The following is a 1,040,000-nucleotide window of genomic DNA, read 5'->3' as shown; positions in this document are numbered from 1 at the left end:
CGCTCGCACACCGCTGCACACCGCTCGCACACCGCTGCACACCGCTCGCACACCGCTGCACACCGCTCGCACACCGCTCGCACACCGCTGCACACCGCTGCACACTGCCCGCTGCACACCGCTTGCACACCGCTCGCACACCGCTCGCACACCGCTGCACACCGCTCGCACACCGCTCGCACACCGCTGCACACCGCTCGCACACCGCTGCACACCGCTCGCACACCGCTCGCACACCGCTGCACACTGCCCGCTGCACACCGCTCGCACACCGCTCGCACACCGCTCGCACACCGCTGCACACCGCTCGCACACCGCTCGCACACCGCTGCACACCGCTCGCACACCGCTGCACACTTCCCGCTGCACACCGCTGCACACCGCTCGCACACCGCTCGCACACCGCTCGCACACCGCTGCACACCGCACACCGCTCGCACACCGCTGCAACACCGCTCGCACACCGCTGCACACCCCGCTGCACACCGCTGCACACCGCTCGGCACACCGTGCACACCGCTGCACAGGGTCCCCCGCCCCCCCAGGTCATAAGAGTAGTATTCACACACCGCTCGCACACCGCTCGCACACCGCTGCCCGCGCGCACACCGCTGCACACCGCTGCACCGCTCGCACAGCCCTCGCACACCGGCTGCACACCGCTCGCACACCGCTCGCACACCGCTCGCACACCGCTGACACAGCCCACCCCGCTGCACACCGCTCACACCGGCTCGCACACCGCTCGCACACCGCTGCACACCGCTCGCACACCGCTGCACACGCCGCTGCACACCGCTGCACACCGCTCGCACACCGCTGCACACCGCTGCACACCGCTCGCACACCGCTCGCACACCGCTGCACACCGCTCGCACACCGCTCGCACACCGCTCGCACACCGCTGCACACCGCTGCACACCGCTGCACACTGCCCGCTGCACACCGCTCGCACACCGCTGCACACTGCCCGCTGCACACCGCTCGCACACCGCTGCACACCGCTCGCACACCGCTGCACACCGCTCGCACACCGCTGCACACCGCTCGCACACCGCTCGCACACCGCTGCACACCGCTCGCACACCGCTCGCACACCGCTGCACACCGCTGCACACTGCCCGCTGCACACCGCTGCACACCGCTCGCACACCGCTGCACACCGCTCGCACACCGCTCGCACACCGCTGCACACCGCTGCACACCGCTCGCACACCGCTCGCACACCGCTCGCACACCGCTCGCACACCGCTGCACACCGCTCGCACACCGCTGCACACCGCTGCACACCGCTGCACACCGCTGCACACCGCTGCACACCGCTGCACATCGCTGCACACCGCTGCACATCGCTCGCACACCGCTGCACACCGCTCGCACACCGCTGCACACCGCTCGCACACCGCTCGCACACCGCTCGCACACCGCTGCACACCGCTGCACACCGCTCGCACACCGCTGCACACTGCCCGCTGCACACCGCTCGCACACCGCTGCACACTGCCCGCTGCACACCGCTCGCACACCGCTGCACACTGCCCGCTGCACACCGCTCGCACACCGCTGCACACCGCTCGCACACCGCTGCACACCGCTCGCACACCGCTCGCACACCGCTGCACACCGCTCGCACACCGCTGCACACCGCTCGCACACCGCTGCACACCGCTCGCACACCGCTCGCACACCGCTGCACACCGCTCGCACACCGCTCGCACACCGCTGCACACCGCTGCACACTGCCCGCTGCACACCGCTCGCACACCGCTCGCACACCGCTCGCACACCGCTGCACACCACTCGCACACCGCTGCACACCGCTCGCACACCGCTGCACACTGCCCGCTGCACACCGCTGCACACCGCTCGCACACCGCTGCACACCGCTGCACACCGCTCGCACACCGCTCGCACACCGCTGCACACCGCTCGCACACCGCTCGCACACCGCTCGCACACTGCTGCACACCGCTGCACACCGCTGCACACCGCTGCACACCGCTGCACACCGCTGCACACCGCTCGCACACCGCTGCACACTGCCCGCTGCACACTGCTCGCACACCGCTGCACACTGCCCGCTGCACACCGCTGCACACCGCTGCACACCGCTCGCACACCGCTGCACACCGCTGCACACCGCTCGCACACCGCTGCACACTGCCCGCTGCACACCGCTCGCACACCGCTGCACACTGCCCGCTGCACACCGCTCGCACACCGCTGCACACTGCCCGCTGCACACCGCTGCACACTGCCCGCTGCACACCGCTCGCACACCGCTGCACACCGCTCGCACACCGCTGCACACCGCTCGCACACCGCTGCACACCGCTCGCACACCGCTGCACACCGCTCGCACACCGCTGCACACCGCTCGCACACCGCTGCACACCGCTCGCACACCGCTCGCACACCGCTGCACACCGCTCGCACACCGCTGCACACCGCTCGCACACCGCTCGCACACCGCTGCACACCGCTCGCACACCGCTCGCACACCGCTGCACACTGCCCGCTGCACACCGCTCGCACACCGCTCGCACACCGCTCGCACACCGCTGCACATCGCTCGCACACCGCTCGCACACCGCTCGCACACCGCTGCACACCGCTCGCACACCGCTCGCACACCGCTGCACACTGCCCGCTGCACACCGCTCGCACACCGCTCGCACACCGCTCGCACACCGCTGCACACCGCTCGCACACCGCTGCACACCGCTCGCACACCGCTCGCACACCGCTCGCACACCGCTGCACACCGCTCGCACACCGCTCGCACACCGCTGCACACTGCCCGCTGCACACCGCTCGCACACCGCTGCACACCGCTCGCACACCGCTGCACACCGCTCGCACACCGCTGCACACCGCTCGCACACCGCTGCACACCGCTCGCACACCGCTCGCACACCGCTGCACACTGCCCGCTGCACACCGCTCGCACACCGCTCGCACACCGCTGCACACCGCTCGCACACCGCTGCACACCGCTCGCACACCGCTCGCACACCGCTGCACACCGCTGCACACCGCTGCACACCGCTGCACACCGCTCGCACACCGCTCGCACACCGCTGCACACCGCTGCACACCGCTCGCACACCGCTCACACACCGCTGCACACCGCTCGCACACCGCTGCACACCGCTCGCACACCGCTGCACACCGCTCGCACACCGCTCACACACCGCTGCACACCGCTGCACACCGCTCACACACCGCTCGCACACCGCTCGCACACCGCTGCACACCGCTGCACACCGCTCGCACACCGCTCACACACCGCTCGCACACCGCTGCACACCGCTGCACACCGCTCGCACACCGCTGCACACCGCTGCACACCGCTGCACACCGCTGCACACCGCTGCACACCGCTCGCACACCGCTCGCACACCGCTGCACACCGCTCGCACACCGCTCGCACACCGCTGCACACCGCTCGCACACCGCTCACACACCGCTGCACACCGCTCGCACACCGCTCGCACACCGCTCGCACACCGCTCGCACACCGCTGCACACCGCTCGCACACCGCTGCACACCGCTCGCACACCGCTCGCACACCGCTGCACACCGCTCGCACACCGCTGCACACCGCTCGCACACCGCTGCACACCGCTCACACACCGCTCGCACACCGCTGCACACCGCTCACACACCGCTGCACACCGCTCGCACACCGCTGCACACCGCTGCACACCGCTGCACACCGCTCGCACACCGCTGCACACCGCTGCACACCGCTCACACACCGCTGCACACCGCTCGCACACCGCTCGCACACCGCTGCACACCGCTCGCACACCGCTCGCACACCGCTGCACACCGCTCGCACACCGCTGCACACCGCCGCACACCGCTCGCACACCGCTCGCACACCGCTGCACACCGCTCGCACACCGCTGCACACCGCTCGCACACCGCTCGCACACCGCTGCACACCGCTCGCACACCGCTGCACACCGCTGCACACCGCTCGCACACCGCTCGCACACCGCTGCACACCGCTCGCACACCGCTGCACACCGCTCGCACACCGCTCGCACACCGCTGCACACCGCTCGCATACCGCTCGCACACCGCTCGCACACCGCTGCACACCGCTGCACACCGCTCACACACCGCTGCACACCGCTCGCACACCGCTCGCACACCGCTCGCACACCGCTGCACACCGCTGCACACCGCTCGCACACCGCTGCACACCGCTCGCACACCGCTCGCACACCGCTCGCACACCGCTCGCACACCGCTGCACACCGCTCGCACACCACTGCACACCGCTGCACACCGCTCGCACACCGCTGCACACCGCTCGCACACCGCTGCACACCGCTCGCACACCGCTGCACACCGCTCGCACACCGCTGCACACCGCTCGCACACCGCTGCACATCGCTCGCACACCGCTCGCACACCGCTGCACACCGCTGCACACCGCTCGCACACCGCTGCACACCGCTCGCACACCGCTGCACACCGCTCGCACACCGCTCGCACACCGCTGCACACCGCTCGCACACCGCTGCACACCGCTCGCACACCGCTGCACACCGCTGCACACCGCTCGCACACCGCTGCACACCGCTCGCACACCGCTCGCACACCGCTCGCACACCGCTCGCACACCGCTCGCACACCGCTGCACACCGCTCGCACACCGCTGCACACCGCTCGCACACCGCTCGCACACCGCTCGCACACCGCTCGCACACCGCTCGCACACCGCTGCACACCGCTGCACACCGCTCGCACACCGCTGCACACCGCTGCACACCGCTCGCACACCGCTGCACACCGCTCGCACACCGCTCGCACACCGCTGCACACCGCTCGCACACCGCTCGCACACCGCTGCACACCGCTCGCACACCGCTGCACACCGCTGCACACCGCTGCACACCGCTCGCACACCGCTGCACACCGCTGCACACCGCTGCACACCGCTCGCACACCGCTGCACACCGCTGCACACCGCTGCACACCGCTGCACACCGCTCGCACACCGCTGCACACCGCTGCACACCGCTCGCACACCGCTCGCACACCGCTGCACACCGCTGCACACTGCCCGCTGCACACCGCTGCACACCGCTCGCACACCGCTCGCACACCGCTGCACACCGCTGCACACCGCTGCACACCGCTGCACACCGCTCGCACACCGCTCGCACACCGCTGCACACCGCTCGCACACCGCTGCACACCGCTGCACACCGCTCGCACACCGCTCGCACACCGCTCGCACACCGCTGCACACCGCTCGCACACCGCTGCACACCGCTGCACACCGCTGCACACCGCTCGCACACCGCTGCACACCGCTGCACACCGCTCGCACACCGCTCGCACACCGCTCGCACACCGCTCGCACACCGCTGCACACCGCTGCACACCGCTCGCACACCGCTGCACACCGCTGCACACCGCTGCACACCGCTGCACACCGCTCGCACACCGCTCGCACACCGCTGCACACCGCTCGCACACCGCTGCACACCGCTGCACACCGCTGCACACCGCTCGCACACCGCTCGCACACCGCTGCACACCGCTGCACACCGCTCGCACACCGCTCGCACACCGCTCGCACACCGCTGCACACCGCTGCACACCGCTCGCACATCGCTCGCACACCGCCGAAAATGTTTTGACAAAACTAGCAGTCTTTGGTCTCGGCAGTATTCCGGCGGTTTGAAACCATTATCATCATCATCATAGGCAGTCCCTCGGAATCGAGGAAGACTTGCTTCCACTCTAAAAATGAGTCCTTAGGTGGCTGAACAGTCCAATACGGGAATTACAGACTCTGTCACAGGTGGGACAGATTGTCGTTGAGAGAAGGGGAGGGTGGGACAGGTTTGCCACATGCTCCTTCCGCTGCCTGCACTTGGTTTCTGCATGCTCTCGGTGATGAGACTCGAGGTGCTCAGCGCCCTCCCGGATGCACTTCCTCCACTTAGGGCGGTCTTTGGCCAGGGACTCCCAGGTGTCAGTGGGGATGTCGCAATTTATCAGGGAGGTTTTGAGGGTGTCCTTGTAATGTTTCCTCTGCCCACCTTTGGCTCATTTGCTGTGAAGGAGTTCCGAGTAGAGCGCTTGCTTTGGGAGTCTCGTGCCTGGCATGCGAATGATGTGGTCTGCCCAGCGGAGCTGATCAAGTGTGGTCAGTGCTTCAATGCTGGGGATGTTAGCCTGGTCGAGGATGTTAACGTTGGTGCATCTGTCCTCCCAGGGGATTTGTAGGATCTTGCGGAGGCATCACTGGTGGTATTTCTCCAACGATTCTAATGTACATGGTCCATGGCTCTGAGCCATACAGGAGGGCGGGTATTACTACATCCCTGTAGACCATGAGCTTGGTGGCAGTTTTGAGGGCACTGCCAGAATACTGCCAAGAAATGTAGATAAACAGTCCTTTATGAGTGTTGATGCACGTAAGTTTCTTCGACCAGCTCCTGTGTCATGTAGGCTGACGTCAGATCCAGTTTTGTGAACGACTTCCCCCCTGGCTAGCGTTGCAAACAGATCATCGGTAATGGGTATTGATCCTGTTTTGAAACTCAGTTGATTGTAATCTTGTAGTCTCCACAAATCCTGACAGTGCCATCACTTTTCAACACGGGAATAATGGTGCTGGCCCATTCATTAAATTCGACCGATGATATGATCCCTTCACGCTGGAGTCTGTCCAGTTCAATTTCGACCTAACCCTCATTATGTACGGAACTGCCCGAGCTTTATGATGGATGGGTCTTGCATCCAAGTCCACGTGGATCTACACCTTGGTTCCCGTGAAATTGCCGATGCCTGGTTCAAACAGCGAGGGAAACTTGCTCAGCACTTGAGCACATGGAGTATCCTCCGACGACGACAACGCTTTGATCTCGTTCCAGTTCGATTTGATTTTTTCTAACCAGTTCCTGCCGAACAGTGTTGGACCATTGCCTGGAACAATCCATAATGGTAAATCGTGAACCGCACCATCTTATGACACCTGGTAAAAACAGAGAGACAGACTATTATCTGAATGGTGACAGATTAGGAAAAGGGGAGGTGCAAAGAGACCTGGGTGTCATGGTACATCAGTCATTGAAGGTTGGCATGCAGGTACAGCAGGCGGTTAAGAAAGCAAATGGCATGTTGGCCTTCATAGCGAGGGGATTTGAGTACAGAGGCAGGGAGGTGTTGCTACAGTTGGTGAGGCCACACCTGGAGTATTGTGTACAGTTTTGGTCTCCTAACCTGAGGAAGGACATTCTTGCTATTGAGGGAGTGCAGCGAAGGTTCACCAGACTGATTCCCGGGATGGCGGAACTGACCTATCAAGAAAGACTGGATCAACTGGGCTTGTATTCACTGGAGTTCAGAAGAATGAGAGGGGACCTCATAGAAACGTTTAAAATTCTGACGGGGTTAGACAGGTTAGATGCAGGAAGAATGTTCCCAATGTTGGGGAAGTCCAGAACCAGGGGACACAGTCTAAGGATAAGGGGTAAGCCATTTAGGACCGAGATGAGGAGGAATTTCTTCACCCAGAGAGTGGTGAACCTGTGGAATTCTCTACCACAGGAAGTTGTTGAGGCCAATTCACTAAATATATTCAAAAAGGAGTTAGATGAAGTCCTTACTACTAGGGGAATCAAGGGGTATGGTGAGAAAGCAGGAATGGGGTACTGAAGTTGCATGTTCAGCCATGAACTCATTGAATGGCACGGTGCAGGCTCGAAGGGCCGAATGGCCTACTCCTGCACCTATTTTCTATGTTTCTATGATTACTGCACTGCCAATCACCGTTATGAGTTCTTTAGTGTACGTACACAACTTGGCATTGACTGGACTCAGCTTAGGCCTCACAGCCTTAGTATCCCACAACCTGTCGAATGTCCTCTGGCTCATTATTGATTGACTCGCACCCGTATCCAATTTCATCGATACCGGCACACCATTAAGTTTTACATTAATCATTATCAGTTGGCTCTTTGTTAGGAACGAATACAGTCCATACACTTCCACCTCTGGTATCTCGGATTGCATATCCGGATCCGCTATACTGGTCATCATCCTCCACGTGGTGTGTCGCAGCACGCTTGCTCAATTGCGGACACATGCGCTGGAGATGCTCCACTCTCATCCAGCCTTTACAAATTTCCTGTTTAAACCGACACTGATAATGCTGATGATTTCCCCCACAATGCCAACACAGTGATATCGGATTCATTCCCGTTGGCGGACTTTGAGCAGTCACAGGTTTCGCGTATGCAGTCGGGTAGGCCCTGCCATATGCAGCTCTGCCAAACGACGATACTATCTTGTTTACAGTACTTGCCGAGTTCTGGTTTTTCAATGATATCTGCTTTAAGTTTTTGTCCGTCGTCATGCATGATTGGGCAATCGTGATGGCCTTGCTCAACTCCAGCGTCTCTGCCGCCAGTAGCTTATGCAGGATCACCTCGTGGTTGATGCCGATTACAAAGAAGTCCCGCAGCATGTCTGCCAATGCAGTTTCGAACTTACACCATCTTAGGTCGCCAACAAATTCCGATACATCCTGGCCCTCAGAACAAACGTGCATATAGAATTGATATCTTGAGCTGATGATGCGTTCATCGGGTTTGAGATGGTTATGTGCCAGAGCACACAATGTTTCATAGTCCTCGTCCATTGGACTTAAGGGCGAGAGGAGATTCTTTATGAGTCCATAGATTTTCGAACCGCAAACCGTGGGGAGGACTGCCCAGTGCTGAACTGCGTCTGCCTCTTTCTCCATTTTGTTGGCCACGAATTACTGGTTCAAGTGGACTACAAAGTCCGCCCAATCTCCACCCTCCATGAATCGCTCCAGAATTCCAATTGTGCTCATTTTTTCATGTGAAGGTTCTTGTTACCGCGTCGCCAAATGTTGTGTCTGCAATAACTCAATAGACTGAATACTGTAAACTCCGAACAGGTACAAACCTGGCTCCACTTTATAGGACCGAAAGTGATTGCATTACAAGATGGCTGGCCTTTTATACCGGGCCTGCACACTCGTACGCACAGCCCAATGACTTCGACAGTGGCGCCACCTGGTGGCTAGTAAACCTGAGCATACATACATGACAGATTGTGAGGGATTGCCTATGATGATGATGTGTTAGAATTTACTACCTCAAACTCTGATAAGACTGTGCTTGACAGGAGATGCAGATAATTAGCCCAATACCATCCTTTCATTCAGTAATGATAAACCACTTAAAGCCTGCTTCTTGGCTGATTATTGTGATCACACGAGAAAGATAGAACTAGGAAAGGCAATTTCACCCATCGAACCAATTCCTTCCATGGACCGTACGCAATCTTCTTGATCATGGATTATCATTAGCCCATCTAGTCTCCCGAGTAAATGTTTAGTGTAATTTCTCCCTGCCCGCTAAGTTAATTTGAACTGCAGCACACCCGTATAAAATCATCATAATCATCATCATAGGCAGTCCCTCGGAATCAAGGAAAACTTGTTTCCACTCTTAATATAAGTTCTTAGGTGGCTGTACAGTCCAATTCGAGAAATACAGTCTCTGTCACAGGTGGGACAGGCAGTAGTTGAGGGTAAGGGAGGTTTGCCGCACGCTCTTTCCGCTGTCTGCGCTTGATTTCTGCATGCTCTCGGCGATGAGACTCGAGGTGCTCAGCAGCCTCCCGGATGCACTTCCTCCACTGAGGGCAGTCTTTGGCCCGGGACTCCCTGGTGTCGGTGGGGAGGTTGCACTTTATCAGGGAGGCTTTGAAGATGTCCATGTAACGTTTCCTCTGCCCACCTTTGGCTCGTTTGCCATGAAGGAGTACCGAGTAGAGCGCTTGCTTTGGGAGTCTTGTGTCATATTACACAATATTGTGTCATATTACCCATATTACACAAGATGGATGAGTTGCTTTCCTTAGCTTGATACCTCCATGGTTGAGTAGATCATGGAGTATCACGTTTCAGGAAGCATCCGGTTCTCCCTATTTCTTCTTCCAACAGGCCTCATCCCAAGTCTGGTGGTCGGGGGAAGACAATGGACACTACATTTTCCCTCACCATGGCATTTTTCCATGCCTTTTGGTGGCAGGCTTTGGTCCAGCATAGCCAAACAAAACCTTCCCACGGTCACAAGCCCTGGCTCTGCCATGGCATTGTCTGTAAAATGCAACTTACATGAATGCTACTGACATACTGCTATTCCTGAATCCCATGATCCCTTGCCCATGCTCTTACAAAAACAACAACAACTTGTATTTATATAGCGCCTTTAACATAGTAAAACGTCCCAAGGCGCTTACAGGAGTATTATGCGATACACATTTGATACCGAGCTGCATAAATGGAAATTAGGGCAGGTGACCAAAAGCTTAATCAAAGAGGTTGGTTTTAAGGAGCATCTTGAAGGAGGAAAGAGAGGTAGAGAGACGGAGAGGTTTAGGCAGGGAGTTCCAGAGCTTGTGGCCTAGGTAACAGAAGGCACGGCCACCAATGGTGGAGCGATTATAATCAGGGATGCTCAGGAGGGCAGAATTAGAGGTGCACAATCCCCGAGATGTCTGCACTCCTCTAATTCTGCCCTCCTGAGCATCCCTGATTATAACTATGACCAAGCTTTTGGTCATCTGCTGTAATTTCTTCCTATTTGGCTTGGTGTCAAAACATTTTTTGTTTTGTCTTATAACACTGCTGTGAAGCACCTTGTGATGTTTTACTACGTTAAAGGCGCTATATAAATACAGGTTGTTGTTGTTGTTCTTGGATATCCACCTAATTAGTAAAAGGGAGGTGCAACGAAACCTGGGTGTCATGGTACATCAGTCATTGAAAGTTGGCATGTAGGTACAGCAGGCGGTGAAGAAACCAAATGGCATGTTGGCCTTCATAACGAGAGGATTTGAGTATAGGAGCAGGAAGGTCTTACTGCAGTTGTACAGGGTCTTAGTGAGACCACACCTTGAGTATCGTGTGCAGTTTTGGTCTCCTAATCAGAGGAAGGACGTTCTTGCTATTGAGGGAGTGCAGCGAAGGTTCACCAGACTGATTCCCGGGATGGCAAGACTGACATGTGAAGAAAGACTGGATCGACTAGGCTTATATTCACTGGAATTTAGAAGAATGAGAGGGGATCTCATAGAAGCATATAAAATTCTGATGTGATTGGACGGGTTAGATACAGGAAGAATATTCCCGATGTTGGGAAATCCAGAACCAGGGGTCACAGTCAAAGGATAAGGAGTAATTCATATAGGACCGAGATGAGGAGAAACTTTTTCACTCAGAGAATTGTGAACCTGTGGAATTCTCTACCACAGAAAGTTGTTGAGTCCAGTTTGTTGGATATATTCAAAAGGGAGTTATATGTGGCCCTTACGGCTAAAGGGATCGGGGGGTATGGAGAGTAGGCAGGAGTGGGGTACTGAAGTTGCATGATCAGCCATGATCAAATTGAATGGTGGTGCAGGCTTGAAGAGCCAAATGGCCTGCTCCAGCACCTATTTTCAATGTTTCTATAAACACCGGGTTGAGAACAGAATACCCCGAACTATATTGCTTGACTTTCTCATGTCCTCAACTGTCTACAATTTGTGACTAACTTTCCCAAATCAGTGCTAATTAGTGTTGAATTTACATATGGCTTGGTGCTGTAGACTAGGGCTAATTAGATGGATTGCGGTTGGATTAATAGAGTCGTTTTTCTTCACATATGCCAAGGTTCTGCCTAGCTTATATCATAGAAACTCAAACCGTGGCCTCCTACAATGAAGACAGTTCCAATCTTAAATGTATAAAATGTATAGTGTGAATTGAGCTTAAGAATCCAAATTCTTTAACCAGACTGTTTAATGAAGCCAGACAGTAGCAGGGGGAGAGGATAAAGAAAGAGGCAACGTGGATGGAAAGTACAATCATTTCAAGTACATGCATCCCTAATTATCATTATAAATAGTTCGCATGCCAGACACGAGACTCCCAAAGCAAGCGCTCTACTCGGAACTCCTTCACAGCAAACGAGCCAAAGGAGGGCAGAGGAAACGTTACAGGGACACCCTCAAAGCCTCCCTGATAAAGTGCAACATCCCCACTGACACCTGGGAGCCCCTGGCCAAAGACCGCCCTAAGTGGAGGAAGTGCATCCGGGAGGGTGCTGAGCACCTGAAGTGTCATCGCCGAGAGCATGCAGAAAACAAGCGCAGACAGCGGAAAGAGCGTGCGGCAAACTAGTCCCACCCACCCTTTCCCTCAACAACTATCTGTCCCACATGTGACAGGGACTGTGGTTCTCGTATTGGATTGTTCAGCCACCTAAGGACTCATTTTAAGTGTGAAGGCAAGTCTTCCTCGATTCCAAGGGTCTGCCTATGATGATGATGATATAAATAGTAATGTTAATAAAAGCTATCTGCGTAGATGGAGAAAGGAGAACTGCAGACTGGAGAAGAACACTGCTTTCCTTTCACCCTTCAGCACTGAAGGATTATACTAATATACAACAACAAGAACAACACTTGTATTTATATAGCGTCTTTAACGTAGTAAAACATCCCAAGGCTCTTCACAAGAGTATTCTAAGACAAACATTTGACACTGAGCCGCATAAGAAGATATTACGGCAGCTTGGTCAAAGAGGTAGGTTTTAAGGAGCACCTTAAAAGAGGAAAGAGAGGTAGAGAGATGAGAGGTTTAGGCAGGGAGTTCCAGAGCTTGGGGCCTAGGCAACTGAAGGCACGGCCACCAATAGTTGAGTGATTATAATCAGGGATGCTCAGGGGGGCAGAATTAGAGGAACGCAGACATCTCGAGGGGTTGTGAGGCTGGAGGAGATTACAGGGATAGGGAGGGGTGAGGCCACGGAGGGATTTGAAAACAAGGATGAGAATTTTGAAATCATGGCGTTACTTAACTGGGAGCCAGTGTAGGTCAGCGAGCACCGGGTGATGGGTGAGCGGGACATGGTGCGAGCTAGGGCACAGGGAGCCGAGTTTTGGATCACCTCTAGTTTATGTAGGGGTCATCATAGGAGACAAAGCATCACACTAAGGCCTAGAAATTGATCTGGCCTGGTTCCGGGCCATGGAATTGGTGAGGTGCTCGGAACACGAGCTAGAAACAGGAGGCCCGAGGCCCAGTCTTAATAACAATATTTCCAGCGAGCTACGGGAGTGCCTGTCAAGCCTCCAGAGGCAGCTTCCGGGTCTCCGGAACTCCAATTTGGGGCAGCTGTCATGCGAGTTCCGGCCCTCAGCTAGGTCTGGGAGAAGGGGGGGTGGGATAGAACAACAAGAATGGAGGTGAGCGCAGGCCGACAGCAGCCTGCTGTAGTACTGTGGAGCCTGGGGGGAGGAGCCCTCCTCCTCCTGGTTCCACATTGAGGTAAGTTTGAACAAAATGCTTACGTTCTTGGTGATGGCAGCAAGCTCCCACAAACAGCAATGTGATAATGACCAGATAATCTGTTTTTAGTGATGTTGATTGAGTGATAAATATTGGCCAGGACACCGAGGATAACGCTCCTGCTCTTCTTCGAAATAGTGTCATGAGATCTTTTACGTCCACTTGAAAGGGCAGATGGGACCTCGGTTTAACGTCGCATCCAGAAGACGGCACCTGCAACAGTGCAGCACTCCCTCAGCACTGCACTGGCGTGTCAGTCTAGATTTATGTGCTCAAGTCCCTGGAGTGGGACTTGAACCCACAACCTTCTGACTCAGAGGCGAGTGTGTTACCCACTGAGCCATGGCTGACAGTCGGCCACAGAATGAACCAACAAAGCTGACCAGTTTCCCAGAGGGTTCCTTGATCAGGCATTAGGCTCCTCATTAGCATATGTAAGGCCTGACGCCTGTTTCAGGCAGCCGCCAGTGACACCTCAATATCGTCCCAAGCCAATATGGTAGCAGACGTATTTCAGGCACCTTTGGGTTATAGGACACAGCCTATGGCCAAGGTGGCCATTAACCGGTCCAGGTAGCGGGCGGTCGAGGGGGTCGTTCAGCCCGATTGCCTGCCTCTCTTCCATGGTTGCATCCGAGCCAGGGTGTCCCTGGAGATGGAGCACGCAGTGTCCACCGATACGCTCGTGGCCTTCCGCGAGAGGTGGGCGCCGGAGGGACTGGAGTGCATCATTTCAACAGGGAACAGAATTTTAATTTGATTTGGAAAGAGGTTCCCGTTAATTTTCAATTGTTAATTTGTGTTTTTTGGTGCCCTCAAAAAAAAAGGGGCACTTGATTGAAAGTTACTTTAAAATAGTTATAGGACACAGCCTGGCAAAATGGGACCTCTTTGCCTCCATTTCGCAGCAGAAGAATGGGTGCAACAAGGCTTAATTTCTACCCCAAATTCTTCTGAGGACGGAGAAAGACTGGACCACAACTCCTATCAAAAACCCAAATTTTAGACCCCGCATGTGAGGAGTAATACATTTACATGTCAGGATAATTGTAAGTGTTTTTTTGTCACTGACATTGAAGTACTTTGTGCATCGAAAATATCATGAAACAGTGTTGGATAATGTAAAGCTATGAGCTGAAAATAGGTTGACAGCAGACACAAGGGTCAGGTGACCCACACGTTTCAAGAACTTGCATTTAAATGGGGGTAGAAATTCCGACGTCCTGGGCCCGTACGAAGTTTCTAAGGACCCGGGAAGGCATCGGAAAAGCCGGTTTTCAGCACGCAATGCACATGCGCTGAAAACTGGCTTTTCCGATCTGCCAAGCTGGAGCTTGACATAGACATATCGGGACCGAGGACATTTCTTGGGCAAGATTGCGGGATTTACGCATACCTTGCCCAGCAAATGTCCTCAAAAATCTTGTGCCTGAAAAAGCTGGCGCATAGCCTACTTTTAAAGCGCAAGTGTTTTAAAACATACAAAAACACGATAAAATTAAATTATAAACACCGTTTGTTGTTAAAAACCCTCCCCACTACGTTAAGTTCATTTTGAACCATAATTAAAAAAACTTTTTCAAAAATCGGCAAAATATTTTACTTTTATAAGACATAATAACTTTAATTTCAATTAATTTTAAATATGTGTGGTCTGTTTTTTTATTTTTTATTACTTTGTGTGATTGCTTTTGTTCCCATTGATAGCACTGAGAACTGGTAGATGTGGAAGTCTCAGTGCTATTAATGGGAACCTGTGAAATACCGACCTGATTGGCCGAGCAGTCACACGTGACTGCATCTTCTGCGTGGGATGGGAGCGTGCTTTGCAGCGCGGGAAGAGAAGGCCTCCCCACTGGAATCCAGGGCGCCTCCTAGACCACCAGGTCCTTTTGTAAAAAATCTCCAGCGAGGAGGCAATTGCCCACGGGAAGACCTCCAAAGGAATTTCTGGGCCATGGTCTCTCATCGCATCTCTCAGCAGTGTCTGAAAGTGCCTCACATACAATGAATTACTTTGAGATAAACGGACAGTTGTTACATTCCACTATTACTATAAGTGGCCGAACGCAGCTCGGAGCGAAATAACTGTGATGCCCAAGTAGAAAGTAAGACAAAGATTTGAATATGAAATCGATCGCGAGTCAGCCAACAAAGTGAAAAGACGCTCCAAGTGACACGCGCAATTTGCTGTCCTGGATTGTACTCTAAACAGAAAGAAACGCTGATTGACAGGCAAGGCAGCCAAGTTTCAGAATGGCTAATGATCGATAAATCCTTCTGCTCAGGAGACATGCTGCACTGAGTTCCGAATCTGGCTTAAACCCCCCCAACATTCCCATACTGGGAATCGATACACACCAGCTGAAATTGTTGAGAGAAGTGCAGTAACAAAAATATAACTGTCAACCACATGGCGATACGGACAATGACCGACAGGAAATGACCCTCTAGTCCATATAGCCTGTCCCACACAATTGCGATAGCTATTGTATCACAATATATATACTCCACCCCACCCAATACCATGTGATCTCCTGGGAAAGGCAACAAATCAGATAAAAACCCAAGCCAATTAGGAGGGGAAAATCTGTGAAATTCATCTCCGACCCCCTTAGGTGATAAAACTAGTCCAGGCGACCACTCATAAGAACATAAGAAATAGGAGCAAGAGTAGGCCATTCAGCCTGCTCCGCCATTCAATAAGATCATGGCTGACCCGATTTTGGCCTCAACTCCACTTCCCTGCCCGCTCTCTATAACCCTTCACTCCCTTATCGCTCAAAAATCTGTCTATCTCCATCTTAAATATATTCAATGACCCAGCCTCCACTGCTCTCTGGGGCAGAGAATTCCAAAGATTCACGATCCTCTGAGAGAAGAAATTCCTCCTCATCTCCGTTTTAAATGAGCGACCCCTTATTCTGAAACTATGCCCCCTAGTTCTAGATTCCCCAGGAGGGGAAACATCCTCTCTGCATCTACCCTGTCAAGCCTCCTCAGAATTTCATACGTTTCAATAAAATCACCTCTCAATCTACTAAACGCCAATGGGTATAGGCCCAACCTGCTCAACCTTTCTTCATAAGACAACCCCTTCATCTCAGGAATCAATCTCACCAACCTTCTCTGAACAGCCTGCAATGCAAGTATATCCCTCCTTAAATAAGGAGACCAAAACTGTACACAGTACTCCAGGTGTGGTCTCACCAATACCCTGTACAGTTGTAGCAGTACTCTCTGGTCCTGATTAATGTTATATAGTACCTATCTCGCACGCACTGAGACACAATTTCCCTTTGCCTTGCAACATCGTCCCTTTTGTCATTTAATCTCTCCTGCCTTCCACCCGATCATAAACCTTCCCTTTTGTTCTTTCCTCCCCTCCCCCCTTTCACTGCCCCTACACTTGCTTAAAACTTCTAACTTTTTCCAGTTCTGACAAAGGATCACCGACCTGAAAAGTTAACTCTGTTTCTCTCTCCATAGATGCTGTCTGACCTGCTGAGTAGTTCCAACATTTTCTGTTTGTAATGAAGCTCCATTTATTAATCAAATAGAAATCACGTTCAATTGAGGTCAAAAAATGCCCCAAAGCTGAATCCAATCTCCCCTCCCTCTCCCCCAAGGTTACACTGGAAGGTGCTGTGAATCAGGCTATGCAATGATTCGTATTCATTTGCCTGCATGGTGTATTTGTTCTTTTATTTTCCATCTGAAATCACCAAAGATTTCATATCAGATTCTTCTGACCAGCTTGATCCAAACTGCCTGCCCCCAAGCAAATGGTACAAGCATCTATTCCAAGATCCAACTGCGGTAATTCATCATCATCATAGACAATCCCTCGGAATCGAGGAAGATTTGCTTCCATTCTAAAAATGAGTCCTTAAGTGGCTGAATAGTCCAATACGAGAACCACAGTCTCTGTCACAGGTGGGACAGATAGTCGTTGAGGGAAAGGGTGGGTGGGACGGGTTTGCCGCACGCTCTTTCCGCTGCCTGCGCTCGTTTTCTGCATGCTCTTGGCGACGAGACTCGAGGTGCTCAGCGCCCTCCCGGATGCACTTCCTCCACTTAGGGCGGTCTTTGGCCAGGGACTCCCAGGTGTCGGTGGGGATGTTGCACTTTATCAGGGAGGCTTTGAGGGTGTCCTTGAAACGTTTCCTCTGCCCACCTTTGGCTCGTTTGCCGTGAAGGAGTTCCGAGTAGAGCGCTTGCTTTGGGAGTCTCGTGTCTGGCATGCGGACAATGTGGCCAGTCCACCGGAGCTGATCAAGTGTGGTCAGTGCTTCGATGCTGGGGATGTTGGCCTGGTCAAGGATGCTAACGTTGGTGCATCTGTCCTCCCAGGGGATTTGCAGGATCTTACGGTAATTAACCCTGCACCAGTTATACAAAAACAGAACATGCTGGAAACATTCAGTAGGCCAAGCAGCATCCATGGTGAGAGAAACAGAGTTAACGACTCGGGTCTGAGACCCTTCGTCCAGCATTAGTGACTTGACTGAAATTGCCTCAAACCATGAATGGGATATGAGGAAAAGGGACAGCAATGCTGTGTTTCTCCTGAATTCCCCTGTTGGATTTATTAGTGACTATCTTATATTTATGATTCCTGTTATATATGCAGACTATAGATATACTCTCTGTGTAGTCACTGTATAGTTGCATAAGATGGAGACTTGTTTACCTGATGTACTATCAATAAGGTTTACACTGTGTATATACTATGCTGGCACCACTAGAGGGTGCAACTGGTGGAGACCGGGGTTTCCTGCCCCTGTGGCAGAGGCTGTCCACCAGAGGGCACTGCGGTGGGAGACCTGAGGGTCACCTGCATAGGTGCACAGGGACAAGTATAAAAGGCTGCCCACCATGCTTGTGCCTCACTCTGGAGTTACAAATAAAGGATCAAGGTCACTACAGTTTGAGTACAACACATTGCCTTGTGGAATCATTCATAAGAGCATTACAGACATAATAACCCCCAGTTTTGGTCGACCCCACAAGTGGAAACATCTTCTCCATGTCCACTCAAACCCCTTCATAATTTTAGTGACCTCTTTCAAGTCATCCCTCAGACTTCTTTTTTCTGGAGGAAAGAGACCCAACATGTTCAATCTTTCCTGATAGTTATTACCGCTCAGTTCTGGTATTGTGCTTGTAATCGATCTTGCACCTTCTCCACTGTATAAGGATAATCTTTAATAGGGATAATAATGCAGAACCCCAATTCTGATGGGCAGCACTCGGAGGTCAGGAAATCAGTGGGGCGCAAGCCATTTCAATTAACGGATGGAAACTCAGCAGCTCGGGTCCCATATCTTAATTCGCACAAAGTTTCATTCACCATCATCATTATCATCATCATCATAGGCAGTCCCTCGAAACGAGGATGACCTGCTTTCACACTAAAAAAGGATAAGTTCACAGGTGTTCCAATGAAGGACCTAATATTCCAGGCCCTGAACTATATCCTGAAGGGTGGAAGATGCCTGTACATGGATTTTTTTAACGTGTGCTGGCCGTTACACACCAGCCACCACACGGGCTTGACAGAGCTAGGTCTTGGTCCAGTGGCAAGGATTAATCAAGACGACTGGAGACCTGCTCTGCTGCATGGACCTAGTGCGCACACAGATCGCAGTGTGGGCTGGCCTGTGCTGCCCCTGGGCCCCCTGGCCCCGAACTCATGCCTCCCCTGGGCCCCGATCACGTCCCTCCACAGACTCTCGCCGCTCCTTCGCCCCGACCTCGCCGCTCATGCTGTATCTGCCCACGCTCCAATCACCGACCTGGATCTTGATGACATCACTCTTCACTGCCGTCGCAGCTCGTGCTGCTCCCTGGAGTTGCACGCCTCCACGCTGCTCCCAGGCCGCTGCTCGCCGCTCCTTTTATGGTCCCGACCTGCCGCTGGTGTTCTCACGCAGGTCAGGGCTGCCACGCTGCTCCATCACTATCACCACCACCCCTGTGCTCGCTGACCTACATTGGCTCCTGGTTTGGCAACGCCTTGATTTAAAAATTCTCATCCTTGTTTTCAAATCCCTCCATGGCCTCGTCCCTCCCTATCTCTGTAATCTCCTCTAGCCCCACAACCCCCCGAGATGTCTGCGCTGCTATAATTCTGGCCTATTGCGCATTGGATTTTCTTTGCTCCACCATCTTTTGCCTTCTGTTGCCATGCCCCGAGCTCTGGAATTTCTTCCTTAAATCTCTCTGTCTCTCGGTCTCTGTTTCCTCCTTGAAGGTGCTCCTTAAAACCTACCTCTGTGTTCAAGCTTTTCATCACCTGCCCTAATATCTTCTTAAGGGGCTCGGTGTCAAATTTTGCCTGATCACATAACTGTTCACCAGGGGGCAGCACGGGCCAGCCCACACTGCGATATGTGTGCACACTAGGTCCATGCAGCGGAGCTGGTCTCCAGCTGTCTTGGGTAATCCTTGCCACTGGACCAAGACCTCGCTCTGTCAAGCCCGTGTGGTGGCTGGTGTGCAACGGCCACCACACATTAAAAAAATCCACGCACAGGCATCTTCCACCTTTCAACATGTGGTTCAGGACCTGGAATTTTAGGTCCTTCATTGAAACACCTGTGAAAGTGTCCTTTTTTTGGCATGGAAGCAGTCATCCTCATTTCGAGGGACCGCCTATGATGATGATGGTCACCTTGTGATGCTTTACTACATCAGCGACGCTATATAAATGCAAGTTGATGTTGTTGTTGTTGATTAGCATACCATACGAGCACCCATTCCTTGTCCAAACGGGAATTAGTCCTTGAACCCAGATGCTCCACTAGCAAGTACTGCAGATTGAAAGGAAAAGTGGGTTCTATCCACAATTTTTAGTATCAATTTTGAAATATCTATGGGTGAAATTGAGAGAGATCTCAAAAGGAGACAACTCGGGTGGGATTTCAAGGAGCGATAGTACAGTGTAGAATTGCATATTATTTCAACTTAAATTATGAGAGGTGAGCAAATAAGCTTAAACTGGCAAAAGGAAATTGAGGATATTCTCCACACAGAATGATCAACAAATTAAGTGAACTTCTAGGTAGGATAGTTGAGGCTCAAAGGAATACTTAAGAGATCCCAAATCTGTGCCCATCTTTCTCGCAACGCCATGTTTGAGTCCCTCCAATCTGGTTTCCTTTCCTGCCACAGTATCAAAACAGCTTTCATCAAAGTCACAAATGACATCCTTTGTGAGAGTGGCAAAGGCAAACTATCCCTCCTCGTCCTTCTGGACTTGTCTGCAGCCTTTGACACAGTTGCCCACTCTATCCTTCTCCAACGCCTTTCCAGCTGGGCGGGACTGCACTCGCCTGGTTCCATTCTTATCTATCTAATCGTAGCCAGAGAATCACCTGCAACGGCTTCTCTTCCTGCCCCCGCATCGTTACCCCTGGTATCCCCCAAGGATCTATCCTTGGCCCCTCCTAATTCTCATCTACATACTGCCCCTTGGCGACATCATCCGAAAACACAGTGTTAGTTTCCACATGTACGCTGATGACACCCAGCTTTCACTTCTCTCGACCCCTCCATGGTCTCTACATCCAGTTCTGGATGAGCAGAAACTTTCTCCAATTAAATATTGGGAATACTGAAGCCATTGCTTTCGATCCCCGCCACAAACTGCGTTCCCTAGCCACTGACTCCATCCCTCTCCCCAACTTCTGTCTGAGGCTGAACCACACTGTTCGCAACCTAGGTGTCATATTTCACCCTGAAATGAGCTTCCGGCCACATATACACAGTATAACTAAGACCGCCTATTTCCACCTCCGTAACGTCACCCGTCTCCACCCTTGCCTCAGCTCATCTGCTACTGAAGCCCTCATCCATGCCCTTATTACCTCTTGACCTGACTACATCAATGCACTCATAGCTGGCCTCCCACTTTCTACCCTACATAAACTTGAGGTCATCCAAAATTCGGCTGTCCGTGTCCTAATTCGCAACAAGTCCCGCTTGTTGTGTATGCATTCCCGTTTACTGTGTGATGTCTGTAACACTGTTATGCCACACTGAATGTACCCTTATACTGTACACACCTTACCTGTACATCAGAGGGTGCTGCTGCTGGAGACCTAAGGGTTACCTGCACACTGCAGGTAACCCAGTATATAAAGGAGCTCACAGCTTGTCCTCACTCCGGAGCTGCAAATAAAGGACTACAGGTCTACACAGTTTAAGTATTATACCCTGCCTCGTGGAGTCATTACTAAAGGTGTCTACATACACTACACCGCTCACTCATCACCCCTGTGCTCGCAGACCTACATTGGCTCCCGGTTAAGCAATGCCTTGATTTCAAAATTCTCATCCTTGATTACAAATCCCTCCATAGTCTTGCCCCTCCTACCTCTCATTCCTCATTTAAGACGCTCCTTAAAACCTATCTCTTTGACCAAGCTATTGGTCATCTGCCCTGATTTCTCCTTATGTGGCTCAGTGTCAAATTTGTTATCTCTTAACACTCCTGTGAAGCACCTTGGGTCATTTTACTGTGTTATAGGTTCTATATAAATACAAGTTGTTGTCTTTGTTATGAGAGGGTTGAGGGGCTATTTCTTGATGTGGGAGCTAAGACAGATTGAATGGTCTTCCTCTTGCATATTTATGTGGTGATCCATGCAGCTGAGAGCAGTTTTAATGAAAGTGGTTATCCAGGAGTGACCACAAGGCTTATAACGGGGTTACATATTACATAAAGGGATACCTGTGATTGATTGTGTTACTGACTTGGAACCAATGACTTTAACTGGAACTAGATACCCAGAGTTTGATTCTAGGGGTTCAGAGGTCACCGCCCCAGTTGTGGGAGACTGGGAAATCGACTGAGCAGTGGCTACAGGGTGGTCCGAGGGTCTTTCCCACTTAAAGTTTTGGAGGCCCTATAAAGATCACCGGTGAGGTCACTCACCACCTGGTCCAAGTGGGTGGAGCATACGTGGTGTGTGCTTCACCCACTTTGACCTCAAAATTCCAATCAGGGTCCAACAATGACACACCATCATCATCATAGGCAGTCCCTCGAATCGAGGATGACTTGCTTCCATGCCAAGAAGTTCACAGGTGTTTCAATGAAGGACCTAATATTCGAGGTCCCGAACTACATCCTGAAGGGTGGAAGATGCCTGTGCGAGGATTTTTTTAACGTGTGGTGGCCGTTGCACACCAGCCACCACACGGGCTTGACAGAGCTAGGTCTTGGTCCAGTGGCAAGGATTGAACCAGGATGACTGGTGATCTGCTCTGCTGCACGGACCTAGTTCGCACACATAGCGCAGTGTGGGCTGGCCCGTGCTGCCCCAGGGCCCTCCTCTTCTGGGCCCCGAACTCACGCCCCTCCTGGGCCCCGATCACGTCCCTCTACAGTCTCTCGCCGCTCCTTCGCCCCGACCTCGCCGCTCCTGCTGTACCTGCCCGCGCTCCAATCACCGGCCTGGACCTTGATGACGTCACTCTTCGCTGCCGTCACCCTCCTGCACCAGCCCGTGCTGCTCCCTGGAGTGGTATGCTGCCACGCCGCTCCTTCCACTCCCCGGCCTGCTCTGATGGTGCTCACAGGCCGAGGGACAACAATTACAGTCTCTGTCACAGGTGGGACAGACAGTGGTTGGAGGAAAGGGTGGGTGGGGAGTCTGGTTTGCCGCACGCTCTTTCTGCTGCCTGTGCTTAGTTTCTGCATGCTCTCGGCGATGAGACTCGAGGTGCTCAGCGCCCTCCCAGATGCACTTCTTCCACTTAGGGCAGTCTTTCGCCAGGGACTCCCAGGTGTCGGTGGGGATGTTTATCAAGGAGTCTTTGAGGGTGTCCTTGAAACGTTTCCTCTGCCCACCTGGGGATCGCTTGCCGTGAAGGAGTTCCGAGTAGAGCGCATGCTTTGGGAGTCTTGTGTCAGGCATGCGGACAATGTGGTCAGTGCTTCGCTGCTGGGGATGTTGGCCTGGTTGAGAACACAAACGTTGGTGCGTCTGTCCTCCCAGGGGATTTGCAGGATCTTGCGGAGACATCGACACAAGACCCTGATGCGCATACTTTCAGCAGCCTCCCGTCTGAAACAAGTCCATCTGTAAATTGCATCAGGCAAGCCAAGAGTGCCCAAAGGGGCTGCTGAGTAGCCCCTCGCCCCAACTGATCACTGCTGGACCCTCACTTTACAGGAGAACAATGGCGCGTGGCAGTTGAAAACCATGCCCAAGTCTAAAAAGAAAGACTTGCATTTATATAGTGCCTTTCACCACCACCGGACGTCTCAAAGTGCTTTACAGCCAATGCAGTACTTTTGGAGTGTAGCACTCTTTCAGCACTGTGAGTGTCAGACTGGATTTTTGTGTTATAAATCACTGGAGTGGGACTTGAACCCACATCCTTCTGACTCCCAGGCAAGAGTGCTACCCACTGAGCCACAGCTGACACTGTAGTCTTCAGATGAATTGAGGTTAAAGGCAGGCGGGGGGTGGGGGCGGGGGAGGGAGGGGTGGCGCTACTGACTCCCGCGAAATTGGGTGGGAGTTAGCGGAGGTGGGAAAGCAGTAGCACCGCTCCCCGCCGGTAGCTCTCCGGGCCGCTGCACCAGAGATGATGACGTCATCGGCGTGCGCACCGACCCCTTTTCGTCCCGCAGCGGAAATCGGGCAGCACCCCCGTCAGGCGACCGCGGGCGTGGCGGGTCGTGAACTGGGCCGCACAACTGCCGTGGGGCGAAAGATAAAGGGGAGGTGCACTGCGCCGCGCGCCGCCATTTTTCTTTTTTACCCCCTTATCGGTCAGCCCATTGTGCAGCGATGTCCCGGGGTCTAGGCCGCAATTGTGCAGCAACGCACACTATTTCAGTGCCCCACAAAGGGCCTGCAGAGTTCGTTGCATCCCACCCACTTTAACAGAAGGGGAGAGGCGTTGAAACACGTCGGCGCTATGCGCCTTTTTTGCTCCACATGGCGCCCGGGTAGTGCCCCCCGCTCCCGCCCCGAAAGGAAGTGGAGTGCTCGACTTTGCGCTTCACTTCCTGTGAGGGGCGGTGATTCAAATTTCGCTTCCGGGGAGGGTCTTGCACCCCGGGCACAGACTGTCCGGCCCCGGAGTGGTTACTGCCCACAGCTGAATGTACTGGAATTTGGGAAATAGAGTTTGCTGAAGATGTTTCGTTTTTCTGCAGTACAGAGCGAGGAGCTAGGATAGGCACCACCACTGGTGGGGAGGTGTCATTACAGTGCGACAGGCAGAATCCATTCTAACTGTGGATAGAAGAATTCAGAACGGGAAAACATTTGACAGTTTTCAAATCGCCCTAAAAAAATTCAAAAGCTGAAGGAATTAAGGGCTGGATATTCGGCTTTGCTCATTTCGGAGCGGTAATGGTGGCGGGGCGGTAAAGTTTGAACCCAGAATTAGTTTGCGCCTCAGTTAGCAAAATTCGGCATCTGGGCCCTGAGTGTGGGGCGGGGCGCTAAGGGAGGTGATGCAGTCCTCCCTTAGGGCTCTAGACCGGCTGAACAAGCGAAAATCCCAAGCTAAACAGCCAGGAGCGTTCTGAGAGGAGCCTGGGGGTAAAAATTACTGAAAAAACCCAGCAAAAACATTCCCAATACATAGCCCACGCCACCACAACATAAATCGCAAAACAAAAAATCAATCACACCTACCTGAGGTCGATATTACTTACCTGACTGCAGCCGGACTGCTTGCTTTCTCAGGCAGTCCCAGCAGGGGGCGCTCTACGGATCGGGCAGGAGGCAAATATCGAGCCGGTGTCGCAACCAGGGGCGTTGCTCGCCGACTCGCCTCTCCCGGGTGGTAATGTTCCATGCCCCGCCGAAACCGGCCCTCCGGGGTGAAAACAGAGGTGGCAGCAAGTGGTTAATCCAGCCCCGAGAGTCGACACTTCTAATAATTAATTTTCAGTGCCAGAGAGGTTGATTGGCCTTAATTAGCACTAATCATGTCGTTAAAAGTGTACTTACACTATTAATTACTAGCCCTATCTATCTGCGGCGGCTTTAGTTCATATCTACCCCACGCAAATACAGCAACCTCACGCCATTCAATGCATGGCAATGGTGCGGCAGACAACACAGCTAACGGCAGTGCGGCACAATTAAGGCAGCAACATTTGGATATTGGTATTTAAGCACCCTTAGCCACACCACTATTTTGATGCCAAAATCTGGCCTGATATCTTGCTAGCTTCAGTTCAGGATTGCCTCTGAAGTTATTCCGAACTCAGGCGTGGAAAAACACACTTCCTCCACATAATCCCCTCCAATCGTGTGGACAACCCTCCAGCACTGCCCTGGAGTCTCCAGGAATGGAAGATTGATCCCAAGGACACTGCTGCAAGAAACCCAGAGTTATATAACAACGATATTAAACAAAATTGCATTTTCCATTCATTTTCTATCAATACTTCTGCTTATTAGTTGCAAAAATACAAAGCAAGTGCTCTACTCGGAACTCCTACATGGCAAGCGAGCCCCAGGTGGGCAGAGGAAACGTTACAAGGACACCCTCAAAGCCTCCCTGATAAAATGCAACACCTGGGAGTCCCTGGCCAAAGACCGCCCTAAGTGAAGGAAGTGCATCCGGGAGGGCGCTGAGCACCTCGAGTCTCGTCGCCGAAAGCATGCAGAAATCAAGTGCAGGCAGCGGAAAGAGCGTGCGGCAAACCAGTCCCACCCACCCTTTCCTTCAACCACTGTCTGTCCCACCTGTGACAGAGACTGTAATTCCTGCATTGGACTGTTCAGTCACCTGAGAACTCACTCTTGGAGTAGTAGCAAATTTTCCTCGATTTCGAGGGACTGCCTATGATGATGATAAGATTGGGAACAAAGGCTGTTTGACCAACAGTCAAGAGTGCTGGGACCCCAGCTATTTACAATATATATTAATGATTTAGACGAAGGAATTGAATGTAATATCTCCAAGTTTGCAGATGACACTAAGCTGGGTGGCAGTGTGAGCTGTGAGGAGGATGCTAAAAGGCTGCAGGGTGACTTGGACAGGTTAGGTGCGTGGGAAAATATATGGCAGATGCAGTATAATGTAGATAAATGTGAGGTTATCCACTTTGGTGGTAAAAACAGGAAGTCAGATTATTATCTGAATGGTGACAGATTAGTAAAAGGGGAGGTGCAACGAGACCTGGGTGTCATGGTTCATCAGTCATTGAAAGTTGGCATGCAAGTACAGCAGGCGGTGAAGAAGGCAAACGGCATGTTGGCCTTCATAGCGAGAGGATTTGAGTATAAGAGCAGGGAGGTCTTACTGCAGTTGTACAGGGCCTTGGTGAGGCCACACCTTGAACATTGTGTTCAGTTTTGGTCTCCTAATCTGAGGAAGGACATTTTTGCTATTGAGGGAATGCAGCGAAGGTTCACCAGACTGATGCCCAGAATGACAGGACTGACATATGAAGAAAGACTGGATTGACTCGGCTTATATTCAATGGAATTTAGAAGAATGAGAGGGGGATCTCATAGAAACATATAACATTCTGACGGGATTGGATAGGTTAGATGCAGGAAGAATGTTCCTGATGTTGGGGAAGTCTAAGGATAAGGGGTAAGCCATTTAGGACCGAGATGAGGAGAAACTTCTTCACTCAGAGAATTATGAACCTGTGGAATTCTCTACCACAGAAAGTTGTTGAGGTCAGTTCGTTAGATATATTCAAAAGGGAGTTAGATGTGGCCCTTATGGCTAAAGGGATCAAGGGGTATGGAGAGAAAGCAGGAATGGGGTACTGAAGTTGCATGATTTGCCATGGTCATATTGAATGTTGGTGCAGGCTCGAAGGGCCGAATGGCCTACTCCTGCACCTATTTTCTATGTTTCTATGTCAGAGTCATCCAGTCATCAAAGAATCATCACAATGGGTATAGGAAGTTGGTGCTCCATGAGGATGGACATGTCGAAGGGTCAATGTGGAAATGTGGGAGCGGGGTGGTTGGAGGCAGAAGGTCATGTGATGAAACTTCCAGGAGTACGTCCAACCAGAATTTGCAACACTGCTGTGTGGGCCTATTTCGAGGTGGATTACATGGAGAAAAAAGGGACAGGGACCCCTCGCACATGGCCTCTGCCCCACCTGCACTTGACACATTTTCGATTGTGGGTAGCAGAGAGATACCAATGTAAAGATTTGTTGCTGCAATAGGCCTTTAAAAAGAGCTAGGGATTTACACACAGGTTCCATCTCTCACCATTCCCCTGATCACAGGCAGTGTCCCAGTCGAAATTCTGGTGTTGAGGAAGAGGCGGAGGACTGGGATTAATATTTGGATCCAAGAGGAGTAACTTTATCACAGGAGGAGGGCTTACAGCTAGTGTTGGCCGACCAGCTGAGTACATCAGGAAGTGACCTGGACTTCACACAGGAGCAATGCCTTTGGGTATTACTGTTCACCAGGGAGGCAATGTCGTGCTGCAGGAGCACCCTGGGTTTAGAGCATTGAATGGTGATCTCACATTTTGAAATTTTGACAGATCGCAAGTGCCGGGTTCAGGCGCATGCGCAGTGCACGCCTAAACCGGCAACTTGCAGGGTCTCTTCGGCGCACATCGTACGCACCCACAGAGGCCACAATTTAATGTCTCCACTGCTACAGGCCTGACCATGTATAGCCATTATAACCATTGCAGAACCAATCTTTAATATGTAGATTTTTTTTTATTAATAAAAGCTTACGATGGCTATTATACGAGGTACAACCACATGTCCCTGATGCTTGAGGGAGTATTGCGATTGCAACAATTACATCTCTGAAGCCCCCACCCCGCCTCACTAGCTCTTTACATTTGGATAAATTGATCAACCAAGGAGGAGGTGACGTTGCAGCCAAGGCCTGTGTAGCAACACACTGGCATTTAACGTTGCTGTGGGCCAGATTGGGACAGGGAAGGAGAGCCAAGTCCCCGCTCCTTTTTAACTTCCATTCCCCAGCCTGATTTCCGCCAGGCCCCGGGGGTGTTAAAATTCACCCCTACATAATTTTGATTTTTCCTGTTTACCAATCATTAAAGATTATCGCCTAGAAATTGGGTAAGGCCTGAAAATAGGCGTAGGACTCCGGCCGTTAGACAGCACATTATTTTGGTGCTGCCTGCTGATTTGAATGATCGTAGCACACAACCAATCGATGACTGCGCCGTTTAGGGACATAGGAACAGGAGGAGACCATTCAGCCCCTTGAACCCGTTTCGCCAGTCAACGAGAGCATGGCTGATCTGCGACCTAACTGCATATACCCACCTTTGGCCCACGTCCCTTACTACCTTTGGTTAACAGAAATCGATCAATCTCAGATTTAAAATTAACAATTGACCCAGCATCAATTGTCATTTGTGGAAGAGAGTTCCAAATGTCTACCATCCTTTGCGTGTAGAAGTGTTTCCTAATTTCACTCCTGAAAGGTCTGGCTCTAATGTTTAGACTATGCTCCCTGGTCCTAGACTCCCCAACCAGCAGAAATAGTCTCTCCCTATCTATCCTATCTGTTCCCCTTAATATCCTGAAAACTTCGATCAGATCACCCCTTAAGCTTCTAAGCTCCAGGGAACACAACCCTAATTTATGTAATCTCGCCTCGTAACTTAACCCTTGGAGTCCAGGGATCATTCTGGTAAACCTACGCCGCACTCCCTCCAAGGCCAATATATCCTTCCTAAGGCGTGGTTCCCAGAACTACTCACAGTACTCCAGGTGTGGTCTAACCAGAGCTTTGTATAGCTGCAGCGTAACTTCTATCCCTGTGTACTCTAGTCCTCTAGATATAAAGGTCAGCAGTCCATTAGCCTTTGAAATGATTTTCTGTACCTGTCCATGGCACTAAAGCCAGGCTGAGCGCTCAGCAGGACTGTCTTCTGAAAAAAAATTTAAAATCATAGCAAACTAGGCAGTCTTCAGCTCTTAAAGCTCAGAAAGCCTTCTGCACATAGAAAATGGAAAAGTGCTTCAGCACTAACACAAGTGGTTTAGCAAGCCAGGGAAGGAGCACCCAGGGTCTCACACGCAGCACTCCAGCTTTGTGCAGGGACTCAACACTGGAAGACAGGTCCTCTACCCACAGGGACCAAGAGGCCCTCCAGAAAGAACAATGTGGGACCAGATCGCTGAGGCCGTTACTGCCAGCAGTATCGCCCTCCACCTCCCCACTCCAGGACCGGAACCAGTGCTCAAAGAAGCTTCATGACCTCAGACCAGTGGTCACGGTCAGTGAATGCGTCTTCAAAAGCTGTCTCCTACCAACTGTATCATACACTGCTCAATGCACGACCCCTCCCCGCCATCACTCATCAACCAACAATCTCTACCAAACACCTCACATTCCTAGCCTCACCTTATCCCCTTGGAGGAGACGGTGCAGGCCATTCTTGGCAGGAGCATGGCTGAGTTCTTGGCCAGCAGTGGGGCTGAAAGGATACAAGATGCTGGTATCATCATACGTTACCCTCCTTCTGGCATGCACCTCTTGCTTTCCCTCCCCCCCCTCACCACAACTCCACCCTTGTGCCTTCCTCATTTCACACACCCAAGAAATGCAACCTGCCCAGCCAGTGGGTCTCCATGAAGAGGGAGAGGACAGTGAAGAAGTTGAAGAAACAGTGTCACTCGATTTGACACTCCCAGCCATCAGCTGCTTGAGGTCATCCTGCAAGGTCATCTTCAGTGTCTCCCCCACTGAAAGTCAGCAGCCTTCCACCAACCAAGCTGCAGTCACTGGGGGAGCACTGTGTAAGAGCACTAGGGCAGGCAAAGGCAGACGGAAGGCAGGCAATAAGGGAATGCACAAGGGTGACTTATTGGATGGATAGATGTATAAAGTTGGATTGGAAGTTTGCTTTGTGGTGGCCTTTATTTCAGCATTGTGGCCAAGAGGACGCTGTGATGGTCAGTAACAGAGGGAAGGTAAGGGGGGGACAAGGTAAAGTGTTGAAAGGGGAAAATTGGAGTTGGTCATGAAACTTCTTTGGGCACAGGGGCTAGATCCTGGTACCTCAGGTGGATGATTCCTTCCCGAATATCCCAGCCACAAAGCGGCTGTCTGGGTTGCCTCCTCCTCTTCTGTTTCCTCCTCCCTCTGCTGCCTCTGCTCCATCTCCATGTAATACTGTAGGCCAAGGCCCCTCGGGATTGTGAGCAAGTGGTGTTCTCAGAAGCCTTCCTTTAACATCCAAAGCTTTGCAAGTGTCCAGCAGCACTCCCTGCACACTTTAACAACTTTTTTAATTTATTGCACCAAGCCACTACTCCAATAGAATGTAAAAAAAAACCTCACTCCAAAGCTGAAATTGAAACTTACCTGAAAGATGTGTGTGTCCCTTTCAGGAGCACTGACGGCGTCGCTGTTGTACTGCTGTGTGCACGTCCTTCCGTGTGTGGTTGGGAGAGGGCGGAATGGAATACGGCCGCATCCAAAATCGTAGTCGTGCATCAATTTAGGTGTCACATGCCGATTGAGGTCACCTGCTGCACATTTGCAGTGGAGAGGCGAGCGCAGGCAACAACAGCGTTGGTGTCCTCTGCAAAATGGTGGGGTGGCTGCAATGTATTTGCTTCATTGGTTCTTTGCTTAAGAATTCATAGCAACATATTGCTATTAAGAACTAGATGGTTTATTAGCAAAAGATTTAACAATCATACTACACATAACCAGTTCATCCATCGGGCTCACAACCACCTGCCTCATCGTGGATCCCCCAAATCCAACTGGCTGGGGTTTTATTGAGTCTTGTGGACATCACGTGACTGGCTAAGCCACTCACAACTCAACAGCTCTACAACTATTTTGTTGAAACATTAATAAAAGTGCCCCTTGATTAAAGGAGGCACCAAACCAATACGTTAAACAAATTAAATCAAACTAAAATTTGATTGCCGGGGGTGATGATGCACTCCAGTCCCTCCGGTGCCCAACTCTTGCAGAAGGCCGCGAGTGTACCAGTGGACACCGCGTGCTCCAACTCCAGGGACACCCTGGCTCGGATGTAACCATGGAAGAGAGGCAGGCAGTTGGGCTGAACAGCCTCCTCGACCGCCCGCTGCCTGGACCGGTTGATGGCCCCCTTGGTCATGCCTGGGAGCAGTCCTACGAGGAGGCCTTCCGACCTGCCGCACCCTCCGCACAGGGTAACCAAAGATCAGGAGTGTGGGACTGAAGTGCAACCAGAATTTGAGGAGCAGCCGCTTCAAATAATGAAAGAGGGGCTGCAACCTCGCACATTCCATAAAAACATGGAGCATGGACTCCTCCAGACCCCAACAGCTCTACAAACCTGTGAGCATCCTCACCGATGCAGACATGACAGTGGCTGTGCTGGAAGCAGGCAGAAGTGAGGTGGCTGCCACTGTTTCAAGAAAACTGACCGTAACGGCCGATCGAATTTCACGGCCTTTGTCATGTTTTAGAAAGTCATGTATTTTCGGCCTTTTTTAAATAGTCATTAGAAAAGATGATTGACCTGTAGCAACTGCCACCATTTGGGCAGTTTTTCCTCTGTGCATTCAGTTGTCTAAGGGCAGTACCGGGTCCTGTCCTCTTCGTCAGTGCGTGCCCGTGACCATGGCAGTACAGCTGTTGGCGTGTATGTGATGTGCTTGAGTCGGATTGCGTACACAGAGGACAACAATCGCCGCAATTGCTCTTGACAAGGACATTGCGCCGCAGGACAACGACAACCGAGCAAGAACACTAGTTAATGCGTTCAGGGTCCGGACTGCAAGCTGCACAATCCAATTTCGATTGTGGTGGGTTACTGCTTTACTGAGAGGAAATGGGATTAGACTGAGGAAGCACTTTGTCCTCAGTATTAACTAATGCAATTGAACATTGATTGGGTACAATTGAGAAAGTTAAAGTCATACAGCATTGACATTTATTTGGGTGATGTCGAGTAGGTTCAGCTAAAACTGAATACTTTAAAAGCATGGCCTGTGATGTTTTTCATGCCTATTTGGACAGGCAACTGGGTTGCATCAATTTAACAATCTGTTGTGAAAGTGACAGCCATAGCTCAGTGGGTAGCACCCGCGCCTCTGAGTCAGAAGTTTGGGGGTTCAGAGACCTAAGCACATGAATCCAGGCTGATACTCCAATGCAGTACAGAGGGAGTGCTGCACTGTCAGAGGTGCCATCTGTTGGATGAAACATTAAACCGAGGCCCCGTCTGCTCTCTCAGGTGGACGTAAAAGATTCCATGGCACTATTTTGAGGAAGAGCAGGGGAGTTACCCCAGTGTCCTGGCCAATATTTATCCCTCAATCAACATAACAAAAAACAGATTATCTGGTCATTCTCACATTGCTGTTTGTGGGAGCTTGCTTGTGCGCAAATTGGCTGCCGCGTTTCCCACATTACAACAGTGACTACACTCCAAAAGTACTGCATTGGCTTTGAGGCATCCGGTGGTCGTGAAAGGCGCTTTAGAAAGATATGCAGAGGTGGATTTTCGACGCATGGCCGTTTCCCGTCTGCTCCTGGCGGTTGTGAGCCACCCTGGACTGCAAGGGAAAAGAAAGAGTATCAGTGAGTGTGGTGTAGTGTGTTTGGGTGAAGTGTGTCAGTGAGTGTGATGCAGTGTGTTTGGGTGAAGTGTGTCAGTGAGTGTGATGCAGTGTGTTTGGGTGATGTGTGTCAGTGAGTGTGATGCAGTGTGTTTGGGTGATGTGTGTCAGTGAGTGTGGTGCAGTGTGTTTGGGTGATGTGTGTCAGTGAGTGTGGTGCAGTGTGTTTGGGTGAAGTGTGTCAGTGAGTGTGATGCAGTGTGTTTGGGTGAAGTGTGTCAGTGAGTGTGATGCAGTGTGTTTGGGTGATGTGTGTCAGTGAGTGTGGTGCAGTGTGTTTGGGTGATGTGTGTCAGTGAGTGTGGTGCAGTGTGTTTGGGTGAAGTGTGTCAGTGAGTGTGGTGCAGTGTGTTTGGGTGAAGTGTGTCAGTGAGTGTGGTGCAGTGTGTTTGGGTGAAGTGTGTCAGTGAGTGTGGTGCAGTGTGTATGGGTGAAGTGTGTGAGTGAGTGTGATGCAGTGTGTTTGGGTGAAGTGTGTCAGTGAGTGTGGTGCAGTGTGTTTGGGTGAAGTGTGCCAGTGAGTGTGGTGAAGTGTGTTTGGGTGAAGTGTGTCAGTGAGTGTGGTGCAGTGTGTTTGGGTGAAGTGTGTCAGTGAGTGTGGTGCAGTGTGTTTGGGTGAAGTGTGTCAGTGAGTATGGTGCAGTGTGTTTGGGTGAAGTGTGTCAGTGAGTGTGGTGCAGTGTGTTTGGGTGAAGTGTGTCAGTGAGTGTGGTGCAGTGTGTTTGGGTGAAGTGTGTCAGTGAGTGTGGTGCAGTGTGTTTGGGTGAAGTGTGTCAGTGAGTGTGGTGCAGTGTGTTTGGGTGAAGTGTGTCAGTGAGTGTGGTGCAGTGTGTTTGGGTGATGTGTGTCAGTGAGTGTGATGCAGTGTGTTTGGGTGATGTGTGTCAGTGAGTGTGATGCAGTGTGTTTGGGTGATGTGAGTCAGTGAGTGTGGTGCAGTGTGTTTGGGTGAAGTGTGTCAGTGAGTGTGCTGCAGTGTGATTGGGTATGTGCCTGCCATGGTTGAATAGCTACCCTGGCGCGTGGAGTCGGAGCTCTGACTTCGAATTCTGGGTTGACATCCAGCAGGATACTCATGTCTGGTGGGTGTGGGTTTTGGGAGCCCATACACCCTCACGCTGTACAGGACTAACCCCCCCGCCTCTATTGGCTGGTATAAAACTGGTTATGGCCATGGAAGGAGCGTTAACGCGGCCAATCAGACTGTTAATCAGCCTGCGAATCCATCCACTACTTCACACTGTTCCCCAAAACTGAGAAGACACGAAAAGAAGAAGAGTTGAATAGCTGTTGGCGTGAGCAAGGTGTGAGATGTGGGTGTGAGTGTTGCAGCAATGGGAAGGTTGTGAGTGTGAGTGAAGCTCTGGTTGTGAGGTGTGAGTGGTGATTGGTAAAAATTGTTGGTAGGTGAATGCTGGGGGAGTGGTGCATTGAGTAGTGTGTGCGGCCAGTGGTGCAGATGCTGGGATACGACATTTGCTGAAGCCTTCACTCACCTTGACCTGGCGTGTGAGGCCATTAAACTTTCTGCGTCATTGGATTCGTGCCGGCGGTATGACACTGTTGGCCGTGACGTGGGCAGCAATCTCTTGCCATGGCCTCTGGAAGTCGGCTTTGATGGCTTCCTGCTATTCATGGGAACAGGACACCCCGCCTTCTGTCCAGTGTCGCTACCAATGCCTCGAGAGCCAAATCGGAGAACCTTCTCGAGCGTTCTCTGTGCTGCTGCAGTTGTCGCTCAGACATGTCTTCAAACTCCAATGGCAATGAGGAGCTGCTGCATCAAAGCACCTCCCCTTTAAGTAATACAGAGAGCCTAGGCCATTAGCCCGCACCGAGTATTGGCCCCACCCTTCCCCTCGGTCAATGCTAAGCTAACCAGCAAGCTGAGATCAGCAAGCCACTCATACAAATGAGCAGATAGCACTCTGAAGCGGCGCAGCCAAATCACGCTGGCCCATTACACTGCTCGTTTTCAAGCCTTATTCAATTTCTAGGCCCATGGGGCCGATTTTCAGCACCTCACCGCCCGCTGCCGTCGACTGCCGCTGACAGTCCTCCTGCAAGATTCGCCCAGCGTCACTTTGGAGGTGACCTGGAGCGGGCGGGAGGGGAGAGCTGCCAGGAAGCACCCGCCGACGTCAGCGGACGGCCGAGTGACACAACTGAGCTTCCGCCCGCCGAGCTCCCAGGTTCCTGCGGGCGGGATTCGGCGGCAGAACGGGAGTGGGCCGCTGGCTGGAGGCTGGTCTGTCCCCGACGGTACATCTGAAGAACCTGAAAAAAAGTGAATTTTTTTTTTTAAATTTTCACCAGCGACTTACCTGCATGGGGTTCCCTGAAGGTCTTCCGGTAGTTTTTTTTTTCAGGTCTTCGACCCTCCGTGGGCCCGACTCTATCCTCGGCAGCACTGGGGCGGCAAGCGCCTCTGCCGCCGAGAAAGCGACCTCCCGCCCGCTGTCGCCCAGATTGGCGACGTACGTCATCCATTTGTCACCCGCCGCCCTTCGAGGGACCTCGACCATCACTATCCCGCCCAAAGTACCGTCCGGCACCTCGGCGGCCATCGGCGGCACTTTGGGCAGGCAGAGGCCTTGCTGAAAATCGGCCCCCGTATCTCTTAATGACCTCACCTAACAAAAATCTATTACCGTCAGTTTCGAATTTTCAATTGACCTCCAGCCTCAACAGCATTTTGGGGGAGAGATTTCCAGATTTCCACTACCCTTTGTGTGAAGAAGTGCTGCCTGATATCAGCCCTGAACAGCCGAGCTCTAATTTTAAGGTTATGCCCTTTTCAATCACCTTAAACACCTGAATTCGATCACTTCTTAATCTTCTATACTCGACGGAATGCAAACTTAGGCTATGCAACCGGTCCTCATAATTTAATCCTTTTAACCCCGGGTATCATTCTGGTGAATCTGCACTGCTCCCACTCCAAGCCCAATATATCCTTCCTGAGAGGCGGTGTCCAGAACTGAACACGGTGCTCCAGATGGGGTCTGACCAGAGCTTTATATAACTGTATCTCCAACTATTTGTATTCCAATGTAAAGATGATGCTTTAGATGGTGGTGGTGGGCGACCTCAAGGGGCTCTGGCCTGAGATTAGTATACAAAAGGATAGTATGCAGGTACAGCAAGTGATCAGGAAGGCCAATGGAATCTTGGCCTTTATTGCAAAGGGGATGGAGTATAAAAGCAGGGAAGTCTTGCTACAGCTATATAAGGTATTGGTGAGGCCACACCTGGGTTACTGCGTGCAGTTTTGTTTTCCATATTAACTGCTTTGGAGCCAGTTCAGAGAAGGTTCACTAGGTTGATTCTGGAGATGAGGGGGTTGACTTATGAGGAAAGGTTGAGTAGGTTAGGCCTCTACTCATTAGAATTGAGAAGACTGAGAGGTGATCTTGTCGAAATGTATAAGGTTATGAGGGGGCTTGACAAGGTGGCTGCAGAGAGGATGTTTCCACTGATAGGGGAGACTAGAACTAGAGGGCATGATCTTAGAATAAAGGGCCGCCCATTTAGAACTGAGATGAGGAGAAATTTCTTCTCTCAGAGGGTTGTAAATCTGTGGAATTCACTGCCTCAGAGCTGTGGAAGCTGGGACATTGAATAAATTTAAGACAGAGATAGACAGTTTCTTAACCGATAAGGGGATAAGGGGTTATGGGGAGCGGGCAGGGAAGTGGAGCTGAGTCGATGATCAGATCAGCCATGATCTTATTGAATTAATCAAGTAACACCAGTCAGGCAACACAGTCCTGCAGTTGCCTGATTCACAGAAACAACCCAAGGAGGTCTAGAACCACTTAAATTAGTCTTAATTACTCGCCAGTGAATGTTAATCATTGTGTTGAGTCATAGGATGTTCACAGATTGCATCCATTACTGAGTTTATAATTACTTGGCGATAATTGATAGCTCGCAGCATGGAGTCGATGCTTTTTATATAACTCAGCATAATGATTAAAGTTCACTGGCATGTATCTCAGACTAAGATAAGGGGCCCAGGCTCTCACAATGTGAGCATTTGCTTTCAAATATCGTGGGCATGCTGAATGATGTATTCCTGGCACTTGGACAGTCCGTTCAGCTTATGAGTGACAGTTTAAAAATATGATCCCCGACATTGATATCGGCATAAAGATTCACTGCTGTAATTGAATGTTATTGGCCAGCAACTTGGCAAGTCTGTCAATTCTTACGCTGGAAATGAAAGAGAGTAGACGACATTTGATTTGAAGATGTCAGTGGAGAAAATTGCTTGTTTTTTCTGTGGCTTTAGATGAATTATCAGACAAGTAAGGCAATATTTATATTCCAACAACAGGCTTTACCATTCAGATTGGGCAATAAATAATTTGTTTAACTGTGCGTTGTAAATTCAAACGTGTGATAGTGTCAGTATGAGAAGTAATTCGCACAAACATTAATCTATGGAAAACCCAAATTAGAACCATACAATCATCGAGATTTACAGCACAGGAGGAGGCCCATGGTGCCTGTGCTGGGTCTTTGACAGACCAGTCATGCTCAGTCCCACACTCCGCTTTTTGTCCGTAACTCTAAGTTCCTCATCTCCATCATCATCATAGGCAGTCCCTTGGAGTCGAGGATGACTTGCTTCCACACTAAATATGAGTTCTCAGGTGACTCAAGAGTCCAATGCAGGACCTACAGCCTCTATCACAGGTGGGGCAGATGGTGGTTGGAGGGACGAGAGGGTCGGGGGGGGGGCCTGTGTTGCCGCACGCTCCTTACGCTGTCGACACTTGGCTTCAGCTTGCTCTCCGCGAAGCGAGTCGAGGTGTTCAGCCACTTGGGCGGTCTTGGGCCAGGGATTCCCAGGTGTCGGTGGGGATGTTGCACTTTTTCAAGGAGGCTTTGAGGGTGTCCTTGAAGCATTTCCTCTGCCCACCAGGGGCTCGTTTGCCTTGTAGGAGCTCGAGTTGAGCGCTTGTTTTGGGGATTCTCGTGTCGCGCATGCGGACGATGTGGCCCATCCAGTGGAACTGATCAAGCGTGGTCAGTGCTTCGATGCTGGGGATATTGGCCTGAGCGAGGACACTGACATTGGTATGCCTATCCTGCCAATGGATTTGCAGGATCTTGCGGAGGCAGTGTTGGTGGTACTTCTCCAGTGTTTTGAGGTCCCTGCTGTACATAGTCCATGTCTCTGAGCCATATAGGAGGGTGGGTATCACTACTGCTCTGTAGACCATGAGCTTGGTGCCGGGTTTGAGGTCTTCAAACACTCTTTTCCTCAGGCGACCGAAGGTTGCACTGGCACACTGAAAGTGGTGTTGGACCTCATCGTTGATGTCTGCCCTTGCTGACAGTAGGCTCCCAAGGTATGTAACATAGTCCACATTGTCCAAGGCCTTGCCATGGATTTTAATAACTGGGAGGGCAGTGCTGTGTGGCAGAGGCAGGTTGGTAGAGGACATTTGTCTTACAGATATTTAGTGTAAGGCCCATGCTCTCGTACACCTTGGTGAAGGTGTTGACGATGGCTTGGAGTTCGGCCTCCGAGTGTGCGCAGACGCAAGCGTCGTCTGCGTACTGTAATTCGATGATGGAGGATGGGACAACCTTTGATCTTGCCTGGAGGCGGCGGAAGTTGAACAGATTCCCGTTTGTCCTGTAATTTAGCTCCACTCCAGCGGGGAACTTGCTGAGGGTGAGATGGAGTATTGCAGCAAGGAAGATCGAGAAGAGCGTTGGTGCGATAACACAGCCTTGTTTGACCCCAGTCCGAACGTGGAATGGGTCTGTGGTGGATCCGTTGGTCAAGATCACGGCTTGCATGTCATCGTGGAGCAGGCGGAGAATGGTGACAAACTTTTGAGGGCAGCCGAATCTGAGGAGGATGCTCCATAATCCCTCGTGGTTAGTGTTGAAGGCCTTTGTGGGGTCAAAGAAGGCCATGTACAGGGGTTGGTGCTGCTCCCTATATTTTTCTTGTATCTGCCGCGCGAAGATCATCATCCTCTCTCCTCATCCTCAACCACCTCTCCAACTACTTTTAAAAATTCTTCCACCACGTTTTCAGGCAGAGCATCCCAGTTGCTGACAACTCTGAGTGAAAACATTTCTCCTCAGCTCCCATCCAGAACTTTTTCCAATGATTTAAAATCTATCACCTCTAGCTATTGACCCAACCGCCTGAGGGAAGACTTTTTCCATATTTACACTATCAAAATCTCTCATCATCTTGAAAACATCTATAAGGTTGTCTATAACCTTCTCTGTTCCAAAGGGAAGAGTCCTAAGTTTTCGAACCTCTCCTCATAGCTCCTCATCTGTTCGAATCAAAGATTTGCAGGCAAAACTATCATCGAACAATGGGCAGCTTTTAAAGAGCAAATAGTTTGGGTACTACAAGGGGAAGCTATAGAGCACCCAGATCCAGAGCCCTCTGGATGATGAAAGAGATAGAATGTAAGATGAAGCAGAAAAAGGGGGCGTATGACAGATGCCCGGTCAAGAACCAGGCTGAATATAGAAAGTTCAGGGGGGAAGTGAGAAATAAAATAAGAGGGGCAAAGAGAGAGTTTGAGAATAGATTGGCAGCTAACATAAAAGGGAATCCAAAAGTCTTCTACAGGTATATAAATAGTAAACAGGTAGTAAGAGGAGGGGTGGGGCAATTAGGGACCAAAGTGGAGACCTACATATGGAGTCGGAGGGTATGGCTGAGGTACTAAATGAGTACTTGCATCTGTCTTCACCAAGGAAGAGGATGCTGCCATGGACATAGTGAAAGAGGAGATAGTGGAGATACTGGATGGGATAAGAATTGGTAAAGATGAGGTACTAGAAAGACTGGCTGTACTTAAAGTAGATAAGTCACCAGGACCAGATGGGATGCATCCTAGGATGTTAGGGGAAGTAAAGGTGGAAATCGCGGAGGTACTGACCATAATCTTCCAATCCACCTTAGATTCAGGGGTGGTGGCAGAGGACTGGAGAATTGCAAATGTTACACCCTTGTTCAGAAAAGGGTGTGAGGATAAACCCAGCAACTACAGGCCGGTCAGTTTAACCTCGGTAGTGGGGAAGCTTTTAGAAACAATAATCAGGGACAAAATTAACAGTCACTTGGACAAGTGTGGATTAATTAAGGAAAGCCAGCACGGATTTGTTAAAGGCAAATCGTGTTAAACCAACTTGACTGAGTTTTTTCATGAGGTAACAGAGAAGGTTGATGAGGGCAATGCAGTTGACGTGGTGTGCATGGACTTCCAAAAGAAGTTTGGTAAAGTGCCACATAATCGGTTTGCCACCAAAGTTGAAGCCCATGGAATAAAAGGGACAGTGTCAGCATGGAGACGAAATTGGCTAAATGATAGGAAATGGAGGGCTAGAAATTGCCCCTCACCCTGATTGGGGGTGGTAACCTTCTGGTGCCGGGACTTCCTGCACCCAGCCAGGAAGTCCTGCCCCGATGCAGAATTGGGCCGTGCGCCGCTCAAGGGAAGCGGGGCGCTATCTCCGGCACTCTGCTTCCTTGCAGGCACACTCCTGGGGAGGCGGGGCAGTAGCGCGGTCCTGGGTCCAGCTCCACACAGAGCAGGCCAGCGTTATATGGATGCTCCGCGTAGCGCTGATGTGCTATAACGCCCCTCCCCTTGCATTAAATGGGAGGGCCGCTGCGCACCCTGCAGGCCCTTTGGTGGCCACCCATAATGAAGTGCCGGGCTGCACAATAGTGGCCGGGTTTACGCAAGGGCCACCATTGACGGGCCGACTCAAGAGTCGGCCAACAAATAAAGATGGAGGACTGGAGCGCTGAAGGCCTCCCCATTAAGGGGTGCCCCATCAGTGGAATGTAGGGAAACATGGCAGCCAATTTGCACACAAGGTCCCACAATCATTAATGTGATAATGACCAAATAATCTGATTTAGTGATGTTGGTTGAGGGATAAATATTGGCCAGGACACCGGGGTAACCCCCCTACAGCGCTTTGGTGAGACCACACCTGGAGTACTGTGCACAGCTTTGGTCTCCTTATCTAAGGAAGGATATACTTGCCTTGGAGGCAGTGCAACAGAGGTTCACTAGATTGATTCCTGCAAGAGAGGGTGGTTTTATGATGAGGGATTTTGTAGAATGGGCCTATACTCTCTGGAGGTTAGAAGAATGAGAGGTAATTTCATTGAAACATACAAGATTCTGAAGGGGATTGACAGGGTAGATGCTGAGAGGTTGTTTCCCCTGGCTGGAGAGTTTAGAACTGGGGGGCCACAGTCTCAGGATAAGGGGTCGGCCATTTAAGACAGAGATGAGGAGGAATTTCTTCACACAGAGGGTTGTGAATCTTTGAAATTCTCTACCCCAGAGGGCTGTGGATGCTGAATCTCTGAATATATTCAAGATAGAGATAGATAGATTTTTGGAGTTTAGGGGAATCCAGGGATATGGAGATTGGGCAGGAAAGTGGAGTTGAGGTAGAAGATCAGCCATGATCTCATTGAATGGCAGAGCAGGCTCGAGGGGCCATAGGGCCTACTTCTGCTCCTAATTCTTATGTTCTTAATGCAATGGAACGTTTACATCTGTTAAGTATTTAACCCCTTGTAACCTGCATCACACCTGACCACCAGAGGGCCAACCTGTTGGAGGCCCAAGGGATCCCAGCATCCCTTGGGAGCACAGTATATAAGCAGGCCACCCACGAGGTACCTGCACTCTGGAACCTTAATAAAGGAGCTAAGGTCCCACTTTCTCATTGTACACAGTACTCAGTCTCACCATTTATTATGAGCATAAACAACATCAGCCTGAGAGGGCAAGTTTAACATCTCGTCAGAATGCGTGGGGCGGGGGGCATGGTTTGGTGAGGTTGGGTGATGAAAAAGTGTTGGTCTGGGGAACTTCCTGCTCTTCTTTGAACAGTGCTATGGGATATTTTACATCCAGTTGAACAGGCAATAGGGGGGGGAAATTCAGTCGCGCCTCTATTGCGGCGTTAACCCGGGCGGAGCGGTAAGTTTTGCGGCGGGAAATGGTTTGCGTCTCCAGCCGCAAAATTCATCAGCTGGGCCCTGAGTGTGGAGCGGGGCGCTAAGGGAGGCGTTCCACATCTCTCTCAGGGCACTAGGCCGGCTAAGCAACGAAAAAAATCCCGGGGTAAACAGCCGGCCTCGGAGCGCCCGAAGAGAGGCTTCCCTGGGGGAAAGAAATCTGGAAAAAAAAAACATCAAGAACATTCCCAATACATTACTGACGTCATATCAACATTAATTGCAAAAATAAAAAACAGTCACACTTACCTGAGGTCGACATTAATTACCTCACTGTGGCCGCTTCAGCTATCACAGGCAGTCCCCGCAGGGGGCGCTACGGGTCGGCCAAGTTTCAAATATCGAGCCGGGGTCACAACCGGGGGTGTTGCACACCGGCTCGCCTCTCGAGGGCCGTAATGCTCCACGTCCCTGCAAATCCAGCACCCAATGTCCCGGCGGGGCGATGGAAGCTGGCCGGCCACCCGCCCGGAAATGATTTCCGCTGCCATTATCGCCTCTCCAGGGCAAAAACAGAGGCGGCCAGGAACCGAAGATCCAGCTCCATGGTGCTTTGTTTTAAGGTCTCATCTGAAAGATGGCACTTCTGACAGTGCAGCTCTCCATCAGTGCTGCAGTGAAGAGTCAGTCTAGATGATGCGCTGACGTCTCTTGCGGGCTTTAACCCAGCACTTTCTGGCGAAGCCACAATTGAGCGAAGCTGACACTGAACCAACAAGCTACCAACAACCCTATTGCATGTCTAATGAAGGAAATGCACCCCACCCACCCCTGCCTTCAAGAAAATAACTGATGTTATCCCATGGTGTTCCTGGGATTTTCATTCAGACATACTGGTTAGATGGTGACTGGAGATCTGAGCACATGGCTTCTCAGAGTATAATATAGTATTAAAGTGGTCCCTCGAAACAAGGATGACTTGCTTCCACACCAGAAAGGGATGAGTTCACAGGTGTTTCAATGAGGGACCTGACATTCTAGATCCCGAACTACATCCTGAAGGGTGGAAGATGCCTGTGCTTGGATTTTTTTAACGTGGGGTGACTGTTGCACACCAGCCACCACACGGGCTTGACAGAGCTAGGTCCAGTGGCAAGGGTTAACCAAGACGACTGGAGACCTGCTCTGCTGCAAGGACCTAGTGGCAGCCCTAGGTACTGCGATGTACATGCCTCCTGTTCGAATCCGATTTTTCCCATGAATGGTGTTGATTTGCAGATTTTTTTTTAGATCCCAAACCAGATCGATGGATTGAATTTATAGAAGTTTATAGCACAGAGGGAGGCCATTCGGCCCTTTGGTGTCTGTGCCGGCAAATTGAAGTATTAACAAAGGAGCTATTCCAAATAGTGCCCAAACCAAACGCAAACAGCTCATTGCCCTGAGAAAAAAAGAGACAAAATACTTAACGCAATGAACAACCCCTGTACCCCAGCAAAGAGCAGACACAAAGGCTGAGAAATTTGGCTCCTACTCCCACCACTGCAGGCTACTGATTCCCCCCAGGCCACTGATCGCTCCCCATCCCACCAAGGTTTGCGATTTCTACCTCCGTGTCCCAATCTCCTCCCCTGCACCCGCCTCCCCTAACCAACCCGCCCCCCCACCCCCACCCCACATCCCATTCCTGCCCCGAGGTCCAATCTCCTTCCCTGGTCACTGGTCCCTCCCGGAAGCCCTATCTCCCCCACCTTTCGGCTGGATCTCTTCCCTCCTGGGGCTTGATCAAGGCCAGTGATCTCTCCTCCCCACCCCCACCCCACTGACCCGAGTTTCTGAGATAATGAGCCACAGTGATGCAGCAGAGCCTCCCATTCAGCATGTATTTAGGCACAGGGAGTAGCTTTCATAAAGCTGCACAAAAGGTCTTTAGAATTACAGGAGTACGTTGCACAATGTTGCCATGGACACACAGCTCTCTGCTGAGGGGCATCTGTAAGCCACTGAAGAACAAGAGCCCAGTAATGCATAGAAAAGGCTGTGCGTGGAGCTGACGTTCTGTCAAGTTAGGCCTGGAACTGTGCTTATCAATACCTATGTTCAAATCCATTCCATACTGAAACATAGAAACATAGAAAATAGGTGCAGGAGCAAGCTATTCGGCCCTTCGAGCCTGCACCACTGACCCGAGTTTCTGGGGTAATGTCTGTCTATTTGTTGTCTGCTCTGTAAGAAAGAAAGACTTGCACTAATATAGCGCCTTTCATGACCATTTGACCTCCCAAAGCGTTTTACAGCCAATGAAGCACTTTTTGGAGTGTTGTCATTGTTGCGATGTTGGAAACGCAGCAACCAATTTGCACACAGCAAGCTCCCACAAACTGCAATGTGATAATGACCAGATAATCTGTTTTAGTGATGTTGATTGAGGGATAAATATTGGCCAGGACACCGGGGATAACTCCCCTGCTCTTCTTCAAAATAGTGCCATGAGATCTTTTGCGTCCACCGGAGGGACAGCAATGGCGACGGTAAGTACCTCCGAGCAGGCAGCCAGCTTCCATTGCCCCGCCAGGACATTGGGTGCCGGGTTTGCGGGGGCGCGGAGCATTACTGTCCGGGAGAGGTGAGCCGGTGTACAACGCCCCTGGTTGCGACACCGGCTCGATATTTGGTTCACGCCTGACCCGTCGCGCCCCTTAGCGCCCCCTGCTGAGAATGCCTGTGAAAGCGGGCGGTCCGAGCTGTAGCGGCTGCAGTCAGGGAAGTAATGTCGACCTCAGGTGAGTGGAATTGGTTTTTATTTTTTTTATTTTTGCGCGTTATGTTGATGCGGCGTCAGTAATGTATTGGGAATGTTTTTGGTGTTTTTTTCAGATTTTTTTCCTCACGGAAGCCTCTCTTAGGGCGCTCCGAGGCCGGCTGTTTAGCTGGGGATTTTCACTTGCTCAGCCGGCCTAGCGCCCTGAGAGAGGTGTGGAACGTCTCCCTTAGCGCCCCGCCCCACACTCAGGGCCCAGCTGGTGAATTTTGTGGCTGGAGACGCAAACCATTTCCCAGCGCAAAATTTACCGCCCGGAACAACACCGCAACAGAGGCCCGACCAAATTTCCTCTCCATAGAGTATTACGGCACAGAACGAGGCCTCTTGATCCATCCAACATATACTAATGTTTTTCATCGCACAAGCCACTCAGTCTAATCCCACTCTTCTGCTTCCTCCCCACACTCTTTAATATCCCTCCTTTTCAAACAACGAAATCCCGTTTAAAAGTACATATGAAGTCTGCGTCATCAACGTTCTGTGCCTGTGAACTCGGCATGCTAAAGATCTTTTTTCTAACCTTCCCTTTCATTTTTTTGTCACCACCTTACATTAAGTGCCCTCAAATTACCCGCGCAGCAACCTGTCGCAACAATCTATCACTGTTTACTTTGTCATAACCCCTCGCGTTCTAGGATATTTAACAAAGATACAGAAACAGAGTCCATATGGATGGAGATAAAGAATAGGAAGGGAAGCAGTATACTACAGACCACCAAATGATGGAAATGAAGTGGAGGGAGAAATATGTAGACTAATATATGAAATGAGTAAAAAGCACAGAATCATGAGGGATTTCCCTCAAATAAACTGATAGGGAGAGGGAGTGAAAGGCAAGAAGGAGATGGAGTTTTTAACTAGATACAAGATTTCTTTCTGACCCAATATGTAAGAGGGCGCGTTTCGCAGGCTGGGTCTTGCAATTTAGCTGCTGGGGATCATAGAAACACGAACTAATTGCTCCCGTCGGCAATGCCTCCTCCCGGCTCCAGAACTCTACACTGACACGTGTTTTAATTAGTCTGTGCTCTGCGCTCATTAGCAGCCGTGATCTTCTGCAGGCAGCCCGAAAACCACTTCCATCATGATTTTATAGTAAGAAAGAAAGACTTGCATTTATATAGCGCCTTTCACGACCACCGGACGTCTCAAAGCGCATTATAGCCAATAAAGTACTTTTGGAGTGTAGTCACTGTTGTAATGTGGGAAACATGGCAGCCAATTTGCGCACAGCAAGCTCCCACAACAGCAATATGATAATGACCCAGATAATCTGTTTCTTGTTATGTTGATTAAGGGATAAATATTGGCCAGGGCACCGAGGATAACTCCGCTGCTCTTATTCAAAATAGTGCCATGAGATCTTTTACGTCCACCTGAGAGGGCAGACGGGGCCTCGGTTTGATGCCTCATTCAAAAGACAGCATCTCCGACAGTGCAGCACTCCCTCAGCACTGCACTGGAGTGTCAGCCTGGATTTATGTACTCAAATCCCTGGAGCGGGACTTGAACCCACAACCTTCTAACTCAGGCGACTGTGCTACCCACTGAGCCACAGCTGACATTGTGGAATGCACACAATGTGGGTACTTCGTGGAAAAGCTGATTGCATAAAACACGGACCTTTGGAATATATGAAAGAAAGAACTTGCCTTTATAGAAACATAGAAAATAGGTGCAGGAGTAGGCGAAGGTGAAGGGAAATCCCACACATGTCTGCTGTGATGTTTTTTAGGATTGATCTGCATAAATCACATGGTTGAAAGAAGTGGGCATGGCCTGCAATTAGTCATCGATTCTGTACAGATTTACTGTAAATCATTTCCCTTCGAGCCTGCACCACCATTCAATCAGATCAAGGCTGATCATTCACCTCAGTACCCCTTTCCTGCTTTCTCTCCATACCCCTTCATCCCCTTAGCCGTAAGGGCCATATCTAACTCCCTCTTGAATATATCCAATGAACTGGCATCAACAACTCTCTGTGGCAGAGAATTCCACAGGTTAACAACTCTCTGAGTGAAGAAGTTTCTCCTCATCTCAGTCCTAAATGGCCTACCCCTTATCCTAAGACTGTGTCCCCTGGTTCTGGACTTCCCCAACATCGGGAACATTCTTCCCGCATCTAACCTGTCGCGTCCCGTCAGAATCTTATTTGTTTCTGTGAGATCCCCTCTCATCCTTCTAAACTCCAGTGTATAAAGGCCCAGTTGATCCAGTCTCTCCTCATATGTCAGTCCAGCCATCCCGGGAATCAGTCTGGTGAACCTTCGCTGCACCCCCTCAATAGCAAGAACGTCTTCCTCAGATTAGGAGACCAAAACTGAACACAATATTCCAGATGAGGCCTCACCAAGGCCCTGTACAACTGCAGTAAGACCTCCCTGCTCCTATACTCAAATCCCATAGCTATGAAGGCCAACATACCATTTGCCGCCTTCACCACCTGCTGTACCCGCATGCCAACTTTCAATGACTGATGAACCATGACACCCAGGTCTCGTTGCACATCCCCTTTTCCTAATCTGCCGCTATTCAGATAATATTCTACCTTCGTGTTTTTGCCCCCAAAGTGGATAACCTCACATTTATCCACATTATACTGCATCTGCCATGCATTTGCCCACTCACCTAACCTGTCCAAATCACCCTGCAGCCTCTTAGCATCTTCCTCACAGCTCACACCGCCACCCAGTTTAGTGTCATCTGCAAACTTGGAGATATTACACTCAATTCCATCATCTAAATCATTAATATATATTGTAAAGAGCTGGGGTCCGAGCACTGAGCCCTGCGGCACTCCACCAGTCACTGCCTCCCATTCCGAAAAGGACCCATTTATCCCGACTCTCTGCTTCCTGTCTGCCAACCAATTCTCTATCCACGCCAGTACATTACCCCCAATACCATGTGTTTTGATTTTGCACACCAATCTCTTATGTGGGACCTTGTCAAAGGCCTTTTGAAAGTCCAAATACACCACACCCACTGGTTCTCCCTTGTTCACTCTACTAGTTACACCCTCAAAAAATTCCAGAAGATTTGTCAAGCATGATTTCCCTTTCATAAATCCATGCTTACTTGGACCGATCCTGTCACTGCTTTCCAAATGCGCTGCTATTTCATCCTTAATAATTGATTCCAACATTTTCCCCACGACTGATGTCAGACTAACCGGTCTATAATTATCTGTTTTCTCTCTCCCTCCTTTTTTTAAAAAGTGGTGTTACATTAGCTACCCTCCAGTTCATAGGAACTGATCCAGAGTCGATAGACTGTTGGAAAATGATCACCAATGAATCCACTATTTCTCGGGCCACTTCCTTAAGTACTTTGGGATGCAGATAATTAGGCCCTGGGGATTTATCGGCCTTCAATCCCATCAATTTCCCCAACACAATTTCCCGCCTAATAAGGATATCCTTCATTTCCTCCTTCTCACTAGACCCTCAGTCCCCTAGTACATCCGGAAGGTTATTTGTGTCTTCCTTCGTGAAGACAGAACCAAAGTATTTGTTCAATTGGTCTGCCATTTCTTTGTTCCCCATTATAAATTCACTTGAGTCCGACTGCAAGGGTCCTATGTTTGCCTTCACTAATCTTTTTCTCTTCACATATCTATAGAAGCTTTTGCAGTCAGTTTTTATGTTCCCTGCAAGCTTCCTCTCGTACTCGATTTCCCCCCTCCTAATTAAACCCTTAGTCCTTCTCTGCTGAATTCTAAATTTCTCCCAGTCCTCAGGTTTCCTGCTTTTTCTGGCCAATTTATATTCCTTTTCCTTGGCTTTAACACTATCCTTAATTTCCCTTGTTAGCCACGGTTGAGCCATCTTCCCTGTTTTATTTTTACTCCAGACAGGGATGTACAACTGTTGAAGTTCATCCATGTGATCTGTAAATGTTTGCCATTGCCTATCCACCGTCAACCCTTTAAATATCATTTGCCAGTCTATTCTAGCCAATTCACGCCTCATACCATCGAAGTTAGCTTTCCTTAAGTTCAGGACCCTAGTTTCTGAATTAACTGTGTCACTCTCCATCTTAATAAAGAATTCTACCATATTATGGTCACTCTTCCCCAAGGGGCCTCGCACAACAAAATTGCTAATTAGTCCCTTCTCATTACACATCACCCAGTCTAGGATGGCCAGCTCTCTAGTTGGTTCCTCAATACATTGGTCAAGAAAACCATCCCTAATACACTCCAGGAAATCCTCCTCCATCGCATTGCTACTAGTTTGGTTAGCCCAATCTATATATAAATTAAAGTCGCCCATGATAACTGCTGTACCTTTATTGCACACATCCCTTATTTGTTGTTTGATGCTGTCCCCAACCTCACTACTACTGTTTGGTGGTCTGTACACAACTCCCACCAGCATTTTCTGCCCTTTGATATTCCGTAGCTCCACCCATACCGATTCCACATCATTCAAGCCAATGTCTTTCCTTACTATTGCATTAATTTCCTCTTTAACCAGCAACACCACCTTTTCCTTTCTGTCTATCCTTCCTAATTGTTGAATACCCCTGGATGTTGAGTTCCCAGCCTTGGTCACGCTGGAGCCATGTCTCCGTGATGCCAATTACATCATATCCATTAACCGCTATCTGCTGTCGTCCACCTTATTCCGAATACTCCTCGCATTGAGGCACGGAGCCTTCAGGCTTGTCTTTTTAACACACTTTGCCCCTTTAGAATTTTGCTGTAATGTGGCCCTTTTTGTTTTTAGTCTTGGGTTTCTCTGTCCTCCACTTTTACTATTCTCTTTTCTATCGTTTGCCTCTGTCTTCATTTTATTTCCTTCTGCCTCCCTGCATAGGTTCCCTGCCATATTAGTTTAACTCCTCCCCAACAGCATTAGCAAACACTCTCCCGAGGACATTGGTTCCTGTCCCGCCCAGGTGCAGACCACCCAGTTTATACTGGTCCCACCTCCCCCAGAACCGGTTCCAATGCCCCAGGAATTTGAATCCCTTCCTGCTGCACCACTCCTCAAGCCTCGCATTCATCTGAGCTATCCTGCGATTCCTACTCTGACTAGCACGTGACACTGGTAGCAATCCTGAGATTATTAATTTTGAGGTCCTCCTTTTAATTTAGCTCCTAGCTCCCTAAATTCGTCTCGTAGGACCTTATCCCGTTTTTTACCTATATCGTTGGTACCTATATGCACCACGACAACTGGCTCTTCATCCTCCCTTTTCAGAATGTCCTGCACCTGCTCCGAGACATCCTTGACTCTTGCACCAGGGAGGCAACATACCATCCTGGAGTCTCGGTTGCGGCCGCAGAAACGCCTATCTATTCCCCTTACAATCGAATCCCCTATCACTATCGCTCTCCCACTCTTTTTCCTGCCCTCCTGTGCAGCACAGCCAGCCACGGTGCCATGAACTTGGCTGCTGCTGCTCTCCCCTGATGAGTCATTCCCCTCAACAGTACCCAAAGCAGTGTATCTGTTTTTCAGGGAGATGACCGCAGGGGATACCTGCGCTATCTTCCTTGCACTGCTCTTCCTGTTGGTCGCCCATTCCCTATCTGGCTTTGTACCCTTTACCTGCGGTGTGACTAACTTGCTAAACGTGCTACTCACGTCATTCTCAGCATCGTGGATGCTCCAGATTTCACCCACCCGTAGCTGCAGTGCCGCAATGCGGTCCGTCAGAAGCTGGAGGCAGATGCACTTCGCGCACACGTAGTCGTCAGAGACACCGGAAGCGTCCCTGAGTTCCCACATAGTACAGGAGGAGCAGAACACGTGTCTGAGCTCTCCTGCCATGACTTAACCCCTAGATTAACTTAATTGGGCAACAACAATGTTAAAAGGTTACTTACTGATAAAGAATGTAAAAGAAATACTACTTACCAATCACCAGCCAATCCCTTACCCCCTTGGCTGTGACGTCACCTTTCGATTTCTTTCCACTTCTTTTTTGCCTTCTCCCTGTAGCTGCACAAGCCTCTCGCCGACCCCGGACTCACCACGAGCTCCCGAGCCTCAGCGACGCATTGGGCCTTTTTATAGGCCTCTCCGACGCACCTCTCAAGCCTCTCCGACTCACCACAAACCCCATTCACGACCTCAGGACATCCCAAAGCGCTTTACAGCCAATTAAGTACTTTTTAATAAAGTGCAGTTAAATACCATTTTTCAGTCTCAAAAATATTTCCGACATAGGGATTCATCAAAGGGTTTGGCTCATGGCTATTTTTTGGTGAGGTGCTGCCCATGAGATATAACTTAATGTCTATCCTCCCAGTGGATTTGCAAGAAATACCACCAGCGCTGCCTCCGCAAGATCCTGCAAATCCCCTGGGAGGACAGATGCAGCAACGTCAGTGTTCTCGCTCAGGACAACATCCCCAGCATTGAAGCACTGACCACACTCGACCAGCTCTGCCTGGGCGGGCCACATCGTCCGCATGCCCGAGGCGAGACTCCCTCAGCAAGCGCTCTACTCAGAACTCCTACACGGCAAGCGAGCCCCAGGTGGGCAGATGAAATGTTTCAAGGACACCCTCAAAGCCTCCCTGATAAAGTGCAACATCCCCACCGACACCTCGGAATCCCTGGCCCAAGACCGCCCTAAGTGGAGGAAGAGCATCCGGGAGGGCACTGAGCACCTCGAGTCTTGTCGCCGAGAGCATGCAGAAACCAGGCGCAGGCACCCTTTCCTTCAACCACTGTCTGTCCCACCTGTGACAGAGACTGTAATTCCCGTATTGGACTGTTCAGTTACCTGAGAACTCACTTTTAGAAGCAAGTCTTCCTCGATATTGAGGGACTGCCTGTGATGATGATGATAACTTAACCAAACATAAAGAAGCATCTGGTCTAATCAAAAAGACATACCGAGAGTAATATCCAAGTTAACAATTGGCGCTCTGAGACTCACCAGCTCAATGTGTTACAATTAGGTTTAATTTCAACCGTGATAATTCAGTAGTACCTTAGAGACAGATCTATCGAGAGCCGACGGAAAGGTCAGCAGGAGCTTGTATCCACTCATGCGTGAAAGAGCAACATGACCGGAGCTGCATCGTTCCCTGCCGAACCACAGGATTATCTCCCGAATGGTGCTCAGTGTCACAGTGATAAAGATGTAGCCCTTTCTCTGTTACGTGAAGCGATTCGGAATTGTCTCAGATACCCAAGCAGCTCTCTTGGCATTTATCCAAAGCAGGTTATTGATTACCCCCCCGCCCGCCCGCCGCTCCCCCTCAGAATGGGTCCCGCCATGTTATACAGAGGCAGGAGGCACACTGATATCTAGCATGCAACCTGCACTAAAGATACAGGAAGGCTTTTTAATTGTGTGCAACAAAATCACATTTTAAAGGTGATCAAGTCAGCTGGATAAGATTCATAAATGCCCCCTCATAACTCTGAAAACTTCAGTTCGGTCGCTGTTATGTATGCATGCGTACAATGTTATGATGCAATGTTATGATGTCTGTAACAATGAATGTACCTTCACCGTACACACCTTACCTATACACCAGAGGGTGCTGCTGCTGGAGAACTAAGGGTCACCTGCACACTGCAGGTAACCCAGTATAAAAGGGAGCTCACCTCTTAGTGTCCGGACTTGCGCTGCAATAAAGGACTACAGTCACTGCAGTTTAAGTACCATACCCCTGCTTCGTGGAGTTATTTACAAGGTGCCCACATACACAATAACTGCCGACGAGGTCACGAACTACACGCACAACATGTCGAATCTCAGCAACTTTCACCAATTCACCGATGGGGAAGATTGGGATGCTTTCATGGAAAGATTGGAACATTTCTTCATAGCTAACGACCTGGATGGGGACACACCGGCTACACTACCGAACATTCGCAGGGCCATCCTGCTTAGTAGTTGTTGGTCCATTATCTATTGCCTCATCAGGGACTTACTAGCCCCAGAGAAGACAACAACCAAGAGACAGGAGGAACTTGTGACCCTAATACAAGAGCAACTGAAACCCAAAGAGAGCATCCTCACAGCCAGGCACCGGCTCTACATTCACTGGCGACCGAAGGTCAAGAAATTGCAAAGTATGTTGCAGATTTAAGAAGATTGGCTGCACCGTGTGACTTTGGCTACCACCTTCACAAAGAACTAAGGAACATATTTGTTATCAAGATCAGCCACGAGTGCCTCCTCCACAAATTGCTCTCTGCAACATGTTGTGTATGGAGAAACAGCCAAACTGAACACTGTGAGCTCAAAGTAAAGTGTGACTTAGTCTTTTATTGCAGGTCTCCAGAGTGCCTCTCCAACCTGTGAAGCCTCTTTAAATACCTATGCTCCCAAGGGATTATGGGATCCCTTGGGACTCCAGGGGATGAGCCCTCTGGTGGCTGTACAGAGTAAATACAAGTTACATATATAACACTCCCTGCAAAAGTCAATAGTGAAACTATTTACAATGTGAGTCAATCTGGGGCCCTTCTTGCCCTGGTTGATTGTCTCGGTGTGAAAGCTGGTGTTGTTGAATCATTTGTTGGGCCCTGCAGGGCTGCTGTGGATGATGGGTTCTGCTTCGTGGTCAACCGTGGTGCCGGTTGCCACTGGTGTCTATGTTGGGGGATCTAAAAAGGTAGGGCCCAAGGTGGGTTGCTCAGGATAGTCCATGAATCTGAGTTTGATTTGGTCCAAGTGTTTCCGGTCAATGAGTCCATTTGAAAGTTTGACCCGAAACACCCTGCTCCCCTCATTGGCCACAACAATGCCGGGAAGCCACTTGGGACCTTGTTCATAATTTAATACAAATACAGGATCATTGATTGCAATCTTGCGTGACACATTTGCGCTATCATGGTATGCACTTTGTTGAAGCCGCCTGCTCTCTACCTGTTCATGTAGATCAGGGTGAACTAACGAGAGCCTTGTCTTAAGTGCTCTTTTCATGAGCAGTTCAGCAGGTGGGATCCCAGTGAGTGAGTGGGGTCTCATGCAGTAGCTAAGCAGGACTCGGGATAGGCGAGTCTGCAGTGAGCCTTCAGGTACCCTCTTCAAGCTTTGCTTGATGGTTTGCACTGCTTTCTCTGCCTGACCATTGGACGTTGGTTTAAATGGGGCAGATGTGACATGTTTGATCCCGTTACGGGTCATGGATTTTTTCAACTCAGCACTGGTAAAACATGGCCTGTTGTCGCTCACCAGGACATCGGGTAAGCCGTGTGTGGCAAACATGGCCCACAGGCTTTCAGTAGTGGCAGCGGACGTGCTAGCCAACATTATCTCATTCAATCCACTTGGAGTACGTGTTTACAACCGCAAGGAACATTTTATCCAAGAACGGGCCTGCATACTCGACATATACCCTAGACCACGGTTTGGAGGGCCAAGACCATAAACTTAGCAGCGCCTCCCTGGGTACATTGCTTAACTGCGAGCATGAATTACATCTGTGAATGCAGGACTCTAAGTCCGCATCGATACCGGGCCACCACACGTGGGATCTGGCTATCGCTTCATCATTACGATGCCTGGGTGGGTACTGTGGAGGTCATTGATGAAGGTATCTCTGCCCTTCTTGGGGACCACTACTCGATTGCCCCACAGAAGGCAGTCTGCCTGTATAGACATTTCATCTTTGCGCCGCTGGAACAGCTTTATCTCTTCCTGCATTTCCACTGGGACACTGGACCAGCTCCCATGAAGCACACAGCTTTTGACTAGAGATAATAAGGGGTCCTGGCTTGTCCAGGTTTTGATCTGCTGGGCAGTGGTGGGTGATTGCTCACTCTCAAATGCTTCCATAACAATGGCCAGATCTGCGGGCTGTGCCATTTCCACCCCCATGGTGGGCAATGGCAGCCTACTGAAAGCATCGGCGCAGTTTTCTGTGCCTGGCCTGTGGCGGATGGTGTAATTGTATGCGGACAACATGAGCGCCCATCTCTGGATGCGGGCCGATGCGTTGGTATTTATCCCTTTACTCTTAAAGAACAGGGATATAAGTGGCTTATGGTCAGTTTCCAATTCGAATTTTAGCCCAAACAGGTATTGATGCATTTTCTTTACCCCATAGCCACAAGCTAACGTTTCTTTCTCAACCATGCCGTAGACTCTCTCAGCCTTAGACAGACTCCTGGATGCATAAGCAACCAGTTGCAGTTTCCCAAAATCATTAGCTTGTTGCAATATACACCCAACGCCATATGACGACACATCACATGCTAATACAAAACGCTTACGTGGATCATACAACACAAGCAATTTGTCTGAGCATAACAATTTTCTCGCTTTTACAAAGGCATTTTCTTGGCTTTTGCCCCAAACCCATTCGTCCCCTTTTCATAGTAAGACATGTAGTTACTCTAGCAGGGTGCTGAGACCCGGTAAGAAGTAACCAAAGTAGTTCAGGAGACCCAGAAACGACCGCAGCTCCATCACGTTCTGTGGCCTCGATTGCCTCCGTCTTCACGTTGGTGGGCCTGATGCTGTCCGCCGCAATCCTCCTTCCCAGGAACTCCACTTCAGGCACCAGGAAAATGCACTTCGAGCATTTTAACCTGAGCCCCACGCGATTGAGTCGACTAAGAACCTCCTCCAGGTTCTGCAGATGCGCGACTGTGTTCCAACCTGTGATGAAGATGTCGTCCTGGAAGACCATGGTGTGTGGGACCGACTTCAGTAAGCTTTCCACGTTTCTCTGGAATATCGCCGCCGCCGATCTGATTCCAAACAGGCATCTGTTATAAACAAAAAGACCTTTGTGCGTGGTAATGCAGGTGAGGGCCTTCGATGATTCCTCCAGTTCCTGCGTCATGTAGGCTGAAGTCAAATCCAGCTTTGTGAACGTCTTTCCTCCCGCCAGCATTGCAAAGAGGTCATCGGCCTTTGGTAGTGGGTATTGGTCCTGCAGGGAGAAATGATTGATAGTTACTTTGAAATCGCCACAGTTTATGACGGTGCCGTCTCCCTTGAGGACTGGGACGATAGGACTGGCCCACTCATTGAACTCGATCGGGGAAATGATGCCCTCTCTTTGCAGCCGGTCTAGCTCGAACTCTAACCTTTCTCTCATCATGTACGGTACTGCTCTCACCTGGTGATGGATGGGTCGTGCCCCAGAATTAGGTGGATGTGTACTTTTGCTCCTTGGAATTTCCCGATGCCTGGTTCGAACAGCGAAGAAAATTTGTTTAAGACCTGGGCACACGAAGTGTCGTCAGCAGACGATAGCGCTCGGACATCGTCCCAGTTCCAGCGTATCTTTCCCAGCCAGCTCCTGCTGAGCAGCATGGGACCATCGCCCGGTACCACCCAGAGTGGTAGCTTGTGCACCGCTCCATCGTAGGAGACCTTTACGGTAACACTGCCGATTACAGGAATTAGGTGTTTCGTGTAAGTTCTTAGTTTCGTGCGAACTGGAGTTAAGACTGGCCTTGAGGCCTTGTTGCACCACAACCTTTTGAAAGTCTTTTTGCCCATGATGGACTGACTCGCATCCGTGTCCAGCTCCATTGACACTGGGAGTGCATTTAGTTCAACATTCAGCATTATCGGGGGACAATTCATGGTGAATGTGTGCATCCCATGTACCTCTGCTTCCTCGATCCGAGGCTCTGGTTCATTGTGATCCTCCGTGGATCTGTCCTCCTCTGCAACATGATGGTTTGCAGGTTTAACAGGTTTTGCAGCTCGCCTGCACACTTGTTGGTGGTGTCCCATTGTTCCACAGCCCTTACAAACGTACTCTTTGAATCGGCATGAATGAAAACGATGATCACCCCCGCAGCGTCAACAAGGTGTTAATGGTCTTGCATTCATCATCCTTGATGGTGGACTCAGAGACAGCTGCGGACGTGTAGCTGCAGGTATGTGTGACCTGCCCTGTACGTTACGATTCAAAAACAACATCATCTTTGGTCATGGTACTTGTAGAAGCACTTGTGTGCTGAGAGATTTGCTTCGTATGCTCACTGGTGGCAATGAACGCCTGGGCTATCGCTATGGCCTGACTCAAGGTTGGGATCTCTACAGTTAAAAGTTTGCAAAGTATGGTTTTGTGGCCAATGCCAAGTACGAAAAAGTCTCTGAGCATGTGCTCCAAATGTCCTTCAAATTCACAATGTCCTGCAAGGCGTCTTAGCTCGGCGACATAATTCGCCACTTCCTGGCCTTCAGACCTTTTGTAGGTGTAGAACCGGTACCTCGCCATCAGAATGCTTTCCTTCGGGTTAAAATGCTCTCGGACCAGTGTGCACAAATCGTTATACGATTTTTCCGTGGGTTTCGTTAGAATGAGCAGATTCTTCATGAGGCCATACGTTGGTGACCCACAGACGGTGAGGAAGGTCACACTTCGTTTGGCAGCATTCTCTTCCCCATCTAGCTCGTTGGCCAGGAAGTATTGGTCGAGTCGCTCCACAAAAGTTTCCCAATCATCTCCCTCCTAGAATTTCTCCAGGATGCCTACTGTTCTCTGCATCTTTGGGTTCGCTATCTGTATCTCATCGCCAGTTTTTATGTATGGAGAAAGAGTCAGACTGAACACTGTGAGCTCAAAGTAAAGTGTGACCTTAGTCTTTTATTGCAGGTCTCCGGAGTGTCTCTCCAATCTCTGAAGCCTCCTTAAATGCCTGTGCTCCCAAGGGATTATGGGATCCCTTGGGACTCCAGGGGATGAGCCCTCTGGTGGCTGTACAGATTAAATACAAGTCCACATATATAACACTGAGTTTCAAAGCTCTGCTGACATGAATTTGGGGAAGTCATCCAGTTTGTCTCTTAACACTGCAGCCTTTCTGTATAATCTACACTTTTACCATTTATATATATACAGAATCAATTTTATCATTTTTTTGAGGATGTAACCAGTAGAGTGGACAAGGGAGAACCAGTGGATGTGGTGTATTTGGACTTTCAAAAGCCTTTTGACCAAGTCCCACACAAGAGATTGGTGTGCAAAATTAAAGCACATGGTATTGGGGGTAATGTATTGACGTGGATAGAGAACTGGTTGGCAGATAGGAAGCAGAGAGTCGGGATAAATGGGTCCTTTTCAGAATGGCAGGCAGTGACTAGTAGGGTGCCGCAGGGCTCAGTGCTGGGAACCCAGCTTTTTACAGCTGCACAGAGTAAATACAAGTTTACATATATAACAGCGGACATCACAGTCACCCTGCAGAAGGCAATTAAAGTGAGTCAGGCCGACATGATTTTAGTCGCCGACTCCAGGTGAATATTGAGCCACACCCAGGGCTCTAAACCGACGAGCGCAATGAACCGAATGGCTACTTTTAAAGGCAGAAAGGCTGCCCCCGAGTCCCGCACGCCTGAGTCCGCCAGACGGAGCCAACCGGCTAGCCCCGTGCTGGCGCTGTGGAGGAAACCACAAGACCCACCAGTGCTGCTACAAAGACTATACCTGCAAAGGCTGCACAGAGAAAGGGCACCTTCAGAGAATGTGCAGAAAAAGCTTTACTCACCACGTCGCTGAAGAGTTCACCCGGGCTGCGACACCGATGAAGACGAAGCTGCTCAACCCCTGGAAGAAGAGTTTGGAATTTATACCTGCTCCACCGAAAGTTCCTCGTGGAAGATGGAAGTAGACATCAACGGAGATCGACACAGGGGCGAGCCAGTCTTTGATGAGCCAAACGACCTTTGAAAAACTTTGGATCAATCCCGCCAAACGTCCAAAACTGTCTCCTGTCCAAGTGAAGCTGCTCACCTACACCAAAGGTAAAATCCCAATTGTTGGCAGCGTAGATGTCCAGGTCTCCCAGGGCGGCGTGATGAACAAACTCCCCCTGTGGATCGTTGCCGGCGATGGTCCCACGCTGCTGGGAAGAAGTTGGATGAAGCAGACCCAAGTCCGTTGAAGTGATGACGGCCTCCGGGCTCCAGCAATCCACATCCCATGCAGTCCCGAACTTGGATCCATCGCTGCATCCAGAGATCCTACCGTCCAGCTCGACTGTGCGGCGACCACGTTACAACACCGTAGCGAGATCACCAAAACCGAACGTCCAGACTTCACCTTCCGGGCTGTGGCAGAACTCCAAGGGAAGAATATCACTGAAAAAAGTGGATTCCCGATGTCTGTGGCTGAACCCGAGAAGGAAAAGATCACCACAGCCTACCTGGAGGAGAGCCAGAAGATGGCGGCCGCACCACGAGGCGAAGAACCTAAAATCAAAATGGCTGCAACCAGACCATGAGGGACAGTGTTGGAGGAGCGACACGTGGCACCGAACGGCGAACCGGATTGGAAGGCCCCCTTAAAGGAGACCGGTAACCTAAATAATTTAAAGGGACAGTTTCAATCTAAGGATGACAAGGACTTTAAAGTTAAAAATGCAGTTAGCGAATGCAGGTATGGTAATGTAACGTGGAATTGTGATGCCGGAGTAACTGATGAGAAAAATGAAATGAATGCCTGTGTAAGCAAGGTTAAAAACTAGTTTGTGATGCCTAGATGTCATGTATCTTACATTATTATATATAACTGTATCCTAACATGCTATACATGACTGTAATAAGATATGACCTGTAACCACTAGCATACCTTACCACCAGGGGGGCACTTGCAGGAGACAGGTATATAAGGACAGGTCTCAGGCAAATGCAGCATTCCAGAGCTGTGAAATAAAGGTGCAGGTACAGAGTGACCTTGACTTCACTACATGCCTCGTGTGAATCTGTACTGAGGGGACAGGACTTTACAGTAATGATGATGATAGGAATTTTAAAATGACAAATGTAACCATGTATGGAGAGACCGAGTTACAAGAAAGTGATGTAAATGCTGTAAGTAACAATGTAAAGAGATAACAGTGTAGACTCGACTAAATATGATTGGAGCCAATGTGTCATGTATGCACGGAATAGACTGTTAAAGGACACCGGGTTCTACAGGGACAATGTAAATGCCAGAGGAATCCTTCCATGGGAGACTCCCAGGTCCAGCGGGCAACCAGACCATGTAGCCTGGACTTTTGGGACAAATGTGATGCCCCAGGAAGGGCTCACACACACCCAGTGGGAGCAGACCCACTGCAGGGACAGTGGTCAATGGGCAGCACAGTCACCACCACTGGCAACCTGCCCCAGACTGGCCCGACACCCCTGGCCACCAGGGCCAATACCAGGAGCGAGAGGCCAGTATCCTCCAGCTTTCCTGGCGGACCCTGGGATGACCAGACTTTCATCACCAATGGAGGACAAGGAGCCCACACCGCCCTGTGGCCCTGCCCACCACCACACACTTACCCACTCTACAGAGTATGTACCGTATCCACTGCACTGGCTCCCCCATTGAGGGATTCCACAACAGTAATACCCACATGGTCTGTGTGTGAAGGGCGGGGTGGGGGGGGGAAATGTATGAGGCCAGCCTCAAACACATGGATCACACCTGGCACTCACACAACCCTCACCACAACCTCTCACAACCCACTACTGATCACCTCCCCAGGTCATGGCAATAAGGACTTGAAAAATGCTTAGGAGGGAGTGTTGTTATGTATGCATGCCTACAATGTTATGATGTAATGTTATGATGTACTGTAACACTGAATGTACCTTCACCCTGTACACACCATACCTGTACACCAGAGGGTGCTGCTGCTGGAGACCTAAGGGTCACCTGCACACTGCAGGTAACCCAGTATAAAAGGGAGCTCACCTCTTGGTGTCCTCACTCTAGGAGCTGCAATAAAGGACTATAGTCTTCACAGTTTAAGTACCATACCCTGCCTCGTGGAGTCATTTACAAGGTGCCTACATACACAATTGTCGCCTTGAAGTGTTTTTCTTGAAGCAAGTGCACTTTACTTCCTAACTCCAATCTCTGATAACCGGAATTATCTTTGTTACTCCGGTTTGTACCTTTTCTCTGATGACCACAGTCCAACTTGGGTTTAATTAACGGCAGCAATACATTCTTGTGAACTACACTGCATCTAGTCTCTCTGTGAATCGAACCCGCTATAGTACCTTATTGGCCTTATTGATCCAGTAACTAAAGGCATGGAGGTGACTGCTGCCATCACTATGACAACCTGTGCTAAATGTGAAAGGCTCTCACGCTATTGAATCAGGCAGACTGATGGACGAACCAAAGGGCGGAGCTGTGAGGAGGACCCTCACCGGGAGTGCTGGTCGGCAAATCACAGTCCCACAGTTTCTGATTCCCCCCTCTGTAACATATTTGCTTCATGGGTTCTTTGCTTAAGAATTCATAGCAACACATTGCTATTAAGAATTAGTTGGTTTATTAGCAAAAGGTTTAACAAACATTCTACGCATTACCAATTCATCCACCAGGCTCACAACCACCTGCCTCATCGTGGATCCCCTGAACCCAACTAGCTGGGGTTTTATTGAGTCTTGTGAACATCACGTGACTGGCTAAGCCACTCACAACTCAACAGCTCTACAACTATTTTGTTGCACCTGTAAATCTGTAAATCAAAACATAAATCAAAGGGGCAATAAAACCGACAATTTGAACAAATTTAACTTTAAACTTAAAACGGTCAAATTAAAATTTGATTGCCGGGCGTGATGATGCACTCCAGTCCCTCCGGTGCCCACCTCTCGCGGAAGGCCGCGAGCGTAGCGGTGGACACAGCGTGCTCCATCTCCAGGGACATCCTGACTCAGATGTAACTGCGGAAGAGAGGCAGGCAATCATGCTGAACGACCCCCTCGACCGCCCACTGCCTGGACTAGCTAATGGCCTCCTTGGCCGTGCCCAGCAGCAGTCCTACGAGGAGGCCTTCTGACCTGTCCACTCCCCTCCGCACAGGATGCCCAAAGATTTCTTATGTTCTTAGTAGGAGCGTGGGACTGAAATGCAACCAGAATTTGAGGAGCAGCCCCTTCAAATATTGAAAGAGGGGCTTCAACCTCACACAGTGAACATACACGTGGAACACGGACTACTCCAGACCGCAGAAATTGCAGGCGGCCTGGGAGTCCGTGAATCAACTTAAAAACTTATTACACGGGATTGCTCCATGCAATACCCTCCAGGCCAAGTCCCCAATAAATAAGGGGAGGACTCTCATAGAGAGCACTCCATTGGGGACACCTGCCACCTCCGGACGGCAAGACAGTGGGCCATGGCGTGTCCGGACGGCAGGCGAGGATGGCAATGTGGAGAGTGTGCAGGAGCAGCCCGTACAGGAAACCCCTCCGCGCAGAACTGAAAGGCACGGAGGGGATTTCCCCGAAGAGGCTCAAGTTGTGAGGCGCCGGCTCCCGAGGGAGGTTTCGGGGCTTGGCGCCGATGAGGAATTCCATCCGGAAGGGAATCAGTTCGGACGGGATCGCCCCATGTGCTTGAGCCTCCTTGATATACCGAACGGAGTCAGGGCCCAGAGCTGTTTTTAGCGACTCGATGGCATTGGCCGCGTGCCGGACATCAGCCCAGTTTAGGCGCCGTGCCAGCAGGTCTGGCGCCATCCAGCCCGCTCCTCCGCCATCGAGCAGGTCCTTGACCCCTGGTCACCTCGCCAGCCACAGCCCTCTCGTCCGACTGCCACCTAAAACCTCGGTCGTGGAGGTACGGATTCCTGAGCAGCAGCTCCTGCAGGACAGCCGCCACTCCAGATGGGGGAGAACTGCGATTGGTGGTGACTCTGTTCCAGACCCTGATGAGTTTCTGATAAAAGACAGGCAGCCCCCATATGGCGGTCCTGCCCCCCCCACCCCCCCAGGCTCACAAACAGGAGCTGCCTGTCATAAGTGGAAAACTGCAAATGTAAAGCCCCTATTTAAAAAAGGAGGCAGACAAAAAGCAGGAAACTATAGACCAGTTAGCCTAACATCTGTGGTTGGGAAGATGTCGGAGTCCATTATTAAAGAAGCAGTAGCAGAACATTTGGATACGCAAAATTCGGTCAGGCAGAGTCAGCATGGATTTATGAAGGGGAAGTCATGTTTGACAAATTTGTTGGAGTTCTTTGAGGATGTAACGAACAGGGTGGATAAAGGGGAACCAGTGGACGTGGTGTATTTGGACTTCCAGAAGGCATTTGACAAGGTGCCACATAAAAGGTTACTGCACAAGATAAAAGTTCACGGGGTTGGGGGTAATATATTAGCGTGGTTAGAGGATCGGCTAACTAACAGAGAACAGAGAGTTGGAATAAGTTGTTCATTCTATGGTTGACAACCAGTAACTAGTGGGGTGCTGCAGGGATCAGTGCTGGGACTCCAACTATTTACAATCTACATTAAGGACTTGGAAGAAGGGACTGAATGTAACATAGCCAAGTTTGCTGATGATACAAAGATGGGAGGAAAAGCAATGTGTGAGGAGGACACAAAAAATCTGCAAAAGGACATATACAGGCTAAGTGAGTGGGCAAAAATTTGGCAGATGGAGTATAATGTTGGAAAGTGTGAGGTCATGCACTTTGGCAGAAAAAAATCAAAGAGCAAGATATTATTTAAATGAAGAAAGATTGCAAAGTGCTGCAGTACAGCGGGACCTGGGGACACTTGTGCATGAAACACAAAAGGATACAGCAGGTGATCAGGAAGGCCAATGGTATCTTGGCCTTTATTGCAAAGGGAATGGAGTATAAAAGCAGGGTCGTCTTGCTACAGCTATATAAGATATTGGTGAGGCCACACCTGGAATACTGTGTGCAGTTTTGGTTTCCATATTTACGAAAGGATATACTTGCTTTGGAGGCAGTTCAGAGAAGGTTCACTAGGTTGATTCCGGGGATGAGGGGTTTGAGGAAAGGTTGAGTAGGTTGGGCCTCTATTCATTGGAATTCAGAAAATTGAGAGTTGATCTTATCGAAACGTATAAGATTATGAGGGGGCTTGACAAGGTGGATGCAGAAAGGATGTTTCCACTGATGGGGGAGACTAGAACTAGAGGGCATGATCTTAGAATAAGGGGCCGTCCATTTAAAACAGAGATTAATCTACATATCGATTGGGCTAACCTAACTGGTAGCAATGCGGTGGAGGAGGATTTCCTGGAGTGTATTAGGGATGGTTTTCTAGACCAATATGTCGAGGAACCAATCAGGGAGCTGAGTCCATCCTAGACTGGGTGATGTGTAATGAGAAGGGACTCAGGGAAAAGTGACCATAATATGGTAGAATTCTTATTAAGATGGAGAGTGACAAAGTTAATTCGGAAACTAGGGTCCTGAACTTAAGGAAAGGTAACTTCGACAGTATGAGGTGTGAATTGGCAAGAATAGACTGGCAGAGGATACTTAAAGGGTCGACGGTGGATAAGCAATGGCAAACATTTAAAGATCACATGGATGAACTTCAGCAATTGTACATCCCTGTCTGGAGTAAAAATAAAACAGGGAAGGTGGCTCAACCATGGCTAACAAGGGAAATTAAGGATAGTTTTAAAACCTAGGAAGAGGCATATAAATAGAAAAAGCAACAAACCTGAGGACTGGGAGAAATTTAGAATTCAACAGAGGAGGACTAAGGGTTTAATTAAGAAGGGGAAAATAGAGTACGAGAGGAAGCTTGCAGGGAACATAAAAACTGACTGCAAAAGCTTCTATAAATATGTGAAGAGAAAAAGATTAGTAAAGACAAACGTAGGTCCCTTGCAGTTGGATTCAGGTGAATTTATAATGGAGACAAAGAAATGGCAGACCAATTGAACCAATACTTCGGTTCTGTCTTCACAAAGGAAGATACAAATAACCTTCCGAGTATACTGGGGGACAGTGGGTCTAGTGAGAAAGAGGAACTGTAAGATATCCTTATTAGGCGGGAAATTGTGTTATGGAAATTGATGGGATTAAAGGCCGATAAATCCCTGGGTCCTGATAGTCTGCATCCCAGAGTACTTAAGGAAGTGGCCCTAGAAATAGTGGATGCATTGGTGATCATTTTCCAATAATCTATCAACTCTGGATCAGTTCCGATAGACTGGAGGGTAGCTAATGTAACACCACTTTTTAAAAAAAGGAGGGAGAGAGTAAGCGGCTAATTATAGACCGGTTAGCCTGACATCAGTAGTGGGGAAAATGTTGAAATCAATCATTAAGGATGAAATAGCAGGGCATTTGTAAAGCAGTGACTGGATCAGACCGAGTCAGCATGGATTTATGAAAGGGAAATCATGCTTGTTCTGAATCTTCTGGAATTTTTTGAGGATGTAACTAGTAGAGTGGACAAGGGAGAACCAGTGGATGTGGTGTATTTGGACTTTCAAAAGGCTTTTGACAAGGTCCCGCACAAGAGATTGGTGTACAACATCAAAGCGCATGGTATTGGGGGTAATATACTGACGTGGATAGAGAACTGGTTGGCAGACAGGAAGCAGAGAGTCGGGATAAACGGGTCCTTTTCAGAATGGCAGACAGTGACTAGTGGAGTGCCACAGGGCTCAGTGCTGGGACCCCAGCTCTTTCAATATACATTAATGATTTAGATGAAAGAATAGAGCATCATTCTCCAAGTTTGCGGATGACACTAAACTGGGTGGCGGTGTGAGCTGTGAGGAGGATGCTAAGAGGCTGCAGGGTGACTTGGACAGATTAGGTGAATGGGCAAATACATGGCAGATGCAGTATAATGTGGATAAATGTGAGGTTATCCATTTTGGGGGCAAAAACACGAAGGCAGAATATTATCTGAATGGCAGCAGACTAGAAAAAGGGGATGTGCAACGAGACCTGAGTGTCATGGTTCATCAGTCACTAAAAGTGGGCACGCAGGTACAACAGGCGGTAAAGAAGGCCAATGGTAAGTTGGCCTTCATAGCTATGGGATTTGAGTATAGGAGCAGGGAAGTCTTACTGCAGTTGTACAGGGCCTTGGTGAGGCCTCACCTGGAATATTGTGTACAGTTTTGGTCTCTTAGTCTGGGGAAGGACGTTCTTGCTATTGAGGGAGTGCAGCAAAAGTTCACCAGATTGATTCCAGGGATGGCTGGGCTGTCATATGAGGAGAGGCTGGATCAACTGGGCCTTTATTCACTGGCGTTTAGAAGGATGAGAGGGAATCTCATAGAAACATATAAGATTCTGACGGGACTGAACAGGTTAGAACCAGAAGTCCAGAACCAGGGGACATAGTCTTAGGATAAGGGGTAGGCCATTTAGGACCGAGATGAGGAGAAACTTCTTCACTCAGAGAGTTGTTGACCTGTGGAATTCCCTGCCGCAGAGAGTTGTTGATGCCAGTTCATTGGATATATTCAAGAGGGAGTTAGATATGGCTCTTACGGTTAAGGGGATCAAGGGGTATGGAGAGAAAGCAGAAAGGGGTACTGAAGGAATAATCAGCCATGATATTTTTGAATGGCAGTGCAGGCTCGAAGGGCCGAATGGCCTACTCGTGCACCTATTTTCTATGTTTCTATGAGGAGAAATTTCTTCTCTCAGAGGGTTGTAAATCTGTGGAATTCGCTGCCTCAGAGAGCTGTTGAAGTTGGGACATTGAATAAATTTAAGACAGAAATAGACAGTTTCTTAAACGATAAGGGAATAAGGGGTTATGGGGAGCGGGCGGGGAAGTGGAACTGAGTCCATGATCGGATCAGCCATAATCTTATTGAATGGCGGAGCAGGCTCAAGGGGCAGAATGGCCTACTCCTGCTCCTATTTCTTATGATCTTATGTTCTTATAATTGAAGCAGTACTGCTGGCGGAATAAATATGTCACCAGCGCACACCATCTAGGAGGATCTCGACGTACAGGTATCTCTGCAGGGTCTGAAGATGGAAAGTTGCTAGCTGGGTGCTGACGCACACCAACGCCTGACTGACCTCCCTAAGCGGGAGACTCAGAACCACAGCAGAGACCCAGTGCTTCCTGTTGTTCCAGAAGAAGTCCACCAGCTTCTTCTGTATCTTGGCGACAAACGCAGGGGGAGGGGTCAAAGTGACCAGCTGGTACCACAGCATAGCGGCCACCAGCTGGTTGATGACTAGTGCTTGACCCATGCCAACAGCTCTCCTACTGTTTTTGGGGACAAAAATAAACATTAAATCAAGTGCCCCCCCGATCTGGAGGACACTCCAAACATTTTTCAAGGCCCTTTCTTGTGTTTTTTGGGGGGGAGTTTTGTATTTTTTTGTAATTTTTTTTTGGCCACTAAAATCATAATTTTTTACAAGTGCCCTCTATAAAAGGGGAGGGGGGACACTAAAACCGGCAATTAAAACAAATTAAACTTTAAAGCATATAAAATCAAATTAAAATTTGGTTGCTGGGGGTGATGATGCACTCCAGTCCCTCCGGTGCCCACCTCTCGCGGAAAGCCGCGAGCATACCGGTGGACACTGCGTGCTCCATCTCTAAGGACACCCTGGCCCGGATGTAGCCGCGGAAGAGAGGCAGGCAGTCAGGCTGAACGACCCCCTCGACCGTCCGCTGCCTGGACCGGCTGATGGCCCCCTTGGCCGTGCCCAGGAGCAGTCCTACGAGGAGGCCTTCGAACCTTACCGCTCCCCTCCGCACAGGGTGCCCAAAGATCAGGAGTGTGGGACTGAAGTGCAGCCAGAATTTGCGGAGCAGCCCCTTTAAATATTGGAACAGGGGCTGCAACCTCGTACATTCAATAAAAACATGGAACACGGACTCTTCCAGACCGCAGAAATTGCAGGCGGTCTGGGAACCCGTGAACCGGCTTAAAATTTTATTGCACGGGACTGCTCCACGCACCACCCTCCAGGCCAAGTTCCCGATAAATACTGGGAGGACTCCCGCGTAGAGTGCACTCCATCAGGGACCCCCACCTTCTCCGGGCGGCATGATGATACGCCATGGCGTGTCCGGATGGCAGACGATGATGGCAAGGTGGAGAGTGTGCAGGAGCAGCCCGTACAGGAAATCCCTCCGCGCAGAACTGAAAGGCACGGAGGGGATTTCCCCGAGGCGGCTCAAGTTGTGAGGCGCCGGCTCCCGAGGGAGGTTCCGGGGTTTGGCGCCGATGAGGAATTCCGTCCGGATGGGGGTCAGTTCGGACGGGATCTCCGCACGTGCTTGAGCCTCCTCGACACACCTAACGGAGTCAGGGCCCAGAGCTGTTTTTAGCGAATCGATGGCATCGGCCACGCAGCGGGCGTCGGCCGAATTTAGGCGCAGTGCCAACATGTCTGGCGCCATCCAGCCCGCTCCTCCGCCATCGAGCAGGTCCCTGACCCTGGTCACCTCACCAGCCACAGCCCTCTCGTCCGACTGCCACCTAAAACCTCGGTCGTGGAGGTACGGATTCCCGAGCAGCGGCTCCTGCAGGACAGCCGCCACTCCAGCCGGTGGAGAGCTGCGCTTGGTGGTGACTTTGTTCCAGACCCTGATGAGTTCCTGGTAAAAGACAGGCAGCCCCTGGACGGCGGTCCTGACGCCCCCCAAGCTCACAAACAGGAGCTGCATGTCGTAGTTGAGGCTGTAGTGCTGGTGGAAGAAATATGTCACCAGCGCACACCACCTAGGAGGGGGCTCAATGTAAAGGTATCTCTGCAGGGTCTGAAGACGGAGAGTCGCGAGCTGGGTGCTGACGCACACCAACGCCTGACCGCCCTCCCCAAGCGGGAGACTCAAGACCGCGGCAGAGACCCAATGCTTCCTGTTGTTCCAGAAGAAGTCCACCAGCTTCTTCTGTATCTTGGCAACAAACGCAGGGGGAGGGCTCAAAGTGACCAGCGGTACCACAGCATAGCGGCCATCAGCTGATTGATGACTAGTGCTTGACCGCTGCCAACAGCTCTACAACTCTTTTGGGGGACAGAATTAACAGTTAGATCAAGTGCGCCCCGATCTGGGGGACACTCCAAACATTTTTCAATTGCCCCTTTTTAAAATCTTTTTGTTTTTGTGTTTTTTTTTTTTATTTTTTTTTTGGGGCATTAAAATAATATATTTTACAAGTGCCCCCTATAAAAGGGGAGGGAGACACTACAAACCCAGCAATTAAAACAAATTAAACTTTAAAACATATAAAATAAAATTAAAATTTGGTTGCCGGGGGTGACAATGCACTCCAGTCCCTCCGGTGCCCACCTCTCGGGGAAGGCCGCGAGCGTACCGGTGGACACCGCGTGCTCCATCTCCAGAGACACACTGGACCGGATGTAACCATGGAAGAGAGGCAGGCAGTCGAGCTGAACGACCCCCTCGACCGCCCGCTGCCTGGACCAGCTGATGGCCCCCTTGGCCGTGCCCAGGAGCAGTCCTACGAGGAGACCCTTGGACCTACCCGCTCCCCTCCGCACAGGGTGCCCAAAGATCAGGAGTGTGGGACTGAAGTGCAACCAGAAATTGAGGAGCAGCCCCTTTAAATAATGGAACAGGGGTTGCAACCTCGCACACTCCATAAAAACGTGGAACACGGACTCTTCCAGACCGCAGAAATTGCAGGCGGCCTGGGAGCCCATGAACCGGCTTAAAAATTTATTGCACGGGACTGCTCCATGCACCACCCTCCAGGCCAAGTCCCCAATAAATAGAGGGAGTACTCCCTCGTAGAATGCACTCCATCGGGGACCCCCGCCTCCTCCAGACGGCAAGATGGTACGCCATGGCGTGTCCGGACGGCAGGCGAGGATGGCAAGGTGGAGAGTGTGCAGGAGCAGCCCGTACAAGAAACCTCTCTGCGCAGAACTGAAAGGCACGGAGGGGATTTCCCCGAGGCGTCTCAAGTTGTGAGGCGCCGGCTCCCGAGGGAGTTTCCGGGGTTTGGTGCCGATGAGGAATTACGTCCGGACGGGGGTCAGTTCGGACGGGATCTCCCCACGTGCTTGAGCCTCCTCGACACACCTAACGGAGTCAGGGCCCAGAGCTGTTTTTAGCGACTCGATGGCATCGGCCGCGCGGCGGACGTCGGACGAATTTAGGCGCCGCGCCAGCGTGTCTGGCGCCATCCAGCCCGCTCCTCCGCCATTGAGCAGGTCCCTGACCCTGGTCACCTCGCCAGCCACAGCCCTCTCGTCCAACTGTCACCTAAAACCTTGGTCGTGGAGGTACGGATTCCCGAGCAGCAGCTCCTGCAGGACGGCTGCCTCTCCAGCCGGTGGAGAGCTGCGCTTGGTGGAGACTTTGTTCCAGACCCTGGGGAGTTTCTTGTAAAAGACAGGCAGCCCCTGGACGGCGGTCCTGACGCCCCCCCAAGCTCACAAACAGGAGCTGCGTGTCATAATTGAGGCTGTACTGCTTGTGGAAGAAATACGTCACCAGCGCACACCACCTAGGAGGAGGCTCAACGTAAAGGTATCTCTGCAGGGTCTGAAGATGGAAAATCGCTAGCTGGGTGCTGACGCACACCAACGACTGACCGCCCTCCCCAAGCGGGAGACTCAAGACCGCGGCAGAGACCCAATGCTTCCTGTTGTTCCAGAAGAAGTCCACCAGCTTCTTCTGTATCTTGGCGACAAACGCAGGGGGAGGGCTCAAAGTGACCAGCGGTACCACAGCATAGCAGCCACCAGCTGGTTGATGACTAGTGCTTGACCCATGCCAACAGCTCTACAACTCTTTTTGTGGACACAAAATAATCATTAATTCAAGTGCTCCCCAATCTGGGGAAGCTCTGCACATCTGTGAGCATACTCACAGGTGCATACGTTACACCCCCCTACTAAAAAACACATACACAACTAGTATTGAACAACTCATTTTTAATACATCTTCTTTTAAAAAGTGTAAATTGTCAAAATGACTGACTCTTGATATATTCCCTGTGGGTGCCTGGGAGGACCCTTGGCAGTGTCAGCTGTGGGTAGCACTTTCACCACTGAGTCAGAGGTTGTGGGTTCAAAGTCTCACTCCAGAGACTTGAGCACAAATATCTTGGCTGACACTCGCAGTGCAGTGCTGAGGGATGAGACTTTAAATTCTGAAGAAGTGCAGGGAAGTTCTTCCCGGTGTGGTGGCCAATATTTATCCCTTAGCCAACATAACAAAAACAGATTATTTGATCATTATCATGTTGCTGTCTGTGGGAGCTTGCTGCGCGCAAATTGTCTGCCATGTTTCCTACCTCTTTCCTCATAGGCCATCCCTCGAAACGAGGTTGACTTGCTTCCACACCAAAAAGGGAAGAGTTCACAGGTGTTTCAGTGAAGGACCTAATATTCCAGGTCCCGAACTACATCCTGAAGGGTGGAAGATGCCTGTGCGTGGATTTTTTTAACATGTGGTGGCCGTTGCACACCAGCCACCACACGGGCTCGACAGAGTTAGGTCTTGGTCCAGTGACAAAGGTTAACCAAGACAACTGGAGGACTGGAGACCAGCTCTGCTGCACGGACCTAGTGTGCACACATATCGCAGTGTGGGCTGGTCCGTGCTGCCCCTGGGCCCGTGGTTCCTACATTGGCACAGTGACTACACTTCAAAAAGTACTTCATTGGCTGTGAAGCGCTTTGAGATGTCCGGTGGTTGTGAAAGGCATGTCTTTATTTCCTTTTTTCTTTCTTGGCATAAATGTTGAGACCTTCACTGACACTTTTAGTGCATTGGAAAGGGCCGCCAGTCTCTGCAGGTCTGTGAGCACCAGATGGAAAACCACAGCCACATTCGCCTTGTCGACCTCAGCTTCCTCATCCATGATGCCCAGGTACATGCGCTGCCTGAGGTAGGAGGTGATGAATGTTTTGTGTTCTCTGCACTCCCAGGCTGCCCTGTCTGACTCCACCTCCACACACGTGCCAAAGGCCAGTTCAGCCCTCTGGAACTGGTAACCTCTAGCAACCCGCTGTGCCACTGCGGAGGTGAAAGCTTGCAGTTGTCTGTGAGTGAGTGTGTGTGTTTATGAGCTGAATTTTCAGTTGGAGGTTCCTTGGGGCGCTAATGGCAGCGGGTCTGTAAATTTTGCGCTGGAAAATGGTGCACGACGGCAGCCAAAAAATCCGGTTGCTGCGTCCCGTGAGTGGAGCGAACGGTAAAGGAGGCGTCCCACATCGCTCTTAGGGCGCTAGGACAGGTGAGCAACTGAATATCCTGAGCTAAAGAACCGGCTTCGGAGCGCCCGAAGAGAGGCCTCCCTGTAAAAAAAACAATTCGGGACACAGAACTCACCACAGGCCGCTATGGCTGCTGCTCCAAGCAAATATCGCATCGCTGTCGAAAGCGGGGGCGTGGCACACTGGCGCAGTACTGCTCTGTGCCGGCACTAAACCGGCACCAGATTCCCCGGGTGGGGCGCGGGAAGTTGGCCACACGGGCGCTAGCATGCGAACAATGTGGCCCGCCCAACATCAGTGTTCTCGACCAGGCCAACATCCCCAGCATCGAAGCACTGACCACGCTCGATCAGCTCCGCTGGGCAGGCCACGTTGTCCGCATGCTCGACACAAGACTCCCAAAGCAAGCGCTCGACACGGAACTCCGACACAGTAAGCGAGCCCCAGGTGGGAAGAGGAAACGTTACAAGGACACCCTCAAAGCCTCCCTGATAAAGTGCAACATCCCCACTGACACCTGGGAGTCCCTGGTCAAAGACTGCCCTAAGTGGAGGAAGTGCATCCGGGAGGGCGCTGAGCACCTCGAGTCTCATCGCCGAGAGCATGCAGAAAACAAGCGCAGGCAGCGGAAAGAGCTTGCGGCAAACCAGTCCCACCCTCCCTTACCCTCAACGACTATCTGTCCCACCTGTGACAGAGACTGTAATTCCCGTATTGGACTGTACAGTCACCTGAGATCTCACTTTTAGAGTGGAAGCAAGTGTTCCTCGATTTCGAGGGACTGCCTGTGATGATCACACATTTCACAGCCCATTGCAACCCCTCTGGGACGCTAACAGACACACAAATGAAATGAAAATCCAGCCCTATGCGTCGATAAGTTGAGATGCTTGGTGCGATAGTTTCTATTTGTCTATGAGTGACGGCTCAACCTTCAATCATCCTGCTTCAACTCCCTTAACTTGGGTAAAGTAAGCGCATTCTGCCAACCTTTCCTACTCGAGGTCACCAGGCCATTTTCTAGTGAAGATCTAACGAGGCCAGATTCAAGCCACATCATGCAAAACCTGTCACAGCTCGAACTTTTCCAGTTCTGACGAAGGGTCACAGACCTGAAACGCTAACTTTGTTTCTCTCTCCACTGATGCTGCCTGGCCTGCTGAGCATTTTTTGTTTGTATTTCAGTATTGTTATGTCTTTAGATGTTCTGATAATGACTCCACGAGGCAATGTGTTATACTTGAACTGTAGTGACCTTCGTCCTTTATTGATAACTCCAGGGTGAGGATCACACCTGGTGGCCTGCCTTTTATACTCGGCTTGGCACACCTGTACAGGTAACCTACAAGTCTCCCACTGCAGTGCTCTCTGGTGGCACACCTTGTAATAGTACAAACAATACCCATGTAGGATACATGACATCACTCTCCCCCAAGCCTTTAGTGCAAATCGCCTTCGTGCATTGGCTGTGCTCTGGGCTTAGCTCTATCTGGTTGACCCATGGAGGGTCCTTTCCATCTTGGGTGGTGTTTCGTTGGCAGTCGAAGTGCTGGTGGTTTCTGTATATGCCTCCATGACCACTCCATTCTCTCCCCCACACGTATAGATTATGCCGGTGGCTCATTACATTCATATACATTCAAGTCCAGAAAAAGAAATTTGCATTTGCATCATTACATTTGTGATACAGTTGTGAAACAAGTACATTTGAATGGTGAGGTATATACTTGGAATATACTTGGAGTCAGTGCTGGGGTCAGCATCGGCGCATGAGGACAAACTAGTGCCAGAACTGCTGGATGGTGTCCAGATAGTCTGGTGGCAGTGCGGTGCCCGATGCTGGCAGTGGGAACCCGGTTAGCTCAAGTTGCCTGCTCTAGGGGCCTTTGCCGTTGCTTCTAGCATCGGGCAGGTTCACAGATGCCTGTGACCTCCCTGTCCTCTCCTTGCACCCCGGGTCACTGCTGTTCCCTGAGGAGCAGTCATCTGGCACTGCACAGGGAACTGCTGGCTCGCGTGCCTGGGCGTTATTTGATTTGGGATCCTGGCTGGTCCCAGTCCCGTTTGGGAGAACTGTTGCGGGTGACCCTTCATTCCCAGGTATAGCCTTGGTGGCGATAGGGTCTGGGGGCTGTGCCTCAGCGCGGTTTGCTCTTTCAGGCTCGTGGCGGTTGGTGCCATCGGGTGCCTGAGATGTGGAGCCGATCAGGGGCAAGCCATTGCCCTCCTGAGATTGCTTGCTCTACAGCTCGTGTGTATTGGCTGCATGTGGCCACACTCCATGGTGCATAACTCTGGTCCCAGGGATGCAGGCTACTACACTGGGTAGCTCGCTGGACCTGTGTGCTCCCGATGGTTGTCTGCCCGCTGCATTGACTGTATGCAGTTGAAATCCTACATTGCACAACGTTTCATTACTCATAGTAAATAACTTGTAGCTCCGATCGCGATCATGTGACTTTTCTTTGCTTATTGCATGTACACAGCTCTGATCATCAATTACACATTTTACATCTAACTCACAGTTGCTCTTACATTGATTGAGAGTGTGGAACTGTCCCTTTAAGTGTGGTGAGTAGCAGGCCTCTTCTTCGTTTGGTGCCATGTGTTGCTCCATCAGCGCGGCACCTCGTGGTCTGGCCGCCGCCATCTTTTTCTTCAGTGCCTCACCTCGTGGTTTGGGCGCCATCTTTCTTCCATCCATGATGTTGACTGCTGTGATCCTCTTCTCCCCTGGTTCCTCCACCAAAGCTGGGAAGTCGCCTCTGGATCCGATTTTCTTCCTCCGGAGTCCTGCCACTGGAGCCTGGAAGGTGCGTTTGGGTCGTCTCAGTGGATCATCTCCACGCAGTCGTGCTGAGCGGTCTGTGCCTCGGGTGCTGTACTGGTCTGCTCTCTGGTGCCGGATCCACCCTCAGGTGGGGATTTGCTTTGCCTCTGAGCGCGGGGGACGTCGATCGCTAGAGGAATGAATTCTTCCCAGCTCCAATGGATCTTCTCCATCCACGTTCTTCCAAGAAGCGTTGGTCCATCATCTGCAACAATCCACAGTGGTAACTTGTGCACCGCGCCATCATGGAGTACCTTTACATCCGCACTACTGATGACTGGGATAAGTTCATCGGTGTAGGTAGCTGAACAGGGACCAACTTGGGTCATTCAGCTTGATTGTCCCATAGCCTCTCAAAGGCTTCTTGATTCATTACTGACTGGCTTGTCCCCGTGTCCACTTCCATGAAGATTGGAATGCCATTTACCACGACTTCCATCCTCAACGGGGAACACTCGGTGGTGCAGGTAAACATGCCATTGTGGGGCTGAGCTGCCTCTGTGTCTATCGTTTCATAATCCGCGCTGGATTCATGGCCATCTGCAGACTCTTCATCAACACAGAGAGTCATATTTCTTTTACACATTCGCTGGAGGTGGCCCTTTGTGCTGCAGCCTTTACACATATAGTCTTTAAAGCGGCACTGGTGAGCACTGTGATTCCCTCCGCAATGCCAGCATGGTGCTACTCGACTAGCCCCCTCGACGGACTCTGAGTCAAGGGACTCGGGAGCCTGTTCTCTCCTCCCCGAAAAGGTTCATGTTCTACAGTACAGCCTCTAAAAGGTGCCACTCTGTGCACAGTACTTGCCGGGTTTGAGTCCTGAGGGTGAGTAATCTGCCTAGATCCGCAGGTCGAGGTCATGAATGCTTGGCTCATGGTGATGTTTTCTGCAGTTTGACTGTGGTATCCGCAGACAGTAGCTTATGAAGAAGGCCCTCATGGCTGATTCCAATGAAAAAGATGTCCTGCAGCGCTTAGGTGAGATGGTTGCCGAAATCACACGGTGCCACCAGCCTCCTGAGGTCTGCAACATATTTCGCGATTTCCTGGCCTTCGGGCCGTCGGTGGGTATAAAACCAGTGCCGGGCTGTGAGGATGCACTCTTTGGGCTTGAGTTGTTCTTGGATCAGTGTTACAAGCTCCTCGTACGTCTTGGTCGTTGTCTTTGCTGGTGCCAGCAAGTCCCTGACGAGGCCATAGACAGTGGGCCCACAACTGGTTAGCAGGATAGCTCTGCGCTTATCAGCCAGTGTGGCTGGATTGTCGCCTGCCAGGACATTTGCTGTGAAGAAATGGTCGAGCCTCTCCACAAAGGCTTCCCAATCATCACCATCGGTGAACTGCTGCAATGTACCAAAGTTAACCATTTTCGCGTGAAGGTCCGTAATCTCGTCGCCAATTGTTACGTCTTCAGATGCTCTGATAATGACTCCATGAGACAGTGTGTTGTGCTTGAACTGTAGTGACCTTAGTCCATTTAATGTAACTCCAGAGTGAGGATCACACCTGGTGGCCTGCCTTTTATACAAGGCCTGGCACACCTTTACAGGTAACCTACAAGTCTCCCACTGCTGCGCCCTCTGGTGGCACACCTTGCAACATCCATGTAGGACACTTGAAGTATCAGGCATGGTCGTTCTCAGCGTTCAAAGAATGAGAAGGGCCCAGGTGGTATCTGTCTTTTTTCACCGAATCTTGTTGGAGGCAGCTCGCTACACTTTAACTTTTTCTCATTCGTGTCCCCTTCCGTTTTCAAGGGGATTATGCCCTATAATCCAGTAAATATAATTATTGGGTCAGACTTTGCTAAAGAATGAAGGTGTGTGAATGACGAACACCATTCGGCAAGCGAATCCCAGGTGGGCAGAGAAAACGTTTGCAGGTCACCCTCATAGCCTCCCTGATAAAGTGCAACATCCCCACCTGGGAGTCCCTGGTCAAAGACCGTACTAAGTGGAGGAAGAGCATCCGGGAGGACGCTGAGCACCTCGAGTCTCGTCGCCGAGAGCATGCAGAAATCAAGCGCAGGCAGCGGAAAGAGCAAACCAGACTCCCCGCCCACCCTTTCCTCCAACCACTGTCTGTCCCACCTGTCACGGCGACTATAATTCCCATATTGGACTGTTCAATCACCTGAGAACTCACTTTTGGAATGGAAGTCAGTCTTCCTCGATTTCAAGGCACTGCCTATGATGATGATGTATTAATGCACAAATGGGCCAGCAATGTGTAGCAAGGGAGAGACCCCCTGTGAATTGCGCATTGCTACATGTTGCTGGCCCATTTGCATCATTCGCTGTTAGCTTTGTGAACACAGCATCTCGCACTTAACCTCCCATGATGTTCATGGAGTTGCTGCATTTGCACATTAGTTGCCCATTAAATTCACCCCAGAATGTTAAGTCTAGTAAGCAACAGTGTAAGACCCCCTTTAAATTTGAATTGAAATGTATAAGGTTCTGAGTGAGCTTGACAGTGTAGATGCAGAGAGGATGTTTCCCCTCATAGGGGAATCTAGAACTAAGGGGCATAGTTGCAGGATAAGGGGCCACCCATTTAAAACGGAAATGAGGAGGAATTTCTTCTCTCAGAGGGTCATAAATCTTTAAAATTCTCTGCCCTAGAGAGCTATGGAGGCTGTTCATTGAATATATCTAAGGTGGAGAAAGACAGATTTTTGAGGGAGCGGGAAGGGAAGTGGAGCTGAGCCCAAGATCAGATCAGCCATGATCTTATTGAATGGCGGACCAGGCTTGAGGGGCCGTATGGTCTACTCCTGCCCCTATTGCTTATGTTTCTTATGTTCTTATGTTAACGACATGCTAATTATTAATGACTGTCAATCAACCTCTTTTGCCCAGAAAGTGAACAATTATAAGTGCGGAACCTCATTCTTTCAGGTTTTGAATTGTTTTAGGAGATTTAAAAGACGTCAAATGTTTTATTTTTATATTTTTATCCTTACTTTACCTTCCTGTCTCCTTTCTCTCTCTTAATCCAATCTTTCTTTCCATTTCTTTGTTTGTCTTTCTGTACCTGATTTGACATTGAATTCACCCACTCTAATTCACCCTCCTTCTCAGTCCTTTCACTATTTATTTCTCAATTCATAAATCTCATTGGTTAAGGAGATACCCTGTCCCATTGTTTACCAAGGTCTCAGATGCCCAATTTCACCCCTCCTTTCAGGCTGGCTTGCTAACAATCAGTTTTATTCTGTCGCTTGACTTTAAGCATTGTCAAGGTCCCTCCAATTGTTATTTTTCAGCAGACCATTATTTGTAAGCATTAATTGCAGGTTTTATTATTGCAGATATATTCTGGCCTGCCCTCCTCATCTCTTGCCTCCCTTCTCCCTCATTATTCCTCAGCAATCTGTCATCTCCGTACAACTGCTGCATGCGTGCCATCGATACGTCTTCATATAAGTCACAGTTTCTTCTCTCAATATCAGAATTTTAACCAGTCGTCTCTCTGTCCTCATTACAATCTCATTGGATTTATTGCAACTGCAACCTGAAATCCTTCTTTTGCAGGCACATACATTTTAATTGGCATGTAACCTTTTCCCATATAGTTCATCATCATAGGTGGTCCCTCGAACGAGGATGACTTGCTTCCACAAGAGGTCATAGAAACATAGAAACATAGAAAATAGGTGCAGGAGTAGGCCATTCGGCCCTTCGAGCCTGCACCGCCATTCAATGAGTTCATGGCTGAACATGCAACTTCAGTACCCCACTCCTGCTTTCTCGCCATACCCCTTGATCCCCCGAGTAGTAACGAGTACATCTAACTCCTTTTTGAATATATTTAGTGAATTGGCCTCAACAACTTCCTGTGGTAGAGAATTCCACAGATTCACCACTCTCTGGGTGAAGAAGTTTCTCCTCATCTCGGTCCTAAAAGGCTTATCCCTTATCCTTAGACTGTGACCCCTGGTTCTGGACTTCCCCAACATTGGGAACATTCTTCCTGCATCTAACCTGTCTAAACCCGTCAGAATTTTAAACGTTTCTATGAGATCCCCTCTCATTCTTCTGAACTCCAGTGAATACAAGCCCAGTTGATCCAGTCTTTCTTGATATGTGAGTCCCGCCATCCCGGGAATCAGTCTGGTGAACCTTCGCTGCACTCAGTCAATAGCAAGAATGTCCTTCCTCAAGTTAGGAGACTAAAACTGTACACAATACTCCAGGTGTGGCCTCACCAAGGCCCTGTACAACTGTAGCAACACCTCCCTGCCCCTGCCCCTGTACTCAAATCCCCTCGCTATGAAAGCCAACATGCCATTTGCTTTCTTAACCGCCTGCTGTACTTGCATGCCAACCTTCAATGACTGATGTACCATAACACCCAGGTCTCATTGCACCTCTCCTTTTCCTAATCTGTCACCATTCAGATAATAGTCTGTCTCTCTGTTTTTACCACCAAAGTGGATAACCTCACATTTATCCACATTATACTTCATCTGCCATGCATTTGCCCACTCACCTAACCTATCCAAGTCACTCTGCAGCCTCATAGCATCCTCCTCGCAGCTCACACTGCCGCCCAACTTTGTGTCATCCGCAAATTTGGAGATACTACATTTAATCCCTCGTCTAAATCATTAATGTACAGTGTAAACAGCTGGGGCCCCAGCACAGAACCTTGCGGTACCCAACTAGTCACTGCCTGCCATTCTGAAAAGTACCCATTTACTCTTTGCTTCCTGTCTGCCAACCAGTTCTCAATCCATGTCAACACACTACCCCCAATCCCTTGTACTTTAACTTTGCACATTAATCTCTTGTGTGGGACCTTGTCGAAAGCCTTCTGAAAGTCCAAATATACCACATCAACTGGTTCTCCCTTGTCCACTCTACTGGAAACATCCTCTTCCCTTTCACAAATCCATGCTGACTTGGACCTATCATGTCACCTCTTTCCAAATGCGCTGCTATGACATCCTTAATAATTGATTCCATCATTTTACTCACTACTGATGTCAGGCTGACCGGTCTATAATTCCCTGTTTTCTCTCTCCCTCCTTTTTTAAAAAGTGGGGTTACATTGGCTACCCTCCACTCAATAGGAACTGATCCAGAGTCTATGGAATGTTGGAAAATGACTGTCAATGCATCCGCTATTTCCAAGGTCACCTCCTTAAGTACTCTGGGATGCAGTCCATCAGGCCCTGGGGATTTATCGGCCTTCAATCCCAACAATTTCCCCAACAAAATTTCCCGACTAAAAAGGATTTCCCTCAGTTCCTCCTTCTTACTAGACCCTCTGACCCCTTTTATATCTGGAAGGTTGTTTGTGTCCTCCTTAGTGAATACCGAACCAAAGTACTTGTTCAATTGGTCTGCCATTTCTTTGTTCCCCGTTATGACTTCCCCTGATTCTGACTGCAGGGAACCTATGTTTGTCTTTACTAACCTTTTTCTCTTTACATATCTATAGAAACTTTTGCAGTCTGTCTTAATGTTTCCTGCAAGCTTCCTCTCGTACTCTATTTTCCCTGCCCTAATCAAACCCTTTGTCCTCTTCTGCTGAGTTCTAAATTTCTCCCAGTCTCCGGGTTCACTGCTATGTCTGGCCAATTTGTATTCCATTTCCTTGGCTTTAATACTATCACTGATTTCCCTTGATAGCCACGTTTGAGCCATCTTCACTTTTTTATTTTTACGCCAGACAGGGATGTACAATTGTTGTTGTTCATCCATGCGGTCTCTAAATGTCTGCCATTGTCAACCCCTTAAGTATCATTCGCCAATCTATCCTAGCCAATTCACGCCTCATACCTTCAAAGTTACCCTTCTTTAAGTTCTGGACCATGGTCTCTGAATTAACGATTTCATTCTCCATCCTAATGTATAATTCCACCATATTATGGTCACTCTTCCCCAAGGGGCCTCGCACAACGAGATTGCTAATTAATCCTCTCTCATTACACAACACCCAGTCTAAGATGGCCTCCTCCCTAGTTGGTTCCTCGACGTATTGGTCTAGAAAACCATCCCTTATGCACTCCAGGAAATCCTCCTCCACCGTATTGCTTCCAGTTTGGTTAGCCCAATCATATTAAAGTCACCCATGATAACTGCTGCACCTTTATTGCATGCACCCCTAATTTCCTGTTTGATGCCCTCCCCAACATCACTACTACTGTTTGGAGGTCTGTACACAACTCCCACTAACGTTTTTTGCCCTTTTGTGTTCTGCAGCTCTACCCATATAGATTCCACATCATCCAAGCTAATGTCCTTCCTAACTAATGCATTAATCTCCTCTTTAACCAGCAATGCTACCCCGCCTCCTTTTCCTTTTATTTACAGATGTTTCAATGAAAGACCCGATGTTCCAGTCCTGAACTCCAATTGAGGGGGTGGAAGATGCCTGTGTGTGGATTTTTTTTAACGTGTGGTGACCGTTGCACACCAGCCACCACACGGGCTTGACAGAGCTAGGCCTTTATCCAGTGGCAAGGGTTAACCAGGACGACTGGGGACCTGCTCTGCTGCACGGACCTAATGCATGCACATATCGCAGTGTGGGCTGGCCTGTGCTGCCCCAGGGCCATTGGCTCTTCCGGGCCCCGTACCCTCATTCGCCGCACCTTCACCCACGATGTTCCAGGGCCTGGCGCTCCAGCTCTATTTATAGCCCCGAGCTGCCATGGTGTTCTCACACAGGTCGTGAGCCATATAGTTCATAATTATGTTGAATATACAGCATAGAAACAGGCCATTCGGCCCAATCAGTCTATGCCGGTGTTTATGCTCCACTCCAGCCTCCTTATATCCTTTCTCATCTAAATCTATCAGCATACCCCTCTATTCCCTTCTCCCTCATATGCTTATCTAGCCTCCCCTTAAATGCATCTATACTGTTCGCCTCAACCATTGCGTGTGGGAGTGAATTCCACAGTCCCATTTGATTTCTTGGTGACTACCTTGTATTGATGGCCTCTAGTTTTGTTCTTCTCCACAAGTGAAAATTGTCTCTCAGTGTCTACTCTATCAAAACATTTCCTAAAGTCAAAAGAAGGGAGCGTGGTAATAAAAGCACTTCAGTACGCACCAGCCAGGGTCTCCAGAACTGTCGTGGTCTGCTGCGCACGGCACAACACAGCGCAGCAGCGAGGTTAGCACAGCAGGAGGAGCAAGACATTGAGCGCACAGCCTCCTCCTCACAGGAGGAGGAGCAGCTGGAAGATGAGAAGGAGGAGGAGGGGGAACCTGAGATGCAGGTGGGAAAAGCATCTCTACCCGGGAGGCCCGGGATGACAATATCAGAGCCAGATTTACTTAACTTGCTCCAATGCAGCCACAAGCTGTATTAAGTCCCCCCTCCACCCACCAATAACATAGAAACATAGAAACATAGAAAATAGATGCAGGAGTAGGCCATTCGGCCTTTCAAGCCTGCACCACCATTCAATAAGATCATGGCTGATCATTCACCTCAGTACCTCTTTCCTGCTTTCTCTCCATACCCCTTGATCCCTTTAGCCGTAACGGTCATATCTAACTCCCTCTTGAATATATCCAATAAACTGGCATCAACAACTCCCTGCAATAGGGAATGTCACAGGTTAACAACTCTCTGAGTGAAGAAGTTTCTCCTCATCTCAGTCCTAATTGGCCTACCCCTTATCCTAAGACTGTGTCCCCTGGTTCTGGACTTCCCCATCATCAGGAACATTCTTCCCGCATCTAGCCTGTCCAGTCCCGTCAGAATCTTGTAAGTTTCTATGAGATCCCCTCTCATCCTTCTAAACTCCAGTGTATAAAGGCCCAGTTGATCCAGCCTCTCCTCATATGTCAGTCCCGCCATCCCAGGAATCAGTCTGGTGAACCTTCACTGCACTCCCTCAATAACACGAACATCCTTCCTCAGATTAGGAGACCAAAACTGAACACAATATTCCAGGTCACCAAGGCCCTGTACAACTGCAGTAAGACCTCCCTGCTCCTATACTCAAATCCCCTAGTTATGAAGGCCAACATACCATTGGCCGTCTTCACCACCTGCTGTACCTGCATGCCAACTTTCAGAGACTGATGAACCATGATACCCAGGTCTCGTTGCACCTCCCACTTTCCTAATCTGCCGCCATCTAGATAATATTCTGCCTTCGTGCCCTCAAAGTGGATAACCTCACATTTATCCACATTATACTGCATCTGCCATGCATTTGCCCACTCACCTAACCTGTCCAAGTCACCCTGCAGCCTCTTAGCATCCTCCTCACAGCTCATACCACCACCTAGTTTAGTGTCATCTGCAAACTTGGAGATATTACACTCAATTACTTAATCTAAATCATTAATGTATATTGAAAAGAGCTGGGGTCCCAGCACTGAGCCCTGCGGCACTCCACTAGTCACTGCCTGCCATTCTGAAAAGGACCCGTTTATCCCGACTCTCGGCTTCCTGTCTGCCAACCAGTTCTCTATCCATGTCAATACCCCCAATACCATAGTGTGCTTTGATTTTGCACACCAATCTCTTGTGCGGGACCTTGTCAAAAAACATCTGAAAGTCTAAATACACCACATCCACTGGTTCTTCCTTGTCCACTCTACTAGTTACATAGTCAAAAAATTCCAGAAGATTTGTCAAGCATGATTTCCCTTTCATAAATCCATGCTGACTTGGACCGATCCTGTCAATGCTTTCCAAATGCGCTGCTATTTCATCCTTAATAATTGATTCCAACATTTTCCCCACTACTGATGTCAGGCTAACCGGTCTATAATTACCTGTTTTCTCTTTCCCTCCTTTTTTTAACAGTGATGTTACATTAGAAACATAGAAACATAGAAAATCGGTGCAGGAGTAGGCCATTCGGCCCTTTGAGCCTGCACCACCATTCAATAAGATCATGGCTGATCATTCCGTCAGTACCCCTTTCCTGGTTTCTCTCCATACCCCTTGATCCCCTTAACTGCAAGGGCCACATCGAACTCCCTCTTGAATATATCCAGTGAACTGGCATCAACAACTCTCTGCGGCAGGGAATTCCACAGGTTAACAACTCTCTGAGTGAAGAAGCTTCTCCTCATCTCAGTCCTAAATGGCTTACCCCTTATCCTAAGACTGTGTCCCCTGGTTCTGGACTTCCCCAACATCAGGAACATTCTTCCCACATCTATCCTGTCCAGTCCCGTCAGAATCTTATATGTTTCTATGAGATCCTCTCTCATCCTTCTAAACTCCAGTGAATAAAGGCCCAGTTGATCCAGTCTTTCCTCATATGACAGCCCAGCCATCCCTGGAATCAGTCTGGTGAACCTTCGCTGCACTCCCTCAATAGCAAGAACGTCCTTCCTCAGACTAGGAGTCCAAAATTGAACACAATATTCCAGGTGAGGCCTCACTAAAGCCCTGTACAGCTGCACTAAGACCTCCCTGCTTCTATATTCAAATCCCCTAGCTATGAAGGCCAACATACCATTTGCCTACTTTACCGCCTGCTGTACCTGCGTGCCCACTTTCAGTGACTGATGAACCATGATACCCAGGTCTCGTTGCACCTCCCCTTTTCCTAATCTGCCGCCATTCAGATAATATTCTGCCTTCATGTTTTTGCCCCCAAAATGGATAACCTCACATTTATCCACATTATACTGCATCTGCCATGTATTTGCCCACTCACCTAACCTGTCCAAGTCACCCTGCAGCCTCTTAGCGTCCTCCTCACAGCTCACACCGCCACCCAGTTTAGTGTCATCCGCAAACTTGGAGATATTACACTCTCTTCCTTCATCTAAATCATTAATGTACATTGTAAAGAGCTACCCTTCAGTCCATAGGAACTGATCCAGAGTCGATAGATAAATAACATCACAGAGCATTCCAACAATGACCAATCCATTCCTCTCATCCAAAGCCCCAATGCTCCAAGTTGAGTGATGTGTTACCATTCACTCCACGTGACAAAGCCACTTCCAAGGCTTGAGGCAAAAATGGATCAGACCCGAAAGTGGTGCAAAGAAAAACATTTATGTGTGTAATCAAAATTATTGAAACTTAGCACGAACAATTTTTCATACACCCATGTGCTTAGCCTTGTGCATCTACTTTTATGTCAATTTTCTTTTCTGACTGCTTCTACAACATGCAACCCCTGTGGCTTCATCAGAGGTAGAGGCAGCCCGCTCACTTTCCTGTGGCGACTGCACAGACACTTTTACAGCCGTCCTCTGGGTCTTGCAGCCTGTGAGGACGCCAAGGTCTGCTCCTCATGCGACCGTGCAGGGGCAGGCTTGGCCAACACGATCCAAGGAGGCGTCTGGGGCTCTGACTGAGGGGTAGGCAATGGGGGAGACATGGCACCACTTCCATGTCCCCTCTCACTGTCATCCCTCTCATGGGCCACCCTTCATCATATGGTCAGAAGTGGGGATGTTCGCTGATGACCGCACAGTGTTCAGTGCCACTTGCAGCTCCTCAGATAATGAAGCAGTCCATGCCCGCATGCAGCAAGACCTGGAGGACATTCAGGCTTGGGCTGATAAGTAGCAAGTAACAGTCGCACCACACAAGTGCCAGGCAATGACCATCCCCAACAAGTGGGAATCTAACCACTGCCCTTTGACATTCAACGGCATTACTATCGCCAAATCCCTCACCATCAACATCCTGGGGGTCATCATTGACCAGAAATTTAACTGGACCAGCCACATAAATACTGTGGCAACAAGAGCAGGTCAGAGGCTGGGTATTCTGCAGCAAGTGGCTCACCTCCTGACTCCCCAAAGCCTTTCCACCATCTACAAGGCACAAGTCAGGAGTGTGATGGAATACTCTCCACTTGCCTGGATGAGTGCAGCTCCAACAACACTGAAGAAGCTCGACACCATCCAGGACAAAGCAGCCCGCTTGATCGGCAGCCCACTCACCACCTTAAACATTCACTCCCTCCACCACCCGCGCACCGTGGCTGCAGTGTGTACCATCTATAAGATGCACTGCAGCAACTCTCCAAGGCTCCTTCAGCTGCATCTCCAAAACCCGCAACCTCTGCCGCCTAGAAGGGCAAGGGTAGCAGGCACATGGGAACACCATCACCTGCAAGTTCTCCTCCAAGTCACACACCATCCTGACTTGGAAATATATCGCTGTTCCTTCATCGTCGCAGGGTCAAAATCCTGGAACTCCCTCCCTAACAACACTGCGGGAGTACCTTCACCACATGGACTGCAGCGGTTCAAGAAGGCGGCTCACCGCCATCTTCTCAAGGGCAATGAGGGATGGGCAATAAATGCTGACCTTGCCAGAATTGCCCACATCCCAGGAACGAAGAAAAAAACTTTCCTGCTAGCAAGGAGCTGGAGAGCACCTTGCTGCACAGCAGTGGGGCGATGAACGCTCAAGTCTAGGTTACTATCTGTCCTAGAAATGAGGTCTATGAGTGTCTGCCATTTGTTGTCCACAGCTAGCATGTTCTCGTGTGACGGGCGCATTAGCTGCTCCACGCAAGTGGCCATCCTTTCCCTGGAACAGCACATCGTTGCCATCGCCTACGACACAGTGGTGCTCATGTTGGAGGTGGACTCCTCCATTCTCTGAACATTTTCAGACTTCGTGGATGCAAAAGCTTCCAGCGTCTGCTCCTCCAAGACCACCCTCTTTCTGGATGGCCCCCCTGAGGCTCAGCATTTGCATGCAGCTGAACAGAACTGGGAGCATCCTACCACCTCCGGCGAGGTGTCCCCACTGCTGTCCCCATCTCCACCATCTGCTCGTGCTCACTTGTGATGTGTGAGACACCAAGTGACAACACTACTCTATCTCTGGGACCCACCCAGGTGTGTGTCTCTGCCCTGGTGCTGGATGGGCTTGGGTCTGCTGACGGGGCACCCTCGGAGGCTGGAGCTGCCGCTAAGGAGTTGTCTTTCTCCTCTGGCTGGACAGTGGAGTGGGGGGGGCGGGGGCACTTGATGGACCTGTGGGAGAGTAAAGAGATGAATTAGAAGTGCTATAACAAGAATGGGTAATGTTACCATTGTGCACATGATGACATTTCACTGGATGCTGACATCACTCACAATATGTGTGACTGTTAGATGCCATGTGGCTGTATGAGATGTGAGTCTGTCACCAGATTGCTGGGAGGTCCCCCTCTCTCCATCACCCACCGCCAACGTCGTTGGTGCTCCGGAAATTTCCAGAGCGGCCTCATTTGCTGCTGTGAGATATACAATGATGGAGGGCCACCTCTCCCTCTTACCGTGGGCCCTCTTCTCCTGCAAGGAGAGAAAGAAGAGAAGGTTAAGTGAGAGTGATGGAATGAGTGTGAGGAATAGACAGGCTGCATCTGTGGAGGGTGACTTTGAGGGAGTGAGGTGCCAATGCCAAATAGCCTCCTCCTGTCGTGTTACTTGATATGATTAGATTAGGATGAGGGTGAGTGTGAGGAGTATTTAGTCTGATAGGGATATGCATATCTATTTTCAAGCTCTTAATTATTTTTAAAACAATGGCCAGAATTTTTATCTTTACGCCGGGTTGGGTTTGTGAGGGTCACGTAGCAGGTCGGGAATGCGATGTTCTGAGCAATGTACATAGAGACAGAGGGATGGGTGGGTGGACTGGGAAGGTATGTTGGTGTGAGGAATAACGTGCAAGAGTAGGTTTGGGAAGGCAGAGTGATGGGGTTGGGGTGACAGGCACATCCGGATGAAGCTGAGTGTGGCTTTGCACTCACCTTTCCTGACTTCATTAGATCATTGAATCTTTTCCTGCACTGGATCCAGGTCCTCCTCACTGACCCTGCTGCTGACCACTTCAGCAATATCCAACTAGTTTTGTTTTATTTCTTGCAAGACTTGACGTCTCCTTCGTCTATCAGCAGGGAAGAGGACCTCCCTGTGTGCTCTGACTGCCTCCACCAGAGTGTGCAGCGATGAGTCTGAGAAGCGTGGTACAGCCTCTGCCTTTGGTAGGTCATCCTTCCAAAGTTGTGGCCTCCTCGTGATCCACCCTCCTCTAGCAACCTTCTCTAGCAACAGTGTCAGCTGCGGCTCAGTGGATAGCACTCTTGCTGCTGAGTCAGAAGGTTGTGGGTTCAAGACCCACTCCAGGCTGACCCTCCAGTGCAGTACTGAGGGAGTGCAGCACTGTTAGAGGTGCCGTTTTTCAGATGAGATGTTAAACCGAGGCCCCGTCTGCCCTCTCAGGTGAATATAAAAGAACCCATGGCCTTATTTTGAAGAAGAGCATGGGGAGTTATCCCTGGTGTCCTGTTCAATATTTATCCTTCAATCAACAAAGCAAAAAGAGATGATCTGATCATTATCAAATTGCTGTTTGCTGTGCGCAAGTTGGCTGTTGTGTTTCCCAAAAGTACTTTATTGGCTGTAAGCGCTTTGAGACATCCGGTGGTCGTGAAAGGCGCTATATAAATGCAAGTCTTTCTTTCTTTGAGTGCAGGGCTGCTTTAAATACAGGCGCTGCAAACACGTCATCGATGACATCAACAGACCCGCGAACATGCATGAGTCTTTCAATTGGGGCCATGAAGTGAAAGTCACTCTGAGTGACACGCTGCTCAGAACATCGCGTTCCGACCTGCTATGCAGCCCGCACGCACCCAAACCGGCACAAAGGTCAAAAGGTCAAAATTCTGGCCATTGATTTAGAAAGAATTAAGAACTTGAAAATAGATAGAGCAGCCGGGTCAGATGATATCCACCCGAGGGTCCTCAGGGAGATGGGACATGTGCTGTGCGAGCCCCTGGCCTGTATGTTTAATAGCTCACTGCACTCTGCAATGGTTCCTACAGACTGGAAGGAGGCCAATGTAGTCCCCATCTTTAAAAAAGTTGACAAGATGGACCTCAGTAACTATAGGCCCATCAGTTTAACATCAGTAATAGGGAAGATGCTTGAAGGAATTATTAGGGATGCTATATTTGAATGCTTACATAGAGATGGACATATTAGGGACACCCAACATGGCTTCATAAAAAGGTCATGTCTCACAAAACTAATTGTATTTTTTGAAGAAGTTACAAATTTGGTGGATGAGAGAAACCCAGTAGACATTGTCCACTTAGACTTCCCAAAGGCATTTGACAAGGTACCGCACAAGAGGCTTCTCCATAAGATCGGTGCCTCTGGTCTTAGTGGAAATGTATTGAACTGGATACAGAACTGGCTGGCAGGATGCGGGCAAAGAGTAGTTATAGATGGACTTGGATCTGTTTGGAGACCGGTCACCAGTGGTGTCCCACAGGGATCAGTGTTGGGACCGTTGCTTTTTACTATTTTTATCAATGATCTGGATGTAGGAGTTGGCGGCACAATCTGCAAATCTGCAGATGTTACCAAGATCTGTGCGAGTGCTAGAACTGTAGCAGAGGCTCGTCTGATTCAGGCAGATCTTAATATATTGGGAGATTGGGCTCAAGACTGGAAAATTATGTGTAACTTAGATAAGTGCAGTGTTAATGCATGTGGGCAGGGCACGTGCTCAATATTCATACACCCGCCAGGAAAAGGCATTAAAGCTGGTGGAGATAGAAAGAGATTTGGGCTTTCTAGTGCATCCATCCTTAAAAGGTACACGAGCAATGCCTTATAGCTACAACAAAAACTTGTATTTTTATAGCACCTCTAATGTAGCAAACGTCCCAATTGAAATAAACTGTCAGCTGGAACACCGTCTATTCCCTTCATTATCTTATAAACCTCAATCATATCCCCCCTAAGTCTACGCTGCTCTAAAGTAAAGAGTCCCAGCACTTTTAACCTATCTTGATAACTAAGATGCTTTAGACTTGGAATTAGTCTAGTGGCTCTCTTCTGCACCCTCTCCAAAGCCTCAATATCACCCACCATGTGAGGAGACCAAAACTGGGCACATTATTCCAAGCACGGCTGGACTAAGGTCTTGTCCAAGGACAAAACAGTACGCCTCGTCTTGGACTGAGTTGTGCTATGGATACACCCCAACACCCTTTTTGCTCCTGCCTATGTAACCTGAGTTTTTCTGTGTTTTCCATTTGCCTGTGCACTTTGGCTGCATTTACTTCTATTTCCATTTTTATCTCCCCTTTTTCCTTTTCTCTCTACTCCACCATGCTTGCTTTCAGCTCTCCCCTCTCGGCTACTCTGCCTGCCAAAATCCCTACCCCAATCCTTCATTACTCCCTGGCCTTAGTAAAAAAAAAAAAGAGGACTGGAGAAATTAATGGGACTGAAAGCTGATAAATCCCCCGGAACTGATGGCCTATATTCTAGGGTTTTGAAAGAAGTGGCAGTGGAGATAGTGGATGCATTGATTGTCATCTTCCAAAATTCCATAGATTCGAGAGCAGTACCCGCAGATTGGAATGTAACAAATGTAACCCCACTATTTAAAAAAGGAGGTAGAGAGAAAGTGGGGAACTACAGACCAGGTAGTTGACATCAGCACTAGAAAATGTTAGAATCTATTATTAAGGACGTGGTAACAGGGCACTTAGAAAACAATAATAGGATTAGGCAAAGGCAACATAGATTTATGAAAGGGAAATCATGTTTGACAAATCTGTTAGAGTTGTTTGAGGTTGTAACTGACAGAATAGATGAGGGGAAACCAGTGGATGTGGTGTATTTGGATTTTCAGAAGGCATTTGATAAGTTGCCACACAAGAGGGTATTAAACAAAATAAGGTCTCATGAGATTGTTGGTAATATACTAGCATGGATTGAGGATTGGTTAACGAGAAAACAGAGAGTAAGAATAAACAGGTCATTTTTGGGTTGGCAGACTGTAACTAGGGGGGGTACTGTAAGGATCAGTGCTTGGGCCCCAGCTATTCACAATCTATATCAATGATATGGATGAGGGGACCAAATGTAATATATCCAAGTTTGCTGATGATACAAAGCTGGCTGGGACTGTAAGTTGTGAGGAGGATACAAAGAGACTTCAAGGGGATATAGACAGGCTAAGTGAGTGGGCAAGAACATGGCAATTGGAATATAATGTGGAAAAGTGCAAAGTTATCCACTTTTGTAGGAAAAAAGAAAAGCAGGGTACTTTTTAAAATGGTGAGAGATTGGGAAATGTTGGTGTTCAGCGAGACCTGGGTGTCCTTGTACACGAATCACTGAAAGTTAACATGCAGGTACAGCAAGCAATTAAGAAAGCAAATGGTACGTTGGCCTTTATTACAAGAGGATTTGAGTATAAGAATAAAGACATCTTACTACAATTATATGGGGCCCTGGTGAGACCACACCTGGAGTATTGTGTACAGTTTTGGTCACCTTACCTAAGGAAGGATATACATGCCATTGAGGGAGTGCAACGAAGGTTCACTAGACTGATTCCTGGGATGGTGGGGGGGGGGGATTGTCCTATGAGGAGAGACTGAGTAGACTAGGCCTGTATTCTCTAGAGTTTAGAAGAATGAGAGGTGATCTCATTGAAACGTACAAAAATCTTAGTGCTCGCCAGGGTAGATGCAGGGAGGATGTTTCCCCTGGCTGGGGAATCTAGAACCAGGGGTCACAGTCTCAGAATCAGGGGTCGGCTATTTAGGACTGAGATGAGGAGAAACTTCTTCACTCAGAGGGTGGTGAATCTTTGGAACTCTCTACCCCAGAGGGCTGTGGAGGCTCAGTCTTTGAGTATATTCAAGACAGAGTGCGATAGATTTTTGGATATTAAGGGAATCAAGGGATATGGGGATAATGCAGGAAAGTGGAGTTGAGGTAGAAGATCAGCCATGATCTTGCTCTTAATTCTTATGTTCTTATGACCTTCCTACTCTCCTGCCACCATCCCAGGCTTGACTCTCTCTTGGATAAGCCTATGTATTCCCTCTATGCCTTTCACGAGCTCTGAAGGGCCCATCAAGGCACTCTTCGCTGCCTCCTCATGAGCAGCAACACCAACTGCTCCGACCTACTCTCTCACTGACCTTCCCATCCAGTGCACCCGTTGGGGGCTAACCTTGTTGTAAAGGAAGGAAAACCGATAACCAAACTGAAATTGTAGGGCTTATCAGTATTAGGATGTTCTGAGGAATTGGGAATCCCTCTGTCTCTGTAGCGATTGTAAAACTTGCTGATATATGTAAAGCACGCTTATATACTCGCTTGAATGGGTTTGCAGAAGGGAAAGAAGCAAACTTGCAAAGCCTGATGGTTAATGAACCACCATAAGTAACCAACAATGGAAACAACACGCTCAGTATAGAACAACACTTGCCAAGGACAGTGGAGAGTAAAGTGTTTGGGAACATAAATTGTAAACAGCATCTGTATCTCATGAGAACCTAAGACATTATGACTGAAGTTCTCTTGGAAACAGGATAAGAAAGCAGGTGTTTTGGGAACAAGATATCAAACCCTGGGAAGTAAGGTTACTTCACACATCATGAGAAACTGAGGCAAAGTGACACCATTGAATAACACATTCCAGAAGGGGGACTGTGATGAGAGATGGACAGGTGGGGAACAACCAGCCAGACTGATAAGTCAACAAATCAATGTAACTTCGCTGATAGCAGTAGACCAATCGATGGCTTTGTAGGAGGGTGGCACCCCTCAGAATATGTATAAATGTCCCATTACAAACTGTTGTTCTGGGAAGTGTTCCTTGGAACCTTCCCTTGCATGCTCGAATAAAACCTGGTTGAACCGAAGTTTTCGTCTGAGTGATTCTGTGGTCGCTATTAAGAGGGCGGGTGTCGACTCCTTATATCAGGGAGTCCACCTCGAGGAAGAGAAGTCTTCCTTCTACCCCAACAATTGGTGCTGCGAGCAGGGTACAGACCCTCCGACCCCAGGATGTGGCAGCAACTGTGGTGAGTAACCTTTTTTTACCACCTACAAGTTAGATCTGTAGCAGACGGAGAAAGAGGTAATCTGTATAAAGAACTAAGTTATAGCGAATGACAGAAGGATGAAAACCACGTTGATAGGTGTATGTCCTGAAGCATGACGGGTGATATGGTAATAACAGGGCGAAGCCTGTATTAATCATGCGCGGTGCAAACAAGGAAGGAATACAAACTAAAGTGGAGGTGGGTGCCGACCCCAGCAATCGTTGGAGGAAAAATGGCCAGTGAAATAGAATGGGAATGGGGACCGCAAGGATCTCTGAGATACATGCTAGCTGAGAACAATGGGAAATTAATAGAAGAAATGAAAAAGCAAGGATTACAGCCAAAAGACTCACCTGACAGACAGAGGAAATGGTGGGATAGTCAGTCAAAGAATAAAATGGAGCAAGCCTATGTACTAATACTTGCTTGCTACACAGGACAGATAAAAGAAATAGGTACTCAAACAAAACAAATTCAAGAGTTAGAAGTAAGATAAATGAGCTGGAGGCAGAGATAAAAGATGGGACCGGACGGATAGTGCAGTGCACATCCGTAGCACCATCCCCTTCAGCAATAGAGCCGCTGTACCCCTCGGTGATTAAGTGTAGCCCACAAACACAACCTGACAGTAAACCAGACCGGGATGAGTTAGCCGATGACGAGAACGGAGTAGATTGGCCCCCGGCATATGATAATGGCTACCTACCAGCGGCGCCTATACTCACCACGGCGATTCCCTCCGACGGACACAGACCAGCCCAAATTACCATACAGGAGATACCCCTCAGCCCACAGGAGAGACAAATACTATTGAATAAATTACCAACTCCTAAAGCAAATAGCAAATAGAATTCTGGCAAAATGTGGAAGAGATGCTGGACACCTAACCTTAGCAGACATTCACAATCTGGTAAAAGCCAAAACGGGTCCGATAAATTGGCACAAAGCGACACAAGGGGTACAAAATGGGGAATGGCAGAGAGGGGGAGGGCCTGATATGCCAAAAATGCAAAAATTGGAATTCCTCAAGCACGGGTGCCGGGGACCGATTCGAACAAATTGGAGTAGGATACTGAATGTAACTCAAAAGGCAGGCGAAAAGTAGGGGAATACGGGGAACAAAAGTGGATGGAATACAAAAACCACTCCGAGATGAACGACCCTGACAAAGATGATGCAGCATTTTTGAAAATGTTTGAAGATGGGCTAGGAGAATCCCATCAACAGATAATTAAGTTAGGATTTAAGATAGGGGATGACTACGATGAAACTCTGAAATGGGCAGAACATGTGGAAGAGTTAAAGTCAGAACAAAGGGAGAAGATAGCAAAAATAGCAGCAGCGACTGTAGCAGCAGAGACGAAGGAGGAGGAGACACCCCCCCATGCAGCTCCCCTGATATGTTTTAACTGCAATCAGGAAGACCACTTCAGTAGGGATTGCCCGCAGAAGAGGAAAGGTTACGGAAATTCGAGAGGGAAATGTTCTAATTGTGGTAAACCGGGACACCTGTCCAAAGATTGCTGGAATAAGGGAGGAGGCACAGGAAGGCGAGGCCCCCAACAGGCATAGAAGGGAATACCATTAACCTGGAAAGAACTGATGAATATGCTTAGACAGGTACCAGCACCACTGCCATACCGCCCCCACCTGAGACACCGTCTAACGAGGATATCATCAACATGCTCCGATTAGTCAGTGCATGCTAGGGGTTTCCGGCCCCCAGCGGAGGTATGGCATGGCAGCTAGAGGACTCAAGGATGTTTATTAGTACAGTGTTAGGGGGCCGGCACGGCGATATGCTAGTAGACACAGGAGCGTCCGTTTCCATAGCCAACTTAGATTTTCCCCTGACCCGCAGGACCGTTAACATACAAAGAGTGGGTGGGGGATATCGGAAAGCAACCCTAAATGAGATGGTGTTATTAGTACAGGGGGTAATGCTACCTACTCAGTTTTGGTGCTGGCAGAAACAGAGGGCACCATATTGGGCATCGATACCTTAAGGGAGATAGGGGTACTGATGGATCCCCAGCGTAACAGGATCATTTGGGGGGATAAGCATGAAAACCAAGTTCGAACACCCGGGACACCAGCAGCAACGAGTGGCCGGAATAACCCGAATCCAGCGTGGGAAACAAAGGCTGTATGGGATAGCGTGTGGTCGGGTATACTCGACTCTGTGGGCACAATACAAGCAGGATTGTGGATTAGCAGGGATACCACCCATCAAAATTCCTGGACCTGAACACAAAGCTCACCGACAGTACCCATTAAGACTCGAAGCTGTCAGATAGTGCAGGAATTAGAGGAGCAAAGGGTAGTGAAACAAGTAATTGCTCCCACTAATTCACCTGTGTGGCCGGTAAAGAAACCCGACAGGTCTTACCGACTGACTATCGAGTATACCGCCCTGAATAAGGTGACTCCCTGAGAACACCCAATAGTGGCAAGTCCGGCCACAATGTTTAATGGCCTGGATCCAGAACATAAGATATTCACCGTGCTGGATATAGCAAAGGGATTTTGGGCCATACCCTTAGACGAAGAGTCCCAAGGGAAATTTGCCTTCACTATAAAGGGAAAACAATAAACATGGACTAGAGTGCCACAGGGATTCCATAATAGCCCGAGCATATTTCATCGAGTATTGTCAGGAATTTTGGAACTGGTAACGTAGGAGAAGGAAGCACCATTTTGCAGTATGTGGATGATATCCTCCAGTACAGAACAACAACATGTAATAGCTTTAACTACAGTGCTCGGAGCTCTACAAAGCGCAGGATTAAAAATAAATCCCAGGAAGATGCAGGTGGAAAGGAGCGAATTAACATATCTGGGATATATAATATCACAAGGGAAGAGACAGAGGCCTGAGGACAGAAAGGAAGCAATTCGATTAATGCCCAGGTCAGGAACTGTGAAAGGGATCAGGCAGGTACTAGGGCTATTCAACTACTGCAGAAACTTTATTCCCCAATATGCCGAGATGGCTCAACCTATACAGGACCTGGTCAAAGCGGGGAAACCCTCCCAAGAGCCAATAAACTGGGGCACTGATCAGGAAACTGCATTTGTGCGTTTAAAACAAGCTCTCACATGTGCTCCAGCCCTGGGATTACCCGACCAGAATAGGCCCTTCCACGTCTATACCTACCACAGTAACGATCATTATAACGCGGTTGTGACTCAATTACATGGGGACAGACAGAGGCCAGTGGCATATTACTCAGGTAAAACGCAACCTGTAGCTGCAGGACTGTCGAGGTGTGTTACTGCCCTAGACTGTGCGGTATGGGCCATCAGAGTTAGCGTAACAATAGTAATGTCAGGACACATTATCCTACATACCCAGCATACCTTAGTAGAATCTTGGCCTTTATTGCAAAGGGGATGGAGTATAAAAGCAGGGAAGTCTTGCTGCAGTTATACAGGGTATTGGTGAGGCCACACCTGGAATACTGTGTGCAGTTTTGGCTTCCATATTACGAAAGGATATCCTTGCTTTGGAGGCAGTTCAGAGAAGGTTCACTCGGTTGATTCCAGAGATGAGGAGGTTGACTTATGAGAAAAGGTTGAGTAAGTTGGGCCTCTACTCATTGGAATTCAGAAGAATGAGAGGTGATCTTATCAAAACGTATAAGATTATGAGGGAGCTTGACAAGATGGATGCAGAGAGGATGTTTCCACTGATGGGGGGAGACTAGAACTAGAGGGCATGATCTTAGAATAAGGGGCCGCCCATTTAAAACAGAGATGATGAAAAATTTCTTCTCTCAGAGGGTTGTTAATCTGTGGAATTCGCTGCCTCAGAGAGCTGTGGAAGCTGGGACATTGAATAAATTTAAGACGGGAATAGACAGTTTCTTAAATGATAAGGGGATAAGGGGTTATGGGGAGCGGGCGGGGAAGTGGAGCTGAGTCTATGATCAGATCAGCCATGATCTTATTAAGTGGCGGAGCAGGCTCAAGGGGCTGTATGGCCTACTCCTGTTCCTGTTTCTTATGTTCTTATGTTCTTATGTTAATTGCTTAACACAGGAAAGCTAAAAATGGTGTCCGATGCATGAAGGGCTAGGTGGGAAGCAATGCTCAACGGAACGGTAACAATAATAAAAAACAACTGTAACAACCCTGCAGGGTGGATCATTATAGAGGGAGAGGAGCATCAGTGTAGTCCAACAGGAGAAGACGAGGGAAGTAGTCAGGCTAGTGAAAGCCCGCTTGAGGAGGCAGACATGGATCTATACGTAGATGGGTCTCGGAGCTATATCAACGGGACACCACGGATGGGATGGGCTATGGTAGATAGCAGCAGACAGGTTAGAAGGGAAGGACGGTTAGAAGGGGGCCTATCAGCTCAAGTGGCTGAATTGGTGGCTCTCACTGAGGTTCTGAGGCTGGCTAAGGGACAAAGAGTAAATATCTATACAGTCTGTGGTGTATGAAATGATACAATGAACTCCGTACTGTGAGCCAGTGACTAGGTGTAACCTGGTCAGTCTTTAATGTCTTCCAGAAGTGAAGATACAAAGGTGAAGTTCAGGTTATATACCGGGCCCAGCACAAGTGTACCTATGACCCTAGGACCTCCAACGGTAATGCCCCCTGGTGGTGGGCAGACCTTATGTACACACATTACATCATTCCCCCCCCACCAGTTCTTGGCACAAGTCCATAATACAAGATCAGATGGTCCGGAGCCCTTCACTCCCTCGTTGACCGTCTCAGAACAATCCCAGTGCTTTCTGAGTCTCTCACGACTTGGGGCTGGGCGTTGACCACAGTGGGTTCTTCTGATGGCTGGACGCGAGTTGGTTGGTCGTCTAAGCTCGTGGTGTCTTCTTCCAACTGTTACTGTGTGTGGGAGCTTGTTGTGCGCAAATTGGCTGCCGCGTTTCCCACATTACAACAGTGACGACACTCCAAAAGTGCTTCATTGGCTGTAAAGCGTTTTGAGACGTCCGGTGGTCGTGAAAGGTGCTATATAAATACACGTCTTTCTTTATAAATCTCTCCCTCCATATAAACTTGCCAACCCATTTTCACAGCCACCCCCTCAACCTTGACATCTCACTTGACCTCTCTACTCTCATCATGTCAACCACAGACAAGGCCATCTCTGATCACTTCCTTGTATCCCTTTCCACTCCCAATTCCACGTCCTTCTATGTCCATCCCTGAAAAAAACTCTTTCCCCCCAATCACTTACAACGGCACTTTCAAATTCCCAACTGACCAGCTTTGGGCCCTTCAATCACCATAACATTCCTGAAGTTACTGATCTACTCAGTCATACCCTCATCTCCACTTTTGATGCCTTGTTCCCATAACACCCATTACACTCTCTCACTCTGGCCATTCTCCGCTCCCTGAAGTCCAATGGATGCAGACTTCAACATTTCTGGCGGACAACTTGTTTAGCCATTCATCGCCAGATTTGGGTGGACCACATAAGGATATCAATGGACTGGTCAGGTGGACAGAGAAGTGACAAAATGAATTTGATCCGGAAAATTGTGAGGTAATGTGTTTGGGGAGGGCAAACCACGCAAAGGGAATACACAATAAATAGTCGGATACTGAGAGGTGTAGAGGAACAGAGAGATCTTGGAGTGCCTATCCACAGATTCCTGAAGGTATCAGGGCAGGTAGATAAGGTGGTTAAGAAGACATATGGGATAGCATGAATCAAAAAATCATAGAATGGTTACAGCACAGAAGGCGGCCATTCGGCCTGTCGAGCCCGTGCCGGCTTTCTGCAAGAGCACTTCAGCTAGTCCCACTTTCCTGCCCTTTCCCCGTAGTCCTGCAATTCTTTTTCCTTCAGGTACTTATCCAACTCCCTTTTGAACACAGTGATTGAGTCTGCCTTCAACACCCTTTCAGGCTGTGCATTCCAGATCCTAACCACTCGCTGGGTAAAAAAAGATTTTTATTATTGTACAATTTCTTGAGTAGCTGAGGACTTAGTCTGTCAGCAAGAAGGTGCTGGCACAGAATTGGCCAGACTGATAATAGATGAGACATCTCTAGTTCTTCTAAAGACCAGTTTCCTTACAGGTCTTGCTTCATTTGAAAATATTGCATATATTTATGCAGTACAGTGACAGAATGATCACCTGGAAATAATATACAAGAAATATCTGCATTTAATTATAAATCTTATGTATGCACACTCTTCCGGTCCATAAACATTATGTTCTGTTGTCATGATTCTTGGTAATGCTTTGTGTTAACACTTAGCCTTTGTAAACACTAATAATGATCATCATAGGTAAATGCTTGCCTGTCACGGTGTAATTGCAGTCTCGGGCCACTAGGCAGCACTGTGAAGTGTTTCAGCTCTGTTCACTTCGACCATTTTGTTTTTTCTCCATCAGTTTTAAATTGTCAATAAAAACCTGTTTTGAATTGTAAGTAAAATATGTTTAATGTAATTTTCCAGCCTATTTTGAACTAATATTTATGTTTTTTTTAATGCTGCCTACCCACCCACTCCGTGACCCAGGACACCTTGCCATGCTATTAATTTTCTCCCACCCAAAAGCTAAATGGCAGATAAGCAAAAGAGGACATAGGCAAAGAAAGAGCGACGCAACCAGAACAAACAGATTGAGAGAGCTATCTCTCCTCTAATTTACCATGAGTGACACCATGGCAGATGCTCCAGCTAATTTGTAAAAATCGTTTTGCAATAAAGCCGTGGCAAACAGTTTCACTGCAACTGCCAACACTAGATAGAATCGAAGAATGGTCACAGCACATAAGGAAGCAATGTGGCCCGTCAGGTCCATGCCGCCTCCCCACAAGAACACCCCAGCTTAGTCGCACTCCGCGCCCCCTCGCTGCAGCCCTGCACACATCCCCCTCCCCCAGGTACCTATCCAACATGCTCTGAAAGCCACGACCGAATCTTCCTCCCCCAAACCCTGCCCCCTCCCGCCTACCCACCCCCACCCCCCCGCACCCGGCCACCCTCCCCACCTCAGGCAGTGCATTCCAGATCCCAACCACTCGCCGCGTAAAAAAGTATTTCCAAATGTCACCTTTGGTTCTTCTTCAGTCACCTTAAATTCTATAGAAACATAGAAACATAGAAATTTACAGCGCAGAAGGAGGCCATTTCAGCCCATTGTGTCCGCACTGACTGACAAAGAGCTGCACGGCCCTCGGTCAGCAGCCCCAAAGGTTACATATAAACCTACGAACAATGATGGAAAGGCAAAGATCACCCAGCCCAACCAGTCCGTCCCACACAACTGCGACACCTCTTATACTAAAACATTCTACACTCCACCCCAACTGGAGCCATGTGATCTCCTGGGAGAGGCAAAATCCAGATAAAAACCCAGGCCAATTTAGGGAGAAAATAAATCTGGGAAAATTCCTCTCCGACCCATCCAGGCGATCGAAACAAGTCCAGGAGACCACCCTGGCCGTATTCTATTCTCTGCAGTACTTACGATTATATCTGCTCCGTTCAACAAAAGGTCATCCAGTCTAATCCCAATTACCAGCTCTAGGTCCATAACCCTGCAGGTTACTGCACTTTAAGTGCCCATCCAACTATCCCTTAAAAGTGGTGAGGATTTCTGCATCCACCACTCTTCCAGGCAGCGAGTTTCAGATCCCCACAACCCTCTGCATATAGAAGCCCCCCGTCAAATCCCCTCTAAACCTTCCATCAACCACCTTAAAACTATGCCCCCTCGTAATAAACCCCTCCACTAATGGAAATAGGCCCTTACTATCCACTGTGTCCAGGCCCCTCAATATTTTGTACATCTCATTGAGGTCTACTCTCAACCTCCTCTGTTCCAATGAGAACAAACTCAACCTATCCAATCTGTCCTCATAACTAAGATTCTCCATTCCAGGCAGCATCCTAGTAAATCTCCTCTGCACCCTCTCTAGTGCAATCACGTCCTTCCTGTAATACGGCGACCAGAACTGCACGCAATACTCCAGGTGTGGCCTAACAATTTAAGCATAACCTCCCTGCTCTTATATTCTATGCCTCGGCCAATAAAGGCAAGCATTCTGTATGCCTTCTTAACCACCTTATCCATCTGGCCTGCTACTTTCAGGGATCTGTGGACAAACACTCCAAGGTCCTTTTGTTCATCTACACTATTAAGTGGCCGATCGCTTAATGTGTATACCCTTTCCTTATTAGCCCTCCCAAAGTGCATTACGTCACATTTCTCGGAATTAAATTCCAGTTGCCACTGCTCTGCCCACCTGACCAGTAGATTGATATCCTCCTGCAGTCCATGACTTTCCTCTTCATTATCAACCAATTTTAGTGTCGTCTGCAAACTTCTTAATCATACTCCCTATATTCAAATCTAAATCATTGATATATACCACAAAAAGCAAGGGACCCAGTACTGAGCCCTGCAGAACCCCACTGGAAACATCCTTCCAGTCACAAAAACATCCATCAACCATTACCCTTTGCTTCCTACCTCCAAGCCAATTTTGGATCCAACTTGCCACTTTGCCCTGGATCTCATGGGCTTTAACCATCGTGACCAGTCTACCATGTGGGATCTTATCAAAAGCTTTGCTAAAGTCCATATACACTATATCGTACGCACTACCCTCATCGACCCTCTTGGTTACCTCCTCAAAAAATTCAATCGGGTTAGTCAAACACGGTCGTCCCTGAACAGATCCATGCTGACTGTCCCTAATTAATCCTTGCCTTTCCAAATGTAGATTTATCCTGTCTGTCAGGACTTTTTCCAATAATTTTCCCACCACTGAGGTTAGACTGACAGCCCTGTAATTACTTGGCCTATCCCTTTCTCCCTTCTTAAACAAGGGTACTACATTAGCAGTCCTCGAATCCTCCAGCACCATGCCCAGATCCAAAGAGGACAGGAAAATAATGGTCAAGACCTCAGCTATTTCCTTTTTTACTTCGCTCAACAGCCTGGGATGCATTTCATCCAGGCCTGAGGACTTATCTACTTTCAAAGCTGCTAAACCCCTTAATACTTCCTATCTCACTATATTTATTTCATCCAGAATATCACACACCTACTCGACAGCAGAATCTGCATTGCCCCTTTCCTTTGTGAAAACAGATGCAAAGTATTTGTTAAAAACCCAACCAACATCTTCCGCCTCCACAGAAAGATTACCCTCATTATCTCTAATAGGCCCTATCTTTTCTTTAGTTACCTTTTTACTCTTAATGTATTTTTCGAACATCTTAGGGTTTTCCTTAATTTTACTAGCCAAGCATTTCTCGTGCTTTCTCTTAGCATTTCTAAAATCCTTTTAAATTTTGCCTCTTAACTTTCTATATTCCTCTAAAGATTCTATAAAGAGGGGGAAAATAGAGTACAAGAGGAAGATTGCAGGGAACATAAAAACTGACTGCAAAAGCTTTTATAAATATGTGAAGAGAAAAAGATTAGTGAAGACAAATGTAGGTCCCTTGCAGTCGGATTCAGGTGAATTTATAATGGGGAACAAAGAAATGGCAGAACAATTGAACAAATACTTCGGTTCTGTCTTCACGAAGGAAGACACAAATAACCTTCCGAATGTACTAGGGGACAGTGGGTCTAGTGAGAAGGAGGAACTGAAGGATATCCTTATAAAGCGGGAAATTGTATTAGAGAAATTGATGGGATTGAAGGCCAATAAATCCCTGGGGCCTGATAGTCTGCATCCCAGAGTACTTAAGGAAATGGTCCTAGAAATAGTGGATGCATTGGTGATCATTTTCCAACAGTCTATCAACTCTGGATCAGTTCCTATGGACTGTAACACCACTTTTTAAAAAAGGAGGGAGAGAGAAAACGGGTAATTATGGATCGGTTAGCCTGACATCAGTAGTGAGGAAAATGTTGGAATCAATCATGAAGGATGAAATAGCAGCATATTTGGAAAGCAGTGACAGGATCGGTCCAAGTCAGCATGGATTTATGAAAGGGAAATCATGCTTGACGAATCTTCCGGAATTTTTTGAGGGTGTAACTAGTGGAGTGGACAAGGGAGAACCAGTGGATGTGGTGTATTTGGACTTTCAAAAGGCTTTTGACAAGGTCCCACACAAGAGATTGGTGTGTAAAATCAAAGCACATGGTGTTGGGGGTAATGTACTGATGTGGATAGAGAAGTGGTTGACAGACAGGAAGCAGAGAGTCAGGATAAACGGGTTCTTTTCAGAATGGCAGGCAGTGACTAGTGGAGTGCTGCAGGGCTCAGTGCTGGGACCCCAGCTCTTTACAATATACATTAATGATTTAGATGAAGGAATTGAGTGTAATATCTCGAAGTTTGCAGATAACACTAAACTGGGTGGCGGTGTGAGCTGTGAGGAGGACACTAAGAGGCTACAGGGTGACTTGGACAGGTTAGGTGAGTGGGCAAATGCATGGCAGATGCAGTATAATGTGGATAAATGTGAGGTTATCCACTTTGGGGGCAAAAACACAAAGGCAGAATATTATGTTAATTGCGGCAGATTAGGAAAAGAAGAGGTGCAACGAGACCTGGGTGTCATGGTTCATAAGTCATTGAAAGTTGGTATGCAGGTACAGCAGGCGGTGAAGAAGGCAAATGGTATGTTGGCCTTCATAGCTAGGGGATTTGAGTATAGGAGCAGGGAGGTCTTACTGCAGTTGTACAGGGCCTTGGTGAGGCCCCACCTGGAATATTGTGTTCAGTTTTGGTCTCCTAATCTGAGGAAATACATTCTTGCTATTGAGGGAGTGCAGAGAAGGTTCACCAAACTGATTCCAGGGATGACAGGACTGACATATGAGGAGAGACTGGATCAACTGGGCCTTTATTCATTGGAGTTTAGAAGGATGAGAGGGGATCTCATAGAAACGTATAAGATTCTGAAGGGACTGGATAGGTTAGATGTGGGAAGAATGTTCCCGGTGTTGGGGAAGTCCAGAACCAGGGGACATAGTCTTAGGATAAGGGGTAGGCCATTTAGGACTGAGATGAGGAGAAACTTCTTCACTCAGAGAGTTGTTAACCTGTGGAATTCCCTGCCACAGAGAGTTGTTGATGCCGGTTCATTGGATATATTCAAGGAGGAGTTAGATATGGCCCTTACGGCTAAAGAGATCAAGGGGTATGGAGAGAAAGCAGGAAAGGGGTACTGAAGTGAATGATCAGCCATGATCTTATTGAATGGTGGTGCAGGTTCGAAAGGCCGAATGGCCTACTCCTGCACATATTTTCTATGTTTCTATGCTACACAGGCCTTGGCTGCAACGTCACCTCCTCCTTGGTTGATCAGTTTATCCAAATGTAAAGAGCTAGTGAGGGTGGGGGGGGCTTCAGAGATGTAATTGTTGCAATCGCGAATACTCCCTGAAGCGTCCCTTTTTTCTTAATCCTCCCCTGTAAGTCCCTAGACATCCAGGGGGCTCTAGAATTATTATTCACACCCTTTTTCTTTAAGGGCAAATGTTTGGTCTGAGCCTCCCGGATCGCCTCCTTGAATGCCTCCCACTGTTCCGACACTGATTTACCCACAAGTAGCTGTTTCCAGTCCACCATGGCCAAATCACTCCTTAACTTTAACTCCTTAGCTTTTACCCAATTCGGGACTTTTATTCTAGGCCTATCCTTGTCCTTATCCATAACCAACTTGAATCTGATTGAATTATGGTCACTGGCACCCAAGTGCTCTCCCACTAATACCCCTTCAACCTGCCCAGCTTCATTCCCCAAAACTAAATCCAAGACCGCCCCCTCTCATGTTGGGCTTGCTACATACTGACTAAAAAAGTTCTCTTGAATGCATTTCAAGAATTCCGCACCCTCGATACCCTTCACACTAAATTTGTCCCAATCAATATTTGGACAGTTAAAATCCCCTATTATTACTACCCTATGGTTTTTGGACTTCACAGCAATTTGCCAACATATTTGCTCCTCTATCTCCCTCCCACTGTTTGGGGGGTCTATAATACACGCCCAGCAATGTGATCACCTCTTTTTATTTTTCAATTTGACCCATATGGCCTCCTTTGATGATCCATCTAACATATCCCTACTCACCGCTGTAATAGTTTCTTTAATCAGTACCACAACCACCCCTTCCTCACCCCCCTTTTTACCCCCCTCTCTGTCTTGTCTAATAATCCTGTAACCAGGAATATTGATCTGCCAAACCTGCCCCTCTTTCAGCCATTTTTCTGTAATGGCTATAATGTCATACTCCCAAGTATCTACCTGTGCTCTTAGCTCATCCGCCTTATTCGCTATACTCCTTACATTAAAGTATATACCATCCAGCACAGGAAGACCTCCTTGCTTACTACTTACTGAGCCCTGTTTCCTCTGTCTTACAGATTTGTTTTCGAGATTCTTGCTATCCAATTCCTGCTTTACTTCCTTCCCTATTGAATTAGTTCTCGGGTTCCCATCTCCCTGCCAAGCTAGTTTAAACTCTCCCCAACAGCACTAGCAAAACTCCCAGTGAGGATATTGGTCCCAGCGCTGGTGCTGTTGAGGTGCAACCCGTCCGGTTTGTACGGTCCCATCACCCACAGAAGCGGTCCCAATGCCTCAATAATTTAAAGCCCTCCCTCCTAAACCAACTTTGCAGCCATATGTTCATCCTCTCTATCCTTCTATTCTTATACTCATTAGCACGTGGCACCGGTAGTAACCAGGAGATTACTATCTTTGAGATCCTACCCTTTAATTTTCTTCCTAGCTCCCTGAATTCTGCCTGTAGGACCTCATCCCTCTTTTTACCTGTGTCATTGGTCCCAATATGGACCACGACCTCTAGCTGTTTACCCTCCCCCCCCCAGAATGCCCTGCGTCCGCTCTGTGACATTCTTGACCCTGGCACCAAGGAGGCACCAAACCATTCGGGAGTCACGTCTACGACCGTAGAAATGCCTGTCTGTTCCCCGAACTATAGAATCCCCTATCACTAGGGCTCTTTTGTTCTTTGTCCCTCCCCCCTGTGCAGCTGAGCCACCCGTGGTGCCTTGGAATTGGCTCTGGCTGCAGTCCCCAGAGGCACCATCACCCTTACCGATACACAGAAGTGAATATCGGTTTGAACACGAGATGGACTAATGGGGGGACTCCTGCGCTACCTGCCTAGCATTCTTACTTCGTCTGGTGGTCACCCACTTCCCCTCTGCTTCCAGCCTTTAAGCTGCGGGGTGACCACCTCCTGAAATGTGCTATCCACGTAGCTCTCAGCTCGCAGATGCACCGTATTGACTCCAGCCGCCGCTCCAGCTCCAAAACGCAGAGCTCAAGTAGTTGAAGCTGGAGACACCTCCTGCACACATGGCTGTTGTAATGACTCAGGAGTCTGGTTACTGTAAACTCACTCAGGTGCAACCTGATCCATCTTTATTCCAGCCCAAGAATGCCAGCGTGACAAAGACACCCAGCTTATATACAGGTGACCAAGCACACATGCCACATGCGTACAGCCCGATGACCTCTGACCGCGGCGCCCTCCGATGTCTGGTGACCCCCAAGCATTAATACATAACAACATCCCCCTTTTTAAATCTTAACAAAGTCTTTTTACAAATTAAGATGGTCTGGAGCTTTCCTCTCACGAGTTGATCGTCTCAGTTCAACTTTGGCTCCGGGCGAGCATTCTGAATCCATTGAGACTGAGGGCTGAGTAGCCGATCTAATGGGAGTGGTCATGACCACATCAGAGACAGAAGTTTCAGAGTCAGTAATGTCAGCAGGGTCCTCTGATGAGTGAACAATGGTTGGTTGGTCATTGACTGGATCTTCCTCACTCGGTTCCAGTTCATCCGTGTGCCGCAGTTTAATCTGGTCAAGGTATTTCCTGCATGTTTGCCATTCTTGAGCACGACAATGAACACTCTGTTACCTTCCTTGGCTGTAACAGTACCGGCGATCCACTTTGGACCTTGACCATAGTTCAGTACATAAACCGGATCATTGACCGAGATGTCACATGACACGGCAACACGATCATGACACCATTGCTGACTTTGACGTCTGTTTTCAACACAATCATTCAAATCAGGATGAACAAGGGAAAGCCTGGTCTTGAGATTTCTCTTCATCAGTAGTTCAGCAGGAGGAATCCCAGTCAACGTATGAGGTCTTGACCTGTAACTGAGCAATATACATGACAACCATCTCTGCAGTGAGCCCTGAGTTACACGTTTCATACTTTGCTTGATCGTTTGAATGGCACGCTCTGCTTGACCATTCGAAGCAGGCTTGAATGGAGCTGATCTCACATGTTTGATGCCATTGAGTTTCATGAACTCCTGGAACTCGAGACCCGTGAAACAAGATCCGTTGTCGCTCACAACAATGTCAGGCAAACCATGAGTAGCAAACATGATACGAAGGCTCTCAATGGTAGCTGTAGACATGCTGGATGACATAATAACACACTCTATCCACTTAGAATATGCATCTACTACGACAAAAAACCTCTTTCCTAGGAACAGGCCCACAAAATCAATGTGGATCCTCGACCATGGTTTGGATGGCCACGACCAAAGACTCAGTGGAGATTCCGCTGGCACTTTACTTAGCTGCATGCAAGTATTGCACTGATGCACGCATGATTCCAGATCAGAGTCAATTCCAGGCCACCAAACATGAGACCTAGCAATGGACTTCACCATGACAATACCAGGATGAGTGCTATGAAGTTCACGTAAAAATTTTTCTCTCCCTTTCTTCGGCATGATTACATGATTACCCCACAGTAAACAGTCTGACTGAATGGACAGCTCATCCTTGCAACTGTTGTAGGTTTGGTCTCCTCACGCATCTCCATAGGTATGGCAGACCAATCACCACTGAGTACACACTGTTTCACAACCGATAAAATAGGGTCATTGCTGGTCCAGATCCTAACTTGTTGAGCAGTGACAGGGGTTTCTTCACTCTCAAAAGCATCCATTACTAACAGTAGATCTGCAGGTTGAGGCGTCTCCATCTCAGTTGTGGGTAAGGGCAGATGACTCAGTATATCGGCACAATTCTCAGTACAAGGTCTATGACGGATGACGTAATCATAGGCAGACAATGTCAGCACCCACCTTTGAATGCGGGATGATGCATTGATATTAATACCTTTGTTTTCCGGAAACAATGAAATGAGTGGCTGGTGATCGTTTCTAGTTCAAAACGAAGACTAAACAGGTACTGGTGCATTTTTTGTTACCCCAAATACACAGGCCAAAGCTTCTTTCTGTACCATACTGTAAGCTCTTTCCACTTTAGACAGACTTCTTGAAGCATACGCAACAGGTTGTAGCTTGCCCAATTCATTTGCTTGTTGGAGTACACAGCCAACCCCATATGATGAAGCATCACAGGCCAATACAAGACGCTTACGCGGATCATAATGAACAAGCAACTTGTTGGAACATAACAAATTCTTGGCTTTCTCAAAGGCTCCATCTTGAGATGCACCCCAGACCCAGTTGTCGCCTTTTCTTAGCAACACATGCAGTGGCTCTAGTAAAGTACTCAATCTGGGTAAGAAATTACCAAAATAGTTGAGTAGCCCAAGGAACGAACGCAGCTCTGTCACATTCTGAGGCCTGGGTACATTTTTGATGGCCTCGGTTTTTGAATCAGTGGGCCTGGTGCCATCAACAGCAATCTTCCTCCCAAGGAATTCGACTTCAGGTGCCATGAATACACACTTCGAGTGTTTCAGCCTGAGTCCCACTTTGTCCAGACACTGTAGGACTTCTTCTAGATTGGTCAGATGTTCAGCAGTGTCACGACCTGTGACCAGAATGTCATCTTGAAACATGACAGTTCTAGGAACGGACTTCAGTAAACTCTCCATATTCCTCTGAAGTATGGCTGCAGCCGAAAGAATCCCAAAAGGACACCTGTTGAAGACGAAGAGTCCTTTATGGGTGTTGACGCAGGTGAGTTTCTTTGAAGTGTCGACAAGCTCCTGGGTCATTTATGCCGATGTCAGATCCAGTTTCGTGAACGACTTTCCACCAGCTAGCATGACGAACAGGTCATCATCCCTTGGTAACGGATACTGATCCTGTTTCGAAAATCGGTTAATCGTAACCTTGTGGTCTCCACAAATCCTGACAGTGCCATCACTCTTCAACACAGGAACAATGGGACGAGCCCACTCGTTAAACTACACTGGTGATATGATCCCTTCACGCTGGAGTCTGTCAAGCACAATTTCAACCTTCTCCCTCATCATGTACGGAACAGACCGAGCTTTGTGATAGACAGGCCTTGCATTGGAGTCCAGGTGAATGCCGTAAAGTTATCAATGCCCGGTTCAAACAAAGAAGGAAACTTTTTCAATACTTGAGCACACGAGGACAACATCTTGACATCATTCCAGTTCAGCATGATTTTCGAGAGCCAATTCCTGCTGAACAGCATTGGACCATTACCTGGGATGATCCATAATGGTAGCTCGTGAGCCACACCATCATATGGCAGCTCGATTGCTGCACTGCCAAGCACTGGTATGAGTTCCTTAGTGTAAGTACGCAACCTGGCATTGACTGGACTCAGCTTTGGTTTCGCAGCCTTGTGTCCCACAGCTTGTTGAATGTCCTTTGGCTCATTATCAATTGACTTGCATCCGTGTCCAGCTCCATTAATACAGGCACGCCATTCAGCTTCACATTAACGACTATCGGCTGGCTCTTGCTCAGGAACAAATACTCAGGAACATTCACTTCCTCCTCGGGCTGCATATCCGGGCCATCACAGAACTGGTCCTCATCAACCACATGGTGAGCAACACCAAGCTTGTTCCGTTGTGGACACATCCTGTGAAGATGCCCCACTTTCAAACATCCATTGCATGAGTATTGTCGAAACCGACACTGATGAGGCCGATGATTTCCCCCACAACGCCAACAGGGTGAAATCTGGATCGAAGCAGTTGGCGGGCTCTGAGCAGCGGCAGGTTATGCATAAGCTGCTCTGCCTGAAGACGACGCCATCTTGCTTACAGTACTTGCCGTGGAACTCCGACTCGTCGATGATATCTGCCTCAAGTTATCATTCGTCGTCATGCATGACTGGGCAGTCGCGATGGCCTTTTTCAAATCCAGCGTCTCTGCAGCCAACAGCTTCCTGAGGATCACATCATGGCTGATGCCTATCACGAAGACATCACGCAGTATGTCTTCCAGCATGTTCTCAAACTTACACGGCTCAGCAAGACATCACAGGTCGGCGACAAATCTCAACACATCCTGGCCCTCAGCACGAACATGCGTGTAGAAATGGTGGTGTGATATGATGATCCCCTCTTTTGGCTTCAGATGGTTACCCACCAACGTACACAATTCCTCATATCCTTTTCCCGCTGGATGTACAGACGAGAGAAGATTCTTCATGAGGCCGTAAATTTTTGGACCACAAACAGTGAGGAGAACTGCCCTGCACTTAACTGCGTAGGCCTGTGCCTTGATGCCGTTGGCCACAAAATACTAATCCAGGCGGTCGACAAAATCTGCCCAATCCTCTCCCTCCACGAATCTCTCCAGGATTCCAACCATGCCCATTGTGCATCGAAGGGTCTTAAATTACCTCATCGCCAATTGTAATGACTCAAGAGTCTGGTTACTGTAAACTCACTCAGGTGCAACCTGATCCATCTTTATTCCAGCCCAAGAGTGCCAGCATGACAAAGACACCCAGCGTATATACAGGTGACCAAGCACACATGCCACATGCATACAGCCCGATGACTTCTGACTGCAGCGCCCTCTGGTGTCTGGTGACCCCCCCAAGCATTAATACATAACAATTGTCCAGGCCGCGCGAAGCATTCAGGACTTCCCACATGCCGCAGGATGTGCACTCCACGGGACTGAGCTGCCCTGCCATCCCTCTAGTTAGACTTATCTAGTTTAAAATCTAATTAAAAAAAATAGAGAAAAGAGAGATACTTACCAACTCACCTAAATCAACCTCTGTGGCCTCCCGAACTCACCAACCTCTGTGGCCTCCCGAACTCTCGGACTCCTGACCTCCCAAACTCACTGACCTCTCTGGCCTCCCGAACTCACTGACCTCTGTGGCCTCTCGTACTCTCAGACTCCTGACCTCCCAACCTCTCGGACCTCCAACCTCCCGACCTCGTGAACCCACAGACTCTCCTGCTCTCGGATTCTCCCGAACTCAGACTCTCCCACTCTTGGACTCTCCTGCTCACTCTCCTGAACTCCTTGTGCACTTTCCTAATTAATTGTGCACATATCCCTGACATATGCATTGCTGCAAACATAGTTTGTCTGGCGCCTCAGTTAGCAGCCAGAGGGGCGTTAATGGGAGCGTAAGAGGTTACCGACCGGGAGCGTAGCATGTCGCGCCTCGAGCGAAAATTCATTAACGGCACACCGGGGCGCAAACCGCTCGTGCCCGGCTGCTGACAATCGCTCTGATCCTGGCGTATTCCTGGTGCAACACCCACGCTTGTGCCCCGGTCGGTAAATTCGGTGCGGCCGCCTCATTGAGCGCCCACCAATAACAACGTCTGGAAAAACAGTGGGTCCAGGTTTGCAGAGTCGTTAACTGGTGGCTACTTACAGGGATGAGGAAACGCTTCCCTCGGAGGTCACAGTCAGTGCAACGTTCACACACCGCACGGTGCGTGGAGCCTCCCAGTTTGCAGCGACAGACACACATAACAGTACGGGTCGAAAACAAGTGATTTTGAAAACTTTAATGGGTGCATTACTATGCCGGGCATTTAAGACTCGGCTGCTCCCGGGATCTGATTAGGAGCTCCGCGCAAGCGCAATGGGTCCGCCAAATTTACCGACCAAACTTTCGTTATGACCCCCCCCCCCCCAGTTCTGGTGTGCAATGGCTGATTTATCATCCCGGCCAGCTCTTCACCCAATTCTGACGAATTTCTGGGCAGGAGGCGCAAGCTCTTTCAAGGCGCTAAAAGTATCGCTCCGCCTGGGTTACCGCCCCAAATGAGACGTGGCCGAATTTCCACCCCACAGATTTTTCTCACCTTGATGTCCACCTTTTTCAAAGTGCCGATTGCTTTTTGCTGCTGGGCTCTTGCATTCTCACAACAGCTGAATTCTAGAGATGATGGAATGAATGTGACACGCTAAAGAGCAAGTTCTCTGTTGAACTGTCAAGGCACAGACAGAAATGGCCGTTCCATCAACAGCAAGAGGTGAGCAAGTATGGGGACAAGGACGAGAGAGAGAGAGCTGCAGTACATCGGGCTTCCAGAAATAGAAAGTACTTATCCAGTATGGATGACCTCAGGGAAATGTGGAACAGTGATATAATTATTTCAAATAGGACAAGGGGAAACTTTGACTGGACTGGAGTAGTTCAGATGGTACATTTTAAATCACTTGTAAGTAGTTGTTTGGCACAGAAACGCTTCGAAGGCTTTCCGCTTACCCTTGGGTAGCAGTTTATTCAGAGAAAAACAAGTAACTTTATTTCATTTCAAATGATTGCCACGCACCGGACTCTGTATCCAGGTGTATTTATGGTCCAACTTTATTAAGGAAGAGTAGAATATTATTTTTGACATGAATTTGATATCGTGCTATTTATTTTAACAACAGGAGAATGTTTTAACAAAGGGCGACAGATGATTGTCAGGGCACTGATGGCCGGCATATATCTCTCATTATTTTTTATTATATATGTGTGTGTCTTTTTGAATATATATTATATATATGTATATATGTGTGTGTGTGTGTGTCTCTTTCTCGCCTCTCTTTCCCTATCTATGTCTATATCTATCTCGCTATCTCCCCACATGATAAGTCAGAGGATACGCTATTGTATGAAGACAGATTATATCTTATAACTTGCATTATATCATTCTGTTGATATGATACCTTTCTTTATAGAATACAAGAGCAAGGAGGTTATGCTTGAACTGTATAAAACACTAGTTAAGCCACAGCTACAGTACTGCGTGCAGTTCTGGTTACCACATTACAGGAAAGATGTGATTGCACCAGAGAGGGTACAGAGGAGATTTACGGGGATGTTGCCAGGACTGGAGAATTTTAGCTATGAGGAAAGATTGGATAGACTGGGGTTGTTTTATTTGGAGCAGAGGAGGCTGAGAGGACACCTGATTGAGGTATATAAAATTATGACAGGCCTAGATAGAGTGGAGAGGAAGGACCTATTTGCTTTAGAAAGATGGGTCAACAAACAGGGGGCATATATTTCAAGTAATTGGTGGGAGGTTTGGAGGGGATTTAAGGGGAAATTTCTTCACTCTGAGGGTGGTGGGGGTCTGGAACTCACTGTCTGAAAGGGTGGTAGAGGCAGAAGCCCTCACCATATTTAAAGAGTACTTGGATGTGCACTTGAAGTGCCATAGCCTACAGGGCTATGTACCAAGAGCTGAAAAGTGGGATTAGGCTGGATAGCTCTTGGTCAGCCGGCGCAGACACAATGGGCCATATGGCTTCCTTCTCTACCGTAAATTTCTATGACTCTATGATTCTTTATAGCTTTATCGGGTCCTGCCAAATGTCTTCACTATTCCAGCATTATCCTGGAATGCAAAGATACCAACCTTCTCTTCTCCACTACAAACCATCTTCGGAAACCCCTCTCCCTTGTTCCTCCACCCTCACCTCCAAGAACAGGTGTGAGGAGCTCATGGGCTTCTTTGACACTAAGAAAGAAAGACTTGCATCTATATAGTGCCTTTAACGACCACTGTACGTCTCAAAGCGCTTTTCAGACAATGAAGTATTTTTGGAGTGTGGTCACTGTTGCAATGTGGGAAACGCGACAGTCACTTTGCGCGCAGCATGCTCCCACAAAAATGTGAGAATGACCAGATAATCTGTTTTTGTTATGTTGATTGAGGGATAAATATTGGCCAGGACACCAAGGATAACTGCCATGCTCTTCTTCCAAATACTACCATGGCATCTTTTACTTGCACCCGAGAGAGCAGACAGGACCTTAGTTTATCGTCTCATGCGAAAGATGGCACCTCCGACAGTGTAGCACTCCCTCAGCACTGACTGGAGCGTCAGCCTAATATTGAGAACATCAGTTCAGCTGCCTCTGCCACTTTCCTCCCTTCCCCTAGCCCACTAGGCCAAACGTTCCCAAAGGTTCCCCCCTGTCCTAGCCCTGAACCCGCATCTTTCTCTAATTTCTCTCCCATCTCCCCTCGTGATGTCTCTGAGCCCACCCCCTGCTCCCTCGACCCTATTCCCACCAAACTGTTTTCCTTTCCTACATTTGCTCAACAATAAAGTCTGCTCGAGATAAAGGGGAAATTTGATAAGAGCATAAGAAATAGGAACAGGAGTAGGCCATTCGGCCCCTCGAGCCTGCTCCGCCATTCAATAAGATCAAGGCTGATCTGATCCTGGGCTCAGCTTCACTTCCCTGCCCACTCCCCATAACCCTTCACTCCCTTATCGCTCAAAAATCTGTCTAGCTCCGCCTTAAATATATTCAATGACCCAGCCTCCACAGCTCTCTGGGGCAGAGAATTCCATAGATTTACAACCCTCAGAGAAGAAATTCCTCCTCATCTCAGTTCTAAATGGGCGGCCCCTTATTCTGAGATTATGTCCCCTAGTTTTAGTTTCCTCTATGAGTGGAAATATCCTCTCTGCATCCATCTTGTCGAAACCCCTCATTATCTTATGTTTCAATAAGATCACCTCTCATTCTTCTGAACTCCAATGTGTACAGGCCCAACCTACTCAACCTATCTTCATAAGTCAACCCCCTCATCTCCGGAATCAACCTAGTGAACCTTCTCTGAACAGCCTCCAATGCAAGTATATTCTTCCTTAAATAAGGAGACCAAAACTGTACGCAGTATTCCAGGTGTGGCCTCACCAATACCCTGTACAGTTGTAGCAGGACTTCTCTGCTTTAATACTCTATCCCCCTTGCAATAAAGGCCAACATTCCATTTGCCTTCCTGATTACTTGCTGTACCTGCATACGCACTTTTAGCATTTCATGCACAAGGACCCCCAGGTCCCTCTGTACTGCAGCACTTTGGAATTTTTCTCCATTTAAATTATAATTTGCTTTTCTATTATTTCTATAAAGATCCCAAAGAAGTATATCATTCAGAACAATTAACGACAAAACATGAAATGGATATTCTTACACTAAAAGTTGAGTAATTAATCACATTTGTATTAATTATTACTATGATGTGATATTTTACCCCAGAGCGTAAAGGTGACAGATGTGATTTATGAGGATTATATTTCATTCTCTGTGTGATCATTATGTTTTTAGACAAAGAAATCAATAGAACGGCCCAAAGGCCATTTGAATTCCATCATGGAAGATTGAATGTAGTTACAGAGATAAGGTCGGACTGTATACAGACTTATTTGACTGTTCAGATATTGCAGATTTGTGAAGGTTTGTTGGAGAACAGGAGGCAGGTACCGGATAGTTATGGACACAGGGGAGGCGGCAACACGTGTATTTATATAGCGTCTTTAACGTAGTATGAGATAAAACAATATGGCACCGAGCCACATAAGGAGAAATTAGGGCAGGTGACCAAAAGCTTGATCAAAGAGGAAGGTTTTAAGGAGCGTCGTAAAGGAGGAAAGAGAGGTAGAGAGGTGGAGAGGTTTAGGGAGGGAGTTCCAGAGCTTGGGGCCAAGGCAACAGAAGGCACGGCCACCAATGGTTGAGCAATTATAATCAGGGACACTCAAGAGGGCAGAATTAGAGGAGCGTAGACATCTCGGGGGGGGTTTGTGGGGCTGGAGGAGATTACAGAGATAGGGAGGGACGAGGCCGTGGAGGGATTTGAAAACAAGGATGAGAATTTTGAAATCGAGGTGTTGCTGAAGTACAATACAATAGGTTTGGGCCAAAGTGTTCCTGCACTGCTAGACCTCAGCAGTCTCTACCACTAAAAGCAGACAAATTCGCTAATCAATTCCTATGATTGCCAAAGACGAAGTCAATGCTTGCAGCCTGTCAATTGTGCCGGAGATTTTGGAGCAGAAACAAGTATTGAGTAAGTAGTTTAAACTTCATTCGTGTACTTCATCATTTCAAAGTGGTGTTTACTACAATTTGAGTTCAAATACATCACAGCATCAGCAATCAATTGATCTGATTCGTAGTCTCAATATATTGGTCTGAACATTTCAACACTCATCAAAAATAGAAATAGGCAATGGAGCAGAGAATGAGGGGAACACTACCAATGGAAAATTACTGAGAAAAAGACCAATCTGACTGTCTGGTCAGGAGAATCTCCCAATAAAGCAGGTAAACTGATGAGATTGCTTAAAACATTGGCCATTCATCGCGAAGTTGCTATTTGTAAGTTGCTATCTGTCCGACCAATCTTTGCATCTTGAAGCCACCAACTATTGTCTCAATCAATCTATAGTCAGAGGCAATGGGCTGGATTCGCCACTGCAACCCCAAACAGGTGAGGACTATGGTCTATCCCTCTCCCCCCGCCCCCTCCACCTACTGCCCCTTCCTATACTTCCTTCCTTGCCCCCCCCCTCGACCAGCACTGCTACTGGACATTGCTTTACCATCTGCCGCATACAAACGACAGCAAGGAGGCCCCGGTGTGTATTTTCCCAGCATTTATGTCACTTACTGCCCCATCTTGGTGTTACCATGTGGAGAGCGGTGGTAAGACCATGGGGGAGGGGGAGGTGGGGTGGAGGGGGGGACACGTGGAGGTGAAATGCGTGGAAAATACCTTCAAAATAGATCTTGGAATAAAAGCTCTTCGCTTTAAATGTAATAATCATTTTCAATACGTCTCAGGCCACGTAGCAAGATCAACAAAAATAGAGCCATTCAAGATGCTGCTGGATACCAGGTTTGGTGAGCTGGAATTTCATCTCAACAAGCGAGGTACTCTTTAAAAAAAAATGTATTCAGCTTTTTTCCGCTAGCAATACATAAGAGTTTGGAAAAATTGTACAGTGGGTCATTTGGACCACTCACCAACTCTCAACTTCTCTGAACTCTCTAGGTCTGAGGTAGAGGAAAGTAACTCGTGGGATTTTGACATGGTCCTACTAACAGAGACATGGCTCAAACAAGGCCAGGAGTGGGTTCTTAATATTCCTGGGAGCTGAAATTCATCTCTCACCGCCGACTGCCGCCGGCATTCCTCCTGTAGATTCGCCCAGCGCCACTTTCGACGTGGCCTGGAGCGAGAGGGAGGGGCGAGCCACCAGGAGCCGCCCGCTGACGTCAGCGGACAGCCGAGTGGCACAACTGAGCTCCCGCCCGCCGAGCTCCCAGATTCCTGCGGGCGGGAGTCGGCGGCAGAACGGGGGTGGACTGGTTCTTCAGACGTACCGTCCACTGGTCTGTCCCTGACGGTACGTCTGAAGAACCTGAAAAAAAAAAGGTAAGTGAACATTTTTTAAACAATTTTCGGCAGTGACTTACCTGTGTAGGGTCCCCTGAAGGTCTTTGGATAATTTTTGTATTTTTTATTTGTGATTTTTTTTTCCAGGTCTTCAACCCCCCCCGTGGGCCCAACTCCATCCTCGGCGGCACTTGGGCAGCTAGCGCCTCTGCCGCCGAGAATGAGAGCTCCCGCCGGCTGCCACCCAGATTGCAGCGTACGTCATCCATTTGCCGCCCGCCGACCTTCAAGGGACTTCGGCCATGAATATCCCACCCAAAGTACCGTCCGGTACCTCGGCGGCCATCGGCGGCACTTTGGGCGGCACTTTGGGCGGCACTTGGGCGGACGGAGGCCTTGCTGAAAATTGGCCCCCCGGTTACCAAGGGGGAGAAATTCATTACCGCTCAGTTGGGGGATGGAAATATTTGAGAAGCGGGAACTGGACTAGTGTTCCCGGAAGGAAGTGGAGAGCTAAATCAAACGCTGCACTTCCTTATTGGAGCGGTAATGGGGCAGGCACCTCAGCAACATTGCACACTGGTTCGTGCAGCTCTGCCGCGTCCGAGGGGTCCTTCCCTCCCTTAAAGGGAAAGGCCCACTTTGCAGGTTCTGCTTATTAAAACGGACCTAAGAGTGGGGGTTCTGCACGATCACCTCGGCACTCGGGCAGAGAGTCGGGCTGAGCGATCGCGTCCAGGACCTCACGAAGAAAGACGGAGCAGCAGCGGGAAATCCGAGGTAAGTTTTTTCATTATCGCCGTGCCTTTAATTATCTCCTCGGTAACAACCGGCCGCCCGATCCGTGCCTCCTGCAGCTGCTGGTGATTTCACCTGGTCGGGGCACTAGCGGGGCGATGCACACAGCGACGATGTCACAATCTCCGGGCGCAGGCGATCGCCGTAGTGCCACCACGAAACTCCTGCCCAATACGGCGGGCATTATTCTCAGCGCCGCGCCCAGCCGCTGATGCACTTGCGCCGCATTGGCGCCCCCCAGAGGTGCTAACGGGAGGCACAACTGCATTGAATTCCGCCCCCCCCCCCCCCCCCACCCTCAAGTTTTCTGTAATGATAGAGAAGAGAAAAGAGGAGGGTTAGGGAGCGAGAGGAATTGTTGATGTGTACAGGAGAACTTTCTCAATCAATGGCCAGAATTTAAATCTGGAGGCGGACCGGGAGCGGGGATGGGGTGGTGCTCGAAGGTGGTGCAGAAACCCGTCAGAACAGATTTCTCCCCCAAGGGAGAAAAATGATTCCCTCTGGTGAGTGAGTCACGAACTAGATGTCACAGGTTTAAAATCATTGGCAAAAGATCGAGAGCTGAGGATAATTGTTTTTGCTCAGAGCATTGTCAGGATTTGGAACACTCTGTGGTGATTCCATAAATCATTTGAAAAGGGAGTTTGACAGGTAGGCTGACATGTGGGACTAAGCATGATTGCTCTTTCAGACAGCCCGAATGTGCTGTCAGTTTCTATCATTCAATGCACTCAGGAAATCGCAGGACAAAAAAAAGATGCAGAGCTATGAGAAAGTTTGGTTGCATTTAAAGTGGATAAGTCACCAGGTCCAGATGGGATAAATCCTTTCACTGTGGCTCAGTGGGCAGCACTCTCTCGGTGGGAGGAGCTAGGAGTGAGCAGGTGCTGCTGATTACCGCAGGAGTTGGAGCGAGTTTGTAAAAAGTTGGTGGTGGGGTATTGGGTTATTATTTTCAGGGTTTAGGGCGGTTTTGGTCCATAAACATCAGCCAGATTGCTGCTGAGGGGCCTGGAGTGCCGAGTCTCTCAGAGGGCAATGCTCCCAGGATGAATTTAATCAGGGGAGAAAATATTGGGGGAAGGGAGAATAAAAGACCCAAAGATTTGGGCAGGGACCCCAGGAGGTTTGGAAAAGTAAACACGGTGGTGTTTCACTGCCAGGATAAGGAAATACGAGCTTGGGATATTAACCAGGCGGTACCTGAGGACTGTGGTGAGGGAAGTTGCTTTGCTTGCCGACCAAAGCCAAATGTTGGATTCGAAATGACGGTCAGTGGTCGAGAAGAGGTGGAAAGACTTTTACTGAGCCTGAAGGTTGGTGAGAAGTACTTGGATGTATCTCTGCTGTATTCTGAAGAGGAGCTAGTTTCATTCTTAAACCTGCTGGTTTATGTTGGGGATGATGTGCTAATAAAAAAGTTGGAGTTGTGTGACTCTGGCCCAGAAATCCCCGCCTCCCCGGGTCCTAACCCTAACTCGGGAAGGCATCGCTAAAGCCGGTTTTCAGCGCACAGTACGCATGTGTTGAAAACCGGCTTTTCCGATCTGTCAAACTGGAGCTTGACAGATACTACACATCTCGGGAGCGAGGACATTTGCACGGCCAAGACTGCAGTATTTACCCATATCTTGCCCAGAAAATGTCCTCAAAACTCTTGCGCCTGATAAAAACAGGTGCATAGCCTACTTTTACATGCGTAAGAGTTTAAAAACATACAAAAATATAATTACATTTAAAAACACATTTTATTGTTAAAAACCCTGTCCACTAAGGTAAGTTTATTTTTAACCCTAATTACAAAACTTAAAGAATAAACGGAAAAATATTTGTTTTCCTAAGGCATTTTATTAAGTTTAATTTCAATCAATTTTAATTATGTGAGGTGTGTTTTTATTTTTAATTATTTTAGTGTGTTTTATTTTGGTTAGTGTGTTTGGTTGTCTTTTTCTCATTAATAGTAGTGAGAACTCGTAGATAAGGAGTTATAAGAACATAAGAACATAAGAAATAGGAACAGGAGTAGGCCTGCTCCATCATTCAATAAGATCATGGCTGATCCGATCATGGACTCAGCTCCACTTCCCCGCCCGCTCCCCATAACTCATTATTCCCTTATCATTTAAGAAACTGTCTATTTCTGTCTTAAATTTATTCAATGTTCCAGCTTCCACAGCTCTCTGAGGCAGCAAATTCCACAGATTTACAACCCTCTGAGAGAAGAAATATCTCCTCATCTCAGTTTGAAATGGGCGGCCCCTTATTCTAAGATTATGCCCCCTAGTTCTAGTCTCCCCCATCAGTGGAAACATCCTCTCTGCATCCACCTTGTCAAGCCCCCTTATAATCTTATACGTTTCGATAAGATCACCTCTCATTGCTATTAATGAGAAAGCTGTGGAATACTGTGCCTGATTGGTTGAGCAGTCAAACGTGACTGCACCTTCTGCATCTGAATCTCGAGGACGGGAGTGTGCTTCGCAGCGCGGGAAGAGAAGGCCTCCCCAACGGAATCGTAGGCCCCTCCGGGACCAGCAAATACTTTCGTAGAAATGTTTCAGGTTGGAGACAATTACCCGCGGGAAGCCTCCGACCGCAATTTCTGAGCCAATAAAATTTGCTCAGTAATAAAGAGGAGACACTATCCAGGAATGTGGGTAGCTGATGGACCCCGTTATGTAAAAGTGCGGTTCCCAGAGGGGGTGAAGTCATTACCCTACAGCATGAAATTCGAGACAATTGAAGGAGTGCAGTACTTCTGGGTTCTGCATGATTACCAGGTGAAGGTTTGCTATTACTGTCTTGGACACGACTATTTAGTCAGAAGCTGTCCAGACCTGTATGTGCCTGCTATTGAGGGAGTGCTGTGAAGGTTCACCAGACTGATTCCTGGGATGGCAGGACTGACACATGAGGAGAGACTGGATCGACTGGGCCTGTATTCACTGCAGTTTAGAAGAATGAAAGGGGATTTCATAGAAATATATAAAATTCTGACGGGACTGGACAGGTTAGATGCAGGAAGAATGTTCCCGATGTTGGGGAAGCCCAGGACCAGGGGACACAGTCTTAGGATAAGGGGTAGGCCATTTAGGACTGAGATGAGGAGAAATTTCTTCACTCAGAGAGTTGTTAACCTGTGGAATTCTCTGCTGCAGAGAGTTGTTGATACAGTTCGTTGGATATATTCAAGAGGGAGTTAGATATGGCCCTGACGGCTAAAGGGATCAAGGGGTATGGAGAGAAAGCAGGAAAGAGGTACTGAGGTGAATGATCAGCCATGTTCTTATTGAATGGTGGCGCAGGCTCGAAGGGCCAAATGGCCTACTCCTGCACCTATTTTCTATGTTTCTATACTGCAATAACTGTGGCAAGTCTGGACACATCGCTCGGAACTGCAAGGCAGAGAGCTGTGCGGTTTGTCGCAAAGACCCCACCCGCTGTGAGTGTGAGGCAGAAGGAAGCTCCTTGAGTGATGAGGAGATGGGAGAAGGAGCAGGAGGTGTGAGTGGAGTGGCCAGAAGGGCGGAGCAGGCGGAGGACACAGCCGCCGAACGGAACGAGGAAAGAATGCAAGAGGCAGAAAATTGCGGAGCAGAAAACAGGATGGAGATGGTGGAAAACACACCAAGTATGGTGGAAAAGGACAAAGTCAGTGAAGGACATCACGGGTCAAGGAGAGAGTCGAGCCATAATATGGCTCACGTTCAGGTGTCCGTGGAGGGAGCAGAGGCGGGTGCGGGGTAAGTGTAAATACTCCAAAGAGAGACGGGGAGTTGTACATCTTGAGGAGCAGGAGGGGGCAAGACCAGGAGAGGGTGCAAGAGGCAGGAGCCTTGAAGGGGCAGCAGGACGGGAGCGGGGAGACAAAGACGCCAAAAGGGAGCAAGATGGGTGGAGACGTGCCATTGTCCCAGAGAGAGAAGCAACGGGGAGCAAGGGTCAGCAGTGGAGGTGAGGCCGAAGGGAGTGGCACTGTTGGAGAAACCATGTTCGCAGGAACCATGTTCGCAGGAGCACTCTCTAAGGGAGATTCTGTATCTGATGGGGAACAGGGATGGGAGATTACAGAAGAGCTTGAAATTGAGGAGTCAGAGGAGATGGAGACATGGAATTGGGGGGGGCCATCATGTGGAAAGGGAAAGGTTAGTCAGGGGCAGAATGAGAGAGAAGGGTCAGTTCCGCGACCTAAAACAAATGTAAGGAAGAGGCTGAAACTGCAGGGCAAGTTCAAACAGGAAGTGAAAAAGAGCCAGAGGCTGCGGGAGAAATCAACAGCTGCCCAAAAGGTTGGGAAGGAGCATGAGAGGAGGGAAGGGCCAGAGATTAAATGATGAAGGGGGGCGGGGGATTATCAGGCACACATCTTTTATTAGGAGCAATGATTACATTGGTCTCGATTAATGTGAACGGACTGAGGGGGGAGAATAAATTGCAGCAGTTGTTGCAGTGTTTTAAAGGCACTGACCTGTTGTGTCTGCAAGAAACCTTTTGGGATGAGGATAGCCTAGAAAGAGTTTGGAAGGTTTGGTTATGATCAATATTTAAAGGACAATAGATTAATATATGTTACAGGAGACAAATTAAACTTCAGGTTTTGATGTTAATATGTGTTGGAGGAACGGCTGCGCAGAGGGGGAAAGGATTTGTATGATACAATGGAATAATCACGATGTTGTAAATGTTCTTAATAGTCAATAAATTAGATTTTTTGAAAAGTGTGTACCACTCACCTCTGAGTCAGAAGGTTGTGGGTGCAAGTCCCACTCCAGAGATTTGAGCACAAAAATCTAGGCTGACACTCCCAGTGCAGTGCTGAGGGGGTGCTGCACTGTCGGAGGTGCCATCTTTCGGATGAGACATTAAACCGAGGTCCCGTGTGCTCTCTAAGGTGAACATAAAAGATCCCATGGCACTCTTTCGAAGAAGAGCAGGGAAGTTAAACCCGCTGTCTGGCCAATATTTATCCCTCAATCAACAGACCATAAATAGATTATCTGGTCAATATCAAATTGCTGGGAGCTTGCTGTACACAGATTGGCTGCCACATTTCTTGCATTACAACAGCCATAAATCATCATCATAGGCAGTCCCTCGAAGTGAGGTTGACTTGCTTCCACGCCAAAAAGGATGAGTTCACAGGTGTTTCAATGAAGGACCTAATATTCCAGATCCCGAACTAAATCCTGAAGGGTGGAAGATGCCTATGCATGGATTTTTTTAACGTGTGGTGGCCGTTGCACACCAGTCACCACACGGGCTTCACAGAGCTAGGTCTTGGTCCAGTGGCAAGGATTAACAAGGACGTTTGGAGACCAGCTCTGCTGCACAGACCTAATACGCACACATATCGTAGTGTGGGCTGGCCATAAAAGTACTTAATTGGCTGCAAAGTGCTTTGGGACGTCCAGTGGTTATGAAAGGCACTATATAAATGCAGGTGTTTCTTTATTTTTTTAATCCTAGGTTGCTGAAGGAAGTAAGAGTAGAATTTGCAGAAGTGCTGGCCACAAGCTTTCCAGTGTCCTTACAACCTTGTTCAAAAAAGTCAGAAGGATAAGCCTGCCAATCACAGACCAGTCAGGTTAATGTCAGCGGTGGGGAAGATTTTATAAAGAATAATCTGGAAGAAAATTAACAGCGACTTGGACAAGCATTGACTAATAAAGGAGAGCCAGCATGGATTAGTTAAGGGAAAATCGTGTTTGACTAACTGGATTAAGTTTTTGATGAGGTAATCATAGAATCATAGAAGTTTATAGCATGGAGGGAGGTCATTTCGGCCCATCGTATCCGCGCCGGCTGACCAAGAGCGATCCAGCCTAAACCCACTTTCCAGCTCTTGGTCCGTAACCCCATAGGTTACGGCACTTCAGGTGCACATCCAAGTATTTGTTAAATGCAGTGAGGGTTTCCTCTACCACCCTTTCAGGCAGTGAGTTCCAGACCTACCACCCTCTGGGTGAAGAAATTCCCCCTAAATCCCCTCTAAACCTCCTACCAATCACTTTAAATCTATGTCCCCTGATTGTTGACCCCTCTGCCAAGGGAAACAGGCCCTTCCTATCCACTCTATCCAGGCCCCTCATCATTTTATACACCTCAATCAGGTCTCCCCTCAGCCTCCTCTGTTCCAAAGAAAACAGATGCAGCATCTCCAATCTTTCCTCATAGCCAAAATTTTACAGTCCAGGCAACATCCTCGTAAATCTCTTCTGCATCCTTTCCAGTGCAATCACATCTTTCCTGGAATGCGGTGACCAAAACTGCACACAGTACTCCAGCTGTGGCCTAAACAGTGTTTTATACAGTTCAAGCATAACGTCCTTGCTCTTGTATTCCATGCCTTGACTAATAAAGGCAAGTATTTCGTATGCCTTCTTAACCACCTTATCTACCTGGCCTGCTATCTTCAGGGATCTATGGACCTGCACTCCAAGGTCCGTTTGTTCATCGACACTTCTCAGTGTCCTACCATTTAATGTGTATTCCCTTGCCTTGTTAGACCTCCCCAAATGCATTACCTCACACTTATCCGGATTGAATTCCATTTGCCACTGTTCTGCCCACCTGACCAGTACATTGATATCTTCCTGCAGTCCGCAGCTTTCTTCTTCATTATCAACCACACAGCCTATTTTAGTTTCATCTGCAAATAATACCCGCAACATTCAAGTCCAAGTCATTGATATATACCACAAAATGCAAGGGACCCAGCACTGAGCCCTGTGAAACCCCACTGGATACAGCCTTCCAGTTACAAAAACACCCATCAACCATTACCCTTTGCTTCCTGCCTCTGAGCCAATTTTGGATCCAACTTGCCACTTTGCCCTGGATCCCATGGGCTTTTACTTTCATGACCAGTCTGCCATGTAGGACCTTATCAAAACCTTTGCTAAATCCATATACATTACATCGTATGCTTTGCCCTCATTGACCCTCTTGGTTACCTCCTCAAAAAATTCAATCAAGTTAGTCAGACACAACCTTCCCTGAACAAATCCATGCCGACTGTCCTTGATTAATCCATGTCTTTCCAAATGAAGATTGATCCTGTCCCTCAGGATTTTTTCTAATAATTTTCCCACCACTGAGGTTAGGCTGACTGGCCTGTAATTACTCAGTTTAGCCCTTTCTCCCTTTTTAAACAAAGGTACCACATTAGCAGTAAGAGAGAGGGTGGATGACGGTAGTGTTTTTGATGTTGTGTATATGGAGTTTCAAAAGGTGTGTTTGATAAAGTACTACATACTAGGCTTGTTAGCAAAATTGAAGCCCGTGGGATAAAATGGGCAGTAACAGCATGGATACAAAATTTGTGAAGGGATAGAAAACAGAATTGTGGTAATGGCTGTATTTCGGACAGTAGGGCAGTATACAGTGGTGTTCCCCAGGGTTCAGTGCTAGGAGCACTGCGGTGTTTGATATGCAGTAATGACTTGGGTTTGGGGGTACAGGGCGCAATTTCAATGTTTGTAGATGACACAAAACTTGGTAATGTTGTAAACAGTGAGAAAAATAGTGATAGACATCAAGAGGACATAGACAGGCTGGTGGAATGGGCGGACACGTGGCAGATGACATCCATCACAGAGAATTGTGAGGAGATACATTTTGGTAGAAAGAATGAGGAGAGACAATACAAGCTAAATGGTACAATTTTAAAGGGGGTGTAAGAAGAGAGAAACATAGAAACATAGAAAATAGGTGCAGGAGCAGGCCATTCGGCCCTTCCAGCCTGCACCGCCATTCAATATGATCATTGCTGATCATGCAACTTCAGTACCCCATTCCTGCTTTCTCTCTATATCCCTTTAGCCGTAAGGGCCATATCTAACTCCCTTTTGAATATATCTAACGAACTGGCCTCAACAACTTTCTGTGGTAGAGAATTCCACAGGTTCACAATTCTCTGAGTGAAGAAGTTTCTCCTCATCTCGGTCCTAAATGGCTTACTCCTTATCCTAAGAGACATGAGGGTGTTTGTGCACAAATCTTTGAAGGTGGCAGGGCAGGTTAACAAAGCAGTTAATAAACCATATGGGATCCTAGGCCTTTGAAATAGAGCAGGGTGCTAGAAATTCATCTGTTGAGCGCCACTCCATCGTGCCATGAAATGCCGATAAAATCATGGCCTCCCCTCTTTCGTTAGCTGGTGGTAGCTCCCGCGACTGTTTTTAAAACATTTTCTTGAAGTAGTGGCTTGCTACAATAGGTGTGGAAAGTTTTTTAGGTGTGTAGGGAGTGCTGCTGGACACTTGCAAGACCTCGGATAGAAAATGAAGGTCTTTGAGAAGACAGAACATGCTGCGAATACTCAACAGGTCAGGTAACATCCGAGAGAAACAGAGTTCATGTCTCAGGTCAACATGCTGCTTGACCAACTGAGTATTGCCAATATTTTATGCTGTCATTTCAGAGTCACAGCATTTGCTCACAGAGGGAAGAGGAGGACATAGAAGAGGAGGAAGCGGAAGGAAGGATACATTCCAGACAGTCTCTTGGTGGCCGGGATATCTGGGATGAAATCATCCGCCTGCGGTCCCAGTGACCACAATCCCAATTCCCTTTTCAACATTAGTCCCACACATTATCTTCCCTCAGTTACTGACCATCACAGCATCCTCTTGGCCACAATGCTGAAATCAAAATCATCACAAAGCAAACTTTCCAATCCACCTATATCATCATAGGCGATCCCTCGAAATGAGGATGACTTGCTTCCACACCAAAAAAAAAGGGACGAGTTCACAGGTGTTTTCGAATGAAGAACCCAAACTACATCCTGAAGGGTGGAAGATGCCTGTGTGTGGATTTTTTTAACGTGTGGTGGCCGTTGCACACCAGCCACCACACGGGCTTCACAGAGCTAGGTCTTGGTTCAGTGGCAAGGATTAACCAAGACAACTGGATACCTGCTCTGCTGCACAGACCTAGTGCGCACACATATCGCAGTGTGGGCTGGCCCGTGCTGCCCCTGGGCCCCTGGTCCCGAACTCACGCCTCCCCTGGGCCCCGCCTATATACGTCATGCCATCTAGCATCCAATGTGACATCAAGAACTCAACTGATCACCCTTATACATTCCCTTAGTGACTGTCTTGTGTGTGCCTTTGCCTATCCTACTGATGTCACACAGTGTTACCCCAGTGACTGCAGCATGGCACTGTCTCCTCTGAGGGGATGAAGTAAGGCTAGGAATGGGAGATATGCCTCGTGATTGGTGCAGATTGTTGGTAGGTGAGTGATTGGGGGTTGTGCATTGAGCAGTGAGTGAGGCTAGTGGTGCAGTTGGTAGGACAGGAGACAGCTTTTGAAGATGCATTCACTGACCTTGACCAGCAGTCTGAGGTCTTGCAGTTTCTTTGGGAACTGGAGTCAGGTGGTGGGGGCGACACTGCTGGCAAGAGCTGAATATCCACATTTGGAGCTTCTTTTTAATGTTAAATATTTTTTTAAAGGCAGGAAAGGTTGAAAACTGCATAGATCGATTCATTTTATTTTGTATTGCTTCAGTGTGCATAGCCCCTTTAATTCTCAGACCTCTTCATTACCCACAATTCCTTGAGAGCTCCACCGCCTCGCATCCAGAGGCTGTGGGAAGCTACAACACGGACTTGGACAGGAACTTTGTCCCGGATCCCTCCAGCAATGCCACCAGGATGGCGTTGTACGGAAGGTGAGTGCTGAGCCATTTATCTCCAAGCCCCCAGACCAATTATGCTCCATCAGCATCGAGACCATTTTCAGTGGCCGATCATGAATTTCTGCCCCATAGAGTACAGAAGCCAGAAAGTTATGCTAAACCTGTATAAAACACTAGTTCGGCCTCAGCTGGAGTATTGTGTCCAATTCTGGGCACCACACTTTAGGAAGGACGTGGGGGCTTTGAACAGGGTGCAGAAGAGATTTATTAGAATAGCTCCAGGCATGAGGGATTACAGTTACGTGGATAGACTGGAGAAGCTGGATTTGTTCTCCTTGGAGCAGAGAAGGTTGAGAGGAGATGTGATAGAGGTGTTTAAAATCATGAATCGTTTATGATAGAGTAAATAAAGAAAAACTGTTTCCAATGGCTGAAGGGTTGATAAGCAAAGGGCACAGATTTAAGATGATTGCGGAAAAACATTTTTAGGCAACGAGTGGTTAGGATCTGGAATGCATTGCTTGATAGGGCGGTGGATACAGATTCAATTGTAGCTTTCAAAAGGGAATTAGATAAATACTTAATGGAGAAAAATTTGTAGGGATATGGGATCAGGGCGGGGGAGTGGGACTAATTGGATGCTCTTCGAAAGAGCCTGCATAGACTCGCTGGGCCGAATGGCCTCCTTCTGTGGTGCACTATTCGATGATTCTATGATATGATGAGGCCGAGTGATGCAGGACTCAATCGCCTTGTGCTACTCATTAGATACAAGTTGGGAGAGAAGTCCATTTGTAAGTATGATGCTGATGGGCTCTTCATAGCTTGTTCCCAAACTCAACCCAAACACCACTGGCCGTGGGCCCGCTACATTATGCCCATTCTAACTTATTCAATTCATCAAATTTATTAAATTCCTGAATAGTGTCAAGTAAAATACTTCCCCTTAAACTTTCTATAACGCCCATTATATTCTGATTCCACTATCTTTCTGCATACCACAGAGTGTGTAAGTAAATCCTATGGCAGCTACTTTGTGCATTCATCACTTTGTACACTGCTTTCCGGTTGTGTAGATCCCATGCTTACTCTGGTTTAATGCCTGGGGATAGCACTGTGCCTTTTTACTCTTTCAGATGTTTCACATTGTTGTTGCCTCGGACTAGTCAAAGAAATCATGGAATGGTTACAGCACAGAAGAAGGCCATTCGGCCCGTCGAACCCGTGCCCTGAAGGATTTGGGTGCATTTCTCAAGTCTGTGGATGTAAATACGTCTGCTGCCTTAGGGTGTCAGCTATCTTAGCGTATCAACCGTGGCTCACTGGGTAGTACACTCTCCTCTGAGTCAGAAGTTTGTGGGTTCAAGCCCCACTCCACAGACTTGAGCTGATAATCCAGGCTGACACTCCAGTGCAGTGCTGAGGGTGCACTGCACTGTCAGAGGTTGCACTCTTTAGGATGAGACATTAAAACTGAGGCCCTGCCTGCTCTCTCAGATGGATGTAAAAGATCCTATGGCACTATGTTGAAGAGGAGTTATCCCCGGTGTCCTGGCCAACATTTATCCCCCAACCACCAATAAAAATCTAATTATCTGGTCTTTATTTCATTGCAGTTTGTGGGACCTTGCTGTGTGCAAATTGGCTGCTGCATTTCTTACATTTGACTATAGTTCAAAGTACTATTGGCTGTAAACATTTAAGAACATAAGAAAACATAAGAAATAGGAACACAAATAGGTCATACAGTCCCTCAAGCCTGCTCCGCCATTCAATAAGATCATGGCTGAACTTCTACAACAAATCCACTTTACCTCCCTATCCCCATATCTCTTGATTCTCTTAGTGCCCAAAAATATAGTGATCTCTGTCTTGAATATACCCATTGACTGAGCATCCACAACCCTCTGGGGTAGAGAATTGCGAAGATTCACAACCCCGAGTGAAAAAATTCCCCTTTTCCTAATCTGTCACCATTCAGATAATAGTCTGTCTCTCTGTTTTTACCACCAAAGTGAATAACCTCACATTTATCCACATTATACTTCATCTGCCATGCATTTGCCCACTCACCTAACCTATCCAAGTCACTCTGCAGCCTCATAGCATCCTTCTCGCAGCTCACACTGCCACCCAACTTAGTGTCATCCGCAAATTTGGAGATACTACATTTAATCCCCTCGTCTAAATCATTAATGTACAGTGTAAACAGCTGGGGCCCCAGCACAGAACCTTGCGGTACCCCACTAGTCACTGCCTGCCATTCTGAAAAGTACCCATTTACTCCTACTCTTTGCTTCCTGTCTGACAATCAGTTCTCAATCCACATCAGCACACTACCCCCAATCCCATGTGCTTTAACTTTGCACATTAATCTCTTGTGTGGGACCTTGTCGAAAGCCTTCTGAAAGTCCAAATATACCACATCAACTGGTTCTCCCTTGTCCACTTTACTGGAAACATCCTCAAAAAATTACAGAAGGTTTGTCAAGCATGATTTCCCGTTCACAAATCCATGCTGACTTGGACCTATCATGTCACCATTTTCCAAATGCACTGCTATGACATCCTTAATAATTGATTCCATCATTTTACCCACTACTGAGGTCAGGCTGACCGGTCTATAATTCCCTGTTTTCTCTCTCCCTCCTTTTTTAAAAAGTGGGGTTACATTGGCTACCCTCCACTCCATAGGAACTGATCCAGAGTCAATGGAATGTTGGAAAATGACTGTCAATGCATCCACTATTTCCAAGGCCACCTCCTTAAGTACTCTGGGATGCAGTCCATCAGGCCCTGGGGATTTATCGGCCTTCAATCCCATCAATTTCCCCAACACAATTTCCCAACTAATAAAGATTTCCCTCAGTTCCTCCTCCTCCTTACTAGACCCTCTGACCCCTTTTATATCCGGAAGGTTGTTGGTGTCCTCCTTAGTGAATACCGAACCAAAGTACTTGTTCAATTGGTCTGCCATTTCTTTGTTCCCCGTTATGACTTCCCCTGATTCTGACTGCAGGGGACCTACGTTTGTCTTTACTAACCTTTTTCTCTTTACATACCTATAGAAACTTTTGCAATCCGCCTTAATGTTCCCTGCAAGCTTCTTCTCGTACTCCATTTTCTCTGCCCTAATCAAACCCTTTGTCCTCCTCTGCTGAGTTCTAAATTTCTCCCAGTCCCCGGGTTCACTGCTATTTCTGGCCAATTTGTATGCCACTTCCTTGGCTTTAATACTACTTTAATACTATCCCTGATTTCCCTTGATAGCCACGGTTGAGCCACCTTCCCTTTTTTCTAGTCCCTCATCATTTAAAAAATATTCTACTCTTCCATTCTTCTGACCAAAGTGGATAATTTCATACTTCCGCACATTAAACTCCTTCTGCCACCTTATTGCCCACTCACTTAACCTTTCTATATTCCTTTGCAGCCATTTAGCATCCTCCTCACAGCTTAATTTCTCACCTAGCTTTGCATTGTCAGCAAACTTGGATATATTTCACTCGAACCCCTCATCTAATTGATATAGATTGTAAATAACTGAGGCCCAAGCACTGATCCTTGCGGTACCCCACTAGTTACAGTCTGCTTTATTCCTACTCTCTCTGTTTTCTGTCCATTAGCCAATCCTCAGTCCCATGAGCCTTAATCTTGTGTAATAACCTTTTATGTGGCACCTTATCGAATGCCTTCTGAAAATCCAAATACACTACATCCACTGGTTCCCCCTTATCTACCCTGCTAGTTACACCCTCAAAAAACCCTAATAGATTTGTCAAACACAACTTCCCTTTCATAAAACAGTGTTGACTCTGCCGAATCATATCATGATTTTCTAAGTGCCCTGTTACCAATTCCTTAATAATAGATCCTAGCAGTTTCCGTACTATTTATGTCAGGCTAACTGATCTGTAGTTTCCTGTTTTCTCTCTCCCTCCTTTCTTGAATGGCAGGGTTACATTTTTTACCTTCCAATCCATTGGAACCTTTCTATAATCTATGGAATTTTGGAAGGCCACAATCAATGCATCCACTGGGGCCAAAATTGCCCCTTTCCTTAAGGCCTGTTACCGTCGGAAATTGGCGGCCACGCTGCGGAGTGCAATTGCCGCCGACTTTTCGTGGAATAGCTGCCATTATCAAAATTCCGCTTGTGCAGTATCCCGGCAGTGACCCACTCTCCCCACTACCGCTCCGCTGTTGCCGATCTGTTCTAAGAGCATCATCACAGTGCGCACCATTAATATTCCCCCCCCCCGGCCCAGACGGTGAAATTCCGGCGAGAAAATCTTCCTCCCGCTGGGCGCGGTGCGTAAAGCTGCTTTTTCTGCTGATGCAGTAAGGCTGTGGCCTTCTACAATGGCGGCGAGGCTCTCATTAAAGGGGAGGACACACTACCGCTGCCGCTATGTTTTTTTGTTGGCCGACTGCCATGTCGGGCCAATAATTATGCCCCTGGGTTCGGCCGAGCGCCAACAGGCAGCCTGGTACCCTTGCTTGAGTACCAGTCCGCTGGCCTGGCCGAAACCTTCCCTGGTGGCCCTGTAGAACGAACTTTAAAAATCGCACCAGCTCTCCCCTTTAAGTGAAGGGGAGACCCATGGCGGTGCGGCGCTGTGATGATGTCATCAGCCCTACGCTGTTGCCTGACAGCGGTGGACACGTCACACCCGTCCCAACGTCCACCACTCTCGTGTGCTCACCGCCGCTCTTTCCGCCCCCATTATGAGCGACATCCGGTCCGCCGGGAAAAAAAAGTCAAAGAGCTGAATTTCACTCAAGAGGCCACCTCATCCACCGGGGTGGTGAAAACACAAGATGGGAGCACCCCTTTTCCAACAGTGGGCAAGTTCGGCCCCAGTCTATGTACTCACTTCTTTAAAAACCCTAGGATATAGACCATTAGGTCCCAATAAATTCTCCAATATTTTTTCTTTACTAAAATTAATTACTTTAAGTTCCTCACTCTCATTAGACCCTTGTTTCCCACTATTTCCGAGATGCTTTTTGTTTCTTCAATTGTGAAGACAGGTGCAACATATTTGTTTCATGTCTGTGCCATTTCCTTATTCCCCATTGTAATTTCTTCTGTCTCTGCCTTTAAGGGACCCACGTTTACTTTTACTAATCTCTTACTTTTTACATACTTGTAAAAGCTTTTACAATCTGTTGTATATTTCTTGCTAGCTTATTCTATTTATTCCCTTTTTATCAATTTCTTGACCATCCTTTGCTGATATTTAAAATGCTCCCAATCCTCAGGCTTACTACTTTTTCTGGCAATATTGTAAGCCTCTTCCAATCTAATACCATCCTTAACTTCTCGAGACAAGGCTGTCAAAATTTCCCAGTGGAGATTTTATTCTTCAAGGGAATGTATATTTGTTGTGAAGTATGAATTATTTCTTTAAAGGCTTGTCATTGCTTATCTATCATATCTTTTCATCTAAATCCGCAATCTACTTCATCCAACTCCTACCTCATACCTCCGTAATGATGCACTACAGCAACTCGCCGCGGCTTCTTCGGCAGCACCTCCCAAACCCATGACCTCTACCACTTAGCAGGACAAGCAGGTGCATGGGAACACCACCACCTCCAAGTTCCCCTTCTCATCACACACCATCCTGACTTGGAAATATATCGCCGTTCCTTCATCGTCGCTGGGGGAGGGGGAGGGTGGAAGGGGAGGGGGAGCGGGGGAGGGGGAGAAGGGGAGAGGGGAGGGGGAGAAGGGGGAGGGGGAGAAGGGAGAGGGGGCGAAGTGGGAGGGGGAGAAGGGGGAGGGAGGGAGGGGGAGGGGGAAGTGGGAGGGAGAGAAGGGGGGGAGAAGGGGAAGGGGGAGAAGGGGAAGGGGGGGAGGGGGAGAAGGGGAAGGGAGTGGGAGAAGGGGAAGGGAGGGGGAGAAGGGGAAGGGAGGGGGAGAAGGGGAAGGGAGGGGGAGAAGGGGAAGGGAGGGGGAGAAGGGGAGGAAAGGATAAGGAGGTAAGGAGAAGAGGGGAAGGAGAAGGGGGGGAAAGGAGAAGGGGGGAAAGGAGAAGGGGAAAGGAGAAGGGGGAAAGGAGAAGGGGGAAATGAGAAGGGGGAAACGAGAAGGAGGAGAAAGGAGAAGGGGGGGAAAGGAGAAGGGGGGGAAAGGAGAAGGGGGGGAAAGGAGAAGGGCGGAGGAGAACGGGGTGGAAGGAGAAGGGGGGAGAAGGAGAAGGGGGGGAAGAGAAGGGGGTTGAAGGAGAAGGGGGGAATGGGCTGATCGGGCCGGCCTGGCCGGGCCCAAGACTTCGGGCAGGGCCCGCCCCCAGCACCAGATTTACAGGTAGGTGGCATTGGGTCAGGTCGTGTCTGGGGTCCGGGGTCGGGAGCGCGGGTCGGTTCGTGGGGAGCGCTGGTCGGGTCGGGTTGGGTCGGGGGTGGGGGGGAGGGGGTGGCGGTCGGGAGCACGGTCGGGTCGGGGGGGGGGGGGAGGATGGAGGTCGGGTTGGTTCGGGTAGGTGGGGAGGGAGGGAGCGCGGGTCGGTTCGTGTCGGGGGTGGGGGTAAGGGAGGTCAGGTTGGGTCGGGTCCGGGGGGGCGCGGTTGGGAGCGCGGGTCGGGTCAGGGGTTTGGTGGGAGGGAGGTCGGTTCGGCTCGGGTCGGGGGGAGGGAGGGAGAGGGAGGTCAGGTCGCTGGGGGGGGGGGAGCGTGGGACGGGTCCAGTCCGGGGGGGTCGGGGTCAGGTCCAGTCAGGGGGCGGGGCAGGGCGGGGGGGAAGCGGGTGTCGGGTCGGGAGGAAGCAGGAGCTGGGCGTGGGAGGCAGCCTTAAGCACGCAGCCCCAGTGAGGCCATTCGGCCAGGGCTAGGGGCTGTGTGCTTCTGGCCCCTCCCACACAGTTTTGGGCGCCTGGAGCTACTGCACATGCGCGCTCACTGTAGCGCGCATGTGCAGAGGTCCCGGCACTGTTTTCAGCGCAGGGACCTAGCTCCACCCCCCACAGCTCGCGCTGCGCCCGGCGACAGAGGACCTGCAGGGAGCCGGAGAATCTGTAAGTTTTTTTTAGACGCACTTTGTGGCGCGAAAAACAGGCGTCCAGGAACGGCACAGCCCGAAACTTGGGCCCACAGTCCTGATTTTCTGGGCAAAGATCCTTTATCTTCTAACATGCATTTATATCCTCCTTTATTATCAAAGCTAGACCACCTCCTTTTCTATTTTGCCTATCTTTTCTAAAAGTCAAGTACCTCGTAACTGTTAGGTAAGGTCAAAGGCTGAAGCTCCTCCACCACTGCATGAGGTCCCGTAACCTGCCTGAGTCGCAGTAACACCCACCTGTTTCTGACCACTAACCAAATCTAAACCACTTCCTAACGTGACAGGTGTGCTTGCCTCCTGAATCCAGGTAACCCTCCCTCTCCCTGATGCCCTGCAATGTTTGCACTTCGGACTCTAGCTCAACAAATCTGAGCTGGAGTTCCTCGAGTTGCAGACGCGTACTGCAGACATGCTTGTCCGGGATCACGATGCTCTCCACAAACTCCCACATGCTGCAGTTGTGGCACACCACCTGTCCTGCCACATCTATCTAATCCTGTTTTATATAATTAATTAAAAGTTTTATGTAATTCATTCACTTGGTTTATTTTAAACTAATTAATTTAACTAAAAGGTGTACCTCCTTCCTCAATCTGCACCAAATTCCCTCTCTCACTAAATTCTCAGCTTCCCACTCTGCTTACAATGCCCTCCTTTAACCCTGCGATCTGTGGTTATGCTCTGTGCCTTAACTCCGGACGTCCTGAGGTCGAGAAAGGCGCTATATAAATGTAAGTCTGCCCAATCTGCCCAAGCTTTACTCCGTTCAATATAAGGTGTCTTCATCCAGCAGAGAATGCACCCAATCTGGGTGAAGAGTGCTTTATGCGATTTCACTAACTTTTATATCAGCGTAAAATTTGGGTTACCTCTGCAGTGATTTTCTGCATTTTTAACTTCAACTCCAATTGTGTGATTTCAGCCAATTTCAGTTTCCAGTCGATCTTGGAAAAGTGCAGGGAAGGTTTGTTAAATGTCCCCAAGGAGTCCATTGAACTCTTGTTAATTTTGACATTTTGAAGTATTGATTCATCTCCCTATATCTAAGTGTTCCACATTTAGGATCACCAAGAAGTACAATATGTACTCTTGGGAGGTTGCCTAATTTCCTCTATTTCACACTTGTCAGTCATCAGAGATGAAAATACTATCTATCTTAGTTTCCTCTGTGGGTGCAGATTTGTCCCTCAATACTTTAAATGAATGACGGTACAAGATTCGGATCCGTTTTTTGGGCACTATGAGTGCCCTTAGAGATTCAAAATGGCGTCCGCGCCACATGCGCTTGTGGGGCGAATCGTGCCGGGCACCGTACTGGTAAGGGCGTTTGCATGTATGCAGTGAACGGCAATCGTAAGTATGCAGAGCAGGCAGCTTATGACGTCAATCAGCATGCAAAGCTGATTTGACACCAGCGCTGCCATTTTGGAGCTCAGCGCCACACCTGATGCCCTCTTTTCAGCTCGCACAGCTGAACATGTGCTCAGCAGCAAGAAGGACCCACCACCAGCACTATTTAATGGGATCATCAACGACTTACATCTTAGCAACTGGTTGATTTCTTCTGGCTGTTGGTACGCATCTACAATCTACAATCTGCAGGGAGTGGTGTCCCTCGAAAGCGAGGAAGATTTGCTTCCACTCTAAAAGTGAGTTCTCAGGTGACTGAACAGTCCAATATGGGAATTACAGTCTCTGTCACAGGTGGGACAGACAGTGGTTGAAGGAAAGGGTGGGTGGGACTGGTTTGCCGTACGCTCCTGCACTTGATTTCTGCATGCTTTCGGTGACAAGAGTCGAGGTGTTCAGCGCCCTCCCGGATGCTCTTCCTCCACTTAGGGCGGTCTTTGGCCAGGGACTCCCTGGTGTCGGTGGGGATGTTGCATTTTATCAGGGAGGCTTTGAGGGTGTTCTTGAAATGTTTCCTCTGCCCATCTGGGGCTCGCTTGCTGTGTAGGAGTTCCGAGTAGAGCACTTGCTTTGGGAGTCTTGTGTCGGGCATGCAGATAATGTAGCCCGCCCAGCAGAGCTGGTCGAGTGTGGTCAGTGCTTCAATGCTGGGGATGTTGGCCTGATTGAGAACACTGACGTTGGTGTGTCTGTCCTCCCAGGGGATTTGTAGGAGCTTGCGGAGACAAAGTTGGTGGTATTAAGGTGTCTACTGTATATGGTCCACGTCTCTGAGCCATACAGGAGGGCGAGTATCACTACAGCCCTGTAGACCATGTAGTAGGTGCTGAAGGACTGTGTCCTGACTTCAAGGCTTCGGCACAAACCACTTGCTGCCAGACATGGGTGCACTGGTAGAAATTCGCCCTGGAATACAGCATGACTTGGAGAATGAGCAGAGGGCAGTGGGCAGATGGCATTACAAGGAATGTAGGCTTCCCCATGGTGCAGGGTGCCATTGACTGCACGCACATCGCTCTGTGGATGCCGCATCTCAACTCTGCCATGTATTGGAACTGAAAAGGATTCCACTCCCTCAACGTCCAGCTGGTGTGTCACCATAGGCAGCAGATCATACAGGCCAATGCCTGGTATCCTGGCAGCAGTCACAATGCTTTTATTCTGCGGCAGTCCGCAGTGCCAGCTGCATTTGAGCCACTATGGGAACATAAGAATTTGGAGGAGGAATAGGCTATGTGGCCCTTCGAGACTGCTCCGCCAGTCAATAAGATCATTACTGATCTTCGAACTCAACTCCACTTCCCCGCCCGATCCTCAGATCCCTTGATTCCCCGAGAGTCCACCAAAGTTTGCCAACTGGGAGACGAGGGCTATCTGCTGACGAATGGTTCATGACAGCGACGCGCAATCCACGCACATGTACACAGCATGCACACAATGAAAGCCATGCTGCCTCATGGATTGTGATGTTTCAGCACCCCTTTGTGTCTGCTCGAACGCTTACACTGCCTGCACCGCTCTGGAGAAGCCCTGCAGTAGTCGGTAGAGCGGGTGGCAAGATTGGTGGTACTCTGCTGCACGCTGCCCAACCTCGCCATCGTGAGGGCACAGCCCTTGGCTCATGGCTCTTGGCTATTGCTATACGGTGAGCTGCTGAGGAAAAGGACGAGGAAATGGATAAGTGAGGCAAGCTACACAACCTCTTTCTGTCCGGGCTGTCCGTGGCCAACTCATCCGACTGCGATACCAGTAACCGCAACTCCAATTTCCCGTTCACTAACAGTCCCACACCTTAACTTCCCTCTTCCCTCTCTCACTGACCATCACAGCATCCACTTGGCCACAATGCTGAACTAAAAGCCAAATGGCCAAAGGGCCGAATGGCCTACTCCTGCACCGATTTTCTATGTTGCTATGTAACACAAAAGAAACACTCCAAACCAAATTTATGAATCAAATCATGCCATACTGCATACAAACGTCAACTAATCACCCTTGTGCATTCCCTTAATGCCTGCCTTTCGTGTCTCTGAAGGGCCAGGTCGTTGATTGGAGTGTGGGCAGGTACAGCAGGAGCGGCGAGTGATCGGGGCCCAGGAGAGGTGAGGGCCCAGGGGCAGCACAGGCCAGCTCACACTACGATATGTGTGCGCACTAGATCTGTGCAACAGAGCAGGTCTCCAGTCATCTTGGTTAGCCCTTGCCACTGGACCAAGACCTAGCTCTGTCAAGCCCGTGTGGTGGCTGGTGTGCAACAACCACCACACGTTAAAAAAATCCTCACACAGACATCTTCCACCCTTCAGGATGTAGTTCAGGGCCTAGAATATTAGGCCCTTCATTGAAACACTGTGAACTCATCCCTTTTTGGCATGGAAGCAAGTCATCCTCGTTTCGAGGGACCGCCTAAGATGATAATGATGTGCATTCCCTCAGTGCCTGCCTTCCGTCTGCCTTTGCCTATCCTAGTGCTTCTACGCTGTGCTCTCCAGTGGCTGCAGCATGGCTGGTGGAAGGCTGCTGACTTTCAGTGGGGGACACTGCAGATGGTCTTGCAGGCATCTGGAAGAGCTCTGGGACTAGAAGGCCCGGCTGTAGAATGTATTACCTCAGCACGGGTGGCAGCAGTCTGGGCTGGCCGGCTGACGGGCAACAGCAAGGGCACTGGTGGACTGGAAGTGGTGGGAGGGAAAACGTTGTCCTCCCGAGATTACTGCCCCACGGAGCCACTGCCACTTCCCCGGGGCGGCACCTCAGCATTCCTAGTAATCTGTTGGAGAACAGACTGCTGGACTGCTGTGACACCCTGTAAGCCCCTTTAAATACAGGTGTCGCAGCCACAATGGCACCGGTCTGAGCTTGCAGAGTACCTTTGGCCTTAGCTCCCTTGGCAATAATGTTCCACGTGTCTGGTGCTCACACAGTGCTCTGTAGCCCTTGCCCCCATCCTGTGCCCGTGACACCCCCCTCCCCACCACCGCCCCCCTCCCCATCACTACCCCCCCTCCCCCCTTCTCCACCACCGCCCCCTCCCCCCCTCTGCACCACCCCCCCTCCCCCCCTCTCCACCACCGCCCCCTCCCCCCTCCCCACCACTGCCCCCCCTCCCCCCCTCTCCACCACCCACCCTCTCCCCCTCTCCACCACCCCCCCACCTCCCCTCTCCACCACCGCCCCCTCCCCCCCTCTCCACCACCCCCCCCCACCTCCCCTCTCCTCCACCGCCCCCCTCCCCCCTCTGCACCACCCCCCCTCCCCCCCTCTCCACCACCGCCCCCTACCCCCTCCCCACCACTGCCCCCCTCCCCCCTCTCCACCACCCACCCTCTCCCCTTCTCCACCACCCCCCCACCTCCCCTCTCCACCACCGCCCCCTCCCCCCCTCTCCATCACCCCCCCCCACCTCCCCTCTCCTCCACCGCCCCCCTCCCCCCCTCTCCACCACCCCCCCTCCACACCACCGCCCCCTCCCCACCACGGCCCCCCTTCCCATCACTACCCCCCCTCACCCCCTCCCCACCACCAGCCCCTCCCCCCCACCCCACCACTGCCCCCCTCCCCATCACTACCCCCCTCCACACCACCGCCCCCTCCCCCTCCCCACCACGGCCCCCCTTCCCATCACTACCCCCCTCCCCCCCTCCCCACCACCGGCCCCTCCCCCCCACCCCACCACCGCCCCCCCACCCCACCACCGCCCCCCTCCCCATCACTACCCCCTCCCCCCCTCTCCACCACCGCCCCCTCCCCCCCTCTGCACCACCCCCCCTCCCCCCTCTCCACCACCGCCCCCTCCCCCCCTCTGCACCCCCCCCCTCCCCCCTCACCACCACCGCCCCCTCCCCCCCTCTGCACCACCCCCCCTCCCCCCCTCTCCACCACCCCCCCTCTCCCCCTCTCCACCACCCCCCCACCCCCCCTCTCCCCCACCCCCCCTCTCCACCACCGCCCCCCTCCCCCCCTCCCCCCTCCACACCACCGCCCCCTCCCCACCACGGCCCCCCTTCCCATCACTACCCCCCTCCCCCCTCTCCACCACCGCCCCCCTCCCCACCACCGCCCCTCCCCCCCTCCCCACCACCGGCCCCCTCCCCATCACTACCCCCCCTCACCCCTCTCCACCACCGCTCCCTTCCCCCCCTCCCCACCACCGCCCCCTCCCCCCCTCCCCACCACCGCCCCCTCCCCATCACCACCCCCCTCCCCCCCTCTCCACCACCGCCCCCTCCCCCCCTCTCCACCACCGCCCCCCTCCCCATCACTACCCTCTCCCCCCTCTCCACCACCGCCCCCTCCCCCTCTCCACCACCGTCAACCTCCCCATCACTACCCCCCTCTCCACCACCCCCCTCTCCCCCACCATCCCCTCCCCCTCTCCACCACCCCCCTCCCCCCTCTCCACCACCACCCCACCCTCCCCCACCACCCCCCCTCCCCCCATCTCCACCACCCCCCCTTCCCCCCTCTCCACCACCCCCCCTTCCCCCCTCTCCTCCACCACCCCCTCCCCCCCTCTCCACCACCACCCCCTCCCCCCCTCATCACCACCCCCTCCCCCTCCCCTCCCCACCACCACCCCCTCCCCCCCTCATCACCACCCCCTCCCCCTCCCCTCCCCACCACCGCCCCCCTCCCCCCCTCCCCCCTCCACACCACCGCCCCCTCCCCACCACGGCCCCCCTTCCCATCACTACCCCCCTCCCCCCTCTCCACCACCGCCCCCCTCCCCACCACCGCCCCTCCCCCCCTCCCCACCACCGGCCCCCTCCCCATCACTACCCCCCCTCACCCCTCTCCACCACCGCTCCCTTCCCCCCCTCCCCACCACCGCCCCCTCCCCCCTCCCCACCACCGCCCCCTCCCCATCACCACCCCCCTCCCCCCCCTCTCCACCACCGCCCCCTCCCCCCCTCTCCACCACCGCCCCCCTCCCCATCACTACCCTCTCCCCCCTCTCCACCACCGCCCCCTCCCCCTCTCCACCACCGTCAACCTCCCCATCACTACCCCCCTCTCCACCACCCCCCTCTCCCCCACCACCCCCTCCCCCTCTCCACCACCCCCCTCCCCCCTCTCCACCACCACCCCCCCCCTCCCCCACCACCCCCCCCTCCCCCCATCTCCACCACCCCCCCTTCCCCCCTCTCCACCACCCCCCCTTCCCCCCTCTCCACCACCCCCCCTTCCCCCCTCTCCACCACCCCCCCTCTCCACCACCACTCCCCTCCCCCCCTCTCCACCAGCCCCCTCCCCCCCTCTCCACCACCACCCCCTCCCCCCCTCTCCACCACCACCCCCTCCCCCCCTCTCCACCACCACCCCCTCCCCCCCTCTCCACCACCACCCCCTCCCCCCCTCTCCACCACCACCCCCTCCCCCCCTCATCACCACCCCCTCCCCCTCCCCCCCCACCACCGACCCCCTCCCCCCTCATCACCACCCCCCCTCACCATCACTGCCCCCCCTCCCCACAACCGCCCCCCTTCCCCCTCACCACCACCGCCCCCCCTCCCCTCTCATCACCACCCCCCTCAGCACCACTGCCCCCGCCTCCCCAACACCACCCCCCTCCCCCCCTTATCACCACCACTGCCCCTCTCCACCACCGCCCCCCCTCCCCCCTCATCACCACCCCCCCTCCCCCCCTCACCCACCACCGTCTCTCCCCCCATCACCTCCCCTCCCCCCCTCACCACCACCAACCCCCACCCCCTCCATCACCACAACCGCACCCCCCCCCACCCCCTCCACCACCACAACCGCACCCCCCCCGCCTCCCCACCACAACCGAACCCCCCCCCGCCTCCCCACCACCACCGCACCCTCCCCCCCCACTCCCCCCATACCAGGAGAGTGCCTTATGCACAATGGTCCGGCATTAGAAGCAGTACTTGGTGAAATAATAGGACTAAAGGTGGACAAGTCCCCTGGATCCGATGGCCAACATTCACCATCCTAAGGTCTTAAAAGAAGTGGCTGCAGAGATAGTGGATGCATTGGTTGTAATCTACCAAAATTCCCTGGATTCTGGGGAGGTCCCAGCGGATTGGAAAACCGGAAATGTAACGCCCCTATTTAAAAATGGAGGAAGACAGAAAGCAGGGAACTATAGACCAGTTAGCCTAACATCTGTCGTTGGGAAAATGCTGGAGTACATTATTAAGGAAGCAGTAGCAGGACATTTGGAAAAGCATAATTCAATCAAGCAGAATCAGCATGGTTTTATGAAAGGGAAATCATGTTTGACAAATTTGCTGGAGTTCTTTGAGGATGTAACGAACAGGGTGGATAAGGGGGAACCAGTGGATGTTGTGTATTTGGATTTCCAGAAGGCATTCGATAAGGTGCCACATAAGAGGTTACTGCACAAGATAAAAGTTGGGGGTGCTATATTAGCATGGATAGAGGATTGGCTAACTAACAGAAAACAGAGAGTCAGGATAAATGGGTAATTTTCCAGTTGGCAAACAATAACCAGTGGGTGCCATAGGGATCGGTGCTGGGGCCTCAACTATTTACAATCTATATTAATGACTTGGATGAAGGGACCGAGTGTAATGTAACCATATTTGCTGATGGTACAAAGATGGGTGGGAAAGCAAATTGTGAGGAGGACACAAAAAATCTGCAAAGGGATATAGACAGGCTAAGTGAGTGGGCAAAAATTTGGCAGATGGAGTATAATGTGGGAAAATGTGAGGTTATCCACTTTGGCAGAAATAATAGAAAAGCAAATTATAATTTAAATAGAGAAAAATTGCAAAGTCCTGCAGTACAGAGGGACCTGGGGGTCCTTGTGCATGAAACACAAAAAGTTAGTATGTAGGTACAACAAGTGATCAGGAAGGCAAATGGAATGTTGGCCTTTATTGCAAGGGGGATAGTGTATAAAAGCAGGGAAGTCCTGCTACAACTGTACAGGGTATTGGTGAGGCCACACCTAGAGTACTGCATACAGTTTTGGTCTCCTTATTTAAGGAGGGATATACTTGCATTGGAGGCAGTTCAGAGAAGGTTCATTAGGTTGATTCTGGAGATGAGGGGGTTTGTAAGATACACCAATTTTTCTTGAAACAAGGCACAGGAAGAGTTAAAAAACAAATTGTTTGAAAGTAAAACAAACTGTGGGACTACCTGGGAGGGGAACAAGTGCCAGCCTGAGGCAAGTGGTGACTCATCACTCAGTAAAAGCAATCTATGTTGATCAAGGACGACACTTCAGACAAAGACATTGATACTCCATAGACTACAAGTCTGTAAAAAGACCAGACAATAAAGGACCCTACGAAATACACATTTTTGGATAACAGAGCATAAGGAAATATCTTTTGCACTGTTGGCTCCGCGTGCAAATTAGTAGCCATTCAAACTCATCACCACAGCCAGTTAAACAAATCACCACATCGATAATCGGATCCCAGCCCAGCGGGAAACTTATTCATACTATGGATATAAATATGCGAGCTGGAAGCAGCTCAGCAGGAGGAGGACAGGAAGACAGAAGAAGAGCAAGCAACATAGGGAGAAACAACAAGCAGGCATGGAAGGAAAGGAACAGAAGCTGCAGAGAATCGCCAGAAGATGAACCAACGGGTCACGGAATCAACGACCACGAATCTCTGGTGATTGTATGCCTAAAGTCAAATTTCTCTCAGAAGTCTAGTCCTGTTGTTTTTTGTTGCGTAATAAAACTGACACTGGGTTAAGCCTAAATTTTGTGTCATGTGTTGTCCTTTCCCACTATAAGTTCCCAGGTCTGAGAATCAGAGTAGAGGGAAAAGCAAACACCCTACAGGTTGACATATGAGGAAAGGTTGAGCAGATTGGGGCTGTACTCATTGGAGTTCAGAAGAATGAGAGGTGATCTTACTGAGACATATAAGATAATGAGGAGGCTCAGCAAGGTGGATGCAGAGAGGATGTTTCCACTCATAGGGGAATCTAGAACGAGGGGGCATAGTCTCAGAATAAGGGGCCGCCCATTTAAAACTGAAATGAGCAGAAATTTCTTCGCTCAGAGGGTTGTAAATCTATGGAATTCTCTGCCCCAGAGAGCTGTGGAGGCTGGGTCACTGAATATATTCAAGGCGGAGATAGACAGATTTTTGAGCGATAAGAGAATAAAGGGTTATGGGGAGCGGGCAGGGTAGTGGAGCTGAGTCCATGATCAAATCAGCCATGATATTAAGTGGTGGAGCAGGCTCGAGGGGCCAAATGGTCTACTCCTGCTCCTATTTCTTATGTTCTTATGTTCTTATGACTACACTCCAAAAGTACTTCATTGACTGTAAAGTGCTTTGAGACATCCAGCGGTCGTTAAAGGTGCTGTATAAATCCAAGTTTTTCTTATCATTCTTTTATGTAGCTCCATGCATTACTGCTCTCCTGTCCCTTACTTGCTGTTTATATTGTCCAGTCATTAATAAAACTTTTACAAGTCCTAGCATTTCGCTGCAATATTGCTGAATAAGTGCTTGGCCTACTCAATCCTGAGGAAGTGCAGGGATTTAATTGCCTCCATAATGTGGTTACCAGCAATATCCGGAGATTGGTGTTAAATCTCCCCAAAACTTTTAGCAAATCACTGTTAACCCCTAAATACTGGGCCAATGGCAGTTTCTGGGTCACAGTGTCCTGGGGCTTACAGTAGGATTAACTCTTTAGGTGCTATTGAATATTTTCCTCAAAATCATACTTTACTTGACTTGGTGACTCCAATGTTGTAAACAGATCAAACCCACAAAATTCACTCACCTAACTTACTAAAGACCCAGCTCTTTGGAACTTCGTTTCAGTCAATTACCTATCAAAAGTCGCAGGGCAATGTTGAATGGGAGGATGGTGGACACAGTGAAACCTAAGTAGGAAAACTTTGTAAATTAAAAAATAAAACTATGCTAAAGTAAGATAAAATGGAAGTTCAGCTCAACCTTTTAAGACAGTAATTACACATAATGCAAAAAATAGCGCAGTGCGAAAAGATTAAATACATCATAAAATTACCTTAAGGACAACCACTTACTACTGGGCTCAGGTTTCGGCCTGAGTTACTCCTTTTTTTTGGAGCAACTAGTTTAGAAAGGAGCATCTTAGAAATTGCAATTCTCGGCATTTAGTTTGCTTCAGTTCTAGTGAGTTAGAATAGCTTCATATTAGAACAGTTTTTTTCAAAAGGGGGCGTGTCCAGCCACTTACGCCTGTTTTGCAAGTTTAGGCAGCGAAAACTTACTTCAAATTAACTTAGAATGGAGTAAGTGTAGATTTTTGTACACTCAGAAAAACCTTGCCTACACTTTAGAAATTAGGCGCGGGGAACGAGAGATGGGTGGGGGGGGAAGGGAAGTTTACAACCATTAAACATTTCACTTTTACAAATAAAGAGCTATCATCAATAATAAATGATAAATAAATCAATAAATCAATAAATCAACCAATAAATCAATCACTATAATGCTTTGAAAATGATTAAACCATCCCACACCATAACTATTTTTTGACGTAGTAAATTTGCTAATTAACTGTTGACATGCCTAATCACAACCGACTATCTCAGCTAGTTCCTCCGAACGTACGTCTTGGATTACAAGCTTACTGCTTCATGCATTGCTAAATCAGACGTGCTTCAGAACTGCCCCTCCTTTACCATATTGATTGCTTTTACAGAATCCTGGGTAAACTAACACAAATCTACACGCAACAGGTAGGTGGAGATAAAAGCTGCATAAAGTACTTTAAAACATCCAGTAACACAGGATCTTTACACCCTCAAATGATTTTTGTATAGTTTATCAAATTATTTGAAGCTGTCTGCACAACAATACATTTTTAGCTTTGTCATTGTAAACTCCCAAATGGCTGAGCCACTGTGAGAAAGCTCATTGTAATTGCTTTTTCAGAAATTAATGCAAAAACACACAACTCCATGGGGTGGGGGAGAACAGACACATGTTTAGGAACAAGCCCATCCCTTTTCAAATAATCTCAACCCCAGAAACCCAGCTTTTCCCCATACCCTTCAATCATTTTCTCTCCAGAATCTTACCTTAAACTCATTGCTCCCACTCTCTCTCGAGCAGCTTCTTCCACAACGTCATTACTCTGTGTAAATAAATGCACACTGACTTCCCTCCTTGCTTCATGATACAATAATGAGGCATGGATTTGTGATGGTGCAGGCTTGATGAGTCAAATGACCCTTTCTCATTCCAGACTTTATGTTCTTTATAGTGCTCCCGGCTGAACGCGGCAGGCACTGTTCCCACAGGTCGTGGCGGGGAGCCCATTCGGCCAGGGCTAGGTACGCCGTGCTTCGGGCCCCTCCCAGCCTGCACAGATTCAGGGACGAGGAGCTACTGCACATGCGTGCACACTCTAGCGCGCATGTGCAGAGGTCCCGGCACTGTTTTCAGCGCCGGGACCTGGCTCCGCCCCCCGCCCCTTGTGCTGCGCTATGCCTAGGGCCTTCATCGTTCCAGCTGCGGGGAGAAGAGCAAGGTAACTTTTAGACACGGGTTTTGTTCTAAAAAGTCAGCGCAGCTCACGGAGGCGCGCCGTTCTAAGCGTGGGAGCAAATTTGGGCCCATTGTTCCTGGTCTTAGAAATAAGCGCGGATAACCTACTGAGAGCAACTGCATCTAATGGCAGCAATCAAATCCAAGCTTCCTTCGCATTTTGAAACACACTGCCGTTTTTTCTCATTTATATCTGTGTTTTCTTCACCGCATTTAAACAAAACTCTATTCAGCAGGCATTAGGTGCAATGGGAAGTTGGAACCTTTCATTTGCGCCCAACAAGCTTCCATTGTCTTTTATCACAAGTCTTCAGCACTACAGCCGGGATGTTGTCGGGGCCCATAGCCTTTGCCATATCCAGAGCGCTCAGCCACTTCTTGATATCATGTGAAGTTGATAGAGAATTCAAACAGACTGCAAAGTTGAGAAAACACAGACCCCTGCCTACGTGAGAATCATCACATTGCATTGAGCTATAACTCACGCTTGACATTTCAGGACTTTGGGTAGGGAGCCAATCATGGGTTAGCAACAGGCACTGTTGGATCAATTGAGCCAATAAGGTCAAAGGGGGCGAGTTCACGATTGTAAATTGATCCAGGATAAGTACAGCCATTTTTTGCTATGTGTTTCAGGAGGACAAAGGACCTGGCATAAAGACAGCAGTTTGTTGTAGCTGCCAGAATAAAGTTACTTTAAATCTATCACCGGAGTTCGCATCTCATTGAAAATTAAGAGATCTATAACAATTTTGGCGTCACTAACAGGATCGCTGAGGGAAGAAACTGAATTTTGGACATCGGACCTACATACTGAGGTAAGGACTCCTCTTTATAAAAGTCCTTGGTCAATTGTCTAAATTCACCTCTCCTTCTACGCGATCCCAAAAGGCTCCAGTTTGCGAACCCTCCGGTTGGTAATCGGCTCGAGGTCCCATAGACGCCTAAACTTCGGCGGTGTATTAGTTAATTCATCACCGACCCACTGATCGGCTGGAAAGCCTACGACTCGAGATCCCAGTAAAGAAATTAGTATTATGGCAGCAGAAGCTAACAGCAAAGAATTGCCTACAACTGTTAAAGGCGGGCGGGCATCACCTGAGGTTTCGATAGACGAAATCCTCGAACAGTTGAAAGAATACACAGAGCAACAATTCGACTTATCTAAAACCTGTATTAAGATCGAACGAAAATACGGTACCTCCAAAGGACAATGGTCCTTGGACGAGATTAAAAGGGTCTGGGGAAAAACGACCTGTATGAAAACTAAAGAGCGAACCAGATGGTCCTTAGCTGTTATGGGACAGATCCGAGAGCAGAATGAGATGATGACACTGTCCCAACATGATAGGGACATGACCAGTACAAAGGACCAATTGCAAGCGGTTTGTGAACAAATGAGACAGAAAAAGCTTGAACTTGAAAAGTTGGAAGTGGAAGTTAAAGATCTTAAAGATGAAATTAAAGAATGGAAAAAATCATTAGGTCAAGAAACAGTAATAAGTAAAGGAAAATGTATCGGTCAATTCCCAGGGTACCCATGTTTGGATAAATTAAAAGCGCAAACCTGAAGACACGACCAAGGAATAGATACGGATTCTGAGTCCTCCGACGATACAGGTCGGAGGATGAAGAATTAAGGGTGCATTTTGCCCCGTTAAAAAAAAAACAAGTTGTAGTCAAATCAGAAGAGACTGCGGATGAGGGCGGAACCAAAAAAACAAAGAAAAGGCTGGATGAAAAATATTTAGTTCATGATCCGGCAGACCCAGAGAAAATTGATAAATGGTCCAAGGAGTTGCCCAATCCAAAGAAAGGGGGGAGTAAAAACATGGGACCAATTGGACCGCTCAAGAAATATATATCAACTTCATCCCTGGGACAGAGTGCAAATTTTGACCATAATGGTGCCAAAAACACAAGGAAGAAAATTGTACGACAAGGTAGAAGAAGCTTTGGGGCAGGATGAGCAAGAATTAAACGCAGGATGGGAGGCGATTAAACACTGGCTGCAAGCCTTCAGTCCAGCTAAGACAGACTGGGGAAAAATTGCAGCCTGCCAACAGAAAGGAACAGAGGAGGTCCTGGAGTATGACGAGCGGTTTAGATGCACGTGGCGAGAACATTCGGGTATGTATAATACGGATGAGGAAATGGATGAACAAGTGTTTGGACCCCTGAAAGCAGCTTTCGTGGCAGGTCTAAAGCCAGAACTGTCCAAAATGCTTAAGGTAGTGTTACCGGACTGGGTAGGTAGAGGAACTACCTTTGCAGCATTGGTGGATCGATGTAACCAATTAGACAGGGATATGGGAGCTAAAGTCCGAAACCTGCAAGCTATGGGATGGAAATCCCAGGATTCCGATAAACAGTCATTCGGAGAATTACCCGGAAAATGTCATTATTGTGGGAAAGAAGGTCACTGGGCCAAGACGTGCAGGACGAAACAGCAAGGTCACGGCCGGGGATACAATTCAGCCAACAAGCCAGGCTTGTCACAAGATAACGACCTCATAGTAGCACTTAAGCGACTGACAATGCAACAGCAGAGTTACTTGGGATAGCAAAAAATGATTCGAGCCCGTCCTGGCCCCCCTCCTCGCACTAATACAACAGAGGGGAGATGGGCTATATATAACTGTGAGGGTGGGCGATAAGGTTGTGGACTGTCTTTTAGACACAGGGGTGGAATTAACATGCTTACCCCTACAATATGGAGATTCTTTGCCGTTGGATGGTAGGGCAAGTACAGCCTATGGAGTTGGGGGCCATAAAATGGAAATTAAAAGGATAACACCGGTACTTATAGGGCTGGGTCTACATGAACTAACTACGCTGTTCTGGATAGGCCCAGTAGATCAACCCCTTTTGGGAATGGACGTTCTAATCCAAGTAGATTCATCGTTGCATTTCGAGGATGGTCGGGTGACATGGTCAATTAGAACTTTGAAGAATGAAGAATTGAAGGAACACCCGATATGGGCTAAAGATAAGAATGATTGTGGCCTACTTCAGATGGAGCCTGCGTCATTTACCGGGACCAAGCCTCCATGCACTAAACAGTATCCCATCAGTCCAACTGCCATCACGGGAATCTTACCGGTTATTCAGCAATTGGAGAAACAAGGGGTGCTTATTAAAATGCATAGCTCCTCCAATAGCCCCGTGTGGCCGGTACAGAAATCTAATGACACTTGGCGTTTGACTGTTGATTATAGGAAAGCTAACCAGTGTATTGATCAAAAAGCTCCTTTGGTCGCAGATCCCTCCACCATTTTTAATGCCCTCAAATCGGAACAAAAATATTTATCGGTTATAGATATGGCCAACGGATTTTGGTCGGTGCCTCTGGCACCGGAGGCTCGACAGTGGTTTGCTTTCACTGTCCAAGGACAACAGTATACTTGGACCCGGTTACCGCAGGGTTTCCACAACAGCCCGACAGTATTCCACGTGGCTTTACAAAGCCATTTGCGAGAATTACCTCCACTGTCATCCACAGTCATCCAATATGTAGACGATATCCTGCTAGCTTCAAACACGGAAGAACAGCATGAACAAGATTTACGAGATCTGCTGGACCGCCTTTGGCTGAAAGGACATAAAGCCAGCATCGACAAAGCACAAATATCCCAAGAAGAGGTTGTACACCTGGGACAAAAGATTTCACAAGGAAAGAGAGTACTTACCCAGGATCGAACTGCAGCCATTCAGGCTGCTAAAAAACCCACGACTATTCAGGAACTAATGTCCTTTTTGGGATTGTGTAACTTTAACAGATTGACTCCTTCACACAGCTTGCTCAGCCATTGAATGATATTTTAAAGGGGAAACGTGCCTCTAAAGAAGCCATCACCCTCACTAAAGAACAGCAAGAGGCCTTCCTGAGTTTGAAAAAGGCTTTGTGTTCGGCACCGGCTCTGGGAATCCCTGACAGTGGTAAGCCATTTACCGTGTTTGTCCATGATAAAGAAGGATAATGACAGCTATACTGACACAAGAACATGGGGATCAGCAAAGACCTATTGGCTATTATTCGGCAAAACTGGATGCGGTAGCCCTCGGATGGGGAAGTTGCCTAAGGGCCATGGAAGCTACATGTCGAGCGGTAATGATCACTGCGGGTCTAGTCCTCGACCAAAAGCTGATTGTCAAGTGTCCCCACAACGTACACGCTTTGCTGTCTATGAATAGAATGTCTCAGGTGACGGCAGCTCGATGGACCCGCTGGACAGCAGTTTTGGAAGCTCCTAATCTCCATATCGTCCGGGCCAGCCCGGTTAATCCCGCAACTATGCACCCGATGTCAGAATCGAGGGAGCAAGAGCGGGGAGAATGTGAAGAGCATGACTGCGTGGAGATTGTAAAAGAAACAGAGAAGCAACCTTAGCAGCAGAGGAGCCTCTGCACAACCCAGACCTCATCCTGTTTACAGATGGTTCCTCCTTTGTTGACAATAGTACCAGAAAAGCAGGATGGGCAGTTACAACCTTATATGAGGTAGTGGCAAAAGGATGTTTACCCTCAGGAACGTCAGCACAACAGGCCGAGTTACGGGCCCTGTCAGAAACATGTCGAATAGCAGAAGGACAGACAGCTAATGTCTACACAGATTTGCGTTATGCTTTTGGAGTCGCTCACGACTTTGGTCTGTAATGGCGGAAAAGAGGATTCCTCACTGCTGCTGGTACACCTAACCGAAATGAAAAACAAGTCCGAGACTTACTAGAGGCCATACAATTACCTCAGGAAGTGTCCATCCTGAAGTGTAAGGCCCATACCAAGGAAAATACCACAGAAGCACAGGGAAATGTCCTAGCCGACCAGGCAGCTAAAGATGCCGCCTCACAGGGCGTACCTCCAGAAGAACCAACACAGATGTGCAGATTGAAAGCACTCAGGACTCTGACACGAGACCTTCAAACAATGCAAGGCGAGTGCTCCAGAGAGGATAAATGGACATGGATTGAGGCAGGAATTAAGCTATGCGAAGATGGTGTCTGGAGACAAAGAGTTACCGACAAACCAGTCACGCCACAAGCGCTTATGTCTTTTTTAGCCCAACAGATCCACTCGTGGGGACACTTGGCCTCACAACAGATGACGGCACGGTTCCAGAAAAGCTGGTGGGGTCGGAGATTTAAAAAACATGCCCAACTAGTAGCAGATCGTTGTGTGGTCTGCCAGAAAAATAATTCTGGACCCATCACGGTAATGCCCCAACCGAAGCCCCCTGCCCCTGTCGGACCATTCCAGCATCTGCAGGTTGATTATATATCTCTCACTCCATGCCAAGGATACACTAACATTCTTGTCATGGTCGACAGATTCTCTAGATGGGTAGAAACTGTCCCAACTAAAAGAGCCACAGCCAATCACACTGCAAAGGTCTTGTGTAAGGATTGCATTCCCCGATGGGGAGTCCCAAGTAGCATTGACTCAGATCAGGGAACACACTTCACAGGTGCTGTCTGCCAAGAAGTCTGTAGGTTACTGAACATTACGTGGGATTTACACTGTCCTTATCACCCACAATCATCAGGACAAGTAGAGCAAATGAATCGAACTCTGAAACAACGGCTTGCCAAATATCACCAAGAAGGAACACCATGGCCCCAGGCACTACCAATAGTGCTATGTAGCATTAGGACAACCCCAAACAGAACTACATGTCTAAGCCCATTTGAAATTATAACAGGAAGACCCATGTCACTGCCAGGAACTATTGATTTACAGAAAGCTGATGTTCACTTAATGAGTGACACTCTGTTATCATACTGTCAGAACCTAACCAATGCTATTAGTTCTGTTTCCCGACAGGTATCGGCAGCTTGGGGTAATCCACCCGAAGGAGGACATGACATCATCCCGGGAGTCTGGGTGCATGTGAAAAAGTTGCATGAAGAACCTTTGGGTACCAAGTGGGAGGGACCTTACCAAGTGTTATTGACCACCCAAGCAGCTGTTAAAGTCCAAGGAAAGAAAGCCTGGATCCACGCCTCACACGTTAAACGAGCACCTGTAACTGAAGCTGAAATCTGATAAGGACAAATACTTTTTGCCAAAATGTATAAATTTACTGTACTTCTGACTGCAGGTATTCTAGGCATTTGCCTACTTCTTACTAGCCGACCCTCTGCACCAAAGGTAAATAGTAGAGTACCCAGGGAATTACATGTAAATACTTTTTTATATATGTCATACATTTATGCCAAACAAGGTAACATTTCTAGTTGTTGGGTGTGTGCGCATATTCCTATTCACTCAAAGGGAGGGATTCCCTTGAGGCCAATTCTCTTGAATATCTCGGAAATGGCTGAGTGGATAATTAATCAAAACAAAACAGGCAATGCGTTTCAGGATACGGAAAACTGGGCATGTAAATGGAAGTCAGCAGGTTACAATCTGACTACCTTTGAAGGGGGATACCAACCATGCTACAATAATTCCAAACGGCCCCCATTTTTTGTTATCACTAATACAACGGGGGTAAGAAGACCGAGGGAATTGGTCTGTCTTATTCGAACCATCAAAGGAGGCCAAAATATGGAGTATAGTAACTGCTCCTGGAATTATAATGTAATCAAGCTACGGAACCGTCCAAACTGGACCGATGTGGGAGTTTTTAACGTAACAGGGATTCTGAATAAAACAGATGGAAAAGCCTGGACAGGCCCCGGAGTGTTGCTGACAAAGAAACAGTTAACATTCATTGCCTATAATGGCACCTATTGGGTTTGTGGCCACAAGGCCTTGGCTGCCCCAGAATTGGACGGCATCCTGCTATTTAGCCTATATTGTGCCACATATGTATCATATAAAGTCACTGTTGGAACATCAACACCATCCTTAGAGAGCTATCACAGAAACAGATAGGTTCTTTGCCATTCTGATCCCCGGGTACGGGACCGGCAAACTGGCAAGGGAATCCATTAACATGGCATCTGCTGTGGAACGGGTAGCCAATAATACCTCAGAGGCCCTAGTTAAAATCAATGCAGAAATGGTAGCAATCCGCGCAGTAGCCCTACAGAATAGACTGGCCTTTGACTGCATCCTGGCTGAAAAGGGAGTTGCTTGCAACCTACTCGGAACTGAGTGTTGCACATATATCCCAGATAGCTCCAAAGAAATTACCCACTTAGCGGATCATATCCAAAAGGAGGTAGAAAAACTTAAGCAACCCCAATCATTCACTTTGTGGAGCGGAACCACTGAATTGCTAGGTTCAATAGGAACTTCATTGGTGGAAGGTTTAAGTCTATCCGTTGTAATTATTTTACTTTTATATTGTTTGTTTATGTTGATTAAAGGTTGTTGCAACCAGGCAGCTGTAGCTTCTGTCCCACAGGTGAGACACCTTGCAGGTCCCAGCAGACCGTCTGTACATGGCACAGGGCTATGTCATGCTTAAGGGAAGGTTGTTTACTGGCTGACTTAAGATATTGATTTGGATTAACTTGGAATGGGGTTAATTAACCTACTAAAACCAGACTTCCATTGTGGCCATGATGGAATTCAGGTTGGTGTAAATTTGTGTGGAAGCTCCTTGTCCGGACATGTGGTGAAACACATCAACAAATTTTAGAAGGAAACTCTATTAACATGTGTGAAATTATTTTGTAGAATGTTTAACCAGTGATACCTGATGTTTTATGATTCAGTTTGTGAAAGAATCAAAGGGGGGATTGATAGAGAATTCAAACAGGCTACAAAGTTGAGAAAACACAGACCACTGCCTATGTGAGAATCAGCACATTGCATTGAGCTATAACTCACGCTTGACATTTCAGGACTTTGGGTAGGGAGCCAATCATGGGTTAACAACATACATTGTTGGATCAATTGAGCCAATAAGTTCAAAGGGGGCGAGTTCATGATTGTAAATTGATCCAGGATAAGTACAGCCATTTTTTGCCATGTGTTTCAGAAGGACAAAGGACCTGACATAAAGACAGCAGTTTGTTGTAGCTGCCAGAATAAAGTTACTTTAAGTATATCACCGGAGTTCGCATCTCATTGAAAATTAAGAGATCTAATAGAAGTGCATCAAATTGGCAGAAATCTGGCGACTGGGATGGTGGAGACCTCAGGAGGAGGCAACGATGGAGCATCCATTTGGCACTGCTGGCTGGAGATGGTTGCAAATGCTTCATGCCTTGTCTTTCGTAGTCACAGGCTGGGCTCCGCCATCGTTGAGGATGAGGATGTTCATGGAGCTCTTGTGAGTTGTGAAATTATCCCCTACCATTCACGACTGGATGTGGCAGGATGAGGCAGTGAATCTCTGTCTATAGCATGCTGCTTCCGCTGTTTAGTATGCATGTGTTGTAGCTTCACCAGGTCAGCATCTCATTTTTAGGTAAGTTTCATTGAAATTAAATGTAATTAAATGTTTTAGAAAAAAATATATTTTTTGGAAATGTTTTTTAATGTGTGTTAATAGGGTTAAAATCTTAGCTTAATGGACAGGGTTTTTAATATAAAAATGAGTGGTTACATCTAATTTTTATATGTTTTAAAAGTGTTACGGTGGTAAAAGTAGACTATATGCCTGCTTTTACCAAGCATAAAAGTTTGAAGGACATTCGCTGGGCCGGAGTTGTGCAAATAGCCCAATCTCTCCCGCGCGGATGTCCTTCCTGCGGGGATACATTGGATCTGTCTAGAGAAATTTTGACAGATCGGAAAAGCCGATTCCCGGGGCATGCGTATCGCGCCCTGAGAACCGGCTTTTGCAAGGCCTCGCTGGGTGCGTGCGCACATCGTACAGACCCACAGAGGCCGCAATTTCAGGCCCAATAATAAGAATAAAACCAGACGGACTTCCCGGCATTGACCTTCGGACACAACAACGGCACACCCAGCCCAGTCAACCCTGCAAGTCCTCCTCACTAACATCTGGGGACTTGTGCCAAAATTGGGAGAGCTGTCCCACAGCCTAGTCAAGCATCAGCCTGACATAGTCATACTCACAGAATTTTGACAAGGTCCCACACAAGAGATTACTGTGCAAAATCAAAGCACATGGTATTGGGGTAATGTACTGACGTGGATAGAGAACTGGTTGTCAGACAGGAAATGAGAGTCGGGATAAATGAGTCCTTTTCAGAATGGCAGGCAGTGACTAGTGGGGTACCGCAGGGCTCAGTGTTGGGACCCCAGCTATTTACAATATACATTCATGATTTGGATGAGGGAATTGAGTGTAATATCTCCAAGTTTTCAGATGACACGAGGTGGCGGTGTGAGCTGTGAGGGGGACGCTAAGAGGTTGCAGGGTGACTTTGACAGGTTAGGTGAGTGGGCAAATGCATGGCAGATGCCATATAATGTGGATAAATGTGAGGTTATCCACTTTAGTGGCAAAAACAGGAAGGCAGAATATTATTTGAATGGTGACAGATTAGGAAAAGGGGAGGTGCAACGAGACCTGGGTGTCATGGTGTATCAGTCATTGAAAGTTGGCATGCTGGTACAGCAGGCGGTGAAGAAGGCAAATGGCATGTTGGCCTTCATAGCAAGAGGATTTGAGCATAGGAGCAGGGAGGTCTTACTGCAGTTGTACAGGGCCTTGGTGAGGCCACTCCTGGAATATTGTGTACAGTTTTGGTCTCCTAATCAGAGGAAGGACATTCTTGCTATTGAGGGAGTGCAGCGAAGGTTCACCAGACTGATTCCCGGGATGACAGGACTGACATATGAAGAAAGACTGGATCAACTCGGCTTATATTCACTGGAATTTAGAAGAATGAGAGTGGATCTCATAAAAACATATCAAATTCTGACGGTATTGGACAGGTTAGATGCAGGAAGAATGTTCCCGATGTTGAGGGAGTCCAGAACCAGGGGTCACAGTCTAAGGATAAGGGGTAAGCCATTTAGGACCGAGATGAGGAAAAACTTCCTCACTCAGAGAATTGTGAACCTGTGGAATTCTCTACTACAGAGAGTTGTTGAGGCCAGTTCGTTAGATATATTCAAAAGAGAGTTGGATGTGGCCCTTATGGCTAAAGGGATCAAGGGGTATGGAGAGAACGCAGGAATGGGGTACTGAAGTTACATGATCAGCCATGATCTTATTGAATGGTGATGTAGGCTCGAAGGACTGAATGGCCTACTCCTGCACCTGTTTTCTATGTTTCTATGTCAGCAATGTGTCCAGCACAAGGCAAAGCACAGTTAACAAGATAAAACTCCAATATGGATGGAATCCCAGAGCTTAAGGCCTGGACAGATTAAGGCACGACCACTAATGGTGGCGCGAAGGGCGTGGGGGGATGGACAAGAGGCAAGAATGGGAGGAATGCAGAGATCTCGGAGGGCTGTGGGGCTGGAAGAGATTACAGAGATTATAGGGCCCAAAATTCCACATGGACCTTTTTGGCACAGTTGCAGAGTTAGGTCCAATTTTTCAGTGGCTGACTCCACCAAAAAAAAGTTCCAAGTTTCGCCAGAATAAACTTTGAATTTGGAGCGGCACAGATTGTCCTTAAACTCTGTGGGTGGCGCTTAAGGTCTGCGCCAAAAATTGAGGTTGGCGAGCATGCACCGAAGGGCTGAGGCTGGAAAGTGAAACATACAAGATGCAGCAAGGCATGAGCAATTATAGATTCAGGTTAAAGTCACCGAGGATGAGAAGTCGCTGAGGGAGGAAAGCAGTGAGGATATATCCATGACAAAATTCTTATTGTACTTGGGTGCGTGGTAGAGAACGAGAATTTTAAATGAAAGGTGAGAGGGGTGGAATAAGGTGAGATGCTCAAAGGAGGAGAACGTGTCGGAGGAGTAGGGGACAGACCAAGGTGTGATTTGGTGATTAGAGCCACACCAGCACCATGGCGGTCTGAGCGGGGCGAGTGGTGGAAGGTATAGCCAGGCGGGAAAGCTTCATTTAAGGGTAAGGTGTCATCGCCCCTCATGCAAGTTTCCGTTAGTGCCATAATATCGATGCAATCATCTAAGGATAAGGGGTAAGCCATTTAGGACTGAGATGAGGAGAAATGTTTCTATGTTTCTTTGGGCCCAAGTTTCCACATGATTTGCGCCTGATTTTTAGGAGCAACTGGTGGAGAACGGACTATTTTAGAAATCGCAATTCTCCACATTTTTTTTTCTCCAGTTCTAGTCAGGTAGAACAGTTCTAGTTTAGAACAGAATTTTTTCTTCAAAAGGGAGCGTGTCCGGCCACTGACGCCTGATTTGAAAGTTTCCACAGTGAAAATGTACTCCAAACTAAAGTAGAATGGAGCCAGTGAAGATATTTGTAGAACTGAAAAAACCTGTTCTACACATTAAAAAATCAGGCGCAGGTTACAAATTAGGCGTCCAGAACAAGGGGGAGGGGGAGGGGGGGGGAAGGGAACTCATTAAATTCTACAATCAATCCTTATTTATACTTCTACAAATATTATACAAATAAATCCAACCTGAATAAACATTTATAAGCCAAGAAAAGATTAAATAAACCATCTTCCTACCTGTGTGAAAGTGCTTCAGCCAGGGAGAATTCTGCAGCCGTTCGTGTCGCTGAGCGGGAGGGGGAGAGAGAGAGAGAGAGGGAGGGAGAGAGAGAGAGAGAGAGAGGGAGGGAGAGAGAGGGGGGGGGAGGGAGGGAGGGAGAGAGAGAGAGAGGGGAGGGAGGGAGAGAGAGAGAGGGGAGGGAGGGAGAGAGAGAGAGGGGGAGGGAGGGAGAGAGAGAGGGGAGGGAGAGAGAGCGAGCGGGGGGCAGCAGGTGTCGGGTCGGGGCTGGGGGGGGGAGCGGGTGTCGGGTCTCGGGTCGGGGCGGGAGGGGGGGAGCGGGTGTCGGGTCGGGGCTGGGGGGGGAGCGGGTGTCGGGTCTGGTCGGGGGGCGGGGAAGCAGGAGCTGGCCGTGGGAGGAGCCTTATTCACGTAGCCCCAGTGAGGCCATTCAGCCAGGGCTAGGGGCTGCGTGCTTCGGGCCCCTCCCACACAGTTCGGGCGCCTGGAGCTATTGCACTTGCGTGCCCACTGTAGCGCGCATGTGCAGAGGTCCTGGCACTGTTTTCAGCGCAGGGACCTGGCTCCGCACCCCCACAGCTCGTGCTGGCTGCGCCGAGGGCTAGAGGACCTGTAAGTAGGTCAAGAATACCGAGGATTTTTTTAGGCGCCGTTTTAGGCGCGAGAAAGGGGCGCCCAGCTCAGAGGGGCGCCCGTTTTTTTTCTTGTGGAAACTTGGGCCCTATGTTTCTAAACTTCTTCACTCAGAGAGTTGTTAACCTGTGGAATTCTCTACCGCAGAGAGTTGTTGATGCCAGTTCATTGGATATATTCAAGAGGGAGTTAGATATGGCCTTTACGGCTAAAGGGATCAAGGGGAATGGAGAGAAAGCAGGAAAGGGGTACTGAGGTGAATGATCAGCCATGATCTTATTGAATGGTGGTGCAGGACCGAAGGGCCGAATGGCCTACTCCTGCACCTAGTTTCTATGTTTCTATCCACGATTAGCTCATGGATGGCAAGGGCCTTGTCCGCAAGTGAACGGACATTCTGCAAGGAGATGCGGAGAGGATCGGTGATGGCTGATCCACTGCCAGCGTCCACCGGGTCAATGCTTTGAGGGGTGGGTTGGACGGGGAGGAGATTGGCAAGGTTAGCACTGGGCGGGTAGGTTGACGAGAGGGTAGGATGGGACAGTTGGGGTTTCTGCTCGTGAGGAGGCAGCAACGAGTGCCAGGGTGGGCCCTTCGGAGAATGCCAAGAGAGGCACAGAGGAAAGCTGCAGGCTTATCTAAAAGGGAGTCAGCACAAAAGGAGGGAATTCGGTCCATCTTGCCTGCATGGCCCTTTGAAAGAACTATCCAATGAGACCCCCCCACTCTCACCCTCTCTTTCCCCATAGTCCTGCGACTTTTCCTTTTCCAGTTTTTATCCAATTCCCTTTCTATCTCCCCTCAGGTTCTTTAATTACTTTAAATCTGTGAGCTCTGGTTACTAAGCCTTCTGTCAGTGGAAGCAGTTACACCCTACTTTATCAAAATACCACACAATCTACCCCCTCTGTTAAATATCCCCTTAACCTTCCCTGCTCTAAAGAGAACAATCCCAGCTTCTCTAATCTCTCAACATTACTGAAGTCCCTCATCTCGAGTACCATTCTAGTAAATCTCCTCGACACCATCTCCAAAACCTTGACATCTTTCCTAAAGTGTCCAGAATTGGATATCAACCGCTCTATCCTCATTAACCCTCTCCGTTATTGCATCAAAGAACTTAATCAAGTTAGTCAAACACGCTTTGCGTTTAACAAATCTGTACTGACTGTCATTTATTTACCCATGTCTTTCCAAGTGAGAATTAATTGTCTCTAAAAGTTTCCCCTTCACCGACATAAGGCTGACTGGCCTGTAGTTACAGGGTTTATCCCCCTCCCCATTTTTAAACAGGGGTGTAACATTGGCAACCTCCAGTCCTCTGGCACTGCTCCCATATCTCAGGAGGATTGGAAGATTGTGGCCAGAGCCTCTGCTATCTCCACCCTTACTTCCCTCTGCAACCTAGGAAGCCTCCCATCTCAGAATAAGGGACCGCCCATTTAAAACTGAGATGAGGAGGAATTTCTTCTCTGAGGGTTGTAAATCTGTGTAATTCTCTGCCCCAGAGAGCTGTGGAGGCTGAGTCATTGAATATATTTAAGGTGGAGACCGACAGATTTTTGAACGATAAGGGAGTGAAGGGTTATGGGGAGCGGGCAGGGAAGTGGAGCTGAGGCCAAGATCAGATCAGCCATGATCTTATTGAATGGCGGAGCAGGCTCGAGGGACCAGGTGGCCGACTCCTGCTCCTATTTCTTATGTTCTAATGACTGGGTGACGTTTCTACTTTGAGTGCTGCCAAGCTTTTAAGTACCTCCTCTTTATCTATTTTTATCCTGACCAATTTCTCTATTATCTGCTCCTTTACTGTTACATTGGCAGCATCCTTATGATTAGTGAAGACAGAAGTATTATGATTAGTGAAGTACTCATTCAGTTCCTCAGCCTGCAGAAGATGATTTCCTTTTTGGTCCCTTATCGGTCCCACCCTTCCTTTGACTATTCTTTTCTTATCGATATCTTTATAAAAGACTTCCGTGTTCCCTTTTGTGTTATCCACTAATCTTTTCTCATACGTTCTTTGCCCCTCTTATTCTCATATTTAGTTCTCCTCTGCGTTTTCTGTACTCTGTTTGATTTTCCACTGTATTATGTATCTGATACTTACTATAATTGGCTATCCCCAAAAACAGACACAGCGATTAACCCAGTGTCTGTTCATTGACCCCAGAAAGTTATTCATAATTGTCTACTAATTAATAATATATGTACACATTCACTGATGTGATAACTGTTCATGATTTTCAATCAACTTATCTGGCTCAAAAACTGAACAATTAAAAGTGTGAGGTTTCATTTTTTTCAGGAAGTGAATTGTTGGAGATTTTATAATATTCAAATATTAAATGCTTTTATTCTTTTTTCTTACTTTTCCTTCCCGTCTCTTTCTCTCTCTCTCTCTCTCTTCATCCAATCTTTCATTCCCTCGCTTTGGGCCCAACTTTCAAGTGGATTTGCTCCTGTTATTTTGGAGCAACTAGTTTTTTTTGGAGTATCCCAGAAATTGCAATTCTCCACATTTAGTTTGTTCCAGTTTCAGTGAGTTAGTTTAGCTTCGTTTTAGTTCATTTTTTTTTCAAAAGGGGGCGTGTCCAGCCATTTACACCTGTTTTGCAAGTTTGAACTGCGAAAAGTTACTCCAAACTAACTTAGAGCGGAGTAAGTGTCCACTTTTGTACTCCACGAAAAACCTTGTGTCGAGTTAAGAAATCACGCAGCTTGCCAGAGATAGGTAGGTAGGGGGGGGAGGGAAGAGAGAGCACTAAAATCTTCACTTTTAAAAATAAAGAACCATCGTCAATAATAAATGATAAATCAATCAATCAATCAATAAAAAATAAAAAATCAATAAATCAATAAATAAGAAATTAAAAGTTCCTACCTCACCTACCTGTTCGGGAGCACCGGGGGCCCTCCAGCAGCAAACACAGCAGCAAGCACACACAGCCCATACACACAGGCAGCAAGCAGCGGCAGGCCATTCGGCCAGGGATAGGATCGTGAGCACTACCGGGAGGGAGGAGAGGGGTGAGGGAGGAGAGAGGGAGAGGTAGGGGAGGAAGAGGGAGAGGGGGAGGGAGGGGAGGAGGGAGGGAGAGAGAAGAGGGGGGAGGGGAGGCAGGAAGAGTGGGGAGGTGAGAGGGGGAGGGGAGAGGGGAAGGAAGGAGGAGAGGGAGTGAGGGAGGGGAGTTGGAGGGGAGGGGGAGGAGAGGGGAGGGGGAGGAGAGGGGAGGGGGAGGAGAGGGGAGTGGAGGGGGAGAGGGGAGGGGGGGAGAGGGAGGTGGAGGGGAGGGGGAGGAGAGGGAGGAGGAGGAGAGGGGAGGGGGAGGAAAGGGGGGAGGGAGGAGAGGGGAGGGGGAGGGAGGAGAGGGGAGGTGGAGGGGAGGGGGAGGGAGGAGAGGGGAGGTGGAGGGGAGGGAAGATAGGGAGGGGGAGGGGGAGGGAGGAGAGGGAGGTGGAGGGGAGGGGGAGGAGAGGGAGGAGGGGGGGAGAGGGGAGGGGGAGGAGAGGTGGAGGGGGGAGGGAGGAGAGGGAGGAGAGGGAGGTTGAGGGGAGGGAGCAACTTTAAACAGACGGGCCTGCCCAGGTCCCATCCTACTCAAGTCTTGCCCCAATCTCTTTGCTTTCCTGCTACCCCCCGCCCCTCCGAACATCTCCAAGACAGTCTCATGGAACACTCAATGGCCTCAGGCAGTGAGAGCAATTGACATCTTCCTTCTGGATGGTTACATTTGCCAGCTCCTTCTCCCTTTCTTGTTTGCCGTCTCCAGGTCCGAGCTCAGGATCTCCTTCCCCTCCGCATAGTTGGTCACCCGCTCCAGGAGCCCATTCGGCCAGGGCTAGGGGCGGCTCCCACACAGCCTGCAGCACATGCACACAGAATCTGGGGGCCAGGAGCTATTGCGCACGCACGCAGACTCCACTGCGCACGCGCGCAGCTGCCGGCAGTCTTTTAGGCGCAGGGCTGTAGCACCAGCCCCCTGCTGTTGCTGCTATGCTGCGCGAGGCCACAGGAGGCCTCATGGAAGTTGAGAATAGCAAGGTAGGAAACAGGCGCTCTCAGAGGTGCGCCGTTTTAATCCGCAACTGAAAATTTGGCCCAATGTTTTTATTTCTGTACCTGATTTCATCTTTCATTCACCCCACTCTAACTCACCCTCCTTCTCAGTCCTTTCTCTATTTATTTCTCAATTCTTAAATCTCACTGGTTAAAAGAAAGACTTGCAGTTATATAATAACATAAGAACATAAGATATAGGAGCAGGAGTGTGCCATTTGGCCCCTCGAGCCTGCTCCGCCCTTTAATAAGATCATGGATGATCTGATCATGGACTCAGATCCACTTCCCGGCCTGCTCCCCATAACCCTTTACTCCATTATCACTCAAATATCTGTCTATCTCCGCCTTAAATATATTCAATGACCCAGCCTCCATAGCTCTGTGGGGCAGATTTACAACCCTCTGAGAAAATAAATTTCTCCACATCTCAGTTTTAAATGGGTGACCCCTTATTGTAAGACTATGTCCCCTAGTTTGAGTTTCCCCCATGAGTGGAAATATCTTCTCCGCATCCACCTTGTCAAGCCCCCTCATTATCTTATAAGTTTCAATAAGATCACCTCTCATTCTCCTGAACTCCAATGAGTATAGGCCCAACCAACTCAACCTATCTTCATGTCAATCCCCTCATCTCTGGAATCAACCTTGTGAACCTTCTCTGAACGACCTCCAATGCAAGTATATCCTTCCTTAAATACGGAGACCAAAATTGTACGCAGTACTCCAGGTGTGGCCTCACCAATACCCTGTACAGTTGTAGCAGGACTTCTCTGCTTTTATACTCTATCCCCCTTGCAATAAAGGCCAACATTCCATTTGCCTTCCTGATTACTTGCTGTACCTGCATACTAACTTTTTGTGTTTCATGCACAAGGAACCCAGGTCCCTCTGTACTGCAGCATTTTGCAATTTTTCTCCATTTAAATTATAATTTGCTTTTTTATTATTTCTGCCAAAGTGGATAACCTCACATTTTCCCACATTATATTACATCTGCCAATTTTTGCCCACTCACTTAGTCTGTCTATATCTCTTTGCAGATTTTTTGTGTCCTCCTCACAATTTGCTTTTCCACCCATCTTTGTATCATCAGCAAACTTGGCTACATTACACTCGGTCCCTTCATCCAAGTCATTAATATGATCAGCCATGATCTTATTGAATGGTGGTGCAGGCTCAAAGGGCCGAATGGCCTACTCCTGCACCTATTTTTTATGTTTCTATGTTTCTATGTTTTGTAAATAGTTGAGGACCCAGCACTGATCCCTGTGGCACCCCACTAGTCAATGTTTGCCAACTGGAAAATGACCCATTTATCCCGATTCTGTTTTCTGTTATTTAGCCAATCCTCTATCCATGCTAATATTTAACCCCCAACCCCATGAGCTTTTGTCTTGGGAAGTAACCTCTTATGTGGCACTTTATCGAATGCCTTCTGGAAATCCAAATACACAACATCCACTGGTTCCCCCTTATCCACCCTGCTCGTTACATCCTCAAAGAACTCCAGCAAATTTGTCAAACATGATTTCCCTTTCATAAAACCATGCTGACTCTGCTTGATTGAATTATGCTTTTCCAAATGTCCCATGACTGTTTCCTTAATAATGGACTCCAGCATTTTCCCAATGCCTTTCATGACCACCGGACGTCTCAAAGCGCTTTAAAGCCAATGAAGTCCTTTTGGAGTGTAGTCACTGTTGTAATGTGGGAAACACGGCAGCCAATTTGCTGTTTATAGGAGCTTGCTGTGCACAATGTGATAATGACCAGATAATTAAGGAGATATACTGTTGGTCCCGCCATTTGCCAAGCTCCCAGATGCCCTGTACTATGTCCTTACTATACAGTATAAATGCACACAAGGCCCATACTTGAGAGAAGGTCACTCTGTGACCAGTAACCTTTATTAGCCAGCGCTGAAATGAAGAAGGAGGGTGGAGCTTCCTCTTTTATACCTGAAAGTCCAGGTTAGGAGTGTCTCCCACAAGTTCACCATCGAGTGGTCAGTGTTCTCACTGTGTACAACTTAGGTCAGTTTATACATGGGTTACAATGACAGTTGAATACATAACATCAATAAAGTCTTATTGGGATCACAGGTTAAGTCTCTCTGGTGGTTTACGCTCCCTTGTAGAGCGCCTGAGTTGGGGCTCCGGTTGTTGGGCGCTGGCCTGAGTGTCTGCTGTCTGCTGTTTGCGGAGCCTCAGGCCTGTCCGGACTGCCCACAGTGACTGGGCTCTCCTCCACTTGGTTCCGTTGTTCGGTCACCTGTGGTGGAGTGAACTCTACATCGTGTTCTTCCTCTGCTTCTTCTATGGGGTTGCTGAACCTCCTTTTTGTTTGATCCACGTGTTTGCAGCAGATTTGTCCATTGGTAAGTTTAACTACCAGAATCCTATTCCTCTCTTTGGCAATCACAGTGCTTGCGAGCCATTTGGGCCCTGCAGCGTAGTTGAGGACAAAAACAAGGTCATTGACATCAATACATCGCGCCCTCGCATTCCCGTCATGGTAGTCACATTGTGACCGGCGCCTGCTCTCAACAATTTCTTTCATGGTGGGGTGTTTAAGGGATAACCTGGTTTTGAGCATCCTTTACATTAGCAGCTCTGCGGGTGGAACCCATGTGAGCGAGTGTGGTCGGGATCTATTGGCCAACAGGAGGCGTGATAAGCGGCTTTGCTTATAATCAAACAGGGTATTCTGAGCATCTCCCATTTGATTATCTGCACTGCTCATTCCGCCTGGCCGTTTGAGGCCGGCTTGAACGATGCCGTTCTGACATGGTTGATACCATTTCCTGCCATGACGTCCTGGAATTCAATGCTTGTAATGCACGGGCCATTGTCGCTGACCAAGACGTTCGGTAGACCATGGACGGCGAACATTGCCGGGAGACTTTCTACCGTGGCAGAGGATGTGCTTGAATTAAGAATGTCACACTTGATCCATTTGGAGTAGGTGTCTACTACAACCAAAAACATTTTTCCCATGAAAGGACCTGCGTAGTCCACATGGATGCGTGACCATGGCTTGGCGGGCCAGGACCAGGGGCTAAGGGGGCTTCCCTGGGCGCATTGCCCAGCTGGGCACACGTGTTGTACCTGCGAACACAAAGTTCCACGTCTGCATCTATCCCTGGCCACCAAATGTGTGACCTGGCAATTGCCTTCATCATGACAATGCCCGGGTGCTCATTGTGGAGTTCTCTGATGAACACTTCTCTGCCCGTCTGGGGCATGACTACTCGGTTACCCCATAGTAGGCAATCTCCCTGAATCGAGAGTTCATCCTTGCGCCTGTGAAATGGTTTAAATTCCTCAGGGCATGCCCGGTACGTGGCTGCCCAGTCCCCAGTCAGGACACATTTCTTGACTAAAGACAGTAGCGGGTCTCTATTTGTCCAGACTTTGATCTGACGGGCTGTCACGGGTCTTTGTTTTCGAAAGCTTCAACAGCCATGACCATCTCAGCAGCATGCTCGGTTGCCCCCTCGGTGGTGGCTAGTGGGAGCCTGCTGAGTGCATCGGCGCAGTTTTCAGTGCCCGGTCTGTGCCGAATTGTATAGTCATAGGCGGCTAATGTGAGTGCCCACCTCTGTATGCGGGCCGCGCATTTGCATTTATGGCCTTGTTGTCAGCCAAAAGGGACGTTAGAGGTTTGTGATCTGTCTCCAGCTCAAATTTCCTGCCAAACAGATACTGGTGCATTTTTTTTACTGCATATACACATGCAAGCGCTTCCTTCTCTACCATCCCGTAGCCCCGTTCTGCCTGGGACAGACTTCTGGAGACATAAGCTACCAGCTGTAATTGACCCTTGGCATTAACATGCTGCAACACACACCCGACCCCATAGGACGACGCATCGCACATTAAAACAAGTTTCTTACATGGGTCATATAGCGTTAACAGATTGTTGGAGCAGAACAAATGTCATGCTCTATCAAAAGCCCTTTCCTGGCTGTCCCCCCAGACACATTGGTGACTTTTGCATAGGAGCACATGTAGCGGCTCTAACAGCGTGCTCAATTTGTGAAGAAAGTTGCCAAAATAGTTCAGGAGCCCCAGAAACGAAAACAGCTCCGTCATGTTACGGAGTCTGGGTGCTCTCTGGATCGCTTCTGTTTTGGACGCAGTAGGTCTGATCCCATCTGCTGCTACCCTCATCTCCAGGAATTCTACCTCCTGGAGCTAGGAAGACGCACTTCTCCTTTTCAGTCGCAGACCTACCTGGTCCAGTTTGCGTAGCACCTCCTCCAGGTTGTGGAGGTGTTCTCCGCCGTCCAGGGGCTGCGTGTCTTTTACCAGGGATTCATCAGGGTCTGGAACAAAGTCTCCACCAAGCGCAGCTCTCCACCGTCTGGAATGGCGGCTGTCCTGCAGGAGCCGCTGCTCGGGAATCCGTACCTCCACGACCGAGGTTTTAGGTGGCAGTCGGACGAGAGGGCTGTGGCTGGCGAGGTGACCAGGGTCAGGGACCTGCTCGATGGTGGAGGAGCGGGCTGGATGGCGCCAGACATGCGGGCACGGCGCCTAAATTGGGCCGACGTCCGCCGTGCAGCAGATGCCATCGAGTTGCTAAAAACAGCTCTGGGCCCTGACTCCGTTAGGTGTGTTGAGCAGGCTCAAGCACATGGGGAGATCCCGTTCGAACTGACCCCCATCCGGACGGAATTCCTCATCGGCGCCAAGCCCCGAAGCCTCCCTCGGGAGCCGGCGCCTCACAACTTGAGCCGCCTCGGGGAAATCCCCTCCGTGCCTTTCAGTTCTGCGCGGAGGGGTTTCCTGTACGGGCTGCTCCTGTACATTCTCAACCTTGCCGTCCTCGTCTGCCGTCCGGACACGCCATGGCATACCATCTTGCCGCCCGGAGGAGGTGGGGGTCCCCGATGGAGTGCACTCTACGCGGGAGTCCTCCCACTGTTTATTGGGGACTTGGCCTGGAGAGTGGTGCACGGGGCAGTCCCGAGCAATAAATTTTTAAGCCAGTTCACGGGCTCCCAGGCCGCCTACAATTTCTGCGGTCTGGAAGAGTGCGTGTTCCATGTTTTTATGGAGTGTGCAAGGTTGCAGCCCCTGTTCCATTATTTAAAGGGGCTGCTCCTCAATTTCTGGCTGCACTTCAGTCCCACACTCCTGATCTTTGGGCACCCTGTGCGGAGGGGAGTGGGTAGGTCCGAGGGCCTCCTCGTAGGACTGCTCCTGGGCACGGCCAAGGGTGCCATCAGCCGGTCCAGGCAGCGGGCGGTCGAGGGGGTCATTCAGCCTGACTGCCTGCCTCTCTTCCGTGTGTACATCCACGCCAGGGTGTCCTTGGAGATGGAGCACGCGGTGTCCACCGGTATGCTCGCGGCCTTCCGTGAGAGGTGGGCGCCGGAGGGACTGGAGTGCATCATCACCCCCGGCAACCAAATTTTAATTTGATTTTATATGTTTTAAAGTTTAATTTGTTTTAATTGCCGGGTTGTAGTGTCCCCCTCCCCTTTTATAGGGGGCACTTGTAAATTATGGTTTTAGTGCCCAAAAATATAAAAAAAACAAAAATAAAACAAAAAAGGGCCTTGAAAAATGTTTGGCGTGTCCCCCAGATTGGGGGGCACTTGAATTAACTGGTTAATTTTGATTCCAATGGAAAGAGTTGTGGAGGTGTTCTTCAGTATCGTAACCCGTGATGAGGATGTCGTCTTGAAAAACCACCATGCTTGGAATCGACTTGAGGAGGCGTTCCATATTTTGTTGAAAGATCGCGACGGCCGAGCGAATCCCGAACGGACATCTGTTGTACTCAAACAACCCCTTGTGCATCGTAATGGTGGTCAGCTTCTTCGACTCACTCGCCAGCTCCTGGGTCATGTAAGCTGAGGTCAGGTACAATTTTGAAAAAAGTTTGCCACCGGATAGCGTCGCAAAGAGGTCCTCCGCTCTCGGTAGCGGGTACTGGTCTTGGAGTGACACCCGATTGATGGTGGCCTTGTAATCAGCACATATCCTGACCGACCCATCCGCCTTGAGCACCGGCACAATCGGGCTCGCCCAGTCACTGAATTCGACTGGCGAGATGATGCCTTCCCTCAACAGGCGGTCCAATTCACCTTCTATCTTTTCCCGCATCACGTATGGCACCGCTCTTGCCTTGTGGTGTACTGGCCTGGCGTCCGGGTTTATGTGAATCACTACCTTGGTCCCCATGAAAGTGCCAATGCCGGGTTGAAATAGTGAGTCAAATTTGTCCAGGACCTGTGAGCATGATACTCGCTCCATAGAAGACATTGCATTGACATCGCCTCATTTCCAATTCATAACAGCAAGCCAACTCCTCCCCAGCAGTGCGGGACCATCTCCCGGGACAATCCAGAGTGGCAACCTGTTCTCCGAATCTTTGTGGGTCACGACTACCGTGGCGCTGCCTAGCACCAGAATGATCTCCTTTGTATATGTCCGTAGCTGTGCGTCAATCGGCAATAATTTTGGCCTCCTGGCCTTGGACGCCCAAAAGTTGTCGAACTGTTTGATACCCATCAGGGACTGGCTGGCCCCCGTGTCTAGCTCCATTGATACTGGGATGCCATTGAGGAGCACTTTCATCATTATCGGTGGCGTCCTGGTGTATGAACTGTATATGTGCTCCACATGAACTCGCTGAACTTCAGCTTCCAGCGATTTCCCCCAGTGTCCATTTGGCCTCGTAGGGCTTACATCGGGCCCGTCCTCCTCGTACATCAACCTGGCTGCAGGCTTCCTGCACATACGCGCTAAGTGACCGCTGACGTTGCAGTTTCTGCAGGTATATTGCTGATACCTGCAAGCTCTGGCTGTGTGTTTGCCTCCACACCTCCAACATGAGCCGTTGTTGGAAACAAAAGGTCCATTACCAGTTGATCGTCTCTGACTGTCTCTGTAACTGTCCTTAAGTGCACCATTGACAGGTGTTGATGGCCCCATTACTGGCCGCATTGTCCATTGCGATGGCATGAATCGCCGTTCAGCTAGCCATTGTCTCTGTTGAATTCCCCCTTTGGTTTCGACTACATGCTGGGGCATGTCCGATTGCCCCTGTCTGCCTGGAGAACTGTGTGCCGCATTAACAATGTTGACTCCCTGTCCATTTGCTGCATTTAAACCAAGATTTTTGTCAAACATCATTCTGGTTTCTTCCTCCCCTGAGATAAATGTCTGGGCTATCAGAGCCGCCATTTCCAGGGTCAAGTCTTTGGTCGCAATCAGTTTCCTGAAAACCCCAGCATGCCCGATGCCCTTAATAAAAAAGTCTCGCGGCCTCTCCGCTCTGCATGCATATGGAAACTTACATAGGCTCGTCAGGCGCCGGAGATCTGCCACGAAGTCAGGAACGCTTTGCCCTTCTCGCTGCCGGTGCGTATAAAACCGGTGTCTCGCCATGTGCATGCTGCTCGCCGGTTTAAAGTGTTCCCCGATCAACTTACTGAGCTCATCAAAAGTCTTGTTCGCTGGCTTCTCTGGCGCTAGAAGGTCCTTCATCAGGGAGTACGTCCTGGATCCACAAACCATCAGGAGATGAGCCCTGCGTTTGTCGGCCGAATCCTGTCCCAGCCATTCCTTAGTGACAAAACTTTGCTGTAGTCTCTCAATAAAATCGTCCCAATCATCACCAACACAGTACCTCTCTTCTGTGCTGCTAGTGGCCATGCTCGCATGGTTTAAACCACAGTTTCTCATTGCCAATAATATGTCCTTACTATACATTATAAATGCACACGAGGCCCATACTTTAGAGAAGGTCATTCTGTGACCAGTAACCTTTATTAGCCAACACTGAAATGAAGCAGGTGGGTGGAGCTTCCCCTTTTATACCTGAAAGTCCAGGTTGGGAGTGTCTCCCACAAGTTCACCACCTAGTGGTCAGTGTTCTCACAGTGTACAACTTAGGTCAGTTTATACATGGGTTACAATGACAGTTGAATACATGACACCCTGTTACCTTTGCCGCGCCATTATCAGCTCACACTTTCAGCAACTTACAGGGCAAACAATTTTTGAGCTGAAGGGTGCAGGAGAAAGTCTAACTAACCGTGGCGCAAGATGCTCTGCTCCAGCAAATTCTGGCCCTGTATTTAATTTCAATATATTCACAATTAATGACATTTGGTTATATTACTCACTTTACTATTAAATTGTTCTTTTCATTCCTTTGCCCTGTTTACAAGGACCAGACTCACTCACAATGTCAGCTGACAACTCTAGCTCCTCCCACAGTAACTCCCACTGATAGTGTGTAACCAGGAGCGTAAATCTGTCTCCAGGTGACGTCACAAAGGAGTCAGCAGCCAATCACAACAGTAGCCAGGAACGATGTCCCAAAGCAGCCCAAGCCTCGCCCACTCAAGGTGTTACAAGGTCACATGACCAGGCTCGGTCCCTCGGATGCAGTCTCACTGGGCACGAGTGCAGATTGTACACTCAGTCCTGTACCCGACCCCACTCCTATGTACTGAGACTCCAGGCAGGGAGCATAACCTCCCAAACATACCCCTTACAAATTCTCCCTCCCATCCTTTAAATGTGAGGTCTCACTATTCAATGCCCCCAAGACCACCTCTTGCTTTATACACCCCGAAGCCTTTTATCAGGCAGTGTGTCTCCCTCCTGCTTTGGCAGTGAGAGGCAGTTTGAGGGAATGATGTTGGGATGAGGCAGGGATATTACAACACCTTCTGTGTTCTGAAACCAATCTATTCCCTATAACAGGAAGGGGTGCCAGAGGCGATAGGTGAACGGATCATTAGGGGTATCACACATTGGGACCGTCAGAGCAATAAATCGAGGGGGCACCATGGGCAATAATAGGTAAAGCAGCATCCCATCAAACACTCTTAGTTCATATAGGTACAGAGTAACGCTCACTCTACACAATCTCATCAAACACTCCCAGGGCAGGTACAGCACGGGTTAGGTACAGAATAACGCTCACTCTACACTGTCCCATCAAACACTCCCAGGTCAGGTACAGCATGGGTTAGATACAGAGTAAAGCTCCCTCTACACTGTCCCATCAAACACGCCCAGGTGAGGTACAGTACGGGTTAGATACAGAGCAAACTCTCTCTCAAATTAGTTTACAAAGCACAGCTAACTCAGATGCAGCATGTGTTCAATGAAGCGTCCAACTCCCCCGACACTGTACAATGAAGCACACCCACTCAGGTACAGCATGGGATAAATACTAAATGGAAATCTCTCCACATCTAAGTGTCAAACACAACCAGGTGAGGTCTTGGTTCTGTCCCTCTCCTTTGGCCTTTTTTTATGGACTTGTTGGCAGAGATTGGCCAGGTGGGGAAGACTCGAATTGTTCTAACAACTTTATTACACATTTCTCCATATTATAACAGTTACATATTAAAACTAAGAATCTGCAATAATAAGCAGGTTCTAAGAAGTCATATTCAGGACAAGATTATAACCTGTGAATAAACTATACCAGTAATCTGAAAGTCCCCGGGTACTTGATGCGCTGAAGTGTTCAAGGTGGGGTCTTGAGTACTCCCAGTCCTGACTATTCCCTTCTATCCATATAACTCCCTGGCATTATCTGTATGGAGGGCTGTTCCCAGGTATGGAATTCTGCTGCTATTAAAATCCTGATTAAAATGGTGACGAACTTTTGGGGGGATCCAAAACGGAGGAGGACGCTCCATAGACCCTCGCGGTTGACAGTGTCAAAGGCCTTTGTAAGGTCGAAGAAGGCCATGAATAAGGGCTAGCACTGCTCCCTGCAACTGTCGCGCTGTAAAAATCGTCCATTGTGCCCCGCAGGGAACGGAATCCGCACTGTGACTCCGGGAGGAGCTTCTCAGCCACAGGGAGAAGATGGTTGAGGAGGACGCTAGCGACAAATGAAAAGTTCTGAAGTATTGAGAGTTCTTTTCCCTCCTTTTTACTGTTGCTATTGATTTAAAATTAATGGGCCTGAATTTGCTTCCGAAGTAACGGTGAGGCTAAAGGTGCGCGCCGCAAATGGCACAGCAACTTCAGGTGAGGGGAGATGAGTGGTTAAAGGGAGAAAGGAAGAAAGGAAAGAAGGAAAGAAGGAAGGAAGGAAGGAAGGAAGGAAGGAGGAAGGAAGGAAGGAAGGAAGGAAGGAAGGAAGGAAGGAAGGAAGGAAGGAAGGAAGGAAGGAAGGAAGGAAGGAAGGAAGGAAGGAAGGAAGGAAGGAAGGACATGGATTTATATAGCACCTTTCACGACCACTGGACGTCTCAAAGCACTTTACAGCCAATGAAGTACTTTTGAAGTATAGTCACCTAACTCCTCCGGCACTGTCTCCTCCTTTGAGCATCTCACCTTAGTCCACCCCTCTCATCTCTCATTTTAAATTCTCCCTCTCCACCGCCCACGCAAGTACAATAAAAAATGTATTCCCGATATTTCGACACTACTTTCTGTCCTCTGCTTCTGCACCAAACAACTTCTCATCCTCGGTGATTTCAACCTCCATCTAAATTCATCAGGCTCTCTCTCCTCTGAGTTCACTAGCCTCCGATTCTCCCTTACTCTCTCCTTCCATGTACACTCACCTTCCATGTATATTCACGGCAAGCCCCTTGACCTTGACATCTTTCGTGGCCTCGCTACTCCCATCGTGTCATAGGCATAGAAACATAGAAAATAGGAGCAGTATTGGGCCATTCGGCCCTTCAAGTCTGCACCGCCATTCAATATGATCATGGCTGATCCTCTATCTCAACATCATATTCCCGCTTTTTCCCCATACCACTTGATGCCTTTTGTTTCTAGAAATCTATCTATCTCCTTCTTAAATATATTCGGTGACTTGGCCTCCACAGCCTTCTGTGGTAGAGAATTCCACAGGTTCACCACACTCCGAGTAAAAGAATTTCTCCTCATCTTGGTCCTAAATTTGCTACCCCGTATCCTGAGACTGTGACCCCTTGTTCTAGACTTCTCAGCCAGGGGAAACATCCTCCCCGCATCCAGTCTCTCCAACCCAGTCAGTATTTTATATGTTTCAATGAGATCCCCTCTCATTCTTCTAAACTCTAGTGAATACAGGCCTAGTCAACCCAATCTCTCCTCATGCGACAGTCCAGCCATCCCAGGAATCACTCTGGTGAACCTTCACTGCACTCCCTCTCTGGCAAGTATATCCTTTCTTAGGTAAGGTGTCAATCGCAGATAAGGCCATCTCTGACCACTTCCTCGTATCGCTCTCCACCCACATCCCCTCACCACCACCACCACCACCACCAACCCTACCTCCTTCTTGTGTCCACCTTGGAAAAAACTCTCCCCCGACTCTCTGACAACTGCACTTATGATCTCCCAATAGTCCAACCTTTGTCTCTCCATTCACCATGACGTTTCTGCAGCTACCGAGCTGCTCAACCACACCCTCACCACCACCTTTGATGCCCTAGTCGATGTTAAAACCATTACTCTTTCTCACCATGGCCGATCCTCCTGGTACAGTCCTGATCTTCACTCCATTGAGTCCAAGGGACATCGTCTTGAACCGATATGCCGGACAACTGGTTTAGCCATTCACCGTCAGATCTGGCTGGACCACATAAAGCATTATGGTCCTGCTCTCGTCTACAAAAATCGCTCACTATTCCAGAATCATTCTGGAATGTAAAGATAAACCCTGGCTTCTATTCTCCACTGCTAACCGTCTTAAACCCCTATCCCTAGTCTCCGACCCTCACCTCATGGCGCCTCCACCAACGAGCAACTCAATTTCCACGGAGATGTGGTCACCGCTCGCTGCCCACGGTAGGCCTTTGCTACCCGTTAGCCGCCCATTGCCAACGTTAACGAGGAAATTTTGGCCCATCAGTCTTTCTTTCCCTCTCCGTTCCTTCTCGTTATTTCACTTTCTGTACCTGATTTGACATTGAATTCATCCATTTTAATTCACCCCCCCTTCTCAATCCATCTGCTGTTTATTTCCCAATTCTTTAATCTCACTGGTTAAGCAGATACCCTGTTGATTACCCTGGTCACTCAGGTCCCAGATACCCTGTTGATTACCCTGGTCACTCAGGTCCCAGATACCCTGTTGGTTACCCTGGTCACTCAGGTCCCAGATACCCTGTTGGTTACCCTGGTCACTCAGGTCCCAGATACCCTGTTGGTTACCCTGGTCACTCAGGTCCCAGATACCCTGTTGGTTACCCTGGTCACTCAGGTCCCAGATACCCTGTTGGTTACCCTGGTCACTCAGGTCCCAGATACCCTGTTGGTTACCCTGGTCACTCAGGTCCCAGATACCCTGTTGGTTACCCTGGTCACTCAGGTCCCAGATACCCTGTTGGTTACCCTGGTCACTCAGGTCCCAGATACCCTGTTGGTTACCCTGCTCACTCAGGTCCCAGATACCCTGTTGGTTACCCTGCTCACTCAGATCCCAGATACCCTGTTGGTTACCATGGTCACTCAGGTCCCAGATAACCTGTTGGTTACCATGGTCACTCAGGTCCCACATACCCTGTTGGTTATCCTGCTCACTCAGGTCCCAGATACCCTGTTGGTTACCCTGTTCACTGAGGTCCCAGATAACCTGTTGGTTACCTTGGCCACTCATATCCCAGATACCCTGTTGGTTACCATGGTCACTCAGGTCCCAGATAACCTGTTGGTTACCATGGTCACTCAGGTCCCAGATACCCTGTTGGTTACCATGGTCATTCAGGTCCCAGATAACCTGTTGGTTACCATGGTCACTCAGGTCCCAGATACCCTGTTAATTACCAAGGTCACTCAGGTCCCAGATACCCTGTTGGTTACCCTGGTCACTCAGGTCCCAGATAACCTGTTGGTTACCATGGTCACTCAGGTCCCTGATACCCTGTTGGTTACCCTGATCACTCAGGTCCCAGATACCCTGGTCACTCAGGTCTCAGATACTCTGTTGGTTACCCTGCTCACTCAGGTCCCAGATACCCTGTTTCCCTCACTGTCAGCTCACAATTTCAGCAATGTAGTGGGCAAAAAAACCTTTGAGCTGGAGTGTGCAGAGTGAGATCTAACGAATGGTGACACCGTTAGGTGCCCGGCTACAGCTAGCTACAGCTAAATCTGGCTCATTATTCCCATTACACTCTGTTTCGTCATAATGAGCAATTCTTCCAGTATTCCCTTTAGTGTCCGCTTTGCGGTAATGGGCTATTCTTGTATCATTTCCATTTATCTCAGATTTCTAGCAGTGAGCTATTCATCCATTATTCCCATTTCTCTCAGTTTCGCGCTAATGTACTATTCACTCCATAATTCCCATTGGTTTCAAGTTAACTAATAATGGACCTTTCTTCCATTCTTCCCATTAGAGTTGATTTTGTGATGATGAACTGTCCTTCCACTGTTTCCATTAACTCAGTGTTATAGAACGCAGTTCTCCCTTATTCCCACTCGTCTCAGTGTTATAGTAATGGACTGGTCTTCCATTATTCCTGCCATCCACAGCCTGTTCACAGCCAAAGATGGCAGCATGGAGTTTTGTGTAAAGGGAATAGAAAATAAAGGATGTGCTTTTTCAATCATTCGACTGGTTTACAAGTTCCATCACTATACGCTCCTCAGCTCGGCTCTCTTTGACAGTCTTTGTCTCGGGCCATTTCTCCCCCTGCCAGTGTGTCCGTCTGTCTGTCTGCCTCCCTTGGCCCTTCGAAGGATCCACCCCTGCTTTGAAATTTCTCCTCGTCCTTCATAGGTGCAGAAATTCCGCTTTCTCCTTCCCGCGGGCTTTTGACTCGATTTTAGAGAAAAAATGCGCACCGACCTGAAGCTGCTGCGCCTGCTCGGTTTCCCGATCCACAGGCCTTCTCTCCCTGCGCGTCGCAGCGCGTGCATGTAGGGACGTCCGTAAGCTGGAGCTGGAGTCACATGGCTCTGGGCAGCCAATCAAGGTACAGTATTTTCTCATTCATAATAATGGGAACTCCCTAAGTAGGAGTTCCCATTATTATGATTGAGAAACAGCCCCCAAACACCCAAAACACTAAAGAAAATAGAAAATATACACTACATATTTAAGATTCATTTAAATTAAAGTTATTAATGTCTTATAAAAAAAAAATTCCCGATTTTTAAAAAAGTTTTTTAAATTATGCCTTAAAATAAACTTACTGTAGTGGGGAGGGTTTTAAACAATAAAATGTTATCATAACTTTATTTTAATATGTTTGTTTGTGTTTTAAACACTTGCGCTTGTAAAAGTAGGCTATGCGCCTGCCTTTATCAGGCTCAAGATTTTTGAGGACATTTGCTGGGCAAGATATGGGTAAATAACGCAATCTTGCCCTTGCAAATGTCCTCGCTCCCGATCTGGCTACGATCTGTCAAGCTCTTTTCCGATGCCTTCCTTGGTCCGTACACACTCCGTACGGATCCCGGGGACGTCGGAATTTCTACCCCATTGTCTCTAGCTGACCGACTATTTGTTTCACTCTCTCTCATCTTCACCTTTTGAAACTTTCCAACTCTTCTCTTTATTTCTTTTCTCTTCCGGCGTCAGAATCTCCACCTCCCGACTCGACGGGTTTCTGCCTCTTTAGTCCTGCAGGATCTTCAGATTAATTGTTCCTTCTTTCAATCCGATTTGGCAACCAATCTTAGAAATAAGGAGGCAGCGTTTCTGTTTTTAGTGCTCATTACACGGAGTTACACAAACTGGGAGCAGACATCAGAATCACAATTTCCACCCCCTTATTTTAACGGATGAAATATCACCAAGTGCAAATTGCTAACACGTGTAGTGCTGCAGCAGGAGCACTGTAGACTAAACTTTGCCTTAAAGCATCAAAGGATGGTTGGAACTTGTGAAACTTTGCCCCAACACAGGTCGATCTCCTCAGGACAGGAGACAAGGGGCTCAATTATCCCCAAAGCGTTTTTTTGGCGCACTTGAAGAGTTACGCACGATCGTTTGGGGCCCACGTACGGCAAAAATAAATTCTAAGTTTCCCCGTTGGATTTCTTCATTTTGGCGTGGCCTAACCTGACCTTTAGTTCTGGGGTTGGAGCCTTGATCTGTGCCAGAAAGATCGGGCTACCATGGTAACCAGGAACACAATGCGAGCTGAGGCTGCAAAGTGAAGCATACAGCCAGCTCCCAACACATTAAAAGAATTGAAAAACACATAGCAGCAACTTACCTCCAACCCCGCCCGAAGGGCTTGCCAGTCCGGTCCCATTCTCGGTCCCCGGACTCACTCACACTCTCTCTCTCTCTGTGTGAACCAGGGACCAAGAATGGGACCAGACTGGAAGAATGGGACCGGACCAGCATGCCCTTCGGGTGGGGTTACAGGTAAGTTGCTGCTATGTATATTTCAATTCTTTTAGTGTGTCCGGGCATCTGCTGCACCGATTTCCTTACCTGCGCGATCGATTTCCTTAACTCTCTGGAAGGTTTTTCTGGAGAGGCCACATATGCTGGTCTAAGCAGAACTGGGCTAACTCTCAGCTGGCCAAACTTCCCTAAATAGCAAGAATTGGTGTAGACTCCCTTTGGCTGAAAAAAAACTGACTTAAAAAAATCGTAACTAACTGAGTTACACTGGTGCAAATTGATTGGGGAAACTGATTTTTCAACTGAGGCCAAAAAGAGCAGCCTGCTCCAAAAAAAATGGCGCAACTCACTGGGGGAAATTGAGCCCTTAAAGTGAGGAGTTACACGGCATGGTCAGCACTAATAACGGAGAGCTTCAGTACAGCCCAACATCATGCAGGATATGACCAGCCGGTGCCTCTTGCCTGTCCCTGGGATCGCTTCTCTTCCCCACCTCCCCCTCCGCCCCCCTCACCTTGACAGACTCCCAGCCAACTCCACATCAGAACCCACCGATTCCCACCCTCAACAACTGGCATGCTCCCTCGGAGCGCTGGTTTGGCGCACGCAGTTCATTGCTTCATCCAATCGAGACCTGGGCATCAAAATAGCTGAGGCCTTACGTCGGATCCAATTATCATCATCATAGGCAGTCCCTCGAACGAGGATGACTTGCTTCCACATGAGTTCACAGATATTTCAATGAAGGGCCCAATGTTCCAGTCCTGAACTCCAGTTGAGGGGGTGGAAGATGTCTGTGCATGGATTATTTTGAACTGTGGTGACCATTGCACACCAGCCACCACACGGGCTTGACAGAGCTAGGTCTTTATCTAGTGGTAAGGGTTGAACCAGGACGACTGGAATCCTGCTCTGCTGCATGGACCTAGTGTGCACACATATAATGGAGAACAAAGAAATGGCAGACCAATTGAACAAATAGTTGGTTCACGAAGGAAGATACAAATAACCTTCCGGAAGTAAGAGGGAACCGAGGGTCTAGTGAGAAGGAGGAACTGAAGGAAATCCTTATTAGTCAGGAAATTGTGTTAGGGAAATTGATGGGATTGAAGGCCAATAAATCCCCAGCGTCTGATTGTCTGCATCCCAGAGTACTTAAGGAAGTGGCCCTAGAAATAGTGGATGCATTGGTGATCATTTTCCAACGGTTTATCGACTCTGGATCAGTTCCTATGGACTGGAGGGTAGCTAATATAACACCACTTTTTAAGAAAGGAGGGTGAGAGAAAATGGGGAATTATAGATTGGTTAGCCTGACATCAGTAGTGGGGAAAATGTTGGAATCAATCATTAAAGATGAAATAGCTGCGCATTGAGAAAGCAGAAGAGAAGAAATTTCTCCTCATCTCTGTTTTAAATGGGCGGCCCCTTATTCTAAGATTATGCCCTCTTGTTCTAGTCTCCCCCATCAGTGGAAACATCCTCTCTGCATCCATTTTGTCAAGCCCCCTCATAATCTTATACGTTTCGATAAGATCACCTCTCATTCTTCTGAATTCCAATGAGTAGAGGCCCAACCTACTCAACCTTTCCTCATAAGTCAGCCACCTCATCCCGGGAATCAACCTAGTGGACCTTCTCTGAACTGCCTCCAAAGCAAGTATATCCTTTCGTAAATATGGAAACCAAAACTGTACGCAGTATTCCAGGTGTGGTCTCACCAATACCCTGTATAACTGTAGCAAGACTTACCTGCTTTTATACTCCATCCCCTTTGCAATAAAGGCCAAGGTTCCATTGGCCTTTCTGATCACTTGCTGTACCTGCATACTAACCTTTTGTGTTTCATGCACAAGTACCCCCAGGTCCCGCTGTACTGCGGCACTTTGCAATCTTTCTCCATTTAAATAATAACTTGCTCTTTGATTTTTTTTCTGCCAAAGTGCATGACCTCACACTTTCCGACATTATACTCCATCTGACAAATTTGCTGACTTTGCGCCTAGTGCAAAAGTCTCGCCTCTCACCAAAAATTGGGGTCACCACCCCCAAAAGGGAGTGCAGCGCTAAGTGAGGTGCTCCACTTCCTTCCTGGGGCGGGGGCGCAGCGCTACACACCGGGCCGCGAGGCGCTGCCGTGTAGGAGGGGCTTCTCCCTGAATTAAAGGGCAGGCTGCACACTCTGCAGATTGTGAACACACCTACCTGGACCAGCGGGGAGCAGGTTGCTGTGCGATCAAGCAGAGTGCCAGGCTGAGCGATCGCGGCACGGGCTGAGCGTCCAAAGCCGCAACGCTGAGGAGGAAAAAAAAAGCGGACCTTTTTGTGATGAGCAGCCGCCCACCTCCCCTTTAACTTTCGCCCCGCCGGCTGCCGCCTGCCCGCTACACATCCCCTTGTATCTGTGCCTGTCATCGCCCCGTGCAGCTTCAGGGGGCGCTTTTCAATTTAAGGTCTGGGGCGCTAACGGAGGGGATGCGCACAGTGATGATGTCACCATCTCTGGCACAGGAGATCGGGGCACATCGACATACCGCCCCCACTGCACGCCCGCCAAAATTAGCGGGATCCGTTAGCGGCTCTGCACCCAGTGCACTAACGAGAGGCGTAAATGACCCCAACGTCCCCCCCATAGTGTTCAAAATGTGACTCCTGACCCCAACCCGCCCACTTCCAGTTTTAACGGAGGCAGGACGGTGGGGAGGGGGGGGAATGCGGTGGGTGGTGTCGGGCAGTCAACCCGCTCCCAGGAAGCGAGTCATCTGTTTAAATATTACAATGAGGCTAGATTGCACCAGATTTAACCACTTGTAATTTAACAGTGAACATGAGCGGTGCTGCAAGTGGAGAAGGCCTTCCTTCTGACTTCAAGGGTTCTGGTCAGGCCATAAGTTCCCGGGTTCAATTCCTTTACCAAGATGGCGTCTTACGCTAAAAGCGAGCTAACCAGGTGTTGAGGCTCAATACTCCACCTTGGCCACCTTGGAGACTCTTTGGCCTAGAAATTCAGCTGGGTAGCGCCTGTGGTTTTGGTGCTACAGGTGCGAAATTGGGACTAAAATGGCGTCCAAGCAGCGCGCATACACTATAGATGCAGGCCGCGCTGGATGTCATCTTGGTGAGGGTGGTAGGGCTATCGATAGGAGTGTGCACTACATGTATGGTCATGGGGGCTCTAGTTATCATTCCCCTTGGCCTGCAGCATGACAGGGAGATGGAGCAGAGGCAGCGAAGAGGACAAGCTGCTCGCAGAGGAGGGGGAGGAGGGGGAGAAGGGCTCTCAGCAGGAGGCCTTACCCACCCAGGGTCTTCCGAGAGCAATTCCCTTCCTTCAGTCTGAGCCAAGGGCAGTGTGCTTGGTGTCTGCGCTTTACAAAGGAGGTGCTCACAGAACTCTGCACCTCTTCCAACCTGACCTGCAGCATCACTCCGGGGCAAGGACAGCGCTGCCCATGGCTGTGTTGGTGACTGTGGCCCTGAATTTCCTCATGCCGGGATCTTTCCCGGATGGAGCAGGCGACATCTGTAACATCTCCCAGTTCACCGTCCACTGCTGGATAAGAGAAGTGACAGACGCTCTTCATACCAGGAGAGGGGACTTCATTGTCTTCTCTCTTAAGAAGACAGAGCGTGCAGGTGGCTTTGCCAGGAAAGCGGGCTGCCCCATGGTGCAGGGCGCCATCGACTACACACGTCGCTTTACGAGCACCGTATACAAATGCTGAGATGTATTACAACTGAAAAGTTTACTCCTCGCTGAATGTGCAGTTGGTGTGCGACCATGCTCAGTGCATCAGTCTGCGGTTCCCTCAGTCTTTGAACCACCACGTCAAACAAAAGGATGGCTACTGGGCTCTCCCTTGATGACCTGTCTCATGACTCCACTCCGCAACCCAACCACACATGGGCAGCGTGCATACAAGAGCCATGCTGCCGCACGGAATCATAGAAACAAAGAAACATAGAAATTTACAGCACAGATGGAGGCCATTCCGGCCCATCGTGTCTGCGCCGGCCAACAAAGAGCCGCACGGTCCTTGGTCAGCAGCCCTAAAGGTTACATATAAACCTATGAACAATGACGGAAAGGCAAAGAGCACTCAGCCCAACCAGTCCACCCCACACAACTGCGACACCCCTTATACTGAAACATTCTACACTCCACCCCAACCGGAGCCATGTGATCTCCTGGGAGAGGCAAAAACCAGATAAAAACCCAAGCCAATTTAGGGAGAAAAAATCTGGGAAAATTCCTCTCCAACCCATCCAGGTGATCAAAACTAGTCCAGGAGATCACCCTGGCCATATTCTATTCCCTACAGTACTTACCATTATATCTGATCCGTCCAACAAAAGGTCATCCAGTCTAATCTCTAGGTCCATAACCCTGCAGGTTACTGCACTTTAAGTGCCCATCCAACCATCTCTTAAAAGTGGTGAGGGTTTCTGCATCCACCACTCTTACAGGCAACGAGTTCTAGATCCCAACAACCCTCTGCATAACGAAGCCCCCCCTCAAATCACCTCTAAACCTTCCACCAACCACCTTAAAACTATGCCCCCTCATAATAAACCCCTCCACCAATGGAAATAGACTCTTACTATCCACTATGTCCAGGCCCCTCAATATTTTGTACACTTCAATGAGGTCTCCTCTCAACCTCCTTTGTTCCAATGAGAACAAACCCAGCCTATCCAATCTGTCCTCATAACTAAGATTCTCCATTCCAGGCAGCATCCCAGTAAATCTCCTCTGCACCCTCTCTAGTGCAATCATGTCCTTCCTATATATGGCGACCAGAACTGCATGCAATACTCCAGCCGTGGCCTAACCAAGGTATTATACAATTTAAGCATAACCTCCCTGCTCTTATATTCTATGCCTCAGCCAATAAGGGCAAGCATTCTGTGTGCCTTCTTAACCACCTTATCCACCTGGCCTGCTACTTTCAGGGAATCTGTGGACCAATGGTGGAGCTTTGGAGGCATGGCCTATTCAGTTGGAGCTGTGCTGTGGTGAGAGAAGGAGCTTGCTGTTTTTGCTCCTGTCTGGGAGGCCTTGAGTGAGCCCTGTGAAACAGCCCAGGAAGAGGAGGAAGGGGCTTAATACAGTTCCAATTCATCCAGAGGGAGAGGAGGAGAGCAGAAAAATTTATCAACTTTATTACTGCTACAGAGAGTTGGAGAGAGGGGGAAAAGAACAGCAACCTGAGAAAACACCATCCAGTGTGGAAGGAGGGAGAGCCATTTCTACAATCTTCAACAGGTGGGTGTATTTTGGTGCATTCCCCGAAAAACTTTGTTTTATTGGTGGGGGGAGGAAAGAAGATAACTCGAGGGCCGGAACATCGCGGGAGGTGTGTGTGTGTGGAAGTGTGTGTGGGGGTCTTGCTTACAGCTAGGCCCCACACACCACTGAAGCACCCCTCTCCCATTGCCTAGCCTGGGATAGCTGGAGCTACCTGGCTGAAGAATCATTAATTACCCTATCTAACATCGTTGGGAGTGTGTGCCTGGGTGGCTCCAGCTGCCCCAGGTGAAGACATCTTCTCCCCCCATCCGAAGACCATCTACAAAGACTGTGTTTTTTGCCATCTGGGGAGTGCACCCCAAGAAACACCCACCCATCGCTGTGAGGGGAGACCTGCCCTCGCAGCTTCCCTCTTTCCCATCCCCCCTCACTCTTTCTCTCTCTCTCTGTCTCTCCCCTCTCTCTCTCAGAGCCCTTTCCTCCTAATTTGGAAAAAAACAATTAAGACAACTGAGCAGAGGGAGCAAGGCCCCTCCCCAATTGTCAACTAGGGGAGAGGTGTGCCTCATTGAGAGCTCCTCTGCTCAGACACTTAAACGAAGCCAATTAAGACCATTAAGGCCTGTGACTTTGGGGTGGGTGTAGCCCTTAAATGGACCCCGTGATGGCGACCCCATCCACGCCGGTGGCAGGGCCAGCAAAAACATATGCACAGGCGGCGTCCACATCCACGGCGCCTCCTGCGCCTCCTGCTGCCCTGCCACCGTTCAGACTTGTAACAAAAAAACACGGGGTCAAGAGCTACACTCACCCCACAATGAGCATCGAGGAGTGCGTGCGGGCGATGGCTGGGGTAGTCGGCCCCTCGGCCATTGTCGCAGCCTCCAAGATGTCTGAGAAGGCTGTGTTCTTCCTGGGGTCGGAGCGGGCGGTGTCCCTGGCCCTTGAAAAGGGGCTCACGGTGGGCGGGAAGTTCCTGCCGGTGGACCCTCTCGAGGCCACCGCGCAGAGGGTCATCATTTCAAACGTCCCGCCCTTTGTTCCCGCTGAGCTCCTCCTCCCTCACCTACACCAACTGGGGGAGGTAAGGTCGGGGATCAACCCCATACCGCTCGGCCTCAGGGAGAACAGCCTGCGCCACGTGTTCTCCTTCCGCCGCCAGCTCTTTGTCCGGGCCCTTGACCAATATCACAGAGGGGCTCGGGCGCCGGCAAGAAAGAAAAAGGGGGGAGTGGAGCGGGAGGCCTCGGCAGACATGGAGGTCTCCCTGCCTCCGCGCACCCCCAGGAACAAAAGGAGGCGCGCTCCAATGAGGCGGAGGGGGAACAACATCCCTCCGCGGAGGAGTCGGTGCCCGCCGCGTATTCCGCGTCCCCCACCAGCGCCCCCAAACTGCGCCGTAGGCGAGAGGAATCTGTCCCCGGGGAGGGTGAGGCAGTCGAGGCTGCCCAGCCTCTGCCTCCCGGGGATGGCGTGGAAGATCTGCCTGTCATGGGGGGCGCGGGGCCAGCGGAGGAATGCGTTGCCGCCGGGTTGAGCGTCCCGGGGACTGAGGCGGGCGGGGCCGAAAAGGCCGAACCTGAGCCCGCCCAGCTATTAACCAACTTCCCCCAGGAGTCGCTCGGCCCGGAAGAAACAGAAAATGTGAACAATTTTAACGATTCTGTACACGCTGGGCCGGGGGGTGGCAGCGGGGAGGGGGAAGACCACCAACCCTCGCCCCCTACTTTGGAGCTGGGGTACTTGGAGGACCTGGAACATTTCTTTGACCAGGTCTCTCCGTGTTCCCCGATTCCTGGGGCGGAGGAGGAACCCCTTCCGCTGTCGCTTCCTGACCCAGCACCACTTTTAAAAGAGCCCAGTGGGGACTCCTCTGCCGACGATCCTGGGGGTGGGATCGGGGCAGAGCCAGGGTCGGATGGAGCGGCCGGGCCATTTGTCGTACCTCGTGCGGTCGACGGGCCGGCTGCTGGCGGCGACCTCCCGGAGGGGGACGGGGACTCAGTGGAGGACGAGGGAGAAGATCTCGAGTCCATCGCCAGTGAGGCGGTGGATCTCCTCGTGCCCGCCGCTGAGTCCCCCCTCATTCCTGTAAAGGAACTCCGGGACTTTTTGGTCCAGAGCCAGGGTCGCCGCAACCGAGCCCATCTGGCCCGGGAAAGATGGTCCGAGCCGGGGCTGCTCATCGCTTCCGTCCGCGCCGCCGCTAAAACCATGGCCGCGGGCGGGCCCTTATCAAAGGCGCAAGGCCTTGAGCTGCGCCGGCTCAAAAGGTTCCTCGCTGGGCTGCTGAAGGAGTGGAGGTCAACAAAAGACTCCGCTCCCTCCCCCACAATAGGTTAAGGTAGAGGTTGCACTATGCTTTTGCCATGAAGATAACCATAGCCAGCCTCAACATCAACGGCGGCAGAGGGGCGCGCCGTAGATTTAACAAATTTTCGCTCCTGCGGGAGGGGAAATATGTGGTGTGCTTCCTGCAAGAAACCCACACCGTTCCGGGAGACGAAGCCACGTGGCTCCTGGAATGGCAAGGAGAGGTCCGCATGAGCCACCTCACCGCCACTTCTAGTGGGGTGGCCATCTTGCTGGCCCCGCATTTTCAGCCGGAGATCTTGGGGGTCGAGGAGCCCGTGCCAGGCCACTTGCTGCACGTCACGGTTCGCCTGGGGGACGTGCCGCTCCATCTCGTGAACGTGTACGCCCCTCAGCCCGGCCCGCAGCAAACGCGCTTCTTTGAAGAGGTGTCCGCTCTTCTTGGCTCCGTCGACGTCGGCGACTGCATTATCCTCGGGGGGGATTTTAACTGCACCCTCGAGGCGAGGGACCGCTCCGGTGCCCCGCAGAGCATGACGGCGATCGAGAAGTTGAGGGACCTGGTCGGGTCCTTCGACTTGGTGGACGTCTGGCGAAATCTCCACCCCGACTCCAGCGCCTTTACTTGGGTGAGGCCTGGAGTAGGATGGTCAGAATTGACCGCCTTTACGTGTCTCGGGCGTACGTTTCCTGCGTCCCGGCGGCCTCCATGCGGCCGGTGCCGTGTTCGGACCACCACCTGGTGTGGGCGGAGCTCGCTTCGCTCCGCGCAAGGACAGGGTCCGCGTACTGGCACTTTAACAATCAGCTGCTGGAGGACGTGCGGTTCCAGGACTTGTTCCGTCGATTCTGGTCCGACTGGAGAAGGAAGCAGGGGGGCTACCCCTCCTTGAGGCTATGGTGGGACGTAGGCAAGGCTCACGTCCGCGTCTTCTGTCAAGAGTACGCGAGGGGGTCGACCAAGAGGCGGGCGGCCAGGGTCGGGCGCCTAGAAAAAGAGATGCTCGACCTGGAGGCCCGTCTCGGTCAAGTCGTCGAGGACCCGGCTTTGCGGACGGTGTATGAAGCGAAGAAGGCCGCGCTGAAGGCCCTGCAGCTCGCCGGGTCCCGAGGCGCGTTTGTGAGGTCGCGGATCCGGTTCCTGCGGGATCTGGACCGCGGCTCCCCCTTCTTCTACTCGCTGGAAAAAAGACAGAGTGTCCGTAAGCAGCTCTTGATGCTGCTGGCCGAAGACGGCTCTCTCGTCTCGGATCCGGAGGGCGTCAACAACAGGGCCCGTGAATATTACGGGGCTCTGTTCTCTCCGGAGCCGTCCAGCGAGGAAGCGTGTAGAGTTTTGTGGGAGGACCTGCCGAAGGTCAGCCCGGAGGGCGCCGAAAATCTGGAAGCTCCGCTAAGCCTGGCGGAGCTGACCGGTGCCCTCGACCGGCTCTCGAGGGGAAAAGCCCCAAGGCTGGACGGGCTGACCGTGGAGTTCCACAGGGCGTTCTGGGACGTCCTGGGGGGCGACTATGCGCGGGTCCTGGGGGAAAGTCTGGCGACCGGGGAGATGCCCCTCTCTTGGCGCAGGGCAGTCATCGTCCTGCTGCCTAAGAAGGGCGATCTCCGCCTCCTTAAAAACTGGCGCCCTGTCTCCCTCCTCAGCACGGACTACAAAATCTTCGCCAGGGCGATGTCTGCTCGCCTTGGTGCCGTGCTGGACCACATGATCCACCCCGACCAGTCCTACACGGTCCCAGGCCGGACAATCCACGATAACATCCATCTGGTCCGGGACCTCATCCATCATTCCCAGGAGGCTGGTCTGTCGGTCGCCTTCCTATCTCTCGACCAAGAGAAGGCGTTCGACAGGGTGGATCACGACTATCTGCTCGGAACTCTGCGCGCTTTCGGGTTCGGGACGCATTTCGTCGCCCGGATCCGACTTTTGTACGCCGCCGCGGAGTGTCTGATTAAGGTTAACGGGTCCTTGATGGCGCCCCTTCGCTTTGGGAGAGGGGTGCGCCAGGGATGCCCCATGTCCGGCCAGTTATATGCCATCTGCGTGGAGCCTTTCCTGTGGACGAGGTTGACGGGACTGGCTCTGCAAGGGCCAGGCGTGGAGGTCGTCCTCTCGGCTTACGCCGATGACGTGCTCCTCGCGGTAGAGGATCCCGCTGACCTGCGGAGGATGCGTGAGTGCCAGGAGATTTACTCGGCCGCATCCTCCGCCAGGATCAACTGGGAGAAATGTTCCGGACTCCTGGTTGGTCAGTGGCGGGTGGACTCCCTGCCGGAGGAGCTCAGGCCTTTTGCCTGGAGCACGACCCATCTCCTCTATCTGGGAGTCTACCTTAGCCCCGACGAGGAAGCCTGGCCGGCGAACTGGCAAGAGCTGGAGGCCAAGGTCGCCGCTCACCTCGGGCGCTGGACAGGACTGCTCCGAGTGCTGTCCTACAGGGGTCGAGCGCTAGTCATAAACCAGCTGGTGGCTGCCATGCTGTGGTACCGGCTGGTCACTTTGACCCCTCCCCCTGCGCTTGTCACCAAGATACAGAAGAACCTAGTGGACTTCTTCTGGAACAACAGGAAGCACTGGGTCTCTGCCGCGGTCTTGAGGCTCCCACTTGGGGAGGGCGGTCAGTCGTTGGTGTGCGTCAGCGCCCAGCTCGCGACTTTCCGTCTTCAGACCCTGCAGAGATACCTTTACGTCGAGCCCCCGCCTAGGTGGCGTGCTCTGGCGACGTATTTCTTCCGCCAGCAGCACGGCCTCAACTACGACACGCAGCTCCTGTTTGTGAGCACGGGGGGCATCAGGACCGCCTTCCAGGAGCTGCCTGTCTTTTACAAGGAACTCACCAGGGTCTGGAACAAAGTCTCCACCAAGCGCAGCTCTCCACCGGCTGGAGAGGCAGCTGTCCTGCAGGAGCTGCTGCTCGGGAATCCGTACCTCCACGACCGAGGTTTTAGGTGGCGGTCGGACGAGAGGGCTGTGGCTGGTGAGGTGACCAGTGTCAGGGACCTGCTCGATGGTGGAGGAGCGGGCTGGATGGCGCCAGATATGCTGGCGCAGCGCCTAAATATGGCCGACGTCCGCCGCGCAGCCGATGCCATCGAGTCGCTAAAAACAGCTTTGGGCCCTGACTCCGTTAGGTGCATCGAGGAGGCTCAAGCACGTGGGGAGATCCTGTCCGAACTGACCCCCGTCCGGACGGAATTCCTCATCGGCGCCAAACCCCCAAACCTCCCTCGGGAGCCGGCGCCTCACAACTTGAGCCACCTCGGGGAAATCCCCTCCATGCCTTTCAGTTCCGCGCGGAGGGGTTTCCTGTACGGGCTGCTCCTGCACACCCTCAACTTTGCCATCCTCGCCTGCCGTCCGGACACGCCATGGTGTACCATCTTGCCGTCCGGAGGAGGCAGGGGTCGCCGATGGAGGGCACTCTACACGGGAGTCCTCCCACTATTTATCGGGGACTTGGCCTGGAGGGTGGTGCACGGAGCAGTGCTGTGCAATAAATTTTTAATCCGGTTCACGGGCTCCCAGGCCGCCTGCAATTTCTGCGGTCTGGAAGAGTCCGTGATCCATGTTTTTATCGAATGCACAAGGTTGCAGCCCCTGTTTTATTATTTAAAGGGGCTGCTCCTGAAATTCTGGCTGCACTTCAGTCCCACACTCCTGATCTTTGGGCATCCTGTGCGGAGGGGAGCAGGTAGGTCCGAGGGCCTCCTCGTAGGACTGCTCCTGGGCACGGCCAAGGGTGCCATCAGCCGGTCCAGGCAGCGGGCGGTCGAGGGGGTCGTTCAACCTGACTGCCTGCCTCTCTTCCGTGCGTACATCCGCGCCAGGGTGTCCTTGGAGATGGAGCACGCGGTGTCCACCGGTACGCTCGCGGCCTTCCGCGAGAGGTGGGCACCGGAGGGACTGGAGTGCATCATCACGCCCGGCAACCAAATTTTAATTTGATTTTATGTTTTAAAGTTTAATTTGTTTTAATTGTCGGTGTTTTTAGTGTCCCCTTCCCCTTTTATAGGGGGCACTTGGAGAAAAAATATGATTTTAGCGCCCAAAAAAAAACTTTAAAAAAAAACACAAAAAAAAATACAAAAAGAAACAAAAAAAAGAGCCTTGTAAATGTTTGGTGCGTCCCCCAGATCGGGGGGCCACGATTTAATGTTTTCGTTTCCTCCCAAAAGAGTTCTGTGGACAATCACTCCAAGGTCCCTTTGTTCATCTACACTATTAAGTGGCCTACCGCTTAATGTGTATACCCTTTCCTTATTAGCCCTCCCAAGGTGCATCACCTCACACATCTCTGAATTACATTCCATTTGTCACTGCTCTGCCCACCTGACCAGTAGATTGATATCCTCCTGCAGCCCATGACTTTCCTCTTCATTATCAAACACACAGCCAATTTTAGTGTCGTCTGCAAACTTCTTAATCATAGTCCCTATATTCAAATCTAAATCATTGATATATACCACAAAAAGCAAGGGACCCAGTACTGAGCCCTGCGGAACCCCACTGGAAACGTCCAGTCACAAAAACATCCATCAATCATTACCCTTTGCTTCCATCCAAGCCAATTTTGGATCCAACTTGACACTTTGCCCTGTATCCCATGGGCTTTAACCTTCATGACCAGTCTACCATGTGGGACCTTATCAAAAGCTTTGTTAAAGTCCATATACACTACATTGTATGCACTACCCTCATCGACCCTCTTGGTTACCTCCTCAAAAAATTCAATCAGGTTCGTCAGACACGATCTTCTCTTAACAAATCCTTGCCTTTCCAAATGTAGATTTATCCTGTCTTTCAAGATTTTTTCCAATAATTTTCCCACCACTGAGGCTAGGCTGACAGGCCTGTAATTACTCGGCCTATCCCTGAGGCATCATCATGGGCAGTCCCTCAGAATCGAGGAAGACTTGCTTCACTCTAAAAATTAGTTCTCAGGTGACTGAACAGTCCAATACGGGAATTATAGTCTCTGTCACAGGTGGGACAGACAGTCGTTGAAGGAAAGGGTGGGTGGGACAGGTTTGCCGCATGCTCCTTCCACTGCCTGTGCTTGCTCTCGGTGACGAACTCGAGATGCTCAGCACCCTCCTGGATGCACTTCTTCCACTTGGGGCGGTCTTTGGCTAGGGACTCCCAGATGTCAGTGGGGATGTTGCACTTTATCAGAGAGGCTTTGAGGGTGTCCTTGTAATGTTTCATCTGCATACCATATACAGTAGACACCTCAAATTGCTGGAGAAATACCACCACTGACGTCTCCGCAAGATCTTGCAAATCCCCTGGGAGGACAGATGCACCGACGTTAGTGTCCTTGACCAGGCCAACATCCCCAGCACTCGATCAGCTCCGCGGGGCGGGCCACATTGTTTGCATGCCCGACACGAGACTCCCAAAGCAAGCGCTCTACTCGGAGCAGACCACTGGTATACTTAAACAACACTTCTGTTCTGGAGGAACCCTACAGTTTTCATTGGAGTGTGTGTCCTGATTCAATGTGATATCCTTCACAACCTGGACACCATGAGGGAACAGCCCTTGCCACCAAGGATATGGCTACCAGCTCAGAAGCAGGAGCGGGGAGCGGGGAGCGGGGAGCATCCCAGACAGCTCCTTTCTGGCTGGGTATCTCGGATGGAATCATCTATCTGCGGTACCAGTGACCACAACCACAATTCACCTTTCAACATTAGTCCCACACCTTACCTTCACTCTATTACTGACCATCACAGCATCCTCTTGGCCACAATAAAAGCCACTACAAAGCAAATCTTCCAATCTAACTTTATACATCTATCCATCCAATATCACATAAACATTTAACTAACCACACTTGTGCATTCCCTTGGTGCCTGCCTTCCGTCTGCCTTTGCCTGTCTTCGTGCTCCTGCGCAGTGTTTCCCCAGTGTCTGCAGCATGGCTGGGGGAAGGCTGCTGCCTCTCAGTGGGGGACACTGCACATGGCCTTGCTGGATGACCTCGAGCAACTCTGGGCCTAGAAGGCCCAGCTGTAGACTGCACCACCTCGGCACGGACAGCAGCAGTCTGGGCTGGCTGGCTGACAGGCAACAGTAAGGGCACTGGCAGAGTGGTAGGGGTGGGTGGAAGAATGCTGTCATGCTGAGAGAGGACAGCAGGGTCACCCTCAATGGATCCATTGTCACTCCCCTGGGCGGTACCTCAGCATTCCTAGTTATCTGCTGGAGGACAGATTGCTGGACTGCTGTGAAACCCTGCAAACCCCTTTCCACATGGGTAAACCCAGCTATGATGGCAGCCGTCTGTGGTTCAGTGGCATCAAGCTGAGTTTTCATTGCAGCACTCAGATGTTGAGTCACGTTTACTTGTGCTGCAATGGAAGCTGAGCCTTTGACCATCAGACACGGCAGGATGGTTGGTTCCACAAGTGCATTAATGGATCTGCCCAGCCCTTCCACACTGGAAAGGATAGGTTCCAAGCCCTGCCCAAAACCCTGTGCAAGGTTAGTGCTGGACTTCTCCATGTTCTGTATGCATCGGCGTAAATATCGACAAAGACTTCAGGATTTTGGACTTTAAGTTTTGGACATTGCTTTTCCATATTTCATTTACAGCAGAAGAACATAAGAACATAAGAATGAGGAACAGGAGTAGGCCATTTAGCCCCTCGAGCCTGCTCCGTCATTCAACAAGATCATGGCTGATCTGGCCGTGGACTCAGCTCCACTTACCCGCCCGCTCCCCATAACCCTTAATTCCCTTATTGGTTAAAAATCTATCTATCTGTGATTTGAATACATTCAATGAGCTAGCCTCAACTGCTTCCTTGGACAGAGAATTTCATAGATTCACAACCCTCTGGGAGAAGAAATTACTTCTCAACTCGGTTTTAAATTAGCTCCCCCGTATTTTGAGGCTGTGCCCCCGAGTTCTAGTCTCCCCGACCAGTGGAAACAACCTCTACGCTCTATCTTGTCTATCCCTTTCATTATTTTAAATGTTTCTATAAGATCACCCCTCATCCTTCTGAACTCCAACGAGTAAAGACCCAGTCTACTCAATCTATCATCATAAGGTAACCCCCTCATCTCCGGAATCAGCCTAGTGAATCGTCTCTGTACCCTCTCCAAAGCTAATATATCCTTCCTTAAGTAAGGTGACCAAAACTGCACGCAGTACTCCAGGTGCGGCCTTACCAATACCCGATACAGTTGCAGCAGGACCTCCCTGCTTTTGTACTCCATCCCTCTTGCAATGAAGGCCAACATTCCATTCGCCTTCCTGATTACCTGCTGCACCTGCAAACTAACTTTTTGGGATTCATGCACAAGGACCCCCAGGTCCCTCTGCACCACAGCATGTTGTAATTTCTCCCCATTCAAATAATATTCCCTTTTACTGTTTTTTTCCCCAAGGTGGATGACCTCACACTTTCCGACATTGTATTCCATCTGCCAAACCTTAGCCCATTCGCTTAACCTATCCAAATCTCTTTGCAGCCTCTCTGTGTCCCCTACACAACCTGCTTTCCCACTAATCTTTGTGTCATCTGAAAATTTTGTTACACTACACTCGGTCCCCTCTTCCAGGTCATCTAAGTATATTGTAAACAGTTGTGGTCCCAGCACCGATCCCTGTGGCACACCACTAACCACCGATTTCCATCCCGAAAAGGACCCATTTATCCCGACTCTCTGCTTTCTGTTCGCCAGCCAGTTCTCTATCCATGCTAATACATTTCCTCTGACTCCATGTACCTCTTTCTTCTGCAGTAACCTTTTATGTGGCACCTTGTCGAATGCCTTTTGGAAATCTAAATACACCACATCCATCGGTACACCTCTATCCAGCTTACAGCATGACTGGGACAGGTCCAGGCATGTTCCACAGGAATACACATCAGGTGGGCGGGGATAGTCTGGGATAGGTCAATGGCTGAAAACAGGAACCTCATCACAGGTAGATGGCTGATGGAGGATCCTTTTGTCATGTAATGGGAACCCATCAGTGAGAGATCAGGTAAACTGGTCAGTGCTCAAGCCATCATCCTGGAATGAGATAGCCCCGGAGCGCAGGTACCTCAGGACAAAGGAAGCTATTTGGCCACCCAGAGTCATTGGAGCCTTTATCCCCAGGAAGAGCCCGGTAACAAAAGCACAGGCCGGAGATGTGATTTAATGCTCTTTTGTTGGATTGCCTCAGGGAAAGGACTGGTTTTTGGCGCGAGGATTCAGCAAGCATTTTTCAGGTATAAGAGAAGGCAGTTTACTGCCATCTCGCTCTCTCTCTCCTCTTCTACGCTTGCTTGCTTTGTTCAACGCACAAGGACTGAGCACTCTGGGACGGAGGGAAGAAACCATCATCTACGAGCCAAGAGAGCCTCACTATTTCGACTGGGAAGCTGACCTTGAGATTGGGACTTGGAAACCACGGATTGATACAGAACCAGAAGATACGCCTCATCGGGAGAAGCAACGAGTAAACCAGAGGGGTAACTGGTGAGCATTATCCAAGTCCACACATTCTATAGACAACCACCTAGTGTGAAGGGGTGTCGTGTGGTCCCAATTAAGCCTTAGCAATTTAGTGGGGAGGTTCTGCGTGGTTCATAGGCGTACGTACGGTCTGTTGGACAGATTTGGTGGTGCACTATTGATCCAAGCAGGGGTGGTTTTAGTCGTGGGTACTTTGCGATACTGGTCAGACTGGCCAGTGTCGTGTGTTGTATTGTATTTGCTTTATGCCACAAGGTGTATTTTACTGGAAGCACGTGTGTGCTTTAACTTGAATAAAAGCATTGTGATGGTTGAGACCGAAAGATCTGTCTATAACTGAATATTCTGTTCACTACTATAATTCCCAGGTCTGGAACTGTTGTAAGGGGGGGGGCGATTTGAAATCACCAAGGGCAAAACCACTTACAGCTCCTTGACTTTGCACTCAGGCTTTCTGGCAGGCTTTGCAGGGCACCAAGCATTTCATTGTGCATACCCACCAGCATTATTCTGTAGGCCGTCCCATGGATGTCCGCATATGACTCCTGTGCTGCAGAACTCATGTGTGACCTCACCCTCCAGAGACCTGGTATCTGCGCCACCCTTTCCCCCTGCCCTGGCTGCAGGCCACTCATGCCCGATGTCTCACCAATCCTGTAAAGGATGCGGAGTGTCAGTACCTGAGCTGGTGATTGTGAGTGTGAAATCGAGTGCTTCTTCTTCTTGACTCTTCTCTCCCTCTTGTTGTTCGGCCACTGGCTGGACAGGCTGGAATTCTTGAGTGTCTGAAATGAGAAAGGCACAACACAAGGGTAGGGTTGTAGTGAGGAGGCAACGAAAAAACAAGAGGCGCATGCTTACACCATGCGCAGCTTGTTAATCAGAAGAGATTGTGGGATGAGGTTGAAGTGTGATGTGAGAAAGAGGATCATGTATGAGGATACCGGCATCTTGTATTCTTTCAGCCCCACCGCTGGCCATTGGTTTAGCCATGCCCCAGACAAGAATGGCCTGCACCGTCTCCTTGAAGGTGGTGAGGTCATGCAGGCGAGCCTGTAGCCGCCGGCTAAGGTCTGCTGGCATTTGTTATGCACCACCTTTTGCTACAAAAGAAAGGGAGGTATGTCAGTGAGTGTGGTGCAATTTGGGTGATTATGGTTGTCATTGTTGAATAGCTGTCAGTGTGTTCAAGCTGTGAGATGTGGGTGTGAGGCTTGCAGGAGTGGTAAGTGTGTGAGGGTGAGGTAAAGCTTTGATTGTGAGTTGTGAGTGGTGATTGGTACAGATTGTTGGTGGGTGAGTGATGGGAGTGTGTGAGGCTTGTGGTGCAGATGGTGGGATAGGGCATTTGAAGATGAATTCATTGACCTTAACAACTCTTGTGAGGTCATTAAACTTCTTCCTGCACTGAGTCCTCGAGGCCATACTGCAGGCATTTACCTCATTGGCTATCTGTTCCCAGTGTAGTCTGGTCTGTTGCTTGGAGGGCCTCCTGCCTTCTATGGGAAGAGGTCCTCTCTCCTGGAGTTGGTCTTCTGGACCAACGCCTCCATTGCTGCATCGGAGCACTTTCTCTGGCCTGTTGAGACATTACTCAGTTTTATTTTTCTAACAGTGGCCTCCACAAGCACTTCCACCATATGTGGCAGGCAGAAGGCACTTCTCCTTTAAGTGCTGCAGACTGCCTTTAAGTTGTGCAGGCTGAAAGGATGCAAAATTCACGAGAACACCCCCCCCCCCCACCCCCCTGCCAGTGTTTGGGCTCATTCGAAAGGATATTTAATTTCGGACTATCTACTGGAAAGTTTGAAATCCTAAATTGCTTATGGAAGAAACTACAAACTTTAATTGAATGTTCGACTTTTAAAAGACAAATTCAAGGCTGTGGGCGGGTCTAAAGAACTAACAGGAGACATTAGGATTGTCTGGGTGTTGGGACTAAGTTAACTTGTCTGGAGAAATGGATATTCGAGAATCCTTCTCCACAAGAGACATTAACATTACAACAAATAACCCAGAGATAGCCAACCATCAACCTAAATCTGGAAAACCGTTTCAGCATATACATCATAAAGAGGCCCAACCCAGCCAGTATGCGAGAAACTAAGCACAAAAGGACATTGCGATTACCAAGCTAATATTTCCATCAGGAAACAGTTTTCGAACATCAACCCACCCAAAACATATTAACTTTAAACGAGCCCGCCAAAATATTACAAAGAGTCAAGCCTGCCAAATTTAAACAAAGAATTTTGAACTGATTTGGCGTCAAGATTAGAACCATATAACCGGCCCCCTGTTTCAACAGAGGGTATGCTACACTACGCCTAGTACCATACTACGCTTGTGTCATCAAGAAAGGGAGAGAAACCAACGCGTTGTAAACTAACTTCTCCAGCCTCAAAGTCCTGAAGTCCTGAAGGAAGGAAGAACATCACCTTCGCGGCAGCAACCGACCACAGCCAACGTGGTACTAACGAAAAACCACCGTGATCAACCAAACTTGAAACAAAACTCCAACTGGAAAAAACCGAAGAATCGGAAGTTTCCAATCTACAATCTAAGGCCTTACTACCAACAGGTGAAAACATTACCAAAAGAGACTTTGAACCTATTTCTAATGAAGAAAACCGGGTACTTACCCCATAGATCCAAACGCGCATTACCGCATCAGCGGACTCAACCCAACTGAAGATTACGCAGCTAGAAGTCTTCTCCGGCGTTCGGGGTATGGCAAGCAGAATCCATAGAATTCAATGAACCCCGAAATCACGAACCACTGCTAACTGACCAGAAAGGATTGGTAAGCATAGTACCTGCCTGCCCTGGAGTCTAACCTAGCTAGAATTAGGTATTGGGAGGTGGGAGATGTAATTTTACTGTACCCCCCTTTGACTGTGTAATGTATTGTTCTTTATTAGAGTGATTATAAGTGTGACATTGTATTTTCTTGTCTTTAATAAAATCAAAGTTCTTTTGCACCAACCAATTGTCCTTTACACTTTATCACAACCCCCAAATAAATCCAGAGTCGAGACCCCAAGGGAGTGGGAGCGATTCCAACCACTCAAGTAGGTCAGAGGTGAACCTGATCCCGGGACCACCGCCCCCCCCCCCCCCCCCCCCACCTGCCCTTACAGGCTGGATTTAATTTGAGCCAGCCTCGCACAAACTTGGTCCCACTACTGAGCATTGAGCCACACAGCAGATCGTTCAGCGCTCGACTGAATGCTACAATCATTCGAAACAGGCACAGGTTGCCGAATCCCTGTGCCTTTAGCTCTTAAAGTATCTGGGCAAAATCGCCCCTACAGGTTTTAAATTACTTGCGGCAATCAATGCTTTTGCAATGCTGTGAATTCTCGAACTCATGCTGCCCTCTGCACAAACAGCCTCGCAAAGAACAAAACCTGCCTCATTTTTAGTTTTCCTGTAACATTTAAAATCGATCATCACACAACGACGTGGCTGATTCAAATGCGATACAAAGTGGTGACCCCCATGGTACTGGCAGCCGTGGATCATGAGGCCCCGCATCAAAAGCAAAGGTTGTTTCATTCAGTCCCACTTACCAGCATTGATCTTCTATCACCTGGAGCAGTTTCTATCCTTGAAATGAAAGGAAACGCTCGTCACCTCTGAAAGCAATGTCTATTTCGCAAGGCGTAATATTCACTGGTTGTTTCTACAGCTGACAGCAGCAGTGTAATGAATGGCTGATAACATTTTCCCGATAACATTTATCAAAAGGACATAAACTAAAACATCTGGAGCGAGAAATGCTGTTGTGTAGCGGCTCATCTTGCGACCCGGAGGGGCATTAATGCGTCTCGAATGGCTACCCGCCCGGCCGGGCAGCTTGTAGCGTCCCGTCGGGAAATTTGGTTCAGGTTTACCAGCGGCACTGATGGGGGGGAAATGAGCTAAAACATGTTTTATGCCAGCAAGGCAAAAACCAGAATAAACTTATGTGGCAAATGATCAGGTGCAAAGGGCAGTTTGCAACAGCCATAACCTCAGGACTTGTTTTTCAGAACAATGGTCCTACATTTATGATGTAGGTTCCTGTTATTCAGAACAAAGGTCCTAAGTGTAGGGGGTAAGTTCCTGTTATTGGCAGGCTGCAGGATGCATCTGTTCATACCCAAGCAAGATACTGGAACAAACAGCAAGTTAAAATTAACAAGCTGTAACTAGGCGAGGTTTGTCACACAGTAGGAGAGAATGACCAATGATAATGTAAATCACGTGTGCCGGAATGACTTTACACAGATCTGATTCTGTATAAAAAAGCAGCTCCGAAAGTGTTCGGGGAGAACGGTTGGGAAAGCACCCAGTTGCGGAACTGGTGTAAACCGTGTCTCCCTTAATCAAGCAAGTAAAACATTTCTTTTCTCCACAACAGACCTTTGTTGAGTGTCTTTGCCATACTCCACAACAGGCACAAAACGCTACCATCTCGCCGTCTAACCGCAGTCAGATCATGACCTCAGTATGCGTGCAACGACCTGCTAGCGCTCCACTCGCAAAATGAAGTGTCTCTGTCTCATTTAGCGTCTGCCGCTGAACACGCAGGAGAAACCGGTCGGTCCCACCTGCTTTATGTGATACCTGGAGGCTACTTGAAGGGAGGAGCAACCGGATTAATCGGAGGTCACAGTGAGTGCAATGTTTCGACAGAACATGGTGCGTGAGCCTCTTAATTTGCAGCAGCAGATTTATCTGACAGGTTCCTAGCAACTTGAGTTTGAGAGTTCCATGGGTGCAATTCTAGCTCGCCAGTGTCACCTTCTACATGCTCTTGTTAGGCGGCATCAAGATAGAAGGGTTGTTGACCATGTCGGCCCACGACTGAGGAGACACCCTAGACGTTGGGACAGAAGGCCTTACTCTATCCCACGGGTTTACCAGGAGCAATGCTCATACCTCGACATGTCGGAGGAGCAGTTTGTGAGAAGGCTGCGCTTCCGAAAGGAGGTAGTTACAGAGATATGCCATCTCCTACCTGCAGCCTGACGGTGGGGGAGACGGTGGGGGAGACTGTGGGGGAGAGAGCGGGGGAGACAGCGGGGGAGGGAGCGGGGGAGGCTGTGGGGGAGACTGTGGGGGAGACAGCGCCAGAGACAGCGGGGTGACGGCAGGGGAGAGGGCGGGGAGACAGTGGGGGAGAGGGCAGGGGAGACAGTGGGGGAGACAGAGGGGGAGACAGTGCTGGAGAGAGCAGGAAGAGAGCGGGCGAGAGAGCGGGGGAGAGAATGGGGGAGAGAATGGGGGAGAGAGGTGGGGAGAGAGTGGGGGAGACAGTGCAGAGCGGGGCAGCAGGGGAGACAGCGGGGGAGACAGCAGTGGGAGACAGCGGGGGGAGACAGTGGGGGGAGACGGTGCCGGAGGCAGCGGGGAAGGTGGCGGGGGAGATGGCAGGGGAAACTGCGTGGGAGACAGTGGGGGGAGACAGCAGGGGAGACGGTTGGGGGAGACAGTGGGGGGAGACAGCGGGGGAGACAGTGGGGGGAGACAGCGGGGGAGACGGTTGGGGGAGACAGTGGGGGGAGACAGCGGGGGAGACGGTTGGGGGAGACAGTGGGGGGAGACAGCGGGGGAGACGGTTGGGGGAGACAGTGGGGGGAGACAGCGGGGGAGACGGTTGGGGGAGACAGTGGGGGGAGACGGTTGGGGGAGACGGTGGGGGGAGACGGTTGGGGGAGACGGTTGGGGGAGACAGTGGGGGGAGACAGTGGGGGAGACGGTTGGGGGAGACGGTTGGGGGAGACAGTGGGGGGAGACAGCGGGGGAGACAGTGGGGGGAGACAGTGGGGGAGACGGTTGGGGGAGACGGTTGGGGGAGACAGTGGGGGGAGACAGCGGGGGAGACAGTGGGGGGAGACAGTGGGGGGAGACAGTGGGGGAGACAGCGGGGGGGACAGTGGGGGGAGACAGTGGGGGGAGACAGCGGGGGAGACGGTTGGGGGAGACGGTTGGGGGGACAGTGGGGGAGACAGTGGGGGGAGACAGCGGGGGAGACAGGGGGGGAGACAGCGGGGGAGACGGTTGGGGGAGACAGTGGGGGAGAGGGCGGGGTGACGGCGGGAGATTTGCTTTTTTATTTTTCCTGCCAAATTGGATAACCTCACACTTTCATACATTATATTCCATCTTCCAAGTGTTTGCCCACTCACTTAGCCTGTCTATATCCCTTTGCAGATTCTTTGCTTTCCCACCCATCTTTGTATCATCAGTAAACTTGGCTACATTACATTCAGTCCCTTCATCCAAGTCATTAATATAGATTGTAAATAGTTGTGGCCCCAGCACCGATCCCTGCGGCACCCCACTAGTTAGTTTCTCAACCGGAAATTTACCCATTTATCCCGACTCATTGTTTTCTGTTAGTTAGCTAATCCTGTAATGATGTTAATATATCACCCCCAACCCCGTGAGATCTTACCTTGTGCAGTAACCTTTTATGTGGCATCTTATCGAATGCAGTCTGGAAATCCAAATACACCACATCCACTGGTTCCGCCTTATCCACCCGACTCATTATATCCTCAAAGAACGCCAGCAAATTTGTCAAACATGATTTCTCTTTCAAAAAGCCATGTTGACTCTGCTTGATTGAATTATGCTTTTCCAAATGTCCTGTTACTGCTTCCTTAATATTGGACTCGAGCATTTTCCCAACGACAGATGTTGGGCTAACTAGTCTATAGTTTCCCGCCTTCTGTCTCCCTTCTTTTTTAAATAGGGGCGTTACATTTGCGGTTTTCCAATCCACTGGGACCTCTCTAGAATCCAAGGAATTTTGGTAGATTGCAACCAATGCATCCACTATCTCTGCAGCCACTTCTTTTAAGAATCTAGGATACAGGTCATCAGGTCCAGGGGACATGTTCGCCTTTAGTCCCATTATATTAGTGAATACTTTTTATTTAGTGATAGTGATTGTTTTAAGTTCCCCCTCTTTATAGTCCCTTGATTATTTATTTTTGGGATATTTGTAGTGTCTTCTACAGTGAAGACCAATACAAAATATTTGTTCAAAGTCTCTGCCCTGTTCCCCATTATTAATTCCCCAGTCTCATCCTCTAAGGGACCTACGTTTACTTTACTACTCTCTTCCTTTTTATATACCTGTCGAAGCTCTATTTTATATTTTCTTACATACATAACATAAGAACATAAGAATTAGGAACAGGAGTAGGCCATCTAGCCCCTCGATCCTGCTCTGCCACTCAACAAGATCATGGCTGATCTGGCCGTGGACTCAGCTCCACTTATCCGCCCGCTCCCCGTAACCCTTAATTCCCTTAAAAATCTATCTATCTGTGATTTGAATATATTCAATGAGCTAGCCTCAACTGCTTCCTTGGGCAGAGAATTCCACAGATTCACAACCCTCTGGGAGAAGAAAATCCTTCTCAACTCGGTTTTAAATTGGCTCCCCCATATTTTGAGGCTGTGCCCCCTAGTTCTAGTCTCCCCGACCAGTGGAAACAACCTCTCTGCCTCTATCTTGTCTATTCCTTTCATTATTTTAAATGTTTCTATAAGATCACCCCTCATCCTTCTGAACTCCAACGAGTAAAGACCCAGTCTACTCAATCTATCATCATAAGGTAACCCCCTCATCTCCGGAATCAGCTTAGTGAATCGTCTCTGCACCCACCCCAAAGCTAGTATATCCTTCCTTAAGTAAGGTGACCAAAACTGCACGCAGTACTCCAGGTGCAACCTCACCAATACCCTGTACAGTTGCAGCAAGACCTCCCTGCTTTTGTACTCCATCCCTCTCGCAATGAAGGCCAACATTCCATTCGCCTTCCTGATTATCTGCTGCACCTGCAAACTAACTTTTTGGGATTCATGCACAAGGACCCCCAGGTCCCTCTGCACCGCAGCATGTTGTAATTTCTCCCCATTCAAATAATATTCCCTTTAACTGTTTTTTTTTCCAAGGTGGATGACCTCACATTTTCCGACATTGTATTCCATCTGCCAAACCTTAGCCCATTCGCTTAACCTATCTAAATCTCTTTGCAGCCTCTCTGTGTCCTCGACACAACCCACTTTCCCACCAATCTTTGTGTCATCTGCAAATTTTGTTACACTACACTCTGTCCCCTCTTCCAGGTCATCTATGTATATTGTAAACAGTTGTGGTCCCAGCACCGATCCCTGTGGCACACCACGAACCACCGATTGCCAACCTAAAAAGGACCCATTTATCCCGACTCTCTGCTTTCTGTTAGCCAATTCTCTATCCATGCTAATACATTTCCTCTGACTCCGTGTACTTTTATCTTCTGCAGTAGCCTTTTGTGTGGCACCTTATCGAATGCCTTTTGGAAATCTAAATACACCACATCCATCGGTACACCTCTATCCACCATGCTTGTTATATCCTCAAAGAATTCCAGTAAATTAGTTAAACATGATTTCCCCTTCATGAACCAATGCTGCGTCTGCTTGATTGCACTATTCCTATCTAGATGTCCCGCTATTTCTTCCTTAATGATAGTTTCAAGCATTTTCCCCACTACAGATGTTAAACTAACCGGCCTATAGTTAGTTACCTGCCTTTTGTCTGCCCGCTTTTTTAAACAGAGGCGTTACATTCGCTGCTTTCCAATCCGATGGTACCTCCCCAGAATCCAGAGAATTTTGGTAGATTATAACGAATGCATCTGCTATAACTTCCGCCATCTCTTTCAATACCCTGGGATACATTTCATTAGGACCAGGGGACTTGTCTACCTTGAGTCCCATTAGCCTGTCCAGCACAACCCGCCTAGTGATAGTGATTGTCTCAAGGTCCTCCCTTCCCACATTCCCGTGACCAGCAATTTTTGGCATGGTTTTTGTGTCTTCCACTGTGAAGATCGAAGCAAAATAATTGTTTAAGGTCTCAGCCATTTCCACATTTCCCATTATTAAATCCCCCTTCTCATCTTCTAAGGGACCAACATTTATTTTAGTCACTCTTTTCCGTTTCATATATCGGTAAAAGCTTTTACTATCTGTTTTTATGTTTTGTGCAAGTTTACCTTCGTAATCTATCTTTCCTTTCTTTATTGCTTTCTTAGTCATTCTTTGCTGTCGTTTAAAATTTTCACAATCTTCTAGTTTCCCACTAACCTTGGCCATCTTATACGTATTGGTCTTTAATTTGATACTCTCCTTTATTCCCTTGGTTATCCACAGCTGGTTATCCCTTCTCTTACCGCCCTTCTTTTTCACTGGAATATATTTTTGTTGAGCACTATGAAAGAGCTCCTTAAAAGTCCTCCACTGTTCCTCAATTGTGCCACCGTTTAGTCTGTGTTTCCAGTCTACTTTAGCCAACTCTGCCCTCATCCCACTGTAGTCCCCTTTGTTTAAGCATAATATGCTCGTTTGAGACACTACTTCCTCACCCTCAATCTGTATTAGAAAATCAACCATTCTGTGATCACTCATTCCGAGAGGATCTTTTACTAGGAGATCATTTATTATTCCTGTCTCATTATACAGGACCAGATCTAAGATAGCTTGCTCCCTTGTTGGTTCTGTAACATACTGTTCTAAGAAACAATCCCGTATGCATTCTATGAATTCCTCCTCAAGGCTACCTCGTGCGATTTGATTTGACCAATCGATATGTAGGTTAAAATCCCCCATGACTACTGCCGTTCCTTTTTCACATGCCTCCATTATTCCCTTGATTATTGTCCGCTCCACCATGAAGTTATTATTTGGGGGCCTATAAACTACGCCCACCAGTGACTTTTTCCCCTTACTCTCTCTAATCTCCACCCACAATGATTCAACATTTTGTTCATTAGAGCCAATATCGTCTCTCACAACTGCCCTGATATCATCCTTTATTAACAGAGCTACCCCACCTCCTTTCCCTTCTTGTCTATCTTTCCGAATCGTCAGATACCCCTGTATGTTTAATTCCCAGTCTTGGCCACCCTGCAACCACGTTTCTGTAATGGCCACCAGATCATACCCATTTGTTATGATTTGTGCCGTCAACTCATTTACTTTATTTCGAATGCTGTGTGAGTTTACGTAGAGTGTTTTAATACTAGTTTTTAAACCATGATTTTTAGTTTTGACCCCTCCTGCAGCCCCTTTATATTCAGTGGCCCTTTTTGTTTTTTGCCATATCCCACCATCTGCACCACTAGCCTCACACACTGCTCAATGCAACACACCCCCATCACTCACCGAGCAACAATCTCGACCAAACACCACTCACAACCCACAATCACAGCTTCACCTCACCCTCACACACTTACCACTTCTACAAGACTCACACCCACATCTCACAGTCTGCACACAATGAATTTATGCACGACCTGCCACCTACCATTTTCAACATCGCAATTCCAAAGAACGCCCTCTCCTAAACACGCACAGCAGAGCGAGCGTTCAGCTGCATGAGGGACACCCTACCAGCGTAATTTAAAGGGATACATCCAACTTGAAGATGAGTTTATTATTTCACTTGTACAGGCTCTTGCAGCGTTTATATGGATACTGGCTCGCTGGAAGACATTTATAATATTCTTAAGTGAATGCTGCTGCAGTTGGGAAGGTTTTGGCGGCTACAGAAGACCTCTGACTGCACTGTCGCTCCCAGACAGTAAAATGAAACTCAGCCTCTGCATGTACATCCTGTGTCGCAGGAAGTGCCACCTGTGAGCCCCTCCCCTCTCTGCCCCTCCCCCTTTCACTGCCCGTCCCCCTCATTGCCCGTCCCCCCTCACTGCCCCTCCCCCTCACTACCCCTCCCCCTCATTGCCCCACCTCCCTCTCTGCCCCTCCCCCTCTCTGCTCCTCCCCCCACCACCCCTCCCCATCACTGCCCCTCGCTCCCTCTCACTCACTGCCCCTCCCCTCACTGCCCCTCCCCCTCACTGCCCCTCACCCCTGTCTCTCCCCCTCACTGCCCCTCCCCCTCACTACCCCACCTCCCTCTCTGCCCCTCCCCCTCTCTGCTCCTCCCCCCCACCACCCCTCCCCACCACTGCCCCTCGCTCCCTCTGCCCCTCCCACTCACTGCCCCTCCCCACTGCCCCTCCCCTCACTGACCCTCCACCTCACTGACCCTCCCCCTCACTACCCCTCCCCCTCACTGCCCCTCACCCCTGTCTCTCCCCCTCACTGCCCCCCCCCTCACTACCCCACCTCCCTCTCTGCCCCTCCCCCTCACTACCCCTCACTACCCCTCCCCATCACTGCCCCTCCCCCCTCACTGTCCCTCCCCCTCTCGGCCCCTCCCCTACCTGCTATCGAGCTACAGCTCTCTGATCATCAGGCTGCTGCTGGTCATAATGCTCCTGTTCTGAGGTCCAATCTAAGGTTGCACTCACCAATATTCCAGAAGTAAGATGCGGAGATGCTGTAACAATACATTATTCAGTCCAGTCGAGAGTTGAGCTTAGAATTGCACTGTGATCTGGAGGACACAGTGCGCCAGGTTAGATCTCAGGAGGATTGTCAACCTATGGAATGACATGACGGCTCGTACAGTGAGTGTGGATTGACTGCAGACTTTCACAGGGAGCTGACCCCGGGAATGGGCCCAGTGTGACACTGCACAGGGAGCTGACCTTGAGAATAGGCCCAGTGTGGGCCTCACTGCACAGGGAGCTGACACCAGGAATGGGCCCAGTGTGGGGCTCACTGCACAGGGAGCTGACCTTGAGAATGGGCCCAGTGTGGGCCTCACTGCACAGGGAGCTGACACCAGGAATAGGCCCAGTGTGGGTCTCACTGCACAGGGAGCTGACCCCGGGAATGGGCCCAGTGTAGGCCTCTCTGCACAGGGAGCTGACCCCGGGAATGAGCCCAGTGTGGGGCTCACTGTACAGGGAGCTGACCCTGGGAATGGGCCCAGTGTGGGGCTTACTGCACAGGGAGCTGACCCTGGGAATGGGCCCAGTGTGGGCCTCACTGCACAGGGAGCTGACCCCGGGAATGGGCCCAGTTTAGGCCTCACTGCACAGGGAGCTGACCCCGGGAATGAGCCCAGTGTGGGGCTCACTGTACAGGGAGCTGACCCTGGGAATGGGACCAGTGTGGGCCTCACTGCACAGGGAGCTGACACCGGGAATGGGCCCAGTGTGAGGCTCACTGCACAGGGAGCTGACCCCGGAAATGGGCCCAGTGTGGGCCTCTCTGCACAGGGAGCTGACCCCGGGAATGGGCCCAGTGTAGGCCTCACTGTACAGGGAGCTGACCCCGGGAATGAGCCCAGTGTGGGGCTCACTGTACAAGGAGCTGACCCTGGGAATGGGCCCAGTGTGGGCCTCACTGCACAGGGAGCTGACCCCGGGAATGGGCCCAGTGTAGGCCTCACTGCACAGGGAGCTGACCCCGGGAATGAGCCCAGTGTGGGGCTCACTGTACAGGGAGCTGACCCTGGGAATGGGACCAGTGTGGGCCTCACTCCACAGGGAGCTGACCCCGGGAATGAGCCCAGTGTGGGTCTCACTGCACAGGGAGCTGACCCCGGGAATGGGCCCAGTGTGGGTCTCACTGTACAGGGAGCTGACCCCGGGAATGGGCCCAGTGTGGGTCTCACTGTACAGGGAGCTGACCCTGGGAATGGGCCCAGTGTGGGTCTCACTGTACAGGGAGCTGACCCCGGGAATGGGCCCAGTGTGGGTCTCACTGTACAGGGAGCTGACCCTGGGAATGGGCCCAGTGTGGTCTCACTGTACAGGGAGCTGACCCTGGGAATGGGCCCAGTGTGGGTCTCACTGTACAGGGAGCTGACCCTGAGAATGGGCCCAGTGTGGGTCTCACTGTACAGGGAGCTGACCCTGGGAATGGGCCCAGTGTGGGTCTCACTGTACAGGGAGCTGACCCTGGGAATGGGCCCAGTGTGGGCCTCACTGCACAGTGAGCTGACCTTGGGAATGGGCCCAGTGTGGGTCTCACTGCACAGAGAGCTGACCCCGGGAATGGGCCCAGTGTGGGTCTCATTGCACAGTGAGCAGCTTCTGATCTTCTGTCCCTTTCAATCCATAGACAAAATCGGAACTGTGATCACACAGTTTCTCAAACCAGGCACCCTGTGACCACTGTTCTGCACTGAGAGAGGCCTATCGAGGATTCAGCCCTATCATGTATAATAAGCCAGTGGGGGAGATTGTAACTTTGGGGCGGGGTGGGGAGTATGACGCGGACGATATCAGATCAGCAGCCCGTTATACATCTCTGCCGATTGAAGTCAATGGAATTGAAAGTGGGGGTCAATGTAATATGTGTGGCTGATCTGATATCGTCCATTTCACACTATCGCCCAAAGCTAAAATCACCCCCAATGGATGTAAGCAAAACGCTATCATCCCTTAAGCGCTCTCTTGGGGGTCAACTCCCTGGTGGGTGTGTGGCTTCAGTGAATTTACCGTTGAGAATTGTTGTGTATGAAGAAAGAGTCAGACTGAACACTGTTAGCTCAAAGTAAAGTGTGACCTTAGTCTTTTATTGCAGGTCTCCAGAGTGCCTCTCCAACCTGTGAAGCCTTCTTAAGTACCTGTGCTCCCAAGGGATTATGGGATCCCTTGGGACTCCGGGGGATGAGCCCTCTGGTGGCTGTACAGAGTAAATACAAGTCCACATATATAACAACATTCCCCTGCAAAGTCAATAGTGTAACTATTCACAGTGTGAGTCCACCTGGGGCTCTTCTTGCCCTGGTTGATCGTCTCGGTGTGAAAGCTGATGTTGTTGAATCATTTGTTGGGCCCTCGCTGGGCTGCTGTGCAGCTGGCCTTGCTGGGCTGCCTGGTGTGTTGGGCCCTGCAGGGCTGCTGTGGATGATGGGTTCTGCTTCGTGGTCAACCGTGGTGCCGGTTGCCACTGGTGTGTATGTTGGGGGATCAAAAAAGGTAGGGTCCAAGGTGGGTTGCTCAGGATAGTCCGTAAATCTGAGTTTGATTTGGTCCAAATGTTTCCGGTGAATGAGTCCATTTGAAAGTTTGACCCGAAACACCCTGCTCCCCTCTTTTGCCATGACAGTGCCGGGAAGCCACTTGGGACCTTGTCCATAATTTAATACAAATACAGGATCATTGACTTCAATCTCACGTGACACATTTGCGCTATCATGGTATGCACTTTGTTGAAGCCGCCTGCTCTCTACCTGCTCATGTAGATCAGGGTGAACTAATGAGGGCCTTGTCTTAAGTGCTCTTTTCATGAGCAGTTCAACAGGTGGGATCCCAGTGAGTGAGTGTGGTCTCGTACGGTAGCTAAGCAGGACCCTGGATAGGCGAGCTTTCAGTTACTCTCTTCAAGCCTTGCTTGATGGTTTGCACTGCTCTCTCTGCCTAACCATTAGACACTGGTTTAAACGGGGCAGATGTGACATGTTTGATTCTGTTAAGGGTCATGAATTCTTTGAACTCAGCACTGGTAAAACATGGCCCGTTGTCGCTCACCAGGACATCGGGTAAGCCGTGCGTGGCAAACATGGCCCGCAGGCTTTCAGTGGTCGCAGCGGATATGCTAGTCGACATTATCTCACATTCAATCCATTTGGAGTACGCGTCTACAACCACAAGGAACATTTTACCCAAAAACAGGCTTGCATACTTGACGTGTACCCTAGACCACGGTTTGGAGGGCCAAGACCATAAATTTGGCAGCGCCTCCCTGAGTATATTGCATAACTGCGAGCATGTATTACATCTGTGAACGCAGGACACTAAGTCCGCATCGATACCGGGCCACCACATGTGAGATCTGGCTAGCGCTTTCATCATTACGATGCCTGGGTGGGTACTGTGGAGATCATTGATGAAGGTGTCTCTGCCCTTCTTGGGGACCACTACTCGATTACCCCACAGAAGGCAGTCTGCCTGTATAGACATTTCATCTTTGCGCCGCTGGAACGGCTTTATCTCTTCCTGCATTTCCACTGGGACACTGGACCAGCTTCCGTGAAGCACACATCTTATGACTAGAGATAATAAGGGGTCCTGGCTTGTCCAGGTTTTGATCTGCCAGGCAGTGACGGGTGATTGCTCACTCTCAAATGCTTCCATAACCATGGCTAGATCTGCGGGTTGCGCCATTTCCACCCCCGTGATGGGCAATGGCAGACTATTAAGAGCATCAGCGCAGTTTTCTGTGCCTGGCCTGTGGCGGAGGTGTAGTTGTATGCAGACAGCGTGAGTGCCCATCTCTGGATGCGGGCCAATGCGTTGGTATTTATCCCTTTACTCTCGGAAAACAGGAATATAAGTGGCTTATGGTCAGTTTCAAATTCGAATTTTAGCCCAAACAGGCATTGATGCATTTTCTTTACCCCATAGACAGACACTAACGCTTCTTTCTCAATCATGCTGCAGGCTCTCTCAGCCTAAAACAGACTCCTGGATGCATAGGCAACCGGTTGCAGTTTCCTGAAATCATTAGCTTGTTGCAATGCACACCCGACGCTATATGACGACGCATCACATGCTAGTATCAAACGCTTACATGGATCATACAATACAAGCAATTTGTTTGAGCATAACAATTTTCTCGCTTTTACAAAGGCATTTTCTTGGCTTTTGCCCCAAACTGATTCGCCCCCTTTTCATAGTAAGACATGTAGTGGTTCTAGCAAGGTGCTGAGACCCGGTAAGAAGTTACCAAAGTAGTTCAAGAGTCCCAGAAACAACTGTAGCTCCATCACGTTCTATGGCCTCTTGATTGCCTGCGTCTGCGCGTTGCTGGGCCTGATGGCGTCCGCCGCAATCCTCCTTCCCAGGAACTCCACTTCAGGCTGCAGGAAAACGCACTTCAAGCGTTTTAACCTGAGCCACACGCAGTTGAGTCGACTAAGAATCTCCTCCAGGTTCTGCAGGTGCTCGACTGTGTTCCAACCTGTGACCAAGATGTCGTCCTGGAAGACCACGGTGTGCGCAATCGACTTCAGTAAGCTTTCCATGTTTCTCTGGAATATCGCCGCCGCTGATCGAATTCCAAACGGGCATCTGTTGTAAACAAAAAGACCTTTGTGCATGTTGATGCAGGTGAGGGTCTTCAATGATTCCTCCAGTTCCTGCGTCATGTCGGCTGAAGTCAGATCCAGCTTCGTGGACGTCTTTCCTCCCGCCAGCGTTGCAAAGAGGTCGTTGGCCTTTGGTAGTGTGTATTGGTCCTGCACGGAGAAACGATTGATAGTTACTTTGTAATCACCACAGATTCTGATGGTGCTGTCTCCCTTGAGGACTGGGACAATAGGACTGGCCCGCTCATTGAACTTAATCGGGGAAATGATGCCCTCTCTTTGCAGCCAGTCTAGCTCGATCTCTACCCTTTCTCTCATCATATACGGTACTGCTCTCGTCTTGTGATGGATGTGTTGCATCCCCGGCAGTCGGTGGATCTGCACTTTTGCTCCTTGGAATTTCCTGATGCCTGGTTCGAACTGCGAAGGAAATTTGTTTAAGACCTGGGCACACAAAGTGTCGTCAGCGGGCGATAGCGCTCGGATGTCGTCCCAGTTCCAGCGTGTCTTTCCCAGCCAGCAGTATGGGACCATCGCCCGGTACCACCCAGAGTCGTAGCTTGTGCACCGCCCCATTGTAGGAGACCTTTACGGTGGCACTGCCGGTTACAGAAATCAGTTATTTTGTATAAGTTCTTAGTCTCGTGCGAATTGGAGTTGACTGGCCTTGAGGCCTTGTTGCACCACACCCTTTCGAAAGTCTTTTTGCCCATGATGGACTGGCTTGCGCCCGTGTCCAGCTCCATTGACACCGGGAGTCCATTTAGTTCAACATTCAGCTTTATCGGGGGACAATTCATGGTGAATATGTGTACCCAAGGACCTCTGCCTCCTCGGTCTGAGGCTCTGTTTCGTCGTGATCCTCCTCTGCAACATGGTGGTTTGCAGGTTTAACAGGCTTAGCAGCTCGCCTGCACACTCGTTGGAGGTGTCCCATTGTTCCACAGCCCTTGCAAACATATCCTTTGAATCGGCATGAATGGAAATGATGATCACCCCAGCAACACCAACAATGTGTTAATGGCCTTGCATTCATCACCCTTGATGGTGGACTCTGAGACATCTGCGGATGTGCAGCTGCAGGTATGTGTGACCTGCCCTGTATGTTACGATTCGAAAACAACATCACTTTGTTCACAGTACTTGTAGCAGCACTTGTGTGCTGAGAGATTTGCTTCGTATTGTTACTGGTGTCTATGAAGGCCGAGGCTATCGCTATGGCCTCACTCAAGGTTGTGGTCTCTACAAGCAAAAGTTTGCGAAGTATGGTTTCGTGGCCAATGCCAAGTATGAAAAAGTCTCTTGAGCATCTGCTCCAAATGTCCTTCAAATTCGCAAGGCCCTGCAAGGCGTCTTAGCTCGGCGACATAATTCGCCACTTCCTGGCCTTCAGACCTTTTGCAGCTGTAGAACTGGTACCTCGCCATCAGAACGCTTTCCTTCAGGTTCAAATGCTCTCGGACCAGTGTGCACAAATCATCGTACGATTTCGCCGTGGGTTTCGCTGGAGTGAGCAGATTCTTCATGAGGCCATACGTCGGTGCCCCACAGACGGTGAGGAAGATCGCCCTTCGTTTGGTAGCGCTCTCTTCCCCATCTAGCTCGTTGGCCACGAAGTATTGGTCGAGTTGCTCCACAAAAGTTTCCCAATCATCTCCCTCCAAAAATTTCTCCAGGATGCTCACTGTTCTCTGCATCTTTGGTTTTGCTATCTGTACCTCATCGCCAGTTGTTGTGTATGGAGAAAGAATCAGACTGAACACTGTGATCTCAAAGTAAAGTGTGACCTTAGTCTTTTATTGCAGGTCTCCAGAGTGCCTCTCCAACCTGTGAAGCCTCCTTAAATACCTGTGCTCCCAAGGGATTATGGGATCCCCTCTGGTGAGCCTTCTGGTGGCTGTATAGAGTAAATACAAGTCCACATATATAACAAGAGTCATTTTTATTACTGTCACAATTATTTCTGAGTTTATTTCCTCCTAAGGATGATGCCACTGGCCAGGATATCTTCCTGCGGTTGCAGTGCTGCTTTACAAATACCAGTATCATTTCCTTGGGCAACCAAGGTCTCGCATATTCCAGGAGCGCGAAGTGTAATTTTTTATCTTTCAGATTAATTCTCAAGTTGCTGTCTTGTCACCAAGCAGGAGCACCTCTAAATTCGAATGGCCAGTGCCCGATGTTAAGGGAAAAAATGGGCTTGCAAGGTCCAATATTGCGTGCAGCTCATTCTGCCCCACCCACTGTATTAGTTAGCACGCCCTGGAATCATCCAGCATTACATTCAAACTGTGGGTTCTTGCCAGTCACTACCTGACCCCCCCTTCCTATCTCCTCTCACCCTCCCACTCTGATCTCCTCTCACCCCTGCTCCTCATTCCGGATCTTCTCCCCATCCCCGATCTCTTCCCCCTCATTCCCCTCCCCAATCTAACCCCCCTCCCCCTCCCCGATCTCCTCTCCCTCCCCGATCTTCTCCCCCTCCTTGATCTCCCCCCCTCCCCGATCTCCTGCCCCTCCCCAATCTTCTCCCCCTCCCCCTCCTTTCCCTCCTCGATCGCCTCCCCCTCCCCGATCTTCTCCCCTACCCCTCCTTTCCCTCCTCGATCTCCTTCCCCTCACCGATCTTCTCCCCCTCCCCGATCTCCTCCCCCCCCCACGATCTCCTTCCCCTCCCCGATCTCCTCCCCCTCCCTGATCTCCTCCCCCTCCACGATCTCCTCCCCATCCCCGATCTCCTCCCCATCCCCAATCTACCCCTCCTCCCCCTCCCCGATCTCATCCCCCACCTCGATCTCCTCTCCCTCCTTTCCCTCCCCGATCTCCTCCCCCTCCCCGATCTCCTCCCCCTCCCCGATCTCCTCCCCCTCCCTGATTTACCCCTCCTCCCCCTCCGTGATCTCCTCCCCCTCCCCGATCTCCTCCCCTCCTTAATCTCCTCCCCCTTGATCTCATCCCCCTCCTCGATCTCCTCCCCTCCTCAATCTTCTCCCTCCTCGATCTCTTCCCCCTCCTCGATCTCCTTCCCCTTTCCCGATCTCCTCCCCCTCAATCTCCTCCCCTTCCTCAATCTCCTCCCCTCGATCTCCTCCCCCTCCTCGATCTCCTCCCCTCCCCGATCTCCTCCCCCTCGATCTCCTCCCCCTTCCTGATCTCCTCCTCTTCCTCCCCCTCCCCCTCCTTCCCCTCCCTGATCTACCCCTCCTCCGCCTCCCCGATCTCCTCCCCTACCCCAATCTCCTCCCTTTCCTCCCCCTCCTTCCTGGAATCATAGGTTCTCTGCTGCCAGACACAACACTCCCCACCCATCCTGATCGCTTCTTCTTCCTTCCAGACTGACGGCTGGTCCGGTGTCAGTATTCCCACTGGCCGATCTACATCTTCTTCGAGAGTGGTGCGTGACATCTTGGGTCGCCCCTATTGTGCTCAGCATGACCAGCTTCACGCTGCCCTCTTGCCTAGCAAGGTTGGCTCAGGTGAAGTCAGCCATGAACCAATTTCTAGGCCCATGTCTCTGCTTGGTAACCTATCACCCTTTGAATGCAGATGGGTGTGGCACTTTGAATGGTGATGGGTTAGTACCCTTCAGGGATCTGTAACAGCCTTGTAGCAAAAGAACATAATTGTTGCAGTGACTTTGATGATCACAGACAGAGAAAGGGGTATTCAAGAGACAACTTTATAAATCTGGAGCCAAATTGTATTTAATATCAGTGATATTGCCTCATTGCAATACTCGAAGAAGAGCAGGGATCCCAGTGTATTGGCCAATATTTATCCCTCAACCAACCCAACATCATCAAAGCACATTATTTGGTCATTGATCTTATTGTGGTGTGTGGGAGCTTGCTATGCATAAATTGGCTGCCATGTTGCTCTACATTAGTTTAATGTATGCATTAGTGACGATGCTCACAGGTTTGTGGAGCTGTTGCATTGTGAGTGGCTTAGCCAGTCACGTGATGTTCACAAGACTCAATAAAACCCCAGCCAGTTGGGTCTCGGTTATCCACGATGAGGCAGGTGGTTGTGAGCCTGGTGGATGAACTGGTAATGTGTAGTGTGATTGTTAAACTTTTTAAAATAAACCAACTTGTTCTTAATAGCAATGTGTTGCTATGAATTCTTAAGCAAAGAACCCATGAAGCAAATAAATTACAATTACAACAGTGATTACACTTCAAAAGTATTTTATTGACTATAAGGTACTTTCATGTGTTCTGCGGTCATGAAAGGCACTATATAAATGTAAGTCTTTCTTTCTTTTCTTTATTATTATTTGGATGAAGATCTTCATGGTGCCAATTGTAAATTTGTCTTTGCCCAATCTGTACCTGTGCCCTCTTGCCTTCCCATTATAGTTTACCTTGAAGCAGCACTCTGAATTTCTTTCCTGTTTACTCTCCTGTGTACCCAAGTGCATTAAAAGGGATCATAAAGAAGAAATGAGTTGGATAAAAAGGGTTTGCCATGCCACTGTGCCATGATTTTCCAACTTGCACAAATAGTACATCTTCGACATCTGCAGATGATTACATTGAAAGCGTGCTTATTGCTCTGCCCTCCAGACTGTGTGTGGTTATTTGTTCTTTCTGTAGAAAAGTTGCTAGTCTATTGATTTTAATGCTGTGAACTTGGCACTGCCAGATTCTTTGAACCATGCGTATCTGTTGATGGGAGGTGTGCGGAGCGCTTCAAAAACAGAGACAGCCCTAATCTTCTGAAAATTGGTTGTGTCGTGTTTGTTCCAATCGATGTCTGATTTAAAGCTTTTATCAGGTGGACAGTAGATGTTGAAAGATGGAAAAAGGATCAGCATTCAAATTGATTCAGACTTTGAATATCAATTTGGGTTTGACCTGTATTTAAAGTGTAAAACAGAAACTGGGACAATACACAAGTCTGGGAGATTTATTTTATTGAGAAACCAAGGTGAATGTTCAAGTTCAAAACCTAGCATGGTTGAAGAGATGAGTTTCATATCCAGTCAACTAATCTGAAATATATTTACATCGGTAAACATGGCAGCCATTTTACACATAGCAAGATCTCAAAAGAACAAGCAGATGAGTGAATAGAGCATTTGCTTTCGGTAGTACTGATTTTAAAACATAGAAACATAGAAAATAGGTGCAGGAGTAGGCCATTCGGCTCTTTGAGCCTGCACCGCCATTCAACAAGATCATGGCTGATCACCCACCCCAGCACCACCACGCCCCCCCCCCCCGACGCCCCCCCGACCCCTCCAGCCGCAAGAACCACGTCCAACTCCCTCCCGAACACATCCAATGAACTGGGAGGAATAATTAGGGAGGAATATGTTTTTTATGCATTCACGGGATATGAGCAAGGCCGGCATTTATTGCCCATCCCTAACTGCCCTTGAGAAGGGGGTGGTGAGCCGCCTTCTTGAACTACTGCAGACAGTGTGGTGAAGGTACTCCCACTGTGCTGTTGGGGCGGGAGTTCCAGGATTTTGATCCAGTGACGATGAAGGAACAGCTGATATATTTCCAGGTCAGGATGGTGTGTGACTTGGAGGGGAACGTGGAGGTGGTGGTGTTCCCATGCACCTGCTGCCCTTGTCCTTCTAGGTGGTAGAGGTCGCGAGTTTGGGAGGTGCTGCCGAAGAAACCTTGGCGAGTTGCTGCAGTGCATCTTGTAGATGGCACACACTGCAGCTACGGTGCGCCGGTGGTGGAGGGAGTGAATGTCTAAGGTGGTGGATGGGGTGCCAATCAAGCGGGCTGCTTTGTCCTGGATGGTGCCGAGCTTCTTGAGTGTTGTTGAAGCTGCATTTATCCAGGCAAGTGGAGAGTATTCCATCACACTCCCGACTTATGCCTTGTAGATGGTGGAAAGGCTTTGGGGAGTCAGGAGGTGAGACACTCGCCGCAGAATACCCAGCCTCTGACCTGCTCTTGTAGCCACAATATTTATGTTCCTGGTCCAGTTACGTTTCTGGTCAAAGGTGACACCCAGGATGTTGATGATGAGGGATTTGGCGATGGTAATGCCGTTGAATGTCAAGCGGCGTTGGTTAGATTCCCACTTGTTGGAGATGGTCATTGCCTGGCACTTGTGTGGCGCGAATGTTACTTGCCACTGATCAGCCCAAGCCTGAATGTTGTCCAGGTCTTGCTGCATGCGGGCACGGACTGCTTCATTATCTGAGGAGTTGTGAATGGAACTGAACACTGTGCGATCATCAGCGAACATCCCCACTTCTGACCTTATGATGGAGGGAAGGTCATTGATGAAGCAACTGAAGATGGCTGGGCCTAGGACACTACCCTGAGGAACTCCTGCAGCGATGTCCTGGGGCTGTGATGATTGGCCTCCAACAACCACAACCATCTTCCTTTGTGCTAGGCATGATGCCAACCAGTGGAGAGTTTTTCCCCGATTCCCATTGGCTTCAGTTTTACTAGGGCTCTTTGATGCCACACTCAGTCAAATGCTGCCTTGATGTCAAAGGCACTCACTCTCACCTCACCTCTGGAATTCAGCTCTTTTGTCCATGTTTGGACTGAGGCTGTAATGAGGTCTGGAGCCGAGTGATCCTGGCCAAACCCAAATTGGGCATCGGTGAGCAGGTTGTTGGTGAGTAAGTGCCACTTAACACCTTCCATCACTTTGCTGATGATTGAGAGTAGACTGAGGCTGTAATTGGCCACATTGAATTTGTCCTGCTTATTGTGGATCGGACATACCTGGGCAATTTTCCACATTGCCAGGTAGATGCCAGTGTTGTATCTGTACTGGAACAGCTTAGCTAGAGGCACGGCTAGTTCTGGAGCACAAATCTTCAGCACGACAGCAGGGATGTTGTTGGGACCCGTAGCCTTTGCTGTATCCAGTGCGCTCAGCCAATTCTTGATATCACATGGAGTGAATCGAATTGGCTGAAGACCGGCTTCTGTGAAGGTGGGGACCTCAGGAGGAGGCCGATATGGATCATCCACTCGGTACCTTCTGGCTGAAGCTGGTTGCAAACGCTTCAGCCTTGTCTGTTGCACTCACGTACTGAGCTCCGTCATCATTGAGGATGGGTATGTTCAGGAGCCTCCTCCTCCCGTTAGTTGTTTAATTGTCCACCACCATTCAAGACTGGATGTGGCAGGACTGCAGAGCTTGGACTCACAGGGGGTGAAATTCATTACCGCCCCGTTTCTGGGAGGCATGAAACATAGCGGCAGGCGCGGAAGTCCCGCCCACTCGCTGTAGTCAGGTTACCGTCCCCGGAAGGAAGGGCGCGGGAGCGGGAGCGGGGCACAGGCCTCAGCGGCGATGTTCACTGGGCAGTGTAGCGATGTCGATTCCGAGGGGCTCGTCCCTCAATTAATGGGAAGGGCCCAAGATGCCAACTCTGCAAAAGAAAAAGGCACCTACCCGGACCACCAGGGAGCGGGGGTGCCGCGCGATCAGCAGAGTGCCGGGTGAGCGATCGCGGCACTGACCCCGCGAAGAAACCGCGTCTGGAGCGTCAAACAAATGGTACATTTCTGCACGCCTGACGCCTGACTCACACAAGAACCTCTGGGTTTATTGAAAGTGCAGGCCCAGTTCACCATTTGGAGCATGTGCAAGAACATCGGTGGGGCTCAGGCACAGCGGAGGATAAAGATCGGGGCGGATGAGCAGCGAGAGATCATGGCGGAGGTGCGGTGACTCATTGAGGCAGAGGAGTGGTGAGAGATCGTGTCTGAGATGTGACAAGAGATGGGTGAGAGATCGTGGCGGAAATGCGGCGAATGCTTGTGGTGGAGGAGCGGCGAGAGATCGTGGCGGAGGTGCGGCAAATGAAGGTACGGGGCCCAGAAGAGCCAGGGGCCCAGGGGCAACACGGGCCAGCCCACACTGTAAAATGTGTGCGCACTAGGTCCGTGCAGCAGAGCAGGTCTCCAGTCATCCTGGTTAACCCTTGCCACTGGATAAAGGCCTAGCTCTGTCAAGCCCGTGTGGTGGCTGATGTGCAATGGTCACCACACGTTAAAAAAATCTACACACAGGCATCTTCCACTCCCTCAATTGGAGTTCAGGACTGGAACATCGGGTCCTTCATTGAAACATCTGTGAACTCATAGAAACATAGAAACATAGAAAATAGGTGCAGGAGTAGGCCATTCGGCCCTTGGAGCCTGCACCGCCAACCAATGAGTTCATGGCTGAACATGCAACTTCAGTACCCCATTCCTGCTTTCTCGCCATACCCCTTGATCCCCCTAGTAGTAAGGACTTCATCTAACTCCTTTTTGAATATATTTAGTGAATTGGCCTCAACAACTTTCTGTGGTAGAGAATTCCACAGGTTCACCACTCTCTGGGTGAAGAAGATTCTCCTCATCTCGGTCCTAAATGGCTTACCCCTTATCCTTAGACTGTGACCCCTGGTTCTGGACTTCCCCAACATTGGGAACATTCTTCCTGTATCTAACCCATCTAAACCCGTCAGAATTTTAAACGTTTCTATGAGATCCACTCTCATTTTTCTGAACTCCAGTGAATACAAGCCCAGTTGATCCAGTCTTTCTTGATATGTCAGTCCCGCCATCCCAGGAATCAGTCTGGTGAACCTTCGCTGCACTCCCTCAATAGCAAGAATGCCCTTGCTCAAGTTAGGAGACCAAAACTGTACACAATACTCCAGGTGTGGCCTCACCAAGGCCCTGTACAACTGTAGCAACACCTCCCTGCCCCTGTACTCAAATCCCCTCGCTATGAAGGTCAACATGCCATTTGCTTTCTTAACCGCCTGCTGTACCTGCATGCTAACCTTCAATGACTAATGTACCATGACACCCAGGTCTCATTGCACCTCCCCTTATCCTAATCTGTCACCATTCAGATAATAGTCTGTCTCTCTGTTTTTACCACCGAAGTGGATAACCTCACATTTATCCACATTATACTTCATCTGCCATGCATTTTCCCACTCACCTAACCTATCCAAGTCACTCTGCAGCCTCATAGCATCCTCCTCGCAGCTCACACTGCCACCCAACTTAGTGTCATCCGCAAATTTGGAGATACTACATTTGATCCCCTCATCTAAATCATTAATGTACAATGTAAACAGCTGGGGCCCCTGCACAGAACCTTGCGGTACCCCACTAGTCACGACATGCCATTCTGAAAAGTACCCATTTACTCCTACTCTTTGCTTCCTGTCTGCCAACCAGTTCTCAATCCACATCAGCACACTACCCCACAATCCCATGTGGTTTAACTTTGCACATTAATCTCTTGTGTGGGACCTTGTCGAAAGCCTTCTGAAAGTCCAAATACACCACATCAACTGGTTCTCCCTTGTCCACTCAACTGGAAACATCCTCAAAAAATTCCAGAAGATTTGTCAAGCATGATTTCCCTTTCACAAATCCATGCTGACTTGGACCTATCATGTCACCTCTTTCCAAATGCGCTGCTATGACATCCTTAATAATTGATTCCATCATTTTACCCACTACTGATGTCAGGCTGACCGGTCTATAATTCCCTGTTTTCTCTCTCCCTCCTTTTTTAAAAAGTGGGGTTACATTGGCTACCCTCCACTCCATAGGAACTGATTCAGAGTCAATGGAATGTTGGAAAATGACTGTCAATGCATCCGCTATTTCCAAGGCCACCTCCTTAAGTACTCTGGGATGCAGTCCATCAGGCCCTGGGGATTTATCGGCCTTCAATCCCATCAATTTCCCCAACACAATTTCCCGACTAATCAGGATTTCCCTCAGTTTCTCCTTCTTACTAGACCCTCTGACCCCTTTTATATCTGGAAGGTTGTTTGTGTCCTCCTTAGTGAATACCGAACCAAAGTACTTGTTCAATTGGTTTGCCATTTCTTTGTTCCCCATTATGACTTCCTCTGATTCTGACTGCAGGGGACCTACGTTTGTCTTTACTAACCTTTTTCTCTTTACATATCTATAGAAGCTTTTGCAGTCCGTTTTAATGTTCCCTGCAAGCTTCGTCTCGTAATCTATTTTCCCTGCCCTAATCAAGCCCTTTGTCCTCCTCTGCTGAGTTCTAAATTTCTCCCAGTCCCCGGGTTCATTGCTATTTCTGGCCAATTTGTATGCCACTTCCTTGGCTTTAATAATATCCCTGATTTCCCTTGATAGCCACGGTTGAGCCACATGCCCTTTTTAATTTTTACGCCAGACAGGGATGTACAATTGTTGTAGTTCATCCATGTGGTCTCTAAATGTCTGCCATTGCCCATCCACTGTCAACCCCTTAAGTATCATTCACCAATCTATCCGAGCCAATTCACGCCTTATACCTTTAAAGTTACCCTCTTTAAGTTCTGGACTATGGTCTCTGAATTAACTGTTTCATTCTCCATCCTAATGTAGAATTCCACCATATTATGGTCACTCTTCCCCGAGGGGCCTCGCACGAGATTGCTAATTAATCCTCTCTCATTACACAACACCCATTCTAAGATGGCCTCCCCCCTAGTTGGTTCCTCGATATAATGGTCTCGAAAACCATCCCTTATGCACGCCAGGAAATCCTCCTCCACCGTATTACTTCCAGTTTGGTTAACCCAATCTATATGCATATTAAAGTCACCCAAGATAACTGCTGCACCTTTATTGCATGCACCCCTAATTTCCTGCTTGATGCCCTCCCCAATATCACTACTACTGTTTGGAGGTCTGTACACAACTCCCACTAATGTTTTTTGCCCTTTGGTGTTCTGCAGGCTCTACCCATATAGATTCCACATCATCCAAGCTAATGTCCTTCCTAACTATTGCATTAATCTCCTCTTTAACCAGCAATGCTACCCCACCTCCTTTTCCTTTTATTCTATCCTTCCTGAATGTTGAATACCCCTGGATGTCGAGTTCCCAGCCCTGATCATCCTGGAACCACATCTCTGTAATCCCAAACACATCATATCTGTTAACATCTATTTGCACAGTTAATTCATCCACTTTATTACGGATACTTCTTGCATTAAGATACAAAACCTTCAGGCTTGTTTTTTTTAACACCCTTTGTCCTTTTAGAATTATGATGTAATGTGGCCCTTTTTGTTTCTTGCCTTTTTTACTCGGCCTTCCTCTATTGCTTTTTACCTTTCTACCCTCTGTTTCTGACTCCATATTACTTCCCCCTATCTTGCTGCATAGGTTCCCATCCCCCTGCCATATTAGTTTAAACACTCCCGAACTGCATTAGCAAATGTTACCCCTAGGACATCAGTTCCAGTCCTGCCCAAGTGCAAACCGTCCCTTTTGTACAGGTCCCACTTCCCCCAGAACTGGTTCCAATGTCCCAGGAATTTGAATCCCTCCCTCTTGGACCACTGCTCAAGCCACGTATTTATTCTAACTCTCCTGCTCCCTCTACTCTGATTAGCACGTGGCACTGGTAGCAATCCAGAGATTACTACCTTTGAGGTCCTACTTTTAATTTAACTCCAGCTCCCTAAATTCAGCTTGTAGGATCTCTTCCCGCTTCTTACCTATATCGTTGGTACCTACATATACCACGACAACTGGCTGTTCACCCTCCCTCTCCAGAATGCTCTGCAACTGCTCCGAGACATCCTTGACCCTTGCACCAGGGAGGCAACATACCATCCTGGAGTCTTGGTTGCGGCCGCAGAAACTCCTATCTATTCCCCTTACAATAGAGTCCCCTATCACTATAGCTCTCCCTCTCTTTTTCCCTCCCTTCTGTGCAGCAGAGTCACCCATGGTGCCATGAACCTGGCTGCTGGTGCCTTCCCCTGGTAAGTCATCTCCCCCAACAGTATCCAAAACAGTATATCTGTTTTGGAGGGAGATGACCGCAGGGGACTCCTTCACTACCTTCCTGCTCTTGCCTTGTCTCTTGGTCACCCATTCACTATCTGTCCTAACCCTTACCTGTGGTGTGACCAACTCACTAAATGTGCTATCCACAACATTCTCAGCATCGTGCATGCTCCAGAGTGAATCCATCCGCAGCTCCAGTGCCGTTTTGCGGTCTGTCAGGAGCTGCAGCTGGACACACTTCCCGCATACATAGTAGTCCAGTGTCCCTGACTTTCCACATAGCACAGGAAGGGCATGACTCGAGTCCGAGCTCTCCTGCCATGACTTAACCCTTCATTTAATTTACTTACTAAAATTTACTTAAACACCAAACAGCTACTTAGTAGTTGCTGCCAATTAAACCAATCTAATACTCATGTGGAAGCAAGTCATCCTCGTTCGAGGGACCACCTATGATGATGGAAAGGCCGAGGAGGAGCACGACGTGTACAGTTTACAACTAACAAACACTGTCGGTTATTAAGAGTTTGAATTGGACAAACCTGCAGGGAAAATTTGTACAGCTGCACAATGTATATTCTTAGTTCCCTCAGATGATGCACGAACTGGCCATTATAACTTAGATTGGATTTAAAATGCATCAGTGATCCAGTAGTCCCAACGATTCTGATACAGCAGCTGGGGAAAGAGTACGGAGATTGGATGTGCCATAACAACATTTGGGATTTTGTTTTATATATTTGGCCCTGGAGATGTTCAGAACCAAATTACAGCTCCGTGCGCAATTAAAGTCAGATCGAAGGTTGAAGCGAGCGACCTGACCGGCTTTCATTAAGTTCCTACAAGCAGGACATAGTTAGAGGGCAACTGGAGATGCAAAATGATGCACTGTCACACTTCTCTGCTAAAATCAATACTGTACTGTGGAGACAAGCTTCGAGAAAGTGCTGGATGAGCTCAATCACTCCTATTCGCCTCAATAGCCGCAGTGGTGTACAAAGCAATGTTTACAGGCTTCAGGACCTTACTCCCTGTGGTAATTTCCTCATGACTAAAAGTTACAGGTATACTTTATATAAGAACATTATATGAGCAGGAGGAAGACTCATTTACCATGAAAGCCTTGCATTTATATAGCACCTTTCACAACTACCAGACGTCTCAAAGCACTTTTGGAGTGTAGTCACTGTTGTAATGTGGGAAACGCAGCAGCCAACTTGCGCACAGCGAGCTTCCACAAACAGCAATGTGACAATGTCCAGATAATCTTTTTTTGTTATGTTAATTGAAGGATAACTATTGGCCAGGACACCGGGGATAACTTCCCTGCTCTTCTTTGAAATAGTGCCAAGGGACCTGAGAGAGCAGGCAGAGCCTCGGTTTAACGTCTCATCTGAAAGACAGCATCTCCGACATTGCAGTGCCCCCTCAGCACTGCACTGGAGTGTCAGCCGAGATTTATGTGCTCAAGTCTCTGGAGTGGGACTTGAACCCACAACCTTCTGACTCAGAGGCGAGAATGTTACCCACTGAGCCACAGCTGACACTTGGGGAAGATAGAAGAGTAGTTAAAGAGACGGGTCTTCCTGGAAATCCTGATAATTTGGAAGCACACAGCACAATGACTTCAATTGTGTGGAAGGGTCATTGTGGGTCAGTGTCGCAGACAGAGCACCAAACACAAACGCGAAAAACTGCAGAGGCTGGAAATCTGAAATACAATCAGAAAATGCAGGAAATGCTCAGCAGGCCAGGCAGCATCTGTGGAGAGAGAAACAGAGTTCATGTTTCAGGTCGACAACCTTTGTCAGAACTGGAAAAAGTTGAAGACGTAACAGGTTTTAAGCAAGTGTCGGAGCAGGGAAAGAAGCTGGGAAGGGGAGGAAAGAACAAAGGGAAAGGTCTGTGATAGGTTGCAAGGCAGGAGAGATTAAATGACAAAAGGGATGATGGTGCGAGGCAAAAGTTGCTGGTGATTGGACAAGTAAAGAAAGAAAAGATGGGTCTAGAGGAGGTATAAATGGCAACAACAGAATCATTCCCAACAACTGCTGTCCAAAACAATGGCTGCAGTGATTATGACCTGAAGTTGTTGAACTCGATGTTGAGTCCAGAAGGCCGTAAAGTGCCTAATCGAAATCATCATCATAGGCAGTCTGTCGAGTCAAGGATGACTTGCTTCCACGTCAAAAAGTTCACAGGTGTTTCAATGAAGGACCTAATATTCCAGATCCTGAACTATATCCTGAAGGGTGGAAGACACCTGTGCATGGATTTTTTTAGCGTGTGGTGGCCGTTGCACACCAGCCCCCACATGGGCTTGACAGAGCTAGGTCTTGGTCCAGTGGCAAGGATTAACCAAGACGACTGGAGACCAGTTCTGCTGCACGGACCTAGTGCGCACACATATCGTAGTGTGGGCTGGCCCGTGCTGCCCCTGGGCCCTCGGTTCTTCTCACGCCTCTCCTGGTCCCGATCACGTCGCTCTGCAATCTCGCGCCGCTCCTTCGCCCCGACCTCGCCGCTCCTGCTGTACCTACCCACGCTCTAATCACCGACCTGGATCTTGGTGACGTCCCTTTTCACTGCCGTTGCTCTCCTGCTCCAGCACGTGCTGCTCCCTGGAGTGGTATGCCGCAACAGTCTTCGTTACGGTGTTCTGCTGTTTGACAATTTTGACTAGTTCGGGAATAATAGTCCGTTTCTTCTCAATCCTGTGATCGAGATTCCAGGTGCTAAAGCGAATTCTGTTCTCCATGCTACCGTATGGATTGCAGCTGAAGATCATAACAGCCACGAGGAATGGTTTAAAGGTCTTAAAATGCTTCCACGGGTTGCTGACCTCCCTCTCGATGATGGGAATGTCGATGACTCCTTCGGATGGCACTGGAACACCCACAATAATCACCCAGTATTTCTTGATGACCTGGTGCGCTCTGAACCGATGGTGTGGGGCCTATGCAGATTTCTCGTGTCCTTGTCCAGCCGGTGGCAGATGTGCCTAATCGAAAGATGAGGTTCTGTTCCTCGAGCTTGCGTTGAGCTTCATTGGAATAGTGTAGGAGACCGAGGACGGAGATGTCAGAGTGGGAGTGGAGCGGAGAATTAAAGTGACAGGCTAACGGAAGCTCAGGGGCAAGCTTACAGGCTGAACGGAGGTGTTCAGCAAAGTGATCACCCAATCTGCATTTGGCCTGCCCAGTGTAGAGGAGACCACATCGTGAGCAGTGAATACAGTATACTAAATTGAAAGAAGTACAAGTAAATCGCTGCTTCACCTGGAAGGAGTGTTTGGGGCCCTGGACAGTGGGAAGGGAGGAGGTAAAGGGCAGATTGTAAGAAATCATGAATCTGAAGAAATTGCGAATTATAAAAGAAATAATTATTTTATAGAAGGAGTACTTATGCCAGCTCAGCAGACACAGAGAGCTAAGGTTATTATGAGGTCAGCACACAAACAATAGGCCTTCCAGCAGACATGACTAGACTGATAATGAAGGTAGCAAGGAGGCGTAGAATAAGCAAACTTCTATGGAAAAACAACAAGACATTGAGAACAGAGATAAGGAAAAATCTGATCTCATGAGGATGGGAGGGGGCTGTCAGAGGTACTCACTCCCCTGTAATTGGACCATGGAATGGGTAAAAATGAATGATGCAAGGTATCCACCAGCCCACCGAAATAAGGTATAAAAACAGGCAACCGAGGGAGAAAAATAGGCAGAGTGAGGGGGGAGGTTCCTCAAGCTGGACACCATATTGGCTTCGGCCCAACACCTTCACCAGCTCGCAATCTGCTCCGAGACCACCGTTCTGCCTCAACGTCCATCCGTTTCCTTCCAGGACTGTAGATCGTTCTCACATGTCTACTATATCTACCTTAATCACGTGTTGTATCTGATTTATACTTAAAACTGCCATCCCTTTGGGTAATCTGTGTGCGACCTGTGATCCAAATCTTGCAAGGTGCTGCATCTCTTGTGCTTCCACGGCATGGTGCCATGGGAAGGGGAGGGAGTATTGGGGGTGATTGAGGAGTGGAACAGGCTGGCGTGGAGGGAGCGGTCCCTACCGAACGCTGAGAAGGGAGGGGAAGATGTGTTTGGTGGTGACATCACTCTGGAGAGGCGGCAATAGCGGAGGATGATCCGTTGAACATGGGGGCTGGAAGAGTAGGACAAGGGGAACCCTGTCGTGTTTCTGGGAGGGAGGGAAAGGAGTGAGAGCAGAAGTGTGGGCAATGGGTTGGACACGGTTGTGGGCCCTGAAGGTTGAGGAAAAGGATGACATATCGGAAGCACTAGTATGGAAGGTGCCATCCTCAGAACAGATGCGATGGAGACGGAGAAACTGGGAGAATGGAAGTGAAGTGAGATGAATGGCAATCAAGGTAGCTGTGGCAGTCAGTGGGCTTATAGTAGATATTGGGTAACACCTATCCCCATTAACGAAGATAGAGAAGTCAAGGAAGGGAAGAGTTGGAGATGGACCATGTGAAGGTGAGAGAAGGGTGGAAATTGGAAGCAAAGTTGATGACATTTTCTAGTTTGGGGCAAGATTAGGAAGCGGCACTGATACAGTCATAAATAAGCTGGTAAAAGGGGTGAGGGACAGGATGTGAGTAGGACTGGAACAAAGAATGTTCTACATATCCCACAAAATGGCAGGCATAGCTAGGACCCATGCGTGTTCCCATAGCAACACCTTTTATTTAGAGGAAGTGAGTGGAGTCAAAGGAAAAGTTATTCAATGTGAGAACAAGTTCAGCCAGGCAGAGGAGAGTGATAGTGGATGGGGATTTGCTGTGCCTCCATTCCCTCAGGCTGTCCTGGTGCAGGATGGAGGTGTAGAGGCACTGGATATCATACAAACACCATTTACTGTCCTCAAGACAATTAAGACAACCTACAAGTGTCAGCTGTGGCTCAGTGGGTAGCACTCTTGCCTCTGAGGCAGAAGGTTGTGGGTTTAAGTCCCACTCCAGGGACTTGAGCACATAAATCTAGGCTGACACTCCCAGTGCAGTGCTGAGGGAGTGCTGCACTGTCGGAGGTGCCGGCTTTCAGATGAGACGTTAAACCGAGGCCCTGTCTGCCCCCTCAGGGGGACGTAAAAGATCGCATGGCACTATTTCGAAGAGTTAACCACAGTGTCCTGGGCAATATTTATCCCACAATCAACATAACAATAACAGATTATCTGGTCATTATCACATTGCTGTTTGTGGGAGCTGGCTGTGCGCAAATTGACGGTAAAGTGCTTTGAGACTTCCGGTGGTTGTGAAAGGCGCTATATAAACGTAAGTCTTTCTTTACTTTGTGTCATGTGTTCAATGGAATCTCAGCTTTGATGCTGACCTGAGGCTTTGTATTTTCTTAGTGCTCTCTACAGTCATGTGGTGTGATTTGAAGAGCCTGCAAATAGATCATCTCATGTTCACCACCCAATGCTAGTAACATCTCAAGGCACCATGCAATTCACGCTAAAGACTTACATCTCAACGTGCCACACCTTGCACAGGGACCATATTACTGAGGTGGAGCACAATTTGCTGCATTGAAGTTCATTGTTCTCACGGGGTAAAGTTTCTGCTAGGATGCATCGGTCTTTTTTCGGCGCAAAAGATCACGGAATTTTAAGTGCAAATTATGTTCAGCACAAATCAAGTTTCTGCGATATTTTGCACTAGCTTAGCTGGCCCCGCCCACAATGCTGGCAACGCCCCCGGGACGAAATAATCACCATTGAGAGCTTCCGCTAATTGTGCTCATTTACAGGCATTCAAGGGGCTCTAAAATTAGGCTGGATCTTTTTGGCGCAAGGATATTAATAGACATGTTTTGAAAGCGTTTGAATACAATTTTTTTTAAATTTACTAAGCAACTGACTATAATTCTCCAATCTAACTAGAAAATGTCAATAATTTTAAATCGGGTTACTCACAGATTAAAAGGCTTAGTGTCGGCTGAATTAATCAAACTGCACCAAGTTGCCACTCTTAAAGATATCAAGGAATATGCTTTAAAGTAACATTTATTTTTTTAAATGACGTTATAAAATGCCGCCCGATTGCGTAGGTTCACGGCAGATGTTGCATTCTGTGATATGCAAATGAGTTTGAGTAGCAACTTGAGCAAGAAACAATCCTCCAAGACGTGAGCACCTTTGGAGCACTGTGTGTCGTGATCGCTGACTGTGCACAAAGCCTAAACTCTACCCTCTCGGGCTAGAAATTGTGTAGTGCCCAGTCTGGGGGCGATAAGTTTTCAGGGAGCGCAAAAGTATCGCCAGGTGAAAAATTATTTTTGCTCCCAGGAACTCCTGTTTTAGCGCTCCAAGAGGGAAGTGGAGTGCTAAATCAAGCGCTAACCACTTGCCTTAGAGCGCTGAAGGGAGTGAGAGGGGCGGTAGTGGCAGAAGGCTGAACTATATTCCGTGCAGCATTGCCAGTTTTACAGGTTCCTTCCATATTTTAAAGGGAAGGGTCAATCAATCTCTGTGGGGCCATGGGACCTGCGCTACGTGCATAGCAGCCCCAAGCACTCAGAGTCATCATCATCATCATAGGCAGTCCCTCGGAATCAAGGAAGACTTGCTTCCACTCTTAAAATGAGTCCTTAGGTGACTGAACAGTCCAATACGAGAACCACAGTCCCTGTCACAGGTGGGACAGATAGTTGTTGAGGGTAAGGGTGGGTGGGACAGGTTTGCCGCACGCTCTTTCCACTGCCTGCGCTTGATTTCTGCATGCTCTTGGCGATGAGACTCTAAGAGAGAGGAGGACTGAGGAATCGCTGGTTCAAAAGAAATCAGGATGCACTAGACTGAGGAGAGAAATAAATTTTGCTCTAAACTGGGTGGTGGTGTGAGCTGTGAGGAGGATGCTAAGAGGCTGCAGGGTGACTTGGACAGGTTAGGCGAATGGGCAAATACATGGCAGATGCAGTATAATGTAGATAAATGTGAGGTTATTCACTTTGGAGGCAAAAACATGAAGGCAGAATATTATCTGAATGGGGGCAGATTAGGAAAATGGAAGGTGCAGCGAGAACTAGGTGTCATGGTTCATCAGTCATTGAGAGTTAGCACGCAGGTACAGCAGGCGGTGAAGGAGGCAAATTGTATGTTGGCCTTCACAGCAAGGGGATTTGAGTATAGGAGCAGGGAGGTCTTACTGCAGTTGTATAGGACCTTGGTGAGGCCACACCTGGAATATTGTGTTCAGTTTTGGTCTCCTAATCTGAGGAAGGACGTTCTTGCTATTGAGGGAGTGCAGCAAAGGTTCACCAGACTGATTCCAGGGATGGCTGGACTGACATATGAGGAGAGACTGGATCAACTGGGCCTTTATTCACTGGAGTTTAGAAGGATGAGAGGGGATCTCATCGAAACATATAAAATTCTGACGAGACTGGACAGGTTAGATGCAGGGAGAATGTTCCCGATGTTGGGGAAGTCCAGAACCAGTGGACACAGTCTTAGGATAAGGGGCAGGCCATGTAGGACTGAGATGAGGAGAAACTGCTTCACTCAGAGAGTTGTTAACCTGTGGAATTCCCTGCCGCAGAGAGTTGTTGATGCCAGTTCATTGGATATATTCAAGAGGGAGTTAGATATGGCCCTTACGGCTAAAGGGATCAAGGGGTATAGAAAGAAAGCAGGAAAGGGGTACTGAAGGAATGATCAGCCATGATCTTATTGAATGGTGGTGCAGGCTCGAAGGGCCGAATGGCCTACTCCTGCACCTATTTTCTATGTTTCTATGTTACCTGACCACCACTGCCCTTAAATATCGCTCCCCAAGCGGCCGGCCCAGGTGGCAACGCCTCCTTCAGCTGCCATTGTTGATGCCCGCAGATACTGCAGGGGGCAGGGGCGAATATCACATCCGGGGCAGTAACGGGGCGCTACGCAGTGGATGGCGTCACAGTCTACAAGGCGCTAGAGAGCCAGGGAGGTTCGCGGGCCTCGGTTAATTCGCCGCGCCCGTTCGATAACCCCGTAGCGCCCCGTTACCATCCCCTGCAGACGCTAATGGGAGGCACAAAGCAGGCCAATTTCTCCCCCCTAGTATTTACTTCTACGTCCTGCTAGTGCCTCAGAAATCGATCTGTATAAGTGGAGACGCCGATTAATTTTATTAAATGGGTTCTGCTGTAAAAGGAACTCCAATCATAAAACATGAAATCAATGAAAACAATGAGACAGCTTTTAAATTTCAAAATTAGGAGCTGAATATATTTTCCAATGGTCTTATCGAACTCGTCAGAGAGACTGAATTGGACAGGTAGTGCAGAGATCTCTTTCATCAGGGACTTGCAATATTTTAAGACAGTCAGCAGCATTGTGTCCACCAGGGTCTTTGTGAGTACCTCAGATTGAAGAGAACGAGAAGAAAGACTCTTCATATCTTGCCTTTCACAATAATCAGGATGTCCCAAAGCACTTTACAGCCAATGAAGTACTTGTGGAGTGCAGTCACTGTTCTAATGTGGGAAACGCAAATTGCGCACAGCAAGCTGCCACAAGCAGCAATGTGATAATGACCAGATAATATCTTTTAGATATGTTTCGGGATGAATATTGGCCAGGACACCGGGGAGAACTCCTGTTCTCTTCATTGAAATAGTGCCGTGAGGTCTCTGAGAGAGCAGACGGGACCCTGGTTTAACATCTCTGCTCCCTCAGCACTGCACTGGAGTGTCAGCCTAGATTAATGTGCTCAGGTCCGTGGAGTGGGTTTTGAACCCGCAACCTTCTGACACAGAGGTGAGAGTGCTGCCCACTGAGCCACAGCTGACACCAGAGGGTACCCAACGCACCAGTGCAGATGACGCTGGCTGGAGATAAGGTTGGTCGTGGGAACAATACCTGGAAACATTTACTTGGCTTAAAAATGGCACAAAACCAAATGTTCTCATCACAGAAGATAAATTGGGCTTAAAAAAAAACCTGTAAAGCATTTACATAAATTTCCAAGGATCTCTTAAGTATGATGGATTATATTTAACAGCTGCAAAAACGATTTTACATAAGAATATAAGAAATAGGAGCAAGAGTAGACCATTTGGCCCCTCGAGTCTGCTCCGCTATTCAATAAGATCATGGTTGATCTGATCATGGACTCAGCTCCACTTCCCCGCCTGCTCCCCATAACCCTTCACTCCCTTGTAGCTAAAAAATCTGTCTATCTCCATCTTAAATATATTCAATGACCCAGCCTCCACAGCTCTCTCGGGCAGAGATTTAAAACCCTCTGAGAGAAGAAATTCTTCCTCATCACAATTTTAAATGGGCAAACCCTTATTCTAAAACTATGTCCCCTAGTTTTAGTTACCCCTATGAGTGGAAATATCCTCTCTGCATCCACCTTGTCAAGCCCCCTCATTATCTTATGTTTTGATAAGATCACCTCTCATTCTTCTGAACTCCAATGAGTAGAGGCCCAACCTACTCAACCTATCCTCATGTCAACCCCCTCATCTCCGGAATTAACCTAGTGAACCTTCTCTGAACAGCTTCCAATGCAAGTATATCCTTTCTTAAATATGGAGACCAAAACTGTATGTAGTACTCCAGGTGTGGCCTCACCAATACCCTGATGCAGGACTTCTCTGCTTTTATACTCTCTCCCCCTTGCAATAAAGGCCAACATTCCATTTGCCTTCCTGATTATGTGCTGTACCTGTCTACTAACTTTTTGTGTTTAATGCACAAGGACCCCCAGGTCCCTCTGTACTGCAGCACTTTGCAATTTTTCTCCATTTAAATTATAATTTGCTTTTCTATTATTTCTGCCAAAGTGGATAACCTCACATTTTCCCACATTATACTCCATCTGCCAAATTTGTGCCCACTCACTTAGCCTGTCTATATCCCTTTGCAGATATTTTGTGTCCTCCTCACAATTTGCTTTCCCACCCATCTTTGTATCATCAGCAAACTTGGTTACATTACACTCGGTCTCTTCATCCAAGTCATTAATATAGATTGTAAATAATTGAGGACCCAGTACCGATCCCTGCGGCACCCCACTAGTTACTGTTTGCCAACTGGAAAATGACCCATTTATCCCAACTCTCTGTTTTCTGTTCGTTAACCAATCCTGTATCCATACTAATATATTACCCCCAACCCCGTGAGCTTTTATCTTGTGCAGTAACCTCTTATGTGGCACCTTATCACATACCTTCTGGAAATTGAAATACACTACATCTACTGGCTCCCCCTTATCCACCCTGCTCATTACATCCTCAAAGTACTCCAGCAAATTTGTCAAACATGATTTCCCTTTCATAAAACCATGCTAGCTCTGCTTAATTGAATTATGCTTTTATAATGTCCCGCTACTGTTTCCTTATTAATGGATTCTAGCATTTTCCCAACCACAGATGTTGGGCTAACTGGTCTATAGTTTCCTGCTTTTTGTCTGCCTCCTTTTTTAAATAGGGGCGTTATATTTGCAAATTTCCAATCTGCTGGGACTGCTCCAGAATCCAGGGAATTTTGGTAAATTACAACCAATGCAGCCACTGTCCCTGTCACTACTTCTCTTAAGACCCTAGGATGTAAGCCATCAGGTCCAGGGGACTTGCCCGCCTTTAGTCCCATTATTTTACTGAGTACTACTTCATTAGTGATAGTGATTGAATTAAGTTCCTGTCTACCTATAGCCCCTTGATTATCCACTGTAGGGATATTTTTAGTGTCTTCTACCGTGAAGACCGATACAACATATTTGTTCAAAGTCTCTGCCATTTCCCTGTTCTCCATTATTAATTCCCCAGTCTCATCCTCTAGGGAACCAACATTTACTTTAGCCACTCATTTCCTTTTTATGTATCTGAATTCAATAAATTCTGTTTGATTGCTTTCCAAATGCTACGATGGCCATTGAGCTTCCTTTAAAAGCTCCAAGCTAAGTTAGCGTCAACCGTGAGACCCACCATGGCATTGCTCACAGTTAGTGTGATTGAAGTCACTGGACAGGTCTATCTGCTGCCACCGGTTTTGTGTCGCCTTTGAAAATAAAAATCCAGCCCTTAAAGGTGGCATGTACGAAACAGCGACCTTGAAATTCAGCTGGTTTGGCAAGGTGTGAACCTGGAAGGGGCACAGTGCGTGAATCTTCTGCCTGGGACGAAGCCGAAGGAGGCCTGGATTTGGGAGTATTACCGGGGATTGGGCTGTGGGATCCCTGATATTTTGGAGTTCTCAGTGGGATTATGGTCTGGGGCTTTGAAGGGCATTGTGAGTGGTTAGTTCAAGCAGCAATCATGGAAGATCATGGACATTGGTGTAAAAGAAAATAAATACTTGCATTTATATAGTGCCTTTCATGACCACCGGACGTCTCAAAGCACTCCAAAGCACTCCACTCCAATTCACTCCAGTCCAAAGTACATTTGGAGTGTCGTCACTGTTGTAATGTAGGAAACGCGGCAGCAAGCTCCCACAAACAGCAATGTGATAATGACCAGATCATCTGTTCTTGTCATGTTGATTGAGGGATAAATATTGGCCAGGACACCGGGGATAACTCCCCTGCTCTTCTTCGAAATAGTGCCATGGGATCTTTTACGTCCACCTGAAAGAGCAGATAGGTTTATCGTCTCATCCAAAAGACGGCACCCTCCAACAGTGCAGCACTCCCTCAGTACTGCACTGGAGCATCAGCCTAGATTTATGTGCTCAAGTCCCTGGAGTGGGATGTGAACCCACAACCTTCTGACTCAGAGGTAGATATGCTGCCCACTGAGCCACAGTTGACACTGTATTGGTAGGGTGGGATGGTGTGCGAGGCATTGAAGCACACCATCCCACCCAGGTGAGAAGGCTGGTCTCTGGGAGGTGGAAGCACTCAAGGAAGAGCTTGAACACTGGGTGACTCAGGATGTTGCGTGTGTGAGGAGAAGATGCAGGTTCTCCAACTTCATGCCATTGACTTCCTTTCTACACAACTTCTGACTGCACAAGTATCTGTCCTTGGCCCAATGCTCAGTGACATAGTCAATGGTTTCCTTTCCTTAGGCTTTTTACCTTTATCCTTCAAAATTTTGGTTATCACCCACTTCCGCACAGAGCCCACATTTGACCCCTCTGTCATGTCCAACTATCATCCTATTGCTATCCTTCCTTTCCCCTCCAAGATTTTTAAATGTGTTGTTACTACCTTGCTCCAAGCACAATCCTCCCATCACTCCCTGTCTAAATCAATTAAGTCCTGCCGCTGCCTTGCCCACTGCACCGATACCCCTCTGAGCAAAGATCACTCACGACTGTAAGTGTGGTACATTATCTCTCCTTGCTTTCCTTGCCTTCTCAGTGATGTTGGACAATCACTCCATCCTCCTCTACCATCTCTCCTCAATGATCCAGCTGTGCAGTCCTGCCTTTACTTGCTTCCACTTCTGCCTATCCCAATGAACTCAGCATACTTCCTGCAATTGTTTCTCTTTCGAAACCCATTCCATCCTTTGTCCCCTCTTTTTCCTCACTTATGTGGGACAGGCAGGTCAGAAGTATTCAGGCCGGGCGGGCTTCGAAACACTTTGGCAACCCCAGCTCTCTCGTCGCCAATTGCCATTTGTAAACGCTCCCTCTGGTTGTTGTGTGACATGGGTTGCGCATTCCAGCTACTCTGGTTCCACGGGATCAGGGTGAAAACAAAGAGCCAGAAGATAACCCATAAGAACATAAGAAATAGGAGCAGCAGTAGGCCATACGGCCCCTCGAGCCTGCTCCACCATTTAATACGATCTTGGCTGATCCGATCATGGACTCAGGTCTACTTCCCTGCCCGCTCCCCATAATCCCTTAATCTGTTAAGACTGCCAATTGACCCTGCAGCCAACTTCTCCCAATCGATCCTACAAGACAGGTAGGGTTAGCTACCAAACGTGAACCAGGAACCTCGACAACCGCAACCAGTAAAACTGCTCAATTTTTTTCAACGATACCCGTTAGGAACCAGCAGCTGCCACAAATCGACACAATGGCCAGAAAATTGTGGTCGAAGGCTTCCTGCAGGCGAACGCATCTGACCAAAGTTTTTTTAACAAAAGTACCCAGTGGTCCTGGAGGAACAGAGGATTGCGGTCCAAGGCCTAGTTTCGCAGTCCAGCATACTGGAACATGTCTTTCAGGATCGTAGGCGTATCTTGGGATCACGTGGGCCTGGACCACCAATCACTGTCGTATTCTCATTCACAGCAGTGGGCACTCCGAGCTCCCAACTCACATTACTGTCAATGAGAATACCCCTAAAATCAAATAAAACACACACATAAATTAAAAAACACTCCACTTTTTAAAAAATTAATAGAAATTGCATGTTTTAGAGAAAAATTGATTTTTGTAAATTTTTTTAAAATGTTTTAATCGTGTTCAAAATAACTTTACCTTCATAGACAGGTTTTTATAAAGTCCTTACTGTACAGCATGAAACCACACGAGGCACATTCTGGGGACAAGGTCACTCTGTGACCTCAACTCTTTATTCACAGCACTCCACAAGTGATGACCCTGCGTGGGACCTCCCTTTATATACCTGGGAGATCAGGTAAGGAGTGTCTCCCACAAGTTCACCCCTTGTGGTCAAGGTGTGCATCTAGGTTGTGTGTATGCAGTAATACAGTGGTGTTACATTGTGGTTACATACATGACAGTTTTTAATATAAAAATAAGTAATAACATTTATTTTTTTCATTTTTAAAACACTTACACTGGTAAAAGTAGGCTTTTACCAGGCGTCAGAGTTTGAAGGAAATTCGCTGGATAGGAGTTGGACAAATAGCCCAATCTCTGCCCCGTGACTGTCCTTCTCAGGATCTGTCAAAAGACATTTTGAGAGATTGCAAAAGTTAGTTCACGGCGCATGCGCATCGTGCCCCGAGAACCGGCATTTGCGAGGCTTCTTCGGGTCTGTGTGCATATCGTACGCACCGGATAGGCCGCAATTCTCCGGCCGAAATCCAACAATCACCCAAAACTCTGCTGCCTGAATCCTAATCGCACCGAGTCCTGCTCATCCATCAGTCCTGTGCTCGCCAACCTACATTGGCTCCTGGTGCAGAAACACCTCAATATTAAAATTCTCATCCTTGTGTTCAAATCCTTCCCTGGCCTCGCCCCTCCCTAGCTCTGTAATCTCCCACGGCCCCACAACAGTGCATCAGACACTGATTGATAAAATATTTCAATAGTGTTAAAAATAAACTTACCTTCATAGACAGGGTTTTTAAATATAAAAAAAACTAATAACATTTAACTTTTCTATGTTTTAAAACTCTTATGCTGGTAAAAGTGGGCCATACACCTATTTTTACCAGGCGTAAGAATTTGAAGGACATTCGCTGGGCAGGAGTTGAGGAAATAGACCAGTCTCACCAGCGGATGTCCTTCTCCCGGGGATGCATGCGATCTGTCAAAAGACATTTTGTCTGATCGCAAAAGCGGGTTGTCGACACATGTGCATCGCGCCCCGAGAACCGGCATTTGCGAGGCCTCTTCGCGTTTGTGCGCACATTGTACGCCCCAGAGAGGCTGCAATATTTGAGCCAATGTGATCACTGCAGTGTCCTCTGCTGCCCCGGGCTCCCGACCCCCCATCCCCCCAAAGTTTCTTTCCAACCTGTCAGACCCCGCAAAACCCCTTCCGTCCTGCCACTTATCTGAGCACCAGTGGGCGGCCTCTGGGATGCGATCTTCAACTGCTGGCAGCCAATCAGCTGTCTCTCTCCTCCTGTTTTGGGTGGGCAATCTGGTGGGATATAAAACTGCCGAAGCCTCCCCTTTGCTGCTCCTGTTCCTCCGCTCGCCCAGCTGGCCGACTGTCCGCCCTATAGTTCCACGCCGGATATTTCCTCTCACAGACCAAAGCTAATCTCACGCCCCAATCTCTCCCCATTGCCCTGTATCTTTCTCTCCTAATATTTATCCATCCTTGCCTCAGCTTATCTGTTGCTGAAGCTCTCATCCATGCCTTCGTTACCTCTAGACTTGACTATTCCAACGCACTCCTGGCTGCCTCCCACATTCTACCCTACATAAACTAGAGGTGATCCAAAACTCGATTACCCACATCCTAACTCGCACCAAGTCCCACTCATCCATCACCCCTGTGCTTGCTGACCAACATTGGCTCCCGGTTAAGCAACGCCTTGATTTCAAACTTCTCATCCTTGTTTACAAATCCCTCCATAGCCCTCGCCCCTCCCTATCTCTGTAATTTCCTCCAGCCCCACAACCCCGCCGAGATGTCTGCTCTCTCCAAATTCTGCCCTCCTGAGCATCCCTGATTATAATCGCTCAACCATCAATGGCCGTTCCTTCAGCACCCTGGGCCCCAAGCTCTGGAACTCCCTGCCTAAACCTCTCCGCCTCTCTACCTCCTTTTGCTCCATTAAACCGCTCCTTAAAATCTACCTCTTTGATCAAGCTTTTGGTCATCTGCCATAATTTCTTCTTATGTGGCTCAGTAAAGGGCTTTGGTATGTTAAAGGCACTATATAAATACAAGTTGTTGTTGTTAAAAGATGCAATGGTTGCTGCCTCTGCCAATTTCTGTGGCAAAGCATTCCGCTCTGTCACAAACTATTACGCAAAGACATTGTTCCTAAGCTTTCACCTCAGTCTCTTCCTGACAGCGATACACTGATGATCCCTCGTCCCATGAGGATTGAATCCATAAACATCTCTCTCTTAGTCTAGAAAAACGCTCAAGGCCCGATTTTAACCCCCCCGCACCCCCTGTCCACTCCCCGCGTACAAGTAGAACAGTATTGCGAGGGTTAAAGTCAGGCAGCGAGGCACACAACTTGTTTGCGTCACGCTTGCACTTTACGCCAGTGTGGGGTGTCAGCTGTTGCTCAGTGGGCAGTACTCTCTCCTCTGAGTCAGAATGTTGTGGGTTCAAATCCCACTCCAGGGACTTAAGTACAAAAAAAATCTTCAAAACTGAGGCCCCGTCTGCCCTATGGGTGGATGTAAAAGATCCCTTGGCACTAATATGTAAAAGAGCAGCGTCCTGGACAATATTTATCCCTCAATAAACATAACAAAAATCAGATTAACTGGTCATTATCACGTTGCTGTTTGTGGGAGCTTGCTGTACGCAAATTGGCTGCCACGTTTCCTACATTACAACAGTGACTACACTCCAAAAGTACTTCATTGGCTGCAAAGTGCTTTGGGACATCCGGTGGTCGTGAAAAGCGCTATATAAATGCAAGTCTTTCTTTTTTTCTTTCATTTTAACAGGTGCAGTGTTTCGGGCAGCGTTGGAGGTCCTGGCCCGAGGCAGGTGGAGGCTTCATGAATATTTAAACATCGGAGTTTGATAACATATTCGGATCTCAACACTATTTGTTAACCCTAGGTTGAATGAGTCGCTTACAGTGCCAACTGCACTGGGAAACATAGAAACATAGAAAATAGGTGCAGGAGTAGGCCAGTCAACCCTTCGAACCTGCACCACCATTCAATAAGATCATGGCTGATCATTCACCTCAGTACCCCTTTTCTGCTTTTTCTCCATACCCCTTGATCCCTTTAGCCGTAAGGGCCATATCTAACTCCCTCTTGAATATATCCAATGAACTGGCATCAACAACTCTCTGCGGTAGGGAATTCCACAGGTTAACAACTCTCTGAGTGAAGAGGTTTCTCCTCATCTCAGTCCTAAATGGCCTACCCCTTATCCTAAGACTGTGTCCCCTGGTTCTGGACTTCCTCATCATCGGGAACATTCTTCCCGCATCGAGCCTGTCCAGTCCCGTCAGAATCTTATAAGTTTCTATGAGATCCCCTCTCATACTTCTAAACTCCAGAGAATAAAGGCCCAGTTGATCCAGTCTCTCCTCATATGTCAGTCCCGCCATCCCGGGAATCAGTCTGGTGAACCTTCGCTGCACTCCCTCAATAGCAAGAACGTCCTTCCTCAGATTAGGAGACCAAAATTGAACACAATGTTCCAGGTAAGGCCTCACCAAGGCCCTGTACAACTGCAGTAAGACCTCCCTGCTCCTATACTCAAATCCCGTAGCTATGAAGGCCAACATACCATTTGCCTTCTTCACTGCCTGCTGTATCTGCATGCCAACTTTCAATGACTGCTGAACCATGACACCCTGGTCTCGTTGCACCTCCCCCTTTCCTAAGCTGCCACCATTCAGATAATATTCTGCCCCCAAAGTGGATAACCTCACATTTATCCACATTATACTGCATCTGCCATGCATTGGCTCACTCACCGAACCTGTCCAAGTCACCCTGCAGCCTTTTATAAGGATATCCTTCAGTTCCTCCTTCTCACTAGACCCTCGGTCCCCTAGTATTTCTGGAAGGTTATTTGTGTCTTCCTTCATGAAAACAGAACCAAAGTATGTGTTTAACTGGTCTGCCATTTCTTTGTTCCCCATTATAAATTCACCTGAATCTGACTGCAAGGGACCTACATTTGTATTTACTAATCTTTTTCTCTTCACATAGCTATAGAAGCTTTTGCAGTCTGTTTTTATGTTCCCATCATCCTCACAGCTCACACCGCCACCCAGTTTAGTGTCATCTGCAAACTTGGAGATATTACACTCTATTCCTTCATCCAAATCGTTAATGTATATTGTAAAGAGCTGGGGTCCCAGCACTGAGCCCTGCGGCACTCCACTAGTCACTGCCTGCCATTCTGAAAAGGAACCATTTATCCTGACTCTCTGCTTCCTGTCTGCCAACCAGTTCTCTATCCACGTCAGTATATTACCCCCAATACCATGTGCTTTGATTTTGCACACCAATCTCTTGTGTGGGACCTTGTTAAAAGCCTTTTGAAAGTCCAAATACACCACATCCACTGGTTCTCCCTTGTCCACTCTACTAGTTACATCCTCAAAAAATTCCAGAAGATTTGTGAAGCATGATCACCAATGCATCCACTATTTCTATGGCCACTTCCTTAAGTACTCTGGGATGCAGGCTATCAGGCCCCGGGGATTTATCGACCTTCAATCCCATCAAGTTCCCCAACACAATTTCCCGCTTTATAAGGATATCCTTCAGTTCCTCCTTCTCACTAGACCCTCGGTCCCCTAGTATTTCTGGAAGGTTATTTGTGTCTTCCTTCATGAAAACAGAACCAAAGTATTTGTTTAACTGGTCTGCCATTTCTTTGTTCCCCATTATAAATTCACCTGAATCTGACTGCAAGGGACCTACATTTGTATTCACTAATCTTTTTCTCTTCACATAGCTATAGAAGCTTTTGCAGTCAGTTTTTATGTTCCCATCATACTCTATTTTCCCCTTCCTAAGTAAACCCTTTGTCCTCCTCTGCTGTATTACAAAATTCTCCCAATCCTCACGTTTGCTGCTTTTTCTGGCCAATTTATATGGCTCTTCCTTGGATTTAACACTGTCCTTAATTTCCCTTGTTAGACACAGTTGAGCCACCTTCCCCGTTTTATTTTTACTCCAGACAGGGATTGTACAATTGTTGAAGTTCATCCATGTGATCTTTAAATGTTTGCCATCGCCTATCACTCGCCATCGAAGTTACCTTTCCCCAAGTTCAGGATCCTAGTCTCTGAATTAACTGTGTCACTCTCCATCTTAATATAGAATTCTACCATATTATGGTCACTCTTCCCCAAGGGGCCTCGCACAACAAGATTGTTAATTAGTCCTTTCTCATTACACTTCACCCAGTCTAGGATGGCCAGCTCTCTAGTTGCTTCCTCGACATATTGGTCTAGAAAACCATCCCTAATACACTCCAGGAAATCCTCCTCTACCGCATTGCTACCAGTTTGGTTGGCCCAGTCAATATGTAGATTAAAGTCGCCCATGATAACTGCTGTACCTTTATTGCATACATCCCTAATTTCTTGTTTGATGCTGTCCCCAACCTTACTACTACTGTTTGGTGGTCTGTACACAACTCCCACTAGCGTTTTCTGCCCTTTGGTTTTCTGTAGCTCCACCCATACAGATTCCACGTCATCCAAGCTAATGTCCTTCCTTACTATTGCATTAATTTCCTCTTTAACCAGCAACGCCACCCCAGATCCTTTTCCTTTCTGTCTATCCTTCCTAAATGTTGAATACCCCTGGATGTTGAGTTCCCAGCATTGGTCACCCTGCAGCCAAATCTTCAGCAACATGGATCCCAGGACAGGAGAGGCCCAGGTAAGGAAACCATTTTTCATTGTTGATAGTTTCCCAGTGGGCCAAGGGGAGCAGAATTGCCCGAATAGTTGGGCCTCCCCTGCCAGGGGCTGCCTTCCTCTTCACACGACCATATTCACCTTGGACCCTTCCCATCACTCACTTTACGCCAAGGACCATTTACTGATCTCCCCCGCCAGCTATCTCGTCACTCACACCCGGTCCGAACGGAAAAATTACAAAGCATCCCAGGAGCTAAAGAGGTCCTGCCATCTTGCTAGTGCGGGCCTGTGAGCTTGTCGCTGGCTCCGACCCCCTCCTCCCAACCCATACTCCTGCCCCGAGGTAAAATTGGGGCTTCACAATTGAGAGTCCACAGAGGTAAATCAGCCTTTGAGAATTGGTAGCCATTTGTCAAATCAGTTTCAGTCCATCTGAGGACATTGAGCGCAACGTGAGGAAAAGCTGCTTGGCCTCCTGAATCCATTCTTCCAATGTACCAGGCACAACTTCCATTATCATGCACTCTCCCTAACTTTATGTCATATTGCAAAGGGAGAATAACCACAGGTAATAATTTTCAACTCATAATCCAATGTCCTTGAGGTACAGCACAGTGCTTCGTTATGCTGTTTGATGATGTTTTTATATTCACCAGAAATCTCCAACTGGTCATCACACGCAGATCTTTTTCCTTTTCTGCGTGTTCTACATTTGCCTAATCCCTCACAGACTCTACAGCCACGAGTTTGCTGACCTTGGTGGGTCCGTGGCAGGCGATGTCGGTGGTGGGTCCCGACCCCGCTGCGGGCCCCAGGCCACCGTAAAGCATGAATTACTCCTAATTGGGCGATTGCCCGCCCAGCGCTTCTCCCGGCAAATAAGAGGAAGCAGATCTCGAGACGTCATTTGATGATGCGTCATCGGCTGGTTTCCTTAAAAAGACCATGGCCACATTTATTTTGACATTTGTGCTGTCAGTATTCTACTTGGGTATTTTATCCAAAGTTCATGTAAACTTTCTGGTAATGTGCTGTCAAACATTGAAACCTTTATTTTCAACACTTTTCCTTCTTGGACAGATTTGTGTGCACCTTTGGCAATGGCTGAGTGAGTTTTGGTGAATGATGAGACATAACGGTACCCCTAGCAATGGTGATGAGTGTGAAAGGAATGGCTTGGACATTGTAAGGATGCTTTATGGTGTTGGTGTGGGGTGGTACTAACCTGGCACATCATATGGCAGCCAGGGTGTACAGCATCAAGTGAAGTAAATCTGGCCATGGTAAGGCCATCCCTGGACTTCCAGTCAGCAATGTGGTCAGGTGCTGATGTCCTGTGCCCTGTGCAGCATCAGTTGATTGCAGAGAAGGTTGGTGGTGTTTTTGTTGGTGCTGCTGATGTGCCCACCGCTGCTGGTGTTGGGAATGATCGTGTTGGGATTCTGAGGAACAAGGGGAGAGAATATAAAGGACACACATTGTTACATATGTAAACTTGTATTTACTCTGTACAGCCACCAGAGAGCTCAACCCCTGGAGTCCCAAGGGATCCCATAATCCCTTGGGAGCACAGGTATTTAAGGAGGCTTCACAGGTTGGAGACCTGCAATAAAAGACTAAGGTCATACTTTGAACTCACAGCGTTCAGTCTGACTCTTTCTCCATACACATCAACTGGCGATGAGATACAGATAGCGAACCCAAAGATGGAGAGAACAGTGGGCATCCTGGAGAAATTCTCGAAGGGAGATGATTGGGAAACTTTTGTGGAGCGACTCGACCAATACTTCGTGGCCAAGGAGCTAGATGGGGAAGAGAACGCTGCCAAACGAAGGGCGATCCTCCTCACTGTCTGTGGGGCACCAACGTATGGCCTCATAAAGAATCTGCTCACTCCAGCGAAACCCACGGAGAAATCGTACGACAATTTGTGCACACTGGTCTGAGAGCATTTGAACCCGAAGGAAAGCGTACTGATGGCAATGTACCGATTCTACACTTACAAAAGTCCTGAAGGCCAGCAAGTGGCAAGTTATGTCGCTGAGCTAAGACGTCTTAGAAACATAGAAACATAGAAAATAGGTGCAGTAGTAGGCCATTCGGCCCTTGGAGCCTGCACCGCCATTCAATGAGTTCATGGCTGAACATGCAACTTCAGTACCCCATTCCTGCGTTCTCGTCATACCCCTTGATCCCCCGAGTAGTAAGGACTACATCTAACTCCTTTTTGAATATATTTAGTGAATTGGCCTCAACAACTTTCTGTGGTAGAGAATTCCACAGGTTCACCACTCTCTGGGTGAAGAAGTTTCTCCTCATCTCGGTCCTAAATGGCTTACCCCTTATCCTTTGACTGTGACCCCTGGTCCTGGACTTCCCCAACATTGGGAACATTCTTCCTGCATCCAACCTGTCTAAACCTGTCAGAATTTTAAACGTTTCCATGAGATCCCCTCTCATTCTTCTGAACTCCAGTGAATACAAGCCCAGTTGATCCAGTCTTTCTTGATATGTCAGTCCCGCCATCCCGGGAATCAGTCTGGTGAACCTTCGCTGCACTCCCTCAATAGCAAGAATGTCCTTCCTCAAGTTAGGAGACCAAAATTGCACACAATACTCCAGGTGTGGCCTCACCAAGGCCCTGTACAACTGTAGTAACACCTCCCTGCCCCTGTACTCAAATCCCCTCGCAATGAAGGCCAACATGCCATTTGCTTTCTTAACCGCCTGCTGTACCTGCATGCCAACCTTCAGTGACTGATGTACCATGACACCCAGGTCTCGTTGCACCTCCCCTTTTCCTAATCTGTCACCATTCAGATAATAGTCTGTCTCTCTGTTTTTACCACCAAAGTGGATAACCTCACATTTATCCACATTATACTTCATCTGCCATGCATTTGCCCACTCACCTAACCTATCCAAGTCACTCTGCAGCTTCATAACATCCTCCTCGCAGCTCACACTGCCACCCAACTTAGTGTCATCCGTAAATTTGGAGATACTACATTTAATCCCCTCGTCTAAATCATTAATGTACAATGTAAACAGCTGGAGCCCCAGCACAGAACCTTGCAGTACCCCACTAGTCACTGCTTGCCATTCTGAAAAGTACCCATTTACTCCTAATCTTTGCTTCTTGTCTGCCAACCAGTTCATAATCCACGTCAGCACACAACCCCCAATCCCATGTGCTTTAACTTTGCACATTCATTTCTTGTGTGGGACCTTGTCGAAAGCCTTCTGAAAGTGCAAATACACCACATCAACTGGTTCTCCCTTGTCCACTCGACTGGAAACATCCTCAAAAAATTCCAGAAGATTTGTCAATGATGATTTCCCTTTCACAAATCCATGCTGGCTCGGACCTATCATGTCACCTCTTTTCAAATGCGCTGCTATGACATCCTTAATAATTGATTCCATCATTTTACCCACTACCGATGTCAGGCTGACTGGTCTATAATTCCGTTTGCTCTCTCCCTCCTTTTTTAAAAAGTGGGGTTACATTGGCTACCCTCCACTCCATAGGAACTGATCCAGAGTCTATGAAATGTTGGAAAATGACTGTCAATGCATCCACTATTTCCAAGGCCACCTCCTTAAGTACTCTGGGATGCAGTCCATCAGGCCCTGGGGATTTATTGGCCTTCAATCCCATCAATTTCTCCAACAAAATTTCCTGTCTAATAAGGATTTCCCTCAGTTCCTCCTTCTTACTAGACCTTCTGACCCCTTTTATATCCGGAAGGTTGTTTGTGTCCTCCTTAGTGAATACCGAACCAAAGTACTTGTTCAATTGGTCTGCCATTTCTTTGTTCCCAGTTATGACTTCCCCTGATTCTGACTGCAGGGGACCTACGTTTGTCTTTACTAACCTTTTTCTCTTTACATATCTATAGAAGCTTTTGCAGTCCGTTTTAATGTTCCCTGCAAGCTTCCTCTCATACTCTATTTTCCCTGCCCTAATCAAACCCTTTGTCCTCCTCTGTTGAGTTCTAAATTTCTCCCAGTCCCCGGGTTCGCTGCTATTTCTGGCCAATTTGTATGCCACTTCCTTGGCTTTAATACTATCCCTGATTTCCCTTGATAGCCACGGTTGAGCCACCTTCTCTTTTTTATTTTTACACCAGACAGGGATGTACAATTGTTGTAGTTCATACATGCGGTCTCTAAATGTCTGCCATTGCCCATCCACTGTCAACCCCTTAAGTATCATTCGCCAATCTATTCCAGCCAATTCACGCCTCATACCTTCAAAGTTACCCTTCTTTAAGTTCTGGACCATGGTCTCTGAATTAACTGTTTCATTCTCCATCCTAATGTAGAATTCCACCATATTATGGTCACTCTTCCCCAAGGGGCCTCGCACAACGAGATTGCTAATTAATCCTCTGTCATTACACAACACCCAGTCTTAGATGGCCTCCCCTCTAGTTGGTTCCTCGACATATTGGTCTAGAAAACCATCCCTTATGTAGGACATTGCAAATTTGAAGGACATTTGAAGCACATGCTCAGAAACTTTTTCATACTTGACATTGGCCACGAAACCATACTTCGCAAACTTTTGACTGTAGAGACTCCAACCTTGAGTAAGGCCATAGCGATAGCCCAGGCATTCAGTCCACCAGTGACAATACTAAGCAAATCTCTCAGCACACAAGTGCTTCTTCAAGTATTGTGAACAAAGTGATGTCGTTTTCAAATCGTAACGTACAGGGCAGGTCACACATACCTGCAGCTACACGTCCGCAGATGTCTCAGAGTCCACCATCAAGGGTGATGAATGCAAGGCCATTAACACCTTGCTGGCGCTGCGGGGGTATCATCGTTTCCATTCATGCCGATTCAAAACATACGTTTTCCAGGGCTGTGGAACAATAGGACACCTCCAATGAGTGTGCAGGCGGGTTGCAAAACCTGTTAAACCTGCAAACTACCATGTTGAAGAGGAGGACAGATCCACGGAGGATCACCAAGAACGAGAGCCTCAGATCGAGGAGGCAGAGGTACATGGGGTGCATACATTCACCATGAATTGTCCCCCGATAATGCTGAATGTTGAACTAAATGGACTCCCAGTGTCAATGGAGCTGGACACGGGTGCAAGCCAGTCTCTCATGGGCAAAAGCACTTTTGAAAGGTTGTGGTGCAACAAGGCCTCAAGGCCAGTCTTAACTCCAGTTCGCATGAAACTAAGAACTTACACAAAAGAACTGATACCTGTAATCGACAGTGCTACTGTAAAGGTCTCCTACGATGGAGCAGTGCACAAGCTACCACTCTGGGTGGTACCGGGCGATGGTCTCACGCTGCTCGGCAGGAGCTGGCTGGGGAAGATATGCCGGAACTGGGACGACATCCGAGCGCTATCGCCCGGTGATGACACTTCGTGTGCCCAGGTCTTAAACAAATTTCCTTCGCTGTTTGAATCAGGCATCGGGAAATTCCAAGGAGCAAAAGTGCAGATCCACCTAATGCCGAGGGTGCGACCCATCCATCACAAGGTGAGAGGAGTGCCGTACATGATGAAAGAAAGGGTAGAGATCGAGCTAGACTGGCTGCAAAGAGAGGGCATCATTTCACCGATCAAGTTCAAAGAGAAGGCCAGTCCTAACGTCCCAGTCCTCAAGGGAGACGGCACTGTCAGAATCTGTGGTGATTACAAAGTAACTATCAATCGTTTCTCCGTGCAGGACCAATACCCACTACCAAAGGCTGATGATGTCTTTGCAACGCTGGCGGGAGGAAAGACGTTCACGAAGCTGGATCTGACTTCAGCCGACGTGACGCAGGAACTGGAGGAATCATTGAAGGCCCTCACCTGCATCAACATGCTCAAAGGTCTTTTTGTTTATAACAGATGCCTGTTTGGAATCCGATCAGCGGCGGTGATATTCCAGAGAAACATGGAAAGCTTACTGAAGTCGGTTCCGCACACCGTGGTCTTCCAGGACGACATCTTGGTCACAGGTTGGAACACAGTTGAGCACTTGCAGAACCTGGAGGAGGTTCTTAGTCGACTCAACCGCGTGGGGCTCAGGTTAAAATGCTCGAAGTGCGTTTTCCTGGTGCCTAAGTGGAGTTCCTGGGAAGGAGGATTGCGGCGGACGGCATCAGGTCCACCAACGCAAAGATGGAAACAATCGAGAATGCACCGAGGCCACAGGATGTGACGGAGCTGCAGTCATTTCTGGGACTCCTGAACTACTTTGGTAACTTCTTACTGGGTCTCAGCACACTGTTAGGACCACTGCATGTCTTACTGTGCAAAGGGGACGAATGGGTTTGGGGCAAATGCCAAGAAAATGCCTTTGTAAAAGTAAGAAAATTGTTATGCTCAATCAAATTGCTTGTGTTGTATGATTCATGTAAGCATTTGGTACTAGCATGTGATGCGTCGTCATATGGCGTCACGTGTATATTGCAACAAGCTAATGATTTCGGGAAACTGCAACCGGTTGCCTATGCATTCAGGAGTCTGTCTAAAGCTGAGAGAGCCTACAGCATGATTGAGAAAGAAGTGTTAGCGTGTGTTTATGGGGTAAAGAAAATGCATCAATACCTGTTTGGGCTCAAATTCGAATTGGAAACTGACCATAAGCCACTTATGTCCCTGTTCTCTGAGAGTAAAGGGGTAAATACCAATGCATCGGCCCGCATCCAGAGATGGGCGTTCACGTTGTCCGCATACAACCGCGCCATCCGCCACAGACCAGGCACAGAAAACTGCACCGATGCTCTCAGTAGGCTGCCATTGCCCACCACAGGGGTGGAAATGGCGCAGCCTGGAGATCTAGCCACGGTTATGGAAGCATTTGAGAGTGAGCAATCACCCGTCACTGCCCGGCTGATCAAAACCTGGATAAGCCAGGACCCCTTATTATCTCTAGTCAAAAATTGTGTGCTTCACGGGAGCTGGTCCAGTGTCCCAGTGGAAATGCAGGATGAGATAAAGCCGTTCCAGCGGTGCAAAGATAAATGTCTATACAGGCAGACTTCCTTCTGTGGGGCAATCGAGTAGTGGTCTCCAAGAAGGACAGAGACACCTTCATCAATGATCTCCACAGTACCCACCCAGGCATCATAATGATGAAAGCTATAGCCAGATCCCACGTGTGGTGGTCTGGTATCGATGTGGACTTAAGAGTCCTGCGTTCACAGATGTAAAACATGCTTGCAGTTAAGCAATGCACCCAGGGAGGCGCCGCGAAGTTTATGGTCTTGGCCCTCCAAACCGTGGTCTAGGGTACACGTCGACTATGCCCGTTCTTGGGTAAAATGTTCCTCGTGGTTGTAGACGCATACTCCAAGTGGATTGAATGTGAGATAATGTCAGCTAACACATACGCTGCCACCACTGAAAGCCTGCGGACCATGTTTTCCACACACGGCCTACCCGATGTCCTGGTGAGCGACAACGGGCCATGTTTTACCAGTGATGAGTTCAAAGAATTCATGACCCGTAACGGGATCAAACATGTCACATCTGCCCCATTTAAACCAGTGTCCAATGGTCAGGCAGAGAGAGCAGTGCAAACCATCAAGCAAGGCTTGAAGAGAGTAACTGAAGGCTCACTGCAGACTCGCCTATCCCGAGTCCTGCTTAGCTACCGCACAAGACCCCACTCGCTCACTGGGATCCCACCTGCTGACCTGCTCATGAAAAGAGTACTTAAGACAAGGCTCTCGTTAGTTCATCCTGATCTACATGAACAGGTAGAGAGCAGGCGGCCTCAACAAAGTGCATACCATGATAGCGCAAATGTGTCACGTGAGATTGAAATCAATGATCCTATATTTGTATTAAATTATGGACAAGGCCCCAAGTGGCTTCCTGGCACTGTCGTGGCCAAAGAGGGGAGCAGGGTGTTTCGGATCAAACTTTCAAATGGACTCATTCACCGGAAACACTTGGACCAAATCAAACTCAGATTCACGACTACCCTGAGCAACCCACCTTGGACCCTACCTTTTTTGATCCCCCAACATATCACCAGTGGCAACCGGCACCATGGTTGACCACAAAGCAGAACCCATTATCTACAGCAGCCCTGAAGGGCCCAACACACCAGGCAGTCCAGCAAGGCCAGCTGCACAGCAGCCCAGTGAGGGCCCAACAAATAATTCAACAACACCAGCTTTCACACCGAGACGATCAACCAGGGCAAGAAGGGCCCCAGATCGACTCACATTGTAAATAGTTACACGATTGACTTTGTGGGGTAGTGTTGTTATATATGTAAACTTGTATTTACTCTGTACAGCCACAAGAGGGCTCATCTACTGGATCCCATAATCCCTTGGAAGCACAGGTATTTAAAGAGGCTTCACAGGTTGGACAGGCACTCTGGAGACCTGCAATAAAAGACTAAGGTCACACTTTGAGCTCACAGTGTTCAGTCTGACTCTTTCTTCATACACAACACACATGATGATGGAATAGATGGAAAGTGACATCGAGATGACAGAAGCGCTCTGTCAATGGTGGGAGACGTAATGAGGTTAGACTGGATGGAGACTTGTGTAAAGACATGCAGCATCCTGAATCTGTAGTGGAAATACAGTTTAGAGAAGCTAGTGGCTAAGGGAACATTTCTCAATCAGCTGGGAACTTTGACTTGACACTTGAAGCCGGCAACTCATCAGCTGATTTAATGGCCACTGACCTCCCATCTCAGCTTCACAGACCAGGTCGAGGCACAGCGGGAATCCAGTGGGCGAACTGTGAAATCTGAAACGCTGGGAAAAACCCATTGATAAGTGGCTGTAAACAAACCACCAATGATTTTAATTGCCGCTGCCTGCGCTGGCAGACCCGACTTTTGGAAAGTCCAGTGTGCAGATTCCCGACCCGCTGTCAATCATTTTACATTTAGCAGCTACCTGCCACCCATCTCATCCACTGAGCAAAATTATGGCCAAAGAGAGGGAAAGAAAAATTGGTTTGAGAGAAAGAAAAAAATAGACAGAAAGGAAAAGTAAGAAAAAAAATTAATTTACCATTTAAAAGATCTCTAACAACAATTTACTACCTGTCGGAATGAGACTCCACAGTTTCCAATGTTCCCTTTCTGGGCCGGAGAGGTTGATTGACATTGCAGGAACATAAATCTCTTCATTAAAAAAGTAATTATCTAAGTTTGAGTCTTAACTTTCTGCGGCAAATTTAATTGGTAATTAATGTGCAAATGCAGCAAAATCTTGAAACTCATGAGGAGGTTGAGGGTGAGCTGTTGTTTCTGCCAGGCTTACAGTGGAGTGGTGCAAAAAGTCCAGCAACTTGTGATGATTCACTACTTATGGGATATCTCTTGCTCGCCACAAGTTGCTGGAGGATTTACACGTTAAAAACAGCGATATCTTACAATCAAATCCTGGCCCAATATCTCACTTAGTTTTCATAGCACCCCCCTTGTTACAGTTAATGGTGCTCACGACCGTCCTGAATGAAGGTCTATTGGCTCAATCTCTGCCAGGTGGAGTAAGCCCTGGTGACCTGGAAGCGGCAAAAATCCTCCACGGGAAATGAAGAAAAAAAAGACAATTCTCTCCAGCACTTTCCCAAATATTAGATTATCATTTTCTTGACTTCATGGTTATTGTACATAATAGGTGCAGAAGTAGGCCATTTGGCCTCTCGAATGTGAAGTCCCTTGAATTTTTACATAGAATTACATGGAATTTACAGCATACAAACAGATCATTTAGCTCAACAGTTCACCCTATCAGCATATCCTTCTATTCCTTTCTCCCTCATGTATTTATTGAGCTTCCCCTTAAATGCAGCTATGCTATTCGCCTCAACTACTCCCTGTGGTAGCGAGTTCCACATTCTAACCATAGTGATTACATTTCTCCTGTACTCCATATTGGATTTATTAATGACTATCTTATATTTATGACCCCAAGCTTTGGACTCCCCATAGGTGGGAACATTTTCTTTATGTCTATCCTATCGAACACCTTCATAACGTTAAAGACCTCTATGAGGTCACCAATCAGACTTCTCTTTTTGAAAGAAAAGTGCCCCAACCTGTTCAGTCTTTCATGATAATTATAACTGCTCAGTTCTGGTATCATCCTTGTAAATCCCTGTTTTTGCACCTTCTCCACTGTCTCTATATCCTGTTTGTAATATGGAGACCAGAACTGTGCACAGTAGTGTGGTCGACCCAAGGTGCCATACAAGTTTAACATAACTTCCCTGCTTTTGACCACACAATGAATTAAATTTCCCAGAAGCAGTCCGGATTGGATTGAACTGGACTAATCAGAACCATGCATCCGTAAAGCAGCAGGACCAGGAAAAGCAACATTCTAATATTATATTTGAGGACAATAACTTGCGGGTTGTTTTGAAGCGGATAGAGCTACAGGGACCCGAGCCCTGCTAGCTAATGCAAGGCCACGATGGTAACCCGTCTAGTTAATGGTCAGTCATTACTTTGAGACTGCAGGATCTGAATGGTGCACGCAGGGCAGACAGCTCTGAGCTGGACCTTGTGAAGCACGGTCATGTGCATAATGCAGTTTAGAACAACTTCTGTCAGTTTAATTGCCTTTTATTTAACCACTGTGTTGGGGTAAAAAGAAGACTTCCCTTCTTCAAGGTGGATTCCCTGAAATAAGGAATCGACACCAGCTCTTATAACAATCACGGAATCACTCAGACGAAACCTTGGATTCATTTTTTCGATCTTTATTCAAGCATATGCAGGGGAAGCATTCAAGACAATCATCATCATCATAGACAGTCCCTCGGAGTCGAGGAAGACTTGCTTCCACTCTTAACATAAGTTCTTAGGTGACTGTACAGTCCAATACGAGAGCCACAGTCTCTGTCACAGGTGGGCAGATAGTCGTTGAGGGAAAGGATGGGTGGGACTGGTTTGCCACGCGCGCTTTCCGCTGCCTGCACTTGATTTCTGCACGCTCTCGGCAACAAGATTCCGGCCTAGCCACCTAGGAATGAACCTTCAGAGAACAAGGGTTCTACATACACAGTTATACAGTTTTCAAGGCATGGTGGCCTCGTGAACACTAGTTTACGGCTACCGGTTGGCTTACAACTGATCTACGGAGCTACATTGATTCGTTAACCCTTATCAGACTGGCTGCTGAGTGGCTTCGCAACCTCTCCATCTCCCATAGCATGTGAAGCCGATCTCAGTCTATTGGAATGTGTTGTTCCACAGTCTTAACCTTGCTCTACCTTTTCAGCTTGGTCTGCAGTTTTTAAAGATAAACGCACGAGCAAAGCTATTCCCTTTAACCTAATTCCGTTTAACCTGATTCTTACTTAAGTGTACTTTTTACCCCCTTGCACACTGCTTCATCAAATTCACACACAATCATTTTAAATTGTGCATGACTCTGGAGGGCAGAGGGGAGAAGTGGGGACTTCAGTTTGGTCACAGTGTTACACCAAAACCACAAGGAAGATTTAGCAGCCTCACTGAATGAGGTGCAGCAAACATTGGCCATTGGCTGCTCAGCTTCCAATTAACCACCGTGTCGTTTGTTATTCATTCATTCTCGGGATGTGGGCAATGCTGGAAAGGAGGGCATTTTTATTTCCCATCCCTAGTTGTCCTGTGTGACTGCCAGGCCACTCCCTAGTTGTCCTGTGTGACTGCCAGGCCACTCTAGAAGGCAGTGATGAGTCAACCACATCGGTGTGGGCCTGGAATCACACACAGGCCCAGACAAGGACACCGGGTTCCCTTCACTAAGGACATTAGTGAACCAGTTGTTTTTTTTTATAAATCTGACAACTTCACCGTTCATTTTTTACTTTTTAAAAATTTGTTCCTGGGATGTGGGCATCGCCGGCAAGTTCAACATTTGCTGCCCATCGCCAATTTCCCTTGAGTGGCTTGCTAGGCCTTTTCAGAGAGCTGTTAAGAGTCAACCACATCGCTGTGGGTCTGGAGTCACATATAGACCAGACCGGGTAAGGACAGCAGATTTCCTTCCCTAAAGGACATTAGTGAACCAGATGGGTTTTTAAACAACAATCCGATAGTTTTATGGTCACCTTTACTGATACTAGCTTTTTTATTAAATTCCAGATTTATTTAGTTAACTGAATTTAAATTCCTCAGCTGCCATGGTGGAATTTGAACTCATGTCTTCAGATTATTCGTCTAGGCCTCTGAATTATTAGTCCAGTAACATAGCCACTATGCTACCGTTCCCTGTATTATTAAATTTGATTTAAATTCTGAAACTGCTGTGATGGGATTTCAACTCACTATCCACTGGAATAGTAGTCCACGTCTCTAGATTATTAATCAAATAACATAACCACTACACTACCATATGTCGCTCGCTGTGCTGTGTTCTAATTAGCAGTACAGGAACATATGGAGGACGTTATCGAAGGTGCAAACAGTGCACTAGACCGTGAAATTAACGGTGAATGTCGCCGAAATCACTGCTGCAGGAAATTCTGGATCAATATTTTGGTCATATTGAGGCAGGGATAGATAGTCAGATAGTCAGACTGAGAGGTGACAGCCACTGTATAATGTCAGCAGCATTCTATCAAACAATCTTCCTAAGTGCTGCTGTCATGGTTTGTTGTGTTGCAAACTCAATTAAGAGAGTTTCGCCTCAGGCTCACTGAAATTTTGAAGTCTGGGATAAAGATGAACTCACCTGGGGGAGGAGAGCTGAAGCCACAGCGGTTTAATCAGAGGGCAGAAACTAAAGCAATTCCTAATGCAAAAGGCCTGGAGCTCACGTGTGCATGTTTGTAGTCTCTTACTCCCAGATATAGAGACATTCCACCTCCTCATGCAGTCACTTTGTGGAGTCACTCCTGGGCCATTACACTTATCAAAAAACAATTTTCTTTAAAATTCTGACCTAAATTCAGAAAACTTTTTATTTAATTCATTTTCGGGATGTGGGCGTCGCTGACAAGGCCGGCATTTATTGCCCATCCTAATTGCCCTTGAGAAGGTGGTGGTGAGCCGCCTTCTTGAACCGCTGCAGTCCGAGTGGTGATGGTGCTCCAGCAGTGCTGTTAGGGAGGGAGTTCCAGGATTTTGACCCAGCGACGATGAAGGAACGGCGATAAATTTCCAAGTCAGGATGGTGTGTGATTTGGAGGGGTAACTCCAAAAAACTTGCGTTTCTTCCCACAGGTCTTAGCATCTGATTGCTATCACTGGATGTGCCAAGGCTGAGGGCAGGGAGAGAACAGACAAACAGGAAACACACACAGCACTCTTTGGGGCCGAAATTCAGCAGTGCAAGAAAGCTGGCGCACCTGTGATTTTTTCTTTGTACTGACCGCACGGTCGGAAGAGCCATTTTTAGGACTTTGACATTTTTTCAGAGTCCCAGAGGAAATATGTCGTAATGGGGGCGGGCCATAGATTCAAAGCCAGGCTGAGGGGCTAAATATGGTTCGGAACGGGACTCCACCGTTGCCAATCAGCGGTGGAGTAGTGTGACATCACAGCACGTGTGCGTCACCATGCTCTCTCCCCGCCCCCCCTCAAGGGGAGCGATTGAGTCATTTTTTATCTTTGGCCACTGAGCCACCAGGGAGGGATTCGGCCGGGCCAGCGGCCTGGCACCCAAGCGGGGGTGCCAGGCTGCCCATTGGCGGACCGGCTGAGCCCAGGAACACTGTCTTGCCGGCCGATCGGGAAGTCGGCCGGCAAAAATTAATAGATGGCGGCCGCAGCAGTGGGCCCTCCCCCTGAAGGGCTGCCACGCTGCCGGGCCGCACTCAGTGCAGAGAAGGTGCACCGAAAGAAAGACCTCTCGGGGGCATCGCATGGCTGGGGATCAACGGATCGAGCTGAATCTAGGTTGGTAAGTTTTTATTGTAATTAATTGATGATTCGCTTGTGGCGGCCATCAGCATCGGGTGATATGGGGTCTAGGCCGAAAAATCCCCCACCTCAATTTGGATCGGGTCGGCCAGTTGACCCCAAAGCGGCGGCCATTCGATTTTGACGATTAGCCACTGCAAAGGGCATTAACATGTTTCTCTGAGACTCTGAATTTCGGCACCTTTAACTCTTCACCTACTTTCTAAATGTACAGGCATGGCCGTGTATCACCAGTTCACTCTCTGGCTGCTGTGCAAATAAACGTGCACTGTTGCACTTAAATTCTATAAGTGCAGAGCACCAAGCATGCAGGCAGAATTAGTTACCTGCATGGTGCGTGTTTATGGACCACACAGAAACGTGGCTGCTGGACTTGGCATTTTGGGTGAAATGAACATCTTCTTCATCATCCCCCTTTTCTAATTTATATCAGGAGAAGGCCACAGATATCAGGTAGCAGCAGACGATGACCCAGGAGGGTCCAGCACAGAAAAGACCTTTGGTTGAGTGTCTTTCAGACTCTGGGCCTGCAGGCAATAGAACGAGGAAGAAGGAGATCTGGGGCAGTGGATCACTTTGCAAATGGATTAGTAATCAAGCATCGAAAATGTAATTATACCACTATATAATGCTAATGTATCTGTACAGTCTCGGTGTGTGGATGACTGTATCTGTACAGTCTCAGTACAATGTACACCCACAAGACCAGTTTTATGTATTTGAGACTTTGATCTCCATTGTTGGAGACAGAGAAGGAGACCCCGATAGCTGAAAATCTGATGTGAAGTGTTGGATCTGTGCAACACGCCAGCCAGTATCTGAAAGAGAAGGGGGCCGAAATTGCCCCTTTTTTGCGTCCTGTTTAAATGAAGGGGAGGGGCGTTGTGGCACTTGCTCACACTTCGGAAGCGCCATTCCAACAAGGTGGTGCGCCAGGGACAGCGCTCTGCCTCGTTTGAGGGGCGCAAAGGGCAATTCCACGCCGGGGGAGGGGGACTTCCAACCCAGGCGTTAACTGACCCAGGCCAGGAAGGTTACCACCCCCAGACGGTCAACGGTGCAACTTTGCCCCATGGTTTCAAGTTTCTGAATGCCGAGTGACTCTCTGTGCATCTCTAGATGGTGTTCTGTTTTTATTTCAGCTCTTCCAAAACTAGGGGCCATAAGATAGTCACGAGTAAAACCAATAAGGAATTCAGGGGAAACTTCTTTACCCAGAGAGTGGTTAGAATGTGGAACTCGCTACCACAGGGAGCAGTTGAGGCGAGTGGCATAGATGTATTTAAAGAAGGAGCTGGATAAACACAGGAGGGAGAAAGGAATAGAAGGATATGCTGATGGGGTGAGATGAAGAGGGGTGGGAGGCTTGTGTGGAGCATAAACACCGGCAAAATGGCCTGTTTCTGTGCTGTAAATACTACATAATGAAAGAGAACATTATGCATTTGATTTTATGCAATTAAGATTCTGAACCTTCCTTTAGGCAATTTTCCCTAAATCAGCCAAAGCAGCGCAAAATATTGAGGAATTTCCTGAGCAAATTATGTCCAGTGCAAATCAAGTTTCCGCGATCTTTTGCGCTGGATGCCGTGCCCGCCCACAAAACTGGCCACGCCTCCAGATCCATTTCATTACCATGGCGAGTCTGCAGTAATTGTGCGCCCGTTTGTTTACCTTTGAAGAGGCTTTTAAAATTTAGGGGGGTTTTTTCGGCGCAAGGGCACAACTAGGCATCTTTAAAAACTTTTAAATATGATTTTACCAGGCATAAGAGTTTGAAGGACATGCGCCCTGCCTTCTTCCGGGGATGCGTTGAATCTGTCAAAAGAAATTTTGACAGATCGGAAAAGCCGGTTCTCGATGCATGCGCATCGTGCCCGAGAACCGGCATTTGGGAGGCCTCTTCAGGTTTGTGCACACATCGTATGCACCCAGAGAGGCCGCAATTTATGGCCCAATATAACTACAAAGAATCGTGGGGCCGATTAGTGTCCGAAAAGAAGACCTTGTGGAGGCAGAGGGCATGGCTGAGGCACTAAATGAGTACTTTACATATGTCTCCACTAAAGAAGAGGATGCTGCCAATGTCACAGTAAAAAAGGAGGTAGTAAAGATATTGGATAGGATATAACTAGGTAAAGAGGAGATACATAAAGGGTTGACGAGGCTCTAAGTAGAAACATCACCCGGTCCGGATGGGACGCATCCTAGGTTGCTGAGGGAAGTAAGGATGGAAATTGCGACGGCTCTGGCCACAATCTCCCAAGCATCTTTGGCTATGGGGGTGGTGCCAGAGGACTGAAAATGTTGCACCCCCTATGGAAAAATGGGAGATGGATAAACCCTGTAACTACAGACCAGTCAGCCTAACATCAGTGGTGGGGAACCTTTTAGAGAGAATAATCAGGGACAAAATTAATTGGCTCTTAGGAAAGTATGGCTTAATAAATGAAAATCAACACAGATTTGTTGAAGGCAAATCGCGTTTGACTAACTTGATCGAGTTCTTTGATGAAGTAACTGAGAAGATTGATGAGGGTAAGACAGTTGATGTTGTGCATATGGACTTTCAAAAGGTGTTTGATAAAGTACGACATGATAGACTTGTTAGCAAAATTGAAGCCCATGTGATGAAAGGGGCAGTGGTTGTGTGGTATGAAATTGGCTCAGGGACAGAAAGTAGAAATGTCAATGGTTGTTTTTCAGATTGGAGACAAGTATAAAGTGGTGTCCCCTAGGGTTTTGTTGGGATCACTGTTATTTTTGATATGATCTGACCATTCCCCCACTGGAGCACTCATCCCCCCTAAGTAGCATAGTGGTTAACTTACGGGACGGAGCCATGAGTTCAAATCCCACCATGGCAACTGGGGAATTTAAATGCAGTTCATTAAATAAATCTGGAATAAAAAGCTAGTGTCAGTCATGGTGACCATAAAACTACCGGATTGTTGTAAAAACCCATCTGGTTCACTAATGCCCTTTAGCGAAGGAAATCTGCCTTGTCTGGCCTTATTTGACTGACTCTTAAATGGCCTAGCAAGCCACTCAGATGTAACAAACTGCTAAGAGAAACAATAATGAGAATAAAACCGGACAGAGCACCGGCTACAGATGCGACAATGGCACACCCAGCCCAGTCGACCCTGCAAAGTCCTCACAAACATCTGGAGATATGCCATTGGCAGAGCTGTCCCACAGACTAGTCAAACAACAACATGATATTGCCATACTCACAGAATCTTACCTTTCAGCCAATGTCCCAAGACTCCTCCATCACCATCCCTGGGTATGTCCTGTCCCACCGGCAGGACAGACCCCCCCAGAGATGGTGGTACAGTCGGGAGGGAGTGGCCCTTGGAGTCCTCAAGATTGACACCGGACCCCATGAAATCTCATGGCTTCAGGTCAAACATGGGCAAGGAAACCCCCTACAGATTACCACCTACTGCCCTCCTTCAGCTGATCACCATTTGGAAGAAGCACTGAGAGTAGCAAGCGCTACTCTCAGTGGGGGACTTCAATGTTTGTCACCAAGAGTGGTCCAGTATCACCACTACTGACTGAGCTGGCCGAGTCCTTAAGGACACAGCTGCCAGACTGGGCCTGCAGCAGGTGGTGAGAGAACCAACACAAGGGAAAAACCTACTTGACCTCGTCCTCACCTATCGCAAATGCTTTTGACTATGACAGCATTGGTAGCAGTGACCACCGCACAGTCCTTGTGGAGACGAAGTCCTGTCTTCACACTGAGGACACCCTTCATCATGTTGTGTGGCACTACCACCGTGCTAAATGGGATAGGTTCAGAACAGATCTAGCGCTCAAAACTGTGCATCCATGAGGAAGCTGTGGTGGGAATAGTTTATATGTCCCCTAACAGTAGTTATACCGTAGGACAGAGTATTCATTGAGAAATAATAGAAGTTTGTAACAAAGATAATGCAGTAATCATGGGGGACTTTAATATAGATTGGGGAAATCAATTGGCAAGGGTAGTCTGGAGGATGAGTTCATAGAATGCATTCAAAACAATTTACCAGAACAATATGTTAAGGAACGGACCAGGGAACAGGCTATTTTAGATCTAGTTTTGTGTAATGAGACAGGGTTAATTAGTAATCTCATAGTAAAGAATCCTCTCAGGAAGAAAAAGACTTGCTTTTATAAAGCGCCTTTCACGACCACCGGATGTCCCAAAGTGCTTTACAGCCAATTAAGTACTTTTGGAGTGTAGTCACTGTTGTAATGTGGGAAAGTGTGATCATAATATGATAGAATTTCACGTTAAGTTTGAGAGTGATATTCTTAAGTACAAAATTAGAGTCTTAGGCCTAGATTTTCCATTATTGTTGCAATGTCCATTTTAATGCTGAAATGACGTGTAACGCCCAGATATCGCCCATTTAGCCACAAAATGGAAACTGACACCCATTTCTCGGTCACTTATCGCCGAGCGTTACTTTCCACATGTGCGTAACGGCAAGAAAAAATAATACCGCCCGCCCACTTTTTTGGGGTGGATTCATCAGAATGGGTGATCCCAACGCCTATAATATCGGCCAGCGTTACTTTCGGTACGTAATTAACGCCTAGATTTAATAATTCCGCTCGGCCACTGTTTTTTGTCGCAAAGATCAAATTTGCCGAAACTACCCCCAGGAGATCGCCCATCCTTACTTTCAGCACCTCGCACACATCTCGCCCACAATATCGCTCACCGAAAAAACCGCCGGGAAAAAGTGGAACTAAACGGAACTACTCACAGTGGTATGGATGCCATGTTCTAAATCACATGTCGCTTCATTTAAAAGGCTGCTCTGCTTCAACCTCTGGGGAGTTTGGATGTACTCTGGAGGTCTTTGAAGGTGATGTGAATATCTGAACAAACATCTTATCATACTGTGGACGATTGGAATTTAATAGGTGTCATAGTGGGGACATTCATTGTTTGTGACCAATCGGTGGAAAACAGATTGCTATTGGAATGGGCCCTGTCCTTTCTCACCCCCTCTTGATGACCACTTACATGCTGCAGACTTGAGATGGCAGAAGGTACGCTTGACAGCATCATGTGTCCAATCTAAGACGTGACAGGCTAATGAAGAGGACCAGACGTTACACCCCCCCGCAAGTACAGGGAGAAGCAGTCTTACCTCAACTTGTCCGACACCACCTGCCTTCAGAGACTGTGCTTCTACAAAGATGTTATCAGTGAGCTATGTCAGCTCATTAGGAAAGATCTGCAGCCTGCCAGCACCATCAGGACCGCACTGTCCGTAGAGGTCAAAGTCACCGCAGCACTGTCGTTCTACGCATCGGGTTCCTTTCAGGCCTCAGCTGGCGACATTTGCGGTATGTCTCAGCATGCCACACATTGCTGCATTAAACAGGTCACTGAAGCCCTGTACGCATGCAGGATGGACTTTATCAGTTTCCCTATGACCAGGGAGGCTCAGACTGAGAGGGCTCTAGGATTCTACTGAAGTGCTAACTTCCCCAAGGTGCAAGGAGCAATAGACTGTACGCACATCACGATGCGGGCACCTTTTCAGGATGCAGAGGTTTTCAGATACTGCAAGAGATTCCACTCCCTGAATGTGCAACTCGTTGTCAACCACCAACAAATTATTATGGCAGTGAATGCTAAATTTCCGGGCATCATCCATGATGCTCACATCCTGCGTGAGTGCACTGTAACTGACTTGTTTAACAATCAGCCACAAGGTCAATGCTGGATGCTTGGTGACAAAGGATATGGCCTCGCCACCTGGCTGATGACCCCCCTGCGTGACACCCACACCAAAGCCAAGAAGCGATATGAGAGCCACAGAGCCACTTGCAATATCATCGAGAAAACAATTGGTGTGCTTAAGCAGCACTTTAGATGCCTGGAACACTCAGGAGGTGAGCTCCAATACCACCCTGAGCAGAAAGCTCAATTCATGGTGGTGTGCACAACTTGGCTATCAGGAGGGGACAAGAATTGCCAGAAAGGTGTGATGGTCCACCTCAGGAGAGAGAGGAAGAGGAGGATGAGGGGGTGGATGCTGACCTCAGGCCACACAATCTGGCTGACGCTGAAGCCATGCCCCAGCCCCCCTCTAGACCGCAGGAAAGGGCCCGTGGTGGCATCATAGCTGCAAGACTCTAACGGTCAGGAGCTCAAATATGAGCACTTTGCCTGAAAGAACGTTGGTGTTATTTACAAGGCTGGCACACTGCTGGGTGTGCTGGTCATACATCAATGGTGACAGTTAAAGTTTAAGTTGATTGAAGTTAAGTGTAATTATACCCTTTTTGATGTTAAGGAATCACCAGTGTGTAACGGTGCAGCTATCTGAGCCAATGCGCAACAAGGTTATGTTAAATAAAAAACATTTAAACATACCATTTGTCTGAAATCATAAGTATTTCTGTAAAAACCTTCCCCTGCCCCCGCTTCTCATCCCCACCTCCACCCCTTCTCCAAGCCGCCTGACCGAGGAGCTCCTCAGGCGATGCTTCATTGGTGGGGATGATGGCCGAACCGCTGCTTGGATGAATACAGGAGAGGACAGTCCCAAGGTGAGAACTTGCTCAGAGCCAGAAGCAAAATATTGCTCCTGGCTCTCATGCATCGTTGGCAATGGGGGTGCGGCACCTTGGGGTGCTGTGCCGCGCTCTGGGACCACTGGGAGCCCTCTACCATCAGTGTTCCTGGCTAACACTGCAGGGCCTCCTCCATCCCTTCCATGTTATATTTTATTTGTTGGACAAAAACTCGGTGCCAACTATGTTCTTGGTGCTTAGTAGGATTTTTGCTGCTGGTGTATCTCCCTCGTGCCTTCCACAACAGCCAAACAAGCACACACCACACCCACACATGCTTTCAGTCCCTTTCTGCTTCCTCTCTCTCTGTCTCCTCTTCTGCGCATGTACTGATGACTTCTGACCTCCTGAATCGTGGAAAACGAGCGTTGCCATGCCTTTGCTACGGGCGGCAACATTTTACGGCAGAAGATCAGAGAGATGTAATGCTAACGCCCATTTCATATCGCAAAAATTGCCCAATTTTTAAAATGGAGACCAGGGGCTTTGAAAATGGGCAACAAGCCGGCGATCTGAAAACCCATTTTTACCGCCCACGCTGGAAATACTGCCCATTTTTGGGCGATCTGCACAAAAGTGTAAAATCTAGCCCATAAACTTAAATAAATCCAATTATGAAGGTATGAGGGGCGAGTTGGCTAAGGTAGATTGGGAAACTAGGTTACCAGATATGGCAGTAGATAAGCAGTGGAAAACATTTAAAGAAATATTCCAATATTCTGAACAAATATACATTCCTATTGAGAAATAAAAATATCTATGGGAAAAATGATCCATCCATGGCTAACTATAGAAGTTAAGGATAGTATTACATTAAAAGAGGCTTATAATGTTGCGAAGCATAGTAAGCCTGATGATTGGGAGAGCTTTAGAAACCAGCAAAGGATGACCAAAAAACAGATAAAAAGGGAGAAAATGGAATATGAGAATAAATGAGCAAAAAAATATAAGAACAGATTGTAAAAGCTTCTACAAGTATATAAAAAAGGAGAGGAGCAAAAGCAAACATAGTCCCTTAGAGGCTGAGACAGGAGAATTTATATTAGGGAAACCATGAAATGGCAGCGACCTTAAATAAATATTTTGGGGCCAAAATTGCCCCTTTCCTTAAGGTCAGTTACCACCACAAATCGGCGGCCACACTGCGGAATGGCCGCCGACTTATGGTGGAATGGCAGCTGCGAGCCCAATTGTCCTTCCGAGTTTTCCCGGTGGTGCCCCGATCCTCCCCCTTACCGCTCCTCTGCTGCCGATCGGTATTAAGAGCGTCATCACCGTGTGCACCGCTGATCTAACCCACCCGACGGCGGCATTCCCCACGGAAAATCTTCCGCCCGCCCGGCAGTGCCAAAACAGTCTTTTCCCCGGTGGTCCAGTGAGGCTGAGGCCTTTTGCAGTGGCGGTGCAGCTTCCCTTAAAGGGGGGAGGGGGCGCACTGCCGCTATTTCTTTTTTGTCGGTCGACTGCCAGGTTGGCCCGACAATTATGCCCCCCAGGGTTGGGTCGGGCCGCCAACAGGCAGCCTGGCCCCCCCCTCTTGGGATCCAGGCCGCTGGCCCGGCCGAAACCTTCCCTGATGGCCCAGTGGACCGAAGTTTCAAAAGCGCGGCGGCCCTCCCCTTTAAGTGAAGGGAAGAGCCGTGGTGACGCAAGGTGAATACGCACCGCTCCCAACTTCCGCCCCTCAGTTGCTGTTACCACCGTAGTTTTGCCACTCAGGTGTAGTCATCACCGCCCCCCCCGCCCCACCCCCCCATTATGACTGACTTCTGGATGAAAACAAAAAAAAAACAAAGAGCGCAATTTCCCGAAAGAGTCGACCTGACCGCAGCTTCGGTAAAAAAACATTAAAACGGGGTGGGAGCGCCCCGTTGCAGGCGGGGGGGAAATTTGTACCCCTTTGTATCTGTCATCACAGTAGAAGACACAATGAGGCAAAATTCAGTAACGCCCCATTTGGGGGAGGTAATCAAGGCGAGGCGGGACATCCTGTGCCCGGCACGGAAGTCCCACCCCGGCTGCGAAATTGGGGTTACCGCCTCCGGGAGGAAGTGGAACGCAATGTCGGGCGCTCACCTTCCTCTCAGGGGTGGGACCGGGGTGGTAAACTCTCAAATTTTCCAGCATTACATGGAGAGGCAGGCCCATGCGATCCCAGGGGCGCGTATGACCCTGGGATACGTGGGTCTCTACGCAGGCCTTCGCATAGAGGCCCAGGACCACAAGTCTCCGTACCTCCGGGACCGCCAGGTAAATTCGTAGACGTGTTTCAGGTTGGAGGTATCTGCCCGCGGGAAGCCTCCGACCGCAAATTCTGGGCCATTCCTTTAAAATAAAGTGGGATAGTAGGACCCTCAGTTAAAAGTCTGAAGCAGTGAAAATCAAATTTAAATTTGACACCAGAAGGTGTTACACATTGAGTGATAAATGCTTGGAATAAACTGCCAAGCAGGTAATGGAGATATAGACATTAGGGGCATTAAACACTTAGTTGGATGCTAGGATGTTAGGTGGAGAGTTAGAAGATTAGAACATTTTTGGTTGGTGAATGGCCTGTTCTCAAATGTTCTTACGATTTGTGTATTTGTGCGCGCAAGAGAGACGTTAAGGGGTCGAATTTCGGTTGATAACGCCACCCGTTAGTGCCGGAGCAGGGCGGCTAATGGGTGGCAAAGGACTTACCATCGGCGGGGAGCGGGTTCCTGGCCTCCGGAGAGATTTAGTTGGGTGGTAGGGGCGGTGCCCAGAGGTATTGCTGTGCACTCTGCCGCCACCCATGTGGTGATGTCATCGAGCGTGTAACACCCCTTTGGCGCCGCGGCTGTGAAATTAGTTAGTTACGGTGGCCTTACCAGCAGGCATTTACAGCCCGGAAAAGCTGTCGGTACATCGGGGATCCTGGGGCGGTATCGTCCAGGGCTCAAGGTAAGTTCTTATCTTTAATTTTTTCAGCATTTATGTATTAATCGTGCCAGTGGGAAAGTGTGGGTGTGGGTCAGAGAAATTTTCCAAAACTTTTTCCCATTTTTTCAATTCGCATGCCAGCAGCCGACCGTGGGGAAATTCGGTCGGCCTCCTGAGATGCCGCTCAATTGACACCCGAGGATGAGTGTGCAACGCCACTTTTAGCACTGCTCTCTCATTTTGGAAACATAGAAAATAGGTGCAGGAGTAGGCCATTCGGTCCTTCGAGCCTGCACCGCCATTCAATAAGATCATGGCTGATCATTCACCTCAGTACCCCTTTCCTGCTTTCTCTCCATTCCCCTTGATCCCTTTAGCCGTAAGAGCCATATCTAACTCCCTCTTGAATATATCCAATGAACTGGCACCAACAACTCTCTGCGGCAGGGAATTCCACAGGTTAACAATTCTCTGAGTGAAGAAGTTTCTCCTCATCTCAGTCCTAAATGGCCTACCCCTTATCCTAAGACTATGTCCCCTGGTTCTGGACTTCCCCAACATCGGGAACATTCTTCCCGCATCTAACCTGTCCCGTCCTGTCAGAATTTTATATGTTTCGATGAGATCCCCTCTCATCCTTCTAAACTCCAGTGAATAAAGGCCCAGTTGATCCAGTCTCTCCTCATATGACAGCCCAGCCCTCCCTGGAATCAGTTTGGTGAACCTTCGCTGAACTCCCTCAATAGCAAGAACGTCGTTCCTCAGACTAGGAGACCAAAACTGAACACAATATTCCAGGTGAGGCCTCACTAAGGCCCTGTACAACTGCAGTAAGACCTCCCTGCTTCTATATTCAAATCCCCTAGCTATGAAGGCCAACATACCATTTGCCTTCTTAACCGCCTGCTGTACCTGCGTGCCCATCTTTGGGCGGCAAAATTGAATTTGGCAGTTTGAGGCGGTAAAATCAGCACTCAGGCAGTATCACCGCCTCAAAAACGGTGGTACCGAATTTCGACCCTGAAATCTTTGACATTTAGATCCATTTATCTAGCTGATGCAATGAGTGATTGCACCATTAATTATCGGGCAATGCTGTGTTCCTTAGTACATCACCTCGATACTTTACAAATGACTGATGTTATTTAAGTTGTCCAATATACTTCAAACTAAAAACACCTTCAGAAAGTTTATTATTATTGAGATTTAGATTTGAAACTTCTTCGTAGCTAATTTTTGGTTAAGTGCAAGTTACACTAATGAACGGTTAATACAGCCTTTGAAATTATGATCACTCTTTGAAAGTACCTAACTGCTCATTATATTCAGCACACTAAGCAATTAAAAAAAAATCTCCTTTGATAGACTGGTTAGTGCTATTCAGATATAAAGCAGGTCAATGTACTGAATACATAATTCCCACTTGCTCCCCTGTGGAGAAATAACAAGCTGTTCCATGGCCCTAATTGTTCATTCCATAGTCTGTTGGCATTTGAGTTTTTCAAATGAATTTCTTGAATCTCACAACTTTAGTGTGAATGATTTTCTGAAATAACTGCCAACATTTCATCTTGATAATCCTTTCCTGCTAATTGATACATAAATGTGTGTCTTCCTCTGGGTATAACAGTAGGTAATACAACTTTCCTTTCAGGTCTATGACTAATACTGTGATCGGTCTTTGATTCTTACAAGGCTGTGATCATGGGGGACACTTAATACTGCAAGTGCATAAATGTACATCTGGATAATCCTGTTTGAAGCAATCCCATCAAGCATATGGTGAAATTATATATAATCTTTTCACATTATTCGAATAAGGCTAATAATGGGCACAATTTAAAGGGAGACTCACTTTAAATTACTGGGGTGTTGAAAGGCTTTATTGCTTTTCTGTTCAGTGTTTATGTGTGGCCAGTGGTCCAGCATTGCTTATCATTGGCGTTTGCATGCAGACTACCAATAAGTTGTCCCGTAACCCAGCTTTTAGTTCTTTGCATTTAGGGCCAAGCAGGTTTATTAAATTAATTCATGGGATGCGGGCCACACTAGCAAGACCATACTTATTGCCCATCCCAAAAAGCGATGGTGCGCCTTCTCGAACTGCTGATATTTGGTGGAAAATTCCAGCTGCGATGAGAGAGCAATGATACATGTTCAGTCGGGAGGGTGTGTGACTTGGAGGACATGATGTTACTGCTTCAGATTACATGGGATTACTTTGGATATACGGCACAGAAACAGGCCATTCGGCCCAACCAGTCCATGCTGGCATTTATGCTCCACTCGAGCTTCCTCCCGTCTTTCCTCATCTTTCTCTATCAGCATAACCCTCTATTCCCTTCTTCCTTATATGCTTATCTTGCCTTCCCTGAAATGCATTCACTTCAACCACTTCCTGTGGAAGCGAGTTCCACATTCAAACCACTCTTTGGGTAAAGAAGTTCCTCCTGAATTCCCTATTTGATTTCTTGGTGATTATCTTATATTGATGGCCACTAGTTTTGCTCTGTATCCACTCTATCAAAACCATGCATAATTTTAAAGACCTCTGTTAGGTCACCCCTCAGCCTTCTCTTTTCAAGAGAAAAGAGACCCACCCTGTTCATCCTTTGCTGATAGGTATACCCTCGTATTTCTAATATCATCCTTGTAAATTGTTTTACATCCTCTGCAGTGCCTCTATATCCGTTTTATAATATGGCGACCAGAATTGTACACAGTACTCCAAGTATGGTCTAACCAAAGTTTGATACAAGTTTAGCACAACCTCTCTACTTTTCAACACAATCCCTCTATAAATAAACCCTAGTGCTTGGTTTGAGTGTTTTATGGCTTTGTTAACCTGTGCTGCTACTTTTCAGTGATGTATGTATTTGTATTCCAAGACTCCTTTCCTCTTCTACCCCACTGAGATTTGTACTTTTCAAGTAATACGTGACCTCCCTATTTTTCTTATCAAAATGTAATACCGCACATTTGTATGTGTTCAATTTCATTTGCCAATTTTATGCTCATTCTTCAAGTTTATTAATTTGTTGCAGTCCTCCTCAGCATTGATTATCGCTCCCAATTTGGAGTCATACGCAAATTTAGAAATTGTGTTTATGATTCCAAAGTCTAAATTGTTAATGTAAAATATGAACAGTAGTGGTCCCAGTACTGATCCCACTACCCACCTTCTGCCGCTCTAAATAGCTGCCCTTCACCCCGACTCTCTGCTTTCTGTCTTGAAGCTAGTTAGCTATTCAATGGAGATGGCAGGAAAAGCAGGAAGAACAATATGAATTCCCAACAAAACTCTTGCACATTGTCCTAACAATTCAATGATGCTCCTGTTTGGCAGACTGCAGTTGATTGGAGCAACTTATCAATAATTTCTAGCACAAAAACAAAAAACTGCAGATGCTGAAAATTTGAAAAAAAAAGCAGAAAATGCTGGAAATACTCAGCAGGTCAGGCAGCATCTGTAGAGAGAGAAACAGAGTTAATGTTTCCAGGTTGATGATCCTTCGTCAGAACTGGAAAAAGTTAGAGATAATAAAGAAACAAAAGATTGAGTCTAGAGGAAGTGTAAATGAGCTTCAGCTCACTTTAATTCCCCGCTCCACTCCCACTCTGACCTCTTGGTTCTTGGCCTCCTGCACTGTTCCAATGAAGCTCAACGCAAGCTCGAGGAACAGCACCTCATCTTTCCATTAAGCACTTTACAGCCTTCTGGACTCAACATTGAGTTCAACAATTTCAGACCACAAGCACTGCCCCCATTTCTTTCAAATGCAGCTGCTGGGAATGATTCTGCTATTGCCATTTACACCTCCTCTAAACCCATCTTGTTTCTTTACTTCTCCCATTACCCCTTTTGCCTTGCACCATCATCCCTTTTGTCATGTAATCACTCCTGCCTTCCATTTTGTTCTTTCCTCCCCCAACCCCTTTCCCTGGCCCTACACTTGCGTAAAACCTGTTACATCTCTAACTTTTTCCAGTTCAGACGAAAGGTTATTGACCTGAAACATTATTGGCCCTGAAATTCAGGCCTCCCCGGGTCCATACGGAGTGCGTAAGGACCTGGGAAGGCATCGCACAAGCCACAATGCGCAAGTGCCGAAAACCAGCTTTTCTGATCTGTCAAGTTTTAGCTTGACAGATCACACACATCTTGGCAGCCAGGTCATTCGCATGGGTGAAATTTGCCCATCTCTTGCCCAGCGAATGTCCTTAAAACTCTTGCGCCTGGTACAAGCAGGTGCATAGCCTACTTTTACCAGCATAAGAGTTTTAAAACATATAAAAAACATATAAAAATGAAATTTAAAACCACATTTTTCTGTTAAAAACCCTGCCCACTAAGCTAAGTTTATTTTAACCCTAATTACAAAACTTTTTTAAAAATCGGAAAAATATATATTTTTTGTAACACATTTATTATCTTTAATTTCATCATCATAGGCAATCCCTCAAAACGAGGATGACTTGCTTCCACGCTGAAAACGGGTGAGTTCACAGGTGTTTCAATTATATTCCGGATCCCGAACTACATCCTGAAGGGTGGAAGATGCCTGTGCGTGGATTTTATTTAACGTGTGGTGGCCGTTGCACACCAGCCACCACACGGGCTTGACAGAGCTAGGTCTTGGTCTAATGGCAAGGACTGACCAAGACAACTGGAAACCAGCTCTGCTGCACGGACCTAGTGCGCACACATATCGCAGTGTGGGCTGGCCCGTGCTGCCCCTGGGCTCTCGCCTTTTCTGAGCCCCGAACCTTTGCCTCTCCTGGGCCCCGATCACATCCCTCTACGAACTCTTGCCGCTCCTTCGCCCCGATCTCGCCGCTCCTGCTGTACCTGCCCGCACTGCAATCAGCCGTCGCCCTCCTGCAGCAGCACGCGCTGCTCCCTGCAGTGGCATGCCACCGCACGCTACTCCCTCTAATGGCCCCGGCCTGCTGATGGTCTTGCAGGCCGGGACTGTGCCGATTTTCGAACATTAATTTAGATTAATATTAAATAGGTGATTTTTTTTTGTTGCCTATTTTTTGTTTGTGTTCTGGTGTTGGCCGGCGAGAGGAGGTTCTCACTCATAATAATTAGAACTCCTATTTACGGAGTTGCCATTATTATGAATGAGAACACTTTACCTTGATTGGCTGTCCAGTGCCACATGACTCCATCTTCTTCCTGCGCGTCAGCCAGATGTGAGCGCGCTCCGCTGCGCAGGGAGAGGAGGCCTCCGACCGGGATCGCTGAAGGGTGCACCACCAAAAGGTAGGTGCAGATCTTTTTTACTGTTGTCTGGCGAGTGCCCGCGGGAAGCCCAGCACCGGGATTTCAGGCCCATTAACTCTGTTCCTCTCTCCACAGATACTGCCTGACTTGCTGAGTATTTCCAGCATTTTCTGTTAATAAGAACATAAGAAATAGGAACAGCAGTAGGCAATACGCCTCTCGAGCCTGCTCCGCCATTTAATACGATCATGGCCGATCCGATCATGGACTCAGGTCCACTTCCCTGCCCGCTCCCCATAGCCCCTTATCAGTTAAGAAACTGTCTATTTCTGTCTTAAATTTATTCAATGTCGTAGCTTCCACAGCTCTCTGAGGCATCAAATTCCACAGATTTACAACCCTCTGAGAGAAGAAATTTCTCCTCATCTCAGTTTTAAATGGGCGGCCCCTTATTCTAAGATTATGACCTCTAGTTCTAGTCTCCCCCATCAGTGGAAACATCCTCTCTGCATCCACCTTGTCAAGCCCCCTCATAAGCTTATACATTTTGGTAAGATCACCTCTCATTCTTCTGAATTCCAATGAGTGGAGGCCCAACCTACTCAATCTTTCTTCATAAATCAAGCCCCTCATCTCCAGAATCAACCTAGTGAACCTTCTCTGAACTGCCTCCAAAGCAAGTATATCCTTTCGTAAATATGGAAACCAAAACTGCACACAGTATTCCAGGTGTGGCCTGTATAACTGTAACGGGACTTCCCTGCTTTTATACTCCATCCCCTTTGTAATAAACACCAAGATTCCATTAGCCTTCCTGATAATTTCTTGCACTCTAGTTAGCTATCTGCGGCCTCACCAGCAACAGAAGAGTTGCAACTCAACATTCTGTATGGATCCAAAAACCACACAAAGAATCCCATGGTTGTTGGCTGGAACTCACTCCAACTTTTGACTAAGATCAAGCTGACTCCTTCCCTTGTATACACAAGTTCAAATGGGGAACATTTGTAAGACATGAAAAAGGTAGTGCTATCCCTGTGAGAAACACATCTTGGTGAGAGTGCAACATGTGCTTGTAATTAGAGATGCATGTCGCAGGAAATCCAGGTTTATAATTATTGGTTCATTATTAAGAACATAAAGGCCTTGAAAACCCTCAAGTATCCAGTGGGAGACCAGTGTAACCCTAGGAAAATGAAGAAGACCCGCTGTTTCCTGGAGTTTCCCCTTTAAAAGGCAAATGATGGCCAGAGGGCAGAGCCAGGGCAACGGCTCCCTAAAGTGGCAGTTCCCAGTTCCTGTGACATAACAGTGACGGCCAGTATACTGAGTCAACTGAGGCGCACTTTCCTCCGCAAGGGGAAATGTGACCCTTATCGGTGGGGTCGAGACCAAGCAGGCATTCTGGATCCCTGAAAGATGTGATGCTTTTTTCCTGAATACCACACCAGCTCCTTTGCTCATGTTCTCGAAAGGAACGCTGAAAAGGGTCTTGCCACCAACCAAAAGGCAGGTGAACAACAGAGGTTCCATGGGAATAGGGCCCGATGGATGCCAGGGATACTTGTGCCCGCCTGACCTAAGCTAATCAAGTGCCTCCGATTAAATCCACAAACACTTTGCAGTGTCAACGCTGGAGTGCACCAGTGGGAACCATTCTCATGCAACTTCTGGGATCATGCCCCGCGTATTTTTATCCCCAATATTATGCATTTTTCTTGTGGTGAAATGTTATTGTGAAACTCCACTCCCATACATTATTTGGGCTAAAATTCCGGCTTTGCCGGATCCATACGGAATAATACATTGGAGGCCTCCTGTCCCTGGCTATTTGCCCAACTCTTGCCCAGCGAATGTCCTTAAAACTCTTGCGCCTGGTAAAAGCAGGCATATAGCCTACTTTTACCAGCGCAAGAGTTTTAAAACATATAAAAATAAAATTTAAATATACATTTTTATGTTAAAAACCCGGCCCACAAAGGTAAGTTTATTTTAAACACTATTGGAACACATTAAATAAAAATCCCAAAAATATATATTTTTTCTAAAACATTTAATTAGCTTTAGTTTCAATGAATTTTAATTATGTGAGGTATTTTTTATGTTGTGTTTAATGTGTTTTTTTTTCTCATTAATAGCAATAAGAACTCGAGATACGGAGTTCTCATTGCTAACAATGAGAATACTGTACCTGATTGGTTGTCCAGTCACATATGCGAACCTGGAGGACGGGGGCGCGCTCCGAAGCGCAGGAAGGGAAGGCCCACTTTGGACAGGTCAGCAGCGCTGCCGTTGCCTGCGCTCACTGGGGGAATGACAATGAGGCAGATTGTGACGTCAATGAGTGTGCAAGGCTGATTTGACGCGCAACCTGCCATTTTTGACGTCACCACTCCATTCAACTCCCTCTCCAAATCACAACCAACTGAACATGTGGTGCTAGAAGGAAAGCGGGCTATTTTCCTGACTGAAGCAGGCCTCGAGGTGTAAGAAACTCTGAAAAATGTGCTTGTTCCCATCAAGGCAAAGGACAAGCAACTGACAGAGGTTCTACAGCACTACAGTCCTGAGCCCCTGGAAATTGCTTAAAGTTATTGTTTAGGAAAACGAGATCAGTTAAATAGCGAGAGTATCAGTGAGTACATTATAATGTTCAGGACCGAGCATTGCGTGACCGCTTTGTTTGTGGGATGAAAAATGAAGTAATCAGAAGAAAGTTGTTGACAACCCCTAACTTAACTTTTGATTTAGCTTACCAGACAGCTATATCAATGGATATGACCGACCAATACTCCCCAGAATTTAGTGCCATTTCGAGTCGTCAACCAACGTGAATCGCCTGCAAATTAAAAGTACAAGGCAGTTGGGCCCCAAGGCATCAACAGTTGGCCAATGTAACAGCGCTTTGAAATCATGCTATCAGTGTCTGGGACATCACATTGCTCAAAGCTGTCCATATGTGAAGGCAGACTGTTTCTTTGCATCTTGCAAAGGCATGCCAACTGAAGAGTAAACCGACTTTCAAGTAGAAATCGCCAGAGACTACATAGTTTTGAAGAGAAGCAACAGGACGAGGAGGTGCTGGAGATACGTCATCAGGAGCACGAGGGTATCTAACAGCGATTTATGAAATATAGTCATCCAAGTAGACATTGCAGGAACCAGGACACCCATGGAAATTGACACTAGTGCATCCATGGACGTAGTACCGGAATCGCTATATCTCAACAAGTTGAGTGATTTTTCACTGGAGAAGTCGAAGACAGAGCTGCGAGGCTTCTCATGAGATCAAATAAGTCGTATCACCTTACCGGTGAAATACAAGGATCAGTTTCAGAGCTTGCCTCTCTTAGTAGTGTCAGGAGACAAACCTGCCTTAATAGGTTGGGATCACTGAAGCTGGATTGGAATGAGATTTTTCGTGTTGAAACGAGATCTGCATCGAAGGATGATGTCATCAAACAGTATCCAAAGGTGTTCCCCAAAACAGGCAGTCCGATCCAAGGTTTCAAGGCGAGTGTCAGAGTACAGAAGGACGCTGGACAAGTTTACTGCAAGCCACGTCCTGTCCCATACGCACTCAAGGAGAAAGTTAAGCAAGAACTCAAAAGACCAGAAATTGAGAACATTATTTCTAAGATTGATCGAAGTAATTGGGCTACACCCATTGTTGTTGTACCTAAGTCAGATGGTAATGCTGATGCTATAGTCAGGTTACCATCCCTATCACAAGTTACATCCAATAGGAAAGAAGTGTTCTATTTTTCATACATTGATGAACTGCCAATCACAGCTGAAGAGATTGATAGAGCAACCAAGCGTGACTCAGTTATGTCAAAGGTGTATGATTACATAGCAAATGGCTGGCCAAACCAAGTATCAGAGAAAGATATTCATCCATTCTTCATCCATAGGAATTAATTATCAGTCGATAAAGATTGTATCATGTGGGGTGCAAAAGTAGTTATTCCAAATAAGTTCAGATCCATATTGATAGGAGATCTTCATGACCAGCACCTGGGAATGTGCTTGACCAAGAATTTTGCATGCAGTTACTTATGGTGGCCAGGTCTAGAGAAAGATATAGAGTACATCATTAGTCAATGTACTGCATGTCAATCGATAAGTAAGAAACCACCATCAGTACCATTACAGCCATGGAAATGGCCTCCCAGGGAGTGGCAAAGATTACATATCTATTTTGCTGAGCTACAAGAACAACAATTGTTCATTGTGATTGATAGCCATTTGAAGTGGGTAGAGGTGTTTCCGATGTGGAAAATAACAAGTATAACACTAGATAATTTGCAAAGATTATTTTCTTTATATGACCTCCCAGAAGAATTGTGTCTGATAATGGGCCGCAATTTTGTTCAGGGGAATTTGCACAGTTCACGAGTAGAAACAGTGTGAAACGTACCAAGGTTCCACCGTGCAACCCTGCTTCAAATGGTGCAGCAAAGCGCAGAGTACAAATTGTAAAATGTGCCCTCATCAAGCAAATGTTGGATCCAAATCCAAATAAGTGGCAGTTGTCGTTGGATCACAAATGGGCAAATTTTCTAATTACTTATCGTAATATTCTTCAAACAACTACTGGTAGAACACCAGCAGAGCTGTTTCTAAAACGATAGTCATGAATCAGGTTCTCGTTGTTGAAGCCAAACTTGGCAGTCAGTAGAAGAGAAACAATTAAGACAGAAAGAGAATCATAATCGACATAGAGCAAGAGAGAGAAGTGTGAAATTAAATCAGAAGGTTAGATTGAAGAACCATCACCATAAATGGTTAAAGTGGTTACCAGGAAGAATATTGAAGACATGTGGTCCTCGCACATATTTGGTCAAGATGTTTGATCACAGAACGGTTAAGTTTGTTCACATTAATCATATTTTACCAACAGATGTGGAAGGAGTTGAAAGTTGGAATGATTTGATTATTTCTGATGAGTCAGATAGTCTTGTTACAAGTAGAGTACCAGCAGCAAATCTTACATCAGATGTACTGGAAACAAGTCCAAGAGAAAGTCAGAATTTAAGTCTGAGTCCGAGTCAGGCACACAAACAGTCTGAAGTTGTAGAAAGTCCAAATGTAGATTAAGGGTTGCCTTTGGAGAAAAACTCTCCTCAGGCTCAGCCTAGAATGAGTCGAAGTTCGACACCATATTTGGAAGGTTCTGTTTGAGAGCAAAGGTATCCTCTTTGAAACAGTAAACCAGTGGTTAAGTTTGATTTGTAAATATGGCAAAATAAGTCCACATCTTTTGTTGTGTATAACCATGCAAGTTATGTATGATGATTATTTGTTATGATTACATCTTCATTAAGGAGAGAGAAGTGTAACATGGAGCTCCACCTCGTGGACTACTGTGATAATGCAACTGCTCATGTAAATACAATAAAAGCATCAGGTGACAAGGTCACCTGACAAGTACCTGTGTAATGGAGCCAGCTTGTAAGTGTGTGTTTGTGATGTTGTAAAGAATATATCACACTCACATCATCTGTGACCTCCTGGACCATGGCCTCCAGTGCCGCATCAGAAAACGTCCTCACCCTCTCTCTTGCCTGTTGGGCCATGACTTCATCCAGACTGACAATGAGGTGCTTCTGCAACAAAGCACCTGCCCTTTAAGTAGCCTTTTTGGCCAGGAGACTGTGTCCGATAGTGGCCCCCTGTTGCATGCTAAGCCAATTAACATCACGTTTAGCGCTGAGATCAGTGCTCCAATGCTGCCCGCATCACTTTGAACAGACGCAGACAAAAACGCCCTTCTTTCATCCTATTTCACCCACAGGCTTTTTAAATTAAAGTGTTTTTCTGAATGGCCCAGTTTTCACACTGCACCAGTGTACAGAAACTGCAGAATAACCATAGGCTAAAAGGACTGATCTGAGGGGACACTAAATCCTGGTAGAGGTGATGGACTCTCCCTCAGCTCTGCACTCTAACTGTGAAGTGAACTTTGGAAAGTGCCCAGGCAGTCTTTTTGCATTAGCATCTGGATGCTGGTGATAGCGTGCTATCCACAGAGCTGTGCTTTGCCTGGCCAGGAATGAATTTGGAGCCAGTAGTATAGCTCAGCATTGCTGGAACACCAGTGCTTAAACTTACAGCTGCAGTTTGACAGAGCTCAGAGTTTCAAGATCTTCAGTGTCCTGCTGTACAGTAGCTGCAGTATTTACCATATTTACAAATACCTTCCCTACCTTGTACTTTGCTTTGCTTTGTTAAAAGGCTGAGCTTCTACCTCAACTCCACCCTCCTGCCCTATCCCCAGTTCCAATGCTTTGGCACATTCTCTCAGGAATTCCTCTAGGAATTAGTTTTGTCTGGCTGGTCAGTCAGAAAAAACAACATAGAAATTACAATGAATCAGAACACTTTTATACCTGCTTCCTACATTATATGAAACACAATGGCTGACCTTCATACCTGGTTGCAATATAAACACGTACTGAATTTAGAATTATAGAATCACATAAATTTACAACACGGATGGAGGGCATTTCACCCTATCGTGTCCATGCTGGCCGACCAAGAGCTATCCAGCCTAATCCCACGTTCCAGCTCTGGGTCCTTAGCCCTGTAGGTTACGCCACTTTAAGTGCACATCCAAGTATCTTTTAAATGTGGTGAGGGTTTCTGCCTCTACCACCTTTTCAGGCAGTGAGTTCTACCACCATCTGGATGAAGAAATTTCCCCTCATAGCTCCTCTAAACCTCCCCCAAATTACTTTAAATTTATGCCCCTGATTGTTGACCCTTCTGCCAAGGGAAACAGGTCCTTCCAATCCACTCTATCCAGGCCCTTCATAATCTTATACACCTCAATCAGGTCTCCCCTCAGCCTCCTCTGTTCCAAAGAAAACAGACCCAGCATCTCCAATCTTTTCTCATAGCCAAAACTCTCCAGTCCAGGCAATATTCTTGTAAATCTCTGCACCATTTCCAGTGCAATCACATCTTTCCTGTAATGTGGTGACCAGAACTGCACACAGTACTCCAGCTGCAGCCTAACTGGTGTTTTATACAGTTCAAGCAAAACTTGCTCTTATATTCCATGCCACGACTAATAAAGGCAAGTATTCCATATGCCTTCTTAACCATCTTATCTACCTGGCCTGCTACCTTCAGGGATCTGTGGACCTGGACTCCAAGATCCCTTTGTGCCTCTACACTTTTCAGTGTCATACCATTTAACGTGTATTCCCTTGCCTTGTTAAATCTCCCCAAATGCATTACCTCACACTTTTGCGGATTGAATTCCATTTGCCACTGTTCTGCCCACCTGACCAGTACATTGATATCTTCCTGCAGTCTGCAGCTTTCTTCTTCATTATCTACCACGCAGCCTATTTTAGTGCCATCTGCAAACTTCTTAATCATACTCCTAACATTCAAGTCCAAGTCATTGATATATTCCACAAAAAGCAAGGGACCAGCACTGAGCCCTGCGGAACCCCACTGGATACAGCCTTCCAGTCACAAAAACACTCATCAACCATTACCCTTTGCTTCCTGCCTCTGAGACAATTTTGGATTTTGTGAAAACAAATGCAAATTATTCATTAAGAAGCATACCCATGTCTTCTGCTTACACACAGATTTCCTTTATGGTCTCTAGTAGGCTCCACTCTTTCCCTAGTTATCCTCTTGCTCTTAATGTATTGATAAACATCTTTGGGTTTTCCCTGATTTTACTTGCCAACATTATTTCGTGCTCTCTCTTTGCTTTCGTGATATATTTTTTAATTGCACTCCTGCATTTCTTATACTCCTCTACAGTTCCTGTAGTATTGAGTTCTCTTTCATAAGCTTCCCTTTTTTTCTTTAACCTACTCTGTATGTCCCTTGACATCCAGGGGGCTCTAGATTTGGTAGCCCCACCCTTTTTCTTTAAGAGAACATACTTGATCTGTACCCTCAGGATCTCCTTCTTGACTGCCTCCCACTGCTCTGTCACTGATTTACCATCAAGTAGCCATTTCCAGTTCACTTTGGCCAAATCCTATCTAAGCTCAGCAAAATTGGCTTTACCCCAATTGAGAACTTTTTTTTCGATTCCACCCTTGTCCTTTTCTATAACTATCCGAAATCTTACTGAATTATAAGAACATAGGAAACAGGAGCAGGAGTAGGCCATACGGCCTCTCGAGCTTGCTCCGCCATATAATACGATCATGGCCGATCCGATCATGGACTCAGGTCCACTTCCCTGCCCGCTCCCCATAACCCCTTATTCCCTTATCGTTTAAGAAACTGTCTATTTCTGTCTTAAATTTATTCAATGTTGCAGCTTCCACAGTTCTCTGAGGCAGCGAATTCCACAGATTTACAACCCCCTGAGAGAAGAAATTCCTTCTCATCTCAGTTTTAAATGGGCGGCCCCTTATTCTAAGATTATGACCTCGAGTCCTAGTCTCTCCTATCAGTGGAAACATCCTCTCTGCATCCACCTTGTCAAGCCCCCCCATAATCTTATATGTTTCGATAAGATCACCTCTCATTCTTCTGAAGTCCAATGAGTGGAGGCCCAACCTACTCAACCTTTCTTCAATAAGTTAACCCCCTCATCTCCGGAATCAACCTAATGAACCTTCTCTGAATTGCCTCCAAAGCAAGTCTATCCTTTCGTAAATATGGAAACCAAAACTGCACGCAGTATTCCAGATGTGGCTTCACCAATACCCTGTATAACTGTAGCAAGACTTGCCTGCTTTTATACTCCATCTCCTTTGCAATAAAGGCCAAGATTCCATTGGCCTTCCTGATCATTTGCTGTAGCTGCATACTATCCTTTTGTGTTTCATGCACAAGTACCCCCAGGTCCTGCTGTACTGCAGCACTTTGCAATCTTTCTCCATTTAAATAATAATTTGCTCTTTGATTTTTTTGCCAAAGTGCATGACCTCACACTTTCCAACATTATACTCCATCTGCCAAATTTTTGCCCACTCACTTAGCCTATGTCCTTTTGCAGATTTTTGTGTCCTCCTCACATATTGCTTTTCCTCCCATCTTTGTATCGTCAGAAAACTTGGCTACGTTACACTCGGTCCCTTCATCCAAGTCATTAATATAGATTGTAAATAGTTGGGGTCCCAGCACTGATCCCTGTAGCACCCCACTACTTACTGATTGCCAACCAGAGAATGAACCATTTATCCCGACTCTCTATTTTCTGTTATTTACCCAATCCTCTATCCATGCTAATATATTACCCCCAACCCTGTGAACTTTTATCTTGTGCAGTAGCCTTTTATGTGGCACCTTGTCAAATGCCTTCTGGAAGTCCAAATACACCACATCCACTGGTTCCCCTTTATCCACCCTGTTCGTTACATCCTCAAAGAATTCCAGCAAATTTGTCAAACATGACTTTCCCTTCATAAATCCATGCTGACTCTGCCTGACCGAATTTTTCAATTCCTGCTATTGCTTCCTTAATAATGGACTCCAGCATTTTCCCAACGACAGATGTTAGGCTAACTGGTCTATAGTTTCCTGCTTTTTGTCTGCCCCCTTTTTTAAATAGTTACATTTGCAGTTTTCCAATCTGCTGGGACCTCTCCAGAATCCAGGGAATTTTGGTAAATTACAACCAATGCATCTACTATCCCTGCCGTTACTTCTCTTATGATCACTATCACCACTGATACCCCTTTCCCCTGCCCCTCTTCATTCCCTAAAACCAAGTCCAAAACCACCGCCTCCCTTGTTGGGCTTGTTACATACTCTATAAAAAAGTTCTCCTGAATGCATTTTAGGAATTCCGCACCCTCTGTAACATTCACACTACTTTTTTCCCAGTTAATATTAGGGTAGTTGAAATCCTCCACTTTTTCACCTCGATAGTTTTAGCACTTCGCAGCAATTTGCCCATATATTTGTTCTTCTATCTCCCTCTGACAGTTTGAGGGTCTATAGTACACTTCCAGTAGTGTGATCGCCCCTTTTTTATTTTTCAATTCAACCCATATGGCCTCGTTTGATGACCTCTCCTAACATATCATCCCTTCTCACAGTTGTAATTGTTTCTTTAATTAATACTGAGACCCCCCCACTGCTTTTTTTTACCCCACCAGGAATGTTGAAACATAGACATAGAAACATAGAAAATAGGTGCAGGAGTAGGCCAATCGGCCCTTCGAGCCTGCACCATCATTCAATAAGATCATGGTTGATCATGCACCTCAGTACCCCTTTCCTGCTTTCTCTACATACCCCTTGATCCCTATAGCCGTAAGGGTCACATCTAACTCCCTCTTGAATATATCCAATGAAATGGCATCAACAACTCAATGCGGTAGGGAATTCCACAGGTTAACAACTCTCTGAGTGAAGAAGTTTCTCCTCATCTCAGTTCTAAATGACTTACCCCTTATCCTTAGACTGTGTCCCCTGATTCTGGACTTCCTCAACATCGGGAACATTCTTCCTGAATCTAACTTGTCCAGTCCCGTCAGAATTTTATATGTTTCTATGAGATCCCCCCTCATCCTTCTAAACTCCAGTGAATAAAGGCCCAGTTGATCCAGTCTCTCCTCATATGTCAGTCCAGCCATCCCGAGAATCAGTCTAGTGAACTCTAGCTGCACTCCCTCAATAGCAAGAACGTCCTTCCTCAGATTAGGAGACCAAAATTGAACACAATATTCCAGGTGAGGCCTCACCAAGACCCTATACAACTGCTGTAAGACCTCCCTGCTCCTATACTCAAATCCCCTAGTTATGAAGGCCAACATACAATTTGCCTTCTTCACTGCCTGCTGTACCTGCATGCCAATCTTCAATGACTGATGTACCATGACACCCAGGTCTCGTTGCACCTCCCCTTTTCCTAATCTGCCGCCATTCAGATAATATTCTGCCTTCGGGCTTTTGCCCCCAAAGTGGATAACCTCACATTTATCCACATTATACTGCATCTGCCATGCATTTGCCCATTCACCAAACCTGTCCAAGTCGCTCTGCAGACTCTTAGTGTCCTCCTCACAGCTTACACCGCCACCCAGTTTAGTGTCATCTGCAAACTTGGAGATATTACACTCAATTCCTTCATCCAAATCATTCATGTATATTGTAAATAGCTGGGGTCCCAGCACTGAGCCCTGCAACACCCCACTAGTCACTGCCTGCCATTCTGAAAAAGACCCGTTTATCCCGACTCGCTGCTTCCTGTCTGCCAACCAGTTCTCTATCCACATCAGTACATTACCCCCAATACCATGTGCTTTAATTTTTCACACCAATCTCTTGTGTGGAACCTTGTCAAAAGCCTTTTGAAAGTCCAAATACACCACATCCACTGGTTCTCCCTTGTCCACTCTACTAGTTAAATCCTCAACAAATACCAGAAGAATTGTCAAGCATGATTTCCCTTTCATAAATCCATGCTGACTTGTATCAATCCTGTCACTGCTTTCCAAATACGCTGCTATTTCATCTTTAATAATTGATTCCAACATTTTCCTCACTACTGACGTCAGGCTAACTGGTCTATAATTACCCATTTTCTCTCTCCCTCCTTTTTTAAAAAGTGGTGTTGCATTAGCTACCCTCCCGTCCATAGGAACTGATCCAGAGTCGATAGACTGTTGGAAAATGATCACCAATGCATCCATTATTTCTAGGGCCACTTCCCTAAGTACTCTGGGCTGCAGACTATCAGGCCCTGGGGATTTATCGGCCTTCAATCCCATCAATTTCCCTAACACAATTTCCCGCCTAATAAAGATATCCTTCAGTTCCACCTTCTTGCTAGACCCTTGGTCCCCTAGTACTTCCGGAAGGTTATTTGTGTCTTCCTTCGTGAAGACAGAACCAAAGTATTTGTTCAACTGGTCTGCCATTTCTTTTTCCCCCATTATAAATTCAGCTGAATCTGACTGCAAGGGACCTATGTTTGTCTTCACTAATCTTTTTCTCTTCACATATCTGTAGAAGCTTTTGCAGTCAGTTTTTATCTTCCCAGCAAGCCTCCTCTCATACTCTATTTTCCCCCTCCTAATTAAACCCTTTGTCCTCCTCTGCTGAATTCTACATTCTCCCAGTCCTCAGGTTTGCTGCTTTTCCTTGGATTTAACACTATCCTTAATTTCCCTTGTCAGCCATGGTTGAGCCACCTTCCCCATTTTATTTTTACTCCAGACAGGAATGTACAATTGTTGAAGTTCATCCATGTGATCTTTAAATGTTTGCCATTGCCTATCCACCGTCAACCCTTTAAGTATCATTTGCCAGTCTATTCTAGCCAATTCACGTCTCATACCATCGAAGTTACCTTTCCTTAAATTCATCTTAATAAAGAATTCTACCATATTATGGTCACTTTTCCCGAAGGGGCCTCGCACAACAAGATTGCTAATTACACATCACCCAGTCTAGGATGGCCAGCTCTCTAGTTGGTTCCTCGCCATATTGGTCCAGAAAACCATCCCTAATACATTCCAGGAAATCCTCCTCCACCGTATTGCTACCAGTTTGGTTAGCCCAATCTATATGTAGATTAAAGTCACCCATGGTAACTGCTGTACCTTTATTGCAAGCATCCCTAATTTCTTGTTTGATGCTGTCCCCATCCTCATTACTACTGTTTGGTGGTCTGTACACAACTCCCATGAGCGTTTTATGCCCTTTGGTATTCCGGAGCTCCACCCATACAGATTCCACATCATCCAAGCTAATGTCCTTTCTTACTATTGCGTTAGTTTCCTCTTTAACCAGCAACGTTACCCCACCTCCTTTTCCTTTCTATCTATCCTTCCTGACTGTTGACTTCCCCTTGATGTTGAGTTCCCAGCCTTGGTCACCCTGAAGCCATGTCTCCGTGATGCCAATTATATCATATTCATTAATTGCTGCAGTTAATTCGCCCATCTTATTACGAATACTCCTCGCATTGAGGCACAGAGCCGTCAGGCTTGTCTTTTTAACATACTTTGCCCTTTTAGAATTTTGCTGCAATGTGGCCCTTTTTGATTTTTACCTTGGGTTTCTCTGCACTCCACTTTTACTTTTCTTCTTTCTATCTTTTGCTTATGCCCCCATTCTACTTCCCTCTGTCTCCCTGCATAGGTTCCCATCCCCCTGCCATATTAGTTTAACCCCTCCCCAACAGCACTAGCAAACACACCCCCTAGGGCATTGGTTCCTGTCCTGCCCAGGTGCAGTCCATCTGGTTTGTACTGGTCCCATCTCCCCCAGAACCAGTTCCAATGTCCCATGAATTTGAATCCCTCCCTTCTGCACCACTCCTCAAGCCATGTATTCATCTCAGCTATCCTGCGATTCCTACCCTGACTAGCACGTGGCACTGGTAGCAATTCTGAGATTACTACCTTTGAGGTCCTACTTTTTAATTTAACTCCAAGCTCCCTAAATTCAGCTTGTAGGACCTCATCCCATTTTTTACCTATATTGCTGGTACCTATATGCACCACAGCAACTGGCTGTTCACCCTCCCACTCCAAAATGTCCTGCAACTGCTCCGAGACATCCTTGACCCTTGCACCAGGGAGGCAACATACCATCCTGGAGTCTCAATTGCGGCCGCAGAAACGACTATCTATTCCCCTTACAATAGAATCCCATACCACTATAGCTCTCCCACTCTTTTTCCTGCCCTTCTGTGCAGCAGAGCCACCCACAGTGCCATGAACTTGGCTGCTGTCCTGCCCTGATAAGATATCCCCCCCAACAGTATCCAAAATGGTGTATCTGTTTTGGAGGGGGATGACCGCAGGGGACCTCTGCACTACCTTCCTTCTACTGCTCTTCCTGTTGATCATCCATTGCCTATCTGTCTGTGTAACCTTTATCTGCGGTATGATCAACTCACTAAACATGCTATTCACGGCATCTTCAGCATCGTGCATGCTCCAGAATGAATCTACCCACAGCTCCAGTGCCGCAATGCGATCTGTCAGGATCTGCAGCAGGATACACTTCACGCACATGTAGTCATACCTGCCCTTCTTTCAGCCATGTCTCAGTGATAGCTATAATATCATACTCACAAGTGTCAATCGGTGCTCTCAGCTCATCTGCCTTATGCCCTATACTCCCTACATTAAAGTGTCTTCCATTTATTGTCTATTTTCTAACCCTAGCTCTGTCTTCCAAAATCACTTTCTACTTCTACTTTTCTGCTGTGCAATTCCAGCTTTGCTTCTCTCCCTACTGAATTTATTTTCAGGTTCCCATCCCCCTGCCAAACTAGTTTAAATCCTCCCCAACAGCACTAAGAAACCCCCCCATCGAGGATACTGGTCCCGGCTCTATTGAGGTGCATGTACAGGTCCCACCTCCACCAGAAATGGTCCCAATGCCTCAGGAATCTAAAGCCCTGCTGCCTGCACCATCTCTCCAGCCACGCATTCATCTTCTCTATTCTATTTCTGTACTCTCAATCTTTGAGGTCTTGCATTTTAATCTCTCTGCTAGCTCTCTAAACTCTGCCTGTAAGACCTCATCCCTCTTTCTACCTATGTCATTGATACCAATATGGACCATGACCTCTCGCTGTTCAGCCTCTCCCCCCCCAGAATGTCATGCAGCTGCTCAGTGACATCCTTGACCCTAGCACCAGGGAGGCAACATACCATCGTGGAGTCACGTCTGCGGCCACAGAAATGCCTGTCTGCTCCCCTATCGAATCCCCCTACCACCAATGCTCTTCCACTCTTCTTCCTCCCCTCCCCCCCCCCCCCCGTGCAACTGGACAAGCTGTGATGCCATGGACTTGGCTCTGACTGCACTCCCCAGAGGCACCATCACCCTCACCAGTACTCAGAACAGAATACTGGTTGGAGAGCGAGATGCACTCAAGGGACTCCTGCATAATCTACCTAGTCCTCCTCTTCTGTCTGGTGGTCTCCCATTCCCGCTCAGACTGCACGCTTTTAAGCTGCGGGGTGACTGCCTCTAGAAACATGCTATTCACGGAATTTTCAGTCTCGCGGATGCACCGCAGTGACTCCAGCTGCCGCTCAAGCTCCGAAACACAGAGTTAGAGTTGCTGCAGCTGGAGACACCTCCTGCACACGTGGTCATCCAGGCTACACAAAGCGTCCAGGACTTCCCACATGCCACAGGATGTGCACTCCACGGGACTGAGCTGCCCTGTTATGCCTCTATTTAATAGACTAAGAACTAATCCAGCAGAAATAAACTTAAATCTTAACAAAAGACACTCACCAGCTACTCACCAATCAGCTCCTTCCCTTGTGCCGACGTCACTTTTTCTGACGTCTCTCTTTCGAATTCTGCCTCTATTGAGTTGCTCCCACCTCAGCCTGCATTCTATGCTTCTTTTATCGCCAATCCCGCTCTGCTCCTGCTCAGGTCTTGCCCAGGTCCGCTGCCTCCGGCCTCGGGCCTGCACTCCGCGCTCCTTTTTTCGCCGCTCCTGCTCTCGCTCTTCTCCCGTGCAGACCTCGCCCATAACGTTTCAAGTAATGCAATGTAGCATGACTTCTTAACAGATCTGGAATGATTTTAATTGAATAAGGAAGTGGTAGAATTCAGAAAAGAAGGTTGAACAAGGGCTGGAATTTCATTTTGATTCCGCCTCTGTTAGCGCCCCTAGGGGCGGTAATGGCTCTGGAAATGGTTACCACCCGGGCGGCTAGCTTCCAGTGCTCCGCCAGGACATCCGGTGCCGATTTTGCGGTGGCGCTTAGCGGTACTGCCCGGGAGCGTCGCACCGGTGTGCAACACCCCCGGTTTTGACAGCGGCAGGAAATTTGGTTCGAGCAGCACCCATAGCGCCCCGTAGTGACATGGCCAGGGAAAGCGGGTGGTCCGAGCTGTTCCGGCGGCGGTGTGGGAAGGAATGATTGCATGAGATAAGTGTGATTGGGTTTTTTTTGTTTTCAATTTGCAATTTATCTTTATTTGGGGTCAGTAATATATTGGGAATGTTTTCTGTGTTTTGTGTCTCGATTTTTTTGGGCAGTGAGGCCTCTCTTGGGGCACTCTGTAGCCGGCTCTTTAGCAATGGATTTTCAGTTGTTCACCCAGTCAAGTGCCCTAAGAGAGGTGTGGAACTCTTTCCTTAGCACTCCACTCCATACTCAGGGACCAGCTGCTGAATTTTGTGGATGCCGACGCAAACCATTTCCCAGTGCAAATATTACCGCCCCACTGCCATTAGCGCCCTAATTAGCCTCCAACCGAAAATCCAGCCCACACTGTTATACTGCACTGTGGTGATAAAAATGGCACAAAGAGTGCCTTCTTAGTTTAAAAAGCATCTGGTTTGTTATTCTAATACCAGATGTAATATGCACTGTCGAATTTTAAACAAATCTGACCAGGCTTCGCATTGAAATAAGTATTTTGAGAGAGGTTAATTAGACTGTGCGTGAGGCTGGGCGAGTACCTACAATGCACGCAGTGTAAGAGGCAACAGCACCATGTCAATGAGATGGACAGTACCTGAGGTGAATGCTGGGCCATCAGCTATAGTCAGCATGGATGCCTGTCCGGGCGACAATCCATTTTCTACGAAACGTCTGGAACAGTGAGCTGTGCACCTCCTGCTGGGTTTGTTTGTGCATACACAGCTCAGAACGATCTACGTTTATTCACCCTGGCCAATACTGGCAGTTGCTTCCATGCTTCATCCTCTGAGCATTAGAAGGAGATGTGACAGAGGCCTTTAAAGTTAACAAGGGTTTCACCAATGTAAATTGGGAAATATCGCCTAAGGTGAGCTGGTAACTAGAATGCTTACATTTAAGATTATCACCAGAAGGAGAGGTTATGAGAGCTTTTTGTAACACTTCCTTGGGGCAGAAGATGCCCAACCAGAATCAGTGATGGAAGTAGAATCCAAAACAGATTTTAAGAATCATAGCGGATAAATATTTAACAACGAAAACATTTAAAAAGGTTTGGGGACTGAGATTAAGTGGATTGTTTTTTCAGAACGTTGGCACAGGTGTGATGGGCAGTGTTATGAATGTAAATCTGTAATTACCATGTCTAACCAGCAGAGGGCTTATCCCCTGGAGTTCTAAGGGATCCCACAATCCCTTGGGAGCACCTGTATATAAGGAGGCCTCACTGGCTTGAGAGGCTAAAGGACTATGGTCACACTTACTTTGAGCTTGCAGCATCTAGTCTGACTCTTTATCCAAGACATAACAACTGATACAGATACAGATAGAGATACAGATAACGAACCCCAATGCAACAATGCAGAGAACTGTGGGCATCCTGGAGAAATTTTCGGAGGGAGATGATTGGGAAACCTTCGTGGAGCGATTTGACTAATACTTCGTGGCCAACGAGTTGGAAGGAGAAGCAAACACAGCCAAACAAAGAGCGATTCTCCTCACCGTTTGCATCAACGTATGGCCTCATGAAAAACCTGCTTGCTCCAGCAAAACCCACAGACAAGTCATATGATGAGTTGTGCACACTGGTCCGGGAGCATCTAAACCTGAAGGAAAGCGTTCTGATGGCGAGGTATCGGTTCTACACGTACAAGAGGTCTGAAGGTCTGGAAGTGGCAAACTACGTTGCAGAGCTAAGGCGCCTTGCAGGACATTGCGAATTTGAAGGACACTTGGAGCATATGCTCAGGGACTGCTTTGTACTTGGCATTTACCATGAAGTAATACTTCGCAAACTTTTGACTGTAGAGACCCCAACCTTGAGTAAAGCCATAGCGATAGCCCAGGCATTCATCACCACCAGTGAAAATACCAAACAAATTTCTCAGCACACTAGTGCTGCTGCAAGTACTGTGAACAAAGTAACGTTGTATTTGAATCGAAATGTACAGGGCAGGACTTACACGTCTGTAGCTGCAAGTCCGCAGATGACTCAGAGTCCACCAACAAGGGTGGTGAATACAAGGCCATTAACACCTTGTTGACGCTGCGGGGGTGATCATCGATTCCATTCATGCCGCTTTAAAGGATAAGTTTGCAAGGGCTGTGGAACAATGGGACACCTCCAACGCACGTGCAGGCAAGCTGCAAACCCTGCTAATCCTGCAAACCACCATGTAGCAGAGGAGGACAGATCCACAGTGGATCATAACGAACCAGAGCCTCAGACTGAGGAGGCAGAGGTATATGGGGTACACACATTTACCACAAAGTGTCCCCCGATAACGCTGAAGGTTGAATTAAATGTCCTCCCGGTGTCCGAGGACTAAGGGTTTAATTAAGAGGGGGAAAATAGAGTACAAGCGGAAGCTTGCAGGGAATATAAAAACTGACTGCAGAAGCTTCTATAAATATGTGAAGAAAAAAAGATTAGTAAAGACAAATGTAGGTCCCTTGCAGTCGGATTCAGGTGAAATTATAATGGGGAACAAAGAAATGGCAGACCAATTGAACAAATACTTTGGTTCTGTCTTCACGAAGGAACATACAAATAACCTTCTGAAGGTACTAGGGGACAGTTAGTCTCGTGAGAAGGAGGAACTGAAGGATATCCTTATTCGGCGGGAAATTGTGTTCAGGAAATTGATGGGATTGAAGGCCGATAAATCTCCGGGGCCTGATAGTCTGCATCCCAGAGTGCTCAAGGAAGTGGCCCTAGAAATAATGGATGCATTGGTGATCATTTTCCAACAGTCTATCGACTCTGGATCAGTTCCCATGGACTGGAGGGTAGCTAATGTAACACTACTTTTTAAAAAAGGAGGGAGAGAGAAAACAGGTAATTATTGACCAGTTAGCTTGACATCAGTAGTGGGGATAATGTTGGAATCAATTATTAAGGATGAAATAGCAGCGCATTTGGAAAGCGGTGACAGGATCGGATCAAGTCAGCATGGATTTATGAAAGGGAAATCATGCTTTGACGAATCATCTGGAATTTTTTGAGGATGTAACTAGCAGAGTGGACAAGGGAGAACCAGTGGATGTGGTGTATTTGGACTTTCAGAAGGCTTTTGACAAGGTCCCGCACAAGAGATTGTTGTGCAAAGTCAAAGCACATGGTATTGGGGGTAATGTACTGACGTGGATAGGGAACTGGTTGGCAGACAGGAAGAAAAGAGTTGGGATAAACGGTTCCTTTTCAGAATGGCAAGCAGTGACTAGTGGAGTGCCGCAGGGCTCAGTGCTGGGACCCCAGCTCTTTACAATATACATTAACGATTTGGATGAAGGAATAGAGTGTAATATCTCCAAGTTTGCAGATGACACTAAACTGGATGGCGGTGTGAGCTGTGAGGAGGACGCTAAGAGGCTGCAGGGTGACTGGGACAGTTTAGGGCAAATGCATGACAGATGCAGTATAATGTGGATAAATGTGAGGTTATCCATTTTGGGGGCAAAAACACGAAGGCAGAATATTATCTGAATGGCGGAAGACTAGGAAAAGGGGAGGTGCAACGAGACCTAGGTGTCATGGTTCATCAGTCACTGAAAGTGGGCACGCAGGTACATCAGGCGGTGAAGAAGGCAAATGGTATGTTGGCCTTCATAGCTAGGGGATTTGAGTATAGGAGCAGGGAGGTCTTACAGCAGTTGTATAGGGTCTTGGTGAGGCCTCACCTGGAATATTGTGTTCAATTTTGGTCTCCTAGTCTGAGGAAGGACATTCTTGCTATTGAGGAGAGACTGAATCAACTGGGCCTTTATTCACTGGAGTTTGGAAGGATAAGAGGGGATCTCATAGAAACATATAAGATTCTGGCGGGACTGGACAGGTTAGATGCGGGAAGAATGTTCCCGATGTTGGGGCAGTCCAGAACCAGGGGACACAGTCTTAGGATAAGGGGTAGGCCATTTAGGACTGAGATGAGGAGAAACTTCTTCACTCAGAGAGTTGTTAACCTGTGGAATTTCCTGCCGCAGAGAGTTGTTGATGCCAGTTACTGGATATATTCAAGAGGGAGTTAGATAGGCTCTTACGGTTAAGAGGATCAAGGAGTATGGAGAGAAAGCAGGAAAGGGGTACTGAGGGAATGATCAGCCATGATCTTATTGAAAGACGGTGCAGGCTCGAAGGGCCGAATGGCCCACTCCTGCACCTATTTTTCTATGTTTCTATGTTTCTATGTCCATGGGGCTGGACACAGGCACAAGCCAGTCCATAATGAGTAAAAAGACTTTTGATAAATTGTGGTGCAACAAGGCTTCAAGGCCAGTCCTGACTCCCATTGGTACCAAACTCAGAACGTACACAAAGGAACTGATTCCAATAATTGGCAGTGCTACCGTAAAAGTCTCCGACAATGGAGCGATGCACGAGTTACCACTCTGGGTGGTATCGGGCGATGGCCTGGCCCCACGCTGTTCGGCAGGAGCTGGCTGGGAAAGATACGCTGGAACTGGGACGACAACCGAGCGCCTACGTCCGTCGACGACACCTCATGTGCCCAGGTCCGAAGCAAGTTCCCCTCGCTGTTCGAACCAGGCATCGGGAAGTTCCAAGGAACAAAAGTGCAGATCCATTTGATTCCGGGGGCGCGACCCATCCATCACAAGGCAAGAGCGGTACCTTACATGATGAGAGAGGGTGGAGATCGAGCTGGACAGGCTGCAACGAGAGGGCATTATTTTGCCGATCGAATTCAATGAGAGGGTCAGTTTGATCGTTTCAGTCCTCAAGGGAGATGGCACTGTCAGAATCTGTGGTGATTACAAAGTAACTATCAATCGTTTCTCGCTGCAGGATCAATACCCGCTACCAAAGGCAGACAACCTATTTGCGACGCTGGCGGGAGGGAAAACATTCATGAAGCTGGACTTGACCTCGGGCTTCATGACGCAGGAGCTGGAGGAATCTTTGAAAGGCCTCACCTGCATCAACTCGCACAAAAGTCTTTTCGTTTACAACAGACGCCCATTTGGAATTCGATCGGCCGCTGCAATATTCCAGAGGAACATGGATAGCTTGCTGAAGTCGGTCCTGCACACCATGGTCTTCCAGGACGACATCTTGGTTACAGGTCGGGTCACCATCGAGCACCCGCAGGACCAGGAGGAGGTTCTTAGTCGGCTTAATCGTGTGGGGCTCAGTTTCCTGGCACCTGAGTTCCTGGGGAGAAGAATCGTGGCGGACGGCATCAGGCCCACCGATTTGAAGACGGAGGCAATCAAGAATGCACCGAGACCATAGAACGTTACGGAGTTGCGGTCATTTCTAGGACTCCTGAACTATTTTGGAAACTTCTTACCGGGTCTTAGCACATTGTTAGAACCCCTGCACTCTTTACTGCATAAAGGAGATGAATGGGTATGGGATAAAAGCCAAGAAAATGCCTTTGAGAAAGCTAGAAAGCTGTTATGTTCAAACAAATTGCTTGTGTTGTACGATCCATGTAAACGTTTGGTACTAGCATGTGATGCGTCGTCGTATGGGGTCGGCTGTGTATTGCAATAAGCTAATGAACTTGGGAAATTGCAGCCGGTTGCTTATGCATCCAGAAGTCTGCCTAAGGCCGAGAGGGCCTACAGTATGATCGAAAAAGAAATGTCAGCGTGTGTTTATGGGGTAACAAAAATGCATCAATATCTGTTCAGGCTCAAATTTGAATTGTAAATCGACCATAAGCCGCTTATATCCCTCTTTTCTGAAAATGAGGAGATAAATACGAATGCATTGGCCTGCATCCAGAGATGGGCGCTCACGTTGTCCGCATTCAACTACGCCATCCGCCACAGGCCAGGCACAGAAAACTGTGCCGATGCTCTCAGTAGTCTACCATTGCCCACCACCGGGGTGGAGATGGCACAGCCTGCAGATTTAGTTATGGTAATGGAAGCATTCGAGAGTGAGCAATCACCTGTTACCGCCCGACAGATTAGAACCTGGACGAGCCGAACCCCTTACTGTCCTTCGTAAAAAAACTGTACTCCACGGGAGTTGGTCTAGTGTCCCGTTAGAGATGCAGGAAGAAATAAAGCCGTACCAGCGGCGCAAAGCTGAAATGTCTATACAGGCAGACTGCCTCCTATGGGGAAATCGGGTAGTAGGACACTCTCATTAGTGATCTCCACAGTACCCACTCAACCAGTGTAATGATGAAAGCAATAGCCAGATTCCACGTGTGGTGGCCCAGTATCGATGCAGACTTAGAGAGTCCTGTGTGTACAAATGTAATACATGTTCCCAGTTAAGCAATGCACCCAGGGAGGCGCCACTAAGTTTATGGTCTTGGCCCTTGTAGGGGAGGGCGAAAACCCCCTCATTTTACCCAGAAGGAAAAGGGCTGTGGGATCAGTCTGTGCCGTGAATTGAAACCGATACGGTTTGACCTTGGCAGAGCAGTGATTGGACGGGGGAGGACACCGGAGGGCCAATGGTGAGACAGAGTCAGCCCGAAGCATGGGGCTTTCAAGCCAATGGGAGAGCACTTGCTCGAAAACTGTGGGGCTGACTCACAGCCATTATCGGACTATTGTCTTCCCTATGTTTACACTATGGAAGGAAATTATGCAGATCTTCAGAAAACTAGGGAACCCAAAACAACCCAAGGGCCTACACAATGGCTACAGGAGGCCAACGCAATCAACACCCATTCAAACCTTGAGTAGGTTAACATCAGTGGAAAAAACCCGCAATCATCTAAAACTGCTGTATTTTTCAAAATCACAAAGCCCACCAATGGGAAGGATCGATTTCAGCAGGAGAGGCGGACTGGATAATCTGGCTATAAAAAGGGGTTTCTGACGTAGTGTGTGTGGTTCCCTACCCTCGTGATCCAACAACCAGCAAGCCTCTCGACACGGAAGGAAAACCAGTGTCCGAAGACACCGAAGATAGAAGAAACAAACCACCAGACTGCAGAAAGGCACAGTAGTGAGTATAACCTCTGGTCCCCGGAACTCCCAACTCAGTTAGACCAGGAAAGGTGGGAGGTTGGGCATTGAACTGCTAAACTTGTGTAAAGATTTTCGTTGTGTCCGTTTAGTGGGATTTAGGGGGATTGTTTTGTTGGTGTATTGCTGTTTGTTGAGTTACACCTTGTCAAATAAATTGGAAGCCTAAAGTTCCTCTTGGAATCACCTTGTCTCAGTTCTATTGTATTACATCTCCTGATCGTGAGTCTTATGTCAGAACAGTGTAAGGGAAGCGAGGAGCGCCTCGAAAACGCTCAACTGTGTGTCACAGGCTAGGGAAGAAGGGGTTAGGAGTGTTTGACACTCACAGGTGCCTCACAGGCTAGGCATAAGCTGTGGGGACGCACGAGTCTCAAAACCCCCCTTCATAAGCTGTGGACACAGTCTCTCCAGGGGTGCTCTTGCAGCACTCAGGGTACCTCACAGGCCAGGCATAAGCTGTGAGGGCAGAAGCCCAGAGAGAGACACCCAAGGCACAACAACACTCCCCGAGAACCCCTTACAGAACATGGTGACCATGGCAGGATATAAGTAAACAGGAGATGTTAATATAACAGATGAGGTGATAAGAGAGGAAACTAAAATGGAGGAGAGAATTTCCTCATACATTTTTGGCAAGGTGAACCTCACCAAACCTTGGGTGCAAGCCCTCACACGGGCAGAGCGCCCAGTGGATGCTGCTGCTCAGTGGACAGCAGGGAAGGACCACAACCGCAGGGTGGAAAAGGCCATCTGGTTTATCTGCTTCACCCGCCAAGTCCGAAAGCTCGACCAGCGGGTGAAGGACTTGGAACAGAGTCTTCAGAAATCAGAGGAGCTCTCTGCTATCCGGGCTGCGGTTGGGGACAACCTGCTGGCCGAATTAGCTAAGGAGCAGCAAAGGAACCGGCAGTTGGAGGAGACCTTCCGAAATAGCCGGGATTATCTTCAGTGTCAGGTCACTGAGGCCAAGGGTAGTGAGAAGTCCCTCCGGGAACAGAACTCTCGGTACACCCAGAAAATTTGGGAACTATAGAATAAATGAAAAGATGTACAGGCAGCCTATAAAGTGGCCAGTAGCAGTGAGTTTGCAGATCACGGTCCCTGCCAGGAAAGGGTTAAAACTCTCACCCACGCTCTATCCCAGGCAAAGGGGATGGTCGGCCTGATAGGACCTGGAGGGTCCACAGGGGACAAAGGAAAGTTTTGGAGGGTAGAGGAGAATCCAAAGGCAAGAGACGCCCGACCACCTCCTGAGGCACCGGTGGTTTGTCCGGTGGGGTACCAGGAGGAGCGGGGCACGCAGGTAGTAGCATACCCAGGGCTGGGGGCAGGACCAATGTGTCCCGCTCGGCAGCAGGGATGTGAGGCTCCAGCCGAGGGTCAGTTAAAGGCTGGATCAGGTGACCAGGCACTGTCTGCTGCACCGGGTATGGTGGGACAGCCGGAGGTAGAGGGACCAGCGCAGAAAGATCCTGAACAAGGGCGGATGTACCCAGTCAGGCAGCGCAAGTACGGTCCTCCACAGGCAGATGGCCAAGGTCGGGGAGCGCTGGAGAGCGACTTTATTATTCCCCATGGAGTTCAATCACTCAGGGCCATGGTGGCCCATTTGGCCAAACTCACTCGCAGTGGGGATCCATCGATCCATTTCATGGAGGTGATGCAGGCAGGGGAAATTAATGACAGCCAAGCTGCTGCTCTTCTCTCTGGACAGCAAATTGTACCAGACCCTACCGGCAGAATGCTGGAGGGGACAGCATACATTTGCTGAGGTCCAGAGGGCCGTCCTTGAGGCTATGGGCTTAGATGACGGCAGTCCTTTCGAACGGGTCGAAAGGACAAGGCAGCTCGCAGGGGAACCTCCGCAGGCGTTTGCGGACAGGTTGTGGGTAGTATACCACGCAACCTGTGGGGAGCTCCTCGACCGGGCGAAACTTTCCGCTGTACAGACTGGCCGCTGGCTGAGGATGCTGGTGGCAAACTGCTTCCCCGGCTCAAGGCCAGGGCAGAACTGTGGTTCGATTCCCGGGACCCCAGCCTCACCGAGGAAGCAGTGGTCAGGCAACTGGCACTGGTCCAACGGAATGAAGGAGGGGAGGAGGAAAAAACCTCCAAAGGTCGGGTAAATGAAGTAAAACCCAACTCGATTCCCAAAAGGGAATGGCACCAAGAGGGTGGTCGCTCGATTGATAAGGAGGGAATGTGCTACGGGCGCGGGAAAGCTGGGCATTTTAAAAGGGATTGCAGGAGCCCAGTAAAGAGATATGGGTGGAGAAGTCCTTCAGGAGCCGCCCAGAGTGCGGGAGGTGGAGGGAGCTCCTCACCATCCCTTGACGAGATAGTAGCTGCAGTGAGGACAGCACTGGAGGGGACTGGGAAGGTAGCCACGGCAACAGGCAGGGAAGCACCAGCAACCCTGCCGGTACAGAGGCCGTGACTAGCCCAGACCCAGCCTGCATACCTGTGCCCACTAGAATACGACCCCTGGGGACAACCCTGGGTCAAGATGGAGGTTGAGGGTGTATTGGGTACTGTTGTAGGTATTAGGCACCCTAGGGCAACGGCACCTGTAGGATAAGGTTAGAACTACACCTGTAGGATAAGGTTAGAATTAAATATGTAAATTGTACCATAAAATGGCTACCAGTGAAGCCTCAAGGGATTTCTGTTAGCTGAAATTAGACCGCATTCTTGGAGACTGATATTTGTTGTTTCCCACTCACAGGACTAGAAGCAAACTCTGCAGGTGTCTCTAAATCAGCCAGGCCTCAGGACTAAATGTTCTGTTGAAAGTAAGGACAATACGACTCTGTAGCAGGATTGAGATAAGGAGGCTACCCAAACACAGCATCCAAGGACAGTAAGATAAGGGGGCCTGGACCATGTTACATGACACATGAGTCATTCCTAGCAACACACCCCTTAGCAACACATCTCTTGGCAACACATGAGCCACTTTATGTTTAGAAACTAACTTTATCTATTGGTCTAATTGAATTTATAATCAATATGATTGGATAGTATGTAACTGTAGTAAACTGTTGTAAAACATATAAAAATCCATGAAACCCTTTATTCTGCGGAGTGAAGTGCCTGGATCCAGTCCTGAGGCTTCCTCCCCGCTGGCGTTAATAAAGGCCGCATTGGCGTTGGAACCGACTCTGAGTGTTGAGTGATTCTTCTGATAAAACACTAACACTAACAGTGGCGTAGTCGGCAGGAATTCCCGGAGTCGCTGGACGCCCTTGAAAAAACCTGGGTGAGTATAAAAAACTATTTTTAAGTATAAAGGGTGCGGAAGGTGGAAGCCGGTTGATCGACACAAGGAGACGGTCTAATATCTCAAACGCCTAGCCTGAGCCTGAATTAAGAGGACTTTTGTCCCACGTGACGGCCAGGAACCAAGTAGGCGTAGGGATCACACTTAGACCGTGGGATCGTGATACCGAGAGACATCTTCCGGACCCAGTAGTGTGATTTGAAAATATACCCCGGAGACCAGGCGGTGCACAGCGACCAACGGAAACTAAACCTGTGAACAGGGTCGGACCAACAGACAAAGCAGTGGTAGGTAGTCGTTAAGGATACGTAGAGCACTGCGGGAATTGCTTAAACGCGTTTTAAGAATTGTATAAGTTTGTGTAACAGCAGACTTGTGACCTGACAGCAGCCCAGAGACGGTCTACTACAAGTTGTGCGATGTAAAAGGCAAACCTCTGAGAGGAGATTTCTAACGGTTCTAGTCCTACCCAGGAATGGCCAATAAAGTAGTAAACTCGAGTGGGGATCAGAAGGGTCCCTTACAAGCAAAAGAAACTAATCGAGAAAATGATTAGAGCAGGGTGGGATCCTCAGGACCTGCAAGCAGCCTAACGGGAATGGTGGGAGAAGGAACGGAAAAACCAATGCTGGTAGTCAACTACAAAAGTTATGTGAAAAATGTATTAAATAAAACTACGAATTCCCTGAAAGGTCATGGATCCAAAAATAGAGCCGGCCAAAACAATTAATAGGAAAGAAGAGAGACTTTTGTGAACGTCTGTTTTAAATGAGAAGTGCCTGTGTGATTTTTTGACTGCGGAATGAATTTTTTTATGTTTTCATGTTTCCGAAAGCCTGGTTGGAAGATGAATGCAAGTGTCTGTTTATTTTAGAAACAGAGTGAAAGTTTTTTTTAACCCTTTGTAGTGTTGTCCTGTATGTGGGCAGTTTTAAGACATTTAAGTTAGAAACGCAAGTGTGGATTGATTCGGATGATAAATTTAGTCTTGGAATGAGATAAAGAATGCTTTTAAAAAAAAAAGCTTCTAGCAAAAAAAAGTTTCAAATAAAGATTGAAATGACAAAGTTTGAATTGGGATTTTGAGATATTCAGAGAAGGCACAGAAAATACTGAGGTGGATTCAAAAAAAAAAAATTATTAAATTAAATCTGATCAGGTCAAACTCCTGGGTGAGTGGCGAGCTATCTGCGAAGGTGTAAAAGGGACTTTTGAAAAATGTTAAAAACAGCAAGCTTTAATAACGACTTTGAAACTGGAGCATTTTGAGATAACGAAAAGCAGTCCTCAAACCCTCAAAGCTGGACTCCATTCCAGTTATGGAGAAAAGAAAAAGATAAAGACGCCACTTTGAAAGTAAACGCATGATTTTAAATTATGAGAAAGTTTCAATGCAGTTTGAAACGATTTCCAAAATGGACAGTGTTTATCAAGAAAAGTCCCGAACAGTCTAAACAAGCAGGAGGGTTTTGAAGATAACGAGGAGAAAATCTAAGCTATGCGAACTCAGCACAGAAAGAAAAAAACTGGGAATTAGAGAATCTTACTGAATTTTTAAATTCTTATAGGAAATGGAACTGGCACGGATGTTTAGATTTTGTGCTGAGAGAGAAATTTAAAAAAAAACAAAATTGAATTTCAGTAAACAAAATTGCTATTGTATGTGTGGTCTCGTTTTAAATCAATTTAAAAAAAAAAATTCTTTGGTAAGTACTTGAATTAGAAGTTAAGAAAACAGTGGAGTTTACTACCACTTTACTAATGATTTATGCTGTTTAACGGATTCCTAATTTCTAAGCAAGTTTTGAAGGTACAAAGACTTTTTTTTCAGATGATTACGTGAAGTCACGTAATGACATCAGGTCTTCTTACAAACCTGGAAAGGAGTTAACCCTTTCCATTGACAGCCGTTTTATACTGAACATTATTAATTTGGATTTCTTAATAGAAAAAAAGACTCACCTAACAGAGGAAACAAAAATAAAAACAGAACTAGCTTATGTAATAATACTTGCCTGATACAATAAAGAAATAGATACTCAAACAAAACAAATTGAAGAGTTAAAAGCTAAGATAAACAGGCTGGAAGAGATTTAAAAAAAAATGGGACTAGACGGATAGTGCAGTGCGCAGCCATAGCACCATCACCTATGGCAATAGAGCCAATGTACCCCACAGTGGGTAGGTGTAGTCCACAAATCCAACCTAACGGTAAAGCAGACAACGATGTTTGGAGGAATAATGGTGGCATTGGTGTTGATTGGAGTTTGGATAATATTTAGATGGGTCATCGTGCAGACTCGAGCACAGCAGGCTCAAATGCAAAACCGACGGCAGCCCAGACAGGGACATGAAGTGATAGAGATGGTCCGACTATAAAGAATATGGTTAACCTAATCCTTACCCCCGATTCCACAGACTGACAGCGACCAGAACCTACCACCTGGTGACAACCAGGCTATCTGTTTAAAATTTTCAGATAAAACACTCACCAAGAGTGGTGACTCCGACTCTGGGGACTCATGTATACTGGGAACCTCAAGACCCATGCAAACACTGGATGATACCAACGGATTGCAGCGCACTCAGGCAATAAACAACTACATGAACTATGGAGTCTTGTTTAATTTAACGGATGGAATGTGCATCCCAGCAGCCAAGGACTGGAGCAAGGACAGGATTTATTTTAATGCATGGTTACAATCAGTCATCCGCAAAAAGGGAGTGGGGCTGTGTGGGTACTACGAGGAGGTGGGGGCGGCTGCAATATCATTGTATGTATGCTTCTCATCCCCTCCGACACCGCGCCCCATAAGAACCACTACATTGCCCGAGGAACTGCCTTGTCCCATAACTACTAAGGGACCAGAAAATGGAATTGTAATGTCCAACGAAGGGGAATTATTGTATGATAATGTTAAACATGAAATTGTGCCTGTCCTGATCAATATTTCAGGCTTCCAGATGCCGGAATACTGTACAGAACAGTCAAGGAAGATGTACAATGTATTAAGTAAAGTTGTAATGCAGCAGGCTGCCGATGCAATGGGTGCCAGTAGATTCTGGGGACAGGGGTCAGCCCCCAGGGTCAAGAGGGAAATAGTTAATGATATTGCCACCGTTTTCAATACAGGGACCTCCGCAGTAAACTCGATAGATATACAAGGGTTAAATGAGAGGGTGGAACAGCTTAGAGGGGTGATGAAGGGGTTATTGGAGAGGGTGGAGCAAAACCAGGAAGACCAAGCCAACCTAGGAAAGGAGGGTGCCGAAATCCAGTTGGATGGCATCTCAGTCCTGGAAGCTCACGCCAAAACCATCAATCATGTCATTGATACGGGAAAGCAAAGACAGGGGCAACTCTGTCACGCTTATGGTCTGTGGATGGTGGGACAGATCTGCCACAATCTCGACCAGATCCAACGCGGGAAAGTACCCGATTGGATAGACAGTTCACATTTGGCTCAGTTGGCTAACCAAAGGGGGACACTGGATAATTGTACTCTGAAGGGACTGACCCGAGTATACCCAGCAATTCCAGACTGCCAGATGGGAAGGAATACTGGGATAGGGATAGTCCTGATGATCCCCATAGCCACGCCGGACTCAGGACTGTTCCCCCTGTACCAACTCGAGAATATCGGAGTAATACGGGAAAATGTCTCCATACGTTACTATCTGACCACCACCTCCGCCGTTCGTTGAAACAACATACTTATCAGGATTTCCCTAACAGATTGCAAGCAAAGGGGGGGGATCACAGTATGCCCTCACCCGGTAGGCCGAGGTGAGCTAGACGAGTGCGGGTTTAACCGAACCGACGGGTGCGTACTAGAAATAGTGCCCACACACAGACACTTCGCGAGGGCAGGCTACGGAGGAAAGGGAAAATATTGCGTCTCTACCACAGAGCGTTCATACCAGTACAATGACCTGCAGTGCCCTATACCACAGCCAAACTTTTGCTTTACGCCACTACGACCTGTCACGATCGGGCAAGCGCATATCACCCAGGTTAGGCGCCGGAAGTCTGAAGTTATTGAAGTAACCGATCAGCTCCATGATCATTTGCAGGATTATGACAAGCCAGATCAGGTCCCTATTACGAGAGTTGAGGCTCAGAGTGGGTCAATCCGTAAAGCTCTACCACCAATTGCAAACTAAAATTAAAGTACTGGAAGAAGATATCGATATCGAATTACAAAGTCAGAGTTGGTGGAGAAAGGTCTGGGACTGGGGAATAAATGTGAACATCCATCCTTGGATTCGAATAATTTCACACATACTGGTCGGGATACAATTGATCTTAGCAATAACATGGGGCATAATGCACATCGAAGAGGGACCCATGACCGGTCCCCAAATACTAAACAAGCCTATCTAATAAAGGAGAAGGAGGATTTGACCTTTGTCAATTTGATCTAAGCAACCGGGACTCCTGAAACCGCGTGACTGGCCAGCACATTGAGGCAGGGAGTACCGGGCCGTGCACAAAATCTAACAAAAGTAGGGCGGTCGGTTAAAGGGGGGACTAGGACTAGTCCTCTTACCGAAAGGAGGGAATTGTTGTAGGTATTAGGCACCCTAGGGCAACGGCACCTGTAGGATAAGGTTAGAACTAAATATGTAACTTGTACCATAAAATGGCTACCAGTGAAGCCTCAAGGGATTTCTGTTAGCTGAAATTAGACTGCATTCTTGGAGACTGATACTTGTTGTTTCCCACACACAGGACTGGAAGCAAACTTTGTAGGTGTCTCTAAATCAGTCAGGCCTCAGGACTAAATGTTCTGTTGAAAGTAAGGACAATACGACTCTGTAGCAGGATTGAGATAAGGAGGCTACCCAAACACAGCATCCAAGGACAGTAAGATAAGGGGGCCTGGACCATGTTGCAAGACACATGAGTCATTCCTAGCAACACACCCCTTAGCAATACATCTCTTGGCAACACATGAGCCACTTTATGTTTAGAAACTAACTTTATCTATTGGTCTAATTGAATTTATAATCAATATGATTGGATAGTATGTAACTGTAGTAAACTGTTGTAAAACATATAAAAATCCATGAAACCCTTTGTTCTGCGGAGTGAAGTGCCTGGATCCAGTCCTGAGGCTTCCTCCCCGCTGGCGTTAATAAAGGCCGCATTGGCGTTGGAACCGACTCTGAGTGTTGAGTGATTCTTCTGATAAAACACTAACACTAACAGGTACTTACCTTTTGGACACTGGTGCTTCCAGCACGATAATCCATTCAGAGGACCCCGCAACCTCACCTCTATCAAACGGGGTGCCGTATCAACTAGTTGGGTTCACAGGAAATGAGAAGGCTGGGTTTTTCTCAGTCCCACTCGCAGTTCGTTTAGGAGCACTCCAAACACAATGGAAGTGCGACCTGATGAACTGGGAGCAGGTGGGAAAAGGGATCTTGGGGGCTGATTTCATCATCGCTCGCCAGATCCTAGTAGACTTGAGGAATCACTGTCTATGGGGCACAATGGGCACGGGAGCAGAGGGAGAAGTCATGGTTATTGATAAGAAACAGGGAAAAGGGACTCTGTGTACAATGAAGCCAAAAGTGGGTTACGACCTGGAGGTTCTGGTCGGTAACACCCCGGCCGAGTACCGGGCCTGTGTGCAAGCAAATCTTGCAGCATTTGCCACCCATAAACACGATTGTGGGAGAGTCACAGGAGGGGAGCTTAGAATAGATGGGGATCCCATGTCCCGCCCGCAAAAGCAGTATGGCTTTCCCCGAGAGGCAGAAGCAGACTTGGAGACAGCTTTAAGCTCGCTTGTCGAGCAGGGTGTTTTGAGACCCATAGCCACCCATGTCAACTCCCCGCTTTGGCCGGTTAGGAAACCGGACAATTCTTGGAGAGCTATGGTGGATTATAGGGTGCTCAATAAAAACATCCCAGCTTGTGCTCCCACAGTAGCGGTGGTTGCGGATCTGATAGGGGAAATCCCTGCATCCGCAACCACGTTCACAGTGTTGGACATATCCAACGGGTTCTGGTCTATCCCTGTACGGAGGGAAGACCAGTACAAGTTTGCCTTCACCTTCCAGGAACAGCAGTATACATGGAGCTGCCTCCCACAGGGCTTTCATAATAGTCCCAGCATCTTTCACCATTGCATGACGAACTGCTTAAAAGGCTTCAGCCAACCACACCAGCTGGTCCAGTATGTGGACGACCTGTTGTTGTTCACAGAAAGCAGTGAGGAACACGGTCCACTGCTGGCCGAACTGCTGGTCTTACTGAAGGAAGGGGGTTTTAAAGTTAACCCCAAGAAAGCCCAGATAGGTCTAGGAGAGGTAAAATTCCTGGGCCTGACGATAAGGGCAGGAGAAAGGGCCATTGATGAGGCTAGAAGAAAGGCAGTGCAGGAACTCCCTGTCCCTAGGGATGTGTCGGGGGTAAGGTCTTTTCTGGGAATCACTGGCTACTGTAGGGACTTCATCGAGGACTATGCAGCCACTGCCGCCCCTCTGCTCAGACTCCTACATAAGGGGGTCGAGTGGGAATGGGACGAGGGCTGTGAGGCAGCATTTGTCCGTCTTAAGAGAGACCTGCAGGTCGCACCAGCCCTAGGGGCAATTGATGGGGGGGAGGAATTCTTCCTGGAGGTGACAGCCTGTGGCGACAGCTTTAAGTGCAGTGTTGCTCCAGGAGCGAAACGGTCAGCTGAGACCAGTGGTGCACTCCTCTAGGGTCCTCACGGAGGTAGAAAAGGGATACTCCAATTGTGAGAGGCACTTGCTTGCCACCCACTGGGCAGTAAAGAGAGCTCAGATCTTTACCGGAATATCCCCCATTACACTCCTCACCCATCATACCCCGACGCAGATGCTGTTGGACGGGAGGATTAAGGACGGGACAGTGAGCAGTGCTAGAATCACTCGCTGGACCCTCCTCCTCTCCCAAATGACTTTAAAGGTCAAGGGCCTCTGCGAGCCCAGGCTCGCAGCAAATTTAATCTATCCAGGGCAGCCGCATAGATGCTCTGTGGAGGGGGTATGGGACATCAACTTTGGATTTCGGGCAGGGATACACCCCACAGGCCGCGAGATCTACGTTGATGGCTCCAGTTCAGTGTCCGCAGGTACAAGACTCACGGGCTGCGGAGTTTGGGATCCCAAGGCAGGGATTGCCTGGGCTCTTAAACTCCCATGCACCCTGAGCGCCCAGCAGGCGGAACTCTCGGCGGTGATGTATGTGGTCACACACCCCGAGGAATTCCCTACCCCATACACGATTTGCTCGGACAGCATGTTCACTTGCAATTCATGTACAGAGTATCTGGCGATTTGGTCACGCCGGGGGTACACCTCTGCGGATGGGAAGCCCCTTTTGATCAAACCCCTGCTAGAAAAGATCGTGGCTGCAGTGGGAGAAACCGGGGATGTATATATCCATAAGGTAAAGGCCCACTCCAAAACTGAGCCACGGGGGGAAGGTAACCAGCAGGCAGACCTGCTGGCAAGGGAAGGGCTCGTGCAGGTTGCCCATGGGACCCTTACGAGGCAGGCAGGATAGCAGCAACAAGAAGCAAGCCAGCGACACAAGGGAGCGTAGGGGCGGCTGCGGCCCCGGACCTTAAAGTAGTCCAGATGCAGGACCCGATCCTGAAGGCTGCCTTGGCTGCTATCAAAAAAAGGGGGAAAAGGCGGAGGGCCCATACAGTGCTGCAGATATTGGTGTGCGGGAAGGCATGTTGTTTAAAGGGGACAAATGGGTAGTGCCGCCACAACTCCGGAGGGAATTCCTTCAGCTGGCCCATGAGGGTCCAGGTGCCGGACACCCTGGGCCAGAATCTACCTGGCAACAGGTAGAAAAAGCAGGGTGGTGGCCAGGCCTCCGGGAAGACGTCCGCGACTTCTGTGCGGGCTGTCTGGTTTGCGCTGCAAACAACCCAGACCCTCAGAAAAGGAAGGTGTCTATGGGACACGTCAGGCGGGTAGAGGGACCATGGCAGTTGATCCAGATCGACTACATCGGACCCCTACCGGCCGCCCAGGGAGGTTATAAATACTGCCTCGTCCTGGTGGATGTGTTTTCCAAGTGGGTGGAAGCCTTCCCTTGCCGAACAGCTACCGCGGTGGGGACTGCAAAAATCCTGGTGAGGGAGGTGTTCTCTCGGTGGGGTCTACCTCAAATCGTGGAGTCCGACCGGGGAAGCCACTTCACCGGCCAGGTGATGCAGGCCACCCTAAAGGTGCTGGGGATAAGAGCCAAATGGCATGTCGCCTACAACCCTCAGTCCTCAGGCCCCGTAGAACGCCTGAACCGGACCCTAAAGGAAAGGCTGCGCAAGGAGACGGGAGACTCACCGAACAAGTGGGTGGATGTCTTACCGTTGGTTTTCATGGGAATCCGGGCCAGTAAGTCAAAGAGCACAGGGTACTCACCCCATGAGCTGATGACGGGCCGGATCATGAGAACCCCAGTGCATGTGTTGGCGCCGGTTCTCACTGAAGGGCAGCTTCGAGAGGTGAACTGGGACCGCTTCGTCAGGAATCTGTTTGAACAGCTTCAACAGATTCACTGGCAGGCGGCCAACAACATGGGTAAACAGCACCGTGCCAATCGGCTGCTGCTGGAACCCCGCAGTCACCATGATTGGGAGGTGGGCGACCAGTTGATGATGAGAAGCTTCGCCCGGGTCGGGGTATTTGAACCACTGTATATGGGACCATACAGCATAGTCGACAAGGCTAGCCCTATGGTCTATGCGGTTCGATTGCCTCGCCGGGTGAAGTGGTATCATATTAATCAGTGTAAATTGTTTGACCCCAAAAGAGGTAAAAAACAGAGGGGACGAGCAAGGGAAGGAAATCAGACACTGGGGGAAGAACAGGCTCCGGTAGATTTGGAGGCTCCGGAGGAGGCAGCGGGCCCCGAAGCTCTACAGCCAGGGCTGGTTCACTGCTCCTGTAAGGCTATCCCACCACTGGGTAGAGGTCCCCAGCCCACTAACAGAAGTAGGGAGAAAGGCTCTACCATTAGCAAGGTCCAAAGGGAAGCTGAACCTCCCATGGTGGATCAGCTGGGGCTAGCCCAAGAGGTGGAGGAGATAGCATTGCAGCCCACAACGTGGAACTCTGCACCGACAGTAAGGAGGAGTGACAGAGTGCCACAACCCAGGGTGCCGTGGTCCCCTGTTTACTTAGCTCCCCGCCCCAGACTGAGAAGGCGAAAGACAACAGGGAGGGTGCTCTGTTGCGCTCGCAAGGGTCTCCCACCGATTATCCGGGGCTCGGGAGGGCCTTGGAAGGCAACACAAGACTCATTAAGGGTGACTATACGAGCCCTTCAGCGGAGGGCAACCTGGTCCCCAGGGTACTGTCAGCCGAGTGGTCAACGACGCCTGTACAGTGACAGGATGTAGCCTGGCCACCCGGGGACTGGTGGCGGTGTATATATTTTCCCTTCCTGTTTTGTTACTTTGTGTTGTGTGCATATGTGTTTAGGTAAGGCAGTGACGGTTGGATACAGCATTTTATGTTCGGAACATGTTACGCGGGCCGAGCCTGGAGAGGTCTCTCAAGGCAAGGCCATGTTCTTCTTGCCTTTCAGATGTCAACACCTCCCTACAGGACGTTAGTGATGCTGGTATCGCTAAGGATCTGCACCAGGCACCGAGGGGACACCGAGGACTCCCTGGTTTTCGGATGCTCCGGGGGCACAGCGCCGACAGTGACCACAGGAGAAGGGACTCTGGCGGCGGATGGCCGGGTCACCACCTCCCACGAGGGGAGATGGCCTGGATGGTTGGGATCGAACTCCACCAAGTACTCCAACCATAAGGACTTTACCTACGGAGAGGCCTCCATCCCCTGCCCGGAGATCACTGTGGCCACATCCAGAGTGAGAGTGGCAGACTTGTATAAACAGTGGGATAGGGCCGAACTGGGCAGGCAGAGGCGTGGCACTTTAAATGACATTTTTACGGGGTTTAACACCGGGGCGTCCGCCATAAACAGTTTGGATAACATGCAGCTGGCCCTCCAGATAAATGGGTTAAAGAATCAGCAGCGCAAAATCCTGGGGGACGAGAATACCGTAGTGGGATCCGCGCTCCATGAAGAGGTGGCAATGACAGTTCACTTAAAGGAGATTATCTCTCAATTAGAGGCACAGGCCAGGGCTGTAAACGCCTTGATTCGGGAGGATAGAAATGCCTCCGATCAAGCCGCCCAAAATGAGGTGTGCGTGCTTTATGGGGCCTGGTTGCTGGGAGAGGGACGGAGTAACCGCGAGGATCTGAGACAGGGACAGGTCCCCTCCTGGATCAGCAACCAGCACTTAGCAGCACTGCACCCTTATGATAGTGTTTTGAGTCCTTGCCAACTTCGTGTAGCGTCGGAAGCCTACCCGGTACCGGTGGACTGTGGAAAGTCAAATCATACCATCATGGGTGTGGTGGTCAGGATGCCCGTGATGGGGGCGTCCCCATGACCAGCACCCCTGTACCGAGTGGAGAATGTGGGAGTCATTCGTGGAGGGGTGCATGTTCGATTCCAAGAGGTCCCACCTTATGTCACAATGTGGGAGCACACTGTGACAGGTACAGACCTCTCGGGTTGTCGGAGCAGGGGAGCACAGGTAATCCTGTGCCCCCAGCACTTGAACGCTTTTGCAAGGCCACAATGCGGGTTCAGCACTGCTGGGGCAGAGCCTATCAATTGCACAATGGAGGTAATGGCCCCTAACCACATGCCTCCACAGGTAGCATATGTAGGTGGTGGGACATATTGTGTCACCACAAGTGCCCAATGGTATGAATACGGACCGGAAAGGTGGTGTCCAATACCGTACAGCAGCTTTTGCTTTAAACCCAGGGCAGAGGTTCAAGTGGCACACACCAGAATCACACCCATCCCTGAACCTTCCACGATTCACCTCACGGTACAAAACAACCTCAGCCACCTACAACAATATGTCGCCCATTTTGGCTATCCCATTGCCCCACTACCTGAGAAATTTACAGCCCTCCTCCAGGCAGTGGATTTGTCTCAAAAACATTTTTACACCATGGAGCAGAAAACTGAAATTCTAGCAGGGGAGATTGCCCAGATTAAACCCCCAGCAAGGTGGGATTTGGGAATACGGGCAGACATACCTGCATGGATCCGGGTGGGATTGCATGCCTTAGTAATCGGCCAACTACTGATTGTAGCATATCTGCTATTTACAAGCTGTAAGCTCAGGAGAAAAAGAAAAGGAAAGCAGTTCCTCAGGCTACTACACAGACAGGAGAGCCGTTGCTAAACACTCAAGGCGTGTAAACAAAGCTTGACCGCGACACTTTGGCGGTTTTGTTATTCCCAGGGATGACTGCGTTTTCATACATGGCCCCTGGGGAGTTTGCAGGGCAGGTTTCTTTGTTTTACGGTTAAGACTGAAATGAGACTCAATGTACAATTGCTGCTGTAACCTTAAGTACATATATGTATATTGCTGTCGTATATTGTAACCTGTTGGATTCTGTGTTTTGTACCGCGTTAAAAGGAATTACGATATATATCGACGGGATCAGTTTAGAGTTAAACTGGGGAACGTTGGGCAATTTGGGAGACCTAGGGTTTTCTCACCACCCTGAACTTTGACACACTCGAGTGGTGTCTGACTGCGTCAGATGGGGGATTATGTAGGGGAGGACGAAAAACCCCTCATTTTACCCAGAAGGAAAAGGGCTGTGGGATCAGTCTGTGCTGTGAATTGAAACCGATACGGTTTGACCTTGGCAGAGCAGTGATTGGACGGGGGAGGACACCGGAGGGCCAATGGTGAGACAGAGTCAGCCCGAAGCATGGGGCTTTCAAGCCAATGGGAGAGCACTTGCTCGAAAACTGTGGGACTGACTCACAGCCATTATCGGACTATTGTCTTCCCCATGTTTACACTATGGAAGGAAATTATGCAGATCTTCAGAAAACTAGGGAACCCAAAACAAACCAAGGACCTACACAATGGCGACAGGAGGCCAACCCAATTAACACCTACTCAAACCTTGAGTAGGTTAGAAAAACTGAATTGAAGGAAAATTATGCAGACCTTTAGAAACCAGGGAACCCAAAACAACCCAGGGCCTACACAATGGCTACAGGAGGCCAACGCAATCAACACGCATTCAAACCTTGAGTAGGTTAACATCAGTGGAAAAAACCCGCAATAATCTAAAACTGCTGCATTTTTCAAAATCACAAAGCCCACCAATGGGAAGAATCGATTTCAGCAGGAGAGGCGGACTGAATAATCTGGCTATAAAAAGGGGTTTCTGACGCAGTGTGTGTGGTTCCCTGCTCTCATAGAAACATAGAAACTAGGTGCAGGAGCAGGCCATTCAGCCCTTCTAGCCTGCACCGCCATTCAATGAGTTCATGGCTGAACATGAAACTTCAGTACCCGCTTCCTGCTTTCTCGCCATACCCCTTGATCCCCCGAGTAGTAAGGACTTCATCGAACTCCCTTTTGAATATATTTAGTGAATTGGCCTCAACAACTTTCTGTGGTAGAGAATTCCACAGGTTCACCACTCTCTGGGTGAAGAAGTTTCTCCTCATCTCGGTCCTAAATGGCATACCCCTTATCCTTAGACTGTGACCCCTGGTTCTGGACTTCCCCAACATTGGGAACATTCTTCCTGCATCTAACCTGTCTAAACTCGTCAGAATTTTAAACGTTTCTATGAGATCCCCTCTCATTCTTCTGAACTCCAGTGAATACAAGCCCAGTTGATCCAGTCTTTCTTGATAGGTCAGTCCCACCACCCCGGGAATCAGTCTGGTGAATCTTCGCTGCACTCCCTCAATAGCAAGAATGTCCTTCCTCAAGTTAGGAGACCAAAACTGTACACAATACTCCAGGTGTGGCCTCACCAAAGCCCTGTACAACTGTAGCAACACCTCCCTGCTCCTGTACTCAAATCCCCTCGCTATGAAGGCCAACATGCCATTTGCTTTCTTAACCGCCTGCTGTACCTGCATGCCAACCTTCAATGACTGATGTACCATGACACCCAGGTCTCGTTGCACCTTCACTTTTCCTAATCTGTCACCATTCAGATAATAGTCTGTCTCTCTGTTTTTACCACCAAAGTGGATAACCTCACATTTATCCACATTATACTTCATCTGCCATACATTTGCCCACTCACCTAACCTATCCAAGTCACTCTGCAGCCTTATAGCATCCTCCTCGCAGCTCACACTGCCACCCAACTTAGTGTCATCCGCAAATTTGGAGATACTACATTTAATCCCCTCGTCTAAATCATTAATGTACAATGTAAACAGCTGGGGCCCCAGCACAGAACCTTGCGGTACCCCACTAGTCACTGCATGCCATTCTGAAAAGTACCCATTTACTCCTACTCTTTGCTTCCTGTCTGACAACCAGTTCTCAATCCACGTCAGCACACTACCCCCAATCCTATGTGCTTTAACTTTGCACATTAATCTCTTGTGTGGGACCTTGTCGAAAGCCTTCTGAAAGTCCAAATAGACCACATCAACTGGTTCTCCTTTGTCCACTTTAATGGAAACATCCTCAAAAAATTCCAGAAGATTTGTCAAGCATGATTTCCCTTTCACAAATCCATGCTGACTTGGACCTATCATGTCACCATTTTCCAAATGCGCTGCTATGACATCCTTAATAATTGATTCCATCATTTCACCCACTACTGAGGTCAGGCTGACCGGTCTATAATTCCCTGTTTTCTCTCTCCCTCATTTTTTAAAAAGTGGGGTTACATTGGCTACCCTCCACTCGATAGGAACTGATCCAGAGTCAATGGAATCTTGGAAAATGACTGTCAATGCATCCGCTATTTCCAAGGCCACCTCCTTAAGTACTCTGGGATGCAGTCCATCAGGCCCTGGGGATTTATCGGCCTTCAATCCCATCAATTTCCCCAACACAATTTCCCGACTAATAAAGATTTCCCTCAGTTCCTCCTCCTTACTAGACCCTCTGACCCCTTTTATATCCGGAAGGTTGTTTGTGTCCTCCTTAGTGAATACTGAACCAAAGTACCTGTTCAATTGGTCTGCCATTTCTTTGTTCCCCGTTATGACTTCCCCTGATTCTGACTGCAGGGGACCTACGTTTGGCTTTACTAACCTTTTTCTCTTTACATACCTATAGAAACTTTTGCAATCCGCCTTAATGTTCCCTGCAAGCTTCTTCTCGTACTCCATTTTCCCTGTCCTAATCAAACCCTCTGTCCTCCTCTGCTGAGTTCGAAATTTCTCCCAGTCCCCAGGTTCGCTGCTATTTCTGGCTAATTTGTATGCCACTTCCTTGGCTTTAATACTATCCCTGATTTCCCTAGATAGCCACGGTTGAGCCACCTTCCCTTTTTTATTTTTACGCCAGACAGGAATGTACAATTGTTGTAGTTCATCCATGCGGTCTCTAAATGTCTGCCATTGCCCATCCACAGTCAACCCCTTAAGTATCATTCGCCAATCTATCCTAGCCAATTCACGCCTCATACCTTCAAAGTTACCCTTCTTTAAGTTCTGGACCATGGTCTCTGAATTAACTGTTTCATTCTCCATCCTAATGCAGAATTCCACCATATTATGGTCACTCTTCCCCAAGGGGCCTCGCACAATTAGATTGCTAATTAGTCCTCTCTCATTACACAACACCCAGTCTAAGATGGCCTCCCCCCTCGTTGGTTCCTCGACATATTGGTCTAGAAAACCATCCCTTATGCACTCCAGGAAATCCTCCTCCACCGTATTGCTTCCAGTTTGGCTAGCCCAATCTATGTGCATATTAAAGTCACCCAAGATAACTGCTGCACCTTTATTGCATGCACCCCTAATTTCCTGTTTGATGCCCTCCCCAACATCACTACTACTGTTTGGAGGTCTGTACACAACTCCCACTAACGTTTTTTGCCCTTTGGTGTTCTGCAGCTCTACCCATATAGATTCCACATCATCCAAGCTAATGTCTTTCCTAACTATTGCATTAATCTCCTCTTTAACCAGCAATGCTACCCCACCTCCTTTTCCTTTTATTCTATCCTTCCTGAATGTTGAATACCCCTGGATGTTGAGCTCCCAGCCCTGATCATCCTGGAGCCACGTCTCCGCAACCCCAATCACATCATATTTGTTAACATCTATTTGCACAGTTAATTCATCCACCTTATTGCGGATACTCCTTGCATTAAGACACAAAGCCTTCGGGCTTGTTTTTTTAACACCCTTTGTCCTTTTAGAATTTTCCTGTACAGTGGCCCCTCTTGTTCTTTGCCCCGGGTTTCTCTGCCCCCCACCCCTCCTCATCTCCTTTCTGTCTTTTGTGTTTGCCTCCTTTTTGTCTCCCTCTGTCTCCCTGCATTGGTTCCCAGCCCCCTGCCATATTAGTTTAACTCCTCCCCAACAACACTAGCAAACACTCCCCCTAGGACATTGGTTCCGGTCCTGCCCAGGTGCAGACCGTCCGGTTTGTACTGGTCCCACCTCCCCCAGAACCGGTTCCAATGCCCCAGGAATTTGAATCCCTCCCTGCTGCACCACTGCTCAAGCCACCTATTCATCTGCGCTATCCTGCGATTCCTACTCTGACTAGCACGTGGCACTGGTAGCAATCCCGAGATTACTACTTTTGAGGTCCTACTTTTTAATTTAGCTCCTAGCTCCTTAAATTCTTTTCGTAGGACCTCATCCCTTTTTTTACCTATGTCGTTGGTACCAATGTGCACCATGACAACTGGCTGTTCTCCCTCCCATTTCAGAATGTCCTGCACCAGCTCCGAGTCATCCTTGACCCTTGCACCAGGGAGGCAACATACCATCCTGGAGTCCGGTTGCGGCCGCAGAAACGCCTATCTATTCCCCTCACCATTGAATCCCCTATCACTATCGCGCTCCCACTCTTTTTCCTGCTCTCCTGTGCAGCAGAGCCAGCCACGGTGCCATGAACTTGGCTGCTGCTGCCCTCCCCTGATGAGTCATCTCCCCCAACAGTACTCAAAGCAGTGTATCTGTTTTGCAGGGGGATGACCACAGGGGACCCCTGCACTACCTTCTTTGCACTGCTCTTCCTGCTGGTCTTCCATTCCCTAGCTGGCTGTGGACCCTTCTCCTGCGGTAAGACCAACTCACTACACGTGATACTCACGTCATTCTCAGCATCGTGTATACTCCAGAGTGAATCCACCCTCAGGTCCAATTCCGCAACGCGGACCGTCAGGAGCTCGAGGCGGATACACTTCCCGCAGATGTAGTCGTCAGGGACACCGGAAGTGTCCCTGAGTTCCCACATGGTACAGGAGGAGCATATCACGTGACCGAGCTCTCCTGCCATGCCTTAACCCTTAGATACCCTTAAATTGGTAACAGCAATGTTACAGTTCACTTACTGATATAAAAAAGAAAAAGAAAAGCTACTCACCAATCACCAGCCAATCACTTACCCCATTGGCTGTGACGTCACCTTTTGATTCCTTTCTACTTCTATTTTGCTTTCTCTCCCGCTGTAGCTGCACAAGTACGCCTTTATAGGCCGCTCCGACGCTGCTCCCACCTCTCGCCAACTGCCGCTGCCTGTGGAACACCCGCTGGGCCTTTATAGGCCGCTCCGACGCTGCTCCCACCTCTCGCCAACTGCCACTGACCCTCGAGCTCCTGCTGGGCCTTTATAGGCCGCTCCGACGCTGCTCCCACCTCTCGCCAACTGCCGCTGACTCTCGAGCTCCCGCTGGGCCTTTATAGGCCGCTCCAACGCTGCTCCCACCTCTCGCCAACTGCCGCTGACTCTCGAGCCCCCGCTGGGCCTTTATAGCCCGCTCCGACACTGCTCCCACCTCTCGCCAACTGCCGCTGACTCTCGAGCTCCCGCTGGGCCTTTATAGGCCGCTCCGACACTGCTCCCACCTCTCGCCAACTGCCGCTGACTCTCGAGCTCCCGCTGGGCCTTTATAGGCCGCTCTGACACTGCTCCCACCTCTCACCAACTGCCGCTGACTCTCGAGCTCCCGCTGGGCCTTTATCGGCCGCTCCGACACTGCTCCCACCTCTCGCCAACTGCCGCTGACTCTCGTGATCCAACAACCAGCAAGCTGCTCGACACTGAAGGAAAACCAGTGTCCGAAGACACCGAAGATAGAAGAAACAAACCACCAGACTGCAGAAAGGCACAGTTGTGAGTATAACCTCTGGTCCCCGGAACTCCCAACTCAGTTAGGCCAGGAAAGGTGGGAGGTTGGGCATTGTACTGCTAAACTTGTGTAAAGATTCTCGTTGTGTCCGTTTAGTGGGATTTAGGGGGATTGTTTTATTGGTGTATTGCTGTTTGTTGAGATACACCTTGTCAAATAAATTGGAAGCCCAAAGTTCCTCCTGGAATCACCTTATCTCAGTTCTATTGTATTACATCTCCTGATCGTGAGTCTTATGTCAGAACAGTGTAAGGGAAGCTAGGAGCGCCTCGAAAATGCTCAACTGTGTGTCACAGGCTAGGGAAGAAGGGGTTAGGAGTGTTTGACACTCACAGGTGCCTCACAGGCTAGGCATAAGTTGTGGGGACGCACGAGTCTCAAAACCCCCCTTCATAAGCTGTGGACACAGTCTCTCCAGGGGTGCTCTTGCAGCACTCAGGGTACCTCACAGGCCAGGCATAAGCTGTGAGGGCAGAAGCCCAGAGAGAGACACCCAAGGCACAACAACACTCCCTGAAAACCCCTTACACCCTCCAAACCGTGGTTTAGGGTTCATGTCGACTATGTAGGCCCATTCTTGGGAAAAATGTTTTTAATGGTTGTAGATGCGTACTCCAAATGGATTGAATGTGTGGTAATGTCGGCACGCACGTCCGCTGCCACCATTGAAAGCCTGCAGGCCATGTTTGCCACGCACGGCCTGCCTGATGTCCTTGTAAGTGACAATGGGCCATGCTTTACCAGTGCCGAATTCAAAGAATTCATGATCCGCAATGGGGTCAAACATGTCACGTCTGCCCCGTTTAAGCCAGCGTCCAACGGTCAGGCAGAATAAGGAGTTCAAACAATCAAGCAGAGCTTGAAAAGGGTAACTGAAGGCTCACTGCAGACTCGCTTATCCCGAGTCCTGCTCAGTTACCGCACAAGACCCCACTCGCTCACTGGGGTCCCTCCCGCTGAACTGCTCATGAAAAGGGGACTTAAGACAAGGCTCTCGTTAGTCCACCCTGATCTACACGAACAGGTAGATTGCAGGCGGCTTCAACAGAATACATATCATGATCGCGCAAATGTGTCACACGAAATTGAAGTAAATGATCCTGTATTTGTGTTGAACTATGGACAAGGTCCCAAGTGGATTGCTGGCACTGTTTTGGCCAAAGAGGGGAGTAGGGTGTTTGTGGTCAAACTCGCAAATGGACTCACCTGCAGAAAACACTTGGACCAAACCAAACTCAGATTTACTGACTATCCAGAACAACCCACAATAGACTCCAACTTTTTCGACCGTCCAACACACACACAAGTGGCAACCGACCCAGCGGTTGACCATGAAGCAGAACCCATCATCCCCAGCAGCCCAGCAAGGCTCACCACCCCAACAGTCCAGCAAGGCCAGCTGTGCAGCAGCCCAGCGAAGGCCCAACAAACGACTCACCAACACCAGCATTTGCACCGAGACGATCAACCAGGGAAAGGAAGGCCCCAGATCGACTCACATTGTAAATAGTTACACTATTGACTTTGGGGGGGTGGGGGGAGTGTTGTTATGTATGTAAACCAGTAAATACCATGTCTAACCACCAGAGGACTTATCCCCTGGAGTTCCAAGGGATCCTACAATCCCTTGGGAGCACCTGTATATAAGGAGGCCTCACAGGCTGGAGAGGCACTCAGAGATCTGTAATAAAGGGCTATGGTCACATTTACTTTGAGCTTGCAGCATCTAGTCTGACTCTTTATCCAAGACATATTTATTTTTATTTATTCATGGGATGTTCGCATCGCTGGCAAAGCCAGAATTTATTGCCCATCCCTAATTGTCCTAGAGAAGGACTTGCTGAGCTGCCTTCTTGAACCACTGCCGTTCGTGAGGTGAAAATACCCCTCTGCTCCTGTGCGGAAGGGAGTTGCAGCATTTTGACCCAGTGACAAGAAGGAACAGCGATATATTTCCAAGTCAGGATGATGTGTGACTTGGAGGGGATCTTGGAGATGGTGGTGTTCCATGTGTCTGCTGCCCTTGTTCTTCTAGGTGGTGGAGGTCGCAGGTTTGGGAGGTGCTGCCGAAGAAGTCTTGGCAAGTTGCTGCTGTGCATCTTGTAGATGGTACACACCGCACCCATGGTGCGCCGGTGATGGAGGAAGTCAATTTTAAGGTGATGGATGGGGTGCCAATCAATCGGGCTGCTTTGTTTTTGATGGTGCAAAGCTTCTTGCGTGTTGTTGGAGCTGTACTCATCCAGGCAAGTGGGGAGCATTCCATCACACTTCTGACTTGTGCCTTGTAGATGGTGGAAAGGCTTTGGGAAGTCAGGAGGTGAGACACTCGCCGCAGAATACCCAGCCTCTGACCTGCACTTTTAACCACAGTATTTATGTGGCTGGTCCAGTTTCTGGTCAATGATCCTCAGGATATTGATGGTGGGGGATTCGGTGATGATAGTCCCACTGAATGTCAAGGAAGGATGCTGGACTCTTTCTTGTTGGAGATGGTCATTGCCTTGCATTTGTGTGGCACGGAGGTTATTTGCCACTTATCAGCCCAAGCCTGAATGTTGTCCAGGTCTTGCTGCATGCGGGCATGGACTGCTTCGTTATCTGAAGGGTTGCGAATGGCACTGACACTTCTGACCTTATGATGAAGGGAAGGTCATTGATGAAGCAGCTGAAGCTGGTTGGACCTAGAATACTGCCCTGAGGAACTCCTGCAGCAATGTCCTGAAGCTCAATTTTGGTCTCCTTACCTCAGGAAGGATATACTTGCCATCATCATAATTGGCAGTCCCTCGAAATCGAGGAAGACTTGCTTCCACTCTAAAAGTGAGCTCTCAGGTGGCTGTACGGCCCAATGCAGTAATTACAGTCTCTATAACAGGTGAGACAGATAGTCGTTGAAGAAAAGGGTGGGTGGGACTGGTTTGCCGCACGTTCCTTCTGCTGCCTGTGCTTGTTTTCTGCATGCTCTCGGCGATGAGAGTCAAGGTGCTCAGCGCCCTCCTGGATGCTCTTCCTCCACTTTGGGCGGTCATGGGCCAGGGACTCCCAGGTGTTGGAGGCTTTGAGGGTGTCCTTGAAGTGTTTCCTCTGTGCCCCTGGGGCTCGCTTGCCGTGTAGGAGTTCCGAGTAGAACATGTGCTTTGGAAGTTTCGTGTCGGGCATGTGGACGATATGACCCGCCCAACAGATAAGAACATAAGAACATAAGAAATAGGAGCAGGAGTAGGCCATGTGGCCCCTCGAGCCAGCTCCGCAATTTAATAAGATCATGGCTGACCCGATCATGGACTCAGGTCCAGTTCCCTGCCCGCTCCCCATAACCCCTTAATCCCTTATCGGTTAAGAATCTGTCTATCTCTCTCTTAAATTTATTCAATGTCCCGGCTTCCACAGCTCTCTGAGGCAGCGAATTCCACAGATTTACAATCCGCTGAGAGAAGAAATTCCTTTTCATCTCAGTTTTAAATGGGCGGTCCCTTATTCTAAGATTATACCCCCTAGTTCGAGTCTTCCCCATCAGTGGAAACATTCTCTCTGCATCCACCTTGTCAAGCCCCCTCATAATCTTATACGTTTCGATAAGATCACCTCTCAGTCTTCTGAATTCCAATGAGTAGAGGCCGAACCTACTCAACCTTTGGTCAAATGTGGTCAGTGCTTCGATGCTGGGGAAGTTGGCCTGAGCGAGAAATGGATGTTAGTGCGTCTATCCTCCCAGTGGATTTGCAGGATCTTGCGGAGGCAGCGCTGGTGGTACTTCTTCAGCACTTTAAGGTGTCTGCTATATATAGCCCGTGTCTCTGAGCCATATAGAAGGGCAGGTATCACTACTGCCCTATGGACCATAAGCTTGGTGCCAGATTTGAGGTCCTGGTCTTCAAACACTCTCTTCCTCAGGCGACCGAATGCTGCGCTGGCACACTGGAGGTGGTGTTGGACCTCGTCATCGATGCCTGCTCTTGCTGATAGTAGACTCCCAAGGGATGAAAAATGGTCCATATTGCCCAAGGCCGAACCGTAGATTGTGATGACCAGGGGGCAGTGCTCTGTGGCTGGGTCAGGTTGGTGGAGGACCTTTGTCTTACAGATGTTTAGCGTAAGGCCCTTGCTTTCGTACGCCTCGGTGAAGGTGTTGACGATGGCTTGGAGTTCGGCCTCTGAATGTGCACAGACGCAAGTGTCGTCCGCGTACTGTAGTTCGATGAGAGAGGATGGGACGACATTGGATCTAGCCTGGAGGTGACGAAGATTGAACAGGTTCCCACTGGTTCTATAGTTTAGTTCCACTCCAGTGGGGAGCTTGTTGATAGTGAGGTGGAGCATTGCAGCAAGGAAGATCGAGAAGAGCATTGGTGCAATGACGCAGCCCTGCTTGACCCTGGTCCTAACGTGGATTGGGTCTGTGGTGGATCCGTTGGTCAGGATCATGGCGTGCATGTCGTTGTGGATCAGGCGGAGAATGGTGATTGTTGTGTACGCATGCCTGTTTACTGTGTGATGTCTGTAACACTTTTATGCAACATTGAATGTACCCTTGTACTGTACACACCTTACCGGTACACTAGAGGGTGTTGTTGCTGGAGACCCAGTGGTTGCCTGCACACAGCAGGTAACCCAGTATAAAAAGGAACACACAGTTTGCTGTTGTCACTCAGGAGCTGCTAATAAAGGACCGCAGGTCTGCACAGTTTAAGTACTATACCCTGCCTCGTGGAGTCATTACTAAAGGTGCCTACATACAATACAACTGGCGACGGGAATACGAGATCATGAACTAAATGCTCAACATGTCTAACCTCAGCAACTTTCAGCAATTTACAGAGGGGGAAGATTGGGATGCTTTTGTGGAAAGATTGGAACACTTCTTTATAGCCAACGACCTTGACGGGGACACACCGGCCATACTACCGAACAAACGCAGGGCCATCCTGCTTAGCAGTTGTGGGCCCACCATCTACGGTCTCATCAGGGACAACCACCAAGAGCTATGAGGAACTTGTAACAATCATACAGGAACAACTAAAACTGAAAGAAAGCATCCTCACAGCCAGGCACTGGTTCTACACTTACCGGCAACCTGAGGGCCAAGAAATTGCCAAGTATGCTGCACACTTAAGAAGACTAGCTGCACCATGTGAGTTTGGCGACCACCTTAATGAAGCACTAAGGGACATATTTGTCATCGGAATCGGCCACGAAGGCCTCCTACACAAATTGCTCTCGGCTGACACTACGGTCACCCTGCAGAAAGCAATTCAAGTGAGCCAGGCCTACATGGTTTCGGCCAGCGACTCCAGGTGAATACTGACCCAGGACTCTAAACCGGCGAGCGCAGTGCACCGCATGGACACTTCTAAAGGCAGAAATACTGCCCTGAGTCCCGCAATCCTGAGTCCGCCATATGGGGCAAACTGGATGGCCCCGTGCTGGCACTGTGGAGGAAACCACAGGGCCCACCAGTGCTGCTACAAAGACTATGCATGCAAAGGCTGCAAAGAAAAAGGGCATCTTCAGAGAATGTGCACAAAAGGCTGTACTCACTGTGTCTCTGATGAGTTGGCTAATCACCTGGGCTCCGACACAGATGAAGGTGAAGCTGCTCAAACCCTGGGGGAAGAGTATGGAATCTTTATCTGCTCCACCGGAAGTTCTCCGTGGATAATGGAAGTGGACATCGACGGGGTCCCAGTCTCCATGGAGATCGACACAGGGGCGAGCCAGTCTGTGATGAGCCAAAAGACCTTTGAAAAAATTTGGAGGAATCCTGCCACTCGACAAAACTGTCTCCTGTTCAGGCAAAGCTGCTCACCTATACCAAAGGTAAAATCCAAATCATTGGCAGTATGGACGTCCAGGTCTCCCAGGGCGGTATGTTGCACAAACTCCCCCTGTGGATTGTAGCTGGCGATGGTCCCACGCTGTTGGGCAGGAATTGGATGAACCGGGTCCACATCAGGCGAAGTGGTGCTATGGAAGAAAAGAGCACCACAGCCTGCCTGCAGCAAGACCACAAAATGGCTGCAGCACCACAAGCATATGGAAGAAAAGAGCACCACAGCCTGCCTGCAACAAGACCACAAAATGGCTGCAGCACCACAAGCATGTGGAAGAAAAGAGCACCACAAAATGGCTGCAGCACCACAAGCAGCAGACCGGCATTCAAAATGGCCTCCTCCATGCCACAAGTCAGCATGGAGGAGCATCATGTGACATCGAGCAGCCAATCGGATTTGAAGGTTCCCTTAAAGGAGACCGGTAACCAAAAAAATTTAAAGGGGAAGTTCCAACTATTTGAGTACACGGACTTTAAAGCTAAAGATGCAATTAAAGGGTACATGTATGAAAATGTATGCAATGTAACCATGAATTGTGATGCTGGTTTAACTAATGTGACTAATGAGATTATTGCTGGTGTCAGTAAGGTTAAGAACAAGTTTATTATGCTTAACAATAATGCTAGAGATTATGAAATGCCTAATGTAACCATGTCTGTTGAAACCAGGACACCCAAAAGTGATGCAAGTGCTAGAATGTATAATGCAGGTTCGACTATGTGTGATCAGAGCCAAGGTGTCATGTATACCGGTAGGACACTGCCAAAGGACATTGGGTCCTACAGGGACCATGCGAATGCCAATGGAATCCCCCTGTTGGAGACCCCCAGGTCCAGCAGGCTACCTGACCATGTAGCCTGGACCTTTGGAATGAATGTGATGCCCCTTGCAGGACACACACACAGGCAGTGGGAGCAGACCCACTATAGGGACAGTGGTCAATGGGCAGCCCAACCACCACCAATGGCAACCTGCACCAGACCAGCCCTACAGTCCCTGGCCACCAGGGCCAACACCAGGAGCATGAGGCCAATACCATCCAGCTTCCCTGGCAAACCCTGGGATGAGCTGACCTTCATCCCCATTGGTGGACAAGGAGCCCACCCAGTCTTGTGGCCCTGCCCACTACCCCACAACTACCCACATCACAGTGTATACACACCACCCACTGCTGCCGTGGCTACCTCCCCGAGGGATCCCACAACAGTGACACCCACTTGGTTTGTGTGTGAGGGAGGGGAAACGTACGAGGCCAGCCTCAAGCACAGGGGTCACACCTGGCAACCACACAACCCTCACCACAACCCCCCATAGCCCACCACTGATCACCTCTCCTGGTCATGACAACTAGGATATGAAAAATGCTCAGGGGAGAGTATTGTTGTGTAGGCATGCCTGTTCACTGTGTGATGTCTGTAACACTGTTATGCAACATTGAATGTACCCTTGTACTGTACACACCTTACCGGTACACTAGAGGGTGCTGTTGCTGGAGACCCAGGGGTTGCCTGCACACGGCAGGTAACCCAGTATAAAAAGGAACACACATCTTGTTATCATCACTCAGGAGCTGCCAATAAAAGACTGTAAGTCTGCACAGTTTAAGTACCATACCCTGCCTCGTGCAGTCATTACTAAAGGTGCCGACATGCACTACAGTGACAAACTGACTTCCATAGAAGGAGTGCAACAAAGGTTCAACAGACTGATTCCTGGGATGGGGGGATTGTCCTATGAGGAGAGATTGAGTAGCCTAAGCCTATATTCTCCAGAGTTTAGAAGAATGAGAGGTGATCTCATTGAAACATACAACGTTCTTACAAGGCTTGACAGATGCAGGAAGGATGTTTCCTCTGGCTGGGAAGTCTGGAACCAGGGGTCACAGCCTCAGAATAAGGGGTCAGCCATTTAGGACTGAGATGAGGAGAAATTTCTTCACTTAGAGGGTGGTGAATCTTTGGAATTCTCTACCCCAGAGGGCTGTGGAGGTTCAGTCATTGAGTATATCCAAGACAGAAGTGAAGATTTTTGAATATTAAGGGAATCAAGAGATATGGGGATAGTGCAGGATAGTGGAGTTGGGCTAGAAGATCAGCCTTGATCTTATTGAATGGCGGAGCAGGCTTGAAGGACCAAAGGCCTACTCCTGCTCTTAATTCTTATGTTCTAAGATGATTCGCCTCCAACAACCACAACCATGTTCCTTTGTGCTAGATATGACTCCAGTGGAGGGTTTGCCCCAAATTCCCATTGACTTCAGTTTTACTAGGGCTCCTTGATGGCACACTCAGTTAAATGCTGCCTTGATGTCAAGGGCAGTCACTCTCATCTTACCTCCGGAATTCAGCTCTTTTGTCCCTGTATGGACCAAGGTTGTAATGAGGTCTGGAGCCGAGTGGTCCTTGCGGAACCCAAACTGAGCATCGGTGAGCAAGTTATTGACAATACTGCTGATGATCTCTTCGCTCTCTTTGCTGATGATTAAGAGTAGGCTGATAGGACAGTAATTGACCGATTGGATTTGTCCTGCTCTTTGTGGACAGGACATACCTGGGCAGTTTTCCACATTGTTGGGTAGCTGCCAGTGTTGTAGCTGTACTGGAATAGCTTGGCTAGAGGTACGGCTAGCACAAGTCTTCAAGCCCAGAGCCTTTGCTGTATCCAGTGCATTCAGCCGTTTCTTGATATCACATGGAGTGAATTGAATTGGTTGAAGACTGGCTTCTGTGATGGTGGGGTCCTCAGGAGCAGGCTGAGATGGATCATCCACTCGGCACTTCTGGCTGAAGATGGTTGGAAATGCTTCAGCCTTGTCTTTTGCACTCACGTGCTGGGCGATCCCATCATTGAGGATGGGGATGTTCATGGAGCCTCCTCCTCCAGTTATTTTAATTCTCCACCACCATTAATTACTGGATGTGGCAGGAATACAGAGCTTTGATCTGATCTGTTGGTTGTGGGATCACTTAGCCCTGTTTATAATGTGCTGCTTCTGCTTTTTAGCATGCATGTAGTCCTGTGTTGCAGCTTCACCAGGTTGGCACTTCCATTTTTAGGTACGCCTGGTGCTGCTCCTGGCATGCTCATCTGCACTCCTCATTGAACCAGGGTTGGTCCCCTGGCTTGATGGTAACGGTAAAGTGAGGGAAATACCGGGCCATGAGGTGACAGATTGTGGTGGAATATAATTCTGCTGCAGCTGATGGCCCACAGTGCCTCATGGATGACCAGTTTTGAGCTGCTGGATCTGTTCTGAAACTATCCCATTTAGCACAGTGGTAGTGCCACACAACACGATGGAGGGTGTCCTCAGTGTGAAGACAGGACTTCGTCTCCACAATGCCTGTGTGGTGATCATTGCTACCAATGCTGTCATGGAGAGATGCATCTGTAACAGGTAGGTTGGTGAGGACGAGATCAAGTCATTTTTTTTCCCTCGTGTTGGTTCTCTCACCACCTGCCACAGGCCCAGTCACGCAGTCATGTCCTTCACGACTCGGCCAGTTCGGTCAGCAGTGGTACTACCGAGCCACTCTTGGTGATGGACATTGTGTGGTTAGCTGACTGTTCTTAAGGTGTGTCTACAGGAAAAAAATATTTGTTTATTTCCGTCATTATGATGCCACATGCAAGTGCTGCTGGGAGATGCTACCTCAGGCCTGAGATATGAAAACCTGCTCATGCTCCCAGCGTGCGTACTGTGATAAGGTTGCAGAGAGGCAAGCAGCTGATGATGAAGATCTGCAAGTTAAAGCACCATGTGTTGGGGTTTGGTGTGCGTCCATTCTGTGGTCAGCGAGACATTTCATAGTGATCTGTGCTGCTTGGGTCCTGATAAAGGGTCTCCACCTGTGACGTTAACTAGTTTGTTCTCTCCACACGTTTGACACTGCCCTGGATTTAAATCTGACACTGTCAAACCGAAGCAGTATGAGACTCAAGCATCGAAGCAGTCTCAGTCTACTTCACTGCGGCATCAGACTGGCCCCTGACTCTGGATTTACGGTGCAAGTTCAGCATTAATGTGAAGTGACAAAAGGTTTGCACCATTACTAAAATTGCATTGTTAATGCAATCTTAAACACAGTGGTGGGATTCTATTGATGTCAGGCTGACCACAAAAAGTGTATACATTTCAGTTATTGTGTTACATAAGAAACACATGTCTGAACAAATGAGAAATATTTTGCCATTGACACGTTCATTAAGACACTGCTCCTTTAAAGTTCCTCTAAAATCATTATTTTCCTTGTGATCCTGTGCTTCCGAGCAAATGTTCATTATCTAGTGGGACAAAATATAGGTTTTGCTTTTTATCCACAGTTGTGCAAATTCATTTGTAGTACTGTGAATAAAGTTCATTTCCTATGACTTATATGAACCCACTTTTCTATTAACATATAGAAACATAGAAATTAGGTGCAGAAGCAGGCCATTTGGCCCTTCGAGCCTGCACCGCCATTCAATAAGATCATGGCTGATCATTCAACCTCAGTACCCCTTTCCTGCTTTCTCTCCATACCCCTTGATCCCTTTGGCCGTAACAGCCATATCTAACTCCCTTTTGAATATATCTAACAAGCTGGCCTCAACAACTTTCTGCGATAGAGAATTCCACAGGTTAACCATTCTCTGTGTGAAGAAGTTTCTCCTCATCTCGGTCCTAAATGGCTTACCTCTTATTCTTTGGGCTAGACTTTCCACTTTGTGGCTAAGGCCGGAAAAAATGGGCCTTGTTCCAGCTGATCGCCGGCTCAAGGCCCATTTTTTTTTTGCGATTTTCCACTCGGCCTTAGCCCAGCGATGTCAAATGGGCGATGTCATTTCTTGCCAATATCACGATCGCCCAAAGAAAACGGAAGTGAATGAAAAAAAAAGCTTCCCTAGCAACGCATTACTGTGCATATGCAGGTTGATTTTCTTTTCAGGTTGATGCTCCTTCCCGCGTTTTGAGAGGTCAAGGGTCTTCACACATGCTCAGAAGCTCTGTGTGGGTCTGGGAGAGAGAGAGAGAGAGGAGAAAGGAAGCAGGTTATCTAGTGCTATTGAAAATACAGATAAATTTAAAGAATGGAGGGAGGTGCAGGAAAGAGAAGGGCCAAACCCTTCAGCGAAGAGGCAAATGGTGAATTGTGTAAGCGCGAGGTGGGAGGATCTGACACGAGGTGGGCATGGGAAAACTCCACCCTGTGCATATCGGAGGATTTGGGCAGAGATTGCCAATGTGATGAAGCCTGGACATCGGACCAGTGCCGGAAAAGATGGAACAGTCTACTGGCGGCTGCAAGAGTAAGTTGAAAATTTCAATTAGAAATCATCCATATTTATTGTTTAATGTTGTATGGAAAATCCAATTAGAATCTGCAATGTTATATCGTAATCTTTAAGCATGACTAAGTAACTAAATTAGGATTAAATTATTACATTTATGCACCGCAACATAAATAATGTTACAGTATGAAATATCTTCCTATGCAATGTATTGCAAACTTGAAATTGAACTTATAAATCTGTCAATCCTAAATGCTTATTGCCAAATCCATCTGCTTATGCCTTGCAATGTTATCTTACCTATTACAGAAGAAGATTTCCATCAACCAACGCGAGCAACACTGGACGGGCCGGGGCTGTGCCATGCTGCAGTCGCTCACCGCCTACGAGGAGCTTGCAGTGGCCTTGGTGGGGCCAGAAAGCTGTTCGGTCACAACCCATGGTGTGGCCAAACCCACCCTAGAGTCACGTGAGTAATGAGAACTGTGAATTGTGCAATGTGTGAATCAATAGTAAATATTTGTTACGTGGATAATCCTATGCAATGATACTTTAATTTGATATTTAATTGAGTTATACTACTGAGATGTAGTATTGATCTTCAAATGAGATCATGTTAGGCCTGGTGATCGCTTGTGCATATGGGCTAATGGTAATGTTTTGAGTTCTTAATTGAGATGAATTGATTTGCATTGTTAAACTTTGTTTATTACTTCCGTTTGTCTTTCAAAGGTCAACAAGTACTGATGGAGTCAACGGACACGTCCACTGACCAGTCGGGACACTCCCAGGAGGACGGGCCAGAGGAGGAGCCAGTGCAGACTCCAGCTGCGGCTGTGCAAGAGCAGGAGGAGGAGGAGGAGGAGGAAGAACAGGAGATTGTTTTTGTGGTGGGGGAACAACCTGCAGCGATGTCTTTTGAGACAGATGAGGCACCGGGACTAAGCGGTGTGCAGGTGGTGATGCCAAGGTGTGTGACATTGCACACGCCGACCCCACAGCGGTCCGGTCAGCGTGATATGCACTCGCCTGCCACGGAAGACCAGACGGAGAGCTTACTTTCCCTGTGCAGGGAGACAGTCACGATCGGTCGCGACCTTATCCAGGAGTTCGCGGGTTTCTCAAACAATTGGAGCCAGTTCTCCACAACCTGGAGCGAGCTCTGCTCGCGCTTCTCCAGCTGGTCTTCTGAGCAGTCACAGAGTGCTCGGGAGGTGTTGGAGGCGATCAGGGAGCAGACAGCCGCAACAAATGCTCTACGGCATGCGTTGCTGGCTGGACACGGTGCTGCACCCCAAGATGTAGTTTCCGCTCGCAGCGAGACCTCAAGCACACAAGCGAGTACGGAGGGCACAGTTCCTCTTGACTCGGAAGTAGTGAGCTCTTCGATTGATCCTTTCAGTAACCAGTGTGTGAGCAGTTGCAATTAAAGGCAGGGAAAGCATGGGCACCATAATCACTATCAATATCAATAATTACTTTCACTGATTTTAATAATCTCTGCACTCTATACTCTCTAATCACTGTAACAATGCCCTTTCTGTAGTCTCCAAGCTATATACCAGTCAGTTTGATAGGCACCAACAATATCATTAAATAACTTCACAATGTAAAAGCTATTTACTAAATAATTCCAATATATGAGATCTATTTAGCATAAATAAGTTTATAATACCTATATATATTCTCTATCCCAAATTTCTGAATACAATTTGCTTCAATTTTACTCTCTAAATAAATCAGAATTCATTCTCCACCCTTCCTCAGAGGCTAAAAATGGTGTCCGTAGTGCCCATTTCCCTCTCTGAGGCCCTGAAAAAGCAACTATTTTTGAGCACTCTTTTGGGCCTTGCATCGGCCCAGCGAAGTGCATGCTAGGTGCCGAAACTTGGGATGGGCCTTGTGTGGGCGATCATTTGGGCGATCATCTCGGCGATCAAAGTGGAAACTTGGGGGCCTATTTTTCCGGCGATGTTTTGGGCCTAGTTTCCACTTTTTGCTCAAAATGGGTGATAGAGGTCCGTTTTGGGCAATAGATGGGCGATGTGAAGTGGAAAGTCCAGCCCTTTAATTTTGCACACTAATCTCTTGTGTGGGACCTTGTCAAAAGCCTTTTGAAAGACCAAATACACCACATCCACTGGTTCTCCCTTGTCCACTCTACTAGTTACATCCTCAAAAAATTCTAGGAGATTTGTCAAGCATGATTTCCCTTTTATAAATCCATGCTGACTTGGACCGATCCTGTCACTGCTTTCCAAATGCGCTACTATATCATCTTTAATAATTGATTCCAACATTTTCCCCATCACCGATGTCAGGCTAACTGGTCTATAATTCCCTCCCTCCCTCTCTCCCTCCTTTTCTCTCTCCTTCCTTTTTTAAACAGTGGTGTTACATTAGCTACCCTCCAGTCCATAGGAACTGATCCAGAGTCCATAGAATGTTGGAAAATGATCACCAATGCATCCACTATTTCTAGGGCCACTTCCTTAAGTACTCTGGGATGCAGCCTATCAGGGTCTGGGGATTTATTGGCCTTCAATCCCATCAATTTCCCCAACACAATTTCCTGACTAATAAGGATTTCCTTCAGTTCCTCCTTTTCGCTAGGCCCTCGAACCCCTAGTATTTCCGGAAGGTTATTTGTGTCTTCCTTAGTGAAGACAGATCCAAAGTATTTGTTCAATTGGTCTGCCATTTCTTTGTTCCCCATTATAAATTCACCTGATTCTGTCTGCAAAGGACCTACGTTGGTCTTCACTAATCTTTTTCTCTTCACATATCTATAGAAGCTTTTGCAGTCAGTTTTTATGTTCCCTGCAAGCTTCCTCTCATACTTTATTTCCCCCCTCCTAATTAAACCCTTTGTCCTCCTCTGCTCAATTCTAAATTTGTCCCAGTCCTCAGGTTTGCTGCTTTTTCTGGCCAATTTATATGCCTCTTCCTTGGATTTAACACTATCCCTAATTTCCCTTGTTAGCCACGGTTGAGCTACCTTCCCCGTTTTATTTTTACTCCAGACAGGGATGTACTATTGTTGAAGTTCATCCAGTTGATCTATAAATGTTTGCCATTGCCTATCCCCTGTCAACCCTTTAAGTATCATTTTCCAGTCTATCCTAGCCAATTCACGTCTCATACCATCGAAGTTACCTTTCCTTATGTTCAGGATCCTAGTCTTCGAATTAACTGTGTCACTCTCCATCTTAATAAAGAATTCTACCATATTATGGTCACCCTTCCCCAGGGGGCCTTGCATAACAAGATTGCTAATTAGTCCCTTCTCATTACACATCACCCAGTCTAGGATGGCCAGCTCTCTAGTTGGTTCCTCGACATATTGGTCAAGAAAGTCATCCCTAATACACTCCAGGATATCCTCCTCCACCGCATTGCTACCAGCTTGGTTAGCCCAATCTATGTGTAGATTAAAGCCTCCCATGATAACTGCTGTACCTTCATTGCACGCATCCTTAATTTCCTGTTTGATGCCATCCCCCAACCTTACTACTACTGTTTGGTGGTCATAAGAATTAGGAACAGGAGTAGGCCATCTAGCCCCTCGAGCCTGCTCCGCTCCGTTGGTCTGTACACAACTCTTAAATTCATTGGCATGGAAATGAAATGAGTTTATATCAGCAGGTAACATTACTCATCAAAACATTAACAGCTCAATTTTTCAGATTTAGAAGTGCTGTTCACTGCTGGTTTGTGGTAAGGTTATGCAAAATTCTTTATTGTTCTTTTGAACACACGGACATTCCTCCTGATTTTGTTTTGGACATCAGTGCATATTTAAAGAATATTATGAGTCACAAATATTAGAAAATGGAGAATGCAGAGAGACTTATGAGCACATTAATGGTTTGAAAGATATGAAGCATTTTGTTAAAATATGGACCTGTGCTTTAGCTGTGCTTCTGTTGCAAAATTACATTGAACAAAGCTCCTAGTCTCCACAGGTACACTGTAAACAAGGGGAAATCATCGGAAAGATGAAGGACTGTCTCATCTAATCTCTGCTGAAGTTTCTCCAATTCCACACAATTCACAGCGGTGACTCCACTCTCTGTTGGATTCTCGCACTGCAAAAGCTGTTCCAGCATCCAAAATAGGTAGTAGACATTTTCATAGGAAGGTACATCAAGCTCTGTCTGATTAAGGGAAGAAATATAGAACACTAGTTAATAGAAATACCAACAGGATGATATGTGCCTAATCTTATGGATGTATTTATTTGTAACAGCTAAAAGCCCAGATTGGGTACCATTGATCACATGACTGATTGCTGATTGGTCCCCTTGGAGGATAAGACACACCCATCCGTTTCTTTGGAATACGTAATCAGTGACTTTGCAAAGTGTAATTCTGACAGAATAGAGCTCACTCTCACAGGTTAAGACCTTCTCCCACTATCCAAACAAGTGCCTGACCCACTCCCTTCGCCCAAGTTCATGACCTAATTCCCTGACCCCCACCCTCCAGCCTAAGTTGTTGACCTACCACCCCTCCACCCAAGTTCCTGACATAGAAACATATAAAATTGGTGCAGGGGTAGGTCATTCGGCCCTTTGAGCCTGCACCACCATTCAATAAGATCATGGCTGATCATTCCCTCAGTACCCCTTTCCTGCTTTCTCTCCATACCCCTTGATCCCTTTAGCTGAAAGGGCTGTATCTAACTCCCTCTTGAATATATCCAATGAACTGGCATCAACAACTCTATGCAGCAGGGAATTCCACAGGTTAATAACTCTCTGAGTGAAGAAGTTTCTCCTCATCTCAGTCCTAAATGGCCTACCCCTTATCCTAAGACTGTGTCCCCTGGTTCTGGACTTCCCCAACATCGGGAACAATCTACCTGCATCTAACCTGTCCCATCCCGTCAGAATCTTGTATGTTTCTATGAGATCCCCTCTCATCCTTCTAAACTCCAATGTATAAAAGCCCAGTTGATCCAGTCTCTCCTCATATGTCAGTCCGGCCATCCCGGGAATCAGTCTGGTGAACCTTCGCTGCACTCCCTCAATAGCAAGAACGTATTTCCTCAGATTAGGAGACCAAAATTGAACACAATATTCCAGGTGAGGCCTCACCAAGGCCCTGTACAACTGCAGCAAGACTTCCCTGCTCCTATACTCAAATCCCCTAGCTATGAAGGCCAACATACCATTTGCCTTCTTTACCGCCTGCTGTACCTGCATGCCAACTTTCAATGACTGATGAACCATGACACCCAGGTCTCGTTGCACCTCCCCTTTTCCTAATCTGCCACCATTCAGATAATATTCTGTCTTCGCGTTTTTGCCCCCAAAGTGGATAACCTCACATTTATCCACATTGTCCTGTATCTGCCATGCATCTGCCCACTCACCTAACCTGTCTAAGTCACCCTGCAGCCTATTAGAGTCCCCCTCACAGCTCACATCGCCATCCAGTTTAGTGTCATCTGCAAACTTGGAGATATTACACTCAATTCCTTCATCCAAATCATTGATGTATATTGTAAAGAGCTGGGGTCCCAGCACTGAGCCCAGCGACACTCCACTAGTCACTGCCTGCCATTCTGAAAAGGATCCGTTTATCCCGACTCTCTGCTTCCTGTCTGCGAACCAGTTCTCTATCCACGTCAGTACATTACCCCCAATACCAATCTCATGTGTGGGTCACCTAATCCCCCCAGTGCAAGCTCCTGACCTAATCCTCCTCCCAGCCATGTTCCTGACCTAATCCACCATCCCAAGTTGCTGACATACTCCCCTCCCTCCCCCAGCCCAGAGTTCCTGACCTAATCACCTCCCCCAGCCCAAGTTCCCGACCTTCTTCCCCCACTGCCGCCCCCAACGGGTTCCTGACCCTCTCCTCCTGCTCAAGTTCCTTCCCCACGGATTCATGACCTTCTCCCCCCCAGCAAGTTCCTGAACTTCTCCCTGCCCCCACCCCATCGCATTGTGTGTGGGTCACGGATTGTTAACTGGTTTATTGGGTATGAAATTAATAGTAAGAGTTGTGACTTTTGGATTTTGTTCAATCTTAAAATTTGGATCACGCTCTCTCAACGCCCCTCCCTTTAGACCTGGATCATGTGGTTCTGCCATCCTCACTGTGCTCTCTGTACTCTTTACTCACGAACACCCCCACTGAGTTTCTGATCTTTCTCTCCCCTCTCTCTCTCTCCCCTCTCTCCGACCCTTCTCTCTCTTTCTCCCTCCGGCCCCGTCTCTCCCCCCTCTCTCTCCAACTCCTATCTCTCCCCTCTCTCTCTCTCCACTTTCTCGACCCTTCTCTCTGTCCGGCCCCCTGTCTCTCTCCCCTCTCTACGACCCCTATCTCTATCTCCCCTCTCTCTGACCCCTGTCTCTCTCCCCTCTCTCCGATTGCTCGCTCTCTTCCCCCTCTCTCTGACCCCGCTGTCTCCACTCTCTCCAATCCCTCTCTCTGATCCCCTCTCTCTGACCCCTCTCTCTCTCTATGTCCGACCCCCCTTTCTCGCTTCCCTCCGACCCCCCCTTTTTCTCTCTCTCCTTATCCCTCCGCTCTCTCTCTGCCTCTCCTCTCTCCGAGCCCCGCTCTCTCTCCTCCCTCCGTCGCTCCCTCTCTCTCCCCCTATCTCTGACCTCTCTCTCCGATTTCCCTACGATCCTCTGTTCTCGCCACAGATCCAGTGAGGGGCCTTCTCCCACAGAGCTGAGAAAAGCGTGGCCACGCTGCAGCCACATCTGCGCGGCCGGACCTCGGTGACATCGTGCTTTCGCATAAGGGGCGGGGCCAACCATGCGCATAAGGGGCGGGGCCAACCGCGCGCATAAGGGGCGGGGCCAACTGCTTGCATGCACATAAGGGGCGGGGCCAACCGCTTGCATGCACATAAGGGGCGGGGCCAACTGCTTGCATGCACATAAGGGGCGGGGCCAACCGCTTGCATGCACATAAGGGGCGGGGCCAACCGCTTGCATGCACATAAGGGGCAGGGCCGACCAGTGGCATGCGCAGAAGGATCCAAAAGTGTTGCTGCAGATAATCACTCCATAACCTTATCAACTGGTGCCTGACATGATGGCCCCGATTTTAACTCACCCTGCCTGATGGAAACCAGGCTAGGGGTGGGGGGTTGGGAGGATGGGTAGGGTGGGAGGCAGTTACAATGGAGCTGAGAATATACTCTCTCCTTCCCCGCTCTGGCCGACTACAATTTTAAATTGCAGGCAGCTGCCCCAAACTAGCTGGCTTCTCTTTAACTATGAAAATTGGGCTCTGATTACATCACCGGGGCCCGCTCTGCTTTTTTAACCAGACGCTTGAGTGGGGTAGCAGGGTGGGCTTCCTTGTTAGGTCAATTGTGCCAAGAGCTGGACTGAAGGCCGAGAAAAGGAACATAAAAACACAAGAATTAGGAGCAGGAGTCGGCCATTCAGTCCCTCGAGCCTGCTCCGTCATTCAATATGATCATGGCTGATCTTCTACCTCAACTCCACTTTCCTGCACTGTCCCCATATCCCTTGATTCCCTTAATATCCAAAAATCTATCGATCTCCGTCTTGAATATACTCAAAGACTGAGCATCCACAGCCCTCTGGGGTAGAGAATTCCAAAGATTCACCACCCTCTGAGTGAAGAAGTTTCTCCTCATCTCAGTCCTAAATGGCCGACCTCTTATTCTGAGACTGTGACCCCTGGTTCTAGAATCCCCAGCCAGGGGAAACATCCTCCCTGCATCTACCCTGTCAAGCTCTGTCAGATTTTTGTATGTTTCAATGAGATCATCAGTGCCTGTTTCTCGCACCTGGAGGTTGATTTTTTGGGCTGAAGGATTGCCGCTGATGGAATCCATCCAATAGAGTCCAAAACAGAAGCAATTCGCCTGGCACCCAGGCCCCGGAATGTCTCAGAACTGCGCGCCTTTCTCGGGCTACTCAATTACTTTGGGAACTTTATGCAGAACTTAAGCACGCTGCTGGAGCCTCTCCACGTGCTACTCAGAAAGGGGTGCGATTGGTTTTGGGGGGACGCCCAGGAACTCGCCTTTAATAAGGCACACAACCTTCTGTGTTCCAACAGTGTTTTGACTTTCTTTGACCCAGGTAAAAAGCTAGTTCTCACATGCGATGCGTCAACGTATGGGGTTGGGTGCGTTTTGCAACATGTCAATAGTGCGGGCAAATTACAACCCATAGTTTATGCCTCCAGGTCACTTTCGCGGGCGGAGCGCGGGTACGGAATGGTACAGATCTCGTCTGCACTCACTGACTGGGATCCCCCCCGCGCAACTGTTGATGAAAAGGACTTTAAAAACAAGGCTCTCATTAATCCTCCCAGACATGCACGAAATCGTTGAGGAAAAGCGCCGTAAGCTGACTGAGTACCATGACAGAAATTCAAGGGGAAGATGGAATGAGATGGGGACAAAGTGTTTGTACTAAACTATGGCAGGGGTCCGAAATGGCTTGCCGGGACAGTAACGGGCAAGGAAGGAAACAGGCTACTGGTAGTACAAATGGACAATGGCAAAACCTGCCGGAGGCATGTAGACCAAGTCAAAAGCAGATTTACCAACAACACTGGGGAACCAGAGGCAGACTACAATGTGGAACTCGTACCACACCTGGTGGACAGACAGAGGGAACAACCTGAGGAAAGGGCAATCCCAACAGACAGCCCAGGCGAGTCAACAACAATCACACCAATCGAAACAGACAGCCCAGGCAAGATACCAGCAACCACACCCAAAGAAAAACAGACACCAAGGCAAACAACTGAACCACAACTCAGACGCTCCACGCGAGAGCGTAGACCACCTGAGAGACTGAACCGATAAAGACAATAAGACCTTGGGGGAGGGTGCTGTCATGTATCTTACATTATTATATATAACTGTATCCTAACATGCTATACATGACTGTAATAAGATATGACCTGTAACCACCAGCATACCTTACCACCAGGGGTGCACTTGCAAGAGACAGGTATATAAGGGCAGGTCTCAGGCAAGTGCAGCATTCCAGAGCTGTGAAATAAAAGGTGCAGGTCCAGAGTGACCTTGACTTCACTACATGCCTCGTGTGAATCTGTACTGAGGGGACAGGACTTTACATAAACTCTAAAGAATACACGCCTAGTCTACTCAATCTCTCCTCATAGGACAACCCCCCCATCCCAGGAATCAGTCTGGTGAACCTTTGTTGCACTCCCTCAATGGCAAGTATATCCTTCCTTGGGTAAGGAGACCAAAACTGTACACAATACTCCAGGTGCGGTCTCATCAGGGCCCTATATAATTGCAGTAAGACGTCTTTACTCATTCTCAAATCCTCAGTAAACTAAGTTTAAAAAAATGTAAAGTTTCCTTGTGGACCAGGAGGAGAAAGAGTGCTCATCTGAGCCCCACAAGGAATCCCCTTGGATCTCCCTTGCCCCAGGCTTCCCCCTTTCCCAACCGTGTCTGGAGCCCCCCCCCACCCAACGATCCACTTACCTGACTGTTGGGGACTGTTCCCATGAGTCCCTGGCTGCAGTCTGCTCCTACCCAAATTCCCGATTCCCACCCTCCAGCCAGACAGTGATTTTGGCTGCGTTTGGGTGGGAGTTGGAGCCTGGTTATTAAAACAAGCCCAGGAGTTAAAATCTCTCTGGGTCTCAACATGCGAGCTTGTTGCTCGGCCAGGACCCATGCATAGACCGATCCCGCCCACGATAAATTTGAGACCAATATGCCTAGCTACAGACTTGTAGTACATCACCAGCTGTGTTATTGACTGTGGTCTTGATACTCAAAGTAGCAGAGGATCAGCTGATGTTTTAAGTTGCTTTTGTAATTGCATGTCGCATTGTCCTGAATTTTGAAAGTGACGAATTTACGATCACTCCCAGGTCCCTTTCTAAATCTCACTCTGTTGATTCAATCCCATTCATTGCGTGCAATGCATTCCACCTTTTTTCGACCAATGCGAAATACTTTACAGTTATTGGTGTTTGATTTGTTATTTATCTCCCTGGTTGATTCACCTGAGCAAGGATACAGTAATTTCTCTATAATAAAACTAACTTGTTTGAGCCAGACAGACAATTTACCTGTTTCAGAATAATATCTCCCTGAGACTTTGTTCTTCACAGAAACAAGCCCAGTCTCTTCAACTACCTCCAATGGCTAGATATCCCTGCTATAGTGTGGTGCCCACAAGTGTGCACAGTACTGGTCCTGAATTTCCTCACTATCTTCAGCACTCACACCTTCATTGCACTAAAAACGATTGAGGAACATGTGCTCAGCTTAAAATGCCGCTTATGCACCGCTAATGCGATAGATGCGAGTTTCCTTTTTCTGTTTGGCAGGAAATAAAGGAGAGTATCAAATTAAAAACCAATGCGTATAAGGTGGCCAAGGTTAGTGGGAAACTAGAAGATTGGGAAAATTTGAAACGACAGCAAAGAATGACTAAGAAAGCAATAAAGAAAGGAAAGATAGATTACGAAAGTAAACTTGCGCAAAACATAAAAACAGACAGTAAAAAATTTTACCGATATATAAAACGGAAAAGAGTGACTAAAGTAAATGTTGGTCCCTTAGAAGATGAGAAGGGGGATTTAATAATGGGAAATGTGGAAATGGCTGAGACCTTAAACAATTATTTTGCTTCGGTCTTCACAGTGGAAGACACAAAAACCATGCCACAAATTGCTGGTCACGGGAATATGGGAAGGGAGGACCTTGAGATAATCACTATCACTAGTGGGGTAGTGCTGGACAGGCTAATGGGACTCAAGGTAGACAAGTCCCCTGGTCCTGATGAAATGCATCCCAGGGTATTAAAAGAGATGGTGGAAGTTATATCAGATGCATTTGTTATAATCTACCAAAATTCTCTGGACTCTGGGGAGGTACCAGCGGATTGGAAAGCAGCTAATGAAACGCCTCTGTTTAAAAAAGGGGGCAGACAAAAGGCAGGTAACTATAGGCCGGTTAGTTTAACATCTGTAGTGGGGAAAATGCTTGAAGCTATCATTAAGGAGGAAATAGTGGGACATCTAGATAGGAATAGTGCAATCAAGCAGACGCAACATGGATTCATGAAGGGGAAATCATGTTTAACTAATTTACTGGAATTCTTTGAGGATATAACGAGCATGGTGGATAGAGGTGTACCGATGGATGTGGTATATTTAGATTTCCAAAAGGCATTCGATAAGGTGCCACACAAAAGGTTACTGCAGAAGATAAAGGTACGCGGAGTCAGAGGAAATGTATTAGCATGGATCGAGAATTGGCTGGCTAACAGAAAGCAGAGAGTCGGGATAAATGGGTCCTTTTTGGGTTGGAAATCGGTGGTTAGTGGTGTGCCACAGGGATCGGTTTACAATATACACAGATGACCTGGAAGAGGGGACAGAGTGTAGTGTAACAAAATTTGCAGATGACACAAAGATTAGTGGGAAAGCGGGTTGTGTAGAGGACACAGAGAGGCTGCAAAGAGATTTAGATTGGTTAAGCGAATGGGCTAAGGTTTGGCAGATGGAATACAATGTCGGAAAATGTGAGGTTATCCACCCTGGAAAAAAAACAGTAAAAGGGAATATTATTTGAATGGGGAGAAATTACAACATGCTGCGGTGCAGAGGGACCTGGGTGTCCTTGTGCATGAATCCCAAAAAGTTAGTTTGCATGTGCAGCAGATAATCAGGAAGGCGAATGGAATGTTGGCCTTCATTGCGAGAGGGATGGAGTACAAAAGCAGGGAGGTCCTGCTGCAACTGTACAGGGTATTGGTGAGGCCACACCTGGAGTACTGCATGCAGTTTTGGTCACCTTACTTAAGGAAGGATATACTAGCCTTGGAGGGGGTACAGAGACGATTCACTAGGCTGATTCCTGAGATGAGGGGGTTACCTTATGATGATAGATTGAGTAGACTGGGTCTTTACTCGTTGGAGTTCAGAAGGATGAGGGGTGATCTTATAGAAACATTTAAAATAATGAAAGGGATAGACAAGTTAGAGGCAGAGAGGTTGTTGCCACTGGTCGGGGAGACTAGAACTAGGGGGCACAGCCTCAAAATACGGGGGAGCCAATTTAAAACCGAGTTGAGAAGGAATTTCTTCTCCCAGAGGGTTGTGAATCTGTGGAATTCTCTGCCCAAGGAAGCAGTTGAGGCTAGCTCATTGAATGTATTCAAATCACAGATAGATAGATTTTTAACCAATAAGGGAATTAAGGGTTACGGGGAGCGGGCGGGTAAGTGGAGCTGAGTCCACGGCCAGATCAGCTATGATCTTTTTGAATGGCGGAGCAGTCTCGAGGGGCTAGATGGCCTACTCCTGTTCCTAATTCTTATGTTCTTATGTTCTTTGACAATCTGCCACCCAATCTCAAGGTCATGTTCCATTTGATAGACAGACAGAGCCTCCACATATATCAGGGAAGTGGGATACTCTAGCATTGTAGTGGGCTTTGCATTGGTGTTCAGTCTTCTCCGATTTCAAAATGGCTTTCATGAAGATGGATGATTCAACTCAGCTAAAAACTCAAAAAATAAAAGTGAAAGACTTGCATTTATATAGTGCCTTTCACGGGCACCGGACGACTCAAAGCTTTTTACAGCCAATGAAGTACTTTTCAATTGTAGTCACTGTTGTAATGTGGGAAACGCGTCAGCCAATTTGCACCCTGCAAGCTCCCAAAAACAGCAATTTGATAATGACCAGGTAATCTGTGTTTGTTATGTTGATTGAGTGATATATATTGGCCAGGACACCGGGGATGATTCCCCTGCTCTCCTTCGAAATAGTGCCGTGGGATCTTTTACATCCACTTGAAAGAGCAGACTGTTTAACATCTCATCCAAAAGATGGCACCTCCGACAGTGCCGCACTCCCTTTGCACTGCCCTGGAGTGTCAGCCTAGATTTATGCACTCAAGTCGCTGGAGTGGGACTTGAACCCACAACCTTCCGATTCAGAGGCGAGAGTGCCACCCACTGAGCCACAGTTGAAACAAATGGTCAATGACATACAAACATACAAAATTAATGGGCAGGAAAAGACTGGCTGGTCCAGAAAGCCTGCTCCACACACCATGATGGCCAAAGCATCATGACTAAACACTTCCTTCACCCTCCCACTGTAACCTCCTGGGAAATGCAAAAATAGAGAAAAAACCCAGGGCCAGTAAGGGAAAAAATATTCTGGAAAATTCCTCTCTTTGCATCTGTACATGCTCTGAGACTACCTCGAAAAACTTGGCATCCATTTTGAGTTTTAAGCTTGGCTGACTCATGACTCCCCCTCATGAAAGACACGAACACATATTCTCCAGAAGCACAAAAATTGCTTTTCCTACTGTGCCCTCTCTCTCTGTCTGCTTTATACTCGAGATGTTTCCCCTGACTTTCTGAGAAATTCAATCAAAGATAGGCTTGAAACAAAGACCAAACTAAAACGAAATGACAATCAACAGACAAGTCTGGTCAGTTTCATTTTTGCAAATAATCTGCAAATTGTTACTGACTATCCTACATTACTACAAGCTATTAACGATTGGGTTTGAAACCTTTAGTTTGGTAAATAACTATCCTTAATTAATTTTTATACAACCCTCCAGGATTATCCTGGAATCTCCAGGGATTGAAATTGATCTCCAGGGCAATGCGGTCAGCAATCCTGGAGAAAAATCATTGGGACATTAATACGGGGCAGGCTGTCCAGCAAGTTTAATACAGCAAGGGCATGGAGTGAACCATCAACATTTCCAGTGATTCATCATCTCACTGAAATGCAACCTGGAAAGCAAGGTCCCAACACAGTAACTAACATTGAATAGAAATGAAATAAGTCAACTTTTGCTGAGATGTGCCATTCATTCTACGACTGCATAGTTCAAACACCTCTCTGAACACTCCACTGATATAATTTAAGCTGCCCCCTGGCCATCTTGGAAAATCAACCATTTGACTAATGCTTTGCACTTTTACCACTGGCCAATGTACTGAAGCTAAGACAACATGTACGCTGTTATTACATTAAAAACACTTTGAGGAGACTCACATCTAGTGCATTACGCCATTTATGCATCTTTATGCGATTGTCCTATGAGGAGCGATTGAGTAGACTAGGCCTATGCTCTCCAGAGTTCAGAAGAATGAGAGGTGATCTCATTGAAACATACAAAATTCTTACAGGGCTTGACAGGGTAGATGCAGGGAGGATGTTTCCTCTGGCTGGGGAGTCTAGAACCAGGGGTCACAGTCTCAGAATAAGGGGGCAGCCATTTAGGACTGAGATGGGGAGAAACCTCTTCACTCAGAGGTTGGTGAATCTTTGGAATTCTCTACCCCAGAGGGCTGTGGAGGCTCAAGGCTAGAATTTCACCGAATTTGCGACCGGGTTTTCACCGCGATTTGACCCTCCGCGGCGGAAACCCGGTCGGCGGGATCTGCAGACACCTTTTTGCGACGGCGCTTCCACGTACCGTTGGGGAGAGGTGCACCGACATGAAACGACATGCAACGCCGTGGATTGCGTTACCGTCTTACTTTCGGCATTCTCTGCCACGCCCTGAATACCGACAGGTGAAGTGCAGCCCTGGCAGCAGCGGTAAGTATGAAGACCTGCAAAAAGTGCAAGTTAAAGTTTTTATTTTTTAATTCTTTTTCAACGATTTAGTAGATAAGGGTTTTGTGAATATTTTTTGCAATTTTTTGCAACGCTACCGGCCTCGGACTAAAGTTGCCGAAACTCTCGGTTTGCGCCGCGAATCCTCGTGCAACGCCAACTTTACCCATGTAAAGGCCGAAATTTAGGCCTAAAAAGGTTGATGATGGGCTCAATTGAAATGGCAATGGCCGGAGTTAGAAAAAGGTTAATTCAGATAGGGTGTGAATGAGCTGCCATTGGAGACAAAGAGTAAAAAAACATAAGCTCGGGGGCGGTGGGAGGAGGGAGCCAAAGGTGGCCAGAGGTTCTGCTCTGAAATTGTTGAACTCGATGTTGAGTCCAGAAGGCTGTAAAGTGCCTAAACGAAAGATGAGGTGCTGTTCCTCGAGCTAGATTTACCTTTATCTAACTCCGGCCATTACCATTTCAATTCGGACCATCATCCCTTTTGTCTCTCTAATCTCTCCTGCCTTCCACCCTATCACAGACCTTCCCTTTTGTTTTTGTTTTCCCCTCCCCCTTTCAGTGCTTCTTAAGAATTTGTTCTTTTCAAACATTTGCCAGTTCTAACGAAGGGTCGCAGACTCGAAAGGTTAACCTTTTTCTCTCCACAAATGCTGCCTGATCCATTGAGATTTCCAGCATTTTCTGTTTTTATTATACATTATTAAACTCCTTCAACCCTGCTGCCTGCCCTCGATAAAAGACAATCCAAAAGTGCCTGCAAATCTCTGCTGGAAATATCAGATATTCCTGAAATTGCTTTGTAAAGTTGAAAAGAATGTGAGGTTATCTCTGAATTCATTATTGCTTCTGTTTTTTCCCTTATGAGAGAAAATGATAACAAGTTATGCTGTTTGCGCTGTATGATATTGTCTGTTTTGAAGGTTTTCTTTGGAAGTCTTTGTGTAGCTCTGAGCAACAAGTCTGTCTGTCATATCCTGCCTTGCTCCATTATCTGCTCAGTAGTTACTCTTAACAGATGATTACAGTGACTCATTGACAGACTATTTATCATTGCAGCTGAATTTTGCTTGCCAGCTCATAATCTATAGTAGATAAAGCAGCTCACAAAGCAAAGAAAATGTTTAAAAGTTTGTTGCACAAGGACTAGGCATCTGATCGTGCATTCTGACATTAATAGGGGCACCCTGAGAGGTTAGAATTTAATTATTTTCTGTTGTTTCCCCAGTAGCTATGATATGTAACATTCACAAGTTGTCAGTGACAGATTCTCATTATGCCGGATAATACTATTCCATCATCTTGCTCGAGCCTATTTCCACAAATGTATTCACAGGAAATTAAATCACCTGGAATGAATACATTGACTTTTGTTCATAATACATTGCAGAAACAATGAAAACAAATAGAAGAAAAGGCAATTCAACTGATTGGCTTCTAACTGAGACAGGTACAACAGACAGTTTGATAACTCCCATTGCAGTGCAACCTGATACATTAGTGTATATAAATCTACTGTTAATATTCTTCAAATCATTAAACAGGTACCTAAAACAAACATAATGCTGTATCTCACTGGATAATTTCAACAGATTAAGACAATGGCCTGGATTTTGCGCTCAGCGGCATAGGAACATGCTCGCTGTTCATTACACTTACAGACTTTACGTGGGCTTCTGAGTTGCAACTTACATTGATCAAGGGCCCATATTGCCCCACACTCCAATTGGGGGCGGTAACCTTCAGAGCCGGACTTTTATCACCTGTCCTGGAAGTCCCACCCCCGACGCGGATTTGGGCACATGCGCTGCTCTAAGGATGCGGAGCGCTCACTCCGGTACTCCGCTTCCTTGGATGGGGCGCTCCCTGGGCGGGAGCGTGGCACTGAGTCCAGCACCACACTCACGAGGCCAGCGCTACAATGCCTGAACCTTCATTTAAATGGATGGGCCTCTGCGCACACTGCAGGCCCTTTAATGGCCAGCCACTGGGCCACCAGGGATGCAATCGACTGGGCCAGCGGCCCGGCACCCATAACGAAGTACCAGGCTGCATGATGGCGGCCTGGTCGATGCGAGGGCCACCATTGTCGGGCCGACGCAGGAGTCAACCAACAAAATAAAATGGCGGCCCAAGGCACTAAAGGCCTCCCCTTTATGGGGCGCCCCGGTGGTGGATGTCTGCCTGCCTCGTAGCCCACGGGGCAATTTTACCCACAGAGCGCAAAGGGGTCGGCACAGGGCAGTGAGGGTCAGCGCGCACGGCGATGACATCATCGCCACTGGGCGCTGGCCTGGAGCGCTAATCGTGGTGCTACCAGCACTGCACTCCCCAAACCTCCGGGACAATTTCCTGGGAGGTGCAATCATCCCCCTCACCTGGGCAAAAGCTTCATTGTGCCCCGTTAGCGCCCCCCGGAGGCTCTTATGGGACTTTAAAAAGGAGCAATTTTGGCTCCCAACTTTCTGAAACAGCGCGGCGCCCTCTATGGGGGATCTTAGACCAGTGTTAACAGAGCAGGCAACGGCATGTCTCTTCAACCAATCAGATTGAGGAATTTTTACTGTGGCGTGCAGAGTCTAAACCAGGAAGTGTAAGTTAGAATATTTATTTCATTGTAAAATATAGACAAGTAAGAAAGATGGAATTAAGAGAGAGATAAAAAAGATAGAAAGGAAAAGTTAAAAAAATCTCCAACAATAATTAAAATCTGAAGGAATGAATCTCTACACTTGTAAAAGTTAATTTTGAGAGCCAGAGAGGTTGGTTGGCAGCAATGAAGACTTACCACGCCATTAAAAATTCACTTACACTTGAATGAACCAGCCCAAGCATTTTGTGGCATGTTTAGTGGGGTCATCATCATTATAGGTAGTCCCTCGAGATCGAGGAAGACTTGCTTCCATTCTTAGCATGACTTCTGAGGTGGCTGTACAGTCCAATACGAGAACCACAGTCTCTGTCACAAGTGGGACAGACAGTGGTTGAAAGAAAGGGTGGGTGGGGAGTCTGGTTTGCCACACACTCCTTCCGTTGCCTGCGCTTGATTTCTGCATGCTCTCGGCGACGATACTGGAGGAGCTCAGCACTCTCCTGGATGCACTTCCTCCACTTAGGGCGGTCTTTGGTCAGGGACTCCTGGGTGTCAGTGGGGATGTCGCACTTTATCAGGAAGGCTTTGAGGGTGTCCTTGTAATGTTTCCACTGCCCACCTTTAGCTCGTTTGCCGTGGACGAGTTCCGAGTAGAGTGCTTGCTTTGGGAGTCTCGTGTCTGGCATGCGGACAATGTGGCCTGCCCAGCGGAGCTGATCAAGTGTGGTCAGTGCTTCAATGCTGGGGATGTTGGCCTGGACGAGGACGGGATTTGTAGGATCTTGCGGAGACATCATTGGTGGTATTTCTCCAGCGACTTGATGTGTCTACTGTACGTGGTCCAAGTCTCTGAGCCATATAGAGGGCGGGTATTACTAGTGGGTAAATACCGCAACTACAGGCTCTTGCAAATATTTTAATGCCGAGTCTATCGGCAAGGTACCGGTGCAGTGATGCTTGTGGATCAGCAGGGCAACTTGGACAGCAACTTCCAAATTTCCATGTTTTAATGTGCATGTGCGGGTGCTGGAAGTTGCTGTCCGATTTACTCCATAATAACAGTGAGCGCCGATAGCCTCACCACTATGATTACCGCAAAATCCGGGCCTATATGTGTAATGTCCTGTGAGTATGTTCACAGACTTGTAGAGCTGTTGAGAGGTGGGCGCCGGAGGGACTAGAGTGCATCATCACCCCCGGCAACCAAATTTTAATTTGACCATTTAATGTTTAAAGTCTAATTTGTTTAATTGTCGGTTTCAGTGCCCCCCCCCCCTTTAATCAGAGGGCACTTGATTTAATGATTTATTGATTTACAGATACAACCAAAATAGTTGTAGAGCTGTTGAGTTGGGAGTGGCTTATCCAGTCACGTGATGTTCGCAAGACTCAATAAAACCCCAACCAGTTGAGTTTGGGGGATCCACAATGAGGCAAGTGGCTGTGAGCCTAATGGATGAACTGGTAATTTGTAGTGTGATTGTTAAACCTTTGCTAATAAACCAACTAGTTCTTAATATCAATGTGTTGCTATGAATTCTTAAGCAAAGAACCCATGAAGCAATACATTATAATATGATTGCCAATATTTGACACTTGACCAGGTCCAGTAGGCTTGTTGGAGGAATATGAGCTCCATTCCTTTGCTTCATTCATTTAAATGGAATATCTGATTGCTGCAAGGCTGAGTTGATGTATGCTCATTAAAAATACAACATAGAATTTTGTTAAAACAAAATTAAGAATGTATAAAATGAATTAAGAATAAATAGTGACTCATTAAAAACAAAATATGTAATACACTAGCATTTATTACCAACATGCCATATTTAAAGTCTGTTAACTGTTTATTGACATTGATTAGGAGACCAACAATGACTGGACAACTGGTCGATAGTCGTAGTGAGTCATTCTAGCTCAACACGTCAGACAAATCATTGTCTGCCATGTTGCCTTGCACAAGACAATAGCTAGCTATCTCACCAGAAGTTTCCTACCCTTGACTGCCAGTTAAGAAAAAATTGACAGCACATATACTCTATGAATGTCAGTGTCAGCTGTGGCTCAGTGGGTAGCATTCTCGCCTCTGAGTCAGAAGGTAGTGGGTAAAAGTCCCCACTCCAGGGACTTGAGCACTAAAAAATCTAGGCTGACACTCCAGTGTAGTGCTGAGGGAGTGGTGCACTGTCGGAGGTGCTGTCTTTCAGATGAGACGTTAAACCGAAGTCACGTCTGCCCTCTCAAGTGGACATTAAAGATCCCATGGCACTATTTAGAAGTAGAGCAGGGGAGTTATCCCCGGTGTTCTGGCCAATATTTATCCCTCAATCAACATAACAGAAAAACAGATTATCTGGTCATTATCATATTGCTGTTTGTGGGAGCTTGCGTGTGTGCAAATTGGTTGCCGCGTTTCCTACATTACAACAGTGACTACACTCCAAAAATATTTAATTGGCTGTAAAGCGCTTTGAGACATCTGGTGGTTGTGAAAGGTGCTATATAAATCCAAGTCTTTCTTCTTTTTAGTGAATGGTGCATTTTCAAAGGTAAAGTTGAAAGTGATCGAATGTGGTCAAATTACTGTAGAGTAGCAATAAACAAAGAAAATAGAATGCTTAATTATATTGTTAAATCAATAGAGTACAAGTCAGAGGACATGATGCTAAAGCTGTACAGTGCTCTGGTCAGACCACTCTGAGTACAGTATTCAGTTTTTCTCACCAAGACTCAAGGAAGACATTTAAATCCAGGAGGCAGAGTGGAGAATAGTTACAAGGCTGATCACGAGTGCCAGAGGACTTGAGATATAAGGAAAGACTGGAACAAATTAGGCCATTTATCCTTAAAAGGAGACGATTGAGAAGGGACATTATAAAGGTATTTAAGTAAGCTTTGATGGCTGGATTGTCTATAGTAAATGGTATAGAAAAGGTAACTCACTTCAAGGTAAATCATGCCAGTTGGATGAAGGGGCACATGTCCAAACTAGAGAAAGGCAGTTCGAACTGATATCAGGAAATTATTCTTCACATAACACAAGGGATCGACTAGTTGATAGAAAACTCTTGGAATTGTTTAAGGGCTGTGATGAGGAGGATTCCGATCTTTTCTAGACATATGAGGTAATTATAGGCCAAATAGACTTCCTCACCCATATTATGTTGTGACCTAGCAGTTCCCATAATACAACCGACAATTTAAATGAAGCAATCCCAAGATTCTATCTTTTAAAAAATCAATGAACTGTGGTCTAAACTAAAACAACTTCGAATCCATTTAATATAATATAAACAGCAGAAGGAGAGCAAGTATCTCTTTGTGCCTGTGATATGTCTTCCTTTTTCCTCAACCAAGGATTCCCCCCCGCCACGGTTAACATGCCCTCGACCGTGTCCGTTTTATTTCCCGCACTTTTGCTCTCACCCCTGCCCCTCTCTCCCAGAACCACGATAGGGTCCTCACATAAGAACAAAATAAATAGGAACAGGAGTAGGCCATTTGGCCCCTCGAGCCTGTTCCGCCATTTAATAAGATCATGGCTGATCTGATCTTGGGCTCAGCTCCACTTCCCTGCTTGCACCCCATAACCCTTCACTCTCTTATCGTTCAAAAATCTATCTATCTCCACCTTAAATATATTTAATGACCCAGCCCCTACAATTCTCTGGGGCAGAGAATTCCATAGATTTATAACCCTCTGAGAGAAGAAATTCCTCCTCATCTCAGTTCTAAAAGGGCAACCCCTTATTCTTAAACTATGTCCCCTAGTTCTATATTCCCCCACAAGTGGAAACATTGTCCCTGCATCTACCTCGTCGAGCCCACTCAGTATCTTATATGTTTCAATAAGATCCCCTCTCATTCTTCTAAACTCCAATGAGTATAGGCTCAACCTGCTCAACTTTTGTTCATTAAGTCAAGCCCTTCATCTCAGGAATCAACCCAGTGAACCTTCTCTGAACAGCCTCCAATGCAAAATATCCCTCCTTAAATAAGGAGCCCCAAGCTGTATGCAGTACTCTAGGTATGGCCTCACCAATACCCTGTACAGTTGTAGCAGGACTTCTCTGCTTTTATACTCCATCCCCCTTGCAATAAAGGCCAACATTCCATTTGCCTTCCTGATTACTTGCTGTACCTGCATACTAACTTTTTGTGCTTCATGCACAAGGACCCCCAGGTTCCTCTGTACTGCAGCACTTTGTAATCTCCATTTAAATAATAATTTGCCTTTTTATTTTTCCTGCCAAAGTGGATAACCTCACACTTTCCCACGTTATACTCCATCTGCCAAATGTTTGCCCACTCACTTAGCCTGTCTATATCCCTTTGCAGATTCTTTGTCTCTTCTTCACAACTTGCTTTCCCACTCATCTTTGTATCATCAGCAAACTTGGCTACATTACACTCCATCCTTTCATCCAAGTCATTAATATAGATTGTAAATAGTTGAGGCCCCAGCACCGAACCCTGCGGCACTCCACTAGTTACTGTTTGCCAACTGGAAAATGACCCATTTATCCTGACTCTCTGTTTTCTGTTAGTTAGCTAATCCTCTATCCATGCTAATATATTACCCCCGATCCCCGTGAGCTCTTATCTTGTGCAGTAACCTTTTATGTGGCACCTTACCAAATGCCTTCTGGAAATCCAAATACATCACATCCACTGGTTCTCCATAAAACTATGCTGACTCTGCTTGACTGTATTACGATTTTCCAAATGTCCTGCTACTGCGTCATTAATAATGGACTCCAGCATTTTTCCAACAGCAAATGTTAGGCTAACTGATCTATAGTTTCCAGCTTTCTGTCTGCCTCCTTTTTTAAATAGGGGCATTACATTTGCAGTTTTCCAATCCGCTGGGACCTCTCCATAGTCCAGGGATTTTGGTAGTTTGCAACCAATGCATCCACTACCTCTGCAGCCACTTCTTTTAAGACCCTAGGATGCACGCCATCAGGTCCAGGGGACTTGTCCACCTTTAGTTCCATTATTTTACAAAGTACTTTTTCTTTGGTGATAGTGATTGTTTTAAGTTCCCCCCTCCCAATAGCCCCTAGACTATCGATTATTGGGATGTTTTTAGTGTCTTCTACCGTGAAGACCGATACAAAATACATGTTTGAAGTCTCTGCCATTTCCCTGTTTCCCATTATTAATTCCGCAGTCTCATCCTCTAAGGGACCAAAGTTTACTTAGCTACTCGCTTCCTTTTTATATACCTGTAGAAGTTCTTACTGTCTGTTTTTATATTTCTTGCTAGTTTACTCTCATAATTCATCTTCCCTCTCTTTATTATTTTTTTAGTCGTCCTTTGCTGGTTTTTAAAAATTTCTCAATCCTCTGGCCTCCCAATAATTTTGACAACATTGTTTTCAATTTGATACCATCCTTTACTTCCTTAGTTGGCCACGGATGGTTCTCCCTTCTCTTAAAATCTTTCCTTCTCACTGGAATATATATATTTTTTGAGAGTTATGAAATATCTCCTTAAACCATCCACTTTAGCCAACTCTGCCTTCATACCTTTGTAATCGCCTTTATTGAAGATCAAGACACTGGTTTGAGACCCAACTTTCTCACCCTCCAACTGAATTTGAAATTCATCCATGCTACGATCACTCTTTCCTAGAGGATCCTTTACTAGGAGATCAGTTATTAATCCTGTCTCATGACACCGTACTAGATCTAAGATAGCCTGCTTCCTGGTTGGTTCAGCAACGTACTGTTCAAGGACACCATCCCGGATACACTCTATGAACTCTTTCTCAAGGCCATCTTGGCCAATTTGATTTGTCCAGTCAATATGATGATTAAAATTGCCCATGTTTATTGCCATACCTTTCTCACAAGCCTCCATTATTTCTTGATTTATATTCTGTCCGACAATGTGGCTACTGTTAGGGGGCCTATAGATTATACCCACCAATGACTTCTTCCCCTTATTATTTCTTATCTCCACCCAAACTGATTCTACATCTTGATCTTCTGAGCCAATATCATTTCTCACTACTGCACTGATCTCCTCCTTTATTATCATAGCTACCCCACCTCCTTTTCCTTCCTGTCTATCCTTCCGAATTGTCAAATACCCTTGAATATTCAGTTCCTAACCTTGGTCACCTTGCAACCACATCTCTGTAATGGCTATCAGATCATACCTATTTATATCTAGTTGTGCCGTCAACTCATCTATCTTGTTACGAATGCTGCGTGCATTCAGATAAAGAGCTTTTAATTTTGTCTTTTTACCATTTTTCCCTGCTTTGACCCCACTTTCTGATACTCTTATTTTTATACATTCTGTCCCTTCCTGTCACGCTATGGTTATCATTTCCCCCATCGCTACCCTGCACTATTGCCTTATCCGTTCTCTTTGACTTTTTAAATTTCTGCTCACCTGAACCCTCCCCCCCGCCCCCCCCGCCACCCACCACAACCCCAACCCCACTCCCACTCACTATTTAGTTTGAAGTCTTCTCTACAGCCCTCGTTATTCGAATTGCCAGGTCACTAGTCCCAGCACAGTTCAAGAGAAGCCTGTCCCAACAGAACAGCTCCCTCTTACCCCAGTACCGGTGCCAGTGCACCAGGAATCAAAACCCATTTCTCCCATACCAATCTTTGAGCTATGCGTTCATCTCTTTGATCTTATTACCCGATGCCAATTTGCTTGTGGCTCAGGTAGTAATCCAGAGATTATTATCTTTGTGGTTCTGCTTTTTAATTTAGCTCATACTCACTCAGCAGAACCTCTTTCTTTGTTCTATCTATGTTATTGGTAGCTATGTGTACCATGACAACGGGATCTTCGACCTCCCACGTCAAGTTCCTCTCCAGCCCAGAGGAGATGTCCTTAACCCTGGCACCGGGCAGGCAACATAGCCTTAGTGACTCACACTCTCGGCTGCAGAGAACAGTATCTATCCCCCTAATGATACTTTCCCTTACCACTATATCATTTATTTTTACTCCCTGCACTTGAATGGCCCCCTGTACCACAGTGCTGTGGTCAGTTTGCTCATCCTCCCTGCAGTCGCTGCTCTCGTACACACAGGGAGTAAGAGCCTCCAACCTATTGAACAAGAGCAAAGGCCGAGGCTTCTCCATCACTCCATTCTGAGTCTCCATATCTACCTTGCTTGTAGTCACACCCTCCTCTTCCTGACCACGGGCCAAATTTGAATTATTTAACCTAAAGAGTGTGACTACCTCCTGGAACTCTGTGTCCAGGTAACTCTCCCCCTCCCTGATGTGTCGCAGTGTCTGAAGCTCGGACTCCAGCTCATCAACATGGAGCCGAAGTTAAGAACATAAGAAATAGGAGCAGCAGTAGGCCATAAAGCCCCTCGAGCCTGCTCCGCCATTCAATAAGATCATGGCTGATCTGATCATGGACTCAGTTCCACTTCCCTGCCCGTTCCCCATATCCCCTTATTCCCTGATCGTTTAAGAAACTGTCTATTTCTGTCTTAAATTTATTTAATGTCCCAGCTTCCACAACTCTCTGAGGCAGCGAATTCCACAGCTTCACAACCCTCTGAGAGAAGAAATTTCTCCTCATCTCAGTTCTAAATGGGCGGCCCCTTATTCTAAGATCATGCCCTCTAGTTCTAGTCTCCCCTATCAGTGGAAACATCCTCTCTGCATCCACCTTGTCCAGCCCCCTCATAATCTTGTACGTTTCGATAAGATCACCTCTCATTCTTCTGAATTGCAATGAGCCGCCAACACTTACTGCAGATGTGGTTGCCATGGATCACACTGGTGTCCACCAGCTCCCACATGCTGCAGTGTAATACATCGCCTCCCCTATCATCTCTAATGTATTTTATTTAATTAGTTACGTTTTGAATGTTTAGCTTTTAATTCCGGCTCTTAACTTAAACCAATGTCCAAGAAAAAGAGAGAACTACTGACCAACCAATCACTTCCCTGCTTTTCTGTGACACACACTTTGATTTCTTTTTACTTCTCTCACTCACAGGTCAGTTGGTGCTGTTCGACCGAGCTCCTTTTATCCCCTGCTCTGATCTCCCATTGGTTCCACGTTCAATGGATCATCCTCCACCATTTCCACCACCTCCAGCATGATCCCACCACCAATCACATCTTCCCCTCCCCTCCCCTTTCAGCATTGCGAAGGGACTGTTCCCTCTGTGACACCCTGGTCTATTTTGCAGTCACTCCCAGCACCCCCTTCCCTTCCTATGGCACCTTCCTGTGCAAGCACAGGAGATGCAACACCTGCCCTTTTACCTCCTCCCTTCCTACTGCCAAGGGCCCCAAACACTCCTTCCAGGTGAAACAGCAATTTACTTGTACTTCTTTCAATTTAGTATCCTGTATTCGCTGCTCAGGAGTGAGACCAAACACAGATTGGGTGACCGTTTTGCAGAACACCTCCGTTCAGTCCGTAAGCCTAACCCCGAGCTTCCAGTCGTCTGTCACTTTAATTCTCCACTCCACTCCCACTCGGAACTCTCCATCCTCAGCCTCCGACACTGTTCCAATGAAGCTCAATGCAAGCTCGAGGAACAGCACCTCATCTTTCGTTTAGGCACTTTACAGCCTTCTGGACTCAACATCGAGTTCAACAATTTCAGACCATAACCTCTTCCCATATTTTGTTCCCTTTCCTCACTTTTTTTACAACACCCGCCCCCCACTACTTTTAATTTTTTTCTGTTTTCCATGGCAGCTGGTAATCATTGACAAAAATGTTGCTTACTTGCTATGCCTGTAGAACAGTCACCGACACAACATGGTGGATGGTCACTGTTTTCATAACACTGTGCATTTTTGCTCCAAAAACACCAAATTCCTGTAAACTTGTCAGATGTCCCTTAAGCTAACTGCGGGAGGTGTCTGTTCCAAATCTAGTTAACATCCAGTCTATGTAAAATAAATCATTACTTAGATCTGCAATACAGCACACCACCAAGGTTGGCCTACTTTTTCAATCAGTGCTGTAAACAACTATTTTATATTATCGGTGGAGTTGCATCAAACATGACATTATAAAATTACTGGAACTACAGACGGTTAGAGATGAAAATACTATTTATATGGGAAGAATTGAGAGCCAATTTCGGTATCACACATACTCCTAGATATAAACCGAAACCCGAACTCATTATTCCTACATGACTGGGGTTTGTCCAGGAATGAGACTAAACAAAGCGATGAATTTAGTGATGCTGTATAGTATAAATTATAAGGTAAATTTTCCACTTTTGAACTCCCAGTGCATAGCCTTACCCATAGTGGGTGCAGAGCAGGAAATCACAGGTGAGCAGCCCCTGATTATCAGCCCACTAAAATCGATGGATGGAAAGACAGGTTGAGAGGCAACTGAAGTTGCGTCCACATATTTGGTGATGAAACAACTGTGCACGAGTATCTGCTATTTGGTGATGAAATCAGGAACTTCATGGAGGTGCATCATATCTTTTTGGAAAGGCATAAATTTGTTGTTAGAGTTCCAAACATGCTTTTGCTGTCACTGAACTTTGATGTCAGGCTCCAAGGTAAGAATATCCAAACTGCAACACAAAGGCCATTTGCTGCCCAAACCTTGACAATATGGCCATTAAATTCCAGATGACACAAGTGTAATGTCTGTAAGTTTGTAATGTTTGTAGCTCCACACTGTGCATGTGGACGTATTGGGTACTGCAATTGCAGAGTTAATCATTAAACTGAACCAGGCAATTCTGGAGACTTCTGAGAGAGCTGGCTGCCATGTTAGGACGCTGTGTGTGCTGTGCTCTGTGAATATATCACATTTGGCGATGAGGATGGGATTTTTCGGATGATTTAAAGCTCAATTTTTGTTGGTGAAGGATTCAGCCAGCTGACACAGAGAATTTGGAAGTTTCTCTCTTTGGAAAAAGCTACAAAATCCGAGGTAGAATACAGGACATGGTGTGAACAGCTAGAGATTAAAATGGCAGGTGTATTGGGATATTTGGGAGAATATGGACAAGACCGGGAACGTTTTAAAGCGGATGTGGATTGGCTAGGAATGTATTTCACTGCAAATAACATAATCGAAGTTCCAGACAATGCAGTCCAGGACCGGGCTATGTTGGAACGTAAGAAAGCGATCTTCTTATCGGAGGTAGGTATGGCATTATATGACACTTTTGTAAATCTGCTTGTGCCTGACGAGCCAAAGGACACAACGCTTAAAGAGATTTTAATGAAGCTGGAGCAGCACTATCACCCCAAACCGTTAGAAATTGCTGAAAGCTATCGTTTCGGGATTCGGAATCAGAAGGCTGATGAAAATATCAGTGATTACATCCTAGCATTAAAAAAGCTATCGATGTACTGTAATTTTGGAAACTTTCAAAACCGAGCATTACGGGATCGTTTTGTTTGTGGGATGAAAAATGATGCGATCAGAAGGAAGCTATTGACGACGGATGACTTGAATTTTGAGATTGCTTGTCAGACAGCGAGGTTGATGAGCATGGCCGAACAATATTCCCGAGAATTAAATAATGATTACGGTCGTCAGTCAACCGAGGTAAATCATCTGCAGGTTCAACGTAAAAGATAGGCATGGCCAAAAGTCTCAGAAACTGGAAATTCTACCAGAGCGTCGAAGTCGTGCTATAGGTACCTGGGACAACACATTGCTCAAAGTTGTCCATATGTGAAGGCAGAGTGTTTCTTCTGCAGAAAGACTGGGCATCTTGCGAAGGCATGCCGACTGAAGGGTAAACCAGCTTTTAAAGCTATGAGTCCAGTGTTCAAAGCTATGAGTAGAAATCCCAAGAGACTACATAGCATGGAAGAACAACAACAGGATGAGGAGATCTTAGAGTTACACATCATCAGGAGCACGAGGTTCACGGACAGCGATTCGGAAAGCAACACATTTCACATAGATGTGGCGGGATTCAAGATACCAATGGAAATTGACACGGGTGCATCCGTGAGTGTAGTACCGGAGTCACTGTACCTTGACAAATTGCGTGATTTCCAACTGGAGAAATCCAAGATAGAGCTGCGAGGCTACTCGGGAGAGAAAATTCCTGTGGTAGGTCGTATCACCGTACCGGTGAAATATAAAGATCAATTTCAGAACTTGCCTCTAATAGTAGTGAAAGGAGACAAGCCTGTCTTACTAGGAAGAATTTGGTTGAGCTCACTAAATCTGGATTGGAGTAAGATTTTCTGTGTGGAAGTGAGATTTTCATCAACAGATGAGGCTATCAAGAAGTATCCAAAGGTGTTCTGCGAAACGAGCAGTCCGATCCAAGGTTTCAAGGCGAGTGTCAGGGTACAGAAGGACGCTAGATCGGTTTACTACAAGCCACGTTCCATACCATATGCACTCAAGGAGAAAGTTGAGCAAGAACTCAAAAGATTAGAGACTGAGAACATTATTTGTAAGACAGATCGATGTAATTGGGCTACACCCCATTGTTGTTGTACCAAAGTCTGATGGTAAAGTAAGATTGTGTGGTGATTATAAAGTAACCGTAAACCAGGTTCTAGAGGGTAATGTCCCCAATACATTGCCGAAAATAGAAAATTTGTTCACAATACTGACAGGTGGTCAGATCTTCTCAAAACTGGATCTTACGAATGCCGACTTACAGCTTGAACTAGAGGAGTCCAAGTCATGTTTGACTATAAATACTCATCTAGGCCTATATCAATTTAATAGGCTACCGTTTGGAGTGTCTTCCGCCCCTGCCATATTCCAAGGGGTGATGAACCAGATTTTGCAAGGTATTGAAGGGCTAGTATGTTATTTGGATGACATACTAATTTCAACACCAAATAGGCAAATTCATAATAACATTTTGAATGAAGTCCTCAAACGGCTAGAGGAGCACAGAATACGAGTGTCTGCTCGTAAGTGTGAGTTATTTAAAAACTCAGTGGAGTACTTAGGATACAGAGTAGACAAAGATGGTTTACATCCGACCAAGGAAAAATTGGATGCAATTAGAAATGCACCCACTCCCAGGAATGTCACTGAACTTCGTTCATTCTTGGGTCTTTTGAACTATTATGGGAAGTTCCGACCAAATTTGGCTACAGTATTACATCCACTGAATGAACTTTTGAAAAAACAGGGCCATTGGAAGTGGTCAAAAGAATGCGATACAGCATTCAAGGAGTGTAAAAGCAAATTGGTAGAGAGCACCATGTTAGTTCACTATGACATATCTAAGAAGATTAAGCTAGCATGTGATGCCTCTCCGTATGGAGTTGGGGCAGTGATCTCTCATGTATTAAGTAGTGGGGAGGAGAGACCAATTGTTTTTGCTTCACGCACTCTCAATGCCAGTGAGAGTAATGATGCGCAAATTGAAAGTAAAGCTTTGGCATTAATTTTTGGGGTCAAGAAGTTTCACAAATACTTGTATGGTTGTAAGTTTACCATCGTTACGGACCATAAGCCCCTAACAGCAATCCTCCATCCAAAGTCCACAGTTCCAACATTAGCTGCAGCCTGAATGCAGAGATGGGCTTTGATTTTGTCAGCATACACATATCATATTGAATACAGACGATCAGCTGATCACAGTAATGCTGTTGCAATGTCTAGATTGCCTTCCCCATCACAAGTTACACCCGATAGGGAAGAAGTGTTTTATTTTTCATACCTTGATGAACTGCCAGTCACAGCTGAAGAGATGGGTAGAGCAACCAAACATGACCCAGTGATGTTAAAGGTGTATGAGTACATTGCAAATGGATGGCCAAACCAGGTAACAGACAAAGATACACATCCATTCTTCATTCGTAGGAATGAATTATCAGTCGATAAAGATTGTATCATGTGGGGTGCAAGAGTGGTTATACCAAATAAATTCAGGTCCAAATTATTAGGAGACCTCCATGACCAGCACCTGAGAATGTGCTTGAACAAGAGTTTTGCACGCAGTTATTTATGGTGGTCAGGTCTTGATAAAGATATAGAGTACATCGTGAATCAGTGTACGACATGTCAATCGGTAAGCAAGCAACCACCATCAGTACCATTACAGCCATGGAAATGGCCTCCCAGGGTGTGGCAAAGGCTACATATTGATTTTGCTGAGTTAGAAGGACAACAATTGTTCATTGTGATTGATAGCCATTCGAAGTGGGTTGAGGTGTTTCCAATGTGGAAAATAACAAGTAAAACATTGGACATTCTATGAAAATGATTTTCTTCATTTGGCCTCCCTGAAGAAATTGTTTCGGATGATGGACCACAATTTCGTTCAGAAGAATTTGCACAATTCATGGGCAAAAATGGTGTGAAACATACCAAGGTTCCCCCATACCATCCTGCTTCGAATGGTGCAGCAGAGCGCACTGTACAAATTGTAAAACGTGCCCTCATAAAACAAATGTTAGATCCTAATCCAAGGAAACGACAGTTGTCATTGGATCACAAATTGGCTAATTTTTTGATTACATATCGAAATACTCCTCATACAACTACTGGTAGAACACCAGCAGAGTTGTTTCTAAAATGACGCCACGAACCAGATTCTCGTTGTTAAAGCCAAATTTGGCACAGTCCGTAGAAGAGACACAATTAAGACAGAAAGAGAATCATGATAGAGGTGGAGTAAAAGAGAGGAGTGAAATTAAACCAGAAGGTGAGAGTGAAGAACCATCACCATAAATGGTTAAAGTGGTTATCAGGAAGAGTGGTGAAGATATGTGGTCCTCGCACATATTTGGTAAAGATGTTTGATAATGGACAGATTAGGTTTGTTCATATTGATCATATTTTACCTACAGACATGGAAGGAGTTGAAGGTGGGAATGATTCAATTATTTCTGACTCATCAGATAGTTTTGATATACCAATAGCAAATCCTAAATCCAATGTACTGGAAACAAATCCAGGAGAGAATCAGAATGAAAGTCTGAGTCCTAGTTAGGAAAACAAAGAGCCTGAAGTTAGAGTGAGTTCAAATGAAAATCAAGGAAATTCCATGGAGGAAAACATTCCTCAGGATGAGCCTCAAATGAGTTTAGATTCGACACCATGTTTGGAACATTCTGTTCGAGAACGAAGGTATCCTCTTCAAAACAGAAAACAAGTGGTCAAGTTAAATTTGTAAATATGGAAAAAAATAAGTCTATATCCTGTGTTATGTATAAACATGAAAGTTATGTATGATGTTTGTTATGATGGCTTCTTCATTAAGGAGGGAGAAGTGTAATGTATGTCAGCTTGTAATGTTTGTAGCTCCACATTGTGGATGTGGACGTATTGTGTACTGCAATTGCAGAGTTAATCATTAAACAGAACCAGGCAATTCTGGAGACGTCAGAGAGAGCTGCCTGCCATGTTAGGAAGCTGTGTGTGCTGTGCTCTGTGAATATATCACAACAATCTATATTCATTTATATGTTTTTGGGCTGATTCAGTGATCCTAGTTAAAAATCCACTGGAACCACTGCGCAAGACCCAAATTAGGCATCGACTGAGCTTATCTCATTGGATGCTCTGAGGCCAGATCATGAATATCATTATTACATGCTCCCAGTATACCTTGTGCATCATGCTGGGAGCAAGATGAATCATGGACAACAGTGTAATGCTTGCCAGGAGGTGGGAGCCAAGCTGAGTGGTGTTTACAGTACCTACAGAACTTGGGAACAGATGAGGAATAGGTTGACAAAATGTTCCACCTTTACTGCTCACCCATGTTAAACCCTCACAACCTTACAGCTCTCTATAGCATACCAAGGGTACCTATATCTCATTAGAGCACACAACTGGGACTCAATGTACAACTGAAAACCTTGCCTTGTTCGCATCTTCCATTTGCTTCAGACACCAATGTACTGAAGTGCAAACATGGTCACATACCAACAACCAGGTTCTGCACATGGCAGTCATCAGTGAGCAGCCCCCTATCAGTCACCTATCTATGGGCAGCACAGCAGCTGATATTGCAGTGTTTACAGTGGCATAAATGGCCCACAGGCATTAAAAAATGTCAACAGTCGTGACCTTGCCAAAAATTTTCCATGTCTATGATGCAAGTTAGCTGCAGGTATGCTTGCTGTAGATGTCTAAGCTCTACCCTGATAATCTGGAGCAAGCTGAGGCATTTATCCTTAGTCAGGTAATTTGCCAAGATCTGTAGATCTGGTCTTGTATTTTCTGATGCCCCGGCATACCTTTCTCCATCTTCCAGATCCCCGCAGTATACCTTCCTTCAGTGTCCTGATCCCCCCAGATTGGAAGGTAGCAAATGTAGCCCCGCTATTTAAGAAAGGAGGGAGAGAGAAAATGGGGAACTACAGATCAGTTAGTCTGACATCAGTAGTTGGAGATATGCTAGAATCTATTGTTAAGGATGTGGCAACAGGGTACTTAGAAAATAATAATAGGATTGGGCAGAGTCAGCATTGATTTATGAAAGGCAAATCATGTTTGACAAATCTGTTCGGGCCCGAATGTGGTGGCCTTGCTGCCCTCTGCTGCCGGTGCTGCCGAGGTTTTTTGACAGCTTCCCCTCGGTGCCAGTTTCCACTAGGCCTCTCGCCGGCAGGAGGGGAGGACCGTTGGGAACTGCCTACTGACGGCCGTTAGTGCGCAAGGCGCTTAAGTGTCCTCCCACCCGCTGAGCTGACAGATTCCTCCGGGAGCAAGTCGGCAGCAGCAGAGTGAAGGACCGCTGCATGGAGGCAGGTCTAACCCCAACGGTAAGTATGAAGTATGCAAAAAAAGGTTAGTAAACTTTTCTTTTTTTTTTGCAGCGATTCATCTGGATGGGGTCCGCTGAATGTTTTCCAGTGTTTTTCTTTTCTGTGCAAATTTTTATTTTTATGTGTTGCCCCCTTCCTGGGCCTGACTCAATCCTCGGCGACACTTTGGCGAGGATTGCATTTGCCGCCGAGATTGGGAGCTCCCTCCCACTACTGCCCAGATTTTTTGCCACCAGGCGGTCTTTGCAGATCTTTTCACGGAATCTTCCTGGCAAAGTACCGCCAAGTCTCTCGGTGGTCCTTTGGGCAGCCCTTGGGCGAGCCTTGGCATTAACCACATTCAGGCCCTTAGAGTCTTTTGAGGTAGTAATTAGTAGAATAGATAAGGCAGAACCAATGGATGTGATGTATATGGATTTTCAGAAGGCATTCGATAAGGTGTCACACAAGAGGTTATTAAACAAAATTAGGACTCATGGGATTTGGGGTAATATACTAGCATGGATTGAGGATTGGTTAACGGACAGAAAACAGAGAGTAGCAATAAACAGGTCATTTTCGGGTTGGCAGGCTGTAACTAGTGGGGTACCACAAGGATCTGTGCTTGGGCCCCAGCTATTCACAATCTATATCAATGATTTGGATGAGAGGAACAAATATAATATATCCAAGTTTGCTGATGATACAAAGCTAGGTAGGATTTTAAGTTGTGAGGGGATACAGACAGGCTAGGTGAATGGGCAAGAACCTGGCAAATGGAATATAATGTGGAGAAATGTGGGGGCCGAAATTCACTTCCGCAAGAAAGCTGGCGCACCTACCCTTTTTTGAAAGATTTTTCCGCCGGGATCGATGAGATGGCCTCTCGTTGATTTTCAGCACTTAGGTTTTTTTTTACGTTGGACCGAAAGTCAGTCATAGTGGGGGCAGGAGACTGACTGAAAGGCAGGCTGAGGGGCTGAATTTGGGTCGGGACCAGGACTCCGCCACTGTCACTCAGTGGTGGAGTGGTGGTGACCTCACAGCGTGTGTGTGTCACCACGCTCTCTCCCCTCCGTTAAAGGGGAGAGATTCTATCATTTTAAATCTTCGGCCACTGGGCCACCAGGGAGGATTTCAGCCAGGCCAGCGGCCAGGCACCCAAGAAGGGGTGCCAGGCTACCCATTGGCGGCCTGGCTGAACCCGTGGGCACTACCTTGCCAGCTGATCGGGAAGTAGGCCGGCAAAAATAAATACATGGCGACCGCGGCAGTGTGCCCTCCCCTTGAAGGGCCGTCACGCTGCCAGGCCGCGCACACTCAGGATAAGCTGCACCGACAGAAAAAGCTGTCGGGGGCACCATGCGGCGGGGCATCGATTTTTTGAGCTAAATTTCGGTCGGTGCATTTTTCAGTTGAGGGAGAGCGGCGATGCACTTTCTGATGACGCGCTTGCAGCAGTCATCAGCATCAGGGCGGAATCGGGTCCAGGCCGAAAAATCACCGACCTAAATTTGGGTCGGTTCGGCCAGTTGACCACTTAGTGGAGACCACGAGATTCTGAGGCATGTCTGCCGTAAACGGGCAGTAACGGGTCTTTCTGAGACCCTGAATTTCGGCCCTGTGATGTTATCCACTTTGGTAGGAAAAATAGAAAAGCAGAGTATTTTTTAAATGGTGAGAAGATTGGGAAATGTTGGTGTTCAGAGGGACCTGGGTGTCCTTGTTCACAAATCATTGAAAGTTAACATGCAGGTGCAGCAATCAATTAAGAAAGCAAATGGTATGTTGGCCTTTATTACAAGAGTAAAGGTTTCTTTTGCAATTATATAGGGCCCTGATGAGACCACACCTGGAGTATTGTGTACAGTTTTTGTCATGTTTGTAACCTTCACATAACTGTAACCTTTATGTAACAACACTGTACACTGTATCACCTGAGAAATGCACACCTTGACCACAGGGGGTGAACTTGTGGGAGACACTCCTCACCTGGTCATCCAGGTATATAAAGGGAGGTCCCACGCAGGATCATCACTTCTTGGTCCTGTGAATAAATACAGGTCACAGAGTGACCTTGTCTCCAGTATGTGCCTTGTGTTGATTTGCTGTAGTGTGTAAGGACACAACATTTGGCGATGAGAAACGGGAATCAACGACTCAAGAGAATGGCCACCAGTAGCACGGAGGAACGGTACTGTGTTGGTGAGGACTTTGACGATTTCATTGAGAGGCTCCAGCAGAGCTTTGTCAGGAAGGACTGGCTGGGAACGGCAGCAGCTGACAAGCGAAGGGCGCATCTACTGACCAGCTGTGGACCTAAGACGTACGCGCTGATGAAAGACCTGCTCACACCCGAGAAGCCGGCGGCAAGACCTTCGAGGAGCTCAGCAAACTGATTGGTAAGCACCTCAAATCGGCGAGTAGTATACATCTGGCCCGACACTGATTCTATACGCACCGACATCTGGAAGGACAGAGCATGCCGGACTTCGTTGCGGACCTTCGGTGTTTGGCCAGCCTCTGTAAGTTCACAGACGCCTTCAGGGGGGAGATGTTACATGATTTCTTCATTGAGGGTATTGGTCATGCTGGGATTTTTAGGAAGCTAATTGAGACCAAGGACTTGACCTTGGAAGCAGCGGCATTGATGGCTCAAACCTTCATGGCGGGGAAGGAGGAAACCAAGCTCATACACGTGCGCAACTCTGCTCCCAACGTGGCGATGGAGCAGGGAGTTAACATGGTAAACGCGACTCAGAACCCCTCAGGCAGGCAAGGGCAATTCGACACTAACCAGGCAGTAACAGACTCTAGGGTGGGTCCTCAACAGAGATAATGGCAGATTGAACGGACATTTACACCATCACAAGGGACAATACATCCCAGAATGGGACCATTGACACCCACAAAGTGCTCAAGAGTAATCAAAGAGACAATCAGAGAGGAATGCCTGGTAACAGCTCTTTTGTTCACAACAATCTCAGCTCATGCTGGAGGTGCGGGGGCAAACATGCTGTGAAGACCTGCCGGTTTCAACAATTCATCTGCAGAAATAATAACTTGAGTGCACATTTAGCCAGGATCTGCAGGAAGTCCGCAGCGAGGCTGTTTTACAAAGTGGATGAACCACAAGAGGGGTCTGCAAGGCAGGGGTATGCCGGGGACACAGCAATGGACACCGAAGTTCAGTGGGTTCAGGTGGCAAACATCCACAGCTCATACACAAGAACGCCACCTATGATGATGAGAGTACTGTTAAACAGCATCCCGGTACGCATGGAGCTGGACACAGGAGCCAGCCAGTCACTCATGAGTGTCCAACAATTCGAGAAACTGTGGCCACTCAGAGCTAGCAGACCCAAACTTGACCGCGTTGACACGCAATTACGGACGTACACCAATGCGATCATCCCAGTGCTAGGCAATGCAATGTTAGTGGTCACACATAATGGATCTCAGAACCGGCTGCCACTCTGGATTGTCCCGGGAAATGATCCCGCGCTTTTGGGGAGGAGCTGGCTGGCTGAGATGAGCTGGAAATGGGGGGATGTGCACGCCATTTCATCTGTGGAGCAAAGTTCATGCTCACAGGTCCTACTAAAGTTCCAGTCATTATTTCAACCTGGTGTCGGGACTTTCAAAGGCACCAAAGTAGTGATATGCATCACCCTGGATGCCACACCAGTGCACCACAAAGCCAAAGCTGTGCCGTATGTGATGCAGGAGAAAATTGAGAGTGAGTTGGACAGGTTGCTAAGAGAGGGGATAATTTCGCCTGTTGAATTCAGCGACTGGGCAAGCCCCATCGTTCCTGTTCTAAAAACGGATGGCTCAGTCAGGATCTGCGGCGACTGCAAGGCCATCATCAACCGAGTGTCCCTTCAGGACCAATACCCGCTTCCGAGAGTGGAGGATCTTTTTGCCACGCTGGCAGGCGGCAAGCTGTTCACCAAGTTGGACCTCACTTCGGCCTACATGACCCAGGAACTGGCCGAAGAATCCAAGCTACTGACCACCATCACCACGCACAAGGGGTTGTTTGTCGACCACAGGTGTCCGTTTGGCATTCGTTCAGCAGCCGCTATCTTTCAGAGGAACATGGAAAGCTTGCTCAAATCCATCCCCAGAACAATTGAGGAACAGTGGAGGACTTTTAAGGAGCTCTTTCATAGTGCTCAACAAAAATATATTCCAGAGAAAATGAAGGGCGGTAAGAGAAGGGATAACCAGCCGTGGATAACCAAGGAAATAAAGGAGAGTATCAAATTAAAAACCAATGCGTATAAGGTGGCCAAGGTTAGTGGGAAACTAGAAGATTGGGAGAATTTTAAATGACAGCAAAGAATGACTAAGAAAGCAATAAAGAAAGGAAAGATAGATTACGAAAGTACACTTGCGCAAAACATAAAAACAGATAGTAAAAGCTTTTACAGATATATAAAACGGAAAAGAGTGACTAAAGTAAATGTTGGCCCCTGAGAAGATGAGAAGGGGGATTTAATAATGGGAAATATGGAAATGGCTGAGACCTTAAACAATTATTTTGCTTCGGTCTTCACAGTGGAAGACACAAAAACCATGCCAAAAATTGCTGGTCACAGGAATGTGGGAAGGGAGGATCTTGAGACAATCACTATCACTAGGGGGGTAGTGTTGGACAGGCTAATGGGACTCAAGGTAGACAAGTCCCCTGGTCCTGATGAAATGCATCCCAGGGTATTAAAAGAGATGGCGGAAGTTATAGCAGATGCATTCGTTATAATCTACCAAAATTCTCTGGACTCTGGGGAGGTACCAGCGGATTGGAAAGCAGCTAATGTAATGCCTCTGTTTAAAAAAGGTGCAGACAAAAGGCAGGTAACTATAGGCCGGTTAGTTTAACATCTGTAGTGGGGAAAATGCTTGAAACTATCATTAAGGAAGAAATAGCGGGACATCTAGATAAGAATAGTGCAATCAAGCAGACGCAACATGGAGTCGTGAAGGGGAAATCATGTTTAACTAATTTACTGGAATTCTTTGAGGATATAACGAGCATGGTGGATAGAGATGTACCAATGGATGTGGTGTATTTAGATTTCCAAAAGGCATTCGATAAGGTGCCACACAAAAGGTTACTGCAGAAGATAAAGATACGCGGAGTCAGAGAAAATGTATTAGCATGGATCGAGAATTGGCTGGCTAACCGAAAGCAGAGAGTCGGGATAAATGGGTCCTTTTCGGGTTGGAAATCGGTGGTTAGTGGTGTGCCACAGGGATCGGTGCTGGGACCACAACTGTTTACAATATACATAGATGACCTGGAAGAGGGGACAGAGTGTAGTGTAACAAAATTTGCAGATGACACAAAGATTAGTGGGAAAGCGGGTTGTGTAGAGGACACAGATAGGCTGCAGAGAGATTTAGATAGGTTAAGCGAATGGGCTAAGGTTTGCCGATGGAATACAATGTCGGAAATTGTGAGGTCATCCACCTTGGAAAAAAAAAACAGTAAAAGGGAATATTATTTGAATGGGGAGAAATTACAACATGCTGCGGTGCAGAGGGACCTGGGAGTCCTTGTGCATGAATGCCAAAAAGTTAGTTTGCAGGTAATCGGGAAAGCGAATGGAATGTTGGCCTTCATTGTGAGAGGGATGGAGTACAAAAGCAGGGAGGTCCTGCTGCAATTGTATAGGGTATTGGTGAGGGCGCACCTGGAGTACTGCGTGCAGTTTTGGTCACCTTACTTAAGGAAGGATATACTTGCTTTGGAGGGGGTATAGAGACGATTCACTAGGCTGATTCCGGAGATGAGGGGGTTACCTTATGATGATAGATTGAGTAGACTGGGTCTTTACTCGTTGGAGTTCAGAAGGATGAGGGGGGATCTTATAGAAACATTTAAAATAATGAAAGGGATAGACAAGATAGAGGCAGAGAGGTTGTTTCCACTGGTCGGGGAGACTAGAACTAGGGGGCACAGCCTCAAAATACGGGGGAGCCAATTTAAAACCAAGTTGAGAAGGAATTTCTTCTCCCAGAGGGTTGTGAATCTGTGGAATTCTCTGCCCAAGGAAGCAGTTGAGGCTAGCTCATTGAATGTATTCAAATCACAGATAGATAGATTTTTAACCAATAAGGGAATTAAGGGTTACGGGGAGCGGGCGGGTAAGTGGAACTGAGTCCATGGTCAGATCAGCCATGATCTTGTTGAATGGCGGAGCAGGCTCGAGGGGCTAGATGGCCTACTCCTGTTCCTAATTCTTATGTTCTTGTGTTCTAATCGTATTTCAGGATGACATCCTTATCACGGGTCGAGACAACGAGGAACACCACCACAACCTGGAGGAGGTGCTACGCCGACTGGACCGGGTCGGCCTGTGACTAAAGAAGTCCAAGTGTGTGCTTTTGGCCCTAGAGGTCGAGGTTTTGGGCAGGAGGGCTGCCGCAGACAGGATCCGACCTACCGAATCCAAAACGGAGGCGATCCGTCGCGCGCCCAGGCCCGGCAACACATCGGAGTTGCGTTCATTTCTGGGACTATTGAACTATTTCGGGAACTTTCTGCCGAACTTACATTGTTGGAGCCACTGCACTTGCTCCTGCTTAAGGGTTGCGATTGGTTTTGGGGGGACTGTCAGGAACGGGCTTTCAATCGGGCGCGGAACCTGCTTTGTTCTAATAAGTTATTGACCCTGTACGACCCTGTAAGAAATTGGTTTTGACATGTGATGCATCATCCTCTGGGGTTGGGTGCATGTTGCAGCAGAGTAATGATGAGAGCCAACTGCAACCTGTGGGTTATGCCTCCAGGTCGCTCTCCCAAGCAGAAAGCGGGTATGGGATGGTTGAAAAGGAGGCACTCGCTTGTGTCTACGGGGTGAAAAAGACACACCAGTGCCTTTTTGGCAGAAGGTTCGAGTTAGAAACGGACCACAAGCCGTTAACAACCCTGTTGTCCGACAGTAAAGCGGTCAATGCCAATGCGTCAGCTCGCATACAGCGATGGGCTCTCACGCTGGCTGTGTATGACTACACCATACGGCACCAGCCAGGCACCAAAAATTGCACTGACGCGCTCAGCAGGCTTCTACTGGCCACCACTGAGGGGGCAGCGGAGCAAAGCGCGGAGATGGTCATGGCTGTCGATGCCTTTGACAGTGCAGACTCCCCCATCACAGCCCACCAGATCAAAAACTGGACAAACAGAGATCCCCTCCTATCTCTGATTAAGAAATGTGTCCTGACTGGGGATTGGGCGCCCGCACACGGAGCATGCCCCGAAGAGATCAGACCGTTCCACAGACGGATGGATGAACTCTCCATCTAAGCCGACTGCCTACTAGGGGGCAGCCGAGTAGTCATGCCCCAGAAGGGAAGCATTCATCAGGGAACTCCACAGCGAGCACCCAGGCATTGTGTTAATGAAGGCCATTGCCCGGTCACATGTATGGTGGCCGGGAATTGATGCAGGCCTGGAACACTGTGTTCACAGGTGCACGACATGTACCCAGCTGGGCAATGCCCCCAGCGAGGCCCCACTCAGCCCTTGGCCCTAGCCCACCAAGCCATGGTCACGTATTCATGTAGACTATGCTGGCCTGTTCATGGGAAAAATGTTCCTCATTGTTGATGCGTACTCGAAATGGATCGAGTGCATCATACTGAATTCGTGCACGACATCCACCACAGTGGAGAGTCTGTGTGCGGTCTTTGTGACCCACGGCTTGCTGGATATCCTAGTTAGTGACAACGGCCAGTGTTTCACTTGCTATGAATTCCGGGAGTTCATGTCGGGTAATGGCATCAAACATGTCAGGACAGCGCCGTTGAAGCCGGCTTCCAATGGCCAGGCGGAATGTGCGGTCCAAATCATAAAGCAAGGCATGCTTTGGATTCAAGGACCCTCCCTTCAATACCGTCTATCGCGCCTCCTGCTGGCCTACAGGTCCCGACCACACTCGCTCACGGAAGTTCCGCCAGCGGAAGTACTCATGAAACGTACACTTAAAACTCAGCTGTCCCTCATTCATCCAGTCTTGTCAGACATTGTTGAGGGCAAGCGCCAGTCCCAAAATGAGTGCCACGACCGTAACTCAAAGGGGAGATGGATAGAAATCGATGACCCTGTATTTGTTCTTAATCACGTTGTGGGGCCCAAGTGGCTCGAGGGTACTATAATTGGTAAAGAGGGAAATAGGGTCATAGTGGTCAGACTCAACAATGGGCAGATATGCCGCAAGCATCTGGACCAAGTAAAAAAAAGCATGGACACTGAGGAACCTGAGGAACATCATGAGATGCTGCCCACACCGCTGCCAGAGAACGAGCAACAAAAACCGTCAGCAGCATGCACAGTCCCTGCGGCCAGCCCGGACGAGCTGGAATCACCACAGGTGACAAATACACATGCCAAGGCTCAACAACCAGAGCCCCAACTGCGGCGCTCCACGAGAGAGTGTTGACCGCCTGAAAGACTCAATCTTTGACCCAAAGATGTTGGGGAGAGGTGATGTCATGTTTGTAACCTTCACATAACTGTGACCTTTATGTAACAACACTGTACACTGTATACACCGGAGAAATGCACATCTTAACCACAGAGGGTGAACTTGTGGGAGACATTCCTCACCTGGTCATCCAGGTTTATTAAGGGAGGTCCCACGCAGGGTCATCACTTCTTGGTCCTGTGAATAAAGGCTCAGGTTACAGAGTGACCTTGTCTCCAGTATGTGCCTCGTGTTGATTTGCTGTAGTGTGTCAGGACACAACAGTTTTGGTCTCCTCACCGAAGGAAGCATATACTTGCCACAGAGGGAGTGCAACAAAGGTTCACCAGGCTGATTCTTGGGTTGGGGGATTGTCCTATGAGAAGAGATTGAGTAGACTAGATCTATATTCTCCAATGAAGCTCAACGCAAACTCGAGGAACAGCACCTCATCTTTCGTTTAGGCACGTTACAGCCTTCTGGACACATCGAGTTTGACAATTTCAGCGCATAACCTCTGTCCATCTTTGGCTCCCTACCCTACCCTCTGACCTTATGTTTTTTCTCTTTGTCTCCAATGGCAGCTGGTCATTATTCGGCCATTTACACTCTATGAAGATTAACCTTTTCCTAACTCCGACCATTACCATCTCAAGTTGGCCCATCATCCCCTTTTGTCTCTCTAATCTCTCCTGCCATCCACCCTATCACAGACCTTCCCTTTTGTTCTTTCTCCCCTCCCCCTTTCACGGCTTCTTAAGAATGTGCTCTTTTCGAACATTCGCCAGTTCTGACGAAGGGTCATCGACCCAAAACATTAACTCTGTTTTCCTCTCCACAGATGTTGCCTGACCTGCTGAGATTTCCAGCATTTTCTGTTTTTATTTCAGATTCCAGCATCCGCAATATTTTGCTTTTGTATTAGGCCTATATTCTCTAGAGTTTAGAAAAATAAGAGATGATCTCACTGAAACATACACAATTCTTATAGGGCTAGACAGGGTAGATGCAGGGAGGATGTTTCCTCTGGCTGCGGAGCGTAGAACTAGGAGTCACAGTCTCAGAATAAGGGGTCGGTCATTTAGGACTGAGATGAGGAGAAACTTCTTCACTCAGAGGGTGGTGAATCTTTGGAATTCTCTACACAGGAGGGCTGTCGAGGCTCAGTCTTTGAGTATATTCAAGACAGAGATTGATAGATCTTTTGAATATTAAGGGAATCAAGGGATATGGGGATAGTGCAGGAAAGTAGAGTTGAGGTGGAAGATCAGCCATGATCTTATTAAATGGCGGAGCAGGCTCGAGGGGCTGAATGGCCGACTCCTGCTCCTAATTCTTATGTTCTTATGTTGCACCTATGGAGAAGGTGGCTGCATCTACCATGAGGCGGCTGATAGTTGTCCACTGTTTGCGAGGTAGGTTTGATCCTTCAGGTTATGCTGTGGGGTCCTCGATAAGGAATCCATTCTGTATGTCATAGTTCTTCTCAGAATGTTAACATTGGTCATTAAATCTGAGGGGAGATCCCTGAAGAGGTTCGGCGACGGTCCAATATTGGCATTCTAGATTTGAAACAGGTTGGTGGTAGGTTGTTCCAAGTCGGCCTGGATCGGCATGTCTTTGCTGGTGTAGTGGTTGTATTCTCTGAAGACTGCATATTAGTGACGTAGGTGTAGTGGTGCGATGTTTGCAAGCATGGGCAGCCAAGGTGTCGATAAAAGCATACCAATGATAATTCAGCTGGACATCAACAGATTCGACATGCGGACTCGATATCCATGCCGGAGAGCAGGACGCTGCTACAGAGTACACCAGAGGTGACCTAATAGAGGTCTTTAAAATTATGAAAGGTGTTGATAAAATGGATAAGGAGGGTGTTTCCACTTATGGAGAAGAAAAGAAAGACTTGCATTTATATAACGCCTTTCACGACCACCGGACATCTCAAAGCGCTTTACAGCCAATGAAGTACTTTTTGAAGTGTTGTTACTGTTGTAATGTGGGAAACGCGGCAGCCGACTTGCGCACAGCAAGCTCCCACAAACAGCAATGTGATAATCTGTTTTTATTAGAGCAAAACAAAAGGCCATTAATATAAGATAGTCATCAAGATGTCCAATAGGGAAATCAGAAGGAACTTCTTTCCCCAAATAATGATGAGAATGTGAAACTCGAGTGGTTGAGGCAAACAGTAGAATTGCATTTAAGGGGAGGCTAGATAAACATATGAGGGAGAAGGGAATAAAGGGTTATGCTGATAGATTTAGATGAGGAAAGACGGGCGGAGGCTACATAAATGCTGGCATGGACTGTTAGGTCGAATGACCTGTTTCTGTGCTGCACATAAGAAGAAATTATGCCAAATGACCAAAAGCTTGGACAAAGAGGTAGGTTTTAAGGAGCGTCTTAAAGGAGGAAAGAGAGGTCGAGAGGCGGAGAGGTTTAGGCAGGGAATTCCAGAGCTTGGGGCCAAGGCAACAGAAGGCATGGCCACTGATGGATAAGCAGATATAGTTAGGGATGCTCAAGAGGCTGAAACAACGTGAGAGTCAGGAGCAGCGGCACACCAAGCAGCTAGCCAGAACGGTACCAACTGACCTGGGCGTATAAGAAGTAAAGAGATTTAAAGTGTGACGTCACAGGAAAGTGATTGGTTGGTCAGTTTTTCTCTCTTTTCTGGGGCATTGGTTTAAATTAAGAGTTGGGATTAAAAACAAAACTTGAAAACCTAATTAACTAAATACATTAGTGATGGCAGGGCAGGCAATGTGTTTCTGCTGTTGCATGTGGGAGCTGGTTGACCCCATTGAGGTCCACGGCGAGTGGACCTCAATGGGGTCAACCAGCTCCCACATGCAGCAAGTGTCGAGGAACTGGAGTCTGAGCTTCAAACACTGCGACACATCAGGGAGGGGGTGAGTTACCTGTACACAGTGTTCCAGGAGGCAGTCACACCCCTTAGATTAATTCATTCAAATTTGGTCCATGGTCAGGGACAGGAAGGTGTGACTACAAGTGAGGCAGGTATGGGGTCCCAGGAAGTAGTGATGGAGGAGCCTCAGCCCTTGCTCTTGTCCAACAGGTATGAGATTCTTGCTCCCTGTTTGGATGAGAGCAGGTGCTGCAGAGAGAATGAGCAAACTGACCACAGCACTGTGGTACAGGGGGCCATTCAAGTGGGGGGAGTAAAAAGAAAGGTTGTAGTGGTAGGGGACAGTATCATTAGGGGGAGAGATACTGTTCTCTGCAGCCGAGAGCATGAGTCCCGAAGGCTGTGTTGCCTGCCAAGGTTAAGGACATGTCCTCTGTGCTGGAGAGGAACTTGGAGTGGGAGGGGGAAGATCCAGTTGTCATGGTTCACTTAGGTACCAACGACATAGGTAGAATAAAGAAAGAGGTTCTGCTGAGGGATTCTGAACACCGAGGGGCTCAATTAAAAGGCAGAACCACAAAGGTGATAATATCTGGATTACGACTTGAGCCACGAGCAAATTGGCATAGGGTAAATAAGATCAGAGAGATGAACGCGTGGCTCAAAGACTGGTGTGGGAGAAATGGGTTTCAGTTCATGGGGCACAGGCACCAGTACTGGGGGACGGGCTTCACTTGAACCATGCTGGGACTAGTGCCCTGGTGAATCGAATAACTAGGGCTGTAGAGAGGGCTTTAAACTAAATAGTATGTATTGTGTTCCGAACACAGATGAGGATGCACACAGGGAGGTTAAAGTAACAGTGACCTCAGTCTTTAACAAGACACTCCAGAGTGAGTAACAGGTCTGAGGGGCCGGCTTATATACAGTGCTCCCAAGGGATGCTGGGATCCCTTGAGACTTCAGGGGATGCGCTCCTTGGTGGTAGAACATGGGAGTGCATGCTTTACAGATACACAACATCACTCCCCCTCCAAAGTCAAAGTGAAAACTATTTACAAGGTGAGGCGGTCGGGAGCCTTTCTTTCCCTGGTGGACCGCCTCGGTACAAATGTCTGTTCTGATGTGTTGGCTGTGCCCTCGCTGGGCTGACGTGTTGCTGGCCGTGCAGGGCTGCTAGGTGAGCCTGGCCTTGCAGGGCTGTTGGGCATGATGGGTTCAATTTCCTGGTCCGGCGTGGTGTCATTGATCCTTTGGGTGTGTGTTGTGGGCTCAAAAAAGGTGGTGTCTGCTGTGGGTTGTTCAGGGCAGTCTGTGAACCGCAGCCTCGTTTGGTCCAGGTGCTTTCAGCAAATTTGTCCATTGTCTAGTTTGACTACAAACACCCTATTCCTTTCTTTAGCTATCACCGTGCCCGCGATCCACTTGGGACTATGTCCATAGTTTAGCACATACACAGGATCATTCAGATCAATTTCCCGTGACACAGTGGCGCGACCATCATTTACATTTTGTTGCTGCCGCCTACTCTCTACCTGATCATGCAGGTTGGGGTGAACCAGCGAGAGTCTGGTTTTAAGTGTCCTTTTCATGAGTAGCTCAGCCGGTGGCACCCCTGTGAGCGTAGCAGTAGGGTCTCGTGCGGTAGCTGAGCAGTACTCGGGACAGGCGGGTTTGGAGTGAGCCTTCTGTGACTCGTTTAAGGCTGTTTGATTGTTTGCACTGCCCACTCTGCCTGCCCATTGGAGGCTGGTTTAAATGGGGCCGAGGTGACATGTTTGATCCCATTGCGGGTCATGAATTCTTTAAATTCGGCACTGGTGAAACATGGCTCGTTGTCACTGACCAGTATGTCAGGCAGGCCGTGGGTGGCAAACATGGCCCTCAGGCTTTCAATGGTGGCGGTGGCGGTGCTTCCTGACATTATTTCACATTGAACCATTTTGAAAAAGCATCCACCACCACCAGGAACATTTTACCGAGAAACAGGCCCGCATAGTCGACAAGGATCCTCGACCATGGTCTGGAGGGCCAGGACCACAAACTTTGTGGTGCCTCTCTGGGCGTGTTGCTCAACTGGGCACATACGCTGCATTGCCGTACACAGGACTCTAAGTCAGAGTCGATACCGGCCACCACACATGGGATCTGGCTATCGCTTTCCTCATTACTATACCCGGGTGTGTGCTGTGGAGATCCGAGATGAACGTCTCCCTACCCTTTTTTGGTAGCACTACGCGGTTACCCCACAACAGGCAGTCTGCCTGAATGGACAGCTCGTCCTCTCGCCGCTGGAACAGCTTGATTGACTCTTATATTTCAACGGGGATGCTGGCCCAGCTCCCATGCAGTGCACAGTTTTTTACTAGAGACAGCAGAGGATCTTGGCTGGTCCAAGTCCTAATCTGGCGGGCCGTGACAGGTGATTTATCATTTTCAAACGTCAACAAGTCTGCGGGCTGCGCCACCATCAACAAGTTTGCAGGCTGCGCCATTTCCACCCCCGTGGTGGGCAATGGTAGCCAACTGAGAGCACCCGGACAGTTCTCGGTGCCTGGCCTGTGGCGGATGGTATAGTTATATGCTGATAGCGCGAGTGCCCACCTTTGTATGCGGGCTGAGGCATTAGTATTTATCCCCTTGTTTTCAGCGAACAGGGATGTGAGGGGCTTGTGATCGGTTTCCAGCTTAAATTTGAGGCCAAACAGGTACTGATGCATTTTCTTTACCCCGAACACACACACTAATGCCTCTTTTTCAATCATGCTGTAGGCTCTCTCGACCTTAGACAAGCTCCTGGAAGCATAGGCGACAGGTTGCAACTTCCCCGCAACGTTAGCTTGTTGTGATACACACCCGACTCCATACATCAACGCGTCACATGCTAGCACAAGTCTTTTACATTGATTATACAATACAAGCAGCTTGTTGGAGCTTAAAATGTTTCTGGCTTTCTCAAAAGCAATTACTTGGTTTTTACCCCATACCCAGTTCTCACCTTTGCGCAATAACACATGTGGGGGCTCTAAAAGGGTGCTTAACCCCGGTAGGAAGTTACTAAAATAGTTGAGAAGTCACAGGAACGACCGCAGCTCTGTGACGTTCTATGGCCTGGGCGCGTTCCTGATAGCCTCTGTCTTGGCGTCTGTGGGCTGAATGCCGTCCGCCGTGATCTTTCTCCCCAAAAACTCCACTTCTGTTGCCATGAAGATGCATTTCGACCTCTTCAGCCGCAGCCCTATGCGATCGAGTCGCTGGAGGACCTCCTCCAGGTTTTGTAGGTGCTCGGCGGTGTCCCGACCCGTGACCAACATGTCGTACTGAAAGATCACCGTGTGTGGTACCGACTTGAAGTAGGCTCTCCGTGTTTCTCTGGAAGATCGCTGCAGCCGACCGAATTCCAAACGGGCATCTGTTGTAGATGAACAGTCCCTTGTGCGTATTAATGCAGGTAAGGCCCTTCGAAGACTCCTCCAGCTCCTGTGTCATATAGGCCGAAGTCAGGTCGAGCTTGGTGAATGTCTTGCCTCCTGCCAGCGTCGCAAATAGGTCGTCTGCCTTAGGTAGTGGGTATTGGTCCTATCGCGAGAAACGATTAATAGTTACTTTATATTCGCCGTAAATCCTGACCATGCCATCACTTTTGAGTACTGGAACAATCGGGCTGGCCCACTCGCTGAATGCCCTCGTGTTGCAGCCTGTCCAGCTCGATTTGCACTCTCTCCCTCATCATGTGAGGTACCGCTCGCGCCTTGTGGTGAATGGGTCGTGCCTCTGGGACCAAGTGGATCCGCACCTTAGTCCCGAAAAAGTTTCCAATTCTTGGCTCAAAAAGAGACGGAAATTTGTTCAGAACCTGGTACATGAGGCCTCATCGACATGTGATAGCACTCGGATGTCATCCCAGTTCCAGTGAATTTTGCCCAGCCAGCTCCTTCCAAGCCATGTGGGGCCATCGCCCAGGACAATCAAGAATGGCAGTTCGTGAACTGTGCGCTTGTAGGTGACCTTGACTATGACGCTGCCCAGGACAGTGATAAGCTCTTTGGTGTACATTCTCAGTTTCATGTGGATGGGGCTCAGGGCTGGTCTGAATGCCTTGTTGCACCACAGTCTCTCAAACATCTTTTTACTTATGATGGATTGGCTAGCGCCAGTGTCCAGTTCCATGGCTACGGGTAAGCCATTCAATTTTACGTTTAGCATTACAGGTGGACATTTCGTCGAAAATGTGTGCACCCCGTGTACTTCACCATCTGCCTCCTCTCTCTGAGGCTCAAAATTGCTTTGATCCACCATGGACTGATCTACCTCTGCCATGTGGCGGTTAGTAGGTTTTGCAGAGCTTGCAGCTCATTTGCAAGATCATTGGAGGTGCCCCATTGTTCCACAGCTCTTGCAAACATATGCTTTGAAGCGGCATGTATAGGCTGAACAAGATGTGAATTGCCTTGCATTCATCCTTTGTTGGGGACTCTGAGTAATCTGGGTCACCTGAGGCCTGCTGGCAGTTGCAGACTCGTGGGTTCTGCCCTGTACATTTCTGCTCGCAAACACAGTTCCAGTTAATTTATGAACATTGCTGGCACTTGTGCGCTGAGAGATTTGTTTGGTGTTATCACTGGTGGACATAATCGCCTGTGCTATCGCAATGGCCTTACTGAGGGTTGGTGTCTCTGCAGTCAAATGTTTTTGTAGGATGGTCTCGTGGCCAATGCCCAGTACAAAAAAGTCTCTGAGCATTTGCTTCAGGTAGCCAACAAACTCACATTGTCCTGCAAGTCGCCTTAGCTTGGTGACGTAGCTCGCCACTTCCTGACCTTCAGATCGCTGGCACATGTAGAACCGATACCTCGTCATCAGCACGCTCTCCCTCAGGTTAAGATGCTCCCGAACCAGTGTACACAGCTCCTCATATGATTTATCTGTGGGTTTCACCGGAGCCAGAAGATTCTTCATGAGGCTGTAGGTCGGTGCCCCGCTTCCTTCTCTGTTCCGCTCATTGGCTACAAAGTACTGGTCTAGCCGTTCGACATAGGCTTCCCAGTCCTCACCCTCCGAGAACTTCTCCAGGATGCCCACAGTTTGCTGCATCTTTGTGTTGGATTCGTATACTCGATGCCAGTTATTGTGTTCCTAACATAGATGAGGCTGCACACAGGGAGGTTAATGTAACAGTGATCTCAGTCTTTAATAAGACACTCCAGAGTGAGTAACAGGCCTTAGGGGCCGGCTTATATACAGTGCTCCCAAGGGATGCTGGGATCCCTTAGAACTTCAGGGGATGAGCTCCCTGGTGGTGGAACATGGGAGTGCATGCTTTACAGATACACAACAGTATGTGTGGGCGGGGTGGAGGGAGGGGGCGGGGGGGGCGTGTTCAGGTGAGCGGAAATTTAAAAACTCAAAGAGCAAGGAGAAGGCAATACATCAGGGTAGTGATGAGGGAAATGATAACCAGAGGGTGACAGGAAAGGACAGAATGTATAAAAATAAGAGTGTATCAGAAAGTGGGGTCAAAGCAGGGAAAAATGTGAAAAAAAACAAAATTAAAAGCTCTTTATCTGAATGCATGCAGCATTCGTAACAAGATCGATGAATTGATGGCACAAATAGATATAAATAGATATAAATAGGTATGATCTGATAGCCATTACAGAGACATGGTTGCAAGGTTGGGAACTGAATATTCAGGGGTATTTGTCAATTCAGGAGGATAGACAGAAAGGAAAAGGAGGTGGGTTGCTCTGTTAATAAAGGATGAGATCAGTGCAGTAGTGAGAAATGATATTGGCTCAGAAGATCAAGATGTAAAATCAGTTTGGGTGACGATAAGAAATAATAAGGGGAAGAAGTAGTCAATGTTGGTCAGAGTATAAATCAAGAAATAATGGAGGTTTATAAGAAAGGTATGGCAATAATTATGGGCGATTTTAATCTTCATATTGATTGGACAAATCAAATTGCCCAAGATGGCCTTGAGAAAGAGTTCATAGAGTGTATCCGGGTTGGTTTCCTTGAACAGTACGTTGCTGAACCAACCAAGGAGCAGGCTATCTTAGATATGATCCATGATCTCCGAGTAAAGGATCCTCTCAGAAAGAGTGATATAGCATGTTGCAAATTCAGTTGGAGGGTGAGAATGTTGGGTCTCAAACCAGTGTCCTGATCTTAAATAAAGGAGATTACAAAGGTATGAAGGCAGAGTTGTATTGTAGCCAAATTTGTTGATGATACAAAGATGGGTGGGAAAACAAATTGTGAGGAGGACACAAACAATCTGCAAAGGATATAGACAGGCTAAGTGAGTGGGCAAAAATTTGGCAGATGGAGTATAATGTATGAAAGTGTGAGGTTATCCACTTTGGCAGGAAGAATAAAAAAACAAATTATTATTTAAATGGAGAGAAATTACAAAATGCTGCAGTACAGAGGGACCTGGGGGTCCTTGTGCATGAAACACAAAAAGTTAGTATGCAGGTACAGCAGTAATCAGGAAGGCAAATGGAATGTTGGCCTTTATTGCAAAGGGGATGGAGTATAAAAGCAGAGAAGTCCTGCCACAACTGTAGAGTATTGGTGAGGCCACACCTAGAGTACTGCATACAGTTTTGGTCTCCTTATTTAAGGAGGGATGTACTTGCATTGGAGGCAGTTCAGGGAAGGTTCACGAGGTTGATTCCTGAGATGAACATAGAAAATAGGTGCAGGAGTAGGCCATTTGGCCCTTTCAGCCTGCACTACCATTCAATATGATCATGGCTGATCATGCAACTTCAGTACCCCATTCCTGCTTTCTCTCCATACCTCTTGATCCCTTTAGCCATAAGGGTTACATCTAACTCCCCTTTAAATATATCTAATGAACTGGCCTCAACAACTTTCTGTGGTAGAGAATTCCACAGTTTCACAATTCTCTGAGTGAAGAAGTTTCTCCTCATCTCGGTCATAAATGGCTTACCCCTTATCCTTAGACTGTGACCCCTGGTTCTGGACTTCCCCAACATCGGGAACATTCTTCCTTCATCTAATCTGTTCAATCCCGTCAGAATTTTATATGTTTCTATGAGATCCCCTCTCAAACTTTTAAATTCCAGTGAGTATAAGCCGAGCCAATCCAGTCTTTCTTCATATGTCAGTCCTGCCATCCCGGGAATCAGTCTGGTGAACCTTCGCTGCACTCCCTCAATAGCAAGAATGTCCTTCCTCAGATTAGGAGACCAAAACTGCACACAATACTCAAGGTGTGGTCTCGCCAAGGCTCTGTACAACTGCAGTAAGACCTCCCTGCTCCTATACTCAAATCCCCTAGCTATGAAGGCCAACATGCCATTTGCCTTCTGCTGTACCTGCATGCCAACTTTCAACGACTGATGTACTATGACACCCAGGTCTCGTTGCATCTCCCCTTTTCCTAATCTGTTGGTGTTCAGAAAATATTCTGCCTTCCTGTTTTTGCCACCAAAGTGGATAACCTCACATTATACTGCATCTACCATGCAAGTGTCCACTTACCTAACCTGTCCAAGTCACCCTGCAGTCTCTTAGAATACTCCTCACAGCTCACCCAGCTTAGTGTGATCTGCAAACTTGGAGATATCACATTCAATTCCTTTGTCTAAATCATTAATGTATATTGTAAATAGCTGGGGTCCCAGCACTGAACCTTGCAGTACCCCACTAGTCACTGCCTGCTATTCTGAAAAGGACTCGTTTATTCCTATTCTTTGCTTCCTGTCTGCCAACCAGTTCTCTATCCTCGTCAATACATTACCCCCAATACCATGTGCTTTAATTTTGCACACTAATCTCTTGTGTGGGACCTTGTGAAAATCCTTTTGACTCATGAAGGGGTTGACTTATGAAGAAAGGTTGAGCCGATACTCATTGGAGTTTAGAAGAATGAGAGGTGATGTTATTGAAACATATATGATCCTGAGGGAGCTCGACAAGGTAGTTGCAGAGAAGATGATTCCAGTCATGAGGGAATCTAGAACTAGGGGGTATAGTTTCAGAATAAGGGGTCGCCCATTAAAAACTGAGATGAGGAGGAATTTCTTCTCTCAGAGGGCTGTAAATCTGTGGAATTCTTTGCCTCAGCGAGCTGTGGAGGCTGGGTCATTGATTATATTTAAGACAGAGATAGACAGATTTTTGAGCGATAATGGAGTGAAGGGTTATGGGGAGCGGGCAGGGAAGTGGAGCTGAGCCCAAGGTCAGTTCAGCCATGATCTTATTGAATGGCGCAGCAGGCTCGAGGGGCCAAATGGCTTATTCCTCCTATTTGTTATGTTCTTATGGTCTTATGTAGAGGGCAGAATTTGAGGAGCACAGACATCTCGTGGGGTTGTGAGGCTGAAAGAGATTACAGAGATAGGGAGGGGCGAGGCCATGGAGGGAATTTTGAAATCGAGGCGTGGCTTAACTGGGAGCCGGTTGAGACGTGACTCCTCAAACCTTGATGTAAATGAGGTCCTGCTGTTAAAATCGCCCCAAGCTCCCATGGACCTGGACTCTGTCCGTTGTGGGACACAAGCTCACCGTCCCCCCCCACCGCCATCCCCCTTAAAATCGAGGCCTATGTGTAATGGCTGCCAGATTACGTTTCCACTATATCAAAGCAGCTTCTGCACTGGGATTTATTTTTAATTTTCATTTTTTAATTAAGTTTTGAATCTTAATTTACACCATCTCCATTCATTGCTGTATACTTCAGGGTGATATCAAGAGTGAGATAAATAATCCAAAAAGGAAAACCAATTGCAAATTAATTTCAAGATATGAATTGATGTTTGCTTTTCAAATCAAGATGAATTAAAATAGATTACATTTTTGAAGCAAACTGATTGAACCTTACACACTTCACAGATCTGTCGAATTGAAAGGCACTCGACTACATTCTGTTAATATAAGCAACATAGTGAAATGTTGAAGGACCACTTTACCCATGTCCACTGGCTGCTCGAATTTCCCAATGGGACACTGTTGCAAACAATTCACAACCAGATATAACTCACGCAGGATGAGATACTGAATCAGCTGTCTCACAGGATTTGAGATAACTTATTCTTCCCCACTTCCTCACTCGTACATACGGACGTAAACAGATTGCTACGATTTTTTAAATGGAAAGTTACTTCTATAACCATAGAATTATAGTATATTTGCCAGAGGTTTAATAGTCTGCATTCTCTGAATTAAACTACCTTCCAAATACCATTGCCATCCGATCCTAATGGGCCAATGTCCATTGGTCTAACTGCCGAGCAGTGTACTTGTACCACAAATGACAGCATATTCCATTTCTCAGAAGTTCTTCTAGCAGCACAGCACTACACTAAACTTGTCAACATCTTTTTACAAGTTTAATGGAATGCCGTTAGCATCAAAAACTTTTTTGCAAATAAATGTTTTTTCAAGTGCACCAAAATGTCCTCCTTGAAAGGTTACTGCACAAGATAAAAGTTCACGGGGTTGGGGGTAATATATTCACATGGATAAATGATTGTCTAACAGTGAGTCGGGATAAATGGTTCATTCTTTGCTTGGCAATCAGTAACTAGTGGGGTGCCACAGGGATCAGTGCTGGGACCCCAACTATTTACAATCTATATCGATGGCTTGGAAGAAAGGACCGAGTGTAACGTAGCCATGTTGGCTGATGATACAAAGATGGGAGGAAAAGCAATGTGTGAGGAGGACACAAAAAATCTACAAAAGGCTAAGTGAGGCTAAGTGAGTGGGCAAAGATTTGGCAGATGGAGTATAGTGTTGGGAAGTGTGAGGTCACTTTGGCAGTAAAAATCAAAGAGCAAGTTATTATTTAATGGAGAAAAATTGCAAAGTGCTGCAGTACAGCGGGACCTGGGGGTACTTGTGCATGAAACACAAAAGGTTGGTATGCAGATACAGCAAGTGATCATGAAGGCCAATGGAATCTTGGCCTTTATTGCAAAGGGGATGGAGTATAAAAGCAGGGAAGTCTTGCTGCAGTTATACAGGGTATTGGTGAGGCCAGACCTGGAATATTGCGTACAGTTTTGGTTTCCATATTTACGAAAGGATATACTTGCTTTGGAGGCAGTTCAGAGAGGGTTCACTCAGTTGATTCCGGAGATGAGAGGGTTGACATGAGGAAAGGTTGAGGAGGTTGGGCCTCTACTCATTGGAATTCAGAAGAATGAGAGGTGATCTTGTCAAAACGTATAAGATTATGAGGGGGCTTGACAAGGTGGATGCAGAGAGGATGTTTCCACTGATAGGGGAGACTAGAACTAGGGGGCATAATCTTAGAATAAGGGACCGCCCATTTAAAACTGAGATGAGGAGAAATTTCTTCTCTCAGAGGGTTGTAAATCTGTGGAATTCACTGCCTCAGAGAGCTGTGGAAGCCGGGACATTGAATAAATTTAAGAGAGAGATAGACAGATTCTTAACCGATAAGGGATTAAGGGGAGCAGGCAGGGAAGTGGGTCTGAGTCCATGATCGGATCAGCCATGATCGTATTGGGTGGCGCAGCAGGCTTGAGGGGCCGTATGGCCTACTCCTGCTCCTATTTCTTATGTTATTATGAGCGGGAACTAGGAAAAAGGAAAATTGCAGCATTGTAATTTTGTATATGTAACTCAGCACAGCTATTCATTCATGTGAATAGTGAGCACTATAGCCTCCAATAAGTAATCTAGCTTTTTACTGAATTCTTCCCTCTCCTCACACTATCAAAGCCATATATCTTTGAAAGCAGAAGACCACAAGAAGAGCAGAGCACAAGAAGCATTTCTAGATCATCTTAGTTCTTTCAACCAGGTAAGATACAATGGGCCCAATTTTAGCAGGAAAGTACGGTGGAATAAAAACAGAAAATGCTGGAAACATTCAGCAGGTCAGGCAGCAAGGCCAGAATCTTCTGGGTTTGGAGGCGGGCCCGCTTTCAAAATGGCTGTGATTGACAGCGGGTCGGGATTCCGCTCTGAACCCGCCCCAGTGTGAGTTTCTCAACTGTCAGATCTGGGTTCGAATCGCAGACCGGACAGCAAGCAGCGGGACAGGTCATTAACATCATTAAAAGGTACTTATATGGTAGTTAAGAAGCTTAAAAGCCGGCACTTACAATTTTACCGACCTTTTGAGGGGTTTGCTGTGCCTCGGGTGTCACGCCAGGTAAGTGTGTGGGGTTCTCAGTGACTCTCCATCACTTTGGCTAATTGACAGCTGCACAAGTGGTATAAAAGCTACCATTTCACAGCTGTTCACTTTCCAATATCAGAAGCTGAAGCATTCAGGCTTTGGAAGAGACCTTTGAACTGTATGCACTTTGGAGGTATTTGCAGTGAACTCTCTGTTCACTGTCACCTCCTTGGAGCAACCTCCCTCACCACTGACAGATTGCTTCTGTCATCACAACCTCACCTGCTATCGTTTTCAGCAGCATCAGTGTCCTTGAAAAAATATCGCCTTGGTCCTTAGAATCCCACCACGATCAGCCCCAACACCAGCATCACCAACAGCAACACCAACCTTCTCCGCAATCACCTGATGCTGCACAGGACACGGGCATCAACACCTGACCACAGTACTGCCCAGGAGGCCAATGATGGCCTCAGCATGGCCACATTTACTTCACTTCATGCTGTGCACCCTGACTACCACATGATCTACAAACATCCCAATAGTGGATAATCAAGAGGCTATAGGGAGGGAGAAACTTAAACTAAAGAAGTAGTACTTGGTAAAATAATGGGACTAAAGGTGGACAAGTCCCTTGGACCTGATGGCTTACATCCTAGGGTCTTAAAAGAAATGGCTACAGAGATACTGGATGCATTGGTTGTAATCTACCAAAACACCCTGGATTCTGGGGCGGTCCCAGCAGATTGGAAAACCGCAAATGTAACGCCCCTATTTAAAAAAGGAGGCAGACAAAAAGCAGGAAACTACAGATCAGTTAGCCTAACATCTGTCACTGGGAAAATGCTTATTAAGCATTTCTAAGGAAGCAGTAGCAGGACATTTGGAAAAGCATAATTCAATCAAGCAGAGTTAGCATGGTTTTATGAAAGGGAAATCATGTTTGACAAATTTGCTGGAGTTCTTTGAGGATGTAACGAGTCGAGTGGCTAAGGGGGAACCAGTGGATGTGGTGTATTTGGACTTCCAGAAGGCATTCGATAAGGTGCCACATAAGAGGTTACTGCACAAAATAAAAGTTCATGGGTTGGGGGTAATATATTAGCAAGGATAGAGGATTGGCTAACTAACAGAAAAGAGAGTTGTGATAAATGGGTCATTTTCCGGTTGGCAAAGAGTAACTAGTGGGGTGCCGCAGGGATCGGTGCTGGGGCCTCAACTATATACAATCTATATTAATGACTTCGATGAAGGGACCGAATGTAATGTAGCCAAGTTTGCTGATGATACAAAGATGGGTGGAAAAGCAAGTTGTGAGGAGGACACAAATAATCTGCAAAGGGATATAGACAGGCTAAGTGAGTGGGCAAAAATTGACAGATGGAGTATAATGTGAGAAAACAGGAGATTATTGGCAGAAAAAATAGAAAGACAAATTATAATTTAAATGGAGAATAATTGCAAAGTGCTGCAGTATAGAGGGACCTGGGGGTCCTTGTGCATGGAACACAAAAAGTTAGTATGCAGGTACAGCAAGTAATCAGGAAGGCAAATGGAATGTTGGCCTTTATTGCAAGGGGGATAGAGTATAAAAGCAGAGAAGTCCTGCCACATCTGTACAGGCTCTTGGTGAGGCCACACCTAGAGTACTGCGTACAGTTTTGGTCTCCATATTTAAGGAAGGATATTCTTGCATTGGAGGCTGTTCAGAGAAGGTTCACTAGGTTGATCCTGGAGATGAGGGGTTGACTTATGAAGATAGGTTGAGTAGGTTGGGCATATACTCATTGAAGTTCAGAAGAATGAGAGGTGATCTTATCGAAAAATATAAGATAATGAGGGGGCCGGGCAAGGTAGAGGCAGAGAGAATATTTCCACTCATAGGGGAAACTAAAACTAGGGGGCATAGTCCCAGAATAAGGGGCCGCCCATTTAAAACTGAGATGAGGAGGAATTACTTTTCTCAGAGGGTTGGAAATCTATGGAATTCACTGCCCCAGAGAGCTGGGTCATTGAATATATTTAAGGTGGAGATAGACAGATTTTTGAGCAATAAAGAAATAAAGGGTTATGGGGAGCTGGCAGGGAAGTGGAGCTGAGTCCATGATCAGATCAGCCATGATCTTATTAAATGGCGAAGCAGGCTCGAGGGGCCAAATGGCCTACTCATGCTCCTATTTCTTATGTTTTTATGTTGGCATCACCCCACATGGGCTCCATAAATCATCCCTGCAATGTCCAACTCATTCCTTTCACAATCATCACCGTTGTGGGGGAAGGGGTTCCCTTATGTCTCACCATTCATTACAACTCACGAAACCACTTTGAAAGGTTCTCATAAATCTGTCCACAAATGCAAAGGACTGAAAATACAGATTTCAATGTTTGACAACACATGAACATTATCTATACATGAACATTGGCTAAACGACCCAAGTGTCTACCCCTGTGTGTTGTTAGTTGGTATGATTGGACAAGAATGAGGGTGAGTGTGAGGGGTGGCTAGTGAAATGGGGTACTGATAATGTAGATAGAGAGAGGATGGGTGGAGGTGCAAGGTAAGTTGGTGTAAGATGTGCAGGGGTAAAGTAGGGAAGGGGATGTGATGCTTGCTTGACACAGCAGGATGAGGTTGAGTGTGGCTTTGCCGTAACATTTCCTGATCTACTGAGATCATTGAAAGGTTTGCGCCACTGCAGCCTGGTCCTCTTGACGACATCCTTGCTTGTGCCCTCATTTGCAATGTGCAACCAGGCTGTTGATGTCCTGGGGAGGTCCCTTCCGCCCATGGGAAGGGAAGAGGACCTCCCTCCCTGCAAAATCATTGTAGGAATGGTCCCTTTAAGGAAACTGGCTGATAATGCGTCATCAAATGACGTCATCAGGCCGGCTTCCTCTTAATTGGCTGGGAAGCCCCATCAATGGAAGATTCGGGACAGAGCGGGCTCGAGTCGGGAACACGTTTTTCATTCTCTTTCGACCCTGGCCGTTCCAATCCCGCCGCCTGTGGGAGAAATCACAGCCCATCTGTGGAGAGAGACACAGAGTTAATGCTCCAGGCCAATGACCTTTCATGAGAACGGGAAGAAGTCATTGGGGATTCGATAGATAGTGTCCACTGCAGTCGCGACTGAGAGTCTGAGGGGGGGCGAGGCGTGGGTGTTGCCACCTGGTGCAAAGGTGAATAATATCTTGGAACAAATGGAGAGGAACTTGGAAAGGGAAGAAGAGAATCCAGTTGTTGTGGTCCATGTTGGGACCAATGACATAGGGAAGAATAGGATGTCCTGCTAAGGGAAAAGCAGTAGTTAGGAACTAAATTTAAAAAACAGCACCTACGGATGGTGATCTTGCGATTACTACTTGAGTCACGTGCCCAATTGGCATAGAGTCAGCCAGATCAGCAAGACGAATACATGGGAGTCGAAAGGAGAGGTTTAATTTCATGGGACACTGACAGCAGTACTGGGGCAGGAAGGAGCTATAGCACTGGGGCGGGCTGCACCTGAACCAGGGTGGGACACCATGGGTGTCCTAGCGGAAATGATAATTAGGGCTGTCGATAGGACATTAAATTAGCAAGACCGGGTGGGGGGGCGGGAGGGATCTGGTGAAAACAGCACAAGTCTGAAGATCAAATCAAATAGGAGATGAGAGTAAAGGTCAGAGAACAATACAGCTATAAAACATAAGTGAGGGGATAAATAAAGTGAGGGGAACAATGAATAAAAACGAACGAAAATGCCTGTACAGCAATGTGTATAGCATCTGAAACAAAACGTGGAGACTGGAGGAATACTTCAGAGGGGTCAAATGCAGTCGGAATCCTGTTCTTCTTAGGTAGTACCCCGGAGTCGAGGATGACTTGCTTCCACAGTAACATGAGTTCTCAGCTGACTGATGAGTCCGTTGCGGGATCTACAGTCTCTGTCACAGGTGGGGCAAACGGTGGTTGGAGGGACGGGTGGGTGGGGTGCTTGATTTGCCGTACGCTCCTTCCGCTGTTTGTACTTTGCTTCCGCGTGCTCCTGGCGAAGAGACTCGAGGTGTTCGGCGCCTTCTCGGATGCTTCTCCACATTGAGCGGTCTTGGGCCAGCGATTCCCAAGAGTCAGTGGGGATGTTACATTTTTTCAAGGAGGCTTTGAGGGTGTCCTTGAAGCGTTTTCTCTGCCCTCCTGGGACTTGCCTGCCATGACGTAGCTTGGAGTAGAGTGCTTGTTTCAGAAGTTGAGAATCCGGTATGCGGACAATGCGGCCCGTCCATTGGAGGACCGAAGGGAATCGGACGACTGGTGGGCAGCGAGAATTGGAGGATCGGATGACCGGCGGGAATCGACAGGCGGTGAGGACCCAGGAAAGGTTCAGCATGGGCCGGCAGCAAGGTCGGAAGACCGAGGCCAACAGCGAGGTTGGGACCCAGGGAAGGTACAGCACGGACCAACAGGGAGGTCGGGATGCAGGAAAGGAAAGTAGTAGGATAACTGAAACATGGCTACATGAAGAGCAGGACTGGCAACTAAATATTGTAGACAATAACATAGTTACAAAGGATAGGGAAGGAAGAATCGGGCGGGGTGGCTGCACTAATTAGAGATAATGTAACGGCAGTAGAAATAGGGATATAACTAACAATAAGATAGAAACAGAATCAATACGAATTGAGACAAAGGATAAGAAGGGATAGGACACATTAATAGGGGTATTCTACAGACCACCTAATAATGGAAGGGAAATGGAGACAAAAATATGTAGGCAAATCTATGAAATGGACTGGACAGGTGGGCAGAATAGTGTCAAATGGAATTCAATCTGGAGAAGTGGCAAATAGAAACATAGAAATTTACAGCGCAGAAGGAGGCCATCTCGGCCCATCGTGTCCACGCACGGCCCTTGGTCAGCAGCCCTGAAGGTTACATATAAACCTATGAACAATAACGGAAAGGCAAAGAGCACCCAGCCCAACCAGTCCGCCTCACACAACTGCGACACCCCTTATACTGAAACATTCTACACTCCACCCCAACCGGAGCCATGTGATCTCCTGGGAGAGGCAAAAACCAGATAAAAACCCAGGCTAATTTATGGAGGAAAAAATCTGGGAAAATTCCTCTCTGACCCATCCAAGCAGTCGAAACTAGTCCAGGAGATCGCCCTGGCCGTATTCGATTACCATTAATACTGCATCGGCCAACAAAAGGTCATCCAGTCTAATCCCAATTACCAGCTCTAGGTCCATAACCCTGCAGGTTACGGCACTTTAAGTGCTCATCCAACTATCTCTTAAAAATGGTGAAGGTTTTTGCATCCACCACTCTTCCAGGCAGCGAGCTCCAGATCCCCACAACCCTCTGCGTAAAGAAGCCAATCTGAAGAACTTGGATGTGCACTTGAAGTGTGGTAATCTACAGGGCTATGGACCAAGAGCTGGAAAGTGGGATTAGGCTGGTTAGCTCTTTGTTGGCCGGCGTGGACACGATGGGCTGAAACGGCCTCCTTCCATGCTGTAAATTTCTTGATTCTATGAAGTGTTAGGTTAAGCATTTGGGGAGGGCTAACAAGGCAAGGGGCTACACATTAAATGGTAGGATACTGAGAAGTGCAGAGGAACAAAGGGACCTTGGAGTGCATGTGCACAGATCCCTGAAGATAGCAGGACAGGTAGATAAGGTGGTTAACATAAGAAATAGGAGCAGGAGTAGGCCATTTTGCCCCTCGAGCCTGCTCCGCCATTCAATAAGATCATAGCTGATCTGATCATGGGCTCAGCTCCACTTCCCTGCCCACTCCCCATAACCCTTTACTCCCTTATCGCTCAAAAATCTATCTTCAGCTTAAATATATTCAATGACCCAGCCTCCACAGCTCTCTGGGACAGATAATTCCACAGATTTACAACCTTCTGAGAGAAAAAATTCCTCCTCTTCTCAGTTTTAAATGGGCGACCCCTTATTCTGAAACGATGCCTCTAATTCTAGATTCCCCCATGAGTGGAAACACCCTCTCTGCATCTACTTTTTCGAGCGCCCTCATTATTTTATATGTTAAGAAGGCATATGGCATTCCGCCGCCGTTTAACTCCCGTCGAAGCTAGCGGGAATTGCTAGCGGCGTCATGCAAGGGCGCCCGTGGGCGCTAACGGGAGGCGCAAACGACCCCAATTTCTCCTCCTATGTATCTGTCTTCACGGAAGAAGACACAAAGAACTTACTAGTCGGGAACCAAGGGTCTAATGAAAGTGAGGAAATTAAAGTCATTCATATTTGTAAAGAAAAAGTAGTGGAGAAATTAATGGACCAATATCCTAGGGTTTTAAAAGAGGTGGGTACAGAGATAGTTGTGCATTGGTTCTGCTAGATTCCTTAGATTCTAGAACGGTGTCCGTGGATTGAAGGTAGTAAATGTTCAAGAAAGGAAGGGGAGAGAAAACAGGGAACTATAGAACTGTAAACCAGTTACCCTGACATCAGTAATAGCGAACATGTTAGAATCGATTATTAAGAACGTGGTAACAGGGCATTTAGAAATCATAGTATGATCAGGCAGTCAACACGGATTTAAGAAAGGGAAATCATGTTTAGGATGTAACCAGGGATAAGACAGCATAGTGGTTATGTTACTGCGGGTGTAGGAAAATAGAGATCAAGCTGGAAGCTTGGCAATTGGCTAGCGATCCGATTGTCCGTCTCTATACTGTCCCATTTGGGGTGATACTGGAGGAAACCCCCACATAAAACTCCACATCAAGAATCATACAAGGATTTGATGGCATTACTTCCCCTGTTTATAGTGTAGCACAGAAAAGTAATTATTTTTAGGAGTCAGCAAAGAGGGCTCCAAAATATGATGAGGTTACTCTTAAACCTGGTGGCCTAGTAGAAGCTGTCATGCTAGTTTGGACTAATTATTTTCTGTCCTTCCTATAGTTGCTCTGGCAATGACAGCCAATCAAAGTCTTAGCATGACACACTATTAAATTGGTTCAACAAGGGATCTTGGCAGACCAGGGACAGATTCCGGAAAGAAATAGAAACAAAGAAACATAGACATTTACAGCGCAGAAGGCGACCATTTCGGCCCATCGTGTTTGCACTGGCCGACAAAGAGCTGTATGGCCCTTCGTCAGCAACCCCAAAGGTTACATACAAACTCATGAACAATAACGGAAAGGCAAAGAGCACCCAGCCATACTAGTTCGCCCCACACCACTGCAACACCCCTTATACTAAAAACATCTACACACCATCCCAACCGGAGCCATGTGATCTCCTGGGAGAGGCAAAAACCAGATAAAAACCCAGGGAGAAAAAAAACTGGGAAAATTCCTCTCCGACCCATCCAGGCGATCGAAACTAGTCCAGGAGATCAGCCTGGCCATATTCTATTCCCTGCTGTACTTACCATTATATCTGCGCCGACCAACAAAAGGTCATCCAGTCTAATCCCAATTACCAGCTCTAGGTCCATAACTCTGCAGGTTACTGCACTTTAAGTGCCCATCCAACCATCTCTTAAAAGTGGTGAGGGTTTCTGCATCCACCACTCTTCCTGGCAGCGAGTTCCAAATCCCCACAACCCTCTGTGTAAAGAAGTCCCCCTTCAAATCCCCTCTAAACCTTCCAACAACCACCTTAAAACTATGCCCCCTCGTAATAGACCCCTCCACCAAAGGAAATAGACCCACTGTGTCCAGGCCCCTCAATATTTTGCACACCTCGATGAGGTCTCTTCTCAACCTCCTCTGTTCCAATGAGAACAAGCCCAGCCTATCCAATCTGTCCTCATAACTAAGATTCTCCATTCCAGGCAGCATCCTAGTAAATCTCTGCACCCTCTCTAGTGCAATCACGTCCTTCCTATAATACAGTGACCAGAACTGCACACAGTACTCCAGCTGTGGCCTAACCAAAGTATTATACAATTTCAGCATAACTTCCCAGCTCTTATATTCTATGCCTTGGCCAATAAAGGCAAGCATTCCATATGCCTTCTTAACCACCTTATCCACCTGGCCTGCTACTTCAGGGATCTGTGGACAAGCACTCCAAGGTCCCTTTGTTCATCTACACTATTAAGTGGCCGACCGTTTAATGTGTATACCCTTTCCTTATTAGCCCTCCCAAAGTGCATGCATCACCTCACACTTCTTTGAATTAAATTCCATTCGCCACTGCTCTGCCCACCTGACCAGTAGATTGATATCCTCCTGCAGCCCATGACTTTCCTCTTCATTATCAACCACACAGCCAATTTTAGTGTCGTCTGCAAACTTCTTACTTATACTCCCTATATTCAAATCTAAATCGTTAATAGATACCACAAAAAGCAAGGGACCCAGTACTGAGCCCTGCGGAACCCCACTGGAAACATCCTTCCAGTCACAAAAACATCCATCAATCATTACCCTTTACTTCCTACCTCCAAGCCAATTTTGGATTTAACTTGCCACTTTGCCCTGGATCCCATGGGCTTTAACCTTCATGACCGGGCTTTAATCTTCATGACCAGTCTACCATGTGGGACCTTATCAAAAGCCTTGCTAAAGTCCATATACACTACATCGTACGCAGTACCCTCATCGACCCTCTTGGTTAACTCCTCAAAAATTTCAATCAGATTAGTCAAATACGATCTTCCCTTAACAAATCCGTGCTGACTGTCCCGAATTAATCCTTGCCTATACAAATGCAGATTTATCTTGTCTTTCAGGATTTTTTCCAATAATTTTCCTACCACTGACATTAGGCTGACAGGCCTGTAATTACTTGGCCTATGCCTTTTTCCCTTCTTAAACAAGGGTACTACATTAGCAGTCTTCCAATCCTCCGGCACCATGCCCATATCCAAAGAGGACCGGAAAATGATGGTCAAGGCCTCTGCTATTTCCTTTTACTTCGCTCAACAACCTGGGATGCATTTCATCTGGGCCTGGGGACTTATCTACTTTCAAAGCTGCTAAACCCCTTAATACTGCCTCTCTCACTATATTTATTTCATCCAGAATATCACACTCCTCCTCTATAGGAGTATCTGCATTGCCCCTTTCCTTTGTGAAAACCGATGCAAAGTATTCGTTAAGAACCCTACCAACATTTTCCGCCTCCTCACAAAGATTACCCTCACGGTCTCTAAGAGGCACTACCCTTTCCTGAGTTACCATCTTACTCTTAATATATTTATAGAACATCTTAGGGTTTCCATAATTTTATTGGCCAAGAATTTCTCATGCTCACTCTTAGCATTCCTAATATCCTTTTTAATTTTATCTCTTATCTTTCTATGTTCCTCTAAAGATTCTAAAGTATTTAGCCTTTGATATGTGACATAAGCATCCCTTTTTTCTTAATCCTTCCCTGTAAGTCCCTCGACATCCAGGGGGCTCTATAATTATTTTTCCCAGCTTTTTTCTTTAAGAGCACATGTTTTGCCTGAACCTTTCTGATTTCCTCCTTGAATGCCTCCCACTGTTCCGACACCGATTTACCGACAAGTAACTGTTTCCAGTCCACTATGACCAAATCACTCCTTAACTTAGCAAAATTAGCTTTTCCCCAATTCTGAACTTTTATTGCAGGCCTATTCTTGTCCTTATCCATAACCAACTTGAATCTGACTGTTAAATATCTTAGGCATTTGGATGAATGTCTTAGTTCTAATACTAAGGTGAACTCCTCAGTTCTTGGGTAGGCACCCCCCGTCTTTGGGAAGTGGAATTGGGTTCAGCCACTGTCCTTATCATGTGCATCGCATCCTTCATTCATCTGGTGTATTATCAAAGCAAATAAGGAGCCAGTGGTATAGTGTGATCAATTAGAATTTCCTCCATGGTAAAGCTACTGTTGTTCTTCAGAAATAGTGGGTAAGCACTGTGTTTGGTTGCTAATATCATTGCAATCCAGGAGAGTCAAATTCAGAGCTGAAACTTAGTTCTGGTATTCATGATCCTCTGGAAATCTAGGGGGATAGAAATTTGTCTCGGGTGATGGCACAAAGCGGGCAGTATAGGATCAGCCGCCCGTTATACGCAGTGCCTGATATTCCGTTCCGTTGCATTCAATAAAATTAATTATCAGCGCTGCATTTCAGGGCTGGTCAAACCGATATTGCCTGTTTTGTTTTACCACCTGAGACAAATTTCTACCCCTTGATGTATTTTTGCCCGAAAACCCGGTGTTCTTTCTTTGAGCAAGTATGCTGATTTAACGACCAGTCACCTTGTCTATACTATGCGACCTCTCCATTCCAGACTGGAATAGATTCATACTGATATGGAATTTGACATAGCTTAACAATTATTAGTGAGACTTTTGGATTTCAGTACAATGGATTCTGCAATGGACATTCATTGCCCTTTACTTGTCATGAGGCAACTTGACATGTGGATTATATAGACATTTCTACATAAGTGACCTTTAATGGGACCTAATTTGACAGGGAAGTTTCCATTACAAGAATGCAAATGACCAATGGAAAAAGATGAGTAAGATGGCTACAGACCAATTCTTCGGCCATCTTAGCCCTAATTTATTCACTCAGAAGGTTGGGAATCATTGGAATTATCTATGCCACAGGACAGTGGATGCTCAGTTGTTGAGTATATTCAAGACAGAGACCAATAGATTTTTGGATATCAAGGGAATCTAGGGATTTAGGGATGCAGGAAAGTAGAGTTGAGGTAGAAGGGATCAGTGCTGAGACCCCAACTATTTACAATCTCTATTAACGACTTAGAAAAAGGAACCGAGTGTAACGTAGCCAAGTTTGCTGATGATATAAAGATGGGAGGAAAAGCAATGTGTGAGGAGGACACAGAAAATCTGCAACAGGACATAGACTGGCTAAGTGAGTGGGCAAAAATTTGGCAGATGGAGTATAATGTTGGCAAGTGTGAGGTCATGCATTTTGGCAGAAATAAATCAAAGAGCAAGTTATTATTTAAGTCTGAATGTTGTCCAGTTCTTGCTGCATGCGGGCGGGCACGGACTGCTTCATTATCTGAGGAGTTGTGAATGGCACTGAACACTGTGCAATCATCAGCAAACATCCCCACTGCAGACCTTATGAAGGAGGGAAGATCATTAATAAAGCAGCTGAAGGTGGTTGGACCGAGGACACTGCCCTGAGGGATTCCTGCAGCGATGTCCTGGGGCTGAGGTGGTTGACCTTCAAAACCACAACCATCTTCCTTTGTGCTTATGACTCCAGCCAGTGGAGAGTTTTCCTCCTGACTCGCATTGACTTCAATTTTATCATGCTGATGGAATGGAAGCCCTTGCGGTTAACAAAGGCTCCCGGCTGGTTGGAGGGTGTCCTGATGGCCACGTGTGTGCAGTCTATGGCACCCTGCACTTGTGGAAACCAGTCAGAGCTGTTATCAGTTAGAAAGGAGATGGCCCTGGTAAATAACACATTGGTCACCTGCGATATGCATTTCTGTGCGGCTAACTGCAACACCCTCGCTATGTCCTTTGTGACTGCCTGGAAGTATCCAGAAGCATAGAAGTTGAGAGCAGAGGTCACTTTCACTGCCACCAACATGACATTGCCGCCCAGTCCAGCAGACAGGAGGTCTGCCGTGAGGAGGCTCTAGATGTCCCCTGTGAGGTGAGCATGCCCCCTCTGTTGTTGCCTTCTCTGCTGCTCACCTACAACTCCCTGCTCAGCACACCCTTGCTGCTGGTGCTCCTCTTCCTCCTCCTCTACATGCCAATAGAGTAAAACTAGACAGCAGCCATCATCAGCTCATCCTAGATTTTTCCAAAGACTTTCCAAAATACAACTCAAAACAAACAATATTCACAGAATCCCAGCCCCCCGTGAAGTGATCATTAGCGGTAGGGTGGGGGTGGAATGGGTATTTCTGCTATTTTAAGGTTGCCAAGGGAACCCTGATGGGATTGGATGCTGACTGATCAGTGTGCTGAAACTAAAGGGGCCACGATGTAAGTAAACCTGACATATGTGACACCCATGCAGCACACATTAAATTTACATCGGAGCTAAATTACATCATAGGATCCTGATTTTCATTTAGTCATAAGCCTCCCACCAATCTGCAGGAAAGTTATTGACCCTGATTTGCGCCGGGTGGGTAATCAACATTTCTGCGATTGTATCCCCTCAGTCGACTTTTTCCTGCCTGTTTTGGGGGCAGGGAGGGCTGGAATTTTCTCACATCCAGTAGTGCTGCTAATGTGACGGATACCAATGATGGGAGAAAAGAGAACTGGTAATACTTAGGATGCTCATATGGTGCAGGATCGGATTGGGACATGTGCAGAATTGGACTTCTTGGCACTTCTGGCACAATACATGTTAAAAAGAAAGAATTGCATTTATATAACGCCTTTCAAGACCACCAGACGTCTCAAAGTGCTTTACCGCCAATGAAGTACTTTTGGAGTACAGTCACTGTTGAAATGTGGGAAACTCGACAGCCAACTTGTGCACAACAAGCTCCCACAAACAGCAATGTGATAATGACCAGATCTGTTTTGTTATGTTGATTGAGAGACAAATATTGGCCAGAACACCAGGAATAACTCTCCTGCTCTTCTTCGAAATACAGTAAACTCTCGTTTACCCAGATTGTTTGGAGATTCGGCAACTCCGGGTAAACAAATTTTCTGATAGGGCGAATTTACTAACTGCAACTATGGGCCCAAGTTTCCACATGATTTGCGCCTGATTTTTAGGAGCAACTGGTGGAGAACGGACTATCTTAGAATTCGCAATTCTCCACATTTTTTTTTCTGCAGTTCTAGTCAGGTAGAACAGTTCTACTTTGGAACAGAATTTTTTCTTCAAAAGGGGGCGTGTTCGGCCACTGACGCCTGATTTGAAAGTTTCCACAGTGAAAAGGTACTCCAAACTAAAGTAGAATGGAGCAAGTGAAGATTTTTGTAGAATTGAAAAAACCTGTTCTACACATTAAAAAATCAGGCGTAGGTTACAAATCAGGCGTCCAGAACGAAGTGGGGGGGAAGGGAAGTCATTAAATTCTACAATCAATCCTTATTTATACTTATACAAATATTATACAAATAAATCCAACCTGAATAAACATTTATAAGCAAAGAAAAGATTAAATAAACCATCTTCCTACCTGTGTGAAAGTGCTTCAGCCACGGAGAATGGTGCAGCAAGCCTCACAAAACGAGGGAGCCGACCGAACGTGGGCCGGGGGGGGGGGGGGGGGGGGAGGAGGGAGCCGACCGAACGTGGGCCGGGGGGGGGGGGGGGGAGGAGGGAGCCGACCGAACGTGGGCCGGGGGGGGGGGGAGGGAGGAGGGAGCCGACCGAACGCGGGCCGGGGGTGGGGGGGGAGCCGACCGAACGCGGGCCGGGGGGGGGGTGACGAGGAGGGAGCCGACCGAACGCGGGCGGGAGGGAGGGAAGGGAGCCGACCGAATGCGGGGGGGGGGGAAGGGAGCCGTTCCAGACGGCTGGCGGGAAAGAGAAGGCTGCAGGAAGCCTCAGAAATTGAGGAGCCATTTCCCGACGGCAAAAGGGGGAGGTCGTTGGGAAACGGCTGCCTCAACTTTCTGAGGCTTCCTGCACCCTTCTCACTGCTACAAGAAGCCTCTGTGCTGATGGCAATGTACTTTTATTAAAAAATGTTCAAAAACTAAACAGCTACAAAGAACTACAAAGAACTACAAAAATGGCCGAGTGCCAATGTTTTTTTCACACTGAGCATGCGCGAACGCTCCAACGCGCACGTGCAGCGTTGCCGGCAGGAAAAAAACTAATTTAAATAGTACCCGCCCCCTCCCACTTACAAAATCGGCGCGAGTGTAGGCTCCGCCCCCCTGGGCGCCGTGCCAGGCAGACAGGAGCTGCAAAGCGCTCCAGAATTGCTCGTTTTTTTTCCGGCGCCGTTTTAGGCGCGAAAAACGGGCGCCCAGCTCGGAGGGGCGCCCGTTTTTTATCATGTGGAAACTTGGGCCCATAGAAACAGAAAGTTTAATTGAACTGTTCGGACTGTGCGTTCAGTTATTATTTGTCTGTAACTCTTCCTCCATCCATTGGGTATCCGTTCCACCCCTTCAGTTTCTGGGTCCAGATGGCCAACCCCGAACTGTCTGACTGGATTCTGTTGTCCATTTTGAGAGTTTTATCGGACTTTCTTCAATCGCCGGTGATTATTGTACATCCCAACACAACTATCCCACTCATATCTCACCCACCAACACACTCCTGCCCTGTGTTCACAGCACGCCACTTCTCACACTGACGTGACATGACACAGAACCATGAGCTCCTCACTCATGGATCCAAACTGATGCTGTCAACTTCACCCAGCCCCTCTTCAGCGGAATTCCCCGTGTGGCCCCTTAACCAAGCGATCAGTTAGAATTAATTTCTCCTGAAAATCGTTCACTTCGTCTTCCAGAGGTCAATACAATTGGCCGCCGTCTGCTAGTCCTGAACATGTGTCTATACAAAGACACACACACAGAAACACACACAAAATACAACTCCTCCACAATTCACGCTAACTGATTTTGTCCCGAATCTCGCAATATTTTAAATTCCGTTACATCGGGCTTTCCATTACATTCGTATCCGGGTAAACGAGAGTTTACTGTTGTGCCATGGGATCTTTTACGTCCACCTGAGAGAGCAGACAGGGTCTCCCTCAGCACTGCACTAGAGTGTCAGCCAAGATTATATGCTCATGTCCCTGGAGTGGAACTTGAATCTACAACCGGTGAGTGTGCGACCCACTGAGCCACATTAAGGTAAAATTGCATTCAGCTCATCTAGTTTTCTCAGTCAATACAATCCACGTGCAGGGCCCATTAAAACCACTTTTATCCACCTGACACTATCTATACCCAAACACTCAGGAAGAAACCATTGGAAGGGAATTTGGAAGAATGTCTTTATCTATAAAGTATAATTAGCAGATTAATTACTATGCACTGTTAAGTACATAATCCGTTTTAATTAACATTAAAACAACATTGGGACGAGGAGCGAGTCTGCAGATGAATACATTAGTGGGTTGAAATAACGGTAATAACATTCTCTGTTTTGTCTCAAATTTAAAGACAGAATCACAATTATACATAATGAGTACAGTGGGGAGTGCAAAATTAGCATTGTCAGGCATAGTTAATAACCCGTGGTGCTTCAGTGAGCTTGGCACTTCAACTGTGCATGCTAATTCATCTCCTTCACACTATCACACTTAGTAACTCTTATCAGTCAATTAGAACAATGTCATCAGTATTCAGTGCTTAAAGAGGCACTTTCTTCTCAATAAAGTATTTAGCATATCTCTTGTTTATGTCTGGAGATGACAAACAGCTGCAGCAGTGTGCCGTTATCATTATATCACTCACAAGTGGCGCGTTCATGTGTTAAATGTGAAGCAATCACATTCCGTTTGTTAACATGTGAAACTAAATTAACAAAGGTGTTTCTATGAAGAAATTGCCCCTTTGAACAAAAATATTCCATACCCAAAAATGATAAATCAAAAGACGTGGAAGTTAATTTTAATACTTAATGTTAACAATTAATTTTAATCTTATTTTCAAACAGGTACTGTTACGTTCACAAGTTCCAATGAAAGGTCACAATGGGGCCCAAGTTTCCACATGATTTGCGCCTGATTTTTAGGAGCAACTGGTGGAGAACGGACTATCTTAGAAATCGCAATTCTCCACATTTTTTTTTCTGCAGTTCAAGTCAGGTAGAACAGTTCTACTTTGGAACAGAATTTTTTCTTCAAAAGGGGGCGTGTCCGGCCACTGACGCCTGATTTGAAAGTTTCCACAGTGAAAACGTACTCCAAACTAAAGTAGAATGGAGCCAGTGAAGATTTTTGTAGAACTGAAAAAACCTATTCTACACATTAAAAAATCAGGCGCAGGTTACAAATTAGGCGTCCAGAAAGAGATGGGGGGGGGGGAGGGGGGGGGAAGGGAAGTCATTAAATTCTACAATCAATCCTTATTTATACTTCTACAAATATTATACAAATAAATCCAACCTGAATAAACATTTATAAGCCAAGAAAAGATTAAATAAACCATCTTCCTACCTGTGTGAAAGTGCTTCAGGCACGGAGAATTCTGCAGCCGTTCGTGCCGCTGAGCGGGAGGGGGAGGGAGGGGGAGAGAGAGAGAGAGGGGAGGGAGAGAGAAAGAGGGGGAGGGAGAGAGGGGGGGAGGGAGGGAGGGTGGAGGTCAGGTCGGATCGGATCCAGTCCGGGAGCGGGAGTCGGGTCCAGTGAGGGGGGGGGGGGGGGGGGGCGGGGCGGGAGCGCGGGTCGGGTTGGGTCCAGTCGGGGGGGGCGGGGAGCAGGAACAGGAGCGCGGGTCGGGTCAGGTCAGTCGGGGGGGGGGGGGAGCGGGTGTCGGGATTCGGGTCGAGGCGGGGGAGCGGGTGTCGGGTCTGGTCGGCGGGGAGGGAGCGGGTGTCGGGTCTGGTCGGGGGCGGGGGGGGGGGGTGGGGAGCAGGAGCTGGCCGTGGGAGGAGCCTTATTCACGCAGCCCCAGTGAGGCCATTCAGCCAGGGCTAGGGGCTGCGTGCTTCGGGCCCCTCCCACACAGTTCGGCGCCTGGAGCTACTGCACTTGCGTGCCGACTGTAGCGCGCATGTGCAGAGGTCCTGGCACTGTTTTCAGCGCAGGGACCTGGCTCCGCCCCCCCACAGCTCGTGCTGGCTGCGCCGAGGGCCAGAGGACCTGCAAGTAGGTGGAGAATACCGAGGATTTTTTTAGGCGCCGTTTTAGGCGCGAAAAACGGGCGCCCAGCTCGGAGAGGCGCCTGTTTTTTTTCTTGTGGAAACTTGGGCCCATTGAGCCTGAAATTCCGATGTCCCCGGGTCCGTACGAAGTTTCTACGGACCCAGGAAGGCATATGAAAATGCGCTAAAAACCGGCTTTTCCGATCTGTCACATTTCTGGCTTGACAGATCTCGCACATATCGGGAGCGAGGACATTTGTGCGTGCAAATTTCCAATAATTATGCATACAAATGTCCTAAAAAATATTGCGCCTGAAAAAGCTGGCGCATAGCCTACTTTTACAGGCGCAAGTGTTTTAAAACTCTCAAAAACATAAAAATAAAGTTATGAAAACATATTTTATTGTTAAAAACCCTCCACACTTATTTTAAGGCATAATTTAAAAAATTATTTTAAAAATCAGGAAAATATTTTTTATAAGACATTAATAACTTTAATTTAAATTAATCATAAATATGTAGTGTGTATTTCTATTTTTTATTAGTGCTTTGGGTGTTTGGGGGGGGCCGGGTTTCTCATTCATAGTAATAGGAGTTTTGAACTGACGAAACTCCTTTTACTATGAATGAGAATATACTATACCTGATTGGCTGCCCAGAGCCATGTGACTCCAGCTCCAGGCCTGCGCACGTCCAGACGTGCACGCGCTGCAATGCGCAGCAAGAGAAGGCCTGTGCATTGGAAAGTCAAGTGGGGGCAGCAGCTTCAGGTAGGTGCGTATTTTTTCTCTAAAAACTAGTCGAACGCCCGCGTGAAGGAGAAAGCGGAATTTCTGGGCCGTTAACTCTGTTTCCCTCTGTCACAGGTGCTGCCTGACCTGCTGAGTATTTCCAGCATTTTCTGTTTCTGGTTCCGATTTCCATCATCTGCAGTAGTTTGATTTTGTGTTGTGAGGTATGAGTCGTGCTTGCTCGAGAGTGTTGGTAGGTGAGTGATGGGGCTGTGGTGCATTGAGCAGTGTGTGAGGCTAATGATGCAGTTGGTGGGTTAGGACATTTGAAGATGGATTCACTGACCTTGACCACTTGAGTAGGTCATTAAACTTATTGCGGTGTTGGATCCAGGTCCTGGGGGCAACACGTGTGGCACTGACGGCTTCTGCTATCTCCTCCCGCTGCCTTCTGGAGTGCTGCCGGGATGTCCTCCTGTGGGTAGAGAACGCGCCACCTTCTGTGCACTCACAGGACCAAGACCTCTAGTGTTGCATCAGATAACCTCCTTGCCCACTATCTACCCTGTTGAGCCATGGCTTCAGAGTGACAAAGAGGTGCTTCTCCCGTGGGAGGACAGACGCACCAACGTTAGCATCCTCGACCAGGCCAACATTCCCAGCACTGAAGCACTGACCACACTCGATCAGCTCCGCTGGGCGGGAAACATTGTCCGCATGCCAAACATGAGACTCCCAAAGCAAGCGCTCTACTCAGAACTCCTTCATGGCAAGCGAGCCCAAGGTGGGCAGCGGAAACGTTACAAGGACACCCTCAAAGCCTCCCTGATAAAGTTCAACATCTCCACCGACACCTGGGAGACCCTAGCCAAAGACCGCCTTAGGTGGAAGAAGTGCATCCGGGAGGGCCGCTGAGCACCTCGAGTCTTGTCGCTGAGAGCATACAGAAATCAAGAGCAGGCAGCGGAAAGAGCGTGCGGCAAACCAGTCCCACCCACCCTTTTCCTCAATGACTGTCTGTCCCACCTGTGACAGAGACTGTGGTTCTCGTATTGGACTGTTCAGCCACCTAAGAACTCATGTTAAGAGTGGAAGCAAGTCTTCCTTGATTCCGACGGACTGCCTATGATGATGATGATCTGCAACAAGACGTCTCCTCCTTAAGCAGCACAGAGAGACGAGGCAAACTGCCCACCCTCCCGTTTGAGCGCTAAGCCAAGCAGCACGCGTTTAGCGCTGAGCTCAGCGCTCCCATCATGTAAATGAGGAGGCAGCACGAATTTTGCTCCACTTTGAACGGGTGCAGATAGATCGCGCTTCGGGCCTCCTGCACCTGTTTTAAGCTTAATCGAATTTCATCTCCATAGGCTCTTGCATAAAACTATTGATGCAGTGGATATAAATGCAACAGGTATATTAACAATACAGCTTAATGGTAATTGGTTTCGTAACAATTTACATCGAGGGGTGGTATATCATAGAAGTTTACAGCACAGAAGGAGGCCATTTTGGCACATTGTGTCTGCGCCGGCCAACAAGAGGTCATCCAGCCTAATCCCACTTTCCAGCTCTAGGTCCATAGCCCTGTACGTTATGGCACTTGAAGTTCACAGCCAAGTGTGTAGCCAAGTTTGCTGAGGATACAAAGATGGGAGGAAAAGCAATGTGTGAGGAGGACACAAAAAATCTGCAAAAGGACATAGGCTAAGTGAGTGGGCAAAAATTTGGCAGATGGAGTATAATGTTGGAAAGTGTGAGGTCATGCACTTTGGCAGAAAAAAATCAAAGAGCAAGTTATTATTTAAATGGAGAAAGATTGCAAAGTGCCGCAGTACAGCGGGACCTAGGGGTACTTGTGCATGAAACATAAAAGGATAGTATGCAGGTACAGCAAGTGATCAGGAAAGCCAATGGTATCTTGGCCTTTATTGCAAAGGGGATGGAATATAAAAGCAGGGAAGTCTTGCTACAGCTATACAAGGTATTGGTGAGGCCACACCTGGAATACTGCGTGCAGTTTTGGTTTCCATATTTACGAAAAGATATACTTGCTTTGGAGGCAGTTCAGAGAAGGTTCACTACGTTGCTTTCGGGGAAGAGGGGGTTGACTTATGAGGAAAGGTTGAGTAGGTTGGGCCTCTACTCATTGGAATTCAGAAGAATGAGAGGTGATCTTATCGAAACGTATCCGATTATGAGGGGGCTTAACAAGGTGAATGCAGAGAAGATGTTTCCACTGGTGGGGGAGACTAGAACTAGAGGGCATGATCTTAGAATAAGGGGCCGCCCATTTAAAACAGAGATGAGGAGACATTTCTTCTCTCAGAGGGTTGTAAATCTGTGGAATTCACTGCCTCAGAGAGCTATGGAAGCTGGGACACACACTGAATAAATTTAAGACAGAAATAGACAGTTTCTTAAACGATAAAGGGATAAGAGGTTATGGAGAGCGGGCGGGGAAGTGGAGCTGAGTCCATGATCAGATCAGCCATGATCTTATTGAATAGCTGATCTGATCATGTTCTTATGTACTTTTTAAATGTGGTGAGGTTTCTGCCTCTACCACCCTTTCAGGCTGTGAGTTCCAGACCCCCACAAACCTCTGGGTGAAGAAATTTCCCCTCAAATCCCCTCTAAACCTTCTACCAATTACTATGCCCCCTGGTTGTTGACTCCTCTGCTAAGGGAAATAGGCCCTTTCTATCCACTATATCTGGGCCCTTCATAATTTTATACACCTCAATGAGGTCTCCCCTCAGCCTCCTCTGTTCCAAAGAAAACAAACCCAGCCTATTCAATCTGTCCTCTAAGATTCTCCACTCCTGGCAACATCCTCATAAATCTCCTCTGTACCCTCTCCAGTGCAATCACGCCCTTCCTGTAATGCAGTGGCCAGAACTGCACACAGTACTCCAGCTGTGGCCTAACTAGTGTTTTATACAGTTCAAGCATAACCCACCTGCTCTTATATTCTATGCCTCGGCTAATAAAGGCAAACATTCCGTATGCCTTCTTAACCACCTTATCCACCTGGCCTGCTACCTTCGGGAATCTGTGGACATGCACTCCAAGGTTCCTTTGTTCCTCTGCACTTCTCAGTGTCCTACCATTTAATGTGTATGAAAATTAATGATGTAAGAATTGGATATTGAATTTTCAATGGCTTTGTTCATATTAGAACCAAGTTATCAGGTGGTTAAATAAGTGTAAATAGGAGCATTGAATACAAAAACAAGGAAGTCATGCTAAACATTTACAAATCACTGGTTATACTTCAGCTGGAGTATTTTGTACAATTCTTGGCACCACATTTTCGGAAGGATGTCAAGGCCTTGGAGAGGGCAGAGAGCAATGTTCCCATTAAGCTGCATGGCTGCACGGTGCTCTGAAGCTCCCTCGCAGCCGGCTCAGCGGCTGTTATGTGGGAAAAACCGCACATGCGCGGTATTTTGAATGAGCCACGCAACCCATTAAAGGGACCGCACACCCCAAAAAAATTAAAGGTAACAATGGTTGAGAGGAGGTTTACCAGGATGATACCAGGGTTGAGGGAGTTCAATTATGTGGAGAGATTGGAGAAGCTGGATTATTCACGTTAGAGCAGAGAAGCTTCATGGAAGACTTAATAGAAGTATTTAAAATTATGAAGGGTTTTGATAGAGCAAGTAGAGATAAACTGTTTCCTCTGGCAAGTGGGTTGGTAATCAGAGGTCAGAGATTTAAAATAATTAGCAAAAGAACTAGAGGGGAAATGAGGAGAATTTTTCCACACAGATCTGGAACACACTACCTTAAAGGATGGTAGAAGCAGGTGCTTGAAGAGGACTAAGCTGCAGGATTATGGGAAAAAGCTGGGGTGTGGGACTAAATTGGACAGCTCTTTCACAGAGCCAGCACAGGCGCAACAGGCCGAAAGGCCTCCCTCTGTGCTGTTAGATTCTATTAGGCGCGGACTTTCCGGTCCTTTGCACTCCATTTTTCATCCCAGAGTGGCGGTGATGAGCAGGTTGGATAAGGGGGAACCAGTGGATGTGGTGTATTTGGATTTCCAGAAGGCATTCGATAAGGTACCACATAAGAGGTTACTGCACAAGATAAAAGCTCACGGGTTTGGGGGTAATATATTAGCATGGTTAGAGGATTGGCTAACGAACAGAAAACAGAGAGTCGCGATAAATGGGTCATTTTCCGGTTGGCAAACAGTAACGGGTGGGATGCCGCAGGGATCGGTGCTGGGTCCTCAACTATTTACAATCTATATAAATGACTTGGATGAAGGGACCAAATGTAATGTAGCCAAATTTGCTGATGATACAAAAGTAGGTGGGAAAGCAAATTGTGAGGAGGACACAAAAAATCTGCAAAGGGATATAGACAGGTTAAGTGAGTGGGCAAAAATTTGGCAGATGGAATATAATGTGGGAAAATGTAAGATTATCCACTTTGGCAGAAATAATAGAAAAGCAAATTATAATTTAAATGGAGAAAAATCTAAAGTGCTGCAGTACAGAGTGACCTAGGGGTCCTTGTGCATGAAACACAAGAAGTTAGTATGCAGGTACAGCACGTAATCAGGAAGGCAAATGGAATGTTGGCCTTTATTGTAAGGGGGATGGAGTATAAAAGCAGAGAGGTCCTGCTACAACTGTTCAGGGTATTAGTGAGGCCACACCTAGAGTACTGTGTACAGTTTTGGTCTCCATATTTAAGGAAGAATATACTTGCATTGGAGGCAGTTCAGAGAAGGTTCACTAGGTTGATTCCGGAGATGAGGGGTTGACTTATGAAGACAGGTTGAGTAGGTTGAACCTATACACATTGGAGTTCAGAAGAATGAGAGGTAATCTTATTGAAACATATAAGATAATGAGGCGGCTCGACAGGGTGGATGCAGAGAGGAAACTAAAACTAGGGGACATAGTCTTAGAAAAGGGGCCGCCCATTTAAAACTGAGATGAGGAGAAATTTCTTCTCTCAGAGGATTGTAAATCTATGTAATTTTCTGCCCCAGTGAGCTGCGGAGGTTGGATCATTGAATATATTTAAGGCGGAGATAGACAGATTTTTGAGCGATAAGGGAGTAAAGGGTTATGGGGAGCGGGTGGGGACGTGGAGCTGAGTCCATGATCAGATCATCCATGATCTTATTGAATGGCGGAGCAGGCTCGAGGGGCCAAATGGCCTACTCCTGCTCCTATTTCTTATGTTCTTATGGTTTTCGGGGCCAGTGTTACGGCAGCGCGGAGCAATACCGCCTGGAAGAGCTGCGCCGGTATGCAACGCCCCTGGTTGTGACACCAGCGCGCTTTTTGACTCCTGTCCCTCAGGGCGCCCCACAGTGACCGCCTGGGAAATCGGGCGGTCCAACTCGTACCAACTGAAGTGAGGTAAATAATACCATCCTAAGGTAAGTGTGATTGTTTTTTCTTTTAATTTTTTTTGCGATTTATGTTGTTGTGGCATGGACTATGTAATAGGAATGTTTCTGTTATTTGTTCAGGTTTTTTCCTCTCCCCAGGCATCTCTCGGAGCACTCCCGGCCCGGCCCTTTAGCTCGGGAGTTTCCCATCCTGACGCCCAAACGCTCCGCCCCACACTCAAGGCACTGCTGCCCAATTTTGCTGACTGTTCTCTGGCGTAAACTTTACCGCCGTGCCGTCATTACTGCCCCAAAATCATCAAAGCCGAAAATCCAGCCCAAGACTTAAAAACTATTTTATTGGTTGTCAAGTGCTTTGGGATGCCCAGAGCTCGTGAAAGATGCAATATAAATGAAAGTTATTTTTTTCTTTATAAGTTACTGAACCATCGATAGCTTAGGAACTCAAAATATACTTACAATTGACAGCAGGTCAACTTTGCAGCAGTTTGTAAAATAGCCATCTCATTTATCTTTATGAATGTATGAGTGCCCGTTAATGACTAGCAGTCAGAATGAGGTTGTGCTGAAATGTGATCATGATTCCATCAGTCTTCTACTGTCACTTCTGTTACGAAATTTGGTTTGGCATGCCAGTGTTAATTTCAAGTTCTATTACAGAATATGGATGCTTCGCTCAGCTCATGTTCATGACATTTAGGACCAAGATGAGGAAAAACTTCTTCACTCAAAGAATTGTGAACCTGTGGAATTCTCTACCACAGAAAGTTGTTGAGGCCAGTTCGTTAGATATATTCAAAAATTAGATGTGGCCCTTACGGCTAAAGGGATCAAGGGGTATGGAGAGAAAGCAGGAATAGGGTACTGAAGTTGCATGATCAGCCATGATCATATTGAATGGTGGTGCAGGCTCGAAGGGCCGAATGGCCTACTCCTGCACCTATTTTCTATGTTTCTATGTTTCTGTAAGGTCACTACTGTGATACCAATACAACACATATCCACAGATACTTCACTTGTCTGTTTTTAAGATACTTTTCCAATATTGTAGTTATGCTGCTAATTTATATCCATTTTAAGAACTTGCTTTGATATCATGATCTCAGGACGTCTCATAGAATCATAGAAAGATACAGCATAGAAGGAGGTCATTTAGCCCATCTTGCCTGTGCCGGCTCTTTGAAAGAGCTCTCCAATTTGTCCCACTCCCCTGCTCTTTCCCCATAGCCCTGCAATTTTTTATTTTAAGTATTTATCCAATTCCATTTTGAAGGTCACTACTGAATCTGCTTCCACCACCCTTTCAGGCACTGCATTCCAAATCATAATAACTTGTTACATAAAAAATATTTTTCTCATGTTGCCTCTGGTTCTTTTGCCAAGCACCTTAAATCTGAGCCCTCTGGTTACTGACCCTTCTACCACTGGAAACAATTTCTCCTTATTTACTCTATCAAAACCGTTTATGATTTTGAACACCTTAAAATTGCTCATAACCTTCTCTGCTCTAAGGAGAACAACCCCCGTTTCTCTAGTCGCTCCACGTTAATTAAGTCTTTCAACGCTGGTACCATTCTAATAACTTACTTGCTTTTGTAATCCTTGCTTCTGTTAATAAAGCCAAGGATCCTAATATGCTTTTTAGTCGCTTTCTCAACTTGTCCTGTCACCTTCCAAGATATGTGCACATGCACCCCCAGGCCTATCTGTTCTTGCACCCTCTTTAAAATTGTAACATTTAGTTTATATTGCCTCTCCTCATTCTTCTCACCAAAATTAATCGCTTCATACTTCTCTGTGTTAAATTTGATCAGTAATGTGGCCAGGAGTGCGATGGAATAGTCAAGTCTAGAGGTAACAAAAGCATGGATGAGGGTTTCAGCAGCAGATGAGCTGAGGCAGTTATAGCATTTAATGGCATTACCATCGCCGAATCCCCCACCATCAATGTCCCGGGGGTCACCATTGACCAGAAACTTAACTGGACCAGCCACATAAATACTGTGGCAAAAATAGCAGGTGCTGGGTATTCTGCAGCGAGTGTCTCACCTGACTCTCCAAAGCCTTTCCACCATCTACAAGGCACAAGACAGGAGTATGATGGAATTGCCTGGATGGGTACAGCTCCAACAACACTCAAGGAGCTCGACACTACCTAGGACAAAGCAACTTGATTGCCACCCCATCTACCACCTTAAACATTCACTCCCTCCACCACCGGCGCACCGTGGCTGCAGTGTGTACCATCTACACGATGCATTGTAGTAACTCATCAAGGCTTCTTCGGCAGCACCTCCCAAACCCGCGACCTCTACCACCTAGGACAAGGGCAGCAGGCGCATGGGACCGCCATCACCTCCAAGTTCTCCTCCAAGTCACACACCATCCTGACTTGGAAATATATCGTCACTGGGTCAAAATCCTGGAACTCCCTCCCTAACAGCACTGTGGGAGTACCTTCATCACACGGACTGCAACGGTTCAAGGCGGTGGCTCACCACCACCTTCTCAAGGGCAATCAGGGATGGGCAATAAATGCTGGCCTTGCCAGCGACACCCACATCCCAGAACAAATTTTTAAAAAGGTGTAGAGTTAGGTGATGTTACAGAGGTGGAAATAGGCATTCTTAGTGATGGCGTGGAAAGCTAAGTCAAGGTAAAATAGCCCCACTGAGTGAGAAATTAGTAATCTTGTTAGTCCAACACCATAATAATATGTAGTATAGATGCTAACAATCTAACTTATAACACTAATATTTCAGTACCGAGCGCCAGTCTGTCTATGTCCTCCTGAAGTCTGTTGCTATCTTCCCCATTATTTACTACATTTCCGAGTTTCATGTCATCTGCTAACTTTGAAATTATACCCTGTATATCCATGTCCAGGTCATTAAAAAGTATAAAAAAGAGCGGGGGTCCCAATACCCACCACTGGTGGACATCTCTGTGCACTGTTCTCCAGTCTGAAAAACAACCGTTCACCATTACTCTCTGCTTTCAGTCCTAAGCTAATTCCGCATCCATGCAGCCACTGCTTTTAATCCAATGGACTTTAATTTTGCGAACAATTGTTGGGCAGGATACTGCGAGCATTCTTCTACCAATAATCCCTTGGGATCTGTTACATCCGCCCGAGAGATAAAACAGGATCTTGGTTGTAAAATCTCATCCAAAAAACAGAACCTCCAATAGTGCCGCACCCCCTCAATATCAGGCTAGGCTTCGTGCTGAAGTCTTTGGAGTGAGGCTTGAACCCACAGCCATCTGACTCGGGCAAGAGTGCTATTACTGAATCAAGGCCTTTTTTAGCCTACATTGCACTAAATGAGCACAGTTCAGGGATCAAACCTTGGACCTTCCTGGTGTATATGGATCAACACCAGTAGATGTGATGCACTGAATCACTGGGGGCAATTTTGCATTTGTTGATGGTGTAAAAAGTGCGATAATGATTCAGGCGGGCTTTAAACTCTTCTCTTGATCTTCCTTTTATTGATTTCAATCTGTGAGGTGCTTAACGGGTTGCCGAGCCGATATCGCACGTTTTGCACTATTGTCTCAACAACAACAATTTGTATTTATATAGCACCTTTAATGTAGTGTAACATCCCAAACGCTTCACAGGAGCATTATCAAAAATTTGACACCGAGCCACAAAAGGAGAAATTAGGGCAGGTGACCAAAAGCTTGGTCAAAGAGGTAGGTTTTAAGAAGTGTCATAAAGGAGTAAAGAGAGGTCGAGAGGTGGAGAGGTTTAGGCAGGGAATTCCAGAGCTTGGGGCCCAGGCAACAGAAGGCACGGCAGCCAATAGTTGAGAGATTATAATCAGGGATGCTCAAGAGGCCAGAATTGGAGAAGCGCAGAGATCTCAGAGGGTTTAGGGCTGGAGGAAATTAGAGAGATAGGGAAAGGCGAGACCTTGGAAGGATTTGAAAACAATGAGAATTTTAAAATCCAGGCATTGCTTAAAAAGGAGCCAATGGAGCTCAGCGAGAACAGGGGTGAAAGAGACTTGGCGTGAGTTAGGAAACAGGCAGCAGAATTTCGGATGACCCCAAGTTTACCGAGGGTAAAATGTGGGAGGCCCTCCAGGAGTGCGTTGGAATTGTCAAGTCTCAAGGTAACATAGACATGGATGAGGGTTTCTACAGCAGATGCGCTGAGACAACTTACATGCAAATAACTTTTGAGCCGAAGGGTGCAGGAGAAAGTCTAACTAACCACGCCGCAAGATGCTTTGCTCCAGAAAATTCTGGCCCTATACTTAATTTAAATATATTTGCAATTAATGACATTTGGTTGTACAGGTACAACATCCTAAATCTGGAATCCTTGGGACTGAGTCTGTTCCGGTTTTTGGACAATAATTCCGGATTCCAGACGACTCCATCAGCTGTGTGCAAAATGTCCGGTTTTTGGAAAATTCTGGTTTTTGGAGTTCCGGATTCAGGACAATGCACCTGTATTACTCACTTTACTATTAAATTGTTCTTTTTGTTCCTTTGCCCTGTTTACAGGGACCAGACTCACTCACAGTGTCAGCTGACAACTCCAGCTCCTCCCACAGTAACTCCCACTGATGGTGTGTAACCAGGGGCGTAAACCTGTCTCCAGGTGACATCACAAAGGAGCCAGCAGCCAATCACAACAGCAGCCAGGAACAATGTCACAAAGCAGCCCAAGCCCCAGCCACTCGAGTTACAAGGTCTCATGACCAAGCTCGGTCCCTGGGGTGCAGTCTCACTGGGCACTAGTGCAGGTTGTACAAGCAGTCCTGTTCTCGACCCCACTCCCATGTACTGAGACTCCAGGCAGGAAGAATAGCTGTCTAAAATTACCCCTTACGAATTCTCCCTCTCAGATGACCAAAAGCTTGGTCAAAGAGGTAGGTTTTAAGGACCATCGTAAAGGAGGAAAGAGATGTAGAGAGGTGGAGAGGTTAGGGCTCAGGCAGCTGAGGCACGGCCACCGATGGTTGAGCAATTAATAATCAGGGATGCTCAAGTGGCGAGAATTAAGAGGAGCACAGACATCTCGAGGGGGCGGAGGTGATTAGAGAAATAGGGAGGGGCGAGTCCATGGAGGGATTTGAAAACAAGGATGCAAATTTTAAAATGTAGGCGTTGCTTAACCAGGAGTCAATGTAGGTCAGCGAGCACAGGGTGATGGGTGAACGGGACTTGGTGCGAGTTTGGGCACGGGCTGCTGAGTTTGGGATGACCTCAAGTTTAGGGCAGATGGAATGTGGGAGGCCAGCCAAGAGTGTGTTGGAATAGTAAAGTCTAGAGGTAACAAAGGCATGGATGATGCTTTCAACTACAGATGAACTGAGGCGGGGCGGAGTCAGGTGATGTTATGGATGTGGTCTTAGTGATGGATATGTGGTCGGAAGCTCATTTCAGTGTCAAACACGACACCAAGATTGGGAGCAGTCTGGTTCAACCTTAGACAGCTGTGGCAAGAGGGAAGAAGTCGGTGGCTAGGGAATGGAATTTGTGGCAGGAACCTCAGACAATTCGTCCCACTCCCCTACTTTTCCTCCTAGCCCTGCAATTTTTCCCCTTCAAGTATTGATCCAATTCCCTTTTGAAGGTTAGTATTAAATCTGCATGCATCACCCTTTCAGACAGTGCATTCCAGATTATAACAACTCACTGCGTCATTTTTTTCTCCTCATTTCACCTCTGGTTCTTTTACCGATTACCTTAGTATGTGTCCACTGATTACCGACCCTTCTTCCACGGGAAACAGTATCCCTTATATACTCTATCAAACCATTCATGATTTTGAACATCTATCAAATCGTCCATTAACCTCCTCTGCTCTAAGGAGAACAACCCTAGAACAACCCTAGTCTCTTCATATAACGGAAGTCTTTCATCCCTGGTACCATTCTAGTGAATAACTTCCTTGCCTTACACTATTACTCAATTTCTAAATTCAAGGATCCTATACGCCTTCTCAACTTGTCCTGCCACCTTGAGAGATTTGTGTGTGTGTACACCTAGGCCTCTCTGTTCCTGTACCCTCTTTAAAATTGTTCTAGTTTATATTGCTTCTCCTCCTCCTTCCTACCAGGAGCCACCTAATCTAATCCCACTATCCTGTTCAGTTCCCATACCCTTTCATATTCCTCTTTTTCAAGCATCAATTTATAGGAATGGATTTTGCGCCGGGCGGGGGCGGGAGGGGGCAGGGGGGAAGGGGTGGGGGGAAAGGGGGAAAGCAAACGCGATCGGTGGTGGGTCGGGTGGGAACGTTTTTTTTCCCACCCGAAACGTATAAGATTCTGACGGGACGGGACAGGTTAGATGCGGGAAGAATGTTCCCAATGTTGGAGAAGTCCAGAACCAGGGGACATAGTCTTAGGATGAGGGGTAGGCCATTTAGGACTGAGATGAGGAGAAACTTCTTCACTCAGAGAGTTGTTAACCTGTGGAATTCCCTGCTGCAGAGAGTTGTTGATGCCGGTTCATTGGATATATTCAAGAGGGAGTTAGATATAGCCCTTATGGCTAAGGGGATCAAGGGGTATGGAGAGAAAGCAGGAAAGGGGTACTGAGGGAATGATCAGCCATGATCTTATTGAATGGCGTTGCAGGCTCGAAGGGCCGAATGGCCTACTCCTGCACCTATTTTCTATGTTTCTATGTTTCCCCTAGCAGGTCAGAACCCCGCTGTCAACCTGCCGCCATGCACCATTACGAAATGTTGGGTCTGCCAGCACTGAGCAGACCCGACACGCAGTGGCGGGGGAGGCAATTCAAATCGTTAGTGGCTTGTTAACAGTGACTTATCAATGGCGTTTTTCCCGGCTTTTTGGATTTCACAGGTCGCACACTGGTTTGTTGCTGTGCCTAGAACTCATCTGTGAAACTGAGGTGTGAGATCAGTGGCCAATGAATCAGCTGATGAGTTGATAGCTTCAAATGTCAAGTCAAAGTTCCCAGCTGATGAGAAATGTTCCCTTAACCACTAGCTTCTCTAAACTGCATTCCACTACAGATTCAGGATGCTGCAAATTTTTACACAAGTCTGCACCCAGTCTGACCTCATTACCTCTCTCACCATTGACCGATCGATTCTGTCTTCACCTGCTATCTATTACATCAGCATGGGTACTCTTGAAATTCTCTAACCTTGGTCCTCAGAATCCTACCATTATCAGCACTGACACCAGCATCACTCGGCACACCAGCAGCATCAACACCAGCCTTCTTCGCAATCAACTGATGCTGCACAGGTACATATGGCATCAGCACATAAGAACATAAGAAATAGGAGCAGGAGTAGGCCATACAGCCCATCGAGCCTGCTTTGTCATTCAATAAGATCATGGTTAATCTGATCTTGGCCTGACTCAGTCTCCACAGCTCTCTGGGGTAGAGAATTCCAAAGATTAACAACCCTCTGAGAGAAGAAATATCTCCTCATCTCTCTCTTAAATGGAGGAGCACTTATTATGAATCTATGCCCCCCTAGTTCTCGATCCCCCCCCTTGAGGGGAAACATCCTCTCAGCATCTACCCTGTTAAGTCCCCTCAGAATTTTATATTTTTCAATAAGACCACCTCTCATTCTTCTAAACTCCAATGAGTACAGGCCCAACCTGCTCAACATTTCCTCATAAGACAACATCTTCATCCCAGGAATCAACCTAATGAACCTTCTCTAAATTGCCTCCAATGCAAGTATATCCCTCCTGAAATAATGAGACCAAATCTGTACACAGTACTTTAGTACAGTTGTAGCAGGACTTCACTACTTTTATAATCCAACCCCCTTGCAATAAAGGAAAACATTCCATTTGCCTTCCTAATTACTTGCTGTACCTGCATGGTAACCTTTTGTGTTTCATGTACGAGGACCCCCAGATCCCTCTGTACCACAGCATTCTGTACCTGAACGCATTGCTGCCCGGGAGGCCAGGGATGGCCTCACCATGGCCAGATTTACTTCATTTAACGCTGTACAACCTGATTGCCACGTGATGCGCCAGGTTGGCACCACCCCAGACCAACACCATAAAGCATCCTTACAATGCTCAAGCCATTCCTTTCACACTCATCACCATTGCTGAGGGTACTGTTATGTCTCACCATTCACTGCAACTCACTAAGCCACTTCCAAACGTGCACATAAATCTGTCCAAGAACGCAAGTGTTGAAAATAAAGGCTTCAATGTTTGACAGCACATTAACAGAACTTTACATGAACATTACATAAAACACCCAAGTACCTACCCTTTTGTGTTGTTAGTTGGTATGATTGCAATCGGATGAGGGTGAGTGTGAGGTGTGGCTAGTGAGATGGGGATGTGATAATGTAGATAGAGAGAGAGGGATGGGTGGAGGAGGTGCAAGGTAAGTTGGTGTGAGTAAGGATGTGCAGGAGTAAGGTAGGGAAGGCAGAATGATGGGGATGTGATGAGAGTTTTAGTTGGATGAGGTTGAGTGTGGCTTTGTACTAAAGTTTCGTGATCTACTGAGATCATTGAAAGGTTTGTGCCACTGCACCCAGGACCCCCTGACCACATCCCTGCTGGTGCCCTCCTGTGCAATGTGCAACCAGGCTGTGTGGTCTCCTGGGGAGGTCTCTTCCATCCATGGGCAGGGAAGGGAAGAAAACCTCCCTGCGTGCTGTGACTCCCTCCATAAGCATATAGAGGGAGTCATGGGAGGGCCTGGGTGGTGCCCTGTGCCTCTGTGCAGTGTTTGCAGCACCTCTATGCTGTAGAACACTGACAGCACAAATGTCAAAATAAAATTGGCCATGGTCCCTTTAAGGTAACTGGCTGATGATGTGTCATCAAATGACGTCACCAAACCCGCTTTCTCTAATTGGCCGGGAAATGCGCTGGTGGGCTTAAGAAGCCCAATCAAGGGAAAATCAATTCAGAGGCCAGGCTGGAGCCAGGAGCGGGGTCGGACCCGCCACCAGCATCGCCCGTCATGGTCCCAGCGAGGTTCATAGAAACCCGCCCATCATTTCAGTCAATGGCTGATAAAAGGTTGTAGGTTCAAGTCCCACACCAGAGACTTGAGCACAAAAATCTAGGCTGATACTCCATTGTAGTGCTTGGGAGTGCTACACTGTCGGAGATGCTATCTTTTGGATGCGACGTTAAACTGAGGCCCTGTCTGCCCTCTTTGGTGGATGTAAAAGATCCCATGGCACTATTTCGAAGAACAGGAAAGTTATCTCCAGTGCCCTGCCCAATATTTATCCCTCAAACAACATAACAAAAATGGATGAGCTGGTCATTTATCTCATTGCTGCTTGTGGGAGCTTGCTGTGCGCAAAATGGCTGCTGCGATTCCTACATTACAACACTTAAAAAAAAACTTCATTGGCTGTAAAGCGCTTTGGGACGTTGTGAAAGGCGCTATATAAATGCAAGTCTTTCTTTTTTTCAGATCATCAAGGGGTGTGGGGGAAAAGTGGGAATATGGTGTTGAGATAGAGGATCAGCCATGATCATACTGAATGGCGGTGCAGGCTCGAAGGGCCGAATGGCCGACTACTGCTCCTATTTTCTATGTTACAGTGCTCCCGAAATTTCGGCAGGTGATCCACCAAAGTTATGGCGGCCGATCGGGAGATACTCCCGAGGGAATTTCCCAGCACTGATATTGGGGAGAGTTGAGCCTAGAATATTCAGATCACGAGGAAGTAAATACTTACACAGTGCAGAAGAACATAATTTACAATAACTAATTGGCACTGTGATGCCTCACTGCTTCCTTGTTTGTAATCCTGCACAGTGTGGTATGAGCATTGTGCTAATGACAAACATAAAATCAGGTCCCTCAGTGAAGCAGCTGAGCTGAGAGTTGGAGGAGAATAGTTTCATAAACACCCACAAACCACATGTAACACATTAGCACGGCAAGGCTGACAAGGTTAAAATCTTGATAAGCATTATAAATAAAAGCCCACTCATGGTAAGCTCGCACAAATTGCTCTGCTCTTTCCTGACAGAATATTTGATGGGGTTTAAAAGACCTTTGAATACTGAACCCACTTGGTAGCTATGAAAATATGCACTAGCTTCCTCCAATAAATCTTTTCAAAATAATTAATCCTAATGTATTATATAATGCTGGATGTTAACCACAGAATTAAAAGACTTACATTTATATAGCGCCTTTCACAACCATTGGACGTCTCAAAGCGTTTTGCAGCCAATGAAGTACTTTTGGAGTGTAGTCACTGTTGCAATGTGGGAAATGCAGCAGCCAACTTGCGCACAGCAAGCTCCCACAAACAGCAATGTGACAATGACCAGATAATCTGTTACATTGAGTGAGGGATAAATATTGAACATTAATATGAAACTAGAATATTTATTACTTTACTGTATTACTGGACGAAAACATTAAGTTGTAACCTTGTAAAGCAGACGTGACTCTGAAGCACTGTCCCCCACTTTATAATCCAGTCTATTTTTTCGTTAAAATTAAATGGAGGAAACATAGCTCTTAGTTAGATATTTTAGTGGTGATGTTTGGTTTGATGATAAATTGTACGATGTTAAATCGAATCTGCACACAGGGATTGGAAGGATTCAAACTTAAGATCACAGGAGGACTGGATGCCACTGTGGAACAGAATGTTTGCTGGGGCCTGGGTTCCAATTCTTTGCAGATTGATGATATTCAAAGCTCCCTCTCTCTGCCAACTGTAAGAGAATTGAGTGAAGTGATTTTGAGCGCCTCAATAGAATATCCGTATATGTATTGACCCAGATCAGAAAACCTGTCCATAACTCAGCACAAGTTGGTGCCAAGTTGGTAATAAGGATGGCAGATGGGTAAACAAAAAACTTTATACTGATGCTGCAAGGGTTGCTCTTCAAAATTAGGGTTGTGGTCCACAAGGGCTTGACACTGTTAACCGCAATGGTCTATGGAGCATCCTCCTCCGTTTCAGCTGCCCCTAAAAGTTTAGCGCCATCCTCCGCTTGCTCCACGACGGCATGCAAGCTGTGATCCTGACCAACGGATCTACCACAGACCCAATCAATGTCTGAACTGGGGTCAGGCAGGGCTGAGTCATCGCGCTAACACTTTTCTCGATTTTCCTTGCTACAATGCTCCACCTTACTCTCAACAAGCTCCCCGCTGGAGTGGAACTAAACTATAGAACCAGTGAGAACCTGTTCAACCTTCGTCGCCTCTAGGCCAGATCCAAGACTGTCCCATCCTCTGTCGTCGAACTACAGTACGCGGACGACGCTTGCGTCTGCGCACATTCAGAGGCTGAACTCCAAGTCATAGTCAACATCTTCACTGAGGTGTACGAAAGCATGGGCCTTACACTAAACATCCGTAAGACAAAGGTCCTCCACCAACCTGACCCCGCCACACAGCACTGCTCCCCAGTCATCAAGATCCACAGCGCAACCCTGGACAACGTGGACCATTTTCCATACCTCGTAGGCCTACTTTCAGCAAGGGCAGACATCGACAACGAGGTTCAACACCGACTGCCTCCAATGCGCCAGCGCAGCCTTCGGCTGCCTGAGGAAGAGTGTTCGAAGATCAGGCCCTCAAATCTGGCACCAAGCTTATGGTCTACAGGGCTGTAGTGATACCCACCCTCCTGTATGGCTCAGAGACGTGGACCATATACAGTAGGCATCTCAAATCGCTGGAGAAATACCATCACCGATGCCTCTGCAAGATCCTGCAAATCCCCTGGGAGGACAGACACACCAACGTCAGTGTTCTCGATCAGGCCAACATCCCCAGCATCGAAGCACTGAGCACACTTGACCAGCTCCGTTGGGCGGGCCACACTGTCCGCATGCTGGACACAAGACTCCCAAAGCAAGCATTCTACTCGGAACTCCTACACGGCAAGCGAGTCCCAGGTGGGCAGAGGAAACGTTTCAAGGACACCCTAAAAGCCTCCTTGATAAAGTGCAACATCCCCACCGACAGTTGGGAGTCCCTGGCCAAAGACTGCTCTAAGTGGAGGAAGAGCATCTGTGAGGGCACTGAGTACCTCGAGTCTCGTCGTTGAGAGCACGCAGAAAACAAGTGCAGGCAGCAGAAGGAGCGTGCGGCAAACCAGACTCCCCCATTCTTTCCTCCAACAACTGTCTATCCCACCTGTGACAGAGACTGTAATTCCCGTATTGGCCTGTTCAGTCACCTGAGAACTCACTTTTGGAATGGAAGCAAGTCTTCATCGATTCCGATGATGATGACTTTGTCTCTGACCTGGAACTGTGGGGAAGCTAAAGTTGGAATTGAAAAATGTTCCATTTGCTAACACCATCTCCACATGATGAGCAAAAGTATTTATTTAACAAAAAATCCCACTGGATCCACTATCTGACATATGTGGCCTACAGTAAAACAAAATAGTAGTTCGCAACAAGACAGACAAACAAAGGTTGACTGATAGTTCACACACAGATGTCTGTTGGAAGCAGCCTGAGAAATTTTACAGAATAAGCTGTGTACGAGTAAGGTGCCAATGTTAGAATGTGTTATACATTCACAGTTACATGTTTCAGTCAATTATTAAGGCCAATTTTATTTCCTAGAACTGCAGAATACAGTATCACAAACTAGATCCGAGGGGGGGCAATTTTAAATCTAACCCCTGGCAGAAAATAGGCAGGTGGCAGTTCAAGTCATTTAGGTTACATACTCACCAGAAAACACCAGGATCACGCAGTTCGCCATTTTAACTTGCTTTCTTGAACAGGAAGAAAGACTTACATTTATATCGCGCCTTTCACGACGGCACTTTACATCATTGAGCTGGCGACAAAGCCGATGGGGTCCTTGTTTACATATTGCAATTATATAGGGCCCTGGTGAGACCGCACCTGGAGTATTGTGTACAGTTTTGGTTTCCTTATCTAAGGAACGATATACTTGCCATTGAGGGAATGCAACAAAGGTTCAGCAGACTTGATACCTGGGATGGGGGGATTGTCCTATGAGGAGCGATTAAGTAGATTAGGCGTATATTCTCTAGAATTTAGAAGAATGAGAGGTGATCTCATTGAAACACACACACTTCTTACAGGGCTTGACAGGGTAGATGCAGGGAGGATGTTTCTCCTGGCTGAGGATTCCAGAACCAGGGGTCACAGTCTCAGAGTAAGGGGTCGGCCATTTAGGACTGAGATGAAGAGGAACTTCTTCACTCAGAGGGTGGTGAATCTTTGGAATTCTCTACCACAGAGGGCTGTGGTGGCTCAGTCTTTGAGTATATTCAAGACAGAGATCGATAGATTCTTGGATATTAAGAGAAACAAGGGATATGGGGATAGTGCTGTAAAGTGGATGTGATGTGGAAGATCAGCCATGATCTGACTGAATGGTGGAGCAGGCTTGAGGGGCCGAATGGCTTACTCCTGTTCCTAATTCTTATGTTCTTATGTTCCTACATGTGTTCTGATGGTGTAATCAGCATGTGACTGCAATTTTAACGCAGGCCTGAGTGTAAGGTTCCCAACTGTGGTTTGACATATTCCTGGAGATTTGCTCATGTGACATTTGATCACATGGCATTCAATCACGTGACACAGTCTATGACATTTTGATTATGTAACGCTTGCCCATTGTTTGAAATTGTTACTGCAGTTACCTTAGTTCGTAGAATCATTGAAATTTACAGCACAGAAGGAGGCCATTCGGCCATCATGTCTGTGCCGGTCAAAAGAAGATTATCCAGCCGAATCCCACTTTCCAGCTCTTGGTTCATAGCCTTGCCGTTTACAGCACTTCAAGCTTGGATCTAAGTACTTTTTAAATGCAATGAGGAGTTTCTGCCTCTGCTGCCCTCTCAGGCAGTGAATTCCAGACCTCCACCATCTTCTGGGTGAAAAAGATTCTCGTCAACTCCTGAAATGGGACTTTAAACATAGAAACATAGAAAATAGGTGCAGGAGTAGGCCATTCGGCCCTTCGAGCCTGCACCACCATTCAATATGGATCATGGCTGATCATGCAACTTCAATACCCCATTCCTGCTTTCTCTCCATACCCCTGGATCCCTTTAGCCGTAAGGGCCACATCTAACTCCCTTTTGAATATATCTAATGAACTGACCTCAACAATTTTCTGTGGTAGAGAATTCCACAGGTTCACAATTCTCTGAGTGAAGAAGTTTCTCTTCATCTCGGTCCTAAATCCTTAGATTGTGACCCCTGGTTCTGGACTTTCCCAACATCAGGAACATTCTTCCTGCATCTAACCTATCCAATTATGTCAGAATTTTATATGTTTCTATGAGATTCCTTCTCATTCTTCTAAATTCCAGTGAATATAAGCCTAGTCGATCCAGTCTTTCTTCATATGTCAGTCCTGCCATCCCGGGAATCAGTCTGGTGAACCTTCGCTGCACTCCCTCACTAGCAAGAATGTCCTTCCTCAGATTAGGAGACCAAAACTGAACACAATATTCAAGGTGTGGCCTCATCAAGGCCCTGTACAACTGCAGTAAGACCACCTGTCCTATACTCAAATCCTCTCGCTATGAAGGCCAACATGCCATTTGCCTTCTTCACCGCCTGCTGTACTTGCATGCCAACTTTCAATGACTGATGAACCATGACACACAGGTCTTGTTGCACCTCCCCTTTTCGTAATCTGTCACCATTCAGATAATATTCTGCCTTCCTGTTTTTTCTACCAAAGTGGATAACCTCACATTTATCTACATTATAGTGCATCTTCCATGCAGACTTTAGAGGCCCACTTTATTGATATCGTGTTGCAGCCTGGGAAAATTGTTTAGGAAAACAGGAATTGGGCCTGTGATTAAATACAGACATATTTTAGAATGTCAAATTGTAGCAAAGCGTTGCACACGAGCTGAGCAAAATAATTGCAGGATGTAGCCTAGCTGCTAGAAACTGCAAACTAGGCTACCTGAGTATTCTTAGACTAACAGACAGTGATGGCAACCGCAGGTCAAGATGAACATATAACCTTATAGATAAGAGCATCTAGCGTGGTCAAGAAATACAGACCACGGAGCAAATACGACTTCTAGCCCGCTAGGTAGGTGCAACTTGGAGATGTCAAAAAAAACATGATGTGGAAACATTCTCAAATGTCATGAGCTTATATTCAGTTTTTGCGGTTAAGTCAAATGCGCTTTTGAAATGTCACGGATAGTCTGGGGTCAGTTCTTGGAATGGATGACGCATAACGAATTGCGGTTTTCAGCTTTAATTTGACATTCTAAAATATGTCTGTATTTAATAACAGGCCCAATTCCTGTTTTCCCAAACAATTTTCCCAGGCTGCAACACTATATCACGAAAGTGGGCCTCTAAAGTCTGCATGGCAGATGCAGTATAATGTAGATAAATGTGAGGTTATCCACTTTGGTGGCAAAAACAGGAAGGCAGAGTATTATCTGAATGGTGACAGATTAGGAAAAGAGGAGGTGCAACGAGACCTGGGTGTCATGGTACATCAGTCATTGAAAGTTGGCGGAGGTACGGTTTTTGGGCTCTTCCAAACTGCTGTTCTCCCCTTGGCCAAGGTATTCTCAACTAAACATATTTTGTTCTTTAACAGACTTGTGTTGAGCCTTTATTTTGGTTCCACATCAAATTGGCGACGAGAATGGGATCCGCCAGGAGACGGACAGACCAATGTTGACAGAAACATCTCGGAGTGAGTAAGTTTAAAATACCATTCCAAAATTAGATGAACTCTGTGATAAGACTATCAGTCAACCGGGCACTCCGAACTTTGAAAGTCTGCTAAAGAACAAACCAATGAGTTTAAAGTCATTGATTTAGTTTAAAGTCATTGATAAGAACTGTGCTGCACAGAAAGTAAACCTGTGAAATAAGGCTAAGATTTAACATAGAGGTTGGATTAAACTACCGATTGGAGAGACGTGAAGTCATCGGACAGGTGACGTAGATCGTCAGACCATATAATGGCATCCGGCAAAGGATTAGACTGGGGTTTGGAGAACTCCCTTACTAAGTTCTACGCGGATGACCGAAAAGGGTTAATCGACAAAATGTGAAAGGACGGGTGGGACCCATCACATGAATCAGCCGAGCAAAAGGCTCGGTGGGAAAAAGAGAAAACTAAGAGAGCCAAGAAAGCCGGTATAATTATAGCGCAACACTTTTTACAATTTAGTGACAAGATGAAACCCAAAATTGAGGAATTAAGGCAATTAAGGGAAGAAGTAAACAAACCAAGAGAAGCTAATAAAACCCGTGTGTGTCCGTGCTTTTTGGGAGACCCGGAGACTATGACAGGGACGAAGGCAGGGAGCCAGGGGCACCCCCTTCCTATGAAAAAACGGGAGCTACGGCACCCGGGTATGACCTAGAGGATGATACTAAACTCCCTGCAGCCCCATTGCGAACATCTGGTACGGGACAGGGAACTGACCGTAAAGTAACAATTAAATACATACCGTTTACCCCTTTGGAGAAACACGGGATCCTCAAGGATCTACCTTCTCTGAAGGAAAAACACGGTAATTCTGAATTTTGGAGATTGCTAAGGGAAATGTATGACATCCATGAGATGCATGAGAGGGGTGTACTTCAGATAGTGAGGGCTAAATGCCCACGGCCTAAATGGGAGACATTAAGACAGGATTATAGAAATGGTGAATGGACTCCTTTTAACAATGCCACTCAGGCAGTCCGACAGACAGCATACGATGATTTCACCCGGGCGGTCCAAGCCACCTTGGGAACTCGCGCTCCCAACTGGGGACTAATTCTGTTAGTCCGCCAGAAGAAAGGTGAAAACAGCAGTGAGTATGGTCATAGACTGTGGACCGCGTATCAAGAATACTCGGGTCAGACAGCCACAGACAAGGCAGATCAAGCATTTTTAAAGATGGTGAAAGACGGCCTGTCAGCCGACCATCAGAAAATACTTAAGATGGGGGTAGTCGGCGCAGATACCTATGACGGACTGGTGAACTGGGCATGCCAAGTGGATAATGAAGCCAGCCAACGCCAAAAGCCGATCAAAGTAGAAATAGGAGCGACATCTAGCAAAAGAGCCAGTGGAGTTTGCTCCAATTGTGGCAAACCCGGACACATGTCCAAGGTCTGTAAGAGTCCACGTCCCAAGTGCACCAACTGCCAGAAAATGGGGCACAACAAAAACCAGTGTTGGGCGCCAGGCGGAGGCGGGAAAAGACTCATACTGCAGGGTAGCCCACCCAAATCCCAGAACATGACCAAGGATCACCTCCTGCAGGCCCTCAAGGACCTGGCAAGGGACTGAAAGCCAGCGGCCCCCGCTCAGAGCGAAGGCGACCCTCAAATCCACATAACAGCATTGTTATGGGGCCGGCAGTGCGACATGTTGGTGGATACAGGCGCCTCTGTCTCACTGACAGATATCCCCCTACCCACAACCAAATGGACAGTTTCAATCACAGGGGTTGGAGGGTCTGCCACAAGGGCACACCTAAGCGAAGTATTATTGGACGTGGCAGGGATTCTAATCCCCGCACAATTTTATGTTTGTCCCAATAATGAGGGTACAATATTAGGAATCGACCTCCTAGAACAATTAGGAGCGTTGATTGTTCCCCGGGGGAAGAAATGAGTTTGGAGAAGCCCAAATGGGCGCAAAACTACTACCTTCAGGGAACAAAATAAATTGGACAACCATGCAAAGGTGGGGAGCATACAACTCCTCACCAGGGATTGGGATACATTAAAAGGGTATGGTCCCGTGTGTCTGTAGATTGACAAGTTTGCCTTTACTATAGGGGACCGCCAGTGTACCTGGACACAGGTGCCACAGGGATTCCACAATAGCCCAGCAATATTTCACCGGACTCTGAGTCGAGCCCTAGAAAAGGTGGACCTAACCCCTTACAGAAGCACAGTCCTCCAGTATGTGGATGATCTGCTGATCGCCTCGGAGGATGAACAGAGACACATGGGCACTCTCATAGAAATCTTAGAAACCCTACAAAGGGTGGGATTTAAAGCCAATCCCAAGAAAGTCCAGATCGGACAGACAATGGTACAATATTTGGGACATGTGATATCACAAGGGACCAGAACAATGTCTCAAGATAAGAAAGAAGCTATCAGAATCATGCCCCACCCAAAGACAGTCCAAGGGGTACGGAAAGTACTGGGACTCTTTAATTACTGCAGAAACTTTATAGCTAACTTTGCAGCAATTGCAGAACCAACACAGAAATTGGTGAAAGGGGATAAACCCTCCCTAGAGAGTGTAGAGTGGAGCCCAGAGCAGGAAGCAGCATACGGTAATCTGAAGGAAGCTTTAATGTCTGCACCCGGCCTGGGACTCCCGAACATAGACATACCTTTCCACATTTACTGCGAAAATGAGGAAGGATTCTATGGGGCAGTGGTCACTCAGATGCATGGGGATAGGATGCGTCCTGTAGCCTATTACTCAACCCAACAGTCACCCGTGGCAGCCGGTCTGTCCCGGTGTGTGGTGGCTCTGGACTGTGCAACGTGGGCAGTGAAAGTCAGTGAACGGTAGTGATGACCAGGGAGATTGTACTGCACACTAAACACACTCTGGTAGAAATACTCAACACCGGAAATCTAAGATCCATGTCCAATGTACGCAGGGCTAAATGGAAGGCAATTTTACTCCCCCATGATGAGTCCGTGAAAATAGTACGGGACACAGGGGAAAACCCTGCAGAGGGTCTCCTGGTCACGGATGAACCCCATGAGTACCACGCCCGAGAGTGGGAAGATTCACCCGGTAATATAAGTGAGATCCCATTCGAGGGCCCCGATTTAACTCTTTATGTGGACGGGTCCCGCAAATATATCCAAGGGACCCCACATACAGGGTGGGCGGTGGTCAATGGAGCACTTGACATCGTCCTAAGTGGGGGACTGGACGGAGGACTTTCCGCACAAGTGGCAGAACTCACTGCCCTGACAGAAGCCCTCCAATTAGCTGAAAACAAGCGGGCAAATATCCAGACAGACAGCGCTATGCTTTTGGAGTAGTCATGACTACATGACCGACTGGGGGAGGCGGGGGTTTGTCACCTCAGGCGGGGAGGCCATCAAACATAAAGGCCGAATTAGGCTGCTATTAGACGCGACTAGTACACTCGCCGATGCGGCGGTAATAAAGGTCAAAGCCCATCAGAAGGTGGTAGACGATATCCAGAGAGGAAATGAGGCTGCGGACAAGGCTGCACAGGAAAGAAGACATTGTAAAATTACATGCAGATGTAAGTGATAAAGGGAAGACAGAATGGAAAAGTCAGGCGGATACACAGATTCACATTCTGCCCTGGTGGGGATGGTCCTAATGATTCCGGTAACGGCGAAGGGGGAGTCTGGACCACACCCCCAGTTTGAGGTAGTAAACTTGGGGCTAATCCGGGGTGAGAACTACATGCGGTACTACCCAATGGATCAATATGCGATCAAATGGAACGGAACCATGAGAGGGGTCTCATTATCAGGGTGCGCAGGGTAGGAAGCCGAACTATATGTTCACATCCAATAGGCTGGGGAAGCGAGGATGGGTGCGGATTTAATCAAACCATTGGGTGTGTCTTAGACATAAGCCTATCAGAATCCGAACACACCCACTCAGCCTACCGCGGAAAGGGGGAATACTGTGTGGTAACCAACCAACAAATCTATGACTATGGTACTTATCAATGTAATATCACTAACCCCAACTTCTGCTTTACACCGTGGCTACCGGTTACAATCGGACGAGCACGAATGACGTATATCCATGTTCGAGAAATCATTACCCTGAACCTGACTGACGAAATTAAACAAGATTTGTACCAATATGAAATTGAACTGGTTGCACCAATACCCCACCTGCCCGAGGACCTGAGAGACATAAAGGATCCTCTGCTGGCGAGCATAAAACTATATCACATGCTCAAACAGGAGCTGCGTGATCTGGGCAAGGACATTGCAAAAGACCTTAAACGTACCCCCCGGTATGAGAAGGCATGGAACTGGGGACTGAATATTAATATCCATCCATTAATATCCATAATATCTTTTCTCACATATTATAGAAACATAGAAAATAGGTGCAGGAGTAGGCCATTCGGCACTTCGAGCCTGCACCGCCATTCAATGAGTTCATGGCTGAACATGCAACTTCAGTACCCCATTCCTGCTTTCTCGCCAAACCCATTGATCCCCCTAGTAATAAGGACTACATCTAACTGCTTTTTGAATATATTTAGTGAATTGGCCTCAACAACTTTCTGTGGTAGAGAATTCCACAGGTTCACCGCTCTCTGGGTGAAGAAGTTTCTCCTCATCTCGGTCTTAAATGGCTTGCCCCTTATCCTTAGACTGTGACCCCTGGTTCTGGACTTCCCCAACATTAATAAGAACATAAGAACATAAGAATTAGGAACAGGAGTAGGCCATCTAGCCCCTCGAGCCTGCACCGCCACCCAACAAGATCACGGCTGATCTGGCCGTGGACTCAGCTCCACTTACCCGCCCGCACCCCATAACCTTTAATTCCCTTATTGGTTAAAAATCTATCTATCTGTGATTTGAATATATTCAATGAGCTAGCCTCAACTGCTTCCTTGGGCAGAGAATTCCAAGATTCACAACCTCTGGGAGAAGAAATTTCTTCTCAACTCGGTTTTAAATTGGCTCCCCCATATTTTGAGGTAGTGCCCCCTAGTTCTAGTCTCCCCGACCAGTGGAAACAACCTCTCTGCCTCTATCCTGTCTATCCCCTTCATTATTTTAAATGTTTCTATAAGATCACCCCTCATCCTTCTGAACTCCAACGAGTAAAGACCCAGTCTACTCAATCTATCATCATAAGGTAACCCCCTCATCTCCGAAATCAGCCTAGTGAATCGTCTTTGTACCCCCTCCAAAGCTAGTATATCCTTCCTTAAGTAAGGTGACCAAAACTGCATGCAGTACTCCAGGTGCGGCCTCACCAATACCCTGTACAGTTGCAGCAGGACCTCCCTGCTTTTGTACTCCATCCCTCTCGCAATGAAGGCCAACATTCCATTCACCTTCCTGATTACCTGCTGCACCTGCAAACTAACTTTTTGGGATTCATGCACAAGGACCCCCAGATCCCTCTGCACCGCAGCATGTTGTAATTTCTCCCCATTCAAATAATATTCCCTTTTACTGTTTTTTTTCCCAAGATGGATGACCTCACATTTTCCGACATTGCATTCCATCTGCCAAACCTTAGCCCATTCGCTTAATCTATCTAAATCTCTTTGCAGTCTCTCTGTGTCCTCTACACAACCTGCTTTCCCACTAATCTTTGTGTCATCTGCAAATTTTGTTACACTACACTCTGTCCCCTCTTCCAGGTCATCTATGTATATTGTAAACAGTTGTGGTCCCAGCACCGATCCCTGTGGCACACCACTAACCACCGATTTCCAACCCGAAAAGGACCCATTTATCCCGACTCTCTGCTTTCTGTTAGCCAGCCAATTCTCGATCCATGCTAATATATTTCCTCTGACTCCGCGTACCTTTATCTTCTGCAGTAACCTTTTATGTGGCACCTTATCGAATGCCTTTTGGAAATCTAAATACATCACATCCATTGGTACACCTCTATCCACCATGCTCATTATATCCTCAAAGAATTTCAGTAAATTAGTTACACATGATTTCCCTTTCATGAATCCATGTTGCGTCTGCTTGATTGCACTATTCCTATCTAGATGTCCCGCTATTTCCTCCTTAATGATAGCTTCAAGCATTTTCCCCACTACAGATGTTAAACTAACCAGCCTATAGTTACCTGTCTTTTGTCTGCCCCCTTTTTTAAACAGAGGCGTTACTTTAGCTGCTTTGCAATCCGATGGTACCCCCACAGAGTCCAGAGGATTTTGGTAGATTATAACGAATGCATCTGCTATAACTTCCGCCATCTCTTTTAATACCCTGGGATGCATTTCATCAGGACCAGGGGACTTGTCTACCTTGAGTCCCATTAGCCTGTCCTGCACTACCCCCCTAGTGATAGTGATTGTCTCAAGGTCCTCCCTTCCCACATTCCCGTGACCAGCAATTTTTGGCATGGTATTTGTGTCTTCCACTGTGAAGACCGAAGCAAAATTGTTGTTTAAGGTCTCAGCCATTTCCACATTTCCCATTATTAAATCCCCTTTCTCATCTTCTAAGGGATCAACATTTACTTTAGTCACTCTTTTCCGTTTTATATATCGGTAAAAGCTTTTACTATCTGTTTTTATGTTTTGTGCAAATTTACATTCATAATCTATCTTCCCCTTCTTTATTGCTTTCTTAGTCATTTTTTGCTGTCGTTTAAAATTTTCCCAATCTTCTAGTTTCCCACTAACCTTGGCCACCTTATACGCATTGGTTTTTAATTTGATACTCTCCTTTATTCCCGTGGTTATCCACGGCTGGTTATCCCTTCTCTTACCGCCCTTCCTTTTCACTGGAATATATTTTTGTTGAGCACTATGAAAGAGCTCCTTAAAAGTCCTCCACTGTTCCTCAATTGTGTCACCGTTTAGTCTGTGTTCCCAGTCTACTTTAGCCAACTCTGCCCTCATCCCACTGTAGTCCCCTTTGTTTAAGCATAGTACGCTCTTTTGAGACACTACTTCCTTACCCTCAATCTCTACTACAAATTCAACCATACTGTGATCACTCATTCCGAGTGGATCTTTTACTAGGAGATCATTTATTATTCCTATCTCATTACACAGGACCAGATCTAAGATAGCTTGCTCCCTTGTAGGTTCTGTAACATACTGTTCTAAGAAACAATCCTGTATACATTCTATGAATTCCTCCTCAAGGCTACCCCGTGCGATTTGATTTGACCAATCGATATGTAGGTTAAAATCCCCCCTGATTATTGCCGTTCCTTTTTCACATGCCTCCATTATTCCCTTGATTATTGTCCGCCCCACCGTGAAGTTATTATTTGGGAGCCTATAAACTATGCCCACCAGTAACTTTTTCCCCTTACTATCTCTAATCTCCACCCACAATGATTCAACATTTTGTTCATTAGAGCCAATATCGTCTCTCACAACTGCCCTGATATCATCCTTTATTAACAGAGCTACCCCACCTCCTTTCCCTTCTTGTCTGTCTTTCCGAATTGTCAGATACCCCTGTATGTTTAATTCCCAGTCTTGGCCACCCTGCAACCACGTTTCTGTAATGGCCACTAGATCATACCCATTTGTAATGATTTGTGCCGTCAACTCATTTACTTTATTTCGAATGCTGCGTGCGTTTAGGTTGAGTGTTTAATACTAGTTTTTAAACCATGATTTTTAGTTTTGACCCCTCCTGCAGCCCCTTTATATTCATACATATTGTCCCTTCCTATCACCTTGTGGTTTACACTTACCCCAGTGCTACTCTGCTCTGTTGCCTCCTGCCTTTTGCATTTTTTCTTGTGGTTCTGTTCATCTGAGCTCTCACCCACTCTAACTAGCTCAGAGCCCTCTCCTGGGTTCCCATCCCCTGCCAAGCTAGTTTAAAGCCCTCCCAACCTCACTATCAAAACCACCCGCGAGAACATTGGTCCCGTATCTGTTGAGGTGTAACCTGTCCGAATTGTACAGGTCCCACCTTCCCCAAAAGCGGTCCCAATTGTTCAGGAAACTAAAGCCCTCCCTCCTAAACCAATGAGAGAGTGGAGAGCACCAGTTCCAACTGTCACTGGACGGGAGAGTGGAGAGCACCAGCTCCAACTGTCGCAGGAGAGAGAGTGGAGAGCACCAGCTCCAACTGTCGCAGGAGAGAGAGTGGAGAGCACCAGTTCAAACTGTCACAGGAGAGAAAGTGGAGCGCACCAGTTCAAACTGTCACAGGAGAGTGGAGAGCACCAGCTCCAACTGTCACAGGACAGAGAGTGGAGAGCACCAGTTCCAACTGTCGCAGGAGAGAGAGTGGAGAGCACCAGTTCCAACTGTCACAGGACAGAGAGTGGAGAGCACCAGTTCAAACTGTCACAGGAGAGAAAGTGGAGCGCACCAGTTCAAACTGTCACAGGAGAGTGGAGAGCACCAGCTCCAACTGTCACAGGACAGAGAGTGGAGAGCACCAGTTCCCACTGTCACAGGACAGAGAGTGGAGAGCACCAGTTCCAACTGTCACAGGACAGAGAGTTGGGAGCACCAGTTCCCACTGTCACAGGAGAGAGAGTGGAGAGCACCGGTTCCAACTGTCGCAGGACAGAGTGGAGAGCACCAGTTCAAACTGTCACAGGACAGAGAGTGGAGAGCACCAGTTCCAACTGTCGCAGGAGAGAGAGTGGAGAGCACCAGTTCCAACTGTCACAGGACAGAGAGTGGAGAGCACCAGTTCCCACTGTCACAGGACAGAGAGTGGAGAGCACCAGTTCAAACTGTCACAGGACAGAGTGGAGAGCACCAGTTCCCACTGTCACAGGACGGGAGAGTGGAGAGCACCAGTTCCCACTGTCACAGGACGGGAGAGTGGAGAGCACCAGTTCCCACTGTCACAGGACAGAGAGTGGAGAGCACCAGTTCCAACTGTCGCAGGAGAGAGAGTGGAGAGCACCAGTTCAAACTGTCACAGGACAGAGTGGAGAGCACCAGTTCAAACTGTCACAGGACAGAGAGTGGAGAGCACCAGTTCAAACTGTCACAGGACAGAGTGGAGAGCACCAGTTCAAACTGTCACAGGACAGAGAGTGGAGAGCACCAGTTCAAACTGTCGCAGAAGAGAGAGTGGAGAGCACCAGTTCCCACTGTCACAGGACAGAGAGTGGAGAGCACCAGTTCAAACTGTCGCAGAAGAGAGAGTGGAGAGCACCAGTTCCCACTGTCACAGGACAGAGAGTGGAGAGCACCAGTTCAAACTGTCACAGAAGAGAGAGTGGAGAGCACCAGTTCCCACTGTCACAGGACAGAGAGTGGAGAGCACCAGTTCCCACTGTCACAGGACAGAGAGTGGAGAGCAACAGTTCCAACTGTCACAGGACGGGAGAGTGGAGAGCACCATTTCAAACTGTCACAGGACGGGAGAGTGGAGAGCACCAGTTCCCACTGTCACAGGACAGAGAGTGGAGAGCACCAGTTCCCACTGTCACAGGACAGAGAGTGGAGAGCACTAGTTCCAACTGTCACAGGATGGGAGAGTGGAGAGCACCAGTTCAAACTGTCACAGGACGGGAGAGTGGAGAGCACCAGTTCCCACTGTCACAGGACAGAGAGTGGAGAGCACCAGTTCCTACTGTCACAGGACAGAGAGTGGAGAGCACCAGTTCCAACTGTCACAGGATAGGAGAGTGGAGAGCACCAGTTCCAACTGTCGCAGGAGAGAGAGTGGAGAGCACCAGTTCCCACTGTCACAGGACAGAGAGTGGAGAGCACCAGTTCAAACTGTCACAGGACAGAGAGTGGAGAGCACCAGTTCCCACTGTCACAGGACAGAGAGTGGAGAGCACCAGTTCCAACTGTCACAGGATAGGAGAGTGGAGAGCACCAGTTCCAACTGTCACAGGACAGAGAGTGGAGAGCACCAGTTCCAACTGTCGCAGGAGAGAGAGTGGAGAGCACCAGTTCCCACTGTCACAGGACAGAGAGTGGAGAGCACCAGTTCAAACTGTCACAGGACAGAGAGTGGAGAGCACCAGTTCCCACTGTCACAGGACAGAGAGTGGAGAGCACCAGTTCCAACTGTCACAGGATAGGAGAGTGGAGAGCACCAGTTCCAACTGTCGCAGGAGAGAGAGTGGAGAGCACCAGTTCCAACTGTCGCAGGAGAGAGAGTGGAGAGCACCAGTTCCAACTGTCGCAGGAGAGAGAGTGGAGAGCACCAGTTCAAACTGTCGCAGGAGAGAGAGTGGAGAGCACCAGTTCCAACTGTCGCAGGAGAGAGAGTGGAGAGCACCAGTTCCAACTGTCGCAGGAGAGAGAGTGGAGAGCACCAGTTCCAACTGTCACAGGACAGAGAGTGGAGAGCACCAGTTCCAACTGTCGCAGGAGAGAGAGTGGAGAGCACCAGTTCCCACTGTCACAGGACAGAGAGTGGAGAGCACCAGTTCCAACTGTCACAGGATGGGAGAGTGGAGAGCACCAGTGGTGGCAGTTCAACTGATTTTGGCACTATGCTGGCTGATAATGACATGTGCAGCTTGTAGGAAGCGTAGAGACAGGCAGCAAGCTAAAGCAATCACTTGTATGCAAGAGAAAGATAGACTGTTGATGCATGGGGGAATGTAAACGCCGGTTAAGCAATAGGCCTCCCAAACTTGGCGGCAGATATCACAGCAAACGGAGTGGGAAGTCTAAAGTATTAGATAGCTTAGCTCTAATGGTCTCATGGGCTGGGGTTAGCCAGGGACCAAAGGGGGGATTGAAGTGGGACTTTAGAGGCTCACTTTAGTGATATAGTGTTGCAGCCTGGGAAAATTGTTTAGGAAAACAGGAATTGGGCCTGCTATTAAATACAGACATATTTTAGAATGTCCAATTGTAGCAAAGCGTCGCACACGAGCTGAGCAAAATAATTACAGGATGTAGCCTAGCTGCTAGAAACCACAACTAGGCTACCTGAGTATTCTTAGACTAACAGACAATGATGGCAACCGCAGGTCAAGATGAACATGCATCTTTATAGATAAGAGCGTCTAGCGTGGTCAAGAAATACAGACAACAGAGGAAATATGACTTCTAGCCTGCTAGGTAGGCGCAACTTGGAGATGTCAAAAAAACATATTGTGGAAACATTCTCAAATGTCATGAGCTTACATTCAGTTCTTGTGGTTAAATCAAATGCACTTTTGAAATGTCACGGAGAGTCTGGGGTCAGTTTTTGGAACTGTTGATTCACAACAGATTGCGGTTCTCGGCTTTAAATACTGCAAGCTGGCAGCCCAGCGGAGAGACGGTGTTTGGGCTTTTCCAAACTGCCACTCTCCCTTGGCCAAGGTATTCTCAAATAAACTTATTTTGATTCTTTAACAAACTTGTGTTGAGTATTTATTTTGGTTCCACATCAACTCTCCTCTAATCCTTCTACCAATTACTTTAAATCTATGCCCCCTAGTTATTGACCTCCCTGCTAAGGGAAATAGGTCCTTCCTATTCACTATATCTAGGTTCCTCATAATTTTATACACCTCAATCAAGTCTCTCCTCAACCTCCTCTGTTCCAAAGAAAACAACCCAGCCTCTCCAATCTTTCCTCATAGCTATAATTCTCCAGTCCAGGCAACATCCTCGTAAATTTCCTCTGTATCCTCTCTGGTGCAATCACATCTTTCCTATAATGTGGTGACCAGAACTGCACGCAGTATTCTAGCTGTGATCTAACCAGTGTTTTATACAGTTGAAGCATAACCTCCTTCTATGCATCAGTTAATAAAGGATAGTATCCCATATGCCTTCTTAACCACCTTATCTACTGTCCTGCTGCCTTCAGGGATCTGTGGACATGCACTCTAAGGTTCCTCTGTTCATCTACATTTTTCAGTATCCTTTGCCTTGTTAGCCCTCCCCAAATGCATTACCTCACACTTCTTCGGATTGAATTCCATTTGCCACTTTTCAGCCCACCTGACCAGTCGAACGATATCTTCCTGCAGCTTTCTTCTTCACTATCAATCACACGGCCAATTTTTATGTCACTGGCAAAGTTCTTAATCATACCCTCTACATTGAAGTCTAAATCATTGATGTAAGAACATAAGAACTAGGAGCAGGGGTAGGCTATACGGCTCCGCCATTTAATACGATCATGGCTGATCCGATCATGGACTCAGGTCCACTCCCCACAAAAAGCAAGGGACCTAGTACTGAGCCCTGTGGAACCCCACTGGAATCCGCCTTCCAATCACAAAAACACCCATCGACATTTATCCTTTGCTTTCTGCCACTGAGACAATTTTGGATCCAACTTGTCACTTTGCCCTGGATCCCATGGGCTTTTATTTATTTGACCAACCTGCCATGTGGGACCTTGTGAAAAGCCTTGCTAAAATACTTGAGTGTCTTAATATCACTAAGCTCTGAATAAAATATTTGATTTTTTGTTTTACAGTGAGATGAGTAACACCATTAATAAATCAAAGAAAGAACAAAACAATAGGAATATTTAAGGATAAGAAATGTTTAAAACTATTTCTACAGTATCGATTGTAATGAGAAACACCAAGTAAATACCACAGATTCAACAAAAAGATTATCGGTATAAGTAACTTCTAACTAAAGTTTTCGTACAATTTCATGAATTTTTTACAGCAGCTGCATTCGAGAAACCAATCGCCCATTCCAATAAACTCTGCCGAAAGCGGGAGGATTGGGAACCTTGCTAGAAGTTGCCTCTAGCTTATTTCCTGCCATTTAACTGAGGCCTGGGAGTTAAAATAGCCTAATAATAAAATGGCCATGTTGCTCATTACCAGAATGCTTTATATTAGTGTGGAAGCAAGTCCTCCTCGACTCCAAGGAACTGCCTACGAAGAAGAAGCTTCAAGGTATGGCTGATTAGCAAGAAAGAGCTTTGTCAGCAAGGAGCGGGCGGCTATTTTGTGAGCAGAAATGATGGATAAGGAGAACAATGTTCTTTCCGATAAGTGGGTAACCTATATCACAAACAAACAAGTCAATGATCAACAAATTATTTGGGATAAGCAATTGAAAAACAACTCGAAAGCTGGAAAACAACTCACACCATAATAAATCATCAAGGTTACAAGTGATGGGTGTAGTAACTGGAGTCCTACTGGATCTTAAGCTTCCCTTCACAATTTCGTAGAGAGAGACAAGAATGAAAGAAACAATGATGGTTATGTCTCTACTCAGAGGAAAAGCGAGGTAAACATAGAAACATAGAAACATAGAAAATAGGTGCAGGAGCAGGCCATTCAGCCCTTCTAGCCTGCACCGCCATTCAATGAGTTCATGGCTGAACATGAAACTTCAGTACCCCCTTCCTGCTTTCTCGCCATAACCCTTGATCCCCCGAGTAGTAAGGACTTCATCTAACTCCCTTTTGAATATATTTAGTGAATTGGCCTCAACTACTTTCTGTGGTAGAGAATTCCACAGGTTCACCACTCTCTGGGTGAAGAAGTTTCTCCTCATCTCGGTCCTAAATGGCTTACCCCTTATCCTCAGACTGTGACCCGTGGTTCTGGACTTCCCCAACATTGGGAACATTCTTCCTGCATCTAACCTGTCTAAACCCGTCAGAATTTTAAACGTTTCTATGAGGTCCCCTCTCATTCTTCTGAACTCCAGTGAATACAAGCCCAGTTGATCCAGTCTTTCTTGATAGGTCAGTCCCGCCATCCCAGGAATCAGTCTGGTGAATCTTCGCTGCACTCCCTCAATAGCAAGAATGTCCTTCCTCAAGTTAGGAGACCAAAACTGTACACAATACTCCAGGTGTGGCCTCACCAAGGCCCTGTACAACTGTAGCAACATCTCCCTGCCCCTGTATTCAAATCCCCTCGCTATGAAGGCCAACATGCCATTTGCTTTCTTAACCGCCTGCTGTACCTGCATGCCAACCTTCAATGACTGATGTACCATGACACCCAGGTCTCGTTGCACCTTCCCTTTTCCTAATCTGTCACCATTCAGATAATAGTCTGTCTCTCTGTTTTTACCACCAAAGTGGATAACCTCACATTTATCCACATTATACTTCATCTGCCATGCATTTGTCCACTCACCTAACCTATCCAAGTCACTCTGCAGCCTAATAGCATCCTCCTCGCAGCTCACACTGCCACCCAACTTAGTGTCATCCGCAAATTTGGAGATACTGCATTTAATCCCCTCGTCTAAATCATTAATGTACAATGTAAACAGCTGGGGCCCCAGCACAGAACCTTGCGGCACCCCACTAATCACTGCCTGCCATTCTGAAAAGTACCCGTTTACTCCTACTCTTTGCTTCCTGTCTGACAACCAGTTCTCAATCCACGTCAGCACACTACCCCCAATCCCATGTGCTTTAACTTTGCACATTAATCTCTTGTGTGGGACCTTGTCGAAAGCCTTCTGAAAGTCCAAATATACCACATCAACTGGTTCTCCTTTGTCCACTTTACTGGAAACATCCTCAAAAAATTCCAGAAGATTTGTCAAGCATGATTTCCCTTTCACAAATCCATGCTGACTTGGACCTATCATGTCACCATTTTCCAGATGCACTGCTGTGACATCCTTAATAATTGATTCCATCATTTTACCCACTACTGAGGTCAGACTGACCGGTCTATAATTCCCTGTTTTCTCTCTCCCTCCTTTTTTAAAAAGTGGGGTTACATTGGCTACCCTCCACTCCATAGGAACTGATCCAGAGTCAATGGAATGTTGGAAAATGACTGTCAATGCATCCGCTATTTCCAAGGCCACCTCCTTAAGTACTCTGGGATGCAGTCCATCAGGCCCTGGGGATTTATCGGCCTTCAATCCCATCAATTTCCCCAACACAATTTCCCGACTAATAAAGATTTCCCTCAGTTCCCCCTCCTTACTAGACCCTCTGACCCCTTTTATATCCGGAAGGTTGTTTGTATCCTCCTTAGTGAATACCGAACCAAAGTACTTGTTCAATTGGTCTGCCATTTCTTTGTTCCCCGTTTCTTTCTCTGTATGATTATAGAAACATAGAAACATAGAAAATAGGTGCAGGAGCAGGCCATTCGGCCCTTCTAGCCTGCACCGCCATTCAATGAGTTCATGGCTGAACATTCAACTTCAGTACCCCATTCCTGCTTTCTCGCCATACCCCTTGATCCCCCTAGTAGTAAGGACCTCATCTAACTCCTTTTTGAATATATTTAGTGAATTGGCCTCAACAACTTTCTGTGGTAGAGAATTCCACAGGTTCACCACTCTCTGGGTGAAGAAGTTCCTCCGCATCTCGGTCCTAGACTTTGAGTGTGTCAAGTCTCAGTCGAACTCAATAAAGATGATTTTGCAGCCAAAAAATGGTGTCAGGTTCAAGAACCTAATAGCATGAACTTATGAATCATATCTGAGGTCAGTGACAGGAAGAGCAATAGGGCTGAAATTACTGTCAGCAATGTTATTATGCAAACACTTAATGGTGTTCATTTTAAATAGGTTAACACCGCATTAACAGAATGGAGACTGGAATTTTGTAACAGCTTGTTAAGTATTTGTACTTAACATAATTGACACTAATTGCTACTCTAATGCAATTAATTATATAGAAGGGCTTATAATATATAATAAACAATCGTACAAATCTGCTATATATTATAGAATAGATGTTTACAGCACAGAAGGAGGCCATTCAATCCATTGCATTAATGCCAATCCAAACCTAATCCCACTGCCCCATTCTCACCCCATGACACTGTCCCTCTCTCTGCTTCAATGTTTATCTGCTCTTCCTTTAAAAGATACATGTAATTTCCTCCATTCCACATCCATAACTTTACTGGAGGCATGGCGGAAACTGCATTTACTAACCTGTGTATCAACTCCCTGATGTTTGGCAAAGCCCCTATTTGCTGTCATCAGAGAATTTCAACACTATGCTCCCCGTGCCCAAGTCCAAATCTTGATATATCTTGAGAACAAAAGCGCAGCGACCCCTAAATCACTTCTAATCCCTCTGCAATCCGAACAGCTATTAATCTTAACACTTTGTTTCTTATCCGCAAACAAACTTTTTATCCATGCTGTTATAATTCCTGTTACGCAATATGCCTGACGTTTCATAACAAGCCTCCTGAAAATCCATTTACTCTGTATTCTTGATTTCCTTTATCTGTCCAATCATTTATGCGTTCCAAGAGTTTCCCATAACTGTTACGCAGAAATAACCCTACGCTCTCATCAGCCACTACTCCAGCACTAACCTCGGCAGTGCCTCTGCCCCAGCCTCAGTAAGACCCCTGTTCCTGCCTCAACTCTCTCCTAGCCTCTGCCGTGGGCAAGTCTCTGTTCCTGACCTCAGCCCCAGGGACCTGTTGGTTCTTGGACTTAGCACCAGAAATACCTCAATTCCCAGCCTCAGGAAGATTTCAGCTTGTGCTCTCAGTGCTAGAAATGCCTCCAAGCCTCAGCGCATGGGAATGCCTTTGGTCCGAGCCTCAGGACCAGAAGCACCTATGCTCCTGGCTTCAATCTAGGAATCCCTGTTCTAAACACCAGGAACGCCTGTGCTCTCATTCTAATACTGGAATACCTTTGTCCAATTCAGTCCCTAGTATCTACTGATCTCAGTTGCCAGATAATATTGACTCTACTCCATTCTAACTTTAACTGTGCCTTTGCCAAATGTTTTTCTCCCCAGCCTTGTGCTGCACGTCCCACCTGACTGCTCTGCTTCCCTCTTGGTGTTTATTTCCCTTCTGATTGTTGCACTCGGTCGCTGTCCTGGGCTATCCGTGAACAATGCCATGGGAGACCCACCAGTATATAATACTTTTATTGGGCTCAATTTTCCCCAAAGCTGTTTTTTTTGCGTATTGCCAGAGTTACGCCCATTCTTTCTGGTCCCAACTACTCAAAAAAAATAACTACCAGCTTCGGGGGCTGGTGCCTAATGTCTGCGCCAAAAAAACGATGCCCTCTCGCTTCTGCGCATGCGCGAGAAAAAAAGGCCGTATTTGACATAATTGCAATGGGTGCACATGCCCAGTACAGCCGAAAAAACGATGCCCTCCCCCTTCTGCGCATGCGCGAGAAAAAAAAGGACGTTTTTGACGTGATTGCTATGGGCGCACATGCCCAGTACAGCTCCCGGTCTGCTTCAGCCATTTTCAAAGAGCCAGTTGTGTGTGAGACCTTTGATTCTCATTGGAAAAATCCCAGTTGTAATACAAGATGCAACGCGGCTCAAGGATCAAGAATTTCTTACTGGATGAAGTGGAGGCACTAGTTGCCGTAATCAAGGCCAGATGGCACAAGCTGGACACCAGCAGAGGCACATAAAAGTTTCTCCAAAAGAAATGAAGAAACGCTGGAACCAACTTGCAGAAGATTACTGTACAATGGTGACCACCCCAAGGTCTGGAGACCAGTGCAAAAAGAAGTGGTGGGACCTTGGTCAAGTAGTTAGTGTAAATAATATTTTAATATATTCACTGGAATTGCAATTGTAAATGTGACCAGCTGTATATGTCCCACCCAGCTGAAGGCACCCTCCCTAAAAGGTTATATTTTCATCTTTGCAGAGGAAGGTGGCACACAACAAATGGGAAAGAACTCAAACAGGAGGAGGCCCGGCAAATCTGTACCCACTGACACCCTTGGAAGAGAAGGTCGCTGCTTTGATGGGTCCTGACTGGAGAAAAGCAACCACCACTGCACAAGCTGGGTCCACACCCAAGGGAGAGGATAGGTCTGCAAATTCCAGAATCTGGCTTTGCTAAATGTTAAGTACTGCGCGGGCTAACCATGCTTCGGTTCATGGGGATGTCTCCGTCAGCTACGCTTCAGTTGATGCAATATGCTATCATTCATCGTGGTCCATCAAATGAGCCTGCTGCTTGCACTGTGTGAGCCTACTCATGCCACCCTGCCCTCTCCTCTGCTGCTAACCATTTGTCTGTTCTGTTGTATTTTGAAGAACTTGATGTTACAGAAGAAGATTCAGACGCGGACAAGCCTGAAGAGGAGAATATCTTCCAATCACACCTTACAGACCAAGAGCAGGAGGGTGAGAGGAGGGTATGGATGAAGCCCCTACTGTTATACTCACTTTGGAAGAGGTGCAAGTGCCGCCAATTGAGATGCCAGCCTCTTTCCTGAGTGGTACGAGTGTGCTGGGACATACCATGGTTTCTCACAGTCCGACCCTGGGGATTCCAGTGGGCTACAACGAGGCACACCCAGGCCCCCACCGTCCAAGGCTGTGGGTTCCAGTGGGATGCAGCGAGTCACACCCAGGGTGAGGAGGGGAAGAAGAGCTCGACAGCGCTCTCCTGAGGTGCAGGATCTAACAGATGTGGTTCAGATGACGGCAATGTGTGCGGAGAGCACTGACCTTACGCGATCACTCCTGGACACCATCAGTGAGGTGGGTGATGAGGTATTGGGACTGTCGGGAGAAATAACAACACTCTCACGAGAAATGGGAACACTGTCCGGGAACATGAGGGAGGGAATGGCTCAGACAGCAGATACAATGCCGTTGCACATGAGGGAGGGAATGTCACAGGTAGTTGAGACACTGTCAGGGCACATGAGGGAGGGAATGTCGGAGTTAGCTGCTGCAACAAGGGAACATGCCCAGACCCCGCGCCCATTGACAGAATCAACTGCCACTTCCACTCCAATCCCGAGACCAGCCTCTGAAGAGGCCCAAGTTAGGCCTTCCACATTACCGGCATCAGCCCCCCCGTCCCCGCATCAAGAAGTGCGCTTTACCCGAGATGGTCAAAGAATAAGCTTGGTACCAACCCGAGAAACGCTATGCCACCACCTGCAGGGAGGGGTAGAGTTAATAAGACCAAGCGCAGCAGGCGGTCTTAGAATAAGATGGAGGAGAGATGGAGGTGCAGCCTTTCTTTGCTGCTGTTGTTGTTGTTGTTGTTACAGTGTAGCTGTTCTTAAATTAAAAGTTTTTTTGTAAGTTATGTAAATTTTCAAGAGTAAAAGATTGTAAGTGATCTTAGTTTTTAAGTGATCTTAACTGAAAACTTTAAAGTTTGAGACAAGAATATTTTTATTAAAGTTAACTACAAACAAATGTTTGTTAAACTTTTGAATAAAATATATTTTAAATTATAACTGAATAATTTCCATTATTTGTTCCATTATTAACACAACTTTTTGAAGTAAAGAAGAAGAATTTCCATTATTTGTTCTATTAACACAAAACAACATTATGGAACAGGTCCAAACATGGTCCATTTGGAACAATTGCCGCTGAGCCTTCAGGCAGCAAAGCATTCACGGATTAGCTGCTGGCGCAAGGCTCGATCAATTGTTAGAGGGGTATGACGCCCCGCCCTCCTCCGCCATCGTGCTCCGGGTTCAGGTAGGTGCATGACTTCCTCATCCTCCTCCTCATCATCTGCATCTTCCTCATCATTATAATCAGCCACTCTTACCTCAGGTGGGTCTTCTAGCTGTTGCTACCTCATGATGGTTAAATTATTCAGCATGCAGCACACAACAGTGAACTGACCGACAATCTCAGGGGAGTATTGCAAGTTACCTCTGGAATAGTCCTGGAATCGGAAATGCTGTTTCAAGATGCCAATGGTCCTCTCTATTATGCTGCGCCCCGCAATGTGCGACATGTTGTATTCCCGGTCAGCTTCCGTCCAGGTTACGCGTAAGGGCGTCATGAGCCAGGTGGCGAGGCCGTACCCTTTGTCTCCCATTAGCCAGCTCTGCGCTTCTGGCTGCTCCCAGGGTATCTTGCATGAACTGGCATGATGCGATGCATGTCATCACACAGGAGTTGCACATTAATGGAGTGAAAGCCTTTTCTGTTCCTATACATCAAGGAATCCTCCAAAGTTGCTCGCAAGGCGATGTGGGTACAATCAATGCAGCCCTGTACCTTTGGGAAGCCAGCAATCCTGGAGAAGCCCACAGCCCTGTCACGCATTGCCTGGGTGATTATGGGGAACTTTATGTCGTCATTCCACTGGGCATATAGTACAGCGGTTACCTGCCAAATGCAGATATGTGCTGCATGTTGAGAATTGGTGCACACATCCCCACTTGTGGCCTGGAACGATCCTGATGCATAGAATGAAAGTGCAGCTGTATTCTCCACTTCAACTGACAAAGCAGTCCTCCTGACATTTCTAGGTTGCAGTCTGCTTTTACTAACTCACAGATCTCGGTTACAACTTCTTTGCGGAAACACAGCCTTCTGACACAGTCTGCATCACTCAGGTGCAGGTACGAATGCCTGTCTCAATATACCGACATGGGTAAGGCCTCCTGCCCATCATCCTACATGCTCTGAGGTTCCTCATGCGATGACATCGAATCAATTGTGTTCTCCGCAGCACCATCATGCAGAAGGCTTGCACGAGGTATGGCATTGTCAATACTGCCCCCATGATTAAATTCTACGTCTGCAAGAAGCTCAAAATGGCAGGTAGGACAAACTTCTTTGTTGTCTCTCTCCCCAAGATCGGCGCCCCAGTATGGACAACACCCAGGTCTGAGCATGGGCTTGCTTAGATCGGGAAACACTTCATTTGATGCCTTCACTTCAAATTCAATCATATTCTGGTCAATTTTTGCAAGATGCTCAAAATAATCGCTCCTATTTAAAAATATAGTGCTAGAAAATCATTAGTGGAAGGTTTCAAAAAAGGAATGAAAAGGTAGGAAGTGTTGGATTAGGTTGAATTGGCTGAGCAGTGTTAAATACGTTAAAATTTTATTTCCAGTGAAAATTGTAATTTAGTGTTTATTTTCGCAGTTAACGTTAATATTACCGCAAGTCAATCCCACTATTTAAACAGTTTAGTTACAGCAACATTGATATTATTTCAGTATCATACCATATCTGCTTAAAATATACAAAGCTAATTGGTTCAAACTCCTGTCTGCTTGAATCAATCAAACAAGTGTGACAGATACTTTGAAGTATGATGTACATTCCTTCATGCACTGTGGATACTGACTCAGCACAAAAGGAGGCCATTCAGCCAATCGTGCATGCACCAAATGCAAATTTTTAAGCAATATACAGATATATCTGGTCCTCTGGGTCAACCAGCATTCACGTGGAACCGTGGAGAGTGCTGAAAGTCAACACCAACTTTTTGGAAATAGTTTCCTTCTCTTTTAAATTGGCAGCAATTCCACAAACATTTGCAGTAGCACACAGACATAAGGAAAGCAATTTTACATGGGAACAGTCGGTACACTAATGGGAATCTCAATGGGTTGTGCATAGCAATTACATATTGAAAATAAGTACTGAATAGCATGGGATTGTAACACTTTGAATGTTTTTCTGCCAACATATTTCTAGCTGGGCAGGTTTCCATAAGCAGACTATAAGTTTCGTATGACTCAAACGCTGTATCTATATGTTGTGCCAAATAAATGATAAGTGTTGCCAAGTCTAACAATGAATTCCAAATCATGGCAAATTGCTTGCTGAGAAATGCATGAGACAGCCATCAAGCTCTCTGGTTACCTCACAAGACACAAAATACTAGAATATTAACCCTTAAAGCTAATTTAAAAAAAATTCATTCGCTGGCACTGGAGGGTTGCAAAATTCGTGGGAAAACCCCCCCAGTGTTTGGACACATTGGAAAGGAAATTTAATTTGGAACTATCAACCAGAAAGTTTGAGATCCTAAAGAGCAAATGGAAGAAACTACGAACTTTAATCGAATTTGGGATTTTACAAGACAGAATGGGGTCTGTGTGGGCAGGGCTAAGGACTAAAGGAACTATCCTTCAAAGAAACCAGTTTTGAGTATTGAATCTGTCTGGGCATTGAAGCTAAAACAAATTGTCTGGAGAATTGTGGATACTCGAAAACCCTTCTCCCCAGGAGACATTAACATAGCAACAATTAACCCAGAGATAGCTAACCATCATCCTGATCTGGAAAGCCATTCCAGCCCGTACATAATAACAATGGTATATCGAGCCCGCATGAAAAATCCAAGCACAGACAGACACTGCAAATACCAAAGCTAATATTTCTATCAAGAAACAGATTTAGAAGATCGACACACCTGAGACAGGTTAACATTTAATGAGCCTGCCAAAATATGACAAAGAAATATCAAACCCGCCAAAATTAAACAAAGAATCTGGGCTGATTTGGTGCGAAGATTAGAACAGCTCCAAAGGTATAACTGGGCCCTGCTTTAACAAAGGACATGCAATGCTTATGCTATTGTATGCTATGCTATGCATCAGATCAAGAAGGGAGAAAGACCACCGCAGCAGTTGTAACTAACCTCTCCAGCCTCGACGTCCTTAAATCGAAAAGGAAGGAAGAACATCACCATTGCGGCAGCAACCGACCACAGCCAATGTGGTACCATCAAAAGCACTGCGATCAACCAACTTCGAAACAAAACTCCACAAGGAAGAAACCGAGAATAGAAAGTTTCCACTCTACAACCTAGGCCTGACGACAACAGGTGAAAACATTATCTAAAAAGACTTTGAAACCTATTTCTAACGAAAGAAAATGGGAGGAGTTAAACTAATATGGCAGGGGGATGGGAACCAATGCAGGGAGACAGAGGGAAACAAAATGGAGACAGAAGCAAAAGACAGAAAGGAGATGAGTAAAAGTAGAGGGCAGAGAAACCCAAGGCAAAAAACAAAAAGGGCCACTGTACAGCAACATTCTAAAGGGTCAAAGTGTAATAAAAAGGCAAGCCTGAAAGCTCTGTGCCTCAATGCGAGGAGTATTCGGAACCCAAGAGAGGGCTCTGAGCTAGTTAGAATGGGTGAGAGCTCAGATGAACAGGACCCCAAGAAAGAATGCAAAAGGTAGGAGGCACCAGAGCAGAGTAGCACTGGGGTAAGTGTAAACCACAAGGTGATAGGAAGGGACAATATGTATGAATATAAAGGGGCTGCAGGAGGGGTCAAAACTAAAAATCATGGTTTAAAAACTAGTATTAAAACACTCTACCTAAAAGCACGCAGCATTCAAAAAAAAGTAAATGAGTTGACGGCACAAATCATTACAAATGGGTATGATCTGGTGGCCATTACAGAAACGTGGTTGCAGGGTGGCCAAGACTGGGAATTAAACATACAGGGGTATCTGACAATTCAGAAAGATAGACAAGAAGGGAAAGGAGGTGGGGTAGCTCTGTTAATAAAGGATGATATCAGGGCAGAGAGATGATATTGGCTCCAATGAATAAAATGTTGAATCATTGTGGGTGGAGATTAGAGATAGTAAGGGGAAAAAGTCACTGGTGGGCATAGTTTATAGGCCCCCAAATAATAACTTCATGGTGGGGCGGACAATAATCAAAGGAATAATGGAGGCATGTGAAAAAGGAACGGCAGTAATCAGGGGGGATTTTAACCTACATATCGATTGGTCAAATCAAATCGCACGGGGTAGCCTTGAGGAGGAATTCATAGAATGCATATGGGATTGTTTCTTAGAACAGTATGTTACAGAACCTACAAGGGAGCAAGCTATCTTAGATCTGGTCCTGTGTAATGAGACAGGAATAATAAACGATATCCGAGTAAAAGATCCACTCGGAATGAGTGATCACAGTATGGTTGAATTTGTAATACAGATTGAGGGTGAGGAAGTAGTGTCTCAAACGAGCGTACTATGCTTAAACAAAGGGAACTACAGTGGGATGAGGGCAGAGTTAGCTAAAGTAGACTGGGAACACAAACTAAACGGTGGCACAATTGATGAACAGTGGAGGACTTTTAAGGAGCTCTTTCATAGTGCTCAACAAAAATATATTCCAGTGAAAAAGAAGGGCGGTAAGAGAAGGGATAACCAGCCGTGGATAACCAAGGAAATAAAGGAAAGTATTAAATTAAAAACCCATGCGTATAAGGTGGCCAAGGTTAGTGAGAAACTAGAAGATTGGGAAAATTTTAAACGACAGCAAAGAATTACTAAGAAAGCAATAAAGAAAGGAAAGATAGATTACGAAAGTAAACTTGCGCAAAACATAAAAACAGATAGTAAAAGCTTTTACTGATATATAAAACGGAAAAGAGTGACTAAAGTAAATGTTGGTCCCTTCGAAGATGAGAAGGGGGATTTAATAATGGGAAATGTGGAAATGGCTGAGACCTTAAACAATTATTTTGCTTCGGTCTTCACAGTGGAAGACACAAAAACCATGTCAAAAATTGCTGGTCACGAGAATGTGGGAAGGGAGGATCTTGAGACAATCACTATCACTAGGGGGGTAGTGCTGGACAGGCTAATGGGACTCAAGGTAGACAAGTCCCCTGGTCCTGATGAAATGCATCCCAGGGTATTAAAAGAGATGGCGGAAGTTATAGCAGATGCATTCGTTATAATCTACCAAAATTCTCTGGACTCTGGGGAGTTACCATCGGATTGGAAAGCAGCTAATGTAACGCCTCTGTTTAAAAAAGGGGGCAGACAAAAGGCAGGTAACTATCGGCCGGTTAGTTTAACATCTGTAGTGGGGAAAATGTTTGAAGCTATCATTAAGGAAGAAATAGCGGGACATCTAGATAGGAATAGTGCAATCAAGCAGACGTAACATGGATTCATGAAGGGGAAATCATGTTTAACTAACTTACTGGAATTCTTTGAGGATATAACGAGCATGGTGGATAGAGATGTACCGATGGACGTGGTGTATTTAGATTTCCAAAAGGCATTCGATAAGGTGCCACACAAAAGGTTACTGCAGAACATAAAGGTACGTGGAGTCAGAGGAAATGTATTAGCATGGATCGAGAATTGGCTGGCTAACAGAAAGCAGAGAGTCGGGATAAATGGGTCCTTTTCGGGTTGAAAATCAGTGGTTAGTGGCGTGCCACAGGGATCGGTGCTGGGACCACAACTGTTTACAATATACATAGGTGACCTGGATGAGGGGACAGAGTGTAGTGTAACAAAATTTGCAGATGACACAAAGATTAGTGGGAAAGCGGGTTGTGTAGAGGACACAGAGAGGCTGCAAAGAGATTTAGATAGATTAAGCGAATGGGCAAAGGTTTGGCAGATGGAATACAATGTCGGAAAGTGTGAGGTCATCCACCTTGGGAATAAAAACAGTAAAAGGGAATATTATTTGAATGGGGAGAAATTACAACATGCTGCGGTGCAGAGGGACCTGGGGGTCCTTGTGCATGAATCCCAAAAAGTTAGTTTGCAGGTGCAGCAGGCAATCAGGAAGGCGAATGGAATGTTGGCCTTCATTGCGAGAGGGATGGAGTACAAAAGCAGGGAGGTCCTGCTGCAACTGTACAGGGTATTGGTGAGGCCGCACCTGGAGTACTGCGTGCAGTTTTGGTCACCTTACTTAAGGAAGGATATACTAGCTTTGGAAGGGGTACAGAGACGATTCACTAGGCTGATTCCAGAGATGAGGGGGTTACCTTATGATGATAGATTGAGTAGACTGGGTCTTTACTCATTGGAGTTCAGAAGAATGTGGGGTGATCTTATAGAAACATTTAAAATAATGAAGGAGATAGACAGGATAGAAGCAGAGAGGTTGTTTCCACTGGTCGGGGAGACTAGAGCTAGAGGGCACCACCTCAAAATACAGGGGAGACAATTTAAAACCGAGTTGAGAAGGAATTTCTTCTCCCAGAGGGTTGTGAATCTGTGGAATTCTCTGCCCAAGGAAGCAGTTGAGGCTAGCTCATTGAATATATTCAAATCACAGGTAGATAGATTTTTAACCAATAAGGGAATTAAGGGTTATGGGGAGCGGGCGGGTAAGTGGAGCTGAGTCCACGGTCAGATCAGCCGTGATCTTGTTGGGTGGCGGAGCAGGCTCGAGGGGCTAGATGGCCTACTCCTGTTCCTAATTCTTATGTTCTTATGTATTTACCCCATAAGTCCAAAAAGCACCCTAACGCATCAGCGGATACCATCTAATTGAAGATTGCGCAGTAAGAAGTTTTCTCCGGCGTTCGGGGTACGGCAAGCAGAACCTACAGAATCCAGCGAACCCCGAAATTGCGAAACACCGCTAACTACCAGTAAAGGATTGGTAAGCATAGTCCCTGTTTGCCCTAGAGTCTAATCTAGTCAGTGTTAGCTATTGGGAGGTGGGAGATGTATTATTCACTGTAACCCCTTTGAATGTGTGATGTACTGTTCTATATTTGAGTAATTATAAGTTTGACATTGTATTTTCTTGCCTTTAATAAAACCAAAGTTCTTTTGCACCAAACCAGTTGCCTCTTTCACTTTATCACATCCCCCAAAAGAATCCAGAGTCTAGAACCCAGGGAGTGGGAGCGATTCGAACCGCTCAGAAGGTCAGAGGTGAACCTGACCCCACACACCATCCCCTACAGAAATGGCGACCGCGGCAGGACTCTGGTATAAGGGATGTGATGCAGAGAGTGCTGCTTTGGAAGAAAGAACCAAGATGGAAGAGAGGATTTCTTCCTATGTGTACAAGAAAGTGAATGTCACTAAGGAATGGGCGCTTGGTCTATTGCGCGCTGAGCGTCCGGGAGACGCTGCAGCCCAGTGGACAGCAAGCAAGGATCATAAGGAATCAGTAGAAAAGGCAATTTGGTTGGTCTGTCTACAGTGACAGGTCCAACTCCTAGATAAAACCATCGAGTCGCTACAGGCAGAACTATGGGAATGTGCAGAGACATCACATGAAAGGGCTATGGCAGGAGAAAGATTATCGGGAGAACTCTGCAAGCTGAAGCATGGAAAGGCACAGCTAATGGAAAGGTTTAAGAACAGTCATGACGATTTTTAGTGTCAGGTCACTGAGGTTAGGAATAATGAAAAGATACTGCGGGATGAAAACACTCGCCTTACCCTTCAAGTAAAAGAGCTGGAGGAGAAATTAAGAGAGGTACAGGCAGCTTATAAAGTAAAGTAAAGTAAAGTAATGGGTTTGAGTCAGGAGACCATGGTCCCTGCCAGCAACAAATCAAGAGTTTAACCCTTGCTCTGTCTAAGGAAAAAGGCATGGTATACCTAATAAGCCCAGGCCCTGCTCGGATAAACCTGGAAGAGAAGGAGGAAATTGTTCCACCACCACCTGTGGCACCGGTGACTACACCGGATCGGCAGCAGGAGGGGCGAACGAGTTGCGGGGCGGACAGGGATAACAGGCCACCACCTGTGGTGCCGAGGTTCAACTGGGTTTGGCAGCAGAGAGGGATTGTCGAGCCAGAGCAGGAAGAGCCAAAGCCGGGGCCGATGTGCCCGGTCCGGCAACAGAAGTTCGGCCCGCCCACCGGTGCTGGGGGTCAAGGGCCCCTGGAAAGTCAATTTGCGGTCCCTCACACTATCCAACAGCTTAGGACTATGATAAGCCATCGGGGAAAGCTCACCCCAAAGAGAGATCCCTCGGTTCACTTTATGGAAGTAGAACAGGCAGGGGATATTAACGGGTGTAATGATGCCGAGATAGCAAAGATGCTCCTCCTCTCACTGGACGGCAAGCTGTACCAGTTCCTATCTGCCGAGAGCAAAAGGGGGCAGAGGACATGTGCCGCCGTCCAGGAAGACATTCTAGAAGCCATGGGCTGTAATGACGGGAGTCTCTGGAGAAGACAGTGCAGCTCACAGGGGAAACCCCACAGGCTTTCGCAGACAGACTGTGGCCTGTGTACCAGAGCGCCCATGGTGGGGACCTCAACCGGGTTCACCTAAGCCGGGACGAGAGAGCCCACTGGCTCAGAAGCAGTTTGCTACAAAAAAGAACAAAGGTTGAGGCCTGGTTTGACCCCAAGAGATCCCCAGGCCACCGAACAGGGAGTGGCCAGGCAACTGACCCTAGCCCACCGGAACAGCAGGGGGACGGAAGAGTACCCACCCAAGGGAAGTGTCCACGAAATCAGACCTAGTCAGGAAAAGAGGGAATGGCGCCACGCGGGAGGCAACCCCTCCGATACAAAACGTTCCTGCTTCGGGTGCGGAAAGAGTGGGCACTGGAGAAAGGATTGTAGAAATCCATGGAAGAGTAACGCGGGGAAGAATTCTCCAGCCCCTGCCCAAACAACCAAGACCGAGAAACCAATCTCTCCCTACACGTTTGACACATTTATGACTGCGCTCCGAACAATGGTGGATGGCCCTGGGAGAGTAGCCGCCGCCACCGGTACCAAAATCCCATCTGCCCCATCCCAACCAAAACAGTGACTAGGACAGGCGCAGCCTCTTCACCTGTGTTCCCTCGAGTATGATGCATGGGGGAGACCGACCGTTCAGATGGAAGTGGAAAAGGTAAAGGGGACTTATCTGCTGGATACCAGTGCATCAAGCACCCTCGTCTATGCAGCTAACCCCGCCGCCTCACCTCTGTCTAGCGGGGTCCCCTACAGCTTGGTGAGTTTCACAGGCGCCGAGCAGGTTGGCTAATTCTCCATTTCGCTCTCTATTCATTTGGGAACACTCCACCACAAGTGGACTTGTGTCCTGATGAAGTGGGAACAGGAAGGGAGAGGGATCCTTTGGGCTGACTTCATTCTAGGCCACGGGATTCTAGTGGATTTAAGAAACCACTGTCTTTGGGGGGTCAGAATGTACGGGACAGAAGAGTGAGGTGATGGTTATCCCAGAAAAAAGGGGAAAAGGGACGGTGTGCACCATGAAGCCAAAGGAGGGTTACGACCTTAAATCACTGGTCAGTAACATTCCGATGGAGTACCAAGAGTATGTGAGGGCAAACTTTGTGGCTTTTGCCACTCACAAATACGACTGTGGGAGAATAAACGGGTTCGAGGTTAGCATAGATGGGGACCCCATGACCCGACCACAGAAACAGTACAACTTCCCCAGGGAGGCGGAGGCGGACATGGAAACAGCCTTGGGTTCTTTGGTTAAACAGGGGGCATTGAGACCAATAACTACCCATGTGAACACTCCACTGTGGCCGGTTAAGAAACCGGACAACTCCTGGAGAGCCATGGTGGACTATCGAGTACTCAACCGTAACATCCCCGCCTGTGCACCCACAGTTGCTGCCATTGCCGACCTCACTGGAAGTATCACAGCCTCCACGACCACCTTCATGGTGCTGGATATTTTCAACGGGTTTTGGTCCATACCTTTGAGAAGAGAAGATCAGTGCAAGTTTGCTTTTACCTTTAAAGGACAGCAATAAACTTGGAACTGTCTCCCTCAGGGTTTCCACAACAGCCCTAGCATTTTCCCCCAAAGTATGGCCAACTGTTTAAAGAGTTTCAGCAGATCCCAGCAGTTAGTACAGTATGTGGACGACCTGCTCCTATTCACCGACAAGGGGGAGGAGCATGGCCCACTGCTGGCTGAACTGCTGGAGCTGCTGAAAGAAGAAGGGTTTAAAGTGAATCCCAAGAGGGCACAGATCGGCCAGAAGGAAGTAAAATTCCTGGGACTGGCTGTGCACGCTGGGGAAAGGGCCATTGACAAAACTAGAAGGGAAGCAGTGCAAAAGTTACCAGCTCCCAACACAGTCAGGAGTAAGATCTTTTCTTGGGCTAACTGGGTACTGCAGAGATTTCAGTGTGGATTATGCAGCCACAGCAGCCCCTCTGCTCCGAGTCCTACACAAGGGAGTGGAGAGGGATTGGGACGAAGGTTGCGAGGCAGCATTTATCCAACTCAAGAAAGACCAGCTCTCGGGGCCAATGATGGGGGTAAAGAGTTCTTCCTGGAGGTAGCAGCGAGCGGGGACAGTCTGAGCACAGTACTGCTCCAGGAGCGGCACGGCCGGCTGAGGCAAGTGGTCTACTCCTCCAGGATACTCACGGACGTGGAGACGTTTACTCCAACTGTGAGCGGCACCTCCTAGCCACTCACTGGGCTGTGAAAAGATCACTGATCTTCACAGGGGGATCCCCTATCACACTCCTTACCCACCATATGCCCACCCAAATGCTCCTGGACGGGAGAATTAAGGATGGGACAGTGAGCAGTACCTGCATTGCTCGCTGGACTCTACTCCTCTCTCAGATGGACCTAAGGGTAAAGGGTCTCTGCGAGCCAAGATTCGCAGCCAACATGATCTATCCAGGGACAGCCCACTGGTGTTCCGTAGAAGGGGTATGGGTTACACCCCACAGGCCGAGAGATCTATGTGGATGGTTCATGCACGGTACCTGCAGGTGAACGACTCAAAGGCTGCGGAGTTTATGACCCAGAGGCAGACATTGCCCTAGCGATTAAACTCCCCAGTACTATGAGCGCCCAGCACGCTGAACTGTCTGCGGTGATGTACGTAGTCACACTCCCCGAAGAATTCCCCACCCCATACACGAATTGCTCGGACAGTATGTTCACATGCAATTCATACACATCTGCAGATGGGAGACCCCTGGCAATTAAGCCTTTACTGGAAAAGTTCATGACAGCTGTGGGGGAAGAAGGAAAGGTCTATATACATAAAATGAAGGCACATTCCACCACTGAACCCCGTAGCGAGGGAAACCAGCTGGCTGACATGTTGGCCAAGCAGGGTGCCCGCACGGGCAAGCTCTGGGATCCGTAGCCCCATCGTAGCAGTCAGGGGCAGGATTGGGACGACAGGGAGAGCAGGGGTAGCATTGCCCTGGACCTGAAAACGGTTCAGACCCAAGACCCCATCCTCAAAACTGTCCTGAGCAGGTTAGCTAAAGGGGAAAGGGTAGATGGCCCATACGGCACCGCAGCAATTGACATTAAAGAAGACATGCTGTTCGGGGGGGAGCAATGGGTAATACTGCAACAACACCAGAGAGAATTCGTCCAGCTGGCCCACGAGGATCCAGGAGCAGGACACCCCGGACCTGAGACCACCTGCCACTGGGTGGAACAGGCAGGGTGGTGGCCGGGACTCAGGGAAGATGTCCGTGAGTTCTGCGCCAGCTGTCTGGTGTGTGCTGCCAACAACCTTGACCCCCAGAAAAGAAAGGTGTCTATGGGACATATCAGGAGGGTAGAGGGATCCTGGCAGTCGGTCCAGGTCGATTACATCGCACCCCTACCCACTGCCCAGGGAGGCTACAAGTACTGCCTAGTATTGGTGGACGTGTTCACCAAATGAGTGGAAGCCTTCCAATGCAGAACAGCTACTGCTCTGGGAACAGCTAGGATCCTGGTGAGGGAGGTGTTCTCCCAGTGGGGACTACCACAGTACGTGGAGTCTGATCGGGGGAGTCACTTCACCGGGCAGGTGATGCAGGAGACCCTTAAGGTGCACGGCATCAAAGGGAAATGGCATGTCGCCCACAACCCGCAGTCATCCGAGCCTGTGGAGCGTTTAAACCGCACTATAAAAGAAAGGTTGCGTAAAGAGACAGGGGACTCACGCAAGAGATGTGTAGAGGTCCTTTCACTAGTCCTCATGGGGATCCGGGCCAGCCAGTCAAAGAACACGGGGTATTTCCCATACGAGCTCATGACCGGCAGAGCCATGCGAACCCCCACCCATGTGTTAGCCCCGGTACTCACGGAAGGTCAGCTTAGGGAAGCGAGCCGGGACAGCTTTGTCAGGAACCTGTTTGAACACCTTAAACAGATTCACAACAGGATGCTAACAACATGGGAAAACAGCATTGGAGCAACCAACTGCTGCTAGAGCCCCGCAAACACCACGAATGGGAGGTAGGATACCAGGTTATGGTAAGGAACTACGCTCGAGTAGGAGTTTTTGAGGCACTGTACATGAGACCGTACTACATTGTCGACAAGACAAGCCCCATGGTCTATGCCATGAAAATGCCCCGCTGTACAAAGTGGTTCCACATAAACCAGTGCAAACGTTTCAACCCTAGGATAGCAGCTAAGCGTAAGGGACAGCCAGAAACAGCGAACCGTACCAAAGACAGGGATCCTCAGCCAGCAGCCCCTGACTGTGGAAATCCCACAGGGGACGTGGCAGACTCACAGACTGCCCCTAGAGAGGCGGTGGACTGTGTTACTGAAGGGGCTATCCCCCCCAATCATTTGGGACTCGGACGCGCCCCCAGTAGCCAGAACCTTGAGAAGAACTCTCCGCACGGCACGGCCTAAAGCACCATGGTCGCTAGCGCCCCAATTCAAGTGGTTCAGCTCCGGGAGAGGGACCAGCCGCGAAAGGGTACCTAAGATCGGGGACCAGCATGTGAGCAGGGACCTCCAGCCAGTAGCCTCGGGTGACCAGGGACCCCCAGAAGAGATAGTGGTGGACCAGCTACCAATTGGGAGTCCCCAGCTCGCAGCCTCGACCAGGCTGAAACCCCAGGGGATGAAATAAACCGGGCAGCCACCCCCAAAGAAGCGGTGTGCTGTAGCACCAGAGGGGACGTTCCCCCAATTGTGTGGGACTCAGACCCACCTCCGGTCAGGACACTCCCGGTCCTGCAGTACAGGCCAACTTAATACCAGCCCCGCTGGAAACCCAGAGGCCAGAGAAGAAAGGATAAGAACAGGGATTAACCTGGCCACCCGGAGACAGGCGGCAGATGTACATAAATAGCACGACATGAGTTTAAGGATGTTTAGTAAGGATCTAGCGAGTGTAGGGTTATCTGTGTGATGATAGTAACATATGTACTAGTTATTGGGGAAAGGAAAAGCCCCCATCTTGTAGGCAGCAAAAGAAGCACGACAAGAACGATAAGAGTAAAATGGCTATGATTAAAGTTGAAAACCAGACATCTGTTCCCATGGGAACTGGTAAGATAGCCGGTCGATTAAAGACTTAAATGTGTCTGAGAAGAAATGAGCCCAAATTGGAACTCAATCACCTATTTTCAAGCCAGAGAGCTTTTCTCAGGGCTGGATAATCTGTTTTATGTGCTCCTACAGGAAGGAGAACAACAGGAGAAGGGTCCTGTTCTGCTCGCCCTGATAAAGATGAGCAGCGGTGGCCGAGGAGACGTGGAAGAATCCTTCATTTATGGGTGCTCGGGAGAAAGAGCACCGATCGTGACTGCAGAGGGTGGCACACCGGGTGTGGAAGAGCTTGCCGTTTATGCCCACGAAGGGAGGTGGCCAGGGTGACTGGGGTCTAATTCCACTCACTACTCCAGCCAGGAGGGTTTTACCTATGGAGAGGCTTCCGTTCCATGCCCCAGGATACAGGTCGTTGCTGCACGGGTCAGTGTTACGGAGGGAAGACGTGTGTGTTTGACTTGTAAAGGACAGATTCCCCTGGTGGTGGCTCAGGAAGCTGAGCAAGGACACGGGGGATCAGGAATCTGACTGAGAAAGACTCGGTTATGACACGTACCGTACCATCACAGGGACACGGGGAGTAGTGAAGGTGTGTTGGAACAAGTGGTGGGAGTCTGAACAGGGAATTTACGTCCGCATGTGGGGGTCAGAGAAGATCTGTTCCGCAGGCATATCGATCGCCTTCGCCAGGCAATGGCAAGATAATGGGGAAGGGATGGGGTGGGATTCTAGCCTACACGGGTGTACGGTCCCACACTCCCCACTTCCAATTAACGCCACCGAACTTGTAGCACGCATTAAGAAACCCCTGCCCATGACTCCACCAATAATAGAAAGGTGTCCTACCACCAGCAAGGGACCAGGGAACGGATTAGTATTGGTACCAACCGAAAAGGTGTTATACCAGAGGGTACACTATGCAGTAGCTTCAGTTATCTTAAACCTTCCGAGGTGCACTTACCTGCATGCTGCCCGAAGGAAACAGAACTGCTATACCAGGCCCTACTCAGAGAAATGTTAAAAAAATTTTACGAGTTAGACTTTGGGAATGTAAACAAAGCAGATCTATACACCCTATACGCTAGGGACACCATGGGCATGGGGAGACCGAGAAGGGGAAACTTGAACGACATTTTTACTGCATATAATACAGGGTCCTCTGTGATAAATAGATGATATGGAACTGCAAACGCAGATAAATGGTCTAATGAACCAACTGAGAAAGATCCTGAAACAAGAAAACACAGTAGTAGGCTCAGAGCTACATGAGGACCAGGCTATGACAGTCCATTTAAAAGAAATTGTGGCTGAACTGGAAAAAATATGCACAGACAGTGAATGCACTCATACGGAGGATCGAAATGCTTCTGACCAGGCTGCACAGAACGAGGTGTGCGTGCTGTATGGGGCATGGTTGTTGGGCGAGGGCTGCAACAACCTGGAGGATTTAAAACAAGGTTTAGTCCCCTCCTGGATCAGTAACAAGCACCTCGAAACCCTCCACCTATACAGCAATTCACTAAGCCCATGCCAGCTCTGCCTAGCTTCTGAAGCCTACCCTGTCACAATAGATTGCGGGCGTTCTAATCACACCATCATGGGGATAGTATTAAGGATGCTGGTCATGGATGGGACAGTCCGACCCGCACTGGTATACAGGGTGGAGAACATTGTAGTCATTCAAGGAGGTGCACACGTTCGTTTCACAGCGGTCCCACCGTATGTTATAAAGTGGGAGCACGGTATGACGGGTACTGACCTCTCCGGGTGCCGGAGCCGGGATGCACACATAATACTGTGTTCCCAGCACTTGAAGGCCTATTCTAAACCACAGTGTGAGTTTAAAGCTGCTGGCGCACAACCTATCAACTGTACCATGGAGGTAATGGCACAAGGCCATGTTCCTCCACAGGTAGCATACATAGGGGGTGGGACGTATTGTGTCACCACCAGTGTGCCTCACTACCAATATGGACACTTCTGGTGTCCGGTGAGTGACAGCAGTTTTTGCTTTAAACCTGAGGCATCAGTTCAAGTGGCCCAGGAACGGATTGTCCCCATTCCTGAACCCTCCACTGTTCACCTCACTGTGAGGGAAAACATTACAAACCTGCAGGATTATGTTGTACATTTGGGCTATGAAATTCCCCCTCTACCCGAACATCTTACCGCTCTGCTAGAAGCTGTAGTCATCTCACAAAAACATTTCTATAATCTAGATCAGAAAACAATTGAGATAGGGAGAAAGATTCTAGATCACAATTCCGCCTTGGTAGAATTTTCAGGAATATAGAAGTTCCTGCCGGGATCAGAATAGCTTCCCACGTTTTGGTTGTCTGTCAACTCGCGATAATTCTTTATTTATAGTGTCTCACTTGCCAAGTGAAACGCAGAGGCCGTCAGGTCAGGCACCAAAGGGTGCTGCACGCTCCCTGGCCAAACTTGGAGATCGCGCAGGGAGGGGTGACACCATATTATCATGTTTGATTTGTTTTAATTTTTACCTGCTGTAAAAACGCAGAAATCAAGTGTTGCGAGAATGTTATTTAAAAATGTGTTTGACTATGTACCTTTATTTTCTGTAACAACGGCGTAATGGAGGGGCGTCGGACCCCCTCTATGCCGTAACAGAATTGTAATGACTGTGTTTGCCTGTAAACTGCATTGCATTTCAAAGGGGGATGCACATCAAGTTTTAGCTAGATAAATACAGGGAAGGTTGACTCTCGGGAGATCAGGAATTTTGCTCAACTAGCATGACACTCAAGTGTGTAGAGTGTCACGGGGGGACTGAAGGGTTGCAAAATTCGTGGGACTCGCCGCCCCAGTATTTGGACTCATTGGAAAGGAAATTTAATTTGGAACTATCTACCAGAAAGTTTGAGATCCTAAAGTGCACATGGAAGAAACTACGAACTTTAATCGAATTTGGGATTTTACAAGACAGAATGGGTCTGTGTGGGCAGGGCTAAGGACTAAAGGAACTATCCTTCAAAGAAATGAGTTTTGAGTATTGAAGCTGCCTGGGGTATTGAAGATAAAAACAAATTGTCTGGAGAATTGTGGATACTCGAAAACCCTTCTTCCCAGGAGACATTAACATGGCAACAATTAACCCAGAGATAGCTAACCATCATCCTGATCTGGAAAACCATTCCAGCCCATGCATAATAAAAATCGCACATTCAGCCCGCATGAAAAAACCCAAGAACAGACAGACATTTGCAAATGCCAAAGCTAATATTTTCATCAAGAAACAGATTTAGAAGATCACCAAAATATGACAAAGAAATATCAAGCCCGCCAAAATTAAACAAAGAATCCGGGCTGATTTGGCGCGAAGATTAGAACAGCTCCAAAGATATAACTGGGCCTGCTTTAACACAGGGTATTGACTTATGCAATGCTTATGCTATGGTATGGTATGCTATGCTATGCATTGGATCAAGAAGAGAGAGAGACCACTGCAGCAGTTTTTTAATTGGCTTCTCTAGCCTCGACGTCCTGAAATCGAAAAGGAAGGAAGAACATCACCATTGCGGTAGCAACCGACCACAGCCAACATGGTACCACCAAAAGCACCGCGATCGACCAACTTCAAAACAAAACTCTACAAGGAAGAAACCGAAGAATCTAAAGTTTCCACTCTACAAAATAGGCCTGACTTCCATCAGGTGAAAACATTATCTAAAAAGACTTTGAAACCTATTTCTAACGAAAGAAAACGGGTACTTACCCCGTAAGTCCAAAACGCACCCTACACCACCCAACTGAAGATTGCGCAGTAAGAAGTCTTCTCCGACGTTCAGGGTACAGCAAGCAGAACCTACAGAATCCAGCGAACCCCAAAATCGCGAACCACAGCTGACTACCAGTAAAGGATTGGTAAGCATGGTTCCTGTTTGCCCTCGAGTCTAATCTAGTCAGTGTTAGGTATTGGGAGATGGGAGGTGTATTATTCACTGTAACCCCTTTGAATGTGTGATGTACTGTTCTTTATTTGAGTAATGATAAGTTTGACATTGTATTTTCTTGTCTTTAATAAAACCAAAGTTCTTTTTGCACCAAACCAGTTGTCTCTTGCACTTTATCACATCCCCCAAATAAATCCAGAGTCTAGAACCCAGGGAGTGGGGACGATTTGAACCACTCAGAAGGTGAGGTGAAATTGACCCCCACACCATCCCCTACAGCACGGCCAGCATTTATTGCCCATTCCTAATTGCCCTTGAGAAGGTGGTGGTGAGCAGCCGCCTTGAACCGCTGCAGTCCGTGTGGTGAAGGTACTCCCACAGTGCTGTTAGGGAGGGAGTTCCAGGATTTTGACCCAGCGACGATGAAGAAACAGCCGATATATTTCCAAGTCAGGATGGTGTGTGACTTGGAGGGGAACTTGCAGGTGATGGTGCTCCCATGCACCTGCTGCCCCTCTTTGGAGACACATTTTTATATAGAAGCAGATACTATATAGTACGATAAACAAAATTGCACTATATACAAACTACGTTGACCGCTTAAAAGAGTTTAGAAGCTTCTTCCAACTTCCGTCTCAATAAGTTCTGAGAAAGACTATAGGGTAACTTTTTCAAACTGATGCTCCCAGTGCAGAGCTTCACACGGCGGGAGCTCTTAGCAGGACTTCCAGTGAGGAGGTCAGTGTCCATGGGCATGAAATTGATGCACTCATCGCCCACTGCCACCGACATTCCTCCTCGGGTCCCGTCCAGTGCCAGTTTTGATCTGGTCTGGAGCGGGTGGGAGGGGAGAGCCGCCGGGAACCGCCCGCTGATGTCAGCGGACGGCCGAGTGGTGTAAGTGGACTCCCGCCCAATGAGATGCCAGATTGGTGCGGGCGGGAATCAGCGCCAGACTGGGGGTGGACCGCTGCGAGGATTCTGGTCTGTCCCCGTCGGTAAGTCTGAAGAGCTGAAAAAAAAGGTGAGTAAATGTTTTAAATTTTTTTATTTACAGGGACTTACCTGTATGGGGTCCCCTGAAGGTGTTCCGCTGTTTTTTAAATGCTTTTTCTTTGCAGCTCTTTGATGTTCCGTGGGCCCAACTCTATCCTCGGCGGCACTTGGGAGGCAAGTGCCTTTGCCGTCGTAATTGGGAACTCCCGCCGGTAGCTGCCCAGATTGGCGGCGTAAATCCCTCACTTGCTGCCCACCATCCTTTGAAGGGCCTTGTTGATGAAAACCCCGCCCAAAGAACCGTCAGGTACCTTGGCGGCCTTTGGCGGTCCTTTGGGCGGGCGGAGGCCTTCACCAAATTCGGGCCCCATATTCCCAAAATGTGTTCCCATCACGTGAAGCATTCATTTGCTAAATCATCCCTCTGGTGGTATCCAGTCTATTCTTCTTAATTTAAAGTCTCTTAGTTCAAATGATCTAATTAAATTCTTCTAGCACCAAGTTCCATTTTGCTTTGTTAGTTACGTTGCTTGATTCAGATGACTCTATAATTCACTTTATCGTGCATTATTATTGGATTATTAAGATTAAACTGTATACATAAGGTTATTTTTTTCAGTGGAGCTCTAACTTCTCCTTGTCACATATAGAGGCCCAGTAGATAAAAAATTGAAAACTGCAAGACACTCCCTGGGTTAGAGGGGAATATTTTCCATTCATGTTCAACCACAGATTTTCAAGATAATCCTGTCTTTCAGTTTGAATGCTTTAGAATAACAATGATATCTTATCCAATGATAATGACGCCAACTTGAAACCCACTTTATAATGAATCTCAGTTTGCTTAGCAATGGTGAAATGTCCAGCAAGGCAGTACAGAAATTACACTTTCATCTGTTAAACTCCATACATTTACACTTTTTAGAAAACAATTAAACCACAGGACATTTATTTAATCTTAGAATATCCATTATTCAACCCTGACCAGTTTCTATCCACAGATGGCAATTGCGTGGGCCCAGTAGTACAATACTTCATACAGTGTTTGATTATCTGTGTGTATTTATCCCAAGAAAGATCACAACAAGGCATGAACAGACAATAGCTCCTACTGTTCACTCCACCATTGTGTGTATAACAGGTACTAGCGTGACACCAATGCCACTTCAACATCGAGCGACTTCATCAGCTTCCACTGCACACACCTCCAGCAAAAATGAAGGTAAGCCACTTTTTAACTTTTTTAACTTCCTCAATTGACCTTAAAAATATGAAGCATGGAATAAACAGCAAAGATTGTAATGATCAGGAGTTGACTGTGTGGGGACTTGCAAGGACACACCAAAGTCCATTGTTCGGATTGTAGCCCGCAACAAACTTAGTCTTGTGTCTGAAAAGTCAGATGGCAGCATATACTTTCTTACAAGGGAGACAAAAAGAAAGATCTGCTCTATAATATAGGAAAACTGAAGCCTCTGCTGATCGACCTAATTCTATATTCAGTAGGCATCCCTGCTGAGCACAACATTCACCCGACAAACTGACTTTGCAACACACATACAACTTCTCTGTACAGCCACTATTTGTTCTAGTCCCCTCACTGAATTACTACCATATTTATTGGAACCCAGTTGTAGTCTCTGTGTAGTTCACCATTAAATGACAAACAATCTGCACATATGTCAAATTGGCCATTTTCAGACCTTCGCCGCTGTCATATTATAAATGGGATGAAAGATTGTAAGAACATAAGAATTAGGAGCAGAAGTAGGCCATTCGGCTCCTCGAGCCTGCTCCTCCATTCAATGAGATCATGGCTGATCTTCTACCTCAACTCCACTTTCCTGCACTGTCCCCATATCCCTTAATATCCAAAAATCTATTGCTCTCTGTCTTGAATATACTCAAAGACTGAGCATCCACAACCCTCTGGGGTAGAGAATACCAAAGATTCACCATCCTCTGAGTGAAGAAGTTTCTCCTCATCTCAGTCCTAAATGGCCGACCCCTTATTCTGAGACTGTGAGCCTGGGTCTAGACTCCTCAGCCAGAGGAAACATCCTCCCTGCATCTACCCTGTCAAGCCTTATAAGAATTTTGTATGTTTCAAAGAAATTTACAGGAGCCATAAAATATTTCTGAATTTGTAAAATTCTCAACTGGACCAAATTAGATTGTTTAAGAAAGGGTTCAGATGATGTAATGACTGTCACAGTAAAGCTAAACTAGTTTACCATAGTCATCTGAGTCCAAAGACTAAATACTGCCATAGAATACCCCCTGAGTATTGTTGTTTAAGTAGTATATGCTTTCACATGTAAAGTTTGTAATGTAAAGTAATTTTATGCTTATCAAGAAGAGGGAGGTTGGTCTTGAAAACCAGACCAAATTTCCTGTTTCAAGCATTGGATGTCAGTATCAAGCACTGCCAGGTATAAATCACAATAAAGCTTTATCAACTCTGCCCCAAGTCAGAAGAACACCCCATACTGCACCAGTGTAACATTTTTCTATTTCTCACATGACACATTCGGTTCCGTAGCGCCCAATTTGTTGGCGTTATGGGTGCCAATTCGGGTCCAAGTTGGCGTCCGCGCTGCGCGTGCACACTTCTGATGTGGGCCGCACCGGATGACATTTTGGTGAGGTCGTTTGCGTCGGCGCAGTAAGCATGTGCCGGAAGTATGCAGAGTTGCAGATTGTGACGTCAATCAGCGTCCAACGCTGATTTGATGCCAGTGCTGCCATTTTTTACTTCAATGCTGGAGCGAACGGGTAATTATAGACCGGTTAGCCTGATATCAGTAGTGGGGAAAGTGTTGGAATCAATTATTAAGGATGAAATAGCAGCGCATTTGGAAAGCAGTGACAGGATTGGTCCAAGTCAGCATGGATTTTTGAAAGGGAAATCATGCTTGGCAAATCTTCTGGAATTTTTTGAGGATGTAACTAGTAGCGTGGACAAGGGAGAACCAGTGGATGTGGTGTATTTGGACTTTCAAAAGGCTTTTGACAAAGTTTCACACAAGACATTAGTGTGCAAAATCAAAGCACATGGTATTGGGGGTAATGTACTGACGTGGATAGAGAACTGGTTGGCAGACAGGAAGCAGAGAGTCGGGATAAATGGGTCCTTTTCAGAATGGCAGGCGGTGACTAGTGGAGTGCCACAGGGCTCAGTGCTGGGACCCCAGCTCTTTACAATATATATTAATGATTTAGATGATGGAATTGAGTGTAATATCTCCAAGTTTGCAGATGACACTAAACTGGGTGGCGGTGTGAGCTGTGAGGAGGATGCTTAGAGGCTGCAGGGTGATTTGGACAGGTTAGGTGGGTGAGCAAATACATGGCAGATGCAGTATAATGTGGATAAATGTGAGGTTATCCACTTTGGGGGCAAAAACACGAAGGCAGAATATTATCTGAATGGCGGCAGATTAGGAAAATGGGAGGTGCAGCGAGACCTGGGTGTCATGGTTCATCAGTCATTGAAGGTTGGCATGCAGGTACAGCAGGCGTTGAAGAAGGCAAATGGTATGTTGGCCTTCATAGCAAGGGGATTTGAGTATAGGAGCAGGGAAGTCTTACTGCAGTTGTACAGGGCCTTGGTGAGGCCCCACCTGGAATATTGTGTTCAGTTTTGGTCTCCTAATCTGAGGAAGGACGTTCTTGCTATTGAGGGAATGCAGCGAAGGTTCACTAGACTGATTCTAGGGATGGCTGGACTGACATACGAGGAGAGACTGGATCAATTGGGCCTTTATACATTGGAGTTTAGAAGGATGAGAGGAGGTCTCATCGAAACATACAAGATTCTGACTGGACTGGACAGGTTAGATGTGGGAAGAATGTTTCCGATGTTGGGGAAGTCCAGAACCAGGGGACACAGTCTTAGGATAAGGGGCAGGCCATTTAGGACTGAGATGAGGAGAAACTTCTTCACTCAGAGAGTTGTTAACCTGTGGAATTCACTGCCGCAGAGAGTTGTTGATGATAGTTCATTGGATATATTCAAGAGGGAGTTAAATATGGCCCTTGCGGCTAAAGGGATCAAGGGGTATGGAGAGAAAGCAGGAAAGGGGTACTGAAGGAATGATCAGCCATGATTTTATTGAATGTTGGTGCAGGCTCGAAGGGCCGGATGGCCTACTCCTGCACCTATTTTCTATGTTTCTATGAACGCCCTCTCTTGACCTCCCACAGCTGAACGTGCGTTCAACAGCAGGATTTTTTATTTGTGATGTGATCTTGATATTTTATGTTTGTTATTTTTCTGATATTATTGAGTTATTTACCTTTAAAGTGCTCCAATCTCTGTGATAAGTGTTACTTAATCGTCAAAATTCACAGTCATGCACCTCATTATAGGTCACATTTCCTGTTTTCGACACTGATAGTAAGAAGCAGACGTGAGTAAGAAGTGGTGTTTGTGTAAGCACACACAGACTATTTGTCTGGGTTTGGTGCAGCTCTGAGGATTTCAACTGCTCCAACATCAAATCATAAAAATTAGCAAACAGCAAGGTAGGATGTTAAGGCCTTGTCAAAGGCCAAGCGTGCAAAACTGGCTTATATTTGTACAACTGTCAAGGATAATCAAAAAGTAAATATTCTATTCTAAGTCAGAGCTGGTGTTCAAGAGCTTAGCAAAAGGAAAGATTCCAGAATATCACCACAGTGACAGAAGCGAATAATTGGCAGGAGATTTTCACTCAGAACCTGGGTGCTGCAGACATCTCTGGCTATCTCATAACGTAGCACGAGGAGGAGAGGGCTGCCCCGGAATACAAAGGTCATCACCTCTAAATGATGCACGTAGATGTGTACATCGCTGGCAGGCCACAAGTGTCTCAAGGAGCAGACAGGTTGCAAGTTGGGCTCCCAGCAGACAGGTCAGCCCTGGCTACCGATTGCTGTACATCACCTCAAACACCAACAGAAAACAGGTTATCACAATGCATCTCATCGAGCAAACGTTTGCAAAGCTGAAGCGATGTCTTTGATGCTTGCAATACTCAGAGGATCCTTGCAAGGTGCCGCAGAATAATAGTGGTGTGCTGCAGTGGGATATTGTACAACATCACAATCGATAAAGGCGTAATCGTGGAATTTGAAGAGGAACAGATGCTACGGGTGAATGAGGAGTGAGATGAGGTTGTATAGAAGCCATTTCCAGTGGATATGCCATGCTGGGTGGGGAGATTAGCTGATCAGGCTCTGACTGATGATGTTTTCAATTGATGAACAGACAGGCCACTTTGAATCCATTGAATTGACCCTATCGGTACTGTGTTGCATGTTATATTGTTCACTGGAACATCAACAGCAGCAGTAGGAAGCACAATGTATTTTTGGCAAAGTGGAAAATATGGGCTGTGCTACAGTTAAGCATTTTCAGGGTCGGGGCCCAGGGAAGGCACAGGACGGGCCAACAGTGAGGTCAAGAGGCCTACACTGCGTCCTAGGAAACCCACGGAGATAGGACTTGAGGGAAGGAGGAAGTAGGACAGTAGGAGTAGGTGTGTGTGTGTGTGTGTACTAGTCCCATGCAGTGGAGCCTGGTGTCCAATTGTCTTGGATCCCCTCGCCATTGGACCAAGACCTTGCTCTGTCAAGCCCGTGTGGTAGCTGGTGTGCAACGGCCACCACACATTAAGAGAAGTCACGCACAGACATTTTCCACCCTTTAAAATGAAGTTCGGGAGCTGGAACGTCAGGACCCTCACAGACAACCCCAACAGCGACCGAGTGGAACGCCATACTGCTATCGTTGCACCGGAACTAGAGACGATTCAACATAGACATTGCCACCGTAAGCGAGATTCAGCGGGCAGGGGAAGGCCAGCTCAAGGAACAAGGTGCTGGTTCAACCATCTTCTGGAAAGGCAAACCAGAAGAAGAACGCCACCTCCATGGGGAGGCTTCATCATATAAAATGAGCTAGTTGGGCGCCTGAGAGACTCCCCTTGCAGGATAAACGACCGCCTCATGATCCTTTGGCACAGCCTAGCCCAGAACCAGTGCGCTACGGTCATCAGTGCATACGCCCCAACACTGGAAGCTACAGATCAGACCAAAGAGGAATTCTACTCCAGCCTTGAGCAATCCTTGACCCGAGCCCCACCTGGTGACAAGCTGATCCTCCTTGGTGACTTTAAAGCCAGAGTTGGAAAGAACACAGACCTCTGGGGAGGTGTGATCGGCAGAGATGGGATAGGGAAAGCCAACAGTACCCTCCACCTGACGAAATGCTTAGATCACGGTATTGTCATAACCAACACCTTGTTCCATCAGAGAGACAAGTACAAGGCTTCATGACAACACCCTTGCTCCAAGCACTGGCATCTGCTAGACTACGTTATTGTCCAAGCGAGAGACCGCAAGGACGTCCGCATCACCCACGCCATGACAGGAGCTGACAACTGCTGGATTGACCACCGCCTAATCCGCTCTGTCATTTCCATCAATGTAGCTCCAAAACAGCGGCGGCAACAGAAACACTGCCGCAGGAAAATCAACGTTGGAGCACTCAAAGACCCTGCTAAGAAAGCCCTATTCAGCCAGCGCCTCACAACCAACCTGACGACTCCCAGTGAACCGGAGACACAGTGTGTCCAGAGCGCCTGGTCTGCCTTCAAGGCCTCCATAATTAGCACCTGTTAAGGGACGCTTGGTCACTTCACCAGGAAACTGTTATGTATGTAAACATTATAACTGTGCATGACTTGCCACCAGAGGGCGCACCTGTTGGAGACCCAAGGGTCACCTGCATACCTCATGCATGCGAGTATAAAAGGAAGGTTGTCTGCCATGCTGCTTTGGCACTCTGGAGTTTTATTAAAGAGACTAAGGTCACATCAGTTTAAGCTCACAGTACTCAGTCTTGTGGAGTTATTCTAAACATAACAGAAACACCAAGACTGGTTCGACGAGAACGACCAGGAGATCCAAGAGCTAATAAGCCACAAGCGCAAGGCATTCTTGAACTGGAAACAGCAACACAACTCGAGAGCAAGAAAGCAGCTCTATAGACGTCTGAAGGCCGAGGTCTAACATAAAACTCGCGGCCTAAAGAACGGATGGTGGGTGGAGAAAGCGCAGGAAATCCAGCAACTAGCCGACAACGACGACGTGCGTGGCATCTTTAGCGCAGTCAAGACCACATACGACCCAAGCACCCAGGTCCTACCCCACTGAGCACCAAGAATGAAGAGGTACTCATCAAGGGCAGAGAGGCAGTCAGTGCCCGCTGGAAAGAGCACTTCAAAAATCAACTTAACCGAGACTCGATTTGTGACGCGAGTGTCCTTGATTCCATTCCACGGCATGCTACCCACTACCATCTCAGCACAACCCCAGCCCGGTATGAGGTTGAAAAGGCCATCCGACACCTGAAGAACAACAAGGCATCAGGAGCAGATGGAATCCCCGCCAAAGCACTAAAGCATGGTGGAGCACTATTGGTGCGAATCCATGAACTAATTTCTCTTATTTGGAAGGAGGAGAATGTGCCAGGGGATCTGAGATGCTGTAATCGTGACTATCTTCAAGAAAGGTGACAAGTCCGATTGCTTTAATTACAGAGGAAACATAGAAACATAGAAAATAGGTGCAGGAACAGGCCATTCGGCCCTTCAAGCCTGCATCACCATTCAATATGATCATGGCTGATCATGCAACTTCAGTACCCCGCTCCTGCCTTCTCTCCATACCTTCTGATCCCTTTAGCCATAAGGGCCATATCTCCCTCCCTTTTGAATATACCCAACGAGCTGAACTCAACAACTTTCTGTGGTAGAGAATTCCATAGGTTCACAATTCTCTGGGTGAAAAAGTTTCTCCTCATTTTACCCCTTATTCTTAGACTGTGACCCCTGGTTCTGGACTTCCCCAACATCGGGAACATTCTTCCTGCATCTAACCTGTCCAATTCCGTCAGAATTTTATATGCTTCTATGAGATCCCCTCTCACTCTTTGCTTCCTGTCTACCGAACAGTTCTCTATCCACATCAATACATTACCCCCAATCCCATGTGTCTTAATTTTACACAGTAATCTCTTGTGTGGGACCTTGTCAAAAGCCTTTTGAAGGTCCAGATACACCACATCCACTGGTTCTCCCTTATCCACTCTACTAGTTACATCCTCAAAAAATTCTAGAAGATTTTTCAAGCATGATTTCCCTTTCATAAATCCATGCTTACTTGGACCGATCCTGTCACTGCTTTCCAAATGCGCTGCTATTACATTTTTAATAATTGAGTCCAGCATTTTCCCCACTACTGATGTCAGGCTAACTGGTCTATAATTCCGTTTTTTCTCTCCCTCCTTTTTTAAAAAGTGGTGTTACATTAGCTACCCTCCAATCCATAGGAACTGATCAAGAGTCCATGTAATGTTGGAAAATGACCACCAATGCAATTACTATTTCTTGGGCCACTTCCTTAAGTACTCTGGGATGCAGACTATCAGGCCCTGGGGATTTATCAGCCTTCAATCCCATTAATTTCCCTAACACCATTTCCTGACTAATAAGGATTTCCCTCAGTTCCCCTTTCTCGCTAGACCCTCGGTCCCCTAGTATTTTCGGCAGGTTATTTGTGTCTTCCTTAGTTTAAGGGCGAAAAACCTTAATTAGGGGTAAAGTAATTTGGGGTAATTAAAATAAAGTAAGAAAGGCTGAGAGTAAGGTTTAAAATGCGTTCATAGTAGAATAGCTGAATTAGGCAGAAATATTAAGGTCAGACAAATTCTCTGAGGAGATAAGAACACCCACAAGATTTATGTAGACAGCTCACAGCAATAATGAGAAGAGACCACTATGTTCCAGTCACATGCGATAACAGACACAAGGCCGCTTTGAAATGCTTACAGACAGGTGGTTGGCCAAGCCTGAGAACCAGTATGGGAACGCGTTCACAGAAAAGTAACACATAACCTATAGGGGAGGGGGGGGCTTTTCCCATAGCAACAGTGATGTACCAATGGAATCAGTAGAAATTAATGTAACCAATAGAATCATTAGAAACTACTGTCACCAATGATATTGCCTGTAACCTGTATTAACCAATGTATTAGTGGCAGTTGGTCAGGGACTGGCGGAAAATAACCATTGGAACACTTCCCCGTGTAGTTCCACCATTTTTACTGTATCTCAACTGTATAAGAATGTAATTGCATAGCTTGTCCCACGAGATTAGCGTTGAGAGCACTCAGTAACGGTACTGATGTGGCCAGATCTCCCTTGATTAACAACTCTTTTCTCTATAAAAGCCCTTTCTCGTGTCGAGTGTTATATTTTTAATACTCCACAACATTTGGCGTAGTCGGCAGGATACAACGGGCAGCCTACAGCTGAGCGTATACGAATCCATCACGAGTGAGTATCTTTAACTACCACTCATAATCCGATGTGAGACGTTACGAGACGTGTCTGTTGCCCGGGGTACCAGAATCTGTGAAAGGTCTGTTATGGTGTAAAAGACTTAGGGGAATTAGGAAGTCACGATAGACACTATCAGAAGACATCGATGTGGATGTAGCCTCTGAGTTCAAGAGGAACCGGGTAGAGGCACCATCAGTATCTAGAATACAGATAAATTGATAAGGGTACCTATGGAACTGCAGGCTCTAGGAGTAGGGGAAACTGATTAGAGGGACAGTCGGTATCTAGAATACAGTTTAAAATCGATATAAAGTCGGTGAGACCATAGACACCGGGATTAGGTGATATAAGTGGGAAGACAGTCAGTATCTGAGAATACAGTGAAACCAAGATAAGGGTAGACGTACCAAACTGAGTATGGCATGTAAAGATATACTAGATTAGTAGATATTTTTTGGACGACTATAAAAAACCTGATAGTGACTATCTTAAGTGACGTATGGATTCAAAAATAGAGCCGGCCAAACAATTAATAATCTTTCTTGAATGAAAGGAGACTTTTGTGAATGTCTGTCTTTGAATGAAAGTGCTTGTGTGATTTTTGACTGCGGAATATTTGAGGTGGGAAATAATTAATTTTTCATGTGTCTGAAAGCCTGTTTGAAAAAATGGTGGAGCTGTCTGTTTGTTTTAGCTCCGCCCACTTTTTCAGACTAGAGTGAAAGTTCTTTTTTAACCCTTTGTAGTGTTGTCCTGTATGTGGGAAGTTTTAAGAAAGTGTGAACCTAGGATTGAATTATATTTTAAGTTAGAAATGCAGATGCGGATTTATTCGGATGATAAGTTACGGTGCTAGGAAATTCACAAAGGATAGGTTTGTTGAGCAACAGGTAAAAAACGTATGGTCCAGTTTGTTTTTAAAAAAATTTCGACACGCTCACTTACTTGTCAAAAGAAAACACATAATCATCGATTACACTGGGTTGAAAGACAATAAATTTTGTCTAGGAATGAGATAAAGAACGGAGAAGGGAAGTTGTAATGCCTTTAAAAAAAGCCTGCATGGGTCTCGCAAGGCTGCGGGCTGGGGAAGTACGCCCCCATTTTCCTTTGTGTAAAACCTTGATGCGAAAGCTTCTAGCTCAGTAAAAAGAGTTTTAAATAAAAGATTGGGAGTACAATATTTGAATTGGGATTTTGAGATATTTCAGGTGATTCTCCTTGATAAACATTTTGGTTGTATTGGAAAATCTTGGGTTTGAAAGCTTTTTAATAAAAGTACACATACTGCGTCAGAAGCTGAAGCTTAAAAAGATGTAATTTGTGAGATACTGTATCACAAAATTGAAGTTACAGAGCAAAAGATTAGAGTTTTTGATGTTCAGCTTCTTAAACAGAAGTTACGCACATAATTATAAAACAAGTACTTTGCATTCTGTGATCTGTGAATTACTATAAGCATAAATGAAAAGTCCGATATTAAAAAAACAGTATTACCATATTTGACATTTTGTAATCCAACAATAAATACAAATACTACAAAAGGGGAGCAGAAATTAGGATGGGAACAGTGAAGAGTTAAGAGGTTGAGAAGGTTTCAAGGCCACTGGTTAAGAACAGGCACAACAAAATGAGATACATTTAAAATAAAAAGTTAAATCTGATCTCTTTAACAAAAAAGAAATACAACTAAAAGATTTGGAAACAATCTAGAAATAACTTCAGGGATCAGGTCAAACTCCTGGGCAAGTGGGGAACTATCTGTGAAAGTGTAAAAGGGACTTTAGAAAAATTAAAATGTTAAAACAGCAGGCTTTAGCAGTTTAGAACAAAGGACAATATAAGTTCAACTTGTGACTTCAGATACGATGGTTGAAGAACCACAGGAAGTGAGATGTAATTGTCTTGAAACTGGAAGATTCGAGGTAACGGAAAGCAGCTTTCAAAGCCTACGTGCTAGACTCTGTTCTAGTTATGGAAAAGACATCTGAGATAACGGAAAACAAGATTTAAATCCCAAAAAGGCACAAATTGGACAAGCTGTGGTACAGTACCTGGGACATTAAATATCCCAAGGAACTAGGACCATGTCCAATGACAGGAAGGAGGCCATTAGGATTATGCCCCCACCAAAAACAGTCCGACGGGTGCATAAGATACTGGGGCTCTTTAACTATTGCAGGAATTTTGTACCTAACTTTGCGGCAATTGCAGAACCAATACAGCAGCTAGTAAAAGGGGAAAAACCATCCTTAGAAACCATAGAGTGGGGCCCTGAACAAGAAGTGGCATACGGTAATCTGAAGGAAGCCCTAATGTCAGCTCCAGGGTTGCGACTCCCGAACATGGATCTCCCATTCCATATATAGTGTAAGAACCAGGGAGGCTTCTATGGAGCCGTGGTGTCACAAATGTATGGGGATAGGATGAGACTCATACTATTCGACACAGCAATCACCAGTGGCTGCCGGTCTGTCCAGATCCATGGCTGCACTGGATTGTGCCACTTGGGCAGTCAAAGTTAGCAAACCTGTCATAATGACAGGAGAAATAATAGTGCACACAAAACACACACTGGTGGAAATGCTCAATACAGGGTAGCTCCGGGCTGTCTCCAATGTCCGCCGGGCAAAATGGGAGGCAGTCCTGTTACCATATGATGAGTCAGTGAAGATAGTTAGGGACACTGGGGAAAACCCCGCAGAGGGAATTCTGTCAGGAGGGGAGTCCCATGAGTGTGACGCACTCAAATGGGAAGACTCTCCAGGGAATCTGAGTGAAGTAGCCCTCGAGGACACGGACCTTACACTGTACGTAGACAGGTCTCGACGGTATATAGATGGCCATCCCCGTACTGGATGGGCAGTGGTGGATCAGCATCTAAAGATACTAAAGCAAGGAGCACTAGATGGAGGTCTCTCAGCTCAGGTGGCTGAATTAACCGCATTAACCGAAGCCCTGTTATTTGGCTGAAGGAAAGACAGCAAACATAGAGACAGCCTTTGGGGTGGTGCACGACTATATGGTTGCCTGGAGTAGACAAGGATTTGTTACCTCAGGAGGTGAGGCCATCAAACATGACGGCTGGATAAAACGACTATTGGAAGCTGCTAGTAAACCCGTTAAAACAGCCGTAATCAAGGTAAGGGCACACCAGCGAGTGGTAGATGAGGTTCAGCGGGGAAATGAAGCTGCTGACAATGCTGTCCGAGAGGCGGCTACGTCTGCCGAAGTAGAAGTAGAACCAGCTTACAGCTTCACTACGGAGGAAGAGAGAAACATAGTAAAGTTACAGACAGATGCAAGAGACAGGGAAAAGAAAGAATGGAAAAGGGAGGAATACTAGGTATGGATTCAGTATGGAGGAAAGACGGAAAGGTGCTGGCTCCGTCCTGTATAAGAAAAATGCTCATGGACCTGCATCATGGCATCAACCATGCCGGGCGTAGGGTCATGGTAAACAGCACCTCCCGAGAGTGGTGGTGGGGTCACGAAATTGTCAAGTATTGTCAGTGATGTATCATATGCGCACAGTACAACCTAGGTAGGGCTGTGAAAATAAAAATGGCCCACCAACCATGGCCCTGGGAGCCATGGGAAAACATACAGATAGATTTCATGGGGCCATTGTCAAATTCTCGAGGACAAAAATACTGTTGGTAATTCTAGATTTGTTTACTCGGTGGGTGGAAGCCTTCGCAACCCAGAATTGCACAGCCACCACCGCAGCACGGATCCTAGCAGAAGAGGTAATTCCCCGCTGGGGGATACCCACCCAAATTGACTCGGACTAAGGGACTCATTTCACGGGTCTAGTGATGAAAGAAACTTGCAGAATATTTGGTATTAAGCAGAAGTTTCACATCCCATGTCACTCCCAGAGTTCAGGGATGGTGGAGGGAATGAATCGGACCCTTAAAGCCGCCTTGAGCAAGGCAATACAGGAAACAGGGCAGGCATGGACTGAATTCTTACCGACAATTTTAATGAGGCTGCGTGCCACACCAAACCGAACTACGGGATTAACCCCGTATGAATTAATGACCGGATGCGCAATCAGGTTACCAGTGGGAATAGTGACAGGAGGAGCCGACTAAGGCCCCCTACGAGACAGAATCAGAAAGTATGTGAGGGAATTGAGTGAGCAGTTGAAGGTATGCAACAGGAGGTCCGAGAAAGGCAGAAGGAGGAGGACGAAGGCGGTGAGATAACCTCGGCTATAATCCCCGAGGTGGGGGCGAAGGTAATGGTTAAGGAGGTGGCAGAGAAACCAGGGTTTGCACCTAGGTGGAGCGGACCATATGAGGTATTAATTAGTGGAGATATGTGTACTTGCGTGAATATGAAAGGTTGGGGCCAATGGAAGCACTGGTCCCAGCTGAAAGAATATAAAGGTACAACAGATGGACTTCTTAGAGGAGTAGGATGGATATTTGCAATATTAGGGGTACTGGTTATAATAAAATGGATTTGGAAAAGGACACAGGACCGGAGAAATGGTGTAAACAATTGGGGTGTAATCAATTGGAGAATCGGTGCAAACAATCCGGTTGCAATAGAAATGCTAAGAATTTAACCCCTGGGACGCCAGGCTGTAATCTCTCAACAGAAAAAGAATGTGGCTCGTTGCAAAGATTCTGATATACGCCTTAATCCTCACTAGCCTGGGAGAAGCTACCAGGACACGAACACGGGGTCAACCGACTGAGGAACAGCAAGGTTTGTATTACATGGATTCGGGTGACGTTCGTGAGACCAGAAAGCTAACGGTGGCGGTTGAAACAATAGACTTAAGGTGCAGCATTGGAATGCTGTACCTAAAACAATGGACAATGGGCTTGAAATACCCGTAGACATAGGGCAGTACGGAATTAACAATTTGGGTAAATAAGACCGCCGTGTGTCAGGTAGACGAGTTGGGGTAAGAGAGAGAAAAATGCGCCCAGAAGGAAGGGGTGCAGATGAGGTGCACGCCATGGGACATTGAATACTCAGGAGTCCCTCAGCCAGGAAAGGATAAGCAAAAGTTGTGCCCGCCCTCTAAATGCACAAATGGGACCAATGGTGAGTAATGCTGGGAAGTTGTTCCCCAAGGAATACCCACCACCACTGCTCCACCAACTACCACAGCCCTTGTTATTACTGCAACCCCCGCCCCCCCCCGCCGCCCCACTGGGACCCCTGGTATGCCCAAATATGACAAGGGGAGCTCCAGGAGGGCTGGTACTAAAATGAACAAAAGACAGAATCCACTTCGGGGTGCGACAGCAGGTGATTACAGTATTTCTAAATCTGACGGATATAATTATTCCCCAGTTTCTGCGGGCCCAGAATGGTTGCACTATATAAGAATCTGACACTACGAGCCTTAGAGGGGCCAGAGTCGAACACCATGAAACTTATGGTGACCCAAAAGACGAGGAGGAAAAGGGGCACATTAGAAATGCTAGCCATGGGCTATGTGGCCGGGGTCGCAACAGTTAACATGGTAGACCTACAGGCCATAAATGAACAAGTCAGTACTTTAACCCGTATCTTAAAGGGGTTGTCAGAAAGAGGAGATGATAACAACCAGCTACAGGCCCAATTAGGGGATGGGACTGAAAGAGAAATACTGCAAGTAGCCCACACTTTAAGAGACCATGCAAAGACCATTAACCTGCTGAACGACCGAACTGCTAAGGTAAGTACTGCCGACATATATGCGGGGTATGGAGCATAGATGCTGGTCTCAGTGGAACATAATTTGGAACAGTTACAGAACGGTGGACAGAAGAAACACTTAGAGGATACCTTCAAAGCCTCCTTGAAAAATGCAACATCCCCACCAACACCTGGGAATCCCTGGCCCAAGACCGCTCAAAGTGGAGAAGCATTCGGGAAGGCGCCGAATACCTCGAGTCTCTTCGCCGGGAGCATGCAGAAGCCAAGTGCAAACAGCGGAAGGAACGCACGACAACCCAAGCACCCCACCCACCTGTCCCTTCAACCACCGTCTGCCCCACCTGTGACAGAGACTGTAGATCTCGCATTGGACTCATCAGTCACCTGAGAACTCATATTAGTGTGGAAGCAAGTCATCCTCGACTCCAGGGGGACTGCATAAGAAGAAGCAGCATTTTCAACTTTATCTTCATGCCCATTATTGAGGATTTCCATATATTGTAACACACACTATTCCATTTACATTGCTGTACACACAACCTGAGCAAAGGTTGACAGTAATTTTACATTGAGAAAATAATCTCATAGAAGTCTAAAGGTTATCCTTTCATCCTTTCACTGAGGTCTTGGTAATATAATTGCCATGTCCGACGGTACTTTTCCAAGCAATTTAAATTTCTTTAAAACAGAAGTGAAATACCGCAGACGGTGGAAATCTGAAATAAAAACTGAAAGTGCTGGATACATGCAGCAGATGAGGCAGCATGTGTGGAGAGAGAAACAGAGTTATAGGGCCCAAGTTTCCACTCCCTGTAAAAACGGCACCCCTCCATGAGGTGCGCCGACTTTCCAGAATAAAAAGGGCGCCGAAAAGTTACCTTCTAATTCTCCCCGCTCCTGCATAGCGCAGCACAAGGGGTGGGGGGCGGAGCAAGGTCCCGGCGCTGAAAACAGTGCCAGGACCTCTGCACATGTGCGCTAGAGTGTGCGCGCATGTGCAGTAGCTCCTCGCATCCCGAATCTCTGCAGGCTGTGTGGGAGAAGCCCAAAGCACGCCGCCCCTAGCCCTGGCCGAATGGGTTCCCCGGGCATTGAAGATGTGCTTAAATAGTTATCGGGACTCGGGCTTCCTAGAAACACCCACACCGATTAGCCCAGAAAGCAACGTCTGGCTGAGATGTCTGGGAGGGAAATCACTGGTTTCATTGACAGACCAACTGACAAATCACCCGATGGGAGATAATTTGGAGGGAGAGCCCACTCACTTGCTGTGGTCGGGAGTTACAGAAGCCCATGTTCGGAGTCAGTCTGTGCTCCGTTCAGATCCAGCCACGGATTCTTTAACAGTGACCAAAGATCAATAACAGGGCAGAAAACTCGCAAACAACTCCTGTTGACAGACGCAGCTTGCCCCATTTAACAAGACTATGTTCTGGCTGTGAGAAAACACTCCAGGCAAGTGGCTGATACGGACTCGAGACTGAAAAGCTCAGATGTGGGACCTGCCCGATATTGACGACTCAGAGCTGGACTCGGGATCCACGTCTTTGAACATTCTCTGACAACCACAGATTTCGGCAAAGTAAGATGACACTTCAAGACCGACCTGCGCATCCCCGGGGAGCGTGCCTAGACTGGGGGAGAAATGCCCTGCTTTTATTCTGGACTGATTGGAATTCTAAAAGTGGAATCTTGTAATCTGGAAGCACCAGATTAATAAACACCTAAATTAATAAGTGTCTCGGTACAAAATACGCCAATTCCAGTGCGTGCTTCAGTCGGCAAGGTAGGACTTCTCATTTTTATTACTTGATTTAATGTTCATTTATTGTTATTTAAAAATTATGATGGTTTCCATGTATCTTTATGGTTAAAAGGGAAGTGTTTAATGCTTTGTAAAATCCTCTAACTTTCCTCTAACTTCCCTTCCCCCCCATCTCTCTCTGCCTGCGCCTAATTTATAAAGTGTAGGCAAGGTTTTTCTGAGTGTACAAAAATCGACACTTACTCCGTTCTAAATTAGTTTGGAGTAAGTTTTCGCTGCCTAAACTTGCAAAACAGGCGTAAGTGGCTGGTAACACCCCCTTTTGAAAAATAAACTGTACAAAAACAAAACTATTCTAACTAAATAGAACTGGAGCAAACTAAATGCCGAGAATTGCGATTTCTAAGATACTCCATACTAAACAAGTTGCTCCAAAAAAATAAGAGCAACTCGAGCCGAAACTTGGGCCCAATGTTTCAGGTGGATATCCTGAAATGCATAGCAATCTCGCAAAGAGTGGGCTCCGGTGGTATAGGAATATGGCGGAAGAAAGGCAGGTAGACTCCAAGGTGCAAATCACCCCATCGGCCATGTACCAATTGGGCATCCCCTTTTCCAGAACAGTTGGTGGATACATCCTGGCATTTTCCTCCCTCACCCTGGGCCAAGCCTGAAAAATCAGATTGACACTAAAGCACCATCCTTAATTTCATGTTCTAAACCTCACATAGGTTGGGCTGGAGTGCAGGGGATCAATCAACCATTCAACAACAACAACTTGCATTTATATAGCACCTTTAACATAGTAAACCGTCCCAAGGCGCGTCACAGCAGTGTTATAAGACACACACAAAAAAATTGACACTGAGCCACATCAGAAGATATTACGGCAGATGACCAAAAGCTGGGTCAAAGAGGTAGGTTTTAAGGAGCGTCTTAAATGAGGCAAGAGTGGTAGAGAGACTGAGAGGTTTAGGGAGGGAGTTTCAGAGCTCAAGGCCAAGGCAGCTGAAGGCACGGCCACTGATGGTTGAACAGTTATAATCAGGGATGCTCAAGAGGGCAGAATTTGAGGAGCGCAGACATCTCAGGGGGTTGTGGGGCTGAAGGAGTTCACAGAGATGCTTCACTTTTGTTATTCAATCACTCGTGCCTTCCTCCACATCACTGACTTTTGTTATTCAATCACTCATGCCTTCCACCCTATCACGGACTTTTGTTCTTTCCCTGGCCCCTGGCTTTGCACTTGCTTAAAAGCTGTTCATCTCTAATATCTTCCAGTTCTGATGAAAGGTCATTGACCTGAAATGTTAATTCTGTTTCTCTCCACAGATGTTACCTGACCTGCTGAGTATTTTCAGCATTTTGTTTTCATTTTAAATTATTCTGTTTTATTTTCTCTAGCTTTTATGTTTCTAGTCAGCATACGTTGTAACACTGTGTCTGATTAATGCCTACAAAACAATAAATCCTCGGGATGTAGTTAAGATTTTAATCTGGAAAAGCTGTGTAAACTGAATGCTTAATCACTGACACACTGCTGAATACTTTCACTTTATGATTGGTGTACTACAATCCTCGTTCCATTGTGCCTTCACATGATCATAAAAATGATCACCTCTGATGCATTTAATTTTAATTCGACTTGTAATCAAAATTTCTCTTTCGATGCACAAAATATCTAAATGATAAGCTTTTATTGTGCATCTTGACTTGACAGTTAAATGCCGTGTCAAAGACAACATCAGTAGTCTAATAAACAAGCCCGAAGAGTTTAAAAAGGCTTCTGATGAAGAGTGCCCACCCAACAGCATTAAGCTGTCTGTGCCTTTCAGCTGCTAATGGGTCTACAAATGTATTTCCATCGCCTTCTGTTTTTATTCCAGCTTTATAGCAATTTTTCTTTTAAACCTAAAGAGAACTAGTTTAAAACGTTGCTACCTTTTATTCTTTTTTTTATCTTCTCTCAGTGAGTTTGTATTGCTGCTATTCATCAATATGTCACCATCTGCTGCAGTGGACAGAAAGCCAATCCCACTACTCTCCATCTATAAGCTCTGCTGCTACAACAAAATAAATACTACCACCCCGATTTTAACGGGGGTAAGTTTTCAGCGGAAATAGTGCTACCACAGCAAAAAGTGTCATCATCATCATAGGCAGTCTCTTGGAATTGAGGAAGACTTGCTTCCATTCTTATCATGAGTTCTTAGGTGGCTGTACAGTCCAATACAAGAACCAGTTTCTATCATAGGTGGGACAGATAGTCGCTGAGGGAAGTGGTGGGTGGGACTGGTTTGCTGCACGCTCTTTCCGCTGCCTGTGCTTAATTTCTGCATGCTCTCACCGATGAGATGCGAGGTGCTCAACGCCCTCCTGGATGCACTTCCTCCACTTAGGGCAATCTTTGGCCAGGGATTCCCAGGTGTCAGTGGGGCTGTTGCATTTTATCAGGAAGATTTTGAGGGTGCCCTTGTAACGTTTCTGCCGCCCTTCTTTGGCTCATTGCCGTGAAGGAGTTCCGAGTAGAGCGCTTGTTTTGGGAGTCTCGTGCCTGGGATACGAACTATGTGGCCTGTCCAGCGGAGCTGATCAAGTGTGGTCAATGCTTCAATGCTGGGGATGTTGGCCTGGACGAGGACGCTAATGTTGGGGATTTGTAGGATCGTGCGGAGACATCGTTGGTGATATTTCTCCAGCGACTTGAGGTGTCTACTGTACATGGCCCATGTCTCTGAGCCATACAGGAGGGTGGGTATTACTACAGCCCTGTAGACCATGAGCTTGGTGGCAGTTTTGAGGGCCTGGTCTTCACTCTTTTCCTCAGGTGGTCGAAGGCTGCACTGGCGCACTGGAGGCGGTGTTGGATCTCATTGTCAATGCCTGCTCTTGTTGATAGGAGGCTCCCGAGATAAGGGAAATGGTCCACGTTGTCCAGGGCCACGCAAAAAGCAAACAGTGTATTTTATTAGTAAATGGCAACATATGCCTGCTTGACTCAGTGGCAGCATTCTTGATTCCAGCCCGACTCCAGATCTTGGACCTTGGCTGACTTTTAGTATTCAGGCTGTGCTCCTTTGCCAGTGGTCTTTCAGATAAAACATTAAAGCAAAGGTCCCGTTTGCCTGTCAAGGCGGATTTTAAAAATCCTATGGCATTATTCGAAGAAGAGCGGGGGAGTGTCAGTGTCCAGGCCAACATTGATCATTCAGCCAATCTCACCACCATAAATTAAATGGCCACTAAACTCATTTGCTGTTCATGGGACCTTGCTACACCGTGCTACACTTCTCTTTCACAGAAGGAAACTCCTTATAAACAGGGCTAGCACTCGACAAAGAAAACTACTTACTGAGCAGATGATATCATAGGCTGGGAAGCTTCAGAGGATCTTGTGGAGGTTATGATGCTTCTGTTAGTGCAATGATAATTGTAAGCACTGACTGCTGATTCTGACTTTTGTCAGCTTAAAAACACTGTTTGTACTGTGCTGCAAATTATAGAAAGAAATAAAGCAAGACTTGGATTTATGTAGCGCTTTTCACGATCACCAGATGTCTCAAAGCGCTTTACAGCCAATGAGGTACTTTTGAAGTGTCGTCACTATTGTAATGAGGGAAACGCGGCAGCCAATTTGCGCACAGCAAGCTCCCACAAACAGCAATGTGATAATGACCAGATAATCTATATTTTTTTGATGTTGACTGAGGGATAAATATTGGCCAGGACCTGGGGGGTAACTCCCTTGCTCTTCTTCAAAATAGTGCCATGGGACCTTTTATGTCCACTTGAGAGAACAGACTGGGCTACGGTTTAACGTCTCATCTGAAAGACGGCACCTCCAATAGTGCAGCATTCCCTCAGTATCATCATAGGTGGTCCCTCGAACAAGGATGACTTGCTTCCACATGAATTCACAGATGTTTCAATGAAGGACCCAATGTTCCAGTCCTGAACTCCAATTGAAAGGGTGGAAGATGCCTATGCGTGGATTTTTTTAACATGTGGTGACCGTTGCACATCAGCCACCACATGGGCTTGACAGAGCTAGGCCTTTATTTAGTGGCAAGAATTAACCAAGACGACCAGTATTAACCAGTCATCCCTCAGCAGCACTGGCGTATCAGCCTAGATTTTTTTTTGTGCTTAAGTTCCTGGAGCGCGACTTGAACCCACAACCTTCTGACTCAGAAGCGAGAGTGCGACCCACTGAACCACAGCTGACACTGTCGCATTCTCGGTCAGTGTACTCAATCAGGCAACACTAACCACACTCGACCAGCTCCGTTGGGCGGGCCACATCATCCGTATTGGACTGTACAGTCACCTGAGAATTCACTTTTAGAGTGGAAGCAAGTCTTCCTCGATTTTGAGGAACTGCCTATGATGATTGCACTATCATTTCAACAAGAGTATACACAACAATGTCTGTGTGTTCACACTGTGAGTTGTTTGTTTTTACAGATAGACCATAAACTGAAGGATGAGGCCAACGCTGCGGGACCATCATGTTCACTTCAGTAGTCTGCAACTCCAACAACAACAACCTACATTTGTATAGTGCCTTTAATGTCATCATTATCATAAGCAGTCCCTCGGAGTCGAGAATGACTGGCTTCCACATTAAAAATGAGTTCTCAGATGACTGTTAAGTCCAATGCAGGACTACAATCTTTGTCACAGGTTGGACAGACGGTGGTTAAAAGAACGTTGGTTGAAGTGCCGGTTTATTGAAGTGCTTGGGTTGCCATGTGCTACTTCCGCCGTATGTGCTTGGTCTCCGCTTGCTCCCGTCAAAGAGACTCGAAGTGTTCGATGCCCTCACGAATTAATCTCTTCCATTTTGAGCAATCTTGCACCAGGGATTCCCAGGTGTCGGTGGGGATGTTGAACTTCTTCAAGGAGGCCTTGAAGCGTTTCCTCTGCCCACCTGGGGCTTGCTTGCCATGTCGGAGCTCTGAGTAGAATGCTTGTTTTGAGAGTCTCGTATCGGACTTACGGACAATGTGGCCCATCCATCGGAGCTGATCGAGCGTTGTCAATGCTTCGATGCTGAGGATGTTGGCCTGCGCGAGAAGCCAGCAAGGATTTGTTAAAGATAAATCGTGCTAAACTAACTTGATTGAGTTTTTTGATGACGTTAACAGAGAGGGTTGATGAGGGCAATGGAGTTGATGTGGTGTGCATGGACTTCCAAAAGGCATTTGATAAAGTGCCACATAATAAGCTTGCCAGCAAAGTTGAAGCCCATGGAATAAAAGGGACATTGGCAGCCTGGATATGACGGAAAGGCCAAGAGACAGGAAACAGAGCGTAGTGGTGAACGGTTGTTTTTCGAACTGGTGGGAGGCATTCAGTGGTGTTCCCCAGGGGTCGGTTCTAGGACCACTGCTTTTCTTGATATATATTAATAACTTGGATGTGGGTGCACAGGGCACAATTTCAAAATTTGCAGATGACTTGGTGCGCCTATCTTGCCAATGCATTTGCAGGATCTTCCTGAGGCAGCATTGATGGTACTTCTCCAATGTTTTGATGTACCTGCTGTATATAGTCCATGTCTCAAAAGCATATCTGAGGGCAGGTATCACTACTGCTCTGTAGACCATGAGCTTTGTGCCAGTTTTAAGTTTCTGGTCTTCAAACACTCTATTCCTTAGGTGACCAAAGGCTGCGCTGGCACACTGAAGGCAGTGTTGGACCTTGTCATCGATGTCTGCCCTTGTTGACAGTAGGCTCCCGAGGTATGAATAATCGGGTGGCAGTGCTGTGTGGTGGGGGCAGGTTGATAAGGACCTTTGTTTTACGGATGTTTAGTGTAAGGCCCATGCACTCATACGCGTTGACGATGGTTTGGAGTTTGTCCTCCGAGTGAGCGCAGACGCAAGCATCATCTGCATATTGTAATTCAATGACAGAGGATGACATGACCTTCGATCTGGATTGAAGGCAACAGAGGTTGAACAATTTCCCATTTGTTCTATAGATTATCTCCACTCCAGCGGGAAGCTTGCTGATGGTGAGATGGAGCATTGCAGCAAGGAAGGGAATTAAGGGTTATGGGGAGCGGGCGGGTAAGTGGAGCTGAGTCCATGGCCAGATCAGCCATGATCTTGTTGAATGGCGGAGCAGGCTCGAGGGGCTAGATGGCCTACTCCTGTTCCTAATTCTTATGTTCTAAGATCGAGAAGAGCAATGGTGCAATGACACAGCTTTGCTTTAACCTGGTGACGAGGAGCGGAGGCCGCCTTTAATGCAGTAAAACATTGTCATGCCGCCTACGCCATCTCAAATGTTGACAATTCAGAGGTCTTGTCGAGCTTCAGCAGGACCACAGGGTAAGTCACTGATCAAGCATGATCACAGAATGTGAATGGCAGTTGTTGCTGAGAGGACCAAGGGGCCTGCTAAATGATGTTATGCTTCACAGAGCCATCAATAGAGCACAGAAAATATCATCAGCATCACATAAACACGGCATATCTTATTTGGACTGTCGCTGAAGAATGATGGTGAACATAAGATGTGACAAATGTCGGTTTCAATCAGTTTGAAAACCTCAGGCCAGCCAGGAGGGATTCAGATACATCGCAGCAGTGCAGTAGTCTCTGCTCACCAGGACCAAACCTCCAACAGCTGCTTGTCTGAAGAAGCACAAGAACAGGAGGATGGATGTTAAGTATCTTCCAGTCCCTTGGCAGCTGCCTCTAAGTGATACCTAGGTATGCCAGATCCCCATTTCTGGATTAGGATAGACAATTCCTACCAAATAATCTGGGTCTGCATCACTTGAACCACAAGCATGTCCTCAGAAGATGTCTCAGGAAGGTTCCACACTTAAACCTTTATCTTAGGAATGATACTTTTTAAAAGGTTTGTTCCTGGGATATTGGCATCGCTGGAAAGGCCAGCATTTATTGCCCATCCCTAATTGCTCTTGAGAAGATGGTGGTGAGCAGCCTTCTTGAACCACTGCAGTCCGTGAGGTATTTCCACAGTGCTCTTAGGGAGGGAGTTCCAGGATTTTGACCCAGTGATGATGAAAGAATGGCGATATACTGCCAAATCAGATTGGAGGGGGACGGGGAGATGTGGTGTACCCATGCACCTGCTGCCCTTATCCTTCTAGGTGGAAGAGGTCGCATGTTTGGGAGGTGCTGCCGAAGAAGCCTTGGCGAGTTGCTGCAGTGCATCTTTTGGGCAAGCTGATGGAAACCACAGCTATAGTCATATCTTACCTTATCTGGGGGAACCAGTGGATGTGATGTATTTGGATTTTCAGAAGGCATTCGATAAGGTGTCACACAAGAGGTTATTAAACAAAATTAAGGCTCATGGGATTGGGGGTAATATACTAACATGGATGGAGGATTGGTTAACGGACAGAAAACAGAGATTAGGAATAAACGGATCATTTTCGGGTTGGCAGGCTGTAACTAGTGGGGTGCCGCAAGGATCAGTGCTTGGGCCTCAGCTATTTACAATCTATATCAATGATTTGGATGAGGGTATCCAAGTTTGCTGATGATACAAAGCTAGGTGGGAATGTAAGTTGTGATGCAAAGAGACTTCATGGGGATATAGACAGGTTAAGTGTGTGGACAAGAATATGGCAAATGGAATATAATGTGGAGAAATGTGAAGTTATCCACTTTGGTAGGAGAAATAGAAAAACAGAGTATTTTTAAAACGGTGAGAGATTGGGAAATGTTGGTGTTCAGAAGGACCTGCGTGTCCTTGTACAAGAATCACTGAAAGTTAATATGCAGGTACAGCAAGCAATTAAGAAAGCAAATGGTATGTTGGCCTTTATTACAGGAGAATGTGAGTATAAGAGTAAAGACATCTTACTACAATTATATAGGGCCCTGGTGAGACCACACCTGGAGTGTTGTGTACAGTTTTAGTCTCCTTACCTATGGAAGGATATAATTGCCATAGAGGGAGTGCAACAAAGGTTCACCAGACTGATTCCTGGGAAGGAGGGATTGTCCTATGAGATGAGATTGAATAGACTCGGCCTATATTCTCTGGAGTTTAGAAGAATGAGAGATGATCTCATTGGAACATACAACATTCTTACAGGGCTTGACAGGGTAGATGCAGGGAAGATGTTTCCCCTGGCTGGGGTGTCTAGACCCAGGAGTCACATTCTCAGAATAAGGGTGTAAGAGAAATTTGGCATTAGGGGTACCAGCGGGACAAAGGTTAAAGTGCTGGTTCCTGCACCGACCCATAAGGAGGTACAAGGCCTCTCTTCGGCCTTGTACCAAGGCCCCAGAAGTTATCAATTCAATAATATTCCGACAGGATACGATGTGAGAACCTAAGACCGTGCGAAGAGGCTTGAGGCAGACTCACGGGCACCAAGGAGAATCAACAAATTCTGGCCTAATGAAGTCATTCTAGTCACGGCCTAAGGTGGTCACGAGGGTCTTGGCCTGTCAATCCAAAGTAGCACTAATAAGGTAGTCCAATTAGAGATCTAGGGCGTTCTTACCAGGGAACGGAGTGGTTTTTGAAATGTATAAAAGTTGTATGATTGTGCTGTTCAGGGAGCATCTCCACTCACAGGCAGCTGTAATGAGAGGTGTTACCGGACGTTCGTAATGAAAGATCGTGATACCTTGCCATTCGTCTCTGTCTGCTAACTCCGGGGGCTGTTACGCGGGTTGGGGCGAGCGTCGACCCTCTATAGCAGGGAGCCCGCTCGTGGGAGGAGAAGCCTTCCCATTTCCCCTTACAAAGGGGTTGGCCATTTAGAACTGAGATGAGGAGAAACTTCTTCTGGTGCAGTTAAACGTGGAAATCCGGACGTTGCTGACCCAGTTACCCTACTCCTCCACAAGCTTCGTAACACCGGTACCTCACCGATAGACTCGGCATTAAAACACATGAAGGCGTGAAGTTGCTTTGCATACCCATTAGGTGCTTGTCCATTCATGTGTAAGTGAATTTTTAATGGCGTGGTAAATTTTCCTGGGCAATTGGGTGAGATAAATGCCCCCACTGAAGGCAACTGAGAAATCAATCCTGTACCCCTTGTGAGGGCAACTTGGTTCAGCACCGATGGCCGATACACCGGACAGAAAAAACAAGCAAAGCTCTGGGTTCTGGCCCTCTGTTTGCAGAAAGAATCGTGTGGACCTCTTGTATTCCTGCATGTGTTTTTTTTGGAAAGTACGCGCATGCCCCTTTCCATGCAACATATTGAACTTATTCTGCCAACTGAATCCAGGTCGTACTGTAAGGCATCAGCAGAACTATCCAATCATGAGACTATGGGGCGGATCTTCTGCCCTCCATTTTTTGCCCCGGAGCAGTGGCAATGGCGGCGGTGAGGTGTTCTGGGCGGGCGGTCAGTCTCCAGCGCCCCGCGGCAATCCTCGGGTCCGGTTTTGCAGCGGCATGGAGCAGCACCGCCTGGAAGAGCTGCGCTGGTGTACAAGGTCCCTGGTTGCAATACTGGCGCGAGTTTTGACTTCAGCCCGACCCATACGCCCCAAAGTGCCTCGGAAATCAGGGCGGTTCAATGATACCGACTGCAGAAAGGTAAATAATGGACACTGAAGGTAAGTGTGATTGTTTCTTCTTTTAATTTCTTTTTCAATTTATGTTGTGGTGGCATGGGCAATATTTTGGGAATGGCTTGTGGGTTTTTTAAGTTCCCTCCCCCCCTCCCAGGCGTCTCTTGGAGCGCTCCCGGTCTGGCTCTTTAGCTCGGGATTTTCCCATGCTACCGCCCAACATCTCCCCTAGCGCTGCGCTCCTGACGCAGGGCCCAGTTTTACTTACTGAGGCGCAAACTGTTCCCGGGCGCAAACTTTACTGACCCGCCGTCATTATCACCCCCAAATCATCAAAAGCCCAAAATCCAGCCCATTATTTTATAAATTAATGTCCAAGCGTGTGCATTGTAAGAACTCCCAGAAAAGCAGCATTAATTTGTATATTTTGTTTTGCTCGTGGTTGCATGCCAACTGTATGTTTTGGGAGTAGTGACCCTGTCTGATGAACTTGATGTATATTGAACTTGATGTATAGCAGAAGACGGCTTTTGTTACTTAAGTGATGACTGATCTGATTGGTATCTCCTGGAAGCAGCTAGCGGGGCCGAATTTAAGTGCTGCGGTCACATTCACTTCAAATAAGAGTGTTGGTTGCATGCAGGTCCACAGCTGCAGGCCTAATTCTTAAGATCACAATCCTGTCAAAGTGCAGCCTCCTCACTGAAGTTCTTCACTGAAGTCTGGGTAAGTGACACGTCAGTAGCACACGGCTGCATCAGCCAGTACTAAGTCCAGAAGTACTAACTTCTGTGATCATCATCTCCTGCTACTGGTCCTCCTCAGAGTATCTAGCATGAGCAGATTTGATGCAACAGCCACCCAGCAAAATTCACTAAAAGCATTAATTCCTGCTTCATTTTCTACTGGAACTCTATCAGTTCCCTTTAGTGCTTTAGATGGGAGAAATTAGGTAAATCCTGAATAAATTTGCACATTCCGTTAATTTCTGTTCAGTAACAATTAACAAGTGAAAGAAGCAGTAATGCTCGTTGTGTGAACTACATGTCAACAGTGACTACACTTCAAAAGTACTTAATTGGCTGTAAGGACATCCTGGGATTGTACAAGGCACTATAAAAATACAAGTCTTCCTTTCTTTCTTGTATTAAAAGTCTTTAATTATAGGAGCAAGAGTACAAATGACTGCCTGCTCAACTATTACCATAATATTACTAGCCTGTTAACACAGAAATAATATGTATGTTAGTTCGAACACACAGAGTAAACTAAATCCTCTGATCAGGGTGTCTTACTCCAAACTACAACCTATCCTCGCCAATACTGAACTGGCTAAACTGGCCTATAACTCCCTTACTGTGTCAGCTTATGTGTCAGCTGTGGTTCAGTGGGTAGCACACTCTGTCTGAGTCACAAGGTTGTGAGTTCAAGTCCCACTCCAGGACCCTGTGTACATAAATCCAGGCTGATACTCCAGTGGAGTGCTGCATTGTCAGAGGTGCCATCTTTTGGATGAGACGTTAAACAGAGGCCCTCTTAGGTGGATGTAAAAGATCATATTTTGAAGAAGCAGGGGAGTTAGCCCCGCTGCCTGGCCAATATTTATCCCTCAATCAACAGACTCTCTGGTGATTATCACATTGCTGTTTGCGGGTGTTTGCTGTGCGCAAGTTGGCTGCCATGTTTCCCACATTACAACAGTGACGACACTCCAAAAGTACTTCAGTGGCTGTAAAGCGCTTTGTGACATCTGGTGCTTGTAAAAGGCGCTTTATAAATGCAAGTCTTTCTTTTTTTACAAGCAGCCTGACAAGTGTTGAGAAGACAGAGCTCAATGTTTACGCTGCAGTTGCAGCTTAGCATTCTGCGTCAATTCAACAAGTTCACCGTTACGAGAACTCATTTACAATGCTTTTTTTCTCTTGTAGTGTGTAAAAAGTAAAGTACAATTTCATTGGGAGTCTTTTATTTAGCATCAGCCTCTTTGAAATCTCAGCAGACACTGAGGAAAAGAGACAGTTTGAATAGATTTGACAATGAGTCATACACAGGCGATAGGACTGGCATCACTGAAGCACGTTCCTTTCATTCAGCAAACAAAGAAACAACAGGGCTCCAGGGATGAATCTTGAAATGTTGATTAATTTTAAGCTGTCAGAAAAATAGATGAGATGCATCTACAGCTAAATAGCTAATAATCACAGCAGTTTGTGAGTCTCCTAAGGCGCTAGAGTGGAATGTGTGACAGAGGGGCAGTAAAGTGTGGGAGGACTTCATTTTAATAATGCAATGAATGGCAATGAGATAGAAACAGCGTAAGTGCAATTCCTTGATTTTCTCACACCCATACATAATAGGCAATCAGTGTCAGGCATATTCTGGGCTGACAGGAAGTCAGTGTTTAAACCGGGGTGGGGGCAGCTGTATTGGAGCCAGCTATGTTTTTATTTGAAGCATATATGAAAGTGAAATTTAACTTTGTGAGAGCTGAATTCTTCAGCTTTTGTCTTTGGAGGATTTTTCCCTTTGGCATTAAGATTCATCATTGATATAATTAAATATCTTCGAATGAGAATTGCGACGAGCGTAACTCGTTTTGTCTGGTTCGGAGTGGGGAGAAAGGATGAAAAGGCAATGAGGCACTTTCAATTTCCCAATTGTGCAGCCTTTGGCTCTCCATTCACCACAACATCCTGCAGCCACCGATCTCTGTAACCTCCTCCAGCTCTTCAAGCCTTCGCGATCCCTGCACTCCTTCCATTCTGGCCTCCTGTGCATCCCCGATTTTAATCGCTACAACATTGGCGGCCGTGCCTTCAGCTGCCAAGGCACTAAGCTCTGGAACGTCTCCACCTCTCTTTCTCCCTCCTTAAAACTTAAATATTTGTCCAAGTTTATGGTCAGCTGTCCTATCTCCTTATGTGGCTTGGTGTCACATTTTGTTTGACAATGCTTCTATGAAGCACCTATGGGACGTTTTACTACATTAAAGGTGCTATATAAATGCAAGCTGTTTTTGTTGTAGTCACTGTTGAAACAATAGCCAATCTGCACACAGTTTTTGTCCCAAAATAGCAATAAGATAAATAGCCAGGTGATCTATTTTAATGGATTGATGGTGGGCAGGGAGAACTCTCCAGCAATTCTTTGAATAGTGCCAGGGAATCCTTTATGTCCACTTGAGCAGGCACATGGGGCTCAGTTTCATGTCTCCACGGAGCATCGCAAGAGGAGCAGCTCAGGGGCAACCTTAAAACAGCACCAGACCCGATCCCAGCGGCAGACCATAAAACAGTGAGACCCGATCCCCAGCGGCAGACTTAAAACAGTGAGACCCGACCCCAGTGACAGACTTAAAACAGCGAGACCTGACCCCAGTGGCAGACTTAAATCAGCGTGAGACCCGACCCAGCGACAGACTTAAAACAGTGAGACCTGACCCCAGCGGCAGACTTAAAGCAGTGAGACCCAACCCAGCGGCAGACTTAAAATAGTGAGACCCTACCCCAGTGACAGACTTGAAACAGTGAGACCTGATCCAGCGGCAGACTTAAAACAGTGAGACCCGACCCAGCAACAGACTTAAAACAGTGAGACCCGACCCCAGCGGCAGACTTAAAACAGTGAGATCCGACCCAGCGACAGACTTAAAACAGTGAGACCCGACCCAGCGACAGACTTAAAACAGTGAGATCCGACCCAGCGGCAGACTTAAAACAGTGAGATCCGACCCAGCGACAGACTTAAAACAGTGAGATCCGACCCAGCGACAGACTTAAAACAGTGAGACCTGACCCCAGCGGCAGACTTAAAACAGTGAGACCTGACCCCAGCGGCAGACTTAAAACAGTGAGACCTGACCCCAGCGGCAGACTTAAAACAGTGAGATCCGACCCAGCTACAGACTTAAAAAAGTGAGACCTGATCCAGCGGCAGACTTAAAACAGTGAGACCCGACCCCAGCGGCAGACTTAAAACAGTGAGACCCGACCCCAGCGGCAGACTTAAAACAGTGAGACCTGACCCAGCGGCAGACTTAAAACAGTGAGACCCGACCCCAGCGGCAGACTTAAAAAAGTGAGACCTGATCCAGCGGCAGACTTAAAACAGTGAGACCTGACCCTAGCGGCAGACTTAAAACAGTGAGACCTGACCCCAGCGGCAGATTTTAAAACAGTGAGACCTGACCCCAGCGGCAGACTTAAAACAGTGAGACCTGACCCCAGCGGCAGACTTTAAAACAGTGAGACCTGACCCCAGCGGCAGACTTAAAACAGTGAGACCCGACCCAGCGGCAGACTTAAAACAGTGAGACCCGACCCCAGCGGCAGACTTAAAAGAGTGAGACCCGACCCCAGCGACAGACTTAAAAGAGTGAGACCCGACCCAGCGGCAGACTTTAAAACAGTGAGACCTGACCCCAGCGGCAGACTTAAATCAGTGAGACCCGACCCAGCGGCAGACTTAAAACAGTGAGACCTGACCCCAACGGCAGACTTAAAACAGTGAGACCTGACCCCAGCGGCAGACTTAAAACAGTGAGACCGGACCCCAGCGGCAGACTTAAAACAGTGAGACCTGACCCCAGCGGCAGACTTAAAACAGTGAGACCTGACCCCAGCGGCAGACTTAAAACAGTGAGACCCGACCCCAGCGGCAGACTTAAAACAGTGAGACCCGACCCCAGCGGCAGACCTTAAAACAGCGCCAGACCTGACCCCAGCGGCAGACTTAAAACAGCCAGCCCAAACAGCACCAACTGACCTGAAGACAAAAAGTAGAAAGAACCAAAATCAAAGTGTGATGTCACAGGAAAGAAAGGAAGTGATTGGTTGGTGATTTTTTTCTCTCTTTTCTGGGGCATTGGTTTGAATTAAGAGCTGGGACTAAAAAAACTTGAAAGCTTAATTAACTAAATACATTAGAGATGGCAGGGCAGGCGATGTGTTTCTGCTGTTGCATGTGAGAGCTGGTTGACCCCATTGAGGTCCACCACGACCACATCTGCAGCAAGTGTCTACAGCTCAAGGAACTTCGGCTCCGTGTTGATGAGCTAGAGTCCGAGCTGCAGACACTGTGACACATCAGGGAGGGGGAGAGTTACCTGGACGCTGCGTTCCAGGAGGCAGTCACACCCCTTAGATTAATTCATTCAAATTTAGTCCGTGGTCAGGGACAGGAGGGTGTGACTATGAGCGAGGCAGGTACGGGGACTCAGGAGGTAGTGATGGAGGAGCCTCAGCCCTTGCTCTTGTCCAACAGGTTCGAGGCTTACTCCCTGTGTGGACGAGAGTAGGGACTGCAGGGAGGATGAGCAAACTGACCCCAGCACCATAGTACAGGGGGCCATTCAAGTGGGGGGAGTAAAAAGAAACATTGTAGTGATAGGGGACAGTATCATTAGGGGGATAGATAAGGTTCTCTGCAGCCGAGAGCATGAGTCCCAAAGGCTGTGTTGCCTGCCTGGTGCCAAGGTTAGGGACATCTCCTCAGGACTGAGAAGAACTTGGAATGGGAGGGGGAAGATCCAGTTGTCGTGGTCCACGTGGGTACCAATGATATAGATAGGACAAGGAAAGAGGTTCTGCTGAGGGAGTATGAGCAGCTAGGGGCCAAATTAAAAAGCAGAACCACAAAGGTAATAATCTCTGGATTACTACCTGAGCCACGAGCAAATTTGCATAGGGTAAATAAGATCAGAGAGTTAAACACATGGCTCAAAGACTGGTGTGGGAGAAATGGGTTTTGGTTTGTGGGGCACTGGCACCAGTACTGAGGAAAAAGGGAGCTGTTCCGATGGGGTGGGCTCCACTTAGACCGTGCTAAGAGTAGTTTCCTGGTGAATCAAATAACTAGGGCTGTAAAGAGGGCTTTAAACTAATTAGTGATGGGTGGGGAGGATTCAGGTGAGCAAAAATTTAAAAAGTCAAAGAATAAGGAGAAGGCAATAGAGCAGGGTAGCATTGGGGGAAATGAAAACCAGAGCATACCAGGAAGGGACAGAATGTCTAAACATAAAGGTGAATCAGAAAGTGGGGTCAAAGTGGGGAAAAATGGTAAAAAAAATAACAAATTAAAAAACTCTTTATCTGAATGCACGTAGCATTCATAACAAAATAGATGAGTTGACGGCACAAATAGATATAAATGCATATGATCTGATAGCCATTACAGAGACGTGGTTGCAAGGTGACCAAGGCTGGGAACTAAATATTCAGGGGTATTTGACAATTCGGAAGGACAGACAAAGGAAAAGGAGGTGGGGTAGCATTGTTAATAAAGGATGGGATCAATGCGTTAGTGAGAAACGATATTGGCTCAGAGGATCAAGATGTTGAATCAGTTTGGGTAGAGATAAGGAATAATGAGAAAAAGTCACTGGTGGGCGTAGTCTATAGACCCCCTAACAGTAGCTGCACTGTTGGCCGGAGTATGAATCAAGAAATAATGGAGGTTTGTAAAAAAGGAACTGCAATAATCATGGGCGATTTTAATCTTCATATTGATTGGACAAAGCAAATTGGCCAGGGTAGCCTTGAGGAAGAGTTCATAGCGTGTAACCGGGATAGCTTCCTTGAACAGTACGTTGCGGAACCAACTAAGGAGCAGGCTTTCTTAGATCTGGTACTGTGTAATGAGACAAGATTAATAAATGATCTCCTAGTAAAGGATCCTCTAGGAATGAGTGACCATAACATGGTTAAATTTCAAATTCAATTGGAGGGAGAAAGTTGGATTTCAAATCAGTGTCCTAAGCTTAAATAAAAGAGACTACAAAGGTATGAAGCCAGAGTTGGCTAAAGTGGACTGGGAAAATAAATTAAAGTATGGGACGGTTGATGAGCAGTGGCAGACATTTAAGGAGATATTTCACAACTCGCAACAAAACTATATCCCAATGAGAAAGACTGTAAGAGAAGGGATAACCATCCGTGGCTAACTAAGGAAATAAGGGATGGTATCAAATTGAAAACAAGGGCATACAATGTGGCTAAGACCAGTGGGAGGCCAGAGGATTGGGAAACTTTTAAAAGCCAACAAAGAATGACTATAAAAGTGATAAAGAGAGGAAAGATAGATTATGAAAGTAAACTAGCACGGATTATAAAAAGTGATAGTAAGAGTTTCTACAAGTACATAAAAAGGGAAAGAGTGGCTAAAGTAAATGTTGGTCCCCTAGAGGATGAGACTGGGGAATTAATAATGGAGAACAGGGAAATGGCAGAGACGTTGAACAAATATTTTGTATCGGTCTTCACGGTAAAAGACATTAAAAACATCCCAATAGTGGATAATCAAGGGGCTATAGGGAGGGAGGAACTTAATACAATCACTATCACTAAAGAAATAGTACTTGGTAAAATAATGGGACTAAAGATGGACAAGTCCGATGGACTTGATGGCTTGCATTCTAGAGTCTTAAAAGAAGTGGCTGCAGAGATAGTGGATGTAATATACCAAAATTCCCTGGATTCTGGGGAGATCCCAGTGGATTGGAAAACCACAACTGTAACGCCCCTATTTAAAAAAGGAGGCAGACAAAAAGCAGGAAACTATAGACCAGTTAGCCTAACATCTGTCCTTGGGAAAATGCTGGAGTCCATTATTAAGGAAGCAGTAGCGGGACATTTGGAAAAGCATAATTCAATCAAGCCGAGTCAGCATGGTTTTATGAAAGGGAAATCATGTTTGACAAATTTACTAGAGTTCTTTGAGGATGTAACGAACAGGTTGGATAAAGGGGAACCAGTGGATGTGATGTATTTATGGGGCCAAGTTTTGGCCTGAGTTGCTCCTGTTTTTTTAGAGCAACTGGTTTAGAATTGAGTATCTTAGAAATTGCAATTCTCGGCATTTAGTTTGCTCCAGTTCTAGTCAGTTAGAACAGTTTCAGTTTGGAACAGATTTTTTTTTCAAAAGGGGGCGTGTCCGGTCACTTACGCCCATTTTGAAAGTTTAGGCAGCGAAAACATACTCCAAACTAACTTAGAATGGAGTAAGTGTAGATTTTTGTACGCTCAGAAAAACCTTGTCTACACTTAGAAAATCAGGCGTAGGTTACAAATCAAGCGTAGGGAATGGGGGGGGGGGGGTTTAAAGGGAAGTTTACAAACATTAAACACTTCAGTTTTACAAATAAAGAGCCATCATCAATAATAAATGATAAATACATCAATGAATCAACCAATAAATCAATCAAAAAAAATTAATAAAAAATTAAAAAAATTAAAAAATCAATTAATAAAACATTTTCTACTTACCGACTGCAGCACCGGGAGCCCTCCAACAGTGTGCTGGGATGCCCACCACCCCCCCCCCCCACCCCGCAGTGTGTCTCTGTCAGTGTCTCTATCTGTTTGTCTGTCTGTATGTGTCTCTCTCACTCTCTGTCAGTGTCTGTGTTTCTGACAGCGAGGGGAGAGGGAGGAGTGAGGAGGAGGAGGGGGAGAGGGAGGGGGAAAGGGAGAGGGGGGAGAGGGAGAGAGAGAAGGGAGGGGTGGGGGGGGAGAGAGGAGAGGGAGGTTGAACGGGCCGGGCCCAAGACTTCGGGCCCAGAACCGGATTTACAGGTAGGTGGCGGGGGGTCGGGTCAGGTCCGGCGGTGGGGGGGTCGGGTCCGGGGTCGGATCGGGGTCCAGTCCCATCCGGGTGGGGGAGGGAGTGGGAGTCTGTTCGGGCCAGGTCTGGTTCAGTGGCAGGGGAGGGGATTGCGAGTTGGGTCGGGTCCGGGGGCAAGGGGCGGGGTCGGGTCTGGAGTTGGGTCCGGCGTGGGGGTCGGGTCTGGCAAGGGGGGGGGGGGGGTCGGGTCCGGTGGTGTGGGGTGGGGTCCGGCGGTGGGGGGGGGGGTCCGGGGTCGGGTCAGGTCAGTGGCGGGGGGAAGTGGGAGTCTGTTCGGGTCCAGTCCGGTCCGGGGGCGGGGGGAAGTGAGCGCGCGTCGGGTCCGGTCCGGGGGCAGGGGGGTTGGGTCTAGTCCGGGGGCGCCGGGGGGGGGAAGAGGGTGGAGTCAGGTCGGATCCGGGGGGGGGGGGGGAAGCGGGGGTCGGGTCAGGCGGGGGGCAGGGGACGGGTCCGGTCGGGAGGAAGCAGGAGCTGGGCGTGGGAGGCAGCCTTATCCACGCAGCCCCAGTTCGGCCAAGGCTAGGGGCTGCGTGCTTCGGGCCCCTCCCACACAGTTTTGGGCACCTGGAGCTGCTGCACATGCCCGCCCACTGTAGCGCGCATGTGCAGAGTCCCGGCACTGTTTTCAGCGCAGGGACCTGGCTCCGCCCCCTACTGCTCGTGCTGCGCCGCGCCCAACTCCAGAGGACCTGCAGGGAGCCGGAGAATAGGTCAGTATTTTTTAAGCGCACTTTGCGGCACGAAAAACGGGCGTCCAGGTCGGGGCTGCGCCGTTCTAGGCGCGGCCCGAAACTTGGGCCCTGGATTTCCAGAAGGCATTCGATAAGGTGCCACATAAAAGATTACTGCAAAAGACAAAAGTTTACGGGGTTGAGGGTAATATATTAGCATGGATAGAGGATTGGCTAACTAACAGAAAACAGAAAGTCAGCACAAATGGGTAATTGTCCTGTCGGCAAACAGTAACTAGTGAGGTACCACAGGGATCGCTGCTGCGGCCTCAACTATTTACAATCTATATTAATGACTTGGATGAAGGGACCGAGTTTGCCAGGTTTGCTGATGATACAAAGATGAATGGGAAAGCAAATTGTGAGGAGGACACAAAAAATCTGCAAAGAGATATAGACAGGCTAAGTGAGTGGACAAAAATTTGGCAGATGGAGTGTAATGTGGGAAAATGTGAGGTTATCCATTTTGGCAGAAATAATAGAAAAGCACCTGGGGATCCTTGTGCATGAAACACAAAAAGTTAGTATGCAGGTACAGCAAGTAATCAGGAAGGCAAATGGAATGTTGGCCTTTATTGCAATGGAGATAGAGTATAAAAGCAGCGAAGTCCTGCTACAACTGTACAGGGTATTGGTGAGGCCACACCTAGAGTACTGCTTACAGTTTTGGTCTCTGTATTTAAGGAAGGATATACTTGCATTGGAGACGGTTCAGAGAATGTTCATTAGGTTGATTCCGGAGATGAGGGGGTTGACTTAGATGACGGGGTTGACGGAAATTAGATATGTTGAATAGGTTGGGCCTATACTCATTGAAGTTCAGAAGAATGAGAGGAGATCTTATCGAAACATATGATAATGAGGGGGTTCGACAAAGTGGATACAAAGAGGATATTTCCACTCATAGGGCAATCTAGAACTAGGGGGCATAGTTTCAGAATAAGGGGCCGCCCATTTAAAACTGAGATGAGGAGGAATTTCTTCTCTCAGAGGGTTGTAAATCTATGGAATTCTCTGCCCCAGAGAACTGTGGAGGCTGGGTCATTGAATATATTTAAGGCGGAGATAAACAGATTTTTGAGTGACAAGGGAATAAAGGGTTATGGGGAGCGGGCAGGGAAGTGGAGCTGAGTCCATAATCAGATCAGCCATGATCTTATTAAATGGCGGAGCAGGTTCTAGGGTCCAGGTGGCCTACTCCTGCTCCTATTTCTTATGTTCTTATGTCTCATCCAAATAGACAGTGACAGTGCTGCATTCCATCAGTTCTGCACCGGACTCTCAGCCTTGATTATGTGCTCAAGTCTTGAACCCACAACCTTCTGACTCAGAGGTGAGAATTCTCCCACTGAGCCAAGACTGACATTTCATTATTTTAGGACACTCTTCTGTGCCTGGGTAATTTGAAGAAGAAGGCAGACATTAAGCATAGCTTTAAGGCGATCATCGTTGCCCTTGCAGCCTAGCGCACAACAACGTTGAGACAGCAACAAACATCAGCTGAGCAAAGATACAGCATGGCTCAAACAGCTACTGGGATCATTATGGAACACACCAATAACATCCCAAAGCTGAACTTCAAATACCTGGACAGATCGGCGTCCAGCCGTGCTTGAGGCTGCAAGATTATTGTAGCTTGCTGCATGCTGCACAAGGCTGCCCAAGAGAGAGAGAAAGAGAGAGATGCCGAATAATGGAACAGGTGGGGGAGAATGTTCACCTGCAGCCAACGATAGTACAAGTCACTGATAATTTGGCCAGAAGATATCCCCGCTAAAATGTCATTGCAGATAGCTAGTCATGCAGCAAACTTGCATAGATGAGACCTTAAGGTAAGTGTCTCATCCATGCAATGTAGTCTTTTCCAGATGTGCATAATGTATTGTATGCACCTATTGAGCTGGGAGTGCCTTAGCCAGTCTCGTGATGATCAAAGACTCAATAAAACCCCAGCCAGTTGCATTCGGGGGATCCACGATGAGGCAGGTGGTTCTGAGCCTAGTGGATGAACTGGTAATGTGTAGTGTGATTGTTAAACCTTTGCTAATAAACCAACTAGTTCTTAATAGCAATGTGTTGCTATGAATTCTTAAGTAAAGAACCCATGAAGCAAATACATTACACATAATGCAGTGGTTCAGTAGATCTTTGCCAATATTGGCTTCTGCACTAACTCACCTAGGTTGCTGGACAGTTGAAATATGGTGCAACCAAAAATAATTCTTAAAACTGACTTCTGTATGAAGCTCATGATTTTCTGCTCCTGTGATAGTGTATGTTTTCTGTGTTCTACATCCTAATCTTGTGCTTCCATCTAGGTACTTCTCCAGTGGCAGGAATAAGCATAGTGGCTGGCTGCTGAATGTCAATGGGTGCCTCTTAGGGCTTGAGATGGCTTTGCAGTTCCTTGTACTGGATCTTGGCATGGTGTCACAACTGGTGCAGCCATGTCCCATGCTGAAGTGGCTGGCTGCTCCTGCCTGCCAGGATGATCAGGGCTGGGAACTCAACATCCAGGGGTATTCAACATTCAGGAAGGATAGAATAAAAGGAAAAGGAGGTGGGGTAGCATTGCTGGTTAAAGAGGAGATTAATGCAATAGTTAGGAAAGGCATTAGCTTGGATGATGTGGAATCTATATGGGTAGAGCTGCAGAACACCAAAGGGCAAAAAACGTTAGTGGGAGTTGTGTACAGACCTCCAAACAGTAGTAGTGATGTTGGGGAGGGCATCAAACAGGAAATTAGGGGTGCATGCAATAAAGGTGCAGCAGTTATAATGGGTGACTTTAATATGCACATAGAGTGGGCTAGCCAAACTGGAAGCAATACGGTGGAGGAGGATTTCCTGGAGTGCATAAGGGATGGTTTTCTAGACCAATATGTCGAGGAACCAACTAGGGGGGAGGCCATCTTAGACTGGGTGTTGTGTAATGAGAGAGGATTAATTAGCAATCTCATTGTGCGAGGCCCCTTGGGGAAGAGTGGCCATAATATGGTGGAATTCTGCATTAGGATGGAGAATGAAACAGTTAATTCAGAGACCATGGTCCAGAACTTAAAGAAGGGTAACTTTGAAGGTATGAGGCGTGAATTGGCTAGGATAGATTGGCGAATGATACTTAAGGGGTTGACTGTGGATGGGCAATGGCAGACATTTAGAGATCGCATGGATGAATTACAACAGTTGTACATTCCTGTCTGGCGTAAAAATAAAAAAGGGAAGGTGGCTCAACCGTGGCTATCTCGGGAAATCAGGGATAGTATTAAAGCCAGGAAGTGGCATACAAATTGGCCAGAAATAGCAGCGAACCCAGGGACTGGGAGAAATTTAGAACTCAGCAGAGGAAGACAAAGGGTTTGATTAGGGCAGGGAAAATGGAGTACGAGAAGAAGCTTGCAGGGAACATTAAGGCGGATTTCAAAAGTTTCTATAGGTATGCAAAGAGAAAAAGGTTAGTAAAGACAAACGTAGGTCCCCTGCAGTCAGAATCAGGGGAAGTCATAACGGGGAACAAAGAAATGGCAGACCAATTGAACAAGTACTTTGGTTCGGTATTCACTAAGGAGGACACAAACAACTTTCCGGATATAAAAGGGGTCAGAGGGTCGAGTAAGGAGGAGGAACTGAGGGAAATTTTTATTAGTCGGGAAATTGTGTTGGGGAAATTGATGGGATTGAAGGCCGATAAATCCCCAGGGCCTGATGGACTGCATCCCAGAGTACTTAAGGAGGTGGCCTTGGAAATAGCGGATGCATTGACAGTCATTTTCCAACATTCCATTGACTCTGGATCAGTTCCTATCGAGTGGAGGGTAGCCAATGTAACCCCACTTTTTAAAAAAGGAGGGAGAGAGAAAACAGGGAATTATAGACCGGTCAGCCTGACCTCAGTAGTGAGTAAAATGATGGAATCAATTATTAAGGATGGCATAGCAGCGCATTTGGAAAATGGTGACATGATAGGTCCAAGTCAGCATGGATTTGTGAAAGGGAAATCATGCTTGACATATCTTCTGGAATTTTTTGAGGATGTTTCCAGTAAAGTGGACAAAGGAGAACCAGTTGATGTGGTATATTTGGACTTTCAGAAGACTTTCGACAAGGTCCCACACAAGAGATTAATGTGCAAAGTTAAAGCACATGGGATTGGGGGTAGTGTGCTGACGTGGATTGAGAACTGGTTGTCAGACAGGAAGCAAAGAGTAGGAGTAAATGGGTACTTTTCAGAATGGCAGGCAGTGACTAGTGGGGTACCGCAAGATTCTGTGCTGGGGCCCCAGCTGTTTACATTGTACATTAATGATTTAGACGAGGGGATTAAATGTAGTATCTCCAAATTTGCGGATGACACTAAGTTGGGTGGCAGTGTGAGCTGCGAGGAGGATGCTATGAGGCTGCAGAGTGACTTGGATAGGTTAGGTGAGTGGCAAATGAATGGCAGATGAAGTATAATGTGGATAAATGTGAGGTTATCCACTTTGGTGGTAAAAACAGAGAGACAGACTATTATCTGAATGGTGACAGATTAGGAAAAGGGAAGGTGCAACGAGACCTGGGTGTCATGGTACATCAGTCATTGAAGGTTGGCATGCAGGTACAGCAGGCGGTTAAGAAAGCAAATGGCATGTTGGCCTTCATAGCGAGGGGATTTGAGTACAGGGGCAGGGAGGTGTTGCTACAGTTGTACAGGGCCTTGGTGAGGCCACACCTGGAGTATTGTATACAGTTCTGGTCTCCTAACTTGAGGAAGGACATTCTTGCTATTGAGGGAGTGCAGCGAAGATTCACCAGACTGATTCCTGGGATGGTGGGACTGACCTATCAAGAAAGACTGGATCAACTGGGCTTGTATTCACTGGAGTTCAGAAGAATGAGAGGGGATCTCATAGAAACGTTTAAAATTCTGACGGGTTTAGACAGGTTAGATGCAGGAAGAATGTTCCCAATGTTGGGGAAGTCCAGAACCATGGGTCACAGTCTAAGGATAAGGGGTATGCCATTTAGGACCGAGATGAGGAGAAACTTCTTCACCCAGAGAGTGGTGAACCTGTGGAATTCTCTACCACAGAAAGTAGTTGAGGCCAATTCACTAAATATATTCAAAAGGGAGTTAGATGAAGTCCTTACTACTCGGGGGATCAAGGGGTATGACGAGAACGCAGGAAGCGGGTACTGAAGTTTCATGTTCAGTCATGAACTCATTGAATGGCGGTGCAGGCTAGAAAGGCTGAATGGCCTGCTCCTGCACCTATTTTCTATGTTTCTCTTAGGTGCTCTGGTACTGGGGCTTCTGCTGGACCTCCCTTAGAGTTGTCACATGCTCCATGGTAGACTGCGGTTTTGTTAAGCAGTCATGCATGACTGCATAGATATTAGTGTGCTCCTCCACTATCCACACCTGAACTTGCAGGGTGTCGGGCACACTAATGACAACGAGAAATGTTGATACTCAGACAGCATTCTTTAAAATACAGGCCTTGTGAAGTCTGAATCTCTCTGCCTTTCAGCTGAGGAAGGGTGTGAGCTAGTCCTCTGATCATGAGGCTCCTGCTTCTCCTCTGCTACCATCGCCTATCGGTCCTGACAACATTCAGATTGTAGTGCTGACGATCTATACACCAGAATTAACCTTCCCACCACTCCAGCCAAGCTAATCCAGTGCAGCTATGAAACTGGCATCTACCTAACAACGTGCAGAATTGCCCAGGTGTGTCCTATCTGCAAAAAGATGGACAAATCTAACGTAGTCAGTTACCACCCAATCAACCTCTTCCTTGTCATCAGCAATGTGACGGAAGGAGTCATCAAGCGACACCTGCACACCAATAACCTGCTCACCGATGCTCAGTTCTGAGCAGAATTACTCGGCTCCAGATCTTGTTGCAGCCTTGATGCAGACATGGGCGCTAGAGTTAAATGCAAGAGGAGAGGTGAGAATAACCTCCCCTTACATTAACGCACCAAAGAGTGGGGTCAAGGGGAAAACCCATGAGTGGCTGGAGTCGTACCTTACATAGGTAACGCCATTCTTCAGCTGCTTCATCAAGGAATTGCCTTCTGTCATAAGGTCAGGAGTGTGGCTTTTCATTGATGACTCTTCAGTCCCATTCACAACTCCTCCAATAATGGGGCAACCATGCCAGCCTACAACAGGGCCTGGATGACATGCATTAGACTAACAAGTGACAAGTAGTATTCACATCATCTGAGTACCAGGCAACCCAACCACCTCCCCCTGACCTTCAATGACCCCGCCATTGCCAAGTCTCCACCGTCAATCTCTTGGTCACCACTGATAACTGGTCCAGCCATATTAACACTGGCTACGAGGAGGACAGAAGTTGGGTACTCTGTGACAAGTGATCCTCGAATTCCCCACCGAACACCATTATATGCACTATAAGCACAATGACAACAGCAGTTCAAGAAGATGGCCCATCACCACCTCCTTGGAACAAGAGATGGGCAATAGATGTGACCTTAGAGGCATTGCCCACAAGTGGAAATTGTTCCTGCTCCCTTCTGCTCTAGATTTTGACTGGAGCACGTTCATCAAACTGACAATCTAAATCACTCAGGGTGCATCTCTCTGTGCTGGTGCAGAATGAAAAGGCATGTGAAGCTTGGAAAGAGCTGTTTGAGGACTGAGCAGGCAGCCTCAGCCATGTTTAACAGGGTGGAGGAAACTCTTTGTGCTGTGCATAATTTGCAAATCTACTTGGTGAAGTGAAAAATTAAATAGCCTTACCATGACAAATTTCCTACGGCTACAAACCTTTTTTTTCTCATCTGCTCCCATGTCCTTTGGCCGTTCGGCACAGCATTTAATAAGTTTCTCACTTCCTTGTGCCTTGGAAGTCACAGAGTCCTAACAAGCTCTGAAAATGGAGCAGCTCTGTTTTACGGATTAGCTATTTCCAGTTTTCTGAGCAGCAACAATTAAGCAGCTCCTTCAAATAGCAGCGGCAGCCTTTAAGAGTTCACTGTCTATACTTAATAAGGCTGACCTTGAGAAAGCTGGCAAGTCGGCCGAGCATCACACCGACGAGCACCAAGCTCGCTGTTGTCTGCAAAACTTACCCTCTTGACTTTTAGAGATGAATGTTTTATTTCCCTGGATGCTTAAGATCTTTTGCTGTGAATGTCCCTATTGCAAAGGCACATCAATATGCACAATATGATGTGAAGGATTACCAGCTTAGATACAGGGAAAACTCTAACATAACAAAACAAAGCAATCTCATGCAAACCTTTAACACTGAACAGCCAGTATCAGAATAGAACCTGTTCCCCCACAAGGCAAACCGTTCTCAAGGTGGTCAGGAGCCTCGCAGCCATACAAACGGCCTGGAGTCACTCGCTCCAGGCCTGGGAATCGGGATGTGTTGTTCCCTTGGGGGTCAGAGCACTCTCTCTCTCTCACTCTCTGTCTCTCTCTCTCTGTTTGTCTCGCTCTCTCTCTATCTCTCCCTCTCTCTCTGTCTCCTCTCTCTCTCTACCCTCTCTATCTATGTATCTATCTATCTCTCCTCTCTCTCATCTCTCATCTCTCATCTCTCTCTATCTCTCTCTCTCCTCTCTGTAGTCGGTGACTGGGAAACAGGTTGTATTATTTGCATGTCATTTAAAAGAATATCAATATATTAAAGCTTGATATAAAAAACACTCGAGTATGAATCATGAGCGGAGTTGTTGTCGCCGGACTAACTACCCGTTGTCGCGATGGTAACCGTGGGGGAAATCCGCTATCGCTGCTAATTAGCATAATGTCGAAATCGCAGTGGAAAGGCCGAGAAATTTGTCTCAGGCATTTGCGCAACATGGGCAGTATTAGATCGGTCGCCCGTCATACGTAGCAAGTGATATTCTTTTCCATTACAGTCAATGGGTGAGAGCTAGGTTGCTCAAACCAACTGTAGCAGCTCCAACTGAGATCAATTAATTCAATAAGGGCTTGGAATTGAATATGGAAACTTATAGTTCAGCCTCACCCCATTCTGTGGTTTTGGAGTGATACACAAAGACGATAACTTGGTCAGCCTTGCGCCCGTTTTTTCGGCGCTATTTTGCCGTTTTTGGAAGAAAAAGGTGATCAGCTAAATTGGCCAAAGTCTTGCGTCGATGGTTTTGAAATACCACTGAAAAGCGGACCGCCGGCGTGCAAGATGAAAAAAAGCGCTATCGCTTTAAATTGGCCGTTTGCCGCACCCGTATTCCGGGTGAAAGTGAACGCCTGAGAAAAGCCTGCGTTGCAGCCCCAGCAACAGTGGTACGTATGAAGACCTGCAAAAAATGTTAGTTAAAGTTTTTATTTTTACATTTTTTTGCAGCGATTACTTAGTTAAGGGTCTTGTAAATGTTTTGTGATTTTCTATTTTTTGTTTTGTGGTTTTTTTATGTGTGTTTTCCTCCCGCCCAAAGCCTCTCTCACAGCAGTAATCGGCCTCGGACTATTGGCGAGGACCGCAGGTAACGCCGCGAATCCTCCTGCAACACCGATTTTTACCGCTGGGCACATTTTGCGTCGAAACTTAGGCCTTTAAAAAATGGCGCTGTGATAAATGCTGAAAAAATACCGCTATGGGCAAAACCCGAATTTCTAGCCCGATAAACCGATGAAGGGGTGAAGCAATGTTGACCAATGAATTAAGACGAGATGAGTAAATTGTCAAGGACTAAGGAACAGATGAGAAGTATCAGTGCCTATTGAGAATGAAGCCAACTTGACTAAGTTGATACCGATCAATGCCATATGATATCAGGAAGATGTTATAATGAAGAAACGATAAGGATAACTTGGCATCGACTAAGCACAAAAAGAAAAAGTGTATCAACCGATGAGTCAAATGATAATGAAGAGAGGAAGAAACAACTTGCACTTGTAATTTACCAAGTTTTAAGTTTCCTGGGGTCACCGGTTTCCAAGGCAAACATATTCAAGGTGGAAGTTGTAATATCTACAGCGCTTAATCACATTTGTTCAACTATTAATGTTTAATGGACACAACATCATCCATCATAGGCAGTCCCTGGAATCGAGGATGACTTGCTTCCACGTCAAGAAGTTCACAGGTATTTCAGTGAAGGACCTAATATTCTGGATCCCGAACTACATCCAGAAGGGTGGAAGATGCCTGTGCGTGGATTTTTTAACGTGTGGTGGCCGTTGTACACCAGCCACCACACGGGCTTGTCAAAGCTAGGTCTTGGTCCAGTAGCAAGGATTACCCGAGACAACTGGAGACCAGCTCTGCTGCACGGGCCTGATGGGAGCGGAAGGAGCGGCGTGGAGGCGTACCACTCCAGGGATCAGCACGTGCTGGAGCAGGAGAGCAACTGCAGTGATGAGGGACGTCACCAAGATCCAGGTCGGTGATTTGAGTGTGGGCAGGTACAGCAAGAGCGGCGAGGTTGGGGCGAAGGAGCGGTGGGAGATTGTAAAGGGATGTGATCAGGGCCCAGGAAAGGCGAGGGCACAGGGGCAGCACGAGCCAGTCCACACTGCAATATGTGGACACAACAATGCCACATGTTAATGTGAAGTCAACAAATACCTATGTGTGTGATCTATTTCAGGTTCAACTGGACTTGGGTAAGATCAGAGCAGGTCAGCACTGGCAATAAAAGTTGGGCCGATTCAGGACATGGCTGCCAGCTGGAGTCAGGTCCGTGTTTCCAGGAGGGACCAGGTCAGGGCTATGAGCAGGAGATGGGTTGGTTTAGGTCATGGCTGTCAGCCGGAGTCAGGTTAGGTCAGGGATCACAGCGGGTGTTGTGTTAATAGAGGGGTTTGGCACTATCTCCTCAATGTCTTCCATTCATTGTGAGGCCGATTTTCAGTTTAGGTGCGCAACGGGCAGTGGGCGGGCAGAGTGCACCTGCTGCCCACCTGCTATAACTGCTGTGAAGCCCGAGCTATTTTGAGGCCTGTTCCTCATTTGCATGTAGCCAGCAAACTGCACCAACCAAATGAGTGCTCCGTGGCAGCTCTCCGATTTGGGAAGACAGGAAATCATCTGGCTCTGCAGAGGAGGCAGCTGACAATTGGAGCCTGAATGGGGGTAGTGACCCTCAGGGCAGCGGGGGTGGGGGGGGAGGGGTATGCATGGGCTAACTTTGGGCTGGAGTATTTTTGTGGGACGAGAAGGAGTGGGAATGCTCCTCTTGGCCCTGCAAAATTGAAAGTTAAACATTTCTTTAGGTTATTCTTTGAGCAGCCTCCAGCTGTCCCTTTGAGGAACCAGATTACGCTGTTCAATGCATACCTTTACCTCAAAACTGCAATTAGCAGTCCTGTATACATCGTGGAACCGCTACTCATATGTTAAAAGTGGCTTCCCGCCCGAAACACGCAGACCCTTCTCAAGGCTCAATTCAAGGCGACAGGGGTCGGAGCCCCAGCGTAATCGGGATGATAAGTGACCCAACGTCATTTTCAAGCTACTACTTCAAGCCCTGCTTATTCTGGGCAGAGGCAGTTCAAATTGGCTGCACCATTTCTCTCAGTGCTTTGTTGAAATGTTGAAGTGTTAGCATATGCCAAAGAAAAGCAGATAAAGTCGATCACTGCCCATACTATCTGGAAGTCGCCGGCTTTATGATATGCTGGAGATGATCAAGGTATCTTGCAACTGGTGTTTACTCAGAAAATCACACCTATTGTGCTTGTTTATTACAAATCTGACTGTAAGCAGTGAATGCCAATTTTCCTATTCCTCTGACCTCCAGGAGGCGCTAACGGGACGCTAATTTTTTATTGCCTGGGCGTGGTGGACAGAGGTCCCACACCGGAATTACCCCTGGGATTCTGCAGGCGAAAATAGGTTTGCGATGCACCCCATGGGACACGAGGTTGGTGTGGGGCGATGCCAACGACAGCTTCGCTGAGCGCAAAGCTATCATTGCTGGGGCCCCGGCCGCCCTTAAAGGGGAGGGCGTTACGCTGCGGCCACCATCTTTTTTTTGTCGGCCGATTTTGCAGTCAGCCCGACAACGGCAACCGGTGCTGCGGTCTGGCCACCAATATGCAGCACGGTACCCCCGCTTGGGTGCTGGGCCGCTGGTCCAGCCGAAACCCTCTTGGTGGCCTAGTGGGCACCATGAAAGCGATTGCAGAGTTCGCAGCGGCCCTTCCCTTTAAAAGGGGTGAGATAGTGTGACGTGGTCAGTGCGGTGCTGAGCGTTGCGTCCTGCTTTCGTCCCGCTAACGCCCCGGCAGCATCCTGCCGCGGCCATTCACGCCTCCGATACCACCCCACATCTTTTTCTCTTTCTACGTGCCCAACTCGCCGGATCCAGTTGTCGTTTCTTGTAGGAACAAATTACATGGGTAGAACCAGGAATGAGGTTCTACTGAGGGAGTTTAAGGAGCTCGGATCCAAATGAATAAGCTGAACCTCAAATGTAATAATCTCTGGATTGTTACCTGAGCCATGTGCAAATTGGCGTAAGGACAAACAGGTTAGAGGTTTAAATGAGTGGCTCAAAGAGTGGTGTGGGAGCAATGGATTTCAGTTCCTGGGGCACTGGCACCAGTACTGGGGACAGAGGGAGCTGTTTTTATGTTCTTAACAGAGAAATCCAAATGTAGGCTCAGAAAGACTGCAGAATGCCAGGAAGTGATTCAGTTTAAGTAAGACAACTCACTGATGTGTTATGTTCGTTATTTTATATGTACACAAAGAGGTTGAAATAATTGGAATAAATACACTCGATCATAATTCTTGCTCTGTACCTTCACTTGATGGGAAATAAAACAGTTTAATGATACTGTTTCAACAAGTATCCAATCAGTCCACCTTCAGAAAGATGGAAGAAATACATGTGCGAAAATCAAAGATATTCAGTTCAGATAACAAAAAGGTACTATTGTTGCACTTCAGCTCACATTACTGTACAAGTAGATATAGCGTAGAGAGTTAATGCCCATAAAAGTAAGATGTTCAGACAGCATACAGGACCTCCAAAATTAGAGCTCGGCCACTGAGTGGTGATGTTGGAATGCACTTCTTCACACACAAAAGACAAGGCTGAAGCGTTTGCAACCATTTTCAGCCAGAAGTGCTGAGTGGATGATCCATGTCGGCCTCCTCCTGAGGTTCCCACCATCACAGAAGCCAGTCTTCAGCCAATTCGATTCACTCAATGTGATATCAAGAAAAGGCTGAGCACACTGGATACAGCAAAGGCTATGGGCCCCGACAACATCCCGGCTGTTGTGCTGTAGACTTGTACTCCAGAATTAACCGCGTCTCTAACCAAGCTGTTTCAGTACAGCTACAACACTGGCATCTATCTGACAATGTGGAAAACTGCCCAGGTATGTCCTGTCCACAAAAAAGCAGGACAAATCCAATCCGGCCAATTACCACCCCATCAATCTACTTTCAATCATGGGAACATAGGAACAGGAGTAAGCCATTCAGCCCCTCGAGCCAGTTCCGCCATTCAATGTGATCATGGCTGATCTGCGATCTAACTCCATATACCCTCCTTTGGCCCATATCCCTTAATATCTTTGGTTAACAAAAAGCTGTCAATCTCCGATATAAAGTTAACAATTGATCCAGCAACAATTGCTGCTTGCAGAGTTCTAAACTTCTACCACCCTTTGGGCTCAAATTTCCGCTCCCTGTAAAAACGGCACACCTCATCCGACTTTCTGACTAAAAAGGGCGCTGAAAAGTTACTTTCTAATTCTCCAAGCTCCTCAGGATGTCTTCGGCCTCGGCGTAGCACAACACAAGGGGTGGGGGGTGGAGCCAGGTCCCGGCGCTGAAAACAGTGCCAGGACCTCTGCACATGCGCGCTAGAGTGTGCGCGCATGTGCAGTAACTCCTCGCAGCCCGAATCTCTGCGATGCTGCGTGGGAGGGGCCCGAAGCATGCTGCCCCTAGCCCCGGCCGAATGGGCTCCCCAGGCATTGAAGATGTGCTTCGTTATCGGGACTCGGACTTCCTCGAAATACCCACACCGATTATCGCTGGGATAATCCGATTAACTGGGAGCCCAGAAAGCAACATCTGCCTGAGATGTCTGGGAGGGAAATCGCTGGTTTCATTGACAGACCGACTGACAAATCACCTGATGGGAAGTAAATTGCGGGGAGAGCCCACTCACTTGCTGTGGTCGGGAGTTACACAAGCCCATGTTCAGAGTCAGTCTGTGCTCCGTTCAGAAGATGGGCGCTCTAGCCATGGACGACTCTGAGCTGGACTCGGGATCCACATCTTTGAACATTCTCTGACAACCACTGATTTCGGCAAAGTAAGGAGATGACACTTCACCCTATCAGTGGGGAGCGTGCCTAGACTGGGGGAGAAACGCCCTGCTTTTATTCCGGACTGGTTGGAATTCTAAAAGTGGAATCTTGCAATCTGAAAGCACCAAATTAATAAACATCTAAATTAATAAGCGTCTCGGTACAAAATACGCCAATTCCGGTGCATGCTCCAGTCAGCAAGGTAGGACTTCTCATTTTTATTATTTGATTTAATATTCATTCATTGTTATTTAAAAATTATGATGGTTTCTATGCATCTTTATGGTTAAAAGTGAAGTGTTTAATGCTTTGTAAAATCCCCTAACTTCCCTTCCCCCCCATCTCTCTCTGCCTGCGCTAATTTATAAAGTGCAGGCAAGGTTTTTCTGAGTGTACAAAAATCGACACTTATTCCGTTCTAAGTTAGTTTGGAGTAAGTTTTCATTGCCTAAATTTGCAAAACAGGCGTAAGTGGCTGGTAACTCCCCCTTTTGTAAAAAGAACTGTTCTAAAATGAAACTATTCTAACTAACTAGAATTGGAGCAAACTAAATGCTGAGAATTGCAATTTCTAAGGTACTCCATACTAAACTCGTTGCTCTAAAAAAATAGGAGCAATTCAGGCCGAAACTTGAGCCCTAGGTAAGTGTTTCCTAATTTCACTCCTGAAAGATCTGGTTCTAATTGTTAAACTATGCCCCCTGGTCCTAGAAAACCAACTAGTGGAAATAGTTTCTCTCTATCTACCCTATCTGTTTGCCCTTAATATCTTGAAAACTTCAATTAGATCACCCCTTAACCTTCTAAATTCGAGGGAATACAACCCTAATTTGTGTACTCTCTCCTTATAACTTAACACTTGAAGTCCGGGTATGATTCTGGTAAACCTACGCTGCACTCCCTCCAAGGCCAATATATCTTTCTTAAGGTGTGGTGCCCAGAACAGCTCACAGTACTCCAGCTGTGGTCGAACAAGGGCTTTGTATAGCTGCAGCGTAACTTCTACCCCCTGTACTCTAGTCCTCTCAATATAAAGGCCAACATTCCATGGCCAAGCTGGCAGCTTCCCGCCAGGAAAAGCTGTCGGGGACACTGAGTGCCGGTGGCTCCGCTCCTGTGGGGCAATTTCCCTCGCGGGGGCGGAAATGGGTCGCGCAGGGGTGTTAAGGGGTCGATTAATGTCCGAACCTGTTTCTGCTGCTCCCAGCCCGGGGGCAATTTCGGATGTGTTGGCCCAGGGGGCATAGAACTACGGGATATAGTTTCAGAATAAGGGGCCGCACATGTAAAACGGAGATGAGGAGGAGTTTCTTCTCTCAGAGGATCGTGAATCTTTGGAATTCTCTGCCCCAGACAGCTGTGGAAACTGGGTCTTTGAATATATTTAAGGTGAAGATAGACAGGTTTTTGAACGATCGAGGAGTGACGGGTTATGGGGAGCGGGCGGGGAAGTGGAGTGGAGGCCAAAATCAGATCAGCCATAATCTTATTGAATGGCAGAGCAGGCTTGAGGGGCCAAAGGGTCTACTCCTGCTCCTATTTCTTATGTTCTTATTTTCTAACCAGGTCAATAATTTGCCTTCAATTCTGTGGGCTTCTACTTTAGTTAACAGTCTCTTATGAGGGACTTTATCAAATGCCTTCTAGAAGTCCATATAAATAACATCCATAAACATTCCTCTGTCCAGTACTTTAGTCACCCCTTCTAAAAATTCAATCAGGTTTGTCAGGCATGACCTAGCTTTTACAAATCCATGCTGGCTCTCTCTGATCAACTGAAAATTTTCAGGGTGTTCAGTCACCCTATCTATAATTATAGACTCTAGCAATTTCCCAACAACAAATGTTAGGCTAACTGGTCTATAATTCCCTCCCTTCCTTTTCTTGCCATTCTTAAGAAGCAGAGTGACGTGTGCAATTTTCCAATCTAAAGGGATGGTTCCTGGATCTAAAGACCTTTTGGAAGATTATAGTTAAGGCATCCGCAATGCACTCACCTACTTCCTTTAAAACCCTGGGATAGAAACCGTCTGCTCCAGGGGATCTGTCACTCTTTCGTGCCATTATTTTTCTTCATTGCTGTTATTTTACTTATGTTAATTATATTGAGTCCCTGTCCCTGATTCAAAATTAGTTTCTTTGGGATTTCCGGCATGCTATCCTCTTCCTCTACTGTAAATATTGACGCAAAGTAATTATTCAACATGTCCGCCATTTCCCCATTGTCATGGACAATATCACCGATGTCAGTTTTTAAGGGGCCAACGTTGCTCCTGACCACACTTTGTTCCCAATGTAACTATAAAAATTCTTCATACTGATTTTGAGCTCCCTTGCAAGTTTCTTTTCATATTCCCTTTTTGTAGCTCTTACTATCGCTTTTGTGACCCTTTGCTGTTCTTTGTATCTGTGCTTTTTTTTGCATGTTTGTATGCCCTTTCCTTTAGTTTTATGCTGTCTCTTACCTCTTTAGTTCTCCGTGGCTGTTTCTTGGCAAGTTGAGCTCATGCCCTTCAGGGGTATCAACTGGTTCTGTATCACATTAAATTATTTTTTAAATATCTCCCACAGATCTTCTGTCATTTTACCAATTAAGTGATTTGCCCAGTTTACTTTGGACAGTCTCTGTCTCATCCCACTGAAGTCGGCCTTACCCAAATCTAGAAACTTAGCAGCTGTTTCGCGTTTCTCCCTTTCAAAGTGTTGGAAGGTGTCATCGACAGTGCTATCAAGAGGCACTCACTCACCGATGCTCAGTTTGCGTTCCGCCAGGACCACTCGGCTCCAGACCTCATTACAGCCTTGGTCCAAATATGGACAAAAGAGCTGAATTCCAGAGGTGAGGTGAGAGTGACTGCCCTTGACATCAAGGCAGCATTTGACCGAGTGTGGCATCAAGGAGCCCGAGTAAAACTGAAGTCAAGGGGAATCAAGGGGAAAACTCTCCACTGGCTGGAGTCATACCTAGCACAAAGGATGATGGTTGTGGTGATTACCGGTCAATCATCTCAGTCCCAGGACATCGCTGCAGGAGTTCCTCAGGGCAGTGTCCTAGACCCAATCACCTTCAGCAGCTTCATCAATGACCTTCCCTCCATCATAAGGTCAGAAGTGGGGATGTTCACTGATGACTGCAAAGTGTTCAGTTCCATTCAAAACTCCTCACATAATGAAGCAGTCCATGCCCGCATGTAACAAGACCTGGACAACATTCAGGCTTGGGCTGATAAGTGGGAAATAACATTTGTGCCACACAAGTGCCAGGCAATAACGATCTCCAACAAGTGAGCGTCTAATCACCGCCCCTTGACAGTCAACAGCATTACCATTGCTGAATCCCCCACCATCAACAGCCTGGGGGGGGGGGGTCATCAATAACAAGAAACTTAGCTGGACCAGCAGGTCAGAGGCTGGGTATTCTGTGGCGAGTGTCTCACCTCCTTACTCCCCAAAGCCTTTCCACCATCTACAAGATACAAGTCAGGAGTGTGATGGAATACTCTCCACTTGCCTGGATGAGTGCAGCTCCAACAACACTCAAGAAGCTTGACACTATCCAGGACAAAACAGCCCACTTGATCGACACCCCATCCACCACCTTAAACATTCCCTCCCTCCACCACTGGCGCACTGTGGCTGCAGTGTGTACCATCTACAAGATGCACTGCAGCAACTCGCCAAGGCTTCTTCGGCAGCACCTCCCAAACCCGCGACTTCTAACAACTAGAAGGACAAGGGCAGCAGGTGCATGGGAACACCATCACCTGCAAGTTTCCCTCCAAGGCACACACCATCCTGACTTCCTTCATCTGGGTCAAAATCCTGGAACTCCCTCCCTAACAGCGCTGTGGGAGTACCTTCACCACACAGACTGCAGCGGTTCAAGGCGGCGGCTCACCAGCATCTTCTTAAGGGCAATTAGGGATGGGCAATAAATGCTGGCCTTGCCAGTGATTCCCACATCCCAGGAATGAATGAAAAAACAAAGGGAGGTGGAAATCTGGAACTTTCTCCCCAAAAAACTGTTGAGCTCAGGTCAATTGAAAATTTCAAAAATGAGATTGATAGATTTTTGTTGGGCAAGGGTACGAAGGGTTACAGAACCAAGGCAGGAAGATTAAGTTAAAATACAGCCATGATCTAACTGAATGGCAGTACAGGCTCAAGGGGCTGAATGGCCTACGCCTGTTCCTATGTTCCTGGGGAAAATTGGTGGCACTGAAAGGATTTGGAAAAATGGTCATGAAATGCTAAAATGTGACGGGGTGAGATAATGGAAGTTGTACTGTGTGGTGGCTTCATAGTCTATTCAGGAGTCAATGCATTCAGGAGTGGAGAAATCAGCAAGGCAAAGACAAGAAAAAAGATTTATTATCAATAAATTTCAGTGTGATAGTAAAATCTGAGCAATCTAATTAATAATTGTACATTTTGGGAAAGGTAGATATGATACTTTCATAAAGTTTCTCAGATACGACACAGTACACACTCTCAAAATTGCTTTCGTTAAATCAGATTTGTCGAAGTTCTGAACAAATTAGTAGAAGATCAAAGAATTCCAAGGATCCTATAAAAAGCTTCCCAACCGCTTTTTTGAAGTAGTAAAGTTGCTTATGGGCTTTCTTTTGCTGCTTTTCAAGATTGGTCATGAAAGACTCAACACCTCCACCAGACTGCAGAATGATTTCTGTACTTGATTAGCATGCATTTCAATGATAAACTGCAGGAATTATGACAGCACATTCATTGCTGATAACTGTGACTGACAGTGCACTAAAGAGGGTTAGGCTTCAATTCACAATGGTGCCAGGTATAGGCTTGAAATTACCTACAGCACATGAAATATTTCACAGAATGGAAGATAAATGGGATAGAATCATATAAATTTATCAGGAGGCCCTTTCAGCCCATCGCGCTGGCCGACAAACAGCTACCCAGCCTAATCCCACTTTCCAGCTCTTGGTCCGTTGCCCTGTAGGTTATGGCACTTCAAATGCACATCCAAGTACTTTTTAAATGTGGTGAGGGTTTCTGCCTCTATCACCCTTTCAGGCAGTGAGTTCCAGACCCCCACCACCCTCTGAGTGAAGACATTTCCCCCTGGTTGTTGACCCCTCTGGTAAGGGAAATAGGTCCTTCCTATCCACTCGATCTAGGCCCCTCATAATTTTATACATCTCAATAAGGTCTCCCTTCAGCCTCCTCTGCTCCAAAGAAAACAAACCTAGCCTATCCAATCTTTCCTCACAGTTAAAATTGTCCAGTCCAGGCAACATCCTCGGAATTCTCCTCTGGACCCTCTCTGTACTCTGGACTAAAGTTAGCGTACAAATAGGAAATGGTGCAAAGAATAAGTAAAGGAAACTATAGAGGGAGTGGAATCCATCCCGCTGGATTACTGCCCAGGCAGTGAAGACAAAAACCTACCCCATTTTCTCTCCCTACAGATGCTGCCTGAACCACTGAGATTTCCAGCATTTCCTGTTTTATCTTCAGTACTTTCCTGGTTTGCTCATGCTCCCATTTGGAATGGGAACAAGGGAAGCTCCGTGGACAAAGGCTGTCTTAAAGAGCAACAGACTTGCTTTTTTGAAGTTTACAGTTCTTTTTCATACTGCATTTATTTTTATTAAAGATTTTTATATTTCTGACATTTTGGGACCTTTTTTTAAACCTTAAAGTAAGTTTGTTTTTAAAATGCCTCAAGTACAGGAAGCCAGTGTAGAGCTTTGCAATCTGCAGCAAACAAGATGCACTCATGTTGCAATATACAGTCAGCGAAGTCAGTGATTCAAAGGCCACCATTGTCCACAACTATTATGCCTGTGGCTATCAGCTAATGGGCTGCCCACACATGTATCAAACAGGTGATGCCTTAGTGCCAGTTTGGCTCAGTGCTGGCACTCTGGCCTGAGTCAGAAGGTTTAAGCTCCAGTTCTGATTCTGAGCACATCATCTTCTTCTCTTCTTCGGCTGTCCCTCGGAGTTGAGGGTTACTTGCTTCCACACAAATATGGGTTCTCAGGTGACTGATGAGTCCAATGCGGGACCTACAGTCCCTATCACAGGTGGGGCAGACAGTGGTTGGAGGGACGGGTGGGTGGGGTGCTTGGGTTATCGTGCGCTCCTTCCACTGTTTGCACCTGACTTCCGCATGCTCCCGACGAAGAGACTCGAGGTTTTCGGCGCCTTCCCAGATGCTTCTCTATTTTGAACAGTTTTGGGCCAGGGATTCCCAGGTGTCGGTGGGTTTGTTGCACTTCTTCAAGGAGGCTTTGAGGGTGTCCTTGAAGCGTTATCTCTGCCCACCTGGGACTCGCTTGCCATATCGGAGCTCTAAGTCGAGCACTTGTTTTGGGAATCTAGTATCGGGCATGCGGATGATGTGGCCCGTCCATCGGAGCTGATCGAGCGTGGTCAATGCCTCGATGCTGGGGATATTGGCCTGAGCAAGAACACTGATGTTGGTGCGCCTATCTTGCCAATGCATTTGCAGGATCTTGCAGAGGCAACGTTGGTGATACTTCTCCAGTGTTTTGAAGTGTCTGCTGTACATAGTCCATGTCTCTGAAGCATATCGGAGGGTGGGTATCACTACTGATCTGTGGACCATGATCTTGGTGCCGGGTTTGAGATCCTGGTCTTCAAACATTCTTCCTCAGGCGACAGAAAGCTGCACTGGCGCACTGAAGTCAGTGTCAGACATTGTCATTCATGTCTACCCTTGTTGACAGTAGGCTCCCGAGGTATGGAAAGTGGTCCATGTTGTCCAAGGCCTCGTCATGGATCTTGATAATCGGGGGGCAGTACTTTGTGGCGGGGGCAGGTTGGTAGAGAACCTTTGTCTTACGGATGTTTAATGTAAGGCCCGTACCCTCGAATGCTTCGGTGAAGGTGTTGACGATGGTTTGGAGTTCGACCGCCGAGTGAGCGCAAACACAAGCCTCGTCTGCATACTGTAATTCAACGACAAGAATGGGACGACCTTGGACCAGGATTGGAGGCGATGTAAGTTGAACAATTTCACGTTTGTTCTGTAGATTAGCTCCACTCCAGCGGGGAGCTTGTTGAAGGTGAGATGGAGCATTGTAGCAAGGAAGATCGAGAAGAGCGTTGGTGCGATAACACAGCCTTGAGTGACCCCGGTCCGCACATGTGTTGGGTCTGTGGTGGATCCGTTGGTCAGGATCATGGCTTGCATGTCATCGTGAAACAGGCGGAGGATGGTGACAAACTTTTGAGGCAGCCGAATTTGAGGAGGGCACTACATAATCCCTCCTGATTGACAGTGTCGAAGGCCTTTGTGAGATCAAAGAAGGCCATATACAGAGGTTGGTACTGCTACCTGCATTTCTCTTGAATTTGATGCGTGGTGAAGATCATGTCCATTGTGGCCCTTAGTGGTTGGAATCTGCATTGTGACTCTAGGAGGAGCTCTTCAGCCACTGGGAGAAGGAGATTGAGGAGGATTCTTGCATTGACTTTCCCTGTGACAGACAGCAGGGAAACTCCTCTGTAATTACCGCAATCGGACTTGTCACCTTTCTTGCAGCATCTCTGAGATCCCCTGGCATGCTCTCCTCCTTCCAAATAAGAGAAATTAGTTCATGGATTCACGCCAATCGTACTTTTCTGCTATGCTTTAATGCTTCGGCGGGGATTCCATGTGCTCCCGAGGAATTGTTGTTCTTCAGGTGTCGGATGGCCTTTTCAACCTCATGCCGGGCTGGGGTTGTGCTGAGCTGGTGGTGGGTAGCATGCTGTGGAATGGAATCAAGGACACTCACGTCGAAGACAAAGTCTCGGTTAAGGAGATCTTCAAAGTGCTCCTTCAAGCGCGCACTGACTGCCTCTCTGTCCTAAATGAGTACCTCCCCATTCTTGGCCCTCAGTGGGGTAGGACCTTGAGTGCTTGGGCCATAGGTGGTCTTGACTGCACGAAAGAATCCATGCACGTCATGGTTGTCGGCTAGTTGCTGGATCTCTTGCATTTTTTCCACCCACCATCTGTTATTTAGGCCGCGAGTTTTATGTTGGACCTTTAGACGTCTGTAGAGCTGTTTTCTTGCTCTCAAGTTGTGTTGCTGTTTCCAGTTCAAGAATGCCTTGCGTTTGCAGCTTATTAGCTCCTGGATCTCCTGGTCATTCTCATTGAACCAGTCTTGATGTTTCCTGGTCGAGTGATCGAGCGTCTCTTCACATGTGCTAGTTATGGAGGCCTTGAGGGCAGACCAGGCGCTCTGGACACTCTGTGTCTCCGGTTCACTGGAAGTCGGCAGGTTGGTTTTGAAGCGCTGGATGAATAGGGCTTTCTTAGCAGGGTCTTTGAATGCTCCAGCATTGATTTTCCTGTGGCATTGTTTCTGTTGCTGCCTCTGTTTTGGGGCTACATTGATGGAAATGACAGAGTGGATTAGACAGTGGTCAACCCAGCAGTCTTCAGCCCCTGTCATGGCGCGGGTGATGCAGACGTCCTTGCGATCCCTTGCTCGGACGATGACGTAGTCTAGCAGTTGCCAGTGCTTGTAGTGAGGGTGTTGGCAGCAGGCCTTGTACTTGTTTCTCTGGGAGTTGGTTGTGACGGATCATGTTCAAAGCATTTTGTCAGGAGGTGGGCACCATTGGAGTTGGTTTTCCCTACCCCCACTCTGCCGATCACACCTCCCCAGAGGTCTGGGTCCTTTCCAACTCTGGCGTTGAAGTCACCGAGGAGGATCAGTTTGTTGCCTGTTGGGACTCGGGACACGGATTGTTCGAGGTTGGAGTCGGATTTCTCTTTGGCCTTTCCTCTTTGGTGGGAGGAGCCGGGAGCTCAAAAGGAGTTCCAACCAGCGCCGGAAGTGGGAGAATCCAGGACGAAGAACATAAGAAATAGGAGCAGGAGTAAGCCACCTAGCCCCTCGAGCCTGTTCCACCATTCAATAAGATCATGGCTGATCTGATCATGGGCTCAGCTCCACTTCCCTGCCCGCTCCCCATAACCCTTTATTCCCTTGTCACTCAAAAATCTGTCTATCTCCACCTTAAATATATTCAATGACCCAGCTTCCACAGTTCTCTGGGGCAGAGAATTCCACAGATTTACAACCCTCTGAGAGAAGAAATTCCTCCTCATCTCAGTTTTAAATGGGCGGCCCCTTATTCTGAGGCTAGGTCCGGAGGAGTGGAGGTCGGGAGCGGCGAGGTCTGGAGTAGCAGAGATCGGGAGCGACAAAGTCCAGAGGAGCGGAGGTTGGGAGCGGCGAGGTCCGGAAGAACGGAGGTCAGGAGCGGTGAGGTCGGGAGGAGGAGCCAGGTCGGGAAGAGCGGAGAGGTCCGATGGAGCGGAGGTCGGAAGCGAATAGGTCCAGAGGAGCGGAGGTTAGGAGCGGCGAGGTCTGGAGGAACGGCGAGGTCCAGGGGAGGAGCGACTTCGGGAGGAGCAGCGAGGTCGGGAGGAACGGCAAGGTTCGAAGGAGCAGCGAGGTTGAGGCCCAGGAGCAAGGTCAGGGCCCAGGAGCAAGGCAGGTCGGGGCCCAGGAGCAAGGTCAGGACCCAGGAGCAAGGTCGGGGCCCAGGAGCAAGGTCGGGGCGCAGGAGCAAGGTCGGGGCGCAGGAGCAAGGTCGGGGCGCAGCGTGGACCAGTGGGGTCGGGGCCCAGGGAAAGCATAGCACAGGCCAGCAGCAAAGTCGGGAGGCCGACACTGCGCTCTATGAATCCCAGGGAGAGAGGACCTGTGGGAAGGAAGGAGGAGGACAGTAGGAATGTGTGTGTGTACACAAGGCCCATTCAGCGGAGCCTGGTCTCCTGGTCTCCAATCATCTTGGATACCCTTGCCATTGGACCAAGACTTTGCTCTGTCAAGCCCCTGTGGTAGCTGGTGTGCAACGGCCACCCCACATTAAAAGAATTCATGCACAGGCATCTTCCACCCTTTAAAATGAAGTTCTGGACCTGTAATGTCAACACCCTCATGCACATCCCCAACAGCGACAGACCGGAACGACGTACTGCTATTGTTGCCCGGGAACTCAGACGATTCGACGTAGACATTGCCAGCCTAAGCGAGACATGGTGGGCAAGGGAAGGCCAGCTCAGGAACAAGGTGGTGGGTACACCTTCTTCTGGAAAAGTTAACCATAAGCAGAACGCCGTCTCCCATGGGGTAGGCTTCACCATAAAAAATGAGCTAGTTGGATGTCTCAGAGACTTTCCTTGCAGGATAAACGAACACCTCATGACCGTTCAGCTCACCCTAGCCCGGAACCAGTGCGGTACGGTCATCAGCACGTACACCCCAACACTGGAAGCTACAGACAAAACCAAAGAGGAAATCTACTCCAGCCTTGAGCAATCCCTGTCCCCAGGTGACAATTTAGTGCAATAGCGAGGGAGTGCTGAATTATCGAATGTCTTTCAGATGAGAAGTTCAACTTGGGTTTGTGTGCCTGCTTAGATGAATGTTTAAGATTTAGTGCCACTATTTAAGCAAACTCCAGCTGAGCAGATAAACTGGTCATTCGTTCCTGTTTGAAGGACATTGATGAGCAGAATTTTGTTGCCTCATTTACCTGCATAGCAAGTGATTACATTTCAAAAAATAATTCATAGGCTGGATAGCACATTGGGTGTCCTGAAGTTGTGATAGGCCACTATATCAATTTTATCAGCATGAGCAGCATATTTATCTCCTTTCCTGCTGAATAGCATGACATGAATCGTCAGCCGTAGTTCATTGGTAGCACTCTGACCTTTGAATCAGGTCATGGGTTGAAGTCCCACTCCAGAGACTTGAGCAGAAAATCCGAGCTGATTCTCCAATGCAGTGCTGAGGGAGATACAGCAGGATCAGCGAGGTCGGGGCGAAGGAGCTGTGAGAGACTGTGGAGGGAAGTGATCGGGGCCCAGGGGAGGCGTGAGTTCGGGACCAGGGGCCCAGGAGCAGCACGGGCCAGCCCACACAGCGATATGTGTGTGCACTAGGTCCGGTCTGGTCTCCAGTTGTCTTGCTTAACCCTTGCCACTGGACCAAGACCTAGCTCTCTCAAGCCTGTGTGGTGGCTGGTGTGTAACGGCCACTACACGTTAAAAAAATCCACGCACAGGCATCTTCCACCCTTGAGGATGTAGTTCGGGTTCTTCATTCGAAACACCTGTGAAGTCATCCTTTTTTTTGGCGTGGAAGCAAGTCATCCTCGGTTCGAGGGACCACCTATGATGATGACTGAGGGAGTGCTACACTATTGGAGGTGCCATCTTTCGAATGAGACATTAAGCCAAGGCCACGTCTGCCCTCTCAGGTGGACACATGGCATTAGTTGAAGAAAAGTATTGTAGTTCTCCGTGTCCTGGCCAATATTTATCCCTCAACCAGCATCACTAAAAAACAGATTATCTGGTCATTATCATATTGCTGTTTGTGGGAGCTTGCTGTGCACAAAGTGGCCAGTGTGTTTTCTTCATTACAACAGTGACAACACTTCATAAAGTACTTCATTGGCTGTAAAACGCTTTGGGATGTCTGGTGGTAGTGAAAGGAGCAGTATAAATGAAAGTGTTTTTTTTCATGGCTATCCAATTTCTGTGCACTACTGCATCTGTCAAAGTGAAGGGGTCACTAATGGCTGCCATTTGCTCAACCTGAAGTTGCACACTTTAGTGTGCTAGTGTTAAGCGATATGAGCAGGGTCCCGTCGCCAATGGGAAGCAACAGAATTGGGGCCCACATATGCCACCATCTTCAGGAGAGGATGGAAAGGCAAAGCAGGGGAAGAAACAAGGGAAAATAGGGTGGAATGCCTGAGTCCATTCATAATTTTGGCAGAAGTGAAAGCTGTGAGGATAAGAACATAAGAAATAGGAACAGGAGGCGGCCACCTGGCCCCTCGAGCCTGCTCCGCCATTCAATAAGATCATGGATGATCTGATCATGGACTCAGCTCCACTTCCCTGCCCGCTCCCCATAACCCTTTATTCCCTTATCGCTAAAAAATCTGTCTATCTCCGCTTTGAATATATTCAATGACCCAGCCTCCACTGCTCACTGGGGCAGAGAATTCCACAGATTTATAACCCTCTGAGAGAAGAAATTCCTCCTCATCTCAGTTTTAAATGGGCGGCCCCTTATTCTGAGACTATGTCCCCTAGTTTTAGTTTCCCCTTTGAGTGGAAATATCCTCTTTGCATACACCTTGTCGAGCCACCTCATTATCTTATATGTTTCAATGAGATCACCTTTCATTCTTCTGAACTCCACTGTATATCGGCCCAACCTACTCAACCTATCTTTATAAGTCAACCCCCTCATCTCCAGAATCAACCTAGTGAACCTTCTCTGAACAGCCTCCAAAGCAAGTATATCCTTCCTTAAATACGGAGACCAAAATTGTATGCAGTAGTCCAGGTGTGGCCTCACCGATACCCTGTACAGTTGTAGCAGGACTTCGCTGCTTTTATACTCTATCCCCCTTGCAATAAAGGCCAACATTCCATTTGCCTTCCTGATCACTTGCTGTACCTGCATACTAACTTTTTATGCACTTGCTCTGTATTTCCACACTTGCTTCAGATTTGCATGAACATAACATAAGAAATAGGAGCAGGAGTAGGCCATTTGGCCCCTCAAGTCTGCTCTGCCATTCAATAAGATCATGGCTGATCTGATCTTGGCCTCAAATCAACTTCCCCACCAGCTCTCCATAACCCTTGACTCCCTTGTCGTTCAAAAATCTGTCTATCTCCACCTTAATATACTCAGTTTTTAATCAGGACTAGAAATTAAATTAATAACGCCTTAATGACCTGAGACATTAAGGTTCTCCGAGAGCTTCGAACAGAGGGGCACACCTTCATTCTTACTACTTACCGGGCTTCATGCACAAGGACTCCTAGGTCTCTCTGTTTTGCATCACTTTTTGATTTTTCTCCATTTAAATTATATTTTGCTTTTCTATTATGTCTGCCAAAGTGGATAACCTCACATTTTCCCACATTATAGAGGTGAAATGCTGAGATTCACCCGCTGGCAGAGTTTGGGCAGATCCCTTAATTTAAATAAACAGGGTGGGCGCCCCTGACTGCTCCCCCCCCGCAAAGCAGGACACAACATGCAGTGGTGTACACCCGCTCCAGCTCCACTCTGGAATGATGGCAACATTGCCCTATCAGCCCCTGTATAAGGGGGCCTACATAAACTAAGGTCATCTTACCTACCTTTAAAGGTGCAGGCCATGGCCTAGGCCTGGACCCCCCAGTGGGTCATCCATTGGCTAGTCTGTGGCCTACCTAGGAACCGCCTGCTTCTGGTCATGACCCTTCTTATCCCAGTGACCTTGCTTGGGCGTGGGCGGAAGACACTGTCAGGGAGGCCAGCGATCCATATATCTGTTCCTGGTCGAGTCCATGGCCATTCTCCTGTTGGAGCAACAGCAGGAGTGCGCCGCAGCAATAGATAGGACTTACAAACTGATCTGCACTAATGAGATGTAGCACAGTGAGTTTTATTAGTGGGAAGTACCTATGGAGCTTTGTTGATCCCAACCACTGAAGCCCAGTAAGTAGTAAGAATGAAGGTGTGACCCTCTGTTCGAAGCTCTCGGAGAACCTTAATGTCTCAGGTCAGTAAGGCGTTATTAATTTAATTTCTAGTCCTGATTAAAAACTGAGTATATTAAGGTGGAGATAGACAGATTTTTGAACGACAAGGGAGTCAAGGGTTATGGAGAGCTGGTGGGGAAGTTGATTTGAGGCCAAGATCAGATCAGCCATGATCTTATTGAATGGCAGAGCAGACTTGAGGGGCCAAATGGCCTACTCCTGCTCCTATTTCTTATGTTATGTTCATGCAAATCTGAAGCAAGTGTGGAAATACAGAGCAAGTCAATCAGCATCTTAAAAGAGACAGTATAGTTAAAATTGAATGTCAGCACTGATAAAGGAAGCCCTTTATACTGTCAGTGTGTCAACAGGAACACTTTCACCCCCCAATCTCAGGCCCCACTTCAGGACTTGACCATGTAATCTAGGTTGACACTTCTGTGCATTACCGATGGAGAGCTGCATTGCCGGAAGCCCCATTTTTCAGTTGAGAGGTTAAATCAAAGCCCCATATTCTGGTTCAGGCAGATGTTAAAGGTCCTATGGCACTATTTAAATAGCATGGGGGTGTTCTGGAAAATATTCATCCCTTTACCAACACAATTAATAATAACTAATAATAATAACTTTTACTTATATAGCGCTTTTAATGTAGTAAAACATTTCAAGGCGCTTCACATCAGACAAAATAGATAAATTTGACCGAACTACAAAAGAAGAAATTAAAGCAGATGCCCAAAAGCTTGTTTAAAGAGGTAAGTTTTAAGGAGCGTCTTAAAGGAGTGAAGAGAGGTAGCGAGGCGGAGAGGTTTAGGGAGGGAGTTCCAGAGCTTGGGGCCGAGTAAGCTGAAGGCACGGCCACCGATGGTGTCATGTATCTTACATTATTATATATAACTGTATCCTAACATGCTATACATGACTGTAATAAGATATGACCTGTAACCACCAGCATACCTGACCACCAGGGGTGCACTTGCAAGAGACAGGTATATAAGGGCAGGTCTCAGGCAAGTGCAGCATTCCACAGCTGTGAAATAAAGGTGCAGGTCCAGTGTGACCTTGACTTCACTACATGCCTCGTGTGAATCTGTACTGAGGGGACAGGGCTTTACAGTGGCGACGGGTTACGGGATTACAGAATCCACAGAATGGCGAACAACAGATCAGATGAAAAGTACAATGCGGGAGATAATTGGGAGGACTTTATAGAAAGGCTCCAGCAAAGCTTTGTAACCAAAGACTAGTTAGGCGACGATAAGGCAAACAAGAGAAGAGCCCATCTCTTGACCAGCTGTGGCTCGAAAACATACGCTTTAATGAAGGATCTGTTGGCACCCGAGAAACCAGCAAGCAAGTCATTTGAAGAATTGAGCACACTGGTAAGAGACCACCTGAAGCCAGCGAGCAGCCTACACATGGCCAGACACAGGTTCTACAACTACAGACGCTGTGTGGGCCAGAGCATACCCGACTTCGTGGCGGAACTTCGGAGGTTGGTAGTTTATCTGTGTTCTCCGATGAACTGAGGAGAGAAATGCTGAGAGATTTTTTCATTGAAGGAATAGGCCACGCAGGCATATTCCGAAAACTCATGGAGATCAAGAACCTGACCTTAGAGGCAGCAGCACTGGTTGCACGGACATTTTTGGTAGGGGAAGAAGAAACGAGGCTAATTTACAATGCAGGTACGACAACGAACGAAATATTGGAACAAGAAGTTCACAGCACTAAACAAGCTGCTACCCCCACACACAGCCAAAACTGGGAGAACAGTTCTCGACAGCAGGCCGAAGCCATCAAGGGCCACAGGAACGGCCATTCACACCTCATCAACCCACAATGCGAGCAATCGACTACAAACTGAGAGAAGCTCAAGAGAGATCAGCCAGGCGCAGCTCATTCTTTGGAAACTCTTTGAACAATGGAACAGGTCTGTGCTGGAGTTGTGGGGGTGGGCACTCGGCAAGGGGATGTCGATTTCAGCAGGCTGTTTGCAGAAATTGTGAATATACAGGGCATTTGGCCCGCATGTGCAAAAAAAACGGCAGCTCGGCTGGTATACGAATCGGATGGGTCGGAAAGCGGACCAGAAGATGGTGGGGACAGTACCCGGGACACCAGTGTACAGCGGGTCAACACGATCAATGGCTGCTGCTCCTACAACAGGATGCCTCCTATAATGATGAGGGTCCTACTCAACGGGATATCTGTCAACATGGAGCTAGATACGGGAGCGAGTCAATCTCTCATGGGCGCTCAACAATTTGAACAACTGTGGCCGCATAAAAGAGACAGACCAAAACTCACAAGGGTCGACACCACACTAAGGACCTAAACCAAAGAAATCGTACCAGTCTTCGGCAGCGCCATGCTCTCTGTCACACACAAAGGGACAGTGAACCGACTTCCCCTGTGGATTGTCCCCGGAGAACCCCAAGCACTGCTGGGAGAATCTGGCTGGCAAAACTAAACTGGAAATGGGATGATGTCCATGCCATGTCATTAGAGGAACGGACCTCCTGCTCAACAGTTATAAAGCAATTTGAACATCTCTTTCAGCCAGGTGTGGGCACTTTCAAATGGGCCAAAGTCAAAATTTACATCACACAGGATGCTAGACTGGTCCATCACAAGGCCAGAGCTGTACCCTATGTGATGAAGGGAAAGATTGAACACAAACTAGACAGGCTTCTGCGGGAAGGCATTATATCACCTGTGGAATTTAGCGACTGGGCAAGTCCCATCATCCCAGTCATGAAGCCTGATGGATCCGTACGAATCTGTGGGGACTACAAATCTACCATAAACAGAGTCTCCCAACAGGACCAGTACCCGCTGCCCAGAGCGGAGGACTTATTTGCCACATTGGCTGGAGGTAAACTTTTCTCAAAATTAGACCTCACATCTGCGTATATGACGCAAGAAATGACCGAGGAATCCAAGCTACTCACCACTATCAACACATATTGAGGCCTTTTCATGTACAATCGATGCCCATTCGGCATCAGGTCGGCAGCTGCCATATTCCAGCGCAACATGGAGAGTCTGCTCGAGTCCAATCCGGGGACGGTTGTATTTCAAGACGACATACTTATCACAGGCAGGGACACCGCTCCCATCTCCGTAATTTGGAGGAAGTACTAAAGCGGTTGGATCGGGTAGGCCTACGAGTCAAGAAATCCAAGTGCCTGTTTCTTGCACCCGAGGTTGAATTTTTGGGCAGAAGGATTGCCGCTGATGGAATCCGCCCAACAGAGTCCAAAACAGAAGCAATTCGTCTGGCACCCAGGCCCCGGAATGTCTCAGAACTGCGCGCCTTTCTCGGGCTACTCAATTACCTTAGGAACTTTATACAGAACTTAAGCACGCTGCTGGAGCCTCTCCACGTGCTACTCAGAAAGGGGTGAGATTGGTTTTGGGGGGACGCCCAGGAACGCGCCTTCAATAAGGCACGCAACCTTCTGTGTTCCAACAGTGTTTTGACTTTCTTTGACCCAGGTAAAAAGCTAGTTCTCATATGCGATGCATCAGCGTATGGGGTCGGGTGCGTTTTGCAACATGTCAATAGTACGGGCAAATTACAACCCATAGCTTATGCCTCCAGATCACTTTCGCGGGCGGAGCGTGGGTACGGAATGGTAGAGAAGCAGGCGCTCGCGTGCGTGTACGGTGTCAAAAAGATGCACCAATACGTTTTCGGGGCCAAGTTCGCGTTAGAAACCGACCACAAGCCCCTCACGTCCCTCCTATCTGAGAGCAAGGCAATAAAAGCCAACGCCTCGGCGCGAATTCAACGGTGGCACTCATGCTGGCGTCCTACGACTATACCATAAGACACAGACAACTGGCTACCTCTGGCGACCACGGGTCTGCCGAACAGGACTGTGAGATAGTCATGGCAATCAATGCCTTTGAGTCCACAGGTTCGCCCATGACGGCTCGCCAAATCAGAGCCTGGACGGCCAGCGACCCCACGTTATCCTTAGTAAAAAGATGTGTCCTAACCGGTGACTGGGCAGAGGCTCGCGATGCCTGCCCCTAGAATTAAAACCCTTTCACAGGCGCATTCATGAGCTATCACTGCAAGCAGACTGCCCGATGTGGGGCAGCCGAGTAGTCATGCCTCTGCGAGGCAGAGAGGCATTTGTCCGGGAGCTCCACCGTGAGCACCCGGGAATCGTTCTCATGAAGGCCATAGCCAGGTCCCACGTCTGGTGGCCTGGTATTGACGTGGACCTGGAGCTCTGCGTCCGAAGGTGCACCATTTGTGCCCAGCTCAGCAATGCCCCCAGGGAGGCTCCACTGAGCCTCTGGCCCTGGTCTACCAAACCGTGGTCGCGGGTGCATGTAGACTATGCGGGCCCATTCATGGGCAAAATGTTCCTCGTAGTTGTAGATGCAAAGTGGATCAAATGCACCATATTAAACTCGAGCACAACCTCCACCACTGTGGAGAGCCTCGCAACCATGTTTGTAACGCACGGAATCCCTGACATATTGGTCAGTGACAATGGTCCGTGCTTCACCAGCGCAGAATTCCAAGACTTTATAATTGATCACGGCATAAATCAACTCAAGACGGAACCGTTCAAGCCGGCCTCCAACGGCCAGGCGGAGAGAGCAGTGCAAATCATTAAACAAGGCATGCTTAAAATCCAAGGTCCCACACTGCAGGGTAGCCTATCGCGACTGCTGCTGGCATACAGATCTCGTCCGCACTCATTGACTGGGATCCTCCTGTGCAACTGTTGATGAAAAGGACTTTAAAAACAAGGCTCTCATTAATCCTCCCAGACATGCACGAAATCGTTGAGGCAAAGCGCCATAAGCTGACTGAGTACCATGTCAGAAATTTGAGGGGGAGGTGGAATGAGATAGGGGACAAAGTGTTTGTACTAAACTATGGCAGGGGTCCCAAATGGCTTGCAGGGACAGTAACGGGCAAGGAAGGAAACAGGCTACTGGTAGTACAAATGGACAATGGCAAAACCTGCCGGAAGCATGTAGACCAAGTCAAAAGCAGATTTACCAACAACACTGCTGAACCAGAGGCAGACTACAATGTGGAACTCGCACCACACCTGGTGGACAGACAGAGGGAACAACCTGAGGAAAGGGCAATCCCAACAGACAGCCCAGGCGAGTCAACAACAATCACACCAATCGAAACAGACAGCTCAGGCGAGATACCAGCAACCACACCCAAAGAAAAACAGACACCAAGGCAAACAACTGAACCACAACTCAGATGCTCCACGCGAGAGCGTAGACCACCTGAGAGACTGAACCGATAAAGACAATAAGACCTTGGGAGAGGGTGATGTCATGTATCTTACATTATTATATATAACTGTATCCTAACATGCTATACATGACTGTAATAAGATATGACCTGTAACCACCAGCATACCTTACCACCAGGGGTGCACTTGCAAGAGACAGGTATATAAGGACAGGTCTCAGGCAAGTGCAGCATTCCAGAGCTGTGAAATAAAGGTGCAGGTCCAGAGTGACCTTGACTTCACTACATGCCTCGTGTGAATCTGTACTGAGGGGACAGGACTTTACAGATGGTTGAGCAGTTTTAATGAGGGATGCTCAAAAGGCCAGAAATTGAGGAGCGCAGACATCTCGTGGAGTTGTGAGTCTGAAAAAGATTACAGAGATAGGGAGAGGCGAGGCCATGGAGTGATTTGTAAGCAAGGATGAGAATTTTGAAATCAATTAACTGCTAACAATTAAATGTTCATTTGTTTCATTGCAGCTTGTGGGACCTTGCTGTGCACAAACTGGCTACCACATGTGCCCAAAACATAATTTCAGAAGTGTTTCTTTGGCGATGCCATGCAGTGAGGTTGTGAAAGGCGCTATATAAATGAATGTTCCTTCTCTTATAGGATTGATTAAAATATCAATACCAGGGGAGAACAACAAGTAAAGGTTACGAGTCAAATGCGCTATTCGTACATTGAATCTGGTACTACATTTATTGGTCAATAAACTGATGTTCTATTAGTAGGGGGAACGTGTATAGTCGACAGCCTTTCTGACTACAGGCTCTCAAGCACTCATTTCTCCAGGCTAGGTTGAAACTCGTAGAGCTTTTCTAGAAGTAGTATATGTCATGTTTGTAACCTCACATAACTGTAACCTTTATGTTACAACACTGTGCACTGTATACACCTGAGAAATGCACACCATGACCACAGGGGGTGAAAGTCTGGGAGACACTCCTCACCTGGTCATCCAGGTATATAAAGGGAGGCCCCACGCAGGGCCATCACTCCTTGGTTCTGTGAATAAATGCAGGTCACAGAGTGACCTTGTCTCCAGTATGTGCCTCGTGTTGATTTGCTGTCGTGTGTAAGGACATAACAATTGGCGACGAGAAACAGGAATCAACAACTCAAGAGAATGGCCACCGGTAGCACGGAGGAACGGTACTGTGTTGGTGAGAATTGGGCCGATTTAGTTGAGAGGCTCCAGCAGAGCTTTGTCACGAAGGACTGGCTGTGAGCGGCAGTGGCTGACAAGCGAAGGGCGCATCTACTAACCACTGTGGACCTAAGACATACGCGCTGATGAAAGACCTGCTCGCACCCGAGAAGCCAGCAGACAAGACCTTCGCGGAGCTCAGCAAACTGATCGGTGAGCACCTCAAAATGGCGAGTAGTATACACATGGCCCGACACCGATTCTATACGCACCGACGTCGGGAAGGGCAGAGCATACTGGGCTTCATTGCGGACCTTCGGCGCTTGGCCAGCCTCTGTAAGTTCACAGACGCCTGCAGGGGGGAGATGTTATGAGATTTCTTCATTGAGGGCATTGGTCATGCCGGGATTTTTAGGAAGCTAATTGAGACCAAGGACTTGACCTTGGAAGCAGCGGCGTTGATGGCTCAAACCTTCATGGCAGGGGAGGAGGAAACCAAGATCATATACGCGCGCAACTCTGCTCCCAACGTGGCGATGGAGCAGGGAGTTAACATGGTGAACGCGACTCAGAACCCTGCAGGCAGGCAAGGGCAATTCGACACCAACCAGACAGTAACAGACTCTAGCGTGGGCCCGCAACAGAGACAATGGCAGGTTGAACGGACATTTACACCGTCACAAGGGACAATACGTCCCGGGATGGGAGCATTGACACCCACAAACAGAGTGCTCAAGAGTAATCAAAGAGATAATCAGAGAGGAATGCCTGGTAACAGCTCTTATGCTCACAACAATCTCAGCTCATGCTGGAGGTGCGGGGGCAAACATGCTGCGAAGACCTGCCGATTTCAACAATTCATCTGCAGAAATTGTAATTTGAGTGGACATTTAGCCAGGATGTTCAGGAAGCGCGCAGCAAGGCTGTTTTACGAAGTGGATGAACCACAAGAGGGGTCTGCAAGGCAGGGGTATGCCTGGGACACAGCAATGGACGCTGAAGTTCAGCGGTTCCAGGTGACAAACATCCACAGCTCATACACAAAAACACCACCAATGATGATGAGAGTACTGTTAAACGGCATCCTGGTGTGCATGGAGCTGGACACAGGAGCCAGCCAGTCACTTATGAGTGTCCAACAATTCGAGAAACTGTGGCCACTCAGAGCTAGCAGACCCAAACTAGAATGCATTGACACGCAATTACGGATGTACACCAAAGAGATCATCCCAGTGCTAGGCAGTGCAATGTAGTCAGAAAAGAATATAGTAAGACTGAAAGCATGTGCAATGATCAAAGCATATGCTAAATGATCATTGAATCTGGTTAGTGATTACAAAGATGGGTTTTAATCTATCACCAGAGCAAACTTTGCTACTTAAAGTAGAAAAAAGGTAATACAGCATACTTCCATGTTGAATAGAATAAAAAGTCCTCAAGTACATCGCACTCTAAATTATTGCGATTAAAGGAAAACATTCTTCAGAAAAGATATCAGCGCTAAAATTGCCATGGTATCTGGTATTGATTACTGTCGCGACATTGTGAAACTGGAAGCTCTGGCTCTTTAAAGTGAAAAGATAAAAATAAATCAAGAATCGTTAAAATTAAGTCGTATTGTGCAAAAAACTCAATGCAAGTAGCTCTGTTTAAACTATCCCTTGACCTCACTGTGCTTGCAAACTACCACCCCATCTCCATCCTCCTTTCCCTCTCCAAAGTCCTTGAGCGTGTTGTCACCTCTCAAATCTGTATCCATCTTTCCCGGAACTCCATGTTAGAATCCCTCTAAACTCTCTTACAACTGCACTTAGGAAATCCCAACTGTCCAGCCTTTAGCCGTCCATTTACCATGACATTTCTGTAGCCACTGATCTGCTCAACCACACCCTCAACACCACCTTTGATGCCCTAGTCCCTATTAAAACCATTACTCTCGCTCACCTGGCTGTGACCCCTGGTACGGCCCTCATCTTCACTCCTTCAAGTCCATGGGCGCTGACTTGACTGGATATGGTGGACAACTGGTTTAGCCATTCACCGCGAGATCAGGCTGGACCACATAAAGCATTATCGGGTCTTAAACTTGTCTGCCAAAACTGCTCACTGTTCCAGGATCATTCTGGAATGCAAAGATAACCCCCGGTTACTATTGTCTACTGCTAACCGTCTTCTTAAACCCCTCTCCCTTGTCTCCACCACACTCACCTCCAACAACAAGTGTGAGAAGCTCATGGACTTCTTTGTCTCTAAGATTGAGACCATCCGAGCAGCTGCCTCTGCCACTTCCCTTCCTTCCCCTTGCCCACTGGGTCAAACTTCCTCCAAGGTTTCCCCCTGCTCTAGCCCTGATCTTGCATCTTTCTCCAGTTTCTCTCCGATCTCCCCTCTTGACCTCTCCATGCTCATCTTGTCCATGAGACCCACTTCCTGTTCCCTCGTCCCTACTCCCACTAAACTGTTGACCACCCAACGTCCTTTTCTGGCTCCCATGTTAGCTGATATTATTAACGGCTCGCTCTCCTCAGTTACTGTCCCCCTCTCAAAAAAATCTTGACCCCACTGTGCTTGCAAACTACCACCCCATCTCCAACCTCCCTTTTCTCTCCAAAGTCCTTGAAAGTGTTGTCGCCTCCCAAATCCGTGCCCACCTTTCCCGGAACTCCATGTTTAAATCCCTTCAATCCGATTTCCGCCCCTGCCACAGTACTGAAACAGCTCTCATCAAAGTCCCAAATGACATCCTTTGTGATTGTGACAAAGGTAACCTATCCCTCCTCGTCCTTCTCTATCTGTCTGCAGCCTTTGACATAGTTGACCATTCCTTCCTCCTCTAACACCTCTCTACCATCGTCCAGCTGGGTGGGACTGCACTCGTCTGGTTCCATCGTTATCTATCTAATTGTAGCCAGAAAATCTCCTGCAACAGCTTCTCTTCCCACTCCCGCATCGTTACCTCTGGGGTCCCCCAAGGATCTATCCTTGGTCCCCTCCTATTTCTCATCTATACGCCGTCCCTTGGCAACAGCATCCGCATATACACTGACGACATCTGGCTCTACCTCACCACCAGCTCTCTCAACCCCTCCACGGTCTCTAAATTGTCAGACTGCTTGTCCGACATCCAGTACTAGATGAGCAGACATTTTCTCCAATTAAATATTGGGAAGACCGAAGCCATTGGGGGAAAATTTTGATTGGGTAGCACCCCTCGCTCGGCAAATTCCGTGTGCCAGTACCGGCGGCGCTGAGGAGTATCGCCCGGGAACGTGGCGCCCCGGTATCGTCACGGAACCAAAATTTGGATTGCACGACACCTATAGCACCCCGCGGTGACACCGCCAGAGAAAGTTGGCATGCAGAGCTATCCAGGGGCGCTAGGGGAAGGAATGATTGCATGAGGCAAGTGTGATTGATATTTTGTTTTTTGTGATTTTAACTTGATTTGGGGTGCATGATGTATAGGGAATGTTATTTTGTGTTTTTTGTTCTGATTTTTTCTGTTGTAGGGAGGCCTCTCTTGGGTCGCTACGAAGCCGGCTCTTTAGCACGGGATATTCAGTTGCCCACACTGCCCAGCACCCTCACAGAGGTGTGGAACACTTCCCTTAACGCTCCACTCCACTCTCAGAACACAAAAACTAAGTTTTGCTGTTTCCTTCACTAAAAATTTTCTGCCGCTAATTTTAGCGACTGCCTGAAATTAGTACCTTAGCAAACCTGCAACCAAATTTCTTGCTCATAGATTTTTTTCACCACCACAAACTCAGTTCCATAACCACCAACTCCATCCCTCTCCCTAGCATCTGTCTGAGGCTGAACCAGACTGTTCGCAACTTTGGTACAATTTTTGACCCTGAAATGAACCTCCAACCACATATCCGCAGCATAACTAAAACCGCCAATTTTCACCTCTGTTACATTGTCCGTCTCCGCACTTACCTCAGCTCATCTGCTGCTGAAGCCCTCGTCCATGCCTTTGTTACCTCTAGACTTGACTATTCCAATGCACTCTTGTCTGGCCTCCCAAATTCTACCTTATGTAAACTTGAGGACATCCAAAACTCGGCAGCCCGTGTCCTAACTCGCACTAAATCCCGCTCACTCATCAGCCCTGTGCTCACCGACTACATTGGCACCCGATTAAGCAATGCCTCGATTTCAAAATTCTCAACCTTGTTTACAAATCCCTCCATGGCCTCGTCCCACCCTATCTCCGTAATCTCCTTCAGCCTCCGAGATATCTGCACTCCTCAAATTCTGCCCTCTTGAGTATCCCTGATTATAATCGCTCAACTATTGGTGGCCGTGCCTTCAACTGCCTAGGCCCTAAGCTCTGGAACTCCCTCCCTAAATCTCTCCTCCTCTCTTTCCTCCTTCAAGATGCTCCATAAAACCTACCTCTTTGACCAAGCTTTTGATCACCTGCCCTAATTTCTCCTATTGTGGCTCGGTGTCAAATTTTGTGTCTTATAATACTCCTGTGAAGTGCCTTGGGATGTTTTACTACGTTAAAGGTGCTATATAAATACAAGTTGTTGTCACTTCAAGAACCGTCAAGGAAAATGGATATTATTATATGCATTAAGAAAATTCAAAGAATTTCCTCCTGTCTAATATAAGCACAAAGACATAGGTAGCGTATAATTCCTACTAACTCACTGAGCACAAATTATCAGGGCTCAGATCTTTCACTGATTCCAAATAATTCTAATCTTAAAGGATGTAGTTAATAAGTTCTGGAGAGTTTTGCAGGCTTGGGACTTAAGTCTGAGTGTATCCAGTGTGGGCGTGAAATGACTGTTGAGGAATCTTCTAGTCAGAAAATAAGTGTGGGTGGAAATAACTTATTTCTTAAAAACTCCAAAATTCATTACCATTTGATAATAATTATGCAATCTTCTTCAGCTAAATTATCAGGCCACCGGCATATATTCCTGCCTTTATTGATGCTACCAATGAAGTCAGTGTGAAGCTTTGGGGGATTGGGCTTGTGACTGGCAAATGATGTTTAACTTAGAAAAATGCAGTGTTATGCATGCTGAACATACAAACACCCTTCAGGGAAAAGTATGAAATCAGGCGCAGAAAGAAAGGGACCTGGGCATTTTCGTGCACAGATCTTGAAAGGTTCATGAGCAATGTCATGAAGTGAAAACAAGAGTGAAAAGGGTGTTGGGGTGAATTCCTTCAAGCAAGAGGTGGACTTGTTTCTGGCTGACAGAGAACACATCGAACAAAAGGTAGGTATGGCAAGGAGTTCAGGGTCAGAGTGCTTTTCTGGACTACTTGCAGTTGTCTGGGGGGTTGGGGGCGGGGGGGTTGTTTGGAGAGGAATTTCCCAGATTTTTTTCCCAAAATTGGTCTGGACTTTTGCTTGGTTTTTTGCCCCTTCGAGGAGATCATATGGTTTCAGGTGGCGTGAGGAGTGCAAATATTGTGATGTACAAGACATCACAGTTGCGTGGCACAGGCTGGATGGACCAGAAGGCCTTTTTCACTTCATCATTGTTCGTATTAAGTCAGTAAATCATAGAATCATAGCAATTTACAGCATGGAAGGAGGCCATTTCGGCCCATCGTGTCCGCGCCGGATGACAAAGAGCTATCAGGTCTAATCCCACTTTCCAGCTCTTGGTCCATGGCCTTGTAGGTTACAGCACTTTGGGCCCAAGTTTCCACATGATTCGCGCCTGATTTTTAGGAGCAACTGGTGGAGAACGGACTATTTTAGAAATCGCAATTCTCCACATTTTTTTTTCTGCAGTTCTAGTCAGGTAGAACAGTTCTAGTTTAGAACAGAATTTTTTCTTCAAAAGGGGGCGTGTCCGGCCACTGACGCCTGATTTGAAAGTTTCCACAGTGAAAATGTACTCCAAACTAAAGTAGAATGGAGCCAGTGAAGATTTTTGTAGAACTGAAAAAACCTGTTCTACACATTAAAAAATCAGGCGCAGGTTACAAATTAGGCGTCCAGAACGAGGTGGGGGGGAGGGGGGGGGGGAAGGGAACTCATTAAATTCGACAATAAATCCTTATTTATACTTCTACAAATATTATACAAATAAATCCAACCTGAATAAACATTTATAAGCCAAGAAAAGATTAAATAAACCATCTTCCTACCTGTGTGTAAGTGCTTCAGCCAGGGAGAATTCTGCAGCCGTTCGTGCCGCTGAGCGGGAGAGAGAGAGAGAGAGAGAGAGGGAGGGAGAGAGAGAGAGGGGGGTAGGGAGGGAGAGGGGGGGGAGGGAGGGAGAGAGAGAGAGGGGGTGGGAGGGAGAAAGAGAGAGGGGGAGGGAGGGAGAGAGAGAGAGAGGGGAGGGAGAGAGGGAGGGAGAGAGAGAGAGCGGGGAGAGAGAGAGCGGGGGGGGGGGGAGAGAGAGAGAGAGAGAGAGAGAGGGAGGGAGAGAGAGAGAGGGGGAGGGAGGGAGAGAGAGGGGGAGGGAGGGAGAGAGAGAGAGTGGGGAGGGAGAGAGAGGGGAGGGAGGGATAGAGAGAGAGCGGGGGGGGAGAGCGGGGGGGGGGGGGAGAGAGAGCGGGGGGGGAGAGAGAGGGGGGGCGGGTCGGGGAACAGGAGCGCGGGTCGGGTCGGGTCAGTCGGCGGGGGGGGGTGGGGGGGGGGAGCGGGTGTCGGGTGTCGGGAGCGGGTCTCAGGTTGGACCGGGGGGGGGGGGGGGGAGCGGGTGTCAGGTCGGGGCGGGGGATCGGGTGTCGGGTCGGGGCGACGGGGGGGGGGAGCGGGTGTCGGGTCGGGTCTGGTCGGCAGGAGGGGGGGGGGGGGGAGCGAGTGTCGGGTCTGGTCGGGAGGGGGGGGAGCAGGAGCTGGCCGTGGGAGGAGCCTCATTCCCGCAGCCCCAGTGAGGCCATTCAGCCAGGACTAGGGGCTGCGTGCTTCGGGCCCCTCCCACACAGTTCGGCGCCTGGAGCTACTGCACTTGCGTGCCGACTGTAGCGCGCATGTGCAGAGGTCCTGGCACTGTTTTCAGCGCCGGGACCTGGCTCCGCCCCCCCCCACAGCTCGTGCTGGCTGCGCCGAGGGCCAGAGGACCTGTAAGTAGGTGGAGAATACCGAGGATTTTTTTAGGCGCCATTTTAGGCGCGAAAAACGGGTGCCCAGCTCGGAGGGGCGCCCGTTTTTTTTCTTGTGGAAACTTGGGCCCATTAAGTGTACATCCAAGTACTTTATTAAAATCGTGAAGGTTTCTACCTCTACCATCCTTTCAGGCAGTGAGTTCCAGACCTCCACCACCTTCTGGGTGAAGAAATTTCCCCTCAAATCCCTTCTAAAGCTCCTACCAATTACTTTAAATCTATGCCCCCTGGATATTGACCCCTCTGCTAAGGGAACTAGGTCCATCCTATTCACTATCTCGGCCCCTCATAGTTTTATACACATTAATAAGGTCTCCCCTTGGAAATCTATTGTTGAACACAATAAAATGTGACTCGGCCCTGCAGCCGCAAAGGTGGAGGAGGGCAAAACTCCCAAATATGTACCATCACTCGCTCTCACCCTTACAAATCATATCATCATAGGCCGTCCCATGAAATCAAGGAAGACTTGCTTCCACTCTAAAAATGAGTTCTCAGGTGACTGTACAGTCCAATACGGAAATTACAGTCTCTGTCACAGGTGGGACAGACAGTGGTTGAAAGAAAGGGTGGATGGGACTGGTTTGCCGCACGCTCCTTCTGCTGTCTGCAGTTAATTTCTGCATGCTCTCGGGCGATGAGATTCGAGGTGCTTAACGCCCTCCCGGATGCTGTTCCTCCACTTAGGGCGGTCTAGGGCCAGGGATACGCAGGTGCCGGTGGGGATGTTGCGCTTTATCAAGGAGGCTTTGAAGGTGTCCTTGAAAGGTTTCCTCTGCCCACCTGGGGCTCATTTATCATGTAAGAGTTCCGAGTAGAGCGCTTGCTTTGGGAGTCTCGTGTCAGGCTTGCAGACAATGTGGCCTGCCCAACGGAGCTGGTCGAGTGTGGTCAGCGCTTCGATGCTGGGGATGTTTGCCTGAGCGAGAACACTGACATTGCTGCGTCTATCCTCCCAGTGAATTTGTAGGATCTTGCGGAGGTAGCGCTGGTGGTACTTCTCCAGCGCTTTGAGGTGTCTACTATATATGGTCCACGTCTCTGAGCCATATAGGAGGGCGGGTATCACTACTGCCCTGTAGACCATAAACTTGGTGCCAGATTTGAGGTCCTGGTCTTCAAACACTCTCTGCTGGTACACTGGAGGCGATGTTGGACCTCGTCATCGATGTCTGCCCTTGCTGATAGTAGGCTCTCGAGGTATGGAAAATGGTCCACGTTGTCCAAGGCCACACCGTGGATTTTGACGACCAGGGGGTAGTGTTGTGTGGCGGGGTCAGGATGGTGGAGGACCTTTGTCTTACGGATGTTTCGTGTAAGGCCCATGCTTTCGTACACCTCGGTGAACATGCTGACGATGGCTTGCAGTTCGGCCTCTGAGTGTGCACAGACGCAAGCGTCGTCCGTGTACTATAGTTCGATGACAGAGAATGGGACGTCCTTGCCTTCAACATGAGTGTCCTCGACTCCATCCCGCAGCATGCTACCTGCCACCATCTCAGCAAAACCCCAGCCCTGCACGAGGTAGAAAAGGTCATCCATCAGCTGAAGAACAACAAGTCATCAGGAGCAGAGGCACTAAAGTATCGCGGAGAAGCACCATTGGCACGAATGCATGACATCATCTCTCTTATTGGAAGGAGGAGAGTATGCTGGGAGATCTCAGAGATGCCGTAATCGTGACCATCTTCAATAAAAGGGGACAAATCCAACTGCGGCAACTGCAGAGGAATCTCCCTGCTGTCGGCCACTGGGAAAGTCATCGCCAGAATCCTCCTCAACCATCTTCTCCCTGTGGCTGAAGAGCTCCTTCCAGAGTCACAATGTGGATTCTATCCACTACGGGGCACAACGGACATGAACTTCATGGTGCGACAACTGCAAGAGAAATGCAGGGAACAGCACCAACCCTTGTTCATGGCTTTCTTTGACCTTACAAAGGCCTTTGACACTGTTAACCGCAAGGGATTATGGAGCGTCCTTCTCCGTTTCGGCTGCCCCCAAAGTTTGTCATCATTCTCCGCCTGCTCCACGACGACATGCAAGCCATGATCCTGACCAATGGATCCACCAGAGACCCAATCCACGTCCGGACCGGGGTCAAGCAGGGCTGCATCATCACGCCAACCCTCTTCTCGACCCTTTCAAACACCAGCACAGCAAATTGAGGTAGTACAGATAGAGGCCTAGAAACTGGCCTTATCGTCACGGGTTACCGCTGCCATCCAGTGGAAAAATGGCGGCTGCCATTCTATCGCCATTTTGGTGAGGGTCTGAGTGCTGTCGATAGCACACTGGCCTGGGAAATGTAAATTGAGAGAGGTCGCCAAATTGTGACCTTAGTGCCGAGTTCAGGACTGGGTCAGCAGGCTGACAGAGACGCTGTCAGCACTTCTTAAACGTGCATACATGTCATTCAGGTAAGTTTGCATTTAATGTTTTGGACTGGATTTTCTTTATTTTAATGATGCAGTGGCTTGGGGCAATACATGTTAAAAGTTGTTTTAAGTGTGTAGGGAGTGCTGCTGAATTCTTGCAAGGCCTTGGATGGTAAATGAAGGCCTCTGAGAAGACAGAAACTTCTGCAAATACTCAGCAGACCAGGCAGCATCCCTACAGAGAGAAACAACGTTGAGATGCTAATTGACCTGCTGAGTATTTCCAGCATTTTATCTTTTATTTCAGATTTACAGCATCTGCTCGCAGAGGGAATAGGAAGATGCTAAAGAGGAAGGGATATCTGGGATGAAATCATCTGCCGGTAGTAACAGTGACCACAAACCCCATTCACCTTTGAACATTAGTCCCATACCTTCCCTTCCCTCTGTTACTGTCCATCACAGCATCCTCTTGGCCACAATGCTGAAATAAAGGCCACCACAAAGCAAACTTTCCAATCCAACTTTATACATCTATCCATCCAATATGACATTAAGAAATCAACTCATCACCCTTATTCATTCACTTAGTGATTGTCTTGTGCGTGTCTTTGTCTATCCTACTAATGTTATGCAGTGCTACCACAGTGGCTGCAGCATGGCTAGTGGAAGGCTGCTGACTTTCAGTGGGGAACACCGCAGATGGCCTTGAAAGGTCGACCTCGAGGAGCTAGTGGCTGGGAGTGTGAAATCGAGTGACAGTGTTTCTTCTTCTTCACTCTCCTCTCCCTCTTCTTGGTCAACCAATGGCTGGGCAGGCTGCATTTCTTGGGTGTGTGAAATGGTGAAGGGAGGGCTCCCGTCACTATTTCACCCCATAAATACAGGCTGCTCTACGCATTTGGGAATGTTAATTTTTTAATGTTAATTTTTTTTTCAGAAGGACGTTGAGCTGTGAGGGCTAAAAAATGCATATTATTACATCATTTCTTTTTCATTTCAGAAAGCACTGCCCCTTTAAGAAAGCAAACTACTTTCTGAAATGACAGCCTTGCTGTGTGGTGTTATCTGAGCAGTTAATTAGAAAGTGGGGAATTGAGAGTCAATGGCTGTGATGTTCTATTGGTGATTTGGAAGAGGAGCAAGCTATAGTACCGTTCCAGAAAATGTGTTTTCCACAGGTAGTAGCCTACTTTAACCACTAATGTCATATCTCCAACTTTTTTTTACTCAGAGAGTGGTTAGAATACGGAGCAGTTGAGGTGAATAGCATAGATACATTTAAGGGTCAGCTAGATTAACACATGAGAGAAAAAAAATAGAAGGAATGCTGATAGAATTAGAAGACTAGAATTAGGTAGCACGACAGGTCGATAAGGTAGTTAAAAAGGCATACAGAATGCTTTCCTTTATTAGTCGAGGCATAGAATACAAGAGCGGGGAGGTTATGCTAGAACTGTATACAGGCCACAGCTTGAGTATTGCGTACAGTTCTGGTCACCACATTACAGGAAGGATGTGATTGCACTAGAAAGCGTGCAGGAGATTTACGAGGATGTTCCAGGACTGGAAAACTTTAGCTATGAGGAAAGATTGGATGGGCTGGGGTTGTTTTCCTTCGAACAGATGAGGCTGAGGAGAGATTTAATTGAAGTGTATACAATTACGAGGATCCTAGATAGAGTGGATAGGAAGGACCTATTTCCCTTAGCAGAGGGATCAACAACCAGGGGGCATAGATTTAAAGTATTTGGTAGAAGGATTAGAGGGGAAATGAGGAAATATTTCTTCACCCAGAGGGTGGTGGGGGTCTGGAACTCACTGCCTGAAAGGGTGGTAGAGGCAGAAACCCTCACCATATTTTAAAAGTACATGGATAGGCACTTGAAGTGCCGTAACCTATGGGGCTACGGATCTAGTGCTGGAAGGTGGGATTAGGCTAGGTCGGTCTTTTTCGACTGGCACGGACACGGTGGGCCAAATGGCCTCCTTCTGTGTCGTAATTTTTCTATGATTCTATGAAGTAGGGCGGGAGGAGACTTGTGTGGAGCATAAACACTGGCATGGACCTGTTGGGCTGAATGACCTGTTTCTGTGCTGTAAATTCTATGTAATTCTATGCTCGTTGCCGCAGCTGTAGTCGTACTTTCAAACCATGACCTTCTTTAAAGTCATTAACTTTGGGTTTGACACATACAAAACTGATTGTCTACAGCTACGTTTTTACCGAAATGATTGAACAGAGGATCATATAGCCGTAAGCTGATGGACTTTAATCAGTGCATCCCATCCTAAAATGTCACCAGACAGGCTAGAATGTTAGATCCTTATCAGCAGGGTGCACACTAGAGAAATACTGACACTCTATCATGTACTGCTAGGAAGATGAAAGTGAAGTTATAAAATGACCCCTAAAATCCATTTCAGGATTGGTGAGTTAGAAACACACTGGCAGTGCAACAAAATTGGATGGATTGTATGTTTGGTGACACACAATTTTGCCAATATTCCACCCACTGTTCTTTCCCCAATGTTTTCTGTGCGAGTTGGAGCTGCTATTTGGTATACACACCCCTTCACTGGTCAAAACGACCTATGACGTAAGCACCTAAGGCCCTACCCCACTGCTGGCCAAGAACGTAGAGGCAGTCAGTGCCCGCTGGAAGGAGCACTTCGAGGATCTCCTCAACCGAGACTCTGTCTTCGACATGAGTGTCCTTGACTCCATCCCACAGTATGCCACCCGCCACCATCTCAGCACAACCCCACCCCGGCTCAAGGTTGAAAAGGCCATCTGACAACTGAAGATTAATAAGGCATCAGGAGCAGATGGAATCCCCGCCAAAGCACTAAAACATGGCGGAGAAGTACTGCTGGTGTGGATTCATGACCTCATCTCTCTTGTCTAGTAGGAGGAGATCATGCCAGGAGATCGCAGAGATGCTATAATCATGACCATCTTCAAGAAAGGTGACAAGTCCGACTGTGGTAACTACAGAGGAATCTCCCATCTGTCAACCACAGGGAAAGCCATCGCAAGAATCCTCCTCAATCGCCTTATCCCTGTGGCTGAAGAGCTCCTCCCAGAGTCACAATGCGGATTCTGCCCACTAAGGGGCACAATGGACATGATCTTCACCACGCGGCAGATACAAGGGAAATGCAGGGAACAGCAGCAACCCCGTACATGGCATTCTTTGACCTCGCAAAAGCCTACGACACTGTCAACCATCCTCAGATTCGGCTGCCCTCAAAGAGTTTGTCACCATCCTCTGCCTGCTCCACGATGACATGCAAGCCATGATCCTGATCAATGGATCCATCACAGACCCATTCCATGTTCGGACTGGGGTCAAGCAAGGCTGTGTCATCGCACAACGCTCCACTCAATCTTCCTTGCTGCAATGCTCCATTTCATCTTCAGCAAGCTCCCCGCTGGAGTGGAGCTAAATTACAGGACAAACGGGAATCAGTTCAACCTCCGCTGCCTCCAGGCCAGATCCAAGGTCGTCCCATACTCCGTCATCGAATTACAGTACACAGAGGACGTTTGCGTCTGCGCACACTCGCAGGTCGAACTCCAAGCCACTGTCAACACCTTCACCAAGGTGTACAAAAGCATGGGCCTTACACTCAACAAACGTAAGACCAACGTAAGACCAACCTGCCTCCGCCACACAGCACTACCCCCCGGTCATCAAAATCCACGACAAGGCCTTGGACAACGTGGACCATTTTCTATGCCTCAGGAGCCTACTGCCAATAAGGGCAGACATCAACAACGAGGTCCAACACCACCTTCAGTGTGCCAGTGCAGCCTTTGGAAGAGAATGATTGAAGACCAGGACCTCAAACCCAGCACCAAGCTCATGGTCTACAGAGCAGTAGTGATACCCGCCCTCCTATATGGACTATGTACAGCAGGCACCTCAAAACATTGGAGAAGTATCACCAATGTTGTCTCCACAAGATCCTGCAAATCCATTGGCAGGATAGGTGCACCAACGTCAGTGTCCTCGCTCAGGCCAACATGTCCAGCATAGAAGCACTGACCACGCTCGATCAGCTCCACTGGCCGGGCCACATCGTCCGCATGCCTGACACGAGACTCCAAAAACAAGCGCTCTACTTGGAGATCCAACACGGCAAGCGAGCCCCAGTTGGGCAGAGGAAACACTTCAAGGACACCTCAAAGCCTCCTTGAAAAAGTGCAACATCCCCATTGACACCTGGGAACCCCTGGCCCAAGACTGCCCAAAATGGAGGAAAAGCATCCGGGAAGGCGCTGAACACCTTGAGTCTCTTCACCAGGAGCAAGCTGAAGCCAAGCGTCGACCGTGGAAGGAGCGTGTGGCAACTCAGGCACCCCAACCTCCCATTCCTTCAACCACTGTCTGCCCCATCCGTGACAGAGTTTGCAGCTCCCGCATTGGAGTCTTCAGTCACCTGAGAACTCATTTTTAGTGTGGAAGCAAGTCATCCTCAACTCCGAGGGACTGCCTATGATGATGATGGTGGTGCACATGTGCCGAGGCATCAGAGTTTGCAAGGGCAATGCTCCCACTGGATGTCATTTTTGAAGATACAAACATGAATATATCCAGATAAATGAGTTGCAGCCTTCTTGGGAGTTGACTCGACCAGCAGAAGTGAAGCATTTAAGGGTTCTTAGCATACTTTGTCTTTATCTCATGTTTGTCTGCATCTTTTGAGAATTTATTTTCTGTTCTGGGGACCTACTGAGCTACACATGAAGCTGCCAGAGTGTGGGCCTCTATTATCACCAGCACATTGTTCAGCCTCACCCACAGTAAGGAACATCACAAAGAAGCGTGGGTTTACTTATGGAGATTCCCTTTTTTGCTCTGAACTCATGTTAAGAGTGGAAGCATGTCTTCCTCGAGTCCGAGGGACTGCCTATGAGATGAGATCTCAATGGTGGAGGAGAAGGGAGAGAGCAATAGAGAGTGAGGCTGTATCCAGGATGGGTGAAGCCAACTCGCTGTTATCCCCCAATATAAGCATCCCCCATAAGGAACAATGTAACATTTCTCTGACATGAGATGCTATTTACAATTTCAATGCAACACCTCTGACTTGAAAGTTTCAATGTCGGGCTTGAAAACTTTACTTTTGAAAATCAGAAATAACTTTCAAAAGAAAACTTCTGTACAAAGCGTCCAGTGTTATGGCCAGGGAATCGAACTCTGTGATTAACCTTTTTAAACATTCTGTATAAAATGCTGAGACAGCTGTAAATACTGACTTCCTGTAATCTGTAAGAACTCCTGGAGGCTCCTGTTTAAAATGCATAATGTTAACCTGTGCTAATGATGAGAAACCCCTGTAGAGAAACCCCAACACAATAGAAGCAATACTGACTGTAAGAAACCTTTTGTGGAAATATAAAACCACATAAACTGTAATCAGAAGAGATACCCCAACATAACAGAAACGATAATGACTGTAAGAAACCTTTTGTAGAAATGTAAACACTGATACTGACTAAACCTTTGTAGAAATGTAAACTCCAATACTGACTATGTGATAACTATAATGAGACAGAGTGAGGTCCATGAAAGCACTAGACGATAGACAATAGACCAGTTTACGAAGTGCTAATGCATGCTCAAAGAAGATAGATCATCAATAGATCAAAGGAAGGATTCGATGGATGGTTGTAGCCATGGAAACAACATATGAGAAAAGGCAGGGACATGAGCTCACAGACCACGGAACAACAGCCCGCAGTAGCCAGAGAAGGGTGACCTGGTCAGTCATCAGAAGTTGAGCTCCATGAACCTGTCAGACCATCGGGTCGATGGTGAGTGCGCAGGGAAACTGAGGCAGAGACTGAATAAAGACAAGGGGGAACACGGCTGTCGTCAAGGAAGGGTGACCTGATCAGTCATCAGAAGGCGCGCATCACAACATGTCAGTGGACCACTGGGACTATTGTGAGCATGCAAGCAACTGAGGAACTGGTAACTATAACATAGCCTATCAGCTGATTGTGGAATGTTGATAACAGGTTGATCAGACTCAGTAAAGACTGCCACGCACAGTGGGAACTATGCCTATTGGTGTCTTGCCATTATTTTCCAGAGTTGAACTCCAAGAAGTAGCCGCTAGTGTTAACTAATTGTTCTTGCCTGCTACAAATTAATCCGGGATGAAACCATCATCCTATAACAGTAACAATAAATCTCCTTTGACATGAGATAATATTCACAATTACAATGTAACGCCTCTGACTTGAGATATTCACAGTAAGAATTTAACTCCTCTGACATGGGATGCTATTTACAGAATGAATATAACCCCTTTCACAAACGATGATAAATACAGTTACAATGTTAACACCTCTGACATTACATGACATATCCATGTTGACACACAGTGTTGTTTCACACAGTGCAAAGTATTTATGATCAATATCATGTTCCCTTGGCAATAATACTTAAATATTTATTGGAAAGCCTAGTTTCCAGGAATACAGCTAATATACAACAGCAAAAGTAAAATGAATAATGGTTTTAATAGCCTTAAAGAGGCTGCATATTCCATTGAATTGTCACAATTCTGATCTTAAATGTCATAAATCTGCATATCAACAATGTCTCGGTTTGATTTTTTCCCTTATTGATATTTTCCTGTAAATTGGTGGAAGTGTGAGCTGATAACGACATGACGAGGGCACCTGGGACCTTGGTGAATGATGGGACCAACAGTGTATCTCCTTAACTAATGAGATTTAAGGATTGAGAAAGAAACAGAGGAACAATGGAGAAGAATATAGAGTGAATTAGAAAGAAAGACTTGGATTTTTACAGTGCCTTTCACGACCACCGGACGTCTCAAAGCACTTTACAGCCAATGAAGTACTTTTGGAGTGTAGTCACTCTTGTAATGTGGGAAACGCAGCAGCCAATTTGCGCACAAGCAAGCTCCCACAAACATGTGATAATGTGATAACGACCAGATAAATCTGTTTTTGTTATGTTGATTGAGGGATCAATATTGGCCAGGACACCGGGAATAACTCCCCTGCTTTTCTTCAAAATAGTGCCATGGGATCTTTTACGCCCACCTGAGAGAGCAGACGGGACCTCGGTTTAACGTCTCATCTGAAAGACGGCACCTCCGACAGTGCGGCACACCCTCGGCACTGCACTGTTAAATCAGATACAGAAACAGAAATAAAGTGAGGGAAAGAAAAATTGAATTGAGAGAGAGAAAAAAAGAGACAGTAAGGAAAAGTAAGAAAGCATTTTTAAATATAGATTTTAAAAATCTCTCAAAAATTTCAAATGTTTCCTTTCTGGATCAGAGAGGTTGATTGGCACGGCAGAAACATAAATCTCTTGATTTGAGGGCACGTTGGAAATAGTGGTGATGTTACTAGACGAGTAACCAGACTAATAATCCGGAGATGTGAGTTCAAATCCCACCACGGCAGCTGGGGGAATTTAAATTCAGTTAATTAAATAAATCTGGAATTAAAAACAAACAAGTATCAGTAATGGTGACCATGAAACTACTGGATTATTGTAAAAACCCATCTATTTCACTAATGTCCTTTAGGGAAGGAAATCTGCCATCCTTACCTGGTCTGGCCTATATGTGACTCCAGACCCACAGCAATGTGGTTGACTCTTAACTGCCCTCTGAAATTGCCTAGCAAGACACTCAGTTGTACCAAACCGGGGCGGTGAGCTGCAAAGCTAATAGCAAATCATAAGAACATAAGAAATAGGAGCAGGAGTAGGCCATATGGCCCCTCGAACCTGCTCCACCATTTAATACGATCATGGCTGATCCGATCATGGACTCAGGTCCACTTCCCTACCCGCTCCCCATATTCCCTTATTCCTTTATTGGTTAGGAAACTGTTTATCGCTGTCTTAAATTTATTCAATGACCCAGCTTCCACAGCTCTCTGAGGCAGCAAATTCCACAGATTTACAACCCTCTGAGAAAAGAAATTCCTCCTCATCTTAGTTTTAAATGGGCGGCCCCTTATTCTAAGATTATGCCCCCTAGTTCGAGTCTCCCCTATCAGTGGAAACATCCTCTCTGCATCCACCTTGTCAAGCCCCCTCATAATCTTATATGTTTCGATAAGATCACCTCTCATTCTTCTGAATTCCAATGAGTAGAGGCCCAACCTACTCAACTTTCCTCATAAGTTAACCCATCATCTCCGGAATCAACCTAGTGAACCTTCTCTGAACTGCCTCCAAAGCGAGTATATGGAATCCAAAACTGCATGCAGTACACTAGGTGTGGCCTCACCAATATCCTGTATAGCTGCAGCAAGACTTCCCTGCTTTTATACTCCATCCCCTTTGCAATAAAGGCCAAGATTCCATTGGCTTTCCTGATCACTTGCTGCACCAGCAACTTGTACCGATTCGCAATTAATGGCATATGTCTTCCTCGCCACAAGTTGCTGGATGACTTGCATATTAATAACGGTGAGCGCCATTAAACTTGCCAATATTTTGGCAGAAAAATCTGAACCAATGTTCTAACAAATTAGTTTATTGTAAAGTTCACATTTTGGCCAAATTTTTCCCTAGTCCAGACGAAAAATCCATTTGAGGTGAGCACCGCCACCAATAGATCCAGTCCTTAAGAGGAATTACTTTGCCTGTCACTGCAAGTAACTTATAATGAGAATTTAAAATACATCACTTAAACATACGGGGGTAAAGTTCCGGTCGGAGGCTTCTTTCGGATGAAGGCCTCCGACACAAAATTTTTTTGCAAAAATATCCAGTGGTCCTGGAAGCACCTTCGATTGTGGTCGGAGGCCTTCATTCGATGCGCAGCGTACGGGGACAGGACTTCCCCATATGTACGAAAATGCTGGAGTCACATGGGCTTGGGCCACCAATCACTCTGAAGTATTCTCATTGATAATAATGGGAACTCAGTTTTTACAAGCTCCCATTGTTTTAGAAAAAAAACAGATTTTTGGGGAATTTTGTTTAACATGTTTTAATAGGGTTTAAAATAAACTTATCATAATGGACAGGGTTTTTTAGCATAAAAATGTATGATTAAATGTAATTTTTATATGTTTTAAAACTCTTACGCCTGCTTTTACCAAGCGTAAAAGTTTGAAGGACATTCGCTGGGCATGAGTTGGGCAAATAGCCCAATCTCTCCCGGGCGAATGTCCTTCTCCTGGGGATACCGAAAATCGGCTTTTGCGAGGCCTCACCGGGTCCGTGCGCACTTCGTACAGACCAGGTGGAGCCAGAATTTTCGGCACATGGGCTGCATAAATACAACAATGCTCCTTCAGAAGTCTAGAGGCCGAGTATCTGTCACTGGTGCATTGTGACAGTCATGATTTAGAGGTGGAGCACTAATTATCATTTAGGACATTGTTCAGTGAATGAAGACAGGCTAAATAAATTACCAATGGAAACGCATTGTTGGGTTTATTAATTAGCTGCCGAAAAGACAGTAGGACTGGTGCATTAGGAAAACAAATTGGCCCAGAAACAGTAAGCCTGAGGAACCAGACAGTGGCAGAATGATGAACTATGTACTGAAAGCGAACAACTATAGAGTCAATGTACTACATGTTGCTGGATTGATATTTCAGAAAAAGTTGCAGTGCAGAGAAACTTGTCTGCAACAAACACCTTCAGGATTGAATTACAGACACACAGAGCTCATTTGCACCCTAATGCAATTGCACAAAGCTGTAGCAGCGATAAAGGTAATTATACCCAAAGGTAACACAAAAAAAATGTACATCCCTGTTTCTACCAGTGCCAGTAGTAAGAATCTACCAAACAGGATCAGTGGAAGGAGTGTAATGCTCTGTACGGAATGGACTGGGAGCAAATCATCTCCTTGTTGCATCATCAGAATTTAAACCACACTGTATTATCAGAAACTCAAATATATGCTCTCATCAGAATCTAAACATTATGGGCTAGAAATTTAGTTTTGGGTCATAGCGTTTTTTTTGGCAGGAAGAAAATGCTATGATTTCAAGTCGAACATTCGGGAAAAAATTGAAAAAAATACGCCCGGCGAGAAAAATCAGCATTGCACGAAGATTCGCGGTGCAAACCGCAAATTTTCTGCAACTGTTCTCCAAGGCCGATACCGCTGCGAGTTGGGCCGAGGGAGGGGGGGAAACACCAATTTATTTTCAGAAAAAATAAAAAACTACAAAACATTCACAAGACCCTTTTCTAGCGAATTGCTGCAAAAGAATTTAAAAATAAAACCTTTGTTACATTTTTACAGGGTTTCATACCTACCGCCGTTCCAAGAGCTGCTCTGACAGGTTTTTCCTCAGAGTTTTTTTCCCCCCATCTACGGGTCACCGCTGAGCCAAGTATCGGGTGGAAGGGCTGTTTCCAGTCTTGCACGCCGGTGATCCGCTCTCCAGCGGTAGTTCAAAACCACCGGTGCAAGACTTCAGGGAATGTCCCGCCGCACCGTTTTCTGCCGGAAAAAGCAAAATATCGCCAAAAAACCCGGCGCAGGGTTGTGGAATTTCCAGCCCACTGTAATATCAGAATCTAAACCACACTGTATTATCAGAAACTAAAATATACTCTCTCATCAGAATCTAAACCATACCGCATCATCAATATCTAAACTCGTCCTTCTTGACTTGTCTGCAGCCTTTGACACAGTTGACCGCTCTATCCTTCTCCAATGCCTCTCCACCACCGTCCTGCTGGGTAGGACTGCACTCACCTGGTTCCATTCTTAGCGATCTAATCGTAGCCAAAGAATCACCTGCAATGGCTTCGCTTCCCGCCCCCGCATCTGGTGTCCCCCAAGGATCTATCCTTGGCCCCCTCCTATTTCTCACCTACATGTTGCCCCTTGGTGACATCATCCATAAACACAGCGTCAGTTTCCACATGTACGCTGATGAAACACAGCCCTACCTCTCCACCACTTCTCTTGACCCCTCCATGGTCTCTAAAATTGTCAGACTGCTTGTCAGACATCCAGTTCTGGATGAGCAGAAATTTTTCCAATTAAATATTGGGAATACTGAAGCCATTGTTTTTGGCTCCCCCCACAAACTCCGTTCCCTAGACACTGACCCCATCCCTCTCCCAAACTCCTGACTGAGGCTGAATCAGACTGTTTGCAACCTTGGTGTCATATTTGACCCTGAAATGAGCTTTTGACCACATATCAGTAGCATAACTAAGACCTCCTATTTCCACCTCCGTAACATCGCCCGTCTCCACTCTTGCCCTAGCTCATACGCTGCTGAAACCCTCATCCATGCCTTTGTCACCTCTAAACTTGACTATTCCAACGCACTCCTGGCGGGCCTCCCACATTCTACCCTGCACAAACCAGAGGTGATCCAAAACTCAGCTGCCCATGTCCTAATTTGCACAAAGTCCCACTCACCCATCACCCCTGTGTTCGCTGACCTACATTGACTTCCGGTTAAGCAATGCTTTAATTTCAAAATTCTCATCCTTATTTTCAAATCCCTCCATGGCCTCGCTCCTCCCTATCTCTAACCTCCTTCAGCCTCACAACCCCGCCCCCGCCCCGAGATGTCTGCGCTCCTCTAATTCTGCCCTCCTGAGCATCCCTGATTATAATCGCTCAACCATTGGTGGCCGTGCCTTCTGTTGCCTCGGCCCCAAGCTCTGGAACTCCCTGCCTAAACCTCTCCGCTTCTCTACCTCTCTTTCCTCCTTCAAGGCGCTCCTTAAAACATAACTCTTTGACCAAGCTTTTGGTCACCTGCGCTAATTTCTACTTATGCTGCTCGGTGTCAAATTTTTATTGCATCATAATCCTGTGAAGTGCCTTGGGACGTTTCACTATGTTAAAGGCGCTATATAAATACAAGTTGTTGCTGTTGTTATGCTACCTCTTAACAATCTAATGCATAAGCTATCATCATGGATTATGAATATAGCTAGAGAAAAATAGATGCTTAAAAAGCTGAATCATAAAAATATAAAAACTGCATGAATGGGGTCAAACAAACTTGGGGAAAAACTGACACACCGAGAAAAGTGAGGGTAGATGTTGTGGAAGCCCTTTCCCACAATTCTCCAATACTGACTGGCTATGTGCAAGGCCTTTCGACAGCATCGGGCATCACAAAATTTACTCTTAAGTGCTTATATCTTGCATGCTTCCAATTTCCTCAGCAACCATCTGCAAATAGCCAAAATGCCTGCAAAAAGGAGATAAAAGTCCATTGAATCAATATAATTATGTGCTGAATATTATTTCGGGGTTGTGCTTCATTGCCTTGAACAGAGGTGGAGTGTACAAATGTGAATCACTGCCGTATGAAATTAAACTTGCACTTTTTGGCCAGGAGTTGTTCCGTTTTTTTTGGAGTAACTTGATTTTTCTGGCGTAACTTAAAAATCCCCATTTTGCACATTCAATTTACACCAGTGTAAGTGAGTTAGTTCCGATTTTTTTTAATTTAGTTTTTTTTCCTCAAAAGGGGGCATTATCAACCACCTACGCCAGTTCTGCCCATTTAGGCCACTTTGGCCAGCTAATAGTTACTCCAAATCCACTTAGGCCAGCATATGTGATCACTTCAGAAAACCCTTGCGGAGAGTTAAGAATTCAGGTCGGTACATCGGACGCCATTCGGTCTGGGATAGGGGCGGGAGGCCAGTAGAACTGATAGAAATCATCCAGACAGGTGCACTATCAATTCTCCTGCCCGCCCGTCCCTAGCCCTGGCCGAGTGAGCTTCAAAAGACTAAAATTTAATTTGGTCACTAATAAAGAAACTTAATGACGAAAGAATGTGAATAGGATCAAACAGCTATACAGGACATCATATAATAAACTTCGCAAAGTTAATTTACTATACAATGGAAGTATTCATGGAAGCTTAAACTACAAAAATAAAAGAAGTAAAATTAGTTGAATTAAATTGCCCTATCTCACAGCTACTTTAAACAACTATTTGTTTGCAATGATTATACTGGATCGATCGCACTGGGAGGCCACTCGGCCAGGGCTACGGACGGGCAGAAGAATTGATAGTGCTCCTGCCTGGATGATTTCTATCTTCTCCTGCCTGCCCGCCCCTAGCCCTCCCGGTGCGATTTCTAGATGATTAAAGCTTCAAATCAACTACTCGTACTCACAGCAACATTTGGCCGGCATCGGGTCCCTCCCACACAGCGACTGCAGCAAGACATGGAGAGGCTGGGAGCGAGGAGCTACTGTGCATGCGCGGACACTCCAAAGCACATGTGCAGACGTCCCGGCACTGTTTTCAGCGCAAGACGCTGGCTCCACCCCCAACTTGACTGGCCACACTGCGAGACCACAAGGAGGAGGTCGGACAGCAGCCAAAGTGGGGAGGAATTTTTTTGCCGCACTTTTTAAAGGAGAAAAGCGGCGCATCTCCAGTAAGTGCGCCGAAAAAAGGGGTGGGCCAAAATTGAGCCCTTTATAACCAGAAAACCCAGAATTTGGAACTAGGATTATCCACTGATTTTGCCATTCATTATCTGGTGGCAATGGGTGGCAAATTGGGTGCAGGGCTGCCTTGTTGGAAAAATGTTGGGTTTGAATTGCAACATATTGTTACATGGGTGGAACCCACAGTTGAAACAGATGGGTGCTTCAGTTGAATACAAAATGGGATGTGGTGCCCTGCATTCTTTCTGCTGTGCAGCCGCCAGATGTGAAGAATGCCCCTTTTGAATGAGTAAGGACACTGCAATTTAAAGGTGATTGCATTTTTGGAATTTCTTAATCTTTTCACAACTTTGCTTTAGATGCTCCCTCAAAATAACCCTAACATAGTAGTGTCAATTTTACAAATGAGTAGATTTCAGCCATCAGTTGGTGGGGCAATCGGGTGTGGTTGTTGGAGGTCAATCATTTCAACCCCAAGACATCGCTGCACGAGATCCTCAGGGCAGTGTCCTAGGCCCAACCATCTTTCAGTTGCTTCACCAGCGACCTTCCCTCCATCATAAGGTCAGAAGTGGGGAAGTTCGCTGATGATTGCACAGTGTTCAGTGCTATTTGCAACTCATCAGATAATGGAGCAGTCCATGTCTGCATGCAGCAAGATCTGGATAACATTCTGGAGGTCACCATTGACCAGAAAGTTAACTGGATCAGCCAGATAAATACTGTGGCATCAAGAGCGAGTCAGAGGCTGGGTATTCTGTGGTGTGTGTCTCACCTCCTGATTTCCCAAAGCCTTTCCACCATCTACAAGGCGCAAGTCAAGAGTTTAATATAATACTCTCCACATGCCTAGATGAGTGCGGCTCCAACAACACTCAAGAAGCTTGACACTATCGAGGACAAAGCAGCCAGCTTGATTAGCACTCCCATCTACCACCTTCAACATTCACTCCCTCCATCACTGGCTCACCGTGTCTGCAGTATGTACCATTGACAAGAAGCACTGCAGCAACTTGCCACGGCTTCCTCAGCAGCACCTCCAAAACCCATGACTTCTACCACCTAGAAGGTCAAGGGCAGCATGTGCATGGGAACACCATCACCTCCCTGCTCCCTTCCAAGTCACACACCATCCTGACTTGGAAATATATCACCGTTCCTTTATCGTCACTGGGTCAAAATCCTGGAACTCCCCTCCCCAACAGCACTGTGGGAGTACCTTCACCACACGGACTGCAGCGGTTCAAGAAGGTGGCTCAGCACCACCTTCTCGAGGGCAATTAGGGATGGGCAATAAATGCCGGCCTTGCCAGCGATGCTCACATCCCAGAACAAATTAAAAAAACTTGCAATGCCATCAATCTCAGGCCCACATTTTGATGGTCGGGCTTCATTTACATTTGATTGGCGAGCTGCCCACATATTTCCCGCAGTGACAGGCAGGGCACCCAACTGGAGGGAGATTTTGACTGGCCTAGTTCCCATTTAAAATGTAAATGTACCTCTTACTGCAAGGTGTCATTCAACTCAGTGCTGCTACTGGAAAGCTTTTGGAGAGTAGCATATTGCGAGCAAGAGCACCTTGTTTCTCTGGCACAGCGGTACGGAGTAGCTGAGGGAAAGCAAGCAGGTTGTGTTCCCCTACGGTGGCAGGAAGGTGGCCAAGCAGGTGCTGCAGCAGAGCTGGAGGGAGGTGGTAAACAATGTCAACACCTATATCACTCCCAGGACATGGGTTCAATGCCGCAAGCATGTCACCAACCTGACCTACACATCAAGGGTGAGAATGATGTCATCCTAACTCTATTTCTCTGTATTACACCTGGCTGCAGCATTTCTCTCTCCTCCCAGCACGCCAAACATTTTCCTGACACTTGCTTCTCTACCAATGACAAGACGACACTGTACCAACTCTCCTCATTTAACTCACACTGTTGTGGCTGCCTTCACAACAGGCACCAACATTATTCTGCTTTTATCTGGTAGCAACTGCAAATTATTTAACTCCTCTGCTGACTGCTTTCATGTTGGAGCCACTTTCTTGCACAGGACGACCACCCCTCCCCCCCGCCCCTGCACCAATCACCTACCCGAAACTTGCTGTTTCTCTCTCAGCTTGTACACTATATGGAGCTGCCCCTCACATATGAACAACCCTTCACAACAACCACACACTAACTCACTTCCTCTCTTTCTGCAGGTGAAGCTGGGCAGAGCAACCAGTAGACCAGAATCCAGAGAAGGCCGGCCTCCATCTTACGGAGGACGAAGCCATGAACACCATTGGGGCAGGCAGAGCAGGGAGCATCAGCGATGGCGAGGCTGGAGGCCATGCTCAGCAGAGTGTCTGCCTATTGTAGCTTTTCTCTAGCACTGCCAATCATCTGCTACCGCCTAGCCTTTCCATGCCATACTGACTCTTGTCTTCACCATGTTTTCGAGGTCCATCTAAAGACTGGAGCCTGCAGAACATGTCTCAGAGATGTACACTGTTTCTGAAGTTGTACCGACACTTGCTCCACCTTTCCCAAGCACCAGCAGAGAAATCGGCACCCCGCATGGAATAAATAATGTTAGAGAGGGGCTGCACCTGGTGAATTGCAAAGCACAACCGAGCAGGAGCAATGGCTAGTGGAAAGGACAGCCCATGTGATGGCAGCTCCGGAGGGCAGGTTTGACTCCTCCATCTGCGGAGGACAGAGATGCCAACTTTAGGGACAGCCCTTGAAAAGAAATCTGCACACATATGAGCAATTGGAAAGATTGCCCATGATCTGCCGCACCATGTCTGAGAGTTTTGAGAAGTCCGCTTCCAGCTTGTGCAGTGTTCTGCCAATCATTTCATTTACAACAAAAGGGGAAAATTCAGCCATTGATGATTTAAAATTTTGAAAACGTTTTTTTATTCATTCCTGGGATCTGGGCATTGTTGGCAAGGCCAGCATTTATTGACCGTTTCACATTGCCCTTGAGAAGGTGGTGGTGAGCCGCCTTCTAGAACCACTGCAGTCCTTGTGGTGAAGCTACTCCTGCAGCGATGTCCTGGGGTTGAGATGATTGACCTCCAACAACCACAACCATCTTCCTTTGTGCTGGGTATGCCACAAGCCAGTGATGAGTTTTCCTCCTGATTCCCATTGAATTCAGTTTTTCTTATAAGAACATAAGAACATAAGAATTAGGAACAGGAGTAGGCCATCTAGCCCCTCGAGCCTGCTCCGCCATTCAACAAGATCATGGCTGATCTGGCCGTGGACTCAGCTCCACTTACCCGCCCGCTCCCCGTAACCCTTAATTCCCTTATTGGTTAAAAATCTATCTATCTGTGATTTGAATACATTCAATGAGCTAGCCTCAACTGCTTCCTTGGGCAGAGAATTCCACAGATTCACAACCCTCTGGGAGAAGAAATTCCTTCTCAACTCGGTTTTAAATTGGCTCCCCCGTATTTTGAGGCAGTGCCCCCTAGTTCTAGTCTCCCCGCCCAGTGGAAGCAACCTCTCTGCCTCTATCCTATCTAAACCCTTCATTATTTTAAATGTTTCTATAAGATCACCCCTCATCCTTCTGAACTCCGACGAGTAAAGACCCAGTCTACTCAATCTATCATCATAAGGTAACGCCCTCATCTCAAATGCTGCCTTGATGTCGAGGGCAGTCACTCTCACCTCACCTCTGGAATTCAGCTCCTTTGTCCATGTTTGGAGCAAGGCTGTAATGAGGTCTGGAGCCGAGTCGTCCTGGCTGAGCTTAAACTGAGCATTGGTGAGCAGGTTATTGGGAGTAATAGAAGTGCCACTTTCAATAGCTAGACAATATGGCAAAGCAAATTTAAAAAAAAGTGTTGGAATCTACAGCCAGAACAATATAGTACCATCCTGCTGATGTTTTACAATGTTATGGGCAGGATTGTTATTGATGCTTTGCTAATCAATTGCTGGTATTAAAGTGATAATTTAGTATATTTCATATTCATACTTCGAGGTGTAAGTCATACAACTAAATTATCAAAATGAATCAGCTTAACTATTTGGAAATGGCCCACTTGACGTTCGCCAATGAGTCTGACATTGCTTCAGCTGGTTGAAAACAGCAAGGAACAAAACTACTTGGAAACCATGCTTCATAGAGGCTGAAACAGACATTCTCATTTCCATATATTGAATGCAACATATCTTGTCTTCCATCTGTGTGTGCCTCCTGCCGACAAAACCTTGCTTCTTGTTGTCAGTATTTTTGGCACATGTTTGGGTCAACTTATCTGTTATAAATTTTTATGTTACATTAATATTTGTAACTGCCTATGTACACTCTTCACCTTGCAAACGCACAATCTGCCCATGCAAAGTGCTGTTTTATATTTTCCTACAAATTATGTAAAATGTGCTCTGAAATTTCTTCATGCTTTATCAGTAATTTAAATTTTAAATTTAACAAAAATAAGGTTTTAAAAAAAAACTCAAAGAAATTATCTTTCACAATAACATGATTACATTTATCCATTAAATTTTACTTTGTGTCCAGTAATTCCTTATTTAAAAGTTTTATTTGAAGGTATCAGCCACTCAAACACTTAGGGTTGGAAATTCGGTTGGGGGCTAATTCATCATCATCATAGGCAGTCCCTTGGAATCGAGGAAGACTTGCTTTTACTCTAAAAATGAATCCTTAGGTGGCTGAACAGTCCAATACGAGAACCACAGTCCCTGTCACAGGTGGGACAGACAGTCATTGAGGGAAAGGGTGGGTGAGACTGGTTTGCCGCACGCTCTTTCCGCTGCCTGTGCTTGATTTCTGCATGCTCTCGCCGATGAGACTCGAGGTGCTCAGCGCCCTCCCGGATGCACTTCCTCCACTTAAGTCGGTCTTTGGCCAGGGATTCCCAGGTGTCGGTGGGGATGTTGCACTTTATCAGGGAGGCTTTGAGGGTGTCCTTGTAACATTTCCTCTGTCCACCTTTGGCTCGCTTACCGTGAAGGAGTTCCGAGTAGAGCGCTTGCTAGGGCGCTAATGGCAATGGGACGGTAAATTTTGCGCCGGGAAATGGTTTGCGTCTGCGGCCACAAAATTCATCAGCTGGGCCCTGAGTGTGGGGCAGGGCGCTAAGGGAGGCGTTCCACATCTCTCTCAGAGCATGAGGCCGGCTGAGCAACTGAAAATCCCCAACTAAACAAACGGCCTCAGAGCGCCCTAAGAGAGGCTTCCCTGTGAAAGAAAAATCAGCGAAAAAAACAGCAAAAACATTCTCAATAGCTTGCTGACCCCACATAAAGATAAATCACAAAAATAAAAAAAATAAAAACAATCACACTTACCCGATGTATTCATTCCTTCTCTCCCAGCCGCTGGGACAGCTCTGACCGCCTGCTTTTTCAGGCAGTCCCACTGGGGCATGCTCCGTGATGCTAGCGGGTCAGCTTCAAACAAAAATCTTTGTGATGTGGAAACTGGGGGAGTTGCACACCGGCTCAAGGCCCCCCCACCCCCCCAGGGGGTACTGGTCAGCGCCGCCGGCACCAGCACTGGATGTGCCGGGCGGCGCGAATGACGGCGTTCGCAGCTCTGAACCCTTTTAGTGTCCCTGTTCCCTCCCACCCTTTCCAGTGGCGCTAGGCTAACAAATTTCCACCCCTTGGAATTGATAGTTCTTCCCAGGGCTATGACACCGTGAGGTAAATGCAGACAGTGCAGTCTGAGTGTGTGCAGTGCACCCAATGCCATTCAGTACATGAACTGCTGGAATAGCTTTTGAAGTTCCTGCTCAGTTGTTTACCAAAATAATTCCATGAAAAGCAAGAGGTCAGATTGCAAAAACTTTATTCTCGTAAAGTTAATGTTGAGTGTGTTTCAAAAAAAATGAAAGGTTATGTAACAGAGGCTGTTTTGGGTGTGTGTGAGAGGAGAGGTCTTCACACGGTGAATCAGCAGCTACAGTGTGGAGGATCTAGGACAGGAGACAGGATGCCATTGATGGCACCTCGCCAAAGGGCGAGATCACAAACTACCTCTGTAACTTTGGTGGACGAGTCATGGAAACACCCCATCCCCCCGTCCAGAAAAACAGCATAAAACAGCATTTCTGCTTCCTAAGTTATGGAGAACAAGCAGGAGAACCCCTCAGGAAATTCACACCCATACCGTTTGCAAGACCTTGCTACATACTAAATGGCTGCTGTTTTCATCCAGATAACAAGTGACTGCATTTCAAAGTAGTTCACTGTGTGTGAAGTGTGCTGGGATAATTCTGAGAGACGTGATAAAATCCTAATGCTCATTTTTTCACATATCTTTAGAAAATAGGGCTAAATACTTGTGCCCGCCACAAGGGTTGCCAGTGTCAGCGCGGCCTCAGGTTAGCGGCCGTTGAAAATGGATGAAGCGCTACCAGAGAAAAATTTGCACTGGGAGCTAAAGATTTTTAGCCCAGCGCTAACTTATTGTGTAACGCTCTCCTGGTGGCGTTAGTGCAAGCATGGGAGCCAAAGTTGACATCCAAGAGCGGCGTTCCAGATTCCAACAGCCTCTGGAAGCAAGGCAATAAAGTTCGCTCAGCATTGTGGAAACTTGAAAGGGCAATGCATTAAAAGGGCAATGCATTCCAAACTAATAAGAATAAAAATGAAATTAAAAAATGCAATTTTCCGCACTTTCTGTCTTAAAAAAAAATGTACACAAACGCAATGGGAGTCTTCAGCTGTTACAGCTGAATTCCTTCCCAGCTCTCAAAAAATGGGAAAAATGCTTCAGCAGCAACACAAGTGGTTCAGCAAGCCAGGGAAGGGTCACCCAGGGTCTTGCATGCAGAACTCCAGCTTTGTGCAGGGGGTCAACACTGCAAGAGAGGTCCTTGACCCACAGGGGCCAGGAGGCCCTTCAGAAAGAACGGTGCAGGACCACATTGCTGAGCCCATCACTGGCAGAAGTTTTGCCCCATCACTTGCCTCCAACCAACTCCAAAACACTTAAGAAATCCAGCCAGTCCAGTCAGTGGTTTGTCAAGAAGGAAAGGAGAGTGAAGAAGAAACACCATCACTCAAATTCACATTCCGAGTCACCAGCTCCTCGAGGTCATCCTGCAAGGACAAAGTCAGCAGCCTTCCACCAGCCATGCTGCAGCCATTGGGGTAGCACTGCATGACATCAGTAGGATAAGCAAAGGCCACTAAGGAAATGCATAAGGGTGATGAGTTGATTTCTTGATGTCATATTGGATGGATAGATGTATAAAGTTGGATTGGAAAGTTTGCTTTGAGGTAGCGTTTGTTTCAGCATTGTGGCAAAGAAGACGATGTGATGGTCAGTAACAGAGGGAGGGTAAGATGTGGGACTAATGTTGAAAGGGGAATTGGGGTTGTGGTCACTGGGACCGCAGGCGGATGATTCAATCCCGGATATCCCGGCCAGAAAGGGGCTGTCTGGAATGCATCCTTCCTTCTGCTTCCTCCTCTTCGACTTCTTCCTCTTCTGTTTCTACGTCTTCTGCGTCTTCTTCTTCCCTCTGCGAGCGGATGCTGAGAATCTGAAATTACAGCATAAAATACTGAAAATACTCAGCAGGTCAGGCAGCATCGTGAGCTGAGACGTGAACTCTGTTTCCCTCTCCACGGATGTTACTTGATCTGCTGATTTTTGCAGCACTTTTTGTCTTCGCAGAGGCCTTCCTTTACCATCAAAGGCCTTGCAAGCATCCAGCAGCATTTCCCACGCACATAAAAAAACGTTTAACGTTTAATGCAGCAAATCACTACTTTTATAAAATCAAAAAAAAAGTCCAAAAGCTTAAATGCAAACTTACCTGAAAGATGTGTGTGTCCCTTTACGAGGTACTCTCGATTTACATGATGAGTTTAAGACCCAGCACATAAATCAGCACAAAGTTCCTAGTTCACCATGGTGAGGTTAAGTTGGTGTTGCACGCCGACTGACATCACTTCTCCCTCATTTTAATTTGTCGGATGATGGATCTTTCTGTCAGCGCTGCCATGTCTGGGAAAATGGAGGAGGCCACGGGACCCATCACCAGCTGGCAAAAGAAGGCCGGGCGTACTCCTGTCGCTATTTTTTGTTGGTAACGGGCGGCATAAAGCCACCGAATTTTTAGTCTGTAGTCTCCGTACCTGATGCCCACTGGGCAACATACACACCGAAATATGTATATTCTTAAAGATTGCTCAATCCAAAACATATTTTTAATTAAAAATGTGAAAATTTATACGATTGACATGCTCTTTGATTATGACCACAGTGCATTAACTATCCTTGACCTCTCCAAGGTATTCAATACAGTTGACGACCCCATTCTCCTTCACTGCCTCTCTTCCACTGGCCCAACTTCATGGAACTGCCGTTGTTTGATTCCCCTCTAACAGGTCTGAGTACAGGGAGTGCACCTCCAGCAATGGTTTCTTTTTCAGCCATGCAAGGTAACCTCTAAAGTCCTCCAAGGATCGATTCTCATCTACAAGCTGCTCCTCGGCGACATCAGCTGCAGTGCAGGGTCATATGTACGGTGATGACACCCAACTCTACTTCTCTACTACTTCCTTTAACCTGTTGACCATTTCTCCGCTGTCAGACTGTCCGACATCAAGTCACACATGAGTCATTGAGATGATCAGAAATACCATTTTCATCCCTCGCTGTAAGCTCTGTTCCATTTCCAGTGACTCTATCCCCTTCTACCACCATTTACTCCAGCTCAACTATACAATGCAAAACCTTGGCGTCCTATGCAACCCAAAACTGAGTTTCAAACCACACATTATATCCATCATCGAGACGGCTTGCTTTCACTTCCAGAACATCGCCACCTCCACCCCAACCTCAGCCCCACTGCCACTGAGATATGCTTGTATATGCTTTGACACCTCTGGACTTGATTTTTCTGATGTCCACCTTCCATAAACTCCAATTTTCCTGTATCCTGTTTTCCACTAAGTTCTGTTCCCCACTATGTTTCACTCATCCATCACTCCTTTCCTCCCTGATCATATTGGCTCTAGGTGCCTCATGCACTGAATTTAATATCACTGTCCTTGTCTACATGGCCTCACTGCTGCATACCTCAGCAACCTCCTTCAGCCTTACTTCCCCTTCCTAATTCTATGGTCCTCTTCTAACTCTGGCTTTTTGTACATAGAAACATAGAAATATAGAAATTTACAGTGCAGAAGGCCATTCCGGCCCATCGTGTCTGCGCCGGCCGAGAAAGAGCCACACGGCCCTTGGTCAGCAGCCTGAAAAGTTACATATAAACCTATGAACAATGACAGAAAGTCAAAGAGCACCCAGCCCAACCAATCCACCTCACCACAACTGCGACGCCGCTTATACTAAAACATTCTACACTCCACCCCAACCGGAGCCATGTGATCTCCTGGGGGAGGCAAAAGCCAGATAAAAATTCAGGCCAATTTAGGGAGAAAAAATCTGGGAAAATTCCTCTCCAACCCATCTTGGCGATCAAAACTAGTCTAGGAGATTGCCCTGGCCGTATTCTATTCCCTATAGTAGTTACCATTATATCTGCTCCATCCAATGAAAGGTCATCCAGTCTAATCCCAATTACCAACTCTAGGCCCGTAACCCTGCAGGTTACGGCACTTTAAGTGCCCATCCAACCATCTCTTAAAAGTGGTGAAGGTTTCTGCATCCACCACTCTTCCAGGCAACGAGTTCCAGATCCCCACAACCCTCTGCAAAAGAAGCCCCCCCACCCAAATCCCCTCTAAACCTTCCACCAACCACCTTGAAAATATGCCCCCTCGTAATAGACCCCTCCACCAATGGAAATAGACCTTTACTATGTCCCGGTCCCTCAATATTTTATACACCTCAATGAGGTCTCCTCTCAACCTCCTCTGTTCCAATGAGAACAAACCCAGCCTATCCAATCTGTCCTCATAACTAAGATTCTCCATTCCAGGCAGCATCCTAGTAAATCTCCTCTGCACCTTTCTCTAGTGCAATCACGCCCTTCCTGTAATATGGCGACCAGAACTGCAAGCAATATTCCAGCTATGGTCTAACCAAAGTATTATACAATTTAAGCATAATCTCCCTGCTCTTATATTCTATGCCTCAGCCAATAAAGATAAGTATAGAAACATAGAAACATAGAAAATAGGTGCAGGAGTAGGCCATTCAGCCCTTCGAGCCTGCACCACCATTCAATATGATCATGGCTGATCATGCAACTTCAGTACCCCATTCTTGCTTTCTCTCCATACCCCTTGATCCCTTTAGCTGTAAGGGCCACATCTAACTCCCTTTTGAATATATCTAACGAACTGGCCTTAACAACTTTCTGTGGTAGAGAATTCCACAGGTTCACAACTCTCTGAGTGAAGAAGTTTCTCCTCATCTCGGTCCTAAATGGCTTACCACTTATCCTTAGACTGTGACCCTTGGTTCTGGACTTCCCCAACATCGGGAACATTCTTCCTGCATCTGTCCAATCCCATCAGAATCCAGTCGATCCAGTCTTTCTTCATTTTTCAGTCCTGCCATCCCGGGAATCAATCTGGTGAACCTTCGCTGCACTCCCTCAATAGCAAAAATGTCCTTCCTCAGATTAGGAGACCAAAACTGTACACAGTATTCAAGGTGTTGCCTCACCAAGGCCCTGTACAACTGCAGTAAGACCTCCCTGCTCCTATACTCAATTCTTCTCGCTATGAAGGCCAACATGCCATTGCCACCTTCACCGCCTGCTGTACCTGCATGCCAACTTTCAATGACTGATGTACCATGACAACCAGGTCTCATTGCACCTCCCTTTTCCTAAGCATTCCGTATGCCTTCTTAACGACCTTATCCACCTGGCCTGCTACTTTCAGGGATCTGTGGACAAGCACTCCAAGGTCCCTTTGTTCGTCTACACTATTAAGTGGCCTACCGCTTAATGCATATTCCCTTTCATTATTAGCCCTCCCAAGGTGCATCACCTCACACTTCTTTGAATTAAATTCCATTTGCCACTGCTCTGCCCACCTGACCAGTAGGTTGATATCCTCCTGCAGCCCATGACTTTCCTCTTCATTATCAGCCACACAGCCAATTTTAGTGTCGTCTGCAAACTTCTTACTCATACTTCCTATATTCAAATCTAAATCGTTGATATATACCACAAAAAGCAAGGGACCCAGTACTGAGCCCTGCGGAACCCCACTGGAAACATTCTTCCCGTCAAAAAACATCCATCAATCATTACCCTTTGCTTCCTTCCTCCAAGCCAATTTTGAATCCAACTTGACACTTTGCCCTGGATCCCATGGGCTTTAACCTTCATGACCTGTCTATCCGACCTGCCTTCGCCCCACCATTAGTAGATGAGCTTTCTGCTATTTCAGACGTACTTTCTAGACTTTCTGTACTCCTTGCCTAAACTCTTGCATTCATCGTGTCAACTTTCAAAAGCTTCACAAAACCTGCCTTTTTGACCATGTTTCTAATCATTTCCCCTAAATCGCACAGCAGGACATGTTATTCATTCCTCCATTCCTTGTATCTATTTGTTTTTATTTCTCCCCAGGACTGTGGTGACTTTCAGAGACACTGTCAGCACCATTGGCCTATCTGATTCTCTCAGTGGATCATCAGTTGAAGAAATTACAGTTCTGTCACAATCTTCCTGGGTAGCCTTAGCTTCTTCAGACACAGCTCTGCAGTCATTGTCAGGTCGCTATGCCTGGGATCGCAGACCCATGAGTTGCAGACCACTGTGTACCACATTACATCAGGGGCAAACTTCCATTTTCTCCTCAGCTAACTGCATTGCAATTGGCACACTGAAAGCATGATATGCCAAGTATTCTAAAATAGTAGCTCTGTTCAATAGCAGATAGTCAGTAATTGGACCAAAGCAGTCTGCAGGTACTACTGCAATACAGATTTTACTTAAGGCAAGGAACTGACCACATGCAGAAAATGGGAGCCTTGTAAAATGATTCAATTTGAAATTATGTCAATATTAACAAATTCAACAAGCTGGGGCATGGATCCATTTGACAATTTCATCCCACCAGTAATTTTTCAGCTTGCGATAATTATGGATGAACTATAGAGATCCCATGAAATTCCACGGGGGCTCTGCCAGTTTCCGACCGCATCTCCGATGGGAGACTGACGGAGTCTTGGGGAAATGCCAGGTATCCGCTCTTTCCAGGAATCTCCACATTGACTTGAAAGGGGTATAGCTTCTGTCCGCCCTCATAAGGCGGATGGCAGGATGGGGCACGGGTCCGGGCAGGGACTCGCTGTGTCGATGTTCCAGCTCCTGATTCACCGAAGAGACCCAGTATAGCCGTGATGGTCACTACACCAAATGAGGTAAGGTGTATCAGCCTTCACAAGGACTTATGTGGGCCCCACCAGTCAGACCAGGCATGCAGCCTGAGCGCCAGAAGAATTGAAAAGAATATTTTAGAAATCCAGCTGTTCTGCCCCATTGCTCAGGAAGCCAATGGGACAAGTGTCAGGTCAGCAGGGGCCCTGCGTAATCACTCCACCTCTTGTGCCTGAAGTGGCACTTGTGCCTATCCCATGCAATTGCAAGCTCTGGCGGGGTCAGTGTTGGAGGGCACCATTGGGCGCATTCAAGGACTCTCCTTGCCAAATTGTTCAGCACTCCTGAAATTCTTGCTACCTGATGCACGAGTAGTGTAGCACGGCAAACGAGCCAAAGGTGGGCAGAGGAAACGTTACAGGGACACCCTCAAAGCCTCCCTGAAAAAGTGCAACATCCCTGTGGTGTTCGTGCACCGTAATACAAACTCAAACGAGGCATGTACTGCAGACACAATCACTACGTGACCTTGACCTTTATTCCCAGCACCAAGGAGTGCTGACCCTGGGTGGGACCTCACCTTTTATACCTGGAAACCCAGGTGAGGCATGTCTCCCACACATTCACCCACTGTGGTGTGCATTTCTAGGGTATAAGTACAGTGTACAGGAGTTGCATGAAGGTTACAGTTACATGAAGATTACCATTGCATGATGGTTACATACATGACATCACCTCCCCCCTTACATCTTTTTGTGTCAAAGGTCTTTCAGGTGGTCAACGCTCTCTCGTGGAGCGCCGCAGTTGTGGCTCTGGTGGCTGAGCCTCGGCATGCGTCTGTCACCTGAGGTGATCCGGCCTGACGGGCTGGCCGCAGGAACTGCGCATGCTGTGGATTGTCCTCGTTGCTCGTCCACTGGCAGTGGTGTGGGTGCTATCTCATGCTCTTCTTCAGGTTCCTCCGTGTCTATGCTGAACCTTTTCTTTACTTGGTCCAAGTGCTTGCGGCATATCTGCCCATTGTTTAGTCTGACCACTATGACCCTATTCCCTTCTTTCCAATTACGGTGCCCTCAAGCTACTTGGGTCCCAAAGCATGGTTAAGAACAAATACCGGGTCATCCATTTCTATACACCTCCTCCTTGAGTTTCGATCATGAAACTCGGTTTGGGACTGGCGCTTGCCCTCAACAATGTCTGCCAAGGCTGGGTGAATGAGGGACAGCCGCGTTTTAAGCGTGCGTTTCATGAGGAGTTCCGCTGGCGGGGCTCCCGTGAGCGAGTGGGGGCGAGACCTGTAGGCCAGCAGGAGGCGCGATAGGCGGTACTGAAGGGAGGGTCCTTGGATGCGTAGCATGCCCTGTTTTATGTCTTGGACCGCACGTTCCGCCTGGCCATTGGAAGCCGGCTTGAACGCCGCTGTCCGGACGTGCTTGATAGCATAAACTCCTGGAATTCATGGCTGGTGAAACACGGGCCATTGTCGCTGACCAGGATGTCGGGAAGCCGTGGGTCGCGAAAACCGTAAGCAGACTCTCCACGGTGATGGATGTCGTGCACGAGTTTAATATGATGCACTCGATCCATTTCGAGTATGCATCGACAACGATCAGGAACATTTTCCCCATGAACGGGCCCGCATAGTCTACGTGAATACGTGACCATGGCCTGATGGGCCAGGGTCACAGGATGAGTGGGGCCTCCTTGGGGGCATTGCCCAGCTGGGCACACGTCGTGCACCTGCGAACCCAGTGTTCCAGGTTTGAGTCAATCCCCGGCCACCATACATGTGACTGGGCAATGGCCTTCATTAACACGATGCCAGGGTGCTCGCTGTGGAGTTCCCTGATGAATGCTTCCCTGCCTTTCTGGGGCATGACTACCCGGCTTCCCCATAGCAGGCAGTCGGCTTGGGTGGAGAGCTCATCCAGCCATCTCTGAAACGGTCTGACCTCCTCGGGGCACGCCCTGTGTGCGGGCGCCCAATCCCCAGTCAGGACACATTTATTTATCATGGATAGGAGGGGGTCTCTGTTGGTCCAGAGTTTGATCTGGCGGGCTGTGATGGGGGAGCCTGCGGTGTCAAAAGCCTCAACGGCCATGACCATCTCAGCGCTTTGCTCCGCTGCCCCCTCGGTGGTGACCAGTGGGAGCCTGCTGAGCGTGTCAGCGCAATTTTCGGTGTCTGGCCGGTGCCGTATGGTGTAGTCAAAAGCAGCCAGCGTGAGAGCCCATCGCTGTATGCGAGCTGGCTCATTGGCGTTGACAGCCTTGCTGTCGGACAACAGGGATGTTAATGGCTTGTGGTCCGTCTCTAGCTCGAACCGTCGACCGAAAAGGTACTGGTGCATCTTTTTCACACCGTAAACACAAGCGAGTGCTTCCTTTTCGACCATGCCGTATCCACGCTCTGCCTGGGAGAGTGACCTGTAGGCGTAAACCACCGGTTGGAGTCGGCCGTCATCATTACCCTGCTGCAACACACACCCAACCCCGTAGGATGATGCATCGCATGTTAAAACCAGTTCTTTACAGGGGTCATACAAAGTCAACAGTTTGTTAGAACACAGCAGGTTCCTCGCCTCATTGAAAGCCCGTTCTTGACAGTACCCCTAAAGCCATTTACAACCTTTACGCAGGAGCATGTGTAACGGCTCCAACAATGTGCTTAAGTTCAGCAGAAAGTTCCTGAAATAGTTCAAAAGTCCCAGGAATGATCGCAACTCCGATGTGTTGCCGGGCCTGGGCGCCCGGCGGATCGCCTCCATTTTTGATTCAGTGGGCCGGATCCCTCTGTGGCAACCCTCCTGCCCAAAAACTCGATCTCTGGGGCCAAAAACACACACTTGGCCTTTTTCAGCTGCAAGCCTACCCGGTCCAGTCGGCGTAGCACCTCCTCCAGGTTGTGGAGGTGTTCCTCGGTGTCTCGACCCGTTATAAGGATGTCGTCTTGGAATACGATTGTTCCAGGAATGGTTTTGAGCAAGCTTTCCATGTTCCGCTGAAAGATAGCTGCCGCCGAACGAATGCCAAACGGACACCTGTTGTAAATAAATAATCTCTTGTGCATCGTGATGGTGGTCAGAAGCTTGGATTCTTCAGCCAGTTCCTGAGTCATGTAGGCCGAAGTGAGCTCCAGCTTCATGAACAGCTGGCCAACTGCCAGCATGGCAAAAAGGTCCTCCGCTCTCAGGAGCGGGTATTGGTCTTGCAGCGACACTCGGTTGATGGTGGCTTTGTAGCCACCACAAATCCTGACTGAGCCATCTGCTTTAAGGACAGGAACGTTGGGACTTGCCCAGTCGCTGAATTGAACGGCCGAAATTATGCCCTCTCTGAGCAGCCTGTCCAATTTACTTTCAATTTTCTCACGCATCACATACGGCACCGCTCTGGCTTTGTGGTGCACTGGTCTGGCGTCTGGAGTGATGCATATCACCACTTTAGTGCCCTTGAACGTTCCGACACCGGGTTGAAACAGTGACCCGAATTTTTGTAGGACCTGTGAGCATGAACTTCGCACCACAGATGAAATGGCGTGCACATCCCCCCATTTCTAATTCATCTCGGCTAGCCAACTCCTCCCCAAGAGCGCGGGGCCATTTCCCGGGACGATCCAAAGTGGCAGCCGGTTCTGTAATCCATTATGTGTTACCACCAAGTTTGCACTGCCTAGCACTGGGATGATCTCTTTGGTGTACGTCCGTAGCTGCGTGTCAATGCGTTCCAGTTTGGACCTGCTAGCTCTGTGTGGCCATAGTCTCTCAAATTGTTGGGCGCTCATAAATGACTGGCTAGCTCCCGTATCCAGCTCCATGCGCACCGGGATGCCATTCAATAAAACTTTCATCATCATGGGTGGCGTTTAGTGTATGAGCTGTGGACGTCAGCCACGTGAACCCGCTAAACTTCAGCACCCATGGCTTTTCCCCATGCATCACCCTACATTGCAGACCCCTCGTCTGGTTCCTCTGTCTCGCAGATTAGCCTCGCCACAAACTTTTTGCACATCCTGGCCAAGTGTCCACTGACGTTACAAATCCTACCGGTATATTGCTGGAACCTGCAGCTTTTCACAGTGTGTCTACCCCTGCGTCTCCAGCATGAACTGAGATTGCTGTTAACAAAGGGACTGTTACCAGGCATTCCTCTCTGATTGCCCATTTGGTTGTTTCTAAGCACTCTGATGATGGGTGTTAATGGTCCCATCGCGGGACGCATTGTTCCTCGTGATGGCGTAAATTGCCGATCCCCTTTCCATTGTCTTTGTTGCGGGCCCACCTTAGAGTCTGTTGCAGTCTGGGCGGTTTTGAAATGCCCTTGCCTGCCTGCGGAGTCCCTAGCCGCATTCACAATGTTAACTCCCTGGTCCATCGCCACGTTGGGGCCAGGGCTGCGCGCGTAAATTAGCTTGGTCTCCTCTTCCCCTGCCATGAAGGTCTGAGCTATCAACGCTGCCCTTTCTAAAGTCAAGTCCTTGGCCTCTATGAGCTTCCTGAAAATCCCAGCATGATTAATGCCCTCAATGAAAAAGTCCCTTAACATCTCCCCCCTGCAGGCATCTGTGAACTTACAGAGACTGGCCAAGCGCCGCAGGTCCGCAACGAAGTCCGAGATGTATTGTCCCTCCCGACGCCGGTGTGTGTAGAACCAGTGCCGGGCCATGTGTATGCTACTCGCCGGCTTGAGGTGCTCACTGATCAGCTGGCTGAGCTCTTCAAAGTACTTGTCTGCTGGCTTTTGGGGTGCAAGCAGGTCTTTCATCAGCGCATTCGTCTGTGGCCCGCAGCTGGTCAGTAGATGCGCCCTCCGCTTGTCAGCCGCTGTCGCTCCCAGCCAGTCCTTCGTGACAAGGCTCTGATGGAGTCTTTCCACGAAGTTGTCCCAGTCCTCACCCACACAGTAACGTTCCTCTGTGCTACCGGTGGCCATCCTCGTAGTTCGGTGATTCCCGTTTCTCGTCGCCAAATGTGGTGTTCCTGCACCGTACTACAAACTCACACGAGGCATGTGCTGCAGACACAGTCACTACATGACCGTAACCTTTATTCCCAGCACCAAGGAGTGCTGACCCTGGGTGGGACCTCCCTTTTTATACCTGGAAACCCAGGTGAGGAGTGTCTCCCACAAGTTCACCCCCTGTGGTCAGGGTGGTGCATTTCTAGGGTATAAGTACAGTGTACAGGAGTTGCATGAAGGTTACAGTTACATGAAGATTACCGTTGCATGATGGTTACATACATGACAAGCCCAACCGACACCTGGGAGTCCCTGGCCAAAGACCGGCCTAAATGGAGGAAGTGCATCCGGGAGGGTGCTGAGCACCTCGAGTCTCATCACCGAGAGCATGCAGAAATCAAGCGTGCGGCAAACCAGTCCCACCCTCCCTTACCCTCAATGACTATCTGTCCCACCTGTGACAGGGACTGTGGCTCTCGTATTGAACTGTTCAGCCACCTAAGGACTCATTTTAAGAGTGGAAGCAAGTCTTCCTCAATTCTGAGGGACTGCCGATGATAATGATGAGTGTAGGCATCCATAGTAATGCCGACAGTTATTTCCAGACCCTGTATCCTGTATCTCTAGTCTTCAATCTCAGATGCTTAGCCAACACTGTTGCAAAGGATTAATCATCACAGCATGAGCTACATTTAATGGAACTCTACTCTACATCTCGACAATGCCAGAAAATAACTTCTTCTAACTGCTTGTTTCAGTTGAGGCTTCTAACTTTGCAATCATAAATAAGTTCAGAGAGCTGGTATCATCTTCGTCATCTTTGTCTCTCAACATTATAAGTGCATGAATCATGTCCTTTCAATTTTTTTTCTTCACTGGACTCTCTCTTTACAAGTTAGAGCCTGAAGCCCCAGAATCACCCTTGTCATTCTTCAAGCGCTAATGTATTAGTATCCTACTGAAGGTCGACATTACCTACAGAAATCCAAAATCCCCTGAAATCTCTCATTATTGCTCCATTAAAATTTGCTGCAGTCTCTGGTACCCAGCTAAAACCCAAACTGCTCTTTGAATTCACTTTGAGTGGTGGTTGACAGAATTGCGACTTATCATGATAGTTATTATTTCTATTTCTAAGGGAGGAGGGGGGTTTAACAGAGGTGAGCAGGTGAGAGTGGGTGCGGGGGAGGGGGGGTTAAATAGGAACATGTTGAGAATCCAGCTCCAACTCGCTGATTTCCGGCTTTTACTCAGGCAGGAAAAGAGCCAGGAAGCCAACCTGCTCCCAGGAGGCAAGTTGGCAATTTATTTATGATAATGAGGCTGGATGCCTCTGAGTTAACCTGCTCTGCAGGTTTTACTGTAATCGGCCAGAGTTACCAGGCCTCGGGAATCCCAGTAGCTGCAGCGAGGCAAGGACAACCTCGGGGAGCATTCCTCTTGGGCTAGGAGGAGCAGGTGTGCTTTCCCCGGCCCCCCCAAGCTACACCACCATCAGCCTCACACCCCGCTCCCTCATCCCCAGGGTCAGAGATCGGACCCCTCCACCCCCGTGGTCAGGGATTGGACTCCCACCCCGGGGTCAGGGATTGGACCCCTTCACCCCGGGGTCAGGGATCGGACTCCCCCCCCACCCCGGGGTCAGGAATCGGACCCCTCCACCCTCAGGGTCAGGGATCGGACCCCTCCACTCCGGGGTCAGGGATTGGACCCCTCCACCCCCGTGGTCAGGGATTGGACCACTCCAGCCCCGGGGTCAGATTCGGACACCCCAACCCCGGGGTCACGGTTCGGACCCCTCCATCCCCGGGGTCAGGGATCGGACTCCCCCCCCACCCTGGGGTTAGGGATCGGACCCCTCCACCCCCGGGGTCAGGGAAGGTTAGGGATCGGACCCCTCCACCCCCGGGGTCAGGGATCGGACCACTCCAGCCTCAGGGTCAGGGATTGGACCCCTCCACCCCCGGGGTCAGGGATTGGACCCCTCCACCCCCGGTTTACTAATTCTACTACTCCGACAAGTTGCTTCCCCAGTGGAGCAGCTGGAAGGCCGCTGTTGCTCATGTGGGGACCTTTGAGATGCTCGTGGCCGGTGACTTCTGGGAGCCCGAGCCTCTGAGGGTCAGGCTGCAGTTTTCACCACTTGAGCTGCTGCTGGGGCGGTCGAAGCGAGGGCCGCCATTGTGGGGCCGAGCCAAGAGTCGGCAGACAAAATAAAATGGCGGCCCTTATGGGACCTCCCGGCGGGGGATATCCCCCAGGTTCGCGGAGCATGGGGAAACTTGCCCTGCGGGGCGGTGAGGGGTTGGTGTGGGGCGGTGAGGGATCGGTGTGGGGCGGTGAGGGGTCGGTGTGGGGTGGTGAGGGGTCGGCGCGGGGCGGTAAAGGGTCGGTGTGGGGCGGTAAGGAGTCGGTGTGGGTTGGTGAGGGGTCGGTGTGGTGTGGTAAGGAGTCGGTGTGGGTTGGTGAGGGGTCGGTGTGGGGCGGTAAGGGGTCGGTGTGGGGTCATTGTGGGGTGGTGAGGGGTCGGTGTGGGGCGGTGAGGGGTCGGTGTGGGGTGGTAAGGAGTCGGTGTGGGGTCATTGTGGGGTGGTGAGGGGTCGGTGTGGGGCGGTGAGGGGTCGGTGTGGGGCGGTAAGGAGTCGGTGTGGGTTGGTGAGGGGTCGGTGTGGGGCGGTAAGGGGTCGGTGTGGGGTCATTGTGGGGTGGTGAGGGGTCGGTGTGGGGCGGTGAGGGGTCGGTGTGGGGCGGTAAGGAGTCGGTGTGGGTTGGTGAGGGGTCGGTGTGGGGCGGTAAGGAGTCGGTGTGGGTTGGTGAGGGGTCGGTGTGGGGCGGTAAGGGGTCGGTGTGGGGTCATTGTGGGGTGGTGAGGGGTCGGTGTGGGGCGGTGTGGGGTCGGTGTGGGGTGGTAAGGAGTCGGTGTGGGTTGGTGAGGGGTCGGTGTGGGGCGGTAAGGGGTCGGTGTGGGGCGGTAAGGAGTCGGTGTGGGTTGGTGAGGGGTCGGTATGGGGCGGTAAGGGGTCGGTGTGGGGCGGTGAGGGGTTGGTGTGGGGTGGTGAGGGGTCGGCGCGGGGCGGTGAGGGGTTGGTGTGGGGTGGTGAGGGGTCGGCGCGGGGCGGTGAGGGGTTGGTGTGGGGTCATTGTGGGGTGGTGAGGGGTCGGCGCGGGGCGGTGAGGGGTTGGTGTGGGGTCATTGTGGGGTGGTGAGGGGTTGGTGTGGGGTGGTGAGGGGTCGGTGTGGGGCGGGGAGGGGTCGGTGTGGGGTGGTGAGGGGTTGGTGTGGGGCGGGGAGGGGTCGGTGTGGGGTGGTGAGGGGTTGGTGTGGGGCGGGGAGGGGTCGGTGTGGGGTGGTGAGGGGTTGGTGTGGGGCGGGGAGGGGTCGGTGTGGGGCGGGGAGGGGTTGGTGTGGGGTGGTGAGGGGTCGGTGTGGGGCGGGGACGGGTTGGTGTGGGGCGGGGAGGGGTTGGTGTGGGGTGGTGAGGGGTCGGCGCGGGGCGGTGAGGGGTTGGTGTGGGGTGGTGAGGGGTTGGTGTGGGGCGGGGAGGGGTCGGTGTGGGGTGGTGAGGGGTTGGTGTGGGGCGGGGAGGGGTCGGTGTGGGGTGGTGAGGGGTTGGTGTGGGGCGGGGAGGGGTCGGTGTGGGGCGGGGAGGGGTTGGTGTGGGGTGGTGAGGGGTCGGTGTGGGGCGGGGACGGGTTGGTGTGGGGCGGGGAGGGGTCGGTGTGGGGCGGGGAGGGGTTGGTGTGGGGTGGTGAGGGGTCGGCGCGGGGCGGTGAGGGGTTGGTGTGGGGTGGTGAGGGGTCGGTGTGGGGTGGTGAGGGGTCGGTGTGGGGTGGTGAGGCGTTGGTGTGGGGCGGGGAGGGGTCGGCGCAGGGCGGTAACAGGTCGGTGTGCACGACGATGACGTCATTGCTTGTTGTACGCAGGCCCGGGCGCTAATCGCGGGGTGCAGTACTACCTATACAGCACCCCACAACCCTCCAGGGCAATTTCCCCGGAGGCGCTAGCAACGCCCTCCCCTGGGCGAAAAGGCAATTGCGCCCCATTAGCTCCCCTCGGGGGCACTTACCGGTCTATAAAAAGGGGCAATTTCGGCCCCATTAATTTAAACCAAGTGGATAGCTTTGATTTGAGTGCCAAATGGTTTAAAGGAAAATGCACTCAAATGTTCATTAATCAGAGAAATAAAGTGAATTCAGTACCTGACGTATCTGCCAGAGATAATCTATGAAACGATTAATTCCTGAGAGAAGATTGCCAAAAACTTGAGTGCTAAATGCTGGGCATTGTCCAAGTATGATGAGAAGGTCAGCCAACAACTCCTGGTTCTGAAACTAAGCAGATAAACACATGAAACACTTAAATGATGTTTATCTGATTTGAAATGGACAAGACAATAACAGATAAGCAACACCAATTAAGAAAATGTAAGGGTTGTATGCAATGCTTTTAATATTTTGATTGTACACAAACCTATGGGGGGCGGGGGGCAGAATTTCAACCCCAAAAATCAGGCAGGTTTGGGTCGGATGGGAGGTTAAAATGACAAAAATATGATTCCCAACCCCCCTACTTCCGGTTCTAACGGAGGCAGGATGGGGGGCAGGCATCCAACGCACTCCCAGGAGCTGGGTTGGCAATTTAAATATTATAATGAGGCTGTGCACCTCATATTGATCCATGGTTTCAAATTAAACTCTGGGCGGTCTGGGGGAGCCCGCCTGCTAAAGGGAGGTGAGGGCTACTTGATCTAAGAGGTAAGTGCTTTTCCACTTACCTTGCACAGCAGCCCCCCCCCACCATCGGACACCTCCAAACCTTCTGATCTCTCCCCGAGACCACTGACCCCCACCACCCCGCCCCTGAGGTCTCCAACCTGCCGAATGAGACCTCCAATCTTACCACCACCCCTGGCTTCCTATCTCTCATGCTTCCCCACCCCCGCCAGCTTCTGATCTCACACGCTCACCACCCCCCCACCCCCCCCCGGCCTCCGATCTCATCCCCCCCCTCTCCCCGGCCTCTCTCCACAATCCCCCGCAGAGCCCACCACCCCCCCTCCCCCCGCCACAACAGCCTCCGATATTCCACCCCCGGCCTCCGATCCTGCAGGCCTCCAATCTCTCACACCCCCACTGCCGTCCGATGCCTCAGGCCTCTGATCTCCAGCCCCCCATCCTGGTCTCCAATCACCCCTCCATGCTCTCTGCTCCCCAAGCTGCAGCTTGGTGTCGAAGACGTAGCCGGCCAACAGCCAGCCAGCCTCTCAATCTTGCTGACTGTGGCTGGGAAATGGAGCAAAAGAAAAGTTAATCGGGTCCTGACAAATTTGGCAGGGCCTGAGGGAAAACTGTTCTTAAGGGTTTCCCGACCTCAATGCAGCCTCCTTGCTGCTTCCCCACATCCGAGTAAAATTCGGGCCCATTATTTCTAGTTTTGACAGTCCTCCATTCATTTACTGGTTCTGGAACTTACTAGCACTATGGGCTCAATTTTCCTCAAAGCATTTTTTTGCCGTACTTGAAGAACTATGCCCGATTTTTTGGGGCCTAAGTATGGCAAAAAAAAATATTCTAAGTTGGATTTCTTCATTTTGGCGTGGCCTAACCCGACCTTTAGTTTTGGGGGTGGAGCCTTGATCTGCGCCAAAAAGATCAGGCTGTCATGGTAACCAATGCGAGCTGAAGCTGCAAAGTGAAGCAAATAGCCAGCTCTCAACACATGAAAAGAATTGAAAAACACATAGCAGCAACTTACCTCCAGCCCCGCCCGAAGGACTTGCCAGTCCGGTCCCATTCTCGGTCCCCATTCTCCCGGTCCGGTCTTATTCTCGGTCCCCGGATTTTTTTTCTTCTCTTTCTTCTTGTGTGTGTGAGTGAACTGAGAATGGGACTGGACAGCCTTCGGGAAGGATTGGAGGTAATTGCTGCGATGTGTTTTTCAATTCTTTGTGTGTCTGGGCATCTGCTGGGCCGATTTCCATACCTGCACCAATTTCCTTAACTCTCCGGAAGGTTTTTCTGGAGAGGCCACATACGCTGGCCTAAGCAGAACTGGAGTAATTCTCAGCTGGCCAAACTTCCCTAAATGGCCAGAATTGACGTAGGTAGCTAGTTACGCCCCCTTTGGCTGAAAAAAAAACTGACCTAAAAAAATCGTAACTGACTGAGTTACACTGGTGCAATTTGATTGGGGAAACTGGTTTATCAACTTAGGCCAAAAAGAGCAGCCTGCTCCGAAAAAAAACGGCACAAATCACTGGGGGAAATTGAGCCCATTATTTAGAGACTAAAAAGGAAAGGGAGCAATGGTCATTGTAATTACCAGAATACATTGTTTCACAATGATCCATAAGTGATTTGGGATTCTGCAAGAATTTTCACAATATAGCAGTGACAGCAATTTGAAGTAAGTATGAACAAAATAGCAAAAGTTCTAATGACGTGGAGGAAATAACGAGGCTCCAACAATCAGGTTCCTATATTACAGCAGTGACTACACTTCAAAAAAATGTGAAGCACTTTGGGATGTCCTGAGGTTGCAAAAGGCGCTGTATAAATTCAAGTACCTTTCTTTTCCATCATAGAAATTTATACCAGTGCGTAGCAATCTTTGATTAGCTACCTTGCCCTGTCTGCTGTAAATGAAACAGTTCTTTCTCACCCTCATTAGATCCATTTGCAACATTCCCCTCTGTCCCAGTTGGGACAGCATGCCCCGCCCCACTAACTTCTTTCTCTTGACGTCTTTTTAGGTTCCCTTGTACCACTCATATTTTGTCCTCTTCGCACACTATGAAAACGGATACAAAGTACTCACGTAGCAAGTCTGCCATTTCCTAGTTATCCATTAGAAACTCATCTGCATCCGTCATAAATGCACCCACATTTCCCTATATCACTGTTTCACAATATATTTAAAACAAGGTTTGCTGTTAGCTTTGAGATCCCTTGCAACTTTTTTTCCATTTGACCTTTTTGTACCTTTTATTAATTTCTTTGTATCCCTTTGTTACTTTTTATAGCTCTTCCAGTCGGCTGGATTTCCACTTTTCCTTGCATTTGTGTAAGCCTTTTCTTTTAGCTTGATACTATCTCTATTCATTACACAAGTGGAGTCTTTGCCTTTTAGGGATATTTTTGGTTTTGTATCATACCAAGTGAAAACTTCCCACTGTTTGTCTGTACGTTTACCCATTAAAAGTTCACTCCGGTTTACCGTGGTCAACTCATTATTCAGCACTCCAAAGTTTGCCTTACTTAAATTTAAAGCCTTGGTTTGTGACTCATCCTTCTCCCTCTCAAACCTATATGAATTCAATATGGTCACTATTTTCAAGATGATATCTTGCTGGCAGATTAACTGGTTTGTGATTCATCTCTTTATCAGGGAGGCTTTGAGGGTGTCCTTGAAACATTTCCTCTGCCCACCTGGGGCTCGCTTGCCGTGTAGGAGTTCCGAGCAGCGCGCTTGCTTTGGGAGTTTTGTGTTGGGCACGCAAAAGATGTGGCCTGTCGAGCATGGTCACTGCTTCGACGCTGGGGATGTTGGCCTGAGTGAGAACACTGACGTTGGTGCGTCTGTCCTCCCAGTGGATTTGCAGGATAATGCGGCGGTAGCGTCAGTGGTACTTCTCCAGCGCTTTGAGATGTCTGCTGTATATGGTCCACATCTCTGAGCTATATAAGAGGGCGCGTATCACTACTGCCCTGTAGACCATAAGCTTGGTGCCAGATTTGAAGCCCTCAAAGCCTCTTCGATAAAGTGCAACATCCCCACCGGCACCTGGGAATCCCTGGCCCAAGGCCGCCCAAAATGGAGGAAGAGCATCTGGTAGGGAGCTGAGCACCTCGCGTCTCATTGCCGAGAGCATGCAGAAAACAAGCGCAGGCAGCAGAAGGAGCATGCGGCAAACCAGATTCCCCACCCACCTTTTCCTTCAACCACTGTCTGTCCCACCTGTGACAGAGACTATAATTCCCGTATTGGACTGTTCAGTCACCTGAGAACTCACTTTGAGAGTGGAAGCAAGTCTTTCTCGAATCCGAGGGACTGCTATGATGATGATGATTCATCACTAAATCCAGAATGGCATGTTCCCGTTTTGGTTCTAAAGCATATTCTAGAAAACTGTCCTGAACACGTTCGAGAAATTCATTACCATTACTACTTCAGCTTTTCTGTTTATCCCAGCATATGTGAAAAATACATTTTCCCATTAAAACCACGCTGTTTTTGCTACATGTTTCCCTGATTTCCATATTTTTGCATCCTGCCCAACTACATCACTAGTATCAGGAGCAATGTTCCCTCTAAGCTGTGACTTTCAAGGCTGCACAGGTCACTCACAAGCTTTTACATTGGAAATACCACACAGGCGCAGAAATTCAAAGGATCCATGCATTGAAAGAAACAGGCCACGCAGAACAAAGTGCAGCTTACAGGGAACATTGACCAGGAAGTGTGCAGACAACTTCAACCAGAGTTTAGCATCCTTTGCTATTCATCAATTCTACCCATATAGTGTATCCACTGTCCAATCATCCTTACAATGCAATGCAAAACTTATTTTCCTCCGTTTTATGAGTTGATACCATAGAATCATAGAAATTTACAGCACAGATGGAGGCTATTCAGCCCATCATGTCCATGCCTGCCGACAAAGAGCTATCCAGCCTAATCCCACTTTCCAGCTCTTGGTCCAGAGCCTTGTCGGTTACGACACTTTAAATGCAATTAAAGTTTCTGGGCCCAAGTTTCCACATGATTCGCGCCTGATTTTTAGGAGCAACTGGTGGAGAACGGACTATTTTAGAAATCGCAATTCTCCACATTTTTTTTTCTGCAGTTCTAGTCAGGTAGAACAGTTCTAGTTTAGAACAGAATTTTTTCTTCAAAAGGGGGCATGTCCGGCCACTGACGCCTGATTTGAAAGTTTCCACAGTGAAAATGTACTCCAAACTAAAGTAGAATGGCGCCAGTGAAGATTTTTGTAGAACTAAAAAAACCTGTTCTACACATTAAAAAATCAGGCGCAGGTTACAAATTAGGCGTCCAGAACGAGGTGGGGGGGAAGGGAACTCATTAAATTTGACAATAAATCCTTATTTATACTTCTACAAATATTATACAAATAAATCCAACCTGAATAAACATTTATAAGCCAAGAAAAGATTAAATAAACCATCTTCCTACCTGTGTGAAAGCCAGGGAGAATTCTGCAGCTGTTCGTGCCGCTGAGCGAGGGAGGGAGAGAGAGAGAGGGGAGAGAGAGAGGGGAGGGAGGGAGAGAGGGAGAGAAAGAGAGAGAGAGGGGAGGGAGGGAGAGGAGGGAGGGAGGGGAGGGGAGGGGGGGTCGGGGAGCGAGTGTCGGGTCGGGGGGGGAGCGGGCCTCGGGTCGGGACGGGGGGGGCGGGGGGGGGGGGGGGAGAGCGGGTCTCGGGTCTCTGTCGGGGCGGGGGGGGAGCGGGGCTCGGGTGTCGGGTTGGGGTGGGGGGGGGGGGAGCGGGTCTCGGGTCGGGGCGGGGGGGGGGGCGGGAGAGCGGGTGTCAGGTCGGGGCGGGGGGGAGCGGGTGTCGGGTCGGGTTTGGTCGGGTCTGGTCGGCGGAGGGGGGGGGGTGGGGGAGCGAGTGTCGGGTCTGGTCGGGGGGGAGCAGAAGCTGGCCATGGGAGGAGCCTTATTCACGCAGCCCCAGTGAGGCCATTGGGCCAGGGCTCGGGGCTGCGTGCTTCGGGCCCCTCCCACACAGGTCGGCGCCTGGAGGTACTGCACTTGCGTGCCGACTGTAGCGCGCATGTGCAGAGGTCCCGGCACTGTTTTCAGCGCAGGGACCTGGCTCCGCCCCCCCCCACAGCTCGTGCCGGCTGCGCCGAGTGCCACAGGACCTGTAAGTCAGTGGAGACTACCGAGGATTTTTTTAGGCGCCGTTTTAGGCGCGAAAAACGGGCGCCCAGCTCGGAGGGGCGCCCGTTTCTTTTCTTGTGGAAACTTGGGCCCTCTGTCTCTACCACTCTTTCAGGCAGTGAGTTCCAGACCCCCGCCACCCTCTGGGTGAAAAATATTCTCCTCAACTCCCCTCTAATCCTTCTACCAATTACTTTAAATCTATGCCCCCTGGTTATTGACCCCTCTGCTTAGTGAAATAGGTCATTCCTATCCACTCTATCTCGATCCCTCATAATTTTATACACCTGAATTAAATCTCTCCTCAGTCTCCTCTGTTGGATAATATAAACTCAGTATTGTTCCTATTGAATCTAGAGCATGAATGCGATTTGTCAGATTATAACTATATCCAAGAGTTTGTGAGGAATAGTTACTTTCATATTGCTCTGAGTGCCTTTGTATGTGATCAGTCAAAATATTTGACAAGGTTGATGTGTGACTTCCTCAAGGGGATCAATTGCTTTGGGAAAGCATTTGAGTGATTTATAAAGTGCTGCCAGGAGTCAGGTTGCAAGTGGAAAGCCTCTCTACTGTATTATGAAGGACACAGACAGATGAAAAGGATGTGTTTTCCTTCACGGCTGACAGGCTGGCGTGTTTGCATTGCAGGTGAGCTTTGACACCTGGCCATGACTCATTTTACACCAAAGGAGAAGCTCAAATTTACAACTAATCCTTCCCTTAAAAAAGATTTACAGTACAATTTATTTTTTTCTTTAGAATGGCATCAAATGAGCTGTACATTTTCCTTTCTGTTTGTACAAATGGTATCATAGTTGGTCATATAGAACTTAGTTATACAGGTTGTACCTCTCCAATCCGGGACTCTTTAGTCCAGAAACATCCCTGGTCCGGCATCATTCCCGGCAGGGGTCGCGTCCCGCGCTGTTCATGGAGGTAAGCGGGCCAGGCAACGAAAGGGAGGGGAAGGGCAGGCGGCTGACTGAGGCCCCGAGGACTGAAAAAAACCGGAGAAATTCTGAGCGACAAAATGCTGCGCAGTAGGCTTCTGCACAGCGCATGCGCAGAACGCGGCCGGGTCATTGTCAGCAGCATTGTCAGCAGTTGCATCCAGAAAAAGAGAGCCAAGGCAGCACCGCAAGTGAAGGAAGCCCGAGATTTCAGTGTGGTGTTTTCCGCGCTTCCTGGCTCTGTGCAGACCTCCCGTAGTCCGGAAAATTCTCTGGTCCGGCACCGGTCAGGTCCCAAGGTGCCGGACCTGAGAGGTACAACCTGCATAAAGAAAGGTTGAGCAGGTTGGGCCTGTACTCATTGAAGTTTAGAAGAATGAGAGGTGATCCTTATTGAAACATCTAAAATTCTGAGGGGGCTTGACAGGGTAGGTGCAGAGAGGATGTTTCCCCTCGTGGGGGAATCTCGAACTAGGGGTACATAGTTTCAGAATAAGGGGTCGCCCACTTAAAACAAAATGAGGAGGAATTTCTTCTCCTAGAGGGTCGTGAATCTTTGGAATTCTCTACCCCAGAGAGCTGTGGAGGCTGGGTCATTGAATATATTTAAGGTGGTGATCGACAGATTTTTGAACGATAAGGGAGTCAAGGGCTATGGGGAGCGGGCAGGGAAGTGCAGTTAAGGTCAAGATCACATCAGCCATGATCTTATTGAATGGCGGAGCAGGCTCGAGGGGCCAAATGGCCGACTCCTGCTCCTATTTCTGATGTTCGTATGTAAAATGTACTGGAAATATTCCTTTATCACACTGTATTGATGTTTCATTCTGTAAAAATAACAGAGGGGCAGTGTTGTGAAGTGTTAGATTTGTCAAGGCAATGTGCTCCCTGCTTGCTTGCAGTAGATTATTAAAGGAAGGCTGTATCACATTCAGTAAGAAATATTCTTGCTGATGGAGTTTAGATTCACTCTGCGTTCAATCTCCACCTCCTTGCCTTCTCGCCTGTGAATTCCCTGCCCTCCTGAAACCTGTCCCTCTATATACATTTTTCTTCCCATATTCACGGTCACACCTCCGGCCTCTCCATCTCCCATCGACCTCTCGACCCCAGTGTTGTCCAATCAAAATCACTGACTAGCCACAGGTGTGGCTACAGTGACACAGTTTTACTCACCTGTACTAATTTTAGTCGAAAAAGCCTCACACATAATCCAGGTAAATGTACTTCACCTGCATATTTAGAAGATTAAAAGAATGAGAAGGGATCTCATTGAAATGTATAAAATTCTGAAGGGGTTGGACAGACTGGATGCGGGGAGGATGTTCCCCCTGGCTGGGAAGTCTAGAACAAGGGATCACAGTCTCAGGATATGGGGTAGGAAATTTAGGACCGAGATGAGAAATTGTTTCACTCAGAGGGTGGTGAACCTGTGGAATTCTCTACCACAGAAGGCTGTGGAGGCCAAGTCACTGAATATATTTAAGAAGGAGATAGATAGATTTCTAGAAACAAAAGACATCAAGGGGTATGGGGAAAAAGCGGGAATATGGTGTTGAGATAGAGGATCAGCCATAATCATATTGAATGGCGGTGCAGACTCGAAGGGCCGAATGGCCTACTACTGCTCCTAATTTCTATGTTCCTATGTTTCGAACAAACACCTACTACCATCTGGTGTGAAACTTTGTAGCATTTCTCTCTCACCAAAGTTTAGGTTTTTGTCTGCATGCAGTTTCTCTCCTCAGCGTCCCATGGAAGGGGGCTGACGCACAATTAAAAAAAACATTTCCCCATCATGAGGGATCTCCACCCTGGTGAGGTCCACTTCCATCGTTCTGGAGGACAGTATGCCTCAACTAACATGGCTGGGTCCCTTAGGCACCAGGAAACGGAAACTCACAGTTTCAGGAGTCCCTACCACCACAGCCCGGCCCCTGATGTGGTCAGCCTTGTAAGGAGCGGGCGAAGGCTCTGGCTCTTACAAGATCCATCGGAATTTCCCAGCAAACTAGTCTGTCCAGATCCTGGTCCTTTACTGAGCTTTTCCAATGGACTCCCACCAGAGCTGCCGCAGGAGTCCAGAAGAACATCCAAGGCAATTCAGGCCCACAATTGTTTTATTGGATAGCTAATTAGGTACAAAACTTACATAGAAAACATAGAAAATAGGTGCAGGAGTAGGCCATTCGGCCCTTCAAGCCTGCACCGCGCCATTAAATGAGTTCATGGCTGAACATGCAACTTCAGTACCTCATTTCTGCTTTCTCACCATACCCCTTGATCCCCCGAGTAGTAAGGACTACATCTAACTCCTTTTTGAATATATTTAGTGAATTGGCCTCAACAACTTTCTGTGGTGGAGAATTCCACAGGTTCACCACTCTCTGGCTGAAGAAGTTTCTCCTCATCTCGGTCCTAAATGGCTTACCCCTTATCCTTAGACTGTGACCCCTGGTTCTGGACTTCCCCAACATTGGGAACATTCTTCCTGCATCTAACCTGTCTAAACCCGTCAGAATTTTAAACGTTTCTATGAGATCCCCTCTCATTCTTCTGAACTCCAGTGAATACAAGCCCAGTTGATCCAGTCTTCCTTGATATGTCAGTCCCGCCATCCCGGGATTCAGTCTGGTGAACCTTCGCTGCACTCCCTCAATAGCAAGAATGTCCTTCCTCAAGTTAGGAGTCCAAAACTGTACACAATACTCCAGGTGTGGCCTCACCAAGGCCCTGAACAACTGTAGTAACACCTCCCTGCCCCTGTACTCAAATCCCCTCGCTATGAAGGCCAACATGCCATTTGCTTTCTTAACTGTCTGCTGTACCTGCATGCTAACCTTCAATGACTGATGTACCATGACACCCAGTTCTCGTTGCACCTCCCCTTTTCCTAATCTGTCACCATTCAGATAATAGTCTGTCTCTCTGTTTTTACCACCAAAGTGGATAACCTCACATTTATCCACATTATACTTCATCTGCCATGCATTTGCCCACTTACCTTACCTATCCAAGTCACTCTGCAGCCTCATAGCATCCTCCTCGCAGCACACACTGCCACCCAACTTAGTGTCATCCACAAATTTGGAGATACTACATTTAATCCCCTCGTCTCAATCATTAATGTACAATGTAAACAGCTGGGGCCCCAGCACAGAACCTTGCGGTACCCCACTAATCACTGCCTGCCTTTCTGAAAAGTACCCATTTACTCCTACTCTTTGCTTCCTGTCTGACAACCAGTTCTCAATCCATGTCAGCACACTACCCCCAATCCCATGTGCTTTAACTTTGCACATTAATCTCTTGTGTGGGACCTTGTCGAAAGCCTTCTGAAAGTCCAAATATACCACATCAACTGGTTTTCCCTTGTCCACTCTACTGGAAATATCCTCAAAAAATTCCAGAAGATTTGTCAAGCATGATTTCCCTTTCACAAATCCATGCTGACTTGGACCCATCATGTCACCTCTTTCCAAATGCGCTGCTATGACATCCTTAATAATTGATTCCATCATTTTACCCACTACCGATGTCAGGCTGACCGGTCTATAATTCCCTGTTTTCTCTCTCCCTCCTTTTTTAAAAAGTGGGGTTACATTGGCTACCCTCCACTCCACAGGAACTGATCCAGAGTCTATGGAATGTTGGAAAATGACTGTCAATGCATCCGCTATTTCCAAGGCCACCTCCTTAAGTACTCTGGGATGCAGACCATCAGGCCCTGGGGATTTATAGGCCTTCAATCCCATCAATTTCCCCAACACAATTTCCTGACTAATAAGGACTTCCCTCAGTTCCTCCTTCCTACAAGACCCTCTGACCCCTTTTATGTTGGTTTGTGTCCTCCTTAGTGAATACCAAACCAAAGTACTTGTTCAATTGGTCTGCCATTTCTTTGTTCCCAGTTATGACTTACCCTAATTCTGACTGCAGGGGACCTACTTTTGACTTCAATAACCTTTTTCTCTTTACATATCTCTGGAAGCTTTTGCAGTCCATTTTAATGTTCCCTGCAAGCCTCCTCTCGTACTCTATTTTCCCTGCCCTAATCAAACTCTTTGTTCTCATCTGCTGAGTTCTAAATTTCTCCCAGTCCCCGGGTTTGCTGCTGTTTCTGGCCAAGTTGTATGCCACTTCCTTGGCTTTAATACTATCTCTGATTTCCCTTGATAGCCACAGTTAAGCCACCATCCCTTTTTTATTTTTACGCCAGACAGGAATGTACAGTTTTTGTAGTTCATCCATGCGGTCTCTTTTCTTCCCCATTTGGAATTGATTTTGTTTTTGCTGTTTCCTTTAGGTCAACTTAGGCCACATACGGTTCCCCACCAGAGCAGCTTGCACCTGAGCCTCTGTCTATGTCACTCTTGAGAATGACATAAAGGGACAATCATCAGCAGACAGGAAAACAGTGACAGTTGTCCTTTCCTCCCTGTGCAGAAGTGGCTAGCCTCTGGCTCCCTCTGATGGCATGGGTCTTTATCGTACATTCTCTGGCATAACATTGCAACATATCTCTTGAATTTGACCCTAATGGGGGCTAGGGGCACAAGATGCTTCGGAGAAATTGTATTGGGTGCCAAGGGGTAAGTCAGAGGTTTCCCACAGCACAATCCATTCTCGAATAACCTTGCTTCAGCAATGGTTGGCTGTCTCTTCACTTGAGCTTCTGCACTCAAGGGACAGAATTAGATGTGAGAACACCGCCTGCAACAGAGTTCCACAGGCCATGGCAACAGCGTGTGAAGCTTTGACATTGGAATTCCATGCAGAAATTTGGATCGATGCATCAAGTTAAGACCTAGCTGCAGCAGCTCGTCTTCCTGGCATAAAATTAGCAATCTTTGTTATGTGCCCATGGTGCTGTTTCAATCAGCGAACTGACAGCCTGGCTGTAGAAGAGAGAGTTCAGCGTGGGACAGGTCGTTCTACTGGTGGAGGGGAGAAAAACTGCCAGAGAAAATTGCACGGAAAAAAATTATTTAAAAAAAATACTGATATAGGTCATGTTTGGAAGTCATCAGCAATTTTCTTAAGTGCATATTTTCTCAACTGTTTCTCCAATCCACATTCCACTTCATCCTCTGTTGTTACCCTTATTTGTCTAGCTAATGCTTTTTCACTGTTGATTTTTGAACATTATATAGCACTTTACTTTTATCTCTTTACATCTTCGTACAAAACCACAGGTTATTAAAACTACCAGTAGTACTGGCTCTTATCTTTTACTTTCACCTGCTCTTTAGTTTTTTTTATTCGTTCCGGGGATGTGGGAGTTGCTGGCAAGGCGAGCATTTGTTGCCCATCCCTAATTGCCCTTGAGAAGGTGGTGGTGAGCCGCCTCCTTGAACCGCTGTAGTCTGTGTGGTGAAGGTACTCCCACAGTGCTGTTGGGGAGGGAGTTCCAGGATTCTGACCCAGCAACGATGATGGAACGGCCGATATATTTCCAAGTCAGAATGGTGTGTGACTTGGAGGGGAACTTGCAGGTGATGGTGTTCCCATGTGCCTGCTGCCCTTATCCTTCGAGGTGGTAGAGGTCGCGGGTTTGGGAAGTGCTGTCGTTTAGTCCCATAAAGGCACTTAATTATCTTCCAGTTCTGATGCAGGGTCGGCACCCAAAATATGAACCTAACCTGGCCAAAGTGGAAAATCTGACAAGGCAAAAGCTCGTAAAGGACTGCAGGTCATCATTAAAGGGCTGTGCTGGTGGCTGAACAGTAATTAAGGCCGGAATTCTCTGGGGTCTGTGTGGGTGCTATTGCAGGCTGGTTGAGTAGGAAATTTGAAATAAGTTGGAGCGGGTCTGGAACCCACTATCATCCGCGCCCCCCCCCGCGCGTTTTCCGGTGCAGCAGATACCCAAACGGCAGAGGCGGGTGACCTAATTCAAATCATTACCACCTAGTTGTCGGACCCTTAAGTGCTGACTTCAGCCTAACTTTCAAATTTCCCTGGTTGCCCATGGGATTCATGCAGCTCGGGAACCATGTCTGTCAGCCTGAGGCGGGAGTTGAGTAGCCATTCCTCCAGCTGATTTGATGACAGCGTGAAATGTACTATAAAAGCTCCCACATGACAGCTGATCACTTTCCTCAGGCAGAAGCTGCTGCTGACTGCATTCCCAGCACAGATTTAGCTTTCCGCAGGCTGCAAGTGTTTGCAGCAAAGTCTCCATCCAGTCTCACCCCATTGCTACAACCTATCACTCCATTGACAGATTGTTTCTGTCGTCTGTACTTGACCTGCCATCTATTCCATCAGCATGGGTGCCATTTATACTGTCTCACCTTGGTCCTTAGATTTGGACCACGATGAGCCCCAACATCAGCAGTATCAGGCACACCAACAGCATCAACAACACCACCACCAACCTTCTCCTCAATCACCTAATGCTGCACAGGACAGAGGGCATCAGCGCAGGGCTGCACTGCGCTGGAGGCGATACTCCCAACGCACGGTGTACAGGCAGAGGATGAGCTTCCTCAACATGAAAGAGCAGCAGTGCCAAAGGAAGGTCAGGCTATCGCGCCAGCTCACTGCAGACATTTGAACATTGCTGGAGCAAGACCTGCAGCTCAGAGGAACAGGTGGACACACCTTGCTAGTGTCTGTCAAAGTCACCACCGCCCTCAACTTCTTCGCCTCAGGCTCCTTCCAGGGATCTGCAGCAGACATTTAGCGGCATCGTGCAGTCAGCTGCCCACAGATGCATCACACAATCACTGATGCCCTTTGATAAGTGAGTTAATTATATCAACGTTGCCAATGATGAGGGCAGTTTTACTGAGCGGGCGCTCGGCTTTGCCGCTCTGGCTGGCTTCCCGCTGGTGCAGGGCATCATCGACTGCGCACATGTGGTCATTAGGGCACCCCATCATCACCAAACCCTTGTCTTTGTGAACCACAAGGGTTTCCACTCCCTCAATGTGCAGCTGGTCTACAACCATAACAAGATCATCATCCATGTGTGTGCCAGATTCCATGGCATCTGTCATCTTTCATCCTTCGCCAGTCCACCCTCCCTCAGCTCCTCGCACCTACAAATAGATTTTCTGGCTGGCTGCTTGGAGACAAGGGCTATCCACTCAAGACATGGCTCATGACACCCTTGAATAGACCAAGAACTGAGGCCCAGGAGAGATACAGAAGAACATAAGAAATAGGAACAGGAGTAGGTCATACGGCTCCTCGAGCCTGTTCCTCCATTCAATAAGATCATGGCTGATCTGATCATGGACTCGGGTCCACTTCACTGCCCGCTTCCCATAACCCCTTATCGATTAAGAAACTGACTATTTCTGTCTTAAATTTATTCAATGTCCCAGCTTTCACAGCTCTCTGAGGCAGCGAATTCCACAGGTTCACAATCCTCTGAGAGAAGAAATTTCACCTCATCTCTGTTTTAAATGGGCAGCCGCTTATTCTAGCATTTTGTCCTCTGGTTTGAATCTCCCCCATCAGTGGAAACATCCTCTCTGCATCCACCCTGTCAAGCCCCCTCATAATCTTATATGTCTCGATAAAATCACCTTTCATTCTTCTGAATTCCAATGAGTAGAGGCCCAACCTACTCAACCTTTCCTCATAAGTCAACCCCCTCATCCCCGGAATCAACCCAGTGAACCTTCTCTGAACTGCCTCCAAAGCATGTATATCCTTTCGTAAATATGGAAATTAAAACTGCACGCAGTGTTCAAGGCGTGGCCTCACCAATACCCTGTACAGCTGTAATAAGACATCCCTGCTTTTATATTCTATCCCCTTTGCAATAAAGGCCAAGACACCATTGGCCTTCCTGATCACTTGCTGTACATGCATATTATCCTTTTGCGTTTCATGCACAAGTACCCCCAGGTACCGCTGTACTGCGGCACTTTGTAATCTTTCTCCATTTAAATAATAACTTGCACTTTGATTTTTTTCTGCTAAAGTGCATGACCTCACACTTTGCAACATTATACTCCATCTGCCAATTTTTTGCCCATTCACTTAGCCTGGCTATGTCCATTTGCAGATTTTTTGTGTCCTCCTCACACATTGCTTTTGCTCCCATCATTGTATCATCAGTAAACTTGGCTACGTTACACTCAGTCCCTTCTTCCAAGTCGTTAATATACATTGTAAATAGTTGGGGTCCCAGCACTGATCCCTACGGCACCCCGCTAGTTACTGGTTGCAAACCAGAGAATGAACCATTTAACCAGACTCTCTGTTCTCTGTTAGTTAGCCAATCCTCTATCCATGCTAATATATTACCAAACTCGTGAACTTTTATCTTGTGCAGTAACCTTTTATGTGGCACCTTGTCAAATGCCTTCTGGAAGTCCAAATACACCACATCCACTGGTTCCGCTTGATCTACCCCGTTTGTTACATCCTCAAAGAACTCCAGCAAATTTGTCAAATATGACTTCCTCTTCATAAATCCATGCTGGCTCTGCCTGACCGAATTTTGCTTTTCCAAATGTCCTGCTACTGCTTCTTTAATAATGGACTCCAACATTTCCCAACCACAGATGTTAGGCTATATCATGAAAGCCACATCTCCACCAGATGAGTCATAGAGTAGACAATTGGCATGCTGAAAATGCACCTGAGATGCCTTGACAGATCTGGAGGAGCCCTTCAGTACGCACCGACCAAGGTCTCCAGAATCGTCGTGGTCTGCTGCGTCCTGCACAACATAGCGATGATTAGCGCTGCATGAGGAGCAAGGCCTCGTCAGAGAAGGAGCATCATCTCGAAGATGAGGAGGAGCAGAAGGAACCTATGGTCCAGATCCCACCAGCACCCAAGCACATTGCTGCCCAGGAGGCCAGGATTGGCCTCATCATGCCCAGATTTACTTAACTTTACGCAGTACACCCGTATGGCTGCCACATGATGCACAAAGTTGGCACCACCCCACAGCAACATCATAAAGATCCCTACAATAACCAAGTCATTCCTATCACAGTGACCATCATCATCATAGGCAATCCCTCGGAATTGAGGAAGACTTGCTTCCACTTTTAGCATGAGTTCATAGGTGGCTGTACAGTCCAAGACGAGAACCACAGTCTCTGTTACAGGTGGGACAGATAGTTTTTGAGGGAAAGGGTGGGCAGGGAGCCTGGTTTGCCGCACGCTCCTTCCGCTGCCTGCGCTTGATTTCTGCATGCTCTCTGTTGTGTATCTGTAAAGCATGCACTCCCATGTTCCGCCACCAGGGAGTGCATCCCTTGAAGTCCCAAGGGATCCCAGCATCCCTTGGGAGCACTGTATATAAGCCGGCCCCTAAGGCCTGTTACTCACTCTGGATTGTCTTAATAAAGACTGAGGTCATTGTTACTTTAACCTCCCTGTGTGCAGTCTCATCTGTGTTAGGAACACAATAACTGGCGACGAATATACGAATCCAACGCAAAGATGCAACAAACTGTGGGCATCCTGGAGAAGTTCTCGGAGGGTGAGGACTGGAAACCCTATGTCAAACGGCTAGACCAGTACTTTGTAGCCAACGAGCTGGACGGAGAAGGAAGCGCTGCAAAGAGGAGAGCGGTCCTCCTCACGGTCTGCGGGGCACCGACCTACAGCCTCATGAAGAATCTTCTGGCTCCGGTGAAACCCACAGATAAGTCGTATGAGGAGCTGTGTACACTGGTTCGTGAGCATCTTAACCCGAGGGAGAGCATGCTGATGGCGAGGTTTCGGTTCTGCATGTGCCAGCGATCTGAAAGTCAGGAAGTGGTGAGCTACGTCGCCGAGCTAAGGCGACTTGCAGGACAATGTGAGTTTGATGGCTATCTGGAGCAAATGCTCAGAGACTTTTTTGTACTGGGCATTGGCCACGAGACCATTCTACGAAAACTTTTGACTGTAGAGACACCGACCCTCAGTAACGCCATTGCGATAGCACAGGCGTTTATGTTCACCAGTGATAACACCAAACAAATCTCTCAGCACACAAGTGCTAGCAATGTTCATAAATTAACTGGAACTGTGTTTGCGAGCAGAAATGTACAGGGCAGAACCCACGAGTCTGCAACTGCCAGCAGGCCTCAGGTGACCCAGATGACTCAGAGTCCGCAACAAAGGATGAATGCAAGACAATTCATACCTTGTTGGCATTGTGAGGGTTCCATTCAGCCTATTCAAGCAGCTTCAAAGGGTATGTTTGCAAGAGCTGTGGAACAATGGGGCACCTCCAACGAGCTTGTAGACGAGCTGCAAACTCTGCAAAACCTGCTAACCACCACGTGGCAGAGGAAGATCGGTCCATGGTGGATCAAAGCAATTTCGAGCCTCAGAGAGAGGAGGCAGATGCTGAAGTACACGGGATGCACATGTTTTCGATGAAATGTCCACCTATAATGCTAAACGTAAAATTGAATGGCTTACCCGTAGCCATGGAACTGGACACTGGCGCTAGCCAATCCATCATGAGTAAAAATATGTTTGAGAGGCTGCGGTGCAACAAGGCACTCAGACCAGCCCTGAGCCCCATCCACACGAAACTGAGAACGTACACCAAAGAGCTTATCACTGTCCTGGGTAGCGCCACGGTTAAGGTCACCTACGAGGGAACGATGCACGGACTACCACTTTGGATTGTCCCGGGCGATGGCCCCACACTGCTTGGAAGGAGCTGGCTGGGCAAATTCCGAGCGCTATCACATGTCGATGAGGCCTCATGTACCCAGGTTCTTCACAAATTTCCTTCCCTATTTGAGCCAGGCATTGGAAACTTTTCCGGGGCGAAGGTGCGGATCCACTTGGTCCCAGAGGCACAACCCATTCACCACAAGGCGTGAGCGGTACCTCACATGATGAGGGAGAGAGTGGAAATCGAGCTGGACAGGCTGCAACGCAAGGGCATCATCTCCCCAGTGGAATTCAGCGAGTGGGCCAGCCCGATTGTTCCAGAAATCAAAAGTGATGGCACGGTCAGGATTTGCGGCGATTATAAAGTAACTATTAATCGTTTCTCGCGACAGGACCACTATCTGCTACCAAAGGCAGATGACCTACTTGCGACGCTGACAGGAGGCAAGACGTTCACCAAGCTCGACCTGACTTCGGCCTACATGACGCAGGAGCTGGAGGAGTCTTCGAAGGGCCTCACCTGCATCAACATGCACAAGGAACTGTTCATCTACAACAAATGCCCGTTTGGAATTCGGTTGGCTGCAGCGATCTCCAAAGAAACATGGAGAGCCGACTCAAGTCGGTACCACGCATGGTGGTTTTTCAGCACCACATATTGCTCACGGGTCGGGACACCGTCGAGCACCTACAAAACCTGGAGGAGGTCCTCCAGCGAATGGATCGCGTAGGGCTGCGGCTGAAGAGGTCAAAATACGTCTTCATGGCAAGAGAAGTGGAGTTTTTGGGAAGAAAGATCGCGGCGGACGGCATTCGGCCCACAGACGCCAAGACAGAGGCTATCAAGAACGTGCCCAGGCCACAGAATGTCACGGAGCTGCAGTCGTTCCTGGGACTCCTCAACTATTTTGGTAACTTCCTACCGGGGTTAAGCACCCTCTTAGAGCCCCTATATGTGTTATTGCGTAAAGGTGAGAACTGGGTATGGGGAAAAAAACAAGTAATTGCTTTTGACAAAGCCAGAAATATTTTATGCTCCAACATGCTGCTTGTATTGTATAACCCGTGTAAAAGACTTGTGCTAGCATGTGATGCGTCGTCGTACGGAGTCGGGTGTGTATTACAACAAGCTAACATTGCGGGGAAGTTGCAACCTGTTGCCTATGCCTCCAGGAGCTTGTCGAAGACTGAGAGGGCCTACAGCATGATTGAGAAAGAGGCATTAGCTTGTGTGTTCGGAGTAAAGAAAATGCATCAGTACCTGTTTGGCCTCAAATTTGAGCTGAAAATCGATCACAAGCCCCATATATCCCTGTTCGCTGAAAACAAGGGGATAAATACTAATTACTCAGCCCGCATACAAAGGTGGGCACTCGCGCTATCAGCGTATAACTATACCATCTGCCACAGGCCAGGCAACGAGAACTGTGCGGATGCTCTCAGTCGGCTACCATTGCCCACCACGGGGGTGGAAATGGCGCAGCCTGCAAGCTTGTTGATGGTGGCACAGCCCGCAGGCTTGTTGATGATCATAGAAGCGTTTGAAAATGATAAAGCACCTGTCACGGCCCGCGAGATTAGGACTTGGATCAGCCAAGATCCTCTGCTGTCCCGAGTAAAAAACTGTGTACTGCATGGGAGCTGGGCCAGCATCCCTGTTGAAATGCAAGAGCTAATCAAGCCGTTCCAGTGGCGAAAGGACGAGCTGTCCATTCAGGCAGACTTCCTGTTGTGGGGTAACTGCGGAGTGCTGCCGAAAAAGGGCAGGGAGACGTTCATCTCGGATTTCCATAGCACACACCCGGGTATAGTAATGATGAAAGCGATAGCCAGATCCCACGTGTGGTGGCCCGGTATCGACTCTGACTTAGAGTCCTGTGTACAGCAATGCAGCGTGTGTGCTCAGTTGAGCAACGCACCCAGAGAGGCACCACTAAGTTTGTGGTCCTGGCCCTCCAGACCATGGTCAAGGATCCATGTCGACGATGAGGGCCTGTTTCTCGGTAAAATGTTCCTGGTGGTGGTGGATGCTTTTTCAAAATGGATTGAATGTGAAATAATGTCGGGAAGCACCACCACCGCCACCATTGAAAGCCTGAGGGCCATGTTTGCCACCCACGGCCTGCCTGACATACTGGTCAGTGACAGTGGGCCATGTTTCACCAGTGCCGAATTTAAAGAATTCATGACCTGCAATGGGATCAAACATGTCACCTCGGCCCCGTTTAAACCAGCCTCAAATGGGCAGGCAGAGCGGGCAGTACAAACAATCAAACAGAGCCTTAAACGAGTCACAGAAGGGTCACTCCAAACCCGCCTGTCCCGAGTACTGCTCAGCTACCGCACGAGACCCCACTCGCTCACAGGGGTGCCCCCGGCTGAGCTACTCATGAAAAGGACACTTAAAACCAGACTCTCACTGGTTCACCCCAACCTGCATGATCAGGTTAGAGAGCAGGCAGCAACAACAAAATGTAAACGATGGTCGTGCCATTGTGTCACGGGAAACTGATCTGAATGATCCTGTGTATGTGCTAAACTATGGACATGGTCCCAAGTGGATCGCGGGCACGGTGATAGCTAAAGAAGGGAGTCAGGTGTTTGTAGTCAAACTAGACAATGGACAAATTTGCAGAAAGCACCTGGACCAAACGAGGCTGCGGTTCACAGACTGCCCTGAACAACCCACAGTAGACACCACCTTTTTCGATCCCACAATACACACCCAAAGGATCAACGACACCACCCCGGACCAGGAAATCGAACCCATCACGCCCAACAGTCCAGCAAGGCCAGGCTCACCCAGCAGCCATGCAGGGCCAACAACACGCCAGCCCGGCGAGGGCACAGCCAACACACCAGAACAGACATTTGTACCGAGACGGTCAACCAGGGAAAGAAAGGCTCCCGACTGCCTCACCTTGTAAATAGTTTTCACTTTGACTTTGGCGGGGAGTGATGTTGTGCATCTGTAAAGCATGCACTCCCATGTTCCGCCACCAGGGAGTGCATCCCCTGAAGTCTCAAGGGATCCCAGCATCCCTTGGGAGCACTGCATATAAGCCAGCTGCTAAGGCCTGTTCCTCACTCTGGAGTGTTTTACTAGAGACTTTAACCTCCCTGTGTGCAGTCTTATCTGTGTCAGGAATACAATACTCTCGGCAACGATACTCGAGGAGTTCAGCGCCCTCCAGAATGCACTTCCTCCACTTAGGGCGGTCTATGGCCAGGGATTCTCGGGTGTCAGTGGGGATAGAAACATAGAAAATAGATGCAGGAGTATGCCATTCGGCCCTTCGAGCCTTCACCACCAATCAATAAGATCATGGCTGATCATTCCCTCAGTATCCCTTTCCTGCTTTCTCTCCACACCCCTTGATCCCTTTAGCCGTAAGGGCCATATCTAACTCCCTCTTGGATATATCCAATGAACTGGCATCAACAACTCTCTGCGGTAGGGAATTCCACAGGTTAACAACTCTCTGAGTGAAGAAGTTTCTCCTCGTCTCAGTCCTAAATGGCCTACCCCTTATCCTAAGACTGTGTCCCCTGGTTCTGGACTTCCCAACATCGGGAACATTCTTCCCACATCTAACCTGTCCAGTCCCTTCAGAATCTTGTATGTTTCTATGAGATCCCCTCTCATCCTTCTAAACTCCAGTGTGTAAAGGCCCAGTTGATTCAGTCTCTTCTCATATGTCAGTCCCGCCATCCCAGGAATCAGTCTGGTGAACCTTCGCTGCACTTCCTCAACAGCAAGAACATCCTTCCTCAGATTAGGAGACCGAAACTGAACACAATATTCCAGGTGAGGCGTCACCAAGGGTCTGTAGAAATGCAGTAAGACCTCCCTGCTCCTATACTCAAATCCCCTAGCTGTGAAGGCCAGTATACCATTTGCCTTCTTCACCGCCTGCTGTACCTGCATGCCAACTTTCAATGACTGATGAACCATGACACCCAGGTCTCGTTGCACCTCCCGTTTTCCTAATTTGCCGGCATTCAGATAATATTCTGCCTTTGTATTTTTGCCCCAAAAGTGGATAACCTCACATTTATCCACATTATACTGCATCTGCCATGCATTTGCCCACTCACCTAACCTGTCCAAGTTACCCTGCAGCCTTTTAGCATCCTCCTCACAGCTCACACCGCCACCCAGTCTAGTGTCATCTACAAACTTGGAGATATTACACTCAATTCCTTCATCCAAATCGTTAAAGTATATTGTAAAGAGCTGAGCTCCCAGCACTGAGCCCTGCGGCACTCCACTAGTCACTGCCTGCCATTCTGAAAAGGACCCAGTTATCCCGACTCTCTGCTTCCTGTCTGCCAACCAGTTCTCTATCCACGTCAATACATTACCCCCAATACCATGTGCGTTGATTTTGCACACCAATCTCTTGTTTGGGACCTTGTCAAAAGCCTTTTGAAAGTCCAAATACACCACATCCACTGGTTCTCCTTTGTCCACTCTATTACTTACATCCTCAAAAAATTCCAGAAGATTTGTCAAGCATGATTTCTTATTCATAATATCATGCTGACTTGGACCAATCCAGTCACTGCTTTCCAAATGCGCTGCTATTTCATCTTCAATAATTGATTCCAACATTTTCCCCACTACTGATGTCAGGCTAACCAGTCTATAATTACCCATTTTTCTTTCTCCCTCCTTTTTTAAAAAGTGGTGTTACATTAGCTACCCTCCAGTCCATCGGAACTGATCCACAGTCGATAGACTGTTGGAAAATGATCACCAATGTATCCACTATTTCTAGGGCTACTTCCTTAAGTACTCTGGGATGCAGACTATCAGGCCCCGGGGATTTATCGGCCTTCAATCCCATCAAGTTCCCGAACACAATTTCCTGCCGAATAAGGATATACTTCAGATCCTTCTTCTCATTAGACCCTCGGTCCCCTAGTATTTTCGGAAGGTTGGTTGTGTCTTCCTTCGCGAAGACAGAACCCAAGTATTTATTCAACTGGTCTGTCATTTCTTTGTTCCCCATTATAAATTCACCTGAATCTGACTGCAAGGGACCTACGTTTGTCTTCACTAATCTTTTTCTCTTCACATATCTATAGAAGCTTTTGCAGTCAGTTTTTATGTTCCCGCAAGCTTCCTCTCATACTCTATTTTCCCCCTCCTTATGAAACCCTTTTTCCTCCTCTGCTGAATTCTAAATTTCTCCTAGTCCTCAGGTTTGCTGCTTTTCCTTGGATTTAACACTATCCTTAATTTCCCTTGTTAGCCACGGTTGAGCAACCTTCCCCGTTTTATTTTTACTCCAGACAGGGATGTACAATTGTTGAAGTTCATCCATGTGATCTTTAAATGTTTGCCATTGTCTATCCACCATCAACCCATTAAGTATCATTTGCCAGTCTATTCTCGCCAATTCACACCTCATACCATTGAAGTTACCTTTCCTTAAGTTCAGGACCCTAGTTTCTGAATTAACACTGTCACTCTCCATCTTAATAAAGAATGCTACCATATTATGGTCACTCTTCCCCAAGGGGCCTCACACAACAAGATTGCTAATGTCGCACTTCATCAGGGAGGCTTTGCGGGTGTCCTTGTAGCTTTTCCTCTGCCTGCCTTTGGATCATTTGCTGTGGACGAGTTCCGAGTAGAGCGCTTGCTTTGGGAGTCTCGTGTCTGGCATGCGAATTATGTGGCCTGGCCAGCAGAACTGATCAAATGTGGTCAGTGCTTCAATGCTAGGGATGTTGGCCTGGACGAGGATGCTAATGTTTGTGCATCTGTCCTCCCAGGGGATTTGCAGGATCTTGTGGATACACCGCTGGTGGTATTTCTCCAGCGACTTGAGGTGTCTACTGCACATGGTCCACGTCTCTGAGGGCCATAGTAATACCCGCCATACAGGAGGGCGGATATTACTACGGCCCTGTAAACCATGAGCTTGGTGACAGTCTTGAGGGACTGGTCTTCAAACACTCTTTTCCTCAGGCGGCCGAAGGCTGCACTGGCTCACTGGAGGCGGTGTTGGATCTCATCGTCAATGCCTGCTCCCGAGATAGGGGAAGTGGTCCACGTTGTCCAGGACCACGCCATGGATCTTGATGTCTGGGGGGCAGTGCTGTGCGGCGAGGACAGGCTGGTGGAAGACCTTTGTCTTACTAATGTTTAGCGTAAGGCCCGTGCTTTCATACGCCTCGGTAAGTATGTTTGACCACCCTTGTGGGGGTTACCATTATGTCTCACCATTCACTGCAACTAACTAAGGCACTTCCAAAGGTGCACACAAATTTGTCCAAGACCAGAAAGTAGTGAAAATAAAGATTCTTATTGTTGACATTAACATTGAATAAAACACCCAAGTGACTACGCTTGTGAATCTATTTGTGTGTCATCTTTCTCTTACACATGCTCCTACGAGGTGTTACCCCTGAGGCTTCCTCAGAGGTAGAGGCAGCCTGCTCACTTCCCTGCAGCGACTGCACAGATCCTTTTGGCAAACGTCCTCTGGGTTTTGGAGCCTCTCAGGGCCCCGCCAAGGTCTGCTCCTCCTGCGACTGTGCAGGGACAGACTCGGGCATCGGGATCCAAGGAAGGCATCTGGGGCTCTGACTGAGGGGGAGGCAACGAGGGGAAAAGTGGGAGCGCTTCGAGAGGTGGCCACACTTCCATGTCCCCTCTTATCGTCAAGTATCTCATGGGCCACCCGCACTTCCCTGCTAGCAAGGAGCTGGAGGACATCTTGCTGCACATCAGTGAGGCCATCAGGACTCATTCCTACACTGACATCCCTCCTAGACTGGAGGTCTATGAGCCTCTGCCCCATCTATGCTCCATAGATAGACATCTAATCTCCATAGATAGCCAGCTATTGTCCACAGAGACCATGTGCTCATGTGAGTGGCGCATTAGCTGCTCCATGCAGGTGGTTATCCTTTCCTTGGAAGAGCCTACCCTCGCCATAACCTGCGACACAGTGGTGCTCATGTTGGAGTTAGACTCCTCCATTCTCTGAACAGTTGCAGATATTGCGATTGCAAAACTTCTAAGAGCTCCCGGCTTCCTACACCTCCAGGATCGTCCTCTTTTTGGATGGCCCCACAAGGCTCAGCATCTGCATGCAGCTGAGCATAGCTGGGAGCGTCCTGAGCCCTCCAGCGAGGAGTGTCCACTGCTATCCCTGTTTCCACCATCTGCTCTTGCTCACTCATGACTTGTGACAGACCCGGTGACAACACTACTCAGTCTTGTGTGGCACCTATTGAGGTGTACGTATCTGCACTGGTGCTGGGTGGGCTTATGTCTGGTGATGGTGCGCCCTCAGAGACTGGAGGCTCCTCTGAAGAGTCATCTTCCTCTTCCTTCTGGACAGTGGAGGCGGGTTGGGGCGGGGATGGGGGCTCTTGATGGTGACTCTTGGGAGAGTAAAGAGATGTTAGATATGCCATATGAAGAATGGGTACAGATAACATTATGCACATGATGACCATTCAGTGGCTGTATGCCATGTAGCTGTATGATATGTGATTCTGTCACCAGGTTGCTGAGATGTCCCCCTCTCTCCGTCTCCCACCTCCAGCTGCTCGGCTACTCCTGATACTTCCAACGCAGCCTTCCCTGCTGTTGTGAGGGTGGCAAATGATGGAGGCCCTCTCATTGTGTACTCTCATTTCCTGCAAGGAGGGAAAGAAGAGAAGGTTGAGCGAGAGTGATGGAATGAGTGTAAGGAATGGATGTGTTACAGCTTTAGAGGGAGAATATGATGGTTTGAGGAGGGATTGTCAAGTGGCTTCCTAGTGTGTTGTTAGTTGGTATGATTCCATTACGATGAGCGTGAGTGTGAAGGGTGGCTAGTAAGATGGGAATGTGATAATGCAGATAGAGAGGGATGGGTGGAGGTGCAAGGTAACTTGGTGTGAGTAAGGATGTGCAGGAGTCGGGTAGGGAAGGCAGAGTGATGGGGATGTGATGTGAGTCACAGCAGGATGAAGTTGAGTGTGGCTTGGTACTCACCTTTACTGATCTAATGAGATCATTGAAATGTTTCCAGCACTGCACCCTGGTCCTCCTGACTACAGTTCTGCTGTTCACCTTCTCTGCAATTTGGAGCCAGGCTCTTTTATATCTCCTGGGGAGGTCTCTTCCACCCATTCAAAGGGAGGAGGACCTCCCTGTATGCTCTGACTCCTTCCATAAGGGGAGTAATCGGACAACCTGCTTACAGCCCTCTGCCTCTGTGCAGTCATGTGTCCAAGTGTTTGGAGCAATCAAAGCCTCCAGTGCAGTGACTTCACAATCCTAGATCAACCTTCAAATGCAATGTGGCCATGACTTCTTTAAATACCCCGGCTGAAAACGCGCCATTGATGATGTCATCAGACCCGCACCATTTAATAGGGCCGGGTAACGCGCAGAGCAGGGTTAATAGGCACCATTAACACCAAGTCGATTTCTGTAGCAGGATGGAAGGAAGAACGGGGTCGTGACCCGCCACGCTGACCGCACGCACTCGACCCGCCCAGATAAGGAGAATTCCGGAAGTGTTCAGAACGATACAATGGAGACACGGGAGCAATGCCGGTGAAGGGTAGGAAGTGCACTGAAACAACGTCGTCATATTTTGCATTGAAGAGCACCCTCCAGTAAAAGTACAGCTGAAAGTTGCATGGAGGGAGGTCATCAACTGGGTTAATGCAGTCACCTATGGCCCTTGTGCCTGTTTCCAAATAAATAAGGAAGTTTGTAGGTTTTACACTCCGCCCAATTTACTTTTCAGTTGACTAAAATGGAAAACAATTCAGATGGAGTTTAATATTCTATTATCGTTGTGCTGGGTAATTTTCACAAGATGGACAAAATAGGAATATTTCACAGATATACCATTTAAATTTATTGCAATCTTAGCAGTAAAATAAAACCTTATACAACAGTTTTTGGAGCATTTCACAATCACACCATTACACGTTATTGAAATTCTAGTATCAATTATGTGCAGCGTAGAATCAAGACAGTTCCTGGACAGTGACAGAAATGCCCCGAAACTGCCAAAGTTAATTGTGATTTCAAAACTGGTAATTGCTAAGTGCCCATTAGGCTTATGTTTAGTCAGCTGTGGCTCAGTGGATAGCACTCTCGCCTCTGAGTCACAAAGTTGTGGGTTCAAGTCTTGAGCACATAATTCTAACTGATGCTCCAGTGAAATGGTGAGGGAGTGCTGCATGTCAGAGGTGCAGTCTTTTGGATGAGATGTTAAACTGAGGCCACGTCTGCCATAAAGTTTTAAAGTCCAACTTTCTAAACTGCCGTGTGCGGGAGCTTGTCATGTGAAGCTCCTTCAATTCTAAAGGTTCAAATCTGCTTTATTTTCACACAAACATTACTGTAATGGAGCCTGTGTCCTTTGAAAAACTAACAGCATCACATCTACCTTCTTACAAATAAAGTTCCATAAAACTTCATTTGAATGTGCTGCTGTTTATTTTTTGTGTCTAAGTGCATATTCCTCAAGGCAGTTGTCACATGCTGTAAGCAGTGGATGCATATGCTACTGGTTTATAATGATTTTTGAACAGTTATTCTGCATTGTAATGGACATTAATGATTCAGGAGCAGGTGCAACAAGACTGAAACAGGAGAAAACTTGCTTCACACTAACATTCTGCCAAAACTGGGCCATTCAAATTGAGAAATCTGTTCAATTCCTACACCAATCCTAGTGAATATATGTTTATTATATTACACTGGGGCAATCAATGGTCTTTTCTTTGCAGTTTTTCTGTTAACATTATGCACCACTTACTTTTCTTCTGCCTGTTTCGTGCCCCACATGTAGTGAATTTAGCAAGTGGCTTATGACACCACTGCGTAACCCAAGAACAAGACCGAGGGAGAGGTCCAATGCTTAAAAGTGGGTGTTAGTTCCGAGCACCTTCCACATCCTCAAGCAGCAATTCACAACACTGGACAGATCTGGGAGAATTCTACAGTACAGCCCAACCAAGGCCTCCAGAATTATGTCAGATCACTGCCTCTTGCACAAATCTGCCTTACAAAAGGACATAGCCATGGAGCGGGCAGGAGACAAAAGGCAGCAAGAACTGAAGGAAGACCACAAGACATTAGTCTTGTCTATGCAACAAAGAGTTTCATCAGCAATAGCCGTCAGGCATAGTCTAATAGATTAAGAAGCTGAAATTGGCCCTTTCCGAAAGTCCTGTTAGCGTCATCGGGAGGTTACCGCCTCCGGGAGGCAGATCATGACGGTCGCTGGCCCGGCCAAACCCTCCCTGGTGGCCCAGTGGGCTCCACGGAAGCGGCTGCTGAATTTGCAGCGGCCCTCCCCTTTGAGAGAAGGGGAGGGACATTGTGACACGTCAGCGCAATGCGGCATGTTTGCGTCGCGCGGACATCATCAGCGTGGTGCTGAGTGACATCGCTGTGCTTCCGTCCCTCTCTCGCAGAGCGCCTCTGATACCACCTCGATGTTTTTTCATGCACCAAGACCCCAATTCCAGGTCATTTAGGTTCTGCTTTCGCCGGGCGATAACATTTTATTTAATTAGAATTGTGCGCCTCAAACGGGGTGTGGGGCAATTTCACTCAGAAAATGTAATGGAATACTTTATACTTCCTATTCAGAACAATCACTACCAATATTACCAATACCTTTGCCAGATAAAGCACTGCTTCCATTGGCAATGCAATGCAAGACCTCCAAACAGTAGTAGTGATGTTCGGGAGGGCATCAAACAGGAAATTAGGGGTGCATGCAATAAAGGTGCAGCAGTTATAATGGGTGACTTTAATATGCACATAGATTGGGCTAACCAAACTGGAAGCAATACGGTGGAGGAGGATTTCCTGGAGTGCATAAGGGATGGTTTTTTAGACCAATATGTCGAGGAACAAACTAGGGGGGAGGCCATCTTAGACTGGGTGTTATGTAATGAGAGACGATTAATTAGCAATCTCGTTGTGCGAGGCCCCTTGGGGAAGAGTGACCATAATATGGTGGAATTCTGCATTAGGATGGAGAATGAAACAGTTAATTCAGAGACCATGGTCCAGAACTTAAAGAAGGCTAACTTTGAAGGTATGAGGCGTGAATTGGCTGGGATGGATTGGCGAATGATACTTAAGGGGTTGACTGTGGATGGGCAATGGCAGACATTTAGAGACCGCATGGATGAACTACAACAATTGTACATTCCTGTCTGGCATAAAAATAAAAAAGGGAAGGTGGCTCAACCGTGGCTATCAAGGGAAATCAGGGATAGTATTAAAGCCAAGGAAGTGGCATACAAATTGGCCAGAAATAGCAGCGAACCTGGAGACTGGGAGAAATTTAGAACTCAGCAGAGGAGGACAAAGGGTTTGATTAGGGCAGGGAAAATGGAGTATGAGAAGAAGCTTGCAGGGAACATTAAGACGGATTGCAAAACTTTCTATAGATATGTAAAGAGAAAAAGGTTAGTAAAAACAAACGTAGGTCCCCTGCAGTCAGAATCAGGGGAAGTCATAACGGGGAACAAAGAAATGGCGGACCAATTGAACAAGTACTTTGGTTCGGTATTCACGAAGGAGGACACAAACAACCTTCCGGTTATAAAAGGGGTCGGGGGGTCTAGTAAGGAGGAGGAACTGAGGGAAATCCTTATTAGCCGGGAAATTGTGTTGGGGAAATTGATGGGATTGAAGGCCGATAAATCCCCAGGGCCTGATGGACTGCATCCCAGAGTACTTAAGGAGGTGGCCTTGGAAATAGCTGATGCATTGACAGTCATTTTCCAACATTCCATTGACTCTGGATCAGTTCCTATAGAGTGGAGGGTAGCCAATGTAACCCCACTTTTTAAAAAAGGAGGGAGAGAAAACAGGGAATTATAAACCGGTCAGCCTGACATCGGTAGTGGGTAAAATGATGGAATCAATTATTAAGGATGTCATAGCAGTGCATTTGGAAAGAGGTGACATGATAGGTCCAAGTCAGCATGAATTTGTGAAAGGGAAATCATGCTTGACAAATCTTCTGGAATTTTTTGAGGATGTTTCCAGTAGAGTGGATAAGGGAGAACCAGTTGATGTGGTATATTTGGACTTTCAGAAGGCATTCGACAAGGTCCCACACAAGAGATTGATGTGCAAAGTTAGAGCACATGGGATTGGGGGTAGTGTGCTGACATGGATTGAGAACTGGTTGTCAGACAGGAAGCAAAGAGTAGGAGTAAATGGGTACTTTTCAGAATGGCAGGCAGTGACTAGTGGGGTACTGCAAGGTTCTGTGCTAGGGCCCCAGCTGTTTACACTGTACATTAATGATTTAGATGAGGGGATTAAATGTAGTATCTCCAAATTTGCGGATGACACTAAGTTGGGTGGCAGTGTGAGCTGCGAGGAGGATGCTGTGAGGCTGCAGAGCGACTTGGATAGGTTAGGTGAGTGGGCAAATGCATGGCAGATGAAGTATAATGTGGATAAATGTGAGGTTATCCACTTTGGTGGTAAAAACAGAGAGACAGACTATTATCTGAATGGTGACAGATTAGGAAAAGGGGAGGTGCAAAGAGACCTGGGGGTGTCGTGGTACATCAGTCATTGAAGGTTGGCATGCAGGTGCAGCAGGCGGTTAAGAAAGCAAATGGCATGTTGGCCTTCATAGCAAGGGGATTTGAGTACAGGGGCAGGGAGGTGTTGCTACAGTTGTACAGGGCATTGGTGAGGCCACACCTGGAGTATTGTGTACAGTTTTGGTCTCCTAACCTGAGGAAGGACATTCTTGCTATTGAGGGAGTGCAGCAAAGGTTCACCAGACTGATTCCCGGGATGGCGGGACTGACCTATCAAGAAAGACTGGATCAACTGGGCTTGTATTCACTGGAGTTCAGAAGAATGAGAGGGGACCTCATAGAAACATTTAAAATTCTGACGGGGTTAGATAGGTTAGATGCAGGAAGAATGTTCCCAATGTTGGGGAAGTCCAGAACCAGAGGTCACAGTCTAAGGATAAGGGGTAAGCCATTTAGGACCGAGATGCGGTGGAACTTCTTCACCCAGAGAGTGGTGAACCTGTGGAATTCTCTACCACAGAAAGTTGTTGAGGCCAATTCACTAAATATATTCAAAAAGGAGTTAGATGAGGTCCTTACTACTCGGGGGATCAAGGGGTATGGCGAGAAAGCAGGAATGGGGTACTGAAGTTGAATGTTCAGCCATGAACTCATTGAATGGCGGTGCAGGCTAGAAGGGCCGAATGGCCTACTCCTGCACCTATTTTCTATGTTTCTATCTTGGTCAGGTAATTTTTCTCCAACAACCTTAATCTGGCCCATATCAAAAGATATGACACATTCTAGTATCAGTCAACTGAATTTTATTAACTTTTAGAGTGTGTGGCTCAGTTGAGTTCAGTTTGTTTTGTCTTTAGTTTTTTTTAAATTCATTCTCGGGATGTGGGCATTTCTGGAAAGGCTAGCATTTATTGTGGTTCGATCCAACTGAGAGTAGTTCAGAGTCAACCACGTTGCTGTGGGTCTCGAGTCACATATAGACCAGACCAGGTGTGGACGGCAGATTTCCTTCCCTAAAAAGGACATTAGTGAACCAGCTGGGTTTTTACAACAATCCAATAGTTTCATGATTTACTTTTACTGATGCCAGCTTTATATTGCCAGATTTTTCTTTTAAACTGAATTCAAATTCTCAAACATTCCCATGGTGCGATTTGAACTCACGCGCTCTGGATACTACTACTTCCTAATTGTGTACTCTTCCAAAGTGTTTCCCTATTGCGAGGATCATGGATGTCGTTCCTTGTGCTGGGTATTTTGGTAAATAGTCCGCCATGACAGACACCATGGGCATTGCTGCTGGATGACATGTGTTAGTTTTGCATTCATTTGTTCTGCATGGCTTGGAGGTATTGACATGGGATTGTCTTCAGAAGCACCTTAATCATTAATGCCAGCCCCTGTCATTCTCCTACTGCTGGTTACTTCCTCAGAATGGGAATGGGAACTGGGCTGCTGAGTGTGTTTCCTGAGGCTCTACATTATGGGCTGTCTCAATCTATTCCCCAACATGCTGAATTCAAACAAGACAGATTATTGTAGATTCAAGATTATTGTAGATAAATCTCAAGAAGCTCAGTCAAAGTATTAAAAAGAAAAAGAAAGACTTACATTTATATAACATCTCTCACGATGTCTCAGCACTTTACAGCCAATGAAGTACTTTTGGAGTGTAGTCATTGTTGTAATGCACAAAACACAGCAGCCAATTTGCGCACAGCAAGCTCCCACAAACAGCAATGTGATGATGACCAGATAATCTGTTTTTGTTATGTTGAGGGATAAATATTGGACAGGACACGGGATAACTCCCCTGCTCTTCTTCGAAATAGTGCCGTGGGATCTTTTACTTCCACCTGAGAGGGCAGACAGGGGCTCAGTTTAACATCTCATCCGAAAGATGCCACCTATGACAGTGCAGCACTCCCTCAGCACTGCACTGGGGTGTCAGCCTAGATTTTTGTGCTCATGTCCTTGGAGTGGGATTTGAACCCACAACCTTCTGATTCAGAAGCGAGAGAGTGCTACCCACTGAGCCACAGCTGACATAGTGATAGAAGGTATGTCTGAGCTTAGGATCTCGGCTTCACTGCCGAGGGCCCTGGACTGGCCATGGTCTCCATGACGGTCGGCAGTTTTGTCAGGCAATCATGCTGCATCACTGCACAAATACAGGTTGTGGGCTCCTCCACAGGCAACTCAAAACACCACAGGTTGCTTGATATTCTCAAGTGACTGCATGAACTGTAATTGTCATGTTCAGTAAACACTTTTAAATGAAAAGTGATACATGTTTCTTCTGACAATTATTTTTTCTTTAATTCAATTTATATATTTAGACTGGGCTATTTACAAAATAGTCAATGGGACAGATTTTGGGATGGGTTTGATGCATACTCTCAGTGTGCGTAATCATACCGCCTTTGAAATTGACCGCAAGTTGGGGATTTCCACATGCGCTTGCTCCCGAACCTGCGATCTGTCACGTTCTGTCTTGACAGATCATCCCCTGCGACTGTGAAATCCTTATTGCTGGCACAGAGGTGGCCTATTGCCCACCGACTGCCCAGCAATTGCACAGGAAAATGTTACAGTTCGTGCAAAGAGGCGCAGGAGCTAACTATCTCCTGGTCCCAACACAACTCAAGGAGACAAATAGGCACAGAGTAAAACCAATCTACCAAGAATGTGAGACTGATTTATGTATTACAATAACTGGGGTGAATGAGACGAAACAAAATCATGAATGGACATCGGATATTTCTGTTTCCTGATTGGAGCACCACCCCACGTGATCCCAGGTATCCTTCACACACAGTGCATCCCAGGATCCATGGGCCAATTCGTTCACGGGATGCGGGCATCGCTGGTAAGGCCAGCATTTATTGTCCATCCCTAATCGCCCTTGAGAAGGTGGTGGTGGGCCGCCGCCTTGAACCGCTGCAGTCCGTGTGGTGAAGGTACTCCCACAGTGCTGTTAGGGAGGGAGTTCCAGCATTTTGACCCAGCAACGATGAAGGAACGGCGATATACTTCCAAGTCAGGATAGTGTGTGGCTTGGAAGGGAACGTGGAGGTGGTGGTTTTCCCATGCACTTGCTATCCTTGTCCTTCAAGGTGGAAGAGGTCGCGGGTTTGGGAAGTGCCGCTGAAGAAGCCTTGGCGAGTTGCTGCAGTGCATCTTGTAGATGGTGCACACTGCAGCCACAATGCGCCGGTGATGGAGGGAGTGAATGCTTTTTAAGGTGGCGGATGGGGTGCCAATCAAGCTGGCTGCTTTGGCCTGGATGGTGTTGAGCTTTTTGAGTGGTGTTGGAGCTGCACTCATCCAGGCACGTGGATAATATTCCATCACACTCCTGACTTGTGCCTTGTAGATGGTGGAAAGGCTTTGGGGAGTCAGGAGGTGAGACACTCGCCGCTGAATACCCAGTCTCTGACCTGTTCTTGTGGCCACAGTATTTATGTGGCTGGTCCAGTTAAGTTTCTGGTCAATGGTGACCCCCAGGATGTTGATGGTGGGGGATTTGGCGATGGTAATGCTGTTGAATGTCAAAGGGCGGTGGTTAGACTCTCGCTTGACGGAGATAGTCATTGCCTGGCACTTGTGTGGCACAAATGTTACTTGCCACTTATCAGCCCAAGCCTGAATGTCGTCCAGGTCTTGCTGCATGCAGGCACGGATTGCTTCATTATCTGGGGAGTTGCAAATGGAACTGAACACTGTGCAGTCATCAGCGAACATCCCCACTTTTGACCTTATGATGGAGGGAAAGTCATTGAAACAGCTGAAGATGGTTGGGCCTAGGACACTACCCTGAGGAACTCCTGCAGCAATGCCCTGGGGCTGTGAAGATTGATCTCCAACAACCACAACCAAGTTTTCGAAGGGGCCCTCGCACAGTGCAGATTCCTTTCATAGTGCATCTACCTGCAATTTCAGGACCAATTTTAAAATGACACCCGGATTCATTTAAATTTGCCTCATTTAACAGTACAGCAATCTTTCCAGCTTTAGGACTGCCTGACTGCATCCTGTTTGAACTTATCTTCACAATTTACAACAAAGGGCTTTCTGACAAAGGTTGGTGAATTTGACATCCTGGCATTTTGAATTGTTATCATGAAGCTTAAAGCTTAAAAGTCCTCAATGGATGTTGTAAACTTTGAAGGCTGCTGGCTGGGCAGCTAAATGAGATCAATTGGACAGCATAAATAAATATGAATCCGTAAGGAGCTGTAAAATTATACAAGCTCATTGTCCTCCTTATCATGCAGTTTCAGTTGCATTTTAAATATTTTAAGCAATTTTTTTTGATGGTTTCATAGGTGAAGGAGGAGAAATATCAACCGTGATTCCACTCCTGATTGTTACCCAGCGACTATTTCAATTATCCCGTGACTGTATTTCAAAGTGCACACATCTGGATGTCGGGTGAGGACAGGATTGGCCTCCGCCATATAGACCCCTCTTCTCCCCCTTCTCCCATAGTTGAAAGCATGTCTGCTTTATTACCTTGGCTCGCAAATGAAGAATGGTCACTTGGAGAGAATACTACAAAACTATGGGGGCCTGGGGAAATCACACCTCATCATGAGTCTGGGCCTCCCGCAGAGAAAAGTGCGAAACAAAATAAAGAAAAATTACTCTAGTGCACAAAACACAGGTTTAAAAGGAACACTAATGAAATTAACATAATGTCATTTTGTGCACTAAACAGCATTTTATTACACATTAACTGGCATCAGCTAAACTCTCTTGCCAATGAATATGTAATAAAATGTTATACGATTTGCATCCTCTGCCTTAGTATTGCCTACATCAGCACACAGATCATAAACAAAGACAACATTACAGAACGGTCTAAGTGAAGGAAAAAGGGCCTGCCCAGAAATGTTGTTAAAACAATAGGCTGGAACTGGCTGAAAAAATAACAACATGTGAATGATGCATGCCGTTATTAATGTACAAATGGGCCAGCAGATTCAGGGGATTCAGAGATGGGCCGTAAGATGCAAATCTCCAAAACTGCTGGTTGATTTACACTGCTCCGCCATTTGCTTTGAAGGCCCTTACCCTTCCTGTTATTTTTAAGAATTTTCTGGATTTTCACATGAATTGCCCATTAAACTCGCTTCAGAAAGTAAAGTCTAGTAATTAATAGCGCAAGTACTCTTTTAAGGTTATAATCATTGTTAATGACGACCCAGAAACCTCTCTGGGCCAGAAAGTATGGGTTCCACCAGGACCACTCGGCTCCAGATCTCATTACAGGCTTGGTCCAAACATGGACAAAAGAGCTGAATTCCAGATGTGAGGTGAAAGTGACTGCCCTTGATGTCAATGCAGCATTTGACTGAGTGTGGCATCAAGGGGCCCGAGTAAAATTGAAGTCAATGGGAATCAGGAGAAAACTCTCTATTGGCTGGAGTCATACCAAAGGAAGATGGTTGTGGTGGTTGGAGGTCAATCATCTCAGCCCCAGGACATCGCTGCAGGAATTCCTCAGGGCAGGCCCAACCATCTTCAGCTGCTTCATCAATGACCTTCCCTCCATCATAAGGTCAGAAGTGGGGATGTTCGCTGATGATTGCACAGTGTTCAGTTCCATTTGCAAAATCTCCTCAAAAAATGAAGCAGTCCATGGACACATTCAGGCTTGGGCTGGTAAGTGGCAAGTAACATTCTCATCGCACAAATGTCAGGCAATGATTATCTCCGACAAGTGAGAGTCTAACCACCGTCCCTTGACATTCAACGGCAAATCCCCCACTATCAACATCCTGGGGGTCACCATTGACCAGAAACTTAACTGGTCCAGCCATATAAATACTGTGGGTTAGAGGCTGGGTATTCTGTGACGAGTGTCTCACCGCCTTTACACGATCTATAAGGCACAAGTCAGGAGTGTGATGGAATACTCTCCACTTGCCTGAATGAGTGCAACTCCAACAACACTCGAGAAGCTCAACACCATCCAGCACAAAGCAGCCCACTTAATTGGCACCCCATCCACTACCTTAAACATTCATTCCCTCCATCACTGGCGCATCTACAAGATGCACTGCAGCAACTCACCAAAGCTTCTTCGACAGCACCTCCCAAACCCACGACTTCTACCACCTAGAAGTACAAGAGCAGCAGCTGCATGGGAACACCACCACCTGCAAGTTCCCCTCCAAGTGACACACCATCCTGACTTGGAAATATATCGCCGTTCCTTCATCGTCGCTGGGTCAAAATCCTGGAACTCCATCCCTCACAACACTGTGGGAGTACCTTCACCGCACGGACTGTAGCGGTTCAAGAAGGTGGCTCACCACCACCTTCTCAAGGGCAATTAGGAATATGCAATAAATACTGGCCTGCCAGCGACGCCCACATCCCAGGAACAAATTTTTAAAAGTGAACAATTTAAGCTGTGGAGTCCCAACAGTGAATTGTTGTTGGAGATTTTAAAAATGCCAAATTTTTTATTGATTTTTTTTTTACTTTTCCTTACTGTCTCTTTTTTTTCCTCTTAATCCAATCTTTCTTTCAATCTCTTTCTTATTCTGTACATGATTTGACTCTAAGTCACCCTCCTTCTCATGATAAACTGGTGGTCCCACCATTCACCAAAGTCCCAGATGCTCTGTTACACTCACTGCGCTGTTACCAGCTCGCATTTTTTGAGCTGAAGGATGCAGTAAAAGGTCTAACTAATGGCTTAGGGCGTGTAGTGCCCTGCTCCAGTGAGTTCTGGCCCTTACCTTTAACAAAAAGAAATTAAGTTACGTAAATTTACTTTCTTACACAATTAAGTTAATACAAAATATATTATAAACACAATCTAAGCACTACAAGTAAAATGAATATTTGATTCGTAATCTGTGGAAGGACATCTCCACAGGATCAACCTTTGATAGCAGTGGCACTCAAAACGATCCCCTCAATTCTACCAGGCTGGCCTTCAGATAATTCATTGGAACAAGATAGACCATTCAGCCCCTCTAGCCTGTTCCGCCATCCAATTATGTCATGGCTGATTTATATCTCAACTCCATTTACTCGCCTTTGTTCCATACTGCTTGATATACTTACCGAACAAAAATCTATCAATCTCTGTCTTGAAAATGTCAATTGACCCAGTAGCCTTTTGGGAGGAGTGTTCTTGATTTCTGCTACCTTTTGGTGAAAATATGCCTCCTGATTTCACTCTAATTTTAACATTATGGCCCCTTGGACTCCGCCATCAGAGGAAATCGTTTCTCTGTATCAAACCTATTGAATCCCTTTATCATTTTAAAAACCTTGATTAGGTCTCCCCCAACATTCTAGACTAAAGGGAATACAAATCTCATTCGTGTAACCTGTCCTCATACATTAACCCTGTAAGCCCTGGTATTATTCTAGTGAACTTGCACTATTCCCTCTCTATCAAAGAAGCTCTGACTGGCTATGTCTCTAAATTGCACTGAGGAGTGTAGCTGTTTGTGCACTAGTATAGTTCAAAAATACGCTGATCCAAACAGAAAATATCATTGTGCAGTTGGTGTAGAGCAAGCTGCTGAAAGTTCCCTACCCTAAGCATTAATTTATCTTTCCTCTTTTCAGATGCTGACAGCCCTTCACAACTAAAGGGCGAGGCCGAGAACGAAACACTAGAAAAGGACGAGACCGAGAGCGGAGCGGTAGATAAGGAAGGTCTGAGTCTGTGAGCAGCACGACAGAAAAATCGCAAAGTGACGTCGGGAGGGTAAGTTACAGGTAAAAATTGAATGTACTCTGCCTATAACTAAAACTAGATCATGTAATTACTTTAAAAAACTAAAAAAAAATAAGCTGAATTGATTAAATACACATGCCTAGCAATTCGGCTCCGTAGTACCTGATATTTCAGCGTTACAAGTGACATTTTGTGAAGTAAATGGTGTCCCCACCACGCGCTAGCACTTCTGGTGCGAGCCGCGCTGGACGCCTTCATGGTGAGGGCATCAACACGCCGCTGGAAACGTGCGTAGTATGTAGAGTAGGCAGTTCGTGGCGTCAATCAGCATGCAACTTTAATTTGATGCAAATACTGCCATTTTCATCCTCAATGATGGAGCTAACGCCCTGTGTTAACCTTGCACAGCTAAACATGCGTTCAGTGGCAGCAAGAAGCGATAATTAAAGGGATCAGCAATCACGCTCAGGTTGCTTGCTGATTAATTTCTGCTGGCTCTGTGTGAGTTTGTGGAAGTGTTTGGAGCTTTCTTGAGTTGTTTAAAATTGGTGAGGTGACTGAAAGTGGTAGTGCAAGTGGAGAAGATCTTGGTTCTGATTTTAAGGGTTCAGGTTGTCATGTATCTTACATTATTATATATAACTGTATCCTAACATGCTATACATGACTGTAATAAGATATGACCTGTAACCACCAGCATACCTTACCACCAGGTATATAAGGACAGGTCTCAGGCAAGTGCAGCATTCCAGAGCTGTGAAATAAAGGTGCAGGTCCAGAATGACCTTGACTTCACTACATGCCTCGTGTGAATCTGTACTGAGGGGACAGGACTTTACACAGGTCAGACCACTTGATCCCAGTCATGGGGGCTCTAGTTGTCATCCCCCTTGGCCTGCAGCATGACAGGGAGATGGAGCAGAGGCAGTGAAGAGGACAAGTTGCTCGCAGAGGGAGGAGGAGGAGAAGGGTTCTCAGCAGGAGGCCTTACCCACCAGAGTCTTCCGAGAGCAATTCCCTTCCCTCAGCCTGAGCCAGGAGCAGTGTGTGAGGTGTCTGCGCTTTACAAAGGAGGTGCTCACGGAACTCTGCCACCTCTTGCACCCAGACCTGCAGCCTCACTCCAGGGCAAGGACAGCGCTGCCCGTGGCTATGAAGGTGACCGTGGCCCTGCATTTCTTGCATTGGAATTCTACCAGGCTGGAGTGGGTGACATCTGTAACATCTCCTAGTTCACCATCCACTGCTGGATAAGAGAGGTGACAGACGCTCTTTATGCCAGGAGAGGGGACTTCATTGTCTTCGCTCTGACCAGAGAGAAGCAGGCAGAGTGTACATGTGGCCCTGACAGGAGAGCGGGCTTCCCCATGGTGCAGGGCGCCATCGACCGCACGCACGTGGCTTTGCGGGCACTGCATCGAAATGCTGAGATATACCACAACTGCAAAAGTTATCACTCACTGAATGTGCAGTTAGTGTCCGACCATGTTCAGCACATCATGGCGGTGAATGCCCGGTATCCTGACAGCAGTCATGTGCCACCACGACAAACCAGAGGGTGGCTACTGGGCGATAAGGGCTATCTCTTGACCACCTGGCTCAAATACTTCACTCTGCAACCCTACCATACATGGGAAGCATGCGTACAATGAGAGCCATGCTGCCATACGGAATTTGAAAGAGCAGACCATTGGCATTCTTAAATCACACTGCCGCTGCCTGGACTGCTCTGGAGGAGCCCTGCAGTACTCGCCAGAAAGCATCTCAATATTCATCATGGTCTACAGCATGCTCTACAACCTCGCCATCATGAGGGCACAGCTCCAGCAACCCAGCATACGACCAGCTGAGGAGGAGGAGAAAGGGCAGGAAGCGGAAGAGTAGGGAGAATTCCAAAGATTCACAACCCTGAGTGAAGACATTTCTCCTTATCTCAGTCCTAAATGGCCGATCCCTTATTCTGAGACTGTGACCCCTGGTTCTAGACTCCCCAGTCAGGGGAAACATCCTCCCTGTCTCTACCCTGTCAAACCCTGTAAGAATTTTCTATGTTTCAATGAGATCACCTCTCATTCTTCTAAACGCTAGGGAATATAAACCTAGTCTCCAAAGCCTCTCCTCAGAGGACAGTCTCCCCATCACAGGAATCAGTCTGGTGAATCTTCGTTGCACTCCCTCTAAGTATATCCTTCATTAGGTCAGGGACCAAAACTGTACAAAGTAGTCCAGGTGTGGTCTCACCAAGGCCCTATATAATTGCAGTAAGACCTCAATCCTTCTGTAATAAAGGCTAACGTACCATTTGTTTTCCTCATTTCTTGTTGTACCTGCATGTTAACTTTCAGTGATTTCTGTACAAGGATACCCAGGTCCCTCTAAATACCAACATTTCCCAGTCTCTCACCATTTAAACAATATTCTGCATCTCTATTTTTCCCACCAAACTGAATAACTTCACATTTCTCCACATCTGCCATGTTCTTGCCCACTCACTTAACCTGTCTATATTCCTTTGCAGCCTCTTTGTATCTTCCTCACAACTTACCTTACACTTAGTCCCCTCACCTAAGACATTGATAAAGATTGTAGCACGGATCCATGCGGTAGCCAATAGTTACAGCTGACCAACCCGAAAATGACCTGCTTATTCCTACTCTGTTTTCTGTCCAATCCTCAATCTATGCTAATACATTACCCCCAATCCCATGAAACCTAATTTTGTGCAATAACTTTTTGTGTGGCACCTTATTGAATGCCTTTTGAAAATCCAAATACACCACAGCCACTGGTTGTCTCTTATCTCCCCTGTTAGTTACAATCTCAAAAAATTCTATTAGATTTGTCAAACACGATTTTGCTTTCATAAATCCATGTTGATTCTGCCCCACCATATTATGATTTTTTTAAGTGCCTTCTTACCACACCCCTAATAATAGATTCTAGCATTTTCCCTACTACTGATGTCAGGCTAACTGACCTGCAGTTCCGTTTTCTCTCTCCCTCCTTTCTTGAATGGCAGGGTTACATTTGCTATCTTCCAATCCGTGAAGTCGGTTCTAGAATCAAGGGAATACTGGAAGATGACAACCAATGCATCCACTATCGCTGTAACCACCTATTTTAAAACCCTAGGATGTAAGCCATCAGGTCCAGAGGATTTATCAGCTTTTAGTCCCAATCATTTCTCCAGTACTATTTCTTTACTAATACTAATTTCTTTAAGTTTTCATTCTCACTAGAACTTTGGTTCCCCACTATTTGCTGAATGTTTTTGTGTCTTCTTCCGTGAAGACAGATATAAAGTATTTGTTTAATGTCTCTGCCATTTCATTATTCCCCATTATAATTGCTCCTGTCACTGCTTGTAAGGGACCCCTGTTTACTTTCACTAATCTCTTCCTTTTTATATACCTATAGAAGCTTTTACAATCTTTTGTTATGTTTCTTGCTAGTTTCCTCCCATATTCTATTTTTTTTCTCTATCAATTTCTTGGTCCTCCTTTGCTGAATTCTAAAATGTTCCCAATCCTCAGGCTTGCTACCCTTTTTGGCAACATTATAAGCCTCTTCCTTTAATCTAATACTATAACTTTTCTTGTTCGCCACGGTGGGAGCATTTTTCCCGTGGAGTTTTTAATGCCTTAAAGGTTGTGAATTATGAATTATTTCTTTAAATGTTTGCCATTGCTTATCTACTCTCATGGCTTTTAATGTAGTTTCCCAATCTACCTTAGCCAACTCACCCTGTAACAACAACGATCAGCATTCATACAGCGCCTATGACATAGAAAAATGTCCACGGTGCTTTATAGAGGTGTGATCAAAATAAAACGGGATGAGATAGCATAGGTGGAACCAGACTGTTTCCAGTGATTAAGGGATCTAAAACAAGGTGACATAGATAGCAGATTAAATGTGAGAGATTTAGGACATGAGATTTGAGCTGCTGCTTGTGTGGAAGATAAACACCAACACGTACTGGTTGGGCTGAATGACCTATTTCCGTGTTGTAATTTCTATGTAATTCTATGTAACATCATAAAAGATCATTGGCTTGTCACGCATGTCACTATCATGATGAAACTGATGCAGAGCTCTCCTTGGCTTTCATTCTCCACAAACCAAAAAATGGTTTGTCAAACACTTTTTTTAAGCACAATAACAGTGCCCCTTAAGAAGAAATGCAAAGCCAATTGTACTTAAAATGTTCATAAGTGTTTTATACTTAAATTGTTTTGGAAATATGTAGCATATATTTATTCTTCTGTGGCAATTCCAGTTAATTGGCTTGACATTTACTGCCACTTACCGAACTTGTAATATAAAATATGTAATATGTTAATTATGCAGTCGCAATAGTTTATATCAAATTACAAGTAGCAGAGCTATGTATGTATAAAATATAAATATGGAAACTTTAGCAATTGACATTCTGATTTACTCAAACTTTTAATTAATCACAATTCAAAAGCAACCCACTGGAGATGCTTCTTTCATAGAAACATAGAAAATAGGTGTAGGAGTAGGCCATTCGGCCCTTCTAGCCTGCACCGCCATTCAATGAGTTCATGGCTGAACATGCAACTTCAGTACCCCATTCCTGCTTTCTCACCATACCCCTTGATCCCCTTAGTAGTAAGGACTACATCTAACTCCTTTTTGAATATATTTAGTGAATTGGCCTCAACAACTTTCTGTGGTAGAACAGGTGAAGAAGTTCCTCCTCATCTCGGTCTTAAATGGCTTACCCCTTATCCTTAGACTGTGACCCCTGGTTCTGGACTTCCCCAACATTGGGAACATTCTTCCTGCATCTAACCTGTCTAAACCCATCAGAAGTTTCTATGAGGTCCTCTCTCATTCTTCTGAACTCCAGTGAATACAAGCCCAGTTGATCCAGTCTTTCTTGATAGGTCAGTCCCGCCATCCCGGGAATCAATTTTCTTCTTATTTTATTGTGAATAGAGAGAACCCAAGAAGTAAGAATATTTAGCCTGACAGCAGAAAGTTGCTCTACAAAAATGATTCACTATAAATGATTTCTATTATAGATGAACTGAACTAATGTGATGAATATTTCTCCAGTACTTATTGTGGCACTTAAATCAACTTGCATTAATGCGGCATCGTATGACATCTTTCAGAAGCGCTTCATAACCATTGAATTATTCTGCAGTCTTAGATGTTGGGTGGGCAAAAGTGACAGCCATTTTGTTCACGCAAAGTCCCACAAACAGCAATGAGATGAATAACCCACCTGTTGTTTGGTGACATTGGTTGAGGAAAGAATGTTGGTCAGGACACCAGGAAAACTCCTCGCCCTTCATCCAATAGTGCCATGGGATTTTTATTTTCCCCCAAACCACCTGAACAGGCATACCTACGGCCATTGTTCTAACATTTCATCCAAAGGACAACACCTCTGACAATACGTCACTCCCTCAGTTCTGCATTAAACTCTCAGCCTGGTATATAAGCCTGCAGTGGGGCTTGAGCTCACAAATTTCTGACTCAGAAAATAGAGAATTACCAACGGAGCCAGGCTGGCGTATTGTTCATGCACCAGGTTCCAACAACTACTTACTGTTATCTGCTGTTTCCTTCTCCAACACCACCATTACCCATTTCTAATATATACATTCAGAAGCCCAAAAAGGTGTTTACAGGAGCCAATGTAAGGGGAATTATGTCCAATCACTGGCTGTACAGCCTATAGATAATGGGATGGAAGTGACTGTGGCCTTTGGATCGATAATAACCATTATTCATCACCTATATTATAGATGATTTGCACTTTTGCTCATGATCTGGGCGATTTCAGGGGTTTTATCAGGAAAACAACTAACCACGCCCAAATATGAGAACCTCAGGAATCTTTAGATGTGTGAACATATTTAACAGCAATCTACAACTGATAAACCATTGGCCAAGATACATGACCAACATCAAGAGCACTTGAAATTATGTATTCCCACCCAAACAATTTCATTTGAATAAGAATGACTCCCATTGCTTTTCAGATAACATTAGTACACTGAGAAATAACCAAAATGAATCAAGTATTAGGGCAAGGGGCATATTCTTCATTTTAAAATGGTGCCTTCCACCAGCACCATGACAACAACAACAATGTGCAAATGCACAGTGTCTTTCATGCACAAAACATCTCAAAACACTTCACAGAAGAGTAACAAGAGAAACAGAACATCAAGTGAGAGATGGGAAATGAGGAATGATTGAAGGCTTTGGAGAAAAGGTGGGCTTTGAGATGACAACATTAAAAAGTCACACTTGTGCCAGACTTGTTTATCGTGATTGACTTGAATCAGAACAGTTCAAGTTAATGTTTTGATTATCAGTCAGAATTTGTAATACAAAACAAGTGTAAATGCAGTACTGATATGTGTAGAAGTATGATGCAGTAATACTGATGAGATTCTCCCACACTGTTGCATGGTACAATTTGTGCAACAATTCCATCTTGCAATGCATTACATTAGTAATTTGTTCCGAAAGGGCACATTGGAAATAGATGCAAGTGCGACACTAATATGGGGGGAAATAGTTGATTTTCTGCAGCCTCTACACGAATATCATAATAACAGAATAGACAGTACAAAACAGCACCACATGCCTGAAACAGATACGTCCTGAAAGGCAAAGGCCTAGAAATTGGTTGGCCCCCAAAAAAACAGGTGCCGGGTTCGCGATACATGATTGACCCGTGACCGTTCAGAGGAATGCAGGCAGCACGTGACCTTCATGCTGCCTGCTCACTTCAATGCTGGTGCCGTTTAGCAGGAGGTCCAGATTCATGCGAGGCAAAACCACTTAAAGCTAGAAACAGAGTTAACATCTCGGGTTGATGGCCTTTCATCACAGATGCGGCCTGACCTGCTGAGTATTCCCAGCAATTTCAGTTTTTTTGTTTCAGATTTCCAGCATCCGCAGCATTTTGCTTTTGTACCACTCAAAGCTAGCTTGCACTACTTACGGGCAGTCTGTACCTCTTAAATGGGAGGTGCATTCTGCCTACAGCAGCTCACTGAACTGGCTGGGCAAGACAATTAATAGTGGCTCAATGGGGAGAGAGCGTGCACCAAGGTTCTCAGATGCACACCAGAGGCCTTGGTGCAGAAGATAATAGGAGGAGAGAGGTGCTGTTTCCTCAGGAGGCCAGGAATCCCACCAAGCATCAGCATAAAGTGCATGGAAGCAGATAGCTACTGTGGTGAATACCAACAGAGTAGCCCCGAGGAGATGGACGCAGTGCAGGATGAAGTTTAATGGCCTTACACGACTGGTCCAAGTCAGTGAAGTTATCTTCAAATGCCTTATCCCACCATCTGCACCATTAGCCTCACACGCTGCTCAAAATTGCACCACACCCCCATCACTCACCTAGTGACAACACTCACATCTTGTACACACTGACGGTTATTCAACCATGACAGGCCCATCACCCAAACACATTGCACCACACACACTGACAAATTTTCCTTTCTCTTGCAAGAAAAGGTGCATTATAACCAGCACTAGCAGGGCCTAACTGGCTGGGGACAGGTGCACTTGCATAACTTCACCCCCATGGAGGAGACGGTGCTGGCCGTTCTTGGGAGGGGCATTGCTGAGCCCGTGGCCAGTGGTGGGGCTGAAAGAATACAAGGTATCCTCATACATAATCCTCCACCTCACATCCCACTTTCCCTTCACCACAATCCTACCCTTGTGCCTTTTCCATTTCAGAGATCCAAGAAATACAACCTGCCCATCCAATGGTGCAAGAAGAAGAGGGAGAGGAGAGTGATTATAAAGAAACAACACTGTCACTCGATCTGACAGTCGCAGTCACCAGCTCTCAGAAGACCTAGGTTGGTATGGCCTCCTACTGAGAGTCCTTCACCCCCTCCTCCTCCTTCTGTGAGCAGCTTGTCCTCTTTGCTGCCTCTGCTCCATCTCCCTATTATGCTGCAGACCAAGGAGGATGATAACTAGAGCACTCATGACCGGGAGCGAGTGGTCTGACGAGAATCCTTGAAATCAGAACCAAGGCCTTCTCCACTTACAGCACTGCTCCCTGCTATCTCACCAACTTTAAACAACTTTCGAAAGCTCCAAACACTTCTACAAACTTACAAAGAGCCAGTAGAAATTGACCTGAGAGTGGTTGCTGAACCCTCTAAATATCGCTGGGGGAGGTCCTTGCTGCCACTGTGCATTAGTTCCAGCGTTGAGAACGAAAATAGCAGCGCTGGTGTCAAATCAGCGTTACACACTAATTGACGTCACAATCTGCCTACTCTATGTACTTCTAGCGCATGCTCCCAGTGCCGATGCTAACGCCTTCACCAAGATCGCGTCCGGCGCAGCACACACCAGAAATGCGCGTGTGAGGCATGGATGCCATTTACCTCATGAAATGGGCACCTGTAGCGCTGAAAAATTGGGCACCATGGTGATGAATAGTTCGCCCAAAGTGTGTTGAAGGATTCAAATCTATATATAAAAACTGATTGAAAAAATGTTGTACAAGAAGGAAGAATACACTGGAGAAAGTGAGATAAAGGAACAATTTTTAATTCAAGGACAAGATTAATATTACAGATAAAGTAAACTTACTTTGGACAATAAAAAAATTATAGCCTTACTTTGTATTTATAAATGAGTACAAAATATTTAAAAAAATGTTTTGCTTAATATTTGCAATGTATGAATTGTGCTATTCACTACTGCAAGAATGTGTGCTCATTAAAGAGTGATTCAAAAGTATCATTTCAAATCATGACAATTTAGGGTAAAGATTCTAAAAACATGACAGTTGCTCTAGTTGCACAGCAACAGACTGTGGGTTGCTTAGTTTTGGAATAACACATCACCTGAGAATCCTCCACACCACCATACTCAAGATAGTAGGTACTCAATCCACGGGTCAACAGAATGATGGTCCAGACTCCCCAAGAAAGATCATCAACAATTTTGAAGAAGCAGTTGTGCCCGCAATAGCAGCTGGGAAAACTAACCTGGCTAAAGTTTGCATGGAAAGAACCTCTCCTTAATTTGGATGTAGAGCAGTTTTCTATCATCATCGTGTGTTCTCTGCTCCAGTTGTACCCTGCCAAAGCTTAATCAGCTGACAGAACATGAGATAGCATTTGTGTTTTTTGACAAATGAGATGCAGAAGGAATTGGTAAGAATGAGTTTGGAGCTATGGTATCCCGAATAGCATTTATTGTATGCTTCCCAGATTCACTTTTTAAATTCTCTTTGCAGGTGTTATGCTTGCTACGCAGCTTTATGAGGCACAAAATGTCTACTGATCTTACCTCTCTTTGAGGCCACTATCTTGAGTATGCATTGTATAACTTACACCTTTTCTCTTTCTATAGGTTTGTCCAAAGAAGAGGTGTCAGCAAGTGGCTCCATGAAGGTTAGTAACATCACAGCACATCAAGTCAAGTGCACTCCCTGCCCACAGCACCGACATAGTGACGAGCAGCATGGAGAGTATAGACAGTGAGTTTGAGAAAGAGGAATCACAGTTCACAAGTGAGGAGGAGAAATTGGAGGTAGCAGTGGATGAAGAAGAAATATCTGGCCCACACCATCTATCAACTGTATGGATAAGGAATTGGTATCCCACGAGACCTGCCGAGACACGCAAGAATAATTGCATTGCCTACATCCTTTGAGTCTCCTATGAACAGCCTGCAGCAGCTGGCAAAAGATGTTCAGCAATATATCTCTCACAAGTTGCAGTCCTATTGGGAAGGATTTATTTAAATTTAGAGAACAATGGAATGAGTGGTATCTTCGCAGCTATATGTAGGGCAGCCCAAAGCAGTGTGGGGACAACCAAAGAACGTTTTCTCACACGCGCCGTGACAAACTGGAAACTTTGAAACCTTGGATGACAACTTGCAGAATTTTTGTTGCTGCTGAATCTGATCATTTGTAAAGAACAATGGTGCCGAGTTTTACCAACATTGGAGACACCCTACGGATTCCTTTCATGCAAATCGCAGGGAGCTCAGAACGAGATGGGTTTGATGAAGCAGCATCCTCTTAAGCTGTCTACAGATCTTCTCACTCCAAGTAAGCCCCTCAAAGATTATGGAAGTGCCATAGAACAGGCAGATACTGGCAGCCAACACAGCATCAAAGATGGCTCCAGCTATTGCATAAGAAATAAGAGGAGTAGACTATTCGGCCCCTCGAGCCTGCTCCATCATTCAATATCATGGCTGGTCTGATCTTGGTCTCAACTCCCACTTTCTTACCTGTTCCCCATAACCCTTGACTCCCCTGTAGTTAAAGAATTGCCTTGAATATATTCAATTCCAAAGATTCACGACCTTCTGAGAGAAGAAATATCTCCTCATCTTCCTCTTAAATGGGCAACTCCTTAGTATGAAACTATGCCCCCTAGATTTAGAGTTCTCCCACGAGGGAAAACATCCTCTCAGCATCTCCTCTATCAAGCCCCCTCATAATCTTATGTTTCAATAAGATCATCTCTCATTCTTCTAAACTCCAATGAGTATAGGCCCAACCTGCTCAACCTATCCTCATAAGTCAACCCCTTCGTCTCAGGAATCAACCTAGTGAACCTTCTCTGAACTGCCTCCAATGCAAGTATATCCCTCCTTAAATAAATGGACCAAAACTGTATGCAGTACTCCAGGTGTGGTCTCATCAACACCCTGTACGGTTGTAGCAAGACTTCCCTACTTTTATATTCCATCCCCCTTGCAATAAAGGCCAACATTCCATTTGCCTTCCTAATTACTTGCTGTATCTGCATACTAACTTTTTGTGTTTCATATACGAATACACCCAGATCCCTCTGTATCGAAGTATTCTGTAGTCTCTCTCCATTTGAATAATATTTTGCTTTTCTATTCTTGCTACCAAAGTAAATAACCTCACATTTTCCCACATTATACTCCATCTGCCAAATTTTTGCCCCACTCACTTAACCTATCTATATCCCTTTGCAGACTCTTTGTGTCTTCCTCACAACTTGCATTCCCACCTATCTTTGTATCATCAGAAAATTTGGCTACAGTACACTTGGTCCCTTCATCCAAGTCATTAATATAGATTGTACATAGTTGAGGACCCAGCACTGATCCCTGCGGCACCCCACTAGTTACAGTTTGCCAACCTGAAAATTACCCATTTATCCTGACTCTCTGTTTTCTGTTAGTTAGCCAATCCTCAATTCATGCTAATATATTACTCCCAACCCCATGAGCTCTTATCTTGTGAAGTAACCTTTTATGTGGCACCTTATCGAATACCTTTTGGAAATCTAAATACACTACAGCTACTGGTTCCCCTTTATCCACTCTGCTCGTTCCATCCTCAAAGAAGTCTAATAAATTTGTTAAACACGATTTCCCTTTCATAAAACCATGTTGACTCTGCTTGATTGTATTATGATTTTCTAAATGTCCTGCTACTACTTCCTTAATAATGGATTCCAGCATTTTCCCAATGACAGATGTTAGGCTAACTGGTCTATAGATCCCTGCTTTCTATCGCCCTCCTTTCTTGAATGGGGGCCCAACATTTGCAGTTTTACAATCCACTGGGATCTTTCCAGAATCTAGGGAATTTTGGAAGATTACAACCAATGCATCCACTATCTCTGCAGGGACATTGCCTGGCCCTGCAACCGGAGATTGCATGCCACAACAATCCCAACAGGGCCACAGGACTCAAAAGCAACCTACCACTATAGATTTGACTCTGACTCAGGGAGCATTCTGACATCACCTTAGGTTGAGAAGTAGGGTGAGCACACTTTATAAGGATACCATGGGCAAGCATAGTAATAGGCCTTACACTCTAAATAGCACTCAATTAATGTAGATTTATTTTCCTTCCATAGTAACTTAGGTGGTGGAACGTGCATCACTATATTTGTGCACTGCTGCTGCGTGGGCGTTTTTGATTAGGGTAATCATGGGAGGATCCTGGTCTACCAGGGTCAGGTGCTCACTCAGGTGCCTGTCAAATAACGCAGGTACCAAAGCCAGTTGCAGAATAGAAACATCATGGATGCTGCCTGAATAAGGGACATTAATGTGTAGGACAACATTTCTGTGGTCTAAAAGCCTCTACACATTAAGGAATGGTGCCCCTTCTTGTTGATGCATCAGTTGGGATTGACATGCACCTTGATATCACATGGGTTCTAATTACAATGCCCTGGTTTTGGAAAGCTTGCCAGGCAACAATGGTTCTGAGACCTCTCTAGTTGTGTCTAACAAAAATGGCATCAGTTAAATGTTTGATCCAGAAATAAGCAGCAGACTGCTTAGGCAGATGTCCCTGCAGTGGTGTAGATACTACTGCATTGGAGCATCATGCAGTAATGGGCTGAGCTGTACTAGTTGTTGAAACTGACTGTACACCAGCCTACAGTGGACGAAACAGCTCCCAGGTAGGATTAGTGCAATCTGTAAAAATGGGCCATGTGCATTGACAGGATTGAACATAGCACCCAAGGTGCCGTTGGACATTTAGATGCTGTAGCTGCATGAACTGGTCTTCCTGATTCAATTCATGCAGTAATATGGGAACGTCCAATGGGATTCCCATTGTGCCAACTTTGTAATGTGCAGTGCAGCAGTAATGTCCCAGACTGCAGAAAACGGTCTTGGCCAAAAGTAGCCCATCAGCAGAAAAAACAGCAATGTGGAAGGGAAAAGAAACTATTGTGTTCCTAACACAGATGAGACTGCACACAGAGAGGTTAAAGTAACAGTGACCTCAGTCTTTAATAAGACACTCCAGAGTGAGGAACTGGTGAAACATGACCCGTCGTCACTGACCAGTATGTCAGGCAGGCCGTGGATGGCAAACATGGCCCTCAGGCTTTCAATGGTGGCGGTGGCGGTGCTTCCTGACATTATTTCACATTCAATCCATTTTGAAAAAGCATCCACCACCACCAGGGACATTTTACGAGAAATGGGCCCGCATAGTCGACATGGATCCTTGACCATGGTCTGGAGCCTTACTATATAGTATAAATGCACACGAGGCCCATGCTTGAAAGAAGGTCACTCTGTGACCAGTTACCTTTATTACCAAGACCTCAAGTGATGAAGGTGGGTGGAGCTTCGCCTTTTATACCTGAAAGTCCAGGTCAGGAGTGTCTCCCACAAGTTCACCCCCTTGTGGTCAATGTTCCCGTGGTGTACAACTTAGGTCAGCTTATACATGGGTTACAATGAATACATGACATCACCTCCCCGCAAAGTCTTATTGGGATCACAGGTTAAGTCTCTCTGGTGGTTTACGCTCCCTTGTAGAGTGCCTGAGTTGGGGCTCCGGTTGTTGGGAGCTGGCCTGAGTGTTTGCTGTTTGCGGTGCCTCAGGCCTGTCCGGACTGCCCACAGTGAATGGGCTCTCCTCCACTTGGTTCTGGTGTTCGGTCACCTGTGGTGGAGTAAACTCTGCATCTTGTTCTTCCTCTGCTTCTTCTATGGGATTGCTGAACCTCCTTTTAGTTTGATCCACGTGTTTGCGGCAGATTTGTCTATTGGTAAGTTTAACTACCAAAACAGTGCCTGCAAGCCATTTGGGCCCTGCAGCGCAATTAAGGACAAAAACAGGGTCATTGACATCAATACATCGTGCCCTCGCATTCCCGTCATGGTAGTCACATTGTGACCGGCGCCTACTCTCAACAATTTCTTTCTGGTGGGGTGTATAAGGGATAACCTGGTTTTGAGCGTCCTTTTCATTAGCACATCTGCGGGTGGGACCCCTGTGAGCGAGTGTGGTCGGGATCTATTGGCCAACAGGAGGCGTGATAAGCGGCTTTGTAGGGAACCCCTTTGGATTCTGAGCATCCCCTGTTTGATTATCTGCACTGCTCGTTCCGCCTGGCTGTTGGAGGCCGGCTTGAATGGTGTCGTTCTGACATGGTTGATTCCATTGCCTGCCATGAAGTCCTGGAATTCAGTGCTTGTGAAGCACGGACTATTGTCGCTGACCAAGACGTCCAGTAGACCATCGGCAGCGAACATTGCCCGGAGACTTTCTACCGTGGCAGAGGATGTGCTTGAATTTAAAATGGCACGCAATCCATTTGGAGTAGGCGTCTACGACAACCCAAAACATTTTTCCCATGAAAGGACCTGCGTAGTCCACATGGATGCATGACCATGGCTTGGTGGGCCAGGACCAGAGGCTAAGGGGGTCTTCCCGTGGTGCGTTGCCCAGCTGAGCACATGTGTTGCACCTGCGAACACAAAGTTCCAGGTCTGCATCTACCTCTGGCCACCAAACGTGTGACCTGGCAATTGCTTCATCATGACAATGCCCGGGTGCTCATTGTGAAGTTCTCTGACAAACACCTCTTTGCCCATCTGGGGCATGACTACTCGGTTTCCCCACAGTAGGCAATCAGCCTGAATCGAGAGTTCATGCTTGCGCCTATGAAACGGTTCAAATTCCTCAGAGCATGCCCCGTACGTGGCTGCTCAGTCCCCATTCAGGACACATTTCTTAACTAAAGACAGTAGCGGGTCTTTATATTTGTCCAGACTTTAATCTGACGGGCTGGTCACAGGTGAGCCTTCGCTTTCGAAAGATTCAACAGCAATGACGATCTCAGCATCATGCTCAGTTGCCCCCTCAGTGGTGGCTAGTGGTAGCCTGCTGAGTGTATCGGCGGAGTTTTCAGTGCCCGGTCTGTGCCGAATTGTATCGTCATAGGCGGCTAACGTGAGTGCCCACCTCTGTATGCGGGCCGATGCATTCGCATTTATGGCCTTGCTGTCGGCCAAAAGGGACGTTAGGGATTTGTGATCTGTCGCCAGCTCAAATTTCCTGCCAAACAGGTACTGGTGCATTTTTTTTACTACATATACACATGCTAGCACTTCCGTTTCTACGATCCCGTAGCCCCTTTCTGCCTGGGACAGACTTCTGGAGGCATAAGCTACCGGTTGTAACTGACCATTGGCATTGACATGCTGCAACACACACCCGACCCCATAGGACGACACATCGCACGTTAAAACAAACTTCTTACATGGGTCATATAACGTTAACAGTTTGTTGGAGCATAACAAATTGCGTGCTCTTTTAAAGGCCCTTTCCTGGCTGTCCCCCCAGACCCAATCGCGACCTTTGCGTAGGAGCACGTGTAGCGGCTCTAACAGCGTGCTCAATTTGGGAAGAAAGTTACCAAAATAGTTCAGGAGCCCCAGGAACGAACGCAGCTCCGTCGTGTTACGGGGTCTGGGTGCTCTCTGGATCGCTTCTGTTTTGGACACAGTAGGTCTGATCCCGTCTGCTGCTATCCTCCTCCCCAGGAATTCTACCTCTGGAGCTAAGAAGACGCATTTCGCCTTTTTCATATTTCGGTCCAGTCTGCGTAGCACCTCCTCCAGGTTGTGGAGGTATTCTTCAGTATCACGACCCGTGATGAGGATGTCATCTTGAAAAACTGCCGTCCTTGGAATTGACTTGAGGAGGCTTTCCATATTTCGCTGAAAGATCGCGGCAGCCGAACGAATCCCGAACGGACATCCGTTATACTCAAACAACCCCTTGTGTGTCGTGATGGTGGTCAGCTTCTTCGACTCACTCGCCAGCTCCTGGGTCATGTAAGCTGAGGTCAGGTCCAATTTTGAAAACAGTTTGCCACCGGATCGCGTCGCGAAGAGGTCCTCCGCTCTCGGTAGCGGGTACTGGTCTTGGAGTGACACCCGATTGATGGTGGCCTTGGAATCGACACATATCCTGACCGACCCATCCGCCTTGAGCACCGGCACAATCGGGCTGGCCCAGTCACTGAATTCGACTGGTGAGATGATACCTTCTCTCAGCAGGCGGTCTAATTCGCATTCTATCTTTTCACGCATCACTTACGGCACCGCTCTGGCCTTGTGGTGTACTGGCCTGGCATCCGGGTTTATGTGAATCATTACCTTGGCCCCCATGAAAGTGCCGATGCCGGGTTGAAATAATGAGTCAAATTTGTCCAGGAGCATGATACTCGCTCCACAGAAGAAATTGCATTGACATCGCACCATTTCCAGTTCAGGACAGCAAGCCAACTCCTCCCCAGTAGTGCGGGACCGTTCCCCGGGACAATCCAGAGTGGCAACCTGTTCTCCGAATCTTTGTGGGTCACGACTACCTAGCTGCCTAGCACTGGAATGATCGCCTTTGTAAATGTCCGTAGCTGTGCGTCAATTGGCAATAATTTTGGCCTCCTGGCCTTGGACGCCCACAACTTTTCGAACTGTTTGATACTCATCAGGGACTGGCTGGCCCCCGTGTCTAGCTCCATTAATACTGGGATGCCATTGAGGAGCACTTTCATCATTATCAGTGGCGTCCTGGTATATGAACTGTATATGTGCTCCACATGAACTCGCTGAACTTCAGCTTCCAGCAATTTACCCCAGTATTCATTTGGCCTCGTAGGGCTTACATCGGGCCCGTCCTCCTCATACATCAACCTGGCTGCAGGCTTCCTGCACATTCGCGCAAAATGATCGCTAACGTTGCAGTTTCTGCAGGTATATTGCTGATACCTGCAAGCTCTGGCTGGGTGTTTGCCTCCACACCTCCAGCCTGAGCTGGAGGCCCCGTTGTTGGAAACAAAAGGTCCATTACCAGTCGATCGTCTCTGACTGTCTCTGTCACTGCCCTTAAGCGCACCATTAACAGGTGTTGATGGCCCCATTACTGGCCACATTGTCCATTGCGATGGCATGAATAGCCGTTCAGCTAGCCATTGTTTCTGTTGAATTCCCCCTTTGGGTTCGACTACATGCTGGGGCATGTCCGATTGCCCTTATCTGCCTAGAGAACGGTGTGTCGCGTTAACAGTGTTGACTCCCTGGTCATTTGCCGCATTTGAGCCAAGATTTTTGTCATACATCATTCTGGTCTCTTCCTCCCCTGAGATAAATGTCTGGGCTATCAGAGCCACCGCTTCCAAGGTCAAGTCTTTGGTCTCAATCAGTTTCCTGAAAACCCCAGCGTGCCCGATGCCCTCAATAAAAAAATCTCGCAGCATCTCCGCAGCATCTGGGAACTTACATAGGCTTGCCAGTCGCCGGAGATCTGCCACGAAGTCTGGAATGCTTTGCCCTCCTCGTCGCCGGTGCGTGTAAAACCGGTATCTCGCCATGTGCATGCTGCTCGCCAGTTTCAGGTGTTCCCCGATTAACTTACTGAGCTCTTCAAATGTCTTGTCCGCCGGCTTCTCTGGCCTAGAAGATCCCTCATCAGGGAGTACGTTCTGGATCAACAAACCGTCAGGAGATGAGCCCTCCGTTTGTCGGCCGAATCCTGTCCCAACCATTCCTTAATGACAAAACTTTGCTGTAGTCTCTCAATAAAGTCGTCCCAATCATCACCAACACAGTGGCTCTCTTCTGTGCTGCTCGTGGCCATGCTCACGTAGTTTAAATCCTAGTTTCTCATCGCCAATGATATGTCCTTATTATACAGTATAAATGCACACAAGGCCCATACTTGAGAGAAGGTCACTCTGTGACCAGTTACCTTTATTACCAAGACCTCAAGTGATGAAGGTGGGTGGAGCTTCCCCTTTTATACCTTAAAGTCCAGGTTAGGAGTGTCTCTCACAAGTTCACCCCCTGTGGTCAATGTTCTCAAGGTGTACAACTTAGGTCAGCTTATACATCGATTACAATGATAGTTGAATACATGACATTGACCATGGTCTGAGGGCCAGGACCACAAACTTAGTGGTGCCTCTCTGGGTGCGTTGCTCAACTGAGCACACACGCTGCATTGCCATACACAGGACTCTAAGTCAGAGTCGATACCGGGCCACCACACGTGAGATCTGGCTGTCGCTTTCATCATTACTGTACCTGGGTGTGTGCTGTGGAGATCCGAGATGAACTTTTAAGATGAACGTCTCCCTGCCCTTTTTGGGTAGCACTACGCGGTTAACCCACAACAGGCAGTCTGCCTGAATGGACAGCTCGTCCTTTCGCCGCTGGAACGGCTTGATTAGCTCTTGCATTTCAACGGGGATGCTGGCCCAGCTCCCATGCAGTACACAGTTTTTTACAAGGGACAGCAGAGGATCTTGGCTGGTCCAAGTCCTAATCTGATGGGCCTTGACAGGTGATTTATCATTTTCAAACGCTTCCATGACCATCAACAAGTCTGCAGGCTGTGCCAACATCAACAAGTTTGCAGGCTGCGCCATTTCCACCCCCTTGATGGACAATGGTAGCCGACTGAGAGCAGTTCTCGGTGCCCGGCCTGTGGCGGATGGTATAGTTGTATGCTGATAGCACGAGTGCCCAACTTTGTATGCAGGCTGAGAGGCATTAGTATTTATCCCCTTGTTTTCAGCGAACAGGGATATGAGGGGCTTGTGATCGATTTCCAGCTCAAATTTGAGGCCATACAGGTACTGATGCATTTTCTTAACTCCGAACACACACGCTAATGTCTCTTTCTCAATCATGCTGTAGGCCCTCTCGGCCTTAGACAAGTTCCTGGAGGCATAGGCGACGGGTTGCAACTTCCCCGCAATGGTAACTTGTTGTAATACACACCCGACTCTGTACGGTGACGCATCACATGCTAGCACAAGTCTTTTACAGGGGTTATACAATACAAGCAGCTTGTTGGAGCATAAAATGTTTCTGGCTTTCTCAAAAGCAATTACTTGTTTTTTTTCCCCATAGCCAGTTCTTACCTTTGCGCAATAACACATGTAGGGACTCTAAGAGGGTACTTAACCCTGGTAGGAAGTTACCAAAATAGTTGAGAAGTCCCAGGAATGACCGTTGCTCCGTGACATTCTGTGGCCTGGGCGCGTTCCTTATAGCCTCTGTCTTGGCGTCTGTGGGCCGAATGCCGTCCGCCGCGATCTTTCTCCCCAAAAACTCCACTTCTGTTGCCATGAAGACACATTTTGACTTTTTCAGCCGCAGCCCTACGCGATCCAGTCGCTGGAGGACCTCCTCCAGGTTTTGTAGGTGCTCGACGGTGTCCCGACCCGTAACCAATATGTCGTCCTGAAAAACCACCGTGCGTGGTTCCGACTTGAATCTCTCCATGTTTCTCTGGAAGATCGCTGCAGCCAACCAAATTCCAAACGGGCATCAGTTGTATATGAACAGTCCCTTGTGCGTGTTGATGCACATGAAGCCCTTCGAAGACTCCTCCAGCTCTTGCGTCATGTAGGCCGAAGTCAGGTCAAGCTTGGTGAACGTCTTGCCTCCTGCTACCGTCGCAAATAGGTCATCTGGCTTAGGTAGCGGGTATTGGTCCTGTAGCGAGAAACGATTAATGGTTACTTTATAATTGCCGCAAATCCTGACCGTGCCATCACTTTTGAGTACTGGAACAATTGGGCTGGCCCACTCACTGAATTCCACTGGGGAGATGATGCCCTCGCGTTGCAGCCTGTACAGCTCGATTTTCACTCTCTCCATCATCATGTGAGATACCGCTCGCGCCTTGTGGTGAATGGGTCGTGCCTCTGGGACCAAGTGGATCCGCATCTTCGCTCCGGAAAAGTTTCCAATGGCTGGCTCAAAAAGGGAAGGAAATTTGTTGAGAACCTGGGTACATGAGGCCGCATCGACATGTGATAGCGCTCAGATGTCATCCCAATTCCAGCGGATTTTGCCCAGCCAGCTCCTTCCAAGCAGTGTGGGGCCATCGCCTGGGACAATCCAGAGTGGCAGTTCATGCACCATGCCCTCGTAGGTGACCTTAACCATGGCGCTGCCCAGGACAGTGATAAGCTCTTTGGTGTACGTTCTCAGTTTCGTGTGGATGGGTCTCTCAAACATCTTTTTAATCATGATGGATTGGCTAGCATCAGTGTCCAGTTCCATGGCTACGGGTAAGCCATTCAATTTACATTTAGCATTATAGGTGGACATTTCGTCGAAAATGTGTGCACCCCGTGTACTTCAGCATCTGCCTCCTCTTTCCGAGGCTCAAAATTGCTTTGATCCACCATAGACCGATCTTTCTCTGCCACGTGGTGGTTAGCAGGTTTAGCAGAGCTTGCAGCTCGTCTGCAAGCCCCATTGTTCCACAGCTCTTGCAAACATACCCTTTGAAGCGGCACAAACAGGCTGAATGGAAGCCTCTACAACGCCAACATGGTGTGCATTGCCTTGCATTCATCCTTTGTTGCGGACTCTGAGTCATCTGGGTCACCTGAGGCCTGCTGGCAGTTGCAGACTCGTGGTTTCTACCCTGTACATTTCTGCTCGCAAAGACAGTTCCAGTTAATTTATGAACGTTGCTAGCACTTGTGTGCTGAGAGATTTGTTTGGTGTTATCACTGGTGGACATAAACGCCTGTGCTATCGCAATGGCGTTACTGAGGGTCAAAAGTTTTCGTAGGATGGTCTCGTGGCCAATGCCCAGTACAAAAAAGTCTCTGAGCATTTGCTCCAGGTAGCCATCAAACTCACATTGTCCTGCAAGGCGCCTTAGCTCGGTGACATAGCTCGCCACTTCCTGACCTTCAGATCGCTGGCACGTGTCAAACCGTTACCTCGCCATCAGCATGCTCTCCCTCGGGTTAAGATGCTCCTGAACCAGTGTACACAGCTCCTCATACGACTTATCTGTGGGTTTCACCGGAGCCAGAAGATTCTTCATGAGGCTGTAGGTCGGTGCCCCGCAGACCATGAGGAGGACCGTTCTCCTTTTTGCAGTGCTTCCTTCTCCATCCAGCTCATTGGCTACAAAGTACTGGTCTAGCCGTTCGACATAGGCTTCCCAGTCCTCGCCCTCCGAGAATTTCTCCAGGATGCCCACAGTTTGCTGCATCTTGCGTTGGATTCATATACTCGTCGCCAGTTATTGTGTTCCTAATACAGATGAGACTGCACACAGGAAGGTTAAAGTAACAGTGACCTCAGTCTTTATTAAGACACTCCAGAGTAAGGAACAGGCTTTAGGGGCCGACTTATATACAGTGCTCCAAGGGATGCTGAGATCCCTTGGAACTTCAGGGGATGCGTTCCCTGGTGGCGGAACATGGGAGTGCATGCTTTACAGATACACAACAGAAACTATGAAGAATGTTCAGTGTGTAGGCTGTAGAACAGGCATTATAAAAAGACCATGCTTCAAAAACTCTACAATTCATAATAACAAAATTTTGCTTTATGAGACATTGCAAATCAGGTCAGGCCCATTTTCTTGTGCCTCACCCAGATTCCCTCTGATACCTGCTTCTGTCTCATTCATGCCTCTGAATTATAACCCCAACACCAAATTTAAAAGCATCTAACTCGCTCTTCCCATGTATCATTAGACCTACTTCTGTCTAGTTAATGACTGTCACCATACATGAGGGGGCCGAAATTGAGCTTGCCCCAAACTGGGCGCACCTACCGTTTTTGAATGTTTGGACTGGGGCGGAGATACAGGAGAAACTCACAGCATTTAATTTTTTTTTGGATGGGGGCGGTGTTCCAGTAGGCTGCAGGGCGGAAGTGCACTTTAAGTGGTTCGGCCTCCCCGACCAGTCATCAGTGCCATGCTGATGACACCAGTGCGCCGCAGTGATGCCATGTCACAACATCCCTCTCCTTCAGTTTAAGGGGAGGAATGCTGCGAACTCTGCAGCCACTTCAGTGGCACCAGGGAGGGTTTCCGCGGGCATAATTGTCGGCCCGACCTGTCAGTCGGCCGACAAAAAAAAACATGGCGTCGCCGGCAGTGCTACTTCCCTTTTAAGGGCGGCCTCGCTGCCCAGTCACAGCAACGAACCGACAGCAAAAGCTTTCAGTGGCACCGACTGACGGTAGCGCCGCTCCCACGGGGCAATTTCGGGAAGGGGTCGCCGCCAGTCGGTAAGGGACGCTTGCGCAGGAAAACAGGTGGAGTGGTCCCCACGGCTCCAAAACTGAGGAAGGGCAATCTCTAAAATGGTGGCCCCTCCATGGAGACTCAGCGGCCAGTCTGCACTGACCTGTGGCTGCCACTTTCAGACGGCCACGGGCCTTATAGAAAAGGGCAATTTCGGCGCCGAAGAGTTCTACTGCTCGCATTAAAAGAGCGTTGTTCCCTCCTGCTCCTACTCTTGTAGCAAGAAAATATTAGTGAAGTCCATGGAAATATTAATCGTGAGAGGTGTAAACCAAGCAGCCGATTCACTATCACACGTTTAACATTATCGCATAAAGTCAAAATCTATCTCAATGTTACTGAGCTGTGACTGTGAAATTGGTTTATTACTTGTTATGTTGATGCCTCAGAAATTCTAGCGCCAGTGCAAACTGGCAGAACTATTTTACTCTTCCACATTGGGCATCCAAAGGAGGATTCCAACAAATACTGAGCAAGGGAGAGATCACTTTAGAAATGTACAGAATAAGTGGGAGAGGGAAAAGAGATCCCCTGAGGAATTGCTCACGTTCATTGTCCCACTTTTTCTCACTGTGCCTTTCCTGAGTACCTGAAATTCTGCCCCCTTTCAAACCTAGTTCCCTACTTCCCTTCTGTGCTCCCTGTGTGGCAGGAGATTCTGCAGTGGCTAGCAGTTGTTTTCCAGCAGGAGCCACTGAGGTCTGGTTGGCCCTCACCTCAAGGCAGCTGAAGCCACAAAAGGGCCTGGTTGCAGGTTGCATCTTGTCTGCTGTTGCAACGGCTGCTTGGTCTTGGCTACTTGTCACGTGTGCCTGGCATCTGGGAGGGGTCACACATTTGGCATTGAAACATCATCAACATATATGTGCAGAATTATCAGGCCACTACTAACATAAAAACAAATGAAGCCTTACTTTTATAATATTTTATGCTTTCCATAACCCCCAGAATAGTTATTTTCTCTGAACAACATTTACATTTGGAGTCCTGCACAGCAGAACACTGGGAAATGATGTGCAGGATTTACCGGCAACAGATTCCTATTTAAATGAAGCACCTGCCTGTTTGAGATGGACGCATCGACCAGCTCTGATCCTGCTCACCAGCAAATGTATCGGCACTCAAAGTCGGCGTAATCCATAATCCGACTTTGCCAGATAAGGGAGTCCCGGATAAGGGAGATTCAACTGTACTAGTAAATTAATACATTAATAGAACAACAGCAATCAGTCAATTGAAGGACATCCTCAAAGCCTCTCTGATAAAATGCAACAACCCCACCGACACCTGGGAGTCCCTGGCCAAAGACCGCCCTAAGTGGGGAAAGAGCATCCGGGAGGGTGCTGAGCACCTCAAGTCTCGTCGCCGAACCAAGCAGAAACCAAGTGCTGGCAGCAGAAGGAGCGTGCGGCAAACCTGTCCTACCCACCCTTTCGTTCAACCACTGTCTGTCCCACCTGTGACAGAGACTGTAATTCCCGTATTGGACTGTTCAGTCACCTGAGAACTACTTTTAGAGTGGAAGCAAGTCTTCCTCGATTTCAAGGGACTGCCTATGATAATGAAATGAAGAGACCGATTGGCGCGAGTAAATAACCAAATGAATAGAATAATGAGTAGGGGCAGTTTATTAAATTAATGGGCACCAGTGAATTCATAGCGTAGTAGACACACTGATTGATAAATAAATGAATGAAGGTACAAATTCTAGGTGTCGGCCTTGGCTCAATGGTAGCACTCTGACTGTTGAGCCAGAAGGATGTGGGTTAATTCCCCACTCCAGGGACTTGAGCATAAAATCTAGCCTTAAAACTTCAGTGCAGTGCTGAGAGACTGCTGCAGTGATGGAGCGTGCCATCTTTCAAATGAGATGTTGAACCGTTTCAAGTGGATGTTAAATATTCCATGGCACTATGGAGAATGAGCAGGGGAGTTCTCTGGTCCCTTGGCCAACATTTATCCTTCAATCAACATTACTAAAAAATAAACAGATTATCCAGTCATTATGGCCGGAATGTTGCCAGCACTCAGAGGGTGGGATGGGTGGTGGGTCAGCTGTTAAATTTAAAACGACTGATATCGGGTCAGGACTCCGCTGTCAATCCGCCGTCACGCTACTTTCCCAAATGTCGGGTCTGTCAATGCTGAACACACCCAACACGCAGTGGCAGGGGAGGCAATTTAGGTCATTATGACCTTGTTAAGAGCCTATTAAAAGAGTTTTGAGCTGAACTTATCACTTTACCAGGTTTTCCACAGGTTTACGCTGTTCGAGGATCACGTCAGATAAGCTGTCGGGAGCTGTATGACCATGAATTCATTTATTTTCTGAGCAGCTGCAATTGTGCTAATAAAGATCCTACCTCACAGCTGTTCACTTTCCAAGATCAAAAGCTGTTGCTTACTGCATTTGGAAGGCAGATTGAGCAATTGCTCCAAGTGTTTGGATCAATCTCTCTATCCAGTGTCACCTCATTGGAACAACCTCTCTCACCACTGACAGATCGCTTCTGTTATCTCAAGTTCACCTGCCATCTATTATATTAGCATCGGTGCCCTTGAAACTATCTCACCTTGGTCCTCAGAATCCCACCACAATCATCCCCAACACCAGCAGCATCGGGCACACCAGCAGCACCAACAACACCACCAACCTTCTCCACAATCACCTGATGCTGCACAGGACATCAGCACCCGATCACAGTGCTGCCCGGGAGGTCAGGGATGGCCTCACCATGGCCACATTTACTTCACTTGACACTGTACACCCAGCTGCCACATGATGCGCCAGGTTGGTACCACCCCACACCAACACCATAAAGCATCCCTACACTGCCCAAGCAATTCCTTTCACACTCATCAGCATTGCGGGGGCTACCGTTATATCTCATCATTCACTGCAATTTACTAAACCACGTCCAAAGGTGCACACAAATCTGTCCAAGAAGGCAAAGTGTTGAAAATAAAGATTTCAATGTTTGACAGCACATTAACAAAAACTTTACATGAACATTGGCTAAAATAAACAAGTGCCTACTCTCGTGTGTTGTTAGTTGGTATGATTGAACTACGATGAGGGTGCGTGTGAGGGGTGGCTAGTGAGATCGGAAGTGATAATGTAGATAGCGAGGGATGGATGGAGGAGAAAGGTAAGTTGGTGTGAGTAAGGATGTGCAGGGGTAGGATAGGGAAGGCAGAATGATGGGGATGTGATGAGTGGCACATCAAGATGAGGTTGAGTGTGGCTTTGCAGTAATATTTCGTGAGCTACTGAGATCATTGAAAGGTTAGCGCCACTGCAGCCTGGTCCTCCTGATGACATCCCTGCTTGTGCCCTCCTGTGCAATATGCAACCAGGCTGCGTTGATCTCCTAGGAAAGTTACTTCCCCCAATTGGAAGAGAAAATAACCTCCCTGCGTGCTGTGACTCCCTCCATAAGTACATGGAGGGAGTCAGAAGAGGGGTGTAGCCATGCACCTCTGTGCAGTGATTGTCAGTGTTTGCAACACCTCAATGCTGTAGAACACAGCTGTCAAAGTAAATTTGGACATGGTCCCTTTAAGGAAACCATCTGATGTTGCATCATCACATGAAGTCATCAGACCCACTTCCTTCAATTGGCCGGGAAACATGCTGGGCAGGCTTAACAAGCCCAATCTGCGCAAAATCATTTCTATACAGCGGGCTGGAGCCAGCAGCAAGGTCAGGACCCGCCACCGACCCCACCGGACCCGCTGAGGTAGGTAGAATCGCGGTCCATGTTATTGTTCTTTATGGGACCTTGCTATGTGCAAATTGCCTGCCATGTTTCCTACATTACAAACAGTGACTGCACTTCAAAAAGGTACTTCGTTGCCTGTAAAGCAGTTTGGGACATCGTGAAAGTCACTATATAAATGCAAGTTCTTTCTTTTAGTGAATGGATAAATTGACGGAGCAGTGACCAGTAATTAATTAACAATCTCATACAGCAGTGGGCAATAGTGAATTGATTGCCGTGGCTACTGTACATGTGCAGAGCATTAGTGTAAAGTCCTGACCCTGCAGTACAGACTTACACGAGGCACATGCTGAAGTCAAGTTCACTCTGGACCTGCATCTTTATTTCACAGCTCTCGAGTGCCACACTTGCCTGAGACCTGCCTTTATATACCTGTGTGGGACAGGTATGCAGTGTCTCCTGCAAGTATACTCCTGGTGGCAAAGTATGCTTGTGGTTACAGGTCATATCTCGTTACAGTCATGTATAGCATGGTAAAATACAGTTATGTGCAGTAGTGTGAGATACATGACCATTAGAGTGCTAACATGCATTGTTTTTCAAAACATGTTTGCATCCTTGCAAATGTTATAAAGAACTTGTTGCCTTACCAGCAACAGCATAGAAGTAGATTGTCGCAGGCAATCATGGAGAAACATCATGCACTGAGCAATTTATATAAAACTACAGTAAGTGCTGAAATGTCATGTCCTCACTAAATAAGTGAATATAATTCACCTCAGTAGCTGTTAAATCAGCTTGGGGAACAGCAGCGTACACTTAAATTAGATATTTTTTCAGTTCGGGCGAGAACGAATTAATTACTTATTATGCAGTCCCAGAAGTAATTTCCGAGCAAACTAATATATGATTTAAAACTCTCAACAGCTGACAAACGAGCTTGTGGAAATACAGCACAAACTTAGAATAATTAATTTTCAGATCAGGTTAATACCAAGTGTCAGCCGTATCACATTGCCATTTGTGGGAGCTTGCTGTGCGCAAATTGGTGCGTGTTTCCCGACATTACATAAATATGTATTAGGAGCAGGAGTAGGTCATTTGGCCCCTCGAGCCTGCTCCGCCATTCAATAAGATCATGGCTGATCATCTACCTCAACTCCACTTTCCTGCACTATCTCCATATCCCTTGATTCCCTTAATATCCAAAATAATTACAACAGTGACGACACTTCAAAAGTACTTAATTGGCTGTAAAGTGCCTTGGATGTTCTGAGATCATAAAAGGCACTGCAGAAATGCAAGTCTTTCTTTCCAACTGAAAAAATTATTTATTTTGAATCAAAAGTATACATCACATAGGGGCAGCCGCGAATGGGGGGGGAGGGAGGACGGTCCCAGGTGTCTTGAAATTCAGGTTTAAAAAAAAGCTAAATCAGTTTAACATACCTGAAAATTGTGGAAAACACGTGAAAAAACAGCAATGGTGGGTGGACCTAAGCAACTACAACCGCACGGCCACCTAATGATGGGAGAGCTACAGCAAATAGGGTTTTGTCATTATAAAGGATTGACATACAACAACAACAACTTACATTTATGTAACATCTTAAACAATGTAAAACGTCCGAGGGGCTTTATCTGACAAAATTTGACAGAGCTTCATAAAGAGTATTAGAACAGGTGGTCAAAAGCTCAGTCAAAGCGGTAGGTTTTAAGGAGTGCCTTAAAGGAGGAGAAAGAGGTAGAGAGGCAGAGAGATTTAAGGAGGGAATTCCAGATTCTATGGATTAGGCAGTTGAAGGAAATTCGACCAATGGTGAAGCAAAGGAAATCAGGGATGCACAAGAGGCCAGAATTGGAGGAGCGCAGAGATTACCAGAGGGTTGCAGGAGGTTACAGAGATATGGAGGAGCGAGGCCATGGAGGGATTTGTAGATGAGGATGAGAATTTTAAAATCGAGGCGCTGTTGGACCGGGAGCCAATGTAGGTCAGAATCCTTTTTCCGTTACAAATTGACAACACTGAGAACAGAGGAGGTTGAGAGGAAACCTCATTGAGGTGCATAAAATTTTGAGTGGCCTGGATATAGTGGATCACAATTGGCCTATTTCCCTTGGTGATGGGGTCAATCACGAGGGGGCATAGTTTTAAGGTGGTTGGTGGAAGGTTCAGCGGGAATTTGAGGGGAGGCTTCTTCATGCAGAGGGTTGTGGGGGTCTGGAACACACTGCCTGGAAGGGTGGTGGATGCCGAAACCCTCACCACTTTTAAAAGGTGCTTGGATGGGCACTTGAAGTGCAGTAACCTGCAAAGTTACGGACCAAGAGCTGGTAAGTGGGATTCGACTGGATAACATCTTATTGGCTGGCGCAGATACGACAGTCAGTACTGCAGGGAATCGAATACGGCCAGGGTGATCTCCTGGAATAGTTTTGATCGCCTAGATGGGTCGGAGAGGAATTTTCAGATTGTTTTCTCCCAATTGGCCTGGATTTTTATCTGTTTTTTGCCTTTCCCAGGAGATCACATGGCTCCTGTTGGGGTGGAGTGTAAATGTTTTGATGCAAGGGGTGTTGTGTGGGGCGGACTGGTTAGGCCAGGTACTCTTTACCTTTCCGCCATTGTTCAATATTCATAGGTTTATATGTAACCTTCGGGGCTGTGGCTCTTTGTCGGCCGGCGCGGACACGATGGGCTGAAATGGCCTCCTTCTGCGCTGTAAATTTCTATGTTTCTTCTCTCTTTCTAAGCTGCAATATTGCTGTAAATTGAGAGAAAAGCTCAAACAGATTCTAAAGATTATCTGAAGCTCCAGGATGAGTTGTCTCTATCAATCACTTTGCTATATGACTTGTATGAATGTCAATGCAGGTGCAGTTGAAGACAATCTGGTCGAGTAAATCTGTTAGAGGGAATGTTGTTTGGTCACGGTCTAGGCATCATAAAAACTCATGAGAGTGCAAACGCAGCGTTCCCCTGATGTGCTATTTGGCAGGATGATGCAGCCAATGCTTGTTAAATGATGTCTCCTTCGACTTACCAAATCGCAGATATGCACAAATCATGTATGTTCTTTAAAATAACAGCCTCCAACTGAGCTCAATGGGCTCCATTTGCCCCAAAGCTTTTTTTTGGCGAATTTGAAGAGTTCCGCCTGATTTTTTGGGGCCTAAGTACGCAAAAAAAAATATATTCCAAGTTTCCCCGTTGGATTTCTTCATTTTGGCGTGGCCTAACCCGACCTTTAGTTTTGGGAATGGAGCCTTGATCGGGCTGCCATGGTAACCAGGGACACAATGTGAGCTGAGGCTGCAAAGTGAAGCAGACAGCCAGCTCCCAACACATTAAAAGAATTGAAAATCGCATAGCAGCAACTTACCTCCAACCGCACCCAAAGGGCTTGCCGGTCTGGTCCCATTCTCAGTCCCCGGACACACACACTCTCTCTCTCTCTCTCTCTCTCTCTGAACCAGGAACAGAGAATGGGACCGGACCGGGAGAATGGGGACCAAGAATGGGACCAGACCGACAAGTCCTTTGGGCGGGGTTGGAGATAAGTTGCTGCTATGTATTTTTCAATTCTTTTCGTGTGTCCGGGCATCTGCTGGGCCGATTTCCATACCTGCGGCGATTTCCTCAACTCTCCAGAAGGTTTTTCTGGAGTGGCCACATACGCTGGCCGAAGCAGAACTAAACTCACTCTCAGCTGGCCAAACTTCCCTAAATGGCCAGAATTGGCGTAGGTGGCTGGTTACGTCCCCTTTCACTGAAAAAAAAAACTGACCTAAAAAAATCGTAACTAACAGAGTTACACAGGTACTAATTGATTGGGAAAACTGTGGTTTTTCAACTTAGGCCAAAAAGAGCAGCCTGCTCCAAAAACTGGCGCAAATCACTGGGGGAAATTGAGCCCACATAGGAGGAAGCTGTGCAACAATGTAGCAGGGCACCCTTTGACCTTCACTCTCCTCGAACCCCAAGTAAGTTGTAACGGTTCTGATGAAAGATTATCGACCTGATTTTTTGGAGCAACTGGTGTAGAACGGAGTATTTTAGAAATTCTAATTCTCGGCATTTAGTTTGCTCCAGTTCAAGTCAGTTAGAATAGTTTCACTTTGGAACAGAATTTTTTTTTCAAAAGGGGGCGTGTCCGGCCACTTACGCCTGTTTTCAAAGTTTCGGCAGTGAAAACTTACTCCAAACTAACTTAGAATGGAGTAAGTGAAGATTTTTGTACGCTTGAAAAAACCTTGTCTACACTTTCGAAAATCAGGCGTAGGTTACAAATCAGGCGTAGGGAATGGGGGGGGTAGGTTTAAAGGGAAGTTTACAAACATTAAACACTTCAGTTTTACAAAAACATAGAAACATAGAAAATAGGTGCAGGAGTAGGCCATTCGGCCCTTCTAGCCTGCACCGCCATTCAATGAGTTCATGGCTGAACATGCAACTTCAGTACCCCATTCCTGCTTTCTCGCCATACCCCTTGATCCCCCTAGTAGTAAGGACTACATCTAACTCCTTTTTGAATATATTTAGTGAATTGGCCTCAACATGTTTCTGTGGTGGAGAATTCCACAGGTTCACCACTGTCTGGGTGAAGAAGTTTCTCCTCATCTCAGTCCTAAATGGCTTACCCCTTATCCTTAGACTGTGACCCCTGGTTCTGGACTTCCCCAACATTGGGAACATTTTTCCTGCATCTAACCTGTCTAAACACATCAGAATTTTAAACGTTTCTATGAGGTCCCCTCTCATTCTTCTGAACTCCAGTAAATACAAACCCAGTTGATCCAGTCTTTCTTGATAGGTCAGTCCCGCCATCCCGGGAATCAGTCTGGTGAATCTTCGCTGCACTCCCTCAATAGCAAGAATGTCTTTCCTCAGGTTAGGAGACCAAAACTGTACACAATACTCCAGGTGTGGCCTCACCAAGGCCCTGTACAACTGTAGCAACACCTCCCTGCCCCTCTACTCAAATCCCCTCGCTATGAAGGCCAACATGCCATTTGCTTTCTTAACCGCCTGCTGTACCTGCATGCCAACCTTCAATGACTGATGTACCATGCCACCCAGGTCTCGTTGCACCTCCCCTTTTCCTAATCTGTCACCATTCAGATAATAGTCTGTCTCTCGGTTTTTACCTCCAAAGTGGATAACCTCACATTTATGCACATTATACTTCATCTGCCATGCATTTGCCCACTCATCTAACCTATCCAAGTCGCTCTGCAGCCTCATAGCATCCTCCTCGCAGCTCACACTGCCACCTAACTTAGTGACATCCGCAAATTTGGAGATACTACATTTAATCCCCTCGTCTAAATCATTAATGTACAGTGTAAACAGCTGGGGCCCCAGCACAGAACCTTGCGGTACCCCACTAGTCACCGCCTGCCATTCTGAAAAGTACCCATTTACTCCTACTCTTTGCTTCCTGTCTGACAACCAGTTTTCAATCTATGTCAGCACACTACCCCCAATCCCATGTGCTTTAACTTTGCACATTAATCTCTTGTGTGGGACCTTGTCGAACGCCTTCTGAAAGTCCAAATATACCACATCAACTGGTTCTCCCTTGTCCACTCTACTGGAAACATCCTCAAAAAATTCCAGAAGATTTGTCAAGCATGATTTCCCTTTCACATATCCATGCTGACTTGGACCCATCATGTCACCTCTTTCCAAATGCGCTGCTATGACATCCTTAATAATTGATTCCATCATTTTACCCACTACCGAATTCAGGCTGACCGGTCTATAATTCCCCATTTTCTCTCTCCCTCCTTTTTTAAAAAGTGGGGTTACATTGGCTACCCTCCACTCGATAGGAACTGATCCAGAGTCAATGGAATGTTGGAAAATGACTGTCAATGCATCCGCTATTTCAAAGGCCAGCTCCTTAAGTACTCTGGGAAAAAGAGTCATCATCAATAATAAATGATAAATACATTGATAAATCAACCAATAAATCAATCAAAAAAAATTAATAAAAAATAAATTTAAAATAAAATCAATAAATAAAACATTTTCTACTTACTGACTGCAGCACCGGGAGTCCTCCAACAGCGTGCTGGGACGGCCCCCCCGCCCCCCCGTGTGTCTCTGTTAGTGTCTCTATCTCTCTGTCTGCCTGTGTGTGTCTCTCTCACTCTCTATCTGTCAGTGTCTGTGTTTCTGACAGCGAGGGGTGGAGGGGAGAGGGGGTGGGGGGGGAGGATGGGGAGGGGGATGAAGGGGAGGGGGTGGTGGAGTGAGGGAGATGGGGTGTAGTGGGGGAGAGGGAGTGTAGTGGGGGAGAGGGGGTGGGGGGGGAGAAGGGAGGGGGGGGAGGAGAGGTAGGAGGAATGAGGGGAGGGGGTGAGAGAAGGAAGGGAGGGGGGAGAGAAGGGAGGGAGGGGGGGGAAGAGAAGGGAGGGAGGGGAGGGAGGGTGAGAGAAGGGAGGGAGGGAGGGGAGGGGGGAAGAGAAGGGAGGCAGGGGAAGGGAGGGGAGGGAGAGAAGGGAGGGGAAGTGAGAGAAGGGAGGGAAGGGAGGGGGGAAGAGAAAGGAGGGAGGGGAAGGCGGGAGAGAAGGGGGGAAGAGAGAGAGAGAGAGAGAGAGAGAGAGAAGGGAGAGAGAGAGAGAGAGAGAGAAAGAAAGGAGAGGGAGGCCGGGCCCGGCCGGGCCCAAGACTTCGAGCTTAGGCTTACTGGATTGACAGGTAGGTGGCGTCGGGTCCGGGGTCCGGGGGGGTCGGGAGCGCGGATCGGGGGGAGCGCGGGTCGGGGCGGAGGGGAAGGGGGGTCGGTCGGTTGTGGGGGGGGGCGGAGATCGGTCGGGGGGGGGCGGAGATCGGTCGGGGGGGGTGATCGGTCGGGGAGGGGCGGAGATCGGGTCAGGGGTGGGAGCGGGAGTCAAGTCGGATCGGGTTGGGTCCGGAGGAAGCAGGAGCTGGGCGTGGGAGGAGCCTTATTCACGCAGCCCCAGTGAGGCCATTCGGCCAGGGCTAGGGGCTGCGTGCTTTGGGCCCCTCCCACACAGTTTTGGGCGCCTGGAGCTACTGCACATGCGCGCCCATTGTAGCGCGCATGTGCAGAGGTCCCGGCACTGTTTTCAGCGCAGGGACCTAGCTCCGCCCCCTACAGCTCGTGCTGTGCCGTGCCGAGGGCCAGGGGACCAGCAGGGAGCCGGAGAATCTGGAAGTTTTTTTTAGGCGCCATTCTAGGCGCGGCCCGAAACTTGGGCCCATTAATTCTGTTTCTCTCTCCACAGATCCTGCCTGACCTGCTGAGTGCTTCCCAAATTTTCAGTTTTTAGTTTAGATTTCCAGTATCAGCAGTATTTTTCTTTTGTTCAGCTGTAAAGATGCCCTAGATAAAGTACCAGCTTAGCTGCCTTCACAGTGTTATCACAAAACTAAAGAAAAACTTAACCAACAAGGGTATTTAAAACTTTTAATTTGATACTTAAGTATTTAGTACCTGGGAATGGACTAAATCACATTGTCATTCTCTAAATGCATTAAAATCCCGTTCTCTGTCAATCATCTCAAATTCTATAGGGGTTGCTTGCTGACACTGCGACTGATAACTCTAAATTTAATTAAAACTAACTTCAGAGATGTCACAAACAACTATTCAATAATAGACCCTACGAGCCATGCGGGCCAGCACAGCAGCGCAGAGATCGAAGTGAGTATATTTGCTGCTATGTAAAGGGCCTTGATACGTTGGAATATTCTCAAATCACATCTGAAAGTATTGGAAACTGATGTAAATCTAACCCTGTGTGAAAATGGGAATGAAAAGATTAGTTAAATTGACATTGAGGCCCTGACATTCCTTGGGGGTTCCACTGATCTGCTGCTCTGACTTCGTCATTTCCAGGAGTTTCCAGGTTACCTTGTAAGGGGTGGAGTCCACATTAGCCCCAAAAAGTCAAATGATAGCCAGGGGTGGGTATTCCCTGCGCTGGTACTTCCCACTCCATGGGCTCAATTTCCCCAGGTGATTTGCACCAGTTTTTTGGCGCGAGCCACCTTTTTTGCCGTAAGTTTAAAAAATTAAAGTTTCCCCAAGGAATATGTGCCAGCATAACTCAGTTATGATTATTTTTAGGTTAGGTTTTTTTTGCATCATAGGGAGCGTAACCTGGTGTCTGCGCCAGTTTTTGTCAATTATATAAGTTTAGCCCAAAAAAAGTCTCCTAGGTCAGTGTATGTGTCCACTCCCGAAAAACCTTCCGGTGAGTTAAGAAAAAGCAGCGCACATTGAAAAATCGGCGCAGAAAGACGCCATTGTTTTTTAGTGAAGTTTTGGAGGGAGTCAAGAATATTTAAATATGCATAATAAAGAATACATTGTTTTACCTTATAACACAGTAAATGCAAGTTTGATGGAATTCTGTAAGTTATCATTTTTTTTCAACTGACACGCCACCACCGAACGTCTGCAAGCAGGGCTGGAGGGTCGGAGCAACGCCCAGCAGAATTGGTCCCGTGTGGTTTGGCTGCAACAGAAGCCCAGGGTGGGGGGGGCGGGTGGGCGGCTGTGGAATGCATACAGAAGGCATCAGAAGCCTACACTACTATCAAATCAAGCCCGGGTGGGTGGGGGACTGTGGAAGGTATCAGAAGCCTGCACTACGCATCAAATGTGGGGAGAGAGAACAAGGAACCTTGCCCTGCCTGCCTCCCATTTTGAGCTTCTTGCAAAGGTAAAATTTAAGCATGGGGGCAATATTGACAATGCCATACCTTGTGCAAGCATTCTGCATGATGGTGTTGCGGAGGAGACAATTGATTCAACGTCATCGCATGAGGAACCTCAGAGCCCGTAGGGTGCTGGGCAGGAGGCCTTACCCATGTTGGGTATATCGAGACAGCCATTTGTACCTGCACCTGAGTGATGCAAACTGTGTCAGAAGGCTGCGTTTCTGCAAAGAAGCTGTAACTGAGATCTGTGAGTTAGTAAAAGCAGACCTGCAACCTAGAAGCATCAGGAGGACTGCTATGTCAGTTGCAGTGCAGGTTACAGCTGCACTTTCATTCTATGCATCTGGATCGCTCCAAATCACAACTGGGGATGTGTGCACCATTTCTCAACATGCAACACATGTCTGCATTCGGCAGGTGATTGCTGCACTATATGCCCGGAGGAATGACTAGATAAAGTTCCCCATGACCGCCCAGGCAATGCGTGACAGGGATGTGGGCTTCTCCAGGATTGCTGGCTTCCCAAAGATAGAGGGCTGCATTGATTGTACACACATCACCTTGCGAGTACCTTTGGAGGATTCCGAGATGCAGAGGAACAGAAAATGCTTCCACTCCATTAATGTGTAGCTCGTGTGTGATGGGATGCATTGCATCATGTCAGTTGATGCAAGATATCCTGGGAGCACCCATGATGCGTTCATCCTACGCGAGAGCGTTACATCTGCCATGTTTCAGCAGCAGCCAGAAGGGCAGAGCTGGCTACTGAGAGACAAAGGGTACGGCCTCACCACCTGGCTCATGACGCCCCTATGTATAAGCTGACCGGGAATATAACATGTCACACATTGCGACGTGCAGCATAATAGAGAGGACCATTGGCAGCTTGAAACAGCGTTTCTGATGCCTGGACCATTCCGGAGGATACTTGCAATACCCACCTGAGATTGTCGGTCAATTCACTGTTGCGTGCTGCATGTTGCATAATTTACCCATCATGAGGCAGCAGCATCTGGTAGTAGAAGACCCACCTGAGGTGAGAGTGGCTGATGATAATGATGAGGAAGATGCAGATGAAGAGGACGAGGAAGCCATGCAACTACCTGAACCCGGAGCACGGCGGCAGAGGAGGGCGGGTCGTCATGCCCCTTTAACGATTGCTCAAGCCTTGCGCCTGCAGCTCATCCGTGAATGCTTTGCTGCCTGAAGGCTCAGCGGCAACTATTACACATGGACCATGTTTACTGTTTGAACCTGTTCCATAATGTTGTGTTGTGTTAATGGAACAAATGATGGAAATGATTCTTATTTACTTCAAAAAGTTGTGTTAATAATGGAACAAATAATGGAAACGATTCAGTTATAATGTAAAATATATTTTATTGAAAAATTTAGCAAACATTTGTTTGTACTTAACTTTACCCACAGCCTGGGATGGTGGGGACCTGGGTGTGACTCGCTGCACCGCACTGGAATCCCTAGCCTCAGATGGTGGGAAACCATGGAATGTCCCACCAAAACTCAAACCACTACTCAGGGAAGGGGCTAGCACCTCACTGGGCAGCACCTGCACCTCCTCCAAAGTGAGTACAACAGTGGGAGTTTCATCCATCCCCTCCCCCTACCCCTCCACCTCACCCCCAGGTCTGGATGGTGAGATTGGAAGATGTTCTCCTCTTTAGGCTCATCCTCGTTTGAATCTTCTTCTGCATCGTCAGGGTTGGCCTCAAGTTCTGCAAAATATAACAGAACAGACAAATGGTTAGCAGCAGAGGAGGGGGCAGGGTGGCATGAGTAGGCTCACACAGTGCAGGCAGCAGGCTCATTTGAAGAACCATGATGAATGAAAGCACATTGCATCAACTAAAGCATAGCTGATGTAGACATCCCCATGAACCGAAGCATGACTAGCCCGTGCAGTACTTAACATTTAGCAAAGCCAGACTGTGGAGTCTGCAGGACTTATCCTCTCCCTCGAGTGTAGGCCCACCTTGTGCAGTGGTAGTTGGTTTTCTCCAGGCAGGACCCATCAAGCAGCGACCCTCTCTTCCAAGAGTGTCAGTGGCAGATTTGCCAGGCCTCCTCCTGTTTGAGTCCTTTCTTGTTTGTTGTATGCCACTTTCCTCTTCAAGATGAAAATATAACTTTTTAGAAAGGGTGGGACATATACAGATGGTCATATTTACAATTGCAATTCCATTGAAAAAGTAAAATATTACTTACATTAACTACTTGACCACGGTCCTGCCACTTCTTTTTGCACTGGCTTCCAGACCTCGGGGTGGTCACCATTGCACAGCAATCTTGTGCAAATTGGTTCAGGGTTTTTTCATTTCTTTGGGTGGAACTTTTATGTGACCACTGCTGGTGTCCAGCTCCTGCCATCTGCCCTCAATCACAGTAACTAGTGCCTCCACTTCATCCTGTAAGAAATTATTGGTCCTTGCGTCACATTGCATCTTATATTGCAGCTACGATTTTTCCAAAGATAATTAAAATTCTCACACAGCACTCAAAGTTCTCACACACACAACTGGCTCTTTAAAAATGGCCGATTGCAGACCGGGCACTGTACTGCGCATGCGCACCCATAGGAATCACGTTAAAAACATCCTTTTTTTTCACGCATGTGCAGAAGGGGCGACATCGTTTTTTCAGCGCAGACATTAGGCTCCTGAGCCTACAGGACTGGCTGAGCAGCGCCAATTTAAACAAATAGAGCGGGGAAACTTGGCACATTTATTTTTGAAGAAGTTGTGGCCTAGAAAAACGGGTGTAACTCCGGCAATATGCCAAAAAACAGCTTTGAGCAAAATTGAGTTCCATAAGTTAGACAAGGACATGGCGTATCAATGCAGATGGGTACACGGAATGAGTAAAGGCTTAGCGGGCTCCACAAGGGCACTCGTGGGCCCCTCCAGTGAGTGCCAGGCCAGGCCAGTGGCATGCACTCCCAAACAGAGGCATTTTAATCATTTCTAGAGATCAGTCCCTTTGCTGAGGGACTGAAAGGAATATGACCAAAGGCCTGGAATACTACCCGTAAAATGGCTGTTTACAGGTTTAGAAAAATATTCATTCTTTAAAAAACAACAACTGCTTACCTGAACAGAGGGCTCCCAATTCAGAATTCCCCTCCCTGCTGGGCTGCTCCGTAATATCACTTATAGGAACCATCTCTCAGCAACTCAAATTGAAAGCAGTGGGAGCCATAAATTTGAACTAGCCTAAGAACCAGTATGGAGATGATTAATCACAGAAAAACCCAGCTGGATATTGATATTCTAAAAGCACATTATCATTAGATCATTACTATTTATTTAGTTGTGCAAAACATTTTGTCAGGGAGCAGAATAAAACAGCAGTTCAGAATGTCTTCACAAGATATAGCTCACTCTGCCTCAGACAGTATTTGCTGCTAATGTTAAGCAAAAAAAAATTCAACCAAACAAGAAAAGAGACTTGGATTTATATAGTGCTTTTCACAACCACCAGACGTTTCAAAGCGCTTTTCAGCCAATGAAGTACTTTTGGAGTGTAGCCACTGTTGTAATGTAGAAAACACGGCAGCCAATTTGCGCAAGTAAATTTGAACAAATGCTAATTTAGTCAGTTTAGGAAGGCTGGAGGTCAAGTCTTAAAACAACATCATGCTTATACTCAAGCTGGTATTCCTCCTGGATTCATGTATGCACCACTATCTTCTGGACACGCTCCAGATACTTTTTCTTGTGCCCAATGCAAAAATCTGCTTTCACAAACAAGCTCTCAATCCCTATGAATGAAAATATGATCATTAGCATGAAGGAGTCTAGGATAGCAAGCCGCATGATGAACAATGAACCCTTTTACCCCTTGAGAAAAACATTGGGCTAGATCTTGACCGACGGCGTGCACCCGCTAGCTGCCCAAGAGTACTGGTGGGAGGTCCTGTCCATTCTGAGAGGACTGGGCCTTCCATAGCAGCTCGCAGCTCTCAGCTGGTGCAATATCAGGTGGTCCTATATCAGGTGGAGTTGGGAAGAAGAGTGTAACAAGTCTTGCGATGGAAGATAGATGTGCAAAGGCTGCTTCCTACTTCACCAACGCCTCTCTAGATGTGCTGCTGGGGGCCTGTGAGGAGCTGGAGAGAGATACTGTTCCCTAGCGATGGGAGGAAGAAGCTGACTGGGGACACAAAGAAGGTGTGGTTGGAGGTGGCACACGAGGTCAGCAGCAGGAGCATGGAGCCACACTCCTGGATGCAATGCAGAAAGTGCTTCAATGACCTAAGCAGGACAGGAAAGGTGAGAGCAATGGTACATTCACCTACATCCTGATGTCCATCACCCCAACCCCCTCACTCTGCGTACTCTAGCACATCACTTCTCACCAACTTATCTTGCAGATACACCCATCCCTCTCTCTCTATGCACTTTCTCACATCCCCATCTGACCATCCACCACTGACACTCACCCCCATCCTTATGCAATGTCATGCCTCATCCCATAGTCACCCTCAAAAAATGTTCTCCATCCATCGGGTGAACACATACCAATACTCTCACTCATAAGTCGCTTCTTTCCCTCCTTGAAGGAGAAGAGAGTACACAACACCACGGAGAGGCGGAGAACTGTAGGTGGCCTTCCACAGATCTTAGAACTGCCAGCTACGGAGGAGGAGACGCTAGAGATCAGTGGAGTCTCGGCGTGCCTGGCCGTCAGAGATGGGGGTGTCCCAATATCAGACAGCCACGTGGCGTACAACACTCAAGTCATGCTGACTTGATGTCAACAGCGAGTGAAATGTGATCTTGTGCATGATGATAACTTTAAACATTCTTACCTTGACAGTACTCATTCATGTCTTTTATCTCCTAAAGAGTTGCCCACGCGTCCAGCAAGAGGTGGTCGGGGTCACCCAAAAAGACAACTCCTCAGAGGAGCTCAATCCCTCTGAGGGTGCACCACCACAGGGAGGCAAGGGTTATGGGGAGCGGGCAGGGAAGTGGAGGCCAAGATCAGATCAGTCATGATTTTATTGAACGGCGGAACAGGCTCGAGGGGCCAAATGGCCTACTCCTATTCTTATTTCTTATGTTCTTATGTAGACCATGTACTAGCTCAGCTACTCGCACTTCAATGGGACCAGTTGGAGAGATACTGGTTTTGTCACCTGGTGACTTGCACTTCACAAGTGCGCCAGAGCAGATGGTGGAGTCAGCAACAGCAGTGGAAAGTCTGCGATGGAAGGCACAGGACACTTCAAGCTCTGCTCAGGCGGATGCAGATGCTGCACCTCGGGGGACCGTCAATGAACAGGATGCCTATTGAGCAGCAGCGCAGAATGTGCGATGTACTGACAGGCATTCTAATTGCACTGTGCACTCTTCAGAGAGATTGGAGGAGTCTGCCTCAAACATGAGTGGCATGCTGTCAGCGGTCATTGTGATGGCGTCTTCTTCCATGGGCAGTGATAAGCTAAGAATAAAGGATGAAACTGAGTACTGTGAACAGTGAGTAAGTGTGACCTTAGCTCCTTTAATAAGACTCCAGAGTGCAGATACCTCATGGGTGGCCTGTTTATTATACAGTGCTCCCAAGGGATGCTGGGATCCCTTGGGACTCCAACAGGTAGGCCCTCTGGTAGTGATGTAATACAGGGTGTTCCCGATTACATAGTTGTCTGCCGACAGCGTGAGCGCCCATCTTTGGATGAGGGCAGAGGCATTGATGTTAATCCCTTTGCTCTCAGAGAACAGCGACATGAGCGGCTTGTGGTCAGTTTCAAGTTCAAACTTGAGGCCAAACAAATACTGGTTTATTTTTTTTACCCCATAAACGCACGCCAGGGCCTTTTTTTCAATCATGTTGTAGGCCGTTTCGGCCTTGGACAAACTCCTGGACACATAAGCGACCGGTTGCAAAATCCCTGATTCGTTAGCCTGTTGTAATGTGAATGTTTAAAAATGTATAGAGACATTGAAGTTGAGAACGTGGGAATTGTATAGGGACAGTGTAAGCTAACAAAGAATTCATGGTGGAATAGCCATGACATCTCAGACTCGAGACTGCGAAATGTTACAATACGAACACATATTGAAACAAAACCCAAAGCTTGCAGAAAAACCTCAAGGTCTTATTAAATCATGTTATTAACCTGAAACATTGACAGAAGGTCTTTATTTAAAATCAGACCATACTTAGGTCGGCTTATGAGTGGACAAAGGGAAAGAGGGATCAAAAGAGATAGGCTGAACTAGGATGTCACTCTAGCCCTATCTTGTTATCTTTTGCCGAAAATGTATAACCGTCGTCCCTTTACAATGTAACGTCACTTTTGTCCGTAGGAAGTGGGTGCGTTCGATCAGAGTTGCATTCCTTCTGTCTGATAAGGTCCCCGATCGGGATTTGCTTTTTAAATTAAAGCTTGCTTTGTTTAAAGCACAAACCGTATTCGTTTCAGTAATTTTGTTGAACCAGATTGAGGTAAAAGAATCCAGAAATCAACATTTGGTGTCAGAAGTGGGATCTCAACGGACAACTGCCGAAAACTTGCGAATTAAGAGCCAGACTAGCCTTGGACGAGACGAGGGGAAAGTGGCCACTGGAGTGAGTATGATTTCAATACTGCTCCAGTTTCCCCCAGTTTCAAAAGTCTGAGGAAAGTTTAGCCACTCGCTGGTTCTCAGGTAGTGTCTGAACGAGATCCAGGACAATCTGGTGAATACCTTTCAAACTTGGAATAGGGATAGAGATAGGGAAATTGCGCGGTGATGCAAACCAAGCGGCGACTTGGAAAGATAGGTTAGAATAGGTAAGTATTGCGCGGTGACGCAAACCAAGCGACGACTTGGAAAGATAGGTTAGAATAGGTAAGTCTTGCGCGGTGACGCAAACCAAGCGGCGACTTGGAAATAGGTTAGAAGTAGATCCGTGCGGCGACACGGAAAGTAGGGCTAGTTAGAGCTAGATAGGGATAGATGATCAATCATGGATCCAAAAATTAATAGGAAAGAAAAGAGACTCTTGTGAACGTTTGTTTTAAATAAGAAATGCTTGCGTGATTTTTACTGTGTAAAAAAAAAAGCCGGGGAGTTGTGGTTTGTTTTAGCTCCACCCACTTTTTCAAACAGAATGAAAGTTTTTTTTTTAACCCTTCGTAGTGTTGTCCTGTATGTGGGAAGTTTAAGAGTGTGAACCTTATTGAATTACGTATATTCGGATGATAAGTTACAGAGCCAGGGAATGCACAAGGGATAGGTTTGTTGAGTAAAAAAAAAGAAAAAAATACATGGTCCCGGTGGTTATAAAAAAGGATTTGACATGCTCACTTACTTGTCGAAAGAAAACATTCAGAGAAGGCACAGCAAAACAACTGAGATGGATTCAAAAGGATTAAAAAAATATATTATATTAAATAACACGACCTTGAGGCTGGAACAATTAAGATAACGAAAAGCAGTCCACAGCCTACGTGCCAGATTTCCCTCTAGTTATGGAAAAGACAAAAAAAAAGTAACGTACTAAATAGGTGCTGAAAGAAAAAAAAATGTTCTGAGATTTTAAATTATGAGAAAAATTCCACTGCAGTCTAAAAAAAATCACTCCTGTAGAGTTGGCAGAAAAACTCCATTAAATTAGGGCTTTCATTGACAGAAGGAGGACATATTAAAAACCGTAGACATCTTAAAGAAAGAGTGCATGCACGAGAAACGTACTCAGAGTTCCACTGGGACCTCTGAGAAATGTATCGATAGACTACTTAGTTAAAATGGTTGGCTTTGCATTGACCGAGGCTGATGACGAAATTGAATTTCAGTAAACAAATGTGTGGTTTCGTTTTAAATCAATTAAAAAAAAATATCTTTGGCAAATACTTGAATAAGAAGTTAAAAAAATATTGGAGTTTAATCAAATGCTGCCTTTCCTGATGAAAAGATTTTTTTTCAGATGGTTACGTGAAGTCACGTAATGACATCAGGTCTTCTTACAAACCTGTAAAGGAGTTAACCCTTTCCATTGACAGCCGTTTCATACTGAACATTATCAATTTGGATTTCTTAATAGAAAAAAGACTCACCTAACAGAGGAATGGTGCGATAGTCAGAATAAAAATAAAAACAGAACTAGCTTATGTAATAATACTTGCCTGATACAATAAAGAAATTGATACTCAAACAAAACAAATTGAAGAGTTAAAAGGCTAAGATAAATAAGCTGAAAGGGATCCACAAACCCAACTTAACCCTGACCTCCGATTTCACGGAGTGACCTCGACATGCAATGATATAATGCAGAATCAAGGGACCGGTGTCAGAACCGGTTAAAATGGGTTACCAGGAAGAATCGGTGGAACATCGATTTGTTATCACAACCAATCTGGACTGTAACTTGATGGCTAGAGACCTCCTCTGCAAATTCCAGTTGCATTTAGAGTGTGGAGATGATGGGATTATTGTAAAACAGGGAACCCTTAAGTGGCAGTATTATACCACTAGAACCCCTCAGTGGTGGTCTCTGGACCTGCCGCAGGCACCCTATCACGTGACCCTAGCATACGATCCCAGTGGAAAGAATCAGGACCTGCAGAACTTTTATCAGGATCACGAAGGGGAAGTGAAGGAAATTCTATTAAGGGCTAGAGTGACTGGACTGGAAGGGAAGGCAGATTTTGTGGAAATGGACAGCCCCCAACGGTGGCACCACATATTACTCGTGAAGTATTACCTCCCCACCACGCTAAATCACAGGCAATACCGAGTATCCACCGAGCTTTGGAGGCTAGCCGAGTCGAACCAATTTGCCAGTTTCCAGTCCCTAGCACGGCTAAACAAATGCGACAGTGGTTGGGGATGATCAATTACTGCAGATCCTGGATCCCTAATGTTGCCCTGATGACTAAGCACCTCACCCCGTATACAAATAAGTAAGGCAGCTTTGAAATAGAAACCGCAGACGTCCAAGCCTTTAAGGAACTAAAGACAGCCCTGCTGCAAGCTCCGGCTTTGGGCCGGCCCCTCTATGACCGGCCCTTTCAACTGTATTGTACAATTCTGAAAGACTGTGCTACCGTTGTCTTAACACCTCTCACTCCGTAGCTGCCCTCCTGAGCCAACTGCAGACTCAACACCTTACCATGGCCAGGCAAAGCAGATATGAGATCTACTTACTAAACAATCCTAAGCTGACCTTTCGGCACTGTACTGCAATTAATCCGGCCTGTTTTCTTACTGAGCCACCCCAAGATGAGGAAGAACCCAGTCATGATTGTTTATCTTTAATTCAAGAGGCCACATCAGTCAGGGAAGATGTTGTTGGAAGTTCTTCTATTAATCCAGAAGGTACACGAATCTCAGGATACGCCATAGTAAACCAGGAGAATCAGGTCTTGGAATCTGCCGCTTTTGAAACCGCCTATTCTGCTCAACAAGCTGAACTATTCGCCCTCAGCCGAGCCTGTATCTTGGCCAAAGATCTCAAAGTCAATATCTATACCGACTCTAGTTATGCCTTTGGGGTGGCCCATGATTTCGGACAATTATGGAAAAATAGGGGATTCCTAACCTCACAGGGGAATGAGATATCCCATAAGCAACTAGTATCTGATTTGTTGCAAGCCCTCATGCTCCCCAAGCACATTGCCGTTGTTAAATGTACCGCCCACACCACCGGAAAATCCCCGGTTGATATAGGGAACCACTGTGCTGACAAAGAGGCTAAACAGGCCTCTCGTGACCAACAGATGGTAGTGCCCAAAATTATGAGTCAGTCTAAAAAATCCTGCGAAGGATAAGTTATCCTCGGAAAAACCAATGCCAACCATCCAAGATGTTATAAAAGCACAGGAGGACGCTCCTGAAAAAGATAAACTGTTGTGGAAATATTATGGATGTACTTATGACAATGTTTCTAAACTCTGGACCACTCCCGCGGAACAGACTTGCATGTCTGACGAGTTGGCTCTATGGGTTATTGACTGTATGCATTTTGCTACTCATTGTGGAGCAAGAACCACGAGTGATACACTTTTGGCTACTTGGTGGCACCCGAGACTCCAGGCGCTCGCCCAGAACATCAGTAGTCGTTGCCTGGTTTGCCAGCAACATAATCCAGGGAAGGGAGTCCCCTGTGATTGGGGTAAAACGCCCCTACCCGAAGGTCCCTTTGAGACAGTTCAGTTGGACTACATTGAGTTGCAAAAAGTTCAGTGTTACAAATATGTGTTAGTAATAGTAGAAGTGTTTAGCAGATGGATTGAAGCCTACCCTACCCTGGACAATAAGGCTCAAACTGTTGTTAAGGTGTTAATGAGGGAAATTGTTCCTAGATATGGTATCTCAGCTCGACTGATGACCACCTATGTTCTTTCTCTGACTCAGGCTCTGCGACTAGCTCACAACCAGGTTCAAGATGCTCACCTCGACCTCCCAGTTTTACCCGAATTGTCCCTCGTGGCACCTGGGAAGTATGGATTCGGAAGGGATTAGAGCCACAATGGGAGGGGCCTTTTCAGGTGTTACTCACTACCCCCACTGCAGCCAAGGTTGACGGGAAAAGTGCCTGGGTTCACCTGCACCACTGCAAGCTCACCACCCTCTAACGAACCTATTTTACTGGTTATTCTATCTCCTGTTTCTGTTCCAGACTTCCTCTTCTCCATAGCTGAACAAGGCCGTTGGCATCCTAAATGGAACGTGGACCAGTTTGAACTTTTACCCGTAGTGATAGACAGCCAGCTACACCGACGGTGACCTGAGAAGAGAGACGGGAAAACTGAACTCTTTTAATCAGCAAAATAATTGGACTATTTATCTGAATCCTGAGCCATAAGATGAAACTGTCTGTATGCCACAGTCTGTATAATAGTGCTGATATATGACAGTTTCGGCGCATGGGAGGGGAGACAGAGACGAGAGCTCCATGTAAACACCTTTTTGTACATGTCTTATGTTTATGCGCAAAATGGGAACTTTTCTAGATGCTGGGTGTGTTCACATTCCCTATACATTTCCCTATACATTCCAAAGGGGGAATTCCTTTGCACCCCGTTCCACTGACCCTAATTGAGACTGTCAGATGGATTCAGAGCCAAACTATCACGAGAGGAGGGGGGGCCAATACAAATACGAGAGAGGTAAGGCGGGTCAAAAGAGGGATTACAGAGATCAGGAGGAGTATCATACCGTTACCACATGAACGACCACGGGGAGGTCACCAAGTGAGAGAGTGCTGGAGATCCCATTAGTCAGACATTCCAGGGATGGTACCAAGCAACCTACAACCGTGAAAAGGAACCCCCATTCATAGCCCTGACCAATACCTCAGGGATTGGGAGGCCAACCGGGGACATATGTCCAACTCGAAATGACACCAGTAACAAGGGACATATCGTAGGGTACAGCAATTGCCCACACAGTCTCAACCTCACCACAGGTGCACGAGTCACCATCCACTCTCACGATCCAAATCCTTGGTTGCCTAGGCGATGGACAGGGTTCTGCTATCTGGGATATGTGGTGCCATTTGTGCGGCAAGTGGGTACCCTGGCGGAAGCACATGCCTCCAGCCGATACAAGCGAGCCATCACCCCCACCGACAAGTTCTTTGGGGTCTTAATGTTCCCAATCGGGATAAGATGTCTCATGAACGAAGTACAGAACCTAGAGACGATATTGGAACAGATAGCTAACAATACTGCTGAAGCTCTGGAGGGCATCACAGCTGAAATGGTAGCAATAAGGACCGTAGCATTACAAAACCGAATGGCCCTCAATTACCTGTTAGCTGAGAAAGGGGGAACATGTGCCCTGATAGGATCTGAATGTTGCACTTACATTCCTGATAGTTCAGAAAACATAACCAATCTCGCTGATCACATAAGAAGGGAGGTGAAGAAGTTATCCACACCAGCAGAAGGATCTAGCTGGTTTGATTGGCTATCAGATGGATCTTGGAGATCCTATCTAATTGTTGGTTGCCTTAACCTTTGTTGTAAAGTAATGATGGCAAAGTTAGCAAACCGTCTTGTGGTCAAGGGCTCCCGAGTTATGATCCAACGAACTAAAGAACTACTCGACACTAACAACAATATGATTCAGGAAATAGAGTGTGAACGGATGAATGATCCTAAGTGTTATCATGGAATGATAAAAGGGGGGAATGTGAATGTTTAAAAATGTATAGAGACATTGAAGTTGAGAACGTGGGAATTGTATAGGGACAGTATAAGCTAACAAAGAATTCATGGAGGAATAGCCATGACATCTCAGACTCAAGACTGTGAAATGTTACAACACTAACACATATTGAAACAAAACCCACAGCTTGCAGAAAAACCTCAAGGTCTTATTAAATCATGTTATTAACCTGAAACATTAACAGAAGGTCTTTGTTTAAAATCAGACCATACTTAGGTTGGCTTATGAGTGGACAAAGGGAAAGAGGGATCAAAAGAGATAGGCTGAACTAGGATGTCACTCTAGCCCTATCTTGTTATCTTTTGCCGAAAATGTATAACCGTCGTCCCTTTACAATGTAATGTCACTTTTGTCCGTAGGAAGTGGGTACGTTCGATCAGAGTTGCATTCCTTCTGTCTGATAAGGTCCCCGATCGGGATTAGCTTTTTAAATAAAAGCTTGCTTTGTTTAAAGCACAAACGGTATTCGTTTCAGTAATTTTGCTGAACCAGATTGAGGTAAAAGAATCCAGAAATCAACATCAACACACATCCGATCACGTATGACGACGCATTGCAAGCTATCACTAATCATTTACAAGGGTTATACAGGACAAGCAGTTTGTTTGAACACAACAGATTTCTGGCTTTCTCAAAGGCAGCCTCTTGTGAATTCCCCCATATCCAGTCACCTCCCTTGTGCAGTAGCACATGTCGGGGTTCTAGCAGGGTGCTTAAGCCAGGTAGGAAATTACCGAAATAGTTAAGGAGTCCCAGGAACGACAGCCGCTCCGTCACGTTCTGTGGTCTCGGCGTGTTCTTGATGGCCTCTGTCTTGGCGTCGGTGAGTCTGATGCAGTCTGCTGCAATTCTTCTTCCCAAGAACTCGACCTCCGGCTCCAGGAAAACACACTTCGAGCATTTCAACCTGAGTCCCACGCAATCCAACTGACTAAGAACCTCTTCCAGATTCTTCAAGTGCTCAATGGTGTCCCGACCTGTAACCCGACCTGTACTCTGCAAAATTTGTTTGGTGCTGTCGCTGGTGGACATAAATGCCTGGGCTATCGTTATGGCTTTGCTTAGATTCAGAGTTTCAACAATCAACAATTTGCGAAGGATTACCTCATGGCCAATGTCCAGTACAAAAAAGTCTCTCAGCATTTGTTCTAGGAATCCCCCAAATTCACAATGTCCTTCGAGGCGCCTTAGTTCGGCGACATAGCTCGCCACTTTCTGGCCCTCCGACCGTTGACACGTGTAGAACCGAAACCTCGCCATCAAAATGCTTTCCTTCGGATTTAGGTGCTCCCGGACCAGTGTACACAATTCTTCATAGGATTTAATTGTTGGTTTTACCGGAGCTAGAAGATTCTTCATGAGGCCATAGGTTGTTGCCCCAGAGACAGTAAGGAGGATCGTCCTTCGTTTGGCAGCGTTCTCGTCCCCTTCTAGCTCGTTGGCCACGAAGTATTGCTCGAGTCTCTCCACGAAGGCCTCCTAATCATCCCCTTCTGAGAACTGTTCTTTGCATTCTCACGCGGTTGTTCGTTACCTCGTCGCCAATTGATAAGCAAATAATAAAGGATGAAACTGAGTACTGTGAACAATGAGTAAGTGTGACCTTAGCTCCTTTATTAAGACTCCAGAGTGCAGGTACCTCGTGGGTGGCCTGCTTATATACAGTGCTCCCAAGGGATCCCAGCATCCCTTGGGACACCAACAGGTGGGCCCTCTGGTGGTCAGGTGTCATGCAGGTTGCAAGGGGTTAAATACATAACAGGTAGTGTGGCCAACTGCTTGGAGTATCAAACACAACAATTGCACAAGTGCATGCAAGCTTTCAACAATGGCTTGCACGCTCTGGATGGCACATTAAACAGGGAAGTGCGACTGGGCCAGTAAAGGGATGATGGCGAAAGGGGTTATGGAAGTAGGGACTCCACTCAAAGCGGTTCCACTTCTCACCCATTGCCCCCCCACCCTCCCCCACTCTCAGTCAGTACCTAACATGCTGCCTAGTGTCACGATTAATGTTGGGTTTCCTGGAACTCGCCAGTGAGAACACGGCAGCAATTGAGGGCGCTGAAGCCATGTCAGGGAGAAATGCCAGTAAGTACACAGTACTCACAACTGCTTTCTTACCTGCTAGTGGGAAAGGGTTTGTTCACAGTACTTTTGCTAAGAGGTTACTTTACACACTTTGTCATCTACACTTTAGAGGTTTGGAGGTCTGATCTGCACCTTGGAGCTTTGATCGGACGTCAGATGATGACCAAGATGATCAGCAGCCGCACCAGCAGCAGTCTGCTGGTCACAGACCTGTAGCTCTGCAGGAGAGGAGTAGCAGAGCGGTGCTGAAGGCAGGAGGCCACACCCAGCACACAGGACCTGCAGGCAGAGGATCAGCATCCTCGAAATGTCGAACACCAGTATCTCAGGAGGCATGGTGTTGAGCTCCTTTTCCGCCGTGCAGTATTTTGCTTTTGCATTAATGTCTCAGGAGGCTTGGTGTCACATCAGGTGGTAGCAGACATTTGCTGCCTGCTGGAATATGACCGGCTGCCAGCTGGACTCGGTAGCTACGCTTTACCAGTGGCTGTCAAAGTCACCTCCGCCCTCAACCTTTTTGCCTCTGTATCCTTTCAGCCTGCGATGACTCCAGTCAGAATGAGCAGCCGCTCGTGTTTATGGCTCTGGCTGGCTTCCCATGGATGCAGGGCATCATTGACTGCACACATGTGGTTTGAACCCTCTACCCGCTCCTAAACCTACGCACTCCTGCTTATTAAAATCCAACTCACAGTGACTTATCTGAGCGTGCTTTTAACAATAAATTCAGTGTAATCACTTCTTGAAAACTTTCACTAAAAACTCTTATGATTAATATATATCTGTCATGCAGGGCAAAAATTATGATATAATTGATCATAAATGCTGGCTGCCATTGGAAGATGTAGGTTTGCAAATTTGTTAAACCTGTAGTCAAATAAAAATATTACAAAGGGTGCTCAAAGCCTGCATGTTCTGTTGTTTAATATGCTTACAGACACGGCTGTGATGAATCTAAGATTACAGGCAATGTCTATTTCTTTCAGAAGTCTAATCTCAACAAGACCCAAGGGCAAAAATTGTGAGGCTCTGTCACAATTCCTGCCCTCCAATGTCAACATCAGCAGTATTGGACAATCAGAAAGATCATACATAGTGGGACCAATGCATAAAGTGACCATTCCATTTGTTCTAATATAATGTGCATATGCATAGAGTAATCTTAAATGAGATAATATTATGATGAGGTGACCCTGCTCATCAGATAAAGCTGCCGAGAAGCTGGTGGTCAAGTGCTTACCATTAAATTAGGGACAGATTAAGGCAGATGTGGATCCAGCACAGGAGTATGCTTGGGACGTGGTCGACAGATGATAACGTTAATTGGTTGAAACTTATCCTCAACTGCAAAAGGTGAGTGTTGTGTATCTGTTAAGCATGCACTCCCATGTTCCGCCACCAGGGAGCGCATCCCCTGAAGTCACAAGGGATCCCAGCATCCCTTGGGAGCACTGTATATAAGCCGGCCTCTAAGACCTGTTACTCACTCTGGAGTGTCTTAATAAAGGCGGAGGTCACTGTTCCTTAACCTCCCTGTGTGCAGTCTCATCTGTGTTAGGAACACAACAACTGGCGACGAGTACACGAATCCAACGCAAAGATGCAGCAAACTGTGGGCATCCTGGAGAAGTTCTCGGAAGGTGAGGACAGGGAAGCCTATGTCGAATGGTTAGACCAGTACTTTCTAGCCAACGGAGAAGGAAGCGCTGCAAAAAGGAGAGCGGTCCTCCTCACAGTCTGCGGGGCACCGACCTATAGCCTCAGGAAGAAACTTCTGGCTCCGGTGAAACCCGCAGATAAGTCGCATGAGGAGCTGTGTACACTGGTTCGGGAGCATCTTAACCCGAGGGAGAGCGTGCTGATGGCGAGGTATCGGTTCTATACGTACCAGCGATCTGAAGGTCAGGAAGTGGCGAGCTACGTCGCCAAGCTAAGGCAACTTGCAGGACAATGTGAGCTTGATAGCAACCTGGAGCAAATGCTCAGAGACTTTTTTGTACTGGGTATTGGCCACGAGACCATCCTACGAAAACTTTTGACTGTAGAGACACCGACCCTCAGTAAGGCCATTGCGATAGCACAGGCGTTTATGTCCACCAGTGATAACACCAAACAAATCTCTCAGCACACAAGTGCTAGCAACGTTCATAAATTAACTGGAACTGTCTTTGCGAGCAGAAATGTACAGGGCAGAAATCACGAGTCTGCAATTGCCAGCAGGCCTCAGGTGACCAAGATGACTCAAGAGTCTCCAACAAAGGATGCATGCAAGGCAATTCACACCTTGTTGGCATTGTGGAGGCTTCCATTCAGCCTATTCATGCCGCTTCAAAGGGTATGTTTGCAAGAGCTGTGGAACAATGGGGCATCTCCAACAAGCTTGCAGACAAGCTGCAAGCTCTGCAAAACCTGCTAACCACCACGTGGCAGAGGAAGATCGGTCCATGGTGGATCAATGCCATTTTGAGCCTCAGAGAGAGGAGGCAGATGCTGAAGTACACGGGGTGCACACATTTTCGATGAAATGTCCACCTATAATGCTAAACGTAAAATTGAATGGCTTACATGTAGCCATGGAACTGGACACTGGCGCTAGCCAATCCATCATGAGTAAAAAGATGTTTGAGAGACTGTGGTGCAACAAGGCACCCAGACCAGCCCTGAGCCCCATCCACACGAAACTGAGAACGTACACCAAAGAGCTTATCACTATCCTGGGCAGCGCCATGATCAAGGTCACCTACGAGGGCACGGTGCATGAACTGCCACTATGGATTGTCCCGGGCGATGGCCCCACACTGCTTGGAAGGAGCTGGCTGGGCAAATTCCGCTGGAACTGGGATGACATCTGAGCGCTATCACATGTTGATGAGGCCTCATGTACCCAGGTTCTTAACAAATTTTCTTCTCTTTTTGAGCCAGGCAGTGGAAACTTTTCCAGGGCAAAGGTGCGGATCCACTTGGTCCCAGAGGCACGACCCATTCACCACAAGGCGCGAGCGGTACCTCACATGATGAGGGAGAGAGTGGAAATCGAGCTGTACAGGCTGCAACGCGAGGGCATCATCTCCCCAGTGGAATTCAGCGAGTGGGCCAGCCCGATTGTTCCAGTACTCAAAAGTGATGGCACGGTCAGGATTTGCGGTGATTAGAAAATAACTATTAATCGTTTCTTGCTGGAGGACCAATACCCGTTACCTATGGCAGACGACCTATTTGCGACGCTGGCAGGAGGCAAGACGTTCACCAAGCTCGACCTGACTTTGGCCTACATGACGCAGGAGCTGGAGGAGTCATTGAGGAGCCTCACCTGCATCAACATGCACAAGGGATTGTTCATCTACAACAGGTGCCTGTTTGGAATTCGGTCAGTTGCAGCGATCTTCCAGAGAAACATGGAGAGCCTACTCAAGTCAATACCACGCCCGGTGGTTTTTCAGGACGTCATATTGGTCACGGGTCGGGACACCGTCGAGCACCTACAAAACCTGGAGAAGGTCCTCCAGCGACTGGATCGCGTAGGACTGCGTCTGAAGAGGTCGAAATGCATCTTCATGGCAACAGAAGTGGAGTTTTTGGGGAGAAAGATCGCGTCAGATGGCATTCGGCCCACAGACGCCAAGACAGAGGCTATCAGAAATGCACCCAGGCCACAAAGCGTCACGGAGCTGCGGTCGTTCCTGGAACTCCTCAACTATTTTGGTAACTTCCTACATGTGTTAAGAAACATAGAAACATAGAAACACAGAAAATAGGTGCAGGAGTAGGCCATTCGGCCCTTCGAGCCTGCACCGCCATTCAACAAGATCATGGCTGATCACCCACCCCAGTACCTCCCCCACCACGCCCCCTCCACACCCCCCCGACGCCCCCCCAGCCGCAAGGACCACATCTAACTCCCTCTCGAACACATCCAATGAACTGGCATCAACAACTCACCGCGGCAGGGAACACCACAGGCCAACAACTCCCCGAATGAAGAAGTCTCTCCCAATCCCAGCCCCAAACAGTCCACCCCCCATCCACCCCCTGGCTCCGGACCCACCCAACACCGGGAACATTCCCCCCCGCACCCAACCCGCCTTGTCCCGTCAGAATCCTTCCCAAATGCCGAACACCCCCGGATGCCGAGCCCCCAGCCCCGGCCACGTGTTATTGCGTAAAGGTGAGAACTGGGTATGGGGAAAAAAACAAGTAATTGCTTTTGAGAAAGCCAGAAACATTTTATGCTCCAACAAGCTGCTTGTATTGTATAAACGGTGTAAAAGACTCGTGCTAGCATGTGATGCGTCGTCGTATAGAGTCGGGTGTGTATTACAACAAGCTAACGTTGCGGGGAAGTTGCAACCTGTCGCCTATGCTTCCAGGAGTTTGTCTAAGGCCGAGAGGGCCTACAGCATGGTTGAGAAAGAGGCATTAGCATGTGTGTTCGGGGTAAAGAAAATGCATCAGTACCTGTTTGGCCTCAAATTTGAGTTAGAAATCGATCACAAGCCCCTCATATCCCTATTCGCTGAAAACAAGGGGATAAATACTAATGCCTCAGTCCGCATACAAAGGTGGGCACTCGCGTTATCAGCGTATAACTATACCATCCGCCACAGACCAGGCACCGAGAACTGTGCAGATGCTCTCAGTCGGCTACCATTGCCCACCACGGGGGTGGAAATGGCACAGCCTGCAAACTTGTTGATGGTGGCGCAGCCCGCAGACTTGTTGATGGTCATGGAAGCGTTTGAAAATGATAAATCACCTGTCACGGCCCGCCAGATTAGGACTTGGACCAGCCAAGATCCTCTGCTGTCCCTAGTAAAAAACTGTGTATGTATGGGAGCTGGGCCAGCATCCCCATTGAAATGCAAGAGCTAATCAAGCCGTTCCAGCAGCGAAAGGACGAGCTGTCCATTCAGGCAGACTGCCTGTTGTGGGGTAACCGCGTAGTGCTACTCAAAAAGGGCAGGGAGACATTCATCTTGTATCTCCACAGCATACACCCGGGTATAGTCATGATGAAAGCGATAGCCAGATCCCATGTGTGGTGGCCCGGTATCGACTCTCACTTAGAGTCCTATGTACGGCAATGTAGCGTGTGTGGTCAGTTGAGCAACGCGCCCAGAGAGGTACCACAATATTTGTGGTCCTGACCCTCCAGACCATGGTCGAGGATCCATGTCGACTATGCAGGCCCGTTTCTCGGTAAAATATTCCTGGTGGTGGTGGATGCTTTTTCAAAATGGATTGAATGTGAAATAATGTCGGGAAGCACCGCCACTGCCACCATTGAAAGCCTGAGGGCCATGTTTGCCACCCACAGCCTGCCTGACATACTGGTCAGTGACAACGGGCCATGTTTCACCAGTGCCGAATTTAAAGAATTCATGACCCACAATGGGATCAAACATGTCACCTCGGCCCCGTTTAAACCAGCCTCCAATGGGCAGGCAGAGTGAGCAGTGCAAACAATCAAACAGAGCCTCAAACGAGTCAGAGAATGCTCACTCCAAACCCGCCTGTCCCGAGTACTGCTCAGCTACCGCACGAGACCCCACTCACTCACAGGGGTGCCCCTGGCTGAGCTACTCATGAAAAGGACACTTAAAACCAGACTCTCGATGGTTCACCCCAATCTGCATGATCAGGTAGAGAGCAGGCGGCAACAACAAAATGTAAACGATGGTCGCGCCACTGTGTCACAGGAAATTGATCTGAATGACCCTGTGTATGTGCTAAGCTATGGACATGGTCCCAAGTGGATCGCGGTCACGGTGATAGCTAAAGAAGGGAATAGGGTGTTTGTCGTCAAACTAGACAATGGACACATTTGCAGAAAGCACCTGGACCAAACGAGGCTGCGGTTCACAGACTGCCCTGAACAACCCATAGCTGGCACCACCTTTTTCAAGCCCACAACACACACCCAAAGGATCAATGACACCACGCCGGACCAGGAAATCGAACTCATCACGCCCAACAGCCCTGCAAGGCCAGGCTCACCCAGCAGCCCTGCAGGGCCAACAACACGCCAGCCCAGCGAGGGCACAGCCAACACACCAGAACAGATATTTGTACCAAGGCAGTTCACCAGGGAAAGAAAGGCTCCCGACCGCCTCACCTTGTAAATAGTTTTCACTTTGCGCGGGGGAGTGATGTTGTGTATCTGTAAAGCATGCACTCCCATGTTCCGCCACGAGGGAGCACATCCCCTGAAGGTACAAGGGATCCCAGCATTCCTTGGGAGCACTGTATATAAGCCGGACCCTAAGACATGTTCCTCACTCTGGAGTGTCTTAATAAAGATTGAGGTCACTGTTACTTTAACCTCCCTGTGGGCAGTCTCATCTGTGTTAGGAACACAACAGTGAGGATAATTTCATTTGCTTGCTATACCCTCAGCAATTTTACACCTCTATGCAGATATGAGGGAGCACCTAGATTTTCATCTTTGGCGGTCCAGCATAGAGCTTCATGCACCAGTCGCGCCTACTGGAAACTGCAGCATCTAATTGTCATCTATTAAAATGAATGGCCAAATGTTTGCCCTTGGGTCTTGTCTTTATTCCTCACTGCTTCCTTAAAAATTGCAAAAGTAGAAGGAAATTCTAATAAAGTTCCCGGTTCCTTCCCACTCCCAAATCTGTCACTCCCATTGAGAGCTCTGGCAGTAGAGGAACATTGGGCTGAATTTTACAAACTTCAGCGGGTCCGTGACTCGTGACGTTGGTGGTGGGTCTCGGCCTCGCTTTTCTAGCCAGCCCGTCACCAATCGCCACCCCACCCCCCCCACCACCACCCGCCCCCTGGAAAATTCTGCCCATTGTGTCAACTCCTGTACATAACAAGGAGCTAACACAATGGTCGACAACAAACACTGTGAGCTGGTATTAACAGGCAGTAACATGTTTCGAAAGCTTAAACTAGAGCACCACTAAAAGTTGCAAGGGTGATGTTTTGGAGATCACCGAAGTGCAGACCAGAATGATTGAATTACAAATCTAGCCACGAATCAGGTCACGTCCATGATTATTCACAGCTCCCAGTCTAGCTTTGACCTTGTGCAAAGAACAAAAGTAATGGGGAAATTGGAAAATCACAGTGCAGAGGAAATGTTAAGGGATGCAGTTACTTCAATAGAAGTAACCGCAGAGAATGGCCAAAACCTCTGACAGCTTTTAGAAAGGTGCTGTTTTAATCCATTGGGATCTCAGAGAAGACTGGAAGGTGGGGGTTGGGTGAGGATGTGGCAGGGAAAAGTAAACGGAAAAGCAAGCCAATGTGAAGGCAAAATATGGAGTCTGGGAGCAAGCCAGCCCCATATCCAGCCTCTGTTTCATTGTTGGTACTCTTCCATTAGGGTGGCAGTGCAACTTGCCTGCAATATGGCCAAACATAAAATATATATAAAAAGCTTTAAATTGGTGCATACTAATTGTTCATAAAACCTTACTTGCTGTTGTCACGTTTTTGACACATTTTGGAGTCAGATTTTCACAAATCATAGAATCTGCCATAAATAAGCTCTGGAACTCCCTCCCTAAACCTGTCGACCTCTCTTTCCTCCTTTGAGGCGCTCTTTAAAACCTACTTCTTTATACAAGCTTTTGATCATCTGCCTTAATTTCTTCTGTGGCTCGGTGTCAAATATATCTGTTTGTCTGTAACGCTGTTGTGAAGCGCCTTGGGATGTTTTACTACGTTAAAGGCGCGATATAAATAAAAATTATTATTATTAACAAATACTTCGGGCTAGAAATTGGCCTCCTTTCCGCTCCTGGCTCTGCGGCCGTGTGCGGCAAGAGTATTGACGCCCGCGAACTTGCCGTGGAGTTTTGCAGTGGCGGTAACCCCCAGCACCACAATCTCCTGCACCCCGGAGATCGGGACGTCATCCGGCTGCGCAGCGCCCCAGATGCGAACTTCGGTTCCATCCCCTGCAGCTTCGCGGGGGGTCAACACCAATAGTTGCAGGAGGCGTTGTTAGGGAGGTCAGCCGCTTGGGGAGCGGTATTTAATGTCGCTTGCATGCGGTAAGAATTTGTTTGGCGCCCTTATGTAAATTTTTTCACCAGTTTCTTCGGCCGCGCTTGATCAGGCCTGCACTCTGTTAGAGTGCTTGGGGCTGATCGTCGTGGATCACGGCTGCCGTCGGCAAGGAGGGACATCGATTTCATGCAGAGCCTGCAGTAATGACGCTTCCCTTTAGGGGAGGGAAGTAGCCTCCGATGCCAGCAGCGTGCACTCGTCATTGTGCAACACTTGCACCGCTACCGCCCCTCTTGCCGGCATTAATGCTCCAAGGGAAGTGGTAGCGCTTGATATAGTGCTCTACTTCCTTCTTTTAGCGCAAAACTGGAAGTTCACGTCGGCCTCACTTGCGTAGCGCCTGGTGAAACTTTTGTGATACCGCAAAAGTTATCGGCCCAAACAGGACATTACGCAATTTCTACCTCTCAGGCCGCGATATCCTCTACCTTAGTGGGTCTGGTGCGACTGCCATCGGTGGCGGGTTCCAACTTCGCTGCTGGCTGCAACCTGCTGTGTAGAATGATTTTACATTGATTGGGCTTGTTAAGCCTGCCCAGGGCACAAATTTAGTTTGACAGTTGGGCTGTCAGTGTTCTAAGGCATTGAGGTGCTGCAAACACTAACAATCACTGCAGAGGTGCACGGCTGCACCCAGGCCCTTCCATGACTCACTCCATATGCTTATGGAGGCAGTCACAGCATGCAGGGAGGTTCTCTTCCCTTCCAATGGGCAGAAGAGAGCTCCCTAGGAGACCAACGCAGCCTGGTTGCACATTGCATAGGACGACACAAGCAGGGATATCGTCAAGAGGCCCAGGCTGCAGTGACGCAAACCTTTCAAAGATCTCAATAGATTACGAAATTTTATTATAAAGCCACACTCAACCTCATCCTGCTGTTCCACTCATCACATCCATACTCACACCAACTTATCTTGCACCTTCACCCATCCCTCTCTCTCTAGCTACACTATCACTCCCCCATCTCATTAGCCACCCCTCACACTCACCCTTATCCTAGTCTAATCATATCAACTAGCAACACACAAGTTACGGACTTGTGTGTTTTAGCCAAAGTTCATGTAAAGTTTTTGTTAATGTGCTGTCAAACATTGAAACCTTTATTTTCAACACTTTGCCTTCTTGAACAGATTTGTGTGCACATTTGGAAGAAAGAAAAAAAGATGTATTTATATAGCGCCTTTCACGACCACCGGATATTTCAAAGCGCTTTACAGCCAATGATGTACTTTTTGGAATGTAGTCACAGTTGTAATGTAGGAAATGCGGCAGCCAACTTGCCCACAGCAAACTCCCACAATCAGCAATTTGATAATGACCAGATAATCTGTTTTTGCTATGTTGACTGAGGGATAAATATTGTCCAGGACACTGGGGATAACTCCCCTGATTTTCTTCGAAATAGTGCCATGGGATGTTTTACGTCCACCTGAAAGGGCAGACGGGACCTTGGTTTAAAGTCTCATCCAAAAGACGACACCTCTGACAGTGCAGCACTCCCTCGGTGCAATGACTTTCCCGGAGGTCGACAACAGGGAGATTCCTCTGTAGTTACCGCAGTCAGACTTGTCACCTTTCTTGAAGATGGTCATGATTACAGCGTTTCTGAGATCTCCTGGCATGATCCCCTCCTTCCAGATAAGAGAGATGAGGTCATGAATCTGCGCCAGTCGTGCTTCACCACCATGTTTTAGTGCTTCGGTGGGGATTCCATCTGCTCCTGATGCCTTATTGTTCTTCAGTTGTTGGATGGGCTTTTCAACTTCGTGCCAGGGTGGGGTTGTGCTGAGATAGTGGCGGATGGCATGTTGTGGGAGGGAGTCGAGGACACTCACGTCGAAGAGATCCTTGAAGTGCTCCTACCAGCGGGCACTGACTGCCTCTCTGTCCTTGATGAGCGCTTCTCTGTTCTTGGCCAGCAGTGGGGTAGGGCCTTAGGTCATTGCAAGAATCCTCCTCAATCGCCTTCTCCATGGCTGAAGAGCTCCTCCCAGAGTTGCAATACGGATTCCGCCCACTAAGGAACACAATGGACATGATCTTCACCGCGCGGCAGATACAAGAGAAATGCAGGGAAAGTGCCAACCCCTGTACATGGCCTTCTTTGGCCTCACAAAAGCATTCCACACGGTCAACTATGGGGGATTATGGAGCATCCTCCTCAGATTCGGTTGCCCTCAAAAGTTTGTCACCATCCTCCACCTGCTCCACGATGACATACAAGCCGTGATTCTGACCAACGGATCCACCACAGACCCAGTCCATGTTCGGACTGGGGTCAAGCAGGACTGTGTCGTCACACCAACGCTCTTCTCGATCTTCCTAGCTGCAATACTCCATCTCACCCTCATCAAGTTCCCCGCTGGAGTGGAGCTAAATATTAGGACAAACAGGAATCTGTTCAACCTCCGCCATCTCCAGGTCAGATTCAAGGTCATCCCATCCTCTGTCATCGAATTACAATACGCAGACGACGCTTGCGCTTGCGCACACTCTGAGGTCGAACTCCAAGCCATCGTCAACACCTTCACCAAGGCGTACGAGAGCATGGGCCTTACACTAAACATCCGTAAGACAAAGATCCTCTACCAACCTGGCCCCGCCACACAGCACTCCTCCCCAGTTACTAAAATCCACGACGAAGCCTTGGACAACATGGATCATTTTCCATACCTCAGGAGCCTACTGTCAACAAGAGCAGATATCGACGACAAGGTCCAACACCACCTTCAATGTGCCAGTGCAACCTTTGATCGACTGAGGAAGAGAGTGTTTGAAGACCAGCACTTCAAACCCGGCACCAAGCTCATGGTCTACAGAGCAGTTGTGATATCCAACCTCCTATATGGCTCAGAGACATGGACTATGTACAGCAGACACCTCAGAACACTGGAGAAGTACCACCAATGTTGCCTCCGTCAGATCCTGCAAATCCATTGGCAATATAGACGCACCAACGTCAGTGTTCTCGCTCAGGCCAACATCCCCAGCATTGAAGTATTGACCAGGCTCAATCAGCTCCATCGGACGGGCCACATCGTCCGCATCCCTGATACGAGTCTCCCAAAATAAGCACTCTACTCGGAGCTCTGACAAGGCAAGCGAGCCGCAGGTGGGCAGAGGTGGGGTAGCGTTGCTGGTTAAAGAGGAAATTAACGCAATAGTAAGGAAGGACATCAGCTTGGATGATGTGGAATCTGTATGGGTAGAGCTGAGGGGTACCAAAGGGCAGAAAACGCTAGTGGGAGTTGTGTACAGACCACCAAACAGTAGTAGTGAGGTTGGGGACAGCATTAAATAAGAAATTCGGGATGCGTGCAATAGAGGTGCAGCAGTTATCATGGGCGACTTTAATCTACATATTGATTGGGCTAACCAAACTGCTAGCAATACGGTGGAGGAGGATTCCCTGGAATGTATTAGGGATGGTTTTCTAGACCAATATATCGAGGAACCAACGAGATGGCTGGCCATCCTAGATTAGGTGATGTGTAATGAGAAAGGACTAATTAGCAATCTTAATGTGTGAGGCCGCTTGGGGAAGAGTGACCATAACATGGTACAATTCTTTATTAAGGTGGAGAGGGACACAGTTAATTCAGAGACTAGGATCCTGAACTTAGGGAAAGATAACTTCGATGGTATGAGACATGAATTGGCTAGAATAGACTGGCGAATGATATTTAAAGGGTTGACAGTGGATAGGCAATGGCAAACATTTAAAGATCACATGGATGAACTTCAACAATTGTACATCCCGGTCTGGAGTAAAAATAAAACAGGGAAGGTGGCTCAACCGTGGCTAACAAGGGAAATTAAGGATAGTGTTAGATCCAAGGAAGAGGCATATAAATTGGCCAAAAAAAAGCAGTAAATTTGGGAGGACTGGGAGAAATTTAGAATTCAGCAGAGGAGGCCAAAGGGTTTAATTAGGAGGGGGAAAATAGAGTATGAGAGGATGCTTGCTGGGAACATAAAAACTGACTGCAAAAGCTTCTATAGATATGTGAAGAGAAAAAGATGAGTGAAGACAAACATAGGTCCCTTGCAGTCAGAATCAGGTGAATTTATAATGGGGAACAAAGAAATGGCAGACCAATTGAACAAATACTTTGGTTCTGTCTTCACGAAGGAAGACACTAATAACCTTCCGGATGTACTAGGGAACTGAGGGTCTAGTGAGAAGGAGCAACGGAAGGAAATCCTTATTAGTCAGGAAATTGTGTTATGGAAATTGATGGGATTGAAAGCCGATAAATCCCCAGGTCCTGATAGTCTGCATCCCAGAGTACTTAAGGAAGTGGCCCTAGAAATCGTGGATGCATTGGTGATCATTTTCCAGCAGTCTATCAACTCTGGATCAGTTCCTATAGACTGGAGGGTAGCTAATGTAACACCACTTTTTAAGAAAGGAGGTAGAGAGAAAACAGGGAATTATAGACCGGTTAGCCTGACATTAGTAGTGGGGAAAATGTTGGAATTAATTATTAAAGATAAAATAGCAGCGCATTTGGAAAGCAGTGACAGGATCAGTCCAAGTCAGCATGGATTTATGAAAGGGAAATCTTGCTTGACAAATGTTCGAGAATTTTTTGAGGATGTAACTAGTAGAGTGGACAGGGGTGAACCAGTGGATGTGGTGTATTTGGACTTTCACTAGGCTTTTGACAAGATCCCACACCAGAGATTGGTGTGCAAAATCAAAGCACATGGTATTGGGGGTAATGTATTGACTTGGATAGAGAACTGATTGGCAGAGAGGAAGCAGAGAGTCGGGATAAACATTTCAGAATGGCAGGCAGTGACTAGTGGGGTGCCGCAGGGCTCAGTACTGGGACGCCAGCTATTTACAATATACGTCAATGATTTAGATGAAGGAATTGAGTGTAATATCTCCAAGTTTGCAGATGACACTAAGCTGGGTGACGGTGTGAGCTGTGAGGAGGATGCTCTTCAGGGTGACTTGGACAGGCTAGGTAAGTGGGCAAATGCATGGCAGATGCAGTTTAATGTGGATAAATGGTTATCCACATTGGTGGCAAAAACACGAAGGCAGAATATTATCTGAATGGCAGCAGATTAGGAAAAGGGGAGGTGCAACGAGATCTGGGTGTCATGGTACATCAGTCATTGAAAATTGACATGCAGGTACAGCAGGCAGTGAAGAAGGCAAATGGTATGTTGTGCCTTCATAGCTAGGTGATTTGAGTATAGGAGCAGGGAAATCTTACTGCATTTGTACAGGGCCTTGGTGAGGCCTCACCTGGAATATTGTGTTCAGTTTTGGTCTCCTAATCTGAGGCAGGATGTTCTTGCTGTTGAGGGAGTGCAGCGAAGGTTCACCAGACTGATTCCCGGGATGGCAGGACTGACATATGAGGAGAGACTGGAATGACTGGGCCTGTATTCACTGGAGTTTAGAAGGATGAGAGGGAATCTCATAGAAACATATAAAATTCTGACGGGACTGGACAGGTTAGATGCAGGAAGAATGTTCCCGATGTTGGGGAAGTCCAGAACCAGGGTCACAGTCTGAGGATAAGTGTTAAGCCATTTAGGACCGAGATGAGGAGAAACTTCTTCACTCAGAGAGTTGTTAACCTGTGGAATTCTCTACCGCAGAGAATTGTTGATGCCAGTTCATTGGATATATTCAAGAGGGAGTTAGATATGGCCCTTACGGCTAAAGGGATCAAGGGGTATGGAGAGAAAGCAGGAAAGGGGTACTGAGGTGAATGATCAGCCATGATCTCAGTGAATGGTGGTGCAGGCTCGAAGGGCCAAATGGCCTACTCCTGCACCTATTTTCTATGAAACGCTTCAAGGACACCCTCAAAGCCTCCTTGAAACATCCCCATCGACACCTGGGAATCCCTGGCCCAAAATGGAGGAAAAGCATCCAGGAAGACGTTGAACACCTCACGTCTCTTCGCCGAGAGCAAGCTGAAGCCAAGTGTTGACAGCGGAAGGAGCACGCGACAACCCAGGCCCCCCACCCACCATTTCCTTCAACGACCATCTGCCCCACCTGTAACAGAGACTGTAGGTCCCTTATTGGACTCTTTAGGCACCTGAGAACTCACTTTTGGTGTGGAAGCAAGTCATCCTCGACTTCGAGGGACTGCCTAAGAAGAAGACTCCCTAAGTGGCTTTGTGAGTTGCAGTGAATTGTGAGACATAACGATACACCCCGCAATGGTGGTGTGTGAAAAGAATGGCTTGGGCATTTTAGGTGTGGGAGATACCAACTTGACACATCGTGTGGCAGCCAGGATGTACAGCGTCAAGTGAAGTAAATCTGGTCATGGTGAGTCCATCACTGGTGTCCCGGGCAGCAATGTGGTTGGGTTCTGATGTCCTGTGCAGCATCAGTAGATTGCGGAGAAGGTTGGTGTTGTTGTTGGTGTTGCTGGTGCTGTCGGTATTGGGGATGATCGTGGTGAGATTCTGAGGACCAAGGTGAGATAGTATAAACGGCACTGGTGCTGATGTAATAGATGGCAGGTGACAGAAGTGATCTGTCAATGGTGAGAGAGGTTGTTCCAATGAGGTGACACTGGAATCAGAGTTCACTCCAAACACTTGGGTCGATTTTACACTTTTGTGCAGATCGCCCAAAAATGGGCGTTATTTCTAGCGTGGGCAGTAAAAATGGGTTTTCAGATCGCCAGCTTGTTGCCTATTTTCAAAGTCCCTAGTCTCCATTTTAAAAATTGGGCGCTATTGCGAGCGATCTGAAATGGGTGTTTGCGTTAAATCTCCCTGACTTTCTGCCGTAAAGTATCGCCGTCCTTAGCAACGCTTGATTCCCACGATTCAGGATGTCAAGGGTCATCATTACATGTGCATAAGAGGAGACAGAGAGGGAGCTGAGAGAGAGTGAAGGTGTGTGTGGGTGTGGTGTGGCTGCTTTGGGAGGAAGGAGGGAGAGATTTGATCTTTATAGCAAATTGTGCCAAAAAAATTAGCTGTTACCAGCCAGATATTTTCCTAAATTTGGTGCCTATAATGGAGGGAGAGGAGGAAGCGACACAGTATGCTGTGGGGACTGATGCTGGCAAGAGCAGTGAGCTGGGAGAGGAGCACATTGGAGAACGCAAAAGAGCAAGGAGGTTCTCGGACAAGGCAAATACCTTCCTCCTGCAGGAGGTCCAGTCACACTGGGGTGATTTGACACAGAGAGGGCGTGGGAAGCCCACCCCAAAGGCCTACCAGATGATATGGGCCGAGATAGCAGAAGTGGTCTCGTCGGCGACCAACGAGGTGCGTGAGATCAACCAATGCTGCAAGCGATGGTACGACCTTGCCGCATCCGCAAGAGTAAGTATTACATTTATTTACATGTACTTATGTATTTATATAATTTGATTTGTAACAGTCATGAATGACTATTATCAGATGCGAGGTCTTTCACTTTTACCGGGAATGTTGTACTCAAAGCCTGCGGTCACGGTGCACGTCTTTTGGTAAAGAATTATAATTATCATAATAATCATGATTACATCTGTCAGTTCTGTGTTGTATCAGCCTCTGTGACAGTACCTAGCAATGATATCATGCCATGTCGTCCTGTTACCTTTTACAGAAGAAGCTATCGACGAATAGGTCCGAGCAGAGACGAACGGGTCGGGGGGCCACCAGCGACCTCACTGACATTGAGGAGCGGGTGCGCACACTCGTGGGGAGGCATACCCGGATGGCCACGCAGGCAGCTGCAGACTCTGAAGTGATGCCACATGAGTAAAGTATACACCATTGCGTGATGTAAAGTCAGTAGATGCCATACCCATTCATATCCGTACAATAATATATGAGAGATGATTTCTAAAATTGACCTAGAAATAATGATGCCTCATGAGAATCATTGCAATGCAGAATATGTTCATTGTCATGAAATGTGATGTCTGTGAAGATTTTGATAGCAGTGGTGCTTTTGTCATGCATATGTTGTGTGTAGCGCTGGACTCACCTTGTGGCCCTAGCACCCATTTCTTCTCTAATAACCTCATTTGTGTTTTGCAGTTCAGCCAGCAGCGCAGGCAAGATCACAGAGGCCAGAAGGTGGGGGCGGGGAGTTGGACTCAGCAGACAATCCTACATCTGGTGCTGAGGAGCTCCGATTCTCGCCCGTCAATCCGCTGAGTCTGTTCTCCACGGATGAGAGCGCGGACTTTGAGGAGTCTGCATTGCCAGGCTCCAGAAGGCATTCCACCCCAAGGACATCTAGTGCTCCTCTGGCTATTGCCACTTTGGAGGTACCAGGTCCAAGCACCTCGCCACAGGGCAACCCAAGTGTCCCCAGGATGGTACTGACCCCATGGAGGTTTCGTGGACGTGGCAGGTCTGGCCCACGAGTGCCAGATGAGAGCGAAGAGATGGTACAGTTGTCCAAGAGGACTGCAGACATAAGTGACCAGCTCCTAAATGCATTGGGGGGCATATCCTGACAGCTAGCCAGCATCTCCATGACGGAGTACGTTCCGCGGATGGCGGAGGCCCTGGAGGCGATAGCCAGGACACTCGTGGCACAGGCTTCCCAGTGGTCCCGGAGCGCAGAACTTCACCTCTAGGTTCCGCACCCCCAGTGCCAATGACACATGAGCGGCAGGAGCAAGATCCTGCTTCTGGATCCGAGAATGTACCCACCTTGGTACCCCCCGCTCCCGTATCCATGCAATCACCGGCTCTGCCTTCATTTCCCCCCTGATGAGGCACTGCCTGAGGAGCTCCTTGGCCAGGCGGTGTGGAGCGAGGAGGGGAAGGGGTAGAGGTGGGGAGAAAAAGGGGAGGGGAGGAAGGAAAGTGAGGTGCATGTCCGAAGGTGATGGCTTTGTGATATCTCCATCTCGGTGTATGCAATTTGTTGCAAGGGATGGGGTGAGGGGGCCACCCTGTTGGTTTACATTTGTGTTCGGTGTTGCTGGACATGTTGAACATTTGACTAATGTCAATGGTCAAAAAAGTGGGGTGGGGGTGTTTTTGCCCGTGATATTAATGATATCAGACCAATGGTCGTAATAAATGTTTTTGATTCAAAATAACCTTATTGTGCATTGTCTCAGATAGCTGGACCATTACATATTGGTGATTCCTTAACGTGAAAGGGCATAATTACACTTAACTTGAATCAACTTAAACTTTAACTGGCACCAAGGTGATGCCCACCAATTGATGTCTGGGCTGCACACACACAGCAGTGTGTCAGCTTTGTCAATAACACCAACGTTCTTTCAGGCAAATCGCTCATTTATGAGCTCCTGAGGTAAGAGTCTTGCAGCTATGAAGCCAGCACTGGCCCTTTGCTGCGGACTGGAGGGGGGCATGGGCATGGTTGCATAGTCAGCTTGATTGTCTGGCCCGAGGTTAGCGTCCAGCCCCTCGTCCTCCTCTTCCTCTGTCTCCTGAGGTGGACCATCAGTCCCTTCTGGAAATTCTTGTCCCCTCGTGATAGTCAGGTTGTGCAGCATGGAGCACATGACCACGAATTTACCTACTTGCTCAGGGTTGTATTGTAGCTCCCCTCCTGAGTGCTCCAGGCATCTAATGCGCTGCTCAAGCACACTAATTGTTTTCTGGACCACATTGCATGTGCCTCTGTGGCTCTTGTATCGCTTCTCAGCCTCGGTGTGGGTGTCACGCAGGGTGGTCATCAGCCAGGCGGCGAGGCCATATCATTTGTCATCAAGCATCCAGTATTGTCCTTGTGGTTGACTGGTAAACATGTCAGAGACAGCGCTCTCACACAGGATGTGAACCTCATCGAAGCCATAATTATCTGGTTGTAGTCGACAACTAGTTGGACTTTCAGGGAGTGATAACTCGATAGACTGAATACTGTAAGCTCACACAGGTGCAAATCTGGCTCTGCTTTATAAGGGCCCAAAGTGATTACAGTACATGATGGCTTGTCTTTTATACCTGGCCGCACACACGTGCATACTGCCCAAAGACCTCCGACAGTGGCGCCACCTGGTGGCTAGTAAACCAAAGCATACATGACAATATCCCCCATTTAAGATATTAGTGACGGTCTTTTTACAAATTGAGACGGTCCGAGGCTTTCCACTTCCAAGTTGATCATCTCAGTTCAATTCCAGCCTTGGGCGAGCGTTCTGAGTCTGTTATGACTGGAGGCTGGGTAGCCGATCTGATGGGAGTGGCAATGGTTCTATGCTGGGGCCCCAGCTGTTTACATTATACATTAATGATTTAGACGATGGGATTAAATGTAGTATCTCCAAATTTGCGGATGACACTAAATTGGGTGGCAGTGTGAGCTGCGAGGAGGATGCTATGAGGCTGCAGAGTGACTTGGATAGGTTAGGTGAGTGGGCAAATGCATGGCAGATGAAGTATAATGTGGATAAATGTGAGGTTGTCCACTTTGGTGGTAAAAACAGAGAGACAGACTATTATCTGAATGGTGACAGATTAGGAAAAGGGGAGGTGCAACGAGAACTGGGTGTCATGGTACATCAGTCATTGAAGGTTGGCATGCAGGTACAGCAGGCGGTTAAGAAAGCAAATTGCATGTTGGCCTTCATAGCGAGGGGATTTGAGTACAGGGGCAGGAAGGTGTTATTACAGTTGTACAGGGCCTTGGTGAGGCCACACCTAGAGTATTGTGTACAGTTTTGGTCTCCTAACTTGAGGAAAGACATTCTTGCTGTTGAGGGAGTGCAGCGAAGGTTCACCAGACTGATTCCTGGGATGGTGGGACTGACCTATCAAGAAAGACTGGATCAACTGGGCTTGTATTCACTGGAGTTCAGAAGAATGAGAGGGGATCTCATAGAAACGTTTAAAATTCTGACGGGTTTAGACAGGTTGGATGCAGGAAGAATGTTCCCAATGTTGGGGAAGTTCAGAACCAGGAGTCACAGTCTAAGGATAAGGGGTAAGCCATTTAGGACCGAGATGAGGAGAGTGGTGAACCTGTGGAATTCTCTACCACAGGAAGTTGTTGAGGCCAATTCACTATATATATTCAAAAAGGAGTTAGATGTAGTCCTTACTACTAGGGGGATCAAGGGGTATGGCGAGAAAGCAGGAATGGGGTACTGAAGTTGCATGTTCAGCCATGAACTCATTGAATGGCAGTGCAGGCTCGAAGGGCCAAATGGCCTACTCCTGCACCTATTTTTCTATGTTTCTATGTATCTATGACCATGTCAGGGATTGAAAGTCCAGATTCATTGATGACAGCAGAGTCCTCTGATGACTGAGGGTAGGTTGGTTGATCACTGATTGTGTCTTCCTCAGACTGTTCTGGTTCATCCGTGTGCCGCAGATCAACATGTTTCCTGCATGTTTGCCCATTCTTGAACTTGACGATAAACACTCTATTACCCTCCTTGGCCATAACAGTACCGGCGATCCAGTTGGGACCTTGACCATAATTTAGTACATACATTGGATCGTTAACAGAAATGTCGCGTGGCACAGCAGCACGATCATGATACCACTGCTGACTGTATGTATTCAACATTCTCATGTATTCAATCAGCATTGTAACCCATGTATAAACTGACCTAAGTTGTACACCGTGAGAACACTGACCACTAGGTGGGAGACACTCCTAACCTGGACCTTCAGGTATAAAAGGGGAAGCTCCACCCACCTTCATCACTTGAGTGCTAAGGAATAAAGAACCTTCTCTCAAGCATGGGCCTCGTGTGCATTTATACTGTGTAGTAAGGACGTATCAAACATGATCGTTCAAGTCAGGGTAGAAAAGAGAGAGCTTGGTCTTGAGACTTCTCTTCATCAATAGTTCAGCAGGGAGACCCTAGTAAGCATGTGGGGTCTTGTCCTGTAACTATGCAATATGCATGACAAGCGAGTCTGCAGTGAACCTTGAGTTACACATTTCATACTCTGCTTGATGGTTTGGACAGCACGCTCTGCTTGACCATCAGATGCGGGTTTGAATGGTGCCTACCTCACATGTTTGAAACCATTGAGTTTCATGAACTCTTGAAACTCCAGACGAGTGAAGCAAGATCAGTTGTTGCTTATAATGATGTCGGGCAGACCATGAGTGACAAACATGACACGAAGGCTCTCAATGGTAGCTGTGGATATACTGGATCACATGATTATACACTTTATCCACTTGGAATATGCATCCACCACAACTAAAAACATCTTTCCCAGGAGGGGACCTGCAAAGTCGATGTGGATCCTGGACCATGGTTTAGATGGCCACGACCACAGACTCAGCGGCAATTCTGCTGGTGCTTTACTTAGCTGCATGCAAGTGTTGCACTGATGCACACATGATTCTCGATCAGAGTCAATTCCAGGCCACCATACATGAGACCTGGCAATGGCTTTCATCATGACAATACCAGGATGAGTGCTATGTAGATCATAACCAAATTTCTCTCTGCCTTTCTTAGGCATGACAACACGATTACTCCACGGTAAACAATCTGACTGAATGGATAGTTCGTCTTTGCGATGGTTGTAAGGCTTGGTCTTATCACCCATTTGCTTGGGTATGGCAGACCAATCACCACTAAGGACACAATGTTTCACAACCGATAATATCGGGTCCTGGCTGGTCCACGTCTTAACTTGTTGAGCCGTGACCGGGGTTCCCTCACTTTCAAAAGCATCCATAACTAACAGTAGGTCTGCAGGTTGTGGCGTCTCCACATCCGGTGTGGGCAACGGCAGACGGCTCATTGCATCGGCACAATTCTCGGTACCAGGTCTATGGCGAATGACATAATCATAGGCAGATAATGTCAGCGCCCACCTCTGGATGCAGGACGATGCATTGGTATTGATACCTTTGTTTTCCGGAAACAATGAAATGAGTGGCTTGTGATCTGTTTCCAGTTCAAACCGAAGATCAAACAGGTACTGATGCATCTTTTTAACCCCATACACACAGGTGAATGCTTCTTTTTCTACCATGCTGTCGGCACTTTCCGCATTTGACAAACTTTTAGAAGCATACGCAACAGGTTGTAGTTTACCCGACTCATTAGCTTGTTGGAGCACGCAACCAACTCCATATGACGAAGCATCACAGGCCAATACTAGATGCTTGCATGGATCATAATGTACCAGCAGCTTGTTAGAGCAAAGCAGATTAGTAGCTTTCTCAAAAGCTCTATCTTGAGACGCATCCCAAACCCAGTTGTCACTTTTTTTTAGCAGCATGTGCAGTGGCTCTAAGAAAATGCTCAATCTAGGTAGGAAATTACCGAAGTAGTTGAGTAGATCAAGGAATGAACGCAGCTCCATCACATTCTGAGGCTTGGGTGCATTTTTGATGGCCTTGGTTTTCGAGTCCGTAGGCCTGATGCCGTCAGCAGCAATTTTCCTCCTCAGGAATTCGACTTCCGGTACCATGAAGATGCACTTCGAACGTTTCAGTCTGAGTCCCACTTTGTCCAGATGATGTAGAACCTTTTCCAGGTTGTTCAGATGTTCAGCGATGTCACGACCTGTGACCAGGATGTCATCTCGGAACACGACGATTCTAGGCACGGACTTCAGTAGACTCATGTTCCTCTGAAATATGGTTGCAGCCGAGCGAATTCCGAAAAGACACCTGTTGTAGATAAACAGTCCTTTCTGAGTGTCGATGCACGTAAGTTTCTTTGATGTCTCGACCAGCTGCTGTGTCATGTAAGCCGACGTCAGATCCAGTTTAGTGAATGACTTCCCCCCGGCTAGCGTTGCGAACAGGTCATCAGCCTTCGGTAACGGGTATTGATCCTGTTTCGAAACTCGGTTGATCGTAACCTTGAAATCTCCACAAATCCTGACAGTGCAATCACTCTTCAACACAGGAAAAATGGGGCTGGCCCATTCGTTAAATTCAACCTGTGATATGACCCCTTCATGCTGGAGTCTGTCCAGTTCGATTTCGACCTTCTCCCTCATCATGTATGGAACCGCCCGAGCTTTATGATGGACGGGTCTTGCATCTGAGTCCACATGGATTTGCACCTTGGCTCCCATGAAATTGCCGATGCCTAGTTCAAACAGTGAGGGGAACTTGCTCAGCACTTGAACACATGGAATGTCATCCTCCGATGACAACGCTTTGATATCGTTCCAATTCCATTTGATTTTTTTCTAGCCAATTCCTGCCGAACAGTGTTGGACCATTGCCTGGGACAATCCATAACGGTAAATCATGAACCGCACCATCATACGACACATAGAAACATAGAAAATAGGTGCAGGAGTAGGCCATTCGGCCCTTCGAGCCTGGACCACCATTCAATAAGATCATGGCTGATCATTCCCTCAGTACTCTTTTCCTGCTTTCTCACCATAGCCCTTGATCCCCTTAGCCATAAGGACCATATCTAACTCCCTCTTGAATATATCCAATGAACTGGCATCAACAACTCTCTGCGGCAGGGAATTCCACAGGTAACAACTCTCTTGAGTGAAGACGTTTCTCCTCATCTCAGTCTTAAATGGCCTACCCCTTATCCTAAGACTATGTCTCCTGGTTCTGGATTTCCCCAACATCGGGAACATTCTACACACATCTAACCTGTCCCGTCCCGTCAGAATCTTGTATGTTTCTATGAGATCCCCTCTCATCCTTCTAAAATCCAATGTATAAAGGCCCAGTTGATCCAGTCTCTTCTCATATGTCAATCCTGCCATCCCGGGAATCAGTCTGGTAAACCTTCACTGCACTCCCTCAATAGCAAGAACTTCCTTCCTCAGATTAGGAGATCAAAACTGAACACAATATTCCAGGTGAGGCCTCACCAAGGCCCTGTACAACTATAGTAAGACCTCCCTGCCCCTATACTTAAATCCCCTAGCTATGAAGGCCAACATACCATTTGCCTTCTTCACCGCCTGCTGTACCTGTATGCCAACTTTCAATGACTGATGAACCATGACACCAAGGTCTCGTTTTACCTCCCCTTTTCCTAATCTGCCGCCATTCAGATAATATTCTGTCTTCGCGTTTTTGCCCCCAAAGTGGATAACCTCACATTTATCCACATTATACTGCATCTACCATGCATTTGCCCACTCACCTAACCTGTCCAAGTCACCCTGCAGTCTCTTAGCGTCCCCCTCACAGCTCACACCGCGACCCAATTAAGTGTCATCTGCAAACTTGGAGATATTACACTCAATTCCTTCATCTAAATCATTAATGTATATTGTAAAGAGTGGCACTCCACTAGTCACCGCCTGCCATTCTGAAAAGGACCCACTTATCCCGACTCTCTGCTTCCTGTCTGCCAATCAGTTCTATATCTACGTCAGTATATTACCCCCAATACAATGTGCTTTGATTTTGCACACCAATCTCTTGTTTGGGACGTTGTCAAAAGCCTTTTGAAAGTCCAAATACACCACATCCACTGGTTCTCGCTTGTCCACTCTACTAGTTACATCCTCAAAAAATTCTAGAAGATTTGTCAAGCATGATTTCCCCTTCATAAATCCATGCTGACTTGGACTGATCCTGTCACTGCTTTCCAAAAAGCGCTGTTATTTCATCTTTAATAATTGATTCCAACCCTTTCCCCACTACTGATGTCAGGCTAACCGGTCTATAATTACCCTCTTTCTCTCTCCCTCCCTTTTTAAAAAGTGGTGTTACATTAGCTACCCTCCAGTCCATAGGAACTGATCCAGAGTCGATAGACAGTTGGAAAATGATCACCAATGCATCCACTATTTCTAGGGCCACTTCCTTAAGTACTCTGGGATGCAGACTATCAGCCCCCGGGGATTTATCGGCCTTCAATCCCATAAATTTCCCTAACACAATTTCCCGCCTAATAAGGATATCCTTCAGTTCCTCCTTCTCACTAGACTCTCGGTCCCCTAGTACTTCCGGAAGATTATTTGTGTCTTCCTTCGTGAAGACAGAACCAAAGTATTTATTCAATTGATCTGCCATTTCATAGTTCCCCGTTATAAATTCACCTGAATCCGACTGCAAGGGACCTACGTTTGTCTTCACTAATCTTTTTCTCTTCACATATCTATAGAAGCTTTTGCAGACAGTTTTTTATGTTCCCGGCAAGCTTCTTCTTGTACTCTATTTTCCTCCGCTCAATTAAACCCTTTGGCCTCCGCTGCTGAATCTAAATTTCTCCCAGTCCTCAAGTTTGCTGCTTTTTCTGGCCAATTTATATGCCTCTTCCTTGGATTTAACACTATCCTTAATTTCCCTTGTTAGCCACGGTTGAGCCACCTTCCACATTTTATTTTTACCCCAGACCGGGATATACAATTGCTGAAGTTCATCCATGTGATCTTTAAATGTTTGCCATTGCCTATCCACCTTCAACCCTTTAAGTATCACTCACCAGTCTATTCTAGCCAATTCACGTCTCAAACCATCGAAGTTACCTTTCCTTAAGTTCAGGACCCTAGTTTCTGAATTAACTGTGTCACTCTCCATCTATAATAAAGAATTGTACCATATTATGGTTACTCTTCCCCAAGGGGCCTCGCACAACAAGATTGTTAATTAGTCCTTTCTCATTACACATCACCCAGTCTAGGATGGCCAGCTCCCTAGTTGGATCCTCGACATAGGTCTTCCTTGGTCTAGAAAACCATCCCTAATACGCTCCAGAAAATCCTCCTCCACCGCATTGCTACCAGTTTGGTTAGCCCAATCAATATGCAGATTAAAGTCACCCATGGTAACTGCTGTACCTTTATTGCAAGCATCCCTAATTTCTTCTTTGATGCTGTCCCCAACCTCATTGCTACTGTTTGGTGGTCTGTACACAACTCCCACTAGCATTTTCTGCCCTTTGGTATTCCGTAGCTCCACCCATACAGATTCCACATCTTCCAAGCTAATGTCCTTTCTTACTATTGCATTAATTTCCTCTTTAACCAGCAATGCCACCCCGCCTCCTTTTCCTTTCTGTCTATCCTTCCTAAATGTTAAATACCCCTGGATGTTGAGTTCCCAGCCTTGGTCACCCTGGAGCCATGTCTTGTGATGCCAATTACATCATACCCGTTAACTGCAATCTGCGCTGTTAATTCGTCCACCTTATTCCGAATACTCCTCGCATTGAGGCACAGAGTCTTCAGGCTTGTCTTTCTAACACACTTTGACCTCTTAGAATTTTGCTGTTTGCCTTAGGTTTCTCTGCCTTCCATTTTTACTTTCCTTCTTTCTATCCTTTGCTTCTGCCTCCATTTCACTTCCTTCTGTCTCCCTGCATAAGTTCCCATCCCCCTGCTATATTAATTTAATTTCTCCCCAACAGCACTAGCACATTGGTTCCAGTCCTGCCCAGGTGCAGACTATCCGGTTTGTACTGGTCCCACCTCCCCCAGAACCGATTCCAATGTCCCGGAATTTGAATCCCTCCCTTCTGCACCACTCCTCAAGCCATGTATTCATCTGAGCTATCCTGCGATTCCTACTCTGACTAGCACGTGGCACTGGTAGCAATCCTGAGATTACTACCTTTGAGGTCCTACTTTTTAATTGAACTCCTAGCTTCCTAAATTCGTGTCATAGGACCTCATCCCGATTTTTACCTATGTCGTTGGTACCTATATGCACCATGACAACTGGCTGTTCACCCTCCCTTTTCAGAATGTCCTGCACCTGCTCCGAGACACCTTGACTACTGCACTTCCAATCACCGTTATGAGTTCTTTAATGTGCGTACGCAACTTGGCATTGACTGGACTCAGCTTAAGCCTCACAGCCTTAGTATCCCACAGCTTGTCGAATGTCATCTGGCTCATTATTGATTGACTTGCACCCGTGTCCAATTCCATCGGTACCGGCACACCGTTAAGTTTCACATTAATCATTATCGGTTGGCTCTTTGTTAGGAACGAATACAATCCATACCCTTTCTCCTCTGCTATCTCAGATTGCATATCCGGATCCACGCTATACTGGTTATCATCCTCCACGTGGTGTGTCGCAGCATGCTTGCTCAGTTGTGGACACATGCGCTGGAGATGCCCCCGTTTCGAAAAGCCTTTACAAATGTACTGTTTAAACCAACACTGATGAGGCCGATGATTGCCCCCACAACGGTAACACGGTGAAATCGGATTCATTCCCATTGGCAGACTTTGAGCAGCCACAGGTTTCACATACGCAGTCAAGTAGGCCCTGCCATATGCAGCTCTGCCAAACGACGATACAATCTTGTTTACAATACTTGCCGAGTTCCGATTTTTCGATGATATCTGCTTTTAAGTTTTTGTCCATCGTCATGCATGCCTGGGCAATCGTGAGGGCCTTGCTCAAATATAGCATCCCCGCTGCCAGTAGTTTATGCAGGACCAGCTCGTGGTTGATGCCGATTACAAAGAAGTTCCGCAGCATGTCTCCCAACACGTTTTTGATCTTACACGGTCCAGTTAGACATCTTAGGTTGCCAACGAATTCCGACACATCTTGGCCCTCAGAACGAAGGTGCGTGTAGAATCGATATCGTGAGATGATGATGCCTTCTTCTGGTTTGAGATGGTCACGTACCACAATTCCTCATAGTCCTTGTCCATTGGACTTGCAGGCGAGAGAAAATTCTTTATGAGTCCATAGGTTTTTGGACTGCAAACCGTGAGGAAGACCGCCCTGCGCCTAACTGCGTCAGTGGGTTCCTCCATTTTGTTTGCCACGAAGTACTGGTCCAGGCGATCTACAAAATCTGCCCAGTCCTCTTCCTCCACGAATCTCTCCAGAATTCTAATTGTGCTCATTTTTGCATGCGAAGGTTCTTAAGTTACCTCGTCGCCAAATGTTACGTATGTAATAACTCGATAGAATGAATACTGTAAACTCATACAGGTACAAACCTGGCTCTGCTTTATTAGGGCCCAAAGTGATTACATTACATCAAGGCTTGCCTTTTATACCTGGGCCACACACACGTGCGTACAGCCCAATGACCTCTGACAGTTGCGCCACCTGGTGGCTAGTAACCCAAAACATACATACATGACAGTTGCGAAAAACCTCTGGATCCTGAGAAGGTGCCAGCATAGTGATGTGAGTACACTGTATTGCTCCCTGCACCTTGGGGAACTTAGCAATGCGGTAGAATGCGCCAGCCCTGTCAGTCTCAGCCTCCGTGGTCATAGGGAAGCTGATAAAGTCCATCTTACTCACGTACAGGACCTCTGTGTCCTGTCTAATGCAGCAATGTGTGGCATGCTGAGACAGAGGGGAAATGTCGACTGCGGAGGCCTGAAAGGAACCGGATGCGTAGAACGACAGTGCCGTGGTGACCTTGACCTCGACGGACAGTGATGTCCTGAAGGTGCTGACAGGCTGCAGATCAGTCCTGGTGAGCTGGCATATTTCACCGATCACCACTTTGTGGAAGTGCAGTCTCTGAAGACAGGTGTTCTCGGATAAGTCAAGATAAGACTGCTTCTCCCTGTAAATGCGGGGTGTGTATGGTCTGGACCTCCTCCTCAGTCTGGCATATCTTAGATTGGACACATAATGCTGTGCATTAGATGTTGTGCCATTTGCACTCTGTAGCATCTGCGTCGTAATCGATGCAGACTGAGAAATGGCTGGCCCCATTCCAATAAAAGTATAATGCCGATTGTTCACAAGCAATAAATTTCCACACTAAAAGACACCTACAGTAAAACCCAATTGTCTACAGTATGAAAATATGTCTGTTGAGATGGTCACTTCACCTGAGAAGAACTCCAGAGTCAATCCAAACTCCCCCGAAGTTGAAGCAGCCTTTTCAATGAAGCGACCTGCGATTTGCAAAATGGCGTCCACCCCGCTGTGATTAGTTCAGAACAGTTCAACTTTTTCAGAGCGAGCGTTTTGGGCGAGCGATATTGTGGGCGAGATATGTCTGTTCAGATGGTCGAGATGTGTGCGAGGTTCTGAGAGTGACGATGACCGATATATTGGGCGCTAATTTCGGCAAATGTGATCTTGACGACAAAAAAAAGTGGGTGGACGGTATAATTGAATCTCAGCGTTAATTACGTGCCGAAATTAATGCTGGCCGATATTATGGTTTCGTCCATTCTGATGATTCCGCCCAAAAAAAGTGAGCGGGCAGTATTATTTTTTCCTGGATTTACGTACATGGCGAAAGTAACGCTCGGCGATAAGTGTCTGAAAAATGGGCGGCAGTTAACATTTTGTGGCTAAATGGGTGATATCTGGGCATTACACCTCATTTTAGCATTAAAAGTGGGCGTTATGCATGCAATAATAATGGAAAATCTAGTCCCTGGAACTTACATAAAGCTCAGTCTATCTTCCAAATGCAGTAAGCAACAGCTTCTGAGCTTGGACAGTTCAGCTGTGAGATTTGTCACTTTTACAGCACATTTGCAGCTTGCAAGTAAAGAGATGATTTCATGGTAACACAACCACTGACCTTCTTACCTGACGCGTACCTAGATTATCGTGGACCCCGTGGGTGACCTCATAAACTGTAAAGGTGAGCTCAAAATATTTTTAAGTGGCTGTTAACAAGGTCATAATGACCTGAATTGTCTCCCCCCAACGTTGCATGTCGGGTATGTTCAGCACTGGCAGACACAAATTCTGGGAAAGGCGCGTGGCCGGAGGTTGACAGTGGGTTCCCGACCCATTGTCAAAAAGAAACATTTCCTACTTGACCCATCACCAAACCGACCCGCTGACCTCCCCCCCGCCCCCCGAAAAATTCCCCCCTTAGTAATACTTTGCAATGATACAGCACAGAAAGAAGCCGTTTGGCCCATCGTGCCTGTGACGGCTCTTTGGTAGAGCTACAGAATTAGTCCCACTCCCCTACTCTTTCCCCACTGCCCAGTAAATATTGTCCCTTCAAGTATTTATTGAATTCTTTTTTGAATGTTACTATTGCATCTGCTTCCAGCACCCTTCCAGGCTATGCCTTCCAGATCACAACAACTCTCTGTGTAAAAACTGCTTCCTCATGTCGCCTTTGGTTCTTTTTGTCCTCTGGTTACCGACGCTACTGCCAATGGAAACAGTTTCTCCTTATTTACTTTGTCAAATTCATGATTTTGAACACCTCTATCAAATCTCCTCTTAATCTTCTCTACTCCAAGGGGAACGACCCCAGCTTTTCCAGTCTCGCCACATAACTGAAGTCCCTCATGCCTGGAATCATTCTAGTAAATATCCTGTGCACCCTCTCAAAGGTCTTGACATCCTTCCTAAAATGTAGTGCCCAGAATTTGACACAATATTCCAGTTGAGGCCAAACCAGTGTTTTTAAAGTTTAGCTTAACTTCCTTGCTTTTGTACTCTATTCCTCTATTAATAAAACCAACGATCGCTTATGCTTTTTTAACAGCCTTCTCAACTTGTCGTGCCACCATCAAAGATTTGTGTACATACACCCCCAGGTTTCTCTGTTCCTGCACCCCCTTTAAATTGTACCATTTAGTTTATATCGCCTCTCCTCAGGTCCCTCTGTACTGCAGCACTTGCAATTTTTCTCCATTCAAATTATAATTTGCTTTTTGATTTTTTCTGCAAAAGTGGATAACCTCACATTTTCCCACATTATAAGAACAAAAGAACATAAGAAATAGGAACAGGAGTAGACCATACGACCCCTCAAGCCTGCTCCGCCATTCAATAAGATCATGGCTGATCTGATCATGGACTCAGATCCACTTCCCTGCCTGCTCCCTAAAACCCCTTATCCCCTTATCGTTTAAGATATTTCTGGCTTAAATGTATTTAATGTCCCAGCTTCCATAGCTCTCTGAGGCAGCGAATTCCACAGATCCACAACCCTCTGAGAGAAGAAATTTCTCCTCATCTCAGTTCTAAATGGGCGGCCCCTTATTCTAAGATCATGCTCTCTAATTCTAGTCTCCCCCATCAGTGGAAACATCTTCTCTGCATCCAACTTGTCAAGCCCTCTCATAATCTTATACGTTTCGATAAGATCACCTCTCATTCTTCTGAATTCCAATGAGTAGAGGCCTAACCTACTCAACCTTTCCTCATAAGTCAACCCCTCATCACCAGAATCAACCTGGTGAACTTTCTCGGAACTGTCTCCAAAGCAAGCACATCCCTTCGTAAATATGGAAACCAAAACTCCACACAGTATTCCAGGTGTGGCCTCACCAATACCCTGTATAGCTGTAACAAGACTTCCCTGCTTTTATACCTCATCCCCTTTGCAATAAAGGCCAAGATTCCATTGGCCTTCCTGATCACTTGCTGTACCTGCATACTATCCTTCTGTGTTTCATGCACGAGTACCCCCACATCTCGCTGTACTGCAGCACTTTGCAATCTTTCTCCATTTAAATAATATCTTGCTCTTTGATTTTTTTTCTGCCAAAGTGCATGACCTCACACTTTCCAGCATTATACTCCATCTGCCAAATTTTTGCCCACTCACTTAGCAGTCCTTTTGCAGCTTTTTTATGTCCTCCTCACACATTGCTTTTCCTCCCATCTTTATATCGTCAGCAAATGTGGCTATGTTACACTCAGTCCCTTCTTTCAAATTATTAATATAGATTGTAAATAGTTGGGGTCCCAGCACTGATCCGTGTGCACCCCACTCGTTACTGATTGCCAACCAGAGAATGAACCATTTATCCCGACTCTCTATTTTCTGTTTCTTAGCCAATTTTCTATCCATGCTAATATATTACCCCCAACCCCGTGAACTTTTATCTTGTGCAGTAACCTTTTGTGTGGCACCTTGTCAAATGCCTTCTGGAAATCCAAATACACCACATTCACTGGTACCCGCTTATCCACCATCCTCAAAGGACTCCAGCAAATTTGTCAAACATGATTTCCCTTTCATAAAACCATGCTTACTCTGCTTGATTGAATTATGCTTTTCCAAATGTCCCGCTACTGCTTCTTTAATAATGGTCTCCAGCATTTTCCCAATGACAGATGTTAGGCTAACTGGTCTACAGTTTCCTGCTTTTTGTCTGCCTCCTTTTTTAAATAGGGACATTACATTTGCGATTTTCCAATCCACTGGGACTGCCCCAGAGTTCAGGGAGTTTTGGTGGATTACAGCAATGCAGCCACCTCTCTCAAGACCCTAGGGTACAAGCCATCAGGTTCAGGGTACTTATCAGCCTTTATTTTACTGAGTACTACTTCATTAGTGATAGTGATTGTATTACGTTCCTCCCTCCCCATATCCCCTTGATTATCCTGTGAACTGTATGATTATTTTGCAATTCTCCAAAAGGTATTCAGTAACAGTACCCCATATTTCATCAAGGCTAAGGAGCTTCTTTTTCCTTGGTCTCCCTTTGTTTCTGCAGCCAGTTTGCAGATGCTACAACATTCAGCATGTGCATCATTAGCACAGAATTTGGATGTTCCAATTGGTTTTGTGAAACTTTGTACATGTGCAAAAAAATACAACAATGGAGAGAAAACAGCACTTTTGCCTCTTAGCACAAAAAAACTCCATTGATGGTTAAATAGTGCAAAGCATTTTAAAATTTGTCTCGTCAAGTCTTCCAAGATGTTTTGTGTTCTGACATTTTGGTTATTAACCAAACAAGCCCATTCAACCATTTTACAATGACTGACAGTGAAATGGTGTGTAAAATCTCCAAGGGTCTACAGTTTACAGTGAACAGTAATCCCACAAAAATACACATTACCCAAGAAGAACCCCACTGTTTTTCATTAGCTGTGAAAAACATTCATATAGCCTATTACAAATTCTAGTTTGGGTTATGATTACTGTACTTACTCTGAATACTCAAGAACATACTGTGAATTATACTGATGATAAAGTTGATTCAGCTATTCCCACCAGGTAAAATCATGCGCCAGAGAAAGCTTGTCAGGGATAACAGCTCTCCTGTTCTGAAGACAGTGTGAACAGGGGCAGCTTACGTAAGGCTTCAGTATTAAGAAATCAGCATGAATCTGCTACAGTATGTCAAAAGGTAAAGCAAAAGTAAACACATAAGGGGTAATTTTACGAATTCAAAGTTCCTGCCAAACAGCTTCGAGCAGCATTCTGTATTCAGCATGCAACCCCCCCCCCACCTCACCCGCCCCAGGATTTTACATCCACTATAATTAATGGACAGAAAATTGCAGACACATCCAAGAATTATCAATATGCTTTCCCAGTACACGAAACTGCACATCAGGAGCCTGAGTTTGTAAACTTGTGTTAATACACACACAAAAATAAATTAATTTTATGTAACTGCTGAAAATATAAAATAAAATGTTCTAGCATATTATTCCGTCTTATCTTTTCATTTCATCTCCGAAACAAGCTGGATGTCATTATTGCACCTTTAAGCTGCAAATTTAAAAATTGTAACAAGCCCAATGTATAGCCAGGTGGAGAGCAGATAGCCCTCGTCTCTGAGCAGCCAGCCACGAGCTTGATGTGGTGCTTGGAAGAGAGCTGGCACACCGGTCTGGCGCTGGATGAAAGCAACGTGGCTGCTGCCAGGATAGTGGCATTCACATTGAGGATTCACTGTCTGTGGTCACACACCAACTGCACATTCAGTGAGCGGAAGCCTTTGCAGTTATGGAAGATCTCAGGATTGTGATGCGGTGCCTACAAAGTCACGTGGGTGCAGTCAATGGCGCCCTGCACCATGGGGAAGCCTGCTATCCTGGCAAAACCACACACACATTCGTCCTGCTTCACTCTCGTGATGGGGAAGGAAATGTAGTTCCTTCTCTTGTTGTAGAGAGCCTTTCTGACCTCCCAGATGCAGCGATGGATGGTGAACTGCGAGATGTTAGCTATATCTCCTGTTGCAGACTGGAAGGATCTGCTGGAGAAGAAATTGAGGGTGACAGTGACCCTGACTGCTACTGAGAGAGCCGTGGTCACCCTGATCTGAGACTCGAGGTCTGGTTGTAGGAGGTGGCAGAGTTCTGTGACCACCTTATTGGTGAAGCAGAGCCTTCTAATCCACTGCTCCTCGCTTAATTGGAGGGAGGAGAAGTGCCGTCAGAATACTCTCGGAGAGCCCTGTTGAGAGCCCTGATGGTCCCCCTCCTCCACATGTTCCAACCTTTCTCGCTGCCTGTGCTCCCTCCGCCATAGATCCTGGAGGTCGAGGTCAATCATCAGTACAGCCCCCATTAATGGAACCAAGTGTAGCACTTTGATATGGTGTGAGAATAAAAATGTCACTAACTTTTGGTAGCCACTACACTCCAGAGACCACACAACCTTTAAATGACTGAATCCAACTGTTGCCCAATGCCAAACTGACAAGGAAGCAGTGGAACAGTACTAACCTGACAGTGGCGACTCATTACTCATGATCCCTTTCAGTAGCGCCCCTGGAGCCGGCATCCGCCTGTTGACGCCTCCTCTCCCTGTCACTGTCGGGGCAAGGTGCTAAGGCAGGGACGACAATGAATTCTGCAGATCGGGTGCCCAGTGAGTGTAGCATGCTCACTGACGTCACGATCTACCTGCCACTGAAGTTCCCGGCGCTAAGTCATAGCGGCGCTACGGGGGGAGAGGCCAGATTTGGCGAGCGTCGCTGGATTCGTCTCACCGTGGCACTATTGCCTCAGTGCCCTGTTAGTGCCCCTGCCAGGCTCTAACTGGAGGCGCTAAGCTAACAAATTTTTCCCCTTAAGACTCATAATATGTTTGAATATTGTGACATTATCTGAAGTTTTTCTGTTACTGTTTTGTAAAATAATCCTAAATATTTGTTACCTTACCAATATATCTTAAAATTTCTCTTTCTGCATCAATTTCAGAATCTTCAACTTAGCACAATAAATAAAATCAATGCTATTTCCATTTTCCAACCATATGCAACTCTGGTGACTGCTGTACAGTGTGTCAGAAGGTAGCTGCAAAAGTAGTGACTGGTAAACTTGAAAAATGTGTTCACTAGTTTGTGACTGAAATATTTGTCAATGGTTGTTTTCTTGAGCTGGGCTATATGAGTGTTATTTTTAGCTTCTGAAAGTGAATTAGAAGGCGACAGGGGATCTGATAGGAACAATTGTGTTTTATTGAGTTGATTGCTGCAGTTTGAACTAGATCTTTCCACACCCTTGCTGACAAAATAATAATGGCAACGGTTGAAAAATAAGAATGTTAACATCTATTGCATTTAAAATAACATGAAAATGAAATTGAAAGGCTTCTTCTTTCCCAGTAGATTGCAAAAATGCATTTGTCTACCTGGCCATATTATGGCATTGTCGCCCACCGAGGACGTAACTTGAGATATCCTGGAAAAGAAGCATGAAGTTATAATTTTAACACATATGCACACACACAGAATAGCATAGCGATCTCCTTTGGCTATCCAAAATTGGAAAACTATAGGCAAAAAAATTAGGACAATGACTTTAAAACAATAAGCAAACGATATTGATACAGCTATTGACATAAACTGATGCTAACTTGAATTATTATGAAGCATTTATCTTGGATTGTTTCTTGTTAAAGTGCAGATGGCAACAAAGCATTAATCAGATGAAGAAACAGTACTTCTTTCTGCAGCATGGTTAACTTATTCCTCTACTGGCACGTCATCATTTTGCACACTCAATATGAGAGTCACTCTCCTTCCACGGCAACCCACAAACATTCAGGCAGCACCTAGCACTGCTGGACTGCGAACTGCTTAGAGAGCACCATATGGGACTAGAAATTCATCTACTTACTGCTACCCAGTAGCGCCATGAAATGGCAATAAAATGGCGGCTGCCGCACTTCTGCCAGTTGGTGGTGCGTCCCATGGCGGCCGCCATAGTCGTGTCCCCCTTTACGCTGCCAGGAACTGGTAGCGTCCTGAAAGAAGAAATGGTGATGTCCAATGCCGACTTAACATCATCAACGTAAATTTCGACCCTAGCGATGAATTCAGCGCTGGATCCCTAAGTACTCCAGATAAACCCAGGCTGACAGTGGCCATTTCTGCACCTCGTAAAGGGACACACACATCATTAGGTAAGTCTGAATATAAGACTTTGAACTGTTTTTTTTTATTTTATTGGAGTGTGGCTTGTTGCAATAGATGTAAAAGGTTTTTGGAGTGCTGCTGGATGCTTGCAAAGTCTTGGATGGTACATAAAGGCCTTGAGACGACAGGTCACACAATATCCGTGAAGAGAAAAACAGAGTTCACATCTCAGAGATGCTGCCTGACCAGCTGAGTATTTCCAGCATTTAATGCTGTTATTTCACATTTTCAGCATGTGCTCACAGAGGGAAAAGGAAGGCACAGAAGAGCAGGAAGCAGAAGGAAGGCTGCACCCCAGACTGGGATATCCGGGATGAAATCATCTACCTGAGATCTCAGTAACCACAACCCCAATTCCCCTTTCAACATTAGTCCCAGACCTTACTTTCCCTGTTATTGACCATAGCAGTGTCCTCTTGGTCACAATGCTCAAATAAAAGCCAAAACAAAGCAAACTTTCCAATCCATCTATACTTCTAGCCATTCAATGTGACATCAAGAAATCAACTCATCACGTATGCATTCTCTTAGTGACAGTCTTGTGTGTGCCTTTGCCTACCCTACTGATATCTCAGCATGGCTGGTGGAAGGCTGCTGACTTTCAGTGAAAATGGTTTTGCTGGTTGACCTTGAGTAGCTGGTGGCTGGGAGTGTCAAATCAATCTATTTCAGTTCTCGTTCTTCTTCACTCTCCCCTACCTCTTCTTGGTTGCCCACTAGCTGGGCAGGCTGCATTTCTTTGGTGTGTGAAAGGGGGAAGGCACAAGGGTGGAGTTGTGGTGATGGGAGTGCAGGAAAGCATGAGGTGCATTCCAGAAGGAGGATAACGTATGAGGATGACAGCATCTTTTATCCTTTCAGCCACGCCGCTGGCCAAGGGCTCAGCCATGCCCCTGCCAAGAATAGCCTGCACCGTCTCCTCCAAGGGAGTGAGGTGAAGCTAGGAATGGGAGATGTGCCTCATGATTGGTACAGATTGTTGGTAGGTTGAGGGATTGGGGGTCCTGCATTGAACAGTGTGTGATGCTAGTTGTACAGTTGGTAGGAGACGGCTTTTGAAGATGCATTCACTGACCTTGACCAGGGGTCTGAGGCCATGAAGCTTCTTTGGGCACTGAAGCCAGATGGCGTGGGCAACACTGCTGGCAGTGATGGCCTCGGTAATGTACTCCCACATCCTTCTTTCTGGAGGGCCTCCTGGCCCTTGTGGGTACAGGGCATGTCTTGCAGTGTTGACCTCCTGCGCAAAATGGAATGCTGTGTGCGAGACCTTGGGTGCCCCTTCCCTGGCTTGCTGAGCCATTTGTGTTAGTGCTGAGGCAATTTTCCTATTTGTTGAGGTTAGAAAGATGATTCAGCTTTAAGAGCTGAATATTCTTTTTTGAGACTTCTTTTTAATGTTAAATATTTTTAAAAGGCAGAAAGGGCTGAAAACTGCATTTTTTTCACTTCATTTTAATTTGTATTACTTCAGAGTGCATGGCCCCATTAATTCTCAGACCTCTTCATTACCCACAATTCCAAGCTTCCAGAGGGTGTGGGAAGCTGCAACGCCGCACCTGGACAGGAACTTCATCTCGGATCCCTCCAGCAACGCCACCAGGACAGCATTGCACGGAAGGTTAGGGTTAGGGTTAGGGTGAGGGTTAGGGTTAGGGTTAGGGCAACGCCAACAATCTCCATGCTCCCCAGGCCAATTTTAGCATTGTGGCCATTTTCAGCGGCTGTTATCTCCAGTTGCCGGTGTGTCAGCGGGCGGGATCAGTGAAACCGGCAACTTTGCTGGTGAACATGAATTTCTCCCCCCTTGTCTCTTCTTTTGCACAGTGAATCCCCGCCTGGCCATCTCCACCTGGCCATCCCCACACCACCCCGACCCTGTCCTGTTTCGAGTTCTTTGGCTTTGCTCATGGACTGGCCGCCGGGTGAAACTGGTAAGGTCTCAACAAACTACTACATTTCTCCCATCCAGACTGACTCCGAAGCTTACCTTCACCCTCTTCCAGTCCACCTGCTCTTCTCCTGACCAGTTTCTGAAGTCCATTACTATCCAAAGCCTTTGTCCCACACTCTGCTCAAGGTTTACACAGACACAAAAGCAGCAAATAAAAAAAAAAATTACTTTGCGAACGCAGGAGAGTTATCTCAAAATTTCACTCACTAAAGATATACAATAAACAACCAGCAACTACCATTAAAAAAAATACCATTAGATTGATTTCTATTGGTAGCTTCCGTAACTATTTATACCACTGACTGGGTGGTTGACTGTAAACTTTGGATTCTTAAAAAAAAAACTATGGTTGTTTGTCACCAAGACAGTTCTCAATTTCTACATCTGCTAATCTTCCTTATTGGATAATTTACTACATGTCATTTTCATATATCCTGTTTCCTCTTGTCCTTTGTGCCATCAAAGATGACATTGTAGGTATTTCTTCTCACGCGAGGCCAGCTCCTCTCTCAGCAGGCTGGGTCTTGCAAGCAACTCTGTTCTGGATCTAATCTCCTCAGTTACCCCTTTGCATAGTCTTTCCTCTTTGGAGACCGCACATGTGCTGCCTCACCGTGTGTGCACACTGTCAGGTTTGACTTGACAAGCTCCAAGGTCATGGTACCAAACCTCTCTCTCAGCAGCAGTTCCACGGCCTGGTACAGATTCACACAGGTTCAGTTCCATTTCCAGCCAAAGTCTGCACTGTGCTCCTGGGAAGCATTTTTTCCCAGATCACTCACCATCAGATTTAATTGCTGTTCCAGTCCATCAGTTGCTATTTTTTTTTAAAACGTACTATGTACAAACACAGATATTTTAACTTACTGTTATGCTGGTTGACATTCAGGGGGAGTTTTCGAGTGTGTCAGCGGGCAGGATTGGTCGCAGGTCGGGTGGGAAAGTGTTTTTTTTGACAACGGGTCAGGACCTGCCACGCTCCTTTCCCAAGGTCGGGTCTGTCAGCACTGAGCAGACTTGACAGGCAGCAGTGGGCAACCCAATTAAGCTCATTATTGCCTTGTTGAAAGATCATTAACAGGTTTTTTTAAGTTACTTTTTCACTTTAACTTAATAGTTACGGGAACCATGCTGTTCGGGGACCATGTCTGTCAACCTGAGGCGGGAGTTCAGTGGTCATTGTTCCAGCTGATTAATTGACAGCTTCAAATTTTACAGTAGAAGCTCCCACCTGACAGGTCTTCACATTCCTCAGCCTCAAACTATTTCTCAGTCCATTTCCAGCACTGATTCTGCACTTTCCATTCTCCATCCAGTATCACCTCATTGGAAGAACTCTCTCGCCATTGACAGAATACTTCAATCATCTGTACTTCACCTGCCATCTATTCCATCAGCATGGGTGCCCTTTATACTATCTCACCTGGGTCCTCAGAATCCCATGACGATCAGCCCCAACACCAGCAGCACCAGGCACACCAGCAGCACCAACAACAACACCAACCTTCTCCACAATCACTTGATGCTGCACAGGACACGGGGCATCAGCACCCAAGCACATTGTTGCCCGAGAGGCCAGGAACAGTCTCACCATGGCCAAATTTACTTCACTTGACCCTGTACACTCTGGCTGCCACATGACTCACCATGTTGGCACCACCCCACACCAACACCATTGACAGTTTTGCTCAACATGAGGGAGGGAATGTTGCAGGTCATTGAGACACTGGCAGGGTGCATGAGGGACAGCATGTTGAAGTTAGCTGCTGCAATAAGGGAACACACCCAGACCCCTGCACCCACTGACAGAATCAACTGCCACTCCCACTCCAATCCCCACACCAGCCTCTCAAGAGCCCCAAGCTGGGCCCTCCACATTGCATCTGGGCCCCCCACATTGCCATCTGGGCCCTCCACATTAGCATCTGCCTCCACCCACCTCCCCCCTCAACAGATGTGCACTACCTGAGATCTTAGAAAGAATAAGTTTGGTACCAACCCCAGAAACACTGCGCCACCGCCTGCAGGCAGGGGTGGTGGAGTCACCAAGAACAAGCGCTGCGGGCGGTCTGAGAATAAGGTGGAGGAGAGAAGGGTGCAGCCTTTTGTCATTGTCGTCGTTACTGTTGTTCTCAAATTAAAAGGTTTTTGTTAGTTATGTAAATTTACAAGTTTAAAAGTTAGTAAGTGATCTTAAAGTTTGTAAGTGATCGTAACTGAACACTTTAAAGTTTGATACAAGAATTATTTTATGAAAGTTAAGTGCAAAGAACTGTTTGTTAAACTTTTGAATAAAATATATTTTACATTAAATCTGAATGATTTCCATTATTTGTGAGATTAATCGCACAACTTTTGAAGTAAACAAGACTCATTTCCAGCATTTGTTCCATTAACACAACACAACATTACGGAACAGGTCCAAAACAGTGAACATGGTCCATGTGGAATAGTTGTCGCTGAGCCTTCAGGCATCAAAGCGTTCACAGATGAGCTGCTGGCGCAAGGGTCGAGCAATTGTTAAAGGGGCATGATGGCCCGCCCTCCTCCACCGTCGTGCTTCCTTTTGAATATATCTAATGAACTGGCCCCAACAACATTCTGTGGTAGAGAAGTCCATATGCCCACAACTCTCTGAGTGAAGAAGTTTCTCCTCATCTCGGTCCTAAATGGCTTACCCATTATCCTTAGACTGTGACCCCTTGTTCTGGACTTCCCCAACATCGGGAACATTCTTCCTGCATCTGATCTGTCCAATCCCATCAGAATTTTATATGTTTCTATGAGATTCCCTCTCATTCTTCTAAATTCCATTGAATACAAGCCTAGTCAATCCAGTCTTTCTTCATATGTCAGTCCTGTCATCCCGGGAATCAGTCTGGTGAACCTTTGCTGCACTCCCTCAATAGCAAGAATGTCCTTCCTCAGATTAGGAGCCCAAAACTGTACACAATATTCAAGGTGTGGCCTTACCAAGGCCCTGTACAACTGCAGTAAAACCTCCCTGCTCCTATACTCGAATCCTCTCGCTATGAAGGCCAACATGCCATTTGCCTTCTTTACTGCCTGAAGCACCTGTATGCCAACCTTCAATGACTGATGTACCATGACACTCAGGTCGCGTTGCACCTCTCCCTTTACCAATCTGTCACCATTCAGATAATAATCAGCCCTCCTGTTTTTACCATCAAAGTGGATAACCTCACATTTATCCACATTATACCGCATCTGCCATGTATTTGCCCACTCACCTAATCTGTCCAAATCATCCTGCAGCCTCTTAGCGTACTCCTCACAGCTCACACTGTCACCCAGCTTAGTGTTATCTGCAAACTTGGAGATATTACACTCAATTCTTCATCTAAATCATTAATGTATATTGTAAATAGCTGGGGTCCCAGCACTGAACCTTGCGGTACCCCACTAGTCACTGCCTGCCATTTATTCCTACTCTCCGCTTCCTGTCTGCCAACCAGTTCTCTATCCATGTCAGTACATTACCCCCAATACTATGTGCTTTAATTTTGTACAATAATCTGTTGTGTGGGACCTTGTCAAAAGCCTTTTGAAAGACTAAATACACCACATCCACTGGCTCTGCCTTGTCCATTCTACTCGTTACATCCTGAAAAAATTCTAGAAGATTTGTCAAGCATGATTTCCCTTTCATAAGTCCATGCTGATTTGGACCGATCCTGTCACTGCTTTCCAAATGCGCTGCTATTACCTTTTTAATAATTGATTTCAGCATTTTCCCCACTACTGATGTCAGGCTAACTGGTCTATAATTCCCTGTTTTCTCTCTCCCTCCTTTTTTAAAAAGTGGGGTTACATTAGCTACCCTCCAGTCCATAGGAACTGATCCAGAGTCAATGGACTGTTGGAAAATGATCACCATTGCATTCACTATTTCTCGGGCCACTTCCCTAAGTACTCTGGGATGCAGACTATCAGGCCCCGGGGATTTATTGGCCTTTAATCCCATCAATTTCCCTAACACAGTGGAGAAAAAGATTAGTGAAGACAAATGTAGGTCCCTTACAGTCAGAATCAGGTGAAGTCATAATGGGGAACAAAAAAATGGCAGTCAGTTTTTATGTGTCAGAAGGCTGCGTTACGAGATGTACATTAATGGAGTGAAAGCCTTTTCTGTTCCTGTACATCTTGGAATCCTCCAAAGGTGCTCACAAGGCGATGTGGGTATAATCAATGCAGCCCTGTACCTTTGGGAAGCTAGCAATCCTGGAGAAGCCCACAGCCCTGTCTCGTATTGCTTGGGCGGTCATGGGGAACTTTATGTAGTCATTTCTCCGTGCATATACTGCAGCTGTCACCTGCCAAATGCAGACATGTGATGCATGTTGAAAGATGTCGCACACATCCCCAGTTGTAACTTGAAATGATCCAGAGGCATAGAATGAAAGTGCAGCTGTAACCTTCACTTCAACTGACAAAGCAGTCCTCCTGATGCTTCTAGGTTTTAGGTCTGCTTTCACCAACTCACAGATCTCAGTTACAACTTCTTTGCTGAAACGCAGCCTTCTGACACCGTCTGCATCACTCAGGTGCAGGTACGAACGCCTGTCTCGATATACCCGACATGGGTAAGGCCTCCTGCCTAGCACCCTATGGGCTCTGATGTTCCTCATGCGATGACGTCGAATCAATTGTCTCCTACGTAGCACCATCATACAGAAGGCTCGCACAACATATAGCATTGTCAGTATTGTTATGTCAGCACAGTTAAATTTTACCTTTGCAAGAAGCTCAAAATGGCAGGAAGGCAGGCAGGGATAGTGGATGCATTGGTTGTAATTTACCAAAATTCCCTGGATTCTGGGGAGATGTCAGCAGATTGGAAAACTGCAAATGTAACGCCTCTATTTTAAAAAGTAGGCAGACACAAAGCAGGAAACTATACACCAGTTAGCCTAACGTCTGTGATTGGGAAAACACTGGAGTCCATTATTAAAGAAGGACATTTGGAAAAGCATAATTTGGTCAGACAGAGTCAGCATGGACTTATGAAGGGGAAGTCATATTTGACAAATTTGCTGGAATTCTTTGAGGATGTAACGAATAGGGTGGATAAAGGGGAACCAGTGTTTGTGGTGTATTTGGACTTCCAGAAGGCATTTGACAAGGTGCCACATAAAAGGTTATTGCAAAAGATAAAAGTTCACGGGGTTGGGGGTAATATATAAGCATGGATAGAGGATTGGCTAACTAACAGAAAACAGGGAGTCGGGATAAATGGTTGGAAGGGGATTAAAAAATGGTCACTAGAGTGGAGACAGACCGAGGGTCACGAATGGAGATACTGAAGGTAGTGAATTGATTTGACAGTAAAATGGTCCTGATTAAGAGGGCTTATCAGTAGCAGGAGATTCTGAGGAATCAGGAGTTCTTCTGTCTTACGGTATGGATTGTAATATTGACCGATTATGTAAAACTCGCCTATATATGTAAAGCATGCTTATACATTCACTTACATTGAAGAGGGAAGAGACAATGCCTGATGGTTAATGAACCATCCGTTGGATTGACCCTTAGCACAGACTGACTTAACACAGATGAAAACATACACTCAGTACTGAATATCAAGGGCAGTGGAGAGTCAACAGTCAAGAAAGACAGCAAACCCTGGGAAGCAAGGTCAATTCACATGTCATGAGGAACTGAGGCAAAGTTGACAACATGGGAAATGGACAAGTAGGGGAGAAACAATCAGAACCAGTCTGAGCAGTAGGCCAATTGGTGGTTTTGTGGGAGGGTCGCACCCCTCGAAAAATTGTATAATTGTAATTGTAAAACCTCTGATCGGGGAAGTGTTCATCAGAACCATCCCAAGCATGTTCGAATAAAAAACGGTTAACCGAGTTTTCATCTGAGTGAATCCGTGGTCACTATACAATACGGACAGTTGTCGATTCCTTATATCAGGGAGTCCACCTTGAGGATGAGAAGTCTTTTTACCCCAACAATGGTTTATTCTCGGTTGGCAATCAATAACTAGTGGGGTGCTGCCAGTGCTGGGATCCCAACTATTTACAATCTATATTAACGACTTGGAAGAAGGGACCGAGTGTAACGTAGCCAAGTTTGCTGATGATACAAAGATGGAAGGAAAAGCAATGTGCGAGGAGGACACAAAAAATCTGCAAAAGGGCATAGACAGGCTAGGTGAGTGGGCAAAAATTTGGCAGATGGAGTATAATGTTGGAAAGTGTGAGGTCATGCACTTTGGCAGGAAAAATCAAAGAGCAAGTTATTATTTAAATGGAGAAAGATTGAAAAGTGCTGCAGTACAGCGGAACCTGGGGGTATTTGTGCATGAAACACAAAATGTTAGTATGCAGGTACAGCAAGTGATCAGGAAGGCCAATGGAATCTTGGCCTTCATTGCAAAGGGGATGGAGTATAAAAACAGGGAAGTCTTGCTACATTTATACAGGGTATTGGTGAGGCCACACCTGGAATACTGCGTGCAGTTTTGGTTTCCATATTTACGAAAGGATATATTTGCTTTGGAGGCAGTTCAGAGAAGGTTCACTAGGTTGATTCCGGAGATGAGGGGCTTGACTTATGAGGAAAGGTTGAGTAGGTTTGGCTTCTACTCATTGGAATTCAGAAGAATGAGAGGTGATCTTATCGAAACGTATAAGATTATGAGGGGGCTTGACAGGGTGGATGCAGAGAGGATGTTTCCACTGATAGGGAAGACTAGAACTAGAGGGCATAATCTTAGAATAAGGGGCTGCCCATTTAAAACAGAGATGAGGAGGAATTTCTTCTCTCAGAGGGTTGTAAATCTGTGGAATTCGCTGCCTCAGGGAGCTGTGGAACCTGGGTCATTGAATATATTTAAAACAGAAATAGACAGTTTCTTAAACGATAAGGGAATAAGGGGTTATGGGGAGCGGGCAGGGAAGTGGATCTGAGTGCATGATCGGATCAGCCATGATCGTATTGAATGGCGGAGCAGGCTCAAGGAGCCGTATGGCCTACTCCTGCTCCTAATTCTTATGTTCTTATGTTCTTTGTTCTCTTTCCCCATTGTCTGTATGGATGGACCACATCCAGGTCTTTCGACTTCTTCTCCCTCTCCCAACTACTCTTGTGCCTTCTCCCCTTCTTCGCCCCTCCCCCAAACTCGTTGCAGCCTTGTGCTTAATGCAACAGTCTGCCGATCGGCATCTCCCTTCCGCGGGCTCAGTGCAGCAGCCTTCCAATCGCCATCTCCCCCGACCACCCCGGCTTGTTTTCCAGCCGAGCCCCGAGCCCCTGTGTCTGGGCACGGAGCCAATTCTGACGGCCGTCGCTACGACCACCCTTCAGCCCTGCTTGAAGCCATTCGGTGGTGGCGTGTGAGTAAAAAAAAATGAAAATTTCAGAAATCCAAGAAACTTCCATGTACTCCGTTGAAAGGTAAAAGAAGTTGAACTTTATTATGGATATTTCAAGTGTTAAAGACTCCCTCCAAAAACTTTGATGAGAGACAATGGTATCGTTCAGTGCCGATTTTTCAATGTGCGCTGCTTTCTGTTAACTCACCAGAAGGTTTTTCAAGAGTGGCCAGATACGCCGACCTAGGATAAAAAAAACTGGTGGCAAACTGTGAAAAATGCTGAAAATTGGCGCAGACATGAGGGAACCTCAAAAAATCCTAACGTAGACAAATCGTAACTAAACCAGTTACGCCGGCGCAGATTCCAGGGGGAAACTTTGAATTAAATAATTATGCCAGAAAAAACAGTGCAAATGACCCGGGAAAATTGAGCCCCCTAAGTGGAGTACAACCACTCTTATTAATGTATGAATCATTGAAATAAGATTGCAAAACACAAAAGCAGAGACATAAATACTGTAATATAATAGAAGAGAGTTAGAAAGTATCTGCAGACAGCATTCACTCCTCTTGCTCTAATGACTGCCCCTTCAAGCAATTGATATTTTCACAAAATGAAACATCTCAGGGAAATTGGAGAACTGCCAAACTGCAAAATCAATATCATGTCATTTCAAATACTATAGATGTTTAAAGTCTTATTTTTTAACTGTTGTCATTATTATTTTTTCAGCAATGATGTTGAAAGATTGGCTGTCAATTTTAAACTACACCAATCAACTCAACGGGCCCAAGTTTCCACACGATAAAAAACGGGCGCCCCTCCAGCTGGGCGCCTAAAAAAAAATAGCGATTCTGGAGCGTTCTGCAGCTCCTTGTCTGCCTGGCGCGGCGCCATGGGGGGGGCGGAGCCTACACTCGTGCCGATTTTGTAAGTGGGAGGGGGCGGGTACTATTTAAATTAGTTTTTTTCCTGCCGGCAACGCTGCGCGTGCGCGTTGGAGCGTTCGCGCATGCTCAGTGTGAAAAAAACATTGGCACTCGGCCATTTTTGTAGTTCTTTGTAGCTGTTTAATTTTTGAACATTTTTTTAATAAAAGCACATTGCCATCAGCACATCAGCACTTGCAGCCTTCTCACTGTCTCCTTCCCCCCCCCCGCCCGCGGGCAGAACGGGCGCCTTCCCCCCCCTCGCGGGAAAGAACGGGCGCCTCCTCTCCCCTCCTCCCCCCCCCCCCCGTGGGCAGAACGGGCGCCTCCCCCCCCCCGCGGGAAAGAACGGGCGCCTCCTCTCCCCCCCCCCCCGCGGGCAGAACGGGCGCCTCCTCTCCCCCCCCCCCGCGGGCAGAACGGGCGCCTCCCCCCCCTCCGCGGGAAAGAACGGGCGCCTCCCCCCCCCGCGGGAAAGAACGGGCGCCTCAGGCTGACTGCAGAATTCTCTGTGCCTGAAGCACTTTCACACAGGTAGGAAGATGGTTTATTTAATCTTTTCTTTGCTTATAAATGTTTATTCAGGTTGGATTTATTTGTATAATATTTGTAGAAGTATAAATAAGGACTTATTGTAGAATTTAATGAGTTCCCTTCCCCCCCCCTCCCCCCCACTTCGTTCTGGACGCCTAATTTGTAACCTGCGCCTGATTTTTTAATGTGTAGAACAGGTTTTTTCAGTTTTACAAAAATCTTCACTTGCTCCATTCTACTTTAGTTTGGAGTACGTTTTCACTGTGGAAACTTTGAAATCAGGCGTCAGTGGCTGGACACGCCCCCTTTTGAAGAAAAAATTCTGTTCCAAAGTAGAACTGCAGAAAAAAAAATGTGGAGAATTGCGATTTCTAAGATAGTCCGTTCTCCACCAGTTGCTCCTAAAAATCAGGCGCCAATCATATGGAAACTTGGGCCCAATAAAACACAACTGTTCCCATCAGATCCCCAATCACCTTCAGCATTCTCAGACACCAGTGCTACCACATTCTACACCTCTAGTGGCCCCAGCTCCCAATCCTTGACTGATCTCTCCCATCTTTCACTTTCTTCCTCCGTTGTTCTCCTCCCCATCTGCCAACCACTTTCTTCCTTCCCCTCGCACTTCTTTCCTCTTCTCCCTGCTTCTATTCCGGGATGAGGGGGATAACATGTTCACAAAATGAAACACCTCAGGGAAATTGGAGAACAGCCAAACTGCAAAATCAATTTCATGTCATTTCAAATACTAGTTGTACTCCACTTAGGGGCCTCAATTTTCCCGAGTCATTTGCACCATTGTTTTGGTGCAGGAGGAGGGTGATAATGGACTGCATGGACTGGTGGGGCCCCCAGTTCCAGGACGACTGCAGGAGGTAACATGTAGGAAGCCTTGCTCATTGGCGGTGGGGGTGCATTCACCACACTGAGGATGGGCTTACTTAGTGTGGAGAACTTGCTCCATGGGAAGCAGATGGACGATGGCGACCTGGGATAGCATGGATGTTTGTTGGTCAGTACGGGGTGAGGTGGTGAGGTGGGGGGTGCTGTTTCTGGTGCAGTTTAGGTCAGAGTCATGAGAAAGTTGTTCATGGGGAATGGGGAATGGAACTGTTGCTCACTAATGTAAAGGTGAAGAATGATGAGCAGTGGGGTTGTGGTTAATTAAAATGTAGGCGCGTGTGGTTATCCAGGGAACGCAGGATTATGGAAATGATCGGGGGGAAGATGGGTAGTGGAAATGTTTTATTTCTGGCCTTACTCCTCTTAGATCTTGTAATGTATGCACCTACTCACAGGAGCTGTGAATGGCTTAGATAGCCACGTGATGTGCAAAAAAAACCCAGCCTGTTGGGTTCGGGGGATCCACGATGAGGCAGGTGGTTGTGAGCCCAGTGGATGAACTGGTAATGTGTAGTGTGATTGTTAAACCTTAGCTAATAAACCAACTAGTTCTTAATAGCAATGTGTTGCTATGACTTCTTAAGCAAAGAAGCCATGAAGCCAATATATTACAGACCTTTTCGCCCAGAAAATCTGCAATTTGTGTGCTGTTTCTGGGGGGCTATTTCAGCATACGGCACAGTTATGGAAAAGGACAAGCAACAATCAAACGTGAAAATACTCAACTAGAGAAGGGCTAATTTCAGTGATTTGAAAGGAGGTCTGGTCCAGGTGGGTTGGAGTCAAAGATTGGTCGGTAAAACAGTAAATGAGCAATGGGAGGCCTTCCAAGAGCAGATAGTTTGGGTACAAACTGGACACGTTCTTATGAGGGAAAAAGGAAGGGCATCCAAAATTAAAGCTCCCTGGATGACTCAAGAAATAGAGATTAGAATGAAACTCAAAAGCAGGTTTATGATAAATGCCAGACTCATAATACAGCAGAGAACCAAGCTGAATACAGAAAGTACAGAAGTGAACTGAAAAAGGAAATAGGAAAGGCAAAGAGAGTATGAGAATAGAGTAGCAGGTAACATAAAAGGGAACACTAAAGTATTTTATAAACATAGAAGCAGTAAAAGAGAAGAGAATGCTGCCAATGTTACAGTAAAGGAGAAGGCAGTAGAGCAACTAGATAAGATAAAAATAGATAAAGAGGAGGTATTTAAAAGATTGATAGTACTCAAAGTAGAAAAGTCACCTGGATGGGATGCATCCTAGGTTGCTGATGGAAGTAAGGGTGGACATAGCAGAGACTCTGACCACAATCTTCCAATCCTCCTTAGTTATGCTAAACCTGTATCGAACCTTGGTTAGACCACACTGCATACAGTTCTGGTCGCCATATTATAAAGAGGATGTAGAGGCACTAGAGAGGATGCAGAGAAGATTTACAAGGATGATACCAGAAATGCGAGGGTATACATATCAGGAAAGGATGAACAGGCTGGGTCGTCTCTTGCAAAAAAAAGGCTGAGGCGGTGATCTAACAGAGGTCTTTAAAATTCTGAAAGGTTTTGATAGAGTGGATACAGAAAGAATGTTTCCAAATGTGGGGAAGAGCATAACTAGAGGCCATCAATATAAGATAGTCACCAAGAAATCCAATGGGGAATTCATAAGAAACTTCTTTACCCAAAGAGTGGTGAGAATGTGGAACTCGCTACCACTGGGAGTGGTTGAAGCGAATAGTATCGATGCATTTAAGAGGAGGCTAGACAAGTATATGAGGGAGAAGGGAATAGAGGGTTATGCTGATAGATTTAGATGAGGAAAAACGGGAGGAGACTCAAGTGGAGCATAAACGCCAATATGGACTGGTTGCGCTGAATGACCTGTTTCTGTGCTGCATATCCTAAGGAATCCTATGTCAGGGTGAAGATAGCAGAGAGTCTCTGCTATCTTCATCCTTCCAATCCTCCTTAGATCTGGGAGTGGTGCCAGACAATTGGAGGATTGCCAATGTTACACCACTGTTCAAAACGGGAGGTTAGAGTTAGGGTTATACAGACCACTTAAATTTTTTTTGTTTGTTCATGGGATGTGGTCATCACTGGAAAAACCAGTATTTATTGTTCATCCCTAATTGCCTGAAAAGGTGGTGGTGAGCCATCTTCTTGAACCGCTGCAGTCTGTGTGGTGAAGGTGCTCCCACAGTACTGTTAGCGAGGGAGTTCCAGGATTTTGACCCAGTGACAATGATGTAACGATGATATATTTCCAAGTCAGGACCAGTGTGTGACTTGAAGGTGATATTGGACGTGATGATGTTCCCATGTGCCTGCTGCCCTTGCCCTTCTAGGTGGTAGAGGTCACGGGTTTGGGAGGTGTTGCCGAAGAGGCCTTGGCAAGTTGCTGCAGTGCATCTTGTAGACGGTACACGCTGCAGCCACGGTGCGCCGGTGGTGGAGGGAGGGAATGTTTAAGGTGGTGAATGGGGTGCCAATCAAGCCGGCTGCTTCGTCCTGGATGGTGCCGAGCTTCTTGAGTGTTGTTAGAGCTGCAGTCATCCAGGCAAGTGGAGAGTATTCCATCACACTCCTGACTTGTGCCTTGTAGATGGTGGAAGGGCTTTGGAGAGTCACTGGTGAGACACTCGCCGCAGAATAGCCAGTCTCTGACCTGCTCTTATTGCCACAGTATTTATGTGGCTGGTCCAGCTAAGTTTTTGGTGAATGGTGACCCCTAGGATGTTGATTGTAAGGGATTCGGCGATGGTAATGCTGTTGAATGTCAAAGGGTGATGGTTAGACTCTATTGTGTTGGAGCTAGTCATTGCCTGGCACTTGTGTGACGCAGAGGCCTATAAAGGACAGCGGGAGTCGGGCAGTTCGAGCAGTCGGTCGAGGAGGCAGGAGCTCGGAGCAGCGCGAGTCCGGGGTCGGCGAGAGGCCTATAAAGGCCAGCGGGAGTCGGGCAGTTCGAGCAGTCGGTCGAGGAGGCGGGAGCTCGGAGCAGCGCGAGTCCGGGGTCGGCGAGAGGCCTATAAAGGCCAGCGGGAGTCGGGCAGTTCGAGCAGTCGGTCGAGGAGGAGGGAACTCGGAGTAGCGCGAGTCCGGGGTCGGCGAGAGGCCTATAAAGGCCAGCGGGAGTCGGGCAGTTCGAGCAGTCGGTCGAGGAGGCGGGAGCTCGGAGCAGCGCGTGTCCGGGGTCGGTGAGAGGCGTACCGGTGCAGCTGCAGCGGGGACAGAAGGCAAAAAAGTAAAAACAAATCGAAAGGTGACGTCACAGCCAAGGGGGTAAGTGATTGGCTGGTGATTGGTAAGTAGTTTTTCTTTTTCTTTTCTATACCAGTAAGTAATATTTAGCACTGTTGTTGCCAAATTAACTTAATCTAGGGGTTAAGTCATGGCAGGAGAGCTCGGACACGTGTTGTACTCCTCCTGCACGATGTGGGAAATCAGGGATGCCTCCGGTGGATACTCCGGTGTCCCTGATGACTACGTCTGCGGGAAGTGTATCCGCCTCCAGCTCCTGACGTCCGCATTGCGGAACTGGAGCTGCGGGTGGATTCACTCTGGAGCATCCACGACGCTGAGAATGACGTGAATAGCACGAAGAGCGAGTTGGTCTTACCGCAGGTGAAGGGTCCACAGCCAGATAGGGAATGGAAGACCAACAGGAAGAGCAGTACAAGGAAGGTCGTGCAGGGGTCCCCTGCGGTCATCACCCTGCAAAACAGATACATCGCTTTGGGTACTGTTGAGGGGGATGACTCATCAGGGGAGAGCAGCAGCAGTCAAGTTCATGGCATCATGGCTGGCTCTGCTGCACAGGAGGGCAGGGAAAAGAGTGGGAAAGCAATAGTGATAGGGGATTCGATTGTAAGGGGAATAGTTAGGCATTTCTGTGGCGCAACCGAGACTCCAGGATGGTATGTTGCCTCCCTGGTGCAAGGGTCAAGGATGTCTCGGAGTGGGTGCAGGACATTCTGAAAAGGGAGGGTGAACAGCCAGTTGTCATATAGGTACCAACGATATAGGTAAAAAACGGGATGAGGTCCTACGAGACGAATTTAAGGAGCTAGGAGCTAAATTAAAAAGTAGGACCTCAAAAGGACTAATCTCGGGATTGCTACCAGTGCCATGTGCTAGTCAGAGTAGGAATCGCAGGATAGCGCAGATGAATACGTGGCTTGAGCAGTGGTGCAGCAGGGAGGGATTCAAATTCCTGGGGCATTGGAACCAGTTCTGGGGGAGGTGGGACCAGTGCAAACCGGATGGTCTGCACCTGGGCAGGACCGGAACCAATGTCCTCGGGGGAGTGTTTGCTAGTGTTGTTGGGGAGGAGTTAAACGAATATGGCAGGGGGATGGGAACCAATGCAGGGAGACAGAGGGAAACAAAATGGAGACAGAAGCAAAAGACAGAAAGGAGATGAGTAAAAGTGGAGGGCAGAGAAACCCAAGGCAAAAAACAAAAAGGGCCACTGTACAGCCAAATTCAAAAGGGTCAAAGTGTAATAAAAAGGCAAGCCTGAAAGCTCGGTGCCTCAATGCGAGAGTATTCAGAACCCAGGAGAGGGCTTTGAGCTAGTTAGAGTGGGTGAGAGCTCAGATGAACAGGACCCCAAGAAAGAATGCAAAAGGCAGGAGGCAACAGAGCAGAGTAGCACTGGGTTAAGCGTAAACCACAAGGTGATAGGAAGGGATAATATGTATGAATATAAAGGGGCTGCAGGTGGGGTCAAAACTAAAAATCATGGTTTAAAAACTAGTATTAAAACACTCTCCCTAAACGCACGCAGCATTCGAAATAAAGTAAATGAGTTGACGGCACAAATCATTACAAATGGATATGATTTGGTGCCCATTACAGAAACGTGGTTGCAGGGTGGCCAAGACTGGGAATTAAATATACAGGGGTATCTGACAATTTGGAAGGAGAGACACGAAGGGAAAGGAGGTGGGGTAGCTCTGTTAATAAAGGATGATTTCAGGGCAGTTGTGAGAGGTGATATTGGCTCTAATGAACAAAATGTTGAATCATGGTGGAGATTAGAGATAGTAAGGGGAAAAAGTCACTGGTGGGCGTAGTTTATAGGCCCCCAATTAATAACTTTACGGTGGGGCGGGCAATAATCAAGGGAATAATGGAGGCATGTGAAAAAGGAACGGCAGTAATCATGGGGGATTTTAACCTACATATCGATTGGTCAAATCAAATCGCACGGGGTAGCCTGGAGGAGGAATTCATAGAATGTATACGGGATTGTTTCTTAGAACAGTATGTTGCAGAACCTACAAGGGAGCAAGCTATCTTAGATCTGGTCCTGTGTAATGAGACAGGAATAGTAAACGATCTCCGAGTAAAAGATCCACTCGGAATGAGTGATCACAGTATGGTTGAATTTGTAATACAGATTGAGGGTGAGGAAGTAGTGTCTCAAATGAGCGTACTATGCTTAAACAAAGGGGACTACAGTGGGATGAGGGCAGAGTTGGCTAAAGTAGACTGGGAACACAGACTAAACGGTGGCACAATTGAGGAACAGTGGAGGACTTTTAAGGAGCTCTTTCATAGTGCTCAACAAAAATATATTCCAGTGAAAAAGAAGGGCGGTAAGAGAAGGGATAACCAGCCGTGGATAACCAAGGAAATAAAGGAGAGTATCAAATAAAAAACCAATGCGTATAAGGTGGCCAAGGTTAGTGGGAAACTAGAAGATTGGGAAAATTTTAAACGACAGCAAAGAATGACTAAGAAAGCAATAAAGAAAGGAAAGATAGATTACGAAAGTAAACTTGCGCAAAACATAAAAACAGATAGTAAAAGATTTTACCGATATATAAAACGGAAAAGAGTGACTAAAGTAAATATTGGTCCCTTAGAAGATGAGAAGGGGGATTTAATAATGGGAAATGTGGAAATGGCTGAGACCATAAACAATTATTTTGCTTCGGTCTTCACAGTGGAAGACACAAAAACCATGCCAAAAATTGCTGGTCACGGGAATGTGGGAAGGGAGGACCTTGAGACAATCACTATCTGTAGGGGGGTAGTGCTGGACAGGCTAATGGAACTCAAGATAGACAAGTCCCCTCGTCCTGATGAAATGCATCCCAGGGTATTAAAAGAGATGGCGGAAGTTATAGCAGATGCATTCATTATAATCTACCAAAATTCTCTGGACTCTGGGGAGGTACCAGCGGATTGGAAAGCAGCTAATGTAACGCCTCTGTTTAAAAAAGGGGGCAGACAAAAGGCAGGTAACTATAGGCCGGTTAGTTTAACATCTGTAGTGGGGAAAATGCTTGAAGCTATCATTAAGGAAGAAATAGCGGGACATCTAGATAGGAATAGTGCAATCAAGCAGACGCAACATGGATTCATGAAGGGGAAATCATGTTTAACTAACTTACTGGAATTCTTTGAGGATATAACGAGCATGGTGGATAGAGGTGTACTGATGGATATGGTGTATTTAGATTTCCAAAAGGCATTCGATAAGATGCCACACAAAAGGTTACTGCAGAAGATAAAGGTATGCGGAGTCAGAGGAAATGTATTAGCATGGATCGAGAATTGGCTGGCTAACAGAAAGCAGAGAGTCGGGATAAATGGGTCCTTTTCGGGTGGGAAATCGGTGGTGAGTGGTGTGCCACAGGGATCGGTGCTGGGACCACAACTGTTTACAATATACATAGATGACCTGGAAGAGGGGACAGAGTGTAGTGTAACAAAATTTGCAGATGACACAAAGATTAGTGGGAAAGCGGGTTGTGTAGAGGACACAGAGAGGCTGCAAAGAGATTTAGATAGGTTAAGCGAATGGGCTAAGGTTTGGCAGATGGAATACAATGTCAGAAAATGTGAGGTCATCCACCTTGGAAAAAAAGCAGTAAAAGGGAATATTATTTGAATGGGGAGAAATTACAACATGCTGCGGTGCAGAGGGACCTGGGGGTCCTTGTGTATGAAACTCTTTTAGAGTCTACCTGCAAAAACATAAAACATTAAATCGTGCCACCCAACCTGGGTGACACACCAGACATTTACAAGGCCCTTTTTTTCCTTTTTTTCCTTTTTTTTTGCACTAAAATCACAATTTTCCAGTGCCCCCTAAAAAAGGGAAGGGGACACTAAAAGCACCGGCAATTAAAACAAAATAAACTTTAAAACGTAAAATCAAATTAAAATTTGGTTGCCGGGCGTGATGATGCACTCCAGTCCCTCCGGTGCCCACCTCTCGCGGAAGGCCGCGAGCGTACCGGTGGACACCGCGTGCTCCATCTCCAAGGACACCCTGGACCGGATGTAAGAGCGGAAGAGAGGCAGGCAGTCAGGTTGGACGACCCCCTCGACCGCCCGCTGCCTGGACCGGCTGATGGCACCCTTGGCCGTGCCCAGGAGCAGTCCTACGAGGAGGCCTTCGGACCTACCCGCTCCCCTCCGTCCTTGTGCATGAATCCCAAAAAGTTGGTTTGCAGGTGCAGCAGGTAATCAGGAAGGCAAATGGAATGTTGGCCTTCATTGCAAGAGGGATGGAGTACAAAAGCAGTGAGGTCCTGCTGCAACTGTACAGGGTATTGGTGAGGCCGCACCTGGAGTACTGCGTGCAGTTTTGGTCACTTTACTTAAGGAAGGATATACTAGCCTTGGAGGGGGTACAGAGACGATTCACTAGGCTGATTCCGGAGATGAGGGGGTTACCTTATGATGATAGATTGAGTAGACTGGGTCTTTACTCGTTGGAGTTCAGTAGGATGAGGGGTGATCTTATAGAAACATTTAAAATAATGAAAGGGATAGACAAGATAGAGACAGAGAAGTTGTTTCCACTGGTCGGGGAGACTAGAACTAGGGGGCACAGCCTCAAAATACGGGGGAGCCAATTTAAAACTGAGTTGAGAAGGAATTTCTTCTCCCAAGGGGTTGTGAATCTGTGGAATTCTCTGCCCAAGGCAGCAGTTAAGGCTAGCTTATTGAATGTATTCAAATCACAGATAGATGGATTTTTAACCAATAAGGGAATTAAGGATTATGGGGAGCGGGCGGGTAAGTGGAGCTGAGTCCACGGCCAGATCAGCCATGATCTTTTTGAATGGCGGAGCAGGCTCGAGGGGCTAGATGGCCTACTCCTGTTCCTAATTCTTATGTTCTTATGTATATAAATGTTGCTTGCCACTTATCAGCCCAAGCTTGAATGTCATCCAGGTCTTGCTGCATGTGTGTACGGATTGCTTCATTATCTGAGGAGTTGTGAACGGAACTGAACACTGCAATCATCAGGGAACATCCCCACTTCTGATATGATGGAGGGAAGGTCATCGATGAAGCAGCTGAAGATGGCTGGGCAAGGACATTACCCTGAGGAACTCCTGCAGCAATGTCCTGGGGCTGAGATGATTGGCCTCCAGCAACCACAACCATCTTCCTTTGCGCGAGATGTGACTCCAGCCAGTGGAGAATTTTCTCACTGAATCCCATTGACTTCAATTTTACTAGGATTCTTTGATGCCGCATTCAGTCAAATGCTGCCTTGATGTCAAGGACAGTCATGCTCACCTCACTGCTCGAATTCAGCTCTTTTGCCCGTGTTTGGACCAAGGCTGTAATGAGGCTGTTCGCAAAATTGAAGTCCATCGAATTAAAGAGGCAGTGATGGCGTGGGCACAAAACTGGCTGAGAGACAGACAGCAGAGAGTAGCAGTGCTCGGTTGTTTATCAGACTGGAGGTAAGTTTATAGAGGTGGTCCCCAGTGGGCCGGTATTAGGACCACAACTTGGGTATACATGGCACCATTTCAAAGTTTGCAGATGACATGAAACTCGGAAATGCAATAAATAGTGAGCAGGATGGTAACAGGCTGTATGAGGACATAGACAAATTAGTGAATTGTGCAAACACATGGCAGATGCAATTTAACGCAGAGAAGTGCGAAATGATGCATTTTTGTAGAAAGAATGAGGAGAGGCAATATGAACTAAATGATACAATTTTAAAGGTGATGCAGGAAAAGGGAGACATTGGGGTGTATGTACACAAGTCTTTGAAGGTGGCAGGACTATTTGAGAAGGCTGTCAAAGAAGCATACAGGAAGCTTGGCTTTCTGAACAGAAGCATCCAGGGGAATTTTAAACTCCCCACGACGGGCTGGAGAGGGTCAGATCGAAGGTTAAATTGTCAAATTCGGGAAACCTGTCACACACCCGCCTGTTTCCTTTTTACCAGCGGCAGGTTTCAGAGCGACTGAGTAACCCACTCTGGAGAGGAGGGTATGACAGAGCAATATTTAAATGATGCTCCTTTCATGAGATTTTAGCAGCGATTTAAAATTAACGCCTCCTGCCCAGGGTTCCCGGGGTTCGGGAAACTCGCCAGTGAAATGGAGGCAAGATTGGCAGCAATCATGGGGTGGTTGAAGGTCAGGAGTCCGAATATGAATGAAGGCTCAGTGCTCATAGCTGCTTTCTCAGTTCACTCTGGGAAATGGTTTGGTGACGGTACTTTTACTGAGAGACCTATTTGTAGAGTTTGCCGGTGTTCACACAGAGGACATCAGGATGGGTGGCGCCATGGCTGCTTTAGATTGGTCTTCAGCCAAGAAAGACAATCAGTAACATCGGCAGCAGTAAGGGCGTACTATGGAGGAAACTGCAGGTGGACAAGAGAGGGGAGCAACAGGGGGGTTGCGTTTACAGGAGGCAATACCCACCTAACACACAGATGGATTGTTTGCCAGAGCTGGGAGTTATGTAAACATTCCCTGTGATGAGAATAGCCAGAATGAGCGGGCACTCGGATTCACGTCTCTGGCTGGCCTCCCACAGGTACAAGGTACTATGAATTGCATGCATATCGCAATCCGAGCAACACCACAGCAACCAGGAGCATTCATCAACGGCAAGGATTTTCATTCCATCAATGTTTATCTGGTGTGCAACCCCAAGAAAAAGTTCATGCAGGTCCACACCAGATTCCCTGGAAGCCGCCATGATGCTTTCATACTGCGGCAATCCAACATTAACGACCTGTCCATACCTGGAAATAATCTTATAGGGTGGCTGCTGGATGAGAAAGAATACTCAATACAAAACTGGCTAATGACACCTCTGAGGAACCCCCACCAATGAAGAAGAAGAGCGTTATGACATGCCATATGACGAGCAGAAGTGTCACCGAGCAAGCCATCGGCATGCGCAAGATGCGCTGGAGGTGCCTGGACAGGTCTGGAAGCAGCCTTCAGTCCTCGCCAGCGAGGAATTCTAGGATTTGCTGCGTTCTGCACAACATAGTGCAACGTCGAGGACTAAAGGAGCAGGAGGAGCTCAGCACTCATCATCCAATGAGGATTCCAATGGAGATGAGGAAAAGGACGAGAAGGAGGTAGTAAAGGAAGATGAAGATGGGCTCCCAATGCCAGACAACAAACCACATTGCTGCCCAGGATGCCAAGGATGTTTTAACAGCTCAAAGTTTCAGTTCGTCACTCACACTGGACCAACACTCATATTCCTTGCCCCTTCTCCCCACCCCACTGACACAAAACAGTCCTGTAAACAACCATCCACAAAAGCTTTTCTTTTCCTTTCCCTACCGCTCCTACACGATACAACTCCTGTGGCTTTAGCTGAGGTAGGGACAGGTTGCTCTGATCTCTGCTGCTGAGGTGATCGCTTCCGACAACCTCTGTGCCCCGCCAAAAACTGCTCCAACCTGTACAGAGGCAGACTCAGCCATCGGGAGACAAGGTAGCATGTGGGGTACTGGTTGGGGGGCGGGGGCGGGCAATGGCTGAGACGTGGAAACGCTTTGAGTGGAATTCCCACCTCCATGTCCCCTCTCGCCATCATCCCTCTGCTGGGCCAGTGGCACATCACTTGAACCACTCTGCTGGGGAGCAGCTTGGAGCAAACCAGTGACACCTTGTAAGGTGACGATCAGGCAAATGCATCACAAATAGAATTGGCATGCAATTGAGGACACGTTGACAGTGCCATTTGAGGATGTGTGCTGAGAATCGGATGAGCTGACTGAGATGGTAACACATTAAATAAGGATTGGGGTAACTGACAGTGGTAGATGGAGGACGGGAGAGATGAGAAAATACATTGAAGTGGAACGATGGGTGCTGCTGAAAGTGGGTGTGAGGAGTGCTGTGAAAGAAGTACGCTTGTCAAGACAGAGTCAGGGGATGCACTATAAGATGTAGGTGAATCTGGTAATGTGCTCATCTTTCCTGAGCTGGTTAGGTCATTAATTCACTTCCTGCACTGGCTACAGATATGGAGCACTACTCTGCTGCTGCTGTGCTGTAATATTCTATGATTCTACATTGCTGTTATCTTAAATTCCTTCCTCCTAATGTAATTAGTTTCTGAACTCAATAGTTGCGCAGCCTTCCTGAACAAAGCCTGCATAACAAATAAAGAAAGTTGTTGAACTCCTGTTTAGGATCAAAATCCAACCGTGATATGCCTGCTGGCAAGAGGCCTGTCCATTTTTGTCCAATAACCATACCTTGTAGTACTGTGCTATTTATATGGACATACCTCATCATCATAGGCAGTCCCTCGGAATCGAGGAAGACTTGCTTCCACTCCTGGTGAGTTCTTTGGTGGCTGAACAGTCCAATACGAGAGCCACAGACTCTGTCACAGGTGGGACAGATAGTCGTTGAGGGAAAGGGTGGGTGAGACTGGTTTGCCGTACATTCTTTCCGCTGCCTGCGCTTGATTTCTGCATGCTCTCGGCATTGAGACTCGAGGTGCTCAGCGCCCTCCTGGATGCACTTTCTCCACTTAGGGCAGTCTTTAGCCAGGGACTCCTCGGTGTCAGTGAGGATGTCGCACTTTATCAAGGAGACTTTGAGGCTTTGTAACGTTTCCTCTATCCACCTTTGGCTCATTTGCTGTGAAGGAGCTCCACGTAGAGCACTTGCTTTTGGGAGTCTCGTGTCTGGCATGCGAACTATGTGGCCTGCCCAGTGGAGCTGATCGAGTGTGGTCAGAGCTTCAATGCTGGGGATGTTAGCCTGGATGAGAAAGCTGATGTTGGTGCACCTGTCCTCCCAGGGGAATTGTAGGATCTTGCGGAGACATCATTGGTGATATTTCCCCAGCGACTTGAGGTGTCTACTGTACATGGTCCATGTCTCTGAGCCATACAGGAGGGCGGGTATTACTAAAGCCCTGTAGACCATGAGCTTGGTGGCAGTTTTGAGGGCCTGGTCTTCAAACACTCTTTTCCTCAGGCGGCCGAAGGCTGTACTGGCGCACTGGAGGCGGTGTTGGATCTCGTCGTCGATGCCTGCTCTTGTTAATAGGAGGCTCCCGAGATATGGGAAGTGATCCACGGTGTCCAGAGCCGCGCCGTGGATCTTGATGACTGGGGAGCAGTGCTCTGCGGCGCGGTCAGGCTGGTGGAGGATCTTTGTCTTATGGATGTTTAGCGTAAGGCCCATGCTTTCGTACGCCTCAGTAAATACATCGACTATGTCCTGGAATTCAGCCTCTGTATGTGCGCAGACGCAGGCATCATCCGTGTACTGTAGCTCGACGACAGAAGTCAGGGTGGTCTTGCACCTGGCCTGGAGACGGCGCAGGTTGAACAGGTTTCCACTGGTTCTGTAGTTTAGTTCCACTCCAGTGGGGAGCTTGATGATTGTGAGGTGTAGCATGGCGGCGAGAAAGATTGAAAAGAGGGTTGGGGCGAAGACGCAGCCCTGTTTGCCCATGGATTGGGTCTGTGATAGAGCCGTTGGTAAGGATCATGGCTTGTATGTCGTCATGGAGCAGGCGGAGGATGGTGTTGTGTCCTTACACACTACAGCAATTTAACACGAGGCATATACTGCAGACAAGGTCACTCTGTGACCTGTACCTTTATTCACAGGACCAAGAACTGATGACTCTCCGTGGGACCTCCCTTTATATACCTGGATGACCAGGTGAAGAGTTTCTCCCACAAGTTCACCCCCTGTGATCAAGGTGTGCATTTCTCAGTTGTATACAGTGTACAGTGTTGTTACATAAAGGTTACAGTTATGTGAAGGTTACAAACATGACATCACCTCCTCTCAACGTCTTTGGGTCAAAGATTGAGTCTTTCAGGCGGTCGACACTCTCTCGTGGAGCGCCGCAGTTGGGGCTCTGGTTGTTGAGCCTTGGCATGTGTATTTGTCACCTGTGGGGATTCCGGCTCGTCCGGGCTGACCGCAGAGACTGTGCATGCTGCTGACGGTTCTTGTTGCTCATTCTCTGGCAGTGGTGTGGGCAGCATCTCATGATGTTCCTCAGGTTCCTCAGTGTCCATGCTGCTTGCGGCATATCTGCCCATTGTTGAGTCTGACCACTATGACCCTATTCCTGTCTTTATCAATCACAGTACCCTCAAGCCACTTGGGCCCCACAGCGTGATTAAGAACAAATACAGGGTCATCAATTTCGATCCATCTCCCCTTTGAGTTACGGTCGTGGCACTCATTTTGGGATTGGCGCTTGCCCTCAACAATGTCTGACAAGACTGGATGAATGAGGGTCAGCCGAGTTTTAAGTGTACGTTTCATGAGTAGTTCCGCTGGCGGGACTCCCGTGAGCGAGTGCGGTCGGGATCTGTAGGCCAGCAGGAGGCGCGATTGTCGGTATTGAAGCGAGGGTCCTTGAATCCGGAGCATGCCCTGTTTTATGATTTGGACTGTACGTTCCGCCTGGCCATTGGAAGCCGGCTTGAACGGCGCTGGCTTGACATATTTGATGCCCTTACCTGACATGAACTCCCGGAATTCACGGCTAGTGAAACACGGGCCGTTGTCGCTAACTAGGCTGTCCGGCAAGCCATGGGTCGCAAAGACCGCACGCAGACTCTCCAGAATGGTGGATGTCATGCACGAATTCAATATGATGCACTCGATTCATTTCGAGTACGCATCAACAACAATGAGGAATATTTTTCCCATGAATGGGCCCGCGTAGTCTACATGAATACGTGACCATGGCTTGGTGGGCCAGGGCTACGGGCTGAGTGGGGCCTCCCTGGGGGCATTGCCCAGCTGGGCACACGTCGTGCACCTGCGACCACAGTGTTCCAGGTCTGCATTAATTCCCGCCCATCATACATGTGACCGGGCAATGGCGTTCATTAGCTGCTCGCTGTGGAGTTCCCTGATGAATGCTTCCCTTCCCTTCTGGGGCATGACTACCCGGCTGCCCCATAGTAGGCAGTCGGCTTGGATGGAGAGTTTATCCATCCGTCTGTGAAACGGTCTGACCTCTTCAGGGCATGCTCTGTGTTCGGGCGCCCAATCCCCAGTCAGGACACATTTCTTAATCAGAGATAGGAGGGGATCTCTGTTTGTCCAGGTTTTGATCTGGCGGGCTGTGATGGGGGAGTCTGCGCTGTCAAAGGCTTCAACGGCCATGACCATCTCAGCGCCTTGCTCCACTGCCCCCTCAGTGGTGGCCAGTGGAATCCTGCTGGGCGCATCAGTGCAATTTACGGTGCCTGGCCGGTGTCGTATGGTGTAGTCATACACAGCCAGCGTGAGAGTCCATCGCTGTATGCGAGCTGACGCATTGACATTGACAGCTTTGCTATCTGACAAAGGCATCGACAGCCATGACCATCTCCACGCGTTGCTCCGCTGCCCCCTCAGTGGTGGCCAGTGAAAGCCTGCTGAGCACATCAGCGCAATTTACGGTGCCTGGCCGGTGTCGTATGGTGTAGGCATACGCAGCCAGCGTGAGAGCCCAGCGCTGTATGCGAGTTGATGCATTGGCATTGACAGCTTTGCTGTTGGACAACAGGGATGTTGACGGCTTGTGGTCCATTTCTAACTCGAACCATCTGCCAAAAAGGTACTGGTGCATCTTTTTCACCCCATAGACACATGCAAGTGCCTCCTTTTCAACCATCCCGTACCCCATTTCTGCTTGGGAGAGCGACCTGGAGGCATAAGCCACAGGTTGGAGTTGGCCCTCATCATTACTCTGCTGCAACACGCACCGAACCCCATCGGATGATGCATTGCATGTCAAAACTAATTTCTTACAGGGGTCGTACAGGGTCAATAACTTATTCGAACAAAGCAGGTTCCGCGCCCGATTGAAAGCCCGTTCCTGACAGTCCCCCCCAAAACCAATCGCAACCCTTACGCAGGAGCACGTGTAGCGGTTCCAACAATGTACTTAAGTTCGGCAGAAAGTTCCTGAAATAGTCCAATAGTCCTAGAAATGAACGCAACTCCGGTGTGTTGCCGGGCCTGGGTGCTCGACGGATCGCCTCAGTTTTGGATTCGGTAGGCCGGATCCCATCTGCGGCAACCCTCCTGCCCAAAAATTCGACCTCTGGAGCCAAAAACACACACTTGGACTTCTTTAGTCGCAGGCCTACCTGGTCCAGTCGGCGTAGCACCTCCTCCAGGTTGTGGAGGTGTTCCTCGGTGTCTCGACCCGTGATAAAGATGTCATCTTGGAATACGATTGTTCCAGGGATGGATTTGAGCAAGCTTTCCATGTTCCTCTGAAAGATAGCGGCTGCTGAACGAATGCCAAACGGACACATGTTGTAGACAAAAAGCCCCTTGTGCGTGGTGGTGATGGTGGTCAGGATCTTGGATTCTTCAGTCAGTTACTGGGTCATATCGGCCGAAGTGAGGTCCAACTTGGTGAACAGCTTGCCGCCTGCCAGCGTGGCAAAAAGATCCTTCGCTCTCGGAAGCGGGTATTGGTCCTGAAGGGACACTCACTTGATGGTGGCCTTGTAGTCGCCACAGATCCTGACCGAGCCATCCGTTTTTAGAACTGGGACAATGGGGCTTGCCCAGTCGCTGAATTCAACGGGCAAAATTATGCCCTCTCTTAGCAACCTGTCCAACTCACTCTTAATTTTCTCCCGAATCACATACGGCACAGCTCTGGCTTTGTGGTGCACTGGTGTGGTGATTGGGGTGATGCGAATCACTCCTTTGATGCCTTTGAAAGTCCCGATGCCAGGTTGAAATAATGACTCGAACTTTTGTAGGACCTGTGAGCATGAACTTCACTCCACAGATGAAATGGCGTGCACATCCCCCCATTTCCAGTTCATCTCAGCTAGCCAGCTCCTCCCCAAAAGCACGGGATCATTTCCCGGGACAATCCAGATTGGCACCTGTTCTGAGATCCATTATGTGTGACCACCAACATTGCACTGCCTAGTACTGGGATGATCTCTTTGGTGTACGTCTGTAATTGCGTGTCAATGCATTCAAGTTTGGGTCTGCGAGCTCTGAGTGGCCACAGTTTCTCGAATTGTTGGACACTCATAAGTGACTGGCTGGCTCCTGTGTCCAGCTCCATGCGTACCAGGATGCCGTTTAACAGTACTCTCATCATCATAGGTGGCATTCTTGTGAATGAGCTATGGATGTTTGCCACCTGAACCCGCTGAACTTCAGTGTCCATTGCTGTGTCCCAGGCATACCCCTGCCTTGCAGACCCCTCTTGTGGTTCATCCACTTCGTAAACCAGCCTCGCTACTGGCTTCCTGCACATCCTGGCTAAATGTGCACTCAAGTTACAATTTCTGCAGATGAATTGTTGAAACCGGCAGTTCTTCGCAGCATGTTTGCCCCCGCACCTCCAGCATGAGCTGAGATTGTTGTGAACAAAAGAGCTGTTACCAGGCATTCCTCTCTGATTGTCTCTTTGATTACTCTTGAGCACTCTGTGGGTGTCAATGGTCCCATCCTGGGACGTATTGTCCCTTGTGATGGTGTAAATGTCCGTTCAAACTGCCATTGTCTGTGTTGAGGACCCACACTAGAGTCTGTTACTGCCTGCTTGGAGTCGAATTGCCTTTGCCTGCCTGCAGATTCTGAGTCGCGTTTACCATGTTAACTCCCTGCTCCATCGCCACGTTGGGAGCAGAGTTGCGCACGTATGTGATCTTGGTTTCCTCCTCTTCCACCATGAAGGTTTGAGCCATCAACGCCGCTGCTTCCAAAGTCAAGTCCTTGGTCTCAATTAGCTTCCTAAAAATCCTGGCATGACCAATGCCCGCAATGAAGAAATCTCTAACATCTCCCCCCTGCAGGCATCGGTGAACTTACAGAGGCTGGCCAAGCGGCGAAGGTCCGCAACAAAGTCCTGTATGCTCTGCCCTTCCCGACGTCGGTGTGTATAGAATCGGTGTCGGTCCATGTGTATACTGCTCGCTGGTTTGAGGTGCTCACCGATCAGTTTGCTGAGCTCCGCGAAGGTCTTGTCCGCCGGCTTCTCGGGTGTGAGCTGGTCTTTCAACAGCTCATACGTCTTAGGTCCACAGCTGGTCAGTAGATGCGCCCTCCACTTGTCAGCCGCTGCATCTCCCAAACAGTCCTTCGTAACAAAACTCTGCTGGAGCCTCTCAACGAAATCGTCCCAGTCCTCACCAACACAGTACCGTTCCTCCGTGCTACCGGTGGCCATTCTCTTGAGTCGTTGATTCCCGTTTCTCGTCGCCAAATGTTGTGTCCTTACACACTACAGCAAATCAACACGAGGCACATACTGGAGATAAGGTCACTCTGTGACCTGTACCTTTATTCACAGGACCAAGAAGTGATGCCCCTGCGTGGGACCTCCCTTTATATACCTGGATGACCAGGGGAGGAGTGTCTCCCACAAGTTCACCCCCTGTGGTCAAGGTGTGCATTTCTCAGGTGTATACAGTGTACAGTGTTGTTACATAAATATTACAGTTATGTGAAGGTTACAAACATGACAGATGGTGACAAACTTTTGGGGGCATCCGAAACGGAGGAGGACGCTCCATAGACCCTTGCAGTTGACAGTACATAGCAGTACTATGGGCATACATAGCACCCCTGGCAAGATGATTAGCTGCTGTTTCGCTGGAACTGTACAGCAGATACAAGGAAGAAATAATCACAGTGCTAGAACTTGTATATTAATACAATCTTGTGCAACAGTCAACCAAAAAGCAATCCCAGGAGCAATTGGAAAAGTTATGGAATAAATAATATTGATTGTTGGGTGCTACATAACTTTGGCAGCAATAACTGTAGCAGACAGCAGTAAAGAAGATTGTTTCAACCATTTCAAAGGTCACTTTAACTTATAGAAATGTTACTACATTAATTGTTCTCTGTAGTATTCTCGACAACACAGTGCAATATAATAGAGTCCAGAATACTTTACTCTGTGGATCAGAAAATTAACTATCATCCTATACCGTTGTACCCGCCCAAATAAAACGATTAGAGCATGTCATGTCTGTAAACTTCATGTAACTGTAATCTTCATAACAACACTGCATACTGTATACACCTAAAAAATGCACACCTTGACCACAGGGGGTGAACTTGTGGGAGACACTCCTCACCTGGTCATCCAGGTATATAAAGGGAGGTCCCACGCAGGGTCATCACTTCTTGGTCCTGTGAATAAAGGTTCAGGTCACAGAGTGACCTTGTCTGCAGAATGTGCCTCGTGTGAATTTATAGTAGCGTGTAAGGACATTACATTTGGCGACAAGAAACGGGAATCAACGACTCACGAGAATGGCCAGCGGTATCACAGAGGAACGATACTGTATTAGTGAGGACTGGGACGATTTCGTTGAGACGCTCCAGCAGAGCTTTGTCACGAAGGACTGGCTGGGAGATGCAGCAGCTGACAAGTGATGGGCGCATCAACTGACTGCTGTGGACCTAAGACATACGCGCTGATGAAAGACCTGCTCGCAGCCGAGAAGCCGGCGGACAAAGCCTTTGAAGAGCTCAGCAAACTGATCGGTGAGCACCTCAAACCGGTGAGCAGTATACACATGGTCTAACACCGATTCTATACACACCGACGTCGGGAAGGACAGAGCATACTGGACTTCGTTGCGGACCTTCGGCGCTTGGCCAGCCTCTGTAAGTTCACAGACGCCTGCAGGGGGGAGATGTTATGGGATTTCTTTATTGAGGACATTGGTCATGCCAGGATTTTCAGAAAGCTAATTGAGACCAAGGACTTGACCTTGGAAGCGGCGGCATTGATGGCTCAGACCTTCATGGCGGAGGAGGAGGAAACCAAGATCATATACGCGCGCAACTCTGCTTCCAATGTGGCGATGGATCAGGGAGTTAACATTGTAAACGTGACTCAGAACCCCGCAGGCAGGCAAGGGCAATTCGACACCACCCCAGGCAGCAACAGACTCTCGATTGGGTCCTCAACAGAGACAATGGCAGGCTGAATGGACATTTACACCATCACGGCGGACAATGCGTCCCGGGATAGGGCCATTGACACCCATTAACAGAGTGCTCAAGAGTAATCAAAGAGACAATCAGAGAGGAATGCCTGGTAACAGCCCTTTTGTTCACAATGATCTCAGCTCATGCTGGAGGTGCGGGGGCAGACATGCTGCAAAAACCTGTAGGTTTCAACAATTTATCTGTAGAAATTGTAACTTCAGTGGACATTTAGCCAGAATGTGCAGGAAGCCCGCAGCGAGGCTAATTTACGAGGCAGATCAACCAAAAGAGGAGTCTGCAAGGCAGGTTGATGCTTGGGACAAAGCAATGGATGCTGAAGTTCAGCGGGTTCATGTGGCAAACAGCCACAGCTCATATACCAAAACGCCACCTATGATGATGCAAATCCTATTAAATGGCATCCCGGTACGCATGGAGCTGGACACAGGGGAGCCAGTCATTTATGAGTGTCCAACAATTCGAGAAACTATGGTCACTCAGAGCTAGCAGACCCAAACTAGAACGTATTGACACGCAATTATGGATGTACACCAAAGAGATCATCCCAGTGCTAGGCAGTGCAATGTTGGTGGTCACACATAATGGATCTCAGAACAGGCTGCCACTCTGGATTGTCCCGGGAAATGGTCCCGCGCTTTTGGGGAGGAGCTGGCTAGCCGAGATGAACTGGAAATGGGGGGATGTGCACGCCATTTCATCTGTGGACCAAAGTTCATGCTCACAGGTCCTACAGAAATTTGAGTCACTATTTGAATCTGGTGTCGGGACTTTCAAAGGTACCAAAGTAGTGATACGCATCACCCCGGATGCCAGACCAGTGCACCACAAAGCCAGAGCTGTGCCGTATGTGAAGCGGGAGAAAATTGAGAGTGAGTTGGACAGGTTGCTAAGAGAGGGCATAATTTCGCCCATTCAATTCAGCGACCGGGCAAGCCCCATCGTCCCTGTCCTAAAAACGGATGGCTCGGTCAGGATCTGTGGCGACTACAAGGCCACTATCAACCAAGTGTCACTACAAGACCAATACCCGCTTCCGAGAACGGAGGATCTTTTTGCCATGCTGGCAGGCTACTGATCACCATCACCACGCACAAGTGGCTGTTTGTCTACAACATGTGTCCATTGGGCATTCGATCAGCGGCCGCTATCATTCAAAGGAACTTGGAAAGCCTGCTCAAATTCATCTCTGGAACAATTGTATTTCAGGACGACATCCTTATCACAGGTCGAGACACCGAGGAACACCTCTACAACCTGGAGGAGGTGCTACGCCGACTGGTCCGGGTAGGCCTGCGACTAAAGAAGTCCAAGTGTGTGTTTTTGGCCCCAGTGGTCGAGTTTTTGGGCAGGAGGGGTGCTGCAGATGGGATCCGGCCTACCGAATCCAAAACGGAGGCGATTCGTCGTGCGCCCAGGCCCAGCAACACTTCAGAGTTGCGTTCATTTCTGGGACTCTTGAACTATTTCGGGAACTTTCTGCCGAACTTAAGCACATTGTTGGAGCCGCTACACGTGCTCCTGCGTAAGGGTTGCGATTGGTTTTGGGGGGACTGTCAGGAACGGACTTTCAATCGGGCGCGGAACCTGCTTTGTTCTAATAAGCTGTTGAGTCTGTACAACCCCTATGAGAAATTGGTTTTGACATGTGATGCATCATCCTATGGGGTTGGGTGCGTGTTGCAGCAGAGCAATGATGAGGGCGAACTCCCACCTATGGCTTATGCCTCCAGGTCGCTCTCCCAAGCAGAATGGGGATAAGGGATGGTTGAAAAGGAAGCACTCGCATGTGTCTACGGGGTGAAAAAGATGCACCAATACCTTTTTGGCAGAAGGTTCGAGTTAGAAACGGACCACAAGCCATTAACATCCCTGTTGTCAGACAGCAAAGCTGTCAATGTCAATGCGTCAGCTCGCATACAGCGATGGGCTCTCACGCTGGCTGTGTATGACTACACCATATGACACCGGCCAGGCACCGTAAATTGCACTGACTCGCCCAACAGGCTTCCACTGGCCACCACTGAGGGGGCAGCGGAGCAAAGCGCTGAGATGGTTATGGCCGTTGAAGCATTTGACAGCACAGACTCCCCCATCACAGCCCGCCATATCAAAACCTGGACAAACAGAGATCCCCTCCTATCTCTGATTAAGAAATGTGTCCTGACTGGGGATTGGGCACCCGCATAGAAACATAGAAAATAGGTGCAGGAGCAGGCCATTCAGCCCTTCTAGCCTGCACCGCCATTCAATGAGTTCATGGCTGAACATGAAACTTCAGTACCCCACAGAGCATGCCCTGAAGAGGTCAGACCGTTCCACAGACGGATGGATAAACTCTCCATCCAAGCCGACTGCCTACTATGGGGCAGCCGGGTAGTCATGCCCCAAAAGGGAAGGGAAGCATTCATCAGGTAACTCCACAGCGAGCACCCAGGCATCGTGCTTATGAAGGCCATTGCCCGGTCACATGTATGGTGGCCAGGAATTGACTCAGACCTGGAACACTGTGTTTGCAGGTGCACGACATGTGCCCAGCTGGGCAATGCCCCCAGGGAGGACCCACTCGGCCCGTGGCCCTGGCCCACCAGGCCATGGTCACGTATTCACGTAGACTACGCGGGCCAGTTCATGGGAAAAATATTCCTCATTGTTGTTGATGCGTACTTGAAATGAATCGAGTGCATCATATTGAATTCGTGCACAACATCCACCAGTGTGGAGAGTCTGCGTGCGGTCTTTGCGACCCACGGCTTGCCGGACATCCTGGTTAGCGACAACGGCCCGTGTTTCACTAGCTATGGATTCCGGGAGTTCATGTCGGGTAATGGCATCAAACATGTCAGGACGGCACTGTTCAAGCCGGCTTCCAATGGCCAGGCGGAACGTGCGGTCCAAATCATAAAACAGGGATTCAAGGACCCTCCCTTCAATGCCACATGTCGCGCCTCCTGCTGGCCTATAGGTCCTGACCGCATTCGCTCACGGGAGTCCCGCCCGTGGAACTACTCATGAAACGTACACTTAAAACTCGGCTGTCCCTCATTCATCCTGTCGTGTCAGACATTGTTGAGGGCAAGCGCCAGTTCCAAAATGAGTGCCATGACTGTAATTCAAAGGGGTGATGTATAGAAATCGATGACCCTGTATTTGTTCTTAATCACGCTATGGGGCTCAAGTAGCTTGAGGGTATTGTAATTGGCAAAGAGGGGAATAAGGTCATAGTGGTCAGACTTAACAATGGACAGATATGCCGCAAGCATCTGGACCAAGTCAAAAAACGATTCAGCATGGACACTGAGGAACCTGAGGAAGATGAGATGTTGCCCACACCACCATCAGTGAATGAGCAACAAGAACATTCAGCAGCATGCACATTCCCTGCGGCCAGCCCGGACAAACCAGTATCACTACAGGTGACAGAAACGCATGCCAAGTCTCAACAAGCAGAGCCCCAACTGCGGCGCTCCATGAGAGAGCGTCGACCGCCTGAAAGACTTCATCTGTGACCCCATAAGACGTTGGGGGGAGGTGATGTCATGTATGTAACCTTCATGTAACTGTAACCTTCATAACAACACTGCATACTGTATACACCTAAGAAATGCACACCTTGACCACAGTGGGTGAACTTGTGGGAGACACTCCTCACCTGGTCATCCAGGTATATAAATGGAGGTCCCACGCAGGGTCATCACTTCTTGGTTCTGTGAATAAAGGTTCAGGTCACAGAGTGACCTTGTCTGCAGAATGTGCCTCGTGTGAATTTATAGTAGTGCGTAAGGACATTACCGAGCACAAGAAGGGAATGGGACATCTAGGAAAAAGATTTAATGCTAAAATATTCACTGAGAAGCATGAAAATATCTAGATTCACTAACTTTGTATGTATTCCTCCCGTGGAATGGCTAATGATCTGACATTTCTAATGCTAGCTGCTTGGCTGTTGCACAAAGGAGACCATCGCAGAGGTCATGTAGCTCAAGACTGAATGTGAGGGACTATATTTTCCTCTGTTTGACCACCCGTTTTCAAGCGAACCTGGGCAGTCAAGGAAGGAAAACTGGAGGAGGGTTGTGGCTGAGGTCCAATGTTAGAAATCAGGGTTGTACATAATGTATATAGTTATGCGAATAAAACTATGACTCGAAGAATGCGGTGTTTAAATAGTTACATCTTGAACTGGAAGCGAAGTGTCTCTTCAGACTGGTATTAGATGCTTAGATTTGCTAATGTTTTGGTTCCCTGTTGAGATGATGTAGCATTCTGCACTATGACAACCATTGTCTGTGTTTTCAAGTTAGACTTCAACATTGTTCATGTATCTTTAAGACAATGTTATAGAAAGACTTAGAATGGAGGGGAGTTAACATAAACATTTGCTGCGTCGTAAAGGAGGTAACAACCATGAAGTGAGTAGGTTTCTGGATTGGGCCTCATGACATCAAAGGGAGGATAGGGATGAGACAGATGAAATGAATTTCAAAGGAAGAAACCCTGAGAAAGTATACACAGAAAGGACATGTGGCCAAAATCATGAGACATCTTTTGGGAGGGTTCTTGATTCAGAATCGAAACAAAGAACTTGACACGGCATTAGATAGGGAGTTTTTGGAAGAACGTCCATAGGTCAAAAGGTCCCATTTCAGGGCCATCCCTAAAAAGAGAATAAAAGTAGCCTCCTCAAGGCAGTCCTTACAAACGGTGTGAGGGTAGAGTGAAACAGAAGTTGAGCTGGTCGAACGCTCTTTGAGCAATCCCATGCTTTAACAAAGGAAGCTCTAGATGAAGAGAAACAGGATGCAAGCCAGAGAACTGCTCACGTGCGCCAGCCATTTGTCTGATCAGCTTCATATCAATTACTTGTCACGGTCGTATGTTTTTGCTGCATAACTAAAGTGTTATATTCCATCTTAAACTCTGATCAAACACATTATATCCCACCAGATTGGTTTACAGTCGATCCTGATTATTAAAGTGACCAGAGATAGCCTTAAACTTGGTTATTTCTAACACCATCGCCAAGAGACATATATTCACCCTGAGCGAACCTCAGGCAGCCGGCTGAAGAAGAGTGCCAGCCTGCTGCTCGATAGTGCCGGCGGGATGCCTGGTCCATTTTGAGGACTCACCGGGTGGGCAGTCTGTCAGGTCCGGGCTGCAGCAATGTCGGGTTAGCCGTGCGAAGATAACTTCATGAGGGGGAATCTCAGGAAGGGGTGACCCAGACCGGCCTTAATTGTTTTAGTGGAGCCCAAAGGGACATTCCTGCTCCTCCCAACGCCACAAAAATAAATTCAAACTTACCTGGTGGACTGCTCTTTGCTGAACTGCCAGCTGAACTTTGACAGAGCATGCACAATGCACAATCCTCCCAGTATTGTCTGAAAATAGCAATCAGGGTCCAATGTACTTCATAGGCGCATGCTTTGCATGTTAAAAGGCCGACCAGTTGATTCAGGCAGCCACTCTGGTCGTCCAGTGGAAGACCCTTCTGAATGTTACTGTCGCAAAGATAGAAAGCGGCAATGAGACAGTAAGCTTTTCCCAATATTTTAAGAGTGCAATCCAGCAGTGCCGGTCTAAAATTGGCTCAGTGGCAAGAAGCAAAGGGTAATGGTCGACGGATGTTTTTGTGACTAGAAGGCTGTTCCAGTGGGGTTCCACAGGGCTCAGAATTAGGTACCCTCCTTTTTGTGGTATATGTCAATGATTTAAACTTCGATGCTTGATTAAGAAGTTTGCAGATGATACAAAAATTGTCCCTGTTGACAGTGAGGAAGAAAGCAGTAGTCTGTGACGAAGGCCTGTGATGAAGGATCACAGACCTGAAACATTATCATCATCATCATCAGCATAGGCAGTCCCTCGAAATCGAGAAAGACTAGCTTCCACTTGAAAAGTGAGTTGTCAGGTGGCTGTACAGTCCAATATGGGAATTACAGTCTGTCACAGATGGGACAGACAGTGGTTGAAGGAAAGGTTGGTTGGGGAGCCAGGTTTGCCTCACGTTCCTTCCGCTGCCTGCGCTTGATTTCTGCATGCTCTCCGCAACGTTAACTCTAAAACATTAACTCTGTTTTTCCCCACAAGCTGCCTGACCTGCTGAGATTTCTAGCATTTTCTGTTTTTATTTCAGATTTCAGCATCCACTGTATTTTGCTTAAGTACTTTTGGAGTGTAAAGTGGGAAATAAAATAAAATAAAACACTAGTTAGACCACAGCTAGAGTACTAAGTACAGTTCTGGTCACCACATTACAGGAAAGATATGAATGCACAAGAAAGGGTACAGAGGAGATTTACAACAACAACAATGTATAATTTATATAGCACCTTTAATGTAGTGAAATGTCCCAAAGCGCTTCACAGGAGTATTATGTGATAAAAATTTGACATTGAGCCGCATAAGTAGAGATTAGTGCAGGTGACCAAAAGCTTGGACAAAAAGTTATGTTTTAAGGAGCGTCTTGAAGGAAGAAAGAGAGGTAGAGAGGTGGAGAGGTTTAAGCAGGGAGTTCCAGAGCTTGGGGCCTAGGCAACAGAAGGCATGGCCACCAATGGTTGAGTGATTCTAATCAGGAATGCTCAAGAGGGCAGAATTAGAGGAGTGCAGACATCTCAGGGGGTTGTGGGGCTGGAGGAGGTTACAGAGATAGGGAGGGGTGAGGCCATGGAGGGATTTGAAAATAAGGATGAGAGTTTTGAAATCGAGGCATTGCTTAACCGGAAGCCAATGTACGTCAGCGAGCACAGGGGTGATGGATAAGCAGAACTTGGTGCAAATTAGAACAAGGATAGCCAAAATTTTGGATCACCTCCAGTTTACGTAGGGTCATCATCATCATCATCATCATAGGCAGTCCCTCGGAGTCGAGGATAACTAGCTTCCACTCCAAAAGTGAGTTCTCAGGTGACTGAGGAGTCCAATGCGGGACCTACAGTCTCTGTCACAGGTAGGACAGACAGTGGTTGAAGGAAAGGGTGGGCGAGAGCCTGGGTTTCATAATGTTTCAGAATTTTAAAGACCTCTATTAGGTCATCCTTCAGCCTTCTTTTTTCATGCGAAAAGAGGCCCAGCCTGTTCCATCCTTTCCTGATAGGTATATCCTCATTTCTGGTATCATCCTTGTTAATCTTCTTGCACCCTCTCCAGTGCCTCTATTATCATTTCTATAATATGGCGACCAGAATTGTATGGTGTGCTCCAAATGCGATCTAATCAAGGTTCGATACAAGTTTAGCATAACTTCACTACTTTTCAATTCTATACCTCTAGAAATAAACCCCGAGTGCTTGTTTTGCTTTTTTATGGTCTTGTTAGCCTGTGTCACAACTTTTAGCTTAATTTGTGTACTTATACTCCGAGATCCCTTTGCTCCTGTACCTCACCTAGACTCACACCCTGCAAGTAATAAGTGACCTCCCTATTCTTTCCACCAAAATGTAATACCTCACATTTATCTGTGTTGAAATTCATTTGCCAATTATATGCCCATTCAGTAAGTTTATTATTATCCTCCTGTAATTTGTTGCATTCCTCTACAGGAACCAACCAGGGAGCAGGCTATCTTAGATCTGGTACTGTGTGATGAGACAAGATTAATATATGAACTCCTAGCAAAGGATCCTCCAGGAAAGAGTGCTCATAGCATGGTTGAATTTCGAATTCAGTTGGAGGGGGAGAAAGTTGGATCTCAAACCAGTGTCCTAAGCTTAAAGAAAGGAGACTACAAAGGTATGAAGGCAGAGTTGGCTAAAGTGGACTTGGAAAATAGATTAAAGTGTAAAATGGATGATGAGCAGTAGCGGACATTTAAAGAGATATTTCATAACTCTCAACAAAAATATATTCCAATGAGAAGGATAGACTTTTAAGAGAAGGGATAACCATCCGTGGCTAACTAAGGAAATGAGGGATGGTATCAAATTGAAAACAAGGGCATATAATGTGGCCAAGATTAGTGGGAGGTCAGAGGATTGGGAAGCTTTTAAAAACCAGCAAAGAACGACTAAAAAAATAATAAAGCGAGGGAAGATAGATTATGAAAATAAACTACCACAAAATATCAAAACAGATAGAAAGAGTTTCTACAGGTATATAAAAAGGAAGAGAGTAGCTAAAACAAATTTTGGTCCCATAGAGGATGTGACTGGGAATTAATAATGGGGAACAGGGAAATGGCAGAGACTTTGAACAAATATTTTGTATTGGTCTTCACGGTAGAAGACATTAAAAACATCCCAATAATGGATAATCAAGGGCCATAGGAAGGGATGAACTTAAAATAATCACTATCACTAAAGAAGAAGTAACATAATAGGACTAAAGGTGGACAAGTCCCCTGGACCTGATGGCTTGCATCCTAGGGTCTTAAAAGAAGTGACTGCAGAGATAGTGGATGCATTGGTTGTAATCTCCCAAAATTCCCTGGATTCTGGGGAGATCCCAGCGGATTGGAAAACCGCAAATGTAACGCCCCTATTTAAAAACGGAGGTAGACAGAAAGCAGGAAACTATAGACCAGTTAGCCTAACATCTGTCATTGGGAAAATGCTGGAGTACATTATTAAAGAAACAGTAGCAGGACATTTGAAAAAGCATAATTCAGTTAAGCAGAATCAGCATGGTTTTCTGAAAGGGAAATCATGTTTGTCAAATTTGCTGGAATTCTTTGAGGATGTAATGAGCAGTGTGGATAAGGGGGAACCAGTGGATGTGATGGATTTGGATTTCCAGAAGGCATTCCACAAGGTGCCACATAAAAGGTTACTGCACAAGATAAAAGTTCATGGGATTGGGGGTAACATATTAGCATGGATAGAGGATTGGCTAACCAACAGAAAACAAAGAGTCGGGGTAAATGGGTCAATTTCCGGTTGGCAAACAGTAACTAGTGGGATGTCACAGGGATCAATGCTGGGGCCTCAACTATTTACAATCTATATTAATGACTTGGATGAAAAGACCAAGTGTAATGTAGCCAAGTTTCCTGATGATACAACGATGGGTGGGAAAGCAAGTTGTGAGGAGGACACAAAAAATCTGCAAAGGGATATAGACAAGCTAAGTGAGTGGGCAAAAATTTGGCAGATGGAGTATAATGTGGGAAAGTGTGAGGTTATCCACTTCGGCAGAAAAAATAGAAAAGGAAATTAGGTGACTGAACAGTCTAATATGGGAATTACATTCTCTGTCACAGGTGGGACAGACAGTGGTTGAAGGAAAGGGTGGGTGGGGAGTCTGGTTTGCTGCACGCTCCTTCCGCTGCCTGCGCTTGTTTTCATTATGCTCTCGGCGACGATGCTCAGCACCCTCCCGGATGCTCTTCCTCCACAGGGCGGCCTTTGGCCAGGGACTCCCAGGTGTCGGTGGGGATGTTGCACTTTATCAAGGAGGCTTTGAGGGTGTCTTTGAAATGTTTCCTCTGCGCACCTGGGGCTCGCTTACCATGTAGGAGTTCCGAGTAGAGTGCTTGCTTTGGGAGTTTTGTGTCAGGCATGCGAACAATGTGGCCTTCCTAGCAGAGCTGGTCGAGTGTGGTCAGTGCTTCGATGCTGGGGATGTTGGCCTGAACGAGGACACCAACGTTGGTGCGTCTGTCCTCTCAGGGGATTTGCAGGATCTTGCGGAGACAACGCTGATGGTATTTCTCCAGCAAATTGAGGTGCCTACTGTATATGGTCACTACATTAAGTTAGTCTCTATCCCATCTTTTACAAAGAACAGCAAGAGAGATGCAGCAAATTGATGGAACAGAATGAATCTGTATGATGCTAAAATGCAAATAGGATTTTGAACCAAGTACGAATCAAATTAATTAAGCCTATTAGATACATTGTCATAAGAGATCATTTGGTCCATAGAGCTCTGTCTATAACTAAAAGAGGGAATTTCTCCAGCTTCCACAGCCTGTGGAACTCCAAAAATGATCATAAGGATTGAAGATTTCTTAATCACCCACAGTGCTCCCCAAAGTGCTGAAACTCAGTGCAGTATTTCAGTGTTAATATGTTCTCACTCAGCCAAAAAATGTTGTCTTTTCCCATTTGAATTAAATGCTGAAAATATATGACTAAATAACACATTTTTATTTCATGTATTTTACGAAGTAACAGCTTCCTACAACATTCTGATCTCATCTTGTGGTTTCAAACTAGTCCCACATTGATGGTTCTCATCTCATGTATTGTTAATGATGCTACACAAGTGACTCTCAGCCCAGTTTGTTGGTCCAAAGCTGCTAGCTTAGATCCCAGCCAGATATAATTGATTGGAGACTGGAAGTGACAAATCATGGATTGAGATGCTCCTAAAATAATTGTTGAAACCACAGAAGCGCTGAGAAAGCAATTAAACTCTCTGAATTTCACATACTCTATAGGGGACTCTATAATTAGGGGGCTAGATTGCGTCCTCTACAGCCAAGAATGAGAATTTCGAATGCCTTTGTTACCTCTAGACTTGACTACTCCAAAGCACTCCTGGTCGGCCTCCCACATTCTACCCTATGTAAACTGAGGTGATCCAAAACTCGGCAGCCCGTGTCCTAACTCGCACCAAGTCCCACTCATCACCCCTGTGCTCATCAACCTACAGTGGCTCCCGGTTAAGCAATCCCTCTATTTCAAAATTCTTATCCTTCAAATCTTCCATGACCTCGCCCCTCCCTATCTCTGTAATCTCCTTCAGCCTCACAACCCCATGCCGCCCTCCCACCCCTGAGATATCTGCGCCCCTCAAATTCTGCCCTCTTGAGCATCCCTGATTATAACTGCTCAACAATTGGTGGCCGTGCCTTCAGTTGCCTGGGCCCTAAGCTCTGGAGGAGGAGCGGCAGTTCGAGCAGCGTGAATCCGGGGTGCCTGGGGAGGCCAAAAAAGGCTCAGCTTGTGCAGCTCCAGCCGGGAGAAGAAGCAAAAAAGAAGTAGCAAGAAATCAAAAGGTGACGTCACAGCCAAAGGGGTAAGTGATTGGCTGGTGACTGGTGAGTAGCTTTTCTTTTTTTTAATATCAGTAAGTAACCTGTTAACATTGTGATCGCCAATTTAAGTTAATCTAAGGGTTAAGTCATGGCAGGAGAGCTTGGTCACGTGATATGCTCCTCCTGTACCATGTGGGAACTCAGGGACACTTCCGGTGTCCCTGACAACTACATGTGCGGAAAGTGTATCCGCCTCCAGCTCCTGACAGTTCGTGTTGCGGAATTGGAGCTGAGGGTGGATTTATTCTGGAGCATCCACGATGCTGAGAATGACGTGAGTAGCACGTGTAGTGAGTTGGTCTTACCGCAGGTGAAGGGTCCACAGCCAGCTAAGGAATGGAAGACCAGCAGGAAGAGCAGTGCAAGGAAGATAGTGCAGGGATCCCCTGCGGTCATCCCCCTGCAAAACAGATACACCGCTTTGAGTACTGTTGAGGGGGATGACTCATCAGGGGAGGGCAGCAGCAGCCAAGTTCATGGCACCGTGGCTGGCTCTGTTGCACAGGAGGGCAGGAAAAAGACTGGGAGAGCGACAGTGATCGGGGATTCAATTGTAAGGGGAATTGATCGGTGTTTCTGCGGCCGCAACCGAGACTCCAGGATGGTATATTGCCTCCTTGGTGCAAGGGTCAAGGATGCAAAAGACAGAAAGGAGATGAGGAAAAGTGGAGGGCGGAGAAACCCAAGGCAAAGAACAAAAAGGCCACTGTACAGCAAAATTCTAAAAGGACAAAGGGTGTTAAAAAAACAAGCCTGAAGGCTTTGTGTCTTAATGCAAGGAGTATCCGTAATAAGGTGGATAAATTAACTGTGCAAATAGATGTTAACAAATATGATGTGATTGGGAGTACAGAGACGTGGCTCCAGGATGATCAGGGCTGGGAACTCAACATCCAGGGGTATTCAACATTCAGGAAAGATAGAACAAAAGGAAAAGGAGGTGGGGTAGCATTGCTGGTTAAAGAGGAGATTAATGCAATAGTTAGGAAGGACATTAGCTTGGATGATGTGGAATCTATATGGGTAGAGCTGCAGAACACCAAAGAGCAAAAAACGTTAGTAGGAGTTGTGTACAGACCTCCAAACAGTAGTAGTGATGTTGGGGAGGGCATCAAACAGGAAATTAGGGATGCATGCAATAAAGGTGCAGCAGTTATCATGGGTGACTTTAATATGCACATAGATTGGGCTAACCAAACTGGAAGCAATACGGTGGAGGAGGATTTCCTAGAGTGCATAAGGGATGGTTTTCTAGACCAATATGTCGAGGAACCAACTAGGGGGGAGGCCATCTTAGACTGGGTGTTGTGTAATGAGAGAGGATTAATTAGCAATTAGGGGAAGTCATAACGGGGAACAAAGAAATGGCAGACCAACTGAACAAGTACTTTGGTTCGGTATTCACTAAGGAGGACACAAACAACCTTCCGGATATAAAAGGGGTCAGAGGGTCTAGTAAGGAGGAGGAACTGAGGGAAATCCTTATTAGTCAGGAAATTACATTGGGGAAATTGATGGGATTGAAAGCCGATAAATCCCCAGGGCCTGATGGACTGCATCCCAGAGTACTTAAGGAGGTGGCCTTGGAAATAGCGGATGCATTGACAGTCATTTTCCAACATTCCATTGACTCTGGATCAGTTCCTATCGAGTGGAGGGTAGCCAATGTAACCCCACTTTTTAAAAAAGGAGGGAGAGAGAAAGCAGGGAATTATAGACCGGTCAGCCTGACCTCAGTAGTGGGTAAAATGATGGAATTAATTATTAAGGATGTCATCGCAGCGCATTTGGAAAGAGGTGACATGATAGGTCCAAGTCAGCATGGATTTGTGAAAGGGAAATCATGCTTGACAAATCTTCTGGAATTTTTCGAGGATGTTTCCAGTAGAGTGGACAAGGGAGAACTAGTTGTTGTGGTATATTTGGACTTTCAGAAGACTTTCGACAAGGTCCCACACAAGAGATTAATGTGCAAAGTTAAAGCACATGGGATTGGGGGTAGTGTGCTGACATGGATTGAGTAGGAGTAAATGGGTACTTTTCAGAATGGCAGGCAGTGACTAGTGGGGTACCGCAAGGTTCTGTGCTGGGGCTGTTTACATTGTACATTAATGATTTAAACGAGGGGATTAAATGTAGTATCTCCAAATTTGCGGATGACACTAAGTTGGGTGGCAGTATGAGCTGCGAGGAGCATGCTATGAGGCTGCAGAGTGACTTGGATAGGTTGGTTGAGTGGGCAAATGCATGGCAGATGAAGTATAATGTGGATAAATGTGAGGTTATCCACTTTGGTGGTAAAAACAGAGAGACAGACTATTATCTGAATGGTGACAGATTAGGAAAAGGGGAGGTGCAACGAGACCTGGGTGGCATGGTACATCAGTCATTGAAGGTTGGCATGCAGGTACAGCAGGCGGTTAAGAAAGCAAATGGCATGTTGGCTTTCATAGCGAGGGGATTTGAGTACAGGGGCAGGGAGGTGTTGCTACAGTTGTACAGGGCCTTGGTGAGGCCACACCTGGAGTATTGTGTACAGTTTTGGTCTCCCAACTTGAGGAAGGACATTCTTGCTATTGAGGGAGTGCAGCGAAGGTTCACCAGACTGATTCCCGGGATGGCGGGACTGACCTATCAAGAAAGACTGGATCAACTGGGCTTGTATTCACTGGAGTTCAGAAGAATGAGAGGGGACCTCATAGAAATGTTTAAAATTCTGATGGGTTCAGACAGGTTAGATGCAGGAAGAATGTTCCCAATGTTGGGGAAGTCCAGAACCAGGGGTCACAGTCTAAGGATAAGGGGTAAGCCATTTAGGACCGAGATGAGGAGAAACTTCTTCACCCAGAGAGTGGTGAACCCTTGGAATTCTCTACCACAGAAAGTTGTTGAGGCCAATTCACGAAATGTATTCAAAAAGGAGTTGGATGAAGTCCTTACTACTAGGGGGATCAAGGGAAATGGCGAGAAAGCAGGAATGGGGTACTGAAGTTGCATGTTCAGCCATGAACTCATTGAATGGCAGTGCAGGCTAGAAGGGCCGAATGGCCTACTCCTGCACCTATTTACTATGTTTCTATGTCTCGGAGCAGATGCAGGACATTCTGAAAAGGGAGGGAGAACAGCCAGTTGTCGTGGTGCACATTGGTACCAACGACATCGGTAAAAAAGGGGATGAGGTCCTACGAGACGAATTTAGCTCGGAGCTAAATTAAAAAGTAGGACCTCAAAAGTAGTAATCTCGGGATTGCTACCAATGCCACATGCTAGTCAGAGTAGGAATCGCAGGATAGCACAGATCAATACGTGGCTTGAGCAGTGGTGCAGCAGGGAGGGATTCAAATTCCTGGGGCATTGGAACCGGTTCTGGGGGAGGTGGGACCAGTACAAACCGGACGGTCTGCACCTGGGCAGGACTGGAACCAATGTCCTCGGGGGAGTGTTTGCTAGTGCTGTTGGTGAGGAGTTAAACTAATATGGTAGGGGGATGGGAACCAATGCAGGGAGACAGAGGGAAACAAAATGGAGACAGAAGCAAAAGACAGAAAGGAGATGAGTAAAAGTGGAGGGCAGAAAAACCCAAGGCAAAAAACAAAAAGGGCCAATGTACAGCAAAATTCTAAAGGGATAAAGTGTAATAAAAAGGGAAGCCTGAAAGCTCGGTGCCTCAATGCGAGGAGTATTCGGAACCCAGGAGAGGGCTCTGAGCTAGTTAGAGTGGGTGAAAGCACAGATGAACAGGACCCCAAGAAAGAATGCAAAAGGTAGGAGGCAACAGAGCAGAGTAGCACTGGGGTAAGTGTAAACCACAAGGTGATCGGAAGGGACAATATGTATGAATATAAAGGGGCTGCAGGAGGGGTCAAAACTAAAAATCATGGTTTAAAAACTAGTATTAAAACACTCTCCCTAAATGCACGCAGTATTCGAAATAAAGTAAATGAGTTGACGGCACAAATCATTACAAATGGGTATGATTTGGTGCCCATTACAGAAACGTGGTTGCAGGGTGGCCAAGACTGGGAATTAAACAGACAGGGGTATCTGACAATTCAGAAGGATAGACAAAAAGGGAAAGGAGGTGGGGTAGCTCTGTTAATAAAGAATGATATCAGGGCAGTTGTGAGAGATAATATTGGCTCTAATGAACAAAATGTTGAATCATTGTGGGTAGAGATTAGAGATAGTAAGGGGAAAAAGTCACTGGTGGGCGTAGTTTATAGGCCCCCAAATAATAACTTCACGGTGGGGCGGACAATAATCAAGGGAATAATAGAGGCATGTGAAAAAGGAACGGCAGTAATCATGGGGGATTTTAACCTACATATCGATTGGTCAAATTAAATCGCACGGGATAGCCTTGAGGAGGAATTCATAGAATGCATACGGGATTGATTCTTCGAACAGTATGTTACAGAACCTACAAGGGAGCAAGCTATCTTAGATCTGGTCCTGTGTAATGAGACAGGAATAATAAACGATCTCCTCGTAAAAGATTCTCTTGGAATGAGTGATCACAGTATGGTTGATTTTGTAATACAGATCGAGGGTGAGAAAGTAGTGTCTCAGACGAGCGTACTGTGCTTAAACAAAGGGGACTACAGTGGGATGAGGGCAGAGTTAGCTAAAGTAGACTGGGAACACAGACTAAACAGTGGCACAATTGAGGAACAGTGGAGGACTTTTAAGGAGCTCTTTCATAGTGCTCAACAAAAATATATTCCAGTGAAAAAGGGCGATAAGAGAAGGGATAACCAGTCGTGGATAACCAAGGAAATAAAGGAGAGTATCAAATTAAAAACCAATGCGTATAAGGTGGCCAAGGTTAGTGGGAAACTAGAAGATTGGGAAAATTTTAAATGACAGCAAAGAATGACTAAGAAAGCAATAAAGAAAAGAAAGATAGATTACGAAAGTAAACTTGCGCAAAACATAAAAACAGATAGTAAAAGCTTTACCGATATATAAAACGGAAGAGAGTGACTAAAGTAAATGTTGGTGCCTTAGAAGATGAGAAGGGGGATTTAATAATGGGAAATGTGGAAATGGCTGAGACCTTAAACAATTATTTTGCTTCGGTCTTCACAGTGGAAGACACAAAAACCATGCCAAAAATTGCTGGTCACGGGAATGTGGGAAGGGAGGACCTTGAGACAATCACTATCACTAGGGAGGTAGTGCTGGACAGGCTAATGGGACTCAAGGTAGACAAGTCCCCTGGTCCCGATGAAATGCATCTCAGGGTGTTAAAAGAGATGGCGGAAGTTATAGCAGATGCATTCGTTATAATCTACCAAAATTCTCTGGACTCTGGGGAGGTACCAGCGGATTGGAAAGCAGCTAATGTAACGCCTCTGTTTAAAAAAGGGGGCAGATAAAAGGCAGGTAGCTATAGGCCGGTTAGTTTAACATCTGTTGTGGGGAAAATGCTTGAAGCTATCATTAAGGAAGAAATAGCAGGACATCTAGATAGGAATAGTGCAATCAAGCAGACGCAACATGGATTCATGAAGGGGAAATCATGTTTAACTAATTTACTGGAATTCTTTGAGGATATAACAAGCATGGTGGATAGAGGTGTACCGATGGATGTGGTGTATTTAGATTTCCAAAAGGCATTCGATAAGGTGCCACACAAAAGGTTACTGCAGAAGATAAAGGTACGCGGAGTCAGAGGAAATGTATTAGCATGGATCGAGAATTGGCTGGCTAACAGAAAGCAGAGAGTCGGGATAAAGAGATCCTTTTCGGGTTGGAAATCGGTGGTTAGTGGTGTGCCACAGGGATCGGTGCTGGGACCACAACTGTTTACAATATACATAGATGACCTGGAAGAGGGGACAGAGTGCAGTGCAACAAAATTTGCAGATGACACAAAGATTAATGGGAAAGTGGGTTGTGTCGAGGACACAGAGAGGCTGCAAAGAGATTTAGATAGGTTAAGTGAATGGGCTAAGGTTTGGCAGATGGAATACAATGTCGGAAAATGTGAGGTCATCCACCTTGGGAAAAAAAACAGTAAAATGTGAGGTCATCCACCTTGGGAAAAAAAACAGTGAAAAGGAATATTATTTGAATGGGGAGAAATTACAACATGCTGCGGTGCAGAGGAACCTGGGGGTCCATGTGCATGAATCCCCAAAAGTTGGTTTGCAGGTGCAGCAGGTAATCAGGAAGGCGACTGGAATGTTGGCCTTCATTGCAAGAGGGATGGAGTACAAAAGCAGGGAGGTCCTGCTGCAACTGTACAGGGTATTGGTGAGGCTGCACCTGGAGTACTGAATGCAGTTTTGGTCACCTTACTTAAAGGAGGATATACTAGCCTTGGATTGGGTACAGAGACGATTCACTAGGCTGATTACGGAAATGAGGGGGTTACCTTATGATGATAGATTGAGTAGACTGGGTCTTTACTCATTGGAGTTCAGAAGGATGAGGGGTGGTCTTATGGAAACATTTAAAATAATGAAAGGGATAGACAAGATAGAGACAGAGAGGCTGTTTCCACTGGTCGGGGAGACTAGAACGAGGGGGCACAGCCTCAAAATACGGGGGAGCCAATTTAAAACCAAGTTGAGAAGGAATTTCTTCTCCCAGAGTGTTGTGAATCTTGGAATTATCTGCCCAAGGAAGCAGTTGAGGCTAGCTCATTGAATATATTCAAATCACAGATAGATAGATTTTTAACCAATAAGGGAATTAAGGGTTAAGGGGAGCGGGCGGGTAAGTGGAGCTGAGTCCACGGCCAGATCAGCCATGATCTTGTTGAATGCCGGAGCAGGCTCGAGGGGCTAGATGGCCTACTCCTGTTCCTAATTCTTATGTTCTTATGTTTATGTTCTATGATTACTGAGACATGGCTGCAGAAAAATCAGGACTGGGAATTAAACATTGCAGGGTATAACATATTTAGAAAAGATAGGAGGGGGAAAAGGGGAGGTGGATCAGCTGTACCTATTAGGGACAACATAATGGCAGTAGAAAAAAGTGATGCAGCTCTCAGCAAGACAAAAATAGAATTTATATGGATCGAGATAAAAGATAGTAAACGATCAATCACACTAATAGGCATAGTCTACAGACCACCTAATAGTGGAAGGGAGGTGGAGGAAGAAATATGCAGTCAAATTAGGGAAATTAGTAAATAATATAGAATAATAATCATGGGGGATTTCAACTACACCAATATTAATTGGACAGAAGAGGTAGGTAAAGGGGATAAGGGAAGGGAGCTCTTACAATGTGTACAGGACTCCTTTCTAATCCAATATTTTAAAAGTCCAACAAAGGAGGATTTGCTTTTGGATCTCGTAATGGGGAATGAACAAGAGCAGATAAGAGAAGTAAAAGTAGGGGACCATCTCGGCAATAGTGACCATAATATTTGCTTTAAGATAATAATTGAGAAGGACATAAGTATGATGAAAACCAGGTTAATAATTTGGAGAAAAACTGATTTTGATGGGCTGAGAATAGAACTTGGAAAAATAAAATGGGCAACAATATTGGCAAATCACGAATTAGAATAGCAATGGGAAACATTTAAAACTGTGTTCAACAGAGTGCAGGAAAATATATTACTCAAAAAGGAAGAACAAACTAAACACTAATGAGACTCCATGGATGAATAAAGCCAAAAAGGAACAATTGAAGTTAAGGAAAGAGGCCGACATTAAGTACATAGATAGCAGGAGAGTGCATGATAAGGGAGAATATGAAGAGATTAGGAGAGAAACCAAAAACAACAATTAGGAAGGCAAAGAGGAACTATGAAATTAAATTACCAAGCAACATGAAACAAATAGTAAAATATTTTACAGGCACATCAATAAAAAAGGAAGGTTGAGATGGGAATAGGGCCATTAAGGGATAGACTGGATAATACCACAGGTAAGGATAGAGAGATGTAAGAAATATTAAATAATTATTTCGCTTCAGTATTTACCAGGGAGATAGAACAGGTGGGCATGACATTGGATGATGAGATTAATAATGAGATAAGTGTATTGAAAATAAAAAAGGGTATATATTAAATAAACTATTCAAACTCAAAGAGGATAAAACCCCTGGAGCCAAAATTTGGTGAGAGCTCCGCCCACAGTCGCCGAGGTTCCGCTCCAAATTTTTTTTTTAATATATTCCTCAGGTACCGCCCATCTGCCGCGCCAGTCCTGCCAGGCAGGAGTTTCCACGGTGAAGTACCACCGGCGCAACTTCCTGCCACCCGCCCATGCCGGAGGCTCAAAAACAGGGATATTCCTCGTGCACAATCCTCTAAGATCCACTCGCCAAAAGGACCGCTGGCAAAAAGGTGGACTGAACTGGCTGTGAATCGGGTGGCAGGGAGAATCGCTCAGTGTTGCAGCGCTGCACATCTCGGGTAGTGTCCATATGCTGCACCATTATCAGAGGCTCAGAATTAGCTATCTGATCGACCTTAAGCTGCACAGAATGAGTTCAGACATGTAAATGAGAAGTACTCCGTTAAAGGGAAGGTGTGGTGGAGAAAGCAGCAATGAGTTCTGAGAGATGGTAAAGGCTCAATGGAGATGCCCTACAAGAGTTTTTAGACCATCGCAGGCAGAACAGAGTTTTGACATAATGTGAGTGCACAGATGGTATGAGCTTCTGTCAGAGTAAATAGGCGAAAATGCGCATGAGCTCAAGTATAGAAGATGGACAAAGATATATAATGGACTGCAAGGTCACTGAAAACATGTGATATCAGGGGTGGGACTCAACGATGGTGGATCTAAGAAAAAGTGAACTGAAGTGCAAGCCTTAATGTGTGCCCTGCAAGTAGTGCAACTGTCGCTCATTCAATGCCAGCCTTCCTGCATTGATGAACCTTACTTGTCTTATTGCAATCGCCTGATGACAGGGCCCATTGACCATTCGCATCATATGTGGAGGGCAAGGGATTTCTCATGCAGTAATACACCTGAAGGAGATTTCTAATTTTCTCAGAACACACCCCAGGTGATGTAAAAATGAGACACTGACCAAGAGTGGGTGAACAATGTAACTATATTGAATAGTGCAGCATGACAAAGTGACAGAACATGCAAATGATTGAATCCAACATATGTACAGTGGTTCCGAGACCAGTCAAGTGACATTGACAACGACCCATGTGAAACAACAGCCACAACTAATGAGGAATGAAGAACATCTCCACCACCAACACCCAACGCTCTACCCACTCGCAACACCTATCTAACCCCCTCGATGTGAGGCCCATCGCTCTCTTCATGGGTCCGCCATCACCACAGCGAGCTGCACCCCTGCCCCTCACCACCTCTGCTCCATCACATTTTCAGGAGGGCAGCCAGAGTGCTGCTGATGTGTTCGTCCTGGAGAGAACGTAGGGGGCGTGATTGAAGGTGCCGGCATCTCCGGCTCCTCAAGATCTGTCGGTCTCGATGGTGTGGGCTCGGGGGGTTGCATGACATGGCCAGGAGCCATCGCTTGCCTCATTACCTCAACAGAGTCGGTGTTGCGCTCCACCACACTAATGAGCCGCTCCATACTGGCTGTATGCTGCTCAACAAAGATGGCAATGCTGGCAGCTATCCCAGCCATGGTCTGCAGCAAATCTCACGATCATCTTCGATAGCTAGACCAGTTCTTGAATTGAAAGATATGCAATCTTCCTGACCAGATACTATTCTCCACACTCCACTGAGGTAATGCTCAATACCCAGGCAATAAAGACAAAAATCTACTCCATGCAGTTCTTATTTTTTTTTAAATCAGGAAATGAATGACAGGCCAGTGTGTATCTAAAGGGGAAAGATGGGTTGGATGGTCTCAGCAGGACTCTTCCTGTGCTCTGATGAAGGCTCTGATCAGAAACATTGATTAATCTGTCTCTTTCAGAAGCTGCATTGATCTGCTGTATATTGCTGGTGGTTGATTTCAGATTTACAGCATGTCTGTCTGTTCCTTTCACACTCAAGCTGTGTTCAATCAGCTGTCTATCAATTTTCCTGAAATATATTACAACACGAGCTATTTTCTGCACAGGGTATTCTCTGCTGATGAAAAGAAACACATCCCTACCAGGGAAGGGCAAAACTAGCAGAAACAAATCAGGGTCGACGATTATTGCAGGCAGTTTCAAGTCGGCGGGAGGTGGGGCAATTGAGCTGCCTGATATCAGCAGTCTGAAACCTGCACCATTTTGATGATTGGGCTTCATCTACATTTCATTGGCAGGATGGATGTGCATTTCCCATAGCGACAGGAAGCCCACCCAATCGGAGAGCATGATTTCCAGCAGCCCAGCCGTCCAGTTAAAGAGTGAATGTACTTCTTAAAGCGAGGTGTCGTTCAACTCTATGGAAATTTGTGCTGATGCTGGAGAGCAACAAGTTGCAAGCAAGAAGACCTTGCTTCTCAGGTGTAACTGCTTGTGGAGCAGGTGAGGGCAAGCAGGTGGATCCTGTTCTCCTCTGATGTTTTAACTAGCTTGGTTTAACGAAAGGGAAATCGTGTTTGACAAATTTGCTGGAGTTCTTTGAGGATGTAACGAGCAGGGTGGATAAGGGGGAACCAGTGGATGTGGTGTATTTGGATCTCCAGAAGGCATCTGATAAGGTGCCACATAAAAAGTTACTGCACAAAATAAAAGTTCACGTGGTTGGGGGTAATATATTAGCATGGATAGAGGATTGGCGAACTAACAGAAAATAGAGAGTTGGGATAACGGGTCATAATCCGGTTGGCAAACAGTAACTAGTGGGGTGCCGCAGGGATCGGTGCTGGGGCCTCAACTATTTACAATCTATATTAATGAATTGGATGAAGGGACCGAGCGTAAAGTAGCCAAGTTTGCTGATAATACAAAAATTGCTTGGAAAGCAAATTGTGAGGAGGACACAAACAATCTGCAAAGGGATATAGACAGGCTGAGTGAGTGGGGCAGAAATTTGGTAGATGAAGTACAATGTGGGAAATAGTGAGGTTGTCCACTTCGGCAGAAAAAATAGAAAAGCAAATTATAATTTAAACAGAGAAAAATTGCAAAGTGCTGCAGTACAGAGGGACCTGGGGGTCCTTGTGCATGAAACACAAAAAGTTAGTATGCAGGTATAACAAGTAATCAGGAGGGCAAATGGAATGTTGGCCTTTATTGCAAGATGGATAGAGTATAAAAGTAGAGAAGTCCTGCTACAACTGTACAGACTCTTGGTTAGGCCACACCTAGAGTACTGCGTACAGTTTTGGTCTCCATATTTAAGGAAGGATATACTTGCATTGGAGGCTGTTGAGAGAAGGTTCATTAGTTTGATTCCGGAGATGAGGGGTTGACTTATGAAGATAGGTTGAGCAGGTTGGGTCTATACTCATTGGAGTTCAGAAGAATGAGAGGTGATCTTATCGAAACATGTAAGATAATGAGGAGGCTTGACAAGGTGGATGCAGAGAGGATATTTCCACTCATAGGGGAAACTAAAAGTGGGGGCATAGTCTCAGAATAAAGGGCCGCCCATTTAACACTGAGATGAGGAGGAATTTCTTCTCTCAGAGGGTTGGAAATCTGTGGAATTCTCTGCCCCAGAGAGATGTGGAGGCTGGGTCATTGAATATATTTAAGGTAGAGATAGACAGATTTTTGAGCGATAAGGAAATAAAGAGTTATGGGAAGCAGGCAGGGAAGTGGAGCTGAGTCCATGATCCGATCAGCCATGATCTTATTAAATGGCGGAGCAGGCTCGAGGGGCCCAATGGCCTACTCCTGCTCCTGTTTCTTATGTTCTTATGTCAGGAAGTTAGGAACTTAGGGACAGAAGGAGGCCATTCAGCCCCTCAAGCCTGTTCCCCCATTCAATTAGATCATGGCTGATCTGTATTGTAACTCCATTCATCTGCCTTAGTTCCATACCCCTTTCTACCCTTGCCTAAAAAAAGTTATCAACTTTAGTTTTGAAATTTTCAATTTTCAATTTTCAATTGGCCCCCAGCCTCAACAGATTTTTGGAGAGAGAGCTCCAGATTTGCACCATCCTTTGTGTGAAGAAGTTTTTCCTGACATCAGCTCTGAACAGCCTAGCTCTAATTTTCAGGTTATCCCCCCTTGTTCTGGAATCCCTCTCCCCCACCAGAGAAAATTGTTTCTCTCTATCTACTCTATCAACTCCTTTAATCATCTTAAATGCCTCAATTAGATCGTCTATCGTAATGTTCTATACTCAAGAGAATACAAGCCTCGTCTATGCCACGTGTCCTCACGTGTTAACGCTTTTCGCCCCAGTAACATTCTGGTAAATCTGCACTGCACCCCCTCCAAGGGCAATATATATCCGTCCTGAGGTGTGGTGCCCCGAACTCAATGTAGTACTTTAAATGGGTTCTTACCAGAGCTTCATATAACTGTAACATAACTACTACCACTTTGTACTCCAGACTTCTTTAGATAATCTTTATCCACGAATCTTTAGAATTATTTTTTGTCCAATAGTTTTTAGTGATTGGTGCCCAAGTAGACACAGCGGCTGAGCTGAGGGGGGTGGAAGACAATGTCAACACCTGCAGCATCATCCCCAGGATGTGGGTTCAATGCCACACGCGCTTCATTAACCTGACCTGGACAGGTCTCTATTTCTCTGCATTACACTTGGTCACAGCACTGTATTTCGCCTCTCCCCTAGCACTCCAAACACTTTCTTGCCCCACACCACTCCAAAGCTGCCAGCCTTGCCTCAGTTGGTAGCACTCTTGCCTCTGGGTCAGAAGCTTGTGAGTTCAAGTCCCACTACCGAGACACGAGCACATAATCTAGGTTGACAGTTCAGTGCAGTACTGAGAGAGTGCTTTACTTTCAGATGAGAAACCCCATCATTGTCTCCCCCATCAGCTGTCTCAGAGTGGTGTAAAAGATTCCATAGAACTATTGGAAGAAGAGCAAGGGAGTTCTCTCCAATATCCTCGGCAATGTTTATCCTTCAACCAACATCACTAACCAGATTATGTGGTCATGTATCTCATTGTTAGAACATAAGAACATAAGAAATAGGAGCAGTCGTTGGGAAAATGCTGGAGTCCATTATTAAGGAAGCAGTAGCAGGCATTTGGAAAAGCAAAATTCAATCAAGCAGAGTCAGCATGGTTTTCTGAAAGGGAAATCGTGTTTGACAAATTTGCTGGAGTTGTTTGAGGATGTAACGAGCAGGATGGATAAGGGGGAACCAGTGGATGTGGTGTATTTGGATTTCCAGAAGGCATTCAATAAAGTACCACATAAAAGGTTACTGCACAAAATAAAAGATTCGGGGTTGGGGGTAACATATTGGCATGGATAGAGAATTGGCTAACTAACAGAAAACAGAGAGTCAGGATAAACGGGTCATTTTCCTGTTGGTAAATAGTGACTAGTGGGGTGCCGCAGGGATCAGTGCTGGGGCCTCAACTATTTACAATCTATATTAATGACTTCGATGAAGGGACCGAGTGTAATGTAGCCAAGTTTGCTGATGATACAAAGATGGGTGGGAAAGCAAATTGTGAGGAGGACACAAAAAATCTGCAAAGGGATATAGACAGGCTGAGTGAGTGGGCAAAAATTTGGCAGCTGGAGTATAATGTGGGAAAATGTGAGGTTATCAACTTCGGCAGAAAACATAGAAAAGCAAATTGTAATTTAAATGAGAATAATTGCAAAGTGCTACAGTACAGGGGGATCTGGAGGTCCTTGTGCAAGAAACACAAAAAATTAGTATGCAGATACAGCAAATAATCAGGAAGGTAAATGGTATGTTGGCCTTTATTACAAGGGGGATAGAGTATAAAAGCAGGGAAGTCCTGCTACAACTGTACAGTCTCTTGGTGAGGCCACAGCTAGAGTACTGTGTACAGTTTTGGTCTCTGTATTTATGAAAGGATATACTTGCATTGGAGGCTGTTTAGAGAAGGTTCACTAGGTTGATTCCAGAGATGAGGGGTTGACTTATGAAGATAGGTTGAGTAGGTTGAGCCTATACACAATGGAGTTCAGAAGAATGAGAGGTGATCTTGTCGAAACATAAAATAAATTAAGGGGGCTCAACAAGGTGGATGCAGAGAGAATATTTCCACTCATAGGGGAAACTAACTAGGGGGCAGTTCAAAAGTACTTCATTGGCTGTAAAGAGCTTTGGGATGTCCTGAGGTCATGAAAGGCGCTGTATGAAAGCAAGTTCATTCATTTTTCTTCTTTATAAAGATGCAACAGTATTCAGCACTACAACTCTGAGTAAATACATTTCTCCTAACCTTTCTCTCTTAGTGACAGTTTTAAATTGATGATCCCTCAGCACTGACATCCAGGGAAAGTAGACAAATCCATCTAAGAGTAGACAAATTACTTTGAATGGCATTTTGGCAGGAAACATTTATTACCACATGTCTTAGGCATAGAGAAATAGGTGCCTTCATCTAAACTCTACAAGATCCTTTTGGGTTATTGTTAATAGCATACTGTGAAGATCTATGTTTCGGAGTTGGTCTCTCGTTTCCGCATCAGATTATTTGATGTTGCAACTTTCTGTGAACCACTGGTGTAGCTGTTCCATGATTATTTTAAAATCTGGATTGGACTGGGCAGCCTTAGATTTTAACAAGAAGAACTTGTATTTCTACAGCATCTTTAACGCAGTAAAACATCCCAAGGCACTTCACAGGAGCGTTAACAAAACAAAATTGACACCGAGCCACATAAGGAGATATTAAAGTAGATGAAAGATGAAAGAGGTAGGTTTTACGAAGCAACTTCAAGGAGGAAAGAGAGGTAGAGAGGCGGAGAGGTTTCGGGAGGGAGTTATTTGTTCCTGGGATGTGGGTGTTTCTGGCAAGACCAGCATTTATTGCTCATCCCTAACTACCCTTGAGAAGGTGATGGCGAGCCGCCTTCTTGAACCGCTACAGTCTGTGTGGTGAAGGTACTCCCACAGTGCTGTTAAGGGAGGGAGTTCCAGGATTTTGACCCAGCGACGATGAAGGAATGGCGATATATTTCCAAGTCAGGATGGTGTGTAATTAGAGGTGAACTTGCTGGTGATTGTATTCCCATGCACTTGCTGCCCTTCTAGGTGGTAGTGGTCACGGGTTTGGGAGGTGCTGCCGAAGAAGCCTTGGTGAGTTGCTGCAGTGCATCTTGTAGATGGTACACACTGAAGCCACGGTGCGCCGGTGGTGGAGGGAGTGAATGTTTAAGGTGGTGGATGGGATGCCAATCAAGCGGGCTGTTTTGTCCTGGATGGTGTCAATCTTCTTGAGTGTAGAGCTGCACTCATCCAGACAAGTGGAGAGTATTCCATCACACTCTGACGTGCCTTGTAGATGGTGGAAAGGCTTTGGGGAGTCAGGGGGTGAGACACTCGCCGCAGAATATCCAGCCTCTGACCTGCTCTTGTAGCCACAGTATTTATGTGGCTGGTCCAGTTAAGTTTCTGGTCAATGGTGACCTCCCCCCCCCCCCCCCCGCCCCTTCCCCCCCCCCCCCCGCAGGATGTTGATAGTAGGGGTTTCGGCGATGGTAATGTCGTTGAATGTCTAGAGGCGGCGGTTAAACTCTCGCTTGTTGGAGATGGTCATTGCCTGGCACTTCTGTGGCACGAATGTTACTTGTCACTGATCAGGCCAAGCCTGAATGTCATTCAAGTCTTGCTGCATGTGGGCATGGACTGCTTCATTATCTGAGGAGTTGCGGATGGCACTGAACACTGTGCAGTCATCAGCGAATATCCCCACTTCTGACTTTATGATGGAGGGAAAGTCATTGATGAAGCCGCTGAAGATGGTTGGGCCTAGGCTACTACCCTGAGGCGCTCCTACAGCGATGTCCTGGGGCAACCTCAACCATCTTCTTTTGCGATGTGACTCCAGTTAGTGGAGAGTTTTCCCCCTGATTCGGTTTTACTAGGGCTGCTTGATGCCACACTCGGTCAAATGCTGCCTTGATGTTCAGGGCAGTCACTCTCACTTCACCACTGGAATTCAGCTCTTTTGTCCATGTTTGGACCAAGGCTGTAATTCCAGAGCTTAGGGCCTTGGCAGCTGAAGGAATGGCTACCTGTGGTTGAGCATTTTAAATCAGGGATACTCATGAGGCCAGAATTAGAAGAACGCAGATAACTCGGAGAGTTGTGGGCTGGAGAAGATTACAAAGTTAGAGAGGGGCGAAAACATGGAGAGATTTGAAATCAAGGATGAGAATTTTAAAATCAAGAAGCCAATGTAGGTCAGCGAGCACATGGGTGATGGGTGAGCAGGACTTGGTGCGAGTTAGGTCACGGGCAGCCGAGTTTTGGATGACCTCTAGTTTACGTAGGGTAGAATGTGGTGGGAGGCCAGGAGTGCGTTGAAATAGTCAAGTCCAGAGATAACAAAGGCCAGAGATAATGAGGGCTTCAGCAGCGGATGAGCTGAAGCAGGGATGGAGTCAGGCAATGCACTGGAGGTGGAAATAGACGGTCTTAGTGACGGCGCGGATATGAAGTTGGAAGCTCATCTCGGGTCAGATCGGACACCGAGATTGCGAACAGTCTGGTTTAGCTTCAGACAGAAACAACGTTCTTTTATATTTGTGTCTCAATTTTGAATTCAGTCCAGATCGATAAATGGGATGAAAGTCTCCGCTGCAAATGGTCCAAAGCGAAATGAATCTGCACTATCTTTGTCCAACTCCCAGTGAGTAGTTCCAAGTCCACTGCAGAGAGATACTCATCATACGTCACTGACTTCTGTCCAATTGGCATGCTGACACAGAGACTCCATGAGGATAAATGTGAGGAATGTTCATGGGAGTCAAATTGGATTAGGCCCAAAACATGTCTGCGGATCGTAATGCGCGATCGGCCTGCGCATGTTGACAGGAGTGCAGGTAGCACGTAAAACTCGTGCTGCCTGCTAATTATAATGATTGCATTGCACAGCCCAGCGCTAAACATGTTGCTCAGCAGGGAGCCAAAGATCACAATGTTTCTGTGAGGCTAGCTTTACTTAAAGCTAGCCTATGCCTCTTAAAAGCAGTCTTTGGCTCAGTAAGTAGCACTCTCACCTCTGAGTCAAAAGGTTGTGGGTTCAAGTCCCACTTCAGGGACTTGAGCTCAAAAAAAATCTAGGCCAATACTCCAGTGCAGTGCTGAGGGAGATGAGATGTTAAACCGAGGCCCTGTCTGCTCTCTCAAGTGGACGTAAAAGGTCTCCTGGCACTATTTCGAAGAAGAGCAGGGAAGTTATCCCCAGTGTCCTGGACAATATTTATCCCTCAATCAACATAATAAAAACAGATTATCTGCTCATTATCACATTGCTGTTTGTGGGAGCTTGCTGTGAGCAAATTGGCTGCCGCATTTCCCACATTACAACAGTGACTACACTCCAAAAGTACTTCATTGGCTGTAAAGCGGTTTGAGACGTCCAGTGGTCGTGAAAAGCGCGATATAAATCCAAGTCTTTCTTTCTTTCAGTCTGTACCTCTTAAAGGTGAGATGACTTCTGGTGATCAAAAATTTTAAACCTGCTTCAGCACAAACCAAAATGGCTCAACAAGCCAGGGAAACGGCACCCAGGGTCTCAGACACAGCAGCATTTTGCACAAGGGCTGAACGCTCGAAGAGAGGTCCTGTACCCATAGTGAGGTAGAGGCCCTCCAGAAACATTATAAGAAGGATGTAGGACCAGATCGCCGAGCTGTGTCGCCCCCAGGACTTGGCTCCAGTGCCCAAAGAAGTTCAGTGACCTCAGCCGAGTTATCACGGTCAGTGAATGCATCTTTAAAGGCCGTCTCCTACCAACTGCACCATAAGCCTCACACACCGCTCAATACCATGGCACCCACCCCACCCCGCCGCCATCACTCACCTACCAACAATCTCTACCAAACACAAGGCACACCTCACATTCCTAGCTTAATCTCACCCTCACACACTTATCACTGCTGAAAGACTCATACTCACACTCACAGCTTGAAAACACTGCCAGTTATTCAAAGACAGCCACATCAGTCAAACACATTACACCACACTCACTGACACACGTCCCTTTATTTTGTAGAAAAAGGTAGCGGATAACCGGCGCTAACAGAACTTAACCGGTGGGGGACAAGCTCAACTGCATCACCTCACCCCCATGGCGGAGACTGTGCATGTCATTCTTGTCTAGGGCATGGCTAAAACCATGGCCAGCAGCCGGGCTTAAAGAATATAAGATGCTGGTATCCTCATACGTTATCCTCCTTCTCACATCCCACTTTCCACTCATCCCAAAATCTCTTTTGATTTACAATCTGCACAAGGTACAAGCAGGCACCTCTTGATTTCTCACCACAACTCTACCCTTGTGTTGTGCCTTTCTCATTTCAGACACCCAAGAATTCCATCCTGCCCAGCCAGTGGTTGAACAAGAAGAGGTAGAGGAGAGTGAAGATGAAGAAACACCATCACTCAATTTCACACTCTCAGTTCAGACACTGACACTCTGCATACTTTATGTAAGATTCCAGAGGGACCCTGGTTCCAAATGATTCGAGGTTGACCCGTATTAGGGACAGTAAAGTAACATTATTTAGCACAAGCAAGACTTAATACTTTACAGTATTTGAGCAGCAGTTTAGAGAATCTAATGGAGACTTATATGACCACATATTCTGGGTGGCCGCAACCGTGTGTAGGCTGCACCCTGTGTCTCATGTCTCTCTCTCTATCTGTCCGTCTCCCGGGTGTCTCTTTGATCCATCCTGTAATCTTCTACTCCTGAAATCTTCTACCATTTGTGACTGTTAAGACCTCTTTCTTATACCCTTACTCTCATTCAAAACCTATGGAGTCCTCCTGAACCAATCACTGACTGACACCCAAACTCAAATCCAATCATAAAGATGCCACGTTCATAGCACCTTGGCTTACACAGGTTTTTGGCCTGATAACACTCTTATGTCATCTGTTTTTAACCAATAAGATTCAGATCTGGGGTAGTTGTGGCAATACAAAAGGAATATATCTCCACAGGTTGAGATACGGCTCCTGCTGTTGGCCTTTGATTTTATAATTCACTGCAGATGGTATAACATTCCAGCACAATAGTAACTATAGCTAACCTTGGTTCCCAGGCTAACTACAGTCTATTTGACCATGGCAATCTCTTTCTCACCCCAGGTTGGCTGATTACAGCTTACTCACAGATTTTAAGCATAAGAAAAAGGAAGGATTACATGTCATTCATAATTTAGGTTATACTTGCATGACTACAAACTTTTATATTTAATCCTTATACATGATTATAGATCTATAAGAAAACATAGAAAACATAGAAAATAGGCACAGGAGTAGGCCATTCGGCCCTTCGAGCCTGCACCGCCATTCAATAAGATCATGGCTGATCATTCCCTCAGTACCCCTTTCCTGCTTTCTCTCCATAACCCAGATTACTGATGAGTATGATATTAATGGTGATAAGATATTAAAACAAGTATTCTAAAAAATAACATGCAATTCATAACAATCTTACAGTCCCTGCCTCTTATCTCAATCACTGAAACTCTCAACATTTCTCACAGACTTTCTGTCACTTTCCTAACAAGGCTTGTTGGAGCCTGCATTTTTAATATTTGGTCAAGCAGCCATCTTTCGTCCATTTTAAAATCTAACCGCGACTACCCAAGACATATTACACTAGTTTAAAAGCATAATTATTCAAGAATCAACGTGAATTGACTAACGGTTACATAACACCAGCTGAAACCTGCAACTAATAATGTTTATTTAATTTTGTCCATGTTAGCTAGTAGGAATCTGAAATGATGATTTCTCAGGATTCTTATATTTGTAAGGACATCGACAAGTATGTAAAAAGGAAGAGAACAGCAAAAGTAAACGTTAGACCCTTAGAGGCTGAGACAGAGAAATTATTATGGGGAATAAGGAAAGGGCAGAAACATTCAAACAAATATTTTGTATCTGTCTTCACAGTAGAAGATACAAAAAGCATACGAAAAATGGTGGGGAACTTAACATATTTTAATTAATATAAGTAGAGAAAAAATATAAGAGAAACTAATGGGACTAAAAGCCGACAAACCCCCTGGACCTGACGGTCTACATCCTAGGGTTCTAAAAGAGGTGGCTGCAGAGATAGTGGATGCATTGGTTTTGATCTTTCAAAATTCCCTAGATTCTAGATGGTCCCAGCTGATTGGATGGTAGCACCGCTATTCAAGAAAGGGGCGAGAAAATAGAGAATTACAGGCCAGTTAGCCTGACATCAGTCATCGGGAAAATGCTGGAATCTATTGTTAAGTTAGTGTTAGGGCACTTAGAAAATCATAACATGATTAGGCAGAGTCAACATGGTTTTATGAAAGGGAAAACATGTTTAATAAATTTGTCAGAGTTTTCTGTGAATGTAACAAGCAGGGTAGATAAAGGGGAACAGTGGATGTAGTACATAAGAACATAAGAAATAGGAACAGGAGTAGGCCATACGGCCCCTCGAGCCTGCTCCGCCATTCAATAAGATCATGGCTGGACTCAACTCCACTTACCCGCCCGCTCCCCATAACCCCTTATCCCCTTATCGTTTAAGAAACTGTCTATTTCTGTCTTAAATTTATTCAATGTCCCAGCTTCCACAGCTCTCTGAGGCAGCGAATTCCACAGGTTAACAACCCTTTGAGAGAAGAAATTTCTCCTCACCTCTGTTTTAAATGGGCGGCCCCTTTTTCTAAGATCATACCCTCTAGTTCTAGTCTCCCCCATCAGTGGAAACATCCTCTCTGCGTCCACCTTGTCAAGCCCCCTCATAATCTTATACGTTTCGATAAGATCACCTCTCATTCTTCTGAATTCCAATGAGTAGAGGCCCAACCTACTCAACCTTTCCTCATAAGTCAACCCCTTCATCCCCAGAATCAACCTAGTGAACCTTCTCTGAACTGCCTCCAAAGCAAGTATATCCATTCGTAAATGTGGAAACCAAAACTGCACGCATTATTCCAGGTGTGGCCTCACCAATACCATGTATAGCTGTAGCAATACTTCCCTGCTTTTATACTCCATCCCTTTTGCAATAAAGGCCAAGATTCCATTGGCCTTCCTGATCATTTGCTGTACCTGCATACTATCCTTTTGTGTTTCATGCAGAAGTACCCCCAGGTCCTGCTGTACTGCAGCACTTTGCAATCTTTCTCCCATCTTTGTATCGTCAGCAAACTTGGCTACGCTACACTCAGTCCCTTCTTCCAAGTCGTTAATATAGATTGTAAGTAGTTGGGGTCCCAGCACAGCACTGAGCATATTTGGATTTCCAAAAGGAATTCAATAAGGTGCCACATAAAAGGTTATTACACAAGATAAGGGCTCATGGGGTTGGGGGTAATATATTAGCATGGATAGAGAATTGGTTAATGGACAGAAAACAGTGAGTAGGGATAAACAAGCCGTTTTCAGGTTGGCAGACTGTAATCACTGGAGTGCTGCAAGGATCAGTGCTGGGGCCTCAGCTACTTACAATCTAGCGGGCCAAACTTGGTGCACTCACCGCCTGCTGCCACCGACTGCCGCTGAGGTTTCTGGGTGAGTTTGTAGGAAGCCTCCCACCGGCGGGGAGGGAAGACCGTTGGGAATTGCCCGCTGACATCCGCTTGCTTGCAAATCACGTAAGTGTCCTCCCGTCCAACTAGCTAACAGTTTGGTCCGGGCGGGAGCCCACTGCAGCGCCGCCATGTGGAGATAAGTAAGAAGACCTGCAAAAGAGGTTAGTAAACTTATTTTCTTTAATTTTTTTCCAGCGCTTCAGGTGGATGGGGTCCCCTGAAGGTTTTGCATTTTTTTTTATTTGTTGAAAATGTTAAATTTTATATGTTCCCCCCCTCCCTGGGCCCAACTCAATCCTCGACGGTACTTTGCCCAGGATTGCATTTGGCACCAATATTGGGAGGTCCTGCCCACTGCCGCCCAGATTCATGTCGTAAGTCGTTTTTTTGCCGCCGGTCGGTCTTTGCCGGACTTTTCCACGAATCTCCCGCCAAATGTACCATCAGGTATCTCAGCGGTCCTTTGGGGGGCACTTGGGCGGAACTTAGCGCTGCCACCAAGTTCGAGGCCTAAGTTAAATGACCTAGATGAAGGGACCGAGTGTAATGTATCCAAGTTTGCTGACAACACAAAGCTAGGTGGGACAGTAAGCTGTGACGAGAACACAAAGGGGCCGATATTGCCCTCCGCCCCAAACGGGACGCACTTACTGTTTTTTTTAAAGTGTTTTCTCCGCCTCAATGCATCGGGTGGAGAATCCGGTGATATTCAGCTCTTTTTTTGTGTCGGGGCTGATGTTGGGTTCGGTGTAGGATGGAAGTGCCATTCTGTCGGGTCAGACATTGCTCCGAGTCATCAGCGCCGTGCAGACATTGTTGGCGCGTCCCGCGCCATGTCGCATTGACGTGTCACAACGTCCCTCCCCTTCAGTTAAAGGGGAGGGCAGCTGAGAGCTCTGCAGCCACTTTAGTGGCAAACACTGGGCCACCAGGGAGGGTTTCGGCCGGACTAGCGGCCCGGTACCTAAGAGGGGGTGCCGGGCTGCCAGTTGGTGACCCGGCTGAACCCGTGGCCACCATTGTCTGGCCAACTTCGGAGTCGGTCAACAATCAAAATAAAATGGCGGCAGCGGCAGTGAGCCCTCCCCTTTAAGGACGGACGCGTCGCCCAGCCACAAGAAGCTGTCCACCGGGGAAAGCGTTCGGGGGCACCGAGTGGGGCCGATTTGCTCCCGCAGGGCAATTTCCCACGCGTAGCGGAAAGGGGGTCGCCGAAGGTCAGTAAGGGCTCAGCATATGCCCGACGGGGCGGGAAGACGGCCGGGGCGGGCCCATACACCACCCCAAAAATGAAATTGGGCAATTTAAAAAATGTCGGTCACTCTGCGCCGACCGAGCGGTGAGTCCTTACCGACCTGTGGCCACCTTTTTGAGGCGGTCATGGCTCTTATGGAAAGGGGCAATTTCGGCCCCAAAGAGTCTGCAAAGGGATATAGTTCGTCTAAATGAGTGGGCAGTAAGGTGGCAGATGGAGTATAATGTAGGGAAATGTGAGGTTATTCACCTGGTAGGAAGAATAGAAAAACTGGGTATTTTTTAAATGGTGAGAAACTTTTAAAGATTTGTGTTCAGAGCGAGAAACACAGAAAGTTAGCATGCAGATACAGCAAGCAATAAGGAAGGCAAATGGCATGTTGACCTTTATTACAAGGGGGTTGGAGTATAAGGGTAAGGAACTCTTATCTAAGGAAGCATATACTTGCCATGGAGGCGGTGCAATGAAGGTTCACTAGATTGAACTTTCTTCACTCTGAGGATTAGGAATCTTTGGAATTCTCTACCCCGCAAGGCTATGGATGCTGAGTCTTTGAGTATATTCAGGGCTGAGATAGATAGATTATTGGACTCTGGGGGAAATCAAGGGATATGGAGATCAGGCAGGAAAGTGGAATTGAAGTCGATGATCAGCCATGATCTGATTGAATGGTGGAGCAGGCTTGAGGGGCCGTATGGCCTACTCCTGCTTCTATTTCTTATGCTCTTATGTTCTTTAGATAGGTTAAATGCAGGATCTGCACGTGGTGAAACACCCGGGCATGAGTGGGCTACTGCCAGCTCCCCAAAGGGTGAGGTCACACACGAGTTCTGCTGCACAGGACTCAGATGAAGACTTTGTTGGAGTGGCCTACAGAAGAACGCTGATGGGTATGCACAATGAAATGCTTGGTGCATTGGCAGGCCAACCAGAAAGCTTGAGTGCAGTGTCAAGGAACGTGGAGGAGTCCAGCTCCAGTCTTGCACAGGGTTTTGGGTAGAGCTTGGAACCCATTCTTTCCAGTGTGGAAGGGCTGGGCAGATCCATGAATGCACTTGTGGAACCAACCATCCTGCCGTGTCTGATGGGCGATGTCTCCGCTTCCATTGCAGCACAAGTAAACATGACCCAACATCTGAGTGCTGCAATGAAAGCTCAGACTGAAGTCATGAAAACTCAGCTTGCTGCCGCGCAAGCACAGACGGCTGCCATCGCAGCTGGGTTTATCAGTTTTGAAAGGGGCTTGCAGGGTTTCACAGCAGTCCAGCAGTCTGTACTCCAGCGGATTACTAGGATTGCTGAGGGAATGGCAATGGATCCGTGGAGGACGACACTGCTGCCCTTTCTCAGGATGACAGCATTTGTACTCCCACCACAGCCACTCTGCCAGTGCCCTTGCTGTTAACTGTCAGCCAGCCAGCCCAGACTGCTGCTGCCCGTGCCGAGGTGATGCAGCCCGAAGCTGGGCCTACTGGGCCCAGAGCAGTCTTTCCCACTAAAAGTCAGCAGTCTCCCACCAGCCATGCTGCAGCCACTGGGGTAGCACTGTATAGGAGCAGGAGAAGAGACAAATGCACACACAAGACAGTCATTAAGGGAATGCACATGGGTGATTAGTAGATTTTTTAATGTAATATTGGATGGATAGATGTATAAAGTTGGATTGGAAGGTTTGCTTTGTGGTAGCTTTTATTTCAGCATTATAGCCAAGAAGACGCTTTGATGGTCTGTAACAGAGAGAAGGCAAGGTGATGGAATAATGTTGAATGGGGAGTTGGAGTTCGCTGGTACCGTAGGGGGATGATTCGTTCCTGGATATATCGGCCAGAAAGGGGCTGTCTGGGTTGCCTCCTTCCTTTCGCTTCCTCCTCCTCATTTTCTGATTGTTCCTCTCCTGCTTCTTGATCTTCCTCCCTCCCTCTGTGAGCAGCTTGACCCCTTTTCTGCCTCTACTCCATCTCCATCTCATGCTGCTGCCCAAAGGGGACTGCATCTAGGGCTCCCGGGACTGGGAGCAAATGGTGTTCTCAGAGGCCTTCCTTTAAGAGCCAATGTCCTGCACACACCAAGCTACTACACAAATAAACAGTACAGGGAACCAGTACAAAGTCAAAAATCAACTTACCTCAAGTTGCGTGTGTCCCTTTAAGTAGCGCTGGTGGGGGGAACATCGTGCAGCTGTACGCACATTTAGCTGTGTGTGCTTTGGAGAGGGCATACAGTCGAGCAGCAACATCCAAAATAGCAGGCCATGTGTCCAATCATTGACACAATCTGCCTCATTACATTCTTCTGCCGAACGCAGGCAATGGCTGAGCTACCGGTCTGCTCAAAATGGCGAACACCGCAGCCCACGCCAGAAGTAGGTGGAAGCGAGTCACCCATCATTTTCCTGCCGAAACAAGACTTAAAGTACGTCACTAAGAGGTGGGGGGGGATTGCGGCAAAAGAGTCATAAAACTGCAATAGCAGGTGCGCGTCTGAGCAAAGGCTTTAATCATTTTAGTCGGGACATACAAGAGGGGAGAAATTCGGTTGCTTTGCGCCTCCCGTTAGCGCCTGGGAAGCGGTAATGGGACACTAAGGGGTAAGCGACTTGGCGCGGCAAATTCAGCGACACCCGTGAATTTCCCTACCGGTTTAGCGCTACCGCCTCGGCCTTTAGCGCCTCGGCCTTTAGCGCCTCGCAGATCGTGATGTCATAAAGCGCTGTTATCACCCCGGATGTGAAACTTCCTCTCGCCCCCTGCTGTATCGCTGGGCGTCAACAACAGCAGGAAGAGGAGGCAGGGTCACCTCAGCTGGCTGCTTGGGGAGCGATAATTAAAGTCTGGGCCTGCTGAAAGTTTTTGATGCTACATTGTTGCAAGATATCCAAGCCCTCCATTCTTTGAGAGTGTTTAGAGCTGCAATATGAAATTAAAAATGCGTATAAGGTGGCCAAGGTTAGTGGGAAACTAGAAGATTGGGAAAATTTTAAATGACAGCAAAGAATGACTAAGAAAGCAATAAAGAAAGGAAAGATAGATGACGAAAGTAAACTTGCGCTAAACATAAAAACAGATTATAAAAGCTTTTACCGATATATAAAACGGAAAAGAGTGACTAAAGTAAATGTTGGTCCCTTAGAAGATGAGAAGGGGGATTTAATAATGGGAAATGTGGAAATGGCTGAGACCTTAAACAATTACTTTGCTTCGGTCTTCACAGTGGAAGACACAAAAACCATGCCAAAAATTGCTGGTCATTGGAATGTGGGAAGGGAGGACCTTGAGACAATCACTCTCACTAGGGAGGTAGTGCTGGACAGGCTAATGGGACTCAAGGTAGACAAGTCCCCTGGTCCTGATGAAATGCATCCCAGGGTATTAAAAGAGATGGCGGAAGTTATAGCAGATGCATTCGTTATAATCTACCAAAATTCTCTGGACTCTGGGGAGGTACCAGCGGATTGGAAAGCAACTAATGTAACGCCTCTGTTTAAAAAAGGGGGCAGACAAAAGGCAGGTAACTATAGGCCGGTTAGTTTAACATCTGAAGTGGGGAAAATGCTTGAAGCTATCATTAAGGAAGAAATAGCGGGACATCTAGATAGGAATAGTGCAATCAAGCAGACGCAACATGGATTCATGAAGGGGAAATTATGGTTAACTAACTTACTGGAATTCTTTGAGGATATAACGAGCATGGTGGATAGAGGTGTACCGATGGATGTGGTGTATTTAGATTTCCAAAAGGCATTCGATAAGGTGCCACACAAAAGGTTACTGCAGAAGGTATACAGAGTCAGAGGAAATGTATTAGCATGGATCGAGAATTGGCTGGCTAACAGAAAGCAGAGAGTCGGGATAAATGGGTCCTTTTCGGGTTGGAAATCGGTGGTTAGTGGTGTGCCACAGGGATCGGTGCTGGGACCACAACTGTTTACAATATACATAGATGACCTGGAAGAGGGGACAGAGTGTAGTGTAACAAAATTTGCAGATGACACAAAGATTAGTGGGAAAGTGGGTTGTGTAGAGGACACAGAGAGGCTGCAAAGAGATTTAGATAGGTTAAGCGAATGGGCTAAGGTTTGGCAGATGGAATACAATGTCGGAAAATGTGAGGTCGTCCACTTTGGGAAAAAAATCATTAAAAGGGAATATTATTTAAATGGGGAGAAATTACAACATGCTGCGGTGCAGAGGGACCTGGGGGTCCTTGTGCATGAATCCCAAAAAGTTAGTTTGCATGTGCAGTAGGTAATCAGGAAGGCGAATGGAATGTTGACCTTCATTGCAAGAGGGATGGAGTACAAAAGCAGGGCGGTCCTGCTGCAACTGTACAGGGTATTGGTGAGGCCACACCTGGAGTACTGCATGCAGTTTTGATCACCTTACTTAAGGAAGGATATACTAGCCTTGGATTGGGTACAGAGACGATTCACTAGGCTGATTCCAGAGATGAGGGGGTTACTTTATGATGATAGATTGAGTAGACTGGGTCTTTACTCGTTGGAGTTCAGAAGGATGAGGGGTGATCTTATAGAAACATTTAAAATAATGAAAGGGATAGACAAGATAGAGGCAGAGAGGTTGTTTCCACTGGTCGGGGAGACTAGAACTAAGGGGCACAGCCTCAAAATATGGGGGAGCCAATTTAAATCCGAGTTGAGAAGGAATTTCTTCTCCCAGAGGGTTGTGAATCTGTGGAATTCTCTGCCCAAGGAAGCAGTTGAGGCTAGCTCATTGAATGTATTCAAATCACAGATAGATAGATTTTTAACCAATAAGGGAATTAAGGGTTATGGGGAGCGGGCAGGTAAGTGGAGCTGAGTCCATGGCCAGATCAGCCATGATCTTTTTGAATGGCGGAGCAGGCTCAAGGGGCTAGATGGCCTACTCCTGTTCCTAATTCTTATGTTCTTGTGTTCTAATATTAGTCGCCTGGCAACACAGACCTGAGCAGAAGTATACTGTGCATCATAATCGGCAACTTCCCTTTAAGCAAGGGAGGCAACCTCTGATGCCGGTATCATTGCGATCCACAGTGCTCAGTGCTCTGCCGCTGCTGCCCCGCTCTCTCACTTTCGCACCCTAAGTGGTTAGTGCTTGATTTAGTGCTCCACTTCCCTCTTGAAGCGCCAAGGCTGAATTTCCTGGGAGCAGAAAATCATTATCGCCTGCCGATTCTTTTCCGAGATTTCAAAAGTTATTGCCCTAAACGGGGCGCAACAGAATTTCTAGCCCAAGGAATAGTAAACCCACCCAGAATCTATAATAAGATTTTTGAAAGGATCATTAGACAAGCCTATGGAACACAAACAATAGTTTACTATTTAAATAAGACAACTATAGGCTGATAGCACATGCTATCTTTCTGGGCAGGTATTTACCATAAGGCATGACTCGTCTTACGCATATGTCATGCATTAATATATTACTGTTTACCCATACCAGAAATGACAAACAGCAGGTTTATAATCGGAGTACTAGTAAGTGGATCCTTTGGCGATAAACCTCCCTGATTATTTGCCAGAACTATAATGGGACAAAGCTTTGCATGAGACAGTGGTGGCGAACTGGACCCCTTTGTGCCTGCTTTTCTGGGCTGTACATTGTCAAAACACACCAATTTCACACCGCTTTCTGCCACGCCTTGAGGACGCCGGAAATAAGTTCAAACTTTGTGTCAGGCGATATTCAGGTATCTCTGGTGGCCATATAAAGCAAGTATTAGGCCGCTTGCATATGTTAATGAGGGGCCTAACACCCGTTTTAGGACCCATGCCAGAAATTGGTCAGCACTGAGGGGAGCTTGCACTGTGTGTATTCCACTCAGGTCTTTGGGTCCCTGATGTGGGCTAATCAGCGATCCAACAACTTGCATTTATATAGCACCATTAATATAGGAAGGTCTCCCAAGACGTTTCACAGGAGTGGTTATCAAACAAAATTTGATAAGCCACATAAAGAGATATTAAGACAGATGATAAAAAGCTTGGTCAAAGTGGTAGGTTTTAAGGAGCAACTTGTCTGAAATAAATGAACCTCACTATCCAAAAAACATTTAATGAAATGTATCTGCATTGAACTTGTCTCCATTGTACACAGTGCAGCGCACATAAGACTAAACTTTGGAGAATCTTGATTATCCGCTAATTTCTATTATCCATTGGAAAGTTCGCTCCACGATGGTGATAATGTGGGTCCTGGTGTAGTCCTTTCCTTCCAGCCTGTTGAGCTGTTAAACAATTAAAGGGCTAGAAATTCACTATAGCCAAGGAATGGGCAGCACTTAAGACTAAAAATGGTGAATTAGCGCCAGGTGAAAATTGTCTAGACTGCACGCAAAATTCGACCTCACTCCTCATTAAAATGATTGGAGCCATAAATCTAATCTGGAAACCCAAGCACATTGGCGATGCACTGAAAAGATGGACCAATATCGGGTGCAGTCTAAACGCAAGTAGTGATTGCCACAGGCTTTTTTCACTGCTTAAAGGGGAGGCCCATTGATGCTGCAGCACCTCATTCTCAGTATTGTTGGGTGTACAGCTGCAGCAACAACCATAAGAAGAAGGATGAAGAGGAGCACTTATTTAGAAATGCTTATGGCAGATCGCCGCCCCAGGGAGAGAGCTCGGGGGTTTTCCAAGGAAGATTTGGAGGCATTGGTTTTAGCGGTGGAGAGAAGGCATGCGGTACTGTACCCACCAACTGGCAGGAGGCCCTCGCCACAAGTCTGCCAGACTGTGTGAAGGGAGGTGGTAGACCACGTCATGGGCAGCACTGTGGTCCCCAGAACCCACACCCAGTGCAGGAAGAAGTTTAACAAGCTCACACGAGTGGTCAGGGTGAGTGAAGGCTTCAACAAATGTTGTATACCACTATCTGTACCACAAGATTCACACACTGCTCAATGCACCGCACCCCCAGCACTCACCCACCAACAATCACTACCTAGCAACACTCACACTCACATCTCACACCTTGCACACACTGACAGCTATTCAACCATGGCAGGCACAAAGGTCATTAGTTATTAGATGTGTGTGATATATTTATGCATAAATTTATTCATAGAGTTTGTAATATTTTGTGGTCACTCTCATTTCACCTTTGCACCCAGGAGGATGCAGTGATATGGCATGACACATGGATGGTATGATGGTGAGCCACGGGGATCTGGGGTTTCATTCATTCAGACTGGAGTCTGATGAGCTGGTCACGGCCCGCCCATCCGGAACCCGATTGTCCGGCTGCTGCCTGCCTCCCTCCTGTTCCTCGTCTGCTCCCTCCTCCTCGTCTTCTTCCTCCTCCTCATCCTCGTCTTCTACCTCCTCCTCCTCATCTTCTTCCTCCTTCTCCTCCTCGTCTTTGTCCTCGTCTTCCTCCTCCTCCCTTTGTGTACACATGCCCGCTGTAGATGCTGGAGGGCGAGATGGATTGCCGCTCCAACCCCCAAGTATAGGTTCAATCAGTGAAGATTAAATTTTGCACTTTTCCACTTGCCACAACACTCCTGATACCAAAGAACCTACAAATCACTAAATAAAGCTGTTGCAGTATCAGGAACTATGACACAGGCACTGAAATTAAATAACCTGTCAGTGATTGGGGCTGGTCCCTTTAAATAATGTCCCCGGAGCCGTCTTCTTGGTGCTGCACACCAGCTCTCCCTGTCATTGTTAAGTCCAGGCAGTGAGGTAAGTGGTGAGAAGCAATTGGCAGATCGGACATTCAGTGAGCATTCACCATCATAGGCAGTCCCTCGAAACGAGGATGACTTGCTTCCACACCGAAAAGGGATGAGTTCACAGGTATTTCAATGAAGGACCTAATATTCCGGATCCCAAACTATATCTTGAAGGGTGGAAGACACCTGTGCGTGGATTTTTTTAATGTGTGGCGGCCGTTGCACACCAGCCACCACACGGGCTTGACAGAGCTAGGTCTTGGTCCAGTGGCAAGGATTAACCAAGACGACTGGAGACCAGCTCTGCTGCAAGGACCTAGTGCGCACACATATCGCGGTGTGGGCTGGCCCGTGCTGCCCCTGAGCCCTTGCCTCTCCTGGGCCCTGATCACATCCCTCTACAAACTCTTGCCGCTCTTTCGCCCCGACCTCGCTGCTCCTGCTGTATCTGCCCGCATTGCAATCAGCCATCACTCTCCTGCAACAGCACACACTGCTCCCTGCAGTGGCATGCCGCCGCACGCTGCTCCCTCTAATGGCCCCGGCCTGCTGATGGTCTTGCAGGCCGGGACTGTGCCGATCATTGAAATCATGATCGCCATGGCGTTGAAGTCCCTGGCGATCGCTGTTATTGGCAGCACTACGGGGGTCCGGACTTGGCATGCGTCTCTGAATTCGTTAGAGCTGTCGGTACAGCTCTCAATGCCGTATTAACGCCATCTACTGGCACTAACGGGCGTCGCTAAGGGGATGAACTTTTCCTCCTTCGTCTGTAATGTTCTTCTCAATAGAAAATGCAGAACAGCACAGGCATGACGCCGCACGCCCCCTGCCCCCCCACACACCCCCAACTCAGTCTGCTGATTTCTTGATCTTAGCCGCACTGATGTATCATTGATGCCTACTTTTGAAGGAGAAGGGGAGAGAAAATTCTAAGAATTGTTGCTTTATTATCATCACGTGACTCCTATAGCTTGTGTTGGAAGCAGCACTGGCCTTGGAGCAATTCAATCTGAAAAGGACACCATACAATGTAGTTCATTGGCAACCATACCTCATCTAGAACTGCAAGGCACTAAGATTGCTGTCGGCAATAGTACTGTAATTATAATTTATATTTGCAATAGAGCAAATTCTTTGAATGTTAAGATAGTTCAAAATAAGTTTTCTAACATATGATATCCTAGCTCATAAGATTTTTGGAAAATCATAAAATGGCCTTGGCCATTATACAGTGAATAGTCATTTTCTGTCTGAGACACGCTCCAATGTTTACTATATGTTTATATACAAGATGCTAATACTTTCACCCAGCAGTGCTGTTCCATTCTATTAAAATCATGATAAATTGGGAATCAGAACTTTTTTCTGTATAGGTATCCCATATCAATGTCAAATAATTTCATGTCAGCTGCTGTACTGTAAGGAAGATGCCACATGAATTCCATACAGCAAGTTATAGGTGCAGAAGTGCAAAATGTTACTATAATGCACTTGACTTGCAGGCTCAGAGTTGTAATTGCCTGAAACATATTTATTACAGCACCTGCTGATGGAAAATGTATTTTCAGTTACACTCTTATCACCCATGGGATATATTGGTGTTGCACTATCATTCAATAAGAACATAAGAACATAAGAAATAGGAGCAGGAGAAGGCCATACGGCCCCTCGAGCCTGCTCCGCCATTCAATACGATCATGGCTGATCCGATCATGGACTCAGGTCCACTTCCCTGTCCGCTCCCCATGACCCCTTATTCCCATTTGTTAAGAAACTGTCTATCTCTGTTTTAAATTTATTCAATGACCCAGCTTCCACAGCTCTCTGAGGCAGTGAATTCCACAGATTTACAACCCTCAGAAAAGAAATTTCTACTCATCTCAGTTTTAAATGGGCAGCCCCTTATTCTAAGATCATGCCCGCTAGTTCCAGTCTCCCCTATCAGTGGAAACATCCTTTCTACATCCACTTTGTCAAGCCCCCTCATAATCTTATACGTTTCGATAAGATCACCTCTCATTCTTCTGAATTCCAACCCCGTCATCTCCGGAATCAACCCAGTGAACCTTCATTGAACTGCCTCCACAGCAAGTATATCCTTTCTTAAATATGGAAACCAAAACTGCCGCAGTATTCCAGATGTGGCCTCACCAATACCTTTTCAACTGTGGCAAGACTTCCCTGCTTCTATCCTCCATCCCTTTTGCAATAAAGGCCAAGATTTCATTGGCCTTCCTGATCACTTGCTATACCTGCATACTAACCTTTTGTGTTTCATGCACAAGTACCCCCAGGTCCCGCTGTACTGCAGCACTTTGCAAATTTTCCCCATTTAAATAATAACTTGCTCTTTGTTTTCTTTCTTCCAAAGTGCATAACTTCACACTTTCCAACATTATACTCCATCTGCCAAATTTTTGCCCACTCACTTAGCCTGTCTATGGGCTAGGACCTCCACTTTTGTGGTTATCGCTCAAAAATGGGCAATATTTCCGGCATGGGTGGTAAAAAAAGGTTTTGAGATCGCCGGTTTCTCGCCCATTCTCAAAACACCTGGTTTACATTTTTGAAAATGGGTGTTACCGCGAGCGATATAAAATGGGCAATAACGTTAAATTTTTTTGACCTTCTGCCATAAAGTGTGGCTGTCCTTAGCAATGTCATGGTAATGCTCGATTCCCGCGATTCTGGAGGTCAAGGGTCACCATGACATGCGCAGAAGAGGAGACAGAGAGGGAGCTCAGAGGGACTGAAGGCATGGTTGGGTGTGGTGTGGATGCTTTGGGAGCTTCACAGCAAGTCGGCAAACAAAAAGTAGGTGTTACCAGCCACATATTTGACCGAATTTGCCCTATAATGGAGAGAGGAGGAGGCATCACAGCATGCTGTGGAGACTGAAGCTGGAGAGAGCAGTGAGGTGGGAGAGGAGCTCATTGAAGGGCGTAAAAGAGCGAGGAGCTTCTCGAACGAGGCAAATGCCTCCCTCGTGCAGGAGGTCAAGTTACGCTGGGGTGATTTGACACAGGGAGGGCGTGGGGAGCCCACCCCAAAGGCATACCAGAAGATATGGGCCGAGATAGAAGAGGTGGTCTCATCGGCGACCAACGAGGTGTGTGAGGGCAACCAATGCTGCAAACGATGGAACGACCTTGTGGGATCCGCAAGAGTAAGTATTACATTGATTTACATATACATATGTATTTATATAATTTGATTTGTAACAGTCATGAGTGACTACCAGCAGATGTGAAGTCTTGCACTTTTACCGGGAATGTTTTACTCAAAGCCTGCTGTAAAGTCCTGACCCTGCAGTACAGACTTACACGAGGCACATGCTGAAGTCAAGGTCACTCAGGACCTGCACCTTTATTTCACAGCTCTGGAATGCCTCACTTGCCTGAGACCTGCCTTTATATACTTGTGTGGGACAGGTGTGCAATGTCTCCTGCAAGTGCACCCCTGGTGGTAAAGTATGCTTGTGGTTACAGGTCATATCTAGTTACAGTCAGTATAGCATGGTAAGATACAGTTATATACAGTGGTGTGAGATACATGACATCACCCTCCCCCAAGGTCTTATTGTCTTTATAGATTCAGTCTCTCAGGTGGTCTACGCTCTCGCGTGGAGCGTCTTAGTTGTGGTTCAGTTGTTTGCCTTGGTGCCTGTTTTTCTTTCGGTGTGATTGCTGGTATCTCACCTGGGCTGTCTGTTTCGTTCAGTATGATTTCTGGTATCTCGCCTGTCTGTTGAGACTGCCCTTTCCTCAGGTTGTTCCCTCTGTCTGTCCACCAGGTGTGGTGTGAGTTCCACATTGTAGTCTGCCTCTGGTTCTGTAATGTTGTTGGTGAATCTACTTTTTACTTGGTCTACATGCCTCCGGCAGGTTTGGCCATTGTCCATTTGTATGACCAGTAGTCCGTTTCCTTCCTTGCCTGTTACTATCCCTGCAAGCCATTTGGGACCCCTGCCATAGTTTAGCACAAACACTTTGTCCCCTATCTCATTCCACCTCCCCCTCGAATTTCAGTCATGGTACTCAGTTAGCTTCCGGCGCTTTGCCTCAACAATTTCATGCATGTCTGGGAGGATTAACGAGAGCCTCGTCTTTAAGGTCCGTTTCATCAATAGTTGCGCGGGGGGAGCCCCAGTCAATGAATGCGGGTAAGATCTGTATGCCAGCAGCAGTCGAGACAGGCGGCTCTGCAGCGTGGGACCTTGGATTTTAAGCATGCCTTGTTTAATGATTTGCACTGCTCGCTCCATCTGGCCATTGGAGGCCGGCTTGAACGGTGGCGTCTTAACGTGATTTATGTCGTGGTCAACTATAAAATCTTGGAATTCTGCGCTGGTGAAGCACGGACAATTGTCACTGACCAATATGTCAGGAATTCTGTGCGTTGCAAACATGGTTCTAAGGCTCTCCACAGTGGTGGAGGTGGTGCTCGAGTTTAAAATGGTACATTCGATCCACTTTGACAATGCATCGACGACTACGAGGAACATTTTGCTCATGAATGGGCCCGCATAGTCTATGTGCACCCGCAACCACGGTTTGGTGGGCCAGGGCCAGGGGCTCAGGGGGGCCTGCCTGGGGGCATTGCTGAGTTGGGCACAAATGGTGCACCGTCGGACGCAGAGCTCCAATTCCGCGTCAATGCCAGGCCACCAGACGTGGGATCTGGCTATGGCCTTCATGAGAACGATCCCCGGGTGCTCGCGGTGGAGCTCCCGGATAAACGCCTCTCTGCCTCGCAAAGGCATGACTACTCGGCTGCCCCACATCAGGCAGTCTGTCTGTAGTGATAGTTCATGCATGCACCTATGGAAAGGTTTGATCTCCTCGGGGCAGGCATCGCGAGCCTCTGCCCAGTCACCAGTTAAAACACATCTTTTGACTAAGGATAACGTGGGGTCGCTGGTCGTCCAGGCTCTGATTGGCGAACCGTCATGGGCGAACCTGTGGACTCAAAGGCATTGATTGCCATGACCATCTCACAGTTCTGTTCGTCGGACCCTTCTGTGGTCACCAGGGGTAGCCTGCTAAGCGCGTCGGCACAGTTGTCTGTGCCTGATCTGTGCTTTATTGTGTAGTCGTAAGACGCCAGCATGAGTGCCCACTGTTGAATGCGCGCCGAGGCGTTGGCGTTTATTGCCTTGCTCTCGGATAGCAGGGACGTGAGCGGTTTGTGGTCAGTTTCTAACGCGAACTTGGCCCCGAAAAGGTATTGGTGCATCTTTTTGACACCATACACGCACGCGAGCGCCTCCTTCTCCACCATACCGTACCCGCGCTCCGCCCACGAAAGTGACCTGGAGGCATAAGCAATGGGTTGTAATTTACCCGCACCATTGACATGCTGTAAAACGCACCCGACCCCATACGCTGACGCATTACATGTAAGAATTAGCTTTTTACCTGGGTCAAAAAAAGTCAAAACACTGTTGGAACATAGAAGGTTGCGTGCCTTATTGAAGGCACGTTCTTGGGCATCTTCCCAAAACCAATCGCACCCCTTTCTGAATAGCACGTGGAGAGGCTCCAGCAGCGTGCTCAAGTTCTGCATAAAGTTCCCAAAGTAATTGAGTAGCCCGAGAAAGATGCGCAGTTCCGAGACATTCCGGGGCCTGGGTGCCAGATGAATCGCTTCGGTTTTGGATTCAGTTGGGCGGATTCAATCAGCGGCAATCCTTCTGCTCAAAAATTCAACCTCGGGCACAAGAAACAGACACTTGGATTTCTTAACTCTTCAGCCTACCCGATCCAATCGCTTTAGTATTTCCTCCAGATTGCGGAGATGGGAGTTGGTGTCCCTGCCTGTGATGAGTATGTCGTCTTGAAACACAACCGTCCCCGGGATGGACTTGAGCAGACTCTCCATGTTGCGCTGGAATATAGCAGCTGCCGACCTGATGCCAAATGGGCATCGATTGTACATGAAAAGGCCTCGATGTGTGTTGATGGTGGTGAGCAGCTTAGACTCTTCAGTCAGTTCTTGCGTCATATACGCAGATGTGAGATCTAGTTTCGAGAAAAGTTTTCCTCCAGCCAATGTGGCAAATAGATCCTCCGCTCTGGGCAGCGGGTGTTGGTCCTGTAGGGAGACTCTGTTTATGGTAGATTTGTAATCCCCACAGATTTGTACGGATCCATCAGGCTTCATGACGGGAATGATGGGACTTGCCCAGTCGCTAAAATCCACGGGTGAGATAATGCCTTCCCGCAGAAGCCGGTCCAGTTCATGTTCAATCTTTTCCCTCATCACATAGGGCACAGCTCTAGCCTTGTGAAGGACCGGTCTAGCATCCTGTGTGATGTAGATTTTAACTTTAGTTCCTTTGAAGGTGCCCACACCTGGCTGAAAGAGATGTTCAAATCAACTTAGAACTGTTGAGCAGGAGGTCCGTTCCTCTGATGACGTGGCGTGAACATCATCCCATTTCCAATTTAGTTTTGCCAACCAGTTTCTCCCCAACAGTGCTGGGAGATCTCCGGGGACAATCCACAGGGGAAGTCGGTTCACCATCCCTTTGTGTGTGACTGAGAGCATGGCGCTGCCAAGGACTGGGACGATTTCTTTGGTATAGGTCCGTAGTTTGGTGTCGACCCTTGTGAGTTTTGGTCTGTTGCTTTTGTGCGGCAACAGCTGTTCAAATTGTTGGACGCTCATGAGAGATTGACTCGCTCCCGTGTCCAGTTCCATGTTGACTGGTATCCCGTTGAGTAGGACCCTCATCATTATTGGAGGCGTCTTGTTGTAAGAACAGTGGACATTGATCGTGTTGACCCACTGTACTTCGGTGTCCTGGGCACTATCCCCACTGTCTTCTGGTCCGCTTTCCGACCCTTCCGATTCATATACCAGCCGAGCTGCTGGTCTTCTGCACATGCGGGCGAGATGCCCTGTATAGTTGCAGTTTCTGCAACCGGCATGTTGAAATCGACACCCTTTTGATGAGTGCCTTCCCCCACATCTCCAGCACAGACCGCTTCCATTGTTTCTGAAGGATGAGCTGCGTCTGGCTGATCTCTCTTGAGCTTCTCTCAGTTTATAGTTGATTGCTCGCATTGTGGGTTGATGAGGTGTGACCGGCCGTTCATGTGGCCCTTGATGGCTTCTGGCACCACTGCCTGCTGTTGAAGGCCTGCTGTCCTGCCTTTGTCTGTGTGTGGGGGTAGCAGCTTGTTTCATGCTGTGAACCCCTTGTTCCGTTGTTTCGTTAGTTGTCGTATCCGCAGTATAGATCAACCTCGTTTCTTCTTCTCCTGCCAAGAATGTCCTGTGCAACCAGTGCTGCTGCCTCTAAGGTCAAGTTCTTGGTCTCTATGAGCTTTCAGAATATGCCTGCGTGGCCTATTCCTGCAATAAAAAAGTCTCTCAGTTCTTCTCTCCTTAGTTCATCGGGGAACTCACATAAATTAGCAAGCCTCCGAAGTTCCGCCACAAAGTTGGGTATGCTCTGGCCCACACAGCGTCTGTAGTTGTAGAACATGTGTCTGGCCATGTGTAGGCTGCTCGCTGGCTTCAAGTGGTCTCTCACCAGTGTGCTCAACTCTTCGAACGACTTGCTTGCTGGTTTCTCGGATGCCAGCAGGTCCTTCATTAAGACGTATGTTTTCGAGTCACATCTGGTCAAGAGATGGGCTCTTCTCTTGTCTGCCTTATCGTCGCCCAACCAGTCTTTGGTTACAAAGCTTTGCTGGAGCCTTCCTCCCAATTATCTCCAGCATTGTATTTCTCATCTGAGCCATTGGTAGCCATTCTGTGGATTCTGTGATCCTGTAACTCGTCGCCACTGTAAAGTCCTGACCCTGCAGTACAGACTTACACAAGGCACATGCTGAAGACAAGGTCACTCAGGACCTGCACCTTTATTTCACAGTTCTGGAATGCCTCACTTGCCTGAGACCTGCCTTTATATACCTGTGTGGGACAGGTGTGCAGTGTCTCCTGTAAGGTATGCTTGTGATTACAGGTCATATCTAGTTACAGTCATGTATAGCATGGTAAGATACAGTTACATACAGTGGTGTGAGATACATGACACCTGCGGTCACGGTGTACGTCTTTAGGTAAAGAATGATAATTATCATAATAATCATGATTACATCTGTCGGTTATGTGTTGTATCAGTCTCTGTGACAGTACCTAGCAATGATATCACGCAATGATCTCATGCCATGTCGTCCTGTTACCTTTTGCAGAAGAAGCTATCGACGATGAGGACCGTGCAGAGGCGAACGAGTGGGGGGCCACCAGTCCCCAGCGACATCACTGACATAGAGGAGCGTGTGCTCGCACTCGTGGGGAAGCACCACCGGACAGCAACAGATGCATTTGCAGACCCTAAAGTGATGCCATGTGAGTAAAGTTTACACCATTGCGTGATGTGAAGTCAATAGATGCCACATCCACTCTTATCCGAACAATCATATATGATAGATGATTTTTAAAATTGTCATAGAAATAATGCTGGCCCAATGAAAATCATTGCAATGCACAATATGTTGACGGTCATGAAATGTGATGCCTGTGATGATTTTGATAGCGGTGGTGCTTTTGTCGTGCATATGCTGTGTGTAGCGCTGGACTCACCTTCTCCTCTAATAACCTCATTTGTGTTTTGCAGCTCAGCCAGCAGCACGGTCCCAGGCAAGGTCACAGAGGCTAGAAGGTGGGGACATGGGGCAGGAGTCTGCGGACGATCCTACTACATCTGGTGCTGAGGAGCTCCGATTCTCGCCCATCCATCCGCTAGGTCTGTTCTCCATGGATGAGAGCATGGACTTTGAAGAACCTGCATCGCCACGCTCCAGAAGCCATTCCACCCCAAGGCCATCTAGTGGTCCTCCATCATTCCCGCCTCCACTGTGGAAACACCTCGCCAGGGTGGCGCCGACCCCACGGAGGCATCGTGGGCGCGGCAGGTCTGTTCCACGAGCGTGACATGAGAGCGGAGAGATGGTACAGTTGTCCAGGAGGACTGTAGACATTGGTGACCAGCTCATCAAAGCATTGGGGGGCATATCCCGACACCTGGCCACCGAGTACATTCCGCGGATGGCGGATGCCCTGGATGAGATAGCTAGGAACACTGCTGCCACAGGCCTCCCAGTGTTCCCCAAGCGCAGCACTCCACCCCTAGGTTCCGCACCACCACTGCGAATGACAGATGAGAGCAAGGGCCTAGATCCTGCTTCTGCATCAGAGAATGTTGCCCTCTCGGCAGCCTCCCGCTCCCGTACCCGTGCAACCAACGCATCTGCCTTCATCCCCCCCAATAAGGCACCGCCTGAGGAGCTCCTCGGCCAGGCGCCGTGGAGCGAGAAGGGGAAGGGGTAGAGGTGGGGAGAAGGAGATGGGGGAAGGAAAGTGAGGTGCATGTGCACAGGTGATCGCTGTGTTATATCTCCATCTGGGTGTATGCAATTTGTTGCAATGTATGGGGGCTGGGGACCATGCTCCTGCTTTGCCTTTGTATTCTGTGTTGCTGGACACGTTGTACATGTGATTTATGTCAATGGTGGAAAAAGTGGGGTGTGGGTAGGGGTTGGGTTTAATTGGTTGTGATATTTATGATTTCAGACCAATGTTGGTATTAAATTTTTGTTATTGAACATAACCTTGTTGCGCACTGTCTCAGATAGCTCGACCGTTACATACTGGCGATTCCTTACCATGAAAGGGTTAAATACAACTTAACATCAATGAACGTAAATTTAACTGGCACCAAGGTGATGAGCACCATTGATGTCTGAGCTGCACACACACAGCCGTGTATCAGCGTTGTCACTCACATCAGCGCTCTTTCAGTCAAATCTTTCCGCTGTCAGCTCCTCACGTAAGAGTGGGATTTAACAAATGCCAGTCACACTGCTGGCGTTCATTCCGGTTCGTTCCATTTTTTGTGGGCGTCTTTTTGGGCGAGCGATATTGTGGGTGATATGTGTGCGAGGTGGTGAAATTGACGATGGCCGATCTCCATGGCCGCTAGTTTGGGTAAATATGCTTTTTACGACAAAAATCAGCGGATGGGCGTTAATATTGAATCTCGCTGTTAATTCCGTGCGGAAAGTAACGCTAGGCGACATTATGGCCGTTGATTTCACCCATTCAGCTGATTCCGCCCAAAAAAAGTGGGCGGGCGGTCATATTTTTTCCCGCCGTTAAGCACATGGGGAAAGTAACGCTCGGCGATAAGTTTCCTAAAAATGCCCGTCAGTTTCCATTTTGTGCCAAAATGGGCGCTATCTGGGCGTTTTTCGCCCTTTCAGCGGTAAAATGGGTGTTAAATGGGCGTTAAGCATGCAAAAAAAGTGGAGGTTCTAGCCCTATGTCCTTTTGCAGATTTTTTGTGCCCTCCTTACACATTGCTTTTCCTCCCATCTTTGTATCGTCAGCAAACTTGGCTACATTACACTCGGTCCCTTCTACAAGTCATTAATATAGATTGTAAATAGTTGGGGTCTCAGCACTGATCCCTGCGGCACCCCACTAGTTACTGATTGCCAACCAAAGAATGAACCATTTATCCCGACTCTCTGTTTTCTGTTAGCACGGTTTAACACGTATTAAATATCAGGATAGGTAGTCCATTCGATACAACACTCCAATAACTTGCTCACAGAATGGTAAAACACTCGGTGGGGATGTGCGGGGGGGGTGGATTTAAACAAGGGTGAGCGCATGGGTTTGGGTATGGGTGGGGGCACGAAATCCTGGAAAAATGCAAGCTTGTTGGTGAGTCGGCTCCAACCCGCTGACTTCCGCATTACACTACAGTGCTTTAGGCTGCGTGCGTGCAACCCCCGCAGGAGAGGCGAGTTGTCAATTTTTATATGTTAGTAGCTAATTAAAACGATATTAACATGGGTTTTGGTATTTAATTGTGAGTGCATGGGTTTTTTGGGATGCCTGGAACTCGCCAGTGAAAGCAAAGTGAGAAGTGGCAATTGAGGGGCTGAAGCCATGCAGGGACATATGCCAATAAGTACTGAGCAGTCACAGTTGCTTTCATACCTGCTTGTGTGAAAGGGTTTGTTCAGAGTGTTATGTATGTAATTATGTAATACTTGCCACCAGAGGGCGCGACTGTTGGTGTCCTAATGGTCACCTGCACACACGTGCAGAGCCAGTATAAAAGGTTGGCTGCCATGTTGTTTAGGCACTCTGGAGTTGTAATAAAGATTAAGGTCAAACTAAGTTTAGCTCACAGTACTCAGCCTCGTGGAGTTCTTCTGTACACAACAATTGGCGACGAGTAACAGAATACGAATCTTCACGAAACCATGGCTGCCGTTGGAATATTAGAGAGATTCATACAGGGTGATGATTGGTAAGCCTTCATCGAGCGGCTCGACAGTACTTCGTGGCCAACGAGCTGGAAGGAGATACTAACATAACCAAGCGCAGGGCGGTTCTCCTCACCGTCTGTGGGCCTAAAATATACGGCCTCATCAAGAATCTGCTCGTACCGACAAAACCAATGGAGAAGGAATATACAGAGTTGTGCACGCTGGTTCGGGACCACCTCAAGCCGAAGGAGAGTATCCTCATGGCCAGATATTGTTTTTACATGCACCATCGCTCCGGGGAACAGGACGTAGCGGATTATGTCGCTGACCTGAGACGCCTCGCGGGACCTTGCGATTTTGGAGCTGCGTTGGGGAAATGCTGCGGGACTTTTTCATGCTGGGCATCAGCCACGAGGTCATTCTTCAAAAGCTGTTGGATGCCGAAACCCTAGACCTGAGCAGGGCCATCGCGATCACCCAGGCATGCATGGCCACGGACAAAAATACCAAACAGATATCTTCTCAACATCGAAGCACACCGGCAAGTACTGTGCATAAAATGACGACACTAGCAAGCCGCACTGCATATGGCAGGGCCTGTACGTCTGCAGCTGCAAGACCTGTGATGACACAGAGTCCGCCATCGGGGGTGAATGTGAATCCATTAGCACCATGTTGGCACTGTGGGGGTAACTATCGGGCCCATCAATGTCAATTTAAGCACTACGTGTGCAAAGGCTGCGCAATGATGGGGCACCTCCAGCGAATGTGGAAACGTGCTGCGACACACCACATGGCAGAGGATGATCGATCCAGCGCGGATCACGCAGCACAGGCAACTCAACCCAAGGAAGAAGTGTATGAAGTATATACTTTCACCACCAAGAACTCTCCTATAAGCTGAAAGTCAAATTAAATGGAATTCCAGTATCCATGGAGTTGGACGCGGGTGTGAGTCAGTCAATAATGAACCAGAAGGCTTTCGAGAAACTGTGGGGCAATAAAGCACAAAGGCCCAAACTGAGCTCGATTAATGCAACGCTGTGTACCTACAGCAGTCATTGGCAGTGTGGCAATGAAGGTATCGTACGATGGAGCTATGCATGACTTATCTTTGTAGATTGTTCCAGGCAATGGTCCAACGCTGTTCGGCAGAAGCTGGCTCGAAAAGATTAGATGGAATTGGAACAACATCAAAGCACTATCTTCAGTGGATGACGCCTCACGTGCTCAAGTGCTGAGCAAGTTTCCCTCGCTATTCGAACCAGGCATCAGCAACTTCACAGGTGCCAAGGTACAAATCCATCTAGGTCCCAATGCACGGCCCGTCTATCATGAGGCTCGGGCAGTTCCGTACATGATGAGGGAGAAAGTCGAGATTGAACTGGACAGACTCCAACGCGAAGGAATCATATCGGCAGTCGAGTTCAACGAGTGGGCCAGTCCAATTGTTCCGGTGTTGAAAAGCGATGGCACGGTCAGAATCTGCGGAGACTACAAGGTAACGATTAACTGAGTCTCACTACCGGACAAGTACCCGCTGCCCAAGGCGGATGACCTGTTCGCAACGTTAGTGGGGGGGAAGTCGTTCACCAAGTTGGACCTAACCTCCGCCTACATGGCACAGGAGCTGGCTGAATCTTCAAAAAGACTGACGTGCATCAACACACACAAAGGGCTGTTTATATACCACAGGTGCCCTTTCGGGATTCGCTTGGCTGCAGCCATTTTCCAGAGAAATATGGAGAGTTTGCTGAAATCTGTTCCGCGCACCGTTGTGTTTCAAGACGACATCCTGATCACTGGTCGTGACACCATCGAACATCTACACAACCTGGAAGAGGTTCTCTAAGTCTCCTAGACAGAGTGGGACTCAGGCTGAAACACTCCAAGTGTGTTTTTCTGGCGCCAGAAATCGAATTTTTGGAGAGAAAAATTGCAGCAGATGGCATCAGGCCCACGGACTCAAAGACAGAGGCCATCAAGAATGCACCCAGACCACAGAATGTGACGGTGCTGCGTTCGTTCCTGGGACTCCTCAACTATTTCGATAACTTTCTACCCGGGTTGAGCATGTTGTTAGAGCCTTTGCACATGTTGCTATGTAAGAGTGACGACTGGGTTTGGGGCAAATTTCAAGACACAGCCTTTGAGAAGGCCAGGAACCTGCTATGTTCAAATAAATTACTTGTAAACTATGACTCATCTAAACGTTTAGTGCTAGCTTGTGACGCCTCATCGTACAGGGTCGGCTGTGTTACAGCAAGCCAATGTATCGGGCAACCTCCAACTGGTTGCATACGCATCTAGAAGTCTGTCTAAGGCTGAGAGAGCCTATAGTATGGTCGAGAAAGAGGGTTAAGAAAATGCACCAATACCTATTTGGACTTCAGTTTGAGCTTGAAACTGACCACAAACCGCTCATTTCGCTGTTTTCAGAGAGCAAAGGTATAAATACCAATGCTTCGTTCCGCATCCAAAGATGGGCACTAACATTATCCGCTTATGACTATGTTATCCGCTACAGACCAGGCACTGAAAACTGTGCCGATGCTCTCAGCCGGCTACCATTACCCACCACTGAGGTTGAAATGGCGCAGCCCGCAGACTTGCTACTGGTCATGGATGCTTTTGAGAGCAAGGGGTCACCCGTCACAGCTCGCCAGATCAGGATCTGGATCAGCCAGGATCCTGTGCTATCAATAGTAAAGAGTTGCGTCCTAAATGGGAACTGGTCGGCCGTTCCCGGGGAAATGCAAGATGAAATTAAGCCGCTTCACCGGCACAAAAATTAAATGTCCATCCAGTCGGATTGTCTCATATGGGGTAATCGCGTGGTTTTGCCAAAAAAAGGCAGAGAAACATTTATACGCGACCTACACAGTACCCACCCAGGCATTGTCATGATGAAGGCAATTGCCAGGTCGCATGTTTGGTGGCCCGGCATTGACTCGGAATTGGAGTCATGCATGCATCAGTGCAACACTTGCTCACAACTGAGCAACGCACCAAGGGAGGCTCCACTGAGTCTGTGATCATGGCTCTCCAAACCGTGGTCCAGGATCCACATAGATTTTGCCGGCCCCTTTCTAGGAAAGATGTTTTTAGTAGCTGTAGATGCTTACTCCAAATGGATGAGTGCATAATCATGTCATCCAGCACATCCACAGCCACCATTGAAAGCCTCCGGGCCGTGTTCGCCACCCATGGCTTGCCCGACGTCCTTGTCAGCAACAATGGACCGTGTTTCACCAGCTCGGAATTCAACAAGTTTATGACCCGCAATGGCATCAAGAATGTCAGGTCTGCTCTGTTTAAGCCCGCGTCTAACGGTCAAGTGGAGCGGGCAGTCCAAACAATCAAGCAGAGCTTGAAACGCTTGACGGATGGCTCCCTGCAGACCTGCTTGTCTTGCATTCTGCTCAGTTACTGGACACGACCCCTCTCGCTCACCGGGGTTCCCCCAGCAGAATTGTTAATGAAGAGGCCCTTATTATGTCTGTAGTGTACTTATGAATGACTCCATGAGGCAATGTGTTGTGCTCAAACTGTAGTGACCTTGGTCCTTTACTCCTAACTACAGAGTGATGCAGCCGCATGGTGGCTCCCCTTTTATACAGCCCCTGCCATCAGGGCAGGAAACCCCAGTCTCCATCAGTTGCACCCTCTAGTGGTGCCAGCATGTATATACACAGTGTAAACCTTATTGACAGTACATCAGGTAAACAAGTCTCCATCTTATGCAACTGTACAGTGACTACACAGAGTGTATATCTATAGTCTGCATATATAACAGCCCTCAAAACCAGGCTCTCCCTAGTCCACCCGGATCTTAATGATCACATGGAAACCCGGCAACACCGGCAGAACATGTACCATGATCGCGTGGCTGTTTCACGTGACATTGATGTTAACGACCCTGTGTTTGTCCTGATTTACGGTCATGGTCCCAAGTGAGTTGCTGGCACTGTTTTGGCCAAGGAAGGGAATAGGGTGTTTATAATCAAACTGTTAAATGGTCAAACGTGCAGAAAGCATTTAGATCAGACCAAATTGTGATTTACTGACAACCAGAAACATCACCATCGACGATCCACCAACACACACCCAACCAGCAATTGACCTCGCTGTCAATCACGAAGATGAACCCACCGTTCCTGACAGTCCGGTCAGACCAGCCATGGTGCAGTGCAGCAATGGTCCGGGCAACTCACACACGCCAGGGTTTGAACTTCGATACACCAGGGAGCGAAGGGCTCCGGATCGCCTCAACTTGTAAATAACTTGTACCGAAGACTTTGGGGGGGAAGAGATGTTATGCATGTAACTATATAGTACTTGCCACCAAAGGGTGCGACTGTTGGAGTCCTAATGGTCATCTGCACACATGTGCAGGGCCAGTATAAAAGTTTGGCTGCCATGTTGTTTAGGAACTCTGGAGTTGTAATAAAGAAGACTAAGGTCACACTAAGTTTAGCTCACAGTACTCAGCCTCGTGGAGTTCTTCTACATCACACACAGTACTTGTGCTGAGAGGTTACTTTACACTTTGGAGGTTTGGAGGTCTGATCTGCACTTTGGAACTCTGTGTGCCGCTTAACACTTTGTTACTCTGGACCTCAGATGAGAGCCAGGGTGACCATCAACAGCACCAGGAGCAGCATAAACTGCACCAGGAACAGCCTGCTTCCCAGATCTGCAGTACCACAGGAGAGAGGGGAGTAGCAGAGAGGTGCAGCTCGCAGGAGGCCATACTCAGCACACAGGGCAGAGGATAAGCTTCCTCAACACGTCGGAACAGCGGTGTCTCAGAAGGCTCAGGATGTCGTGTCAGGTGGCAAACATTTACAGACCCGCTATCTGCTGAGCCTGAAGGCCACGCTTTATCAATGGCTGACAAAGTCATCACTGCCCTCAACTATTTCGCCTCTGGATACTTCCAGGACTCATCCAGAGATATTTACATGGTCTCACAGTAGGCAGCAGACAAATACACAAGACAGGTGACTGACGGTTTCTCTGCCAAATATGTCAACTGCGCCTACGATAACCACAGTCAGAATGAGCAGGCGCTCGGGTTTGTGGCTCTGGCTGGCTTTCCACAGGCACAGGGCATCATCGACCGCACACACGCGCCAATTAAGGCACCCTCAGAACAACCAGGAGTGTTCCTCACCCGCAAGGGCTTCCATTCCATCAATGTGCAGCTGGTGTGCAACCACAAAAAGATGTTTATGCAGGTGTGTGCAAGATTCTCGGGCAGCTGCCATGAAACTTTCATCCTGCAGCAGTCCGCCCACCCAAACATCTTCGCACCTGGAAACAGGGGATACCAACATAAAACGTGGCTGGCGACACCCCTCACAAATCTGAGGAATGAGGCATAGGAGTGATGCAATGAATGCCATATGACCATCAGATGTGTCATCGAACAAGATGCCTGAACAGGTCTGGCGGCGTTCTTCAATACGCACCAAGCAGGGTTTCCAGAATGGTCGTGGTTTGCTGCGCCCTGCACAACATTGTGCAGCAGCAAGGTTTGGGCCTGCAGGAGGAACAAGGCACAGAGCACAGAGCCTCTTTGGACAATTGCGAGGAGGAGGAGGAGGAAAACGAGAAGGCAGAAGGTAATGCAGGCAATAAAAAAGACTTGCATTAATATAACGCCTTTCACGACCACTGGACATCTCAAAGCGCTTCACAGCCAATCAAGTACTTTTGGAGTGTAGTCACTGTTGTAATTTAGGAAACATGGCAGCCAATATGCGCACAGCAAGTTCCCATAAACAGCAATGTGATAATGATCAGATAATGTACCACCAGTGACACACATTGCTGCTCGGGTTGCCTGGGATGTAAAAGCCACTTTTGCCCCCTCCGCACCGCCCCTCCCGTGCCCCACCCCACCCCCCCCTCCCCCCTGCCAACAATGCCACTAGCACAAAGCAGTCCTGCAAACAACTAAGCCTCCCTTTCACAGCCCCCCAGTGCTCAGCGTCAATTTATGTCTTTCCATTCATCATCACACAACTGAAATGGCCACTTGTCAGCTAGCAAGCGAGAATGGGCAAGAAGTGAAAGTGATGCATATTATTTATGTGGCTCACATATTATAACAATGTGTAACTCACCCATGTGCAAACCCTTGTGCAACTACAAAGATTTACTCTTTCTTTTCCTACCATTTTGAAGGAGGTGCAAAATTCACAAGAACTTCCCTCCGCGCCTCCCCCACCCCCCGGGCCCAGTGATTCATTCGGGCTCATTCGAAAGGAAATTTAATTTGGGACTATCTACCGAAAAGTTTGGAACTCTAAAGTGCTTACGGAAGAAACTACGAACTTTAATAGAATTTTGTATTCTTAAAAGACAAATTCAAGGCTGTGGGCGGGCCTAAGGAACTAGCAGGAGACAGTCTGATTAAGTGAGGCTACCTGGGTGTGAGGACTAAGTTAACCTGTCCGGGAATGAGTATTCGAGAATCCTTCTCCACAAGAGACATTAACATCACAAAATCACCCAGATATAGCTACCCATTAACATGGGTCTGGAAAACCATTTCAGCATATACATTACAAAGAGGACCAATCCAGCCTGCATGCAAAAATTAAGCACAAAAGGACATTGCAATTACCAAACTAATATTTCCATCAGGAAACAGTTTTCGAACATCAACTCACCCAAAACAAGCCCGCCAAAATGTTACAAAGAGCCAAGCCCGCCAAATTTATACAAAGGATTTTGAACCGATTTGGCGCCAAGATTAGAACCACTGAAATCGGATAACTGGCCCCTATTTTCAACAGAGGGTATGACACACTTAACTGACTGACAGACTAGTACCACACTACGCTGTGTTATCACAACAAGGAGAGAAACCAACACGACAGTTGTAAACTAACTTCTCCAGCCTCGAAGTCCTGAAGTCCGAGAGGAAGGAAGAACATCACCATCGCGGCAGCAACCGACCACAGTCAACGTGGTATCAATGGAAAACCACCGCGATCGACAAAACTTGAACAAAACTCCAACGGGAAAAAAACGAAGAATCGAAAAGTTTCCACTCTACAATCTAATCCTGACCTACCAACGGGTAAAACATTTCCTAATAGACTGTAGAAACCTATTTCTAGCCAAAGAAAATGGGTACTTACCCCACAGATCCAAAATGCACCTTACCGCATCAGCAGACTCAACCCAACTGAAGATTGTGCAGCAAGAAGTCTTCTCCGACGTTCGGGGTATGGCAAGCAGACCCTACCACATCCAGCGAACCACGAAACTGCGATGTATCGTTAACTGTCAAAAGGATTGGTAAGCATAGTCCCTGTCTGTCCTGGAGTCCAACCTAGCTAGAATTAGGTATTGGGAGGTGGGAGCTTTAATTTTACTGTAACTCTTTTTAAATCTGTAGTGTATGGTTCTTTTAGTAGAGTGATTGTAAGTTTGACCTTGTACCTTTGCCTTGTATTGTCCTTTATCAAGAACAATTGTAAGTTTAGCCTTGTATTTTCTTACTAGAGTAATAAACTTGTATTTTCCTTGACTGTAATAAAAACAAAGCTCTTTTGCATCAAGCCAGTGTCCTTTGCACTTTTGTCACACCCCCCAAATAAATCCAGAGTCGAGAACTCAAGGGAGTGGGAACGATTTGAACCATTCAAGTTGGGCAGAAGGGAACCTGACCCCCTCATAGAGACCACCCCCTTTACAAAATGGCGACCACGGCAGGACTCTGGTACAAGGGGTGTGATGTGGAGAGTGCTGGTTTGGGGCAAAGAACCAAGATGGAAGAGAGGATTTCCTCCTATGTGTGTAAGAAGGTCAATGTCACCAAGGAATGGGTGCTTAGTCTATTGCACGCTGAGCGTCCAGCTGAAGCTGCAGCCCAGTGCACAGCAAGCAAAGATCACAAGGAAGCAGTAGAAAAAGCAATTTGGTTGGTCTGCCTACAGCGACAGGTCCAACTCCTGGACAGAATGAATGAGACACTACAGGCAGAGTTATGGGAATGCGCAGAGAACTACCAGGAAAGGGTTATGTCAGAAGAAAGATTATCGGGAGAACTCTGTAAGCTAAAACAGGAAAGGACCCAAATAATGGAAAGGTTTAAAAACAGTCAGGACTATTTTCAATGTCAGGTTACCGAGGCCAAAAGTCATGAAAAGTCACTGAGGGAGGAAAGCACTCGCCTCACCCTACAATTAAAAGAGCTCCAGAAAAGATTAAAAGATGTGCAAGCAGTGTATAAAGTAGCTAGCACTAATGGGTTTGAATCAGGAGACCACGGTCCCTGCCAGCAACAAATTAAAAGTTTAAACCTTGCTCTATCCAAGGCAAAAGGCACAGTATGCCGAATAAGCCCGGGTACGCCCCAGGTGAACCTGGAGGAGAAGGAGGAAACTGCCCGGCCACTACCTGTGGCACCGGTGACTACACTGGTGCAGCGGCAGGAAGGGCAAATCAGTTGCGGGGCGGACAGGGATAGTGAACCACCACTACCTGTAGCACCAAGTTTCAGCTTGGCTTGGCCGCAGGGAGGAGAGGGAGGCGGGCCAGAACAGGAAGTGCCAGAACCAGGGCCAATGTGCCCGGTCCAGCAACAGATGTTTGGCCCGCCCACCAGTGCCGGGGGTCCAGGGCCCCTGGAAAGTCCGTTTGTGGTCCCCCACACTCCCCACCAGCTTAGGGCTATGATAAGCCACCTGGGAAAGCTAACTCCAAAGGGAGACCCCTCGGTTCACTTTGTGGAAGTGGAACAGGCAGGGGATATTAATGGGTGCGATGATGCAGAAATGGCAAAGATGCTTCTCCTATCCCTAAACAGCAAACTGTATCAGTCCCTCTCTACTGAGAGCAAAAGAGGACAGAAAACACTTGCTGCCGTCCAAAAGGACATTTTAGAAGCTGTGGGCTGCAATGACGGGAGTCCCTTCTCTAGAGTAGAGAAAACAGTGCAGCTCACAGGGGAAACCCCCCAGGCTTTCGCAGACCGACTGTGGCCTGTGTACAAGAGCGCCTGTAGTGGGGACATAGACACAGATCACTTAAGCCCGGACGCGTTAGCACACTGGCTCCGAAGCCTAGTAGCTAACAGTTTACCCAGAATAAGAACTAAGGCTGAGGCCTGGTTTGACCCAAGAGATCCCCAAGCCACCGAACAGGGAGTGCTTAGGCAACTGACCCTAGCTTACAGAAACGGCAGAGAGACAGAAGAGCACCCACAAAAGGGAAGGGTTCATGAAATCCGATCTAGCCAAGACAAGAGGGAATGGTGCCACGAGAGGGGCAACCCCTCCGATACAAAACGTACCTGCTTCGGGTGCAGAAAGAGTGGGCACTGGAGAAAGGATTGTAGAAATCCTTGGAAGGATAGCGCAGGAAAGAGTTCTCCAGCCCCGGCCAAAAAGACCGAGACTGAGAAGCCAGCCCCTCCCCACTCATTCGACACTTTTCTAATGGCACTCCGAGCCATGTTAGATGGCCCTGGGAAGGTAGCCACCGTCACCGGTACCGAAATCCCATCTGCCCCCTCCCAACCAAAACTGTGACTAGGGCAGGCACAGCCTGTCCACCTGTGTGCCCTCGAGTATGATGCGTGGGGGAGACCGACCATACAGATGGAAGTGGAAAAGGTGAAAGGGATTTACCTGCTGGACACCGGTGCCTCAAGCACCCTTTTCTATGCAGCTAACCCCGCCACCTCACCTCTGTCTAATGGGGTCCCCTACAGCTTGGTGGGTTTCACAGGCACTGAACAGACTGGCTCATTCTCCGTTCCGCTCTCCATTCATTTAGGTACACTCCACACGAAGTGGACTTGTGTCCTGATGAAGTGGGAGCAGGAAGGGAGAGGGATCCTGGGGGCTAACTTCATCCTAGGCCATGTGATCCTAGTGGATTTAAGAAACCATTGTCTTTGGGGGTCAGTCTGCACGGGACAGGAGAGTGAGGTGATGGTTATCCCGGGAAAACAGGGAAAAGGGACGGTGTGCACCATGAAGCCAAAGGAGGGTTACGACCTTGAATCACTGGTCAGTAACACCCCGATAGAATACCAAGAATATGTGAGGAAAAACCTTGCAGCTTTTGCCACTCACAAACACGACTGTGGGAGAATAAATGGGGTTGAGGTGAGCATAGATGGGGACCCCATGACCCGACCACAGAAACAGTACAACTTCCCCAGGGAGGCGGAGGCAGACACGGAAACAGCCTTGGGTTCTCTGGTTAAATAGGGGATATTGAGGCCAATAGCTACCCATGTGAACTCTCCATTGTGGCCGGTTAAGAAACCGGACAACCCCTGGAGAGCCACGGTGGACTATCGAGTACTCAACCGTAACATCCCCGCCTATGCACCCACTGTTGCTGCTGTCGCCGACCTCATTGGAAATATCCCAGCCTCACGGTGCTGGATAATTCCAACGGGTTCTGGTCCATACCTTTAAGGAGGGAAGATCAGTACAAGTTTGCTTTTACCTTTAAAGGGCAGCAATATACTTGGAACTGTCTCCCTCAGGGCTTCCACAACAGCCCCAGTATTTTCCATCAGTGTATGGCCAACTGTTTAAAGAGTTTCAGCAGATCCCAGCAATTAGTACAGTATGTGGATGACCTGCTCCTGTTCACCGATGAGGGGGAGGAGCATGGCCCACTGCTGGCTGAATTACTGGAGCTGCTGAAAGAAGAAGGATTTAAAGTAAACCCCAAGAAGGCACAGATCGACCTGAAGGAAGTAAAATTCCTGGGACTGGCTGTGCGCGCTGGGGAAAGAGCCATGCAGAAGTTACCCGCCCCCAACACAGTAACAGGAGTAAGATCTTTTCTAGGACTAACCGGGTATTGTGGAGATTTCATTGAGGATTATGCAGCCTCTGCAGCCCCTCTGCTCTGACTCGTACACAAGGGAGTGGAGTGGGAATGGGACCAAGGTTGCGAGGCAGCATTTATCCAACTCAAGAAAACCTGCAGACTGTGCCAGCTCTAGGGGCCATAGATGGGGGTAAAGAGTTTTTCCTGGAGGTAGCAGCCTGAGCGCAGTACTGCTCCAAGAGCGGCACGGCCGGCTGAGACCAGTGGTCTACTCCTCCAGGATACTCACGAACGTGGAGAAGGGCTACTCCAACTTTGAGCGGCACCTCCTAGCCACTCACTGGGTTGTGAAAAGATCACTGATCTTCACAGGGGGGTCCCCTACCACACTCCTTACCCACCATACATCCACCCAAATGCTCTTGGACGGGAGAATCAAGGACAGGACAGTAAGCAGTGCCCGCATTGCTCGCTGGACCCTGCTCCTCTCTCAAATGGACCTATGGGTAAAGGCTCTCTGCGAGCCAAGACTCGCAGCCAACATGATTTATCCAGGGACAGCCCACCGGTGTTCCATAGAAAGGGTATGGGAAATTAACATAGGCTTTCGGGCTGGGTTACACCCCACAGGCCGAGAGATCTACGTGGACGGTTCAAGCACAGTATCTGCGGGTGAACGACTCACAGGCTGCGGAGTTTATGACCCCGAGGCAGGCATTGCCCTGGCGATTAAACTCCCCAGTACTATGAGCGCCCAGCACGCTGAACTGTCTGCGGTGGTGTACGAGTCACACAACCTGAAGAATTCCCTACCCCATACACGATTTGCTCGGACAGTATGTTCACATGCAATTCATGTACAGAGTACCTGGCTATTTGGTCCCGCCGCGGATACACATCCGCAGACGGGAGACCCCTGGCGATTAAGCCCCTACTGGAAAAGATCATGAAAGCCGTAGGGGAGGAAGGGAATATCTACATACATAACGTGAAGGCACATTCCACCACAGAACCCCGTAGCGAGGGAAACCAGCAGGCTGACATGTTGGCCAAGCAGGGAGCCCGCACGGGCAAGCTCTGGGATCCGTATAACCCAGGACTCATTGCAGCAGTTAGAGGCAGGATGGGGACGGCAGGAAAGGCAGGGATAGCTAAAAACGGTTCAAACCCAAGACGCCGTCCTCAAAACTGTCCTGAACACGCTAGCAAAAGGAGAAAGGATAGACGGCCCGTACGGCACCGCAGCAATTGCCATTAAAGAAGGCATGCTGTTCAGCGGGGAGCAATGAGTAGTACTGCAACAACACCAGAGAGAATTCCTCCAGCTGGCCCACGATGGTCCAGGAGCAGGACACCCCGGACCTGAGACCACTTGGCAACGAGTGGAACAGGCAGGGTGGTGGCCAGGACTCAGGGAAGACATCCGCGAGTTCTGTGCTAGCTGTCTGGTGTGCGCGGCCAACAACCCCGACCCCCAGAAAAGAAACGTGTCTATGGGACATATCAGGAGGGTAGAGGGACCCTGGTAGTTGATTCAAATCGATTACATCAGGCCCCTACCCACTGCCCAGGGAGGTTTTAAGTACTGCCTAATTGGTGGATGTACTCACCAAATGGGTGGAAGCCTTCCCATGCCGTACAGCCACTGCCCTGGGAACAGCAAGGATCCTGGTCAGAAAAGTGTTCTCCCGATGGGGACAACCACAATACGTGGAGTCCGACCAAGGGAGTCACTTCACCGGGCAGGTGATGCAGGAGACCCTTAAGGTACTCAGCCTCAAAGGAAAATGGCATGTTGCCCACAACCCGCAGTCATCCTGGCCTGTGGAGCGTTTAAACAGCATTATCAAGGAAAGGCTGCGCAAAGAGACAGGGGACTCACCGAAAGGATGGGTAGAGGTCCTACCACTGGTCCTCATGGGGATCCGGGCCAGCCAGTCAAAGAGCACGGGGTACACCCCGTACGAGCTCATGACCGGCAGAGTCATGTGAACCCCGACCCATGTGTTAGCCCCGGTACTCACGGAAGGTCAGCTTAGGGAAGCGAACGGGGACAGCTTTGTCAGGAATCTGTTTGAACACCTTAAACAGATTCACTGGCAGGCTGCTAACAACATGGGAAAACAGCATCGGAGCAACCGACTGCTGCTAGACCCCCACAAGCATCATGAGTGGGAGATAGGGGACCAGGTTATGGTGAGGAACTACGCTAGAGTAGGGGTCTTTGAGGCACTGTACATGGGACCGTACCACATTGTCGACAAGGCAAGCCCCATGGTCTATGCCATAAAATTGCCCCGCCATACAAAGTGGTTCTACATAAATCAGTGCAAACTTTTCAACCCAGGGGCAGTAAGGGACAACCAAAAACTGTAAACCGTGCTAAAGGCAGGGACATCCAGCCGGTAGCCTTGGACAACAAGGGACCCTCAGAAGAGATAGCGGTGGACCAGCCACCAAGTGGGAGTCCCCAGCCCATAGCCCTCAACCAGGCAGAACCCCCCAGGGGAAGAAACAAACCAGGCAGCTACCCTCAAAGGAACGGTGTGCTGTAGCACCGGAGGGGACGTTCCCCCGATATTGTGGGACTCGAAGCCACCTCCGGTCAGGACACTCCGGGTCCGGCGGTGCAGACTGACCTAATACCGACCTCGTTGGACACCCAGCGGAAGAAGAAGAAAGAAAGAAGGCAGGAATTAACTTGGCCACCCGGAGACGGGTGGCAGATGTACATATGTAGTACGATATGAATTTAAGAATGTTTAGTGAATAAATTAGAGTAGTGTCAGATTCATTATGTGTAATGATAAGTATATATATGTATTAGTTACTGGGGTAAGGAAAGGATCTACCTATGCAGCTATTAAAAGAGGCGCAGGCCGGGTAATACCCGGGAGTAAGAAGAATCTACTGGTATGGCTATTAAGGAAGCATCGGTGAGATAACAAGTAAAACGACTGTGAGATAAAAATTAAAAGCAGACATCAGTCCACAAGGAATTGAATAAGACAGCCAGTCAATTAAAGACTATGAGCCCAAATTGGAACTCAGTCACCTTTGTCAAGCCAGAGAACTTTCTCAGGGCTAGACAATCTGTTTTATGTGCCCCTACAGGAAAGAGAGCAGCATGAGACGAATCCTATTTCTCCTCGCCCTGATAAGGATGAGCAGCAGCGACTGAGGAGACGTGGAAGAATCCCTCATTTACAGGTGTTCAGGAGGAAGAGCACCGATCGTCGCTGTTTACGCCCACGAGGGAAGGTGGCCAAGCGTGGCTGGGATCTAATTCTACCCGCTAATCCAGCCAGGAAGGTTTTACCAATGGGGAGGCCTCACTTCCAGGCCCCCGGATGCGGATGGATCATCGCTGCCCGAGTCAGTGTTACAGAGGGAAAGCGTGTATGTTTGACTTGCAAAGGAAACATTCCCCTGGGAAGATGGTGGTGGCTCAGAAAACTCAGCAAGGACACATGGGACCAGGAATCGGACTGGGAAAGACTCGGTAATGATACGTACTGCACCATCACGGAGACACGGGGAGGAGTAAAAGTGTGTTGGGACAAATGGTGGGAATCTGAACAAGGAATTTAGGTTTGCATGTGGGGATCAGAGAGTATTTGTCCCGCAGGCATATCAATCGCCTTCGCCAGGCAATGGCAAGATGAAGGGGAAGGGATGGGGTGGGATTCTAGCCTGCACGGGTGCGCGGTCCCACACTCCCCACTCCCAATTAACACCACCGAACTAAAAGCACACATTAAGAAACCCCTACCCACAACCCCGCCAATACACACAGTAATAGAAAGGTGTCCTACCAGCACCAAGGGACCTGGAAATGGATTGTATTGGTACCGACCGAAAAGGTGATATACCAGGGGGTACATTATGCAGTAGCTTCAGTAATTTTAAACCTTACCAAGGTACACCTACCTGCATGGTGCCCGAAGGAAACAGAGCTACTATACCAGGCCCTACTCAGAGACATGTTTCAGAAATTTTATGAGTTAAGACTTTGGAAATGTAGACAAAGCAGACCTATACACCCTAAACGCTAGGGATACCATGGGCCCGGGGAGACCTAGAAGGGGGATCATTAGCGACGTTTTCACTGTCTACAATACAACATCCTCTGTAATAAATAGCCGAGATGAAATAGAACTGCAAACACAGATAAACAGTTTAAAGAACCAATTGAGAAAAATCCTGAAACAAGAGAATACAGTAGTAGGATCAGAACTACACGAGGACCAGGCTATGACTGTCCATTTAAAAGAAATAGTGGCTGAGCTGGAAAAACATGCACAGACAGTGAATGCACTTATACGGGAGGGTAGGAACGCTTCGGACCAGGCTGCACAGAACGAGGTGTGCATACTGTATGGGGCATGGTTGTTGGGCGAGGGCCGCAACAACCTGGAGGATTTAAAACAAGGTTTAGTCCCCTCTCGGATCAGGAACAAGCACCTCGCAGCCCTCCACCCCGTACACCGATTCACTAAGCCCGTGCCAGCTCCGCCTAGCCTCTGAAGCCTACCCTGTCCCAGTAGACAGTGGGAAATCTAACCACAGCATTATGGGAATAGTATTAAGGATGCCGGTCATGGGTGGGACAGCCCGACCCGCACCGGTATACCGGGTGGAAAACATTGGAGTTATTCAGGGAGGTGCACACATTCATTTCGCAGCGGTCCCACCCTATGTCATAAAGTGGGTGCACGCTGTAACGGGTACTGACCTCTCCGGGTGCCGGAGCCGGGGTGCACACGTAATACTGTGTCCCCAATACTTGAGTGCCCATTCACAGTCACAGTGTGGGTTTAAAGCTGCTGGCGCACAGCTTATTAACTGCACCATGGAGGTAAAGGCACAAGACCATGTCCCTCCACAGGTAGCATACATAGGGGGTGGGACATATTGTGTCACCACCAGTGCGCACCACTACCAACATGGACACTTCTGGTGTCCGGTAAGTGACAGCAGTTTTTGCTTCAAACCCGAGGCATCAGTTCAAGTGGCCCAGGAATGGACTGTCCCCATTCCTGAACCCTCCACTGTCCACCTCACTGTGAAAGAACACATTACAAACCTGCAGGATTATGTTGTAAATTTTGGCTATGCAATTCCCCCTCTACCCGAACATCTTACCGCTCTGCTAAAAGCTGTAATTATCTCACAAAAACACTTCTATACTCTCGAACAAAAAACCATTGAGATAGGGAAAAAGATTCTTGAGATCACCATTCCGCCTTGATGGAATATAGAAGTCCCAGTCTGGATCCGAATCGCTTCCCACATTTTAGTTATTTGTCAACTCGCGATTATTCTTTACTTATGTTGTCTCACTTGCCGAGTGAAATGCAGAGACCGTCAGGTCCGGCACCAAAGGGTGCTGTATGCTCCTTGGCCGAACTTGGGAATCGTGCAAGGAGAGGTGACACCATACTGCCATGTTTAATTTGTGTTTGATTTTACCTGCTGTAAACCGCAAAATTTCGATTGTTGTAAGAGTGTTACTCAAAATGGTTTGACTATGTACCTTTATTTTACTGAACTTAAAATGTGTTTAACTATGGACCTTTATGTTACATGAGAATGTGTTTGGCTATGTGCTTTTACTTTACTTTACTTAAAGTTGTGTTTGACTGTATACCGTTATTTTACTGTGAAAAACCAAATAAAAGAGGGACATAATACCCCCTCTATGCTGTAACCGAATTGTAATGACTGTATTCGCCTGTAAATTGCATTGCATTTCAACGGGGCATGCAGGGTAATGTTTAGTTAGTGTAAATGCAGGGAAGGTTGACTCTCGGGAGCAGGAATTTAGCTTACCTTGAATGACACTCAAGAGTGTGGAGTGTTAACAGGGGGGACTGAAGGTAGTGCAAAATTCACAAGAACACACCCTCCAGTGTTTTGCTCATTCAAAAGGAAATTTAATTTGGGACTATCTACCGAAAAGTTTGGAACTCTAAAGTGCTTATGGAAGAAACTACGAACTTTAATAGAATTTTGTATTCTTAAAAGACAAATTCAAGGCTGTGAGCGGGCCGAAGGAACTAGCAGGAGACAGTCTGATTAAGTGAGGCCATCTGGGCATGAGGACTAAGTTAACCTGTCTGGATGAATGAATATTTGAGAATCCTTCTCTACAAGAGAGATTGACATCACAAAATCACCTAGAGATAGCTACCCATCAACATGGGTCTGGAAAACCATTTCAGCATATATATCACAAAGAGGCCCAATCCAGCCTGCATGCAAAAACTAAGCACAAAAGGACATTGCAATTACCAAACTAATATTTCCATCAGGAAACAGTTTTCGAACATCAACTCACCCAAAACATATCAACTTTTAACGAACCCGCCAAAATATTACAAAGAAGAGCCAAGCACGCCAAATTTATACAAAGGATTTTGAACTGATTTGGCGCCAAGATTAGAACCACTGAAATTGTATAACTGGCCCCTATTTTCAACAAAGGGTATGACACACTTGACTGACTGACAGACTAGTACCACACTACACTGTGTCATCACGACAAGGAGAGAAACCAACACGACAGTTGTAAACTAACTTCTCCAGCCTCGAAGTCCTGAAGTCCTGAAGGAAGGAAGAACATCACCATCGCGGCAGCAACTGACCACAGTCAATGTGGTATCAACGGAAAAACCACCGCGATCGACAAAACTCGAACAAAACTCCAATGGCAAAAAACCGAAGAATCGAAAAGTTTCCATTCTACAATCTAATCCTGGCCTACCAACGGGTAAAACATTACCTAACAGACTGTAGAAATCTATTTCTAGCCAAAGAAAATGGGTACTTGCCCCACAGATCGAAAACGCACCTTACCGCATCAGTGGACTCAACCCAACTGAAGATTGAGCAGCAAGAAGTCTTCTCCGACGTTCGGGGTACGGCAAGCAAACCCTACCGCATCCAGCGAACCCCGAAACCACGATGTATCGTTAACTGTCAAAAGGATTGGTAAGCATAGTCCCTGCCTGTCCTGGAGTCCAACCTGGCTAGAATTAGGTATTGGGAGGTGGGAGGTGTAATTTTACTGTAACATCCTTTGAATGTGTAGTGTATGGTTCTTTTAGTAGAGTGATTATAAGTTTGACCTTGTACCTTTGCCTTGTATTGTCCTTTATCAGAACGATTGTAAGTTTGGCCTTGTATTTTCTTACCAGAGTAATAAGCTTGTATTTTCCTTGACTGTAATAAAAACAAAGTTCTTTTGCATCAAACCAGTGTCCTTTACACTTTTGTCACAACCCCCAAATAAATCCAGAATCTAGAACCCAAGGGAGTGGGAGCAATTCGAATCGCTCAAGTTGGTCAGAAGGGAACCTGACCCCCACTAACAACTTCCATGAGATACAACCCCTGTGGCTTCAACAGAGGTAGAGACAGGCTGCTCAGATCCTCACCCTGACTGGGAGGGAGGGAGGGAGGGAGGTCCGAGTCCGATCTTCACCCTGACAGCCTAATCGGCTAGGGCTAAAGGCAGCATGCTTCGGGCCATTCCCACACAGCCTCGGGGGCGAGGTGCTACTGCATATGCACGCACACTCTAGCGCGCATGTGCAGAGGTCCCGGCACTGTTTTCAGGGCAGGGACCTGGCTCCGCCCCCAACCCCTTGTGTTGCGCCACGCCGAACATGAAGACGTCCTGAGGAGACAGGAGAATCACAACGTAAGTTTTCGACGCCTTTTTTATTCCAGAAAATCGGCGCACCTTATGGAGGTGTGCCGCTCTTACAGAGAGTGGAAACTTGGGCCCATTATGTGGGAAAATGTAAGGTTATCCACTTTGGCAGAAAAAAAATAGAAAAGCAAATTATAATTTAAATGGAGAAAAATTGCAAAGTGCTGCAATACAGAGGGACCTGGGGTCCTTGTACATGAAACACAAAAAGTTAGTATGCAGGTACAGCAAGTAATCAAGAAGGCAAATGGAATGTTGGCCTTTATTGTAAGGGGATTAGAGTATAAAAGCAGCGAAGTCCTACTACATCTGTACAGGGTATTGGTGAGGCCACACCTGGAGTACTGCGTACAGTTTTCATCTCCGTATTTAATGAAGGATATACTTGCATTGGAGGCTGTTCAGAGAAGGTTTACTAGATTGATTCCGGAGAAGAGGGAGTTGACTTATGAAGATAGGTTGAGCAGGTTGGGACTATACTCATTGGAGTTTAGAAGAATGAGAGGTGATCTTATCGAAACATGTAACATAATGAGGGGGCTCGACAAGGTGGATGCAGAGGGTATTTCCACTCATGGGGGGAAACTAAAACTAGGGGACATAGTCTCAGAATAAGAGGCCGCCCATTTAAAACTGAGATGAGGAGGAATTTCTTCTCTCAGAGGGTTGTAAATCTGTGGAATTCACTGCCTCAGAGAGCTGTGGAGGCTGGGTCATTGAATATATTTAAGGTGGAGATAGGCAGATTTTTGAGCGATAAGGGAGTGAAGGGTTATGGGGAGCGGGCAGGGAAGTGCAACTGAGTCCATGATCAGATCAGCCATAATCTTATTAAATGGTGGAGCAGGCTCAAGGGGTGGCATACTCCTGCTCCTATTTCTTATGTTCTTAAAGAGAAAAGAGACAGAAAGGAAAAGTAAAAATTAATTTTAAACGATTTTCAAGATTATTACACTTGAAGGTTTGTGATCTAGGATCCTTCTGTATCTGATGTACCGCAAACATTAATACTGATAATATCACAGGAAAACTTTAAAAGAAAGAAAGACTTGGATTTATATCGTGCCTTTCACGACCACCGGTCATCTCAAACGCTTTACAGCCAATGAAGAACTTTGGAGTGTAGTCAGTGTTGTAATGTGGGAAAATCTAAAAAGGTTAATGCAAGTTATTGCTGAGACTCCACCTGGACTGTGCTCAGTCCATAAGAATGGTAATAAAGCCTTTGAAAAGGTACATAGTCAGACAACAAAGATATCTAACGACCCCAAGCCCGGTCAGCCCACAGCTCGATCATTACCCGGCCTGGATACTGCAGGAACTCAATGCTGTAACTTTGTGGATTGGGCTGGTTTCTACAGGAAATTAATATTTGTGGGAATCACGGTGCATGAGTGGTCGCCGATTTCTTCACATTTGCTGGAATCCCCTTTCTGATCCAAGGATAAAATAGAAACTTATTTACTGTTAAAGATACAGCAACAACAACAAAAACACATCAACAAAGAGAGCTTCGCTTTTATGCAAATGAATTTCAATTCCTTTCAATTTTATTGCATACATGTATACATATATATTTGATATATATATCATATATATACACGCACACACAACAAAAAAACTCTTCCCTTACAGCTTACCCTGAGTTGAGGTCATGAACACAAAACTCAGCTGTCCAGGATTTAAAAGAGCACGCTTGGGCTCCGGCTTAAGATTAGCTTTTGGACTTGCACGCTCTCCACACCGGTCTCCAATTCCTTAATACCTGTTTATTACCAGGACATTTCTATCCTAATCAGGCCTATGTAACTTGTGGAGGGGCTGTGATGACACTTTACCCCTTAATGATGCTTCTCTGTCTGGCCTTCGAACACTTGCCTCGCCCAAACTGCCGTGGTGGCAGTATAGCCCTTATCACCAAATCACACCTTGGTCTGTCCCCCTACTCCTCTGGCATCTTTTCTTTCTTTGAGCATCTCACCTGGTTACACCCTCTCACTTAAAATGCTCATTCTCTACTGCCCACCTAAGTACCACGCTAAGTTTCTCACCGAGATATTGCTCGACTCTGGCCCCAGCTCAGCTCCCCTGCTGATGACATCCTCATTCATGCTTTTGTTACCTCTAGACTTGACTATTTCAATGGTCACTTGGTTGACCTCGCATCGTCCACCCTACATAAACTTGTGCTCATTCAACCATCACCCTTGTGCTCGCTGGCCAACACTGGCTCCTGGTCTGGCAATGCCTCCAGTTTAAAATTCTCATCCTCGTTTTCAAATCCCTCCATAGCCTCATCCTTCCCCATCTCTGTAGCCCTACAAGTCTTTGAGATCTCGGTACTCCTCCAATTCTGGCCTCTTGTCCCGAATCGCGACATCTTTAGCAGCCATGCCTTCAACTACCTCGGCCCAAATTCCCTCCCTAGACCTTTTCGCCTCTCTACCTCTCTCTCCTTTAAGACGCTCCTTAAAACCTACCATTTTGCCCAAGCTTTTGGTCATCTGTCCTCATATCCCCTTATGTGGCACGGTGTCAAATTTCAGCCCAACAACATTTCTGTGCAGTGCCTTGGACGTTTTACTACGTTAAAGGTGCTATATAAATGCAAATTGTTGTTATTATAGGCATCTGGAACCTCCGTTGTCAAAAATGTTGAAGAACTAGAATTTACTCTAGTTGCAAAAAACTATTTTATGCAATTGAATTAAATATTCAATATTATAAAGAAAATTAACAAATGTGTATATCGACAAATTATTTACTACAGTTAAATAACAGGAGACAAAAATTAAAAACGAGGGACCTTGATATTAACCTCCCTCCCCAACCCCCCACCTCCGTGCTGCCCCACCACGATGGGAGGGAGAGGGTCGGGGGAAGGGTGGTTAAATCATCAAATTGTTAAACCCACCGTGCACACACTGCGCCTGTTTCCATCTTTGCCGCAGCGAAGATCGGCGCGCCCGAGTAACCCACACTGCAGAGGCGGGTCTGCATTTATAATATTTAAATGAGGCTATCATACCATTTTGCCAACAATTTTGAATTAACGCTTCCTGCACATGTCGGCAGTGAAACTGAGGCAAGATTGAGCAGCACTTCATGGAGATGGTTAAAGGGCAGGAAGCCTGATCTGAATAAAGGCTCCGTGGTCACTGCTGCATTCTCAGTTCCCTCTGGGAAACGAGTTAATGAGAGCACTTGTTGTCAGAGACTTGTGCATGGAGTTTGGAGGTGCTCACACAGTGAATATCAGGATGGGTGGCATCGTGGCAGCCTTTGATTGGACTTCAGACGAGGAAGACAATCAGCATCATCGGCAGCAACAAGGGCGTACTGTGGAGGGAACTGCAGGTGGCCAGCAGAGAGGGGAGCATCAGAGGGGCTGAGTTCGCAGGAGCCAGTACCCACCTGACAGGGTCTACAGATAGCGGTTCAGATTCCGTGACCGCTCGGCCAAGATTGTCATGTCAGGTGGTCGCAGCCATCTAAAGCCTCTGAGAAGACGACCTGCTGCCTGCTGTATCTGGTGGCCAGTGTCTGTGAAAGTCACCGTCGCCCTCAATTGCTTTGCCTCCTTCCCGGCCACTGCCAGAGACATAGCGAGAGTGTCGTAGTTGGCTGCACATAAAGGCAGGTGATGGATGGATTGTTTCCCACGGCTGGGAGCTATGTAAACTTCCACTGCTAACAGTTGCCAGAATAAGCGCGCACTCGGATTTGCGGTTCTGGTTGGTTTACAGGGCGCAGGGTGCCATTGACTGCATACAGGTAGCGACTGCGGCAACTACAGACGAATCTCCCTGTTGTCAGCCACTGGGAAAGTCATTGCTATAGTCCTCCTCTACCGACTTCTCCCTGTGGCTAAGGACCTCCTCCTGGAGTCACGGTGCGGATTTCGTCCCCAAGGGGGCACAGCGGATATGATTTTTACAGTGCGACAGCTGCAGGGAAAATGCAGGGAACATGGCCTTCTTCGACCTTACAAAGGCCTTTGACATTGTCAACCGCGAGGGTCTATGGAGAGTCCTCCTCCATTTCGGACGCAGGCCGTGATCCTTACCAACGGCTCCATTACAGATCCAATCCGCGTCTGGACCGGGGTCAAACAAGGCTGTGTCATCGTCCCAACCCTCTTCTCAATCTTCCTCGCTGCCATGCTTCACTTCACACTCAACAAGCTCCCCACTGGAGTGGAACTAAACGACAGAACCAGTGGGAACCTGTTCAACCTTCATTGTCTCCAGGCCAGGTCCAAGACCACCCCAACCTCTGTCGTTGAGCTACAGTACGCAGACGACGCCTGCGTCTGCGCACATACAGAGGCTAAACTCCAAGTCATAGTCAACTATTAACTGAGGCGTACGAAGGCATAGGCCTTACGCTAAACATCCGGGAGACAAAGGTCCTCCACCAACCTGTCAAGATCCACGGCGTGGCCCTGGACAATGTGGACCATGTCCCATACCTCGGGAGCCTCCAATCAACAAGAGCAGACATTGACGACGAGATTCAACACCATCTCCAGTGCAACAGTGCAGCCTTCGGCCGCCTGAAGAAAAGAGTTTTTGAAGACTAGGCCCTTAAATCTGCCTTCAAGCTCATGGTCTACAGGGCTGTAGTGCTACCCACCCTCCTATACGGCTCAGAGACATGGACCATGTACAGTAGACACCTCAAGGCGCTGGAAAAATACCACCAACGATGTCTCCGCAAGATCCTGCAAATCCCCTAGGAAGACAGACGCACCAACATTAGCATCCTCGACCAGGCCAACATCCCCAGCATTGAAGAACTGACCGCATTTGATCAGCTCCGCTGGGCTGGCCACATAGTTCGCATGCCAGACACGAGACTCCCAAAGCAAGCGCTCTACTCGGAACTCCTTCATGGCAAACGAGCCAAAGGTGGGCAGAGGAAACGTTACAAGGACACCCTCAAAGCCTCCCTGATAAAGTGCAACATCCCCACTGACACCTGGGAGTTCCTGGCCAAAGACCGCTCTAAGCGGAGAAAGTGGATCTGGGAGGGCGCTGAGCACCTTGAGTCTCAATGGCGAGAGCATGCAGAAATCAAGTGCAGGCAGCGGAAAGAGCATGCGGCAAACCAATTCCACCCACCCTTTCCCACAACGACGATCTGTTCCACCTGTGACAGTGACTGTGGTTCTCATATTGGACTGTTCAGCCACCTAAGGACTCATTTTTAGAGTGGAAGCACGTCTTTCTCGATTCCGAGGGACTGCCTATGATGACAGGTAACGATCCAAGCACATCTACATCAACCCGGAGCATTCTTCAACCACAAGTGTAATCAATCCGTCAATGTTTATCTGGTGCGCAACCACAAGAAAAGCTTTATGCAGGTCTGCACCAGATTTCCTGGCAGATGCTATGATACTGCGACAGTCCAACAGCACCGACCTGTTCATACCTGGAACTAGCCTTAAACGGAAGCTGCTAGGCGACAAAGGATACCCAATTCAAACCTGGCTGATGACACCTCTGAGGAACACCACCAGTGAAGCCCATGAGCACTACAACGCGAGCCGTATGACAACCAGATATGCCATCGGCATGCTCACGATATGCTTCAGATACCTGGAGGCACCCTTCAGTTCTCACCAATGAGGATCCCCAGGATAATTGTGGGTGCTATATTCTGCAACACAGAACGCAGAATCGAGGATGAGAGGTGCAGGAGGAACAAGCTGCTCAGCGCTATTTATCTGATGAGAATTTCAATGGAGAGGAGAACGGGGAGCCCAACTCCAGACCAGTCGATCATATTGCTGCTCAGGATGCCTTAAAAGCTCAAAGGTTCAGTTAGTCATTCACACTGAACCAACACAACTATCACATCCTCCGCACCCTCTTCTCTCCCAACCCTGACCATTCCCAGCCTTACCTTAAAATGACCTCAGCATTGGCCTTTCCCTTTAAGGGAGGGTTGGAGCCTGTGAATCCAACAGTGCTGCATGGGACATTGTGCAGCACTCTGCCACTCCCTGCTCCTCTTGCATAAGAACATAAGAAATAGGAGCAGGAGTAGGCCATAAGGCACCTCGAGCCTGCTCCGCCATTCAATAAGATCATGGATGATCTGATCATGGACTCAGCTCCACTTCCCTGCCCGCTCCCCATAACCCCTTATCCCCTTATCGTTTAAGAAACTGTCTATTTCTGTCTTAAATTTATTCAATGTCCCAGCTTCCACAGCTCTCTGAGGCAGTGAATTCCACAGATTTACAACCCTCTGAGAGAAGAAATTTCTCCTCATCTCAGTTCTAAATGGGCGGCCCCTTATTCTAAGATCATGCCCCCTAGTTCTAGTCTCCCCCATCAGTGGAAACATCCTCTCTGCACCCACCTTGTCCAGCCCCCTCATTAACTTATACATTCCTATAAGATCACCTCTCATTCTTGTGAATTCCAATGAGTAGATGCCCAACCTACTCAACTTTTCCTCATAAGTCAACCCTCTCATCTCCGGAATCAACCTAGTGAACCTTCTCTGAACTGCCTCCAAAGCAAGTATACCCTTTCTTAAATATGGAAATCAAAACTGTACGCTAGTATTCTAGGTGTGGCCTCACCGATACCCTGTATAACTGTAGCAAGACTTCCCTGCTTTTATACTCCATCCCCTTTCCAATAAAGGCCAAGATTCCATTGGCCTTCCTGATCACTTGCTGTACCTGCATACTATTCTTTTGTTTCATGCACAAGTGCCCCAGGTCCCGCTGTACTGCAGCACTTTGCAATCTTTCTCCACTTAAATAATACCTTGCTCTTTGATTTTTTCTGCCAAAGTGCATGACTTCACACTTTCCAACATTATACTCCATCTGCCAAATTCTTGCCCACTCACTTAGCCTGTCTATGTCCTCCTGCAGCCTCTTTATGTCCTCCTCACACATTACCCTTCCTCCCTTCTTTGTATTATCAGCAAACTTGCCTACGTTACACTCAGTCCCCTCTTCCAAGTCGTTAATATAGATTGTAAATAGTTGAGGTCCTAGCACTGATCCCTGCAGCACCCTACTCATTACTGATCTGTTGAACGCTCCAAGGGAAGTGCAACCCGCAAAAATTATCACTCCAAATGGGGCGCTACGCATATTTTAGCCCAGAGAATCTTATAGCACAGAAGGCTGTTCATCCTATCATGTCTGTGCTAGCTCTGAAAGAGCTATGTAATTAGAGTCACCCCCACAGTTGCCCCATAGCCATGCAAATTTTTACTTTTCAAGTATATATCTAAATTCCTTTGAACAACAAATTTCATTTATATAGCGCCTGTAACATGGTAAAGACGTCCCAAAGTTCTGACTGAATATTTGAAATGGAACCAAGCAAGGGCAGTCCCACCCAGATGGACAACAAAAGAGAGGCATTGGAGGAGTATGGGCTAGTCAACCATGTCAAAGGCTGCTGACAGGTCGAGAAGGGATAGTTCACCACGGTAACACGCGCGTGCACTGCTGTAAAACGGAAGATACTGCAGCTCTCTATTCGATGAGAAACATATTCAGCGGATTTCCTCTTGTCAGTTTCAGTTCACAAATGACTGTCACCACTTCTTGCAGCCACAATGCACATCCCCTTTAAGAGAAATAGGCTGCTTTTATGTAGCACTAGTCACCTGTGGTATCGGGTCCCCTGCTCCAGGTTGAGGCCCAGGTGCAGGAGAAGAGGCGGCGAGCAGCAGAGGAGTGCCAAGAGATCGTGGAGGAGGAGCGCTGAAAGATTGGGAGCGGCGTGATCGGGGCCCAGGAAAGGCGAGAGTTCGGGGCCCAGGAAAGGCGAGAGTTCGGGACGGTGGGGTCGTGACCCAGGAGCGGCGGAGTCGAGGAGTGGCGGGGTCGTGGCCCAGGAGCGGTGAGGTCAGAGTCAAGGAGTGAGGGGGTCATGGCTCAAAAGCGGCGGAGTCAAGAAGCGGTGGGGTCGTGGCCCAGGAGCGGCAGGGTCGAGGAGTGGTGGGGTCGTGACCCAGGAGCGGCGGAGTCGAGGAGCACCAAGGTCGGAGTCGAGGAGCCCAGCAGTGAGGCAGAGGCCCAGGAGCGGCACAGTGTATAACAACAGCAGGGTTGGGGCCCAGGGAAGGTGCAGCACGGGCCAGCTCACACTGCGATCTATGGACAGTAGGAGTATGTGTGCGCACTGGGTCCGTGCAGCAGAGCTGGTCTCCAGTCATCTTGGTTAACCCTCGTCACTGGACCAAGACCTTGCTCTGTCAAACCCGTGTGGTGGCTGGTGTGCAACGGTCATTCTACGTTAAAAGAATCCACGCACAGGCATCTTCCACCCTTCAGGATATAGGCCCCAAGTTTCCACACACGGCAAAACAGGCGCCCCTCCGAGCTGGGCGCCCGTTTCTCACGCCGAAAACGGCGCCTGAAAAAAAACACGCTATTCTCGAGCGCTTTGCAGCTCAATGTCAGCTTGGCGCGGCGCCCAGGGGGCGGAGCCTACCACTCGCGCCGATTTTGTAAGTAGGAGGGGGCGGGTACCATTTAAATTAGTTTTTTTCGTGCCGGCAACCTTGCGCGTGCACGTTGGAGCGTCCGCGCACGCGCAGTGTGAAGGAAACATTGGCAGTCGGCCATTTTTGTAGTTCTTTGTAGCTGTTCAATTTTTTACATTTTTTAATAAAACCATTGCCCTTCCATGATCAGCACTGAGGCTACTTGCAGCAGTGAGAAGGCTGCAGAAAGCCTCAGAAGTTGAGGCAGCCGTTTCCCAACGGGCCCGACCGACGGCAGGGGGGCCTCCCTCTCCCTGCCGTCGGGAATGGCTGCCTCAACTTCTGAGGCTTCCTGTAGCCTTCTCACTGCCTCCCCCCGCCCGCCGTCGGGAACGGCTGCCTCCTCCCTGCCTCCCCCCCCGCTGCCGTCGGGAACGACTGCCTCCTCACTGCCTCCTCCCCCCCCCTGCCGTCGGGAATGGCTGCCTCAACTTGTGAGGCTTCCTGCAGCCTTCTCCCTGCCTGAAGCACTTTCACACAGGTAGGAACATGGTTTATTTAATCTTTTCTTTGCTTATAAATTTTTATTCAGGTTGGAATTATTTGTATAATATTTGTATAAGTATAACTAAGGATTTATTGTAGAATGTAATGACTTCCCTCCCCCAACCCCCCCCCGCCACACCTCTTTCCGGACGCCTAATTTGTAACCTGCGCCTGATTTTTTAATGTGTAGACAAGGTTTTTTCAGGCCTACAAAAATCTTCACTTGCTCCATTCTAAGTTAGTTTGGAGTACGTTTTCACTGTGGAAACTTTCAAATCAGGCGTCAGTGGCCGGACACGCCCCCTTTTGAAAAGAAAATTCTGTTCAAAAGTGAAACTGTTCTACATGACTAGAACTGCAGAAAACTTAAATGTGGAGAATTGCGATTTCTAAGATACTCCGTTCTCCACCAGTTGCTCCTAAAAATCAGGAGCAAATCATGTGGAAACTTGGGGCCATAGTTTGGGAAACACCTGTGAACTCATCCCTTTTTGATGTGGAAGCGGGTCATCCTCGACACGAGGGAGTGCCTAATATTATACTACTATACTATACTATACTATACAGGTCCCCTTCTGCTGCGTGCAGCCAATGAACAGCATGGGGAGTGCAAAACAGCATAAATTTAATGTACTGCATGCAATGCAATGAACGGACGCAGGTTAATCGCATACCGCGATCTCCATGCCTGTTTTCGGTGGTTATCCAATTTACAACATTTTACTGGGGACAAAGGCATCAAAAGTGGAGGTGAGGATGTGATTGAGCAGATCGGTAGCTGCTGAAATGTTGTGGCGAATGGATGGCCAAACGCTAGATAGATGGAAATTTGAAAGTGCTTGAGGGAGACTTTTTTCCAGGAGCAGACATAGAAGGAAGTAGGGTTGGGAGGAGGAAGAGGGATGTGAGTGGAGAGCAATTCAAAGAAGTGATCAGAGATGGCCTGGTTTGAGATAGACACAATGGCAGTAGAGAGGCCACATAAGATGGCAAGTTCAAGGGGATGGCCGTAAATATGGCCAGAGGAGTTTACATGGAGGGAGAGGATAGAAGGACAGTGAAACCCGAGGAGAGATGGAGGTTGAAATCTCCAAGGATAAGAACTCACTCAGAGGCTGAGGAAAAACATTGTGAGTATATCTCAGTGAGAAACTTGGTGCCCAAGCTTCGGCCTCAGTTGCTGCTGATTTTTTGGAGCAACTGGTGTAGAACGGAGTATCTTAGAAATTCAAATTCTCGGCATTTAGTTTGCTCCAGTTCTAGTCAGTTAGAACAGTTTCACTTTGGAACAGAATTTTTTTTCAAAAGTGGGCGTGTCCGGCCACTTACGCCTGTTTTCAAAGTTTCTGCAGTAAAAACTTACTCCAAACTAACTTAGAATGGAGTAAGTGAAGATTTTTGTACGCTCGAAAAAACCTTGTCTACACTTTAGAACATCAGGCGTAGGTTACAAATCAGGTGTAGGGAATGGGGGGAGGGAGGTTTAAAGGGAAGTTTACAAACAATAAACACTTCAGTTTTACAAATAAAGAGTCACCATCAATAATAAATGATAAAAACATCAATAAATCAACCAATAAATCAATCAAAAAAAATTAATAAGAAATAATTTTTTTTTAAATCAATAAATAAAACATTTTCTACTTACCGACTGCAGACCGGGAGCCCTCCAACAGCGTGCTGGGATGTCCCACCCCCCCCCAGTGTGTCTCTGTCAGTGCCTCTATCTCTCTGTCTGTCTGTCTGTAAGTCTCTCACTCTCTGTCTGTCAGTGTCTGTGTTTCTGACAGCGAGGGATGGAGGGGAGGGGGAGGATGGGGAGGGGGGCTGGAGGGGTGGAGGGGAGGGGGAGGAGGGGTGGTGGAGTGGGAGAGAGGGGGTGGGGGGGAGGGGGTGACAAGTGAGGGAGGGGAGGGGGGGTGACAAGGGAGGGAGAGGAGGGGGGTGAGAGGGGAGGGAGGGGGGGTGAGAAGGGAGGGAGGGGAGGAGGGTAAGAAGGGAAGGAGGGGAGGGGGGGTGAGAAAGGAGGGAGGGGAGGGGGGAGGAGAGGTAGGAGGAGGCAGGGGAGGGGGGTGAGAAGGGAGGGAGGGGAGGGAGGGGTAAGAAGGGGAAGGGAGGGGAGGGGGGTGAGAAAGGAGGGAGGGGAGGGGGGAGGAGAGGTAGGAGGAGGCAGGGGAGGGGGGGAGAGAAGGGAGGGAGGGGAAGGGGGGTGAGAAGGGAGGGAGGGGAGGGGTGTGAGAAAGGAGGGAGGGGAGGGGGAGGAGAGGTAGGAGGAGGGAGGGAGGGGAGGGGGGAGAGAAGGGAGGGAGGGAGGGTGAGAGAAGGGAGGGAGGGGGAGGGGGAAGAGAAGGGAGGGAGGGGAAGGGGGGAGAGAGAGAGAGAGAGAGAGAAGGGAGAGAGAGAGAGAGAGAGAAAGAAAGGAGAGGCCCGGCCGGGCCCAAGACTTCGAGCTTAGACTTACCGGATTGACAGGTAGGTGGCGTTGGGTCCGGGGGGGTCGGGAGCGTGGATCGGGGGGAGCGCAGGTCGGGGCGGAGGGGAGGTGGGGTCGGTCGGGGTGTGGGAGGAGATCGGTCGGCGGGGGGGGTGGAGATCGGTCGGGGGGCTGGGGGGAGGAGATCAGAGATCGGTCGGGGGGGGGGAGGAGATTGGTCGGGAGCGGAGGACGGTCGCGATTGGGGGGGGGGAAGGTCGGGAGCGGGGAAGCGGAGGTCGGGTCGGCGGGGGGGCGGTCCGGTGGGGGGGGGGGTGTGGGAGCGAGAGTCAAGTCGGGTCCAGTCCAGTCCGGAGGAAACAGGAGCTGGGCGTGGGAAGCAGCCTTATGCACGCAGCCCCAGTGAGGCCATTTGGCCAGGGCTAGGGGCTGCGTGCTTCGGGCCCCTCCCACACAGTTTTGGGCGTCTGGAGCTACTGCACATGTGCACCCACTGTAGCGCGTATGTGCAGAGGTCCCGGCACTGTTTTCAGCACAGGGACCTAGCTCCGCCCCCTACAGCTTTTGCTGCACCGCACCGACGGCCAGAGGACCTGCCGGAAGCAGGAGAATCTGGAAGTTTTTTTTAGGCACACTTTGTGGTGCGAAAAACGGGCGTCCAGGTCGGGGCTGCGCCGTTCTAGGCGCGGCCCGAAACTTGGGCCCATGATGTGGTACTTAGGGGTGGTCATTGAAAGTTGCTATTGAACCTGCTTTCGTTTCCAGCAGTGTATTCAGATCACAACAACTCGCTGCATAAAATAAATTCTCAGTTATTTTGCCAATTATCTTAAATATGTGTCCTCTGGTTATCAACCTTGCTGCTAGTGGAAACTGTTTCACCCTATCTACTCTGAAAGCCCTTCACAATGTTGTACACATCTATTAAAACTCCCCTTAACCTTCTCTGCTCTCAGTGGGCAGAATAGTAAACTGTTTCTAAAGGAGAATACAAAAAAATCTCAGCTTCTCTAGTCTTTCCACATAACTGAAGCACTCACCCCTGTTGTAATATATTTGCTTCATGGGGTCTTTGCTTAAGAATTCATAGCAACACATTGCTATTACGAAGTAGTTGGTTTATTAACAAAGGTTTAATAATCACACTACACATTATCAGTTCATCCACCAGGCTCACAACCACCTGCCTCATCGTGGATCCCCTGAACCCAACTGTCTGGGGTTTTATTGAGTCTTGTGAACATCACATGGCTGGCTAAGTCACTCCCAAATCAACAGCTCTACAACTCTTTTGTAGAAAACAATAAATAAACATTAAATCAAGTGCCCCTTTATTAAAAAGAGGGGGAGGGACACTACAAACAGTTTACAAGTGCCTTTTTGTTTTTGTTTTCTTTGTGGGTTTTTTTGTTTTTTGCTTTTTTTTTGGCACTAAAACCACAAATATATATACAAGTGCCCCCTATAAAAGGGGAAGGGGACACTAAAACCGACGATAAAACAAATTAAACTTTAAAACATATAAAAAACAGCTCAACAAACCTGTGAGCATACTCGCAAAGTGCATACATTATACCTGGTACTAATCTAGTGGCACCCTTTCTCAGGCCTTGACTCCTTCCTAAAATAATCTAGTAATCCAGGCTAAAATAAAATCGATTGAGAGTTAACATATCTGATGGTTTTCAAGACCCTATAGGGCCCACTTGCAAATCACTATTGGTAGAAGCCTCCAAGCAGACCACCTGTGCGCTGGTGGTGAGCCAGTTGTAAAAAATTAAATTTCATGGAAGTAAAGAGAAATAGGATTAAAAAAAAAGAAAAGAAACGAGGAGGACCACTTGGTTGAACAACAGAAAATGCAAGATTGAAGGGTACATAAGCATGATGAGCAGGTAAAACATAATTAATCTTGGAAAATCAATGGAACAGGAGAATACGAAAAAAGGAAATGATAAATTGAGAAGTTATGAAAAACAATTATAAAGCGATCAAGTAAGAAAGGAGAATTTTAAGTTTAAAATACTGCAAAGGAAAAAGCATGACACAGAAGGAACAAAACTGCAATAATTAGCTGCTTCCGCAAACAATAAATGTGAGCATTTGCAATTATTTTTTTTGATTGAATCTGTGTAATTAGAATTTTGCGTTTGGTGGAATTCAGAGAAAGAATGTCAAAGATTCAAAAAGGATTAATGCAAAAAGTAACTGACAGTGAAAAGAAGCGAGAAATGCAGCAGTGAGAATAAGAAAGCAGAAATTAGAAAAGCAAAACATTAGAGAAGGGTATGACTAGTGAGCAGTGGATTAGGAAAATGAATGTAAAGACTTTTACATTGATGCAAAGAGGTGCACACCAACCCAAAAATAATAATATAACTCCAGAGCCAGGTCCTGACCCAATTCCAGACTGCACTGTAGCCAAGGAATATAACAGCTCCTCCAATAGCCCTTTGTGCATTGCACCAGGTGGCATATAACTGCAGACAGTGACTATGCTGTGTATTGTGAACATCCATCATTTTTTTCAATAGTTAAGTGCTGTTATGAATCCTTTGTTAGTTAAGATTCCAGGAGCCACTTGGAATGAGTGCTGGCACATCTAATTCAGAGATACAGCAGGGCTATTACTTCAGGACAGGAGCAAGACTTCAGGGGCTTGGGAGCATGGCTGTGCTAAAAATCAAAAACAACACGACAGGCCCTGTACTACCTGACAGCAATTCCACATGAGATTCAATAGTAAATCTGAAAGACCAACAAACATTCCAGTCTCTAAAACTGCGATAACACAGGTGGCAGCATGCGGCACTTTCTGACAATAGAAGGTTATACCTTCTGACAGATGCACTGCCTTGCATAAATTGTGAAATAATTGAAGTTCATTGGACTGGAAATACCATCTCTCCCAGAAAATGATGTGTAAAAAATGTACAGAATCTTCTCTTGAGACATACTGATGACATCCAAACAGAAACCACAGCAGGCACAGCCAAGAGACATTTCTACACATTCTGAAAATAATGTGTCACCAGCTGATCTCATGTGGCATTGCTCACAGCCAATAAACATGTGCCCATTTTACAATAAATGTGCCTCACTTTCCTTCTTTTCTGCAATTTTTCTTGTCATGCTAACTTTCTGTATGGTTCTCAAACACTCCCTCATCATCTCTGTATTTCCGGGTTTCTCTTCTACTCTTTTGTGTCACTGCTATTAGTACAGTCTCCACCACTTACACAGTAGTCGCTTATCACAGGCTGCTGCCTATATCGGGCAAATGGCGCTAACCATTTGTGTTCACCATAGGCGCAAATTACAAAAGCGCCGCTTACACCGTGTTATTTCATGCAGTTCAGTACTGACCAATTTGAAAGCTGCTTTTTATTATGACTGCATCCAATCAACTTCTCGCTCGGTAACATGAACAGGCAGATGTTGGAGCCACAGACATAAATAGAACCAAGATATTGTAAGAGAGGTTGACCTGAGCTAAAACATGTCAGTGCTGCCCGAAGTAGCCACTCTCTGACTATTGTTAAGAGTTAACAGTGCAATGAGCTTTTTGTACTGTTTACTGTCTGAGGCAGTCAGAAAGTGGAGACCGTGGGCAGCTAAATTCAGATGGTTTCACTATCCACCGTGTATAGCGGGAAAATCGCGTTAGCATGAACAGACCCGCTATATGCGGTGGAGACTGTACTTTCTGTAAGCCTCTCCTTCCCTCGGACATGTCATCCAGTGTCTCCGTAAATCTCAATGTGCTTCTCCACTAATTAAAAAGAAAAAGAAAGGAAAGCTACTCGTACTACCTACTATTAGGACCACCAGCGATGCAGAGGATTGCAACAATGAAGCACACATGTCGACAAGAATACAAATTGAGAAAACCAGTGAGATGCTCAAATGAAGCTTACAGTACTTGCCCCTTACTGAAGCCTCCCCAGCCTGTCTATACATTGCACCCACTGTGATGGTGGCATGGTTCTTACCACCAACACTCACCTTGCTATCTCCATCTACTCCTCTGGCACCTTCTCCTTCGGGGCAAAGGAGTTTGGTGGTCTGGTGGATTACCTCCTGCCAAGTGACCAGAACCTCAGGTTTATCAGTACAATTGTTTATCAATACTCATGACAGGCTAACAACTGCTTATTGTTTATAGTCTATGGAGAAATATCAAAGTTGAACTCAATAGCATTTTAACCATCTATCTTCTCAGTGAATTATTGATACCAATAATTAACATCCTTGGGCGAAAAAGTCATATACACACCGCCACTCCGTTGCGCCATGAAATGGGGATAAAATCGTGGCCGCCACTCCTTCACCAGCTGGTGGCAGTTCCTATGGCAGCCGCCATATTCTTCTTCCCCTTTGCGCTGACAGTCACCAACGTGAATTTCTACCCTAGCACTGAATTCAGTGCTGGGCCCTAAGCATGCCAGGTTAACCCAGCATGCAACCAGGCTGACAGTGGCAATGTCTGCAGTCTTAAAGGAACACACATCATTCAGGTAAGTTTGAATTTAAGCGTTTGAACTGGTTTTTACATTTTTTTTTATTGAAGTAGTGGCTTGCTGTAATAGATGTGAATTTTTTTTTGTGTGTAGGTAGTGCTGCTGGATGCTTGCAAGGGCTCGGATGGTAAATGAACACCTTTGAGAAGATAGAACATGCTGCAAATACTCAGCAGGTCATGCAACATTCATGGAGAGAGAAACATAGTTCACATCTCAGGTCGACATGCTGCCTGACCAACTGAGTGCTTCCAGCATTTTATGCTGTCAGTTCACATTTGCAGCATCCATTTGCAGAGGGAAGAGGAAGACACAGAAGAGGAGGAAGTAGACGGGAAGCATGCAACCCAGATAGCCTTATTGTGGCCGGGATATCCGGGATGGAATCATCAACCTGAGGTCCCACTGGCTAGGTAGGCTGCATTTTCTTGTTGACCTTCTGACTGTGCAGGCTGCATTTCTTGGAGGTGTAAAATGAGGAAGGCACAAGGGTGGAGTGGTGCTGATGTGAGCACGGGAAAGCAAGAGGTGCTTGCCAGAAGGAGGATAATCTATGAGGATACCAGCATCTTGTATCCTTTCAGCCCCACCACTGGCCAAGGGCTCAGCCCTGCCGCTGCCAAGAATGGCCTGCACCGTCTCCTCCAAGGGGTGAGATGACGCGAGGAATGGGAGATGTGTCTCGTCATTGGTGCAGATTGTTGGTAGGTGAGTGATTGGAGGTTGTACATTGAGCAGTGTGTGAGGCTAATGGTGCAGCTGGTAGAAGACGGCTTTTGAAGATGCATTCACTGACCTTGACCAGTGGTCCGAAGTCATGAAGTTTCTTTGGGCACTGGAGCCAGGTGGTGGGAGCGACACTGCTGGCACTGGCAGCCTTAGTTATGTACTCCCACATCGTTCTTTCTGGCCCCTGTTGGTAGAGGGCCACTCTTGCAGAGTTGACACCTGCACAAAGCTGGAGTGCTGCTTGTGAGACCTTTGATGCCCTTTCCCTGGTTTGCTGAGCCATTTGTGTTAGTGCTGAGGCAGTTTTCCCATTTGTTGAGGTTAGGAAGGTAATTCAGCTTTATCAGCTAAATATTCACATTTGGAACGTCTTTTAAATATTGAATATTTCTTAAAAGGGCAAAAAAGGCAGAAACATGTATTGATTCACTGCATTTTATTTTGTATTGCTTCAGTGTGCATGGCCCTTTTAATTCTCAGACCGCTTCATTACCCACAATTCCTTGCGAACGCCACAGCCTCGCTTCCAGAGAGGCGGGAAGCTGCAACACTGACCTGGATAGGAACTTCATCCCAGATCCCTCAAGCAACACCACCAGGACAGCGTTGCATGGAAGGTGAGTGCTGCGCCACACAGCATTGCGGCCATTTCCAGCGGCCGTTAATTGCAACTGCTGGTAACAGCGGCAACTTTGCTGGTGAACACAAACTTTTTCCCAATCTCTAGATATATGTTCTTTGTGGTATGATCAGGGAAAACCTAGGAAACAACTATTGGAATAGAATTTTAACTAGATTAGGAAACATCCAGCAACCAATGCCTAGGGTGTCTATCAATTAACAAACAACATCTCAACAACATTTGCTGAGCAAAAGCAATTAGTCTCCAACTGGCATTGCGATGTTCCTGTTTTCATCATTTAACTACAGTGAGTAGCTGATCAGGTAGATTGGGGGTGGGGAGGGGGGACAGTGAATGTTACAATTTAGTAATCCCAGCACAGAACCCGTCGTGCAATAAGAGCACATATGTGAATTTGAGTGTAGAGGTCAGTGCACCCATTATTTTTCGAAAACCATGTTGGGTGCACTGACCTTTATGCCTGATTTCCCAGTATGCACTCGTGCCGTGCAATGCTCTGCGCCAGGAGTACTATGTCATAAAATGTACCCCTCAATTTCTGTTCTAATCATTTGGATTTTGCAGCCTTAAATAAACAGGCTAGGTTAAGCTTAGTACTGTCTAAGTAGCAGACAGCTTTCCTCAAAGCAGCCTCTTTATGCCTATGATCGAGATGTAAATAATCTTTCAAGTATATAATAATATAGGTACATGGGAGCAGGAGTAAGCCAATCAGCCCCTCGCACCTGCTTCACCATTCAAGTAGATCATGGCTGATCTGTACCTCAACTCCATTTATCCGCCTTAGCTCCGTAACCCTTTACCAACAAAAATCTATTGATCTCAAGTCTTGAAAGCTGTAATTGTCCCAACATCAACAGCCTTTGGGGGAGCGGGGGGAGAATTCCACATTTCTATTACCCTTTGTGTGGAGAAGTACTTCCTGATTTCCCTCCTAAATGGCTCTAATGTTAAGCTTATGCCCCTTCTTTCCGAATTCCCCCACCAGAGGAAATAGTTTCTCTGGCCCCAAGTTTCCACATGTGGCGAAAAAGGCGCCCCTCAGAGCTGGGCGCCTGTTTTTCGCGCCGAAAACGGCGCCTGAAAAAAAACGCGGTATTCTCGAGCTTCTTGGAGCTCGATGTCTGCTTGGCGTGGTGCACAGGGGGCAGAGCCTACCACTCGTGCCGATTTTGTAAGTAGGAGGGGGCGGGTACAATTTAAATGAGGCTTCTTCGTGCCGGCAACCCTGCGCGTGCGCGTTGGAGCGTTCGCGCACACGCAGTCTGAAGTAAACATTGGCACTCGGCCATTTTTAAAAGTGCTGCAGAAAAAGTGAAGATTTGTTTCTTGGACCCCTGCAAAGGCTTGCATTTTAATTTTCTTGATATTTCTGTGTGTGAGGGAGTGCTTTTAGCAGCACTGCTGAATAAATCACCTGCTGAAATCATGAGTTCAGCTTTTCACTGCTAAACTTGCAGAACCGGTGCCTGCAAATTAAGGACTGTGTTTGGAGAAATAAAAGTGCCAATTCAACTTTGCAATGGATCAACTTCCACCAAGAACAAAGAATTTCTTGCATGAGGAAGCAAACCATTGCATAATATGTGGTGCACCCATTCTGCAAATTTAAATATAAAGATGTCGATGTGGCTGCCTCTCCCTGTCCAAATGGCCTCAGTCAGTCCCCCTCACAGCTCGAAGGCTGCTGCTGCTCCCGACCAGCCACTGACGCCGCTGCAATCCCATGGCCGAATGGCCTCAAATCCGTCCGGGTGCTGCATCTTTGCGGGGAATGAAGGCCTGCCTCAAGCACCAAGGCTGCTTGCTGCCTGCCCCTGCCGTCGAGACCGACACCACACCGCTGCCTCAAGCACTGAAGCTCAGCACCAAGGCTGCTTGCTGCCTGCCCCCGAGACCGACGCCACACCGCTGTCTCAAGCACTGAAGCTCAGCACCAAGGCTGCTTGCTGCCTGCCCCCGAGACCGACGCCACACCGCTGCCTGAAAGGCCTGCCTGAAGCACTTTCACACAGGTAGGAACATGGTTTTAATCTTTTCTTTGCTTATAAATTTTTATTCAGGTTGGATTTATTTGTATTATATTTGTATAAGTATAACTAAGGATTGATTGTAGAATTTAATGACTTCCCTTCCCCCCCCCCTCCCCCGCCACCTCGTTCCCGAAGCCTAATTTGTCACCTGCGCCTGATTTTTTAAAGTGTAGACAAGGTTTTTTCAAACGTACAAAAATCTTCACTTGCTCCATTCTAAGTTAGTTTGGAGTACATTTTCACTGTGGAAACTTTCAAATCAGACGTCAGTGGCCGGACACGCCCCCTTTTGAAAAAAAAATTCAGTTCCAAAGTGAAACTGTTCTACCTGACTAGAACTGCAGAAAACTCAATGTGGAGAATTCCGATTTCTAAGATACTCCGTTCTACACCAGTTGCTCCTAAAAATCAGGAGCAAATCATGTGGAAACTTGGGGCCTCTGTATCTACCCAATCGAATCCTTTCAACATTTTAAATTTATTGTGTGTTACATGCTATAGCGTCCCTATTGTAAAATCGTATTTTATCCAGCAACGCCACCAGAGATCCCCTCTTTATTTATTTTTTAAATTACTGTTCAGAGAATGTGTTCTGGTGACCTTATAAAAATGACTGCGTTGGAGAATCTGTTCATTCTGACAGTGTAAGGGATCTGAATTAATATTGCTTAAAAGCACCATTAACCTAAGGTGCTTACGGTTCAGTCATGCAGATATTAATTCCATTCCTTCATACCTCAGTAACTCCTATAAGCTATTTGCCTGAAGTTTCCATCAGCACACTATGCTTGAACCAAAATATTTTAAAAATCAAAGTTAGTGCCAATTCTATTTAATTACTTGTGCTTTTGTTTAAACGGAAGCTTGATTGTGAGAAAGCCTGTTTAAATATGATGCTACTATCTTGATGGAGAGGTCTACAATTATTTTATTTGAGTTATGCAGGACACAGTTGTTTTCCTGATCTTACAATTCAGACGGATCTTTCCTTAGAATCAATCACTGAAAACAATTAAAGTTATAACACATCCTGATCCCCAGCAGTTGCCCACAGTGGCAGCTGAAGCTAAAAGCTTCACTGCTCAACAACATCTGAAGTTCCAATAGGCATAAAGATTGACTTTTACAACTCAATCAGACAAGTCAGATTAATTCAATAACTTTCTTAGCTGTACAAAATACTATATAAATTTGTAATAGTGGCAACGAAGGCTTGCCTTGCCATCCACATACAGACAGCAAGTTACAGATAGGGCAGCCCTGGGTTAATTGATAAAACACTGAACATATTACAAGGGCTTGCCATCATCCACATACAGACAGCAGGTCGCAGATAGGATATCAATAAAACACTGAACATGTTACATTGTAGCAAAGAGAAATGTATGGTGCTACACAGTGGTGCAGATTTAATTGTCTACTCCAATGGCTTCACAATTTCAGGCATCTTATGATAGCGAAATGCCAGATAGAGGTCATGCATCTCTATCGAAGAGGGATGGGAATGTTGTTCCTGCATCACTCTTTCATGGTAGCTAGTTCAGGGCAGCCTCATAGATGGTGCTTTGTATGTAATATAGTTTTATGGTTGCAATGGACAGAGGTTGTGGTACACATATGGACTGCAGGCATTAGTTTGGATACTCCTGAATAAACCAATGTTAAACTTTCCTGGTCGAGTTTTATTAATGAGAGTTCATACATTTGGGAAAGATCTGAGGAATGGGCGGCTGATGGGCATTGACGGATCACAAAAAAAGTACAGATCGGGGAGGCCATTTAGTCCATCCAGTGCATCCTTCCATCACAGCCCCAACTACCTCTTGTATAATTCCAATATTTTTGACCTAGAAACTCTGGCCTGAGCTAATCCCAAATCCTCGTGGCAGGGGTCATTTGCATAATGGGTTGGCATCTCTGGGTCTCCACCCCGTGAAGTACCAGGAATATTATAATAACTTAATAATAACTTTTATTTATATAGCGCCTTTAACATAGTAAAATGTCTCAAGGCGCTTCACAGCAGCGTTACATGACAAAAAAGATAAATTGGACACTGAGCCACAAAAGAAGTTAAGGCAGATGACCAAAAGCTTGTTCAAAGAGGTAGGTTTTAAGGAGCATCTTAAAGGAGGAAAGAGAGGTAGAGTTGCGGAGAAGTTTCGGGAGGGAGTTCCAGAGCTTAGGGCCCAAATAGCTGAAGGCACAGCCACCAATGGTTGAGCAGTTATAATTACAGCAGCAACTTGACTGCCCATTCCAGTCAAAGAAGCAATTTAAGTAAAAAAATATGCTAGCAATGTTGCCGGTTTGCTAACGCAATCAATTGCTCTGCATTATGTCCCCATTTCCCTTTTGTAGTTAGTATGGCTGGTATATTTTCCTCTGGCCACAAAAAAGGTGGAACTAGCAGGATTTCTGGCATGGATGCCATGTAAAAGTTTAGCATTCTGTGCTTACTGTTCCCAGGTGTTCTACAACTTCTATTTCACTAATGAATACCAGATCAAGATTAGTGCTGTCTCTCCTGACGCACTGGATCAACATCTTCATCATCATCATAGGCAGTCCCTCAGAATCGAGGAAGACTTGCTTCCACTACTAAAGTGAGTTCTTTGGTGGCTGAACAGTCCAACACAAGAGCCACAGACCCTGTCACAGGTGGGACAGACATTCGTCGGGGGAAGGGGGGGTGGGACTGATTTGCCGCACGCGCCTTCCGCTGCCTGCGCCTGACCTCTTCACGCGCGCAGCATTGAGATTCGAAGAGCTCAACGCCCTCCCGGATGGACTTTCTCCACCTATGGCGGCCTTCGGCCAGGGTCTCCCAGGTGTCAGTGGTGATATAGCACTTCACCAGGGAGGCTTTGAGGGTGGTCCTTGTAACGTTTACGATGCCCATCTTTGGCTCGGTTGCCATGAAGAAGCTCCGCGTAGAGCAATTGCTTTGGGAGTCTCGTATCTGGCATGCAAACTATGTGGCCTGCCCAACGAAGCTGATCGAGTGTGGTCAGTGCTTCAATGCTGGGGATGTTAGCCTGGGCGAGGACACTGATGTTGGTGCGTCTGTCCTCCCAGGGGATTTGCAGGATCTTGCGGAGACATCATTGGTGATATATCTCCAGCGACTTGAGGTGTCTTCTGTACATCGTCCATGCCTCTGATCCATACAGGAGGGCAGGTATTACTACAGCCCTGTTGACCATTAGCTTGGTGGTAGGTTTGAGGGCCTGGTCTTCGAACACTGTTTTCCTCAGGCGGCTGAAGGCTGCACTGGCGCACTGGAGGCGATTTGAATCTCTGCATCAATGTCTGCCTTTGTTGACAAGAGGCTCCCGAGATATGGGAAGTGGTCCACATTTTCGAGGGCTGCGCTGTGAATCTTGATGACGGGGGCAGTGCTGTGCGGTGAGGATAGGCTGGTGGAGGACCTTTGTCTTACGGATGTTAAGCATAAGGCCCATGTTTTCATATGCCTCAGTGAATACATCGACCATATCCTGGAGTTCAGCCTCAGAATGTGCGCAGACGCAGGTGTCGTCCGCGTATGCAGTTCAACGACAGGAGGTTGGGGTGATCTTGGACCTGGCCTGGAGGCAGCATAGGTTAAACAGCTTCCCACTGGTTCTGTAGTTTAGTTCCACTCCAGCGGGGAGCTTGTCGACAGTGAGGTGGAGCATGGCAGTGAGGAAGATTGATAAGAGGGTTGGAGCGATGACACAGCCGTATTTGAACCTGGTCCGGACGTGAAATGGGTCTGTAATGGCTCCGCTGGTAAGGATCACAGCCTGCATGTCGTCATGGAGTAGGTGAAGGATGTTGACAAACTTTCGGGGGCATCCAAAACGGAGGAGGACGCTCCATAAACCCTCACCGTCGACAGTGTCAAAAGCGTTTGTGAGATCGAAAAAGGCCATGTATAAGGACTGGCGCTGCTCCCTGCATTTTTCCTGCAGTTGTCGTGCTGCAAAGATCATGTCCGTTGTTCCCCATAGGGGACGAAATCCGCACTGCGACTCCCGGAATCCGGATCAACAAGCAGTCATGCACTACATCTACATCTGCCGTTATTAGCTTGATTGAAATCTCCCAGTAAAATAACTTTCTTACACCTAGCATATCTTGATTTTTTTTTTGTTTGAAGTATTTAACAAGCAGTTCATTTTGTAGCTTCTCACCACCCACAGGGTTAACTCCTTTTACCTCACAGATATCCCTGACAGATAGGGCTACACAGTCTCCTTTTTTAAAAATTCACTGTTACCCTTGAATGTTATATTAATTTCCATCTTCTGGATTTAACCATGTTTCTGATATTCCCATCACATTGTAGTTCCCTACTGCCATAAAGCCTCTAGTTACAGCATCCTATTTATAATGCTTCCCTTATTCATCTCTATATCTCCTCTCCCAATCCCAGCATCTCCCCATGCCTAGTCTCTAGTTCATGTATGTACATCAAAATAAGTGACTGGAAGTGTGTTCAAAGTAGTTTTAATTACAATATAAGTAGCTTTTGAGGACATCCAACTATTGAATTACTGCCTTGTTTATTCGTTATACACAGATAATGTGTTGCAATCCGGTACAATTGTGTCTTTTCTGACAGAACCACATCTTCCAATCAGATGACAGAACTAGTGTTACACTCCAGGCCTCTCCATAATCCCACTATCGTAAGTGGCTAGAGGCAGCAGTGCAAAGCTCAAAGGCATGATTCAACTGTAAAGCTCGGAAATAAAAATAAAAATTTATTCTAACAAAATGTTCAAGAGTCTCTTAGAGCTTGGATGACGTAAATGAAAAAGCTTCACCAGCAATCATTTTACAGTCTAACCTTTAGAGTATATTTCAGCACAACCTCGCCATACATCTCAGCCCATCTGTTATTCTTGACATGATGTGAAATTGACACGATAAACATAAGTACCTATAACTATAACCAGAAATATTAGCAGAAGATAAAATATCTCACGTCAAAACTTGAACCAAAGTTCAGAACTAAACTCCAAATAATGCTTGCAATGGTAGCACAAGACAATAACAGGCTCACACTATAAAGTTTCACTGCTACAGTGCATTTCAACATTTAAGAGCCAGCCACTTGTTATTCTCTATAATATTCAACAAAAAATAATTATTTTTGGATCACACTGCAGCCAGAATACTCCTTGATTATTATTGTAGGACAGCAAGAATTTTTGCTTGTTCTCCTATCACATAAGGACATAAGAAATAAGGGCAGGAGTAGGCCATTTGGCCTCTCGAGCCTGCTCCGCCATTCAATAAGATCATGGCTGATCTGATCTTGGCCTCAACGCCACTTCCCTGCCCGCTCCACATAGCCCTTGACCCCCTTATCATTCAAATATCTATCAATCTCCACCTTAAATATATTCAATGACCTAGTCTCCACAGCTCTCTGGTGTAGAGAATTCCAAAGAGTCACCATCCTCAGAGAAGACATTCCTCCTCATTTTCATTTTAAATGGGCGACCCCTTATTCTGAAATTATGCCCCCTAGTTCTAGATTCCCCCACGAGGGGAAACATCCGCTCTGCATCTACCCAGTCAAGCCCCTTCAGAATTTTATACGTTTCAATAAGATTACCTCTCATTCTTCTAAACTCCAATGAGTATAGACCCAACCTTTCTTCACAAGAATCAACCTCAAGAACTTTCTCTGAACTTCCTCCAATGCAAGTATATCCTTCCTTAAATAAGGAGACCAAAACTGTATGCAGTACTCCAGGTGTGGTCTCACCAACGCCCTGTACAGTTGTAGCAGGACTTCCCTACATTTATACTCTATCCCCCTTGCAATAAAGGCCAACATTCCATTTGCCTTCCTAATTACTTGCTGTACATGCATACTAACTTTTTGTGTTTCATGTACAAGGACCCCCAGATCGCTCTGTACCTCAGTATTTTGTAATCTCTACCTAGTTAAATAATAATTTACTTTTTTATTTTTCTTACTAAAGTGGATAACCTCACATTATACTCGATCTGTCAAATATTTGCCCACTCACTTAGCCTGCTTATATCCCTTTGCAGATTCTGTGTGTCCTCTTCACAACATGCTTTCCCACCTATCTCTGTATCAGCAAATTTGGCTACATTGCACTCGGTCCCTTCATCCAAGTCATTAATACAGATTGTAAATAGTTGAGGCTGAGCACTGATCCCTGTGGCAACCCACTAATTAGTTTGCCAACCTGAAAATGACCCATTTATGCCGACTCTCTATTTTCTGTTAGTTAGCTAATCCTCTATCCATGCGAATATATTACCCCCAACCCCATGAGCTCTTATCTTGTGGAGTAACCTTTTATGAGGCATCTTATCGAATGCTTCCAGAAATCCAAATACACAAGATCTACTGGTGCCCCTTTATCCACCCTGCTCGTTACATCCTCAAGGGACTCCAGCAAATTTGTCAAACATGATTTCCCGTTCATAAAACCATGCTGGCACTGCTTGACTGTACACCTATATTATGATTTGCTAAATGTCCTGCTACTAAGAACATATAAGAACATAAGAATTAGAAGCAGGAGTAGGCCATTCGGACCCTCTGCCATTCAGCTGATCTTCTACCTCAACTCCACTTTCCTGCACTATCCTCTTATCCCTTGATTCCCCTAATATCCATGGGCTAGATTTTCCATTAGGTGGCCATCGTCCAAAAATAGGGGCCTTGTTCCAGCGATGTACGACGTCTCAGCTTTAGTGGTCGCTGCAACATAGCCCATTTTTTTCTTTTGCAATTTTTCACTCGGCCTTAGGCCTGCGATGTGGAATGGGCGATCTTAAAGTTCGGCGATGTCACGTTCACGCACTGAATGAGGAAGTCAAAAGCTTCCCTAGCAACGGGCTTCTGCACATGTGTGTTTTTTTTTCAGCCAACTGGCTTTCCTGCGTTTCGGGAGGTCAGGGGTCATCCACACATGCGCAGAAAGCACAGGGAGGGGCAGAGAGAGAGAGGAAATAGAGAGAGAGGAGGAAGCCAGAGAGTAAGAGGAGACGGAATTTGATTGTTTGCAATATAAATACAAATATAAGTACAATAAAAAGTACTATAAAAATGTCTGCTGACTTCAATTCAGAGAGGAAAAGGGGTAAACCCTTCAGCAACAAAGCGAATGAGGCCCTGAACGAGGTGCATGCTAGGTGGGCTGAATTGACACGGGAAACCTCCAGCCCATGTCTACAGAAACATTTTGGGGGAGATTGCAGCCATGGTATCGTCTGCATCCCATGAGGCGAGGGGGGCTGACCAGTGCAGAAAACGCTGGGATAGCTTGATCGCGGCAGTAAGAGAAAGTTGCATTTTATATTTTATATTTTAACTGAAATATTTTACTGATGCATGCAAAGTTTTATTTGAGCAATTAATGTCCTGCAATGAATTTAAGTTTGTCATTCTTTATTGCATTAATTAAACCATGTTAACAGTAAGTTGCATTTTCCATTTCAAACTTTATATTTAATATTTTACTGATGCGTGCAAATTTTTATTATAACAATGAGTCTCCTGCATTGAATTTAAGTTTGTCATTCTTTATTGCATTAATTAAACCATGTTAACAGTAAGTTGCATTTTCTATTTCAAACTTTATATTTAATATTTTATTGATGCATGCAAATTTTTATTGTAACAATGAATCTCCTGCATTGAATTCAAGTTTGTCATTCTTAAATGTATTACGTAAACCATGTTAAGATCTGGACAGTGATCTGAACCAGCAGCATGTTGCATTTTAAACTGTTGTGACCTCAAGATACTACCTAGTCCATTAGCTTATGCCATGCCATGCTCTTTTCTCGTTTGGAGAAGAAGATATCTATCAATCGTTTCGAGCAAAGGCGGACCAGGAGCGGCTCTGCTCAGCAGCAGCCACTTACAGAGATTAAGGAGCGTATGGCCGCGCTGGTTGGCCATGACAGCCATTCGGCCACCACCCGTGGTCTGGCCGAATCCAGCCATGCGTCTCGTGTGTAATGTGTAATGTGTCAAACATTATTAAAAACAGCATTAAAAACTTAAATAAGTAACTGTCCTGTAATTATAATGCAATATGTAATATATTTGTGATGTACTTATGATATACTAATGATGTCATGTCATGTCATGTCATGCTTGCATTCATGCAGCCCTTGTGCATAAGAAGCAGGAGATGCAGCCGCTACAGCTTTCTGGGGTAGTGAAAAGTATTGATATGTAACATCTCTTGGTAATGTTCATCGTCATGTTGTAATAAGCTTGTAAAAATGTCATATGTGTTTTTAAGGTCAACCAGCAGCTGCACCAACAACCTCGGAGGAGGAAGAGGAGGAGCAGGAGGAAAGGGAAATGGAGGAACAGGATAACTTTCCTCACCTCGAGAAGGAGGAGGAGGACGACGATCTTGAGCTCCTGCAGGATCCGTCCATTGTTGTAGGGGGGGATAAACCTGCGGTCATCTCTGTGTGCACAGCCGGCAACGCCAAGGCACGTCATATTGCACACGCCGACTCCACAGAGGCTGGGTCAGCAAGGTGAGCAATCGCCTACCTTGGAAGGGCAGACGGAGTGCTTGATCTCCATGTGATAGATTGCGATAGGTCGCGAGCGTATCCAGGGGTTCCATCAGTTCTCCAAGAACTGGAGCCAGTTCTCCACAAACTTTTCCAACTGGTCTGTCAAGCAAACTGAGTTAGCACGGCAGACCTTGGAGGGGATCCGAGAGCAGACCGCCGCAACCAATGCCCTTCGGCATGCGTTGCTGGCTGGACACGGCGCTGCACCCCAAGGTGTCGTGTTGGTTCAAAGTGTAACCCCTAACACTCAAGCGAGTATGGAGGATACAGTTCCTGCTGACTCGGAAGACGAACATCATGCTTCGACTTCCACTCCGACACCTCCACCAGGCAGGCAGTTTTGCCGTTGCCCACTGCACACCAGCTTCGTCTCGGTCTGCAGGGACCAAAACGGGTGGGTGGTGTTAAAACACCGGGTGGTATAGGACTTGGAGGGAAACATGGCTGCAGGTAGGGAGGGGGGTTGTTTTTTCAATATAAATGTAAAGGTTAAATGTTACATTTTTTAAAGTTTCTGCGTTTACTGCTGTTTGGGGGGGGGCGGCGGTTGAGGGTGTTGATAAAATATTTTTAAAATTCATTGTGTTAAATACATTTTTTTATTGAGTTTAATAATTGTTGTGCATTCTCTTACAGTTACGTTAAGCATAACATTTTAACAATTGTTCTGCATTTGTTGTGCATTCTCTTATAATAACATAAGTATACTTAAGTTAAGCATCAATGCAAATGCCAGGCCAGTGCAGGCAAGGCAAAAACGTAACTCAATGCAAATGCAGCTTTTGCTTAACCGTAACTGTAAATGTAAATGTGATTATCCACAATGTAAGTTCATGCAAAGCATTCATAAATGAGCTGCTGATGCAACAGCTTAGCAGCCGCATAACTACCACTGGGTACAGATCTTCGGGGGGTGGGGGAGGGTAACCATGGCTAGAGTAGGAGTAGGAGTAAATAGGTACTTTTCAGAATGGCAGGCAGTGACTAGTGGGGTACCGCAAGGTTCTGTGCTGGGGCCCCAGCTGTTTACACTGTACATTAATGATTTTAGAGAGGGGATTAAATGTAGTATCTCCAAATTTGCGGATGACACTAAGTTGGGTGGCAGTGTGAGCTGCGAGGAGGATGCTATGAGGCTGCAGAGTGACTTGGATAGGTTAGGTGAGTGGGCAAATGCATGGCAGATGAAGTATAATGTGGATAAATGTGAGGTTGTCCACTTTAGTTGTAAAAACAGAGAGGCAGACTATTATCTGAATGGTGACAGATTAGGAAAAGGGGAGGTGCAACAAGACCTGGGTGTCATGGTACATCATTCATTGAAGGTTGGCATGCAGGTACAGCAGGCAGTTAAGAAGGCAAATGGCATGTTGGCCTTCATAGCGAGGAGATTTGAGTACAGGGGCTGGGAGGTATTACTACAGCTGTACAGGGCCTTGGTGAGGCCACATCTGGAGTATTGTGTACAGTTTTGGTCTCCTAACTTGAGGAAGGACATTCTTGCTATTGAGGGAGTGCAGCGAAGGTTCACCAGATTGATTCCCGGGATGGCGGGACTGACATATCAAGAAAGACTGGATCAACTGGGCTTGTATTCACTGGAGTTCAGAAGAATGAGAGGGGATCTCATAGAAACGTTTAAAATTCTGACGGGTTTCGACAGATTAGATGCAGGAACATTGTTCCCAATGTTGGGGAAGTCCAGAACCAGGGGTCACAGTCTAAGGATAAGGGGTAAGCCATTTAGGACCGAGATAAGGAGAAACTTCTTAACCCAGAGAGTGGTGAACCTGTGGGTGAAGAACCTCTACCACAGAAAGTCGTTGAGGCCAATTCACTAAATATATTCAAAAAGGAGTTAGATGTAGTCCTTACTACTAGGGGGATCAAGAGGTATGGCGAGAAAGCAGGAATGGGGTACTGAAGTTGCATGTTCAGCCATGATCTCATAGAATGGCGGTGCAGGCTCGAAGGGCCGAATGGCCTACTCCTGCACCTATTTTCTATATTTCTATGTTTCTATGTAGATCGCCAGGCTGATTGGCCTTCCCTAGGTCCTCACCAGTCTCCTCTTCTGCCTCTTCCTCCTCTTGCTCCTCGCCGGCTGGCTCTTCCATCTCCCCTCCTTCTGGAGTTGGACCTGCAGCCCCATCTGGCATTAGTTGTCTTCTCCTTATAGCTAGGTTATGCAGCATGCATCACACCACAATAAACTCAGAAACCTGGTCAGGATGGTACTGTAGGCTGCCACCAGAGTGGTCCAGGCATCTGAAGCGCTACTTTTGGACTCCAATTGCCTTTTTGACTATGTTTCGTGTCGCTATGTGGCTTTCGTTGTAACGTTTCTCTGCTTCAGTGACGAGATTATGCAATGGGGTCATCAGCCAACTGGCAAGGCCATATTCCTTATCCCCCAGCATCCGACCGTGACCTTCTGGCTGAATGACAAACAGGTCAGAGATAGCAATCTCATGTAGCAATCTCATGGATGCTGCCAGAAAATGTAGCATTTACTATCATGATTATTTGTTTGTGGTCGACAACAATCTGCACATTCAGGGAGTGGAATCCCTTTCTGTTATGAAACACCTCCGCATTCTTTAAAGGGGCTTTCAGGGCAGTCTATTGCTCCCTGCACCTTGGGGAAGTCTGCTATTCTCGAGAAACCCAAAGCCCTCCCCGGTCTGTGCCTCCCTGGTCATAGGGAAACTTATAAAGTCCATCCTGCAAGTGTAAAGGGCTTCAGTCACCTGTTGAATGCAGCAGTGTGTGGCGCACTGAGAGATACGACAGATGTCGCCAGCTGAAGCCTGAAAGGATCCCGATGCGTAGAAGGCTAGGGCTGCAGTAACCTTCACCTCAACGGACTGTGCGGTTCTGATGGTGCTGGAAGGCTGCAGATCCTCCTTGATGAGCTGGCAAATCTCATCGATGACCTCCTTCCGGAAGCGCAGCTTCCCAAGGCACACGTTTTCAGACAAGTTAAGGTAAGATTGCGTTTCTTTGTACCTGTGGTGTATGTAGCACATAAATCACTGACTCCACACGGTCTGGTGTTAATCTAACTGCTGTGACCTTCGTCCTTTATTGAACAGCCTCAGAATGCCTCTCAGGTGTGGTGGTCAGCCTTTTATATTGCCTGTTGCATGTACTTCCAGGTTTCACACCACAGCGCCCTCTGTGATGTACCATTGTGCTTATATTACATTTAAGGTACCAGGACGATACACACATCAATACATAACATCACACTTCCCCCCCACCAGGACGCAGGACGACGATACACACATCAATACATAACATCACACTTGTCCAACGGAAGGCAGGTAGGCATAGACAGTGCGTTAGTATGGTACATGTTATCTGGTACATTAACTAGTTATTGACTGGTAACAGATCCCTGATTTCCTTGCTAGCTCTTATCATTAATTGTATTTCATATCCATTATTTTACACAAATACAGTGGCCATTCAGCATTAAAATATTAATTCTTATTATAAATCTTCCATCTCACATTAACACAGCTCATTTTAGACTCGCTCAGCCTTACAGAAGTCCTTTGTGGGGACCACCACATGGTAATGTCCTTTTAAGACTCCCGGGTGCATTTCCTTTTTAAGGCGCCATCTTTGATGCAGGAGGATTCCATGAGGCTGCTCCTTGGGCGCCGCCATTTTTGATGCTCTGTTGTTCTGGACACGAGGCCGCCGCCATCTTGTTCTCCGCCGCTCCGGATGCCCTCCGCCGCCGCAGCCTCCGCTCCCCTTCGCTGCCACCTGACTTGCCGCCTCTCCTGCGGCCGTCATCGTCGCTTCTCCGGCGGCCACCGTAGCTGCCTCCCCTGCGGCTGTCGTGGCCTCTCCAGCGGCTGCACTTGCCGCCTCCCCCGCGGCCTCTGTAGCGGCCTCCCCTGCGGCCGCCGACCTCCAGCAGCTGCTGCCACCCAACTCTCCCTCTGCATGGGCTCCTCCGATCCGCCGGCCATCCTGGATCCTTCGCATCCCGCCCGCAGCGCCCCGCTGGCTCACCCGCCCCCCCCCCACTTGCCCACTTGGCCCCTCTCTGCAGGGCTGCTTGCCTGTGGGGGCTGAGGCTGCAGGATCTCTGTGTGAGGTCCAGGCCTGGGGCTTGCTCTGCTTGCCTATGGGGGCTGAGGCTGCAGGATCTCTTTGTGAGGTCCAGGCCTGGGACATGCCTGTGGGTGGATTGAGGCTGCAGCTCCAGCTCGGTCGGCGCTGCTCTCTGGAAACCCGGGGCACGGCAGCACCCCGGGGAGCAGCAGCCTGTGGAGTGATGAAGTCTTCCCAGCTCCCACGGACCGTCCCCATCCACCTCCGGCCGAGGAGTGTCGGCCCATTGCCTGCAATGACCCACAAAGGTAAACTGTGCGTCTCGTCCCCGTGGGATACTTGCACCATCACTCTGCCAAGAACAGGTATTAGTTCCCTGGTAGTACGCAGCTTCGCCGTGACCGGGACCAGCTTGGGTCGTGCAGCTGGGTTAATCCACAGTTTATCAAAAGTTCTCCGACTCTTCAACGACGGACCCGAGCCAGTGTCCACTTCCATACTCACAGGGACTCCGTTGATTTTTACTTCCCTTATCACTGGGGGGGCGAATCGTCGGTACACATGTACAGTCCCAACACCTCATCAACTTCTGCCTGCTCCTCGCTGGATGGTGGATCATCCCCCATCTCCTCAGCCACATGGTGAATCCAATTTCTTTTACACATACGCTGAAGGTGGCCTTTCGTGTGGCAGGTATTGCACGTGTATTCCGCAAACCTGCACTGGTGAGCCCCATGGCTTCCTCCACAGCGCCAGCATGGTGCTGCTTGATTGGCCCCCCTCAGCGGACTCTGAGGTCCGTGCTCTCTGCCCCGGGCAGAGCCACGTTCTGCAGTTTTGTCCGTGGTGGGCACTATCCTGTGGACAGTGCCTGCCGGGTTCGAGACTGTGTGGATTATTTGCTTGGTGCTGCAAGTCAAGGTCATATGTGCCCGGCTGATGGTGATGGCCTTTGTCAGAGTGACTGTGGGTTCCGTGGCTAACAGCTAGTGAAGGAGGCCCTCGTGGCCAATCCCCATAATGAAAATGTCTCGTAACGCCTCGTCAAGGTGTGCGCCAAAATCACACGGCGCCGCGAGTTTCCTGAGGTCTGCAGCATATTTGGTGACATCCTGGCCCTCAGGTCTGCAGTGATGGTAAAATTTGTATCTGGCCGTGTGGATGCTCTCCTTCAGTTTCAACTGGTCACGAATGAGTTCAGTCAGCTCCTCGTATGACTTGTCCCTTGCGCTCCCGGGTGCCAGCAAATCCCTGACGAGACAGTAAACCTCATCTCCACAACTGGAGAGCAATATCGCCTTACGCTTATCTCTCATTGCGTCCGTGTCCTCCGTCAGGTCGTTTGCTGTGAAGTAGTACTCGCGCCTTTCCGTAAAGGCCTCCCAATCATTGCCCACGGCAAAATCCTTTAGCGAGCCCAGAGTAGCCATGGTTGCGTGGAGTTCGTCTGCTTCCTTGTCATCAATGTGGTGTATGTAGCACACAAATCACTGACTCCACACGGTCTGGTGTTAATCTAACTGCTGTGACCTTCGTCTTTTATTGAACAGCCTCAGAGTACCTCTCAGGTGTGGTGGTCAGCCTTTTATATTGCCTGTTGCAGGTACTTCCAGGTTTCCCACCACAGCGCCCTCTGTGGTGTACCATTGTGCTTATATTACCTTTAAGGTACCAGGACGATACACACATCAATACATAACATCACACTTGTTCAACGGAAGGCAGGTAGGCATAGACAGTGCGTTAGTATGGTACATGTTATCTGGTACATTACCTTTGTGGGCTGTATGCTCGCCTCCTCTGTCTCTGTCTACGCATTACTCTGCCACCTCTTCAATTGATCCTTTCAGAAACCAGCTTATGAGCACTTACGAGTAATAACGCAGAAAGCATAGGCCCCATCACTATCAATAATTATTTTTGCTTGCTATAAATGCACTTTTCACTAAAAAATGTAATCTATTAAACTACTCTCTCTATAAAAGCCCCAGTCTAACACTAGGCCCCATCACTTTCAATAATTATTTTCACTTGGTATAAATGCACTTTTCACTAATCCACTAGGCTACTATTAGTAAAATGAAATATAAGTAATAATCTGAGTAGATCTATCTATACAGGACCCTTAAATAACTCACAACTATCTAAGCATGATTTTTTTAGCTGTCTCCACCCTTCTTCCAGTCTTCAAAATGGCGTCCATAGTGCCCATTTCCTTTAGTAAAGCCCGGGAAAAGCAACTGTTACCCAGCGATGTTCTCGACGAGCAATCAGCCCGGCCATGTGATGGCGATGTGCTGAAACTTCAAATCAGCCATGTGTGAGCGATCAGCTCGGCAATCAGTTCAGCGAAGTGAGCCAAAACTTGGGGGCTTATTTTTCCGGCGATCTTTCTGGCCTGGTTTCCATTTTTTGCTCAAAATGGGTGATAGAGGTCCATTTTGGGTGATATATGGGCCATAGATGGGCGATCTGAAGTGGAAGTCCAGCCCCAAAAATCTATCGGTCTCTGTCTTGAATATATTCAAAGACTGAGTCTCCACAGCCCTCTGGGGTAGGGATTTCCAGATTCAGCAGCCTCTGAGTGAAGAAGTTTCTCCTCATTTCAGTCCTAAATGGCTGACCCCTTATTCCAAGACTGTGACACCTGGTTCTAGACCTCCTCAGCCAGAGGAAACATCCTCCCTGCATCTACACTGTCAAGCCCTGTAAGAATTTTGTATGTTTCAATGATATCACCTTTCAATTTTTCTAACATGGGCCTATATTTCCCCCTGTATGTTCTTCTATGTGAAAGCAATGTATAAGCGCAAGTTATTGTGATTATTGTTGGATATAAGCTGAAAATCTGTTTTGCTAAGCTATTGCTGGCTTATAAGGACAATATTTAGCAGAAGATTTTTTGTAATTTTTCACACCAAACAAAATATACCAATGATTATGACTTCAATGGTAATGGCTTCCTCAACACTGAACAATAAATGATAGCAGAAGAGAAAGAAGTGAGGGTAAATTTTCCAACACGTCTTGTCAATAGTACTGGTCTGTGCTTAAACAGAATCAATGGCTAGCTTCCGGTAGCAATCCAGAACCAGAAGCACAAGAAGAGGCAGACAGCTCTCAAGTTGTCACAATCCCTTGCCGACACCCACCTTTGATCAAGTGACAGGAGAACCACCTGAAAGCAAGTAGTTGCCAGCAGCTGAGATAGGACAGGCCACTTTAGACACATAGGCAGCACCGCCAAATCTGCAGCATGGTAGCCAATTGAATTGCAAGATTGTAAGACAAACAAAAATGGGAGAGTCATTATCTTATCTATCTCGAATAAAAGACGTACAATTTCCTCCAATCACGTCACCCAACTGACCTTTTGAACAAGTCTAAGGTTTTCGTCCCACAACCCCACCTGGAAGACCACTGCAAGTGTTGATTGCTCCTTGAATGGAGAAGTGCTTCCCGAGTTCTAAACTTTCCTTCTTTCAGTTTTAATTTAACACTCCTTGTTCTAGTATCCTAGCATCCCTTGATTTAGGACTCCAGATTAATCTTAACTATATCATTTAATAGCTTGCATACTTCTATAGGGTTTCTTTTCTGTCACCTCCGTTCAAGGCTAACAAGCCTAATTCTAAAGTCTATCTTCATAAATTCAACCTTTGGATGCTAAGGACCAGTCTCATGGTTCCCGCTGCAGCTCCTCTACGGATTCTGGGCCTTAAAAGAGGCACTGAATGAAGTTCAGATGTTCCATCAAGTATAGTGAACAGTGAGGAGGAAAGTGATAGACTTCAAGAGGACATAGAAAGGCTGGTGGAATGGGCAGACACGTGGCAGATAAAATTTAACGCAACAAAGTACGAAGTGATACATTTTGCAAGAACGAGGAGAGGCAATATAAACTAAACGTTACAATTCTAAATGGGGTGCATGAACAGAGAGACCTGGGGGTATGTGTGCACAAATCGTTGAAGGTGGCAGGGCAGGTTGAGAAAGCGGTTAAAAAAGCTTACGGGATCCTGGACTTCATAAATAGAGGTGACAACATGACCACTGAAGCATTGTAACAAAAAAAATCTTATCAGCAAAATTTTGATATAAGCTTCATATAATAGCGAACTTATAGAGAGAAACTAAAAAAAAACAGATTTTGGTACAATTTTATACTGTACTTTCAGCTTAGCAACACACAAGCGACTCTGCACGCACAAAGATCTTTGCCTTTTGGAATTTTCAATAAAATATTAGAGCTAGCCTGCTTAATGGAAATAAATAATTGACTACTGCATGTTAAAGATACAGAAATTACAGACCTAACCAAAGGGGGAAGGGTGGAAGTAGCAATTAAGAAGAGAAATGATGACAATAAAACGTAGGCTGCATCCTCCACACAACACAATAACAACATTTACAAGTTCACTGGGCCGTTTTCTGAGTGGTCCGTTTAAGGACTGTAAGTCAGGTTGTTAAAAGCCTGGTACAAATGGGCAGAGTGTGCAACACATATGCTCTGCCCACGTGCCTGAATTGCATATTTAAGCAGCCGCAAGCCTGTTTCAGGCAGACATGCTAAACGTCCATTTGCAGGCCTGCTTTAAGTCACATCAGGCAAGGTCTTGAGTATCAATAGGATGGGCAAAGCCTCCAACCCCCACCGCTTTTACCCTCTGACTGTCAACTGCAAGCCACAAATTTTTGGGTGAAAACTGGGCGGCAAGCTGTTGAAAATCACCCCAATTACTTCATGAATAATGAGAGTAAAAAAACTATGCTTTACTATCCCATGTTACTGTGTCTAACTTAACCTTTCCTGGGCAGTCTTCTGGTTTTCACAGGCTCTAAACTTAATATGAGCAAGTTTGCTCGAGCAGGCTCCCTCCCCAGAACTAACTGGAATAACTGACTTTGAACATGGGTGCTCATGGATTTCTTGGTGGTTACTGTCGCAACAAAGGGTTGTTAGTCCAGCGACAATAACTCTGCGCATGATTCACGCATGAGTGGTATTTCTAATAACAAGCTTTATTACATTGACTAATAACAGTATTAGATTTTATATAACTGTTCTATAGAGTTATATTAAGTGACAAGATAACATACAAATAACACAACCTGGTTACCAGGCCCGAAGCGATCACTCTAGGCTCCCTGTGTGGTTGTGGGCTTCTGTCCTCCCATGAGATATTTATCTGACTAATAAAAGCCCCATTCTTGTACTATTTGGCTATCTTGAGCTACATTTGCCCACAACACAAAAGTGCAAATGCCACATGTTTAGGTATTTACCCAGCTTATGGGTTCAATTTCCCCCAAAGCATTTTTTGGGCGTACTTGAAGAGTTACGCCTGATTTTTTGGGGCCCAAGTACGGCAAAAAAAGTGTTGTAAGTTTCCCTGTTGAATCTCTTCATTTTGGCGTGGCCTAACCCGATCTTTAGTTTTGGGGGTGGAGCCTTGATCTGCGCCAAAAAGATCGAGCTGCCATGGCAACCAGGGACACAATGTGAGCTGAGGCTGCAAAGTGAAGCATACAGCCACCTCCCAATACATTAAAAGAATTGAAAAACACAGAGCAGCAACTTACCTCCAACCCCGCCCGAAGGCTGTCCAGTCTCTGGTTCGGGTCTCTCTCCCCTCTCCTCTCCCCCCGCCCCCCCCCCCGCACCCCGGATGGGACCAGACTCTGTGTGTGAACCAGGGACTAGAATGGGACCGGACAGCCTTTGGGCGGAGTCGGCGGTAAGTTTCTGCTATGTGTTTTTCAATTCTTTTACTGTGTCCGGGCATCTGCTGCGCCGATTTCTTTAACTCTAGGGAAGGTTTTTCTGGAGAGGCCACATACGCTGGTCTAATCAGAACTGGAGTAACTCTCAGCTGGCCAAACTTCCCTAAATGGCCAGAAGTGGCGTAGGTGGCTGGTTACGCCTCCTTTGGCTGAAAAAAATAACTGACTTAAAAAATTCATAACTAACTGAGTTACACTGGTGCAAATTGATTGGGGAAACTGGGGATTTTAAAGTTAGGCCAGAAAAAGCAGCCTGCTCCAAAGAAAACCGGCACAAATACTGGGAAAAATGTGACCTATACCTTTCAGCCTTTGCCTCTATGTTACAAACTGTGTTTATAGTACAATAACTGCGCAGACTAACTCTTATCTCATACTGAAGTATGTGCTGTCTTGAAACGGTCTGTTGTTCATATATAGAGACAAGATGAAGAGTTCCCTTTCTCCCATATTGCTATACTAAACAAAAGGATGCTGGGATAGTTTGACTAACTAAACCATCTTAAAGCATTCTAACTGTGGTATATGCAAGCACTCTAATAATGACTCCACAAGGTAAGGGTATAGTACTTGAACTGTAGTGACCTTAGTCTTTTATTGCAGCTTCTAGAGTGAGGACACCAAGAGGTGAGCTCCCTTTTATACTTGGTTACCTGCAGTGTACAGGTGACTCTTAGGTCTCCAGCAGCAGCACCCTCTGGTGGTACAGGTATGGTATATACAGGGTGAAGGTACATTCAGCAGTCTAGTGTAACAGTACATACATTAATATACATCCATAACACTAACAATGGGTTGATCTCATTTTGTTCGGATTCCTTATCTGTTTAGTGATTAACCAATAAGCCCGTCAACAAAACCGGCTAGCGCTCTCCCAAATGGATCGGTCACCCCAACGACAATAGATGTGGATTTCATAGGAAGCCTTAGGCAATTTAACAAATGAATTACTGTCTGTGGTCTTTGTGTAAAAACATCCCCGATGCCTGGCTTATTAACATATAAACTCCACTTTTACTCAATGGCTTTGAGGAGAATATAAAATTTGTGCAAATCAAATTTAATTTAAATTAAACCAATAAACTATAACTCATTAACAAATCATTCTGGTTGAACAAAATGATCAAAACAATTCAGAAACATGAGCTGCTGTCCTATCACCCATAGAAATCAGTGCAAAGCCTTCCAGCGCAGAAATTAACAAGATGATTTTTGGAGAATACTTTAGGCGCCAAAGTAACCCTAATCCCAAGATGGAGTCTTAAGTTGAAACGCTGGTTTAGCCTGCGTTTACCACAAGACGCAATCTTGGTAAAGCAGTTGAAGCCAATGCTAGGAACGACTGCTCGGAGTCTCGTTAAATTGCTGTTTGCTACTTAAAATGCTCGATAGCACACATTAAAAAAGCTGCACAGTATTTTGATGGCCAGTGCTCCTCCCAACGCCCTCTCCTAACAGTGACCAGCTATTTGAGAGTAAACACAGTGTTGATGTCGATTTCAAGTGTTATTTAAAGGAAAACTCACCATTTCAAGTTCAATGCTGCTAGATCTGTGAAGAGAACCTCTGCAACACATCAGGAGACTTTCTGGGACACTTTGTCAAGACTTCAACACACGAGCAACATCTATTCTGGAAATTCTCTGAGAGGACTTTGCCTAAAAAGAGCAGGTGTTGTGCTACCCTCCTTTACTGAACACCTTATAGGAGTCACCAGGAGAAAGGGAGTGCTTGGTCATCAGCATCTTGTTAGGGGTCCCCCTTGGTCTGGACGAGGAATGGGAGGAGGACATGAGGTCAGGCATGAGAGAGAGGGACAAAAGGGTGAGGTGGTATCCTTCCTCCCCGCCCCCCATTCCCTAGTGAGTACAGAACATCCCTCCTCCTCTGGACTTCCTCCACCAGGACCTCCAGTGCTATGTCCAAGGACCTGTATGCCCTCTCCCTTGATCCCTGAGCCATTTTGCAACGTGCCAGCCAGCGCACTCCACACCTTCAGTGAAAGTGTTTGCAATGACCCCACATATGCGGCTCCACGAAAATCATATCAAATCAGGGCTTGAGTGCTAACCCTGCAGGTTTCTGGTTTAGCACCTCCAGGCAAGTTCAAGTTATGGTAATCAGCAATTAGAACTAACATTTTGTGCTAAATCCAGGCAAGCCTTATTAGCACTGCTCCCATTTAGCTCCTGTTTTCACCCTTTGGCCAAAATAAACCCCTCAAGCTTTAACTGATTTGCATCTTAAATAATGCAAGTGTTCACCTAATCACAGGCTGCTGAATACTAAGGGGGTTATTTTGAGCAGCCTTGTTATGGATGTTGTTATGTATGCAACACCTTGTAACCAGCATTCTACCGCTACAGAGGGCGCATCTGTTGAGTCCCAAGGTATCTCAGCATCCCTTGGGAGCACTATATATAAGCAGGCCTCCCATGCTGTGCCAGCACTCTGGAGTCAGAATAAAGAGACTAAGGTCACACTTACTCAAGTTTACACTACTCAGTCACATTGCTTTATTTGAGACATAACAACTGGCGATGAGTAATAGATAACGAACCATCATGCGGAAATGCAGAGAACTGTTGGTATCCTGGAGAAATTCTTTGAAGGTGATGATTGGGAAGCCTTCGTGGAGCAACTTGACCAATACTTCGTGCCCAACGAGCTAGAAGGGAATGAGAATGCCGCCAAATGAAAGGCGATCCTCCTCATCGTCTGTGGTGCAACAACCTACGGCCTCATGAAGAATCTTCTTGTTCCGGTGAAATCAACAACCAAATCATATGAAGAACTGCGTACACTGGTCCGGGGGCACCTAAATCCGAAGGAGAGCATTCTGATGGCAAGGTATTGATTTTATACATGTTAAAGGTATGAAGGCCAGGAAGTAGCGAACTACGTCGCCCCCTTGCAGGAGACTGCGAATTTGGTGGATTCCTGGAGTAAATGCTAAGAGACTTTATTGAGCAGAGCCATAACGATAGCCCAGGCATTTATGTCCATCAGGATAACACCAAATGTCGCAGCATAAAGATGCATCCGCAATAACTGTACACAAAGTAACGTCGTTTTCAGGCAGGAATGCATATGGCAGAACGTACACGCCAGCAACTGCACGACCTCAGATGACTCAGAGTCCGCCATCAAGTGTGAATGCGAGGCAATTAATACTTTGTTGGCACTGCGGAGGTGATCATCGAGCCCATCAATGCTGCTTCAAACACTATGCATGCAAAGGCTATGGGACAATGGGACACCTCCAGCGAATGTGCAGACGAGCTGCAAACCCTGCAAACCACCACATTGCCGAAGAAGACCGATCCATGGCGGATCAAACTGAAGCAGAGACTTGAACCTGGGAGGCAGAAGTGTATGGGGCACACACCTTCACCACGAAATGTCCACCGATCCTGTTAAAAGTTGAACTGAACGGAATTCCAGTATCCATGGAATTGGACATGGGTGCGAGTCAGTCGATCATGAGCAAAAAGGCCTTCGAGAGGCTGTGGTGCAACAAGGCACAAAGGCCCAAGCTGAGAATTTACACTAAAGAGCTGATCCCTGTAATTGGCAGTGCAGCAGCAAAAGTCTCCTATGATGGAGCGGTGCACGAACTACCACTATAGATTGTACCAGGAGGTGGCCCCACACTGTTCGGCAGAAGCTGGCTGGAAAAAATCTGCTGGAACTGGGATGACATCCGAGCGCTTTTGTTCGTCGACGATGCCTCATGTGCCCAGGTTTTGAGCAAGTTCCCATCGTTCTTTGAGCCCGGCATGGGAAATTTCTCTGGGGCGAAGGTGCAGATTCATTTGGTTCCTGGGACACGACCCATCTCACCACAAGGCACGTGCGGTGCCATACACGATGTGAGAGAAAGTGGAGATCGAGCTGGACAGGCTGCAACGAGAGGGCATCATCGTGCCGGTGGAGTTCAACGAGTGGACTAGTCCAATTGTTCTGGTTCTCAAGGGCAATGGCACGGTCAGAATTTGTGGGGACTATAAAGTAACGATTAACCGTTTTTCGCTGCAGGACCAGTACCCGCACCCAAGGCAGACGACCTATTTGCGACCCTGGCTGGAGGGAAGACGTTCACCAAGTTGGACCTGACCTCGGCCTACATGACGCAGGGGCTGGCGGAATCTTCGAAAGGCCTCACCTGCATCAACATGCACAAAGGTCTGTTCATCTACAATAGATGCCCATTTGGGATTCGATTGGCCACGGCTATTTTTCAAAGGAACATGGAGAGTCTGCTAAAGTCGGTTGCGCGCACCGTGGTTTTCCAGGACGACATATTGATCACAGGTCGGGACACCATCGAACACTTGCAGAATCTGGAAGAGGTTCTAAGTCAGCTGGATTGTGTGGGACTCACACGACTTAGGTTGAAACGCACGAAGTGTGTTTTCCTGGCGCCTGAGGTTGAGTTATTAGGGAGAAGAATCACGGCAGATGGCATCAGATCCACATACGCCAAGACAGAGGCCATCAAGAATGCGCCGAGACCACAGAACGTGACAGGGCTGCGGTCATTCCTGGGACTCCTCAATTATTTTGGTAATTTCCTACCCGGGTTAAGCACCTTGCTAAAACCTCTACATGTGCTGCTACACAAGGGAGATGACTAGGTATGGGGGAAATCACAAGAGGCTGCTTTTGAGAAAACCAGAAATCTGTTATGTTCCAAGAAACTGCTTGTTCTGTATGACCCATGTAAACGCTTAGTGCTAGCTTGTGATGCGTCTTCGTACGGGGTCGGGTGCGTGTTACAACAAGCAAACGAATCGAGAACATTGCAACCCGGTCACTTATGCGTCGAGGAGTTTGTCCATTGAAAAAGAAGCTCTGGCATGCGTTTACGGAGTGATAAAAATGCACCAGTATCTGTTTGGGGTTAAGTTCGAGTTAGAAACTGACCATAAGCCACTCATATCGCTATTCTCAGAGAGCAAAGGTATTAATACCAATGCCTCTGCTCACATCCAAAGATGGGCACTCACGCTGTCTGCATATAACTATGTAATCCGCCACAGACCAGGCACAGAGAACTTCGCTGATGTTCTCAGTCGGCCACCATTGCCCACCACCGGGGTGGAAATGGCACAGCCTGCAGACTTGCTCTTGGCGATGGATGCATTTGAAAATGAAAAGTCACCTGTTACAGCCCGCCAGATCAGGACCTGGACCAGCCAGGATCCTTTACTGTCCCTTGTAAAAAAACTGTGTCCTCCATGGGAGCTGGTCCAGCGTCCGAGCAGAGATGCATGAAAAGATCAAGCCATTCCAGCGGCGCAAAGACGAAATGTCCATACAGGCAGACTGTCTGTTGTGGGGTAATCGTGTTGTTTTGCCTAAGAAAAGCAGGGAAATGTTCATACACGACCTACACAGGCATAGTAAAGATGAAAGCTATAGCCAGATCCCATGTGTGGTGGCCCAGCATTGACTCAGATATGGAGTCTTGCATGCGCCAATGCAACACTTGCTCTCAACTGAGCAATGCCCCCAGGGAGGCACCGCTAAGTTTGTGGTCATGGCCCTCCAAATCGTGGTCTAGGATCCACGTTGACTTTGCTGGCCCGTTTCTAGGCAAAATATTTTTGGTTGTTGTGAATGCTTATTCAAAATGGATTGAATGTGTAATAATGTCTGTAAGCACGTCCACCGCCACCATAGAAAGCCTACGAGCCATGATTGCCACGCACGGCCTGCCTGATGTCCTTGTCAGCGACAATGGGCCATGCTTCACCAGCGCTGAATTCAAGGAATGCATGACCCGCAGTGGGATCAAGCACGTCACATCTGCCCCGTTCAAGCCCGCATCTAACGGCCAGGCAGAATGTGCAATCCAAAGCTTGAAACATGCGTCGGAAGGCTCCCTGCAGACCCACCTGTCCCGAGTTCTGCTCAGCTACCGCACAAGACCCCACTCGCTCACCGGGGTTCCCCCTGCCGAACTGCTCATGAAAAGGGCACTCAAAACAAGGCTCTCTCTAGTCCACCCTGATCTCCATGATCATGTCGAGGGCAGGCGGCATCAACAAAGCATGTACCATGATCGCGCAAACTTGTCACGCGATATTGAAGTCAATGACCCTGTATTTGTACTCAACTATGGACATGGTCCCAAATGGCTTGCTGGCACTGTTGTAGCCAAAGAAGGGAGTAGGGTGTTTGAGGTCAAACTTACAAATAGACTAACTTGCAGAAATCATTTGGACCAAACCAAACTGCGATTCACAGACAGCCACAAGCAACCTGAAGAGGACACCATCAACTTTGACCCTCCGATACACACACAAGTGGCAACCGACATCACGGTTGACCATGAAGCTGAACTCATCATTCCCACCAGCCTAGCAAGGCCAGCTGTGCAGCAGCCCAGCGAAGGCCCAACCAACTCACCTGCACCTGTGTTTATACCGAGACGATTGACTAGGGAGCGGAAAGCCCCAGATCGTCTCACCCTGTAAATAAGTGTACTATTAACTTTGGGGCGGGAGTAATGTTATGTATGCAACACCTTGTAACCAGCATTCTACCACTACCAGAGGACGCATCTGTTGGAGTCCCAAGGGATCCAAGCATCCCTTGAGAGCACTGTTTATAAGTAGGCCTCCCATGTTGTGCCAGCTCTCTGGAGTCAGAATAAAGAGACTAAGGTCACACTTACTCAAGTCTACAGTACTCAGTCACATTGTTTTATTTGAGACATAACAGATGTGATTTTGTTAAAGGACTAAATTTTATGCAATTTCAACTGCAAAAAAGTACAGCAAGTCTCTGCTGACGTCTCAGTGGGAAAACACAATGGCCCCGGTTTTGCGGGCAGTGCGAAGTGAAGGCACTCGTCATTGACCTCGAAGAAAGTTGCCTTCAAAGTTTTAGCGGGCTCTGTGGTGTTGATTTCTCCTTTTCGATGTGACTTTTCATCGATAGGGGATCTGTGGCATCCAGCAACAATGACGTCATCAAGCAGGCTGAGCAGCCAATCACACTGAAGAGTTCTCACAGACAGCAAACCAGGAAGTAAAAAGCAAGTTTATCATTCACTTTTTAAATAATTTTACGGAAAATGAAATAAAGATTGGGACATACACATGGGATGAAGGTAGAAGCTGAAATATCATAATCAAACTTTAATAACATAAAAATGTATTTTTATTATTTAAAAAATCTATGGAATTTTCATCATGGAATGGAGGAAATGACACTCCACAATGTTAGTTTTTCTGGACCAGAGATTGTTCAGCAGTAATTATGACTTACTATACCGTTGAAAATTCAATTAAGCCTCATTCAACAAGGCTTAACTTTTTGAGGGTTTTTACAGTGAAAATAGTGCGTAAAAAGTTGAAGTTCACATCAAATCAGTGATTTCTAATTGATTGCCGCTGCGGAGACTGTAACAGCGCACCCTGTAAAGAAGCAGGATATCACTGACAGCAACATCCGGATTTCCACATTTAACTGCGCATGTGCAGACGCCCGAAGTTACTGTCAGTTTTACACAGTAACGAAGGCGAACAATCAACTGCAAATTCCGGGCCATTGGCCCTGAAATTCCGGTCAGAGGCTTCCTTCGAACGAACGCCTCCGACCCGAAATTTTTCTACGATTGTACTAGCTGGTCCGGGGGTGCCTTCAATCCCGGTCATAGGCCTTCTTTCACATGCATCGCAGCGCGCCCGTGTCTTCGAGGTACGCAAGTCCAAGCTGGAGTCACGTGGGCCTGGACAACCAATCATGGTGCAGTATTCTCATTGATAGTAATGGGAATTCCGTTTCTCCGAGTTTGCATTACTATCAATGAGAAAAACCCCATAAACACCCAATCACAACATAATAAATTTTTTTTTAAAAACTCGATATTTAAAATTAATTGAAATTGAATTATATTAAATGTTTCAGAAAATGTTTTAATTTTTTTTTATATGTTTGAAGAGAGTTAAAAATAAACTTAACTGAATGGACAGAATTTTTAATATAAAAATTAGTCATAACATTTATTTTTTATATGTTTTAAAAGTCTTACGCTGGTAAAAGTAGGCTATGCGCTTGCTTTTACCAGGTGTAAAAGTTTCAAGGACATTCGTTAGGCAAGAGATGGGCAAATAGCCCAATCTCACCCGCGCGAATGTCCTTGCTACGGGGATGCGGAAGATCTGTCAAGAGATATCTCGACAGATCGGAAAAGCTGGTTTTCGGCGCATGCGCATTGCGTGCCAAAACCAGCTTTTGTGAGGCCTTGCCGGGTCCGTACACATTCTGTACAGACCCAGCAAGGCCGGGATTTTATGGCCCAGTATCCATGTTGCCATATTCCCTTTAATACCATGGGCTAGAAATTTGGTATCGCCACGGTTGGGGCACTAACTTTTGAGAAGTTGGAGAATGAGCGTCAGGGCCTAATCAATCTCGCTGCCCACTAAATTCAGTCCCAGCGCTCAATGAATGCAGGGGAACGCTAAAGCAGGCGCTAATGGCGTATGTGAGTGGCGATAGGCTCCAAGCGATAACGAATATGAGGTGTTGTGTAATTGGGAGTGAGCATTGGTGAAGGCACCTTCCAGTCATTAAAGGGGAGGGTCGCTGGAGTCTGCACACCAGCCCCCAGTGATTAGGGGAGTGCAGAACGGCAATATGCTGTGGGATGACGGTGCGCAACACTCCGGGAACTAAGCAGCCTTTACTTGGCTGCAGATACGTCCAGCGCTCTCTGCCACTCATAACTAACCTTTGCAACGAATGTTCCTTGACAGCTGGGGTGCGTACCTTTAAGTAGCGCCCCGTCAGCTGCCAGTCGGCGGTAACTGTTATCTCTGGCGCTACAGGGCCGGAGAATTTGCCGTGCAGCGCTACTGCCTGAGTGCCCCATTAGCGCACCTGCCAGGCACTAACTGCGGGCGCTAATGTGTCAAATTTCTCCCTCCATTTACCTTATTTTTTTTGAACAACAACTTAATTGATGTAGTCTCTTGAAAATAGAAAAATGTCCCAGGGTTCTTAACAGAAGTGCAATCAGACAAAAATGGACACCAAGACAAAGAAGTTGCTATTAGGAGGGGTGTCGATTAGCCTCAGCGCTATCAATCCTTCCCTTCCTTGCTCCTATGGTTTTCCTCAAGTCAGTACAGAAAACTTCACTGCATCTGCTTTCTGCTGACGGAAACTGGTGTAAAACTTTTGTGTTACTTGCACATAGTGGGCCCAAGTTTCCACAAGAAAAAAAACGGGCGCCCCTCCGAGCTGGGCGCCCGTTTTTCGTGCCTAAAACGGCGCCTAAAAAAATCCTCGGTATTCTCCACCTACTTACAGGTCCTCTGGCCCTCGGCGCAGCCAGCACGAGCTGTGGGGGGGGGCGGAGCCAGGGCCCGGCGCTGAAAACAGTGCCGGGACCTCTGCACATGCGCGTTACAGTCGGCACGCAAGTGCAGTAGCTCCAGGCGCCGAACTGTGTGGGAGGGGCCCGAAGCACGCAGCCCCTAGCCCTAGCCCAATGGCCTCACCGGGGCTGCGTGAATGAGGCTCCTCCCACGGCCAGCTCCTGCTCCCCCCCCCGACCAGACCCGACACTCGCTCCCCGCCCCGCCGACCAGACCCGACACCGACACCCGAGACCCCCCCCCTCCCCGACACCCGCTCCCCACCCCCGCACCGACCCGAGACCCGACAACCGCTCCCCCCCCCCCCCGACCAGACACCCGCTCCCCCCACCCCGACACCCGCTCCCCCCCCCCCTCCCCGGACCCGAGACCCGCTCCCCCGCGCCCCCCCGACCCGACCCGAGACCCACTCCCCCCCCCCCGCCCCGACCCGACACCCGCCCCGACCCGAGACCTGACCCCAGCTCCCCCCCGCCCCAACCCGAGATCCACTGCCGCCCCCCCCGACTGACCCGACCCGCGCTCCTGTTCCCCGACCCGACGCCCCCCCCACCTCTCTCTCTCTCTCCCTCCCTCCCTCTCTCTCTCTCTCTCTCTCTCCCTTCCTCCCCCTCTCTCTCCCTCCCTCCCTCTCTCCCCCCTTCCCTCTCTCTCCCCTCCCTCTCCCTCCCTCCCCTTCTCTCCCCCTCTCTCTCCCTCCCTCCCCTTCTCTCCCCCTCCCTCCCTCTCTCTCTCCCCCTCCCTCCCTCTCTCTCTCTCTCTCTCTCTCTCCCTCCCTCCCCCTCTCTCTCTCCCTTCCTCTCTCTCTCTCTCTCTCTCCCTCCCCCTCTCTCTCTCTCCCTCCCCCTCTCTCTCTCTCCCTCCCTCCCCCTCTCTCTCTCCCTCCCTCCCCCTCTCTCTCTCCCTCCCCCTCTCTCTCTCTCCCTCCCTCTCTCTCTCTCCCTCCCCCTCTCTCTCTCTCCCTCCCTCTCCCTCTCTCTCTCTCCCTCCCCCTCTCTCTCTCTCCCTCCCTCCCCCTCTCTCTCTCTCTCTCTCTCTCTCCCCCTCCCTCCCTCCCCTCTCCCCCTCCCCTCTCTCTCTCTCTCTCTCTCCCTCCCCCGCCTCTCTCTCTCTCTCCCTCCCTCCCTCCCTCCCCCCCTCTCTCTCTCTCCCTCCCTCCCTCCCTCCCTCCCTCCCTCACTCTCTCTCTCTCTCCCCCTCCCGCTCAGCGGCACGAACGGCTGCAGAATTCTCCCTGGCTGAAGCACTTTCACACAGGTAGGAAGATGGTTTATTTAATCTTTTCTTGGCTTATAAATGTTTATTCAGGTTGGATTTATTTGTATACTATTTGTAGAAGTATAAATAAGGATTTATTGTCGAATTTAATGAGTTCCCTTCCCCCCCCCTCCCCCCCCACCTCGTTCTGGACGCCTAATTTGTAACCTGTGCCTGATTTTTTAATGTGTAGAACAGGTTTTTTCAGTTCTACAAAAATCTTCACTGGCTCCATTCTACTTTAGTTTGGAGTACATTTTCACTGTGGAAACTTTCAAATCAGGCGTCAGTGGCCGGACACGCCCCCTTTTGAAGAAAAAATTCTGTTCTAAACTAGAACTGTTCTACCTGACTAGAACTGCAGAAAAAAAAATGTGGAGAATTGCGATTTCTAAAATAGTACGTTCTCCACCAGTTGTTCCTAAAAATCAGGCGTGAATCATGTGGAAACTTGGGCCCAGTATTTCTCTTTGAATGCACTTGAGCCTCAGTTGCAAGAAAATGTTACTCCAAAACATTTTTTATTCTTATTTTCTGTTCTTCTCTCCTAAATGAATGCCTTTTTTTGGTATGCAGTCTTGCAGGTAGCAGCAGAACCTCTGGTACCTTGCCCAAGTGGCCATTCACCATGGGTCAGTTGGGGCATTGTAGCTCCAAAATTCCACAGTAATGCCGAGATCATGCCGCATGGTGCCCTCCACCGCTGACCCCATTGTAGTTTTGCAGATCTATAGGACGGACAGTTGTTTATATGGGTAGGCAGCTCCTGCACCACTTATAAGAACATAAGAAATAGGAGCAGGAGAAGGCCATACGGCCCCTCGAGCCTGCTCCGCCATTTAATACAATCATGGCTGATCCGATCATGGACTCAGGTCCACTTCCCTGTCCGCTCCCCATAACCCCTTATCCCCTTATCGTTTAAGAAACTGTCTATTTCTGTCTTAAATTTTTTCAATGTCCCGGCTTCAACAGCTCTCTGAGGCAGCGAATTCTGAGAGAAGAAATTTCTCCTCATCTCTGTTTTATATGGTCGGCCCCTTATTCTAAGATCATAACCTCTAGTTCTAGTCTCCCCCATCAGTGGAAACATCCTCTCTGCATCCACTTTGTCAAGCCCCCTCATAATCTTATACGTTTCGATATTCTTCTGAATTCCAATGAGTAGAGGTCTAACCTACTCAACCTTTCCTCATAAGTCAACCCCCTCTTCCCTGGAATCAACCTAGTGAACCTTCTCTGAACTGCCTCCAAAGCAAGTATATCCCTTCGTAAATATGGAAACCAAAACTGCACCAATACCTCACCAATACCTGTATCGCTGAAGCAAGACTTCCCTGCTTTTATACTCCATCCCCTTTGCAATAAAGGCCAAAATACCATTGGCCTTCCTGATCACTTGCTGTATCTGCATTCAATCCTTTTGTGTTTCATGCACAAGTACCCCCAGGTCCCTCTGTCGTGCGGCATTTTGCAATCTTTCTCCATTTAAATAATAACTTACTCTTTGATTTTTTTCTGCCAAAGTGCATGACCTCACACTTTCCAACATTATACTCCATCTGCCAAATTTTTGCCCATTCACTTCAGGTATATCCTTGGCGCCTGCCTGCTGTCTGCCCATGGAGAGGTTGCACATGCCCCTCCCCTCGGAACTTCTCCGATTGGCCACTCACTCGAGGAAGGATAAATTGTAAAAAAATCTTCTTTGTGTGGAAGCTACTTCTGCAGGCCTGGACCCACCGCCAGGTCCTACATCCGCCTTTGTGGAGGCCAGTATGCCTCATTTTACTTGGCGTATCGGCTGCCACCACTTCACTGCGTCCCAACTGAGGCCCTGCCTCGGACCCATCATTTGCTTTTCAAGAGGCAGACCGATGTTCTGTCCTTATAAGGCAACCAGGAAAACTCCCAGAAGCAGCAGTGACCCAACGTAAATGGACCTTTCCAGTTTCCAAAGGGGTTCTGCTATTCTCCTGCTGAAGTTGCAGCAGAACCCCAGAAGAATTTCCAGGCATGAGCATTAGCAGGCTATTTGACTATGGATGCATCACAGCCAAGTCATGTACATAGGCGCATTTTCCAGCACGGGGTACTGGATTGTGATCAGGAGTAGAAACCATAGCTAATTTCTCATTCCATACGCCTAGAATTGGTCTGAGCACGAGGGAAAAACGAGTTTGAGTTCCTGCTCCTAATTGCTGTCCAGTGACCCTGGCTGGAAAATGTGGATTTTGGGTTAGGACGGGATTGAGCTTCAGTAGAGTGACTCCCTCTCCCTGTGAATAGCCTGGCAACATTAACTATCCAGACTCACACATGAGGAACGGCTATTTAGACGAGGATCCAGAGTTATTGAAAAAAATAATGTGAGATTGGCTGTTGCAGTATATAGCTTTACGTAGTCATTGCAAGTAATTCAGCTTTTACATACAAAGCTCACTCACAAACTGCCTCTTGTTTCTCCTCTTGATTTAATTGGAATTATAGCAACAGCTGTTTTATTATCTTTATATTTAAGTGCTCGTGACACTTGGGGATCTCAATTCTATTTTCTGTGGGCAAAGAACAATGGGTACTGTCCATGACGAGGCCTTGTATACAGCAGTGGCAAGATGCTTTTCAACACACATTGTCCAATGTGAATTTCCCCTGTTGGATTGACTGTGTTAATATGTGGAGGTTTAACTTCTTTCAAGAAATTGTGAAGCCTATTTCCAATGGCTCAATAATTGAGCATTTACTGAGCATGGTACAAAAAACAATTAAAAATAAGTCCAGCATCTGGAAACCAATTATTCTCAGATCTGTAAAAGGATAAAATTGAATGATGTGGTAAACCTAGGCTTGGATCACTGGAAGCAGACATCCTTTTAAATTACTGGCTTCCACTGACTTCGCAAAGTGAATTAGGAACTTTCTGGTGTGACTTTGGAAGAGATTTTTGAGCTGTATGCAGTTTGGAAGATTTTGCAGTGAACTCTCCATTCACTGTCACCTCCTTGGAACAACCTCTCTCACCAATGACAGGGCGCTTCTGTCATCTCAACCTCACCTGCCATCTATTCCAGCAGCATCGGTACCCTTGAAAAAATCTCACCTTGTTCCTTAGAATTCCACCATGATCAGCCCCAACACCAACATCACTAAACACACCAGCATCACCACCAACAACACCAACCTTCTCCGCAATCACCTGATGCTGCACAGGACACGGGCATCAGCACCTGACCACATTGGTGCCCGCGAGGCCAGTGATGGCCTCACCATGGACACAAATACTTCACTTCATGCTGTACACCTTGACTGCCACACGATGCGCCAGGTTGACACCACCCCACAAAGCATCCCTGCAATGTCCAACCCATCCCTTGCACATTGTTGCCTGGGAGGCCAGGGATGGCCTCACCATGGTCAGATTTACTTCACTTGATACTGTACACCCTGGCTGCCACATGCTGCACTAGTTTGACACTACCCCACACTAACACCTTAAAGCATCACGATAATGCTAAGCCATTCCTTTCACGCTCATGACCATTGCGGAGGGTACAGTTATGTCTTACCATTCACTGCAACTCACGAAGCCACTTCCAAAGGTGCACACAAATCTGTCCAAGAACACAAAGGGCTGGATTTTCGATTACCTATAGCCTCAGTTACTGCCCAGAGAAGGCTTTAATGCCAGCATTAAAGCTTACCGGCCGGGTAGGCAGCTTTTAGCACACCGATGAAAATTCAATAGAGGTTTAGCAGGGGCCACAAACCACTAGCGCCTGGCTGCTGACGATCACTCCGATCAAGACATCAGTCCTGGTGCAACGGCATGCTTGCGGCCAGCTCGCTAAATTAGGTGCGGCCGCCTCATTTAGCGTCCACCAATAACAACATCGGGAAAAACAATCGATACAGGCTTATAGAGTCGATAGCTGGTGGCTACTTAAAGGGATGAAGATGTGCTTCCCTCGGAGGTCACAGTCAGTGCAATGTTTACACAGAGCACAGTCAGTGAGCCTCCGAGTTTGCAGCGGCAGACAGACATAACAGTTCAGCTTGAGAAAAAGTAATTTAGAAAACTTTAATGTGGGCATTACTAGTTCGCCAGCATCACATTCTACATGCTCTAGCAAGGCAGTGTGAAGAGGGCAGGTCATGTCGGCGGCCGAAGGAGGATAACCCCAAGACGTCGCGGCAAGAGGCCTTACCCCCCACGACTTTACTGGCGGCAATGCTCATACCTGGACCTGTCCGAGGAGCAGCGTATCAGAAGGCTGCACTTCCTAAAGGAGGTAGTTACAGAGATATGCCATCTCCTGCAGGCAGATCTACAGCCTCACGTCGGCACCAGGACTGTGCTGCCCGTCGCAGTGAAGGTCACGATGGCACTCACTTTCTATGCCTCTGGCTCTTTCCAGGCTGCATCAGGGGACATATCCAGTGTTTCACAACTCACAGCACATCGCTGCATCCGTGATGTCACACAGGCTCTCTACACCCGTCAAATGGACTTCATTACATTTCCGATGACCAGGGAAGAACAGCTTGAGCGCGCATGTGGGTTTGTCAGGATAGCGGGCTTCCTCAGTGTACAAGGAGCAAATGACTGCATGCACATGGCCTTGCGAGCACCATTCCAGAATGCACAGGTCTTCAGAAACAGAAAGAGATACCACTGCCGAAATGTGCAGCTAGTGGTCAACCACACGCAGTGCATCCTCGCAGTCAAAGCTCGCTATCCTGGAAGCGCAAATAATGTGTTTATCATCCGGGAGAGCACTGTGCCTCGACTGTTTCAGCCACCACGGGAAGGCCGAGGCTGACTGCTCGAGGACAAAGGATACGGCCTGGCCACCTGGCTATTGACCCCCTCCGTAACCCCACCACAGAGCCGGAGGAACGCTACAATGAGAGCCACACCGCTACCAGCAACATCAATGAGCAGACAATAGGGCTGCTGAAGTAGTGATTCCGATGCTTGGGCCGCTCTGGAAGCAGCCTTCAATACTCCCCTCAACAGGTCTCACTATTCATTGTGGTGTGCTGCATGCAAGGCCCAGGCCTTGCCAGTGAGGATCGCAGGCCCACCTCAGGAGGAGGAGGACGAGGAGGAGGAGGACAAGGAGGACCAGGAGCCTGGCGATGCCCCGAATGTCCAGCAGCAGCCACGGAGGAAGCAGCTTGCAAATGTTGGCGGGGGCAGGGCTATTTGGCAGCAGCTCATCAGTTTGCTTAAATAGAGGGAGCTGAGGGATGCAGCTAATAATGACCGCGCATTGTACCACGATCACAAGTCCACAGTCATAGACCAGAGGCCGAAGGAGATGGTCAAAGTAGGAGTTTATTTAACACGCATCACTGGAACAACCCCAAAAACCCCACACCCTTAAATGAAACAACATGGAGCACCCGCCCCTTCAAAGAAAACAAAGATACATCAGACTTTTGACATTTTCACTGAGGTGCCAGGCCCTCAAATGAAACAAAATGGAGAATCTGCCCCTTCAAATAAAACAAACAAACTTTTACAGAGGTCCATGGGGAGGGAGACATTTGCTCAGTAGGTCTTATTAGGGCATTTCCAACCCTGCAATATATTTGCTTCATGGGTTCTTTGCTTAAGAATTCATAGCAACACATTGCTATTAAGAACTAATTGGTTTATTAGCAAAAGGTTTAACAATCACACTGCACATTACCAGATCATCCATCAGGCTCACAACCACCTGCCTCATCGTGGGTCCTCGAACCCAACTGGAGTTTTATTGAGTCCTGTGGCTGGCTAAGCCACTCCCAACTCAACACCTCTACAACTATTTTAAGTTGAACGTTTAAATCAAGTACCCGCTTTTTTAAAGGGCACTAGAACCCATAAATCCAAATTAACATTTTGGAACTTTATCAAATTAAATCAAAATCATGTTCCCGGGGGTGATGATGCAGTCCGGTCCCTCCGGCGCCCACCTCTCACGGAAGGCCGCGAGAGTACCGGTGGACACCACGTGTTCCATCTCCAGGGATACCCTGGCTTGGATGTAACCACGGAAGAGAGGCAGGCAGTCGGGCTGAATGACCCCCTCAACCGCCCGCTGGCTGGACCGGCTGATGGACACCTTGGCCATGCCCAGCAGTCCTACGAGGAGGCATTCTGACCTGCCCGCTTCCCTCCGCACAGGATTCAACACCTCTACAAATCTGTGCGCATGCTCACAGGTGCATACATTACACATCCCTCTGCCTCACCCCCCTCTTCCCGGCCCATGCTTATTGCTCCTCCTCAATGTGGCCTCAGTACCTGCAGCAAGGCCGCTCGAGGGCTGCTGTGTGTCTGAGGCAGTCAGGATAGACGACCTACGTGGATGCCTTGCAAGGCCAAGGAAGGTCCGGCTGTGGACTGCACCACCTCAGGATGGGCGGCAGCAGTGTGGGGTGGCTCGGGTGCCAGAGCATCAGGAGCAATATGTGCAACCACAGATTGCTGACCTGCTGTGGCACTGTCTGTGCCCCGTCCGACTGTGGGGATGACAGAGAGGATAGCAGCAGGCACTGCTTGCATGGCAGCACTCTGAGTCTGCATAAATGCAGAGACTGCTAGTAACATTGCCGTCTGAAATTGCACGCCAGCAACCAGTGTCTGCATGACATCACAAGACCTTGCGTGGCTTCGGCCTGTGATGTCATGACACGCACTATTACCTCTGGGACCTCACTGTCGCTTGTTGAGGCTGCTTCCCGGTTTAGATGGGCAAGGATGGTCTCAGTGGATTACTGAGAGGTATGGGTAATGTTGGAGGCGGCCTCTGCCACACTCACAGCAAGTGCATCCATGCTCTGCGGCACACTCCCCACTGCACCCATAATCTCACGGTATATCTGCGACGACTCCTTGGACACAGCTTCCCAATCCAGGTCCTCATCTGCCTGACTCTGAGCAGGACTCCTAGGCCGACTTACCCTCCGGAGAGCTGGCCCTCGAGCTTCCCCTCGCGCCGGGCGTTGCTGCAAGCCACTGGGGCCAGGAGCATCATGTGGGAGCACAGTCCCGCATTTCTGAACTATTTGCTTCAGCACGCGATCTGGTTTGGATTAAGAAAACAGGAATATTGAAGTTTGGATTATAAAAACAAGAAGATTGGAAGTTTGGATCGAAAAGAGACTGTTAGACATTGAGGTGAGTGACTGGTCATGTCTGGATGTTAAAGATTTGAGTACCTTGTTGCGGTGGGAATAATGGAAATTTTTGACTAAACGATTTGATGATGTCTGTATATTAAGTATTTGAGTGTAACTTTGTTACTATGCGAGGAAACGATTCTGTATGTTAAGTATTTGATTGTACGTTTGTCACTATTTAATGACATCTGTAGGTTAAACAAGCAATGTTAAGTAGTTGAGTATCTTGTTACGATGGGAATAATAGTCTGTATGTTAAACGATTCAGAAAGCAGTTAGTCATGATTGTCTAAATGCAAAGAATAAGAGTTCAAAGGCTTTTTAGATATAAAAGGTGGAACTGGCTTTTGTCACACAGACTCTTATGGACAGTAGAGACACTTGGACTGTAGAGACACTGGAATCTCGAAAGGTGTGTAACTTCTGGAAGAGCTGCCTTGGCAAGCAGAGTTGTTGGCTTGTGAATATCAAAATGTCTAAATAAAGATCCAGCCTTTACTACAACTGAGTGTGTGCGGGTAATTCGACGTTGAAAACAATGAAGCGAAAAGAGCAAGACAGCCGTTTACAACATGTCATGATCTGGAAACCCCGCAAATGTGCCCTCCTCCACCGAGCTGTTCTCCCCACTCGCTGGCACTGAGGACGGGTCCCAGTCTGTGGTCACACATGTCTCCACGTCCTCCTCATCCTCCCCCTCATGTGATGATGGCTGCTGACGGGCAGGCTGTAGCTCGTTTGTCTCATCATCTGTCAGCACAAAGCATCATAATTGTGGGTAACAGTTGGGGAAACATAGAAACATAGAAACATAGAAAATAGGTGCAGGAGTAGGCCATTCGGCCCTTCTAGCCTGCACCGCCATTCAATGAGTTCATGGCTGAACATTCAACTTCAGTACCCCATTCCTGCTTTCTCGCCATACCCCTTGATCCCCCTAGTAGTAAGGACCTCATCTAACTCCTTTTTGAATATATTTAGTGAATTGGCCTCAACAACTTTCTGTGGTAGAGAATTCCACAGGTTCACCACTCTCTGGGTGAAGAAGTTCCTCCGCATCTCGGTCCTAAATGGCTTACACCTTATCCTTAGACTGTGACCTCTGGTTCTGGACTTCCCCAACATTGGGAACATTCTTTCTGCATCTAACCTGTCTAACCCCGTCAGAATTTTAAATGTTTCTATGAGGTCCCCTCTCATTCTTCTGAACTCCAGTGAATACAAGCCCAGTTGATCCAGTCTTTCTTGATAGGTCAGTCCCGCCATCCCGGGAATCAGTCTGGTGAACCTTCACTGCACTCCCTCAATAGCAAGAATGTCCTTCCTCAGGTTAGGAGACCAAAACTGTACACAAGGGGCAGGAGGGCAAGAAAGAGGGAGAATCGTTATTGTGGAGCTGTTGTAAGGCATGTGGGCTTAAGGTTCAGGGCTTTCACAGGAAACGGACATCTTATTCACAAACCGTCATTGTCGTGTTCTGCCTCGCCGACCACCACCACCCCGACTGGTGCACCCATTAGGGTGGACACTTGCTTCTCTTTGGCGGTTAGGTCCTGGAGGTCTGGCTCCCCACCTCCCATCCACTCCTGCTCTCACCTGTTGTGGCCGGGTTTGGCCTGCAATAACCAAAACAAGAAGTTGTCAGTGGCTCTGCAACTACTCCTGTGCCACATATAGCTGCAGTAAGTAACTCGATACTGATGTCATGAGGTGCGAATCTCTGCACCTCAGCCTGCATGGCAGCGCACAGTGCATGTGTCAAAGGTGGGATTTATGGACAAAGAGCTACATGTATGAGGCTGAAGGCTGACCACATATGGAGAGTTAAAAGGTGTTGGTGGGTGTCCTCAGGCTGAGTTGGGAGCTAGAAAGGGAGAGACGGTTGGATGGGTGGGGCATGTCTGGTGAGGCGATAGAGAGGGTGTCTCCAGCAATGAGGAGCATGGCCTGATACACATAGAGAAGGGATGGACAGTGTAAAGCCATTACATTGTGTAAGACAGTGAGGCTCACAAGAACGCTTTGCAAGGTTGATGTAAAGGGTACTCACCCTGATGACCCTAGTGAAGTCGTTGTATTTCTTGCACCACTGGGTCGCTGTCCTGACCAACATGTCGCGGGCAGAGACGTGCTGGGCCACCTCCCTCCACAGCCTCCTGATTACCCGTGGAGATGGCCTTCTTCCCCCTCCAGGACGCAGGGCATTGTTGCGCCTCTCCACAGCCTCCAACAAGGCCCCAAGGCTGAGAAGCGGTGCGCTCTCTGCCTTCCTCCCTGCTCCTGCATTTTCCCGCTCTAAGGTCGGTGAGGAGGTGGAGCTGCGCATGCACATACTTAACGTGCCACACATAGAAACATAGAAACTAGGTGCAGGAGTAGGCCATTCGGCCCTTCGAGCCTGCACTACCATTCAATAAGATCATGACTGACCATTCAACCTCAGTACCTCTTTAAGACTCAGCTTTTCCCGGGATCGCAATCGGAGATCGACTCATACGCAATGGCTCGGATAAATTTGGCACCAGCATTTTCGTTACCATTCCCCAGGTTAAGTGTGTAACAGCTGATTTTGTGCCACCTTCAGCTCTTTGTTCATTTCCGGCAAATGTCCCGCCAGAGGCACTAACTTTTTCAAGGTGCTAAAATTATCACTCCGCCTGATTTACTGGCTCAACTGAGGCGTGATCGAATTTCACCCCCAAGTATTGAAAATAAAGCTTTCAATGTTTGACACCAAATTAACAGAAACTTTACATGAACATTGCAGAAAACATCCAAGTGCCTATCCTTGTGTGTAGTTAGTTGGCATGATTCGACTAGAATGAGAGTGAGTGTGAAGGGTGGATAGTAAGATGGGGATGTGATATAACAGATAGAGAGGAATGGGAGGAGGTCCAAGGTAAGTTGGTGTGATTAAGGATGTACAGGAATAGGCAGTATGTAATGAGAGGCATAGTAGGATGAGGTTGAAAGTGGATTTGTATTAATGTTTTGTGATCTACTGCGATCATTGAAACATTTGTGGCACTGCACCCAGGTACTCCTGACCACATCCCTGCTAGTTCCCTCCTCTGCAATGTGCAACCAGGCTATGTTGATCTCCTGGGGAGGTCCTCTTCTGCCCATTGGAAGGGAGTCATGGGGAAGCCTGCATGCAGCCCTGTGCCTTTGTGCAGTCATTGTCAGTGTTTGCAGCACCTTAATGCTGTAGAATCATCATCATCATAGGCAGTCCCTTGGGGTCGAGGATGATTTGCTTCCACACTAAAAATGAGTGCTCAGGTGACTGATGAACTCATTTTAAACAGTGGAAGATGTCAGTGCGTGAATTCTTTTAACGTGGGGTGGCCATTGCACACAAGAAGGGAAAGGAGGTGGGGTAGCTCTGTTAATAAAGGATGATATCAGGGCAGTTGTGAGAGACAATATTGGCTCTAATAAACAAAATGTTGATTCATTGTGGGTGGAGATTAGAGATAGTAAGGGGAAAAAGTCACTGGTGGGTGTAGTTTATAGGCCCTCAAATAATAACTTCATGGTGGGGCGGACAATAATCAGGGGAATAATGGAGGCATGTGAAAAAGGAATGGCAGTAATCATGGGGGATTTTAACCTACATATCGATTGGTCAAATCAAATCACACGGGGTAGCCTTGAGGAGGAATTCATAGAATGCATACGGGATTGTTTCTTAGAACAGTATGTTACAGAACCAACAAGGGAGCAAGCTATCTTAGATCTGGTCCTGTGTAATGAGACAGGAATAATAAACGATCTCCTCGTAAAAGATCCTCTCGGAATGAGTGATCACAGTATGGTTTAATTTGCAATACAGATTGAGGGTGAGGAAGTAGTGTCTCAAACGAGCGTACTATGCTTAAACAAAGGGGACTACAGTGGGATGAGGGCAGAGTTGGCTAAAGTAGATTGGAAACACAGACTAAACGGTGGCACAACTGAGGAACAGTGGAGGACTTTTAAGGAGCTCTTTCATAGTGCTCAACAAAAATATATTCCAGTGAAAAAGAAGGGTGGTAAGAGAAGGGATAACCAGTCGTGGATAGCCAAGGAAATAAAGGAGAGTATCAAATTAAAAACCAATGCATATAAGGTGGCCAAGGTTAGTGGGAAACTAGAAGATTGGGAAAATTTTAAACGACAGCAAAGAATGACTAAGAAAGCAATAAAGAAAGGAAAGATAGATTACGAAAGTAAACTTGCGCAAAACATAAAAACAGATAGTAAAAGCTTTTACAGATATATTAAACGGAAAAGAGTGACTAAAATAAAGGTTGGTCCCTTAGAAGATGAGAAGGGGGATTTAATAATGGGAAATGTGGAAATGGCTGAGACCTTAAACAATTATTTTGCTTCGGTCTTCACAGTGGAAGACACAAAAACCATGCCAAAAATTGCTGGTCACAGAATGTGGGAAGGGAGGACCTTGAGATAATCACTATCTCTAGGGGTGTAGTGCTGGACAGGCTAATGGGACTCAACGTAGACAAGTCCCCTGGTCCGGATGAAATGCATCCCAGGGTATTAAAAGAGATGGCGGAAGTTATAGCAGATGCATTCGTTATAATCTACCAAAATTCTCTGGACTCTGGGAAGGTACCAGCGGATTGGAAAGCAGCTAATGTAATGCCTCTGTTTAAAAAAGGAGACAGACAAAAGGCAGGTAACTATAGGCCGGTTAGTTTAACATCTGTAGTGGGGAAAATGCTTGAAGCTATCATTAAGGAAGAAATAGCAGGACATCTGGATAGGAATAGTGCAATCAAGCAGATGCAACATGGATTCATGAAGGGGAAATCATGTTTAGCTAATTTACTGGAATTCTTTTAGGATATAACGAGCATGGTGGATAGAGGTGTACCGATGGATGTGGTGTATTTAGAATTCCAAAAGGGATTCGATAAGGTGCCACACAAAAGGTTACTGCAGAAGATAAAGGTACGCGGAGTCATAGGAAATGTATTAGTATGGATCGAGAATTGGCTGGCTAACAGAAAGCAGAGAGTCGGGATAAATGGGTCCTTTTCGGGTTGGAAATCGGTGGTTAGTGGTGTGCCACAGTGATCGGTGCTGGGACCACAACTGTTTACAATATACATAGATGACCTGGAAGAGGGGACAGAGTGTAGTGTAACAAAATTTGCAGATGACACAAAGATTAGTGGGAAAGCAGGTTGTGTAGAGGTCACAGAGAGGCTGCAAAGAGATTTAGATAGTTTAAGCGAATGGGCTAAGGTTTGGCAGATGGAATACAATGTCAGAAAATGTGAGGTCATCCACCTTGGAAAAAAAAACAGTAAAAGGGAATATTATTTGAATGGGGAGAAATTACAACATGCTGCGGTGCAGAGGGACCTGGGGGTCCTTGTGCATGAATCCCAAAAAGTTAGTTTGCAGGTGCAGCAAGTAATCAGGAAGGCAAATGGAATGTTGGTCTTCATTGCAAGAGGGATGGAGTACAAAAGCAGGGAGGTCCTGCTGCAACTGTACAGGGTATTGGTGAGACCGCACCTGGAATACTGCGTGCAGTTTTGGTCACCTTACTTAAGGAAGGATATACTAGCCTTGGAGGGGGTACAGCGACGATTCACGAGGCTGTTTCCGGAGATTAGAGGGTTACCTTGTGATGATAGATTGAGTAGACTGGGTCTTTACTCGTTGGAGTTCAGAAGGATGAGGGGTGATCTTATAGAAACTTGTAAAATAATGAAAGGGATAGACAAGATAGAGGCAGAGAGGTTGTTTCCACTGGTCGGGGAGACTAGAACTAGGGGGCACAGCCTCAAAATATGGGGGAGCCAATTTAAAACCGAGTTGAGAAGGAATTTCTTCTCCTAGAGGGTTGTGAATCTGTGGAATTCTCTGCCCAAGGAAGCAGTTGAGGCTAGCTCATTGAATGTATTCAAATCACAGATAGATAGATTTTTAACAAATTAGGGAATTAAGGGTTACGGGGAGCGGGCGGGTGAGTGGAGCTGAGTCCACGGCCAGATCAGCCATGATCTTGTTGAATGGCGGAGCAGGCTCAAGGGGCTAGATGGCCTAATCCTGTTCCTAATTCTTATGTTCTTATGTTCAGCCACTACACGGGCTTGACAGAGCTAGGTCTTCATCCAGTGGCAAAGGGATCCGAGACGACTGGAGACCAGGCTCCGCCGCATGTGCCAATACATATACACAAACTCAAACATACTCCTACTGTCCTCCTTCCTCCTTCCCACAGGACCCCTCTCCCTGGAATTCATAGTGCACAGTATGGGTCTCACAACCTCACAGCCTCGCTATTAGCCTGTGTTGACCCTGCTGTTGGTCCATGCTGCTCCACCTCTTGGCTCTGATCTCTCCGCTCCTCCATGCCTCGTCCATCCTCTCCTCGCCAGTCCCGACCGCCGGACCTCGCCGGTCCCGACCTCTGGACCTCGCCGCTTCCGAGCTCCGTTTCTCCTGCTCCTGTTCCTGGGTGCCAACCCCTCCACTGGGCTCCACCACGCTCCAATATATGCCACCAAACAGCTACCTGGATTCTGATGACGTCTAATTTTGTCGCCCACTTTGGTTTTGTCGCCCTCGCGAGACCGTTGTTGATTCTGCTACTGCGGGGGCTAGCTTTTTTTGATTTACCCACAGGTCCAGGCTCACGCTGTAACTGCAGTTACAGCGCTGTAGAATACTGACAACACAAATGTCAAGATAAAGTTGGCCATGGTCCCTTTAAGGAAACCAGCTGATGACTTAATTGGCGGGGAAATGCGCTGGGCGGGCTTAATGAGCCCTATTAACGGAAGTCATTTCACAGGCCAGGAAGGAGCCAGCAGGGGGGTTGGGACCAGCCATCGACGTCGGCCGCCACAGACATGGTGAGGAGCGCAAAATCCCGGCCTTTAGTTCTAACTATACGCCTAATATTATCTTTCTTTCTATGTCTCACAGAAAACCTCATCAATATCAACACCATTCAAAGCATTGGTCTTGGAACAGATGAAAACTAGCTTGAAACACATTAAATCAAGTGGCAAGAACAAAGATTGGCCTGGTCATCACACAATTGTGACCAAGTCAAACTCAGAAATGTTTTACCATTTGAAACCACGAAGAGGTGTTACTGAGCAAAGTATCTCATCAATGGCAATTGTACTCAAAGAAAATGGGGGAGAAGTTTGTGTCATTTGCATCTCCTGTTAATGCCCCTGAGGGGTACTAATGGGACGCAAACAACTTCTCGCCCAAAGCGCGGTGTCGTGACCGACTCCCACGAAATTCCGCGGGAGTTAGCAAAGGCGCTAACCAGTAGCGCCCCAGACTGCTGCGCCGACGATGACAACGTTATCACCGTGCGCAGTGACCCGTTTTCACCCAGGAGCAAAGATTCGGTAGCGTCCTGTGAGGCCGCCGCAGGCAATATCGGTGCCTGTCTCGCAGATCCAGGCTTCAGTCCACTGGCATGGCAAAAATTCAAGGGGGGTATGGAGCCGACATTTTGAAAAATGGCCTTGCACTCCTGAAATGGCGGGGTACGTACCACGATGCTGCAGCCCGGCACTCCACTACTGGGCCAGGCTGCTGCCACGGCACCCCGCTCCGCAGTGGCATAGTGGCGGCCCCTTCACTCTGATGCAGAGTCCGCAGTGTGCCCTCCCTTTTAACAGAAGGGGAGGGCCCTGTGCTTACGCAGTTAGCGCTCCAGTCCTGCCACCGAGAGGAAGTGGAGGGCGTGTGATTGTGCTCCACTTCCTCTCGGGGACAGTAACCCCAATTTCGCTGCAGGGACTTCTGTACTGGACACAGGAAGTCCCGCCTCACGGCGGTTATTGCCCCCACCCAAATTTCGCCCCGAATGACTCAAACGTCACACCGTCAGTTTTAACATATAAAAAAGATCAAAATGCATTATAATCTGATAGCAGTAATTATGTGCAATCTCTGCAGGTATAGCCAAACAATGTCGAAAGGATCGCAGGCAGAATATTCTTGCTATGGGCATTTCAAGGAGCTCTTTGCAAATCATTCCGTATGCAGTTTTCCCCCACCTATTTTGTCCTCATCAGAGAATCATAAAAATTTACAGCACGGAAGGAGGCCATTTCAGCCCATCGTGTCCGCGCCGGCCGACCAAGAGCTATCCAGCCTAATCCCACTTTCCAACTCTTGGTCCGAAGCCCTGTAGGTTACTGCACTTTAAGTGCACATTCAAGTACTTTTTAAATGTGGTGAGGGTTTCTGCCTCTACCACCCTTTCAGGCAATGTGTTCCAGACCTCCACCACCCTCTCGGTAAAGAAATTTCCGTCATATCGCCTCTAAACTTCCCACCAATTACTTTAAATCTATGCTCCCTGGTGTTGGCACAATTTGCTTTCCCATCCATCTTTGTATCATCAGCAAACTTGGCTGCATTACACTCAGTCCCTTCATCCATGTCATTAATACAGATTGTAAATAGTTGAGGACCCAGCACCGATCCCTGCGGCACCCCACTAGTCACTGTTTGCCAACCAGAAAAGGACCCATTTATCCCGAGTCTCAGTTTTCTGTTAGTTAGCCAATTTTCTATCCATGCTAATATGTTACCCCCAATCCCCGTGAGCTTTTATCTTGTGCAGTAATCTCTTATATGGCATCTTATTGAATGCCTTCTGGAAATCCAAATACATCACATCCACTGGTTCCCCCTTATCCACCCTGCTCATTACATCCTCAAATTACTCCAGCAAATTTGTCAAACATGATTTCCCTTTCATAAAACCATGCTGACTCTGCTTGATTGAATCATGTTTTTCTAAATGTCCTGCTTCTGCTTCCTTAATAATGGACTCCAGCATTTTCCCAAGGACAGATGTTAGGCTAACTGGTCTATAGTTTCCTGTTTTTTGTCTGCCTCCTTTTTTAAATAGGGGCGTTACATTTGTGGTTTTCCAATCTGCTGGGACCGCCCCAGAATCCAGGGAATTTTGGTAGATTACAACCAATGCATCCACTATCTCTGCAGCCACTTTTCTTAAGACCCTAGGATGTAAGGCATCATGTCTAGGGGACTTGTCCGCCTTTAGTCCTATTATTTTACCTAATACTACTTCATTAGTGATAGTGATTGTATTAAGTTCCTCCCTACCTATCCCCTTGATTATCCACTATTGGGATGTTTTTAATGTCTTCTACTGTGAAGAACGATACAAAATATTTGTCCAACATCTCTGCCATTTCCCTGTTCTCCATTATTAATTCCCCAGTCTCAACCTCCAGGGGACCAACGTTTACTTTAGCCACTCTTTTCCTTTTTATGTACCTGTAGAAACTCTTACTATCTGTTTTTATATTCCTTGCTAGTTTACTTTCATAATCTATCTTCCCTCTCAATCATTTTTTTAGTCGTTCTCTGTTGGCTTTTAAAAATTTCCCAATCCTCTGGCCTCCCACGAGTCTTGGCCAAATTGTATGCCTTTGTTTTCAATTTGATACCCTCCCTTACTTCTGTCGTTAGCCATGGATGGTTATCCCTTCTCTTGCAGGCTTTCCTTCTCATTGGGATATATTTTTGTTGCGAGTTATGAAATATCTCCTTAAATGTCTGCCACTGCCCATCAACCGTCCCATTCTTTAGTCTATTTTCCCAGTCCACTTTAGCCAACTCTGCCTTCATACCTTTGTAGTTTCCTTTTTTAAGCTTAGGACAATGGTTTGAGAACCACCTTTCTCACTCGCCAACTGAATTTGAAATTCAACCATATTGTGGTCACTCATTCCTAGAGGATCTTTTATTCATCATTTATTAATCCTTCCTCATTACACAGTACTAGATCTAAGATAGCCTGCCCATGGTTGGTTCCTTTTTAAAAAAGGAGGGAGAGAGAAAATGGAATTATACACCGGTCAGCCTGACATCGGTGGTGGGGAAAATGCTGGAATCTATTATTAAAGATGTAATAGCAGCGCATCTGGAAAACAATGACAGGATAGGTCCAAGTCAGCATGGATTTATGAAAGGGAAATCATGCTTGACAAATCTTCTAGTTTTTTGAGGTTGTAACTAGTAGAGTGGACAAGGGAGAACCAGTGGATGTGGTGTATTTGGACTTTCAAAAGGCTTTTGACAAGGTCCCACACAAGAGATTAATGTGCAAAATTAAAGCACATGGTATTGGGGTAATGTATTGACGTGGATAGAGAACTGGTTGGCAGACAGGAAGCAAAGAGTGAGAAAAAACGGGTCCTTTTCAGAATGACAGGCAGTGAATGGTGGGGTGCCGCAGGGTTCAGTGCTGGGACCCCAGCTATTTGCAATATACATTAATGATTTAGATGAAGGAATTGAAGGTAATATCTCCAAGTTTGCAGATGATACTAAGCTGGGTGGCAGTGTGAGCTGTGAGGAGGATGCTAAGAGGCTGCAGGGGGACTTGGACAGGTTAGGTGAATGGGCAAATGCATGGCAGATGCAGTATAATGTGGATAAATGTGAGGTTGTCCACTTTGGTGGCAAAAACAGGAAGGCGGATTATTATCTGAATAGTGACAGATTAGCAACGAGACCTGGGTGTCATGGTACATCAGTCATTGAAGGTAGGCATGCAGGTACAGCAGAAAGTAAAGAAAGCAAATGGCATGCTGGCCTTCATAGCGAGGGGATTTGAGTATCGGAGCAGGGAGGTCTTATTGCAGTTGTACAGGGCCTTGGTGAGACCACACCTTGAGTATTGTGTGCAGTTTTGGTCTCCTAATCTGAGAAAGGACGTGCTTGCTATTGAGGGAGTGCAGCGAAGGTTCACCAGACTGATTCCCGGGATGGCAGGACTGACATATGAGGAAAGACTGGATCGGCTCGGCTTATACTCACTGGAATTTAGAAGAATGAGAGGGGATCTCACAGAAACTTATAAAATTCTGATGGGACTGGACAGGTTAGATACAGGTAGAATGTTCCCGATGTTGGGGAAGTCCAGAACCAGGGGTCACAGTCTAAAGATAAGGGGTAAGCCATATAGGACCGAGATGAGGAGAAACTTTTTCACCCAGAGAGTTGTGAACTTATGGAATTCTCTGCCACAGAAAGTTGTTGAGTCCAGTTCGTTGGACATATTCAAAAGGGAGTTAGATGTGGCCCTTACGACTGAAGGGATTGGGGAGTATGGAGAGAAGGCAGGGGTGGGATACTGAGGTTGCATGATCAGACATGATCATATTGAATGACGGTGCAGGCTCGAAGTACCGATGGCCTGCTCCTGCACCTATTTTCTATGTTTCTATGTTTCTATGTTCTGCAACATACTGTTCAAAGAAACTATCCCGGATACACTCTATGAACTCTTCCTCAAGGCTACCCTGGCTAATTTGCTATGTCCAATCAATACGAAGCTTAAAATCACCCACGATTATCCTTTATTACAAGCCTCCATTATTTCTTGATTTCTTGATTTATGCTCCGTCCAACAGTGTAGCTACTGTTGGGAGCCTATAGAGTACGCCCACCAGCGACGACTTTTTCCTTTTATTATTCCTTATCTCCACCCAAACTGATTCAACATCTTGATCCTCTGAGCCAATATCATTTCTCACTAGCGCAGTGATCACATCCCTTATTAACAGTGCTACCCCACCTCCTATTCCTTTCTGTCTGTCCTTCCGAATTGTCAAATACCCCTAAATATTTAGTTCCCAGTCCTGGTCACCTTGCAACCACGTCTCTGTAATGGCTATCAGATCATACCCATTTGTATCTATTTGTGCCGTCAACTCATCTGCACACAGTACTCCAACTGCACCCTAACCAGTGTTTTATACAGTTCAAACATAACCACCTTGCTCTTGCCTTTATTGGTCGAGGCATGAAATACAAGTATTCCATGTGCCTTCTTAACCACCTTATCTACCTGGCTAGCAACCTCGGGGATCTGTGGTCCTGCACTCCAAGGTCCCTTTGTTCCTCTGCACTTTTCAGTGTCATACCATTTAATTTGTATTCCCTTGCCTTGTTAGACCTCCCCAAATGCATTACCTCACACTTATCCGGATTGAATTTCATTTGCCACTGTTCTGCCCACCTGCCCAGTACATTGATATATTCCTGCAGGCTGCAGCTTCCTTCTTCATTATCAACCACACAGCCTATTTTAGTGTCATCTGCAAACTTTTTAATCATACCCCCAACATTCAAGTCCAAGTCATTGATATGTACCACAAAAAGCAAGGGACCCAGCACTGAGCCCTGCGGAACCCCACTGGAAACAGCCTTCCAGTTGCAAAAACACTCATCACCCATTACCCTTTGCTTCCTGTCTCCGAGTCAATTTTGGATCCAACTTGCCACTTTGCCCTGGATCGTGACCAGTCTGCCATGTGAGACCTTATCAAAAGCTTTGCTAAAATGCATATACACTACATCAAACGCACTGCCCTCATCGACCCTCCTGGCTACCTCCTCGAAAAATTCAATCACGTTCGTCAGACATGACTTTCCCTTAACAAATCCATGCTGACTGTCCTTGATTAATCCATGTCTTTCCAAATGAAGATTTATTCTGTCCCTCAGGATTTTTCCACCGAGGTTGGGTTGACTGGTCTGTAATTACTCGGTCTATCCCTTGCTCCCTTGTTAAACAAAGATACAACATTAGCATTCCTCCAGTCCTCTGGCACCACACCTGTAGCAAGAGCAGACTGGAAAATGATGGTCAGAGCCTCTGATATTGCCTCTTTTGCTTCTCTTAACAGCCTGGGAAACATTTCATCCGGGCATGGGGATTTATCCACTTTCAAAGCTGCAAAGTCCCTTAATACTTCCTCTCTCACTATGATTATCTAATATTTCACACCCCTCCTCCCTCATTGCAAAGTATGCATCGCCCCTCTCTTTCGTGAAAACAGATGCAAAGTATGTATTAAGAATCAAAAAGTCTTCTGCCTCCACACACAGATTTCCTTTATGGTCTCTAATGGCCCCACTCTTTCTCTAGTTATCTTCTTGCTTTCAATGTATTTATAAAACTGTTATGTCTTGAATAAAGAGTCAGACTAGATACTGCAAGCTCAAAGTAAGGTGTGACCATTGTCCTTTATTACAGATCTCAGAGTGCCTCTCCAGTCTGTGAGGCCTCCTTATATACAGGTGCTCCCAAGGGATTGTGGGATCCCTTGGGACTCCAGGAGATAAGCCCTCTGGTGGTTAGACATGGTATTTGCAGATTTACATACATAACAAAAACATCTTTGGATTTTCCCTGATTTTACTTGTCAACATTCTTTCATGCTCTCTCTTTGCTTTCCAAATACATATTTTAATTGCACCCCTGCAGTTCTTATACTCCTCTAGAGTTTCTGCAGTATTGAGTTGTCAATATCTGTCATAAGCTTCCCTTTTTGTCTTTATCTTACCCTGTATGTCCCTTGACATCCAGGGGGCTCCAGATTTGTTTGCTCCACTCACCCTCTTAACTAACTGCTGTCTTGTAGGCAGCAACTCATTGGGCCCAAGTTTCCACAGGATAAAAAACGGGCGCCCCTCCGAATTGGGCGCCCGTTTTCCGCGCCTAAAACGGCGCCGGAAAAAAAACTCCCGATTGTGGAGAGCCCTGCACCTCCTTGTCTGTTTGGCGCGGTGCCCAGGGGGGATTTTGTAAGTGGGAGGGGGCGGGTACTATTTAAATTAGTTTTTTTCCTGCCGGCAACCCTGCGCATGCGTGTTGGAGCGTTCGCGCACGCGCAGTGTGAAGGAAAACATTGGCACTCGGCCATTTTTGTAGTTCTTTGCAGCTGTTTAATTTTTGAAAATTTTTCAATAAAAACACATTGCCATCAGCACATCAGCACTGAGGCTTCCTGCAGCCTTCTCACTGTCTCCTTCCCGCCCGCCGTCTGGAACGTCTTCCTCCCCCCCCCGGCTGCGTTCGGGCGGGCGAGCCCGCACTCCCCTCCCTCCCGCCATCGGGAACGTCTTCCTCCTCCCCCCCCGCTGCGTTCTCCCGCCGTCCTTCAACCCCCCCCCTACTGTGTTCGGGCAGGCGGGCCCGCACTCCCCTCCCTCCCACCGTCGGGAACGTCTTCCTCCTCCCCCCCTGCCGTCGGGAACGAACAAACGAACTTGTGAGGCTGGCTGAAGCACTTTCACACAGGTAGGAAGATGGTTTATTTAATCTTTTCTTTGCTTATAAATGTGTATTCAGGTTGGATTTATTTGTATAATATTTGTATCAGTATAAATAAGGATTTATCGTAGAATTTAATGACTTCCCTTCCCCCCACCTCCCCCCCACCTCGTTCTGGACGCCTAATTTGTAACCTGCGCCTGATTTTTTAATGTGTAGAACAGGTTTTTTCAGTTCTACAAAAATCTTCACTTGCTCCATTCTCAGTTAGTTTGGAGTACGTTTTCACTGTGGAAACTTTGAAATCAGGCGTCAGTGGCCGGACACGTCCCCTTTTGAAGAAAAAATTCTGTTCCAAAGTAGAACTGTTCTACCTGACCAGAACTGCAGAAAAAAAAATGTGGAGAATTGCGATTTCTAAGATAGTCCGTTCTCCACCAGTTGCTCCTAAAAATCAGGCGCAAATCATGTGGAAACTTGGGCCCATTGTGAGGTCTGTTCCTCAGCTGTTGGTGACTACTTCACCTAAATGCCATGTCATGTGCAAGCCTGGACAGTAAGGGACGGATTTTCCTCTTCCCATCCCGATACGGGGCAACAGTTATGATTGGGGTCACCTCGCTCAAGCAATTAAATACATAGACAGCAGGGGAGTGCATGATAAGGGAGAATATGAAAATATTAGGAGAGAAGTCAAAAAAAACAAAACCCTCATCAGAGATAAGGACATTGTGTAGACAGAGAGAGATATTTCCCTGATCGAATTTGACCCTAAAGAGCTCAATCCTTCCACGGTACTTTAATGCCGTTTTACCATAGCGTTCATTTGTAAATGAAACTACTTCCTCACTGGTATCTGCTTTAAACCATTACAGTTCCATACATAAGAGGATCAAATCTCGGTTTGACCCGACAGTTCAGCACGACGCTATTACCATTGGTCAAAGGCAAAGAGGAAGTATAAAATTAAATTATCAAGGAACATAAAATAAAATAGTAAAATATTTTACAGGCACATCAATAATAAAATGAAGGTTGGGATGGGAATAGGGCCAATAAGGGATAGACAGGATAATGCCAGTGGTAACGATAGAGAGCTGGCAGAAATATTAAATAATTATTTTGCTTCAGTATTTACCAGGGAGATAGAACAGGTGGACATGACATTGGATGATGAGATTATTTATGAGAAAAGTACATTTAAAATAAAAAGAGGGGATATATTAAACAAAATAATCAAACTCAGAGGGAAAAAACCCTGATCCGGATAGATTTGCATCCACGCATTTTAAAAGAATCTAGGGAAGAGATAGCAGAGGCATTACTACACATATTTAATAATTTGTTCGAAAAAGGTGCCAAAGGAGTGGCGGATAGATTAAGAAGGGGGATAGAACATGTCTAGAGAATTATAGACCAGTCAGCTTAATATCGGTGGTGGGAAAAATAATTGAATCTCTAATAAAGGGCCAAATAGAGAACATCTAGAAAGCAAAAATCTAATAACGAACAGTCAGCTTGGATTTCAAAAGAGAAAATCTTGCTTGACCAACCTCATTTAATTTTTTGAAGAGGTAACAGAAAGAGTAGACAATGTTAATGCAGTAAATGTAATTTATCTAGATTTTCAAAAGGCCTTCTATAAGTTACCGCATAATAGACTTGATGAACAAGGTCAGAGAATGGGGAGTCAGGGGACAAGTGGCAGAATGGATCACATCGCTCTATGAACTCTTGTCGCTCCTTCGCCTCGACCTCGCCGCTCCTGCTGTACCTGCCCACACTGCAATCAGCGACCTGGATTTGGGTGCTGTCAAATTCAGTCGCCCTCTACGCAGCTGTCGCTCTCCTGCAGTAGCACACGCTGCTCCCTGCAGTGGCATGCCGTCACACGTTGCTCCCTCTATTGGCCCCGGCCTGCTGATAGTCTTGCAGGCCGGGACCGCGACGATTTCTGGGGAGAGGCGTGAGTTCGGGGCCCAGAAGAGGCGAGGGCCCAGGGGCAGTACGGGCCAGCCCACACTGCAATATGTGTGCGCACTAGGTCCGTGCAGCAGAACTGGTCTCCAGTCGTCCTGGTTAATCCTTGCCACTGGAACAAGACCTAACTCTGTCAAGCCCGATGTGGTGGCTGGTGTGCGCCAGCCACCACACGTTAAAAAAATCCACCCACAGGCATTTTCAACCCTTCAAGATGTAGTTCGGGATCTGGAATATTAGGTCCTTCATTAAAACATCTGCGAACTCATCCCATTTTGGCATGGAAGCAAGTCATCCTCGTTTCGAGGGACTGCCTATGATGATGATGATGAGCAGAATGGATAGCTAGCTGGCTTCAAGACAGAAAGCAGAGTGTAGGGGAAAAGGGTAGCTATTCACAGTGGCAGAAGGTGGGTAGTGGTGTTCCACAAGGAACCGTGCTGGGACCACTGTTGTTCATAATTTATATTAACGATTTAGACTTTGGACCACAAACACAACTTCTAAATTTGCGGATGATACCAAATTGGGGCAGGGGGGAATAGTAAATACTAAGGAGGACTGCATCACATTATAGGGGGACATTAATAAACTTTCAGAGTGGGCATATAATTGGCAAATTAAGTTGAACACAGATAAATGTGAGATATTATACTTTGGTAGGAACAATAGGAAGGTCACTTATTACTTGGAGGGTGAGAGTCTAGGTGGGGTGGAGGAACAAAGGGATCTCGGAGTACAAATACACAAATTGCTAAAAGTTAGCAAGGCATTAAAAAAAGCAAATCAAGCACGCGATTTTATTTCTAGAGTACAGGACTGAAAAGTAGGGAAGTTATCGAACCTTTGTTAGACCACACTTAAAGAGTACTGCGTACTGTTCTGGTCACATTATTATAAAAAAGATATCGAGGCACTGGAGAGAGTGCAAAGAAGATTTACAAAGATGATACCAGAAATGCAAAGTTATACATATCAGGAAAGGATGAACAGGCAGGGGGTCTCTTTTCTCTTGAAAAAAGGCTAGGGGGTGACCTAATAGAGGTCTTTCAAATTATGAAAGGTTTTGATAGAGTGAAGAGAGAGAGAGAATGTTTCCAATTCTAGTAGGGAAGAGCATAACTAGAGGCCATTGATCTAAGATAATCACCACAAAATCCAATAGGGAATTCAGAAGAAACTTCTTTACCCAAAGAGTGGTGAGAATGTGGAACTCACTACCACAGGGAGTGATTGAGGCGAATAGTATCGATGCATTTAAGGGGAGGCTAGCTAAGCATATGAAGCAGAAGGGAATATAGGGTTATGCTGATAGATTTAGATAAGGAAAGACGGGAAGAGGCTCGAGTGGAGCATAAACGCCGGCATGGACTGGTCGGGCCGAATGGTCTGTTTCTGTGCCATATGGCCTATGTAATCCTATGTAATGCACTTGCTTTTACATAATAATATTTAAAAAATGAGTATACTACAATTCCTCACATCAGTGAGCCATCTTGGTTGACTTAAACAAAATAGCTTCCAACTACCTTCCTGCATTCTAACCTTCTCAGTTTGAAGAAAACTTGTCCTCACAGCTTTATGTTGAAAAAAACCCACTGTCAGTGAATTCATGTCTCCATTTTTAATCTCCCTGTGTTCAAAACTGAAAGAGAAAATCAATGCCAGATAATCCCTGTCAAATGCCCAGAAGCAGGAAACTCCCAACACAACTTGAGGTGTCTATCAATTACAAAGACAGACTAATAATACTGTCTTTGGCAAGACAACTTCAAAAGCCTAGCTCATGAACATTTTAACCACTTTTGTCTCAGTACCTTCTTAAAAAAGATTATGTAAATACACTTTGCTTGAAAACACAAACCTTAAACCTAACCCTTTTTTTCTAAATTGCTTCTGTAGAGCAAAGAAAAATGATCAAAACTTCCAACAGGTGACACCTATTTTATGCAATAGGTTAAGCTGGACAAGAAATGCACATATCTCGGGGGAGGAATTGGATGTATTTGCGCCTCCTGCCCACTCCAGCCCAAGAGGAAAATATCGAGCAAAGGAAAACGGCAGGAAAACTTGGCAGCAGCAGGCGACAGTGGGTGGTAAGGCCACCAATATCGGGGCCATAGAAACTAGCAAATGACAGGAATTAGTATATATCAGACTTCTGATAACAACACAACATCACTGAATAGAACTGTTGAACCGAAAGGTTAACTCTGCTTTCACCGCACGGTTGCTGCCTGACCCGCTGAGATTTCCAGCATTTTCTGTTTTTATAGAATATTAAATAAAACTGACCAAACCACCTAGCTTGGTACATCAGAATACATTTTAACAGTATTACAAGGGAAACAAAATTTTACAAATTACCACTTACTAAAATACCCAGTTGCAAAGCTGCATCTTAAACTCAAGCAATGAAAATATTTGCAAATTTTTTTTCAGTTTTCATTTACATCTTTACCTTCCTTGCTGTCTAGCAAATTATATTTACAACAGACATAAGATAATTTGAAAAAATTGCTAAATGAATAATGAAATGAATAATGAAGGCTGCAGTCTCGCTGTACTTCACATTGGAGACAGATCATTTCACATTTCCTGATTTATAATACAAAACTTTTACACTGGTGTGAAGCAAAACCACTTCAGGCCAAAGCTACCAATGCATTAGAAATGCACCCTTCAATAAAAATGTGTATTAAATGTAACTAGTAGATGGACAAACTAGCACATACATTCGGCTCAATTTTCCCTATGACATTTTTTGGCATACCGCAAGAGTTACGCCCGTTTTATTTGGCCCCGACTACTCCAAAAAAATAACTAGCAAGTTTCCCCATTCTATTTTTTGAAATTGGCACCGCGCAGCCTGTCCTTTAGCTTCGGGGGGGGGTGGAGCCTAATGGCTGCAACGACAAAACGAAGTCCCCCTTCTGCACATGCGTGAAAAAAAAGACGTTTTTGATGTGACTACTATGGGCGCGCTTGCCCAGTACAGCTCCCGGTCTGCATGCAACCATTTTTAAAGAGCCAGTTGTGTGTGAGAACTTTAATTATCATTGGAAAAATCGGAGCTGCAATACAAGATGCAACGTGGCTCAAGGACCAAGAATTTCTTACAGGATGAAGTGGAGGCACTGGTTACTGTGATTGAGGCCAGATGGCATGAGCTGGACACCAGCAGAGGTCCCATAAAAGTTTCACCCAAAGAAATTAAGAAATGCTGGAACCAACTTGCAGAAGATTACTCTGCAATGGTGACCACCCCGAGGTCTGGAGGCCAGTACAAAAAGAAATGGCAAGACATTGGTCAAGTAGTTAGTGTAAGTAATATTTTCATTTATTCAATGGAATTGCAATTGTAAATGTGACCATCTGTAAGTCCCACCCAGCAGAAAGACACCCTCTCTAAAAAGTTATATTTTCATCTTTGCAGAGGAAGGTGACATACAACAAAAGGGAAAGAACTCGAACAGGAGGAGGCCCGACAAATCTGCACCCACTGACACCCTTGGAAGAAAGGGTCGCTGCTTAGATAGGTCCTGACTGGAGAAAAGCAACCGCCACTGCACAAGCTGGGTCCACACTCGAGGGAGAGGGCAAGTCCTGCAAATTCCACAGTCTGGCTTTGCTAAATGTTAAGTACTGCGCGGGCTAGCCATGCTTCCGTTCATGGGGATGTCTCTGTCAGCTACGCTTCAGTTGATGCAATGTGCTATCGTTCATCATGGTCCATCAAATGAGCCTGCTGCCTGCACTGTGTGAGTCTACTCATGCCACCCTGCCCTCTCCTCTGCTGCTAACCATTTGTCTGTTCTGTTATATTTTGCAGAACTTGAGGCCAACCCTGACGATGCAGAAGATTCAGACGTGGACGAGCCTGAAGAGGAGGACATCTTTCAATCCCACCTTCCAGACCAAGAGCATGGGGATGAGGAGGAGAGGGAGGGGGAGGTGATGGGTGAAGCCCCCACTGTTGTACTCACTCTGGAGGAGGTGCAGGTGACGCCCATTGAGGTGCCAGCCCCTTTCCTGATTGGTACGAGTGCTGGTGGGACATTCTATGGTTTCCCACAGTCCGAGGCTGGGGATTCCAGTGGGGTGCAGCAAGGCAGAAACTTTACATGAACATTGCATAAAACACCCAAGTGCCTACCCTTATGTGTTGTTAGTTGGTATGATTGCACTAGGATGAGGACGAGTGTGAAGGGTGGCTAGTGAGATGGGGATGTGATAATATCGATAGAGAGGGATGAGTGGACGTCCATGGTAAGTTGCAGGAGTAAGGATGTGCAGGAGTAAGGTAGGGAAGGCAGAGTGATGGGGATGTGATGAGTGGTACTGCAGGATAGGGTTGAGTGTGGCTTTGTACTTACATTTTGTGATCTACTGAGATCATTGAAACCTTTGTGTCACTGCACCCAGCTCCTCCTGACCACATCCCTGCTTGTGCCCTCCTCTGCAATGTGCAACCAGGCTGCATTGGTCTCCTGGGGCGGTCTCTTCCACCTATGGGAAGGGGAGAGGACCTCCCTGCATGCTGTGACTCCTTCCATAAGCATATGGAGGAAGTCATGGGAAAGCCTGGGTGCAGCCCTGTGCCTCTGTGCAGTGATTGTTAGTGTTTGCAGCATTTCAATGCTGTAGATCAGTAGCACAAATGTCAAAGTAAATGTGGCCATGGTCACTTTAAGAAAACTGGCTGATGACGTGCCATCAAATGACAGCACCAGATCCCCGTCCTCTAATTGGCCGGGAAACACGTTGGGCGGTCTCAACAAGCCCCATCAAGGGCAATTCACTTTACCGAGCGGGATGGAACCAGCAGCGGGGTCGTGATTCGCCACCGATGTCGTCCGCCACGGACCCACCGAGGTCAGCAAAATCACGGCCTTGGTGATTATTGAGGCGAGCAATTTTCAGCTGCCTGTTTCTTGTCTGAGAAACAAACAGCCAACAATTGAAAATCGGATGAGCGGACAGCACCTCGGCTGCTCTATAAACGGCCAAAGCCCACCTGATGTAATGTTTAGACAGGCCTGTTAATGGATGAGCAGCCCGCCCACTTAAAACAGGTTGCTTAAATATGCAAATCAGCATTATACAGTGGTTCTAGGAGCCCGATTACAATTTTCAGGTAAAAATGGGTGGCGACAACGTTGTGCAAACTCTGCAGCATTTGGACCAGGTGTTAAGCAGCCTAACCAGTGGCCCTTAAGAGAACTGTTGGAGATGACTCAAAAAACACGAATGACATTTTTTCATAGTTGACCAGGAAACTTGTACATTTTTTTTGGCCCACTGCTTAAAAAAAAGAAGCTTGTGTTCAAGGAGTCTCTGACAAACCCCCTCCCTCCCCCCAAGTCCAACTTGAACTTTGTGATTGACCGGGTAACTTCCTGCCCTTCCAGAACCGCGAACTGCAGTGGTGCGCCCACTTTGAGCCCACAGCTCGCAAGCCTCAAAATGGCTCAGGCTTCTTGCTAGCATGAACGTTTGGGCAAAGTGGCCGCTCCGCAAACTCTGTGTCCGTTTTAGGCACCAGGTTTAAATTACCTCCTTGAAAACTTAAGCAAACTGTATATCTAATAATCAGTAATACATTGTCTATTATTAATGATCAAAATCTGCTCATTCTACATCAATCTCTATTCTGTAGCCACAAGACAAGCATGTTCCATGTTAAAAGTAAAACATGTTGCCTCCAGGGTCACTTGAAGGATAATATCGCACTGTGTGATACTTGCATACCAATGTGCTAAATAAATAGTTTAATACCTGTTAAAAATGGAGAAAGGAATTTCATACAAACATATTAATACATTCATATAATAGAATACAGCATGATTTCACACCATTCATCTGAAGGGCTTACCATTTATTGAATCTTTTTCCTATCTGAATAAAATTAAATATATTAGCAACCTAGAGCATAAGATTTTTCTTCTACGTACACGTATTTCATACATTTTTATATGACTCTATCCAAAACGACCACCCAGAATCAGTAAAAGCAGCACTAAGGGATAGTATTATAAAGTCCTGTGCAAAACAATCATCCAGAATCAACCTATTGCTAATAAGCTATGCCAGAATTCAATCGTATCATTAAATTAACAAGTAGCCACACTTTTTTCTGGTAAACCTAGATACCTACCTCCAATGATCATTGTTCCATCTTCAAATAACTGCACTGGACCTCCATTCCTGTAACCATTTCTCAACGTGTGCCCATGTAGAAATGGTAATGGTTTCAATGTTCTCTTGAGAATTTAATGTAAACCTGGTGCGGATCAGCAATAATTGTCACATGCGCCCAATGTTTCAGCATAGGGAATAGTGTCCATGACAACTCAAAACCCTATACTTAGTTAAAGTAACAAAAAGGAAAAAACTGACTAATGGCTTGGGTCTATTGCTCAACAAGAAAAGGACTCTAACTGCACATGTTCACTATATTCCAGGACAATATATATTTTGCAAAGCTCTACTGTTGGGTCAGACATATACTATTAATTAAAAATGTAAGTAACAGTCTTGTCACGGCAATAGGAAAGGAGCTGCAGCAGAGATTCTGACTTGTTTTTGGTGGGCAGTAAGGTCGTAAGCCACCCCTCTGAAAATAGCTCCCTTAAATCATGAACTGACACATTGTATATAGTATATAGTGTGAAATGTTTAACATATTCATCTGAAATCGGTCTCTCTGTTAATTTAATGGAAACAATGATACATTTAAAGTTAGTGGGCTAACACTTCCAATAAAACAGCAGACCAAAGAATTTCAGACAATGCTCGTACTTAATAATGAACTTTCAGGGCCTTATTGTACCAGCTTCTCTATTCAATCTGTCGCTATTCAATTTCAAGAACACGAAACAAAATATCACAACTTTAATAGCATGCAAACATCTTTATAGTCAATATTACCCTTCTCTGGATACATGCTGCTCTTTATAACATCCCTTAAGAGAAAAGGTCCTAAATTACGGTACTAGTACTTGGGGCAAACAATAACAAGGGAAAATCCTCATACGAACAATGTTGGTGAAGGTGAAGCTTTTTGTTGGTTAAATGCAGATACTTTCAAGAGGAATGCAACAGATTGCGAAATGTACTTACCCTATTTACTTCTGTGTTGTCCAAAATGATTTTCACCAACTCCTTCACAAGCTCCTCCACCTTCTTGATACATTGCACAAGGACCAGCTTTGGCAATTTACCATCATGCATCAAGCAGACGAGAGTCTGTGTTGCTTCCATCAGCAAAGAAGCTGGGGGTAGAGATCTAGGCTTCGTACAGAAAACTAGCAAACTCTTCGCAAGGTGCGAGACTGAATCTGTCACTACTGAGTAGTCACTGCCTACAGCCAGTATATCTGCAATTGGAGTTCTGTTAGTTGCGATCTTTCTAATTCTTATTAAACATTGTAGAAACTGAGTGTGATAATTGAGCATTTTCTTTTTCTCGTGTAATTCTTCTCTTCTGGCAGTGTTCGATTCAGCAGGCAGCAATGTGGAATTGACTAATGCAGTAGCTTTTTCACTAGTTAGTGAATAAGAATCAAGGTGTCCCAGGCTATGATTAGCTAATAGGTCCTGAGTATCTGATCCTTGGCCATTAGATATATCACAACCAGAATCTTCTAGATGAGTAGACTCATTCCTGGATCCTATAAGATCTTGAGTTGGAAATTCTACACAGGAAGCAGAGTCAGTTCCTGGAAAAAAAATAATTAAAAGTCAAATATTTGGAAAAATTGTATTTTTTGTGTATTATGGCTCTCCAATACATGATTTAGAATTGCCTAGATTTTGCGGTTGTAATTACAGCAAAACTGTCAGCCTTCACCATCATTACCCTGTGAAATTGACAGCAACTTCTGGCGTCCGCACATGCACAGCTAAACACGGAAGTTGCTGTCAGTAACTCCCTGCTCCTCCATAGAGCACGCTACTGAAGACTCCACAGAAGGCAATCTTTGAAAAATCACTGAACTAACAAGAACTTCCTCCATTATGCTGTAATATCCCTGTTAAAAAACACCGAAAAAGTTAAGCTTTGTTCAGTAAGGTGTAACTGGGTTTTTAAACGGCGTAATAAATTATAATTACTACTGAACAAGTGCTCTGGCCCTCAAAAACTAATTTTATATTTGTGGAATGTCCATTTTTTTCATTATGATTAAAAAGCCCATATTTTTTAATATAATAATTTTGTAAAATTTGTTTTATGATATTTCAGCTTCTACCATAATCCCATATGTATGTCCTAATCTTCATTTTGTTTTCTGTAAAATTTATAAAGAGTGAAGGAAAATGAATGCATTTTACTTCCTGGTTTGTTGTCAGTAAGAATTCTTCAACGTGATTGGCTGCTTAGCCTGCTTGATGACATCACTGTTGCTGGACGCTGGAGATCCCCTAGGCTTGGTGTCACAATCAAATTAACAGTCTGGAAAGGTGAAATTGATGCCACACAGATCATTAGCTCTTTGTGGGCAGCTTTCTTCAAGGTCAGTGGCGAGCACCATCACTTCACACTGACCGCAAAATCTGGGCCAATACTTTGTAATGCGCAAGTTAAATTAGAAGAGGAACATTTCAATGAGTATAAACCTCACTTGAGAGTTGGCTTGTGCTATTGCACATATTGTTTAGCACACCTTGGGATAGAACCAGCAGCTCTCCTGGACTGTATGGTTCGATACTCACTGAATAAAGCCATTGAGCCACTGGTGGGGTAAAATATTTGCCAGGACACGGGGGACAACTCCCCTGCTCCTGTTCGAAATAGTGTCACGGGATCTATTATGTGCATCTGAGAGGGCAGATGGGGCCTTGGTTTAATGTCTCATTCAAAAGACGGCACCTCCGACAGTGCAGCACTCCCTCAGCACTGCACTGGAGCATCAGCCTAGATTAGTGTGCTCAAAACCTCTGGCAAGGGGTTTGAACCCCCAACCTTCTGATTCAGAGGTGAAGGTGCTACCCACTGAGCCACAGCTAAGGGATCCACTACCATACAGCAATAAAATATTCCAATCAGCTGCAGAGATCAGCCAACAATCCATCCAGATGCCCTTTTCTACTTAAGCTAGAGATGTGCAACATAAGGCATGCAGTGCAAAGCTAGTTCTTCTCATCATTCACCATGTTTATGATGTGCATTATTACATTTGAAACAGCGGACCAATTATACCATAATATGACCTATTCAACTAGAAGAGTGATGCGTCATCCATTTTTGATCTTTACAAAATTGGGATAGTTACAGTAAAATGTATTGCTCATTAAACAAATCAAATGAATCTGGTTTTATGAAGGGATGTGTACAGATTAGAAAATTATTGTCATGGAAATTAATATTATATTTTTCTGTATAAAGACATTGGAGAAATACAGCGTGGGAAATTTTGTGAGGCTCTGCTCCCACACAGAGCCTCCACAGCTGTAGCCCTATCTCAGTTACCACACTCCCTGCTAACTCATTGGAAATGGAACGTCACACAATTACCGCCTCTGCTATAGGCTTCACTGTGATGAGCAGTAAAGGTCTCACAAAACTGTGCCCACATTAACCATCGCCCACCCTCAATCAGCCATAATTCTATATACGTGATACAAAGATTAAAACTGTTGGTTTCCCCCATCATGCAAGTCATGTTGTATCAGTCAACACTGCAGCTTTGGTCCCAAGCGTTCAACTTGTGAGGTCAGTTATTGGGATATCAGTTACCAATCCCTGCAACTCATTCTTGTCCTAAATCCTTACTATGTGATAGTAAGCAATTCACCCCAATGTTCAGACAAATTATTTTTTTCTTTGCAGTGAAAAATTCCCTATGTCTTTTTTTAACAGTTTAAGGTAAGCACACATCCCTCAATTAAACATTTACACAATTTAAAGAGAACATAAACTTATATTGAATTATAAACATAATACTGCATTTTTGAAAATGGGGTGCTTTAATTTTTGTGTTTTTGGTGTACTTCCTGTTCTTAACAAATTGACTATCCTTGCTACAGATTGCATTCGACTTAGAGACAACTGTTGATGTAGGTGCAACACTTTAGCTTTCCAAACCTCAGCCTTTGGCTTTCATTTTACCTCCTTCTGACATAAGGTTTTGGCCAAGTGCTCTGCATATTGTCTACTGCTCTTCTCTTGGTGCGGGGGGAGGGCGGGTGCTGCCAATTACAGCTAAAGCCAGTGCTAACTTTGATGTTTTTAGGGTTTGTACAACCCCGTTGAGCAATGCCTTTTGTATGAAATTTGTCATGTGCACTGCCCTCATTTTTAGACTGCCAGGTGTAATAAAAATGTACACATCATAAAGCTACAAAAAGGGTCTTGAATATTAAATAATTTCAAATTTCTAACAAAAATGTTTTGTTCTTCCAAACTGAAATAAATTGATATAATGAAGCTCAATGTAACAGAACTAAATTAACTAAGGTGCTAACTATATGGAGTATTGTGACATGCTTACCAACATTATCATTTGACCTTGCTACAGATTGCATTCGACTCAGAAACAACTCTTGGCGAAGGTGCAACACTTCAGCTTTCCAAGTCTCAGCCTTTAGCTTCCATTCTGCCTCTTTCTGACACAAGGTTTTGGCCAAGTACTCTGTATACTGTCTGCTGCTCTTCTCTAGGGGGGTGCTGCCAATTACAGCTAAAGCCAGTGCTAACTTCGACGTTTTTAGGTACCATATTAGCACATCTCCGTTTAGTTCTCGTCCTATCAGTAAGACAGAAGAAAATGTATTCAATATCACCAGAATGATACATTAGAGCTGATCGATCACAACTTCAAATAGTGTCATGAAAAAAGGATTATGTAACTAAACAAAAGTTGTTAGCCATGTTTGCAATTGAAATGATAAACTTAGTGACTTCCAAACAATTAACAGTTAAATTAAGTTATGTACTATTGGAAACTAGTGATATCATGTGACATTTAATCTTATAACAAGGCAATGTTAGATTGAAGAATGTTTTATATTATAGTGCTGTGCATAATTTTGAGCAATACTATCACTCCTCAGACTTCCTAGTAATTTTCCATTGTAATAATCATCATTAGTATCAGTACTGTATATAGAATAGTTAATGAGTAGGGGTACACAAAGTCCTAAAATTATGATTAGCCGACAGTCAATGAGGTCTGTAATTGTACGTTATTTCTTATCTACATGTTGCCCCCTGCCGGCATCATCCGGAAACACAAAGGCAGTTTCCACATGTACACTGATGACACCCAGCTCTACCTCACTATCACTTCTTTCGACCCCTCCAGTCTCTAAATTGTCAGACTGCTTGTCCGACATCCAGTTCTGGATGAGCAGAAATTTTCTCCAATTGAATATTGGAAGACCGAAGCCATTGTTTTTGGTCCCTGCCACAAACTCCGTTCCCTAAACACTGACTCCATCCCTCTCCCCAACTCCTGTCTGAGGCTGAACCAGACTGTTTGCAACCTTGGTGTCATATTTGACCCTTTCGACCACTTGGCCGCAGCATAACTAAGATCACTGATTTCCACCTCCGTAACATCGCCCGTCTCCATTCTTGCCTCAGCTCATCCGCTGCTGAAGCCCTCATCCATACCTTTGTTACCTCTAGACTTGATTATGCCAATGCACTCTTGGCTGGCCTCCCACATTCTACCCTACGTAAACTAGAGGTGATCCAAAACTCGGCAGCCTGTATCCTAACTCGCACCAAGTCCCGCTCACCCATCACCCCTATGCTCGCTGACCTACATGACATCCAGTTAAGCAACAACTCAATTTCAAAATTCTCATCCTTAGTTTCAAATCCATCCATGGCCTCACCCCTCCCTATCTCTAATCTCCTCCAGCCCCACAACCCCCTCGAGATGTCTGCGCTCCTCTAATTTTGCCCTCCTGAGCATTCCTGATTGTAATTGCTCAACCATTGGTGGCCGTGCCTTCTGTTGTCTAGGTCCCAAGCTCTGGAACTCTCTGCCTAAACCTCTCCTCTACCTCTCTTTCCTTCTTCGAGACACTCTTTAAAACATACCTAAGCTTTTGGTCACCTGTGCTAATTTCTACTTTTGCAGCTCGGTGTCAAACTTTTATCGTATAATACTCTGTGAAGCGCCTTGGGATGTTTCACTACGTTAAAGACGCTATATAAATACAAGTTGTTGTTGTTGTTGAAAGTAAAGCTACAAATTAAAAACTATTCAGAAACATGACATTCCTTTAGTAATTCAATTCGACATAAACGAATTGCATATTTTATACCATATACTATAAAACACATATTTCCCAAGTGCTAAGTGTGGAAACTGAGCCTCATAACACTTTGGCACATGCACAATTCCAATCTGCTTTTGCTGAGTTCCATTATTTTGTGCACTTCGAAATTATTCCTCTAATAAATATTTAGATTCTGAATACATTATAAGGAATAAAAATAATGTGGCATTGCATTAGCACTAGAAGTGATCTTCCTGAACTCGCATCAGCGATGCTCCATTGCACAAAATCTCTGTTTTCAGGCTGCCTCTAACCAGCAGATTCATATCATAAAATGTAATAAAAAGAGAAGAGTGAGAAACACTGATATGATGTGGAGATCTGTGGATAACATTTAGAATCACACAACTCAGTAGAATTAATTTCATCTTTAACTACCAGTTAACATAAAGCTAGGTCAAGCACATTTGCTTTTTATTTTAAATTTATTTTACATGCAATATGCTGTTAAATTATTTAGTATCAAGAATCATATTAAAAAATGAAACTTTTCACTATCTGCAATTTCAATGACAAAGCAGCACCTTATGCCGAGTAAGGTCAATGCTTTACATATCTAGGGTACGCAGGAGACTTAAAAAATGAAGAGAGAGCAGAGATGGTAACAGGATTGCTTACGTCAGTTTAAAATTAAACGGAGTATAAAAACAGAAAATGCTGGAAATACTCAGCAGGTCAGACACCATCTGTGGGGAGAGAAACAGGTCGATGACCTTTCGTCAGAACTGAAAATAGATATGACAGGTTTTAAGCAAGTGCAGGTCAGGGAAAGAGGGGAGGGAAGGAAAGAACAAAGGGAAAGTCTGTGATAGGGTGGAAGGCAGGAGTGATTGTGCCTGAAATTCTGACCTCCCGGGCAATGGGCATGTGCTGAAAACCAGCTTTTCCGATCTGTCAAGTTTTTGGCTTGACAGATCTCACGCATATCGGGAGCGAGGACACTTGCAAGGGCAAGATTTGCAATATTTACGCATATCTTGCCCAGCAAATGTCCTCAAAAATCTTGCGCCTGAAAAAGCAGGCGTATAGCCTACTTTTACAGGCGCAAGTGTTTAAAAACCTACATAAACATTAAAATTAAATTAAATGAACACATATGAAAACATATTTTGTTAAAAACCCTCCCCACTATGGTAAGTTTATTTTAAGGCATAATTAAAAAAACTTTAAAAAAATATTTTCCCAACTTTTTTTTTAAGAAGTTTAATTTAAATGAATCTTAAATATGTAGTGTATTTTTCTATTTTTTATTAGTGTTTTGTGTGTTTGGGGGGGTTTCTCATTCAGAATAATGGGAACTCCAATTGACAGAGTTCCCATTATTATGAATGAGAAAATACTGTATCTTGATTGGCTGCCCAGAGCCATGTGACTCCAGCTCCAGCATACGGCGTCCCAACATGCACGCGCTGCGACGCGTAGGGAGTGAAGGCCTCAGGATCGGAAGTTCTAGCAGTCGCAGCACCTTCAGGTAAGTGCGTATTTTTTTTCCTTTTTTCAGTAGTTTGCCCACGGGAAGATCTCGATCAAGATTTCTGGGCCATTAAATGACTAAAGGGATGATGGTGCAAGGCAAAAGGAGATGGTAATGAGACAAGTAAATAAACAAAAGATGGGTCCAGAGGAGCTGTAAAAAATAGCAGATTCATTACCAACAGCTACTGTCCAAAACAATGGAAGCTGTGGTTATGGTGTGAAATTGTTGAACTCAATGTTGAATCTGGAAGGCTGTAAAGTCCCAGTTTAAAAACATTGTAGACAATGAGCTAGTCCTACTTGAGATTCTCCATGTACTTGGTGTCTGATATTTTCAGAGCTGTTGGGAGAGAATGGATGGTGCAAGCCAAATGGGGTAGAGAGAATAAAACACTCTATTACATAAACCAAGTCTATGCAACCTTAAATGATCAGTTACAGAATAACATTTGCAAAAAGTCCGACAGGCAAAGAGCAGAAAAAATATGATGAAGCAAACAATAATTCCACTGTTATCTTTCAATGTTATTAAACACTTTGGCCAGGAAATTGGGCCCACTTGCATCGGCCAATAAGGCTGGTTTTGCTGAAAAAATGATGGCGGCCTCGCTTTCGGTGAGTCCCGCGGCGATCGCCATTTTGGCCAGGTCGACAGTGCTGCTGTTGCCTGCGCCTGTTGCAGATGTGGAAATGAGGCAGATTGTGTTAACAATGTGTGTGCAATGATGATTTGACGCACGACCTGCCATTTTGGATGTCGACGTTCCTTTTAACGACCTTGCCTAATAACGACCAGCTGATCATGCATTCAGCCCGCAGGAAGGAGCTCCCACTGGTACTATTTAAAGGGATCATCAACAACTTGCAACTGAATTGCTTTTTGATCGCTACTGACCCTCTCTAAGTTTGTGCAACAGTTTGGAGCTTTCTACAGTTAATTAAAGTTGGTGAGGTGACAGTGAGCGTTGCTGCAAGTGGAGGACACCTTGCTCCTCTGCTCCCACCACTTGCTCCCAGCTTTGGGGCTCTACGAGCAGTCCCCCTGGTGCTCAAGCATGACAGGGAGATGGAGCAGAGACAGCGAAGAAGAGAATAAGATGCTTGCAGAGGGAGGAGGAGGGGCAGGAGGGCTCTCAGCAGGAGGCCTTACCCACCACCTATGGTCTTCCGAGAGCACATCTCCAAACTGCACTTAAGTCAGGAGCAGTGTATTCGAAGGCTCTGCTTCACCAAGGAAGTAGTGGCAGAACTCTGACACCTCCTGCAACCAGATCTGTAGTCTCAGAGCAGGCAGACGAGGGAGCTGCCAGTGGCCTTCAAGGAGATCTGAATTTTTTTTGCCACCGGAACCTTCCAAAGGGCAGAAAACATTAGTGAGAGTTGTGTACAGACCACCAAACAGCAGTAGGGAGGTTGGGGATGGCATCAAACAGGCAATAAGGGTACAGCAGTTATTATAGGTGACTTTAATCTGCATATTGATTGAGCTAACCAAACTGGTAGCAATACTGTGGAGGAGGGATGGTTTTCTCGACCAATATGTCGAGGAACCAACTAGAGAGCAGGCCATCCTGGACTGGATCTTGTGTAACGAGAGAGGATTAATTAGCAATCTGGTCGTGCGTGGCCCCTTGGGGAAGAGTGACCATAATATGGTAAAATTCTTCATTAAGATGGAGAGTGACACAGTTAATTCAGAGACTAGGGTCCTGAACAAAGAAAGAAAACTTCGGCGGTATGAGATGTGAATTGACTAGGATAGACTGGAGAATGATACTTAAAGGGTTGACAGTGGATAGGCAATGGCAGAAATTTAAATATCACATGGATGAACTACAACAATCGTACATTCCTGTGTGTAATAAGAATAAAAAAGGGAAGGTGGTTCAACTGTGGCTAACAAGGGAAATTAAGGATAGTGTTAAATCCAAGGAAGAGGCATATAAATTGGCCAGAAAAAGCAGCAAACCTGAGGACCGGGAGAAATTTAGAATCCAGCAGAGGAGGACTAAGGTTTAATTAGGAGGGGGAAAATAGAGTATGAGAGCAAGCTTGCAGGGAACATAAAAACTGACTGCAAAAGCTTCTACAGATATGTGAAGAGAAAAAGATTAGTGAAGACTAATATAGGTCCCTTGCAGTCAGAATCAGGTGAATTCATAATGGGGAACAAGGAAATGGCAGAACAATTGAACAAACACTTTGGTTCTGTCTTCACTAAGGAAGACACGAATAACCTCCCGAAAATACTGGGGGACCGAGGGTCTAGCGAGAAGGGGGAACTGAGGGAAATCCTTATTAGTCAGGAAATGGTGTTAGGGAAATTGAAGGGACTGAAGGCCGATAAATCCCCAGGGCCTGACAGTCTGTATCCCAGAGTACTTAAGGAAGTCGCCCTAGAAATAATAGATGCATTGGTGGTCATTTTCCAACATTCCATGGACTGTGGATTGGAGGATAGCTAATGTAACCCCACTTTTTAAAAGTGGGAGAGAAAACAGGGAATTATAGACCGGTTAGCCTGACAACAATGGTGGAGAAAATGCTGGAATCAATTATTAAAGATGTAATAGCAGCGCATTTGTAAAGCAGTGACAGGATTGGTCCAAATCAGCATGGATTTATGAAAGGGAAATCATGCTTGATAAATCTTCTAGAGTTTTTTGAGGATGTAACTAGTAGAGTGGATAAGGGAGAACCAGTAGATGTGGTGTATTTGCAAGGTCCCACACATGAGATCAGTGTGCAAAATTAAGGCACATAGTATTGGGGGTAATGTATTGAAGTGGATAGAGAACTGGTTGGCAGACAGGAAGCAAAGAGTGGGAATAAACGGGTCCTTTTCAGAATGGCAGGCAGTGGCTAGTGGGGTGCCGTAGACTTCAGTGCTGGGACCCCAGCTATTTGCAATATATATTAATGATTTAGATGAAGGAATTGAATGTAATATCTCCAAGTTTGCAGATGACACTAAGCTGGGTGGCAGTGCGAGCTGCAAGGAGGATGCTAGGAGGCTGCAGGGGGACTTGGACAGGTTAGGTGAATGGGCAAATGCATGGCAGATGCAGTATAATGTAGATAAATGTGAGGTTATCCACTTCTGTGGCAAAAACAGGAAGGCAGATTATCATTGAAGGTAGGCATGCAGGTACAGCAGTAAAGAAAGCAAATGGCATGCTGGCCTTCATGGCGAGGGGATTTGAGTATAGGAGCAGGGAGGTCTTACTGCAGTTGTACAGGGCCTTGGTGAGACTACACCATGGGTAGTGCGTGCAGTTTTGATCTCCTAATCTGAGGAAGGATATTCTTGCTATTGAGGGAGTGCAGCGAAGGTTCACCAGACTGATTCCCAGGATGGCAGGACTGACATATGAAGAAAGAATGGATCGACTCGGCTTATATTCACTGGAATTTAAAAGAATGAGTGGGGAGCTCATAGAAACATATAAAATTCTGATGGGATTGGACAGGTTAGATGCAGGAAGAATGTTCCCGATGTTGGGGAAGTCCAGAACCAGGGGTCACAACCTAAGGATAAGGGGTTAGCCATTTAGTACCAAGATGAGGAGAAACTTCTTCTCTCAGAGAATTGTGAACCTGTGGAATTCCCTACCACAGAAAGTTGTTGAGGCCAGTTCATTAGATATATTCAAAAGGAAGTTAGATGTGGCCCTTACGGCTAAAGGGATCAAGGGGTATGGAGAGAAAGCAGGAATGGGGTACTGAAGTTGCATGATCAGCCATGATCATATTGAATGGTGGTGCAGGCTCGATGGGCCGAATTGCCTACTCCTGCACCTATTTTCGATGTTTCTATGTTTCTTCCAGACGGGAATAGGAGACATAGCTAAAATCTTCCAGTTCGCCATCCATCGCTGCATCCGGGATGGTATTCCAGGAAAAGGGACATCATTGTTTTCTCTCTGAACAGAGAGAAGCAGGAAGAGCGTGCATGTGGCTTTGCCGGGATATCGGGCTTCCCCACGGTGCAGGGCACCATCGACTGCACACGTGTGGCTCTGCGGGCATCGCATACCGATCCTGAGAAGTTCCATGACCGCAAAGGTTACCACTAGCTTAATGTGCAGTTGGTGTGCGACCACGCCCAGCACCTCATGATGGTGAATGCCCGGTATCCTGGCAACAGTCATGATGCCTTCACCCTGCACCAGTCCAGTGTGCCAGCAATCTTCCAGCCACCATGTCAAACCCAAGGGTGGCTGGTCGGAGATGAGGGTTCTCCGCTCTACACCTGACTGATGACTCCCCTCCACAACCCCACCACTCGTGGCCAGCACTAATGACAGACAAATTGCCAAGAGGAATGTCAGCGAGCAGACCATTGGGATGTTCAAGCAACTGTTCCGCTGCCTTGACTGCTCGGGAGGAGCCCTCCAGTACACATCGGAGCACACATCCCTTTTTGTGGTGGTCTGCTGTATGGTCCAAAAATTGGCCATCATAAGGGCACAAACCTTGCCGCCATGGGTTTCGGGACCACTTCAAGAGGAAGAGGAGGTGGAAGAGAATGAAAATGAGAAGGAGGAAGGGAGGAGGCAGGCAGCAGATCACCATTCTGGACAGGCTGCCCGTGCAATGAATGAAACCCCAGATCCCCGTTGCTCACTACTTCCCCATCTTACTATGCCTGTGTCACCAAACATCACAGCATTCTTCTGGGCGCAAAGCTGAAATGAGAGCCACCACAAAACAAACAATCCAAGCATAATTCATAAATTTATCAAACCAAAATCAAAGCAAAATTAATAACCATAATGTATTCCTTTAGTGTCTGTCTATAATGTTCATTTTTCTACTCTACTGACCCAAGGAGTGCTCCCCCAGTGGCTGTAGCATGGCTGGTGGGAGGCTGCTGACTCTCAGTGGGGGACACTGCTAATAGCCTTGCAAGATGAGCTCAAGCAACTCTGGGCCTAGAAAGCCCGGCTGTAGACTGCATCACCTCAGAACGGGCAGCAACAGTGTGAGCTGGCTGGATGGCAGGCAGCAGCAAGGGCACTGGCGGAGTGGTAATGGTGGGAGTAGAAATACTGTCATCCTGAGAAAAGATTATCTGCACGAACATTTTGCACGGCCTTCTGTGCATGCGCGTGGTATCCCGGAACCACGCATGCATATCCGATCCCCTTCAGCTCAAGCACATTGTTGCTGATGCCACGCATGCTTAGTACCCCACAGTAGCCATGCTTTCCTCGGCTTCGTGAGAGAAGATTGCTGGATCTGTGCTGGCTGTGAGGTGAAGAGAGAATCGGAGGAGGAGATTGGAGGGGAGAGAGGGAATCGGAGGGGGGGAGGGGGGGAAGACAGGGAATTGGAGGGGGGAGGAGAGGAGGAATCGGAGGGGGGAAGGAGAAAGGGAATCGGAAGGGGGGAGGAGAGAGGGAATCGGAGGGGGGAGGAGAGAGGGAATCGGAGGTGGGGAGGAGAGCGGGAATCGGAGGGAGAGAGGAGAGAGGGAATCGGAGGGGGGGGAAGAGAAGGAATCGAAGGGGGGAAAGGAGAGAAGGAATCGGAGGGGGGGAGAGAAGGAATCAGAGGGGGAGGAGAGAGGGAATCGGAGGGGGGAGGAGGGAGGGAATCGGAAGGGGAGAGAGAGAGGAGGAGGATGAGAGAAAAAGACAGGATTGGAGGGGGAAAAAGAGAGAAGGGGAAAGAGAGGAGGGCAAGAGAGAGTAGGGAGGAGAGTTCAGGAACTTGTTGGGGGGCCAGAAGGAACTTGGGCAGGGGGGGGGTCAAGAACTCGGCGGGGTCGGGGGAGGAGGTCAGAAACTTGAGGGAGAGGCGGTCAGAAACTGGGGGAGGGGGGAGATCGGGAACTTGTTAGGAGAGGGTGGGAGAAGGTCTTAACTTGCAAGGGTGAGCCCTGTCTGATCCAAATGAGCTCTGTTCTCTTTTTGGAGTTCACCTGCAAAAACATAAAACATGTATCCGTGCCACCCGACCTGGATGACACACACAAGACATTTACAAGGCCCCTTTTTTATTTATTTTTTTGTGTTTTTTTTTTGGGGCACTAAAATCAAATTTTTCCTTTTTCCAGTGCCCCCTATAAAAGGAGAGGGGGACACTAAAAGCACCGGCAATTAAAACAAATTAAACTTTAAAACGTAAAATCAAATTAAAATTTGGTTGCCGGGCGTGATGATGCACTCCAGTCCCTCCGGTGCCCACCTCTCGCGGAAGGCCGCGAGCGTACCGGTGGACACCGCGTGCTCCATCTCCATGAGCTCTGTTCTGTCTGGAGTAGGCAGTCAGAATGGCTCGAATTAGACTTTGCAAAGTAATTGATTACGTAGGCAGGGAGGATCTAATTACAAATTCCAGGAAAACTGCTGGGTGTGTCTTGTCCTCCAAGAGGACCAATCATAACGTTGGTGTTGCAAATACTCACAATCAAACTTTATTGGCCAGTAGACTACACCCGATATTGGTCCCCCTGTTCAGCGCTAAACCAATCAGCAGCTCGTTTACTGCTGAGATCAGTGCTGCAATCATTGTAATGAGCAGCAGCATAAATTTTGTGTGACGGGCGTGGGCACATCACATTTTGCACTGCCCCGCCCATTTTTACACCTTACCAATTTCTAGGCCTTTACTTTGAAAAGCACATACATTAATGTTTCTCTTCTTTGCAAGTCATCTGTGCAATATATATGGTTCCAATCCACTGCAGTATGGTCTCTGTTGCCTGATGTGTGGACAGGATTTCACAATCTCTTGAGATATTTAGTACTGGGCTTGTATCATCTGCCCGGGAGTTTCATTGCAGCAATGGAACTTTCCAACAATATAGATTGGGAGCCAACCATTATGAAAGACGATATATGTTGGGGTTTAAAATTTACGTGGGACTAGATGGAGAGTAGTTGAAGCAAGACATGCTAGGAAAGGGGCAATTACATCGGAGAAGCATGAAAAGAAGAGACATGATAATCTCAAATATGGAGATATAAAATGAATGGCAAGAGCGTACATCTGGAAGTTGGAAAAGGGTGGAGAAAACTAGAAAATACAGGAGAAGCCTGGAGACATGCCAAAGATGATTATCTCAGAAATGCAAAGTGTTTGATGGCATCTCATGGAACACTGGCGAGGACAGGAGGCTGAATCTCAGAGACGTAGAACAAGTAGAATGCATCTTGTTGTCATTGGGCAGATTGGAAGGGAAGAAAACCATCTATTTTCAAATTCACATAATTTTCAAAATTCAACAACTTAAGAGTAGTTGATCATTTTACACTTTTTCTCAGAAATCTAGGAAAAGTATTAAGTCATGATAAATGCCTGTAATCTTGTGATCAGCAAATCTACTTCTCTCCCTCTCATTATGTTTGTGAGGTAGACACGAACTAGTCTGCATCCATCATTCAGCTGTCAGTTTTCAGTTACACGCATTATTATAAAATACCAACAAGCAACTAAATTAGAAATCCTACTGTATGTACAATATGGCTAAATATTGTCCCTATATTTTCTCCTGTACTTCAGTGTCCCTGTGCTGCTCTTGGACAAGCACCTAGTATAAAATAAGTTGGCAATTTTGAAGAGCTTGTGTGTGCTGAATTAATGCCTTTAATGTATAAATAAATTAACTTACTGGTGAGGAGTTAGTGGCGAGCATTTTCACCATCTATACTATTTTGTTTGAACTAGCTGCAGATATCTATTGATTAGAAAGATCAGAGGGCATGTCGAGTAATCTCTTCTCACTCCATATGTCGCCACCATGTGCTTTTAAATTGGAACAGCAAGCTCTCTGCGACTTGCCCAAACATAACAATCGCCGTATACGTGTACCATTTCCACACCCTACAGTATTCATCCAATGTTCTCGATGACATTCCCAAGCTAGTCTGAAACAGGATAGAATTTAAATCCCATGACATTATTCAAAGAACAGCAGAGTATTTTCTTGACATCCTGGCTGGCATTCCTCGTCCAACCAAACAGAGTAACAGGCTATTCATCTTATTGCTGTTTGTAGGATGCTTGTTGAATGGCTGACACCTGTCACTGCATCCCAAAAGTAATTTACTGTGTGATGCATTTTGTTACAGTTTGGTATGATAGGGCACTTTATAAATGCAAATAATACATTTTACATTAAAATGTTTTAATTAAAATGAACTCGTCTGACTTAATGCTAACCTGACCTGCTGAGAGGAGACCATTCAATTGTGGAGCGGCAAACTGTATCTGAACAGCAGTCATTCCCTTAGGTAAAAGTAATGTGTAAATGGAAATACATGATGTTGCAAGCATCAGATATAAATAATCAAGATGGGTTTTTTGCCAGTCAGCTCAAGTATTAGAATGTCTACCAGAGGCAGTAACGATATTGGAAAGACTAAAAATAGATCAAGAAGATATACTTAAAAGGTTGGCAGTCCTCAAAGTAGAAAAGTAATCCGGTCTGGCTAGGATGCATCCTCGCTTACTGAGGGAACTGAGGATGGAAATTATGGTGGCTCTAGACACAATCTTCCACTGTGGGAATGATGCCAGAAGACGGGAGGGTTGCAAATACAAAGGGGGAGAAGATAAACCCAGCAACTACAAGCCAGCCTGCCTAATGTCCGTGGTAGGAAAACTTTTAGAGACAATAGTCCAGGACAAATTAAATTAGCATTTGGAAAAGTATGAGCCAATAAATGAAAGTCAGCACGGATTTGTTAAAGGCAAATGGTGTTTGACTAACTTCATCGAGTTCTTTGATGAAGTAACGGAGAGGGTTGATGAGGATAGCGCGGTTGAGGTTGTGTATATGGACTTTCAAAAGACTTGACAAAAGACCACGTAATAGACCTGTTAGCAAAATTAAAGCCGATGGAATGAAGGGACAGTGACAGCTGGATACATAAGAACATAAGAAATAAGAGCAGGAGAAGGCCATACGGCCCCTCAAGCCTGCTCCGCCATTTAATAGGATCATGACTGATCCGATCATTGACTCAGGTCCACTTACCTGCCCTCTCTCCATAAACCCTTATTCCCTTATCATTTAAGAAACTGTTTATTTCTGTCTTAAATTTATTCAATGTCACAGCTCTCTGAGGCAGCGAATTCCACAGATCCACAACTCGCTGAGAAGAAATTTCTCCTCATCTCTGTTTTAAAGGGGCGGTCCCTTATTCTAAGATTATGCCTTCTAGTTCTAGTCTCCCCTTTCAGTGGAAACATCCTCGCTGCATCCACCATGTCAAGCCCCCTCATAATCTTATACGTTTCGATAAGATCACCTCGCATTCTTCTGAATTCCAATGAGTAGAGGCCCAACCTACTCGACCTTTCCTCATAAGTTAACTCCCTCATCTCTGGAATCAACCTTGTGAATCTTCTCTGAACTGCCTCCAAAGCAAGTATATCCTTTCGTAAATATGGAAACCAAAACTGCACGCAACATTCCAGGTGTGGCCTCACCAATACACTGTACAACTGTAGCAAGACTTCCCTGCTTTTATACTCCATCCCTTTGCAATAAAGGCCAAGAATCCATTGGCCTTCCTGATCACTTGCTGAACCTGCATACTAACCTTTTGTGTTTCATGCACAAGTACCCCCAGGTCCCGCTGTACTGCAGCACTTTGCAATCTTTCTCCATTTAAATAATAACTTGCTCTTTGATTTTTTTCTGCCAAAGTGCATGATCTCACACTTTCCAACATTATACTCCATCTGCCAAATCTTTGCCCACTCACTTAGCCTGTCTGTGTCCTTTTGCAGATTATGTGTGTCCTCCTCACACATTGCTTTTCCTCCCATCTTTGTATTGTCGGCAAACTTGGCTACGTTACACTCAGTCCCTTCCTCCAAGTCGTTAATATAGATTGTAAATAGTTGGGGTCCCAGCACTGATCCCTGCGGCACCCCACTGGTTATTACCAACCCGAGAATGAACCATTTATCCCTACTCTCTGTTTTATGTTCGTTAGCCAATCCTCTATCCATGCGAATATATTACCCCCAACCCCGTGATCTTTTATCTTGTGCAGTAACCTTTTATGTGGCACCTTGTCAAATGCCTTCTGGAAGTCCAAATACACTATATCCACTGGTTCCCCTTTATCCACCCTGTTCATTACATCCTCAAAGAATTCTAGCAAATTTGTCAAATATGACTTCCTCTTCATAAATCAATGCTGACTCTGCCTGACCGAATTTTGCTCATCCAAATGTCCTGCTACTGCTTCTTTAATAATGGACTTCAACATCTTCCCAATGAAATTGGTTGAGGGAAAAAAGCAGAGAGTAGTGGTGAACGTTGTTTTTCAGACTGGAGGGATGGATACAGTGGTGTCACCCAAGTGTCGGTATTCGAAACATTGCTCCTTTTGATATATATTAATGACCTGGATATACAGGGCATAATTTCAAAGTTTGCAGATGATACAAAACTCAGAAATGTAGTAAACGATGAGGAGGATAGTAACAGACTTCAGGAAGATATAGACAAGCTGGTAAAATGGGCAGACACTTGGCAGATAAAATTTAACACATAGAAGTGATACAATTTGGCAAGAAGAATGAGGAGAGGCAATATGAGCTAAATGGTACAATTTTAAAGGGGATGCAGGAAGAGAGAGACCTGGGGGTGTATGTACACAAATCTTTGAAGGTGGCAGAACTAGTTGAGAAGACTGTTAAAAAAGCATATGGGATCCTTGACTTTATTAATAGAGCAATAGAGTAGAAAAGTAAGGGAATTATGCTAAAGTTTTATAAAATACGGGTTTATCATCATTATCATCGGCAGTCTCTCGGAATCGAGGAAGACTTCCTTCCACTCTTAAAAATGAGTCCTCAGGTGGCTGAACAGTCCAATACGAGAACCACAGTCCATGTCACTGGTGGGACAAACAGTCGTTGAGGTAAAGGGTGGGTGGGACAGATTTGCCGCACTCTCTTTCCGCTGCCTGCACTTGGTTTCTGCATGCTCTCAGCGATGAGACTTGAGATGCTCGGCGCCTTCCTGGATGCTGGAGTATTGTATTCAGTTCTGGGCACCACAATTTAGGATGGATGTCAAGACCTTACGAATCCAACGCAAAGATGCAGCAAACTGTGGGCATCCTGGAGAAGTTCGCAGAGGGTGAGGACTGGGAAGCCTATGTCGAATGGCTAGATCAGTACTTTGTAGCCAACAAGCTAGACGAAGAAGGAAGCGCTGCAAAAAGGAGAGCGGTCCTCCTCACAGTCTGCGGGGCACCGACCTACAGCCTCAGGAAGAATCTTCTGGCTCCGGTGAAACCCACAGATAAGTCGTATGAGGAGCTGTGTACACTGGTTCAGGAGCATCTTAACCCGAGGAAGAGCGTGCTGATGGCGAGGTATCGGTTCTACATGTGCCAGCAATCTGAAGGTCAGGAAGTGGCGAGCTACGTCGCCAAGCTAAGGCGACTTACAGAACAGTGAGTATGATGGCTACCTGGAGCAAATGCTCAGAGACTTTTTTGTACTGGGCATTGCCACGAGACCATCCTACGAAAACTTTTGACTGTAGAGACACCGACCCTTAGTAAGGCCATTGCGATTGCACAGGCGTTTATGTCCACCAGTGATAACACCAAACAAATCTCTCAGCACAAAAGTGCTAGCAATGTTCATAAATTAACTGGAACTGTGTTTGCGAGCAGAAATGTACAGGGCAGAACCCACGAGTCTGCAACTGCCAGCAGGCATCAGGTGACCCAGTCCGCAACAAAGGATGAATGCAAGGCAATTCACACCTTGTTCACACCTTGAGGCTTCCATTCAGCCTATTCATGCCGCTTCAAAGGGTATGTTTGCAAGAGCTGTGGAACAATGGGGCACCTCCAATGAGCTTACAAACGAACTGCAAGCTCTGCAAAACCTGCTAACCACCATGTGGCAGAGGAAGATCGGTCCATGGTGGATCAAAGCAATTTCGAGCCTCAGAGAGAGGAGGCAGATGCTGAAGTACACGGGGTGCACACATTTTCGACGAAATGTCCACCTATAATACTAAACGTAAAATTGAATGGCCTACCCGTAGCCATGGAACTGGACACTGGCGCTAGCCAATCCATCATGAGTAAAAAGATGTTTGAGAGACTGAGGTGCAACAAGGCACTCAGACCAGCCCTGAGCCCCATCCACACGAAACTGAGAACGTACACCAAAGAGCTTATCACTGTCCTGGGCAGTGCCATGGTCAAGGTCACCTACGAGGGCACGGTGCACGGATTGCCACTCTGGATTGTCCCAGGCGATGGCCCCACACTGCTTGGAAGGAGCTGGCTGGGCAAAATCCGCTGGAACTGGGATGACATCCGAGCGCTATCACATGTCGATGAGGCCTCATGTACCCAGGTTCTTAACAAATTTCCTTCCCTTTTTCAGCCAGGCATTGGAAACTTTTCCGGGGCGAAGGTGCGGATCCACTTGGTCCCAGAGGCACGACCCATTCACCACAAGGCGCGTGCGGTACCTCACATGATGAGGGAGAGAGTGGAAATCGAGCTGGACAGGCTGCAACGCGAGGGCATCATCTCCCCAGTGGAATTCAGCGAGTGGGCCAGCCCAATTGTTCCAGTACTCAAATGTGATGGCACAGTCAGGATTTGCGGCGATTATAAAGTAACTATTAATTGTTTCTCGCTACAGGACCAATAACCGCTACCTAAGGCAGATGACCTATTTGCGACGCTGGCAGAAGGCAAGACGTTCACCAAGTTCGACCTGACTTCGGCCTACATGACGCAGGAGCTGGAGGAGTCTTCGAAGGGCCTCACCTGCATCAACACGCACAAGAGACTGCTCATCTACATCAGATGCCCGTTTGGAATTCGGTCGGCTGCAGCAATCTTCCAGAGAAACATGGAGAGCCTACTCAAGTCGGTACCACACATGGTGGTCTTTCAGGATGACATATTGGTCACGGGTCGGGACACCGCCGAGCACCTACAAAACCTGGACGAGGTCCTTCAGCGACTGGATAGTGTAGGGCTGCGGCTGAAGCGGTCGAAATGCTTCTTTTGGCAACAGAAGTGGAGTTTTTGGGGAGAAAGATCGCGGCGGACGGCATTCGGCACACAGACGTCAAGACAGAGGCTATCAGAAATGCACCCAGGCCACAGAATGTCACAGAGCTGCGGTCATTCCTGGGACTTCTCAACTATTTGGGTAACTTCCTACCGGGGTTAAGCACCCTATTAGGGCCCCTACATGTGTTATTGCGCAAAGGTGAGAACTGGGTATGGGAGAAAAAACAAGTAATTGCTTTTGAGAAAGCCAGAAACATTTTATGCTTCAACAAGCTGCTTGTATTGTATAACCTATTGTATAGACTTGTGCTAGCATGTGACGCGTGTCGTACGGAGTCGAGTGTGTATTACAACAAGCTAATGTTGCAGGGAAGTTGCAAATTGTCGCCTATGCTTCCAGGAGCTTGACTAAGGCCGAGAGTGCCTACAGCATGATTGAGAAAGAGGCATTAACGTGTGTGTTCGAGGTAAAGAAAATGCATCAGTACCTCTTTGGCCTCAAATTTGAGCTGGAAACCGATCACAAGCCCCTCATATCCCTGTTCGCTGAAAACAAGGGGATAAATACTAATGCCTCAGCCCGCATACAAAGGTGGGCACTCGCGCTATCAGCGTATAACTGTACCATCCGCCATAGGCAAGGCACCGAGAACTGTGCGGATGCTCTCAGTCGGCTACCATTGCCCACCACGGGGGTGGAAATGGCGCAGCCTGCAAACTTGTTGATGGTGGCGCAGCCCGCAGACTTGTTGATGGTCATGGAAGTATTTGAAAATGAGAAATCACCTGTCACGGCCCGCCAGATTAGGATTTGGACCAGCCAAGATCCTCTGCTGTCCCGAGTAAAAAACTGTGTACTGCATGGGAGCTGGGCCAGCATCCCCGTTGAAATGCAAGAGCCAATCAAGCCGTTCCAGCGGCGAAAGGACGAGCTGTCCATTCAGGCAGACTGCCTGTTGTGGGATAACCGCGTAGTGTTACCAAAAAAGGGCAGGGACACGTTCATCTCGGACCTCCACAGCACACACCCGGGTATAGTAATGATGAAAGCAATAGCCTGATCCCACGTGTGGTGGCCCGGTATCGACTCTGACTTAGAGTCCTGTATACGGCAATGCAGCGTGTGTGCTCAGTTAAGCAACACGCCCAGAGAGGCGCCACTAAGTTTGTGGTCCTGGCCCTCCAGACCATGGTCGAGGATCCATGTTGACTATGCGGGCCCGTTTCTCGGTAAAATGTTCCTGGTGGTGGTGGATGCTTTTTCAAAATGGACTGAATGTGAAATAATGTTGGGAAGCACCGCCACCGCCACCATTGAAAGCCTGAGGGCCATGTTTGCTACCCACGGCCTGTCTGACATACTGGTCAGTGACAACGGGCCATGTTTCACCAGTGCCTAATTTAAAGAATTAAGGACCCGCAATGGGATCAAACAGGTCACCTCGGCCCCGTTTATACCAGCCTCCAATGGACAGGCAGAGCGGGCAGTACAAACCATCAAATAGAGCCTTAACAAGTCACAGAAGGCTCACTCCAAACCCGCCTGTCCCGAGTACTGCTCAGCTACCGCACGAGACCCCACTTGCTCACAGGGGTGCCCCCGGCTGAGCTACTCATGAAAAGGACACTTAAAACCAGACTCTCGATGGTTCACCCCAACCTGCATGATCAGGTAGAGAGCAGGCAACAGCAACAAAATGTAAACGATGGTTGCGCCACTGTGTCACGGGAAATTGATCTGAATGACCCTGTGTATGCGCTAAGCTATGTCCCAAGTGGATCGCGGGCACGGTGATAGCTTAAGAAGGGAGTCGGGTGTTTGTAGTCAAACTAGACAATGGACAAATTTGCAGAAAGCACCTGGACCAAACGAGGCTGCGGTTCACAGACTGCCCTGAACAACCCACAGCAGACATCACCTTTTTCGAGCCCACAACACACACCCAAAGGATCAACGACACCACGCCGGACCAGGAAATTGAACCCATCACGCCCAACAGCCCAGCAAGGCCAGGCTCACCTCGCAGCCCTGCAGGGCCAACAACACGCCAGCCCAGCGAGGGCACAGCCAACACACCAGAACAGACATTTGTACCGAAGTGGTCCACCAGGGAAAGGCTCCCGACCGCCTCACCATGTAAGTAGTTTTCACTTTGACTTTGGGCGGCTGGGGAGGGGGGAGTGATGTTGTGTATCTGTAAAGCATGCACTCCCATGTTCCGCCACCAGGGAGCTCATCCCCTGAAGTCCCAAGGGATCCCAGCATCCCTTGGGAGCACTGTATATAAGCCGGTCCCCTAAAGCCTGTTCCTCACTCTGGAGTGTCTTATTAAAAACTGAGGTTACTGTTACTTTAACCTCGCTGTGTGCAGCCTCAACTGTATTCGGAACACAATACAACTAAAGGGAAAGAACTTGAACAGGAGGAGGCCCAGCAAATCTGCACCTACAGACACTCTTGAAAGAGAGGGTTGCGGCTTTGATGGGTCCTGGCTGGAGAAAATCAACCACCATTGCACAAGTTGGGCCCACACTCGAGGGAGAGGGTAAGTCCTGCAAATTCCACAGTCTGGCTTTGCTAAATGTTAAGTACTGCGCGGGCTAGCCATGCTTCGGTTCATGGGGATGTCTCCGTCAGTTACAATTCGGTTGATGCAATGTGCTATCATTCATGCTGCTCCTTCAAATCAGCCTGCTGCCTGCACTGTGTGAGCCTACTCATGCCACCCTGCTCACTCCTCTGCTGCTAACCATTTGTCTGTTCTGTTATATTTCACAGAACTTGAGGCCAACCCTGACGTGCAGAAGATAATTCAGATGCGGAAGAGTCTGAAGAGGAGAACATCTTCCAATTCCACCTTCCAGACCAAGAGCATGGGGGTGAGAGGGAGATGATGGATGAAGCCCCCACTGTTGTACTCACTCTGGAGGTGGTGCAGGTGCCTCCCATTGAGGTGCCAGCCCCTTTCCTGAGTGGTACGAGTGTTGGGACATTCCATGGTTTCTCACAGTCTGAGGCTGGGGATTCCAGTGGGGTGCAGCGAGACCCACCCAGGGCCCCACCGTTCGAGGCTGCAGGTCCCAGTGGGATGCAGCGAGCCACGCCCAGAGTGAGGAGTAGAAGGAGAGCTCGACAGCGCTCTCCTGAGGTGTAGGATCTAACAGATGTGGTTCTGATGATGGCAATGAGTGCAGAGAGCATTGACCTTACCCGATCACTCCTGAACACCATCAGTGGGTGGGTGATGAGGTATCGGGTCTGTCGGGAGATGTAACAGCACTCTCACAAAGAAATGGGAACACTGTCTGGGATCATGAGGGAGGGAATGTCTCAGGCAGTTGATACAATGTTGGTGCACATGAGGGAGGGAATGGCGCAGGTAGCTAATACACTTTTAGCGAACATGAGGGAGGGAACATGCCCAGACCCTGCGCGCATTGACAGAATCAACTACCACTCCCACTCCAATCCCTAGACCAGCCTCTGAAGAGGGCCAAGCTGGGCCTTTCACATTACCGCCTGCCCCCCTGCTCCCCCCTCTCCTCCCCATCAAGAAATGTGCATTACCCGAGATGTTCGAAAGAATAAGCTAGGTACCAACCAGAGAAATGCTGCACCACTGCCTGCGGGCAAGAGTGGAATCAACAAGACCAAGCACAGCAGGCGGTCGTGGAATAAGGTGGAGGAGGGATGGTGCAGCCTTTCTTTGCTGCTGTTGTTGTTGTTATTATTATTGTTGTTACTGTTGTAACTGTTCTCAAATTAAAGGTTTTTTGTAAGTTATGTAAATTTACAAGTTTGAAAGTTTGTAAGTGATCTTAACAGAATACTTTAAAGTTTGATATGAGAATATTTTTGTTAAAAGTTAAGTACTAACAAGTGTTTGTTAAACTTTTGAATAAAATATATTTTAATTTATAACTGAATTATTTCCATTATTTGTTCCATGAACACAACATTACGGAACAGGTCCAAACAGTAAACATGGTCCATGTGGAATAGTTGCCGCTGAGCCTCCAGGCAGCAAAGCGTTCACGGATGAGCAGCTGGCTCATTAAAGGGGCACGACGGCCCGCCCTCCTCCGTCGTTGTACTCCAAGTTCAGGTAGTTGCATGGCTTCCTCGTCCTCCTCCTCGTCATCTGCATCTTTTCCCTCATCATCAGCCACTCTCACCTCAGGTGGGTCTTCTACTACCAGCTGCTGCTGCCGCCTCATGATGGCTATGTTATGCAGCATGCAGCACACAACAGTGAACTGATCGACAATCTCAGGGGAGTATTGCAAGTAGCCTCTGGAATGGTTCAGGCATCGGAAACGCTGTTTCAAGATACCAATGGTCCTCTCTATTATGCTTCGCATTGCAATGTGTGACATGCTGTATGCCCGGTCAGCTTCCGTCTGGGTCATGCGTCGGGGTGTCATGAGCCAGGTGATGAGGCCATACCCATTGTCTCCCAGAAGCCAGCTCTGTCCTTCTGGCTGCTGCTGAAACATGGCAGATATAGTGCTCTTGCGTAGGATGAACGCATCATGGGTGCTCCCAGGGTCATCATCATCATCATCACAGGCAGTCCGTCGGAATCGACGAAGACTTGCTTCCACTCCTGAAGTGAGTTCTTTGGTGGCTGAACAGTCCAAAACGAGAGCCACAGACTCTGTCACAGGTGGGACAGATAGTCATTGAGGGAAGGGGTGGGTGGGATTGGTTTGCCACATACTCTTTCTGCTGCCTGCGCTTGATTTCTGCACACTTTCGGCGTTGAGACTCGAAGTGCTCAGCGCCCTCCCAGATGTACTTTCTCCATTTAGGGCGGTCTTTGGCCAGGGACTCCCAGGTGTCAGTGGGGATGTTGCACTTTATCAGGGAGGCTTTGAGGGTGTCCTTGTAACGTTTCCGTTGCCCACCTTTGGCTTGTTTGCCGTGAAGGAGCCCTGCGTAGAGCACTTGCTTTGGGAGTCTCGTGTCTGGGATGCAAACTATGTGGCCTGCCCAGCGGAGCTGATTGAGTGTGGTCAGAACTTCAATGCTGGGGATGTTAGCCTCGTCGAGGACGCTGCTGTTTATGTGCCTGTCTTCCCAGGTGATTTGTAGGATCTTGCGGCGACATCGTTGGTGATATTTCTCCAGTGACTTGAGGTGTCTACTGTACATGGTCCATGTCTCTGAGCCATACAGGAGTATCCCAGGGTATCTCGCATCAACTGACATGATGTGATGCATGTCGTCACACATGAGCTGCACATTCATGGAGTGGAAGCCTTTTCTGTTCCTGTACATATCGGAATTGTCCAAAGGTACTTGCAAGGTGATGTGGGTATAATCAATGCAGCACTGTACCTTTGGGAAGCCTGCAATCCTGCAGAAACCCACAGCCCTGTCACGCATTGCCTGGGTGGTCATGGGGAACTTTATGTAGTCATTCCTCCGGACATATAATGCAGCAGTCACCTGCCAAATGCAGATATGTGTTGCAGGTTGAGAAATGGCGTACACATCCCAAATCGTGGCCTGGAACGATCTAGATGCATAGAATGAAAGTGCAGCTGTAACCTTCACTTCAACTGACATAGCAGTCCTCCTGATGCTTCTAGGTTGCAGTTCTGCTTTTAATAACTCGCAGATCTCGGTTACAACTTCTTTGCGGAAACGTAGCCTTCTCACACAGTCTGCATCATTCAGGTGCAGGTATGAATTCCTACTCGATATACCCAATGTGGGCAAGGCTTCCTGTCCATCATCCTACATGCCGAGGTTCTTCATGCAAATCAATTGTCTCCTCCGCAGCACCATCATGCAGAAGGCTTGCATGAAGTATGGCATTGTCAGTATTGCCCCCATGATTAAATTGTACCTTTGCAAGAAGCTCAAACAGCAGGACAAGCTTCTTTGTTGTTTCTCTCCCCAAGGTCGACGCATTGGTATGGACCACACCCAGGTCTGGGCATGCGCAATGGGCTTGCTTAGATCGGGAAACACCCACTCCCCACCCCAGGCTTCATTTGATGCTGCTGCATAGTGTAAGGGTTCTCATCCCTTTAGTCCGGCTTTCACCCATCGCCCCCCCCACTCCCCGCCTGCCCCCACAACGCCCCCCCCCCCCACCCCACACACCCGTCCCGGGCTTCATTTGATGCTGCTGCATAGTGTAAAGGTTCTCATCCCTTCGGTTCAGCTTCCACCCGCCCCGGGCTTCTTTTGAAGCAGAGCCCGTGTTCGGGCAAGGGATTAATTCTGTCGGCCGACGCTCCGACCCTCGGATGGAGACGTTCGGTGGTGGTGTGGCATTTTTGAAAAAAAGGCAACATTTTAAAATTGCATTAAACTTTCATTTTCTGTGTTTTAAGTTTGAAAAAATTAAGCTTCATGATGCATATTTAATGTGTTCTTGACTCCCTCCAAAACTTTGCCTAAAAACAATGACGTCTTTCTGCGCTGATTTTTTGATGTGTGCTGGTTTTTCTTAAATGCCCAGAAGGAGAAATCTAAGTTGGCCAAACTTGCATAAATATGAAAAACTGGCGCAGACATCAGGCTATGCCCCCTATGATGCAAAAGGACTAACCTAAAACAATCGTAACTAACTGAGTTACGCTGGCGCACAATCTTTGGGGAAACTTGGATTTTTAAAATTTAGGCCAATAAAAGCGGTGTGCGCCAAAAAAAGCCGCAAATCATTGGGGAAAATTGAGCCCAATGATTCTATGAATAAGAATATAAGAACATAAGAATTAGGAGCAGGAGTAAGCCATTCGGCCCCTCAAGCCTGCTCCACCATTCAATGAGATCATGGCTGATCTTCGACCTCAGCTCCACTTTCCTGTACTTTCCCCTTGATTCCCTCAATATCCAAAAATCTATCGATCTCTGTCTTGAATATACTCAAAGACTGAGGGACCGAATTTGGTCGCCGCCCATTTCTCGGCAGCACCTATCTTTTTGCCGCCCGCTGCCCCAGGTCCCATCGGGAGCCACTTTTGGCTCCGTTGTGTGGGCGTCAGCGTCAGCGGCAGTCAGCGGCAGTCAGCGGATGTGAGCGGCCAGCGTCATCAGCATGCGGCAGTTGGAGGCCTCTCCACTCAGGAATCTTCGGTGGGCCTCCAATGCACGAGACTTCGCAAATTTTTTTTTGTAGTTTTTGTCTTTCGACATGTCGTCACTTCGGGGCCGTTTGAGGCTGATTGCTGTACTGCACATGCGCATAAAGCCACACCACGTTATTCCACCTGTGAGTGTGAGAGGGGAGAGGAGAGAGTTGCCATTTGAGAGGAGAGAGTTGAGGTTGGGCAGGAGAGAGTTGGAGGTTGGAGAGGAGAGAGTTGGCATTTGAGAGAGAGTTGGAGGTTGGAGAGGGATCAGTCTGAATTGCAGTGGGGCCAGTGTGAGTTGCAGAGGGGTCAATCTGAGAAATTGAGATCCACAAACTCTTGCGCAGCCAATCGTTTCATCATTGACAATGAGTGGCCAGAAATCTGCCATGAAGACTGGCAAAACCACACCCAGAGCTCTCTGGTTTAATGAAGAGGAATTGGAGGAGCTAGTAATAGAGGTAGAGTGCAGGTACAAAGACCTCACCCGGGATGATCGTGGCAAGCCTCCATCACCCTAATACCGACGCATTTGGTGGGAGATCGCTGAGATCATGTCCACAATGGGCAACGTTGAGTGGGGTGAGGACCAATGCCGGAAACATTGGAACGATTTGGTGGCGGCAGCAAGAGTAAGTAAAAATGTATTCGCCCCCTCCTGTCCAACGCCAAAAGGGTTGTGCGCCAGATGTGTGTGTGTGGGGGAGTGTGTGTGGAAGGCATCAGCAAAGGGGCTAAAGGCTGCAACGTTTTTTTGTGTAGAAGAAAAACGCATCCAAGGCAGCAAGCCTGCGTGCGACTGGAGGGGCACCAGCAGAGGTGGTCGAATTGAGCAGGCTGGAGAAGTATGTGTTGGCATTGGTGGGTGACCGTCGCTGTGCAACCACAACAGTTGATGCAGATCCGGTGCTACAGCATAGTAAGGTTATACTATACTAAAAATTTCTAGGTTTGTCAAGCATGATTTCCCTTTCCCTAAATCCATGCTGACTTGGACAGATCCTGTCACTGCTTTCCAAATGCGCTGCTATTGCATCTTTAATAATTGATTCCAACATTTACCCCACCACCGATGTCAGGCTAACCGGTCTATAATTCATTGTTATCTCTCTCCCTCCTTTTTTAAAAAGTGGGGTTACATTAGCCAACCTCCAATCCATAGGAATTGATCCAGAGTCTATAGAATGTTGGAAAATGACGACCAATGCATCCACTATTTCTAGGGCCACTTCCTTAAGTACTTTGGGATGCAGACTATCAGGCCCTGGGGATTTATCGGCCTTCAATCCCATCAATTTCCCTAACATATTTTCCTGACTAATAAAGATTTCCTTCAGTTCCTCTTTCACGCGAGACCCTCGGTCCCCTGTTATTTTCGGGAGGTTATTCATGTCTTCCTTAGTATTTGTTCAGTTGGTCTGCCATTTCCTTGTTCCCCATTATGAGTTCACCTCATTCTGACTGCAAGGGACCTACATTAGTCTTCAATAATCTTTTTCTCTTCACACATCTATAGAAGCTTTTGCAGCCAGTTTTTATGTTCTCTGCAAGCTTACTCTCATACTCTATTTTCCTTCTCCTAATTAAACCCTTAGTTCTCCTCTGCTGGATTCTAAATTCTCCCAGTCCTCAGGTTTGCTGCTTTTTCTGGCCAATTTATATGCCTCTTCCTTGGATTTAACATTATCCCTAATTTCCCTTGTTAGCCACGGTTGAGCCACCTTCCCCTTTTTATTTTTACGCCAGACAGAGATGTACAATTGTTGGTAGTTCATCCATGTGATCTTTAAATGTCTGCCATTGCCTATCCACCATTAGCCCGTTAAGTATCATTCGCCAGTCTATCCTAGCCAATTTACATCTCACACCATCGAAGTTACCTTTCTTTAAGTTCAGGACCCTAGTCTCTGAATTAACTGTGTCACTCTCAATCTTATTGAAGTGTTCTACCATATTATGGTCACTCTTCCCCAAGGGGCCTCGTACGACCAGATTGCTAATTAATCCTCTCTCATTACACAAGACCCAGTCTAGGATAGCCTGCTCTCTAGTTGGTTCCTCGACATATTGGTCTAGAAAACCATCCCTTTGCACTCCAGGAAATCCGCCTCCACAGTACTGCTATCAGTTTGGTTAGCCCAATCAATATGTAGATTAAAGTCACCTATGATAACTGCTGTACCCTTATTGCACGCATCCCTAATTTCCTGCTTGATGCCATCCCCAATCTCCCGACTACTGTTTGGTGGTCTGTACACAACTCCCACAAACATTTTCTGCCCTTTGGTGTTTTGCAGCTCTACCCATATAGATTCCACATCATCCAAGCGAATGTCCTTCCTTACTATTGCGTTAATCTCCTCTTTAACCAGAAATGCTACCCCACCTCCTTTTCTTTCCTGTCTATCCTTCCTGAATATTGAATACCCCTGGATGTTGAGTTCCCAGCCTTGGTTACCCTGGAGCCATGTCTCCGTAATCCCAATTACATCATATCTGTTAACAGCTATCTGTGCAGTTAATTCATCCACCTCATTACGAATGCTCCTCGCATTGAGACTCAGAGCTGTCAGGCTTGTTTTTTTAACACTTTTTGTCCTTTTAGAATTATGTTGCAATGTGGCCCTTTTTGATTTTTGCCCTTGATTTCTCTGTCATCTACTCTTGTTTTTCTCCTTCCTACCTTTTGCTTCTGCCCCCTTTTTACTTCCCTCTGCCTCCCTGCGTAGATTCCCATCCTCCTGCCATATTAGTTTAAACCGTCCCCAACAGCACTAGCAAACACTCCGCCTGGGACATCAGTTCCGGTCCTGCGCAGCTATAGACCATCCGGTTTGTACTGGTCCCACCTCCCCCAGAACCGGTTCCAATGTCCCAGGAATTTGAATCTCTCCCCCTTGCACCACTCCTCAAGCCATGTATTCATGTGAGCTATCCTGCTATTCCTACTCTGACTAGCACGTGGCACTGGTAGCATTACTACCTTTGAGGTCCTACTTTTTAATTTAACTCCTAGCTCCCTAAATTCAGCTTGTAGGACCTCATCCCGTTTTTTACTTGTATCGTTGGGACCTATATGTACCACGACAGTTGGCTGTTCACCCTCCCCCTCCAGAATGCCGTGCAGCAGCTCCGAGACATCCTTGACCCTTGCATTAGGGAGGCAACATACCATCCTGGAGTCTCGTTTGCGGCTGCAGAAACGTCTATCTATTCCCCTTACAATAGAATCCCCTATCATAGAAACATGGAAACATAGAAAATAGGTGCAGGAGTAGGCCATTCGGTCCTTCGAGCTTGCACCACCATTCAATAAGATCATGGCTGATCACTATAGCTCTCCCATTCTTTTTCCTGCCCTCTTGTGCAGCAGAGCCATCCATGGTGCCATGAACTTGGCTGCCTTCCCCTGATGAGCCATCTTCCCCAACAGTATCCAAAATGGTATATCTGTTTTGGAGGGAGATGACCGCAGGGGACCCCTGCACTACCTTCCTTCCCTTGCTCTTCCTGATGGTCACCTATTCCCTATCTACCTGAGTAACCTTTACCTGCGGTTTGACCAACTCACTAAACGTGCTATTCATGACATCCTCAGCATGGCGGATGCTCCAGAGTGAATCCATGGGCCGCTCCAGTGCCGCAATGCGGTCTGTCAGGAGTTGCAGCTCGACACACTTCCTGCACACATAGTAGTCAGGGACACTAGAAGCGTCCCTGATTTCCAACATAGCACAGGAGGAGCATGACATGGGTCTGGGCTCTCCTGCCATGACTTAACCCTTAAATTAACTTAATTTGGCAACTAATAAGAAAAAGAAAAAGATAAAATACTTACCAATACACCAGCCAATCATTTACCCGCTTGGCTGTGATGTCACACTTAGATTTCTTTTTACTTCTTTGTTTATTTTCTGCCCCTGCTGCAGCTGGCCTCCTCCCGACTGCCGCTGCTCCAAGCTGCCGCCGCCCTTTGTAGTCCCACGCCCGCTCCTCTCTCGCGATGCTGGCCTCCTTCCGACTGCCACTGCTCCAAGCTGCCGCCACCCTTTGTAATCCCACGCCGTTCTCGCAATGTTGGCCTCCTCCCTCCTTGGCCAAGACAGTGCTAGCAACCCACTTGGGACTATGATCGTAATTAAGGACAAACACAGGGTCATTTACATCAATGTCACGTGATACAGCCACGCGATTGTGGTACATGTTTTGCCGATGACGCCTGGTTTCCACATGATCATTAAGATCCAGGTAAACTAAGGAGAGCCTGGCTTTGGGTGATCTCTTCATTAACAATTTCACCAGGGGGACCCCGGTAAGCGAATGGGGTCACGTCCGGTAGCTGAGCAGAACCCGAGATAAATGGGTCTGCAGGGATCCATCCGTCACGCGTTTCAAGCTCTGCTTGATAGTTTGGACTGCCCGTTCCGCTTGACAGTTGGATGTGGACTTAAGCGGGGCAGACCTGACATGCTTAATGCCATTGCAGGTCATAAACTCGTTGAATTCCGAGCTGGTGAAACACGGTCCATTGTCACAGACAAGGACGTCGGGCAAGCCATGGGTGGCAAACATGGCCCGGAGGCTTTCAATGGTGGCAGCGGACGTGCAGGATGACATGATTAGACATTCAATACATTTAGACTAAGCGTCCACTACTACTAAGAACATCTTTCCTAGAAGGGGGCCAGCTAAATCTACATGGATCCTGGACTACGGTTTGGAGGGCCATGACCACAAACTCAGTGGAGCCTCCCTTGGTGCACTGCTCAACTGTGAGCAAATGTTACATTGGTGTACGCATGACTCCAAATCCAAGTCAATGCCGGGCCACCAAATGTGCGACCTGGCGATAGCCTTCATCATGACTATGCCTGGATGGGTACTGTAAAGGTCGCGTATAAACGTTTCCCTGCCTTTTTTTGGCAAAACCACGCGATTACCCCATAAGAGACAATCCGACTGGATGGACATTTCATCTTTACGTCAGTTAATTGGCTTAATTTCATCTTGAATTTCCCCGGGAACAACCAACCAGCTCCCATTGAGGACGCAATTTTTTACTAGTGATAGCACAGGGTCCTGGCTAGTCCAGGTCCTGATCTGGCGAGCCGTGACCAATGACCCCTCGCTCTCAAAAACATCCATAACCAGAAGCAAGCCTGCGGGTTTGCTCCATTTCCACCCCGGTGATGGGCAATGGTAGCCGACTGAGGGCATCAGCACAGTTCTCCGTGCCTGGTCTGTGGCAGATAACATAGTCATAAGCAGACAATATTAGTGCCCATATTTGGATGCGGGATGAAGCATTGGTGTTTATACCTTTCCTTTCTGAAAACAGCAAAATGAACGGTTTGTGGTCAGTTTCGAGCTTGAACCGGAGTCCAAATAGGTATTGGTGCATTTTCTTAACCCTGTATACGCATGCTAACACCTCTTTCTCGACCATACTGGCGGCTCTTTCAGCCTTAGATAGACTTCTAGATGCATATGCAACCGGTTGCAGTTTGCCCGATACATTAGTTTGCTGTAACACATACCCAACCCCATACGAAGATGAATCACAAGCTAGCACTAAATGTTTACACAGGTCATACAATATAAGTAACTTGTTAGACCATAGCAGGTTTCTGGCCTTCTCAAATGATGTCTCTTGAGATTTACCCCAAATACCAGTCGTCACCCTTACGTAGCAACATGTGCAATGGTTCCAGCAAAGTGCTCATCCTGGATAGAAAGTTACCAAAATAGTTGAGGAGTCCCAGGAACGAACGCAGCTCCATCACATTCTGTGGTCTGGGTGCGATCTTGATGGTCTCCGTCTTTGAGTCCATGGGTCTGATGCCGTCTGCTGTAATCTTTCCCCCCAAAAATTCGACCTTTGGCACCAGGAAAACACACTTGGAGCATTTCAGCCTATGTCCCACTCTGTCAAGTCGACTTAGAACCTCTTCCAGGTTGTGCAGGTGTTCGATGGTGTCACGACCGGTGATCAGGATGTCGTCTTTGTTGTGTATGTATAACATAAGTATATACCCTGTACACTGAATGTACAGTTACATAAGACTACTGGATGTATCTTCATACTGTATACACTATGCCTGTACCACCAGAGGGTGCAACTGGTGGAGACCTAGGGGTCACTGTACACAACAGGTAGCCAAGTATAAAAGGTGCTCAGGAGCTGCAATAAATGTACTAAGGTCACAACAGTTCAAGTACAATACCTTACCTTGTGGAGCCATTACTAGAGTGCTTACAGACACAATAGTCTTGAAACACAATGGTTCGCGGAACCGATTTCAGCAGATTCTCCATGTTCCTCTGGAAAATGGCAGCAGCCAAGCGAATCCCAAAAAGGCATCTGTGGTATATAAACAGTCCTTTGTGCATGTTGATGCATGTCAATCTTTTCGAAGATTCAGCCAGCTCCTGTGTCATGTAAGCGGAGGTTAGATCCAATTTGGTGAACGACTTCCCCGTCTTGGATAGTGGATACTGGTCTTGTAATGAGACTCTGTTGATCGTTACCTTGTAGTCTCCGCAGATTCTGACCATTGCATCACTTTTCAAGACCGGAACAATTGGGCTGGCCCACTCGTTGAACTCAACTGGTGATATGATTCCCTCTTGTTGAAGTCTGTCCAGTTCAATCTCGACTTTCTCCCTCATCATATATGGAACCGCTCGAACCTTGTGATGAACAGGCCGTGCATCAGGAACTAGATGGATCTGCACCTTGGCACCTGTGAAGTTGCCGATGCCTGGTTCAAATAGCGACGGAAATTTGCTCAACACTTGAGCGCACGAGGCGTTATCCACTGAAGATAGTGCTTTGATGTCATCCCAGTTCCATCGAATCTTTCCTAGCCAGCTTCTGCCGAACAGCGTTGGGCCATCGCCTGGTACAATCCACAGTGATAAATCATGCACAGCTCCATCATACGATACCTTCACTGCCAATGACTGGTATGAGCTCTTTGGTGGAAGTGCGAAGCTTTGTATAAATCGGACTCAGTTTGGACCTTTGTGCCTTGTTGCCCTACAGTTTCTCAAAAGCCTTCTGGCTCATAATTGACTGACTCGCCCCCATGTCCAACTCCATGGAAACTGGAATGCCATTAAATTTGACTTTCAGCATAATAGGAGGGCTCTTGGTGGTGAAGGTGTGTACCCCATACACTTCTTCCTTGTCCTCAGGTTGAGTTGCCTCTCTTACTCGTTCTGTGTGATCCGCTTCGGATCGACCATCTTCTGCTGTCTCTGCCACGTGGTGAGTCGCAGTACATTTGCACATTCGTTGGAAGTGCCCCATTGTTTTGCAACCTTTGAACACGTAGTCCTTGAATCGATATTGATGGGCTCTATGATTATCCCCGTAGCACCAACATGGTGTTAATGGATTCACATTCCTGCCCCATGGCAGACTCAGTCATCCTAGGTCTTGCAGCTGTAGATTTGTAGGCCCTGCCATCTACAGTTCTGCCTGCTAACGGCATTATTTTATGCACAGTTCTTCCCGGTGAGCTTCGATGCTGAGAAGATATCAGTTTAGTATTATCGTTCGTGGACATAAAAGCCTGGGCTATCGTGATGGCCTTGTTTAGCTCTAAGGATTCGGCAGACAGCAGCTTGCAAAGAATGACCTCGTGGCTGATTCCAAGCATGAAAAAGTCCCGCAGCATTTCCCCCAAATATCCAGCAAAATCGCAAGGTCCCGCAAGGCGTCTTAGGTTGGCGACATAACTCGCCACGTCGTGGCCCTTGGAGCGATGGTGCGTATAGAAGCGATGCCAGGCCATTAAGATGCTCTCCTCGGCTTGAGGTGTTCCCGAATCAGCATACGCAACTCTGCATATGTCTTTTCCGTTGGTTTCGTCAGTGATAGCAGATGCTTGATGAGGCCGTATGTTGTAGACGCACAAACAGTGAGGAGAATCGGCCTGCGCTTGATCGCTTTATCTCTGCATCCAGCTCGTTGGCCACGAAGTACTGGTCGAGACGTTCAACGAAGGCTTCCCAATCATCACCCTCTACAAATTGCTCAAGAATACCAATGGCAATCATAACCGCATGAAAGTTCGTGACCTGTTACTTGTCGCCAATTGTTATATTTAGAATGACTCCACAAGACTGACTGCTGTAAGCTTAAACTGATGTGACCTTAGTCTCTTTAATAAAACTCCAGAGTGCCGAAGCAGCATGACAGATAACCTTTTATACTCGCTTGCATGAGGTGTGCAGGTGACCCTTGGGCCTCCAACATGTGCCCTCTGGTGGCAAGTCTTACACAATTATAATGTTTACATACCTAACAGTCTTGGTTTCCATATTTACGAAAGGATATATTTGCTTTGGAGGCAGTTCAGAGAAGGTTCACAAGGTTGATTCCAGAGATGAGGGGGTTGACTTATGAGGAAAGGTTGAGTAGGTTGGGCCTCTACTAATTGGAATTCAGAAGAATGAAAGGTGATCTTATCGAAATATATAAGATTATGAGGGGGTTTGACAAGGTGGATGCAGAGAGGATGTTTCTGCTGATAGGGGAGACTAGAACTAGAGGGCATTATCTTAGAATAAGGGGCCGCTCATTTAAAACTGAGATGAGGAGAAATTTCTTCTCTCAGAGGGTTGTGGATCTGTGGAATTCGCTACCTCATAGAGCTGTGGAAGCTGCGACATTGAATAAATTTAAGACAGAAATAGACAGCTTCTTAAACGATAAGGAAATAAGGGGTTATGGAGAGCAGACAGGGAAGTGGACCTGAGTCCATGATCGGATCAGCCATGATCGTATTAAATGGCGAAGCAGACTCGAGGGGCCGTATGGCCTTCTCCTGCTCCTATTTCTTATGTTCTTATACTCTATCCCCCTTTGCAATAAAGGCCAACATTCCATTTGCCTTCCTGATTACTTGCTGTACCTGTATACTAACTTTTTGTGCTTCATGCACAAGGACCCCCAGGTCCCTCTGTACTGTAGTACTTTGCAATTTTTCTCCATTTAAATTATATAATTTGCTTTTCTATTTTTTCTGCCAAAGTGGATAACCTCACATTTTCCCACATTATACTCCATCTGCCAAATTTTTGCCCACTCACTTAGCCTGTCTATATCCCTTTGCAGATATTTTGTGTCATCCTCACAATTTGCTTTCCCACCCATCAGCATCAGCAAACTTAGCTACTTTACACTCGGTCCCTTCATCCAAGTCATTAATATAGATTGTAAATAGTTGAGGCCCCAGCACTGATTCCTGCAGCACCCCACTAGTTACTGTTTGGCAATCGGAAATTGACCCATTGATCCCGACTCTCTGTTTTCTATTAGTCCGCCAATCCTTTATCCATGCTAATTTATTACCCCCAACCCCTTGCACTTTTATCGTGTGCAGCAACCTTTTATGTGGCACCTTATCGAATGCATTCAGGAAATCCAAATACACCACATCCACTGGTTCCCCCTTATGCACCCTGCTCGATACATCCTCAAAGAATTCCGGCAAATTTGTCAAATAAGATTTCCCTTTCATAAAACCATGTTGACACTGCTTGATTGAATTATGTTTTTCCAAGTGTCCTGTTACTGTTTCCTTAATAATGGACTCCAGCATTTTCCCAACGACAGATGTTAGACATACTGGTCTATAGTTTCCTGCTTTCTGTCTGCCTCCTTTTTTAAATAGGGGCGCTACTATCTGTTTTTATATTTCATGCCAGTTTACTTTCAAAATCTATCTTCCCTCTCTTTATTTATTTTTAGTCGTTCGTTGCTGGCTTTTAAAAGTTTCTCAATTCTCTGGCCTCCAACTAATCTTGTCCACATTATATGCCCTTGTTTTCAATTTGATACCATCCCTTATTTCCTTAGTTAGCCACGGATGGTTATCCCTTCGCTTAGTCTTTCCTTTTCATTGGGATGTATTTTTGTCGCGAGTTATCAAATATCTCCTTAAATGTCTGCCACTGCTCATCAACCGTCCCACACTTTAATCTATTTTCCCAGTCCACTTTAGCCAACTCTGCTCTCATACCTTTGTAGTCTCCTTTATTTAAGCTTAGGACATTGGTTTGAGATCCAACTTTCTCAGCCACCAACTGAATTTGAAAATCAACCATGTTATGGTCACAAACCAGTCTTCCCATCCATCCATTCTTTCCTTCAACGACTGTCTGTCCCACCTGTGACAGAGACTGTAATTTCCGTATTGAACTGTTCAGTCACCTCAGAACTCACTTTTAGAGTCTTCCTCAATTTCGAGGGACTGCCTATGATGATGACTCATTCCTAGAGGATCCTTTATTAGGAGATTGTTGATTAATCCTGTCTCATTACACAGTACCAGATCTAAGATAGCCTGCCCCCTGGTTGGTTCCACAACGTACGTTCAAAGAAACTATCCCGAATACACTCAATTAATTCTTCCTCAAGGTTACCCTGGTCAATTTGCTTTGTCCAATCAATATAAAGGTTAAAATCACCCATGATTATTGCCGTTCCTTTTTTACAAGCCTCCATTATTTCTTGATTTATACTCCGTCCATCAGTGTAGCTACTTTTAGGGGGCCTATAGACTACGCCCACTAGCGACTTTCCCCCCTTATTATTCCTTATTTCTACCCAAACTGATTCAACATCTTTATCATCTGAGCTAATATCGTTTCTCACTAACGCACTGATCGCATCCCTTATTAACAGTGCTGCCCCACCTCTTTTTCCTTTCTGTCTGTCCTTCCGAATTGTCAAATACCCCTAAATATTAATTCCCAGCCTTGGTCACCTTGCAACCACGTCTCTGTAATGGCTATCAGATCATACCCATTTGTATCTATTTGTGCCGTCAACTCATCTATTTTATTACGAATGCTACGTGCATTCAGATAAAGAGCTTTTAAATTTGTTTTTTTACCATTTTTTCCTGCTTTGACCCCACTTTCTGATTCACTTTTATGTTTACACATTATGTTTATGCTACCCTGCTCTATTTCTTTCTCCTTATTCTTTGACTTTTTAAATTTTCGCTCACCTGACCCCTCCCCCCACTAATTAGTTTAAAGCCCTTTCTGCAGCCCTAGTCATTCGATTCACCAGGACCCTCGTCCCAGCACGGTCCAAGTGGAGTCCATCACAACGGAACAGCTCCCTCTTATTCGGCACTGGTGCCAGTGTCCCACGAACCAAAACCCATTTCTCCCACACTAGTCTTTGAGCCACGTGTTTAACTCTCTGATCTTATTTACCCTATGCAAATTTGCTCGTGGCTCAGGCAGTAATCCAGTGATTATTACCTTTGTGGTTCTGCTTTTTAATTTGGCCCCTAGCTGCTTATAGTCCCTCAGCAGAACCTCTTCCTTTGTCCTACCTATGTCGTTGGTACCCACGTGGACCACGGCAACAGGGTCTTCCCCCTCCCATTACAAGTTCTTCTCCAGCCCTTAACCCTGGCACCGGGCAGGCAACACATCCTTCGGGACTCACGCTCTCAGCTGCAGAGAACCGTATCTATCCCCCTAATGATACTGTCCCCTACCACTACAACATTTCTTGTTACTTCCCCCGCTGGAACAGCCCCCTGTACCATGGTGCTGTGGTTAGTTTGATCATCCTCCCGGCAGTCCCTGCTCTCGTCCACAGAGAGTAAGAGCCTTGAACCTGTCGGACAAGTGCAAGTGAGGCTCCTCCATCACTACCTCCCGAGTCCTCATACCTTCCTCACTTGTAGTCATACCCTCCTGTCCCTGACCACAGAATAATTTGAAGTAATTAATCTAAGGGTGTGACTGTCTGCTGGAATGCAGCATCCAGGTAACTCCCCCCCCTCCCTAATATGTCACAGTGTCTGCAGCTCGGACTCCAGCTCATTAACACAGAGCCGAAGTTCCTCGAGCTGCAGACACTTGCTGCAGATGTGGTCGCCGTGGACCTCAATGGGGTCAACCAGCTCTCACATGCAACAGCAGAAACACGTCGCCTGTCCTGCCATCACTAATGTATTTAGTTAATTAGGTTTTCAAGTTTTGTTTTTAATCCCAACTCTTAATTCAAACCAATGCCCCAGAAAAGAGAAAATCTCACCAACCAATCGCTTCCCTTCTTTCCTGTGATGTCACACTTTCATTTTGGTTCTTTTTACTTCTTGTCTTCAGGTCAGTCGGTACTGTTTGGGCTGGCTGTTTGGTATGTCCCTCCCTCCCCCTCTCACACTGCTTGGTGTGTCCCTCCCTCCCCCTCTCATACTGCTTGGTGTGTCCCTCCCTCCCCCTCTCACACTGCTTGGTGTGTCCCTCCCTCCCCCTCTCACACTGCTTGGTGTGTCCCTCCCTCCCCCTCTCATACTGCTTGGTGTGTCCCTCCCTCCCCCTCTCACACTGCTTGGTGTGTCCCTCCCTCCCCCTCTCATACTGTTTGGTGTGTCCCTCCCTCCTCCTCTCACACTGCTTGGTGTGTCCCTCCCTCCCCCTCTCATACTGTTTGGTGTGTCCCTCCCTCCCCCTCTCACACTGCTTGGTGTGTCCCTCCCTCCCCCTCTCATACTGTTTGGTGTGTCCCTCCCTCCCCCTCTCACACTGCTTGGTGTGTCCCTCCCTCCCCCTCTCATACTGTTTGGTGTGTCCCTCCCTCTCCCTCTTACACTGCTTGGTGTGTCCCTCCTTCCCCCTCTCACACTGCTTGGTGTGTCCCTCCCTCCCCCTCTCACACTGTTTGGTGTGTCCCTCCCTCTTCCTCTCACACTGCTTGGTGTGTCCCTCCCTCCTCCTCTCACACTGCTTGGTGTGTCCCTCCCTCCTTCTCTCACACTGCTTGGTGTGTCCCTCCCTCCTCCTCTCACACTGCTTGGTGTGTCCCTCCCTCCTCCTCTCACACTGCTTGGTGTGTCCCTCCCTCTCCCTCTCACACTGCTTGGTGTGTCCTCCCCTCCCCCTCTCACACTTCTTGGTGTGCTGCTGGGCTCTCCCTCTCGCGCTGTTGAAATGCTGCCGCTCCCGCTCTGGTCTCGCGCTGCTTGCTAAGGCCCAAGCACTGGTCCTTGTGGCACCCCACTAGTTACAGTCTGCCAACCCGAAAATTACCTGTTTATTCCTACTCTCTGTTTTTAGTCCATTAACCAATCCTCAATCCAGTCTAGTATATTACCCCCAATCCCATGAGCCCTAATTTTGTTCAATAACCTCTTGTGTGGCACCTTATCGAATGCCTTCTGAAAATCCAAATCCACCACATCCACTGGTTCCCCCTTATCTATTCTGCTGTTACAACCTCAAACAACTCTAACAGATTTGTCAAACATGATGCCCCTTTCATAAATCTATGCTGACTCTGCCCAATTCTATTATTATTTTCCAAGTGCTCTGTTACCACATCCTTAATAGATTCTAGCAATTTCCTACTACTGATGTCAGGCTAACTGGTCTGTAGTTCCCCATTTTCTCTCTCCCTCCTTTCTTAAATATCAGGGTGATATTAGCTACCTTCCAATCTGCGGGAACCGTTCTGGAACCTATGGAATTTTGGAAGATGACAACCAATGCATCCACTATCTCTATAGCCACCTCTTTCAAAACCCCAGGATGCAGGCCATCAGGTCCAGGGGATTTATCAGCTTTCAGTCCCATTAATTTCTCTAGTACTATTTTTTTACTAATACTAATTTCTTTCAGTTCCTCATTCTCGCTAGACCCTTGGTGCTCCTCTATTTCTGGGAGGTTTTTCATGTCTTCTTCCGTGAAGACAGACACAAAGTATTTGTTAAACTTCTCTGCCATTTCCTTACTTCTCCTGTCTCAGCCTGTAAGGGACCCACATTTACTTTAGCTAATCGTTTCCATTTTACATATCTACAGAGGCTTTTACAATCTGTTTTTATGTCTTGCTAATTTACTCTCATTCTATTTTCCCTTTCCTTATCAATGTCTTGGTCCTCCTTTGTTGAATTCTAAAATCCTCCCAATCCTCAGGCTTACTGCTCTTTTTGGCAACCTTATAAGCTTCTTCTTTTGATCTAATACTATCTTTAACTTCTCTTGTTCGCCATGGTTGGACCACTTTTCCTGTGGGTTTTTTTCCTAAAGGAATGTGTATTTGTTGTAAATGATATATTAATTCTTTAAATGCTCGCCATTGCTCGTCTACCATCATACCTTTTAATGTAGTTTCCCAATCTACCTTAGATAACTCTCCCCTCATACCTATGTAGTTTCCTTTGTTTAGATTTAAGACCCTCGTTTTGGATTTAAACTTAATGTAAAATTCTATCATTTTATGGTCACTCTTCCCTAAGGGCTTTTACTACAAGGCTATATTGATTAACCCATTCTCATTGCACAAAACTAGATCTAAAATAGCCTATTGTCTAGTTGGTTCCTCAACATACTGATCTAGAATGTTTCTGACCTGTAAAGTAAATGGTTGCAAAATTTAGTAGATGTTTCATTGATTCTATGATACTGTTTTCATAGAATCATAGAATAGTACAGAAGAAGGCTATTCGGCCCATCAAACCTGTGCCGGCTCTTTCGAAGAGCAATCCAGTTAGTCCCACTCATCCGCTCATTCCCCATATCCCTGCAGTTCTTTTACTTCTAGTATTTATCCAATTCCCTTTTGAAGGTTACTATTGAATGTGTATCCACCACCCTATCATAGAAACATAGAAAATAGGTGCAGCAGTAGGCCATTCGGCCCTTCAAGTTTGCACCACCGTTCAATAAGATCATGGCTGATCATGTAACCTCAGTACCCCATCCTGCTTTCTCTCCATACCCCTTGATCCCTTTAGCCGTAAGGGCCACATCTAACTCCCTTTTGAATATATCTAACGAACTGGCCTCAACAACTCTCTGCGGTAGAGAATTCCACAGGTTCACAATTCTCTGGGTTAAGAAGTTTCTCCGCACCTCAGTCCTAAATGCCTTACCCCTTATCCTTAGACTGTGATCCCTGGTTCTGGACTTCCCCAACATCGGGAACATTCTTCCTGCATCTAACCTGTCGAATCCCATCAGAATTTTATATGTTTCTATGAGATCCCCTCTCATTTTTCTAAATTCCAGTGAATATAAGCCTAGTCGATCCAGTCTTTCTTCATATGTCAGTCCTGCCATCCCAGGAATCAGTCTGGTGAACCTTCGCTGCACTCCCTCAATAGCAAGAATGTCCTTCCTCAGATTAGGAGACCAAAATTGTACACCATATTCAAGGTGTGGCCTCACCAAGGCCCTGTACAACTGCAGCAAGACCTCCCTGCTCCTATACTCAAATCCTCTCGCTATGAAGGCCAACATGCCATTTGCCTGCTGTACCTGCATGACAACTTTCAATGACTGATGTACCATGACACCCAGGTCTCGTTGCACCTCCCCTTTTCCTAATCTGTCACCATTCAGATAATATTCTGCCTTCCTGTTTTTGCCACCAAAGTGGATAACCTCACATTTATCTACATTATACTGCATCTGCCATGCATTTGCCCACTCACCTAACCTGTCCAAGCCACCCTGCAGCCTCTTAGCATCCTCCTCACAACCCACACTGCTACCCAGCTTAGTATCATCTGCAAACTTGGAGATATTACATTCAATTCCTTCGTCTAAATCATTAATGTATATTGTAAATAGCCGGGGTCCCAGCACTGAACCTTGCTGTACCCCACTAGTCACTGCCTGCCATTCTGAAAAGGACCCGTTTATTCCCACTCTGCTTCCTGTCAGCCAACCAGTTCTCTAGCCATGTCAATACATTACCCCCAATACCATGTGCTTTAATTTTGCACACTAATCCCTTGTGTGGGACCTTGTCAAAAGCCTTTTGAAAGTCCAAATACAGCACATCCACTAGTTCTCCCTTGGCCACTGTACTAGTTATATTCTCAAAAAATTCTAGATTTGTCAAGCATGATTTCCCTTTCATAAATCCATGCTGACTTGGACCGATCTTGTCACTGCTTTCCAAATGCGCTGCTATTACATCTTTAATAATTGATTCCAGCATTTTCCCCACTACCGATGTCAGGCTAACTGGTCTATAATTCCCTGTTTTCTCTTTCCCTCCTTTTTTAAAAAGTGGGGTTACATTTGCTACCCTCCAATCCATAGGAACTGATCCAGAGTCTATAGCATGTTGGAAAATGACCACCAGTGCATCCACTATTTCTAGAGCCACTTCCTTAAGTACTCTGGGATGCAGATTATCAGATCCTGGGGATATATCGGCCTTCAATCCCATCAATTTCCCCAACACAATTTCCTGACTAATAAGGATTTCTTTCAGTTCCTCCTTCTTGCTAGACCCTCGGTCCCTTAGTATTTCTGGAAGGTTATTTGTGTCTTCCTTAGTGAAGACAGAACCAAAGTATTTGTTCAATTGGTCTGCCATTTCTTTGTTTCCCATTATGAGTTCACCTGATTCTGACTGCAAGGGACCTACGTTTGTCTTCATTAATCTTTTTCTCTTCACATATCTATAGAAGCTTTTGCAGGCAGTTTTTATGTTCCCTGCAAGCTTACTCTCATAATCTATTTTCCCCCTCCTAATTAAACCCTTTGTCCTCCTCTGCTGAATTCTAAATTTCTCCCAGTCCTCAGGTTTGCTGCTTTTTCTGGCCAATTTATATGCCTCTTCCTTGGATTTAACACTATGCCTAATTTCCCTTGTTAACCACGGTTGAGCCACCTTTCCTGCTTTATTTTTACGCAAGACAGGGATGTACAATAGTTGTAATTCATCCATGTGATCTTTAAATGTCTGGCATTGCCTATCCACCGTCAACCCTTTAAGTATCATTCGCCAGTCTATCCTAGCCAATTCACATCTAATACCATCGAAGTTACCTTTCTTTAAATTCAGGACCCTAATCTCTGAATTAACTGTGTCACTCTCCATCTTAATGAAGAATTCTACCATATTATGGTCACTCTTCCCCAAGGGGCCTCGCACAACAAGACTGCTAATTAATCCTCTCTCATTACACAAGACCCAGTCTAGGATGGCCTGCTCTCTAGTTGGGTCCTCGACATATTGGTCTAGAAAACCATCCCTTATACACTCGAGGAAATCCTCCTCCGCCGTATTGCTACCAGTTTGGTTAGCCCAATCTATATGTAAATTAAAGTCACCCATGATAACTGCTGTCCCTTTATTGCACGCATCCCTAACTTCACTACCACTGTTTGGTGGTCTGTACACAACTCCCACTAGCGTTTTCTTCCCTTTGGTGATCCGCAGCTCTACCCATACAGATTCCACATCATCCAAGCTAATGTCCTTTTTTACTATTGCGTTAATCTCCTCTTTAACCAGCAACACTACCCCACCTCCTTTTACTTTCTGTCTATCCTTCCTGAATATTGAATACCCCTGGATGTTGAGTTCCAAGACTTGGTCACCCAGACAGTGCATTCCAAATCCGAACCACTCGTTGCATAAAACAGTTTTTCCTCTGTGGTCTCTGCTACAATCCCATATGTTTTATTAACTGCTTTGTTAACCTGCCCTGCCACCTTCAAAGATGTGTGCGCAAACACCCTCAGGTCTCTCTCTTCTTGCATTCTTTTTAAAATTGTACCATTTAGCTTGTGTTGTCTCTCTTCATTCTTCCTACCAGAATGTATCATCTCACATTTGTCTATGTTGAATTTCATCTGCCACGTGGCTGCTCATTCCACCAGCCTGTCTATGTCCTCTTGAAGTCTATCACTCTCTTATTCACTGTTTACTACACTTCTAAATTTAGTGTCATCTGCAAATTTCAAAATTATGCCCTGTACCCTCAAGTCCAAATCATTAATGTAGATCAAAAACAGCAGTGCTCCTAGTGTTGAACCTTGGGGTACGCCACTGTTTACCTCCCTCCAGTCTGGAAAACGGCCATTACCACAATTCTGTTTTCTATCCCTTTGCCAATTTTATCCATTATCCATGCTGTTACTGCCCATTTTATCCTATGGGCTTCAATTTTGCTAACAAGCCTAGTATGTGGTACTTTATCAAACGTCTTTTGAAAATCCAGATACACATCAACTGCACAGCCCTCATCCAACCTCTCTGTTACCTCATCAAAAACTCAATCCAGTTAGTCAAACATGAGCTGGCTCTTCTTTATTAATCCATGCTTGTCTAAGTGGCTGTTAATTTTCTCCTGGATCAAAATCTTCCCCATCACCAATGTTAAACTGACTTGGCTGTAATTGTCACGTTTATCCTTCCTCCCCCTTTTTGAAATAAGTGTGTAATATTTGCAATCCCCCAGTCCTTTGTCACCACCCCTGTATCTAAGGAAGATTGGAAAATTGTGGCCATGTTAATGTTTTACATGCAGAACACTAATATTTATAGCTTACAGCTGTCAGAAGACTTGACAGAATAGGAGGAACCAGATGCAAGCCAATCATGATTGATGTTTTTCAAAAGTAAATTTGCTTAATATTAATATTCTAGCTCGTATGTGTTTTTCAACTGCTATTCATATATTTCAGCTGTTTTTATAAGATGGATATTTATGTAAAAATAACTTTGGAATAAAACATTGTTCTCAACTGACGTAATACTTAACAATAGAATTATTCCACATTTACTTTGTAGAGTTGACTTTGACACCAAAAGAGCTAACTGCATAATTGGGAAGGGATTTTCCAAGCAGTTTCTAACCTTTATGTCGGCACTTGTGCCTGATCCCTAGCTTGGGTCTGGCCTCACTTGTACGATTCCTGACTTGTATGTACCACTTCTCAGGATATCAAGGAAGGTCTTAGCCAGATTATCAAAGTTGCAAAGTTCTTCATTTTCCTTTGATTTGAATTTATTCCCCATTGCTATAATCCCTCTTTGTGTGTTTACTCCAATTTTTGAAATAATAATTTTGAAGTAGCATGGCATATGGATACCTTAGGTCTGAATGTCATGACTTTTCAGCAACTGCTTGTTCCATTGTTGACGAATGATTCAGCACTAAGGGAACAAAGTCAGATTATGGCACTGCTTCCACTGGAAGCAGTTCTACATTTTTAAAAGGGGATGTGTGAATTGTACAAAGTCTGTTCCGATCCAACCCTCCCTACATATTCTCAACAGCTAACTGGGAAAATTAGTAACATATACCAAAAACAAGATTCACTGCTCAAATTCCGAATCTCAACATGATTTGTCGGTCCAGCCATCCTCAGAGGCAGAGAGACTGAATAGCAAATCACTTCAAGCAGTTAGTTAAAGAGTTGCACTAACATGTATGTAAGGCTGTGTGCTGCCTACCCATTCTCTCAAGTGAAGAATAATGTGCAAGGGAGATGTTAAGAAGTGAGAAAAGGTTACAGCGAAAAAATGTTAAAAAATTGTTGTATTTTATTTTTTAAGTTGTGTTTTTTTTCAGGGGGTGGTAGGTTCTTCATTTTCCTTGGGTTTAAATTCAGTCCCTGTGTCTCCAATCCCTCTTTGTGTGTTTCCTCCAGTTGTTTCCCCCTTAAAACCCCTCTCATGAAGGGAGCATCTCATTTTGAGTTATCATCATAGGCAATCTCTCAAAATCGAGGAAGACTTGCTTCCACTCCAAAAGTGAGTTCTCAGGTGACTGAGTTATCCATGAGGGTCCTGACGTTCCAGGTCCTGAACTTCATTTTGAAGGGTGGAAGATGCCTGTACGCGAGTTCTTTTAACGCGGGGTGAATAGCTCCCTGATTAATATCAGCCATCCAGTGCCTCAGTCAATAGGCCACTGTTCATGTGTAATCCTGGATAATGTCAAGTAGACTGCTGAAACTACTATTACGAAAGGGAAGGAAGGACGGGAAAGGAAAGGAAGTAAAAGAAAGAAAGAGAAAGAAAGAGAAAGAAAATGAAAGAAAGAGAAGAATGATAGGGAAGAAATGAAAAGGAAGAAATGAATGAAAGGAAGAAATGAAAGAAATGAAAGAAAGAAATGAAATAAATATTTGTATTTATACATCGCCTTTCACGAACACTAGACATCTCAAAGCACTTACAGCCAATGAAGTACTTTTGAAATATTGTCATTGATGCAATGTGGGAAATGCAGCAGCCAACTTGCCCACAGCAAACTCCCACAAACAGCAATGTGATAATGACCAGATAATCTGTTTTTGTTATGTTGATTGAGGGATAAATATTAGTCCCAGGACAACGGGATAACGCCTCTCCTCTTCTTCGAAATAAAGCCATAAAATCGGTTTAACATCTCATCCGAAAGATGGCACTTCCGACAGTGCAGCATTCCCTCAGTACTGCACTGGAGTGTCAGCCTAGATTTATGTAATCTAGCCCCTGGAGTGGGACTCGAACCCACAACTTTGACTCAGAGGTGAGCCACTGCTGACACTGTGGATTAAGACAACTAAGGACAAACATCTTATTTACCAGCACCTGTACTTTACTTTTACCTGTACATCTGTTTAGCGAGCGGGGGGTGGGGAGGAGTCCACTGAATACAAATATTAAGAACATCGGAAAAATCAAGGTTGAGAAAAGGCCACTATCATGCCTGGCAGATTATTCCAAACGTTTTTCACTCCTAAAGCAAACAAGTTCTTATACCATTTAATATCATAAATGCGTCAATGAAACCTCCATTAACTACCTTTTTCCCGGACGGTAAAGCTCAGTCATTTGCTTCCCCTTATACTTGAGATCACTTTCGTTGCTTTTCTCTGACTCCTTCCAATGCATTACAGTGTGGGGCAGAAATTCTGCAGTATTCTCCCAATCTCCTGCCATCACTTCAGCGTAAACCTCAGAGAAATAGCGTAAATAGTCACTTCCGCCAAAGCCACGAGCGATTAAGAGAACCCCGGCAGAAATTTTAGCCCCAAGATCTTTGGCTGAGCTCTTGTATGATACATTGCTTTGGTTGCGATTGGCAAACTCTGCACAGACTGAGGATCAAGCCCAAATTTTTTACTGGGTCAAAAATCAGACACTTCCCTGGTTTCTGTGGATCAACCCTGTTGCCAACCCTCCCAGATTGTCCTGGGGTCTCCAGGAATTAAAGATTAATCTATCAGATACCATTGTGAGCAACGGGACGCTAGCATAAAGGGTATGATAACGCCCAAAAATGGTGCAGTATTACTTACCGTCCTATTCCTGCCCAACAGCCGACGCCATCTCCCCAAGTTCCTACCGTGGATGGCTGAAGCGCCCACCTGAGTAAGGTATTGGGCCCTTTCAATGTGCAAATCAGGGTGCTATGGTGTACAAAGGATCCCGGCGGCCATTTTAGGACTCAGTTGGGCAGAGCGTGCACTGTGTAAGCTCCGCACAGTTTCAGCTAGTGCTTCGGCCAACGAGGATCCCATAAGCTCATTTCTTCTCATTGGAGCAGGAGTGCCCCTCTAGGGCTGCTACTGAACCAGGTTCTCCCTTCACTCAGAGAATAGACCCATCCCCCACACCCGGACCAACCTTCTTCCAGGCCCGGAAGCCGGCTGGACAACCCAATACTGCGGCAGGCTCAAGCTAGCAGCCTGCTCTGGGGTGCTGGATTTCTGCCGTTAAGGAAGCCTGGTTTTCAAAATGGACCAAGCCTCCCGTTGGCAGAAACATGCTGGGATATGTCCAACCAGAGTGGCACATGAAGCTATTTATTTTCCCATTCAGCCATTAGTGGGGAGGGAAATCGGATGAGGGAGCGTTGTGTTCCTGTATGCAAAAAAAAAGTAGGGGTTGCCAATCATCCAGAATTAAAGATTAATCTCTTGGACACTGCTGGGAGCAATCCAGGAGTAAAACATTTTCTTTGAACATATTTGCGGTTTATTAATATAAAAATATTGGCGATGGGGAAAAAAGGCTGTTTGACTTGTGTGGGCGGGGGGGCGCGGTGGGGGGGGGTGCGGTGAGCGAAGGTGTTTGGAGGCATATGATGAAACCTCCAAGCAAACATCCAACAACAGATGTCAAGATATAATACCATTTTTCATCACTCAGTACTCAGGCATTTCTTTGCAGCAACAACAACAACTTATATTTATAAAGCACCTTTAACATAGTAAAAAGTCCCAAGGCGTTAGAACGTAATCAAAAACAAAATTTGACACCGAGCCACAGAGATATTAGGGCAGGTGAGGTCAAAGAGGTAGGTTTAAGGAGCGTCTTAAAGAAGGAAAGCGACATGGAGAGGAAGAGAGGTTATGGATGGGGGCGGGGGAGTTCCAGAGCTTAGGGCCTTGGCAGTTGAAAGTACAGCCATCAATGGTTGAGCGATTATAATCAGGGATGCTCAAGAGGGCAGAATTAGACAGTAGCAGACATCTCGAGGGACTGTGGGGCTGGAGGGGATTACAGAGGGAGGGGCAAGGCCATGGAGGGATTTGTAAACAAGGATGAGAATTTTAAAATCAAGGCGTTGCTTAACTGGGAGCCAATGTAAGTCAGCGAGCACAAGGGTGATGGGACAGCAGGACTTGGTGCAAGTTAGGACACAAGCAGACCAGTTTTGGATGAGCTCAAGTTTACAGAGGTTTTGGTCTCCTTATCTGAGGAAAGATATGCTTGCCTTAGAGGCGGTGAAATGAAGATTCACTGGATTAATTCCTGGGATGAGAGGGTTGTTCTATGATGAGAGATTGAGAAAATTGGGCCTATACTCTCTGGAGTTCAGAAGAATCAGAGGTGATCTCAATCAAACATATAAGATTCTGAGGGGGGTTGACAGGGTAGATGCTGAGAGGATGTTTCCCCTGGCTGGAGAGTCTAGAACTGGGGGGGGGGTCACAGTCTCAGGATAGGGGGTCAGCCATTTAGGACAAAGATGAGGGAGAAACTTCTTCACTCAGAGGGTGGGGAATCTTTGGAATTCTCTACCCCAGAGGGCTGTGGATGGTCAGTCTTTGAGTGTATTCAAGACAGAGATCGATAGATTTTTGCATATTAAGGGAATCAAGGGATATGGAGATCTGGCAGGAAAGTGGAGTTGAGGTAGATGATCAGCCATGATCTCATTGAATGACGGAGCAGGCTCAAGGGGCTGAATGGCCTACTCCTGCTCCTATTTCTTATGTTACGATGTTAGAACGTGCATCAATCCAGTGGGTGCAGCCAGTGTACGCTGGGCACATTAGGTACCAGGAGTGGTTCACTTGTGGGGCCTGCAGTGACACAAACATGTCCATGGACCTGGAGTGGGGTTCACAGATCCGGGTTTGGAGCTGCGCTGCTGCGCTCTCCCATGTTTAAACTGGGCTGCACTCCTTACCCACACGCTGCTGAGAGCCCGGGTCCGGGCTCGGGATTACACACTGAGGGCCGCTGGGCGTCCATCAGCCCTCGGATTCTGGCCCCCACCACCCTCACCCTCCCCCTCCCCTCAGGCACTCACTCTCACAGGCTTCCAGCTGCTCCGCGCAACCCGCCGCCATGGTAACTCTGGCCTCGCGCTCCTCTCCCGCCGCCGCCATGGTAACCCTGGCTTCGCGCTCCTCTCCCGCCGCCATGGTAACGCCGGCCTTGTTGACGCCGGTACCCTCACGCGCTTTCACACCTCACGACACGTCAGTGGGCGCGCGGTCCGGGGCGGGAGGGGGAGGGGCCTAGCGGTTGCTCAGCGCAACGGTCAGGTAATGCGAACAATTGCTGCAGGTTTGAACACATTTAGGCCAAGTCTGACTATATTAATTATTTTGATGATTATCAGTTTGATGAGCTACTCAGCAAAGATAGGGCCTCCAAACTCTGCATCACATTATCAGTGCGACACCTTGATTATTTCCCTCTCATTGCAGGTTGTTGCTGCAGCTCTCCACCGTCCAGTAAACTTGGAGAGATAGAAATTACTCTGAGGGTGTGTCTATAAGGAGGCAATCAGAGGGAGACCCGCAGAAAGTTTATCTCCCTCCATTATATGTTCACAGACCGCAGGTGCGATCATTCTCTAAATCATAGAAACACAGAAATTTACAGCACAGAAAGAGGCCATTTCGGCCCATCGTGTCCGCGCTGGCCGACAAAGATCTATCCAGCCTAATCCCACTTTCCAGCTCTGGGTCCGTAGCCCTGTAGGTTACGGCACTTCAAGTGCACAGCCAAGTACTTTTTAAATATGGTGAGGGTTTCTGCCTCTACCACCCTTTCAGGCAGAGAGTTCCAGACCCCCACCACCCTCTGGGTGAAGAAATTTCCCCTCAAATCCCCTCTAACCCCCTACCAATTATTTTAAATCTATGCCCCCTGGTTGTTGACCCCTCTGCTAAGGGAAACAGGTCCTTCCTATCCACTCTATCCAGGACCCGCATAATTTTATAAACCTCAATGAGGTCTTCCTTCAGCCTCCTCTGTTCCAAAGAAAACAACCCCAGCCTATCCAATCTTTCCTCATAGCCAAAATTCTCCAGTCCAGGCAGCATTCCCGTAAATCTCCTCTGTACTCTCTCTAGTGCAATCACATCTTTCCTGTAAATATTTTAAACAATTCCCTATAAGTTTAACATGTGGTCCTAGGGACTGCTTGAGTAACTTGTAAGCCTGGTTTTAAACCGCACTGGAATTATACTGTGCACATATTACCAAATGGATGTATAATAAAGATATAGAGGCATTGGAGAAGGAGCAAACATGATTTACAAGGATGGTACCAGAATTGCCTCTTTCTGTGCTGTGAATTCTTTGTCATTCGATGTAAATTCAAGAGGTGCCGTCTTTGTTTGAGTTTGCAGAAGGAAATCAACACCGTTTCCCACACCACTCCTCACCCATATTGAAGCTGAGCTCTAGAGGACTGGAAGGTTGCAGCACGCCATGAGAGGCCTTCCTGATTTGTTGGTATGAGCTGGGGCGAATTGGAGAAAAATACCAATGTGAACTGTAGAGGGGGGAGGGGGCGAATAATCAAAGAAGAGTACGAGTTTGATTTGTGGGGAGATAATCAGAAGAGTATTAGTCTGAGCTTAAAATTGAAGAACAGTGCCAGGGAGAGCTGGGAGAGAATTGGAGAAAGCAGCAGCTGAAAACTGAGTGTAGGGTGGATGAAGAAGAGTGCCATTGTGAACTGAGGGGACAGGAACAATTAGAGAAGGGGGTAAATTGGAGAAAAATTCCAGCATGAACTCAGGGAAAGAAGCAAGACGGAAGGACCGAGAGAATCAGAGAAGAATGCCAGCAATGGACTGGGAAGGGAGAAATCAAAGAAGATTGTTATGTATGCAACACCTTGTAACCAGCAATCTACCGCCACCAGAGGGGGCATCTGTTGGAGTCCCAAAGGATCCCAGCATCCTTTGGGAGCATTGCATATAAGTAGGCCTCGCATGCTGTGCCGGCACTCTGGAGTCAGAATAAAGAGACTAAAGCCACATTACTCAAGTCTACAGTACTCAGTCACATTGCTTTATTTGAGACATAACAACTGGCGACGAGTAATAGATAATGAACCATCACGCGAAAATGCAGAGAACTGTTGGTATCCTGGAGAAATTCTCAGAAGGTGACGATTCGGAAGCCTTCGTGGAACGATTCGACCAATACTTCGTGGCCAACAAGCTGGAAGGGGATGAGAATGCTGCGAAACGAAGGGCGATCCTCCTACCGTCTGCAGGGCAACAACCTACAGCCTCATGAAGAATCTTCTTGCTCCGGTGAAACCAACAACCAAATCGTATGAAGAACTGTGTATGCTGGTCCGGGAGCACCTAAATCCGAAGGAGGGCATTCTGATGGCAAAGTATCGATTTTATACATGTCAATGGTCTGAAGGCCAGGAAATGGCGAGCTACGTCGTCGAACTAAGGCACCTTGCAGGACATTGCGCATTCGGTGGATTTCTGGAGCAAATGCTAAGAGACAGTTTTGTGCTTGGCATTGGCCATGAAGTTATCATTCGGAAACTATTGACAGTTGAAACACCGAACCTGAGCAAAGCCATAACGATAACCCAGGCATTTATGTCCACCAGCGATTACACCAAACAAATTTTGCAGCATAAAGATGCATCGACAAGTACTGTACACAAACTAACGTCGTTTTCAGACAGGAATGCAGATGGCAGAACGCACATGCCTGCAGCTGCATGACCTCAGATGACTCACAGTCCGCCATCAAGTGTGAATGAGAGGCAATTAGCACCTTGTTGGCGCTGCGGAGGTGATCATCGAGCCCATCAATGCTGCTTCAAACACTATGCGTGCAAAGGCTGTGGAACAATGGGACACCTCCAGCAAATGTGCAGAAGAGTTGCAAACCCTGCAAACCACCACGTTGCAGAGGAAGACCGACTTGTGACGGATCAAACTGATCGAGAGACTCGAACCGAGGAGGCAGAAGTGTACGGGGTACACACCTTCACCACCAATGTCCACCAATCCTGTTATAAGTTGAACTGAACGGAATTCCAGTATCCATGGAATTGGACAAGGGTGCGAGTCAGTCTATCATGAGCAAAAAGGCCTTCAAGAGGCTGTGGTGCAACAAGGCACAAAGGCCCAAGCTGAGCCCTATTCATACCAAGCTGAGAACTTACACTAAAGAGCTGATCCCTGTAATTAGCAGTGCAGCAGTAAAAGTCTCCTACGATGGAGCGGTGCACGAACTACTACAATGGATTGTACCAGGAGATGGCCCCACACTGTTCGGCGGAAGCTGGCTGGGAAAAATCCCTCTGGCGCCCACCTCTCGTGGAAGGCCACGAGCGTACCGGTGGACATTGCGTGCTCCAACTCCAGGGACACCCTGGCTCTGATGTAACCGCGGAAGAGAGGCAGGCAGTCAGGCTTCACGACCCCCTTGACCGCCCACTGCCTGAACCAGCTGATGGCCCCCTTGGCCATGCCCAGGAGCAGTCCTACGAGGAGGCCTTCTGACCTGCCCGCTCCCCTCCGCACAGGAAGCCCAATGATCAGGAGTGTGGGACTGAAGTGCAACCAGAATTTGAGCAGCCGCCCCTTTAAATATTGGTAGACGGACTGCAACCTCGCACGTTCAATAAAAACGTGGAACACGGACTCCTCAAGACCGCAGAAATTACAGGTGGCCTGGGAGCCCGTGAACCGACTTAAAAACTTATTGCACAGGACTGCTCCATGCAATACCCTCCAGGCCAAGTCCCCAATAAATAAGGAGAGAACTCCCGTGTAGAGAGCACTCCATTGGGGACCCCCGCCTCCTCCGGACGGCAAGATGCTGCGCCATGGCGTGTCCGGACGGCAGACGAGGATGGCAACATGGAGAATGTGCAAGAGCAGCCCGTAGATAAATCCCCTCCGCGCGGAACTGAAAGGCACAGAGGGGATTTTCCCAAGGAGGCTCAAGTTGTGAGGCACCAGCTCCCAAGGGAGGTTTCAGGGCTTGGCGCCGATGAGGAATTCCGTCCGGACGGGGGTCAGTTCGGACGGCATCTCCCCACGTGCTTGGGCCTCCTCGACATACCTAATGGAGTCAGGGCCCAGTGCTGTTTTTAGCAACTCGATGGCATTGGCCGTACGCCGGAAGTCGGCCCAGGATAGGCGCCGTACCAGCTCGTCTGGCACCATCCAGCCCGCTCCTCCGCCATCGACCAGGTCCATGACCTTGGTCACCTTGCCAGCCACAGCCCTCTCGGTCGCCTGCCACCCAAAACCACGGTCGTGGAGGTATGGATTCCTGTGCAGCGGCTCCTGAAGGACAGCCGCCATTCTAGACGGGGGAGAACTGCGCTTGGTGGAGACTCTGTTCCAGACCTTGATGAGTTCCTGGTAAAAGGCAGGCAGCCCCCGCATGGCGGTCCTGATGGCCCCCAGGCGCAGTACTGATGGCGGAAGAAATGCGTCGCCAGCGCACACCATCTAGGAGGGGGCTCAATGTAGAGGTATCTCTGCAGGATCTGAAGACGGGTAGTCGCAAGCTGGGTGCCAACGCACACCAACGCCTGACTGCCCTCCCTAAGCGGGAGACTCAGAACTGCAGCAGAGACCCAGTGCTTCCTGTTGTTCCAGAAGAAGTCCACCAGCTACTTCTGTATCTTGGCGATAAAGGCAGGGCAAAGGGTCAAAGTGACCAGCCGATACCACAGCATAGCGGCCACCAGCTGGTTTATGACTAGCGCTCGACCCCTGTTGGACAGCACTCGGAGCAGTCCTGTCCAGCGCCCGAGGTGAGCGGTGACCCTGGCCTCCAGCTCTTGCCAGTTCGCCGGCCAGGCTTCCTCGTCTGGGCTAAGGTAGACTCCCATATAGAGGATATGGGTCATGCTCCAGGCAAAAGGCCTGAGCTCCTCCGGCAGGGAGTCCACCCGCCACTGACCTACCAGGAGTCCGGAACATTTCTCCCGGTTGATCCTGGCGGAGGATGCGGTCGAGTAAATCTCCTGGCACTCACGCATCCTCCGCAGGTCAACAGGATACTCGACCATGAGGAGCACATCATCGGCGTAAGCCGAGAGGACGAGCTCCACGCCCGGCCCTTGCAGAGCCGGTCCCGTCAACCTCTTTCGCAAGAGGCGCAGGAAAGGCTCCATGCATAAGGCATATAACTGGCCAGACATGGGCATCCCTGGCACATCCCTCTCCCAAAGCGAAGGAGCGCCGTCAAAGACCCATTAACTTTAATCAGACACTCCCCGCAGTCTACAAAAGTCGGATCCGGGTGATGAAATGTGTCCCGAACCCGAAAGCGCGCAGAGTTCTGAACAGATACTCGTGATCCACCCTGTCGAACGCCTTCTCCTGGTCTCGGGAAAGGAAGGCGACCGACAGACCAGCCTCCTGGGAATGGTGGATCAGGTCCTGCACTAGATGGATGTTATCGTGGATTGTCCGGCCCGGGACTGTGTAGGACTGGTCAGGGTGGATCATGTGGTCCAGCACAGTGCCAAGGCGAGCAGACATCACCCTGGCAAAAATGTTGTAATCCGTGCTGAGGAGGGAGACCGGGCGCCAGTTCTTTAGTAAGCGGAGATCGCCCTTCTTAGGCAGTAGGACGATGACTGCCCTGCGCCAAGAGAGGGGCATCTCCCCGGTTGCCAGACTTTCCCCCAGGACCCGCGCGTAGTCGCCCCCCAAGATGTCCCAGAACACCTTGTGGAACTCCACAGTCAGCCCATCCAGCCCTGAGGACATTCCCCTCGAGAGCTGGTCGAGGGCACCGGTCAGTTCCGCCAGGCTCAGTGGAGCGTCCAGATTTTAGGCGCCCTCTGGGCCAACCTTCAGCAGGTCCTCCCACAAAACTCTACGCGCTTCCTCGCTGGACGGATCCGGAGAGAACAGAAGCACGGAGTAGTCTCGGGCCCTGTTGCTGATGCACTCCGGATCCGAGACCAGAGATCCGTCGTCGGCCGGCAGCGTCAAGAGCTGCTTACGGATCCTCTGTCGTCTTTCCAGCGAGTAGAAGGGGGAGCCATGTTCCAGGTCCCGCAGGAACCGGATCCTCGACCTCATGAACGCGCCTCGAGACCAGACGAACTGCAGGTCCTTCAGCGTGGCCTTCTTCACTTCATACACTGTCCGCATGGCCAGGTCCTCGACGACTTGACCGAGGCGGGGTTCCAGATCGAGCACCTTCTTCTCCAGGCACCCCGCCCTGGCCTTCCGCCTCTTGGTCGACCCCTTCGCGTATTCTTGACAGATGAGACAGACGTGAGCCTTGCCCATGTCCCACCATAACCTCAAGGAGGGGAAGCCCCCCCTGCTTCCTTCTCCAGTCGGACCAGAACCGACGGAACGAATCCTGAAACCGCTCGTCCTCCAGCAGCAGGTTGTTAAAGTACCCGGACCCCGTCCTCACACGGAGCTAAGCGAGCTCCAACCACACCAGGTGGTGGTCCGAGCACAGCGCTGGCAGCATGGAAGTCGCCGGAACGCAGGAGACGTACGCCTGAGACACATAAAGGTGGCCAATTCTGGACCATCCTCTTCCAGGCCTCACCCAAGTAAAGGAGCTGGAGTCAGGATGGAGATTTCGCCAGAAGTCCACCAAGTCGAAGGACCCGACCAGGTCCCTCAACTTCTCCATCGCCGTCATGCTCTGCGGGGCACCGGAGCGGTCCCTCACTTCGAGGGTACAGTTAAAATCCCCCCTGAGGACAATGCAGTCGCCGACGTCGACGGAGCCTAGAAGAGTGGACACTTCTTCGAAGAAGCGCGTTTGCTGCGGGCCGGGCTGAGGAGCGTACACGTTCACGAGATGGAGTGGCACGTCCCCCAGGCGAACCGTGACATGGAGCAAGCGACCTGGCACAGGCTCCAAGCGGCCTGGCACAGGCTCCTCAACCAGATCTCCAGCTGAAAATGTGGGACCAGCAAGATAGCCACCCCACAAGAAGTGGCAGTGAGGTGGTTCCTGCGGACCTCTCCTTGCCATTCCAGGAGTCACGTGGCCTCGTCTCCCGGAACGGTGTGGGTTTCTTGCAGGAAGAACACCGCATATTTCCCCTCCCGTAGGAGCGAAAAATTGTTAAATCTACGGCCTGCCTCTCTGCCGCCATTGATATTGAAGCTGGCTATGGTTATCTTCATGACAAAAGCATAGTGCAACCTCTAACTTAAACTACTATGGCGGAGGGGGAGCGGAGTCGCTTGATGACCTCCACTCCCTCAGCAACCCAGCGAGGAATGTTCTGAGCCGGCGCAGCTCAAGGTTCTCTGGTTTTGATAAGGCCCCGCTCGCACCCGTGGTTTTGATGACGGCGCGGACGGACCTGATGAGCAGCGCCGGCTTGGACCATTTGTCCAGGGCCAGATGGGCTCTATTGTGGCGACACTGGCATCCCGCCAAAAAGTCCCGGAGTTCCTTGGCAGGAATTAGGGGGGACTCAGTGGCGGGCACGTGGAGATCCATTGCCTCAGTGGCGATGGACTCTAAATCCTCTCTCGCGCCTACCACCGAGTCCCTGTCCACCTCCGAAAGGTCGCAACTAACAGCCGGTCCGTCGACTGCACGGGGTACGGCGAATGGCCCAGCCGCACCATCCGGCCCTACCTCTGTCACGATCCCACTCCCAGGATCGTTGGCAGAGGAGTCCCCCCTGGACTGTTGCTGGGATGCCGGACTGGGAAGCGGCACCGGACGGGGGTCGCCCTCCGCCCCAGGCATCGGGGAGCACCGAGAGACCGGGCCGAAAAACTGCTTCAGGTCCTCCATGTTCCCCAGTTCCAACGTCAGGGATGAAGATTGGGGTTCCTCACCCTCCCCGCTACCACCCCCCGGCCCAGCAGGCATGGGTTCTTGTGTAATGTTTTCTGCCAGGTCAAGCAGAAAACGGGGGAAGTCAAAGTTCGACTTGGCAGGCTCGGATTCAGTCCCCGGGACACTCTATCCAGCAGCGATACATTCCTTTTGCAGCCCCGCACCACCCGCAACAGGCAGGTCTTTTTCCACATCCCCGGCAGGCTCAGGCTGGGCAGCCTTGGATGTCTCGCCCTCCCGAGGGACAGACCACCCCCCCCCCGGCCTTCGGTGTGCATTGGGAGCGCTGGTGGGGACGCGGGACACACAGCGGGCACCAACTCCTCCACGGAGGTATCTTGTTCATCCCCCGCTTCCTTGGAGTGGTGCCTCCGTTTTTGTCTGGGGGGACGCGGTGGCAGGGAGATCTCCATGTCTGCCGAGGCCTCCGGCTCTGCTCCCTCCTCCTGTATTTCGTTCCCATGCCCGAGCCCAACAGCAGGTGGCAAACTCTCCGTGGACGCAGTTATGGTCAAGGTCTCGGGCACAGGCTTGGGATACCCAGTGCTTGCCGGTGACAAGATTAGGCCGAGCGCAGTGATGGGGCTGTCTGGTCCACTGAGGGGACTCACCTGAAACCGTTTTGTTTTCCTCCGCGCTTTCCTTCCGACCGGATGCTCTCCCTCCCCCACCCCCCCTGCCGGAGACCGTGATGGCATTGGCCCCTGACGATACCCGCGCATCTACGGTTCCCAACGCGCGGATGGTGACAGGGGGAGGAGTGGCCGCCTTTGCTGTTTTAGCGACCTTGGAGGCAGGGCAATTCTTGCGGACATGCCCCACCTCCTTACAGGCATGGCACCGCATGCCGTCCGACGTCCAGAAAACGTGGTAGGCAGTTCCCTCTTGAACCACAATGAACGAACCTTCTGTTACCTCCTCCCGGGCCAGCTGGATGAAAAGCTGGCGCCGAAAGGAGAACACATGACGGAGGCTGGCCTCCCTGAAGCTGAGCAGTATCGGCGTTATCCCCAACCTCACCTCCTCCAGTTGACGAAGATGGGAGGGGAGGAGCTCACTGGGAACAAAGGGGGGGACGTTGGGAATAACAAGTCTCTGTGTGGTGGCCTCGAGAGGATCCACCGGCAGGAAGGTCGCGCCCACTGTGAGCCCCTTTTCAAGGGCCAAGGACACCACCCGCTCCGACCCCAGGAAGAACACAGCCTTCCCGGACATTTTGGAGGTGGCGACAATGGCCGAGGGGCCGATTACACCAGCCATCGCCCTCACGCACGCCTCAGTGGTCATGTTGGGGTGAGTATAGCTCTTGACCCCACTCTTTTTTGTAATGAATCTGAATGGTGGCAGGGCAGCAGGAGCCGCCGTGGCCATGGATATGTGCATACATCTTGGCTGGCCCCGCCATTACTCGCCATTACAGGGTCCCTTTAATGGTCTTAATTAGCCTCCTTGATGAGCAGAGAGAGCTCTTAATGAGGTACACCTCTCCGCTGCTTAACAATTGGGGACGGGTCTTTTACCCTCTGCCCAGTTGTCTTTTTCTAACTATTTTTTTTAAAAGGAGAAAGAGGCCTCTCAGAGAGACAAAGAGGAGAGACAGAGAGAGAGAGAGAGAGCGGGGGGTGGGGGGGGTAGAAAAGAGGGAAGCTGTGAGAGCAGGTCACCCCTCACAGCGTTGGGTGGGTGCTTGCAGGGATGCACTCCCCGGATGACAAACAAAGTCTTTAAACGGTGGTCTGCTGGTGAGAGGAGAAGATATCTTCACCCAGGATGGCTGGAACTACCCAGGCACAGCCCTCTACCAGGTCTCAACGATGTACTGATTGATGGGAAAACAAAGAGACTTCACCCAGGTAGCTCCAGCTAACCCGGGCCAGGCAATGGGGGAGGGGCGCTTTTAGTGGTGTGTGAGGCCTAGTTGTTAGCAAGAACCCCACACACACACCTCCCACGATATTCCGGCCTTCTTTAATCTTCTTTCCTCCCCCCACCTACAAAACAAAGTCTTTTGTGGAGAGTGCACCAATACACCCACCTGTAGCTTGTTGTAAATGGCTCTCCCTCCTTCCACACTGGATGATGTTATTTTCAAGTTGTTTTGTTTTTTTTCCTTTTCCCCTCTCTCCAACTCCTTGGTAGCAGTGATGTTAAAGCTTTTGCTTTCCTTCTCTCCCTCAAGGTGTTGAAGCAGTTGGCCCCTTTCTCCACTCCTGGGTACACAGGTTGGCTGGAGGAATAATTGCAGGATCTCCTCACTCCACACATTCACAGCTCCAAGTGAATAGGCCACACCCACAACAGCTCTACAACTATTTTTAGCTGTATCAGAAATCAAGTGCTCCCCTGATTAAAATGGGGGGGGGGGGGGCACATTCCAGAAACTTTTCAAGTGCCTCCTTTTCTTTTGAGGGCACTAGAAACACAAATTATACATGTGCCCCCTGGCTAAAAGACGGGGGGGGACACTAAAACTGACAATTTAAATAAATTAAACTGTAGACATTAAAATCAAATTAAAATTTGGTTGCCGGGGTTGATGATGCACTCCAGTCCCTCCGGCGCCCACCTCTCGCCGAAGGCCGCGAGTGTACCGGTGGACACCACGTGCTCCATCTCCAGGGACACCCTGGCTGTGATGTAGCCGCGGAAGAGAGGCAAGCAGTTGGGCTAAATGACCCCCTTGACCGCCCACTGCCTGGATCGGCTGATGGCCCCCTTGGCCATGTCCAGGAGCAGTCCTTCGAGGAGGCACTTCCGACCTGTCTGCTCCCCTCCGCACAGGGTGCCCAAAGATCAGGAGTGTGGGACTGAAGTGCAACCAGAATTTGAGGAGCAGCCCCTTCAAATATTGGAAGAAAGGCTGCAACCTCACACACTATATATATATGTGGAACACAGACTCCTCCAGACTGAATAGCTCTGCAACTCTTTTGTTGTGAACAAAATAAACATTAAATCAAGTGCCCCCTGATTAAAGGGGGAGGGGGACACTCCAAATACTTTCAAACAAATGCCTCCTTGTTTTTTGTTTTTTTTGGGTTTTTTGAGGGCACTAAAAACACAAATTATACAAACCTGTAAGCATACTCACAGGTGCATACATTACAACTGCGAAGCATTCAGGATGGAAGGATAGACGATCAAGCGGAAGCACTTGCAAGGCAAGGGCAGACAAGCAGGTGGGCGAGTAAACACTCAGTTTTGTCAAGTGGGGAAGCAAGCACATGGACCAAGAAGTACTTGCAGTGAGTGGGAAGGACATTTTTACAGCGCAGCCTACCCTAATAGCCTGAAGTTATTCACACCCTGTCCTAACCTGTACTGGAGCTGTTTCCAGCCATTCCACGGCCCTTCCCAGCCAAGTCCGCCTTGACTCACCCAGATGCATTCCCAATCCACCTGAAGTTGTTCCTCAAGTCCGTACGTTTGACTATGTAGCTAAACTTTCTTACTGTAGTTACACGGTAACAGTTTCAGGCAGGTGAAGACCTTCTGTCCATCTAGCCGACCTCTCCATAGTATTCTCTCAGCATATTTCTATTAACCTTCAACCCTATTTGTTGACGAGAACCTGTCTAATTTCTTCTTGAAACCCATTAAGGTTTCTTGTCCTGCCAGCTGTGCCAGCAATATGTTGCACATACTTACCATTCTATTAGTAAAGAAAAGTTCCTCCTGCATTTCTCCTTAGAGCAGAGAAGGTTAAGATGAGATTTTATAGAGGTATTCACAATCATGAATGGATTTGATAGAGTAATTAAGAGAAAACTGTTTCCAGTGGCAGAAGGGTCGGTGACCATAGGACACAGATTTAAGCTGATTGACAAAAGAAACAGATGTGACATGAGGAAACTTATTTTTTAACACAGCGAGTTGTTGTAATCTGGAAGGCGTTGCCTGGAGGGTGGTGGAAGCTGATTCAATAATAATGTTCAAAAGAGAGCTGGATAAATACTTGAATGGAAAATATTTACATGGCTGTGGCGAAAGAGCAAAGGAGTGGGATTACTTGGATAGCTCTACCCAGGAGCTGGCACAGGAACGATGGGTCAAATGGCCTCCTTCTATGCTGTATCATTCTATGATTTCCTATTTTCTTTTGTTATCCTTAATTTGTAAATATGACCCCTTCTGCATAAAGTCTGTACACAGCAAAAAAACTTACTTAGATACAATTTGCCCAGACCTTTCTCTAATTTTAAACACATCCATCATATCCCCTCTCAGTCATCTCTTATCAAGAGAGAAAAAAACAGGGTGGTCAATCTTCCCTCCTACATCATTCCTATAATTTCTGGGATCAACTGTGTATCCTTTCTCTATACCCTCTCCAATAACCGAATATCATTTTTGAAATAGCACACAGTACTCCAGATTTAGTCTCACCAGGCAAAATACAGTTTAATTTGGATATATGTTATACCCCTTGCTGCACATCCCAACATTCTGTTTCCAAAGAAAGCACTGTACTCCCGCCGGACAGCAGTGAAGTATCATTTTGTGCTTAAGACCCAAGAGTGGGGCTTGAACCCACAATCCGCTGACTCAGAAATAAGTGTTCTACCATTGAGCTAAGGCCGAAGTTTTAATGGTATGTTTAGCTACAGCATCACAGTTACTGACGGCATGTACAGTAGGAGGGAGGAATACGAATACAGGTGGGGAAGGATGCAAAAGGAAGAATTGGGAGTGACTCGGGTTGGATTGTGAATCATTCTGCATGGGTTGGGCAGGAAAGTCCACTTCCCATTACAGTGAAAACGTATTTTCACCTTGGTTATTGTCGCTCATATTCAAGCCAGTATAAAATAGACATTTAGGTGTCAGCTTTGACTTAACAGTAGCACTCTCTCCTCTGAGTCAGAAGGTCATGGGTTCAAGCCACACTTTAGAGACTTTGAGCACATAATCGACGCTGACACTTCAACGCAGTGCTAGTGGAGTGCTGCATTGTCTGAGCAGTCATCTTTTGCATGAGATGTTAAACCAAGTCCCTGTCTGCTACCATGGTACTATATGAAGAAGAGCAAGGGAGGTCTCCTGATGTCCTGGCTAAAATTTAAACCTGAATCAACAACACTAAACCTGAATATCTAGTCACTTATCTCATAGCTGCTCTGGGACCTTGATGTGCGAAAGCTGGCTACCACATTTCTCTACATTAAAAAAAAGACTTGCATTTTATATAGCGCCTTTCACGACCACCAGACGTCTCCAAGCGCTTTACAGAAAATGAAGTACTTTTGGAGTGTAGTCACTGATATAATGTGGGAAACGCAACCTCAAACAGCAATGTGATAAAGACCAGATAATCTGTTTTTTTATTATGTTGATTGAGTGATAAATATTGGCCAAGACACTGGGGATAATTCCCCTGCTCTTCTTCGAAATAGTGCCATGGGATCTTTTACACCCACTTGAGAGAGCAAACAGAGCCTCAGTTGAACACCTCATCCAAAAGACAGCACCTCTGGCAGTGCAGGGATGGCCCATTTGTTCTTTAGAAGTACTCCTTGGACACTATGCTGCGTATATGTCATACTTAATTCACCCAGCACGGGACACAGGCAGCCAAACTTCAAGAGCCCTCTGGTCACAGTCACCAGGGGAGTGACTTTGATTGATAGATGAGACCAATGGAAAAAGAGCAGGCTTTCTGTCATTGACACGTCAGGCTTCATCTCACAAATTTATACTGGCAGCCCAAAGTAAGCTTTTGCTTTTGCTTCCTCTGGAACACCTAGAGGAGGAAAAGAGAAAAGAGGTTAGCATGGGTTGCTCAGAAAAGAAAGAAAAAAACTTGCACTTATATAATGATCCAAAGTGCTTTTCAGACACTGAAGTACTTTTGAAGTGTAGTCACTGTTGTAATATATGGAAACAATCTCAATCTGTCTCACTGCAATGCTTCATCTTACTTTTAACAAGCTCCCCACTGGATTGGAGCTAATCTACAGGATGAACGGGAAATTGTTCAACCTCCGTCGCCTCTGGTCCGGAACCAAGGTTGTTCCAAGCTATGTCATTGAATTACAATATGCAGACGACACTTGTGTTTGTGTACACTCGGAAGCCGAACTCCAAACCATCGTCGACACCTTCGCTGAAGCGTACGAGAGTCTGGGCCTTACATTAAACATCCGTAAGACAAAAATCTACCAACCTGCCTCCACCACACAGTACTGACCCCGATTATCAAGATCCATGATGAGACTTTGGATCGCATGGACCACTTTCCATATCTTGGGAACCTTATGTCAGTGAGGGCAGATACCGCCTTCAATATGCCAGTGCAGCCTTCAGTCGCCTGAGGAAAGGAGTGTTTGAAGACCAAGATCTCAAACCCGGCACCAAACTCATGGTCTACAGAGCAGTAGTGATACCCACCCTCCTATATGCTTCAGAGACATAGACTATGTACAGTAGGCACCTCAAAACACCAATGCTGCCTCTGCAAAATCCTGCAAATTCATTGGCAGGATAGGCGCACCAACGTCAGTGTTCTCTCTCAGGCCAACATCCCCAGAATTGAAGCATTGACCATGCTCGATCAGCTTCAATAGACGGGCCACATTATCTGCATGTCCGATACGAGACTCCCGAAACAAGCACTTTACTCCGAGCTACATCACAGCAGGTAAGCCCAGGAGGGCAGATAAAACGCTTCAAGGAAACCCTCAAAGCCTCCTTGAAAAAATGTAACATCCTCACTGGGATCTTGGGAATCTCTGGCCCAAGACTGCTCATAGTGGAGGAGAAACCTTCGAGAAGACGCCGAACACTTCGAGTCCCTTCGTCGGGAGCACGCGGCAGCCAAGTACAAACAGTGGAAGGAGTGCACAACAATGCAAGGACCCCACCCACCCATCCCTTCAACCACCACCTGCCCTACCTGTGACAGAGTCTGTAGATCCAGCATTGGACTCATTAGTCACCATAGCACTCATATTAGTGTGAAAGTAAGTCATCCTTGACTCTGGGGGACTGCCTAAAAGATATGGAAACACAGCAGCTGATTTGTGCACAGCAAGGTCCCACAAACAGCAATGAGATGATGACTAGTTAATCTATTGTAGTGATGTGGTTTAGGGATTAATATTGGCCAGGATACTGGGGAGAACTCCTCTGCTCTTCTTCAAATCATCCCATGGAATCTTTTATGTCCATGTGAGAGAGCAGACAGGGCCTCGATTTAACATCTTATCTGAAAGACAGCACCTCAGCCAGTGCAGCACTCCCTCAGTACAGCATTGAAGTATTAGCTGAGATTATGTGCTCAAGTCTCTGGAGTGGGAGTTGAACCCACAAAGACTGACTCAGAGGTGGGAATGCAACCCAAGAGCCAAGGCTGACACTTAAGCAGTGGACATCACGTTGCTTTCAGAAGGAGTGGCATGAAGGTTTCATGATATTAATGAGGTATACAGTAGCATGAGATAGAAGAGAAGCAGAATGTCACCACAAACCTGCAGTATGCAAGTGCCCTTCGACTTTCCCTTCTCTTGCACCTTCTGTTGCATCCCTTCACAGGTTATGGAAGACTTCTTTCTCATAGAGGGTGAGGGGTTGAAAGTTGGGGGTACACCATCTGCTGCAGTTCTCTCTCTGATGTTACGGGCTATCAACACCTTGAAAAAGAAAACACAAAGTGAGAATTAGCTTTGGCTAGCATCACGTGTGGTAACACCCCGGTGTCAGTATGCAGCCCATAAATACATGTACAAAGAAATGACAATCCAGGTGAGGCTTTTAGTGAATCTTAGCATGTAAGGATGTCATTGTCTGTGTTTGACATGCTTAGTATAATGCATTCTTGAAAAATGTGCCTGGCTTTTAAGTCATGGCAGGGGTTAAGTCATGACAGGAGAGCTCGGACACGTGTCATGCTCCTCCTGTGCTATGTTGGAACTCTGGGGCCTTTCCAGTGTCTCTGATGACTACATGTGTGGGAAGTGTATCCTGCTGGAGCTCCTGACAGACTGCATTGCGGCAGTGGAGCTGTGGGTGGATTCACTTTGGAGCATCTGCGATGCTGAGGATGCCGTGAATAGCACGTTTAGTGAGTTGGTCATACTGCAGGTAAAGGTTACATAGACAGATAGGGAATGGGTGACCAGCAGTAAGAGCAGTGGAAGGAAGGTAGTGCAGGGGTCCCCTGTGGTCATCCCCCTCCAAAACAGATACACCATTTTGGGTGCTGTTGGGGGGGATGATTCATCAGGGGAGGTCAGCAGCAGCCAAGTTCATGACACCATGGGTGGCTCTGCTGCACAGGAGGGCAGGAAAAAGAGTGGGAGAGCTATAGTGATAGGGGATTCTATTGTAAGGGGAATAGATAGACGTTTCTGCGGCCGCAATCGAGACTCCAGGATGGTATGTTGCCTCTCTGGTGCAAGGGTCAAGGATGTCTCTGAGCAGCTGCAGGACATTTTGGAGGCAGGGGGAGAATAGTCAGTTGTTGTGGTGCAGATAGGTACCAATGATATAGGTAAAAAAACGGGATGAGGTCCTACAAGCTGAATTTAGGGAGCTAGGAGTTAAATTAAAAAGTAGAACCTCAAAGGTAGTAATCTCAGGATTGCTACCAGTGCCACGTGCTAGTCAGAGTAGGAACTGTTGGATAGCTCAGACGAATACGTGGCTTGAGGAGTAGTGCAGAAGGAAGGGATTCAAATTCCTGGGACATTGGAACCGGTTCTGGGGGAGGCGGGACCAGTACAAACCGGACGATCTGCACCTGGGCAGGACTGGAACCAATGTCCAAGGTGGAGTGTTTTCTTGTGCTGTTGGGGAGGGGTTAAACAAATATGGCAGGGGGTTGGGAACCTATGCAGGGAGACAGAGGGAAGTAGAATGGGGACAGAAGCAAAATATAGAAAGAAGAAAAGTAAAAGTGGAGGGCAGAGAAACCCAAGGCAAAAAGAAAAAAGGGCCACATTACAGCAAAATTCTAAAGGGGCAAAGTGTGTTAAAAAGACAAGCCTGAAGGCTCTGTGTCTCAGCGTGAGGAGTATTCGTAATAAGGTGGACGAATTAACTGCGCAGCAATTAACGAATATGATATAATTGGCATCACGGAGACATGGCTCCAGGGTGACCAAGGCTGGGAACTCAACAGCCAGGGGTATTCAACATTCAGGAAGGATAGACAGAAAGGAAAAGGAGGTGGGGTAGCGTTGCTGGTTAAAGAAGAAATTAACACAATAGTAAGGAAGGACATTAGCTTGGATGATGTTGAATCTGTATGGGTGGAGCTGCAGAATACCAAAGGACAGAAAACTCTAGTGGAGTTGTGTACAGACCACCAAACAGTAGTAGTGAGGTTGGGGACAGCATCAAACAAGAAATTAGGGATGCATGCAATAAAGGTACACCAATTATCATGGGCGACTTTAATTTACATATAGATTGGGCTAACCAAACTGGTAGCAATACGGTGGAGGAGGATTTCCTGGAGTGTATTAGCGATGGTTTTCGAGACCAATATGTCGAGGAACCAATTAGAGGGCTGGCAATCCTAGACTGGGTGATGTGTAATGAGAAAGGACTAATTAGCAATCTTGTCGTGCGAGGCCCCTTGGGGAATAGTGACCATAATATGGTCAAATACCTTATTAAAATGGAGGGTGACACAGTTAATTCAGAGACTCGGGTCCTGAAAAGGAAAGGTAACTTCGATGGTATGAGACGTGAATTGGCTAGAATAGACTGGCGAATGATACTTAAAGAATTGATGGTGGATAGGCAATGGCAAACATTTAAAGATCACATGGATGAACTTCAACAATTGTACATCCCACTCTGGAGTAAAAATAAAACGGGGAAGGTGGCTCAACCGTGGCTAACAAGAGAAATTAAGGATAGTGTTAAATCCAAGGAAGAGGCATATAAATTGGCCAGAAAAAGCAGCAAACCTGAGGACTGGGAGAATTTTATAATTCAGCAGAGGAGAACAAAGGGTTTAATTAGGAGGAGGAAAATAGAGTATGAGAGGAAGCTTGCTGAGAACATAAAAACTAACTGCAAAAGCTTCTATAGATATGTGAAGAGAAAAAGATTAGTGAGACAAATGTAGATCCTGCGCAGTCAGATTCAGGTGAATTTATAATGGGGAACAAAGAAATGGCAGACCAGTTGAACAAATACTTTGGTTCTGTCTTCACGAAGGAAGACACAAATAACCTTCCAGAACTACTAGGGGACCGAGGGTCTAGTGAGAAGGAGGAACTGAAGGAAATCGTTATTAGGCAGGAAATTTTAAGAACATAAGAACATAAGAATTAGGAACAGGAGTAGGCCATCTAGCCCCTCGAGCCTGCTTCGCCACTCAAAAAGATCATGGCTGATCTGGCCGTGGACTCAGCTCCACTTACCCACCCGCTCCCCATAACCCTTAATTCCCTTATTGGTTAAAAATCTATTTATCTGTGATTTGAATACATTCAATGAGCTAGCCTCAACTGTTTCCTTGGGCAGAGAATTCCACAGATTCACAACCCTCTGGGAGAAGAAATTCCTTCTCAACTCAGTTTTAAATTGGCTCCCCTGTATTTTGAGGCTGTGCCCTCTAGTTCTAGTTCTCCCCGACCAGTGGAAACAACCTTTCTGCCTCTATCTTGTCTATCCCTTTCATGATTTTAAATGTTTCTATAAGATCACCCCTCATCCTTTTGAACTCCAACGAGTAAAGACCCAGTCTACTCAATCTATCATCATAAGGTAACCCCCTCATCTTCGGAATCAGCTGAGTGAATCGTCTCTGTACCCCCTCCAAGGCTGGTATATCCTTCCTTGAGTAAGGTGACCAAAACTGCACGCAATACTCCAGGTGCGGCCTCACCAATACCTGTACAGTTGCAGCAGGACCTCCCTGCTGTTGTACTCCATCCCTCTAGCAATGAAGGCCAACATTCCATTCACCTTCCTGATTACCTGCTGCACCTGCAAGCTAACTTTTCGAGATTCATACACAAGGGCCCCCAGGTCCCTCTGCACCGCAGCATGTTGTAATTTCTCCCCATTCAAATAATATTCCCTTTTACTGTTTTTTTTCCCAAGGTGGATGACCTCACATTTTCCGACATTGTATTCCATCTGCCAAACCTTAGCCCATTCGCTTAACCTATCTAAATCTCTTTGCAGCCTCTCTGTGTTCTCTACACAACCCGCTTTCCCACTAATCTTTGCGCCATCTGCAAATTTTGTTACACTACACTCTGTCCCCTCCTCTAGGTCATCTATGTATATTGTAAACAGTTGTGGTCCCAGCACCGATCCCTGTGGCACACCACTAACCACCGATTTCCAACCCGAAAAGGACCCATTTATCCCAACTCTCTGCTTTTTGTTAGCCAGCCAATTCTCGATCCATGCTAATACATTTCCTCTGACTCTGCGTACCTTTATCTTCTGCAGTAATCTTTTGTGTGGCACCTTATCGAATGCCTTTTGAAAATCTAAATACACCACATCCATCGGTACACCCCTATCCACCATGCTCGTTATATCCTCAAAGAATTCCAGTAAATTAGTTTAACTTGATTTCCCCTTCATGAATCCATGTTGCGTCTGCTTGATTGCACTATTCCTATCTAGATGTCCCGCTATTTCTTCCTTAATGATAGCTTCAAGCATTTTCCCGACTACAGATGTTAAACTAACCAGCCTAGAGTTACCTGCCTTTTGTCTGCCCCCTTTTTTAAACAGAGGCGTTACATTAGCTGCTTTCCAATCTGATGGTACCTCCCCAGAGTCCAGAGAATTTTGGTAGATTATAACGAATGCATCTGCTATAACTTCCGCCATCTCTTTTAATACCTGGGATGCATTTCATCCGGACCAGGGGACTTGTCTACCTTGAGTCCCATTAGCCTGTCCAGCACTACATCCCTAGTGATAGTGATTATCTCAAGGTCCTCCCTTCCCACATTCCCGTGACCAGCAATTTTTGGCATGGTTTTTGTATCTTCCACTGTGAAGACCAAAGCAAAATAATTGTTTAAGGTCTCAGCCATTTCCACATGTCCCATTATTAAATCCCCCTTCTCATCTTCGAAGGCACCAACATTTACTTTAGTCACTCTTTTCCGTTTTATATATCGGTAAAAGCTTTTACTATCTGTTTTTATGTTTTGCGCAAGTTTACTTTCGTAATCTATCTTTCCTTTCTTTATTGCTTTCTTAGTCATTCTTTGCTGTCGCTTAAAATGTTCCCAATCTTCTAGTTTCCCACTAACCTTGGCCACCTTATACGCATTGTTTTTTAATTTGATACTCTCCTTCATTTCCTTGGTTATCCACGGCTGGTTATCCCTTCTATTACCACCCTTCTTTTTCACTGGAATATATTTTTGTTGAGCACTATGAAAGAGCTCCCTAAAAGTCCTCCACTGTTCCTCAATTGTGCCACCGTTTAGTCTGTGTTTCCAGTCTACTTTAGCCAACTCTGCCCTCATCCCACTGTAGTCCCCTTTATTTCAGCATAGTACGCTCGTTTGAGACACTACTTCCTCACCCTCAATCTGTATTACAAATTCAACCATACTGTGATCACTCATTCCGAGAGGATCTTTTACTTGGAGATCGTTTATTATTCCTGTCTCATTACACAGGACCAGATCTAAGATAGCTTGCTCCCTTGTTGGTTATGTAACATACTGTTCTCAGAAACAATCCCGTATGCATTCTATGAATTCCTCCTCAAGGCTACCCCGTGCAATTTGATTTGACCAATCGATATGTAGGTTAAAATCCCCCATGACTACTGCCGTTCCTTTTTCACATGCCTCCATTATTTCCTTGATTATTGCGCGCCCCACCATGAAGTTATTATTTTGGGGCTTATAAACTACGCCCACCAGTGTCTTTTTCCCCTTACTATCTCGAACCTCCACCCACAATGATTCAACATTTTGTTCATTAGAGCCAATATCGTCTCTCACAACTGCCCTGATATCATCCTTTATTAACAGAGCTACCTCACCTCCTTTCCCTTCTTGTCTATCTTTCTGAATTGTCAGATACCCCTGTATGTTTAATTCCCCGTCTTGGCCCCCCTGCAACCACGTTTCTATAATGGCCACCAAATCATACCCATTTGTAATGATTTGTGCCGTCAAATCATTTACTTTATTTCGAATGCTGCGTGCGTTTCGGTAGAGTCTTTTAATACTAGTTTTTAAACCATGATTTTTAGTTTTGACCCCTCCTGCAGCCCCTTTATATTCATACATATTGTCCCTTCCTATCACCTTGTGGTTTACACTTACCCCAGTGCTACTCTGCTTTGTTGCCTCCTGCCTTTTGCATTCTTTCTTGGGGTCCTGTTCATCTGAGCTCTCACTCACTCTAACTAGCTCAGAGCCCTCTCCTGGGTTCCGAATACTCCTTGCATTGAGGTACCGAGCTTTCATGCTTGCCTTTTTATTACACTTTGATCCTTTAGAATTTTGCTGTACAGTGGCCCTTTTTGTTTTTTGCCTTGGGTTTCTCTGCCCTCCACTTTTACTCATCTCCTTTCTGTATTTTGCTTTTGTCTCCATTTTGTTTCCCTCTGTCTCCCTGCATTGGTTCCCATCCCCCTGCATATTAGTTTAACTCCCCCCACCAACAGCACTAGCTGTGTGGTTGTGGTGCAGCAAGGCCAGTCCTGACTCCCGTTCGTACCAAACTCAGAATGTACACAAAGGAATTGATTCCCATAATTGGCAGTATACCGTAAAGGTCTCCTCCAATGGTACGGTGCACGAGGTACCACTCTGGTATACCGGGCGATGGCCCCATGCTGTTTGGCAGGAGCTGGCTGTGAAAGATACGCTGGAACTGGGACGACGTCCAAGCGCCTTCGTCTGTCGAAGACACCTCATGTGCCCAGGTCCTAAGCAAGTTCCCCTCACTGTTCGAACCAGGCATCAGGAATTTCCAAGGAGCAAAATTGCAGATCCATTTGATTCCGGGGGCGCGACTCATCCATCGCAAGGCGAGAGCGGTACCTTACATGATAAGAGAGAGGTGGAGATCGAGCTGGACAGGCTGAAATGAGAGGGCATCATTTCGTGGATCGAATTCAATGAGTGGGATAGTCCGATCGTTTCAGTCCTCAAGGGAGATGGCACCGTCAGAATCTGTGATGATTACAACGTAAATATCAATCGTTTCTCGCCGCACGATCAATATCCGCTACCAAAGGCAGACGACCTATTTGCGACGCTGGTGGGAGGGAAAACTTTCATGAAGCTGGACTTGACCTCAGCCTATGTAATGCAGGAGTTGGAGGAATCTTCGAAAGGCCTCACCTGCATCAACACGCACAATGGTTTCTTCATTTTTGCCAGATGTCTGTTTGGGATTCGATCGGCCATGGCGATATTCCAGAGGAACATGGAAAACTTGCGCACCGTGGTCTTCCAGGACGACATCTTGGTTACAGGTCGGGACACCGTCGAGCACCTGCAGAACCTGGAGGAGATTCTTAGACGGCTTAATCGTGTGGGACTCAGGCTGAAATGCTCGAAGTGCGTTTTCCTGGCACTTGAAGTGGAGTTCCTGGGGGGAGGAATTGCGGCAGATGGCATCAGGCCCACTGATTCGAAGATGGAGGCAATTAAGAATGCACCAAGACCACAGAACATGATGGAGCTGCAGTCGTTTCTAGGACTCCTGAACTATTTTGGTAACATCTTACCGGATCTTAGCACATTGTTAGAACCCCTGCACTCTTTACTGCGTAAGGGAGATGATGGGTATGGGGTAAGAGCCAAGAAAATGCCTTTGAGAAAGCTAAGAAGCTGTTATGTTCAAACAAATTGCTTGTGTTGTACGATCCATGTAAACGTTTGGTACTAGCATGTGATGCATGGTCGTACAGGGTCGGGTGTATATTGCAATAAGCTAATGATTTCGGGAAACTGCAACCGGTTGCTTCTGCATCCAGGAGCTGTCTAAGGCTGAGAGAGCCTACAGCATGATTGAAAAAGAAGCATTAGCGTGTGTCTATGGGGTAAAGAAAATGCATCAATACCTGTTTGGGCTAAAATTCGAATTGGAAACTGACCATAAGCCACTTATATACCTGTTCTCCAAGAGTAAAGGGATAAATACCAACGCATTGGCCCGTATCCAGAGATGGCGCTCACGTTGTCCGCATACAACGACACCATCCGCCACAGGCCAGGCACAGAAAACTGCGCCGATGCTTTCAGTAGGCTGCCATTGCCGACCACGGGGGTGGAACTGGCGCAACCCACAGATCTAGCCACGGTTATGGAAGCATTTGAGACTGAGCAATCACCCGTCATTGCCCGGCAGATCAAAACCTGGTTGTGGTATATTTGGACTTTCAAAAGGCTTTTGACAATGTCCCACACAAGAGATTGTTGTGCAAAATTAAAGCACATGGTATTGGGTGTAATATACTGACGTGGATCAAGAACTGGTTGGCAGACAGGAAGCAGAAAGTCGGGATAAACGGGTCCTTTTCAGAATGGCAGGCAGTGACTAGTGGGTTGCCGCAGGGCTCAGTGCTGGGACCCCAGCTATTTACAAGATACATTAATAATTTGGATGAGGGAATTGAGTGTAATATCTCCAAGTTTGCAGATGACACTAAGCTGGGTGGTGGTGTGAGCTGTGAGGAGGATGCTAAAAGGCTGCAGAGTGACTTGGACAGGTTAGGTGAGGCAGATGCAGTATAATGTGGATAAATGTGAGGTTATCCACTTTGGTGGCAAAAACGCGAAGGCAGAATATTATCTGAATGGCGGCAGATTCAGAAAAGGGGAGGTGCAACGAAACCTGTGGATCATGGTACATCAGTCATTGAAAGTGGGCATGCAGGTACAGCAGGTGGTAAAGAAGGCAAATGGTATGTTGGCCTTCATAGCTAAGGGATTTGAGTATAGGAGCAGGGAGATCTTACTGCAGTTGTACAGGCCTCACCTGGAATATTGTGTTCAGTTTTGGTCTCCTAATCTGAGGAAGGACGTTCTTGCTATTGAGGGAGTGCAGTGAAGGTTCACCAGACTGATTCCCGGGATGGCAGGACTGACATATGAGGAGCGACTGGATCGACTGGGCCTGTATTCACTGGAGTTTAGAAGGATGAGAGGGGATCTCATAGAAACATAAACAATTCTGACGGGACTGGACAGGTTAGATGCAGGAAGAATGTTCTCGATGTTGGGGAAGTCCAGAACCAGGGGGGACACAGTCTAAGGATAAGGGGTAAGCAATTTAGGACTGAGATGAGGAGAAACTTCTTCACTCAGAGAGTTGTTAACGTGTGGAATTCCCTACTGCAGAGAGTTGTTGATGCCAGTTCATGGGACATATTCAAGAGGGAGTTAGATATGGCTCTTATGTCTACAGGGATCAAGGGGTATGGAGAGAAAGCAGGAAAGGGGGACTGAGGTGACTGATCAGCCATAATCTTATTGAATGATGGTGCAGGCTCGAAGGGCCGAATGGCCTACTCCTGCACCTATTTTCTATGTTTCTATGTAAACCTGTAATTACCATGTCTAACCACCAGAGGACTTATCCCCTGGAGTCTCAACGGATCCCACAATCCCTTGGGAGCACCTGTATATAAAGATGCCTCACAGGCTAAAGAGGCACTCTGAGATCTGCAATAAAGGACTATGGTCCCACTTACTTTGAGCTTGCAGCATCTAGTTTGACTCTTTATCCAAGACATAACTTTATCCACTTGGAATAAGTATCCACCACAACTAAGAACATCTTTCCCAGGAAGGGATCTGCAAAGTCGATGTGAATCCTCGACCATGGTTAGATGGCCATGACCACAGACTTAGCGGCGATTCCGCTGGTTCTTTACTAAGCTGCATGCAAGTGTTGTATTGATGCACACATGATTCCAGATCAGAGTCAATTCCAGGCCACCATACATGAGACCCGGCAAAGGCTTTCACCATGACAATACCGGGATGCGTGCTGTATAGGTCAGGCACAAATTTCTCTGTGCCTTTCTTGGGCATAACAACACGATTACCCCACAGTATACAATCTGACTGAATGCATAGTTCGTCTTTGCGACTGATGTAAGGTTTGGTCTCCTCATACATTTGCTTGGGTATGGCAGACCAATCACCACTAAGGATACAGCATTTCACAACCGATAATATCGGGTCCTGGCTGATCCAGGTCTTAACTTGGTGGGCCGTGACAGGGTTCCTTCACTTTCAAAAGCATCCATGACGAACAGTAGGTCTGCCGGTTGTGGCATTTCCACCTCCGGTGTGGGCAAAAATGCATCAGCACAATCCTCAGTGCCAGGTCTATGGCGAATAACATAATCATAGGCAGATGATGTCAGCGCTCATCTCTGGATGTGGAATGATGCATTGGTATTGATATCTTTGTTTTCCGAAAACAATGAAATGAGTGGCTTGTGATCTGTTTCCAGTTCAAACCGAAGACCAAACAGGTACTGATGCATCTTTTTCACCCCATATACACAGGCTAGTGCTGCTTTCTCAACTATGCTGCAGGCTCTTTCCGCCTTTGACAAACTTTTTGAAGCATACGCATCAGGTTGTAGTTTACCTGACTCATTAGCTTGTTGGAGTACGCAACCAACTCCATATGACGAAGCATCACGGCCTATACTAGATGCTTACACGGATCATAATGTACCAGCAGCTTGTTCGAGCAAAGCAGATTCGTCGCTTTCTCAAAAGCTCTATCTTGAGACGCACCTCAAACCCAATTGTCACCTTTTCTTCGCAGCATGTGCAGTGGCACTAATAAGGTGCTCAATCTCGGTAAGAAATTACCAAAGTAGTTGAGTCGTCCAAGGAATGAACGCAGCTCCGTCACATTCTGAAGCTTGGGTGCATTTTTGATGGCCTTGGCTTTCGAGTCCGTAGGCCTGATACCGCCAGCAGCAATTTTCCTCCCCAGGAATTCGACTTCCGGTGCCATGAAGACGCACTTCGAGCGTTTCAGTCTGAGTCCCACTTTGTCCAGATGATGTAAAACCTCTTCCAGGTTGTTCAGATGTTCGGCGGAGTCACGACCTGTGGCCAGTATGTCATCTTGGAACACGACGGTTCTGGGGACAGACTTCAGTAGACTCTCCATGTTCCTCTGAAATATTGCTGCAACCGAGCAAAATCCAAAAGGGCACCTGTTGTAGATAAGCAGTCCTTTATGAGTGTTGATGCACGTAAGTTTCTTTGACGTGTTGACCAGCTCCTGTGTCATATCATTCATTCATTTATTCATAGGCAGTCCCTCGGAATCGAGGAAGACTTGCTTCCACTCCCAAAGTGAGTTCTCTGATGGCTGAACAGTCCAATACAAGAGCCACAGACCCTGTTACAGGTGGGAGACATTCGTCGAGGGAAGGGGTTAGTGGGGCTGGTTTGCTGTGCATTCCTTCTACTGTCTGCGCTTGACCTCTTCACATTCTTTGCGTTGAGACTCGAAGAGCTCAACGCCCTCCCGGATGCACTTTCTCCACCTCGGGTGGTGTTTGGCCAGGGCCTCCCAGGTGTCAGTGGTGATGTCGCACTTTACCAGGGAGGCTTTGAGGGTGTCCTTGTAATGTTTCCGCTGCCCACCTTTAGCTCGTTTACCATGAAGGAGATCCACATAAAGCATTTGCTTAGGGAGTCTCGTAAATGGCATGTGAACTATGTGGCCTGCCCAGCGGAGCTGATCAAGTGTGGTCAGTGCTTCAATACTGAAGATGTTAGCCTGGACGAGGACACTGATGTTGATGCGCCTGTCCTCCCAAGGGATTTGCAGGATCTTGCGGAGACATTTTGGTGATATATCTCCAGCGACTTGAGGTGCCTTCTATACATCGTCCATGCCTCAGATCCATACAGGAGGGCGGGTGTTACTACAGCCCTGTTGACCATGAGCTTGGTGGTAGATTTGAGGGCCTGGTCTTCAAACACTCTTTTCCTCAGACGGTTGAAGGCTGCACTGGCTCACTGGAGGCGATGTTGAATCTCCGCATCAATGTCTGCCTTTGTTGATGAGAGGCTCCCGATATATGGAAAATGGTCCATGTTGTCGAGGGCTACGCCGTGAATTTTAATGACTGGGGGGCAGTGCTGTGCATCAGGGACAGGCTGGTGGAGGACCTTTGTCTTACGGATGTTAAGCGTAAGGCCCATGCTTTCATATGTCTCAGTGCATACATTGACTATATCCTGGAGTTCAGCCTCAGAATGTGCGCAGACGCAGGCGTCAGATGCATACTGCAGCTCAATGACAGAGGTTGGGGTGATCTTGGACCTGGCCTGGAGGCGGTGTAGGTTAAACAGCTTCCCACTGGTTCTAAAGTTTAGTTCCACTTCAGCGGGGAGCTTGTTGATTGTGAGGTGGAGCATGGCAGCAAGGAAGATTGAGAAGAGGGTTGGAGCAATGACGCAGCCCTGTTTGACCCCGGTCCGGGTGTGAATTGGGTCTGTAATGGATCCGTTGGTAAGGATCACGGCCTGCATGTCATTGTGAAGCAGGCGAAGGATGGCAGGTGTAGGCCGACGTCAGATCCAGTTTTGTGAACGACTTCCCCCTGGCTAGCGTTGCAAACAGATCATCATCCTTCGGTAACGGGTATTGATCCTGTTTCGAAACTCGGTTGATCGTAACCTTGTAGTCCCCATAAATCCTGACAGTGCCATCACTTTTCAACACGGGAACAATAGGGCTGGCCCATTCGTTAAATTCGACCGGTGATATTAACCCTTCAAGCTGGAGTCTGTCCAATTCGATTTCGACCTTCTCCCTCATCATGTACGGAACTGCCCGAGCTTTATGATGGACAGGTCTTGCATCCGAGTCCATGTGGATCTGTACCTTGGCTCCCATGATATTGCCGAAGCCTGGTTCAAACAGCGAGGGGAACTTGCTCAGCACTTGAGCACACTGTGTATCCCCCTCCGACGACAACACTTTGATCTTGTTCCAGTTCCATTTGATTTTTTCTAACCAGTTCCTGCCGAACAGCATTGGACCATTGCCTGGAACAATCCATAACAGTAAATCGTAAACCGCACCATCCTTCGACACCTTGACTACTGCACCGCCAAACACTGTTATGAGTTCTTTAGTGTACGTATGCAACTTGGCATTGACTGGACTCAGCTTCGGCCTCACAGCCTTAGTATTCCACAGCCTGTCGAATGTCCTCTGGCTCATTATGATTGACTCGCACCAATTCCATCGATACCGGCACACCATTAGGTTTTACATTAATCATTATCGGTTGGCTCTTTGTTAGGAATGAATACAGTCCATACACTTCCTCCTCTGGTATCTCGGATTGCATATCCGGATCCGCGCTAGACTGGTCATCATCCTCCACATGGTGTGTCGCATCACGCTTGCTCAGTTGCGGACACAAGTAATGGAGATGCCCCACTCTCGAACAGCCTTTACAAATACACTGTTTAAACTGACACTGATGATGCAGATGATTTCCCCCATAACACCAACACGGTGATATCGGATTCATTCCCGTTGGCGGACTTTGAACAGCCACAGGTTTCGCGTACATAGTCGGGTAGGTCCTGCCATATGCAGCTCTGCCAAACGACGATACTATCTTGTTTATAGTACTTGCTGAGTTCCGATTTTTCAATGATATCTGCTTTAAGCTTTTGTCTGTCGTCATGCATGATTGGGTAATCGTGATGGCCTTGCTCAAATCCAGCATCTCCATTGCCAGTAGCTTATGCAGGATCACCTCATGGTTGATGTCGATTGCAAAGTCCCGCAGCATGTCTGCCTACACAATTACGAACTTACATGGTCCAGCTAGATGTTAGGTCAGCAACGAATTCCGATACATCCTGGCCCTCAGGACGAACGTGCGTATAGAATCAATATCTTAAGATGATGATGCCTTCATCTGGTTTAAGGTGGTCACGTACCAGAGCACACAATATTTCATAGTCCTTGTCCGTTGGACTTAAGGGCGAGAGGAGATTCTTTATGAGTCTATAGATTTTCAGACTGCAAACCATGAGGAGGACTGCCCAGCGCCGAACTGTGTCTTCCTCTTTCTCCATTTTGTTGGCCACGAAGTACTGGTTCAAGCGGGCTACAAAGTCTGCCCAATCTTCTCCCTCCACGAATCACTCCAGAATTCCAATTGTGCTCAATTTTGCATCTGAAGGTTCTTGTTACCTCGTCGCCAAATGTTGTGTATGCAACAACTCAAATAACTGAATACTGTAAACCCCGAACAGGTACAAACCTGGCTCTACTTTATTAGGGCCTGAAGTGATCACATTACAAGATGGCTGGCCTTTTATACCTGGGCCGCACACACGTGCGCACATCCCAATGACCTCACAGTGGCGCCACTTGGTGCCTAGTAAACCCAAGTATACATACATGACAATAACTGTCACCACCAGTGGAACTGTAGCCCAGCAAGAGTTCTTACTTTCAAAAGAAAAGTGAAGAGGAAGTCATTGGCAAAGAAACAAAGGTCTAAAAACAGCAGTCCCTAGTTAAAGCGCATTCTACATGTTCTGTGTCCCGATGGAATTGATATTTTCCCCGAACAGAATCGAAAGATTTAGTTCAAGATGTTAACTTGGATCGAATCTATTAGATGCACTGTGAGGAATCATTTTCCAATATTAAACAATGGCTGAGCGCTTGCTGCTATTAATCAGAGCTTCCTCTCAGTTCCATAAATCCGTGGCTTTATAATTTATCACAGGATTGAATTCTTTTTTTGTAGGCGTTATGTAAAATCAATTAAGTTTGCATATTTCATTTTCATTCTGAGGTTACAAAGGCAGATGATGAACGAACAATTAATAGCACCCTGATTTGCTTCTTCATCACTTCTTAATGTGTCATGGTACTAAATACATATTTAAATAGTCTGATAAAGCTGGGCTCTCCAATCAACAAATTGAATATACAATTCTATCGAAACACATTCACTTACATTAAAGATTATTTGAGTGGCCCAGTGATTTTTGTTTTAGAGCATTAAGCTTCCACTCATAGGGCCAGGTTTGATTCCAATACTCAACACAAAGTCACACTTGCAATCCTCCCAAATTATCACACTTTTCTTACATACACTGGAGTTTTGTTATTGTTTTCTTTATACTTTTTCCTGCATATACACACATTTGAAATCAAATTGCTCTTTTTTTAACTCATTACTGGGATGTGGGCCGTCACTGGCAAGGCCAGCATTTATTACCCATCTCTAATTGCTCTTGAGGAGGTGGTAATGAGCCATCTTCTTGAACCCAAGAGGGCAGTTAAAAGCCAACCACATTGCTGTGGGTCTGGAGTCACATATAGCCCAGATCAGGTAAGGGCAGCAGATTTCCTTACCTAAAGGACATTAGTGAACCAGATGGGTTTTTATGACAATCCGATAGTTTCATGGGTACCATTACTGACACTAGCTTTTTATTCCAGATTTATTTAACTGAATTTAAATTCCCCAACTGCTGTGTAACTTGATCTCTGGATCCAGGCCTCTGGATTACTAGTCCAGTAACAAAACCAATATACTACTGTACCCTCTCCTCTATCTATCCCAGTAACTTGACTGGCCATTCCAGATTTCATAATTGCTGCCAAGATTCGTTTGGATTCTTAGAAACAATACAGAATTCTTTAATCATTTTTTTATGATACATAGAAAACAGGCCATTTGGGCCAACCAGTCTATGTCGGGGTTTACCCTTCACACTAGCAAATAATTCTAAGCACATTTATCCACCCTCTTCCCATCTCTCTTTAACTCCTTTCCTTCATCCGCCGATTTAATCTAACCTTGACTATTTGCACAGCTTTTGCTTCACCACTAGTACTGGAAGTAAATTCCACAGCTTCACAACTGTGTAAAGAAGTTTATTTTGCTCTCTGTTCTCAATTTCTTACATTTAATCTTGTACCTACAGCTCCTTTTTAGACCCTTCAACTACTGGAACAGTCTGCTTTTATCTACCATGTTCCATCCTTTCAGAATTTTAAACACTTCGATCATTGTTTTAATGTAAAAAGCCCCAGTTTTTCATTCTTCATTATATTTGTATTCCCTCGTACTAGGCAGCAACCTAGTGAATCTAGGAGCATAGGAACAGGAGTAGACTATTCAGACCCTGAAGCCTGGTCTGGCATTCAGTTAGATCATGGCTGATTTGTGACCTAACTTCATATATCCGCCATGGTTCTGTAACCCTTAATATCCTAGCCTAACAAACATCCATCAATCTCAGTTTTGATATTTTCAATTGACAGTTTTCTGTACTTGAATCTCACTGCTCATCCACAGTTCCTAGCTTCTCACCATTTAGAAAATATTCTGATCTATCTTTCTTAGGTCCAAAGTGGATGGCATCAGACTTTCCGACATTGAACTCCATCTGCCACAGTTTTGCCCATTCACTTAATCTATCAATGTCCCTTTGAAACATACTGCTCCCATCTAAACTACTTGCTGAATCAGCGTTGTACTTTCCCTAAAGCCTCAATATCCTTTCTATAGTGCGGAGCCCAATACTGAACACTGTATTCCAAAATTCTGATGGGACTGCACAGGTTAGATGCAGGAAGAATGTTCCCAATGTTGGGGAAGTCCAGAACCAAGGGACTCAGACACAGTTAAGGGATAAGCCATTTAGGACTGAGATGAGGAGAAACTTCTTCACTCAGAGTGTTATTAACCTGTGGAATTCCCGACCGCAGAGAGTTGTTGATGCTAGTTCATTGGATATATTCAAGAGGAAGTTAGATATGGCCCTTACGGCTAAAGGGATCAAGGGGTATAGAGAGAAAGCAGGAAAGGAGTACTGAGGTGAATGATCAGCCATGATCTTATTGAATGGTGGTGCAGACTCGAAGGGTTGAATGGCCCACTCCTGCACCTATTTTCTATGTCTCTATGTTTCTAACTGATTTAGATTTTATATTGGGTCATCTTTACCTCTAGGCTTTTATATTCTACAGCTCTGATGAAAGATCTAGAAACCCATTGGCTTTGTTTTACAGCCTCCTCAACCTGAACATCAGTTCTTGATAGATTTGTAGTAGCAAAGCGCATGTGCGGCCATCTTGGTGCAGGAACAAAGTGAATGATGTCAATGTCTGTAGAACTGAACCCAGCCAGAGTCAGTACCTTCAGGGGAGGGGAACCAGTGAATGTGGAACTGAACCCAGACAGAGTCAGCACCTTCAGGGGAAGGGAACCACAGTGTACAACTGTGTACAAGTGACTAACTAGTGGGGTGCCACAGGGCTCAGTGCTGGGACCCCAGCTATTTACAAAATACATTAATGATTTAGATGAAGGAATTGAGTGTAATATCTCCAAGTTTGCAGATGACACTAAACTGGGTGGCAGTGTGAGCTGTGAGGAGGATGCTAAGAGGCTGCAGGGTGACTTGGACATGTTAGGTGAGTGGGCAAATGCATGGCAGATGCAGTATAATGTGGATAAATGTGAGGTTATCCACTTTGGTGGCAAAAACACAAAGGCAGAATATTATCTGAATGGCGGCAGATTAGGAAAAGGAAAGGTGGAACGAGACCTGGGCGTCATGGTACATCAGTCATTGAAAGTTGGCACGCAGGTACAGCAGGCGGTGAAGAAGGAAAATGGCATGCTGGCCTTTATAGCTAGGGGATTTGTGTACAGGAGCAGGGAGGTTTACTACAGTTGTACAGGGCCTTGGTGAGGTCTCACCTGGAATATTGTGTTCAGTTTTGGTCTCCTAATCTGAGGAAGGATGTTCTTGCTATTGAGGGAGTGCAGCGAAGGTTCACCAGACTGATTCTCGGGATGGCAGGATTGACATATGAGGAGAGACTGGATCGACTGGGCCTGTATTCACTGGAGTTTAGAAGAATGAGAGGGGATCTCATAGAAACATAAAATTCTGATGGGACTCGACAGGTTAGGTGCAGGAAGAATGTTCCTGATGTTGAGGAAGTCCAGAACCAGGGGATAAGGGGTAAGCCATTTAGGACTGAGATGAGGAGAATCTTCTTCATTCTGAGAGTTGTTAACCTGTGGAATTCTTGACCGCAGAGAGTTGTTGATGCGAGTTCATTGGATATATTCAAGAGGGAGTTCGATATGGCCCTTACGGCTAAAGGGATCAAGGGGTATGGAGAGAAAGCAGGAAAGGAGTACTGAGATGAATGATCAGCCTTGATCTTATTGAATGGTGGTGCAGGCTCGAAGGGTCGAATGGCCTACTCCTGCACCTATTTTCTATGTTTCTATGTTTCTCGGAGTTTATCAGGAGTAATTTTAAATCATATCAGCAATTTCCTGGTAGTGGATAGGGAAATATCAGTGTGACCCAATAAATTAGCACGATTAGTCCTTTCATGCTTGCATAACGACAAACATACTTTTCACATTAAGTGCCAGAAATCTGGTCGTCACGAGAGCAAATGACTTACCCAGCTATTTTGTGCCATGGTCAGACTGACCTCTTCCAACAGAGAAAACGCATAGAGTAAAAAAAAATTGGATTAAAACAACTTTTTCAAATGGATTAGCAATCACAGATCCCCATCTAAATTATAATACTATATAATCCTCAGAATATGAAAGTGCTGCACGTAAAGAGTGTTTTCATGATGCTTTTAAGAAAACAGGTATTTACTACCAGATCTCAGTGAAATGGGTGTGCCTGCTTCTCACTGCAGAGTCTGATCACCTCATCTCATTCCCACAGTTTGGGAACCTCCATGTTATGGGATTAAATGTTGGTTTTGTAGTTTGAAGTTGAATGGGGTTTAGCTGCAGTTTTACGTTAATGATTTAATTAGTCAAATGAAGGAGTGATATAAATTCTGTGAAATTACAGTGTTACACGGGTGCACAGCCATAATCTGCAGTCTGTGAATGAAGCTGCTCTCACTTCCCATCACCACTTTCAGACTATGAGACTCAGATTTTCTGTTCTTTCCCATAGTTGTTCAAACATTATTTTGAGCTTTGGGGATTTTCACTTTTCCTCTGTTCAATCTTTGGTTAAATAGGTTTCATTATTTAAGATTCTTGGGCTTAAAGTGTTTAACTGACTGTGATGAATGTCAATCCCCATTGTTCTGAATCGTCTCACTTGAGGATTGCTCTCTGCTATAAATAAGGGGATGTTTTCCAATCTTATTTCAGTGTCAGTTGGAGCATTGATTGCCGCACAAACTGGAAATATGTCAAACAACAGAGCAAATGATACAATATGCACTTTATTCTTCAGAAAATATTTACTATCCCCCATCTCGCTGCTATCAGTGCTCCTGGTAAGTCTCAATCCAGCTATGAATTCAACAAACCATTTGTAACTGTTAACCTGTTAGAAATAGCCAGGTCAAGGCTAACTCTGGTCACTTTAATAATTAGGATCGACTGTAAACCATTCTGGTGGGTACATTATGTTTAATCAGAGTTTAAGACGGAATATAACACATTACACCTAAAACATACGACCATGACAAGTAGCTGATACCGATCCAATCGGACAAATGGCTGGCGCACGGGAGCAATTCTCTGGCTTGAATCCTCTCTGTTCATCTGGAGCTCCTTTTGGTGAAGCAGGGGACCACTCAAAGAGCGTTCGACCAGCCCAACTTTTATCTCGCTCTCCCCTCACACCGTTTGTGAGGGAAGACTTGATGAGGTTACTTTTATTCTCTTTTTAGGAATGGGCCTGACATGGAATATTGACAAGACCTTTTGACCGATAGAGGTTCCCCTAAAAACTCAATACAAAGGGGCTTCGCATTCTTTGTCTCACTTCTTATGTCAAAGCCCGCCCTAATGATGTCTCATGATTTTTGCCACATATCCTTTCTGTTTATACTTTCCCAGGGTTTCTTCCTTTGAAATTTGTGGCTTATCTCTTTCATCTCTATCCTCCATTTGATCTCATGAGGCCCGAGCCATCTGCTCCAGAGTGTTGCCTCCATTATGACGTAGCAAATGTTTAACACATTAACTTCTACCACAGAACTACAAGGGGCCGAAATTGTCCCTTCCCTTAAGACCTGTTAGCTCTGGAAATCGACTGATATACTGCAGAGTGGAATGGCCGCCAATTTTTCGTGCAATGGCCGCCATTGTGAAAATTGCGCTCCTGCGATATCCCGGCGGTAACTTGCTTCCCCCACTACTACTCTTCTGCTGCCGACCCATCCTAAATGCGTCATCAGAATGTGCACTGCCGACGTTGCCCCTCCGAATGCGAAATTCCGCAGAGAAAATCTTGCTCTCGCCGCTTGGTGCCACCGGCAGCTTTTTCTGGTGGTGCGCTGTGCTTGAAGTGCTTCTAAAATGGTAGTGCTGCTGTTATTAAAGGAGAGGGCGCACTGCCGCGGCCACCATCTTTTTTTTTTGGCGGTTGACTGCCAGGTCTGGCCAACAATTATGCCCCCGGGATCAGCCAGGCTGCCAACAGGCAGCCTGACAGCCCCTCTTGGGTGCCAGGCCGCTGGCTCGGCCGAAACCTTCCCTGGTGGCCCAGTGGACCGAACTTAAAGAATTGCAGCGGTCCTCCCCTTTAAGTGAAGGGGAGAGACGCGATGATACACCAGCATGATGACATCATCGGTGGACACTCCACCCGCACCCCTCTATTGTGCGAACTTCCGCTCACCGCCGTACTTTTGCCCCCATTATGACTGACAACAGGCTGCTGGGAAAAAAAGCCAAAGAGCGGAATTTCATTCAAGAAGCCACCGCATCCATCGCTCTAGTAAAAACAACTGAAACGGGGTGAGTGCGCCATGTTTTCGGCAGGGTGCAATTTCGGCCTCCAAGTGTTCTGTTAAACTAACTACAATCCCCTATTTTAACATTATACTTAAATTAAATAAACAAGTTTCAAGCCTTAACTTAAAAACAACAGATAATTGCTTACCATAGTGCAGAATGCTATAACATCTCAACAGGGAACCAAAACATTAGCATTTCTAAGCATATAATACCAGTCTGAGGAGACACTTCAGGGCTGAAATTCAGCTCTTCAAAAAGGCCACTTATCACCGGAAAGCGGCGGCCAAGTGGTGAAGTTGAGTGCCCGTCAACTTCCGGTCAAATGGCCGCCGCCAGCAAAATTCAGCTTGGGGATCTTTCTGGCGGTCCCCACTTCCTCCCCGCCACTGCCGACCGGTCCTAAGTGCGTGATCAAAGTGCGCACCGCCGATCTCCCGCATCCCCAACCAAATTCAGCTGTAAAAATCCTCGATCTGCCGAGCGGTGCCCCTGATAGCTTTTTCTGTCGGTGCACCTTGTCTTCTGTGTGTGAGACTTGGCTGCGCAGTGGCCATTAAAGGCGAGGGCCCAATGCCGCTGCCGCCATTTTATTTTTTTTGATGACCGACTTCCAGGTCGCCGGACAATTGTGCCCCCGGGTTCAGCCAGGCCGCCAACAGGCTGCCTAACACCCTCTCTTGGGTGCCATGACCGCTAGCCCGGCTGAAACCCTCCCTGGTGGCCCAGTGGACCGAACCTAAAGAATCGCTGCTTCTTTCCCCTTAAGTGAAAGGGAGAGACGTGGTGATGCACATGCATAATGACGTCATCACCGCTCCGCTGCTGACTGACTGCAGTGGAGACTCCATCCTACCTTTATTATGTATTTAACCCTTTGTAACTTGCATTACACCTGACCACCAGAGGGCCCACCTGTTGGAGTCCCAAGGAATCCCAGCATCCCTTGGGAGCACAGTATATAAGCAGGCCACCCACGAGGTACCTGCACTCTGGAACCTTGATAAAGGAGCTAAGGTCACACGTGCTCATTACACACAGTACTCAGTCGAACAACTTATTATGAGTATAACAGCCTTCACTTCCACCTCTCTAGAGTACTTACTGCCCCACTTCCGCCCCCATTATGACTGACTTCCAGTCCGCTTTAAAAAAAAACGACAAACAGCTGAATTTCGCGAATGAGGCCAGCTCATACAACGCGGCGGAGAAATCAGTTTAAAAGTGGAAGGTGCGATCCATTTCGAACGGGGTTGAATTTCGGCCCCTTCATCTCCAGTTCATGACATAACCATTTAAGCATAGCATTCCTCGTCAGTCGAGGAGGCGGGAGCTCGGAGCAGCGCGAGTCCGGGGTCGGCGAGAGGCCTATAAAGGCCAGCGGGAGTCGAGCAGTTCGAGCAGTCAGTCGAGGAGGCGGGAGCTCGGAGCAGCGCGAGTCCGGGGTCGGCGAGAGGCCGATAAAGGCCAGCGGGAGTTGAGCAGTTCGAGCAGTCAGTCGAGGAGGCGGGAGCTCGGAGCAGCGCGAGTCCGGGGTCGGCGAGAGGCCTATAAAGGCCAGCGGGAGTCGAGCAGTTCGAGCAGTCAGTCGAGGAGGCGGGAGCTCGGAGCAGCGCGAGTCCGGGGTTGGCGAGAGGCGTGCCGGTGCAGCTACAGGGAGAAGGCAAAGATACAAAGGTGACGTCACAGCCTAGGGGGTAAGTGATTGGCTGGTGATTGGTGAGTAGTTTTTCTTTTTCTTCTTATATTGGTCAGTAACTTTTAACATTATTATTACCAGTTTAAGTGTATCTAAGGGTTAAGACATGGCAGGAGAGCTCGGTCGGGTGTTATGCTCCTCCTGTACCATGTGGGAACTCAGGGACACTTCCGGTGTCCCTGACGACTACGTGTGCGGGAAGTGTGTCCACCTCCAGCTCCTGACAGACCGCGTTGCGGAGTTGGAGCTGAGGGTGGATTTACTCTGGAGCATCCACGATGCTGAGAATGACGTGAGTATCACGTGTAGTGAGTTGGTCTTACCGCAGGAAAAGGGTCCACAGCCAGATAGGGAATGGAAGACCAGCAGGAAGAGTAGTGCAAGGAAGGTAGTGCAGGGGTCCCCTGTGGTCATCCCCCTGCAAAACAGATACACCGCTTTGGGTACTGTTGAGGGGAATGACTCATCAGGGGAGGGCAGCAGCAGCCAAGTTCATGGCACCGTGGCTGGCTCTGCTGCACAGGAGGGCAAGAAAAAGAGTGGGAGAGCGATAGTGATAGGGGATTCAATTGTGAGGGGAATAGATAGGCGTTTCTGCGGTCGCAACCGAGACTCCAGGATGGTATGTTGCCTCCCTGGTGCAAGGGTCAAGGATGTCTCGGAGCGAGTGCAGGACATTCTGAAATAGGAGGGAGAACAGCCAGTTGTCGTGGTGCACATTGGTACCAACGACATAGGTAAAAAAAGGGATGAGGTCCTACGAAACGAATTTAAGGAGCTAGGAGCTAAATTAAAAAGTAGGACCTCAAAAGTAGTAATCTCGGGATTGCTACCAGTGCCACGTGATAGTCAGAGTAGGAATCGCAGGATAGCGCAGATGAATACGTGGCTTGAGCAGTGGTGCAGCAGGGAGGGATTCAAATTCCTGGGGCATTGGGACCGGTTCTGGGGGAGGTGGGACCAGTACAAACCGGACGGTCTGCACCTGGGCAGGACCGGAACCAATGTCCTAGGGGGAGTGTTTGCTAGTGCTGTTGGGGAGGATTTAAACTAATATGGCAGGGGGATGGGAACCAATGCAGGGAGACAGAGGGAAACAAAAAGGAGACAAAAGCAAAAGACAGAAAGGAGATGAGGAAAAGTGGAGGGCAGAGAAACCCAAGGCAAAGAACAAAAAGGGCCACTGTACAGCAAAATTCTAAAAGGACAAAGGGTGTTAATAAAACAAGCCTGAAGGCTTTGTGTCTTAATGCAAGGAGTATCCGCAATAAGGTGGATGAATTAATTGTGCAAATAGATGTTAACAAATATGATGTGATTGGGATTACGGAGACGTGGCTCCAGGATGATCAGGGCTGGGAACTCAACATTCAGGGGTATTCAACATTCAGGAAGGATAGAATAAAAGGAAAAGGAGGTGGGGTAGCATTGCTGGTTAAAGAGGAGATTAATGCAATAGTTAGGAAAGACAGTAGCTTGGATGATGTGGAATCTATATGGGTAGAGCTGCAGAACACCAAAGGGCAAAAAACGTTAGTAGGAGTTGTGTACAGACCTCCAAACAGTAATAGGGATGTTGGGGAGGGCATCAAATAGGAAATTAGGGGTGCATGCAATAAAGGTGTAGTAGTTATAATGGGTGACTTTAATATGCACATAGATTGGGCTAGCCAAACTGGAAGCAATACGGTGGAGGAGGATTTCCTGGAGTGCATAAGGGATGGTTTTCTAGACCAATATGTTGAGGAACCAACTAGGGGGGAGGCCATCTTAGACTGGGTGTTGTGTAATGAGAGAGAATTAATTAGCAATCTCATTGTGCGAGGCCCCTTGGGGAAGTGACCATAATATGGTGGAATTCTGCATTAGGATGGAGAATGAAACAGTAATTTCAGAGACCATGGTCCAGAACTTAAAGAAGGGTAACTTTGAAGGTATGAGGCGTGAATTGGCTAGGATAGATTGGCGAATGATACTTAGGGGGTTGACTGTGGATGGGCAATGGCAGACATTTAGAGACCGCATGGATGAATTACAACAATTGTACATTCCTGTCTGGCGTAAAAATAAAAAAGGGAAGGTGGCTCAACCGTGGCTATCTAGGGAAATCAGGGATAGTATTAAAGCCAAGGAAGTGGCATACAAATTGGCCAGAAATAGCAGCGAACCTGGGGACTGGGAGAAATTTAGAACTCAGCAGAGGAGGACAAAGGGTTTGATTAGGGCAGGGAAAATGGAGTACGAGAAGAAGCTTGCAGGGAACATTAAGGCGGATTGCAAAAGTTTCTATAGGTATGTAAAGAGAAAAAGGTTGGTGAAGACAAACGTAGGTCCCCTGCAGTCAGAATCAGGGGAAGTCATAACGGGGAACAAAGAAATGGCAGACCAATTGAACAAGTACTTTGGTTCGGTATTCACTAAGGAGGATACAAACAACCTTCTGGATATAAAAGGGGTCAGAGGGTCTAGTAAGGAGGGGGAACTGAGGGAAATCTTTATTAATCGGGAAATTGTGTTGGGGAAATTGATGGGATTGAAGGCCGATAAATCCCCAGGGCCTGATGGACTGCATCCTAGAGTACTTAAGGAGGTGGCCTTGGAAATAGCGGATGCATTGACAGTCATTTTCCAACATTCCATTGACTCTGGATCAGTTCCTATGGAGTGGAGGGTAGCCAATGTAACCCCACTTTTTAAAAAAGGAGGGAGAGAGAAAACAGGGAATTATAGACCGGTCAGCCTGACCTCAGTCGTGGGTAAAATGATGGAATCAATTATTAAGGATGTCATAGCAGTGCATCTGGAAAATGGTGACATGATAGGTCCAAGTCAGCATGGATTTGTGAAAGGGAAATCATGCTTGACAAATCTTCTGGAATTTTTTGAGGATGTTTCCAGTAAAGTGGACAAAGGAGAACCAGTTGATGTGGTATATTTGGACTTTCAGAAGGCTTTCGACAAGGTCCCACACAAGAGATTAATGTGCAAAGTTAAAGCACATGGGATTGGGGGTAGTGTGCTGACGTGGATTGAGAACTGGTTGTCAGACAGGAAGCAAAGAGTAGGAGTAAACGGGTACTTTTCAGAATGGCAGGCAGTGACTAGTGGAGTGCCGCAAGGTTCTGTGCTGGGGCCCCAGCTGTTTACATTGTACATTAATGATTTAGACGAGGGGATTAAATGCAGTATCTCCAAATTTGCGGATGATACTAAGTTGGGTGGCAGTGTGAGCTGCGAGGAGGATGCTATTAGGCTGCAGAGTGACTTGGATAGGTTAGGTGAGTGGGCAAATGCATGGCAGATGAAGTATAATGTGGATAAATGTGAGGTTATCCACTTTGGTGGTAAAAACAGAGAGACAGACTATTATCTGAATGGTGACAGATTAGGAAAAGGGAAGGTGCAACGAGACCTGGGTGTCATGGTACATCAGTCATTGAAGTTTAGCATGCAGGTACAGCAGGCGGTTAAGAAAGCAAATGGCATGTTGGCCTTCATAGCGAGGGGATTTGAATACAGGGGCAGGGAGGTGTTGCTACAGTTGTACAGGGCCTTGGTGAGGCCACACCTGGAGTATTGTGTACAGTTTTGGTCTCCTAACTTGAGGAAGTGCAGCGAAGGTTCACCAGACTGATTCCCGGGATGGCGGGACTGACCTATCAAGAAAGATTGGATCAACTGGGCTTGTATTCACTGGAGTTCAGAAGAATGAGAGGGGACCTCATAGAAACGTTTAAAATTCTGACGGGTTTAGACAGGTTAGATGCAGAAAGAATGTTCCCAATGTTGGGGAAGTCCAGAACCAGGGGTCACAGTCTGAGGATAAGGGGTAAGCCATTTAGGACCGAGATGAGGAGAAACTTCTTCACCCAGAGAGTGGTGAACCTGTGGAATTCTCTACCACAGAAAGTAGTTGAGGCCAATTCACTAAATATATTCAAAAGGGAGTTAGATGAAGTCCTTACTACTCGGGGGATCAAGGGTTATGGCGAGAAAGCAGGAAGGGGGTACTGAAGTTTCATGTTCAGCCATGAACTCATTGAATGGCGGTGCAGGCTAGAAGGGCTGAATGGCCTGCTCCTGCACCTATTTTCTATGTTTCTATGTTTCTATGTATCACAGTTTTAGTCGCATAACCATATACATTTTGTACAGCCCTGATTTCTAACAATCGTTATTATGTGCATCCTGCTATCCAGCAATCAATAATCAATGGTGTTCAGTGCATTCCCAGTGCCTCTGATAATGCAGCAGGGATCTAGGCTGATTTATCTCCTCATTGGCTTAGAAATCCCAGTCGGCTGCTTCCTGCGGGCAATCGACTGAAAAAGTTTAAAAAAGATGCGCACTTACCTGTTCCTGCTGCGGCCACCAGCGATCTCGGTCTTGAGGCCTCCACTGACTATGCGTCGGAGCGCGTGCACGTCGGGGCATTCATAAATTGGAACTGCAGTCACATGGCTCTGGGCAGCCAATCAAGATACAGTATCTTCTCATTCATAATAAAGGGAACTCCGTAAGTTGGAGTTCCCATTATTATGATTGAGAAACCCCCAAATACCCAAAACACAAATAAATAAAATAGAAAAACTACACCACATGTTTAACATTAATTTAAATTAAAGTTAGTTATAAAAATTATATATTTTTCCGATTTTTTAAAACGTTTTTTTAATTATGGCTAAAAATAAACTTACCTTAATGGGTAGGGTTTTTAACAATAAAATGTGTTTTTAAAATTTTATTTTATGAAGTTTTTGTGTATTTTAAAACTGTTACGCCTTTTATCAAGCGCAAGAGTTTTCAGGACATCCGCTGGGCAAGATGTGGGTAAATACCGCAATCTTGCCCATGTGAATGTCCTCGCTACCAAGATGTGGAGGATCTGTTCGGCTGGAGTTTGACAGATCGGAAAAGCCGCTTTTCAGCGCATGCACATTGTGCGCTGAAAACCGGCTTTTGCGCTGCCTTCCCGGGTCCGTACACACTCCGTACGGACCCGGGGAGGCTGGGATTTCCAGGCCACACTAACTCATTATTTCACAAACCCCCTGGAAAGACTCTACAGACCCTTTGATTCTACCCACCCCAGTTTGAGAACCACTGCCTTAAAGGATGGCTAAAATTTTAACACGTAATTTTTTTCCTCTTTTTTGCAAATTTGTCCTGAAAACATTCCACCACAGAATGTGAAATATATGCTGCAGATCTTTGTAGACCCTGCTACACAATTTCAGATCTTGGATCTGTAATTTAATGAATTATTTCTGCACCACCATTCAGTGGCATAATCAATTTCACTATTTTACATGGAAGCAAGACTATTGGGTCTAAAGTTGCCTGTGTTTGTTTTGTCATCCTTTTTGAATATAGACACCACATTAGCTTGTTTCCAAACTTCTGCTACTTTCTCAATGACTTCCTCATTATCAGTTCTTCACAAATCTCTTCCCTATTCACTTTCATCACGCTGGGATAAATATCATCGATCCCCGGCAATGTAAATGTTTTGAGCCCAATTAGTCTGGCCAGGATTTTCATCTCATTCATAACAAAGTCATTGGGCTAGATCCTCCACTTTTGAGCTTATCGCCCAAAAATGGACATTATTTCCAGTGTGGGCGTTAAAAAAGGATTTACAGATCACCGGCTTCTCGCCCATTCTGAAAAGACCTAGTTTACATTTTTGAAAATGGGCGTTACCGCGAGCGATATCAAATGGGTGGTAGCGTTAAATTTTTCTGACCTTCTGCCATAAAGTGTGGCCATCCTTAGCAACGGCATGGCAACGCTCCATTCCTGCGATTCTGGAGGTTAAGGGTCACCATGAAATGTGCAGAAAAGGAGAGAGAGAGAGATGGAGCTCAGAGGCACTGAAAGCATGAGTGGCTGTGGTGTGTGCTTCTTTGGTTGTGTGGGAGGCATGACGGAGATTCACCAGCAGCAAAAAGCCCACTAAGCACCAAGAATATAGTTGGCACCGAGTTTCTGTCCAACAAATAAAATATAAAATTGAAGGGATGGAGGAGGCCCTGGAGCTGGTAGCCAGGAACACTGGTGGCAGAGGGCTCCCAGTGGTCCCGGAGCACCGCACTGCACCCCAAGGTGATGCAACCACCCATTGCCAAACACACATGAGAGCCAGCAGCAACATCTTGCTTATGGCTCAGAGCACGCTCCCACCTCAGGACCATCCTCTCCCGTATCTGTCCAAGCAGCATTTCGGCTGTCACCCCCACCCCCACCAATGAAGCATTGCCTGAGGACCTCCTCGGCCAGGCGGTTTGGAGTCAGAAGGGGAAGGGATGGAGGTGTGAAGGAGCAGCGGGGACTGCGGGGGGGTGGGGAGGGGGGAAGGGTTGGTTTGTACAGAAATACTGATGATTTCAGACTAATATTCGGTTTAAATGTTTTTATTTAACAAAACCTTGCAGCACATTGGCTCAGATAGCTGCACCGTTACACGCTGGTGATTCCTGAACATCAAAGGGTATAATCACACTTAACTTCAATCAACTTAAACTTTAACTGTCACCAAGGTGATGCCCACCATTGATGTATGACCTGCACACCCAGCAATGTGTCAACCTTGTAAATAACACCAACATTCTTTCAGGCAAAGCGATCATTGATGAGCTCCTGACATATGGCTCTTGCAGCTATCATGCCACTATGGGCCCTTTCATGGGGTCTACAGGGAGGCAGGAGCATGACTTCAACATCGGCTTGATTGTCTGGCCCGATGTCAGCATCCGCCTCTTTGTCCTCCTCTTCCTCTCTCTGATGAGATGGACTGTCAGGATCATCAGGCAATTCTTGTCCCCTTCTGACAGCCAAGTTGTGTAGCATGGAGCAGACCACCACGAATTGAGCTACCTGCTCAGGGTGGTATTGGAGCTCGCCTCCTGAGTGGTCCAGGCATTTGAAGCACTGCTTCAGCACCAATGGTTTTCTCAACGATATTGCGAGTTGCCCTGTGGAATTCGGAGAGCCGGGAGTTCGGGCGGCAGTTCGTGAGGCCTATAAAAGGCCAGCGAGAACAGGAGGCCGGGGAGTTCGGAGAGGTGGGATTTCAGGTGGCAGTTCGTGAGGCCTATAAAAGGCCAGCGAGACCAGGGGTCCGGAGAGTTCGGAGAGGCGGGAGTGCGGGCGGCAGTTCGTGAGGTCTATAAAAGGCCAGCGAGACCAGGAGTCTGGGGAGTTTGGAGAGGTGGGATTTCAGGTGGCAGTTCGTGAGGCCTATAAAAGGCCAGCAAGACCAGGGGTCCGGAGAGTTCGGAGAGGCTGGAGTGCGGGCGGCAGTTCGTGAGATCTATAAAAGGCCAGCGAGACCAGGAGTCCGGGGAGTTTGGAGAGGTGGGATTTCGGGCGGCAGTTCGTGAGGCCTAAACAAGGCCAGCGAGACCAGGAGTCCGGAGAGACGGGAGTGTGGGCGGCAGTTCGTGAGGCCTATAAAAGGCCAGCGAGACCAGGAGTCCGGGGAGTTCGGAGAGGCGGGAGTGTGGGCGGCAGTTTGTGAGGCCTATAAAAGGCCAGCGAGACTAGGTGTCCGGGGAGTTCGGAGAGGAAGGAGGCCAGCTGGTGCAGCTGCAGGGGCAGAGGGTAAACAAAGAAGTAGAAAGAAATCGAAAGGTGACGTCACAGCCAAGGGGGTAAGTGATTGGCTGGTGATTGGTGAATAGTTTTTATTTTTCTTTTCCCTATCAGTAGGTAACCTTTAGCATTGTTGTTGTCAAATTAAGTTAATCTAAGGGTTAAGTCATGGCAGGAGAGCTCAAAAACATGTCATGCTCCTCCAGCGCTATGTGGGAAGCCGGGACGCTTCCAGTGTGCAGGAAGTGCATCTGCCTGCAGCACCTGACAGACCGCGTTGCAGCACTGGAGCTGCGGGTGGATTTACTCTATAACATCCACGATACTAAGGATGACGTGAATAGCACATTTAGTGAGTTGGCCACACCGCAGGTAAAGGGTACACAGCCAGATAGGGAATGGGTGACCAACAGAAAGAGCAGTGGAAGGAAGGTAGTGCAGGGGGCCCCTGCGGTCATCCCCCTGCAAAATAGCTACAGCGCTTTGGGTACTGTTGAGGGGTTCTCAGGGGAGAACAGCAGCAGCCAAATTCATGGCTCCCTGGGTGGCTCTGCTGCACAGGAGGGCAGGAAAAAGAGTGGGAGAGCTATAGTGGTTGGGGATTTTATTGTAAGGGGAATAGATAGATGTTTCTGCAGCCGCAATCGAGGCTCCAGGATGGTATGTTGCCTCCCTGGTGCAAGGGTCAAGGATGTCTCAGAGTGGCTGCAGGACATTTTGAAAGGGGAGGGTGAACAGCCAGTTGTCGTGGTGCATATAGGTACCAACGATATAGGTAAAAAACGGGATGAGGTCCTACAAGACGAATTTAGGGAGCTAGGAGCTAAATTAAAAAGTAGGACCTCAAAGGTAGTAATCTCAGGATTGCTACCAGTGCCACGTGCTAGTCAGAGAAGGAATTTCAGGATAGCTCAGATGAATACGTGCTTGAGGAGTGGTGCAGAAGGGAGGGATTCAAATTCCTGGGACATTGGAACCGGTTCATGGGGAGGTGGGACCAGTACAAATTGGCCGGTCTGCACCTGGAGTGTTTGCGAGTGCTGTTGGGGAGGGGTTAAACTAATACGGCAGGGGGGTGGGAACCTATGCAGGGAGACAGAGGGAAGTAGAATGGGGGCAGAAGCAAACTAGAAAGTAGAAAAGTAAAAGTGGAGGGCAGAGAAACCAAGGCAAAAATGAAAAAGGGCCACATTACAGCAAAATATTAAAGGGACAAAATATGTTAAAAAGACAAGCCTGAAGGCTCTGTGCCTCAATGCGAGGAGTATTCGTAATAAGGTGGTCGAATTAACTGCGCAGAAAGCTGTTAATGGATGTGAGGTAATTGGCATCACGGAGACATGATTCCAGGGTAACCAAGAACTCAACATCCAGGGCTATTCAACATTCAGGAAGGATAGACAGAAAGGAAAAGGAGGTGGGGTGGCGTTGCTGGTTAAAGAGGAAATTAACGCAATAGTAAGGAAGGACATTAGCTTGGATGATGTGGAATCGGAATGGGTGGAGCTACGGAATACCAAAGGTCAGAAAATGCTATTGGGAGTTGTGTACAGACCACCAATCAGTAGTAGTGAGATTGGGGACAGCATCAAACAAGAAATTAGGGATGCATGCAATAAAGGTACAGCAGTTATTATGGATGACTTTAATCTACATAGTGATTGGGCGAACCAAACTGGTCGCATTGCGGTGAAGGAGGATTTTCTGGAGTGTATTAGGGATGGTTTTCTAGACCAATATGTCGAGGAACCGACTAGAGGGCTGGCCATCCTGGACTGGGTGATGTGCAATGAGAAAGGACTAATTAGCAATCTTGTTGTGCGAGGCCCCTTGGGAAATAGTGACTATAATATGGTAGAATTTTTTATTAAGATGGAGTGTGACACAGTAAATTCAGAGACTTGGGTCCTGAACTTAAGGAAAGGTAACTTCGATGGTATGAGACGTGAATTGGCCAGGATAGACTGGCTAATGATACTTAAAGGGTTGATGGTAGATAGGCAATGGCAAACATTTAAAGATCACATGGATGAACTTCAACAATTGTACATCCCTGTCTGGAGTAAAAATAAAACGGGGAAAGTGGCTCAACCGTGGCTAACAAGGGAAATTAAGGATAGTGTTAAATCCAAGGAAGAGACATATAAATTGGCCAGAAAAAGCAGCAAACCTGAGGACTGGGAGAATTTTATAATTCAGCAGAGGAGGACAAAGGGTTTAATTAGGAGGGGGAAAATAGAATATGAGAGGAAGCTTGCTGGGAACATATAACTGACCGCAAAAGCTTCGATAGATATGTGAAGAGAAAAAGATTAGTGAAGACAAACGTAAGTCCCTTGCAGTCAGATTCAGGTGAATTTATAATGGAGAACAAAGAAATGGCGGACCAGTTAAAAAAATACTTTGGTTCTGTCTTCACGAAGGAAGACACAAATAACCTTCCGTAAATACTGGGGGACCGAGGGTCCAGTGAGAAGGAAGAACTGAAGGAAATCCTTATTAGGCAGGAAATTGTGTTCGGGAAATTGATAGGAATGAAGGCCAATAAACCCCCGGGGCCTGATAGTCTGCATCCCAGAGTACTTAACGAAGTGGCCCTAGAAAGAGTGGATGCATTGGTGATTATTTTCCAACAGTCTATCGACTCTGGATCAGTTCCTATGGACTGGAGGGTAGCTAATGTAACCCCACTTTTTAAAAAAGGAGGGAGAGAGAAAACGGGTAATTATAGATTGGTTAGCCTGACATCAGTAGTGGGGAAAATGTTGGAATCAATTGTTAAAGATGAAATAGTAGCGCATTTGGAAAGCAGTGACAGGATTGGTCCAAGTCAGCATGGATTTATGAAAAGGAAATCATGCTTGACAAATCTTCTAGAATTTTTTGAGGATGTAACTAGTAGAGTGGACAAGGGAGAACCAGTGGACGTGGTGTATTTGGACTTTCAAAAGGCTTTTGACAAGGTTCTGCACAAGAGATTGGTATGCAAAATTAAATCACATGGTATTGGGGGTAATGTATTGACGTGGATAGAGAACTGGTTGGCTGACAGGAAACAGAGAGTCGGGATAAACGGGTCCTTTTCAGAATGTCAGGCAGTGACTAGTGGAGTGCCGCAGGGCTCAGTGCTGGGACCCCAGCTATTTACAATATACATCAATGATTTAGATGAAGGAATTGAGTGTAATATCTCCAAATTTGCAGATGACACGAAGCTGGATGGTGGTGTGAGCTGTGAGGAGGACGCTCAGAGGCTGCAGGGTGACATGGACAGGTGAGGTGAGTGGGCAAACGCATGGCAGATGCAGTATAATGTGGATAAATGTGAGGTTATCCACTTTGGTGGGAAAAACATGAAGGCAGAACATTATCTGAATTGTGGCAGATTAGGAAAAGGGGAGGTGCAATTAGACCTGTGTGTCATGGTACATCAGTCATTGAAAGTTGGCATGCATGTACAGCAGGCAGTGAAGAAGGCAAATGGTATGTTGGCCTTCATAGCTAGGGGATTTGAGTATAGGAGCAGGGATGTTTACTGCAGTGGTACAGGGCCTTAGTGATGCCTCACCTGGAATATTGTGTTCAGTTTTGGTCTCCTAATCTGAGGAAGGCCGTATTGCCGGGCGTTAATATTGAATCTCGGAGTGACGAAAGTAAATGTTGGTCCTTTGGAAGATGAGAAGGGGGATTTAATAATGGGAAATGTGGAAATCGCTGAGACCTTAAACAATTATTTTGCTTCGGTCTTCACAGTGGAAGACACAAAAACCATGCCAAAAATTGCGGGTCACGGGAATGGAGGAAGGGAGGACCTTGAGACAATCACTCTCACTAGGGAGGTAGTGCTGGACAGGCTAATGGGACTCAAGGTAGACAAGTCCCCTGGTCCTGATGAAATGCCTCCCAGGGTATTGAAAGAGATGGCGGAAGTTATAGCAGATGCATTCGTTATAATCTACCAAAATTCTCTGGACTCTGGGGAGGTACCATCAGATTGGAAAGCAGCTAATGTAACGCCTCTGTTTAAAAAAGGGGGCAGACAAAAGGCAGGTAACTATAGGCTGGTTAGTTTAATATCTGCAGTGGGGAAAATGCTTGAAGCTATCATTAAGGAAGAAATAGCGGGACATCTAGATAGGAATAGTGCAATCAAGCAGATGCAACATGGATTCATGAAGGGGAAATCATGTTTAACTAATTTACTGGAATTCTTTGAGGATATAACGAGCATGGTGGATAGAGGTGTACCGATGGATGTGGTGTATTTAGATTTCCAAAAGGCATTCGATAAGGTGCCACACAAAAGATTACTGCAGAAGATAAAGGTACGCGGAGTCAGAGGAAATGTATTAGCATGGATCGAGAATTGGCTGGCTAACAGAAAGCAGAGAGTCAGGATAAATGGGTCCTTTTCAGTTTGGAAATCGGTGGTTAGTGGTGTGCCACAGTGATCGGTGCTGGGACCACAACTATTTACAATATACATAGATGACCTGGAAGAGGGGACAGAGTGTAGTGTAACAAAATTTGCAGAAGACACAAAGATTAGTGGGAAAACGGGTTGTGTAGAAGACACAGAAAAGCTGCAAAGAGATTTAGATAGGTTAAGCGAATGGGCTAAGGTTTGGCAGATGGAATACAATGTCGGAAAAAGTGAGGTCATCCACCTTTGAAAAAAAAACAGTAAAAGGGAATATTATTTGAATGGGGAGAAATTACAACATGCTGCGGTGCAGAGGGACCTGGGGGTCATGATCCCAAAAAGTTAGTTTGCAGGTGCAGCAGATAATCAGGAAGGCGGATGGAATGTTGGCCTTCATTGCAAGAGGGATGGAGTACAAAAGCAGGGAAGTCCTGCTGCAACTGTACAGGGTATTGGTGAGGCTGCACCTGGAGTACTGCGTGCAGTATTGGTCACCTTACTTAAGGAAGGATATACTAGCCTTTGAGGGGGTATAGAGATGATTCATTAGGCTGATTCCGGAGATGAGGGGGTTACCTTATGAAGATAGATTGAGTAGAGTGGGTCTTTACTCGTTGGAGTTCAGAAGGATGAGGGGTGATCTTATCGAAACATTTAAAATAATGAAAGGGATAGACAAGATAGAGGCAGAGAGGTTATTTCCACTGGTCGGGAAGACTAGAACTAGGGGGCACAGCCTCAAAATACTGGGGAGCCAATTTAGGAGGGAATCTCTTCTCCCAGAGGATTGTGAATCTGTGGAATTCTCTGCCCAAGCAAGCAGTTGAGGCTAGGTCATTGAATGTATTCAAATCACAGATGGATAGATTTTTAACCAATAAGGGAATTAAGGGTTATGGGGAGCGGGCGGGTAAGTGGAGCTGAGTCCACGGCCAGATCAGCCATGATCTTGTTGAATGGCGGAGCAGGCTTGAGGGGCTAGATGGCCTACTCCTGTTCCTAATTCTGATGTTCTTATGTTCTTAATTCCGTGTGGAAAGTAATGCTGGGCTATATTATGGGTGTTGAAGTTTCCCATCCTGCTGATTCCGCCCCAAAAAAGTGGGCAGGTGGTAATATTTTTTTTCGCCGTTAAGCACATGGGGAAAGTAACGCTCGGCAATAAGTTTCCTAAAAATGCCCGTCAGTTTCCATTTTGTGTCAAAATGGGTGCTATATGGGCGTTATACGTCATTTCAGCGGTAAAATGGGTGTTAAGTGGCGCTAAGCAGGCAAAAAAAGTGGAGGTTCTAGCCCAGTGATTTTACTTGGGATGTCTTTGTTCGCAGAGCGAATATTCCTTATGAATACTCCGGTGTAGTATTCATTCAGAATATTTACTATTTTGTATTTATCCTCAGTTTCAAGCACATTTGACTCTATTATAGTTTTCACCTCTTCAATGAGTGCACTCTTGTTGTTGTGGTACTGAAATAATTGTTTCTCTGTTATGCTTAGCTTCAACTGCTGTCGCTTTTTTCCAGCAATCTCTTTGCCTTTTTAACATGTTTATGCAATTTTTGGCATTCATCCTGATGGGCCCTTCCTTCTCCTTTCTCCCTGCAGGATTTGTACACGCCCTTGTTCTTCTTGAGCTCACTTTTAACTAGTCTGTTGATCTATTTAGGGTGACATTTATTTCGTCGGGGAGTGTTGATTTTGGAAATGTATTCAACCAACAACAACAACTTGTATTTATATAGGGCCTTAAATGAAGTAAACGATCCCAAGACGCTTCGCAGGAGTGTTAAAGGACAAAAAAATACATTTGACACTGAGCCAGATGAAAAAGAAATTACGGCAGATGACCAAAAGCTTGGTCAAAGAGGTCGGTCTAAGGAGATAGAGAGGCGGAGAGGTTTAGGAAGTGAGTTCAAGAGCTCAGGGCCTAGGCAGCTGAAGGCACGGCCACCAATGGTTGAGCAGTTATAATCAGCGATGTTCAAGAGGGCGGAATTTGAGAACTTGGGGGCTGTGAAGCTGAAGGAGATTACAGAGATAGGGAGGGGCGACCCCATGGAGGGATTCGTAAACAAGGATGAGAAATTTGAAATTGAGGTATGGCTTAACTAATTTTGGATCCAACTTGCCACTTTGCCCTGGATTCCATGGACTTTTACCTTCATGACCAGTCTACCATGTCATCATAGGCAGTCCCTCGGAATCGAGGAGGACTTGCTTCCACTCCAAAAGTGAGTTCTTTGATGGCTGAACAGTCCGATACGAGAGCCACGGACCCTGTTACAGGTGCAACAGACATTCGTCGAGGGAAGGGGTCGGTGGGGCTGGTTTGCTGCATGATCCTTCCACTGCTTACGCTTGGCCTCTTCATGCTCTTTGCGTTGAGACTCGAAGAGCTCAACGCCCTCCCGGATGGACTTTCTCCACCTCGGGTGGTCTGCGGCCAGGGTCTCCCAGGTGTTAGTGGTGATGTCGCACTTTACCAGGGAGGCTTTGAGGGTGTCCTTATAACGTTTCCGCTGTCCTCCTTTGGCTCGTTTACTATGAAGGAACTCCGCATAAAGCATTTGCTTAGGGAGTCTCGTATCTGGCCTGCCCAGTGAAGCTGATCGAGTGTGGTCAGTGCTTCAATACTGGGGATGTTAGCCTGGTCGAGGACACTGATGTTGGTGTGCCTGTCCTCCCAGGGGATTTGCAGGATCTTGCGGAGACATCGTTGGTGATATATCTCCAGCGACTTGAGGTACCTTCTATATATCGTCCATGCCTCAGATCCAGACAGGAGGACGGGTATTACTACAGCCCTGTAGACCATGAGTTTGGTGGTAGATTTGAGGGCCTGGTCTTTAAATACTCTTTTCCTCAAACGGCCGAAGGCTGCACTGGTGTACTGGAGGCGATGCTGAATCTCCGCATCAATGTCTGCCTTTGTTGATAAGAGGCTCCCGATATATGGGAAATGGTCCACGTTGTCCAGGGCTGCGCCGTGGATCTTGATGATTGGAGGGCAGTGCTGTGCGGCAGGGACAGGCTGGTGGAGGACCTTTATCTTACAGATGGTAAGCTTTCATATGCCTCAGTGAATACATTGACTATATTCTGGAGTTCAGCCTCTGAATGTGCACAGACACAGGCGTCGTCCGCATATTGCAGCTCAACGACAGAGGTTGGGGTGATCTTGGATCTGGCCTGGAGGCGGCGTAGCTTAAACAGCTTCCCACTGGTTCTGTAGTTTAGTTCCACACCAGCGGGGAGCTTGTTGATTGTGAGGTGGAGCATGGCAGCAAGGAAGATTGAGAAGAGGGTTGGAGCGATAACGCAGCCCTGTTTGACCCCGGTCCGGATGTGGATTGGGTCTGTAATGGATCCGTTGGTAAGGATCACGGCCTGCATGTCATCATGAAGCAGGTGAAGCATGTTGACAAACTTTTGGGGGCATCCGAAACGGAGGAGGACGCTCCATGGACCCTCACGGTTGACAGTGAAAAAGGCCTTTGTAAGATCGAAAATGGCCATGTATCAGGGCTGGCGCCGCTCCCTGCATTTTTCCTGCAACTGTCGCGCTGCAAAGATCATGTCTGTTGTGCCCATGGAGGACGAAATCCGCATTGTGATTCCGGGAGGAGCTCCTCGGCCACAGGGAGAAGCCGATTGAGGAGAACTCGAGCGACAACTTTCCCAGTGGCTGATAGCAGGGAGATTCCCCGGTAGTTGCCGTAGTCAGACTTGTCCCCTTTTTAAAAAATAGTCACAATCACTGCATCTCTCAGATCTCCCGGCATGCTCTCCTTCCTCCAGATGAGAGAAATGAGATCATGTATCCACGCCAACAGCGCCTCTCCGCCATATTTTAGCGCCTCAGCAGGGATTCCATCCGCGCCTGTAGCCTTGTTATTCTTAAGCTGTTTTATGGCTTTGCCTACCTCGTGCAATGTTGGAGTTTCACTGAGTTGGTGGCGGGTCGCATGCTGCGGGATGGAGTTGAGAACACTCGAGCCAAAGGCAGAGTCTCGATTGAGGAGATCTTCAAAGTGCTCCTTCCATCGGGCCCTGACAGCCTCGGTGTCCTTGATGAGTGTTTCCCCATTCTTAGCCAGGAGTCGGGTGGGGCTTTGGGAGTTTGGACCGTAGGTGGCCTTGACTGCAGCGAAGAATCCTCGCATATCGTAGCTCTCGGCTAGTTGTTGTATCTCCTGTACTTTCTCCATCCACCACCTGTTCTTTAGGTCCCGGGTTTTTTGTTGGACCTGAGCCTTGTGCCGCCTGTAATGTTGTTTTGCAGCTCCCGAGTTGGGTTGTTGCTTGAGGCTCAGAAATGCTTTGCGCTTGCGATCTATTAGTTCATCAAACCAGTCCTGATATTTTCTGGTTGAGTGACCAAGTGTCTCTTCACAGGCATTGGTTATAGAGGCCTGGAGGGCAGACCAAACGCTATGGGGATTCAACATCTCAAAGTCATCAAGGCACGCCAGATTGGCTGTAAGGCGCTGGCTGTATAGGGCTCTCTTAGCTGGGTCTCTAAGTGCCCTGGCATTAACTTTTTTGCGGAACTGCTTCTGCTGTCCCCTCTGCTTTGGGGCAATGTTAATGTTGATGATCGATCGGATTAGGCGGTGGTCCGTCCAGCAGTCATGAGCTCCTGTCATCGTGAGTGATGCGCACATCTTTGCGATCCCTGGCTTGGATAATGACATAGTCGAGCAGGTGCCAGTGTTGGAGCGAGGGTGTTGCCACGATGCCTTGTATTTATCCCTCTGGCGGAACAGGGTGTTGGTGATGAGGAGTTCATGTTCCAGACATTTTGTCGGGAGTAGGGTACCGCTGGAGTTGGCTTTCCCTACCCCCCTCTGCCAATCACGCCTCCCCATAGGGCTGTGTCTTTGCCGACCCTGGCATTAAAATCACCCAGGAGGATCAATTTGTCACCCGTGGGAACGTGGGACAAGGATGTCTCGAGGTTGGAATAAAAACCCTTTTTAGCCTCATCCGTTGCTTCGAGTGTAGGGGCCTACACATTAATGACTATGGCACATTGGTTCCAAGATAGGGTAATACGAAGAGCCATGAGGCGTTCGTTAACCCCACAGGAGGAGTCTTTGAGGCGGTCGACCAGCTCATTCTTGACGGCAAAGCCGACTCCATCAAGGCGACATTCTGCCTCTGGTTTCCCTTTCCAGAAGAAGGTGTACCCTCCACCATGTTCCTTCAACTGGCCTTCCCCTGTCCGCTGGGTCTCGCTTAGGACGGTGAGGTCAATGTCGAAACATCTGAGTTCCCGGGCAACTATGGCAGTGCGGCGTTCCGGCCTGTTGCTATTGGGATTGTCCATGAGGGTCCCGACGTTCCAGGTCCCAAACTTCATACTGGCGAAGTGGAAGATGCCTGTGTGTGAGTTCTTTTAATGTGGGGTGGCCGCTGCACACTGGCAACCACACGGGCTTAGCTGAACAAGGTCTTGGTCCAGTGGCAAGGGGGTCCAAGACAACTGGAAACCAGGCACAGCTCTATAAGCCTAATTGCCTACAGTGAGGTGTTGGCCACAAGCTCGGCGCCGGATAGCGCCATTGATGGTAGATGGCCCGAGGATAGGTTGGGGGCAGGCATTAGGAAGGTGACTTCCAAAGTCATTTTAAAAGTTAAAAGTTGATAAAAATTCCCAATTTATTTCAAAAGTTTCTAAGAGTTGTTAAAAAGTCTTAGATGTAAATCAATAGTAGGTTATAAAAGTTTCCCCAGTTTAAAAAGTTTCTAAAAATTGTTAAAAAGTTAAGGATGTAGATCAATAATGGATGTTTAAAAGTATTTCGATTAAAAGTTTAAAATGTAAGTTTTAAAAGTTATCCTAACTTGTTTAAAAAGTTTAAAGGTTGATTAAAAGTTTAAAAAATAATTAACAGTTGGTCAGCAGTTTAAGACGTTGGGTTGAACACCGCCGCCGCGGTCCCTTCGGCCGGTTCAGCACCGGCCTGGAGTCTCTTCAGCGGGTTGAACGCCGGCCTCGGAGTCTCTTCGGCCGGTTCCATGTTCCCGGAGTCCCTTTGTCCGGTTCCACGTCCCCCCATTCTGTCGGCACAATGAACACCTGGTGTGCAACCACAGGGGCAGGCGTGGGCAGGTGTGGTGTCCTTTCGGCCGGAATGGCCCGGGACCGGTGTGGTGTCCTTTCAGCCGGCGCGGGATCCCTTCGGCCCAGGACAGAAGTAGTCGGCGCGGGCTCCCTTTGACAACTGCAAGGTAACGTTTATTTGTTGTCCTGCTGGGGCTGCTGAGGGCCTGCTGTGTGTTGTCCAGCTGGGGCTGCTCAGGGCCCGCTGTGTGTTGTCCCGCCGGGGCTGCTGAGGGCCCGCTGTGTGTTGTCCCGCCGGGGCTGCTGAGGGCCTGCTGTGTGTTGTCCCGCCAGGGCCGCTGAGGGCCCGCTGTGTGTTGTCCCGCTGAGACTGCTCAGGGCCCGCTGTGTGTTGTCTCGCTGGGGCCGCTGAGGGCCTGTTGTGTGCTGTCCCGCCAGGGCCGCTCAGGGCCCGCTGTGTACTGTCCCGCCAGGGCCGCTCAGGGCCCGCTGTGTACTGTCCCGCCAGGGCCGCTCAGGGCCCGCTGTGTACTGTCCCGCCAGGGCCGCTCAGGGCCCGCTGTGTGCTGTCCCGCCAGGGCCGCTCAGGGCCCGCTGTGTACTGTCCCGCCAGGGCCGCTCAGGGCCCGCTGTGTACTGTCCCGCCAGGGCCGCTCAGGGCCCGCTGTGTACTGTCCCGCCAGGGCCGCTCAGGGCCCGCTGTGTACTGTCCCGCCAGGGCCGCTCAGGGCCCGCTGTGTACTGTCCCGCTCAGGGCCCGCTGTGTACTGTCCCGCCAGGGCCGCTGAGGGCCTGTTGTGTGCTGTCCCGCCAGGGCCGCTCAGAGCCCACTGTGCGCTGTTCCGCTGGGGCCCGGACCGATGTGGAGTCCTTTCGGCCCGGAACAGAGGTGGCCGGCGCGGGACAGAGGTGGCCCGCACGGTGTCCTTTCGGCCTGGAACAGAGGCGGCTGGCGCGGGGTCCCTTCGGCCCAGGACAGAGGCGGCCGGTGTGTGGGACCATGTGGGACCTTATTAAAAGCTTTGCTAAAGTCCATATACACTACATCGTACGCACTACCCTCATCAACTCTCTTGGTTACCTCCTCAAAATATTCAATTAGGTTTGTCAAACATGATCTTCCCTTAACAAATCCGTGTTGACTGCCCCTGATTAATCCTTGCCTTTCCAAATGTAGATTTATCCTGTCTTTCAGGATTTTTTCCAATAATTTGCCCACCACTGAGGTTCGGCTGACAGGCCTGTAATTACTCGGCCTATCCCTTTCTCCCTTCTTAAACAAGTTTTGGATGACCTCACGTTTACGTAGGGTAGAATGTGGGAGGCCAGCCAGGAGTGCATTGGAGTAGTCGAGTCGAGAGGTAACAAAGTTGAACTGCAGATGAGCTGAGGCAGACGCGGAGATGGGCAATGTTACTGAGGTGGAAATAGGCGGTTTTAGTTAGGCTGCGGATATGTGGCCGGAAGCTCATTTCAGGGTCAAATATGACACCTTGGTTGTGAACAGGCTGGTTCAGCCTCAGACAGATGCTAGGGAGAGGGAACGCAGTTTCTGGCAGGGACCAAAAACAATAGCTTTGGTCTTCCCAATATTTAATTGGAGAACATTTCTGTACATCCAGTACTGGATGTCGGACAAGCAATCTGACAACTTAGAGACTGTGGAGGGGTCGCGAGAATTGGTGGTGAGGTAGAGCTGGGTGTTGTCAGCGTACATGTGGAAATTGACAGCATGTTTTCAGATGATGTCGCCAAGGGGCAGCATATAGATGAGAAATAGGAGGGGGGCCAAGGACAGATCCTTGGGGGACCCCAGAGAAAACGATGCTGGAGTGGGAAGAGAAGCCGTTGCAGGTGATTTTCTGGCTACAATTAGATAGATAAGAATGGAACCAGGCGAGTGTAGTCCCACCCAGCTGGATAGTGGTGGAGGCGTTGGATTAGGATGGAATGGTTAACCATGTCAAAGGCTGCAGGCAGGTCGAGAAGGACCAGGAGGGATAGTTTACCTTTTTGTCTCCTCTCTGACTTTTCTAAACACTCTACACCCCTGAACGTTATCTTCATTTCCATCCTCTAGATTAACCCATGTTTCTGATATGCCAACCGCATCGCTGTTCTCTACTGCCACAACTGCCTCTATTTCCGGCATCTGATTTCTAATGCTTACAGTATTCATGTCTATACATCTTATTCTAGAGTTGCCTCCTCTCGTGTTCCCCCATGTCTGCCTGGTATACTTTGTGCACTACAATTTTTGGAAGTATTGTCAGTGCAGAAATCATCCAGTAAATCATGTAAACTGTAATTTTAGCACCCAGATGCTAAATTTTTGCCTCAGAGTGAAGGAGGTTTTAGGGATTTGGAGAGTTTTGCCCAACAGGTAAATCCTGAAGCTTGCCAATTCTGCTGATTTTACAATTTAGTCAGTTTAGTTTCATGCTGTTGAGTTACACCTAATGGTAGTTGATTTGAGACAGGTTAGAATGAATTAGGACACATGGCAGTGATTTTCCTTTGGAAAGTCAGAATAAGAACTGCCATTTGTTAGTTTTAAAGTATAAATGGATTGAGAAAATGAAATGGTGCATTGGGTTACACCGGATTCCGTTCACCTTTTGGAACTCTAATAGATAGGATCATTGGGCTCAATTTTGTCCAAAGCCGTTTTTTGGCATATTGCCAGAATTACGCCCAATTTTCTCGGCCACAACTGCTCCAGCAATAAATGTGCCAAGTTTCCCCGTTCTAATTTTTGAAATTGGCGCCGCGCAGACTGTCCTGTAGCCTCGGGGGGTGGAGCCTAATGTCTGCGCCGAAAAAACGATGCCGCTCCCTTCTGCACATGCATGGGGGAAAAAAAGGATGTTTTTGATGTGATTCCAATGGGCGCGCATGCGCAGTACAGCTCCCGGTCTGCAATCGACCATTTTTAAAGAGCCAGTTGTGTGTGTGAGAACTTTGCGTGCTGTGTGAGAACTTTAATTATCATTGGAAAAATCGGAGCTGCAATACAAGATGCAATGCGGCGCAAGGACCAAGAATTTCTTACAGGATGAAGTGAAGGCACTAGTTACTGTGATTGAGTGCAGATGGCAGGAGCCGAACACCAGCAGAGGTCACATAAAAGTTCCACCCAAAGAAATGAAGAAACACTGAAACCAACTTGCATAAGATTACTGTGCAATGGTGACCACCCCGAGGTCTGGAGGCCAGTGCAAAAAGAAATGGCAGGACCGTGGTCAAGTAGTTAGTGTATTTTCATTTATTCACTGGAATTACAATTGTAAATGTGACCATCTGTATATGTCCCACCCAGCAGAAAGACACCCTCTCTAAAAAGTTATATTTTCATCTTTGTCGAGGAAAGTGGCACACAACAAACAAGAAAGAACTCGAACAGGAGGAGGCCCAGCAAATCTGAACCCACTGACACCCTTGGAGGAGAGGGTCGCTGCTTTGATGGATCCTGCCTGGAGAAAAGCAACCACCACTGCACAAGCTGGGCCCACACTTGAGGGAGAGGGTAAGTCCTGCAAATTTCACAGTCTGGCTTTGCTAAATGTTAAGTACTGCGTGGGCAAACCATGCTTCGGTTCATGGGGATGTCTCCGTCAGCTACACTTCGGTTGATGCAATGTACTATCATTCATCGTGGTCCTTCAAATCAGCTTGCTGCCTGTGCTGTGTGAGCCTACTCATGCCACCCTGCCCCCTCCTTTGCTGCTAACCATTTGTGTGTTCTGTTATATTTTGCAGAACTTAAGGTCAACCCTGACGATGCAAAAGAAGATTCAGACGAGGATGAGCCTGAAAAGGAGAACATCTTCCAATTCCGCCTTCCAGACCAAGAGCATGGGGGTGAGGGGGAGGGGAAGGGGGAGGTGATGGATGAAGCCCCCACTGTTTTACTCACTTTGGAGGAGGTGCAGGTGCCGCCCATTGTGGTGCTAGCCCCTTCCCTGAGTAGTGGTTTGAGTGTCGATGGGACATTCCATGGTTTCCCACCATCCGAAGCTGGGGATTCCAGTGGGGTGCAGCAAGGCACACCCGGGGCCCCACCGTCCGAGACTGTGGGTCCCACCACTAGGATGCTGCGAGCCACACCCAGGTTGAGGAGGGGAAGGAGAGCTCAACCGCGCTCTCCTGAGGTGCAGGATCTAACAGATGTGGTTCACATGATGGCAATGAATACGGAGAACATTGACTTTACCCAATCAATCCTGGACACCATCAGTAGAGTGGGAGATGAGGTATCGGGACTATTGGGAGAAGTAACAACACTCTCACGAGAAATAGGAACGCTATCCGCGAACATGAGGGACGGAATATCTAAGTCAGCAGAAATCAATGTCGATGCACATGAGGGAAGGAATGTCACAGGTAGCTGATGCGCTGTCAGCGAACATGAGGGAAGGAATGTCACAGGTAGCTGATGCGCTGTCAGTGAACATGAGGGAGGGCATGTTAGAGGTAGTTCAAACACTGCAAGTGAACATGAGGGAGGGAATGTTGCAGATAGTTGACACACTTTTGCTCAACATGAGGGAGGGCATGTCACAGGTAGGTGGGACACTGTCGGCGAACATGAGAGAAGGAATGTTGGAGGTAGTTGAGACACTGTCAGGGCACACGACGGAGGGAATGTTGAAGTTAACTGCTGCAATAAGGGAACACGCCCAGACCCCGCGCCCATTGACAGAAACAACTGCCACTCCCACTCCAATCCTCAGACTAGCCTCTGAAGAGGCCCAAGCCGGGCCTCCACATTACCGGCTGCTCCCCCAGCAACCCCCCAACATCAAGATGTGCGCATTAACCGAGATGTTCGAAAGAATAAACTTGGTACTAACCCGAGAAACGCTGCACCACCACCTGCGGGCAGGGGTGATGGAGTCACCAAGACCAAGTGCAGCGGGCGGTCTTAGAATAAGGTGGAGGAAAGATGGGTGCAGCCTTTCTTTGCTGCTGTTGTTGTTGTTATTGTTGTTACTGTTGTAACTGTTCTCAAATTAAAAGTTTTTTGTAAGTTATGTAAATTTACAAGTTTAAAAGTTAGTCAGTGATCTTAAACTTTTTAAGTGATCTTCGAGTTTGTAAGTGATCTTAAAGTTTGTAAGTGATCTTAAGTGAAAACTTTAAAGTTTGATACAAGAATATTTTTAGTAAAGTTAAGTACAAACAAATGTTTGTTAAACTTTTGAATAAAATATATTTTAAATTATAACTGAATCATTTACATTATTTGTTCCATTATTAACACAACTTTTGAAACTCAAGAAGAATCATTTCCATTATTTGTTCAATTATTAACACAACTTTTTGAAGTAAACAAGAATCGTTTCCATTATTTGTTCAATTATTAACACAACTTTTTGAAGTAAACAAGAATCGTTTCCATAATTTGTTCAATGAACACAACACAACATTACGGAACAGGTCCAAACAGTAAACATGGTCCATGTGGAATAGTTGCCGCTGAGCCTCCAGGCAGCAAAGCGTTCACGGATGAGCTGCCGGCGCAAGGCTCAAGCAATCATTAAAGGGGCTTGACGGCCCGCCCTCCTCCACCGTCGTGCTCTGGGTTCAGGTAGTTGCATGGCTTCCTCGTCCTCATCGTCCTCCTCCTCGTCATCTGCATCTTCCTCATCATTATCATCAGCTATTCTCAGCTCAGGTGGGTCTTCTACTACCAGCTGCTGCTGCCTCATGATGGCTAAGTTTTGCAGCATGCAGCACACAGCAATGAACTGACCGACAATCTAAGGGGAGCATTGCAAGTAGCCTCCGAAATGGTCCAGGCATCAGAAACGCTGTTTCAAATGTCAATGGTCCTCTCTATTATGCTGCGCGTCACAATGTGCGACATGTTGTATTCCCGGTCAGCTTCCATCTGGGTTACGCATAGGGGCATCATGAGCCAGGTGATGAGGCCGTATCCTTTGTCTCCCAGTCGCCAGCTCTGCCCTTCTGGCTGCTGCTGAAACATGGCAAATCTAACGCTCTCACGTAGGATGAATGCATCATGGGTGCTCTCAATGTATCTTGCATCAACTGACATGATGCGATGCATGTCGTCACACATGAGCTGCACATTAATGGAGTGAAAGCCTTTTCTGTTCCTGCACATCTCGGAAGGTGTTTGCAAGGCGATGTGGGTACAATCAATGCAGTCCTGTACCTTTGGGAAGCCAGCAATCTTGGAGAATCCCACAAACTTGTCACGCAATGCCTGGGCGGTCATGGGGAACTTTATGTAGTCATTCCTCAAGGGATATAGTGCAGCAGTCACCTGCCGAATGCAGACATGTTGAGAAATGGCGCACACATCCCCAGTTGTAGCTTGGAATGATCCAGATGCATAGAATGAAAGTGCAGCTGTAACCTTCACTTCAACTGACTGATGCTTCTAGGTTGCAGATCTGCTTTTACTAATTCACAGATCTCAGTTACAACTTCTTTGCGGAAACACAGCCTTCTCACTCAGGTGCAGGTACGAACGCCTGTCTCGATATACCTGACGTGGGTAAGGCCTCCTGTCCAATACCCTACCTGCTTTGAGGTTCCCTATATGATGACGTCAAATCAATTGGCTCCTCCGCAGCATTATCATGCAGAAGGCTTGCACAAGGTATGGCATTGTCAGTATTACCCCCATGCTTATATTTTAGCTTTGGAAGAAGCTCAAAACGGCAGGCAGGCAGGATAAGGTTCTTTTTTCTCTCTCCCACAAGGTCTGTATGAACCACACCCAGGTCTGCGCAGGCGCAGTGATCGGGATCCCCCCCACCGCCCGCGCTTGATTTGATGGATAGTGCAGACTTCTGATGCCTTCTGTATGTCTTCCACAGCCCCCCAACCCCCCTCGGGCTTCTTTTGCAGCTGAGCCTGAGCCCCTATGTCCGGACGTGTATCAGATTCTGCCTGCCGAAGCTCCGATCCTCGAGCCCTGTTTGTAGACGTTCGGTGGTGGCGTGTCAGTTTAAAAAAAATGAAACTTGACAGAATTCCATCAAACTTCCATTTACTGTGTTTTAAGGTAAACAATGTAATCTTTATTATGCATATTTAAGTATTCTTTGCTCCCTCCGAAACTTCGCTGGAAAACAATGGCATCTTTCTGCGCTGATTTTTCCTAACTCACCAGAAGGTTTTTCGGGAGTGGTCACATACGTCGACCTAGGAGGATTTTTGGGGGCAAACTTATATAATTGAGACAAGCTGGCGCAAAAAAAAACTAACCTAAAAAAATCATAACGAACTGAGTTAAACTGACGCACATTCATTGGGGAAACTTTAATTTTTTAACGATGCCAAAAAAAGCACCGCGTGCCAAAAAGACGCCGCAAATCACTGAGGAAAATTGAGCCCAATGTCTCCTTGCTCTGCCTGCTGTTCGAAGTGAATTGAGTCTGTGACCAATCTCAATTCAAATGTCCGCAGCATAAAACTAAGCTGTCGAGAGTTTAGGACAAAATGGATAATCTCACTAAATGAATGTATATGGATGAGTGTGGTGGGAAAATAGCACAGAATTTCCTCAGAGTTGCTCTCGCTATGCCACCGTAACTTTGCCGGAAATCCATTCACTCACATAGATGGTGTTTCTGCCAAAGTTACAATGGTGGAACAGAAAAAGCTCCAAGGAAATTCACCCTCGGGTATTGGCACAGCTGTTTACATTGTACATTAATGATTTAGACGAGGGGATTAAATGTTGTATCTCCAAATTTGCGGATGACACTAAGTTGGGTGGCAGTGTGAGCTGCGAGGAGGATGCTATGAGGCTGCAGAGTGACTTGGATAGGTTAGGTGAGTGGGCAAATGCATGGCAGATGAAGTATAATGTGGATAAATGTGAGGTTATCCACTTTGGTGGTAAAAACAGAGAGACAGACTATTATCTGAATGGTGACAGATTAGGAAAAGGGGAGGTGCAACGAGATCTGGGTGTCATGGTACATCAGTCATTGAAGATAAGCATGCAGGTACAGCAGGCGGTTAAGAAAGCAAATGGCATGTTGGCCTTCATAGCGAGGGGATTTGAGTACAGGGGCAGGGAGGTGTTGCTACAGTTGTACAGGGCCTTGGTGAGGCCACACCTGGAGTATTGTGTACAGTTTTGGTCTCCTAACTTGAGGAAGGACATTCTTGCTATTGAGGGAGTGCAGCGAAGATTTACCAGACTGATTCCCGGGATGGTGGGACTGACCTATCAAAAAAGACTGGATCAACTGGGCTTGTATTCACTGGAGTTCAGAAGAATGAGAGGGGACCTCATAGAAAGGTTTAAAATTCTGATGGGTTTAGACAGGTTAGATGCAGGAAGAATGTTCCCAATGTTGGGGAAGTCCAGAACCAGGGGTCACAGTCTGAGGATAAGGGGTAAGCCATTTAGGACCGAGATGAGGAGAAACTTCTTCACCCAGAGAGTGGTGAACCTGTGGAATTCTCTGCCACAGAAAGTAGTTGAGGCCAATTCACTAAATATATTCAAAAGGGAGTTAGATGAAGTCCTTACTACTCGGGAGATCAAGGGGTATGGCGAGAAAGCAGGAAGGGGGTACTGAAGTTTCATGTTCAGCCATAAACTCATTGAATGGCGGTGCAGGCTAGAAGGGCTGAATGGCCTACTCCTGCACCTATTTTCTATGTTTCTATGTTTTTATGATCCAAGGACTAGGTGGTTCCTTCTTGAGGAATGAGGTCCAATAGTTTAGATTTTCCAATTGTTGCAGACAAAGGTGCCGAAATTGCCCACCGCTGGAAAGGGGCGCACGCACCCTGTTTCTCGTGGTTTTATCAGCGTGGTGGATGCAGTGGCCTCTTGAACAAAATTTTTTTCCTAACAGACCAGAAGTCGGTGATAATGGGGGTGGTAGCGCAACAGTGAACACACTAGAGGGGCGGAAGTTGGGGGGTGGTGGAGCGGAGTGGCCGCCGCTGTCAGTCATCAGCGTAGCACTAATGACATCATCACGGTGCCATGTCACCACAGCTCTCCCCTTCACTTAGAGGGGAGAGCATGTGCGATTGTTTCAGTTCGATCCATTGGGCCACCAGAGAGGGTTTCGGCTCAGCCGAACTCAGGGGCATAATTGTCGGGCCAACATGTTGGCACTCCAAAAAAAATGGCAGCAGCGGCACTAGGTCCTCCCTGTAATGGGAGCCACACCGCCATTTTACAAGGAATGCACCACCGGAAAAAAGCAGCTTTTGGCACCGCCCGTGGGAGGAAGATTTTCTTGGTGGAATTTCGCCATCAGGGGGAACATCGGCGGTGCGCACTGTGATGACACACTTAGGAAGAATCGACAGCAGGGAGCGATAGCGGGGAGCGGGATACCGCAGGAGCATAATTTTAAACTTCGTGGCCATTACATGAAGAATTGGCGAGCATTGCACTCTGTAGCGTGGCCACCGATTTCCAGTGGTAACAGGCCTTAAGGGAAGGATCAATTTTGGCCGTAAATTGCTTCGCAGAGGCAGCCATGTTTTTATGTTTTTCTTTATTCTGAAATTGAGATTGTTATGCATGCAACACCTTGTAACTAGCATTCTACCGCCACCAGAGGGCGTTTCAGTTGGAGTCCCAAGGGATCCCAGCATCCCTTGGGAGCACTGCATATAAGTAGGGATCCCATGCTATGCAGGCACTCTGGAGTCAGAATAAAGAGACTAAGGTCACACTTACTCAAGTCTACAGTACTCAGTCACATTGCTTTATTTGAGACATAACAACTGGCGACAAGTAATAGATAATGAACCATCATACGAAAATGCAGAGAACTGTTGGTATCCTGGAGAAATTCCCAGAAGGTGATGATTGGGAAGCCTTCATTGAGCAACTCAACCAATACTTCGTGGCCAACGAGCTGGAAGGGAATGAGAATGCTGCCAAACAAAGGGCGATCCTCCTCACCGTCTGCAGGGCAACAACCTATGGCCTCATGAAGAATCTTCTTCCTCCGGTGAAACCAACAATCAAATCGTATGAAGAACTGTGTACGCTGGTCCGGGAGCACCTAAATCCGAAGGAGAGCGTTCTGATGGCAAGGTATCGATTTTATACATGTCAACGGTCTGAAGGCCAGGAAGTGGCGAGCTATGTTGCTGAACTAAGGCGCCTTGCTGGACATTGCAAATTCGATGGAATCCTGGAGAAAATGCTCAGAGACTTTTTTGTGCTTGGCATTGGCCATGAGGTTATCCTTCGCATACTGAACCTGAGCAAAGCCATAACGATAGCCCAGGCATTTATGTCCACCAGCGTTAACACCAAACAAATTTTGCAGCATAAATATGCATCGGCAAGTACTGTATGCAAAGTAACGTGGTTTTCAGGCAGGAATGCATATGGCAGAACGTACACGCCAGTAGCTGCACAACCTCAGATGACTCAGAGTCCGCCATCAAGTGTGAATGCGAGACAATCAACACCTTGTTGGCACTGCGGAGGTAATCATCGAGCCCATCAATGCCGCTTCAAACACTATGCGTGCAAAAGTTGTGGAACAATGGGACACCGCCAACGAATGTGCAGACGAGCTGCAAACCCTGCAAACCACCACGTTGCTCCAGTATCCATGGAATTGGACACGGGTGCGAGTCAGTCTATCATGAGCAAAAAGACCTTCGAGAGGCTGTGGTATAACAAGGCACAAAGGCCCAAGCTGAGCCCTATTCATACCAAGCTGAGAACTTACACTAAAGAGTTGATCTTTGTAATTGGCAGTACAGCAGTAAAAGTCTCCTATGATGGAGTGGTGCATGAACTACCATTAGGGATTGTACCAGGAGATGGCCCCACACTATTCGGCAGAAGCTGGCTGGGAAAAATCCGCTGGAACTGGGACGACATCTGAGCACTTTCGTCCGTCGTCGATGCCTCATATGGCCAGGTTTTGAGCAAGTTCCCATCATTATTTGAGCCAGTTCCCGTCATTGTTTGAGCCAGGCATCGGAAATTTCTCTGGGGCGAAGGTGCAGATCCACTTGGTTCCCGGTACATGAACCATCCACCACAAGGCACGTGCGGTGCCATATATGATGTGAGAGAAAGTGGAGATCGAGCTGGACAGGCTGCAATGAGAAGGCATCATTGCGCCGGTTGAGTTCAACGAGTGGGCCAGTCCGATTGTTCCGGTTCTCAAGGGCAATGGCATGGTCAGAATTTGTGGGGACTATAAAGTAACAATTAACTGTTTTTCGCTGCAGGACCAGTACCCGCTACCCAAGGCAGATGACCTATTTGCGACGCTGGCAGGAGGGAAGACGTTCACCAAGTTAGACCTGACCTCGGCCTACATGACGCAGGAGCTGACCGGAATCTTTGAAAGGCCTCACCTGCATCAACACGCACAAAGGTCTGTTCATCTACAATAGCTGCCTGTTTGGGATTTGATCGGCCACGGTTATTTTTCAAAGGAACATGGAGAGTCTGCTAAAGTCGGTTCCGCACCGCTAAAGTGGTTTTCCAGGATGACATATTGATCACAGGTCGGGACAGCATCGAACACTTGCACAACCTGGAAGAGGTTCTAAGTCGGCTAGATCATTTGGGACTCAGGTTGAAATGCTGGAAGTGTGTTTTCCTGGCGCCAGAGGTCGGGTTCTTTGGGAGAAGAATCGCGGCAGACGGCATCAGACACACCGACACCAAGACAGAGGCCATCAAGAACGCGCTGAGACCATAGAACATGACGGAGCTGCGATCGTTCCTGGAACTCCTCAATTATTTTGGTCATTTTCTACCTGAGTTAAGTACCTTGCTAGAACCTCTACACATGTTGCTACGCAAGGGAGATGACTGGGTATGGGGGAAATCACAAGAGACTGCTTTTGAGAAAGCCAGAAATCTGTTATGTTCCAACAAATTGCTTTTTCTGTATGACCCATGTAAACATTTAGTGCTAGCTTGTGATACGTCTTTGTACGGGGTCTGGTGTGTGTTACAACAAGCAAACGAATCGGGAACATTGCAACCGGTCGCTTATGCGTCCAGGAGTTTGTCCAAGGCCGAAAGGGCCGACAGCGTAATTGAAAAAGAAGATCTGGCATGCGTTTACGGAGTGAAAAAAATGCACTAGTATCTGTTTGCGCTTAAGTTCGAGTTAGAAACTGACCATAAACCGCTCATATCGCTATTCTCAGAGAGCAAAGGTATTAATACCAATGCCTCTGCTCGCATCCAAAGATGGGTGCTCACGCTGTCTGCATATAACTTATGTAATTTGCCACAGGCCAAATGCAGCTGAAAATGAAAAGTCCCCCGTTATGGCCCGCCAAATCAGGACCTGAACCAGCCAGGATCCTTTACTGTCCCTTGTAAAAAACTGTGTCCTCAATGGAAGCTGGTCCAGCTTCCCAGCGGAGATGCACGAAGGGATCAAGCCCATTCCAGCGGCGAAAAGACGAAATGACCATACAGGCGGACTGTCTTTTGTGGGGTAATCACGTGGTTTTGCCCAAGAAAGGCAGGGAAACGTTCATATGCCACCTACACAGTACCCACCCAGGCATCGTAATGATGAAAGCTATAGCCAAATCCCATGTGTGGTGGCCCGGCATCGACTCAGATTTGGAGTCTTGCATGCGCCATTGCAACACTTGCTCTCAACTGAGCAATGCACCCAGGGAGGTAGCGCTAAGCTTGTGGTCATGGCCCTCCAAACTTGGTTTCAGATCCACATTGACTTCACTGGCCTGTTTCTAGGCAAAATGTTTTTGGTTGTTGTGGATGCTTATTCAAAATGGATTGAGAGTGTAATAATGAATGTCTCTAAGCACGTCCACTGCCACCATCAAAAGCCTACGAGCCATGTTTGCCACGCACGGCCTGCCTGATGTCCTTGTCAGCGACAATGGGCCGTGCTTCACCAGTGCTGAATTCAAGGAATTCATGACCCGCAATGGGATCAAGCACATCACATCTGCCCCATTCAAGCCCGCATCTAATGGCCAGGCAGAACAGGCAGTCCAAACCATCAAGCAAAGCTTGAAATGCATGTCGGAAGGCTCCCTGCAGACCCGCCTGTCCCAAGTCCTGCTCAGCTATCGCACAAGACCCCACTCGCTCACCGGGGTTCCCCCTGCCGAACTATTCATGAAAAGGGCACTCAAAATAAGGCTCTCTCTAGTCCACCCTGATCTCCATGATCATGTCGAAAGCAGGCGGCATCAACAAAGCATGTACCATGATCGCGCAAATTTTTCACGCGATATTGAAGTCAATAACCCTGTATTTGTACTCAACTATGGACATGGTCCCAAATGACTTGCCGGCACTGTCGTAGCCAAAGAAGGGAGTCGGATGTTTGAGGTCAAACTTGCAAATGGACTAACTTGCAGAAAGCATTTGGACCAAACCAAACTGCGAGTCACAGAAAGCCATGAGCAACCTGAAGAGGACACCATCAACTTCGACCCTCCGATACACACACAATGGCAACCGACATCACGGTTGACCACGAAGCTGAACCCATCATCCCCAGCAGCCTAACAAGGCCAGCTGTGCAGCAGCCCAGTGAAGGCCCAACCAACTCACTTGCACCTGTGTTTGTACCGAGACAATCGACTCGGGAGCGGAAAGCCCCAGATCGTCTCACCCTGTAAATAAGTGTACTATTGGCTTTGGGGGGGGGAATGATGTTATGTATGCAACACCTTGTAACCAGCATTCTACCGCCACCAGAGGGCGCATCTGTTGGAGTCCCAAGGGATCCCAGCGTCCCTTGGGAGCACTGCATATAAGCAGGCCTCCCATGCTGTGCAGGCACTCTGGAGTCAGAATAAAGAGACTAAAGTCACACTTACTCAAGTCTACAGTACTCAGTCACATTAATTTATTTGAGACATAACAGAGATCAATGACCATAATGCATGACACCATCATCGTTGAAAAGAATAGAGGAAAGACAGGTATATAGTGAAGTAATGATTGTGCCATTTAGGTTTAAAAGCTTGCAAATTGTGCAAGAATGTGGTAATGGCTGATGCTTTCAAATTGTAATCTGATATTTATCCATTAAAATTAATAGTTTGCTGTCGGCTGAGGTTCTGGGAAAGAATGAGTTGTACATGCAGGTACCAGAATCATTATTGAACATACCGTAAGCATCTTGAAAGAGCACTTCAGGTGCCTAAATAGATATGGGGAACTCTGCCTTATAGCCCACCCAAACTCTCCAGGCTTATTGTGATCTGCTGCATGTTACACAACATTGCAGTCTTAAAAGGCATGGTGTGCGAAGAATAGGATAACCAATTGGTGTATACAGATTAAGAAGATTAGTAAGCTGGATCCAGAATCTCTTGCTGCTGAAGTTTTTGCTAACTGCTAGAGCTGTACGCCAGACACCCATTGACAAGATAATCTCCTAAATATTTCATCTACCTGTGGTATCAATAAACCTGTTCTCCCTCACCATGCATTTACCAAATACATCTTCCCCTACTTTTTAAATTAGCTGCAAATAAATTACCAAGGATTCCATTCTTGTCACCTGATGGTAAATTAGCCAATATCAAGCCAACAAGACTCTGTGAGCAGAGATAAACTGTAGAATCATAGAATCAGTAATTTACAGCAGGGAAGGAGGCCATTTTGGCCCATCGTATCCGCGCTGGCCGACGAAGAACTATCCAGCCTAATCCCACTTTCCAGTTCTTAGTCCGTAGCCCTGTAAGTTATGGCACTTTAAGTGCACATCTAAATACTTTTTAAATGTGGTGATGTTTTCGGCCTCTACCGCCCTTTCAGGCAGTGAGTTCCAGACCCCCACCACCCTCTGGGTAAAAAAATATCCCCTCATATCTCCTCTATACCTCCCCCTAATTACTTTAAATCTATGCCCCCTGGTTGTTGACCACTCTGCACAGGGAAACAGGTCCTTCCTATCCACTCTATCCAGGCCCCTCATAATTTTATACACCTCAATCAGGTCTTCCCTCAGCCTCCTCTTTTCCAAAGAAAACAGACCCAGCATTTCCAATCTTTCCTCATAGCCAAAATTCTCCAATTCAGGCAACATTCTTGTTAATCTCTACTATATCCATTCCAGTGCAATCACATCCTTCCTGTAATGTGGTGACCAGAACTGCCCACAGTACTCCAGCTGCGGCCTAACCAGTGTTTTATACAGTTCAAGCATAACGTCCTTGCTCTTGTATTCCATGCCTTGACTAATGAAGGCAAATATTCCATATACCTTCTTAACCACCTTATCTACCTTGCCTGCTACCATCAGGGATCTGTGGACCCACACTCCACTTGTTTCTCTACACTTTTCAGTGTCATACCATTTAATGTATTCCCTTGCCTTGTTAGACCACCCCAAATGCATTACCTCATACTTATCCAGATTGAATTCCATTTGCCACTGTTCTGCCCACCTGACCAGTACATTGATATCTTCCTACAGTCCGCAGCTTTCTTCTTCATTATCAACCACACAGCCTATTTTAGTGTCATCTGCAAACTTCTTAATCATACCCCCAACATTCACGTCCAAGTCATTAATATATACCACAAAGAGCAAGGGACCTGGCACTGAGCCCTGCGGAACCATGGGTTGCTCAGCTGCACAGGGGGAGAGGAAGAAGAATGGAAGAGCAATAGTGGTAGTGGATTCAATAGTCAGGGGAGCAGATAGGCGTTTCTGCAGATGTGGCTCCAGGATGGTATATTGCATCTCTGGTGCCAGGGTCAAGGATGTCACTGAGCGGCTGCAAGACATTCTGTGGAGGGGAGGGAGAACAGTCAGTGGTCATGGTCCATATCGGTAGCAATGACATAGGTAGAAAGAGGGATGAAGTCCTTCAGACGGAGTTTCAGGAGCTAGGAGAGAGATTAAAAAGCAGGACCTCAAAGGTAGTAATCTTCGGATTACTGCCAGTGCCACGTGCCAGTGAGTACAGAAATAGGAAGATAGAGCAGATGAATATGTGGCTGTAGAGATGGTGCAGGCGGGAGGGCTTTAGATTCCTGAGGCATTGGGATCATTTCTGGGGGAGGTGGGACATGTACAAGCCGGATGGGATGCACCTCAACAGAGCTGGGACCAGTATCCTCGCGGGAGGTTTGCTATTGGGGAGGAGTTAAACTAGCTTGGCAGGGGGATGGGAACCGCAGATTAGATTCGGGGGGAGAGAAGCAAAGCTGGAATTGGGCAGCAGAGAAGTAGAAGTAGAAAGTGAATTTGGAAGACAGAGGAAACAACGGCTGGAAAATAGACAACAGGGGAGTTTGGCAATACTAAATGGTATATACTTCACTGCAATGAGTATAGGAAATAAGGCAGATGAGCTGAGAGCACAGATTGACACTTGTGAGTATGATATAGCTATTACTGAAACACGGCTGAAAGAAGGGCAGGTATGGCAGCTCATCATTCCTGGTTACAGGGTTTTCCAGATGGGATAGAGAGGGAGGTAAAAAAGGAGAGGGAGTCGCAGTATTGATTAAAGAAAAATTACAGTTGTGAGAAGGGATGATATGTTAGAGGGGTCATCAAACAAGGTCATATGGGTTGAATTAAAGAACAAAAAAAGGGCGATCACACTGCTGGGACTATAGCAGTTAGCGGGAGATAGAAGAACAAATATGTGGGCAGATTGCTGCAAAGTGCAAAAACTATAGAGCTGTAATAGTGGGAGATTTCAACTACCCTAATATTAACTGAGAAAAAGGTAGTGTGAATGGTACACAGGGTGTGGAATTCATAAAATTCATTTGGAAGAACTTCTTTAGCCAGTATGTAACAAACCCAACAAGGGAGGGGGCATTTCTGGACTTGATTTTGGAAATGAAGAGGGAAAGGTGGAAGGGATATCAGTGGGAGAGCCTTTTGGTGCCAGTGATCATAATTCAGTAAGATTTAGGGTAGTTATGGAAAAGGACAAAGGGGAACCAGAAATAAAAGTTCTCAATTGTAGTAAAGCCAATTTTGCTGAACTGAGATGGGATTTGGCAAAAGTGGACTGAAAACGGCTACTTGATGGTAAATCAGTGTCAGAGCAGTGGAAGGCATTCAAGGAGGAGATCCTGAGGGTACAGAGCAAGTATGTTCCCTTTAAAAAAAAGGGTGGGGCTAACAAATCTAGATCCCCTTGGATATCAAGGGACATACAGGGTAAGATAACGAAAAAAAGGAAAGGTTATGACAGACACTGAGAACTCAATACTGCAGAAACTCTAGAGGAGTATAAAAAGTGCAGGGCTGCAATTAAAAAAGATATCTGGAAAACACAGAGAGAGCATGAAAGAATGTTGGCAAGTAAAATCAGGGAAAACCGAAAGATGCTTTATAAATACATTAAGAGCAAGAGGATAATTAGAGAAAGAGCGGGGCCTATTAGAGACCATAAAGGAAATCTGTGTGTGGAGGTAGAAGATGTGGGTAGGATTCTTAATGAATACTTTGCATCCGTTTTCACAAAAGAGGGGTGATGCAGACTTTGCAATGAGAGAGGAGGAGTGTGAAATATTAGATGAGATAAACATAGAGAGAGCGGAAGTATTAAGGGGCTTAGCAGCTTTGAAAGTGCATAAATTCCTTGGGCTGGATGAAATGTATCTGCTGTTAAGAGAAGCACAAAAAGAAATGGCAGAGGCACTGACCATCATTTTCCAATCCTCTCTGGCTACAGGTGCAGTGCCAGAGGACTGGAGGTCTGCTAATGTTGTACAGTTGTTTAAAAAGGGAGAAAGGGATAGACCGAATAGGGATAGGCCAGTCAGCCTAATCTCGGTGGTGGGAAAATTATTGGAAAAAATCCTGAGGGACAGGATAAATCTTTATTTGGAAAGACATGGATTAATCAAGGACAGTCAGCATGGATTTGTCAAGGGAAGGTCGTGTCTGACCAACTTGATTGAATTTTTTGAGGAGGTAACCAGGAGGGTTGATGAGGACAGTGCGTATGATGCTGTGTATATGGATTTTAGCAAAGCTTTTGACATGGCAGACTGGTCATGAAAGTAATAGCGCATGGGATCCAGGGCAAAGTGGCGTTGGTTCCAAAATTGGCTCGGAGGCAGGAAGCAAAGGGTAATGGTAGCCGGGTGTTTTTGCAACTGGAAGGCTGTATCCAGTGGGCTTCCGCAGGGCTCAGTACTAGGTCCTTTGCTTTTCGTGGTATATATCTATGACTTGGACTTAAATGTTGGGGATATGATTAAGAATTTTGTGATGACACTAAAATAGGCTGTGTGATTGATAATGAAGAACAAAGCTGCGGACTGCAGGAAAATATCAATATACCGGTCAGGTGGGCAGAACCGTGGCAAATGGAACTCAATCCGGACAAGTGTGAGGTAATGCATTTGGGGAGGGATAACAAGGCAAGGGAATACACATTAAATGGTACGACATTGAAAAGTGTAGAGGAACAAAGGGACTTGGAGTACAGGTCCACAGATCCCATTGCTATTGCTGTGTTCCTATGTTCCTATCACTACCTTAATATCCTTCTCCTCCTGCAATGAAGGGACCAAACCTTCAATCCAGTAGTTATCCTCGAATATGACAAAACATCAGCCCTCTTTGCCCCTACATGATCATTGCAACAATAATCACCTGATTAATCTGTGACACGAGTGCAATGTTTCCTATATGACTGTAATCGCCATGAATAATAAAGCACAACAAAAATGTACAATCAATTGAATGCAACAAACTCCAAAGTGCATATAAGTTATCCTATTTGACCTGCACACCGTGCTTCCCCTAGTGTCTACATGTACCTTACTTTATCCTGTTCTCATGCAACCTGAAGCCCAGTTTAGTGACAGGTGGTTGGCTGCTCCTGTGCTATAAAAGGCTGATGGGAATGTGGTGGTCATCTTTTGACAGCTTACTCTGGAAGGAAACCATGCTGACTGCAACTCTGGAGCTTGTCTCTGAGCAGCCTAGTATTGTATCCTTTCCCCCACCTCCAGTTGCTGTGAAGGATCTGCACAACAGAAAGCTAAGAATGTGTGAGTGTAACCTCTTTAGGATTCAGGAGACAGAGAAGGGTATGGACACTTGTGGTTGTGTGATGCTTCACAGGGATAGTGCAGTGACTATGTAGGTGTGCACCGACTCATCCTCATAAGCAGTCCCTCGAAACGAGGATGACTTGCTTCCACGCCAAAAAAGGATGAGTTCACAGGTGTTTCAGTGAAGGACCTAATATTCCAGGTCTCGAACTATATCCTGATGGGTGGAAGATGGCCGTGCGTGAATTTTTTTAACGTGGGGTAGCTGTTGCACACCAGCTACCACACGGCTTGACAGAGCTAGGTCGTGGTCCAGTGGCAAGGGTTAACCAAGACAACTGGAGACCTGCTCTGCTGCACGGACCTAGTGTACACATATCGCAGTGTGGGCTGGCCCGCACTGCCCCTGGGCCCTCGCCTCTTCTGGCCCCGAACTCACGCCTCTCCTGGGCCCCGATTATATCCCTCGACTAACTCTTGCCGCTCCTTCGCCCCGACATTGCTGCTTTTGCTGTACCTGCCCACACTCCAATCACTGACCTGGATCTTGATCACGTCCCGCTTCACTGCCGTCGCCCTCCTGTACCAGCTCGTGCTGTACTTTGCAGTGATACGGCACCACGCTGCCCATGGCCGCCGCTCGTCGCTCCTTTTATGGCCCCGACCTGCTGCTGATGGTCTCTCGCAGGTCGGGGGCGCATCTATTAACCTCGCTGCATGGCATGAGATGCATTTCTTTGGAGATCCAGTAGTCTTCCTCTCTCTCCTCTGCTTGATCTCTTCAAGGAGGGTTTGGAGATCAGTCTCACCAAAATTGTGATCTATTTTTTGTTCCTCTTTGCAAAGCCCTTGCCCCTTCTTCCGATCTCTGTGTCAGATCCTCCAGTGAAAGGCATTCTTCAAAAGTGATGTAAAATCACATGTGATCCATCTATCCGACAGTGAACTCAGTAAGCCAAACCTGGCTTTTTAAAGGCTACACTTCAATTTCCAAGCACCCGCCCCAGCAAAATAGTCCCATTTTACATAGTATTTGTACTGGAGATCCACCACCGGATATATAAATGAGCTGACCTATGAAATTCTGGTTCTGCAGAGCACAGCTGGCAGCAACTGGTGCAAATCTGGTGCAAATTACCATGTGGAATTCCACAACCACAGTCTTATTTTGACGTAAGAAAAATTTTAGGAACAGGAGGTGGCCACTCAGCCCCTTGAACTTCCCCCGGCATTCAATTAGATCATGGCTGATCTGCACCTCAATACATGCTTTCTGTGCCTGTCTACTAGCTTTTAGACTTTCTGGAGCAAAATTGGCCCTTTTTGCAACACTCGTTTGCGCTTCCGGGGGAGGGAGGGGGTGTGCTAACGGAGCACAAAACTATTTTTGCCTGGGTGGGGGTGGGGCGCTACCAGCTTCCAGGAAATTGCCTGGGAGTTAGCGGAGGCGCAGTCATGGCAGCGGAGCGGAAGTTAAAAGGGAGGTCACCAGTGCCGGCGCCACCATCTTTAAAGTTTCGCTGACGATCCGGTCGGCTCCCAGAATGGCTCCCTAACATGGTCCGGGCTGCCATCGTGCAGTCCATCACTCTGGTTTAGGTGCCGGGCTGTAGGCCCAGTAACACGCTGCCCTGGTGGTCCAATGGAGGCCATCCGAGGCCTTGCAGAGTGCGCAGCCGCCCTCCCTTTTAAGCGAAGGGGAGGGGTGTTGAAGCGTGTCAGTGCTACGCAGAGCATAAGAACATAAGAAATAGGCCCCTCGAGCCTGCTCCGCCATTTAATATGATCATGGCTGATCCGATCATGGACTCAGGTCCACTTCCCTACCCGCTTTCCATAACTGCTTAATCTCTTATCGGTTAAGAAACTGTCTATCTCTGTTATGTATTAATGCTTGGGGGTCACCAGACACCAGAGGGCGCCGCGGTCGGAGGTCATCGGGCTGTACGCATGTGGCATGTGTGCTTGGTCACCTGTATATAAGCTGGGTGTCTTTGTCACGCAGGCACTCTTGGGCTGGAATAAAGATGGATCAGGTTGCACCTGAGTGAGTTTACAATAACCACACTCTCGAGTCATTACAATTGGCAACGAGGTAATTTAAGAACATTCGCATGCACAATGGGCACTGTTGGAACCCTGGAGAGATTTGTGGAAGGCGAGGATTGGGCAGATTTTGTTGACCGCCTGGATCAGTATTTTGTGGCCAACGGCATGGAGGCAGAGGCCTACGCAGTTAAGCGCAGGGCAGTTCTCCTCACCGTTTGTGGTCCGAAAATTTACGGCCTCATGAAGAATCTTCTCTCGCCTGTACATCCGTGGAAAAAGGGTACGAGGAATTGTGTACGTTGGTGGGTAACCATCTGAAGCCAAAAGAGGGGATCATTATATCACGCTATCGTTTCTACATGCATGTTCGTGCTGAGGGCCAGGATATGTCGGGATTTGTCATCGACCTGTGACATCTTGCTGAACCATGTAAGTTCAGGAACCTGCTGGAAGACATGCTGTGTGATGTCTTCGTGATAGGCATCAGCCATGATGCAATCCTCAGAAGCTGTTGGCTGCAGAGACACTGGATTTGAAAAAGGCCATTGCGACTGCCCAGGCATGCATGACGATGGATGATAATTTGAGGCAGATATCATCGACGATTTGGAGTTCCACGGCAAGTACTGTAAACAAGATGGCGTCGTCTTCGGACAGAGCTGCTTACATGAAACCTGCCGCTGCTCAGAGCCGCCAACTGGTTTGATCCAGATTTCACCCTGTTGGCGTTGTGGGGGCAATCACGGCCTCATCAGTGTCGGTTTAGACAATACTCATGCAATGGATGTTTGAAAGTGGGGCATCTTCACAGGATGTGTCCACAACGGAGCAAGCATGGTGCGGTTCACCACGTGGTTGATGAGGATCAGTTCAGTGATGGCCCGGATACGCAACCCGAGGAGGAAGTGAATGGACTGTATTCGTTCCTGAGCAAGAGCCAGCCGATAGTCGTTAATGTGAAGCTGAATGGCGTGCCTGTATCAATGGAGCTGGACACGGATGCGAGCCAGTCGATAATGAGTCAAAGGACATTCAACAAGCTGTGGGACACTAAGGCTGTGAAACCGAAGCTGAGTCCAGTTAATGCCAGGTTGCGTACTTACACTAAGGAACTCATACCGGTGTTCGGCAGTGCAGCAATCGAGGTGTCATATGACGGTGTGGTTCACGAGCTACCATTATGGATTGGCCCAGGTAATGATCCAATGCTGTTCGGCAGGAATTAGCTCGAGAAAATCAAGCTGAACTGGAATGATGTCAAGATGTTGTCCTCGGTGGATGATACTTCGTGTGTACAAGTACTGAAAAAGTTTCCTTCTTTGTTTGAACCGGGCATTGGTAATTTTACGGGAGCCAAGGTGCAGATTCACCTGGACTCCAATGCAAGGCCTGTCTCACACAAAGCTCGGTCTGTTCTGTACATGATGAGGGAAAAGGTTGAAATTGAGCTTGACAGACTCCAGCGTGAAGGGATCATATCAACAATCGAGTTTAATGAGTGGGCTAGTCCCATTGTAATATAGGTTGCAAGAGGTTAAATACATAACATCACTCCCCCGTGAAGTCAATAGTACACTTATTTACTAGGTGAGACGATCTGGGGCTTTTCATTCCCTTGTCGATCGTCTCGGTACAAATGAGGATGTGGGTGAGTTGGCTAGTTCTTCACTGGGCTGCTGGGCAGCCGGCCTTGCTGGGCTGCTGGGGATGGTGAGTTCGGCTTCGTGGTCAACCATGATGTCAATTGTCACTTGTGTGTGTGTTGGAGGGTCAAAGTTGGTGGTGTCTTCTAAGGGTTGTTCGTAGCTGTTGGTGAACCGCAATTTGATTTGGTTCAAATGTTTTCTGCATGTTAGTCCATTGGCCAATTTGACCTGAAACACCCTACTCCTCTCTTTGGCTATGACAGTGCCAGCAAGCCATTTGGGACCATGTCCATAATTGAGTACAAATACAGGATCATTGACCTCAATATCGTGTGACAAATTTGCGCGATCATGGTACACACTTTGTTGATGCCGCCTGCCCTCCACGTGATCATGGAAATCAGGGTGGACAAGAGAGAGCCTTATTTTGATGCCCTTTTCATGAGCAGCTCGGCTGGGGGAACTCCGGTGAGTGAGTGGGCTCCGGTGCGGTAGCTAAGCAGCCCTTGGGATAGTCGGATCTGCAGGGAGCCTTCCGACACGTATTTCAGGCTTTGCTTGATGGTTTGAACTGCCCGTTCTGCCTGGCCGTTAGATGTGGGCTTGAAAGGGCAGATGTGACGTGCTTGATCCCATTGCGGGTCATGAATTCCTTGTCGCTGACTAGGACATCAGGCAAGCCATGCATGGCAAACATAGTTTGTAGGCTTTCAATAGTGGCCGTGGGCATGCTTACAGACATTATTGCACATTCAATCCATTTTGAGTAAGTGTCCACAACAACCAAAAACATTTTGCCTCAAAATGGGCCCGCATAGACCATGTGGATCCTTGACCATGGTTTGGAGGGCCATGACCACAAACATGGCGGTGCCTCTCTGGGTGCATTGCTCAGCTGAGAGCAAGTGTTGCACTGGCGCACGCATGACTCTTAATCTGAGTCGATGCCGGGCCACCACACGTGGGATCTGGCTATGGCTTTCATCATTACAATGCCTGGGTGGGTGTTGTGCAATTCACAAATGAACGTATCTCTGTCTTTCTTGGGTAAGACCACGCGATTGCCCCACAACAGACAGTCCGCCAGCAGGGACATTTCGTCTTTGCGCCTGTGGAATGGCTTAATTGCCTCCTGCATCTCCGCTGGACGCTGGACCAGCTCCCATGGAGGACACAGTTTTTTAACAAGGACAGTAAAGGATCCTGGCTGGTCCAGGATTTAACAGGGGACTTTTCGTTTTCGAATGCATCAATTACCATGAACAGGTCCACTGACTGTGCCATTTCCACCCCGGTGGTGGGCAATGGCAGCCGACTGAGGTCATCTGCGCAGTTCTCTGTGCCCGGTCTGTGGCTGATTACATAGCTGTATGCCGACAGCGTGAGCGCCCATCTTTGGATGCGGACAGAGGCATTGGTGTTAATCCCTTTGCTCTCAGAGAACAGTGATATGAGCTGCTTGTAGTCAGTTTCAAGCTCAAACTTGAGGCCAAATAAGTACTGGTGCATTTTCTTTACCCTGTAGATCCTCTTTTTCAATCATGCTGTAGGCTGTTTTGACCTTGGACAAACTCCTGGACGCATAAGCGACCGGTTGCAAAATTTTCAATTTGTTAGCCTGTTGTAACACACACCCGACCCCGTATGACGATGCATCGCAAGCTAGCACTAATCTTTTACAAGGGTCATACAGGACAAGCAGTTTGTTTGAATACAACAAATTTCTGGATTTCTTAAAGGCAACCTCTTGTGAAGTCCCCCATACCCAGTCGTCTCCCTTGCGCAGTAGCACATGTAGGATGTTCTAACAGGGTGCTTAACCCAGGTAGGAAATTACCGAAATAGTTAAGGAGTCCCAGAAACGACCGCAGCTCCATCACGTTCTGTGGTCTCGGCATGTTCTTGATGGCCTCCGTCTTGGCATCGGAGTGTCTGATGCCATCTGCTGTGATTCTTCTTCCCAAGAACTCGACCTCCGGCGCCAGGAAAACACACTTCGAGTGTTTCAACCTGAGCCCCACGCAATCCAACCGACTAAGAACCTCGTCCAGATTCTTCAAGTGCTCAATGGTGTCCTGACCTGTAACCAGTATGTTGTCCTGGAAAACCACGGTGTGAGGAACCGACTTTAGCAGGCTCTCCATGTTCCGTTGGAAGATTGCCGCGGCCGACCGAATCCCGAACGGACATCTGTTATAGATGAACAGATCTTTGTGCGTGTTGATGCAGGTGAGGTCTTTCAAGGACTCCTCCGGCTCCTGCGTCATGTAGGCCGAGGTCAGGTCCAGCTTGGTGAACATCTTCCCTCCAGCCAGGATCGCAAATAAGTCGTCTGCCTTGGGTAGCGGGTACGGGTCCTGTAGTGAAAAACGGTTAATCGTTACTTTATAGTCCCCACAAATTCTAACCGTGCCGTCCGCTTTAAGGACTGGGACAATCGGACTAGCCCACTCGTTGAATTCCACCGGCGCGATGATGCCTTCTCGCTGCAGCCTGTTCAGCTCAATTTCCACTTTCTCACGCATCATATATGGTACTGCCCGTGCCTTGTGGTGGATGGGTCGCGTACTAGGAACCAAAGGATTTGCACTTTCGCCCCCGAGAAACTTCCAATGCCTGGCTCGAACAACGATGGAAACCTGCTCAGAACCTGGGCACATGAGGCATCATCGACGGATGAAAGCGCTCGGATGTCGTCCCAGTTCCAGCGGATTTTTCCCAGCCAACTTCTGCCAAACAATGTGGGGCACAATCCACAGCGGGGGTTCGTGTACTGCTTCATCATAGGAGACTTTGACTTCTGCACTGTCAATTACAGGGATTAGTTCCTTGGTGTAAGTCCTTCGTTTGGTGTGAATGGGTCTGAGCTTGGGCCTGTGTGCCTTTTTGCCCCACAGCCTGTCGAAGGCCTTTTTACTCATTATGGACTGACTCGCACTCGTGTCCAATTCCATAGATACTGGAATTCCGTTCAGTTCAACTTTCAACATTATTGGTGGACATTTCGTGGTGAATGTGTGTACCTCGTGTACTTCTGTCTCCAATTCAGCCTGATCCACAGTGGATCGATCTTCCTCTGCAAAGTGGTGGTTTGCAGGGTTTACAGGGTTTGAGGCTCGCCTGCACATTCTCTGGAGGGGTCCCATTGTTCTGCAACCGTTGCACGCATAGTTGCTTGAAGCGGCATTGATGGGGCCGATGATCACCTCTACAGCGCCAACAAGGAAGCGGCATTAACAATTGATGGCAGACTCTGGGTCATCTGAGTTCGGGCAGCAGCAGCCGGCGTGTACATTCTGCCATGTATATCCCATTATCATCGCCAATTGATACGTTTATAATAACGGATGAAACTGAGTACTGTGTACAATGAGCAAGTGTGACCTTAGCTCCTTTAATAAGACTCCAGCGTGCAGGAACATCGTGGGTGGCCTGCTTATATACCCTGCTCCCAAAGGATGCTGGGATCCCTTGGGACTCCAACATGTAGGCCCTCTGGTGGTAGTGTAATACAGGTTGCCAGGGGTTAAATATATAATCGATAGAGTGTGTTATTATGTCATCCAGCACATCTACAGGTACCATTGAGAGCCTTCGTATCATGTTTGCTACTCATGGTTTGCCTGACATTGTTGTGAGCAACAACAGACCTTGCTTCACAAGTCTTGAGTTCCAGGAGTTCATGAAACTCAACGGCATCAAACATGTGAGATCAGCTCCATTCAGGCCTGCTTCTAATGGTCAAGCAGAGCGTGCCATTCAAACGATCAAGCAAAGTATGAAACGTGTAACTCAGAGCTCACTTAAGAGACGGTCGTCATGTATATTGCTCAGTTACAGGTCAAGATCTCATACGTTTACTGGGGTTCCTCCTGCTGAACTGCTGATGAAGAGAAATCTCAAGACCAGGCTTTGTTCATCCTGATTTGAATGATCGTGTTGAAAACAGACATCAAAGTCAGCAATGGTGTCATGATCGTGTTGCCATGTCACGTGACATCTCGGTCAACGATCCGGTTTATGTACTGAACTATGGTCAAGGTCCAAAGTGGATCGCCAGTACTGTTACAGCCAAGGAGGGTAACAGAGTGTTTATTGTCGTGCTCAAGAATGGGCAAACATGCAGGAAACACCTTGACCAGATTAAACTGCGGTACACGGATGAACTGGAACCGAGTGAGGAAGATGCAGTCAGTGACCAACCAACCATTGTTCACTCATCAGAGGACTCTGCTGACATTACTGACTCTGAACCTTCAGTCTCTGATGTGGTCATGACCACTCCCATTAGATCGGCTGCTCAGCCCTCAGTCTCAATAGACTCAGAATGCTCGCCCAGAGCCAAAGTTGAACTGAGACGATCAACTCATGAGAGGAAAGCCCCAGACCATCTTAATTTGTAAAAAGACTGTTGTTAAGATTTTAAAAGGGGGATGTTGTTATATATTAATGCTTGGGGGTCACCAGACACCAGAGGGCGCCGCGGTCGGAGGTCATCGAGCTGTACGCATGTGGCATGTATGCTTGGTCACCTGGATATAAGCTGGGTGTCTTTGTCACGTAGGCACTCTTGGGCTGGAATAAGGATGGATCAGGTTGCACCTGAGTGAGTTTACAGTAACCAGACTCTTGAGTCATTACAATCTCTGTCTTAAATTTATTCAATATCCTGGCTTCCACAGTTCTCTGAGGCAGTGAATTCCACAGATTTACAGCCCTCTCAGAGAAGAAATTCCTTCTCATCTCAGTTTTAAATGGGTGGCCCCTTATTCTAAGATTATGTCCCCCAGTTCTAGTCTTCCCTAGCAGTGGAAACATCCTCTCTGCATCTACCTTATCAACCCCCCTCATAACCTTATACGTTTCGATAAGATCATCTCTCATTCTTCTAAATTCCAATGAGTAGAGGAGGCCCAACCTCCTCAACCTTTTCTCATAAGTCAACCCCCTCATCTCTGGAATCAACTGAGTGAACCTTCTCTGAACTGCCTCCAAAGCAAGTATATCCTTTCGTAAATATGGAAACCAAAACTGCACGCAGTATTCCAGGTGTGGCCTCACCAATACCCTGTACAACTGTAGCAAGACTTCCCTGCTTTTATACTCCATCCCCTTTGCAATAAAGGCCAAGATTCCATTGGCCTTCCTGATCACTTGCTGTACCTACGTACTAACCTTTTGTTTTTCATGCACAAGTACCCCCAGGGCCCACTGTACTGCAGCACTTTGCAATTTTTCTCCATTTAAATAATAATTTGTATCTGCATAGCGCTCCCGATTGTGCTCCGTTCGCGCCGCTGGTCCCATCCATCCCTTGAAGGGTAGTAAGCCCAATTAAGTGGCTGGGTGCAGGAAGTCCCGACCCGAGTGGGTTCCCTCCCCCAGTCGAGGCGTAGGGCAGTTTCACTCCCTCTGGTTTTATTGGGCCCAAGTTTCGAGCCGCGCCTAGAACGGCGCAGTCCCGACCTGGACACCCGTTTTTCGCGCCACAAAGTGCGCCTAAAAAAAACCTCCAGATTCTCCACCTCCCTGCAGGTCCTCTGGCCCTTGGCGCAGCGCAGCAGGAGCTGTAGGGGGCGGAGCCAGGTCCCTGCGCCGGAAACAGTGCCGGGACCTCTGCACATGCGCACTACAGTGGGCGCGTAAGTGCAGTAGCTCCAGGCGCCCGAAACTGTGTGGGAGGGGCCGAAGCACGCAGCCCCTAGCCCTGGCCGAATGGCCTCACTGGGGCTGCGTGAATAAGGCTCCTCCCACGGCCAGCTCCTGCTTCCTCCCGACCCGACTCGACTCCCGCTTCCCGCCTCCGGACCGGACCCGACACCGACCTGACTCCCGCTCCCCCCCCGCCCCCGGACTGGATCCGACCTGACCTCCCTCCTGCCGACCTGACCTCCCTCTCCCTCCCCCCGACCCGAACCGAACCGACCTCCCTCCCACCAACCCCCCGACCCGACCCAACTGTAAATCTAGTGCTGGGGATGGGCCCTGTCCGAAGTCTCGGGCCCGGCCCGTTCAGCCTCCCTCCCCCTTCTCCTTCCCCCCCCCAATCTCCTTCCCCCCCAATCTCCTTCTCCCCATCTCCTTTCCCCCCTTTATTCCCTTCTCCCCCTCCCCCTTCTCCCCCCCTCCTCCCTTCTCCCCCATCCCGCCCCCCCACCCCCTTCTCCCCCATCCCTCCCCCTTCTCCCCCTTCCCTCCCTCTGCTCCCCCCCTCTCTCCCTCTACCACCCTCCTCCCCCTCCCCTCGCTGTCAGAAACACAGACACTGACAGTCAGAGAATGAGAGACACACAGACAGACAGAGACACTGACAGAGAAACACTGAGGGGGGCATCCCAGCACGCTGTTGGAGGGCTCCCGGTGCTGCAGTCGGTAAGTAGAAAATGTTTTATTTATTGATTTAAAAAAAAAATTATTTCTTATTAATTTTTTTTGATTGATTTATTGGTTGATTTATTGATGTATTTATCATTTATTATTGATGATGGCTCTTTATTTGTAAAACTGAAGTGTTTAATGTTTGTAAACTTCCCTTTAAACACCGCCCCCCCACCATTCCCTACGCCTGATTTGTAACCTTCGCCTGATTTTCTAAAGTGTAGACAAGGTTTTTTCGAGCGTACAAAAATATTCATTTACTCCATTCTAAGTTAGTTTGGAGTAAGTTTTCACTCATGAAACTTTGAAATCAGGCGTAAGTGGCCGGACATGCCCCCTTTTGAAAAAAAATTCTGTTCCAAAGTGAAACTGTTCTAACTGACTCGAACTGGAGCAAACTAAATGACAAGAATTCCGATTTCTAAGATACTCCGTTCTACACCAGTTGCACCTAAAAATCAGGAGCAAATCATGTGGAAACTTGGGGCCATTAACTCTTTAATATAAATCAGACTTTGATAAATGTAGATAGAACAGTAACCACTTGTTTAGTGCAGTGATGATCAATAAGAGACATTTACCATCCTCAGCTGCATACATATCTGAAATAAAGCTAAATTACTAAACCAAACAAGTTTCTGTTGTGATCTTTTCTAGGTGGCTATGATCTTTTCATAGATGATCGCCCGCACATCGCCGAGTGGAACTTCGTGATCCAAAAAATGGGCGATGTTCCAGTGATCGGTAAGGCTGGCACTTTGACCATTGCTGGAACATCACCTATTTTTTGGGTGTTAGCCAAGTGGAAAGTCTAGCCCATAGAATCATAGAATAATACAGCAACATCAACCCATCGAATCTGTACTGGCTCTTTCCAAGAGCAATCCAGGTAGTCCCACTCCCCCTGCTCTTTCCCCATATCCCTGAAATTTGTTCTCCTTCAAGTATAAGTAATTGGCCATATTGAGTTTGTCTTGCTTTTTGTGGACAGGACATATATTTTATTATTCATTCATGGGATGTGGGTGTCACTGGCAAGGCCAGCATTTTTTTGCCCATGGTCCACAATTACCTGGGCAATTTTCCACTTTGTCGGGTAGATGCCAGTGTTGTAGCTGTACTGGAACAGCTTGGCTAGAGGCGCGGTTCGTTCAGAAGCACAGGTCTTCAGCACTACACCTGGGATATTGTCCCCGGGGCCCATAGCCTTTGCTGTATCCAGTGCGCTCAGGCGATATTGCAGTTATTGCGAGGATATAAAAGAGTGGAGCCAGAATGATCAGTAGAATGGAGGTATTGGATTATGAGAAGTGAATGTCAATGTTCCCTGTAATTTTTTTCCTGTGCGGCTCCTTTAAATTTGCTGTGTGGTATCTCTTCTAGTGGCAGCAGATGGTGAGCAGCCTGCATAGGGCCTAATGATTGATGCTCGGCTGCACGTATTAGGAAGAACATCGGTGAGTGCGTAAGTTAAAAAAAAAAATTGAAAGGTGATATGATTGTGTTTTGGATTCTAACGGGACTAGATTATTTAGAACATGACAAGCTATTTCCCCTTGTCCGGGAGAACCGGAGGTCATCATATTCCATTATTTTATGACATATGCTAAGCATAGCATGCTTGGGATGAACGGGTAACTTTGGAGATGGAAGCAGAAATTGTTGATTCATTCAAATGCAAATTAGATAGATTTTTTCAGAAAGTAATATTTTGGCATACAGTATATGAGTAATTTGAGACATGAACGAGAGGAGATTTAACAGAGGTGTTTAGATAGAGTAAATAAAGAGAAACTGTTTCCAATGGCTGAAGGGTCAATAACCAGAGGGCACAGATTCAAAGTGATAGGCAAAAACCCTGAGACGACGTGAAGAAAGACCTTTTTATGCATCAAATGATTAGTATTTGGAATGCACTGCCTGATAGGGTGGTGGAAACAGATTCAATAGTAGCTTTCAAAAGGGAATTGGATAAATCCCCATCAGTCTACTCTCAATCATCAGCAACGTGCTGGAAGGTGATGTCGACAGTCTAGACCAAGGGGAACCCGTTGCAAGATCTCTATGACCAAGCACTCCCTTTCTCCTGGTGACTCCGATAAGGTCTCCAATAAGTTACAGTGGCACAGCATCCACTGTCTTTAGGTGAAGTCCTGAAAGAATTTCCAGAATAAATGTTGATAGAGTGTTGGTGAAATCTTGACAAAGTGCCCCAGAAAGTCTCCCGGTGTGTATCAGAAACCCCCTTCAAACGCAGTGTAGTTGGTCGATCTGCAGCAGCAAGTGAACAGTGCATGCTTGGCATGGCTTTAAGTAACGCTCGCAATCCTCACCAATGACTTCTTTACTCCTGTTCAGCTGGTCGCTGTTAGGAGAGGTCACTAATTGCAGGATTGGTCGATGAAATGGCGCGCAGCCTCTTTAATGAGTGTTAGGAGCCAACTGAATTGGTCATCACAGCCTTAATGTTCTTCGGGGCGGCTGTTCCCAATGCGCGCTTCAACTCCTTTACCAAGATGGCGCCTTGCGCTAAAGGCGGGCTGGCCAGGCATTGCAGCTCAAGACCCCACCTTGGTCACCTCGGAAACACTTTAGTGCCTCAAGTACCCATGGACTTGCTGATTACTGGTATAGTTTATTCACAGGTTATAATCTTGTCCTGAATACGACCTCGTCAAACCTGCTTATTATTGCAGATTCTTAGTTTTAATATATAACTGTCTATAATATGGAGAAATGTGCAATAAAGTTGTTAGAACAATTAGGGTCTTTCCCACCTGCTGACAAGTCCATATAATAAGGGCAAAGGAGAGGGACAGGACCAATACTTCACCTGGTTGTGCTTGACACTTAGATGTGGAGAGATTTTCAGTCAGTATTTATTCCATGCTGTACCTGAGTAGGTGTGCTTCATTGTGCATTGTCAGGGGAGCTGTATACTTGAAAACCGATGCTGAGAACCAATTAGAGAGAGAGCTTTACTCTGTATCTAACTCATGCTGTATCTGACCTGGGAGCGTTTGGTGCGATAATGTAAAGTGAGCGTTACTCTGTATCTAACCTGTGCTGTACCTGCACTGGGAGTGTTTGATGGGACAGTGTAGAGGGAGCTTTACACTGTATCTAACCCATGCTGTACCTGACCTGGGAGTGCTTGATGGACAGTGCTTTACCCATTGTTGCCCATGATGCCCCCTCGATTTATTACTCCAATGGTCCCACTAGTTGATACTCCGAATGATCCTTTCACTAAATGCCAGTGACACCCCTTCCTGTTACAGGGAATAGATTAGTTTCAGAACACCGAAGAGGGGTATGTTTGGGAGGCTGTGCTCCCAGCCTGGAGTCTCAGTCCATGGCAGTGAGGACTGTTTGTGCAACCTGCACTCATGCCCAGTGAAACTGCATCCTGGGGAGCGAACCTGGTCATGTGACCCTGTAACACTTTGAGTGGGTGGGGCTTGGGATGCTTTGTGACATTGTTCCTGGCTGCTGTTGTGATTGGCTGCTAGCTCCTTTGTGATGTCACCTGGAGACAGGTTTACGCCCCTGGTTACACACCATCAGTGGGAGTTACTGTGGGAGGAGCTAGAGTTGGCAGCTGACACTGTGAGTGAGTCTGGCCCCTCTAAGTAGAGCAAGGGAGTGATAGCATAGTGGTAATGTTACTGAACTGGTAATCTAGGTTAATAATTCAAAAACAAAAGTTCAAATCTTGCTATGGAATTTAATTAAATAAATGTAGAATTTAAAATAAAAATTTGTATCTGAAATAGTGATGATAAAACTACTGGATTGTTGTAAAAGCCCTTTTGGTTTATTTGTGTCCTTTTGGAAAATAAATCTGCTGTCCTTTCCTGGTCTGCAGACTCCAGGCGCACAGCAATGTGATTGACTCTGAAATGGTGGCTCACCACCACCTTCTCAAGGGCAATTAGGGATGGCCAATAAATGCTCGCCTTGCCGGAGACTCCGTCATCCAATGAAGAAATATTTAAGAAAAGAATAATTTAATAGTAAAGTAAGTAATTCAACCAAATGTCATTAATTACAAATATATTGAAATTAAATATAATCACGCTCATAAAAATAGTCCCACTGTATACCAGTTACAGATTCTAGAATTAATATTAATCATTTTTATATTTACAGTTTCTCAGGAAAGTGGACAGAGAGAAGTCGAATCATCACCACACTAACTGGGACTGGAGCGATATCGCTTTGTTCACAAAGCAGATCTGGTGGGACCGAGACCCCCAGTGTCAAAACCGGATAAAACAAGAAGCTTCAACAATGATTGGAAAGGTGAGGAACTCAACTGAGAATCTCTTCAGTCCATGATTTTGCCCCAGTGAGAGTCTAACCAGCTACTGGGAACTGTTGGACAGCTGCCATAAGGCTCAGTGTTTGATGCAACAAATTGACTGGGGCTTAACTCAGATATAAACCTTGCCCATGCCTCAACTGGGAGAGTTTGTCACTAACATGTAGAGGGATTTTTATTCTCTATTTATCCCATAGTGTACCTGAGCTGGTGTGCTTTATTGGATAGCATCAAGGGAGCTGTACGCTGCAATGAACACATTCTGTATATGAGTTGGCATTGCTTGGTGAACCAAATTAGAGAGAATTTTACACTGTATCTAATCCATGCTGTACCTGCCCTGGGAGTGTTGGATGGGACATAAGAATTAGGAACAGGAGTAGGCCATCTAGCCCCTCGAGCCTGCTCCGCCATTCAACAAGATCATGGCTGATCTGGCCGTGGACTCAGCTCCACTTACCCGCCTGCTCCCCGTAACCCTTAATTCCCTTATTGGTTAAAAATCTATCTATCTGTGATTTGAATATATTCAATGAGCTAGCCTCAACTGCTTCCTTGGGCAGAGAATTCCACAGATTCACAACCCGCTGGGAGAAAAAATTCCTTCTCAACTCGGTTTTAAATTGGCTCCCCCGTATTTTGAGGCTGTGTCCCCTAGTTCTAGTCTCCCCAACCAGTGGAAACAACCTCTCTGCCTCTATCTTGTCTATCACTTTCATTATTTTAAATGTTTCTATAAGATCACCCCTCATCCTTCTGAACTCCAACGAGTAAAGACCCAGTCTACTCAATCTATCATCATAAGGTAACCCCCGCATCTCCAGAATCAGCCTAGTGAATCATCTCTGTGCCCCCTCCAAGGCTAGTATATCCTTCCTTAAGTAAGGTGACCAAAACTGCACGCAGTACTCCAGGTGCAGCCTCACCAATACCCTGTACAGTTGCAGCAGGACCTCCCTGCTTTTGTACTCCATCCCTCTTGCAATGAAGGCCAACATTCCATTCGCCTTCCTGATTACCTGCTGCACCTGCAAACTAACTTTTTGGGATTCATGCACAAGGACCCCCAGGTCCCTCTGCACCGCAGCATGTTGTAATTTCTCCCTATTCAAATAATATTCCCTTTTACTGTTTTTTTTTCAAAGGTGGATGACCTCACTTTATCCGACATCGTATTCCATCTGCCAAACCTTAGCCCATTCGCTTAACCTATCTAAATTTCTTAGCAGCCTCTCTGTGTCCTCTACACAACCCGCTTTCCCACTAATCTTTGTGTCATCTGCAAATTTTTTTACACTACACTCTGTCCCCTCTTCCAGGTCATCTATGTATATTGTAAACAGTTGTGGTCCCAGCACTGATCCCTGTGGCACACCACTAACCACCGATTTCCAACCCAAAAAGGACCCATTTATCCTGACTCTCTGCTTTCTGTTAGCTAGCCAATTCTCTATCCATGCTAATACATTTCCTCTGACTCTGTGTACCTTTATCTTCTGCAGTAACCTTTTGTGTGGCACCTTATCGAATGCCTTTTGGAAATCTAAATACACCACATCCATCGGTACACCTCTATCCACCATGCTCGTGATATCCTCAAAGAATTCCAGCAAGTTAGTTAAACATGATTTCCCCTTCATGAATCCATGTTGCTTCTGCTTGATTGCACTATTCCTATCTAGATGTCCCGCTATTTCTTCCTTAATGATAGCTTCAAGCATTTTCCCCACTACAGATGTTAAACTAACCGGCCTATAGTTACCTGCCTTTTGTCTGCCCCAGGAAGCTTTACTGTATATTTTACCCATGCTGTTACTGACCTGAGGGTATTTTATGGGACAAGTTAAAGGGTGCTATCCCATTCTTGCCCATAATGTCGCCTCTAATTATTGCTCCATTGCTCCCACCACTTGATAACCTTGATGATTCCTTGACTTATTGTGTTTGACACCCAATCTGTTGCAGGGAATAGAATGGTTTCATAACAGAAGATCGTGTAATGTACCTCCCTCATTCCAACATCATTCGCTCAAACTGCCAGTCACTGCCAAAGCAGGAAGGAGTACACTGTCTGATTTAAAAAAGATGGGGACTTTGGAGTGTATAAAGCAAGAGGTGGACATGGGGGCATTGAATAGTATGACCTCACATTTAGAAGGAATTTGTAAGGGGTATGTTTGGGAGGCTGTGCAACCTGCCTGGAGTCTCAGTACATGAAAATGGGATCAGAGACAGGATTGAGTGTACAATCTGCACTCGTGCCCAGTGAGACTGCATCCCAGGGGCCGAGCCTGGTCATGTGACCCTGTAACACCTCGAATGGGGCTTGGGCTGCTTCGTAACAATGTTCCAGGCTGCTGTTGTGATTGGCTGCTGGCTCCTTTGTGATGTCACCAAGAGACAGATTTACACCCCTGGTTACACACCATCAGTGGGAGTTACTGTGGGAGGAGCTGGAGTTGGCAGCTGACATTATGAATGAGTCTGGTCCCTGTAAACATGGCAAAGAAGCGGAAAGAACAATTTAATAGTAAAGTGAGTGATTCAACCAAATATCCTTAATTACAAATATATTGAAACTAAATACAGGGCCAGAATTTGCTGGAGCAGAGCATCTTGCGGCACGGTTAGTTAGACTTCCTCCTGCACCCTTCAGCTCAAAAATTGTTTGCTCTGTAAGTTGCTGAAAGTGTGAGCTGATAATGGCGCGGAAAAGGCAACAGGGTATCTGGGCCCTTAGTGAATGACGGGACCAATAGTATATCTCTTTAACCAATGAGATTTAAGGATTGAGAAATAAATAGAGAAAGGACTGAGAAGAAGGGTGAATTAGAGTGGGTAAATTCAAGGTCAAATCAGGTACGAAAAGAGAAACGGAGAGAAATTACGTAACGATCCGTTTGGGGGTGGTAACATCCGCAAGACGGGAATTCCTGTGCCAGGCTCGAAAGTCCCACCCCACTCACGAAATCGGGGTTACCGTCCCCGAGAGGAAGTGCAGTGCAAAATAACACACTTCACTTCCTTTGTGGGGAGCTAAGGGAATGGAAGCACAGGAGAGGGGCGCAGCGCTATGTGCTGGAATGCATAGCGGTGCTGTATAGAAGAGACCCTCCACTTCATTAAAGGGGAGGGCCAAACTGAAGACTCTGCGGGTCCCTACCCAGACCACCAGGGAGTGGGGTGCCATGGCATCAGCCCAACACTCAAGCAGAGTGCCGGGCTGCCACATCGCGGCATGGACCCCGAGTTCAAGGAGGCAATGGGCAAGTCAGACGATTTTCTTTTTTACGTGAATGCCACCTCCCCTTTAACTAGTGCACGCGAGCAGCCAGCCGCCATGTACGTGCCCACTAAAGCTGTCATCGCCTGGCGCAACTTCAGGGAGAACTCCCAAATTTTTTCTCCATGGTGAAAACGGGTCACTGCGCACGGCGATGACATCATCATTGCTGGCAGAGTGGAGCGGGGCGCTATCGGTTACCACTGCTGCTAAACTCCTGCGGAATTTAGCGAGAGTCGTTAACGGCGCTGTGCCCGGATGAAAAGTCGTTTGCGCTCCGTTAATGCACCCCCAGAGGTGCTAACAGGAGGTGCAAATTGTAATACATGTGAACTTGTATTTACTCTGTACAGCCACCAGCGGGCTCATTCCCTGGAGTCCCAAGGTATCCCATAATCTTTTGGGAGCACAGGTATTTAAGGAGGCTTCACAAGTTGGAAAGGCACTCTGGAGACCTGCAATAAAAGACTAAGGTCACACTTTACTTTGAGCTCACAGTGTTCAGTCTGACTCTTTCTCCATACACAACAACTGGTAACGAGTTACAGATAGCGAACCCAAAGATGCAGAGAACAGTGAGCATCCTGGAGAAATTTTCGGAGGGAGATGATTGGGAAACTTTTGTGGAGCGACTTGACCAATACCTTGTGGCCAACAAGCTAGATAGGGAAGAGAGCACTGCCAAACGAAGGCCAATCCTCCTCACCCTCTGTGGAGCACCAACGTATGGCGTCATGAAGAATCTGCTCACTTCAGCGAAACCCATGGAGAAATTGTACGACGATTTGTACACACTGGTCCGAGAGCATTTGAACCTGAAGGAAAGCGTTCTGATGGCGAGGTACCGGTTCTATTCCTACAAAAGGTCTGAAGGCCAGGAAGTGGCGAGTTATGTCGCCGAGCTAAGACGCCTTGCAGGATATTGCGAATTTGAAGGATATTTAGAGCACATGCTCAGAGACTTTTTCATACTTGGCATTGGCCACGAAACCATACTTCGCAAGCTTTTGACTGTAGAGACCCCAACCTTGAGTAAGGCCAGAGCGATAGCCCAGGCGTTCATTGTCACCAGTGACAATACAAAGCAAATCTCTCAGCACACGTGCTGCTACAAGTACTGTGAACAAAGTGATGTTGTTTTCGAATCGTAATGTACAGGGCAGATCACACTTACCTGCAGCTACACGTCCGCAGATGACTCAGAGTCCACCATCAAGGTTGATGAATGCAAGGCCACTAACATCTTGTTGGCGCTGCGGGGGTGCTCATCGTTTCCATTCATGCCCATTCAAAGAGTACTTTTGCGAGGGCTGTGGAACTATGGGACACCTCCAATGAGTGTGCAGGCGAGCTGCTAAGCCTGTTAAACCTGCAAACCACCATGTTGCAGAGGAGGACAGATCCATGGAGAATCACGACGAACCAGAGCCTCAGATAGAGGAGGCAGCAATACATAGGGTGCACATTTTCACCACAAATTGTCCCCCGATAATGCTGAATGTTGAACGAAATGGACTCCGGTGTCAATGGAGCTGGACATGGGCGCGAGCCAGTCCATCATGGGCAAAAAGACTTTCGAAAGGTTGTGGTGCAACAAGGCCTCAAGGCCAGTCTTAACTCCAGTTCGCACAAAACTAAGAACTTACACGAAAAAACTGATTCCTGTAATCGGCATGCTACAATAAAGGTCTCCGACAATGGAGCGGTGCACAAGCTACCACTCTGGGTGGTACCGGGCGATGGTCCCACGCTGCTCGGCAGGAGCTGGCTGGGAAAGATATGCTGGAACTGGGACGACGTCCGAGCGCTATCGCCCGCTGACGACACTTTGTGTGCCCAGGTCTTAAACAAATTTCCTTCGCTGTTCGAACCAGGCATCGAGAAATTCCAAGGAGCAAAAGTGCAGATCCGCCTCATTCCGGGGCGCGACCCATCCATCACAAGGCGAGAGCAGTACCATACATGAAGATAGAAAGGGTAGAGATTGAGCTAGACCAGCTACAAAGAGAGAGCATCATTTCACCGATCGAGTTCAGCGAGTGGGCCAGTCCTCAAGGGAGATGGCACCGTCAGAATCTGTGGCAATTACAAAGTAACTATCAATCGTTTCTCCCTGCAGGACCAATACCCACTACCAAAGACCGATGACCTCTTTGCAACACTGGCAGAAGGAAAGATGTTCACGAAGCTGGATCTGACTTCAGCCTACATGATGCAGGAACTGGAGGAATCATCGAAGGTCCTCACTTGCATCAACATGCAGAAGGGCCTTTTTGTTTATAACAGATGCCCGTTTGGAATCTGATCAGCAGCGGCGATATTCCAGAGAAACATGGAAAGTTTACTGAAGTCGGTCCATGGTCTTCCAGGACGACATCATGGTCACAGGTCGGAACACAGTCGAGCATCTGCAGAACTTGGAGGAGGTTCTTAGTCGACTCAACTGTGTGGGGCTCAGGTTAAAACGCTCGAAGTGCGTTTTCCTGGTGCCTGAAGTGGAGTTCTTGGGAAGGAGGATTGCTGCGGACGGCATCAGGCCCACCAATGCGAAGACGGAGGCAGTCGAGAACACACCGAGGCCACAGAACGTGACGGAGCTGCGGTCGTTTCTGGGATTCTTGAACTACTTTGGTAACTTCTTACTGGGTCTCAGCACAATACTAGAACCACTACATGTCTTACTACGAAAAGGGGGCGAATGGGTTTGGGGCAAAAACCAAGAAAACGCCTTTGTAAAAGTGAGAAAATGATTCTGCTCGAATAAATTGCTTGTGTTGTATGATCCATGTAAGCGTTTGGTACTAGCATGTGATATTGCAACAAGTTAATGATTTTGGGAAACTGCAACCGGTTGCTTAGGCATCCAGGAGTCTGTCTAAGGCTGAGAGAGCCTACAGCATGATTGAAAAAGAAGCGCTAGCGTGTATCTATGGGGTAAAGAAAAGGCATCAATATCTGTTTGGGATAAAATTCGATTTGGAAACTGACCATAAGCCACTTATATCCCGGTTTCCCGAGAGCAAAGGGATAAATACCAACGCATCGGTCCGCATCAGAGATGGGCGCTCACGTTGTCCGCATACAACTACGTCATCCGCAACAGGCCAGGCACAGAAAACTACGCCGAAGCTCTCAGTAGGCTGCCATTGCCCACCACGGGCATGGAAATGGCGCAGCCTGCTGATCTAGCCATGGTTATTGTCATGTTTGTAACTACAATGTAACACCACTGTATTACTGAATACACTCAACTCAGATGCACACCTTGACCACAGTGAGTGAACTTGTGGGAGACACTCCTTACCTGATCACACAGGTATATAAAGGGAGGTCCCATGCAGTGTCATCACTTCTGGAGTCCTTTCATAAAGAGTTAAGGTTACTGAGTGACCTTGTCCCTGGAATGTGCCTCGTGTGGTTTCATGCTGTAGAGTAAGGACTTTACATTGGCGACGAGAAACGGGAATTCACGACCCACGAGAATGGCCACTGGTAGCACAGAGGAATGGTACTGTGTTGGGGAAGACTGGGACGATTTTGTCGAGAGGCTTCAGCAAAGCTTCGTTACTAAAGACTGGCTGGGGGATGCAGCGGCTGACAAGCGACGGGCTCATCTCCTGACCAGCTGCGGGCCAAAGACTTATGCGCTCATGAAGGACTTACTGGCACCCGAAAAGCCATCGGACAAAACCTTTGAAGAGCTTAGCAAATTAATCGGGGAGCACCTCAAACTCGCGAGCAGCATACACATGGCTCGACACAGATTCTACACCCACCGACGTCGTGAAGGACAGAGCATACCGGACTTTATAGCAGACCTCTGGCGTTTGACCAGCCTCTATAAGTTCACAGACGCCTGCAGGGGGGCGATGTTAAGGGACTTCTTTATTGAGGGTATCGGTAATGCGGGAATCTTTTGCAAGTTAATTGACCAAGGACTTGACCTTGGAAGCTGCAGCGTTGATAGCTCAAACTTTCATGGCGGGGAAGGAAGAGACGAAAATGATTTGCGTGCGCAATTCTGCCTCTAACACGGCGATGGATCTGGGAGTCAACACCATCAATGCTACTCAGAGCACCGTAGGCAGGCAGGGGAAGTCTGACATTTACCAGGCAGCAACAGACCCCAGAGCAGGATCTCAACAGAGACAATGGCAGGCTGAACGGACATTCACGCCATCACAGTGGATAATGCGGTCCGGGATGGGGCCATTGACCCTCACTAATAGGGTACTGAAGTGCAGTCAAAGGGACAGCCAGCACGGAATTCCTGGCCATAGTCCCTTTGTCCCCAACAATGGAAACTTTAACTCATGCTGGAGGTGTGGGGGAAAACACTCAGCCAGATCTTACAGATTCTAACAGTTTGTCTGCAGAAACTGCAATCTCAGTGGCCATTTAGTTCGAATATGCAGAAAACCTGCAACCAGACTATTATTATATGAGGCAGATCGACTAGAAGAGGGTTCTGTGAGGCAGGATGACTTTTGAGGCAAATCGATGGACTCCGAGGTTCAGTGGGTCCATGCGGCGAATATTCACAGTTCATACACCAAAACGCCACCAATGATGATGAGGGTTTTGTTGAACGGTATCCCAGTATGCATGGAGCTGGACACTGGGGCCAGCCAGTCACTCATGGGCGTTTAGCAATTTGAGAAGCTATGGCCACTCAAAGCCAGTAGACCCAAATTAGAACGTATTGAGACACAATTACGGATTTACACCAAAGAAATCATTCCGGTGCTAGGCAGTGCAATGTTGGCTATCAAACACAGTGGGGTAGTGAATCGGCTGCCGCTCTGGATTGTCCCAGGGAATGGTCCCGCTCTGTTGGGGAGGAGCTGGTTAGCTGAGATGAGCTGGAAATGGGGGGGTGTTCACGCAATGTCCTCGGTGGAGCGAAGTTCGTGCTCACAAGTCCTACATCAATTCGAGTCACTATTCCAACCTACTTTGGAACTTTCAGAGTACTGACACACATCACCCCGGACGCCAGGCCATTACACTACAAAGCCAGAGCAGTGCCGTATGTAATGCGGGAAAAAATCGAGAGCGAATTGGACCGGCTGTTGAGAGAGGGCATCATCTCACCTGTTGAATTCAGCGACTTGGCGAACCCCATCGTTCCCGTTCTAAAAGCGGATGGCTCTGTCAGGATCTGTGGCGACTACAAGGCCACCATCAATCGGGTGTCCCTACAAGATCAATACCCGCTCCCAAGAGCTGGCAGATGGCAAGCTGTTCACCAAGTTGGACCTCACTTCGGCCTATATGACCCAGGAACTGGCCGACGAATCCAAACTACTGACCACCATCACCACGCACAAGGGACTGTTTGCGTATAACAGGTGCCCGTTTGGCCTTCGATCAGCGGCCGCGATTTTTCAACGTAATATGGAAAGCCTGCTTAAATCCATTCCGGGAACGATCGTATTCCAGGACGACATCCTCATCACAGGTCGAGACACCGAGGAACACCTCCACAACCTGAAGGGGGTGCTACGCTGACTGAACCGGGTAGGCCTGCGACTCAAGAAGTCTAAATGCATGTTCTTAGCTCCTGAGGTTCAGTTTCTGGACAGGAGGGTTGCTGCAGATGGAATTCGGCCCACCAAATCCAAAACAGAGGCAATTCGACGAGCACCCAGGCCCTGCAACACATCGGAGTTGCATTCATTCCTGGGACTGTTGAACTATTTCGGGAACTTTCTGCCGAACTTGAGCATGTTGTTGGAGCCGCTACACATGCGCCTTCGTAAGGGTTGCGATTGGTTTTGGGGGGACTGTCAGGAATGGGCTTTTAATCGGGCGTGAAGTCTACTTTGTTCAAACATGTTGTTGACCCTGTACGACCCCTGTAAACGTTTAGTTCTGACATGTGATGCATCGTCCTGTGGGGTTGGGTGCGTGTTGCAACAGGGTAATGCTGAGGGTCAGCTACAACCTGTGGCTTATGCCTCCAGGTCGCTCTCTCAAGCAGAACGGGGATATGGAATGGTCGAGAAGGAAGCGCTTGTATGTGTCTATGGTGTAAAAGAAATGCATCATTACCTCTTCGGTAGGAAGTTTGAATTAGAGACAGACCACAAGCCACTCACATCCCTGTTGTCAGACAGCAAGGCTGTCAATGCCAATGCATCAGCTCGCATACAGCGGTGGGCTCTCACGCTGGCTGCTTATGACTACTCCATCCGGCACTGAAAACTGCGCTGACGCGCTCAGCAGGCTCCCACTGGCCACCACCGAGGGGACAGCTGAGCAAAGCGCTGAGATGGTCATGGCTGTCGATGCCTTTGACAGTGCAGGCTCCCCCATCATAGCCCGCCAGATCAAAATCTGGACAGAGATCCCCTCCTATCCTTGATTAAGAAATGTGTCCTGACTGGGGATTGGGCGCCCGCACACGGAGCAAGCCCTGAGGACGTCAGACCGTTCCACAGGCGGATGGATGAGCTCTCCATCCAAGCCGACTGCCTACTATGTGGCAGCAGGGTAGTCATGCCCCAGAAGGGCAGAGAGGCATTCATCAGGGAACTCCACAGCGAGCACCCAGGCATTTTGATGATGAAGGCCATTGCCCGGTCACACGTATGGTGGCCTGGAATTGATTCAGACCTGGGTCACTGTGTTCGCAGGTGCACGACCTGTGCCCAGCTGGGTAATACCACCAGGGAGGTCCTGCTCAGCCCGTGGCCCTGGTCCACCAAGCCATGGTTACGCATTCATGTTGACTATGCGGGCCCGTTCATGGGGAAGATGTTCCTCATTGTAGTAGATACATACTCGAAATGGATCGAATGCATCATCCTGAATTCATGCATGTAATCCACCACCGTGGAAAGCCTATGTGCGATCTTTGCAATCCATGGCTTGTCGGACATCCTGGTTAGTAATAATGCCCCGTGTTTCACGAGCTATGAATTCCGGAAGTTTATGTCAGGCAATGGCATCAACCACGTCAGGACTGCGCCGTTCAAGCCGGCCTCCAATGGCCAGGCGGAACGGGCAGTCCAAATCATTAAGCAAGGTATGCTTAGGATTCAAGGACCCTCCCTACAATGCCGCCTATCGCGCCTCCTGCTGGGCTATAGATCCTGCCCGCACTCGCTCACGGGGGTCCCGCCCGCATGATACGGACACTCAAAACTCGGTTGTCCCTCATCCACCCAGTCCTGACTGACATAGTTGAGGGCAAGCGCAAGTCACAAAACGAGTACCATAATCGTAATTCAAGGGGGAAGATATATAGAAATAAATTATCCTGTATTCACCCTCAATCACGCCATGGGGCCCAAATGGCTTGAGGGTACTGTAATTGGCAAAGAGGGGAATAGGGTCATCGTGGTAAAACTCAACAATGGCCAGATATGCCGTAAGCATCTGGACCAAGTAAAAAAAAAGGTTCAGCATGGATACGGAGGAACCTGAGGAAGACCATGAGATGGAGCTCACACTACCACCAGCGAACGTGCAACAAGAGCAATCAGAAGAATGCACAGTCCCTGAGGTCAGCCCGGACAGGCCGGAATCACCACAGGTGACAGACAATCACGTCAGTGTCCAACAACCAAAGCCCCAACTGTGGCGCTCCACGAGGGAGCGTAGACCACCTGAAAGACTAAACCTATGATCCCAGTAAGACTTTGCAGGGGTGGGAAGGTGATATCATGTTTGTAACTACAATGTAACACCACTGTATTACTGTATACACTCTACTCAGATGCACACCTTGACCACAGGGGGTGAACTTGTGGGAGACACTCCTTACCTGATCACACAGATATATAAAGGGAGGTCCCACGCAGGGTCATCACTTCTGGAGTCCTGTAATAAAGAGTTAAGGTCACAGAGTGGCCTTGTCCCTGGAATGTGCCTCGTGTGGTTTCATGCTGTAGAGTAAGGACTTTACAGTTAAGAAAGCATTTGAGAGTGAGCAATCACCCACCACTGCCCGGCAGATCAAAACCTGGACAAGCCAGGACCCTTTATTATCTCTAGTCAAAAGCTGTGTGCTTCACAGGAGCTGGTCCAGTGTCCCAGTGGAAATGCAGGAAGAACTAAAGCCGTTCCAGCGGCGCAAAGATGAAATGTCTATACAGGCAGATTGCCTTCTGTGGGCAATCGAGTCGTGGTCCCCAAGAAGGGCTGAGACACTTTCATCAATGATCTCCACAGTACCCACCAGGTATTGTAATAATGAAAGCAATAGCCAGATCCCACGTGTGGTGGCCCGGCATCGATGCTCGCAGTTAAGCAATGTACCCAGGGAGGCGCCGCTGAGTTTATTGTCTTGGTCCTCCAAACCGTGGTCTAGTGTACACGTCGACTATGCTGGCCCGTTCTTGGGTAAAATGTTCCTTGTGGTTGTAGACGCGTACTCCAAGTGGATTGAATGTCAGATAATGTCGGCTAGCACGTCCACTGCCACTACTGAAAGCCTGCAGGCCATGTTTGCCACACACGGCTTACCCAATGTCCTGGTGAGCGACAATGGGCTTTGTTTTACCAGTGCTGAGTTCAAAGAATTCATGACCCGTAACGGGATCAAACATGTCACATCTGCCCCGCTTAAATCAGTCCAGGGGCGGAAGTTGGGAGCAGGTGTCGTGTCCGTCGCTGTCAATCATCAGCGTAGCGCTGGTGATGTCATCATGGTGCCGCGTCACCACGGCTCTCCCCTTTACTTAAAGGAGAGAGCCTGCGCGATTCTTTAAGTTCGGTCCACTGGGCCACCAGGTTGGGTTTCGGGCGGGACGGCGGCCTGGCACCCAAGAGGGGGTGCCACGCTGACTATTGGCAGCCCGACCGAACACGGGGGCATAATTGTTTGCTCGACATGGTAGTCGTCCGACAAAAAAAAACATGGCGGAGGCGGCAGTAGGTCCTCCCCTTTAATGGGAGCCGCACCGCCATTGTAGAAGGCCACTGCCTTACTGCACCGGCAGAAAAGCAGCTTTTTGCCGGAATTTTGCCATCGGGGGGCGGAACATCGGCGGTGCGTGCTCTGATGACGCACTTAGAACGGATCGGCAGCAGCAGAGCGATTGTCGGGGGAGCGGGTCACCGCCGGGATACCGTAGGAGCAGAATTTCCAAAATGGCGGCCATTACACGAGAAATCACCAGCCATTGCACACCGCAGCACGGCCGCCTATTTCCAGCAGTAACAGGCCTTAAAGGAAGGGACAATTTTGGCCCCAAGGTGTTAGTTTTCAAGGACAGAGGGTTGACGATGGGTTTTCTGAGGAAGGGGATGTTAACAACAATATTTAAAGGGAGAGGTACTGCTTGAAAAGAGGAAACCATTTATGTCAGCTAGCATGAGGGCTAGGAAGGAAAGTTGGGTGGTCAGCAGTTTGGTGCGAAAGGGGTCAAGGATGCAGGAAATGGGTTACATGGCTGAGATAAGCTAATCGAGGGCATTGGGGGAGATGGGAGAGAAATTAGAGAGGTATGGAAGTTTAGAGTTATGATATACGAAGGTTTGACCTGGTAGGCAAAGGGAAGGTGTGAAGGCACCAGATGATTTCTGTCTTGGTGACGAATAAATCTTTCATGTACCTGTTGTTCGGAGGTAACAGTGAAGGGGGAAGAAAGAGGCATTGAGGAGGTTGGTTGAATGTGGAGAAAAACCAGTGGTTATCTTTTGTCTCCCGGATGATCCTACAGTTTACAGTAGCTTGGGGAGTTTGGAAGTGCACTTGTAAGAGACTTGGGTGAGAGTTTTTTTCAGCAGCAGATGCAGAAGGAAGTGGGCCTAGAAAATAGTAGGGGGAATGTGCATGAGACAACGAAAGTGGTCTGCGATGGCATTGTCAGTTAGGTCAAAGGAACTAGCAAGGCTGAGGGGGTAGTTATGAATATAGAACTATCATGTTTCATAGAATACATAGAAACAGAGAAATTTACAGCGCAGAAGGAAGCCATTTCAGCCCATTGTGTTCGCGCTGGCCAACAAAGAGCCGCACGGCCCTCGGTCAGCAGCCCTGAAGGTTACATATAAACCTATGGGCAATGAACAATGGCGCAAAGAGCACCCAGCCCAACCAGTCCGCCCCACACAACTGCGACACCCCTTACACTGAAACATTCTACACTCCACCCCAACCAGAGCCATCTGATCTCCTGGGAGAGGCAAAAAACAGATAAAAACCCAGGCCAATTTAGGGAAAAAAAACTGGGAAAATTCCTCTCATACCTTTCATGTCTATCGATAGAATCCCATTCCTCATCTGATATTTATCCAGCTCTGAGTCAGAAGAATCGTAGATTCAAGCCCCACTCCAGAGACCTGAGCACCAACTCTGGGCTGACACTTCAGTGCAGTACTGAGGGAGTGCTGTCAGATGACCCTCTCAAGTGGATGTAAAAGATCCCGTGGCACCATTCAAAGAAGAGCAGGGGTGTTCTCCTGGTATCCTGGCCATTATTTATCTCTCAACCAACAACACTAAAATTGATTACCTGGTCAGTTATCTCATTGGTGCACACCAAGGAATCACAAACTACAATCAGTTGCCACGTTTGCCTACACATCAAAAGTATTTGGGGACATCTTGAGGATGTGAAAGGCACTAGATAAATGCAAGTTCTTTCTTCCTTGGGTTTAAGAAGAAAAGTATGTAGAAATCAAGTATGAATTTGATTGAATCGTAAGCAGAGTAATTCCTGATAAAGTTGTGTACTGTGATATGGACAGAGGTTTAATTTAATCATTCCTACATTTCACATTTGGAGCATGTTTTAGGCTACCTTTGATTTGTCCATTCATATTCCAGTGCAATTAATCTCCTAACAAATGCCTGCATAAAATTCAGCAATCATCCGCTCTTGTTCCAATTACCTGAGTTCATCCAGCATACCAAAAAAGTCTTCTAAATGGAGAATGCAGAGGGATGAATTTCAGCAGGGGTCCTTGCACTCATCCCCAGGAACTGTGGTGAAAGAGCTGACGAAACCCCAGAAAAGGGCGTAAAAGCCACTAACAGCATTTCTCTCGTGTTTCAACAGCTCTTGTACTGAAGTTACAGCGGACAAGCAGGAGAAACTCCCCGTAGAAATTTAACACCTTGATGTGTCGGGAGGAAGAAGGCTTTTCTTTATCATCATCATCATCATCATTATAGGCAGTCCCTCGGAATCGAGGAAGACTTGCTTCCACTCTTATCATGAGTTCTTAGGTGGCTGTACAGTCCAATACAAGAACCACAGACTCTGTCATAGGTGGGACAGATAGTTGTTGAGGGAAGGGGTGGGTGGAACTGGTTTGCCGCACGCTCTTTCTGCTGCCTGCGCTTGATTTCTGCATGCTCTCGGAGACGAGACTCGAACAGCTCAGCGCCCTCCCAGATGCGCTTCCTCCACTTCAGGTGGTCTTTGGCCAGGGACTGCCAGGTGTCAGTGGGGATGTTGCACTTTATCAGGGAGGCTTTGAGGGTGTCCTTGTAATGTTTCCGCTGCCCGCCTTTGGCTCGTTTGCCGTGAAGGAGTTTGTTATATTGAAATGATAGATAAGTGAACCTAGTTCCATTTCCAACCTCCCTTTGCTCTCAAAAGTCCTTGAACGTATTGTCGCCTCCCAAATCTGTGCCCATCTTTCCTGCAATTCCATGTTTGAATCCCTCTAATCCGGTTTCCGCGCCTGCCACAGTACCGAAACGGCTCTCATCAAAGTCACAAATTACATCCTTTGTGACTGTGACAAAGGTAAAATATCCCTCCCCATCCTTCTTGACCTGTCTGTAGCCTTTCACATGGTTGACCACTCCATCCTCCTCCAACGCTTCTCCACCATCGTCCAGCTGGGTGGGACTGCACTCGCCTGGTTCCATCCTTATCTATCTAATCGTAGCCAGAAAATCACCTGCAACGGCTTCTCTTCCTACCCCAGCATCGTTACCTCTGGTGTCCCCCAAGGATCTATCCTTGGCCCCCTCCTATTTCTCATCTACATGTTGCCCCTTCGCAACATCATCCGAAAACACAGCATCAGTTTCCACATGTACGCTGATGTCACCCAGCTCTACCTCACTACAACTTCTCTTGACCCCTCCATGGTCTCTAAATTGTCAGACTGCTTATCCAACATCCAGATCTGGATGAGCAAAAATTTTCTCCAATTGAATATTGGGAAGACCGAAGCCATTGTTTTCGGTCCCCGCCACAAACTCTGTTCCCTAGCCGCTGACTACATCCGTTTCCCCAACTCCTTTCTGAGGCTGAACCAGACTGTTCGCAACCTTGGTGACATATTTGACCCTGAAATGAGCTTTCGACCACAGCAGCATAACTAAGACCGTCTATTTCCACCTCCGTAACATCGCCCGTCTCCACCTTGCCTCAGCTCATTCGCTGCTGAAACCCTTATCCATGCCTTTGTTACCTCTAGACTTGACTATTCCTGGCTGGCCTCCCACATTCTACCCTGCGCAAACCAGAGGTGATCCAAAACTCAGCTGCCCGTGTCCTAACTCGCACTAAGTCCCACTCACCCATCACCCTTGTGCTCGCTGACATACATTGGCTTCCGATTAAATTCTCAACCTTATTTTCAAATCCCTCCATGGCCTCACCCTTCCCTACCTGTGTAATCTCCTCCAGTCCCACAAACTCTGAGATGTCTGCGCTCCTCTAATCTGCCCTCTTGAGCATTCCTGATTGTAATCGTTCAATCATTGGTGGCCATGCCTTCTGTCGTCTAGGCCCTAAGCTCTGGAACTCCCTGCCGAAACCTCTCCAACTCTACCTCTCTTTCCTCCTTCAAGACTCTTCTTATAACATACCTACTAGACCAAGCTTTTGGTCACCTGCGCTAATTTCTACTTGTGCGGCTCAGTGTCAAATTTTTTATCTCACAATACTCCTGTGAAGTGCCTTGGGATGCTTCACTATGTTAAAGACACTAGGGCTGGATTTTCTGGTCTTCTGCGCTCTGTTTTTCAGGCTGGAGCGGTGGCAATGGCCCGGAATAGCTGCACCGATGTGCAACGCCCCTGGTTGCGACACCGGCATGAGTTTGAGCTCCTGCCTGACCTGCCTACCTGGAACAGCCTCGAAATGACTGCCTGGGAAATCAGGGCGGTCCAGCCATCCCATCGGCAAGGATGTAAGTGTGATTGTTTATTCTTTTAATTTTTTTTAGCAATTTGTCTTGTGTTGGCATGGGCAATGTTTTGGGAATGTTTTTGTGTTTTTCTTTTAAGCTCCTCCTGCGCCCCGCCACCCCCCCCCCCTGCCCCCACACCGCAGGCCTCTCGCGGAGCGCTCCCGGACCTTTAGCTCAGGAGTTTCCCATCCTAGCGCCAAGAGAGGTGTACAACGCCTCCCTTAGTGCTGCGCTCTCTGATGCAGGGCCCAGCTGCCCAAACTTTACTATTGAGGTGCAAGCTATTCCCGGTCGTCATCTTTCCCACCCGCCGCTATTATCGCCCCAAAACCATCAAAGCCTAAAATCCAGCCCTACAAGTTGTTGTTATTGTTGTAGTTGTGGTAAAACAATTTTGTCTATTTGTCTTGCTGTGTAGTTTTATGCCTGAACACTGGCTGTCATTTGGGCTGCAATTACTGTGCAATTGTATGATCCAGCTGGTTAATTAATCAAACAGAGTGCCATTAACAATATTACACTGTGATTGTATCATCACAGCATGGATAAAACCATGTGCCTTTACAACGTATAAACTATTGAGTACAAAAGTTATTTAGGTAAAATTAATTGGATATGTAATAGTATATTTTAAAGGGTGAGTATGCCAGAGTTTGTTTCACACAAAATGCTTTATTTTAAAACATGTCATTATTTTCTCAGTGATGGAATCAAAATAATTGCATAATTTACATTAACATGATTCAATTTTCCCGTTGAAATGTCTTTTAATTTGGGCTAAAACTTGCGGTTGGAGATTTCTCATGGGCAGTGTCTCCGACCAGAAAATATTTTACGGAAGTACCTTGTGGTCCCGGAAGAAAGTAGACTTGCGGTCCAAGGCCTAGATGCACAGCCCAGCGCAGAGGCCCACGTATCCCAGGAACATACGGGCATCCTGGGATCACATGGGCCTGGACCACCAATCACAATGTAGTATTCTCATTGATAATAATGGTGAGCTCCGTTTGTACGAGCTCCCATTATCATCAATGAGAATAACCCCCAAAACACAGAAACACAATATAATAAATAAAAAAAAACACCTCACATATTTAAAATTAATTGAAATTAAATTAAATTAAGTATTTTCGGAAAATGTTAATTTTTTTGAAAATGTTTTAAAAATATTTTAATAGGGTTAACAATCAGCTTACCTTAATGGACTTACCGAAATTAAAAAATTAGTGATAATTTTTTTTATCTTTTAAAACTCTTACGTAAGAGTTTTAAGGACATTTGCTGGGCAATAATTGCGCAAATAGCCTAAAGCTCTTCTCCTGGAGATACATTGGTGCTGGTAGTGCCAAATTTCGGCGCATGACCTTTACGCTCCTAAACCCGGAACTTGCAGGGCCTCTTCTGCCCGTGCACACAACGTACGCACCTGGAGAGGCCGGAATTTAATATATCTTGCTGCATCTAAAGCCTGGGCTTTGACTGGATGTTGGAGAGAGGATTCAACCATGTTGACTTTACAGCATGCAATATGTGCAGCAATAGGAGGTTTTGAGAGTTTATCCACTTCTTCCAAAAGACATTGAAAGAAACTAGACTTTAAATTCATAAAGCTCATCTTTAAATGCATTAAATTAGGAATGTGAAAATGGGTGCTACCAATGGTAGGTGAGTATCTGAGAATGCAAAATGAGCTGCAAATGAATCAGGGGAGGAGGCTGATGGGTGGAAGCATGGTGGGAAGGTGACATTTAATGGTCTAAAAGGGGGTTTGGAAGCTTAGGTCCTATTATCCTGTGCCTCATCCCTCAAAGCTGCTAGATCATGCACCCCTTCATAATGTCAATGCCAGATAGCCGCAATTCTCCAATAATGCAGACTCTGCCTCCCAATGCCCCAAAACCCCTTCCCCAGACTTGCTGGATGCCAGCCAAACTCAGACTTCCCCTTTCCCACACCCAGGGTTTGTCTCGTGCTCACAAATCCCTCAACTCTATTCCCAGTACTCTATGATCCCTGGACCACCCACGATGCTCCCAGATCTTGAACACCACCACCCCAAATTCTTCCACACCTCAGGACTCCTCTCTGTGATGGCAGATCCCAGGGACTGGTCAGTATACCTGGAAACCTCCTTCCCCAACCCTTACAGTGCTCCCAGACCTTAAAACCTCCTAAAAATACTGCTAGACCCTCATACCCCAACCCAGTACTGCCAAAGCCTCAGCCTCCAACAACGTGCTGTCAGATTTCAAGGCTGTTCTCAAGTACCGACAAGTCAGTGTCTCTGGTAATACGACTTGACACAGCACCATTGTTCATGTAAATCCTCTGACTCACTGTGAACAACACCATGAGAGATCTTCTAGAAATTGGTGGGAAAAATGTAGTATTAGCAATTCCACTGGAGCGTCGGCGGCAGTCGGGAGCAGCGTCGGAGGTGCGTGGAGAGGCCTATAAAAGGCACAGCAGGGAGTCCGGGGCCCAGCGGCAGTCGGGAGCAGCGTCGGAGGTGCGTGGAGAGGCCTATAAAGGCACAGCAGGGAGTCCGGGGCCCAGCGTCGGCGGCAGTCGGGAGCAGCGTCGAGGAGGTCCGTGGAGAGGCCTATAAAAGGCACAGCAGGGAGTCCAGGGTGCAGCGTCGAGGAGGTCCGTGGAGAGGCCTATAAAAGGCGAGCCGGTGCAGCTACAGGGAGAAGGCAAAAAAGAAGTAGAAAGAAACAGAAAGGTGACGTCACAGCTAAGGGGGTAAGTGATTGGCTGGTGGTTGGTGAGTAGTTTTTCTTTTTTCTTTTCGATAACAGTGAGTAAACTTTAGCATTGTTGTTGCTTATCTAAGAGTTAAGTCATGGCAGGACAGATCGGTCACGTGTTATGCTCCTCCTGTACCATGTGGGAACTCAGGGACGACTCCAGTGTTCCTGAAGACTACGTGTGCGGGAAGTGTATCCGCCTCCAGCTCCTGACGGATCGTGTTGCGGAGTTGGAGCTGAGGGTGGATTCACTCTGGAGCATCCATGATGCTGAGAATGACGTGAGTAGCACGTGTAGCGAGTTGGTCGTACCGCAAGTAAAGGGTCCACAGCCAGCTAGGGAATGGAAGACCAGCAGGAAGAGTAGTGCAAGGAAGTCCCCTGTGGTCATCCCCCTGCAAAACAGATACACTGCTTTGAGTACTGTTGAGGGGGATGACTCATCAGGGGAGGGCAGCAGCAGCCAAGTTCATGGCACCGTGGCTAGCTCTATTACACAGGAGGGCAGGAAAAAGAGTGGGAGAGCGATAGTGATAGGGAATTCAATTGTAAGGGGAATAGATAGGCGTTTCTGCGGCCGCAACCGAGACTCCAGGATGGTATGTTGCCTCCCTGGTGCAAGGGTCAAGGATGTCTCTGAGCGGGTGCAGGACATTCTAAAAATGGAGGGAGAACAGCCAGTTGTCATGGTGCACATTGGTGCCAACGACATAGGTAAAAAAAGGGATGAGGTCCTACGAAACGAATTTACGGAGCTAGGAGCTAAATTAAAAAGTAGAACCTCAAAAGTAAAGTAGTAATCTCAGGATTGCTACCAGTGCCACGTGCTAGTCAGAGTAGGAATCGCAGGATAGTGCAGATGAATACGTGGCTTGAGCAGTGGTGCAGCAGGGAGGGATTCAAATTCCTGGGGCATTGGAACCGGTTCTGGGGAGGTGGGACCAGTACAAACCGGACGGTCTGCACCTGGGCAGGACCAGAACCAATGTCCTCGGGGGAGTGTTTGCTAGTGCTGTTGGGGAGGAGTTAAACTAATATGGCAGGGGGATGGGAACCAATGCAGGGAGACAGAGTGAAACAAAAAGGAGACAAAAGCAAAAGACAGAAAGGAGATGAGAAAAAGTGGAGGGCAGAGAAACCCAAGGCAAAGAACAAAAAGGGCCACTACAGCAAAATTCTAAAAGGACAAAGGGTGTTAAAAAAGCAAGCCTGAAGGCTTTGTGTCTTAATGCAAGGAGTATCCATAATAAGGTGGATGAATTAACTGTGCAAATAGATGTTAACAAATATGATGTGATTGGGATTACAGAGACGTGGCTCCAGGATGATCAGGGCTGGGAACTCAACATCCAGGGGTATTCAACATTCAGGAAGGATAGAATAAAAGGAAAAGGAGGTGGGGTAGCATTGCTGGTTAAGGAGGAGATTAATGCAATAGTTAGGAAGGACATTAGCTTGGCTGATGTGGAATCTATATGGGTAGAGCTGCAGAACACCAAAGGGCAAAAAACGTTAGTGGGAGTTGTGTACAGACCTCCAAACAGTAGTAGTGATGTTGGGGAGGGCACCAAACAGGAAATTAGGGGTGCATGCAATAAGGGTGCAGCAGTTATAATGGGTGACTTTAATATGCACATAGATTGGGCTAACCAAACTGGAAGCAATATGGTGGAGGAGGATTTCCTGGAGTGCATAAGGGATGGTTTTCTAGACCAATATGTCGAGGAACCAACTAGGGGGGAGGCCATCTTAGACTGGGTGTTGTGTAATGAGAGAGGATTAATTAGCAATCTCGTTGTGCGAGGCCCCTTGGGGAAGAGTGACCATAATATGGTGGAATTCTGCATTAGGATGGAGAATGAAACAGTTAATTCAGAGACCATGGTCCAGAACTTAAAGAAGGGTAACTTTGAAGGTATGAGGCGTGAATTGGCTAGGATAGATTGGCGAATGATACTGAAGGGGTTGACTGTGGATGGGCAATGGCAGACATTTAGAGACCGCATGGATGAACTACAACAATTGTACATTCCTGTCTGGCATAGAAATAAAAAAGGGAAGGTGGCTCAACTGTGGCTATCAAGGGAAATCAGGGATAGTATTAAAGCCAAGGAAGTGGCATACAAATTGGCCAGAAATAGCAGCGAACCCGGGGACTTGGGAGAAATTTAGAACTCAGCAGAGGAGGACAAAGGGTTTGATTAGGGCAGGGAAAATGGAGTACGAGAAGAAACTTGCAGGGAACATTAAGACGGATTGCAAAAGTTTCTATAGATATGTAAAGAGAAAAAGGTTGGTAAAGACAAACGTAGGTCCCCTGCAGTCAGAATCAGGGAAAGTCATAACGGGGAACAAAGAAATGGTGGACCAATTGAACAAGTACTTTGGTTCGGTATTCACTAAGGAGGACACAAACAACCTTCCGGATATAAAAGGGGTCAGAGGGTCTAGTAAGGAGGAGGAACTGAGGGAAATCCTTATTAGTCGGGAAATTGTGTTGGGGAAATTGATGGGATTGAAGGCCGATAAATCCCCAGGGCCTGATGGACTGCATCCCAGAGTACTTAAGGAGGTGGCCTTGGAAATAGCGGATGCATTGACAGTCATTTTCCAACATTCCATTGACTCTGGATCAGTTCCTATCGAGTGGAGGGTAGCCAATGTAACCCCACTTTTTAAAAAAGGAGGGACGGAGAGAGAAAACAGGGAATTATAGACCGGTCAGCCTGACATCGGTAGTGGGTAAAATGATGGAATCAATTATTAAGGATGTTATAGCAGCGCATTTGGAAAGAGGTGACATGATAGGTCCACGTCAGCATGGATTTGTGAAAGGGAAATCATGCTTGACAAATCTTCTGGACTTTTTTGAGGATGTTTCCAGTAGAGTGGACAAGGGAGAACCAGTTGATGTGGTATATTTGGACTTTCAGAAGGCTTTCGACAAGGTCCCACACAAGAGATTAATGTGCAAAGTTAAAGCACATGGGATTAGGGGTAGTGTGCTGACATGGATTGAGAACTGCATGTCAGACAGGAAGCAAAGAGTAGGAGTAAATGAGTACTTTTCAGGATGGCAGGCAGTGACTAGTGGGGTACCGCAAGGTTCTGTGCTGGGGCCCCAGCTGTTTACACTGTACATTAATGATTTAGACGAGGAGATTAAATGTAGTATCTCCAAATTTACGGATGACACTAAGTTGGGTGGCAGTGTGAGCTGCGAGGAGGATGCTATGAGGCTGCAGAGCGACTTGGATAGGTTAGGTGAGTGGGCAAATGCATGGCAGATGAAGTATAATGTGGATAAATGTGAGGTTATCCACTTTGGTGGTAAAAACAGAGAGACAGACTATTATCTGAATGGTGACAGATTAGGAAAAGGGGAGGTGCAACGAGACCTGGGTGTCATGGTACATCAATCATTGAAGGTTGGCATGCAGGTACAGCAGGCGGTTAAGAAAGCAAATGGCATGTTGGCCTTCATAGCGAGGGGATTTGATTACAGGGGCAGGGAGGTGTTGGTACAGTTGTACAGGGCCTTGGTGAGGCTACACCTGGTGTAGTGTGTACAGTTTTGGTCTCCTAACCTGAGGAAGGACATTCTTGCTATTCAGGGAGTGCAGCGAAGGTTCACCAGACTGATTCCCGGGATGGCGGGACTGACCTATCAAGAAAGACTGGATCAACTGGGCTTGTATTCATTGGAGTTCAGAAGAATGAGAGGGGATCTCATAGAAAAGTTTAAAATTCTGATGGGTTTAGACAGGTTAGATGCAGGAAGAATGTTCCCAATGTTGGGGAAGGCCAGAACCAGGGGTCACAGTCTAAGGATAAGGGGTAAGCCATTTAGGACCGAGATGAGGAGAAACTTCTTCACCCAGAGAGTGGTGAACCTGTGGAATTCTCTACCACAGAAAGTTGTTGAGGCCAATTCACTAAATATATTCAAAAAGGAGTTAGATGAAGTCCTTACTACTAGGGGGATCAAGGGGTATGGCGAGAACGCAGGAATGGGGTACTGAAGTTGCATGTTCAGCCATGAACTCATTGAATGGCGGTGCAGGCTAGAAGGGCCGAATGGTCTACTCCTGCACCTATTTTCTATGTTTCTATGTAAGTAAGGGAGGTATGTGCTCTTTAATGTGAAGCAAAATGTGAGGATATTACAACTATTTTTGTTCCCTTCATTTTAAGAAAAATTGCTTTGTTCGAACAACAGTGTGCCTGTTAAATTGTGGAATAAACAATTTGTCCTCCAATTCTCTTCCTTTTCCTCCTTTCCGCTTTGGAAAGTTTCTGCCTAATGGTCAATGTAATGTATTTGCTTCAAGGGTTCTTTCGTTAGCAATTCATAGCAACACATTGCTATTAAGAACTTTTCAGAACTAGTTGGTTTATTAACAAAGGTTTAATAATCACACTACACATTACCAGTTCATCCATTAGGCTCACAACCACCTGCCTCATCGTGGATCCCCTGGGATTTTTTTGAGTCTTGTGAACATCACGCGACTGGCTAAGTCACTCCCAACTCAACAGCTCTACAACTATTTTGCATTGTACCTGTGAAACAATAATCCTTAAATCAAGTGTTCCCTGATTAAAGGGTGGGAGGGAGGTGGAGGGGCACTAAAACCGACAAACTTAAACAAATTAAACTTTAGACATTATGTGGTTCAAATTAAAATTTGGTTGCCGGGGGTGATGATGCACTCCAGTCCCTCTGGCGCCCACCTCTCACGGAAGGCCGTGACCATACCGGTGGACACTGCGTGCTCCATCTCCAGGGACACCCTGGTTCGGATGTAACCGCGGAAGAGAGGCAGGCAGTCAGGCTGAATGACCCCCTCGACCGCCCGCTGCTTGGACTGGTTGATGGCCACCTTGGCCATGCCCAGGAGCAGTCCGATGAGGAGGCCTTCCGACCTGCCCGCTCCCCTCCGCACAGGGTGCCCAAAGATCAGGACTGTGGGACTGAAGTGCAACGAGAATTTGAGGAGCAGCCCCTTCAAATATTGGAAGAGAGGCTACAACCTCGTACATTCAATAAAAACGTGGAACACGGACTCCTCTAGACTGCAGAAATTACAGCTGCCTGCGAGCCCGTGAACTGACTTAAAAACTTATTGCACGGGACTGCTCCGTTCAACACCCTCCAGGCCTAGTCCTCAATAAATAAAGGGAGGACTCTCAACAGCTCTACAACTATTTTGTAGACACAATAACCAAGTGCCCCCTGATTAAAGGGGGGGTCACACTCCAAAAACTTTTCAAGTGCCCCCTTTTTTTAGGGCGCCAAAAATACAAATTATACAAGTGCCACCTGGCTAACAGCAGTGCGGGGGGGGCACTAAAACCAACAAAATTAGACAAATTAAACTTTAGACATGTGGTTCGAATTAAAATTTGGTTGCCGGCGGTGATGATGCACTCCAGTCCCTCTGGCCCCCACCTCTCGTGGGAGGCCGCAAGCTTACCGGTGGACACCGCGTGCTCCATCGCCAGTGACACCCTGGCTCAGATGTAACTGTGGAAGAGAGGCAGGCAGGCAGGCTGAATGAACCCCTCGACCGCTCGCTGCCTGGACCGGCTGATGGCCCCCTTGGCCATGCCCAGGAGCAGTCCCACGAGGAGGTCTTCCGACCTACCTGCTCCCCTCCGCACAGGGTGTCCAAAGATCAGGAGTGTGGGACTGAAGTGCAACCAGAATTTGAAGAGCAGCCCCTTCAAATATTGGAAGAGGGGCTGCAACTTCGCACATTCAATAAAAACGTGGAACACGGACTCCTCTAGACCGCAGAAATTACAGGCGGCCTGGGAGTCTGTGAACTGACTTAAAAACTTATTGCACGGGGCTGCTCTGTGTAACACGCTCCAGGCCAAGTCTCCAATAAATAAAGGGAGGACCCTCAACAGCTCTACAACTATTTTGTAGGAAACATTTTAAATCAAGTGTCCCTGAGTAAAGTGGCGAGGGGGTGGGGGTGGTGCGGGGGGAGTGTGGACACACCAAATGCTTTCAAACAAGTGCCCCCTTGTTTTTTTTTGAGGGCACTAAAAACAGAAATTATACAAGTACCCCCTGGCTAAAAGGACGGTGAGGCGGGGGGAACACTAAAACCGACAATTTAAACAAATTAAACTTGAGACATTTAAATCAAATTAATATTTGGTTGCCGGGGGTGATGATGCACTCCAAACCAGTGAGCATACTCACAGGTGCATACATTACAGTCACGTACAATTTCTTGTGTGCAGGTACCATATCCAAGTAGCCTGGGCAGTGAACAGGACAGATTATTTGATTGGACAAGCAAATACAATCCTATTCCCTGATATATACAAGATGTGCACTTTCCAGAAAGGGTCACTTGATAATGGCCAGGACCTAGAACTCTGGCTGCCATTCTGCCCCTCTGCATCCCATTGACATGAGGGCAATTGTAGTATAATTGTAGTGCTCCACCAGTGCCCTGTCTGAGATCAACTAACTAAGCATACAGCAATCAAACTCGGGAGCTTCCTGGTCTGTTTGATCAGCACCACATCAGCCACATTCCTGTCAAGTGGTAAAATATAATTTCAATAACATTATGGCTGCTTACCTCTAAATTATAAATTGGCAGTTTACAGTAAAGAAATAAAGAATTTATACAGCAGCTTTCATGACCAGTGGATGTCCCAAAGTATTTTACAGCCAATGAAGTACTTTTTGAAGTGTAGTCACTCTTACAATGTAGGAAACTTGGCAGCCAATTTGTGCACAGCAAGCTCCCACAAACAGCATTGTGATAATGACCAAATAATCTTTTTTTGTGATGTTGATTGAGGGATAAATATTGGCCAGGACAATATATAGGCCCAGAAATTGGCATCCTTAGCACCTCCCGTTATCGCCTCTGGGGAGCGGGGAGCGATAACTGGGCACTAACGACTTACTGACCGGGAACAGCGGGATGAACGACTCTCGCTAACTTTCGGGGGAAGATTTGTGCCGGTGGTAGGGCATTGCGCCCTTATCTCCTTCGCCTGGAGATTGTGACGTCATTGTCGTGCGCATCGATTCGAACTTTGATTCCGTTGGGTGAAATCACTGGCAGCTGCAGGAGGTGTTGATCGGGAGGCCAGGCCCTTCCGGAGGGGGGGGGGGGGTGGTGGACAGGGAGGAGAATGTTGAAAGGGAGGTGGTCGAGGTAAGTACAATATTTCTAAAATGGTGCTTTCCATTTTTTTTGATTCCTTCTAATGCCGCGATCGATAAGTCCGGCACTCTGCTGCAGTGCATCGGGCTGATCGGGCTGGATTGCGGCTACAATCAGGGACCAGCTCACTGGTGCCAGTGCAGAGCCTGCAGCGATGGTCCTTCCCTTTAAGGGAGGGAAGGAGTGCCTGAACGTGGCAGTGCTGCACAACTATCGCCCCGCCTGCATCCTGCTGCACTCCAGGAAGGAAGTGGAGTGCTTGATTTAGTGCTCCACTTCCTTCCTGGAGCACTAATACTGAATTTTTAGAAAGCTGAAAAGCATTAGTGCCTGGCACTAATTTAAAAAAAATGTTATGTTAGCACCCCAAACACGGCACTCCCGAATTTCTCCCCCATGGTGATTTTATATAGAACATGTTGTGCAAAGGACCATTATTGGCCTTTATTGCAAAGGGGATAGAGCATAAAAGCAGGGAAGTCTTGCTACAGCTATATAAGGTATTGGTGAGGCCACACCTGGAATACTGCGTGCAGTTTTGGTTTCCATATTTACGAAAGGATATTCTTGCTTTGGAAGCAGTTCAGAGAAGGTTCACTAGGTTAATTCCGGAAATGAGGGGATTGACTTATGAGGAAAGGTTGAGTAGGTTGGGCCTCTACTCATTGGAATTCAGAAGAATGAGAGGTGATTTTATCGAAACGTATAAGATTATGAGGGGGCTTGACAAGGTGGATGCAGAGATGATGTTTCCACTGATGGGGGAGACTAGATCTAGAGGGCATGATCTTAGAATAAGAGGCCGCCCATTTAAAACAGAGATGAGGAGAAATTTCTTCTCTCAGAGAGTTGTAAATCTGTGGAATTCGCTGCCTCAGACAGATGTAGAAGCTGGGACATTGAATAAATTTGAGACAGAACTAGACAGTTTGTTAAACAATAAGGGGTTATGGAGAACAGGCAGGGAAGTGGAGCTGAGTCCATGATCAGATCAGCCATGATCATATTAAATGGCGGAGCAGGCTCGAGGGGCCAAATGGCCTACTCCTGTTCCTATTTCTTATGTTCTTATGTTATGATATTATGTTGAACACCATAGGGCTGTTCATGCATGGCCATATTTGCCGATTTAAGAGCAAATCCAGACAATCAACAACTGGCATGCCAGTTTTCCTGGCTGCACATCAGTCCAGCCCATTTCTTTTTCCTTCTGATCCTCCTGCTCTTCCGTCACTTCCTCTGCCAAGGCTTCAGGCTGCCCCTCCAGGTACACTTTTCAAAGGGTTTCCCCTCTCTGTAATCTGATGCAACCTGCACAGAATCAAAACCTTTTCTATTCATAATGGGGAAATCTAGAACTAGGGGACACAGTCTCAGAATAAGGGGTTGCCCATTTAAAACTGAAATTTGGAAGAATTCCTTCTCTCGGAGGGTCATGAATCTGGAATTCTCTGCTCCAGGGAGTTGTGAAGGTTGGGTCATTGAATATATTTAAGTCAGAGATAGACTGACTTTTGAGCAATAAGGGAATAAAGGGTTATGGGGAGCGGACAAAGAAGTGGAGTTGAGGCCAAGATCAGATCCGCCATGATCTTATTGAATGGTGGAGCAGGCTCGAGGGACCAGATGGCCTACTCCTGCTCCTATTTCTTATGTCGTTGTAAATGTCACGGGGGTTGTTGTCAGGGGCTACAATATTTATTAGCAATGAGGCTCTTCACTGTTGGGAAGCCTGCCATTTCGTAGAAGTGCTACTCCCTTTCATGCTGTTAGATTATTTTACATGGGAAATGACAGGTGTTTCTCCTGGCAAACAAGGCAACTGGAAGAAAGCAAGAACAAAATTGCATATATATAAATATAGCTCTTTTCATGACCACAGGGAATCCCAATGCGCTTTACAGGTCTGCTAAGTATTGACCAAAGCACAGAAATACTTTGACAAATGGGGTCAGGCAACCAAAGGGACATAGAGCCCCAAGACCAAGATATGGTACAAAAAGCATTGTAACAAGCAGTTCAGAACAACAAGTTTAAGATGAGTCCCATAAATGTATGCCCCTCAACCAGACTCCAAGAATTCGTGGAAGATAGTCAAATCTTTATCATGTCTATCTCTGCTCCCCCTTCTTTGAGTAACTTGTGACATCTCAGTGGACAATGCACTGTTGAACATTGACAGTACCTAATATGTCCTTACTATACAGTATAAATATACACAAGGCCCATATTTGAGAGAAGATCACTCTGTGACCCATTACCTTTATTACCAAGACCTCAAGAGCAGATGGTGGGTGGAGCTTCGCCTTTTATACCAGAAAGTCCAGGTTAGGAGTGTCTCCCACAAGTTCGCCCTCTGTGGTCAGTGTCTTAAGGTGTACAACTTAGGTCAGCTTATATATGGGTTACAATGACAGTTGAATACATGATATCACCTCCCCCGCAAAGTCTTATTGGGATCACAGGTTAAGTCTCTCTGGTGGTTTATGCTCCCTTGTAGAGCGCCTGAGTTGGGGCTCCGGTTGTTGGACGCTGGCCTGAGTGTCTGCTGTTTGCGGTGCCTCAGGCCTGTCTGGACTGCCCACAGTGGCTGGGCTCTCCTCCACATGGTTCTGGTGTTCGGTCACCTGTGGTGGAGTAAACTCTACATCATGTTCTTCCTCTGCTTCTTCTATGGGGTTGCTGAACCTCCTTTTAGTTTGATCCATGTGTTTGCGGCAGATTTGTCCAGTGGTAAGTTTAACTACCAAAACCCTATTCCACTCTTTGGCAATCACAGTGCCTGCAAGCCATTTGGGCCCTGCAGCGTAATTAAGGACAAAAACAGGATCATTGACATCAATACATCGCGCCCTCGCATTCCTGTCATGGTAGTCACATTGTGACTGATGCCTGCTCTCAACAATTTCTTTCATAGTAGGGTGTATAAGGGATAACCTGCTTTTGAGCGTCCTTTTCATTAGCAGCTCTACGGGTGGAACCCCTGTGAGCGAGTGTGGTCGGGATCTATTGGCCAACAGGAGGTTTGATAAGCGGCTTTGTAGGGAAACCCCTTGGATTCTGAGCATCCCCTGTTTGATTATCTGCACTGCTCGTTCCACCTGGCCGTTTGAGGCCGGCTTGAATGGTGTCGTTCTGACATGGTTGATTCCATTGCCTGCCATGAAGTCCTGGAATTCAGTGCTTGTGAAGCACGGGCCATTGTCGCTGACCAAGATGTTCTACCGTGGCAGAGGATGTGCTTGAATTTAAAATGGCACACTCAATCCATTTGGAGTACGCGTCTAATTCAGCCAAAAACATTTTTCCCATGAAAGGACCTGCGTAGTCCACATGGATGCATGACCATGGCTTGGCGGGCCAGGACCAGGGGCTAAGGGGGGCTTCCCTGGGTGCGTTGCCCAGCTGAGCATACGTGTTGCACCTCCGAACACAAAGTTCCAGGTCTGCATCTATCCCTGGCCACCAAACGTGTGACCTGGCAATTGCCTTCATCATGACAATGCCCGGGTGCTCATTGTGAAGTTCTCTGATAAACACCTCTCTGCCCTTCTGGGGCATGACTACTCGGTTTCCCCACAGTAGGCAATCGGCCTGAATCGAGAGTTCATCCTTGCGCCTATGAAAGGGTTTAAACTCCTCAGGGCATGCCCTGTACGTGGCTGCCCAGTCCCCATTCAGGACACATTTCTTAACTAAAGACAGTAGCGGGTCTTTATTTGTCCAGACTTTAATCTGACGGGCTGTCACAGGTGAGCCTTCTCTTTTGAAAGCTTCAACAGCCATGACCATCTCAACATCATGCTCAGCTGCCCCCTCAGTGGTGGCTAGTGGTAGCCTGCTGAGTGCATCGGCGCAGTTTTCAGTGCCCGGTCTGTGCCGAATTGTATAGTCATAGGCCGCTAACATAAGTGCCCACCTCTGTATGCGGGCCGATGCATTCGCATTTATGGCCTTGTTGTCGGCCAAAAGGGACGTTAGGGGTTTGTGATCTGTCTCCAGCTCAAACTTCCTTCCAAACAGATACTGGTGCATTTTTTTTACTGCATATACACATGCTCGCGCTTCCTTTTCTACCATCCCATAGCCCCTTTCTGCCCCGGACAGACTTCTGGAGGCATAAGCTACCGGCTGTAACTGACCATTGACATTCACATGCTGCAACACACACCCGACCCCATAGGATGATGCATCACACATTAAAACTAGTTTCTTACACGGGTCATATAACATTAACAGTTTGTTGGAGCTTAACAAATTGCGTGTTCTATCAAAAGCCCTTTCCTGGCTGTCCCCCCAGACCCAATCGCGACCTTTGCATAGGAGCACGTGTAGCGGCTCTAACAGCGTGCTCAATTTGAGAAGAAAGTTGCCAAAATAGTTCAGGAGCCCCAGGAACGAACGCAGCTCCGTCGTGTTACTGGGTCTGGGTGCTCTCTGGATCGCTTCTGTTTTGGACGCAGTAGGTCTGATCCCGTCTGGAATTCCCCAGGAATTCTACCTCTGGAGCTAAGCAGACGCACTTCGCCTTTTTCAGTCGCAGCCCTACCCGGTCCATTCTGCGTAGCACCTCCTCCAGGTTGTGGAGGTGTTCTTCAGTATCGCGACCTGTGATGAGGATGTCGTCTTGAAAAACCACCGTCCTTGGAATCGACTTGAGGAGGCTTTCCATATTTCGCTGAAAGGTCGTGGCGGCCGAACAAATCCTGAACGGACATCTGTTGTACTCAAACAACCCCTTGTGTGTCGTGA

The 1,040,000-nt window shown here is 47.4% G+C and overlaps 1 protein-coding gene and 1 long non-coding RNA gene across 4 annotated transcripts; one reads left to right on the top strand and one right to left on the bottom strand.

Moving 5' to 3' along the window:
- Nucleotides 1-327,071: 327,071 nt before the first annotated feature.
- On the bottom strand, nucleotides 327,072-920,404 carry mei4 (meiosis-specific, MEI4 homolog (S. cerevisiae)). Of its 3 annotated transcripts, none has more exons than XR_011595058.1 (6): nucleotides 920,235-920,404; nucleotides 873,526-873,780; nucleotides 870,155-870,753; nucleotides 568,078-568,209; nucleotides 525,682-525,859; nucleotides 327,577-327,630 (listed from the first exon to the last, which is right to left on the bottom strand). XR_011595058.1 is itself a non-coding variant. In XM_070889992.1 (5 exons), exons 1-5 carry the CDS (start codon nucleotides 920,347-920,349, stop codon nucleotides 327,385-327,387), a joined length of 1,347 nt encoding a protein of 448 aa, XP_070746093.1. In that variant the 5' UTR covers nucleotides 920,350-920,404; the 3' UTR covers nucleotides 327,072-327,384. The 3 variants fall into 3 exon arrangements, 1 of the variants encoding a protein (XP_070746093.1); XR_011595057.1 differs by lacking the exon at nucleotides 525,682-525,859 and adding an exon at nucleotides 337,935-338,073 and having other exon boundaries at nucleotides 327,596-327,630; XM_070889992.1 differs by lacking the exon at nucleotides 525,682-525,859 and having other exon boundaries at nucleotides 327,072-327,630.
- An 85,559-nt stretch (nucleotides 920,405-1,005,963) lies between these two features.
- On the top strand, nucleotides 1,005,964-1,023,315 carry LOC139272728 (uncharacterized). The gene is made up of 3 exons (XR_011594950.1): nucleotides 1,005,964-1,006,039; nucleotides 1,008,735-1,008,887; nucleotides 1,023,202-1,023,315. It is a non-coding gene; the product is annotated as an uncharacterized lncRNA (long non-coding RNA).
- The last annotated feature ends 16,685 nt before the right edge of the window (nucleotides 1,023,316-1,040,000 follow it).

This window comes from Pristiophorus japonicus, chromosome 9 (assembly GCF_044704955.1).
Source record: "Pristiophorus japonicus isolate sPriJap1 chromosome 9, sPriJap1.hap1, whole genome shotgun sequence".
In the NCBI taxonomy this organism is placed as follows: Eukaryota; Metazoa; Chordata; class Chondrichthyes; family Pristiophoridae; genus Pristiophorus; species Pristiophorus japonicus.
The sequence above is the reverse complement of the archived record's forward strand: the minus strand, read 5'-3'. Positions and strand labels throughout refer to the sequence as shown.

Coding starts and splice junctions, on each gene's coding strand:
- mei4 (XM_070889992.1), bottom strand. CDS start 920,349: ATGGCGGCGGGAGAGGAGCGCGAAGCCAGGGTTACCATGGCGGCGGCG. Junction 873,781..920,234: donor GCAGCTGGAAGCCTGTGAGA/GTGAGTGCCTGA, acceptor TCTTACTGATAG/GACGAGAACTAAACGGAGAT. Junction 870,754..873,525: donor AAGGTCAAATGATAATGTTG/GTAAGCATGTCA, acceptor TTTTTTTTCCAG/GAACTGACTCTGCTTCCTGT.